General features: G+C 41.4%; 4 protein-coding genes and 1 long non-coding RNA gene across 16 annotated transcripts; 3 read left to right on the top strand and 2 right to left on the bottom strand.

Annotated features, from left to right (window-relative positions):
• Positions 1-17,130: 17,130 nt before the first annotated feature.
• MBNL2 (muscleblind like splicing regulator 2) lies at positions 17,131-160,791 on the bottom strand. 12 transcript variants are annotated; one of them, XM_067536893.1, is made up of 11 exons: positions 135,002-135,130; positions 134,732-134,776; positions 118,107-118,902; positions 68,826-68,990; positions 58,528-58,728; positions 56,943-57,206; positions 51,399-51,452; positions 50,607-50,760; positions 47,120-47,155; positions 45,602-45,696; positions 17,131-19,990 (listed from the first exon to the last, which is right to left on the bottom strand). In XM_067536893.1, the coding sequence occupies exons 3-11, from the start codon at positions 118,278-118,280 to the stop codon at positions 19,976-19,978; spliced, it is 1,158 nt and encodes a 385-aa protein (XP_067392994.1). In that variant the 5' UTR covers positions 118,281-118,902; positions 134,732-134,776; positions 135,002-135,130; the 3' UTR covers positions 17,131-19,975. The 12 variants fall into 12 exon arrangements, with proteins under 12 accessions (XP_067392994.1, XP_067392998.1, XP_067392997.1 ...); XM_067536897.1 differs by lacking the exon at positions 51,399-51,452; XM_067536896.1 differs by lacking the exon at positions 47,120-47,155.
• Positions 160,792-265,409: 104,618 nt separating this feature from the next.
• Positions 265,410-270,446, top strand: LOC137145896 (2-oxoglutarate receptor 1-like). The gene is made up of 2 exons (XM_067536866.1): positions 265,410-265,429; positions 269,420-270,446. The coding sequence occupies exon 2, from the start codon at positions 269,424-269,426 to the stop codon at positions 270,444-270,446; it is 1,023 nt and encodes a 340-aa protein (XP_067392967.1). The 5' UTR covers positions 265,410-265,429; positions 269,420-269,423.
• Positions 270,447-308,022: 37,576 nt separating this feature from the next.
• On the top strand, positions 308,023-309,006 carry LOC137145894 (2-oxoglutarate receptor 1-like). Its single transcript, XM_067536863.1, has one exon. The coding sequence runs from the start codon at positions 308,026-308,028 to the stop codon at positions 309,004-309,006; it is 981 nt and encodes a 326-aa protein (XP_067392964.1). The 5' UTR covers positions 308,023-308,025.
• A 55,599-nt stretch (positions 309,007-364,605) lies between these two features.
• HS6ST3 (heparan sulfate 6-O-sulfotransferase 3) lies at positions 364,606-907,793 on the bottom strand. The gene is made up of 4 exons (XM_067536862.1): positions 906,996-907,793; positions 687,711-687,735; positions 480,068-480,092; positions 364,606-365,314 (listed from the first exon to the last, which is right to left on the bottom strand). The coding sequence occupies exons 1-4, from the start codon at positions 907,503-907,505 to the stop codon at positions 364,606-364,608; spliced, it is 1,269 nt and encodes a 422-aa protein (XP_067392963.1). The 5' UTR covers positions 907,506-907,793.
• On the top strand, positions 880,075-901,269 carry LOC137145893 (uncharacterized). The gene is made up of 3 exons (XR_010917784.1): positions 880,075-880,173; positions 898,984-899,233; positions 901,005-901,269. It is a non-coding gene; the product is annotated as an uncharacterized lncRNA (long non-coding RNA).
• Positions 907,794-943,607: the final 35,814 nt, after the last annotated feature.

Below are 943,607 nucleotides of genomic sequence, written 5' to 3' on the forward strand. Positions count from 1 at the left end.
TCTCAGCAATAATCTAGTGTTCTCATCAGAATAAACTATTCAGGCTTAATCTCATCATTTATTTCATGTGGTGACCAGATCAGTACTGTTGCAAATCAGCACAGCTTTCTATTACCTAAGTAATGCTTGCTCTTGATTTTACTACGTATCTATTTTAATGGGTGGGGTCATAAAGACACATAACTACAATGGTTTGAAAACAATAGAAATACGTGATGCAGTCAAATACTCATCTGTGTCAGGTGACAAGATCTTTTTAATTGAAGACCCATTAAATTTAAAAAAGAAATTACCTTTTTTTAGCTGTGCATGAACATTTGATTGTGCCATTTGCCAAAGCTTCAGTAAAATATAGATTATTGTGTATTAGCCAGTGACTTGATTTTGTTTTAGTATTTTTGGGGGGTCTATTGCTGATATATTATGGTGCTTTCAACAAAGCTTTGTTTCCCTAATGAGCAAGAAGGAACCCTCAATGATGTTAATAGTTTTAATGAAAAGCTTCCACTGCATATCTAATTGATCTGAGAAATAAATATTGATCTGTCAGTGAAGTTAGGTTAAATGGCTGCTATTCTGATGCAGTTTCAGAACTGAAGAAATTAGTTTCAAAGTGTATAAAGATACATAACAAATTAAACTAAACATTTATAATTTCATGGCTTTTTTGCTTGGGATGTACAAAAGAAATCAATTCAAGCACCAGATTTATGAGGAAGTGAGAAAAGGAATAGTCTGGTTTTGTTAGGGTGCCAGAGTTTGAGTATCTACCACAAGTCACATTGCTAATTTTTCCAAATCAGACTTAAAAGGAAATGATTAATTCTTATTTTATATAACAAGATTATCTGCAGTGACTTCTTACATTTCATAAGAATTGGATTTTGTAAGCATTGCCAACAAAAGATCACAGTTACTGAACATCTTTCCCCTCCCTCAATCAGTTTTTTCATATCGAGTTTTAATGCTGTGAAATCTTTAAAGACTGGACTAAAATCATCATAGCTATGTTCTGGGGAATATACAGCAAGATGAGATAAGATAACCACAGATTGAATTAGCTTTTAAAACAGGTTTTTTCTAAATAAATAGATAGCTATCCTCATTTCTCAGGCATGGTCTACAGACAAACTTGCATAGATTTAACTAAATTGTTTCCTAAAACTGATTTAGTTATTTCAGTGCAAGTTTATGTGTGGAAATGCTTCTTTTGGAATAAAAATGGCTAGCATCAATTTGCCTATTGATCTTTAGGCACTTTATTCCAAAATAAGAGTCTCTGCACTCAGACTTGCACTGAAATAATTACATTAATTTTGATTCACTCAGTTACTACCATGAATGAGATCCCTTTTATGGATGCTTATCAAGCTGCTGTAATAGACCCAAACCTTGGGACCCACATGCTTTTAAGATGGGTCTAGATGGAATCCAGTCACTTTCTCAAGCTCTGGGATTCTATGCACACTTTTGGGGTGCAGATCCTCTATCTAGCAACTCTTCCTGGAATATGGGATGCTGTAGTCCAGCTGCCTGGGACCTGAAACTAGTACTGGCCCTCCCAAGTAATTGCATGTTTCCCAGATTTCCACCAAAGTTGTGGACACTCTAGGTCAATGGCCCCAAACTCATATCACCTCCCCACCTGGGGCTGGGAGCAGGGCCATGGTCAGGGCAGGTACGAGCAGGGAACGGTGCTGGAGGGCTGAGCACCAGGGGCCGAGTGGGGAACAGCAGCCAGGGGCCTAGCAGGGAACAGCAGGAGCTGGACCTTTAAGGCACACTCGTCATAACTTTACTTTGCAACAAGGAGGGTTAGAAATCTATTTTCCTTTTATTAAATTAAAACTGAGAATCTCATGCACTATTTTTTATTCCAGCAGCTGATGCGTTCAGAACACCAAATATCACGAGACTTGTGATAAGCCCTGACAAAAAAAAATCCCAGAAACGATTCTGGTCTCGAAAAGAAGATCTTTAATTTATGGCAGGGAAGGAACAGAGGCACTGGGGCTACACAGCTCTCTCAGAGCCTTTGTTCCCAGCCTCCAGTGCTGTGAGAGGATACTCATGCAGCCCTGAGAGGCGTGTCTTCCCAGTAGGTTCCCAAAGCTTTGTGTCCCTGAGACACACATCCTATAAGTGTGAATATGACAGGGTCACTTTAAAGAACAGTTATTTTCCCCCTTGAATTTCAGTAGGCGACTAACAGCATTGTTTAGTGTTTTTGTCTCAATTATTTTGTATCTGGATCAAATATTTTATAGTTCCTATCATGTCTGCCCAATGATGGGACAGTGCAATTATGTGGTCCCTCTAAGTATATCATTGAACTCCAGTGAGAGGAAGAAGTACATTGATAAGATGTCATAATTAGGATTCATGGACTTATGAAGGGAAAACGATACAAATAAAATTAATTTTACATGCTAGGAATAGCCCCCTTATTTTGAATTTTCTTTTGATATTTAAATAGTATCTGATCATGTTACCAGTAAATCCAGAAGAAAATATTATGGGAATTGAAACTGATCCCAACTAAAACAGGATTTTACTGGCTTTATCTAGGAACTCCTTAGAAATACAACTGGTCCCATTGCTTCCAGGAAATAACTGAGATTTATCATACCTCCTTTGAGTAGCTTCCAATGAGGTTTAATGGTGGGTTTGTCTTTGTCAGCAAAGACACATTATAATGGCTCCAAATTTTGGGGGGAAAATTCCTTCTCAGGCCCAAATCGGGTGATCAGTTTGACCTTGAGCAAGTGACTAAACACAGCAGCCAGGCATTTAAGAAAGAAGATTCCCTATACCCTCTCAGAGCACTGGTCCAACATGACCCTAACAGCATCCCAATGTAAGAGGCTCACTGATATTTGCTGATAGTAAGTTTCAACTGTCCTGTCTAGTTCAGTGTAGCCCAATTCACTATGATCATAAACTGCATCCAAAAGGTGTCATGTAAGATATCAATAAAAAACTAATAACATACTGATCATTAATATTATAGTGTGATGCATATATGGAGAACAAATTCAAAATGACAAACTTATTGGAAATTATGTTATTAAATTATGTGTGCAGGTAGGACTAAAGATACCCACCTAGACAAAGGAATGTGGTTCCGTCACCTTGAAGGTATTTCCAGGATACATTAAGAGACAATGGGAATGCAATTTACATAGAAGGCAAACAGGATCATCAAAGGGAGGAGATAACTGCTCCATGTCATCTTCACAGCTCAAATTAACTTTACTTTGGGAAGTAATCTTCAGAAAAATCCATTTCAAAGGTGCACTGGGATATAAAAGAAAGGGGGCAAAGAACCCCAAATTATCTTTCACTTAAGATGATAAAGGAACCAAGCACCTAGGACTTTGTAGGCAATCCTGACCAAGGGCATGGTCAGCCATGTTGCTGGAGATAGATTGGTAAGGAAACTACCTGGAACAAAGACTGTAGCTTGTTTTCATTCTTAGCCTCTAGAAAGTGTGTTTCATTTTTATTTGCTTGTAAGTATTTCTAAATCTGTTATACTTGAACTCACTTCAAATCCTATCTTTTTGTCAGAAACTAGTTTTACTTTTAATCTAAACCAGCCCAGTGCTGAGTTTGATTTAAAGTGAATGTTAACTCCAGTTAATGTGGCAAGCTGCTGGATACTGTATTTACAAAGGAACAAACAAACCTTAAGATCTCTCTGAATGGTCCAGGAGAGGGCTGGACTGTGCAGAGCACACGAATTTGGGATGGGGGTTGTTACCCAGGGTTTTCAGAACCCAAAGCAGTGGTTACTTAACTGTTTCTCTGAGGCTGTGTCAGGAATAAATCAGTGGGGGTACAGCCCATCTGTCTGATAAATGATTGATACAAACCTGAGTGCTTTCACCTAAATCTACTTTTTTATTAGATCTTAAGCACACACATGCTGTCACAGTAGATGCAGAGTATCTTAAACTGTTATATTTACCAAAGTTAAGATGGTTTTGAGAAATTAACTGCCAGGCTTTTGGGGGCCCCATCTTTCGGCTAGCTGTTGAAGAATTTAGATGTCAGATCCTTACCCCCCAAAATTTCTTCAGACTGCTCCAAAGCACACTTTCTAACTAAGCTTTTATAAATTTTCTCTGAACAAAGCACATAATGCATAATAACGTCTAATAGGGTAACAATTACCCTACCAACAGCCAATAACAATTCATTGTTCTCCTTATCAGCAAAGCATTTCTAGTCATAACAACCATAAAACTTACATATTAGAGGTACCTAAAACCAAGACTGTCCAAATATTCCTTCTATTTTCATGGAACTGTAACTCCCTGTTCCAAACTCTCTCGCTGATAGCAAAACTACAGATATGTAATTGCAAAGCCTTGCCTTCTCAGGGGCCTAAAAAAGATTATCCTGAGCTATGTGATGTTTGGGTTTCAGCTGGCAGTGGCTGAGCATACAAAATGGCTGACTGCATTACTATCAATTTTTGGGGTACATGCAGAAATGTCAAATTTGGGGGCTACATTCCCCTCCTTACAGATGTTACATCTTTAATATTGAGATCTGCACACACACAACGAGTTCAGTGGGTTACTAGTGAGGCCCAGCATGAGCTCAAGGCTCTCAACCGAGACCAAGCAATAATCTCACTGCTACTCTGTTTTCACCCCCTGATTATGCCTCGTTATAGACCAGACCCCATGTAAATTCACTTGGGGAGTACCCCGGGTTTGCAAAAGAATAGGCTTTGCAACCAATCAATCTTCCTTCAAATTCAACATGTCAGTACCAGGAACAAAACCACCACCAGTACCTGAAACACCAAAATTGGATGTAAAATCAGATTAAAAATCTCCATTGCCATGGGTGGCCATCTCAGCAATGTCTCCCACCATTTGTGTTCCAAATCTTTGCTAACCTGCTCAATTACTTGTTTAATCTCATTGGTGGAGTGATGGACAGTAACTATAATCGTATATGCCTCCTATTTAGCAGCATATAAATAATTCCTCAGAACAGGATGCTGAAGTAATATCTGTAAAATAGTTAAATTCATTCCAGTGGGTACAGGTATTACATTTGAATACAATGTGTATTTCACTTTTAATTGGCTATATCTTAACTCAGGCACTTGAAATTTAAAATCACATGCTTCAATAACTACAATATGGCAAAAAGCATCTATTTTCATGGGGATTATAAGGTACATGATGCACATAATTAATTTTGAGCAGCAGGCACCAGCTTCTAAGACATACACCATTATCATCCATATACATAATCACAGGTTCATTTACAAATGGATTAATAGCATAATGACATTTTCCCTCTGTTATTTCTAAATACACATCCTGTGGCTGCAAGGTATTTGTGGTGTATTCATATCCAATCAGGTTATTCTAAACAGGCTCCCAATTCTACTGTCTTCTATCCTGGGGCCTCTTGTTACCCTGTGATCAATGGGCTCCATCACCGTTTGATTAACATTAAGGCTCACGGCTACAATGGGGGAACCCACCTTATTTCTACTTTTGACATTAGTAAAACAAATACAGTGATTTCTTCATATCCTTTATCATAAGTAATATTTACCATTTTCCATCAGAATTATAAATCCCTCTCATCTGTGTGTAATGTTTCCATATAATGGTCCTAATTTCCAATGGGAATATCCTGCTCATACCATGTCCTTTACCATATCAAAAATTCACATCTGTATTTGCATGCATGCCAGGGCCAGTGAAACATTGCTCTGGAGGGCACCAACAGCCTGTATAATCTTCTGACATAATCCCTCAACCAAGCCTGGGCCCTGAGCCCCACTAACATAATATATCCATAAATTGACTCATAGACCACACCATGGGGAAATTTCAGGTCGCTCCCTTGCCATGCATCTTCCCCTCTTGCACAGCAGAGTAAACGGTTTGTACCAATCGTCCCCTTCTTCACCACTCCTGCCAACTGGCTCACCAAATCGGTTACCCAGGGGTCTTCAGAATCCAAAGCAGTGGTAATTTAACTTTTTCTCTCCAGGCTGTGTCAGGAATAAATCAACGGAGACACAGCTCACCCATCTGATAAATGATGGATACAAACCAGAGTGCTTTCACCTAAACCTACTTTTTTATTAGATCTTAAACACACACGCACACACACACACGTTGTCTCAGTAGGTTCAGAGCATCTTAAACCATTATATTTACTCACTTTAAGATGGTGTCAAGGAATCAACAGCCAGGCTTTCAGGGGGGCCCTGCCGTTCCATCTAGTTGCTGGGGAACTTAGCTGTCAGATCCTTGCCCAAAGCAAACTGCCTCAGACTGCTCCAAAGCTCACTTTCTAACTCATTTTTAAATATATTTTCTCTGAACAAAGCACATAACTCATAATAGCCTCTAACAGGCAAACAATTTCCTTAGTAACAGCCAATAACAATTATTTTTTCTCATGGGTGGCAGGTATAATAGGCCTGGGGAGGCTAAGCCTTCCCTGGTGCAGCTGCCACTGACTCACCACTGGATGTCTGGGCTGTGGTGGCCCTACCTCTTCCCATCCCCTTCCCCAAGACCCCCACCATCTGCTGCTTCCTGGTTGCTCATCTCCACTCCCCCCTTCCTCTCCAGAGGTCCCCACTGCTCCCATCATACATCCCTCCTCACCCAGTGAGATTTCCCCACCTGCTTCCCCTGGAAGATCTCACACTCCTCCCCTGGAAGATCCCCATCTGCCACTTGCTGCGTCCACCACTCCCCTCCCAGACGAGACCCCCCCCCCCCACCGCATCCCTCCAGCAGTGTGGGTAAGGGGGTGGAGTGGGGGAGGAAGGCCTGAGGCGGAGTGTGGGTGGTGTGGCCAGGGTCGTGAGCCGAAGAGTCAGGACAGGGAACTAGCCTGCTGCCCATGATTATTCTTATCAGCAAAGCATTTCGAGTCATAACAACAATAAAACTTACATGTTAAAACCCAGGCTGTCCAAACATTCCTTCTTTTTTCATGGAATCTTAACTCAGCCTCCCATTCTGATAGCAAAACTGCAAACATGCAATTGCACGGCCTTGCTTTCTCGGGCCTAAAAAAATTATCCCGAGCTATGTGATGTTTAGGTTTCAGCTGGCAGTAGCTGAACATACAAAATGGCTGACTGCAGCACTATCAAATTCTGGGATACACACAGAATTGTCAAATTCAGGAGCTACAAGTTGTTGGGGGTCATCTTGCCAGGAGGCCAAAGTGTGGCAGTAGTGTAACAAGCAGTCTACTTGAATCAGATGTGCTGAGTCAGAGCTGCTTGATACACAGACACGCAGTGCATGCTTGCATGCGGGCTGGGAGCATCCAGACAACAGTGCACCAGCAGTAGAGCGTTTTGATGCACTCAGGAACAGGCCAGTCTCTGATGCTTCAGAAGAAGGTGAAAAAACCCCAGAATACAGCTGGCCAATTGTGCATTGGAGGAAAATATTCCTTCCTTATCCCTGCAGGTGACTTGCTAAAGCCCTGAAGCAAGAGATTTGATTATAGTCACTTTGGAAGAGTGCCCTATGGAAGAAACAGCCAGAAACAATACAAACTGAAACAGCTGTCAAGATAAATATGGAGGAACAAGAAAACGGTTGGAGTGTGGCAATGAAGAAAAATAACAGAGAGTAAAAAATCTATGGAAACTTTCAGCCTAGTCACCAATAATAGATATTCTGCCTTTTAGCAGAGGGTAGATCAAGTGCATTAACAGACAAAGAATAGGCTAAGGCCAGACTATAACCCAGCCCACGACCAAGAAGACAGGAAAAGTATTTCCCAATAACTGCACTAGCAAAGGAAGATTTGATATGTCTTTAATCATGATTTGAGGACTTCAGTAACTCAGCCAGAGGTTACAGGTCTATTACAGGATGGGTGAGAGGACAGGTCTATTACAGGACAGGTTGTGTGGCCTGCAATGTGCAGGAAGTCAGACAAGATCAGTGATACTCCAGCTGAGGCTTGGAAGTTGCAAGTGGCTCTTTAATGTGTCTCCTGTGGTGCTTTACAGCACGATACTAAAACACTGTGTGATTTCATTATTAATCAATCAAAGTTAACCAGTCAGAATGCTTGTATTATGGTATTAGCCAATTGTAGCTGATAAAATAATAATACTTGGTCATTCATTTTGCTGTGAGAATAAATCATCTATCATCTATCTATCTATTAGTGCAAGGACTTAGAAAGAAGTGCAAGTGGGAGTGATTCATGTATGTGCTCTTGTCAGAGATCCTGGCTTCTGTCCAGCTGCCTGTCCCTTCTGGCTCCTACTTTTCTTTGAACAGCTTGACTCCTGCAGGTGCTGTGTTACTAAGGGCTCTCCCAACTGCCAGCTGTCCCCATATCCCATGCAAGTGGGTTTCCAAGTGTGGAATAAGCAGGTGTGTAAACTTCTGCAGACTCTCTCTGCTGTGTTTTTCCCACTGTTTTGTCGGGAGAATGTGGCAGAGCTTGGATGGCTCCTGCCCAGCCTCTCCAAATGGATGAACCTAAGACCCAGCAAAAAGAATTCTATGTAGTCAGAAGCTGGGATAGCATATTGTGGAGGCCACACTCTCTTCTTTTGCAACCCTGCCCCTGCTTCAGTTCATGGGCTCAGGCTATTTTCCCCATGCAAAACAAGAGGGAAATGAATTTTCACAAAAGTTATTTTACATGGAGAAAAGCATCCTGAAGGATGATTGTTGCAGGCACTATGACATCAGAGGTTAAAAAAAAAATACATCAAGCCATTGATGTTTGTTCATTTACTACTTAATGAAGAATACAGCACACACCTGTATTGACAGGGAGGTGAACTATGTGACCTAACATCACATAGTCTACCTCCCATTTCTTATTTCTAAATTCTGTACGTGGTGCACTCATAATGATTAAAATGTTGTGAAAGTGGTTATTAAAAGTCATGTTTGCATTACTGAAAATATTGCCTTCTAAGAGATTGACAGACATTTTCCACTTGGGAATGGGGAGGAGGATTTTTCTGTATCCATTAAGTTTGGAGAGGCAGGTGGGCAGTCAGTACATAGGCTGACCCATCTGATTTTTGTCAATGGCAGGTGCTGCAGAACAGCAAGGCGCTGAGAAATCTTCAGCTTAAGTGCATTTTGCAGGTTCAGAACTGCAGACCCAAACACATTATCACAGCTGCAAAATATGTTAAAATTGGCCACACAATGTTCTTGCATGAAAGTGCTGTTGAATTCAAGATACATGACTAACATATACTTTAAATAACTTCTGAATACATTGTTCTAGATCATTAGGAGGCCTTGAATTATATTTCTTTCTTTTTTAAAAAAAATCTCATAGAGAGCCTTTGCTGTTTGACAGCAGCTATGGTTGTGAACAATGAAAAACATCAAGAATTAAAACATTTCAGTTCATGGAAATCCGTCTTTAAAAAATAGGATCTTCTGTTCTAACTGGCTATATATAACTTAGAGCAGAAAATGCCTTCACCATTAGAGTTCTTTGAAGCTCTAAAAGCCAGCCTTTGTGTTTTGGACTGCTCAGTGCACCCTTATTATGTCTCCTCCACATCCGGAGCTCTGTCTCCTCCCTTGCTCCTGTTCCCAGCTTTTCTCTTCCTATGTCTCCCACTTCCTAAACTCCACCATAGCTTCTGCCAATCACCATAATTTATCCCCTTTCAGCAGGCCAGGAGTTGCATGTTCCCCATCTTCCTGTAGAGACTGTCTCTGGCCTCCGTGCTAGTTCTTACCTGCCCCCCAGCCTCAGATCTCTTGGTTTCTGTCATGGGGATTGGCCAGGCCAGCTGGGAAAAGAGTATCTCACCAGTTTTGCCTCCTAGAGAACAAAACCTCTTTTTTGGACCCCTCTTGTTAATCCCAATTCCCCTAGGAAACGTCTTGTGGAGCCATCCAATTTCTTTAATAAATTGGTTAGTTGTGAGATGGGGTCCACCTAGGAATAAGCTACTATCACTTCTTAAGGTTTAGACATCTGAGGCCACCCTCAACCCAAACCTGCTATCCCAAAAAGGAAAATAAGGATCTGGATGAGAAACAGCTGTCTCATTCAATAATGTTCAGATGCCATGAGCATTCCAAAAACACCTTACATGACATACTTTGCATTAAACAATACACAATTACACTATAAGGGTGAACATAAATGATACACAATCACACCATAGGGGTGTATATGGGATGCAGTGTCACACGAGGCCAGTCAAAAAGAACAACTGATTCAGCAGAGAGCAGCCTGATCACTAAGTGAAGAAAACTAATGAGTACACATAACACTATGATCCTACAATGTAAAGTAGCTGCCAGTCCAACCCTAGATAAAGTTCAAGGTCCTGATCTCTCTCAAAGATTATCAGCCTCTGTCTTCCTCTGCAGCAGTTCTGCTCCATGTGAATATTATGACTCATGGAGTTAAGGTTCAAACTTAAGAGAGCCAGTGTCAGGATATTCTTGGTTGAGGGCTCCCACATATGAAACATGCTCCATCACTGATGAAGCTGAGCCCAAAGTCTGCAAACATCAAATCATGGTATACCGCCTTCTATTTCCTTCAGACACGCTTCTGCAAATCATATTGCAAACTGGGCCCAACACTGTACTCCTGGGGCTACAATCCAGTGCCAACTACCTATAAGGAAGCATCTTAAAATAGCGAGGAAGGAAGGAGAGAGAACTGACTGCTCCTCTTCAATGATTTGTGATACATGCAATAGTAGCAATAATAAAAAAGTAAACTAAATTCCCTTCATCTCATATTTTCAAATTTCAAGGATTCAACTGAATGTAAAATGTTCTTTGATTTTAGACAATTTGGCTGCCTCATATTTGATACTAAAAGAGTAATGTTCTAAGAAGGGTAGAAAGAGTGCTCTGTTAAAAGGAAACAACTCTTGTTTTGTACAGAGGTGCTGCTGAATAGCTCTGACAGAGTCCTTTATTTAAACAAGCATAATTATATTCCACAGGAAACTTGGATTTGAAAGCCGTTGCACTGATAATTACTCTGAAAAAGGAACACATCTGCTCTCTTCACCACAGCTTGCAGGCAGATCTTAGATCTACAGAGGATAGTTCACATTTTAGCACAGAACACAATGTGGTGGTTATTGTTTTCTCTCTCACACATGGAAAACAGTTCCTCTCACGAGTAAGGAAAAAGACTAGTCACATGAGGTAAAGATGAGATGCAGAGGGTGGAGGAAACCTGGAAGAGAATAACTCTCTCATTCTTTGAAGTTTCACAGCTGATTTCTGTACAGGCTGATATCTGTTTGCTGGGCCCTGGCCCCTCTGCAACCTTCTTTCTTCAGAATTACCATGAGCCACAAGAGATCTAACTGAAAAATTCGCTGTGGATAATATTCACTGTGAAAGTCTGCAACTTTTTCACTAAATAATTATATGCAGATATTTGTTTCCATTATTTAAGCACCATTAATCTTTAGTTAGTCTGGGATAAAGACTTTCAGCTGGTATGTTCTCCTTGACCAAGATCGCAAATACTGCCCACAGCAGCCTGTCCATCAGCTATCTGAAATTGTTGCCTTCTCCAGGAACATGTTGAATCCCCAAACATGAGCTACATTGAAGCAACCTTTTATTTTAAATACCCAAACCACATGCCCACCCCATCCCGCCATTAGCGTACAATTACATGTGAGCAAAGCAAGGTAGTGTTTCTAACTAATCTATATGGAAATGCCAAAAGGTGCTATATTTTTTTGTTGTGAAAATGCACACAGTCTGGATAGTCTTACAGGAAGTGGCCACTCATATAAGACAGTATAAGACTACAAGAAGGTTCCTGCAAGAATGGCTTGACTCGTAGTATGGAACTGATGAATCACTTAAATACTTCCAGCAAAAGTGTGGCTGGAATATGAGGACCTGAAAGAGTATTTGAAGGGTGCTTAGAATGGGATCGGATGGTGCTTCTTGAGAGGGTGACTTTTCTTCTGTTTTTCCAATTCATAAAGGATTTATTTTAATCCTAAAGGGATGCAGGTTTGGTTACTTCAGAATAGTTTTCTTGCAAATCAGGTTCAGGCCCTTTATGTGGTGAGTGGAGTGTGTGTTTGCAGGAGTACAAGCGGTATAGGAGTAATGGGGAGGTATTACTTAAAACAACACCAGTGATGGTGAAAGGGTTGAAATTTGCTACTGGATCATAAAAGGAATAAAACTGCACCATCCAATGGAAACAATAAAAAAAGAAAAGCTGAGAATTAGGATGGGCTTCTCACAGCACACACATCCCCAGAAGAACACAGCAACTGGAAGTTAGCCAAAATAGGATGCGAATAGTACTCCTCTGATCCAACTTCCATTGAAGTCAATCGAAAGATTCCCACTGGCGTCAGTGGGAGTTGGACTGGGCCCTTATAGAAAGAGGGACGCACAGAATGGGAAGTTTATTACTATTCAGGCAAAATATGTGTGGATGTAGTTATACTGGTATAAGTATGTGTGTACCAGTATAGCGTACTCACATGCAGAATAGGGGATAAACTATATTTGTATAACTGTATCAATGCTAAGGATCCTGCCAATAAATTATATCGATCAAAAAATCACATTGCTGGCAGGCATAGTTATCACAGTACAAAAACTGTGTGAAGACCAGGCCTGAGAAACCCTGAAGGTGGTGCAATGTGCCAAAGACTTAGTGATATCTCCTCTTCACCATATATATTTCTCATCTTTGTCCAAATGAAAGGTAAGTGTTGCCAACTCTCATATTTTATCACGAGCGTCATGATATATGGTATCTTTCTTAAATCCCATCTTCAGGAGTCAGAAGAATGACTGAGAATCTCAGTTTTGTAAGTAAGTTTCTGGTCCCTCATGGCTGGGGAGAAAAGCTTGAAAATGTGACCTGAGTTTATTCTAAACATCCAAAAACCAGATGGTAAATAAACAACCCAATATTTGTGATTTTTTTTTTTAAAACATGAGATTTTTAAGCCAATCTAATGATTTTTGGGGAGTTGACTGGATTTTTGAATGTTTGGGGTTTGCAATACAAGATATCTGGCTTTATTGCTGGTTACTTGTAGCTGAAAAGGCTATAAATCAAAACAATTTCTTCACAAGAAAAAACATCTGTATTTGCCTCAAGCTGAAAAGTGGTACCTGTTAGTTCTGAATAGCACTGTTGGCTGCGAACTCCAGGCTCACTGAAACTCTACTGTCTATTGCAGACTCCTTTTGAAAAGTCCATTTGTTCTCAGCTAAGTGACTGTTTTCATACAAAGGAGAGGAAAGCATCTCTGCTTCTCTCCCACCTGCACCGTTCAGTGAAAAGCGAGCAAATTTATTGCTATTGAAAGTACAGGACTAGCTGGACTAGTTCAGCCCAGGCATGAAGCTGAGGAAACATCCCCCCACCTAGTTCCTCAAATGTATATGAGCCTCTGTATCACCCTTACATCACTAGAGTAGCTCATGACCTTGTGCTATTCTGATCCTCACTCTCTTATCACTCAGGCTAAATTGTTCTGGTTTGTAATGCGGACTAAGTCTAGAAAAAGGCCCACCAAATTTATTTTCACCTGAAACTAGGATTTGAACTCAGATCTTCAGAGGTGAAAAGCCATTGTAGCTCCGTTATGTTCATTTTTATAAAACACTGTATTCACTAGCATGTCCATAATTCTTCAAGTACCTTTGGTGGAAACATCACAACTACACAACATGGCAGATAGTTCTTTCTTGCTCTTAACCTTTCCTTTCTCAGTTTTATGCCACTCATCTTCCTTTCACATTTCAAAACATTTTTATTTCTCTTTTCTTTGCTGTAGGAAACATTTTCATATAAAATTTCAAATGTAATGTTAGCATCCACTCAAAGATGATACAATTAAGAATCTTTATCTGCCCCACCACGCTATTTACCAGAAATTTTAATCACGCTGATAGGGAGTGCATTCAGGAATGCGTTAACAAAAGCAATAAAAATAATCTTGAACCATTAAAAAAAAGTCATACCAAAAATGTAATGTTTATATGGTATTTGAAAAGGAAATCAAAGACCCAGAAAAGAGGCTCTTCAAAGGAAACAGGGAAGATAGTATGCAAATGACCTGATACCAAAAAGATGTCAGGAGTCAGCGAGACAAATCAAGGCATTTTCAAAAGTCCATTGAGTTCAAACGAGGAAATATCTTCAGCAGAAGACTCATTCAACCCTCTGCACACTAAAGTGGTCACAAACAAGATCGTTAATTTTTGCCTAGGGTGAGATTTAGTGGAAATACCCCAAAATTATTAATCCTCAGCGCCTTAAAGTGTTTTGCTTCATTTTTGAAACCCCCCAGTTATCTGAGGCAAGGTAGGTTTACAGAACTTAGTTGCAGAGTTAAGCTCAGTACAAGAGTCGAAATTCAGAGGGGGCAGGGGCAAGAAGGGCTTCTCAGCTGCTACTATAAATGCTAGCACTGACATGAAAATAAGGGTTTTTTAAAAAATTAAAATCAACACCAACATTTCCTGAGTCTTCTTGGCAGCAGTCAGCTTTGCAAATAGTTATAGCAGGTTGGGGCCTAGTATGAGAAAGTGTAAACAGAAACAGGTGAAGCTGAGACGTTTTAGTAATGTAATTACCTAAACATTCTGAAATCATCTTCACTCCTTCCTCTTTACTATGTCCCTAGCAGGCTTCTGCCCTTCCCTTCCTCCCCTAACCCAATCACACTCTTCCTTGACAAGCTCTGATCTTGAGACACCTCCCATTGGACAGGGTCTCCTGGTGTTTTTCCAAAATCACCTGAGACACTGTGTTCCTCTCTAACTAGCTCTCAGTTATGGTACAAACGTTCCTTGTCCCTGCAGGGTGTTTATTTCTTTTAAAAACCATTTTAAAAGTAAATGTAGTGCTTACGAAAGGTGTAAAATTGACAACCCTAGAGAACAACGTCCTATTTGCAATGGAACTGGCACGGCACTTGATGCGTGCGCTTCCTCATACTGCCTGGTCAATGTGCCTCATTCGTCCTGACCAAGAGGGACCATTCTAGGGAGTGAGAAGGATGTTCAGCCTCCATGACAATCCTTGGCCTCTGACAAAAGGAGTGACAGCCCTTTATATATTTCTGCTCTTTTTTGACGTGAAGCATGCTGTCGCCAAAACAGCGCTACATCACGTTTCTGTTTCTCTCTACACTGAATGCAATGGGTTCTGCCCTGCTACTGAAGATTCAAATGTCAGCATGGTCTTGTGAACACATCTTGTGAACATGGGACTGTGAACCAGGAATTTTAATCTCTGCTCTGTCATTGTCTTGCTGAGTAATCTCAGGTTTTGGGGCAAATAACTTAATCTCTGTGAGCCTCTGCTTCCCCATTGGGAAAATGTGGATATAATCATGTTTACTCACTTTTAAAATCCACATAGTGTATAACTATCATTTTTTCAATACATCTGTGAGCACATCTACTTTGCACAGATGACAATTGTGTCCTTGTATGCAATTCTGTGTATACTGGCAGAAGTGGTAAAAAGTAATTGTTCTGGTAGAGGTAAATCTCTGGAAGGCCCTCAAGTCTGGAATCACAAAGGGCCTTAGGTGGTGCAATGCTCACTGTTGCCATACGTACCTTTTAGGCACCTAGAAAATCACTGCAACAACAACGTGATCCTCAAAGCCTGAGTTAGGCACCTCTGTTCCTCTACAATGAATGGGGAGAGACAGGGGCCTTAGAATGCAATCCAAAAGCCAGCATGCTAGGCAGGGAGTTGCCTAAAGTAGCCAGTGGGATATGCCAAAAAAGAAGGGTTTGTCCTAAACTCCACCCCTTTAAGAAACAGGCACCTAAATCCAGATTGCAGGGAGGCATCTATCTGTAATGATGATCCACAAACAGGAACCCCTCTCCTGGAGTCAGATGAGTTAGATACCTAACTTTTTTCTTGTGAGAATGAGCTAGGCAAATGCCTAACTCCCCACAAAACAGCAGGGAGGTGCTGGGAAGGACTTCCTTTATCACACTTAGCTCAGTGGTTCAGGGGAGGAGATCCCTTATAGTCTTTAACCCAGTGGACAAGGTACTCACCTGGGATGTGAGAGACCCCCTCTGAGAAGGGATTTCCACAGGAATCTATCACTTCTAAATATTCTGATGTGGAGCTCCTGCTGTCCCTCCTGTTGAAGTTGTTCGACTTTAATTAAATAATAGAATAATTAAATATTAATTGGGCCAGTGAGAGAATCAACAGTAATCTATAGCCAAGTGGTTAGAGCAACCCCCTGACAGGCAGCAGACCCCTGTTCAAATCCTTTCTCCTCACCAGGTATAGGGAGGACTTGGTCCAGGGTCTCCTACAACCCAGGTGTGTACCCTAACCACTGTGTTAAAGGTTACAAAGGAGGTCACCCCCCCACCTCCCAGCTGTTTTGTGTGTTGAGTTAGATGGCCTCTGAGCACACCTGTCAGATTGGGCCCCGGAGGCAAGATAGGCAGGTGAACACCTATCTCCCTTGGTTAGTGAATCGCTCTCAGGCTCAGGGGGAGGCAGCGGTGCACATGCCCAGAGGCAGAAACATAGGCACCTCACCAACTTTGAGTGCAAAAACTTAGATGCAGAGACAGTTTGTGCACCTCCAGGGTTAGGTGGCAGTGGAGCCAGACGGGGTTTTGTGGAACATAATAATGCCTAAAAATGTGACTTAGGTGCCTAAACTTGGGGATTGGGTGCTCAAGCACCTTTGTGGATCCAAACCTCAGTGCAGGGGACAGTTTGCTAGAAAGCCATGCCTGGCAGAGAGGCATTTTCAGGATTGGGGCAAGGCTAGTAGATCTGCACCTACATACATACACCATACAAATTCCCCTCTAGAGATGATGTGCACAGCAGCTGTGGATGCTGCTGTAGTATGTCCTGCCGACTAGGGGTAATGAGGAAGAAAGGAGAATTCCATCGCCCTGCAAAGCATGTTTGTTCCTCCTGCGCCAGATCATTTCATTTTATGATATTTCATCTCGGTTACTTGCCACAATAAAAAAAGTGGTTTTAAAAATACCATGCTCATCTTCTTCTGATTTTTGGCTCTCTTTACTTGTTGCGCTGGTTGCTATTCTCAACATGATGTCACAATGAAAGACTGCTGTGATGCTGCAATCATTTTAAAATGCTTTTTTTTATTTGAGCGGTTGCACATTGGGTGAATGAACTTCATGTTACAAGAAAAATATAATGGATATTTAACAGACTGCTAATGGTTACAGCGAAAGGCATGAATAAAGGGATTTCTTTAACTGTTATTAAAATATTCAGTATAAGCGCGGTCACTTATATTTTGTATGCAAGAGGCAAATGATAAGGTGTTTTGGTGAATGTTTCATTTATAGAAAATAAATACTGAGACATCCCAAGTAACTTGAAGTCACAGCTCAGCTATAGCATTTACTATTTCAATGTTGGCCCATCCTATGGTTCTCTCTGGGGAATTTGTTTATATGTTTTAATTAAATAAAGCATTGAAGGTTTACTTACTCAGCATGATTATAGTTTCTTTTTAAAATATAAAAAAAGTTTTGGCAAATAATATTTATGCAGAAAAATAGTTTGATCTTCCCAAATTTTGAATCGTTCTAAAAAATGATTTTGTTAATAAATACAATGCAGAATCTGTTGTACACTTATTTGCACATCTGTGTAATTGCCTCCTTATTGTTAGCACAGATCTGTATTCGTACAGTTTTTAGGAATATCACAAAGTTATAATGTTGGAAAGAGGATCTCGTGTTAAAAATACATTTTCTCTTTTGTTTTGTAGGTTTGTCTGGATGCAAGATCTGATGTATCTGAAGCTTCGTCACAAATGGGCAAAAAATAGTAGTACTGGAGTAATTACAAAAAACATAGAATAATTATCATGAAACATAAAAAGTTTGCACAAAACAATGTTTTAAAGAATTCTCTACATAAAATACTTAAACAATGTGGATAATTTACCATTTAGTCTTTTACAATAAGCTACCAAAATGTCTAAGTGAACTATTATTTAAAAAAAAAAAAAAAAAAAACAACTTTGACAAATATAGGCAAGTTGCAATGTCAACTACCTAGTTATAATGACTGAGAAAGTCTACAAATATTAGTGTTTTAATAGTACTTAATGGTGATACCTTAACTGCTAAAGTACCAGAAGTTAAGATACATTTTTTTCCCACAAAATAAAACAAATGCAACATTACAATCACTATGTTAATTTTACAATGATTTTTTTCTTTCGGGTGATCAAATCTACATCTTTAATATAAATAGATAGTAATTAGACATTTGACAAACAAAATTTAGAATGGAAAATAATTTCCTAGACAAATAATCATACCGTTAGTGCCTCTAGTGCCTTTCAGAAAAGGCAGTGCTGCCAAAGGTTAAAATAGTTTACAATCAATCTGAAAAGGTTAAGTTAAAATACTGCAATCACTAACAATGTCCACACAGAAAACTGATGTTGCCAACAGTTATACGTAATATTCACTTATAACAGCTGTTTTGATTTTTAAACAATAATTTAAAAACTATGCATTTGTGACACATGTGCAACATACAAAATGTAAAATATGAAATATTTGGTACAATAGTGCTGGAAACAAATCTTAAACCAAACCTAAATGAAATTTTAATTGTACATATATAATTACCTTGTAAATCAACAATGTATTTAAAAAAGTAAACAACATTAAAATCTGTTTCATCCATATATATGTATGTATGTATATATATAATATGTATATAGTTGTATTAAAGATATCTTCTTATTTCTGTGACATAAAATATGTTTTTAAAGAAAAAGATTAAAAGAACTATATTTTTCCTCCATTCTGTAATCCGTTTACAACCCTTTAATCCAATTTTAAAAAATGCAAGAACAGTAATGATTTATTAAACTGAAACTCTCCCTACATTTTTAATGTTTAGTTAATAATCTGGTTTAAAGTCACTTATCAGGTTTTCAGTGACTGAACTCAATTATAGTTAAATTAGAATATTTTACAGATCTCCGCACCTACAGCTTTGTTGTTGTTGATAGATGTTATTTCAACAACAGCTTGGCTCTTTTAGGTAACCTGACTGAGTGTTTAAAAGATGAGTTACTCATTGTAGATTAGATTGTTGGCATCAGCCTCATTTCCTTCAAGTCTGATGTGGCAAAATTTAGGCACTTCTGCAAAGTCTCTTTTAAAAACATTATAAATATACTCGTAAAATAATATGTTCAAGACTTTGTTGTTTGGGGGTATGAAGTTCATACCGTGCAAAGTTTTAATTTTTTTCTGCTGTCCTACGATTCAATGCAGCTTTTCTATACAAGTCAAATATCAGCTTATGTGCAGCTAAAGAATTTGTGCTTTATGTTGAATTTACTATTTGAAATTTTAGACTTACAGGGTGATGAGCAGGGGTACAGGGTTTTGTTTCACTTCCTTTCTTTGTCTTGAAGTCAACTGACTAGGGAAGGAAACATAGGACTTCTTGTTTTTCTGCTCAGTTAAAATAACAATAATTAGGGTTAAAATCAAACCGGCAATTGGTATACATTTTAGCCAATGTAAATTAATTATTGCTAAACTTGAAAGATTCATAAAATTGTGAATCTTGGGACCACTTGCATTAGTTATAGTTATGGAGATAATACAATATTCCTATGAAGTAAACTGTGTTTATAAAATCTGTAAAAGTAAAATGTTACCCTTTATGTCTTGAAACATCACAGCTGGTATCAGGTAGTTAACTATTTTAGGTTGGAATATATTAAGCATACCATATTTAATATTCATATATAATACAGCAGCACTAGCTTTTTAGAATTTGTGATCTGTCCATAAGAACAAAATCTTTACTTAGCATGCAGTTTGTGGCAATTCTAGAGAGGAGGAGACAGGATAGTATGTACAATAACAATGTTTTGCCATTCTCAATGCGGCTTCTTGACATTCCATTCCATTTCTGCTGATTATTTCAGGATGATCTGTAAAGAAATGAAAATATTATTGAGGATTTATCCTTTTAAAAGAAGACCACTACACTACAATTTAGGCTTTGGTCTATTTAAAAGTAAGACAGATTAAACAAGGTTTTCACCATCTACCTATGTTGGTTTTAGATTTCTGTATTTCTCAAACTTGTCCTTTTCCTCTCAATTACAGATCCTCAAGAAGATGAAATCAGACGAGGGGATATTACACTTAAGAATGTAAAGTACATTTCCCCCATTGTTCCAATAAAAGAAAAGAGAGAAAGAAAATGTCAAAGTGACGGGTCCCTGCAATTATTGGGCCAATCCTTAGAAGTTCTGAGAGCCCTAAATACTCCTTGAAATCTATGGGAATTGAGGGGCCTGGCAGGAGGGACTCATAGCTTGTATTTGCTACAATGTTAAGGCTCAATCCTTCTCCCATTAAAGTCAATGATGGGAATGGCTGCTTACCATTTACTTCACCAGGAACAGAATGGAGCCATAAAAGCCTCAAACAAGATAAGACACAAGGCAACATATTTATAATTCTTACTAACTTTTTTTTTTTTTTTGCAAGTCAATGAATTGAAGTACCTTTCCCATGTAATGACTAATCCTGCTAGTGTGACAGTTCAGTATGCTACAGCTCAAGAGTGCTGATCAATCATTTTATTTCCAATACTGAAAAGGTTAACAGTATTATTTTATACCCTGTATAAGACACTTTTGGAAAACCCCACACTGTACAGTATTGGAAAACAAACCAGATTTCCATCACCCAAATAGCTTAGCTACAATGCCCTTCTGTACAGGGTATAACATCACCACCTGGGGGACATGATACAGTATTTCACCATCACCAAGCCTCCACTTCAGACCTACAAGTGAAAGGCTTGTAAGCACAGGATTTGTGCTGAAATGCTCCCTTTCCCTGCTCAGTTGGGCATTCAACACATTTTCAAGCCATATTTGTAGGAAGTATTAAACATAGCATTAAACAATACTCTGACCCATTTATGTATTGCAGGTTTGTGCCATTGTTTACTGTGGTATTTATCTAAAAATATAAGATGCTTTGAAAATAACCTCACCAACATACTACCTCTGACATACAGATCACCAAAAAGAAAACACACTAACCAATGCATGGAAGCCTCTTTATTCCAGCGCATATATGATTCAAATGTAATATTTTTTGTTGAAAAATAAAGCCATAAATGACTGAAGTCACTGAATGAAGGGTGTTCCAAGAGCTGGCTGGAGTGTGTCTATTTTTCTACTACCAGTTTGCTGCTGTAGGCACAGCATGCAATAAAAGACTATTTAACTATTACAACCAATTTCCTGTGGGTACCCCAGAAACCTCAGCTCACATGTGGGGACAATGAACACCAAGTTGTTCCATTTCCCCAAGAAAGATGACTGTTAATAATATGCTACATTTCCAGGAGTGACATCAGTGTTGTCATATATCTGCAAGTTGCACTGCTTTCCGGGTTGGAGCTCTGGAAGTGCTCTGGTCTGGAGGTGGATCAGATACTCAAAATACTGAATTCCTGTTTTTGAAGGCATCTGCAGTTTGGTCATTTTGTTCAAGCCATCTATTCTAGAAAGCTGGAATAAAAGCTCCCACTAATGCTACTGAATGATCTACTGCAAGCCTGGATTGGACAAAAAAATCAGTGCTACTTTGAGAGGAAAGGAACATTCTGTATTAATAACTGGTATCTGCATGCACTTATGCGCTTTCTTGAACCGTATTACTTATTGGCATGCCAACTTCTGTGTCTTTATTATCCTATACATTTTTATAGGCTCTTGAAGCTTCGCCCACGCCAGGGCCCCATAGAACAAACATATCTGCCCCAAAGGACTTAAAATCTAAAAAAGACAAGACACAATGAACGAATGAAACAAACAAATGAGTGGGAAGAGTGTTGGGGAGGATGAGGGAACAAAGATATGATGATTATCAAACATCTGTAGTGTGGTAGTGCCCAGGGACCAGCCAGGTTGGGGCCCTATTGTGCTAGGCACTATACAGAGTAACTGACAGTCTCTGCCCAAGATGGATTTTTTAACATGGATTAGCTGTTTGACTAATTTGTAGCCAACTGGTAGCATTAATCACGATTTCCCACCTGCCTAGCCATTCTCAGATGTATGCATCATAGCAGAAGTTAGTTTTAAGGAGGGACCTGAAGACGAATAAGGTGGTGGCTTTGCGGATTTTAACACGGAGTCTTTCCCCATACAAGTGGCGGCCTGGGGGAAAGGTTGAAGATGCTTGTAGGAGATGTGCACAAATGTTTCACATTGGACATTTCACATGCAGCTTTATTTGTGCTGAAAAATCCATACAACCACCACCACTTGTGTTTATTACACTTAATTATGAGTTTGTTAATTTACTCCTTATCCTCTCTTTCCATAGACTTTTGTTGAAAAAAGTATGAATTAAAAGAACACCATTGGAATGAAATCTAAGGCTCACCTATGACACTGTACTTAATAATTAATTATTTAATGTAATTAATAATAACCAGGTTGTAAACATGAAAGCCACTAAAAAAATCATCGTAAATGATATTTTGGCATGTTATAAGATACCACTGGAATACTTCCAAGTAGCTTTAACAGTATTGGGCTGACCTTAACTACATAAGAGTATTTAGGAGACCCTACATTCTAATGTAAAGAAACACAATCCACTTGACATTTACTCAGTTTAAGAAAATTAGTTAAAAATAGTTTCAGGTACTGTACCCACCTACGTCTTCTGCCAATTTTTGAGGAGTTACAATTACATTTTCCTATTTAACACGTCTCTCTCCCTGTTGCTGTGTGAAAATTCCATATAAACAGGAAGAACATACTGAATAACTGTGCAACAGATCATCATCTCCTATGGAGAAGCCTTCCGGAAAGAACTCAGGGGGAGGAATTCTCCACCAGGATCACTTTGCAGAGATCTCCTAAAATTTCCAGCTGCTCTGGGGCCCAATCACAAGCCACACTTCTATTAGCAAAGGCTAACCAGGATTTCCCCGCTTTGCATCTCTTCCTGGAATCTCATTGGGCGTGCTCTGTAGAAATGGTTAGAAAATCCACAAGTGTATTTTGTGATGGTATGCAGAAGAGGAGATCCTTCCTGCAGATTTCACAGGATGAATGGAAAAGGGCATTCTGGTGTGGTCTAGCCAACTAGTTCTAAAGTATATACTTTATTTTCCCCATTTTTCCTTTTAAAATGCTACATTAAGAGAATGTTGAAGTTGCACAAATGAGCTCTCAAAATTCAGGGAATGACAAAGATTTCACACACAACCATAACTCTTTCCTTTGTACATGTGCATTGTGTACACGGCCATATGCTCTGGTCCATTCTGATCCACCTAATGCAGAGGGAATGGAAAGCAACTAGATCTTTCCTCCTGGGAATTCTTTTGATCCCCAGCTGGGAAGAAGCCTACAATATCCTACAACATCTCCCCTGCAGTCACCTATGCAGGAGGTGTAACTGGGGCATGTTGTGCTGTGGCTATTCCCAGTTGATGAATGTAATCTATCGCCATCCTGTGTTATTCTGAAAACCCTCCAGGCTGCTCTAGCCCTGCCAGGAGCTTGGGTCAACAGAAAATCTGCCCTAAGATCAAGAGCCACAACTCTTTTGTCCCTCCAACTTAGTTGCACAGCAGGGAATCTATCCCACAGTCCTTAATTATACGGTCACATACTATGTACAAGGGTCACTCATCCCTTGATTTGTACAGAAGGAGAAATTGTAAAGTACATGCCTACTAAGGGTTCCGTCTTGCAAACACTTATGTGTTGACTGCTTATTACTGTGAATAGCCCCAATAACTTCACATTCATTATTGTTTGCAGGGATCAGGTCGGAAATTATTAAAATGTACACCTTACTAAGAATATACACTACATACATTGTTATAAAGGGTCAGTATACTTAATGACGTAGCTTATTGCATGATAAGTGTAAGTATAGAATAATGAGAGAAATAAGATGTTACACATGCAGGCTGTGGGGAAACAATTTTTGATAGCTTGGCTATGGACAGTTAAGTTGGCAAATTTGTCTGTTAAATAAAAAGTGGTTGTTCAAATTTTTAAACTGAAGTCTCACTCCCTCAAGTACATTAAAATGAAATATTATGGTGGCAAGCTGCTGTGATTGTCTAAAGGCATTTCTCATCATTCTTGCTGTCTTTTGGATTATTATATTAGAGTTTCTAATTCTTACTGTCTTGCTTTTAGTATTTCTCACTCTTACATGATCTTATATATTTAGTTTTGTCCTAGAGCATTAATGTAAAATTCAAATGCCACCTTGGACACCAGTCTGAGATTGTGAATTAGAACAAAAACTATATAATCATTTATTTCAAATTCAAGTGCAAATTCTAACTCCTAAATAATTTAATGAAATATGTTCATCTATTTTGGAACCTGGGTGTAATCACATAGAATAGCACTATCTACTCATCCCACTCTTGCCTAATATTGCAGTTATGTATTCACTGTGACCATACCCACTAATTTATTTTGTTCCTGGTCATTTTTCAAGGCAATAGATAATAGCCGGATATGAGAAAGTATCTACATATGGCCAATTCATTCATATCTATAGCAAGCCCTGGAATGTGCTTTCCTGTCTATGTATGAGTGGACTTGTTCTAAATTCTAATTTAGTAAGAAGGAGAGGATGGAAGAGAATAAAATATGGATAGGATCTGATGAGAAACAGTCAAATGAAAAAGAGTCCCATTCAATTACATCACATAATGGCAGACAGCTAAGAAGTGACAATTTTTAAGTGCTTATATAATACAAACGCTAAAAGTCTAAATACTAAAATGGATGAACTTGAGTGCCTTGTATTAAATGAGGATATTCACCGAACTTGGTGGAAGGAGGATAATCAATGGGACATGCTTGAAATAATAAGAATATAGCAGTAGGGATACATACTACTGGCCACTTGACCAGGTGATAGTAACTGTGAAATGCTCAGGAGATTAGAGAGGCTATAAAAATTAAAAACTCAATAATAATGGGGATTTTCCCTATATTGACTGGATACATGGCATTTCAGGACAGGATGCAGAGATGAAGTTTTTTGACATCTTAAATGACTGCTTCTTGGAGCAGCTAGCCCTGGAACCCACAAGAGGAGAGGCAATTGTTGATTTAGTCCTAAGTGGAGCACAAAGTCTGGTCCAACAGGTGAATATAGCTGAACCACTTGGTAATAGTGACCATAACACAATAAAACTTAACATCCCTCGGGGGGAAGGTGGGGGAAGGCGCACCAAAGCAGCCCACCATGGTATCATTTAATTTCAGAAAGGGAAACTACACAAAAACGAGGAAGTTAGTTAAACAGAAATGAAAAGATATGGTGCCAAAAGTGAAATCTCTGCAAGCTGCATGGAAACTTTTTAAAGACACCATAATAAAGGCTCAATTTAAATGTATACCCCAAAGTAAAAAACATAGTAAGAGACCAAATAAGTGCCACCATGGCTAAACAACAGGCTAAAAAAAGCAGTATGGAGTCAAAATGGCATCCTTTAAAAAGTGGAAGTTAAATCCTATTGAGGAAAATAGAAGCATAAATTCTGGCAAGTGAAGCGTAAAAATATAGTTAGGAAGGCCAAAAAAGAATCTGAAGAACAGCTAGCCAAAGATTCACAAAGTAACAGCAACATTTTTTAAAAGTACATCAGAAACAGGAAGCCTGCTGAACAACCAGTGGGGCCATTGGACGATGCTAAAAGAGCACTCAAGGAAGATAAGATTATTGTGGAGAAACTAAATGAATTATCTGCATCAGTCTTCACGGCTGAGGATGTAAGGGAGATTCCCAAACCTGAGCCATTCTTTTTAGGTGACAAATCTGAGGAACTGTCCCAGATTGAGGTGGCATTAGAGGAGGTTTTGGGATAAATTTAACATTAATAAGGCACCAGGACCAGATGGTATCCACCCAAGAGTTCTGAAGTAACTCAAATGTGAAATTGCAGAACTACTAACTGTGGTATGTAACCTATAATTTAAATGAGCTTCTGTACCAGATAACTGGAGGAAAGCTAATGTGACACCAATGTTTAAAAAAGGCTCCAGAGGTGATCCTGGCAATTACAGGCTGGTAAGCCTAACTTCAGTACCTGGCAAATTGGTCGAAATGATAGTAAAGAACAGAATTATCAGACACATAGATGAATACGATTTGTTGGGGAAGAGTCAACATGGTTTTTGTAAAGGGAAATCATGCCTCACCAATCTAATAGAATTCTTTGAGGGAGTCAACAAGCATATGGACAAGGGTGATCCAGTGGATATAGGGTACTTAGATTTTCAGAAAGCCTTTGACAAGGTCCTACAACAAAGGCTCTTAAGCAAAGTAAGCGATCATGGGATAAGAAGAAAAGTCCTCTCCTGGATTAGTAACTGGTTAAAAGATAGGAAACAAAGGGTAAGAATAAATGGAGAGAGGTAAATAGTGATGTCCCCCAGGGGTCTGTCAACCAGTACTGTTCAACATATTCATAAGTGATCTGGAGAAAGGGGTAAACAGTGAGATGGCAAAATTTGCAGATAATACAAAACAACTCAAGATAGTTAAGTCCAACTGCAAGGAGTTAAAAAGGATCTCACAAAACTGGGTGAGTGGGAGATGAAATTCAGTGTTGATAAATGTGAACTTATGCGCATTGGAAAACATAATCCAACTATACATATAAAAGGATGGGGTCTAAATTAGCTGTTACCACTCAGGAAAGAGATCTTGGAGTCATTGTGGATAGTTATCTGAAAACATCCACTCAATGTGCAGTGGCAGTCAAAAAAGTTAACAGAATGCTGGGAATCATTAGGAAAGGGATAGATAATAAGACAGAAAATATCGTGTTGCCTCTATAAATCCATGGTATGCCCATATCTTGAATACTGTGTGCAGATCTGATCAACCCATCTCAAAAAAGATATATTGGAATTGGAAAAGCTATATAAAAGAGCAACTAAAATGATTAGGAGTATGGAACAGCTTCCACATGAGGAGAGATTAATAGGACTGGGACTTTTCAGCTTGGAAAAGAGACGACTAAGGGGGGGACATACTAGAGGTCTGTAAAATCATGACTAGTGTGAAGAAAGTAAAGAAGGAAGTGTTATTTACCCCTTCTCATAACACAAAAACTCAGGGTCACCAAATGAACTTAATAGGCAGCAGGTTTAAAATGAACAAAAGGAAATATTTCTTCATATAACATACAGTCAACCTGTGCCAGAGGATGTTGCAAAGGCCAAGACTATAATGGGGTTCAAAAAAGAACTAGATAAATTCATGGAGGATAGGTCCATCAATGGCTATAAGCCAGGATAGGCAGGGATTACTATTTGCCAAAGGCTGGGAATGGCTGATGTGATGGATCACTTGATTACCTGTCCTATTTATTCCCTCTGAAGCACCTGGCATTGGCCACTGTCGGAAGACAGATGGACCATTAGTCTGACCCAGTATGACTGTTCTTTAGTTCTTAAACTCATTGTAGAAAATGCACATTCCGCCACTGCAGTGATACAAGTCAATTGGAATAGTATTTCCAGCAAGAGCAATATATCCTGACAGGCTGATGGCCTAGTGCCTAAAAAGCACAATTAAACACTCATGTACAACTGTGGTAGATTTAATAGTATTCACATATGATTTTAGAGGCAATAACTGACAGAGGATACTCTCCTTTTTCCTCCTCATTCAATACCTATGTAAAGTAAATTTGCCATAAAGAGCCGAATTGTTTATATCACTAGATCACTGTGTAGATTCAAAGCACTGAAATCACATGAATGATGGTTGCTGTTACCCAAATGATCAATGCTGAAGACTTCTCTGCAGGTTTGCCTGTAGCTACCCAGAAATGTTTACCCCTCCAAATCTTCTATCTCTAAGAATAATTTTTGGGACATGAAAGCTAAGATTATCTTTCATTGCTATGAATTCCAGCACAGCACTTTCTAGTTTTCACAAAGCCTCAGGAACAAGGGATCCTCCAAGGTATCATAATGGTGATTAAGTACATCATGCAATATGTGTTTATATTTTTAATAAGGAACATAACTTGGGCTATGACTGATCCTGACTCACTTTCTGCAGCATGTTTCAAAGGAGTGACAGCGAGGTGGGAATTTTTTTTAAATCATTGTCTTCAGTGCTCTTGAAGACAAGCAACCCAGCATATATGGTGGATAACTCCAAATTAGCTCAGAACTGCCTCAGAAGAATAAGAAAGAGTTTGAACTTGCTGGCAAATTTTGAGATGAAATAGTAAAATCAGAAAATGTCTTTCAAAATAAATTCCAATTTTTTAAACCTCAGGCAATCGTTCTTGAGATCCAGAATAGCAAGTTAATGGCTTTAGTTGAGACAGTTCAAAACAACCTAAAGAGCACCTTGTCTGAACTTGAAATGTTCAAACAGCCAATATTCTCTGCTGTACCTTACAAATTCTGGCCAACCAGTTTTGATTTAAGGTCTGCTGCCTGTATCCTTATAACTGTGTGATATCAGCTGTCTCAATGTCCAAAATTGGTATATAGAAAAGAGTACAACATTTCTCATGCTACACAAATCTGACATACACTGTCTGTCGCTCAGTTACAAGACCACTCAGTAGTTCCATCAGGAAGTGCAGTAAAAACATGCTTTTTGTATGTATTTGAGACACTCCCCTAAAGAGACTGAAATTGCATCTCTAAAGTCTTTCATTCTGCAGGTGCTAATATATTTTGAGCCAAGATTAAGACTATGTCTCTAAAACTGAATTCAAGTTTAGTGACTGTAAGTGATGTTAACCAGGTGGCAAACATTTGGCTCTCTTCATGTTGCGTATTGCAGAGCTATCTAGTAAAAGGAGATTCTTGTAGACAAAGTGACATTTTATGCTTCCATGCATTTCACACGAGCAGCAGAGCAGTCATGTACATGTAGGTAATACATTCATAAGGTCTTACAGCCACTTACAAGATGATTGCCCTTATCAGAAAGCTTATCGAGCTTTCTGAAAACTACATGAAAAATTTCATCTCTTTGACACAAAAACCCTGGGTACTTATAGCGTTCCATGAGTTTTGGAAAATGCGTCTATATCTAAATTTCTCAATCCTATCCCTTATGCTATGTCCTTTATACTTACCCCTCTACTGCTTCAGGCTAATATTTGATATTATTATTATTTTTACCCCCAAAGTCCGAAGGGCGAGTCGATGTGTTCCAGACATTATTTGTTTTTTAAATCAAATCAAAACCAAATCTGTCCCACATCTTGGCTTGTCTTTCTGACGTCTAGCCTGCAACTCCAGATCAATGTGGCCAAAACTCAGCTTTTGATCTGCCCCTTTAAACCTTCTTCCCAACCCCAATTTCTCTTTTACCATGTATAAACACCACCATCATCCTAGTCACTCAGATACATAATCCGGGCATAATCTTGAACTCTGCCTTCTCTCTACATTCAGACAGTCATGCCGTGTCGAAGTCTTGCCGTTCCTACCAACATGACGTTTTAAAGAGTCTGCCTCTTCTGTTTGTCCAGATTGCCAAGGCTCAGGCTCTCAGAATCTCATGCCTTGGCTGCTGTAATCTTCTTTCTGGCCTTGACATCAGTTATACAACCCACCTGAAGTCCAAGCAAAACTGCTCCAAGGATAACCTTCCTGGATCACTGTTCTGATCACATCAGACTCCTCTTTGCATCCCTCCTTTGGCTTCCTTTTCTCCATCATATCAAACACAACCTCCCTGTATTTGCATTTAGTTCCACACAGTCTGTAAGATCTGTCTTACTGACCTACCAATTCCCACTTTTGCTTTGCCAGCGATACCAGACTTGATCACTCATTTGTCCATTTCTCTCTCAATTATCTCTGCATTTTCTATAGCGTCACCCCCTATACTTGAGGAAACCATCTCATCAAAATTCATACACCTTTTAAATCTCTCCTTAAAACTTACTGCTGCCTTGATTGCTACACATCACTTCTGTCTTCTTGATTAGACAAGCAGTGAGCTATGACTTCTGTTTGCTGCTCACATCTGTTCATTTTATTGTTACTTCATCCTCCCAACCCACCCCCACCTAGTTTGCCTGTTTTGTCCGTCTGCTGCATCACCTCAGATATAAAAACTGGGAGCTCTCTAGGCCAGCGACTGTCTTCCTTGTTATTTGTCTGTACAGTGCATGGTACAGTTGGGCCCTGGTCTTTGTCTGAGGTTCCTATGTGCTACCATCGTATATATAAATATAAATAGTGTTTATACAGTGTGTAAGTCTTGGACTGATTAGCATATTAAACAGCCTACCTCGGCAGCAGTCGGAAAATTTGCAATTGCAAAAAAAACTGTAGCAAAGTATCAAAGAAAGGTAATCTCTCTCCTAAAATCCAATAAAACTGTTTAGCACGAGCAGTGAATAATTAAACTGTAGTTTATTTTACTACAAAGCCTACTCTGGCTTAGTTGGCAAACTAAAATATCACTTGCCTTTCAGGCAAAAATAACTGCCTTTGACCTACGTGACTGCAGCCTATAGTTTGCAAACTTTATTTTCCTCTCTTAAAATTAGATCAAACTGCCTTTCAACAACAGTTGCTACTAAGTTTGCAAATTTCTGACAATTGTTACACATCATACTCTGGACTGGCTGGAACATCACCTTGCCTTTGAATTCCATCCTCCCAACTGACCCCCAGAGATGAAAACTCATATCCAATCTCTTTCCTCCCCAGTCACCACACACATCTGATTAGAGCACACACACATTCAAAATGAAGCTCAGCCTGAGGCATGCTCAGCAGTGCATATCTTTCTGGCTCCACTCTCTTTCCCCAAGGCGTTACTGGTTTGGCTGACATCAATCAGGCCCATCCCCCTGCCCTCTTACTGGCATCTCATGTCTACTGCTCTGCGCAATCCCTTCCCCTCTCCCCATCTCTGAGTCAGCCCAGTTCTCTTTGCTTCAATTCCACTCTGCCCCTCTGGCCATCCACCTCTTTGTCTGGCAGTTCCATGCTGCTGTGCCGAATGTCTGTCCTGGTTAAGTGGACAGGAACCATGATACTCTCTTAATGAATCTGTAAACTAGGGGGTTGTATCCTATGACTGGAGAATTGCTAATACAGTACCTATTTTTAGGAAAGGGAAAAAAATGTGATCTGGGAAACACTAGGCCTGTTAGTCTCACCTCTGTTGTTTGCAAGGTCTCTGAACGAATTTTGAAAGAGAAAGTAGTTAAGGACATAGAGGTAAACAGTAATTGGGATACATTACAACATGGTTTTACAAAAGGTAGATCGTGCTAGATCAACTTGATCTCTTTCTTTGAGAAAATAATTGATTTTTTAGATCTAATCTACCTGGATTTCAATAAGGCATTTGACACAGTTCCACATGGGAAATTATTAGTTAAATTAAAGAAGATGGGATTAATATGAGAATTCTAAAGTAGATGAGGAACTGGTTAAAGGGGAGATTATAATGGGTCATACTGTAAGCTGAACTGTCAGGCTAGAGGGAGGTTACTAGTGGAGTTCCTCAGGGATCGGTCTTGGAATCAATCTTAACATTTTTATTCATGACCTTGACATGAAAAGTGGGAGTGTTCTAATAAAATTTGCAGATGATACAATGTTGGGAGATATTGCCAATATGGAGGAGGACTGGAATATCATACAAGATCTGGAGTACCTTGAAATCTGAAGTAATAGAAATGGGATGAAATTTAATAGTACAAAGTGCAAGGGCATGCACTTAGGGACTAACAACAAGAGTTTTTGCTATAAGATGGGGACTTGTCAGTTGGAAGCAACAGAGGAGGAGAAAGACCTCAGTGTATTGGTTGATTATAGGATGACTATGAGCCACTAATGTGATGTGGCCATGAAAAAGGCTAATGTAATCTTAGGACGCATTAGGCAAGGTATTTCCAGTAGACATAGGGAAGTGTTATTGCCATTATACAATGGACTGATGAGACCTCATCAAGAATGCTGTGGGCAATTCTGGGCTCCCATGTTTAAGAAAGATGAATTCAAACTGGAACAGGTGCAGAGAAGGGCCATTAGGATGATCAAAGGAATGGAAAACCTGCCTTATGACAAGAAACTCAAGAAGCTTGTCTTGTTTAGCCTAACCAAGCGAAGGCTGAGAGGAGATATGGTCGCTATCTATAAATACATCTGAGAAATAAATACCAGGGAGGGAGAGGAGTTATTTAAGTTAGTTGTGAATGTTGCCACCTGAACAAATGGACATAAACTGGCCATCAACAAGTTTAGGTTTGAAATTAGATGAAGGTTTCTAACCATCAGAGTGAAGTACTGCAATAGCCTTCCAAGGGGAGCAGCAGGGAAAAAAGCCCTACTTTGCTCAAGAATGAGTTTGATTAGTTTATGGAGGGGATGGTATGGTATTGTCTACAATGGCATGTGGCCCATCTGCGACTGTTAGTAGCAAAAATCCCCAATGGTTTGAGATGGGAGAGAGCTCTAAGTCACTACAAAGAATGCTTTCTCAAGTGTCTGTCCGGTGGGTCTTGCCCACATGCTCAGGGTTCAACTGATTGCCATATTTGGGGTTGGGAAGGAATTTTCCCCCAGGTCATATTGGCAGAGACCCTGGGTTTTTTTGCCTGACTCTGAAACATAAGGCATGGGTCACTTCCTGGTTTAAACTAGAGTAAATGATGGATTCTCTGTAACTTGAAGTCTTTAAATCATGATGTGAGGACTTCAGTAACACAGCCAGAATTTATGGGTCTATTACAGAAGGGGGTGGATGAGGTTCTATGGCCTGCAATATGCAGAAGGTCAGACTAGATGATCACAATGGTCCCTTCTGGCCCTCAAGTCTTAGAGCCACTTAATCCCAGGCAATAGGACTCTTCCCAGACTGCATACATGTATATAAGGTTGATGAAAAAAACGTCCGACGTCATAGACAGTATAATTCAAGAAGTATATAATCATAAAAGCCTGCAATCTCCATGTAGTTTCTTTGATGGAATATAATAAATGTCTTTAGTTTACTTGCCTTTTTAGGAAATATATTGATGTGATAAAGACCAGTTTTTAGCTAATCCTGGATTCCATTCTTTCCCCCTTTTATCATTTGGATAAAAGACTTGAGAATATGAAATCATTTCATATCAGAGGCAGATATTATACTTCTCGCAATGGAAAATGGTCAGGTCTCTATGCTTATGCTGTTAGCTGTATTAGCATCCTTTGATTCCATTAGCCACAGGTTGTTGATGACTCACATTAGAGATCTCATGGAATGCATAGAGATTTCTGTTCTCCAGATTCACTTTTTCACAGTGGTCTCAGAGGACAGATCTCAGCAATGTTGGGATCCCACAAAATTCAGTCTTGTCATTCTTCCTATATGTGAGAGACAGAATCTGAGATAGCTGATGCTGTCATCTCATCAATGAGCTCATGCTTATTATATTAATGAGTATTTATTCACTTCAAATAAACAAGAATACATACATTCTAGGATTAGCCAACCTATTTGTATTCACTCTTCTTAAGAGCACTGAATAAATCAGTCCCTTTACATTTTATCATATTACACATAAGAACATTCTACTTTCTGTTAATGGTGCAGACAATAAACAGACTACAGAGAAAGGAGAAAGCCATTATTGTTGCTATTCTAGGAACACCCATATGATGACTGTTTTTATGTCCAACTCAATATTACCTTTCAGCAGGTTTGATCTACTGTCATAGGCTACAATTTCCATCTGCTATTTTTAGGGCATTTCCTTTTCTCTACTTTCATTTTTTAATCTGCTGTGATAGGTTTACACTGATGTGCAGGGGGACCAAAGATGTGAAGGGCACATGTGTGATTATTCATTATGGCAGAGTCTATATTGCTCTACCTGAATGCTACTTCAACACACAATTCCTGAATTCACACATTCTTTTTATGTAAGTTCTGCTTTCTATTTTCTTTTCTTCTTGTATTTCATATGTGCTGAAAACATTCAGAATGAGAAGGGTACTACCAATTTCACACCACTACTAGGTAGAGCCTGCAAATCCTTGGATATCCACTTTATATCCGTGGACCATTTTTGCAGACGGCAGATTGGATGCAGACACAAATTTTGTATCCGCGTAGGGCTCTAAATATAGGATCTCAAAGGTGGGGAAGCAGCTGCCTGCAGCTCATAGTCTCTGAGTCTGCTTCCCCGCCTTTGAGATCCTATATTCACTCTCCTCCCATATACAGAGAAAGGGGAGGTGATAGATCAATACAGGCAGCAAAATCCCCTACACTCCTATTGCCGCGGTTTAAGCAGTCAAGCAATATAGGAAACCTCTCCTGACTTTATTGCCATCTCAGGAAGCCACACTGACTTACTTTGCAGAAGAAGCTGCCTCCCTCTCCAACTGACCTGATATGGCATATAGGATCTTTAGTTTACAAAGTTATTTAGCCAGATGCATCTTTCAGTATCCCTTTTAAAAACAGTTTTAGTATTGTAACAGCCATGTTAAACTATACAGTATAAAAGTAGAGATTTCTAAGGTATCTCTGGCATGTAGACACCCCACTGCTATTCATACCTTTGAAAATCTCCCACAGAATTCAGTAAAATGTTTGGAATAACTGCTGTTTATTTAACAAAGTGGCTTACCTTATTAAATTTAAATTAACTACATGACTAATCATTTTAAAGGCACTTAATTAAAGTACTAACTATTTATCCATGAATGTCATGGCTTTTATTGATTTAAATTTTCATGCCTTTTCTTTGTCTTAAACAAGAAAACAATGAAGCTATGAATTTTGAACAGCTTTATATTCAAATTAACACACACACACACACACACACACACACACACACACACACGGGTTTATTTGAAATAAAACCTTCAACTGGATCTGCATAGGGAGACCTTTTCAGGATGAGTGCCAAAAAATGGTAAGTGCATTCATTGTTTTGGGCGGAATGCTCCATGGACTAGATCATGTACATTTAAAAAAGTGATATGAGTTTATACCAAGGGCGAATTCTTGGAAGAGATAACTGAAATTATTTCAAGTTCCAAACAAATACATCTGGAGCTCTGGACTGTGGTACATGGTTAACATTTTAAAGAAAATCCCATACTTGAAATGAACTGTGGATGAATTTCAAGAACTTAACTGTTATATCTAAACTCTTTCCTTCTCCTCCCCCAAAAACTTATGAAAAAAAGACCTCAGAAAACCTTGCCCATGTTTTAATAATTAAAAAAACCCACCCAATGGAATTATACCATACTTGCCAAAAATATCACTTTTGGCATGACTACAAACTTGAGAAATATCATCTTAAAGATACATTTGTTTTGAAAATTATATAAAAGCAGGAACTTATATGAAAACTGCCTCCTCCAATATATGTATACTGTATCCACTACAATATTATATTTTATGAAAAGGCTAAGAGCAGAAAAACATTCCAAAGATAGAGTGTGTAAAGAGAGGGAAGAATGCATAGATTTCTGATATAAAAAGGAAATAAAATACATGCTTTGCACATTTCTCAACCTGTGTGAAGATACTGCCATCTAGCTAGTTTATGGGAGAAAAGAAGTCAGTTTTCAGTCTTTTGCAAAAGATGACTTCTCCCATATCCCTTCTGAATTTATAATATTTTCTACATAGTTAATACCCATTCTAAAGATTTGTACACAAATCTGCTAAAATTATCTATCATGACTTTCATGGAGTAATAGTTGAGCATAAAGGGTTCCATAAATGATGTTAGTAAGAATCATAGAATCATAGGGCTGGAAGGGACTTCGAGAGGTCATCTAGTCCAGTCCCCTGCACTCATGGCAGGACTAAGTAATATCTAGACTAGATAACCACCCTGACAGTTAGGAAGTTTTTCCTAATGTCCAATCTAAACCTCCTTTGCTGCAGTTTAAGCCCACTGCTTCTTGTCCTGTCCTCAGAGGTTAAGAAGAACAATTTTTCTCCCTCCTCCTTGTAACAACCTATTATGTACTTGAAAGCTGTTATGTCCCCTTTCCGTCTTCTCTTCTCCAGGCTAAACAAACCCAGTTCTTTCAGTATTGCCTCAAAGGTCATGTTTTCTAGAGCTTTAATCATTTTTGTTGCCCTTCTCTGGACTTTCTCCAATTTGTCCACATCTTTCCTGAAATGTGGTGCCCAGAACTGGACACAATACTCCAGTTGAAGCCTAATCAGCACGGAGCAGAGTGGAAGAATTACTACTCGTGTCTTACTTACAACACTCCTGCTAATACATCCCAGAATCATGTTAGCTTTTTTTGCAACAGCATTACACTGCTGACTCATATTTAGCTTGTGGTCCACTATGACCCCCTGATCCCTTTCCGCAGTACTCCTTCCTAGGCAGTCATTTCCCATTTTGTATGTATGCTACCGATTGTTCCTTCCTAAGTGGAGTACTTTGCATTTGTCCTTACTGAATTTCATCCTATTTGCTTCAGACCAATTCTCTAGTTTGTTCAGATCATTCTGAATTATAATCCAATCCTCCAAAGCATTTGCAACCCCTCCCAGCTTGGTATCATCCACAAACTTAATAAATTTGCTCTCTATGCCATTATCTAAATCATTGATGAAAATTGAACAGAACCGAACCCAGAACTGACCCCTGCGGAACCCCACTTGTTATGCCCTTCCAGCATGACTGTGAACCATTCATAACTACTCCCTGGGAATGGTTTCCCAACCAGTTTTGCACCCACCTTATAGTAGCTCCATCTAGGTTGTATTTCCCTAGTTTGTTTAAGAGAAGGTCATGCGGGACAGTATCAAAAGCCTTACTAAAGTCAAGATATACCACATCTACTGCCTCCCCTCTATCCACAAGGTTTGTTACCCTGTCAAAGAAAGCTATCAGGTTGGTTTGACATGATTTGTCCTTGACAAATCCATGCTGACTGTTACTTATCATTTTATTATCTTCTAGATGTTTGCGAATTGATTGCTTAATTATTTGCTTCATTATCTTTCTGGGGTACAGAACTTAAGATGACTGGTCCGTAATTCCCCGGATTGCCCTTATTTCCCTTTTTGTAGATGGGCACTATATTTGCCCTTTTCCAGTCTTCTGGAATCTCTCCTGTCTTCCAAGACTTTTCATTCAGATATCTCCTCAGTCAGCTCCTTGAGTTTTCTAGGATGCATTTCATCAGGCCCTGATGACTTGAAGACATTTAACTTGTCTAAGTAATTTTTAACTTGTTCTTTCCCTATTTTAGCTTTTGATCCTGCCTCATTTTCACGGGCACTCACTATGTTAGACGTCCAATTGCTACCAACCTTCTTGGTGAAAACCGAAACAAAGAAGTAATTTAGCAACCCTGCCATTTCTGCATTTTCTTTTATTGTTTCTCCCCCGCCCCCTCATTGAGTAACGGGCCTACCCTGTCCTGGGTCTTCCTCTTGCTTCTAATGTATTTGTAGAATGTTTTCTTGTTACCCTTTATGTTTCTAGCTAGTTTAATCTCGTTTTGTGCCTTGGCCTTTCTAATTTTGTCCCTGCATACTTGTGTTATTTGTTTATATTCATCCTTTGTAATTTGACCTAGTTTCCACTTTTTGTAGGACTCTTTTTTACTTTTAGATCACTTAATATCTCTTGGTTAAGCCAGGGTAGTCCCTTGCCATACTTCCTATCTTTCTTACGCAATGGGATAGTTTGCTCTTGTGCCCTTAATAATGTCTCTTTGAAAAACAGCCAAGTGTTTGCAATTGTTTTTCCCCTTAAACTTGCTTCCCTGGGTTCTTACCTACCAACTCCCTGAGTTTACTAAAGTCTGCCTTCTTGAAATCCATTGTCTTTATTTTGCTGTACTCCCTCCTACCATTCCTTAGAATCATGAATTCTATCATTTCATGACCGCTTTTGCCCAAGCTGCCTTCCACTTTCAAATTCTCAACCAGTTCCTCCCTGTTTGTCATAATCAAATCTAGAACAGTCTCTCCCTTAGTAGCTTTCTCCACTGTCTGAAATAAAAAATGGTCTCCAATACATTCCAAGAACTTGTTGGATAGTCTGTGCCCTGCTGTGTTATTTTCCCAACAGATATCTGAATAGCTCAAGTCCCCCCTCAACACCAAGTCCTGTGATTTGAATGATTTTGTTAGTTGTTTAAAAAAAGCCTCATCCACCTCTTCTTCCTGGTTTGGTGGTCTGTAGTAGACCCCTACCAGGACATCACCCTCGTTTTTTTACCCCTTTTATCCTTACCCAGAGACTTGCAACAAGTCTGTCTCCTATTTCCATCTTAACCTCAGTCCAAGTGTATATATTTTTAATATATAAGGCAACATTTCCTCCCTTTTTTCCCTGCCTGTCCTTCCTGAGCAAGCTGTACTCTTCTATACCAATATTCTAGTAATTAATATTATCCCACCAAGTCTCTGTGATGTCATAGTTGTGTTTAGTAAGTAGATAAACAGACATTTTTAAGTTTAGCCAATTTCAAATATCAAGTCTCTTAATTTGTATGACATGATCTTTTGTTTTTGTTTTACCGAACCTGCACTGATAAAAAATTATGTTTTCATATATATTGGATGGAGTCAACATTTTTAGAAGATGAGTGTGTTAGGGTATGAGGTCAATGTGAGTTTTGCTTTTGACTTTGGTCTCTGGGGTTTGCAAAGTTTTCCAATCCTTACTTTTGAAAGTGAAATTTCCTTCCATGTAAATCAACGTCTTTGAAGATTTCATTTGATTAAATTCATGCTTTTGGGTCTTGTGCGTCTATCATGAAATAGGCCGTGAGCTGCTATTTTTGAGCCTTCAAGACGATACATGTGTCTCAGGCATAGGCTACCTGCTTTTATCCGCATACCCTCTAGTATAAATTTCCCTTCAATATCTTGAGGAGCAAGAAGAAAAAGCCTCCTAAACCACTAAACATAACTTTTGCTCCATAACAAATATGTGGTAGGAGGACTAAAAAGAAAGTTATAAAGCAACATTGACTTCCCAGATCTGAGAGGAAGGTGAAAGAGCAGGAATCCAGCTCAGAGTCACTGAATTGCAGGCAAGTAATTTTTTCCTTCTCTATGAGTACCCAACTGTCTGAATTCCTACCCTTGAAGAATACAAAGCTTGAGGGGAGCTTTTCCCAAACAATGCAATAGTAGATGAACAAAGAGGCAGTTTCATGAAGTGAAAAGAGTTGTGAAGGCTCTTAAAACCCCATCCGGTTTCATAATGCAGCCCTGAGTAGATGCTGTTCATCTTGAGCTTAGTAGCATCAATGCTTCCTGCATCAAGGAACCACTCTGCATCAGCGCCTTGTCCTGCGCCCAAGAGCCTCATGCTTCAGTTTTGTAGGATGGCTCTGCATCCAGCTTCTGAAACGGTCTTTTCTTTAACAAGATCTACTGCACACATAGTGAAATGGTTTAATTCTGATCTTTTAAGAACGCCTGTTCCCATATCTCTGCAAGCTCAGAAGACCCAAAGCAGCAGAACCAATTCAGCTCCGCTGTGTGGTCTTTGGGAGCAGGATTTCAATAGATCCTCACAGAATACACACTTACTGTGTGCTGCACAGCCCAGCTCCCCAGGTGGAGGGTTTAGAGCAGGATGCAGAGGCACAAAGGCTGTGGAGCCTAACAGATATGATAAGATCCAGGACAAATGTTACTGAATTAAGAATTTTAGAAGCTCATTGTATTAAAAATGCAAATGTTTATGTATTATTGAGCAACTATATGTAGGACCGTGGAGGAGGGAGACCACAGCCCTCCAGGAACTAAAAACAGTTGGAAGTCCTTATTTTGTAATAAAAGAGGTGCTGGGACTCAAGCAATTTTTTTTTACTTTCGTAAATGATGCAGCAAGCCCAGGGGTGCCGGGGCTCAGCCCTACCAAGCCTTAGCACAAATCAAGCACTGTCAGGGGGGGCATAATTAGGCACATTTTCTCAGGCTGTAACATTTCTAGAGGGCTACTACCACCTGGAGAGAGGCTCGCACATACTGGTTCAAGTTCGATTCTCCAGGGACCAACAGACAAAGAAAGGATTTTTGGATAAATCACCTGAGTTAAAACTCAAGGCCCTCTTTCTGATCCAGCAAATGGACAGGATGTCTGGTCCAAGAGGGCCCCCGATCCTTAGGGAAGGATTAAAAGGTCTTTTGTCCACTGAAGCCCCCAAAGGCTTGGGAGCAAATTCTGACTGAAAGCCATAATGAACTGATGCCCACAGGACAAATGCCTGTGGGGGATTTGAAGGATTAATCCCAAGAGTTGGGGTGATGCATGATTATTTTATGAGTAGGGCCCTACCAAATTCACCTCCATTCTAGTCAATTTCACAGCCATAGGATTTGAAAATTGGTCAATTTCACAATTTCAGATGTTTTCATCTAAAATTACCCAGTGGGGGGTCCCAACCCAAAACGGGTTTGCAGGGGAGCTCGCAAAACTGTTGTAGGGGGGAGGCAGGATTGCCACCCTCACTTCTCTGCTGCCTTCAGAGCTGGGAAGTGAGTCTAATCTCCCCTGTGCTGCCGGGAGCACCTCAGCCCAGCTGGGACTAGCAGCTAGGGGCCTTTGGCTGGGGCGATCCCAGCAGCATGGGGGTTATCAGACCCAGAGCCAAAGGTTCCTGCAGCCAGAGGAGGCTTCCAATCTCCCCCATGCTACTGGGAGCACCCCAGCCAGAGCCACTAGCTGCTAGTCCAAGTTTTTCATGGCTGGAAGCATCAAGAGCTCTCTCATAATTCAGTACAGCAACAAGGATGAGAGCTACCTGCCCTGCCAATCCTTCCTCTCAGAAGTAGTGGACAGACTGAGTTTAAGCATTTTCTTGAGGAGCAGGGGAGGTTTACAGAGAGCAGCAGATGTCATATGCTGCTGCTGAGCTACACACAATATATTCACTCATGTGGGCCTTAGCAGCTGCATAGCTGAGGAAGGGAGCTGCCATGTGAATCTTCAATCTAACAGAACTTAGATTTCCTAAATGCCTTGTCTTGCAAGCCTCCACCTCTCCTTTTCCAAGACAGTTCTGTCATTGCTTGCTCCCATTCTCATGTGTTACAAGCCACAAAGGAATGATAGGCAGCTAGCTTCCGACACTTTTCAACTTTAAAATTTCCCAATTAAGCATGTGGCTTAATTAACTGTTTTAAAAAATCACCTCCACCTAAATTCTGGGGCAACTGCTTTAATTTGGTTTTTGAACTTGAATGTAATTTTTTTTGTCACTACTTTTATTGTCACTATTTTAATTTTACAATTATTTCAATGAAAATGAAGATTACTGAATGATTTCAGAATTAATACTACCGCATAATTTCAAATTTGCCTCATAACTTAGTGCAGAAAGTGTTGCGTAATTTTGGTCAGCTGTGTTGGATAGTTCACAAGCTTTGGTTTTGTGAGACAACATGTTGATCCCTGATCTCTTTTCCAATGTAATCTGAAAATGGATCTTTTCTCTGTTGTACATGCCTCTTAAGGCCATAAATAAAGGGAGAGAAATTATGACAAACATTATAACGTCTTTATGCAGCTTTTTCCATAGTGGATATTCTATATTGCCTGTTTGTTCTGTGAAGTGTTTTAGAATACAGTTTTGTATGAAAGATGCTACACAAAATAAAGACATATTGTATTGTACTGAATTGACATGAGCAAGGCTATTGTCTAAAATTGAAATAATAGGATTTCTGCACTGTCACTCAGTGTTTCGCTCTGAAGCCTAGAATGTCTGTTGAGTCAGCGTGAAGCAATGGAAACAGCTACAAGATGGCTGAACGCTCTTTTTGTTTAGAATATCACCAGATTAAGTCATCACTTGAGTTCACAGTCTGTTACAGTACATTCTTAGCCATTTTTGGCTTTTTTTACACTTTACAGATTACACCTGCGTGACAACACAGGCTTTCACCTACTCTTTTTTGCAATCATCAAGGACTGGACAAGAATTCAGTGGGTTTCTACTTCACTACAATGCAGCTGGAATACTAGTTGAGATAAACTACACCAATATAGAAACATACATAGTGTGATGTTCTCAAGTAAAAACAGGGAAAACGATGAAATCTTGGAACTGTACATGATTTCTTTACTCTTGCTATTTCTAATATCAAAGAGACAAAGGCCCACTGCGGTGGAAGCTGTAGGAGACTAAGCAAGCAGGGTACTCTAAGTGGAAACACACTTAGGGGTTATGTTCTACTTGAAGGATCATGACTAGAGCTGGTCAAAACTTGAAATTTCCATTCCACTGAAAATTCTGACATTTCAAAAAAGTTTCTCTTCCAAATCAGAGCACAAACTAGAAATTTCCCATGGAAATATCAAACACTTTTCATTTTGGAAAATTCTAAACATTTCCATTCACTTTTTCCAAAACGGAACAAAGCAACTAGCTACCCTTAACTGCAGGGGAAGGCCAGGGAGTCCCACACCACAGAGCAGGGAGCAGAGGAGCCCTTAAACCTTGCCTCAAGCTGTGGCACTCAAGCTCCCTCCCTGCAATTACGTGATCACATGCTATTTTTTCCACAGGCCTCATTCAGTGCACAGGTTGAATGTGCAAGGAGGCAACTCAGCCACCAAAGCTGTCTGACTCTGTACAGTGAACAGCACAGAAGGGTTTGTGCAGTCCAAAGCATAACATGCTTTTGGCCCCATTTACTCATGTCATTTGCAAAAAAGAAAGCACGCAATTGGCTAGCAGATAGGGCTCATGCAGGATTTTCATGCAGTATGTCACTGACACAAAATATGAACAATCAGCACATGCTAATTCAATTTCTGTGCCCAACCCAGGATTTTTAAAAAACTGTCAGCTGATACTTAGTGATTGTGACTGTCAGCTGCTCTTGGGATGTTGGCATCTACTCCTAGTGGCAATTCCAGGATTCCTGGATTGTAATACTCATTTCAGAGCAGGTCAGCAAATTTTTCCCAAGAGGAGGTAAAAATATTGACCCAAATGATTAAGCACTGCTATGACTTCCTCTTCAGAATCAATTCTGGCATTACACTACATTCTGGGTGAAAGCACCTAGAGCCAGCAATCTGTTACTGTAGCTTTTGGGTGTTTCCTATGACTAATGCAAAGGAGGACGTGAAAAACCTACTGGTGAAAACAATGGTCCCCATTGATATCAAGGGGAAGAAACGCTCTATCAGTTCCCTTTTTACATTTTTAAAAGAGACGCTCATTAAATTTAAGTGTTCCCTTCTTTCAATATAAATGGAAAAGGAAACCAGAATTGCCAAATCAATGGGGAGCCAGGGTATCCTCTTGCAGGGGGACAAATACCTGCTATTTTGCTGGTGGAAAAAGGGGCAAAGATGATGATGTTCTGTATGATGGCTCTGTCTCTCCAGCCAGCAGGTGTAAAGCTACTTAGATGGAAGAAGAAATCCATGTGGAAAACATTGCTTCTGACTGGAATTTTTGGATGTGTCTACAATTTGCAGTTGGGAGCATTCTTCCCAGTGCAGGTAGATAGACATGTGCTAGCTATGCTTGTGCTAGCATCTTAAAATTGAAGTGTAGTCGGGATAGCATGGGTGGCAGCTTGGGTTAGCCACCTGAATACAGCCAGACCCCCTGGGTATATACTCAGGCAATTTGCCTAAGCCACCACCTGTACTAACCCAGTTACACAGCTATTTTTAATAAGCTATGTCACGCAGAGCTAACACGTGTCTATCTACTTGCAGTGGGAAGCATGCTCCCAGCTGCAGTGTAGACATACCCTTTGTTTTATTTATTCCTTTGTCATCTGTATTTCCACTTCCTTGTGTCTCTTTTTTTTTTAATCACAATATTTCACAAGAGTTCACTAAGCACTTTTAAACCAATTTCTGTTGCAGAGACTCTGAGAGCCTGATATCCAGCACACGTATAGGGTCATCAACCTACTCTTCACGGTAGTACCACAGTGTTATTCATTACCTTACCATAACTTTAAAACAAAACCAAGAGAAGAATAGAAAACAGCTGAATTTTAAGCACACCAGTTGCCTGTGACATTTGTCTTCTATTTCCAAACACCATCCTTCAGCATTTTCCTTATTAAAACAAGTTAGCTTTCAGAAACGGATGTACAAAAGAACATTGTGCAGAACAAAAGGACAAAGCTATGAATACAGTATCACACTGGAAAATGTAAGCCCTCCTATAATCAAGGAAGATGTTTGTTTGTGTTTCTTTAAGAAAGCACTCTGTATTTCAGAGGTAGTACATTTCCCTTTTCTATGGTTTCAAAGGGTATTACCAAACTTGAATTGTTTTGAAACTGAGACTTTTTTCTTTTTTTTTTTTTTTTTAAATTCAGCTTTCTGGTAGAACACCTTTAAATAATACATTCTGAATATTTTTTAAAATTCCTTTAAAAAAACCAATGGCATGTGTTTCTGCTCATCTGCTAAGTCTGTAGGGGGGCCAACAGAAACAAGATAATTACGCTAATGGTCACCAGTTCTTCCCTTTTTCTTTGTGAGCAAATCCACCTACTACCTCTTCAGTTTCATCTTACTGCTGCTGTTAGTGGTAAACACCCTTTTGCAAAACCTGGGGAAGAATATATACGTAAGCTTTCCCTGAGCAGTGCATGATAGTGATGCACCTGGCTATCAATAAAACAGCAAAAGGGACCAATGCACAAAGTGGTGTGATTGCTGGGGATTGAACTGGGGACCTCCAAAACTAAAAGCATGAATCTCTACAGAGCCCAGCTTTTACAGGGAGAGATGCAACAGACTCATATCCTCAATAGATTGGGCACAAAGGGGAAAGGTAACACACAGTGACCAGTGGGTTACATCAGCAGACTGATTCCAAAAAAGAAAAGAAAATATATAGCTTCCTCTAATCTCTTTCTCTTGCATTTTAGAGGTTACTGTAACAACAGTAGATGCAATATTTTCAGAAGGAAATGTCATTTTCAAGTTGGTAGTGTCCCTTTAAATCTAGAGTGTACAGAGGAGTCCAACTTTCCATGTAAATATCCAGAATGCAAATGTGAGTTATTCCTTACATTATTGGCATGTTTAGAAAATATTTACTTTTTTCCTTTTAACAAGCTTCTCTTCAGCTGACTTTGCCCACTTGTGGCTTTAGTCAGCTTTCATGAACACAACGAGCTCGTCATTTACACACACTGTATGGAGAAAACTATATTAACAAATATGAACATTTGAAAACTGCTTTAATGTGTTTTCCTTTTTTGGCAACCGAAGTTAGTTGTAAGCCTTAGCAAGTAATCCACTGCTAAAATGATTCTCTCTCAGCTGGGTTAATTACACAATACTAGATACAAGAAACAAACACTGCAACACAAAACATAGCTACATCATTATTTGCAATAAATGTTAACTCTAAATAAGTGCAACCTGTCCATAAACACTTGCAATAAACTACTTAAAAATAAAATTTGATGAAAAAAATTAAACATGAAAAAAAAATTCTCCATGAGAATTTTTTTTAAAAAAATATCAGCACTCATTTAGAGTTTGGGATTTGTGAAAGAAAGCTTTAAAAGGAGCAAACCTGATTGGCTGCGGCTGTTGCGGCGAAGGGGACACTTGTTGCAGGAGTTGCTGCTGCAGAGACAGTGGCGGACGTAGCGCTGTGCATCATGGGTACTTTCAGGAGGGGAACCATGGAAGCAATGAACAGGAGGGTGTAGCATTATGGTAATAGAAGTGGTATTTTGGCATGGTGAATATCAGAGCAGCAAGCCATCATGGGTTAAACCAGCAGATGGCATGCAATCACAATGCAAAGCAAGAAAGCGTGGCAGAGAAATAAAAAAAGGGAAAATAGCTTATTACAAGTACAATTAAAGGAAGTTTGTCAACATAATCAGTGATTCCCAGAAAAAGCAAATTAACTTATTATTGCCGGTATTATATTTAAGAATTTGACAAATTATTTTAAATAGGGCCTCTACCAAAACAGCCTATCACTTTAAGTGAGAATTGTTCAGTCAGCTGAAAGACTATTTTTAAGAAACTAAAATATATTAATCATCATCCCTTAATAAGCCTTTAAGAAACAAAATCTTTCATTTTTAGTATTGGGAAGGAAAGAGACGGTTTATTATTTTTATATATATCTTAGCATAATTTATTTTCATTTACCAGTATTATTGGTTAAAAGTATATTTGCAGCCTTGCTTGAAACATACATACAATTTTTATATTTTTGTTTCTGGATTTATGTTTTATTAGCCCTGCACAACTGTTGGATTTTATTTGAGTTAAATTACCATCTGCTTTGAGGCAAAAATCAACAGTGTTATAATCATTTTCCTGATTTAAATACTAATTTGTTTGATCTAAATGAGCAAAGCAGATTGTGAAAATTTATTTTTTGTTCAGTTTTAATTCAAGGATGAATTTATCAATATGTGCAAAATTCACTTATGTGATTAGCTGAAACTCAAATCAGTAGTCCCATTGATTTTAATGGGACTACTCACTTGAATAAGAATTACTCACATGAATAAGGGTCTATAGGATCAGACCTTAATTTTGAAACCATAAAAGATGTGCATTTAAATGCGGCAAATTTTAAAGTGGATTTGATTTAATTAACAAGGAATGCAATTTAAACCTTCGGTTTCAAAATACTTTCAGTTACAAGTATTAAAATAAATGCTTCTGGGAAACTCTGATAAAACTTTCTAACACACAGCAAAAAGGAGGAATAGGCACACCACTATGAAACTTTAAAACACTGATGAAATTAGCCTGCTTTGCCAATATTTTATTATTGTAATAATACTAGAAAATATAAAATATATTGAGATAGATACAATTTTGAAAACTGAAAAGCAGATCGGAATCCATGATTTTATGCCTTTTCAGTCTGGTTGTTACAGCAGGTGATGTCATATCTAAACTGCAGTTGTAATCTACAAACAAATCTAAGATCCTACAAAGTCAATCAAAAAGCCAAATGAACCTTTAAATCTAGTAACCAAGTCATGTTTAACATCTTTCAAACAACTGAAGGTACAGTATACAATATAAATGAGATCAAATAAAGAAATTTGGAACCTACCAATACTGGTAGCGGGTGTCATGCACAAAACTGACCCTGCATGTCATGCAATGATAGTGGAAAAAGTGAATAAAGGGAAGAAACAGGTTAGCTGTTTAGAGTTAACATTCAAAATGAGATTCAAGCATAACCAAGGATAAGTAAAAGTTAGTTGAACACAATCTTAAGGTCATTCATAGCTTTTGTGTTACAAGAGTGACTTTAAATAATTTTATATGAAAATACTATTACATTATATCATGTACATATTTTGTACATCTGTGTGTATATTTAAGATAGATCAGATTTCCTAAACATCCTTCATTTATTATTGTTTGCAGGAATAAGAATTTTTTAAAAAAATTCTTGATTGAATATTGGATTATCTAATGGCTGCTTAAAGCCATTCAACAATTCAGAGGAACACATTTAATTAAATAGAAATTCTCTTGTTATTCAGTGGAGATTTTGTTAAATCTATGTTTAAATATTAATGTACACATTTTTAATAACAAATTACTAATGTTATTTTTATCAATAAAAATGCTAAAATGGCAGCACTGGAAACCGAACCAATGCAGCATGGCCAGTGACTGTGCAACATTCCCTGTGGTGTCCTGCAAATGTGCCTCAAAAGTACTTGGGGGCCCTCTGTACAGCTGAGTTCAGTCTTTGTGCTCATTCAACCTTTATCCTTTCTGCTAAAGCGAATGAAAAAGGATAGGGCTTTTTAGGATGGTGAGTACAATGTGTAGTGGAGAGAAGGTGAAGGGTAGAGAGGAAGAGGAAAAAAGTGCCAGGTACACAACACATTATGAAGCTACTGCATATTCAACACATAAAGTAGAGTAAGTTTGCAGAACTCCTGTTTGGTGATGTTAACAACGTTTTCTGTATTTATTTATTTGACAGCAAACAGGAAAAGTAACTATGAATGACCTTATCAAGAAGAATAATCCCCAGAAGAACACACACTTTTCCTCTTTCAGTGGTCACAAAAGTTCTAATAAACAGCATTTGAAGTAAAATAATGCCCTTTTGCTTTTCAGATCATGAATATCCAGCCATTTACCAAATGATAAAAAGTGAGGATGAAGTAGTCAGACTGACTGAGTGTGTGATTCGTATTAAAAGAGAACCACAGTGTAACCAGCCCTACCAAGCCCCAAACTTTTAATTAGAGAGTCATTGGTTAGAAAAGGCAGAGAAGTTATATAAAACAACTGATCAGGTTTCTATATATTTCATAAACAAAACCTGGCTGTAGCTGTAACATTTCTACCAACCACGTAGGACATATTTAAAATTGATACTAGTTCAGGAAATATTGGTTTACCATTTTAATTTCATGCACCATTCTTCATATGATGTGCTACATATATATCTATATATCTGCACTGTCTTCTATGACAGGTCCATTCTACTGGCTAATGCAAAAGGTGAGCGCCATAGCTCTTGTCCTCATGTCCCATCCTTCTTTACAGATACTTGTGGAGTTCTCATGCTCACTGTGAGCAAGGTCTCCCATTCTGCCCTGCCTCATGTGCCGGTTCTCCTGGGGGAGAGGCTCTTTGTACCTTTTCCCTTTTTTGTGCACCTGTGCTGGGACTGGATGACAATCTGGCCCCTGAAGTGTTTGGCAAAAAGGCCCACATCCTTTTACATCATGACTTTATAATAAACAAACTGTCACTTAACGCTGAGCTAATTTGTACTGGTGGCTACAATCAACTCAGTATTAACAAAAAACATGAATTGAAGAGAAACAGCACATGGAACAAAGTACTCGAGGAAAGATAAGCATTCTAAGTTTGGAAAATATCTGAGTGCTATCTTACTGAAGTATTTTCAAACTAGCTTATTTTTCAGGGTTATTTTATTTGAATTAAATACAATGGTGATAAGCTCAGAAAGGCAGTGCCTAAGAGGAGGAACAATGCACATCCCACCACAAGTTTTTATAGCTGTGATGTGATGTGAAGTACATTTGCAGGGGACTCGGACATTTGTAAGTCCTGGATGTACTTCAATTCATTTCTCAATAGATAAGCTGGCAAATTCCTTCAAACCTTCCCACAGAGGTTAGCACATTTTCCTGCACATTTCCATTATACTAGCAAGTTACAAAATGGTCATGGGAACTCACTGGAGATAACACAAGATATTGGGATATTTTCAAAATTAAAGTAAGTCAATATGTAAAGCAATTGCATAAAATAAACTTTAACATTTATTTTTTTTTTTTTTTTTAAAACAAATATAGGGCCAAGTTCTGAGATCTTTACTAAATTTTAACATAATTCTTATTCAGGCAAACTTCCATTGAGTCCATGTGATTTTTGTTTTTATTTTTAAAAGCTAGATAGTAAGAAATCAGAGCATCTTGAATTCTTTCACTTGTTTAATTCATACGGTTACTATATGGTTAAACGAATATGTTCAAAAATAGAAAATATATTTACTACAGAAAAGTGTTTTAAACCATCCTAAAAATTCATGGTGTATATACATACTAATACTGAAACTGCACTCTTTAATGCACTATACAGGGTATTTACTTTTAGATGCTTCTCTTTATTAATAATATAGAGATTTTATTGCAACTGTTCACTTCATTCATAAATCAGACATTTAAGCAGAATATTCTCCCGTCTTTCAGAGTGTTAAAAGAAAATCTCCACACCACATGTATAAGCTCAGGATGTTAGGCCTGACAGGGTTGTGGATTTTTCCAAATGACATAGTTTCTAGTTTTCTAGAGTTCTGAACAACAATGGAATATTAAGGTTACTAAAATTCCACAGTAGTTAAATCACTTTATATTAATAATTAAAACACTAGCCATTAACTGCAAAATCTAGGGAGAGTTTTGGATCATAAAATATTCTATTATGTAGACAATGAAACAAATTTCCTAATAAATATGTTCTGTGTGGATGTGGGCAGTGTTTTATCCTAATAGTGCATCTGTGCAGGAATTAACTATAATTTGGCTGCTAGCGCTGCAGTTCTAGAGGGCAACGGTTACAGTGTAGCAGGAGTGTGTCCATGACTGCAAAACAGTAGTGGTAGATGTATAAGATACACCCCAACAACAGGGATAGCTATTACCAATACTTTCGCACTTCCCCTAGCATCTCTGAACCATTATGCCGTCTCCATCAAATTAATGATATTCCTCCTCCCCACCACCCAAACACAGCTCTGGTTGATGGACCAAACATACAACCCATTTAATACATATATAATATACTCTGACATATACAGAATAAGGACAATAACAGAAAATGAGATAAATACTAAAAGCTATTTAATGACATGGTAAAATTACTTCCTGAATCCTAATATCCTGCAGAAGGAATTAAAATAGTGTATTAAAATATTTGTGCATACTTCTCATGAATGTGTAGGGAATGGATTACACATTTAAAAGTATACTCAATGTGATAGGCACTGTCTTATGGGAAAATGCTTAAATATGATTCTGTTTAGTGCAAATACAACATACCTGTTGGGATAAATGCCGCATGTTGTTGCAACTGTGCATTGGCAAGAGCCTGTTGATAGTGCAAGACACTGGGATTAAAAATGGCACTGGCACCATTGCTTTTTTCAAGTGCTTGTCTCTTTGGTAAAGGGTGAAGAACACCAGGAGGAAAGGCCTGTAAAAAAAGAGAATTTAATTAAATTTACAGATTTTTCAAAATATATACATATTTTCTGATATATATAAATAGAACATTGTAATATACTTTTTAAAAAAAGCAGTTAAAGATGCCTTGCCATGCACCTCAACTCAAACTATAGCAATGTAAAATGAGTGAAATTTTGTTGTTGATCGCAAAAGCATGGAACTATTAACATAAAACTGTAGCACCACAACTACTGAAAAGGAAGGCCTTTAAAGCAACAAAAGTGGCATTTTCCTTTAAATTTGGGCTTAAAATATTCTAGGAAGAAAAAAACCACTTGTGTTTCATTGCCAAGGATTCTTTCTTAGCTAAATATTTTTCTTATTATTAAATACAGTAAGGAATGATAGTATTTTCAATTACAAAAGCAGTTATATCTAATTTTAACTTCTATGAAAAGGTATTTTAAAATGAAATCATGTTAGAAAAAAACTAAATTGTCTGCATTTATTGCATATGAGAATGAGATGGATAAATATAATACTGATTTTTTTGTAAATTAATAATATATGATAGTTTTCAGTTGATGTTAAAAAAAGCAATAAAAATTTCATTAGTTGCTTCTCTGAAAAGCTACATGCAAAGCAAAAGGTGAAAGGTCAAAGTACCAGATCTACAGTTGCTTCGAGAGGTCGCTTCATTGCTTTGGCAGTCGACTGAGTCTTTTAATAACAGGCAGCGAGCACATGATGGCAGTGGGCCAATGGGATTCAAGCGAATTAACATACAGGTAAACAGCAAGCAGAGGTGCATCATGGGAACGGCATTGCATTGTGGATAGGTGAGAAGGAAAAAAATATTCTGAATGCAGTAAACAACATACAAAACACTAGGCATGCACAACAACAAAAATGTTTTCTAAAGAAATGAATATTACACCTTGAATTAGTACTGAAGCAAAAATGCATCTACTATACCTTAGTTAAAAGCATATAAGAGAGTAAAATATAGATGTTTGAAATTTAGGAAAGTTAATTAAAACAGCAGCTTGCAGACACCATTAAGAATATTATAACATTTCATAGAAACGTGTAGGTTTTCAGGATTTTCTTACAAAAATTTCTGATAAGTTAGTTATGTTAAGTTAAAAAGCATAAAATAAATTTTCAACACTAACATTTAAAATATAAAAAACACTAATGAGAGTTTTACTTCTTTAATACAACTGCTCACGTGTATGTTTACAGAATCAGGGCCTTAGTTACTAAAATGTACATTTCAATAGACTTTGGGGTCAAAATATAAAGTTTTCCTATTTCCAATATATAACAAATTAATGTTATGTCTAATCACTAACTTATCAATTTAATATTTTTTACTATAGCAGGGACAGTAACTTGGATTATCCCTTTTAACTTACCACATTACACTGAGGAAAAGCCCTACATTTTTAAACAAATATTTTCTCATATGTTACTCAGAAAAATCTGTACTGACTTTAGGAATAGGTGATAGAAAATAATACTATTTGTCAATAAGAGCATGTAATTTATGGTTAGAACAGAAATCATGGTACTAATATAGCATCATTTAAAATATTTAAATGTAAAACAATTTAAGTAATATTAGCATAGTGAGTAATATTTTTTTGCTAATTTTGCATAGATAAAACATGAGGGCTAATTTGACTACATTCCAGCAGAAAATTTAGTTGATCTTTTTCATCTATAACTCTTTTTTAATAGGAATTTAAACAGTGTTTAATGAAAACATATGGAAAGGAGGGTTTCCTCACTAAACAGAAATCCCCTTTTTTCGCACTTGGCATAATAGGTAGTCCTTAAAGTCCAGAGGAGAGATTAATGTTCAGTTTGTCTCTATCCTTAGCTTCAGATGTAGAAAAGTAGAACAATAATTAAAAACGGAGGTACTGAGGAACTGAGAGAACACCATGTCTAAGACAACTTCGGATCACAGAACAGACCAATAACAACATGAACATTTTGCAGGCCTTACTTCACTAATCTTTAAAATATCTTTCACAATCCCCCTTTCTGTCTCTCCAATTATCACCTTATATATTTCCTCCCCTTTGCATCCAAAGTCCTGAAGCACGTCCTCTATTCCTGATGCTTCGACGTCTTCTCCTCTAGTCTATAATAAATCCTCTATTTTCAAATTTCGGTACCCCAGTTAGGTACTCACATACTGATCAAATCCCCCCTTAACTGTCTCTTTGTTAAGTCAAATAGATTGACCTCTTTCATAGTAAGGCTGATTTTTTAATCCTTTAATTGTTCTCGTGGCTCTCTGAACCATCTCCAATTTATCAACCTTTTTTTTTAATTGTGGGCATCAAAACTGGACACAATATTCTAACAGCAGTCGCACGAGTGCCAAATATAAAGATAACAGAATCAAGGATTGCATTAGCTCTTTTTGGCCACTGTGTCACACTGGAAGCTCACACTGAGCTTATTCATGACTTTGCATCAGTCTTGCATACATCTCAACCTGTTTGCTCCATTGCAAACTCCTTTCTTTGAATCCCTTTCCTGGCTTTCTTCTCACCTTCCAGATCAAGTCAAGCTCCTAGTGCTAAATTTCAAGGCTCTATAGTAATAATGTCTCTACCAATAAGGGGGCTCTTGTTTCCTCCTTGTCTCTCCCTCCTCCCAAGCCGTCTGCTCAACTGTCCACTTCTTCCTCATATCTTCAAAACTTTCTTCCCTTTCAACTCCTATGCTTGAAATCTTGTTCTCCAAGGAACCTCCCTCTCTCCATTCAAACCCCTCTATAAAACAAATTTCTTCCATCAGGCCTTTCCATGATAACAATCGTTGGAAAGGAAAAGGAGAGAGGAGGGAGCAAGAAAACTAAACTAAAATTAACTGCATAAAGGCTCGATATTTTATCTATCACATATACTTTGTATATGTGTGCTATTATGAGGTGTGTTTCAGGTACGGTGAATATTTAATTTAATTTAGATTTTATGTTCCTCAATGTCTTCTTTCACGTTTCCTACCACATTGCGCATACTTTTAGTGCTCCATTAATAATGTAATGATTATATTAATGGATCAGACTGCCTTCAAATTCACTTCATATAGCTCAATAATACCAGAACACTGGTTTTCAGTTAGAAATGGTCCAGGTTCTGGCTATTTCACAGACTGCCCATCACTTGCTTTTACCTCAAAAGCTGAGATCAGCTAAGGCATTTGAGGAAAAGTTACTACAAGAAGGGTATTCCCGGCAGGATTTTGAACTCTGGAATTCACTGACTCTCTTGGCTGGGATTCTTTCCTGGAGGCACAGAGCAGAAGATGCAGCCTGAGGGAATTGGGGACAAAGGTGGCTTTAACTCACCTTAACTATTTTATGGTTGCCCTAGAACTACCTTTATGTTGCTCCACAGCCCACACAAGCCAAGAATCTTTGCAGCAGTGTGTGCTCCTGAGAGTCCTTTCCTGTCCCAGGGTTCATGAGGAGGCCTACACAGGGCTAGAGTTAACTATCCCTACACAGTGCCTGCGCCACGGGAACTCTCCTGGAGCTGGCTGTGGGACTTAAGCAGCTTTTGTATGCTACTTTTGCAGCAGCATAAAGTTACCATAGTGGGAGCCAGAATCCCCCCCCCCCCCTAATTTTCAGGCGTGCAGTTTGCCCAAGACTTCCTTGTTTACTAACACCTCTATCTGAAAGATGGGTTTTTTTGTTTTTTTGGGGGTTCAAGAAAGGTGTTCTCACATTTGCCATAATGTTGACCACATCTTACTAGTGTCATGGATGACCTCCCTTCCTTTCATAATGACACCTCGCATCACTTTCACTATCATATAACTTCCCTCGGCAATTGCATCAATTGCTTACATGGAAAAGCAAGTGCTCCACAAACAGAGTACAGTTAGGAAACTGCTGATTTTGGAATTTTTGGACTAACTGATGGGGGAATTATCTTCTGTGTTGATTACTATGTAGCACTGGCTGTTTTAAAACGGTTGTGAATTTTGCTTAAAGGCTGTTTAGTAAGTGCTTTTATGAATTTAAAAGAGTTCCAACATTGGTGAAGATGTATGTTAACATGTTCTACAGCAAAAAAAATATGTACTGTTTGAACATTTATGAAGTGTGTAAATGAAGCCTTTCTCTTGGTATTAGTCTATAAAACCCTGCATAATCTAGGCTTTAAGTACTCAAGCTTTTTGACCCACATCCCTGTCCAACAAGTAAAGCGTGTAAGGGTAAGTCTGCTCTAAGACTATAATTTCAACTCAGGACCAGTCTGGAAGCAGGAACTATTGGTTACAGATCCTTGATGGCTCCTTCTAGAGGAGATTCACCAGAGATTTTATTTTTGTTTAGGGCAGACAGTATTTTTACTGAATTATTCTTGACCATTTTGGGGGGTCTCTCTCATATATATTGTATCCGCTACCATTTTTCCTCATACTCTCCCATATTATTTGTCCCAATGGAGAATTGATCCCATTTATTTATTTTTCTCCATGGTTCCCTTTGTTCCAGATTTGTATTAAACAAGAATGAATGGGATGAAAAAAAGCCTCTTTTTTCTACATTGTAACTTTTAAGAGTTTAAATATTCAATTAAGGGCCATCTACGTAATATTCCATAGGAAAAATATACCATCATGTGGCTTTCAGCCTTCTTCTCCTGTGGTGGTAGAATGCAAATAATTCAATCTTGCATTTCAAAATATTGGTTTGACTTGAATGTGGCTTTCAATAAAAGGAAGCATATCTTAGAACTAGTTTGGCTCAGAAAAAAGTACTTTGCTTATGTCTTTATATTTTCTAGAAGAGTGATGAATGGGAGATAGAGATGTGGATGCAAATCTTCTCTTTGCCTGATTCAGAGGAGGGAACTGAAGTTTTGGAATCAAACCTAATATTTTTTCTGATTTTTCTGTTTGCTGACCATTTTGTGTTCCCCTACCCAACCCCCAAAATCAGTCATTTGCCCTGCTCTAACTATTACAGCAAAAACTTAGCTAAAATTCCCGTATTATAAACAGAGACTAGAAATACTATAGGAGAAAATACTGAATTAGAGGAAATTCTCCTCTGTTCTTTTTCTTCTGTTTGGAGATTTAAATTCTTATCACAGTTGCCACATTTGAAAGAAACTCACTCTTTGTCCCTTAAATATGTGGTCTCTATTTATTTGCTAAATAAAATAGCCTGTGATAGTTATATACTGTATTGTATTGTGTTTCTGGTAGGCTTCTTACTCTGAGAGTAACTGTATTGTCTACATCTCTTGTATGCACTACCCACAAGTCACATCTGTATAATTATTCTTTCAGTGCCAGGAGTTAGGACAATGCTGCTTTGATCTATGGGCTGACTGTACTGCTGTCCCAAGAATAAAACCCTGCATGCTTTATTTGTTCAACTTTATCAATACTGGTGTAGAACTGTTGCTAGTAACAGTACCAGCCATTCTGCAAGAGGACATTGAGGGAAAGACATCTCTAAGTACATTTCAGTTAAAGTACAAAACTTCTGGAAATGAACCAGATTCTTTAACCAATTTCCTTTGACCTTACTAGATACATTTTTATTGATTTTATTTATAGGCATTATTATGGCATTCACAGATATACAAACTGAATGTCTGAAAAAAATTAATGAATTAAGCTTCACAATTAAGCTCCTTAATTCCCGTTTGACTAATGGGGAAAGTGAGAAACACGGCAATTAAAAATGCCCTGCCCAGGATACTCCAGTAAGTCAGTGGGAGAGCTGGTCAGTGGGAGAGCCCAGATCTCCCAACATAACCACCTCTTCCTTTATTCCTTGTTTCCTAATTTTTCAGATAATATTTCTACCATCAAAGAGCTAATATCACATGTGTGTACATACTTCCCATTGACCACTAAGTTTGACCAGTTTTGTTTTTCATCAAGAAATATTAGGAGGCAAATTTAGCATATCATCATGGAGCAGACAGCAAAGACTGTACAAAGCGTGCAACTGCTTCAGTCTATTCAAATGAGGTGCCTAATATGCTGAAATAACTGAGGGAGAGAGAGAGAAATTTTTCCTTAAGAAAGTAATAATTTTTAGGATACCTATCTTTTTATGAAGAATGTGTGAAAATAAATTTTTTAAACAACACTACTAATTGGAGAAAAACAACAATTAAAAAGTTTAAGAAAAATGCAACCATATATTCTTGCACTTACCATTACTGTAGCAGCTGCAGCAGCTGCTTGAGCTGCCACGGCAGCCTGGTTGGCTTGATGTTGAGCAGCTTTGATTTTGGCCTGCAAATGTGCAGGAGGGTGAAAATATTTGCATTTCTCCCTCATGCAACGACCCTTTATGTAATCCATACAAACGGTTACAGTGTTGTCATTTGTGTCAATCATTGTGCTATCTGCAGGATGTGCAAAGCGGCAGTCAGTCTCTCCCCGCGCGCAGTTTCCCCGCTGGAACTCCCTGCATACCTATGTGCAAAATAATACTAATTACAGCTGATGGATTCACAACAATATTAAGTGGGAAAAACAAAAACAAAAAACCACACATGCAGCTAATTTTTTATTGTGTTTTAGACTTGTCACACAGTGCTTGCAACAGTACCGGAAAATCTTGAAAAAGACACCTTATCATTGTTCTCCTTACACATTTGTTAAATACATTTGCCTGCTTTTAATTAAGTTACTATTAATATAGTTATGCTGTTTGATAATAAGCTGAACTTACGTAGAACTGTGTCATTCCAAAAAATCTATTCTTGTTCACCACATAAAACCCCATACGAATAGTGCTCAATGTTTGTCAATTAACTGCTCCTGCAGACTTAGTTGGGAAGCACAAAATATTTGGCCTGATTCTGATCTCACTTACATCAGTGCAATTCCACTGATATCAGAGGAATGCCCTTAATCGATATCAGTGAGAGATCAGAATCAGATCCATTTTGTTTATGTAGGGTCTACAAACAAAGATAATAACTGCTATTCTTTTTTAAATTCCTTGGGAATGAAGCAATAGATTTTATTTTTTAAACCTCAACACTGAAGACCAATTTTTCAGAGAAGGACTTCTATTTTTGCAGGTGCCATTTGGCATCCACAATTATTTGAACCAGAAATTTTCATCATAGACTTTCAAGGCCCCAATGCACCAGTTGACTGAATAAGGACACACCTGTATGCGTATGCAGTGTCTGTCTGACTTCAGTGTGGTTCTGTGTGTACATAAGGGTGTGCCCATGTGCAGTCAACTAAAAAGATTTAGATTTTAGTGGTCAGCACTGCAGGTTTATAAAACTGTACTGGTATTGACTTGAATTCTCAAAAATCAGGGCCTAGTTTATGTTGAGGTAAAAATGTGGTCCTCAGAGTCTATAGATATTTTCTTATTAGATTAAAATTTTAAAGTACTCTAGGTTATAATTTTGGGCATAAATCTTACTTTTTCTATGAAGAAATTAATGACAAAGCTGCATTTTAAAAACTCAAAACGTTTTGTTACCGTCTATGTTGATTAGGCATATTAAATTTGAACAATAACTCTATAATACATTATTGAATTTTTATCCAAAATATATTCAATTAAAAAAACAACAACACTAAAACAATGGTACCATTTCCACTGACTGCAAGTGTAAATTCTACAAGAGTACTTATGAGATCTACATTTGTACTAACTAAAGCTTAGGCTATTTTAGACAGCGCTTCTAAAAACAACAAAGCTTTCCAAAGCCCTTACATATAAACTAGCAGAAAATTACATTTCTAGTCACAATAGTGTCTGTAGTACCTCCAGTTTATCAGTCCTCAAGAGTTTCTGGGTAGCAGTTGAACCAGGGACTGTAACAGGTGGACTTCCAGGAACAATGACAGGCGGCGTGGGTAGGATTTCAGTAGGAACTAACCCAACTCCAGGGGTTACAGGTGTTAAGTAAGGAGCAAAGCTAATAGCTGTGTTCGTTCCTATTGTTGGACCTACTGAAAATGTGGGCTGCAAAATGAAAATACAGTGAGATGAAAAATAAATAGGTGAGCTTACAATGAAGCAAATTTTTTTAGAAAAGTTTGCAATTCTTATTTGATGTTTTTTATACATTTTCACTGGTTTTGATTTGCTTTCTTAATCAGAATTTAAAAGATTAGACAAAATTTACACTGCATATTTTTTTTCTCTTCAACATGATATATATTCCAGTGAAGGACAGGAACAGCAAATTGCAGCCATATTGTGAGAAAAAGGATTCCCAGTGCATCTACACAGGGTCAGCTATCATTTGAACCTGGATAACTACTGAGATTACTGTTCATATTACATTTCAGGTTTATTTATACATCTCAAATTAACTTCATCTTAATTCTACTGTTTTCTCTTTCTATCTGCTTCCCTGGTAAAACTGAATTTTATAGGTACATTGTTATTCAGTATATTGAATCTATCTTTGTAATAATAGTATACATAATATGAGCTCTTTCACATGTTACGTCTATCACTTTGTATGCCATATTTTGTATTTGTATAAAATTTTAGGTTACTGTGCCTGATACATAAAAACTGGCCTGTGGAATGTTTATGTTATATTCAACTGCCACCTGTGGCAAACGGGGTATCTATTATAATTGTAAATTGGGCCCAATATTTAGGCAGTGATCTTTTCAGTCTGAGGTGTAGGAATGATATGTGTCTGAAATTATGTTTCACAACCATTTAAAGCAATGCAATACAATGAAACTGTATCAAGAGGGTAAAGCAGTTCTGTGATGAAGAAATCCAGTTGAAATGAGGCAGGATAGCAGATAGGGTTGGGAGTCAATGCAGTGCCAGGGTCTGGATTGATGTTATGGGAGCAGTTGCAGAGATACAGTGTACCTGCACTCACTACTGGAATCTATTGGGCTCCTGAACCACCCTATGCAACACTGGCCAGGTCAGAAATGCCAGGTCTGTTATGTAGGACTAAAAGTTAAGCGCCAAAATAAGATGGCAGCTAGAAAACACCAAGATGTAGCAGAGCTCTGAAGAGACATTTAGAGCATTTCAAGAAGCAAACATCTTTCTCATCAAGGTAGTCTCGATAGGCTCTATTAGAAGAGAAAGCCATCCATCAACTCTGTATGCAACAGCCTTATGGGAAAGAATAGGACTCAAAGGGGTTTTAACAGTCCTTGGAGAAAGTTGCTAGTCAAGAATGAGTCTAGTGTAACCCCCAAAAGATGCTGAGAGTAGCAGCAGAACCAGCCAGGTTACCCAGCTCCAGGAAAAGAGAATTTGGTTATCACTCATGCAAGGAGCTAAAAATTTAAAAAAAAAAAAAAAAAAATCCTCTGCACCCATCACTTTTGCACATCAAAAAATGTGCTCACATCTTAACTAAATACCATCCATAAACTATAAATCAAAATAATGAAAAATTTATAAGAAAAAAAAAGAATTCTTGCTATAGCAGTGCTATGCTCAATTATTTCACACAATAGCTATTATAAAGGAAACATGCTATTGCAATGCAATGTTTAATAGAAAAAATAAAATCTTTACTTTAGCTATAATTTAAAGAAGAATCCTACAAGCTTCACAAAATTTTAGGGTTTTCTTTTTATAACGCTACGTCAATGATAATCTACTGCAGCCCACAAGCAGTCTGAGACAGAGAAAGAGAAGAGGTTACTCATCCTGTGCAGTAGCTGAGGTTCTTCGAGATGGGTGTCCCTGTGGGTGCTCCACTTCAGGTGACTGTGCGCCCTTGCGCCTTCCATCAGAGTTTCAGCAGCAGTGCTCATCTGGGTCATGCGTGTGCTATCCCCTTCTTGCACCATTGCTGGAGCCTATCTAGCACGTGCGGCGTGACCCGACCCCGTTCAGTTCCTTCTCTAACATAGAGTCTGAAAATTGAATTCTAAAGTAGAGGGGAGGAAGGTGGATAGTGGAGCACCCACAGGAACACCCATTTCAAAGAACCTCAGTTACTGCACAGTTCTTCCTCGAGGAGTGTCCCTGTGGGTGCTCCACTTCAGGTGACTGTCAAGCAGTGCCCCTCATTCTACGGAAGGGGCTTCGAAGTTGTGCTTTAAGTGAAGATAACACTGTAAGACCTAGCAATATGTCTCATCTTGAGCCTTGGTTGATAGTGTAATGTTTTGTGAACATGTGTGTGGAACCCCAAGCTGCTGCTATGCCTATGTCCATGATCAGTATGCTGCTTAGGAAGGCTACTGAAGTTGAAAGGGATCTGGTAAAGTGAGTTCAAGTCCCCAATTGGGGTTGCAGGTTCTTTTGATGGTATCAGAAGTGGATATACCTGGGCGGAACTCTTAGAGCATTGTGTGCACTGTTGAGTACTGAGGAGATCAGAGTGGTCATAGTAAGAAATCTGTTCCATGGTAGTGACACTTTGGTCTCCACAGAATCTAGATGGGCTCTGATAAAGTCCAGTTTCTGTGTTAGGGTTGATTTTTGCATGTGTAATTGTAAGCCCAGCTATTAAAAAAGGGTGATTGTCCTGTAAGTAATGTCGAGGGCATCTGCCCAGGTGGGGGCTTTTAGTAAACAATCATCCAGGTAAGGAAATAGTATTTACCCCCTGCCTGCGTAGGTGTGCCACTACCAATGCAAGAATTTTGGAGAACACTTGCAGTGCTGTTGAGAGACCAAAAGGTACAACTTTGTATTGCTACTGTTCTGTTCCCAGAGTAAACTTGAGGAGGCTCCTGTGATTGGGATGTATGGTTACGTGGAAATATGAGTCTTCGATGTTGAGGGCTGAAAACTAGCCTCCCAGTTCCAGTACTGGTATTATTGTTGCTAGTGTGACCATCCTGAACCGTTGGACTCTAACAAATCTGTTGAGTTTTCTGAGATTTAGAATAGGCCTCCATCCTCCGTTCTTTTTCTGGATTAAGAAGTAGTGGGAATAAAAGCCCTTCCCCTTGTGTTGAGATGGTACTTGTTCTATGGTGCCTAGATGTAATAGGTGTTTTATTTCTTGCCATAGAAGCTATTCATGAGAGGGGTCCCTGAAGAGGGACAGGGAAGGAGAGTGGGTAGGAGGATGGAGATAAATGGTATCGCATAGCTGTATGGATGGATTTTCACACTGAATGGAAAAGGGTCAAATGGTATCTGAAAAGGGTGATGGTCGGTGATGGAGTCAGCACTGATGAATGGGGGAGGTGATTTGGGCTCTTGACAAAACCCTCAAAATTGTTGTTTCACCGAGGGTTGTTGGGATGCTGATGACTGAGGTGGAGGTGGTTGACAACTTGGGAATCTCTGCCTCTGACATTATGTATCATATTGCCTCAATTGTTGTGCGTATGGGGCGCATCTTGTGCACTGGGAAGAACAGTATTTGCCCTGTTTCTTTCTGGTTGCAGATGTGTGAAGAGTTGCCCAAGAATCCTTCAGCATGTGGAGAGCCTTGTCTGTCTTTGCAGCAAACAAAGCTTCTGGCCATTGAAGGGGAGGTCCTCAACTGTGGATTGGACTTCCCTGGGGAAACCAAACAGATGGAGCCATGATGCTATATAACAATAACAGTGCCACTGTGTCGCATCTAAGGATGCCTGTAAGACCGTATGGGCTAGAAGATGACCCTTAGATATGATAGTCTTGAATTGGTCCCTTTTGCCTTCTGGGATGTAATCAATAAAGTCTGTGAATTTAGAATAATTAGTGGTTGTATATATCCATCAATGGGGTGTAATTGGCAATCCAGAACTGTAGAGCGGCTGATGAGTAGGTCTTGCGGCCAAAAAGATCTAATTGTTTCCATTCTTTGTTGTATGGTATGGATCTGAAATGATGTTGTTTACCATGCTGATTGAATGCATCAGCAACTAAAGAGGTTGGTGTGAGTTCGGAAAATAAAAAATTTGAGGCAACATAGTACTTTTTATCCACTCTCTTACAGGTGGGCGGTGTTGTTGCTGGAGTTTGCCATACATCTTTGGCTGGTTCCATCAGTGCGTCATTTATAGGAAGCGCTATTTTTGATGCAGATGAGGTATGTGGAATATATCCAGTGGTTTATGTTGTGACTCTGGGACGTCCTCTAGAGGGATCTCTAGGAAATCTATGATTTTTTTGAACAGCTACTGGAAGTGTTTGTGGGTGGTGGAGGCATGATGGCCTTGTCTGGGGAAGAGGAGGAAATGTTGGCTGGAGGTGTCGTTTCCTGTTCCAAGGCCTCCTCCCATTCCTCAAAGCTCTTCTCAGGAGGCTTTAATGGTGCCGCCACTGAGGGTGGTTGGGCGCCCTAATGATCTCCCTATAGGAACTTGGGGGTCTAGGGTATCATCCCCTATATGCTGCCCAGGGGTCCCAGTAAGTAACCATGGGTGGCCATATCAGGACTAGGTGCCTAATCTGTGAAACGATGTAGTCTGTACGGGTGGGCCTGAATGGGAGAGGAGTAGTGTGAGGAAAAAGCACCCTCCTCCTCATTATTTTCCTCCTCACTAGAAAACGGAGGAGCCAGTGGTGAAGCGGGTTGGCACAACACAGTGCATACCAAAGAGTCATTGGTGCCGAGTAGTGGAGATTCTGGCGTTGATGAGGCTAGTAGATCTTTGTGTAGTAGGAAATGAGGCAGTGCCGAAGTGGTCAGTGCTGACAACACTGCTGCAGGTGCGGATGTCGGTGTTGACCTCTGAATGCTCTGTGCTACTGGAACAGGTGGTGACGCCATAGGCTCTGGGGAACGCCTCAGTGCCATGTCCGGATACATCAGTGCCATAATGGAGGAGGTGGACATTTGTTTGCCTCTCGACTCTGAGTCTGCCTGCTTGGGGTCAGTGGTTGTCACGGTTCGCATGGTACCAGAGGATCCCGGAGCCTCGTATGTATTCAACCGTGGTGTGGTCGGGCTTGAGGGTAGGGAATGACCTGAAGACCGCTTCTTTTTTGCAGTTCCTTCAGCTGATGTTCTTTTCCTCAGAGTCTTTTTAGAGGAATGAGCTTTCTTGTGTGAAGAAGATGAAGTCTTTGGGAATCTTTGTCCGGAGGGGGTCTGCTGGCTGGAATCTGGCGCAGAGACTGCTCCATGAATATAAGTTTGAGATGCAGGTCTCAGTCCTTCCTGGCTTGAGCCTTTAGGTTGCTGCAGTGAGAGCACTTCTGAGGTATATACGTCTCATCTAAGCACTGGACACATTGAGAGTGTCTGTCTGACACTGTTATCACTTCCCGGCAGGAAAGGCAATGCTTGAAGCCCAGTAAACTGGGCATGCTGGATCTATGGTGATTCAGCCCTAAGGATGAACAGTAACTATTCTAAAGGGTAGAAAATAAAGGTATTATAATTTTTTTTTAAAAAAACCCCAGAAAATAAACAGAGAGAGAAAGGGTAAGTAAATGTAAATAATCTACTAAAACTAAGAACAAACTATTCTAAGCATTAAGAAACTATCTGTTTTCATACTACTGGGAGCTCTGTCTCAAGCCGAAGACAGTTGAGAAGAAACTGAAGGGGGTCGGATCGTGCGCACTAGATAGCCGCTGACAATAGCAAGAGATGGGGATAGCACATGCATGATCCAGATGGGCACTGCTGTTGAAACTCTCCAATCGAAGGCTCAGGGGCGCACATTCACCTGAAGTGAAGCACTCACATGGACACTCCTCAAAGAAGAACTTGCTTTTTACTCTCCATTGGTAGGTGAAATAGTAAAGTTTGAATGGTAATTGTATTGATGGGGTGAAGAAAGGGGAAGAAACACTTATTGGAAATTTGGGGGGTTTCTTTGCTTACATTAGTGACTCCTATTACATACAAAAACCTCACAAGGTTAAAAGAATATTAAAGTTGCAAAGTCAAGCACTAAACAGCTAGGAAATGTCAATTAAAATTGCTTAATTCTGCCCCTGGTGCATATGTTCTATGATACATACTTTAAATATACGATCACATACTATTTCTACCATACTAACCCTGCCTCACTGAGTGCACAGGATGGACAGTACTCAGGGAATGAGGCAGCTATTCTATATTTCCTTATCATTCAGGGTGTAGCCCCTAAGCCTTATTTACTGCACACCCTGCACTGAATAAAGAATTGTTAATTGCTTCATGGACTTTTTAATGGTACTCATCTCTGTAATATGTGGGCACTCACAAATATTTATTAATATATCTTCACACCTCTTCTGTGAGAAAGACAAGTATTATCCCCATTTTATAGATAGAAGCATAAGAAATTAAAGCCATTATATGTAGAAGCATCCACTAATTTTGGGTGCCCAACCTGAGAGATTTAGGGCCTGATTTTTCAGAATTCTTAGCATTTTATATTATTACTGTGATATTGGCAGACCAGGTGCCAGCTCATGTCCAGACCCCTAGACCTCACTGAACACTGACATATGCATAGCTGGAAACAAGTTTGGCTCACCTATATGTTAGTATTGTTAACATAGGTATTAGATTGATAAGAATGTATTTAGAATTTATGAAATGCTTGTAGGATGCTGTATGTATTAATCTTACTTACAACATCTGTACCCCGTGTTATAAAGTTATATTAAGTGTTTGGCATGGTAATCTTCTGTAATCAAGTAAGTCACAAACAAGAAAGGAACATGAATTAATGTAGAAATGCCGGCTTCCTACAGAAAGCATTAGGTCCTGCCCACCAAGAAGGCCCATTGAAACCAAATGAGCCATTGTGAAATATCAAAGAACAAGAACTTTGTTGATTGCTCCCCCAACACCTATCTAGAGAAGATGTGCAGGTGGACTTGTCCCATGAACTTGAACTCTGGGGGGAAGGGAATAAAAATCCCTGACAAGAAAGAATTGTATCTCTATGCTGCTTGAAGTCTGAGGGGTTAAGAGTTCTAAGCTTAAGCAAGAGTTCCCCAGACGTTGGCCAAGTTAGCCCTAAAGGACATAAAGACCTTGCATATTACAGCTGCTTCTATTACCTTTTCAGAACATAAGACTGTAACTCATTTGTGCGTGTATGTTTACATGCTTTAACCTTATAAATAACTCTTCTTCCTTTTTCCTAGTTAATAAATCCTTAATTTATTATAGGATTGGCTACAAGTGTTGTCTTTGGTAAGAGATCTAGAGTGCAACTGAGCTGGGATAAGTGACGGGTCCTTTGGGACTTGGAGTAACCTAAATATTGTTGTAATTTTTGGTGTAAGGGACCATCTATCACAAAGGCAGGCTTGCCTGGGTGGCAAGATAGATCAGAGAATCCAAGGGGACTGTCTGTGACTCCATGTTAAGGCTGTTATAGTGTTTGAGGAGTTCACATTTGATACTTGTTTGGTGAAATCAAGTATAGAATTCATTCAGTTTGGGGTTTTCTGCCCTGCTTCTTAACAGTCTGCCCTGAGGTTGGTACTCACACACGTGAGCCACTCCAGATAGCTTAACAGTTACATCTTCAAAGGACTGTACAGACATTTATTAATTAATCCTCACTGCATCCCTGTGGAGTGAGTGAGTGAGTGAGTGACTATTATCCCGATTTTACAGACGAGAAAACTGAGACACAAAGGTGAATTGACTTATCTAAGGCCACAGACTCAGGAACTCCTAACTCATTTTTCCTGTCTTAATGCCAGGGGTGCTGAGCATCTACAGCTTTCATTGACTTCAGCTGCAGTTGAAAGTGCACAGCATTTTTGAAAAGCAGGCCCCAGGTGTCTCAAATTGGCAATCCAAAAAATGAGAACACTGAATTAGTGGCCACCAGTGGAAAGTTTGATTTAAATGATTTGTCCAGCATCATATCAGAAGTCTACAGCAGAGGCAGCAAAAGACACAACTTTTCCTGGGTGGTTTTCAACTACTTGAATCACAAATTATCCTGTCTCTTTCTATAGACCCCTTCCCCATTCTTTACACACCAATACAACTGCCACAGCTAATGAGGCCAGAGATCAGCCTCATTCAGTACACGACCCTGATTTATTCCTTGAGCACTGTCCATCCTGGGCACTGAATAAAAATAGCATGTGATCATGTAACTGACGTCTATATCATAATACATGTGTGCACAAGGGCAGAATTAAGGTCGTGTGGCATCTATTTCCTAACTTTAAAGTGCTTAACTTGGCAACAAGAAGATACTTTTAAGCTGAGTTTTTATTTTCCAAGGTTTTAACAAAAGCAAAGTGAAGAAATAAATTCCATCATGTAAGGTCATAGTGACCCCTCACAAGGGACATCAGTGGGATTGTAATCCAGGACCTTTAAATCAACAACACAAACCTCTATCACTTGAGCTAAAAGAGTAATTGGTAGATACAGTAGGCTGTTACTCTCTCTGAGAACCTATTACTAAAGGGGGACACGATACACACTTTGCCAGTGGCTTACACAACTATTCCTACGCAGTAGAACGCTGGGTATCAGGAATACTGGGTTTTTTTCCTGGTTGGCAATATGGTTTCTTACAGCCAGTACAGCCAATCACATAAAGGTGAAAGGCACGGTAGCTACATTAGGGGTATGAAGACTTGCTCAATAGTAAGGGCTGTGAATGGCTCAAATTAAAATCACTTAGTGAAAGAAGTTAGAGTAGAATGCATTGGTCACCTCCTGGCTCCCAACCCAATACTCTTTCCCCTAGGCAAAGCAAAGGGGAGCAAAATTACAAAACCTGCGAGTTCAGTGTTATGAATCACATTAAAAAAAAAAAAAAAAAAATCTTAAAAATCATGAGTTTAAAAAAAAAAAAATACATTGCAGGGTTTGGGGTTTTTTGCCCATATCCTGATTTTAAAAACCCCACTCCCATCAGGCTGATCTGAGGGGGCCTCTATTTACCCTTTCCTAACTTTTGGAGATGGAAACTACCATTCTACTGCTCTCCAAATCTTTCCCCTATCACCTTCTTTGAGGCTTCCCCATCCACCAAACTCCTCCATTTGTCTCCTGTCCACTCATGCCATCTATTTCCTTAGTGGCATGCTCCACCACATTGTTGTCTCTCTTCTCCATGCCTTTTCTACCCTATGAAAATGGTCTGTTGCTCACAATGGCCACACTTAAACAAGTGCTAAACATGAATGAACTGCAAATCCAGCCACAGGCAATCAGATCCAGCACTACAGGGAAAACCAAACCTGCTAATATAAAAAAGACTTCATTTTCTTGCACCACACAATCTCTCTGCCAGACATATTACATTTTCCTGTCCCCTCAGTGACCCTCACTGCTGTGCACTCTCCCTGCTCCCCTCATATTATATCTTCCCTCTCTTGTGTGTGGTGTCTGAGCCAACTCCCATGTGAAGGTCATCGAAAGCTGGCTTTGACCCTAAGTGTTCCCACAGGGTCACAATGCTTTTGAGATAAAGGAGGAGAGCCCACTCAACTCTAATCTTTATTGTTTGTTACAAAGATGGCCCTGACATGTTTGAACAGTACAATATGTTTGCTCATTTATACACATACCCACATCACTTACACATATATACAAAGCTGGTGTTCATGGCTGCAAGATGCTTGCTTTGTATCTGGATTTGAAGGAAGTGCCTCAGACTGTTTTATGCATGATTTGAAATGATAAAACTTCTGAAGCTTGAAAAGTGCCATATCATCATTTCTCTTTGTCCATGTCATTCTGGGGCACTTCAGACTTCAAACCAGGAAGCAAGCACAAGCCATGAACACATGATCACTAGTTCCCTTCAGGAAGGGAATAAGAAACAATTTGTGATGAAAAATTTGTTGAAAATTATTCAGCTCATAGAAGCTGGGAAAGAAGACACTGCAATCCTACTCAAATGGCTATGGCTGTTGCAATTCTTTCCACTCAAGCAGGGATCTTGCACAAAGTCCTTGCAAACCTAACCTGAGGTAGCTGGGTCTCAAAACCTGAGAAAAAGAAAGCGGGGTGGGTGGTGGGAGAGAATGAGGGAGGCTAAGACGTGGAATGAGGGATGATGACACTTCAGCACACAAATTTTAATTTGTGCATCTTTTCCAGCATTTTTGTAGTTCACACGGTCTCTAAATAGCAATTTATTTGTATTGACAATGAAAGTACTGAAGTGCTGAGAAGCCATTTTCAGGTCAATCCAATCTCACATCTGAACTTTAATTACCCACCACCTCATTTGAAAAAGCATACTTACCACTGGCTGAATTGGTGATCCTGGAAACATGAACTGCATCTGCTGGGCAAGCATTGCTGCTGCAGTTTTCTGTTGGATTAAGTTGTTCCTGCCATTGATTTCTAGTTGAGTTTTTAAATGTGTTGGTGGATGAAGATACTTGCAGTTCTCTCTCATACAACGACCCTGCAAAAAATTACATTAATGGTATTATAGCTTTTAATGGTAGTTTGGTGTCTCAAAGCAAAATATTACACCATCAATTAAGCAACAAAAATTGAGTTGCAGGGTATTTTCTCAGAATTACATAGAATCATAGAAGATTAGGGTTGGAAGGGACCTCAGGAGGTCATCTAGTCCAACCCCCTGCTCAAAACAGGACCAACCCCAACTAAACCATCCAAGCCAGGGCTTTGTCAAGCCACACCTTAAAAACCTTCTAAAGATGGAGATTCCACCACCTCTCTAGGTAACCCATTCCAGTGCTTCATCACCCTCCTAATGAAAAAGTGTTTCCTAATATCCAACCTAGACCTCCCCCACCATTGCTCCTAGTTCTGTCATCTACTACCACTGAGAAAAGCCAAGCTGGGAGAACATGACTAGCAGGGAGGAGATGATAGTTTACAGCTGTGTCTCAAGCCATTTACCCTAGTTGATCATTAATGTTATCAACTGAAAATGAAAAAAATATAGGCTATTTTTAGAAAATGATTGATGGTATGTTAACTGGTAAGTACAGAACATTGCTACAGAATTAATGCCCTGAATATTAGCCAGACTGCTTGAATTTCCTCTCAAGATATCCTGATCATGGCCTTTGATGTCACCTCAATATAAATGTTAATAATTAATATTATGAATAGATTTAACATTCTAATTTAAAACAAAATACAGCTTTTAAACATTGTATATTAGATGTATGTTTGTAGAAATATAAATATAATATCACTAATTTTCTCTGTGCTTTCTCCACTGTATTGTTGCCCCCTTTTGACCCAAGCAGCTAGTTAGAGATTGGGGGTCTGTGAGTGTGCCAGTTGGAAGTAGAAACTGATGATAGTCAGGTATTTCTTTGATGCAGTTTTATGTACAAAGAATATACAAAGTCCTGTGTCTCTGAATACAGGAGGAAACAACAGCAGGAAACAGATTTTTTTCCTCACACCTAGGATTGGAATCATTAGATTTTTATTGCTAAATGTCAATAAATGTCAATTTCACCATACACACACAAATAGTGAAAAAATATTTCCATAAATGATCATCAAAATTTACAGATAGGCAAAGAAATAAAAATGCTGCTTAAGAACTTATTGGAGTTTGGTTTAAGGATATTTATTTTGTATATTTTAACATATAATATTGACAATTTGTGTTTTAACGGTTATAAAGCTTTAAGTTTTGAATCTCAATATCTACTGTCATTAAATAATTACAATAAAAAGTAAAAAAAAATGCTTTAAACTAAACATCAATATCCGTCAAAATTATAAAAAATAAACACATAAAAAAATAATTCTGCACGCCTACTCACAAACCCAAGAACACTCTTTTCAGCCTGCACCCCGACCCTAAAACCTCTTCCCAGGTTTCTTCTAGTGTTCTGCAGTGCTTTCAGATTGTCTCTCTCAGGTCTGGTCTACACTACAGAGCTAGGTTGATGCAAAGCAGCTTATGTCGACCTAACTATGGAAGTATCTACCCTTAATTTGTCCTCCTGCTGATGTAGCTGCCCTGCTACACCGACTTAACTCCACCTCTCCGAGTAGCATAGAGTCCAAGTCGATGTAGTTAGGTTGACACAGTGTTAATGTCGATACTGAGTTGCTTATGTTGACTGTTACTGGCTTTCAGGAGATGTCCCACAATGCCCCATACTGACAGTATAATTGATTCAAGTGCTCTTGGTGGGGATGTGCACCGTTGGCACAAGAAGCAAAGTGCAGACATGCACAAGTGATGTAATTACTGCGGTGGCTGTATGCCGACATAAGTCAGGTTGACTTCATTTTGTAGTGTAGACATGGCCTCAGTTTTTTTGTCTGCTCTGCCTTCTCCCATACACATACACCTACCTAAAACAATAGTCAGTAAAAGCTCCTGGATAGCTTTGGATACTCCTGTTGTCTTAGGTGGCGGCTGATGCATAGTTATGTTAACTGAGATGAGTTCACACCAATCAATCTAAATAGGTTTTAACTCAACCCAAAACAAGATTTCAACCCAGCTCATAACAGAATGTTTATCTTTATTACAGTTTTATGCAGTGTTGTTATAGTTGTCTCGGTCCCATGATATTAGACAAGGGGGTGAGGTAGACAAGCTTTCGAGCTTCATCAGGTCTGAGAAAGGTACTACAAGCATTACAGCTAAATATAAGATCAACCAGCTAGTTTAGCATAAGTATTAGAATATGTGCTAAGGGACAATTCAAGGTGAAGTGCCCATTAACACCCCTGTAGTCATAGGACAAAAAGGTGGGGTTAGTGGATTACAGATTGTTGTAATAAGCCATAAATCCAGTGTCTTTATTAAGACCATGATTTTTAGTGTCTAGCAAAGTTATGAATTTAAGCTCTCAGGCTTGTCTTTTGAAAGTGTTGTGCAGGTTTCCTTTGAGGATGAGACTTGATAGGTCAGATGTAGAGTGATTATTTTGTGAAAAGTGTTCACCCACAGGTGATGTGGTGTTTTTGTCTTTTATCATTTTCCAGTGTGAGTTCATTAGAGAGCGTAGTGATTATATCTCCACTGCTACAATGATCAACACACCCTACAACACACCTTTCAAGATCCATGGTCCTACACATGCCTATCACAACTTGTGGTGTACCTCACTCAGTGCACTAACTGCCCCAATAACAACAATGTGGGTGAAACCAGACAATCAATATGCTTTCAAATGAACTCACATAGGAAAGCCACACTGGATTTATGGCTTATTACAACAACCTGTAACCCACTAAAACCCCGTTTTTGTCCTATAACTATGGGGCTGTTAATATACCTCAGTTTTACACTGGTGTAGCTGAGAGCACTATTTGGCCCAGAATATCTGGAGACCAAAATTAATAATTTTAAACTGGGATGGTTCAAGCAGCATACAGCTAAAAGTATTCAGAAAGGATAAATCAACATCAGTCTAAAACAGAAATTGTCTTACTTTCTTTTACCTCCATGCTTTCATATTATATAACACAGGAGAAATGTGTTATGTTACTAAAACAAAAATAATTTAACAATGAGATGTTCTTGTTAGAAAGCATGTAGTGGCAAAGTTGAAAAGTTGAAGACTTATTTAATAATTAAACAAGGCATAATAAACATTGATTTTAAATTTTTTTTAGTCACCTTATTTTCAAGCTTCTCCTTTTGCAAAACAAATCACTCTAAAGTGTCCAGTAAGAACCAAACAGAAATACAGATGGCCAGTACACACTTCAGAGTAGTTCCATCTTCCATATGTCAACAGAGAGGAGCTGTAAGAAGCCAGCACAAGCCTACAACTGTTTGGCACTGAACAAGAAGAGGTTGTAAGCTAGGGTAGCCAGGAAGTGCAAAGATGCATTCCTTTCTCCAGCAGAAATCCCATAGAACTCTAGCAGAAGCTAAATCTTCCACCGCTGCCCATTGGTAGAACTATACACTTATTAAGATGTGAGGTAGAGTTACCAGAACTACATGGGTCATAAGGGTTGTCAGGTTTTGGGGTTAAGGTCAGTGAGCAGAGTGTCTTACAGCAGTAGCCAGTTTATATTTATAATTAGACAAAACACTGCCTGCAGATGATGAGTTTTAATTTGTGAAATTGGAGAAGGGGGGGGGGGGTGAGGAAATGAACTTCCCTTTGCTCAGTTATAACATCTTTATGATTCTTCCCCAGAGACATACACAGCTGGAAAAATCAGTTAAAATACAGATGCAAAGAAGGAACATTATTAGAGTAATATAAGTGTTTATCAAAAAATCACCACTGCATATAAAGACTAGCCAGAGGAATATCCTTCAGTGCCAAGAGAAGCTCATTAAGATTCCAATGAAAGAACACATTTGTATCCATTTAACTCCTTATAAAACCCTTGATACTTGTGGAATCTTGGAAAGTCAGTATTAACACTATACTCTTGTACGCTACTCAAGCTCTGAGACATTGTTGACTTCCTTCTACCAGAGATTCTCTGCTTACTGTGTCCCTTATTCATAGACTTTACTATCTTCTCAGCTTCCATTCTCGGAGTCTCTGACTAAATTTTTATAAGGTCTCAAGTACTTTAAATAAAACATTATTGTTTGTAACATTTACTTACATATTTGAAAAAACCAAGCAACACTCCTTCTCAAACTTCCCTGACCAAATCTATCATATGGAAATAGAAATGGCTTTCAAATGAGGTGCCTATGAAGGAGAGTCAGAGTAACACACAGCTGTGGTGGGCTTCAAACGATGGTCTTAGAAATTACACTACCTATCTTACTTATTCCCTTCTCAGATCACAAACAGTACTTCAAAGGCCTACTTTTTAAAATGCGGTCCATGCAAATTTTGCATCCTATCACTTAAGTGCATGAAAATAATTTACATGCACAAACTCCATTTGCAATATGAGTGCAAATAGGATCTGTGCATATAGATCTGATCATTTACACAGACCAACCTTAGTGCACTAAAACTGCATGCATTCAAACGACAGCCAGGTCAATGTGTCCCTTTGAAAATCTGTCCCAAGAGTTTAAAATTCTTTACTCTTTCCAAATTAAATTTTATATAAGTAGCCAATTATTACTACTACTGCTGCTACTTCGGGTATTTGAGATATCATCAAAATAATATCTAGGCACACAGCAGGTTTTAAGGAATAAATGCATGCTGTCAGCAATACCCAGTAGTCCTGAACTAGTTAACTGTAAAGGATAGATGTGGAAACCTGTAGGATAAATTCCAAGAAAATTTCAGAACTGGTAATTAGTGGAATGCCTGGACAAAGAGAGGCTCTCTGAGAGCTTCCACACAATGCTTTTGATAATTGCCACCAAGGTGGTGTCTCCCCATACTTCACCTACCGCAAGCTGCATCTTAACAAGCACAATAGATCCCTTAATCAGCCATATCATGCCATTGATTTTAAACAGATTTCCACATTAAGAACAATCGCAGTTTGCCTAAAAATCAATGGCAAAAGAGAGCCAAATGTTCATACAGCGCTTTTAAAATGTGAGGTACTATGTAAGTGCTAAGAATTATTACTTTAAAATAGACTAAGTGAAACAAGGGCAAAAATTTTAAAAAAATTCTATAGCTGTGCACAGTAAGAGATTAAAAATCCACACATCCTGTGCACTCTTTTGCTGTTCCTGCCCTATATACAAATTTGGGCAGGCAGCAGTCTTGTTTAGCTGTCAGTCCCCAAAGTAACAGGGCATCAATATATTTATTTTCCAGTCAAACAGCTGGTACAGGGAGTGTCAAATCACTCCATGGTCGAAGATAATGTTGAGACCACAGCCAATAAAGGCAGTTTCTTCCAAATTATTGGTGGTTAGGTGATAGCCATTCTCTTCTCCCTCCCCATCACAGGATTACATGAAATACTCTAATGCAATTCTAGGTGACACAGCTCATTACATTTAACACAAATGACAAATATAGATGAAAATAACATAATTTCTCTCTGTCTGTGAGAGTTCTTTGGGTATGTCTAGACCGCATTTAAAAACCTTTGGCTGGCCTGCGCCAGCTGACTACAGCTCACAGGGCTCAGGCAAAGGGACTGTTTAAGTATGGCGCAGACATTCGGGCTTGGGCTGCAGCCTGAGCTCTCGGATCCTGCAAGGTGGGAGGGTCGTAGTGTTGGCATACCCTTAGACAGCAAGGCTATTTAACTTTGGGCTGTTTTAGGTATTTGAGGAATAGGTGCCATATGTTTTGTGGGGGTCTAGCCACACTCGCCCACAAAAGTCACAGGACCTTCTCATCAACCTCCTCCTCGTTTTGGCCAAGGTGGCCATCTATAATATCATGGAGAGGATGTTGGCTGAGGACATGCTCTGCGACTGTGGAGCCTATTTCCATTCCTCTGTCCGATCACATATTCGGGCAGAGTTCCTTTGAGCTGCATCCACTGACTCCTTAGTTACTGTTGAGGAGCAGTGGGTGCTGTCCAGCGTTCTCTGCTTGGTGTCCCCTTCAGGTTCCCTCCGTTTAGCCCTTTGATCTTCACACCTGTTCCTGTTTTTTCATTTGTTGCCCCCTATAATCAGTTGAGTCCTGGGCTCAGTAGCTCCTCCCTTAGGCTGGGGGAGGGACTTTTAGCCATAGGAGGGCTTCCCGGAACCCAAATAGTAACAGCTACCTGCTGGAGTTAAAAACAAGTTGAGAATGCTGGAGTAGAGTCATCAATCTAGTAATAAAAAATTACAAAAAGCCACAGTAGCAACAACGGTAGCAGCCTTTGCAGGCAAATGAGCCAAGCAAGCGAACAAGCTAGAAGAAAAGGCCCACAAGCCTTTCCTTCAATTTTTGAAGATGGTTCAACACCATCTTCAAAACCATCTAAAAGGCCTAGTTGGTTCCTCGCCCTTGGCGCTCCTCCTTCAGAATGAGATACATCAGAATGAGGCTCTCTCCTTCTGGCATTATCCAGTGGGGTCTGATTAGGTCACCTTTTGGCAAATGAAAAACTTCTCCATTCCAGTCATTCTGAGCTAGGAAAGTCCATGGATCAAAAAAATATTCCCAAATCAGTCAATCAGCAGGTCCGTAGGTACTTTGTGACATCTGAGGTTTAAGGGCCAGTCCACAGGTATTATCTCAACCATCCTAAAATATCCCAACTCAAAGATAATTCTAAAAATGCAATGCTACCACAACCTTGCCAATTTTTTTGCGAGTGATGGGATTTTTGAGGGTTCTGGAGCTTGTCTTGCGATAATGCGAGAAGTTCCAGCCCCCTCTCAAAGTTCAGCCCTGCTGGAAGCCAGTAGAGTCTCTCCCCTCTGCTCATTGTTCTTACAGAAAGGGAGGTGGGAAGAGGGGGCAAAAGGCCCAGCAGACCAGCACAGCTCCACTCCCTCCTCCTCCTCCTCCTGCGAGAAACAGGACAAGATGCCGAATCTACTCCTTTCCCTCCCCACTGCTGCATCCAGCCTAGGAAAGGGTAGAGAGTGGTCAAAAGCCCCTGGAGCTGCCCCCTAAGCCTGGGAAAGGGGCAAGGAGATCTCAGCTACAGCTCTCCAGGCTTAGGAGAGGGAGGTGAAGCGTGCTAAGAGTAGCAGAGGTGAGGCTGGGGGACTGAACTGTGGGTTGGGGTGGCAATAAAATGAGGGGGATGGGGCTAAACTGAAGGGTGAAATAGGGGACAGGATTAATTGCTGGGTAGGGGTGGATAGATGTGGGAATAAGACTTCCCAGAGCCCAACAGGATTTTTGATCCTGTGAGATTAGCAATACTGCTGCCAGAAAGCTGGAACTGAAATCATAAGAAAAGACCAATCATACATTAGTTCGGCTATGCAAATAGAGAGACTGTTCCCATTCTGCAGGCAGGTACTTATAACTTCCTCTCCTTTATATTTTGGTATTCAGCAACTGAACTTGGAACAGCATTTCTGGCAAACAAAATCTGGATGAAAGTTTAAATTGGTCAAAGTCAAAAGTCTTTTCCTCCTAAAATCCCAATTTTAGGGTTTAATTTTTTGTGCAGATCCACCTGCCTCACACGCTCTAGCAAGCTCTCCTATTCACAGCTCTTGTCTTACAACAAGCAAAGATAGTAAACAAAAGCACAGCCACTCCAGCCAGACGAAAGAAACTAAAATCCTACAGGCTCCCACTCCTTAGAAAGTTCCTTTTATAGTTGCTTCTGAATACCATCCTTGAAGTTAAGTACATGTGTAAGTGTTCCCAGGATTCAGTCTTCAAGGTGACTTGGAAAAGATTTTTTACAAATTTGACTTGTGCCATTTTTCACTTCTTTACATTATATAAGGAAGGCCTGAGTGTTATATGTTTGTGTGTCTGGAGTATCTTTGTTTATGTTTGTGAAAATGTAACTAGATTAATCTCAATAGAATTATGCCTGATTTATATTAATCTGAGAACAGAATTGGACTCAATGCCTTTAAAGAAAATGAAAGAGAGACCCCAGAATTATATGAGGTTAAATTAAATTAAAAAATTACCAATAAGATTATACTAGAACCACAGACATTAATACTTCGACGCAAAGAGTTGAATTGCCTCATCTTGCCTTCAGTTGCTGTCAGTGGATTACCAGTAGTACAAACAAGACATAAGGGAAAAACACATAAAACAACTAAACTATTTCAAATGTAATATACATAAATCACTATAAAACCTTGGAAAATTGGGGAAACAAATTAATTCCTTATCCACAGGACAATAACATTTCCTTCAAATTCACTCACTAAGGTTTCTATATGTGCCTACGCTCACATATTTTCATCTCAAGAAAACGTCAAGGACATATTCACCTTTTTACTCTAAGGTGAAAAAGGAAATGAAAGTAAAACACTCAAATTAATCTAGATTGTTTCAATTGCTAGAGAGGGAGGAAAACCATCAGCTACTCGTCTGTTGATTTAAGATAATGTGCTAAAAAACTAAAAATCAGTATAACAAAAATAGCTTAATTTATTCATAAAGTCAGGGAAAGAAAGCTTTCTGTGAACTCAGTGACAGACAAAACTATAAAATAATGAAGAAACATGAAAATCTCAGAAAAAGGGAACTATCATGTTTAAATGTTAGAAGATACTTAACATGAAAGACTTACTAGGAGTTATTTATTGAAATGGAAAGACAAAATGTTCTATTGAAGAACAAATTTGTTATGCACATAGAGCATGTGTGTCTCTCAAGATGCTTTTTCAAACAAAAATATTGGGATGGGTTTTACTGTGTGAGTACAGAGAATGGTTTGACAATTTGCCTTAATATCAAAGGAAGTATATATGATATTAAGGTTGCTCTGAAGGAAAAAACTGTACCAAATATTGCAGATGCCAAAAAAGATTCATATGAAATTTTAAATAAATTTGATGAACAACCTTGAGATTACTTGCACAGATATAAGTGCATACGTATACTTGGAAGGCAAAGAAAATCTAAACAAATGAAAAACAGTTTAAAATGGCACGTCAGTTTCTGATATAATCATTAACTCAGTTATAGTTTGAGAACCTTAAAAATAAACATGTCTTTCCCCAATGATCATGTCTTTTTCCATTTGGCCAACATTAATTTATTCCCTTCATTTCTAATGTATCCAGTAACTAGAATAGCTCTTTTTAGTTTACTTCCTTGTTTGCTTATCAGCATCAGCAAAGCGTCAGCAGGAATTTTTTCAGCTCTGAAAAAGTGGACTGAGTTTTACACTCTAAGGTACATGAGAAACTTCCTTGGACCACAAAGACAACCACTGGAGCACCTGAAATATACTAGCAGTCCAGCTTTTGTAAAACTGACAAAGTCATTAGATGGGAGGCATGAAAAAAAAATCACAACCTTATTTATGTATAAGTTAATAATATTTTGTATTTCTTCCACAGTAGCATCTAGTGGCCTTAATCAGAATCAAAGTCTCATTGTGCTAGGCACTGTACAAACATACCCAAAGATATTGGGTATGACAATGGACAATGTCCATTTCCCGAACAGCCTACAATCTAAGCTACATACAAAGGGTGGCAGAAATGGAGAGAGATGTTTTTAAAAAATTAGTTAGTCTCTAACTTGGTTTTACTGTTCTCTTTCGGAATAGGTAACCTGAAGATTCATGTGTACACTATAGGAAATAGATCTAAATACCTTTAAAGCATTTCACTAATACTAACAGCACAACAGAAATTTACATTAGGAGCTACTGATTAGTGAATATTTATTAATTGTTACCAAAAATATCTACTATTTTAAATACAGGGGAGAATTGCAGTCATCTCAGATAATACTGATTGGTGATTCATAGCACATGCTAACTTTTAGTGGCAACCAATGTACTCAGTCATTAAGTTCATTGTAGTCTGTACTGAAATACAGTCAGACATAGTAAAAGGTGAAAATTTTGGCAATGACAAGAGTTTTCTTGAACTTTTCTACCTATGAAAAAACAAATCAGAAGGAACAATTCTAGAAGGGAGGACAGTGAAGACAGCTGTATTTGTCAAATCAGTTGGCAAAGAAACACAAAGAGACAGCATAACAGAAGAGAAGCATTTTATAAAAATTCCAACCAGCTAAAAGAGGAAACAAGTTAGTTGATACTATAGCAAAAGAGAGTTTCTCAAGAACGCAGCAGGAACATGAATCCATTTCACAAACAGCGGCAAAGCTAATTAGATTATATCAAAGGATTAGGAGATATATTTTGGTAATGAGATGACTGACTTTGATTTGTTCAAAATGGAAAAGGAAGAAAATGTTGTAAATTTTAATATTACACATCAAGTCTTATAGAAAATGTTACCCCCTTTAATTGATTTTGAGACTACATTTAAATTGGAAGCAATATTGAATCAAAAAAGAAATATTTCCATTTAGAAAAGGCTTACCAGTATGATTTGGTAAATCTGCAATATATAATGGACTACGCTAGTGTATTACAGAGGATGTCAACAAACTCATGATATATCATGTGGATGATGGAGCTAGGCTGTTCTCAGTGGTAATAGGTGACAGAACTAGGAGCAATGGTCTCCAGTTGCAGTGAGGGAGGTATAGGTTGGATATTAGGAAAATCTTTTTCACTATGAGGGTAGTGAAGCACTGGAATGGGTTATCTAGGGAGGTGGTGGAATCTCCAGCCTTAGAGGTTTTTAAGGTACGGCTTGAGAAAGCCCTGGCTGGGATGATTTAGTTGGGATTGGTCTTGCTTTGATCAGGGGGTTGGACTAGATGACCTCCTGAGATCCCTACCAACCCTATGATAGGATTCTATGTTATGATTCTACAATAAAAAACAATATCCAATTCCAATAGATAGTCTAGGAGAAGTTACATAATTGTAGAGGTTAAAAGTACACTATCTTGTCTCTTTACAAAATGAAGAGTGTTTACCAGCTCTTAATGATAGCGCTGAAGCTACAGCTGTGTTATTAATAAATCATGGGTTTAGCTGAGGGAGCTTGCCAATGAGAGCGGAGTCTGATACAAATTCCTGGTTCAGGCTGGAAAGGTGATGAAAAATGCATAGAAATTTCTTAACGTATGAAAGGACTTACATGTGTTGAATCAGTAATAAAACACTATTCAAGTGGAGCTTGAAAACACAGCCAAAAGAAATGTAATTGTACCTCTAGAAAAGATTGATAATAGAGTCTCTTTTACAGTTCTTAATTACACAAACAATACTGAACAAGGCTATTGAAACAACACACAGTTATACCATAATGTCAACTATATATAAAATGTAAATATAGGAAATGTTATAACTTTCCAACTAATTTAGCTTATATTAAAAATAAACAAGAGCAGGGATCTTTCTCAACCTGATCTACAAACGCAGTTTACATGCTACGTAGAGTCCAAACTCACCCTCTTTCTGAGATTTGGCTTAATTAAGAAGAAATCAACACTTTGATAAAGTTCAGCTCAAACCTTCTCTTCAGGCATGGCTGCTCCTAGAGTTTTTTCCTTAGGTCTGCTCAGTCCACAACTCTAGATCCTTGTCTCCAGAGAAAGAATCTCAACACCTTTATGTCCATGTGGTTAACAAGTCACCAGCCTCTGAGGGCATGTCTACACTGCAATCCCAGGTGTGACATACCTGTGCTAGCTATACCCATTCTAGCATGGCTAAAAATCACAGTACAGACGCTTCAGCAACATAAGGATGTACTCCTGTCCCCAGCATGCTTGTACAGCTGTGCCATCACATCTACACAACTATTTTGAGCAATGCTAGCGTGGGTACGTCTACCTGAGCTGCAATCACACCTCGGATTGCAGCGTAGACATACCCAGAGCCAGCAGAACACACTGATAATAGGGTGGGCATTGCTTCAGGGTTAGCCAGAATAAATGAACCCTGTCAGAAGAGCAGGCTATGAGGCCTTTCCTTCTAGCGGTCTTGGCGAGTACACTACTAAGTAAAACTCTACAGCTTCTCTCATTTCAAAATATTCTATCAGGGTTTTCAAGATACATAACTATAACCTTTAATACAACACATGCTATACAAACATTCTATAAATGATAGTAGTAAGCTGTTAAATAAATTACATAAAAATAACTATGTTAAAAGAATTTTAAGGTTGCAAAGTCAAGCACTCAAAAGTTAAGAAATGCCAGAATTAAGTTTGCTTATGCAACCTTAATTTGGCCGCATTGTGTCAATGCATTATGATACATACTATTTTTTCCAAACCACCCCTGCCTCCATCAGAGAATGGGTAATAATATTTCTTTTTACTGTTCAATGTGTGGTCCCAAGCTTCTAACATACACCATCCAAATTTTGCAGTGAACACATTATTCATTTCCTCATGGGTATTTTCAATATGGCGCTCTCACCATGGCATCTGAGGACTTCAAGGCCTTAATGCATTTTTGTATTGTGAGAGTAGGTGATATTATCCCAATTTTGCAGCTGGGAAACTGAGGCACAAAGAGATTAAAGCCACAATTGTGAAAAGTATCCACTAATTTTGGCTGCCCAATTTGAGACACATAGAGCATGATTTTCCTGAGCTCTTAACATTTATAAACAGTTAAAGTTTAGCAAAGTTATAAGCAATTGAAAACTGGATTTTATAATGGAAAGTGTTGGGCAACTTCAAGTATAGGTGGTCCTATCAGCTCAGTCTGTAAGAATACATTGTATCTGTAATCCACTTGATCAACTTGTCATTGTCTGGGGTGAGTCCTTAGGAAGCGGGGTGCTACCTCTGTCATGCAAGCAAACTGTGCTCACTTTGCTACCAAAGAAGAGGGACCTCCACAACCTTTGGAACTGGTATCCCGTCTCGCTCCTTAGCATGGACTACAATGTCGTGGTGAAGGCCATGATGGTGGACGTGGTTCACCCTGACCAGATCTACACCATCCTAGGCTGACCATCTTCAAAAAACCTTTATCTGGTCTGGGATCTCCACAAGCTTGGGTGTAGGGATGGTCTGTCGTTTGCCATCCTCTCCCTGGACTAGCAGAAGGCATTCGACAGGATGGACCATGGGTACCTCTTGGGCACCCTGCAGGCATTCTACTTCAGGTTCCAGTTTGTGGACTTTCTCCAGGTACTGTACACCTCTGCAGAGTGTTTGGTCAAGTTCAACTGGACCCTGACCAAACATGCAGCCTTAGGCAAGAGGTGCATCAAGGCTGTCTGCTGTCAGGTCATCTGTACACTCTGGCCATTGAGCCCTTCCTCTGCCTCTTCTGTAGGAGGTTGTCGGGGTTGGTGCCAGAATTGAACCAGAGTTGAAGGTGGTTCTGTCAGCATACACCAACGACATGCTCCTCGTGGTCCAGGACCCGGGTCACCTGGCTTGGGTGGAAGCCTGCTCGTCCATCTACTTGGCAACCTCCTCTGTCTGAGTCAGCTGGGTCAAGAACTCTGGCCCAATGGTCGGGGACAGATGGCAGGTGATCTCCCTCCCACCCATGCTTCAGGTCATTCAGTGGAGCATGAGTCTGCTGCTCTATGTGAGCATTTATCTTTCCACCACCCATCCCTCCCCGCTGGAGAATTGGCAAGATTTGGAGGGCAAAGTGGCTGAGTGGTTGTGGAGGTGGGCAGAACTGCTGACTTTCCCTGCGGGGGAGGGTGCAGGTGTTCAAACAGCTGGTCCTGTCCATGCTCTGGCACCGGCTCAACACCCTGAGTCCAGCCCCAGGTATCCTGGCCCATCTCCAGAGGTTAGCTCTGGAGTTGTTTTGCCCAGGACTGCACTGGGTCTCTGCGGGGGTTCTGAGTCTTCCCCTAGAAGAGGGGGGACAGGGCCTGTTCTGCCTTCACAGTCAGGTCCATGTCTTCCTCCTCCAAGCCCTGCAGAAACTTCTTTATGGTGCAGGTAGTCTGGCATGGAGCATATTGGCGTATGCCTTCCACTGCTGCCTCCGAGGGCTCTGATATGACTGGCAGCTTTTTTATCGCCATCTGAGGGGTCTTCTGCAAGACCTCTGTGAGCTGCCAGTCATCTACCAAGACCCCCTCTGGACCTTGAAGCTGGTTTTGGCGAACAAGTCTGTGGCGGCCCCCAAGGGAGTAGATGATCTCCTCATAGACTTTTTAAGGTCAGAAGGGACCATTATGATTATCTAGTCTGACCTCCTGCACAACGCAGGCCACAGAACCTCACCCACCCACTCCTGTAATAGACCCCTAACCTATGACTGAGTTACTGAAGTGCTCAAATCATAGTTTAAAGACTTCCAGGTACAGAGAATCCACCAGCAAGTGATCTGTGCCCCATGCTGCAGAGAAAAGTGAAAAAGCCCCAGGGCTCTGTCAACCTGCCCTGGGAGAAAATTCCTTCCAGACTCCAAATATGATGATCAGTTAAACTCTGAGCATGTGGGCAAGACTCACCAGCCAGACACCTGGAAAGAATTATCTATAATAACTCAGAGCCTACCCCATGCAACATCCCATCATAGGCCACTGGGCATATTTACCGCTAGTAGTCAAAGATCAGTTAATTGCCAAATTAGGCTGTCCCATCTATACAACCTACAGCTTGGTGTGCAGGTGGCAGAGTTACCCTCTGTGCACCAGAGGTTGGTCCTGGCGGAAACCACCATAATCGGAGACCTCCTGGACTTTGACCAGGAGGACTGGGTGGATCCCCTGGTGCTTGGCCAGCGCATGGGGCTGTCCACCCCTTCTACCTCCCAGTGTGTACTTCAGGAGGTGAGGGCAGCTTTGTTGCCCTCCTCTCAGGTCTTCCTCAAGCAGGTCTTGTAGGAGGGTGCTCCCCACCCGCCCCTCACCCCTGGCTCTGCAGACCTTGTTATTGGGCCCCTGCCCGTGAGCCCCTATGGCCCCCTCCCCTCTGCAACCCAAGCTGGTTGTGCAGCCTGCAGATGGCTTGTTTTCAAACCACACCAAGGACACATCTGTACACACTCATGCTACACACATTCCATTTCCTCACCCTCGTGTCCCACTCCAATATCAAGTGGCTGGATCTCTTACCATCTGTGGAGGGTGAGGAACCATGGTGGGCCAGCCTGTATTCCACCTTGGTCCCACAGCCCTCCGGGGATATCAGCTGGCAGCTCCTCCATGGAGCCGTGAGCACAGGCATGTACCTGGCACAGTTCACCCCCCTTCTCTGACACATGTCCCTTCTGTGTCGTGAGGGAGATACTAGCTTATGTTTATCTGGAGTGCGCCAGTTTGCAGCACCTTTTCCAGCTCCTCCAGAACCTTCTTCTTAGGTCCTGGCTGCACTTTTCCCCGCATCTCCTGATCTATGCACACCCTATCTGTGACTTCACGAAGTCGTGAGACCTCCTCATTAACCTCTTCCTGGCGCTGGCCAAGGTAGCCCTTGATAACACCGAGGGGAGGAGGATGTTAGACAGGGAGGTGCTCTATGACTGTGGGGCCTATTTCTGTTCCTCCATTTGTTCACATGTCCAGGCAGAGTTTCTCTGGGCCACAGCCACTGGCTCCCTAGACATCTTTGAGGAGCAATGGGCGCTGTCCGGGATTTTCTGTTCGGTGTCCCCCTCCAGTTCCCTAATTATGATCCTGTAACCTTTACTCCTGCTCCCATTCTGTTCTTTTGTTGTCCCCCGTAATTATTCGAGCTTGCGCCTGCCCACATCCCAGAACTCAATAGGTGCTGTTGACCAACATTCTGTCACAACGACCCTGCTAGAAGCTTCAACCTTGAAAAGCCTTGCTGTACCAGGAGAACATTTTTTTGACAACAGCTTGCACCTGAGCTTGCACCTTTTGGAAAACAAAAGGGACCTCTTTATAGTGGAAGGTTTGGGCCTGTGACATCTCAGACTATAACTAGGTGTTTTCTGTGGGCTACCTCTTGAATCCATGGGTACCATATTCCTAAAAGTGTTATTTTGGAAGCATTTAACTGTGTATAGGGTAGGACAGTTGGGGAATGTTGTTGATAATATTCATTTACTTAACATTATTTTTGGACAGAATTATTTTTTGCCTTCACTTTTCATTTTTAAAAGCTTTTACTGAATATGTTTACCACCATTGCTACTTCTGCCAGCAGTCCCAGAATGTGTGGTAGAATTCCATGGTCAGCGCGTCCATGCCCGGAGATTTATTAGTGGGCATGAGACGAAGGGCTTCCAAGAACTCGGCCAGAGTGAGAGGCAGCTCCAGCTGGTCCCGTCGCCCATTCTGACCTTTGGGAGTCTGTAGAAGAGCACTCCGCAAGCATTGGCATCAGTCAGAGCTGGGGAGAAGAGGTTGGCACAGAAGGCCCTGTCCCTCCTGGTGAATCCAGGAGGAGGGAGCCATCCCCCACCAGAAGGCAGATGACATGCTTCTTGGCCTGCCTCTTTTTCTCCAGGGTATAAAGGAAGCAGGAGCCATGATCCAGCTCCTGAAGGAGACAGACGTGAGATTGAACAAAGGCACCCTAAGTTCGATGGTCTTTGAAGGCCCAGAGCTCCTCCCACTTCTCCCGGCACGCTCTGCAGAAGGATGGATCCTTGAGGCTGGCAGCCAGACTCCTCTCCAACTCCAAAACTCCCACACCAGCTGCTCTATCTGCCAGCTGGCCCCCAGGTGTAGTCACGGCAGAAGAGTCAGGCGCAGACCTTCCCCATGTCACATAACCACTGCACCAAGGGAAAGGCATGCCTCTGCCCTTATTGGGCCAGCCAGAACTCCTGGAAGGACGCCATGAGGCCCACATCCTCCAGCATATTGTTATTAAAATGCCAATAGGTCAGTCCCACCCTCTTTACGGTGAGAGAGGCCGTCACAATCACCAAATGGTGGTCCGAGAATGGGGCCGGCCGGATGCTGGAGGAGTGGGCCCACGAAAGATGAAGACAAGATAGATAAATGCAGTCCAACTTGGAGTGGTACAACCAATCTACCTCCACCTTGACATAAGTAAAGGATGGATTTGTCATCTGGGTGGTGGTCACACCAGATGTCCACCAGGCAGTGAGGGCCCCCTTTCCATATCTGGACACATGTGGTTCTAAGGGTAAGGTGCAGAGCTCATTCTCCAGCGATGGGGGGATTTCTATCTTGTTTTCCAGGCTGGGAGGGCCCCTCTAAAGGTCACATGGGTATAGTTAGATAAGAATCTGATGGCTGTGGGTTAGGGAACCACACTGTGGTTCCAGAGCAATGGTTTCCATAAAGTATGTTCCAGGAGGTTGTCTATGGACTCGGTGGAGTCAGATGATACAGAAAGACACATTTCTGGTGAATACAAATGTGGGTGGGGCACTGGCATCAGAGATGTAGACAATACCAACACAGCTCACCAAGAAGTAGATGGTACTGAGCTCTGAGGTGCAGAGGAAGCCTGAGGCCTTGACATTGAGATGAGGCTGAGCTACAGGAATAATCACGCCAGGCCACAAAGTCTCTCTAGAGAAGGAATGGTGTGGGCAATTCATCCTTCTCTTGGAAGAGACCTTAGAGACCTGTCTCTAAAGCCCTCCATCCTGCACCTTTCTTGTAGACAGCTGCCTAGCCATCCTGCTAGATTTTAAAGTAGAAGATGTTACTAACAAGGCTCAGAAACTCCAGACCCAGTGCTAGTGCTTTAGAGATTGTCAGATCATGTAGGGGGAAGTCAAGTGGCCCAGGGTCCGAAGCCAGTCTCATTGATTTATCTGTCAAGTAAATTTGGAGACTGGCTTTTCTAGCTTTGTAAGATCTAAAAGTGGAAGACTTGCAAATCACCTATTTCCTGGGAATATACTTTGTCCCAGACAAAAAACCCAAACAGTTTACATGCCCTTCATTGATGGGCATAGCACCTTTGCATGAGGGAATACTAAGTCCCCCAGATTTAAAAATAAACCGTCCCAGTACCAGGAAGGAAAAAGAAGGGTTCTTGGAAAAAATTAAACCAATATTTATCTAATAAGTGCCAATTCACAAACCATTAACCATACCATCTACCAAACCCCCCCCCCCCAAAAAAAAAAAACAGGCAGCAGTTCATTTGAGCAACAAACAATGAGAAGCTCCAACTTGAAGACAGAAGGTGGTGAGAAAAACTGAGTGGCTGTTGCTTTGTCTGTTGTGGTCTGTCAGTGCAGGGAACAAGGACACTCAGCGTGCATTCATGGGCACAAGTGACACTGCTGGCCATTCAAAGGAGCAGGTTTCTTTCCTTAGATTCAATGAGTCAGAAGAAGAAGCTCCCTGCTGGATTTAGGGGAAAAGGTGTGCCTCTAGGACAGCAATGACAACTGCACCTCATAAAGAGGGGGTGCTGACCCTTGAGGACCTCTCATTACTGAAATGTCAGGGATATGCACCGGTGCCAGTTGCAGAGGCCTTTGTGCTGGTGGCAGGGCTGGGGGCATGGCTGTCTCCTCCAGCAAAGAATCAGCAGGCATGGTCAGGGATTCTATTGATGGAATGGATAGTACAGGTATTGAAGTTCATCCTGTTACCAGAGCCAATGCCAGTGCTGGTTGCTTAGTTGTATTTGTGGGCTTGGGTACTATATGTGGATTCTGCTTCGTCAGGGCTAAGCTGGAGACTGTGCTAGCATCACTCACCCATTATGAGAATAGGGTTTGTTCCCTAGAGGGTAGATGTTTGTTTTCTTCTCATGGGAAGAAGCGTACTGATGCCAGAAGCCATACTTGTACCAATGTTCAGACCTTCCTTGCCTTGGTAAGGAGGTGATACCAGTCTTTGGTAGTCAGTACAAGAACAACTTATTTGCCAGATCTCTGCCTGATGCTGAGGATCTTTTGTTGGTATTGGCCCCAGGAGACGTGTGCCAGCTGGTAAGGGCACTGACTGACAAGGACATTACAGGGATTGAATTAATCTTGGATGTCGATACTATCTCGTCAGCATCTGAAGCTTCCATCGTGGTGTAGTTCAAGAGGCTATATTTTCAGATGAGCATCCCTGGATTTCTTTGTTCTATTGAGAAGGACTGACACACAGAGCATTTGTCTGGTATGCGACTTGCATTGAGGCAGAATAGACTGCGCTGTGGCCACGACTGAGAGAAAATAGCTGTGACAGAACAGAAGGACCATTTGACAGATCAGAGGGGGAGAAGACTGCGGAGAAGTAAGCATGATGACCATAGTATAAAGAAAAAAATAGGACATATGAGTGTGCATGTCTGAGATAATAAAGTTGGATGTTTGTGAATGTATGTTTGTTGTTACGTATACAGTTTTAATGTTTAAGTAAGAACTTGCTATCAGCATCCTACATGTGACTGATCTCCACATGTTGAATGTAACCATTAAAGCTGTTTCCAACTGTGTGGTTTTGCAGTATTGGGTACTTTGAGGTGTACAACTGTACTGATAGAATTTATGTTTTAATGTACGCCTTTTAAGATTTATTGTATCAGGAAGTATTGATGCATTAAATAAAGAATTTTTTTGTTTTTGAAGATTACTGCCTTTGAGTGGAAGGCTGTATATCCATGTCCTCCAAAGGGTCAACAGAGTTGGTCTGTTCTGGGGAGTTTTCCAAAGGTCAGAAGAGAACCCCTGGTAAAACCCTGGCAATTCCTCTAGGGCAGGCCACCCCCTTTCACCTACCAAAAACAGACAAACTGACAACTGATATAGGCAGGCCATTGTGGGGGTGCCTTGCGTCAGATTTTTGGGCATAACAGTCTACAGAAGTCATTGACTAGCTTGAATGGAAAGAGGGGTGGAGATGGCGTAAGGAGCAGAGACTGCTACCTTAACCTGAATTTGTGCAGTGGCATCAATAGCCATATTTTTCTTATTCTGAAGTTCTCTTCTTACCTCTTCCCACACCCCATTCCTTCCTCTCTTTCATTTTCTCATTATCTTTTCTTTTGGTTGGATGCTAAGAAGTGAGGGGAAGAAGACAGAAACAGAGGGTTAAGGCAAGGTCCATTGATTTCAGTTAGGCAGAGGAGGCCAAAGAAAAGCAAGAACAAAACCCAAACACAATCTGATGGAAAGGGCTAATAACGTCACCTGTGATTGAAAGAACTTTTTGTCTCCTTGCTTCTTAATAGGTTGAGCTAGAATGATATTGGCTCTGTAATTTTCCTTTTTTAGGATGAGGAAGAGAAGAAAAACAAAGTTCTTATGCAACTACTATAAGATCACACAGGACTTCAGTTTAAAACTTTCTTTATGTGCTAGTATAGGCTGAAAAAAACCACAAAATTCAAAGTTTGGAGAGTCAGAGAACGTTTTGTTGAAGAAAAAAATTAATGATTGCAGTCTGCAAAGGGGTAGTTCTCTTCGAACAACAAAGTGTGAAATATTTGTTTCCATCTTCTACTTGTCTGACATGTACATCATCAGTGATTAGAATTTCCACAATACTTCAGATGTGATTTCATCTGAAGGACATTCAGGTTAAAAATATAATACAATTTAAATTGTCAATCATTAAAACATTCAAGACTATAATTTTTCATAATGCTTTTTAAATTACAGCTATTCTAAAAAAAATGATTTACGTGGGCAAATCTGTTTTTTCCTCTTGCAGATTTTGCATCAGTGTGCCTTAGGAAGATTGTGATGGATGAGCACCATTCATCACAAGGAACACTCATAATATGCTATCGCCAACCAGCATTTGAGTGGGGTTTAACCAACTCCTTTACCTCATCAGTGGGGAATTCAAACAGTAGTGCGATTCCTTTTTAATTGAAAAGCATTCCATACATTTTAACACTAATGGAACACTTGATATTCTACGCAAAAAAAAAAAAAGATAGCTTTCATCAGTATGTACTGCCCAGTGATTACTATAGTTGATTTCCTGGCATAGAGAGAACTGTCTCAACAGAGTTTGATTATATGATGACCATAAAGCAGACACTTTTAGAACTCCAAAGCTCTTTGTACCAGGGTAACAAGCCAAAGAACTCTTCATGTCAAATGCTAAAGCACACATCGTAAAACTCAGTGCCTGAAAGATGTGACAACTGATATAGACAGTTACTAACTAACTATTACCATGTGATAAAAAAAAAAATTACTATGAAATAAATTTCTTCTCTCTATTAACTCACTAGACTACTGGAAAAAAGAAAATGAACTCAAAGAAAATGAAAAAAACATTTTCTTTGCATCAGCTAGAATTAATATCAAATTTTTGTCCCTGTGCACAGTCCAATAAGTGGGCTGTGCACAAGGAATATATGCAGAAGATTGGTGGCTGCACAGTATCTACACCATTCCTGGAGACAGACCACAGAGTATGGCATTGTCATAGCAATCTCTACAGATGGGTTTTGCCAATAGATCCACATAGTTGCAGACCTACTGGCCACCCCCACCCTACTCCTCATAACCAAATTCACTCTCTGGGGACTTAATCTTAATTAAGACACTGCTTTGGAGATAAACTAGATAAGAATCTGCCATTTGAACACCAAGTTATTCGCTTTAATTCCATTAATTTATGTAAGTTTTTAGGTATTTCAGAAGTGGATCTATGAAGAGTGCCTGGCTTTCTTATTCCAGCTCCTGTGTAAGATTGTAAGATAGTAAATGTTCTCAGCTTCCTTTGCAAGAAACTTTAATGGAAATGAACAAATGGCTAAAGAGTGTTAGCTCTTTAATTAAATATTAAAATAAAATATTAAGAATATAGCAACATTGTTAACAGATTTTTAAAGAACACTTGTCTCCTCCAACAGAGAAGATTTATTTTGCACTCCTAACCTAATGTTGATTTCACAGTTCTTCATTAATTGATCATATCCGTCTCTTATATAGCTATTTGCATCAGCATATCTCAAAGCACTTTATAAAAGAGGTCTGTATCATTGTTCCCATTTAACACATGGGGAAACTAAGCCACAGAGAGGTGTGGTCTCCCAGGACAATGGCACAGCAAGGAATGGAACCCAGGATTCCTGAGTCCCCGTCCAGTGCTCCGTCCACGAGGCTACATTACCTTCCATTAATCAGTATTCATCAAACTTCTTGATATCAACATCAGTCACAGGTATCAATATTTCAGTGGACAAATAATTTCTAATTAGTTTTAAATGCCAACTCAATTCTGAGTGGAGGAACTGAGGCAACTTTTAAGCTATTTTAGGCTGTTTAATAAAAGCTCCATTACAGTGTGCTGTCTACCATATTGTAGGCCACATTTATCAGTTTTCTTTATGCTGTATGTCAACACAAAGTGAAAGAGGGAGACAGCAATAAATAAATAAATAAATACACGTTGATCCATGCGTAGCCAGGTTTTCTTTTCTAGATGTGTTTAACAAATGGGTGTTCAGTTTTATCCTGGACACTGGATAAATGTGGGCAATTTTAAAATATCCTAACAAACAAATTAAGAGAAAGGCAGGAAATATTAAATGATTTCCTTTTCAAACCCATACCACTAAAGAAGCAATATTAAAAGACAGATAAGTGGAATTACCAGTTTGGAGAGTAATGAGAAAAATCCCAGACAGTTTGATATCAATAATTCCTTATTGATGCCTATATAGTTAAACTCCAATTCAAAGGCCAAGTGATCTAGCATTGCACGGGTTCAAAACATTGAATAAGCTTTTACTAACTAAAAAAGTAAAAAACTGATATATGGGAAAGGAAGGGGATTAGGACTATTAGGATTGCTGATGAATTGATGGATTTTCAGGGTAAAACTAAACAATTTTAGTTACTGAATACCTCAATATTCAATATACTATAAACAAATTAATTGAAAACGAACAGGAATGGATTACACACATTCTTTGCCTTTAAGATTAAAGTTTTACTAAAAGAGAATGCAGCATAAATCATACTGGAACCCAGATAGAATATGTAAAATGACTTAGTCTCTAACAAATTATATAGATGCAATCAACCATTTGCCAGCATACCTGATATTCTTTGCAAAGATCTGATCTGGGATGATGTTTGTACAGCATTATCAAATAGTGAAAATACATCTCCAATTCTTCAGATCTGCCTGATACGAGTGCCAGAAAAAAAGCTAGCCCCTTGATGTATTCTGAAATGGTTTTCAAATATCTCCCATAGTAGTTGAGAGGATAATCCTCAAACAAAAGAAATCCAATGTCTACAACTTTTCATCAATATTCTAAAAAACCTAACAATCAATACACATATCTGGGGGGAGGAGGAGAATTATCTGTTACGGGATACAGGCAGTTATAATGTCTCCACCTAATCATTACCTTTGGAAGAGTAAATAACTGGGGAACATATGCACAAAACTGGAACCATCTCAATTATTTGGTCTTGTGTTTATTAACAGGAGAGACAACAACACTATTATTTCTAACTCTCCTTGTCTTTCCCTACTATTAAGAAAGATCACTAGTCAGAGTACTAATAAATGTGAATCTTCTATGTTTAAAGATGAAATAAAAATACAATCTAGCTTTCACATATAATGAAGGCCTGCAGATCCCACTGAAGTCAGAAAAAAAAGACCATAGAGAGAAGGAGCAGTAACAAGAACCAAATTAACAGGGGTTTAGAAAGGATATTCAGCTGATCCAAATATCTCATAAATTCCAAATAGACAAGGTCTAATATATGTCCAGATGCTGAAAGTTGGACTTGTTTGCACCTAAACTGCACCAAGGTCTGATTGGATTTATGATGTCTCAGGTCTGACAAGATGTCAGATGTGAATTCCCAGCTGAGTAAGTGATTTCATAACCACAGAAATTAGGGGGGGAAGTTAGAAAAGATGTATTTCCATAACTAATACAGCCAAGCTTTACTTGCTTGCAAGTAAAGGATCACAAAATTTGGTCAAACATTTTGCTTATGTGGAACTATAAACACTCATAAGCTTTAGCTGCTGAGAAGTGGCCAGATGCTGTGGGGGTGGGTACTTAAGAAATATACCTGACAACAATGCTGCTGTGCAAATCGACAATTCTTAACAAAGAAATTTTGCTAAGGGCTTATATACATTGGGGATTTTTGCACCCATGTAGCTACACAGATGTTTAAATCACTTTTTGTAACAGTGCAGCTTCACTAGTGTGCTATACTGTAGAAAAAAATCCCCATTGTAGACAAACCTGGAAATTCCCAAGTGTTCCAGTGATGTCATTTTAAAATATTTGACATTTTGACCTAATTTTAAGGATGAGATTTTCGAAATGCCCTCTTCCTTGCCATGCCATGGTTTATAAAAAGATAGGGAGGGTTTAAGAACCAACAATAGAAAAATTAAATTGCAAAAAACAGTATGTGAAAAGGATTTGTACATAAAAAATGATATCTGAGTGTTATGTCCATAATTAGATTGGTAAATGTACAGATAATCTGATTCGGGTGAAAATTGTATGGATGTAAATTGTGCTCAGGCCTTTTCACTATATTCCCAAGCTTCATGAGCACTGATCTTAACTATAATAGTGTTTCTCTATTATCAATATGACAGCATCTATATAAGGAGATTACTATCATAATATTCCTATTTATAGCTGGCCAACTCCAAGTCCCGGTGAGGTAAATGGCAAAACTATTGACTTCAATGGGACCAGGATTTGGCCCTGGAAAAAATACTGATCCTGATGTATTGGATCATCTCTCTCCAAATATCTATCTGTACGAAGCAGAATCTTTCTAATATTCTAGTTTCTAAAATAACTATTAATATAAAAATAAAGCCAGTTGCAAAAAGAATCAATGAAAGTCTTGCATGTATGGGTCCTCTAACTCTAAACAGCTACAGGAAATGTGGTAAAGTTTTGCTTATCTGATTGTTCAGTAAGCCATTTGATAAATATAGACAAAAAGAAAAAAAATGTCAATTTTAACCTTGTTAAACCCCAAGTGATATTGCTTATATTCTGTAGTTCTCCTAAAATACCCAGATTCATTGCAAGTTGCATACTTACTTCATTGTAATACAAGATTACAGACTCTCTGCGCTCAGCAGAAGATTGCAATTTGAAACACATCTGTAATTACTAAAATGAGCTGTTATGCTCCACTGAATTTGTCTTTATATTCTCAAGAGTAAACCACAACCTCCAGTTCTCACTAGCCACTGCGCCACAGGGATGGGGAGAAATCACTCCTCCTGATAAATGATTCAGTAGTCCATTGAAAACTATATACTTCTTTCAGATAGGCTTGACGGAAAATTCAGAGAATGGAATTTTGATAAAAGAAAAAACCCCAGACCTCTGGGAAAGTAAGTTGTCATAAAATAAATGCCACCTGTATAATTTTTCAAAAATAGACTCACAGAATGCAGCTCAGGATCTGTTTTCCAGATTCTTCTCTCAAACACTTTTAAAAAATAAGAGAGACAAACAAGACAAATTCAACCTGCTATTCACAAAAACATAATTAAGCACAGACTGCTGCATATTATTCCTCAAGAATTTGGTAAGTACTCTTTTGAATTTGAGTGTCAATGACTTTTCCCCTGTGAAATTCTCCCCAAGGAAACCTGGTGTTGTATACATTTACTTTGTGATATCACAACTCTGAGCTTCCACTGCATTTAGTTAGTTAATTTAAGACATCTTTTATGAACAAAAATACGAGATGGTTAGAAAGCCTGCCCCACCTAATGGCCCAGGCACTGGAACAAACATGAGGTAGGTCAGCCTGAAATGCTAAGAATGTGGCCCTCTAGGAAGAAAGGCTGGATTTGGAAAGGTATTGAGAATCTGGGACCACTAAGCACCTGATCCATCCCACTGAAGTCAATGGGAGCTTCACTATACATTTTCATGGGCTCAGTATCAAATCTAAGAGACGTTTTGGAAGGATGAATGGCTGGGTAAGGGTAAACAGGCTGTAAATCACAGCCACAAAGGGATCAATTGCTTTGATTTTTATGCAGTTCAACATCATATTTTTTTTAGATCAATTTGCATGTAACAATATGGCCACTGATACAACAAGGTGCCTGTTGGCATGTTGGAGTAAGATCAGAAGTTAGGAAGTTCTTCTTGACTAGGGCATTAATATAGCAGAACACTTCAGTTTGTGCCTAAGTCCATCCTTACTCAGCAAAGCACCTATTATGAAATGCTGCATAAGGATTTGTAAAGGAAAGCCTTTGTGAGGTGAGGAGAGAATAAACTGTCAAGTCAAACGAGGAAAGGACATACTAGTCAATACATTGCAGCTCATTAATTTAACTGGTGTTTGACAAACACTTACTTCAATCACAGCACTGAACTGGTTTACAGTAAAAGTTTGTTAAACAAGAATTAATAGGTTTAAGTGATACCAAGTATAAGTATTAAAGACAGAAAGGGTTACAAACAAAAAGTAAAAATATATTTTCTAATGGCTAAGACCTAATTTAAAAGCTACAGTCTTTGTTTAAGGTAGTTTCCTCACAAAAATCTTCCTTTCCCAGCATAGAAAGGCCAACTAGCTCTTAGCCAGAATCCTCACGGAGTGTATGGCATCAACTTTCCTTGTCTCCTCATGTGCAGGATAATCTGTGTGCCCTTATACCGCAAAGGCTGCCTTTGTTTCAAGGGTCAAATTGACCCCTGTGTTTCAGACTCCTGTCTCCTGGTGGAGGTGGACTCCATTTTTATTACAGTGTCCACTGGTGTGTTCCAGTGTGATGCTTCCTCCTGCAATTTTACTATGTAAAATGTCCCTGTAGCAATAGTCTAGGAGCTCTCCTTCTTTTGTGGTCTAGACATGTTGACTTCCCAATCACCTGGTGAGCTTTGATGGGTTACTGCAAATGTAAATTGCAATCTCCTTGTCACTGGTCAACTCTGCTTCATTTGTATTCAAGATCTGGGTAGACCTGTTTTCTATTTTATTCAAATAGAGACTTTAAATCATAATATCAGAGGACATCCATAACTCCACATACAGCATTTCACATACATGTCACAATATTATTGACCAGCATGTTATCAGTTTTCAAATGATACCTCACAAGGCATATTTTATATAAATATGGTTGCAAAAGTGTGGAGGGTGTGAATACATGGGTGCCTAGCGTTAGTTACTTTATACATTTCAAATGATCCTTTTTACATTTGTGGGAAATCTATGCAAAAGGAGCATGTTTTTCCTCTCAAAAATTAGAGAGGATTATACAGAGAATTTCTGTAGGTGCTGTAACATAAACATAAAAACAATATTATATTGTGTACACCAGAGTTTTTATGAGAATCTCTGAAATGCCACATTTTTGTGTAGCTAGAAATGAAGTGCTATTTCCCAGGGGACCAGACACTAGTATTTTCCAGTGTAAATTAGTTTTTTAACCTATCCTCTAAATACATATCATCCTAGTGCTGTGTTTTCGGTGCCAGTATGCTGCTGCTAGGCAACAACGCACGGCAGTACTACACATTTAGCACCAAGTCTTCAAAAGAGGCTTCTAATGCTAGATGTCTCCATTTTGGGGTGCCCAAATTTAATCATCTAGAACAACAGTGGATAGTCTCAGAACATCAAGAGCCCTAAATATAGATGTAGGTGCCTACAGTAACTTAGGTATAGCTTTCTTCTTTCTCCACTGAGCTGCAGGAGCACCTAACGCTATGTTAAGTACCAAATAAATATTTACTAATTAATCCTCCCGGTGCTGAGAAAAGACAAATAATTATTACCTTCATTTCACACCTAGCAAAGCAGAGGCACAAAGAGGTTAAATGGCTTGCTTTAAAAATATACAACAAATCATTCCTAGAACCACCATTAGAATAAAGATTTTCTTCCAGTGTTTTGGACCCTGCAGTTTCAGCTGAATCTTGTTTATTGCTCATATAGTACGAAGCTGGTCTGTATTATATCAGGTAGACCACAGACTACCAAGTCACTTCTGAGCGACACAAACACACTTAAGTGCATAGTGAACACAGGCATGTTTAAATATATATATATATTGATATGCAAATAATACTGATTAAACCCTGGCTAATTTTCAGAAGTGGGTAAATGAAAATCATGCCCACAGGTAGATCTTCCACTAAAAAGGTGATACAATAGGAAGTATGTCACACAGCTCTTTGACAGAGGAAATGAATGAGAAACTTTTGCACACTTCTTTGAAAGGACAGAATTTTCCCTTAATATAGGAAAAATGAAGAACATAAAAGAACCTGCTCTCAGTAAATGGTGACTAATTACATTTTAATTTAACAAGACACAGTCACATACAGGGGTGTGGAAGAAGTTTGCTAAAGTTACTGAATTTGTACAGATAAGTTATGCTTGTTTGTTTGATTTTAGTCTTTTATTGTTGTACACTATTCACATAAGGAATGCAAAATCATGAAAATGTTAAATAAGACAAGTTCTAACAATGACCTCTTTGGTACTTCATTAGGCAGGTCTAAACCCTATTCTATGCATTGCCATTTATTATTTTTACAGTCATGCAGTCAGCTTTCATTCTACCTGACAGTGCTACTAACCAAGTTGATCAATTTGAATTACATTTTCAAGTAAGAGTCCTTATGATGCAGTCCAAATGTCCTACTAAAATCTAAGACAAATTCAGTCTATTGTGTTCTCCACATACACTAATTTTGTAATTATTTTACAAGAAAAAGATTATTTGGTTTCTCTGGCTTTTCTCCAGTGTTTCCAGAACTTTGATGTTCTGCATGCACACTCAGTTAAGTATACAATTCTGCCCGCAAGATGACCACATCCAGTTACAACAGGTACCTACATTGCTATGACAAAAAATATTCCTATTAATTTGAATGCATAACTGTGCTTAAATGCATCTTTTGAAAAAAAACTTAGCCAGAAGTCAGCATAACTCCCCCTAAAATGTTTTGTCCTTTTACTCACTCTCCTTATGGTATCAACAGCTATGCAGACACCCAATGTCAACAACTAAAGCACAGCCAAGAACTAGCTGTTCACTAAACTAAGCTATGCTAGCTCAGCAATGCTATGCCCTTCCTTTTGCCTTCTCCATTTACACACCATCTCAAGAGAAATTATTCTAAGATCTCAAGCTAACTGGAACCAACGTATTCTCTATGTTATATTGATTAAAACCTTTGATCAAACTGAACTTAAAACAAGCTACTATTGTTCTTCCTTGGTTTCTATGTATTTATCTTATTGAGCCACCATTCTTATGGATAATTTTTTGCCTGTGCTAAGAACAAAACAAAACATGCTGAACAGTACATGCCCACATATAGAGATATCAATTCACTGAACTTCATTTACAATTTAATTAGCTCTTGATAAAATTTCTCATTTCACAGAAAAAACCTATTGGCTATCTTTAAATCCCTGTTTTTAAAGTCCATTATCAATAAGATGTTCAACTGCTTTAAACCAAATTAAATAACTCAGTGGCACATATGACATAGATCACATTAAATCTTGGATACTTCACAGGATTGTAAGGTTTATAACTCAGAATAGTCTCATTCAAAAAATCTATTAATAAAATCCTTTGCTCATTAAACACATTGTACATGCTGCAACAGCTGGCATGCTTCAATATCTGATAAAGAAAAAATCTGCTTAAAGAATTGTTGGTGCTTTAGGGAAATTTAGCAAAATGCCACATTTTTATACCAATATTTGTTTTAAAAGACCATCTGCTCCACATTTAGGGTTCATAACAATAAGGGACTTATTCCATTGACCAAAGCCAGGTGTAGGGTGGAAAAGAATATGCAAACTTGTTTAGCTTGTTAAGGAGCTCCTCCTCTGTCCTGTCCTACAAAATCCTCAAAGTTGTATTCCAGTTCTGGAATCTGCTATTAATATTGCCATTTACATCAAACTGTCTGATTATTCTTTAATCATCGTTGTATGCACAATGTGCTGCGCCATTTAATGGCATCATCATTAGCCAGGTGGAGAACTAGTAGCCCGCCATCAAAATAAGTCAGAGGGCACTAGACAATGATAAATGACATAGTCTGAAGTTGACTGTAGCTGCATCATGGGTCATTAGAAAAATGCCATTTAAAGAGATTGGCCACACAGTTGCCCTGTCCTGTTCGAAACCGGTTCAGAGATTACCACAGGTGCCTTGGAAGAACAAAACCTGGTGGACAGATGGTTGTCAGTGACGAGAAAGTGATTAATGACTGTCATTGTTGACCAATTATTACGCCAAGCAGATTCCACTGTCATGTCCTATGGTGGTATAAATGACCATAAAGGGCATTTAGAAGACAGGCAAACTGGTGCGTGGTCAAAGAGGTCTGCATACAACAGCGGGTCGCTATTCTCACGGATCTTAGCCATCAGCGTGTCAGAGGCCTTTTTACGGCATATATGGGGTGGTGCTATGTGGCTAAGTATCGGTAGCCATGGCAATGGAGTTGTCTGTAAAATCCCACTAACAATATGCTTTGTTAAGCTGTACATCAACCAGCCTCGTGTGAGACAAGCTACACCAGACAGGAGCACAGTACTCTGCTGTTGAATAGCAGAGGGCAAGGACTGATGATCTAAGTGGTCAATTTTCTGAGCAAGTTGTTCCAAGTGCTAACTTTGGCTGCCGTCTTTCTCAACTAGTTGTGGTACAGTAATGACCTATCCCAGCAGTTCCCAAACTCTGCCACATTGCGCACCACCAACATAAAACACCACCACCTGTAGTACCACCACCAATTTTTTATAAACAGATCATGTATGAAAACTGTCTTAAAATCTGAGTATTGTTAAAACACATTGTATCAACAGCATGGCTATGTATATAAAAAGCTGTAACCTTGCAAAATATTAATAAATGCATTATAAACTTACCCCATCTGAGATTTCTGGTATGCCATTAATGAGAGGGATGTGCTTGCTTGACAGAGCAAAATTGATGGATATCCTTGTTGATGGATATCTGGTGAAATCTTGGGAGGTGGGGGTGGCCGCTGCACTGCTTGGGGCAGGAGTGGCTCCTGGTCAGGGCACTGGGCCCATGTGGGAGAGGGTTGGGGAGAATGGATGGAGCTGGGAGAGGGGAGCAGCCGCCATACTGCTTGGGGGTGGGGCCAGTGTGGCTCCTGGCCAGCCGCCGTGAGTGTGTCCGGAGGGAGATGAGGGCAGAACGGCCAGGCCACCCTGAGGGCCGCTGAGCTCTGTTCCTGTATGGCCAAGCACCACTGGAGGCTCCGATATCGGCCCCCAACAGCACAGATATATTGGTAGAGGTGGGCCCACGTTCTGTCAGTGAAGGCATACCTTTGGGAGGTGGCCTGTGTACCACTGGTGATACGCATACCACGGTTTGGGAACCGCTGACCTAGCCAATGTCACACCGAGATAAACTGGGTTTGGATCATACTATAGGCGTTGGCTGTTTAAATCATGGCTTGCAATTGCATTATGCAGATGAAATACATTAGAAACGGTCTTAGAAAAGCTCAGCTGCAGGCACGACGACTACAGTAGTTTGCCATGAGCTTCATATCTTCATTTAAGACCTTGTCTATTTCTGAAAAGGACTGAGCTTGGTAGCCACAATTTATGTCATCAGCATAAATAAACTTATGCGAGAGTGTAGCTGGTGTAGTGCTGATATACACATTGAACAATATCCGTGAGAGAACTGAACCTTGAGGGAGGCTGTTGATGTGTGTGAGATTAACTAAATAGGCATGTTGAAAAACAGCTGGGTTTTTTCATATTTGTCTTAGATAAGAGCTGAAATCTTCTGAAGTCCTCTGTAAAAGAAATCCCACTTATACTGATATAGCAAGAGGGCGAGGCCTCCCTCGGAGACGGATAGGAAGGGACGACCCGCCCCTGGGTGGGTGGAGCCAGAACAACCCTGCCTACCCCACCAAAAGCAGAGGGGCAGAGCAGAAAGTATAAAAGGAGAGGTCTCTCCATCAGTCAAGGCTGAGCTGCCAGAAAAGAAGGATATCTGTTCACCTGCTCTGGAGCTCCAGCCTGACCGCACCTCCACTGAAAAGCGGCCTATGGCCTTTGACCCCGCAGAGCTGCCAGCCACATGGGACCCCGTGGAGTTGCCAGTCGCCTATGACCTGGAGGAGCTGCCAGAGCTGCCATCGGTTGATATCGTTGAGGGGCTGTGGAGCCAGCTCCTAGCCGAATACTCCGAAAAGACTGAAGGTGACCCCGAGAGCCAGGTACTCCAGGGAAGGGGGGAAGGAAGGAGCTCAGAGAAGCCGGACAATAGTCCATTGTGTTGTGGCCTGCAGCTGTGTCAGTGTCAGTTCTGCCACTGTTAGGGCCCTGAGCTGGGACGCAGTGGAGTCAGGTGGGCCTGCATCCCCCACCCCTCTCACCATCCCAACTTTGGGGTGATCACCCTTTGGCCTGTGAAGCTGCCTGGGCTAAGGACTGCTTTGTTCACCCCGCCCTGCCTCAGGGCCTGGGCCATAGACTACCGCATTTGTCTTACCCTGCCTGAGGGTTGGGGCTAAAGACTGCTTTGTTTCTCTCGCCCTGCCTCAGGACCTGGGTTAAAGACCACTGGGTTTGCCCCACCATGCTTGAGGGCCTGGGCTAAGGACTGAAGTGTTTGCATGCCCCTGGCTAGGGGCCTGGGTAATAGACGTTCCCACCCAAGGGCCAGGGCCAGAAACTCATCACCTGACCACCCTGCCAGAGAGCACAGGCTAGGGATCACTTCAGTGCCAGTGAGTGGCAGAAGGGGCCAGGACCTCTGTCTCAACTGCTAATTCCCCCTGCCAGTTTCTGCCCTCACAGGAGCACCAGAGTGAGGGGGCGTGGCCTCCCTCCCAGATGGACAGAGAGGGACAGCCTGCCGCCTTACAACTGACTAAATAGATGGAAGTGCATTTAGAAAGAAAGAGATTGCCACTGGTAAAATCATTGTAAAGGGAAATGGTGGTCAAATTTAGCCCAAAATTTAGAGTTAAAATGAAGTAGTGTACCTAAAGCAAAATGTAGACTGAAAATATAGTTAACCACATAAAATATCAACAGAAAGGAATGTTTCCTTTTTTAATACAGTGGAAACAATTTTAAAGAACATATATACAAATGAACATTACTCATCTATGTCCGCAACCCAGACAAGGCAGCAGTGTATCAGTGAATGAAAATCTGAAGGTGATATTTACTAGAAACTAGTCTCTCTTTAGGCTGAAGTATGATAAAAAAGACAGTATTGTTAATACAGATTAAGCTGCTTGTTGTTAACTTGCCCAGGGTAGAAAAGACTTATTTAGCCATCCTTTAATATCAGAGACGTCCATCGGAACCAGCAATCATGATTTGGCACTAGCAGGTGCAGAGATGAAGGTCTTCTGCCTCAAGCACTAGCCAGCCAGCAACATTATTTTGCTCCTGGAGGAATGAAAAGGACAAGCATGCTATTTTTAGATCCTACTTAGGTGAGGATTCAGTAGACTATTACCCTGGAGCTGACTGGGCAGTTGAAGCTTGCTAAAAGTAAACAGCCTCCTGGAAGACTGTAGCTACAAGCTCTCCAAGCTATGTGATATACCATTGGTAGAAACCTTCATTAAATGAAGACAATATATGGAGTCTGTGTTCCAGATGCAGAGCCAAAAGTTTAATATCCCACAATAGAGAGCAAGAGGATGGGTAAAGTCACATGATGAAGAAAAGATTGTTGTTAGAAACTATATAGTAAAGAACAGAATTATCAGACATATAAACATGAATTGCTGGGGAAGAGTCAACACAGCTTTTGTAAAGGGAAGTCTTGTTTCACCAATCTATTACAATTCTTTGAGGGCATCAGCATGTGGCTAAGAGTGATCCAGTCAGTAAAGTGTAATTGGACTTTCAGAAAGCCTTTGACAAGGTCACTCATCAAAGGCTCTTAAGGAATCTAAGTAGTCATGGCATAATAGAAAAGGTCCTTTTCATGGATCAGTAACTGGTTGAAAGATAGGAAACAAAGGTTAGGAATAAGTGGCCAGTTTTCACAATGGAGAGAGATAAATAGCGGGGTCCCCCAAGGATCTGTACTGTGACCTGTGCTTCTCAACATGTTCATTTATGATCTGGAAAAGGGAGTGGAAGGGAAGTGGCAAAGTTTGCAAATGATAAAAAATATTCAAGATAGTTAATATCTGACTGTGAAGAGTTACAAAGGGATCTCACAAAGCTGTGTGACTGGGGGTAGTGAGGCAGAGTGGCATCCCTCAGAGCGAGGGACCACTACACTCCCCCTACTGGGCAGAGCTAAATCTGCCCCACCCTCCTCATCAGAAGTCCCAGGGCAGGACAGAAAGTATGCAAGGAGAGCCCTTAGCTCAGTTGCTGCTGAAACACCGGAGCAGGCAGATGTCTCTTCCAGGGAGCTTGGATCTCAACAACATCCTGAACTAGGCCCCGAGTGGAGCTGTGCCCTGCAGTTGGAGGAGGCAGATGGGTACCCCCGAGGAGAAGGAGGACCTTTGGACTACAGAGCCCTACACCCAGACAGTGATAGGAAGTAGTCCAGAGGAACCAGACTTTAGTCTGGTTTTGCTGCCAGAGCATAAGTAAGCATGTTTCAATAGGATTCCCACTGACCCAGTGGCAGAACTATCCGCTACTATCAAACTGTAGGCTAGGACCCGGTGGAGTAGGGTGGGCCTGGGTCACCCTACCCCCCTGCCACTGACATCATCCCTGGGGTGGCAGCCGAACCCCTACTTTGGCTGGAAGGCCTGTGCCGTGTTGTTGGCTTACCCCTGCCAAAAGGCTGTAGAGCCCTAGACTGTTAATTGCTGTCTGTCCCAGACAGGCAGCTGTGGACTAAAGACTATTTATGGCTTTGCCCTGCCCAGAAGGCCAGATTTTTCCTCCTATAGATTGTTAATTGCTGTCTACCCTAGCCAGGAGGCTGTGAGCAAAAGACTGTGTGCTCTGCCCCACCCATAGGGCCAGAGCTGCCTTATAGACTGCCATTATAGATAGAGCCCTGCAAATCCACAGAAATCCATGGACTGTTTTTTGCAGATGGTGGATTGGATGCGGATCTCAAAGGCAGTGAAGCAGCTGTCTGCAGCTCATAGCCTTCGAGGCTGCTCCCAGTCTTTGAGATCTGGAGTTTGGGATAGCCACACATCAACTGTTCAGTGTCTTTCCCCGCCCCCAATGGGCCACTGATCAGCTGTTTGGCACCCCTCCCTTTGCAGGCCACCAATCAGCTGTTTGGCACCCCTCCCTTTGCAGGCCACCAATCAACTGTTCTGCAGCTGTCTGGAGGGCTGCTCCCTGAAGAGCTGATCAGCAGCAGGGGGCTGGCCTCCAAGTAGCTGACTGGGGACCCCAAGGCAGCAGGTGCCATGCGGGTGTGGATGCCTTAGAAAAGATAGACTGCGCATGGTGGGTCAGATACAAATTGATTCTCGCAGATGTGGATCCACATTTTTGTATCTGTGCAGGGCTCTAATTATAGATTGCTAATTGCTGTCTGCTCCAGCCAAGAGACTGTGGGCTGAAGACTGTTTACGTTCTTCTCCTTTCCCCCAGAGGGCCAGAGCTTCCCCATCGACTACTGATTACTATCTGCCTGCAGTGAGGCAGAGTGGCCTTCCTCCCCACTCGAGAGTGAGGGACCACTACACTGGGCAACAATATGGCAGATTAATTTCAATGCTGATTAGTGCAAAATAATGCACGTTGGACAAAAGAATACATAATGTTGGGTTCTAAATTAGCTGTTATCACTCAAGAAAGATCTTGGAATCACCATGGACATTTCTCTGAAAACTTCAGCTCAATGCACAGTAGCAGTCAAGAAGATTAACAGAATGTTAAGAACTATTAGGAAAGGAATAGATAATAAGACAGAAAATATCACAATATCACTATATAAATCCATGGTGAGCCCACACCTTAAATACCGTGTCCAGTTCTGGTTCTCCCATCTCATAAAGGATGTAGCAGAACTGGAAAAAGTTAAAAAGTTCAGAAAAGGACAACAAGATAGTCAAGAGTGTGGAACGGCTTCCATATGAGGAGAGACTAAAAAGACTAGGGATCTTCATCTTAGAAAAGAGATACCTTAGGGGGGATATGATAGAGGTCTATAAAATCATGAACGGTATAGGAAAAGTGAATAGAGAATGGTTATTTACCCACAATTATTTCCCACAATAAAAAACAAACTGGGGTCACCTGATGAAGTTAGTAGGCAGCAGGTTTCATACAAACAAAAGGACGTACCATGCACAATGCACAATGATCCTGTGGAATTCTTTGCCATGGGATGTTGTGATGGCAGAGAGTATATAATTGGGCTCAAGAAAGAACTGGATCAGTCCATCGATGACTATTAGACAAGATGGTTATAGATGTACCCAGGGCCCAAGCATAATTTTTTCAGGCCAGTACAAACTTGTAACATGGGCCCCCTCCCACACACATACCACAATCCCTCATCTCATACATACGTCATGAGCCATGAAAAAAGTTTGAATTCTGAAATTACTGTTACATAGTCTACATTTCTGAAAAAGGTTCCCCCCCTTTGCTATTTTTGTTTTAACATAACACCTAGCCTGAGAGTCCTACAAGTTTGTTTACTATTTTGTAACTTTTTGGTCATTATAAAGGTATTATATCCTGTCAATGTCTTGATTCTTTTATTCTAACCAACATCTTTTGGCACTAACTTTGCTAGCTTCCTCATTTCTTCAAAAGTCAGGACATCAGATAGAACAATTTTTTGATGGATAGAATCTATTATGTTTTCAGGCCACAAGCCTGGATCTTTGAAAAGACAAGAATCAGATAGCATAGCACTACTCTCTCATGCTTCTTGTAAACCTTCTGAATGTGGTGGTGCTAATGGTGATACTACCTGACTATCTTCAAGCATTAAATTGGAGTCACATGATGCATGTTCTGGCAGCTTTTCTTTGTCATCAATTGCCAGTGCCACAGACACAGTCTCTATATTGAAATCATTTCATCTTGATTTTGTTCATCTGCTTCCCTAGTTAGTATATTGCCTGACTGCAAAAAGGCCTTGCCTGATTTGAAAAACTGGAGGACAGATTGGTGTCCTTTAGCTTCTTTTAGTTCCCTTTCTTTTACCTCCTTACATTTCTGGTTGCCTGATTTGTATTTATAGCCACCACCAGACATAGTAGTATGGGGTATATGTGTGATTGTGGCTGCATTAAACACTTATTCACATATATTTTGGGCCTGCAAATCCTACCAGAAGCAGCAGCAGTACTGGCTTCCAACTGTCTTATGGTGCTTTAAAGTGCAGTTAAAGTTGCAAATCCATATTAATGGCAAGTCTTTTTGGTTGGAAATTTCTCCCCATCCCCTTGACTTGTGCAGTGACACTGATGTAGATTATGGTTTTGAAAGGTGGTTTGTATTTCTATCTGGTTACTTATATCACCTGTATCACTATAGTATCTGAGCACTTTATACATGAATGAATTGATCACCACAACATCCCTGTAAGGAAGGGAAGTTGTTTCCTCATTTTACAGATGGGGAAACTGAGGAACAGAGAGGATTTTTTAAATGACTTGCCCAAGATCACACACCACAACTTGAGCTGAAGGAGAATCATCATTAGCTGTTGGTATTGTTAATGGTGAACTGTAAAAATAAAATAAAAAATTATGAGACAAACTGCTCCTGCCATCTTGCTCTATGTTCCTTGCATTTTCAAATGCCCAGACAACCCATAGGCTTTAGTATGGAAACATCTTGAGGGCTAATCCTGTAACCCACAACTTCTCTCAGACAATCATCTTGGCAGTTAACACAATTATTCTTAATCTTCTTCCAGAATTAAGGAGCAAGGTATCAAAGTTATACACCTCCAGCTATGACAAAGGATGGTATTATCCCACTGTGAAGTGAGACATTTACCACCAGTGCTGCTGAGTGATCAAGTGGGGGTGTGGCAGCTTGTCTTCCTCCGAGCTGTCCTCCTTTCTTACTAGCACTCCACCCTGGTTTGTCCTTCCAGTGACTCTGTCCTCCAAGGAGGTCCCGTATTCAAGTCTGCACCTTTCAGGGCATGTATGAAAAGTCCAACACAGGGGGAGCCTTCAAGTTTAAGTAGAAGAGCTCAGGGCTCCCCTCTCTGGGGTAAAGATCTCACAGTCCAGAACCTTCTATCTTCAAGATCTTCACCTCCCAACTTGATTCCCTGCATCAGTGATAGGTCTCTGTAGTTGTCCCTCTTTAGGAGTTGGTAAGGGAGCCCGGGCCCATCCTCTCCACTGGGCTCCACTACAGGGCCCAATGATGGGCAATTAAGTCTTACACTCTGGGTGCTTGTGCAGCTGCCTCCCTGGATCACTTCCTACCAATCCCCAAGGGTAAAGAACTAAACACAAAAATAAAATCTCTGACCTTCAGAGAGTCACAGGTCCCTTCTTTGTAGGCTTGGTCAGGCAGCATGAGCTCGATCCCAGGAGCTCAGAGTGCAAATCAGCTTATCTCCTTGGTCTGTTTGCCACGGAGCTAGCTGTTCCCCCTTTAAGCTCCTCTTCCAACCTGGGCTGACTTTGCAGGTGCAGTGGGGCAGGGCCACAGGGCCCAGAACAGTTCTTTAACCCTCCTCCTTTCCACCGTGGGGTTTGTTATCACATGCACACAGATGCATCAGATCCAACTCAGACTAAACAGAATGTACATCTATTTTAAAGCACCGTTCTGCTCTGAAAAATTATTCCAAAAATATCAAGGAGTTCCATGTTTTTTGTGCATCAATAATTTCCATATGAATTGTACTCCGTTTTCAAGATTATTTGTCTGCCAGTCCTTCAAACTCAATGCGGTCTCTGACAGAAACTGGATTCTCTTTTGTGATCATTACCAGTAATTAAATTAGTTCAACTGTACCTGTGCAATTCCTCTTACCAACAATGTGTTTTCCCAGCTGTCACTGACTGGAACTTAGTAAGCAGTTTTTTTGATGATGCACAAGAAGGAGTATGCACCACTTTACTCATAGGCTTGTCTTCACTGCAAAACTAATGCAAGTGTCATCCACACACATAAAACCCCTTAACTCGAACATGCTGGTGCTTTTAACCCAAGTTGGCTGGCCCGCTAGAAGGTATAGGCTACCACTTGAGTGAGCACAACTCCTCAGCTAACACAACCACTCAGTGCTATTAATACAACCATTCTGTGCCAGTTGAATCTTATTTCACAACATGACTGTTCTCACTCAAACTAGGCTAACTTGAGAGGAGTTAATTCAAGTGTAGCTATAACTAAAGTTAACCCTTCAGTTAAAACATAGTGGATACGTCTACACAGCAGCTAGACACCCACAGCTGGCCTCTGCCAGCTGACTTGGGCTTGTGCTGTGGGGTTGTTTCCTTGCTGTGTAGACTTCTGGGCTTGGGCTGTAGTAGAAGCTATGGGACCCTCCCACCTCACAGGGTCCTAGAGCCTGGGCTCCGCCCAAGCCTGGAAGTCCACACAGCAATGAAACAGCCCTGCAACCAGGAGTCAGCTGGCACAGGTCAGCCGCAGGTGTCTACTTGTTGTATAGACATACCCAGAAGCAACACAGCTAATAGGAGTAAAGAGAGTGAAAACTTATTTTTGTCATTAAAGAGAGAAGATATGACTCTGAATACACAAAGGGTAATATGAGACAATTTACGCAGTCAGTTTTCAGAATTATGCCACATCACAGAATTAAGCTGTCCATCAGAAAAGTAACAAATAGAATGGAAGTTTAAACTACAACTGCCTGACAGAATCTGTAGGAAGATTCTGCTACAAATTCTATAAACTTTAGTTACATGGAAAGACTCCCCCCTCTCCCTGCCCCCCAATGTTAACATGTAGTTTGTCTAATGGATAAGCTTGTTTCCTCTAATGATGTGTGAGTTGCCACAGAATGTATTAAATGTAACTCAATCCCAAAGACACAGGCTAACTTCTATCTGTCCTTTTGGTATTACTATATCAAAAAAGAATTTTCTTGAGTTATGATACCTAACTCTTTGTTGGATAATCTTCTGATTAAAGGACAGGATAGGAGATTTGAGGGGGTCTGTTAGACTCTATCATATATCTTCTGTGGGATCCTGAGAAAATTATATTGGGCTAAACTTTCAAAGGCGGCCTCTAATTTTGGGTGCCGAATTTTAGATACTTTGACCAGAATTTTCAAATCCACCTCAGTGGGAGCCTAAGTCTGATTTTATGAGCCCAGATGTGTGCACATTTATAGTTGTAGATTTAATAAATTAATAAACCAGGTACAACTCTCATTTGAAAAGCCAGTTTGATGAGCAGGCAAAGGCTGACTGCCTAGAGGTTTTCCTGTGTGCACAGAACAAGGATTTTCTAAAGTGCTTCTGTGTGGTATCCATTCCCTTGTCCTCTCAGAGCCTGTTAGGGTGGCATCCCTTTTTGCCCTTCTGCATCAGAAGGAGGAACCTACAGAGCCGCTGGGCAATGCTTATTATTAAGCTGTTTATGAATTTATATTGTAAATTCTATGGGGCAGTGAGTATCCTAATATAGGTGTGTATAGAGGGCAGCAAGGCCCAGAGTCTGACAGGGGATTAAGTGCTGCTGTAACAAATAATAATAATTTGCTACTAAAATACTGCAAAGTTAGGAGTGGGTTTGGAGATATCTTTGATTGGGTTGGAATTTAAAAAAAAAAAAAAGAATAAAATCCCCTCACCATGGACATACTTATTTGTCTCCTAGAGGAACTACACACTAGGCCTCTCTGCCCCTTCCTGCTTATGGTAGAGTACGGTTTTGCTGTTGTCCACTACCATGCATGTTTTCTGGGTTCCCTGGAAAGAGAGTCGGAAGCAGTATTGTAAGCCTCAAGCATTTAAAAATAAATGAGTCAGGCCCTCTAAAAATCATTCAATTGGATTAAAAATAATGAGATTTTAAGTAACAATACATTCTGGGACTCTTTATTTGTCTTCTGGTTCACATTTTCAAGCTTTTCTCCACAACCATGAGACCCAGGCACAAACTTTTTTTTTTTTTTTAAATGAAAGCTGAGATATTCATGTAATCACATGAATTTAGGGGTGGTGGCTTTGCCATAAACTCGTGCAAATTTGCAACACTGTGGAAGGGGTTCTTAGAAGATGATTGAGAAACACAGGGGAAGCTCTCACACAGTTTCACTCTTGCTCCCTCACAAAATTGCCAAGAACACCCATGCAAATCAACTGCCCGCCACAACTGTGAAGAACATTTCTCCGAACACTCATGATCAGCTCTGCACTACTGCAGTAGGTTCTCTGGGAAGTTTGTCCGGGATTTAAGCAAATGCAAAGTGCAGAATCTATTTGAAATTTAGAGAAGGACTGTTCCATCTAACTGGCAGGGGTCCCCTACAAACCTCTTCAGTGCTGTAGAAAAAGGGATATGAGAAATTAGTCTTACTCCCAATGACTGGAAGATCAGAGCCAGAAGTAACTCAATTTTAAAATAAATGCCTGCAGTTCACTCCTCTCCATAGCATTCTGTTCACCACTTTTCTCCTATTGTCCTCTCACCCCACACTGCTTTAGCAATGTGGCAGTGCCAGATGAAACCTTCCAAGACAATGTTACATGAGGGCTGCCTACTGTTTGAGGGTTTGCTAACATTTGTTAACTCTGCTCGCTTTGCCTTGCTGTACCAAGGTTAGCTGTGGAAATGTGCCCATTTTGGGATCTGGACAAGGAAAGAGGGTGAAGGCTGTTCCCTTTTGCTTCCAGAAGAAGTTACCTGTTGGAAAAATAAAGTGGGAGGAAGGCAATGAGAGGGAGCCTGTAGGAACAGTGAGTGACCTGAGGCAGCATGGAGTGTGGGAGAGGAGTGGGCAGCAGGCAAGTGCTCTGGTGTTCAAAACGCTAGTGGTGAAATGAGTCAGAGAATCTGATTGATTTTTGCCTACACTGTTTCCACATATTTGTTGTAGCAAAGCTAAGGAAGTACTGGGTGGTGCAGTAAAAAATTATAAGAAATGCTAAGCAGCTGGGCATGCAGGAGGTCCCCAATGCAGGTAGCCTGATGCAGAGCTGCCAAGTTATGTGCTTCTCCATATGATATTTTATGCAAATGTAATGAGGCATTTTACATATCTGCAAATAATTTTCATATAACCATAAACTTAAGAACATGGCAATAGTCCCTGGACTCAGCAGTAGCAAGTGTAAGACATGGAGGTGCGCAATCCTTGCTGATGGTGGCTGGGGCAGGTGGGTGCTTGAGGGTACCTGGGAATCTTGCTGAGTTGGGGAGTATGAGTGGAAGCTGGGAGTAGCTGGATGGGTGACTACTGAGGCTTCTGAAATCCAGGATTCCTATGGTGCTGGGGCTTGAGAGAATTCCTAGGGGCAGGAGGTGCTAAATTTCAGGGATCTACTGGGAGGCAGAGGATGCTGGGGCTCCTGGGGACAGGTTGGCACAGTTGGCTGAGGCAGGAAGGAGGCTTGGGGCTGGTTCTGGGCTCCTCATCTTGCACTGCTGTCACCATGTACATCGCCACCATCTTCCCCTCCAGCCACTGCCACTTCTTGATTGCTCCTTCCTGGCTCTGAGTGAGCTGAGGGAGCAGCAAAGGAGGACACGCCAGGGTGCTTGCTAGCAAGCTCCACAGCAAACTATGACAGCAAGAATGGGGAACTGCAGACAAATGCCTGCTGTCTCCCTGCAGCTCTGCCAGATGTGTGAGGATGTTCAACAGAGATGCAGGCAGGTTTGATAGGCCTGCCAATTGTGTCACTGTCATGCGAGATGTGTGACACTTGGCAGTCTGCTTACAGGTACTCTGCTGATAGGGTTATTGTGGAACATAGGTGCCTGATTAGCTAAATGTTTTCAAAAGTGACTGCTGATTTTGTGCACCTCAATTTTCAAGTGCCCGACTTGAGACACGTTCAAGGCAATTTTCAGAAAGTGCTAGCTACCTATCCTCTGAAAAATGAAGGCCCCTTCAAAGTGTATCTAGTTGGGCACCCAAAAATGGTAGCACTTAAATTCTTTAGTTATTCCTCTAAATCTTGACTATAGTTGGCACATTGCCAACTTGTCACATTATCACATGCAATGGATAATTAGCATCTAAGTCAAATTAAGGCATCCAAACCAGAAGTTTTAAAATCTGACAGCTCTCTGGCACTTGAAGTGGGTGCCAGCAGCAGTCAGGGTGGCCTCATATGCTCAGTGGTGATGTTGCAGCAGCCAGACAAATAGAGACTGTCCACAAAAGAGACCGAGGCCTTGTCTACATACTGAAATTGCATAAGTTTAACTTAAATCAGTTTTTAAACAATTACTTAAACCAGTGCAAAACCCTGTGGAGACACACTTATGTCAGTTTAAGGGTAGCTTATTTTGGTTTAGTTTAAACCTGTTCCTAATCAAAGTAAACCAGGTTTATATTGGTTGAAGAGTGTCCACATACCAGTTTAACTTAGTCCATTTTAAATCACATCTTTAGTCCATGTCTATACTATAGAGTTAAGTCGACTTAAATTACATCTATGATCATAAGCCACTTTAACAACATTTAAAAAAAGACCCCAAAAAACAAGAGTTCTGTAGCACTTTAAAGACTGACAAATTTAATTTCTGCAGGTTCTGCCCTTCCACACAATGTTCCTTGTGTCAGCAGAGCACATCCACAATCGTTGCTCTGACATCGACAGAAAGTGTGTTCCATCACGAGTAGCTATCTCACTGTGCAACTCACCACTACCCTCTGTCACCCTCCGCCACTGGGAGCTCTGGGAATGGATTGCAGTGAATCACGGGGATGTGCTTGCTGTCCCGTGATGCAGTTCTTTCCATCCCATCATGCTATGAGCTTCCGACTTCATTTCATGCTGTTTTTCAACAGCCCTTATAAACTGTGTGCCTGACAGCATGGATCCTGAGCTGCTGACCAGTCTGGTGATGAGCATTATGAACACAACCCAGCTGGTCCTGCAGTATTTCATGAATTGCAAAACAGAGAGTGAACAGGTGATGCCTGCCCTGCTATCTGCCATGGAAACAAATAATTCAAGATTGCTGCTAGCATTCATGGAACAGCTTGCCACAGTGGACCATCGGTATTGGGCTCAGGAAACAAGCACTGAGTGGTGGCATCGCATTGTGATGCCTATAGAATGGCCAGCAGCAGCTGCAGAACTTTTGGATGTGGAAATCCACTTTCCTGGAACTGTGTGTAGGGCTCGCCCCAGCACTGTGGCACAAGGACACCAGAAATGAGAGCTGCCCTCACTGTGGAAAAGTGAGTGGCGATCGCTGTGTGGAAACTGGCAACTCCAGACAGTTACCGGTCAGCCGTGAATCAGTTGGGCATTGGAAAGTCCACTGTGGGGGTTGCGGTGATGCAAATGTGCAGGGCCATTAAACGCCTCCTGTTACAAAGGACTGTGACTCTTGGTAATGTGCAGGAAATAATTAATGGTTTTGAGGCAATAGGTTTTCCTAACTTCGGCAGGGCCATAGATGGAACTCATATCCCAGTTTTGGCCCCTGACCATCTTGCAATGGACTACAGTACTGGGTTTACAGTGTGATGCAGGCCCACACTCGGAAGGGGCCCATTATGGACCCATCTAACCTATCCACATGGCCGGATCTGGCCCCTTGCTCCTGGCAGTCCAGCATCCTGGCCTTGCTGTGTGAGTGGCTCCCAGCCAGCAGGTCCTGCTCGGCTGTAGGGGACTCACCTCCCAGCAGCTGGGCTCCGCCATGCGGGCTGGGCAGGGCTGCTGGCCGCAGGACTGGTGGACATGGCTAGGCCAGACGGGCTTTCAGGGGGTTGCATCCCAGGGATCTGCCCTGCTCCTCAGCGCAGCTCTGAGCGATCTCTGCTGCCTGCCACCTGTGGGACCCAGCTCACCTTGGACCACTGCAGAGGCCAGGCCAGTCTCAGCCAGTGGGGGGGAGGGACAGCATAGGGACTCGGCCAGGCCCTGCCAGGCAAGTGGGTCCTGAGTGAGCCCAACCCAGGCAGGCCCCCTTCTTGCTCCGGCTGACTGCACCACTCCCAATGGGCCAGAGTTATCCCTACCTTAGCTGCGCTACCGGCTCACCTCCCAGCGAGTCGGTGAGTGCGGTTGGCAGACAGGGTGTGGGGCAGGGGGGGGTCTCTGGGGTGTCTGTGGGGGGGAGTGCTGGGCAGTGTGGGGTGGGGGAGGTTTGTGTGTTTTGGGGCACTGGACATAGTGAGATCTGTGGGGGGGGGAGAGGAGGAACTTTTTGTTCCTTTTTTTGGCTTAAATAGCACAGTCAGACCAGTTGGTGGGTCCAGGCACTCTTTCAATGGACTCCTTTGGGTAGTGTCTCTAGTGGGGCTAGGGTTCCATGAGCCACTCAGCCCAGCAGCCAACAGCCTGCTGGAGGATGTGGGCTTCGTGGCGTCCTTCCAGGAGTTCTGGCTGGCCTGGCGGGAGCAGAGGTGCACCTTTCCCTCGGTGCGGCGCTGGTGGGACGTGGGGAAGGTGCGCGCCCGACTCTTCTGCCACGACTATACTCGGGAGGCCAGCCGGCAGAAGGATGCGGGAATAGAGCAGCTGGAGCGGGAGGTTTTAGTGTTGGAGAGGCATCTGGCCGCCAGCCCCAAGGATCTGTCCCTCTGCAGAGTGTGCCGGGAGAAGCGGGAGGAGCTCCGGGCCCTTGAAGACCTTCGGGATCAGGGTGCCTTTGTTCGATCCCGCATCCGTCTCCTTCGGGAAATGGATTGCGGCTCCTGCTTCTTCTATGCCCTGGAGAAAAGGAAGGGGGCCCGGAAGCATGTCACCTGCCTCCTGGCGGAGGACAGCACCCCCCTCACGGATCCAGCGGAGATGCACAGAAGGGCCCGGGCCTTCTACGCTAGCCTCTTCTCCCCAGATCCTACCGCCGCCGCTGCCTGCAAAGTGCTCTGGACTGAACTTCCCATGGTCAGCGCAGGCAACCGGGACCGGCTGGAGCTACCTCTCACTCTGGCTGAGTTCTCGGAAGACCTCCGCCTCATCCCCACGAACAAATCCCCGGGCATGGACAGGCTGACCGTGGAGTTCTACCGCGTGTTCTGGGATGTCCTCAGCCTGGACCTCACCACCGTCTGGGCCGAGTCCGAGGACAGCGGAGAGCTCCCCCTCTCGTGCAGGCGGGCCGTGCTCACCCTGCTGCCCAAGAAGGAGGACCTCCGCGACCTCTGGAACTGGCGTCCCATCTCGCTCCTCTGCACAGACTACAAAATCGTGGCCAAAGCCATCTCGCTGAGGCTGGGGTCCGTGCTGCAGGACGTGGTCCATCCCGACCAGACCTACACCGTCCCGGGTCGCACCATCTTCAACAACCTCTATCTGGTCCGGGACCTCCTGGAGCTCAGGTGTAGGGATGGTCTGTCGTTCGCCCTCCTGTCCCTGGATCAGGAGAAGGCGTTCGACAGGATGGACCACGGGTATCTCCTGGGCACCCTGCAGGCATTCGGCTTCGGGCCCCGCTTTGTGGGTTTTCTCCAGGTGCTGTACACTTCCGCGGAGTGCCTGGTCAAGCTCAACTGGACCCTGACCAAACCAGTCAGCTTCGGGCGTGGCATGCATCAAGGCTGTCTGCTCTCGGGCCAGCTGTACGCCCTGGCCATCGAGCCCTTCCTCTGTCTCCTCCACCGGAGGCTGACAGAGTTGGTACTCCGTGAGCCAAGGCTGAGGCTGGTCCTGTCGGCATACGCTGACGACGTGCTCCTCGCGGTCCAGGACCTGGGTGACCTGGTGTGGCTGGAGGCCTGCCTGGCCGTCTACTCGGCAGCCTCCTCCGCCCGGCTCAACTGGGCAAGAGCTCTGGCCTGATGGTAGGGGCCAGGTGGCAGGCGAGCTCCCTCCCACCCGCACTTCAAGACAACCGGTGGAGCGCGGGTCCGCTGCTCTATGTAGGCGTTTACCTTTCTGCCACCCATCCCTCCCCAGCAGAGAACTGGCAGGATTTGGAGGACACGGTGTCTGGGCGGCTGCGGAGATGGACAGGACTGCTCCGGTGCCTCTCCCTTCGGCAGCAGGCGCTGGTGATCAACCAGTTGGTCCTGTCCATGCTCTGGCACCGGCTCAACACCCTGGTCCCGAACCCGAGCTTCCTGGCCCACCTCCAGAAGACAGTTCTGGAGTTCTTTTGGCCAGGACTGCACTGGGTCTCTGCAGGGATCCTGAGTCTCCCCCTGGAAGAGGGCAGGCAGGACCTGTGCTGCATCCGCAGCCAGGTTCACACCTTCCGTCTCCAGGCCCTGCAGAGACTCCTTTATGGTGCAGGTAGTCCGGCTTGGCCACTTGGCGCACGCCTTCCTCCACCGCCTCCGAGGGCTCCGATACGACCGGCAGTTCTTTTATCTCCATCTGAGGGGGTCTTCCGCGAGACCTCTCCGAGCTGCTGGTCTTCTACCAGGACTTCCTCCGGACCTGGAGGTTGGTCTTGGCCTCTAGGCCCCTTGCGGTCCCCGAGGGGGTGGATCTCCATGCAGAGTCCCTACTACACAACCCCCAACTTGGTGTGCAGGTGGCGGAGATTGGGTGGACCCCCAGGCACTGGCTCGGCGCATGGGGCTCTCCACCCTTCAAACCCCCTGGCGCGTACTCCAGGAGGTGAGGACAGCCTTGCCTCCCGCTGCTCAGACCTACCTCGAGCGGGTCCTGCAAGAGGGTGCTCTCCGCCCACCCCTCAGTCCCAGCCCTCCGACACTTTTCATCGGGATACACAGGTTGCTTAGAGACCGTCAGACTCGGGTTTAAGACCTGTAGAGTCTCACACAGCTCTGCAGAATTGCCAGAGCAAATCCCACCCCAGAAGACTTGACCCAGGCAAAGAAAGGCTGTCTTCTGCTGCTGAGAGGTTTGAAATGTCTTGCTCCTGCCTAAGAACAACTGACCTCACTAAATAACTAGTAACCCAAGCCAGTTGAATTAAGAGAATCAGAGCAGGGCAGCAAGGTCCTTGAGCACTGCAGTGATGTCAATGACCATGATAACTGACTTCAGCTGGGGGGAATCAAATGCTGCATAGCCTCTCTCAACAGAGCCAATTAGCTGTTCACAAAGAACCTAGACAAGCCTCCCTTTCATGGCGAGCTCAGTGAATCGACCTCTTGCTTTGATGGTAGCAGCAATAATTGTTTATCCTCTACAAAAATCAATCCCCCCTTTCCTCAATCATATTTGTTCCCACTACAACCAGGTATGGGTCAGACCACTGTTGCTGCCCTGTCTCTTAATGGTGTAAATGCACGCTGCAGCTAATGGATAGAGATGGCAAAATCTCAGCCAACTTAAAACAGAGAAAACAATAAGTAGCCCTCTGCCTTCTCACCACTACATTCTTTCCCACCACATTTTCCTTATTTTCCTGTATCCACACTCACATTTTTTATAAACTCCAAACTTAAATTATTCTTTAAATAACCTTTGTCTCCATCATTAGAAAGCCTCAGATGTTCCCACAGGCAGCCCTTTCAGCACTGACCTGTCATTAAAGAGAAATGTGGACCATTTCTGACAACTTAGGTACCCTGAACATGCCTATTGTTCAATTGCCTAAATACTTGTGTTTCTCCCTCTTGTAACACTGATTGTTTCTGATGCTAAACATATGCATATACATTTAAAAATAAAAAAGTTTGGTCTCAAAGTCCTATAAGGTTATGCCTCATCTGTTTAAAAATGCTAAAGTAAGTTTTAAGATATGAGACAAGTTAGGACATGTTATTGGTCTACCAATGTGAACTCTTAAGAGTGTACTTGTAAGCTTCCACTCTATGGTTAACTTACTTCATAGTCTGTATGTAGATACAGAAGTACGTATGACTAGTAATGCTATGGACTCAGTTTACACCCCACAATACCTAAAGTAGGTATGATATAGTGAGTCAAAGTTTAAGTAAAGGCCATAACTCTGTTTTCTTGTTTCTGCAGGTTTAAATTGAACACTTTAGTTAATTTACTGTAATTTGCTTTATTATCAATGGCACAATGTCCTAAGTTTTAAGTTTATTTTCATTGGCACGGAACAATGATAATTCTTAAAAGGTACTCTTGTGAACACAATGGTCATATCAGATGTCAATAATCATGCATTCCATAGTCTTACACAGTTTGGATGTGTAAACAACACACATTTACATCTGATAGGAAAACACTCAAGCAGAAATTCTTGTAAAGCTTAAATAAACAAAACTTAAGGCAAACAACATTTTCAAAACATACAGTACTCCTAAACAAATGTGTTTATAATGTACAAACGTTAAGGTGAAATTATTATTTATATTTTTTATGTAAAATATTAGTATTTTCATTAACACATGCAACTTTCTTCCTTACCTTTAGGGAATCAAAGCAGGCAATAACTCTTCCATTTTCAATCTGACAACTTTTGGGGGGATGTGCAAATTTGCATTCCTCATCAGAGCGCGAACAAGTTCCTCTCTGAAATTGTCGACAAACTTCTAATGTCAGCCATTTTGTATCTCTTACAGGAGCAACATTCAAAGCCATGATGAAAAACTGATTTAGGTTTTGTGAATGGCTATTAATTGAATTATGCCAAGCAAATCTGCAACAATTCCAAAAACTAGAACTAAAAGAAAAAAAACCACAGAGTTTCTAGAGACAATAAAGTAATAAATTGCTTAATGGAGCCCAATTCACACACAGCAGAATGAGCAAAGACAATTTATCAACAAGCAGTCACTCATCAATCAATATGTCCCACTTGTAGACTTTTGACAGCAAAAAAATCATACTCAGTAGCATCCCTGGCTATAAAATATCTGAGTCTCTTGATTGGATCGCTGACACAACCGTTTTAAATAAAGTTACTTCAGTGCAATGGCACTCCTTGATATAATATTAATTCTTTGCAGGCGGCTTGCTGATTACACAGGAAAAGCAATGTAGTCAGCTTATTCACGTCCTGGCAGTAATTCTTTCTTCAGCTTTTTTAATATGGAAGCCAGTTCCACATCAAGCAATTGGCAAACCGAGACAGTTGAGGTGTCTTCTGTGACAAGGTCAGGGCAATGTCTAGTTGGCAGAGATAATATTTTGAAAACACATTCAGGCGTCGCAGTCCTCTCTTGTAAAAGTGACTTCACAAAGGCACTTTTTAATAATTGACCTGACAAAACAAATAAAATATAAGTTTATATTCAACCTTTTTAAAATCAACATTTTGAAAACTGATCACCACTTTTTTTTAATTAGGGATACTGAAAATACGCAGTTAGTGCAGTAAACTAATGCTCTTAAATTAAACAAAATATTTTTAAAATCAGCCTTTTTCATTAAATTATTCATGACAAGTGAATAACCAATTGAAACAAGAATTGCAGCAATATTCTAGGCAACAGTCCAAAAGTTGATAATGACTCAAATAGATGAATGTGGACGATACAATAATTAGGCATGCTGCTTCTGAAATAATTCAATCTAATGTGCTTAGATTCCAAAACAATATATTAGAGCCAGAGTTTCCAATTAATTTATCAGTAGGTCCTTTAGATTGCATTATTGAGTGTTAAAAACAGCTACTTGTTTGTTCTGTTTTTAAAAAATGAAGATGGTACAATTTTGCATGAATTTTGTGTCTCTGAAAAAAAAAGGGGGGGGGGGAGTGGAGGTGGGGTTGTTTCTATATCAGGGGAAAAACCCTGGTTCTAATAGAATGAATGTTAATTGAATTTTTTAAAACTACAGACCATTTCTAAAAGGTTTCATGTAAAGCTGCAGCAATTAGCTTCTAAACTGTTTGAATGTTCTCTAACCATTTATTTTATTGTGAACCTGAATTGTTTCCTTCATTAAAACATGGTCCAATTAAAAAAAAAAAAGTATAATTAAAGGCCAAAAAAAATGGATACAAACATACATAACACATTACTACAAAAATAAACTTTGTTTATCTGCAGACAAGATGACTGTAGACATGATTTCTGCTCTAACTCTGCTTTAAAAACATACATACTTGGTTTAGTAATTACTCTGGTAGAATCTGCATAAAACACTTAAAGAGTCATTACTTTTATAGAATAATAAAGCTACTTCGTATGCTTTTAGAAAAACTGTATTATATGCAATATTTAATAGAGTATATTATTATGTAATTAAAGACAGCAATACAGTTCTTACATCCAGGGGGCCGGTTTAGGTTACACTTGCAAACTTAACTTTGGCGTTTCCTGACTTTGAGTGCCTAACCAATACTGACCAAAATTTTCAAAAATGGATGTCTAAAGTTTGGCTTCTATAACTGCTGAGCACCCAAGCAACTCCCACTGAAATGAGCTCAGGGAGGACTTTGAAAGGGGAACAACTTGGTGAGGGTATTTAGAGGAGAAACTGCCCTTTGTAAGAAGGACAGAGGAAGAGTTGTTTGGGAAGCAGGGGGTTTTGGAGGAGTGAGGAAATGTGGAGGAAGAACAGAGGAAGATTCATAGACTGATAGATTCCAAGGCCAGAAGGCACGATTAGTCTGACCTCCTGTATAACACAGGCCATAGAACTTCTCCCAAAAAATGCCCAGAGCAGATCTTTTAGAAAAACAGCCAATCTTGATTTAAAAATTGCCAGTGATGGAGAATCCACCACAACTCTTGGTAAATTGTTCCACTGGTTAATTACCATCACTGTTGAAAATTACAACTTTTTTCCACTCTAAATTTGTCTAGCTTCAACTTCCAGCCATTAGATCCTGTTATACCTTTCTCTGCTAGATTGAAGAGCTCATTATTAAATATTTGTTTCCCATGTAGCTATTTACAGATGTAATCAAGTCATCCCTTAACTTTCTCTTTGTGTTAATCTAAATAGATTAACACAATCTAATCACTGGTTAAGTCTATCACTATAAGGCAGGTTTTCTAATCCTTTAACCATCCTCATGGCTCTTCTCTGAACCCTCTCCAATTTATCAACTTTCATCTTGAATTGTGGCACCAGAACAGCACACAGCATTCCAGCAGGGGTCTCACCAGCGCCACATACAGAGGTAAAATAATCTCTCTACTCCTACTCAAGATTTGCTTGTTTACGCATCACAGGATTGCATTACCTCTTTTGGCCACAACATCACATTGGGAGCTCATGTTCAGTTGATTAATCACCACAACTCCCAAATCTCTTTCAGAGTCATCACTGCTTCTCAGAATACAGTTCCTCATTCTGTAAGTATGGTCTACATTCTTTGTTCCCAGATGTATACATACACTTAGCCGTATTAAAATGCATATTATTTGCTTGTGTTCAGTTTACCAAGTGATCCAGATCGCTCTGAATCAGTGATCTGTTTACCACTTCCCCAATTTTTGTATCATCTGCAAACTTTATCAGTGATGATTTTATGTTTTCTTCCAGGTCATTGATAAACATTTTAAAAAGCATAGGGCTAAGAACTGATCCCTGTGGAACACCACTGGAAATACACCCACTTGATGATGATTCCTCATTGATAATTACAGTTTTGAGACCTATTAGTTAACCATCTTTTAATCCATATAATGTGTGCCATGTTAATTTTATATCATTCTAGATTTTTAATCAAACTGTCATGTGGTACCAAGTCAAATGCCTTACAGAAGTCTAAGGGTATGTCTACATTGACGGCGACACCGTTGGTGCTGCCAGATCGATTCTGGGGGATCAATTGAGCAGCAGTAGAGACTCGCTCAATTGATCCGCAAGTGAATGGCATTAATCCACACCCGTAAAAAGTAATGCTGCGTCGACCGGAGGGCATTTCCAGTTGACACAGTGTAGTGGGGACGCTGCAGTAAGTAGAAGTTAGGAAGTCGACAGGAGATATGCAAGCTGCTCTAGATAGCTTGCGTATTTCCTGTCGACTGCCGCTGATATTTGCCAGCACAGTAGACCAAGCCTTTGTATATTACATCAACACTATAAGCTTCATCAACCAAACTTGTAATTTAAAAAAAAAGATATCAAGCTATCAAGTTAGTTTGACAAGATCTATTTTCATAAGCCCAGGTTGATTTGCATTACTTATATCACCCTCCTTTAACTCTTTATTAATTGAGTTTCATATCAGCCTCTCCATTATCTTGCCCTGGAATGATCAGGCCTATAATTACATCAGTAATTCCGTTTACCCTTTTAAAATTTTGGCAGAACATTAGCTTTTTTACGGTCTTCTGGAAATTTCCCAGTGCTCCAAGACTTATTGAAAATCACTATTAACAATCCACTGAGTTTCTCAGCCAGCTCTTTTTAAACTCTTAGATATAAGTTATCAGGACCTGCTGATTTAAAAATGTCTAACTTTAATTGCTGCTTTTTAACATTTTCCTGAGATGCTAGTGCAATGGACAGAATGTTATATGATGTGACTACATCATCTGCTTTTTTCCAAATATAGAACAGAAATATTTATTGAACACTTTTGCCTTCTCTGCATTATTGTTAATGCTACCATTTCCATGTAGTAATGGACAAATAGTATTTTTTTGGATTCTTTTTGTTCCTAATATACTTAAAAACTCCTTATTGTCTTTAATTCTGCTGGCCATAGAGTTCTCCTAGTATGTCTTTGCTTCCCTTATGTTTTTCTGATTAAATTCTTCCTCCCAGATGATTTGGTTCATATTTGTTTCCAGCTTTTTGAAAATGGCCCCTTTAAAGCATCAAGTACATATATCACGGGTCTGGATTTTATTCAGTTTGCACATTATAAATGTGATCAAGTCATAATCATTTGTACCTACATTACCATTAATTTTTACTTCTATGATCAGTTCCTTTTTATTGGTCATGATTAAGTCTAATATAGAATTCCCCTGTGTTGGATGCAACACTTTTTGAGGTAGAAAACAGCCATCTATAATATATAGAAATTCCAAGGATGCTTTAGTCTTGGCAACATGAGACCTCCAACATATGTCACTCAAAATGAAGTCCCCAAAATCACATAGCTTTTTTTCCCTATACATTATAAATAGGTGTGGAAGAAGCTGGTCATCATGTTCCCTAGAGTGCTTCAGTGATCAGTAGCAGACATCAATTAATACCCCATCTTGTGCTTTATCTGTTAGGACACTGATCCATAAACATTCAAGATCATTTTCTTCCAAGTTATCAGTGACTCGGAAACAGTTAATGTCATTTTTGACATACAGTGCCATTCCCTCTCCTCTTTTGCCCACTCAATCCTTCCTTTATAAATTATAAGCACTGATTTGAACATTCAAATCATGGGAATCATCCCACCAGGTTTCAGTAACACCAACTAGATATAATTTATGCTCATAAATGCACAATTCCAAATCCTCTTGTTTGTAACTCAGGCTCCTAACACTGGTGTATAGGCAATTAAAGATTGAGGAAGAGTTTAAGTAGTTTGAGAGAGGTAGTCCAGATTGGGTTATTTGAGGGTAGGGAAGAAAGTGAGACAGCTTTGGGAGGGAAAAATTGGATAAGGAATGAGAGGAGAGATTGTGGAGGATAAAAGGAAGGAAGGAGACTTGTGGGAAAAGAAGGAAGAAGAAGAGGGTTCGGAGGAAAGGTAGGAGAGAAGTGAGCATATTAAAAGAATTGAGAAAGAGAATTTTGAAAGGAAGGGTGAACTGAGTGAGATGACTTTGATTGGAGAGGTAGGAAAATCCTGGGGATTTAATGGAGAGGCAGAAGTAAGTGAGGGGAAAGAAACAAAGGATGTATGGAATGGGATAAAGCAGACAAACTGGGGAATTCAGAGCTGGGCAGTCACAAGTTTCTTCGTCAGGGTGTAGCCTGTGAAGGGGTTTTCTCAAGAGATGAACAGTGGCCTCTGAAACTCCCAAAATAGCTCCTAGTGCAGGAACCATTATTAGTGTGTTGAGGATAGGAGAGGGTATATGGCTGAGGCAGTTCTGTGCCCTGGGTATTCCCCACTACATGCTGCAGCACCCACAGGAGACCTTGAATAGCCAGGCACAAACCCAGTGTGCTGTTTTAACTAGTGCTGGGAACCAAACTGGCCTCCCACAACCCTAGTATCCTGGGGGGTGTAAACTGCTGTTCTCTCTCCCTTCCTCAGACCTGGCTTTGCTGGGCCCAGAAATGAATTTAGGTCTGAAAGTGCCAAGCAAAGACTCTTCCTGGCAAAGCCTGGAGGAGCACAGGAGGGAAGCTAACCGAAGTAGTACAACCATCACCAATAGAGAACCTCATGGAGCTGGGACACCATGGTTCTGTTGGGGAGGATCTTTGTTTCTTCCCAAATTTGTGGGCAAAATTACTTGACTGCCTGCAACTTCCATTGAAATCACCGTCTCCTCTTCTTGTAACACACCAAACACCCACACCTACCATAATATACATGTTAAATAAAAATACCATACATTGACATTCAAAATATGGAATCTTGGAAGTGAAGTTGTAGAAAACTTGAGACATGATAAAGATAAGAAATCTATGTTATTTCAAGGTTCATACCACTTCTATTGTTGTTTATTTCGTTTCGGGTCAATCTCATGCATTTGGGTTTAGTGGTATTGAAGATATAACCATGCAACCAAAATATGTCCATGAACATAGGTTTCCACAGCCTAATGATATAAATCCATGGAAGTCAATTTGTAAGGACTAAATAATTTAGCCTCATGCCACCACTTGGAGGTAGATATTTTCCCCATTGGACAGATGGGAAAATTCAGGCACTGAGGAGATGAGTGCCTTACCCAAGATCACATAGGAAATCTGTAACAGAGCTTGACTGCTCTGATATCCTGACTGCTCAGTGCTATGTTTTGAACCTCAAGACCTTCCCTCCCTTCTCAAGGTATATACTATATTGTTACTGTTACATAATTTATTTAATTTCGGGTTTTCCCCTTTAACTTTCAAATAAGGCAAAAAACAGAGATGTTTAATTAGTAACCCCCAAAGTTCTACTATGAGAAGTGCTGAGCAACTAAACCACGAGTTGCAGGAGTTCATCACATCACAGGATCAGGCCTTACCCTTGTGAATTATCAGGCTTTGGTAGACCTCTTAGCTGGAATGTGCAGGCTTTTTTGAGCACTTCTTTATTAACAGTGTCAAGCTTAATATATAATAGGAGCTTCTTTGGCCCAATAGCTTAGGTGTATCACAGTGACAGCTCTGTGTAATGAAGAAGCTGAGGCTTCATAATTATGTTATGCTTGTGCTTTAGTAGTGGTGAGGGTACGGTCACGACTATTTTCTGTTGGCCTGATTATGAACTAAGAACCTGATCCTCCAAACTGATCTGCACAAGTAATGACCCTCAGCATAGGAAGATCACATAGTCCTAGCACAGGTCACCAATGGAAACAGTGGTTTTACAATTAAAACAATTTTCCAGTTACACTTAGAGCACTAAGGGGAAAAAAAAAAAAAAAAAAAAAAAAAAGCATTAGTCAGTTGTATCCCGCCCAGCCCACAGTATTATAACCACACCTAAACTGTTCCATACTAAAGCCTGGTCTACACTAGACTGTTTTGTTGAAAAAAAGTCAGCTTTTTTCGACAAAACAGTCCTGCTGTACACACTACAATCACCCTGATGCTGTCAAAACTTTCCTGTTTTTTCAACAAAATAAAACCACCTCGATGAGAGATATAGAGCTTTTTTTGCCCAATTTCTATAGAAAAAGCATCAGTGTAGACACTGCTGGATGGTTATGTTGCGATAAACAGCCTCCGGAAGTGTACCACAATACCCATCCTGACCGCTCTGGCCATCAGTTTGAACTCTGCTGCTCTGCAGCCATCCGCCACTTTAAAGTCCCGGGAAGTTTTGAAATTCCACTTCCTGCTTGGTTGGTGTGGAGAGAGCTCGCATCTCATCTTTCCAGCTGACTATGGTGGCTCCACACATCAAACGCTCTCCCGCTTGGAGCACACCAGACCTGATTAGCATATGGGGAGAATCTGTCGTGCTGTCCCAGCTCCACTTCAGCCAAAGGAACATTGAAACCTTTGGCCAGATTTCTCAGGCCATGGTAGAGAAGGGCTATGCTGGGACATGCTGCAGTGCTGAGAAAAAATCAAGGAGCTGCGCAGAGCTACAAGAAGGTCAGGGAAGCAAACCGTTGCTCTGGTGCAGAGCCAATGAGCTGCTGCTTCTACAAAAGCTGGAAACCATCCTCAGTGGTTTCCCTAAATTCACCCCCAAGACGTCCGTGGACACCTCTGCAGCCCTGTGGCCACCAGACTCAACCCGGATGAAGAGGTTGTCGATGAGGAAGTGGACTTGGAGGACAACCCAGAGCTTTGGTGTTGTGAACTGTTTTGTGTTTAATAATAAACACAATCTCTGAGAACAAGAAGCACTCTTTATTTCTGTGTTGCACATGGTATTTTCACCTGCCATTGACACACAGCTCAAGCTGGATAGCAGTCGTAGAAAGGCACAGCACAGTTTTAAAAAAACACCTTATGGGCTCTCATTCTCAAAAGGGACCCTCAATGCCTCTCTGATCGGTACGGTCCACCGTTGTGTCCCTTAATACCTCTAGCATCTGGCTGCTCATATGCAGATGCAAGATGATCCACCTCTGCGGTCCACCGGGGTCAAACTTTTTGCCCTTAGCTTCACATAAATTATGGAGCAAACATCAGGCAGCTATAACCATGGGAATATTGTCCAAATTCAGGTCCAGCCTGCCATACAGACACCTTCAGCATGCTTTTAATCTGCAAATGCACATTCAACAGTTATTCAGCACCTGCTCAGCCTGTTACTGAAGTGCTTCTTCTTGCTATCCAGGTTGCCCATATAAGGCTTTATGAGCCATGGCATTAGTGGGTAGGTTTGGTCTTCCAGGATCTCTATGGGCATCTCAACATCCCCAATTAGAATCTTTTGGTCTGGAAAGAATGCCCCACTTGTAGCTTCCTGTACAGGCCAGTGTTCCTGAAGATACGAGCACCATGCACCTTTCCTGACCAACACACATAGTGAACCACAAGCACCTGCATTACCATAGAGAAGTACCCCTTTCTGTTGATGTACTCCATCACAGGATGGTCCAGGGCCAAAATTAGAATTTACATGCCATCTATCACCCTGCCACAGTTAGGGAATCCCATCGCCGCAAAGCCATCCACTTTTTCACGCACACTGCGCAGAGTCACAGTCCTTCGCAGCAGAATATGATTAACGGCCCTGCATACTTGCAACAACACAGCTCCAATGGTAGACTTCTCGATTCCAAACTGATTAGCGACTGACCGGTAGCAATCTGGAGTTGCCAACTTCCACATGGCAATTACCATGCACTTCTCCACCAAGATGGCAATTCTCATTCTGGTGTCTTTGCACCGCAGGGCAGGGGCGAGTTCTGCAGAGAGTTCCATTAAAGTGGCTTTGCGCAACCAAAAGTTCTGCACTCACTGCTCATCATCCCAGATCTGCATAACAATGCAATCCCACCACTCAGTGCTTGTCTCATGCACCCAAAAGTAGTGGTTCACTGTCCGCAGATGCTCCATGAATGAAAACAGTAATGCAGTGCTGTTTGTCTGCATATCACTCAGCAGGTCAGGCTCTTTGGATTCCTGTTCCAATTCGGAACGCATGATATACTGCGCAACCACAATGTGTTCAGAATCCTGAAAGCAACAGTGGAGAGCAGTGCAGATAGAGATGGTGGGTGCGCAGGAAACGGGGGGCTGTTGAAAAACGCAATGAATGACAGGATGGAAAGCAACGCATCATGGGACATTGAGTCAGCACCCATGCTGCTACGTGCTCCTCTCTCCCTTCCCATAATTCCTAGGGACAGAAGGTGGTGAGTTGCACAGTGGGATAGTTGCCCACAGTGCACTGCTCTCACTGTTGATACTACAGCACCAAGTGTGGACGGGCACGAGTGCTGTAATTACAGCACTTTTTGATCACCGATGTAACTACTATTGACAAATCTTTCTAGTGTAGACAAGGCCTCTATGTCAACAGTAGGACTTGATTCACAACTACCTTGAACTTTGGTAGTCATGAGCTATGATAGCATTTTACACCTACTTCACACAGATGTAAATGACAACACATGGTGCAAGCGGGGAAAGAGGGAAATTCAGGCCCTAAATCTAATTCCATCTATAACAATGAATGAATGAATGAATGGCTACAAAACATATGCCCAGCAAGTACCTTGGCATTCCTGTCTGCTCTAACAAATTCTTTTCCACTGGAAAGAAATATCCAGTCTGAAAAACTGCAGATTCACTTATTTAATATTTATATTACAATGCCAAATAAATGCCCAAATTAGTGTTGAGATCTTAGAGGCCTAGGTTCTTTACAAACATATTACATTAAAAAAATATGTTAAAAGAACATTAGGTTGCAAACATTCAAAAGATAGGAACATTCAAAAGATAGGAAACATTCAAACATTCAAAAGATAGAAAATGCCAGAATTAAGGTTGTCCATGCAACCTTTATTCAGCCCCCTTAGTCATATGTATTATGATACAGTTTTAATTACATGGTCACGTACTGTTTTTTCAAAGGGGATCCTGCAACATTTGCTAATTTTTTAGTACTTTTGACTTTGTAACTGTAAAGTTCTTTTACTGTAGTTTTTAAATGTAATTTTCTAAGTTTTTTAAAAAACAAACTGAAAAAATAAATTCTATCATATGGAACCACACTGATTTCATCAGCAGGGTTGGAACCTATAGACCGACAGCACAGAGCCCTACAACTTGAATTAACAGACTAACTGGCAGTAGTAGTTAATTTCTGAGTGTACTAGTCATTAGAGAGGAATGAGACGCACACTTTGCCACTGCGTTTCAGAGTTATTTACTAGACTGGATGAAATTTAATGGCCTGTGATACACAGGAGGTCAGAAAAAATGATCTAACTGTCCTTTTCGCCTTAAACTCAATTAATTTAGACAGCAGAGGAATGCTGAATCTCAGGAATTGTGTGTTCAATTTGAGGCTCTGGAGGTGAGTGTGCATTAATGGTTACAGACCCTTCTGCTCCAAGCATATCTCCCCACTGTGACAAAGCTCTTCCTCTACCTGGGTGAGTCCAGTGCTTCCTTCTAGCAGTAGGTCAGAGAACTGCTTCACCTGTTAGTGTTCTTCCACACTCTAGTGGTGGAGGAGGGTAATACAGCCTCTCTAAGATAGATGCTCCCTCTTGGCTCCCAGTTCTCTCTCTTGCCCTCACAGGTCCTTGCCTCTTTGCTGGGGCTCTTGCCCATCCAGTGAATGGCCAGTAGGAGGTAGGGGGGGGCCTGGTCCCACCTTCGACTCAGGCACCAACCCAGAGACCCTACAGTAGCAGCCTCGCACTGTGGCTTCAGGAAAGCTGCTAGCTTCCCTGGGCACGATGACTTAGTGTCCATATTCTGCTCAGACAGGGATCCTTCCTGGCCTCCAGGCCAGGGAAGGCTCTTGTCCCCTGACAGCCCCACTGGGCGTGGTAGTGCCCAAACCAAATGTTCAGTTCAATCTTTCCTTCTGGCAGGGTCTCTTCCCTTAGGCCTCCAGGCCTGGGAAAGGTCCTTTGCCCTCTTTGGGCAGGGTTTTTCCCAGCCCCAGTCTTTGTACCTGCAGGGTTCTCTTCTGCCAGCATTCTGCTCCTTCTCCTAAACCCTCCTGGCTCTTGACAGCATCTTGCCTGCTCACACTCTCTGGTAGCTCGCCTCACTCTCACAACTCCAGCCACACCCTTTCTCTGGAGAGGAGGCTTTTAACAAGTCCTAGCCATGGCCTTGCTTGGCTCCAGGTGTGTTAATTAATCTGGAGTAACCCCTGCTCAGCTACCAGGGGAAAAGAGACTTACTGAGCCTGGGGCTGATATATTGGCCTTCTAGCACTCTCCGGTAGCCATTTAGTCTGACCCTGTAACACCACATCCTGGCCAGCTGCCTTTTAGCCCAGTGCCTCCAGCTCCTATACCCCTCTGCATTCAGGGCAGATAACATCCTCCTCTTCAGAACTGCCTGGGTAACAGCAGGAAGAGCAGTGAGAGCAAAGGAGAATCTATCTCCACTCACAGTTCCAGTGTTGGTGCAACAACAGTCCCCAGCATGAGGGAGCAGCAATTGCAGGGAAAGTTCTACTCAGAACTCGCAACCCTGGGCTGCAGCATACTCAATGTAGACAGCATCTTTGGAGAACTTAGCTGTCAAACTAACACACCTCTGTGGAGCAAGTATTATACTCTGAGCAAATGGTGATTTTCAGAGGCTAATAACCTTTGCCAAACGTAGAGCGGATTTTCATGGGGACAACAAAAGGCCCCAATCTGACCCCAGGGTGTCGCTCTTGTCACATTTCAACCTTGAAGGTGGTAAAAACCATTTTTACTGGAACTTTCCATAAAACTTCAACCCAGGCAGACACCAGCATGGAAAGTTTTAAATCAAATAGTTTAAAGTTTATTAAAGCTATAAGCAACTTAAAACAGGGTCTTGTAATAATAAGTATTAGGTATTCCTAACGATAGGCATCACTAACAGCCTGCCTATAAAAGATGAGGACACAACAGCACCCCAGCCTTGAAGAAAAAAACAACAATAAAACTTAAGATCCCAGGTTGTTGTGAGCCTCGATGTTCAGTGAGCTCTAGGGACTTGCTTAGGGAAAGATACATTACTCTTAAATTTGACATTCCCTTCAATCTACGGTTAAGATAATTTGCTGATGCAATGCTCATGCTAGAGATAACAAGATAAAAATAGGCAGCACGTGAAGGAATACAATCTCTCTCAGATGTCCCAGGATAACCCTAGGGACTCAGACATGGTGTGTCTAGCTAATGTGTATATCCCTATAGATGCCTCCCTAGACTACTGAACAGTAGTATTGGGAAATCTGATGTTGCATGGTCCTTCCTGAATACTTTTTCAAAGCATTATTACTGGGATTTGGTCTTTAGGGAGGAATCTTGTTTCAGCTTCTATTCTATTTCAAAGTAAGAGATTCCCAAGCTTAACTGCCCTCAAGAGCAGGATGCCCCTTATTTAAGTTTCTGTTTTAGAAAAATACAGAGAAGACTCTTTCACCTTGAATCATTGGTGGCATGTTATCAATTATATATTAACACATACACAAAACTCAGTTGTGAAACAGCAAGGATTGCTACATATGATGTACCTGACCCAAAAAGCAGAAAATGGAAAGTTAATCCCCTTAATGGTACCTGCCCTCTACTCCTCCACTCATGGCACTTTACCATAACCATAACCTCTGCCCAGCACAAACCATGCACCACAACCTTAACGCTGAGCCCCTTTTGCACTTCTGCACACACTCTTTTACCAGACTGTTTAACCCGCACCACTAGTATCTGTGGCCATTTGTTGTAGAAGCAGGTTGTTTTGAGAGAGGTAGATTGGCAAGGATGTGTGCAGAAAAAGGATTAAAGGAGATGATGAAAAGCTAGTACAGAAATAAAAGGTGTGATATTGTGATTCATCCAAAGCCACTATTATGGCTAAAACCCGTACGGCAGCAACACAGCAATTTTTCATAGTACACGTAGGCTGAACACTTTTTGCAGCATGTTTCTATTACTACAGCTATCCTGTTTGTAATGATTACTCTGTAAAACAACACTCTGACATCTACAAGAAAAGTGCGACTGTAGTATTATAAAAGCACTGCTAAAATAAGGAGATAAAAGCTCTAGGTTGTGGGGGCTGTTTGCTGAGTAAAGTGGCATGCTTGGCTAGGTTTAAAGATTACCAATGAGGCTCTCGCCTGGTATCCTTTGATTCATAATCCCTTTAGTATCCCTTGAGGAGGAGGCAGGGCTAACTCAGAGAGAATAGGGGTTTAAAAAGCCAGCTCCTAAGCGACCAGAGGAGCTAGCAAACAGGGGAGTTTTGCGAGGGAGTTTAGAGAGGGAGTGCAAGAGGCTTAGAAACATAATCAACATCCTCTAAACTTAGCCTAATAGCCTCCTGTCCTCTATGCCTCCCCCTCAAAAAACCCCCCAAAATAAACAGTAAAAATAATATAGGCATAAGTCCAGCAGCAGAGTGGAGGCTGTCCAGTTTATTGCACTGAATGCAGCATGTACAATGACCTGCCTTCTGAGCAGGTGGCACATATGTGCATACAGTGCAAGAAGCCCATGGCCCCAGAGAGACAGTACAGGTTCTTGAGACCAGACTGGCTGAATTGGAAAAGCTAAAAGGGAGACAGAGAGGTACAGAGGTGAGACTTTCATGGACACAACAGAGGGATTACATCCCCAGTTTGATAGCATCTGTGCTACTGAGGAGGATGAAAATCTTGGGGAAGGAGAACATCAAGCTGGAGCAGAGGGAAACGATCCCATAGTTGGGACCCTCCTTCCAGATGTCATGGTATGCTCTCGCACTGAGGTTACCGTGGGGAAAGGGAACCCTGTTATTAGAAAGAGCCAGGTAATATTAATGGGGGATTAGATTATTAGAAACATAGCTGGGTTTGCAATGACTGGGAGAATTGCATGGTAAATTGCCTACTGGTTATGAAAGATAAGGATCTCACAAGACATCTAGATGGACTTTTATGCAGTGCTGTGGAGGAGTCAGTGGTTATGGCACACATAAGTATCAGTGGCATAGAGACAGGTAGAAGAGATGTCCCAGAGACCAAATTTAGGCTATTAGGTAAGAGATTAATCTAGTATTCTCCATTCTCTGACATGCTTCCAGTTCCACATGCTTCCAGTTCCACGTGCAGAGTCAGATGGGCAGAACTGCAGAGTTTCAATGTGTGGATGAGACGATGGCATAGGGAGGATGGTTTTAGGTTTATTAGGAACTGGGGAACCTTTTGAGACAGGAGGAGCCTATATAGGAAAGATAGGTTCCACCCAAACCAAACCAGAACCAGACTGCTGGCATAAAACATAAAAAAGGTTGTAGATAATTTTTTAAACTAAGGGCTGGGAAAAGCTGACAGGTGTGAAAGAGGACATGGTTTGGGCAGAGACATCCCTTAGGGATTATATTTATTAATGAGGGAATTCTATATGGTAGCAAACAGGATAAGAAAGAAGCTGGAAAAGTACCGGTAGGAGCTAGTGAGGAACAGTTAAATATAAACCAGCCCCATTTAAATAATATACATAAAGGCAAGCCACTGTTTATTGACAAAATGTACAAGTGTTTATATACAAATGCTAGAAGTCTAAATACTAAGATGAGAGAAATAAGTGCCTGGCTTTAAATAAGGATATTGATATAATAGATATCACAGACACTCTGTGGAATGAAGATAATCAACGGGATGTGGTAATACCGGGGCAAAAGTATACAGGAATGACAGAGTGGATTGCATTGGTGAAGGAATGACACTGTATGTGAAAGAAAGCATAATGTCAAATAAAGTAAAAATCTTAGATGAATCAAATTGTACCATAGAATCTCTATGGATAGAAATTCCATGCTTGAACAATTAGAGTATAGCCATAGAAATATAATACTGACCACCTGACCAGGATAGTGACAGTGACTCTGAAATTCTCAGGGAAACTAGAGAGGCTACAAAGCCAGAAAATACAATAATAATGGGGGGTTTCAATTATTCTCATATTGACTGGTATTTGTCATCTCATGGAAGGATACACAGATAAAATGTTTAGACACATTAAATGACTGCTTCTTGGAGCAGCTCTTCCTGTAACCCACAAAGGGAGAGGCAATTCCTGATTTAGTTGTAAGTGGAACACAGAATCTGATCCAAGAGGAGAATATTGTTGAACTGCTTAGCAATAGTGACCATAATGTAATTAAATTTAACATCCTTGTAGGGGAAACAATGCCAAAGGAACTCACTAGAGTAGTATTTAACTTCAAAAAGGGGAACTACACAAAAATGAGGAAGCTAGTTAAATTGAAATTAAAAGGAACAGTTACAAGGGTGAAATGCCTGCAAACTGCATGGAGACTATTTAAAAATGCCATAATACAGGTTCAAACTAAACGTATAGCCCAATTACAAAAAAAAAACCCAAACAAAAAAACAAACAAACAAACGAACAGTAAGAGGAACAAAGAAATGCCACTATATAAGCTCATGGTATGCCCACACCTTCAATACTCTGTGCAGTTCTGGCCGCTCCATCTCCAAAACGATATACTAGAATTGGAAAAGGTACAGAGAAGGGCAATGAAAATGATTAGGGGCATGGAAAGGCTTCCATACGAGGTGAGATTAAAAAGATTGGGACTGTTCAGTTTAGAAAAGAGATGACTAAGGGGCAATATGATAGACGTCTATAAAATCATGAATGGTATGGTGAAAGTGAATAGGGAAATGTTATTTATTCCTTCTGATAACACAAGAATCAGGGGTCATCCAATGAAATCAGTACACACCAGCTTTAAAAGAAACAAAGAAGTACTTCTTCATACAAAGCACAGTTAACCTATGGAACCTGTTGCCATGGGATTTTGTGAAGGCCACAAGTATAACTGGATTCAAAAAAGAATTAGATAAATTCATGGAGGATCAATCAATAGCTGTTAGTCAAAGTAGGCCAGGGACGCAATCCTCTGCTTTGGGTGTCCCTAAACCTCCAACTATCAGAAGCTGGGACTGGACGACAGGGGATGGATCATTTGAAATTCCCCTGTTCCGTTCATTCTCTCTGAAGCAACTGGCAATGACCACTGCTGAAAGACAAGATACTGGGCCAGATGAACCATTAGTCTGATCCAGTATGGCTGTTCTTATGTTATGTTCTTATGTGTGTTTGTGTACACAGTAGGCAGAATATGACTGCAGAGAAAACAGTCTCAGCTGCTTGCTGTATTTACAGCTGTAACTTGCCAGACAGATTCCCTAAATAAATCTGATATGCCTAGCTGGAATCCCCCAAGTAAATCTGAACAAGGAAACTAACAACTTATTTGGCATGACCTCTTATAAATAAGGAGAAACTATACAACAAGACTTGGTAAAGATTTAGTTTTTAAAGGAACTAACATCTAAATATCTTGCAGATAAATTATACTTGGGGATCACTTACTTTTTCTTGTTGGTCATTACATTTTTGTTTCAAACCAGGGTATCACTGTAGGGTAAAAGAATACTGTCAGGTTGCTTAGATTAAAAAAGTAGTGTGTTTTTGTTTTGTTGTTTGTTTTGTCTTTGAAGTTTAACAAAATCTAAAATGTTTCCCTGAATTTTATTTACAAAAATTTATTATTCTTCATCATTTACATTATGGTAGCATTCACAGGGTCAACCAGAATGGGGCTCTCTAAACCAGCGCATAAAACACAAACACCCGCCCTACCTGTGGCATCAAGATTTCATTCCTTTTCCTGCAGTGTTGAGTTTCATTTCTCCAAAATAAAACAATTCAACACAAGCGTCACATGCAAACCAGACCCTCCGTTACTCTCTACAGAGCTCACTTCCCAGGAATGCTGCCTAGGAGCTAAAGAGAAAGAATCTCCCTGATCTTTTCTCTGAACTCAGGCTGCTCTTTATACCCCAGCAGGTCTGATTCAGAAACTCACACTTCTATCATGTGATCCCAGGACTTAGTCCCTTCATCAGGGCAGGTGGACTGAGCCTGGGACTATGTGAAGCTGGCCCTCAACCCCCTTTAAAAGGTCTGCTCACCCTGTGAAAGGCCCCATTGTGCAAAGCTCTGTGCTAGCACATTAACAGAACGTCCCTGTCTCAGAAACGTACAGTCCAAAATACAAGAATAGATGAAGCATGGGTAATGGGTATGTTATATAAAAATAAATAATCATGGTAAATAATCATAGTTTTGCTGTACTATGCTTTTTACAAATATAAAACAACAAAGAACAGCCTTTTGTTTGAGTTAAGCAACTCAAACGCTTTAGCATTGTGTTAGAACATGGAGATCCGAAAACTAAATGATGAACTTGGGGTATTGTACTAACAAAGCCAAACAAATGAAACGTTGGTTTTGTGTCTTCCTAAACAACCAATCTCTAACATCTACTGGATATATCTCACACATTTTCCGGTGTTTGTAAAAGAGATAATGTACAGTAGGTTAATATAAATATTTCTGTACAACTGAACAATTAAAAACAGGATCAGGTAGCATCATAACTGATTGATGTTTAAATTATTATGCAGTTATAAAAATAATGACTTCAGGTGTGGAATAAGTACTAAGGGGCAGATGAACTGTGAAAGAAAATGAAAAGGTAAAAATACCTTATGTCACTGTTAAAAAACACAACAAAAAACCCACCAAAACCTTTCATGAAGTTTCACCTGCTCTTTGATGGAAAATAAGATCAGAGTGCTGCTCTACTGCCATTGCTATACTTTTAGAAAAAAAAAATCACATTTAAATAATAAGCAACAGTTGCATATTACTTTCTTCCACAAATTAAAGCTAAAATTTATAAAGATTTCTTCTTTTATCTAGTTTTGTTAGCATATAATCAGCTTTGAGATTGTGCCTGAATAAATCTGAGTGAGTTGTTCAAAGAAAAATGGTGACCCATCTGTAAGAGTAGCGGCACATTGGTCTGAATAAGTGGCTGGGAGCCATAAATTCCCAGTTCTCTTGCTAATTTGCCTTGTATCTTAGTCAAATCACTTAAACTCCCTATCAGTTTTCTCATCTGCAAAATGGTAATTATTATTATTTACCATACCTATCCTAGAAAGGCATTATAAATTAATGTCTGTTACGCAACCTGAAGATGTTCACTGTTATATAAATTACAACTAAAATAAGAGTTAAATCTTTATTTTAATTTCACTAGTATAAAGTCCCTGGAATGGATGGTTCAGACTTGTATTTATCTAGATGACCTACAACTATCAGTTTCATTAAATGAGTCACATCTTCCTTGCCAAGATTACTAATCTGATATGTTGACCCTTTGCTACTATAACTAAGGTTTAGGTTTTTTACTATGCCCCATGCTATTTACAGTATAGCAATGAGCTTATTAAGAAAATCTATTGGGTTTACTTTAAAGCTGGCTTTACAGAATAACAACGCTGATGCCCTATGTCCTTTAGGAAAAGAGAAAGAAAGTATAACACCAACTGTGAAATAACTAGGTTTATGATAATGCACTGGCAGAATTCAAATGAATGTATGCACAACTTTTCAAGCACTTCATTGTATTTTTTTGATAAAGGACTGTGTGTAGCAAAGCTTCAGAAAACATTTCAAGAGTCTGTACAGCTGACTCGGAGCCATGAGAATATTTTGATGTTTTTACAAGTAGTGTTGTTGAAATGGACTCATACTTGTTCCATTTTAGTTACAATTCAATGCAACACCAGAAAATTGGTTTTTTTTTCTTTTCTGTTTCCTTCAAACACTTTTTGGTATTCACAGTATTTTTACTTCTGCACCACTATACTTGTTATACCTTTTCTGGTTTTGTGTCAGTCCTCTTTATCACTTCACCACTTTTTTTTTTTTTTTTTTTTAAAGTTAAAGGAAACCTGTCTTTATGGTCAACATGTGGAGATTTCATCCATAAAATTCTGCTCCCAACTTGACAGAAGGGTTGAGGTAATCTTCCCTGTATGCCTCTGTGGACAAGGGTTAATCATCCATGCCAGAGATAACTTATCCCCAGGCCTCTCTTAGACACCAATGCTTTGGGCAGACTGTGCAGAACAACAGGCATTTATAAAACCAAATTCCCTAGGGAGGATATGTTAGGATAGCCCATGAATGTCAAATTACATAGCTGATCATTCTGCTATACTAACAATGTACTTTATATTTTTCAGTGTATAAACATTTCTAGAGAAGTGCTCCTAACGGGCCAGATTCTGGAATATGCTCTGACCTCCGGATGAGGTATAACTAGAATGCATTGCTACTCAGAATAATGACCTCTAGGGAGCTGTTACAAGATGGTACAATGTAAAATAGCCCCTAGACTGCTCTAAGTTGCACCATGGATCTGCCTCCATTCCAATTCTACGCTGAGTCCAAGAATGGAGCAATGGATAATCTGGTCCAATATATTTGTATGCCAATGGTGTCACCTTCCTGTGAGAGAGTGAGATATATCTGGGTCAAATTGTGAATTCCATTTTGTATGGTAACATCCAATTTTGTGTTATGTGTTGAACTCATATTTAATCTTGGGCAAGACAAGGTTATTATGATGTATTCCAGTAGGCTCCCCTATCCAAAAAAGGTGTTCGACACTTCACTGAAGGATGATTTCAGAGAATCCATTTAGCCAACAATTTAGGGCCTCTAACTGTCAATCAACTATTGACCCATCCCACCAGAACAACGGGCTCGCTCCACAAGAGCCTGAGACAAGGGGAAGAAACAAGCATGTCAATGGATCACAAAGCAAAAGGACAATATTTAAGAATGAGGTGCTTCTCTGTGAAGGGGGCCATTCATCACCACATGCTAGAAGACTGGGCTGAAGAGAGAGATAGCAGGATGGACTCTGCATATCCTGAAACACTGACCAGACCTCAGACTTACAGAAGGGATGCGATCAAGTTAGGGGAGGATCCACCTTAGGACTTTTGTTATTTTGCAAAGTTACTTAACTGTTTAGTAATGTTTATGACTGCGGTTAACAAATTCCTTTGCTAAACCTGTGTTACCTGCTTGCCTCTCATGTTGTCCCAAAAGATGCCAAACTAGAAGTTGGAGCACCCACAGCTAGATGGAACCCTGAAGACCTGTGTGTAAGCAATTAGGGGATTTTGGGAGTCTAAGGAGGCTGGACTGCAGAGTCCTAAATCCTAAGGAAGGGCCCAGGCCAAGGATCTGAACTTAGAAGTCTAGAGACTCAGAGCTAGCAATAGTGACAAGACTCAGCCCAGACCCTGCTGGTTTAGAAACATGTGGGATCCAGCAGTTGGGTCCATTAACAACACAGACTGGAGGCCTTCTGGAAAGAGGACTGAGCCAAGTTGTATCACCCCCGACTTGTTTTGGTTATGAGAAATCATTTTTGTTTTAGTTTTTGGAAAAAACTAATGAATAAGATTCCCCAGTCCCTCACCCTTCCTTTTTGCAAGACCATATAAAGCACATATGAGACTTGCCAATTAAGCATAGAGCAGCTGAAGGCCACAGAGTGCTCCTGAAGGAAAAGGAGAATTCTCTCTCCAACTTGTCCATTCACATTGATTCAAAATGGATGAGCTGGCATTGGATCAAACCTCAAAATTGGACCTATACCAGTCCATTTTCCAAGTCATCATCAATCATCATCAAGGCAAATCCCAAAGGGACATAGCCTCCTTTTAGATCAAGCACCACCAGATCAGTCTCCTTGCTGGATGTTCTTTCTCTGTCCTTCACGAGCAATCTTATCGCACCACTGAAGCTTTTGGGAACCAAATGATCACTGGCCAACTCCTTGGAAAATATGCTTCGTAATTCACTAGTCTTCCATCTTAACACTATGTCTGTACCAAGAAAGCTGCCAAAATGAAACCAGCACCGATGGAGGCGGTTGCTGGTTCAGCTACAAATACAGGATCTTAAAAATGTAGGGCTTCAAGGGGCCTCAAGAGGTCATTTAGCCCATCCCCATGTACTGAGGTGGGATTAAGTATATCTAAAAACTATCCCTGGAAGATTTTTGTCTAACCTGTTCTTAAAAACCTCCAAGAACAGAGATACCACAACCTCCCTTAGTAACATGTTCCAGTGCTTAACCATCCTTACATTTACAAAGCTTTTTACAATATCCAACCTAAATCTCCTTTGCTTTAAACTAAACTGATTACTTCTTGCCCCACCATTGATAGGTATGGAAAAGAATTGATAGCTGATCTTTATTACCACCTTTTACTTATTTGAAGACCTATATATCATCCCCTCAGGCATCTCTTTTCTGAATTAAACATGTCCAATTCTTTCCACCTTGCCTCATGTCATGTTTTCTAAACCTCTTATACTTTTTATTGCTATCCTCTGGACTCCCTCCAATTTGCTCACATCTTTCTTAAAGTGTGGTACCCAAAGCTGCTCATTTCTGATCTTCTCCTGCCACTTAATATGGAGCAGTTGATGACGACCACATGAGCTGAACATGTCAATCCACCACTCTTCAGCCTTCCTCAGTTCCCATGTTTCACTGCCATACAATAAAGTAGGCATAACCATGGTTCGCCACTTTTCTGGTGAGGTATCACAGATGTGTAACACAGCCCATGCCTTCCTCCCCCAAATCACTACAGATGACATCCCAGACAAAGACGGAAGTAAAGGTTTTATTTCAGTTTCCAGAACTTGTTAACAGGAACAGGTGCTGTCACTTCCATGATTTGGGGAATCTGTCTATACAATTTGTGAATTCTGTCTGTGGTTATGAACTCTGTATGTCTCTTTACCAGGTTGCAGCCTCTATTTTGGATATGTGGTTCATTACCTTCTTTGTTGTCCGGTTACCATATATGATCAGAATTGGAGAGGTGTGTGGCAAAGCAGTAACAAAACAGGATCATTACCTTTCAGTGGTCAGACGCTTAAGTCAGTTAGTGTAGACACAAGACTGGCTCCCCACTAGGAGAACTGGTCTATCAGGGGAGAGGTCACCTTGGAACAAAGTCATCTGGTAGGACACTGTGGTCACTTGTTGAGGTGAAACAAGGAGTTACCCAACAGAAGGACTGGAAGGTCACAAAGGACAGAAGCTGCTCTGTTTGCTCTCCTCCTTCAGCCATTTTTCACCAATTTAAGGTGAGGGAAGTCGTTGCCAGAGCCAGAGGAGGCAAGAGAGGAAGGGGACCCTTCCTACCTGAACACAGATGGTCCCCCAAGGAAAGGGCAAACTAGAGTGAGGGGAAATGTACATAGGGTTTATTATTTTTGTACTGATCTGTGCAAGTCTCACGTGATTAAGTAAAGAGCAATAATGTGTTAGACTTCTGAGTAAAGCATGTGTGTGTTACATGGTACACTTACCGCATGATCCCTTGAAGAGTTAGCCCAGATCGCCCACACTTTTGGGTGGTGTTCTGTAAGAAGATGTGTTTAGGCTACTAGGGTAGCTTGGGGGTCAGCATTGGGCCTGGAGGCCTAAGGCAGGTAGGCTATGGGCTTCATTACTGTGAAGGTGTAGCAGACTGAGAGTAAGTGCCCAGGAAACGTGCCAGAGATGCCAACAGAGGAAAAAGTACTGCAGCCTGCTGAGACCTTGGGATCCACAGATTTGGATTTCCCACAGCAATCTGACAGGCTGCCAGTGATCATCATGAAGCTGCACACATTGAAGCAGTCTACGTCTTCCCCATATTAGGGTCACAAGGCACAGAACTCCTAGGTCATCAAGCCCAGTACCCTGATATTATAGGTAATCACATCATATAATCCCACTAATACACGCATCAAACTACGTCTTGAAACTAGTTCGGTTGTTTGCCTCCATTACTCCCGTTGGGAGGCAGGTCCAGAACCTCGCTCCAATGATGGCTAGAAACCTTCAAATTTCCAGCATAAATTTATTCATGACCAGTTTATAGCCATTTGTTCCTGTGTCAGCATTGTCCATCTCTTCCCTCTCCCTGGTGTTTACCCCCAGTGTAATAATATCCCTTCTCAGCCTTAGAATCCTAGGCTAAACAAGCCAAGCTCCTTTAGTCTCATTTATAAAATAGACTGTCCACTCTCCTAGTAATGTCCCAGCAGTCCTCCTTTGCACTTGTTCATCTATGAATTCATCTTTCTTGAACAGGTGTGATCAGAATTGTATACTATTCCACAAGAGGTCTTTCTCCTTTTCTGTTATTTCAAACCAATGAGGCCCCAGTTTAAAACAGAAATTCTTGTTATTAGTCCCTAAAATGCATCACCTTCTACTTTGTACTATTAAATTTAATCTCATTTCTATAACTCCAGTCCTCAAGATCATCCAGTTCTTCCTATCTAATATGCCAATCCTCCTCTGTGTTCATGACATCTCCCAACTTTGTGTCCAGGAAATGTCATTAGCACACTCCTACTTTTTGTGCCAAAGGCATTAATGAAAATATTGGTTCTAAGATTGATCTTTGAAGCACTCCACTAGTAACCTCCCTTCAGCCAGACAGTTCTCCTTTGAGCACAACCTGTTTATTGTCTCTCCCTTAGCCGGTTCCTCAACCACCTTACAATTTTTGTACTAATCCCCATATTCTGCAGTCTAACCAATAAATTCCCATGTGGCACTGTATTTACTGAAGTTCAGATAGATTAGATTGACTGTATTTCATTTGTCTAAAAAATTAGTTCTTATTAAAGAAAGATAATAGGTTAATCTGCCATGATTTATCTTTAGTAAACTCATGTTGTATTTTATCTCATGTTCCATTTATCTCCATGTCTTTATTCTTTCCTTCAAAACTTTTTCTAAATCCTTGCATAGTACTGACATCAGAGTAACTGATCTATAGTTGAACCAGCTCTCCCCTCCCCCATTTTCTCAAATTTAGACACTACTTTTGCCATTCTCTAGTCAAAAGGAACCATTCTTGCCATGATAGCTTTATTAAAATCCTTAGTACCAGACTTGTAATTTTGTGCACCAGTTCTTTCTGGGATGGAGATTACCCACTCACTCTGACTTGACCACATTAAACTCTCTACATTTTGTTTCCACCTCACATGCAATAATTTACATTTCTATACTACACTCATTCCCCATTAGCCATCTTACATTTGTCCCTATGTTCTACATTATCATCTTTAATAAAAACTGAAAGAAAGTATTTAGTTTTTGGGTCATACCTAGATAATGCTTAAGCTGTACCCCATCTTCACTGCATAGCAGCCCTACTTCCCTCTTTTCATTTACATGGCTAAAGAACCTTTTACTATATTTTTAATTTCCATTTAAAAGTCTAAATTAGCTTGACTGTTGACAATTCTCACTTTACCCCTCCGCTTTCTGACCTTCAAGATGTAACTTTATTTGCTAATGAATCCCTTCTTCTATTGCATGTAGGTGCTCCATTTACTCCTAATATCTTTTTTGAAGTGATTATTCATCCAGTTAGGTCTGGAGCTCTACAGGTTTATTTTGTTTATTGAAAAGAAAAGACCAGGCCCTGATGCATATCAAAGGGTTAAATCCACTAGTGACTGTAATAATAACTTCACTTTTCTTCAGGATGGGGTAGACGAAAGTTTGAGCAACAGGCAATAGTAGGGCTCCTATGAGACAAGCAAGAGTATTACTTTGTAGAAGCCCATCCAAAGGTGGGAATGTATTTTAGAGATGTAAAAATAACTCCACCATCCTTTAGCCTGTGGGATTTCATCCTGTTGCTGAATTTCCTCACAGGTGATCCTTTTACATTTAAAGAAGCTTAATGCACTTATCCTACTATTTAGGCAACAGACATTTAAGGAAATGGCAGAGATTCCCCATTCTTAAGGCCATGTACAAGGCTATTTGCTTAGCCAAGGAGAAAGTGAGTTGCAAAATGTTTCATACAGGAGTCCTTCAGAACAAAAGCAATTAAACAGGTTTCTGGTCTCTTAATTTTTTGTGTGCATTATTGTAGCACCTAGAAGCCCAGTCATGGACCAGGACCTTATTGTGCTAGGCGCTGAACAAATACAGAACAAAAAAAAAAAACAGTCCCGGTCCCAGAGACCTTACAAATTAAGTACTAAACATGAGACAAAAGATGGATACAGACAGACGGGAGTACCAAAAAACGACACTGATATTGCTCAGCCTGTGAGGCAGTGGTCTCAGCACACCAGCAGCCTCACACTTTTTCGTAGGCAACAGAGTTTAAAGGAGAGATTTGAAGGAGGATGAATAAGTTTTGCATATGTTTACAGTGAGCTCCTCTCACTCGTGACGGGCAACATGAGAGAAAGTATGAAGGCACTTCTTTGAAAATTTTACAAGTGGGCAATGGAGGCTAACATCATCATGGGCCACTTGGAGGCAAGAGTCGGCCTTTCAATATTGAATGACAGGATAGAAAAGGTGGGGATAGGTAGTGAAGGTAGATTCTCCCATTCCCCCAATCTACTTGGGTCAGGAAGTCTCTCTTCCCTCATTTTATTTGGCTCTGCAAAATGAGTAAGAAAACTCCTATCCAGGCTGGATGGGAAGAGGGCTTTCAGAATTCATTTAAAGAAAACTGTCAAAGGCAGGTCATTTATTTTTCTCAAGAAAGGTTTTTAAAGATCAAAGGCTCAATGACCTGTATTTGTGAATACATCAAGGAAGCTTATGCTGCCTGGGCTAAAGCCAATCTGCATTTAGTCAAGTCCCATTCCACAAACAGCCATCTATCTAAAGCTCAAAGAGAAAATGCTTCCTGTCAATAACTGTGCAAGACAGAGATTTTGACAATGTTATAAATGTGCTATTGCAGTCACTGCAAATTATGCCTTCCAAAGCCATTTAGTGAACATTTAGTTTTCTCAGATTTTTAGGTAATAACCCTTTTATTGTGATGTGGAACACTGCTATTGAACTTCCCTCTTGTTTGAACGGATACTAGAGGGCAGTGGAGATGGATCAGTTCCTACTTGTTAATTGGATTTTTTCAAATACATCTATGCCAGTCCAGATACGCCACCCTTGCTTTGTTGTGTTGGTGGAGTTTGGGCTGTATGGAAATTCTGTTTGAACCCCCTTTTTCTTTTCAGAAAAGTAATTTTTTGTACTTCTTGCAAAGTATCATTAGTCACAATGGAAGCAGAGGACACTCAGTAGCTTGCATGACTGAACCCTAACAGTTTATTCAGTTTATAGTACTAATGTCAAAATAGCACAGATTTTCTGTCCCCATTTGCAAGAAGAGGAACTATGCCCTTCAGGGTAAGACTATACTTTGAGCTGGAGATGTAAATTCCTGGTTGAAAAGAAATACTCACGTTAACTCTGATCAAGCTAGTATGCTAAAAAGAGTGTAATGGTGGCAGCATGAGGGGTAGCTGACCCAAGTGGGTACCCATCCAAGATCCTAGGCATGTACTCAGGGCTGCTAACCCATTCCTCCACTCACACTGCCATGGCTACACTCTATTTTTAACATGCTATCTCAAACAGAGCTAGCATAGATCTGTCTCCTCAACTAGGGAATTACACTCCCAGCTCAAAGTACCAACATACCCTGTACCAACATGATATAGGAGGACTTCCAAAAACCATATTAAAAACAGGTAAGATATTTCCTTTTCAGATTTTGGAACAAAAATGATTCTGTAAAAGTAATTAATGTACCAAATCTTTAATTTTATTTCTGTTAGAGTAAAATATTAAAAGAGAATAGAATCAGAAAACAAAAACTGAGATGAAGTATATTTAGATTATTTTGATAATTGTTTGTTTTAATATTTTACAAGCTCTTAAACCAGGTATGACGCTCTCTCAAATCAATAGCCTTTCAAGCCATTTAACATTTTAAATAAATAAGAAATCCCTCCCCACCTGACATCCATTGTGTTGAACCATGTGGAATGGAGGCAATGAGTACAAATCTTTTCCCCTCTTGTTTTTTTTACCCTTTTAACATAATGACTAGAGCTGGTCAGAACTCAGGACCAGCTGTTTGTCAGGAACTGTCGACATTTTGAAATTTCCTTTCATCGTGAATAAGAATGAAAAGTCAATTTTGAAATGTCAGAAGAATTTTATTTTGGAAATATCAAAACATCCTTGTTGAAGCACTCTGTTTTGTCCTCATCATTTTGACTTTTATATTATAATAGAAATACATTTTTATACTATATTATAAATTATAAAATGTCAAAATGAACCACTACAATCTTATCAAAACAATGTGCTGTGAGAAGTTTTTGGCAAAATGTTTGACAAAACTGACAAACGTTTCACAGGAATATGATGTTGACCAGCTCTAATAATGACCATAGAGATTCAACTCTATTTTTGCAGATAAAGGTGCAATTGTGGAGTTAGGAGTTGATACATGATTCAGACACCAAAAAGGCCAAAACTAGCCAATCAAAAGATGGCTCTGGGTAAGCAATGGTGCTAGTCATATTTTAATATAAAGTCAGAATTAAAAAAAATGAGAATACTTTGTGTTGTGTTCTTTATTGAAAGAAAATATAAACTTGTTTCCTGCTTTAGTCCTAAACAGGTATGGTAATCTACATTACATTAAATATATATTGGACAATCCTTACTCACCTTGCATAATTTCTATACTAGACTCTAATCTAAAAGCTAAATTTGACCCTACACAAATCTCACCTTGATGCACCACACAATATTTTTTAAGACAAAGTATTAAGCTGTTCCTAGCACTTCTTTTCTCCAACCAGGTTTTGTGTTTCAAGGTCTTATTTCTTTGAGGCAGATGCACAGTATGATAAAATACATGGGTTAACAATTTGTCTAAAGAATTAATACTGAAAAGGTCAATCAGTGATAAAATGTTCTGTCAATTTTAAAATATCAGAAAGCAAAGAACATAAGAATGGCCATACTGGGTCAGACCAATAGTCCAACTAGCCCAGTATCCTTCCGACAGTGGCCAGTGCTAGGTGTGGCTGCTGTGACTATACTTAAATATGGTTCTACCCTGAAAAAGTGACTCAATCAAAATGGTGTTGTAGGATTTTGTATTCATCCTGTCTCATTCATCGTGTCTCACTGATTTACAAATAAAATTTGCTTAGTTTGCAAGTAAAAGATTGTCTTTTCTAGCTGTCAGCTCCACAAACACACACTGAACTCTCACAGTCAATCTGCGTTCTTTCCATTTCGCATATCATTCCCAAAATTAAAGGTTCTGCAGGCCAAATTATGCCCTCACCTACATCTATGCAACCCCTCTGCCTGAAAATTATGCCCACATTTACAATATTGGGTTCTAATAAAAAAACCTACTTTGTTACCCTCACCACCACGCACAGATTCTAGAAATCCTGAAGCCCCATTTAAAAACCTTTATGCTCCTCAAGTAATCCCTTCTGCCCAAAGCTTCACACAGTAGTAAAGATGGTACCAGATAAGGGCAATGGGACACAATTACTTACCCATGATACTCTGAAAAGTTGGAGGCCAACAGAGTCAGACACTTAGGCTTGCACAGTGCAGAGGGACCAAACAGGGGAGGTACCACTGGTACAGCTGCATCTGATGGTACCAGCCTGGAGGAATGTTCCCCCCCCCCGGTCGCATCCTGATAATGCCGAAGCTCAGTCAGAGCCATGTTTGCTCTTGGGAAAGTTCTGGGACTTTCTAGCTCTACCAGCACTGCAGGAGTTCTTTCACTCTGAGGTACTGAACCAAGAGGTCAAAGCTTCTGAGACAGTTGACTAAGTGGGGATAGGTTTTTAGGAAGGGTGTCAGAGCTCCTCTTATTAGGACCCTTTGAGGACATCTCTGGAGTCTTCCTCTTTCTAAGGGAGAGCTGAGCTGAGGTCAAAGGGGCAATGGATCTGCCTAGAGACTAGTGTATGGGAGGGGGAGGTTCTCCTGAACTAGGTAAGAAGCAAGGCGAAGGGAATGCTCCATCATTAACAGCTGCAACTTAGTCTCCCAGTTCTTCCTTCACGCTGGATTAAAGGGCTAGACAAAAGTTACACTTCTGGGGGACGTGGGACTCTCCAAGGCAGCAAACTCATCTGGAGCAGCCATCGCTAATTGGGATGGCCTCCAGACAAGTGAACCCCAGTGAGCTGGGCATGTCCTTTCAAGGAAGGCAAGCCTCCATGATGGGACAGAGAGACACAAAACTAATTCTCTCAACTAACCTAATTTAATCTAACTAGCAAACTATCTAAAACTAAATTAGCAACTAGGAGGGGAAAAAACCTTTACATGAGGCACACTCAAGGCAGACAGACTAAAACTCCATCTCAGGCCAAGCCAATTGAGAAGGAAATGAGGGCAATTCACCTACACAGTCCTTTATAGCCTGGGTGTGGGACACAAGGGTGTGTACGATGCATGTGTGGGCTAAACAGACACTGCTACCGAGTGGGACGCGCTCAAAGAATTATTGTTATGAAGGAAATACAACGCAATGGGGATGGAGTTTAGCTTCAGTTGAGTTCAGCCATACATTTCCCGGGCCCATCCCCTTCCTTCCCTCTTCCCACCACCAGGTGTGATCCAATATGGATTCCAAGTGGAGAAAAACAATTTAAACATGCAATGGGTGGTTCATTTTTTAACATCTTTGCACTTACTATTAAAAATGATTCAGGATTACAAGCTTAGCAAGCATGAATGCATATGTCTGCATATAGTGCTGTCTTTGTAACTCTGTCACACCGGTAAAATGACAGATTTATATTGTTGCTAGCATTAAACCATTGTCCCAGGCAGTATGGATTACAAATCTCAATGGTTGTATTAAGTGGAAGAGTCCTTTGGGGACCTCAGTGCTTGGTTCTCTGGTTTTATCTGTTCATGACATATTGTCCGGGCATGTGGGTGGGAATTTCCTCTGCTGCTGGCAAGCTTCTGCACCCTAGTTCAGCACCCTGTTAATGTTCACACAAATTTTCCTCCAGTCCTAGCAGGTGATGCTTGAGAATTTTTCATACAGAAGAAACTAAAGATGGTCTGCAAGAATCCTGAGTATGGCAAATTTCCAACAGCCACCTTGATAACTTACCAGTCCTCTCCATTCTTATATAAACAGTTCAGTCACCACGTGACAAAACAAAACAAAAAAAAAGAAAACAAAAAAGCAAACCTCCATTTCACAGATAGATGGGATTCCACCACTAACCTGGAAAATCTACTTCTCCTCCCACCCTGGGATTTCTAGAATAGGAATATCCACTGTGGCTTCCCCAGCCTGAAAACGTTGAACCCAAAACTGGTAATAGGACTCTGATCAGATTGCCGCCTCCCACCCCCTGTCATACACTTTTTTTTTTTTTTTTTTTTAAAACAAATTCCATCTGAAATTCTTACAGTGGTATAACTTTGTTCGAGGTATGTTTCTAGATGGAGCTTCTGAACAGGCCAGTGTATAAAGACAGAATGAAAGCACACCGGGTTGATAAAAGTATCAGTCTCTGTCCTTGTCTTGATGCAGAATTTAAGGTGGAAGACTCTTTTTCCTCCCCATGAAAAAAATACTTTCATTATCTTTGCAGGGATTTCTCCCTCAGCTGCACCAACACAGCCACCCCAGAATCTTGGGGGCAGAACAATGAACCACCATGGGAAAAAGAAGCCCAGAGATGACAGGTTATATAACATGGCACACAAGTCTAATAAACACCTGCACTACCAGAAAGTGGGGGACGAGTAGAACAGGGAGTGAGACAAGAGAATGATTGCCAATTTTCTCAAACATGACCAAAGGAACAGAGATCAGGATAGGGCATTGTTAAAGCAGCTGATCACCCTGACAGCCACAAGGCAGCAGCTCCCAGTACCAGCTCCAGTGACCATGGATCTCCATGCTACCATATCCGGCAGCCACTAAAAACTCAGGAGTTGGGTGGGCAACAAACAAGCCATGAACTGGAATGGTCAGATGTACCCTGTGCACTACATCCCTATACAACAGCATGCAAAAGTCAACAAAGTCAACCAGGAGGAGGAAGAATAGGTGGTACATTTCTAACATCCAATCCACTACCAATGAGACTATGGAGTTTGAACTTTAGTTAACTGGCCCTGTTTTGAACAGTCATACTTGATTTCACTTTGCACACTTGGAAATAGTTTTTTTTGTGTACAAGCAGCTGGTATACTTCTACTTGCAATGGTTTTCTGGATATTTTAACAAATTAGTCTAGTTGTACAATATATTGGGGTGTGAGTGCTTGGAAAAGAAGGGAGAATCATGAAATTGTATTCAAAAGTTTTTAATAAGGGTTAAAACTCCTATACCCACATATAACCAACAGCAAATCAGCTATTACCAAATATACTGAAATGTATACTCAATACACAGTATTACAGTCTCCCATCATAGCATCATATTTCCATATCCATGGCACCCAGTAATACGAGGATGTGGGTGCACAAGACCTCCCTTATTCCCCTGGACCCGGTCCCAGTGATGACAGATACACTTTCTGGTTGTGAGTATTGGAACTGCAAACCAGCAGTGTGTTGAGCCCTCTCCATACGAAAATTCTCATAGTTAGCCTTGCAGATATTGTGCAGAACACTGCACACCACACTAATATGGACAGCATTGGCCACACACTGGCATCCAAAAGAGTTTGTAGGCAACACCATCTTGCCTTCAGCCAACCAATCAAATGTGCATGCCACAACCACTCAATGTATAATTAAATCTTCTGCCAGGTGCTCTGAGATCTGGGTACAGTTTCATAAGCCACAGCAATAGAGAGCAGATGGGGACCCCTAAAATAACAGTGGGCACAGACATGCCTGATAACCATATTACTTAGAAGCAATACAATATCTGCTTGTCCACACATGTAAATAAGGGTTGCAGATCTTCCAGGATTGTCCTGGAGCCTCCAGGAACAAAAGATTATGTCATGTGATGAAACCTCCAGGAATATGTCCAACCAAAATTAGCAACCCTAATGTAAATACCACATCTTCTCAGCACTCTGTTATCAGGCACTTGCCAGTGCATCCCATGTTGGTTTTTGTGAACCTGTTTGTGGTTGACCAAGGCCTGCAAAACAATGGACGAGTGCTCTTTGCGGCTGACATATTCATCTGCTATTCTGGCAGGCCAAAATTATGGACACGTGGGTGCCATCAATGTTGTCAGTGTAGTTTCTCTCAAAGCCAGCTATTATTTCAGGCACATTGGCTACGTCCATCACCCATGGGTAGAGTACAATGTTAATCATCTCACACAGCTTCCACCGCTACAGCACTGGGAGCTGACTTGCTAACACCAGCTGGTTCGTGATAGACCTGTAGTAGCGTGGGGTAACAAGTTTTCAGATAGCAACAGAAACCTACTTTTGCACTGGTATAGAACCATGGAAATGTAGGGCTGGAAGGGACCTTGAGAAATCAAGACCAGCCCCCTTAAGCAGTAGCAGGTAGTAAACCTAGACCATCCCCTGATAGATGTTTGCCCAACCTGTTTTTAAAAACCTCCACTGATGGGGATTCCACAACCTCCCTTGGAATCCTATTCCAGTGCTTCACTATCCTTACAGTTAGAAAGCTTTTCCTAATATATAACCTAATTCTCCCTTGCTGAATATTTGTACAGGCGTAAATACCTATGCGGCCAGTCCGCCGTCCAATCTAGTATTCAGTAGCTAAGATAATCTAAAATCAAAATCTAACCTATAAGTAATATTTATTATTCAATTAATTTTAAAATTAAATTAAATTACATGAAAGGACAGTTAAAGTCAACAGGTCAATAGTATGAAAACTAAAGCCCATTGATAAATTTAAAATATGGAGAATAAATATATCTATATCTAAAATATATCTAAAATCCACAGGATACACGAAATGAATGTTCGGGTTCACTGTTTATCGCTAAAAAGAGCCAACATATCCGTCGTAGCATACATAGCAAGTCTGCACACACTTTCTTTAAAACTTTTAAATTTATCAATACCTAAAATTTTAAAAATTTCATCATTTCTTTCACTCCATTTACCTCTCGCCCCAACCACAAATCCAAAGAAGTGGATGATCTTCCCACCAGTGAGCTGCAGCACCTCCTCCTCCAACTCAGAGTAGTATGCCTCCTTCTCAATGTGGGCTGCCTCCTGTCACAGCTACCACTCCTTCCTTTTCAATAATGAGGTCGGGTTTTCTCAACTTCCCTTCTTTATTATGAAGGTAAGTTCAATCCAAATTTTACATCCTTTATTTCCTACTTTATCAATTATACTATTCTATTATGTCTTTTAATTCTTGCTTCTTTCATTTTTATGCACTGACCAGAGATATGAGGAATTGTCTCTTTGACCCTTCCTCCATCTTCCGTCCTCTTGCTAGATTGGTGGGAAAAACAGTTAAGCTCATTACTTCTAGTCCTATCTTCACTGGACATGCAGTACAATTAATCATAGTACTCTTTATAGCAGCCTTAACCTATTTGAAGACTGTTATCTGGTCCGCTACTCAGTCTTCTTTTCTCAAGACTAAACATGACCAGTTTTTTTTCAAACTTTCCTCATAAGGCAGAATTTCTAAACCTTTTGTCACTTCTGTTGCTTTCCTCTGGACTCTCTCCAATTTGTCCAAATCTTTCCTAAAGTGTGGTGCCTGGAACTTGTCACAAAACTCCAGCTGAGACCTCATCTGTGCCAAGTAGAGCGAGACAATTACCTCCTATCTCTTACATACTACAACACTCCTATTAATACAGAATTATATTAGCATTTTTCAGAGCTTCATCAGTGTTGACTCATTCAGTTGGTGATCCGCTATAACCCCCAGATCCTTCTCAGCAGTACTACCACCTACCCAATTATGCTCCATTTTGTAGCTGTGCATTTGATTTTTCATTTCTAAGTTAATTACTTTGTACTGGTCTTCATTGAATTTCATCTTGTTGAATTGAGACCAATTATCCAATTTGTCAAAGTCATTTTGAATTCTAGTCCTGTTCTCCAAAGTGCTTGCAACTCCTCCCAGCTTGGTGTTATCTGCAAATTTTATAAGCATACTCTCTACACTAATCCAAGTCATTAATGAAAATAGTGAATACTATCAGACTCAGGACTGACCTCTGGCAGGACTCCACTAGATAAGCCCTCCCAGTTTGACAGCAAAGCTGCTGATAGCTACTCTTTGAGTTCAGTTTTTCAACCAGTTGTGCACCCCCTGTGACCCTCTGTGTCTCAAAGACAGCACCCTGAAATCCCATATTCACCACCATCATGTAATAATGACGTTTGTACAAAGTATGCCTTGCGAGATATCATTTTAAAAGTCTTGATTTGCTAAACAATATACCGTTGGATGGTGTGTGCTGTCATTGTACATGAAGTTATGAAGTTTTGCTGTGTATGTGCTAGTGAAATATGTTGGAAGGTAGGGAACACCCAAACTAGCTTTTCAGGTACAACAATGGCGTAGCCAGACATGCCAATGGCCCATTAAGGAGAATCCACTCTCCAAGCCCCCATCCTTCACCAAGGAAGCATATACACAATAAGACACTGCTTGGCCAATAGAGGGGTGACCCCCACATCACATGCATAAATCTTATCCAAACTGGAGGAAGCTATAAAAGGGGGAAGGGAGAGTGACATCATCACTTGGCTTCCCCACAACTCAACACCTGAAGGAACATCTGGAAGACAAAAGGACTTTTGAATGAGTCCAAGGCAGGGAAGGCAGTCCCAACCCGTGTTTGAAGAACTGCTTGTTCCAACTAACAAAGGTGAAACATTACTAATTCAAATCCTGTTCAGTATTATAGAATTTAGACTACAAACTTATTTTTATTTCTTTGGTAACTACCTGGTCTCTTTACACGTACCATCACTTAAAATCTATTTTTCTGTAGTTAATAAATCTGGTTTATAATTTTACCTAAAACAGTGGATCTTGAAGCAAAACAAAGGCAGCTAGAGTTGTGTGTAGTCTGTCATGAATATAATCCCCCGAGACTCATTTCTGCCTTCTGAGAATCAGAAACAGCTGCTGAAATGTCAGCCACTGTCTTGTAGAAAATCTACCCTGCCTCAAACAGTTCAGTCACAAGCAGGAGCAGCTCACCCAACAGTGCTTGATCCATGCCTAAACCGTAGCTGAAACAGATGGAGTGTGAAGACCCTACATTTGTTGTTGGGCCTGTATGTGGAAAGTGGTTTTAGCCCATCAAGTTCTCCCACAACAGTACCACAAAACATTACCAGAGTGGCTCCTGCAAGCAAGGCACTAAGAACTCTGGAATATGCCCCAAGAATCCTACCCCCAAACCCATGTAATTGCAGTACCTGCATGGCCTTAGTACATGGGTAAGGAGAGTGTGAAGCTTGCAGTACAGACATTTAGAGGTGGGGTTGGCAAGCATATGCCTGCATGCACATGAGCCAGGACATAGGTATACATTGCAGTGTGGACATACCCTTTAAGATGTATGCTGTCCTCCTTGCCACTTTAGGATTGATTGTGCCCAGTATCAAGCTGCCTGTTCGTCTTGATGGTGGTGTTGCTACTTGCAGACACGCAGTTCTGTGCAGACAGCAGAAGCCTTTGATAGTGATGTGGCTTCACTGCACAGTCAGAGTAATAAGCATTAAATTAGGTTTTTTGGATTTTTTTTTTAAATGCTGGCTACCCAGTCTATGCAGCACAGACACAGCACTTTCAAAGGCTTCCCACTCCCTGCACAGAACTCAGCCACCATGGCAATGAAAGTGTTCTGTGAAGAAGTTAAGGCAATAGAACAGTCTGGGTTCAAAGAGCCTCAGAAAGTGCCAAGAAGCAGCAGAGGGAACTAAAAGGCACAAAAAGAACTGGAAAAATTAAATCTGAACTGAAAGACTTTTTAATTTGAAGTGACATACAGTCCTGGGACAGTGGCACACATTGCTGCTAGACCAAACCATCATGCATGCATGCTCAGTGCATCCATTAGTCGAGCAGTACTGCAGTCTGCAGCACAGCCAATTCACACAAAACCACCTCCTCTGTCCCTTGCATGTACATTTCCTGCCCCAGCACATAAAGACCTCTTCAGTCTACCAAACAGTGGTGTGGTTGTTACCACACTAGTTGACACTGCACTTCTATACCCTGCTAGTTTGAATCCGGCAAAGAACTTGTCTATTTTATTTGAGGAAATGAGGTGTGAGTGTCACCCCAACCTCACGCACAGATACACACATTTGAGGGCACAGTAGAGGTCTTGCCCTGATGACTGGAGACTGTGGAGGATGTCCCCAACCTCATCCATGGGAAGAGGGCCAGGAGCAAGTAGGCTGGCTAGCATAGAAGCAGTAGGACCACCATTTTCTCAGCACTTACTGAGCACTGTGCTAGCTAGCAATGAGTGCTGCTGTCAAAGAAATCCCATAATAACTGTTCAAATGTTTCAAATAAATAAAATACAAACTAGTGTTGAAGTCCTAAATCATTAAGAGAATACATGTGTACGCTTGTGTTATAAAAGAAGGCAGGGCCTGACTGTCAAAGAATCCAGATTTGCAGTTACAGCTGTTTGTTTACAACTGTGGCACTCGGTATTAAATATTTATACATTTGTTATAAACAGCTAATAATAACGCTGTAAACTGTTTATGATTGTCTAACAATCATAAAGAGCTAAAAATTGGGCTTGTGTCCCCTACTATGACTCTTCACAGAGCAACTACTGCATGATCTGCCATATCTTCCCCACTTCAGTATCAAGAGAGATCTCTAGTAGAGATCTACCAGAAACTTTAAACCAGAAAACAAATAAAATGAACTCCATCCTGGAAAGTGTGGCCCATAGGACTAGCCTGCTTGCTTGCGTATATATCTTTTCTTATGAATGTAATTGCTTGTTTTATTATAATAGGTTTATAAACTTGTATTAGAGTATTTTGACCGTAATGCAAGAAACCTACAGGTCGCATCCTGCATGATGAGCTGAGGCAAGTTAACATACATATGTTTGGGACCTTTAGGCTAGATAAGCAATGATGAGCTAAAGTTCATGTCTTCTATAATCTTATAACTCCTATAGTCTTAGTTTCAGTCTTAGTCTTAGTCCTTTAATCTTAAATTAGTTAGTTAAATCAAACTGTAAATTAAATTTTAAAGCCTTTCTATAGCTCTTAACTGTCTAGCATATCCTAAGATCTCTACTTCCCACTCGAAAATTGAGGAACCTGAACACCAGCATACAAGAGGCAAGGCTGGTCCTTTGTCTCTTACCACTAGGTTATCAAGAAAGGATGCAAGTATATTAATCTAAAAAGCTGTATAGTATTTAAAACAATATTATTGCCTTTGTAATTCTAATTAATCATTATCCATTTAATTATTATCCTATTTTATCTCAATAAAAGTCTTTAAAGCTATATTTTGTTCTCAGTGTAAGTATTCTTGTCATACATACCAAGGGTCCTGCAAAACTCTGTATAGCCTAATTCTGGAACAAAAGCTTTATTATTATCATCTTCTAATCAAATTAATTGGCAAGTGTATAACCCCTATTCTATAAACAATAATATTAAGCACCTATAATCAGGCAACAAAAGCAAGTTCTGAACTCCTGATAACAAAGTGGAAGCCATCAGGAAGCCATCACTTAAGCTCTCCACAGCTGACATTAAACTGCAAAGTCCAGAAAACTGTCTACAGCATGCACAAAAAAGAGACAAAGATTACAGAGACTCAGAAAATTAAAGACACTTGTCAAAAAAAAAAAAAAAAAAAAAAAAAAGACTGTGGGCCCCTTGGTGTATACAACAATTTGTGAAACAAGTACCTGAAGAATCTCAAAACCCTCAGAATCCCAGAGGGAAATATTCTGCACAGCTTGGTAGAGACATTGGAGAAAATAAAATCCATTCTTTGCTGGGTCTGGATATGGAGGTTGATCCTCTATTCTGTATGTTAAAACCAGTTACCAGAACCCACAAAATAAAAATAAATTTGCTACCCAAAGTTCTGTAATTGCCATTCTCACTGAATCCTGAGAGAATCCTAGCTGCATCCTGTAAAAGTTTTTAAATAAACACTTCAGTTCATGTAACAGAAATACTACAGTATAGAAGGTTTTATTAACATATAGACTTCTGCATCTACGTTATCTCCATTTATGAGCAATATAATATATAATAAGCCTTTTCTCTTTCAGGATGTGTCTTCCACACAAATACGTCTAAAGATTACTGATGAAAAAAGGAAACTAACACAGAATCTGATGAGGAACCATATGTTCCTATATCTTACTCTACTTTCTGTATAGGAATTATACTGTTATAACTTTTCTATCTTCTTTTTTATGTGACATAAACACATCTTGCTTCCCCTGACTTATTTACACATTATTCAATCAAAACAGTGGACAGACTATTCCCTTACTTCCTACTTCCTTACTGAATGTTGTTACCTATGTCCTAAAAGAATAAAGGAAGCATCCAAAAAAAGTAAGTAAAGCCTGAGATGTACTTCTGTAAGGATTACCTAATTTGAATTTTGCAGGGTCATTCATATTTACTTTCTTGTTACAGTAGAAATAGTAGACAGTACAGGGTATATTTGAAGTTAATTGCCAGCTTTATATTTCAAAATTATAAGAATAAAAATAGGTACATTTAAAAAAAAAATCTGATTCTTTTTCTTTTACCTGCTAGGACTGTAACAGGAGTGCAGGAGGTCAGACTAGATGATTACCATAGTCCCTTCTGGTCTTTGAGTCTATGAGACTGGAGCTCAGCTGTTTTTCTCCTATAACAGTTGATATTACAAACACACTGGTCTTGTGTCATCTGTGACAAGCTGGATCCAAATGTGCAGGAAGCACACCTGATTTCTGCAAAGCACTATGCTATTTCTGCAGCATACTGAAATTTCTACAAGAAGCTTTAATTTAAAAAAAAAATAAAACACAGAATTTTATTGACTTGAAAGTGAAAATAAATATGAGCACATTATTCCTTGTACTGGTTATTTTGATTTTAAATTTAATTTCATTTTGGGAATTTTTTTTTATTTCACACTGCCCCAAAATTTTCATTTTTCAGTGTATCATGAAATTTTACATTGATTAATGTTTCTACTAAAATGATCAGCAATTAAATAACTAACTGGCCAGACATTTAAATTAGGTTTCAGAGTCGGTACCCCCCTTTAAGGTGAATGGAGCAATTTATTCCTCTCAGGCTATTATTTCAGGCTGTTTGCAGACAAGTCAAGGCTGCATTGGTTCAGACTTGGAAGGTTATTTTCACAACCATAAGGACTGGAAATTATGTTTTTAAAATGAAAACTTGTTTTGTACAACCAAATCCTGTGGCAAGAAGTGAATTCTGCAACTAATTTTGCAATTAATTCTGTGACCTTGGAGGAGAAATCAAGAACCCTAAACACAGATTCTGGAAAATAAGAGCAAATGATTTCAAAATGTATTATTTGAGTTTACTTATGCATTTAGATAATGGATGTAGGAAATTAAAACCATTTTTATATTTATTCATAAGGAATTTACTTCACCTTTAAGAGCCCTATTCAAGTCCATGAATACTGTAAAGAAATGGTGGTTGGAAGTGAAGCGTTTCACATATGACCTGGTACTCAGCTCAGATTACTCCTGAAGTACTCAGGGGCTACATACCAGAACATTCATTTGGAGATGTGATGGGCTAACCAGGTCTGTATATCTAACAGTACATACAATATTATCAGCTACTTTTATTATGAGATACTTTTTAAAAAAAAACCATATTACTATATGTATCCTAAAATGAAGTTCCCTAAAAATTAATATTTGATTTTAAATCAAAATAAACACTGCATAAGCACATAACATGGTAGGTATCCATCAGTAAATAAAACTTTACATTACTGAAAAACTTGACTAAACTTGGTCCCACTACAGCCATAGTATATAAAAACTAATTACTGCTTCTAAAGGGCCAGATTTTGCCATCCATACCCACATCAAGTAATAAGTTACTCCACAAATAATCCCACTGAAATCCATAGGGCTACTCATAGAGAACTATACTACTCAACATTAATAAGGTTATTTGAATCTAATCCCAAATAAATTTAATATCAAGTATTTTTATGTTCATTACACATAATTTCAAGTTTTTTTCTCCCAGATATACCATAAGGCTAAGCCCACCTAAAAGTATAACAGGTCTGTTTTTTGCAGCAAGGATCCAAAAGGAAAGGTTTGTATGTGTGTGCTTGAGGAGACTTGTTTTTTTTTTAAATACACACAAACGCAAGCTCTGCATGTAAAGAAAAATCCTGTTCGTGAAGTTTAAACTATATTTTGTAGTTTACAAGACACAGAATTATTTATTTAGTTTTTCATAGATAATTTTCCTCCAGGTTGCTTGATACATTCTTCATATATGTACACAGAAATACTACATTTAAAATGTAGGCAGCAGTTGGAAACATTGGCATTATATCGACAACCTAGTGACATTAGTAGAAGTCTTAATGACTCTCTCGCTTTCAAATAAAATATTTGTTAAAATTATTTAAAGAAACACACATTGTTACATTAACTTAGATGAGTTAAACTTTTAAAAGTTACAAGTTTAGAATATCAGACATGCCAAAATTCATGTCAAGTGCTTTATCCAGCATTTAGTCAGGTATTTTCAGACATGAACCAACTCTCCACCCCCACCTCCCAAAAAAAGTATAAGTGGATCATGAGGATTTTAGATGACATCATAAGTTTTGAGCTAATGTCCTGTACTTCTCCTTGAAGATAAAAATGGTAGGTCTATAGGAATCTATATAATGTTCCCCTTTTAAGAACAAGTTACTTTGTTACTAGGACAATTATTCAAGAACTATTCTGAAAATTACACCATTGCCAATGTTTATAGGCCACAAGAATGCTTTTTGAATTCATTTTCTTCTTTAAACACATTGATATTTACTGTTCCTCAACTCAATCGTAATTATTCCACATCCATGAGTTACAGTGCTTTGAGTAGTAATGCTTAGATAATATAATAGGCACTAGGGAAAAAATAAGAGAAATATTTTCTCACTACTTTACCTAAAGTCATTACAATTAGTTTTTAGCTTGCTCTTTTAAAATTATACTACCTCTTGTATACCTAGTAAATGCTGTAGTGCTGTAACATTACTGAAGACAGAGTTTTAATTCCTATTGCTATGTATGGGTTTGATTATGGAAGGGGACTGAGTATCATCAAACACTCACTGAAATCAATAGAAGTTGAACAGATTTCACACCTCGCAGGATTAGACCATATATTTGCATACACCTTTCTTGCAGTGCTGAAAGTGAAATTTACTATCAACTCTTGCTTTCATGGTCTAACAATACAATACAAACTCCACATTCCTTGCAAAATTTAATATATTTCTGTCCCAAATACCTCCTTTCCTTCTCATTGACAAGAACATTTAACATAAATCTTCTCCATTGCTTCCTGCCACTAGTTCTCAGCAAGAAAGTTGATATTGTTCAGCATAGTGAAAACATTGCTTTAAAAGCCAGTCTGCTCATTAAATTATTCTGCTGGCTGTGTGTTCTCATTAAATATGTATAAAGATCAGATAATTGCGGTATTATTAACCTTGCTTTTACTGTTTTATATCAGAGTTCTACTTTTAAACCTAAAACAAAGAACTGGAAATGGCAGGGAAAAATGTTCAACTAAACTACAATATCTAAAACTCTTTAGAAGCTTGCCTTAAAGAACACAGAGAATCACTGTGTGTTCAAAAATACCAATAGTCCTTTATACAAGTCATAGCGAAATGAAATATCAATCTCATTGTAAAGCTCTTTCCAATCTCACAAATAGACAATCATGTTTTTAGTTCAGACCTTGTACTGGCAATTGCTTAGAACAGGTATGTTCCAATTCCATCTGAATCTTCAAACATATCTATTGTAAACTTTATTGATTTTTAGGTTAACCAATTGCCTTTATTAAACCTAGCAACCACTATCAGATGAAAACACAGCTAAGAATCCAATTAGGCTAACAGTATTTTTGAAACATACTGACCTATTTCCTTTTTAAAATTGTGTTATTTATAATGTAATATACCTATATTCATGTTCTATTTCTCAAGAGAACAATTTACATTTTAAAATTTAATACACTCATACAAATTCACATAAAATTCGTATTTCACCTCCAAGGACTATATATGCTTTGGAGAAACCTTGTTTCCTTGACTCCCCCAAGCAACACATATGGTATGCAGCATACTGCAGCAAACTCTTTAAACATTCAATAAAAGACAATGATCCTCTTACCTTGTTTAGCTCTGTCTATTCGACATATTCACAATGTGAACAGGAATATATGATATGATCAAATGCCCACATCTTTTCCATTGCTTCATTATGATGAGTAGTTTTCATGTAAAAAAATGATCACCCTATTTTTCGTACTCTGAAAGCCCTATGCCTTATCTGGTGATTTTCTCTTAGATGATGAAGCAAAGACACAGCCTGAACTCTGTTGCTGAAAGACTGCAGCCCTTCCTTCTAACAAATCCCTCCCAGCATATGGTACCCAATCACACACAAGTTCGTCAGTTCTACTGGTCTTAAACTGGTTGTAATAGGATGATTGACAAGGCAACACAGCACTTCTAAAGTGTAAAAACAATGCATCCATACTGAGGAATAAGAAATTGCCCTCTCACAGGAAAGCAGTGTTACGGGGAGGTAAAGTGACGCTTACATGAAACAAAAACAATACTACTATACATGCAGGCAACATTTGCTAGTGGTGTGGTTTTAGAAAGCTTGTCTTAACACAAACATGCAATCTACAGAATAAACAGAACTGTAGAAGTGAAGCAATGCTCCATCTGTTTCGTTATTGAGATTTATTCATATACTGTATTCCAAATAATTTGGCCTTCAAGTTTTTAAAAAATATATATATAACCAAAAAACATCTATGTTCAAACATAAATATGTTTACATCTCAATACTGCATAACCTTAGTGTCTGTGATTAATTGTGATATATATGTGGTATCTTTCACAAGACATCAGACTTTTGTGTACAGTTATAGAAAACTTAGAATAAAAATGCAATCAATAATATATTATCATTTTAATACACTTGGCAGGCATAGGGTCAAGGTTAGCAGTACCCAAACTATGTTCAGTTTGATTGGCATACAAGTACTGTCTATGTGTACTGGGCTCAAGTATGTCATTTATGAAGACTCTTACAAGATGGCAATCATCTTAAGTCAAAATTTTAACACTTTGATTGCTGTACCTTCTACATGAAGCAAGAGAAGTGCTAAATCATGTACCAGCTTCCTCACTTTGGAACACAAATGCTGCTAGAATGCCATTATGTTCCACTGCAACAGAAAACAGCAGCCAAGAGGATAGTGAATGAAGGGTTATGATTTAAAAAAAAAGGAACATGAACTTTCAATTCAATAAAAAGCTAAACATGTAAAAATATAAAATATATACCATAGTGCTGCACTGTAAACAAATGGGTACCCTTTTTAGAAAAATACGTCACATCAAATATATTTAAAACTGTATAAAAAGATTAAATATGACTAGACAAGGCAAAAACAAAGCTCTCATTCATCTGAAAATTGTAACCCAAGGCCCCTTTGTTTATTATTGAGTGTTTTGCATATCTGAAATGAAGCATTTCCAAAATCCATGTCCCTTCAGTTAAAACTTGCATTCAGGCCTCATCACTTCCCATCTTAATTACTGCAATCACCTCCTTTCTGGTCTCCATAAAATGCATATTGCCCACTCCCTATCCCCCAGAGTTGCTATGACTATCTTCTTTGCCCATTCATCTGAACAAAAGTTCTCCCTTCCTTCCCTTTGTATCCCTACACTGGCTTCCCCGCTGCCAGTGCGCCAAGTTCAAGCTTCTTATCACAGCTTTCTGGCATATCTTAGCCCCTTCCCTAACTGTTCACCCTGGTCTCTTTTCTGAAACAGTCCCTACATTCTGTCAATGACAAAAGCCTTGAAGTCTTATTTATCCACTTTCCCCATATGCATATCCCCATGTTCTTTCACAATAGTCCCTGCAACTAGCACATCCTTTCCAAACTGGTTCACAGGCCATATGCTTTCTCCACATGCAGGTACCTCTTTGAGACCCACCTCCGCAAAAAATTAACCAGGTGAATCCAGCAAGTTTGTGGAGTTACTGGCGACAGCCTATGCTATAGGCAGAGCTAGCAGCACTGCCTATTACATGACCATGTTTTCAGATTCTGGAAACAATGCCAAACTTTAACCAATTGGGCTGAAATTTCCCGTCCTGAGCATCTGCCTCTAGTTGTAGTTGGTTGTTTTGGGGGTATTTCTTTTGGTTTATTTTTTTCTTAATGTTTCAGCTAAAATGGGTCAGCCATTTCTGAGAACAAGCTTAGGGAAAACATGTTTTGCTATGTTAAAAAAATCCTTACAGCCATTTTTTTTAAGAAGGTCTAGTACTTCTATGCTTTGGATGAGGACTTTAAAGGTGGCAAGCAACTAGTCTTTGTACCAGCGACATACCTTTTGCTCTTCCCATGAACACCTGCCCAAATTTGGCCAAATTTATAAACCTTTAAACAAAATCAGTTTTCACATGCTCAGAGCTTACAAATATGCCATCCACACTGAGAATGCTACAGCTCCTGTATATGACCATACACATAGCTCAGTTCAGCATGTTCCAGCCTGGAGATACAGGTGCTTAGAACTTTCCTTGCAATTGCTACTCCCAGGTGCTAAGGACTAGAGTGAGGAGACTGTCTCTTCTGTACTCTCAGTGACCCTCCTGCTGGCACCCAGGCAAAATGAAGGAGGAAAGAGCCTGACTTGAATACTGAGTGAAGGAAGAAGAGCCTGCGCAGATGCGGTAGAGTAGGAGCCATGGGAAGTGGGAGAGGGAGACTGAGGACTGGAAAATGAAGGGGGAAGAACTAAGATCCTGAGGGGAGGGGAAATAGGGCGGTCTGGGCAGAGAGATTGCAACAAGGACCCGGTGAAGGGGTGGAGTGCTGGGATTTAGACAGAGCTAGAAGGGGGTGGGAACTGGGACTGACTGGACAATAAAACTGGAAGTAGGTGGGAAGAGACAGGGACAAGAAGCATGAGGAATGGAAACGGATGGGTCAAAAAGGAGACTAGACCTAGGATGACGAGCCTAGAGTGGGGAAGAGACAGGACAGAGAGGTTGGCGGGGATGGGGAACAAGGGGCCAAGTTTAAGGGGAGTGGGCTGAAGGGACTGTGAACCCAAGACCACATTCCCCTCCAGAGCCTGGAATGGAACCGAAGATTCCAGAGTCTCACCATACCTCTGCTGTCAGCAAACAGCTGGGAAACCCGCTGACAAAGCATGTGTCTTATCCCCCTCTGGTACTGCTTCACGCAGATGATGACTATACTGCTGCTATCAGTTACTGTTAAGCTCAAGTGGCTAACAAGCTGAAACCTGAGGAGTCGATGTAAAGGTTCCAAACCTGCTGATGACACCGTAGTTGTCAACATGAAGCCACATGATGGAATTTTTTTTTTCAGTTTCCTCTTTTAAAATCTTAGGAAATAACACACACACAAATATATGTTAAAAGAACATTAAGGTTGCAAAGTCAAACACGCAAAAGTTAGGACGTGTCAGAATTAAGATTGCCTTTTCAAAAAATAGTATGTGATTATATAATTAAATACTGTATCATAATGCATGTGCATAAATGGACCATGTTAAGGTTACTCAGGAAACCATAATTCTAGCATTTCTTAACTTTGAGTGCTTGACTTTGCAACCTTACTAACATTCTTTTAATTAGATGTATGCAACATATATTCTTTTTACCAGCAGCTGAATGCTTTATTAGATGTTGTACCCTCTTCCCCTTGTCCTCTCTCTCTGCCTGTTTTATTTTTTACACTTTGAAAGCAAGACTATACCATTTTTTACCAATTGTGGATGTTACCAGAAACATATTAAAATTATTAGTTACTTTTTTATTTTAAAATTACTTCATTTTATAAAACAAAAATGTTCCACAGGCATCTTAGTTAAAATTAGACATTTTTCATAGGCAGCTATGGTACATACACTTTAGTATTAAAAATATCTTATTTTAAATGATTTATCATTTTGTTTCAACCCCATTGATTTATTTTAGTTCTCTCAATTGTTTAAAAATAATCTGCTTAGATATTATTTGGTTTAAGATTAAACTGATTCAAAGCAGTAGACATGTTCATCTAGAAGTCTGATCAGTCATTTTTCACATCATTCAGATGGAAAAATGCAGGATTATAATTTTCAGGCCTATTTTATAAAGTCATATTGCATATTTAATTGCACAATGGGATGCTCTTCCAGAGGCATGGAGGAAATCCAAATGTCAAAAACAGGGCAAAGGGAAAGAACGGTTATTTACTTCATAACTATTCTTCAAGATGTGTTGCTCATGTCCATTCCCAATTTAGGTATGTGTGCTCACCACATGCACCAGTGCCAGAAAACATTTTCCCTTAGTGCTATCCGTATAAGCCAGCTGTAGCGCCCCTGTAGCGGCACGCACATGCCCGGCACGTAGGAGCTACCGGCTCCTCCTCCCTCTCAGTTTCTTCTTGCTGGAACTCCAACTGAGGGGAAGGAGGGCAGGTGTGGAATGGACATGAGCAACACATCTCAAAGAACAACAGTTACGAGATATGTAACCATTCTTTCTTCTTCGAGTGCTTGCTCATGTCCATTCCCAATTTAGGTGACTCACCAGCGTCTCCGGAGGCAGGCAGGAGTTTATAGACGTGATCTTTGAAGCACCGCTCTACCGAAGCCAGTGTCGTCCCGAGCTGTGGGAAACATAGTGGGACACGAAAGTATGTACCAATGACTAGGTAACTGCCTGCAGATGTCCAGTATGGGAACGTGCTTGGAAGGCCGCAGGTGATGCCTGCGCACTCGTTGAGTGGGCTGTCAAGGATACTGGAGGCGTGACTTCAGCCTGTTCATAAGAGGCCTGGATGCAAGCCATGATCCACTTTGAAAGACACTGCGAGGAAACAAGTAGACCCTTCATCTGGTCTGCAATTGCCACGAAGAGCTGTGTAGAGTGACAGAAGGATTTAGTCGTATCGATGTAAAAAGCCAGGGCCCTCCTCAGGTCAAGAGAGTGCAGATGCTTCTCCTCACTGGAGTTGTGCAGTTTGGGGCAAAAAACAGGCAGGAAGATCTCCTGATTCAGGAGAAAACAGGAGACTACCTTAGGCAAAAAAGCTGGGTGCGGGTGTAGCTAGTCCTTGTGCTTGTAAAACATCATGTATGGCGGTTCCAATGTTAATGCCCTGGTCTCTGACACTTGCCTGGCAGACATGATAGCGACCAGGAAGGCGACCTTCCAGGACATATACATAAGGGAGCATGAGGTCATAGGTTCGAAGGGCGATCCAGTGGGCCTGGAAAGGACCAAGTTCAAGTCCCACTGAGGAGAAGGCTCCCTTATTGGCGGGAAAAGCCTTTCCAGACCTTTGAGGAACCTAGTCATCATTTCATATAAGAAGACTGTTCTACCTCCTACCAAGGGGTGGAAAGCAGATATGGCCGCCACATGGACCTTAAATGATGAGAAGGCCAATCCTTCTTGCTTCAGGTGGAGCAGACACTCCAAGATTGTTGGGATCAATGCCTCTGTCGGGGACACACCATGCTTGGTCACCCAGTAGGTGAAACGCTTTCATTTAGTCCTATAGGCCAATCTAGTCGATGGTTTCCTGCTCTCTAGGAGCACGTGCTGAAGTTGGGTCGAGCAGGCCTGCTGGTTCAACCACGGAAAATCGAAGCCATCACGTGGAGGAAGGCCAGCTCCGCGTGGAGCAGGCGACCTTGATCTTGGGACAGAAGGTCCGGGTGCAGCGGCAGGGTTCAATGCCTGGGTCCCGCCAGCTCTAACAGCAACCTAAACCAATGCTGTCTCGGCCACGCTGGTGGCGCAAGGATGACCTAAGTCTTGTCTCTCTTTACCTTCAGGAGGACTTTGTGGATCAAAGATAGAGGCAGAAAGGTGTATAGAAGTCCCTCTAACCAAGAGAGGAGAAAAGCATTAGTGATGGAGCCTGCACTAAGGCCCTGATGGGAAAAAAAGCAATGGCACTTTCTGTTGGCCCTGGTGGCAAAGAGATCTACTCAGGGACTGCCCCACTTTTGGAAGATGCGAGCTGCTACCTCCGGATGGAGGGTCCGCTCGTGGCAAGAAAAGAAGGACCTGCTGAGACAGTCTGCCAAAGAGTTGTTGGCCCCTAGGATGTGAATGGCTATTGGGTGAATATTGTGACTGATGCAGAAGTCCCAGAAATGCATGCCTCTACGTATTGGGCAAGGGATCTGGCCCCCCCCCCCCTTGCCTATTGATATAACACTCACGGACAATACAGCCTCCATGTAACTGCACCACCCTGTTGGCAAGATATGATAGAAAGACTGCACAGGTTAGATTAATTGCCCTGAGCTCTTTGATATTGATATGTAGCCCCAGTTCCTTTGAGGCCCACGTGCCCTGGGTCTTGAGGGAACCAATGTGAGCTCCCTATCCCAGCTTCGAGGCATCAGAGACCAGAGTTACCGGAGGCTGAGGTACCTCGTAGGCATGCTCAAGAGGATGTGACCTGGACTCGACCATCATACCAGGGAGGTAAATATTTTTGGAAGGACCGTAAGTATCCTGTCCAGGTGGTGCCTGACCAGAGAATAAACGGACGCCAACCACCTCTGGAGGGGTCTGAGGTGCAGCCTGGCCTGGAGGACCACGTACGTACAGGCCGCCATGTGGCCAGGAGGCTAAGGCACCACCTCGCCGTTGTGAGGGGACAAGCCGAAATGCAGGTAGTAATCTCTGTCATTGCTTAGAATCTTTCATCTGGAAGGAATGCCCTGGCCATGGATGAGTCCAGCATTGCATTGATAAATTCTATTTCTTGCACAAGGACTAATATTGATTTCTGTTCATTTATTAGGAGGCCCAGTGCCTGACAAACACTTCGGGTGATCAAAATGCTCGCTTGGACCTGGGACCTTGACCTACCCAGTCATCCAGGTAGGGGAACGCCTGCACTCCTCTTCTCCTGAGGTAGACTGCTACCACCACCAACCACTTGGTGAAAACTCTTGGCGCAGTCGAGAGGCCAAAGGGGAGCACATCAAACTGGTAGTGGTGGTCTCCTACCATAAATCTCAGGAACCTTCTGTGACCAGGGAAGATTGCAATGTGGAAGTAAGCATCCTTTAAGTCAAGAGGGGCGTACCAGTCACCTGGATCCAGAGAGAGAATGATGGAAACCATGCGAAATTTTAGTTGCCTGAGGTACTTCTTCAGGTCCCTTAAGTCCAGAACAGGCCACAGCCCTCCCTTTGCCTTCAAGATCAAGAAGTAACAGGAATAAAACCCTCGACCCCGCTGGTCTCTGGGAACCTCTTCCATCGCACCCACTTGCAGAAGTGTTTGCACCTCCTGTTCAAGAAGTTGCTCGTGAGAGGGGTCCCTGAAGAGGGACAGGGGGGAGGATGTGAATGAGGGAGTGAGGCAAACTGGAGGGTATAGCCAATAGCCACGTGTTGAGCACCCATCTGTCCAATGTTATGGCAGCCCAGGCTGGGAGGAAATAGGCTAGGCGAGAAGAAAACAAAAGGGAGTTTGGATACATGGAAAGAACTGGTAGGTCGCTCCCAGGCACACCTTCAAAAAGCCTGCTTTCCGCCCCGGCTATGGCGGCTAGAGCCCGGATGAGGGCCGGCAGATGACAAACAGCCCTGGTGCCTCTTGCAAGCCTTGTTTTTCCTTTTATAGCAGTCTCTGGGGCTTAAAATGCCTCCAAAGGAAGAAGGCGTACAGAAGCTGAGTGACCGTAAAGTAGCCCTAAAGTCCTTCATGTCATGCAGTTGGGCATCTGTCTGCTCAGCAAAGAAGGATGTGCCATCAAAGGGAAGGTCCTGGATGGATTACTGGACCTCTGACGGAAGACTCGAGAACTGGAGCCATGATGCCAGTCTCATCGATACAGCTGAGGCCATGATCCTGGCTGCAGAGTCCACCACATTGGAAGCCACTTGCAGGGATACCCTGGCCACCAATGTCCCCTCTTCTAAGATGGCCTCGAACGCCTGTTTGGAGGAGGGAGACAACGAGTCTGCGAACTTCTCCAGCGACTGCCAGATACTAAAATGGTATCTACCTAGCAGAGCCTGTTGGTTCGCCACTCGTAGCTGCAGGCTGGCTGTAGGATACATTTTTCGACCGAACAAGTTGAGTCTCTTTGCGTCCTTATGTTTAGGTGTTGAGCTGACCTTCCCCTACCTGTCCCTTTCATTGGCGGCCATGACAACCAGAGATCCCAGTGCTGGGTGGGTATAAAGGTATTCAAATCCCTTCACCGGCACATAGTATTTTCTTTCGGCCCTCTTAAATGTGTGGGGCAGGGAGGCCATGGTTTGCCACAGGGCCTTGCCTAGTTTAACAACCCTTTCAACTGCTGAGGCCAAAATTCCAAACAGTTCATCAGCTGGCTCATCTAGTTCCTTAATCTTGAGGCCCAGGTTAGAGGTGACCCTTTTCAATAAAAGTCTTAGTGCACCTTAAAATCATCCAATGGCACTGCAGAAGAGGATCCCACAACTTCAGGATGAGGAAGAGGCCAGCACCTGCGCTGGGGGGAAGAGCCTCTATTCTGGGTGGGGTGGAACCTGCGGGGCCCAAGGTATGTGGATCTTCATGGTCTGAATCTGAGTTCAAAGTCCAGTGCCGCGCTCTGAGGGATGGAAGACTGCGGCACCAAGGTTCCTCTCATGGAGCCGGTTTGCGGGATCCCAGAGGGAAAACCTCCAGCAGTATGACCATGGTCCAAGCCATTGGCCCTGCGGCCACATTGCCATTGATGGTACTGTGGGGAAACGGCGGGGAGTTGGCTGGTGTAGGCAACCTCATCGCTGTCCAAGGATGAGGTGCTGATATCTGAAGGCCATGACGGTGCCGTCCCCGAATACCTTGCGGTGCCGTGTGAGACACATTATTGAGACGCCTGTACTGGTGAGCGGCATGAGGAGCCTGACGCTGGATATACCAAGACTGTTCTTTGGGCTTCTCATATGAGCTAGGGGAACGGGGTCACGGTGCTGGGGAAATGCAGCATGAGTCTGGCAATCTGCGTCGCTCTGCTCCATGGCGGTGCTCTGCTAGGTGCCGGTCCTCCAGAGAACAGCAGCTGGAGCCCGATCTGGCGGTGTCCTAACCCGGAGAGCGTGGCTTCGACTCCGGGGACCGCCTGTGCACCAGTGAACAGTGCCTTAGTAATGGACAGATCTGCTCAACAGTCCCTCTCAATAAGCTGCCCCAAGATGTGGGTGCCAGATCTTGGTGCAGCACTCTGCCGTCCCTCGACATCTCTGGTACCGGCAGCACCAGGAGGTCCTTCATAGCTTGGAAGGCCTCTGTAGTCGACAGCACCATTAATCAATGAGGTCATCTACCGCTACCCAGAGTCAGTGGAGGGCCCGGTGCCAGGGTCAACACTCACTGAGAACAGGAACCCTTCCAAGGCGGGGAGGGTTGGTGTCCCAGCATGGGTCTTGCCAGGTCCCCCTTAGCCTTCTCTGTAGAAGAGTGCCCCCATTCTAAGCAGCTCTTCTTGGACCTCTTCCTCGGAATCAGGGAAAGAGATCACTGCTGGGCAGCTGAAGCTGGTGCTGGAGGGGCACTGCTTGTCAAGGCCGTCATGCTCGATGCTGAGCCCAATCTGGCAGGCTCCAAGGCCAGTTTAAGGACTGACTCCATCAGGATGGCCCGGAGATGGATATCCCAGTCTTTCTTGGTCCGCGGGCAAAAACTTTTACAGATTTTACACCTGTCATGGACATGGGTTTCCCCCAGACACTTTAGACAACTTTGATGAGGGTCACTCCTCAGCACAGGCTTCCTTTAAACCCCAGGGAACGGGGCATTCCCCGACTCTGGGATTCTAACTACTAACAAACTAGGACTAACTGTATCCAAAACAAGTAACTATATACACTAAAATGATGAATAGACCACTAGGGAGTTGAGAAAAGACTTGCGAAAGCAAGAGCATTCCAGCATCATCACTGGCGGCAAGAAGGAACTGAGAGGGAGGGGAAGCCAGTGGCGCCTATATGCATGTGCGCGCTGCCAGTTTGTACAGTTAACTCTAAGGGAAAAAGTTTTCTGGCACTGGTGGATGTAGCGAGCACACACACCTAAATTGGGAACAGACATGAGCAAGCACTCAAAGAAGAACAAGGAATATGGAATCTCTCACACATATAAAAGTAGACAGAAAGCCCTATTGGCTGTGTTGGTGCACACGTTTTTAACTAATGATTTGGACAAAATAAAAAGACACCAAAGGCCATCTGCTATGTTTGAGCTTTTCAGCAGTACAGGTATAACTTTGGTAATAGGATGGACAATTCTTCAACAATTTATTCAGTGTAAAAAAAGTGGAACAGTATCAAACAATGTACATTCTTCTTATCCACCTTCACTATGGAACAATAATTACTGTGGTTAATCACAGGGTATATCTACACTATAAGCACTTAAACAACAGTGCCACTGTAGCACTTGCAATGTAGACACTTGTGACAGCGGTGAAAGGGATTTTTCCTTTACCGTAGTAAATCTACCCCTTCAAGAAGCAATGAGGAGGTCAAGGGAAGAATTCTTCCATCGATCTAGCAGTGTCTACACCAAGTCTCATGTTGACTTAATTTGTGTCTCTCAGGGGTGTGCACCCCCTTCCTCCCATCTCCCTGACCCACACTCAGCCACCCTCTGCCCCTCATCCCCATGTGGCCCTATAGCGATGTTGCTAGGTTGATCTAAGTTATAGGTGCAGACCACGCCACAATTTAAATCAAGAGTTACTTATGTTCCTCTGACAGCTCTCAGGGACATTAATAAAATACAGGATTGTGTTGCACACTTACTTCTCTAGTAACATTTCTATTAAAGGTATTAAAGCCACTGATATGGTATTCTCTAGGGCTAAAAGAGTCATTTGTTTTTAGATACTTGGGTTGCAGGCATATACAATGGCAATTGCATGCCTAACTGACCATGCACTTTAATATGTACAATAGTGGGCTTTTAAGTGCATCAAGACTAGTGTGTGTCAGTTTGGGACTTTTTTCTCTAAAATTTCCCCACTGCTGCTACTAAAGGAGCAGCTCACCCTTGGAAGCAATGGTGGGAGTGTTGGCATAGACAGGATTTGAGACAGCTGCTGGCATTTTAAACCCAGTGTTAACTAAGCTTACTTAGCACAAGTATGCACAACGCAGTGGCCACCAGATCCTTGTTTATGTAAGCTCTCTAACAGTTCTTAATATTGGAGGAGCTGAACTGCCAATAGCAATAGTTTAAAAATGTAGGAAGGAGTTCCCTACAGTAGCTAGTAATTTCCCCAGCCTGATGTGTAGTGCCCTATCTATTTGAAGAGACACAAACATCTTATTTGACCTAAAACTTATTTTTTAAAACCTAACTTCTGAACTTTTTTTTTTTTTTTTTTTTTTTTTAAATTCCAGCTGAAGTCTCCATGTTAATCAACATTTCCCCTACAGTGTTTATAATCTAAACATGTCAACATTTGTCACACAGGAATACCTGATGTGAAACTGACTATTCCAGTTCCGTTAGGAGAGATTCTCCATGATGAAAGATAATGCAAGATGTGAAGAGACAGCACAGTGAAATGCAAACTTGTGTTTTGAAGTTTCACTTTTAATAACTGAAAATGTTAGAATGTTAGTAAAACCACGTATATTTTTAAAATAAGGGTTTGGATCCTTATCTGATGTAAGTGGGTGTAGCACCATTGTCAATTTACACCAGCTGCAGATCTGGCCCCATATATTTGTGAAATATAGATTTGTGTCCATTTATTTCAGAGGAAGACCTGGCCCATAATTTTTAAACTGTGAATGTTCCTTTAATGTACATATTCAACATAACTGACTAAAATTTAGTCATTGTATTTATGCACACACTCGTATCTTTCAAGCTGTTCAACAACTCTCTGGTTTCCAACAAAATTAATTGTGAAAGGAGAATTTTTTTGCAGGCCTATTGATTTCTCACTGAATCACTTAATGTAAGATAGATAATATATAACAAACTCTTTAAACTAACAAAGGTATGAACTATTAATAGATTTATGAGAGCTGTGATTTTGGAAAACAATTCCCATTTTCTTTGCGGCAGCTGAAAATGCTGTTTATAATTTAATAAAATTGATTTTCAGACTATCCTTAAGAGTTATTAAAATTGAGAGCAAATGTGAATTATATTTCTTTACTCATTTCACAGCAGACCCTTCCATATTCAGTTCTGTTTCTTTACTGCCATGCCATACAGTTCAATGGAAAACAAAATCCTTAGCTAGCTTCAGCTGTTGCACATTATGACTCACAGTGAATCACACAGAAGTACAAATACAATTTAAGCCAGTCATGTAAACAGTAAATCAGTGAGCCAGGGCATAACAAATGCATTTACCAATGGTGAGTAGAAAAATTCCCTTGTTAGCTGACACCTTAACCCAATATTTGTTCCCCATCATGCAGGGTACTGCACAATTGGGTTGAGGCCTCTGAGTGCTACTAACACAAATAATGCAGAACTAAACTTATCTTAAAAATAACAACTCTCCCCTCCCCAATGTTTGTAGCCTGTATGGTTGTGAAAAAACTTTTCAGATGTGAACTGAATGTAAATCAATGTAGCGCTTCTCTGCACAGGGGGTTTAGTCCATACTAATTTGAGTTAGTGCTGATTGAAAATGGCTGCATACACACATTGCAAACCCTTAAAATGCACCAACTCCCTACTTGGTGAGAATTTTGGAGTCCACATCAAATTTAGTACAGTTTGAAAGAGAATTGAGTTAGTGCAGACTATAGTTCATGTGTACATAATACTTCTTCCTCACTACTTTGGCAGTCCACCAACTGCTATTCCACCCACAAAAGCAGTGTATCCATGACTGACTTGTTTACCTGTGTTGCCTCCACTGTTCTGGGGTCAAGCTGACTGGATGTCCCCTCCCCAGTTTAAAACCCGGTGTGGGACCAAGATTAGCCCATTTGCTCCTGGATTCAAATACATCAGCATTACAGTGATATTAGTCTAGCAGCCTTACAACATGCCTCAAACAGACAGTCTGTTGGAGCCGTGGTGAGAACATTCTTTGCCATCTGGGAACAAGCAACAATACAGGCAGCTCTTGTGATCATCCAATGAAATAAGAAACTTTTTATGGGGATCGCAAAGTTGATGGCTGAGAAGGGTCACAGCTGGAACGCCTACCAGTGCTGTATAAAAAAAATCAAACAGCTCAAAAAAATATAAGGGATAATACAAAAGCACAGTTGCATGCATGTAACCAGTCCATGTTATGAGCAATTGGACAGGAATTTTTGCCAGACCACCACTACAAAACCCAATGCCCTTGTGGACAGTGGTACCGCTGCTGCCAACGAGGACATTGCGGCCCTTGCAGATGACAAGCAGGACAGTGAAGAGATCTCCCCGAACTGCCAAGCTCCTTTTGGAACTCTCAGCCGCCCAGTTCCCAGCCCCAAATCCAGCCCAGCACATAGGAGGAAGATCCTATTGAGAGGACCTTGGCACACACTTATCTTTTCAATTTATTATTATGCTACACTGCTGTGTTAACTTCAGTTCCAGGTGCCTCAAAGCCACTGCCATTATTGGCAGATGTGAGCTAGGAACTTTCCCGAGTCTCCAGGCCCCTCCCTCCCTCACCCAACACTGTTCCCCTTCATTCTGCTGCCTTTCCCGCAACACAATTTCAAAATGGTGGCTGAATCAGCCAAGCAATCTGCTTCTATCTTGTGCTGAGGCCCTGACCGTTATCTATTTGCAAACCTATGCCACAGAGGGCTCCCACACACCTATTAATTTCCTTCTCCCTCCCCATCTCTCTCCTTCCAGGTGAATGCTGCATTCCCTCCTCCAACTCCCAACTCCATGCTCAAGATGGCAGCCTCAAGGTGCAGGGACAGGCACAGCCTCTACCTCCCCTCGCCTCCCCTCCCGCAGCACATTCAAATAATACTACTATTTAGTTGTGTGAAGTTCAAATGTTTATTGAGACAGTTGTTACAAGAAAAAAGTCTAGTTAGTGTTCACAGCTTACATGAGGTATATCTAGGCCCGGGCATTGCACACCCATAAAGGCAGTAAGGCTACTGCCCTCTGCTGAGATACATACACCCTGTTACAGGGATTCATACAGGAAAAGAAGGTTAGATGAGGGCAGTGGTCCCCAAACTTTTTTGGTTCACACCCCGTTTTACCCAGTCCACCACCCCGCTCTGCTCCAGATCCCAGGGGTGCATGGGCACAGGGTGGATTCTCCCCGGTCGCTCCATGCCCCCTCCGCCCCGCTGCCAGCCCAGAGGAGCGCCCTAAAGCCTCCTGCGGCCACCTGGGCCTGGTCCGGTGGCACAAGGTTGTGCAGCCTCCCGCATCTTCCTTTGAGGGGGTCCCAGAGCCCTGCCAACCGCAAGAGGGGTCCACTGCCCTGAGTTGGATTCTTCCGGGCCACTCCATTCAGCAGACACCACTTACCGACTCTGAGGTCTCCCAAAGACTGGCATGAACCCTCAGGGAATGGAACTCAGAAACAGAGGACTTAAAAAAAATGCTATCATTGCTTCTATGGAAATAGTTGAAATATGAATAATCACTTGATTTTCTCTCTACTCTCCTCCAGCAGCTACACCCTGCAGGATATGGTCTTTACCAGCAGCTGAGCAGCTGTCCAGCCTGATGGGGAAGAAACAGTTAAGGATGAGATGTTTGGAGCCCTCCTCAGAGACTCACAAAGAAACCAGAGAACTACAGAGAGCTGAATGGTGTTTTTGACGTCCGAGAGGGGAAAAAGACAGGCAACTATCCAGAGACAGCAGTTAAATGGCCTGGGACAGCACTCCCATTACCAGAAATATTATGGAGAAAGACAGGGGTATAAAAAAAGGAATTACTGGAGGCAATGTACAGGCACAATGCTCTGCTAGAATGTAGGCTGCTGTTAGGCTCTCAGACAATGCAGTGCCCTCAACCCAGACCCAGCCATGCTCTGAAGCCCCTGGATAATAAAGGGTACTGGGAACAGTGGCAGATGTTCCCCACTGTAGCCCCAGAGCTGTACTCCCAGAGAGGCAATTCCCCTCCCTAGTGCCAGCACAGAGAAACGAGAACATCAAAAGTTGGGAGGCACATTCGAGCCATCCAATTCACTTGGCAACTTTGAGCCCTGACTCTCAACCCCAGAAAGACATGAAGCAAAAGCAAGACGTTCACCCACCTGACAATAGGAGCGCATGCCCCACCCATTGTTGGGTGCTGCCCCCTTCACCATATTGTATTTGAATTTCAGACTTTTTCACATTATAGCTGTGTTTCATGTTATTACATAAACTATGAGCAAAATTTGTACCATTTTCCAAGGATTACTTTGGCTGTTATGTACTGGCATAACTTGTGCAATAAAAATGTTAAAAAGTCACAAAGACTCTGCAGGGTATGCACAAGAAACAAATGTTCACAGCTCGTAAGTGTTTACAAAAATATAAAAGCACAGACGCAAGAGACACAGTGCAACAACATGCCACTTCTGCCATCCAGGAAAGGAACTCCAATGCTGTTCATAATCCAAAAGTGCTCCCAGTACCACCCGCACAACTGGGATAACTGCTGGACACACAGCTCCATATTTGAACCTGGGGCCAAAAAAAGTAACAAGGCATGTTCTGCCATAAGTTTATGTCTAGCCATAAACTAGCACCACCTAGCTTTCAGATGGCCAAATGCCCACTCCACTGTCATTCTGCAACTACGCACACAATAAATAGTTCCTTTCTTCTGTCCATGTGGCTGATAAATTACTTCATTAGCCACAAAAGCAGAGGATAAACTGAGTCTCCCCAGATAACCAGCCAGAGCAATCGCCACACCATTAATGTCCACAGTGATCCTGGGAGCATGCTCTCCATTATGCATTAAGGGACACAGGCATGAGTTCTGAACTCCTGTGGACTTTTGCAGACGACCCTACATTTAGGTTTGTAAACCTCCCACAGTGGTCAGCCAGGCTTTGGAGCACCATGGAGAAACACCCCTTTCTGTTTATAAACTGCAAAGCCCGATGCAGGGAGAAAATGATAGGCACATATGCATCCCATCAATTGCCCCAATACAATTTGGGAACTCCGTGCATGAAGAGCCTTCCATAACCTCCTGAGCATTATCAAAATATATAATCCAGTGAAACAGTACCTTCTGCATGGCTTCACACACCTGCATGACAACAGCCTCAACAGTCTATTTCCCCATGACAGCAATTTGAAAACTAGCCCACCCAAAAAGGCAGGAAAGTATGGGACAGAGTGGAATTTTTGAAGTCTGGCCCTGAGTCCCAGAATTCTACTGGCTTCCACGACGTTATCCCACATCATGCAGTGAGAAAAAACTCAGAATGCACATAGCTCAGCAGCAAAGTAAAGAATTTTGGGGATACCCACCTGACATGCGGCATTCTTAATGCACACCAAGTCCCCACTGTGTGTACATAATGATGCAAACTGAAAGAGTACATCTTTCCCATGTGCACCCTATTAGTGTGGCCTACATATTGTGCACCACCTAGCGTGCGCCAACTCAGTGCAAATTAACCCCCTGCATAGACTAGCTCACACCACCAGTGCAGGGTTTGTAATTGAATCAGTACAGTAATCAATATTTGTTATTGCCCACCAGAGGCCATCCACACACCAACCATGTAAAAACTCAGCGAGTGCCACTCAGTGTCTGCTCAACACAAAGGGTGCTCCTTATCCATTAGGTGCTGTGTTCTTGAATAAGCCTGATGCTGCCTCAGCTAAATCTCAGCCTGTTGGGAGTGTTACCCTATTCCATGACAGGTCCAGACAGCTGGAAACAATGCAAGGTGTGAACTGTCCATATTCCAGATCCTCACCCTACTGAACTGTAGAGTTGTATAGTAGCAGGTTCCTCCACCAGCTGATGGTGAAAGACCACCTCCTCCTTAGGCCCTCTGCTTCTGTTCAAACCCAATACAAGAGGAGAAAAAATTGACATATCCAACTAGTAGCAGGATCTGCTGGCTCCCACCCCTAAAATCCCCTCAGCTGCACACTGTAAGATCCCTTGGGTTTCAGAGCATGTGTATCTTCAGCATGTGCTCCCCAATTCCAGCTCCACATCTTGAGAAGTAAAAATCACATGGGGGCCATCACATGGAATCAAAGGCCACGGAAAGGGAGTAAGATTTGCCTGCAATGGAAGTGATGAATTACCTTCATTTAACTAAACAGGGTCTTAATTCTAAGTGTCTCAGGGGTTGTATCTTCTGTGAGGCTTCAGCTGTCCACATCTTACCTATTGCAAATTCTGCATAAACTTCAAGCAATGTCAGAGCCAGCATGAACCTTCTGGCTAGTGACCTAATGGATGATTAGTGAATGACCCAGTAAGTCTAAAAGCCATGTTTTCCTAAGTATTTTCTCAGCTCCAAACCCAAAAGGAAAAAAGATGACACCTAACCAACCATATTTTGAATTTCCCCCTCCATTTAGTAAAAAAAAAATAAAATATTGACTCAGTTTAGCAAACTCAACTATCTAATTCAAATACATTTAAAAAAACCCAACTCTATTGTTTTCATGCACTCTTGGGATGTAGATTTAAGATATAAAATTCATACAGACACATATTAGTGTGTCTCATTTCTGTGTAACAGCTGCTGGTAGGTACCATTTGCCTATAAACTGCCACTGAATTTAATCAGTCTGAGCATGCTGTGTTGCAGCCAGGTTAGCTGGCCAGGGGTGTACACTGGACACAACCAAGAACCTCCCCTGGTTTGTTCTGTCAAGCAGAGGGCACAGACTATCAGACACTTAATAGAAAATTAGAGTCAACAGGCTAGTTCTGTTTTTTTGAAAATGAGAAGGGGAGGGGTGGACTCCTGCCCCTTTACAGCAATTGGTTGCCTGTATGCATGACAGGGAAGAACCTCAGGTGACTAACAGGTTATCCTGTCAGATAGGACATGCCTGGGCAATGGTCTCAAGTTGCAGTGGGTGAGGTCTAGGTTGGACATTAGGAAAACCTTTTTTTCACTAGGAGGGTGGTGAAGCATTGGAATGGGTTACCTAGGGAGATGGTGGAATCTCCATCTTTAGAGGTTTTTAAGGTGCAGCTTGACAAAGCCCTGGCTGGGATGGTTTAGTTGGGGTTGGTCCTGCTTTGAGCTGGGGGTTGGACTAGATGACCTCCTGAGGTCCCGTCCAACCTTAATCGTCTGTGGTTCTATGAATCTAAACAAAGATTTCTTTCTTTTTCTTTCTTTCTCAGAGGTAAGGGTAGGAGAAAGCTCTGACTTCTAAGCCAACAACAAGACATTTGATTAATAGGCTGTTCGGGGAACTTTATCAGTTTTTGGACACAGGAACATAAGAATGGCCATACTGGGTCAGACCAGTGGTCCATCTAGCCCAGTATGTCTTCCGACAGTGGCCAATCCCAGGTGTTTCAGAGAGAATGAACAGAACAGATAATCATCAAGTGATCCATCCCGTCACCCATTCACAGCTTCTGGCAAACAGAGGTTAGGGACACTTCAGAGTATGATTTTGCATCCCTGCCCATCCTGAACAATAGCCATTGATAGACCTATCCTCCATTAACTTATCTAGTTCCTTTTTTAACTGTGTTATAGTCTTGGTCTCCTCTGGCAAAGAGTTCCACAAGTTGACTGTACATTGTGTGAAGAAATACTTCCTTTTGTTTGTTTTAAACCTGCTGCTTATTAATTTCATTTGCTAACCCCTAGTTCCTGTGTTATGAGGAGTAAATAACACTTCCTTATTTACTTTCTCCACACCAGTCATGATTTTATAGAACTCTATCGTATCTCCCCTTAATCATCTCTCTTCCAAGCTGAAAAGTCCCAGTCTGATTAATTGCTCTCTACTCATATGAAAGCTATTCCATACCCCTAATCATCTTTGTTACACTTAGGCAAGTTTTTCTTTCTGTCTAACTAGTTTTATATACACTTAAATAAATCACTATAGCTAATTCTCATCTAAAAAAATGTCCTTTTGATTTAGCTTGCTTAACTAATTGCTGTGAAGTACTGGAATACTTTGTATACTGCTTTTCATATATTAAATTACACATGGTCTCGTATAATTATTCTACAGAACAGACGCATGCACAATCATCTACCTTCATTCGTTCCTGTTACCACCTGTGGTTGATGGAAATAGACACCTTGTCTATACTTGTGGTGGCACATTGGGTACTTGTATAACACACCTCAGTGAAAGGCAGGCTGCATCCACACTCATTGCAGTGTGTAGCTACAAGTGGCAATGAAAGGCTCGGGCAGCAGGGAGGCAGCGGGGAAAGACTCTGGCAGTTCCCCCATCAGAGCCTTTCACTGCAATGGGGAAAGGCTGAAGCAGCAAGATATCGCTAAAAATAGCAGTGTAGACCCAGGGCCCCCACGTGGAGGGGAAGGGTACACTTTACCGGAGGCCCTGGGGAGCCCGGCCCAGGCTGCAACCCCCATCATCATGAGGAAAAAATTTTTCATGGCTCATGAGATAGTATGTATGGGATGAGGGATAGTGGTATGTGTGGGGGAGGGGGCCCGTGTTACAAGTTTGTACTGGGCCTGAAAAAATTATGCTTGTGCCCTGTGTAGACCTGTGAAGCCCTGCCTGGGCATCTAGAGAGCAGAGTAGAGTGCATACCCCAAGGTTCAAACATCTAGGGTACTAGTAGACTAAGCTGTGCCCCACCATATTCAGTGCTATTTATACCGATGCTTGCTGGGTGTGCAGCATTGGTACTCTATACTCAGTTGTAAGTGTAGAACCAGAGGAATGTTTTGCACCAAAGAAGTAAAGTAAAAGTCAAGGAACTAGAGTCACTATAACAAGTCAGCAGTATAAGCAGCAAACCTGGGACAGCTATAGCCCAGAGTCTAATCTGTGATGACAGCATGACTCACATAGCATACATTAAGATTTAATTCCACCTCTACCGAAAAAATGTATATTATGAAATAATGTATCTTCGAGTCAAAGTTTATGCTATACTTCATTCACTACCTGTTAGGATTATAAAAGAGAGGTTACACCCTCCATCAACAAACATGGGCTCTACTTTTTATCCCTTTCCCTCCCTACATCATGTACTCTATCTGCTCCATATTTTCTGCCTCTTCCACTCTCCTTAAAAAAAATTTTTTTTTAATTCATCAAAAATAGAAGGTGAATATCCAGATTAGTGGTCCAGTCCAACAACATGGTAGCTACTACCTGTGAGGGAAAAAAAGCACTTTGATAGTGAGAAAATACAGGGACTTTCACAGGTCACATGCTGGACCTTATCTTCGATCTAGATTCAATTCTGAGGACACCAAAATCCAGACCTTCCCTTGGACATGGACAGACCATCACCTCACTAAGGCCCCTCCCTAGGATTACTCCAGGAACGAAGGACCATCACAAACTTCATCAGCTTCTGCTCCAAGTGCAAGGTGCATTTCCTTGACCTTGCCTTCTCTAACATAAATACACACAGCAACACGTACATGTTTAAAAAAATAAAAATAAAATAACACCTATCAAAACAAGACACTCCACTGCACACTGCTCCCCCGGAAGAGGATGAGAGAACAAACAATGTGATGGATGTTAGTCACGTTGTTTAATGCACTACTGGAAGGCATTCTGATACTGTGGTGATGAGTGCGGCATAAGAATATATATGGAATAGTAAAGTTGAGATGCCACAGATGCTATTGTTCAGAACATTCTGACAATACTGACCTTTATATCATCTCAGCAGACATGACCAGCATAGTCACAAAGTTATCACAGTGCCTACAAGAGAGAAACATCTCAAGGAAGAGACGTTAATTCAAGCTGAAAACAAGTATTAAGTGTTGCTAGTGAGAAGAGCAACACTAAGAAACTAATCAAGACATTAACTATTGTAACCCAACGTATTGGGCTGAAAGTGAAGGAAACACAGGAAGTCCAATTTGTTCCGAACACAGCCACCCACCTCCTTAGCTGAGAAGCTCTAAAGAACACATCACACTGATGTTGTGCACTTTTCACTGACTCTCAGTTCACTTCTAGCATCAACCTGTCTTAATGTTTAATCCATTCAACACGCTGGGAGTAGCTTACATGAAAAACCACCTATCTACTGAGCTGCACTCCTCTGGGACAATCCTGCTGCCAAAGGTGAAGCTCTTGAAGGACACAAATAAGGCATGCTTGGCCAGAAACACTCAACCATAGCTGAAGTGGATACAGCAAAGTCTAAGCATGGCAGATTCCAGAGTACACTACAAGACTCACCATTTTGCAAAAGCTTTTCTGCAATAAGACAGAGGATTACACGCGCACATACACAAAAGAACCATAGCAAACAAAAAGCTGCTAAACCTGGGAGAGACAAAGCTCAGCTTTCTCCTAATCATAATGTATGTGGTGCTTAGGTGTTTCTAGAGTGCCTTTCACAATATTTAACATCAACAGAATAGAATCAGACCTTAAGGCAGGGGTGTCAAATTCATTTGCTATGGCGGGCCAGATTTGAATTAAATGTACTTCAAGTGGGACATGCATACCATAAATCGAAATACGAGGTACTTTTGGAGCGCTGCATGCACACGCTGCATCTGTGCACACAGCACTCCATGCGCTGCCGCCAGAACACACAGATCTCGTGGTAGCGCGCAATGCCACAGCATCTCGGGGCAGTGTCGTACCCTCCGATGCCAGCACACAACTCCGCCAGAGAGTACAACGCCGTGAGATGTCGCAGCAGCACACGCTGCCGCCAGGGACCGGACCAAAAAGGTTGGTGTGCCATATCTGGCCCGCAGGCCGGATGTTTGACACTCCTGCCTTAAGGTTTACCATTGGAAGCATGTATAAATTATACACACAACTGAGTAGTTCCACTAAGATACTACATGATGCTCTCGTGAAAAGGGTAGAGTAAAAGTAGCTAAAAAGAAGAGTGCTGAAGCTTTTTTTTAAATTTTGGGACTCTAATAAAAATATACACATGCATAGTTTAAACAGATATCAGTGAGAGAAAAAGAAGTAGGCCCAGCTGGGGGTCTACCAGTGTTGAAAAAACAGCTTCTAAGCTATTTTCATCTCTGCTATTGACCACCAACTGCATTCACATCTTCTCTAAGCACTTCAGCATCAAAAAGCTATCAACAAACTGGAAACAATTCAAAGAAGAGCAGCAAAGTGATTATGGGGTTGTAAGAATCATTTGAAGAAAGATTTAAGTAGGGTCCTATCCTGATAAGTGACTGAGTAAAAATACCTTCTTACCTTACAGATTTAATACTATGTACAAGGCTTTGAGGTTTTTCTAGGCAAGTTAGTTTAGACCTAAATTCTACTGCAAGGTCTCTTGACTGTGCAACACTCTAGCAGTGTCCTTACAGGCACCGATAGACCTTCCTCAGTGAACAAAGAGGTATGGCTTAGAAGCAGTTAATATACACAATCAAGGTATTAATACATGAGGACATGGTGGCAGTTAATGCAGTTAACTGAAAATAAAATTAGATTGTACACGTGACCCTTACAAACCAGGTGTCAGCTCATGCCAAAGTCCCCATGTCTCCACTGAACACTGACAAATACGTTGGAACCAATCAGATTCACGTAGTATTGTTAGAATAGGTATTAGAATTATAAGAATGCATTTAATGTTTAGACTTTATGAAATGCTTGTAAATTGCTGCATGCCTTAGTCTCACTTATAACATCTGTATCCCATATTATAAGGTAATAGTTAACTATTTGCATTGTAAGCCCCTATAACTGTGGAAATCACTAGGCAGGAAAGAAACATTAATTAATGTAAAAGGATCTTCAACAGAAGGTGCTATGTCCCACCCCACAAGGAAGGCCCATCCACACCACAGGAATTAGAGTAGAACATTAAAGAGGACACAAGACTTTGATGTTTACTTTCACCCCTCCAATGAAGATGAGTCTTGGAAATGAATTTCTCCCATCAGCTGTGTTTGCAGCTCAAAGCAGAAAGGGGGAGGGGGGAAATGTTAAAAACCCCTTACAAGGACGAACTGTATTTGTATGCAGTTTGACCTCTGGGGGGCAAGGATTACTAGGCATAAGCAAAAGATCCCCAGTGCTTAGCCTGCGTTAGCCCTAATGTACATACAAGGTACATCTACACTGCAATTAAACACGCACAGCTGACCCATGCCAGCTGACCCAGGCTCACAGGGCCCAGGCTATGGGGCTGTTTAACTGCAGTTGTGGACGTTTGGGCTCAGGCTGGAGGCTGGGCTCTACGACCCTCTCCCCTTCTGACTGACCTGGGTAAGTGACAGGTCCTTTGGGACTGGGATAAGCCTGTATATTGCTGTGATCCCTGCTGTAAGGGACCATTTATCACAAAGACATTACCTGGCTTACCTGGGTGGCAAGACAGATCAGAGTACCCAAGGGGACTGTCTGTGACTCCATGTTAAGGGTGTTATGGGAATTGGGCATCCAAGTCCTCCAGGCAGCTTTGAAAATCCCAACATACTTTATTTACCTGACATTCCTTACTGCTGTAAATTGTTAGTGGGAATTTCTTTATACTCCTCCTGTTCAGCCTTTACCTGGAGAAAGAGGAAGGCTAGTAGTTTAGATTGTGTGTAATAGAAGGATGCTTAGCTATTTACTTCCCACACACCTCCATTCTAGAGACTATCCAATTAGCAGTTTAAAAGTTTAGAAGTTTAAAAAAAAAAAAAAAAAGTTATAGAAAGAGGGTGGATGTAATAATAGACAGGAATTTCATTTAAGAAGTGTTACCAATAAGTAGACTTTATTAACCTTCTTAGCATTACAGCCTTCATTCTATAAAAGCCAAAGTTAAGAAGGTAATGATCATATGCAGCTTCTAGCACCTTAATCCCAAAAATACTATTTCCAAAGATTTGAGATTGTGACACAATCTGTCACAGATTGTCCAAACAGTCTGCTTGACTTTAAAAATAGATCCTTTCTTCACAAGGAAAAGGCTGTGATGAAGAGGAGAAGAATTAAACTTCAGAAGGAAAACTATGCTGAGACTATACACACACAATAGCACAATTGGGCCTACAAATGTACAATCTGTGTGGCCGCACACGGCAACCATTCCACTCATGAGCAAACCAATGTCAATATAGCAAAACAAGCAGGCTGCCAGACCAGACACCATCCTTTGTCCCTGAACCTACAAGTTGCTCAACATAGGTGGACCCCGACACCTGTGCAGAGCTGCACCAAAGTCAGTGGGTCAGCTCACCTGTAGCTAAATACAACATCCAGGTCTATGTAAGCAGTAGAGAGTGCCAGTGGCTGAAGTGTAATAGCCTGATAGACCAGTAGCCTGGAACAGTAGAAGCAAATCAAGGCATTCATAGTAAGCTAGGAGAAAAGTAGCATGCAAAGGGAAACAAGATGATGACTGGTGTTCAAAGAGCTTTATCAAAGGAGACGAAGAGAAGGACTCTGGTTCTCTTAAATGCTCTCTTATCCTTTAAACACATTCCAGCCTGGCACTGAACAATAGTGCTTGTCTATGCTAAAAAAATGGAGTTTTTCAGCACCAGTGCCAGCACAGGTGAGCTAAACTGCAGACTATGTGCAGATATTTTTACCACCATGCTGGGCATCCAGTCTTCACTGTGGTTTTCAAAACTAGCAGTGCTGATGCTGATTTTTTCTCTCTGTAGAGTCTACACACTCTAAGAATAAGTGTAAAAGAAGTTTTCTACCAGCTCTGGCACAACAATACTAGAGACCTTTCTTCAAGGGCAGTATCCCATGGGTGATGCTTGAGTGTTCAACTACACACTTAGTGCCAGAAAACCTAATGCTAGAATTGTAGGTGATGAGGATCGAAAGGATTTTTTTAATCCATACACACAAACCACTATGGTATGAACAGTGTTTTAAAGTTAAAAGCTAAGTCATGTATACTTAAAAAAGAAAAAAAAAATTATATTCCGCTCCTAGTTATAATTCAATATGGCTTTCAAAATACAGCAATTTGACATGATTTCCATAAATATTGTCATTTGTTATATGATCCCTGTATGGATTCATACTAAGTTAAATGAACTATATCTCAAACTAGGCCATACTATGTTTATGCATTAGTACTGATGTCATGTCTAGTCAGGAGTAGAACTGGTATAAAAGTGACAGACAAAATATCTCAAAACAGAAACTGACAGAAAAAGAACTTTATTTTAAAAAGTGAAAAGACACCTTCTAATCAATATTATCCATCTATATGGATTCTGCATATAACTGCCGAAAGAGGGGGTACTTAAGTGTTTTCCCCACTGCTTCTCAAGGTGAGTCTACACTAGCATTTTTGTTCAAACTTCCCACTGTTGTACTCCCACCAGCACAGCTCTATTGGCAGTAGCAGTAGAGAGAGAGCTAGTATAGACAAGCCACTGACATCTTAACCACAGTTCTATCTAGCCCTAATTACAGGAAGTCTAGGTAATGAGTTAAAAAGCACCAGTGGCTTCTGGCAAGATATCTGCATTGGCCCCCCTAGCCATGACTGTCAGCAGCAGAACTGCAATGGTGAGAAATCTGAAGAAAAATGCTAGTGTAAACAGGGCTTTTACAAAGATCTTTCCTTCCAGAAGTAACAAAAACATTAGTTCTGCTCACTGCTGCTTTCCACCAAGCACAGTGTGCCAAATGCTGAGTTAACAAAACTATAAATTGCCACTGAACCACATGTAATAGGGAGTAAGTAGAGTTCTCCGCATGTTGAGGAAGCGCATTCAGCTAGTGTCTGGCTAAACAGAACTTGCTGTAGCAATGTTTACCAGAACCGAGCCAGCACAAGCTCTTAGAACAGAAGGATAATTAGTTATACAACAAATCAGCGCAATTTAGCGATTTTCAGCGTAATTCATTACTGAGATGGGGAAGAGCTTGAGGAGGGCCCTGGGTCAACTTCCCTCCCCACAAGAGTTTCTTACACATGTGCAAAACTGCCCCACTCTTGACCTGCCTGTCATTCAGAAGCCCAGCAATTCAGCTCCCGCGTCCTTGCCCGGCCAGCGTGGGAGCTGCAAGAGGCGCACGGGCACAGCTGAGCGGAGCTGAGCTGAGCCGGTGGGTGGGGTTACGCAGCGCTACCCAACCAGAGCCCCGCCGGCGGCTCGTCAGAGCCGGAGCGACAACAACAAAGAAGCGCAGCGGGCAGACACCGAACGAAGGGAACAAAAAGCGCCCGTCAGCGGAGGGGGACCGCAAGCAGCAGGCTCAGCCACGGCGCGGCGCGGGGCGCTACACGCCCGTCCCCCAGCCCGGGGCGCGCTGTCCCCGCGCCGAGACACGCGCACCGGGCACAACCCTGGACGTGCCCCGTTAATGCAGCCCGCCCCGAAACGCTGGGCACGACCCGCACCGCGCAAGCCCCCGCCTGCCCTGCCCTGCCCTGCCCTGCCCGCACGCAGCCTCCCTCGGCGGGGTCTCTCACCTGCTGGCGGCGGCTGCTCAGCCCGGCGCGGCTCTGGCTGTGGCCGCCCGGCGGCCGCGGAGCGAGCTGTCGCCTATCTCCCGCCGCGGCCAGCAGCGACGCGCCTCCCGGCTGGGCCGGGCCGGGCCTGGCCGCCCCGCCCTGTGCGCTGAGGGGAGGGTGCAGTAGCGGAGCTCCCCCGACGACTCCGCCCCCCCGAGCGACACTGCAGCTCCCAGCCTGCACCCCTCAAATACCCGCGTAGTTACAAGCTGCAAACCAGCCTCCTCCCCGCTACACTATAGGGACTCACCCCTCCCACGAGCCCCAGCCCCACAGGCGTATTCATGGCTGCATCCCCCACCGCCCCGCCTCAAGTGTGCTCTCCTTATCGGTTTGCCAGCGCCCCATCTCCCGGGCTCACTCCACAACACCCTGCTATTGCCCCACCAGCCCGCCTCCCGGAGGTCACCCATCACCCTGCCTCCAGCGTGCACTCCCCTCCACCCTGCTACAGATCACTTGCAGGGCGCACTCCCCTCCACCCAGCCGCTGCGAGAGTACCACTCCCCCCACGCCGCATGCACACCCTGGTGTAGAGCTCTGATCCAAACCGGGGGAGGAGACCCCGCCCGCTTCAACTCTTTTGCACCTGTGCCCTTCCTGAGGCTGTAGTCCGCACCTCACTGGGCACCCATCTATTTTGTGCCTACAGAACCCAAACACACCTTTCACCACTTGGTCTCTGATCCTGGAAACACACACATATCTTTACTACCCTGAGTAGTCCCACTGAAACCCAAGATCGGTGGCAGTATGGGGGCCAGGTTGAGCAAGAAGTGGGAAGTACTTCTAGTAGGTAGTAACTATAGGGATTGAGACTAAGCAAGATTGTACAATTCCCTCAACACCACCCTTCTTCAAAAACGGGGGAAACTGCAAAAAGCAACTAACTTAAAATAGCAATACGCCTACACAGAGTATACACCAGTAGAGTTTTGGTATGCAGGGTCTGCCACCTGCAAAATGCACCAATAGGCTAATGATGCGCACACACCCTCATAGGGCTTATTGTTATTAGAGTATGGCTCATTAATTTTGCATCTCACTTTCTTAAAATATCCCAGCTTTCTCTAAAGCAGTTTTGAGCAAAATATTCTTCCCTTTTGAAAAACTATGTAGTAAATCTGAGAAAACAGGGCAAATATGAAATACTTTTGCTTGTTATTTATGTAACCAGATTGCTACCACTAAGACTAGGTACGTCTTGTTCTTAGAATGTGGAATGCTGCTAGTGCCATTAATATTTTACTTAATGGTAAAAAGTAGTTTTGAAGGCACCAGATGTTGGGTTTGAAAGAGACACCATAGTGATGTCCTGCACAGTTTGTGCAACATTCAAATTAAAATCATTCTTAAAATCACTTTAAGAGTTCCATAAAGAGGGTTGTACTGAGTGAACTAACTTGGGCTCAAGCTGTGTGTAGACCAGTGTTTCTCAATTATATTTCGCTGTGGCACTCTTGCGCGGCCATGTGATACCCTCCGCCGACAAGTCCAGGAAATCTTCCCCTTTTCGGCGGTGCAGTGTAGGCTGGTTTTGGCGGCGCGATCAGCTGTTCGGTGGCACGTTCACATCAATTTGGCAGTGCCATCTGCTGTTCGGCGGCGCGCTCATGGCTTTTCGGCGGCGCCATCAGTTGTTCAGCGGCGCGCAATTTGTGTTGCTTTCGGCGGCGGGGTTCCGCTTTTTCACAGAACCCTTCAACTCAGCCCACGGAACCACACTATTTGAGAAACACTGGTGTAGACCAATCCTTAAATGTAACACACCTTCACGTAACAAAAAGATGTTGGAGGAAGCCAGGTACCACAGTCCTTGCAGTCTCACCAGGATCATATCCCAGGCCATAACAAGGCCTATGCTAGTACAGGCATGCAATCTCTTCCACCCCTCCCCAAATTTGTAAGTGAATCTTCCCCATTAAGGACTATTTATTTACATGCTAGCGGCAAGATGGTGTAAGTCAGCACGGTTCCACTGCAGTCAATGGAGCTATGTCAATTTACACAGTTGAGGTGTAGTTGCCATTTTAGACATAGTAGGGTTGACCAGACTATTGCATGACTTGATGATTGAAAGGATTTTTTTCTCAAATCAAGAATAGAAAGCATCAGCTCAGAATGAGATTCCATAAATTTATGAGCCTGTGCAAACGGAATATTATATTGGACTCCATTTAGCTTTGAAAATTAGTCATTTTACTAATTTCTTTCCTCAGAAAAAAATACATGAAACTTACCTATAAACTCATAAGTCAACAGGACCTCTCATGTACTATTAAATGTAAGGGTAGCAGAATAAGGGCTTAGCAAAGAGTCAACTGTTGATCATTCTGTGGAAGATCACAGAATAAGGAAACAAGACTGCACACACCTTTTGTCCAGACAAGAAAAAATATGCTTATTTAACAACATTAGCTACTTCATTTGAATTAAGTGCTGTTTTAAAACTGTTATAGACAGTTCTAGTACCTTTAGGAACTGGTCAGGTGTTTATAGTCAGTTCCAAAGGATTATCATTGATTTTGCTTTTCACTAGTACTATATCAATCTAAATAACTAGCTATACTGGAATCTGCATTTGTTTACAGGCAATTAACCTAGTCTTTCCTGTCCTCATAGGCCAGTGGTGCAAGGTTGGTCATTGCAATGCTAAAACAATCACCCTTCTTATGTGCTTGTTCTGTCTAAGGTAGGTCTCCAAGTAACTTTCACAGTAACTAAAACCTTTCTGAAACCTGTGTAATGCAAGTTTTTAGGGATTTGGAATTTTGAAACATTTCAATTTGGGGATTTTGTATATTTTTTTTAAAATTCTAGACTGCGCCATTTACTATAGCATGACACAAAGTAACTGAGCATTGTTTAGAATTTAGATGTGTTTTTATTTATGTTGGTTTTAAACCTGATTTGGAAAGACAGTTGCCATTTTTCTGTTTTCCCAGCTTTTAATTTGTGGTCACACCCACACAAAGTCCACGCTCCTGTTCAAACTAAATTTTTGGAATTCCAGTTAAGCATGCAATTTGGCATACAACATAGGGCCCTATAAAGAAAACTGAGCAATTAGTCTCAAATGGATTCTCACACTGTGTAAATGGCAAATAAATAGGTGCAATGCTGATGATGGCACCCTGGCACTAAAGACCAGATCCACATACGGGTTTAGGCCTCGTGATGCTGAGCATCATGATTCCAAGAAAGTCACAGGACTAACACTATGATCCACAAAGCCTGGGTTAGGCACCTAGGCACCTCCACAACAAATGGGGAAGATAGGAACCTTAGAAGGTGATCCATAACATCAGTACACTAGGTAAGGAGTTCCCTAAGGTAGCCAATAGGAGATACCAAGCAGAGGGTTGTATGCTAAGCTCTACTACCCCTCATGGAGATAAGTGCCTAAATCTGGACCACAGGGAGACACTGATCTCTGCTTATGAGCCACAAACCTCAGAGAAAATAGGCATTCAGCTGCCTCAGTCGTATGTGGGGGAGATCAGGTATATGGCCGTTGAGCATGCCTTATGCCACAAAACAGTTGGGATTGGGGGGGGAAAGGAACCTACTCTGTCACTGTTAGCCTAGTGACTAGACTACTCAACCAGGCTGTGGGTGACCCCTGGTTTAAGTCCCTTCTGTGCCTGATGAGAAGGGATTTGAAGAGAGACCACTTTCTCAGGTGAGTACCCTAAGTCAAGACATGGTCATTCTAACTCATTCTGTGATCCAATTAATATTTAATTATTCAATTAAAGTGGAACAACTTACACAGGAGAGATTGAAGCCCCACATCAGAACATCCCATTGTTCAGTGGTTAGAGCACTCACTTGAGTGTTAGCCAATCGCTGTTCAAATCCTTTCTTCCCCTCAGGAGAAGAGGGGACTGGAACCAGTGATCTCTCCTGTAGTGGGGGAGTACCCTGATCACAAGGCTGAAAGTGGTAAGGGAGGTCCTCCTCTCTCCTTGTCCCCAGCTACCTGGGGTGAACTTGCCTGAGGGCCTGGTCTGGGTGGCAGCCTCTAAGCATACCAACTGGCTCAGGTACCCACATTTCTTAATGACAAATTAAGCCAAATTCATCCCAGGTGTAACTTCAATGGGAGTTGCACCTAGCATGACTGTGGACCTTTACGTTGTCACATGAACATACAGTATTACATAGTTCTGTTATTTAACAAAACTTTATAGTCTTTACTTCACATTTCAGTGACTATCATGCATCACCACAATGCAACAAGTGACCTTGTAAGTGTCAGTATTTGGTACTCTCAAAGCTGCTTTGGCAGACTTCAGTGGATTGAGAACATAAACCCTTTTTCAGTACAGCTGCACAGCCTGCTAAACCATTTGGCAATCTCTAAAGAATGCATGTGTGTCCTGTTTATTTCTTTAGACCAAATCCTGCAGTTCTTACTCAGGCACGTTCCCAATGAAGCTCATTTATAAGTAAGGACAAAGGTCTGCAGAATTTGGCCCTCTCTTGATTTCTTATTATGCTCTTACCATTAAACAAGCAGTAGTATATTTAAAGGTAGCCAGAGGAGTTCTCATTATGTTAAATAACATATAATAGTATTACAAAATAGGGGTGGTAAGGTGTAAAGGATGACTCATGCAGAGAATTTACAGAAACACTGAGTAATGAAGAAAATGTATTCTGAATAAGGCAGGAGGAGGGGTTGCTGAACTAATTCTGTCAATGAACTTTTATAATAAATTGACAAACATGATTATACTGAGTAATGGAACCTATGGGTGTCTTAGTTTTGGGTTTCAGTTTCTCATTACCAAAAACAAAAGTGAAAAACTGACAAATGTCTGCCTCCAACAATAACCATGTAATACCACAAGTCTCCTTAAATATTCAATAGCAGCTCTTTGCTGTATGTTCAATACTTCACAGCACTCTGAAGACACAGAGTGCTACATAAGTGCTAAGAGTTCAATATACTTCAGTAATATTTAATAGATTAAGGATTTAATAGTTTATGGATAAAGGAATGCTATCAAGTTAAAATCACATTACTATGGATTTCCTTACTTTGCATTATTGACTTAAAATTGTCCAAGCTTTGTTCTCAGCCTTGTCTACTATGCTTACCCCTACAGGTCCTACCACCTCTATCCCTGAAGTCGCCTTCTCTCCATTAACCTCTTCCTGCCTAGCATCCAGCATGCGGTTCATGCACCCCATCACGAGATGATCAGTCTAGCTTACTGTACCTCTTATGAAGAAGTGTTCATATTTTCCTCATCATTTCTACTTAACCAAATAATGCCAATCAGTCACACTTTTATGTCCCTTAATAATGGTGGCTTTTAGGATTCCCTACCCTCGCTTTTACTGGTAAATTTTAGTATTTTTCCCATGGTAGCTGTGACAAATGTAGGGGAGCTCAGTGCTAACTATTGATCTGTACCTCAAAACATGTATAGGATTCCTGAAATGGTGGATTGGAATGTCAGGGGAGAAAAAACAGTTTCAGCCCACATCCTTACAAACATAAGCCTTCAATGCTGATCAGATGTAAATTCCAAACAACCGAGCAACCTTCCCAGGGCATTCTCTTAGACTGCCAGTGGGAGAAACCAGTCTGAGGCAAAAGGAAGACTTCAGATCTAGTCCTGTAACAAAGATAACAGAACACTATGGAAATTGTGGCCAGAGAACACAGAGAAAGTAGAGAGAAGGGTGGGGTTGAGAATTACTAGCTTCCCTGAAAAAGAAGAGGAGTCTGGGGGATACCCTCTTTGGAAGGAAGACAGATAAGACTGGCTCCTAATTGCTCCTTGGCTTCATAAAAGAATATATACTGGCCCTGTAACTCAAGATAGAAGCCCATCTAACTTAGCTTGTAGTGAAGCATATAACTAAATGAGACAAAACATGCATGTGGGCTGCTTGTTATGAAATAATTTTTTCTGATGTTTTGTTCCATTTGCTAATAAATATATTCATTTTAAGAAAGCTGTTCATCACTGTATAGCATTAGTCTCAGGCTTCTAAAGGGAAGAAAGCCAGGTGTCCAGTTAGACCTGCACACAAATAGGCAGTCAACACAGAAGGGGTGTTGTGCCCAGATCCTGGTCTAAGAGCGGGAGAATTGAAAAATTCCACCCCAAGACAGGTAAGGGAACAAGTCCTACCACCTAAAGGGACAGATGTGCAATCAATCAACCCTATAACTGTGACAATACCTTACTCGCTGGATTTCTGAATTATTCAACATTTGCTTTTCTGAAATCTAGTGTCATTGTACCATTGCATTTTTGTTAACTCATTCCTTACTGAGCTGAATTCAAGCAGTTCAAGGTCACTAGCTCCAAGTTTCCACATAGTCACAATCATTATTACCTATTAGTAAGAAGTAGATCTTGGATGTCTTTTTGTCTACTTTCTAGATCATAAAGCTGTTTTCTGTATAGTTCTTCAGGAACTTTTGAGATGTGTTTTGCTATATTTGTTATTCAGGTAGCAGGGGGACTAGAATCTTACATTTTCTTTGGGGTCCTTGGTGGCCTGTAGAAGATGAACAGAGTAATTTCTTCTTTGATTGAACGTTTTCTCCACCAAATTTGTGGTAAGTTATTGCTCACTGGCATTGGAAACAGTGGGCACATACCTCTCACTTCCTCATGCCTCCTTCCTCTGTAGCAGCTTTTGGGTCCCTTATGAGGACGCTGTTTTGGGAGAGGTTTTCATAGATTCAGAATCATAATCAATAGAATTAAGGCTGAAGGGACTATCAGATCATAGATTTCAAAGCCAAAAAGAACCCTTGGGATGCTCTAGTCTGACCATCTGTATAACATTGGCCATAAAGTTTTCCTCCCCAAAATCCTAGAGCGTATCTAGTAAATAGATATCCAGTCTTGATTTAAAATTTGCTAGTGATAGAGAATCCGCCATGGAAACAGACTAGGTAGCAACACACATTGGGTAACTGAAGAAGCTCTCTGGGACAATTAGTTTGGATATATGTCATTTTTTAAATATAGAAATTCCTCACAAGAGAAACTGGAAGCTGAAGGTCTTTTACCATGGCATTCTTTGAATTGTCTCCTGGTGTATTTGAGATGGCTAGAGCAGTTAATGATTATTTAATACTATATACACAATATTATTCTTATGCTTAAAATCCTTTAAAAGGTATATTTAGGGCATTCTTTTAGTTACTATAGTAATCTTAAAGACCTTTGTAGTCACTAACTAATTTGCATAAGGGACCAACCTTTGCTTCAAAGCACTTTGGATTATAATATTGCTAAAGAACATAATTTATACGGGTTCTAGTTTCTTCCCCTCCTTTTATGCTCATTTGGCTGATGATCCATTAGATTTATATCTCTACCCCAGATGAAAGCAATTGGTAATATTGGTACCAATGTTGAATACAGAGTTAAATTCGCTGGATCAAAGGCTGTTCATACTTACCCCCATGTAAATTTGCACTAGTCCCAGTGAAGTTAATAGTGATTTCATGTTTACCCCAGTGCAAAAAAGCAGAATTTATGGACTGCTATCTTTGTTTTGTTATGGTGCTATGGGGCACTCTTCAATTCCTTTTTTCCTTCAGTGGAGGGGGAAAAAGCCATTAAAAATGCCTCTCAGCCGCAAAGCTGGTCCTTCCAAGTAGGAGTGAGAGACTTTGATGAGGAGAGGTAGGAAAACTTGCATAGCTGCTACTCATAGTGTTCATTGAGTTCAGGTAAATATTTACACATCACTTTGAAAACTTAGCCCAATACATTTTAGTCAAAAGTGAAATCTGTGTTTTTTTGCTTATGAAAGGTGACAGTCTTGAAGTCTGAAACCCTCTGTTTATTCAAAGAAAAAAAGGCATAAAACTGCACTGTCAAAAACATTGCAAATATCCCCACATCAGCCAACCGATCTGTCTCAACATTACCTGGAGGAACCACTTTATAGCTGAGAAGTTATTAGACTGTGTTCCTTCAGTTATTTGCCTCTTGTTCCCTTCAATTATTTGTTGAGCCTGATACAATTGTGATGTGGGTTTTCCACAAGGAGCTGGACTGAAACCATCTATTAACGTCTTTCAAGAAATGGTCATCTGGGGACAATGGCTTTTAGTCATCACTGACCTGGGTTGGATTTGAACCAGATACCTAGATCTTTATCTTGGTTTAACGTTCTTAATTTTTTCTCCATTGGAGGCACTAGCTATTCTTTAATACCAAAATTCTATTTACCTTGGATACAAATCCAAACTTCTGCATAAAAAGCCTAATTTTAAGTAAATTCTTAAACTTTCATCTTCTGGATTTTTTCTCACGTTCATAGGGTTTGAGTGCATTTAAGCACTCAAAGACTTGAGGAGATTTGTGGCTAGAGCTTCAGCCACGCAGTCTCTCCTCCTTCTATATACTGTACTGAAAAAGAAGTTACAGAAATATAATAGTTATTTGCAAAGCAAAGCAATCATGTTTCAGTGGTAGAATGGACACCACTCATTATTCTACTATCATCACAGAAGCTTTGGTAGCTTAACTAGTTTTTCTTGTTTCAGTTGTATTTGTACTATAGTTACAACAGAAGTAAAATTTAAATCTGTACAATTCATGCTCATTTCCAAAGAAAACCACTGAAACAAAATGTTCAGTACTATCTACAGCATTGTGGGTCATTCCTTTTAAGCTTCCTTTCATTTTGTAAAAAGGAAACAAAATGCAAATGTAATGTCGTTGTGTTTAAGTAATGAGTTGTATTGTCTGGTTCCACTAAAGAAAGTGTTCAGCAAATCATAATTGCAAAATGAATGAATTTGCTCTGCAAGTATGTAACAGCTATAGCCCCCAATATTGTGTATAGCCCTTTCAAGGGCCGTGGGGCACCATGCCTGTATATATGTCTATCTACATAGACTGCTTACAGGCTCACAGTCTATATTTGTGTACCAGGAAGAGTGTTGTAACAGGATACTTGGAGGACGGGTGTCAGGACCAGGCCGACCAACAGGGGTTTTGTATGCTCCCCCACTGTTTAGAGTCACTTGAATGTGGGGATGCAATTTCGTGTCCCCATGCACACCCTGTAGCAAGCTGCTGCCCTGGATCAACACCAGGTTGGAATCACAGAGCTCCACATGAGGGTCTGGGCACACCCAGAGTCCAAGGCCCCAGCATTTCTAACCCTTTCACTTTTATGGGAGTGGTCAACTTTGCTGGGTTTCCTTGTCGAACTCATGCCCTGGGGCCCAGATCTTCTGAAAGGTGCATTCCATATAGTAGCAATCTCTGGGTTAGTGCCCAGGATGGCCACATGTGGAACACCTGTCTTGGTCAGTAGGACTGACCCCTCCCTTTGGGTATGCAGGTGGTCTCCCTGGGATCCTCCAAATTCAGGCTCCTGTGATGTTCCCTTCTTAAATACTGGGGCCCCACCAGTTTCTTGGATTAGGGTGTGAGTCATTGGCTCCAGACTTCCGTGCCGGAGGATCCTTGGGCCCCTTAATCCCCGGGATCTCCAGAGTTCAGGTGCGGGAGGAGTGGGTTTAAGCCCTCAGGATGCTGGCATCCACAGGCTGCTCCCTCCTGTAGTGGTGCGGGGCTGTTGATCCCTGGGTTCCTGTTGTGTCATTATGTGGGTCTTGGTGACCAGATTGAAAACTTGTTGAAAACTAACGGCATCTGCTATGGTTTCGAGACAGTGCAGTAACACTCACTTTTTCCCCCATGGGGCAATATCTGGTTGGACTGTTCCTAGAGGACCAGCTTGGCTATCTGAACTTTGTTTCTGGTCTGAGCCATCTCCAGCATGAGTCTTGCAACTTCTGGGCAACCAGGTAAGGTCTTGACCCCACAGGATACCACCTATGGAAGTGTTGCTGGAATGTCTCTTCTGAGATGTCCAGAGCATCGAGAACGTCCACCTTGACATCCGTAAGCTCTTGGGCCATGATGGGCTCTAACACAAGACATGCCTGTTACAAATGGGGCTAGCAACATGGGTCATTGGTCCTGGGGCCACCAGGCTCCCATGGCCACCCCCTCAAAGATTTCGAGGAAAACCCTGTGATCATCCGGCTGCGACTTGGTAAGCCTGATGGAGCAGCAGCCCTGGGCAGTTGTGGTTTGCTGGTGCTGCTGAAGTGGGTGGCCGTAGTACTGTGACCACCTGCTGGAGCAGCTGCTGCTATTGTGCCACTATCTTGTGGATCAACTGCTGCTGCTGCATGGCTGGCTATTTGCTGTGGTAGTTGTCACTGCTGCTGCTGGTCTTGTGTGTTTTGCTCAGTCATCCATTTCAACAGCTGTTCCATCTCCATTGAACAGGGAGGGGCATGGGGAGTGCTGCCACCGATCCCTTATTACAAGGGATGTTTCTTATTTTTTCATCTCTGTACATCAAGAATGAGAGTTGCTAAGTGCAGCGAAAAGCAGCAAGAAAAACCCCTGGCGAATGTAAGTGAGTGCTGCTTCTAATTATTATTCATAATGATGATAATAATAATTAATAATTGGGAGAAGAGGTGGGGCAGAAGTGCTAAGAAAACAGTCCCTTATTTTTGAAATACAACCCAAAGCAGGGCTGGCAGTGGTTGCAGTTGCTTGGGGGTCTTGGCTCCCCTCACACACACACACACTTCCCTTACGCAGGGACTAGGGAATCTGCCACATTCTCCAATAAAACTGTAGCAAGGAGCTTGGAGGTCTGGGTAGCCTAATGGTTGGCATGCCCACCTGGCTTCTTGTTTCTCTGGTTGAGGTGCCTTAGTCTTTTAGGTGGTGAGTGGGGGAACCCAGCCCCTCCTACTCCACCAGGTCCCAACCCAGAGCCCTGTGTGAGTCAAACCCTGAACAGGGGGCCCTCCTAGCAAGAAGTCTAACTCCACTGCCCTGGACTACTCTCTTACACTGTCCCTTCAGTTCAGTTCACTGGGGTGGCTTACCTCCCATAGTGCCCTCTCATGGATCTTGGATGGTGCCCTGCCATGGTCCCAGGCTCCTTTGGGCAGAGCAGCCGTAAGTTTGGTGAAGCCAAACCCCATAATGTCTCAGTCACTCAGTTACATTGGTTGCAGAGGCTCCTAGGTCTCCTCTGCAGTCTCCTTTGGCTGGGGAGACAGCACTTACTCACTGGTGGCTGCCTACTAACCCTTCCTCTTATGTAGGGTCCTGTCCTGTCATTGGCTGCAGGTATAACAGGCAGGGCTAGCTGGGCCCAAAGGCTTTCTGTCATGCTGACTGGCAGTTTCTTCGTTTCATCACAAATGTCAATTAACTAATTACTATAGGTCCAATTCTGCAACATTTTAATGATAGTTTTGGCTACATCAGGGCAATAGGATGGGATCCTTGGTTATGCATCTGTAAACTATACTTGGAAAATGAGGGACAGGGGCATAGCTCAGCTTTGATTATCTAAACATCATTGGGACATTGAGGCAATTCAGTGTAATTAATAAACATCAGGTAAAGCTACCCAGTTTCAGACAAGCAGTTTCAAGTAATGTAGACCATAGTACATATAATTTTGTAGAAAAGTCTCAACAATGGATTTGCAAATAGGCTTAAGAAAAATGCGTCAGTTATAGAACTGATGAATGTCCCAAACATCAAAAAGAGTCATTTAACATCTATATGCAGAGTTCTCCACTTATTATTGTTTGGAACATTCAGCATAAAATTCTAAAGCTTATGCATTTTTTTTATGCCTCTTTGTGAATTATTTTCAGTTCCTCGGTTTTAAAAACAATCCTAACAGAACAACAGAGTGTAACACTTTATGGTAATTTATTATCTACTAATCTTTTTTAAATTTTACAGTTCACTCAGCACACTGAAGAAAACATTTTTATGACTCATAACTGGCTTTCTGGTGAAATTGCATAATTCAGTATTTTTCCCATATGTAGGAATATGAACTCTTGTTTTTAAAATTTGACTGTTTTAGTTTCTCTCTGCTCCCCTTACCATCCAAATTAGGGATGAGCAGACTTCAAACATTTCTTCAGTGTTTCAGCTAAACTTCCACCAACATGACAGGAGAAGCCAAACTCCAAACAGGTCAAAAGGAAGAGTCCTCTTTCATGATATTACTTCAACAGTCAGAGGCTCACCATAAGAACCACATACCTGGCCACAGAACCTTTTATAAGCAATAAACAACAATTAGGGACAATACACATGTTACAGACCTACATTCTACTGCCACAAGTTAGAAATACTATGCTCCCTCTAACCATTGCACAGCAGTTCTTTCTGCCAGTCAATATAGTTGCTGAACTGAATACTCTTCCTTTTTGCATAATTATGATTGATCAAGAGCAGTAGTTTGAACTTTTGTTTCTTGCTCTTATTTGTATTTCTCCTTCTTACCTGACTTTGGGTCATTATGGGCCACCAAAATGTGGTGTTATTCCTTCCCTGCAAAGATCACCAGCATTAATGGGCATAAGTGTCTTTTAAGTGTTGGGGACTGGCATTTCCAAGCATGTACTGCCTGAAAGGCTCTCTGCTCAGAGTCTGGAAATGACAGGAGCACCAGACTCTTTTACAGGAGGCTCTGGTAATTAAAGGGACCATCCTCTGAAAAGGAGTTTCCTAGTCCAACCTGTTTGGCTCCGAAACCTGTCAAATAAGGGAGGATATAAACAATAAAGTTCAAGTTACTTTCTATAACTGATCCTACTCTCAACTTTAAGCTAATTTTAACTATTCACAACTGATTTTAATACTAAAATATGTCATGCAAAAAAGAGAAATAGGTAGGTTCAGTCACCCTTGGCTGGTCCCAGGCTGAGAGGAGTCATTCTCATGTCCCCAGAAGGATCTGAAGAAGTGAGATCCACCAACCAGAGATTCAAAGTCATAGAATCATAGAATATTAGAGTTGGAAGGGACCTCAGAGGTCATCTAGTCCAACCCCCTGCTCAAAGCAGGACTAACTTCAGCTATATCATCCCAGCCAAGGCTTTGTCAAGCCTCAGCTTAAAAAATCTCTAAAGATGGAGATTCCACCACCTCCCTAGGTAACCTATTCCAGTGCTTCCCCACCCTCCTAGTGAAAAACTTTTTCCTAATGTCCAACCTAGACCTCCCCCACTGCAACTTGAGACCGTTGCTCCTTGTTCTGTCATCTGCCACTACCGAGAACAGCCTAGCCCCATTCTCTCTGGAACCCCCTTTCAGGTAGTTAAAGGCTGCTATCAAATCCCCCCCCATTCTTCTCTTTTGCAGACTAAACAAGCCCAGTTTCCTTAGCCTCTCCTCATAAGTCCTGTGCTCCAGCCCCCTAATCATTTTTGTTGCCCTCCGCTGTACTCTCTCCAACTTGTCTACATCCTTTTTGTAGTGGGGGGCCCAAAACTGGACACAATACTCTAAATGCGGCCTCACCAATGCCGAATAGAGGGGAATAATCACTTCCCGTGACCTGCTGGCAATGCTCCTCCTAATGCAGCCCAATATGCTATTAGCCTTCTTGACAACCAGGACACATTGCTGACTCATATCCAGCTTTTTATCCACTGTTACACCCAGGTCCTTTTCTGCAGAACTGCTGCCTAGCTCGTTGGTCCCCAGTCTATAGCTGTGCATGGGATTCTCCCTTCCTAAGTGGAGGACTCTGCACTTTTCTTTGTTGAACCTCATTAGATTTCTTTTGGCCCAATCCTCCAGTTTGTTTAAGTCCTTCTGTATCCTATCCCTACCTTCCAGGGTATCTACCACTCCCCTTAGCTTAGTGTCATCTGCAAACTTGCTGAGGGTGCAATCTACCCCATCTTCCAGATCATTAATGAAGATGTTGAACAAAACCAGCCCCAGGACCGACCCCTGGGGCACTCCGCTTGTGACCGGTTGCCAGCTAGACATGGAGCCATTGATCACTACTCGTTGAGGCCTATGCTCTAGCCAGTTCTCTATCCATTTTATAGTCCATTCACCCAACCCATACTTCTTTAACTTGCTGATAAGAATACTGTGAGAGACAGTATCAAAAGCTTTGCTAAAGTCAAGGTATATCACATCTACCACCTTCCCTACATCCACAGAGCCAGTCACCTCATCATAGAAAGCAATCAGGTTGGTCAGGCATGACTTTCCCTTGGTGAATCCATGTTGACTGTTCCTGATCATCTTCCTCTCTTCCAAATGCCTTAAAATGGATTCCTTAAGGACCTGCTCCATGACTTTTCCAGGGATTGAAGTGAGGCTGACCGATCTGTAGTTCCCTGGATCCTCTTTCCTCCCTTTTTTGAAGATGGGCACTATATTTGCTTTTTTCCAGTCCTCAGGGACCTTCCCCTGTTGCTACGAGCTTTCAAAGATAATAGCCAATGGCTCTGAAATCACCTCAGCCAACTCCCTCAGCACCCTCAGGTGCATTGCATCCGGCCCCATGGACTTGTGTATGTCCAATCCTTCTAAATAGTCTTGGACCTGTTCCTTCAGCACTGTGGGATGTTTGCCTCCTTCCCATTCTGTGCCACCCAATACAGCAGTCTGGGAGCTGATCTTGTCTGTGAAGACAGAGGCAAAAAAGGCATTGAGTACCTCAGCTTTCTCAACATCCTCTGTCACTAGGTTGCCTCCCTCATTCTTTAAGGGGCCCACTCTTTCCCTAATCTTCCTCTTGTTGGCAACATGCCTGTAGAAACCCTTCTTGTTCCCCTTCACATCCCCTGCTAGCTGCAACTCCAATTGTGCTTTGGCCTTCCTGATTTCATTCCTGCACGTTCGAGCAGTGTTTTATAATCCTCCCTAATCATCTGACCAAGCTTCCACTTCTTGTAAGCTTTTTTTTGTGTTTAAGTTTGCCAAACACATCTTTGTTAAGCCAAGCTGGACGCCTACCATATTTGCTATTCTTTCTGCACATTGGGATGGTTTGCTCCTGTGCCCTCAATAAGGTCTCTTTAAAATACAGCCAGCTCTCTTGGATTCCTTTCCCCCTCATATTAGCCTCCCAGGGAATCCTGCCTCATCAGTTCCCTGAGGGAGTCAAAGTCTGCTTTTCTGAAGTCCATGGTCCGTATCCTGCTGTTCTCCTTTCTTCCTTTTGTCAGGATCCTGAACTCGACCATCTCATGGTCACTGCTGCCTAGGTTGCCACCCACTTCTACTTCCCCTACCAAATCTTCCCTGTTTGTGAGCAGCAGGTCAAGAAAGCACGGCCCCTAGTTGGTTGCTCCAGCACTTGCACCAGGAAATTGTCTGCAACACTCTCCAAAAACTTCCTGGATTGTTTGTGCTCTGCTGTATTGCTCTTCCAGCAGATGTCAGGGTGATTGAAGTCCCCCATGAGAATCAGGCCCTGTGAACTGGAAACTTTCCCCAGTTGAGTAAAGAAAGCCTCATCTACCTCATCCTCCTGGTCTGGTGGTCTGTAACAGACACCCACCACGACATCACACTTATTGTTCTTGCTTCTAAGCTTAACCCAGAGACACTCAACTGGCTTATCTCCAGTTTCATACTGGAGCTCAGAGCAGTCATAGTGCTCTCTTACATACAGTGCAACTCCTCCACCCTTTCACCCCTGCCTGTCCTTCCTGAACAGTTTATACCCATCCATGACAGTGCTCCAGTCGTGTGAGTTACTACATCAAGTCTCAGTTATTCCAATCATGTTGCAGTTTCTTGACTGTGCCAGGACTTCCAGTTTCTCCTGCTTGTTTCCCAGGCTTCTTGCATTTGTGTACAGACACTTGAGATAAGTAGCCGATTGGCCTACTTTCACAGTATGAATCGGGAGGCCTCCCCTGCTGCATCCTCCTCCTTCTGCTTCCTTGTGGTGTCCCTCTTCCCCACTTACCTTCAGGCTTAGGTCTCCATCCCCCGTCGAGCCATCATATGCTGCTGAGGCTCAAGTACAACTCACGTAGTTCCAAGGAGCCATGCAGGAAGAAGCAATGACTCTTCTATCTTGTTTTCTACAATGGGACTCTGGAGGCAATGTCATGAAGGAAAAATGGGGTTTCTTGCCTCAGTGATGTTCTCCAAGTGCATTGCTTCCATGGTGACCCTCCCTTCCAAGTTTAAGCCCTAATGTTTCTGGAGGCAGAGAGGGATAATTGTAGGGACATGATATTTACATCCTCAGTCAAGATGTTGTACCACTCAAGGGATGCATGCTGCCTAGCTTTAAGCTATGGCTTTAAACAGTTCCATGGCCATATAACATGCTTAGCTGTTTATACAATGTGATGCTGCAGAGGCAGTACATTCAGAGAAGATGAGTTACTGAGGCAAGTAATCCCTCTTTTGGTTTTAAATATCAGGAGTGTAAAGAAATCAACTGGGAATGTGACAATACAAGAGACTTGTGCCGTTATCAGATCCATGTCTGGGGAGAAATACTTGAGACAAATTGCAAGTAGAAGGGATCAGATGATAGCTGACAGAAGTGACAGATGACAGCTCAAACACACCAGAAGTCATTCCAGAGGGAAGTTTCTCTGCAAATAAAAAAAAGAAACTGAGTCTGAAAACTGCACTCTGACTCAGAACTGATTGCAGCACCACAGCTTTTGCCTTATTAAAAATACAAATTGGCTGTAAATATTTGAAAAAGAAAAATATAGGGAGAGAGATGTGAGGGAAGAGTGAGGTGTCATTTCAACTTATCACAGAGAGGACTATTGGGTGGGAAGGCTGATGTCAGGGTCAAATGGATGGACTCTCAGTTGCTGCTCTTCAAGAGTTTCTACAAGTGTATTTTGTCTTTTTCCTCCCTCAAAAGTCATAACTGAATGGCAACCTTGATAACAAGTCCTTGGAGATTAGTGGGGTCTTGTTCTTTTAATTTGCTTCTTGTAAAGAAGTGTGACCAAAAAAGAATCAAGCTTCAACTGAACAAGCCCTATTTTTCATTCTCAGCCGTTATGAAGGATTTAAGGGGATATAATGATGCTAGTTGTCACTGCTTCCTAAATAGTACTAGATACTGAGTGCAGCAGGTGGACATAACCACAGAACTGTGTGTGTTGCTGACACTTAGTTTTGAGCTATTTTGATAAAGCATATGCCAAATCATAAATCTTACAGTAAGCCATGCTTGCTGGACTTTCTCTTCTTGTAATGAAGGGTGACTGAAAAAGCAAGTGGCTATTCAGTAATCATAATTAAGATGTTTCTGATCCCCATCTTACATCAGATAAAGTGTCAAATGGTGGATGGAAATCAATACAAAATGACTGTGTACAAAGTTATAGTTGCGGAAGCACAGTGTTTCTCAATGACCGATCTGTGGATTGACGCCAGTCCCTGAGATCGCCCAGATACAGTTTAGGAAGGCAGCAAGCCAGTCCCTGGCATCAAAAGGTTGAGAAACACTGCTTGTAACATATATCCTTTTAAGGATATCTAGTATCCTTTTAAGTAGTTTATGACTCTTCTTATGCCATCACTATTTTTTGTGTTTCAGAAATTACCAGAATCATGCTTGAGTATCAGTGTATATATGTGGGTACGCCTTGGCTGTTATGTATGTTTAGTAAAGATGGTTATTTGGATCCCATATCCCCATATGATTCCTTCATATTACAGATGAAGTATAAAGAGCACAAGCCACAATACTTGCACTCTAACAAAATGTATGTAACAGCAAAGTCCCCCAACGAGCTGTTCTGGGACCTGTGCTGTTCAACATATTCATTAATGATCTGGAAAAGGGGGTGAACAGTGAAGTGACAGTTTGCAGGTGACACAAAGTTATTAAAGGTAGTCAAATCCAAAGTTGACTATGAAAAGTTACAAAGGGATCTCACTGGGTCACTGGGCAACAATATTGCAGATGAAATTCAATGTTAAGTGCAAAGTAATGCACAATGGAAAAAATAATCTGAATGATATGTATTCAATGATGAGTTGAAATAGCTAATTTAGAACTTCAGAGAGATCTTGGAGTTGGATTGTAGTACTACATCAAATGTCAGGTGTATACTACTGAGGCTAATAAGAGGCATAAGAAAAGTAATTAGCATTGGAAGCACAGATGATGTAATCATAACACACAATGCAATAAATCATACAATTTAGTTTTGTGGCTATAGTTGCAATTTGTTTATACTATAACAAGTCAAAATTGGATCACTATCCATCTTCTATGGGATAACAGAATTCATTTCTCACACATATCCTTTCCTAAACAATATCTTCTCTGCATTTTTAATATCAAACACCTTAGATCAACCTCAGGATTATATACAGAAGATCTAAGGAGAATACTATAACACAGAATTCCTTAACGGTTATTTAAAAGTGTGAAGGTGGGACTGAAAATTCTATAGAGAAGAATCAGATTATAACAAGATATATGCATAGCACATCTAGCCTGCACTCCAGCAAAAGCTAATCTAAACACTCCCTCCTTATGCCTACAGTTGTCAGCCTCCTGTAGCCAGTAATATACACCTGACATCTGATGTATTACTACAAGCCAACTCAATTTAATTTTGTAATTCAGGACAAAATAATTTAGTGTTTCATCTCTGCCTTTCAACAAAATGCAACTTCAAAATTTGGATGAAATCACTTGCAGTCCCTCATTTATTAAATTCTAGTAGGATTAATTATATTATATAATATTATAGACAGATGCTCTTTGGAAAAAATACCTGTGGATACCCAATACATCAATTGCTGTGTGAAGCTCGTTTGTCCCAACCATAGTTTACTCTTCGCAAGTTAGAATATGAACTTGGTTTAATAAACAGTGTTATAAGTTACAGCTGGTGAACTATTGTGATTGAATCTCAGCTGGATCACCAGTTTGTACTAGAAGAACAAACTTTTGCATAGAACATGTTTGAAAGTCTATCAAGGGTTTGTCTATAGCCATTACAAGTGATGTGCCTAACTCTAAAGTAAACAGACTGGATAGACAAAGAGTGAAAGAGGCAAAAAGAAGTGAAGTTGCTTGCCCAAGGTCACCCAACAGGTCAAAAGCAGAGTTATGAGAACCCAGGTTTTCTGGCATGCCATCCGTTGTATATCCACTGCAACAGGTTGCCTCAACACCAGAATGAAACATCTCCAGTTGATTCCCTTTGGTACTATTAAAACCTCAAATTATGTACAATCTGTCTTGTAGAGCTAAAGGTTGGTTCCTCTGAATTTTTCTCATAGGCTTAAAAAGTTAATACCATTTATTTCATATTTAGGCAAAAAAAATACAGTAACTGATATCTGTGAGTATTCAGCACCTTTGCATAAAGACAGGCCACTTATTTAGGTATCTAAAGTTAGCCACCTGAGCTTGAAGAATTTGACCTTAACAAAAAATCCGCCCCAAACCACTTTCTTTATGTCACTTCAGCGTTCTAGCTGAAGAAAGATAAATTAATGAAGTGTAACAGAGATAATTATTCAGTGTTACATCGAGTTACCTTTTTCCCCAATTGCTTTTAAGATGGATGCTGGACCATGGATTTACTTCATGACTGAAAAAATTATGTCCAGATATAAACTACCCTTTCATAGATTAACATATGTCAATTCCATGTCCATTGATTTCAGTGTAGCACTTAGCACAACGGTTACATTATTATGTTGTGAGACAGTAAAGAAAGGGAGTCTAATTCTATTGGCTTCCAAATATTGGCCAGTTTTGGGAAGTGAGAATTCTTAATTCTTGGAAAAGAGTTAATCCTGTTTTAAAACTCCTTCCCCAGGAATCCATTACATAGATTTTGAAAGGCAAGACCTAAAGTTATTGTTCAGTAAACAATGGAAAGTGTAAATAAAATACCATATGGGAAACAAAGTAGTGTTTTATAGTGAACTGTGGGCCAAAGTTATATATTGGGAATACATGCAGGTGGCTTGGAGAACAAAATTTTACTATATGCAGTTGATATTTGGGTGGTGACTTCTGATCCCCTCATCTCAGTGTCTCATGTTGTGAAAAGAAATTTTGATTTCAGGGAAACTGTGAGAGTTAGATTTGCAGAAATGGGCCTTCTGTGAAGAGCATTTAAGCCCAGATCCTGCAGATATTCATGCACATGAGCAAGTAGATTTGATAGGACTACTCATGTGCATAGAAGTTTGTAGGATTGGGGCTTTATTTTATACCAAAAGCTTCTGTAAAAAATAAGGCTTGTAGTTGTCTTATCAAAACTGTTAATTATACAATCTTTTATTAAATACAAGCTTTTTTGTCTACATTATAATGAAAAGGGAGACAGTCTAAGGCAATATTACTACTGGGTGTATTGTGGGTGTTATATATAAGATATGGGAGGTAATTATCCTGCTCTACTCAGCACAGGTGAGGCCTCAGCTGTAGTACTGTGTCCAGTTCTGGGTGCCACACTTTAGGAAAGATGTGGACAAATTGGAGAGAGTCCAGAGGAGATTAACAAAAATGATAAAAGATTTAGAAAACCTGAACATGAGGAAAGTTAAATAAAACTGGGCATGTTCAGCCTTGAGAAAAGAAAACTGAGGAGGGACCTGAGAATAGTCTTTGAAAATATTAAGGACTGTTATAAAGAGGACAGTGATCCTGTGAAGGAGCTTCCACGACCTCTCTAATCTCTTCATTCCTACTACTCCATGTATTGCACTAGATAACTCTTCGCCCTACAGTCATGTCAAGATAAGCTTTTATTAAAGAATATTGAAGACTGATTGGTCAATTCCCAGAATGTGTATGTTTGATGTTTTACAGATTTTGAGGAATAAAAATATAAATAGACTTGTGTAAATTTTTAAGGACTTACAGTCAACATGTTCTGCTAAAAGAAAAGGAGAGAAAGGGATGGCAATTGTTCATCAAGGGACAGACTGCACAGTATGTGAGAGAGGGTAAGGAGGAGGTGGGGCCCTGTCCCTCTATACCAGCTCACAGAGCAAGTCCAGCCCACTGGCGGTGGGGGAAAGAGAAAGTGCTGCATTCCTTGGATTGGTGGAGCAGTAAGCATGTTCCTCTGGTGTGCTAGTGAGTTATTTTACTTTCTTGGGCAGAATTCCTCCTTGAACTTCCCCCTGGCAGTGCTGTCCAGCACTAAGCTGTGTCTAGCTGGCATAAGTGATTTACACAGCAGAAGATTCTTTTTCATAAGCCAAAACCCTCCTGAACAATTATTCCTTTGGAGAGAAGCACCCTACGTCTGATGCGCCATTCTTGTTTCTTTTACCATGTTCCTGATACAGATTCCTCTGCTGTAGCAGGCAGCCATCAGAGCAGGAAGTGCTATGCCTAGTGCTATGTCTGCTGCTCAGTTACCTCAAGATACAACATAACCTGAGAAGAGAGATTGGGACTAGGATGGCAGTTGACATGCCTTTCCTCCCACCTTCCTCCGGTTCCTAGTTTTGGGCTCCTAGCAGTAGACAGCAGACTAGTAGCAATCAGCCAGAAAACATGCTTTTAACAGCTGTTCTCTTGCAGCACTCCAGCTATTGGATATGGTATGTAATTGTGCCCTTTCCCAATGTCGGGCCCAGATCCCAAATTAATCCCCTCTTACAGGGGAAGAAAAAAAAAGAAATGAGAGGGAATTTGCCTCCGTCACCAACCCTGTGAATTACACAACCGTAAATTAATAGCTGTTATCTTAATGGGAATATCTCATACATAGATATTAGGGTCAGAGATTGCAAAAGACTGATGTTGGGGTGTTATTCATACTGTTTATCCATACTATTCAGACCTTTTTATTTCTTATTCCATAAGAACAGTGAACAGCAACAAAAATAAAAGAACGACTGTCTGATTTTACATGAGAATGATTTAATGTCAAATAATGATTATGGAGAAGTTGGAAATGAGTCACGGCACTCCTGGGGAGTTTGCACTTATGTTCAGCATAATCACTTTTCCCTGACATCAAGATCTTTCAGCCTTGAGCACTATATTAAATAATCATAAAGATGATGTTAGGGAAAGATACGGTGACCAGATAACAGGTGTGCAAAATCAGGACAGGGAGTGGGAAGGTAATAGGTACCTCTTTTTTAAGAAAAAAGCCCTGAATATCGAGACAGTCCCTATAAAATCAGGACATCTGGTCACCCTGGAGAAATAATATAGTGTGTGGTTTTTAAGTGTAGATTGCATTGTGCCAAGCTGCTTTAAACAAAATTGTAGTCATGTTGCATTTCTATTACAAAATGAGTGGAGAAGTGATGCTGCTGGTGTATAGCACACAGCATGAAAACAAATGATGCCACTCAGGCTGATTTTAGTTCCTTTGAATAAATTCAGTTCCTTTGAAAAAGTAAAATTACTTTAACTGGATTCAGTTTTACTGTAAAAATGTAGAACATACTTTTAGACTATAAATGTATTCAACCCAGAGGCCCCTGGAGAAAATCTGGCAATTATATTGACTTCCTCCCCTTTAAGTTCATTCCCTTGTTTCTCAACTCTGACCTCTTTCTTTCTAAGGGACTTAATTCTCCTCCCTAATCAACTGATGCTGCTAGTCCCTGTCAACTCGGCTCTATCAGTTCCCTTCTTAAACCCCTGCTTCCTAGTTGCTGATGCCACCTCCTCCTTGTTGCCCTCTGCCCAGGAGCTTATTCAGAAACAAAAGTGATAGCAATAGTTTCTTTTTCTCCCGTTCCTCTCCCTCCTTCATTCTTTGACTCTGGAGGCCTCTGTGAGACTCTGTTTGATCTGTTCTCTTTTCACACTCATTCATCTCCTGCCTTTCCTAGCCCCCTTACAAGTTGTCCCTCTTTTTCTCATATTTAATGGCCTCTCTCATTCCCTTTGTCTTCAAGCATGTTCCTTTCCTCTGATCTTGGGCTGGGGAGTATCTCAGTCTAGTTACCATCATTCTTGTCATCCAGAGAGGTAAAGTTTGAGATTACTATTTTATAATCTTCTCTTCATCCTTCTCCCTCACTGTTTATAGGTTTAAAAACCTTTCTCATGTTATCATGTTATTTTTCCTACTTCTAAGGCTAACCACTGCTTTATTTTATGAAGATTTTGGGTCCCTCTATTCACCACCGGTCATAAGTTCCTGAAGGGAAGAACCATAGGTACTGTGCCCAGATGCACTTGCTGCCCAGATACAATTGATACAGCGGGTGCTGTAAGCAGGGCTAAGTCTAAGAGTTGGAGAACCACAGAATTCCACTCCAGGAGAGTCTGAAGAGGTTCACTCACCACAGGGCTCCCCTTCTTGCCAGGCACTACACAGCAGCTGTCTTTCAGTCTGGTACCTCCCATTGACAGTCACTCTCTTGCTGCAATGGTCTCTCTTCCCATAACTCAGTCTTCCAGCAGGTTACACTTTAGTTCACCCTTCCAGGGTTCTCGTTCCCCCTGGTAGTGCAAATCTTGCCCTTCTTTCAGGATGCATCACCAGAGCCTGCTCTACCCCAGTGGCTGTTTTCTGACTCCACAGATGCTTGTCAGGCTAGGATCCCAAAGCTTATACTACCCAGGGCTTCCTCCTCACCCCCTCTCTATTCTCAGAGAGTGACTGCAGAATACTCTCTCCCCTGACTGTCTTCTGCTCTCAATTTCCTGGCTTCATAATCACCACCCTGTCCCTCCTCAGCTGGGCTTTATCATCAGCTCAGGCTGGCTTTCTCTCTCACAGATTCTGTCAGGTATGTTAACTGGCCTCTTAGGCCTACATTAACCCACCCAGGGCCTGTGTGGGGTATACACCACACCATGCCAGTGTAAAGGCACGAGGTCTTGCTCATGTAGGGGGTACACTCAGGTGCAGCTAGCCCTATAACCAGGACATGTCTCTCAAGAATTTGTAAGCTAGAACCAATGGTGTCAGCAATTTGACTATATTGATCTCTACCTCTAGGAGTTCATGGGAATATTAGCTACTAAAATCATGCTATCTTTAAAGAGAGTTCATGAGGGGGGAAGGGACAGAGAAGGAGAGCAAGGCAGGGAATTATAATGACTTATGTTTATATATAGATGTGTTCTCATTTGTTTTTTACAGATGCTTGCTACTGAACTTCAGCTACATAAAACATCAGTAGTTTCACAAAATGTAATGTGTCCTTCAGCTGTGATTCTTCTCTCAGAAAAGTCAGAGGCCATTAGAGTCCTATACAGCTGCTTACATCATAGCATGTCTTGTTTCTATTTTCAAGGACAGCTACAACAAACCAGTTGTAGAAATAGAAAAAATAAGAAGAGAAACAGAAGTCCAATATTTTCTCCATTTAGCTACAACATCCCAATGAAGTCATGACTGGAAAGAAATTGCTTTTTATGTCAGCAGCAGCACAAGACTTAGACTTCTCTGGAAGAAAGAACCACAACAGGGGGATAAATATTGGGTTTGAATTTTATGAAACTGTCTTAATAAATTGACATATGTAATGGTTAATATACAAAAATAAATAATAATTTAATAAGCCAGGTGACGCCACACTTATAAGGTTCAGCAGTTCTTGACTTCAGAGAAACATTGACAGAACAGTACAAAAGCTTTTTTGAAAAAATAAAAAAGCACTGGCCTTCAGCTAGTGATTAGAAATAAAAATGTTCACTCCCTAAGATCAGCATCTCTGGCTGTCTAACAGTACCATCAACTAACAGCTATTACTCGCAACACTTCACCCAAGATCATTCACCAGCAGCCAGGACAAGCTTATCTGCCAGCACGGAATAGGGAATAGGAAATAGAGTATGACTGACTGCCTTCCTTCCTGCTTGGAGAGGTCAAGGAAAAGAGATGCCTACTGTGCCCTTTTCTTGTAGCATAGTTTCCTACCCTGTCTGCCCCATGGATTGGGAAAAGAAAACAGAGAGCTTGTGTTTGTTGAAGGGAGTGTCCTCTTTGCTTTCTAGTTCCCTACCAGGACAATGGGAACTAGAAACAAGCCCATTCCACAGCCAGTAGCTCACTATGCAAGTCCAGAACGAAGAATGAGTTGGGCCATGGGATGCAGTGAGAGTTAGGGTATGTTGGGGGAGGAGGGAGGGCTGGAGGGTAGTGCTTCAAGCACATGTTTGAAGCACCTTGCCCCTGAGTCCATTTATGTGAGAAAAGGATTGGTTGTGGAATGTGAAATCCCTTTCTGTACAGAACCCAGAGCATTCCCATCAGCCTAGAATTTGAAAAGCATGAATGAAAGGTGTTTGGGAGGGGGTTATTATTGGGTAACATTTTCTTCTGCTTAAGACAGACTGTGGTCAACATTTAAAGCAAAAGTAAGTATATGACATCTTTGTACCAACCTTTCGATAGTGCCAATGAACTATTTAATGATCAGTCTTTTTTAAGTGAGATTAAAAGTGGCTTGACACGGCTGACTTCATTGGCTTATTCCTCGGACTCAAAATGGAATTTAAACTAATCCATCAAAAGTTTTTGTGAGCCGGTAGCACAGCTATTAAAAACACACTTGCATGTACTCATCAGTTGGAACATGAATGCTGACAAGTTCTTCTAAAAAAGGCATTGCAATGGGAGTGTATATAGCATCTGAACCACACTGACCCCAATGAATGTAAAATATTGCTAGGTTTTTAGCAATACTCTGCAGGATGCAGAAAAGCAGTCTGAGGAAAACTGCTATGTTAAACTCTTCTGATGAAGACTCTAGGAAAACAGGAGACCAGATAAATTCCTATTAGCCAAGTTGGTCAGGGATGCATCCCCATTCTTTGAGTGTCTCTGAGCCTCTGACTACCAGATGCTGGGACTGGGCTACAGGGGATGGATCACTTGATGATTGTCCTGTTCTGGCACTGGCCACTGTCAGAAGACAGAACACTGGGCTAGATGGATCATTGGTCTGACCTACTATGGCCAGTCTTATGTTCATGTTCTTATGTTCTTAAATAAAACTGTCCCTGTAGTTCATGGATGAGTTCTTTTTTCATAGCTGTTTAATGTATCCATTTAATACTTTTATATTCCTTTATTTTGGTCTACATTTTCTTTGGTCATTGTTCCATTACTGGGTTTTGGTATGTGGCTGGCAGGGGCAAAGGAGCCTAGCTAAGTGGACACAATTTAAAAAAAACTGAACAAAACTCCTAATAATGGTCTATTGTGTCAGCAGCGAAAGGGGTTGTTATCTGCCTGCCTTCACTTTTGATTCTCAAAACATGGGTATTCTAACTATCCAAGGCCTAGTCAGTGCATTGAAAACCAAAGCCCTAAAGGCCAGTGAAATCCAAAGTCTGACCAAGACAGAAGCCTTACAACATACAATCACATTCACCACCCAAAATACATTTACCTCTCTCTAACTGCTACAGGATAGGGCTTTCTCATTGGCACTATTATCCTCCATCACTCCTCCTTTCCTCCACTGGTTGCACACCCTGACTCCTCCTCATCCTTTTGAATAAAGCTATCTTTCAGGGATATCTAACACAAGCAATGGTTTGTAACAGATAATGATGTGCAAAAGTAAAGCTCAGTGATTAATGTCATAAACCCTAGTGTCTAGAACCACTGCTTTCCCCACTCCCATTTTGCCTCAGGGGCACAGCCATGTTTGAATGGGAGAAGTAGCGTGGATCGTTGTTCAGTGTTTCAAGAAGTTATTGATTTCCCATCTACTATTAGACAATTTCTCACTGCAGAAATAAGCACACTGGTGGGACCACCAACCAGCACATCTTTGAGGACATCACATAGAGCCCCCTTCCTCTGCCTGTAAATGAAGCTAGCAACAGTTTAAATTCTGCCCTGATGCTGGCTGGTGACCCATGAGGTACGATTGCTTCTTGTGGGAAGAGAAGTGTTGAGCAGAATTCTCTACAGATAGAATCATTAGTTACTTGTTTCTGGGTGCTTGCAACAAAAAAAGAGAATTTTCAGCGCCTGCCTATCGCATAGAGACCATCTCTTATCCTCTCCTCCAGGATATGACATTTGATTATGAGCAGACGTAGCAGTGACCAGGAATTGTAAATGTACATGACAGCTGGCTGCTGAAAATCCTAGGGGCTGAATGCACAACTAGAGTTAAAGCACTCACCAGTGTGCATGCCCAGAGCAGAGACCATATTTTCAAGAATCCCACACCTGACCTTTACCTTTGAAAATGCCTGCTTTTTCAAGAGCACCCAGAAATCAGCACTCCCATTACTTGCAGGGCATTCATATCATTACTTTAAGATTGAAATCTTTTCTAAGCCCTGCTCTTCTGGCCTTCAAACAACTCCCAACTTCGCCACGCTCATCATCAGAAGCAAGTTCCCCACAGATCAGGACACACCAACTTAAAGCAGCATCAGACCTTGCCAGAATAATAGATGCAAAACCTGCAGACATATCTTCACTGCTACAATGATCAACACCCCCCACAACACATCTTTCAAGATCCAGACAATCACTATGCTCTCGAAGGAACTCAAAGAGGAAAATGATAAAAGACAAAAACACCACAACACTTGTGGGTGAACACTTTTCACAAAGTGATCACTCTGTATCTGATCTATCAGTCCTCTTCCTAAAGAGAAACCTATAAAACACTTTCAAAAGATGAGCCTGGGAGCTTAAATTCATACCTTTGCTAGACATTAAAAATCATGCTCTTAATAAAGACACTGGATTTATGGCTTATCACAACAATCTGTAACCCACTAAATCCCCTTCCCCCTTTTGTCCTATGACTTCTGGGGTGTCAACAAGCCACCGCAGATTGAATGATCCCTTAGAATTGAACTGGTGGCTGAAAGAGTTTGACATCCCGAACCAGCCCATCAGCTACCATGTCCTCCTCCTCTGGCTGCCACTCAGGGTGCTGCTGAGCCAGAGGATCCTGTTGCAGTGACACATGCCCCTCACCCTCTGACTGACCAGGAGGAGAAGGCTGAGCCTGTAGGAGGCCCAGAACACCGCCACATACCAGCCCTCAAAATCCTCTCACAGGAGATGTCCCCAGTTTTCACTAAGAGTCATTTCCTCCCCTCGTTCACCACACCTGATGAGAAGAGGAAAGAGATGAGTGGAAAGATATTAAATTGTGAGTGGTATTCTCAGTTATGAACAGTTAATTTGGTAAACATTTGTTGTTGTTCTGTTTTCACAATCTCCCAATTGAATTGTCTACCTCATACTTTTAATAAATGTGATGCTTTGTCTACTGTGTGATGGTCCTTCTTTCTAGCTATGATGAATTGAAGGTGTTTTTTTGGTTCTCAAATGAGCCACAAGATGCCTACCTCATGTAATTGAATGGTGTATAAAAATCTAGTGGCATGGAAGTGCAAATACTCGCCTCCAAAGTTCATAAATAAAGTATTTTGGATACATGGAATGGATAGAAAAAGTGCAAGTATGTGTTATGTGTTTTGTAAAGCACTACTATTTGTCAATATAAGAAAAGGGGTCAATCAATGTCTTAATGGTTTTATTAAACATGATGGAAATCAAAACCCAAGATTAATAACAAAGAAAGAGGAAATATACCAGCAAGAAGAACCTCTGCAAGGCCCTACAGAACGGCCTCCTGCCCCTGAAACCTTAAACTGTTTCAACCCAGAGATTAGGGCTCGGTAACAGATGTTAATTGCACTTAGCACTGATGATAATAAAAAGTAAAAGAACACAATGGCTGCAATACTCCCTCCTCCCCACTGCCTTCCCAAGAAGATCATCATAAACTCATTGGAAAAATGTAAGTGCTCCTGACAAGAGAGATTTCTAAAAGAAGTGTGAATAGTGAAGACAAAATCATTAAGCAATGACCACATAACAACATGGTCACAATCCACCACAGCATAAACCCAGACCCAACGTGATAACACAACAGAGTTGCCTGTTATAATTGGCTTGAATGTGTACAGTGTTACACACAGCAATGGCTAAGAGCCTTCTGCTACAGGGGATCACAACGATAAAAAAGCCATGTAGCCCCATAAGTATGTACCAGTGTTCCCTTGGGCATTTCCAGTGGTTTTACAGATTGTGACGGTGTCCTTTAGCTCAGGCCACCAAGGCATGTGCACATATGGCATCCCTGATTTCTCTTGCCCGCTGGGAACCAGGACCAGTGTCCATGTGAGTGGGATCCAGTAGCCTGTACAGAGTTCGTAAACCAGACCAGTCTTGAGCCCCTTGGGTTGGAAACACCCTGCTTACCCTCACAAATGTTATGAATTACACAGCAGTTGACAATTATACGAATGGTATTGGCCACATTGGCATTCAGACACATGCATAGGCAGCACCAAAGAGTTTTCAGCCTAAAATATTCACATTCTATAACCATTCTTCAGCTACGTAGTTTGTAATTGAATTCCCTTTTGCCAGGTCATGGATGTCAGGGTACCGTTTCATGATATAAGGTAAAAAACAAAAAGAAACAAACTGCACAGTATGTGGCTAGATACTTGGTTACTCCAGTTCCAGACTCTTCACTGGGTTATAACAAGTCCCCCCCAGCTCCAACTACAGTGGAGAACAGGTGAAGGTGGGCCCCCTCCGTCTACTTGAAGGGCTGACCCTGAGCCCTTGAAAGGAAGCAGATGCTTACCCCAGATATTCCATATGCTGCACTTCGCTGCCTAGAGTCACTTCCTTCACATATAAGACTCTCCAAACAAAGCTTTCAACATCTCCATAATAAAAAGAATCCCTGTCTGGAGATTCACCTTTCCCCCAACCACTTAGCACTTTTTCTGAGATACCTTTAGTAGCTGCTCAGGGTTCTTCCAGGGCTTGCTGTAGAGAAAGATCCAATAGCACCTGGTATTTGGGAGAAAACAGTTTATATATTAGCTCTCTTTCCCAGCATGCCTTTTGGTGGCCTACAACTCTCAGACATTCATTAGCACAAGTCCCATGATGCCTTTCTGCCAGGATCAGGCTAGTGTGGGACTAGAGATGTTTTTAAAGGGCCAGTAAGTCTCAATTTAGGGTATTTTTCATTTATGTTTGTTTATTAACATATTCTGTGCTGTTTTGTCTTATGCTTTCCATCTTCTCTGTAGTTAAAAGATATAGGGTACTGGAAAGTTTCTAATCTATGTATGAAAGGCCATTACAGCAGACATAAAGGGGCATGCTCTAGTGGCAGCCTCTCTCCTAGCTATTTGCCCTATACCAGCATCTAGAAGGCAGATGGTGTAGGAGCCATTGTGGTGGTCATATGTCATCCGAGGATCCCATACTATAGGGCAGGTCTTTGTGGGCCAGTTCCAGAGTTTGAGGTTGATTTGCACGGGTAGGAAAATGCAAAGTCACCAGGTTGTGACTCAGGCCTTCAACAGGACTATATAATGGGTAATGAAAAGCTGAGAATATTAGACTGATGGGTCATGATGCTTATGAACTGTGTCTCTGCAATTAAAATGTATCTACATATTTATGCAGGGTAATTTTTTCAAAAGCACCTAATTGACTTAGGATCCTAAGTTCCATTTTCCAATACCAATGTGCGCTAACTGTTGGTAAATGCTGACTTCTTAATGTTGACTACTGTATAGAAAGCTTCCCATTGACTTCAGTGAGAACTAGATTCAGCCCCTGATTTGGAGACGAGAGAATGGACTTTTTCACATACTATACAATTACAACCTGATAAATAGTTGACAATCTTCCTTTTTTTCTTTGTGGAGTTTTTCACTTTTTAGATGCCCTTGCAGGCTTTTATCTATTGTAGGAGTCCCTCAGGGCTAGAACATCCATGCTAATTCTGTAGAATGGATGGATAGTAGTTTCAGGGGACTATTTGAAAAGCACTTTCAGCCTCTGGCTAAAATGTGAAGTACAAATATACAAGAGTAAAGGGACTTAGATGAAGAATAAGAATAGTATGAGAGAGACAAAACAAAAAAGCATCACTTGAATCTCTGCAGCCTTGGCCTATTACATTTTATCGTATGTATGGAAATGAAACTCCAAATTTAGAGATCCTCATAAACTGAAACACTCAGGAACAGAAAAGTCCTGGATGCTGATGGCTACAAATAAACATTTTTTTGGTGAGAGAATAAAAAGCACAAGCAGGACCTCACAACAAAATTTTTATTTGAATAATAGTTCTTTCTAAGGATTACATAAAGCCAGGAGACAGATACCATCTCTATCTTGATTTTAGTATCGTTTTCAACCCAGTCCCACAGGACATTTTCAAAAAGCAAATTAGGGAAATATTTTGTAGTTGAAGATGGGGCACATCTAGTTGAAATACCATACTCATGGAGTAGTTATCAATGGTTCGTGGTCAAACTGGGAGGGCATATCTAGTAAGAGGAGGGGTCCTGCAGACAGCTATCCCGGGTCCAGTACTATTCAAAGTTTTCATTAATGACTTGAATAATAGAGTGGAGAGTATGCTTATACAATCCGCAAATGACACCAAACTGGGTGGGATTGCAAGTACTTTGGACAGCTTTAGAATTCAAAATGACCTTTATAACAGTCTCCAAATATGTTAAGGGCTGTTATAATTAATTGAATCATGCTGTCTGGAGTAGCTCACAGCTGAGAGTGCCAATCTCAGGTCAGACTGTCAGAAAACAGGGCAGACACCCCGAATAGGTGATATGCGCTATAACTACATTTCACCAAACCAGTAACAAATGTGAGCTCCTGAATCACTATACCAATCTAAGCATGGAGTCACTAACAATCCTCTTAGTGCATCTTGCCACCCAAATAAACTAGACTTTGTGATGAAAGGTTATTAAAACAAAAAGTCACCTCACTTAAATTACTCCAATCCCAAAGAACCAATGATTTATCCCAGGTCAATGGATGTTCTCGATCTTATACCATAAACAACACTGACAGCCAATTTCTCAAATAAACTAACTAAAGGTTTATTAGTTAAGAAAAAGGAAGGAGAGTTATTCAGAGGTTAAAACAGGTAAAATCCATTAACAGCTGAGTCCAAGTTTGTAAGTCCAAAGTGATATCAGAGATTCTAGCTACTAGTTTTACAAAAGTCTTTTTAGGGTTACACAGGGTAATTCTGGGGATCTCTTGTCTTGCATCAGGAATGCTCCCTGAAAGTGTCCAAACAGCTCAGAGATACAAGATTGTTCCCTGGATCTATTCCTATAGCTGGTTTCCCCAGAAGGCAATCTGGAAAATGTTTCCATCACAGCATGGGCTCTTCCTTTCTTGACTAAACACAGACCGTGTCTGTGGATTTCAAATTGTCGAACACAATGACCCATGCTTTGAAGTTAGCATGCTTCTTCATTTACAGTTCCAAGGTTCCAATCCCATTTGATGGGCAATCTAATTACAGAGATATACATAATGCATTTACCTACAGCAATCCAAACAATATTTTATTAGTTTTCATGAAGTTTATACATAAAGTAAATTCTCACTAACATACACATTTGATCTAGGGTCAGTGAAGTACTGATGTATACATAATGTAAGGCAACAGCAACCCACAGGTAAATTTAGTGTAAATGTAATTATTGGGGCATATGCCATGTAAATGTAATGTAATAACATCCCCTTTTGTTTTAGTCTAACAAGTGAGCTGGCCAATGCCTACTAGCCCACTTAACATTTCTGTGATATTCACACACAAATGAATTGGCCCTTGGCTTTGATTTGAGCTGGTCTGTCAGCATCACAAATTGTGCTTCATGCCCACTGAAGGTAGGACAGAAAATAATGGGCTTCATCTGCAGCAAGGTAGATTTAGGTTAGCTATTAGGAAAAACTTTCTAACTACAAGGATAATTAAGTATTGGAGTAGACTTCCAAGGAAAGTTGTGGAATCCATAGTCACTGGAGGTTTTTAAGAACAGGCTAGACAAACATTTGACAGAGATGTTTTGGTATATTTGGTCATGCCTCAGCACAGGGGGATGAAGTAGATGATGTCTGGAAGTCCCTTCCAGCCTTACATTTCTATGATTCTATCTATCCAGGTTTTTATGAAATATCTGAACATAGTAGCTATGATTGAATGGATCCTTTTAAGTTTTTTGACCCATGCTTCTCATCAAAGTTCTGGGCCCAGGGATTATTCTAGCTGGAAGTAAAAATTGATGGAGTCTTATATTTTCTCTGATGCAATCTTGTTGATTTACCAGGAGTGTACAAAATTCTTTTTCTGCAGGAAGAACCAAGAACAAAAAGAGCAGTTTCTTATCTTACAGTGCCCAAACCTCTTTAGTCAACAGACCCAAAAGCTGTCACTCTGACTTTTTCCAGGGTCTCACAGTGCTTACAGGGTCCTGCTTGGCTTTCTTACCTCTCCCTCTTTCTCTATTCTCAGTTGCTGTGTGAGTTCTTTTCCTCATGCACACACTCCTGCCCAAATTAAACTCAGACAAAAGCACCGGGGCAGGTTCACACACACACACCTTTTGTCTTTGGTAGGGGTTTATGCTTATAGTTGTGTTAACTGCAGGCTGAGTTCACATCTATCAGTCTCAATGGGGTTTTAACTTGACCCATAAAAATTAGCTCATAATAGTCCCTAAGAATATTAAAATATGGAGCTCATAACAGCACAAATATATGGAGAGTGCTGTAGAAGGAGAAATACTGTAGACATAATTGGTGACTCTTTTTTCCTTCAGTGGATTATTCATAGCAAAACCCATCACAAATCTTGAAAATATGGATAAACAAAACAAACAAACAAAAGCCTGCCATTACATTTCTTGGTAGGGATGAATTATTAAGCGATAGCAAAAAGCACACAAAGACCTGGGAAATTACCAATAGGCCTAAAGGACAATAAATTACATAGGATAGGGATCTGAACAATAGTGAACATTATCTCAAGATGTTCAGATATACATTAATGCAGTATTTTTTATAATTTTAATCAGCATGATGTATGGGTTTTATAAAATACCTTATACCAGCAGAAAGGATAGAATGAAATAGGATTCACAAGAATGGAACTGCTATTCTTAAAAATCAAATAAACTTTTCAATATTGCCAACACAGTCTGTTCTATCAATCCAGGAACCAAATGGGCTGTCCAAATCACCTGGTCTAAATGGGTATGGAGTGATATGCAAGTTAGTGCAGTGAGAAATCCCCATCTCAATACTGTGTGAATGCAACCCTCATCAACACAAGAAGGTGAGTTGATGCCAAATCCAAGGAAAGGGCATTTCTGTCATGGTGAAGTTGGGAACCTGGACTACAAATGGGAGACTAATCTAACCCCTACACAGCATCCAAAATTGTGTCTCTGAAATCAATAGCCTGCACCACAGAACAGAAACTGGATGCCCCTTAAGAATAATTTCCCTTGTGAATGAAATAATTTTTGAATATTGGGATTCAAATCTATAGGTTCTGATGAAAACGTACAGGTAACTGAGACTAAGATTGAGGGATTTGAACTTGTTGCAGAAAGTAAATTAAAGCAAAATAAGATTTTAAAAATAAATAGGATGACAAGGAAAATAAACTTCATCAAAGGAATATGGTGATGTGAAAATTGGATTGCTAGACTTTTGTTTTGCTGCTTCATGGATGAAAGAAGTACTTAATCCAGAGAACTTTCCAGACTCTTTAAGGCTAGAATCATCACAGCAACTACCTACAGAGAAACAAAATAGCAGTAACTCTGTCAGAATTGGTATAATTGTTTGTGAATCTCTGAAAGTGCAAAGTAAAAGTCTGAGGCACTAACTGTAAGGACAAGGCAGATTGCTATTCTGAAATCTTGTTCTTCAAAGACCAAAAAAGACAAAAACATTTGCTAATGCATGGCTTCAAATTGGACTTTGTATTGCTTTTTTCCTGCATAAATGAGGAGAACTTATAGTGGACAGACATTTTTAATTCTTTAGATGAAGTAGACTGAGTAATCATGGAACTGTACTGAATATATTAAGCTGTTCCTCCTCTAAATGAATAGAGCTATTTTGGGATGAATACATAAGCATCAGAGACCTGGGCCAGAAAGGGAGAAAGTACTTGCAACAAACAAATGGATTTAGAAGGAACACAAGGAGAGACTTAGGAGCATTAAAATTATTGAATTTCAAGTAATGGTGAGTGGGGAGGCAGAAAAGAAAACAAAAAGAGAGAGGACAGTATGGTACACAGACCACACTGAGAAATCAGACAAGAACAGAAAGATAGCTTTTGTGGGAATACCTAACTGAAAATAGGGTGACTTGATCCTGGTAACAGAAAAGGATGGGGAATTGGAAGAAAGTAAAAATGAATGGAGTTGCATAAGTGAGCCAGAACCACAGAAGTACAGAGACCCTAACAATGCAAAAAGTCAGCCTTGGAAATAGTGTGTGTATGTGAGAGGCTCCAGAGAAATGCTGTTGATGGGGATTGTGGCTAATATTGCCGTGCTGGTTATAAGAAGGGTGCAATCATTCACATTGATCTAGATCTATCCAGGAACTGTGAGCAGAGGTAGTGTCTTTTTTAAGTTTTCCGAGTTTCAATAAGTCATATGCAGATATGATGGGTGGGTGTATTCTGTGCTTCAACGTTTGAGAAAATAAAAAACAGACTGAACAGTCAGTGGCATAATTTTGGCATGGAGAAGTTATTGCCAAACCCAGACACAACATTGCAAATAGAGATATTCATCCCATTGGGTTTTGAGTTCAAGTTATTCCGTTCCCCTCTCAAACATAAAGCAACAAGCACAGAAGATATTTTCAATTTGGATAGTTACCTTCAATTCAAATAGCAGTCCTTCTGGCTGAAATGAAACCCTAACTATAGCAATATAAATAAGAACAAATATTTTCATCTGAATCTCTGACCTGTATTGTGGCAATACTTGTCTTTAGCTAAACCTCTAAAGAACTAAAGGATCAGTTCCTTAGACACCCTACCTTTCTGAGCATGATGATTTACTAATCATGAACTCCTTTAAAATAGTAGTGTTGTAGCCATGCTGGCTCCAGGTTTTGAGAGAGACAAGGTAGGTGAGTTAATATCTTTTATTGGACCAACTTCTGTTGATGAGACAAGCTTTCGAGTCCCACAAAACTCCTCTTCAGACCTGTCTCTTTCACCAAAAGAAGTTGATCCAATAAAAGGGTATTACCTCCCCCACTATATTTCTTTAAAATAGTAGATGTTAGAGCTGGTCGGAACTTTTTCAACTTAACTTTTTTTCCTTCGGAAATGCCATTTCATCAAAACCAAAACATTTTGTGGAGATTTATCAGTTTCAACACATTTTTTAATGGAAACATGTCTGACGCCTAGGCTGGATTCTCTGGTTTATATGAGAGAATCCAAAGCCTGATCATTTTCATTCAAAAATGGACATTTTAACAACATTTCATTTCACATAAAATTTTGAAACATTTGGTTTTCATTCTGATGGGGAATCAAAACAAATAATGACACCTCAAAAGTCTGCAAAACAGAATTGTCAGTCTCAGGCCAGCTGTAGAAGATATGCAAGCAATACCTTAAATACTTTGGACTTGTCTTCACTACCGCGATAAATCGGCGCTGCTGCCATCGATGAAGCAGCATTTATTTAGCAGGTCTAATGAAGATACATTACTTCGATGGGAAAGCACTCTCCCATCAATGTCTGTAATCTACCTAAACAAGAGGCAGAAGTTATGTCTCTCCTGTCAACATAGTGTAGTGTGGACACTGTGGCTAGTCAATCTAAGGTATGTCGATTTAAGTTATGTTCACTAAACAGTAGTATCTGAGATAACCTGTCTTCTATTATATAGCTGGCAAATGTGGCTTTTTAATAGCTTCTCTTGGACCAGCTCCAATTTTATTTAATGTTCATTAGACTGGCATAAGAAAAAGAAAGAATGCTGGGCACCAAATAAGATACCAGATAATTGGGTAGACATATATTGTCAAAGGCAGTAGAACACAGGCAGGGAATTTGAGACATTTAATAACTATATTGACACTCTTCTTACATCTGAAAAAAGAGTCCTGTTCAATGACAAAGAAAACCAAAAAATACAAACTAGCTTAGTGGTGTAAGGTGTATTGCTTAATAACTGGCATGTGGCTCAAATCCGCTGTACTTGTAGAAATAGGCACGCACTCAGGATTGGATTAATGAAGAGTCAGATGAGGACATAGCCAGAAGGGCCTAACCTCTCATTGTATTAAATATCACAATGTTACATCAAATACGGAACACGGAAAAAGTTCTAAGCTTTTGCCAACACTTAATGGTATAAAAACTAAAGACTTTGGCTCACTTCATTGAATTTTCTTCTCATAAAGATCATCTCACAAAACATATATGTTTATTCAAAACAATTAATTTAATGTTTTAACTGATAACTTGGTGTGGTGCATGCTCTTTTTTATATATATAAATAGTACTTTTTGATTGGATATTATATCATGATTGATTAGACATCTCTAGGTCTATATTCCTAGGCAAAAATTAATGTTTGTTCTCTATTTTTTAGTTCTTCAGTATCTTGAAAGGTTTTTGGGAAATTTAATAGCAAGGTGCAGAGTTTCCTGACATCAGTTTACTTAGCACATTTTAAGGATACAGGAGAGTAAAGTTCCTGCAGTGAGAGGGTGACTCTCCATCTCTTCCTCTCAAGCTCCTGGGAATGTTTCCCTTTCATTTTTAGCCTCTCTCTTTCTCAGAGAACCCTTTCTTGTGTCTTTATGTGTGTCTGTATGAGCAAAAAAGAGCTAATTTTTAACCAGTATATTCTTTAAGGAGCAAGGACCATGACTTTGCATTGTAGAACATTTTAGTACTATAGCCAAAATGTTCAAACTCAACTGCCTAAATTGACCCTCTAAATCCACTTAGGTTTCTGAATGAAGAAGATCTAATTTTCAAAGATAGTGAGCATCTGCTGTCCCATATAACTCAATGGGAGTTGCAGGTGCTCAGCATCTTTGAAAATATGGCTATTTTTATTTAGGTGAGGGTCTGACTTTAGCCATACAAGTATGAAAAAATTGACCATAGAAAATATATCCTCAAATCTCTGTAGCTGGTATAAACAACACTGCAGATGTCAAGTGAGTCAGCAATGTAATTTGTTTCAGTTTTAGTTTTTGTTTGTTGTTTAAAGGCCTAACCAATTTGGGAAAATAAAGTAACATATAATGGGGAAACTACAGCAATTGTAATGGTTGATCATATTATTCCACTACAGAGCAAAAAGAGTTCAAAAGAAAAGCAAATGCTTTAGAATTGTTCATTTTCCTGTACAGCCCTATTTTTTAGTGAGTAATGACTGCTCTTTGCTACTTGATAGCACAGGCAAGCAGTGCTATGGCAACCAAGCTGCAAAAAGGGCGGAGGGGAAATGTTGCTTAGCAACATGAAGCTTGAGACAGGCAAGTACTGGTTTAAAGCACAGCTTTAAAAAAACCCAAAGCACAGCTGAAAAAAAAATGTCAGTTTCTTAGATCAGAAAAAGAAAGATAAAATATAGATCCACTGAAGCAAGAGTTAGAACGAGACATAGAAGAGGAAACAGGTGAGAAATAAAGGAAAAACAAAATGGGATAACAGCTTAGAAAAGTTTTTAAAATATTAAGTATCAGAGGAGAAGGTTTACACTGATAATCATAGCTGGAAGCTTCTATTTTCATGAATGTGCAAACTCAACAGCAAGGACAGACATTATAAATAGAAAACAGCTAAGACTATTCCACATCAAACCCAATACTGAACTACTGTAATTATACTCTATAGTTTCTCTCTCTTCTTTGCTCATGTATTGGGATAGGATGAAGAGTGGATTTTATTTATCCAGTTTGATCTCCTAAGCCAATTATTTAGTGCCAGCTGTCCTTTCATAAGCTGGTCCTATAAAGAACTCAGAGGGAACTGACCATTCTTTACGAACATGGCAGGAGGAACTGCTGGATATTATTATCAGTACTAATAATTATTTATATAGCACCTGCAGTATGATAAGCACTGTGCAGGCAAGAAGAGATATGAAAAGAGTACAATTATTTATTTAGATTAAAATAATAATAATACAATAAAATCCCAGCAGCATTAAATTAATCATTTCAACAGTAAAGCAGTCAGCCAGACCTTACCAAAACTCCTTTCCACCTCTTTATCATGTGAAAAGCACACCTTTGGTCCTCTCCAAAAGCCCCCTCAAACAGATGTCTTGCAACATGCCTGGAAAATCACCTAATTCAGGCTATTTCAGACCAAGGAGGGCAGCAAGTTCCAGAGTCTCAGGACCCTCACAGAGAATGCCCTGCCAGCAGCCCCCTTTTATAATGAGGGGATCCAACTTGAGTGCCCCCACTGTCCGTAGCTATGGCAGTACAGCATGATGAGAGAGGTGATCCCTTAGGCAGTTGGACCCAAGCCATTTAGAGCTTTATAGATCATAACCACACATTAGTCTCCAACCAGAGACAAAGAGGCAGACAGTGTAGATCTCTGAGCACTGATGTCATAAATTCCCAATGAGATGCCCTGATGAGCAAATGAACCATTTTAGTCTACACCAGATTCAGTCTCCAAAGAGATTTCAAGAAGAGTCAGTCAACATTTTTCTGTCAGAACAATTTTCTGTTGGAAAATGCTTTGACGGAAACTAGACATTCCATGGGAACGTGTTGATTCCATCAAACCTTTGAGGAAACAAGGCAGACAAATCGGCCTGATTTCCTGACAGACAGACAGCCTGTCTGCCCAACAGTTGCTGGGGAGCAGTGGCTCTCCACATCCCAAACTTCAAAGCATAGGTTGTAGAACAAAATTCTCTCAACATCTCCAGAACCTAAGTTACTCCAGAATTAAGGGAAGTATTACCCCACAACTTGACCAAGCTAATATCAGCCATACTTATGCGCTTAGTCACCATTAATTAATAAAATAAAACACCACATAACGAAGAGTTAATTTAAGCAAACAGGGCTTTTAGAAGCAAAGGCAAGCACTAGCTGCAGGGTAACAGTTTCTGCTAATCAGAGTGGGAGAAGGGGAAAAAATCAACAAATTATAAAACAATAAATAAATAAAACCTTAAGTTTGGGCGCTTTTAATATAAAAGCTTATTATAGTTAAATTATTTAAAATATTTTATTAATAAATAAATTATTAAAATAAAAAATATGGGGTCACTATAAATTAAACGATATGTTTTTATCACAATTCATTATAAAAAAAACTAAATAATAAAAAATACTTTAAAGCAGCTCTCTAAAGCTATCCTGAAAGACTTTTTCCTGACATTCTATTCCCCGATGGAGAGGCGACCGGCCATCGTTGACCTGCCGCTAATTACTCAATACCATCTCAAATTTTAGGTAATTGTTTAAAATGTTCTAAACCTATTGCTTATGTCTGTGTGTGCTTGAATCTAATAAATAGTAGTTTTCAATCAGAGCACGCTTATTTGTATACATTTTTTATTAGCCAGAAATACTTGTTCCTTTGATTTATTCCTGATGCCGCCAAAAGTAAAACAGTTATGTTACCACTTCTTTGTGTTTTAGTACCCTGGGTAACAGATTTGGCCAGAAGTGGTGGAGAGGAGGGAATGATTAATACAAACAGTTTATTTGTTTGCTTGCAGTAGGGAAGGGAGACGGTGGAACAGGGTTGCAACCTGTAATTTTTCTCATAGCCCATGAGTTAATTTACAGATACATTCAGGACTAAGAGTCTGATTGGGTAAAAAAATATATATACATATTAAAAAAAAAAAAAGAAAGAAAACATCTAAACAAAAGGCTTAGCAAATTTCATACAGAAACATAAGAAAGGCCCTTGGAAGGCTGAGCTTTATTGGCCCTGGAGTGTTCCTGCAGTTCTGTAAACAATGAAAACCTAGGCTAGTACAAAAAAATAAAGGAATCATAATGTTAAGACCAAAAAAAAAAAAAGCTGCATTATAGGAATTGTAAATTGTGGCAACGGTATACTTAAAATTAAAATTAAAAATTAAAAAACAAAAAAAAATAGTTTAAAGACAAAATCCAGTACCCTCTAAGCCACAACCCTTACTCAGGCAGCACAGCTTGTAACCATGCAAAAACAAGTGTATAACAATACAAAAAAGCAATAAAATAAAGCAAAAAGTATCTGTGTTAAAACAGCAAAAAACCTGAAAGCGAATCTGCTGTTAGAGCCTTATTAAAAAAATCCCATGGTAAAACTCAGGTCTACCATGGGCAATGTAAAAGACAAATTTGTGCTCTCAGAGCAATGTTGAAAGAGAGGAGAAGGGAATAAAGGTTGCGATTCAAGGAAGTCATAGCCTAGAAAGAGGGGGCGGGTCAGAGGAGGATCTTGACTCATAACTTTCTCATTGTAAGTATAAGAAGGATGATCCCATGAGCTTCCTTTTCCCATGGGCAGTCCCCATATGGTCCCTTGATGGAACTCTAGTGGAGAAGAAGGGACTCTTGTTCCATTAAACTTTGATCTGTTGCCCAGAAGCAGACAGCCCATCCCAGTCGGAGCAATCTTATTTACAAGATAACAAGCAATTTCCTCACATTGGGAGGACTCAGACTACCTATCAAGCCAAGAGAGTCTGGATTTACCATACCAACTGCTAGGAACAAATCTGCTGCCCAAGATTCTGCAGATGCTTTGGTGGTGGTGAAGAACTTTTTATATTATGTCTGAACAAGAGGCAAATAAAAGAATGACAAAGATAATTCGTCCTGCAATTGATCAGCCTCAGCTCAAGACTTCTGCCACCGTCACTCCAGCCATCTTCCTTCTCACTTCATTTATTGCAGAACATCCCTTAACCAGGGTGATGTGTGAGAATGAAGCTGGTGAAGACGGCACCGAGGGGACCACCTCATCAATGGTAGAGGACAAGAATATAATAATGCCCTACCAAACCATCAAAGGAGCAAGCTGTTGGTGGAACAAGAGTCTCCCTCAGAGCTCTCTAGAAGATTTCTGGTTCCATTAATCTTCTCAGGTGGACCGTCGAAACAGGCCCCACACTCCAACAGGAGAGATGAGCTCTAACCTCAAAGTTAGAGGAAATAACCATCAGTCCATGACATAGGATTAAGCCCCAATTGCCTAACCTCCAATCCCAATAAAAAATCAAGGTCCAAAGAGTGGCCAGCTGTATGAGCGGGGCTAGTAACTACCTGGGATAGGCCCATGGTGGCCAGGAAGTCCTGAGCTGCCTTATAAGACTCATCATCTACATGCAAATTCAAGTTACCAAGAACCATATAAGCAAGCAGCATACTGACAGAGGCATGGGGATGGGACTGTTATTATTTTTTATTTGTATTGCAGTAGCACCTATCAGTCCCAATCATGGACCAGGACCTCCTGCCCTTTGTGCTAGGCACTCTACAAACACAGAAAAACACTAGAGAAAAAGACTAGAGATATAGGTTATGTATTTAATTAATTCCATGAGTTATTTAATTTTGTGCTTGGGTGGGGTGAGGGGTGAATAGGGCCCCTTGAATAATGTCTCCCTTGGACTAGTAAGTCTGGTAGCTTATTTTCTAGGGTGTATTTTTACTTCTGCATTTCAAATCTTAAATGTTCTACTGTTTCCCCAGTCAGATACATCAAACAAACTCAGAAAATAATGATCTTGTACACCGATATAAAGCTGACCTCCAAATCCACCCTGTGGTTGAAGAGGACCATAGACACAGCAGAAAGAGAATAGTTCCTCTGCACCGGGGAGAAGAGGCAGGACTTGGGGAGTCTGCTCAGAGGACCCCCCCTTCCACATCTTGCAGCAGAGCTCCTTATAGGGTCCTTGCACAAAGCCATGCAGGCTGTTTGAGGAGGAGTAGAAGGGACAGTGGATCCATCAGCCACTTCTGTGCACAGAATTGGATGTCACACAGGAGTTGCTGAAGCCTTAGGTTTTCCATGGCAGCTGCAAAGAGACATTGCTGAATATCCAGGGCCTGGGGAAAGAATTCCATTGTGCCCAATCTAAGCACACACGCAGTTACTTGAGTTGTGCACTAGAGCGTGCCAGAGATCAAGAATTCCATTTCACAAAGCCTTTCAGCTTTCGAAATTTGTGTTCATAACACACCAGAACAAAACCCAAACCTTCTAAAAGATTTTGCAAAATGAAATTTTGTTGGTCCGGTTTTCTATTCAACTATCTGTCTTCGTCTGTCCTCTCTGGAATTAACCAGAAAAAAGATGATTGATTTTGATGATGTTTTCGAATGAAAGGTTTCTGAGGTCCCAGGTTGACTCTCTGGAATTAACCAGAGAGTCAACCTTGGACCTCAGAAATCTTTCCATCGAAAACATTATCAAAATCAATACATCTCCATGTAACATGCTGGTGTCAAAACAACAGAATTTTCTGATTAAAACGTGTAGCTGAAACGTTTCAACCAACTCTACCATGCACTGTGCTGAGGAGTTAATCCTTAAAGAATAAGTCACATACATGTTCACCATACTTTTCACTGAGGATCTCCAATACATTTACTTTATTGTATAGTTCAACATTCCCTCAGTGAATTACCGTGTCATAATTACCAGGGTCTCCTAAATAGCAAGCATATTGTAAATTCATGTGATTTAGGTGCTCTGTTTACACAGACTCCCAGTAAAAGATACTTCCATGGTGATCTCTTTACTTTGGCCGATATAATATTACATAATTTTGCATTCAAGTTTAGCAAAGGCCATTGCTTCCACAGAAACTGTTGCTGAGTGAACTGATAATTCACAATGACACCAAGGAGCCCAGCTTGTGGTTGATTACTGGTTATCATGACACATACAGTGGTGGTATTAGCAGAAGGAGAAAGCTCAGCTTTTATCACATTCATAGGATTCTTTAGAAGCAAAACATTGTCATTATGCAGAAAAGGTCTTTAAATGAATAATAAGGTGAACAGCAGGCAATTTCCTGCTGTTTTGATCACAAAATTAGAATAGGAGCTACAAAAATAAATCAATCATGCTTTGATGCTGATGGAAGCTGACTCAGGTCACTTTCACCTCAATATGTCTTCCCTTTGTTTAATGGACCTCTTAAACCTTGTACATAAAGAGCATTAATTAGCTTGTTTATAATGTTAGACAAAATACACAAAAACATATGCTTCACAGTGAAAAGACCAGAAGCTGCATTCACAGGCAACCTCAATTCTGGCATTTCCTAGCTTTTGAATGCTTCACTTTGAAACTTAAACAATGTTTTTCTGGGGTATGTTTTTGTATTGACTACCTATTGACTTCACACACACTCTCAAAAAGAGCACAGTTAAGTAGTCAATAGGTGGTGAAACTTTATTATTTGTAATAGGGGAAGTTGCATTGTGTAGCTTTATTGCCATCTAGTGGAGAAGATGCAAAAGAAAGATTTTAAAAAATATGCCTGACGGCAAGCAACAGTCCCTGCTCACATCATGCATCCTGGTCAGGAGACTAAATGATATTTTCTTCTGCATGGTTCTTCTGCATCAATGAGAGAACCTCTCTACTTTCTCATCTATTTAAGAGTCCCTACTCCCTGATACTCCGCTGCTTTGCATCTTGAGTAGGCATTTGCATTGTACAAAGTGAGCACTCAGTTTGAGCAAGGATAACTGACCACACTATGTGCAAGGCAAAAGAGAATCAAATTTATGAAGCCAAAATCTTTGGGTGGATAAAGTCTGCATGCAAGTCTCTTCAGCCTATTCTTTTTTGTTCTTTAATTGGCTGGAAGGTTTTTATTAGTCAGCTAGAGGCTCTTCCCACAAGGGCTCAATGTGTTACTTTGAATTGATTATTTTTTAGATAAAGACTGGCAAAGTTAAGAAATAATACTTTGGATTTTAACTCTATATACTGAAGAAAACTAAAGGCAAACAATGAGTAGATCATGCCACCTGCTATGTCTCTAACTTGACAGCAACAATCTGCAGAGCAAATATCCTGTTTCCCTAAAGCCAAGAAAGTCATTAAGGTCTGTAAGGAAAGATAGGGAAATGAAATAAATAACCCCTCACTTCATCGGTCTGAGCTGTATGCAGGACAAGGGATGGGACAAGGGGCACAGAATGGAAAGTGTACCAAGAATAATAACGGCATTTTAGAGGAATTATTGGCCAGCATCCTCTACAGAAAGCATTGCTTTTGACTTACACACTTACCTCCCAGGTGATTTGACTTTATAATGAAAACAGCAGTTTGTCCATGAGATATGCCAGGCCCCAAAGTCCTCCTCAGAGGCTTTGGGAGGCAGAGCATGTCTTCCCACAGTGAAGCCAGTCTCTGGGGGCAGCAGGGACTACCCTCAACAGCAACAGGCCGTGTGGGGCAGAAAGAGGCCTGCTGAGGCCCCTTACCGACCTCACCTCGTCACAGCCCCTGGACTCCAGTGATGTCAGCCGTTTGCTTTTTACAGTCTGAACTCAATTGATTTGTGTCTGCTGACTGACTATTTGCAGCAGTCATTTGAAGCAGACTATTTCCCTTCCCTTTTCCTCTCTCTCAAAGTCCCATCAGCCTCACTCTCCTTGCCCTGTGTCCTCTCCCTCTGAATGTCCCCGTTGACAGGTGCCATCCCAGGATGATACCTTATGGCCTGGAGTGCCCCCCAAGCATACTGCCTCAGTTTCCCTGTAAGGTCCCTGGAAATAATTTACTGAGTGTCAAAGGTCTTTAAAGTAATATTCCCCCTCTCCTAAAGTCTAATTTCTTAAGCACCGTCCAACTCCTAAAAGAGCCCCTTTTGGCTCCCCTTTAAGTTCAGGATTTCACAGCCCTGCTAGGGACTGTGTCCTTTTAAATCCTGGCCTTCCCAGTCCACAAACTCATTCCTTTTGATCGGGGCTTCACAGCCCTTGTGATGCTGGTTGGATTGGGGGGTGGAGGGGCATTTATTATGTTATTTAACATCAGTATGTCAAAATCATAATAATTCATATGATATATGCCGTGCCAGGTACTGTTAGAAAGGCTATAATGTGCTAAGTAAGATGATGTTTATGTTCATGTGTTATGTATGTAATGGAAGTTATGGATATGTTTGTATCTATATTTCAATTTGTACTGTGTTTCTCAGCAACACCCCAGACAGGATGGCTGCAGCACTAGCTTGCTTAATGGCCACCTGGAATGGGGTAACTGGCCTCTTATCCTTCCTTAAATGACCAGTACCCTGCTATGGGCCACTTCTCCTTTCTTCCTGCCCCTGCTCCCCCATCTCTCTTCTATTTACTCATTCTCCTCCCTGCATTCATCCTGTTCCTTTAAATAAAAAGAGAAATGGATAAACAAAAATAAGAAGATAAAGTAGCACTAACAAAACGTGTGTGCATCTTCACCCACATCACTTTCCCATGTTCTGTCCCTTTCCCACATGCTTCATTTAGTTTAGGTTTTTTTGTTTTGCTTTGTCAGACTCTAAACGCTGGGGCCAGGCCTTCTTTCATGCTCCATATTTGTACAATGCCTAACATAGTTAAAATAACAACTTAATGGCGCTTTTTGGAAGGGGGCAGTAGGAAGAGTCTTTATGACTGTTCTCCAAAGAGCTGCCAGTGACATAAAAGCATGGGATCCAACTTTCCTCTTTAATTTATCAGTAGGGTATTCCTCTCTCATATGTGCTAATTACCAGTATTTTGATACCTGAAAGCTGCCCTAGCTCCTGGTCCGCCTCCCAATCATTATATGCAATAAATGACATGTTGGGCAGAAAATCCAGAGATGGGGAATGTCTGAAATTGAAGCATATCATTTGCTTTTGGAAACTGGATCACTGACCCAAAAGAACAAGAAGCAATAATTTGTAGTGCTGCTTGACTGGCTATCAATGCTCCCATCTTCAGAACAACTGCAAATCTTTAAACCCTGCAAAACATCCCCTTGGCCTAAGCAACTCATTTAGAAGTGAGACTTATGCAAAGGAGAGAAGGCCTTAAAGATGGATAATCAGTGCAAGAGGAGAAGGAGTCTCCAGGTAGCAGTGAAAAAAAATCCTTTAGTCACATTTTCTAAGCTCTTTTTAATTGTAATGGCCACATGGCAGCAATAAAGAGTAATAAAATACAGAATGGAGCAACCATTAGGCATAAAAGTAATTAACAGAGTTCTGAACATGTCAGCCCTTAACAAGTAATAAATATTAATTATGATTAAGATATAAAACATTCTGGAGTCAAACCCACACCTTAGTTTTTGGTATTTGCTGCATAGGATTTGCCTTACTGAATTAGACAAATGGTCCACTTAGTCCAGTACCCCATCTCCAACATTAGTCAATTCCAGGTACTAAAGAGGAAGTGCAAGAAATGTCATAATAGATAATTGTGGAAAAATATGCTCAAGGTAGAGGTTTCTTCTTAACCCCCAAAGCCATCATTCTTCAGAACTAAACTTATATACAAAAGAATTACAAAGAATACACTATAATCAAAGGATCAAAGCACTGAGTCATGATTTAAAGATTCCTCATGCTACCTAGCCTTTATCAGCTAGCAGTTTCCATTAGCCATTGTGGTAAAAATGGGATCTGAAGGAAGACAAAGCTAGTGATAGCATACCATGATGGGAATGGGAAGTTAAGAAGGAAGGTGAGGGTAAGACAAGGGGACAATGCTGATCATCAAGTGGTGAGGAAAGAGGGATCAGGTTGTTGGGGCAGAGGAGGTAAGCAGGTGAGAAACTACAGTGTTAGTGGGAAGGAAAGAGTAAGGATGAGGAGGAAAAAGGAAGCAGAATCTTGTTGATCTTCTCTTTGAAAATAGCCTTCACCATTCCAATCACTGGTAGAGCTGTACTGCTGGAGGTCTTATTTTCTTTGTAGACACAGTCCAGTTGCAGGAATGTCCAAAGAAAAATGGTCAGAATTTAGCCTTATTTAAATTAAGATGGTTAAAAGTAGCATTTTTCTTTTGCCTAGTAAAGTTTCAAAGCTGTATTAAGTCAATATTCAGATGTAAACTTTTGAAAAAATAACCGTAACGTTGTGTTCAGAGTTACGAACATTTCAGAGTTACAAACAACCTCCATTCCCAAGATGTTCATAACTCTGAGGTTCTACTGTACCTTGCAGAATCAGGGCCAAAATCCCTACATATATTTACTTCTTTTGAATCCTACTAAATTCTTGGACTTGATGTCTTGTTGCAATGGGCTCCACAGCTTAATTATGTGCTGTATAAAGGAATAGTATATCTTATCAGTTTTAAATATGTTGCTTCTTATATTCATTGAATGTTACCTTGTTCATAAATTTTAGGGTCAGAAGAGATCTCGTCTGACCTCCTGCACAGCACAGGCCGTAGAAATTCTCCCAAGAAATTCCTGTATCAAGGCCATATGTTCTTCTTTTACGAAAAAAGGTAAATAGGAGCCTTCTCTATACAATTTATCACTTGATATTCTTCTGTCATGTTTCTTCTCATTTATTCTACTCATGTTCCTAACAGGATTCAGGGCACCCAAGAGATGAGTAATGAGCCCTTTCATGCACTTCCTGATTCTGAATGAAGTTTTGTGTTCAATATTAGGAAAAGTTACTGTTCCTGGGATTCTTCAGCAGCATTACCCAACACAAATAATTTTCTAAGACCTAATTTAGATTGAATTATAATTAATAATACAATAATTGCGCCTCATTCTGTTAACTCTCAGGCTCCAGAGTCAAAAGAGACTTCATTATGACTATAGAATCAGTTGCAAACTTCTCAAAGGGATGTAGTTGGAAGTGGATGGTTTGGGAAATGAGGTACTGAATATTGACAAATCAGTAGCAACTTTGTGGCCACAAAAATTGTAGGATTTTGGATTGTATCAAGAAATCCCATTTGATTTTGGGTCCTGGGTGAAATATGGATGAGAACCATTGGACTAATGTATAATAATATTTCAGGGGATGAGGCGAAAGCTGTTTCAAAGAGTTTTGGTAGTACAGTATTTCCAATTAATGATCATAATGCAGAAATTTCTAAGGAGAAAATCACTTGACTGTAGGCTTCCAGACTCAAGTTACATCAAGCCTTTTTTCTATAAATCATTTATTCACATTAACACAAGTCTTTTAGGGCACTTTAAGACCTTTTCAGAATGAGAAATAGGTAAAAAATACACAGTGGTTCAATAGCCCAAACACAGAAGGGATAATTACTTGATGATGAAAGATGCCAATCTAAAGTTGCTGTAATTTAAGATGTTACATAGAAATGCACTAGTCTCTACTGCAGATGGAACATGTAGATGAGATATTCAGACACCTGTTGAAGGTGCAAGAGTAGCATTTGAACATAATATATATGTTCAGGAATCATGCAACCATGTGAACTTAGTGCTGAAGTTGTAAAAATGTCACTCAATTAATAAAATAATTAGCTACCCCCATCCTGTATACATTAAATGAAATTTTGGAGTTAATCATAATACTTTGCAACTGTAGGCAATGATTCTGCAAACTGCTCAGTTTGTGCATGTAGTAAGAAGTGAGAGCTTAAGGCCTGTAAAACAGGCTAAGGCCTAAATGGAAAAAGCCGAGTGAACAGAAGTAAAAGGGGCCACTCAAGTTAACTGAAATTGGCACAGGAAAGTGCTGATACTGCAAGATTGTAAGACTGCCAAAATATTACTAAAATATGTAGCAGGTATAGGAGGTACCAAGATACTGACTCTCTAAAATGACACTTTTATGGATAGAATGACAAAATGTGATTCATGGAGTTATTTTGCCCAAATCAGCCAATCAACGGAAAAAGGTGGTATTAGACTATGTCAAGAGGGTGGCAACTACCTACGTCAAAGGGGGCAGAACAAAAGTGTATGTAACAATGTATAAAAGAGGGTGTCAGAGGGAATACCGGCGTCCGGTCTAGGGGATAACGGAAAGTCCCGCCGTTGGGCCGTGGATATTGTAATGCCGCCTATGTGAAACTGACCCAAAGATACTCTGTAAGTCACTTCTCATTGTGCTGCACGCAATAAACCTGGCGTGGGTGCCTTCGTTGCTCAGCTAATCCGGGGTTGTGTCGATTCATTCGATCATGAGAGCCATCTCAGTTACCTGCGCAGAGCTGGGACAGCATCTACACAGGGACACATGCACACAGCCTACACTGATAAACATCGGTGACCAACACACCGTACCACAGTGCGGAGTCCTTCTGAATTCAACTAAGCTCTGCAATGGCACGGGGATATATTTTCCCTTCTCTCTGCTGAAAGGATTTTATTCGTACACTGAAAGGGTGAAACTCCTGCTGAGTGGTTGACACTGATGTTGAGCTTGACAATATATGAAAGTGTCACATACGTGTGATGGTTCTTTTTGTTGACATTTGGATTCCTTTCATCAAACAGAATTTTGGAAACCACCATCATCCACAGTATTAAGTATTTAAAATACTTGTAAAATCGATGAAATTAAACATTAAATGTGTGCCTCACACAATCACAGGGATTCTCCTCCTCTCCCCCCCCACCCCCAACCTCCTTTTTTCAGGGTGGCATCATGATACAATTAGCTTTTTATGGTGAGGTATTAATATAATTGAAGAAATATTTATTGATATTTTCTGTTCTTTTAAAAACTTTAAGCGAGCCACCACCTATACCAAGAATACAACATTATCTGCAGGCTCAGCAAGCCTGCCAGAGTTCCCTCTATTTACAATTGAAAATGGCTGCTCTGCCTCATCTCTTTCTGCCAAGAGGACTTAGCTCATTTAGAGGCATTTATATGGCCACTCTGCTATTTCTTTAACTGAACTTTTATGTCAGTAGCCTGCTGGGTAGTGAGTGCTATGAGCATTTCAGAAAGTAGGTGCATGCTGTGCAAGTTGCTCTCTTCGTAAATAATGTCTCAATTAATAAGATAATTATACAGTAGATTGGTATTTTATTGATGTTCTCTGTTACTGTACTGTTGATCATAACAGAAGAGTTAAGGTTGTATCAATCTTCTCCTCACGGACCCTTGTCTTCAGAGGTTTAGAATTAAAGATTCACTCAAGCTGAAATCTTGACAGTCTTACCAAACAAGCAGGAGGGTTTAGATGAAATACTTTATAGGTTATAAAAGTAAAAATAAAATGAGAAGAACAGTAGTTTCAGATGAATTTCAATGATCTTGTAACCCTCCAAAGGCATCTTAAACTGAAACGTACAGGCCATTAGTTTGTTATAGGGACAGGGCTGAGAATGATTTTGGGGTCAAAATTCCCAAATGACTATGCTATTTTGTTTACAATAAGCTGCTTTTTTGCAGATAAAATGTTATATGTATCCTTAAGACACAAGTTTTATTGGCCAGATTTTCAAAACTGGAACCTTAAACTACACCTATAAAAGTTTTACATGCACCTATTGTAAATAACCCAAGTAAGTGAAGTAATTATGCACATCTTTATTATTAGATTGTAAGTCCTTCAGGGCAGGGACTGTCTCTTTTCTGAGTTTATACAGCCTGAATCGAGATTGGGGCGTTTGGGCACTACCATAACCTGGAATAATAATAAGTATCACTGTTGTGTGCATTGTACACAAAAATAGGAATTTTGTGCATGCGCGCGCACACACACACACACATTTTGCAGGCATCTTTCAGGTCACCAGTTTTGAAAACCTGTTCCTGTGTGAGCATATTAACTCTTTGTATTAACTCTTATGAAGCTCTTACAGTTTGTCTTCAAACGAAGAAGGATTTAGCTAACATAAAATACCAACAATCTAGGAGTGATTGTTTTATTTGATGTAAAATCCACTTGAGAAACACCTATTCTAAGCACATATTTACCTAATAGGCAGTAATTGTTCTTTCAGCTAGAATTACCGGTACCACATACAGTAATACTGTGCGTGTCACAGAAGAGAAATAATACAGCTTTACAAATGATTGCATGAATTTTTCATCAATCCTCGTTATTACTTATAACTAGATGCTGTGTGTGTTCAGGGCTATTCTAAATTATGCCTGGCTCCCCAAAGGAGAAAATTCAACACCTGGAAATAGCCAGGAAATAGAAGCATCATAGTCCTCCCCTTTACCAGGGTAAAAGTAGCATAGAAGCCCCCAGACTGGCCCTATAACATCCAGAGATTTCTCATCCTGGGGGAATCTTCCGCAGCCAGAACTGCTGAACATACAGCCACTTTGCTGGGTTCACCATTGCGGCTGGGGCCAGGATTTGGTCTATAAATATCTATAGGGCTGTACACTGACATTAATGTTCTTTATAACAGGCTGTATTAGAAATTCATTTGTTGTACGTACATACTTATCCTCACTTTTTCCTTATGCTCAGAAGGCGGAAACCTACAGGAGTAAGAGACAGAATGTTCTGCATTAGTAGGATAACAGAGTAGTTAAAGCATCCAAAATTTCCATCTGCAGAAAAGAGCCATCTTATCAGACCTCTATAATCTTCTGACAGCAGCTTTAGAATAGAAAAAATGCAAAGCTATTCCCTTCCTGTCTTGCACAAAATACGGTGTGCACCATTTGTGATAGGTACTTCTCCAAGACAGTGGCAAGTTACTCATGCACTTAAGTTAGTTATATGTCCATTTCCAGATGCCTTCCTCAGTTTCAGGACACCCATGTCACAACACATATTGGCGTCTATTAGTTAACCTGTTACTCAACATCACAAGTATTGATTGAAATAGGGTGTTTATGGCATTGCTGGATTCTCTAGTCTTATGGAAGCAATGAATTCCATGTGTTTCCATCATGCTTCTAGCAAAGAATGACCATAAGCAAGAGCAGAAACATTTTCATAGCATGGGAAGACCAAAAGCGCTAGGCAAAACTGCTAGGCAAACATATAGCCAATCTGCTGGTAGAATATCCCATGTCTTCTCTGACATCCTTCGTATGTCTGTCATCAGTGCAATGAGGAAGATTTGGTAAGCAATAAGTATTCAGTGATTTGATTACTCAAGTGTAAAATAACATGTTTATGTTTAGCAAGGCAAATTATATTAATTAAAACTTTACCTTGTGATATTATATAATAGTCTGTCAGAAAATGGAAAGAACATCTGTAATGAGACACAAGGAAATTTAGAAAATTTTCCCCGTTTCAAATACTCTGTCCTTCCCTACAGAATAAAGAAAGGTTTGGGTTTTTTGGCTCTTTGAGATGTCTAGATTTTCCATGTGGTGCATCTGACACATTGTAGCAGTGCAAAGCAGAGGCACCTCATGAAGGAATAGTGGAAAAGCAGAAAGTGGAGAAATGAAATCGAGGAAGGATCACCACATGGAGAAGCTGTAGAGAAAATGTGATGTTGCATTCTTGGGTCTAAATGGATGTTATTCATGTGAGCATAATCAGATGGACACATTATTTTTCATTTCATCTCCTAACAATGTTTTGCGAGTGTTGCTGGGACAACCTGGCTGCCACATTTAAAGAAAGAAGACTATGGGAGAGAGCCACGGGTAGATTGTATGGGTATAGGTGGTTGTGGGAAGCCAGAAAAGAAGAGGGGTTTACAGGCAATCAGAGTTTAACAGGGAACTGGTATGGGAGGGGACCTGTTGCAATAAGCCATGGAGGCGAAGGAGTGTGTTGTAGACAGTTAGGAGGGAGCAAGTGTTTCAGGATGAGGGTTCAGATGAATGAGGTTTTTGAGTGATGGAAATGGGGGAGAGGGAAGAAGGAGCACTGCTTTTTCTCCCCATTCTAGCCTGCAACACCAATCACCCCTACCCTGGAAGCCCCTTGGGTGCATTGGGTGCTCTAGCATCTCACTTCACTTTTTCTCCAAGAATTATACAGAGGAAGGTTGCACACAAATTGCGATATCTGCTATGGAAATTCATGCAATGTTGAGCAGAACCCAATTTTTGTTCTGTTCCCTTTACACAAATGAACAGCTGGCTATGCATTATGACAAGTACCTAGGAATTAATAAAATAATTTAAGAGTGAGAAAGCATTACACAAGAGAAGTGCTGCATTAAATATGATGTCCCTGAGAAGGTTATCAGGATCCCTGAATTTCTATTAGTAGCAAAAAGAGAAGAAATTCTTAGAAGTTACTTTTCAACATTGTAAAATCACTTTTGTTTGAATTTCTTATCATTAGGATTCACTTGGTATCCTCCTTGGGTATGTTTGGGATAGATGATGTCAGGGGGCCACTAGGCAATTTGCCGTGGCAGGGCCGGAGCCAACCTGGGCAGGGGCAGGTGGATGCCAGTGCAAGGTCAGCTGGCGAGAGCAGGCCAGAAGCCAGTTGACAGGGAACTGGAGCAGCCTGGATGCTTGAGACGGCAACAAGAACAGGCTAGAAGCCTACAGCAGGGACAGGAGCAGGTTAGAAGCTGGGACACCACAATGCAGAGAGAGAGTTCCCAGCTGAGTAGTGACATCACACAGAGTGGCTTGCTGCTTTTCCTGAAGGATTAAATAACTGTTCCAGGGGGTTATCTGACCCAGTCCCTGCTCAGGGATGAGGGATGAGCCATCACAGGCTCTTCCTGAGGGCTGACCTCACATCACCCACCCATTACTACCCGTTCCTCAGAGTGCCTCCCAGGTATCTTTGGGCCAGGCTTGTTGGGATGGCATTCAGGGAACTCACAGAACAGGTTGAGAGTGTGGATATTACTAGCCAGTTCCCATGAGCAGTCCTCCGGGCTGTATCCTTCCCAGTTAACAAGGTATAAGCTTTCCCCGAAGAATCTTGGAACTGAGGATTTGCCTTATGAGGCACTCCTCCTGTCTTTACACCATGAACGCAGTGGGAGGAGGCTCTGTTCATCCAGGAAAGGAGTTTGGTGTGTGTTTTTTTCAGGAGGCAGATGTGAAACACGGTGCACTTGATTCATGGGGTGGGCGGCTGGAGACAGAAGGCAACTGGGTTAATTTGTTGAGTGACCAGAAAGAGGCCAAGATTCCCATAGTCAAGTTTCCAGGAGGGATGGAGTCCAAATGTCCAAGTGTCATCTGGAGAGCCATACCTTGTCCCCAATAGTGACTGGAGGGTCGACCTGACGATGGCAGTCAGTGAAGCACCTTCTTCCCAGTGTCCAGCTAGGATTTCTGTTCCTCCTGAACATGGTGGAGATATTTATCAGGTCAGCGGTCTCAGGAACATGAAAAATCAGTGTTAGGGATGGAGGGAACTGGGAGTATAAGCCATAACTGGAAAAAAAAAGGGCTCTGGTGGGTGGATTTGTGGTCAGAGTTGTTATAAGCAAATTCTGCAAAGGGTAAATGTTGGACCCAGTTATCCTGCTGATAATTAATAAAACAATGCAGATACTGCTCTGAATTTGATTCACAAGTTCTGACTGTTCATCTGTTTGAGGCTGATATCCTTTGGAGATGTGCAAGTCAGCATCCAAGAGGCAGAATAGTTTTAGCCAGAAATGGGAGATGAACTGTAATCCATGGTCAGACATGATATTGGAGGGTAATCCATGGAGCCTGAAGACATGCCAGAAGTACAAATGGGTTGTCATTTCTGTGATAAGTATCTTCCAATAGAGCACAAAGTGGGACATCTTAGACAGGAGATCCATGACTACTGGTATGGCTGTGTGGCCTTGGGATTTGGAGGCATCTACAATGAAGCCCATCCATAAGGACTCCCAAGGTCAGGCTTGAGTCTATAGCAGAACCAAGGTGCCCAACGGTTTAGTGTGGGGAACCTTCATCTGGCAATATACCTTGCAAGAGTCGGTGTAGCACTTAAAGGCATGTAGTTTTGGACATCAGAAATGCTGCAAAATCAGTTTTATTGTCTTCCACTGACCAAATGGCCAGCCAGAGGCAAGTCATAGCAAGTCAGAGAATTGCAAGGCAAGGTGGACCTTCTAGGACACAAACATGGTATCTGAATCCCCATTTTAACACAGAAATTTGAGCTGAAGTCAGTGCTGAACAACATCCATTGCAAATGTGTCATTAGGTTGCAAGGATCTCATGAGACCTAGGAGGTCGGTGTTCATCACCACATTAGCACAATAGTGGGGCTTCGAGACATTGGAGGGATCTGATGGTCCTTCCCCACTTCCTTTGTGGAAAAACACATTTGGCTTTCATTGCAGCCCCCAGGCCAAAAGTCTAGAGTAAACTCAAAACAGGAGAAAAACAGGGACCTTTGGATCTGATATCTCCTGATGCTGACATGGTACAGAGCAGGGAGGACTCCTTCCCAGTAACTGGCTCAGTCTCCACAATGCAGATCTGGTTAAACATTGCAGCTGGAAGAATCTGGAATTAAATTGTACATCTTGTGTTGCCCAGGAAATGCTCAGGTCATGGAGGGAGAACTAGGTGAGTCCCAGTCTGACTTGGAAATGGGTTGAGCAGTTCAAGTCAAATTGCAGGATCTATGGTGGTCCTGGATTTCAACTCAAAGAGGTGATGTCTTATAAGAGAGAGGCCCATAGGACTGCATAAAGCCATTAATTGTCTCTACCCAGACTGTGGCAGGTTTTCTCACAGGCAAGTGGTAAGCTCAGGAGAAGGTCATGTCCATGATGTTATTAGATGCCCCAGAATCAACCAATGGGAGTGAGGAGCAGCTTACCTCTGGTGTAGCAAGGGTAAAATATTCATTTCCACTAGGACAGTTTGCTGATGAAATTACCTTGATATAGCTATACTGGCAAACCTTTTACAATGTGGAATGGATCTTAGTAAACGAGGCAATTTGTTAATTATAGCTGATGGGTTTTTGTGGCTTTTTGGTTTAAGTTTAAAATTAAAAAATGACATTTAGGGAACCTAACCTGAAAGATTTATTTTTTTAAATGTTATATGATGAAGTTTACAACAGGTAACAAATGATCTAAACTAAAATCTTGTGAAATGTTAATTACCAAGAAAGAACAAGAAGACATTCAAAAGTTTTAAATCATAGTGATTTGAAAGCTTTGGTTAAAGACATAAAATTCTCATTATTAAAGTATCATATAATACCTTAAATCAATGCAGAAAAAATGAGGACATTATAGAAGACGGCTCCCACTTTAGTGAAGGTTATATAACAATCCCCATAGCAACTCCTTTTTTTCATAACTTTTCACAACTTTCCCTTTGAGGGCTGAAAATTTCCAGCCCAAAGATGACTTCTTTTTTTTTAAGTTTGAGAAAAAATGTTTCAGCCACTTTTGATTCAGAGAAGAATGAAAAAAATACACTTTTTCCATTAGAAAAAATATTCCTCTGACCTTCTTTTGAGCAGCTCTGCAGCTGGATTGACTGGGAGAAGAAAGTTGAAATTTGGCAGGGGAATTGCCTGCACTAAACAGAAATGCTTTTGGGCATTCTGGCAAAATGGTCTTTTCTTACACAGAGTTATGATCTGCTTGTGCATGCAATACTTATTTCACTAAGCTTGTAAAGTACATAGCTAAAGAAGTTTGCATTGCACATGTAAGCAATGCTAACAAATATACAGCACGTCCCACCCTCAACCACTTGCACATTCAGTAAAGTGCAGATGGGGCTGAGATAAGGATCCTCTGAACCTGAGCAGATTCAGTGGGACTAATCAGGTACATAAAATTTAGCATTTATGTTTGTACAATCAGTGTCACAAACAGTTACAATGAACAATAAACCTTTTGAGTAATGGCTTTCAATCCCTTTTCTTACTATTTTTGAGGGAATTTTTTCTTTCAGTTCCTGAACATGAATGGCAATATCAAGGTAGTTCTGATAACCAATACAGCAGAGTCTCCATGTGTAATTCACATGTATGATGTAACAGTAAGTGGTAATTATTATTTCAGCGATAGAGTAATAATATATAACCAATTTTTCTGGATCTAGTAATTAGTCATTGGTTGTAGATTGAATTTGCAAAGTTTCTTGAATCAGGTTGGAAATCCTATTGCTGAGTGAAGTACAAGATTTAAACTTGAAGTCAATGGATTTAGGCATTTGCTTAAGTGCTTTGCTGAATTTAATTTTAATGTTAAAAATTAATTTAAGATTGTAAATATTTTCTGTTGTTTATGACTGTTGAAATATATAGGCCATTACATATACTGCAGTTTATTGTTCTCAATAGAATTAAAATTTTGCCCATTAAATTTTTATTCTAACATAAAGAGGAAAAGCCATTTATTGGTAGTTCATAGTGAAAAGTATCCAAGAGATATTGCAACATAAATCTATATGAAGTATTATAAACATAGATTTTATAAAGGCAAGTAATCAGAGAGCCCAACCCCAAGCCCACTGAAATCAATGGGAATCTTTGGAATTTGGATTATGAGACTGAAAACACATAAGGCATAATTCCTCCTCTGAGAAAGAACACAAAGTCTATCATGAATATTTTCACAGTTTGCTTTACCGGCATTTTGAAAGCGAAGGTGTGATGTGATGGGTTGTCCACCCTACAAAAGGCCTCAAGGGGGTTAGTATGGCCAGGTGGATCAATTAACTGCCCAGGCTGCACGTGGAGGTGAAGCCATGGAGTAAGGACTAATTAGAGATGAGGCTTAGCTGGACAGGAACAGGAGGGGCCTGTATAAAGCCCAGTAACTGAGAGCAGAAGACAGCTGTAAAAAAACAAACTGCAGTTACTGTTAAGATGAGACAAAACAAGGTAGGAAGCGGCTCAGGAATACAGCAGTAAGGGATAAGACTATGCAGAGCTTGACTACTTGTTGAAGAGTCTCCAGGCTGGAACCAATGTAGAGGGTGGGTCTGGGTTCCCCTATCAGCCACTGGTGAAGTGGTAGCATTAAGGGGGCAGTGGAAGAGAAGACTGCCTTGGACAGTAGGTCTGGAGAGACTTAGATGCACATGATTTTCCCGGAAAGGGAAAACCACAGTGACCTGGCCAGAGGGCGAAGCTGCAAAGCTTCAGACTGAGAAGGGACTGAGACTGAGAGTGACAGAGTGCAACCTCAAGAAGGGATGTCAATCTGGCAAAGCTAATCCACAGATGCAACCAGAAGGGGACTCTCCAGAAGTAAGTAGAGCACCCTTTGACATGTGCATTCAATTACTCTATGGACCCAGAAATTTAAGCCCATCAAGAGAAGTTACTAACTGAAAATAAAGGAGCTGATTTTAAAAGAAAAAGAAAAAACTATCAGCAGTTACTCTTCCTGCTATTGCCAACCTTAAATGTTCAAAAATTAAGAATCAGGGCCCAAAATGTCATTAGATTGGCTTAAATATCATGATTTTTCCAAAAAACCCAAAACCTTTGAGGTTCTTTTTGTTTGCTTTCTGGTTTTTGAGCCATTGGAGTACACTCTGGTCATGTTTTCAAGCTTTCCTCCAGAACAAGGAAGGTTAAAATCTTCTTTTAAATGAAATTTGAGATTCTTCCCTAATCACTTGATTTCAGGAGCTGGAGCTTTAAGAGGAACCAGAAGCAATGTGAGACGTGCAGTACAATCACATATGTTGGGAACAATGTCTTCCATTCTTGCTCTTGTATCACACTCATTACTGTAGTATTTCAGCAGCTTCCAAAAATAGAAGCAGCAAGCTTTGAGGCCATTCTTAGATCTGGTGGGAGTTTATTCCACAGCCTTCAGCCCATCCCTCAAGAAAGCTCTGTCTCTTGAACAAGATGAGCTTTACCTTCATGGTGGAGAGCTCCATTGTGTCCAAGAAAAGGAGTTGTCAACTTGATCCCTATCTAGAAACTTCAGGATATCTTTTAAAAATCCATTCAGCATCTTGAAGATAAAATCCGTTGAGTGACTTGTAGATTAAGACATAGATCTTAAATTTGACTTGATATTCTATGGGAAATCATTGTAGAGAGCAGAGGACAGCTTTGATGTGCTTGCAGCAGTCTGTGTTGCTGAGGAGATTCATTGCTGCATTCTCTACTAGTTTCCCAAGGGCATGTCTACATTAAAGGGACTATACTGGCATAGCTACCTTGCTGTAGCTATGCTGGCATAGTCCTGTAGCATAGATGCAGCCTACACTGATTGGAAGGGGTTTTTCCTGTGGTGTAGGAACATCACCTCCACAAACAATGGTAACTGTGTCATCAGAACCATTCTTCTATAGCCATATCTGCATCTACATTGCGGGTTAGATCAGCATAGCTATGTGGGTCAGGGATGTGGATTTTTCACATGCTGACTGATATAACTATGTTGACCTGAATTTTAAGTGTAGACCAGGTCTCAGAGATGATGATGTCATGCCCAGGAATATTACACTGCTGCCCTGGGAAGTGATGAAGGTATGTACATACATACTGTATGATTTATTTATAGATCACTCTAGACATATCCTCCTCAATCACTCAGTTGTTACAGTGCTGAAAAGTACTTCTGTTTCATGAGGAAGTACAGAAAAGTAGTTAAAAGAACATCTCATGAATACCATAGGAGAGACTTCATAATTGCAAGTGACAAATTTTACTCAAAATGTATTTACAAGAACAACATTTGTCCCTCAAATAGCTCAAACTTCTGATCATAATAAAGCATACTTAGAAACAGACATAATTCTCTAACATCTCTTTGTTTGCTTGACAGGTATGTGGCTATGCAGGAACCTGATAATCAAGGGTTCCACTGGTCAGCAACACAATCAGGAGAGAACTTCCATAACTTTTCTGGTCTGCCCACAAAAATGCAATAACCTCTCAAAAACTATTCACACTTTAGTCTATGCCCAAGAGAGTTGCAAACATTAAAAAAAGAAACTGAAAACATCCCCACCTAGTGGCAAAGAATCTGAACACAGCACACATGACTTCAAATAGTCATAGGTCCAAAATCAGCCTTTCTGCCACATAGTTTCTATTCATAATAAAGTAAACATTCTGAGAAAAGTGGAACTAACTTAAATATAGTTTATAATTCAGAATAGTTAAGTCTGGTAAAATAATGTTCAAAGTAGTTACTTCCTATTTCCAAATTACATTTTTCGCTAAATAAGGTTCCTTGTGAAAATAAATGGTTGAATCCAATAAGTCTTCTCTGATGTTTCCAGAACTCTTCAATGTAATGAAAGACTCGTAGAGTTGTCAAACATTTCTTTTCTCATAATACAATATTCCTGTCAGTCAAGAGTTTGATACTAACTAGTCTTTACAAAAAGAATCATCCTTTGACAGATTAAATGGAAAGAGAAGACCTGCCAAATTAACATACTTCCCATGAATGTTCTTCAGCTGGTTTATTAATGTTGTCATTGTAATACATTTTAAATTTCAGATGGCTCCTCCTACAGTGAATATTTAATATTTAACTGGAGTCTTCCACAAAAATATCATTGTGTAATTGAGTGTAGGAGAAGGAAGGAGCCGGAAGCAAAGGGTTCTAAATTGAGCAATATCTCATTTTGTGCTTAATGTTCAAGTGATGATACTATTGACCATTTTCTTCATTCTAGCCAGCTTTTGAAACCTCCAGTCCTTAACAGAAACTGATATTACAGAAAGCTGGTGTCTTTTCTCATTAGTACTTCAGTCATGAACAGTGAAACTGAGCTTCCAGTCATCCAGATTTTTCCTGGAGCATTAGACTGTTCTGAGACAGATATATCATATAGCAAGAATTTCAGCAGGCACAACTGTTCCACTTACACAAGCTCTTTAATTGGTCACTATTTCAGCTATATTTGGCCTAAGTATCAAAAGAGTTCAGCACTCAGAACTCCAAATGATGTTAGTAGGAGCTGTGATTGCTCAGAAACTCAGGTCCATGGTGGACGGATTAAAAACTGACCACTGTCCTTTTGGGAACATCTAGCATCTCTGTCAGTGCTAGATACTCCATTTTTACCTGCCAAGAGCACAAGAACAAAGCGTGGCTTCACCTAGTAAAGGTGCTCAGATGGATTTATCATGACCTATCATCTATTTTTAAACCTGTGTAGCCCTACCTAGAATCTAGCCTTTTGTCAAATTACCCTGGAGGACTCTGGAAAGTCCATTTTAAAAGTGGAAGACACTTGGATTTAACTATATTCACAATCCAATGTGACTCTCTCCCAAAACTGTTCAAGGCTGTTTCCACTCAGCACCTTTGTTGTCAGCCAGCTACTGTAATGGACAGTATAAGTGGAATGTTTGGCTGTTCACATCCCTATATCTTCCCACAAATACAGAGGACTATCCCCCCAGTCCTACCCAATATATATAGATCCAATACAAAATATTTTTAATCTTTTCTGGATCCTGTGTCAAAATATAGAAATTTCTAAGAAGATGGGTATAGCTACGTAAGTGGATAGCATACTCTGTGCCCTCTTAACATAAAACTCAAAGATTGTACATTAGAAAAAAATCCTCAGGAATGGTGAAATTCACCCTTGTGCAGAGGACCAGCACAACACTTACGCACCACTTAAATCCTATGGGCTTCTGCACAGAGGTGAATTTTACCCAAAGAGAAACTTTTTTTTCAGTAGCATTGTGATGGGGTATTCACCTCACACCAGCCCTGAAGGGTTTTTGGCTCAGAAGGGGCCAATTAACTTTATAGGCCTCACCTGGGGGAGAGTGAGGCTTAATTGATAAATCCTAGTTGCAGATGATGCCCAGATGGGGGAGGAGCTGGGAGAGGATTATAAAGAGAGGAAGAGTGCTTGAGACAGATTCTGGTTACCCCAAAAAGGGGAAATCACATAGTGACCTAGCCAGCGGGGCAAGCCACAAAGAGGGAACAGCCTGACTCATGAAGAGGAAGCACTGCAGCTCTCATTTCCCCATAAGAAAGGACTTTTGGACTATGAATCAGAAACAGGTCTTTATGTGCTGATCAGCAGTGACATCTACTGTTCTGTTCATGGCTTACACTTAAAAGCACAAATGTCCAACTAACAATACCCTGACTCCCAGAGTTTATGAAGTCATGTATCCAGGTTTCAAGTTTAGTGACAAGTGAATTAATCTTCTTTTTAGTGATCAGTGTAAAACTGTTGGCTGGGTTCAGAGTTCTAGTTTTTACAACTTACCCTTTGTAGTATTAGATTAATATTTCATTGGTTTAATTGAACTTGAAATCCAACCAGCCAGAAAAATCCTTAAGAAATGAAATGGCACTTTCCTGCTGAAGTGCTTCAGGTTGTTTCAATTCCTGAATGTCTAAGGATCAAATCCTAATGCCAAGGCCCAGCCTGAGTAACTGAGCTATGTACTACTAGGCAGATATTGCCTGGTCTACACTGGCATCTTAGGTCGATTTAAAGTCCCTTAATTCAAATTAATAACTCCCACGTCTACACTGGCGCTACCGTTAATTCAAATTAAGGTGCCTGTAAAATCAAATTAATAAGACCACCTCTGCCAGTGGCGTAGTGCCTAATTTAAATTTGTTAATTTGAACTAGTGTCAGTGTAGCTGCAATAGGACTTAATTCGAATTAATTGACCTCTGGAAGGTATCCCTTAATGCCCCATTTTAAAATCCCCTCCCCTCAAGCAGCACCAGGAAGAATTGAATCTTCATTTCCTGTGCTTGCTGCCAGCGTGGAGAGAGCTTTCCCACTGTTCTCAGCATGGCTACTGCAAAGCCCAAACGTGCTCCAGCATGGAGTCGACCAGAAGTCTTAGACCTCATTGGGCTGTGGGGCAAGGAGTCAGTTCTGGCTCAGCTCAGAGCCAGCAAAAGGAATTGACATTTATGGGAAGATATCACAGGGCATGCTGGAGAAGGGACACCAGAGGGACGCTCAGCAGTGCCGAGTGAAGATCAAGGAGCTGCATCAGTCATATCAGAAAGCCAGGGAAGCTAACAGCTGATCTGGCTCCTCTCCCAAAACATGCAGGTTCTATGATGAGGTGCATGCAATTCTAGGTGGTGATCCCACCATGGTGCCTCCATGCACCATTGATACCTCTGCTAGTTCACAGTCCATGATCAATGAGGAAGACTCCATGGACAAGGAGGAGGAGCAGGAAGCTGTGGAAAGCAGGGTGCAGGAGAGTGGGGTGTCCATTCTCCCACAAAATCAGGAGTTATTCCTGACCTCTGAGCAGTCCACCAGCACACAGGACAGCACAAATGATCCCGTGGAAGGCAAATCTGGTGAGTTTACTTTCTTATTAGCATTTCTGTCCTTGTACATGGGGGGGGGGGGGGGAGGGAGGATGAGGGGGATCTCATGCATTTCATTGACTGCCATGATGCTTACCCAGGGCTCAGTTTTTTTCTGTGTTGACAAACGCTACGTTTATCATCTGTTGATATCACATGGAAAATTTAATGTATGTACTCTGTTATCCCTCCCTTGCCTGGAAAAAGTTTTCAGGGGAGGGCTGCGTTGTCCTTCACTCCATGGTAGGATTCTTCTCTGCAATCAAGGCAGCCAGCATCCCCTTCCCCACCCCCTCCCCCGGCCTCACTACGCTGTCCGCAGTTGGTCTCTGAATGTGTTTTAAATGCAAACAGCGATTCCCAACCCACAACAAGCCCTTTGGAGTTTGTCTCTATAATGGGTTCGAAATACAACCAGAGATTTCACGCCCCCGCCCCTCACCGTGCGGTCCGCAGTTGGTCTCAGAATGGGTTTTAAATGCAAGCAGAGGGAGGAAATCATTTGCTACATTGTTTCATGGGTTCATTATGGAAATTGTTACTTTTGTATGACTTTCTTCACTATGCTACATGTGGCTACATTTTCTCATGGGTTCATTATTGAAATAGAAACATTTGTATCAGCTTCTTTACTATGCTAACTGGGGCTCCCTTGTTATTTATCTTTCATTCTGTAGATACCTCGTCAGTGGACCGACCCTTAAGAAATGGTGCTGACAGACTGTCTCAGATTAGAAAAAGGAAAAAACAAAAACAAAACAGAGATGACATGTTTGCGGAACTCATGAACGCCTCAGCAGCCGCAGAGACAGAGCAAAGAACGAGGTGGCTGACCTTGTCCCATAACATGGGACAAATGCAGGACAGTGATCGCAGCACCATGCAGGAGATGCTGCGACTCATGTGGGACCAGGCGGACATTCTACGGCGTCTTGTGGACAGTCCCATGCAGCCCTTCAATAATGCTCCTCAACCGATGGCTATGCCGCCTTCCCCCTCCCCAGCCCCCAATAGGTCTCGGAGGAGATTGTCCAGGATGCATTACTTGCTTACCTCCACCCCGGTGGAGGCAAGCAGAAAGCTGCGGCGGACACACTAAGTGCTGGCCAGCAAGCTACCATCCTACCCCCGGAGACACAGAATGAACCTTCCCCTGCCCTTCCCCTATGACTTGAATGTTAAAAAATAAAGGTTCGCATCATTCCACAACTTTTCTTTATTAAATCATATCTAGTTCAGGAGGGATTTCTCGGTCATAGGTATCGAAGGGGGTTGGGGTAGGATGATCATTAAAGACAAACAGCATATGGGGGGGGGGGGGATCACCAAAGGCAAGCAATATACGGGGGGTGGGGTGGGAGGATCATGAAAGGCAAACAACATACAGGAACAGAAATCACTCCTGCATCTCATTGCAGAACCTGGTTTTCAAAGCTTCCCTAATGCGAAGCGCTATGTGTTTAGCTCTCAGCGTAGTGCTGGCATGTGGCTGCTCATAACTGGCAGCCAGTCTTTCTGCCTCCACAGCCCAACCCTGGGGGAACCTTTCCCCCTTGCTTTCACACACATTATGAAGAACACAGCAAGCAGATATCACAGAAGGGAGGTACTTCTCACTCATGTCCAGTCTAGTGAGGAGACTCCTCCATCTACCTCTTAAATGCCCAAAGGCACATTCTACAGCCATTCTGCAAGTGCTTAACCTCTTATTAAAACACTCCTTGTGACTGTCAAGGTGACTGGTGTACAGCTTCATTAGCCAAGGGAGCAATGGGTAAGCAGGATCCCCCAGTATCACTATGGGCATTTCCACACCCCCCAATGTGAATTTTTTGGTCAGGGGAGAAAGTGCCTGCCTACATCTTAGAGAACAGCCCCAAGTTACGAAATACAGGAGCATCATGCACCTTCCCAGACGACCCCACACTGATGTCTGTGAAATGACCCCTGTGATCTACAAGGCCCTACAGGACCATGGAAAAGTACCCCTTGGGGTTTATGTACTTGGTCACCAGGTGTGCAGGCACTAAGATGGGTATGTGCGTCCCATCAATGGCCCCCCTGCAGTTTGGGAAGCCCATTGTGGCAAATCCCTCCACTATGTCCTGCACACTTCCCAAAGTCACTAGCCTTTCTAGCAGAAGTCTATTGATGGCACTGCACACTTGAATCACAGCAGCTCCCACTGTAGATATACCAACTCCAAATTGATTCCCAACTGAGCAGTAACATTTGGGTGTTGCCAGCTTCCAGAGAGTGATGGTGACTCTCTTCTGACAGCTCTGAGCACAGTTCGAGGAAAGTTTCCTTTCGCATACGAAAGTTTTGCAGCCACTGATCATCATCCCACAGCTGCATAACAATGCGGTCCCACCAGTCTGTGCTTGTTTCCCTGCACCAGAACCTGCGGTCCACAGACTGCAGATGACATGTTACAGCCTGCAGCAATCAGGAATTGTTCTGCTCAATGTCTTGTAGCAGGGCAGCCATGGAGGCATAGATCAATCTGCTTCGCATTCTTGCTCTATTTCTAAAATACTCCAGGATAAGCTGTGATGTATTTGTCACGCTCACAATTATAGTGCAGAGTTCAGCTGGCTCCATGTTTCTGCAGCAATGGCGATCGGGGGGAGTAAAAAAACGGCGCAATAATCCTTTTCCTGTTTGTTTTTGGGGGGAAGGGTAGGGAAAGCAGTGTTGCATCATGGGATGAAGACACTCATCCCAACAGCCACCGTGGCTAGTTGCACTGTGGGAATAGCTATCCACATTGCACTGCTTTCTAATTCGAATTAAGGCTGGCCAGTGCGAATGCAAGAGACCAGCACAAGCAGCGTAGTGTGGACAGTCTGCTGCGATTTCTATAAATCGGTTTCTGAAAGTCAAATTAAGCTCTTTGAATTAGCGCTGCAGTGTAGACATGGCCTTAGTGTCCAGGAATTCTTCTCCTGGTCCCCTGGCAATGGTGTTGGTGTAGAGCTGCTCTATGAAAACTTATTGGGTAAAATAGCCCTCAGTGCCCCTTACAAGACCCATGGCGTGAAGGACTGGAGATTTACATGCCACTTGTTCCTATGGTTCTTATCTGCCCGTTCCACAGCTCACCACTGCCCCACCTTCACCTACCCCCTGTACACCACTAACCAGAGCCTCCATGGAGGAGGGCTCCATTCAGCACAGGTGGCATGCATCCTGACCCCTCTCTGGCCCACCCTGATCTGTTCCCCTTACCCTACCACAGGGGAACCACTCCTCTGGCTGTGGCTGAGGAGGAGGGGCAAGTTTTTTCTCCACAGAGAACTGAAAATCTAAATAAATTATATCAAAGGTTCAATAAAAGGAAGAGAGGTGGGGAAATGCCAAACTACTTTAAAAGCAGCGATGAGTCACAGAAAGAGCTATGTAAGTGATACACACCCTGGAAAGAATGTGCACCAAGAAAGATAAGAAAAATACTAGTAGGTGTGTAGTAGAAACAGGGAAAGGGAAGAGTTTTTCTAAACACCACTAAGGACAGGTTTAAGAAGGTCAAGCTCTTCAAGGTCAAAATTAAAACAGAAAATCAGATGAGAGGCATGAAATTTAATTTAAAGGATGCAGGGAATCAACCCCCAAACACAACACGTTGCCTCATCATGACAGATACCTAAGCGGGTTGTCTTTTTCCTACGCTTTGGCAACATTTGAATAGCTAGCCGTGCCAATAAGGTCTCATTGAATTTGAAAAGTCTAGTGTTTCAAATAAGATCTGCCAAAGGGTGAGCCAGAAATGCACCAATTACACACATTGTACAAGTCCCATAGCTATTTTTTTGGGCTTCTTCAGTATCTTTCACTCTAAGTAATAGTGACAAGATGTGTGGGATAACAACATCGGGGGAAATGTTCTCTTTACAATATTAATGACTGATGGGTACACATTGTTATATGGAGGAAGTATTAGCAACCGTCCATTATGCTAACTCCTGCAAGAATATTACCCTTCCACCAACAAATAATATTTTGTAACAACAGAAAAATGAAATGAGGTAGTTATCACTTTTATAATAGTTACACTTTTCTATGGAGTACAAGTTCCTTGAGGAAGGAAGCAGTCAGTGCAGGAAAAAGGAATGAAAGGCAAGGTGAATGATTGTAGGGGGACTTTTAGCATGATCATTGTAGGCAGTAGGAGCAATTCTTCCTGGGTCAGGTGCACCCTGAGGCATTCGTGCAGTCATGTCACAGAGAAATGATTATAGAATCATAGAAGTATAGTGTTAGAAGGGACCGCAAGTGTTAGCTAGTTTAACCTCCTGCTGAGATGCAAGATTTGTAGTGTCTAAACCACCCAAGACAGATATTACCTGGTTTACAATGGCCCCAATGGCACTGTGCCCAAGATCGGAAGAGGCTCACACTAGCATCCAGACCATGACTATACCCTCCCACTTCTTTCCTGCCTTAAGGGCAAGCAATGGGGATGGGAAGGGGCAGCCAGGGTGAGTGGTGGGCCTCAGGGGGTGAAACAGAGCAGGGATGGGGAGAGGCAGTGTGAGGGTGGGGCATCAGGGAAGAGGCAGAGGGGGCAGGAAAAAGCAGCGTAAGGGCGGAGCCTCAGGGGAAGAGGTGGAGTGGGAGCAGTGCTTCAGGGGGAAGAGGCAGGACGGGAGGAAGTTCCAGTGCTCCTGCTGTAGTGTGCCATGGGGGCCCACAAATATGTTTGGCACCGGGTCCACAAAAGGTTAATCCGGCCCTGAAGACAGAGTGTGCTATGCATGTATGTAAAGCACATTCTGAAAGCACACTGGTGACATAATCAGCTGGTCAGTGAAAACATTTCAATTCCAAGCCCTCTTCAGAAAGTCTGTTACCGGTGTACAAGTAAATAAGAATAGCACAAGTGTGTAGAGAAAAAATCAGAAAGGCTAAGGAAGGCACAAATGAGTTTGTGATGAGTTGGACTGTCCTAAAAGGCAATAGTGCCTAATGGTCAGCCCACCCTGGGGATCTTTAAGGATTTTGAAAGGCCCAGTAAAGATATATGAGCATCTAAGGAGGGACAGGAATACAGAGGAAGCAGTGTCAGGAGTAAGTCATAGCCGGAAAAAAGACAGGCACAATTTCTTTTAAATGTCTGGGGCCAAGAGCTTGGAACGAGTGTGAGGCACATCTTCCCTCTCACCCAACAAATTGGGAAGTAGTTCGGAGAAGAGGAACAACATAAAGACTGCTTCTTCCCTCCCAGCAGGAGATGGACAGGGAAGGCTGGTTAGCCTGCTGACCCCTCCAGACTGGAAGGGTGTTCAGCTGAAGAGAGCAAAAGCCTTGCAGCTGATTGGCCTAAGGCAAGAGACCTGAGACACAAACCCTAGCTCCAGTAAGAGGACTGAGGGGAGTCTCCTGCTTGAAGGAGAGATGCACAGGCTATCATAAGGCAAGAGACTTCAGATACAACCCCAGGGAAAGGGCTGAAGGGAAACTCCTTGTTTGGAGGAGGGAGTTTGCTCACAGTACAACTCAGCTGTAAGCAGACATGGTTTGGGAGCAGTCTTTGAGAAAGACCTTCATAGCAGGATAAAGAGAAGCTGTAAGGAAACACAAATCCAGGCAGGGATAGCAGAGTCCAGAGATCTGCTGAAGCCATCAACAAGTAGGTGAGAGGTAGGAGCAGCTCAAGAAATTGGTGGAGGATCAAAGGATTAGTCCTTATCCATCTAGAAGTGGATCTCTGTGCTGGAAACTCTGGCTCACGGAACACCAACCCCTATTTACCCTAGCAGGGGAATGGACTGAGTAATGACTCAGCTGTAGGGCTAGATCATGGAAAATGACAGATCACTGTGGAATCAGAATGACTAAAGGGGGCACTAAACTGAAAACCCCCTGTAACACCACACCTGGACACATGCAGATGCTCAGGCGGCAAGAGACTCATACACAGAGTTGCACCTAGCAAGGCACATAGGCAATTAGAAGAGGGTCTATAAATACATTAGGAGCAACAAAATCCAAAGGAAAATATAGGTCCACTACTTAGCAAGAAAGGAGAGCTAGTAATATAAAGAAGGCTGAGGATTTTAATATCTATTTTGCTTCAGTCTTCACTAAATAAGTAAATTGTGAACTGCTACTCCATTCAATTAATATTAACAACCAGGGGAAGGAACGCAAGCCAAAACAGGGAAAGAACAGGTTAAGAAAATTTAGATAAGTTACATGTATTCAAGTTGATGAAATTCACCATAGGCTACTCGCTGACACGATGTTGGAACTTTTGGCAATTAGCTTTAAGAACTCATGAAGGATGATCTTTTTTAATTTAATTATTTGTTATTTTATTTATCATGACTTTCTTGTTAATTTGTGTTATCCATTTTCCCACTCTCAGAGGGTCAGGTCCTGTCTCTCCCCAGGGACACTGTGTCCTTCCCTGTGGGGGGGAAGGGAGTTGTGCACTCACTCCTCAGCAGCTGCTCCTGACCTGCAGGGCAGACTCAAATTTGGCCTGGACTCCCATTTGTCAGCAAACCTGAGTGGTGATGCAACCCTGTACTCTGGGTCACAATGCCCAGAGCGGGCATCTGGGCCCAGCCTTGCCAGGCAGGAGACAAATGAGCTGCTGCTGTGGTGTGAGTTTTTTTATTTTGTCATTTACAAAAAATGCAGGACTATAAATATTTTCTTTAATGACTTGGATAATGGAGTGGAAAGGATGCTTATAAAATCTGCAGATGACTTCAAGCTGAGAGTAGTTGCTAGCACTTTGGAGGATAGGATTAGAATTCAAAATGACCTTGACAAATTGGAGAATTGGTCTGAAATCAACAAGATGAAATGTAATAAAGACAAGTGCAATGTACTGCACTTAGGAAGGAAAAAAATAAAATGTACTAACCCAAAATGGGGAATAACTGGCTAGGCAGTACTTCAAAAAAGGATGTGGGGATTATAGTGGATCACAAATTGAACATGAGTCAACTATATGATGTTATTGTGAAAGGCTAATGTCATTCTAGGGTGTATTACCAGTAGTATCATATGTAACACATGGGAGGTAATTGTCCCACACTACTTGGTGCTGCTGAGACCTCAGCTAGAATATTGTGGCCAGTTTTGGGCACCACACTTTAAGAAAGATGTGGAGAAATTGGAGAGAGTCCAGAGCAACAAAAATGACAAAAGGTATAAAAAACATGAGATATGAGGAAAGGTTAAAAAAACTGATCATATTTAGCACTGAGAACAGACAACTAAAGGGGGACCTGATAACAGTGAAAATAAGTGAATGGTCTTTTGGGACTGGCAGCCATCTAAATATTTTGTGCCTTTTTTTTTTTTTTTTTTTTTTAATGTAAGTGACCATTTATCACTAAGTCCAGCTTACCTGGGTGGCAAAATAAACTGGAGAGCCCAAGGGGACTGTCTGTGACTCCATAGTAAGACTAGTACAGTGATCCAGGAGTTAATTTGTTACTGGGTTGGTGAAGTCTAATTGTAGAACATAACACCAATTTGGGGTGCCCTGCTTTTGACAGTCTGTCCTGAGGTAGGCACTCATGGTTGTGAGCTACTCCAGACAGAGTGACAAGGTTATTAAAGAGAGAAGCGATTTTTCAAGCAGAAAGTCAATTAAATTTTGCAAAGGGACACATTATAGTGACAACATTTCGTTTCCAAGAGAAAATAAGATGACTGAATTATTTTGTTAATTCATGGCAACAAGGGTTTTAGCAGCAAGTTGAAGGCAATGTATAACAGTGGTAATCAGTCTTGAAAAGTAGGAGAGCTACTTTGTCAATGATTGGGTCACAGCAGCATAGCACTGCATGGCAATGATTGCATTTTAGCACTGCTTCAGCATGTCTTTAAAAATTCATGGTGATCAGGGAGTCCCAGATGATTGGGAAAAGGTAAATAAACTGCCCATCTTCAAAAAAGGGAAGAAGGAGGATCCAGGGAACTACAGATGAGTCAGCCTCATAGCAGTCCCCGGAAAAATCATGGATCAAGGAATCCATTTTGAGGCACTTGCAAGAGAGGAACAGTCCGCATGGATCAGGAACAGTCAGCATGGACTCACCAACGGCAAGTCATGTCTGACCAACCTTATTGCCTTCTGTGATGGGATGACTGGCTCTGTGGATGTGGGGAAAGAGGTGGATGTGATATACATTGACTTTAGCAAGCCTTTTGATACAGTCTTCTTATCATCAAGTTAAAGAAGTATGGGTTGGATGAATGGACTATAAAGTGGATAGAAAGCTGGCTAGAGCATAGGGCTCAATGGGTAGTGATCAACAGCTCAATGTCTAGTTGGCAGCCGGTAACAAGTGGAGTGCCTCAGAAATCAGTGCTGGGGCCAGTTTTGTTCAACATCTTCTGAAGGATGGGGTGTATTGCACCCTCAGCAAGTTTGCAGATGACACTAAGTTGGGGGGAGTAGTAGGATACAGTATGACCTAGACAAATTAGAGGATTGGGCCAAAAAAAATCTGATGAGGTTCAACAAGGACAAGTGCAGAGTCCTGCACTTAGGATGGAAGAATCCCATGAACTGCTACTGACTGGGGAATGATTGGCTAAGCAGCAGTTCTGCAGAAAAGGACCTGGGAGTTACAGCGGATAAGAAGCTGGATATGAGTCAACAGTGTGCCCTTATTGCCAAGAAGGCTAACAGCATATTGGGCTGCATTAGTAGGAACATTGCCAGCAGATCGAGGGAAGTGATTATTCCCCTTATTCGGCACTCGTGAGGGCACATTTGGAGTATTGTCTCCAGTTTTGGGCCCCCTCACTACAAAAACATGTGGACAAATTGGACAGAGTCCAGTGGAGGGCAACAAAAGTGATTAGGGAGCTGGAGCACATGACTTATGAGGAGAGACTGAGAGAACAAGGCTTGTTTAGTCTGCAGAAGAGAAGAATGAGGGGGGATTTGATAGCAGCCTTTAACTACCTGAAAGGAGGTTTCAGGGAGGTTGTAGCTAGTCTGTTCTCAGTGGTGGTAGATGACAGAACTAGGAGCAATGGACTCAAGTTGCGGAGGGGGAGGCCTAGGTTGGATATTAGGAAAAACCTTTTCACTAGGAGGGTGTGAAGCACTGGAATGGGTTACCTAGGGAGTTCGTGGAATTTCCATCCTTAGAGGTTTTTAAGGTCTGGCTTGACAAAGCCCAGGCTGGGATGATTTAGTTGGGGTTGGTCCTGTTTTGAGCAGGGGATTGGACTAGATGACCTCCTGAGGTCCCTTCCAACCCTAATCTATGATTGTTATGTGATAACAATGGGGCAGCATAACATTACTGGTTCTTGTTGATGTGGTATCACACTGATTTTTATGGCACCCTTTGACACCATTCAATCCAATATTTCTTCTCTCCTTCCATCCATCTTCTTAGCCTTGGACTCCAGTCTGCTAGAAGAGTAGAGACATGTCTTCCTCGTCATTCACATCCCCAACACTCCTGGTGCCTGGGAGAGAGAGAGAGAGTGTTTTCTCTCTCTTTCTCAGCTCTTGAAGGTAGGTTGGATCCAAATGCCTTTTCTCTTCCCACAACCCAGAGGAAATACACTTCTCAAACAGATCCACAGACTGTGAAAGCCACAGATAAAGCCCTGAAGAATTGTAGCTTGAGGGAGGAAGGATGGTCTTGTGGCTAATGCACTGGATTAAGGATCAAGAAATCTGGGTTTAATGCCTGCCTGCGCCAGCCTTCCTGTGGGATCGTGTGCAAGTCACTAATGCCACAATATTCAAAAGTGTCCACTAATGTTGAACGCCCCACTGGAGACACCTCAGAGCTGCACATTGTAAACCCCAAAACCAAGGCATGCTAAATGAAAATTTAGGCCTGCCAGATATTCTCATGACATTGTCATAGGGCTCCACCCCTCAGACTTCTCCCATACAAGGTCGTCATCACCTAAACTCTCTCTTCCACTTACACACACTGAAGACAGCGTTATACTCTCTGCAATAGAAATGATACCTCCTGGGAACAAAACACGAACATTTCTAACACATGCAATTAAATCAAGTTTGTTTGACAAGTGGTTTGGCTTCCCTTCTTTGTATGGTTACAGAAACACTTTTGTTTAGATGGTAAACAAATGAAGAGATTTCCCTAATGCCTCGCCCCTCCTCTCTGGGAGTGCAAGCACCTCTGTGTCACAGGCATTAGCATGGGCTAAGGGTGGAGTGAAAATGCCTTATGAAAACATTGGCAGCACACTTCTGCTCTCTTTTTCAAGGTCAAACACCACTGATCTAACACAATATAGGTAATGTCCTTGAGAGCTTTGCAGAGCTACAGATTCAGCTGCCCTCAGTGAGAGTTACACAAATAGGGTCCAGGTGCAGCTGTCAGACAGCATGCAAAACAGGTATGCTTCGAGGACTCCAGATTTCACAAAGTTTGTTTGAAAGGAAGTGATGCCAAAGAAGATAAGTCTAAAGAAGTTTCAGAAATGATGGTTGCAGTAGGTGGGGTTTTTTCCAGCATTTATCAATAACTGCAAAGGTTAAAAAAGTTTTTGATTTTTGTTAAGATTGCTGTGGGTATAAGGAAGGAGTTTACAGTCTGGTACACATTTTGATAGCACTTTAATGATATATCTGTCCAGCAGAGTCAGCAGGTGCACAGTTTTATATACAACAACACTTTAAAAGAGTAGACTGGGAAAGGGGGAAGGGAATCTATCAGAAGCCAGCAGAAATGAAACGAAGAAAAAAAAAGAAGATGAATCAAGGAAAATGAAGTAAAACTGTTTTATTCTTAAATCTTGCAGTGAATTAAAGGTGATGAAAATGAGGGACTAGTAACATTGTCTTGAATGAGACGTGGCACAGGTAGGCACCATGCAGGATTCCCCTCATGAACGACATTCCTGGGCTGTCACCCGCTTTATTCCAGCCATGGATCCCAATTGAGCAGAAAATGTCTATTCTGCCAGAATGTGCAGTGTTACTAGGATGAGCACAAATTCATTTTCACTTTTGACTTAAGCCCAGATCTAAATGTAAGTCTCCAGAGTTGGAACAACAGTAAACTAACCCACTTTGTCTACCGACCCCTGGAAGAAAATATTCTGATACAGGTAACACAAGGGGTCTATTTTGGCAAAGTTGGCATACAGAAGATGTACACCCTCTTGTGCCACCTAAGTTGCATGTGCTCCTGAGGGAAGTATGGCACATAACATGGACAGAGTTGGTTGGTTTGGGGCAAGACTAGTGTAACTGCAGAGTCCTCTGATAGGCCTTTTGGAGAATGCCCCTCAGGTGAAGTCCCTCTATAAATTATGGTTGCAGTTAAAGATGTCCTTATTACAGAAAACCCTTTACTAAGGCAGCTGCAGGGGAGTAGCTCCCTGTGAGTATTTCCCTCCTACTCCCCACTCCCTCGTTTTTGTGGCAGAGGAGACCCACAGAAATGATTCAAGGGCTGGAAAAAAATGCCCATAGTGAGAGATTTAATCTGTAAAGTTTATCAAAAAGAAGATTGAGCAGTGATTTAATTACAGTGTGTAAGTGCCTTCACAGAAAGAAAACAACAGCCAGTAAAGGGCTCTTTAATCTAGGGGGCAAAGACATAACAAGAACCATGGCTAGAAACCGAAGTCAGACAAATTCAAAATAAAAATTAGGCACAATTTTTTAACAGTGAGGGTAACTAACCATTGGGACAAGCAAACAAGGAAAGTGGTAGATTCTCCATCTTTTGATGTCTCCAAACCAAGACTGGATGCCTTTCTGGAAGACATGCATTAGCCAAGCACAAATTATTGGGGGGTCAATACAGCTATTACTAGGTGAAATTATGTGATATGTCAAGACTAGATCATCTAATGATCCCTTCTGGCCTTAAAATCTATGAATCGATATGAAATGAAATTGTGGCCACCCTGGAAACATAGAGGTAAATGGAGAAAATACATCAAACAAGTTTGTGAATTTGATACAAGTGAAATGGCCATGAGAGTTTATAAATAACAAGCAGAAAGTTTCTGAACTATTTAGGAAGTACGAGTAGTCCATGCCAATGTTTGCACAGAATGTATCTAATCTTGCTCTGTCCACTGACCACATTATGAAACATTGCAAAAGCTGAGGACATCCCATTTCTATTATATGGATTATTACACCATTACTGTAAAGTAGTGGGTTAAATAATACCAAGATTTGTGAATATTTTCACAAATAAACATGGCAAGTTTGCCCTGGTATTATTTGTCAGCACCTATCATCTGTTATTCCAAAGTACTTTTATGACCCACAGTTTATGAAAATATTCATGAACCCTGAAAGTTTCAAGTTCTATGTGACTTCTGTGAACAGTCACAAACCATGAAGAGAAAATAGTCAAAGAACTGTAACAGGGCAGCAGGGCCTGGAGCTTGCCAGACTGATTACCAAAGAGGCACACCTGGGTTGGAACGGGTAATTTCCTTTCAGGGCAGCAGGCACCTGGAATGAAAGGGGAAGCTCAGGAACCTGCAGGAATTAAGAACAGCTCCAGCAAGGAAAACCCTGATACCATGGGGTTTAGAAGCCTCAGCCAGATAGGGCCTGGGAGTGGCCTGCCAAAACAGTAAAGGCCTCAGGCAGGAAGGCCAGGGGAGATGGTGTGGCTAACATGAGAAGGAAGCCTAGGCCAGAGAACTGAGCTCCTGCAAGAAAAGGCTGGGACTGGTGGCTTTGGGGAAAGCAGACTGGGATAGAAGAGCAGCTCTGTATGCGGCAGAAGAATCATGGCTGATTATGTGGACTTTATTTTGGGACTCTGAGGATTGTTTGAGTGACTTCTGTTCTTATACCAGCCCTGAGTCGGGGTGCTGTTAGTCATGTGAAAGAGTTTGTGGAGTTCTTAAGGGGCCCGCAAGAGGGAGCTAACAAGAGTATGCTGCCTGCAAAGCAACCCCTGGCCATGTGCGGGTGCTCAGTAAACGGCAACTCTGATACAAGAACAGTTCATGAACAACACACTGGCTGAAATTTGTTTGCATGCTCTTAGTGAAAAGTTATAAATACTATATATAGTTGTATAGGTCAGCACTGCTTTTCAGACATTTAGAAAGGTTAAATGTGTTGAATAATTTGGGCCTGATTCACCACTGCATTATACTTTATGCCAGTGTAAATCTATCTGGAAGTAACTGATCACATCTCCAGTTTCAGGGGTTTTGATTGTTTGTCTGTTTTCATGAGAAAGAAAAATAATACCTTCAAATGATCAACAGTCCAAGATTTAACTTCCATATCTCCAAATGATCAGGCCATTTAATCATAATGAAAAATTGCACCTCATCTAAGCATTTTCCTTTCAAGGAACTTTCCAGCTATAGGCTTAAATTTGCAAATATATAATTTAAAGTCAAATCTAGAATGGTTGATCTCTTAAAGGTAGCAGTTTCTTCTTCATGAAAAAAAGAACTCTGAAACTGTAGAAGTGACCAAGTATTTTGAAATAGATTTAGCAGCTTGTGTGGTCCCTCATTCTGCATCATCCAGCAGGTCACCAGCACCCAACAATCAAAAGGGTCAGCTGCAAAAAATGTACAGACACTAATTCCATATGTTCTCAGTCAGCATCACACTGGATGGCAAATGAGTCACTCTGTCTAATATCTCTTGGATACCTCACCCCTCACAGTACTAATCTCAGCACTCTGTGGCATGCATGCCAAGATTTCCTTGCAATGTCAATGATGAGTGGCACAAGGAGGACAAAAAATAAATCAGGCTTATAGTGCACCTGACAATGTGCGCATGCTGTGGATACAGACTTTCCAAAACCAGTATGTTAGAGGCAAAATCAATATGCTAGAAAGAATTCTAGGAGCCCCTTGCTAAAATTCCAACCCCCCAACCTGAAGGGTGTGTTGAATTGATTTCCCATTACTGCATGGAGGTCACTTTTCTGTTACTCTTGCTCAGAAAGTACTTCTGCAGAGCACATTTTTGCCTTTGGCATGCCCCAAATTACACCATGTCAGTTTTTTTACTGAAAAACATCCTGGGTGGTTACACTCTTGACACCTTCACAAGGCTTTCATCCCTCCACCTTCCTGTCGCATCCCACAAGCAAATCACTGCGGTGTACTATTGATATACTCAGAATATTTTTTAAGGAATAATAGTGTGAACATTTCTAAACCTGTGTATTCAGGTTTGTTCTTCAGGTCATGCCACCCGTCTCCTTGCTCATGAAGAAACATTTTCCTTTAACTGGAAACAAACAAATGTATTGCCTGCTTGCACTCCCTTTCTCTCTTTGAGCGCACACTTACCCCTCTGTTGTACAGATAGGTTATCAAAGGGAAAGAAGGAACATATTTTGGGGAGCTCTACAGTAAAATATTGGCAGCACATCACTGAACTGAAGGAAGATAACCCACTAGCTAATTCCCTTTCTCAGAGCCAAAATGTCTCCGGGAATCATTGGAGATTTGAGCTGTATGCAGCTTCTCTGCACTGTGCACTAAAATCATCTCTCACCCTAAACAGCTACCACAAAAGAGTGCCTGGGAGTGCTAGAAGTAGACCAGGGACAACCAGTTCAGCCAAACTAGACAGGTTACAGGCAGTTTCCGCTGATTTGATGGGTTATGTGCTCTAACTCTCCTGTCCATGTGACAGACACACACAGCTCCTCTACACAGGAACTGATACAGGACATCCCGCTTGGGGCTGAGCTACTCACATTCAAGACTGTGGCGCATGCTCTGGTTTTACCCTAAACATAACAACCGGCAGCACTGGAAATGGATACAGATTATTCCCAGAAGCAGCTCATTAGGTAAGGTGTTTTGCCCTTGCCTTCATGGACAGTCTCAGTAAATCTGTTTTATGTTATGGAAAACAAATTTACCACATACTGGTCTGCAATACTCTAGGTTCCAGCTATGAAGAGTTGAGAAGAGATTGTGAAGTATTTACAGGTAAACGACATTTTCCAGTTTTTAAGATTTTAACACTAGTGTGGAGAGGAGAGAGCTGAGCAACCATTTGGGATGTATCAGGGACTCAAAGTAAGCTTTCCTACTTTTCCTTGAAATTTGCTGCTGAGAGCTACAATAGTGAATTATATGGGGTTAGAAAAGGAAGGTTCAGCTCTTCCATCTTAAACCTAAGGCAAATCTGATGAAATATAAAATGATACAGTCACCAGTCCTTAGCTAAATCCTATTCAGTTTACTCAACTACACATCTGTATGAAATATAGTCAAATTACAGGTATTAGTTTACTTTGCCATGCCTGCAGCCATTGGGCATTCATTTCCAGCGGGCACTAATTGAATTGTCACAATGCAAGAGAAATGAGTTTCTTTCATACAGGACTCCAATCAAAGACAGGCAATCACAACATTTTTAAGTGACTCCAATCAACGGGCTACAATATAGAATATCACCTAATGGATTCACAATTGTGACTCCACAATTAAGATTGAAAGAAGGTTTCTATTCCAATACTCAAGTTCCCTTTCAATATGGATTCTGCTGTTGGATAAATTATTTAAGGTTCATGATGTTTCTACACTGTATCTATTTGTCTTGAGCTTGGGACGCAGAATTCCCATTATGGCCAATTATTCAGTGGTAGAATCAGCTCCAGTAGGAACTATTGCTTAATTAGATTTAAGTTTTGACCAAATTATTTGTGTAAATTAGAAAACAAAATAATAAAGCCAAGCAGCAGGGCCTGGCTGGCTCCGCTTTTTTGTCGCTGCAGTAACAGGTTATATTACAGATAATAATGTGACAGACATCCAGAACTGGATTTAGGTCAATATATCCCACACATTTGCACTGGAAACCTCTAAGCATCTCTCATGCTGATCAGCCATAAATTGCTTGCTGATTGATTTCCCATGGTCTGGCACACCCTAAGGGATTCTCACATACACGCAGAACAGTGGCAAGGCCTGCTATGTGAGATACTGTGTAAATAATAAATGGAATAGCATTAGTGAAAAGCAACTGAGCCAATCTTTTAGCCATCAGGGGCTGTAGCTTTTGAGTGTTATGCTCCTCAATGATGTTAGGGGGTCTGTTGTGCCCTCAGTATAGCTTTTCGTCTATGGCATGCTGGCAGCAGAGACAGGTTGGCAGCTGAAAGAGTCTTCTAACAACATCAGTACCCTTCACATTTTTATGACTACTTTGTAAAGCCCAGGACTTGTATGGTTCTAAGTGTTTCTTGTACAAGGCAATCCATTGTGACCACCTGTTGCAGGACTGGACCCTTTGTCATAAATCTGGTTAACAACTAAATCATAATGATAGATTTAAACTTATTTGGAAAGGATATTATAATCTTGTTACCCACAGCTTGCTTCTTTTACCCATATTTTCCTCACTTTCTCATCGTTTAAATGCTGTGTTGTGAGCCATTTCCCTATTTAACTTAAAGCAGGGCTTCTCAGTCTAGGGGTAGCAACCTCTCAGGGAGGTTGCAAACAGGTCAGAGGAGCACAATTATCCTGCCCTTCCCAGACTGCTAGATGGAAGGGAGTTTCCAGTATAGAAAATGTTGAAAACTACTGACCTAAAGACATGCCATTGATTTAGCTAAACCCTCCTTTATATTGCTTCAAACTGCCAAGTCTTAAAAACACTTGCAAATATTTGACATGCCCCCCTACCTCCCAAGTAGTAATCCATTATCTTAACATTTTTTAAATATTCCAGTAAGATATTTTTCACAAGTTGTAATTAAAATCTTGAACACAGGCTGTGATTTTGTCATATCTCACAACTCGGTGAGGGTTGTCCTTGGTCAATACTTGGGATATGAGACTGCCAAAGAAAACCCTTGATTTTACAGGTGATTATATTAGTGATTCAATAAGCAGCATTCTTCCTCTTGAACTAGTACAGAACCAGTGCCCCAGTGATTGTTATAGGGCACTGTGCTCTTGGAAGTGGCATCTTTCTGGAAGGAACTGAGTCAGCCTTTGGGTCACTTATGGAGATTAAAAAGTCCATCATGCTTTTCAAAAGAAAGGAGGTGTTAGCGCAGGTGTGTTGACCAAATTCTAACGTGAGCAATTTTCTTCCTACCTAAATTTCCCCTGTACTTTCAACTGGACACAGAATTCTCATTTTCCTAAACTGTTGAGTAGTGGTGGGGTGGCTGCTTTTCAAAGGGGAGGGGGAGGTAAAATTATTCCCATGTTTCAAAATAGAATACATTATTTATGCAAAACACCATTATTAAAACCTTTACAGGGCCAAAGATATGAATAGCAAATAATACTAATAACTCTTTCATTAAAACAATACATTTCTCTGCTTCATAAACTATAAGGATCACATGTGTTTCTTCCACATCCAGCTTTTTTAAGGAGGAGGATGAAGAATGTTCTCTGAGCACCAATGCCAAAAGAGAATTACTTGAAGGAGATTAAGACATTCCCTTGCCCAGGGATGCCATATAAAGTGGCTGATGCTGGCTCCACTCTTTTCCCCCTCCAGGCCTACACTTCACTTCAAATTGTTCAAAGCCCGGACTATTAAAGTGTAGGAACAAATGGGGTATCATCCTGTAAGTTCCTATCCTCTTTCATTCCCCCATTCCATGCCTGCTGATCACCTGTGGCCAATACCTGCATCCCTGTGCACTGAAGGGAAGTGATGAGCTGACTCAAAGGACATTTGGTTTTGCAAAACACGAGGTGCCAATGCAATAGTGCATAATACACTGCTGCTGAATGAGAACATTGTGTGGCCTATTTTTTGCCTATTTGTTTTTTGACAACATTTGCATCATTTGCATTGGAAATTAAACACAAAAAGTTAAAAATAACAGCATGCCAAAAATTAGGGCTGACAGCATCAGCCTGATGACAGCTAGATGACTGGCAAGAGGCTATCCAGAACATTATGAGTGACGGGATAAATAGATTCCTCTCTAGCATAACAATTGCAACTTTTTCTGTGGAATCTCAGAGTTATTGATTCAAGCCCAAATACTGTTTCCAAGCCTTGAAAATTATGACAACAGATGACTTCATTTTTATTATTTCAAAATAAAATAAAAAAAAAGAATTAAGAAAAATCAATGACCTGCCTTTCAAAGATCGCCAGACAATTTCTTGACACACTGAAGCTATGGAAAATCCCAGAATAGTGCAAAAAGCAGCAAATTGTGCATAAGAGAATGATTTTGGGGGGGGGGGGGGGGATGGGGGATGGAATGGGAAGTCGAGAAATGATTAGTCTATTTTGTTGGCCTAGGGTGGAACTTAAGAGACATAATAAAAATAAATTATGAATGTCCCTGGACACAGCACTACCAGGCTGCTTTTCTACTCTGGCTGGCCCCTACTGACATCAACAATAAAAGAACTATGAGATTCCCTGACATTATTGGGGGGCATGTTTCATACCCTAAAACACTGAAACTGCCTTAAGTTGTAAGTGTGGCAGCTTTATCATTCTTGTGTAGTACCTCTATCCCTGAGACTTACCTTGTAATGCTGAGCTGATCAGTTTAAAAATACCATAAATTATAACTTAAGAAAACAAAGGCCCCCCCATCAGATCAGCTGCCACCAAAGCAACAAGGCCTTTTCTTTTTTTAAAAAAAAAGATACTCCTGTTAAATTAGGCAGCGAAACTGAAGGACTTGATGCTTTTTCAGACTGAAAACAGCTTTTATTACAATTATTTTAACTGACACTTGTTTCTATCTGTGAAAGTCCTTTATGTAGTGATATCAATAAAGCACTGCATTAACTTCTTAGTGAAAACTAAACATTTTTCTTTTCTTTAACATTTCCTAAAGCACTATGAAAATGGTCATGAATACAACCGAAGACTTAGCCAACTTTACTACTTTGCAAAGCCATGCAGATGCTTTCACAAATTGTACCAATGTAGATGTCCTCCTGAAGAATTCCTATCTCCCTTTTATGTACAGCATAATCTTTCTGGTGGGCTTTCCAGGGAATATTATTGCAATTTCTGTGTACACTTTCAAGATGAGGCCTTGGAAGACCAGCACCATCATTATGTTGAACTTGGCCTTGACAGATCTACTGTATTTAACAAGCCTTCCTTTCCTGATACATTACTATGCTAATGGTGAGCAATGGATCTTCGGAGACTTCATGTGTAAGTTTATCCGTTTTGGCTTCCACTTCAACTTGTACAGCAGCATCCTCTTCCTCACTTGCTTCAGCATCTTTCGCTACTTCGTGATTGTCCATCCGATGAAGTTCTTCTCTGTTCAGAAAAGGAGATGGGCAGTGGTGACTTGTGCCGTAGTTTGGGTGATTTCCCTGGTGGCTGTCAGTCCTGTTAACCTTTTGATCACTTCAAGAGAGGAACAAAACAAATCCGTTTGCCTGGATCTTACTAGTTCTGAAAACCTGGACACAATTAGGTGGTATAACTGGCTTCTGAGTGGGTTAGGCTTCTACCTGCCATTAGTGGTTGTGACTCTGTGTTACACTGTGATTATTTATACTTTGGCTACAGGGCCTCATACTAATGCTTGTTACAAGCGGAAGGCTCGCAAACTTGCCATTCTCCTCTTGGTGGTCTTTTGTGTGTGCTTCCTACCCTTTCATGTCTTAAGGGGGGTTCGGATAGAATTACGACTACATCCCATTAGCTGCCAGATTGAAAACCAAATCCATGCTGCTTACATTGCCTCTAGACCATTAGCTGCACTAAACACATGTGGTAACCTATTACTTTACGTTGTGATGGGAGGCAACTTCCAGCAGGCCATCCTCTCTCTTTCAAGATGCAAGTTAAACAATTATGTGCAGCAGACTGGGAGCAACAGTGATGTGAATAAATCTTGAATTATATTAACATTATGAAGTCATCATTTTGAAAAAGAAGAATTTGATTGCACTTGTCATGTAACCTCTTTTATGTTCAGTTTTATTTGATTCTTAATAAAATTGCAGGTGACCTTTTCTGCCTCTCAGAAATAGCACCCAAAACACCTGAGTTTTAGGATTAGGCTATATGTATGTCCTAGTTAATAGGTGACTTGTATTACCCTTAAGTTAAACTTTGTATTTATTAATTTTATTTTATTTTTGAGGAAACAACTAAGGAGTCGGTCAGAAATTATCTGAGTAGCCTGTCTACAAAGATATTTGAGAGTTCAGTTAGCACTCCATTCAATATGGATTTGCCAATAGCATATTTTAAACCATACAACATGAATACAACTTCCATAGACTTCAATGTTATCATTGATATGGTATCTTATTTAGCATGTTCTGTGCCAAATGCATCAGACAATGACTGTTGAAATGTTGAGTTGCAAACATAGTATATTATTTTGTTACTGTCATTTAATAAAAAATACAAAATCTGACATTTCCTGAGGAGTACCATTTCTTAATTAAGTAGGTCATATAATTATACGAAAACATTTTAATATGCATTGTAATGTTGAACTCTACAGTTTTGAAAGTATTTTAAACCTTAAAACATCAAACACTGATAACATTTTACAAGCAGCACTGCAAACTACTTAACATGTTCATGTTTTAGATTGCCCATTTTTGTTATTTGATTTTTTAAAATTAAAGTTTGGATTTTGCCTATTAGCCACTAGGTGGCAATCATGCATGGTGTATGCCAGTGAGCCAGATACCTGGTTTCAGGCATGCACCTTTGATTCAAACTCAGAGAGGGTTACATGACAATATAGTGTGATTCCTGTGGCGGAGATAACCACCACGTGTTTCTTATGGTCCTAAAATAAAATTAATTCTAATTAATAAGAGATGAGCTGTGCTGCATAGTAGCTTTACAGCGCTTTCCATATGTGACCTTGGCAAATGCATCTTTTTAAAAAAGCATTAGGAGACTGCAGAAATGTTACTGCCTATGGAAGTTGGTTTAATTTTCTGATCTGAAAAAGTGAGAAAGGCAACATAGCAGTACTTCTGCAAAACAGGGATTGTTCCCACTGGTATGTCTGTTATTAGACTATGTAAATATTGTATTTCATCAGCAAGAACTTTCTGCAGAATGGATCAAGCTGTGGATTCTCAAATGTAACTTTCCCATGTTCCACTATAGAGAGATGCTGCTGCTGTCCAGAATCCAAGTTGTGAAACGTACTCTGCTGACATCATTGGAGTTCTGAACTGTAAGGTTATGGGAGGCCCTGGGTGAGTCTCATCCCCTAGCCTTGCTACTGGACAAGTTCCTGGCAGAGCCAGCCCCTGTTCCCCTCTTCCTAGCCTACATGACTGGAAGATTGAGGCCTGCATAAATTCAGGTACACACCATAAAAAGTGTGTGTCTTAGCATTACGTTTGGTGACAGGATGTGAGGAATCTTAATTTGGATAACCTAATACATAAGATGTTGACTTTTTTTTTTTTTTTTTTAAAGTGCCAGGGCTTTTCCTTAACACAAATTACTTTCTGATCACATACAATATCTCCCTTCACCGAAACCACACCCTGTCACAGAAAAAGCATTGGTTAGGTTTCCCAGGAAAAAGCCAAAAACCAGTAGTTTATGTAAGGTGTGGTTCTGTCCCCCTGCTCACCCCCTCCCTTTCTGTACATAACCATGTATATAGTTAATAGGACCTTGTGTCAGTAGAGTCTCTAGTGGCTATACCTAAAAGAGACCTGTCAGTCAAACTGAAGGAGGTCAAAAGTTCAGGCTAACCAACTGCCACACCCAGAGTGATTAGCATAAAAATCAGGGATTGACCAATCAGGAAGTCTATCTAACCCTGTGGTGCCGTGTGCACATATTATAGCCTGCCCTGTGCATCAGTGGTGCCGTGTGCAAAGCCTGGCACTGGCGGGAAATCCCGATGATGTGATTGGCTCTGGGAAACCCCCAAGAGTCTATATAAGGTTTGGACGCCTGACAGTTGGGGCTGTTCCTTGATTGTTGCTGCTGTTCTTTTATTGCTTGAGGCTTTGTTTGATTGTGTGGAGGGAGGCTAGTAAAACATTGGTTGTGTTAGGAAGGGTAGGATTCGACGGACATGGATAAGAAGTAGATGAGATGACAACTGACCAGATCGGAGAACAACGCCAGGAGGCGAAGAGAGAGCGTGAGGACAGTGAAACTAAGAGACATTGGGATTCACCCACGGGTTGTGTTATTGGTTTAGAGGTCCTGGGGTTCACCCCCATTTCAGTTTCGACCCCTGTACATTTATTATTCTTTGACACCTTAATAAATTCACATCTTGTTTTGGAAAGGAACCTCATGAGGCTATTTTATCCTTCGCCTTGAGCAAGCCGATTGATGGCTTCAGGGAGATCCTCAATCACTCATGTTATATCATAAGGAAATTCTAGATCTCAATGGTTCAGACCCCTTTATTGGTTAACAATGGGGAAGAGCAATATGATTGATAGTATGAGGAGATGAGTATCCACAAGCCAAAGCAGAATTTAACATAAGCAAGTTACAGTGCTTATGAATACTGCATCAGTGATCTGGATAAAGGTTAGAATGTGTTCTACCAAATGAGAGACTTGATTTCAAATCCTGGTTTTTTTTAAATTTATTTATTTTTATTAAATTCTCAGGTGCTAGAAGGGAGTCTGGAAGTATCAGGGGCCGTCCTTTATTGACAGACCAACTTCATTGATATGTCTCTGCCACTATTTCAGGCGAGTTTTTGGGTCTTCTTTTATTCCCCCTTATCTTTTCCCTGCTTTAACTAAGCCCTGGTCTATACTACAAAATTACTTCAGAGTAAATGTCGCTCTGGGGTGTGAATAATCCACATCCCTGAGCAACATAGTTATACCCGACCTAAAAACTGGTATAGACACTGCTATGTCGGTGGGAGAGCTTCTCATGCTGACATAGCTACTGCCTTGTGTGGAGCTTGAATTATTAAGCTAGTAGGAGAGCTCTGTCCCATCATCTTAGAGCATCTTCACCAGAAGCTCTACAGCGGTGCAGCTGCACCGCTGTAAATTTGTAGTGTAGACTAATTTTCTCTCTTGTATTCCTAGCTAGTTTTAAGTCCTGCCTGTTTTGAAACAGCAGGTGCTACCCCGTCTGCTTAAGAAGAGACCACCTAAATGCAAACAGTTGTCTCGTGTCACAAAAGGCATTCCAATGTTTCATGGATACAAAACATTCCCCTCTACACCATCTGTGCACCCATCTGCTTATCTCCAGCATCAGTCTAATTTCTTCACTCACACATAGCATCAGGTAACATGATGGCCACTGTCTCTGTCCAAGCAGTTTCCGATACTTGTATTCTTTGTCATAGTGTCGGAGCACCTAAGACCTTATCTACACTAGAATTTTTTGTCGACGCAAATTACAGCGATGATCTAAAAGTTCTGTAATTACAATGCTTGTGCCTGTCCACACAACACTCATCGTGTCGCCAAAGCGCATCCACATTTGATGCTCTAGCATTGACAGTGAGAGCCATGCACTGTAGGGAGCTATCCCACTGTACAACTATCCACCTTCCGCCACTAGGGGTTGTGTGAAGGTGGAGAGGATCACAGTGCATCATGGGTGCAGGCTCAACTTCCCATGATGCAGTGATCTCCATTCCATCATTCCATGCATTTCTGACTGTGTTTCACGGCATTTTGAAATGGCCCTCATTTCCTGAGCGACCGCCATCTCTGTGTGAAAGGATGGAGCCTGCACTGCTCTCCACTATCAGTATTCTGAACACATCATGACTGGTCATGAAGTATCCCATGAGCTCCCAATCAGAAATGGAATCTGAAGTGCCTGACCTGGTGTGTGCCATGCAAACAAATAATGCTGGATTACTGTTTGCATTCATAAAGCATCTGTACATAGTACACCACTGCTTTTGGACACGTGAAACAAGCATTGAATGGTGGGATCACATCGTTCTGCAGGTCTGGGATGATGAGAAGTGGCTGCAGAACTTTCGAATGTGCAAAGCCACCTGCATGGAACCCTGTGCGGAGCTGGCCACTGCCCTGCCATGCAAGGACACCACAATCAGAGCTGCCCTCTCGGTGGAGAAGCACGTGGTGATGGCCGTGTGGAAGCTGGCAACTCCAGACTGCAACCAGTTGGTCGCTAATCAGTTTGGAATTGAGAAGTCCACCGTTGGAGCTGTGTTATTGCAAGTGCACAGGGCCATTAATCGCATTCTACTACAAAGGACTGTGAGTCTTGGAAATGTGAGTGAAATAGTGGATGGCTTCACAGCGATGGGATTCCTTAACTGTGGCCGGGTGATAGATGGCATCATATCCCAATTTTGGCCCCAGATCATCTTGCGACAGCATACATCAATAGAAAGAGGTACTTCTCTATGGTATTGCAGGCGACTGTGGATCACCATGGGCGTTTCACTGACATCAGTGAGGGTTGCTCAGGGAAGGTGCATGATGCACTCATCTTCAGGAACACTGGCCTTTTCAGCAAGCTGCAAGCAAGGACTTTTTTTCCAGACCAAAAGATTCCAATGGGGGATGTTGAAATGCCCATAGTGATCCTGAGAGACCCAGCCTACCCCTTACTGCCATGGCTCATGAAGTCGTATAGGGGCAACCTGGGTAGCAGCAAGGAGCATTCCAATAACAGTCTGAGCAGGTGCCGAATGACAGTTGAATGTGCATTTGGCAGATTAAAGGCTTGCTGGAGGTGTCGTTATGGTAGGCTAGATCTCAGTGAGGACAATATTCCTATGGTTATATAACCGCCTGCTGTGTGCTCCATAAGTTATGTGAAGCTAAGAGTGAAAAGTTGGAGTGCAGAGGCAGATCGTGTTGCAGATGACTATGAGCAGCCTGATGTCAGGGCTGTTAGAGGGGCACTACAAGGCGCCATTCAAATCAGGGAGGCCTTGAGGAACCATTTTGACAATGGGTGTCTTTGTAAACAGCACTGGGCCATGCTATGACTGCTATCCAGCTTGCACTGTGTAGCAATATGAGGTGCAACCACTGTGCAAGAGAAAATAAAGATTGCTTATTCTTCACAGAGGATGTCTTTATTAACTAACAATTATTCACAACACACATGAAAAACTGTGCTGCAGGGGAAAAAGCAGTGAGGAGCAGTGCGAGTTATGGCAGCTGGGTGTAAATCCATCTATCGTTCTGGAAGCTGTTAGAAGGGGGGGAGTGAACAGGGTACTGAGACGAGTCAGATGTTTGGTAGGAATGTGTAGGTGGAGTTTGGGGAGGGCATGGAAAGCAGTTCTGTACTGGCTGCAAAGGAGGGCGGGGGAGACAAGCACACATGAATTCAGTTTGCAGCATTATGAGTGACTTTAGCAGCTCAGTTTGCTCTTCCATGGCTTTTATCATGGGCTCGTGACCTATCACTCACTCCCAGTTTTCCCTCCTTTCCTTCCTATCAATTTTGTGATTTTCAGACACTGTGTCTCCATGCCCCTTTTTTTCTGCCTCAGAGGACTGGAAGAGTTTTTGGAATATCTCCTCTTTGCTCCTCCACGGTCATTTTCTTATCAGCCACAGGTGCTCAGTCGGTGTGGCAAGTTTTCCCATCAAGGGCACATTGATGATCAAACAGGGTATGAAGAATTGTGCCCAGTGGGAGGGGACACTCAAGCTGAGGAAAAGGTTCTGGGCGGTTGTTTGGAGTATTGATGCAGGTAGATAGCAACAACATTTCAAATTTTGCCCCCATTTTCCACAAGCGGGGAGGGGCTGCAGAAGCCAATATCTCATTCCTGAGAGTAAGCAGAGGTGCTAGAGTGCATCTTCTCCATGCGAGCAGCTTCAAACCATGTCCCTATGCCACTCACCTGGGTACCACTTTTGTCCCTGCACAAGTGATTGCCAATTGGCACAGAAAGTTTCCTACAATAGGGGAAGAAACAATGCAGCTCTGCCGAGGAATTTCCAGGAGAGGATTGGTGAGTACCTCCAGGAAAGTTTCCTAGAGATCTCTCTGGACGATTCCTGTAAAATCTCTGTGTGCTTTAACATATTTCCCAGCTGCACTGTCTAGCTGAACAGAGGAACGGGAAGCACATGCAAAAACAGCTACTCTTGTGCACTTTTATCCCTTCAACCAGCTGTATAATCCAACAAAGCAAAGGACAGCTGTACCACATGTAACTCAGCAGCATCAGCTCAAAAAAATCATTTGCCTGTGCTCCCCACCCCTACATCCTGCATGCCAGAGCTGGAGGGCGGGGACTGGCTCAAACCCTCTGGAGTCAAGAAGAGGTCCTGGCTCCCCATGTCAGCAAATGACCCGGTCCCCTGCTCCACATCGTCCTCCAACTCGACCTCCTTGGCCACAACTTCTTAGTCGGGGTTGAGTCTGGTGGCTGCTGCCTCTGGGCCTGCAGAGGTATCCACGGTGTCTCTTGGCAGTGGAGGAGGGGTCGCCACTGAGGATGGCTTCCAGCTCCTTATATAAGCGGCAGGTCTTTGGTTCTGCACCAGAGCAACAGTTTGACTCCCTAGTCTTTTGGTACTTCTGCTGAAGCTCCTTCATTTTCTCACAGCACTGCAGCGTGTCCTGTTTGTAGCCCTTCTCCACCATTAAATGAGAAATTTGACTGTATGTATCAAAAGTTCCTTTGGCTGGAGTGGAGCTGGTACTGCACAGCCTCCTCTTCCCAAATGCCGATCAGATCCAGAAGCTCCAGTGTGCTCCAAGAGGGAGAGCAGTTGGTGTGTACAGCCACCATGGTCAGCTGGGAAGATGAGATGTGCGCTCTCCACGCCAACCAACCAGAAAGTGGAATTTCAAATATTTCTGGGACTTTAAAGATGGAGAGACAAATGGCTGCAGGGCAGTGGAGTTCAAACTGATGGCCAGAGTGGTCACGATGGGCATTGTGGGACACTTCCTGGAGACCATTTACTGAGACATAACCTAGAGCCATGTCTACACGGATCTTCTGTTGCTAAATGTTTGGAGCAAAAAGCTGTACGCCTCTGGTCGAGGTGGTTTTATTTTGTCACAAAATCAAGGAAGTTGGATTGCAGTGAGTACACCACCATGTTTTGATGCAAAAAGCTGACTTTGGTCGACAAAGCTCTCTAGTGTAAACCAGGCCTAAATCAACCTATTGTTCAGACCTTTCCACACCTCTATGTCTAATCTTGACTGGTTTTTAAGTGCTGTAGGGACTGGTGGTGCAATTTAGAAGTGGCCACTATATCCTAGCTTCCCATATTAAACCAATGCCCCAGCAAGGTGTTCAGAGTACTGTGTTACTGGAAGTGCCATCTCTTAAAAGAAATGTAAAACACAGACCAAGACCACTTATGGTCATTAGAGATTAGAGTTGTTATAGGTGTGTGTCAGTGCACAGAGGTCTCAGTCAGGCTCAAGCTCCCATTGTGCAAGGCACTAAATGAACACTTAGTATGAGATGACCAGATTTAGATTGTTTCAGAATACATACCTACAGTAAATTCCCTATGCAGTTTCAATTGGAAAAATATTTGATAAAGGTTTGGTTTACTGTTACTATGTCATGTTGAATAGTGGACACAATGATGCAAAGAGATAGTTGCATTTTTGTGGTAGATAAAGTGTTCCCTGTGTAGTTCGTATATCAGTTTGTAAGGAATGTGAGGCTCCTCCAGGATAGAAGGTGCTCTGTGATTGTAAGATCATTATCTTACATGACTCATTCCTTTTGTTTATTGTGACTCTTCTGTAGTTTCTTTTTTTAACAGCTGTAAATTTACTGCTGAAACAAGCATAAGTGCTTCAATTCCAGCAACAAGAAGGAGTTTTTCTTATAATCTCTAGCCTGAGCCCTAGAATGACTATGTTGCTGTATAATTGCAGATTAATATTAACTATGCGCCAGAATCCACGCTTCCATTAAGAATTCTCCAGATTTTATGACTGCAATGACATTCATGTGAACTAAGTATATATCAATGCAGTGTTAGCTGCTTGAATCTGCAGACAGCCTGAAAAAATAGCTCTGAGTGGTGAATGGGGAATTCACACTTTTCAGGGGGATGTTAATACTGATGCACGATGAGAATTTTTGTGTCAGAACTATTTAATTGCTGATTGCTTTTGTGGACACATCTAGCTAATGTGCTAATTCATCACAGTGACATACAGCGTGGGTGGGTTGTAGTGAGAAAGCTATTTGCTATCAAAAGGTTCCTGGGGGAAGGCAATGAGGAAATCAAATCTCACTCCTTTCCCCAAAATCACTTCTTTCTTTGCCCAGAAGAAGGGACCTAACCCAACTGTCAAACTCCAGCTTTAATCGTCTGCAGTTGAGTTACACGTCATTATCTAGATCTGAAGCACACTGAAAATGTAAGATTTGGTGGCTGTGTAAAGTAAGCTGAATTTAATAACAATTAATAATGTGCTGATTGTTCCGACAGGTTAATGATCCCCCAGAGTCAATAATGAGTCCATTAGATAATACAACAAATTGTATTAAGGGATATGGGGTTACACAAATTAATATTTAGTTAAAAAGATTATTATATGAAAGAAGCTGAGAAAAAGACAAAAAGGGTTAATGTCTATATCTCACCACTGGGAGGGAAAGGAGACACAGCATATCGTTCGGTATGGAAACGTAGTCTCAGGCCGGCTTACACAGTTCGCGCTCAGAGTACGGGAGCGGGAGAGGCGGGGCAAACCAGGTGATCAGGCTGGCAGACGCTCTCTCAATTTGGGCATGGGGCGTACCCCTTTTTATACTAGAGAATGCATCACAAGTTTAGTAGCTCTTGATTGGAGGAGGGATATACATTAATACGTGCCAGACTATGACGATGCATGTGGCCTTGGGTGGAGCGATTATGGCACTGGATACATAGCCCATTATCGGTGGGCAACAAAGACATCAATGAACAACATAGGCACCAGGGTGCGTAGGTGATTTTCTCATGGGGGGGGGAGGGGGTAGCAGCATAACAACTAAATGCTGACAACAACAGATGCAGCCTAATAAGGTCAGGTCACGGTTTTACTGTTAGCACTGAGCGGGTGGGGAGGCGAGGGGTGGTCATGCTGGGAATTGTGCTGCAACACTGATTAGACTAGTAGGGAAGCAAGAGTGAAACAACTTGGAGCTGGTCTACTCTTGAAAGTTGTAGCTCTGTAACTATGTCAATTATAGGTGCAATTATTTTTGCTGACATAGTTTTATTGGTAAAAGCCCCATTGTGGACACGTTTATACCAGGTTAAAAGCTACCAAACCAGAATAAGCTATACAACTATGCAGAGCCATTCCTAGGCCAAGGGACTGAGTAGCTCCTGCCCACTGCCAGCGGGGACAAAGGTGGCTGCCACTGGGCTCCTGGCTGCGCGCCGGACCGGGCAGAAGGTGGGCGGCTGCAACCCTCCCAGTTGGGAGCGAGAACTGGATAGGAGGCGAGCAGCTGCAGACCCCCCCGGCTGTGCACTGGAACCAGGCAGGAGGTGAGTGGCTGCCACCAGGGTCCTGGCTGCATGCTGGGACTCAGCAGGAGGTGGGTGGCCGCCAACTGTAGCCTAGCAGCCACCCTTTACCTTGTGCTTCTCTAGGTAATTGCTTAGTTTGCCTATGGCTAAAGCTGGGCCTGGCGACAGAGACAAATGGAGAAAATATTGTGATTGGTGAGGTTTTTTAAAAATTATTTGAACTTCATTATAATTATACATAAGATTGGAAGTACAATATAATATAACTATATTGTAATTATACAGCTAGGTGCTATCAATATTTAACCTGCAGGCTGCAGCTGCCCTTGACTTTCACTGTAACCAGATTTCACCTGTATAAAAATGTTAAGAAGGGCCCACATAATGTCATTTGCCCTGGGTCCCGCACCCCGCTAGGGATGACCCTGCAACTATGAGCACTTTTATATTGGTATGACTGCATCCACACTAAGCAGTAACATAACACTCTACTAAGGTAAGGTAGACAAAACCTTGGAGGGAAATGTCATATAATTTCAGGCTCACTGCTGGATAATGTAGACCTAACGTAGGTCTCACCTACGGCTGACATGGTAATGAAGCTGAACTACAAGTGCAAACAAAACTTGGAGTTATCACTTGTATCAAGCATTGTTTTCTATTCTGAAAACTCAGGTTGAGTGAGTTTAAGTTAAACAAAAACCAATAAAAACTTCCCCAAAATATTAACAAAATGCTGTTCAACCTCTTCCTGAACTAGCGTAGACAAGCGTAGCGTAGCGTGTGTTTATTTGTCCCTACTTGCAGGAAAAAAAAATAATTCTGTTGTTCCTCCATGGTTCAGTTGTTGTCTGAAGGTAGAAGCAATCAATAGTGTCAGCTGAAGTTGGTTTAAAGTAGTTGTTGTGCAATGAAGCCTATGGAAAACATTTATTCGTCCCAATAAAGTAATATTTAAAGGCTTGTTTTCCTAAAAGCAGAGAAAAATAGTGACCCTTTTGATTGAAGTGTCTGCTCTGCTTGGTGCCTGAGTGGACACATAAGGCATTTTAGTCAAACCTGTGAGGGAGAAAAGCCGCATACCCCCTTTCTTATTTGAGTCATATTGTGGGACCTGCAATAGAAAGTAAAATCAGTTTTCAAGCCCCGTGCTGAAAGTCCTTCAAAAAATAAAAGTCAAACTCTAAAATAGATTATAAAAACAGAGAGAAAATATAACCTCTCTGGACTGTTGCATGCAAGTGCAATGCATAATATCGTCAATTCTTTATTTGTGGAATCTTTATTGGTGAACTGAAAGGCATTTTATCTTTGAAGATCTCATTTCAGGGCTCTTTGTTTACACAGCAGCAGATGTCATGAATATCTAAAACAGAGCTGGGAGTGGTAGTCACTCCATGGATATATGATGTCATCAACTCTTACATGACCAACAAAGCCCAGAACTCACACTTTGGAAAGGAAGTAAAGAAGAAATTATTTAATTGTGGGGTTTCTTTTTTGGTTTTTTTACATATTTGTAGCATTTTTTGTGATTAATGGTTTTATTGATTTCCATTTATACAGGAAAGTGGGGAAAAGAATACGGCAAAAGAAAGAATGCAGCAATCAATACCAGTGAAACAAGGTATTATTCTTTACAGAGAGCTTCCTTCATGTAGTATCGTTATATGAAGTTCATATTTCCACCATCTTCCCTGACATCCAAATTGGCAATCTTCATATCATTTTCCATTCTTTTTTCTCTCTCCAGCACATCCAGGCTGTTGCCCAAACCCTGTCAGGTTTTTCCTGTACAACATCAGGAAATCCATTCTTTCCTCTGCAAGCTCTTCTGCTAAAATCTTTGTCTAGACCTTCTGTTTACACCTTGTGCAGACAAGTCACCCTCTGTCTCTGTACCCTCTCTGGCAAGAATACTTAGAATTAGTTAGTATTCGTAGAATATAGAAAGAATAGTTAAAGGATTTTGTGCTTTAAGATAGAATAGTAAAGTATATAGCTTGGGAAAAGGGCTGGAAGGACCTGATAAAGGCTGTCCGGGCACTAGCACAGCACAAATAGAGGGCAGACATAAAAACAAAAGCTGACCAGAGCTGACCACACCCGGCTAAGTAACACTTGAAAGTGCCTACAAGTCAGGATGACTCAGCAAAAACGCTCACTGATTGGTTAAGCTGACCGCAAAAGTGACACTGTTCACTGGTTGGTTACATACTGATCAAGCTGATCAGTTTGGTGATCAGCCTGAGGGTATTTAAACCCCCAAAAGTCAGTGGCACTTTGGACTGCAGCCTGCTGGGATCCTCGGTAGCTGGACTGAGCCCTTCTATGAACCAGCAGCATCCAAGGGATGGCTAACACTTATCAGAGTCAACTCGGCCCAAGGGGCTTAGGGAAAGAAGCGCTTTTGGTAACGTATGAAAGTACACTTGCTTTAAGATAACAAGCGACCATCTGTCTGTTTATCTGTCTGTTTATCTGTCTATATAAGGTAACAAGGAGTTTACAAATGACCATCTGTCTGTAAACATAGTTTACAAGCGACCATCTTTCTGTAAGCACGAGGTAGTAAGTAATAGAATTGTGTACTATAAGAGAGCGTTTGCAAGTGACCATCTGTCTGTAAACGTGAAACGATGAATAGTAGAATTGTATACTATGAGAAATGATTGCATGCATAGAACAATATTAGGCCTTTGTATCCTTCTTTGGTTTCATGTTTGTATTGTTTATGTTTATGCTCTTTACTTGATATTAATGACTAAATAAATGAGCCATATTTCTTCAGTTAAAGCCCTATTCGTATTCTTATTCGGTCACCCCCGCCCCTTGGCTGAGGCAACTCTTCTGCTTCCAGAGACCCACACGCCTAAAGCTAAGGCCTTACAGGCTGCTCTGAGTCCACGGTATTCGTACAGTACCTAGAAAATATTAAACAATTTAGAAATATTACTATTATTAGAAGCACTTCTTGCTTACAGCAGAGTACACATCCCTCCCTGTACTGAAGTTATACTACTTGTCACAGAGCCCAAAAGATGGACAAAAAAGCCATGCTTTGACAAACAGTTGGGGTAGGCCTATAGGTGGAGTGCTTTTTGGTATGTTAATGACCCCAAAGTGGTAGCACTTCACTGAATACATGGCTTTGGCCCAATTGTTTAATGCCGCAAACAGAATGAGTAGGGGACAGAAGAAAGACATATACTACATATACTACTACTACTACAAATTCTACTGAGTGATTTGAGACTTTAAATTTCTTTTTCTTTTTTTTTAATCCCTATTCCAGTCATTTTATTACATTTTTGTCAGCAGGAATTTATCTTCTGACAGAACAGCCACAGTTCCTATGCAAAGGAGTTTTCTGAGGCATAACTCCATGCTTGTAAGGCCCTTTGTGATTGTTGTATACATTATCTGTATTTTACATGATGCACTTAGGCTGTTGGACAGTAGGGACACATAGATGGAAGGTATCCCTGATGCCTTGGACATTCCAGTATCAGGACAGGAGATGCAGATGCCTGTGCCAGTAGCTGAGGGACCCTCACAGGAACCCTCATCATCCCTAGCCCAAGAAGTCTCCCCTAACCCTGACAGGCCCACTCTCAATAGGCACGACAGGGTTATAAGGCCAATAAACAGGTTAATTTATGATGCACCTGGGGTGATTAGTGAAGAAGCAATACACTTAGCTCACAGGCTTGTGGAAGCAATATTCAGTTTCCTCAGACCCTTTGGGGAGAACTTATGCAGTTGGTATAATCCAGAGTGTGATTTGCTGGAACAACAAATTCTCAGCTGGGAGAAGGATGTAAACAGGGTCTTAATGGGCTCTCCCCTGCCGAGTTGGGTGGAGGGGACAGAATCAGGCATGAGGGCCAGACTGTATCTACATGAGCACACCCTCCCTGCTTAGGTGCTTAGCATGATGGGACTGCTTTGCCAAATGATCCCTTTGGCTGGTGCTGGATTACAAATCACAGCTGGAGCTCCACCGTGAGAAATTTATAAATTAATGGACTATCTTCACCACATAACTGACTCAGTAAGGGACAATCCACTATTATGGACATACCTACTTCCCATTAACTGCACCCTATGTATCCCCTGCAATAAGTGATGTTCCCAAATTACTGCTCGCTTGTATTATTAACTGTCAAACCTATTACGCCACACATCCAGGATACCACAGATTATCTTTTCACTGTACTCCCTGACTCCCAACCCAACTCTGCACTCACTGATAAACTGTACACTATGCCTGGATGTCCAGAAACTATACCATTTAAACTCTGTACCTGTCCATTTTTTTAAACATTATCTTCAATAGAATTTTTAAATGCAGAGCTAATTAAATGTTGTTCCCCTTATTGTATGAGCAAAGGGCAGCAGAACTGTGCTTAGATGGAAGGGTCACTCTCATCTGAATAGAACTAGCTAAGCAAGGGGCTTGGATGAAAGTTTATAAGGGGTGGGGACAGGTATTCCTGCCTGGAAGTGTGGGTGTGGCCTAAGAGCCCCAGGCATGGTTTACCCCCCTGTTCAAAGATAGAGCTAATTAAGATTCCATTACTAGTCTTTTGTTTTGTTAAGTGCTTACTAGAGCTGAAATCATCTACTGTGGGACAGCACTTCTGCCCAACTTCGGCACTGAGGTTTACCCACTAAAAACTGACAATCACTAAGAGCTGAAGTTGCTGAGAATTAGAGAGCTGGGTGGAACCTCAAGAGACTGACCTGCAGAGGTCATAGTGAAGAAGCTACTGGTAGCAGAATGTGATGGTGTGCAGCGGTGCAGCTCATGGAGCAACAAATGGTCAGCAGGGCAGGTGATGGCATGGCGAGCGGTGTGGTGGTGATGGCTAATGTGGCAAGCAAGGTGCCCCATATCCCCCCAGCCCTGGTGGGAGGTGAATTCAATCAGATGCACCCCTGAACTCTGTGTCATACTGACCAAGGACATTACTGTGAGTTGGGTGTGGGGAGAAAGAAAGGAGAAGCAAAGGACACTGCCCAGCATAATCTGGGGTGGGGGTGTTGCTCATGGTTTTATGTTTATGAATCCTGCTTGTGCTATTTTCCCAAATTAAAGCTGAGTTACTTCCCTCCTTTTAGTAAAATGGCTTTTGTTTCTACATTTGCGAGAGGGGAAGTATTGCCTTTTGGAGGTGCCCAGGGGGGTGGCGTATAATTTCCCAGGTGACTGGTAGGGGCTCAAGCCTGTTTTGTGTTGTATTGTTAAAAGGAACCCGTAGATGTTGAACCCAGCCCTTGTTGCTGTTGATTCCACATGGCAGAAGGGTTATATACATGAAAGGATACCGAGGCACAGATAATTTAAGTGATTTGCCTGAGGTCACACATCAAGTAGGATGGCAAAGCTGGGACAAGAACCCAGTTCTCGCAGTTTCCAGTTAAGGACTTCAACTAGTACACATGCTTCCAATGACAAGAGGATGGGTGAAGGATCTTCCAGCAGATGCAGGCTCCTATAGCTATCCTGACAACTTTTATGTCTAGCACTAGAGAGTTTAGGTAAAGTTTTTAAAAGTGCTAAGTCACTTAAGCACTTTGGAAAATTTTACCCTGAGGGTACATCCTCACTGGATACAGGGCCAGATTCTCAAAGGGTTTATCTTCACTTAGCTCCATGGAAGTCAGTATGGAGATACATAAGGACAAATTTGCCGCCATCAGATCGCTCTATCTGGATCGATTAAGTGGTCAGTGAAGACCTGCTCAATCGATCCGGAAGTCGACTTGTTAAAACCACCCCCTAAAGTGGCTCAGCGCAGTGAAGAAGTTAACAGGAGTTACGCAAGCTACTCTGTGTAGCTTGCATAACTCCCATCGACTGCCACCAAATTTTAAGGTAAGTGTAGACCAGGCCTCAGACTATTTGGTTAAGTTTTAATGGTAAAAGTTCAATGAGACCCATGCCTCTTCAGTGCATGCCACCACCCAGTTCCTGCATCATATTCTCTGTCTGTGAACAAGAGAAGTCCCTTGCTGCTTAACACACATGAAAACCTGTGAAAGGTAGAGATGGGTTCAAACCAACAAAATCTCACAACTGTACCAAGACGGGGCCAAATCATCAGCTGGTGTATATTGGTGTAGCTCTATTAACTTCAGGATAGCTATGTTGATTTACACCAGCTAAGAATTTGGCCCCCAAACTTCACTGCAGATCTGACTCTGGTCCATCTCAAGATAATGGACTTAACTAGAATCTCCCAAACCTAGGATATTTCTCAAACCTAGGATCACAATATAGATCTGAATTACCAGCTTGTTTCCATCTTTGGCCAAGAATGGCACGAAGGTAAGTGACTGCAGCTACTGTAAGCTGTGCATATGCATTTTCCCCTTTCACACTCCCCTCACTCATGACAGTTTGAGAAACAGCCCTACTGAAACAGTAGCACTATATTAAGTGCTAAAATGCCAATTTCCACTAGAGGGCAGACAAACCATTACTAGTAAAAAAGACCACTTGGAAAAACGATGGCTAGCCCAAGCTGTCCCCCATGCTACAACATCCACGCTGCTATTTTTAGCATGCCAGCTGGAGCGGAGCTAGCATAAGTCTATCTACCCAGGCTGGGAGGCTCGGTCCCAGCTGCACTGTAGACATGCCCTAGGAGGCCTGTTGTAGAGGTGGCAGCAGGGGAAAAGAACTGGACTGAAGGCCCCTAACACCATTCTTTGTCATAGGCAATGTCCAGGCTGTGTCCAGTGCCCTCCATCTGCAGCCTGAGGGGGAGGAGGCAGCTGACTTCTGCAGGATGGCTGTTAGCATCAACTATAGAGAGTCAGGCACAACCTTCCATGTGGCGTGCTGCCCTTCTGGCATCGCTCCCCTCATGGGGAGATGGGAGAGGGGTTGCAGATGGCCCCTGGAGCCAGCTAGTCCAATCCTGCTGGCCTCCTTCCCTGCCTGTGGGAGTGGGGCTGACGCGACCCCAGCTGGACTGGATTGTGAAGTGGAACTGCTCTCTGCTAGCAGAACTGGCCAAGTTCCCCAACAAGATACTAGATAAGGGGAGAGCAGAAGCCACAGGCCCTTCCTTTTGCCTCTGGCTTTTCTCAGCCTCACTCACTCCCTGAAGCCTGTGGGAGTGGCAGCCACTGCAAATGGGTCAGAAGGGAAGTGGACCTGAGGAGAAGTCTTCCCAAAAGGCAAATGGAGCCCTGGGATGAGGATCAGAATTAGATGGACAAATTATTAGTCAGAAATTTTATATAGAGCTTGGAATTTTCCTCAGAAAAGCTCTGCTACTGGACAGCCTGACTGAACCACTGGCCACAGGGAAGGCAGATAAATCTGGAGGGACCGTCATGGAGTGGGGCATTCCTGTGCTGCCAGTGAGTGCCAGACCTAGTTCCGTCCCTAAGCTGCAAGCAGGTTGAAGTACCCTGTGTAATGAAACTCAGCACAATGAAGAATCACATCTAGGTCCAGAGGGTGCAGTGAGTTCCCCATGGATGGAGCTCTGCAACTTCCCCGAGCTGTATTCAAGTCAATGACACCCTGGGCACAGCGGGGTTTTCCAAAACAGTGCAGCTTCCAGGATCAGAACCTTATTGTGCTCTCTAACAATCTGAGAGCCACTGAAGTCCGGGGAGTTGACAGTACTCAGCACACTACTGGTCTGGGCCCTAACAGCCAGTTAGGATACAGGGCCAGATTCTCAAAGGGTTTATCTTCACTTAGCTCCATGGAAGTCAGTATGGAGATACATAGGGACAGCCATTCTGGGTCAGACTAATGGTTCATTTAGCCCAGAATCTTGTCTTCCGACAGTGGCCAATGCCAGGTGTTTCAGAGGGAATGAATGGAACAGGGCAATTTATCAAGTGATCCACCCCTTTCACCCAGTCTCAGCTTCTGGAAGTCTGAGGCTTAAGGACACCCAGTGCATGGGGTTGTGTCACTGACCATCTTGGCTTATAGCTAAGGTTAAGATTTTGTCACGGTTATTTTTAAATAAAAGTCATAAATAAAATAAAGCCCATGGGCAATAAACAACAATTAACGGAGCCCATGACCTGTCTGTGACTTTACTAAAAATAATAAGCTGTAGGACTGGGGGGGAGGAATGACAGCTTCCACCCTAACCGTAGCTCCATAGGTCCACGGAATTCCCTCCTCCCCTGACTATGGCTCTGTACACTGATGGAGCCCCCTCTTCCCTCTCCTTTTTGATAACCTTAATTATACCTTTAGCCTTCCTCCCCCAATACCACCCCTTCCAATATATTGTCATGTTCCATTTTGAGGGCTCTGGGTCTGGGGGCTTTAGTACAACCCCATTTGTATCCCATGGGAGGGGCAGGGAGTGAGGTTACATCTTGGCCATGGTCACTTTATGGCCCTATAATATTTCTTTCTCACATCTCCCTTCACCACCTTTGCATTTTCCCAGCCGGTTGCTTGGCCTTGCTCTGACATCTGTCTTGAAGAGGAGTTAGAACTTTCCCTCATTTGTGGATTCATGTGTCACACCTCCACTATGCCTTGAAACATTTTAACTACATCTCTTATTTTTTTAACAGTAATAAAGAAAATCCACCTGGTTGTGGGTAGGCAAGAAGAACATACTATGGCTTTGTTCTTTGCTAATACGTGTATCTCAGAGACTTTAGCTTTCAGGAAGACACGTAGGCCCCAAAAGCAGGAACAGATTACCATCTAAGGCAGATGCACAGGTCTAAATACTTATACAAACCTAAATTATATACTTATAGCCTAACAAAGGTCCCAACCAAAGACTCTTAAGCAAAAAATAAGTAGTCATGGGATCAGAGGGAATATCCTGTCATGGCTCAGTAATTGGTTTAAAGACAGGAAAAAAGGATAGGAATCATTTTTGTTGCCCTTCTCTGTACTTTTTCCAATTCTAATATATCATTTTTGAGATAAGGCAACTTGAACTGCATGCAACATTCAAGGTGTGGATAAACCATGGATTTATATATATTTCTGTTTTATCTATCCCTTTCTAATGGTTCTATTAGCTTTTTTGACTGCCACTGTACATTAAGCAGATGTTTTCAAAGAACTATGCATGATGATTCCAAGATCTATTTCTTGAATGTTAACAACTAATTTAGAACCTATCATTTTGGATTATGTTTTCCAACATGCATTACTTTGCATTTATCAATATTGAATTTCATCTGTTATTTTGTTGCCCAGTCACCCAGTTTTGGGAGATCCCTTTGTAATTCTTGAGTCAGCTTTAACCATCTTGAGAAATTTAGTATCATTTGTAAACTTTGCCACCTCATTGCCTTTTCCAGATCATTTATGAATATGTTTAACAGCACCAGTTCCAGTACAGATCTTTGTGGTACCCTCTTTCCATTGTGAAAATTGACTATTTACTCCTAAACTTTGTTCCCTATCTTTTACCCAGTTACTGATCAATGAGACCTTCCCTCTGATCCCATAACTGCTCACTGTGCTTATGAGCCTTGGGTATGGGACCTCATCGAAGACTTTCTGAAAGCCCAAGTATACTGTATGAACTGGATCACCCTTGTCCACATACTTGTTGACACAGTGATGCTGGAAGACTCAGTGTCAGCTCATGCCAAGGTCCATAGGCATCAATGAACACTGACAAATACATAGCTGGAAACCAGTCCGGCTCACCTATGTGTTAGTATTGTTAAAATAGGTGTTAGATTTATAAAAATGTGTTTGGTGTTTAGATTCTATGAAATACTTGTAAATTGCTGCACACATTAATCTCACTTATAACATAGGCTAGAGATACTGTAAGGTAATATTTAAGTGTTGAATCTATGACCATAAAAGTCTTTTATCTGAAACTATAACCCCCATCACCAGAGGAGAAGCATTAACAAATGTGAAATAGTTTACCACAAGAGGTGTCATCCCCTGGCCAACAAAAGAAGAACCATGGACATCAGCTGAACCATTGTGGACCATCAGTGGACAAAAGACTTGGTTGATTGCTTTCCCCCACATCTGTGAAGCAGGTACATGTGCAAGCAGTCATCCCCACAGCTTAAACTCTGAGGAAAGGGAATAAAAATCCCTCTCAAGAAGAAATTGTCATCCCTATGCTGCTTGGACTTCAAGGAGAGACAAGACTTCTAAGTGTAAGCAAGGGATCCCCAGCTGTTTAGCCTAAAGGACATATACAGCTTGTATATTACAGCAGATTCTATCATCTTTTGAAACCTGACTGTAACTCGTGTGTGTAAAAACAACGAGAGATCTTTAAAGTGCCACAGAACTCTCATTGTTTTTGCTGTATACAGACTAACACAGCTATCCCTCTGGAACTATTCATTTGTGTGTGTATGTTTACCTACTTTAACCTTGTAAACTTATTTCTTTTCCTTAGTTAATAAATATTTAGTATATTATAGGATTATCTACAAGCATTGTCTTTGGTTTGAGATCTGAGATGCAGTTGACCTGGAGTAAGTGATCGGTCCTTTAGGACTGGGTATAACCTGAATTTTGTTGTGATATTTTGTGTGAGGGACCATCTATCACAAAGGCAGACATGCCCAAGTGGCAAGATAGACTGGACTGTCTGTGATTCCAAGGGGACTGTTGCAACACCATGTCATAGCTCTATCTAAATACAGAACTCACAACCAGTTTGGTGTTTGTGCCCTGGATTGTAACAATCTGCCCAGAGGTTGGTACTCACATTTGTGAGCCACTCTAGACAGCCTGACACATACACTCAAAGAATTCTAGTAGATTAGTGAAGCACTATTTCCCTTTACAAAATCAGTGTTGATGCTTCCTCAAGATACCATGTTTATCTATGTATCTGATAACTCTGTTCTTTACTATAGTTTCTACCAATTTACATCAGTTGAAGATCTGTCCAGAAAGTCTGAGTCAAGGTATAAGAGCCTGTCCAGCAACTCTCATACTAGATTTACATTGGCGCTGACCGGTGAGATGTGCAGTAGCAGAGTTGTATTTTGTGGGAGAACTCATCATATTAAGGCTTAGGTCAGAAAACTTAGCATTGCTCATCTAGAACTATCACCCCTGGCATTGTTATATTTTTAAGCTTTTTTTTTTTTTTTTTTTTTTTAATTTTTATAACTGCCTAATAAACTGTGCACTTTGAAAAACAAAATCCTAGTGTCAAAGGATATTTGGTTTGCAAACACCCAAGGCATCTGCTAATAGTCTGTTTTATTATCTTACACTTCCTCAGAAGTGTAATCTGCTGTCACATGATAGGGAGGGGAAAAAGAAAGTCACACTATTACTACAAACTTTAACAAACAGTATCACACTATTTATACCATACAATGTCAACTTTTGACAGTAATAGCAAAAGTACACAGCATCATTGTTCTAGCTGCTGTGTTTATGCTTTACCACAGTAATTTTGTTTGCCGTGTTACTCATGTTAACTGTTTCATTCATGCTGAATATTTGGTACACTTAACAAAATGAACATTGTGTTTTGCTCATTTATCCAGTATCTCACTACAAAGAAAGCTACAATGTTCTACTGCTGCAAAGGGAACAAGCTGCACTGGGAACTTGCAGCAAAAAATTTCTGAATTATGTTATTACTCTGACTATCTGTCATTACATCTCTTTCCTGTGGTATATGATTTTACATTAGCCCTATCAGCATGAAGGTGGCAAACTGGGTAAAAAATGCTAAAATTTTAAGAATGAAAGAAAAACTTCAGTCAATTAAAGTAGATTTTATTCTCAAATCTGTCATTAGTGTGGGTATCAAAGCTTCAATGAGGTATTTAAAATTAATATAATCCCTTTATTGTTATCTCCTTTCAGTGATGGAACACAGCAACTTTCTTGAAGTCTATACTATGTCTACACTACCAGCACAACAGTGCTGCAACTATGTTGCTATAGCACTCTAGTGTAGATGCTTCCTACATTGAAAAAGGGGTTTTTCCATCAATGTGGATAATCCACCTCCCTGAGCAGTGGTAGTGTAGTCAACAGAAAAATCTTCCATCAACCTAGCAGCCTTTTCATTAAGGATGTGTTTTTGCATGCCCCTGAGCAAGATAGATAGGTCAACCTAAATTTTAAGTGCAGATCACGCCTAAGAGATCAACATGGTACATCAGGCAATGCCAGAGATGCCCCAACCCTTTGGTACCAAGGATGAGCCTGATTCTGCACCAACTCAAGTCAACAGCAAGACTCCAACTGAGTTGTTAGGTGCAGGATTTGGCCCTAACTCAGGGAGCAGCAGTGAAACCCTCAGTGCAAGCAATACGGAAGGCAGAATGAGACAACAGCTGGACAAAAGCTGAAGAAATACATCTGTATCTGCTGTTATGGTTAAAGACATGAGAGACAGCCTTCCACTGTAAAAAGAGCTTCCCTTTCTCCTGCAACCTTCCTGAACCATGCAGAAATAGATAAAATTAAGATTACTTCTGCAAAAGCAAACAACCTTGTTTGTATTTTTCCTCCCATATAATAATATTAAGTGAAATACACTAAGATTTATAATAAATTGGCCACTTTCCATAGAGTAACCTAATATTTTCTGCAAGAGACAAATTGCAAATACTTTTATAGTGGAGCTCCCATTGTGACGGTCAGAATTTGGTCGCTGTCATGGGATGCTCTGCTCACCACCAGGATGGTGCTTTCTCCTGGCAGTTCTGGGGATTAGCTTTACAAGGTCAACATGCTTACCCACTGCTACACACCATATCTCCACCTCTCTCTCTTCATGAGCTGCTGCTGCCTCTTCATACATAACCCAGCCCTCCAGCCAGGTCACTACACACGGTTTCCCCTTCATAGAAGATAGGGTTGGAAGGGACCTCAGGAGATCATCTAGTCCAACCCCCTGTTCAAAGCAGGAACAACCCCAATTAAATCATCCCAGACAGGGTTTTGTCAAGCCACACCTTAAAAACCTCTAAGGGTGGAGATTCCACCACCTCCCTAAGTAACCCATTCTAGTGCTTCACCACCCACCTGATGAAATTTTTTTTTCCTAATATCCAACCTAGATATCCCCCATTGCAACTTCAGACCACTGCTCCTACTTCTATCATCTACCACCACTGAGCACAGCCTACCTCCATCCTCTCTGGAGCCCCCTTTCAAGTAGTTAAAGGCTGTTATCAAATCCCCCCTCATTCTTCTCTTTTGCAGACTAAACAAGCCTAGTTCCCTCAGCCTCTCCTCATAAGCTCCCTAATCATTTTTGTTGCCCTCCGCTGGGTTCTCTCCAATTTGTCCACATGTTTTTTGTAGTGGGAGGGAGAGGGGGGGGCAAAACTGGAGACAATACTCCAAATGTGGCCTCACCAGTGATGAATAGAGTGGAATAATCACTTCCCTCAATCTGCTGGCAATGCTTCTACTAATGCAGCCCAATATGCCATTAGCCTTCTTGGCAATAAGGACACACTGTTGACTCATATCCAGCTTCTTGTCCACTGTAACCCCCAGATCCTTTTCTGCAGAACTGCTGCCTAGTCTGTCAGTCCTCAGTCTGTAGCAGTGCATGGGATTCTTCTGTCCCAAGTGCAGGACTCTGTATTTGTCCTTGTTGAACCTCATCAGATTTTTTTTTGGCCCAATCCCCAGATTTGTCTAGCTCACCCTGTATCCTATCCGTACCTTCCAGCATATCTACCACTCCCCCCAGCTTAGTGTTATCTGCAAACCTGTTGAGAGTGCAATCCACCCCATCCTTCAGATCATTAATGAAGATGTTGAACAAAACCAACCCCAGCACCAGCCCCTGGGATACTCAGCTTGATACCAGCTGCCAACTAGACATTGAGCCGTAGATCACTACCCGTTGAGCCCGATGATCTAGCCAGCTTTCTATCCACCTTATAGTCCATTAATCAAACTTTTCTTCTTTAACTTGCTGATAAGAATACTGTGGGAGACTGTATCATAAGCTTTGCTAAAGTCAAGGTATATCACATCCAACGCTTTCCTCACATCCACATTGCAAATCATCTCATCATTGAAGGCAATCAGGTTGGTCAGACATGACTTGCCCTTGGTGAATCCATGCTGACCAGAGCACTGAAGTCTTTCTTCCGCAATCCTAGGCAGTCTTCCCATTCACAGCCTCATAGTGCCACTTCCTTAGCGGCTGGTAGGAGAATCCAGGCCCATTCTCTACTCTGGGTTCCGACTCAGGGACCCTCTAACCAACAGTCAAAGGCTGTTCCCTCCTGGATCTTACTGCCTTTCCCTCAGCCCTTTCCTTACCATCTGGTGCTCCCCTCGCGCAGGTGTGCCAGCTTCACCACTCCCTCCTCCCAGGGAGCAAATGCAGACTACATATCTCTGCAGCCTCCAAACACTTCTCCCAGGAAGTGACTACAGATTTTCCGAAAAACCCTCTCTACTTCCAGTTTTCTGGTATTATAAACCCAGCCCAGTGTGTTTCGCTTCCACTGGGCTCCCTCACTCGGTCAGGAGATTACTTAGCCACCTGATTCTCCTCAGATGTGGCCTATTGGATTAATTAGCCCCCTTCTCAATCTGCTTTAACCCTTTCAGGGAACGCATGGGGTGAACACCCCATCACAACCCCCAACAAAAAGTTATCATCTCAGACTTGAGGCAATAGAGACCAAAAGTGTATTTGGTTCAGCCTAAGGAATCTCTTATAAATCCCAAACGTGTGACAAATTCATTAATCAAATTCTACACTAAGTACTATAGTTTAACACAGAATTAAGGGAAACATCTCTGTGTGTGTGTGGTGGTAATTTCTGTTTTAATTTATGAAATATGGCTATCCTTTGGTGCAGAAGTATGCACATCTTAAAAACACAAAAATGGACTCCATGCCAACTAAAAACAACTCCTTATCCTCTGCAACTCCTACCACTTAAGCCACCCCATCAGAGGAAAGTCTGAGTACACAGATATTCTCATTTAATGAAAGGGCTAACAATACTGTACCTAGAACTTTAGTAGTGCAAGACGCTGACCTCTTTTGTAAAATGGCAGTGCAGTACAAGGGGGAGATGTAAGAAGTTTCTTATTGTATGATCTACATAAGAACTACACAAAATGCAGCTTCTGTGATTAGGGACTGCTACTGAGTTGCTCCACTGGGCAGTAGCTCACTGAAAAGCAAGCGAGGCAGAGCAATGACTCTGCCCCATCCATCACCATGTGAAGCTGGCCAGCTGCATGGGAGGAGGAAGAAAATTTCTCTCTGGTGCAAATAGGGGGCTACTGGATGTATTGTCTCTCTCTGGGTATGTCTACACTGCATTTTAAAATCTGTAGCAGTGAGTACCAAAGCCTGGTTTGACAGATTGAGTTTTGCGGGACTCGCGCTAAAACAGAGGTGTATATGTTGCATCTTGGGCTGGACCTCAGGCTCTGAAGCCCGCCCCAGGCTTCACAGCCCTAGCCTAAATGTGTACATTGCTGTTTTTAGCTCCATAACAAAAGCTCTGCGAGTCTGAGTCTGTCGAGCTGGGCTCTGAGACTCACTACTGTGGGTTTTAAAACACAGTGTAGACATACCCTTTGAGGCAGAATGCGTCCTGGTGCTTCCTCTTGCCTGCTCTACTTGTACTGCTCCTTGCAACAGGCTGTGCCTGAAAGGCACATTTTATCCCATAAAGATTAAGAGACTGATTCAAAGATCACTGCTATCAATGGAAATAGTCTCAATTTCTAGGAGCTTTGGATCACTGCATATCTGGTTCTGCTTCAAGAATTGACTCTAGTTAAAGAGATTAAGGGTTTGTCTACATAGAAACACTCAGGGAAATTTATCTGAATTAACTAAAGGTGTGAATTTAAAGTGGATTAGTTAAATTGCATTAAACCCCTATGTGTACACTCTCATTCAGAATTAAAGTGGCCTTAATTCACTTTGAGTGCCCCTGTGTAGACAAACCCTGAAGCAAAGGGCAAACTCCTTTGCCGCCTGCCACAGCTTCCCTCAAACAAACCACATCAATAACACAAACAACAGAGCATTTTTTCAAAGAATGAAAACTTGCTCACAAACTAAGAAAAGGAATTTATAAGATAATGTGTAAAAGCACCATCTAGTAACTCCTTCTATAGCACTTTTAATGGAAGCCATGCATTCTAAACTCCCACATATTTACAGATTTCACCTCAATTTTGAGATTAAAAATAAAACAATAAAGACTTTCTCTCTGACAGTTCAGACTGACATATCACAGCTGCTGCTGCTCAAGAGGTGTCCCAATAAACAAAAAGATCACCCCAGTGCTGCCCAGCCTCCAGTGAGGCTGGCTTGGTTTTTACCGGCATTTGGGAGGATTTCAGCAGCTAAAGGTGCTATAATTTGAGCAACTTTATAGCTGTGGTCTCTGCAGCAACTTTATTCACCAGTTCCTGTATTCAAACAAAATTTTAAAACATTGATCAAGAAAGCACATACCTGAGGAGTCGGGAGTGGGTCTAGGTCCCACTCTAGCAATGACATGCTTAACTCAAAGCATATGAGAAGCCAGGGGGGCAATGGGACTACATATCTGCTTAAAGGTAAATACATGCTTACGTGCTTCTCTGGATTGTGACTTTAATGGCTCCGCAGCCACCAGTTTGCTCCAAGGACTAGTAATAACTGCAAGAAACTGCCTCCAATCCGTGCTCTCTATTTTTGGAGTTTTATTGAACTACTTCTGCTCAGCTGACATGGCAGCATCGCATAGATTGCAGAGTATAATTCTGATTTTCCAAAAATATGATATTCCTCTGCAGAATTTTTCATTAGCAATTCCAATTACATATATAACTGAATGACAACACTTAACAGTGACTAATTTAGAATCACTGTGCACTTAGCAACAACAAAATGCTTCCCTGACCAACCTGTCTGTGTGCAGCACTAAAGAGGGAAAACCAGAGCTGATTTTCCTGTGTGCTGCGGACATATAGTATAATATCACTCTCAACAAAACTGAGCATCTCTTGAAGGTGGTCTGATAAGAACTATAATTAGGTATTCAATCACAGACACACTAAGATCAACCAAACAAATGTACATCTGTTGAGGGAAATAACCCGTGGAAAGATTATACTTTTGCTGAATCAAAGTAAAACATACAATGAAAAGCACTTAACACTGTGGAATCTAGCACTTTCCCATTCAAATTGTCTATTATCCTGGGTACTTATTAAACAAAAGCATCCATGCAATCTTTAGTGCATCAGGTGCAGCACCATATGAATCACTATCCTGTCTAACAGTTCCAGAGGGGTAGCCGTGTTAGTCTGTATACAGCAAAAACAATGAGAGTTCTATGGCACTTCAAAGACTAACAAATTTAATTTTTGTGGGGTTAAGCTTTTGTGAGAGCTTCTTTTTTTTTTTTTTAAATCCTGTCTAAGTCAATGTGAATCTTTTCATGTACTTAGTGGGTTTTGGATCTGGTTTTAAGTGATCAGAATTGATTCCTGCTTTGGAGAGGTAGGAAGTGTTTGAGGATGCCTCACACATGAAAGGAGCTATTAAAATGAAATTCAGCTGTCATGCAACAGTATAATATCAAAGCCCTGCTTAAGACACCCTTCTGCCACAATGTCGGGAAGGGACTAACATTACCCAAATATAACTAAGTAAAGAGGCAGTTTGGAATCAGCTATATATTTAACAATGCAAAAACCCAATGAAAACATGGTTATATTGTATCTCTTTTATACCAACAGCACCTAACACACTGTAGATGCTATTATAATATAAATATCTCAACATCTACCTCATGCTCCCTATCACAGCCAGCCCTGCACACAGAAGAGTTTACAACCGTAAGGGAATGTGGATTTTACTTTTAGAGGGAATATTTAATGAATAATCTTGCCACCAAATAATTCCTGTTCTATTGTATACAATGCTCAAGGCCAAGCATTGTGTCCACAATCTCTGTATGCTATAACAGGGAGTTCCAAGGGCTGTCTTGTTAACAGTGGTGTCCTGGGTTCCGTGACATTTTTAATAAGGCATGAAATTCTACACTTGCATGCAAGGTGTGAACTCACACATACAGTGCATGCAAGGTCACACAGTGAAGGGGAGACCATTTTGTTCTATAAATGGTGTCCTCCATGCACATTTGATGGTCAGACAGAATCCTCCTACAGGCACAGCCAGTCAGGAAGTCAGATTCAGGGCTTTTATATTCCTGTAGAAATTAATTCTGGGGCACACAATGCATGAGTTGCATATGTAGGCCACACGCCGCTTGCTACACATTAGTTAGCTTCCCTTTGTTGTGAATTACTGCTCCTTATAGTTATGAACGGCAGTCACATAGTGAGCGAAAATGACATCTAACAAAGCCCTACAAACACAGAAGATTATAAAAATAAGAGTTTAATTATATTCACTGAACCGGATGGCCATGTTCTGGGAATAAATCAAGATTGTGTCATGAAAGAGGCTGCTGTCTATAGGATGCCTACCTCATTTGTTGCAGAAGTTGGAATTTGTAAAGTGAATGAGGCAGCAGACTGCAGAAAAAGAAAAGAGGTCTCATGGCTAAGATAGTTGAATGCTGCCCTGTCCCTGCCACAGAGTTCCTGTGTGATGTTGGGTAAGTCACTTAAACCATACTTTTCACAGGTTGGCACTATTTGTGTGTTCCTCATTTTCAGAGATACATTAGATTCCAAGGTATGAAACTGAATCAGCGAAGGCTAAACAGTCAGTAAGCTAGATGACCTGGAAACAACCTTCAAGGAAATATCAGAAGGGTATTGCCATGGTAAACAGGGCCATTCTTTGTAGATAGTTAACAAAGCCATGTCAGGTAGACTTGAGTCTATAACGTTTGCCTTTATTAGAGAATTAAGAGTAGATGATAAGTGTATTTGTCTGTCTTTACATTTATATCTTGGTAGTTTAACAATGTGATCTAATTAGATTGTAGATGCTAAAATTCTGTTACTTTCATAATGCTTCATTACTGTATTCTACAGATTCAGAGATCAAAAGGGGGATAATATTATTTAAATGGGACTTATGGTGTAATAACATTATTGTCCTCATTTCTCTTTGAAATTTGTAAATCCACATAGTAAAATACCAGTGAACTCTCTGAATGGCAATTGCTGACTGTATTATCTGAGAAAGGACCCACTGAGTAGAAATCAAACTGCTGGCTCGCTTTCATCAAAGCCCATGTGGGCATAGGTGTTGACTTTTTGTTTTGCCAGTGGGTGTCCTACCCTGGCTCCATTCCTCCCCCCCCCCCCCCACCCGACACAGGGTTGTGCAAGGGCAGAAAGCGGCAGGTTGTGCTGGGACACAATCTTCCCCCGCCCCAGGAGACCTGATCTTGCCCCTGCTGCTGCCAGGACTGCGGAGGGGAAGGCTGTGGGCAGCTGGCCAGGATTGGGACTGCAGAGTGGTGGAGGGTCCTGGGCGGCAGGATCGGGACTGGCTGCCACTGGCAGCAGGCTTTGCCGGTCACCCTCCCCGTTCCCTGGTTCTGGTCCCAGTCCCTGGGGATTCACTGGCTCACAGCTGCTCGGCATAGCAGCAGGGAGCCCCAGCCCCCCTGGCTCAGCCCCAGCAGTGGCACAGCAGGCCACCAGTGACCAGCTGCCTGTGCCCGCCCCACTTCAGGGCTTCCCCTGCCCAGCTTCTGCCAGGGCTCTGATCTGGGGCTTCACCCACACATCACTTCAGGTGGCACTCATTGGAGGTCTGCTGCTGAGGCTCAGGGCACTCAATTTTCCAGCCGGGGCCCCCAAACCACCTACCCTGCCCAGCTCTAGCCTAGCTGGACTCCCTCCAGAACTTGCTGCCTGGCAGCCTGGGGTCGGAGGGAGCCTGGCTGGTAGCGGCAGTCACGCACGCACCATTGCTGAGGGAGGCACACATTATTGCAGGTAGGAGGAGAGGAGGCACTGCAGGCAGGGTGGCTCCAGCCCCCAAGTGAGCAGCAGGGGCTTGTGGCGCAACAACCAGTCTAGCCCTAACCCCTTAAGCTGCATATTTTTTATTTCAGTGGGGGGTGGGGAGTATAGCCTGAGAGCAGAGGCCCCAGCCACAGTCCATGGCTGAAATAGCTGATTGGTGGACTCTGCCAACAGCTAATTACCCCGACTGTCCCAGTGGGTGCTAAGCACCCACTTTTTTTCCTCTGGTGCTGAGGCCCCTGGGCACCCCCAAAGTTGCCCAAATCTATGCCACATGGTGGAGTTACCTGTGAGTGCTCATCTTGGTTCATCTATAAAGGAAGCTTTGGGCCTGATCCTTTCTAGCTGAGGTCTACTTAAACTTTGACAGGGAAGGTGTAAACCACAAGACTGAGGTCTCCAGGTTTACTCTGGAATTCTCATGGAAGAACGTTAACAAACTCTATACCTGGACTGCCTATTGACCTATAACCTTTTAAATTGAGTCTAGAAAGACTTTGATAAATCAGAAGGCTCACTATCTCTGCTATGAAACTGACTTAAGGACTTTACACACATTTATATGTATACTGATGTCTTAACCATATAAAACTCTCTTTTACTAATAAATCTTAGATTTAGTGAATAAGGATTGGCTGTAAGCATGTATTTCGGTTAGATCTGAAACATTCATTGACATGGTGGACAATGTGTCTGGTCCTTTATTATTGGTAGAACTTTAAGTATGGTGAATAAGGTTTTCAATAACCCCTCACTGTACTGGACTTGGCTGTCTAGATGAGAGCCAAGAGCTGGAATACATACAGGCGACTGTAATTTGACTTCTGGTTAACCAGTGTGGTACTACAGAAGTTGTTTTATTATTGGCTTGTTGAATCTAATTATAGAATAAACCACCAGTTCTGGGGTTCATCTGCCCTATTTCTTGCAGTCTGCCCTGAGTTGGCACTCTCAGCATGGTCCATCATAGGCACCACGGCCAGACACAAGGCCAGAAGGGCCACTTTTGATCTTCTAGTTTGACTTCCTGTATAACACAGGCCATAGAACTTCTCCAAAATAATTACTGGAGTAGCTCGTTTAGAAAAACACCCAATTTTGATTTATAAATTATCAGTGATGGAGAATCTACCATGACTTTTAGTACATTGTTCCAAAAGTTAATTATTCTCATCACTAAAAATTTATGCCTTATTTCCAGTCTGAATGTGTCTCACTTCAACTTTCAGCTACGGGACTATATTATACTTTTCTCTGATAGACTTAAGAGTCCATTATCAAATATTTGTTCCCCAGGTAGGTACTTATATACCTGTAATCAAGTCACCCCTTAAACTTTTTGTTAAACTAAACAGATTGAGCTCCTTGAGTCCATGGGTGGCCGGTGAACCCCCTGCTAGAGGTGGCTAGCCAATGGTCCCGCCCCTTCCACCTCAGGCCACACCCCTCCCACCTCCGAGACTAGCCCCCTACCACAGCTGGTCGGGAGGAGTATCCTCTTCCTGCTGACTCGAGCCACCAACCCCTCAGCTCCAGGCAACCCAGGCCCTGGGTGGGCATGGCCCCAGTCACCCCGAGTCCGAGCCAGGCTCCAGAACTGGGTGGCCCCAGCTGCCCCGAGTCCCAGCTGGGCAGCGCCAGTACCATGTGGCCCTGGCTGCCCTGAGTCCCGGACCGGTGGCAGGCAGCTAAGCTTTCCCCCGCCTATTATACCGACCGCTCATGCTTGAGTTGATCACTATGAGGCATGTTTTCTAATCATTATTGTGGCTCTTCTCTGAACTCTCTCTGATTTATCAACATCTTTCTTGAATTGTGGACACCAGAACTGGACTCAGTATTCCAGCAGCTGTCTCATCAGTGACAAATACAGAGGTAAAATAACCTTTCTACTACTACTCAAGATTGCTCCATTTATGCAGGAATACATAAGCTGTTTTGGTCACAGCACCACATGTGGAGCTCATGTTCAGCTGAGTAACCACCATAACTCCCTAGAGGTCTAATTTGAGATCCTGAACCAGATTTGCAGAAGTGCTGAGCACTCACATTGCAATTGAAGTCAGCATATATGTCAACATGCTTTGAACATTTACAATGCCATATAATACCAAATAGTCTGAAAAAAAATCAGACCCCAGGCATCCGAAATTGGGCTCACAAAATTAGGGGATTTTTAATCTTAATCTCTGTGCCTCAGTTACCTGTCTGTAAAATGGGGCTATACCTCTTAGGGCTGTTGTAAAAATAAATTGAATAATGTATGTGAGGTACTCAGATATTATAGTGATGATCACCATAGAAATGCCCATCAGGAAATTAATAACTCTGTTTTCAGACTATCATTTGAATGGTGTGTAATAAACAAGGCCTTGGCCACATATTAAATAATGAGGAAAAAAACAAAATATTAAACAGTTGCTCATTAAATCAGCACTACTCATTCTGTGAACTGAATGAGACAGAGATTATGTGGAAAAATAGTATGTGAGCATGTAATTAAAAACTGCATCATAATGTACACGCAAAAAGGATCTGAATTACAGTCACACAGGTTTAATTTTGCTACTTTATCTTTCTTTTTGTTTTTTAGATATAACTTCATAGAATTTTAAAAACCAAATGGAAAAAAACAATAGTTCTGTCATGTGGTATCATAATGACACCTACTTGGCTCATTGGTAGGGATGCATTCCCATAGATCTCTGCCACTTGAGCTAAGTTTGTAAGTGATAGAAGCAGTAGTAAGCCGTCATCCTCTGTGTGGCTATGCCCAGTCATTCCACTCCCAGGCTCCTCATCTGATCTCAATCAACCCCTCTACTCTCAGTCCCAGTCTCTCATCTTTCAGCTCCTTGTCCCTGTCTCCTTGCCCAGTCAAGCCCAGTGTCCAGGTCCCCTCAGCTCCTCATTGTATTTCAGTCTTTCCATCTCCACCCTCTGGTCCAGCTCTTGTTCCCTTTGAATTTGAGTCAAGCAGCTTGCTCCTCCATGCTGCCCAAGTGCCAGCAGGGGGAGCTTTGAAAGCACAAGACAGACTGTCTCTCTGCTTTCAGTTCTGGTGACTCTGTGGCCACCAGCTGCTAGGAGAAGCACTTGCAGGAAAAGTGTATCCCTGTATCCATGGAGCATGCCCAGTACAGACAGGACCTTAAAGAGAATTTTGTTGCCAAACTGTAACAGACCTTTAGTGAGCATATGCTATGATTTTTCAAAGACCTATATATTGGCAAAATTGGGGTGTTTTTCTATGGGAACATGAAAAGGCACATCTTTGAGACCAGAGCAGCCCGCCCCTCCCACCCACCAAATATTAAGCCCTTGGTTCCAAATCCTGGAGGCCCTACAGCTTCTTATCACAAAGATTGTAAGAATTTTTTTTAACATGGGCATACAAGTTATTTTTCCTTAAACTCATTCCTGGAAATAGCTGAACCATTTTTTGTTTAAATTCAGCCAGAGGCAGATAACTGGCATGGAAAATTTCAGCCCAAACTGCTGAAGTCTAGCAACGATTTAAGCACCTGAACACAAGGTCCTATAATGGAAATGTCAGACAACTGTAAGCACAGGCAGCACTACTAGCTCCACCTACAATACATTTGTAATAAAATGAAGCACTAGGAAAACGAGCAAGGGCTTCTGAGCCTTGTAATGGTGACTAAAGCTGCTTCCTGGGACCAGTAGTATTTACCACTGCCACCCCATCGCCTTCCCACAAGAGTTATGGATGGGGGTAAGGAATGCTGGCAAAGTTAGAGGAGAAGGAAGACCCTCTCTTCTCCCCCTACAACCTCAATCTGAAACCTAGACAAATGGTGCATCTCCTCAGCAACACAGGCTACCTAGAGCATATCACACCTGTCCTCTGCTCCCTACACTGGTTTCCCATGAAATATTGAATCAAGTTCAAGGTCTTGGTTCTTGTCTTCCCAGCACTCCATGGCCTGGGCCCAGGATACCAGAAAGACCAATTAAAGCTCCAAGATGAAGTCCATGGTCAACAACTTTGCTCCTTTGGGACAAGGGAACTCATCTTTGTGGGAGATGGAATCTTCTCAGGGGCTGGTACAAGACTGTGGTATGAACTCCCTCAGGTACTAAGGACCATCACAAACCTCACCTCTCTCTGCTCCAAGTGCCAGGTGCATTTCTTTGACCATGCCTTCTCTAATATAAACACATACCATAGGTATATTTATTCAAAAATAACAAAAACCTCACCCTAACAAAACTAGACACTCCACATGCTTCTTCATCTGGAGAGATGATGGAAGAATGACATGTAGCAGATGTGTAGTCATATAGCTTAATGCACTGCTGAAAGGTATTCAGATACGATGGTGATGAGCATGGTATAAAAACCGATACAGAATGGAACCGAAAGGCCTTCAGAAGCACCACAGCTGGAAGATCAGTTTGGAGAGGTGAGAGCAAGCAAGTCCTTTCCTGGTGAAAGCAAGCAGGCCTTGTGCAGGCAGAAGCAGGGAAGAGCTGTATGCATGGTGATGGGAGCAGGGGGCTGGATAAGCTAGGGGCAGAGCCTGGTGGGAGACAGTCTATGAAAAAAGCATTCTCCCTCACATCATCTTCTTAGTCCAGATCTGAAAAGGGGATCTTTGTTTTTCTTTATCCAGACTGGATCCAGATTCACAGGAGTGATACCGGTCAGTCTTCCAAATGTGAACACCTAAAATTTGTGGGTGTTCAGTGGCAGAGCATCGGTTCAGGCCCATCTCTATTATAATGCAGATGAGCAGCACTATAGAAAAGATAAGCAGTACTATCACCAGTACAATAGGATGAGTAATATACAATGCACATTTTTATTACCCAGGAGTATGATGGATTAAATAATGAACACAATAAATGAGCCCTAACTATAATTAGCTCTCTGTGCTTACAACACTACAGCTTCTATAAATGATTTCTAATGATAGATGTAATATGTAGGAAAAAGATGGTATCCCTTTAAATAGTTTGTGAGCCCTCTAGTGGCATAGCAAAATATATTTTACTATTACTCAGAAACCTGAGAGTTATCAAAAAGTCCTCTGGATGTTGACCAGAGTCACTTACCAGAAAAGGTAGGTCAGATGAAGAAAACAATGTCAATAATTTTCCACCTAATGGTAACAGATAATGTTCCAATTGTTGGATACTGGTCCTATATACAGATCAGCTGTAATGGGCACAATTAAGTCTTCTGCAAATCTCTCACACAGCAAGATCAAAGCTTCCCAATACTATAATTAGTAAACCAAAAACATTATCCTAACTCATTCCCATGATTTAAGCATTTTAAAAATCAAGAATTCTTCCTCAAAAACTTCTAGTGAAATGAGAGGAACTCATCCAACATGATTTTCTGTAGGTAGGTAGCAAGTTTTCTCAATTTTAGGAAATGAAAACTAGTTCTCTTAATACATCGTATTATGAAGCATCTTTGAACACTAATTACAGTATATGTGAAGGCTCTGATCTGGCAATCAGTGACGCCAGGCAGATCCCTGCATGTGATGGATCAGCTTGCTGGATTAAGGCCTCAGTCTGCAATTTCAAAATTCAGGAATTGCACACACCTTGCTTTTTAAAAAATTGTAACAGTCTTTTTTAAAAACAAACAAACAAACAAACAAAAAAACTTTGCTCACCAATTAAAAAAAAACAATAAAAAGATTTTATTCAAGAATTCTCAGCAGGTTGAGACTAAACAGGGAAAATTGCAGCCCAGAAGAAAATTATTTCAGAAAGTTACAGGACCAGAAAACAAGGATTCAAAATGGAAGCTATTTCACAGCTTCAGGTGAATGCTAATCATATACATTTTATTTACCAAAAGTAAGTTTTACATATGCCACGTTTCTGAAAGCCATTTCCATAAAATGCCCAAAGGAGCCTGAAATATTTTTGCCCCATGAATTTTCAGCCAATCCTTGATATGGCAACAAGACTCACATAGCTTGGCAGTCAGGCTCAACCTAGGTGAAATGAAGCAAAGCCTAATTTTCTTATATAGAGACATATTAACATATGAGCTGAGATTTGAACTATAATGATATAATTAGGGAATCTCCAACTACAATGTACAGATTGCTGCCTACAAAGAGGTGTCTGTGACTGTTTCAGCTCTCTGAAGGTGAGACAGATAAGTGGCAAGAGAACGCTTACAACAGGGCAGATCGAAAAGCTAACATATGGACCATTAACCGAGCTCTTCCACCAGTCTTCTAAATTTACCAGTATGTGAAACCTTAGTCTGGATAAGTAGAGTTACTGTAATTGATTACACCACCATACAGATATTGCATATTGTTGATTTTCAAGGACATTTTACTGACTTGCTTCACTGTATGGAAAGCTCTCCACATGAAATTCATAATAATCTGTGCTCAGAACAATGAATGGGAAAAGCAGGATTACAAATATAATCCAGGTAAACAATATTTTATCCATTTGCATATTTTGAGTTGTTCCAGGGTGGAGCAGGATGTAAGGAGCTGATCAAGGTTTCAAAGATGACTGGAAAAAGAAAAATAGGTGTTGCAGTATTGGGATGGATAAAAGATTTGGTCTTTTTCTAGTTTTACTTGAAATATACTACTGAGAGCCACAGCATTAGGTTGTAATGGTAAAAATCAGACAGGATGGAAGGGAGAAGATGCAGTATCTTACTAGCTTTGTCTCGAATATAAAACTTAATTTGGTTAAAACAAGCTGCACAGTATTTACCTAATGTACCTTTATCTTAACACTATTGTAATGAAATTAACATTCATGTTTAGTTTAAAAACTTCTGATCTCATACATTATGAGACACTTCCAGTTCCTAATGTAAAGTCTATTTAGTAACCAAGTTATACCTCTTAGTTTAGTTATTGTCATATTGTTGTTGTTATGTTCCAGATCTGATAATTAGCTGCTTGAAAGAAAAAGGTTATCTTGTTTCACTGGTCATTGAAATAATGTAGGAACATAGGAATTGCCATACAAGTAATGTGCTAAATGTCACTTCAAATAAAACATATATTATAAAACAATATTTCAAGAAATGTAATAACTCAATTTTAACTGACTGCTTTATTATTATGCAGTGACCCTATACCAGATGTTCCATACCATCCTCAGTTTATTCTAAACTAATGTATATTACAGTTAACACAAAAATCTTTGTACACAATTCTACACTGCTTTGCACCTTGTGTAGTTACTTAGGGCTAAATCCTTGGCTGGTATATATCTGAAAAATCAATGGAAAGATGATGATTTGCACTAATTGAGGATTGTGGTTACTATTCTGCCAAGTGAGTTGAATGTAGGGATAAATCACTACCAAGAATGGTATGTTTTGGATTCACTTTGGAGAGGTAGAAATGACTATAGAATGTATAAGGCGGTTTCAGAATCAGACCCATTTACTTCCAGTTCATATTACAGGTGAGCCAAAATTAGTACATTTGTTGGATACCTGCCACTTGCTGTGAACTTTGGAGGCCTGATTCTTCATTCACTTCCAGTAGTTTTGCACCAGTGTTATTCCACTGACTTCAGTGGAGTAAAATCTGATTTACACCATTGCAAGTGAGAGGAGAATTGGGTCCTAAAAGATGTATCTGAACCAACCAAAAACACATCCTGGATTTCCCATCTCTCTCTGAAATATCAATAAGCCCAAATACACACACACATTCATTCTCTCTCTCTCTCACTCACACACACACACAGTATTTAAATTTCCTCAAATATCGAGGGCTCAGACAAATGAGCCCAGAACTGTAACTTTCCCATTTTGGGGCTCTGCTAAGCCCAAAACCTAACTGACAAGGTAGTGTCAAATATAAACCAAAACAATCCCCTAAATCATACTCAAGTGGCTTCAAGATTAAGTGGCAACTAAAGGTGGGGTTTTCAAAAGCACTCAGTGTTAGCCTAACTCTGCTCCCATTGAAGTTAATGACTTTAGTGGGAACTGAATTAGGCCAGGAGTGAGCACTTTTGCCAACATCCAAGTAAGCTATATGATCCATATTACTAGCTCTGGTGGAGGAAAATTTATCAAGCACATTTGTACTGACTAATCAATTAAAAACTAAACGTTTGACTTTTTCCTAAAGCTTTAAGAAGATAACTATGAATACAGTATCCGAAGACCTAGCTAATTTTACCACTTTGGCAAGCCATGCAGATACCTTCTCAAACTGCACAGATGAAGAATTCTTACAGATAAAATCCTATCTGTCTGTACTTTACAGCATAATCTTTCTGGTGTGCTTCCCAGGGAACATTATTGTAATTTTTATGTATATTTTCAAGATGAGGCCCTGGAAAAGCAGCACCATCATCATGTTAAACTTGGCTGTCAGTGACCTGTTGTACTTAGCTACTCTTCCTTTTTTGACACACTACTCTGCTAATGGAGATAATTGGATCTTCGGAGTCTTCATGTGCAAGTTTATTCGCTTCAGTTTCTACCTCAACTTGTACAGCAGCATCTTCTTCCTCACCTGCTTCAGCATTTTCCGCTACATTGTAGTCATCTATCCACTGAACTGCTTTTTTGTTCAGAAAAGAAGATGGGCAGTGGTGGCTTGCACTGCAATTTGGGTGATTTCCCTGGTGGCTGCCACTCCTATCAACTTTCTGATCACTTCAAAAGAGAATCAAAACAGATCTATTTGCATGGACCTTACTACTTCTGAAGACCTGGACACTACCAGGTGGTATAACTGGCTTTTGACTGCATTTGCCTTCTTCTTACCCTTGTTAATTGTGACTTTGTGTTACACTGTGATTATTTGCACCTTGGCTACAGGGCCTCATACCCACACTTTGTACAAGCAGAAGGCTCGCAAACTTGCCATTCTTCTCTTGTTGGTATTTTATTTCTGCTTCCTACCCTTTCATATCTTTAGGGGGACTGAGGTAGAATTACGACTTCATCTGGTTAGCTGTTTCATTGAGAACCAGATCTATGCTTTTTTTATTGTATCTATGCCCTTAGCAGCACTAAATACACTTGGTAACTTATTACTCTATGTTGTGATAGGAGATAACTTCCAGCAAGCCATCCTTTCTGTTTTGAAATTGAAGACAAACAAGAATATGAAATAGAGAGGGGGCAACAGTCATGGTGTTAGTAAGACAAGGAGTAATAGGCTAAATTCACCTTTGATTTAAATGCGTGTAGCTCCACTGATGTCAGGGAAGTTACACCCACACCTATGCCAGCATTACATTTGGCCTAGTCTGTTGCAGTTATAAAATCATCATTCTGAAAATAAAGTTTTGGACACACTTGCCACATACCCTCTCAGAAGCTCATTTGTACTTGTTACTCTTTATTCTTGTTGTTCATATTGTAATATGTCGTTAGATGTTGGCTGATGTGTGTTTTTCTAATGTGTATGCTATCCCAGCTTTGCGCAGATAGCCAATACAGCAGGATACTAAGACAGATCTGAAAAGCAGTATCAAGATTTCCTAGTAGGTGAATTTGGGTCTAACGCTAGAAGACCTCGTCCAGAAGTGTAACAATAGTGACGAGGGTTCTTAGGCACTACCACAATAAAAATAAATTAATAACACCACCAATCGTATGCAGATGAGCCCACAAGCACAACAGTAGAGTGGGTTCCCCTAATGCAACTTTGTAGTACCCACATTGCCTGGCCTACCCTCTTTGTCACTAACAATAAAATGTCCATCATAACCAATGCTCGCCTCAAGAACCTAGTGGTTCATTCTTTACCAACATGCAATCCCTGTGCCTCCGGCCTTTCCTCACACAAACCCATTGTTTCTGCCCACTTACCACCTCTGTTAGGGATTAGCAAAATGGATTGCTGCTGCTAGGCAACAGCCTCTCCATCAGCGTATCTCACATACCCAGCGACTTCAAGAGCTAGCCGGGAGCAGAAAGCAAACAGATGACTGGAGGCTACTCGAGAGGGTGAAAGTGGCTGTGGGGGGAGAGATTCTGTCACAGGCCTAGGGATGAAGCTTAAAAGCTTAAAGCAGGGATTTGGGAATGGGAAGAACTGAGGTCTTTGGGGGGAAGGAGGGGACTGGACTGGAAAGTGTTTGGGGAGCATTAGGGGATATTGTCACCTTGGTGACTCAATGGCCTATTTCATTCTGATCCACCCTGGGTATCAATTATTGTCAAGTCAAGTTTTAACCATCTTTACAGTATCTCACCAAACTGCAGCACTCTTTCCCACTGGGCTACATCCTGCCCAAGTTTGTGTGCTCATCCCAGTTTAATGGGGCTGTCCAAGTGCTGCAGGGCCAGCAATACACTGTCCCATTGTAACACGACATCCCCCTATATTCCACATTGTTGCATAGTACTTGCCAAGCTTAAAAAATGGTACCAACTCTGTCATCACTGCGATCATGATTTCACTTATGAGGTAAATGTTTATTCCTGAGACACCAAAAAAAGCTGATCCATCATCACCAGCTAGTCCAAAATGTGGCAGCTCAGTTGGTTTCAGCCTAGGGTATTCTGCCCAGTTACTATTTCACTTTCTGAGCACAAACGGATTTAAACATTTTTCTTTTAACATTTAAAGGCCCTATTGCAAGTAGACAGGAGTATTTTATTTAGCTTCAGGCTGTCTACATGTACCTCATGATCTAGGTCAGAGAAGCTAGTTCTTTTGGAGAAAGGGGATGGAAGAGGAACTGATTATATCTCTGCATCGATGGTCCTTGGTTCAGATAATGCCTCAGCTCTGGACTTTAGCAGAAGTTCTGAGATAACACTTTCTAAAATTATACATAGATATTTCTTCCCTAGGCAGCATTCAGCCAAGCATGCTGATTTGTTTTTAAGCTTCTGTATTATTTTTAATATAAGATGCCTAGACAGACATTGATGCCAACAATATCATTCACGAAGGACTGATAACTAAGACAAATTAATTTATGAATTATGTTATTATAAAAGGTATGTTCATAATTTAATTAAAAAACTAGGATGGGAGATTTTAAAGAACTAAAACACAAATATTGGTCCCCCTCCAACGTTTATACACGCTATGGCTGCAACAAAAATACACCCAAACACACTACCTTCCCTCTGAAACTGGTCTGTACTGGGACCAGTACTGTTCAACATATTCATAAATGATCTGGAAAAAAAGGGGTAAACAGTGAGGTAGCAAAATTTGCAGATGATACAGAACTACTCAAGATAGTTAAGTCCAAAGCTGATTGTCAAGAGTTACAAAAGGATCTCCCAAAACTAGATGACTGTGCAACAAAATGGCAGATGAAATTCAATGTTGATAAATGTGAAGTTATGCACATTGGAAAACATAATCCCAACTATACATATAAAATGATGGGGTCTAAATTAGCTGTTACCACTCAAGAAAGGGATCTTGGAGTCATTGTGGATAGTTAACTGAAAACATCCACTCAATGTACAGCGGCAATCAAAAAAGCTAACAGATTGTTGGGAATCATTAGGAAAGGGATAGATAATAAGACATATCATATTGCCCCTTTATAAATCCATGGTATGCTCACATCTTGAATACTGCATGCAGATCTGGTCACTGCATTTAAAAAAAGATATATAATGGAATTGGAAAAGCTACAGAAAAGGGGCAACTAAAATGATTAGGGGTATGGAAAAGCTTCCATCTGAGGAGAAATTAATAAGACTAGGACTTTTCATCTTGGAAAAGAGACGACTAAGGGGGGGATATGGCTAGAGGTCTATAAAATCATAACTGGTATGGAGAAAGTAAATAAGGAAGTGTTATTTACGCCTTCTCATAACACAAAAACTAATGGTCACCAAATGAAATTAATAGGCAAACAAAAGGAAGTATTTCTTCACACAATGCAGTCAACCCGTGGAACTCCTTGCCAGAGGATGTTGTAAAGGCCAAGACTACAATGGGGTTCAAAAAAGAACTACCTAAGTTCATGGAGGATAGGTCTATCAATGGCTATTAGCCAGGATAGGCAGGGATTGCAGTTTGCCAGAGGCTGGGAATGGCCAACAGGATGTATCACTTGATGATTACCTATTCTGTTCATTCCCTCTGAAGCAGCTGGCATTGGCCACTCTCAGAAGAAAGGATACTGGGCTAGATGGACCATTGATCTGACCCAGCATGGCCGTTCTTATGAAACTCTCTTCCATGATGTCTGCTGCCCTGACTACACATCTACTATTCTGACTGCAGCCCAGCAGTAACTAACTGGAAGTCAATTCTTGACCTGGCATTATATGGCCTGGAAGTATCCAACTGAAGAAAGTAATTGTGCTGTTATGCAGCTGTCAGCATTCATTTAATTCGTCCTCCACCCCTGCTATAATTCTTCTTAAGTCAGAGGTGGGGAGAGAATTGGAGACTATAAAGGTTTGGATACCAAGCCATGGATATCAGCTGACACTGCATTTAATTCCAGTGACCAAACACAATTCTGGTATTTTAAGATTTAAATCACCAAAGATGGGGGAGAAAAGATTATTCACATCAATATCCCATAAATGTTGATTCTGCATCAGTAGGGGTAGAATTTCCTTTTTAATTATAATTTTTAAAAGTTTCCAGAAGTATGTTAGAATTGCTACTAAGATACCTGCTGCCAACCCCCACCTAGCTCTTCTTTAAAAACAAATTAGAGAGAGAAACTAACATGTTTAAGGAATAGAAAAAAACCTCACACCACTTTCATTTTCATCCTTTGTTATTAGCATTTAGACACTTAGCACAATGTACATTACTGGAATGGTCTTGTAAGCTTGGATCACTGTGATGTCCCACTTACAGTGTCTGGAAACAGCTTCTTTGGGAGAGTGCAGGGCATGGGCAGCAAAGCCTCTCTCTGGATTGAGAGTGCAGGTTACTCAGGATTTGTGTGGGGTGTGAGACTTTCACCCTCTGAGTGAAAATTAAAAAAAAAAAAACTGATTATGTAGTTTTCCCCTTCTTGTTGCTCATATTTTTTTGGAGGTTTGAGATATCATTGGGATTGCATAGGGCCCCACCCCTGCACAACCAGCAAAGACAAAGAAGAAAATATTTGTGTCCAGGGTTTGTGTCATGGCCTGCGGAAGTGGGAAGGGAGGGATCTGAATAGGGACACGTATCTTAGTTTGTATAGAGTCCCCCCAAAACCTACACAGCTTGTTATGTTGGTTCAAAATTTAACCACATAGGAGAGGCACAGCACAGCCTTTCATTATGCAGAGGGAAACCAACACAGATTTATAAATCATCTCTGTCCTGTAGGAGTGAACCTGAGCCTCAAATAAATACACTGTGATTATTTAAACACAATATTTACAAGAGGTTAGTGTCAATAAAAAATGTAAATGCACAAATAACATGCAAATAACTAGAACATCCCACACAAATCCATTTGCAGTACAGAATGTTAAGAACAGATTTTCACAGTGCAAAACCAGCTAATCAGGCATAAACCCCATTTACTGGTGACAGATTTACATAAACAAAACCCGAGGAACAGTGACAAACATGACTTCACTTACAAGAGTGTAAGGGCAATGGGAGTGGGAGCATCCAGGAAGTTCAGGTGTTAGTCATCAGGTTTGATACAGATCTGACCGTGTTATCTAAAGCTTTCCAGAGCTGCAGCCAAGGACCCCTTCTATGTCTGCAGCACAATATTGTAGCACTAGCTGCCAAATCAAACCATAAAAAAGTTCTTTTGATTTGGTTAAGTTGAATGGGGCTCATTTGCGGGATTTCTGATTTCTACTTAAAAACCATCAACCCAGCTACAATGGACAATCATGCTGTATTCTTACACTCTGTTCACATTATCACATGTACCAATTTTCACTGAAGAAGCCAACCCTAGTTCCCACGTTTATGCATAGTGACTTGCAAGTAGCTAATAGAACACCGGGGGAGAGCAATAGCTCCCCAATACATATATTAAGTACACTCCACTTGACAACATCTCCATTGTGAAGTTTCCACAGAAGCAACTTCACCAGTGCCAGGAACAGTGGAAGTGGTTGCATAGATCAGTGGTTTTCAACCAGGGGTACACGTACCCCTGGGGGTACACAGAGGTCTTTCAGGGGGTACCTCAACTCATCTAGTTATTTGCCTAGTTTTTCAACAGGCTACATAAAACGCACTAGCGAAGTCAGTACAAACTAAAATTTCATAACGACAATGACTTGTTTTTACTTCTCTACATACTAACAACTGAAATGTAAGTACAATATCTATATTCTAGTTGATTTATTTTACAATTATATGGTAAAAAGGAGAAAGGAAGCAATTTTTCAGTAATAGTGGTGTTGTGATACTTCTGTATTTTCATGTCTGATTTTGTACACAAGTAGTTTTTAAGTGAGGTGAAACTTCGGGCTACGCAAAACAAAGCAGACTCCTGAAAGGGATACAGTCGTCTGGAAAGATTGAGAGCCACTGGCATAGATCAAATGGCAGCTAGCTTCTGGTTGACACAGAGCTCCTACTATTCCTATGGAGCTGAACAAGTGCAGAGGTCGGGGATCTACCAAGAATTGTCAGAATAAACAAGACCATAGATACCATATAACAGGCAAACAACACGACAACTTCTGTGGGATGGGATTTTCTAGTATTCCCACTAATTCTAGTAAGTATGCACAGACTACACAGCTATCGCTCCTCAGATACCCAGTTGCTGTTATAAACTGCACTGTGCCAATCTCTGTTTCAAGAGATGTTGGCACCCACACTATGCTCTGGTGACTCTAGCCATATTTTTCAGTTACCTTAGAGCAGCACAAATCACAGAGCTGATGTTGCCAGCAGGGCCCAACAAGAGACATTTTTCTTTGTTAGACTTTTCCTTGCCACATTTCACTCCTTCGTGTGGTGAAAAGCCAAGACTCTGCAGAGCAGAGATTCCCCAACTGAAAAAACAAACAAACAAACAAACACAAAAACTTGCTTTACCAGTATGTCTCACGCACAGAACAAGGCTGCTACAATCATTTTGCACATGTTACCCTGATGCTAGATTATGCCGTTTAGGCGCTGCTCCAAGTAGCAGATCCTGTGGTTAAATCCCATCCCAAGGCCCCCCTTGCACAGGAACGGCATGCAGGCTATGAATGGCCCTGCTCTTTGCCTGTGGCACACAGTAGGGTGGGAAGACTCCTTATGTCTACCTGCACAGACCCCATCTGCACAAAAGCCAAGGATAATCTGGTTGTTAGAAGAACATCCATTCACACTACTGCATTAACTAACCATTCCTCTGCAGAACTACTGAACTGAGCTGTGGATTCTGAACTGGGTAAGGCAACTCCACGGGAAATGGCAGGCGAGAGTAACCAAGATGGCTCCTGGTGAAGAGGATGAACAGAGATCAACACTGACAGTAGGAGTTATTCTAAAGTTCCGGGCAACGTTACCCCATTTGAAGTTGGGCTTAGTTCTGTGGGGGCTTCCTCTGGCTGCACTAGATTGGCAAGACTGTGGCAGCTGGTTGAGCTGCAATGCCGCTGCCCAATGCACATTTCTGAATGCAGCAAGATGGAGGCGAACTCCCAAGAAGGGCACATGAACAACCCTTAATCTCGTTATGCTTTGCGGGACCATATTTCCCTATGCGGAAAACAGGACAGGCGGGACTGGCCGGAGCCACTTGGCATTGCTGCTTATCCCCCGTGAATGTTCATCTATGCCCCCAGTTGAGCCAAGTAGCAGAGATGAGGGCAGGGGGGAAGAGGAATGGGGAGAGGCTGGGATATGGGCAGCAAAGCACGGTGTGAGTGTGCGAGGGTGAGCACTTTTGAACTTGGACCCAGGAGGTGAAGCTATTGGACTACGATCCAATTAACAGCGTGATGCCCCTTTGGGGGCTGGGATAGCAGAAGGGCAGGAAGGAGGCTCCAGGGAGTGGGAGGGACCAAGGAGACTTTAGAGAGCAGCCCTGGGGGTATGGGGGAAGGCCAGGATGCAGGACTGCCATTTCAGATTTTGGTATGGGGGGGGGGGGGAGGGCAGCTCCTGACCTGTGAGGGGGAAGAGGAGTGAGCGACGGGATGGGTTGCTCCTGGCTGGTGAAGGGAGGGGAGAGAGGAGCAAGTGATAGGGGCTGCGGGGGGGAGTCAATCCCAGCCAGTGGTACAAACTCAGGGGGGCGGGGCTGGTGCCCCCCACCACCTTCCCTAAATGGTGCCCTTCCCAGGATGTGGCAGAAGCAGGTGTCTGGAGGCAGACTGGGGAGGGAAAAGAAGCCAGTTAGGGCAGGGGGAGGAGGGGTTGGAGAGGGCTCCAGGGACATGCCCCGAAGGACAATAGATGGGGAGGACACAAGGCTGGAGTGGGAGATCCTGGGACTACTCATTGGGCTGCGGGGTGTGTGTGTGTGGGGTGGAGGGTTGGCCACACTTGATGTTCCAACACAAGCGGATGCTGAAAGACCCGATCAGGCACTTACCAGCTGGGTTGCCAGGTCGGGCCCAGAGCTCACAAGTCACGGGTCCGTGGCCTGGCTGGAAAAGAGTTTGAATTAAGGCCCTGACAATGCTGCCCTCTGATTGGGCTGCAGAGTGAACATGTGACATCCTGTCACTTCCTGATTGGAGGGGCAAGGCATAGTGGAGATAGTGTCCTATCCTTCCCCCTCACACATCACCACTTGCCCCCGAACATTCCTCTTCACCCCCCCCCCCCGAGGGGGTGCGCCCCAGTTTTTTGGCAAAACTGGGAATTTGTCCCATTTGCTCATGCCAACTAATCAGTCCCAGTCCCTCATGTCTCAGTCCCTCTGCCACAACATCAGATATTTGGGCTAGGTCCCTGTACTTTCCTCCATGATACTAGAAGCTTCTGCGACCACTACAAGGAGCAAGAGGAAACAAAGGTTTTCAGTATGGGGAGCCACAAAGTTTGCAGAGAATTAAATATGCGTTGACTGGTAGCCTGTTAAGAAGCATAATTGGCAACAAGATCACACTGTCCTAGCCCGCAACCCCTAGTTATAAAAAGAAAGAGAAACCAGCTAATTCTCTTCTTGCCTGCTGGCTAAGGATGCTAAGCAGCAAGGAAGAAGACATTGGGAAGAAACTTGGCTAGGGTTGAGAGGTTGGAGGGTATAGTCAATAGGTCACTGAACTGGGAGCAAGGAAACATACACTCTGTTCCTGCTGTGCAAGCTTGGGCAAGTCACATCACCACTCTGTGCCTCAGTTTCCCTCCTAGCTTTGGTCTGCCTTGTCTGTTTAGAATGGTAAACTCTTCAGGACAGAGATTGAGGCTGTGTGTTTGCACTGTGTGGCCCCAATCTCAAATGATCCTCTAGGCCAGTGGTCCTCCAATTGTGGGGTGCACACCCTAGGAGACATGGAAAAACACTCGGGGGGGGGGGGGCATGCAGTGTGGCCCAAGCCAGCCCCCACAGCTGGGAGGAGAGGGAGCTCCACCCAGCATCCTCTGCCCCCAGATCAGCTCTGCCCCCAGGTGCAATCCCTTCACCCCCTACTCTGCCCCCAGCCTCAGCCCCACTCTGCTGCCTAACCAGCTCTGCTCCCAGGCCATCTCCGCCTCTAGCACTAGCTCTTCCTCCATCCCCAGTTCTGCCCCCAGCTCCACCTTCAGCCCAAGCTTCTCTGCTGAGCCAACTATGCAATAATGCGGGGGTGGGGTGCAGACAGATTCCATTACTGGTAAGTGGGGGGCGACAGGAAAAGTTTAGGTAGCACTGCTTTAGGTACTACTGTAATACAAATATCAGGTTATATACTCACACGTTACATATACAGAAAATTAGTATCTGACTTATAATAGAATTGTTTTAAATAGTAACAATATTAGAGATGTTCTGCTTAAAGTCCTTATGTTGGATAGTATTTTTAATATATACTTCTTTTCCCTTTTCTTTAACAGTATGACATAAAAGACAGAAACTGACATACACACACACATATCAATACATCTAGCATCAGACAAATTAAGCTTATTCATAATATAATTTATAACTTTAAAAATGGTAGTATTTTTCTGGCAAGTCTGATAAAAATGAGACAAGGAGTTTCGAAGTTGTGGTGATTTAAAAATTTACCTCAAACTTACTTGTGAAAATTTTCATATCTTTTGGTTCATAATATCTTCAAAATGGCCTAGCTTAAAACATCCTTTTTTGATTTGTTTGCCTGGTTGAAGAAAAATTACTCTTAATTTGCTCTTTGTGTATTTTTGCTCTGTGGGATTGGGGAAAGAGAGGTACGTGGGACAGGTGGGGAGCAATTAGTGAGGACAAAACATAATAAAAATATAAAACCTGCTTGTGATATTCCACATACTAAGGTAAGCAGAGAAGGGATTGACTAAGAAGTCATTTATAGATTCCAAGGCCAGAAGAAAAATTGTAATAATCTTGTATGACCTCCTGTGTAACACAAGCCATAGCACTTCCCCAAAATAATTCCTAGAGTATATCTTTTAGGAAAAGCTTCCAGTCTTCATTTTAAAATTGCCAGTGATGGAGAGACTTGCCATGACCCTTGATAAATTGCTCCAATGGTTAATTGCTCTGTTAAAATCTTTTTTATAATGTTTATATTATTTCCAGTCTGACTTTGTCTAGCTTCAGCTTCCAGCCATTGATTATGTTATACCTTTCTCTGCTAGAGTGAAGAGCCCATCATTAAACATTTATGCCGCAAGTAGATTGTGACACTCTGGGCCTCAAAAGCAGCAGCCTGGAACCCCTTATTTGCTACTGTCATATAATTATGATATGTTTTGTACAAACTATGCCTTTTGAGGTATCATTTTAAATGTCTTGGTCTGCTAAACATTAAGATCCCATTGAATTGTATGTGCTATCATTGTATGTGAAGTTATGGAGTATTGCTGTATATGTTCCTAAAATATTATGTCAGGTGGGAAACACACACAAACCAGCCTTTCAGGTGGAATAATGGAGTAACCAGACAGTGTTAATGACTCAACATCACCCAACAAAGAAAGAGTCCACTATCAGGAACTGTTTACAATGAAGGCTTCATCAATAGGCAGCACGTAGACAATGGAGTTTGCTTGACCAGTGGGGGCAGACCCCCATATCATAGCAAAATCATTCCAGCATGCTGGAAGAAACTATAAAAAAGGGGATGTGACATCATCACTTGGCTTCACTTTGCCCAGAACGCAACACCTGGAAACACATTTTAAGGCCAAAAGACTTTGAATGGCGGAAAGGATCCCAGGCCAAAGGAGCATCCCAGCTTGTGTGTTAAGAATCTGTAATCTGCTTGTATCATCTATCAGGGTGAGACATTGCTTGATTTAAATCTTGTTTAGTTTGTAGAACTTAGACTGCAAAATTATTTTTATTTCTTAAGTAACTAACTCTGATCCTTTACGCCTATCACTTATAACTTAAAATCTATCTTTCCATAATTAATAAATCTGTTTTATATTTTACCTTAAAATAGTGTGTTTTAGTTGAAGTGTTTGTGAAATCTCAACTTAGTTAACAAGTGCTTGTGCATATCCTCTCCACACTGAGGGAGGGGAGGACTGGTTAATGAACTTACTTTGGCCAGGCTTCTGACCAAAGCAAGATGGTATAATTCTGCGGTACAGTGCTGGAAAGCTGAGGGGAATTAGCTGGTGCCTTGTTGGTTCATGAATGGCTAGGGAAAGCCTTCATGTAACTCAGTTGGGTAACTCATGTAACTCAGAGCAGTGCCTGCCAGAGGTTTGCAGCTTGATACAACATCAAAGAGTGAGAGGGAGCCCAGAGGGCTCAGCCATCCCCCAGTTTCCAGGTTTCCCTGTGGGACCCAATCACACAGATACTGATAGACTATAATCAAGTCACTTCATATCCTTCTCTTTATTAAACTGAGTAGATTAAGCTCCCTGGGACTATATCACTAAAAGGCATGTTTTCTAATCCTTTAATCACTCTCATGGATCTTCTCTGAACTTTATCTAATTTATCAACATCCTTTAATTTGTTTTCTTTCTTTATGTAATGTAAAACTCTGAAGATAATGTAAGGGAATTATAAAATAGCCATCTTATGTTGTAAAAATTAAGTTATTTATTGTTTCTTTGTCATAATATATATAAAGTTGTTACTTAATTAAGTAATTCCTTTTGTTCTTTCGGGGACTTGAATGTGGGGCTGCTGACCCTGTCCAGAGTGGGGCTGATTTAGCTCAGGCCTCACCACCACCAGAGTAGGAAGTGCTAAGTGAGGCAAAACTGAGGAGGTGTCTTCCCACAATATATATCTAAGGGCCTAATTTCATTGAAGATGCCTGTAGCAGGGCCCACTCGCCTCTAGTGAGCGCCTTTTATCAGACATGTCTTTTTTTCAGTTTTTTTCAGTTTTGCACTGCTCACGGTGCCTCCTACCAGCTTCCGCCCTTTTCAGGTGGATCTTTAGTGATTCAGCCCTCCAGCCAAGTCACAGTTCCTCTGTGAACAAAACAAACCCCTTCAGGGGTACAAGTCCACAGGGCTTATCACAGTATCCTCAGGTGGTCTCTTCCTGCAGCCCTCCCTGGGCTCAATCCTTAATCAGTCCAATAGGTCCTATGACAGTACCCTCCTTGGTTCTAACCCCTCCTGGGCTTTCTTTGCAAACTCTCTCTCAAACCCTTCTGGGATCTCCCTCAAATTGACCCTGCTCTGGTATGGAGCAGTGCCCCCAGGGCTTCCCCCCTGGAGACTCTTCACCAGTTGCCCCAGCTAAGTCATTCTTCTGGGCGTTGAGCCCCTTCCCTGGGCTACTCCCTTGCTCAGGGAGTAAGCCACTTCCCCAGTTACTTGTGTAGAGGTGTGTGTGTGGGGAGGGGGAATCTGTGCCTGCCCATTACTCTGGGTCCTGACCCAGAGATCCTACAAATAGCAGACATCTGCTGCATCCCTTTTTACTCTGTTGCTGCTGCTATTCCCTGGGCCACTTTCCTGCAGCCCCAGCACCTTCACCCTTACCCCAGGGCTAAAGCTTTTCCAATTCCTGCAGCCAGCCACTAGCACCTTTCTTGCTCCCCTGGTCCCTATTAGCAACTGTTCTGTCCAGCTCTGTAGCTCCTGCAGCCATCCAGGAGCACCTTCCTGGCTCTAGGCACAACTGAACCTGCTCTGGCCAGCAGTTCCTTTTCATATGAGCTTGCTGGACTCTGATTGGTTGCTTCCCCACAACTGCTCTAGGCAGCCCCCAGGATTCACCTCTACTGCTCTTTCCTGGGGCAGGGTGTGGTAGGACCATGAGGCCTCAAGCAGAGGGCCTCTGAACCTAGTACACCCAGTCACTCTGCCCACTCCTGGCTCCCACTGACATACATTGCAGGTATAATTCCTTTGAAAAAGCACTTAAGCCCTGACTTCCAATGTGGAAAAAGTCTTCATCACCATTCCGTACTAGCCTCATATTCCCCCTCCCCCCACGTATATATTTTCCTCACAGACAACCCCTCTTGTAGCCCTGCAGATTTGCTGAAGTCTGAGGCAGGGGAGCCTTCCTCTGATGGCCCTTATAAGAGCTGTCAGATGAGGGCTCTCCATATCTTTCAAACTAAGTGGCCCCAACCAATGAGGGACACAAAAATTATGCAGGAAATTTAAGTGTTTGGAGATTCCTATCTTATTTCTGAGGTAAATAATGTTCATCAAAAGTGAGAGATCACCAAATGCTGGTGGAACAAAGTAACTGTGGGACTAAAATGTTTGAACTCCCTTGAAATAAGGGAGATTTGAGAGATATGCTCCCCACCAGCTCCTACACTAACCTGACTAAAGCCTTTAGTGCTCATTCAAAATACTAAAAAATTTGCAGGCAATGTGTTGTTGTTGTTATTATTTATTTGTATCATAGTAATGCCTAGAAGCCCAAGTCATGGACCACAACCCCATTGTGTTAGGCATTGTATGAACACACAACAAAGACAGTCCCTGCTGCCAAGATTTCTCAACTGATCTAACACACGTCAGTACTACACTTCTTTTACAAAAGGAATCCTATACTTTAAAAAACAAAAAAACCCTAACATCTGGAATGGACTTTTAGTTGTCCACTGGGCCCTTATACTTACACCTATTCCTGGAAATTGTTTTGTTGCCAGTCTTTGATTCCTATTATTTCTTAGTTTGATTTATTTAAAAAAATAAACTTGATCTTAAATCTATAAATCCCAAGTTAGGGCACATTTGTCACAAAGCATACATCTGTATTATCATTACCACACAAAACTATATGCAGTACTTTGTTCTCTCACACCTATGCTAATTGCATCACTGAGAACTAGTGTAGCACCATTAAGGTACTATCTGACCATAATTGATGACTCAGTATCAAGGGCAGTTGAAAATATTCACAAGAAATAATGTGATTGGATAGGAATGCCAAACTAAGGAAGATCCCCACTAATGCAGGCACACTCTTTCATCTCTCAAAAACTTGAACATTCATTCCTGTTACATATTTTTCATTCATAATCACATCCATCATCAGGTATTTATTTCTCCACCCTATAAACACCGTATGCAAATAGCACCCTTTGGAATCTGAACACTTTATTTACATTCTCCTGATGGAGAAATGTTTTGTTAAGCCTGTCACACAACAATTAATATACATATGTCTTCTAACCACCAACCATTTGAGTAAACATCTGTGTATGTCAGATCTGTCAGCTGACGATAAATGAACCCTACTTATCTTCAGAAACCCAATTCATATTTTACCTTATAATTAAAGTTAGCATTTGAGTTTAATTCCTGGGGCATATATTTGATTTTTAACTTTAAAATATTTTTCTAAAGCATTAATATCCCAGAATTTGGAAAAAAAAAAAAAAAAAAAAAAGCCTATTGTTGTGCTGAAAGATGCTAATCTATACCATAAAAATCTTTTCTAACACAGAACAGGCCTAAGGCTGGTCTAAAACAGCTGGACACAAACAAGCAAGATGATGCCCAGACCTAGGAGGCAAGCTTATGCAGCCTACAGAGAAGTGTGGAGATAATAGGGTGTGACAGATATTGCAACCACATTCAATATCTTTGGGGAAATATACTGTATTAAGTGTATGTATCACTGTGGGCCAGGAACTGTAGGTATGATTATGTTCTACTCCATGGGGGACTGAACACAGTGCCTTCCAGAACTAAAACAGCATGTGTGGGGGTGGGGGCAGGGAGAGGGGGATGTGATTAAGGTGAATCACTCACATTTCAGAGAGGAACCACCCCTGGGAGAGGTTCACAGATACTGGTACAAACTTAGGGTGACCAGATAGCAAGTGTAAAAAAACCAGGACAGGAGATGAGGAGTAATAGGTGCCTATATAAGACAAAGCCCTGGATATCAGGACAGTACCTATAAAATCAGGACATCTGGTCACCCTATTCAAACTGGGTTTCCAGAGACTAGAAAGGGCTTTTAGCTTAAAAAGGCTGCCTTTTAACTGACTTGGGGCTGTCTCTCTGATCCAGCAAATGGACAGAAACTTCTGCCTAAAGGGAGACCCAACCCTTTTGAAAAGGTTGGAAATACTCTGACCTACTAGACTGATGAGTGACCTCTGGTAAACTTTTAGTATGTGATAGAAATTTAGTGTTTTTAATGTTTTTTCTATAATGCTTTTACCGTAAGAATATAAGTGCTTGCTTGGGGCTTGTCTACACCTACAGCTCCGCACCAGTGCAGCTGCACCACCATAGCACTTAGTGAAGACGCTACCTACACTGACGGGAGAAGATCTCCCATTGGCGTAGGTAATCCACCTTCCCAAGAGGCAGTAGCTATGTTGATGAGAGAAGCCTTCCCATCAACATTGTGCTGTCTACGCTGGGTGTTAGATATAGGATTTTCCACACCCCTGAGCGATGTAGTTATACCTACATACATCTGTAGTGTAGACCAAGCCTTAGAAAGAGTTGTGTGGTAACCTGTAATTGCTGGCAACACACTGTTCATAGACCTCAGAAAGAAAGCAGAGCACAGGTGCTGGCTTTTAGGCAGAGTGGTTTGCTGTGGATATCACAATAGAAGGTAGGGAGCTATACAGCCTGAAAATGCCCTGGTCGTATGGGAATATGACAAGGGTAGAGATAGGTAAAGGCAAGAGACCTGAAACCTGACTAGAAACTCCTGGAATGGACCACAGAGGAGAGGATATAGGCACAGTTACCCTGAAACTGTGATACAGGGTTCTCCAAGTCCCAGACACAGGGATTGGGGACGGGCCTAAGGCTGTGGTGGTGAGTAGGCTGGCTTCTTTGCCTCTGCTTCTCTCCAGGGCTCCACAGACAGACAGCTGCTTCTTGGGACAGGGCTGATGTCCCTGACTTGGGCTTTCTTTGTTCCTACTGTTTGCTATTCAGGGGAATGGGATCTTGCTTATCTTCTGTTAATAAACAGATTATTCTAACAAAAACACCCTGACTCCCAGACACCAATTTCTCATCCAGATTAAACCACCCTGCTGCACCTAGATTTCTGCTGCTGCTTGACAAAAGGGGCAACACTACACAAAACCAATATACATTAGAACAGGACTCTCTGCCAAGAAACAAATTGCTCTTAACAAATATAACTAGCCAAAAATATATAATATAAAAAATCCGAAAATGTTTGCAAAATAGAGGTCAAAATATACTGAAACAAATTAACACTGACTCTTATAGGCCCCTAATACAGGAAAGCACTACACTCTGAAGCATATGCTTTAAACCCCATTGACTTTGAGTGTTACAAATATGGAAATACATTTCTAGCCAAGAATGCTTTTCTGATTGTTTAAGCCAATATTGAATGTTATTTAGCAGAGTTATGTGGTTATTAAAATGTGTAACATACCATACATTTCAGATAAATCCTTTTCCACTATAGCAATTTCCTTGCATTACGATAGTCCTGATTTTGACCCGCTCTTAGGACATTTTCATATATAGTGAATGAGTTTGAACAGGCCAGGAAAATACTTATGTTAGGCTAACTGGTTTTGGTTTAGTCTTTCTTTGAAATGAGTGTTGCTTGCTAAATTCAGCCTTATAAGGACTAACTTAATAATGCTTACAGCTGCCATGTAGGACAAATGTGATGTTTTCTTAGTGGAATGTACTCTGTTGAAGGACATAGATGAGAGGAAATTAATCAGTACATTAAATGCACAGACGGTACCGATAAAAAGTCCCTATATTGGGAAAAACAGGAAAGTCCTTTCATTGAGTAAGATGTTATGGTCAGACTGCAATGGAAGTAAACCAACTGGAAAGACGTGATGACATGAAAATAGTGTGGATAGCAAAAAGTTATGGAAACTGCAGTCTGCACATGTGTATTGTATGGGTTATGTTAAAGACACAATGCTTAATGTTGATTGGATGGTCAGATAATGTGGAAAGATATAAATATGCAAGAGTGTAAGGAGATAATCAGAGCCTCATAAGAGAACCCTATCATGACCTGCCTACATATTAGGATAAGGTTTTTGACCAATATCTTTTTCTGTATATCTGTCATTGTTGTGACATAATTTTATGATATTTGAAAAATGCAAGGCCATGTTTTTGGTTAAAATAAAGATTTGAATTAATAAACCCGAGAGTCTCGGCCCCAAGTGTGTGGTCCTTACCCAACACTGATACTCAGAAGTTCTACACAAGTCCCTCAAAAAACTGTTGAAAGAGTAAGAAGACTGAATCTTTAAGCACCCAAAAGTAAGGAAAGGCCAAAGTTAACATTGCATGCTCAGTTCTACATCAAGTATGCATTATGATGTAATATTTATCTACATGCTTTTCACTAATTTATATAGCACCTGAAATGTGTTTAGGTGCGGTACAGACTTTTTGAAAGACACAGCCAAAACCACCAAAAACAGGGTTGCCGAGTGTCAGGCATCTCATGTGACATTCACATTTGTCAGCTCTGACATTCCTGCCTGCATCTGAGCTGGAATCTGACATATCGAGCTGCAACATGAGGATCTGCATTCTCCTGCAGCCATGAGAGACCACGATTGCACATGGTGCTTGAGCCCTAGGGTGGAGGCAGCAGCAACATGTAGGGGTCGATGGGGGCTTCTCAGAAGGAGCTCCAACCCCAAGCATTCCAAAATTGAGAGAAAAAAATATGGGATCATTTTTATTTGTCTTCTGCTATTTGAGCTTTTATGTGGTCACGTTTTTCAAGCTTTTCTCCACTAACATAATGGCTAAAAATGTTTTTTTTTTTTTGTTTGTTTGTTTTTTTAAATCCTGAAAGCTGAGATGCTCACACAATCACTTAACTCCAGGAGTTGGGGCTTTAAGAAAAACCATGAGCTGTCAACAATGAAGCTGAGCAGATTCTGAAGGTGACAGGGTCTGAAAAGGAAAGATTGGAGGATTGAGGCTGAAAAGAGATGGGGGGAGGTGATGAGGAGAAAGGGGGGGCTTTCCCAAAACCCAAACCTTCAGTAACACCTAGCCTTTCACTGCCCTGCCCTCCCCAGACCTCAGGCTCTCACCTTATAAACCTAGAGAAAACTCCTCATCCTCATCCCTCAATGAAGGGTGATGTCGTGCACGTGCAACAGACACTTACTTATAGAAAAATGCACTCACTCCCCAGTGTGAAATAGGCTGATGCTTTCACTAGCACTAAACCCACCTAATTATTTTTAAAGGTGAAGTTTATGAGTATGTGCAAATTATTTTGAAATAGGCAAATTAGTTCATTATGTGATTTGCACAAAATATCACATGGAACTGCACAAAACCTGGCAGCAATGCAAAGAGCTTAATAGTTCTTAAATACTATAATATACAAGTTTAACCTGTAACCTTAGATACACAGAGGATCTGTATACTACAGACAAGTAGAATCCATGTAATTCATTTATAGTTAGCAGAACCCTGTCTCATTCACTGCTCACCTTCGAAAGTGTACTTTTTATTAAATAATACATGGCTATACCATTAAAAATTGCCGCTCCACTCCTGGAAGTGACTGCACATGGTTGTCTACACATATGGAGTTTTTTCAGGATTGGGGCCTATATCACGTTACTTGTCAATCAGTTTAGCTTGTGTGAGCAAACTTAACTTTGACAGTGACTCACTGCTGGTTGCTTAACCATGCAACCTGAACATTTACAGTGGGGTCAATTGTATTCATTAGAATATTTGTTATTTTTCCCCGTATAAAAAGAACAGAAAAAAAGTTGAAACGCATTAGAACAATCTATCCCACACAGACAGAGAAGTGCTAAGCACCTGTAACTTCCAATTCTTGGGCCTTTGAAATTTATTATGCCTCTCCAGGGTTTTTTATGTCATCTACCACCAGGATATCTTAGCCCCAGGCACAGTCATTGCCTTGTAAACAAGAAGCACCCTCAAGTTGATTATTTAAATAATCAAGAACCGAACATTTACCACCCAGCTCTAGCCCTGAGTATCAGTCTGCTCTGCATTGTCCACTCAGCCTTACTCTGTGCTCTTCTTTGTCATTTCTTTTACTAATGCTCTGAAGATTTACTTAGCACAAATATTGAAGAGTTAGAGCATAACAGCACAAACAGGAGCACCACATTTTTTTGGCCAGTAATTCAGTTCAATGGATTATCAGGATAAATTACTTGACCTTGTAGTCATCCACTCAGGAATTGGATTATAGCCTCATAAAATAGCAGGGCACTCCTATCATCACCTGAAGAAGGCTGCAATCATCCTGGAACATAGAGGATGAAGTAGTTAGTCACTAAGTATCTAGAGCTGAGACAAAGAATAATACACTAGAATATATTTCCTACAATATTCTTTGCTAGATTAGGAGGATAGATTTAAAGTCCAAAAAGCTGAGGATATATACACACACCTACACCATCATTTTCATTTTAGCAAGAACATAAAGAGTACTCTCTAGGGATGGGATCCAAGTACAATGCCTTTTCTGAATAGCTGATATTTTGTAGTGTACATGCAATATTAGCCTGTACCATAGGAGGGTGCATGAAAAGTTTTTCAGCACTTATAAGCATGGGGAAGGAACTCTTCTATTGTAGCTTTCTGTTATTGTACCTAGGTCTGTAGCCACTATTGGCTGATTAAAAATATATGATCTTGTCCTGCGACAGCTTTCTGCAACTTTTGATGTAAAAACAAATAAATTGATGAAAATTAATTATTGCCAAGGCATCATCTGGATCCTATTCTGACTCCACCACTGGCTCGTTGTGTGACATTGAACAAGTCTGTTTAACCTCATTTTCCTCCTGCATGAAATGGGAATAAACATATTAATCTTTGTAAGGAAATTTGAGGTCACTGGATGAAAGGCATGATATATAAACACAAAGTATTATTTATCATTATTACTTTTTGGGTAAAGAGCACTGTCAGGTTCACATGAAAATCATAAGGGACTCGGAGTTACTATAAGGGAAGTACTTCGAGGGAAGGGGATATATCTGAAAAGACTTTTGATCAGATGCCACCTCCTTTTCTTATGGGACACTACTAATGCATTCATTTCATAAGAGTCACTAGGGAAGGCCTACTTCAAAGCCTTGGTCACTGTGAGGAAATAGAGTTACTTAAATCTCAGCATCACAGTTCTCAGCTTTAGTTTTATAAGAAAAGTTATACATCAAGGAACAAAGAATGTACATCACAGTCTCAAGTTGGAAGACTGAATCCTGGGAAACTGTAATCTGAAAAGAGGTCATGGTGGATAACTAGCTGAACATGACCTTCTGGTGCAGTGTTTGACTAAGAGAGCTAATACAATCTATGAATGCATCAACATGGAAATTTTGAGCGAAAGTCGGGTGGTGTTACTAGCATTGTATACAGCATTGCTGAAACTGTTAGCAGAATGTGGTGTCGTCTTCTGGTGTTTACATTTCAAGAAACGACAAGAGTGATTCAAATTCTGGAAAAAACTCGCCTTACAGTGAGACTACAGAAGCTCAATCTATTATGCTTAACAAAGATGGTTAGGTGACTTAATCAGGTCTACAAGTACTTACATGGAGGTATTTCTAATAGTAGTGATCTCTTTAATCTAGCAGACAAATGCATAACAAGGTCCAATGCATACCAAAGTCCAAAGTGAAGCTAGACTAATTAAATTAGAAAAAAGGTGCAGATGTTTAACAATGAAGATTAAATATTGGAACAATTTATTGGAAATATGGTGGATGCTCCACCATTTGAAGTCTTTAAATCAAGATGATCTCTTTCTAAAATGTGTTACAGCTCAACAAGGTGTGGGCTTCACACAGAAAATCACTTAGTGAAATTTTATGGCCAGTGTTATTCAGGAGGTCAGATTAGATGATCACAATGGTCCCTTCTGGCCTTAAATCTAAGAAGAAAGAAAACAGACAATAGAAGAAACCCACATATACTTCCTATCTTCTATATACCACAGTCATTCTTGTTTAGCTAACAACATAAAAACAGAGAGGATCACTAGATTTTTATGCTTCTGTTCTGACTCCCCATACAAATACATTCAGCTGCCACGCAGTTCCCACTAGTTCCCTAATGCTTTGCTTGTGCCATCAGATCTACACGGATGGATCCCTGGACCCACGTGGAGCTGCACAGTGGTGAATGGGGCTCTGGATGGGCCAGCACAGATCCAGTTGCAGGATTGGAGCCTGCAACATTTTGTGATTTGATTTCCCATGCCCAATTCCAAGCTTCACCCAGTATACAGGGATCATTCCACTTTTCCTAGTTCATCCAAACCTATCCAGCAGCATCCCTGAAATGCAAGTATTTCAGAAACACTTTTACTCTTTGAAAATGTGGCTATGTATGGGACCTCTTGAAAAAACAAGGACAGGATAAGTTATGATTCAATATGAATATCATTTTTAAAAAAAACCCATATTTTATACCACACCCATCACCACAGTATATCAGCACCTCCCAAAGTTAAAAAAAACAACCAAGATGACTACTGTCTGTCAAGTTCATTGCAAACTCCCCACCCCCCGTAGCTTCCCACAGGTGAAGTTATATGTGTGGATTCTGTGTTTGTTTTTTAATGTAAAAATAATATGCTGTGAGAAATAATATTTCTGTGAGAAACAAAGCTTGTCAAAATTAAACTTCATCATTATTAAATGTAAATTTCTAACAAACTCTTGCAGGAGATGAGCCAGGGAATGATAAGGTGCCAGCTGAAGCCACCTGATCCAAGGAGCTGTTTGCCTCCTATGGATTGCCAGAGCACAGCATGCTCCAGCCACTTTCTCTCTAGCACACTCCATAAACTAGAGGCTACACAGGAGCTGGCTGTGCCTTCTGAGACTCACCCACGTTGGTGGAAGCCCTGGCTTGGGAAAGCTGACTGTTCTTTTCTCCATCGATACTACTAGAGTTGAACAAAAAGGCCAGATCACAGATTATACTAGGCTTTGCTCTTCTCAGAGGGGCTTATGTCTGTATTTTTTTTGTTCCCTTAATGGGTCCTGTGTGTTCTAGAAAGAGTCCCGAGAATCACAGCTTATACCCTGGACTGCAGTCACTATCAGGCCTATAAAAGGGTAATTCTCTCCAGTCACTCTCTCCAGATATTCAGTAACACTTCCCTATACTTACTACTCTTTACTTCAGAGGCTCAAAATTCTGGACTTTGCTATATCCCTCTTGCAAACTACTAGGCTATCTATTTAAAAATGTCCTTTTCAAACTACTTTATTATCTGATTGATGATGTTACAGCTGCATTTGTGGGCAATCATGACATCCAGTGGCCGGTCACTGAACCACCATTAATTTCCAGGATAAATTTTTGTGTACAATGTTCTAACCATGTCAGTCCCAAGATATTAGAGAAACAAGGTGGGTGATAGAGTATCTTTTATTGGACCAACTTCTGTTGCTCAGAGAGAGACAAGCTTTCGAGCTTGCCCAGAGCTCCTCCTCAGATCTGGAAGACTTGAAGATTCAGAGTGTCACATTAAATACAAGGTGGAACAGATTGTTTAGCATAAGTTGAAATATATGTTAACTCTCAGTTCATCAGAAAGGATATGGAAGACAAATGCAATTTCACAGAATAGGTGAGAAAATACCTGCCCAAAGAGATTTCATTCAAACAGAGCGCTCTAATTGGCATAGAGCAGCTTTTTCCTTCATATATGTAACAATACAAGGAAATCACTGCAATATTACTGTATAATTACTAATCATATAATTACCAATGCCATGCTGTCTTAACTGCAATACTAGCACCCCTAAGAGAAAAAAACACTTACTTGGTTTCCAGCAAGGTGTTCTTTAGTGAAATATGGGAAGAGAAAGATCACCTAATAAGGTCTGGAGGAATGTGTGATATACTCTTATTATAGGAAAGAGTATGGATGAGTTGAAAGTAAAATCTAGTGCCTTTTTTATGGGTTGTGTACCCTACTATGAAAAAATAGATGTCACAAAACCACTAAGAGACCTCAGAAAAAAAAATCACAACATGAACAACTGTTTTGTTTCAGTGATTGGCTGCAGGCTCCTACCTTAAAAGAAGGAGGATAGCTTACTTATGAAGATGCTACATTCATGTATGGAAGACCCATGTTTAGTCCCCCTGCTTTGCACAGATCGTCCCATTTGACTTTTGGGAAGTCACAATCCTTTGAACCTGTGACGTTCCCCTGGTGCAACCTGGACTGGTGAATTGCTGTATCACCTCAGTTCCCCTGTCTTGGAGCCCATCTTATTCTGCTCTGCTGTGAGAACCCCCATTCCTTGGCTGTTCACACACAACCTCCAGCCTATAAGCAGCTACCAACTAAATGAGTGTGTTTTTAGTCCGCCACTCAGTGTGTACTGAGGGAAGGGGGCTGAGAGGAAGGGAGGCAGGGCCCCAGGCACCAGCCTGCAGGAGGCGCCAGGCTGGCCCTTCATGATACACAAGAGGTGGGGGGCACAGGAGGCTCTGAGAGGCACATAGCCTCCTGCATTCCCTGCCCGTTATGAAGAGCTGGCACTTACCTGCCGCTCCAACCCTGTGACCCAGCACCGGCTCAGATGGGGTGGACTCACCCCCCGTCCAGGTAAGGGGGGCCAGGCCTGCCCTTTATGACACATGGGGGGGGCACAGGAGTGGAAGAAGGAGCAGCCACTCAGCCTCCTGCGCCCCCCCACCCATTGTGAAAGACTGACCCAGTACCCCTCCTCCAGGCTAGGGGTGTGTGGCCACCCCCAGCCAAGCCGGCACCGGGCTGTGGGGCTGGAGCAGCTGGCCCTTCATGAGAGGCAGAGGGCACAGAAGGCTGAGGGGCAACTGCTCCCACTTCCACTCCTGCACACCCATGCACCATGAAGGGCTGGCCCAGCCCACCCCCTAAGGCCAGGAGGTGAGGCCACCCCCCATCCAAGCTGGTGCTGGTGTTGTGTTGGAGCAGTGGGTGGGAGGCAGGGAGCACAGTAGACTGTGAGGAGCGTCCCTCTTCACCTCCCACCCCCCGCGTCATGAAGGGCTGGCCCAGTCCTCCTCCCCTGGACAGCAGGATGAGGCCACCCCATCCAAGCTGGCAGTGGGCTGCAGAGCGAGAGGAGGGCACCATGCACTGGGTAAGTGCAGAGAGGAGGGGGGCGGCAGAGCTAAGCCTGCATTCGCACACATTTCCCTCTCCCATACCTCTGCCCGCCTGCCCGCCCCCCCCGCCCCGCCCCCCTCGGGATAGATCCCCTCCCCGGGGTAGCTGGGGGTTGGCGCTGGGACCCCTCCTGCCCTGTGTGTGTGGGGGGGGAGGCATGAGGTCTGGGGGTGAGGCGCAAATGTAGGCTTGGCCCCCGGGCGCTGGAGACCCTCTGCATGCCACTGCCACCACTCTTTGGATTATATCACAGAATGACCTCAGCCAGTGCCCCCAGTCCCAGATGCAACCCTAGGAGCCTCCATCTTACAATGTTCCGTGCTGGCCACCGAACAGCATAAGCTCATATAAGTTCGTCAATTTAACAAAGAAATTGATATGCACCAGCCTTGCTACTCCAAACGGAATCTCCAGCACACTTCAAACCTAATGCACTGCTTAGATAAAAAAAAAAGCAAACAAATTTATTAACTATAGAAGCATTTTAAGTGAGTATAAGTCAATGGATAACAAGTCAGATTTGGTGAAGAGAAAAAAGCAAAACACATTTTAGACTAAGCATAACGCTTTCAGCAACCTTACAAACTTAGATGTTTCTCACCACAGGCTGGCTGGTTTCCCTTAAGCCAGGCTTTCCCCTTTGGTCAGCACTGCAGTTGGTTGGTGCAGTGTTTGTAGATGGAGGTGAAAGACAGCATGGCAAATGTCTGCCCTTTTTAAAAATGTTTCTTCTTTCCTCTGGGGCTTTGCCCCCAATCCCAGGGTCGTGTGACAAACAATTTCCTTGTATGGTTTCATCCATGTCCTGAGTCAGTGAGCATTACCTCATTGTGGTTCCAAGCTGGCCAAGGGAAGGCAGGTAACTCACTGGAGAGTCCAATAGATCTTCTGTTGATGTCCAGGCCAGTCCTTTGTTCCTGGAATGCTGAGCTGGGTTTGTTCTACACACGCCTTGATGAGGTGTGAATTGCCCTTCTGCTCCTGGAGTGTTTTGCCTGGATATGTTTCAAGCCATGAGGATACATCTTTGGGAATATTACATAGTGAAGCCTCATAACTATACACATGACATTACAATGAACATGTTACTATAACAATAGTAATCAGTACATACATCATGAGCCTTCCAAAGACATCCAACATGACATACTTTGCAATAGACAATACACCATTACATACTATACGGGTGGCCATGGGGTGCAGGGCTTCACAGTACTTCAGTTCCCATCTATCAAATGGTGATTACTTCTTTACCTCACAGAGGTGTTGCCAATATAGATAGAAAAATGAGTCACCTCACCCAGAGCTGAAACAGGTATTTCTGGTGTGAAACCCAGAAGTGTTTAACATTGCATTACAACAGTAAAGTGTTCAGATATTATAGTGAGGGGGGTTTGTAAGCGTCTCACACTGATACTGCCTAAATTAATCTACTCTTAGTGTATTCTTTTCCTCGATAATGTTGTCTTGATGAAGCTTCTTTGTCAAAGTTTCTTTGACCTGTCTATTTAATAAAAAATGTAAATGGTTTTCTAAATCCTTTATAGCTCACTTAAAATCACTTCACCTAATCTTGCTCTGCTTTTCTCCCATCAGCTCATGGGATTTGTCTGTTTCCAGATTCCAGCCTATCTTCCCACAGGGCAGAAGGATTTGGGTTTTTTAAATTAGCTTTTGCTAAGAACAGGTATCTGAGACTAATATACACAGTCCTAAAATCCTTTATTGCCCACACATTTCTCTATTTTTATAGCAAACTGTTAATAAGAAAGCAGATTATTGTAGCTAGGATTTACAGTATCTGAATGTAAATGTAAAAAACCGGAATTGGCTTGGTCAAACCACAACACGCCTCAAGAACTTTTCTACATTATAGAAGTCTCCCACATCCTTGCCCTACTACACGTTATAACAATAGTTATAATAGTTATAACTTCAATTGACTGGCCTTGGATCCAAGGTATCTCATGTTCTAACAAGCAGCAGCAGCAGCATTTTAAATTTTTATGTATTTATATTTATAATATGGTGTCTTTTATCCTGAAAGGCCTCAAATTGCTTTACAAACTTAAACTGGTCAATATACTAATGAATCACTTAGCCTACAATTGAAACATTATAGGCATTTCTTTAAAAAAAAAAAAAAACCTACAAGTTTTTTAACACTACATAGCAACGTTTAAGATAGGAATTGAGGAACACTGTATCCAACTGAAACTGCAAGCACAAGATAGATGGGCATAATACAGTGTTGCCAGCTCCTGCCATTTCTCTGCACATGACATAGTCACTCCTTCGTGAAGAGAAGCTCCAATCTTCTCACTAGTGTCAGTCCTGTAAGGGGGAGTGGCCCCTCTGATTGGCTGTCCTCCCCACTAGCCTCACCTCTTGGGGAAGAGCAACCAATCAGAGGTGCTGAAAATAACAGGAGCACTTTCTCCCTCTCCCCTCTAAGAGATGACACCATTCTGACAGAGGAGAGAAGGGAACAGAAAGAGCCCAGCTGCTTAGGGTGACAGATTTCCTCTCTGCTCCCTCCCCTCCGCATCTCTGCAGCAGCCAGCCTAGGATTGGGAAGAGGGGACCCCACTGCAGCCCTTCTCAGGCCTGGGGATGGGAGTGAAGAGCCATAAAAGGAGCAGAGGTGAGACTGGGTAGACTGAACAGGTGAGGCTGCTGAAATGATGGGGGCAGGCGGACAGAATAGGTGGGAGGCAGAATTGATAGGGGCCCAGGGACAGAACAGATAGGTTGTAGAATTGATGTGGAGGCAGAATTGATGACTGGGGAGGGAAAAGGCAGGTGTGGGGGTGAGAGTTTCTGTAGTAGGGGGTCAAAATCACCTTATTCAATACATTTACAAAAGTTGGCAACGCTGCCACACACACGTGCTGTGGGGCAAGTGATTCAGAAACCAAAAGACAGACCAATGACATAATACGTATGTTAAATCTCATGACCTTTTGGGGGTCTGACTCATGACTTTTGAACCTCTGAGGTTGGCAGTACTGAGAATTGCTTTTCCTCCTCCATGTGTGCTCTTCCTCACCCTCTCTTTCCTCTTCCTCTTCAGCCTTGCTGCTGCTGCTGCCACTACCACCCACACCAGAGGGGCCTTGTGATGTTTTCAGTCTCCTTTCTCCTAGTGGTGTGTCAAAACTTCTCTGGGGCACTACCCTCACTTATCTTGGTAGCAGGCATTGATGCTGTAGAGCAGCGGTTCTCAACCAGTGGTACGCTGAAGAAGGCTGGGTGGTACACGAGCCGTACCGCGCCACCAAATCCGCTGGTGGAAGGGCCCTCCCACCGAACCTCGTGAAAGTCTGCTGCCGAAAAGGGGAAACGGCGGAAGGGTTTCGGTGGAGGGCATTGTTCCCGCCATGGAGCCCGCTGTGAAACCCCACCGCAAGCCCTGGCCCGCCGCCGCTGTGAAACCCCTGCACAAGTCCCCCCCCCCCTTTTTTTTTCCCCAAATGGTACTCGGGAAAAAAAGGTTGAGAACCGCTGTTGTAGAGCACAGATAATGAAACTGTGGCCTTCAAGGGCCACTGCATTAAGAAGAAAACATACATTTGGTTCTGAACTGAAAACGTGCTCCCTCTCCCTGTGATTTTTAAACCGAAGGGTTTGTATCAATCTTGTTAGTGTAGTGAGGCTGAAGTGGACACCACCACTCCAACTGTCTCCTCCTGCTTCCCCTACAGCCCCAGGAGTAGGTTAGATGTTAGCTAGGCACAGTCTGAACAACTTCTGTCCTTTCTCTGCTCAACAGCTCCCCTATAAGCAGCTTGCTGCATTGCAAGGAAAGGAGGAGAGAGTAACTCAGACTTCTCCATCATCTGCTTCCCCACTGAAATGTGAGAGAAAGACCCAGTGAGAGGGGATAGGAACTCGACTGGTTCTGTCTGAGTATAGGGCAGGGTCTGGCAAAGGATGGCTCCAACCATCAAGGACAATTCTGGACAATATAACTGAAGGGGAAGAAGCAGAAGCAAAGATGGTAGCCAAGCAAGTATATATCAGCTGGGGATAGCTGGAGCACAGCAAGCCCCAGCAACTCCCCCAGCATAACCCTTTCCACTCCCAATGTGCAGCCTCAGCCAGGGGCTGTGTGGAAGGAGACGTAGGAGTAGCTATGACAGCTCCTATGCTGCTGAGAACCTCATTTCCCCCCAGTCCACACCATGCTGCCTGAGCAGTACAAAAGGAGCAGAACAGGACAGTGAATCTTCTCCAAAGTACTGATTCTCACCTCTTGACCTTTTTGAAATATTGTGTTTGGCCCTGAGGTTGAAACGGTTGGTCACTCTTGATCTAGAGTGAGTTCTGTGAAGCACTAGCCAGTGATGGAGAGAAATTGGAGGCAGAATGCCTCTGGCAGCTTTTAGGGAATCTGGGAGCACTATAAACTTAGAAAATCCCTTTTAATGAGGATTTTCCAGGCACACAGAAGCAAGAACATGTCTGCCTAAAATGTGTACACAAATAGACACACACATATATGGCACCACAGAGATAAGCACCTAGCAATAAAAACAGTATCAAATTAACACAACATCTAAAATATATTTAAAGGGGGAAAGGGTAAAGACAAGGGAGGTTTAGAACCACTAACTGAAAATACCCTGTATTCACACCACAGACACCATAGTAATAATCTTTGTACAAAATCTAACCAGAGGTATCATCTGAAAACTAATAATTCTCTGGTCAATAATTTATCATGGTGAAATGTGTGTAGCAATATTATATGTGAAGTTATTAATTTTCCCTGTATGAAGTTATTAGTATATATTCAAAACCACACAGTCCTGCCTAGGCAAAAGTTATTAGACAGACTTATCCTAAACAGAGGAATGTTTATTTAAATCAATTTATACGTAAGTAGTAAACAGGATGCTTGAGACAGCAGGGAGAGGAAAGGCAGGAGACAAAGCAAATTTGCATTTTAGCAAACACAGACCGGAAGAAAGAGCATAGCTCTTCCTTCACCACCAGACTTCATGTTACCTCCTTTACTGTTTGAATAAACTTTGTTTTGAGGGGTAGTCTTCAGAAAAACCCTCTTTAAGGGTTCATTGGACTATAAAAAGAAAGGGGCCCAAAGTTCTCTCACCTAAGATGATAAAGATGATAAAGCCTCTGGGATAAAGATGATAAAGCCTCTGGGAGAGATCCTGACCAAGGAAAGTGTCAGTCATGATCTTGCTGGAAGATTATGCATGCATGTTTTCACTTTTATTTGCTTGTAACCGTTTCTAACTTTATCTCTTATACTGGAATTCACTTTAATCTAAACCTATCTAGTGCTGTGTTTAAACTGAACTGTTTGGTAACTTCACTAAACTCAGAATCCTGTCTTCTGACAGTGGCTGGTACCAGATGCTTCAGGAGGGAAATGAACAGAACATGGCAATTTATCAAGTGATCCATTAGCTGTTATCAAGTCCCAGCTTCTAACAGTCAGAGGTTTTGGGACAGCCAGAGCATGGAGTTGCATCTCTGACCATCATGGCTAATAGCCATTGATAGACTTATCCTTCATGAACTTATCTAATTATTTTTTGAGACCAGTTATATTTTTGGCCTTCACAACATCTCCAGGCAACGTGTTCACAGATTGACTGTGCGTTATGTGAAGAAGTATTTCCTTATGTTTGTTTTATACATGCTACCTATTAGTTTTGTGAAGGGGTAAATAACACTCCCTTATTCACTTTCTTCACACCATTCATGGATTTTATAGACCTCCATCATATTCCCTCCCCCACCCCCATAGTAGTCACATTTCTAAACTGACCAGTCCCAGTCTACTTAATCTCTCCTCACACGAAAGTTGTTCCATACCCTTAATCATTTTTGTTGCCCTTCTCTGTACAATTCTAATATATTTTAAGCTCTAACCCAGACTCGTAGCTCAGCTCATGATTCACTGTAGCTCAGTCTCTCCTCCTCGCCTCAGTAAAGAGTGACAATCATGGATCATTTTTATGGTACAAGCTACAGCCCAGCTTGGCAGATATGAGACAACACACTTTTTTCACATAGTAGAGTAGCATCACAGGTACTTTTCAAAGATCATTACAAAGATCAAGACAGTCTGCAGAACCCCTGGGGTACTGCCTGAGAGCTATGGAACAGCTGGGTACCCTTATCAACTATCTATTTACCTTGGGGTGAGCTCTCCCTCAGACTCTGGATGGTGACGCACAGGCAGCCTCTCCAGATCCTATTATCACCAAACCTGACAACCAGTGGCACCAGACAGCCAACTTAGTTCAGTGAATGCTTTCCCCAGCCATTCACAAATCAACAATAGGGAAGCCGCAGCTGGCTCTACAGCCCAGGACCTCAGGACTATACCGTCTAACCCTGGTCAAAAAGCCTGACCAGTGAAGATTATCTAGTCCACCCTTCCCTCAAAGGAGAAGTAACATGCACCAACTTTTGTTACTGAGCAGAGTTTGTCTAAACACTTCATTCAGAATAAACACACTGGTTAAGGTAAAACATTAAACAATCTTATTAACTACAAGAAATAGATTTTAAGTGGCAAGTGTGAAGAGATTAAAAGTAGTTACCAAAAGAAATAAACATAAGATTGCAGTGTAAGTAAGTTCTACGCACTAACAAGATTTGAATTAGCAATGTCTCACCCTTGTTAGCTGGTATAAGCAGTTTCTTAAATGCAGGCTGGGCAACCTTCACTGCCTGGGACTCCCCTTTCCCATTTCAAAGTTCTTTTGTCTTCCAGATGACCCTTCAGGTGTTCAGTTGTATGGGAGTGGAGCCAAGTTATGGTGTCACTCCCTGTCTTTTATAGTCCATTCCAGATTGCTAAAACGATCGGGCTTGTGACATTGTGAGCATGCTTCCCACAAAGAAGCCTTCACTGAAAATAATTCCTGTTAGTGGCTATTCTTGAATGGGAGAGAGATAGCATTAATGCTGTCTGTCCACTCCATTGTCGTGCCTGAAAGGCTGTTTGTGGGAGTTTCCCACCTTGCAACATTTTCTAATAGCATGTTCAACAATGTTTCATAACTTCACATACAATGGTCACACATACAATCTGACAATATATTAAAATTCAGCAGATCAAGACTTAAAATAATACCAAACAAGGTGTACCTTTTGTACAGAACATATCATAATTACATATCACTGATGAATATGGAGTTTCTGGGGGGTTGTTCTCAGACACTGAGTATCACAGTTAATAAAGGGGAGATTTCCAAAGGCATAAATAGTAGTTAGGCATTTTTAAAATAACCCACCTCAAAGTGAATTAGGGGCACAACTCACACTAACTTTTAATGGGAGTTGGGCATCTCTCTTTTGTGCCTTTGAGAAATCACCTCCCACACCTTTGCTAGTGGATTTTAACAATTACTGTTTATCTTCTTTATTGTCCTACCCTACAGAAGCATAGTTACATTAACTTAATTGGTATTTAGTTAGTACTGCGTTTAGAGTGCTCTTTGGGTTTATTCATAGATTCAGCCCAGCATAAAGGTTGACAATTAACTATATTTTAATGTAGTAACTTAACCATACTAGAGCACAATTCTGTAATGCAGCACATAAAAGGTTTATTCCATTAGTAATACTAACATTACTTATGAATATTTAATAAAAATTGCCACTGAATACAATTATTAAATATTTAAATTAGTTTCACATATGCATATTATGCATATCACTCATCTCCCCCCCCCCCCCCAATCCCCAAAACTCTGTAGCTTAATTTATCACTCAGTACAAATCTCTATAAATTAAAAGCTGGGGGCAATTTGTCTTGCAGTAAGTAGTGAGGATATAAATCCCAAACCATCCCTACTCCAAATGCCAACACTGTGTTTATACGGCATTTGGCACATTTGGTCTTGTTCAAATTAGGAAAGCCAAGTTCTAGGGCCCTGTATAAGATAAGAAAAATGTTATATTAGCAAAATGAATGTGTTTCATAAAAGAAAATATTAGTCACCTTTCTGAGAAATAATTAGGTTTACATTATTCTATTCTTATATTTCACGGGTAAGAAAAGCACAAAAGCATGAGACATGATGAATGCACTGTAATTTAAGGATCCATTTCAATCAGAGGATAACAATGCTTCTAAAAGCATGGAAGATAAAACACATGATCTTTTCTAGTTCAATGCTAGAAGCACTGATCATAATGTTTAGAAAGTCTGTAATAATAAAAATCAACAGATTATCAATGACTGTACTCCAAGCACGCAAGTGTTTTATGGGATGGGAAATACAAATGCTGGTTCTCCCAAAGAGGCAGGAGTCATATGACAGGGAAGATCACACATAGTGCGAGGTCAGTGTCTTGAGGGAAGGTGTCTCTGCTGGGAAGAGTGGGCCATTGCAAGAGGCCTATCCATTATGAATTTGCTTTCTCAGAAGGATAGGAGGGATGGAAGGGAACTGGCCAATAGAAGCCTCTCCACAAAACATCTTTGAGGGCCATTTGGCCCCACTGACAATGAGAATTTTCCAAATGACTCAGAAGGGAAGTTAAACTTAATCAAGGCCATTTCCTGAAGCATCTAGATATTTCTTTTTGCCTCATATCTAGTTAGTGAGTCAGCCTGCTTCAGAGATCTGATAAGACTGCAGAATAACGTGGCATGGCTGCCAGCCATGTACCACAACTACGACAGTGTTTGCAAAGAGTCAAAATCCAGCAGCAATTTCTCTTTTCTTTTCTGGTGCTTCATAGACTTGATCCTTCACTATAGAAGTTAATTGGAGTTTTGCCATTGACTTCAGTGACGCAGAGTGAAGCCCTGTGGGAGCAAGTCTGTAGTCAGGAGATTTCAACAGAGCTTGGTTGGTAAGAAACCAAAACCAAAAGAAATTGAGAAGAAATAGTGATTTCATTTTAGTGATCAAATGGTTTCACTTTTGATAACAGAAACTACAATTTGAGTTGCTCACCTGCTAGTGAGGTTGCCTGCAAACCACAGGTGTCTGCGTTTTAGCTGCTGTGATGTACATGAGACACCAATAGCTTTTTAGCTCTATTATTTTAAATATTTTAGTTTTACCCTCTTTACACCCTGCCAAATCAATTGTTTAGATTTGCCGGATAACATTTATCTAACTCATGAAAGTCTTCTGATTTGCCATCCACTGGCTGTCTGTCTAGTCAGGATGAGTTTATACCCCATGTGTTTGAGTGGGTACAAAGGAACCTTGCTGCAGCTGGAGCCTCAAGCAGAAAACCTCCTCAAAATTCCCAGAGCGCATTTGCCACCAAAGTAGCTCAGGTCCCTTTTAGAGAAGCTGCAGCATGCTCCCTGCTTGTGCCCAGCCTTCTCGGCTGGGGTGAAGGAGAGTTGGTGACATGCCCTGCCTCTCTTCAAACACCTTTCTCCCATAGAAACATTAACAAGCAGCAAGGCCCGCTAGTTCGTTCTGGCCAATCCCTGTGCAGGAACTCAAGAGGAGGCAGAAGCTTCTTGTACCATCCCCTCCTAATGCATCTGCCCAGGGGCCTGCTGGTATCTGGCTCAGAGATGAGAAGAGATGGCTTCTTTTTAAAAAATCTTCTTTCCTTGAAAGATCAAATCAAGACAAGGGCCTATTCTTGTGAAAAATACACAACCGAACTTTACAAAACTAAGTTCGTCATATTTTATAGCTGGAGAGAGAAATAATTGTAGCCTATCTTGCTCACGTTAACCTCACAGCAGACAGAAGTTTTGAAGGACCATTACAACATGCTTTCATGAAAGGCCCATTCCTGACCCAGAAAATGAATCACTCCAAAATGAAACATTAGCATGGCATGCCAAAGGAACTCATAATACCATTCTGTTTTTATGTAGGCCCATTCAAGATCTGGTTTCAGAGGTAGATCTATGACCAACAACAAGCAGATACCACTGTGCAAATGAAAGCAATAATAGCTGTTTCTATGCCCTTAGCATCTAAAAATACCTGTTGAGAAAATGTTTTCATCATACAAGCTGTACATCAAACCACAAGCACTGAATTTGCCGCTCAGGTAACTGGTGGTATTCTTGGAGAGAGAGAGCAGTTTGTTTTTCACCTCCTAGAAACTAGTGTGCTATAGTGCACACACACTATCAATTATTCCAGCAGTTTTCTTAATGAACACTGAGTCTGTGACAATCATGATCATGCACAAGACTTTAGAATATGGCCTAGTATCTTTTGAATCTCAGGCAGCAAACAGTCACCTATATTATAAGGAACATAAATTCGTGCTATTCATAAATCTGATACCAGTGCCATTCTGTTACTCAAATAACATTACGCAGCTTGTTCTGATAACTGATTATGCCCGTATTTCAGTCTCAGGGAGGCTGAGTTTTCAGCAACTTAATTCCCATGTTTAGTGAAATTTGTTAAGCCTGGCAGGAATGGAGATCCATAATCAGAAGCAAATCTCCTGAAATGTCATGAAATCATCCTACTGCCCAACAATTCAGTGTCTGCACTCCAACCTCCCCCTGCTCTGTTCCGCACCTGCCAAAAGACTGAAAACTGCATTGTGGATCTAGTTTCATCTGTGAAGTCACTGGTTTGGGATTCAATACAATTGATACCCAAGCTTCCTATCACTCAAGAAGACTGTGGAATTCTGGAGTGGATTTGTTCCTCTCTGGGAGAGAAATGAGTGAACAGAGGTGAAGGAAAATTTTTCCTAGCTTATTTCTTTTAAATTTATTTGCAGTATGCACATAGTTCCTTTTATTAGTCCCAGTCTGTGCTCTGACCACTAGGCAAGCACTCTCGCCTGCTTATTCTCTGCTCCACCCCAGCCAGCCCCCCATTGTCACACTCATCTCTTCCCTGCAGCACCACACACTGCTCACATAAGGAAGGAAGTCAACTGACTTTATCCCATAGCAGTAGCGCACTATACTATGGGGGAGGTGGAGGATAGAGAAACTCTAGCAGGTACCCCACATTATGCCAGGTCACTCCATCCTTCACAAACACACCAACTACCAGCCAGGACCCTCACCAGCTTCCTCTGTTAATCAGCTCCCCTGCCAGTCTTCCCAACACCTCTTGCCCAAACAATCCCACACGTCTCCTTTCTGGCTCCTAACCAGTATCCCCCTTCAACACTCAAAGCCTGCCTTGGTTTCAAAGAACTGCAGAAAGATCACAGAGGGAAACCACGGCCACTGGGTGGACAAGGTTGACAACCATGCACTAAACCACACTGCCACTCTTTCATGACCACAACGTGAAATGTGACTGTCTAAATGCCAAGACATAGACCATTTTAATGTATTTCTTATTGCTGCTCCTTTTGATGTTTTTGTCCATGAGGTTTTTCAGACTTTAGTTCCCTAAACATCAAGTTTATTAAGTCCGAGATGTTGCACATCAATTACAGTTTCTGAAGAATTCAGTCTGCCATTATTCCTCCAAGCCTCCCTTGATATTCATTGCTGGTTTGGCAGGTCGCACAAGTTCAGTTACTGATTTACAGATTGTAGCTTTAAACTAATCTGGGTTCTCCAGCTGGGTCAGAGAACCAGAATCTGGTTTCCAGCTTTGTTGAAAGAGGAAGTTAAAGGCTCTGCTATATAGCAGTAGTCCTCATGAATAGCCATCTTATCCAATCATTCTTAATGGAAAAACTCCCAACTTTCCACCCCACACTCACATCATTGTTGTAGTTACACTTCTTTGGAGTTAGATTTTTGCATTCATTGGGGCTCCAGACAAAAGTCTTGGGGAGGAAGTGAAGGTCTCTGGAGACAATGCTGAATTCAAGGGATAGCATGCGGGAATACCAGCCCAGACACAGCAACTCAGTTGGAGCAAAGTGTGTTTTTTCAATGAAGATTATTTCAGCCTCAAGAAAGCAACAAATATAAGATCTCCTTGGAGGAAAGAATGTGACCCTTTAACATTCTGCAGCTGACCTGAAACACACCTCTCACTCTGACAAAAGCAAGGTATTCTTCCCTAACTTACCTGGCTAATAATATGCAGTAGTATCTAAATTTTCCTAGCCCCTGAGATAGGCAGAACTGAAAAACTGAAATAAAGAAGGTATGTACAGCAAAATTATCCCGTACTCTGCATTCTCACAATAGAGGACTGTGCATGTGAAATACCTTGGGTTTTAGTGGGTGACATAAGGACACAGCATAAAGATATATAATAATGAAATCCAAATCCAAGAAAAGAACAATTTGACATCAACATTCTGTAATAATGACTGCTTTCATTAGCAGATAAACCACATAGGAAAGTGTCTGCAGATCAATATACTCTTTGTAAAGCTACTGCCTTTAGCCAGTAAATTGCAAGTGGAACACTACTCACCTTTTGCAGGACAAATCCATTTCAAGCCATCAGTTTAACTGCACACAAACATCTTACAGTACTCAGTCAAGAATAAAATCCTCATCAGCCTGAAAAAATTAGCAAACAAACAAACGAAAGAATGTTAACAATTCAATCCATGAAACATAATAAAGAATAGAATCCATATTATGCTCCCGTGGCTGTGCTGGCTTTGCAGGACAAACAGGAGTAAATAGCAGTACCTTAGGGTTTGTCTACACAGGAAAAGTTTTCTGATATATATCTTTTTGTTGTAATTATACCAGTATAACTATAATGAAAAAAGCACATTTACACCATTTTGTTTATGCCAACTTAACTTACTTCCCTTGTGAGTCATTGGGGCTACACAGCTTTGATTTTTTCCAAAATAACTGCTCAGCATTCTGGGCATATAACCCATGGTGCAATGTTCTACCACCAGGCTCAATGCATTTGGGGATTTTTTTTCTTGGCATATTGTGAGATACCTACTGCAATTCCAGGATTTGGGATCAAACTCAAACTCCCATGATTCCTTTCCTGGTATCCCATCATTCATCTGGTTATACTGGCATTCACTAAACTGATTCAGACTACTCATGGGTAGCAGACTGACCATGGCCATTGGTGAGGGAGCAAGGACCTTTTTCTGTCCTTCATGTACTCTACGTGAGGATCAGAGACAATTGCAGTCCCTGTGCTTGCAGATGGGGACAGGGAGAGACTATTCACTAGTTGTAGGGAGGATGTAGGGCCATGGCTCCAGACAGGAGAGTTAACTGGCTGCAGAGATCAAAGAAGACTGCACCACCCTATGGCATGATACACCACACACAGTTGCATTGTGTTGCATAGAGCTCTCGGAGGGTTTGACTCTTCTCAGATATAAATCACATAAATCCCCCATTGCCCCTGGGGATGTTAGCTTCCCATTGCCACCTCCTCAGGGCTGTGGCTAAATGCCACAATCTAGCAGAGGAGCAGATCTGTTGATAAAGTGTGTTTATGGTAAAAAATGGCATCTTCTTACTCAATATGTAGCCTTCTTTAGCTCAGACCCAATTATACCAACCCTAGAGGGAAAGGTCCAGGGATCTAAGAAATTTAGCCTCAAGTCCCAGCTCTACCATAGACTTCCTATGTGATATGAGGCAATTCACTTAATTTCTCACTATGTCTGCTTCACCATTATACACTTACATATTTTTCCAGGACATTGTGCTGTGAAGCTAAAGATTCATAACGTTCTGAAATTCCCAGAGAAAACCCTCTATAGAAGTGCAACATTCTGTCATTAACCAAACATAAAAGAGTAACTGGCAAGGGTTAACAGAAAACAAACAATTAATAACTCAAATTTCCCTTGGTTCTCAACAAGAGCCTGATATTGTTACCAAGGCATTCAGAATTTCTCTTTGTTTATTGGAATTAAAGTACTCCTTTCCCCAATGACAATATTACATTGGTGAAAGCAGCCCATTCCACTCTAATTTATTTGTTCAGTCAATGCCATTCAGCTCCCCACAGAAGTTACAAAATTAAAAGTTGTCAGTTTCCATAACGGCCTGACCTTTTCAAACGGAAAAGTTCAAAGTCTGGCCCACTGTGTCCAAAAGTAAATTTGACAAGAGCAACTACTGTCCTCAGAGAGTTAATGTAAATGTTTCAACAGGTAAATAATCACTCAGAGAGCTTTGGGAAAAATGTTCTACAACCTGAACAAGGAGACAGGATGTCATATGTGGAGTAAATTAAAAAGAAATGTCATTTTAGTGATCTATCCTGAGAAAAAATGTCAGATATCTATCAAATCAATTCTAGAAGCTAGAAGTAACCATGTTTCAATACACTCGATTAAAGAAATGGGAACAGATGAAATACACAAGTTTGTTTGAACCGAAACTAAGCTATTCTTTTCTAGTATTTTATTACATATCCCTTTTCATTGGTGTTATTTGGATTTCAGTAGTAAGTAGAGCCTCAGTCAGAATCAGGGTCTCATTGTGCCATGCAGTGTACAAACATACAGTAAGAGACACTCCCTCCCCTGAAGAATTTACAGTAAAAGGACCTGATTGTGCATACAAACACATGCTTCGCTTACATGCATGAGTAGACCCACTTACTTCACAGGGACTTTTCACCTGCTTAAAAGGTATGCACATGTGTAAGTGCTTGCAGGTTTGGGGCCTAATTTAAGACAAGATGGGATATGTGGATGTAACAAACAAAAGAAAGTTAAATGGGAGGGATGATGAGTGTAACATAATAGGATGAATCTCACAAACTGATTATTTCCAAGGTACAAAACTGATTATTTCCAATGTGTAACAGGTTTGTAAAGGGCCCCCCTCTGCTCAGGTACTCTGCTCCCAAAAACCACTTGCAGCCTTCAGCTTCATGCTCCCACTAGTGCGCTTTATTTACAGGTTGTTACCCAGTACACAGTCCCGCCTAACAGCTGCAGGGACCTCACTGTCTCAGCCACTGTTCAAGGGAAGCTCACCTTCCTCCTGTACTGCCCTCCCAAAAGACACTCATTCTCCCCCTGTACCTCTTCCTCCATTGCCTTCTTGTGAGCCTTAATAGTGCTTTGCTAACGAGCCAGGCATCTGCTCCTCATTGGCACACACCATGCATACTTACGTAGCAGGCCCCAATTCCCCTCAATTAGGGCTCCAGTGCCAGGGGGCTGGCTCAGCCGGCTTTCACTTAGCACCTTGTCACAGTGTTTAAAACCTATCAGTGATACCCATCATGAGGTGACATATTAGTGGCCCAGATTAGAAACAGAGAGTGGCAAATCCCTGTCTATAAACAATTTTAGTGAGATGTGGCAACAGCCAAATATTGTAGGACAACCAGGACATATGAGAGCAACTCTGAGGAAGAGAGAGAGGGAGAAGGGTCAGTTCTTTTGAAATGGTCATTCTACAGCCTCTGACAGAAGTAAAATAAACTTTAGGCTAAACATATTTGGCTGGTCAGAATTTTGCCTTACATTCTAGAAAAGTGTGATGGAGGCAATGCTCTTGTGCCTTCTCTCTGTTATGATCCACAATGGATAAAGATTAATTTCTGACCTGGCACCACTGTTACCACTGAGTTTAAATATTAATTGCTCCATGGGAGGCTCTCTGCAGCAACAGAATGCACCTTTGGTCTTCCCAAATTTTATTTTTTTTATCAGAGATTCAGAAATTTCCCTAATACCTAAGAACCAAAGTTGAAAGCTATATGGCAAGGTGCACTGATTACACTATTTCTGATAACAGCAGGGAGCTTTTGAGAGGTTTGCGTATTTGAAGAAATGAAGACTTTATTTTTTCTTTCTGCCATAAAACAAAGAAGTGGAGAACTCAGTGAATAATTACAGTCCAGAAAATACAGTTTCTACTTATGGCAGTTACTTTTTTCCCCAATTACTGCGTTGTAAGACTGGATAGGTGGGTATGTCTTCCCTAGAAAAAAAGTGAGGTAATATCTTTTATTGGACCAACTTCTCTTGGTGAGAGACATAAGCTTTCATGGCACACAAAGCTCTTCTTCAGGTTACCTCAGGTTAAATAGTAGTGAAGATGTGGCAATTAGTTTTAACATAGATTATCAGCTGAAGCTGAAGATACCGGGGTAGAACTCGATCAGTTAACCCAAATTAAAAGCAGAGTTGCCATGTCTTTAATCCTAAATAGCTAACTCAGGTTAGCTAGTCTGAGTTAAGAACACACCTTTTTTTAGCATTGAAGACATGCCCTGTAACTATCAGACGTACTGGCTACTGTATCTGTCTGTCAATATCTTTCCAGTAGAACTAAGAGGTCAACATTTAGGCCATGTCTATATTGGAACTGAAAGGTATAATTTCCAACTCGGGAGGACATCCCCACACTAGCTGTTTAAGCTAGCACTCTAAAAGTAGCAGCATAGCCATAGTTGTTGCTGGGGCCTCTTGGCTTTTTAACCAAGTGAGGTAGAACAAATTCAGTGTATTTAACATATTCTACCTGGAAATGCAATTTTCACAGTCCGCACAAATGTCTCTCCTTTCTACTCATGTGGGCTCTTCGCCTGATAGCACCTTTATGCTTTCTTCCATTCTGCCTTTTATCAGTGGAAGATCCACCCTGAACTAATTTGTGAAGCCATGGCCCTAAACCCACTTCAAATCCTTCAGTGCCCATTTCTGCTGTGATGCCTCTGGTAAAATGGCAACTCATTACAGTTAGGCAGGTGGCCAGCAAGAATTTCCAACTATTAACTTATATAAGTATTTGTATGATTAGTGAAGTGTGAATTAGAAAGGTATTCAATTTACTCAGATTTCTCGTCTATTTATCTGCCAGGCAACCCTCTTTTGTTCAGTGAAGCTACATTAGGGATGAATTTGATCAAATGTGTTTTTGAGGTAATTTTTTAAATTGAGTTTTTGAATGGTTTTTAGAACACATGAGAAATGCCAAAGTGACGTTTCTGGTGAGTGGCATACGGTATGTCTCTACAGAATAGGTTCAGCACAAGTAATTCCAAGTTCAGCTACTCTACATCCCTTGTGTATCTCATCCTTAATCTAGAAGGAAGTATTCTCTTAAGGAATAAAAGGGTGGGATAGTCTGCATGTCTCATCATTCTTTGCCCTCTGCCAAGTCTGTTAACAAGCAGAGGTACCAGTTTTGATTAGACCTTTTGTAACACTACCACCTGTCTGCTGACAACAGAACTGAGACCACCAATTCATTTCACACAGGCCAACAAACAGCCTCCAGATTTTGGTCACCACAGACCTTTGGGCCCAGTTCAAACCAGTGAACTAGAAATGTAAGACACCAAGATCCCCATTGACTTCAGTGGAGCTACCTCATATCTCATTAACAAACCCCAGAACTATCTTGGCCCTGCTCTTGGCCATTTTTCCCTGCACATTTTTAAATGGAATATATCAATGTAAACTGTATTTACAACCGTGCCATGAAAATGCACTTTCAAACACTACTATATTATTTATAGACTAAGCAAAACACCAGAATCTGAAAGCGGGGCTCCGAGACGTTTTCAGTTTCAAAAGTGGATCATAAATAAGAAGTTTGATCTTATATTTAAAAAAAGAAGTGTTATGATTCTTGTCCTTGAGATTTACAAGAAAGGTGTGTCCTCACTTTTGTCTCCCCACCACAGTCACCCAAAGTGACCGCAGTCTTGAGCGTGATACTGGGTACTACCAAAATATAAATATTAAATTGGAATACTAATTTGCTTCTAGTAGCTGCTGGGATGGTGAATTTGACTTTGAGCTTGCAAAACCAAAGCATGGTTAGTAAGGTTTTGTAAAACAAAATCACCCAGGTTCTTTGTTTGTTTTTTACACAATTGTTGCATATAGTTCAGCTTTGCTTCCTACTGTTTGTAAATAATAATGTGTCAATGGGTGCAATTTTAATCAAATGAAGAAGCTCCTAACATTTCATATATGGATTCATGCTGTGTTATCACTTTCTTTATACTGTAGCTGCTGTGAGAGATCAGGATTCCTTTGTGCCATCTGAGCCATGATTTAAGATTCTGACCTTTTTCAGCATTCTGTAATCTGAGAACAGCGCATTCTATGCCTCCCTTGTTTATGGCCTTACACAAGAGAGAAAGGGCGGGGGGATGCCGCAAACCTGTAAGCCACATTTTTCAGTTAAGCAAGATTTGGCTGTGAGAGAGCAAAAAAATATAACTTGAAAAGTTTACAAAGAATCTGTGAGCATATACAGGGAAGGGAATTAAATGTTCTTCTACTGAGAGTTAGTGATAGAAAACTTGCCATTCAGTTTATGGAAACATTTGGAAAATGCAGTTTGCGCCGTTAATGAGAACTCATTTTTTCACCTATCTGGCAAAAGCAGTACAGAAACAGTGTATTTCTCAGCACTTCTTTTTTTTAAACAAAAGGGTACAAAGGCAATTGAAACTATGCCAGGCTATCATAATAGCAATGCAAAAAATGCCATAACACTGCACAGACTTCAGCTTGCCTGCAATGTCCCAGTAGGGTTTTAGGTTATTTAGGGCCCCTTCACTCTGCCAGAGCAATGGAAAGGAACCTTAGAGTAAAAGGGGAATCAGGTCCATAGGGTTTTTGTAAGTGTTAAAGGAATCTATTTCAGAAAGTATTTGTGGCCCAATTCTGTGACTCCTTCTCCTATTGAGGCGTACTTATGTGAGTAATCCCACTGATGTCAGTGGAACTACACAGGCAAATTCTATTTCATATGAAGGTCACAAAATCAGGTCTTGGGATTCTAATTTGGCATCTTTAATACTCAGGAATACTTTTCTTAACATTCTCTTTGCAGCTTTTTAAATATATTGTTTGCAGGTGAGAGCGAGCAAGTATTACATTACACTATCCTGGCTCTGACTTAAAGCAAGTGTAAGCTTAATTTACTAATTCAAAATCTATGTCTAGTGCCAAAAGCAATCTGTAGTGCTATAAGCCTTTCAGTCCACCAAAAATGCAGTGCTGCAGACATATCAATTCTGCATTTGTAGTCATAATGGATACTGTGGCTCTGCCACAAAACAGGTGAATGGAAAATAGGTGCCTTAAGGTTAAAATGTTTAAAACATGCAAAACAGACAATAAAGGAGTAAATGTAAACTGCTAAACCCTCTCAACAATGCAGCTAATCTTGGACAATGATGACCACTTTCTGTGGAGATCTAGGCATTTCCCTCCCCTGAAACTCAAAAAGAATTGAAGATGCATGAGGCACTCAGTGACTAACAACAACTCGGCCCAATAGAGATAAGTAAGAATGAACCGTAGATGGTCGTGAACTGCAAAATCTCATACTGGGGCCAGGAGTTCCAGATCTTATCTCATATACATTGTCCTCTCATATTTATTCCATTCTGATCCTTTAAAGGTAATTTAGGTATGGCCCAAAAACGAAATGAATACTTTGCCTCGTTTCTTAATAAGGATGATAATATGGAACATGTGCATGGAAACGAGTGTCTACAAATGGAAATTACCACATCTGAGGGGAAAAGGAGAAAAACTTAAAGAGCTTAAAGCAGGGCAATCAGATCATTTCCATCCCAGAATGTTGAAAGAACTGGCACATGAGCTTGCTAGCCTGATAGCAAGGATTTTTTAATACTTCTATTTATTAGGGGTAGTGACATATGCCTGAAGAACAGCTAACATCATACCTGTATTTAAGAAAGGAGGGGAAAGTGACCAGGGCAATTACAGTCTGACCTCTGGAAGGCTTTAGAACAAATTGTGAATGAATGAATAATTAAATTCATAGAGATCAATGGTAAAGGGGATATAATGCAATATGGGTTTACCAAAGGTAGATCATGCCAGACTAAGCCGATTTGCATTTTTGAGAAAATAACTGATTTTTTTTTAGATAAAGGAAGTGCAGTGAATCTAATATATTTGAACTTCATTAAAGCATTTGACACAGTCCCACATGGGAACTCATTAGTTAAATTAGGAAGGGTGGGAATCAGTACAAGAATTGTAAGGTGAATAAGGAACTGACTAAAAAGGGAAAAGGCAATGGATTGTGCTGAAAGATGAATTATTGGATTGAAGGGAGGTTACTGGTGGAGTTTCTCAAAGATTGGTCTTGGGACCAATTTTATTCACTATTTTTATTAATGACATTGGCACAAAAAGTAGGCGGGTGTTAATGAAATTTACTGACGATACAAAACTGGGAGGCATGTTCAATACAGAGGAGGGTTGGAATATTATAGAGGAAGATCTGAATGATCTGGAAGACTGGAGTGAGAGAAACAGGATTAAATTCAATAGTACAAAGTGCACCTTGCACTTTGAGTCTAATAATAAGAATTTTGGATAGATTCTGCGGGCATAGCAGGTGGAAATGACAGAGGAAGAGCAAGCCCTGGGTGTGCTGGTTGATCACAGGATGACTGTGAGCCACCAATGTGATACAGCTGCAGGAAAGGCAAATGTGAGCCTAGGATGTATCAGGCAAGACACTTCCAGTAGAGATAGCGAAGTATTAATGCCGTGGTCCAAGGCCCTGGTAAGAGCTTGTTGGAATACTGGGTACAAATCTCTATTTAAGCTAAAGAACAAGGCTGGCACAACAACAAATGGGTATAAATTGGCCATGAACAAATTTGGGCTGAAAATTAGAAGAACGCTTCTAACCATCAGAGGACTGAGGCTCTGGAACAGTCTCCCAGCAGGAGTTATGAGGGCAAACAATTAGTTTTAAGAAAGACCTGGACAAATGTAAGAGAGGGCTGAGATTGTATGACAAGGTTGCTTGTGATGGTAGAAGCCCTGGGGCTCACTTCCAGTTTACAGCTTATGTTCCCAAAAACTCATGCTTCAGGATTTCAGCTGGCTACCTGCAGGGATCAGGAAGGGATTCCTCTGTCCTGGCCCCCCTCCCCCTGTGCCCCCATGTATTCTGAGGTTTGTTTATCTCTTTCCCCTAAATCATCAGCGATAGCCATGACTGGAGAGGAGACAGCAGATGAGGTGGGCCAGTACTCTGAAATAGCACCAAGCATTTTCTCTTTCAGGTGCTTGGCTGGTGGGTTTTTGCTCACATGCTCAGGTTGCAACTGATCACCAGACGTGGGGTCAGGAAGGAATTTTCCTCAGATTGGAGTGGCAGTTCTCTTCGGGTTTTTTTTCAGCCTCCTCTGCAGCACGTGGAGGTGGGTCAGTTGCCAGGATTATCTGAGTATATCTCATGTAATCATTTCCCTGTGTCAGCTAACCAGGATGAGGACAATCTCACCTAATGGTCAGAGCAGACATCAGTATTCAAGAGCCCAAGCCTAGGGTCAAACCAGAGGTCAGGAAATGGAGCAAGCAGGGTAGCAGACAAGGAGGGGGTTCAACGCCAGGGAAGGGCACCAGCAAGGCTGGGGGCAAGGCAGGAACAAGATCACATAGGAGCAAGCACAGCAGTGGGCATGAGCGTTGCGAATCCAGAAAACTGCTGCTGCTGGGTGGTGGCTTAAGAGGCGGCCTGAGTGAGTCAGGTGGTGTGGCCAGTCAGGCAACCTGCTGCTGGGCAGATGAACTGAAGAGGCTGCCTGAAGACTAGCTCTGCAGCAGACCCTGATTCCTGACACCCTGCCATTTTGGGAGCCTCAGGCACAGATGTGCCTCCGTGCCTCCTAGTCTCTGCCTGTGTCACAGAATAGTCTAGTCTCCTGTGGGTCTAATTTGAGTTGTTGAACTTAGTGTGTGAGGGCCAGTGCCTGTGCTATTGAAGAGGTCAGACTAGCTGATCCAGGGGTCCCTCTGGCCTTAAACGCTGTGATTATTTTGATAGGATTTTGTTAAAATTGAATTAACGTTATATATTCAGAGAATAGTTCCAGTGTGTGATGTAAACAGCATTGGCAGACGAACTCCTCTGTGAGTCTATAAATAGAGATGTTTCTTTAAAACAAAATCTAGCAAAGTAAGAATTGGCTAGGAGTCAGGAGTAGCAAGTTGAATTCAATCCATGGCCTACAGAGCTAACAGCCCAGCTGATCCAAAGGAAGAGACAAGCTGTAAACTACAGTTGTCTTTAACCTGAGCTGGGGATATACCACAACAATTCGTTAACATAAAACTAAGCTACTAGCTGTGTTTAGGTTGCATGGATAAAATCTCTCTCAGGAAAGGCACAGTGTAGTTATACTCTGGAACGTGACTATCCTGGCCATGATTTGGGAGGCGGTATAGGGAGTCAAGCATCTTCCCACACAGTGAGGCAGAATGAATGGAAAGACAGAAACCTATTCCCAGGAGCAGAAGGTCCCTTAGAGATGCGCAGCATCAGGTGTACCAGACTAGCCTATGTATGGTTTTTTCCTTTGGGGTTGTGTATGTGTGTGTGTGTGCGCGCACAATATTCTTAAACACATAAAACAGGTTTTGCTTTTAATCATCGCAAAAAAATTCAGGAAGAAGACACCACATTTGAGGTATTTACAATATTGTCACTGTCCCTTTTTTCCATCACCTATACACATTTTTTATTTATTTAGCACTGTTCTAACCACCATCACCTTCTTTCTCCAGTAATAACAGAAGTTGTAGTGAGATCTCCCATTAGTAAGAAGTCATTTCTTTTCACACAATACAAGAGAGAAATTACTAGCAGCATATAAGGTATTAAAGCATTCACATTACACTCCACTTTACACAAAGGAAAATACAGTTTGTAAGCTGCTATCTTTTGTGTATGTGTGTGTGTGCGTGTATGTACAAGATTCAGTAAATCACAATGGCTCTTCCACTCAGAAAAAATTAGTGAGCTTACCAAAGTTTCTACAATTCGTCACCTTCTTTTACCAGCCACCCATTGGCACTCAGTTCATTGCTGTGGTTCTATGCTAACTGGAGTGTCACCTGTCTGCAGGCCAATCATTTTGTATTACTTATGACAATGATCATAGTATTTCATTACAGTGTGTTTCTGATTGATTTAAGCCAGGATTATTTTTTCCCTTAAGAGCAGATTGTCACAGCTAGAAATGTTCAAATATATGATTAACCTGATGGAGGAATGTGAATGTTAAACATTTTCATGAATGTGTATGGTAAGTTCCATCCGTTCCAGTTTCACAGTCCCTTGAGCAATCCTGAATTTTCACTTGCTGCCTAAAAACCTCACACAACTGTTTTGTCTCAGTGTATGCTTGGTAATACACAGTTGCCTGTCACCAGGACATAGATTCATAGATTTTTAAGGCCAGATGGGACCAATATATCATCTAGTTTAACCTCTTGCATAATACAGGCCAAAGAATTTCATCAAGTAATTCCTGCATCTTATGGTTGAGCTAGAACACTTTTTAGAAAGTCTTGCTTTAAAGATTTTGAATGATGGAGTTGTTCCATTTGTTAATTACTCTCATCATTAAAAATTTGCACTTTATGTTCCCATCCTGGCCCCCTCCTGATGTAAATTGTATAATCTTTTTTCTGACTACAATTGACCTATATATCTAGATCACTTTAACATTTAACATTACATTTGTCCAAGTTACTACATCTATTCTGAACTTAATTTGGAAGTATTTAGACACATTCTGGGCCAGAATTTAGGAAAATTCATCTGCATCATGAATCAGACAGATGCTTATTTTTATTCTTCACTAAATGCTTCTGCCTCTGGTACTTGCTGTTTCATGTTTTTGTAAAGCAGGTCCTACAATGTCCTGACCCAGTTAGTTATTGACTTTGCTAGCTAATTTGGAAGACTCCTGCTCAATTCTCATTTTTTTTTTGGACCTCACTTCTGCCTCCAGTATACTGGATCACCCGCCCCTCCTTATAGTTCTCTCACACAATATCTTGATTTCCTTTGTTCTGTGAACTTCTGGTTCACTTCCTACACTACCCTGATGGTTGCTGTTTCAGCCGGGGTATCCTTCAGTGGCACCTCACCTCCCTCCCTCTCCTTTTTATCTACTGCTATCTCTTGGGGTTCTGTCCTTATTCCCTCCCACACACATTCTGTTCTACACTTTCTTGGAAGCCGCATACACCCCAATGTTTGCAGTCATCATCCCTATGTGGATGATTCCCAGATCTGTTCTCTCTATCCTTGACCTCTCCCATTGTGTTCTCACTTATGTCATCCAATGTTTCCAGACATTTCCTCTTAGATGTCCCATTGCCACCTCCAACTCTGTATTTCCAAACTGAATGTCTTTCTTACTGATCCTTCTCTTCTGCCTCTTTTCTCTATCACTAGTGAAAGCTCCACTTCATCTAACATATATTTGTTTTTTTCTGAAACAGTAAACTGTTCAGAATAGGAACATGAGTGCTGAATGTACACAGTCATGCTCAGCTCACTCATTGGCTTTACTAGGACTTCTCATGTGAGTAAGATAGGTAGGATTTGGCCTTGTCTTTATAAAACACTGTATAAATTTACAGCACTCTATACACTTATTTTAAATAATAGTAAGATTTATAATCACCTATAAGTGAATAATCCCACCCATTCACACTCACAATTTTTGGGAATTATTCACAAATGAATTATTCCTACCAACTGCTTGAAGGTCTCACCTATTTTTTTTGTAACCTATGGGATTACAACAAGAAAAATCTCCCTCCTGCTCCAAGATTTTAAGCAGAACTTCAATACTGTCCATTTTTCTAACTTTCAACTGTGAATGCTATTTCAACAGTCAAGTCCTTTTCTCTAGCAAAATGTGGTAAAGTTCAGTGTTGTGGTTTACTGATTTAGTGTCTCACTTTTGCTTCCAACTGTACTGTGTACGGTTGTCTTGACATCTCCAGATTTTTGCTATTTCCTTCAAAACTTACCCACTTAGGTGATAGATATCCATCTTTTGGCAAAATCCTTCAGTCCTTAGGATAAGTAGTAATATTTATTAGTGGCATAGCCACTCAATTTATTCAACCATCTCTATGCCACTGCTTCAGAGCCATTTCACCACTGAGTGACGTATATGACAACACAATGACTTTCATTCCACATTTCCAATAATCACACAGCACCATCAATTTTACATTTATTTTAATAAATTAAGTGTTCATGAAAGTGTTGGCTCTCTCTACTGCTACCTACACAATGGGTACACAATAGGCTGTAGCAGCGCTAAACTGCCCTGCCTCTGTGTACCTCATCCCTGAACACAGGTACTACCTCAGCTATAAGGATGTCCAAATCCACTCTGCATGCCCATTCCAATAATCAGCTTCTCTGCTCAGACTAAAACCAACAGTGTGAATTAGTACAATATGGCAGTACTTTTAGTGAAATGGATACTAATACTAATTCACTAGGAACAGGACTCATTTAATATCAGCAAGCAAATAGCCATGAGATGGTAACATTTGGTCACCACAAACCTAGACTTGAACCTGTGATCTACAGACGAAATCATTATTACCAGTTCTGAGCCTTTCTGACCCCAGTGGTATTGTATTCTGATATCAGTACAGGAAGTACCACCTGAAAGACCAATAAGGACTTCTCTGGGTCAGCAGACCCAACACTCCTTGAGCTGATCAATGTATAACTCAGTGGAAACACGGATAGAAGCCCCAATACTTATTTCATGTACACCAGTGTAAACCAGAAGTAATCCCAATGAAGTTGGTATTGAAGTTAATGGAGTTACACTGGTGTAAAATCAGTGTAAATGAGACCAGCGTAAATCCCATAAAGTACTAATTACTACTGAGTCAATCAGCACAAGACTAAACAGAACTTTTGTCAGTAGTAGCTGTCCATAAGTAAGGATTATGAGAGATACCATGTGGAAAAGAAATCTAGCGCTGAAAGGTTTCCTATTATCTCCCTTCCTTTCCCGACCCATAATTTAGATGAATTAGACTTTTCCAAGGGTTTCTGGCCTGTACTAAGATATTTGGGAGTGATTTCTCATTTCCAATATTTTATTACTATTGCATTTCTCCAAACAGGTTGCTTGGCTTTGAATAGAAATGGACTGAATCAGGGTCATTCCATAACACACCAACCAACCTGCCACAGTGAGGCCATGTGACCTATTCATTTCACTAGACTCCCTCCAAGTAACGGTAGCATGTACGTGAGTCTCACTGTTAGACATCAAGATAATGTGAACAATTTTAGGAGTGATGAAGTAATCATGAACTAAAAGTGTGGTGCCCTCCAATGTATTTGAGCTAACAGAAATTCAGGGTTACTTTAGAACTGGCTGTTTAGCCCTCACCTAAGTAGAGGGCTGTGAGCCTCTGTTTAGAGCACAGAGGAGTCCCCAGACTCTTACCTCCTTTGTCTTTATTCCTTAGTCATTGCTCCAAAGACTTGGTGCACTGCAGCAATCCTCCCAGTGATGGAATTAGCTCCCCTCAGAGCCCACTAAGACTCCACACATCCACCAGTGGATGTTGCTAGAGAACAATAAAGCCCTCCCTGCTCCAGAAGGCTGCACGTGCTGCATCAATATTACTAAGCCAGGTTAGAGGCAAGGCACTGAGCTGGAATTGAAATTCTGAACCCCTACATGACAGCTCGGTGCACTATCACTGGAGTATTATTGCTGGACATTGCTGGATTCTGCTCTCATTTAGACTGATGAAAATCTGGAGTCGTCCATGGAGTTCCATTGACTTCCATGGAATTACTCCAGATTCACATTTGTGTAACTGAGACCAGAATTTGGCCCATTGTACTTCTAAGCCACTTAAACAGTGTTCAGGCCCTGATTCAAATTTCACTGAAATCAATGGGAGTCATTCCACTGACATCTCTGGGATTTGGATCAGGTCATAACAGAATGTTTAAAAGTATTTTTTTTTTTGCCATACTTTGTTGTTGAACTATGCCTTTGGCCATGCTGGATCCTTAATAATGCTAAGAACAACTGAATTAAAAGTACCCACCATCTATTGCCCTTTAGTTACTTAAAGAGGATTAATCTTTTACCGTTTTAAAAATGGAATCAATGTTTATTTGTTGTTCATAACTAATTCATGGAACAATATTCAACAAAACCTCTCCATATTTATTTATTTTTTACAGATTCCTTAAATGTTTAGTAATCATAGTCTCATTTTACAGAAAAATCACTGACAAATAAATATGGGAAAACAATGTTTTTGACATCACAATGATTTAACACAGTAAATAATTCATTGGCTTGTGCTTTACATCAATGAAAATCCTCAGTTCTACAAACTATCTTTAAATTGCAATAAAAGTAGATATGGACATTCACAATACAATCTCCTAGTAGCAAAGTTCATACACATTATTGCACATAAACAAAAGGAAGAATCCCTAAGGAAAAGGAATTTACAATCTATTAACTACCCTTTCACCTTAAACATGGCAAATGATGGGCAGTTCCAATTTTCCTTCCAACATTTATTTGAGATATGCATTAGAGAATGTCAGGTTAAAACTGGGAAAAGGGACACCTGAATCATAAAAATACTGATATGGCCAAGAAGAAAATTGAGAATGTTGTAATCTCACAAGAACCAAACCATAAGAAATGTTTCAGTACAAACCTGGATAGCTTTTCTGAGTATGTTGCTGTTGTCACTAAAGAGGTCACAGCACCGAATACTATTAGAATAGGCCACATTTGTGATTGAACAGCACAGCATCTTGTGCAGTGTAACTTGCACCAATTTGGAGTTCAGTGTGGCCTGATTCTGACCTTACTTATCCTGGTGTTAATCAGAACTCCAGGGAAGTCAATGACATAACAGTGGTGGCAAAAACAATATAAGTGAGCTAATAAATGAACACAGCAACATTACTTATAATTGATATAGTACTTTGTGTTCAAACTGTAGTACAGATTAGTGATGTAAAATTAGTTTAATTAAAAATCCGTTTAAACATTTTAAAAATAGAACATTTAAATGGTTAAACGCTGGGGGGGGGGGGGGGGGAGGGGGCGTGCTGAGTTCGGCTTCTCACTGGCAAGCAAGAGCTGCCTAGCTGCGACTTTCCCCCACCACGGTAACTGGACAGCTCTCACTCGTGGGGAGCTGAGCCAAGCCCAGCTGCGGCTCCCCCTCCCCTCCTGCATTGGGCTCTGCATCTCCCTGCCAGCAAGAGCTGCCCAGCTGGCAGGGAGCCAGCCCAACTGCCACTCCCTTCCCCCTATTTAAAATGTTTAAACAGCTGATTACCATTTAAACGGTTAATCTTGTACATCCCTAATATGGCCCTTAATCAGAATCAGGCACTGATCGGGTGAAATGAGTTATGAATGGGCCGGATGTAGTGTGTGTCTCAAGAAAATCAGCTAACAGGAGACTCCCCCCACCCCCACACACAATCTCCCTCCCTTCTCTCTCTCCTCCTCTGACAAATCCATTCGTGGGGTATAGTGGGTGTAGCTCCCATCACCTTTCTTTGGACCATGCTACACTCAATGTATAACTTTACACCACTTATGTCACTGGATTTCACCAAATTACTGAAGACAGGAGCTGAAAACTAGAAATGGGCCTAAGCTGATTAGTTTGAAACCAGTCGTAAACTTCCCCAAGGTTCAAAGATGATGGAACCTAGCATTCTGGTTTAGGTCTTTACAGTTACAGGGTAGCCGTGAAGTCTGGCTCTAGACCCAAACTTCCACCAAGGTCATTGGCGTTTGGATCTAGATTTTTGGTTTGGGCCCATTTCTAACACCAAGTAATATGTGTGGCTGAATAGAATTTCTTGCAGCCTTATTAAATTCTCATCACTACCATAAGTTGCTGTGAGGAACAGAGCAGAGAACTGATCAATTGTTGCTGCAAAGGCATTGTTTGTGTTTGTGTGGGGGGCGGCAGGGGCAAGGTCAAATCTGCATCTGTCAATAAAACACAGCCCACAGGCAATACATTCAATTATGTGGCCAAACAAATTACGAAGAATGGGAACCTCAAATCTGAACAGTTTGGTGAACTGTTTGCCTACTGCAAACCAATAACCAATTATAACTGGAAATAAGCAGCTAGTGTTGAGCACATCACGTGAAAGATTAATAAGCACATCTGCATCACCGGAGAGTGAGGTTTCCTAGCAGCACCTCAGCAGCAGAAACAAATGCTTCATTTCAGTAACAAAATCATTTGCCCGGAAGATGGATTTAAAATCGAATGCTTGCAAAGTTTTGGAAATGGACAGAGTGGGCTAAATTCCAATCTCATTTAAACCAGAATAAGTCTACAGTTAAGTCAGTGGAGTTATAGCAATGTAAATTCGGAGTACCTGAGATATGAATCTGGCCCTCTATTTTGATAATTGGCATCAGTTATTTTGGACACAGCATTATGAGCAGCATTTTAGAGTGAAAACAACAAGAGTCCTGTAGCACCTTAAAGACTAACAAATTTCTGCGGGCATAAGCTTTCGTGGGCTGCAACCCACTTCGTCAGATACCCCTCTGGAATTTTAGAGTGAACATCAGCAAACTTCTGTCTAAGATGTTTGGATGCCCTTTCTGGTTTATTTTGGTATGCTAGGAACTTCTGCTAATAACAACCCTAACTGAAATGACTGTGGGGTTTTCCTGAAGCTACTAATAAAACTGGGAAGGCTTTGGCTGTGGTCCTTACCCTCTGTGAGCTTTACAAAACTGCAATCTTTCAGCCCTTTGCCCACTAGGCTCACTTGCTCCTCTGCAAACACCGGTACATGTAAAGTAGGCTCACAGTCAAAAATTAGCTTTAACTCAACTTTAAAAATATGACTTCAAGATGGCAGAAACCCCATTAATATAAATGCCATAGCACACGAGCAACTCTTCAGAGCCCTGACTTCCCTTCTGGAAGATGACTAATTTCAGGATTAGGCATAGTATTAATGTATTACCATCTGTTAAAATAAATTTTAACTCCCTCCTCCCCCAAATATTTCACTTTCATTTTCTTCATTAGAAGTTATTTTGTGTCAAAACAGAAGGAGGGCCACTGATGTAAACCAGCAGTGGCAGCTGATAGCTCACCAGTAGCTTTGGGTTTCTCCCATCTTCTCTCTCCCCTTCCATACAAAGATCAAAATGAAAAACTAAGTCACTGTGGCCATGGCGGAGAGGGATGTGAGAATCAAACCCAGGCTGCAAACTCAAGCTCTGAATTTGAGTAAAAAGCCAAGTTGCCGTGTCATCACTGCTATTTTCACTTGAGTTAGCAAATGCGGGTTAACTAACCCAGGTTCAGAACACACCTTTGTTTGCAGTGCAGTATATCCTTTGTGCTGCAAGGCCAGAAGCATCCACATCTCTGCCAGGAGTCCCATTGGCAGCAGGTGGGATTGCTCCCTGCTATATATCAGCCCCACTACCCAATTATGATAGCATTGGTGGGGCTTAGCTCCTAATGACCAGCTACCCTGTGTAGAGGTGCATTCCGACCACTAAATGTATAGATGTAAGGAATATGTGTATTAATCTTTACCCACCACTGGAACAAATAACCTGGGTTAAAAATGCTGTTTATCCAACAAAATCTTACTCTATATTTGTAACAAGGCTTTTGGTAGAGTTTGCTCTTCTCTTAATATTAATGCCACTCCCTCTGTAGAATTTTTTATGTTTAATACATTCTTATACTCATTAAACAACCAATGATGCCATGAGATTTCCTTTTTCCTATCATATATATGATAACTACAAATAACACTGGTAATCAAAATAGTAGCATGCCCTAAGAATATGAGAGAAAATTATGAAATTTAGGGAATAATTTTTCAAAAACGGCCTCTATCTGTTCACTCACATTTTGGGGTAAACTTTTCTTTGCTGGCCCCAAAACTCAAATCTGTGTGCACAAATATTTGTGCACCCAAATCAGGCACTTTAACATCTAATTAGCAAATCTGGGTAGGCAAAAACCATTCATACAGGTAAAACTAAATGCTGGGGCACATAAGTTTAGGAGCTATGTTGAAGCCACTTTAAAAATGTGGCTCTTAATAACTTAGATTTGCGCTAGAAGAAGAAAAATAGGTTTCTTAATGGATCCATAAAGTACAATACCCTCTTTTTACAAAGCAGAAAAAGAAACCTGAAGTGGATGCAGTTTAATCACAATAACATAAAACATGGAGAAAGAATCCATCCTTATAACTCCTTTTCAAGTCAAAGTAGAAAAACAGATAAAAGAGCTGCTGGTCTGGAATGTACAGAGTTGTAGAATGTCCTCACTTTCAGCATTAGCATAAATACCCTTGCAACATGATGTACAGAAGATCAGTACATTAATATAAGTAACAAATATGACCGTTTGTCCACATGCCCATTGTGTATCCTTTAAGTGTATAATTCCACAGATCACGGCCACTGTTGTGTCTGGAAATAAAACCATGATAGTTCTGTTCTCAGAATTTAAATGTACCTTTATGAACAGAGCCCTTATAACAGATTTGGAAAATGTCAGACCAATACTTAAGCTTTTTCCAATCTTTTTCTTGTCTTTCTTTGTGGATTTCACCTTTCATGAAAGTCAAAGCTGATATTATCTCCACCCAGATAGTCTGAGCAGGCCTGTGAGAACTTCCCTATATAGTTCTACAGAATGGATCTTATTTCTCAGCGGTAGAACTTATGCCATTCATTTGCCAGGTTCTCTCAGAATGGAGTCTGCTTACTAGCAGGTTTTGGTGAGGCACATCAAAATCTGCTAGGGATTAGGTTAAGACCATATAACTCATTTCACTTATAAACCATCCGTGACTGCAGGCTTTCAGAAATGAAAAAAAAAATTGTTTCAGTCCCATGTTTCACCTAGCCCTAAATGTAATTTAATCACATTTAGTATTTTCTTTTTCTTACTTAAAACACTCCATGTAAACATTTAAAGGGCAACATGGTTTTCTCTATTGCCTTCACTACAATGCTACTTAACACAGCTACGAAGGACAGTATGAAATAGACCAGCTTCAGCAACTCACTGGTTCTCTGATTTTTGATTTATGTCATCACAAGTTTCAGTTGCTCAAACTGTATAGAGTACAGCTGTTAATGGAAAAAGGGGAGGGGGGAAGCTATCTTTTCAAGCCACTCTCATAGCTTAGGCCTTTGAAAGAAGGCCATTTTGGATAAGAATCTATTCTACTGCCATTTGATAACACTTATATAAGATGTATTGAGAAACACAAAAATATATATATTCTCCTAGCTTTCTCCTTAGCAGAAACTAAGAAAAAATAAGACAAAAGAAGAGCAGCTGTCAGACTGACTCTCATTTACCAAGGCAACACTCATTTCTTGTCTAATCTCTAAGTTACCAAGTTCAAGAAATGATCAGTGTTTTCAACTCTCTTTTCTTTTTTTCAGCTAAGAATGAAAAGTGTCACCATCGCTCCACCTGACTATTATAATCTTCAGTAACAGCTATTTCTCCTGCTGCTTCTTTCTTCTGCCATTGGTGAGCTCTTTGCTCCCGGAGTAGCCTCCGCTCCTCCCGCCGTTTTTGCCGGTTCTTCTGGTGCTCCTCTTGCTTGGAGTACTGAAAGCGTTGCAGAAAGAGGTCTTTAGCATATTCATACAGCTGCATGTCCAGGAAGTTCAATGCCTCTATGCGTTTCCGGGCCCCTTCATCAATATCCACATTAGCAGCCCGGGTAATATTGAACTGGGTGAATGGGGAAATGAATTTGAGGCTGAATGTCCTCTCAAAGAGATATTGTGTTTTCCTCTGAAACTCTGTGAGTCCAAAAAAGGCCATGTTTTTCAGGTTGTTCTTGGCGCTTTGGAGAAGAATCATGTTCCTTTCACTTTCATTCATAAAAGTCAAGTTGTAACATCCAACCAAGCTCAGGTCAGCCAGCATACGAACCTGGCGATTGTTAGCCAGGTTATAACCACAATCTGTGAACTCCTGCAAGCTGACTCCAGACCAGTCATCCCCTAGGTAACAGGTAGGCAGCTCATCTGGCGTTGGACTTCTTCCATCACACATGTGGAGGGAAGTTTTCCATGTTGCACCTCTCTGGACATGTTTCCATTCACTCAAATACCGTGACACTGGATCCCTCAGCATTGTGATGTAATAGAAGTTCCTGCAACAAATTTTTAAAACACAGGATTTAGGATTCAGCAGCTTCTACTCTTATTAATAAGCAATTTTATTTTTCTCTGACAAAATGCTTACTAGCTAATGCTTCCCTTTCAGGGCAGGTGTGCACTTAAAACGCTGGATCGGTGCAGCTGCACCACTTAAGAGAAAATGTGCCTATGCCGATGGGAGAGCTTTTCCCATTGGCATAATTAATCCACCTCCGCGAGAGGAAGTAGCTATGTCAACAGGAGAAGCTCTCCCATTGACACAGCACTATCTGCGCTGGGGGTTGGGTTGGTATAAATGCATCTCTAAGGTGTGAGGATTTTTCACACCTGTATACAACATAGTTAAGCAACATAAATCTGTAGTGTGGACCTGGCCTTAACTTTTTCAAATGGATCAATGCTCTTGTAAAACTTAGGCCTATAGAACATTCCTATCAATTATGACATGGGGATAATAAAATTAACCACACCACAGGATACACAGTCACTTTCAAGAAGATGCACTGAGAACACAATTTTATCCCTAATCTGTTTAGCCATCCATTCTTCCTCACTGTGGTTTCTGAGTCTCTTACAAGTTCTGAAAGAAGAAATAAGTAACATTAACTATCATCCCCCCGCCCCAGTGACAAATACAGCAACAAAAGTGCAAACTTAAAGCATGATGAATATTGTGAAAAAACTAGAAGGCAGTTGTTTTTTGTAAACAATTATTTTTATTATTTTTCATAAATAGAAGGCCGTTTGTGATCAAGAAGAGAGGATACAGAACAAGCTGCAAACAGAAGAGGGATAGTTCCTTTGATTTTAAGGAGAAGATTCTACCCACAACCAATTGTGCAGTGTTCCTCAATTTACAGAGACTGTGACAAATCCAGTTATACTCAACACACTCTTTTTATACTCTGGTGTTTAGCAATATTGGAATCAATGGAAGGAGATACTCACAACAGTTAAATGATAAAACGAAGACCTAGTGAAACAGTTGTTCTGTCCTTTGAGGATTTACTGTGATGAGGATTATAGACCACAAAGATGTGAATTCTCTCACTACTCTTGTACATAATGACACCATATTACTCCTGCCACCTGTCTTCTGGACTGAGACAATAAGAATCTCTATAGCACTTGGTTAGAATATATGAACAACCTGGACAATACCAACCGGATGCTTGGACTGCTGTAAATAATTCAATGTGGAAGATTTTGGCATGAGCTGCCAACTTGAAAATGGGTCATTAAATGGGTTAGATTGAGGCCAATGACAGGACTAAATCCATTCACATGATTTAATTTGAGTTGAGAGATGGATTAAAACTAGTTATGATCATGGATACTAAAATCACTCATTGCTGATGAGCGTAAAGGTTAACATGTTCAACTGGTATCTGTCAGGAATTCAAAAGAGATACTAAAATCTACCTGACATCAAATAGAACAAGAAACTGCAGACCCCAGTGTGTCAATTTATCTTTTAGTTGTAGCATTGAGAGTTTGCACATCAATGTGAAAAGGACTGAAAATGAATATGCATAAACAATCTATCATGTACCAAATTTACTGTTGAAGATTTTATTCAATAACAATTTAACCTAAATTTTAGGTGTGACACTGTGCCCGAAAGCAGCACACTGTAAACCCCTTATTCATAATTTCTGTGTGGCTGTAATAATTCATATTAAGCATGCCACGTGAGATTTCTAATGAAAGGTCATAATCTGCTAAAATCCATTATACTGTCAAAATATGCCTATTGCTAGTATGTATTAAGTTATAAGATTTTGCTGTTATTACAATATATTATAAGCTTGCTGGTAACAGCAGATGAGACACCCCATCCAGGAAGGGCTTGGCAGCCATCAGCCAACAAAAGCATTGTAAACAAAGGATTTACAACATAGTGACAGTGGCCCAAGACTATATAGTAGAGATTGCTCAACTCTATGACTGACTCTCATGGGAGGGATTGAGCAACCTTGTGGCTCAGCAGAGCCCACCTGGACATGTCAGGATTAATGTATAGTGACCACATGTCAGAAGATATAAAAGAAGGAACAGAGTCTGCATGCCTGGTCCTTTCTCCTCCCCCATCCATGCCGAAAGCAACAGGAGCACTGGAAGACTAAGAGACTGGATTTAGGCTTGAGAGAAGCCTGTATACTGAGAACTGGAACATCCAAGGGCAGTGAGAAAACTGCTTAATCTAGATATTGCCTAGTGTTAAAGGTTTAAGATTTAGATGTGTGTTATCTTTATTTTCTTTGGTACCTATCTCTGATTTCTTATGCCTGCCACTTATACTCAAAGTCCAGTTTTATATTTTTATTTTTTATATTATTTTAAATCAGTTTTATATTTTCAATTAAAACAGTGCGTTTTAATGAAATGTTTGGAAAAAATCCCTAGAAAAGTTGGTGTGTCTTCTCCACACTGAAAGAGGGGCGAACCAGATGACAAACTTCCTGGTCAGACTTCTGACCAGGGCAGGACAGGGCAACTTTGGGGTGCAGGACAGGGAACTGAGGTAAACAGGCTGGGGTCTTTCTCTGTAAGATTTGGGAGTGGCTTTAAGAACATTCATGCAATTTAGCTGGGTATAGTGCTCCATCTGCTGTTGGGCTGAATGATAACAGCATCTGGAGGGATTTGCTGCTTGTCACTAGCAAAGTAGTATGGGAGACAACCCAGTCTAGGGAGTTAAGGGGGCACACGGGTGATACATGAATAAACAAAACCAAAATACTTTTGTCAGCTGGAATAGCAACTGAAAAGTCCATGAGTAAAATTAATACAGATAGCATGGTACAAAATTAGGTGCTTGCATGACTCATCTTGCTCTGAACAATACATTAATAAATTACGAGTCTCCAACAATTGATCCACTAAAATTACCCTAAGACAGACAGCCATGATCTCAAGATGCTTTTTACTGAATCTACCCAGCACTGAGAAAATTGAGCAGTGTTGCAGATGCTATGCTGAAATAATGGACACTTTGAGAGACTGTCTTTCAGAAGATCTCACTTTAGATGAATGAAAAATCCAGAACTATTCAGAATTCCTGGGTGTAATGTTCTTCCTATTTAGATCACAGCATATCGCCCTTTTCTAAATACTGAATTACTCCCACTGCTTCCCCAGACATCTTATTTATAAAGCATGACAAATAAAAATTAGACATCCCTCAGATTCTCTCTAAAAAATTTCTCCACCAATTTGGCACAATTAGAAGAAGGGAGGGTTTAAAAAAAAAGGTTTTTTCTGTCTCATTCACTCAATCAGTGAACTTCCTCCACAAGAACTATAATGTATTTCCAGAATGAGGTTACAGTATCAGAAGAATTGATTGTGCCCGGCTGCAGTATCTCTTCCTGAACTACTATCTTCTGGAAGCAGCTGCTCCAGAAATCATTTCACAGCAGAGGGGATACACATTTTTGAAAGAACAAGGAGGATTAGGAATTGTACGGTTTATCCTAATGGTTGGCAAATCTGGGGAGTGACTGTACGGCGTAAATAATTTGTTCATTGTGCTGGTAGCCAGTTCCATACTATCCAACTGCAGTTTGATCATGCTCTATCATGGTACTTATACAGCTCCTGTCATAGTTCCTGAGTAACCCATGACCACCCATGAATGGATACTCACAGAAACATCTGCTTTCACTACAATACCTATACACTAGGAAGTAGTAGAAATTATTTCCTTTGATATGCAGTTATACTTGGCTGTAGATGACTTTGGTATCCCATGGCTGTTAGAACATATTGAGCAATGCTTTTTCTTCCCACGAAAGATGTTCTTCACCATCACTCTGCTTTGTATTTCTGAGAACAGATTAAGATGTGCCTTCAGACAAGCAGATGAAGTGGTGAACACGTTACAAGTGAGACCTGGACAAGCAGCCAAACTATTGCACATCCTTCTCTAACACTCAATAGCTTTGAACATAAAATGTTTGTACTATAGCTTCTGAGCCTGGGATCAGCATTTTTGCAACTGCTACCAACATCATTAAGCAAACATACTGGCTGCAACACTAAAGAAAACAGCTGTGCTCAAAGAGGCCAAAACACACGATGCTGAGAACCCTCAAAGGCAGTTGGAATGTCTGGCTAACATTTGGATCACCTCACAGGGACTTATAGATGGCTTCTTCCTCATACTGTTGCCCTCCCTCTCTTCAGATCATACTGGATATAAATGTATGGTTAAAACATTACTATTGGTGGTTATTTATGCCTTAAATATTGTTTCTGCCTTTCCACACCAACCTATGGCATTTTCATTCTGGTGTGCCTTGGGGCAATGACAACTGGTGAAAACAAACCTTCCAATGCATAAATCATTTACAACTCATTACTGGATATGCAGATGCATTTGCTGTTCTATAATGGAATATGAGCTGGAAAGCAGAATCTGAAACAAATACAGTGAAATGAATGAGGAAATGTGTCTTTGTATGATTATGCAAATTTTCTTGTGACTAGCCAAGAAATGTTCTTCTCTTACTATCTTTGCTGTATGATTATCGAGCTTTTCAGGGGGCTGTCAAAACTAATATACCGTTTCTCTCAGTCTTTCTTTCATGAATTTAGTCTGTGGGGTATGTTGACACTGCAATCAGCAGGTGTGATTGCAGCATGTGTAGATAAAAGCTAGTTTGCATAGCAACAGCAGAGAAGCTGTGGCAGCCCAAAGCTGCATGGGCTAACTCCGCCCACCCAGACGTTGGGTACCTACTCTAATGGCCACCAGCCATGCTAACAAGGCTTCATTGCTATTGTTACTTGAGTTAGCTTTGATTTAGCAACATCAAAGCTAGTTCAGGTATGGCTACAAGGGCTGCAATCACACCTCCTAATTGCAGTGTAAACGTACCCTCTCAAGAAGAGAGACTGACAGTCCTGCACAGCTAAATCCTCTGTTCATTCACAAAAACATACAAAAATGCTCAATAGGAGGGCAAGTTGTCCTATTCTGCCATACTCTTGTGCCTTGGACCTATAATGAAGTGACCATTGCTACAGGTGAGATGGTAGTTCAGTCTCCACCTCTATGAGTCCTTGGCATCTACAGAAATGACAAGGATGCCACATTGTGTCACAAGCATAGGCCATGTCTTCACTACACAGTTTTGTCGACATAAGGCAGCGTATGCTGACCTAACTATAGAGGTGTACACGCTGCAACACTCCTCCCGCCACTTTAACTCTCCCGCTATGCTGACGTAATAAAACCACTTTGACAAGAGGCATAGAGCTTAGGGCAATGTAGTTAGAGCGATGCAGTGTCACTGTAAACACTGGACTGCTTACATTGCCCAGGTTCAGAGTTCAAATAAGCATCCAAGAACCTGGGTGCTTAACTAAGGCTATGTCTATACTACAAAGTTAAGTCAACTTAAGTTACGTCGACGTACAGCCACCGCTGTAATTAAACCACTGTTGCATATCCACACTATACTTCTTGTGTCAGCTTATTCATAAAAAAGGCACAAGAAGTGCAGGAAAAAAGTTAAACTGGGACCGATTTTAGTCCCTTTCTTCACCCTCTTAATGAAATACAAGAATTTAGGCTATCTTGTCTCCAGACATACATTTGTCTCTGCTTAGTGACAACATTTGTCAGACAAACATTTCTCTCTGCTTAGTCTCTGCTTAGTGACAACATACTTCAAGCTTGTCCACGCTAATCTGGCTACAGTCCACAGTGCTACCAACTGCTGTAGATACAGAACACAGAATTATTTTCTGTCACCTAGTTTGATAAACTGCTGTCATTATAGTCTGCTCATTCTTCATTTCAATGGACTACCACCTGCAGTGAAACAAACCTCTCAAGCAGAGAGTGTCAGCATTTAGTGCTGAACAATTGGCATGTGCTTTGACACATTAATGAAAAGGTATTTTATTCAAACCTTCAAAATGCATTTGAAGAAATTAAGAAGGATGTATTAACTATGTGGGAATTTGGGAACTCTTATTCTTAAGTGTCTGATTCCTACACAAGAATATTAGAGAGACAAGGTGGGTGAGATAATATCTTTTGTTGGACCAACTTCTGTTGGTGAGAGAGACAAACTTCCGAGCCACACAGAGCTCTACATGAGATCTGGGAAAGATACTCCCAGCATCACAGCAAAATGCGGGGTGGAGCAGATTGTTTAGCATAAGTAGTTAGCACATATATCTAAGGGACCATTCAAAGTAGAGTACGTATAGACATACTCTAACTCACAGGGATAGCTTTGGGTCACTTAATTCATTTGGCCCTATGATATACACTTGAATGGGCAGAGTATGTAATCTATATGCAGAATTGAGTAAGTAATAGTGTGGAATCATACTGCCCTGAGGGAGTCCTAGGAAGGATTGTGCCTTAGGAGCCATTGCAGACATGCAGTGGAAATGTGTATGCTGAATCAGCCTTTAAGACAACCACAATCCAGTCCCAGGTATATCAAAGCTGAATGCTACAAATTCTCATGTTTCCAACAGTATGAGAAACCATATATGAGATACACTAGCATTTACATAAAAGTTAACACACTCCTGGAAAATCATAAGGTATTATTTACATAAAAGAATAAGAATGGCCATACTGGGTCACACCAGTGGTCCATCTAGCCCAGTATCTTGTCTTCTGGCAATGGCCATCACCAAGTGTGTCAGAGGGAATTAATAGAACAGATAATCATCGAGTGATCCATTCTGTCAGCCATTCCCAGCCTCTGCCAAAGAGCAATCCCTGCCTATTCTGGCTAACAGTCATTGATGCACCTATCCTCCATGAACTTATCTAGTTATTTTTTGAACCCCATTATTGTCTTGGCCTTCACAACATCCTCTTGCAAGGAGTTCCACAGGTTGACTGTGTGTTGTGTGAAGAAATACTTTCTTCTGTTCGTTTTAAACATGCTGCCTATTAATTTCCCACTGGTGTGAAGTCCTGTATTTTTTTTAGCATTAGACAATGAAAATCTCTAACAAAACTTCACAGAAGAATAATTTTTAGTATGAATCTAACAATGTCTTAATTTCACACCATAATAATATGAAACAGTGTAAATATTTCATTAATGCTGCAGTAATATCATTCTGATAAAAAAATATAAACTCATTGGAAGTGCAGAGCCTGACCTTAGTGGAGCTGGTCACATGCTAGGGCATTCTCCTCGTGTATCAGTACGGAACAGACATCCCAGCTGAGTGAGATGTGCTAAAGAAGTGAGGAAAAAAATGAGAACAAAAATGTTTTGTGTGGCTTCCTGGAGTAGATAGATACAGAAGAGGACTGAGTGACATCTTTATATCATTCCTTCTCCACTGCATGGTGCAGGCTGCACACATGACAGCTCAATCACAAGCTCTGAACACTAAAACTGGAAAAATGTAAAATACTCTCTTCTCAGTCACAAAGTCAGTTAGAACCTTATCGACTAAGACGGATGGGCTTGTTAAATGAAAGAGCAGAAAGAGTTCACAGCAGCTGAAGCAAAGAAGGAGGCATACGAGGTAGCGGACAAGGAAAACAAAGTAATTGGAGAATGCATTATAAGTAAAGCTAATATTCTGGCACAGGTATTCTTATTAAAAGTCACAGGATGGGGGCAATAAACAATAAAATCATGGAAATGTATACAAGGCCAGCGTTAGGGGATAGCAAGCAGGGCAACAGCCTGGAGCCCCATGCCACAAGAGCCACATGAAACTAAGTTATGGGTGGCGGGGCTCCGAGCCCCAGCACCGGGGACTGAATTAGTGGAATTTTGAGGAAGTCACAGCGGTCTCATAAAATTATGTTACGGTCAATTGAAATGTGTTGTTTAGGCAGTAGGGAACAGTTAAGAGGTGTCACAAAACTTATTTCCTTACTTTTTATGAGGATGTCACATCTTACCAACATTAATCTCTTTTAAATGAAGTTTTTGCTTATGCAGAAGAGCTCTGAGTACTTCAAAAGCTGGTCTCTTTTACAAACAGAAGTTGGTCCAATAAAAGATATTACCTCACCCACCTACCTTGTCTTCCAAATAACCTGGGACCAACTTGGCAACAACACTGCATATATATATATATATCCTAGTAATGTCCAGGATTTGCAATATTGTCATTTTTTGATTAGCCCTTGAAGTATCAAGCTGAAGTTTTATATTTATCAAATCAGAGAAACCTCAGGAAAGCTTTACAAAACTTGCTACTTTATAACATGACTTCAGATCAGAGGATTAGTGTCCTACACTTATTACACTGAATGTCAGATTAAAGAGAACCACCATTAAAGATAACCCAATGCTAGACATCAAATAACTAAGAGGAGGTGATTTTGTGTATTCCTAAAAACAAACAAACAAAACAAAAAGAAGAGAGAACCCATGATAATAAAATGCCACATGTGCACTACTTCAGTTCACTTTTCCATTTAGAGTGGCTGATTTTCCTTTCACTTACACCTAGGGAAATTAATTGATTTCAATAGAGTTACACTAGTGTAAGTGAAAGGAGAATCAGGTAATTAAGTATTTTATTCATATAGAGTATTGTTATAGCCTCATATTATTGAGAAACATACCACCAAATTCTGTGTTAGCACCATGCCCAATTGTACCTCTGATGTGGTTGCATAGACTAAAGGCTTGTCTACACTTATCTCAGAGATTTGGCGGCAGTCGACCGGAGTTATGCAAGCTACGCAAAAAACTTGCATAAGTCCCGTCGACTTCTCTGCTTCTGTTCTGAGCGCCATCTTCACTGCACTGCGCCAACGGGACCGCATTCCTGCCGACGCAGCGCTACACCACATGAGAAGGTGGTCTTAATACGTCGATTTCTGGATTGACTGAACAGGTCTTCACTGACCGCTCAGTCGTCCAGAGAAGCCGATCTGACGGCGGCAACTTTGCCGCCATCAGTGTAAATATAGTCTAAGATTCCCCCACCCTCTTTGTTTTGGATCCAATGCATGCAAAAGGGTTAGGATATTGAAAGTTTGTTTGAAAGTGAAGAGGGCTGAACTGGAAATATACAAATTGGGCCTTTTATTCTCCCTAGAGTGTAAGCTTATTGGGCAGGCTGTGTGTCCTCCTCTATGCCTGTAGAGTGCGTAACACATTTTGGATGCTGCTATAATACAAATAATCATATTAATAATAATCAATTATTATACAGACTGAGTAGCCACAAAGTCTTGTGAGTCATCAGTGGGACTGGAGCTCACAGTCTACTGCTCCAAAACACAGCTTTAGTAAGGATGAGACTAATTTTTCTTGACATGGTGGAATACATTTGTCACTATGCAGAATTACACTGTCACCAAATATGCAGTACCTATCACAAAACTCATCAAAACAGAATCACCTTTGCTATATAATCATATTTGCCTTCACTTGTTCCCTAGTGACTACACAAGAATAAATGTAAAGTAACACATCGTAGTGCACAGGTCTGATGCTTTGCCTTTTCCTGTACAGGGCTGTGGGTTTGGCTATGAGAGCAAGTCCCTCTCTCTGAATTATTTAGCATGTTCATGAATATTTATTTCGGCTGCACTTCATAAGACATAGAGTCTCTAGGCGTTGGAGTGGATGTCAGACCCATTACACATCTCCAAAGATGTGATTTACGTATGTTCATGGTTATGAAGTCTGGGTCCTGAGCAACCTCCTTGCTAATGACACGATTCAGTCCCACATAGGTAAACTCACAGCATACTAGGAAGTATACGCAGGTAGTGGTTGAATACGAATGTAATAAAACATCTGTCACACTGGTTAGATGGGGGTGCGGGGCATTTAACATAAGGGTTAACATCTATATGTCAAAATCATAATAATTCATGTGAATTATGCCATACCAGGTACTGTTAGGAAGGTTATAATATGCTAAGTAAGATGATAATACTTATGTTCATGTGTGATGTGTGAAATGGAAGTTATATTTGATATATCTGTATTTCAAATGGTGCTGTCTAAGTAACGACTCAGACAGGATGGCTGCAGAACAATAGCCTGCTTAATGGCCCATTAAGACATTCCCAAGTGTAAGGGGCCCAGGGGGAGAAGCCGGAGATACACCTGATGAGGCAACAGGACTTGCCCATGTGACCCTGAACTCCATTTTGGTTCCTGTAAAATTCCACAAGCACCATGCCTGATGAGGCACCAAGACTGGTCCATGTGGCTCTGGACTCCATTTTAGTTCCTGTAAAACTCTACAAACCGCATGGCCAGGGCCAGAGAGTATATAAGGCAGAGGCCTTGGGAATCCATTTTGTTTTCAGTCACCAGTCTTTCAGTTGGGACTCAGCTTCAAACACCTATCTACCTCTGAATCAAGTCATCTGCAGCTGAAGCTGTGAACAAAGGACTGAGGACCATCCAATTACTGGATGTATATCAGAGGAACTGTACAAGCCTGCAACTCCACATTTCTTCTAGAAACCTGATGTATATGGGTTTTCAATCATTTGTATGTATCTGATTGCTCTAATCCTTTAATCCTTTCTCTTATGGTTTATTTCTTCCTTTTTACAATAAATCTTTAGTTTTAGTTACTAAAGGATTGGCTGGCAGTGTGATATTTTAGGTAAGATCCAAACTTATATTGACTTGGTACTGTGGCTGACCCTTTGGGGTCAGAGGGAACCTTTTTAATAAAGAGCATAGAGTTTAAATAACTGGTCTCTTTACTGAACCTAGTGGCTGATTGGGAGCCAGAGGCTGAAATGCAGTAAAGGGGGCTGTGTGCATTTGTATACTGGCTTCTGTGGGGATTCAGAAGTGCAGTTTGTGGCTGGTTGGGAAGTCTGGCTTCAGTGCCACGCACCAGTGCTGGGAGAATCTGCTCTCCATTTGCAGCCTGCCCTGACCTTGGCATTATCAGTTGGCTACCCTGGGCACGGGATGGGTCACAACATCCTAAGGTGTTGTGTAGTTTACCTGCCTTCCTTGGTGCTCTTGTGAAGCTGGAAGAGAAGATTCTCAAACTGGATGCCCAAAATGCATGTTTAAGCATGTAAATAAAAGTGGCCTGATTTTCGAAAACAAAAAGCCCTTCAGAAATCAATGCCACTGCAGGTGCTCAAATACCTCTAAAAATCAAGCCACTCTTATTTATGTACCTAATTAAGACTTTAGACATTAAGGATAGAATATGGTGGACATAGTTTTGATTATATAAAACATATAAAAGGGTAAAACAGGAGATTGACAATTTACTTGAGAGTGAAGAAGACCGAACTGGATATATACAAATCAGTCAAGTTGATGGAAAACCAAATATGCCATTTTCCATCAAACTACTGTGATATAAATTGTTCTGAATCACATCTTGATGAGACAGAAAACTAGCAAAGTCCCCTCTACAGATTTGTTTATTGCCTAGATTACATACAGCTCAATTGTTCTAAGCATGCTTTAAATTGCTAAAATGAGCTAGCAACAACTAATGCAGCCAGTCTCTAGTTAAGATAAATGTAAATACAAATTACAGCAATGAAATACATACAGCACAACAAAGATCTTGTACTCTGAACAACTGTAACTAAGCACAATCAGGAGAGAGTTTTAAAAATCATGTAGCAGCTTTCATAATTTCCCCCTCTTACCTGGCTCTTTGTTATGTCACTGAATGGAAGGAGAGAGGAGATGGGGCTGTATTCTCCTCTCTCCCTTTTCTCCTCTCTCCAGAGCCTTCTTTACCCTTGCTTGGTGGGGAGGGAGCACCAAATCAGCCACTCTTAAGTGGGCAAAAGAGATGAGCTGGGATGATAACCCATAATAGCAACTTGCAGAAAAAAAGGTCTGGTGAGAGAAAGGAATGGAGGTAGCAGGCATGCAGGAAGGGGAAGAGCCGGACGGGTGGAGACTGGCGTATAGAGAACCATTCAAGGGGTGAAAGGGGTGAAAGAGAGCCAGCTGCGTGTTGAGGGAACAGATAAAGTAAAAGTGCCCATTCCTGCCTCAGCAAAGCAATAACCCACTCTTTAACACTATCATCCTGTTGATATGACTGTGTATGAGGGCAGGTCAGCTCAAGGACTCAGACAGTGGGCATCTCACTGTGACATCTCATGGGTTGGAGGGCAGCCATGTGATCAACCTGCTAGGAGGTGATCCTTTATGTGCATATATATTCAGCCAATCTCCTATCAGTTTCACCAGCTGAGCCAGCTGCAGACACAAGGAATCACAAAACCCAGGAGAGCACACATGGTTTTGTAAAATTCGACAAGGATGGACCCTGAAAGCAGGGCCATTCCCAGTTTAAAGAGATGTTCTCTGTTTTCCAGGACACATGTATAGGTGACAAGAGAATATATGAGGAACAAAAATAAAACAATTACCACCCACCCCAAAAACCCAAACAGACAAATCTTTTGTGATTTGTATTTGGCTCAGTCTGATTCTATTGACATTTGAGATGGAACAAAGAGCTGCCCCAAATTTCACCTGTAAGAGTATTTGGAAGACAGACGTGGGGAGCTGGAAAGGTGTATTTGAGCCAAAAGTATCATGAGAATGAAGAATAATGAATATAAAGAAACGGAATTTGCTGTTAAATTGACCCCACTGGTCTGGAGTCTGTTATTGATCATAACTAGGGATTTATGTAGTGTTGTTTTTTTATATATAAAACAAAGTGATCATTTTCATTGACATTTCGCTCAAATTTCCCAACATAGTTCACTAAGAGGAATGACATATCTTATTTACTGAAAAATATTTTCCTGTTATCATGTAGCTTTAATGAATCAGGCCAAAAGATCTCAACATAAAAAGTATTTAACAACAAAAGTCCAATGATTTCTTTTCAGTACAATGCTCAGAAATATCCAAGCATATGGATAACACTAATGGGAGTTACACTGCATGAATACTGAAATTTACACAGAATTGATTGGTGTCTAATTTAGTTATCAGTAACTGCTATGTATAAACCAAGGTTTTTAAACCACACACAACTTTTTTTATTTTTCCAATGTATTTATTAATGTAAATCTGTACAAACGTGATATTAACAAAGTTTAAAATACTTTAGCTGGCAAGAAAGCAATGACTTACAGGGCTGCATAAATCATATGCCTTAAACTATGGCTTGAAGATATACAATATGTATGTGCAAGATGAAAAGTGATTTTTAATTTCTACTAGTGAAAGCACATATATAGCTTTCTTTTCATTCAGTGTTTCATATGTATACTGATTGGACAATAGGCCACACTGGGTTTCTTTTTGTTTTCAATGTTCTTATTATATTCACCCAGAACATTTTTTTTCCTCTTTCCTTTTTTCTTCCTTATCCTGGCAGCTATCACAATCCTGCTTTCCTTCCTGACCAGTTAGGACAAGTAGCATAAACATATGCAAATGCTACTCCATAAATGGATCTTGTGGGAGCCAAGGTTGTGCTGTAAGTAGCATGTATCCAGCTTCTCTCCCTAATCAAGTTCTTTTTAATCTCCACTAATTTAATTACCGAAACTCTCTCCTAAAGCTTGGTTTCTCAAATGAAGGTTCAATGGGATTTTTCACTGCTGTGGATTTTGAAGCATTAGAGTAATTCTGCCTAATTAATAAAGCAATTAACAATAAAATGCACACTAATTGATATCTATTTGAAAAACATCAATTTATTCTCTCTAAACTTTGCCTCAGGTCTTCAGTAATTCTGACTTCAAGCATTGTGATCTTAAAGTATAAATGTTCTTTATAAATTTCAGGTATTAGGACAGTAATATTATTTTCTTACCCTGTCTTTGTTGCTAGATTCAAAAACACCAAAAGATGTGGTAACTTGTTTGTGTGTTCTGCTTACTGCAAGATGGAGACCACAACAATATGGATATTAAGCAGTTCTAGCAGACTTCATTAAGGTAAACACTGCTAGTGGGTTTGTCTATCAATTCAATCAATTGATAAGTTAAGCATAAAGAAAATACATAGGAAACAGAAGCAGTTTTAATTCTGTTTCTCATAAAATTCCTCTTCCTGTGCTGTAACTGCCACATTCTTTCCCGTATTTCAATAAGTAAGCATCTTATAGAGTATTAAACTGTAATAATTACAAAAGAGACTATTGGTCCCTCAACTGTAGTACTCGAAAGTAGCTGATTAAAGCTGAAAACGTCCAGTTTTAAAAACGGAATTCAAAGCAATAAAGTAAAATTAGAGCCACTCTCTCTCTCATCTCTTGCTCTCCTAACAGATTTCTCTCCTTTTTTGTTCACCCAATAGACGGCCACAAGAGGGCCCTCTTATCTTCCTAAAGTTCTGAAGGGAATTAAGAGCAGAAAGCTGTTTGTGGAACTTCATTTCCAGACATTTGTATTATATTGTTCTGCCTACAGTATATTAGAATAAGTTGCTACATAGTTGTTCCAACTAAAACCTTTGTTAATGATAAAATTTTATATGAAATGTTTACACTATATGGTTGTAATTAAAAAGAGAAACAATTTACACCAAAAATTTCAAGCAAATGTTCCTCTATAAAGTAAACACTTCACATGGTGAAGTCTTATGAAGCTTTATTAGAAGCATTTTGATATTGTACTATATCTGCAATACAATTAAAAACAAGATAAAAAATAGCCCACATACTCAATGAACAGGCCTATGAAAAATGAAAGTGCAGTGAAAACAGTAACAGAGTTAGTGGCACTGTGAGTGTATGATCCATAGGCAGGGCACTCACTGTACTATGGAGGCTAATGTTATTTATATAGCCCTCTATAAGACATTTGGAAACCAGCTCTCTGTTCCACGTGTATGGGTGGAAAAGAAAAAAGACACAAAGCCAGGAGTGAGAGAGAGGCTAAGAATGTAAAATATTCAGAGCAGTAGGGTACCTAGCCAGAAACAGGAGCAATCTAATTAATGACAATCCGCTTGCATTGCCTTCAAATCTCAACAAGCCAAGCCTACCAGCAATGATATCTGCATGCCACTTTGTAAACTTTACTGTACTAGTTCATGCCTGGAGATGCTAAACAATTTGAGAAGGGCCTCTAAAGAGAGGGTAAGGGGAAATAAAGAGACTGAGGCCTATTCTAAACCTAAAACTTAAGTTGACCTAGATACATTGCTCAGGGCTGTGAAAAATTCCATGCCATGTGCACTGTAGTTAGGCTGACCTAACCCACACTGTAGACACCATGAGGTTGATGGAAAAATTCTTCTGTCAAACTAGCTAATCCCTCTGAGAGAGAGGTAGATTACCTACATCGACGGGAAAACCCCATAAGAGACTACACTACAAGTGGCACAACTGCAGCGCTGTAGCTGTGCCCCTGTAGCATAGCCATGGATAAACTGGAAGTTGTATGCTTCAGGCTAAGTGCTGCTTAGCCTTAGTGGAAGGTTGCAGGAAGGCATTAGGTGAGTCTGGCTTTGATGATATAGTACAAATTCACCAATCTGTTAATGCCTTCAAAAGTGTTGCCATACCCTGAGCTGAAATGCAATTCCAATATTTTCCCTAAAGTTTTTGGCCAACAAACAATATTTTAAAGTGATATGGCAACGTTTAACCAGTTTTGATGAAGAGATTCCGTCTACAGCAATGTACAGATAAAGAAAAAAATATTCAAGGTAAGAATACTGCATTGATGACAGGATTCCACAGAAATTACTATTCCTAACAGGCCATTGGTTCTTCTAGTTCAGTGTTTCTCAACCTTTTAAGTTGCAAGTACCCCCTAACTTCTGAAAATTTTAATAAGTACCCCAACACTCAATTTTCCACTCTGAGAAATACAATCTTTTTCCCCTTTACCTCTGGATGACTGTATTTCTTGTATAGCAGGAGAGTTCTGAATTTTGCAGTGCTATGTGGCTGTGGCAGATCACAAACCCCTGCTATTTCTCCTCTCCTTCCTCCTCCCCTTCCTCCATCTAGGAGGCTCACATGGTGTTCGCCTCACACAGGCGGGAACTTGTGAGGTATGAGCAGGCACTAGCAGCCCACCAGAGTGGATAGCAGTGCTCCCCATGGCCGTCCCTAGGAGGGTGGGGGCCTGGGGGGAATCACACTGTGTGGTCCCCTCTTAACATTTTTATACTGGTAAAATCTGGGGCTATCCTAGTTGTCAATTTCACTGCTCAACTAGAACAGTGAAATTGACAAGTAAGCCTGTGGGTAGCGCCCGGCTCCAGGACTGGGCAAGCCATTGGACTCTCTGCCTGGCTTTCTGGGCACTGGGCTTTGAGCCAAGGAGGGGAGCTGCCACCTGGGCAAGTTGCAGTCGACTGCCGTCCGGCTGCCAACCCAGGAGGTGGGTGACTGCCACCTGCTCCGAGCTGGGGCGGAGGACGCTTCCACACAGGCTGGGACCCGGGGATGTGGGCAGGGGGCTGCTGCTCGTCTTCAAACTGGGGCACGGGAGGCTGTCTCTTGGCTCAGAGCCGGGGCATGGGTGGCAGCCACCCAGGTGCAAACCCAGCTCGCAAGGTGCAGGAGGCTGCCGCTGGGCTCCCACCTGGGAGCTGGGACCAGGCGGGATGCGGGTGGCTGCTGCCTGGCTTCCCAAAAAGCCAGCAGCTGCTGCCCAAGCCAGCGGCTGCCGCCTTGGATCCCAAAAAGTCGGTGGCTGCTGCTCAGCTTCCCAGGATGATGGCAGCTACCATCTATCTCCCAGCTAGGAGGTGGGACCGGGCAGGAAGCCAGTGGCTGCTGCCTGCCTCCCCTAGAAACCAGCAGCTACCACCTGCCTCCCAGCTGGGAGCTGGGACTGGGCGGGAAGCAGATGGCTGCAACCTGGCTTCCCCAGATGTTGGCAGCTGCCGCTCACCTCCCTTCACTGGATTTTTTGCCGCATACCCCCTGCCTGTGTCTCGCGTACCCGTACCACAGGTTGTGAAACTATGTTCTAGTTCAACAACCTTCCTCTGGAATGGCCAAATCCTAATCAATGAAGCACATCTGTATAGTGTGTGTGGGGAACTTCTTGACCCCTGCAGGCAATCAACTGACAACTTGAAGAAAAACATTTGATTAGCCTTATTGGTTGCATAGGTATACATTCTGTAAGGGGCCATGAAATAATTCAGCCTTTATTAAAATCCAGCCACAATATTTGAATCACTTTTCTACTCTCCTTTTAACCTGCTAGAGAAAACAAGATTAGCTTCCCTCATTATTGGAGTGCTGACTGTAATCTTCTTTGAATTGTATCTTTACAATGTAAAATGATACATGCTTATATTAGTACAAGAAGCTTTGATTTACCAACAAAAATATGCAAATCGCTCAGTCTCGCTAGTCTTTTCCCATAGAGACAACTGAAGATGCTCTATACTTGATACAGTAAATATATTAACTCTACCAAATCTTTACAAATAAAATCTCTAGGGCTGTCAATTAATCACAGTGAATGCATGCCATTAATGCAAAACAAATTAACTAGATTAAAAAAATAGTCACGATTAAGCACAGTTTTAATCGCATTGTTAACAATAATAGAATACCAATTTAAATTTATTATAAATATTTGTGGATGTTTTTCTACATTTTCAAATATATTGATTTCAATTACAATACAAAATACAAAGAACACACTGCTGACTTTATATTATTATTTTTATTACAAATATTTGCACTGTAAAAACGATGAGCAAAAGAAATAGAGACAGTTAGAAACACAAACATGTTCCTGATGTTACTTTTCCACGTCAGCCATTTCTGCAGGACAAGGACATTGTATGTATAGGAGTGGATGTGTCCATGAAGCAATCTTGGTTAAGATGCAGTCCACTCAATGGAAAAGTTTGGCAACCCTTGCAATAGCTTGGCTTATAAAAGATGCTTTTATGTTTCTCATATTACCACATTTTTTAACCTTAAGTTAATGTTTAGCCTTGATTTAAAAAAGCATCCAAATTTGGTATTCATGAAAGATGACAGATTGATAGCATTGCAGACTTAAGTCTTCTCTATATACTCAGAATAATTACAGCATGGACAGTTGCTAATGTACCCTAACCCTGACCAGAAATAATCACCACTAGTAAGACAGACAAGGGTACCAGCTGGGTTGCGGACACCAGCCCCCCGTACTATGATCTGCCATTCACTTATGTAGGCCACTGAAGTGCTGTGAGACAATCAGGATTTTTGGTCACTATTGATCTGAGCTAGAGTTAAACCAGTGACCAAAAAGGTTAGAAGGCTCTTTAGCTGATTACTAATTCCCTTGACATCTTGTTTCCCTAACCTGTGTTCATTCTAAATAAAAAAACCAGGACAGCACGAACCTGTGAAACAGAGACCTGTGGTGAACAGGAAATGCACGTTTTTCACAACTTTGTTCCTCATGAAGCCATGAGTGCCTCAGAGAGACTTTGAGGAGCAGCCTACTAACAATCCTGCAAATATAATGTATTTTCTCAGTTTTCTCCTCCTCGCTCACTTTTCTTGTTTTTTTATTACGAGAGGCATTCTCCTTTCTGCACTGGCCCCTCTCCATTGGCTCGTGTGAAGGGAGGTAGGTCACAGCACTTGTCTTTACCCCACTAGCATCACTCAAGCACAAGTCCTGTGGTCCACCACACCAGTTTGTGAATGGCCCTTTGGCAGGGCCACAAGTTGAGTGCAGCGGAAGGCTTCTTACACTGTCTCCCTTTCTGTACCTGCTCAGGGCCAGCCACACTCTGCCCTAAGCTCAAACCTGTTTTTACATCATGGGGTTCCTCATAAGATTTTAGGAAAGATTTAGGGTAAATGTTGTGCAAGCAATAATGGAGCAAGGAAGTACACAGGAGTGTACAGGCTGAGTAGTCCTGGGAGTTGTTTGATTTTTAAAATGTAACTCCTTGCTTTATCCGAAGCATGGTTAGATTCATTAGCAAAGGAAAACAAACTGAATTTTTAAAGTCAGCTAGTGGTCTACCGACTATGTTTTGGGGGCTAAGCTCTAACTTTTTCTGTCTCAACAGATTCTCAGAAGAATATCCACACTTCTTTGACATTGAACACAAGATTCTTTGGAATAAATATTTAAAATGGTAGGCACTGAAAACCATATAAATATCTAGCCTAGCCAGACAGTGTGTCACTATATTCAGACACCTACTGTTATTTCTGCTTTACCTTTTTCTCTGTGTCTCTTTTTTCACCCTTTTCTTCTCTTGCTTTTTTGCTCCTCCTTTTTGCTATCTTTTTCATTCTTCTCCTATTGCTCTTTTTCCTTATTAATTGCTCTCTGAAAGAGCAGCAACCTTTTATGCATGGAAGAGCTGCAGAAGGAAACAGATCCCCCTGTGCGTAATGTGTTTTTAAGCTGACACAGAAGGAAACTGACTTTTCCCTAGCTAGTTTTAATCAGTTTCCTTCTGCATGAAGTATTCTATACAGTGAGCTAGCTACAGAGAGAAATTGACTGGGAAGGTGTCACACAAGTCAGTTTCTCTTGCAGCAACCTTTGTGCCTTGCATTTGTTAGCTGAAATGCTACCGCTGTTCGCAGGTTGTCTGGGTAGGTGTTTTATAACTGATTCTGGAGGTTTGGCAGAAGGTATGTATGTGTGTGTAGCAGGACCAGCCCTGTATGAACTGTGTACAAAAATCACTGTACCAGTCATTTCCAGAAGAATGCGTTGGGATATCACAAGCAGAGGGTCAAGAACGCATGAACTTTAACATAGAAAGTTTCTGTTCCCAGGCAAATATCCTTAGTAAGAGAGCAAGAGAGAGAGAAAAGGAAATACACAGATGCATACACAGATGCTTTATAAAACATACAACTATATTAAAAGAACAAAATTGAGTACTCAAAAATTAGGAAATAGCACAATTAAGATGGCCTGGGCATGGATCATCAGCAGTTTAAATCTGGGACTTTGAGGCAAGGACACCGGAACCTTTGTAGAAGTGGAGGGGCCACTGGCCTCTGAATTAGAGGGTCAGGGGGCCATGCCACCCACTTTTTAACATGGAGATAGTTGGGGGAAAAGGGGCAGCCCCCAAACTGCAAGCCTTGGGCAGGCACAGAGTGGTGCCCGCAGGGGCTGCGCTTCACAGTGGGAGAGCTGATAATGGTAGCACACTTTTAAAAGTTGGCGGGGGAGGGCCATGACCCTCTGGCTTCCTCAGTTCCAGCACCGTTGCATTGAGGGTACATTTACACTGCAATTAAAAAACTCGGGGCACAGAGCCTCAGAGCTGGGGGTCAACTGACTTAGGGCTCAGGCTGCAGAGCTAAAAATTGCAGTGGAGACATTTGGCATCAGGCTGGAGTGGGGGCTCTGAGATCCTCCCTCCTCACAGAATTCAGCGCTGAGGCTCCAGCGTAAGCCTGAATATCAACAGTGCAATTTTTAGCCCCACAGCCTGAGCCCCTGTGAGCCCAAATCAGCAGACCCCAACTAATTGTGGTCATGCCACAGGTCTTTCATTGCAGTGTAGACGTATTCTCAGATACACAGCACTTGAGCTAAAGAAGTAACTATTAGCTGACAGCAGCAGTACACCGTTACCCAAGTCAGTCCAATTTTGTATATCCATCTAACTCAATGGAGTTACATAGCACCACATTAAGGCAATGTAACAGGCAGCCTGGAATTAAAGCATGTGTCTCTATGCCCCCTTCTTGGTTGCAGGGCCTCAGTCTTTAAGGCCGGGGGGAGGTACAGGGACCTGGGCCCTCCCTCTCCACTGAATGGGGGCAGCCTGCCCAGTTAGAAGTCTAAATCTGCTGCCCTGGGCTACTTCCTACTAGTGCTGTTCAGCTTGGGGTGCGACCCCCTCTCGTCCAATTAGCTTCCCAGAGGGTCCTCTCATGGATTTTGAGCGGTGCCTCATCACGGTCTCAGGCTCCTTTGGGCGAGGCAGTAGCAAGATGGCAAGGCTGAGCCCTCACAATATCCCTGGGCTTCTCCCACTCAGTCACCTCAAGTGCTGGAGGCTCCTAGGTCAACTCCAGTGTCTCCCGGGGCTGGGAAAACAGTGCTTCCTCCCAGATGGCTGCCTTGGTGGGCAGGTTAGTGATCCCCTCAGGCTAGCTCCTGCCCCTTTGCCAGGCAGCTCTGAACTGAGCCAGGCTCTCTCCTTTTCTCCTTCCTCCAGGCCTGGCATTGGCTGCAGTTACAACGGGGCAGGAATAGCTGGGCCCAAAGGCTCTCTCTAACCTCTGTTGTGCTGGTTGGCAGTTTTTCTGCTTCATCACAGGCAATATGAGTTCTTTGGTACACCAGGCTGTACACACATGAGTTCTTAGGTACACCAGTTCTTAGGTACACCATGAGTCCCATGGCTGCTTCTCCAAAGTCCTGTTCCATCCATAGCCCCACCCTCACTTGCAGTGGAAGTGGAAGGGCACCCCTTCCCCTCAGAGAGTCTGGGGCAGTGGAATGGGGCATACTTCTCCCATAAGAAGCGGTATCAGGGTCATCTGAGCTCCACAGCCACATTGAAGAGAGACAGAACTGGCATACAGACAGCTCAGTTCCTGGAAAGGTGGGGGGGGGGCTAATTTGTTTGGTCGGGTGGGCCAGTCGTGCCGCACATTTCTTCTCCTGCATTTAGAGAGTCCTTTGACAGAATGGTGTTGATGGGGCATCAGCACTCTATTGAATTTCTAGTCCTCATGATTACAGAAGAATGCTTGCAAACATCAACCTTAAAGACTGACTGAAAAACTGAAAAAAGCAAATAAAATGAAACTGAACTTTTATTAATTTTTTAAAATCTTATTATTTTTAAGGTAATTTCATGATCTTTTTTCTAACTTGTGATTTCTGAACTCTTGGCTTGGCAATACTGTGCATGGCGCAGTTCTCACTTCCCAGATGTATTGTTTTAGGTTGTCTGCATACTCCAGCTGACTCCACTGCATCTGTCACAGTATATTTGGTTCATGTTTTCAAGCTTTTCTTCACAATTCTAAGGGCTAGAAACCTACTTGTTTTTGTTTTTGTCTTTTTAAAACCTGAGATTTTGATGTACTCCCATGCCTGCAAGAGTCGAGGCTCCTATATTGTCTTTGTCACAACTAACACTGTCCTGTTGAACCAGGTCTAAACTTGGCATTAGGTTTATAAAAATCAAATACCATTTAGGAAAGTGAAACTTCATATGGATATAAAAAAGATTTTACAATCATATAAAATTATTCTACATTGACCATACATTTTTGTAATAAGGTTAGTGAGAGAATTATCTCACATGAAGACAACTTCACTGGTACCAAAAATAAAGACAAGAGTATTTGTATAGTTTTAACCAGCACTATAAAGAAGAAATTAAAAGTAACATTTGTGATTTTAAAAAAATCTTCTCACATACAAAGAAATCAGCCTGTTTCTTTAAAAACTGATCTTGCAATGTGGAGTGTCACAAAATCTTGTTCTTTCTCTACTGCTGTAAAAATGAACACCCTTCATACATTTACAAAAGGACTGTGCGAAAGAAGTATTATTTCCACTGGCTACTCAGAGGTATCATTGAACTGTATGTCAGTTCCGAAAGAAAAATGAGAGAAGTGATGAATCACACTGAATGCAGATGCTAAGGTCTGAGGGTTCACACAGAATAGGAGGATCACAGTTCCATGATAAAGTGCAGTAAAACAGGGCATTTCTAGGCAGGTCTGAGGGCATCTTCAAATGAGGCTCAAAGTCTCATCTCAATTACAACTGCAATTGAGTTATCCTTGCATTTATACCTGTGTAGCAGAAATCAGGATCTGGCTTTATCAATTTTACCATGTCATATTCATTTTGTACTTTTCTCCTAGAACTGTCAAGCAATTTAATTTCACCCATCTGGTACATTTTTTGTTGTTCCAATGCAGTAAAAACATTTTTTTCTAAGATAAAGAAGAAAAAAATTCAACTATTCAAAAAATGTGGGCAATCAGTTCCTAGAAATTCTTACTCACTTTAAATACCACTCATGAAAAGGATTTTAAAACTATATAATAATATTCACATAGTTAACAATATTACATGTCAATACCACAAGAAAAAAAGCTATGTTAAAAGAATGTTATTAAGGTTGCAAAGTCAAGCACTTAAAAATCTGAAAATGCCAGAATTAAGGTTGCCTGTGAAAACCTTAACCTGGTATTATGATACCTGTTCACTTACTATATTTTACACAGGATCCCTGCCTCATTCAGTGCACAGGATGGACAGTGCTTAGTGAGCGAGGCAGCTGCCCAATATTTCTTTTTCTCTTCATCATTAAATGTGGCCCCAATCCTTATTTATTGCACATGATCCAAACCCCTGCACTACATATGGAATTATCAATTTCCCCATTGATTTTTCTATAGTTTTTGCCCCTTTAGTATTTTAGCATACTTTTTTGGATGTCATTTCCTAGGACTTTTTTTTTTTTTTTAAGAGAAAAAAGGGGGGAAATGTGAGCAATTGTAATCGTGGAAGTGCTGCAATTTCTCGCCTCCTTTTCCCACTGCAGGCTCTACTGGCTGCAGTTTAGCAAGCAAGTACTCAAAGTAGCTTTAGCACTTGCAAAGGGGGACTGACACCAAAAATGATTAATTTCATAGGGCACTAAATGGGGATGAGCAGGAGCTGGAAGGAATGATTTAAGGTAATTTTTAAAGGTATAAACATAAGGCAACAAGGTGGGTTAGGTAATATCTTTGGTCCAATAAAAGATATTGCTTCGCCCACTGTGTCTCTCTATTATCCTGGGACCAACATGGTTATAACTATACTGCACATAGAGCAAGCGGAACTGGGATAGAAGTCACCACACAGGATAAAAGTTGAGGGAAACATATTCTTCCTATTCTTCAGTTGTTGCTCTGTTTGTCTATTTCAACAAGATACAGGAAGATGCTGGGAGGGCTCCATGAAGCTAAGGAGCATGCTCAGTGTAGATGGCATGTTTGGAATTTTTAGCAGAAAGCCTCTAGCAAAACTTCAGATTGCTATTGGTGTTTTTTGACATCTTATAATTCTGCCAAATCTGAACATATTTTCACTAGGACAGCAAAATGAACCTCTCTCGAGGAACCTAAAGCAGGCTGAGTGTGGGTTGTCTCTCAGGATAGGTTTCAGGCAGGACCCACACGGCTTGAAGCTGGGCATATCCCATCCCCAGAGATTAACAACCCAGTAAGCAGGAATACCTAACTACACTACAAAAACAAAAAAGAACTACTATAAGAAACTAATTACAGGTACTTGAGTCAACGACTCAGAGGGAAGCACTTGCTAAGCAAAAGATAAGGGTTTCAGCGACCGTCACGGGTGGTAAGAAGGAACTAAGGAGGTGGAGGGTTGAGATCATTTCTCAGTTGTTTTCATTCTTGTCTCTTTGGTGAGAAATATGTTCAGAATTGTAAAATTGTTTCCAATATGATGAATCTGAATGCTAAATGTTCTCATTTGGACCTGGACACGGGATATGCCCAATAATATCACAAACGTCATGTATTCAGTTTGGCGCACAGCAGCTGTGGTACATTTGGTCTGTCAGTGGGTTGTTTGTTTGACTGTTCGTTTGTTCTCTGTGTACAAGCTGTGTGCGAGCTGGAATGACTCCCTCCAAAACTCTCCTGTTATCTGTCTCTCTTCATGGCAGTCTTGTCCCGCTCAGATCCATTCAGAATATTGTTACACCTCTCTCATTCAGTGTTGAGATGCCAATGTCATAGAATCATAGAATCTATTGCTCCAACCCCCTGCTGACCAATCTCAGCTACACCATCCCAGCCAGGGCTTTGTCTCATTCTAAGGATGGAGATTCCACCACCTTAGGTAACCCATTCCAGTGCTTCACCACCCTCCTAGTGAAAAACTTTTTCCTAATGTCACCTCTGTTTGAGACCTTGTTCTGTCATCTGCCACCACCGAGAACAGCCTAGCCCCATCCTCCCTGAACCCCCTTTCAGGTAGTTAAAGGCCGCTATCAAATCCCCCCTCATTCTTCTCTTTTTAAACAAGCCCAGTTCCCTCAGCCTCTCATCATAAGTCCTGTGCTCCAGCCCCCTAATCATTTTTGTTGCCCTCCTGACTCTCTCCAACTTGTCCACATCCTTTTTGTAGTTTACTCTAAATGCGGCCTCACCAATGCCGAATAGAGGGGAATAATCACTAATCACTAATAATCACTAATAATATGTCACCTCTGTTTAACCATGATGCCACTCTCCACTGCCCATATGTTAAATTTTCTAACACGCACCTTCCTGTTTTCACCCATTCTCAAGCTTGGAAGGCACTCCTATTATTCTCCTTCGAAACCCTTCTCAAAATTCTCCTGTGCTGTGATGCCTACAAAATATTAACAATGGCTGAGATCACTACTTATCCTGCCCAATATTGTCTTATTGTTTCCTTGTACCATTCCTTCCCCGTCTGTCTGTATTCAGCTGTGATTTCTTGTCTTCTACTTAAATTATAAGATATTTCAAGCTGGAACTTTTTAATTCTGTTTTTACAGGGCCTAGCACAAAGGAGTCCTGCATTATACTAATACAAACAAACTAATAAATCATGTGTTACATACTGAGAGAGATGCGAGTATAAATTGGTTGAATGTGTGCTGGACTGTACATGCTCTGAATTAAAATAATTACATTTGTGATATTATCTCAGGCCAAAGTTTATATACAGGAGATACAAATAAATGATGAAAATATGGCTAAACAAATCACTACAGCATTATCTCAGTTATCTTGATTTTTTACACTTATTTGTGTATGAAAATTGATTCCTTAGGATCACAAAAGGCTATGAAAAGGGACAACATGGTTGAGAGGGGCAGTGGAGTATAAGACACCACAGCAACACCTACCTCTTCCATTAAAACTGCAAAATAGCAGTTTGAAAAATCATAGTTGAAATAGTTGCATAGTACAATAAAGATTGCAAACACAACTGATGGAAAAGCACCATCATTCATGGAGAATACAGCAGGTCAGAGCACAATGCAATATGACCTAAAGATTCAGAATTTTTCTTTAATTTAATTTAATATAAAACAGGTATGTTATATGTATTTTGGGTAAATTAGTATATGTTAAAGAAAATCTATGATCATGTGCCTGTCAGTTATTCATATTTATTTGGGGTTATCAAATATGTATTATGAATGGTGATGATACTGGCAGTCTTTGACTTCCTCTTTTCTTCCTGTTATTTTTTTTCAAGATACACAAAGTATTTTATGTTTAAGGAGTTTTAAAACCATTATTCCATGAACTCAAGGAGTTCTGTATTTTCCTTGTTTTCTCAAATCCTTAGGACATCACACATTTCTGACTCATCCCTATTTTTCCACAATCTCACACCTTCAGTCAGCTAAAACATTATTTTTCATAAGAACTTTAAGTTTATACATATCACTCCGTTTATCCCTGCTCTTTTGCCTTTGTTTCTGCTGTGTCCTGCTGTTCTTCTGACAACCAGACTAAGTTGTCCAAATTATTTATTCTTTCCAGTTTTGCCCTTAATGTCATGTGCATGTTTTGTCACAAAGCACTGAAATAATCTCTGTAAAGGGTCTTTTGGCTTAAAATTCCTTTTTGTGGCAGCTTTGGAATCAAATGATGCCAACAAACATGCTGTGTTACAGCCCAGATCTTGGTGGTTTGAAAATATCTGTGTTTGTTTTTCCCTATTCTTTTGGCATGTTATTTTAATTAAATGATGTGGCACAGAAGTTTGCTGCTCAGAACTGAATAACATTCAGCCAAGAAGAAAAAAAAATGTAATTAAAATATATGTCCTATATGGCCTTTCTTCTGAGCCTTTTCTCTCTTTGGTGTCAACCTTCACCGTTTCATAATTTCAACATAAAAATAGTTACTGTAAATGTAAACTTTTAATTTAACAAACTGCATTTTTACTTTCTGATCTAACCTGATTCATCCACAGATAGGCTGTTACCTCCAGTTCTGGTCACATGTTAGCCAGTCAAATTCTAGCAGCTATATTGTCCTACACTTCAAGAAATCTCCTTGATTCTTTGGGGTTAGTTTAGATGTAAATCAGAGAAAAATTTGGCCCCCAGGCCTACAGTGAATACTTAACCGTATTCCTTCAAGTAATTCTGGTTTGATGCTACAGTATTTTCAATAAATAGTGAGCAACGTGGATGGCTGTAGTGATCAGTAATGAATGACTGGAAAAGGGCTCGCTACAAAATTGCCAAGCATTACATGACTGGAAAAAAATGACATGGAGGCCATTGTTTCTAGTATAAAACTATGACTTTGAAAACGTGGTTATCTTTTTAACATTTAAAAAGTTGAGTGCTGCTTGTTTTATTTCACTGTTCTGCTAAGTTCCCCTGCTTTATAATTCTAGCTGTTCAGTGATCCATTGAATTATTGGTTTATTGCCATATCATTCAAAATAAGTGATGGTACAGATCATTTTTAAACTTCTTCTGTGTCAAATCTTTTGCCAAGATCTGTTTATTACTCTCACTTGGCAAAGGAAAATGCGATGCAGTTTGGAGTGTGTATGATAACTGAAGATTATTTAGTCCTTTCCAATTTCAGTAAGAATCAATAATATTTCAAGATTTCATTAAAGAATGTAATGAATAGTCAAATGAATTAAGAACTTGATAAGTATATCAGCATTGTCATGTGGACTGGTAATTAACTGATTGCCACTTTTTTACAGCCAATGAACATCGAGTTAGAGAATATCATAAGAAGGAGTTTCTAATGGATGTCACAATTTTATTTTGGATAACGTCTTAAATTAATAATAATCATAAGAAAAACAGTATTTCCTGCATTAATCAAATCTCTAGAGGATACTAAATTAAAAGGTTCACCAAAAATGCATGGTCAGAAAAATACAAAGATATCTGGAGGACTTAGAAATAAGGACAAGAAATAAAATATAATTCAACTTCAAAAAATTCATGTGACTGAAAAAGAGAAACAATAATCTGAAACAGATATTTAATGAGAGGGTAACACTTTAAAATGCTGAATAAGACTAAGAAATAATGGATAGCTTGTTACATATGAGCTTTAAAAAGTGCAGTTTGAGGCTCCACCTTCATATGTATCACATCTGAGATGCGGAAGTAATAGTCCTTTTTATGAGATATTGTTAAAATCCACTCAAAATTACAGTATTCAGTTCTGTATGTTTCACTGTGGCAAGGATGTTGGTAAATGGAAGGAAATTCAGAGAGTAGCAGCTAAAACAACCGAGAAGCTGGAGGTACCAAATTTATAAGCAAGGAAACAAATACATACAGCTTGGTTAAATAAAGGCCTGATTCTGCACCAATGAACATGGTGGAAGTTATGCCATTGACCGCCATAGCTTCAAGATGGGGCAGTAACAAATTATTTGATTAGGGTATATGATTATTGAAGCATGCAAATAGCCAGGGAAAGAAATTTATTATGGTACTTCAAAAGCTAAACTGGAAAGAATTAATCAATAGAAAATTTAAACTTGATCAGGAAAAAAAAATACATCTAGGAGGTGACTTCTACTGTCCTGACAGTTTCTTATGAAAAGTGGTGGCAGCCCCACTAACTTGAATCACTGAAAATTGGACTCGTCATTGGCAATCCCGCTGAGTTTGAGGATGATTGTCTTCCAATAAAATAATAGCCGGTTATCACTGGTGGATCTGCAGGTGGCTAATGAGACCTATCTGGGATCCACAGACCTTGTCACAATTGGGGCAGACATTTTACAGTGGAAGGGGAGGATCTGGATTGTTAAATCGGGCTGTGGCATGTTCTTCCCTCCTTTCTCGTTTCTCCATTTCTTGTTGTTTCTGTTGGATCTCAAAATACTGGCATTCTTGCCACAAAGTCCGTTTTCATTTTGGTCGATTGAGGGCTTGAATCTTCTATGAGTTTATGTAAATATTGCACTTCTTCATGTTGGCTTTGAGGATGTCTTTGAAGCGCTTTTTTTACCCGCCCCTGACTCTTGGCCATGGCTCAGTTGTGAGAACATGACCTGCTTCAGGAGTCAGCTTTCTGGCATTCAAAGAATATGACCAGCCCAGTGGAGTTGGTGGTGGATAACCATAGTTTTAATGCTGGAGGCATTTGGCTTGGGACAGAACACTGATGTTGATATGTCAGTAATCCAACTTGATTTGGAAGATCTTTTGGAGGCACCGTTGATGGTATTTTTCAAGAACCTTGAGGTGTCTACTGTACATGGCCCACATTTTGGCACCGTACAAGAAAGCAGGAAAAACACTGGCTTGGTACATGAGAAGCTTGGTTTGATTCTTAATCTCACGATCTTTAAAGACACACTTTCTCCAGTATCTGAAAGCTGCACTAGCACATTGAAGGCAGTGTTGAATTTCCTCATCAATGTCAGCTTTCTGCAACAGAAAGTAAAGGAAGTGTTTGACATTCTCCAGGGTCTCTTTATTGGTCTGAATTATGGGAACAGGATACTGGTGATTTCAAGCGTGTTTGCTGAATTCTTTAGTTTTTGGGGTGTTAAATGTGAGGCTGAGTTGGTTGTAGGCCTCAGAGAAAGTGTTGACTATTTTTGAAGATCTTTTTCTGAGTGGCACACAGGGCACAATCATCCACATATTGGAGTTCAGTGACTGATTTAGTGATAGTTTTTGTCCTGGATCAAAGGTGATTGAGATTGAAAAGCTTGCCATCCATTCTGTATTAGATGTGAAGTCCGGAGGGGAGCTTATCAGCAACGAGGAAAATGGCAGTAAGGAAGATGGAGAAAAGGGTTGGAGAGATGACATTTTGGCGAGATGACATGTTGGAGGACTCCTGTCTTGACTTGGAAGGGGTTCATTTCAGATCTATTACTGATGACCGTTACAGACATGTTGTCATGAATAAGTCAGAGAAGAGTAACAAATTTTGACAGGCATCCACATTTAAGGATATTTCTCAACACAGCCTCATGATTGATGGAGTTGAATACTTTTGTGAGGTCAATGATGGCCATAGACAGAGGTTGATGTTGCTAACGGACAGTGAAGATCATGTTGATGGTACCTCGAGATGGTTTGAATCTGCATTGCAATTCTGGGAGGGTTTCTTCGGCCAAGGGGAGAAGCTGGTTGAGAATTCTGGGAAGAATCTTTCTGAAGGTGGACAACAGGATGATTCCTCAATAGTTTCCACAATCCGATTTGTCTCCTTTCTTGAAGATGGTCATGATCATGGAATCCCTAAGATCAGGTGAGATTCATTCTGAATTCCAAATATTGAGGATTAAGGTGTAAAGTTGGATGACCCAGTTCTTTTCCCTTTTCTTTGAAGAATTCAGTGGGGATTCCATCAGGTCCAGATGCTTTATTGTTCTGCATCTGTTTGATGGCTTTCTGTACCTCAACAAATGTTGGTGCAGTTCTGAGGTCATCCTTGATAGAATGTTGAGGAATTAAGTCAAAGATGCTTTCCTCAACTGAAATCATGATTCAGAAGGCTTTTGAAGTATTCCTTCCATCGTGCATTGATCAATTTGTTGTTGAAGAGGTTGGCTCCATCCATGGATATAAGGGTGGTTAGCCATTGGGTACTAGGTCCATAGAGGGCTTTGGTGGCATTGAAGAATCTGTGCATGTCATGAGTGTTGGCAAGTTGTAGGATCTCCTTTGCTTTGTTCTCCCACCATTTGTTCTTCATTCTATATCTAGGAAGTAACCTCTACTGTGCTGACAGTCTCCTATGAAAAGTGGTGGCAGCCCCACTAACTTGAGTCACTTAAAATTGCACTACAAAAAGCCAGAATGGAGCATAGCGAACAAACCTGCAATGGTAGTGTCACCTATCTGGCTGGGTGCCCCCTTGCTGGTCACCCACCAGACTGCTGTGAGAAGGAATCCAAACCTCTGGGTCCCTGGGTCCTCTGTGTTAAAGTCTCTGTAGCCTGAATGAAGTCCAGACACTGCCCCAATCTTGGGGTCTCTAGGCACATTCTCAGAGTGAAGACCTGCAGTCTAATACCCCTTTCTGAGAACTGGAACCCTAAGTACAACTGCCAACCCCCTTTGCACAGTGGTGACTCTTCAGATTCCCTTAGATTTCAACACATCCTCTCTCTGAGAACTCTACCCCAAGGTCTGAAGCTTCTGGTTTACAGTTTACAGGAGGCATGCAATAGTTGTGAAGTGTTCAACCGAGAGGGAGAAGGTGCTCAGAAGTCTAACACAATTGCTCTTTTATTTAGTCACATACAGCACAAAGGAGTATAGATCATACAAAACAATAAGCCCTATACTATTTTCCGTGTCTCAATTTTCTCATCAACTCTAGGACATTCTTTGGGCTGAGGTCACATTTCCTTGTGTTGTGCAGAGTCCTTCTGCTTCAGAGCATGACTTGTGGGCTGGAACATGGATCCTTCTACCCCCAAGTCAGTTTCCTTCCTTTGTACTTGATTACTCTGACTCCTTCCCTTGGGAGGCTTGAGGCCATCTGGGCTCAAGAAAGTGGGTAGGGACCCTAGACTCATACAGGTCTTGCAGGCTGGCCTCCTGGTGGAGAAGAAGTCAGTGTCACAGAGTCTGGGTATATTCTACATGTAACTTGTTTTATTTACACACCTTTAATACAGGTGGTCACATACAGCTTCCAAGGTAATCCTTTCTTTCAAGAATCTCAGCCCAACACTAGTGCCCAGTTCTCAGGGAGCAACTCTACCTCAAGAATTTACTCCAGCTAGAGAGAGAGGTAGAAAGCAAACGCTGTCATTGTTCACAAAGCTCCCAGTACCCAGGACTTTCCAAACAAAACTAATCCGAACACACAGCATGTCTTCCCACATCTACCTGCATCCAAAGAGAAATAATTTGTAATATGATCTTTTATATAATTGATATTGCCACTGTTATACAATTGCAACAAATCTTGTACAAAGTATGTCATATAAGGTGTCAATGGCAAAGTTATGATTTGCTAAGTATGATTATCCTGTTCATATGCAAGTATCATCTTTGTATCTAAAGTTATAAATATTGGCCCATGGACTTGTATCTTACACATGTGTTGTATTCCTGGATAACATCCACCAGTTAAGATTTACATCAAGGCTGGACAGCTATGTATTAATAGCCCATTAAGGACACTTCACCCAAACAATGAACCATAGAAGAAACTCATTCCTCCCAGATAGCTCTTCTTGTGGAAGACTCAGCAAGAATACAGACAATGGCTGCCTCTGTGAGTCATCAAAGCATATAAGGACATGTGATATGCTCATGTGACCCTGAACTCCATCTTGGGCCAGTAACTTCACATAAACAGAGGCTGTGAGCTTTGTTTGAGACAATAAAATTCCATGCACATGGCAAAGGATATAAAATACCCCTGAGATATCTCTATTTTGCCTCTTTCCTGCCCTGACTCTCTGGACTGTGGATTTACAACTAAGAAGAGCATTTTGAACTAGGGCCTGAGGACTTTCCAATCTTTTGGAAGTTATCAGAGAGACTTTACAAGCCAGCAGTTTATTCCATCACTGCTACAAATCTGATATAAGGACTTTTTCAATTATTTGTATGTATATACTCTATTAACCATTATTAATTCTCTTCTTTTCTTTTATTATTAAACCTTTAGTTTTTAGTTACTAAAGGATTGGCATCAGGATGATTATTGGATAAAATCTGAATTATATATTGACCTGGTTAAGTGACTGATCCCAAGGGATTAGAAGGACCCTACATATGATGAAATTGGTTTCCAGTAAAGCAACCATTCTACTTCAAGTCCAATGTCTGGGTGGTAAGCCAAGGGCTGGAATGCCTAAGGAGACTGCAATTTTGGCTTCTGATTAACCAGTCTGTTGAGAGAGAAGTTTACTTTTGTTACTAGCTTAGTATAATCAAATGATAGAATAAACAAGCCATTTTGGGGTGAGTCTGCTCTATTTCTCAGTAGTTTGTTCTGAATTTGGCATCCTGAGCTACTATGATTCAGTGAGGTACAGTGACACTTGTGTAGATGAACAGTTGGAGTGCAGCAACCTGGATGCAATCTACCTTGCACTAACCTACTGTGCACTAACTGTTCATGTGGACCCAGCTGCCATGCACAAAGTTCCCTAGTTCTCTGCTTTGAAGTGGAAGTAGATTAAAAAACACGCACAGCAGAGTGCATATGGACAGGTAGTGTGCAGTATGCTAGTGCAAGATAGATTTATGCTCTGTCTTGCCATGCACTAACTGTTCATCTAGACAAGCCTAAAGACTACATATAACAACACCATCTTCTATAACAATACTGCGCATCTCCATTTGTTTCATTGTCCTCGATGGACTTTGGATGACTTCACAAACATGTGAAAGAAAGATACAAGTCTCAAATGGAAAATAAATTGGTAAGCTTCAAGGTTTAACTATTTACATATTTCCTGTTAGTACTTTCCAGGTCACCATTGTGTTTTATTTGTATCTAGATAGTAGTGAAAATGGTCCATAGATTTAATCACTGCTCAGAGTTCCTTTCTGGTGGTTCACTAAGTTATCTCAGCAGAATTTAGACTTTTGCTGTAATAAACCACCACCCTTTCATGTACTTGGTATTCTTGTGTCAATACTGCCCCCAAGCCATCAGCACTAGCTTCTGCGTCTAATATGAAAGGGTGTTCAAAGCACAGGTAGGCCAACATGGAGTGGTCATATATGCCTTCTAAAAAGAAAAAAAACCTCTGCAAATGCAGTGGAAAGCCCTTTCTACTAACTGTGTGCCTGTTAAATAGCTTGCATTTCTTCAGATTCAGTTTCAGATTAAACTACAACTGAAAGAGTGCGTTTGCCAATAACAGATAGGCTGAAAGAGACATGCCATGCAATACATTCTCCAGAAGCATCTGAAATATGGCTAGGGTTTTGCACAAGCCCAAAGCCATTTCTTTAAATTGCCATAGTGTGTACCCTGCTGTAATAACAGTCTTTTTCTAGTCTTTCAAGCCACTTGCTATTGCCAATACCCAAGTATTAAAACATTCAGTGAGTAAATAGGAATTTGTTTCCGCTTCACATCTACAACAATTTGAGCAGCTGAAATTCCCTCTAGATCCTTCCTTATAGCCACTGATTTACTGACAATGATTACCTCTTCAGCTATAAGGATATTAGCTGTGATAGAGGACCTAAAAGATAATGGAATGTAAGCAAGAATAAATTGGGGAATCCCCAGGGACTTCATGAGGATGCAGAGAACTTTTCTGGAGGATGAGGGAATGTTTCAAAGTCCATAGGAATTTATTTTGGCGCACTGTATCATAATTGATGATGGATCTATCTACCTAAATATCTGATATGTCTCCAGTCATCACAGTATCCAAGTGTCTCACAAACATTACATCCCAAACCCCTGTAAAGTAGGGAAGGCTTATTATCTCTGTTTTACAGAGAGATTTAGTATCTTATCGAAAGTCACAAAGGAAATCTGTAGGAGAGCTGGGAATTGAATCCAGATCTCCTGAGTCCCTCTCCAGTCCTTAACCACAAGTCCATCATCAACTCATCCAAAAAGGAAATAATCAACTATTTCTAGCTAAAAAAGCTACTGCTACTTTGTACATTCCTGGATAAAAAGCAACAGTTGATGAGTGCATACTGTATATTGATAGCAAGCAGATTTTTTCCTTGCAGTTTTTGAATTGCCACTGAGACAGTTGATCCACAGTGCATCTCTTTGTGTTCATGTTATTTGCTGTTTCACATCATAGCTGATGAACTTATATGTCAAGTCAGAAATGTAGTAGGAAAAAAACCTCATCTAACCTAATTTTTATTTAAACAAACAAAAAAAGCCCCAGATCCCAAAACAACAACAACAACAAAGGAAAAGCAATCTGATAGATCTTTGGCTTGGTTGCTACATAATTTCTCAAATTTCCACTTTATGCGTCAAGCACACAGCTCATAAAAAATTAGGGGCAGTCTCTGAAAATTAAAACAAACATCCAGAATACACACACACACACACACACACACACACACTCATTTATTTTGGATAAATAAACCATTTTACAATAAAGTCACATATCAAATTTCACACACATTTGTGCTTTTTTTTTTTTTTTTTTTTTTTTGGGGGGGGAGCAACAAAGGGAGCTGAAGAGGGACTGAGAGATGGTTTTTTTTTAAAATGTAAAATCATCATATTCCTGAAAATCAAGGAAAGCTGAGAGGAGCCAGCGAACAGGAGCACCAATGGGAGTTTTGTGAGGGAATTCTCCAGTAGGAGGAGGAGCAACTACATGACACTTGGGGTAAATTTGTTGTGTGTTAGTTTGTTGTGTGCTTGTTTGCTTGCCAGCCATGTGCTTGCTTGCTTGAAGATGATAGTGCAGTCTGTCTTGGAAGCTGTGTGCTGAGCTAGGCTAGGCTGAGAGCTTACTAATGAGGCTCTAGCCTGCTATTGTTTGATCCATAACTCCTTTAGGATCTCTCAACAAGAGAGCTGGGCTAACTTAGAAAGAACGGGGTTAAAAAGCCAGCTCTTAAGCAACCAAAGGAACCAGCAAACAAGGGAATATTGAGAGGGAATTTAGAGAGGGAATGCAAGAGGCAGATACACCTAAAACATACTTAAATTTAGGCCAATAACCACTCTCCCACCACCAAATACAAAGAACCAGCTAACAAAAAAAGCCCCTGCAAGAGTAAAAATAATGCAGGTCCAGCAGCAGAGTGGAGGCTATCCAGTTTATTGCACTGAATGCAGCATGTACAATTACCTGCCTTGTACATGGCAATTCATGGCCCTTAGAGGTTGAGTAGAAGCTCTTGAGACCAGAATAGAAGAATTGGAGGACCTAAGAGAGACTGAGAGGTACATAGATTAGACTTTCAGGAACACAACAGAGCGGTTCCCTCCCCTGTCTGACAACCTCTGTGCTGTTAAGGAGGATGAAAGTGTCAGGAAAGGAGAACATCAAGCTGCAGTGGAGGGAAACAATCCCATAGCTGGAACCTTTCTTCCAGATCATGTCATGATATTCTCTCACACTGAGAATATCCCTCCTAGAGGAGGGAACCCAGTTATTAGGAAGAGTCAGAGATTAGTAATGGGGGATTTGATTATCATAAATATAGATAGTTGGGTTGTGATGACCAGGAGAAATGCATGGTGAATTCCCTGCAGAGTGCAAAGGTTTCAGACCTCTTGAGACATCTAGATAGGCTTAATGCAGTGTTGGAAAGGAACTGGTCATCATGGTATATGTAGGTACCAATGACATAAGGAAAGGAAAGAAAGAGGTGCTGGAGGCCAAATTTAGGCTACTAGGTAAGAGACTAAAGTCCAAGACCTCCATGGTAACATTTTCTGAAATGCTTCCAGTTCAATGCACAGTGCCAAAAAGAGCAGAACTGCAGGTCCTCAATGTGTGGATGACACAATGGTGTAGGGAGGAAGGATTTGGGTTTATTAGAAACTGAGGAATCTTTTGGGAAAGGAGGAGTCTCTACTGAAAGGATGGGCTCCACCTAAATGAAAACAGAACCAGATTGCTGGTATGTTATATTAAAAAGGCCATAGAGGATTTTTTAAACTAAGAACTGGGGAAAACCTGACAAGTTCAGAGGAGTATGTGGTTTGGACAGAGACATCCCTTAGGGGAGGATTTATTAAAGGGGATACTCTAATCTATATCCTAGGAAAGAGAAGAGGATAGAAGTTGATGAAGTACAGAAAGGAACAGAAAAGAAACAGACTCCCATTCAATTAAATTGCACTGTTCTGGAATTGACAAAGGGAGTTGCAATTATTAATTTAGGCCTAAGTGCAGCTCAGGATCTAGTTCACGAGGTATTTTGGAAACACTCGGTTATAGCGACCATAATGTAATTGAATTTAACATCCTTGTAGGGTGGAGGTGGTAGGGGAGAATACCAAAGAAACCAATCATAGTAGCATTTAACTTCAAAAAGGGGAACTACACAAAAAATTAGGAAGCTAGTTAAATGGAAACTAAAAAGAACTGTCCCAAGAATATAATGCCTGCAAGCTGCATGGAAACTTCATAAAAATTCAATAAAAGAGGCTCAGACCTAATGTTTACCCCAAAGTAAAACAGCAGGAGGACAAAAAAAATGCCATCATGGTTAATCAGCAGACTAAAAGATGGGATTAAAGCCAAAATTACATTATTTAAAAACTAGTAGTCAAGTCCTACTGAGGAAAGTAGAAAGGAGCATAAACTCTAGCGAGTCATGTGAAAAAGTATAATTAGGCAGGCCAAGAAAGAATCTGAACAGCAACTAGCTAAGACACAAAAACTAAACGCAATTTTTTAAAGTACATCAGAAGCAGGAAGCCTGCCAAACAATCAGTTGGGCCACTGGACGATCACGATGCCAAAGGATAACCAAGGAATACAAGGCCATTGCAGAGAAGGTAAATGAATTTTTTACATCAATACTCATTGCAGAGGATATGAGAGAGATTCCACACCTGAGTCTTTTTTTTTAGATCTGAGGAACTGTCCCAGATTGAGTTGTCAAAAGAGGTTTTGGAATAAATTGATAAATTAATTAGACAGTAATAAGTCACCTGGACCAGATGGTATTCATCCAAGAGTTCTGAAGGAACTCAAATATGAAATTGCAGAACTACTAACTGTAGTATATAACCTATTGCTTCAATAAGTCACTGTACCAGATGACTGGAAGGTAGCTAATGTAATGCCTATTTTTAAAAAAGGCTCCAATGGTGATCCTGGCAATTACGGGCCAGTGCCTAACTTCACTAGCAGGCAAATTGTTTGAAGCTATAGTAAAGAACAGAATTATCTGACACACAGATGAACATGAGACGATAGGGAAGAGTCAACATGGCTTTCATAAAGGGAAATCATGCCTCACAAATATTTCTGAATTCTCTGAGGATGTCAACAGGCATCTGGACAAGGGTGATCCAGTTAATATAGTGTACTTGCCTTTCAAAAAGCCTTTGACGAGGTCTCACACCAAAGGCTCTTCAGCAAAAAGTAAGCAGACATGGAATCAGAGGGAATGTCCTCTCATGGATCAGTAACTGGTTATAAGATAGGAAAAAAGTGTAGGAATAAATAGTGAGTTTTCACAGTGGAGAGAGGTAAACAGTGGAGTACCCCAAAGATCTGTACTGGGACCTGTGCTGTTCAATGTATTTATGAATGATCTGGAAAAAGGTAAACCAGGAGGTGGCAAAGTTTGCAAATAATACCAAATTAATCAAGATAGTTAAGTGAAAAGCTAACTGTGAAGAGTTACAAAGGGATCTCCCGTGACAGGGTGACAGATGAAATTCAATGTTGATAAGTGCAAAGTAATGCACATTGGAAAACATAATCCGAACAATACATACAAAATGATGGAGTCTAAATTAGCTATTACCACTCAAGAAAGAGCTATTGGAATTATCGTTGACAGATCTCTGAAAACCTTCCCAAGAGCTCTTTCTGGAGAGATATCATAGACAGTTCTCTGAAGATCATCCCGTCATCCAGTCCCAGCTTCTAGCAATCAGAGGTAGGGACACACAGAGCATGAGGATGCATTCCTGATCATCTTGGCTAATAGCCACTGATGGACCTATCCTCCATGAACCTATTTAATTCTTTTTTGGACCCAGTTATAATTCTGGACTTTACAACATCCCTGGCAACGAGTTCAACAGGTTGACTAGGCATTGTGTGAAGAAGTACTTCCTTATGTTTGTTTTAAACCTGCTCTCTATTAAATTTCATTAGGTGACCCCTGATGCATGTGTTGTGTGAGTGGGTAAATACTACTTCCTTATTCACTTTCTTCACACCATTCATGATTCTATAGACCTCTATCATATCTTCCCTCAGTCGTCTATTTTCTAAATTGAACAGTCACAGTCTTTTTAATCTCTCCTAGTATATAATCTGTTCCATATCCCTACTTATTTTTGTTGCCCTTCTCTGTACTTTTCCCAATTCCAATATATCTTTTTTTGACATGGAGAAACCTGAACTCCACACAATATTCAAGGTGTGGGAGCACCATGCATTTATACAGTGGCATTATCTGTCTTATTATCTATCACTTTCCTAATAGTTCCTAATATTCTCTTAGCTTTTTTGACTGCTGCTGCACATCGAGCAGATGTTTTCAGAGAACTATCCACAATGACTCCAAGATCTCTTTCTTAAGGGTAACAGCTAATTTAGATCCCATCATTTTGTACGTATAGTTGGGATTACTTTGCATTTATCAACATTGAATTTTATCTGCCAGTTTGTTGCTCAGTCTCCCAGTTTTGTGAGATCCTTTTGTAGCTCTTTGCAGTCTGCTTTGTACTCAATTATCTTGAGTAATTTAGTATTGTCTATAACCTTTGCCACGTCATTGTTTAACCCTTTTACCATATAATTTATTAATAGGTTGAACAGCATAGGTCCCAGTATAGATCCTGGGGGGATGCTACTATCTACCTCTCTCCACTGTAAAAACCCACCATTTATTGCTACCCTTTGGTTCCTATCTTTTAACCAGTTACTGATCCATGATATGTGGGGAGTTTCCAGTTGTAAGATCCCACTATAACCCGTCTGGTATCGATGGATTTCGTCTTTTGGGACAGGCTTCATCATTTCTGTAGAAGAGCAGCTCTTCACACTAATTAATGTCCCTCTCCTTGTATAGCGATTCATACAGTAACAGAGGCTCACAATACAACCACTCAAATATTACATAAGAATATGGAACACATACAACATTACATTTGTTCAAAACTCTTATCCATTTTACATCTCTTTTTCAGACAGGAATTTCTTTCTTCCTAAGGTGGGCATTAAAAAAAGAAACGGCTTCAGTATCTATAAATGTTCTGGACTGCATTTTCTCAGTGTATATATTTTAAAATGCAAATTATAGCACTGCAAGTAACAAGATGTTTATATTCCACCATGAGTCATTATTCCCCAATACTTCAGTGACTGGCCAATCATGTGGTGTATTAGTATGTATCCTATAAACTAAATATGGTTAGAAGTCATAACAAGTGTAAAGTAAAAATAATTTAACAAAACAATCCAGAAGCTGGTGATTAAATATTTCCTTGGAAAACATTTTGAAATAACCTTCTTACAAACGGTCATCTGCCCAGTGAATGTAAAATTGTTTGGATTATTTTAAGAGAAAAATTAAATGCATTATTTTTTAATCACATTTTATGAGAGGAATAACTCTTTGAGATGTAATGACCTCTAATTCCATCATAATTAGTTACTTGGATCCATCATGCAAGTCCCTTGGCATTTGAAATGGTAGAAATTCTGAGTAATCTCTGAAAGGATTAGAGAGATTCAAATTTAGTACGGTCCTTTGTTCTTGTAATGTTGTCCCTGCTGGGTATTTTTACTGAATGATGGAGCAAATTGTGAAGAAACAAAGGATGACATAATTTGCTGGAGATGCCTTTGTGATAAGAATCTTGCACACAGGACTTAATTATTATTTTGACCAATCACTTTTCTAATGAATTGTTTAAAATGACAGCATATTTCCTACTCACAAGGCCAGAACCAAGAAGTAGGAAGACAGTAAATCCCCCTTGAATTTGATGGAATGCAGGAAAATATGATATTAACGTTAGCAGCCCACAGCTCACCAATTTCACCATCTCAAACGGTGGGAGGTATTCCCTATTTCACAGATGACTGCTGTTTCTCCTCTGCATTGCATCCATCAGCACTACTCACAATCATGTTTATTAATTTAATACCTTGGCTAATTTGAATCTGGAATAATATTTGTTTTCATAAATCTATTCTCCATGGTAAAAAGAACTAATGCCTGAGAGTTTCAAATGTAGCACTATTAATGGAAGACAGGGTGGTGAGAAGCAGACGTCCTCTAGAAAATTACCACGATCTCCAATTGCCTGTGTTAGTCCTGAGTGTCGGTAAGTGGTGATTAACACCCCGCTGGCTGCAGCTGTACTTCTCAATATAGCTTTTCTGAGTAGGAGGGTGCATAGAGAGCATCTCATTACTATTTCTTTAAAGCTGTAAAGCAATGAATAATGTGAAATAAATCCTTTAAAAAAAAGGTCAAAGACCAAAATATGTTGGCATAAACACCCACTCACACTTTTCTTCTGATAACACCACAAAGATAAGTGATTTGTTTCGTTTTCCTCTATCCCCTATATGTGGAGATCACACTGATGAATATTACTAATTCTCAGTCATCCCAACAAATTTTTATGTAATTTTGGAAATAAAACAAAGGAGCTTTGTGAAGGCTTGCAGCACAGAATCCTGGCTGACACAGCAGAGCACACCTCTAGCGCCAAGATGCTCTGTTCACTCAGACCAGGATCCAGGGAGGTGGAACAACCATTCTATTTCCTTCTGGGTTCAAATGCAGAACAGTTTGTTCAAATGAAAATCCTTCTAGTGTATCGTTAAATCTGTGAGTTACATACAAAAATTCAGGCATCTTTGTAATCTATACATTTCCAGAAACCAAAGGCTTCTCAAGGGAGCTGTCAGACATGGTGCATAAATTCACAAGGGTCATCGTCTTAGTGGACTTCAATGTCCATATGGACAACTCTTCTGATTGGATAGGAGATTTGAAGCCTTTTTAACTCTCCACTTATGGTTTCTCTCAGATAATTTCTGAGCCTCCTGTAGTTCATATATACACGTCCACACAGAGGAAGGTTTCTAACCATCAGAGGGCTGAAGTTATGGAACAGCTTCCCAACAGGAATTGTAGGGGCAAACAACTTAATTAGTTTTATGAGAGAGTTGGACAAGCTTATGAGTGCAGTTGTATGACTGGGTTGCTTGTGATGGTAGGAGGCAGGCCTCAGCAGTCTGGGACTCACTTCTGATTTAGGTCTTAATGTCCTAAAAGCTCATTCTTCAAGGTTTCAGCTGGCCACCTACAGGGAGAAGAAAGGGATATCTCCCTGTTATCCCAGGTATTCTGGGTTTTTTTAATCTTCCCTCCTCTGAAGCATCAGGGCTGGCCATAGGTGGAGATGGGACATTGGATGGGGTAGGTCAGAGTTCTGAAGTGGCACCAAGCATTCTTTCTCTTGGATGGCTGGTTCTTGCTCATATGCTCAAGGTTTAACTGATCACCATATGGGGGAGTTGGGAAGAAATTTTCCCTCAGGTCAGACTGGTAGTGACCTTGGAGTGTTTTGTCTTCCTCTACAGCGTAGGGATGCGGGTCACTTGTCAGGATTATCTTGGTATGTCTCATTAATCATTTCCCTGCCACTGTGGGGGCCTCAGCACAGGTGCACCTAAGTCCCTCCTATTCTCTGTCTGTGGCACATAATAGTCTAGTCTCCTATGGGCTATAATATGTCACTGCTATGAAGGAGGCAAAGAGAGCCTAAGAGAGCCAAAGAGAGCCTGCCATAGAAGCAGTAAAGTCACACCCCACAGAACTCTTCCAAGCCATAAATCATTCTGTGCATGCAGATTGCCTGCACTCATCCCCAGAACACAGTAAGTCTCACTGGAAGGAATTAGCCTCTCATTTCATGGACAAGATCATGCACTTCCAGTATGGCCGTACAGGCTACCAAAAACAACAAACCAAGAAGAGGATGAAGAAAACAATGGCCTCTCCTGCCAAGAATTTGTCTCATTCAAGTAAAAGTCATGGAAGGACTGATGGCAATGAGGGTCAGCACATATTGCTCTGACCCTTTCCCTGATGGATAGTAAGAGGGCTGAGAACACCTGGAAACCTATCATCAATGCTAACGTGCAGTACGCCAACCATTACTTAACAAACCACTGCTGAGTTCTACTATAGTTCAGCCTACAACATGCCATTTCTGTGGAGGCTAATTGAGAAGCTAGTGGTAAACAGCCACCAGTAACACCTATCAATATCCTGGATCGTTCTCATTCAGGTTTCAGGCTAGTGACTTTTGAGTCTTATGGAAGAGCTCCTCCTTCCATAGTCAATGGAAATGCATCCACATTCATTCTGCTGGACCCTCTTCAGCTTTAGCTTTTATTGGACATCAACTACTCATTCATTGCCTCCAAGAAGCCACCAGGCTGCCTAGAAATACTTGAAACTGCTCAGACTATTCCTCCCAGACCAAATCCACAGAATTTTTATGGGCAATCTCCATCCCCAAAGACTTCACCTATACAGTCCATCAACAGTCCATGCTCTCCCTCCATATCATTGAACATCTATATGGAGCTGTTGGGAGGGCAGGTGAGATGACGCAGGCTGAAGTGCCAGCAGTATATTGATGAGAGCATCTCTAAATCCCTTTTAGGTTAATATTCCATCTCGGTGAACAGCAGCTCACTAAAACTGAAACTCAGCAAGACTGGGGTGCTGCTGAAAGGAAGAGGGCAACACTGTAAAGAGCTGAACCCCTCTATTATATTACCTGCTACTGAGGAGAGCTGCCCTTTGATCATTAGATTGCTCTGCAGACTTGGATCTTTGGGGGATACTCAATCATGGAAGCAAAAATCATGGCAGTTTCTGACTGGCCAGAAGACTACCCCTCATTATATCAGACTCAGACCTGACCCTGTTGACGCACATATTTGTGACTGCTAGCCACATCTGGGAAAGAAGCCACACACATTCCAGTTAGCACAAAACAGAGTAGACCATCTGCTAAAATTCTCAGGCTACTGTGGACCCAACACTCGGGCAAGTGCTCACTCTGCACTGGCTACACATTGAATGCATACTGTAATTCAAGGTCTAAGCACCTAACACTCACAACTCTCTCCATGGGATTGTCCCTGGCTGCTTGAGAGAGTACCTCTTCATTCATACCATTGACCTCCCATGACAGCTGCATTCTACTAGAATGATGAAAATATCATCTCAGAGTGGGAAGCTTGTAGGTGCAGGATACAAAGCTTTCACAGGACCTGCAACTAATCTATGGAACATCTTCTTGCAAGAGATAATAACCACAGAACTAATCACTTTCCAAACTATATGCACAACTTATTTATTCAATTTAGCTTTCCCTCAGTAAGTTCTTAACATACAGAGTGACAAACAAAACAATTCCAATGAACTAATAAAGCTGCTACATGGTGGGAAGGAAAAGAAATTATTTTTATTTTTAAATATTTGAGGGATGCTAAAATACTATGGGGAAGAGGGCCATATATAGTAATTTCTTAGATAGATTAGATTGATAGCACAAACATTAATCAGATTTACCCACCTGGGTAAGTGCATTTTAACTAAAATTAATAAACATACATCAACAGGCGGCTACTCATAAAGGGTGAAGGAGCTCTGAGATTTACTGCTCGCGTTCTTGGGCATCCTTGAAACAAATCTTGTAAGATTAATAATGCAATGCAATATCAGAAAAGTACCATGACTACAGTGGTCCTTATTTATACTTTAAAATGGCATTTGTGAGAAAAAAAATTTCCCCACTTCCATTTAAATCTGTAGCTATCAGATGGATAGATGTCCAACAGAGTACAGGCAATAAAATCCATCTTAACTAGGAATCTGTGTATTCATGAAATTGCAATAATACTTCGGCTCCATGTGGCACTAGTACTTTCAAATGTGAATGTCTGAAGGGAAAGTGTGAAATTCCTTGCAATTTTTTTATGAACTTTGGCCACCAAGTGGTATAGAAAGCCAAAACTTGAAGCAACAGCAAAAAGCTAAGTGAGTATCAAGATAAGCAGTCACCTGAGAAACAATAGACCTTGTTCAAAATGACTGAGATCATCAGACAATGCCATTGCAGAATCTTGAAGAGGATTAGTGAGAAGAAACATCTGCAGAAACATCAGAACAAATTGAGTACCCATCACTGATCAAAGCTGGACCAGAGGCACATTTTCTCATCAACCTCCATGTACGCACCCCTGTACAAAATAAGTCTCAACCTATGACGTTGTTCTGCTGTCCCTGTTTTAGTTACAGGCTGCACCTCAAGAGTGGGTCTTGTGGTCTTCCTCTCCAGACGAGGGGTCCTTGTCGTCAGGTGGTTTGAGACCCGTCTCAGAGGAAGAATGACTCAGTCTTTCCCAAGCACACACTTCATGGGGTGACAGCGCTGAAGCGTCTCCCCATCCCCTCAACCTCAGTCTTCTAATGGGGCACTGTCAGCAAGGGTACTACAGAGTTGCAAGTTTCAGAGTTAACAGCCTACATAGGTAATGGGGAAATTCATACCGCTCAGAGCTGTTGTTTCAAGCTCTCTGCAGACATAAAAACATGAGATTTGCCATACTGCATCATACCAAAGGTTCATCTAGCCCAGAGGTGGGCAAAATACGGGCTGGATGCGACACACAGGCCATCTAACATTTCTGTCCAGCCCTCCATGCAGGGGCGAAAGCAGGCCCACCCAATCCGTTGCTTCTGCTGTTGATATTCTGCTTAAGCTACCTTGGAGCGTCAGGCAGCTTTCAGCCAGTCGCTACCTGAACTTCTGGTTTCCGGTCATATGGCCGGAAGCAGAAAGTTCGGGAAGCGACCGGCCGAGACTCACTAAGCTGCCTGACACTCCAGTTGCCAAGGTAACTTAGGTAGCTAGTAGCCATTGATGGACTTATCCTCCATGAACTCACATAATTATTTTTTAAACTTAGTTATCATTTTGTCCTTTAGAACATCCCCCGGCAACAAGTTCCATAGGTTGACTGTGCATTGTGTGAAGAAGTACGTCTTATGTCTATTTTAAACCTACTGCCAATTAATGTCATTGGGTGACCCCTGATTCTTGTGTTATGTGAAGGGGTAAATAACACTTCCCTGTTCACTTTTTCCATTCTATTCATGATTTTATCAATCTCTAGCATATCCCCCCTTAGCTTCCAGTCTTTTTAATCTCTCCTCATATGGAAGCTGTTCCATACCCCTAATCATTTTCGTTGCCCTTCTCTGTACTTTTTCCAATTGTAATATATCTTTTTGAGATGGAGTGACCAGAACTGCATGCAGTATTCAAGGTGTGGGTGCACAACGGATTTATATATTGGCATTATGGTATTTTCTGTCTTATTATCTATCCCTTTCCTACTGGTTCCTAACATGCTGTTAGCTTTTTAAACTGTTGCTTCACACTGCGCAGATGTTTTCAGAGAACTATCCAGGATGACTCCATGAACTCCTTCATAAGTGATAACAGCTAATTTAGACCTCCATCATTTTGTATTTATAGTTGGGATTATGTTTTCCAATATTCATTACTTTGCATTTATCAACATTGATTTCATCTGCCATTTTATTGCCTAGTCACCCAATTTTTGTGAGATCCCTTTGTAACTCATCAGTCTACTTTGGACCTATCCTAAGTAATTTAGTATCATCTGCAACCTTTGACACTTCACTGTGTACCCCTTTTTCCAGATCACTCATGAATACATTGAACAGCACTGGTCCTAGTACAGATCCTTGGAGGAATCCAGCTATTTACATCTCTCCACTATAAAAACTGGCCATTTATTCTTACCCTTTGTTTCCTATCTTTTAACCAGTTATGAATCCATTAGAGGACCTCCTCTGTTCCATGACTACTAGTTTCCTTAAGAACCTTTGGTGAGGGACCCTGTTGAAGGCTTTCTGAAAATCTAAGTGCGCTATATTGACTAGATTACTCTGGACCACGTTTGTTGACACCCTCAAAGTATACAAGTAGATTCATGAGGCATGACTTCCCTTTACAAAAGACGTGTTTCCCATTATATTGTGTTCATTCTATGTGTCTAATAATTCTATTCTTTACTATCGTTTTTATCAATTTGCCTGGGACTGAATTAAGGTCAGTGGTTGTAATTGCGAGGATTGCTTCTGGAGCGCTTTTTAAAATTCAGTGTTACATTAGCTCTTTTACAGTCATCCAATACAGAGTTTTGTCTCAATGATCAATTACGTATTATAGTTAGTAGTTCTGCAATTTCATATTTGAATTCCTACAGAACTCTTGGGTGAATACCATCTGGTCCTGGTGCTGTATTAGTTTAGTTTATTCATTTGTTCCAAAACCTCTTCTATTAACATATCAGTGTAAGGCAGTACTTCAGATATGTAGCTCCTACATCCCCTGCAGCAAAGACCAATGCAAATAATTCATTTAGCTTCTCTGCAATGGCCTTGCCTTCCTTGAGTGTTCCTTTAATATTTTTGTCATGTATTGGCCTCACTGCCTGTTTGACAAGCTTCCTGCTTCTGTAAAACTTAAGAAAATTATTACTGTTAGTTTTAGAATTGTTAGCAAGTTAGTTTTCAAATTCTTTCTTGGCCTGCCTTATTATATTTTTACACGTAAGTTGCAAGAGTTTGTACTCATTATCCTCTAGGTTTTGACTTCACATTTTAAAGGATGCCTTTTTAAGGGTTTCAGGACTAGCTGCTCCAAAAAAGAGTTATTTATGGCATCTAGAAATGTTCTCTCTGCATCACACTCTGAGGTGACATTTACCCAGTCAATATGAGGATAGTTGAAATTCCCTATTAATATTGCACTTTCTGTTTGATAGCCTCTTTAACACCTCTTGGCATTTCACAGTCACTTGTCACCCATCCTGGTCAAGTGGTCAGTAGTATATTCCTATTGCTATACTCTATTAGTCATGCATGGAATTTCTATCCATAAAGCTTCTATGATAGGGTTTGATCCATTTAAGATTTTTACATTATTTGACTCTATGCTTTCTTTCACATACAGTGCCACTCCTCCAGCAGCATGACCTGCTCTGTTATTCCTATATATTTTGTATTCTATATTACCATGTCCCACGGATAAGCCTCATTCCATCAACTTTCTGTGATGCCTAGTATATCAATATCCTCTTTTAATCCTAGGCACTTAACTTCACCCATTTTAGTATTTAGACTTCTAGCACTTCTATATAAGCAGTTGTACATTTTGTCAGTGTTCAGTCACTTGCCTTTGTGTGTTATTTTTAAATGGCACTTTTGTACATTTGACTGTTTCTCACTAGCTCCTACTTGCATTTTACCAACCTCTTTCCTGTCCTCTTTACTAGGATATAGAGTTCCCCCTTCAATACATTCATCCCTAAGGGATGTCTCTGCCCAAACTATCTGTTTCTCTGCACCTGTCAGGTTTCCCCCCTGCTCTTAGTTTAAAAAAATCCTCTGCAACCTTTGATATGGACACAGCAAAAACAATGAGGACAGACACATGCAAGGAATTAAGCGGCAGGCCTCAAATTCTATTAAATTTTAACACAGAGGAGGGGTGCTACCCATCCATCACCCATACTCTCTTATACCAAATATTTAATTGGTTCCAGTGCAGGGGTTACAGAGCTCCTAAACCATACCTAATATCAGGGTTACAGGGTTCCTTACCATATACCCCATAATAAGAGGTAGGATCTCCTCAGCCTACCCTCCATGACTCAGCTTTCTCTGAACCCTAGCACTCCACCACCATCATGAGGGTGACAGAGGGTGCAGCAGGGTGGGAACTTTAGCCTATGAGGGCCACAATATCTGACCTCGGCCTGCGAAGGCTACAAGATCTCATACTATCACAGAAGCCCAAAGCACAACACCAACATTTCAGTCTTTTACCTCTGGGAACCAGTCATTTTATTCTCTTAACTGCACTGGAAACCGACTGCAAGTTGTTACAAATAACTCCATGACCTCAGTTATGTATTACACGTGTTCCTGCTCAACCTACTGTGGCTTGAAGGTGGTGCAAGGAAGGCAAAAAACTCCCTGGTTCTTTGCCAATTGGCCCATGAGAGAAAAAAACAACTCCTTGATCCCCAAACCAGGTGATTGGCTAGACACACAGCATCTGCCAAACCAGATTCCCATTCCTAGTTTGGGTGGGTAGGGTGAGCTGCTGGAATGAAACTGCAATAGACTCCAAATAGCCTCCATGCCAAGTTAATTTGTATGAATGGGGGAGTGCTGGCTAATCCATCTCTGCAAGCTGGCCAATGAGTGCCAGACACTCGTAGGAGGAGGAGCTACTTATTGTCTCTTGGCGAATGTCTCCCTCCCTTGATACTGGGACTGTCCCCCTTTCCCTGCTGGTTCCATCAAATTCCCCCACCTATTGATGCAAGTGGGTGGCATTTTGAATTGTATGTGCCAGCAGTCTGGTTTCATTTAGGTTTAAGTAGAGACTCGCCCTCCTGTATAGGTCACTACTTCCCGAAAAGGCTCCCCAGTTCTTAATAAACCTAAATCCCTCATCCTTATACTATCATCTCATCCACACATTGAGGCCCCTGAAGTTCTGCAGTGCTTTCTAGTTCTGCACATAGAACTGGAAGCATTTCAGAGAATGCTATCAAAGAATGCTAGAAAGGTAGATATTCCTGCATCGTTCATACTCTGTTCACATTTTCAAGATCTTTTTGGCTAGGTTTTCAATGTTTCATGAGGGCTAGAAACATTCATTTTGTTTAATGAAAGCTGAGATTTTGATGTCATCATGTGTCTCCAGAAGTTCAAACCTAGGCTTGGAAACTTGAATGAACATTTGCTTAGTTCAATATCTGCATATGGAGTTTGACACTGTAAGATTGAAAAACTTAGTAACAGCTGTATTTTAAAAAAATATTTAAAATACTTTTATTGTCTTCATCTTACATTAGGGGATTTAGGTAACTAAAATTAGTTAATCATTTATACCATCTACTTTTGCTCCATGTTCAGTTTGGACAGCAAAATTATGATAATATTGCCTGGTATTTAACTAATTTCCCTTTCGGCTTGCTATGTACTAGTACAATGCTATAACATAAAACTGCAAGGGAATGTCTAAACTTCTAAAACATATACTGGCACTCTTTGAACTGCTATTTCTGTGACTAGCTGTTGTACAATAATTTATAGTCAATGTTCCAAACCTGACCAAGTCCCTTTAAATTTCAAAGAAACCCTCATTTTTGGAAATGATCTAATCTAAACTTTGTACAATGTCAGCACTAGTTTATAGGCACTCTTCTCCCTTTGGGGATGTTTACTCTGTAGCTGGGAACAAGCCTCCCAGCCCGAGTGGAAAGACTTGCACTAGCTCCATCAAGTTAACATGCTAAAAATAACAATGCTGACGTTACAGCTCAGATGGCAGCTCAGGCTCTCAAGATCACCATTGGTCTGAGCTTGGGCGTCTAGCCTACAACATCTACACTGCTATTTTTAGTGCATTAGCTTGAGCAGAGCTAGCCCAAGTCTGTCTACCCAGACAGTAGTGTAGACATAATCATGGTGCCTACACCTTAACTCAGCTTTGTCACTGATAAATCCAAATTAAGAAATAAAGCAGCTCTCTACACCAGTTCTGAACAAAACCTATATCCCAGGGTGAGGAGTCTGTGAAAGGCATATTTCAGTTTCACCTCTATTATGTAACTTCGGAATGACACTGCTTCAGTTAAGACCGATGACTCTAATATAACAGAGAGACTGCCTATTTCCCGTAAACCACAATGGGTGATTCTGTGGATTACTATCCACTTGAACACGAGTTAAAACTATCACTCATTTTGTCTTTTTTTTTTTTTTAGATAAAGAGGAAAGAAAGATTTTAATTAACCAGGTTTATGATTAATATTTTTTCAAATAAAACATGAATTTCTGAAAGGAAAATTACATAGAAAAATATTGACATTGACTGTCCAAAGCTATTTATTGATTATCATTTGGGCCTTCTTGGTAATTTCCAAGACACTAATTCTCAGTGAATCATTCTTGGGACTTGATCTCCAAAAGGAAATAAAATATCCCAATAACCCAATTACGTTTTACTTGTAGGGAAAACATTAATAAAGGGGTATTTGGTATTGATATTTAAAAATGTAGTCCAGGCTGTGGCTCCAAAGGGCAGCACTCATCTGAGACATGCACCAGTAAGTCAACCAAAGCACACTTTGTTGTGGCTCATTGCTGTACTAAAAAAATGTTTAAAAAAGGAACACACCCAAGAAATATTAGAAAATCTGGAATTATTCCTATGAAAAGCTCCAGGCAGAACATATGCACAATGGATAATACTCAAAATATGCACAAAAGTCAAATAAAAGATTTTCAAAAAGAGCTATATTCTACTGTCATGAGGCTGTGCCTCTCCACCACTTCCTCTTGTGCTCTGTTGTGGCCCTGCAGATGCATTGCACTCAAGTGCCCCTTGGATTGTTTCAGACTATTACTTAGACCAGGTTACTTCAACCTCTCTTTGCAGGGTTTGATTTCTTCACAGTTCCAACATACACCTCTTTACAGAGTTGGGTTTATTCACTCACCCTACAGAGGTAACTTGCATGTTTAGGCTCCCCCGTTCATGCCTTCTCTGGGTCCATGTAAGGGTACGTCTACACTACAATTAAACACCCAGGGCTGGCCTGTGTCAGCTGACACGGGCTCCCGGGGCTCAGGCAGCAGGTCTGTAAAACTGCCGTGTGGACATTTGGCCTCAGGCTCAAGCCTGAATATCTACACCATAATTTTACAGCCCCGCAGCCTGAACCCCACGAGTGAGCAGCCACGGGCCAGCCATGGCTGTTTAATTGCAGTGTATTCAGACCTTAAAAGTCCTGGTCACTTCCTTCACTGATCAGGAGCCTCAGGCCTCCTTCTGGAGTGGGATGCACTTCAGACAATCCCCTTATCCCTCTCCTTAACACAGGAACCTCCTAGCTCTCCTCCTTAGAGCTGGAGTTAGACTTTAGGCCAGCTGTAGAGTCCCTGGCAGCTTCTCTTCCCAGGTGGCCTTTTTCCAAATCAGTCCTTCTATCATCAGACTAGGAGGGTCCAGCAGCCAGACCTTCTCTTGCTGGTGTCTTCTCCCTGTTAACTCAGGGCCCTGCAGGAGCCTCCTTATACTCCCTGAAGCATCTGAGGGCATTTGCCCCTATGTTGAGGGGAGGCAGCATTTATACTGGCTCCTTCTCCCAGCACAATTCTTTATTTGCTGAGTGAGAAGAAAACCTGGCCCCATCCAACCTGGTATTGGACACTGTTGAAAGACTGGATACTGGACTAGATGGATCATTGGTTTGACCCAGTATGTCAGTTCTTTGTTCTTATCCTCTTCGCAAGGCTCCTGGCCCTGGGTCTTTAAAGGAACGATAACAAGATCCCTTCTTCACTCACTATGCATTCCTAAGGTCAATTCCTCTCTAGCTCTATCCTCCTTAGGTCTCTATATATCTCTGTATTGGACCCTTAAAGGGCCAGGCCCTGAGACAAGGTGGACTCTCCCCTAGGCATTACTGCCTTTAAGGGGCAGACCTCCCCCTGTCCCCCATCTTATCTACACTCTGTCAAGAAACAATACAAAAAATATTTGTTACCAAACTGGTAGCATGTTCACTGGACTCTTTAGACTACTGTTGTCTGAAGCGAAAATAGATAAAACATAAATTGCAGTATATTACATCACTGTAGATCAGAGCTACACAGCTGCTTTAAACAAAAACGACACAGATTATCATGTTATTTTAAAACTGCAGTATGGATTCATCATCAGGTTACTCTGCATAATGTTTATTCATGCCCTCGTACAGAAAAAATAAAATATTTGTTTATAAAAAAGAGAGTACTGTTCAGAAAGATTTTCATGTTGACTACCTTACAAATATCCTCTTATTAACCTTTCATTTTGTAACACCAAAGACAACATTTAATATTTAAAATATATGCATATACTTTAATTTGTTTGATGAATGATGATATCTAGTATCCATTTTTGGATACTATTTTCACTTGGCAATTTTCTTGATAACATATCTACCACTTTGTCACAATGAGATAAGCAATACATTTGTTATAGTAACTCAGGCTTGATTACTCCAGTTGATTGATGTAGTTCTCATTCTTAGACTGAATTTATAGCCTATACCCTGTTCACTGGGGAACAAATATTATGCTTACAATAATGGAGATAGCACAATAACTTCCAAGTGACTGACTAATTTCATGAACTGGAAGAACTTTTTTCCTTTTTTTTTTTTTAAACTAAAGGTCAGTAGCTTTACCCAGCTGCCATAACAGATTAATCAGTTCTACTGCAGATTTTTAAAAATAAAAAGTACATTTACATACATGAATTTCAGCAAGAGCCCACTTAGTGATTGGTGCTAATAAAAGGATTGTAGTTTGGAGGCCCCCGAGTCTAAAGAAGAGGGAAACTCAGTGACAGAATGGTGCTGTGTAATTTATCATTGAGTAGCTATCGGTTATGATGTATTGGGCTCTCCATGACACACTTGAGGGCACACTGGCAGGACTCTATGAAGATCAATGAATGCACTAAAGAATACCATTTTAAGGCACATTCATCTTCCACTACTCAATAGCTTTAAAATGATCTCCATGACATACTATTCTTATAAGCATAGCTGCTAGGCTTTCTTCAATCACTTGTCACCCTCTAACACAGTTCTTGTTACCAGCAACTACTGCACACATTCCCACCTTCTGAAGAAATTTGGCTTTTACAGAAACAGCTGTGAAACAGGCAAATATAAGAGCTGCATTAACTTTAGTCAAGATAACTTGTGGTACAAACAATGTAAGACCTGAGTGATTTTTGTTCTCTTTCACGAGACTGAAAAATTCCATTCTGTTGTATCGGTCATACAGTTTTGGGTGCCACTGTCAATCCGCTATGGGATTCAGACTTAAAGAAAAGTATCCTCTGCTCTGAATAACAGTAACAGGGACTAGTATGAGAAGGAAACGCAAACTAAATGTACCGAGTTTGTTTTATTCCCCATGTACAGAGGAAAAGTGCAGTTAGGAATTTGCATCCCCTCCCCTTGCAGAGGCAGCTTGACCAGCAGGGACATACACCACTACAGGACAGGAGCTTTACACTGAGTGCAGGGCTCTGTAGGAGTCCCAGGGATGGAAGCTGGCATGGAGACCCCTTGAAAAAATGTCTCAGGGGTTCCCTAGCCCTACTCACTGTGTGTGTCATGCTGGCCAGCTCTAGATCTCCTGGTAAGAATGGGGATGGTAGGTGGCTTGCCTCATTGGATCTGGGCTGCAGACAGGGTTCTTGCCAACAGCGTGATTCAGGCTTACTGAGTAAACCTAAGGCTTCCTGAACCACACTGTGAATGGCTGCACTGAGTGACTCACAGTAGAGGGAGGCATTATATTTCCAGGCCCTGGGAAGAAGGGCCCTCACTGGTGGTCTCTGCTACACTCTTTGTAAAGGTATACTGTAACGTGCTCCCCGCCAAGGCAGCCTGATGCACAGAGGATGGCCACACAGCCCACTCCCAGCCCATCATAAAATGACCCTTCTGAGCTATGCAGCACTAGTTGCCCAGAAGAGATACGGTGTGTTTGTCTTGACTAAGATCAATATGTTGTTTTCAACTTGTTAGGCTCCGTTCCACACCCCCTGGACCACTCACCACATTTGTACAGGATCAGCTATAATTTGGTTCCTAGTTTGCTTTACTGCCAGACTTGCTGCTTTATATTGACACTTCATTCATTTCAAACGCATGACAATTTAAAAACTATGAGCAGATGATTGAGCAGAGGGTGCACATTCCACTGCTCTAAACCAAAAAATATCATGAGTACTAATGTCAGAGGGATTGATCTTTACCTATTTTCCCCAAAATGTCTGTGCGTCTGTGCATAATGCATCAGAAAGAATTCAGTCAGCATAGTTCTGTGGACTTAAGTTCTACTTTATTAGAATAGGTAGTCCTAGTTAAAGTCTTGATGGACCTTAATTTGGCAGGAACCATAATACTGACAATTAGAGATCAGAACTCCTGTACCTGAAATACAGATAAGACCAAGCTACAAAATTCAGAACCAGATCCATTTTTAGGGACCCACCAAAACTTGGGCACATTTGGATTCAAAGCTTTTGTTTGGGAAATTATAGAAATGGGTCAAGCTGCATGGTTCAGATTCTTAAACCATTAATCCCCCAAATTTGGGGGATCCTTTTCTCCAAGCTTTTGATTGAGACCCATCTCTCATTTTATGCTGGAATTTGCTACTGAGAAATGGTGTATACATATCGTGGCAGACGGCCGGCTTCACCCTAGTAGGTCTCACACTTTTGCCTCTCGTAGTGGGCCAGGGCGTCACCAGTTACCCCGTCTCCCCAGGGAGGGGGGTAAGGACCCAGGCCCGCCCGCTCCTCCGGGTCCCAGCCCTGAGGCCCTATCAGTAGCAGCTATGTGCTGCTGGCACCGTACTCACAGCTGCAGTCTTTTCTCCTGGGCTAATTTCCCCCCTCTGTCCTTCTGGCTTCTTGGGCCCTGCTTCCTTGCTGCTTGGACTGGGCTTCCTTACCCAGGCCCTTGTGCCTGGGGAAGTATCTCAGTCCTTCCAGGGGCAGGTTTCCCCCTCCTGGGCCCAGTACCTTTCTCAGCACTCCTTTCTGCTCTTCCACACATCTCTGCACTCCTCTCTGATCCTTCACACAATTCTGAACTCCTTCACCTTGCACAGCACAGCACAGCACAGCACAGCACAGCACAGCACAGCACAGCACAGCACTCCAACTCCTCCAGCTCACGCAGTGTCTGTCTGGGGGGGCAGAGGGTTTTTATCAGGCACCTGGCTGGGCCTTAATTGGCCTCAGATGCTCCTAATTACCCACTAATGACTTCTGGCTAGTCGGCAGGGAACAGAGCCCTGAGTATTCTGGGGCTTACATACCTCCCTTTGGGCCCCTTGCAGCCACCAAGGAGGAGGACCTCCTCGCGGAGCCCCTGCTACACAACCCCCAGCTCCGTGTGCAGCTGGTGGAGACCCTCTCGGTGCGATGGAGGTTGGTCCTGGCAGGAGTCACCAAGATCGGAGATCTCCTGGACTACGACCAGGGGGGACTGGGTGGATCCCCAGGCGCAGGCTCAGGCTCGGCGCATGGGGCTCTCCACCCCTCAAACCCCCTGGCACGTACTCCAGGAGGTGAAGGCAGCCTTGCCCCCCACTGCTCGGGCTTACCTCGAGCGGGTCCTGCGAGAGGGCGCTCCCCACCCCCCTTCAGTGCTAACCCTCTGGAGCTTTCCATCGGGCCCCAGCCCAGTGAGCCCCCCCAGTTACCCTCTCCCCACGCACCGGGCCAGCTGTACGATTTGCAGCCGGTCCTTTTCTGTGCCTCAGCACCATCTGTACATGCTCATGCTCCATATCCTTCATTTCCTCGCCTTTGTGTCTCGCCCGGACACCAAACGGTGGGACCTAATACCACGTGTGGAAGGCGAGGACTCCCAGTGGGCTAGCCTCTACTCTATCCTGACCCCGTGGCCCGCTGGGGACATCAGTTGGCGGCTCCTTCTCGGAGCCGTGAGCATGGGCGTATACCTGGAGCGGTTCACCCCTCGCCCTGACACCTGCCCCTTTTGCGGCACGAGGGAGACCCTGGCGCATGTTTACCTGTAGTGCGCCAGGTTGCAGCCCCTGATCCAGCTCCTCCAGAACCTCCTGTTGAGGTTCTGGCTGCACTTTTCCCCTCACCTGTTTATCTATGTGCACCCCATCCGAGGCCCCACAAAGTTGCGGGCCTCCTAGTCAACCTCCTCCTAGCCCTGGCCAAAGTGGCCATCTACAACACTAGGGAGAGGAGGTTGGCTGAGGGGGTGCTCTGAGACTGTGGGGCCCATTTCCATTCCTGTATCCGTTCACGCATCTGGGCAGAGTTCCTCTGGGAAGCATCCGCTGGCTCCCTAGACACCTTCCGGGAACAGTGGGCGCTGTCTGGGGTTCTCTGCTCGGTGTCCCCTTCTGGTTCCCTCTGTTTGACCCTTTGACCTTCACGCCCCTTCCTGTTTTTTCATTTGTTGTCCCACATAATTGGTTGAGTCCAGGGTCCAATGGCTCCTACTGCCCTCTGCCCTTGCTATATCACAATATATAGGGTTCATATATATGTGTATCAAAAAAGAGACAATTATAGCTCCTGATGCACAAATAATTCCCATACCAACAATATTAAATTCAGAGAAAATATCGCAATTCACTCTTGGATAATTGCATTTCCTGTGGTTTGTTAAATGTTTTCCCACCTACCCTCTCCCCAGTATAATCAATCACCTGTTCTTTATGACCTACACAGTAGTGTATATTTAAAGATACAAGAGAAAGTCACAAGGCCAGCTTCAGCAAATGTGATGGCCTGGATAGGAAGTAAGCATGGGCCCTCTACATTAAAAATAAATAATTTAAAAGCTTAGCCTCGCTTCACTGTTTTCAACTAATGAAGTTATTATATTAAGCAACAGGATTTTTAATATCTAATTACAGTATATATTCTCCCAAACAGATTTCAAAGTCATTATAATAATCTGGTTAGGTTAATTGTTTCACATGAGCAATTTAATGTTTAGGCTAAATAAATAGTGCTTATGCGATAATTATTTTGAATCTTATTTAGGAAAACAAAATTAAATCACATTTTAAATTTTCTAGCCTCTTGGGTAGAACCAAAACCCAAATCCAAACACACTAAACTTTGTGGAAATTCCACTCTGGGTCCTAATCCTGCAACTGGATCTGTGCAGATGGATCTCTGTGGCTGTGCAAACTGCCTGAAGTCCCACTGAAGTGGGCAAAGTTGCGCAAAGGTGCTAGGCTTCACAAGCACAACTCTGTTTACAAGACTGGAGCCTGGATTGAGATCCAAACTTTGCCATTGAACTGTGCTGCAAAGAAAGAGCAACATATGAGTTGAAGATTGTTGGGAGGGTGGGGCTGATGTATAATGCATAATGTAAACATCATAGCATCTGGCTAGTAGTGAGCTCTCGTTATGGTTGCAAAACAGTTTTCATTATTGCCCTGCTCTTCCTTTTTTTTGTTGGAAGATTATAACTTTTCATGCTGAAATTTCCCAGACTTGAGAATTCAAACTGGTTTTGAATGAGTATAGAGCAAAAATATGTCTTTCCCCTTTAAAAATATTTACGGTTTACAGAACTGAAGTGTGAAAGTTGCAATCTGTCACAAAAACAGCCCTTGCTTGGTATAAATGAATGGCCTTCTCCCAGAGGAAATTGGTTTTCATTTAACCAAGCAATAAACCTTTGAAAATCATGCCAAGGTATGCAAAGTGTATTTTTGTGCTGACTCTCATTAAGTCCTCGATTCAAAGACCACTGAAATCAATGGAAAGACATGATGTCAGTGGGCTTTGGACCAGACCTGAAGTTCCTGTCTAAGGAATGTTCTGTGGGTTTGCATAAACCTAGTTAACTATGCCTTGAACTACCCTCAGAAAGACTCTCTCACACCAGTTAAAGCACTTCACAATTTTGAGGAACAGCCAGGTTCTCGTAAAAGGGATGATCCTTCTCCTGGTTTTCCCACCAGCCTAGTGAACTGGTCTAGACTTACGAACCAGGAGATCCTGATTTCTACTCCCACTTCACAAATCTTTCATTTAATAACCCTTATTTACAGTACAATTCTGAAAGGTGCTGATCACTCTGGGTCTGATCCAGCAAAGCTCTTAAGCATGTGAATAGCCCTAGTGACTTCAATAGGTCAATGTGCTTACAATTACAATTACAATTAAGCATGCACTAAAGTGCCTTGATAGATCAAGACTCAGAATGCTCAAGACCTTTCAGGCTAGAGCCCTTGATGAGACCTCACTGCTCCATTTAACAAAAGGTACAAGTGACAATACACTATTATACAATCTCCAGAGATAGAAATGTACTAATGTGAAGCTTTAAGGAAGTTTGTGAGGAATTTTATATTTCTATGAATTTTCCACATTTATTAGAAAAATGTTAGATTTTAAATTCTCTACACGTTGAAAATGCCGTGGAGGATAGGATTAAAATTCAAAATGATCTGGACAAACTGGAAAAATGGTCTGAAGTAAATAGGATGAAATTCAATAAGGACAAATGCAAAGTACTCCACTTAGGAAGGAACAATCAGCTGCACACATACAAAATAGGAAATGACTCCCTAGGAAACAGTACTGCAGAAAGGGATCTGGGAGTCATAGGTGATCATAAGCAAAATGAGTCAACAGTGTAACACTGCTGCAAAAAAATCAAGCATCATTCTGGGATGCATTAGGAGGAGTGTTGTAAGCAAGACACAAGAAGTAATTCTTCCACTCTACTCCATGCTGATTAGACCTCCACTAGAGTATTGTGTCCAGTTCTGGGTGTCACATTTCAGGAAAGATGAGGACAAATTGGAGAAAGTCCAGAGAAGAGCAAAAAAATGATTAAAGGTCTAGAAAACATGACCTATAAGGGAAGATTTAAAACATTGGGTTTGTTTAGTCTGTGGCAGAGATGACTGAGAAGGGTCCACGAGAACAGTTTTCAAGTACATAATAGGTTGTTACAAGGAGGAGGGAGAAAAATTGTTCTCCTTAACCTCTGAGGATAGGACAAAATGCAGTGGGCTTAAATTACAGCTAGGGGGTTTAAATTGGACATTAGGAAAAACTTCCTAACTGTCAGGGTAGTTAAGCACTGGAATAAATTGCCTAAGGAGTTTGTGGAATCTCCATCATTGGAGATTTTTAAGAGGAAGTTGGACAAACACCTGTCAGAGATGGTCTACATAGTACTTAGTCCTACCATGGGTGCAGAGGACTGGACTAGATAACCTCTCAAGGTCCCTGCCAGTCCTACAATTATATGATTCAACATATATAATTTCTTATCGAATTATGTGCAATCAAAATGTTAAAAGTATCAACTAAAAGTTGTTAGACCTTCATCCTGCGAACATGTAAATGCTTAACTTTAAGCACGTAAGAAGTATTTTAAAGGTAAGCATGTGCCTACATGTCTGCCAGATTCTTTTTTAATTAAGAAGATACAAATTTGTGGTTTTCATTGTAACATAAATTAAGAAGCAATTTATTATTTGTCAAGGGAAATGTAGTTGTGTTTTTAAATTATTGAAGAATAACACAATTAATAAGATGTAAATTTGTAGTTTTCAAAACAGACTTTATATGATTAGGGTCATAAGTATTGCAATTTTTCGCTTTCAAATAGAGAGCTATAATTACGGGAAATGAACACGTCTTCTTAGATTGTGATGACACTGAACTCTTTTTGAATTCCTCTCTCCTCAAAGGACCAGGATGAAAAGACTTTGAAACATAGTATTGATCTTACCAGAAATGCAGAGGTTGCTTGGTAAATCATTAATCTTTGGTCAAACTGTTTTTTGAGTTATATCATGTAATCTACAGCAGCACATATATAAAATGAGTCAAACACACAAACTTGTCTGTAGGAAAAAAGCAGCTAGCTGAGTGGAAAAAGCCTTGGGAGCTAGTTACTCATAATTTTGCCTACCACATGTGAACATCAGTGGGAAACCAGTTGGTCTAGATCATTAAAAAGGCAAGAACACAAAGGCTTTATTCCTGTTTCATTACACATGTCAAAGACACAAAACTATACCATAGAAAGAAACAAGGTTAGTTTTTGTTTCTGTGCTTGAAAACAAAGCCAGCTGAATTATGTGATGTCAAGGTTTCTTGGGCAATGATTCATACAGCTTGGCTCTCGACACCACTGTATTCACTCACTCTCACTCACACACACACACACACACACACACCCACGGTTCATTCAATTTTTGCTCCAATCTGAGATAATTATCTGAAACAATAAGAGAGGAAGAAAAATGAAAAAAACCTTATGTACCACAAGAAAAGTTAAGGAAAAGGTAAATTATAATTAGGACTAACTTTGAAAAGTGAAAAGCATAATAAAAAGTATGAGAAATTCCTTCCACATCCATTCTCCATCTTTTTATCTACATTAGAGAAAGGAGAGGTTTGTGAATTGATGGCTACAGAGTATGTCAGAGTAGAGATGGATACAGCGTATGTCAGAGTAGACATATAGAATGTAGGTCTTGACTTGATACCTAGCACTACCATAGTGCTGAAGGATTAGCATACTGTCAAGCATCAAGGTATGGCTCTGATGTGCTGGATTTGGGGCAAGGCACAATTTCAACTGAAGCAATGTGGTTGAATGAATACATTGTTCTAGGTGTCTAGGTTACACTGTGTTCAGCAGCATGATATCTAAGTGCACAACATGTTTGTTTTCAATTTACTGATGGAGAAACTGAGGTACAGAGAAGTCAAGTGATTTGCCTACTATCACCCAGTGAGTCAACAGGGGAATAGGAATTAGATCTCATATCTCCTGACTCAGAGTCCCCAGCTTTATTCCTTATATTATATTACCTTCCTAGACATCAGCCTGATCAATGTTTCATGTTATTGCCTAGATTGAAGAGCGAATCTTATACAATCAGGGCTGTGGTTGCTGGAGGCCTCGACTGGCTACTTCAAAAGCTTTAAGGAATCAAGACATGAACCGATTGTGATTATGAGTCAAGTGAGCGCCTCTTCATGTGAACCTAGCTCAGTGCTTCATTGCAGTGCTTTGCTCAACAAGATGGTGCATCAAGCATGACCAGACAAATGAATTAAGACTCTGAGGCTGTAAAGCTTCAATGCATTCTAGTGACACCATACATCCAGCCAAGCTGATTGTCTCAAGATTGTCAGTCAAGGAACAACTCTGAGCCTATATCAATGGGCCTACAACAATGAAGGCAACAATAATAGAATCAAGATGCCCAGTTGTGACAACTATGGCAAAGCATTCAAGGATTCCAGCTTAGCTTCCGCCAACGCAGCCAGAACTGAAGCACTCAGATAGCTGGGACTGAGAAGTTCAGAGCTTGGAAGCTCTGACTGACCAAAGCAGTGATGTTGCAAAGCAACCTGGCTCATAATTTAAAAAAACCCTGAAAATACTAGGGTTAAAGTACCAGAGGTTAGAAAAGGATGCTAGATGGGTGAGTAAGAGGAAAGAGCTGAGGAGGTATTAAAGGGGACGAGGCAGTCATATTATTTGAGGTACTTGGCTGCAGCCTCTTTCACAGATGGCAGGCAAAAAAGAACTAGTGGTTGGCACAACAGAAGTTGCCAATATTCTATGGTAGGTACTGAAGCAAGACAGTCCCTGCCACAACAAATGGCTGAAGAGTTTTGAGCATGGAGACCTTCCTCCTGCTTGGTTTCAGAGTTATGAACCCAAAAGCAATGATCTGCTGTGATGGGGTACCTTTCTAGGAAAGTAAAAGAAAAACAAGGAGATCACATAACTGCATACAAGACAATGGAGTGCTGCTGTGCGACACATCTAGACTTCCAAAATCTTTGAAAATTTAGATACTTGAAAAAAGAGAAAAAGGAGCTGAAGCTAAAATGTACTTGCTGGTAGATAATCTTCATTACTATTGCTAAGCTATGTTTTTCTGACCTTTACAGAATGAAAAATTTTATATTAGGAAGTTCATTTTACTTTCCCGTATCTACTATGAGGAAAAAGGTGGAGAAAGCACCCAGACACATTTATTATTTCTATAAAATATTCAAGTACAATTTGCAAAGAAGTTGCTATTGCCTTCCTTGGTACTTTTAAAGAGAGTTTTGATTGCTTACAAAGATTTGCCCAAATTAAAGAAAAGAAAAACAAAAAGGCAAAAGTTCGTGAGGAGGAATATAACCCATGCCTCCTTGGTGCAGTGCTGTCCTCCTGTAGTGGCACCTAGCCCAGCTACAGATTGATGAGTCTGCTACAGCCTCAGTAAGTAGACTGATGCTTTTAGCACATGCAGTAGAGTCTCATACACTTAGCTTTAGAGGTCCCAGGTTCTGTTCCACCCACGAACAACTGGGGTCTGTCTCTGCATTACATAAAAGGTAACCTTTCCTTGACTGGCAGCATGGTACAACTTCATGCTGAATTAATAACTTATCTTTGGGCTGAGCCCTGAATGTGGTAACACTTCACACTCTGGGAACAGATTTCAGGTTGTAAATATTCTATTTGCCTTTTTTCTTTTCCTGCCCAGTTTATTAAGACAGTGTCAGTAGCTGTGCTCTAAAGTCAAGTCAAGTGAATATAAAATCCAATTAAGAATCCTTGATACATGCAGACAGGCATGTAAGTAAAATACAACTGCGTTAAGCCTAATGCATATTTATCTTCGGAATTTTTGCACTAGTTTTAAAATTAGAGCAACTGTAAAATTGAGACAAAAGACAAGCAATAAGCTTTTTGGTTGTGGGTGATAAACATAAAAAACATGTATAATACATTCACAATTAAGAAACTCATCTACTAGCACTCCATACTTAATAACTAACAGCATTGTAAAAAAGGAGCCAAATTTCAGAGTCAAAAGCCTGGGAGCACAAATACTCCTAGACAATTTATAATTCTGTACAGTAAATAGCGAGGTCCATAATTCATAGGCTGAGAGTTAATGAGAATATTTGTTACCTATACCCATAAGAAAGATAAGAAGTGGTATAATGTGGTTTACCCTGTACTTTTATGCCTTTCAAGGGCAGCAGAGAAAGCATCCTGACAGCAAAAAGCAACAAGAAATATTGCACTGACCTACAGATTTCCTACTTTCCCATCAAACTAATACACGTGTAGAGACATTAAAGAACAATTCATCCCAACTGCCAGTTTCCAAATAACTAGACGCTTTTTAAATTACTAGTATAATTAACCTTAATGGTGTAATTCTATAGCTCCCAAAAATAATAATAATAATTTCCCATCACTTCCAACATACTCAGCAAAACTAGAAAAAATGATGTACAGCAAAATCATTGAGAAGGGAAAACAAATTAAAAAGGGGGAAAAAAACCCAACAGATAACTGTAACTTTATCAGATTTATCTGCTATTATTGTCAGCACTGAAGGAGTAAATATATGCAAGAAAACTTATATAGACAAGTCATATATATTAATAATTACCAGCTGCCTATAGGTTTTAAGTGACCTTTTTCAACAACATGCCAATTTTGATTAAGCACTGCAGTACATCTTTTAAAATCAGTGATGTTTTGAACAATGTATTCATATGTACCCAAACTGAAATAACCTCCAGTGAAGACACAATGACACACTCCTTTGTTGCTAAACTAAGCTTAGTCTACTACTCATACATAACAAAAAATGGATGTTTTTGCTTCTTTAGCAAATGTTTGGTCAAATGTCATCTCTTCCTAACAGCAACAAAATATCGGTGGCATTTTAGAACAGAAAACTAGATGCTCAACATTAGTCACGAAGGTGGGAGTGGGGGTCAAAGTAAGGGTGACAAAATGAAATTTCACATCTACTATTATTTTGTATTTGATACAAATTGCCAAAATAATCCTCAGAATTCTCAATAGCATTCTCTTGTCTCCTAACAAGTGTTGCTGGTGTAACCCCCTATAATTTTTTTTCTTATTTTCTGGTGTCCAGCTTAAAACCTTATGGCTGTACTTACAGCTGCTGTTTCTACTTTCTCTGAGTTGATCTGGAAACATTCCCAGACAAGGTGGCAATATAGCTGGTTGAGTGACTGCAAACAAGTAGTTGCTATTTCAACACATTGGAGAGAGTGCAGGAATTCTGCTAATCATGCTGTTCTGAAGTTTCATTAAGGGCAGACATTCCTGCATGTACACGCGTACATGCATAGTTAGAACATGGAAGCTCCTGACTGATCAGTTGTGAATTCTATCTGGGATGCAGAACTGGCAGCCACGTTGAGTACCAGTCAGATCCATCCCAGCCCTACAGGGAGAAGATAGAGCTGCCGGGGTAACCCAGACAATCTGTGTGTTGGATCTCAATACAGTTTCCTGTACTTTTACAGAAATCAGTGAGATTGTGACTGGGGACACACCATAAATGAGGAATAACAGACTAGAGGCCAAATGTCTTCATGAGTTGCTTTATGTCACTGAACCAAAGACACTGTATGAGCCTAACAACTTCAGCAATGGGCATTTCTTATCTGAAGTTGTGTATGTGCTCAGTATAGTGGACAGTGAAACAACCGATTATGTGGTACAACAAAATGTTTTATCTAATTCTGAATATAATACCCAGAGTGAACCTACGTGAAAAGCAGAAGATCTCCACTTGTGAGAAGTGCCAGCCTCTATTTATTTTGGGAGGCTTAAATATATACATTTCAGGGTTTAGTCCTGTGGTATACTCTTCATTTTAAAGGAAAATAACAAAACATCTATAATTAATGATGTTACCCTAGCTGGACTATGTTGTAACTGTTGTGCTATAACTGTTTATCTTTGGAGCATTATAAAGTAAATGGTGCCCAAACAGCCAGTTACTTGGGTGCTATACTAGACCTTATCTGTGTATCAGTTAAAGAGACAGTATCCAATTTTGAAAACCAGTCTTTCCACAGGAAATCAAGTTACAACAAGGATTGCTAATATAAATAACTGATTTTTTTTTAAAACATAAAAGGTACACTAGCCCTTTTATATTGTAAGAGCACACACAATAGTAGCATTAAGTGTGTGTATATATGTGTATCCTAAAGGACAGAGACAACTGCCAATTGTAGACTTACCTGCCTTTTATGTAGGTTACACTCGGAAAGAAAGTGCCTTGGAGATAATTCCACTTTTGTGCATTAAGGAAGCTGATTTAGCAAAACACTTAAATAAATGGGTAGTCTCCATTAGACTTCAGTGGGATAGTGTTACTCAGGTGCTTAAAGATAAGTACAGGATTCAGCAGTTAGTGAATAGGGGTCTAAGTTACACAGCCCAACCTTTAAGTGAAAGACATAGAGCTGAACGAAAGATACAATATGTGAGATTTGCTGATGGATAGTCTTTCTGTGGCTTTCTTAGAAGGGAAGTGCTCTTTATGTTATTCAAGGTTAATTATGCTTAATTTATACACGTTGGTGTACAGAGAGGACATTTTAATTTTTTGAAGAATACTTCCTGAGATGACTCTGCGATGCAATTTGTAAATTCGGCATTTTGCAGAGCATTTACTTAGATGTAAGTTATTCCCTAAATGTTAAAAATGTGACTAAACAGCAAATACATGGCATATCTGTTTTTTGTACATAATACTAAAGTGTAACTACATATGATTTTGCACTGAAGCGTTCTTTCTAACAGCATATGAAACACGCTTGTGAAACTGTATTCTCTGATGGGTAAAATAATAATCTGGTTCATATGCAGACATTTCCTAGGAGGCAACCAAAGTTATTTTGCTTTACATTACAGGCAATTCCTATGAAATACCCTTTAAGTTTTTTTCAATTTTGGCATGATCTAGTTTAGTTTATAAACTCCCAATCATCCTACTGCATTATGGTATATTGTAGCTGTCCACCCCTTTCTACAAATTTTCTTTTTTCTGAAATGGCATATAAAAGAATCAGCAAAAGTTGGATATAACTTTCTTCAGCAGCACATATACCACAAAAAGACCACCTAGAGTTGGATAATTTAGCAGTATAACCTCAGATATTTTATTGTAACTATCAGTAAAAAGGTTCACTGTTCAAATTTTCATGAGCCACAAAGATACTTGAATTTACTGACCAACTAGAGTAACTAGCAAAAGACACAAAAACTAACAGCAAATATTTTTTAAATACCTCAGAAGCAGGAAGCCTATTCTACAATCAGTGCGGCCATTTGACAATCAAGGTGCTAAAGGAGTACTCAAAGAAAACAAGGCCATTGTCCAGAAGCTAAATGAATGTTTTGCATCAATCCTTACTATGGGAGATTCCCACACTTGAGCCAGTCTTAAATTGACACATCTGAGGAATTGCCCCAGATTGAGATGTTGATAGAGGAGGTTTTGGAACAAACTGATACATTAAACAGTAATAAGTCACCAGGACCAGATGGTATCCATTCAAGATTTCTAAAGGAACTCAAATATGAAACTGCAGAACTAGTAACTGTGGTATGTAACATATTACTTAAATCAGCTTCTGTACCAGATGACTGGTGGATAGCTAATGTGATGCCGATTTTTAAAAAAGGTTCTAGAGGCGATCCTGACAAATACAGGCCGGAGATGTTGTAAAGTCCAAAAGTATAACTGGATTAAAAAAAGAATTAGATAAATTCATGGAGGATAAGTCCACCAATGGTATTAGCCAAGATGATCAGGGATGCAATCCCATGCTCTGGGTGTCCCTAAACATCTGACTACTAGAAGCTGGGTCTGGATGGCAGGGAATTGATCACTTGGTAAATTGTCCTGTTCTGTTCACTACCTCTGAAGTATATGGCACCAGACACTGTCAGAAGATAGAATATTGGTCTAGATGAACCATTGATGGCCATTCTTTTGTAGCTAAAAATATTGGTGTGGAGTTTCTGGAAATGAGAGTACATGCTGGCCCATAGACAAAGCAAATATATAATACCTAGTACTTTTATCTAATCAGAGTAGGAGGCAGGTTTTTTAAAGTTAGATTTTAAAGTAATATCTCTCTGAAACACTAATTGGATGATGGTGGGGTATTAAGGGATAGAGCTACCAAAAAAGTTAAAGGTTCAGTATTCTCACACATATCCAGGAATTTTTCATAATGACAATCACTTTGTTATTCCTAAGAAAAATATACAACTTAGGTAACAGATGTTTCCATAAAAGCCTAGCGCTAGCAAAATGATCTGCAGCACATTATGAATATTCTCGTTATAAGACACAAGACACATCTAAAACATTTTGGCTCTCTAGAGCTGTCTGATTGAGATACACACAACAGGAGCATTACCGAGAGAACTCCCACCAGAAATATTCGAGGACCTGAGAAGTCTCATAGACAATTAGTAGCAATCAGGTAATCAATCATCTCCAAACTTTATCCAATCCAGCCTCATAAAACTGTTATTCAATATGACTTTGTCAGCCTAGTGCTCCTAAGAGAATTCCTGCTTGCAGACAGAAAAAAGACATGTGTTGCTAATCTTTCACATTAAGGAAACAAGACAGAACTAATAAAATACAATTAGAAAATCTGCTCAATGTAATGGAAACTAGCCAATTCTGCTGCCTTAAAAGTTTTTACATGTTAGTTAGTGCCAATTTTCCTTTCTCACATTTTCAGAAGTTCCAAATTACCCTCTTTTCAGTTGCATGGTTTAGCATCTATATTAAGATGATCAAACATGCTTTCATTGGGGAGTAAATGTTCTTTTGTGAGAGTGTTGGAATAGGAGGGGCAGATTGCATTTGTTATGCTATTAAAACCCCCATTTGTCTTAATCTTCTCCATACACACCCTTAGGGTTATGAGAAGAAAATAATCAAAAACAAATGCATAGGTTGTCTCTTGTGAAATGCTGACATTGGCATGACACAGACTTCTTGTGCATGGAAATAGTATTTTCACACATTAATACCTCAACCAAACAATTATTGCATTTTATCACATACAAAACTTATGTCATTTTTAGACTTCAAGATAGCAGCATAAATGCTGTCTGTTTGCATTGCAAAATATCTGACACTGCTCAGGAACAAATTACCACACTCTTGAAGTTCTGTGTTACATTTGACATTCAGAGATGTTGTTAATTAAGTTTTGACAGCTGTTGTCAAGTCTTTGCTTTAGCATTCATCATAAGTCAAAACATGCCAGAATCAAGTTTTATGAAAAATTATTGCAACTAAGGATTACAACAGAAGGAATAGAGGAAAAACAGGTGTTCTACTAAAAACAGATGAACCTCCTGGACCAGATAACTGAATCCCAGCCATAAATAAATAAATGGTCAATCAAGTTACAGAATCAGTATGGAGATTTTTAACGCCGGACCAAGATATCATTATTTTTAAAAAGAGATAAAGGAACACTAGGAAATAGACCTATAAGTGTGACCTCTGAACTGGAAAAGATTCTAAATCCATTTAATGACAACAAAATAGAAAATTTCCACAGGAAAATTCTGATCAAAGATAGTTGGATGCCAATGTATAGGGGTTATTTCATTCTTAGAATTGTTTAAAAATTTCTCTATGAAGACAACAAGAGCTGTAATTGATGACATTGCTATAGACACATTTCAAGAAGCTATTAAAATATACAGTGAGGTGCATGCTGAAAGAATTAGATAAAGACAAATATTGAATAAAAAGTGTATATTCTTATCAACTGCCTCTTATTTTTGACAAATACTCAGAAGCTGATGCTAAGAGAGAGAGAGAAAAAGTATCTTGGGGTGAAAGTGAGCTTGGGAGCCATTGTATCTTGGTTTTGACACCTCCATTTGCTCAATCAGTTTGGTACTGCTGGTGTTGTGTAACTTATTATATAGACCTAAAATAATTTGTGCCTTTTTGTTAAAGCCATTCCAGTAAACACCTATAAATTAATGAGATTAACTGAGTGACACCCAACTTTCTACATAGAAAATGCAGGTTATTGACTCAATAACACTCTGCATTATCTTTTGCATAATAATTGTATTCTTTCAGATTTGGTTTTCATTTTGTATATTTTTGCACACAAATGCTATAAGAAACTGACTGTGAAAAGTTACATGTTACGGTGTGGTGTTTTTTTGATTAAGACATTGTAACAGTCTATACCATCATGTTCACCATTTTCACAGAATTATGACAAATTTTGTACAAAGTATGCCTTTTGAGGAATCATTTGAAAACGCATAATCTGTTAAACATTATTGGCCTATGTACCAATGTTGTAAATGAAATTATAGGTTTTTACTATATAATATTGCTGTAACATATTTCCAGTTAGAAAAGGAAGTCCAAATTAGTTTTTAGAGACAAAGACACACTGGCATCCCACCCAGTTGTTAATGTACCTTCACCTGCTTAAGCAACCATTCTCTGGCAGTGTGAAGGCGTGAACAAGAAGTTTGCATTTCATCACAAGGACAGTTCAAACCTCATGTCCACAAGAGATTGTCATCATGACTCAGCAAGGATGTTTCTAGCAAAATAAATGGACTTATAAAGAGGGGAGGAAAACACTTAATTTCACTCTCCTTCATCTCTGCTCATGACATCAACGACTCTTAAAGGGGGGATGGGGGAAGTCCTGGCTGGGAGACTGCTGTGAGCATGCGGTGAAAAAAAGCTTTTGCTTTTAAATTCACTTAGCTTGCTAAGTTAGGCATTTAGCTTGCATTTTATCATTTTACTTCTTTTGTAAATCTTGACTTTTATGTCTTATTACCGGTAGTCACTTAAAATCTTTCTTTTATTTCTGTAGTTAATAAACTTGTTTCTTTTTTTTATCTAAACTAGTGTGTGTTTGAATTTGGAACATCCACTTGAAGCTAACAGGATCTGTGCTTATCATTTTCATTAGATGAAATGACAGACTTTCTATGGACTTGCATTGTCTAGAAGGGTGTTAGGCAGTATAAACCGTAAATTTCTGTGGGACAAGGCTGGGATTGGGAATTTGCTGGTGTCACTATGTGACATAATTCATGAATGATTGGCAAAGCATTCATATAATATAGCAGTGTAAAAGACACCCCAATTTGGAGAACTGAGGGGATACAGCTGTTCAACAGTTCAGATTGTACGCTGGGGAATGTCTCAGACATCAAAGAGCACAAGGTAAATGAGTCTGCAGGCTTATATAGTATCTTGACACCAAGACTGTGAAAAGGCTATCCTACAAAATTGAATGGTGGCTAGATGAGATAGAAAGAGATGACAATAAAAGTGTAAAATACAAAAAGGCAATGGAACAGGAGTTATTGGAGAGAAGAGAGAAGAGGAAAAGAAAAGAGATGACACCCAAGTGAACCATGCATAGGTCTGGAAACTTAAATCAGCTTACCTGAAATCATTTACACTGTGGCTCATAGAATTGTCTATTGAGCTGCACAGTATATATTTTATCCTTTTAGTGTTACCTTCATTTTGCAGCTCTGTCTTGACTAGGACTTCGTCAGTGAGTGGGAGAGAGATGCAAAGAAAGGCCAACTCCATTTGCATCAATTTAGTGGATTAATATTTAGCAAACAGGCCATTGAGAGGAGCCTAGGAAAGAGGCTATCAGGCTCTGCCAATCTTCTAGGAAAGAAGAAGCCTACTTTATTAAGGAATTGTTGGGATAGTACACTGTTTCCGAGAAGACGTCAGCTAGTCTTTTCAACTGAGCCTAAGAGAGTCAGGTGTCCTACTCCTATTGATTGTCTATGGAATTTAGGTCATAGAATCATAGAATATTAGAGTTGGAAGGGACCTCAGGAGGTCATCTAGTCCAACCCCCTGCTCAAAGCAGGACTAACCTCAGCTATATCATCCCAGCCAGGGCTTTGTCAAGCCTCAGCTTAAAAACCTCTAGAGATGGAGATTCCACCACCTCCCTAGGTAACCCATTCCAGTGCTTCACCATCCTTCTAGTGAAAAACTTTTTCCTAATGTCCAACCTAGACCTCCCCAACTGCAACTTGAGACCGTTGCTCCTTGTTCTGTCATCTGCCACCACCGAGAACAGCCTAGCCCCATTCTCTCTGGAACCCCCTTTCAGGTAGTTAAAGGCTGCTATCAAATCCCCCCTCATTCTTCTCTTTTGCAGACTAAACAAGCCCAGTTTCCTTAGCCTCACCTCATAAGTCCTGTGCTCCAGCCCCTTAATCATTTTTGTTGCCCTCCGCTGTACTCTCTGCAACTTGTCTACATCCTTTTTGTAATGGGGGGCCCAAAACTGGACACAATACTCTAAATGCGGCCTCACCAATGCCGAATAGAGGGGAATAATCACTTCCCGTGACCTGCTGGCAATGCTTCTCCTAATGCAGCCCAATATGCTATTAGCCTTCTTGACAACCAGGGCACACTGCTGACTCATATCCAGCTTTTTATCCACTGTTACCCCCAGGTCCTTTTCTGCAGAGCTGCTGCCTAGCTCGTCGGTCCCCAGTCTATAGCTGTGCATGGGATTCTTCCTTCCTAAGTGGAGGACTCTGCACTTTTCTTTGTTGAACCTCATTAGATTTCTTTTGGCCCAATCCTCCAGTTTGTTTAGGTCACTCTGTATCCTATTCCTACCTTCCAGGGTATCTACCACTCCCCCCAGCTTAGTGTCATCTGCAAACTTGCTGAGGATGCAATCTACTCCATCTTCCAGATCATTAATGAAGATGTTGAACAAAACCGGCCCCAGGACCGACCCCTGGGGCACTCCGCTTGTGACTGGTTGCCAGCTAGACATGGAGCCATTGATCAATACTCGTTGAGCCCTATGCTCTAGCCAGTTCTCTATCCATTTTATAGTCCATTCATCCAACCCATACTTCTTTAACTTGCTGATAAGAATACTGTGAGAGACAGTATCAAAAGCTTTGCTAAAGTCAAGGTATATCACATCTATCGCCTTCCCTACATCCACAGAGCCAGTCACCTCATCATAGAAAGCAATCAGGTTGGTCAGGCATGACTTTCCCTTGGTGAATCCGTGTTGACTGTTCCTGATCACCTTCCTCTCTTCCAAGTGCCTTAAAATGGATTCCTTAAGGACCTGCTCCATGATTTTTCCAGGGATTGAAGTGAGGCTGACCGATCTGTAGTTCCCTGGATCCTCTTTCCTCCCTTTTTTGAAGATGGGCACTATATTTGCTTTTTTCCAGTCCTCAGGGACCTCCCCCTGTTGCCACGAGCTTTCAAAGATAATAGCCAATGGCTCTGAAATCACCTCAGCCAACTCCCTCAGCACCCTCGGGTGCATTGCATCCGGCCCCATGGACTCATGTATGTCCAATCCTTCTAAATAGTCTTGGACCTGTTCCTTCAGCACTGCGGGATGTTCGCCTCCTTCCCATTCTGTGTCCTTAACTCCCTTTGTCTCATTTGAAAATATCAGCTCTAATTGTTGGGGACAGAAAGCAGCTCCAAGGAAGGAAGTCCTTTGAAAAGAACCCAGTCAATCCTACATAACTGATGGTGAGAATGAAAGGGATTAGTACTGTCAAAAGGCTTAGATTAAGTTAAAGAACTCTGTTACTAAAGACAGACTAATAGTTTCAAAGGAGGAACAGTTGACTAACTTGATAAAAATCTAAGTTTGAACAATAACTAGTTCAACTGGAAATTACTGCTCCAGTACTAGCTGGTTTCCTTGAGAAACTCAGCTGGTCCAGGAGTGTGCATCAGATACTAGCCACAGACTAAGTGAATAACTTTTGTAGGGCCATTCATCAACCCCGACTTCTTAGATCATCCCATAGAGGAATGACACAAGGAAGAAAGGGCTGGATCTTTTAGGATAATGTATATGCATGTATGAACATTATTTATTCTGTATTCCCCCCCCCCTCCCCACGCAGAGGAAAAACAACAGTGCAAAAAGAGAGAGCTTCATTTATATGAGCATGTAGCCCTTCGGCCACTTGGACTGGGCAGCAACAAGGGCCGAGTTCAATATCTAGGGGTTCCTTTTTGACACTACAACACAAAACCAACTCAATCCCCCATCCAGTAACCTGGGACAATTACATATCACCCCTTGGGCACCTCTAGAGGCAATACTTCCCTTCTCTCAAGCACAGAGACTGAGTGTAGAAAAGAAACTTATAATGTAAGGGGAAAAGTAACCCGGCATTCACTTGGGAAAATGGCGCAAGCAGGATTCACAAGCATAAAACCATAAGCAAAATATTCACCCCAGAATACGTTGGGCAGTTTCCATTTGTCTCAGTTTCTTAAGTCCAACAACCAGAAGTCCTTTTAATGTGCCCCTCCCCTCACAACATCACACGCCTTAGTCAGTGCCGACCCAGAGTTCAGAAGTGCACCTGCAAAGTTGACCTCGTACCCTGGTTAGAGGGTAGCAGGGGTAAAGAAGGCCCTTTGCTCACTCCATTGTCCGACCGCTCTGCCAACTATCCTGCCAGCCACTCCATTGGCTGCTCTGCTTGCTGGCCACCCTGCCAGGCTTTCCTTGCATCCACTGGCTGCCCTATCAGTCACTCCCTGTTCCACTGGCCACTCTGCCAGCCATCACCAATGCACACCATCACCTTCTACTGTCAGCTGCTCCTCTACTGTGACCTCTGCTGCTCAGTCCTTTGAGGTTTCACTCAGCTTGTAGTGATTGTCAGCTCACAGTGATTTTCAACTCTAGTGGGGAACTTCATTGCTGAAGCAGGCGGGGCAGAAAACACTGTCCTGCAACAAGTGATTTCAGCTCTAGTGATCATTAACAAAACAAAAAACTCCTAATGAAGCTTAATTAGCTCTATTTTTGAATAGTGGGGAGGGGCAGGTTAAACCATACCGTAGGACTCTTAGGCAGAGCCACACCTCCCAGCAGGTACACTTGTCCCCACCCCTTCTACCTTTCACAGGGGTCTGCATCTGGGCCCCCTGCTTACCAAGTTCCGTTCAGATGAGGGTGAGCTCTCAGTCGGGACAGGCTAAGCACAGTTCAGCTGCCCTTTACTTATACAATAAGGAGAACAATGTTTCATTACCTCTGCACTGAACACTAAAGTGATTTGTAACCCAACACCAGCCAAAGGACATAGTAGTCCCATCATGCTGAGCACCTAGGCAGGACAGGTGTGCTCATGCAAATATAGTCTGGTTCTGAAGCCTAGCTAGCTCAGCAGGGGAGAGCTCATTCAGACCCTGCTTACAGGCAGACAAGACCTTGCTCCTTCTAATAGGTCCTGAACCCAAACAAGGGAAACATACAATGCGATAACAAAAATGTATTTGATTGTTTACTTACAGCATGTTATGTTCTACAGAACTGATGCTGTGTTATTTACCACAGAAAGTCTCTCTAACTTTTACAGCTTCGGTGAATTTTTCATTGGTCTTAAATAATTCTAAAAGAATTAAATTGTTTATTTCAATTTTGCTTTCTTTCCAGTGGTTTTAATCATCCACGTTTTTCACTGAATAAGTATCAAACCCTAAATATTATTAAATAGTCTCACTAGTTCTAGGTATATCATTACTAAAATTAGTTTGGTGTACAACATATTTAGAAACTTTTGAAACTATCTTTAAGATTTTTTTAGAGGAAAAAAATCTGGTATTTCTATGTATATAATCACTCCTTTTCCTCTCCAAGAAATCCTAAGCCATAATTTTAGAAATATTGTCCATACTCACAACGAAATCCCTTAATACTATGCATTTTGGAGACTATACTATTGAGCTTGAGAATGACTCAATTACTTCCAGTACTAATTTGGTAAGCACCACTGTCCTGGCACCATTGCCTTTTTTGGTTTTGGGGTGCAAGAGGATATAAAGAGATCAAATTAATCAAAATGCATTTTTTAATCTCTCTGAAGATCAGTTTTTGAAAGAAATGTATAATTGTATTGTTCAATTTATGATTGCTTATTTTTGCAGCATCATGCATCTTTTTTGAGAACTACATATGCACTCCAATTTACTTTTCATGGAAAATTTTAAAAATAATGAGTTTTCACAGCATGATACATAATTGTTGATTTATTGCCTACTGACTGGTAGGAAAATCACTTTTAATCCTTCTTTAGCATATTAAAATGGACTTAGACCTCCCTAAAAAAAGTAAAAGCTATTAGCTATTAAATATCATATCATCTGAACTTCCAGCACCAGATACATCAAAACATTTCCCATATTGCTACATTTTTTTTTTTGGTAAAGGTTAAACGAGTGGAAATACTTGAAAATGTCAGATGCACTTTGTGATCTTTGAAAACTTATTATTATTTGTTATCTATATTACTGTAGCACCTAGGAGTCCTAGACATGGACCAGGACCCCAGTTAGCTAGATGCTGTACAAACACAGAACAAAAAGACAGTTCCTGCTCCAGTGAATTTACAATCTGAGTATAAGACACAAGACAACAGGTGGATATAGACCAATGGGGAACACAAGTAAATAATGAGACTAAATTAAATGAAAATTAATATAATGAATGAATGAATGAAAATCCATGCTAGGGCAAAGGGCCAGCATTAAAGTCTTCAAAATATGAATTACATGAGGCTTAAATTACAGATAGGCCTTATATTAGTTAGTTTCAGCCAATATGAGCTCCAGTTTCAGCATATGGTTTAACTTGAAGGACCACATTTTACAGACACTCTTTTAAGAGATTCTTCTTGATAGAGCATAAAATTATGCACCTATATTATTATGGGTGGAGCTGATTGCACCACCTGTGGTTAAGGTTGCATAACACTTTCAATTACAAGATCATGTTTTCAGCTGCCTATCAATTTGCCAAATTTTAAGGGGCTGAAATATTCAATCCTGGTGTCTGCAGGCTGAATTTTTCTGGAAAGTTTCAGGAGGAATGGTTCAGCCATTTCAAAGAATGAGATTAAGGGGAAATAAACTGTTTTGCCAATGTTTAAAAATTCTTCTAATCATTCAATTGCAAAGCTTTACCATCATCATGCTTTGGCGCACGGTCTCAAAATTTGGCAGGGTGACTGCCCTACGCCCTACATTAAGGAATTTCTGTTTTTCAGTTTGTTTATTAAAAATCTTAGGAAATTACATTACAATTATTTAAAAGGATATTAAGGTTGCAAAGTCAATCACTCCAAAATTGGTAAATTAGGTGTCATACAGACACCTGCCTCATTCACTTCACAATCCTGATTCATTCCCAGAGCAGGTGCATACTGTGTACTGAATGAAGCTGGAGTCCTGTTGAAAAACTAGTATGATCATGCAAGACTATATTATAAAGCATATGCACAAGGGGACCAAATTAAGATGGCTTAGCAACCTTAATTCTGGCATTTCCTAACCGTTGAGTGTTTTACTTCACATCTTTAACATTCTCTTAACTAAGTTTTTGTATGTTATATATTATAAAATTTTTAAAGTGCACCCTCTCTCTCTCTAACATCCCACCAAGATATTTCTGGTGGTGTACAACTATTTATAAGCAACATAATAAAACATTATCAAATGCAATGTGATATAAAACAATCACATGGAAACTGAACTAGAAACATTTTGAAACAGAAGCAGAGCAAAGTGAAGGACAATGTCATAAAAAATCTTAGAAAGCCATAATAGCTATTTCTTAGAAATGGGAAACGATGTACTGAAATTGAAACGGTAATGAAGAATACACTAGAGGCTACCAGAGCAAATATGCAATAACCTGCAGTCTACAAAGTGATAAGGAATCCTTAAAAGTCAGGTAGCATTGAGTGTTCATATGCTGATATTGTCCAAGGCCAGAAGGAACCATTGCAATTATCTAGTCTGAATTCCTTTATAGCACAAGCCACAGAACTTCCCCAAAATAATTAAATTTACACCTTATTTCCAGTCAGAATTCATCTAGTTTCAACTTTCAGCCACTGAATTGTGATATATCTTTCTCTACTAGACTGAAGAGCCCATTATTCCCTACCAAATTGAGCAGCTGCTCTAGGTGCCAGACCTAGGGAATATTGTTTTGTAAAGGTATTAATGGAACTCTATGTGGCAGCCTTGCATATCTGAACTATTGCAATGTCTGAACTATGCTAAAGAGGTAGCCATTGTCCTATTCAAGTGTGTTCTAACCTCAGTAAGAGGAAAATAGATGCAGTCCTATATCCATGCTCTATACAGAAGAAACAGTGATCTTTGCAGTTGTCAATATAGGAAATAAAAATTTTTTAGGGGACTTTCAAAACTCTTTGGTCCTTTTAAGCTAGTAAGCTAAAGGTCTTAGAGCATCTAAGGTATGTAATTTCAATTCCCCTTTATGAGCATGGAGGTCTAGGAAAGAAAACTAACAAACTAATCTTTTGATTAATATGACACTCTTATGAGAGAAATTATGACACACTTATGAGAGAAATTGACCTGACAATACCACAGCCATTTTATGCAGTCAGCCACCATTAATTGGAATGGAGAACACCACATAGCTAGAAATAATTTGAGCTTTGTATAAGCATACAAAATAGCGGCAGCTGCAGTTTTGCTGATAAAGATGGAAAGTAAAATTGGAAGAATCATGAGAATGGGTGGAAGTTGAAATTTTATAACCATTAAAACACAAATTCACAACATTACATGTCAAAATATACAAAGTAAATATACTTAAATCAAGCTTTAATAATCAAACAGCATTTTCTTACTTTTCCTATTTGTAAATTTCAATTATTATCAATAGAAATATTATTTCATTGGTTTGTGTGTATAGAGAAATCAACATTTACCAACAAAAAAAGAATCCTTCCAAGCCTAATCATAACACTTTCCTGTTGACTGTTTCCTAGAATTAATCAGAACCGTTGTACCTCTAAAGTGCAAGATTTTTCAAGTCCACTAAGGTCCTATAGCCAATGCAGCTAGTTGTAGCAAAAGAAAGAAAGACAAAGACAAAGAAGGCCTTTTCTCCATTTTTGTCTCAGCCATGCTGGTGCAATTACAATTATTCTGTCTACACTGTGTCTTATCTTTCTTATTACCCTCTGTCTAAAAGGAAAAGAAGGTAATGCATATAATAAACCCATCCTCCAATTCAGGAGAAAGTTATCCAATATGGTCTGACTGTTTCTGCCTGCTCTTGAGTAAAAATGGGGACACTTAGTGTCCTGTCTGGTGACAAAAATATCTATGTACAGAAATCCCCACAGGTGGAAAATGTATTTATTACTGAATACTTCAGAAATAATTCATGTAATTGTATGAGAACTCTTCTGAACTCATCTGTATGGTCACTGTCCTTGCCTGCTCAATGCAGGTAATTAGATAAATGTAGTGGATACACCAACCCCATAAACTGATTTCTTCCTTGTAGGATCAAATGAGCTCCTACCTGTTTGTTCAGGTAATACATTGCCATTTTGTTGTCTGTGATGACCTGCATATTTTGTCCTTGATGTGACGTGGAAAATATTTGAGAGCTAGATGGATATCTCTCAACTCCAGTACATTTATATGTAGTGTCTTTTCTTGAGAGTTCCAATAATCTTGAACTGATAGATTGTTGTGATATGCTCCCGACTCACTCTCGGAAGCATGGGAGATGATTGTTAATTATTGAGCTGGTGGTTGAATGGCAGCCCTTTCGGAACACTTATTCAGCGTCCACCATGCCTGAGATAGCAGAATTTCCATTGGGATGGACAGTGTCCTGAACTGTGCTTGGCTGTTATTCTGTGCCAATTAATGCTGCAGAAGCCTCTTGCTAAAACTGGCATAAGATGTTATAAATGTTGCCAAAGCTATGAGACCCAAAGACCTAGAAAAAATATTAGTTTTTTAGTAGGATTTTGATATAGTAGCTGTATGTTCAATTGAAGCTTTTGAAGTCTTTCTGCTGGCAGAATTCTGTACCTTCTTGAAAATCAAGAACTATTTCCATAAATGGAATTCTCTGAGAAAGAAAAAGAAGGGACTTTTTCATATTTAACATGAGTTCTAATCTTTTTCAAAGAGAACATGTGTAATGTGTGTCCTTCATAAGGACCTTTTTTGAAGAGGCTTTGAGAAGCCAATCATCCAAATTAGGGTAAACGAAAATAACCTATCATCTTAAAAAGACTGCTGCTGTTTTTAGGAAATTTGTAAAAACCCAGGGGCAATAGATTTTTTATTTTACACCTAGTTTCAGAAGGAAGAGTGAAAGACCTCAAGCAGGAGTCTCTGTTGAATGTTATAGCAGACACAATCACCTTTGCTGACAAATCTTGACTGGAAAATTAAACTGTTGCTTGTCTTTTTGGCAAAGATAACTTCCTTCAAACTACTTGAATATAGTTGAAGAGTCAAGGACAATTACTCCCCGCCCAAGTCACAACAACACTCTGATCAGAGCACTGATGGGCAACTCATCAAAAGAGACTCAGCCTCAGCCCAAGGCATGCTAAACAGTGCACCATCTTCTCCCAAGGCAGTACTTGTGTGTAGAGCTGGTCACAGATTTCCCAAATGATTGGAAAATGCCAATTTGTCAGAATCAAAATGGTCCACGGGGCCATGTCGATTTTGACAAAACTTCTGACAGAACTCAGGCAGATTTCTAATTGAAACCTACCTCATTTTTTGTGAGTTCAACTGCCCACCTCTCTGACACACTGCTGAAGAGCCAGGGCTTTCAGAGAGCCTGGGGAGTATATTTCGCTGTGGGAACATTTTTGTCTCCAAGACAAAATATTGTGGAATTGTACTTCCACAAAAAATTTAGCTGTTTTGGCATTTAACTCCAATTGGAGATTTTCCCAAAACCTTGAAATTTTTCATGGACATGAAATCAGTTAATAATAATACCTTGTTCTTACAGAGCACTTTTCACAGCAGGGCTCAAAGTGCTTTACAAAGAAAGACAGTATCAATAACCCAATTTTACACATGGGGAAACTGAGGCACTGAGCAGTGAAATGACTTGTCCGCAGTCACTCAGCAGGCCAGTGGCAGAGCCAGAAATAGAATTAAGGTTTCCTGACTACCGGTCCAATGTTTTATATGCTACACTACACTGCCTATTGGCTTGCTCTATTTGCAAGGCTGAAATCAGTTCAGCCCATTCCCTTCCCCTCTGACTGGCCCACTGTTGCAGTCCATTACTGTTTTTTAGCAAGCAAGAAATGTGACACTAGTACTTACCCAGAGGACATTTCTGCTTGTTCCAGGCTTCTGAACAATCAGATTTTCCCCAAGCACTAAGAAGCCTGTTGATGATTAACAAATACTATTTTTATTGTTTCTGTTCTCTCCAATCTTTCATTAAAAATTAGTCAAGCCTCACAACACCCACCTAATTTAGAGATGAGGAAACAAAACACAGAGATGCTCAGAGATTTGCCTATGGTTACACAGGAGATTTGTGGTAAAGCTAGTAACAGAAGATGGATGTCCTGACTTCTTGTCCTGCCAGACAATGCTACCTCTATATATTATTAGAAAATAATATAATACAAAGTAAGACACACAGTTGCTTTCTGTAATACTGAGCCCAAAGAGAGCAGGAACAAAAAACTTATCCACTCAACTTTACCATTTTTCTTGTATTGAAATGAAGAAGACTAAAGATGAAAGAAAAATCAGATTTCTTCTCAAAACACAAAATCAGGTCTTCAGAATTTACACACCTCAGAATGATTTGTTCATTTTTAACTGAAAGAATGGGAACCAAAAAACCAGCATGATTTTCAGGATAAATCATATCCTAATTTAACAGATTTTAGGGTGCACCGCTCCTTTATTGAAATCACCTGTCAAGCACCTAACACGATAAATCAGAGGAAATTAGATCCTGCATTTCTATTGCATTGCCAACAGTGGGATGTACAAAGTTCTTGCTGATTTACAACACTGACACAGCAAGTCCTACAATGGGATGACTACCTAGCTGCATTTTTGTTTGCTTTAAATAGCATTGAACTTTAGCCTGTGCAGAAACTTGATTCAGGAGGCAATCTCTGCTTGCCCAATTCATTATGTTGATAAAAAGCAACTAACACTTTATATTAAGTGGAATTTCAACTTTAATTATAGAATTTTACTAACAGCTTGTCATTCAGCAATGTTTCAGGAAATGTGGACTCTGCATGTGTAAAGTAATAACAATTAATTGATTCTGAAGTATGTGTAACCTGCGCTACCACTTAAAATAGATATTGGCTCATGGAATTTAAAGTATTACAGTGATATTCAGTTGATGTATAAGCGAATATTGCATGTGAAGAGAGGTATTTTTCTTGCAAGCTGTTGCTATGAGCATGTCTTTTTATTGAATTAGATAAAAGTGTCTTCCAAACATAAACCAATGTTGATTTGAAGAACGTTTAGAAAATGTTAATCCGCATATGACTCAGTTTAAAGACAATGAGCCTGAAAATAATGAATTTAGTCAACCTGTGAATGTAATAGTAAAACAAATTAATGGATAATTTTTTGGAAAAAAAAGAACTTGCTAGGAATAAAAACTGATTCACCACTGCAAACAAATAGAGCCTCCTATGAATACTATTCTTCCTAATTTTATCATCGTTCTCTTCAACACTGACACCATCAGAAAGGAATTTAACTAATGCCAAAAGACAGCAATAAGAACTCTTGAGTAAAATCGTAATCCATTTTAATGACATACATTGGCAGCAAAACAATTGCAGCATGTCACAAGACATTACAAATTCTTATAAAATTAGATGATTTTATATTTTAAAAGGAAAATATTTTTCAGGCATCTCCTTTCAGGCCTTTCTCCGTATGCCTCCTATCCAATATCTTGAGGAGTCCTGACATTTACTATTGCCACAAAGACTCAGGTATGTCTCCTCTGCAGTAAAACAATGGTGGCTGGCCCAAGTCAGCTTTCTTAGGTTCGTTGGGGCTTGGGCTACAGGTCTATATAATTGTGGTGTAGAAGTTCAGTCTTGGGCTGGAGCCCGGGCCCTAGAACGCTCCCCTTTGTGAGGTCCCAGAACCTAGGCTCCAGCCCAAGCCTGAACATCTACACTGCAATTTTATAGCCCTGCAGTCCAAGCCCCGTGAGCCCGAGTCAGCTGACATGTAGCTGTGGGTGTTTTATTACAGTGGAGACATAGCCTCAGACTACAGGATTCTGGGTATGTGAGTGCACACATGCAAGTAGTAGAACGAAGCTGGAGGTTTTATCAAGCCCTCATAATTGGCCTTTTTTTTCTCATTACTTTCAGTATAATATATGTAGAAGGATTAGACAAAACATCCTCCTCTTCTCAGAAGGTGACTTGACTTAATAGCCAAGATGGAATACTTGGTAATAAAAACATTGCCCATTGTCTGTGTGCTGCATTTAGACCATCATATTAGAGAACAAGAATTGGACATTCTCAATTCCCTTGCTGTAAAGTACAATTTAAATCATTGCTGTACAGCAGCTACTTGTCAGGTTTATGATAGCATTGTGTTTGTGCTGATGTACTTATAACTTTCGGAGGTTTTAATTCTCCTGTAAAACTTCATTCCAGAATGGATCTTGATGTACATGGTCTCAGCCAACTATTCTGCACCAACATTTTCCAGTACAGAAATACTTCAAAAATTTAAAAAAATCCTAAATTAATAAATTAGTAGTGATGTAGTAGTGATTACTTGACCCCCCAACACTTGTTTCATGCTTCAAAGAGCTCAGTGATGACTGTTACATCACCAGCATGGTGCATGCTGGGGCATAATTTGGAGTGGGATTCAGTCAGGTAGGGCAAGGATAGACTCATGGGAACTAAAAACAAAAAAAGTCAATTTGATGGAAATTATGTGTTGAATGCCCTTCTTAGCTTGCAGCTGTTGGGGGCATTCAGCACACATGGTTAAAGCTGCTGAATTTGATGAAAATGAAATCATTTCACTAGACTATAGCTGCTGAATATCCTCTGTAGTCAGGCTAATTGAAACATTCAGCACAGAACTGACTTATTTTCCTTTTCAGAAAAATATCTGAACAATGGCTACCCACCGGCCATCTTCAGTAATATCACAACTATCAATGAACCCATATGCAGATGGCATATCGTGAAGGGTGGGGGGAGTCAGGTAAGTGCCCTTTTTAAAAATAAGTATGGCAAGGTTTTGCAAAATCTCTTTCATAAAGAGAAATAAATAAAATAACTACAATATATATTTTCAGATGTCACTTACTTGACCCCCCACCCCCCACGTTTTCATGCTTCAAAGGGCTCAGTGATGACTGTTACATCACCAGCATGGCGCATGCTGGGGCATAATTTGGAGTGGGAGTAAGCCAGGTAGGGCAAGGATAGACTCATGGGAACTAAAAACAAAAAAAGTCAATTTGAAGGAAATTATGTGTTGAATGCCCTTCTTAGCTTGCAGTTGTTGGGGGCATTCAGCACACATGGTTAAAGCTGCTGAATTTTTTAAGTTTCCATTGGCAGGTTACCTAAACCTTTTTGTCTTCCCTAGAACACAAAAATAGCTCATGGTTAAATTGTAACACTACGATTTACTCTGAGTCAGAGGCAATATGCAACTGCGTTGGCCCAGGAGCCAATGAGGAAATGAATTGTGACAAGTCTGTCCTCACTTCCCTATTTGCCCTGGAGGAGATGGGGGAAGAAATCGAGGTGATGTGTAGCAGAGCTGAGGCTCCATCTATTCCTTACCCTTCCACCTGAATGGGAGGGCAATAGCAGCCCCATAGAGAATGCTTTCCCTACCTGCTTCACTGTGTCTTTTGATCAGGCACTTCCTGCAAGAGAGTAAGGAAACTCATTAAGCCCCTTTGTTCTCTGTGTTGTTGCCATTATTTTTTAAAATAGAACTTGTTGGCTAATGAAACTTGTGTGCTCTAGCCCAGTGTTTCCCAAACTCTACCATGTTGAGCACCACTAACATAAAATGCCACCACCTGTAGTACCACCACCAATTTTTTATAAACAGACTATGTATGAAAACTGTCTTAAAACCGAAGGCTTGATCTACACTTACCTCAGCGATTCGGCGGCAGTCAACAGGAGTTACGCAAAGTATGCAAAGAACTTGCATAACTCCTGTCGACTTCTGTGCTTTTCTTCTGCGCACCGTCTTCACTGCACTGCACCAACGGGAACTGACGCAGCGCTACACCACTTCAGAAGGTGGTTTTAATATGTCAACTTCTGGATTGACTGAGTGGGTCTTCACTGACCACTCAGTTGATCCAGATAAGTAGATCTGATGGCAGTGACTTTGCCGCCGTCAGTGAAGACATAGCCTAAGTGTTGTTAAAACACATTGTTTCAATAGCATGGCTATGTATAAAAAAAATTGTAGTCTTGCAAAATATTAATAAATACATTATAAACTTACCCCAGCTGAGATTTTTGATATGCCTTTAATGAGAAGGATGGGCTTGCTTGAGAGAGCAAAGTTGGTGGATATCTGGTGAAATTTTGGTCAGTTTCAGGCGATGGTCTGATTCTACATTTATTTTTGTTCTGTACTTGTTTTTGATGACCATTATTGCTGAAAATCCTGTCTCACACAGGTAAGTTGTGCAGAATGGTATCAAAAATTTTAATGCCTTGTCTGAAATGTAGGGGTACTCCTCTCTTCCCTTGAGCCAAAAATCACTGAGATGCATTTGAATGAATTCCAGTTGCATGGCACTATCACATGAAAGCTCTATTAGCTGGTCCCTCTCCTCTCCTCACTTAGCATGCTGTTGTCTTCAAGTGAAAATGGGTTCCTGATCCACTTTTCTTTTGTCACATCTTTGGGGAAATACTCACTGAAATCTGAGATCAGACCAAGACAGTGTTCTTTAATGTCAGTGATCAAGTGTGGGTGGAGTTTCACTTCGCTCTCAGAGAGAAAAAACCATCCAGCATTGGGAATGATTGACAGTTACCTTGCTCTATGCCCATAACTGCATGTTCCGACAGGTTAATGATCCCCCAGAGTCAATAATGAGTCAGTTAGGGAATAAATGAATTTTATTATAAACACAGGAGTAATATGGATTTTTAACTAGTTATACTCATCTAAAGAAACAATTATCTATAAAATATAGACTAATATAAAAGGATATAAAAACAATTAAGCACAAAACATAAACTGATATAAGAAAGTATTAAACAGGCAACTAACTATAAAGACCTAAACTAATATTAAACAAACAGTGGTTCCTTGCCGGGGAAATCAAACTCTGGTCTCCCACGTAGCAGACAAGGACACTTAACACTATGCTACACAGACAATTAGTTGCTTGCAGGAAACAGAAAGGGGTTACACAGACGGTTAACTACAAAGCGCAGAGGCAGTTAACTACAAGACAGAATGCTTTTACACAGACACACAGAGATTTCACACAGACAGTTAACTGCAAGACAGAAGGATTTCACACAGACCCACAGAGATTTCACACAGACAGTTAACTGCAAGACAGAAACAGGCAGTTAAACAGACAACGTAGCTGTAAAATACAGACTGATAGTTAACTCCTCACCACACAGACATAGAAGAGCACACAGACTGATATCCACAGCATTATTCGATTCGGCCGGCAAAACAAGTTTCACACTCGGGGGGGGGGGAACCCCTGAGCGGGAGAGTCGGGGACCAGATGATCAGGCTGGTTTCGATGAGGCTCTCAACGGGGGCTTGGGAAAGACCCCTCTTTATGGACTAAATGGGACATGAAGGGTTAACTGATTGGTCAAGGAATATGATATGGGCTTCGTGCCAGCACTGGATTGGCCGGGGGACACTTGCAGTTTTCCTGGTTGCTGGGGAGTTTCGTCTCCCATGGTCAGTTACATTCCTCATATATGACTGGGAGCCAAAGGTGCAGCCGATTCCATGGTAACACCCTACTACGGTCAGGTCATGTGTTGACTGGATGAAGGGGGTACGAGGGGTACGAGGGGGGGTCATATGCATGAATTCGTCCAGCAACACTGCAAACTGAAGTTTCTTCATGAATTCCCTTGTTTTGTTGTGAACATTAAAAGGAGTTGTTTTCAAACCTTGTAAACTAGCATTCAGGTAATTAAGATGTGTAAAAATATTTGCCAAGTAGGTAAATCTTAACAGCCACTGCTCATCAGTGAAGCGTTCACATAACTCAAAATGAGAGTCACTAAGAAAAATCTGCAATTCAGAACGAAGTTCAAACAGAGGAGTGAACACCTTTCCATGAGACAGCCATCTGACTTCTGTATGTAAAAATAACGTTTCATGTTCACTTCCCATTTCATTAGCAGAGAAAACAAACATGAATTGAGTAGCCATGCTTTCACAGAATTGACCACTTTGACTGCCAGATCTAAAACATTCTTAAAATTGGCAGGCATTTTCTTGGCTGCGAGCATCTCGCAGTGAATGCTGCAGTGGGTGAATTGGGCAGGGAGAGCAATGTTTTTTACTTTTGCCAGAATGCCTCCTGACTTGCCGGTCATGGCTCGAGCCCCATCAGTATAGATGCCAATGCAGTTTTGTCACAGTAATCCATTATTTGTTACAAAGTTGTCCATTTTTAAAAAATCTCCTCTGCTGTTGTACGACTCAACAGAGCTTCACAAAACAAAAATTCTTCCTTACCTGACATATCTGCTTCAAACCTTACATATGCAAGTAGTTGGGCAAAATTAGTTACATCTGTACTCTCCTCTAATTGCAAAGAAAAGTATTTACTTCTCTGGATGCTTTTAATTAGCTTGTCTTTCACCTGGCTAAACATGTCTTTAATTCTTCTTGATACTGTATTGTTAGACAAGGGAACAATGTCCAGTTGTTTGGCAGTTTTTTCTCTGAGAACTGATGAAACTATGTCTTTTGCAGCAGGTAGCATGAGAGTGTCCTCTATCATATGTGCACTTCTAGTCTGAGCAATCCTCAAGCTTACTTTATAGGACGCTTCCAAAGCCATTGTGTTAATGCCACTTAAAGAGTATGTTGCTTTCTTAGACTCTTGTAACTGACTCAGTTTTGCTGGAAAAAAATCTAAAGACTTTTCTTTAAAAGAGTTGTGTTTTGTGTAAAGATAGCGCTGAAGAAGGGACAGTTTCATGCAATGATTTGACAGGAGTTCATAACAAATAATGCACTCAAGTACTAGTTCACTTTCCTCACCACTCCAGGTAAATTCAAATGCTAAATAGCTGGGATCATATCGTCGGTTAACCTTGTGTTTGTTGGCTGCTATAGCTGCAGGGCTTTTAGAACTAACAGTGGCCTCCTCACTTGCTTGAGTTATGCTTGATAATGGTGTCACGCCAGCTTCATCAACCTGCAACTCCTCAGATTTGTCAGAAGTCCTTTTTGTTTTAGTTTGTTTTCGCTTCCCATAATTTAGCCACATTTCCATTTAAATTTTAATTATAAAATGATGTTCGAATGTCTGATTATTATGAACAGAAATGATAAACTTCCTATTAAACACAAAGATGTCAAGATGGCAGAGTGAAACGATTTTTTAAAAGAATTCTGCAGTCTTAATTAGTCAGTAGATGCATACCATTGGGAGGTGGCCTGCATAGCACTGTTGGTACATGTACCACAGTTTGGGAACCACTTTTTTGGGTTTTTTTGTAACCTGTTTTTTGTTTTGCTTTTAAGAAACAAAACAAGAGCTGATTGGTTCCGATGATTTTCACTGTTCTACACAGCTTTCCATTATAGGCCTCTTTCAAATATAGCCCAAGGTAAAAGTAACTGAAAGTCACTGTCATCCAACAGCAGTTTGGTAGTCTATGTGACATTAATATGAAAGATTTTTTTTAGTGTTATAAGCCTGTGTAAGAAATCAGCACCACAAACAGCTCCCTGTCACACAGTTGGAACAGAGAAAAAATCATAATTGTGGCATGTCTAATTAGCATAATTAAGGTAGTGACGGTGAATCATAGTGATTAGGTGAACATAAAAATGTAGTTATCTTAGTTTAAAAAGGTTTTTAATGAATAATAAACAATGATTGTTTTAAGCAGTCACATCTAAAATCCAAGATGGAGGTATTTTACCTGAGGAAATCAAAACAGCGGCCTTAGAATGATCTGGAAACAGAGGTCACTCCAAAATACCTGAAGGGAGGAGCCTGTGAAGTAGAAGTAGAAGTTCTTAATCAGGTCCAGCATGATTAATCATTAGCATATTAAAAGCTGATTGGCAGAATAGGTACCAGGATTGAAAGAGCAGCCAGTCATAAAGGATCAGGATTTGTATATAAGGAGGAGAGCTGGCAGGCTTCAGTCAGTGTGAGCGGAAGGTGCTGGAGTGAGTAGACATCAGGAGAATCATCAGAAGAGCCAAAATCACTGAAGAGGGGAAGAAGAGGGCTAAGTTGTTGTGACAGATCAAGCAATCACCTAAAGCAGCAATATTAACAGGGAAGCAGCAGCAGTCAGTGGCATTCTGAGGGGAGGGGCCAGACCTCTGGGTGCCAACCTGCGGGGGGCCTCTGGGGCCAGCCTTTTACGACCCGCAGGAGCAGAGACTCTGAGTGGAACCCCTCAGCACCTCCCCCCCGCATGTTGTGAAGGGCCGGCCTGGGCCCCTCTTCCCAGGGCAGGAGGGTGAGGCTGCCTCATCCAAACCGGCATCGGGCTGCAGAGCTGGAGTGGGAGAAGCGGGCTCTGTGCAGAAGGTAAGTGCAGGGGGTGGAGGTAGCAGAGCCAAGCCTGCATTTGCGCCCCCCCAAAACTTCACGCCTCCCCCCCACAGGTACAGACCCATCCTGCCCTGCACAGGGGGAGTGAGTGAGGCCTGGGGGGATATGCAAATGTAGGCTTGCCCCCTGGATGCCTGACACCCACTTTACTGAACTGGCAGCAGCTAAGCAGTAGCCATGACAGAACGGAAGAACCAACAGACAATACAGAGGGAAGGAAGCTGTACAGAAGAAAGATGACTGTGCTACAGTAACAACTAGGATGCATGAATGTGTATGCCTGAGATAATAAAGTTGGATGTTTGTGTGTGTGTGTGTTATTTTGTGAATAGGATTTAATGTTTATGAACTTGCTATCTGCTCCCTATATGTGACTTGCCATCGCATATAAAATGTAACCACTTAGTGTAACTATGTAATGTTGCAATATCAGTTATTCTGTTATTGTGTATTAGAGGGATTTGTGTTACATTGTGTGACATTAAGCACTAAGCATTACATAGTATCTTTATAAGTTATGTTATATTACATTGTGACTATATGATTTATGCTGCGCTGCAGTGGGTTATATGACTTGTGTTGCTTTGTATTGTGATATATGACCTATGCTGTGTGTTACCTTGTATTGCATGTTGATTTTAGAATCCATGTGTATTAAAGATTGGTAATAAATAAAGAATACTTTGTTTTCAAGGAAATTGTTGCCTGCGTGTCAATCCTTCGATTGGAAGGCTGTATCCGTGTCCTCCCAAGGGTAAAGTGAGGCACTCAATTCTGGGGAGTTTTCCAATTATATAATGGGAAACCCCTTGTAAACCCTTGAAAATTCCCTAGGGTGAGCCACCTCTAGTTACCCACTGATAAAGATAAGGCTTGTGATTAGTCCATTAATTTAACTAGGCCATTATAGGGATGTCTTGTGTGAAAATTTTGGGAGTAATCACATCAGTTGGTGCTCTCAATCCTAATCAACAGGTATCCCATAAAACACAGCAGCAGAACAGGCAACTCTGTTGGTGGATTTTAAGAGAGAAACCAAGAACTGAATGGTCATCAAGACTGAATGAACCTACACAGTTCCCCTTCTTCCATCAGTTTCCCTTCCCTCTACTATCCTCACCCACTATAATCTTTTGGGTTGGTTTTTTTTTTTGTTTGTTTTTTGCTATCTTTTGAGTTAATTTAAAATGTAAGCTTTTTGAGGACAGAGACATTTTCTTCTTATCTATTTCTAAAAACTCTTGCATTTCTATGGAGCTATACAAATAACTGCATACTAAAATACCCTACATAAAATTAAAGTTATCTAGGTTGCAAAGCCAAACATTAAAAACTTAGAACGTGTCAAAATTAAGATTGCCTGCGGAAACCGTACTTTGGCCTCCTTGTGCATATGCATTATGATACAGGCTTTAATTACACAGTCACATACTATTTTTCCACAGAACCAATCCTTCCTCATTCAGTGCACAGGAAACCAGGCAGCTGTTCAATATTTTTTTTTATCCTCATCATTTGATCTGTGGCCCCTGCTATATCTACTGCACACTATTCAAACCCTGCATTGAATATGGAATCACTCATTTCCTCATGCTACTTTCTAGGGCACTCGTCAATGTAGTTTCTGAGTGTGCCTCACAAATACTAATGAATTTGTTTCTACATCTCCTTTAGCACTGTGAGATAACAATATTATTCTCCCCATTTTACAAAGGGGGAAAATGGGGAGGAGAGGAAACTTGCCTGATGCCACACAGTGAGTCAATAGCACAGCCAGGTTAGAATTCAGGACCCCTGACACCCGCCTCTGTGCTCATTCTTCCAGACCACATTTGGTGGCCGAGCTCCTGAGCTCCCGAGCTCCCATTGACTGGTAGTTGTAAGTGCTCAGCACGTCTGTAAATCAGGACCCAGATATCTTAATTTAGGCACCTAGAAAATGATGAACACACAGTTAGTGGCCACATGTGAAGAGCTCAGTTAGTGACCTGCTCAGCATCACATAGGAACTCCATGGCAGAGGGAGGGACAGGACTGAGCTTTCTTGAGTCACATTCACCTGCTTTAACCACAAGAGAATCTTTCCCTTCCTGTAGTCTCTTGTTTTATTCTCTAAACACCTTCCAATGGCAAAGAGGAAATGGGGCAGAGGTCCTACAGTTGTTTGTATGTAATTGCCTAGTGTTTTTTTAATAAAGAAAATGGTAACAAACCCAATTCTGTTATGTGCAACCATAATAACCTACTACCATGCATCACCAGCTAGGTTTGAACCCTGAAGTTTCAGCACTGCAGCACAGCTTGAGATACAAGACTAACTACCAACATTAAACTGGCGCAGAAGAAGGCTATTATCCTAGAAAGTTAATGGGCTGCTAGGGCTATGTGTTGGGTTCAGGATGTAATTGGTGGCAGTATGGTCTGACTCTCTCTTTCTGTTGCAAAAAGTGGAGGATTCCTGCTCCAAATGCCCCCAGAGATAGGGATGTGTCACTGGGGCTAATGTGCTTATGTGCTGGATTTGGGGCATGTCCTGTCTAGTCCTCACTCCTGCAGTAGATGGAGAGATCAAGTCCTAAGTGATGCCCCCAGGAAGGGATATGGGCCATTGGAGTCATGTGCTGGACTCCAGGAGGGCATTCTTGGGGGAACCTCAGCTATCCCTACTACAACTGTGTCACGTATCCCAGGTGTATCAGGGCACATTACTGTGGGCCTGACGCTTTAGAATGTTCATATTCCATTATTATTTTGGAATGCTGCAAATTATGGATGTGTTACAGCTTCTAAAAAAAGGGTCACATGAATCTTTTATATTGGAAAGTGTTAGGCAACCTAAATATAGGGGCTGATACCAGCTCTCCTGATAAAATATAAAAGGATAATAACCCTCTCATGGAGCATGAGTTATTCTCTGTTTCCTAGAATAGGGCTTTCCATTCAGAATTGAAGCACATTGGAGGTGCAGTGTTGGGAAGCTTACAAATGACAGTGTTGTACCTGGTTTGTAGATATAAAAAAGGAAACATACCACATCCCCATATTCATCAAGCTAGAAATCTTTTATAAAATAAGTTACTGCATGGTAAGGACAAATTTTGTTATTGTTTCACCTGTGTGATGTATAGGGGTACAACATCAGTATAGCATCTTAATCTGTGCACTGTGTTATTCTACACAATACAGGTATGATGCGTATCTCAATTACACTAATGTAACAACACTGACTCCTAATTTTCTCATTAATGTAAGTGCAGCAAGAATCAGGCACTGTGTTTTAAGATATTTTTGGAAAAATCACTGTATCAGAATCCACATATTGGACAACAATTAGATTAATATATGGCACTTCAGAAATAAGAATACTATAAGGAAGTGGGATTGAAACTCATGAAATATGGGAGATTCAGAGTTAAGAGTGAAACATGCTATGTGTTCTCTAGCAAGCACAACCATGTATGTCTTCAACTACTTTCTAAGGGCTTTTATTGTTTTTTAAACTGTTGTGTGGAGGGCTCACTGTCATAAGCAGCTGCTCCGAGAGGCACCGTGTATGGGCAAGCACAATGTCTTTGGGAGCACTAAGGGTATCTCTACACTGCAATGTAAGCCCAGGGTTAGTAGAACTCGAGTTAGCAGACCCTGGGTTTGTTAACTTCGGGCTTGATCATCTATACTCATTTATATTCCCAGTTAGGAATTGTTGAACCTGGGCACCAACCTAGGGCTCCAGCGCCTACACTGCATTATGCAGGCCTGAGTCCAACCACCCATACCCTGGGTACTGGAACCAAGCCCTGGATTAGTGTGATTTGTGGTAGACAGAAGGGGACTTAGGCTTGAGCCTGAATTTGAACCCTGGGCTTACACTGGGCAGTGTAATCTGCAATGTAGACATACCCTAACTGAGCACATACAGCAGAAGCCACCTCTCCAGTCTTTATACATTATAACCCCCTTACTGCTAGTGGTGTGCAAGCGGAGCCATGGCTATAACCATCTCCACTTTAGGGTTTTAGCATTGTTGGTGCTGCTAAACTCTCTCTGACTAGATATGCAAGAACCAGGATCTTGACTGGTCCTAGTTTAGGGGCATGAGAGGGAGAAAAGCAGAGTAGTATTGTCTCGTGCTCTTGGGCCACACGTTATAAAGAAGGCAACTGAGTCAGAGAATTTGAAAAAACAACGAGAGTCCTGTAGCACTTTAAAGTCTAACAAATTTCTGCAGGCATAAGCTTTCATGGGCTGCAACCCACTTCATCAGATGCACGAAATAGAAATCAGATGGAGGTATATATATACATTCAAGGGTAAGGAACAACAATGGGGAGGGTAGGTGTTAGCAAAGTCCATTCAGCTAGAGTAGATGAGGCCTATTCACAACCATTGATTAGAAGGTGAGAATGTGTGAACAGTGACAATTACTTCTGTAATGAGATAAGAATTCTAAGTCCCGATTCAGACCCAGTTTGACTGTGTCAAGTTTGCAGATGAGTTCCAGCTCTGCAGTTTCTCGCTGAAGTCTGTTTTTGAAGTTTTTTTTGTAGAAGTATGGCAACTTTCAAGTCAGTTATGGAGTGTCCTGGGAGATTGAAGTGCTCTCCGACTGGTTTATGGATGTTACCATTTTTTATGTCTGATTTTTGTCCATTTATTCTTTTGCGTAGTGACAGTCCGGTTTGGCCAATGTACATGGCAGAGGGGCATTACTGGCACATGATGGCATATATTACATTAGTAAATGTGCAGATGAATGAGATCCTTATGGTGTGGCTGATGTAGTTAGGACCTGTGATGGTGTCACTAGACTCAATGTGCGGGCAGAGTTGGCAACGGTGTTTGTTGCAGGGATAGGTTCCTGGGTTAGTGTTCTTGTTGTATAGTGTACGGTTGCTGGTGAGTATTTGCTTCAGGTTGGGGGGCTGTCTGTAAGCAAGGATAGGTCTGCCTCCCATGGCTTGAGCGAGTGAGGGATCATCTGCTAGGATAGGTTGTATATCCTTAATGATGTGTTGGAGAGATTTCAGCTGGGGGCTGTAGATGATGGCCAGTGGTGTTCTGTTGTTTTCTTTGTTGGGTCTGTCCTGTAGTAGATGACTTCTGTGTACCCATCTGGCTCTGTCAATTTGTTTCTTCACCTCTCCAGGTTGGTATTGTAGTTTTAAGAATGTTTTATGGTGATCCTGTAGGTGTCTGTCTCTGTCTGAGGGATCGGAGCAAATCTGGCTGTATCTTAGGGCTTGTCTGTAGACAATGGATTGTGTAATGTGTCCAGGATGGAAACAGAAATCAGATAGGGGGTGTATATATATACATCCAAGGGCATGAATAACTGTTTTAATTGTTTGCCATTTTTATAGAGAAAGACACAATAAATAATAACTTTTTTACTTTTTTATGATCAAAACTGTAGAGCTGGGCTATTCATAGAAAATGTAGACTTCTGATGCTTGAATTTTATATTAAAGAAATCATTACACTAAGACAACCTTGCTATGTCCTTGCCATGTAACTGGAGCTAATACTTACAGCTTGATATAATAATAAACTCAACTGTTTTTAAGTAATATCCTCTTTTTTGACAGAAATTAGTCGCAAATCCTGCAGTGTTTAAAGCATTGAACTGCTTTGGTATAAACAACAAATGAATTTAAGTCTAAGCTTGGAAGCTTTGGTTAAAATATAAAAACTCTCTCCTATAGCGGCTACTATTGAAAGAGCCCAAGGCAAAAAAAGAAACTGCATATGTATATCACAGAAATTGAAGAATACTTGAAGAATGCTCAAACACATTAATCTCCAAATGCAATTGGTCTAGTTTAATAATTTCACAGCATTGCTGACAGTTGAATAGCCATATATCAGTAAGAGAAATGATTGGGCAAAATAATCTTTAAACCTCATATAATAATCTCAATAATCTACAGATTTTGATATAATACAGAACTCTAAAGAAATAAATATAGCTTTACACAAGGCACAAATATTGAAATATTGCAGCAAAAATTACCTAAAGGATTTTCATTCTTGGAAAATGCCCCTTAGAAACATCAAAAAGGTGATCAGGGACTAGGAAAAGTGATGGAAAGAGATCTAAAGCCCCTAATCCAAAGGGTAAGAGCAATAAGAAAAAGTAAAGAATTTTGGGCTCTATAAATAAAGAAAAATTAATACAGACCTTCTAAATTTCCAGCAGTATATAAGAAAATAGTTCACTCACATCTGAGATATCATCATCTATAGTACTGGTCACCTTATTATACAAAGAACGATATAGCAATGGAGATAGAACAACAAAGGGCAGCCACAATGACAAAGGGAGTTTCTATCTCAGCTATTTCAAAAGGTTAGAAGAAACGAAGTCTTTAGCTTTTGGAGGCAAGATTAACATAAAAATTCATTGACTTAGAAAGTGCTAAAAGTAATATAAATATGCCATCTAGGATCAATATTCAAGAACAAAGCAGAAGCATTACTTAGAAAATAAACTGGTGTCAAAATGTTAACCATTCCCTATGTAAATATTATTAGAAAACCTCCCCCAGCCATGGCTATAAAAAACACAAACTAGTTTAAGCAGTTTCAAAAAGAAGACATATCAAGCTGTATGTGTTCTCAAGTTGGCACTGTTCTGCCCATCTCAGTATTCTGATTGGCCACCCTGCTGTTGGGATCTTATAAAGGTTCTGAGGTCTTCTGAAAGAAGGCCGTAGCTGGACAAAGTTGAAAGCACCACCAAAAAAAGGTCACAAAGGTCCTGTCCATTTAAGATCTATACACCAAAAACAGTTTCCTTCAACTATAGCCCAAAGTGCTGCAGTACTAAGCAAATCCTGAGAGCAATGATGGACATTCTCTAGCTAAAAGGGCCAGATTCTGAAACACCTTACTTATATATAGTACCTTACTTTGCAAGCACCCCTACAGAAGCCAATGGGGTTAATTTATGGAGAAAGGAGCTTGGGATCAATGGGATATCTAAATCTGAACAAGGTAAATTTATAGTCAAGCTTTCTTCAGACAAGTGTCAAGTCTGTGTGAATGGGATTTTCTCAGCAAACCATATAACAGACTCTAGTTTTCTTCAAAACACACCAGGATGCTATGTTTATAAATATCAAAATATAGTTAGAGACCATAAAATAAAGTATTCTCTTCTTTCACAATATAGGGCTATTTACTAATGAGATTGGAAGAGTATTAGCATTCTCCATTTTTAGGGAATACTGAGTGAATTGAGCATAAGGATAACAGGCAAGACAGGACTGTAATCCAGTTCAGTAAAAGCCATATACTGGTTTTATTCCTTTACCCTCTGTAGGGCGCGGAAGATCATTGTAACGCGAGAATAGCATGAGTGGCAAGACTGGGCCCTATGAGCAAGAGTAGGCCTCCTGAGCAAGACCAGACCTCATGACCTGGGCATGAATTTGGTATGAAAGCGGAAGTATGCTAACCGCAGAACTGATTCAAACCAGCTAAAGGCTGGCTGAATCACTAAACAAGTAACCGCAGCTTATAGTGGATTGGTCCCTAGCTAATTGCCAATAGTAAAGAAAATAACAAGTGTTAAGAACCAATCCCCAAGTGGATTGAGATGTAGCCAATGAGCTTATTGCTAGGATTGAGGAAAAGGGTATATTGGGACCCCGAGGTGCCGCCTTGCCATGGAGCTCTCCATAGTCCTGTGATGTGCACGGACGGTACTATGTGAAGCAAGGCCACTCTGGTGCAACTCACTTATTGGAAGGAAATGGGCTCCCTCTTCCTGATTGTGATAAGCACCTGACTTGTACCTCTAACCGCTTGAGTGCTATAGCAGCCGTTTAGACTGATCTGTGCCTCTAGCAGCTTGAGTGTTGTAATATTACCATAAATAAACTAACTGTGTGGGTACTTCCTCCTCCGACTGCTCTTTTCTCGACACCAAGATCTCAAACCATGAACCCTCTGTGTTGGCGGAGCACACCCACCCATTAGTGTTCAAACTTCATTTGCAAGTGGAAAGCATACGTGTCAGAGATTATAGGGTGTTTGTGATTCCAGTAATATGACAAATAAATGACATCCCATTTAAACAGCTTAGACAATCGAGACAAAAATGCAAATCAAAATTTTTAAAAGAGACTAAGTAAAAAGAAGGAATTATGCATAGATTGAAATTACAGAGGAATAAAGGATCGATTCACAGCAACAGAATTCAAACACATTCAGACAAGATTACAATAATGTGCTGCTAAATCCATTAATCTCAGTGAACATTTTACAAGGTGAACTTTATGATCCCATTGGAGAAAACAAAATATGAATGTGATGGAGAACTTTACCTGTTCATGTTAATAGGAGCAACGATATGAAATAGATAGCGAAAGAGCAACATTATAAATAAATAGTTACAAAAGTAATGTGGGGGAGGGAGCAATGGCCTTTGGTACAACTTTGGCAAAATGCCTCTTAAAAATACCAAAGAAAATTTGTTGGAACTTATTTCTATTATAGGCTCAAGTATAAAAAATTGCTAAAAAGAAGTTAAAATGAGTTCATGATCCTGTTCCAGGGTGGTCTCCCAGCCATCTTTCAATGTAAAAGGAAAAAGGGATCCTCTAGCCCGCCCTGTACTTTGCAGTTCCAGCATTGGGCCCTGAATTCAAGGTAGCAGACTGGTTATCCTCTCCAGACTCACCTGATTTCCCATGCATATTTCATTTCACACTGGCTAGGAGATTGTGCCCCATCCTACTGGCTTCAGACCTGGCCACAGTGATCCATTCATGTATGATCTACGGGCTTGATTAATGAGACTGATATCTAGAAATGAATCCCCACACAATGAAAACCTGCAGTTTGTACAAAACACCAATTCCCTTTCACTTGAGCAGGATTCAAGCTTGCCATGAGTCTTCAGGGGTTGATTTAGGTATTTGTGTTTACTTGTATTTTTAGAAGCATTCCCATTACCAAACATGTACACAATAAAAAGAGGGAGAAGTTAACCACAACTTACATTTAAGGCACTGTAAATGACAATCCTCATTGTCAAAGATTCCAAAGCACTTTAACTATCTGTATAGATGATTCACTAGCCATCACTGTGACGAAATACACCATCTATTTAACAGAGCACAGTGACACTATACAACATTTTTATGAAACTGCAGGAGGAAAGCAAAGTGACTATGCTAAAACTGCACCATATTACTCAACAGTTCTGCTCTCTCTGTGTAGCTCTAGTCGCATCTGCTTCCTTTCATGCTTAAAATACGTTTTTACTCCTGTTAGCACTACAGAATCAATACAGCCATTTGAGAGAGAGAGCTAGTTCCTCTTCTGGCTTATGTATCAATGTAGTGAAGAGGTGTAGTGAAGAGGGTCGACGTATGCTCTCTCATGGACAGACCTGGGTATGGCACCACCTGCTTGCTGGGCAGGACAGGAAGAGGAAGTATAAAAGCAAGGCCTTGTAGCTCAGGCAGGGGACAGCTGCTGGAGGGAAAGGACTCTCTCCCCCCCAGAGCTGGGATTTGAGCCCAACCCTGGCCCCACTGAAGAGCCACCAGAGTGGCCTGTTACCAATGACTTGGAGGAGCTGCCGGAACTGCCTGCCGCCAATGATGTCAAGGAGCTGCCGGATGCTGGCAACAGTGAGGGCCTGCTGGGACTGCCCCTTGCAGTCTACCCCCAGGAGGTGGACAACTGGGGATACAGGTATGTGGGCACAGGGGGCGGAGGAAGTAGCCCAGGGTAGTCGACCTCAGTCCAGCTGTGTTAGAATCCTAGCACTTGGCAGTGAGTTTTGGCTGGAGCCCCGCTGATACAGTGGTGCAATGCCCCGCCACTGTTAGGGCCCTGAGCTGGGACGCAGTGGAGTTGGGAGGGCCCATGTCCCCCTCCCTCCCTTGTGTCCTATGAACCTTAGGGTGACTGCCCACTCGGCCTGTGAAGCCTCACAGGCTATAGACTGCTTGTTTGCCCTGCTCTGCCTGAGGGCCAAGGGCCACTGACTCTTTGCCTGGTCTGCCCTGCCCTCCCCTGCCCGAGGACCAATAACTCTTTCCCTGGTCTGCCTTGCCCTGTACAAGGGCCACTGACTCTTTGCATTGTCTGCCTTGTCCAGCCCAAGGGCTGAGGGCTACTGAATCTTTGCCTTGCCCGCCCTTCCTGAGGGACAGGGCTATAAACTATTGACTTGTCCTGCCCTGCCTGAGGGTTTGGGCTCTAGACTGGTTGCTGCCTTGCCCTACTGGAGGGCCAGGGCCCATAGAGCCCCTGAGAGGCTGGATAGTGAAGCAATGCAGCCTCCCTCCAAGGCCAACACCCTGGGTCGACCCCGATCTGTTACAATCAACAACAGAATTGGTAAAGAAATTATAACTGTGGGTCCAGATTCTGCCCTTAGTTATTCCAGTGCAACCCAATTCCATTTAAGTAATGGAAAATGAAAACAATGTGGTTGCACAAGTGTAACTGAAGGTAAAATTTGGCCTGCAGAATTTTGCATGAGCCAATATTAGAACCCCAAATGACTTTCAGGTCAGAGGTTCAATTTGCTGGGGGCTAGGGAAAAACAAAGAATGTCTCCTGAACTTTAGACGGGAGACAACTGAGCTGGAAGTCACAGAAGTGCAAACGTTTCACTTCACAATTCTATTTTTACAGTCATTTTTCAAAATATAATTGTACTTTTGGAAGATCCTGCTCCAATGAAAGCCAATGAGAGTTTTACCACTGATTTCCAAAGACACAGGTCCTTTAGTAATGAAAATGCAAGTATCAAAACAAAAATTTTTTGGCAAGGGCACCCAGGTTAACATAAATGGAATCTTTAATAACCATTTGTATAATCAGAACCTCAAGCTCTACTCAAAGATGTAAAACTTGCACTGATTCACGGTTTGTCCACACACAAGTTATACTGCTTTAACTATACCGCTACAGTTTAACTATACCAGAATAGTTAAAGCAGTATAACCTCCCTTGTGTGGATGCGGTTATATCAGTATACAGGTGCTTACCCTGGAAGAGCTATTCCCAAAAAGGAAGGTGAATAAGCTATATAAGTATAAGGCACCATCATATTAATGTAACTCTGCGGTTTTCAAACTTTTTAGGCTGCGTACCCCTTTCCAAATAATGTAGTCTACCACTTATCTCCATCTGAGATAGGGTCATAAAATACCTATGATTACATTGCCAACTCTTACTCAATAAAATGCATTGTCTGCCATTACATGATTTTTCTTACATACCCCCAGACGAGAGCTCACGTACCCTAGGGGTACACATACCCCAGTTTGAATACCACTGTTATAACTGCATCTACACTAGGTGTTATACTGATATAACTATTTCAGTTAAAAAAAATCACACTCCGAAACAAAATAGTTAGACCACTACAAAATCTGTGTGTAGGCCACGTCTTAGATGGAAGAGTGCCACATACTGAATAACCAACATCACTTCCTGCAGCACATAAGTTTTTCTTTAGATAAAGGTATTATAGCTGAAACGGGTCAAAGTGCTATGAAGTGGGGAGTTGTGCTGATTACAGTGAAAGTAGTGCATATTTTAGTGTGTATAAATGGAGTTGGCACCATTCTCAGAGATATAATTATTCTTCCCTTCTGATGCTGAAAAAAACCCTTTCGAACCTAACCAATTAGCTTCATAAAGCAATCTGCTCTGTCTAACCTAATCTATCTAAAGTATGAGATACCAATCACAGTAGTATCTAACCACCATTTGTCTCTCAAAATCTTTCCTGTACAAAGATATGGAGTAGAAAATATCGTAATGTTTGCAAAATATTATTTGATTCTGAAGATTTTTAAATCAGTTTTTCAAATGCACTTGGGCTTATGTACCTTTATGTACTAGAGCAGAAGGCAGATTGCAGGGGGATTTTCTAGAGAAGAAATTAGGGTTTTGTTAAACTTTCCAGTTTCTTGAGGTGAACTGAAAGTGGGGTTTAAGTTTCCATAAAGACAAATGATACAATTATTGAATTTATATACAAACATATATATAAAATCTTTATACTGGCTGTGAAATGTGTCTGCAGTGGAAAAATTACTTTTAAAATAGAAAGAATCACTTACCTTTTCTTGGGGATTTATATTTCATTTTACAAAACATCCATACAATTTTAATAGTGTCCTTGCTTAGCAACATCCTTATAGTTTAGATTTACCCTCCCAAGATAGCCTTCTGGCTGGTGTCTGCAGTTGGTTAGTCAAGTATCATTTACATCCTGGCCTTGCTGCCAGCTAAACCAAGCTAATCCATTTAGTGCACAGCTATCCATCTGCTGGCCTCAATCTGCCCCTTCATCTCTTCCTCAAAGGCGCAGATGAAACCTTGTTATACCTACTCAGGAACTAATCCTACATTAATCATATGAGCCCTCTCAGGCTCGATGCTACTTCTCTTCAGACACCCATAAAAATGTGAAATGTACAAATATAAAATAATGAGCACTTAAAGTTAAACAAGTTAAACACCTAAAGTTAAATATAATTTTTCTCTGCATAACCCAAAATACAGGGTCTCTCAAAGTTTCACAATATGGACACATCTTATTAGAGACATTCTCTTACATTAGCAATTCTCCCACTGTGCGAAGGGAGATGGTGCAAAAGGTACAAAATAAAGGCTGGTCCACATGTAAAACTTGTACCAATTTAACTACAATTGTTTGTTTTTAAATCAATTTTGTTAAACTAGTGCAAGTTGTCTATGTGAGCCAACTCTAACACTGATTCAGTGAATAGTTTTGAAGTGTGAAGATCCAGACAAGCAACTCTTTGCACTGAAGATAACAATGGACTATACCAATCCCTACGGTTTTCCTTGTAGTTACTCTTGACTAACTCAAAATTTTCTTATTTACCCATCTTGTCATGTTAGACTTTAATTAGCCTAAGTAATTTTGGAGTCTTAGCAGCTTTGCTCACACTTTTCCAGTTTAGGCAGGCAACAGAACTGTTTATATCAAGGGTAAAGCTTGTTTGTGAAGAGCTCAGAACTTTCTTGAGGGGCTGGTGAAATAAACTCCAGCAAGATCTAAGGACCAACACAAGCTTCACCACCTTCTGTTCCAAGAGTAAATTACACCTCTTTGAAGTTGACTTCTTTAATAAAAGCATATTAGCAGAATGTACCGAATTATTTTAAAAACATAATATGTATATTTTAAATCCACTCATAATCTTTCCCTGGGGAGAAATAGAGTGAAAGAAAGAAAGAACTACCTGTGACAGATGTAAGTCATAGCTTAATGCATTTTTGGGAGGTGCTCAGATATGTATGTTATTAGAACCTGAATAGAACAGAACAGAGTTGATGTTGTTGTCTGGTCTATTTTAATATATCTCCTTTGCTGTCATGCTACTGAATGTTTTGCAACATAATTTTACAGGGCTGGATTGTTTTCAGTCTTCATTGTCACTAGCTCTACTCCTGTCTTCTTGGTTTTTCCCATACATTTCCTTTCCTCATTCTGTATATCGAAGATTTTCAGTAAATTCTTTCTCCTGAAATCTATTTGTTTCAAAATTTCCTATAAACACAGCATCATGTCTTTGCCTTCTTCAGTGCTTTCTTCTTCAATGATCCTTCCATCGAGTTGTTTTATGTCAATCTCTTGATAACTTCTATTGCTAAGAGTGATAGTGAGCTAGTTACTTTTCTTCTGAAATCAGTTCTTTAAACTCAGTCTTGGATCCTGGGTCATGTCATTTTTCAGTCCTATTGGCTTGATACTGAGGACTCGCGCTCTCCAGTAGTTTGGCCAAAGTGTTTTCCTTTCTCATCTTAATCGGGTTTCAGCATCCATTGGCTTTCTCCTCATCTGAAACATGCCTGTACCCCATCTACCATACAGGAGGATGGTTTGAGGGAATGTGCGTCACTACTGCAGAGCTTTGCATGTACAGCTCTATAATTTAACAGCTATCATGCCTTGTAGTATCATTGGACCACTTCATCCCAAAGACTGTAGGTCTGGTTTATACTATAGACTAGAGTAGCTTTCGTAACTTATGTAGACTTTCTAAATTCCCTTCTGTGCACCGTCTCCACTATGCTGCGCTGACGGGAAATGCATACCCGTCGACGCAGTGCTACGCTTTTTGGAAAGGTGGTTTTATTAAATCGACTTCTGGATCGATTGAGTAGCTCTTCACTTCCACTCAATCAATCCGGATAAATTGATCTGATGGCGACAAATTTGCTGCCATCAGTGAAGACATACCCGTACTTATTTTAACTGAAAGCAGCTTCACTTCCTATTAGTCTTAATCCACTTCATAATAAATCAGAATTAATGAAGGTTATAAAAGCCAGAGAAAATCAGAAATCAGCTTCCAGAATCCTGACATATAGCCTCTAGAAAGATTGTTGGGTGTGGCCTCCAATACTGCTACAAACTGTAAGACTTCAGTGGACCAAAGGTTATGGCCATGTCTAAAAAGAAACGACCAAAAAAACAGCAATAACCTGCTAAGTTTCAGAATAAAACACTGAGATATTCTTGTTCAGAGTGAATGAAAGGGTTTGATTTGTGGCAAACATGTATCAGATCAGAGGAAGGAAATTAAAGAGTGTGTTGGTATTTCATGATTTACTGTGGAAATGTAGCTGTAGGCACTGTGATTTTTATTACTTACTAGTAAATGCTCATGTTAAGAATCATATGGCAAGATAATCCTGATTGATGAGGGAAAAAAGTAGCATGACATCAAAATCATTGTCTCCCAGTCTAAATGTATATTTACATTGCATGCTTCTTTTGGTGGCTTGTAGTGTACACACATGAATAGCTTTCCTAGCACTGGTATAAATAGCAGGGTAGCGAGTGAGGCATGGCTTAGGTGAAATAGAGTAATTATATGCTTGAATGACATGGATATGTACTACTCACCCAAGCCTCCCCAGCTATGCTGCTGTTTTTAGCAGTGTAGTATCTGCCGCCTCCCCACTGCTGGAATCTTTCCCCACCACAGGAAAAGACTCCAGCAGCAGGGAAAGACTCTGGAAGCAGAGGGAGTGGGAGAAAAGCACAGGCAGCTTCCAGTGCTGGAGCCTTTCTCCACTACAGGAGGCGGCAGCAGTGAAAGGATTAGCCAGCTCCCTTTTACTGAAGCCCTTCCCCGCTGCAGGGAAATACTCCGGAAGCAGAAAGCTGCTGAAGCCTTTCTCCACTGCTGGAGTCTTTCACTGACACACGTAGCTATGTACCACAGTGTGGACGCAGCTTGCCTTTCACTGTGGCTCGTAGCTACACATACCCTACACGCTGCCGACACTGCACTTGAATGTTAATGCACTGATGTAGTAGCAATTACATTCACGATTGTGGAAAGAGTGTAAGGCAAAGACAGCTGCAATATCATTAGCATTTTCATTCTGACTTTCACAAGAGAGGTTACCAAATTGTGGATTCTGGCTTGTTACCTCCAGAATTTCTTTAATCCCCAAACAGTGCAACTTAATACTGAGAACTCTTTCCACAGAGCTTCTCTCTCTAAGGCACTCTCTGACAGTGGAGCCGCTGGGCTCCAGTCTCCAAATGTACTGAAGTCCTTTTTAGCGTCCTCTTTTGATAGCACACGTAGGTCCTTGCTTCACTTCAACAGGAGGAGAGTTTGCTCAGAAGAGCATGAGAAACATAAAATAGTCTCTCTTCTTGTCTGCCAAGCTTCCTCCCTCCTACTCTCTTTCAAGCCCTCATTGAAACCAATTTCTTCCCAAAATAATTCCCTCTCCTCCTTATCTCACCTACACATCTCACACCCTCCCTTCCCTGAAATAGTTTCCTCTGGCCTGCCCGGACTTTGCTTGTTAAACTCCAGTCCTGTAAACTTACATTTAAGTGGGTCCCTGCACCTGCACATATGTTTATGGGATTGAGGTGACAGATTGGGGAAAAAATAACGTTCTTTAATCCATGTTTGTGAACCAGTGTACATTTACAGTGCTCTAAGTGATTTTTATTAAAGTGGAAGACAGCCTTTTACAACACAGATTTAACTAAAAGAATGGAAAAACTGGAGAGAGCCCTAAAAGTGGAAGACATATTTCCAGAAGCCTTACATCTAATCTAATAATTCAAGAGACAAGAGAGCACTTTAAGGATTACACTGTTATGTAGAGATCAGCATGCGATGACTCCTGCCCTGGAGGAAATCCTGAGACTCATGAAAAGATCAGAGCTGGTACCACTGCTGTAGCTCCTAGGCAATGCTGGCCCCCTCATCCGGTTGCTGCTTCCACTTCAGATACACCCAGAGAATTGGTGGGGAGCAGAAGAGAGAGAAAAGAATGCCATAGGCCCATCAAGGGCCCCAGAGCCACCACTGCCTGCCTGAAGGAGGAGGAACTCTAGGAGAGCAGCTAATGTCACTCATTGCTGTTGCCCCCATGAGCTGCAGGATGTAGAAGGGCACGTGTCACTGCCAGCAGCATGGAACAGGAAAAAGAGTTTGCTCACCTAAGCCAGCTGGTAATGTTGCCCAGGAGAAGACCATCCTCTAATAACTCTTTGAGGTTTTTTTGAAGGTATAAGCAGCAACTGCCTCAGGCCACTTTTCTGGGAGTTCTGGCTCTTCCCTCCTTGGAGCTGGTAGCATCTGGCCTTTTTGCAGGGCCTACTTAAACTTCTCACTCCTGTTTTTATGGGGACTGCTTGAGATTGGAAGCACTTTCTATAGGATTAGAGAGAACATGCCTACATCACTACAGTGCACACACCATGCCACACCTCAGTAACATGAAAATATGGACAAACTGGAGGAAATTCCAAATAGTACAGAAAATTATGAAAAGATTTAGGAGAAAAAGATTAAAAGAAATGATTATTAAAGTAGAACATGATCACAACCTTCTTGTCTTTGAGGGGAAAGAGCACTAAGGAAGAAAAGGAACTGTGTAGAATGCAACAAATGTGTATAACGATAAGGGGATGAAATTGATCAAAAGAACATTTTTCTCAAATACCAATAAATATTTCTTAACAGTAAAGTCTATTAGAATGGAATAGTTTCCCAAGAGAAATTATAGTAACACTATCACTTGCATAATTTAAAACTAGACTGGACAGAGCACTTGAGAATATACTTTAGAGAGTAATTTGGCTTAGGAGAAGTGAATTGAAAAGATGATCCAAAAAGATTTTTCTTTTCAAGCCTTGGACCAGAGAACAGGCAATCCATTCCTCAAATTGCCATGGGACTTGCTGCAGCCAAGCAGAACACCAGGAAAAAAATTACAGAAAGTGCCATTATCTGATATTAGGGCACATAGGATCAGACTGGATGATCTCAAATGTGAAATACTGGAATTCTAATGTAGTTGTGTGTTCTAAACTCTAAAAACATTTGCAACATAACCAAACGGGACAAGTTACCTCCTCCTACTGTGCTCCTTGTTGATACAAGATAGAATCAGTGGAAGCTGATACTATTGCCAATCAAGGGAGAAAATACAAAAGTCCTTAGCGCAATTATACTCAGACTGAGGCTCGGGAGCCACAAGTGTCTCCTCCAGCTCTTTGCAGCACATGACATTAAAACACTGTGTGATTTAATTATTAATCAATCAGGAAGCTTTTATTATGTTATTAACCAACTATAGTTAATAAAACAATAATATATGGTTATACACACACATATAGTAAATGAAATAATGAATTCACACTATTGTGGCACTTTTGGGTAATGCTGATCACTAATTTGGCTCCAGAACCACTGAGGTCTGAGTATCACTTACTACAGGGCTCGATCCTGCTCCTACTGAAGTCAACGGGAGTTCTGCTGTTGACTTCATGGGCAGCAACACAGACCCATACAACTTAATCTTCCTAGTGTGTGTGCAGAAATTCGATTCTCACATGCACTAGAGAAAAATGACCTTGCAGTCCCCAAAATACAACACAGATGGACTTCTAGGAACCAGACCCTAGTATTAATAATTCCATGTCCCTTTCTTTTGAAGTTTAACTACTACCATGTCTTACATCACAATTGTTGTTTTTTGATAGTTATGTTGTCCTTTTAACAATGAAAACAAATACTATTTACTGTTTTTGATATATCAACAATTCTCATTTTACAAATGTGTATTTATTACAAGACACAAAAGAGGGCACATTTTATTTTTCTGTTTGAGTTTGAGTATAGGGTTTGTGTAAAGAGGTAAAAAAAGCTTACATACGTTTCTAAAGTAAAAGGTTTCCCATGGATCTTCAGTGCAAGTCTGGAATGTTGCTTCATTCAGAGTCTAGAATCATTTTTAAACAGCATTAACCTTCAATATGAGCTACGAGTTTCTGATGGTAACAGGGACTCAGACAGCTCATTTGATGACATGATGGTCTTTTCTCATTGGCTATTTAAAGGCCTTTTATTGGCAAGGTGACAGGCAGTCAGCATGAAAACTTGAGCTAGTGACCTGTTGATTCTGCATGGGCACATATTGTCATCAGCAAACAACCCAGGTGAAGTTGCAACCAGCTGCCAAGTGCAGACATTTTCAAAAATCAGGCTATCTTGGATTTAATCCTAATTTTGAGATTTAAATTCAGAGGAAACTGTAGAAAATGGTGGTTTTTAAAGATTTTACTCCAAAAGAAAAACTGTTAAACCTTAAATTACACTTCTACATAAAAAATTACCTACTATTACTGCAGATAGTACCTAAGTTTTCTATAGTGGAAAAATAATTGAGGAAAAATATGATTTTTTCCCCTCCATTTTTCAATTGACTTTCTATATGTCAGTTTAACTGTTCCCCTGTGGTCAGTCAGACCCTGAACACATTTACATGAATGCTAAACTCTAAGCATGAGAGTAGTCACACTGACTTCGATTTCATTATGTAAATTACTATATACAGTAAAACCTGTCTCCCTAGCTGCCTCTAGAATAAGATGGCATGAAAGGATTCAAAAATCAACTGTGCAAGTACATAAATTAGTCACCATTCTCTTCAAAAGCCCTAAAATTGCTAAAGCAAAACAACTGCAGTTTTGGGAATCCTATTATCAGCATCCTTTCCTTCTGAGCTTTCCATTTCCCTTCAGTGAATACAATCCAATAGTTACCATGAATCCTGCTATTAGTAGTGGCTGTACATATGCTTTGTATTAATAGAATCAATTTCCCCAGGGAATAAGCCATCTATATTCATGAACTAAATGAAATAGTATCCAAAGAGCAGAAGATGACAACACAGCTGCATTGGTAAGAGATCTTTACTTTAGCACTGCAGTTGAAGGGTATGCCCATGGGATAGATAATGCTTTCCTCCCCACCCACTCACATTTTCCCAATATTTCAGTCTGCTTTTCATTGCAATTGATATTTTAACTAACACCACTAGATCAGAAATGTGCTTCATTTCAGCTCAGGAGATCCAAAGGGAATTCAATTTAGAATGCTTTGTGATGGTCCACTGGTGAGGCAAAATGCAGGTAACAGACTCTAACAAGCAGCCTTTGGGGATGCGTTGGGTACACCTTAATGTTCAATACCATCTCCAGGCCACCCTGTTGATATGTGATTGTATTATCAGTTTTGATTGCCACTTGCTCACTTCTGGAGTGAACGGTGGGATATGCACTGCAGAGACCCATTGAAATACGAGATATACAATGCACACAGAGGGAGCAAAATAGTGATTAACTATACAAAATTGGTCTGAGAAGACAAAAGAGGAAGTAATGTACAGTATGATCGGGCTCTTCAATTAAATATTATCGCCCTTTTTGTGCTTCTCCTTTTTCATGATTTATTTCTTTTTACTTTCTGTTTTAATCTTTGCATTATTTTCGTCTCCCAGTGAAACAATAAGAATGTGTATGGTATAGTCCCAGCTCCTACTGGAAAAGAAGTGCAGGAAATCAACTTCTGCTTATTATGAGCACTGAATTCATTGGAAAGAATTGCACAGTGATGGGGGGCGGGGGGAGCAGGCTGTGAAGCAAGAAAATGTAGTTGAATTTTTTGGAAACACAGTCACCAACACTGACCACCTTTCAGCTGAAGCCTGCTACCTGCTGAGTAGCCTCAGTTCCCACTGACTTCAGCATGAGTTCAGAGCACTTAGCGCCTCCCAGGGTCAAGTCTTTTACTTCCAACATACTGACAAATGTACAACCCTGTTCCATTGATTATTTGTTACTATCACCTTTTACCCCCCTTTGAATCTGTAGCACTGATCTGAATAAATACCGCAGCCTTCTCTGTGCCCTTGATCTAGGGAGTTACCTCATCCATGTTCTGCCTCCTGCGGTGAGAGACACTTTTTCTTTGAGTTTACCAGCCAACAACTACCCCAGCTAAGTCAGATACCCAGGTCAGTTCAATCAAAATAAGCTTTTAATTTTACAGAAAATGAAAAAACAAAATGACTTGCTCCTAAAAGAATACTATTAAAAGCATTACTGATTATTGTTTAGCACTAAACTTCCAGGAAAAACAAAGAAATGCCCATAACTGTTCTGAGATGCCAATAAGCATGCCTGCCAATTAATGCCAATTGTGGTATATATATATCTGCTTGGTGAACCCCAATTAATTTCTCTGAAGACAAACAAACAGTCATCAAATAGGAATAACTTTCAGTCACTATCCATTACCTGGGCTGGATTCAAGCCAGTAACATAAAAAGCAGTATCTTTCATTTGTAATCTGGTTCTCCAGATACATGCTTTCATCTCAACATATTTTATTATTTTGAATATGAAAGTCATAAATCAATTATGAGAAATACTGGGGGCATTAAGATAGGTACTGGCAATGCGCCTATGAATTTGGCTGACTACACACAAAGAGACTGATGCTCATTTATACTAAATAGTCCACCATTGCTTTTCTCTTGTGAAGAAGCCTTAAACTGGCTACAAATATAATCTCATTCTATGGCACTTTTCCATTTCAGAGTGCTGTAAAGTGGCTTTAATGTTAATGAGAACCAGGCTCAAATTCACAAGAACAGACCCATGAACAAGGAAAATATCCTCATTTGGGTTGCTATTCCTTTTTAAAAACACACTAGGAACATTAAAAACAAAACAAAGGAAAACATTTAAATTACTTAAGCAAGAACTGTCATTCTAAAATACGTTAATTAACTGGAAGTGTAGGAAGTGTAGGCCATCAATGCTGCAACTGGAGAATAATGATATTGGCTCTGTATTATTCACGGCACAAGATTTTGCAGATTTCTATATATTGCAGATGAGAACACTGTCTTGCACTAAACATCTTATTACATTATGATCATCCTCAGAAATCAACCATTATCTGCATCTTTACTGCCTCCTTACACATGATGACATGGCCCAGATTCTATTGGATGGTGCTAGCCATAGTGTATGTGGAGCCTATGTTCATTAGTCCATGGTATTGACTTTGCTCTCAGTATCACCTGTTCAATGGCAACAGTATCTGACATCATCAACTAGTTGTGCTTTTGTTCTATGCCTCCCACTCCTGGAGTGGGGGTGAGGAGCACAATGGGTGTCACATTGCAAAATATATCTATAAATTAGCTATAAAATTGCTGGTCAAGTTCACCCTGTAATTCTAATCAGTTCTTCCTGTAGCAGAATCTTATACAGGGAGACTGTTTTAGTGCTGGTGAATCCCTGCAGGTATGAAACCATCATGCAAATAGCAAGCCTACAAGAATTAAAGCATTTGGTAGGCGATTAAATAGATTAAGTTGTAACTACCACTACCATGTATCTTAATGCTTATAAATAAAGACTGTAAAATTGACTCATTATCCTCAGTTTCTAGGCTATAAGTGGAAATAAATGTTGGAGAGTTTATAAATCTGTCTGGCTAGGGATTTAGATTGCACTTATCACCATGTTATCTGGGTGCCTCATGCTGATAAAAAATCAAGCGAGTGCTTAAGTCAACAACACTGCGTGCATGGGGCCTGTAACAGTGGTTGGATGTTTTCTGACAGGCACAAAAATGTTTAAAAAACAATGCTCTGAGAGCTGTAATTTCAAGAATGTGAGGCTTCCCTTGTGTGACATGGCATATAGACCGTACAAAGGAATGGACACTAAGAGGTTAAAAAAAAGGAGCAACCACCACCCCAGCTGCTGCCTTTGGGCAATCTGACAACAGCAGAGACTAAAAAGCTGCAGCCTGGCCACAACAGGGTGGCTGCGGGAGAGACAGAGAGTCACAGTGAAGGGGGCTCCACTGGGTCAGACAGGAGGAAGTTGCCCAGAGAAAGCAGTTCTCTGCCAGAAGGAATCAGAAAAGATTACCAAGCAGAAAGTACCTGCAAGGGCCCAAGGTGGGAAGCAGCTCAAGGAAGCAATAGGAGATTTAAACATACAAATCCCTGACTGCACTACACCCAGGGCTCTCTGGGTTGGGACCCAGAGGAGAGGGCAGGCCTGGGTCCCCCATAAACCCTACATGGGCAGGGGTGAATATTGCTGAGAACCCTGACAGGGATGGCAACAACAACAGGAATATTGCAATTTGCTTTTGTGCTTCTGCTTTAAACTTATTTTATTTCTGCCCTGTTGAAGAAAGAAGGGAAGAAACCTGTAAAAAGGGCATCACCGGAAAAAAGCTTAGATAAAGCCCTGAGACAAACTCCTAAGCACAGGTTCACTCAACGGGCTAGTGGAACTTGAGTGGATCAGACTCCTTTCACGCCCCAAAAAGGGAGAGAGACAAGCGACTCAGACAGAGGACTGGAGTTACAGGTGACAATTCAGGGATATAGATTACATCACTAAGGGAAACTGAGGCAGGGACAAACGCAGTTCTGAGATCCCTCAGTTACACCTGGGTATACAGGTATCTATTGCCAGAGTCTGATCTCAGTTAAACAAGTGTATGTCCACAGCAACTGCACTGAAGTCACCATCAAAGACAACAGAGTTACCTGGGGTTTTCAACACCGTAAAGCGAAATTAAAATCTGGCCTTCAGACTTCAAAGGACAAATTCCCCTCATTCAATCAATAAAACTAACCTTTTTAACTCTCAGGTTGACTTCTGAGGTTTTGTCTTTTTCTGTGTCAGTAGAAAATCTGAAATCGAAGCAATATTAATAGGAAAGGTTGATAGGGACACACAGTTCACCTTCGCCATAACAAACCTGTCGGGATCCAAGCCTTTTATTCGTTAAAGCCAGGGGTTTGTTATAGCGAAAGGACAATCAAATCAAAGCATAAACTGCTGATGTAAATTAATGAAGCCACCTTGGATAAAGGCCTTAGCTAAATTAATTAACTATTATTATTAATAATAATAACTAAGGCTACACGTTTGTCTGGGAGGGAGATTTTAGGTGATCTCCATGACTTCAGCCCAAGCAGAGGGGCTTTGTATTGTCAGCCCTGCAGCAGCATTGCCACTGGGGCTCCAGCTTCAGCTTCAGCCTGAGGTGGCGGGAGGCGGGGCGGGAGCCCACACTTAGTTTCTGCTCTTGGGCTCAACCCTGGATAAAAATTGTGCACGCATATGCAACATCCTTTTTTATTTTATTTTTATAGTACTGTATTGTAGTTGGGATCCAGGGACCTGGTTTGTTATAGCCGGAGGTTCATAATAATGAAGGACGTCATAGCGAGGGTGCACTGTACATACAGCTTGTTGCAAGTAGACTAATATGAGACCAAATGCTTGAAGACCACTACATGGTTACTGATTTATAAACATTACAATTCACTTAAAGAAACCTTGGTTAAGATAAAAGCCAAAGTCAGCAACTCAGGTATGAAAAAACAAAATAAAAAGAACCCCAAAATCAAAGGGAGCTGCATTACACAAGCACTTTCATCAGCATCTAATACAATAAAACTGCAACAAGGCTTAAGCACAAAAAGCCTGGTTCTGAATGTATATGGTAAAAGAGTAATTATGAAGGCATTAACCCATTTTAAAATCTAAGCAAATAGGATTCAGTAAACCTTCTAGCCTCCTTTTTGTTTCAATAAAATAGCACTTTCAAGCCTGAAATTACTGTATAGGCTTCCAAATAGAAATTTGATTATATTATTTCTTAAAGATATCTGTGAAAATCATAATGCTGTTTAAAGTCACAACACAAACATTACAAACTCATAAAATAAAGAAGTAGTACGGTACAATACAAATGCATTGGTGTCACACCAAAAAATAAACTCAATTTCAGGGTGGGCAAAAATCAATTAAAAAAAATAAAAGAAATCAATTATTTTCATTTAGATAAGATTTGTCACAACTTATATCAGATTTTTAAAAAATTAAATACATTTTTCTGTTACATATATAAAAATCTGTTTAAAATAAAATTTGAAAAGAAACCTAAGATGTAAACTTCTTATAATTATTGAAATCATTTAAATACATAAAAATAATATGCTTTATCAGTGAACCCTCTGCAAATTTTAATCAGTTAAATGGTGCTGCTGTTTTAGCTATAATCAGAATCAGGATGAAAACATCTAACTTTTGAGGTCAAATTAAGCTTTATAATTATGTCAGAATGTCATGTACTGCATTAAGTATCTATATTAGTTTCTGTCTTTACAATGGAGTGAATGCTGGTATTCACATTTCCAAATGTGAAAGTAACTTTCAGTTTTGATTGTGTGGAAAAGCTTTCACCTTAGTTACTCTTGGTTTCAGTTTGACTAGCAGGTGCAGATAGAACTGTTTGGGAAATTTTCACTGGAATGATTTGCTGATGGAAAATGCCCTTTTTGCAAAATGAAAAATTTCTGTTAGAATTTCAGTTTTGCCAGAAGATTTAAATTTTCTTAATGGAAAATCAAAATGATGGCTCTCTGGATGCTCACCTGCAAGGCTCTTGTCAATGCAGGAGGAAAGTAAAACTGACAAAAGTCTTCCATGAGAAGTGATGAGGCTGAGAATTCTGATTCTTTGCTTCTCCATTCCGCCAAGCTCCGGGACTGGAGAGGAAGACAGCTGGGGTTCTCAGCCTTCGTGTCCTCTCCCCCCATCTATGGGGCCAGAAAGACTAGCACTTCAGCTCTCTGGCAGCTGGCCTGGAAGGTTCTTGTCAATTTCACAAACATGAAATTAGGAACAAAAGTGAAATTGACAAGAGCCTTCCAGCTGGACAGCCAGGATGCCAAAAATTACATTTGAGGTCTTCCAAACATCTTTTGTCTTGAAATCCCTTCCCACAAACAATTTCAGGGTTTGACTTTTAGTCCAGGTTTGGAACAATTTTTCCCCCCCAAAAATTTAATTTTTTTCCATGGAAAGGGATTTCCATTTTCTGTCCAGCTTTAGTGCAGAAAAACTATTTTCTTCATTTGATCTAGTTCATTCAAAATTGAGAACCCATTTGGAAGTTGAAAAAAAGAGGGTTACTCACCTTGTGCAGTAATTGAGGTTCTTCGAGATGTATGTCCCTGTGGGTGCTCCACTTTAGGGTGTCGGTGCATCCTTGTGTCGTCAATTGGAAATTTTTGCTAGCAGTGCTTGTCCAGGTCGCACATGTGCCATGACTGTCTCAAGGTGCCATTGGCGCTCTTTTCAGCGCGCACCACCCGACCTCCTCTGTACCTTCTCTACCATGAAGTCCAAGGATTTGACACCAAAGTAGAGGGAGGAGGTGGGTAGAGCACCCATAGGGACACACATCTTGAAGAGCCTCAGTTACTGCACGAGGTGAGCAACCCTCTCTTTTTCTTCAAGTAGCGTTCCTGTGGGTGCTCCACTTTAGGTGACTTTCAAGCAGTACCCTTAGGTGGTTGGAGGGACTTCGGAGTTGATAGGCTGTTTGGAGGAGAGTACTGCGAGACCAACCACCGCAACTGTCCATGATGCTTGATCAATGGCATAATGTTGATAAAAGTGTGGGTCAAAGTCCAGGTACCTTCCTTGCAAATTTCCATAGTCGGTATGTTCTTTAGAAAGGCTGTGTATGTAGATACTGCTCTTGTGGAACGTGTTCTGATCTTCTGCAGTGGTAGAATGCCTGATTGTTTGTAACATGCCTGGATGCAGCCTGAGATCCTCTTCGAGAGCTCTGTGTGGATATGGCCATCCTTTTGCATATATCTGCAGTGGATACAAACAGTTTAGGAGATGATCTAATTGATTTAGTTCTATTGAGGTAAAAGGCTAACGCATGTCTCAGATCCAGAGTATGGAGGAGTGCGTCCAGTGCATTAGTGTGTGTCTTTGGACAAAAGGTAGGTAAATGGGTAGGTTGATTCAAGTGGAAGGGTGATGTGACCTTGGGGATAAATTTGGAATGGGGCCTGGAAGTCACTTTATCCATATGAAATATTGTGTAGGGTGGATGTGCCATAACAGCTCCCAGGTCACCTACATGTCTTGCTGATGTTATAGCAACCAGGAACGATACTTTCATAGACGTGCACTAAGAAGCAAGTCATTAGTGTTTCAAATGGTGGTTTGGTGATGGTTTTTAGAATAAGGTTCAGGTCCCATGGTGGTGTAGGGGAACAAATCTCTGGATATAAATTTTATATACCTGTCATAAAATGTTTCACAATTAGGTGTGTAAAAATGGTATTGTCCATCTATGTGGTTGTGGAAGGTTGCGATAGAAGCTAAGTGCACTTTTACAGAACTAACTGACAGCCCTGTTTCCTTTAGGTTAAGAAGGTATTCGAGTATGGCTGGGATCAGTGCGGATGTTGGAGAGATGTGCTTCTGTTGGCACCAGGAAGTAAATCTACGCCACTTTTGAAGGGAAGTCTTCCTTATGGAAGGTTTTCTGCTGTTTAGTAGTACCTGTTTTACTGGTTCTGAACATTGTAGTTCTGCCTGTCAGAACCAATTAGACTGTTAGGTGTAATTTACTCAGGTCTGGGTGAACGATTTGTCCTCTACATTGAGATAGGAGATCCTCTATGAGTGGGAGGGGATTTGGTGTTTGGGCTGACATCTGCATCAGGTAAGTGAACCATGGTTGTCTGAGTCATGCAGGGGCTATCGTTATCACAGTCGCTTTGTCCTGTCATATTTTGAGTAAGGTTTTGTTTATTACGGGGATTGGTGGGAATGCATAGAGGAAGTTCAAGCTCCAAATGTGGAGAAATGTGTCCCCTTTTGACCCCTTGCCTATACCCATCCTTGAGCAAAAAAAGGGACATTTGCGATTGTAGGTTGTGTAGCTCCCATTCGTGGTCATTGGTGAACGTCCTGCCGAGGAAGTCTGCCGTTTTGGTTTGGATCCCAGATAAGTATGCCACTGAGATGTTGACATTGTGGCTTATGCACCAGTTCCATAATTTTATGGCTTCTGTGCAAAGGGAGTTGGATTTTGCTCTCCCCTGGTGGTTGATGTAAAACATGCACACAATGTTGTCTGTCATGATCTATACATGTTTGTTCACTATGAGAGGTTGAAAGTAAAAACAGGCATTGCGGACTCCCCATAGCTCTAATAAGTTTATGTGCAGGGTCATTTCGTATATTGACCATTTCCCTTGGGTCGTATATTCCTGTAGGTGAGCTTCTACCTATCCCAACCTATAAAGGATGCATTATTGGCAGTCATCATGATCCAGGGTGTTTCTTGCGCGAATGGGATACCGTCATTAGATTTTGGGACTGTGTCCACCTATTCAATGATTGTTTGATCCTGTTTGGCATTAACACTATTTTGTGTAGTGAGAGTCTGTGAGGCCTGTATACTGTTGAGAGCCATAGTTGTAGGGCCCACATGTATAGTTGTGCATGTTGCACTACAAAGGTGGTTGCTGCCATATCTCCTAGTATCTGGAGGCATATACGGACAGTTGTGGTTGGGTTGTTCTGTGCTGTGGATAGCAGTTCTACTATGGTCTTGAACCTGTGTCTCAGTAGGAATGCTCTGGCTGAGCGGGAGTCTAGGTGTGCCCTTATAAATTCTATTTCCTGAACTGGTTCTAGGGTAGATTTTTTAATATTTATCATGAGCCCTAGGTTTCCGAATAACATGGATGTGAATCTCACTGCTTTACTGGCCTCCAATTAGTTGCATGCCTTTATTAAGCATTGTCCAGGTACGAGAATATAGTGATTCCCTTTCTGAATAGGTGTGCCACAATGACAGCAAGAACCTTGAAGAAATCCCCTTGGGGCGGTAGAAAAGCTGAAGGGTAACACTGTGTACTGATAATGACTGGTTCCCAGGGTAAATCTGAGCAACCTCTTGTGGGCGGGGTGAATGGAAACATGGAAATATGCATCCTGGAGGTTAAGGGCTGCAAGGCAGTCGTCTTGTTCCAGAGCCAGAATTATAGTAGATGAAGTGTCCATTTTGAATTTTTGAGCTCTTGAGAATTTGTTCAGCTTTCTGAGGGCTAGGATTGGTCTCCAACCACTTGTTTTCTTCTGGGTCAAGAAATACAGGGAATAAAATCCTCTGCCCTTGTATTGAGGGGGAACATGTTCTATATCCCCTATTTGTAGCAGATGTTCGACTTCTTGTTGCGAAAGGTGTTTGTAAGATGGGTCCCTGAAGAGGGATGGGGAAGGGGTTTGGGAGGTGGGTGTCGATATGAAGGGGATGGTGTACCCCGATTTGATAATTTCTAAGACCCACTTGTCCGTTGTAATGTTCACCCAAAAGTGGCAGAAAGGGCGTAGCTGATGGTTGTAGATGTGGTGTTTGTCTGTGGCTCTGGAAGTTGGAGGAGGTTGGGCAGGCCCTCGACCAAACCCTCAAAAGTGAGACTTAGAGGAAGCAGCCTGAGATGTTGAAGACTGATGACTGGATTGTCTGTGGCATTGTGATCATTGTCTGTTACGTGGTGAGTCCTATCTTCTGTGTTGTGGATGGTATTGAGACCTGGAGTTGTAAGGCTGGTGGTATCCGAATGGTTTTCTTCTCGTGGCAGGTGTGTAAATGCCAAGTGTGCGGAGGGTGGCATGAGAGTCCTTCATCGTGTGCATAACTTCATCAGTTTTCTCAGCAAAAAGCTTCTTTTTGTCAAAGGCAAGGTCCTCGATTGTGGTCTGTAGCTGTTGAGGAAGATCAGCTGGGTTTAGTCACGAAGATCCATTGAAATTGTTCCTTTTTATTTTCTGGTATGTGTTCAATAAACTCAGATAATTTGGTGTAATTATTGTGGTCATAGTTTGCTAATAGCACAGCATAGTTCACCACTTCTTAATTGTAGGGTCACCGAAGTATATATCTTTCTGCCCAACAAATCCAGTCTTTTATCGTCCTTATCATGAGGTGTGGACCTATGATATTGTTGTTTGCTTCTCTGGTTGGCTGCTTCCACAACCAGGGAGTTGTGTGGTGGGTGGCTAAAAAGGTATTCTAAATCCTTGGAAGGAACATAATATTTTTTGTTGGCCCTCTTACAGGTGGGAGGGATGGTGGCGGGTGTTTACCAGATGTTATTGGCAGGTTCTAATAAGGCATCATCAATAGGGAGGGCAATTCTTGAGGAAGATGACATTTGCAGAATCTTCAAGAGTTTATGATGTGATTCTGTTACTTCCTGCAGTGGTATCTCCAGGTTATCTGCTACTCTTTTTAAAAGTTCCTGGAATTGTTTAAAATAATCTGCCATGGAAGGGAATATCGCCTCATCTGGAGGATAAAGAAGAGTTATGAGGGGGTGATGTTGTATCCCACTGCATACTCTCTTCCATGCCATCAGTCTCATCAGCCATCAGCCACTGTGTCAGTCCCCGCAGCTGTTGGGACTGATTTATGAGGTGAACTGGACCTCTGAGCCTGGGAAGTGGATGGTCTGCTGAATTGGGTATAGTAGGAGGACCACGTATCCTATCTGGGCCAATGCTGTGATAAGACGCAGGTGGGCCAAACCATGGAGGTGCAAACAATGGGTGAAGTGGCATCTTAGAGTGGTGATGTCTTTTATGCTCCTGCACCCTGGGGGAAGGCTGCTGGAGAGAAAATGTGGCCTCTTTGCCCTCGTAGTTGTCCTCACTTGAAAAGAATATAGGTGAGACAGGACTCTCTTGAGAGAACTGAATCAGACGTGTCGGTGCCATATAATGGGGAAACGGGGAAGGATGTTAGAAATTCCTCCTCTCTTTCTTGGTGCCTGTGCTTTTCAGTACACTTTCTCAGCACCGGTGCCAGCGGTTGGTGCCGAGGTAGTCATCAGTGCCGATGGCATGGATGGTGCTGCTGGTGCAAACGGTGCCGGAGTTTCAGGCTTGGCTGTTTTCAGTGCTGTGATCATGGTTGGCGCTGAGACTTGTACCGGTGCCAATGTGATGAAGGTTTTTGCCATTGTCCCAGTTCTTCCTTTTGTTCTGTGCTGGAGCTAGAAGGCTGTTTAGGGACCTGTAGCCTCCTTGGTACAAATATGTTTAGTTGTTGGGGTAAGTAATCTCTTTTTTTGAGCAATATCAGGCGGAGTGAAGTGCCTTTTTCTTGCAGATCAGAGACAGGTCTAAGAGACCTTTCCATTAACAGGATGGAATTACAGGTCTCTGTAATGTCTGGCTCTGGAGCTTAAATTTTTGCAGTGAGAGCATTTTTGGGCTATACATCCCTCTCTGAGGCACTTAATGTGCACAGAGTGGCCATCGGATGCAGGCCTTGAATCTCTGCAGGAGGCGCATCTTTTGAAACCAGGTGAGCCCAGCATGTCTGAGGGAAAGACACTAACTATTTTAAGTTAATAGGAAAGAACTAGTTAAACTATGACAGAAACTGAGAAAAAAACTGACTAACTATCTACACAGAACAAATTGTAAGGAAATTTTGAAGAGCTCTGAGGAACCACTAGAGTCTCCATCTCGGACCGCAGATGGTTGAGAAGGAACTGAGGAGGTTGGGTCATATGCATGCCGAAAAGAGTGCCAATGGTGCTGCGAGACAGCCATGGCACATGCATGACCTGGACAAGCACTGCTAGCAAAAATCTCTGATCGATGACACAAGGATGTCCCGACACCCTAAAGGGCAGCACCCACAGGGACGCTACTCAAAGAAGAAGCAGGAAAGATTGTTTTTCTGTTCCATACGATGAATTAAAAACCAGGTGGGGGAGGATAACATCTACTAATTCTAAAAACTCAAAGGAGAAGGGGCAGGATTTGCACAGGTGTTCAGACACCTAAAGATACAGCTAGATGCCTGTTGGAATTTTCAGATGTGCCTAAGCAAGTTACGTGTCCTATCCCATTTCAGTGGGAGTTAGGCACTTCTGAAAATCCCATTAGGCACTTACCTTTGAAAATCTGGTCCATGGTAACCAGAAACAATCCATCAATTCACCAGCTACAACAGCTAACACTTCCTTTGTTTAATAAATCAATTAGTTTTAAATATGAAACATGTTTTGATACTTATTTTTTGTTATATATCCAGCACATTTAACTAATTAAAAAAATGTTTTTGTGCACTTTAACTGAATTCCAATTTCACTCCAAATGCAGCTTTCCACAAATCATAAATAAAACAATCCTCATCTAACCATGAGAAATGCCTCATTCACCATTTTCTAATGTAATAAAAAATTTAAATCTGAACAAAATTAAGAATCTGCATGGTAAGATATATAATTACTTAAATAAATGGGTTTAGAAAACATATTCTCCTGGTTAGGAAAAAAGTACCACCAAATTTAATGTGAAGGCTATATTAAGTTGCAAATCATCATGTCTAAATAGTTATACCAAACAATGAGAATGAACCTTTCTTAAGGGGAAAAACTAAAATGTATAAATGTAAAAAAAGATGAAAATCAAAGGTTTAAATCAAACAGTCCTGCTTGTTGATTTTCAGTCATGATAGAATTTGCAATTTAAATCAATTCACCTTTCTCAATTTTACACTAAGAATACTTTGAATCATTTGTATTTTTGTAATCATTTTGGTTAAGACTGAATACCCTGTACCAATCTGGATAGCTGTTTATCTGTGGTGGTTGCCTGCACCATACCTGAAGTTTTGAAAACAATCTTGATATGATTTTGTTGATGCCCAACAATGGTTTACAAACAAAGGGCTAGAGCATGAACATGCCTACAGATGCCCAATGACTTCCAGGGCAGGATGCTCCACATGGGTGTACCTAGGCAGAGCCGTTTACAGAATTTAGTCCTAAGGTAGTCAGATTTCTTTTTCCTTTAAAAAACAAAACAATTAAGAGCCCACTTGAGATTTGATCCTCATCATTCTTGTTTAGTGCACTAAAATAATAAGAAAAGTAGTAGAGTCCTTGCACACATACACATGCATCCTAAGGCACTAACACATGGCTAGTATGTTGTTACCTGCCATAATTCTAAATGGTTGCTTGTTCCTCCATGTTGTTGACATCACTGTCAATAATTCTGGTTCCCAAAAGTCCTCCAGGAAATTGCTTTGCAGTTTTTTAAAAGAAACTGTACAATCCTGCAACATGATTCTCAGAAGTCTCAGGAATAACATTACAGCACAGCTGTGTGACATAACCCACACATTTTGATGTGTTGCAAGAGCAAATACTTATTTGAGCTTTTATAAACTGAAACAGACCCCAGAGCTTCTACTACAAATATCATGCTCTGAATCTGTTTTCTGTCACTTACAGGTTTGGGAGTTTACTCTGGCCAGAGAGCAGTCATGTGAACTGATTTCTGTGTGAATAATCAAATGTGGTATCCAGTCAGGACTTTTCTCCAAACGGAATGTGTAATTTGATATTTGCAAGCATGTTTAACCAGCTGGCATCATTCAGGTGGGTCCAATGCACTAACTCAAGTCCCAATTAAGTCTTCAAAACAGTACGACATGTGGTGCCTACGTCTTGTGCTGTCCCTCCATGCAGGGAACTCCAAAGAGATTTCTGTAACAATTTACAATACTTTGCATTGCCATGTACAGCACACTTCCTTGTAGAGACACTTCATGCACAAATATAGCATATTATAAACTAAATCCTATCAGGTTATCTACCATAACTCACATACATTTCAATTCTAGGCATGTGCTACTCAGATATCTCAAAATTTTCACCCTAAGGAATCATTTGCCCTGTCTGAGCAGATGTGCTACCCTCAGAATTTTCTAGCTGCTAGGTTTCCTAGTTCAGCAGGAGAGTGGATAAACTGGTGTGGCAATTCCATGCTCAGACAAATTTTTGAGGGATTATGCATGACTGAAATCAACTTAATTAAAAAATTGGGTTTCTTCATTCCCTTCTTATTTAGATGAGCAGCCAAGTTTAATACTGTTAGGTAGCTGCTTAAACAATTTCAACATTAAAGGCACATGTTGTCAACTTGAAATCACAATCCTGTCTGAAAATGTTGTACCTGCTGTAGTTATAATTAAAAGTTAGTGAGACTAACAAACAAGTTAGTGAAAAATTCTGTCATTTGAAAGTGCTTTATGTACAGTCACTTTTGTTGTTTTCCTCATACAGTACGTTTCTCCCTTGCTGTTATAAAGCAATAACAGATGAACTGAAAGTATGATCAAAAAAGAAAAAAATCCACAAAGAAATCCATCTCTAAGGAATTAAAAAAAATCAGGACATCCAAATTTAATTTGTTTTCATAGTGTTTGCCCCCGCCTTCTTCCTGCTAATATCTGCAGCCTTGATTGCCCACTTGTCTAGTTTTCCCCCACAAGTTGTATGCAGCATTGTTGCAGCCATGTTGGTCCCAGGATATTAGAGACGAGGTGGGTGAGGTAATATCTTTTATTGGACCACAGGAGTTGGTCTAATAAAAGATACCACCTCACCCATCTTTTTCTACAAGCACATTCATGCTTTCATCCATGCTGCCCCACATATACTTGGGAAGAACTCCCCAAAGAAATTTGCAAATCCATCACAGCTTTTAAATCCCTCTCTAAAAACATCCCTTTGATGTGCTGCACATAGTCACCCACATTTGGCACCGACTACAATGGTGGAAACCTATAACTACTTTAACTACTAGTTTCTGTAAATGCACGCTTTTTAGTGTCACTGTGATCTCATGTGCACCAGCACTTCTGTGTTTATTCACCTCTTGCATACTCAAAATTCTAGATTGTGAGCTCTCTGGGACTGGGACTGGGACTCTTTGCGTTGTTTGTACTGTGCCTAAAAAATGGGGCCTGACTTGTAGCTGGAGACCTTAGTTACTACTACAACATAAATGAATAAAAACAGTTAGAATAATAGGTGCTTATCAGAAGCTGGATTTTTTTAAATGAGCCCATTAAAAAAATAAGTCAATAATGTCCATTTAATTTTCCTATATATACTGTACATGAATGCGTGGTGTTTGTCACTAACAGAAGGCTGCTACTTGTAGTGATAGTCAATACTTGCTTGAAGATCTGCTCTTTCTGCAACTCTTAGAAATACACTTATTTAGTATTTATACATCAAGAACAAGAGAGACTGTACTCTGCATTCCAGTCTTAGAAGTGGAAATACCAATTTTTTTCAAGGATTGTTTGTGTTAATTTTGTAGTGATCCATGATCACATACAGACCAAAGAAGCTACACTCCTGAATAAAAGCATACACAAGTAAAATCCAGGTCTGAATTTCCCCAAAGTTGACAGTTGTTGAGATCCAGGATTTTGGTACTGTCCATTTCCAGTAATGAATTATCCACATAATTTTATTCCCTGTACTTCATTTAATTTTTGTTCCAGAATAACAAGTCTCTGCCTCATTAACTATAAGAGCTGCTTCATGAACTCAGATAGTGAAATTAGAGTAATCTGAGCAAGTCTGAAATATATTCCATGCAGCTGAGATCAGTATGACCCATCTACAAACCTCTCCATTACAACTATTGGTTATTCCACATAACTAAAAGGAGTCTTTATATAATCCAGCCAGTAGTGAGTAAAAGGTATTACCATCTGATCACTGTTTGGTGGCCTATGTGAAATATTTGTGGGTCTCTATCCAGTTCCCGGCGAGATTGTGCTGGTGTGGGACTTGTACAAACTGCATTTTTTTTTATTTTTGGTTAAGACTGAAAACATAGGTAGCTCCTGATAAATTAGATGCAGAGCTCTCAGCTTTGTCTCTGCTCTCTTGTGATTTTCCTGCACAACTTCGTGGGCTTGTCCACACTTAAAATACTGGCGGTGCAGCTACACTGCTGCAGTTGCACTGCTCTAGTACTTCAAAGGCACTACCTATGCTGATGAGAGAGGTTCTCCTAGCCGTGTAGGTAATCCATCTCCCTGAGAGGAAGTAGCTAGGTCAGTGGAAGAATTTTTTCATCAACTTAGCGCTGTCTACACTTGGGATTAGTTCTGTTTAACTGCATCACTCAGGAGTGTGGTCTTTACACACCCCTGAGCGACATAGTTATACTGACCTAATTTCGTAATCTAGACAAGGCCTGTGACTGGTAGTGTTCTTTATTCCCACATCTGAAACAGTGGTCACAAGTACTGTGTCTGCCAAATTGCCTGCAGCTAACACATTCTCTTCTCTGGGTTGCCTGTCTGCATGTCTGCTCAGACCATTTACAGTGTTTTTGTTATGTGCCTGAATATCTTGGTTTAATGCTTATTTCAGCTTTCACATCTCTGGTTTCATCACTTCTGGCCTTTAGTTCCCTTACTGAGCAGACCATTACTCCTTTTCCCTTCAGAGGAGATTCTCGTTTCTTTCTGATCTGTGTTCTGTGTAGATCCATCATTGCCAGGGGCAGAGTTTGAAAATAATCAGTTCAGAAGGTTATAGCATTCCCGTAACATTGAAACAACTCACACAACCCACAGGGTAAAGGGCAAGTAGAAAGGCTGAACCCCAAATTATACTGTATATGTTGAGAATCTTGCCAGAAGAATAAAAGTCAATCTGGAAAGATCCCTTTATAAGGTCATCTATGCCTATAACTACAAGAAATGAAGCTACAGGATTCTCACCCTGCCATATTTGTCCATGACATCACATTTGATTTACTGATAAACTCTGAATCTGCACCTGAAGATCATGAAGATTATGTTAAGCAACGGAAAAAGCACATGAAAGAAGTATAAGAACTGGCAGCAAAATACTCTAAAAAATTTGCTACTCTTGATAACTATCATCAGAAAATGCATGGGGCTGCCCTCTGGCCAAGTGACCAGGTGCTTGTCAGGAATCCTTCAGAGAGAGGGAGTTTCTATTTAGAAGTTAAAATAAAATGAATGTAGTAGTTGAAAGGAAAGGGGATAATCTAGTCTATGGAGTAAAGGGAGAAGATGGAAAAAGAGATGTTAGGAGTTCTTCACTGCAATCTTTTACTTCCCTGTGACTTCTGATCCTTGGACATAAAGCTAACCTCTAAACCACCACAGTGTCAGGCCATGGAGTTCTCCAGGGACTGCAAAGAGTAGCAAGTCCACAGTGGTTGGAGCTGTAGGTCAACTAGAGTCTGCAGCATTTGTATTACCTGCCTAAGAAGCCCCATTACGTCCTGGTGCATCAACCTGACCCTCTCCTTTTCCTGATGGGATTCTTCAGTCTTTCTCCATTTTATCCTGTCCTCTCCATGCCATCTGCCATATCAATCTGCCAGGCCCTTTGTTTGCAGTCCAGTGCAGTACTAGCTTGCAGGATCTCACTGAACATATCTTCTATAGTTCTCTTCTTTTTCCTCTTCATCAGGCTCATGCCTTTGGCAGATGTGGAGGGGACACCCCTCAAGAGTGCAGTGGTGGCAGCAGCTAAAGATAAAACAGACAGATGTATCTTTGTATTTGCAGACAAAATGGAAGGTGAAAACAAGGTTACTTACCAGTAACTGCTGTTCTTCGAGATGTGTTGCTCGTGTCCATTCCACTATAGGTGAGTGCACGCCACCGTGCACGGTTCCCGGAACTTTTTCCCCTTATCAGACTCCGCAAGGTCGTCCTAGGCCCCCCCTTGGAGTAACACGCTCATGCCGTGGTATATGAGGCACCACCAACCCTGTGGGCCCTCAGTCCCTTCTTTCTGCTGACTCCGATAGCGGGGACAGAGGGTGGGTGTGGAATGGACATGAGCAACACATCTCAAAGAACAACAGTTACTGGTAAGTAACCTTGTTTTCTACTTCGAGTGATTGCATTTCCATTCCAATATAGGTGATTAAATAGCCATACCTTGGAGGTGGGTAGGAGTCATCGGTGAGCTGCTCTTATCAGCATGGCCCTGCCGAACCCCGCGTCCTCTCTCGCCTGCTGCACGATGGCATAGTGGGACGTAAAGGTGTAGACTGACGACCAGGTGGCTGCTTTTCAGATGTCCGGCAGGGGCACTCTTTCCAGGAAGGCCGCCGACAAGGCCTGGGCTCTGGTTGAGTGTGCTGTAACAGCTCCTGGAAGCGGCACCTTTGCCTGCTCGTAGCAGCATCTGATGCAGGCGGTGATCCAGGGTGGAGACAGGTGAGCCTTTATCTGGTCCGCCACCGCCATGAACAGCTGCGTAGACTTCCGGAATGGCCGCATCCTCTCAGTGTAGTAGGCCAGTGCTTGTCTCACGTCCAGCGAGTGCCATCTCCGCTCCTCCTCCGACCCGTGTGGTTTTGGGAAAAACACGGGGAGGAAGATATCTTGATTATAATGGAACTGGGAGACCACCTTAGGCAGGAAAGCCGGATGGGGTCTCAACCACACCTTGTCTTTATAAAAGATGGTATGAGGGGCTCCGAGGTTAAAGCTCTTATCTCGGAGACCCTCCGAGCCGATGTAATGGCCACCAGGAAGGCTACATTTCACAAGAGGACAAGCAGCAGGCATGTAGCCATGGGCTCGAAAGGGGGTCCCATTAGTCTGGCAAGGACCAGGTTCAAGTCCCAGGGAGGCACCGGGTCATGGACCTGCAGGTATAGCCTCTCCACCGCTTTGAGGAACCTCACTGACATAGGAAAACAATGACCACCCCTCCATCGGCTGGTGGAAGGACGAGATGGCCACCAGGTGCACCATCAGGGATGCCAGCACTAAACCCTGGAGCTTCAGGTGGAGCAGATACTCCAGGATCATCTGTATAGGCGAGCAGCTAGGTGGGATGCCCCGGGACTCTGCCCAACAGGTAAACCGTTTCCACTTGGCCCGGTACACAACCTGAGTGGAAGATTTTCTGCTGCCCAGAAGAATCTGTTGGACCTGCGCCAAGCAGGCTCTCTCTCCCTCCGTCAGCCACTGAGTCTCCAGGCCGTCAGGTGGAGGGAGTCCAAGTCCAGGTACAGCAGGCGACCCTGGTCCTAGGAGAGCAGGTTGTAACGCCTCAGGAGCGGCACTGGTGGGGCGATGGACAGGTCCAGCAACATGCTGAACCAATGCTGTCTTGGCCAGGCTGGGGTGATCTGTATCAGGTCCGCTTTGTACCTCTTGAAAATCAAGAGGACTTTGGGGAGCAGTGGAATGGGGGAAACGCATACATGAGGGCCCCCGTCCAGTCTATGAGTAACGCGTCGGAGATGGAGCCCAGCTCACGACCCCGGAGTGAGCAGAACCTCAGGCACTTCCTGTTCCAGGACGATGCGAACAGGTCCAGTTGGGGAACACCCCACTTGCGGAAAATAAAAGTTATCACCTCCGGGTGTAGCAACCAATCGTGTCGGGGTAGAAACGACCTGCTGAAGCGATCCGCCTCATCGTTCCTGACCCCAGCGATTGGGTGGGGCCGCCGGGCCCTAGTGGCTGGAACAAGCCACCAGAGACTCCTGGGTGGGAAATACCCCCTGAGGCCGGCCCTGACCTGGAGAAGCTGCCTGACGAGGGGAACCCCCAGGAGTTGATTGAACCCTGTGGACCGGAGGAACCCCTGGAACTCTGTGACCTGGAGGAGCTGCCCTCCGCTGACAATGCAGAGAAGTTCCCGGACCTGCCGCCGGGATTTGTGGGACTGCCACTTGCCTTCTATCCCAGAGACCCAGAAGGAGACTGCTTCCTGCAGGTACCTGGGGACAGGGTGGGAGGAAGTGGCCCAGGGACAGCCAACTAGCAAGTGACTGAATCAGGAGCTAAGCCCCGTCAGTGTGTTGCGGCTGGAGCCCCACTGATTCAGTAGCAAATGGCTTTGCCACTGATAGGGTCCTGGGCTGGGACGCAGTGGAGTTGGGTGAACCTGCATCCCGCTCCCCCCTTCCGTAACCACCCCGGGAGGGAGTGCTACCCTCTGCGTTTGGGAGACAGAGGATCCTGCGCTCTACTGGCCCCGCTTGTCTGCAAGGCCGGGGGCCCCAGACTATTTTACTAGCCCCGCCTGTGGGAAGACTGGGGGCTGCTGACTGCCCAACCAGCCCTGCCTGGCTTGTGGGTCATGGACTGTAGACTGCTTGCCTGCCCCACCCTGCCTGAGGGCCAAGGCACCAGACTGCTGCACTAGCCTGCCTGTGGGAAGGCTGGGGGCTGTAGACTGCTTGCCTGCCCCGCCCTGCCTGAGGGCAGCAGACCGCTTGCTAGCCCACCCCACTGGGGGTTGGGGCTTAAGACTTGTAAATGGACACTGGTTATTCCCCTAAGGGAAGGCGCTGTGGCCTTCCTCGGAGCCTGGGCCCGAGGAAGGATCACAACGCCCCAGCCGGACTGTTCCACCAGCTTACAACACTTCAGCTGAGAAGTGCCTCAGCACAGCACTACTCTCCAGCCCAAGCCATAGTGAGTATTGCCCACCAGCAGGGAGAGAAGGAAGAGAGCATTAACATTTTCAATTGCATGAAACAATTTGGTCTCTATTTCCATAGGTACAAGTTGCACTGAAAGTTGGCATCATTTCCCACAGACGGTGGTGATTTAAGCAAATATCTCACTCCTGAGGGTAACAAAGGTACAGAGAACACAACTGCTGCTGGTGTTCTGAGGCCACTGAGGCCTGAATGCCACTAGCCTGTTTACTGCAAAGGTGCCAGCTGAAGTCATTGTGAAATGGTGTGGGAAAGTGTCTACTGTGGATGAAGAAATAAGGCAGTCATCCCTAGAAACCTTTGGGAGAGGATTGCAGAGCATCTCCATGCAGGTTACATCGTGATCTCTCATATGAATAAAACAGCGAAAAGGCAATACCTGTGTCTTATTTGAGGATGGGCCAGGTCAGGTGGCTTCTTTACATTTTAACACCATAATGGAAAATACACACACAGAGTTACCAAAGGTTCCTTCCCCTGCATCGAGCTCATCAGTCCTTGGCTGATGGGACTCACTAGATTGCAGTAGAGTCCCAAACAGGTCCTGGCTCATGGCACAGTTGGATCCCGCTGCCATGTCTCCCCACTCCCCTCCCTTGCTCTTCACAGAAGGGGTCTCTGTCTCGAGCTTTACAGAGGTATCCATAATTGTCTGTGGGGTGCAGGTGGGGTCTCTGCCAAGTATAGCATGCAACTTGTTGTAAAAGCAGCAGGTCTGCAGCTCAACATGAGATCAACTGTTAGCTTGCCTGGTATGTCTGCCACAGTTTCTTCACTTTCATGAAGCACTTCTGCTGATCCCTGTTGTACCCCTTCACCTGCATCTCTTGAGCAATCTTTTCATAGATGTCCACGTTTCTACAACTGGTCTGTAGGTGTGCCCCCACAGCCTCTACTCCCCACAGAACCAGGAGATCCAATACTTCCTGTCTACTCTAGGCAGGAGTGTGTTTAGAACATGTAGTTGACCTGGTTGGTTGGGCAGCTGCACACAACAAGGGAGAGCTGCTAGGTGTGCCCGCCAAGCTGGATAATCAGGGAAAGGCATTTAAAAAATACACAGGGTATTTTAAGGGGGAGAGGGTGGCTTCCAGTTTCAAAGACTCTGGGTAGTGGAGTTCACAATTATGACAAGAGCAGTCACTGTTGGGTATTGTGGGACAGCTGCTGGAAGACTGGTAGGTTCGACAAAGGTCATGCAGTGTCTACACTCGCACTGCATCAATCTGTGTAAGTCGACCATGGCTCAACACTGTTCAGGGATGTGATTTTACTGTGTTACTGTGATGGGGCACGTACTTCAGCAGGAAACAACTTTGACTGTAAAAACATGCAGCTTATGTCAACCTAATTTTGTAGTGTAGACCAGGTTTCAGGTTTGGTCTGAATGGCCAGGGGTGGGAAAAATCTATGCCAAACTAAATCCAGTGTAGATGCAACTACATCAATAGAAGAATGCTTCCATCTAGCTATTGCTGTTCGGGGAGGTGGTGTTTCTACACCAATGGAAAAACCCTTTCCACTGGTGTAGTCCGCATCTACACTATGGGGTTATGCTGGCATAGGTAGACCAGTGTAATCTCCGTAGTGCAGATATACCCAGAGAACAAGGTAAATAGGACAACACAATAGGACATCAAAATCAGGACTGGAATTTAGACTCCAGTGATTCTGATAGTGAGAGAGAAGATACTATGTGATGATACCAGATACTGCTCACAGCACAGAAACTCTGAACCCAGAGGCAGAAACCTTTTAATCTATTTCTAGGAAAGTAGAATGCTGTTGATCCTGTAAATGTGGAAACTGACCAGGCTGATACAACATTCACACCAGCTATTGAAAAACATGAATGCCAAAACAACGCCATGGAACCTGAAATTAGTAGTGCGCAAGAGGACAGATCATCAGAACAATCCACTCTATACTTGAGGTCATTCAAATACAGAGAGAGTAAAGCCCCAAAAACATTGACATATGAACATTTAGAGACACCTACTTATCAGTGTCTAAATGCAAATATTGGACAGGTGAATGCACCATGGGGTTATCCTCATATCTGTCTCTTGCCAGCCCCAGTACATGTTTACCCTGCATGCTATCTAAGACTCAGTAAATGAAGTGACATTGAATTATCGTATGAATATACTCTAAATCAAGGTCTTGATAGTTCTGGGTTATTTATGTTTATTTAGTAAACATTTTTTCTTAATGCCCTTTGACTTTGAGTTACATGGTTATAACATTGGTCACATAGGAACTGGTATTTAATAAAATATGAGTATCTTTGGGAATTTACACTGTTCAGAACTGGCTAATCTATTGGACACTGGAAATACACTTGCCACAGAAAAGTCCTGCTTAATGTGGAGAGATGCGGAAGTTTCCATCATTGGAACCAGAACCAGTGAAAGAAGAGAGAGACAAAGACTTATCTGAAAAAGTAGAATTACTTACTTTGTACAGTAATTGGAGTTCTTCAAAATGCGTGGTCCTTATATGTATTATACTCGAAGTGTGCATGCTCTCTATGCACCTGAAGAATTTTTTTAGCAGTGACCAGTAGTCTATGCCTGTGCCTCCTTGTGCTCTGAACCTTTGGCGGTCATCATTAATTCAAAGCAAAGCAGGATGCAGCCCGAAATCCATTTGGAAAGTCTTTTTTAGGAGATTGCTACCCTTCTCATATATTTAGGGGATTTCCTGAAGGGTTCCTGTAGGTAGAGGTCCAAGGCTTGTTGGATGTCCAGAGAGTGAAGCTTCCTCTCTCCAATTGTATGTGGTTTGTCATAGAAGACAGGTACGTGGATGACCTAGTTCAGATGGAATTCTGAGATTAATTTAGGGATGAATTTAGGGTGTAATCTTAAGGAAATCATGACCTTATGAAAGCCCGTGTAGGGCGGGTCTGCCACCAAGGCCCCCACTCAACTATTCCTCTGGCTGAGGTAACTGCAGCCAAAAAAGTAACCTTCATAGATAGATGAGTGAAGGAACATAAAGCTAACGGTTTGACTGGAGTATTGATTAATGCCGATAGGACTAGACTGAGATCCAATATTGGGATATAGGTTCCAGTACCAGAGAAAAGGTTCTGGCAACTCCCTTCAGAAACCATACTATAATAGGATGGGTGAAGACTGAATGGCAGTCCACCAGAGGGTGGAAAGTGCTAAGATCTGCCAAATGTGTTAACAAGGAGCTGATAGTTTTGACATTTTTAGAGAGAAGAGGTAGTCCAGAATAGTAGGGAACTCAGTACCCTCCAATGGTATCCAACGAAGCTGGCATCAGGTAGAAAATCTTTTCCATTTAGCTGTATAGAATTTTCTGGTGGAGTCTTTTCTGCTTTTGCTAAGAATGAATTGTACTGCCTCCAGCAAAGTGGTTCTAGGTTCGTCACCCATCCAAATTCCAAGCTATTAGATGGAGAGGAGCTGGGTTGGGGTGACAGATTTTGTCCTTGTCCTGGGTCTAAAGGTCTGGAAAGAGCTGAATGTGGACATGTAGGTGCAAGGCCATCTGGAGAATGCTTCTGAACCAGAAGTGCTTCAGTCAGTGAGGAGCAACTGGGATCAATGATGCTTCATCTTGATTTATCTTCCACGGGACTCCATGTATGAGAAGGATGGGAAGGAATGTGTACATCAGTCACTCTGACCATTGTAAAAATGCATCAGTTCCAGGAAGCTTATGATTCTTGTTAGGTCCAAGAACCCCAATGCTAGGTGTTCCCCAGCCTAGTAGAGAGGCATTTGTAATCAATTTTTGTGGGTGAGCGAGGGCTGGAGTGAACACCCTACACATTCTGTTACTCTGTTTTGCCACCAAACAAGCAAAGTCTGAACTATGGGGTATCAAGACTGGTTTTTCCAGACTCTGCTTGCTTGGTCGGTCTCTCCAGGATTCGCCACTGGTGCAGCTAGTGATGCAATGGTGAGTGACAGGCGCTGGTCAACAAACCTGTCTCCCCTGGGGTAACCCAATGGCACCCAAGGGTGGGATAGTGGAACCCTCTGGGTGAAGAAAATGTCCCCAGAAAAGCGGATAAGCCACCCATTTAAAAAAGCTGTTGCAGACGCGATAAAGCGGGTGCTTCCTTCAACTTGGAGTGGTGTTCAGTCTCAAAGCTACAACAGGTCTATATCAATCACCTTGACATTTGTCTTGCCATTGGAGTTCTATAGTCCCTGCCAAGAGAGAAGGTGGAGGGCCCATGGCAACCCCTTCCTTCTTTGTTTTGCCTAGACATACACATCGAAGGTCTGTGCTCGATGGTTGCTCGTCCTGGTGGGGAAGGACCCAGGCATCAGCAGTGGGCTCAGATGACAAGCAGCCCTATTTAGGGGTGGCCTACTTGCCTCAATTCAGGGAAACCCCTAGAAAAGGTGAGCTAAAAAAAGCTCCCTTTTAACGTCTTCTTTCCTGGCTCTAATTTAATCATTGTTTGTTGGAATGGTCACACTATGTTTACTAGACTTGAACTAAAAGACCATGAACTTCAGAAAACTGCCATTATTGATAGAGAGCATCGATTGGGCATCTGCTGCTCTGGGAAACTGGGCATCTTCTGGGAAATTTCTGGGAAATTGGGCATCTTCTGCTGCTCTGGGAAACTTGAAAATGAACCAAGGATATACGGTGTTAGATTTGCTGTAAAGAAGTCTGTCTTCAATGTATGTACCCCTCTGGTATTTGTCAATGAGAGGATCATGCGGCTGGATGTGAATATGAACTCAGCAACCCTGAGTCTTCTGTCCTTCTAAGGACCAACTCTTGACTACTCCAAACAGCAAAAAAAATAATTTTATTCTCAACTGGAACAAATAATCAAGAATGTCCCCGTAAGACTTGCTGTTCCTGGTGATTTCAATACCTGTGAGAGTAAGGACTGGGAGCATTGGGGACACATCACTGGCCTTCACCTCACAGGCAGCCTTAATGAAAATGGCAGTACATCCTTGAGCTTTGTGCCTCTTGGGAGCTGATAGTCTCAAATACCTATTTTGCTGGCAGCAGAGGCAGCAAGGTCACATGGAGGCACCCCCGCTCATGACCCTGACATCAGCTTGATCTCATCCTGATCTGTCGCAGAAACATTTGCGATGTACTGCATGTTTGATCAGTGCATAGCTCTGATTGTGACACTGACCATGTCCTTGTCAGGGCCAATTTCCAATTACATCTTAAAAAGATCCATCATGCAAAGTCAAAAGGCAAATGTCACCTCAACATTACTAACATGAAGGACTCTGACACTTGTGCAAAGTTTCAATGTGCTCTTGAGCATGTTTCTGAAAATGATCAACTTGATTCTCCTGTTTGACACCTTGTGAGAAAATTTCAAAAATAAGACACTGGCTATTGCCAATGATGTCTTGGGAACAACAAAGAAAAAACAACCTGATTGGTTTGCAGTGTCTGAACATCTGCTGCTCTAACTCATTGAAAAGAAAAAGCAAGCTCGCCTAAATTTACTTCAACAACTAACTAAGTCCAGAACTCTTAAGTTCAGAAAGGCTAAAACTGCAGTTCAGAAAGCCAGCAAAGAATGTGCCCAGAAGTATAGGTAAGACATATGCAAAAAGATTCAGACCTGCTTTGAAAGAGGGGACCTGTCCTTTGATGGAATCAAAGAGGCACTTGGTCCAATTTGTAAAAAGATTGCAAATCTAAAAGTGAAAGATGGTACCATCGTGACTGACAGGCAAGAACAACTTGACCTATAGACTGAGCATTACAAAGTCTACTCAAAGGATGTCATTATCTGTGATACTGCGTTAGCTGCCATTACCCAGCTTCCAATGATGCAGGAGCTGGACCATACACCAACTCTATAAGATGTAGAGTAAGCTAACAAAGAGATTGTGCCTGGGAAAGCAGCAGGCAAAAATTGGATACCTCTGGAGCTAATAAAGGCAGGGGGGGAAAGGTTGTGAGTGACATCCACACACTTCTCTGTGCCTGCTGGGAAGAAAGACGCATATCCCAGGATCTGAAATATGCAATCATAATTACTTTATACAAAAATATAGGGAACGGAGCAGACAGCAACAACTACTGAGGGATATCTTTGCTCAGCGTGGTCAGCAAAGTGCTTGCAAGACTGTTGTTGAAAAGATTCTAAGTCATTGCTGAGAGAGTTTATCCTGAGAACCAGTGTGGGTTCAGAGCTGGATGCTCCATGACTGACATGTCCTTCACAATGCATTTGTTGCAAGAAAAAAGCTGTAAACAATAGGCAACCTCTCTATGTAGCATTCGCTGACCTACAAAAGGTCTTTGACACAGTTAGCAGGAATGGCATATACAAGATCCTGTCGAAAACTGGCTGTCCACAAAAAGTGCTCTCCCTATTTAAAAAGTTCCATGAGAGAATGAAGGCAACTATTCAGTATGAAAATGAAAGATCATCTGAGTTTAGCATTGATACTGGCATGAAGCAAAGCTGCATCTTAGTTTCTCTATTCTTCTTAAGTATGCTTTTGGAAACAATCAATCTGACATACTAATTGAATGGAGGATGGATGGCAGCTTGTTCAACATCAGATGATTTCAGAGTAAAAGGTATGTCACTCAGCTCGCTATTCAGGATCAGTTCTTTGCAGATGATGCTGTATTCATTCATTCATCTCTAACTCACCTGATGAATTGCAGATCATGAAGAATAAGTTTTCTGATGCATGTGTAAAGTTCGGCATGGTAATCAGGATCAAGACAACTGTTGTCATGTCACTGGGTACCAACATCTCGTCTAAAATCTACATCAGTAATGAAGCTCTGGACAATGTGGATCACTTCTACTATTTTGGCTCAACTTCAACCAGCTCACTTAGCCTTGACAAAGAACTTGATACGAGAATCAGCAAAGCTTCTGTCACCTTTGGCAAACTTACCTCATGTTTCTGAAACAACAAACTGCTAACCCTGAAGACAAAGATGTATGCTTATGAAGCTTGTGTCCTCAGTACCCTCCTTTACAGCTATGAAAGCTGGGTCACAAACTCCAAGCAGGAGTGGAGATTGAACAGCTTCCACCTTTGCTGTCTCATAAAAATCCTTGGAGTCACTTGGGACTAACAGATCACTAACAACGGGAACCTTGAAAGAGCCAGCTAACAGTCTACACAGACTACACTGGATGCTCACAGGCTTCACTGGCTGGGACATGTGGAGCATATGTGTCAAGATGGTCTGCTGAAGGCTGTGCTATATGGCCAGCTCAAGAACTACCCGCAATGCAGAGGAAGGCCAAAGCTCCGATACAGTAACAAGGTCAAGAAAGGTCTCAAGAACTTCAGCATTCTCACTGACAACTGCAAGAACCCCATCCAAAATCACTCAGTCTGGAGAAGCGGGGTCAAGCTGGGTGCAGTCATTGTGGAGAACCATCGGAGAGCCCAGGCTGAGGCCTGCAGATGAGCTAGGAAGCTCCAACCTCAATCTGGCGAGTAGCCACTGTGAGAAAGCCTGCCACTTGTGCATTGTGTTCTTTTCCCACACTACTGTCAAGCACCATTGACTGACTGACTTTGTCATGTTTCCTTTAATCTGTCAAGATGCTGGACGGCCACAGTGCTTGCTTGGTGTATTGACTGTCCGCAGCCAGGCCTGTAGACCTTGCAGATAAAGTCTTGTGAAGGGCATCACATATGTGCATGAGGCCATGTGACCAAGGAGCACAAGACAGGATCATACTGTCATCTGAGAGCTTAACTGAAACTGAATGATGAGCTCCTTCATAGCTTGGAACCTATCCAGAGGTAGGTATGCTTTGGCTCTGATCAAAACCAAGGTTGCACCAATAAAGTCTATAATCTGCATGGGAGCTAAAATGGACTTTTCTACCTTTACTTCGAGTCCTAACAAATGCAGAAGTGGGAGTAAAGGTAGGGTTGCCCTCTGCTCTTTTTGGTATGACTTCCCCAGAAGTGCCTAGTCACTGAGGTAGGGGAAATACTGGCACGCCTTGATGATAGCAGTGTGCTGCCACTACCAGTTTCCTATATTCTCACCGGAGGGATTGGGAGCATGTCTGCAGTTCTCCTCAGAAGAGCCTGTTATTGCCTGTAGTCATCAGGTGACAGTAAAACCACCATGACTGCCTCATCTGGTGAATATTCCTGTAGGGGCAAGTGGTTCTGCCTGGTCAGACTTCTCTTTTTTCTCAGTGTTCCTGAGCGGGTTGAGGTTCTTCCCTAGGTTGGGAAGCCTGTCTCTATTCCCCTTAAGACCTTGCATATTTGTGATATCACATATATGGATCCCAGGGACCAGTGCAAGGGATCATAGGGGAATGGGCTGGTTCCCATGGAGAAGGATACGACTGGTCCCGAATTGAGCAGTCCATCCTGTGAAAGTCAGAAGATGCCCAGAGATCTTGGAGCCTCTGCTGGGGCAGACTTTCTGCCTTGATAAGGCTGGTGAAGCTCTCCCACTGATTCTGGACTCATCTCAAGAGAATGAGGCCTCTATGTCGATGGACAGTGCTGGTGGTAACAGTGGTCTCATTACATATTAGCTGGTCAAAAGTAATGTAGAGTGCTGAACTGACAGTGTAAGGAATTCCCTGTTAGGACCTGATCCAACAGTATCAGCAATTCTGACTCTGCATAAATAGTAAGGCCCTCTGGGACAGTGTATCTAGCCCATGTTGCTAGAGAGTGGACTAGGCCGTTTGCAAAGCTGGTTTTGGTTGGGCAGTGGTTTTCAGTACCAACAATTGCTTTTCTCTGAGCACTGGTACTGTTGGTGTAGGAGGCATCCACTCTCTTCTTTCCCTCACTGAAGATACTGAAGATGTTCTCACTTTTTCTATTGTCAATGATTTTGGGGCATTTTGGGTTCACAGTGTTGAGGAACTGGTACTGTGCTCTTTGAGAACTCCTGACACACCCATACCAAAGTGTGGATCCTCACCTGACAGAAAGGGTGTCAGAAAGGAGATCCTCTATTTTGGATGAGGACCTAGAGGGAAATTCTCACATTTTCCATGAGAGTGTTTGCTCTGACCCTTCTCTTGTTTCTGTTTGCCCTGAACAGGCCCAGAGCTAGAGACCACTGTGTTTGAAGGGGCACTTCTCAGTGCCTCTGCTCAATGAAAGGGTGTGACAGACCCAGGTCAGGCTGAGGGCTAATGGAACAATTCATCAGGAATCTTCTAAGTCTAATTTCACAGGACTGATGAGGAGGCTTAGGCAGATATTGCACTTAGAGGGGATATGAGCTTCTCTGAGGTAGTGGAGGCATATATCATAAAAGTTGCTGACCAAAAAGCTCCCTAGACAGGCCATGCATACATGGACTCCTGGGATCTTGAGCATACTAAGAACCCTGTGTCAGGGTGGGATAGAGGTGCCCCCAGACTCCTGAACTAGTAAAACTACACTAACTACCTAACTGGCAAAATGATTAATATCTAACTTTTTGAACACAAACACTAGCTAAAGCTATGGACACTACAGAAGCTATGTCTGAGAACACAGACAGTAGAAAGGAACTGAAGAAACAGTTGGTCTGCACTGTCCCTTATGCTCTCAGTTCAGATCACATGGAGGAGAAAGGCACAGGCATGAATCAGTAGAAACTGGTAGCAAAAAACTTTAGGTGCATGAACTGCATGCACCCCTCAAGTGAAATACACATAGGACCATCAATCAAAGAAGAACAACTGTTCATGAACACGTGAAACTCGTGGACGACTGCTAAAAAATCAAACGGATGGACTGAATGTTTTATAGTTTGATAATAGAAATGTCAGGATGATGTTACGTTCTGAAAGGGGAGGGTCAAGGTTATATTTACTGTTAGGGTTCCATGTACCTGCACCCTGTCCCTTTCAGGGTTTGGAGCTCTGCTGAAGAGATCAAAGGGAACTGAGTGGAGAAGCAAGAAGTGATTGCAGGAGGGTTATTGTACTCCCATGAGACTGAGCTGGTGAGGGGCTTCTGCAAGCTATATTTTTTTTATATATTAACTTTAATAAAACCCCAGTTTTAAAACCATTCCTGGTTTGGGATTATAACAACCACTTTACAAAAAACAGCACTTTTCTTGCAAAGAGGCCAAAAGCCCATAGGAGAGCAAAGTCTGAACCATCTTCTCACTCGAAGAGACTTCCAGTTCACTGCTGCTTGTGCTATACCTATTTTGAGGATAAACATCAGAGATGTCAATCTGGCATCTTTCATGAGCACTAATTAACATTAAGTAGCTATACATAAAATGGATGTTTTCAGGGGATAGACATTCATAAACTGAAAACTTGGGAGAAATAACAATAAATTCAGCAAGGGAAAGAAAGGTGATGGAAAAAGGTTTCCCCCTTTACTGTGAGAGTGGATCCCTATCTATCAAATTTTAGAATATTTTTATTTATTCACATTTATAAATATATCTATAGATCCACATCCTATTTTCTGGACACCTGTTCCATGAATTAAAAACATGCAGTAGAAAAGAACTGTCCATAAATATAACCATCTCTAAATCTCAGCCCTCCACCCCACCCTCTTCAACAGCTTGAGAAAAGAAAATTAAGCCATAAAATTTGTTCTAGGCAGGAATTTGTCATACATTATAAAGTCAGAGTCCAGAGCAAATTACTGTCATAATTTCAAATAAATTATTTAAACTCCCATAAGTCAACAAACAGGTTTGATTTAAAACATAGAGGGCTAAATTTTGTCTGGCAATTTATACCTATGCATGTGGCAGGAAAGCTACAGGTATAGAGGATGCATGAGTCAAAAAAGTTCAACCCCAGTTCTGGCTTCATTCCCAAAACAATCTTGTCATGGTAAAAGGATGAGGCTCTATTTGATATGTCTTTTCCATCTCTGTAAATCGACATAAATCGCATCATACAGTTTTTAACTGAGCATCTTACAGGGTGCTGTTTAGTTTAAAGCCTGTGAATGAGGCATTCCTTGATTCTTTTCTCTTTGACTATGAAAGCATAACTGATCTGATTTCATGATGGTGGAAAGCTCAGTGCCTTCAACTGGACTCTATATGGTTATTATTTTCACTTTTCATTTTTAATTGGGATTCAGTAGCAAATAACAGGCTCATTATTTCTCACACAACTCCAAATAATAAAGCTGGTATTACAGTTAACATAAGCAGATTCAATTGCTACAATTGTTATCAGAAAGCCAGATAAAAGCTTGGACAATACAAGAAATCACAATTAGAACAGTATAGGGAATATTATTGAGCCACTTCGACATAGCACAAGGAATGTCAAAAATTCTGATAGCCTCTTACTTGGAAACTTGTATTAGGATCAGAACAGAATTTTATGCTTGCTTTGTGTTTAATATATACAGTGAGATGGCAGAACTGGGACAAATAGGTCCGTTGAGTTATTCATCATCCAAGATCTCCGAAAACTCCTTGTAATTCTTTAATTTAAAAATAAAATTGTGTAATATCACAATGGTCTTATAGGATTATGACAATGCTACTTTCAGGGGATTTGCTGTATTTAAGGAAAGGTAGAATTAAATACATATTTTCATGTTTTAGTAGCGCTCTTAATTGTTTGATATAAATTTTCTAAAGCATACATTTTTATTTATTTGCATATCCTTTTAAAGAGAGACTGAAATTAACATGGCATTCTCCTTTACCTCACTCTTCACACATGAGAACTTTAACAGATGTCAGCATAGCTCTGATATTTTGTATGTTGAAAGATAAAGCCCTTAAACTCTAATCCAAGTTGTCATCCTCTCCAAAAAGCACAGATAATTTTAATTATATTTATAAGAATAATTCCACCTTGAAATTACCGAGAACTTCATTTTTCCCTTAATCTACTATTCCAAGATACCGAGAATCATGTGAGTGGTTTTGCACTGTTGCCACAATACCCATGGAGTCCTTTTATCATCTGCCTTACCCTGGAAAGATCATCCTTTTGGGTGGGAGTGCAAGTTTTGGAACGTAATTCCACAGGCTCATCCCAAAAACATGCCACTAGTTTTTTCAAAAAAGGAACAATAATGAACACCATCCTACATTATGTTCTAATCACCACCTCTCACATCAACAAAAAGAAGGGAAAAATACTCTTCTCATTATTTAACATTGGGTAAAGAAATTCTGGATTTTCAAACACTGTGGCAGCTTTCTGCACTTGCATTTTCTTCAAATGCTGAGAATTAAAACAAATATTTCCAACACTATGGTACAAACTGCAGAGCAAGTAATAGGACATTGATCACCTTCTATAATCATTTAAAAGGTACCAGTCTATCCTAATGCAGATCTATAATTAACATTTTCACTTCTTTTCAAAAATGCTAATGGCTCAAGTGAAATCAAAACCAGAATGAAATGCTTTAATAATCTGCTATGCTGAGTACCGTACACAAAATGTTTTAACTTTGGTAATTGAAGGCTTTTCTGGGTAAAGGAAATATTTATTGATGTCCAGCCAACCTATTTAAAATGATGAATTACTTAAGCATTTTACTGGTGAATACTTTTATTCACAGAAAGCAAACAGATCAGGACTGAGGCAGTTTCTGTCTGTTTCAGAATTTGAAGTGACTGTACATTAAAATACTGTATCTGGCCAAACGGAATCGATAGCGTCTGTATTTTCATATTCTGCCAACAGTTTTGTGGGTATTTTTTATGAAGTTAAATATATTTGTTTTAATTGTTTAAATTCAGCTACTTTTAGGACCATTGTTAAAATTATTATTAATGCCAACCATTGTCTGAATTTGAACTGAGGTCAAGGTAAGGTCACAGTTACTTGAATTTAGGATCTGATTTTCACTGTACGCATTTGTCAGGATTACTGCCAACTATTCGGTATCTATTCGGCATTTCTAAGACATCTATCACTGCAGTATCCACTGGAGGCACTAAATATAAAATTAAGAGTTACAGCATGTTTGTCCATAAAGCACACTAACTCTTCTTCATTCCTTACTTCCACAGCTCTCACTTAGGGATTTATTTTGTCCCTTTCATCTTTGTCCACCAATTAAAATGCTACTGGGTTATTCTTCAACCTTCTTTATTTGCGGAAGAGGTATGCAGTACTCTGATTGGTGAACCAATGTTCTTGGTAAGGGTGAGAATAATGTATTAGCTAGCTCTTTAACATGTTTCCATCTTCATACAAACACAACATCCTTTTTACCAGGATCAAGCATGAGTCAGCTGTTTTCCATCCACAGGGCTACAGTCTCACAATCAGCGTGACATCTAGGTGACAACATTTTTATGGTACTGGAGCCTACATTGTCTTACGACCTCTCTAGAGTCTTCATACAGAGTATGTATTGAAAAGAGGAGAAAACAAGACTGCCCTGGGAGCTTCCGATATCAAGGACTTGGGGAAAGCACCACAGTTGCCCAGCATGATTCACTGGGGTCTTTCTGAAAAGAATGATTGATGCCAATTTAGTATTTTCCAATTTGCCTTATCCTCTCATGCTATGGCCTGGATAAAAGTCAGCAACACCTTACAACTCACTGAATAAAGAGGCGGATGATACAGCCAACTGCATAAGAACTGCAATTTGTCTTCTTTCCAGGGCCATAAATAAGTGATTTATCAATGTCATCTCCATGCCATGACCTTTTCTTAAGTTTCTTAAGGTGAAAGTTCTAGGATCCTGGCAGAGTTCAGATATTGCTGGAATCTGGTTTTCTAAATCTTTCTGATGGGTTTGCTGTAGGAAGGGAAGGTTGGAGGTTAACCATTTGATAACCAACAGCTGTCCTTGTAAGCTATTGAAGGCATTATCTTATGCAAGAATTTTGTATTTTTCAGGCTGGTCATCTTTACTGCTGCTTTCGCAGGCTGTGTTCCCCTCTCTTCTACGGGGTTTTTGATTACAATATAATATAAGACAAAAGAACGCTGAACTATCAATTGTTCTAGATCAAAGACTGAATACAAAGTAGTTTTGGCTTTACCCATTCTAAGAGAAGAGTTGATGTTGCCTCTGTCTAATATTCCTGTGGGGAGTACTTCCAGACACTAATTATTTCAAGACTAAACAGATGAAGCAATTCTGTTTACATTTTAACCCAACTGACAATATGAAAAAAACCTAAAATATGTAATACCAAAATCTTCATAACCACATGTGTGGGAGTGTATTGACCACACACAGACAAGGAATGTGCAAGAGTGGCATTGGAAGTAGGCCTAGCACCACCCCTCTGGCCTCTCAATCTTTTATGATAGGGAAGAGGCCCTTAAAAGGGAAGAAGCTGAAGTGCGAACAGAGGGGTCTGCCCTAAGCAGGACTGCCCTAAGCAGCAGACTGCAGGAGTGACTCCTGAAGCTGCAGAGGGAACTTCTAATAAGGAGACCTTCACCCTGATCCTGAGTAGAGTACAGCAGACTCCCAGGGTCAGATGGAAAGGCTGAGCCTGACTCAGAGGACCACCCAGAGCAATTGCTCCAAAGCCCTCTATGTTGGTGCTGGATCATCGGCAGCACTGTCGACTTACTGTCTCCCTCTTTGCTAGACTACAGAGAGGGAATATCCCTGAATACAGTGAAGTTTGTGACTTTCATTTTGAACCCCATCCGTAGAGACTTAAGAAGACCCACAAAAGGCAGAGCCCTGCACCGCAAAGAGTAAGGAATTGGGGCCTGTGCTAGGGCCACTGGGCATAGTCAAGTCCTCCCACTGTCTGAAGGAGGAACCACCAAAGTCTCCATTGCACCACGTCACTCTCTTTTTTAAGGATGCTCACTTTAATGCTCATGGGCAATCCAGGAAGTTTTGGAGAGTGTTGGGGACAACTTCCTGATGCATGTGCTAGGACAATGACAATGATTAGAGGGCTGGGGCACGTGATTTATGAGGAGAGGCTTAGGGAACTGGGCTTATTTAGTCTGCAGAAGAGAAGAGCGAGGGGATATTTGATTGCAGCCTTCAACTACCTGAAGGGGGGGGGGGGGTTCCAAAGAGGATGGAGCTAGGTTGTTCTCAGTGGTGGCAGATGACAGAACAAGAAGCAACGGTCTCAAGTTGCAATGGGGGAGTTCGAGCTTGGATATTAGGAAAATCTTTTTCGTTAGGAGGATGGTGAAGCATGGGAATGGGTTACCTAGGGAGGTGGTGGAATCTCCATCCTTAGATGTTTTTAAGGCCCGGCTTGACAAAACCCTGGCTGGGGTGATTTAGTTGGGGTTGGTCCTGCTTTGAGCAGGGGTTGCACTAGATGACCTGCTGAGGTTCCTTCCAAGCCTAATCTTCTATGATTCTATGATTCTCTGTTAGAATAATGAAAAGAAAACTGCCCCAAATATACCTATATTTCTCTATGCCTAAATTTACACATCTGTAAAACAGAGATGTTGATATTTACCTATATCATATGTCTTGTGAGGATTCATTAATATTTGTAACGTGATTTAAACTATTCAGATGAAAGGAGCTACTAAAATACAGAGTATCATTTCCTGTGATTTGCTCAAAACATGTAAGGACAAAACAACAGTCTCCATTCAAAAGCACTGAACTTTCTGAGTCTCTTGCATTCCACCAATGAGAAATGATAGAAAATAGATTTTCATGTTTGTAAACAGAAAGTGGAAAGTAGTAAAATAAACTTCCTTAAACAACATTCTAGCCTTTTTTGAACCATTGTGTGTCATCTTGGATAAATGTGCAACCAAACTTCTCAAAAGGGCATTCTCAATATCCTTTAGGCCTTGACTGGCCTTTTCAAACAAATACAATGTAGGTTTTGTAAAGAACAAGCTGTACCATTTGCTTTAAAACAGAACATTACTTGATGCATCTTCCTAACAACTTGTCTTCTGCACTCAGTGAAGCCACATGATGATTCATCTAAATATAAAAGTGTTCATATTAATTGTATAATTTTGAATCCCATTGGGAATTAAACAGAACACAGGCAACTACATTAGTAATGTATACTAGTAAATAGCTGGAACCAAAAATAAATAAATAAATAAATAAAATTAACTCTATCCTGCAGCCATTTGCAAGCTTCACTTCGGTACCATAAAGTATATGCTGGAAAAAATTAATTCAAATAATGTGGAAAATATTGATATTCACATAGGAATAGATTATTTTAAATTATTCCATATAGAATCTTAATATAGTTTAATTGTAATTGTTCAGGTTTTGCAGTAGCACCTTGAAGGCATCCTGTGATTAATGTCACTTACAAAAAATTAGAAATTAGAAACCAGTTGTAATAGTAGCTAGTCTAATACAGAAGATATTCTAAAAATGGAAGCTTCTCACAGATTTAACAAGTTTTACAAGCAAATAAAATTCTTATTTCCAAAGACAATTATTTGTCAATTGTAGTTGGAAATACAAACTCTTATCTCTGTACTTAATCTTTTATTACCCACCCAATGATTGGTAATTCTTCCTGGAGTTCTTAGTGAAAATGTTCTCACAAAAGGAAATAATCTCTCATCAATTAATAGCTGATAGACTATTGGCTAATTTCTTCTTGGAAAAAGAAGTATTGCCTAAAATTGGAGAAATACTTCCAAAAAATGTTGAATGTTATTGTTATGAAAAAAACCCAAACCAATACACAGCAAAATTGTTATGGAAGAGCATATAAAGCAAAATAGAGGGAAAATAGATACATATTTGGTTACCACTTCATTTTACAGGTAGTTTCTTATCACTACAACTATATTTTGCAGGCAGTTTGGTTATCACTTCATTTTGCAGGTAGTTTGTTAATATGGAATTATAATACAATTTAGAGGTTGTGTGAGTGTCAGTGACAATAGAATGGAACACATACATCATGCATTAAATGAGCACACTAACACAGCTACATTTTGTGCTCACTTACGTTCTGGCAACCCTAATTAGGGAAAAATGTATGACATCATGTTTAAATGCTTTTATGCTCACAGCATGAGAGTCAGTATTCTGACTGAAAATGCTGATTGAGACCCAACAAAATATTTTAAATTGCTTCTTTATATCAAAAACACCACACAAAGGATAAAAGAGAAGAATATAAATGGAGTAACAACAGGTTCTCAAAAGGATCCCATCAACGCAAATAACTGACTTTTTCCTTTTTGGACTTATTTATTATTTGTAAACCTCAGAATAATACTTTTACATGTTTACTTTTTCTTTCCATTGACTCATTTACTTTCTTCCTAGTATATACGCTCACATCTCTACTATCAAGACAGTTTTCCTCACATTCATCCAGCTCTAGAAAAAAAGTTTATTACAAGAATGTCCTACTTATTTTGATATGCTGCCCCTGTAAACCTTTCAGTGTTTTCAAAGATAAGGTTTTAAGAGCAATTCCTTCCATTTATATTACAGGTACTAGCTGGAGTTACTTGATTATTCCCATCTATCAGTCAAATAAACTATACTTCTTGGAGAAATGTCAGAAACAGCCTTCTTGAGTGATAAGGGAAAGGACTAAACTATATTATTTCAACTGTAGCCCACTTGTAAATGTTTTACTATTGTACTCATTGTTATACTGAAATGAGTATATTTCTTGAACTCATCTTAACTTTGGGGAAGTTTGGAAATGTCAAGGGGACTGAATATTCTTCAGTAATTGCCCTCTGTTATGATCTTTCATTATATGATCACTACAATAATACATATACACAAAGAAGTAGAGTTAAGGTTGCTTTCAAAGCCTTAATTCCAAAGGTTTTTTTCTTCTTTAATTTGTGTTGGTTTAAATCTCAGTCCTAATGTTCCATGAACAGGTTTTTTCCCCCTTCTAATTATCACATACGCTCAAGGGCACCAATAGGCATGAGTGCTTTATGGAATGTGAACCATTTTAACACCCTCTATTATATTTTCATTGATTGATGCGGTGTGTAGTATAGCTGTGCCTGCAGGCAGTTTATTTGGGCTCCACACCTGCAGTCTTTACTCAGGCAATACTACCAATTACAATCACTGGGGGATTAGGTGAGTAAGGAGAGTTGTTTCAGCTCCCTGAATGCTGTGCAAGAGAATCTTAGGTTTAAAGCTAAATTTGTAATGTGTATCTGTACTCATTGCAATACTCTACTCTTAAAGCATACATGATCCTTATTTAGGATTTTTCAGAAACTCCACACTGCAGATGCCATGTAAATTGCTATCAATTTATTTCATCTGTGTACCTACCCTACACAGAAAATACATTTAATAAAGATCCAAGAGGGTTAAGACTGATATAAATTTGCTGGTGCAAACAAAAGCCCCAATCCTGCAACTGATAACATGCAGAAGGACTGCTATGCCCACAAAGATCATCACTGAAGTCTTGTATGAAAAATAGAACCTATGGTATGCAATTTTTTTAGCAATACATGTGCATACACATAAAACTTTATGCAATTTGCAAATAATACAAAATTGTGGGGGAGGAACCGACAGAGTGCATAGCAAATTTTAATAATTAGCTGACATATGGAGGCAAATAACTCCTCCCACACACATCCTGAGTAAAAGGGCTTTTTACATGGATGCTTTGAGTATGGTAAAACCACTCCTTTCAGACAGCAGAGAAATCGACAAATTACTCTGTGTCTAGTGCTGCAGCTTATAGCCCTGCAGCCACTACAAAGCTTTACATGGGTGTCTTTGAAGCTTGTGGATCTGTGTAGTTAAAGATTTATTGGTCCACCACCAGCACTTCTCTCTGCAGATTGGGTGGAAAAGTTTTGCAGCTTACAGGAGAAGGAGTTCCCTTCTGCACTGGCTTTCTGGATTCTGCCCAATGTGCAGCAGTTGCACACCTGTTACTCTGTCATTGGTAATATAACCACATTTCCTTAAACTGAAAACCGGAGACCGGGTAACCGGTGATACGAGGCTGGCCTGAGCCACCTGACGTTGCTGCTTGCCTGAGCTGACATCACAACTTTTTTGCCAAAATTGGACATTTGTACCATTTTCTCTTGCCTGAACATTCCTCCGTGCCCCCCCCCAGGGCAAGTGCAAATGGGACAAATGCCTAATGCCAAAATAGTCGGGACATCCAGGACAGAGCTTAAAAAGGGTAGTGCCCTAGTCAAATCAGATGTATGGTCACCCTAGTCTTTGGGCTCTACATCTGCTGAATGGCAGACAGCAGAGTTCAGTCTATGAAAATGAAAAGGAAAGCTTGTAGATTGAAGATCCATGAAAAACATATATCCATAAAGGAGAAAAACAGCCAAAGACCAAGTTACCTGCCTCAACTGACCATATGTTTACTTTCCCCCGTAATCTTCTTCATGCTTTCTTCCAGGCCACTTCATATGTATGGAATGTCATTTTCTGAACAAGTCTGTAAAGTCTCCCAGTACAGATATGGTGGATGAGGTAATATCTTTTACTGAACCAACTTTTGTTGGTGAGAGAGAGAAGCTTTCAAGCTTACATAGAGCTCTTAGGTCTTCCAAGACTCACTTCTACCCAGCAATTAAATCCCCCAAGATTCACTTCTCCCTTGACAGATACAAAGCCAAGTGTATCAGGTAGGTAAATGTAGAGCTGAGGTGTGGTTGGCCAATAATATATAAACAATTTTTTAAACCAATGACTGTATGCCTTACACTGTTGCCCCACCCTTCCTCAGTTGCCTGTCATTTCAGACTATAAACTGTTCTGGTTCCTGTTACTTGTACAGGCAGCACCTTTCACACTGTGGATGCTACCATAATACAAATAAATACATAATAAATGTTATAAATACACATTCAGAAGCCAAAATATTTGTAAACACATTTCTGATGTTCCATATGTTACATTCAGCAAGTGGCATGCCCTTTCCCTAAGATGTAAATGTTTTTTCTCGCTTCTTCTCTCTCAGATAGTTATAGCATTGGCTTTAATGACTTCTAACCCCAAGGAAGCTCTGGAAATGTGGTGAAATTAATCAAACCTGCATTTCACAAACTCTAAGTGAAATAAAAATGTTGTTAAACTGCATAAATGACAACTTATTCCCACATCAAATGGAGGTAAACACAGCAAGACACCAAACTAAGCATCATATCTTTTTCTATACTTTCCCTCTGAAGTGCCACATAACAAACATTTCATATAATCCAAGATAGAAAGCAAAGAGATCCATATGAGTAGTTCTTTTTGTATTTACAGCAAGACAAATTGTCTTGTTTTGAAATACCATGCCTGATTAGAGTTGTACAATGGGGTATAAAATTACCATTGCAGTAGACTAGGTTGAGTATAACTAATACTATCTTGACAGTATAACATGATTTGAGTACAGTCGAAAATAATTGTATCTACATATTATCAGAAATAAATCCCCTCATGTGTACTTATGCACACTGTGCTTTACACTTTTATTCCTTTGCTTCACTTCTTATATTTCGAGAATGGCTTAAAATACAAAATTCAGGTCTGGAACAGTATCAGGAAGTTATTTTTACCTTTGGGTGTCAGCTCTAACGTATTTACACATGTTCATGTTTTCTGCTTGTAATTATCTTACTGTTTGTCCTACTAAAACTTGAATTTACAGTAGCTAAGATTGTAAAAGATGGGTGCTTAAAATTAGACTCTGAAACCCTAATGTTTGGATACCGAATACAGTGGCCTTATTTTCAAAGGTGCTGAGCACCCAGCATCTTCTTACATTCAATAGGAGTGATAGGTGTCTAGAGCCTTTGAAAATCAGGTCACTTATTAATTTCCTAAATAAGGGTTTAGGAGCCTAGTTTTAAGCACTTATCTTTGAAAGTCTTGGCCAGTGTCTCTTAATAGAATTATATTTTTATTCTACCTGTGACATGAGGTGGAAGATACTTATCTGGACAATAATACATAACAAATAATTCAGCAAAAGTCAGTCCAAAATAGATCATGACTCCAACACAAGGAGGCAAGGGACAAGGGATGATTAGGTCCTCATTAGCTGCAGCCAAGTCTACATTTCCCTACAAACTCTAGTCTATTGATAAACCGAACTTGTTTAAGATTGGTACAGCACAGCCCTGTAAGGTTAAATGTAGTGAGGCCTTGTATTATTTGCTGTGAATGCATTAATGACATAAATTAAAACAACGTAGACCAGGAGAACTTAAACTTGTACACTCAAGACTTCAAGTTTATCAAATGTTGGAATTCAGAATCAAAAAGGCCATTCTACCAACCCAAATTGATAAAAAGCAGTTTTGTCAAAGGGAAATAGGAGACTTCACCAGTTTTTCCACTGGAATTATAAACTGGACCAAGTAGTCAATCTTAGCACTCTAGGATAACAGAAATGTACTGTACAATACTTTGGAGGTTAGGTAAGTGAATCCAAGTCTGTTCATCTTTAACTGAAAGCTACACTCTACAAAGAGGACAATGCAGTTTCTACCAATATAAAATGATTCAATGTTCTTCTAGTATTATTGCCCATGCAAGCTATTTTTGAATATACCCAGTGACTTCTTGCTTGGAATAGTCTCCTGCTACTTTGCTGCTGTCAGGTGTCACTGTGTAATGTGCTGTAATTAGATGTACATTTCATGTCATAATGAGCACTACACTCTGATAACAGGTTAGGGCTGCCAGTTCAAGTGTCAACAGCATGAAAAGATACTAAGTGCCTGGGTGACAACACGATGGGAACAGCTCATGCTAACAAGTCTTTTAAAGTACACTCTCTATTAAGAGAAATAATTCATGTGTATGAAAGTACTATTCTGCTATCTACTGGACCAAATCAGTAGCTTCAAAAGCTGTGTAAATTAAATAAATACTTGCTTACCCCAGTTTTGAATTCAAAATTCTTTTTCACCTTTTAAATCTGGAGGTGATATTCAATGGACAGCAGGATATAAAATAAAAAACATCACCTCAGATAGCAAAGATAAAGTTCATTGTTTACTCAGAATCACTTAATTGGTGGATAACTTTTTAGAGACTCGCCAATTCAGGTTCTTTGTCCCTTCTTCTTCTTTTTTTTTTTTAAAGCACTAAGTTTGAACTCCATGGCATAGGTTTTTGAGGCTTGGTTAAAGTTACTGAGTATTTATCATATTGTCTGTTGGGAAAATTCTTAAATTTATATTACTGAAATAGGAGTCATCTGACTAGCTGCTGATGATGTGTTACTCATCCAATAATCCTAAATTATACCAATGTAACATTTTCCTTCTTATAATCTAGTTTTTATTATCATACAATAACCTCATTTAATGACAGTAAAGGTTGCAGCAAGACACACCTCATCAACCCAAAAACTGAAAAATTGGAAAAACAAGGTTACTTACCAGTAACTGATGTTCTTTGAGATGTGTTGCTCATGTCCATTCCACTATAGGTGTGTGCACGCCTCCGTGCACAGTTACCCGGAACTTTTTTCCCCTTAGCAGATCCCATAGGGCCAGCTCCGGCGGCCCCAGGAGCCCTGCGCACATGCCGTGGTATATGAGGGGCTGCCGGCCCTACGCCCCCTCAGTCCCTTCTTTCTGCCAACTCCGGCTGCAGGGACAGGGGGTGGGTTGTGGAATGGACATGAGCAACACATTTTGAAGAACATCAGTTAATTGTAAGTTAACTTGTTTTATTATTAGAGTGCTTGCTCATGTCCATTCCACTGTAGATGACTAACAAGCAATACCTTTCGAGGTGGGTTGGAGTTACTGGTGAGCTGCCCTCAGCGCCATTCTGCCAAATCCCGCGTCCTCTGTCTCCTGCTGGACGATGGCATAGTGGAACATGAAGGTATGCACCGATGACCAGGTGACGACTTTGCAGATGTTCTGCAGGGGCATTCTCTCCAGGAAGGCTGTAGATGAGGCTTGAGCTCTGGTTGAGTGTGCTGCAATGGTTCCCAGAAGCGGCACCCTCGCCTGCTCATAGCAGAACTTGATCCATGATATAATCCACGAGATGTGCTGGGTGGAGAGAGGTGAGCCTTTCATCCAGTAAGCCACTGCAACGAAGAGCTGCGTCAATTTCTGGAACAGCTTTGAACACTCGATGTAGTAGGCCAGGGCTCGTCTCATGTCCAGCGAATGCCATCTCCTCTCCTCGTCTGAACCGTGTGGTTTGGGAAAAGACACGGGGAGAAAAATATCTTGATTACAATGAAATTGGGAAACCACCTTGGGCAGGAAGGCTGGATGCGGCCTCAACTGCACCTTATCCTTATAGAATACTGTATATGGGGGCTCCGAGGTCCAGGATCGCCTGTATAGGCGAGAGGCTGGGCGGAATACCCCAGGACTCTGCCCAACAGGTAAACCGCCTCCACTTAGCCCGATACATGACCTGTGTGGAAGATTTCCTGCTACCAAGCAGGACTTGCTCGACCTGCACCGAGCAGGCTCTCTCTCTCTCTCTCTCTCTCCCCATCAGCCACAGAGCCTCCAGGCTGTTAGGTGCTGGGAGTCCAGGTCCAGGTGCAACAGGCGACTGTGATCCTGAGAGAGGTGGTCTCGAGAGGACCAAATTGAGATCCCAGGGAGGCACCAGGTCACGGACCTGTGGATAGAGCCTCTCCACCCGCTTGAGGAAACTGACTGACATGGGATGGGAGAACAGCAATCTCCCCTCTAGTGGCTAATGGAAGTCCGAAATGGCCGCCAAGTGAACCTTCAGTGAGGCCAGCGCAAGGCCCTGGAGCTTTAGCTGGAGCAGGTACTCCAGGATCGCCTGTCTAGGAGAGAGGCTGGGCGGAATAACCCGGGACTCCACCCAACAGGTAAACCGTCTCTACTTAGCCTGATATACGACCTGTGTAGAAGGCTTCCTGCTGCCAAGCAGGACTTGTTGGACCTGCACCAAGCAGGCTCTCTCTTCCTCAGTCACAGAGCCTCCAGGCTGTGAGGTGCAGGGAGTCCAGGTCCGGGTGCAACAGGCGACCATGGTCCTGGGATAGAAGGTCGTGCCGCCTCAGGAGCTCCATGGGTGGGGCGATTGAAAGGTCAAGCAGCATGCTGAACCAGTGCTGTCTCGGCCAGGCTGGAGCGATGAGTACAACATCTGCTCCTCTTTATTTTCAGCAGGACCTTGAACAGGAGCAGAATGGCGGGAACACGTACATGAGGGTCCTTGTCCAGTCGATGAGGAACGCTTTGGAGATCGACCCAGTCTCGCGACTCCGGAGTGAACAGAACCTCGGACACTTCATGTTCCGGGCTGACGCAAACAGGTCCAGTTGGGGAATTTCCCAATTCTGGAAGATCATAGCCGCCACCTCTCGGTGTAGCGACCAGTCGTGGCAGATTAGAAATGACTTGCTGAGATGATTCGTCTCGTTGTTCCTCACTCCTGGGAGGTGAGAGGCCATCAGGTGAAAATCGTGCCTCACGGCAAGGTCCTACAGTTTCCTGGCAGAGGGCTGAGGTGCATGTCCCCCCACCCCCGCCTGTTTATGTAAGACATGGCTGCGGTGTTGTCCGTCAGCACCTGCATCACTCTGCTTGTCAGGAATCGGAAGAACACCTTGCACACTAGGCGAATGGCCCTCAGCTCCTTCATATTGATGTGCAGGCGCCTCTCCTCCCCTGACCAGAGACCCTGAGTGCCTAGGATGGCGCTGATGTGGGCTCCCCATCCTATGTCCAAAGCGTCGGAAATTAGGGTGATCGACAGGACCAGTTCCCTGAACGGAACACCGTTCATCACTGCCATGGGAGTCCGCCACCAGTTTAGGGAGGCTAAAATGGGAGGGGGAACTGTGACCACCCCGTCCAATGGGTGTCTGCTCAGCACATATACCGAGGCCAACCATACCTGAAGTGGTCTGAGCCTCAGGCGAGCTAGTCTCACTACATACATGCAGGCCACCATGTGGCCTAACAGCTGTAGGCAGTGCCTGGCTGTTGTCGTGGGGCATCGGTGCAGCTGGGCAATGATAGAGACCATCACCTCGTAACGTGACTGAAGCAGGAAGGCTCTGGCCTAGGAAGTGTCCAGGGTCGCCCCAATGAATTCTATGCATTGCACTGGGGTCAATGTGGACTTCTGTTTATTTAAGAGTAGCCCCAAACTGCGGCACAGAGAGCAAGTGAGGGTCACTCTGTCCTACACTTGTGACCTGGACCTGCCTCTGATCAGCCAATCGTCCAGGTAAGGAAAAATTTGCACACCTTTTCGTCGCAGGTGGGCAACCACTAGTGCCATGCACTTCATAAACATCCTAAGAGCCAAAGATAGGCCTAAGAGCAGGGCTGTAAACTGGTAGTGGGAGCCAGCCAATATGAAGCGAAGGAAACACCTGTGGCTGGGGAGGATAGACACATGAAAATATGCAACCTTGAGATCAAGGGCGGCATACCAGTCTCCTGGATCCAGGGAAGAGATTATGGAAGCTAAGGAGACCATGAGAAATCTGAGCCATTTGACATATTTGTTTAGACGATGCAGGTCTAATATGGGTCTCAGACCCCCCTTTGCCTTGGGGATGAGGAAGTACCTTGAACAGAACCTTTCCCCCTTTTGCCTTGAGGGACCATTTCCACCGCTCCCAGACTGAGGAGGGTGTCCACCTCCTGTAAGAGGAGTTGTTTGTGAGAGGGGCCCCTGAAGAGGGATGGAGAGGGAGGGTTGTGGGGGGGGGGGTAGATGTAACCTGCAGGGCATAGCCCCCCGAGACTATCCCAAGGACCCAATGGTGCGAAGTGATCTTTGCCCATTCGGGGTAGAAGGGCCTTAACCTATTTAGGAAGGGGTGGGACGGATCCAGGGGAGCAGTCGGGGTGCCACCCTCGGGTGCACCGTCAAAATTGTCTCCTTTGATTGCCCAACCTCCTGGGGGGCCCTTGCTGGGGAGCTGAGGATGAGCTAGGGGGCTGATTTCTTCTTCTAAACCCCCTATTTCTATCCCTATGCCTATAGGGTTGGAAAGATCTGGGCTGAGGCTTGGTTGCTGCTGCACCTGGGGCTGTGACTGACGTCTGGAAAACTGGGGCGTGTACAGGCCCAGGGAGCGAAGTGTGGTCCTGGAGCCCTTCAGATGGTGCAACTTCACATCAGTCTGGTCTGATAATAGGGCCGATCCATCAAAGGGGAGGTCCTAGATAGACTGTTGCACCTCCTGGGACAGGCCAGAGGATTGCAGCCACGAGCACCTTCGCATACAGATGGCGGAGGTTATGACTCTGCCTGCCGAGTCAGCAGCATCACAAGACGTCTGGAGCACTGCTCTAGCTACCGTGGTTCCCTCCTCCATGATAGTATTAAAGTCTGCAGCCTGGTCCTGGGGCAGGGCCTTGGCGAAACGCCTGAGGGAGTTCCACAGGTTGAAATTATATCTGCCCAGGAGGGCCTGATGGTTGGCAATCCTAAACTGAAGGCTTGCTGTGGAATAAATCTTTCTCCGAAATAAGCCCAGCTTCTTATTGTCCTTTTTCTTGGGAGTTGACCCTGGCTGACCTTGACTGTCTCGCTGGTTAGCCACATCTACTACCAGGGGCAGGGTGTGTGAACAAATACTCAAACCCCTCTGGCATGTAATATTTCTTCTCGGCCACATTTGATGTAGGGGCGACTGAGGAAGGGGTTTGCCACAGGGCCTTCACAATCTTAAGGACCCCTTCATGGACTGGGAGGGCCACTCACACTGGGGCAGCCACCGCCATCACATTAAAGAGGCTATCTGCGGCCTCTTTTAGCTCCTCCCTCTTCATCAGCTCCTGGTGCGCCCTGAATCCTCCAGTGGCGCAGAGTGATCCCGGGAGATTGCCTCATCAGGCAAGGAGGAAGAGGATTGCAGAGGTACAGCCTGCAGGTGTGCCCCCTCCTGGCAAAGGGTTGCACCTGCTGAGGTTCCCTCCAGGGGGTCTGACACCTCATCCGAGGAGTGGTGCCGATGGGCCTTGTCCTGTGCCAGGGGCATGGACTGCACCCCTAACAATTTAATGGATTGGTGCCCCGGCCCCACCTGCATACCCCATGGGGTCCAATAAGGCCATTGTTGTGGCCATTGTCCCTGGGCCCAACCTGGGGCCAACTGTGCCACAGGCTCTGACACTTTGTGAAGGCGTCGACTAGCCCGAAGACTGTCCCCCCTGGGAGACCCCGAAGCATGTTGGAGTCAGACCTGGACCAACGGTGCCATCTTCATCCTTGGCTCTGGGCGCCCTTCCATGCTGGGGACGGCCCTCTCGATGCCTCCAACCTAGAGGACGATGAGGACTGCCCTCCATCGCCATGAGCGGTGGCAACGAGTGGGGGCATGCTCCGAAGAACTAGAGGTACCGGAGTGTCATCTCGGTACCGATGATTTCCCCTGTCTCTTGCCTTGCGGCTCTGCAGATATCTTTGGTGACCGAGGTTGGCACCGTCCCAAACTCCTCGGTACCGAGCCAGACTCCGGTGACCGAGTTCCGCTCCACGAACTCTGTGGTGCCAGATTTTATGACGATGACCGGGTTCCGCACTGTCTGGGTACTGGCGAACTCCTCGGTGCTGAGGATCTGGAATGGGAGCTGTCCGAGCACCACCTGGCAGACCTCGACCGGTGCCGCCTCCTGGCGTGTGCTGCCTCCGGTGCCAGGGAGTGACGTCGGCGCCAAAAGGGAGACTCCATGTCCTGTGCCGGGGCAGGTCGGCTCGATGATGCTGACCTGGAGCAACTACTAAGGGAGAGGCTCTGCTCTACCCTCAGAGACCGTCTGGCGGGAGATCTTCCTCCCCATACCGGGGATCTCCACCACCACTCTGGGGGACCCAATGCGGTTTTCCCCTGTGACACCGGCCCATTCTCCCTCGGTGGAGGGCATGCGGAGGTGACGTAGGCAAGGCCAACAAGGCTCTTGCTGCCTGAAAAGCCTCTGGTGTCGACGGTATCGGCAGGAGCACCCTCCCACTCTTAGGAGTCGGGGGAGGCTCCCTGACCAGAGATACAGGCACCGGAGAAGTCTTGATGGGCTGGGCCCGGTGCATCTCCATACTCGACCCTACCCATACCGACTGTGCAGGGAAGTGTCTGCGCTCTGCCTGCTGCTTCTTTCTCTTCAGTGCTGGTGATGTTGCGCAGTGCCAAGGCAGAGCGGGTCAGCTCGGACGCCGGGTGGAGCGCTGCCTCCATCAACAGGGCTTTCAATCGGATTTCTCGGTCCTTTTGAGTTCTCGGTTTGAAAGCCCTGCAGATCTTGCATTTTTCCTTTTTGTGGGCTTCCCCCAGGCACTTAAGGCAGCAGTCGTGGGGGTCGCTGAGAGGGAAGCCCTTCCAGCAGGAGGCATACGGCTTGAAGCCTGGCGACTAAGGCATGGCCTGGCCATGCGAAGTCCCTGCAGGGACTGCCTTATCCCTAACTACACTTAACAATTACTTAACTAAATAAAACTAAACTTAGAATACCAAACAAGTCTCTTAAACAAGGGGAATAGTACTTGTTGTGAACAAGGCTAGTTCCAGCAACCGTCATGGGCGGAAAGGGGCCATCAGTGCTTCAAATACCACGGCATGTGCGCGGGGCTCCAGGGGGCACCAGAGCCGGCCCTACGGGATCTGCTAAAGGGAAAAAAGTTCCGGATAACTGTGCACAGAAGTGTGCACACATCTAAGGTGGAATGGACATGAGCAAGCACTCGAAGAAGAAGTAGTTAAAGGGAAAGAGTTGTGTTTTCCTTTCTCCCTTCATATTGTCTCCAACACAAAGCCCATATTCCATAATGCTTTCATTTCCATCTCCAACAGATACCAGAAAGCAATATGTCCTTCAACTTCATCGGACTTGCGCTCTACTAGAAAACCTCATATATGTTTATATCAGTTAGCTGAGAGATCAGCACATTTTACTATCCCACATTCCATGCTTTAGGGAAGTTATTTTGCATTAACATTGGTCACAATTAAAGTTCGTGGGGGGGGAATCTGACAAACATTTCCCCAGTAGATGACACAAATATTTACTAGTCAGGAGTACCATACTTCTGATCCGGAATCCTGGACTCTCTCCATGGCTCTGGGAGAGCAGTGTAGTTCATAGCATTTAGAGGTGGGACAATCAAAATTGACTTTGTCACTGTGAAAGGTAGGGTGGTGCAGGGGATACAGTTAGGCATTGTAATATTAGAAACCTGGGTTTTATGACTACAGTGACAATGCATAAGCTCTCTGTTAACTTATTTTACAAAGGGAGAATGTTCAGTAGCTCTTCCCAAACCGTCTTCTAGACTGAGGTAGTTAAAGTATGGGCAGTGAATTGCATGGGTATTACACTTAGAAGAGGTGAGATTTCAACTTCTGGTCTCCTCTTTCCCAGCTCAAGAGCTATCCCCTAGGCTACAGGGTATTTGGGAGTAGGAGAGTCAGTCAATCTCTCTCTCTCTCAGCATTTGCGCTGCAGCAGATATGTCATCAAATTCAACCGGTTAACCATAGTGCACCTATTTTTCATTATGGCTACAAATTTACAAAATACTCTCCAAAAAATCCATGTGTACTGATATTCTAGGAAACAGCACATGAGGAACAACACTGTGGCCAAAGCACAGGTCACAGAGTGTTCTAGATTTCTTGCAAAAGAGGTACACAGTAAAGTGAGGTCAGGTCTACACTACCGCTTAAGTCAATCTAACTTTCATCACTTAGGGGGTGTGAAAAAGACACCCCCCAGAATGACAAAAGTTACAGTGACCTAAGTGCTGTCCACACCAGCGCTATGTCGGGGGGAGGAAATCATCCGCCGAGATAGCTTCTGCCTCTCACGGAGGTGGAGTAAGTATGCAGACAGGAGAGCTCTCTCCCGTTGGCATACAAAGTCTTCACCAGACACATTACAGCAGCGCAACAGAAATACAGAGGGCTGATTCTCATTGGAGAGATGCTAATGATTCTGAAGGGAAGGAAGGACAGTTGTTCATAGCTAAAATGCTTTGCTGAACTCCCCTCCATGTTCCAGATCTAATGTACAACAAAATGGGAGGCAGCTAACATTCAGGAAAGGTATCCTAGGGAGTGGTAACCCCTAGTGCTAAAGGAATCTCCAAAGCATTCCTATTCCAAATATAAAATTCCTTTTCTGAGCACGGAAGCAAAGTGGCATAAAAATCCTTTTATGTTACTTTCAAGCCTGCTTAATCACTAATAAGGCCTGGGGATATACTAGGAGGCTCCTCTCCTTTCCAGATGGGCACCAAAATTGATGGAAAAGGAGAACATTGTCAGGGAGAAATTTTTAAAAATAGGAGACAGAATCCTGTGTGAAGGCTTTCTCATGGAAAGCAAGAAGAAGCTACATCTGCACACTTCTGCAGAGGCAGAGAGACTGGTGTGGGTGTGGTCTCTTCAGTAAATTAGTCAGCAGAAGAACTTTTCAGTTAACTTTTTTTTTTTTTAAAAGGAGAGGGAGAGGAAAGAGAGGGAATTTGTAAATCTGGCTCCGGTCTGCTGTATTGGACAGAAAAACTCATAAGTAGTTATAAGTTAGGTTTAGAGCAGCAAACCCATGGCAGAAATTTATTTTAATGTTCCTTTAAATACAAAAAATCCATATTATAATGGCAAATAGGCACTCCAGGCAGTGCATTTTGTTGTAACACACAAATATTAAAAATTCAGCAATTACTTTATATTCCGTTCCAGATACAGTCTTCTGTTCTTTATAAGTTTTTATGTAAATCTTTATGCATGTTTACAATTGTCCTGGAAATTAACATAATATTCCAGTATATTCTAGGCACAGTCATTGCTGGAAAGTAAATCATCTTCTCCATAGCCATATATCAATGTCCAACCACCAGAGTTAGAATGATCTCCATTGCCTATGGCAAGAAGTCTGCTGAAAGGAAAACTACACCCATTTTGTTCAGCTTAGCAGTATGAAAGCCTATAGGGTAAGAAGTACTAGTCATCCTGAATAAACTATTAAATTGATTTATTTTAAAAGTTTTTAATGACATTTCCCATTTTTAGTCTAGTCCTAGGGGTGGCTATTTTTCTGAAAAGTGTAATTATTCATGACATGTAGCCATGTAGGAGTCCAGTGTAAGAGACTGTAATCTGGTTTCCAAGCTGTTTCAATAGTGGTTAACAGTGACTAAAATGATCAGTTTTAAACCTAAAATATTTCAGACCCAAATGAATTAAAGCCTATCTCCCATTTTTTTTAATGTGAAAATATTCGCTGGTCACTAGTACTTCCAACCCTACAATCTTTTGGACCCAAACATTACACCCACAAAAACAGAAGCTGAGCTGAGGCCCAGCAGAAAATCAGGCTCTTAAATTAGTGGGCCATGCACAATGGAATTAGCATTTCTTTAAAATAGTTGTATGTAATATGCAATTTCCTGTCAATGTGCACACAAATTTTGAAGAAATGTCTTCTAACTAGAGTGAACTGTAGCTCCTTACTTTCCGAATTTAATCCATTTCAAATGAAAGATACTTTCCCCTTCCAATATGCAAGTTTCATTCCTATTAATGTCGATGGGAGTTACACCTGCATCATGAAAGGATACACCCCTTTAGGCTAGAAACACATCATCACAGCAAGGTGCGAACTGAGTTCTGTGTCTAATTTATCCAGATTTGAAAATCAGATTTGACAATGGTAACTCCATACACCACTTTGAAACACTCTCTCCGATCCAAATGGGTGTCAGTTGCTTCAAAAGATTCATGATTTGCAAGGTCAGAAGGGACCCCTGTGATCATCTATTCTGCCCTCTAAAACACAGTCCACAGAATTTCCTCAACTCCTAGAAAAACATATAATCTAGATTTAAAAATTGTCAGTAATGAAGAATTCACCAAAACCCTTGGTAAATTGTTCCAATGGTTAATAACTCTCACTGTTAAAAATTTACACCTGATTTCCAGTCTGAATTTGTCTAGCTTCAACTTCCAGTCATAGTATCATGTTATACCTTTCTCCATTAAACTGAAGAGCCCATTATTAAATATTTGTTTCCAATATAGGTACTAAAGAATAAATTCAGTAATGGCCAATTTAAGTCACTGATCTGCACAGAGAATGGAATGATCCAAGGTACAGGTGGGACTGTGCAGGGTCAGATAGGAGAGAGACAACGTGGGTGAGGTAATATCTTTTATTGAACCAACTTCTGTTGGAGGAAGGGACAAGCTTTTGAGCTTCACATATCTCCCTTCAGGCTTGGAAAAGATAACCAGAGTGTCCAAACTAAATACAAGGTAGGACAGATTTTTAAGCAATTGTTAAGTGTTTTACACATTTGTTGGATACAACTTAAAATGAAGTAGGCAACTAACACCTTTCCAGGTGTAGGACAAAAGAAAGTAGTAGGCAGTAGGACCATGGAGTGTTACTAATTGTTGTAATGAGCCATGAAACCGGTATCTCTGTTTAGTCCATGGTTTTTAATGTTCAGCAGTTCCCATGATTGTCTTCTGAAGGTGTTGTGCAAGTTTCCTTTGTGGACAAGGACTGAAAGGTTAGACCTGGAGTGATTGCTTTGTGACAAATGTTTGCATATTGATTATAGAGTATGTTTGTCTTGTATCATTTTTCTGTGGGAGTTTATTCAAGAGCACAGTGATTGTTTCGTTTTACCCACATAATTGTTGTTGGAGCATTTGATGTCCTGGTTGAGGTACACATATTTTATGATAGATATGTATAGGACTCACGATTCTTGAAAGGTGTGTAGAATACTGATCATCATAGTGTACGGGGAGATTTTGACAGATCAGTAAAAGACCAGGGATCACTACCGATAGTGTTATATTGATTATCACACTTGTTGCTAACAGCAACCAAAATCAGTAGGTCTTAGCAGGCCTCTGCAATGGCCTTAGCATATCTAAGCAAGACACCAGGAGAAGGAGTAAGGGCGGGGGGAAGCATGACCATCCTGATAAGATATCTGTTGAAGTTGCTGAGGAATGTGTTTTGGAAAAACAGGAAGCTTATCTATATCTGCCCTTTTGGATGTGTATGTCAGGGCTCTCAAGACAAGTGGACTCTGCAAAAACATCTTTGTCTAATAAATGCTTTGGAGAAACCTCTTGCTTAAATTCTGAAGTTGAAGTTTTTTTTATTGATATGTATTATCATGCTAACCTAATAAATAAGGGGGTAAAATATAGGGTAGGTGGACTTTTCAGGGACACTTCATAGACACAGTTTGTAGGGTCCCCAATGGCAGCTGAAAAATGGGTCAATCGGACAGCTGCCACTGTACGACGTGAGAGCCACACCAAACTTCGGAAATTATTAAGGGTTGGAGGTGTTTTATTAACCAGTTGAGGACATGTGCAGGTGCTTGAGACAAAGTAAAGTATAGCTGTAAGTGAGAGCCTTCCTGTGTTGTACTGTTTGTGCCAACCATCTATTGGTTGGAAAGCCGTGTTTCCATTGATTTATTTCCAGACACCTCCTCACACAGAGTAAAGATACCAAGAGTTTTGGGTTGAGTAACAACGGCAGTGGAGATATGTCTGCACGTGTGTTGTTCTGGCAGGGTCCGGTGTCACTTTGAGTTGGTGGGCCCTGATCTCTGGGGAGCTTGCTTCTGATGATGAGCTTGGCAAGATTTGGCACATGTTTGAAGGCAGGAAGAGGGGGTTCGAGAAAAATTTCTTTCAGGATGTGGTCCCTATGAAGTATGGGTTGTAACTGTTTGATTATATGCTCTATGGGTTCTAGTGTGGGGTGGTAGGTGACAACTAGGGGTGTGCAGTTGGTGTTTTTTGGGGTTTTTTCCTGTACTGAAGCAGATTCACTCAGAGAATTTGGCTAGCTCATTCCATGATGCAATCTACTTCTCTGGTGGAGCACCCTTGTTTGGTGAAAGTGGTTTTAAAAGTGTTAAGGTGTGTAACCTGGGCTTCCTCTTCAGAGCATATTCTGTGATAACAGCAGCTCTGCAAACAGGATCAGTTAGCACATCTTCCTCCAACTGGTCTTCTCTGCAAATTGGTAGAAACAGGAAAGGAAGGCAAGAGGAACATGGTCATGTCCTCACTTTCTCTCTGCTCCCTTTGAGGCAGAGTTTCTCTAAAGGCACATTGAGGCACCAATCCCTGCATGCTGAGGCACAGGGAATCAGTTATGATTGGCTGTTGCCTGATGTGTGCAAGAATGGTGGGGCTCTACCTGTGCTCACCTTCTCCTGCACACTCATGTACGGGCCAGACAAAAACTGGTCTAAAATTATGGATTTAGAAAACAATGTGAACAACTAATTACACAAGTGTTAATATTGTTGCAACCATAATGACCAGAGAGCATGAAGGAATTAACCTTTCGAGAATCTGATGTGTCAGTAAGAATTTTAGCATGGTAAAGTTTGACTAAGGTACCAAAAACAGAGAACTATTTGACAAATGGATGCTGTAATGCTGTGTATCACTCTGGTTACCATTGTTATACAATTTCCGTTAATCTTATACAAAGTGTATCATGTATGGTGTCAATGGAAAAGTTACAATCTATCAAATATGATTATCCTGGTTAAATCCATGTATCATCTTTGTATCTGAAATTATGAATATGGCTATGTATTTGCATCTTATACATGTGTTGTATTCCTGGGTAGCACCCCCAGATAGAATTTACATTAGGGCCAAACAGCTATGTTGATGGCCCATTTAGGACACTCAATGGGCCATTGAAGAAATTCATCCTACCCAGTAAGCCTTTCCTGTGGACACCTCAGAAAAAATTTGAGTAATGGCTGACTCTGAGATTTCTAACAAGGAATTTCTAAACAAGGACTGATGACCCCCAATATGTTTGGGTGATTCCAAAGAGACTTTTGCAAGCTAGCAATTTATTCTATCACTGCTTCAAACTGGATATAAGGATTTTGAAATCACTTGTATGTATATGATCAATTAACCATTTATAAAACTCTCTTCATATCCCTAGATGACCCTTCCTGAATACGAGTAAGGCATCATCCATTGAGTCCTTGCCCAGGTCTGCTTTGGAATATACTGAGGAAGTTTCCTGATTTCCCGTGTGGTGAAAAGGTCCCAGACTAGCATTCGCCACTGGGCAAATATGTCATCAAGAACTGAATTATGAATCTCCCATTTGTGATCTATGGAAAAATTATGGTTCAGTCAGTCCGCTAGAGAGCTTCACACCCATCATAAAAATGCTGCTGATAAACTTTGGGCAGAATTGTCACCTTGTCATTTATGTTGCCCTTCTCTTATAAATAAATGGAAAGAAGCCAGGCTTGTACACAAGAAAGATAAAGCCTGGTGAACAGCATCACATGAATGCATGAAGCCATGTGTCTGAGGAGAGAAAGGCAAGTTCTGAATGATGTCCTGGGTCTGATAGTGCCCTGATGTATGAGAGTGCTCATGGCTTGAAACATCTTGAGAGGTAAATATGCTATTGCTGTAGTCGAGTCCACAGCTGCTACTATAAAATTTATGAACCTCATGGGGGTCAATGTGGATTTTTCATGATTGATGCAGACACACAGGGAAGGCAGAGCAGAAGACTGGTTACCCGCTCAACATCTTCATAAGAATTTCCTATCAGAAGCAAGTTGGTGAGGTAGGGGAAAATTGTAAATTCCTTACTTCTGATCCAAGTTGCCACTCCTAAAAAAGGCATGGGTGTTATAGGTACACCAAAGGGCAGGACTCTGAATTGGTAATGCTCTTGATTGAAGAGGAACCTGAGAAATCTCCTGTGGGCTGGGTGGATGTCTTTGTGAAAATATGTGTCTTTCATGTCAAGAACCACGAACCATGTGTCCTCTAATGAGGGAATTATTGAAGCCAAGAATACCCTGCAGAATTTTAGTTCTCAAATGAACCTGTTCAGCTGTCTCAGATCATGAATTGGCCTCCATCCCCCATTCTTCTTGGGGATCAAGAAGTAAGGGAATAGAATTCCTTCCCTTGATGTTGAGGTAGAACTCTTTCTATGGCTCCCCTGAGGAAAAGGGAGTTCACCTCTTGTTGTAGAATCTTCTCATGACAGAGGTTCCTGAAAAGAAACTGGAAAGGGGTTAGGTAGGTAGAAGATCAGACAGGCACCATGAATTATCTCTAATACCCATTTATCTGTAGTTAGGGCCCTCCAGGTTTCGGCAAATTGGGTAAGGCAGCCTCTAAATATCAGAGGAGGGGAATGAAGCAGCATCAATAAAGGGATGAAAGTCTCAACTGTCCCATCAAAAGAAAGTTTGCTTTGGAATTAAGAGTATGATGTGGTGGTGGATGTTGCAGAGATTGGGTTCCTGGGTCCATAAAGCCTCTGTCTCTTGTATGGTGGCTGCTGAGGATGCTGGTGGTAAAATGTCTGAGGAGGTGGTCTTTCCCTTTACCCCCGTGTTAAAAGGCCCCTCTACTCACTGCTGTAGGCTCTTCCTCCTGGCTGTTCTGAGATTAGCTCAGGCAGCCTGATGCCCTCTTTTCACGGTTCCTCAGCCAGTCATCTCATTTTCTTAATCTGTGGCCCCCTTCTTGCTCCTCAGAAAGTGCCGCTCCTCATCTTTGTGGCTTAGCTCTCAGACCAAGTCATAACAGTCCTCCCCTTCTGGGGTACTATCACAGTCTTCCACACCACCCCAGGCAGTCCTTAAGTCCATTGCCCTGGCCAAGCTGCTTCCACAGTGGCTGGAACATACAGATCTGGATGGTCTTCAAATTCACTGCCCAGATTGTGCCACTCAGTCAGAGGCTGGTAGGGGAACCCAGACCCATCCTCTATTCTGGGTTCTAGTCCAGGGGCCCTATCTCCAGCAACTAGTGCCTGTACTGGCACAAATCTTCCTGCCACTCCCCTGGACTATTTTCTACCTTGCCTATCCCAGACTCCATTCTACACCCTTCTAACTAAACCCCTATCTCCTGGCTGTGCTAGACAAACTCTTCCTCTTGAGTCCAAATCCCTTTCTCTCCCTTGTCCCTTGTTACAGAGACAGTAATTGCAGAATTCCTCCCTGAAGCCCCCTTTCTACAACCAGCTCCTTGGCTTTAGAGAACCATCACTTGTTCCTTCACAAGTAAGCTTCCCTTGATTAGGGCTTTCCTCTCAGCCTAAATGGCATTCGGTTTGTAGCCTAATACGTTAATTAGCCCATCTGGCCTTCCATAAGCCTTTCACAGGTGAGTGTGGGGAGCACACCTCATCACACCATGTCTATGGTGTTTTCTCTTAGGACCAGGGGTATAAATGCCCAGAAACCAAAGCACTGTCCTCCAGTCTTTGAAAGAGTGGAGAGCCTGATACACCTTCTTATGGAATAGGTTGATAGTATCAGAGGGCAGATATTGCATGGTACTCTCTAGGGAAATATGTGTATTGTAATCACAAGTCTCTCTTCATAACAATGACTGTAGCCATCCCCCTAGATGTAGTATCTGCCGCATCCACCATAACTTGGAGGGAAGTTTTGGCCACCAATCCACCCTGGAAGAAGACCATATCCTCAGGCACCCTGTCCTTAAATTCCAAAATCTTATAATTAGTAAAATTGTATTTGGCCAAAAAGACCTGATAATTTGAGATCCTGAATTGGCGAGAGGTGGAAGAGATGATCTTCCTTCCTAGAAAGTTGAGTTCCTTATGTTCTTATGAGATTGAGTAACCTTTGGATGCTGTTGCTTGGACGTTAGGTGGTGGGTGAAAGAACAAAAGCTCTCTCCCCTTAGACAAAACAAAGTAGCCCTTCTTAGCCCTCTCAGGGTTGGGAGCACAAGAAGAAGCGTGTCAAACCATCTTTGCCGGGTCCATAGGGGCCTTGTTGATGAGAAAGGCCACTCAACTGGGAGCAGAAGGCTGCACAATATCTACTACCTAATATCTATGCTGAGGCTCCTGGACTCCTTCCAGCTGAATCTGTAGCTCTGCAGCCAAGCTGCGCATGAGCTCTTGATATTGTTTAAATTAATCTGACAGAGACGATGGCATAACAGCCTCATATGGTGAATATGAAGACTGCTCTTGAAACCAGAGGATCTGGTTCATCTTCCCCATCTGAATACTTCATCAGGGCTTTGTATGGGTGTTCAGGTGAAGGCAAATAGGACTCCTGCACAAATCCTGGGTGTCTATATTAGGGCTCCCACAGACCCCAAAAGTGCCAGTAGGATGAATCAACTGGTGGAGGAGGACCCTATGGCATAGGGTACTACCGGTATCTTAGCCAATCGTATCTGGTCACAGGCCAGAACTCTGAATTTCTGGCCCTCCTGTCTCATACCACCTTCACACAATGCTGCAGAGACTCCTTCCAGGGCCCCAGAATCACCCGAAGAAAAAGCCTTTATCTCTGGCAGAACCAATGGTACCGATGTTTGTGACTCAAGGTAAGATGGGAGAATGACTCTGCCTCATCAGGATAGTGTTTTCCTCTAGTGTACCAGAGGAAAGGAAATTAAGTTATTTTTTTTAACTGTGGCAACAAGACATTTTCATTTTACTTGTTAACTGGAAAAGTTTCCAAAGTTAAGCACGTTTTCATGGTTACAAGGCACCAGGACAAACAGATTTCCATGAGTTAGTGCTTAGTTTCAGGATGATCGAGATATAGTAACAAGCAAAGTATTATTTATTCAAAAATAATGATTCAGAAGTCTTTATATCTCTGTCTCTAAAGAGGATTCTTTCAACAAGTCTATTTTGAGTGCACTGACCGTACAAATAAAATCTGCTGCTTGTTACTTTAGTCACTTTTGTATCATCCCCAGAATCCTTGTATGAACAACTTCACGCTACGCATTGACATAAAGAAAGGAGCTCTTACAAGGTATCATGAATTGCTGCTCAGCGCACTGATACGCTAGAGTCCCAGTGCTTAGTATTATCAAATGATCAGCTACTCCATTTCAGGAATCTGAGAATACATCAAGGTATGCCAATACTTGATTATGCTTTGACACACCTTGAAGCATAGTAGCTTGCTTATACAAGAGGTTTCAATGAAAGCACAACAGAAAAAACCATAAAATCTACAGTATAATGAAACATTTGCTAGGTTGGGAGAGGTTTTTTGCTTGGGTTCTTTTTCCTCTATTCTTGGTTTTGGTTAATTTGTTTTATTTGTACAGCACAAGGTCTAGGGTTTACATTAGTATAACAGTAGTGGTGGGGGTTTTTTTTGCTTTCAGGACAATGATGATGTGCAAATGACCACCCTCAACTTATTTCACATTACATACAAATTTTCTGCATATACTGCAGCTTGCAACAATGAAACCAGTAATGGGGCTCAGCTGCAACCATACATTTGATGAACATGCTCCCGGAGACAGCATTAAATAATACATATTCAGAGATGAGTTCTGCAGTATTCTTATCCCATGCCCATTCAGAGGCATACTTGCTTTTAACGACTCCTGTAGACTGATGTATCCAATGATCAGCCTGGGGCAGAGAGTTAGCCATGCCCAATTCAGTTTGTAGCCCTTTCCACAGTGTTCTGTTTATTCCTCAACACACAAACAAAAGGAAAGTAGAGCAACAACAAAAACCAGTCCTGAGTCTGTGGGCCCTCTGGCTTTTGGTAGCTAAAGGGCTTGGACCTGCCCAAGCCAAGGGATTGTGGAGGGTATGCATGCCCAGGGCTTGATTGCCTTCTCACGGCCTTCTGCTGCAGCCACAGGAGAGTGTGTTCTCAGCCCTCGCCTCGTTCCAATCTCTCTCATGGAGCTGGGGCCCTCATTTTTATCCCCCAGCTGGGAATCAGACCTAGGACCTGCCTGCTGGGCTACTCTCCAGTTCAGGGCTGGCAGTTCCCTAGCCCCCTTGCTCCTTACCGCGACAGACCGCTTTGTTACACCCCCATGTCACAGAGCGAAAGGGCTGTGGACTAGCCACTTGTGCTGCAGAACACCGTTGGGTTGCTCTTTCATTTCACCATCTCTTTCTCATTCATAGGAGTCCTAGTAAACATTGAAAGAATTGGGTAGGACTGGGGAAATGATTCTGGTACATCTATACTGCAAAAAGGTGCGTTCTTAACTCATGACTGCTAACCCGCATTAGCTACTTTGGGTTAAAATAGCAGCGAAGACACAGCAACTCTGCTTTTAACTTAGGTCAGCTGTTTGCGTTCAGCCCCAGGCTCCCCTATAAGCTTTACCTTGAGTTGCTATCCTCAGTTCATAGCCAAATTGCTGTATCTTCACTGCTTTTTTTTAATCTGAGTTAGCTACCACAGGTTAGCTAACCGGATTTAAGAACACACCTTTTTTGCAGTGTAGATGACTGCTGCTTTGTCTGCTGGAAAACTGGTTGTTAGATTGGTAGGTTTTTAACACTAAAACTAGTGTTTCTCATTTAAATGTTGAACACTGATGTCCTAACAGGTCCTCACTACTTCGTTTTACTGATACTCATGCAGCAGATGGTACCAATGGCTAGACATGTTTCCTGCATCAGTAAAAAGACCACATTGCTGACATGTCTCTCTGGTGCCATGAACGGTTAGCCAGAAAGAGCAATAATCCTTGAATTTAATTAAGTTCTAAGTGGGTTTTTTTAGATGGCTTTGTGCTACCATTTACCCTCTTCTTTCTGGGGCTTTGTTTTAATTGTTATCTTTTGCTTCTTCTTTATTTACGAACACTACACTCAATGTGGTATCTGAGCACTCTACAAGATTAAAGATCTTATATAACCTCTGAAAGGCAGAAGATTCCTTCCCCCTCCCTTATGCTAAGCTGTTTACAGAGATATGGGTACACATAGTCAATACTTTTTGTTTCAGCTGTAGTACAACACAATTACTTGGGGGAAATGATTGCTTTAAAAAGGCATTTTTTGTAGCACACTCGGAAGGAAGTGAGTCTGACTGAGCCATGATCTATGCCACAAACTTAAACGGGATAACTGTCACTCAGGGGTGTGAATTTTCAACATAGCTGAGCAGCAGTTATACTGACCTAATCCCCAGGGTAGACAGTACTATGTTGATAGGAGGGCTTCTCCCATTGACATAGCTTCCGCCTCTCAGGGAGGTGGATTACCTATGCCACTGGGAGATGCTCGCCTGTCAGTGTAGGTAGCATCTTCACTAAGTGCACTAGTGCAGCTGCAGTTCTGCGAGTGTAAACAAGCCCTTAATCTGATCTATAATGGATGCAGCTTTCATAACACCTCACCCAACACCAGGTGAAACATGGAATTTGTCAACTAAAGTGTCCCTGCTGAGTATAGTGGATGTGGTGGTGAACAAAGAAAGACACTGGGATAAATGGGCTCTAGCTAGTTAGGAGCTTTGCAGATGAGAAAAAGGAATGAATGAATCCTAAATTCAACTGGCAACCAATATAGAGTGCGGAGCACTGGTATGCTGTATTCATATTGGCTGGCTCTGTTTAGTACAGTAGGTAGGCCATTGATCTGAGTTGCAGCTTCTGAGTGGGTCCTGGGTCAACCCCAAATAGAATTAGTTGTAATAATCTAGTCTAAAACTTTAAAATGCATGGATCAATGACATTAGGTCTTTCTTGAATATTTGGCATAGGTTAGCCAGTCAAAATTGACAGATAGCACTTCTGGCCACATCTGATACCTGGGCATCTAAGGGCAGAGCTAATATGCCAAAGGACTGTCTCTTCTCAGTAGGTTTGCAGGATAGATGGATGGATAGATAAACAAAACACCACACTGAAAATTAATGGAATAGAATCAGACAATTAACCATTCAAAGAATAAAGAAATGTGAATTATAATACCAAGAACAGAAGTAAGCAAACATATTGGGCTACTTTATGGCCTTGGATAGGCATACTTAATCCCATTGACTTGAATACAAGCAGCTTTGTATACCGCAAAATCATGTACTTAGTGATCCTAATTTCTCTGGAACCTAAACTTTTCTAAATTGGTTCACCAAAATGGACAAAAACAAAAAATTTGTCATATCTCATACTGTAGGTTCCATCTTAAATCTCCTTTTTGTAACTGAGCAATGAAGTGCATGCCATGCAAAGCGAGACTTCTATAATGTCTAAACAAGTTTGGGATAATCTGAAATGAGGAAGAGATAAAGGAGAACAGAGGTATTCTCTCCCAAGATAAAATATTTAACTTCAATAGCAGAGAATGGAAAACTCTTCCCTGTTCTGTGTAATTACTAATGTATTGTTAATACTGATACAATTTCACAAATCACCAATGGCCTAGGTAAACGAGAAGCTGTCCCACTCAGGCTCTGGGAAAAAGTACACTTGATAATAATGAATACACACCCTAGATGAATATATATACTATGGGGACTCCTACTCCAAATGCCCCAACACTATTTTTAGAAAAGCAAAAATATCCTTTTTTTAAAATGGGGAATGGGGAACCATCCGCACATCTCTTTTAAGAGCCATCTGCTACCAGTTGAACTGTGGGTTAGTTTAGATTCCCAAATCTGAGTCAATTCCTTAACGCCTTTATATGAACATGGGCCATTGGATGAGAAAGGGCTTCCAGTATCATGAAGTCTAGTCTCCTGCTATTGTAGGCAACCTCATCATATAAATCCCATTCAGAAATTTATCAAGCTCCATCTTAAAATTAGGTAAATTGTTTGCCCCCATTACTCCTACTGGGGAGCTGTTTCAGAACCTCACTCTTCTGATGGTTAGAAACCTTCTTCTAATTTCCAGACTAAATGTGTTCATGGCCAGTTTATACCATTTGTTCTTGAACCAACATTGTCCTTTAGCTTAAAAAGCACTTATGCCTCCCCAATGTTTATCTCCATGATGTAATTGTAGACAGCAATCATATCCCCTCCCAGCCTTTGTTTTGCTAGGATAAACAAGCTAGGCTAGGCTAAATAACTCCACTCTTAAAACAGGCTCTCCATTTGCACTCTTCTGCATCTATTTGAATTAAATTTATAATAAGCCAGGCCATGCAAAGCAAATATGCTGTTAAAAATTAAATATTTACATGAATGAGTATTGAGAAGGAGCTGTCCCACCCTTTGCAACCCACACCTATATTAAGCTCTGGATCCTGTATGTACTACAAAATCAAATCCCCACCATTCATATGCCCTGTCAGATATAGGTCAATTTAGCATGCCAACACAAATTCCACCCTCCATCTCACGTAGATGCTCCAGTGGGGGAGAATCCCCTATTAAAAACTGGGGGAAAGAAAATAAAGTGGAAAAACTGGATGGAATGCAGCATACTAAAATATATATCCCAATTAATAATCCAGGACCAGATCACATCATTTACTCCTCTCCAGCAGCAATGCAACCTATGAAGTTCTACAGTATGGCAACATAGTCAAATCCATCATCTCCTTACCTCAGAATTTGGCATGGAAGCTCTTGCACTGTTTGAAGTGCCATAACTCCTCACATTTTGTAGAGTTACATTATTTCCCCAGACTCGCAGCTAGGCTGTATGAGTTGCTAATGACCTGCCGGAGTTAATATAGCTGAGGCAAAATGGAACAAAGAATTGGAAATAAATATCTCACTTCCACAGGGGAACAGAATAAGAGAGATTAAAGAAGAAGCCTTAGACCTCTGATTACATCTCATTCAACAACAAACAAAAGAAAACATAAAAAACATTTTAGGGGGTGCTGGTCAGGCCAAAGACTTTACAAATTTAAAGCTACCCTCAGTAATCCATGTTTGAGGTGCTGGAACAAAGAAGCCACACTTGAATATATGTTTTGGTCATGCCCTATTGTTTCAATCTGTTCCGACAGGTTAGTGATCCCCCAGAGTCAATAATGAGTCAGTTAGGGAATAAATGAATTTTATTATAAACACAGGAGTAATATAGATTTTTAACTAGTTATACTCATCTAAACAAACAATTAACTATAAAATATAGACTAATATAAAAGGATATAAAAACAATTAAGCACAAAACATAAATTGATACAAAAAAGTATTAAACAGGCAACTAACTATAAAGACCTAAACTAATATTAAACAGACAGTAGTTCCCTGCCTGGGAATCAAACCCTGGTCTCCCAGGTAGCAGACAGGGACACTTACCACTATGCTACACAGACAATTAGTTGCTTGCAGGAAACAGAAAGGGGTTACAGGGATGGTTAACTACAAAGCACAGAGGTAGAGACAGTTAACTACAAGAGAGAATGCTTTCACACAGACACACAGAGATTTCATACAGCCAGTTACCTGCAAGACAGAAGGATTTTACACAGACACACAGAGATTTCACACAGGCAGTTAACTGTAAGATGGAAGGATTTTACACAGACACACAGAGATTTCACACAGACAGTTAACTGCAAGACAGAAGGATTTTACACAGACACACAGAGATTTCACACAGACAGTTAACTGCAAGACGCAAACGGGCAATTAAACAGACAACGTAGCTGTAAAATACAGACTGATAGTTAACCCCTCACCACATAGACGCAGAGGAACACACAGGCTGATGTCCACAGCATTATTCGATTCAATTCGATTTGGCCGGCAAAACACGTTTCACGCCCGTGGGGGGGGGGGGGGGAAGGGGGAGGAAGGGGGCACAAGACGTGAGCGGGAGAATGGGGACCAGATGATCAGGCTGGTTTCAATGAGGCTCTCAGCGGGGGCTTGGGAAAGACCCCTTTTTATGGACTAAATGAGACATGAAGGGTTAACTGATTGGTCAAGGCTTCGTGCCAGCACTGGATTGGCCAGGGGACACTTGCAGTTTTCCTGGTTGCTGGGGAGTTTCATCTCCCATGGTCAGTTACATTCCTCATATATGACGTGGGAGCCAAAGGTGCAGCCGATTCCATGGTAACGCCCTAATAAGGTCAGGTCGTGGGTTGACTGTTAGCCCGAATAGATGGGGAGGAGTGCGAGGGGGGGCCATGTGCAGGCACTATGCTGCAACACAATCTTCTAGAATTAACATGATCCTAGAGACTTCACTTGCCCTTAAAGCAAATACTTATATGGGATCTTATAGCCTCCAATTTTTAGATATCATCATACTAAGGGAGACTGCAACATAGAATTTTACTGGTTGTGAGACATCACATTTTGGTAAATTGGAAAAGTAAATACCCCCAAGGCACAAAGGCAGATATAATGGACTGGCAGACATGGTGGTGAAGGAAAGTATCACATACAATAAACAGAAAACCCCAGAAAAAAATTCAGTCCATTTGGGATAGCTTCCTAGAACTGGTTGACAAAAGATGCTTGCAGAAGGCCTAAATGAAAGGGAGGAAATAAATCCACATACTCCCCAGACTCCCTTCCTGTCCCCTTTGTCTCTCCTTCCACTTCTCTCTCTTGACTTTGATTTCCCTTTTTACATTTTTTTTTATAATATGTGCCATAAAATTTCATGAGCTGGGACTAAATAGTACAGTTAACACATGGGAATCTAAGCATTGTGTATATGTCCTGGTCTTTTGTATTTGTTTTATATGTTGGCAGCTATAGTTTATTTGGTTTGTTATAAGAAAAAAAAAGACTGAAAAAGAGCTTAATAAATTTAAAAACCCAACATATTAGCACAATCTTTTTATTTGTGCTGTCCTTCCAGTTTTCTTCAGTCTACAAACTAAAAGAGGCTTTTGTAAGTCAGGAGTTATTTTGCTTCACAAGCGTTTATTTCCATTTTGCAAATGTACACTTTTCTATCATCAAATTCACAAGAAACTACTTTAAGGCAATTCATGTTCATTAATGGTCCCATCTGTACGTTTATTAGGGTACTCTTAGATAATTGATAGTACCAATACTTTACAAAGCATTTCTTATCAGCATCACTACATGTCCTCTAGGGCTAACATAAGACTTGTGTAACTAGTACCAAATCCATTTATGTTGGGGGAAAGCTCCTTGTTTTCTAAGATCAGCTCAATACTGATATGCTGAAGGGAGTTCCAGGTGTTCACCTTGGTTTAAAAATTTACAAGAAATGGAAGGGTAGGTTATATGATTTTTTTTGCCTTTGAGGGAAGTCTCCACTGCTAAACCATCTCAGCCAGAAACAAGTTATCACTGGCTGGGACTCAAAAAATTGCTTCTGACGAGCAAGATTTTTCCCTCTTGGCTGCACAGCATTGCTTCCAATGGGAGGACAATGTAAAGGTTGCCCTGGGGATGCCCCTCAAGCAACATAGTCCTTCCCCGTTTCAAATTACATATACTGAACACTGTTCCACGTTACACTATCAATATATCCAGTATATTTTTCCAAGAGCAAAATTATTAGGTCAAGCAACACAATGTATTATACTTTTGGTTTCCAAGTAGTCTTTCCCTCCTTGTTTATGGTTATCTAAGGTTTTTATACAGAAACAATAGCTGTAGACGGCAAGAGTAGCAAACAAAGATCACAAAAGTCCAGAACGAGTAGTAGTTTCTCTCTCTCAGGCTATGTCTACACTGCCGGCGGCATTGCTGGCAGTGCTGGGTTGATTTTGCGGGCTCAACTGAGCGGCAATAAAGACTTGCTCAATTGAACCTGGAAGTTGACTCTGTAAATCCACTCTGGCAAGCAGCATAGGGCTGTGCTGACAGGAGTGCATTTCCCATAGGCGCAGCACAGTGGAGACGCCCCGGTAAATAGACGTTAAGAAGGTGACAGGAGATACGCAAGTTACTGTATGTAGCTTGAGTATCTTCCATCGACTGCCGCCGAAATCCGCGGCCAGGCCTCAATTCCTTCAGCAGAGATGACTGAGTTTTTGTGTGTAGGAAACACTGGGTTATAGGAAAGCCTCCCATCTCCTCATTTTTGTTTATTTTTAAATGGGGAAACAAATAGATTTCCCAATTCCTTCTCTGTGTTAGCATGGGCAGCCCTGGAACACAAGACAAAAGGCACAATTCTGTGGGAATCTCTAGTTAACTCTTGGTTAAAATATCAGCAGCATAGCACTGACAGTGTAACAATTTTACTGCTATCACAACAGCAGAACAAAATTATGATGTAAAAACCAGATCATTTTCTTTGAATAGTGAGTGCCAAATTTTGAAATGGGTGTCAACCTAGCCTATGTTTATGCATGAATATATTTGCACGACTGATTGCTTTTGCATTCATTTTTTGTGCAATTAGTGCAAGTGACATCACTGCATCACTGAGATGCAAACCTCAACTGTGCACAAATCAAGCATGGCAAATTATATCACCTGCACAAACAACTTGGAATACAAGTGACTGCAAATGCTAAATTACTTGTGTACAAGATAGAAGCCATATTTTGAACTCTTGGCCCTGAAATTCAAATATGCTTATAACAAAATAACCAGCATGTATTACTTGCATCCCGACAAGATGAACAAAGGAATCTAAATCAGATGTGTTTAATATTATCAAAATAAAAATCAGTTCAGTTGAATTGTAACAGTTAAATCATTATTGGAGGGGGGAGGAGGGGAAGTTATTTTAATGCAATCAGTGCCACACTGTATTTCTGTTTCAATGAGATTTTCATTTGTCAGTCATTATCATTTTGGTGGAAGATTAAATTATTTCCTGCTTGTCACTGGAGGGGCAGATTGTAGACAAAATTTAAGAAGTTGACAAGTTACATAACAGAAATGAATAGGATTTATGTTTTTATGAACCTAATGGCAAGTAATTATCTTTGCACCAGCAGTACAAATATGCTTTTTCATCATGAATACCTGACGTGTTATAGAAATTTCTAGAAGATAGAGAACATGTACAGTGATGTAACCAAGTAGAAAACTGTTATATATATATATATGGCTTCTGTGTTCAGCATTTAATACAAGAGTTTAATTGGGCACTGACCCTTTCTGAAGATTTGCTGAAAAGTTAAAATCAGACACTAAAAAGCATGAAATATACCTACGTTAATGTCTTACCAGTTTCTTCTTTTAAATATTTACTTGTTTCTCATCAAAATTTTTGTCACAGATTCTAGGATCAGCAAAAGTTAAGTAACTATGGGAGCGTATGTGTATTAGCATAAAAGAAGTAGGTTGTGTGTGTGTATTACACATAAAAGTAGTATGTTAAAAGATAAAATCAAGCACACAAAAGTTAGGAAATGCATGGGCAACCTTAATTCAGTCCCTTTGTGCATATACATATTGATACAGTCTTTAATTACATAGTCACATACTATTTTTTCCGCAAGACCCCTGTCTCATTCAGTGCACAAGATGAGCTGTGCTTAATTAACGAGCAACTGTTCAATATTTTGTTTTATCCTCAGAGTGCACTCTGAGTCCTTATTTACTGCAAACTATTCAACTTCTTCTCTGAAGACAGAATTATTAATATCCTCATGGGATTTTCTATGGTGCTCATTATAATAGAATCAGAGTGTTTCCCAAATATTAATTAATTTATCTTCACAAACCCCCTGTGAGGAGAGGGACTATTATTATCCCCATTTTACAGATGGGGAGCTGAGACACAGAAATAAAGGTCAAAAGAATCCACTGATTTTGGGTATCCAATTTGAGACACGCGGGACCTGGTTTATCAGAGTACTTAGCATTATATAGCACTTTAGACATTCAAGCACAGCTCCCATGGACTTCATGAAGTAGTCCCTCTTTTGGCTCTTCCAGAACCTCTGGCTTCATTTTCCCTCGCACCTCCTTGTGTTTCCACAGCCCTTCCAGAGCATTACAAAGTCAGTATCCTTCTAGCACTGGCCCAGATGGCCACCTGCCAGATCCAGAAAGACGAAGCTCAATGTGGTGGTGCTCAGCAACTGGGGGGGGTCTGTTTCCTGTGCCTCGTTGTACCACATCTCTGCGCAGAGTTCCTCTGAGCTGCACCCACTGGCTCTTTGGACTCCGTTGAGGAGAAGTAGGTCTGAGGTCCTCTGCTTTGCATTCTTCTCTGGATCCCTCATTTTGGCTCTATGACCTTCACTCCCATCCTTGTTTTCTCATTTGTTGTCCCTCAATCACATGCTGGCTGGGTTCAGTGGTTCCCCCCTCACCTCAGTTTTAGGCCAACCCACCTCAGTCCCCACAATAGCTACACACCTTCCAACAGATGCAATACATGAAGCTGGGGGTTCTACAAACAGCCTCATTTATGAAACAATCCTGATTGCTGAGGGTACATTTCATCCTGTGCACTGAACGAAGCTGGGGTCTTATGGGAAAAATATAGTCTGTGATCGTATAAGTAAAGACTGCATCATTAAGCAAAAGCACAAAGAAAGCAAATTAAGCTCGTCCAGGCAACCTTCATTCTGACGTTTCCTACCTTTGCAACTAGATCTCTGTCACTTGAGCTAATGGAATGACTAGTAGCCAGAGCAGTAGATTTTCATCCTACCAACACTAGATGAGGGATAAAATACATACTTTGCCAGTGGGATTCACAGATATTTGCAGAAGAATGGTAAGACTCAGGATCTTGGGTTCTGTTCCAGGAACTGCAGGGGAATGTGTTCTAGTGGGCACACAATCTTCTGTCCATTCCCCTTAACCATGACCCCTACTGTCCTATCCCCTACAGTCTGTCCATATCCTAGTCCTGTCTTTTCCTCACCCCTGGTTACTTTCCCAATTCCATTCTTCGTGCCTGTTCAGTCCCAGTCTCCACTCCTCAGGCATTTCATCCTAGCCCCAGTCTCATTGCCTAGCTGGTCCTAGCTTCCCCTCTTCACGCTTGCTGTCTGAATCCCAATCTCCCTTCCCCATCCACAAATGCCCAGTCTCCTTGCCCAGCATGTCCTGACCCCCTCATCTGATTTGCTGCTCCCCATCCCACCCGTGGCTCCAGGCCCAAGCTCCCTCTTCAGGCTTTTTATCCAATTTTCAGTGTCCTTCCTCCACCCCAGACACCTTGTCCCTGTCTCTTTGCCCAGCCAGTGCCAAATCTCACCTCTACTCTCCAGCTTTTTCTCAGATCTGTCTCTCTTCCCTATTAGCCCCATTTCCCCCACACTGGCTCCCAGTTTCCACATCTCTCCATAACTTCTATTCCAATCTCAGTGTCTTCCCTCCTCTGCCAACTAACTCCCAGACTTCCCATTTTCTTCACCAGCTACCAGGCCCAGTCTCCATACCCAACCATTTCCCAGCTTGCCTTCCTCCCCTGGTGCCCTGTTAATTTTCCCAGCTTTTCCCAGTTTCCCCCTCCAACTCCCACGCAGTTTCTCTCCGCCCATTTCAGTTCCAGTTCCACCAGGCTTCTTGTCCCAATGTACTCTTTTCCCTCCTCTGCTGTCTTGCTTTTACTCCCTCTGAATTGTTATTAGACAACTTCCTCCTCCATGCTACCCAGGTACGAGAGGGGAGAGAGGTGAGTGCCACTGAGAGCACAGGCTCCCCACTCTCAGTTTCAGTGCCTAGCCCCATCCTAGCCTGGCCTGGAGCAGCTGGAAGCAGCAGTTACAGGAAAAGTCCTTCCAAGTTCCCATAACCCTGGGCTAGAGGCATCCTCAGTCCCTCTGGGTGGATAGTGCATGCATAGTGTAGTAACAATTGGAGCTGCAAAGGAGTGGAGAATGCTCAGCCACTCTGTGGGGATGGTGCATGCACAGTCTGGTCACATATAGGCACTATGAGATGCTGGGAGCATGCTAAGACAGCAATTTTAGGTACGGCAATTTTAGCTGGTAAAATCAAAAAAGGCTCTACTGAGTAACTGTGGTTTTTGCAAGACTCACACCTTGGACAAATGTTCATGGAGATGGCCAAAGGCACATTCCTGATATAAAGGTCTTCCCCTGTCATATTTCAAATCCCTGCTCCAAAGCACAGGAGAGCTAGAGCATTTCAAAGAAAATGTCTCAAGAATTTTTTTTAACATGGGCAAAACAACATATTTTCCCCCAACCTTGTTCTCAGAAATGGGTGAACCATTCTGGCTGAAATTATTATTTTTTTTTTTTAAATAAATCAGGTTGAGGCAGCCACCTGCAATTGAAAATTTCAGCTCAAGTGGTTCAAGTTTGGCAAGAGCCATAAGCAACTGAAAACAGGATCTTATAAATGGGAAGTGCTACACAACCTTCCCTGCCTATCATAGAAACATAGATTAGGGTTGGAAGGGACCTTAGGAGATCATCTAGTCCAACCCCCTGCTCAAAGCAGGACCAACCCCAAGTAAACCATCTCAGCCAGGGTTTTGTCAAGCTGTACCTTAAAAACCTCTGAGGATGGAGATTCCATCACCTCCCTAGGTAACCCATTTCAGTGCTTCACCACCCTCCTAATGAAAACGTGTTTCCTAATATCAAACCTAGACCTCCCCCACTGCAACTTGAGACCGTTGCTCCTTGTTCTGTCATCTACTAACACTGAGAACTGCTTGGTTCCATCCTCCCTGGAACCCCCTTTCAGGTAGTTGAAAGCCATTATCAAATCCCCCATCATTCTTCTCTTCTGCAGAATAAACAAACCTAGTTCCTTCAGCCTCTCCTCATAAGTCATGTGCTCCAGCCCTCTAATCATTTTCATTGCCCTCTGCTGGACTCTTTCCAATTTGTCCACGTCCTTTCTGTAGTGGAAGGCCCAAAACTGGACACAGTACTCCAAATGAGGCCTCACCAGTGCCGAATAGAAGGGAATAATCACTTCCCTTGATCTGCTGGCAATACTCCTACTAATTCAGCCCAAGATGCCATTAGCCTTCTTGACAATAAGCGCACATTATTGACTCACATCCACCTTCTTGTCCACTGTAACGCCCAGGTCCTTTTCTGCTGAACTGCTGTCTAGCCACTCAGTCCCCAGTCTGTAGCAGTGCATGGGATTCTTCCATCCTAAATGAAGGACTCTGCACTTGTCCTTGTTGAATCTCATCATATTTCTTTTGGCCCAATCCTCTAGTTTGTCTAAGTCACTCTGTATCCTATTCCTTCCTTCCAGCATATCTACCACTCCCCCTAGCTTACTGTCATCTGCAAATTTTCTGAGGATGCAATACACCCCATCTTCCAAATCATTAATGAAGATGTTGAACAAAACCGGCACAGGCACTGACCCCTGGGGCACACCGTTTGTTACCGGCTGCCAACTAGACATCGAACCATTGATCACTACCCATTGAGTCCGATGATCTAGCCAACTTTCTATCCAACCTATAGTACATTCATCCAACCCATACTTCTTTAACTTGCTGATAAGAATATTGTGGGAGACCATATCAAAAGATTGGCTAAAGTTAAGGTATATCACATCCACAGTCAGTCATCTCATCATAGAAGGCAATCGGGTTAGTCAGACATGACTTGCACTTGGTAAATCCATGCTGACTGTTCCTGATCAGCTTTCTTTCTTCCAAGTGCCTCAGAATGGACTCCTTGAAGGCGTGCTCCATGATTTTTCCAGGGACTGAGTTGAGGCTGACCGGTCTGTAGTTCTCCGGATCCTACTTCTTCCCTTTTTTGAAGATGGGCATTATATTTGCCTTTTTCCAATCATCTGGGACCTCCCCCAATCGTCACAAGTTTTCCAAGATAATGGCCAATGGCTCTGCAATCACATCAGCCAACTCCCTCACCACCCTCGAATCCAGCCCCATGGACTTGTGCATGTCCAGCCTTCCTAAATAGTCCTGAACCTGTCCTTTCAGCACTGAGGGCTGCTCACTGCCTCCCCATTCTGTGCTACCCTGTGCAGTAGTCTGGGAGCTGACCTTGTCTGTGAAGACAGAGGCAAAAAACCCCCCCCAAAAAACATTGAGTACTTCAGCTTTTTCCACATCATCTGTCACTAAGTTGTCTCCCCCATTCTGTTAGGGGCCCACACTTTCCCTGACCACCTTCTTGTTGCTAACATACCTGTAGAAACTCTTCTTGTTACCCTTCTTCTCTCCCTCCCTCCCTCTCTCTCTCTCTCACACACACACAATTTTATTTTATTTTATGCAGGAAAATCAGGTACATGTACTGTATTATTTGCGTTAAAGCTATTTTATTTGCACTAAATGGTTTTAAAGTGGCCTCCAGAAGTAATCTAATTCCCACTTGTATGTAGAAATGCAAATTCAAAGACAACTATATGAAGATTGTCAAACATTTTAAACTGATTTCTGCAACTAAAATATAGAATGTTTACTTACATACAAGTGTGGCTCTTTGAGTTTACTTACAAATAAGTGTTGCCTTTGCATATTCACACTTGAGGGACACACTCCCTTGGGACTGTTGGGCTTTCTCCTCATGATATTGACCATTCACAGCTTGGGTTATAAGAGACTGTATGGTGTCAAACTGCCACCATTCCCTCAATTAATTTGCACAGCCCTTATGAGAGCAGAACTCAGAGAAATAGCGGAAGGTAGCATGAATAAGCAGAGGTAACACTCTTAAAGAACCACAGCTATTACAGTATTATAGTATTGCTTTCTTCCTCCTTCCAGATGGGCTCTGCACATTCCCATTTGTGGGACTATAGCTAGAAACACATTGTCCCAGGAAGGTGAGCCAATGAGTTCTAATTAAATGAGGATGATAGAACTAACCTCTCAAAGTAGGTATCAGACCCAGGTGCTAAGGTGAGAGAGCAGGGCTATGTCAAAGTGTGAAGAGAAGGAACAGTTACTTACCCCACAATAACCATGGTGTAGTCAGCATGGATCCCACTGTAAGTGCATTTGTGTGCAAGCTCAGAATCTTTTGAATAGCAGCATCTGTCGGGGCTGTGCACTCATCCTGTGATTCCTTATGCCCCTGTGTGAGAGCATAAAGGGCAATGCGGCTCAGATCCTTCCACAGTTCCCTTGCAATCTGAAGCATGTGTTAGCTGAGGATTCTGAAAGCAGGGATGGAGGACAGGTCATGGGATACAACATCTCAAAGAATCACCATTACTGGAAGAAAATCCTTGGCTTGTATTGGGTCCAAAATAGCCCAGAGGAAGGATTTCCCCCCAGTTTATCTGGAGACTTAGGAACAGAGACAGTCTGTTTCTCCCAGGGATGCCTCTATGGAATCGGGAGTGTGAGCTCAACTCAGTCAGCCAGCCATTCAGGTACAGACTAGCATGTATTCTCTGATAGTTACGTGTGCTGCTATCATGGCCAGGCACATGGTGAAAATATATCATAAATATTGTAATGAATTGCTATAAATTAAGACAGAGATGTTATCTGATCACAAAAGGGCTGACAGGTGGGTCCATGAGACAGTCCCTGTTAAGATATGATCCACGGTATGGAAAGTCCGAAAATTCTTACTGTGGGAGAAACCTTCACTTTTGAATTCTGAAGTTTAATCATTTATTTTTTCAACTTAATATGACATTCACACAAGTTTCTGAATTTAATTTATTTAGAATAATGTAAACGTATAATGATGGTGTTCTAGATAGACTCTTTGATACAAAGGACTAAGAAATAGCTAAAACCCACCTAGATTTTCTAATATTTTTTCAATGTAGTTCATTACAGGTAATGTTAGTTTGAGAAGGCAAGAGCATTCCACAGTTAAAGTGACATCTGCAAAAATACTGCTCTACACCAACCAGTAGGGTCAGATAACTGAAAATAAACTTTTAAAATGTAGTTAAAGTTCTCCAGCATTTAGAGGAAGGATGCACAAGTGATCTTTGTTGTATTGTTTCTGTGTTCTAGCTTGCCACATTATCAAACTTCATTGCATGCTGCTTCAAAATATCAAATTATATTACCATAAAGTCATGAACAATATATTAGTATCAGAAGCAAAAAATTTGCAATGTAGAAACCTTTTATAGGTTGATACCAAAGATTTGTACTCTAGAAGAAAATAGTTTTCCATTTCACTGCATGACAAATGTATTCATTTCAACAAGTTTATTATTTTGAGGGAATATTTAGTTTCTATTGCATTACTTTGCAATATACAGAAAAGTATATTTTATGGACAACAGAACTTCCAAAGTTTATTTCTTTAACTTTTGGAGCACTGTATTTTGTTCACTGTTACATCCATGCAATCCCACCGAAGCTCTCAGGATTTACAAAGGTATCAGTAAGCTGAGGTTCTGGTCCACATTGTTAACCAGTATATCGCCAAAGAGGTTTGGCTGGAGGGCTTTTCATATCATGCCACATAAAGTTAAAGTTTTTGTCCAAGCCCTTCCCTCACACCTTACTTTACGTATTTTCCTCCTCTCTGGCCTTGACACCTCCAACCTTGTACCTGTTCATGTCCATTCAAAAAGCTGCTTCTAGGATAATCTTCCTTGCTTATTGCTCTCCACCTCACTGAGCACATATTATTTTTACCTTTTATTCCCTTACCTATCAAATCTATTATCTTATCATAACATTGATCCCATCTTCACTCTACTAGAAATGCCATCCTTGATAACCCACTTCTCCATTTCTCACACAAGCACTTTCTTCCAGGCTGCCCTGTATGTATGGAAAGAAAGTGCTGTCAAAATCCATAAAGCAATCTCTACCATGATGCCTACAAAACACTATCATCTTGCATTAATTAGGCTGGTAGAGAACTAGGACTATTGATGCAAAACTTTCCTGTTTTACTATTACCTTGTCCTCTATCATAATAACTGGGTCTACAAATTGATTGTGAGCTCAACTGTAAAAAGTGAGTGTAAGCTCGTAAGATGTCACAATAACATACAACAACATATGTTGATGGGGAGAGATGCAAAAGCGAGACAGAAAGATTGAATTAATCTCAACAAAATGGCCTACTGATATAACAAGGACTGTGTTAAGATTGTGCTTGGTAAACAAGAAAAGTATAGAACCGAAAATCAGTGAACCAAAATTGGTGTGTCAGAAATTAGGCCTAACTGGTGGACAAAATAATGAGAGGATAGGCTATTCCATCCATCATTTCCCTTTTGGGGCCTCAAAAAGAGACTTTGGGGAGTAAAACTGGCTACTGGAGCGAGTTTTGTCATCGTGGCTTCCACCCCCTCTTCCTCCTGGAATGCCGAACCTTCTTTGTCCTAATACTGAGAGATGTCCTGACCCAACTGGCCAGAGGGTGGGACCCACATCACACCACCACCTCTGGCTAAATCCCACACACCACCTGGGATATGAAACTTCCTGTCTCTTTCCCCTCCCAACCCCGCATGTATCCTTTTCTTTTCTCTCTCTCTCCTTTTCCTTTCTGTGTAACAAGAGTCTGCCTTAGCCAGCCAAGACTGCGTATTTTGCTATACTGCTGTGAGCCAGACACCAGAGAGGCACTTAAATGCAATGCCCTACATAGCCTGATGCTGGTACAAGTTTGTCAGGTCTCAGAGTGACTGATAAGACCGTCTATGTGGGTCTGTGTTTTTCCAGCAGCGACGCCAGATGCTGCATTTTCTCACTTTGCTGTTCTTTTCTCTTCCCTCTTGTGTGTGTTTGTCTTGTCTTGTCTTCTAGGAAATGGGATCAGACTTTAACAACAAACAGCAATAACAACAGCTACAGCCCATTTCAACTAACTTCTTCTCTTTACCCCAAACAGGACAGTTATTATAACCTTTTATACCATCTAACAGACTGCAAATAAGGCGGAAGGATTCTTTCTAAAAACTCTCCAGCTAAAGATAAAGTGAACAAGGAATGTTGTTAAAACAAAAGCCTCAGTTAACTTTACATTTCAAATGCTTTAATTGCTTTTCGTTCTTCTCTGTATCTTTACTAAAAGGTTAAAAGGATTTGGAAGGGTGGGTTTGCCATAATGTTAAGCAGGCTAAATCCCGAACTTTGTTTAAAATGGTTTAATGTTGGACAGTGATTGGGTTATGTTAATACGTGTGACACCTTGGGCCCATATATTCCTTCTAAATTAATACAACAGCTCTCATCCCCCACAGCTCCCAGTAAATCTGTTGCATCCACTTATTGTATCTTGACATAATCCTAGGTTGCAAGCTCTCTGAGGCAAGGATGGCCTTTGTTTTACATACACAGTACAGCCCAAACAAAGAGATACTGTAATATAAAAAACACCATACGTAAGTGTTTTTGCCAAATCACTTTCCCATCCTCATTGGTAATGGGAAAGTGATTTTGTTCAAATATAAATGAAAAAGATTTTACAGTCCCTCAAATAATCTTCTCTGCAACCACAAGAACACCTGTGACATGGGGTTTATCACACGCTAAGGAGGACCTTTTCTGTTGAAATGTTAGCAGCAGTGCTGCCAATTCTTGTTGCTAACCTCACAATAATTGGCATTTTCCTTATGACTCCAGCTCCTCAACTCCTTGAGTTCTATGATTATGTGGGAATCTCAATTTTCATTTAAAACAAAAAGTAAGTTTCTAGCTCACATGGCTTTTGAGCAAAGCTTGAAAAATGAACTCTAAAAGCTCAAAAAGTAGGCAGCAAATACAAAATCTCAAAATATATATTTTTAAAATCTCATGATTTTTAAATCCAATCTCATGGTTTGGGGGCCCTGACTCATGATTTTTTAATGCTAAGGTTAGGTGATATTGCATCCATTCCACTTTGGGCAAGAAAGACAAGACAAACTGCTCTTACACAAGAGTGCTATGGATGTTTAATGTCCATAGAGAGCAAGCAAGATCTCAACTTTTAAAGATTTCTCCAAAATATCTACCGCAGGTAAACTGGATGTACTCAGTTTGGACAGATGAAAGACTGACGAGCCTGCTAGGATTTTAACATGTGGTTTCAGGGAGTTTTGTTCTTTCAGATATGAAATTTAGCTCACTAAGCCATCCTTCTAACATATAGTTTCCATATTTAATTTTAATTTTTTGTTTTTGTTTTTGTGTATCAGCCAGCTTTCATGTCACTGTCAGTTGAGCCCCTCGGCCTATTCATTTTTTTCTCAATTTTGTTTCATTAAATCATGAACACTCATTTCCTAAATAGTCAGTGACCTTATTTGGACTGTGCTTTCCCCTCAGCTGACCTTGAGGCAAAAATTACAGCAACATCAATCGGCAACTTTACCAGCATTCAGCAAAGTATGAAAAGGGTAAAAGCTCTTCATTTCCCAGCCCTGACATTCATCAAAGACAGACACATAAAAAGGAAAGGGCAGATTCCAATGACATGCATCCAATAAATTGGAGAGTCTTGTCACAGCAAACTTCAATTCAGCAGTTCTTAATCACAGTGCATAGCATTTATATAAGTCACTCATTTTTAACCCTTGGATATCTGTCCATATATTGTAGCATCTTTTGATTACTGTACAGTTTCAGACACAACCAAATTTAGTCCAATGAGTGAACAGTTTTGTTTCATCCATTTGTTTCATCTTACATTGGCAAGTATTTATTTTTATAATGGCTGCTGAATGTCAACCTTCAGATGCGAAGGGACAGTCTAGAGGGCTGCCATGCTAGCCCTTTCTTCCCTTCCTACCTTGCTAGAAAAGAAGGAAATGGGGTAAATGAGATGAGATGGTCACATTGGGTTTCTTCTTTTTGAGATTATACTTATCTGATTGTGGACTCTTCAGCACAGAGAAGCCCCTCTTCATCCCTCCAGGTGCACTGCCAGTTGTGAGAAAGGGAGCCGTAGGAAAAATAAGTCTTTGTGCAGGAGAGTAAGCAAACACTGGATGGAGCAGGAGTGGGAAGAGTGGCAATCTCTCCCCAGCACTTCCAACTGGGTGCAAGTATTGAGACTGTGGGTCCTGAACAGAAACAGGCCCTCTGATCTGTGCCATCCTGCAGAACACAGTTACAAAGACATACTCAGAAACAGCCCAGCAGGGCTGGATCAAAATCAACAATCTCAAATCAGGGGAAGATAGAACAGGGAGAAAGAACAGGGAGAATGGTAAAGACAACAAAGAACAAGAGACAAAGGGAACCAATGCTCTGGCCTACAAAAGAAGAGAAAAGAAGGAGAATGTTAAATTTATATTTAACAACCCCCCTTGGTCTCATCTATTGGCAGCAGTCTCCTTTGGCAGTGGGGCCTGAGGTAACTCTGCCCCCACCTGGTCAAGTTTTTTGTCTCTTCCCCTCGGCACCTTGCACGGGGAGCGTTTGGCGCAGGCCTTATTTCAGGCCTGTGGAGCATCCTTCGACCCCACAGGGGAGGGCCAGGTAGTCCCAGTCCATGTATATGGCCCAGGGAGGTACCTTGCCATGGCTCCTTCTCAGGGCTGTAGAAGTGGTGGTAAACCCCTGGAGGATTGGAGAAACACCAGTCTTTCCTGCAGGCTGGGCCAGGGTCTTTCCTTCTCTGCTTCTCGGGCTACAGAGAAGCAATGTCTCCTAGTCCAGGAGAGTCTCTCCTGCAGCTGCCAAAACCTGCTAGCAGCTCCTTTCTCTCCTTCTCCTTTGTGTTCCCCCTGCCCTTTAGGGAAGGCAGGGTTTAAGTACACCTGGAGTAGCCCTTAATTGGGTCTAGGTGTCTCTAATTGACCTGCAGTAACCTCTCCTCTGTTTGCAGGGAAAAGGGCCTTTAGCATTCTAGGCTCACATAACGGCCCAGGTATATATATCCTTTTGTAGCCATCTGGCCTGACTTTACCACAATTGACAGAGAAAAAGAGATGGACAAGGAGAGAAAGAAAAGAGAACATGATTATGAAAGAAAGCAGAACAGACAAATGGGAAGAGAATAGCAGTGGAAGAGAAGCAAACAAGAAACACAGAAAGGGAAAAGATAAAAGTAAAGACAGGACATACGCACAGTAGATTTAGGATTAGCGAAACATTTAATTGTGGCATGTTACTTCAAACATTGGATTATATTTCTGTAGTAGGCTCTGTTAGTTTAGCGGCAGGTGGTGGGGAAGATGTGGGAAGTGATAGCAGGATGTTGTTACTGTGAAAATTTCAGTCAAGCTTCTTCTTACTGTTATTGCTGGGCATTTCATTTGTTTGCAAATATATTCCAGAGTTATATGCCACAGAAACTAATATTTTTCCCTGTCAAATTTTTAGATGAATATGTTTTCAGTGAACATTTTGCAACTTCCCTTATGATGAAGGCTCCAAACTCTTATTGGTCCTTCTGTGTATCATTCTGTGGAATTTTGGAAAAAATAATTAATTCTATCCCTTTTCATAGAATCGTAGGACTGAAAGGGACCTTGAGAAGTCATCTTGTCCAGTCCCCTGCACTCATGGCAGGACTAAGTATTATCTAGACCATCCCTGAAAGGTGTTTGTTTAACCTGCTCTTTAAAAATCTCCAATGAAATTCATGATGCTGATAGACACTTGTTTGCAGCAACACCTTGTAAGAGCAACTTCCACTTACAAGCAACATTTCCCCTGGGAACACATTCCCTGCCATGAAATGTCCACATGATAACAGCAACATAGCTGCCTCTTATGAGGAACATTTGTGACATTGTGACATTACATCGTCCTCTTACTTGCATTGTTTTTTTGTGGCAAAAACAGATAAAATGCAAAGAAGTCTTTCAATGAAAAAAAAAGTACAGATTATCCGAGACAGTTAAACCCCAGGTGCTACTCAAAATCCAGTTGTAGTCAAATAGGAGTTGAATGGGTTGGCTGTATGTAGAATGTGGAAGTAGAAGGATAACTTTTGGCTAAATACAAATACAGACAGTCAAATAGCTGCCATAGGAGCAGGAGTGAAGGAAAAGCCCGTGATGTCGACCAGGCTCTCTTTATACGGTTCAAGGAAAAGAGGGCAAAGGTAGCATTGCTTATTGGACCCACAATCAAGGAAAAAGCCCTTCAGCTTGCTGCTTCACTTGAATTGAACAATTTTAAGGCAAGTGACAGTTGGTTTACAAGATGGAAGAAACGCTTCAATGTCGCTTACAAAAAAGACCATGGTGAAAAACAATTGGTGGACAAATAGCAGTTGAGCAGTGGCAGTGCAAAAAAATTTCTTCACATTCTTGAAAAGTTTTCCCTGGCTGACATCTACAATGCTGACCAAACAGGACTTTATCTGTGACAGAGGAGATGTAGAAAACAACAAAAAGCTCGAAGGAGGGAAAGCTTCAAAGAAGAGGGTAAAATTGCTCATCTGTGCCAATATGGATGGGAGTGACAAATGCCCGCTGTTCATGATTGGGAAATCAAAATGACCCAGATGCTTTCCAAAGGGTTTCAGTAAACTTCCCTTCAATTATGTCAGTTCAGCAAATGCCTGGATGACAGGTGAGATTGTCATCAACTCGCTAAAAAAGTGGCATCATCAGTTTCATTTGCAGAGCTGTAAAATATGCTTCATACTGGATAACTGCTCCGCACACCCCCAAGGAGTGATTCTCCCTAACATTCAGCTAGAATTCTTATCTCCTAACGCTAGATCTTTGATGCAACTTATGGATCAAGATGTGATTAAGAACATGAAGGAACATTGCCGATCAAATATTGCAAACCAGATTCTTGTTGCTCTTGATGTGGACCCCAACAAAGATGTTCAGACAGCCCTGAAAACTATAAATTTGCTAGACTGTGTTCATCTTGTTGCTGAGGCATGGCAAGATGCAAAGCTGACAACAATTTTCAGCTGTTTCAGGAAAGGTAATTTGTTGTGCCCGTGGAAGGTGTACAAGATGAGGATGTTGAAGAGCTTGACAATCCCCTGAATGATGTTCCATGTTCCATATGGAAAAAGAGGACTTAGTAGCTGCAGTGGCTGCGGATTAGGATTTGCTCACATTTGGAGAGCTAACTGATGAAGAATTACTGAGTGCTGCAGGTGCTGCTATGCCTGAGAAATAAGGTTGTGTTGATGAAACATATCATAATCAGGAGAGCGAGGATGATTTACTCCTCCAACATACTCAAGCTGTTGAAGACTTTGAACAAACTTTAGCACTTTTCACTGCTAGAGAGATTTGGTGACAGGGTCTACAGGTCTCTTTGGGACATTGAATCCCATCTTCAAAAAAAATTGTGACTGAGAATAAGCAGAGCAAATTAACAGAGTCCTTTCACCTGAAATGAGTGAGATTATCCATTCTTAATTTACAAATTGATACTCACTGTATAAATAGAACTTTGATGTGGACTAATACTTAAATTTAGGTTATTACAGTATTATTATTTATTTGCTTAGCAGACACCCTTGTCCAGGGCAATTTACAGTGCGTACAAAATATTACACTTAAGTGCGAGTACAAAAAAATGTTTACAAGTAAGAGCAAGAGATTGTGTTTGTTATCATGGTTGATGTTTGTTCTAAAAACATAAAAATAAAACTTGATATTTTTATAACGTTAACTCAATTAATACCGCTTTCTTGATACAACTGGTAGTAGACTACCAATGCAGAACAGAGCACGTTTAAAATGTACATTACACATACTAATGTAATACTGTAGCAATAATACATCACATTGTTACAATTATAGATTGTTAATGTGTACAGTAGCTGTTTTACCTATCAGAAAAGGCAGGCTGCCTTTGGTCAGATGACACTCCCCATAACAGCAACAGCCACTTAGAAGCAATATAGCAAAAGGGCACCAATATGTTGCTACTAACGATCATCTACTGTATTCCAACTCTGGTTAGCAAGCAGGAATAGGAATACTGGTAGTGATTAGCCTACTTCCTCTGCTTCCACCCATCCACATTCTGAAACCTCTCCTCGTTCTCCCATTCCACACTGAAATGTAGTCAGTTTAAAATATCATGCAGAGTTGTCATCATTATAATATCAACATTTACAGTTACCAATTTTCAATGGACCACCCTCAAAGCACAGTCCCAAACTAGGAAAAAAGTCAAGTACCATATAACTTTTTCTCCAAACACACCCACTGAATGGTTCCCTTAATGCAAGGACTAATGTCCAACACACATTACATGTTAACTAGGATTACTAAGTATTCATTTACACAAAAAAACCCTAAGTCCACAAATGTTGGGCAACTAGTAAACAGTGGCATAACAAAGTAGGAGAGAAGACAAACAAAGCAGCAAGCATGAAAATCTCTTAGGAACCACTGAGTCTCTGTATGAGAGTGAATTTATGCAGACTACTTTTGAACAAACTGTTGTCAGAAGTTACTTCTGTCACTTATGGTTCCTAGTTCCTGGACCGAGTGATCATGCAATCCTGCATTAGTTAAGGTCACTTCTTTATTGGTTTCAAAGCCCTCAGAGGCAATATTCGGCATTTTAGTTTCCAAGACTGTACACACTGATATTTCTTTGACAAACCCATTGCTTAATAATGTTTAGAAATTCTGTTCTCTGAATACAATCTGGGGGTCTGGTCTGTTAGCTGAAATATACAAAATTCATCAATAGGCAATCTCATTTACTACAATCAAGATAACTGGATGTCAACATTTGCCTCAAAGTCTTCTTACATTTAAAAGCTTTGGAGCATGTTGTGAATTGTGCAGGCACTGAAATCTGAAAGTCATTGACACTCTCTGAAGTGCTGCTATTGTTGTTGAAACACCAATGGCTGCTGAGAGTAGCAGCTTCAGAATCAAACTTGATTTCACTGGGTGCTCAATAAAAACATGACATTGTACCTTTTGAAATGAGAGTCCATAGTTTATTTCTCTAAAGTACTACTCCTTTTTCCTTATAAATCAAATGTGTTACTGTTTGACTTAATCCTTCAGTGAAACAAATGTCATTGTTGACTTTTTCTTTTTCACTTATCTTCACCTTGGCACTTTTTCTTCTAATTAAGCTTTTCTGCATTTTGTTTGTTTGCACAACTGTTCAGGATCAATTCATGTATTCTTATCAACTAGCCAATGAACAAGTTCAGATCTAAATCAGTAACGTACAATGTGACAAATTTTGCTTTGTGTAGCTCCACCTGATGCCACTGGAGTTACACCACCGATGAATTCAACCCAATGGCATAATGAAAGTAGCAAAGAAGAAAGCAAGATAAGTAAAAATACTGAAGTGAAAAGCAAAAGGACTATATTCAAGCAATTACAGATGAAATTAAACACTTTTAGTTATTTTGTATTTTTCATTAAATCATTAAATCTCCTCTAATCACTGACTGTAATATTACTGCAGTATCAGAGAACTTCATAACCATCTATGTTGTAATCATGCACTTTATTTTGCCCCCTCAATGTTCTCATTCATGTTTACATTCCAATTAAGCAACAAGGTCTGACATCTGTGACATTATAAGTGGCAAAAACCACCTCCAAAAACAGACACGATTCCACAATCTGAATGGTTAACTTCCACTTTCTATCAAGCTCGATACCACTTTATATAGATGAAAATCATGGTTTACTCAATAACAAATAATTAACAGTATCTGTGATTTAATTCACTCAACCCTTATAACAAAAGCATCATGCCAAATAAGAAAGTAATAGGAATTGTGGGTATAAGAGGTGTATCGGAGTCAGAAACAAAGGAAGTTTAGCTTTTACACCTATGAAATGGAAGACATGTAAATCATCAATCCATATAGCCCGTTTTTTGTACTTGCCACCTATTATGGTGGCCTACTTTAAATTACATACTTACTGGTAGCCTAAAATTGATTGCTTTTCTTGGTGCCTCTTTCACTTTCAGCTCTTTGACACGAACATTACATCATCTTGATCTCCAATGTACAAATTCAGGAATACTGTGTAAAACAGCATGAGGGCTTGTCTATACTAAAAACATTCACAGGAATAGCTACATCTCTCAGGGTGAGAAAAATACATAGCTATGCCAACTTAACCCCTGGTTAGGTTAGGTCGATGGAAGAATTCTTTAGTCGACTTAGCTGCTGCCTCTCAGGGAGGTGGATTAATTACAGTAATGGGAGAACCTTTCCTGTCACGATAGTGTCTACTCTGCAGTGCAGCTGAAGTGCTGTTATGTTTGGGTAACATAGCCTAAGATACCCAAACTGCACTTGTACAATAGCCCTTTTTCTTCCATCCTATTTACTAACAGGTATATGTAGCATCAGGAAGCAGTGACTATTCAAAGGGACATACACCACTATTCCTAGATCCATGTGTAGTATATTTGTATAAGTATAGTATAGTATAAGTTTCAGCTTTCTAACTTATGGCAGTGAAGAAAACTATTTCTATGTCAACTCTAAACAACTAAAGTTAGGACCTAAACTGTTTTCCAGACTGCATCCTACTGAGATTGATTAATATAGGCAAGATACCAAAGGAGAGGTAGACATGAAACATATGTAATCTACATTTTAAACAGCTCAAAATGTTCTGTTAGGAAACAGTTAATCTTTATATTACATCCTCCTGAGCTATATTGTTCTGTTTCTGTTTTTAAATTCTATTCAAAGAATCATGATGCTTGATTTTTCTTGCTTAGATGAGAATAATATTTTTGAAGACTATGTGCTCTGTGTTACCCTTACAGCAACTGCAAAAAGCAATCTCACTCTCTCCCATGATCCAGCACCTCCTACAGTGAACACTTAAAGACTTCAGGAGCCAATTTCCCTACTCTCAAAAATGCCAGATTCTGCAGTCAGTGCTAGTGATTTCCAATCCATATGTCTCCACAGCATCAACTCTAAAAACTTAAAAAGTAGGGGGGAAACTACCATAATCAAACCACATACTGAAATCTGCTAAAACAACAAAAGATAAGGACATTCACAAAGACAGTTAAGTATCTCTTTACAGGCAGGAAGTGCAGTATTGAAGTATTTAAAGTCTTAGCAGCTGCTATTACACAGACCTTTCTGTGAACATGTTCTTGTAGACTGTAATCTTGCCCCACCTAGCAAAAAGTAGCTGTAAGGGCTCATATGCCATTTCCATGGAAGATGGGACATTAAAATAAAAAATATTCCAGCTCTTTGATTCCCACTGATTTTGTGGGTAATACAATAACCAGAATGAGATAGCTGAAACCAATAAAATCTGATTTATAGCATTAAAGGCAATCTTTATAGCACTTATTTATGGTACATTACATCTAAAATCCAATTTCACAGGCTGCTGTTTGAAACTTTCTGTTTAATGATAAATACACTACATACAGCATACCTCAGTGCCATAGAGTTAGATTATATAAATGCCTATATCCCCAGAAGGTATTGCAATTCTGTTACTATAGTGGTAAATGAGTTTGACAGTAGTTTCCCTAACCAACTTTCCAACCCAAAAGTTCCAGTCAGCACTCAATAAATACAGACAATACTGTTACTACTTTAATCATAATAAAAAATCTATTTATTCATATACTTCAGTTATTGGAATGAAATTACAAGAAGAGAAGACATGGAAGGAAATATATTATAGTATGAACAATTAAAAGTATTAAAGCATGCTAGCCCTAGTAGTACTTTCAAAACCATATACAAGTATTTAGCTGTGCAACTCCCAGTTACAGGAACAGGGAACACTAACCTTCTGCAAGTTGCATAAAAAAACTATACCCCTCTGAATCTTTATTTATATAATTCAACGGAGTAGGCTGTTTATAGTCAATTCATTTACTATAACCATTGTCAAGAAAAGGGCAAAGAATATGATTTAACTTTTACAGAGGAACTGTCATTTGAATCATGAGCAAGTTCATATTTATTTGAAAAGGCTTCTCCCAGAAAATAAAAACTAAAAAAAGGCACTGCAAACTCTGTCAACCTTTAGATAAATTTAAGCTGAAAGATGTCTTCCCTCTTACTGTGATATGAAGGTAGCCTCTCTCTCTTTGTGTGATATTTCACTGCTCATTAATAAAAGATTATTTTTAAAGATGCAACTATATTGATGTGATATAAAACAGTCCTGCAGGATTAATACTTAAAGAAATGAGACAAATCCTGTATTAATCAATCACATTTACTTCATTGATAAAAGGCATTTCCCCAAGATATGAAGGAAGTTTGCCACTAAACACGGAAGAATACACTGGGGCCTTTGGATCTATAGATGTAGGTCCACACTGACTCTCAAATGAAGTGGAAAATGTATTAGCCATGTAAAAATTCACCTACACAGACAATGGCTAGAGGCTCAGTGAGAGCAATCAAAAAGATATAGATTTTATTATAATAGACTTTTTAGAGCACCTATCTCCCAGCAGCACTGAATTAACTTAGGGGCTTCATGCAAAAAAGCCTCGGAGAAAACTTATAGTAGGGAATTTGAGATCACAAGGGGTTGATAATGCGATATTCAGTCTTTCACTACCAGCTCACAATTCAGATCAGTTTTGACCCATAAGTTTTTGTTACTTGAGGGCTGTTTGAGATCATAGCTACAGTCCAGTTCTTAGTGAACACATGACAAAGCCACAATTGATATTAACAGGCAAACTCTGTAAAGAACTAAAGACTGAATGTCAGCAGAGTTAGACTGTACTCTCTCCTACAGTATCTCTCCAGTGTGTCCTGAGATGCCAACACCTACATCTTTCTCAGACATTAAATCAGCTAAAAGTTTACATGAAAATACCACACACAACAAAGGGCTATGAGAAGAAAACTCAGCTCTATATTGGGCTACACGATGAACAAAATCTCTTTTTCCTCCTCTTTGGAGTTCATTTTTGAGGACATGCTAGGAAACTTGTGAATTAGAACCAAGAACGGTGGTTTGATTGTTGAAAAGAATTTATGAAGGAGCACTGGTACCAGGTGTGGGACAGAGTCAGTCAATCAGATGACTGTCCCTCTCTAAATTATGATCTAATTTGTGAAGCTGCAGAACAATTAACACCAGAACCAAAGAAATTACCCTACCAAGGATCACACGTAGACAAGGCAGGACTCAAGTAGAGAGTCATCCACCATTCCATAGCACACAAGGTCCTTGAAAGAAGGTTTTAATAATGTTCTCAAATTCAGGCCTCTGGAATAGGTTTTCAATTGAAAAGAAAAGGTAACATTTCCAGATAATCCTTTTTTCACTGCAAAATATTGGTGAAATTTGCAATAGTTTAGTGTTTTGCTCGCCAGGATTGCAGTGGCAGAACTGCACAGGAAACATTGCAAAGAACCTACCCAAAATATTAAATTCTAGCTTGTGTTCTCACTTTCATAAAAATTAAAGTTCACCATCTCCTTTCCTCACCAAAAACTAGAGAAAAAAGTAAAAAGAAAACAATGAGATATTTGCGGTTCTTGCAGAAGGAGCAGGCTGACAATCTCATACTAGTTATGGATGCTGTTTTTTAATGGAACTGTTGCATTTAAAAATGCAAGGTCATGTCACATGATACAAATACCATTTGGGAATTAGTGTGCATGTTCTTTAAAAAAAATCCAGCCAAACAAATATAAATTTTTGTCCAAACTGATTGCACAAAGTCATGCTTAACTGGCTGGTAGCTCAGACACTTTGGGTATATCTATACTGTTATAAAAGACCAACAGGATGCCCACAGCTGGCCTGGGTCAGCTGACTCAGGTTCGAGAAGCAGGGCTAAAAACTGCAGTGTAGACATTTTGGCACAGGTTGGAAACCAGGCTTTGAGATCCTATCCCCTCATGGAGTCTCAGAGCCTGGGCTCCATCCTGAGCCCAAGTGTAACTGAGTCAGCTGACCTGAGTTCTAGGTGTTGCTGCTATGGGTTCTTTATTGCAGTGTAGATGTACCTTCTCATTTCCTTCCCCAAACCTGAAGAGCTCTGTGTAGCTGAAAAGCTTGGTCCAATCAAAGATATTACCTCACCTACCTTGTCTCTCATATTCTGGAACCAACATGGCTACAACAACACTGCAAACAATTTAAGTTAATCAAGACTTAGACAACTGGGGCACTTCAGAAGACTTAAAACTAGGTGAATGTACAGCACAAATGCAGATGCAATTCAGGGTTGACAAATGCAAAGAAATACACACTGGAAGAAATTATTTGAACCACTCATACACAGGGAGCTCTTAATTAAACTTTAAACCACTCAGAAAGAAGATCTGGGAGTCACTGTGAACAGCTCAATGCAGTGGTGGTTAAAAATGGATCTGAAAATATTAAAATGCCATTTCATACATGATATCTTCATTTAGAATACTGTACAGTTCTGATCACCCTTTTTCAAAAGAGATATAAAAATTATTAAAGGGATCCAAAGACAGGCAATAAAAATGGTAAGAGGAAAGACTTCTGTTGGCTAGATAAATGGGATTCAGACTGGAGTTTACTGAGGAAACAAATACAATGGTAGGTGCAGAAGCACACAAAATAAATGGCATAGTGACGATACTCGTCTTCTTGCATAATATAAGAACAAGGGGACAAGCAATGAAATTGAAAAGCAAAAAATTTAAATTTGATTAAAAGAACTTTGTTTTCTAAATACCACACATACCCTTAGAAGTCATTGCAAAAAAGAGCATAATATGATCCTTTGAAAATAGGATTAAAAGATTTTATGGGTAATGATAACATCCACAATTACATTAGAAAGGTTAATCATTTCTTTGAATAAAAAAATAATCCCTTATGTAGTAAGAAGTGAGAGCTTAAGGCCTGTAAAACAGGCTAAGGCCTAAATGGAAAAAGTCAAGTGAACAGAAGTATAAGGGGTCACTCAAGTTAACTGAGACTGGTATAGGAAAGTGCTGATTCTGCAAGGTTGTAAGACTGCCAAAATATTACTAAAATATGTAGTGGGTATAAGAGGTACCAAGATACTAACTCTCTGAAATGACACTTTGATGGGTAGACATGATACATGGGGTGGCGGTGCCCAAATCAGCCAATCAACGGAAAAAGGTGGTATTAGACTATGTCAGGAGGGTGGCAACTACCTACGTGAAAGGGGGCAGACCGAAAGTGTATGTAACAGTGTATAAAAGAGGATGTCAGAGGGAATACCAGTGTCCGGTCTAGGGGATAACGGAAAGTCCCGCCGTTGGGCCGAGACCATTGTAACGCCGCCAATATGAAACTGACCCAGAGATACTCTGGAAGTCATTTCTCATTGTGCCGCACGCAATAAACCTCGCTTAGGCGCCTTCGTTACTCAGCTAATCTGTGGTCGTGTCGACTCATTCGATCGTGAGAGCCGTCTCAGTTTCCTGGCCAGAGCTGGGACAGCATCTACACAGGGACACACGCACGCAGCCTACACTGATAAACATCGGTAACCAACACACCGAGTACAACACCTTATACCATACAGAACAACAGAACTACTAGCTGATGGGATCAGGAAGAAACTTCAATCTATGAACAGATTAATCCAGAAGTGTCCACTATGAAGTGTTTTTGACTTTTCCCTAAAGCATCTGCTATTGGCCACTGTCAGAGAAAGATAATGAGCTAGAAAAGATCACTGGTCTCATCTAGTATGGCAATTTCTAGGTTATAAAACATTCTTAACAAGAAAAAACAGAACACACAATAGTGAATAGTTCCAAAATGATGACAAACAAAATGCCTGTGGAGCGCCAAGCCTGGCCCAACACCAATGCACAAAATCACTTCAATTATTTATGTAGGAAATCAGTGATATGAAAGTACTAAGGGCACAGTCAGGTAAAACTTGATGAAGCCTAAGATAAATCAAGTGAACAAGATGTCAAAGAAAGGTGAGAGACAGCTGTGAAACCCAGGCAGCAACAGCAAATTGAGCTTGTATGATTGGTGAGGCAGGCAGTTACTGTTAAATGCAGTAGTATCCGCTAAGCCTCTTCAGCCAGGGCAAATGCATGTCACTGGCTGATAAGGAAGTTTAAAAATGTGTGCGTTCCCATTGGTTACGTGATGAGAGTACAAATCCATTTGTGGGTCTTTTTATCATTCAAAACTTGAACTAACGAAGCAAAGAATCAGAAACACCCTAGAAATTTCATAATAGAGTCAATTGTTAAACTGTGAGAGTAAACTGTAAGTAAAAAATCAATGATTATAGAATAAATTACCAGAGAAGGAGCAACATATATCAACATATCAAGGAACTGGTATTTTAGTTATTACATCTTTCCACTGTAGCAGGCTGAGGAATTGAACATTCGCTATCAACACAATCTATACCTGGATAATTGTTGAACAATTCAGTTATTTCTACATTTCAAATACAAAACTATTTATCATAGGTAAAGAAAGAGAACTAAACACCAGTTAAATAGTTATTAAACAATATAATTTACAAGACCATTATTTGCTACTGGAAACTGCTCAGCTACTATGGTGAGGAGCACAAGAACCTGCATAGAATAGAATAGAATAGAATAGAATAGAATAGAATAGAATAGAATAGAATAGAATGGTAAGTATACGGCTGGGACAGATGTGAACATCAATGCTTACATTATGTTTTGGTAATAACTAAATGATCCCTACAGAATAGGATTAACATAGAAAGAGATGGATTTTACTGCTCCCAACAGAAATCTCCAGTCTCCTTGAATTTTTTCCCTCACACAATGAATGAAAAGTTCTCATGCCACATCTTCCTGAATGGCTACATTCAGAATTGTAGTAACACCTTACAATGCAGAGTCCCTGCCAAAAAGCCACCTTGGAGAACCAGTGCATCAGGATCTTCCCACCTTGTGTAGATGAATACTTAGTCCCTTCACTAATACTGTATTATTTATTTCTACAATGTCACATAGTGCAGAGAGTGCTTTATGGACAAACAGAAAAGAAGATCCCTACTCTGATAAGCTTAGCATCAAAGTTAGACATAGCATAGAAAGAAATGATAAACAAAGGATGGTTTGATGACAATAAAAAGAGGATCAGATGTATGACAGAAAATAATATAGTATGTTTTTATTACATACACAATTTGAGTTACACCTTCTCCAGCCTCTCTGGGAGAAGGAGGAGGAAGAGAGTGCTGTTCTCACAGAACTGTGGGACAAAACTTCTCACTAAAGTTATTCTCCTGGGCTGGTTCACCTCCTGCTTTAATGCTATGAAATTATGCAGGGGTTTGCCAAAATCAAATACAGTAGCATTTAACATGAAATACATTTTTAAAAACTCTCTGATTTTCAGAGTAATTAAAATTAATTACCTGCTATTTTTCAGTGGCTCTAATACTAATAGATAACAGTGTAAATGATAATGCTTAGCTACACACAATGAATGTACAAGGTTGAAGTCTTAATGCACACTGCTTCCATCCCTTACAAAGCATTATTTTAGCATTAGCACAAACTGCCTAAAAGGAAGTGCTGTAATGCATTGATAAAGTATACATTTTAAGTAGTATATGAAGTATGCAGTAGAGCTAAGAAGTGTTTTCCTTAAATATTTTATAATATATTATAAATGGTTTTTATTTTATTTTTCAGTACAATCTCACTAATTTGCACTTCACTAATCTGCACTCCACCATAACTCACATTAAAATGGCAGTGTGTCTGCAATTCACAGCTAAGATTTAAGAGCAGAGTGCTGTTGTAAAATATGAAGTATTATCATAATTAAACTAAACTACATTTGTCAAATCAGTTAACAGAAAGTACACTATATGATATAATATTATTGCCATTTTTATTATGTTTATTTACTAATTCATAAAATTGAATAATTTGCAAGAATCTATTAGTGTAAATTGTCATTTAAAATAATCTGAATATATTGCTGGCATCATAATGCTACAGAAATCCAAAACCTAGGGGCTCTTAATTTGAACACTGATGTTAACTGGAATTATGTGCATGTTCAGACTCAAAAGAAGACCCCCCTAAAGCAGCTGTCTCAGTAGAGAATCAGGAATAGCTGTCTAACTTCTATTTTACAGCCTGATAATACACACTCTGAAGTTGACATAGCTTGGGGGGCTCACTGAAAAAAATGGCTTTATTTTTGAAGATGTGTTTTCAATTTAATGCAAGTTTGTAGTTTTTCAGAACAGGTATCTAGTCATTAAAACTTATTTCCCATCTCTGATGTTGGATTTCCACCTTCCAACTTTGGCATGTCTACCAGCAGTACACTTAGTAGACATTAAAGACACCATTACACTGACATCTTATATGAATTGCATAATCTCACAAAGTCATAAAGCCTGAAGTGTCTTAAATGCTTTCCAAAATGTAATAACAATAAAAGAAACTCTAAAAATTTTCTGAAATGTATTTTATTATATTCACTACAAATAAGGTTGAAGCACATAACTAGGAATCAGGGACCTGGGTTCTAATCCCATTTCTGATGTCCTTCAGCAATTCAGTTTAAGCTTTCTGTACCTCAGTTCCCTGATTAGCAAAATGGGTACTATGCTGCTTTAAAAATGTGCAGGAATGTTTAATTTTTGTTAATCCTTTGTAAAGTGCTAAGTGATTCTCTGATGGAAAGCACTACAAAAATGCAAAATAGTGGTATTATTTTAGGTAGAATGGGTGCCATCCATGAAAAATTAAATATGCATTGCTCTAGGTACATACAGTCCGGTACTGAGGGACTTATTTTCCCCACAAAGTTAATTCAAGTGTTGTCCCAGTTCAACTTCCACCCACATGCAGAAACCTTTAACTTGAGTGTATTGATGCTTTTATAACTTTAGTTGGCTGTCCTGGTACCATTTACAAGCTAAAGATACATTGAGCACAACTTATCAGCTGCTAACATGACTGCTCTATAGTGTAGATGAATTGAAGGACTAGCAACACTCAAGTGGAGATAGTCCACACAGTTCACTGGGAAAGAGTTCACTGAACAGCTCATCTTGCTACAGAGCAAAGAACCATGGGATATGCCCCAGAAGTCTTTGCATGACATATGAGTGAATGCAGCGCCCTTATGGACACAGCGGATCAAGTGCTATCTTGTGGGGCTTCTCTTGCCTGAGTTAGGCTAAATCAAAAGGAATAACTTGAATGTAGACATCTCAAGTTAATTCTATTGTAAAAACATACCTTTAGAATAGGAGATGTCATAGCATTCCAGGTCTTATCTATATAGGAAAATTGCATGGGAATAACTATTCTTTTTGTGACAGAAACTGCCTAATGTCCACACACAAATCACATTGCCATCTTATATAAAACACTGATTCAATTAGTTTCCCCACTGCTATTCCACAGTTTATTGGTTCACATCTGAAGTGCCCTCCCTGATTACATCTTTGCATTCCATTGTTCCAGGATTATCTGGATGTCTCCCTTCCCTTTAAACAGTATTTCCAGATACCCAATTGTCTCTATTTGTGACTCAGTTTTGTTGCAAGGATACAGCTCCTGAAGACATGAACACCATGCCCTGCGCTTCTGCATGGTCCCATGCCAAGATACCAGATTATCTGCCAATCATGTTAGAGTGCTAAAATGCTGTTTTTAACGGCACCCTCTAATAGGTTTATTATTTTAGTCTAATATTACGACAAACAGTTTCTGACCTAACATCATGCCTAAAAGTCAATAAGAATTTTAATATCTCTTCCCCATTTTACAAACGGCACTTACTGCATCTCTGTAGGCCATGACTTATGCTCTATTTAATATCTGTAAGTACTACTATGTAAAGGGTGTTTGTCTGATTTCCTCAAAATAACTTTCCCCAGAATACATCAGTATATAAAATTATACAACCTATTCTGAGAGAAGTGAGAACAAAAGAAATGCCTGTAAAAGCTCAGAGGCTCAAATATTTTCTGTTACTGTATCTAAGCACAAAAAGAACGGTTACTTACCTTGTAACCACTGTTCTTCTAGATGTGTTGCTCATGTCCTTTCCCAATTTAGGTGTGTGTGCTCACCACATGCACTGGTGCTGGAAGCCTTTTTCCCTTAGTGGTACCCGTACCAGGCAGCTGTAGCACCCCCTGTAGAGGTGCGCATACGCACCTGCATACAGGAACCGCTGGCTCCCCCTCCCTCTCAGTTCCTTCTTGCTGGAATTCCGACTAAGAGGAAGGAGGGGCAGTGTGGAATGGACATGAGCAATACATCTCGAAGAACAACAGTTACGAGATAAGTAACTGTTCTTTCTTCTTCCAGTGCTTGCTCATGTCCATTCCCAATTTAGGTGACTCACCAGCAGTGTCTCTGGAGGCGGGCAGGAGTTCAGGGTCATGACCTTTGAAGCATCACTCAGCTGAAGCTAGCGTTGTCCTAGGTTTGCTGTGTCAGTGCATAGAGGGACACAAAGGTTTGTACCGATGACCAGGTAGCTGCCCTTCAGATGTCCAATATAGGGACATGCTCCTGGAAAGCTGCAGATGATGCCTGAGTCCTCGTCAAGTGGGCTGTCAAGGACACTGGAGGTGTGATTTCTGCCTGCTCATAACAGGCCTGGATGCAGGCCGTGATCCATTTAGAAAGATGCTGCAAGGAAATTGGTAAGCCCTTTATCCGATCTGCAACCGCCACAAAGAGCTGAGTAGAGTGATGGAAGGATTTAGTCCTGTTGATACAAAACGCCAGGGTCCTCCTCGCATTGAGTGTGCAAGTGTCTCTCCTTACTGGAGTTGTGCGGTTTGGGGCAGAAAATAGGCAGGAAGATCTGGTTCAGGTGAAAATGGGAGACCACCTTAGGCAAAAACCCGGATGCAGTCGTAGCTGGACCTTGTCCTTGAAGAACACCGTGTATGATGGCTCCGACGTTCAAGCCCTGATCTCCCATACTCGCCTGGCGGACGTGATAGCGACCAGGAAGGCGACCTTCCAGGACAGGTACATAAGGGATCACAAGGCCATAGGCTCGAAGGGCGGTGCGGTGAGTCTGGAAAGGACCAAGTTTAAGTCCCAGTGTGGAGAAGGCTCCCTTATTGGTGGGAAAAGCCTTTCCAGCCCTTTGAGGAACCTAGTCATCATTCCATGAGAAAAGACTGTTCTACCTTCCACCAAGGGGTGGAAAGCAGATATGGCTGACACATGGATCTTGACTGACAAGAAGGGCAATCCCTCTTGTTTCAAATGGAACAGATACTCCAGGATTGTAGGGATCGATGTATCTGTCGGGGACATGCCACGTTTGGTTGCCCAGCAGGTGAAGCGTTTCCACTTGGCCCTATAGGCAGATCTGATCGATGGTTTCCTGCTCTCCAGGAGCACCCTCTGAACTTGGATCAAGCAAGCCTGCTCTCCCTGGTTCAGCCACGGAGCATCCAAGCTGTCAGGTGGAGGGAGGCCAGCTCCAGATGCAGCAGGCGACCTTGATCCTGGGACAGAAGGTCCAGGCACAGTGGCAGGTCCAATGCCTGGCACCCGCCAGCTCCATCAGCATCCCAAACCAATACTGTCTGGGCCACTCTGGTACCATGAGGATAACCTGTGCCTTGTCCCTCTTCACCTTCAGGAGGACCTTGTGGATCAACGGTATCAGCAGGAAGGCGTACAGAGCCCCTCCGATCAGGGGAGGAGAAAAGCGTCAGTGATGGAATCTGCACTGAGGTCCTGATGGGAGCAGACACAACAGCACTTCCTGTTGGCCCTAGTGGCAAAGAGATCCACTCAGGGATTGCCTCACCTTTGGAAGATATGAGCCCCACCTCACTCGTGGTGAGAACAGAAAGTCCTCCTGAGATGGTCTGCTAAAGAGTTCTTGACCCCTGGGAGATGAACCACTATTGGGGGATATTGTGGTTGATGCAGAACTCCCAGAAGTGCATGGCCTCTACCCACAGGGGATCTGCCCCTCCTTGTCTGTTGATATATTACACAAAGGCCATATTGTTGGTGAGAATCTGCACCACCCTGTTGGTAAGATGAGGTAGAAAAACTGCACAGGCTAGTCGAACTGCCCTGAGCTCTTTTCCCATGTACCCTGAGGCTTCAGGGAGCCAATGTGAGCTCCCCAGCCGAGGTCCGAGGCATCGGAGACCATGGTTACCAACGGCTGAGGTATTTGAAGGGCATTCCCGAGAGGATATGACCCAGAGTCAACCACCAGACCAGGGAGGTAAGTATTTCTGGAGGGACCGTAAGTATCCTATCCAGGCAGTGCCTGATCAGAGAATAAACTGATACCAACCACATCTGGAGGGGTCTGAGGTGCAACCTGGCCTGGGGAACCATGTAGGTGCAGGCCGCCATGTGGCTCAGGAGGCTGAGGCATACCCTCGCTGTTGTAAGGGTACAGGACGAAATACATGTAATGATTTCTGTCATTGCCTGGAATCTTTCCTTCGGAAGGAATGCTCTGTCCCTGGATGAGTCCAGCATTGATCTGATGAATTCAATCATTTGCATGGGGACTAATACCAATTTCTGTTAGTTTATTAGGAACCCCAGTGCCTGACAAATGCCTCGGGTGATCAATATGCTGGCTTGGACCTGGGACCTTGACCTGCCCCTGATGAGCCAGTCATCCAGGTAGGGGAACACTTGCACTCCTCTCCTTCTGAGATAGGATGCTACCACCGACATGCACTTGGTGAAGATTCCTAGCGCAGTTGAGAGGCCAAAGGGGAGCACCACAAACTGGTAGTGTCGGACTCCTACCATAAATCTCAGGAATTTCCTGTGACCAGGGAAAATTGCAATGTGAAAGTAGGCGTCCTTTAAATTGAGAGCAGCGTACCAGTCACCTGGATCTAGGGAGGGGATGACGGTGGCTAGGGAGACTATGTGAAACTTTAGTTTCTTGAGATACTTGTTCAGATGCCTTACAACCAGAACAGGCCTCAGCCCTCCTTTTGCCTTTGGAATCAAGAAGTAATGAGAATAAAAACCTCAACCCCGTAAGTCTCTGGAAACTTCTTCCACTGCACCCACCTGCAGGAGTGCTCGCACCTCCTGTTCAGGGGTTGCTCATGAGAGGGTCCCTCACGAGGGACGGGGAGGAAGGGTGGGAAGGCAGGAATGAAGTAAACTGGAGGGTATAACTAACAGCCACTGTGCTTAGCACCCATCTGTCCGATGTTACTGCAGCTCAGACTGGGAGAAAACGGGCTAGATGAGATGAAAACGACAGAGGTGGTTGGATCCAAGGGAGGAACTGGTAGGTGGCTCTCGGGTGCACCTTCAAAAGGTGTGCTTCCCGCCCTGGTTATGGTGGCTAGGGCCCGGTCAAGGGACGGCTGAGGACAAACGACCCTGGTACCTCTTGTAAGACTTGTTCTTCCTCTTATAGGATTCTCTGCGGGGGGGTGGTCCCCAGACTTCTGTTCATGCTGGGGCTTAAAAGGCCCAGAGGAGGAAGGAATATAGAGGACAAGGGACCGCAATGTCGCCCTGGAATCATTCATGCCATGCAGTCGGGCGGCTCTCTGCTCGGCGAAGAAGGCTGCGTCATCAAAGGGGAGATCTTGAATGGACTGCTGGACTTCAGAAGGGAGACCCGAGGATTGGAGCCATGATGCTTGCCTCATTGATATCGCTGATGCCATGATTCTAGCTGCAGAATCCACAGCGTCAGCGCTGCTTGCAGGGATGCCCTGGCCACCAATCTCCCTTCTTCCAATATGGCCTTGAACTCCTGGTTGGAGGAAGGGGACAGTGAGTCTGTAAACTTGTCCAGCGACTACCAGATGTTGAAGTGGTATCTAGCTAGCAGTGCCTGTTGCCTCGCCACTCGCGGCTGCAGGCTGGCCGTAGAATACATTTTTCGACCAAACAAGTCAAGTCTCTTAGCATCCTTATGTTTAGGGGTCGAGCTGACTTTCCCCTGCCTTGTTGACGACTATGACAACCAGGAAACCTGGCGCGGGGTGGGTATAAAGGTATTCAAACCCCTTCGCCAGCACACAATATTTGCTTTCTGCCCTCTTGGATGTGGTGCACAGGGAGGCCAGGGTTTACCACAGGGCTTTGGCAAGTTTAACAACCTCCTCATGGACTGGAAGGGCCACTCTACTAGGAGCTGCTGAGGCCATTATCCCAAACAGCTCGTGCATCGGCTCAACCAGTTCCTCTATCTTGAGGCCCAAGTTAGAGGCAACCCTTTTCAATATGTCCTGGTGCACCTTAAAATCGTCCATTGGCACCGCAGATGAGGAATTCCGTGACTGCTTCATCCAGTGATGACGAGGAAGAGGCCAGCACATGAGCTGAGGGAGGGGCCTCTGCCCTTGGAGGAGTAGCACCCCTGGGTCCCAAGGTGCACGAACTAACATGGTCTGAGTGCAAGTCCCAGGTACAGTGTTGCGCTCTGAGGGATGGAAGATGGAACTGGCCTACGGGACTCCAGAGGGAAATCTCTACCAGTAAGGCCACGGACTGGGCCATTGACCTTACGGCCATGCCACCATTGGCGGTATCGTGGGGAAGCCAGGCACCGTAGCTGGGAGTTGCCTAGCTTGGACAACATCGCCGCTGTCTGAAGATGAGGTGCTGATGTCTGACGGCCATGGCGGTGCTGTCCCCAAATAATTCGCGGTGCCATGTGAGCTGCGTTGTCAATGCGGCGGTACTGGCGAGCGGCAAGCTGAGCCTGAGCATTGGGCATGACGAGACCGGGTCTTGTCCTTCGGCTTCCTGTATTGACTAGGCGAGCGGGGTCATGGTGCTGGGGAAACGTGCCATAAGTCTGGTGATCTGTGTCACTCTGATTGATGGCGATGCTCCATTCAGTGCCAGTCCTCTAGTGGATGTCAGCAGGAGCCCGATCTGGCGGTGTTCTGACCCGGAGAGTGTAACCCGTTCTACGGGGACTGCCTGCACACCGACGAAGGGGACTGGTGAGCAGACCTGTCCCTTGCTGAACTGTTCTGAGTGGCTGGTGCCAGGCCCCAGTGTGGCGCTCTGACATCCTTCGGTGTTTACGGTACCAGCAGCGCCAAGAGGTTCTTCATAGCTTGGAAGGCATCTGGAGTCAACAGCACCACTAATCGATGAGGGCCTCTACCACTACCTGGAGTTGACGGAGGGCCTGGTGCTGGAGTCAAGGGACCCTTCTAAGGCGGAGAAGGTTGGCGGCCCGACACGGGTCTTGTCAGGTCCCCCTTGGCCTTCTCTGCCAGAGAGCATACTCGTTCCGTGCGGATCTTCTTGGACCTCTTCTTCAGAACCAGGGAAGGAGATCGGTGCAGGGAGGAGGAAACAGGCGTTGGAAGGCACTGTGTGCTGAGTCCATCATGCTCAGTGCCGAGTCCAACCTGCCGGGCTCCGACACTGGTTTAAAAGCTGACTCCATCAAAATAGCCCAAAAAGGGATGTCACAGTCTTTCTTGGTTCTTGGGCAGAAGCTTTTACAAATCTTACACTTCTCACTGATATGGGCTTCTCCCAGACACTTTAAACAACTTTGATGAGGGTCGCACCTGGGCATAGGCTTCTTACAGGAAGCGCAGGGTTTAAACCCCGGGGAACGGGGCATGCCTTGACCCTGGGAATTTAACCACTAACAAACCAGAACTAACGGTAACAAATGAGTAACTATATACACTAAAAAACAATGAATAGACCACTAGGGAGATGAGAAAAACTTGCAAAGGCAAGAGCATTCCAGCATCATTACTGGCGGCAAGAAAGAACTGAGAGAGCCAGTGGCACCTATACGCAGGCAGATGTGCACACCGCTGCAGAGGGCGCTAGAGCCAGCTTGTATGAGTACCACTAAGAGAAAAAAGTTTCCAGCACTGGTGCATGTGGCGAGCACACACACCTAAATTGGTAATGGACATGAGCAAGCACTCAAAGAAGAATTAAAGTATCAGAGTCACTTACACTACACAAGAACTTATTTTCTATTTCTCCTTTCTGGTTGTGACGCTGTCTGGATTAGGGGTGACCATTTATAATATTATTGATATCAATATTGCAAATTACAATAATTCGTACGAGATATGCCATGTCAGGTACCAATGGAAAGGTTATAATTCGCTATGATTGATAAGCACATTCATATGTTTGTATCAATGTTGTATTGAGTTCTAAGTATGTAATATGTATGATCTATCTGTAACCAAGCCCTTGCTCTGTGTTTCTGAGTGACACCCCAGACAGGATGGCAGCAGCACTAAGCCTGCTTTAATGGCCGTCAAGGGAATTCAAAGCTAGTGACAGAACCCAAGGGCTACACCTTATCAGTCACAAGAGCATGTGAGAACATGCCTAGGGACAAGGGACTCTAATGCTTTTCCATGCCATGTGCTGTGTGTGGCTGTGTTTGGGGCAAGCCACATGGTCAAGGGACATAAAAGGCAGCTGCACCCTTCCCATCCGGTCTTCATTCCTGCTTCTTATCTCTGGACCAACTCATCTTCAACTGAAGCTGTGAAAGAAAGGACTGAGACCCATCCAGGTACTGGATGTACACCAAATGAACTGTACAAGCCTGCAAACTTCACAGTTCTGCTGAGAATCTGATATATATGGACTTTAAAGTCTTTTGTGTATGTCTGCTTGCTTTGACCATTTAACATTTTTCATTTGTTTTTTTCCTTTTATAATAAAACCTTTAGTTTTAGTTACTAAAGGATTGGCTTACAGTATGGCATTTTGGGTAAGATTTAAACCTATATTGGTCTGGTAATGTGGCTGACCCTTTGGGGTCAGGAGAACATTTTGGTAAAGGGAATAGAGTTTTAAATAACTTCTCTCTTTACAGGACCTACTTGCTAACTGGGAGCCAGAGACTGAAATGCAGTATAGGGGGCTGTCGAACTTCTTGTTTTTAGCTTCTTGATAACCAGTGTGGGGGATTAGAAGTACTGTTTGTGTCTGCTTGGTGAGTCTAACTGCAGCGATAGCCATCAGTTTGGGGGAGAATCTGCTCTCCTTTTGCAGACTGCCCTGACCTTGGCATTTTCAGGTGGGTTATCTAGGCATGCACAGGTCACACGTGCACTCTTACAGAAAGGGAGAGGAAGAGGGAGAGGGTGAAGAGGAAGTTTTAAACAAATATTTTTGCCTCTCAAAGTCTCAACTCTGTTAGGGCCATAAATGACCTTGAGCAAAAGTTAGAGCAGCCTAAGGGCTATTCTGATTTACATTCTGGTTACAACAGCAGGGCCATCAATCAGCTGAGAATAGCCTGAGTGCAGCACTTCAGCCACATCCTCTCCCACCCTAAGCATGGAAAATTCCTCAACAGGGAATACTGGGAAGGAAGCCAGCATAGGGATATGGGTATGTCAGACAGGAGCCCATTCATCCTGGGGTTATTCCCCAGGAGCCAATTACTCCCCATTTATACCTCTAGAGTACCATAATGAGGCTAGTGTTGAAAAAATGAGCACAGAGAGGCTTAGTAAACAGAAAAAATTAATGGGAAAGTGTATTAAGTCCCATTCTTTTATATATATATATATATATATATATATATGTATATATATATATATAAAAATTTTTCCCCACCCAAAACAGCAACTTTTTCAGTTAGTACAGAAAAATTAATGAGCAGATGGAATACCAATCCATTATTCATTAAAATATTGCTCAGGGTTAATTCAGCAAATAAAAATGGAGAATGAAACAGATGGACATTTACAGTTCTCTTCATTTTTTAACTACTTCTTTCCAGTACACAGGGTTTTCTATATTCAACTTGAAATGCACAGCTGTCACCATATGCATATTATGCAAGTACTCATATAACCTCATAAACATTACATATTGTATAGCAATGGTTTTTATATCTTTCCTTAAAGAAAAGCCATACACATTCATAGCAAGTTATTCCGACATCCCAGCTACACTGGCATAATTTGAAATACATGCAGTCATTAAATGATGGTTCTACCAAATTCAGATGTTTGTTCTAGATACTTTTTAAAACTATATTTTAATTTTCCAGGTGCAAGGAGTAATATAGGTAATACACTTTGAAAAGTGTTTTGGATTATAATCTTTTAAATCTTTACATACCATAATGTCATAAACATATGTCAACATATACTATTAAGAGGCTGTTCTAGCTTGTATCATCAGAATCATGAATTTAAAATACGTTACTTATCTAAAATTCATAGAGGAAGTGCAACTGCATCACACGTACATTTTTCAAACTGATGAGTAAGGATGCAAATATGCATGACTTTGCATGTTCTAATACTGCCTCGGCTAGTAAAGACTAAGGTAATAATATTACAGACAGCTTTTGGATTCTCAAATCTTCCAACCAAACTGTTACATATTAAATTTAATATAGCTAGATTACTGGATCAATGACCCTTCTTATAAAATATTTATTTAAAAAAAAATTCAGTTATTAAAACCTTCCTTACTATTAAAATTAGGAGATATATCACCCAGTACAAACAACTATATTTTATGTACAGGTTACTTCCTGACTAGCTGAAACATGGAATAAGTTTATTCCCTCAGCTAATCACAATGCATATATTGCATAATGATAGTGCTAGGAACAGTGACAACAATGCATAAACATCCATCAAACAAAATGAGAGCTTTGCATGCATATTTATCTAGTTATGGAAGACCACTGGACAAATATTACACTAGCAATCTTTTGGCTTTACCATAGCAACCTATGTAAATGTCCTGTTGTAAAATAAAGCATAGGCTGCTGTAGTAATTGCCTTATAATGTTATAACATATGAAAAGATGCCATTGTTTTTATCAACATGCTGTGTAACCCTTTTATACCTTTTGCATAAAGGAGGAGGAAATGGGACTCCACCATTTGTCTTCCCTTGCTTCTTTTTCTCTGAAGACAATCCATAAAATTAGTGTCATACACACTCATAGCTTGCTGGATTCTGGTTATATAAAAACACAAATGATGGAATGTGGAAAACTGTCAATAATAATGTAGAAAAGGCAGAAGTGTTTAATAAATATTTCTGCTGTATATTTGGGAAAAAACAGATGATGGAGTCATATGATGATGAAACACTTTCATCCCAATTGTAACTCAGGAAGATGTAAAACAGCAGCTACTAAAATTAGACATTTTAAAATCAGCAGGCTCAGATAACTTGCAGCCAAGAATTTTAAAAGAGCTGGCTGAGGACCTTGATGGATTATTAATACTCATTTTCAATAATTCCTGGATTTTCCCAGTGTTCCAAAAGACTGGAAGAAAGCTAATGTTGTGCTAATATTTAAAAAGAGTAATTCGGGGTGACTCAGGTAATTATAGGCCTGTCAGCCTGACATTGATAAAATGGAATGGCCAACACGGGCCTTAATTAATAAATTTAATAATAAATTAATAAAGAACTAAAGAAGGGTAATATAATTTATGACAGTCAACATGGGTTTATGAAAAATAAATCCTTTCAAACTACCTTGAAGAACTACCTTGAACTACTTTTCTACTAAACTACCTTGAACTACTTTTGAAGAGTTTACAAGTTTGGTTGTTAAAGGTAGTAGTATTTTATAATAAACTTAGACGTCTGTAAGGCATTTGACTTAGTGCACATAACATTTTGATTAAAAAACACATAGATATAAAATTAACATGGCACACATTAAATGGATTAAAAATTGGCTGACGGGTCTCAAAATGTAATTCTAAATGGGAAATCATCATGGAGCATGTGTCCCATTGGAATTGGTACTTGGGCCTACATTATTTGAAATATTTATTAATGACCTGGAGGAAAACATAAAATCATTACTGATAAAGTCTGCAGATGACACAAAGATTGAGTGAGTGATAAATACTGAAGAGGACAGGTCACTAATACAGAGCAATCTAGTTTCCTTGGTAAGCAATAAACAGGGGAATCTCAAGTAGGTTTAAGGAGGTTATATTACCTCTTTATTTGGCATTGCTGTGACCGCTATTGGAATACCATCTCCAGGTTCGGGGTACACAATTCAAGAAAAATGTTGATAAATTCAGAGAAAAGCCAGAAAAATGATTAAAGGATTGGAAAACATGCCTTACAATGAAAGACTCAAGAAGCTCAAGCTATTCAGTTTAACGAAGAGAAAGCTAAGCGGATGACTTGATTGCAGTTTATAAGTACCTACATGGGAAACATAAATTTGATAGAGGACACTTCAATCTAGCAGACAAAGGTATAATAATATCCAACAGCTAGATGTTGAAGATAGACAAATTCAGACAGAAAATCAGGCATACATTTTTAACAGTGAGAGTAATTAATCATTGGAACAATTTACCAATGACTGTGGTAGATTCGCTATCGCTGACAATTTTTAAATCAAGATTTGGATGTTTTTCTAAAATACATGCTTTATTTCAAAGAATTGTTTTGGGCAAGTCCTATGATCTGTGTTATACAGGAGGTCGGACTCGTTGATCACAGTGGTCCCTTCTGGATTTATAATCTATGACCAGCAATCTATTATTTTCTTGTGCATGGACCCACTCCTGTAATCACCCACCATTGCTCTTGCACAAGTGCAGCTCCACTGGGGTTAAATGAGGTTAAGACCATCAGTGATTACTGAATGTTGGAGCTCCTACTACCATGTTGTCTAGCCCTTTTAAGACCTTGTTTTCTTACAAGGGATGCTGAAAATGGTAGCTCTGTCTACATCTGGAAAACAGTTGAGCTGAGGGATTCTAGAGACATCTGAAACTCTCAGCAAAACGAAGGTGTTGGACATTTGGAGGAGCAGTGTGTGGTGCGTGGTGCTGTTGGGGTAATGACAGTTTACACAGACTATAGGTAAAATGGAGTTACACCATGCATCGCAGTAATGCCTATAGATCCAAACAAAGTTGTGCAAGGCTCTTTATAAACAGTGATTTGGAAACAAACATTTTGTTAATTGTTTTTATTTATTTAGCCAACTTTCCAGCTCACATATACGACTGTTGAAGAGAATACTCTGTGAGTTTTGAATAATGGTAAGGTAAGGTAAGCTTTAATTATTAGAAATTATTTACTGTAATTGATTTTTGCTGTATTTTGTTTTGTCAGTGATTTTTTGCTAAACTACTATAGTGTACCAAACACACCTGCACTATAGGTGGTGCTGATGGCATTGCCTATTACTAAGGTTGCCCGACACTTTTAAGATTCTGTTTTCATTTGCTTACAACTTTGCCAAATTTTAACCAATCAGGCTAAAATATTCCACGCTAGGGTTGCCTCAAACTGAATATTTTAAATAAATTTCAGGCCAAACACTTCAGCTGGTTCTGAAAAGAGAAAGGGAAAACACATTGTTTTGCCCATGTTAAAAATTCTGTCCACCTTTCTTTTTATTTAAAAAAAAAAGCTGTAATGTCCGCAGGCTTTGGTGCAGGGACATCAAATTTGGCAGGGCTCTGGCATATGCGTCAGAGATGTGCTTTTTTGCAATCCTAATGAAAATTTACCCACATTTGGCCAAGTTATACACCTTTGAAAAATTGTAGTTTGCACACAGTCTGAATGGAATTCTTTGATTTTAGCAGCTAATACCACCAAAGAGTCCATCTTCTCTGAGCATGCTCAAACCTTTCACAGCTACAATTGGTGACCAGACTGCACTTGCGCCATCCACATAAAGTGACTGAGCATGCTCCCTCCTGCCCAGGGCTGCAGGGGCAAAACCAGAGTTTCCCTATAATGGCCGTTCCAGGTCCGGGTGGGGCTGGGCTCTAGCACTAAGCAAAAGGAGCATGTCTCTCCTGTGCTCTCAATGACACCTTTGCTGGCACCCAGACAGCCACCAGACTGAATGCAGAGGGGACAAGACCCCCTCTGGACCAGAGAGAATGGAAAGGAGTAAATTGAGACAAGGAGTCTGGGGAGATTAGGACTAGATGGAAGAAGAGAAACTGAGATTGCATGGCCAAGGAGACTGGGACAGGAAGCAGGAGGATGGGGGCTACAACTGGGAGCTGGTCAGAGAAATGGATGGAGGGCAACTGTCAGATGATTGTCAGGAGGGATAACACTGAGATCAGATGAAATGCCAAGGGGAGGATGGGAGACTGCGACTGGCTGGACAAATAAATAAAATAAATAAATAGCATGGGACGAATGGGGGCTGAAGGGAGAGGAGACAGATCTAACAAGGAGCTAGGAATGGCAGGGAAAAAAAAACTGAGACAAGGAGCCAGGGATGGGGGAGACTGGAAAAAGGAGTGAGGGAAGGGGCCAGTGGGAAGACTGAGATCAGAAGAGGAGCCCAGAGATTGAGACTGAGCAAGGCAGGGGGAGAGATTCAGAGTTGAGGGAGAGACTGGGGCTCAGATAGTGAGCCTAGAGGGGGAGACTAGGCTGGCAAAGGGACTGGGACTGAGACAAGGAGCCAATGGTGGGGAAGAGATAGAACTGGGAAAGGAGCAGGTTGGAAAGGGTGGGGAGAAGTGACAAGCTTGAGGGGAATAGATATAGTAGTCTGCCTAACACAGTACACTCCCCTGATAGAACCCATTATCCCTGAGTTTCACCATTCCTCTGCTGTCAGCAAACAGCTGTGAAACCCACTGGCAAAGAATAAATCTCATCCCCCTTCTAGTACTGGTCCACATAGAACAGGGGTGGGGAACCTCCGGCCCGCGGGCCGGATCCGGCCCGCGAAAGAATTTGATCCAGCCCGCGGGCAGGCGGGCAGTGCGCGCCGCCGAAACCCTGCGGCTGAAACCCTGCCGCCGTCTGCCCATTTTCGGCGGCGGGGGGAGCTCGGAGGTGGTTACTGGCCCACGCCGCCGAAAAGGCGGAAACGGCGGCGGCATTTCGGCGGCGAGGGGGTGGAGTCGGCGGCGGCGAGGTTCCGGGGGGGGGCGGGCAGTTCCCGCCGCTGAAACCCTGGCGCTGTTTGCCCCTTTTCGGCGGCGGCGGGGGGAATTCGGCGGCGGAATCGGCGACATGGCCCGCGAATAAAGTAGGAATATCAAAATGGCCCTTGGCAGGGAAAAGGTTCCCCACCCCTGACATAGAAGATGACACCTCATTACTAAAGTGATCTCTTCCATTGCTGTATTCAGTGAGAGGCTCAAAATCTTGTCTCTCTCATGAATAGAAGTTGGTCCAAAAAAGATATTACCTCACCCACCTGGTCTCTCTAATATTCTGGCACCAACACGGCTACAACCACACTGCATACAGAGTTCTTGTGTGATGCTAGGCAACTGAGTTAAACCAAACTTTTCACAGGTTATCAAGAATTGTGTGTACCTCATTTTCTGGGTGCAATTGGATATCGTGTAGTTCGATTTACAGAAGAACTGAACATTCACAACTGCAATTCAGTTGAATATGAATGCTATAGCTTTAGCTTAGCTTAGCAATAGAATGCTAAGTACTGTGAAAAACAGGCCCTAGGCACTTCAAATTGGGCACCCAAAATTAGAGGAAACATTTTACTTTAATTTCTCAGTGCTCAGCTCCCTGTCACTAAAAAGGAGATAATACCACCCCCTCACTTCACAGAGGTTTTGTGAAGATTAATTAATTAATGTTTGTGAATCATTCAGATACTATAGTGATCAGTGCCACAGAAAAACCTATGAAGAAATTAAAAATTCTGTCTTCAGAGTGAATTTTGAATTGTGTGTAGTAAAGTACATTACTGAACAATGAAGAAAAAACAAAATACGGAATGACTTCTTATTAAGTGAGCACCATCCATTCTGTGTAGTGAATGAGGCAGAGCTGCTTGACTTTATAATTTTAATAGTGTTCTTTTAACATAGTTTTTGTATTAATTATAAATATAATAAGATTCTATCAACATTTTTCAGCACCCACATTAAATATATGGCAGAAATATTTAAATAGCTTGATTAAAAATAATCAGCATTCTGTTTTAAATTTGTAATAGTCAGCAGTATGGGGTGTTAACGGGCCACTTCACTTTGAATGGTGCCTTGAAATATGTATTAACTACTTATGCTAAACAATCTGCTCCACATCATATTTAGCCTTGACATTTTGAGTACGCTCCCCAGACCTGAAGAAGAATTCTGTGTAATCTCTGTGTCTCACCAACATCAACACAACACAACACAAAGTTAGTCCAATAAAAGATCCTCACCCACCTTGTCTCTCTAATATACAGGGACCAAAACAACTACGCCACTGTACACAGCAGTATTTTTGTTCTTCATACTTTGCATCTTTATGATTACTTCAGTAACAGAAAGAGTGCAACAAGTTAAACAAGTATTATAAGGTCATAGAAATGGTCACAGTAGGAAACACGTTTTGAGAGGAAAGAGCTTGTGGTTTTAAAACCGCAACAAGAATAACTGAACAGTCAAAGAAACTTTAACCATCCGTAAGAAATATAATTAGAGCCCAAGTCAAAGCTGACAAATTTCACAAGGTTCTCATGATGAAAATGGTAAATGTAAGCTGTCATGCTTTAATGAAAAAGGTTAGAAAACCACACAAAAGCATTCATTGTTAAAATATTCTTAGCTCTATAATTATTTTCTAGTGACTAAAGTAATTATTAATTTATAAATAGGCTCTAAATGTTGATACAGTAATTCATGAAATGAAGAAAGCAACATGCAATCTCATTTATTCATATAACTCTTGGAATGCCACAAACAGATCTATAAATAAATGATGGTTTTAAAAAGAGTGTCCATCAATCTATGAGTCAAGTCCCTGAAAACACAAAAATTCACACTGTAAACTACTTCACAGAGAGTAATTTGCCCACTAGTGCACACCAAGTTTGAACTTTTGTTCTTATTTTCAAGGCCTTGCATCATTTTTATCTCCTATCACTGTTCTCTTCCCTTTCCAATATTCCATCAGTTTCACCAGTGATGTAAGCTTTGACATCCTTTTCATTTCTCCTCTAGCTCCTGCCTCCATGATTTTTTTTATATTATCCATATACATAGAACAAAGTCCATATCCACGTTCATCAATAAAAAGTGAAAGTTGATTCACCAACAACCCCATACCCCACCTCTAATTTCTTGTTATGGATAATAGATATGTTTGGGATAGCTGCAATTCTCCCAATGAACAAAGCTAGTAATGCATGTCATCCCAAACAAGTACCAACGAAAACTTTTATTACACTATCATATAGCCAGTGTCTGCCACAGAAATGTTGTGGACTACTTTTGCATTCTTTCAGCTGTAAATCTGACTCTCTTAGTTAATTTGAGTCCAACCATAACATTGCTCAGAGGGAGTCATTTAAATATGAATAAAAGTAGCTTTAGTATGCTCCAAAATGTCATATTTTAAGTTCCACTGTCTCAAGTCTTTATGAGTGCTGTTTCCACCAATGGAAAGCTAGGATTGTTCCATTTCTGGTGATCTAAGATTCCTATGTTTAGCCTAGTAAAACCAGTTACTGATGTGGGAATAAATATTACCTGTCTTGGGCCTTGAGTCAGTGTAATTTTGAGGGAATAGGAAGAAAGATTTATTTAGCTTGTGGCTTTACTGTGTGAAGGTGCTCAGAAGTATGGAGTGTTACAGTGTGTCCCAAGGGAAATTGATTAGTTGGAAAAAGGTAGGAGAGGTGGTGCATGATAACTCGAGGATCTTCATGATACATTTTATATATGAGGAAGTTACTTTCTGTAACTGTAGTTCTTCAGGTGATGGTCCCTTTCAGATTCCAGCATTGGGGTGTGCATGTGTGCCAGGCACCAGAGCCCGAACTTGTTTGTAGTAGTGTCCGTTTACCCATACATGTGTCGTGCATCATCCACATGTTGCATCCCAGGCTAGAAGAGGCTATGCAGGGAGGCATCCAAGACTTTGGATGGATCAGTCCACTATTTGACGGAAGCTAGGATGAAGCAGGTGACAAGGACCGGTTTTGCCCAGGCTTTCCATCTGTGGTTTGTCAATCGACCGGAGCCACAGTCCATCTTGTCGCAAAAGAGTTTTTGATTGTCAAAGAGAAGGTCCTTGAGAGTGGTCTGGACCTCTTTAGAAAATCCAGAAGACTGGAACCAGGAGTCTCGACAGAGTACCACACTGGTCCACAGGAGGCGGGATGCAGTATCAATGGCATTGACCACTTGTTCACCTTGGAGTCACCTTGAAGGTCAGTTCGCCCTCATCCAGCAGTGACTGGAAATTCTACTGTTTCTCCAGTGGGAGAAGGGCTGAAACTCCATGAATTTCAAGTACGTCAGGATATTGTACTTTGCCAAGAAAGCTTGATAACTGGCAACTGAAGTCCCGCAGATGAGTAAACCTTTTGCCCCAAAAGGTCCACTTTCTTTGCAACCTGGTCCAGGTGGGTGGCCTTGAGGTGCTGTTGTCATGCGTATTTGGTCACTGTGTGGACCACAAGTTCGGGGGTTGGTTATTAGGAAGTCTATACTCCTAGATGGGATGAAGTATTGTTCCTCAGCACGCTTTGGAGTAGGGGTACAGGAAGTTGGGCATGTGCCAGTCCAACTGAGTCAGTTGAAGGACAGCCTTAATGATTGGGAGGGCAGTTCAGGAACTCCGAGGTGGTTGCAGAATATCCAGGATCTGGTTTTTCTGTTTCTGAACTTTTTCCACCATGAGGTTGACAGCTGCAGCCACACACCAAAGCAGGTTGTGATACTGGCTGTGGTCATCCTGAGGAGAGGGAAAATGGAATGAGTGCTTTATCCGGGGACAATGAGGCTCCAGTGAGGACCAGCAGTGCTGGTTGTATGGTGACTTCCTCTGCTTAGTCATAAATAGAGGGGAACAGTGCAGGCAAGGAATGGCCAGTAAGACAGCAGCAGCGGTACCCCACAGTCCTGGTAGGGGTCCCAGGGAGGCCAATAGGGACAAACATATGGTTCACTAGGAATCGACAGGCCCTGGGGGTAGCAGAACCATGGCTTGGTGGAAGGGTCATATGTGGCAGACATGGAGTTGTCGCTGAGGATCTTGGCTGCAAGAGTGTACAAGTGAAAAGGAGAGCTCCGGCTCAGAAAACCACTCAGACTCTGGGTCCAGCAGAGGTGGAGCTGTAGGTGCTGTCAGTCCGAGGCAGGTGAAAGCAGTGTGCTGCTCTGGGAGGAGCAGGAGAAGTTCATCCACCGGAGAGGGAAGCAGTGAGGCATCCGGGGCTCTGCAGCGTTGAGGGGACCTAGCACACAGAAACATCAGTTCGGCAGTGGGCATCAACAGTGTCAGGTGACCCAGCGTGTTAGGAACTACGTATAGCAGTCCGGAGGGGCCCAGCAGTGTTGACGGTGCCGGTAGTGAAGATGGCAGACCGATGACTGTGGTGGAAGATGGCAGCTGTGGCTCATGGCAGTGTTTAATTTTATTCTCTGTCTGTGGCTTCTTGGGAGCTAGAGTAGCCAGGTCAACACACGAGTTACTGAATTGGCTCAGGAGGCATTGCTGCATTTAGGGGCTCCCAGTCAAGAAGATACTCTTTTGGTCTTCTCCATGCTTCTTATGCTCATGGAGGGATTTCAGCAGTTGTAGCAGTACCAGGGGTGCCAGTACATGGGAGGAAGATGGGGGGTGCTGATCAACGATGACGGGTGCTATTCAAATAGATCCGCCAATCCTGGGTCCAGTTGCGCATGTAGGTGCATAGACTCCTCCATCAGATACTTGTGGAGGTAACATTTTTAGCTTCCCAGGTCTGAGGCAGGAAAGACAGGCAGATGGAGCAGCAGGTGACAACATGGGCTTCTCTGAGGCAGTGAAGGCAACATTGGTGCTCATTGCTCACAGAAAAGGAGCACGGAAATGAAGCACAGCTTTTGAGACCAATTTGCCAGAGCATAATCCCCAGAAGGGTTGGGGGTGATCTTCCCATCAGGGGAAGAAATCCAGTGGGGGAGCCTAACTAGCTAAGAACATAACAAAGTCAACTACATACAACTATAACACGAGAAAAACTATATACAAGAACTAGGAATGGACAAAGAGTTCTTTTAGCAGAGGTAACAGCACCGAGGCACAGGGATTTCGACTCTGGTCATGCAGCAGTAAGAGAGAACTGGAGCGGCATCAACCTGCACAGCCTCTTATAGCCTTGGATGCAATACATGGATGATTTACATGCAGGTCTATGGACACTACTACAAACACTTCCAGTTCCCACACATGCACACCCGAGGTCTGGACTCCAAGTAGGGACCATCACTCGAAGAAGAACATAGACTTCTTGAATTTATCACATGGATCTCTCTACCACTTTTTAAAGAAAACATATTTGGGATTTTTTTTAAAACATCAGAATCAACAGAGATCTTAACTTTTGCTCTTTTGCCTTTTTAACGGAAACTTGAGCAAGTGCTGGTTGTATTAAATGAACAAATTCCCTTCCAAGTAAGAAATCTGTGAAATCTACCAATCATTACAGTTGGTTAATGGCTGCCTGATTTGACAAAATAAAGTCACTCCTGACATTTAGAATCACAAGCTTACAATTGGTGTGTAGTACAACTAGAGTGGTTTAGTATAAAAATTCCTTCAATTGACAGTCATATGGATAAGAATTTTGTTATAACCATCAGTATTTGACTCTGTAAGCAGCACACGAAACAGTTTAATTATGCAAGAACTTAAATGGAAGTAACAGCTGATCATTGAAGAAAACAGAACCTCAACTTTGGAATGTCAGAAGTACTTTCAATGACAGATTATAGAGTTGTTTTGTCTAGGAGTAAAAGGCTAGATCAGGGTCATAAGTCAGAAACAAGGGTGCAGTCCCCACCATTTTCATTTGAAAACCATATATAATTTCACTTGTGGTCTTAACTTTTTATGAAGCCAGAATCCCCAAGGACAAAGTTGGAGAGAAATTTTGCAAAATATACATGCTAGCATACCGTGAAATTATCCAGTCAGTTGCAGCATGAAGACATGTAGAATGCAAGCACCATACACACACAACAGTCTGAAACTTGGTGACCTGAGTTTATTTTTCACTATACTTCTAAGAACTGTTCTCCCAGTGCATTGCACTGTCATGTAAATAGTATAGTTCCAGTCATGAAAAGTAATTTATATACAAGAGACACACAAACCATCCCTCATTGACTGTGCACCATACAATAACCTTACAAGATAGCTATAAAAGGTGGTAGAGGGAAAAATACTATTTGTATTATCTAAGAAAAAGTATTTCTAATGGTTTGGGGAATTTCTTTATGTACAACTTATGAATTCTGACTGATTTTAAGAACTCTATGTATAATTCTAACCCTCAAAGTATATTGAATCATTCATTTGCTGACAGGGACCATGTCATGTATCACACACCCTGTCTGGAAGCAGCTACTGGGGAACAAAAAGGGTATCTAGCATTGAATTACTCTACCTTGGTAAAACAATGAGCCTGATGAAGAGACTGGCCAACCACAAGAAAACTGTTTTTCCCCCAGCTTGTCGAGGGGGGGCAGGAGGGGTCTGGAGCCATGGAAATTCCGCAATAGAACAAAGAAAGAGGTGTTAAAAGCTGCTGTTAAAAGGCTCATGTTCTCTGAGCTAGGGAGAATCTGTTGACCAAAATGTTTCATTCACAAAGAGTGACACTGAATTCAGGTTAAGTTGATCAAGTCGAACTTTATCAAACCCTGTGCACTGCTCTGTCCATGTGGCTGAGTTGTTTCCAGCCTAAGTCCCCATGTTCCCTGTTCCACTGGTGTCCCATCAATAATAGCCTCTCCCCCCACCCCCGAGAACACTGGCCTTTTGACTCCAGTTCCTCTGATCATGATACATCTTCCCTATCTTACAAACATTTTAATGTAAACATTAAAAACAAATAATTGATACTCAGTCCTCCATCCATGCCCTTCGGACAGATGTTGTTAGCATATATGCAAGTTGGAGTCTCATCTTTAACACAGATGACTGGTTACAGAGTTTTGAGATAGTTTGATCTCCTCAACAGGCAACCAAACCAGGAGAGACTTCTCTCTGTTTCCCTGTCATCTGTCTCCAAATATAGCAAACTATTTCTCTGTGGAGTCTCCTCCCTGACTATGGAGTTGGCCTCCAGATGGTTCTCTGTCTCTCCATTCTGTGATGATATCTGTATCTCTGTAGGCTCTCTCTGGGAGTTGTGTCTGCTGCTCGTGTCTCTTTTTCCTTTAGATGACTTGTCCCTCTTGTGTAGTCACCTTGTATGACCTGGGTGCCACTGACCCCTCAAGACTCTTTTAGTCAACGCCTTCTGGTGTGTCTCTAATGACTGGATCCTCACAGAAGTGCCTGCCTTCCATGGCCCACAGGTCATACTTTAGTGCCTACTTTATCTGATGGTTGGCCATCTCCTCCATCCTTCTGGCCACAATAGGTCTCCCCTCACTGGTAGCACAGTTTGGTCCTTCATCCCATCAGTTCCTGCGGTAAACTGTTTTGGCACCCTGAGATGGGGTAATTCCTGTATGCCAAAAATTCTAACAAGGGGTCTGAATGAGAAGAAACAGCCTTGTGTAACAGTCTCCTAGATGTTTTCACAGCTTATTCTCCTTACCATTACTCTCTGAGTATGCTGGGGAGAAGTGGTGGTCAAACTCCCATTTGCATACAAATCCATAGAATTCTTTTGAGGCAAAATAGGGTGCGTTGTTAGTGAATTCAGTGTCCAGAATGCCGAATCTTGTAAAGTGGGCCTTCAGTTTGCCAGTCACTAAGTACCTTCTTGTGTCAGACAGGGCATCAACCTCCCACAAATTTGAATAGTCCACTGTTATCAAGTTCTGCTTTTCACTGAAGGTAAATAAGTCCACTCCTATCTTTTCCCATGTTTGGATGGGCATCTCATGTGGCAATACAGTCTCTTTCTGCTGGTGGTTATCACATAGCTGGCAGGTGTCACACACTTCTATCAAAGAGTGAAGCTGGCTATACATTTCCAGCCAGTAAACACACTCTTGAGCCCATCTAAAGACAGCTGTCAATGCCCAGATGTAAGGCTTTTTTTTTTGCATGACATCCTTTCAAGCAAAAGGAGAACTTGTTGCAGGAGCACAGAGAGAGAACCTGAAAGCAGACCAGGAAAGAGGAGGGCCTATGGACCCCGAAAAGACTGACCAAAACCCAAAGGGCTCTCAGAATGCTGAAGACACTAGAGGGAGTGTTTTTGATGCAGGTTTTGTTATTTTTGCATGGATCTAAAAGTCTCTATGCTTTCTCCAGGAATAAAGCATATGTGTGTGTCTGTGTGTGTTTACAGAGTTACTTTGCAAAAGCTCTGAGTTTATAGTTGTAACTGTTGTATGTCCCCATAGGGTTAAACTTTAAATTGCATTACCAGTGAAGGAGAAGTGCTGGAAAAGGGTGTGTTTAAGACACTGGGAAACCTGGGGGAATTTCAGTGTTGGTCTTGTGGCTCAGATAGCTGGATCATGGAGTACCATGAGAAGGGGTACCAAATAGGGATTCTGCACCTCAGGAATGAGAATGGGAGGCTGGAGACAGCGTCTGGACACTGCTGAGACTGAGAGGGCCTAGATCTAAACACAGCAGCCTGGTGAGCGGCCAGCAGCGGGAACTCAAGCAGGGCTTTGACTGTATGCTAATACAATTACTATACTGTAATTTGCAGACACAAAAGGCAGAGTTGCAGATGTATTGAAACCATAATTTTGTAATTTTCTAACTCAGGAGGGCTTACCCATGTGACATTAAAGTTCTCTCAACATTTTGAAAGTATTTGCCTTGAAAAATAGAAAGAATTGCTTCCATAATCCATAAATAGATATCCCCAGGACAACCAGTGCCATGCAAAGTACACATCAAGGACTCCTGTGGAGGTCAGCCTTGTGGAGGGCCGATTCTGTCACCCATGAAACCCTCTGGTGGTTTTGAAGCCAACCAGCCTTCAAACTGATCAAGACGATATTGTCCCCTGGATCTTTAGCTACCAGCATCAGGTAGCGAGACTCCATTTTGAATTTTGGTGTATGACAAGCTGAATTAATCATTTTATGTCCAGAATCTGCCTCAGACCTCCCAAATTCTTGTGAACACCAAAGAATGTAGAGTAGACGTAAGCCTTCCCCCCCGGTCTTCAGGATCTAGGTATATCGCCTTTTCAAAGAGGAATTATGCAGAACGTTCTCACTTCTAATAGTCTAGGGAGAGAAGGATAAACGAGCAGGAGAGAAATACCATGATATATCCCTTCCACACCATGAAAATTGCCAAGAGTCTAGGACCAGAGGCATCAGCTGCAAAATGCTCCCAGCAAGGGAGAACAATTGCATGCCGGGAGGAGGAGGAGGAACTGGTCAGGAAATCCTACTTTGTACACCTGCTTGATTTTCAGATGGGGAAATTTTTTTTCTCTTTTTTTTTTTACTGTTGTCACGCTGAAAAATATTTCAACCATCTTTACTTAAACTTTTCAGAACATATCAACTTCAGGCAGAGACTAGGTAAAAGCTTTGAGAAATTAGGAGCAAACTAAAAAAAAGTTTCAGGAGGAAATATTTACACATTCCTAAAATTCCTATACACAAATTTAAATGTTGACAACAGTTACAGTCCTTATTTTGAGTTAGAATATAAATATTTGATTATCTACAATTTCTGGAAAGAGAAGATGGCAAATATTAAGGAAGCATCATTTTGTATTGAGCATTAAATCACTTCCCAAATGGAAGACATTTCCTTACTTTTCCCACTAGACACTAAGACTACAAAAATGACACGTTAGACCTAGAACAAATACAACAATCTAGACTGATGTTTGATAAGACTTTTAACCCGAAGTCTGCAACAGAATCTGAATCTCTCTAACGGGAATAGCTGGCAAATGAAATCAGAGAGCATTTAAAATTACATCCCCAGATTATTCATCATCATCTTGTTTATCATTAGCTAATGGTTTTCTCCTGACAAGAGTGATTGGCTACTAGTTTTGAATTACCTCAAATCAGCTCTGAGACATTTCCTCATTCAGGTATTCACATTTTTTACCATATGTTCCTGAGGTCCCGTAGGACTCAATTTCCTATTCTAATTCCCTTTAGTCAAGGAAGGTTAAATGAGGCCTATCAATGCCACTCCAACTGCTGGGCAAAAAATTTTTTTTGAGAGGCACTCTTTCCTCTCAGGAATAAAGCATTCTTAGTCAGTGGAAAGCAAAGGACTATCGCTAAGGCCTTAATCCTGAAAAAATTTACATACGTGTTTAACTCAAACATATGCAGTCCCTTTAATGAAAGGATTATTCCGATGCTTAAAATTAAGCACCTGCATAAATCTTCTGCAAAATCAAAACCTAGAATGTTATTTAGGTCCTACAACAAGATGCTGCCACTAAAATTCTGGGTCACCTACCGTTTGTGTGTCTGATTTCACGACCAATTACTGAGTAACACTTGTCTATTCAAAACTCTCTCTCAAAACACTACAGTTAGAACTTCTGAATGAAATGGCATCATGGTTTTTCAAGGACTGAACCATTGTATATATGGAATTTAATGTAAGGAGTCTTTTAAAAAATTGCTGAGGTTAAAGTGGGCAGAGGCTGGGGTGATACACCCCTTAATAGTTAACTCTATTTGGTACGGCCCATTGCTGAAGCAGTCTTTGTATATGATTACTACAACAAATTTCAAAACTGAAAGATTTCTGAAATGGAGCAGAACTGACAGGACATTCATTTTTATGACTCCTGTTTGTTCTTTTCTCTACAACCACTAGAGAGAGAGAAAGAAATGTGTTCTTGCATGTTTCAACAAGTGCTTTCCAGGCAGTTTAGGAAACTACATTCTTTTGACGAAGAATGAAGAATTTTTTCCATTTAACTGTTAAACATTTTGGGACACAGATTGCATGAAAGATACTATATAAAATAAAACTTCTCTGTTTTATTCTGATGGTGACCCAGAAACCCATTTCTCAGTAAAATGTGTGTCATTTCTGCAATTAACAAAAAGCTCTTTAGTTTTTAACAAAAGTGTGTTATGCCTCAAATTGATTGGGACCCAAAAGCCCATCAGAGTAAGATATAGATGAATTAACAAAAAGATGAGCAGTTTAATACTACAGAAGTAAATCAAACAGGATATAACTTGATTTACTTCCTGTTGTTCCACCAGTAAATAATCCAAAACAAATTATTTTAAAGCATAATAATCCAAATTATTTTTTCCTTCTTTGTGGAGTTCTACAGTGCTACAAACTTTAAGATCAAGTATTTAGGTCGTTTTGGGAAGCTCATGTTTTGAGAACTTAGCATGTGGCTGGCAGCTGCAAATACCAAGGGAGAGTGTTCTTGCTGTCAACTGCTGGCTGCCTTTCTGTGGAAACAGAGGTCAGATCAACGAAAAAGAGTAAGTGAATGTTTTTGAAAAGTGAGTATTCTAAAATGCTTTGCTTTTCATCAAATTCAACATCCATTTCATTGGGGAAAGGCAGAATCAAAAACCAGCAAGAAGCAACTGAGATACATTATCTGTTTTGTTACTTCATGCTAATAGGTTATTATTTGATTCACATTTATATAGCTTTGATGTTGAGTATATATGAATTTACTGCTATACAGAATAATATTCTAAAGAAGGATATACTAAAGAGTTCCTATTGCCTTTTCATTTAATTTCTGTTATTAGCCCTGAAATATTAAACAGAAAGAGGAGTGCAGTGTGGGTAGCATAGCTTGTTAATCAGTAAGAAGTTTGTAAATTACGTAACTGTTTTGAAATCATTTAAACAATGAGAATTAAAATATTAACACATTTTGGATGAATTATTACAACTAAAAGATAGTGGGTCTGATGAAGTGGTTTTCTATCCATGAAAGCTTAAGCCCAAATACATGTGTTAGTCTTTAAGGTGTCAAAGGACTTTCGCTGTTTAACTAAAAGACATTTCCTCTTTTAAGTCCAAAGGCCATGTGACTAAGGCTGTTTACATTATAGTTTGCCATAGAGTTAGAAGCTAGCCCTCTTATGGTGAACTTATACATCACAGAGAGGCTTTGAATAGGAAACACGCTATATACTGTACGTTCTAAATAGTACTAGAGTTGTATACATTTAAATTGTACCTGTAGTGGAAATTATGAGAACCGTGTTACAATTTTCCCCATTATTCCAAATATAAAATTTTATGCAACCCCCCCCGGCCGCAAAAAGTATTCTGTTAATCTTGAAATATGTTACATGCAAAAGATAGAAAAAATAAGGTTGCCTGCTTAACTCTCTTTAAGCGTATTTAAAGAAATGATCGCATATTTTTCCACACAAACCCTGCCCCTCTTAAGCACATGCTTAAACCCCTTCCTATTTAGCAAAACATGTAAGCATATAATTAAGTTTATCATGTGCTTCAATGCTTCGCTGATTAGACCTCAGTGCACAAGAGAATGGTGCTCAAAGAATAAGGTCGCATTTCAATATTTCTTTTTATCCTCATTGTTCAATATGTCGCCTCATGCCTCATTTACTACACAACATCCAAACCCTGCACTAAATAAGGAATTTTTTCCCTCTTCATAGGCTTTCATATCGCAGTTATCACCACAGTATGCAAATTCCTCTCAAACATTAATGATTTTATCCTTCTAGCTCAAAAGGTATTGTCATCTCTATTTTACTGATACAAAACTGAAGCAGAGGGAAACTAAGGCTATGTCTTCACTGACGGCGGCAAATTCGCCGCCATCAGATTGACTTCTCTGGATCAACTGAGCAGTCAGTGAAGACCCGCTCAGTCGATCCAGAAATCGACATATCAAACCACCTCCTAAAGTAGCGTAGCGCTGCATCGACGGGAACGCTGTTCCTGTTGGCGCAGTGCAGTGAAGATGGCGCACAGAAGAGAAGCAGAGAAGTCGATGGGAGTTATGCAAGTTTTTTGCATAGCTTGCATAACTCCGGTCGACTGCCGCCGTATCTCAGAGGTAAGTGAAGACAAATCCTAAGGCAAGGTCTAAACTTAAAAGTTAGATTGACATAGCTCAGCACTCAGAAGTCTGAAAAATTCACATCCCTGAGAGCTGTAGCTGTGCTGACCTAACCACTAGCGTAAGTGTGATGAGGTTGATGGAAGAATTCTTCCATTGTCCTAGCTACCACCACTCAGAGAGGTAGGGAAACCCCATTCCATCACCATAGGAAGTGTCTATAATACGTCATTATAGTGACATAACTTCAGCACCATCACTATGCTACTGCAGTGCCTGTAATACAGACATGGCCTAAGTGACTTATCCAAAGTCACTCAGGAACTCTACAGCAAAGAAGAAAGATCTGTAATCTCTTAGGGCTTAGTTTGGTACCTTAACCTCGAGAACATTCTTCCTCTTCAAATGGACCCCCATCTCATTCATGTCACAATATAGAACTTCTACAAAAATGAAGCAAGGATGAGCTGGACACCAAATCAATTCACTATACAATCCTGCCATCATTCGCTTTCCAGCTCACAATAAATTATTTCGGCGGTGGGGGTGTCTTACTGAAAAAAGAAGTCTAAGAACACGTAATTAAAGATTGTATCAGAATGCATATAAACAAGGGGACAGAGTTAAGGTTAAGCATGAAACCCTAACTTTGTCATTTACTGGCTTTTGAGTGATTTCAGCATTAACATTATTTTAATGATTTTTTTTTCCAAGAAATGTCCTGTGTATTTTAAAGAAAAATGAAGCAATAAATTTCAAGATGTTCAACTATTTGCCAGACAACAGTAAAACACCTCATGATGCAAATGAGTGCCACCAATGAGGAAAGATGCTTTGTTTAATGTACATTTTTCTATATCATATGGACAAGGTAGGACTCCTTCAGAGCCTTGCCTCCTTCAGTTTCTCCTGCCCTGGCCTTAAACACTATGACTCTGCCAGAAGGGGGGGAATTTAATCTGGGTCTCTCAATCCCATGTGGGTATTCTAATCACTGGCCTAAAAGTTATCAGTTGGCAGCACCACTAATTACCACATGCTCCTTCTCCTTGCTTTTAAATGGGGCCCAATCAGTAAGCATACTCAAAGGGTGCCCACAGAATTGGCTCCCTGGGCAAGTTAAGTGGATGAACACCTGTCTTCCCCAGTTCATGAATCACTCTGGGGTTTAGGCATCCAGACACCTAGAATGAGGTACAGCATGTATGCCCAGAGACAAAAATGTAGGTACCTACTGGGTGCGGTAGGAGTTTTGTGTATCACAGTGGGGAACTTGGTCACCAAAATCTGGGTTTAGCACCTAAGTAGTATTATGGATTCCATCCTAATTAGTTAGTTGGCTATGTGTGCAGCGAGGCAGCCAACTCACTCATTCCTGCAAGAAACCTACTTAGGAGTCTAAGCCAAGAGAAGGGTTCCCATTCATGGGTAACTAGTAGAGATAGATACTTCCTTACAGCCAGGATTTAGCCACCTATCTCTGAGAAAGGGGCGGAGCTTAGCACATCAGCACCTCCAATTGACTAGGTTAGACAGCTCCCTGCCTAGCATGCCATTTTTTATGAATCCCATTCTAAGGCACAAACAACGAGAGTCCTGTAGCACTTTAAAGACTAACAAATTTAATTTCTGCAGGCGTAAGCTCTCGCCTGCAGAAATTAAATTTGTTAGTCTTTAAAGTACTACAGGATTCTTCTTGTTTTTGCTGTATACAGACTAACACGGCTACCCCTCTGAAATTCTAAGGCACCTATCTCTCCCCATTCATTGTACAGGGGGCCTAGGTGTCTAACTCAGCTTTGTGGATCACAGTGTTGTTACTGTGATTTTGATTTTAAGTGCCTAAAATTTAGGCTCCATCATGCGGCTCAGCATTACAATGTCTAAATCCCTTTGTGGATTCCACCCTCAGTCACTAATGATGTTTTTGAGGCAATTCTACTCTAAATGAAGTTCAAAGTTAAATGAGCTAATTTTTAGTCCCTAAGGAATCATCTTACATAAAGATTCTTGAACCTCTCATGATGCAATTTAGAAAGGTTCAACTAGTAATTTCTTGATCAAATATTAGTATTTTTGATTGCTCCCAGAAGAAATGCAATTTATATGTAAAATCGAGTCGGAGCCACAGCTGTTGCCTCATATAATCAGTGTATAATATTCTAATCCCCTGAACTCTGACTCAGCATGCATCTGCGCTCCACAAACTTTTTAAAAATGTTGTAGCAAATGTATTCCACCCTCAGTTTCCCCATACAAAAAAACCTGACTGTGACTCCACAGCATATAAGTGTGAAAAAAGCAGTCTATCCCTCTGACTAGGGTTATAAAAGTCAGAGAAAGAAGAAATCCTTTTTTGGTAGAGTTAATCAGAATGATAGAGAAATAAATGATTGATTTTATACAATGCAGAAACCTTTATCTTCATTTTATGGATGGTTTTGGCAACTTCCAAGACTCCAGTTTCTTCTACTCATATTATTTTTTTCTGTTCAGACCCCGATGGCCATCTATGAGGTAAAGGAGAGATCAATATTGCTCACTTAGAGCCCACTGGGACTATTTAATTGCCTCAACAACTGGTATATGTGTCATCAGTGACCTAAAATGCTATCTTTCATCCAAGTGCTTAAGGTAAAATTTTCAAACACATCTATGTAGAGGACTCCAAGGGGCACAACACGTTACGGTGAACCAAATCCTTTGAGCTTCAGAGCCATCCACTAATACCTACATCCATCCAGTGCCGGGGGCCCCTGAGCAAATCCCCACCCCCTCCAAAAAAAAAAAAAAAGGAATAGGAACAGGTATCCCCAAATTTCTGGAATATCAGCAGGCAACTGCTGTGGGCTCTGAAAGTGGCTGAAAGATAAGGAGAATGGAAATCCCACTCAGAACAAGATGGCTGATGACCGTGCTAGAGAAAGTTGCTGCAGACTCACTACATATCAATGCCACAATACAACAGTCTGTTACCTCAATTAACTCCTCTCTGCAAGCACTGACAGGACAGGTGAATGAAGCAGAAGGAAGAAAGAACATCATCAGTGGAAGATGAAATACAAGGGCTGTCTTCCCAGGTACAGAGAAGACTAACTGATTTATCGTCTCTTAAATCTGAAGTGGAAGACCTCAATGGGAGGTGTCACCACCATAATTTGAGAATTATAAGAGTACCTGCCGGAACAGAGAAATGCAAACCACTAGAATCTGAACCCCAGCTCCTATCAGAAGTGTTCAGTCAGCTGGATGACTTTAAATTTGATTTAGAAAGAGAACATAGGTCCCTGGCTCCTAAACAGATCCCACATGGCAAACATTTTGCATTGATTGTTAAAGTTCTCAGATTTATAGTAAAAGAAATAATAATGCAGGTAGCTCATGAAACAAAGAATTGTTTTGGGAAAAGGCCACAAAATAAGATAATGATTTTTTCAAGATTGCTAAAGAAGTGATTAGACCCAGAGATATTGGATTTATAATTTTTAATACCAATATTTTGCCACACCTCCAGACTTGTTTACAGTGCGATAAAATGTCCTGCTGCCTGAATATGGGAGTCAGTGTAAATTCACAACATCTGTAACTAAGTCTCTACACTGATTTTCTGTTTGCTTCTGGGTGCAGATTGAAGCACTGGTGATGATCTCTCGCCAGTTCTGGGACATGGTAATGTGAGTCCACCTGTCACTGTCCCCTATATTGCTGTAATTAAGATCACCTGAATGTTCCTGCTGTCAATTCCTAAATTTGAACACTTCATTGCTGAAGGAAGGGCTCTCAGTTGTGGACTTGGCTCATGAAATTCACTGCACTTAACAGCTCCTCAGTATCCAAATCCAGAGACCTTCTAAGCAGGACATAACACCAATTTTTCTTGAATTTTCTGAAGGCTGCTTTATTTTATGCCAGCTGGAAATAGCTTACAGAGAGGCCTTTCCCAAGCTGGGAATAAGATGGGAATAAGCCATGCTACTGGAGACCTCCTCTATACAGGGACAATCTCCCAAAGGCCAGTGAAGATGGTTTTAAGGCTGTTTTGAGAATCCAGCCTTTAGCTTTTGCCTCCTCTGTATTTCACTGGATAACTTCTAACAACAACAGAAGAAAAATGCAAAATAGAAGAAAATGACACAAAATGAAAAGCAATGGCAATGGCTGTGTAGACAAAAATTAGAAATGCAGAAAGCAATAGAATTCATTCAGGGGATGATTATCCTCATAGACAGCCCAGCTTTGGAAGTATAATGACAGCAGGGAGCCCCAGGAACTGCAGACGTGCAGAGGCCAGGCAGCCAAGCCTACAGCAGGAGCAGCCCAGGAGCCTCTGCCCGTCACTCCCACTCTCAGCCGCACCCACCATCCCCACAGCGGGGGAGAGTGGGGGAGAGTAGGAAACAGGCCTGCAGACACCAACTCCCCCGTGTGGAGTGCTGCCACTGCCGCCGAGGAGGGGAGCACAAATGCAAGCATTTGCCCCTGGGTGCTGGAGACCCACTGTATGCCACTGCTACTGTATCTTGGGCTTTTCAGATATATAAATACAGCAGCTTCAGGTGGAGGTTGTCTAAAAGGAAACTTGCTCAGTGAGCACTTACACACAAGAATGTTCCACTTGCTGAGCCGAATACCACATCAATGGTGGGCAGAAATAATGTTTTCCTCTTTATATGTTCTCAGAATTTTAGATACAGTAGCCTGCAGGTTTTATACACGCCTGAAATTCATCCAGAGAATTTACCACTGCACAGAGGCCACTTTGGGTCTGAATTATGGAGAAAGCTAAATTAAATTTGAAGCTACCTTCTCATTACAAGCCTAATTTTGATTCAACCTTTCACCTTTTCTCAGACTAAACCAATCCCCAAAAGTAGATTTTTTTTGAGGGAAGTTTGAGAAAAATCAGGAAAACTGTGAGACAGGAAAGTCCCACAAATGAGGTTTCGCTTTTCAAAGATATTTCCTAACTTTTTTTGTAAAAAAGATGTAACTTTTTTATAGGTTGTTACATCTTAAAAAATGCTTTTGCTAGAAACACCACCCAGAGCCTCCAGGCTTTGCATGCCTTTTTCTGGAGTACTACCCAGCTGTATGGGGTGATTAAAGGGTGAGGACCAAAGTCACTGCCCTGTCTCTTTGGCACACTGTACGCTTGCAGGTGCCCTGCACTCCTCACTTCTGCCTGGCTCTCACACATCTTTTCTCCTCTCCCTGGCCCACCTGCTTAAGATCTATAAGGACAGAACATACACTGCAGTTATTAAAAGCAGTTAATGAACAGACTAGGAACCCTTCTTATGTATATGTGCGAGCTTTTACAGCCCTTTGGAAATATAAATTAAACTGGATATAAGCTTCCTAAAACATGCACCCTTCTCATGCACTTCTTATGATGACTGCACTGCACTGCAAAGTGTGGTTTTCTTAGATACAAGCAGGAGTTATTAACTTGTTATTAATTGTCCCATGCAAACTGCAATACTTACTTACATGGATGCTGATGAAGCTTCAGAGCTCTGGAGCAACCATTGAGGAATCTCTGATCTACACCCATGGAACTTTCAAGTTCTGAATCAGTCAGTATTTTTCTGAGCTCTGGACAGGCTAGTGCAGGGATTCCAAGTCAATAATGTACATGAAGGTGTCAATTAAATAGTCTTTGAAAAATATCCTTCAAAATAAAGGAAATTCCCAGATAAACATTTTCATGAACCTAGAGTCAAGACTGTAAATACTGTTATGTTGTATTATGTATGTTCTGACACTACACACTTCTCAAATCTAAGGAATTCAAAGTTAACATTGCAATGTGCAATGGTTAACACCACCACTACACTTGACAACATTTTGATTTTTTTAAAGTGTGGAAATGTACTAGAAGATATCCCAAATTACAAATTCTGCTTCCAGATCCATACCCACGAGGAAACCTTATACCAGTATACCATACATCTTCACTGACAATATGAGCCACATAGCCTCACCACATTGTACCATATACAACACATTCACTATTCCCCTAATAAATATTCACCACTCATCCATTACATGCCACTGGCATGACAACAGATCATCCTCCAATTCACAAGATACAACATTATACTTCATATACTTAACAGATATCTAACTACCATCCAAACTTCCCAATATTGTTCGTTTACTTCAAACATGGGAATTCTGCAACCATTTTAACCCTTTAACATGTGCACTGGTCTGGCTCTCAGTGGCCATGGGTGGCTTACATCTCACAAATCCTCTTTTGTTTGACTACATATACTCCGCAACACGACCTCGTCTATGGCCGCAGACTTCTGAAAATCTATAGGTGAACGTATACAGTGATTAAGATGATTCTAGCCACCAGAGGTTCTTGACAAAATGACAGTGTAGCAAGAATTTAACATATCAACAGTGGCACTAATCAAATATGTATCTATTCTAATTCAAAAATAGCATGCAATATCATCTGATGAACAATTAGTATAAGTGTTAGATCATCTGAAATGCTACTAATATGTCTGGTTATATTTTATTGAGTAGGAGGATGGATATTTGGATTCAGACTCTTCTACAATAGCTTAGTTCTGGAAAATGTCATCTTTGCCTTTGAGTTTTGGCATTATAATACCTCACCTAGTTATCAGATGCCAGAAACAATAGTAATACTGAAATTCCTGTACTCTTCATTTATTTTCCCTTCCATATGCCATAATGAATAATACATTATTCACCTTAAACTTCTAACTATGTTAAGTTGGAGGCAGTCCACTGAGTTTCACTAACATTTCTATTTATTTGGTAATATTGCTTTTGCAAAAAGATTCCACTACGCATTGAATCCTTCTTACCACATTGCCTCTTTGTGCATGGATGATATTTTATTGCTATTAATGGCTCAGAGAGTTGAAGTTGTCATAGTAGGAAAAACTGAGAAATCTAATAATCAAATTATTAAATACACAATATATTAAATATTATTGCACTATATATATTATCATCCTTCTAATCTGAACAAAATCCAGAACCAATAAAAACGTGCACAAATTTACCATAAAATATAACCAAAACCACTTATGTTATATTTTATTTTTTTTAAATACAGATGATTTCTGCCTGTTTTATCATCCAGGCAAGAGGTCCCATAATCATTATAAATCAAACCACCATCTCTTTCCCAAACTGTTATGCATTTAAAATAAGAAGACTGATCTTTATAATTAACAGTAAAAGAAATAGTATAAGTAGTATTATTCCCTGTTATTTCCTACAAATGCCTTTAGAATTAGAGTATAAATTATTCAGAGACTAAGACTACTGAAATAATAAAATATGACTTTTCACCAGAACATCTAACGATGCATTTTGGGTGAGAAGTCCTGTAGATATTCTGTTTTAGTATGATGGGATGGGTAACCTGAAGCTCTGTGATCAAATCTTAGCTGGTCTTACTTAAAATATACATTATATTTGCATTTCTATTCAACAGCTGTTTGCACAGGCAAAATTAGTTTCTTATTTTCATTACACTCTTCTATTCAGTTCATGGTTTTATGCAATGTCATCTGGATACACTTTTATTGATTCCAGTATATTTCTGCAGTTTTGATCTACTGTATACTCCTAAGCTGTTTTTATCCCTATGTCATTAATGAAATAGTTGCAGCTTCAGACTTAGGTGAACTATGTACCCAAGTAGTATGCCATGCTCTAAAGTGTGCCATCACCCCCTCTGAGTTTTTGGTACTCTTGTGGTACAAATGGGAAGCAACCAAACAGATGTGTCAAAGCCAGCATGGATGGAGAGACTCATCTGGCTCAGTGTACCCTGAGCAGCAAATAGGGAGGGCCTCCACTATTGCAATATTCCTAAAATGATGTTTTAATTCCCAGCAGTGGGGACAGCTGGAGGAATGCTGTTGGACCACAAGCCCTGGAAATCCCAATGCTTCATTTTGCTCTAAGAGAGCAGCGACCAGGGTATGGAACTAGAGATGCTTGCTCCAGCATGTAGCCAGTGCAGGAAGTAAGTGATGCAGTCCCGCTGCAGGGGAAGTACTGAGATTCTCTGAGTCCTCCCCAGACACACTGACAGGGTAGGAGGGCTTACAGAAGGGAAGGCTACCTGAGGGCCGAGGTACCTTTGGCTACAAGAAGACGATTAAGCAACAGAATGAGAAGTTAGAGACAGAAAGTTTAGAAAGGGAGTGACAGTACCAGTGTATGGAAGCCCTCACAGAAAGAAGATTGCAGGTAGAAAACAAGAGACAGAATAATATTCCACAGACAGAGAAGAGAAAAAGGAAATGTGTGCAGACAAAAAGAAAAAATAATGCAGGTGGGAGATTGAAGAGAAACCATGGAACAAAGGAACGAATAAGACTGGGAACACCAAAAAAGAGACAGCAACCTTAAGATCACATTTTATTTATTTCACATTCCTCCATTTCTGTTTTCACATACTGAAGCCAACAGTCATTTTAACTATCTATCACATCTTAAACTGTGATGTGCATTTTCTTATCCTAAGCCTTCTCTTTCCACGTCTTTTTTTGTGTCTCTCTTCCAAGACAGACAGATCATGTGACTGAGCTATCTAGTACTATCAGCATAAGGTGAAGAGGCATTTCTGGGCATACACAAAGACCAAAAGTTCTCCATGAGCTGATGTAGTTGTTCTCTTGATTTCGTCAAGATTCCAGATCCATGTCAATATTTTTCTGCCACAGCTATAATCTAGCTTTTCCTCTATGTGTTCAGGAAAAGAAGACAAACACATGAAGAAAGCTTAAAATGATACAAAAAACAGCAATAGTTTGCTCAGCAGCACAGGCAACTATGAACCGATCAAGCAGCTGATTGTAGAGACAAGTCCAAGGACTCCTTCCAGATATTCACACTTTCTCATGAGGCTGGCTCTAACCACTGCTGTCTCCACGCTCTAGAACTGTGGGTTCTGTTGACAGATTGAGTTCTCTGAAAGGATGAAATTATCCACCAAGGAAATTAAGATGCTCTGGCCCTTACAGTGCCACACTCCACAGAAGTGCTCCCGCTGGGACAATTCCCACAGATGCTGGGACTGACCATCAGTGGTAATAAGGCTCTGCAAGGAGGAGGTAAATCCTTTTCCTACTTCTCCCTGCATCACAGCAGATGCCCTCAGAAAGGAAGCTATTAAAATTATATCCTTCAATGCTTTGAACATAATAATAAAATAACATTAAGGAGGGCCTGCTGCGAGTTGCAGGGAAAGCTATAATAAGAGGTCAGTTAATTAGCAGAGCCTTCCAGATACAAAATAGACTAGACACAATAGCTCGAAAAAGAAAAAAATAGACTAGGGCAGTTAGATGAACAAATTGATTAAAAATATGTCAACAATTTGAAAATGGAAGAATGAAATTAGATACCTTATTAACAGATCAAATTGAAAAGGCACATATATAGAAAGCAGAAATATTACTTGAAAGGGAATACAGTTGACAGACATTTGATTTGAATGTGAATGGGGCAAAAATCCCCAATTCAAGAATACCCAGCCTAAACACATGCTAAAGAAATTAGCACTATTTTGCAGAGTACTATCATAATTTTTACAAGTCTGACAACCCAGAAACAGGCAAAAGGTACCACTGTCTACAGGGTGCTAACATCTCAGTATTTATGGACTTGGATAGAAAAAGCTTTTTGGCAGCAGCCATTATAGATGAAGAGGTAAGGACAAATATCTCATATTTAAAACCAAGTAAAGTCCCAGCCCAAATAGGCACCCAGTGAAATTTAATAAGACATTTCAAGAAAATGTTTGTATAGGCCCACTGACAGATGTTTTCAACTTTGACTTGATGGGAATAAGCTTTAGACATCAATAAGAAGTATATATAAGAGTTCTTCCCTAGCTAGCTAAAGATCTTGCTGTGTGCCCCTCCTATTCCACCTATTAAACCATGATGTAAAAATAAATATTGGCTATGGTTAAAACACCCTGCGTATATATATACACAGAGATGAGAAATAACATAACAGAGAGCTAACAGACAATGTTAGACTACTGTTGGTAGTGATCCATACTGCTTGGTCAGATAAAAATCCATGTAAAGTATTAGCATTAGATGCTGAAAACCTTTTTGAGTAAAGTGGAATTTTTTGCTGTCTACCTTTGAACAACACAGAAGTGGACAGACCTTTCTTAGATGAATAAAAGCACTATATCACTAGTTTACTGCAAAGGGAAAGATAAATATTTCCATTTTATCTAGCGGCACGGCACCAGGCAAGGATGTCCTCCTGATTTCTGCATTGATCATGGAACCATTCAGCCAAGGAATCTGAGGCAATAACTGAGCTGATGGAGTAAAAATAGCAGGTATCCAAAATAAAATTGCACTTTGCACTTTTCTTAACCAATCCCCAAAATTCCCTTGAGTAAAAATATACGGAAATTAATAGTTTTGGCAAGGTACAAAGTTAAACTAAGTCTGGAAAATGTTGGCATTAAAGATACAACTGAGTCACATAAATTTTGGATTCAACAGGGGAAAAGTTTCAATTAAATACTTTGGAGTATAGTTATTAAAGTAATATACATCAATTTATAGGATCTTAACTCCCATTAGTTGGAGATCTGGAACAGAACTATTTTTCCTGGCTAGACTAGACAGCTATATCAAAATGAATTTTCTGTCTCAACTCGCCTTTTTATTTCAGACACTTCTTATTATGATTTCAAGCAAACTGCTTCATGAATGCGAATGAAAATGCACAAAGATATTTCACCTCACATGGAAGACACAAAACCCAACATCAATGCTAATATACTTTATATATCGGTCAAACTAGGAGTGATGGCAGTCCCAAACACTGAAGTTTAACACCAATCCAGACAGTTAAAAGCTACTGTTAACTGGGTTCCACTTAACCTGGACATAAATTTTATTTCACTTAGAACAGCGGAACTCTTTAGAACTAAACATAAACAAAGTGCCTTGGATTGCAGGAATAATCCATCTTTCAAAACCCAACAACTACTTTGCTGGCATGAAATAAGATGTTATACAAACAGAGTAGTTTCTCCTTGATGTTAATTCATGTAGAAGGCAACTAAAGTTTAAATCACACATACACAAAATTGGGGAATTTTGAAATCTGGGAAAATTATGGAATATACAGGATAGGTCACATAAAAGAGAGACTATAATGAGGTTTCTAAAAATTAAAGACTGTTTTGGAACACACAAGACTACCTTTCTCCCAGTATTTATAACTCTGATGCTATATTTCTCATGAAATTAAAACACAGCATTATAAAAAATTCACACTTTAAAATCACTAGTTATATGCTACCACCCCACAGAAATATTGGCTCAATGTGAATGTAAAAGAGAATGCTAATTTAATGAAGACATGAAATTTGTTAATGAAGGACTGTTACCAATGTAGTTTGGTGGATCAGTTTCTTTTGTATATCATTATAAAGGGAAACTATTTTATATCAATAGTACTTTACTCTTGTAAAACTTAAAAATATTTATAAACAACCAATAATCAGTCCTGGAGGGGATGTGGGAATATAGGAAACTTCACTGCTATCTGGTAGGACCGTCCAGACACACATTATTATCAGAGCATGATTACAGATCAAATCAACATGTAATCTTTTAAAGACTCCTGTAGAGGTTTCCCCGTAGAGGGCAGTGCTGGGGACTCTCTCTCTGAGTCAATATTGGAGGGAGGCCACCCCTCGCGGCGCCTATGGCTTTGGGGAGCCCGAATCAAGGGGCCGCCTTCGGCCCTCAGTAGGGCGAGCCTGGGTTCAGGTCGCCCCTTTTGATATGGGGAATAGTCTCTCGGCCTGCTGTCGGGGATAGGCCAGCAGCGGGAACTGGCCTCAAGCTCTCAAACCGGGCAAGGAAGCAGTCTCTTGCCCAGCCCTCCGGAGGGCTGGTCGGCAAACCCAGGTAGGCTTGAGTCCTTGGTAGGGCGAGCCACAGTCTAAGGCCTGGCCCTTTGGCAGGGCAGGGCTGAGGGACAGCAGACTCAAGTCCTTAGCCAGGGAAGTCAGTAGTCTATGGGCTGTCGGTCTGGGAAGGCTGGCAGAAGCACACGCAGATGCTCAAGCCCTTAGCAGGGTGAGCAGCAGTCTGTGGCCCAGCCCTCAGGCAGGGCAGTACAGGCAGTAAGGGACAGGTTCCGGCGCTAGCCAGTATCCACCCCAGGTCAGGGTGAGGGAACAGGGGAGGGGGACACAGGCCCACCCATCTCCGCTGCGTCCCAGTCCAGGGCCCTGTCAGTGACGGGGTGTCCCGTCACTGAGTCGGTGAGGCTCCAGCCAAAACACACCAACCCACTGTGAGCTGCAGCTCAGCCGCACCGCAGTCAGCTTCCCTGGGCTCCTTCCTCCCACCCTCTGTTTAGAGTACCTGGGCTTTGTCGCCTTCCTCTGGGTTGCTGGGTTCGAGGGCATGTGGGAGTCCCATGAATCCTTCCCCATCAACCAGCAGCAGCTCCGGAAAATGCACAGGGTCCTCTGCGGAGGGCAGTTCCTCCATGTCCTCCGGCCCCCAGGCAGTGGGCAGCGCCGGCAGGTTCTCGGGATCCCTGGGAGTGGGCAGCTTGGGCACGGCTTCCTCCGGGTCCCAGGCAGCAGGCAGCTCGGGCAGGCCTTCCGCTGGGTCTCAGGCAGCAGGCAGCTCAGGTAGGCCTTCCTCTGGGTCGGCAGGTCCCCATGCCGTGGGTAGGTCTGGCAGCGTCCCTGCTGCGTGGGCCTCTGGTACTGTCCTGGTCTTAAGCCCCAAGGGAGAGGCATCCTTCTCCCTTCGCCACCGGGGCCTGACCGAGCTCGCAGGCCTGGGTTTTAAAGACCTGGCCCCTCCCACCTGCTTCCAGTCAGGTGGGATCCTTCTGGGCTCAAACCCCCAGGGTGGGTTTGGCTCTCCCTCTCTGTCAATCTCAGAGGGAGGCCACCCCTCCCGGCTACAACCCCATTATTGTCCCTTGTAAGTCTTACCATGTCAGATCAAGAGAGTTCCTAAATAGTAATATTATTACATACTTAGCCATACTCCATAGAAAGAAGGATGGAGAAAGAGCCCCCTGAAAGAGGCCCTAGACATAATTTTCATCTACTGAAGTCTACTTTTATCTACTGATGTTTTTAATGCTGATCTAAGAAGTTTCAATCCTAAAAAGATAAGATAGGGAAAAATAAAACAAAACTCCAAGAAAGTTAAAGTATATCTGAAATCAACAATTATAACCTTCATTACGTTACACAGTTTGAGATTTCTGACAGGGAATTGCCTACTTGCCTGCCTTAGGAACAGAAGGAAAATAGGGGCACAAAGTCTTTAATGTTTTAGAAAAAACAAAACCTACAAACAATTAATATGAGAGAAAGAGAGAGAGTGTGTGTATTTGGAGTGGTCACTGGAATGCAGGTAAAAATAACTAGAACAACAGATTTGGGATATCTAGAAAACAATACATTCTTGAACCATAGGGCAAAATCCAAAAGCCCATACTGTGCCAACCCTGTTCAGGTGGCAGGTCTCAAGGCTAGACAGAATGAAACCTTGCTTCCACTTATGAAGCTACTGGAGATTTCTTTAATGCAGAACATTTAGTCATCATGTTAGACTGCATCATTTATCAAAGATCTATAGTTAAATTTAATTTTCAGGAGAGTGAAAGACAGCAGTGCTGTTTGTTGCTGATCTGTGCCTGTTGATGTCTTCTGAAGTGGAAATGATGGATGCCACACGTTCTGGCTGTGATTAAATTTGCTTTGACAAAGCAGCATGGAAATCCGATTTTCAATAGACTACTGCATTTCATCTAGTGCTGAGTAAACAGATACAGAGCATAATGTTATATAGATGTCAAGCTGATGGCTAATTCATTGTGCCAGTCTAATCAATCTATCCATTAAAATATTACCTGTCCATAACAAGTAAACTGAGGAAACAGGAAGCTGTTTAAAAGTAAACAAACTGAGTTAACTAAAGTAGAATGTGTCAAAGCTTATTTCTGCTGGTGTTCCCACAGCTCCAATCTGCCCTGAACAAGCGCAGTAAATGATTTCAGCTTCAGTTTGCCCAACAATTTTCTCAGATTTAAGTGCCATCATCCAATTAACCAAAGATCAAAGATACAATTACCGACACTTTCCCTTCCGGGTTTGTCTTTCAAGGAGAATGAAGCAGAAAATCACATTAAGAACACAGCTGATTTAAGGTCGGTTATCCTGATTCCGGGAGATACCGTATCTATTCTGACTCTGGAAAAAAAGACATCTTTATGCCTTGATTGATAGGACACTATAGTTACAGCAGAAGAGCTACAGATAGAGGAGATCAGTGTTGGCAGGGATCCCAGTGGTTGATTTATTCCCTTTTGTTTCACCCTTCATATAGATGAAACTGGGATATTGCCCACTGATCTTCATCAGCTTGAGTTCTGTGGACATCTCTACTTTCTCTGCAGTGCCTAAGTTCTCCTGTCAGCTGTCATAACCACACACTGACATGATGTTCCTAATATTTCTGCTTTCAGCACTCAGACTCTTCACCACATAGCAAATCAACATGGTATGGCAAGTGGTATTTACTGACTGCACCCTGTAAAAATGTCTAAGGAATCAGCCTAATGACTCTCTCTTTGTAAGAAAGATATCTAGAACTAAAGTAGCTTTGATTCTAAATAGTAAAAGCACCCTCTGGCCTTTGATAGGCTCATATGGAGCCGTAATGAGAAAGGTTATGTTTAAGCTTAATTTAATTTTGATTAATAGTAAAATATGCTAACATGCATTAGCAAAGGCTGTGATTTTCCTTCCCGAATCAAACCTTTGGGTGTAATGGGGTGGGGGTTGAGGGGATGACAATAACATATCACAATTTTAAGAACAGTCAGATTTCTTTCTTCTAAAGGGGAGAGAAAAAACCCAAACCACCAACCAAGGGTCTAACGCAATATAAACTGAGAAAAAGCTGAATGCCTTCACTGCCATGCCCTGTGATCAAAAGGGGAAATGCAACAGTTACCTGGTTTTGTCAGGAAAGGAATGTGGAATGAATAATCACATTTTATATACAGAAAATGAAGGCACACACTCTAGTTACTACAGGCTTGGGAAACAAAACTTGCCTATGAACTTGTACTGCCAGCAAATGATAGACAGATTTAAGGCAGTCCTTATTCTCACTGACACTACCCTATTTCTAACCTCTAAACACACAGACATTCACACAAATTGTCCATCCCTTAACAATTGTCACACTTGGAACTGATTGATTTATTGTCAACAGAAAGCTCAAAACACTGAAAATGATTAATTCATCAGCAAAGTAATTAGCAACTCTAATTTCATCAAGTTCAAATATCCACATGGCAGTTTACACACTAAAATTAATACAGAAACAGTGAAAATATCACTAACAGCACATGTCTTACACTTGCATTACCTTCCTAGGAGAAAAAGACATTCAAAATTTACTTTTGGAGAAGATACTTCAAGCCTGAAAAATGGTAGCGTAAGCCATTTTGCAGATGGCCCATCAATATCTGCACTACTTGAAAGTCTTGCTCTCCATTTTTTGCTTTATGGAGCACAGCCAAATGTGTGCATTATATTACTAATATTTAGGAACATATCATATGAATGGCAGTTCTGGATCAGATCAGTTGTCCACGTAGTCCAGTATCTTGCCTCCAACATAGGCCATGTGAGAGAAATAGTAAATATGGCATAAAGACCTTATATAAGCTTTTAAAAAGTAATTGTTTTATGGGTTTCATCTCAATAGAGAATTAATTTTAAAAAGTGATCATTATGAACATTCCAGAAGATAAGATGTTTTACTTACAGCCCAAATCCAAAATAGAAAGATTATTGTAAACAGTCTTGTTTGCAAGCAGAATGAGGACATTGATCATAACTAGGGCCCTACCACATTCACGGTCCATTCTGGTAAATTTCACGGTAATAAGACTTAAAAAAATCTTAAATTTCACAGTTTCAGATAAGCTCAAGGATAGAATATTTTGCTTTAGTTCTAGCTGATAGTCTCGTTATTCATCTACTGTTTACCCAGACATGATCCAAAGCAGAGGAGAAAGAGGGAGAGGAGTGGAAAATTGATAGGGGCCACACATCTCAAAGAACCTCCATTTACAAGTAAGTAATCTCCATTTCTTCTTCAAATGCTGATCCGAATGTGTAGTCTCCATGTGGGTGACTGGTAAGCAGTATTCAAAGAGGAAGTGGGTACGAGGATTCAGGCAGTTTAGTTGTCAGTAATACTGCTGCCCCAAGAGTTGCATCTACAAAAAGGGCTTGGACTAAAGTGTAATGCTTCATGAAGGTGTGGATGGAACTCCAAGTTGCTGCCCTACAAATGTCCAGTACTGATATTTCTCCAAGGTATGCTACTGAGGTTGACAGTGGTCTAATAAAATGGATCTGATCCCATCCTGGGAAGGGTGAGGTGCTAACTGAGAACAAAAAGTAATACAACCAGAAATCCACTTAGAAAGTCTCTGAACAGATAACACTTGTCCCCAGGATCACTCTGCTAGAGCAAGAAATAAGCTAGGTGCCTAATTGTTTCTGCTCTTTGCAAATAGTCAGCCTTTAGTGTTTGGATATGTAGAGAGTGAAGTCTCCTCACCTCATTGGAAACATGAAATTTTGGAAAGAATACCAGTAAATGAATAGACTAATTTATGCAAAACTTGGAAACTATCTTATGGATGAATTTTGGGTGGAATCTAAGAGAAATCTCCTTATGACGTGGTGTATGGCAGGTCACTTATCAGAGCTCTCGGTTCACTCAGCCTTCTGGCTGATGTGACAGCTACTAGAAAGGCAACGCTCATGGAGAGGTGGGACATTGGACACGTGGCTAATAGTTCAAAGGGTAGGCTGGTAAGTATTGAGAATACTAGATTGAGGTCCCATTGCAGGGTTGGCTTCACTTCCGGTGGGAAGGTCCTAGCACTACCCTTCAGGAAACTGATTGTTATTAGGTAAGTAAAAATAGAATAGCCCTCTACCCTATAGTGGAAGGCTAGGTGGACCAGCAGCCAGGTAAAAAAAAGGCCCAACTTATTGAGAGTAACAAGGAAGTCTAGAATAGCAGGAATACTTGCTGTCTCCGGAGTTAGCTGAATCTATTAGAGAAATTACTCTATTTAGCTAGACAGAATTTTCTGGTGGAATCTTTTCTGCTGTGGTTGAGAATAGTTTGAACCACCTCTGAACATGAACACTCCAGGTCTGACACTCAACCAAATGGTTAGAGGGCCACTGCTCACAGACTGATATCAATGTGCAGAGGTGTTCTCCTGGCATGGAACTGACTGGGATTTCAGGCTTTTTTCCATGTGGTACTTCCACAGTTGAAGCTCTCATGCCTCTCAGGTGTAGGGAGGGAAGGAACGCCAGATGCTACACAAGATGGAGTTGTGTGCCTTCCCAAGGCAATAAAAAAACAATATTGGTGGGAGTTGCTGACTGAAAAGGAGCAGGGGCAGGAGATACATATCTAAAACTCCGGAACTTTGGGTACAGTCCTTCTCCCAAGGTGGGGAACATGACTATAAGAGTGCTCCAATGCTAGAGTGCAAGAGTTTCTGGTACGTAGCAGTGAGATTCTGCTGGCCTGACTAGCTCAATGCGCCCCCCACACTGTTACCATGATATGTATTTAAAAGGTGTCTTGATCACATTGATCATTAATAAATTTGTGTGATGTATGTACAATTAAAATGCAAAAAACTATACAGATGTGCTAGAAATATGTTCCTCAGATGTGTTTGGCAGACAGTGCCAAAGCCGATACAGTCCTAGAGAAAGGAACGTTGTTTCATAGGCTTGACTGTGTTTCCAAAGTAAATTAAGAAAGGTGTTACCTAAGAAAATGAAACACACACTTACATGAAAGGTAAAAAAAAGTCATCAGGCAAATAAGTGGGGGAAAATGACACTTAACACTCTTGACAGGGGATAGAGACTGCACCCCCAGGAATCCTTCCTGCTTCTTGAAACAGAGTCAATGAACTTTGGGAAGATACAAGTGAAGGAAAAAAACATTTTATCATCCTTTACCTAAGGAGGCAAAGAAAGCGAGCACTTTGACTATGGGCTGGATCCTGGCTAAAGACTGATCAGTCATGCTGGAAGAATGACTGTGGTGAGAAAAATACTTTAAGCAACAGACTCAAGTTTGTTAAATTAGACTTTAGTCTAAATAAGACGTTAGTCTTAAAAGCGTATTTTCCTTTCATTTGGAACAATTTCCATTCCTATTCCTTTTACTAGGTATCACTTAAATCCATGTTCTACTGTTAATAAACTTGTTTTACTTTTATTATAAACCAATTGAGTGCTGTGTATTGAAATAGTGGCTTTTTAAACTCCAGTTAAGCTATAGGCTGCTGTGTACTTTCTCTTTAAAGGGTCAGTGAACTTGATAAGGTTTTGTGTTACAGTGAGAGGGACTGATCACTGTAGAAAAATGTTTTTGGAGAAAACTTGGCACCGGAAGGGTTGTTGAGGACCTGTGCAAAGAGTAACTGGGCAGTGGAAGCCAGGGTGAAACCTTCTTGCTTGTATGCTGGCTATTGGTGTCAAAGCTGTGAGCCACAGCAGCATAGCATCTAAAGCACCCAGAATTGCAAGGCAGGTGTTGAATGAACTCCTTACTGGGGTCTCAAAGCATCATTGGGAATGAGAAGGGTCCCCAAGGTGGGGGAAAACTACTCTATATTAACTAAAAAGAAGCTACTAGGAAAGCACTAAAAACAGCAAAATACTAAGAACTATTTACATCTTTACAGATAAGTTGATGAAGAAGAAACTTGTATACAGAGGATTCCAACTCAACCATGTGGTGGTAAGAAGGAATTGGAGAGGCAGTCAGTCCAGTCCCCTTATACCTTCAACACTGAGCATGAGCAATGCCAAGGTGCAGGTGTGGACCAATGGACACTATTTGCAAATTCTCCAGTTTCAGGCACATGGAGTGCATGACTACCCACATAGAAATATACATAGGAACCAGCACTAAAAGAAGAAGCTGGGCTTCTATGGTAACCATTTGGAGCTGTGAAGTCGCAGGAGGGGAGCCGTGCTGAGGGGAGGACTTCTCTTTGTGGGATATCGAGGGAGATCTAACCTCATGAGCTCAATGGTCTCCTGGACTTCTCCTTACTCGATGTGGGTGAGACTCCCTTGGGATTCAGTGCCAGTGGGTCCCGTACAAGGAGGGTGTCTAACGGGGCCGGATCAGACTCCATCCTTATGGAGCAATTAATTAGGAAGATCTAAAGTCATCCTTCTCTGTCCTTCCTTGTTCAAGAGTTGAATGATTTACAGGCTGAACTGATTTTCAAGGACAATATAGGCACTTCACATGCCCATCCTTTACTGGAATAGTGCCATCGCATCTTGGGCAGCATTTGAAGCCTGGAAGACTTAGAAGGCACCATCCTAGGTTTCAAAGTAACTACAGCAAAAATCACAAAATTTGCTAAGAGTATAAAGTTCTAATAACTAACAAATTGCCAGTGGGCAAACTAATTACTACTAACAATTAAACCAGCTAACTGGTAAGAAAGGTCACTGACAGTTGCAGAGACAGCAAGCACTCCATCTCTAAGCTCTGAGGAGACTGAGAAGAATGGTGACTGGTGCACCTTACCCTCACAGTGGAGTACAAGGAGACTATGGGTGTATTCACATGCTATGCAGAAACTTCTGGCCAAAAGACTCCATGTTCTGGCCTATGAAGCACAAGTACATTCACAGTGGAATATGCATATGGACAATCACTTGAAGGAGAACTCATAACATTAGAGAAGAACATTTCTGATTGTTTGCAATCTCAGAGAAAAAATTAAAATAGTGATAACCAATGCACAGCAAGTGAATTTATATTAGTAAGGCCAGAACTACAGGAATCATCAATAAACCCTGATGTTTTAAAAAAATTAGACTCTCACATATTGCATATTTTCAAAATGGCTCTAGGGATCAAGTTGATGCCATGCTGAGAGTGTAAAAGCTTCTGAAAAAAATCACAGCAGCAATTAATTGGAAATAAAGATAATCTGGAGAATATTGAACATACAAGCAGTTGGCCAAATTCTGTAACCCTTTACTGATGCAAATCACCTGTAAAATTTTCTGTGGAAATTTTGCATAAGTAAGCACTTAGGAATTTGGCTCAACAATACACATTAGAATGCTGAATGGCCCTAACGAGTGGCATTACTGGTTCACATGTATTACTAGCATTGTACATCAGTGGTTGACAACAGGGGTATGCAGAGAGCTTCCAGGGGGTACATCAGCTCATCTAGATATTTGCCTAGTTTTACAACAGGCTACATAAAAAGCACTAACGAAATCCGTAAAATCTAAAATTTCATACAATGACTTGTTTATACTGCTCTATATATTATGCACTGAAATACAAATACAATATTTATATTGCAATTGATTTATTTTATAATTATATGGTAAAAATGGGAAAATAAGCAGTTTTTCAATAATAGTGTGCTGTGATACTTTTGTATTTTATGTCTGATTTTGTAAGCAAGTAGTTTTTAAGTGAGGTGAAACTTGGCAGTACGCAAGACAAACCAGATTCCTGAAAGGGGTACAGTAGTCTGGAAAGGTTGAGAGCCATTGCTGTACATGATGTAATATGCAGATTACAAACATTGAACAGAAAACTTGATAACCAAAGTGCTTTCACTGATACCTGACAGTGTTCCTGTGAGAACTACTGAGCTGAAGAACTAAAAGTGTTGGTAGAGTAGGTCAAACAAAATCCAAACTTGCACTGGATAAACATACAGTAAATAAGAATGCATGAATTGAAACTATCAGATGCCCCTTGGACACAAAAAGAAAAGAAATCTGAGAAACACTACTGATCATCTCTTAACAGGATTTGTATTGAAACTGTGAGATAAATTAAACTATGAGAGATGAAGTAATAACATTCCCCACAACACCAATAAAAATAGAACTAAATTATTTATCTTTAGCAAAGTAAAAAACACCACTCATAATTAGAGAGGAAAAGTATAATATTTAATAAAAAACAAAATAAAATTACAATGGGGAAAAAAAGATACAGATCTAACAGAACCACAAGAAAAGTACGAAGCCAAAACTTACCATTGAGCCACTTGACTAAAAAACAAAACAAAACTCTCAAAACCACAGTCCCAAAATATATTTTCCTCCAATGATGCCCACAGTGACATACATATCAGGAACTATTATTGTGATAACTACAAGAATTTATAATTCATCATGGTACCTGGATGCATTATGTATGGTGTGAATTAAGTGCAACATCCAAAAGACTTATTTTGACTCTCTTGCACATTATCTGTACTGAAAAATTAGAGAAAATATATGGCTAAACTGAACCCAAGAATGACAGGATCACACTTGGAATAATGTGGCTCAATCCTCCATCTGTGCAAAACCTGAAGAAAAGCAAGATTTATATAGTGTCTTTGTGGAACAGTAGGTAGCACGCTCAAAACCACGTGCGACAGCAGATCCTGGTGCAGAGATACCTTCCATGGCAGACAAGGTGCAGGGGCCTTCCCCGTGGCTGGTTTGCTAGCATGCTGCACACAGTTTCTCTACTAGCCCTTTGCTCCTGAATGAGCAAACTTCGGGTTAGTTTTTTGCAGACAAAAAGCAAGCATAGAGGAGAAACAATGAGGCAGATAATTACTATAACAGATTGCACATTATTTTTAGATTAAAGAGAACTGAAACCATAAAGATTTAAAATATTCAAATATTTGGTCCTGTACAAACTAGAATAAACAGAATTACAAACTAAATAATAAAAGCACCTACTGAATCTAGGCTGAAACAGTAAGAGACATGAGTAAGAAGCAAGCTTTCATACATTGATAAGTAGTTGTTATTTATTAACTCTTTATGTTAGTCATAATTGATACATTTCAGAAGAGAAAGCTAACAGTTAATCTATCAAGGTAACTACAAACAGTATTAACAAATGTTAAACTACCCTTTGGAAACCAGTATCTTTTTAATACAGTTAAATGTAAGTGTACATATCTAAGAACAAAAAAATGTAGGTCATATTTACAAGATGAGGGATTATATCCTGGAAAGCAGTGACTCTGAAAAAAATTTGGAGTCATGGTGGATAATCAGGTGTGGTCAAAAGTGCTAACGCAGCCCTGGGATGCATCAACAGAGGAATCTTTAGCAGAAGTGAAGAGATCATTTTACTTCTGTATTGGCACTTCTGCGACCACTGCTGCAATACTGTGTCCAGTGCTGGCATCCACAATTCAACAAGGATGTTGTTAAATTGGAAAGGGTTCAGAGCCATGAGAATTATGAAAAGCATGAGAAAACATGCATTGTAGTGATAGACTCAAGAATATTCAATCTATTTATCCTACAAAGAGAACATTAAGGGGTGAATTGATTACAGTTCTATAAGTACCTTCAGGGGAACAAATATTTAATAATGGGCTCTTCAATCTATCAGACAAAGGTATAACATGATCTAATGGCTGGAAGTTGAAGCTAGACAAATTCAGACTGGAAATAAAGTGTGAATATTTGACAATGGAAGTAATAACCACTGGATCAATTTACCCAATGTCATGATGGATTCTCCATCACTGGGAATTTATAAATCAATATTGAATGTTTTTCTAAAAGATATGATACAGAAATAATTTGGGGGGGGGAGGGGGAAGGGGAGAGAGAGAGTTCTATGCCCTGTGCTATACAGGAGCTCAGACTAGATGATCACAATGGTCCCTTCGGGACTGGGAATCCATGAAAATATAGGCAGATCAGTTTTTGTATTATTCGACCAGCTCTGTCCACACTGTTTGCCCTGCTTTTGACACCATATCCAGATGCATTGCCTCTGAAAGCTGTTGTAATTTTGCAGTACTGTGCTATAATATCTGATTGATACTATGATATTCTTCTTGTATCTGGCTTCCAGGAGTAACAAGACAATGTGTTTTTTAATATAGCAATGAGTATGGTATAAGTTAGCATTGCCAGACGGAAGTGGGTATTTTTAGGCGTAGTTCACTTCTATTTTTGAAACTATATTAGCAATGTATATGCTCAGCTGGGAAGGTTGTATGTAATTAGCAGTGTTATTGGCTTTGTGAGCCACAATTCGTGTGTAACTTTCAATTGCTGTTGTCATTATAATAAATAAAAGTTAAAATAATACTCTCCAACTTTTGGCTCAGAAAATGACTATCAATTTAGAAAGTAGTTTCCTAACCATACAAATCCAGACATTTGGAAAAACAGGAATACTTTAATCCAATAAAATACAGAATTTTTCTCATTTGCCAAATATTAAATTGATTTTAGGCTATATGTGCTTTTAAAAATAAAAAATAAAATAATTTACAGATTAACAGCAGATTACAAATACATTCCCATAGATAAGGAAACCGAGCACATATTTTTAAGCCTTTCTACAAGATAAAATAAAGTCTATTCCAATTTTTGCTTTAACTCACACACACTAACTTTTTGATGTGACACTGATGAATAAATCAGCAGTAGCTTGAGATTTTAAAACCACCACAGAAAAACAACAAAGCTTTTGTTATTATTCAGCTACCATCAAGAAAAAAGTGTGTGTAAATATAAATCATATTGTTATCAAAAGACTACAGCAGTGAGAGATTGAATATGAAACAGCTGTGTATAAGAACAGTTTATCAGTGATGAAGAAGCAGCATGCCATTGAGTTGCACTGTATAAATCAGGGAAGAACTACAAGATACAATGTTAGTCTGACTATTACCCCAGTTAACAACCCACATTAAATGCCTGTTCTCTCCTTTCTCATTGACCATACCTAAACATTTAAACCATTTGTGAAGTAAGTCCTCATCAAGGTCAGACCTTGTTCCTAGCCATTAACAAACGGTCTGAGCTCATTGTCACATATTATATTGTTGCCAACTACTGCATAATCTGCTCATGATGCACATCATCTCATATATTGAAATTTAAGAAGGTTAAAGAATATATTCCACAGAGTTTATACATCACATTGATACACACAATAATATACACAGATATAAGATATATCCTGATAATTCCTGGTGTCAGTGGTTATTTGTGTTAAGGGAAGTCTGACATCCCCACAAAAAAGTGCCATATACAAACACAGAATTTTCAATCTATTACATTAATTATTAATATGTGTTTTCACTTAGCAGATACAGCAGCAATAAAATTCTTCCATTGTCCAAGAGTTGCAAACTCTCACATCTTGAAATCCATGCACAATACATTTATTACAAATATAGACCAATACACAGGCAGTAGACATGCCCGCCCCCCCGACACATGCTAATTCCCAGAAATCTTATCCAGGTTTAACAATTAGACAAATGGAAAATTCTTACAAACTAAGCTTTCGCTACACAATGAGGGAAGTTGTATCTTAGTATTTTTAGTTCTCAGTCTCCTAATATAATTGAAGTTGTCACTGGAATGGATTGACACACATTGGTATCCTTTAGTTAGACAGTTCTACATGTGGAATTTATCTGAAAACAACCTATAGATAGACCAGGAAGCAGCCTAATGATGCTCCCCTACATTCTACCATTGATCATAATGGACTATGGCCATTTAATCAATTAATCTTGTAGGGGGACAGGAACTTCCATTGACTTCTCACTTTCGCTGTCCTGGAATGATTTCATTTCAAACTGAGGTAATGATTGCCATCAGCTAAATGGAACAGCAAATCTCAGTGACAGGATATGTTACACCAGCAAATTGTGTGCTCTTGTGTGGGAAATATTTACCCACATGGGTTTGTGCAACTTCTGTAGGCAGCTCCCAAGCATAGTTTCAGTGCAATCATACAGTTCTTAACTAAATATTTAATCACATAATCAGTATAGGACATATAAGATCCTCTAGTTCAGGAACCAGACTAAACACCCATGCAGGGCTTACTTCCTTTACACACAGAAAAGCTATTTTCCAAGGCTCTCTGAATACAGAACATCACCCTAGAAAGAATGGTAGCTTGCAGTTTAGATCTATCAAAGGACTGACTGGAAAGACTTGGTCAATCACATACCAAATTAATATATCAGAATAAAAAGCTACTAGTAATCATTAAGAACAGCACATATATAAAATCCCCACAATAGAAATGAGATATACTGGTATTGCACATACTGTCTGTGGAACATATCAGCACAAATACATATGAAGCATATCACACTCTAGGTGTGTGGTCTTTTTGCTAGAGATTTGGAATAATGTCAAAGGAGAAAAGCGAAGACAAAGATGTCGGGACTGCAGCTTAAGTTGTGGAGACAGGAAAATGGATCTTCTCACATCTTCATGCCTCTTAAGGGGCCAGCATGTGACTAAAAGTTTGCACACTACTGCCTTTCTCTCCTACTGGACACAGTCAATACCTAACAGTTTCAGGCCTGCCAGAGAGTGTCACAGATTCCAGGCCAGAAGGGACCATTGTGATCATCTAGTCTGACCTCCTGTATAAGACAGGCCATAGAATTTCCCCAAAATAATTCCTAGAGTTTATCTTTTAGAAAAACTTGATTTACAAATTGCCAGTGATGGAGAATCCACCACAACCCTTGGTACATTGTTCCAATCGTTAATTATCTTCACTATTATTTCCAGCCTGAATTTGTCTAGCTTCAACTTTCAGCCACTGGATGATGTTATAACTTTCTTGGCTAGACTGAAGAACTTATTTATTCTCTATTAGTATTTATTCCCCATGTAGGTGCTTACCAACTATAACCAATTCACTCCTTAACATTCTCTTTGCTAAACTAAGTAGACTGAGCTCCTTGAGTCTATCACTACAAGACATGTTGTCTAATCCCTTCATTGTTCTCATGGCTTTGAACTCTCTCCAATTTAACAACATCCTTCTTGTATTGTGGGCACTAGAACCAGACACAGTATTCCAGCAATGGTTGCACAAGAGCCAAATTCAGAAGTAAAATAATCTCTCTACTCTTGCTAAAGATTCCTCTGTTTATGCATCCCAGGATTCCACTAGTCCTTTTAGCCACAGCGTTGCACTGGGAGGTCATGTTCAGCTGATTATCCACCATGACCCCCAAATCTTTTTCAGTCTCTGTTCTCCAGGATAGAATCCCTCATCTTGTAAGTATGGCCTACATTCTTTGTTCCTATATTTATACATTTAGACATATTAAAATGCATGTTGTTTGCTTGTGCCCAATTTACCAAGCGATTCAGATTGCTCTATATTACTGACTAGTCCACTTCATTATTTACCGTTTCCCTTCCCCCCATTTTTGTGTCATCTACAAACTTTATCCGTAACTTTATAACTTTTACTTTATGTTTTCTTCCAGGTCACTGATAAAAATATTAAACAGTGTAGGGGCCAAAAACAGATCCTTGAGGGACCTCAGTAGAAGTATACCTGCTTGATGGTGACTCCCTGCTTAAAATTACATTTTGAGACCTATCTGTTAGCCATCTTATAATCCATTCAATGTGTGCCATGTTAATTTTATATTGTTCTAGTTGTTTAATCAAAATGTCATGTGATACCAAGTTGAACACCTTAAAGAAATATTTTACGTCAACATATTATTTATTATCTTTATCAACCAAACTTGTAATCCCAAAAAAATAATATCAAGTTAGCTTGACAGAATCTATTTCCCATAAATCCATATTGACTGGCACTAATTATTTTACCCTCCTTTAATTCTTTATTAACTGAGTCTGGTATTGGCTGCTCCATTGCCTTGCCCAGGATCGATGGCATACTGACAGATATATAATTACCTGGATCATCCCATTTACCATTTTTAGATATTGGCACAACATTAGCTTTCTTCCAGTCTTCTGGAACTTCCCTGGTTCCAAGACTCATTGAAAATCAGCATTTACAGTCCAATGAGCTCCTCAGTCAGCTCTTTTAAAACTTTTGGATGTAAATTATCTGGAGCTACTGGTTATTTATATGAAGTTTAATATTTTCTTGTGAGAGGAAAGCTTTGGTAACTCCCCTAACAATCGTGAATTCAGTACATCCAGCATTTTAGGACTACAAAAATTGCTGTCTATAGTTTTTGTAACTCAAACTGAGAGACTACCACATATTTACTAGGACAGCAGCACTCTGAAACGTTGATCTTACAAGTCACTGCAAAGCACACAGCAAGTTGTGCAAGGCTGTTGTACCCCAGCACAAATATGGATATAGGCTATATGTAGCCACAAGTAAATGTAAACTCTAGGTTTTGTTCTCTACACTAAGGATGAACTTCTAAGTCTCTAACCTCTGGCACAACCACTGCCTGGTAGTCAAGTGTGTGAAGTAGAAATGGGTAGACTGTGACAGGAGAATGAGCATGTTGGAGAGGACATGGACTTATGTGATCCTCAATATGCAAATATCAGCTACTTGCCTGTACTACACAGGAGTAATTTGGTGACCATCCAACAGTTCTCTCATTAATGCTGGATCGAGACGCCTCATTTTCCCTATCCTGCTTCTCTTTTTTTGCTTTATAACATGATTATATTAAACAAACCAATCCAAAACATCCCTCACAAGCCTCCCTTCCCATCTCCTCTTTAAACTTTATGTTACACTTGAAATGAAGAATTCTTCATAGTGCTAATACCAAAAGAGAAGTGTATTTGAGATCTAGTGAAATACAGTTCTGTAGTGACGTCATGGCTGTAAAAACAGCTATTTTTCTAACTAGTAGGTAGTGGGTTTGAGGCCATGTCTGTAAAATAAATACACACAGACATACACTTGATATTAGTAATCGCTATCAGCAGCATGATGCATGAATATTTTATGTGCATTAATCTCTGTATAGACAGTCAATATCAAATACATGCTTCATAACACTTTCAAATTCCTATACTGACTTAGTTTCAATTATTTTCATTTCTCTAAATATTTTAAGCACATTGATTTTGATTTCATTATTCGATTAAAGTATATTTTTCATAAACAAGTTTATATTGTTTTAGTAAAGTAGATCATATCTTTATTTCTAAAGTTTATATTCATAGACTTATTGACTTTTCTAGGATTAATTTGATTTAAAAGATGGCTCCAAACCAAAACATATATCAATATCCTCCAAAACTATATGGCAATTCAAAATTCAGATCAGGCAGTAAACTCTGCATGTAGGTCCAACTCTAATCTAGAAAATAATAATTCACATTTTGCACTTCTTGTTTCCAAAAAAAGCAAAGGTGAACTTGAAAGATATCAGCTTGAAGTGTCACTTCAAGAGCAAAACATATATGAGTTGAATTTTTTTCTTGACTGCAAAGTTACAGTTAAGGAGCTAACATCACCTCATGTTTGTCCAATGGTCTTGCACTACATCAATCAGTTTCAAAGGGGTCAAGGTACATTTCTAAACACACTGTATTCAAGGTGGGAGGTTGAGAGAACCTGTTAAGAAAAATATCTGGGCAACATTCTTAGAATGGAATCAGTTTCTATTATCATAAATCAGAGGAACTCCCAGCCTTTTGCTTATGATCACTTAATATATCACAAACTCATCATCCCATGTGTCAATTACTAACCATGCCTTCCCTGGATCAAATACATATCTTTCCTTACAGTAACAACCTGATTGTGCATACACACATACACCCATATGATAGATATAGAAAACAATAATGTGATCTAGATGTAAACATAAAAATAAATCAAGAGGATTTTTTTTATCACTACCACTGAAACAGAAATATAAACAGGGTTGATAAGCACATCCAAACACTATTTAGTTCATCAGCATTTTTCAGACTGCTTTAGAGTACCATAATGATAGCCATCAATTCTTACTTTCAAGGACAGCGAATGATTCATAGCATATACATTTTATATAATGAAAAGTGTTTCTTATAGTGCAGCATAAAAGTTCTTGGGACTGCTATTAGTAGAACACAAGTGAAAGTTATTTGGGGAAACATTCCAATAAACATCTTACCTGTTAATTTGAACAGAAAGCCCAAGTTCCCAGCATTCACACATAAGATGATGGATTAGCACATCAGAGGAAGTAGATCGAAAAGGAAACAAGAAGAAAAGAAATAAAATCAATTGTGAATGTAATTAATAAATAAATAAATAAATAAATAACTAGCTCTTATACAGTACTTTGCCATCAGGTAGATTTCAAAGCACTTGGTTCCACTTCATAAAGTAAACTACTTTCTCACATTATATAATTTATCACGGTATTTGCATTATTTTCTATATTCAAGGGAAGTGTTGATTTTTAGGGGTGACCAGTTAAAGCAGATCTGGAAATTTACTACCGCTTTTCAGAAAAGTGAGGACCAGGGTGTAGAAGAGGCTAATGCTGGCATAATTTTTCTTTTATCAATTTAAATTGTCGTTTATGGTTTGGGTTTTCTTGAGGGTCCCAGTTGGCCCCCCCCCCCCTTCTTAAGCAGATGCTCCACTCTCTGCTGCGAGTTGTTTCATGTAATCAATAAAGGTCATGACCAACCACAGCAGCCGGGATAGCAAAAGCTATTTCCTGACAATTTCTAGATGTTGCTGCTTCTAAGATCAGCAGTAGACTTACAATTATCTGGAGGGGGCGCATCCCTATATCTAGTAGCCAGGAAGGGGTGTCTAATAGTCTAAAAACAGATAGAGAGCTGGTAGTGGCAAACATTTGGAGGTAAGACTAATACTATTTGGATATGGGTCTGCAACAATCCAAGCCCACAGAACAATGATTGTTGAGGGAGATGGGTAGTACATGTTAACAGTGGAAAGGGGTAAAGCAGTCAACCTGGAGGCAGAGAGAGTATTTCTTGGAGGAAGACAGAGGGAAGTCAAGGTCAGCCACAAAGAATGAATCAGTCTCTGAAGCCTTTCCTGCTGCTCTTGCATAACAATCTATCTGCATGCAGTTCATTGGTCTCTATTCTTCTCATAGACTCAGATTTTAAGGTCAGAAGAGAGCATTCTGACCATTCAGTCTGATCTCTAGGGCCTGGTCTACACTTACTTGGCAATTCGGCGACAGTCAATGGGAGTTATGCAAGCTATGTACAGTAGCTTGCGTAACTCCCGTCGACTGCTGTGCTTCCATTCTGCGCGGCGTCTTCACTGCACTGGGCCAACAGGAACTGCATTCCCGTCGACGCAGCGCTATGCCACTTGTAGGGGTGGTTTTACTGCGTCGACTTCTGGATTAATTGAGTGGGTCTTCACTAACCGCTCAGTTGATCCAAATAGGTCAATCTGATGGCAGCGACTTTGCCATCGTCAGTGCAGATGTACCCTTAATAACACAGATCACAGAATTTCCTCAGGCAAGTCCTGCATCAAGCCCATAGCTAACCTGGTGGCACTTTGCTTCCCCATCACAAGGGAACCTGCTCTGACAGGGAAACAAATCTCACCATAATCTGGAACTTTTCCTACAGAAGGGGAGCCTCAAGGGGAGTGTTGGTTAAAATAGCCAAATTACAATGTTAATCTTGTTTTTGAAACAGGTGAAAGTTCATGTAGCACCCTGACATGGACTTTTCTGAACAATGAGGTCGGTGTTTCCAGCTCATCTTTAAAACTTACAGCTTTCCAGAGAAATACTAGGTATTTTTTTCTAATGATATACAAAATCCCTAACTTCAGAATTGTTCCTGTAGTTGACATTCCTTTCAAACATATTTCTAATAAATTCTGGAGTTGTGCTTCATAAGGCCATGTTAGTTTATTGCTCACTAGAACAAGATATACCTATGGTGAATTCCATAATATTGTTCAACATTTTGGGAAGAGAGATTTTTAAGATTTTTTACAATGCTATCTTTCTCTAGTTTCTCAAGGGACCTGTTGTAAGGTAATTAGGAGGAAACAATAGGCAATTTTGGTCATCTCTTAAAAATGGGATGCAAACTCCAAAGACAGACAAAGAAATTAAATAAAAGCATGTAAGACTTCCTAATAAAGAGAAGAGATTGGAAATATTATGACCTAATCCAACCTAATATGCCAACCTAACCTAACCTAACCCCAAATGTAGATGCAGCTAGGTTGATGGAAGAATGCTTCCGTCGACCTAGATGGAAGTTCGTACAGTGATGGAAAAACCCTTTCCACTGAAGTGTTTGGGAGCTTCCGTTTGAGATAACAGGGATTGTGCATATCATTTTCTATTAATGAAATGATGGACTTTTTATGGGATTGTACTGTCCAGGAGGGTGCTGGGCCGTACAAGAGGCACATTTCTGGGGATAAGTCTAGGACTGGGAAATTGCTGGTGTCACTCTGTAATACAGTGACAGGAGTGGCTGGCTAGAGCACTTATACAGTATATCTGGGGGCGATTTACAAGTTGGAGTTTGTGTGTGGGCAGAACAGGAGTGGTTGCTCTCACAGCAAAGCAATGTAGAAAGTGCTCCACGTTGAAGAATTGAGGGGACACAGCTGTCCATCAATCCAGATTGTAGCCTGGGTAATGTCACAGTATCACAGTAATCAATCTTAAAATCTGACACAGTGAGGCAATGCTCAGAAAAGTGGTATGACTAACTGGGGAAGGATAACAAAACGTCTTTACACTGTGCAAAATGCCTTTGAGTCATAAATCTTTAAAGAGATCTGTGACCAATCAGGCAACAGAGACGCCCCTGATTTACTACAAAGCATTCCAACTACAAAGATATCCTACTCTCAATCCGCACTTGGGTTATGCTGCATTACAGAGGGCAATGTCCCCAGATGTATTATTTATCAAAGTATATTTAAGCTATCTTGTTTGCTAGAATTCAACTAAACAACAACACTACAACCAATTTAGCAACTATTCTATCTACATATTATATTATTATTATTATTAATAATAATAATAAAACTACATTTAGCATATTGACAAATAAGATCAAAATACACTAAATGAATCAAATGATTTATTTGTGTAATGCCATTTCTAACTATATGAGAACATTTTTGATAGGTAAAATATAATTACCCAAGTAGACCTTTATACCAAAATTAAACCTTTCTCCCAGAGTGAATACACCTACTTTTATAAAATGTTCTACTTTCATAGAGCCAGTTCCACATTCACATTTCACATTCACTATTCATCTATCACAAGATCCATAATCAATGTCAGAGCTAATGCTCAGATATTCCCAAAGCATGTGTCTGCCTTGAAAAGGAAAAGAAATTGCACTTGTGAGATGGTAGAAGGTGCAGCAACCTTAATCAGAATTTGTTACAGTGAGAATTCTGCTTTTGTTTATAGCTGCCTCTTCTTTAAGTAAGTAGATAGAATATTGTCCTGGACAACACAGGAAGAAAAAGATGGAATATGGTTTAAACTAGACTGAAACTTTATCAAACAACACATCTGGAAATAATCCAGCAATAACTCATCCTTTGGAAGCTATCCATTGGAAACCATTCTACCTCATGGTAGGTGCCAGCAGCCTCCCATCCTATTAATGGGGTTCCAGGTCATAGTTGGGACCTCATAGCCCTCTCTTCATATGAGAGTTAAGGAGCTAGTGAAGAGAGGATTGTCTCCTCACTGTATTGAACATGCAATTTCATGATGGATGACCATCAGTCTTTCCTGTACATGTAACATAGCCAACAGTCAGTTTATCCCCCTCCTGGCCTTGTCTGCCTGTGAAAACCAAGTGGCTCCCCCACCAGACCCTCCACTGTGTCACCTCAGACCAGGTTACGCTTACCAACAGAAAAATGACCTGACTCCACTCCTAATCTCTCTTTGTCCTAATCCTTAAATTCTACCCCTTTACTAAATCCCCAAATTGTTCCCCCCAGGTACCCACTGATCCATTCACATGGACCCTCCATGGCCAGTGAATGCAAAAGGGGCATTCACTGACCCCATAACATGCTCCTCAATACACCCCCACTCTGTGAAACCTATGTAACACTATTAGTACAAAGGACAACACCAGACAAGCCAAAGGCATCTTAATCATATTTCAGTATCAGCCTGGTCACACTTCATTCATCTGTGCATTTCAGCCATCAATCTAAGTTCCTCCAAATGGGCCCATGCCTTAGCTCTAACTGTATTGTGGGCTGAACAGAATAATTTGCTATATTTTGACAAGGCGGAGTCTCCCTCAGAATATCTGTCTGACAGTCTACTGACAACGATCAGATGGGCAGCACACGTGCTTTCCCAGATCCAAGTTACTCTGATAGTTTCCATGCCCTTTTTATTTCTCAGACCCACCTTCCATCATGCTTCCCTCTGCCAGGACATTTCTATATATTGCCCTTGAAATATTATCTTTACTATTGTTGAGAAGGTGCGCTAGGGCTGGAGCAGCCATTGCTGTTTAAACCTGCCTTACTGAAAGACTGGGAATGTTACCTGCAGGGCCACTCACCCCACCAAACGCACCCCAACCTCATACAGAGGAAGCAGCCTCAATGGCTGTGGCCCCTGTCCCTACATTCCCTCTCTGAGTTGGATTCAAAGGTGCTTGCTCTGTAGCATTCTGCCGGCTGGAAGGACCCCATGCTCTATTGGCTCCTGCCACTTCCCCATGAGTGGCCTGCAGTGGGGCAACTCCCAGATTATTCTGCTGGGAGGTTACTCTGCTTACATCCTAATGCCTGGGCACCAGGATACCCACAATGCAATCCTCATCTGACAGCCATCTACTGGCAGCACATGGAGCCTTGCACTCCAGGCTGCTGTTTGCTTTCAGGGAATCCGAAAAAAAGGAGAACCCTTCCAGCACCCAATCCTTATATAGGGGCAAAGAATTAAGGCCTCCTAAGAGAAACCTTAAGGGCCACCCCTGAAAGTCCCTGAAAAGAAGCTTTTTGCTCCTACCACAGTCAGTACTTTCAGCCCCTGGGAAAGTCCCCAACTCCCTGCCACTTCTCCTTCCTAATCTGATCTCAGTTGTGGGGAGAAGGGCTGGAGGGAGGCACAGTCAGGGCATCGAACTACCCTGCCTCTCCAGGGCACACTCCTACACCCCTGCCTAAGAAAAATCCCCCTCCCCGCCCAGGAGGCCACTGTACACGTACCCAGTGGTCTCCAACATCTCACTGATTCCAGCATCTGGGAAAGTCCCTGCCTCTCCCCCAGTTCTCTTTCATGCCCCTCACAGCTCTGGGGTTACAAGGTGTGGGGGTGCTTCAACTACCTGCCACTACACAGGGCTCATTCAGCCACTCCCAGCTATGGGGAAACTCTGCCAGGGGGAAACACTTGCACTCACTTCCATCCTCCTCCACTTTTGCCTGGAACCAATTGGATTCATGGCACCCCATGCAAAGGAAAAACTCCAGACTCAGCCCCTGGGCTGCCTGCCAGCTGTGTGTGCTCGCCACTGCTGTTCTGCATGCTTCCGCAGCAACCCTAGAGTGATTAACAGCCTGTCCTTGCTGAGACCCTGCTGGTCACCCTAGGGACACACAACCCAGTGGAGAGGGTGAGGGGAAGGAGGCATGGCTGCATATAAACACAGCAATCGCTTCTGCTGTTTGCCTCTGTACTACAGCTTTTCTTCCCAGAGCAGAATAGTGCCCTCAGCAAGGAAAGTGTTTATAAGCCCTAATGATGGGAGGCAGGAGCCAACAAGCTTATGCTGTACTCTTCTGTCCAACCAATCAGCCACAGAGCCATCTCCTTCTCAAGCCTATAAGGAAAATAGGAGGGCACTAAATAAAGAGGCCAACGTCTTTCTTTGCTGGTCCAAACAAAGCCTTTGCCTGCCCCTGCCCCCATCTCTAAGGCTACAGGGGTTTGTGTGGCATTTAGTTGAACTGCACTGGTTAATATTACATTGAATGCACCAGTGGGGAATTAAACACAGTTCTTCTATCTCCCTTCCTGACTAAAGCTTCAACAGACTAAAGATACAGACATTTCCCTTCATAATTCATAGTTTGCACCATGAACTCTCCTCATCCTACCACCTCTGCAATACTATTTGTGCATGCCACTGCCTCAACGTCACCTCTGCTGAAATCCTCCACCTGTGACTTTCTCCACTCTCCTTTCCCTATTCCATACCTAAGTCCCAACTCTCTCTTCCACCATGTAAAGAATGCCGCTGTCTGTTGTTTCGTGTGTACAGACAAGAGTGACCAAATTGCCCCAATTCCCACCCAACTCCCGTACTTCCCCATTTATTTTAAAATCCAATTCAAAACTTTGCCCTTTCATTTTAAAATCCTCCCCTGACTTGTTACGGTAAAGCTCATAAACCTTGTCTTCCTTGAATCCCCTCTCCTCATTTTGGCACTGCTGGTGATAGCTTTGCCTCCCAGAGTTCTGTATCTGGGACAGCCTTCCTGTTTCTCTCTGTCTAACTGACTCTTCCTCTCATTTCAAATGTCAGCAGAAAACATCTTTGTTCTCCTGTGTCGCTATAGTTCTTAATTTTTCCCTCCCCTGCTATTATTTTTCTCTCTCGTTGTGTTAGAGAAAGCATGAAGGTTAGGCTTGTTTCAAGCAATGGACAAAAACAGACAGCACACTGAAATGCCCTAATCAAGAAAACTTGGAAGGCCTAATGAATTACAACGGTGTATTCAGTTATCCCACAGAGCTGGATCAAACCTCAAGTCCCCTTGGTGCACAGATCTTCAACTTTCTACACACAAAAAGGAAGAGTCATCTCCCTTACCCCTGCAAACAGAACTCTGTGAGTTCAGGGACTGTTCAAGAGTAAATAAGAAATCTAAACTAACTTCCTCCACTGGAGGGTCCCAGAGGACTTTGTCTTCTCTATGTGTCTTTTAGGCCTTTCAGGTTTGAAGTTAATTAGTCTTAAGCACATGCTTAAGTTCTTTGCTGCACTGAGGCCTTACACTGTAAGCTCTTCAAAGCAGGATCTGTCTTAGTTGATGTATGTCTTGTACTGGGCCAAGGACATTGCAGGCACTTAATAAATCATAACAAAGTAAATACAATAGTTTTACCACCCTATCTAATAATATTTCAGTTTTACACAAAGCTGGGAATATTATCTTTTTACATTTTTTATTAGTAGCTTGCACAGTTTCAATGGGAGTATGATGCAAAAATCAAGAGGAAAATAAGCCTTTTATAGGTGATTAGAAGTTAAAACCTAAGAACTACTGACAAACTAAAAATATAGCGTGTTCATTAGCTAATGGAATAATTTCTTTAAATGATTCTTTATATAAAGCTATAATATATTGCTGTGTTATATTACAAATATGCATGATCCCATATAAGTTTGCTGTTATAACGCTACTCCCTCTAGCATGCACTACTCCAATTCACTTTACATTATTTGATTTTAAGCAGTCATTTATTTTCCATTAATACCATAGATAGATTTCAGTGTACTATTATAATATGTCTGCCAAGCTATTAAAATACCATACCCAAATTAGTGCTGCTCTGTAGTATTCATTGGGTATCTATTATTCTGCAGATAGTATGCTTTTGAACCTGAGTGGCTAAATTGAACAGTTTGCTCTCCTCTTCAGCACATCCAGTTAATGGCTATCAGGGCTGACAGTAACTATCCAGGGAAATTATTCAGACTATTTACACTTTTTGTGAATTGTGAACCTCACAGGAAAGTAGAGATTGTTTTTTTTTTTTTTTTTTCTTGTTTCCAAGTCAAACTTGCTTCCTGCTTGAGGCACACATCAGTAGCAAGAGACAGACACAGGCAAAGAATGAACTAATAAATGTACAAAAGGGAACAACCTGCATGAATGGGAAGACAGATTAGATGACCTAATAGATCTTTTCCTTTTTATTTCTATTATATCCTCTCTAAAAAAAAGTTATTTGGTTTTGGTTTTTGTCATCTGTGAAAAGATATCTAAAAATCTGCGGCTGGTTGAAGTTTCTGACAGAGTTTGATCTATAGAATGTGTATCTCAACAGTGTCTTATTTTTTGTTCTGTCTCACTTAATGTGGAGATGGAAGCTTTAGTTAGTTATTCAGTCAGTCAGTTAGTTGCTATAGCTATTGCTGCTTTTATTGCCTGTCAGTATGGGGAGACTTTCTGAGATACTTTGGGTTTGAAAGTAATCATTAGGGATTATGGCCATTTCTTCATGGTATAATATGGGGAATTTGACCTTGTTTGGTTTTGTTTTAGATGGTCTCAGAGCTCAGTTATTCTGTCCACCCATATCAGCCCCTGCAACTTTCTGCAGGTTTATTCACCGACTTTTTCTCAGCAACACACACAACGTCCCTCACTCCCCCAGCTGAACTTTTAAACTGCCAGATAGGTATGTGACGCCACATACAACAGAACCTCAGAGATACAAACACCAGAGTTACAAACTGACCAGTCAATCACACACCTCATTTGGAACCGGAGGTACACAATCAAGCAGCAGCAGACAAAAAATAAAAAAGCAAATACAGCACAGTACTGTGTTAAATGTCAACTATTAAAAAATAAAGGGAAAGCAGCATTTTTCTTCTGCATAGTAATATTTCAATGCTGTATTAAGTCAATGTAAACTTTTGAAAGAGCAAGTATAACTTTTTTTCAGAGTTATGAACATTTCAGAGTTACGAACAGCCTCCACTCCCAAGGTATTCATAACTCTGAGGTTCTACTGTAGTTACCAATGGGCTCACTTTGACAGGCTCAACTCTGAGTTTTTGACAACTGCCTTGAAGACCTGAAGGCCTAGTGAATATCCTGAGATTACAGCAGCTGACAGGTTCCACAATCTCTACTCCTGACTTCCAAAGGTGTTCCTCATTCACCACCTGGGGTTGCAGGGGACCTTCAAATCAGAAGCTGGCCTTCACCTTCATCCAACACAAAAGTTCCTTTAACTGGAGATGTTTGAGGTGCCATACTAATTTTTCAGGGAGGAGCAGAGAAGCTTGAGATGTTACATTTTTCACAGGATGGGTGGGATAAACAGCAGTGAGAAGCAGAGAGCCCAGCTGCAGGATAAGGAGCTTGGAGGCTGAGGTTCTTTTAAGGGACAATGAAGGCAATGAATGCAGAGAAATACTGCAAAATATAGGAGGGAAAATTATGGGGTTTGAGGGCAGAAGAGTTGATTTATTTTGATTGTGGGAAGAATCAACTGATTTGGGAAATAGAAATTATTTAGGGGCCGAATTGATTTAGCTGGGCCAATGATCTAAACAAGAGGTTCAAATCCCAGCAAAATGGATTCATAGCTACATCATTCCAAGATTCATAAATTGAGTCCCATGCAATTACACTCAGATCCCAAAGCCAGAAAGGACCATTGTGATCATCTAGTCTGACCTCTTGTATAACACAGGCCATAGAACTTCCCCCAAATAATTCCTAGAGCATATATTTTAGAAAAACATCCAATCTTGAATTAAAAATCATCAGTGATGAAAAATCCACCACGACCCTTAGTAAATTGTTCTGATGATTAATTATTCACTCCATTAAAAATTTACATTTTATTTCCAGTCTGAATTTGTCTAGCTTCAACTTCCAGCCATTGGATCATGTTATACCTTTCTCTGCAAGACCGAAGAGCCCATTATTAGATATTTGTTCTGCATATAAATACTTATAAACTTTAAAGAATTCAAATCTATTTAGCTTAACAAAATACATTGAGTTCTTTGGGTCAATCATTATAAGATATGTCTTCTAACCCTTTCATCATTCTTGTGGTTCTTCTCAGACCCATCTCTAATGTGTCAACACCCTTCTTGAATTGTGGACACTAGAACTGGACACAGTATTCCAGCAGTGATCACACCAGTTCCAAATATAGGAGGTAAAATAACCTTTCAACTCTTACTCAAGATTCCCTCATTTATGCATCCCAGGATCGCATAACTTCTTTGGGCCATAGAGTCATACTGGAAGCTCATATTCAGCTGATTATTCACCATAACCTCCAAATTTTTTTCAGAGTCACTGCTTCCCAGGATAGAGTCCCCCGCTCCTCTTCCTGGAAGTATGGCCTATATCTTTGTTCCTAGACATATACATTTAAATTTAGCCATATTAAAATGCATATTGTTTGCCTGCACCCAGTTTTCTAAGCAATCCAGATCACTCAGAATCAGTGACCTGTTTTCTTCATTATTTACCACTCCCCCAATTCTTCTGTCATCTGCAAGCTTTATCAGTAATAATTTTATGTTTTCTTCTTGGTCACTGATAAATATGTTAAATAGCATTGGGCCAAGAATCAATCCCTGCAGGACACTATTGGAAAAACACTGCTCAATGATGATTCTCTGGCTATAGTTATATTTTGAGACCTACCAGGTAGTCAGTTTTAAATCCATTTAATGTGTGCCATTGGCTGGATGGCCATACCTCAACTGAGATGGGCACTCTTTTTTTAATCAAAATCAAATGGACCATGTCAAACTCCTTACAGAAGTCTAAGTATATTACATTCTATACTATTATCTTTATCAACCAAACTTGTCATCTCATTTAAAAAAAGATATCAAGGTAGTTTGACAGGCTCTATTTTGCATAAACATATGCTGATAGGTATTAATTATATTAACTTGCTTTAATACTTTATTAATCGATCCTGTATCAGCTGCTCCATTACTTTGTCTGGGATAGATGTCAGATTGACAGGCCTGTAATCATGCCCTGGTCATCCTGCTTATCCTTTTTAAAAACTGGCACAACATTAGCTTTCTTCCAGTCTTCTGGAACTTCCCCCGTAATCCAAAACTTATTGAAAATCAGTATTCGTGGTCTAGCAAGCTCCTCAGCTGTTTTAAAACTCTTGGATGCAAATTTTCCGGACTTGCTGATTTAAAAATTTCTAACTTTATAGCTTCTGTTTAATCTCATCAAGAGAGACTAGCAGACTGGAAAGAATGTTATCATCATATGATGAAACTATATCATCTGTTTTTTCCCCTAAATACATAACAAAATATTTATTGAACTCTTCTGCTTTTTCTGCATTATTATTGATAATTCTACCCTTTCCATCTAGTAGTGGACCAACAGCACTGTCAGGACTTTTTTTAAAAAAAACTCCTTTTGTCCTCAGTTCTGTCGGCCATAGATTTCTCCTTCTGTCCCTTGGTTTACCTTATTAACTTTTCTATTTATTATTTTCTATTTATTATTTATTTATTTATCTATTTATTAACTTTTATTTATTTCTATTTATTAACTTTTCTATTAAAGCCTTCCTGTTTGTACTGCATGACATCACAGCCCACCTTTCAATAAAGTAGAGGCCCATCTATGCATAACAATGTGCACTTACATGGCGTAACCAATTACCATCAATCAGGCATTTGCATACCACTTAGATGCCTCCAAATCTTCCACTTATTTAAAGAATTGTCCCTGGCAAAATCTGATATGTTGGCTACCATGACAGGATGGAAGTGAAGAGAAAACATTCCCTGAACCACATGGGCTCCAACAGAGCAGAGCTAGCAAGTGTTCTTCCCTCACCCAATCTAGAGGTCAAGGAGGAGAGGGAATGCCTAGGTACCAGCATCTCAAACACTACTAGCTGGGTGAAATAAACAACACAAGCATCACTGATCAGGAATTCTAGTTGCTCTCAACAGCAGAAAAGGAATACGTGTTAAAATAATCTAAAGCCACAAATACCGGCCACAGTTAATGCTTTGCTGTCTGGTTTCACATAGGTCTACAAATGAACTGAAGCCCCTATTCCTGATTTTTTCTTTCGTATTCTAGTGCATGGAGGAAGAAGGAATTAATGCCAGCTAGAAGGCAAGTTTATTTGGCAGAAGAATTTGGTTAGCAGTGGCAGCCTGGAGTAGATGGGAAGAGCAGGTAAACAGTATTAGCAGCAAGAAACACACAAACAAAGCCTACATTGAGGTTCCAATCCTGAAAGCTGAGTCATATGTGCAGATGCCTTGTGCCTGTTAAAAGACCCTCCAATGAAGTCAAAGGTCCACCTGAGCAGATCAACATATAGGATCACGGTCTAAGTTTGTCCAGGCAGCAGATGCAGAGACTGAAGACATCCATCTTGTTTCATGTTATACACCTGCACATCATTAATGGATGCTGCAGCATAACACTATTTCTAAAAAGGAAGGAGAACGGGAAACATTGGTCCTAGATAGAAACAGCAACTCGCTGACACCCAGCAGGTGTACTCCCTGCTGCTTTTTAAGGACATGCCTTCTAAAAATATATGAACGTTTTTTAAATTGCACATTTCATATCAGGGCACAGTGCTAGATGCTGGACTACACTGGTGTTGGTGGGCTCCAGTATAATGGAAGTCTATTTTATAGGTGATTAAACTATCAAATCATGCAGCATATGTACTGCTTACAGTTTTAAAGAGATACTGACAGGTTGTACATCATATTTTTTAAAATGTTTCCTTGCATATGTTACTAATTACATTTTTTTAATTTGTAAAAACCTGAAAGAATTTTAAAAATCTAATTTACTCATCACTATTTATATTGTATTTCTTTAGATGTTTAATTCTCCAAGGCTGGATAATGAAAACAGTCTGGTCAATATCAGCTTCTAGCTGGCTTCCCCTTTCAGCTTTTCATGCACTGGCCCAATGCTGTGACATCTAGATGGCAAATCCTATAAGCAAGGTTGTTTTTTAAAAGACTTTTTAAAATCAGGAATTGTGTTTAAATTCGCAGAAAGATTCTGATTAATTTTTTTAAAATGGTAAAAACTGTTTGGTTTTATTTGTTTTTTTGTAAAATGTAAATTTGGGGGTAGATATGAACTAAGCACATCCCTTTAACAGCTACTTGCATCCCTCTTTACGCGATTCGTAACAACTCACCATTTTATTATGGGAGCTCAGTCAAGGGTACATATTAATGTGTATTTAAATAATTCACATGAAACAACTGCAGATAACAGCACCTTCTCCACAGACTCCTTTGAAATGAGAAGAATTAAGTTTGTGCTGATTTTTGGCATGTGAGCGGGGCAGCTTCTGCTTCTAAAATTTAGAAGTGGTGAGTAAGTCACTGAGAAATGATTCTGTGCATCAAGCAACCTCTAAATAATTGTTTAGCAAAGGTAGGTCATGGCTGTGCTGCCATATGGAGATCCCTAGGCTTCAATCCTGCATTACACAGTGCACAAACAGAATGCTGTGCTCTTGTGGACTCTCACTGATTTCAATGTACTCCACACAGGCACAGAAATCTATCCAAGCACTACAAAATGCAGGACATGTGCCCTGTCTATTAATGGGCTGAATTGCTTAGGAAAGTGTAGACTAGCTGTACTGAAATGCAATGTGGAGACAGCAAGCTCAGCCTTGAGATGCTGGTTAGGCTTCTCTCTTAAGGCTTCCCTTCTCCTCCTGCTGACTAATATGATGCATTTTTAACAATCTCTAGAGGTAACAGTGTTCCATGCTCCTTAGCCAGGAGTGTCGCCTAGATGGTGCAAGACATGAAAAGATGTTTAAAAAAAAAAAAAAGATTTTTTAAATAGTTTTGCTTTTTATTTTTTTTATTTAATGGGAGGGGGGGGTCTTGAGATTTCTTTTTTTCATTTGTAATGTTTTTTATTTAAAATTTTCTCCAGAAAAGTGACACCTAGAACAAAAAGTAACCGTGATAGTGTAACACATTCAGGCCACAATCCTGCAAACACTTCCACACAGGAACTCATTTGGACTAGTCACAAGTGTAACACTAAGCACATACAGAAGGGTTTGAAGAATCAGGAGTGCAGAGATATGGGCCAGATTCTGCTCATGACAACACTGAAAATTTGATCCATAATCTCCTGGCTTCCACCAAACCTAGTCATGAGTGGCATTATGCTCATTTATGGAAATGTTCTGCTTAATAGAATAAACTTACTTTTAGTAAAACCAAGTTATTTTAAATGTATTACATTTTCAGTAACATTTTATTTTAGGAAAAATAAATTATGGAAATTATTCAGAATGCACAAATGCCTAAAATCTAATTACTGTATCTCTGCAGTTTTACACAGTGATGTTCAAAAACTTATCACAGAGGGCACACGTCTACACTACAAATGTAAGTTGACCTACATTAGGTCGACTTACAGCCATTGCAGTAATTCCTGTAGTGGTTCATGTCCACACTACTCTCTTTGGGTCCAGGGGTGTGCATCTTCACCAGAAGCGCTTCCACCAACTTAAAGGGGGGCAGTGTAAGGAGCTGAGAGCCTGGTTGAGAGATGATCCCTTGGTAGTTCCCTGTCAGAAGCCCAGCTACACCACAGGCTCCCAGCGGGCTGCCTCTCCCTCGACTCCCTGTTCCCCGCTGGGAGATGGGGAAGCCACCTGGGTAGAGTGACCATACTTCTCATTTTGCCTAGGACAGTCCTCTTATTAACCCCTGTCCCAGACACAAGAGCAAACAGGACAAGTGCCAGTTTTACCAAAAAAGTGGGCACGGCCCCTAGTGCAGCACAGAGGAACAGTCAGGGGTAGAGGCGAGAAGCAACACCAGGCAGCTTGGGCCAGCCCCATGCGGGGAGGCGGGGTCTCGGGTGAGCGGATCAGACCAGCTCTGCATTGGGAGGGGGAGCGCTCAGGTCAACTCTGCAGGGGGTAGCGGGAGGCTCAGGTGAGCGAGACTTGGGCAAGCCCCATGCAGTATCTCATTTTCTTTTGGGGAAATATGGTCAACCTTCGCCTGGGTCTTCTTCCCTCCCCGTTCGCCCCTGGGAACCAGGGGAAGCCGGCTGGGCTTCTTGCCTCAACTTCTCACCCCCAGGGAGCAGGGTCCAGCTGCCCTGGCTTCTCACCCGCCCACCCACTCATGAAGAGTCGGGCAGCCTTGTCAATTTCATGGCTCACCAAGCCATGAAACTGACAAGGCTTCCCTGCTCCCAGGAGGAGCTGCCTTGGCTTCTGGCCCCAGCTCCCAGGTGGGAGTAGGGAAGAGAAGCCTCCAGGGCTTTCTTGTCAATTTCACAGATCCTGCCATGAAATTAACAAGATAGCCAACAGCCAATGTAAGGGACATAGTGTCTACACAGACACTGTGTTATCCTAAACTACACTGACATAAGCCTTATGCCTCTCGTGGAGGTCCAGTTATTATATCAGTGTAGTAGAGCACTTACATCGGCAGGAGGAAGGCTAGCTTAGACACTGACATAATTAGGTGAACATAGATCTGCCTTATGTTGCTTAACTGTGTAGTGTAGACCAGCCCAGAGAGAAACTATGTTTATTATTTAAAACAGATGGAAGTAAAAAAAACCCATGCCATCTAGAAACAATATAGGATATGCTGATGTAAAGCAACAAGGAAAAGCCATGAAGGTTTAGGAACAATAATGTATCCTAAAAAAAATTCATGAACCTAAAGTAAAGTTCATCTTCTCCAATGTAACCTTAACTTCCTAATAAAAGTAGTAAAGTGCCCTTTGATTTTACTGTGAAAGTTCTTGTACTGGCAGTGTAAATCAAAAACACTAGACAACTTTCCACACTACTATTAATAGTAGAATTCTTTTTACAAGCAAAATAAAATAAGGAAAAAAAAGTAATAGAGAAAAAATAAACCCTGTAGATTAGATGGAAAAAACCATTAATGGGCCAAGGACACTGACGTACTAACAGGCCAAATTCTCTATCCAGGACAACTTATTTTTTTAAGTGCCTCATTTAACTCACACATAAAAAGCCGGTCTCTCTACTTCTAATTTATAAGACAAAAGAAAGGAAATATTTTGTAAGGAGTTGTTTACTAGGGCAAGAAATTCAGTGGGTAAAGTTTAAATTTGACTCAGTAATTATGAGGAGAGAAAGTTCATTGCTTGACGAACCCTATGGTGCTTTGCACTTCTTAAGATTGAAATTCCTCCTCCTGCGCTTCCTCTGCTTAATAAATATGTTTTGATGGCAGAAGTATAAAGTGGGGAATTAAGACCCTTGGTTTGAAGTGGAGAAGCATGCTACACATAGCCATGCTACACTAATAACCTCCAATCTCAATGGGTATTGTCTGCTGCAGAATGTATTTTGATAGAAACCTACAAAAACAGTATGTGCAGCCATGGCTTCACTTTTAATGTCCCAGCATAGATCAAAAAGAAGGATTCACCTAAACCAATGATGGAGAAAACTAATTTCATGGTAAAATAATTCTAAAATATATGTAAGGTGCACTAGCAAGAGAAGTACTTTAAAAGGAATCTGCATTACAAAACGTATAAGGTCATTGAAGAATATATTCTGATGTTCTCAGCTGCTAAAAAAATTGTTATTCTTTATCACTTTCTTACTATTTTATGTATACAATTTCCTGAAGGAAAAAGCTTTTCCTCTCCTACTTTATATTGTTTGTTAATAAAGACATATTGGAAACAATTTATTGCTTCTATAAGCCAGTATTTCTTTTTTCCTCTTATAAGACATGGATATATAAGATGAAAAGGGATGCAATTGAAATTACTGAATAGCTTAACTACAAAGGATTTTAAAATATGTGCATCAGAACATATCACCATAAGATAAGTTATTATTTAGATTAAATATAAAAAAGTATAATTATGGTTAAGATTTTATACACGTAAAAGTCAGGAATGTCAAAGAGAAGGTTTCCAGAGCAACTGTACCCCCTCTTTCTTGCAGTTACAGTGCCAGAGGCACCCACAATGGGGGCAAAATTTGAAAAGAGCTCAGCTCCCATTAAAGCACATAATGAAGTGGCCAGGTCTTCAAAATTGCTCCAACACTTCAGGAACCTGACCACTTTGTTCAGGTACCTGAATGGGAGCTTAAGTCTTTTCAAAATCTGACCATGTGGGTGCATAATTGGAATTGAGCACTTGAAAATATGACCCATAAAGTACAGACTATTACTATATTCCCAGATAAAAAAACTATATCAAACTGGAAATAAGGTTGTGTACATGTTAGTAATAAGGGTAAAAACATTAAAAGGAAATTGCAATTATCTCAGAAGAAAGCATTACAAACCCAGGAAATTCAGAGTGAAGTTTAACTGAAAGAAATCCAAACATGGATTGGTCATGCACAGTTAAGGCACCCAAACAACCTTACCTCCTCCCTGTAGTGATGCCATGTAATAACCATATTGATATAATTCATCCATAATAGCGTTTGTAGTCCCAGATTAGACTAACCTGATATTTAAAAAAAAAAAAAAAAAAAAAAATTCTTTAGAGACTAGACTTTTTTTTTCATTTCCCCCCCTCATAATTTCACTATGATTCGAGTGGTAAGGTCATTAAGACAAACCTTTGGACAGTTGGGGACAACTTAAATATTGCAGAAAGAAGACTCCTGTCAACTCATGAACTCTACTAGAGTACCTGGAGTATTGACCTTCTGGCATCAACGCTGGTACAATTGATAAGAAGTGTTTTAAACTAGAAGATGAGGGGAGAAAGTTGGGAAGTCTTGTGAAATCTCCATGCCTGGCTTCCATACACAAGAGAAGAAAAATCAGCTAAATGAAGATAGAGCACAGGATAATGGAACATCACAAGGTAAGAGTATGGAGAAAGAAAATACAAATACTTATTGGAGTAGTAGTCAGGAAGGTATTACAGGTGCTACAGTTAGTGAAAGGACTATATCTAATCTGGCTAGAAGATTGGGTGAGGTTCAAAGGCAACAACTGAGATGCTTGTATACAAATGCAAGGAGTCTGGGCAATAAAATGGAGGAACTGGAACTACTGGCGCAGGAGGTCAAACCAGCTATTATAGGGATCACAGAAACATGGTGGAATAGCACTCATAACTGGAACACAGGAATTGAAGGATATATGCTGCTTAGGAGAGATAGGAATAAAGGTAAAGGTGGCGGGGCAGCGCTGTACATCAATGAAGCAGTACACCGTAAAAAAATAAGAAGTGATGGTATGGACAAAACAGAATCTGTTTGGGCCAAAATCACTTTGGGGAAGGATTGTATAAGATGTTCTATTGGGATAGTATTAGTGGTTCACTATAGACCCCCAAAGTCAGACTTGGATATGGACCAAGATCTCATTAACATGATGAGAGAGAGAAAAACTTTTGGGAACTGTGGCTTAATGGGGGACCTTAACTTCCTGGATATAGATTGTATGCAGTGTAGTTGTAGCTTCATCTCTCTAATATCCTCGGACTGACAAGGTGGGTTAGGTAATATCTTTTATTGGACCAACTTCTGTTGGTGAGACACAAGCTTTCGAGGCAACAGAAATTATTCCAATTAAAGATATTATCTCACCCACTTTGCCTCTTGGATATAGATTGGTGAATAAATGCTACTAATACTGGTAGGACTCAGTTATTCCTAGATGTGATAACGACAGGCTTTTTTCATCAAATTGTCACTGAACCAACAAGAGGGGATGCAATTTTAAACTTGATTTTTGATAAACACTAAGGACATCACAGAAGATCTGGTAACAGGAAATAATCTTGGATTGAATCATCATGAGTTGTTTCAGATTAAATTAAATGGAAGAATAATCAAAATCAGGTCATCAACTAAAGATTTTTTTTTATTTCAAAAGGGCAGACTTTGAGAAAATAAGGGAATTAGTTAAATAAATCAACTGGACTGAAGTGCTTAAGACCTAAATGTAGAGGAGGCTTGGAAATATTTTAAATCAACTATCTAAAAACCGATCTGAAATTTGTATCCCAAGCAACAAGAAAAAAATTAGGGAAAGGGTCCAGACCCTGCTGGATGAATAAGAACATCAAAAATATTATTAGGACTATGTAGCCTATAGGGAATGGAAAAGAGGCTTTATCAACAACAACAAAAAAAAGCTATGTAGTGGAGGTTAGAAAATGGAAGAACAAAGTGAGAATAGCTAAAAGTGAAGCTGAATTAGCTTTTGCCAAGGATATTAAAATAAGAGGGTTCCTAGTTTATAAATAAAAAGAGAATAAGGAAGGATAAAGTTGACCCACTATGCAGTGTGGCTGGGAAGGAGATTAAAGATAATCTATGTGTGGCACAAAAACTAAATGAATACTTTGCTTCATTTTTCAAGAAGGATGATAATAATGGAATGTATGTATGAAGGTCATACAGCTGAGGGAAATAAATGTTTACAAACAGAAATCATCACAACTGAGAAGGAAGAGAAACATAAAGAGCTCAATGCACTCAAATGAGGGGGATCAGATAACTTCCAACCCAGAATACTGAAAGAACTGGAATGGGTTACATAGAGAGATGGTGGAATCTCCACCTTTAGAAGGTGTGGCTTGACAAAACCCTAGCTGGGATGATTTATTTGGGGCTGATTCTGCTTTGAGCAGGGGGTTGGACTAGATGACCTCCTGAGGTTCCTTCCAACCCTAATATTCTATGCAAGTGACCTGGGTGTATCTCAATTAATAATTTCCCTGCCACTGGGGTGGCCTTGGGCATCAGTGCACCTTGGTCGCTCCTATTCTCTGTGGGGCATAATAGTTTAGTCCCCTGTGTGATGTAATACTTTGGTCTAATTTCAGTTGTTTGGTTCAGTGTATGGGTGCTGGGTGGTACTGGTGTCCTGTGATATATAGGAGTTCAGACCAGATGATCTGGTGTTCCCTTCTGTCCTTAAAGTCCATTCTTAAATGATCATTCTTTAGCATCAAGCAAGAAACTAGACCATGTTATTCGACGTCCCTTTGCTCATACTTTTAGAGTAAGTCACTGTTTTTCAAAGAATCCCTTATTTTCAAAACCATTTTTGACTGAGAAGAAAAACCTACCAAAGTATATTGTGCACATGCAACATGATTTTCTAAGCTACAGATCAAGCAAATCATTTCAAAAGCACTGAACCAATTCTGCACACTGAGCTCGTTTTGTAGATTTCATTTTGATTGAAGGAACAAAAAGGAACAAACCCAGATCCGTACAAGTTTGGTTCAGCTGTTGTAGCACTAAACTTATGTTAAATACTGTTCTGATCAGAAATGTATTGACTTCTTACCAGAAATGGCTAAATGTAGAAATTAAAAAGCCCACACATCTCTGGGTTCAAATCAAGCATAGAAAATTTTGAACCAAATTTCTGAAAGTAATGAACAGTTGACAACTTTGGGGTTTTTTAAATAATGTAAGTTGCATTTCAACTTTAACTATAACATTGCTACCTCTACAGCTATAATGATGTGCATGGGTGCAAAAAAAACCTTTACTTGAAAGTAAAAACAAAAAACAAAACCTTCCAAAACACTTGAAGCAAATTTGACATAGGATTTTCAAAATTTTCCAAAGGAAACTGGATCCCCAACACCTGCAAATACTAAAGTAATCACATTTGATTAAATGATAATACCATATATCACAGAGCCCATGGCAGTGAGCCGCCCAACCCAGGTAGACAGACTTGGACTCGCACTAACAAAAGCTGTGAAACAGTGCTTAGAACTTGTGACTCAGGCTGGAGCTAAGGCTCTGAAGCCTAGGGAGGGAGGGAGGTGATCTTCAGAGCTTGAGCTGTAATGTCTACACAGCTATTATTAGATTGGTAGCACAAGCATGCGTCTGTTGACTCAGGAAAGGAGGCTCACTGCCGTGGGCTGTGCAGACATACCCCAGATTGAAAGACTGCTCAATTTTTACAAAACTCAATTTGCCATCTCCTATGGAGCAGGCTATAAAGCCAACCTTTCTGTGTAGCACATTCTGTGCATAAAGTTGCACAATTTCAGATATCAGAAATAGATTCCATGTGTGACCAAAAGCACCCTGTATTCACACCCTACATGCCAATGTAATAATCTTTGTTCAAAATATGCCTTGTGAGGTATAATTTGAATACTAATAACTCGCTGACCATAATATCATGGTGAAATGAGTGTAGCAACATTATATGTAAAGTTATGAATTCCCCTTGTATGATGTTGTTAGCACATGTTCAAAACCAGACAGCCCCAACTACGCAAAAGTTGTTACCTCAATTTACATATAAGCAGTAAACTGGTTCCTCAAGACAGGAGGGGAAGAAGATGGCAGGAAACAGAGCAATTTGGATTTCAGCAAACACACATGGGGGAAAAAGATCATAGAGCCTCCATGTCATGTGTTTTCCTACTTGAATAAACTTTATTTTGAGGGGGTGACTCTCAGAAGAATCCATTCCAAAGGTGCACTGGACTATAAAAGAAAGGGGAAGAGAATCCCAAGTTCTCTGTTTGTTTCACCTAAGACCTGGACCTCTGGGAGTGATCCTGACCAAGGAAAGGGTCAGAGTCACCATCTTGCTAGAAGACTGAAGATGAGAAAGGCCATGTTGAACAAAAAACTTGAACCTAAACTTGTTATATTACATTTTATACATTTAGAAGACTCTTTTCAGTTCTATTTGCTTGTAACCATTTCTAACTTTATATCTTGTACTTGAATTTACTTAAAATCCTACCTTCTTTTGTTAATAAACTTGTTTTATTTATTAATCTAAACCCATCCAGTGCTGCGTTTAAACTGAACTGTTTGGTAACTCCAGGTAAAATGATGAATTGTTGACTATTGACTCTGTACAAGAGCAATGATCCTTTAATATCTGAACTGCCTAGGAGATGGCTGGATAGTGCATGACACATTTTGGGAAAATTCGGGATTGGTGGTGTGTTGGGGTCACCTCGCAAATAGTAACCAAGACTGGTGGAAGTCAGAGTGTCACTGAAGTGTTGCTGACAGGTTGTTGGGGTCAGAGTTGCTAGACTAGGGCTGTAGCAATACCCAGACACTCAGGGTGTGACCTGCATTCTGTTAGGCTGTTTGTGAGCAGCCCAGTTGGGAGCTACAACAGCAAAGCATTATGAAGCAACCAAGGTTGCTAGGCAGGTGGTGACACAATCCCTCACTGGTCTCCACTGCACCCCAGAATGTGACACCACGGAAATCTTATGACATGCATTGGTAACAGAAAGTGATTCACCCTTTGTTGTACCTTACTTGAGACTGCACTATGATATATGCTGCAACCAAACAAACTTTCATTGAATTTTTGACACACTGATCAATGCTAGCTATATAAACTATTCCAGTGGTCACTATGGAGTCATAGAGCTGAGGTCAACTTTACTTGCATTTCACTGCAAAGAAATACAATAATCTCTGTTCTCAATATTCCCCAACCAGCCACAGGCAATTTTTTCATGTTTTTGTTTGTTTGTAGTAGAAAGGGGAAAAAACAAAACAATCAAACATTACTAGCTCACTAGGTTTTGCCTATCTCTAGGATTTCTCACACGCTAATATACCTCTGTCTCAGGAACTGTCTTAAGTTGTGAATGTTCTCTCACTTCATATTATCTGCTTCTTACAAACACAGTCCTTGTTCGTTTAATCAGTGTACACGGCAGCCCCTGTTTTTGTTAATAACATACTTGTTCCTACAGAATAGATAAGATAACAGTAATATGATCAGGGAATTTTAAATCCCAAAATGCAATTCAAAAAGCACAGGTTTCTACAGTACATCATTATTGTAGCAAGTCAAAAAAAGAGCTAGCAGCTGAATAAATGCTTCAAGTAAATACAAAAAATAGAAAAGCAACAGCAAAAGCAGGGCCAATGCAGCTTCAACTGAAGATGTACTTATGTGCAAAACCTTTGTCCACTTCCAGTGATGTATGCTTTAGAGCACTGGGCACTTATTTTATCTTTGCATATTATGTTAGGATAAATGTTTCAACAAGAAAGTATGGCACATGGACCAGAGCCATTCATTTTTCAGATCAGAATTCTGTCTACTGAAGGCACTGCAGTCCAATGCAGTACATGTACAGGGTACCTGAGCACTAGTCTCAGCTATGTCACTGACTTAACAGGAGGTCCTGGGCAATCACTTAATCTCATTTCACTGTTGTGAAGTTATTACTTAGGTACTTCACAGGAATAACAAGTTAATATTTGTAAAAATCTTTGAACATGAGGTGGTATCTACAGTGGTTATTAAAAAAATCAACATTTGCCAACAATCACCCTTCTAGACAGCACCACCTGACCTGGAATGTGCTGTGCCCCTGGATATCCCCCCAAAAAGGGTACTTTAGCGGCATTACTCTTCTGTGTCATATGTTTATATGCAATATATTATTCAGTCACTAGATCTCTGTGGGCTATATAGTGTTCCAGTTTCAGGTGGCCCCTCATTTTGTGCTGTATAGAGTTTCAATTCCAGGAGAACCCTGGAAAATGAGGTGATGAGGCTAGAACTCAAGCTGTGTAGAAACTACAGTAGAGTTCTTTAATAAATAAATGCCTCCTGTTTAAGGTCTATGATTCCGTAGCTCATGACAGCTACAACATGCCCCCAAAGGATTTTATTTTGCTATGAGCCTCTATGTTAGGGTCTATGCACGCAAAAGACAGTAGTGTTTGTGAGCAGAATTTAGGTCAACATTTCCTAATGGCGTGCCTAAAATTTTGTACCTAAAGCCTTAGGTTCCCCAACTGAAAACAGTGGTCAAACCCTTAATGAGCTTTTTTATGTTCTGTTTTTATAGAGCACCTGTGGATGTTTACCCATTAGGAGCTTCCCAAAGCAAAATTTGCCTCTTAATGAAAACAATGTTTCAAGTGAAGTTTTCTTGGGGGGAAAAAAATCAGTGTACACAGAGTCTTTAATGTAAATAGAGCATTAAAAACTGACAAACAGGCAATGAAAGGTTTTGACAAAAAATGTCAAAATTAGTATTATGGAGGATTTTTGAAAGGTCAATCAAGACTAGTTCAAAATACTTGGCTACACTTTAGTATATTTAACCAAAATGTATTTTATATTCTACATCAGTGGCATCTAATGATATTTCCAGGGCTAAATTAACACAGACAACACTCTGCTATGTGAATAGACTACTATTGATCAAATCAAGCAGAGGGTGAACTTAAGCTATTTTAGCTGCCTATAAGAGAATGTTTTGCTGGCTAGAAATGTCCCTAAAGAGAAACAGAAATGCTTTGAATCAATACTATCCAATCCAATTTTTTCTCTTGGATATCAAGGACAGTTCTATAATTAAGAAGCAATTCCATTAAACTGTCCAGAGCACTACATAGTGATCCTCAGGGACTAAGATGGTTGTGCTGCTCAAATACTGTTTGTACTTTGTCCATTAAGTTTATTTAATTCACACTTGAGTAATAGAATTCTACACAGACAGACAGAAGGTTTATTGTTGTTAGCAAATAAAGCAAATTTTATTAATCATTTTAGTATGCATGTTTTTAAATGTTTAAATTGGTTTAAACTTGAAGCAGTGCAGAAGAATCCAAATCGTTTTGACCATTTATCTAGCACGGACTGTTTTCAGTTCTATAATTGCCTGGCTTTCTGGGAAATGCTAGCTACCTAGCAAAAATCCAAGGAAATTGATTCTATTCCATAGAGATAACACTATTTATTCATCTGCCTAGGAACTACTGTGAATGTTCAACTCAAGGGACTCTGTCTCAAGCACAGACTCTAAAAGCACATTCAGCAATTTCATTGCAGTAATTATCAGGGCACTATGTAGTCTAATATAGTAAAGGTTCTGTCACGGTACCTATTAGAAAACTTCTTACTGGGGGGTTTAGTGCATTCCAGCTTTGAAACACTGCAAATATTTCATGCTGGTTTGCAATAAAGACAGTACGTAGTTAATGAGCAATTAAACTGGAGTTCCTTTTAATATCTTGTCTACCTCAAGTTTCCAGAGCTGTGTGATAAATGGTTTTCCTGACCCATAAGAATTTTAAGACTTCAGAAAAATTTTCCATCCCAAACTGGGACAGATAGTTGAAATCTCAAAAATTTTCAAGTTTCAGATTGGGTCAATCAAAATGTTTTTAGATTTTTTCTATTTTAAACCTTAATTTATAGTAAATAAGGGAAATAAACACAATAGTTTAGTCTCCTGAGGGCTAGAAGTTTTGGGTTAATTCTGGTTTTTGGGCTTGGTGTGGAGCTGGCAGGGGGGTGTTGGTGGCTTGGGATATACAGGAGGTCAGACTAAGTGATCTGGTGGTTCCTTCTGGCCTTAAACTCTAACAAATTTCTAAACAAAAAGTTTTGAACAAAAAGAATGGAACCTTTCATTTAGAAAATATCAAAATGAGACATTTCAACATTTTTAAAACTTATTTTTCAAAATTAGTGCAACAGGGGAAATTTGCAGAAACTGACCATTTCCAACAAACAATTTCAGTTTTGGCAAACAGGGATTTTCTCATGATAAAATTTCGTCAAAAAAGTCACAACTAGCTCAGTCCTTTCCTCTTCTCAATCTGCTCTCTAGCTCAACCTCCACCAGATGTTCTTTCTAGATACTTCACTCCTGAAGCTGGTGTTCCTGTCTATGAAGACTATGCCAACTGCTACACTAAACCAGTAATAATCATAAAATTTATATTTTTCCTATATACTCCAAAGGCAAAAAAATATTCAAACACATTTAAAAAAAAACAAAAAACCAGAATGTACTTGGAAAGTGTGAATTAACTTGGAAGTGAACTGATATCCAGACATATATTGATCCATACTACCCAGATCTCTATATCTTCTTTACATCAAAAATAAACAGCATCGCCTTCCAACTTTCTCAATGCCTGTCTGAAAACAGCACCCGACTAAAGCTTATTCATGGAAGAATAAGGTGATGCTCGTTTGAAGAGGGAAGTACTTTGAAGAAGTTTTCTTCTTTACAACTAGGTTTGGTGGAATTTAATTTTTATTTTTTATAATTTTGTCTGATAATATTGATGTTTATTTTTAAGCATTTTAAAAGATTTTTTCAATTTAAAATTTCACAACTGGGTGAAAAGAGGTGTTTTAAAGCTCTTTTTAATGTTTATTGATTTACATTTTCACAGTTGCAGAAAACTGGGAGGGGGTCAAACCATTATTTAATGAGTCGACATTGAGATTCAAAAAGTTTAAGCTTTATAACCATTAAAACACACATTTTTAACATATCCTTAAATCAAACTCTGATAAGTTCTCAAGCAGCATTTTTCTTACTTTGCTGATCTCTAAATTTCAGTCATCATTAATGGAAATATATTTTCATCGGTTTGTATGTGTATGGTGAAATCAATATTTATCAATAAATACTGAATCCTTCCAAACCTATTTATAACACTTCCAACTACTGATGGCATAGTGGAACGTGAAGGTGTGTACAGACGACCAGGTGGCAGCCCTGCAGAGGTCTTGCACAGGCATTCTGGCTAGGGAGGCTGTGGACAAAGCTTGAGCTCTGGTTGAGTGGGCTGTAATTATCCCTGTAAGCGGCACCTTCGACTGCTTATAGCAGAACTTGATGCAAGAGGTTATCCACAATGAAATGCGCTTGGCAGAAAAAGGTAAGCCTTTTATCCAATCAGTCACCATGACGAAGAGTTGTGTAGATCTTCGGAATGGCCTCGTGTGCTCGAGGTAGAATGCTAACGCCCTTCCAACATTAGCGTGTGCCACCTCCTCTCCTCCAAACCATGCGGTTTGGGGAAAAACACGGAGAGAAAAATATCTTGGTTATAATGAAATTGGGAAACCACCTTAGGCAGGAAGGCCGGGTGTGGCCTCAACTGAACTTTCTCTTTGTAGAATACAGTATAAGGAGGCTCCGAGGTCAGCGCCCCTAATCTCAGAGACTCTCCTTGCTGAGGTAATAGCCACCAGGAAGGCCACCTTCCATGACAGCAGCAATAAAGGGCATGTAGCCATTGGCTTGAAGGGGGGCCCCAGGAGCCGCGAGAGGACCAGGTTGAGATCCGAGGGAGGCACCGGGTCATGATAGAGCCTCTCCACCCCTTTCTGGAACCTAATTGTCATAGAGTGGGAGAAAACTGATCTCCCCTCCAAAGGTTGGTGGAATGCTGATATAGCCATTAGGCAGACCTTCAGGGAAGCCACGGCTCGTCCCTGGAGTTTTAATAGCAACAAGCATTCCAGGATTGCCTGAATCGGCGACAACCCAGCCGAAATTCCCTGGAACTCTGCCCAACTGGTAAATCGCTTCCATTTTGCCCAATATGCAACCTGTGTGGAAGATTTCCTGCTACCCAGCAGGATTTGCTGGACTTGCACCAAACATGGTCGTTCGTCTGTGCTCAGCTATGAAGCCTCCATGCTGTGAGGTGTAGGGAATTCAGGTCCAGGTGTAGCAAGCGACCGTAGTCCTGGAACAGGAGATCGTGCCATCTCGGTAGCTCCAGCAAGGGTGGAGGGGGAAGGGAGAAAATCGATACGTCCAGCAGCATGCTGAACCAGTGCTGGTGCAGCCAGGCCAGTGCAATTAAGATAACGTCCACCTTGTCCCACTTGATTTTCAGCACCACTTTGTGAAGAAGAGAAATGGGCGGAAACATACAAGAAGCTCCCCAACCACTGCTGAAGGAAGGCGTCGGAGAGTGACGCGGCCTCCAGACTGTGGAGGGAGCAGAACTGCAGGCATTTCCTGTTCCATGCTGATGCAAATAGGTCCACCTGGGGAGAGCCCCACGGTCCGAAAATCATAGAGCTCACATCTGGATCCAGTTACCAGTTGTGGCGGTGTAAAAATGACCTGCTGAGGCAGTCCGCAAAGTGAGAGGCTATTATGTGAAAATTTAGCCTAACCATAAAGTCCCACGAACAAATTCCTTCCTTCCTGTTTGCTGATGTAATACATGATTGTTGTATTGTCTGTCAGTACCTGCACCACCTTGCACGCAATAAAGTGGAGGAACACTCCACAGGCTAGGCGAATAGCCCATAACTCTCTCACGTTGATGTGCATGCACCTCTGCTCCCTCGACCAGACCCCTTGTGTGCCGACATTGGCATTGATATGGGCCCCCCACCCTATGTCCGAGGCATCCAATACCAGAGTGACTGAGGGGACTAGCTTCTCAAATGGCACACACCTCAACAGTGCCCAGGGGCTCCACCACCAGTCTAGTGCAGTCAGGATCTGGGGGGGGGACTGTGACCTCCTGGTCCAGGGAGTGTCGGTTCAGGGCATAAACCGAGCAGAGCCACGACTAAAGTGGTCTGAGTCTTAGCCAAGCGAGCCTCACCATGTAAGTGCAGGCTACCATGTAGCCTAACAGCTGCAGACAGTGCCTGTCTGTTGTAGTCAGGCAGAAGTGCAGGCAAGCGATGATAGAGGACATTGCCTAGAAACGTGGCTGGGGCAGCAAAGCTCTGGCTTAGAAAGCATCCAGGACCGCCCTGATGAACTCTATCCTCTGCACCAGAGTTAATGTGGACTTCTGCTCATTTATTAGCAGGCCCAGCCGGCAGCAGGTGGCGCATGTCAGATTTACACTGTTCTGGACCTGGGCCCTGGACCTGCCCCCTGATTAGCCAATCGTCCAGGTAGGAGAAAATTTGAATCCCTTTGCACCGCAGGCGTGCCGCCACTACCACCATACATTTCATAAACACCTTTGGGACCGAGGAAAGGTCAAAGGACAACGCTGCAAACTGGTGGTGGGAGCCAGTCACCACGAAATGGAGGAAACGTCGGTGGCTGCGGAAAATAGAAATGTGGAAGTATGTGTCCTTTAGGTCGAGGATGGCATACCAGTCTCCTGGATCCAGGGAGGGAATGATGGAGGCAAGGGAGACCATGCAAAATTTCAGTCTCTTGAGATATTTGTTGAGATGATGTAGGTCTAGTATAGGCATTTGACCCCCTTTCGCTTTGGGGATGAGGAAGTACCTCGACTAAAACCCTTTCCCCCTCCTGTCTAGTGGAACCCCTTCTATGGCCCCCAGGCTGAGAAGGGTCTCTACCTCTTGCAAGAGGAGTTACTCATGAGAGGGGTCCCTGAAGAGGGATGGGGAGGGAGGATTGTTGGGAGGAACAGAAGCAAACTGGAGGGCATAACCTGCTGAAAGTGTGCCAAGGACCCAGCGGTCCGAAGTGACCTTGGCCCATTTGGACAAGAAGGAAGCTAGACGGTTCAAGAAGGAATGGGGGTGGGATCCAGGGAAGAGGCTGGAACACCATCCTCGGGTGCATCTTCAAAATGACCGCCTTTGATTACCGGATTGCCTAGATTACCCTTGCTGGGGGGCTGAGGAGGACCCTGGTGTTGTTCGACGTCTAATAGACGTCTCCCCTATTTCTGTCCCTTTGTCTGTATGGCGTGAAGCACTGTGGCGGGTATTTCTGTTGTTGCTGGCCCTGAGGATGGAACTGGCGCCTAGACGCCTGGGATGTATAAAGACCCAAGGAGCAGAGTGTGGTCCTCGAGTCTTTCAACTTCGCATCCGTCTGGTCCGAAAACAAAGCTGACCCATCGAAGGGGAGGTCCTGGATAGACTGTTGGACCTCCTGGAACAGCCCCAAGGATTGTAGCCACGAGAACCTATGCATACAGATGGCCGAGGCCATGGCTCTGCCTACCGAGTCTGCTGCATCCGAAGACACCTGCAGCGCTGCTCTGACCACTGTAATACCCTCCTCCAGGATGGTGCTAAAGTCCAGCGCCTGGTTCTGAGGCAAAAAGTCTGCAAAGTGCTTCAAAGATTCCCAGAGACTGAAATTGTATCTGCCCAGGAGAGCCTGCTGATTGGCAATTCGAATCTGCAGGCTTGCCATCAAATAAACCTTTCTCCTGAACAGGCCCAATTTTTTGTTGTCTTTATTATTGGGTGCAGAACCGGGCTGTCCCTGCCTAGCCTGCTTGTTGACAGCATCTACCACGAGGGTACCAGGAGAGGGGTGGGTAAAAAGATACTCAAATCCTTTGGCCGGGACATAATGTTTCTTCTCAGCCCCCTTAGAGGTTGGAACCACTGATTAAGGAGTCTGCCATAGAGCCTTCACTATCTTTAATACCCCCTCAGGCATGGGGAGGGCAACCCAGGCTGCAACAGCTGCTGCCAGGACATTAAAGAGACTGTCTGACGCCTCCTTCAGCTCCTCCGCCTCCAACCCCAAGTTGGAAGCCACCCTCTTGAGAAGCTCTTGATGCATCCTGAAATCATCCAGGGGCGCCGATGGTCCCTGGGTGACCACCTCATCTGGGGAAGAGGTGGAGGACTGGAAGGTAGCGGTGGGTGGTGGCATCCCTTCTTGCTGATGAGGGGCCCCAACAGAGGTTCCTTCCTGGGGGTCTGAATCGTCATCTGAGGCTGAATGATGGCCCTTCTCTGGTGCCGATTGTGCGGATGGCACCCCAGATGACCTGAATGATTGTGAACCTGGCCCCACTGGAAACCCCCAAGGTCCCCAATATGGCCATTGGGGTAGCCACTGCCCCTGTGGCCATCCTGGGGCTGCCTGAGCGAGGGGTGCTCCAGCATCTTTTGCTGGCAGTGACAACTCTCCCGGTGGCTGTACTCTCGAAAGGACACCGACTCATTGTCAGATGACCGTGGTGGGACTGCATCAGAGGCTCCCACTGAACAGTGCTGAGTGGCAGGGGAGCAATGACCCAATCTGTGGGTGCTCTGGAGAATGACCTCTCGGCGTCATCGATCATGATGATGATGAGCCTCGAAGCCAGTGCCGCGACTGGTGCCGATGCGGGAATCATGCTCTGATTGCGAACTGGAATGCCTGGAGCGGCACCTGAGCACTGATGACATACAGCGCTGCTTCCCCCTTGGTGCCGAGTCTGCCTCCGGCGACTGGGTTCTGCGCCGTACCAGTGCGGGAGAACTCCTCCGTGCTGGGGAGCGGCCTCTTGCAGGTGACCAGACAGGCACCACCTCCTGGAACAAGCTTTGCCCAGTGCCAGGGACCGCAACCAGAGCCAAGCGGACGACCACGTTCCGTGCCCCACCGATGTGGGATGCTCCAGCCACCGTGACCTGGAGCGACTTCTTGGGGAGCGATGCCAACTCAACCCTTCCACTCAGGGCAACCAGGCTGTTGGCGATCATTCCCCAGGCTCCGGGGATCGCCTAAGCCAAACAGGGGGTCCCAACGTGGACTTCCCTGCAACATCAGCACCTTCTCTCTGGGCAGAGGCCGGGGTGGGGGTGTCGTGGGCAAGGCCAACAAGGTCCGTGCTGCATTAAACTTTTCCGGTGTTGACAGTGCCGGCAGGTGCAGAGATGCCCTCCCGCTCCTAGGAGTCAGGGATGGCTCTCTGGTTGGAGACATAGGCTCCAGCAGTGGTGAGCGAGTCTCCACTGTCTGACCTTGGTGAGGCCCCATGCTCGACCGTGCTTTCTTGGACGGTGCAGGGGAGTGGCCTCGTTCTGCGCACTGCTTTCGATGCTTCTTCCTCGATGGAGAGGAAGAAGTCCAGTGCTGAAGCAGGGCCGGTGCCAACAGCATGCTCTGCACCAATGCCACGCTTGGTACCGAGGTAGAATGGGTTGGTTCAGAGGCAAGCGGATGTCTCTGTCCTTTTGGGTTCGAGGTCTGAAAACCTTACAAATCTTGCATTTGTTCTTACGATGAACTTCCCCCCAGGCACTTTAGGTAATTATCATGGGGGTGGCTCAGTAGAAAGCCTTCCTACAGGAGACACAAGGTTTGAAGCCCAGTGACCGGGGTATGCCCCACTCACAGCAACATTCCAGCGGGACTATCCTAAGTGACTCACTACACTATTAACAACACTTAAGGCCTAATCTACCTAAGACAAACAACAAACAATTTAGGAGAACAAAAGGGATTGAGAACACTTGTGATGCAAGTCATAGCAGTTCCAGCAACCGTCACAGGCAGAAAGTAGGAACTGAAGGGGCATAGGGCTGGCAGCGTCTCATATACTGTGGCATGTGCGCGGGGTTCCAGGGGGCACCGGAGTTGGTCCTACAGGTACTGCTAAAGGGAAAAAAGTTCTGGTAACCATGCACAAAGGCACGCACATTCCTACAATGGAATGGACATGAGCAAGCACTCAAAGAAGAAGAAAATATACTCTCCCAACAATTCTACACTTTAAAAAAAAATCATCAACATTTAAAAAATGTGCGGAAATTAATTAACAATTAAAGGATCTACTCAGCTCCGCAGTCCCACCTAACCTTCATTACTCACTGTTACCTCTTCCTCCCATTTTTCCCCTCTGCTCTCCTACCTCAATTCTATACCCTCAACCCAATTTCTGGTTCAGCCCAGCAGCACAACCTAGGGTGAGGAGCAGGTATGTTTATATTAATAAATTATTTTCTAAAATAGTTTTCAATACTCCTCTGTATACACATGAAAGCAGCTCTGTGTGAGCACGACCTAGACCTTAGCATCAAGTAATATGAGAAGGTCCCTTATGCTTCTGCAGCAGTATACAGGAGCCATAAACACCACACAAGGGGCTGTGAAGAATTCTCCTAGGACATACTCTGCATTGGGCTACTTTAGGGAGCCCTATATTTGCCCCAGCTTCCTGTTGCAAGCCCTGATGCATAGGGTATGCTGAAAGCAGGAGCGGGTTGGAGCCCTGGCACAGGATGCTGCAAGGGAATTTAGGCTGCTCCAGACTGTGGAGCAGTCTATAATTATAAGCAGACCTTGAGACACTGCCATCAATTAGAGCAGGCCTTGCCTGCTCTATTTTATGCTGGAGGCTACCGCAGCCTCCAGAGAAGCCCAGAATCTCAAGAGTGCAAAGATGGCTAAATGCCACATTCATCCAATTTTCCCCCTGTGCTGGGTCTCCTGGAGATGTGGCACAGAATCGCACCCCATAACTTTAAAATGCTTTTTTAAAAACAGCCGAGAAAAATTCTATCCTGGAGTGAGATATCTGATTGACACTTCTAGGAGATTGGTTTCTTTGGGAGAAAGCTGAAGGGTGAGAGGGGCTGAAATATGAAGCTAATTTAAACCTTGCTATATAGCAGATAACATCACCTCAGAATATATATTGCATATAGTATTATTTTAGTGTATATTCTTGTATTTAAGAAAGTAAATTACAGAAGATTGCACTACAGTTCAAACAGAAAATATTTTTGACACATTCTTTAGTCTATAAACACTTAAATAAAACTAATACTAACAAGTAAATGTAGATAGCAGTAATTAGAGTTTTTTCTCTTTTGTACTTTATGAACTGTAAGGCTACAAGAATTTTTTTTAACTTGCTTGATTTACAGTTAGAGCAACTGTTTTGAGGCCATATTTGCTTTTTCTGTCATACATCTCTTCCTTCCAGTCCATTGGTGGGTTAATTACACCAGGATAGTCAACCTTTAACTAAGGTTTTTTTAAAAAACAGTTTATCCTGTGACCTACAGCAGCTTACATATCACCTTTGCATTTGGAACTTTTTTCCCCTTAGCAGACCCCGTAGGGCCGGCTCTGGTGCCCCCTGGAGTGCCGCGCCCATGCCGTAGGACATGAGGCACTGCTGGCCCTATGCCCCCTCAGTCCCTTTTTTCTGCCAACTCCGACAGCGGGGACGGGGGATGGGTGTGGAATGGATATGAGCAACACATCTCGAAGAACAACAGTTACTGGTAAGTAACATTGTTTTCTATCTTCGAGTGATTGCTCATATCCATTCCAATATAGGTGATTAAATAGCCATACCTCGGAGGTGGGTAGGAGTTACCGGTGAGCTGCCCTCAGCACGGTTCTGCTGAATCCTACGTCCTCTCTCGCCTGCTGAACGATGGTGTAGTGGGACGTGAAGGTGTGGACCGACAACCAGGCGGCTGCTTTGCAGATGTCCTGCAAGGGCACCCTCTCCAGAAAGCCGCAGATGAGGCCTTAGCTCTGGGTGAATGCGCTGTGATGACACCTGGCAGCGGCACATTCGCCTGCTCCTAGCAGCACTTGATGCAGGATGTGATCCATGCAGAGATGTGCTGGGTGGAGACCGGTGATCTTTTCATCCGGTCCCCCGCCCGTGGCGAGGAGCTGCGCCAATTTCTGGAACAGCCGTGTCCTCGATGTAACAGGCCAGGGCTCGTCTCGCATCTAGCGAATGCCATCTCCAAACCCAGACCGCGCGGTTTGGGAATCACAGGGAGAGATCGATCATGGTTACAACGAGGTTCGGAAACCAACCCAGGCTAGGAGGCCGGGCATGGCCTCCACTGCAGTCTATCCATATAGAATAGTGTATAAGGGGGCTCTGAGGTCAAGACCTTAATTTTGGAAACTCCCCAGGCTGAGGTAATAGTCGCCCGGAAGGCTACCGTCCACAAAGCGCGGGAGAGGGCGTGAAGCCATGAGTTCCAAGGGGGAGGGCCCTATGAGTCTCGAGAGGACCAGGCTGATATCCCAGGGAGGCACCGGGTTGCGGACCTGGGAATACCGCCTCTCCAACCCCCTGGAGCACCCTGACCAACGTGGGATGGGAGAACGGGGATCTCCCCGCTAGCGGGTAATGGGAGGCCAAAATAGCTGCCAAGTGGACTGTCAACTAGGCCAGCACCAGACCCCAGAGTACTCCAGGGTCACCTGCAGAGGCAAGAGGCTGGTGGAATGCCCTGGGACTCTGCCCAAGAAGTAAACCATGACTACTTAGCTTGATACACGACCTGTGTAGAAGGTCCCTGCTGCCAAGTAGGAGTTGTGGGACCTGCACCGAGCAGGCCCCTCTACCTCTGTCAGCCACAGAGCCTCCAGGCCATGAGCTGCAGGGAATCCAGGACTGGGGGCAACAGGCCACTGTGGTCCTGGGAGAGACGGTCATGCCGCCTCGGGAGCCCCATGGGCGGGGCGAACGAAAGGTCCTGCAGCACGCTGAGCCAGCGCTGGCTCGGTCAGGCCTGAGCAGTGAATATGGCATCTGCCCTGCCCCGGTTTATGCTCAGTAAGACCTTTGGCAGGAGTGGAGTGGGCAGGAATGCATACCTGAGGGTCCCCGTCCCATTACTGAGGAATGTATCTGAAAGCAACCCAGTCTCATGACCCCGGCGCCTTGGCACTGCGCATTCCAAACCGACACGAACAGATCCAGTTGGGGAACACCCCACTTCTGGAGGATCGCAGTCACTACCCCTGAGTGCAGCAACCAGTCGTAGTGGGGTAGAAACGACCAGTTGAGGCGATCTGCCACGTCGCTCCTCACCCCCATGAGGTGAGATGCAGTCCAGCGGAGTAGTGCCTCATGGCAAAGCCCCTTGGATGGGTAGTTTCCTCGCAGAGAGGCAGGGAGGACGCCCTTCCCTGCCTCTTCATGTAAAATGGCTGCAGTGTTGTCCGGCAGTGCCTGCACCACTCTTCCTGTCAGGGATTGGAGGAACAGCCTGCACGCTAGGCGAATGGCTCTCAGCTCCCCCACGGTGACCTGCAAGCACTTTTCCTCCACCTACCAGAGCCCCCGTGTGCTCAGGTTGGCACCCATGTGGGCTCCCATCCCACATACGAGCCGTCAGAGCTTAAGGTGACCAATGGGATCAGTTCCATGAAGGGAACGCCCTTCCCTACTGCACTGGGGAATCTCCACCAGTCCCGGGAGGCTAGGGTGGGCGGGGAACTGGACCATCCAGTTCAGTGGGCGTTTTCTCGGCACATATACCGAGGCCAACCATGCCTGAAGTGGCCTATGCCTCAGGCAAGCTAGCCTCACTATGTATGTGCAGGCCACCATGTGGCCTAACAGCAGTAGGCAGTGCCTGGCTGATGTCGTGGAGTATCGGTGCAGCTGGGAGATGATAGAAACCAGCCCTTGAAAACATGGCTGACGCAGGAAGGTTCTGGCCTGAGGAGCATCCAGGGTGGCGTCAAGGAACTCTATGCATTTCACTGGCGTCAGTGGACGTCTGTTCGTTTATGAGCAGACCCAGCCTGCTGCACATGGAGCAGCGTAAGTCACGCTGACCTGCACTGGGAACCTGGACCTACCCCTATTAACCAATCGTCCAGGTAGGAAAAGATTTGCACACCCTTTCGCCTGAGGTGGGCCGCCATTAGCACCACACAAGTTGTGAACACCCTTGGAGCCAAAGATAGGCCAAGGGGCAGGCTGTAAATTGGTAGTAGGAGCCAGCCCCTGTTGGCTCCGGAGGATGGACCCATGAAAGTATGCGTCCTTGTAGGGAGAGGACGGCATACTAGTCTCCTGGATCCCGGCATTCTGGATAGATTGCTGCACCTCCTGGACAGGCCTGAGGGTAGCAGCCATGAGCACGTCCTCATGGAACTTGCAGGGGCTATGGCCCTACCCGGTGCAGCAGCAGCGTCGTTTGACGTTTGGAGCGCTGCCTTAACCAGCGTGAGTCCTCCATGCAGGATGGCGGAAGCCAACCTCAAGGTAGGGGCTCCGCTTTTGAGCAACTCCTGGTGCGCCCTGAAATCTTTCAATGGCGCCATGTGGCCCCTGGAGACTGCCTCGTCCAAAAAGGGGTAATAGAACTACCGAGGCAAGTCTTGCGGGTGCTCCCCTTGCCAAAGGGGTGCACCCGTAGAGGAGTGTCTCCACGGGGTCCGATTCCTCAACCGAGAAGCGGTGTTTATGGGCCTCAGACTGTGCCAGGGCACGGACTGTACCCCTACTAGCACTTGCCGCCTGCTTGGACACCTTGAGGGGGCGTCGCTGTTCCGACGACTGTCCCCCGTGGGACCTGAGCCGCCACACAGGCGGTTGTCCTAGGTCCCGGGTGCCTTGTCCACGCTGGGGACCGTGCTTCCGCTGCCTACCGTGGGAGCTCCAAAGAGCCCTCAGCCTTGTGGAAAGCTACCGCACGTCGTGGAGCTGCGGGGCGGCTGCGAGCTCCGGCCCCGCTTGGGGCTGCGGCGCCGGTAGAGCCCCACTGCCGGCGGGAGCCCCGCTGCTTTTGGGAGCTCCAGCCCCGGCTTTTTTTTTTTTTGTGGCTGCAGTACAGCAAGAGCCCCACTGCCACCTGGAGCACCAGCCCCGCTTGGGGTTGTGGAGGTGGCTGGAGTCCCACTGCCGCCAGGGGCTCCGGCCCTGCTTGGGGCTGCAGTGCTCGGAGAGACCCCCTGCCGCCTGGAGCTCCGACACCCGCCTGGAGCTCCGGCACCCGAAGAGACCCGCTGCCACCGGGAGCTCTGGTGCCGACCCGCTGGGGGAGTGTCTTCGCTCTACCCCTGGTGGCCATCTGGTGGGAGATTGTCCTCCCCGTACCGGGAATCTCTACCGCCCTTCGGGGAGACCCACGCGGGCTTGCCCCGGGACCCCAGCCCCTTCTCCCTCGGCGGGGGTGGAGGGGGCGGAGGTGGCATAGGCTGGCCAACAAGGCTCATGCCGCCAGCCTCCGTGTTGGCAGGGGCACTCTCCCACTCCGAAGAGTCGGGGGTGGACCCCAGCTCAGAGATGCAGACCCGGAGGGGACTCGACGGGTCGTGGCTGATGCATCTCTGTCCTCGACCCTGCCCGTACCCATGGTGCAGGGGAATGTCCGCGCTCCATGCGCTCTTCTTGACGTCAGCACCGGGGATGCTGCTCCGTGCTGAGTGGAATCCGGTGCCGACAGTGCCGACGATGCGCTCCATACTGAGGGGGAGCAGGACGACCCGGACACAGAGTGGTGCTTTAAACCTGATCTCTCTGCTCTGCTCAATGTTTACAGCCTTGCATATCTTACTCTTGTCTGCTGTCCCCCCAGGCACTTAAGGTACCAAGTGGGGGGGGTGGGGGAGGACAGGAAGGGGGTTAAACCCAGGCGGCCGGGACATAGCCCAGCCACCTTAAGTCTGTCAGGGACTTCTTCCTAAGCTACAACACTTAACAACTATTTAAACTAACTAGGTACTTTGATTAACAAAGAGATAAAAGAAGGGGAATGGCACTTGCAGAGAGCAAGTGCTATTTCCATCCGACCGTCACGTCACGGACGGAAAGAAGAGACTGAGGGGGCGAAGGGCCGGCAGTGCCTCATGTGCTGCGGCATGGGTGCGGCACTCCAGGGGGCACCAGAGCCGGCCCTACGGGGTCTGCTAAGGGGAAAAAAGTTCCGGGAACCACGCACTGTGGCGTGCACACACCTATATTAGAATGGATATGAGCAATCACTCGAAGATAGAACACAAGGTTTCAGATATTACAAACCATCTTGCTTATTTCTCACCATCTTTCCCACCAAGAAATTTCACTCCAGAGTTAGTGGGAGCCTCTTTTGGTAACATGGATAAACTGCAGCAACAATGGTCTGGTTTAAAATGATTCATTGGCTAGCATTGATGGCTGAAAGGGGAAGATAGAAAGGCATGTTAGAAGGTCACCCAGTCAAAAATCACTGATCTTGAGGAAAAGAATGGATAAAATATAAGGACTTTGCTAGCCATGGAATTAAAAATTGTTAGTCTTTCAAGAGAATGGAATCAGTGAAAAAAATCAGGTGATTAGAGAAAATCTGAGACTTAACAGTGTGAATGGAATGAGAGAGACCTAAAAGTCTATTATTACAAACCTAGCAGGGCTCTTAGAAGTCAGTACAAAAGATGAACATGTATACCCTATATAGAAAGAGTTACTGAATCCTGTGGAGGAGAGATCACAATCTTCTTGCATTGGACAAAGACAAGAATGTGGGCACTTCAGCTGTAAACCTAGCTGACCTGAAAGACAGAGATAAATGGATAAAAGATGATATTGGAAATTCCTTACAAAGAAGTAAAATTCTGTGCTCCCAAATCAGAGCCATACCACTTGAAGTACAAGAAAAAGAACTTGAACCAATAGTAAGTCTTTTGTAATAAATATTATATATTGACAGCCATACTATCTTGAAAAATTGAGAGTCTGGCACAAATTTTTTTCATGATCTTGAGCAGACAACAAAAATGTTAGTGCAAGTTAAAATAAAGAAATACTGGGGCTATGGCTACACTACAGCTTAAATCGACTTAAATTATGTTGCTCAGGGCTATAAATTAGCCACCCCACCAACGATATAATGTATGTCAATTTAAGCACTGATGTATACATGGTATGTTGGTGGAAGAGCTTCTCCCACTGACATAGCTACTGCCACTCACGGGGGATGGAGTAATTAAGCCAACAAGAGAGCTCTCTCTCCTGTTGGCCTAGAGAAGCTACACTAGACAGCTGATAGCAGAACAGCTGCACCATTGTCATCTCTCTAGTGTAGCCATAGCCTGAGAGACTAGAGAAGTTACTACTGCATATGCCCCAAGGGGCTTAGAGAGATATCCAGAAGCTATGTCCCGGGTGAAGAAAGCCCTCAGAGAAATGTTAAGACTTTTTATATGAAGGGATATGGTAAAAGACAAATGGTTCTGTTTAAGAAAATGTAGATGTAAAGTACTTTCCAATATACTATATTGTTCTTTCGGTCCCATTATAGTTCATCTTCTGTTTTATAGTCCCCTATATTTTTATGTCCATTTAGCCCAGAACTTTTATGTTAGATTTAAAAAAATACTTATTGTCCATCAACATTATATCAGTGATTTATAATTCTGAAAAGCAGTAATTAAGGAGGATGAGAAAGCGTATAACATGACGACCCTTGAAACATCCATCGGAGAGATCAGGGAGTAATCTTCTTAGCATTGAGAACATGCAAACAACAAAATAGGAGTTACTGAGAACGGCCATACTGGATCAGACCAATGGTCCATCTAACCTAGTATCCTGTCTTCCGACAGTGGCCAACGTCAGGTGCTGCAGAGGAAACAAATAGAACATGCAATCACTGAATGATCCATCCCGTCATCCAATCCCAGCTTCTGGCAATCATAGACTAGGACACCCAGACTCTGGGGTTGCATCCCTGACCATCTTGGCTAATAGACATTGATGGACATATCCTCTTATCTAAGGCTTGGTCTACATGGCAGCAGCGGTCGACAGGAGATATGCAAGCTACATTATGTAACTTCTGTATCTCCCATCGACATACTTACATTTATGTAGTGCGGCAGCTTCACTGAGCTGCGCTCACGGGAGATACCCTTTCATCAACGCAGTCTTACTCCTTTCGGAGAAGTCAATTACTGGAGTCAACTGCAGAGTGCTCTCCTATTGACTGAGGAGGTCTACACAGACCCACTCAATCGACGCTGCTGCTGCAGCACCGAAGACATACCTTAATTAATTTTTGAACCCTGTTATAGTTTTGGCTATCACAACATCACCTATCAAGGAATTCCACGCGTTGACTGTGCATTGTATGAAGAAGTACTTCCTTTTGTTTGTTTTAAACCTACTGCCTATTAATTTCGTTAGGTGACCCTTGGTTCTTGTGTTATGTCAAAGGGTAAATAACATTACTTTGTTCACTTTCTTCATACCAGTCTTGATGTTATAGACCCGTATCATATCCCCCTTTAGTTGTCTCTTTTCCAAGCTGAAAAGTTCCAGTCTCTTTAATTTCTCCTCAGATGAAAGCTGTCCCATACCTTTTATCATTTTTGTTGCCCTTTCTCTGTACCTTTTCCAGTTCTAATATATCTTTTTTGAGATGGGGCGACCAGAACTGCACGCAGTATTCAAAGTGTGGGCGTACCATGGATTTATACAGTGACATTACAATATTTTCTGTCTTATTACCTAGCTCTTTCCCGATGGTTCCTAACATTCTATTAGCTTTTTTGACTGTCATTGCACATTAAGCAGATGTTTTCAGAGAACTATCCACAGCTCCAAGATCTCTTAATTGTGTTGGAACACCTAATTTACATCCTGTCATTTTGTATGTATACAGTATAACCTCAGAGTTACGAACACCAGAGGTACGAACTGACCTGTCAACCACATTTGGAATTGGAAGTATGCAATCAGCCAGCAACACAGACAAAAAAAAAAAGCTAACATAGTACAGTACTGTGTTCAATGTAAACTGCTAAAAAATAAAGGGAAAGCAGCTTTTTTCTTCTGTATAGTAAAGTTTCAAAGCTATATTAAGTCAATGTTCAGTTGTAAACTTTTGAAAGAACAACCATAACATTTTGTTCAGTTACAAACATTTCAGAGTTATGAACAACCTCCATTCCCAAGGTACTTGTAACTCTGAGGTTCTACTGTAGTTGGGATTATGTTTTCCAGTATGCATTACTTTGCATTTATCAACATTGAATGTTATCTGCCATTTTGTTGCCCAGTCCTGCAGTTTTGTGAAATCCTTTTATAACTCTTTGTAGTCTGCTTTGGACTTAACTATTTTGAGTAATTTTGTATGGTCTTCAATTTTGCCACCTTATCGTTTACCCCTTTTTTCCAGATCATTTATGAATGTGTTGAACATAACTGGTCACAGTACAGATCCTTGGGGTGCACTACAATTTACCTCTCTCCATTCTGAAAAGAGATCATTTATTCCTACTCTGTTTCCTGTCTTTTAAGCAGTTACTGAGAGGACCTTCCATTGTATCCCATGACAGCTTACTTTGCTTAAGAGCATTTGGTGAGGGACCTTGTCAAAGGCTTCCTAAAGTCCAAGTAGACTTAACTATATCACCCTTGTTTGTTGATCTCCCCAAAGAATTCTAATAAATTGGTGAGTGTAGGAAGCCGCGGTGGCCTCCCACGGAACCAGAGCCTGGGGAAGGGCCCGAGAGCTCTGATTGGCCCAACTCACACCCTGCCCCAGAGTCTGCCCGGCAACCGGGGACCCGGCTGTGATAGGGCCACCCGGCCAGGCCAATTGGCAGCCCCGGGGCGGAGCCCCGACAGGAAGGGGAAATACAAAAGCCTGGCCCCTGAGCTCAGTAGGGTCCAGACTGCCGGCAGAGGCAGACGTGCTGCCCCGCCAGCAGAGGCTTAGGCCGGAGCCTAGCCACCGCCGATGAACCCCGGCCCCACCTGGGCCCGGGGATTGGATAGGGCCCTCGAGGAGCTAGACAAGGCAACCCGGCCAGGATGACTGGGCCGAGTTACCCCGCAGGCCCTTAGTCAGGGCGAGCAAGCAAGGAGTCTATCGCTCCAACCCCTAGGTAGGGTGAGCAGAGGCGGATCGACCCTCTCAGGCCCTCAGTCCGGGTGAGCGAGCAAGCGAGCAAGGTCTAGGTTCTAACCCTTAGGCAGGGTCAGCAAAGGAGGCAACGGCTTCAGGCGGGGTCAGGAGAGCAATTCTCCTGGGGTGGCAAGGGAAAAGGGGAAGGGGAGGGGGACGCAGGCCCACCCGTCTCCACTGCGTCCCAGCCCAGGGCCCTAGCAGTGGCAGAAGCGGCTGCCACTGTGCCGGCGGGGCTCCCGCCGCAACACACCGGCAATACGGCAGCTTCAGCCACAGGCCCTGGCTGTCCCTGGGCTACTTCCTCCCCACTGACCCTAGTACCTGTTGCCTCCGTGTCCCAAGAATAGTCCACCGGGGTTAGCGTTGTTAGTCCTTCCTCGTCGACCGGGGTTAAGGCAGGAAACTACTCTTCAGGGGGCAGCTCCTCCAGGTCGTTGTAGGAGGGGAGCGGGTCGGCCTCGGGCAGCTCCTCCAAGTCCTGCGCCGCTGCAGGGAGGGGCTCGGCGGCCAGCAGCTCCTCCAAATCCGGCCCGGCCTCCGGGGGTGCCCACCACTCAGGCTGCTCTGGGGTCTCAGCCCAGTCTGCTGGTCCCAGAGCACGGCCCCGGGGTCGGGGTAACTCGGCCCAGTCATCCTGGCCGGGTTGCCTTGTCCAGCTCCTTGAGGGCCCTATCCAATTCCCGGGCCCAGGTGGGGCCGGGGTTCATCGGCGGTGGCTAGGCTGGCTAGGCTCCGGCCTAAGCCTCTGCTGGCGGGGCAGCACGTCTGCCTCTGCCAGCAGTCTGGGCCCTACTGAGCTCAGGGGCCAGGCTTTTGTATTTCCCCTTCCTGTCGGGGCTCCGCCCCGGGCTGCCAATTGGCCTGGCCGGGTGGCCCTATCACGGCCTGGGTCCCCGGTTGCCGGGCAGACTCTGGGGCAGGGTGTGAGTTGGGCCAATCAGAGCTCTCGGGCCCTTCCCCAGGCTCTGGTTCCGTGGGAGGCCACCGCGGCTTCCTACAGTGAGGTATGATTTCCCTTTACAAAAGGCATATGACTTTTCCTGAACAAACTGTGTTCATTTAAGTGTCTGATAATTCTATTTACCATAGTTTCAACCATAGTCTCAACTCAAGTGTCAATGTAATTCATTTTAAATTTTTTCCATATAAGTTAAAACCACCATATTTTGTTATTACAGACAGTTTTGGGGTCTGCAGGAGTCTATTGAGATACAAATTGCTATGGGAAGCCCAGGCTTTATAGGATGCAGAGCATTAAATCCAAGTTACATTAGTTTTCTGGTGTCTCTCAATCCCATTCCCCAGAATGCTTGAAGGACTAAGGAACTAACATTTCTGAGGAAAACCCACCCGAAATATTATTTGCAAGATCACAAGTACATGTACTGTTCAAGTGATTTTATGTTTTTAGGTACACCATTTCACCCTATACTTTAGCTTTTTATGTTCTCAATGTATTACAGAGAGGTGATTAAGAAAAAGCAGAAAGCCTACAAGGAGTGGAAGATGGGAGGGATCCTCAAGGAAAGCTATCTCTTGGAGGTCAGAACATGTAGAGATAAAGTGAGAATGGCCAAAAGCCAAGTAGAGTTGGACCTTGCAAAGGGAATTAAAACCAATAGTAAAAGGTTCTATAGCCATATAAACAGGCAGAAAACAAAGAAAGAAGTGGGAATGCTAAACACTGAGGATGGAGTGGAGGCTAAGGATAATCTAGGCATGGCTCAATATCTAAACAAATATTTTGCCTCTATTTTTAATGAGGCTAATGAAGAGTTTAGGGATGGGGCAGGTGAGCTAATGGAAATGAGGATATGGAGGTAGAAATTACCACATCTGAGGTAGAAGCCAAACTCGAACACCTTAATGGGACTAAACTGAAGGAGCCAGATAATCTCCGTCCAAGAATATTAAAGGAACTGGCACATGAAATCGCAAGCCCATGAGCAAGGATTTTTAATGACTCTGTAAACTCAGGGGTTGTACCGTATGACTGGAGAATTGATAACATAGTTCCTATTTTTAAGACAAGGGAAAAAAGTGATCCAGGTAATTACAGACCTATTAGTTTAACCTCAGTAGTATGCAAGGTGTTGAAAAAATTTTTGAAAGAGAAAGTAGTTAAGGACATCAAGGTTAACAGTAATTGGGATAAAATACAACATGGTTTTACAAAAGGTAGATCATACCAGACCAACCTGATCTTCTTTTTTGAGAAGAAAACAGATTTTTTTAGACAAAGGGAATGTATTGGATCTAATCTACCTTGATTTCAGTAAGGCATTTGATACAGTTCCACATGGGGAATTATTAGTTAAATTGGAAAAGATGGGGATTAGTATGAAAATTGGAAGGTGGATAGGGAACTGGTTAAAGGGGAGACTACAACAGGTCATACTGAAAGGTGAACTGTCAGGCTGGAGGGAGGCTACTAGTAGAGTTCCTCAGGGATCAGTTTTGGGACCAATCTTATTTAACCTTTTTATTACTGACTTTGGCACAAAAAGTGGAAGTGTGCTAATAAAGTTTGTGGATGACAGAAAGTTGGGAGGTACTGCTAAAACAGAGAAAGACCAGAATATCATACAACAAAATCTGGATGATCTTGTAAACTGGAGTAATAGAAATAGGATGAAATTTAATAGTGGAAAGTGCAAAGTCGTGCACTTAGGAACTAATAACAAGAATTTCTGCTATAAACTGGGGATGCATCAATTGGATGTGACAGAGAAAGAGAAGGAATTGGGTGTATTGGTTGATCACAGGATGACTATGAGCCGCTAATGTGATGTGGCCATGAAAAAAGCTAATATGGTCCTAGGATGCATCAGGCGAGGTATTTTCAATAGAGATAGGGAGGTGTTAGTATCATTATACAAGGCATTGGTCAGATCTCATCTGGAATACTGTGTGCAGGTCTCCCATGTTTAATAAAGATGATTTCAGACTGGAACAGGTGCAGAGAAGGGCTACTAGGATGATCCGAGGAATGGAAAACCTGCCTTATAAGAGCAGACTCAAAGAGCTTGGCTTGTTTAGCCTAACCAAAAGAAGGCTGAGGGAAGATATAAATAAATACATCTCTATAAATACATCAGAGGCATAAATACAAGGGAAGGAAAGGAGCTAATTAAGTTCAGCACCAGTGTGAACACAAGAACAAATGGATATAAACTGGCCATTAGAAAGTTTAGACTTGAAATTAGATGAAGGTTTCTAACCATGAGAGGAGTGAAGTTCTGGAACAGCCTTCCAAGGAGAGCAGTGAGGGGAGAGGGGCAGCAAGAAACCTAGCTGGCTTCAAGACTGAGCTTGGTAAATTTATGGAGGGGATGGTATGATGGAACAGCCTAATTTGGCAATTGACTGATCTTTGACTACTCACAGTAAATATGCCCAATGGCTTGCCATGGGATGTAAAGAGAATTTTTCTTGGTGTCTGGCTGGTGAGTTTTGCCCACATGCTCATGGTTTAGCTGATCGCCATATTTGGGGCTGGGAAGGAACTGGCATAGGCCCTGGAGGTTTTTCGCCTTCCTCTGCAGCATGGGGCATCGGTCAATTGCTGGTGAATTCTCTGTATCTTGAAGTCTTTAAATCATTATTTGAGGACTTCAAAAACTCAGTCTTAGGTTAGGAGTCTATTACAGGAGTGGGTGGGTGAAGTTCTGTGGCCTGCGTTGTGCAGGAGGTCAGACCAGATTATCATAATAGTCTTTTCTGACCTTATAATCTATGAGTCTAAATGGTAGTGAAAGGGAAGCTGTAAAACAAAATTTAATACAGAGTTAATGTTCACTGCTGCATTCTTATTAGATCAGAGTACAATTTTGAATGGGTCCAGAGTTCTCAAATGTTACCCAGTCTTTCAGAAGTGTGAATATTTTTCATCACTTCTCGATAGTAAAAAAGTATTTTAAAAAATAAATACACTCACAAAAGTCTATGAGGATTCTTCAATAACAGAAAGTATTATGCAAATGACAAACTGTTGGAACATTTCAGAATATCAAAATTCCTTTAAATACTTGAAGTACTAAGGGAAAATGACAAATATACAATTTGCTTATCAAATAATTTTAGTCTAAACTCACATCTCAACAATTTCTGTCTGCTCTATTTGAAGTCAATGCAGCATTAATTAATCCAGCACAATGAATCTGCCAGTGAGACATCATAAGGGTAACTCAATGTGATCATATTGTACGTAGGAAAGGGCTTATTTTTCCACTTCAGGAGAAAACCAGAAATAGCAGGATTTTTCAAATTCATATTGTGGAAAGAAAAACAAATACAAGGCTTATTTGTACTGCTTCTTTCGGTTTAGCCTTGAATGTGAAGCTTAGCTTTTATTTTCAGATATCATATTCTTTTGGTACCTGTCTCTGATATCTAATTGTGCACACTTGATTTGATGTGCAAAATAAGGTAAGAAACACTTCGCAGATGCAGCAGATTTTCAAACAAGTGCTTTAGAAAATTTTACTCTAAGGGACTTAGGAACCTAAATCCCATCAACTTTTAAGAGAACTTAGGCACGTTTGAAATTTTTATCTATACTATATTGGCTCAGACAACAGAATTGCTCAAATAGATCTTCTGCAGTATGTGTACTAAAGGATTATGAATAGCAATATTAGGAGAGGCAATCATATAGGCAAAACAAATATTTCTTACTATTAAAAATTTTGGAGCTATATATGATGCTGTGACAGCTGGTTGTGTAGCACTGAAAAGAAATGTCACAACCAAAAGTGAATTTTTCATGGAAAAGAACAACATTCTGTATTCATTCTTCTGCCCTGACCATTTGTTTTAACTATTAATATGGGTTTTGGGGTTTTTTTTCCCTACTTTGACGAACTTGGTACACAAGGAAATTGGGAACTAATAAGATTCACAAGAGCCAGTACAGACAGACATTGTGCCAATGCTCTAGCTACAGCTCTCCCAATGAACTTCAATAGCTGTGTCAGTATGTGGTTTCCCAAAGGGAAGGAATGATGAGGACTGTAGTGGAGAAGATGCTTGATTGTTAGAGGCAGAGATTTCAGGAATGGCCCCCGGAAAAGCCTGCAACTGGTAGGCAGGTTGATTGGGGAGCTGAATTTGGATGTCAGAATTAAATTCTTGAGAAGAAAGGGTATAAGCGAGCAGCTAGTGTGAACCAAAGCTGCCAGGGCAGGATTTAAGACACAAGATCCAACAGAGTTTGTAAGACTAAATTGTCAAACAGCGAATAGTAAATATGCATCAACACAATGACTGGATGAATGGTACCAAATCAGTAATGTAAGTGGAAGCATCAACTAGTTTATGCAAATATTTGAAAATGACTCTCCTTTCTTTGCCAATATTCACTAGAATTTACTTTAAAAATGTAGTGGTATTGAGCTGTACAATTGCACAGATCTGCTAATAAGCGCCTATATATGGTGCATGTAAATATGAGTGATTTCTACATTCAATTCTTCAGTGACACTTTTACAAGTAAGTATGTTTAAACAATATATGAAACACACAAAAGAAGTGACAAATTTCTGCATGTAAATATAACAAAATGAATAGGATATACGTAAACATCAACTTAGTTTCTAACTTCAAGCTAACAACATTACTTCCTGTAGGTTATGCCATTATTTCCAGGCTCATGAAACTGGAAAAGCTTCTTTCACTGTATACGTAACATTGGCTCTCTCCTCACATGGCAGAGCGCTTCCTTTATTCCTCTCTGCACAGACATACCACCTTCTGTCTCCCTGATATTATAATTCTTGTGTGAACCTTCCAAATACCTCACCTGTTCCACTGTATCTAGTGATTCATCTACACTGGTCAGGAAGACAGGAGCTGAAGTATAAATTTCTAACTGACAACAGGGAATGACAGTTGAGAAATCAGGGCCTCAGCAAAAGCCAATAGTAAAATGATGCCAACAATAAAAATCTCATCAACTTCAATGGTTTCTGGATCAGGCCCACAGCTCTGCAAAAGGAGGGATCTGAAAGAATGAGGCCCTATGTAATCGCATAGGTCACATACATTAATGGACATCCCTACATGGACCCTCTAATCCTATGTCTGTTTAGAAGTGGTCTCTCAATCAACTTTTTTTTTTGCTAATGCTCAGTCTTTTGGAAAGTAAAATGAAAGGCCTATCAAAATTATGAGTTTACTCAACTGTCTGCCACTTCTGACTCTATCAAATAAAAGAAATTATTTTCTTTATTTTCTTCTTTGGATACTGAGGGCAAGACCACTGACAGGTTTGGTTCTTGTATTTCAGATTGCTCATTTGGAGTTCTTATGGTGGGAAATTCTTCACATTCCTAATCTCTTCACATTGTGCAATCCTACCTAGATTCTATGGTTTGGGTCCTGTACTGTTTTTTCTTTATTTCTTTTTGGGTCACTTATCAGTTAACATGAACTAAGCTATCATTTTTATGTGGATGCCATTCAGATTTACAGTTTGCCTCTTTCTTTATTAGCGGTATTAATCAAATCTTGTCATTATCACTTTTTAGATATAAATGTTACAACTTTTTCAGATATTTCTCTCTTCCGCTTGCCAAGATTTTGGTTAATGCTTTAATCATTTGTCATCTCAGTCATGGAACAGCCTCCCAGCTGGCCTTCCCTGTTCACCATTATTTGTTTAAATGTTATTAAAAATTCTGCTATATATAATTTTTTTCTGACTTGCCATAATTTTTCATGTTACAGTCATTAGGACAATTACACTAGCTTCCATCTGTGCAGCTGAGAGTTATAGAAGGTTTATATTTCTAGCACTAGCTTTTGAAGTACTTTGATCCCCCGTCACAATTGCACAATACATTATTTTTAGTTTTAAAGTTTATTTTAAAATGTTTCTCTTTCCATCTTTCCATGTTATTTAAAATATTATTGTTTTGGAGCAGCAATAGTGGCTTCGTAGCTGAATCTTAAGGTAGCTTCTTATTATATACCTGATTTTCAAATTCTTCCTCCCCAAAAGAAACCAAACCTTTGTAATTTTTAGAGGCCAGGCTTTAAACTTTACATATACCACTATATAATTAATATATTTCATAACACCAAACTGATCAATTATTCCAATTCCATTCATTAAAATATTTTTCTACTCTATCAAATATCACACTAAGAAATTATTTAGAACTCTAACGTAACTTGATATATCATAAGACTATATTTGTTTCCAGATCTTGTACATGTTTAACAACATTAACATAAAATCAGCATTATACATCCAAAAGCATACTTTCTATTACAGAATAAAGAAGGGGGCAAAGTTAACATTGAGCTGCTGTTCTAGAGCAAGTGCTATGATACTGAATATGATACTGGGTGAAGAATATAATATTGCAATAAGGAAATGGCTGAAACCCTTAACTGTTTTTGGAGTGGAAGGGTTGTGGGGTTTTTGTTTCTTTGTCTTGTTTTTTTTGTTAAAGATGAAGAATTTTTATAAAGAAAGTAATTTTGGAGCTGTTAGCTGAATTCTGCAGAAATGCACTTTCAATCTGTATCTTTTATTAATGAAGTTATTAATTAATTTCCAACTTTTTGTACAGCTGTAAAAGTGATTTGTGAATATATACAGGTAATCATAGAGTTTAAGCCCAGAAGAGACAAACATATCATCTAGTATGACCTCCTGTGTATCACAGGCCACCACCACCACCCAGCACCCACACACTAAAGCCAACAATGGAAATGAAACCAATGTTAAGGAGACCCACAAGAAACTAGACTATTATGTACCATAGGCAGAGAATGGGGAGACCGAGGTGCACCAGTGCTTGAGGCCCCTGCAATGTCTGGGAAATAATTAAATGAGATATTCCCAGATAATCCTGGCAAGAAATACACACGTGTCTTCCCAACCTGATTCCTCATCCCAGTCTCATTCTCCTTGCCCAGACAGTACTAGTCTCCCCTTCGTACTCCCTATCTCAATCTCAGTTTTTCCCTGCCCCTCTCCCAGTCCCATTCTTCTCCTTGCCCAGCCACCCCTAGTTCCAGCCCTTACAGCACTTCACCCAATCTCTCTCACTGCCTCAGGCAGCCATTTTACCTGTCCCCACAGGCTCCCAGTCCAGTCCTTCTTCACAAGCTCCTCATCCAATCTCAGTCTTCCCATCCCCTCTTCCCCACTCTCTTTGTCTCAGTAATTCTCTCCCTCGCTTCTTGTCTGTGTCTCTCTGCCTAGCCAGTGCCAGTTCTCCCCCTGCACCTTCAGTCTTTGTTGGATCTGTTTCCCCTCCTCCCCCACCTCATTAGTTCCCAGTTCCAGCCTTCTCATCTGACCTCAGCCTCCCCGGACCCTCACTGCCCCTCCATGCGCCTCCCTCTCTTTCAGTCCCTGTCTCCTTGCTTGACCATTCCCAGTCTTCTCTGCCCCATCCCCAATCTCCTTACCCAGTCAGTCCCACTCAACTTCCAGTCCCAGTTTCCTTCTTATCCCCATCAGCTTCTAATCCTCACCATCATCGTTGCTCCTTGTGCTAATCTACCTGCCCTGGCTCTTGTCTCCTCCACATTTGAATCAAACAGCTTCTTTCTTCACGAAGCTAGGGCACCAGCAAGGGGAGGTCTGAATTGAGAACACAGAAGAGGCAGGCTTCCTGCTCTCATTTAAGGTGCCTGAACCTGGACCTGGACCTGGACCACAGCAGCCTAGAGCTCAAACTGCAGGCAAAGTCCTGCTCAGCCACAAGCTGCAGCATGTGCAGAGCAGATAGAACCTTCAGGAAATGTAGTTCCAAAGTTTAGCATGCATGGACTGTGATATTTCAAAAGCTTACGAGTTGGCCAAATCTTGGTAGATTTTCACAGAGATGGCAAAAGGCACATATCTGAAACAACAGCCATTCCTCCATGAAATTCCAGGACCCTGCTCCAAAGCATGAGGGCACCAGATTTTTTTTTAATTTGTGCAAAACAATGCATGGTTCCTTGCTTCTTTCTTGGAAACAGCTGAACTGTTCTGGCTGAAATAAAAAAATATAAAAAAAATTCAGCTTGAGGCAGATACCCAACATGAAAAATTCCAGCCTAATGTGACGTTGGAAACATGGTCTTATAGTGGGAAGTGTAATAATGGGCCATGCTACCAGATCCATCTATAACACAGCAATTTTTGAATAATTTGGGTATTAGGATATTTGACACAGGGAAAGAACAAAAGCATCCGCAGTTGTAATCAGGATTTCATACAAAACGTAGACATTTTGGAAGAGTAAATATATAATATGTGTTAAAAAGATTAATTGGATGGCACACATATATAACATTTCTATTTTTATTTATCAGAAATAAATATTTTGTCTGTTACTGTTTTTACAACACATTGAATCCAGAAGGCTAGGTATAATGGGGATTTGTTGCTGTATTTTAAAATTAACTTGATGAATATATCCCACATCAAGTCAAATTTTCCCCCCTTCCCCTCTAGTCATATATAGCGATCACCATTAAAATGCCTATAAATAACACAATACAGTATCTAAAATATTATTTTCTTTCCAGAGTATATTTATGTAGCAACGTGTACAATGAAATATGCCTCTAATTTTCCATTATAAGGCCATAACTTTGCCAACAAACCATTCGGACTGAAATTTCCCATGCAAGATGTCTGCCTCAAATTGAACTTTTTTGGGGGGAAGATTCAGTTAAAACAATTCTGCCATTTCTGAGAATGAATTTAGGGGAGAATAATGTTTTGCCCACGTTAAAAAAAAGATCTTACTACCTTATCACTGAGATGCTATAATGCATCCATGCTTTGGAATAGGAATTTGAAATATATCTGAGGAGTCGCTCTAGTGACAGGGATGAGCCCTTTTGCCACTCATAAAAATTCACTCACATTTAGCTAAATTAAAAGTTTTTGGAAAGCCCCAGTTGTCACATGCAGACACTTATAAGAATTTGGCAGCTAAATGATCTCATTTGCCCTGAGCATGCTCCAGCCCCTCACTGCTTATATACATAGATGATAAAAGCCTTCTTCTACTTACTGATTTTTCCATAGATTCATAGACTCTAATGCCAAAAGGGACCACACTGTGATCATCTCGGCTGACATTCTGCATAACACAGGCCATAGAACTTCCTCCAAATAAATTCCTATTTAAACTAGAGCATATCTTTTAGAAAAAATATCAAATCTTGATTTAAAAATTGCCAGTGATGAAGACTGTACCATAACCCTGGATAAACTGTTCCAATGATTAGTTACCCTCACTGTCAAAAATTCACATCTTATTTCCATTATGACTGTCAAACTTTCCGCCACTGGATGTTATTATGCCTTTGTTTGCTAGACTGGAGAGTACATTATCAAATATTTGTTTCCCATGTAGGTACTTACAAGTCATCCTTTAACCTTATCTTTAAGTTCAAGTGGTAGAGGACTATGCTGTGCATCTAAAGATCCCAAGCCTTCTGATAACGTACATGCATGTTTATGTGTGTATGGTTGGTAATTAGGTAAATACACATGATGAAATGTTTCTTGTCTTAAATTTTTTAATATTTTCAAAATCTAAGAAATCACATTTTAAAAAATTAATGTGCAGTCAGGCACGCAAAAATATGGAAATGCCAGTAGTAAGTTTGCCTGTGCAACCTTAATTTGCAACCCTTGTACGTATGTGTTCTAATACAGCCTATAATTATTTGATCACATACTTTTTTCCACAGGACTTTTGCCTCATTCAGTGCACAGGATAGACTGTGCTCTGGAAATGAGTCAGGGCCATGTAATAAATGAAGCTGTTTGTAGAACCCTGCCTCATTCGTTTCAGAGCTTGGAATGTTTGTTGAATAAGATGGGGACTGTAGGAATAACTGGATTCTGTCCCTGCTTCTGCCAGAGAGTTCCAACAATGTTGGTAAATCATACAGACACAAATTTTCACAAGTAGCCACTTTAGATATGTGTTCCTCATTTTTTGCACACCTTGCTTGAGACTCTGGAATCTGAACTGCAGAAGTGCTGACCACTCATCTACAATTGAGAGGTCAATGGAAACTCTGCGCTGAACATACAAAATGTTATGATATGTTAAGTACTTTGAAAAAAATCATACTCTGGGCATCTCAAATTATGTACCCAAAATAAGATGACACTTTTGACATTAATCTCTGTGCCTTATTTCCTGTATAAAATGGATACGATAATACCACCTCACCTTACCATGGTGTTGTGAAGATACGTTTGGAAGACCTATGATGACAGCACCAAGGAAAAATCCAAGAGGAAATTCATAATTCTATATTCAATGCATAGTATGGATGGCATGCAGTAAATAATGCATGGGGACACAGATTGAATGATGAGGATAAATGCCACCCACCTGCATCAACAGGGGGGGAATTTGATGGGGCCAGCGAGGAAAGGAGGACAATCCCAGCAGCAAGGGAGGGAGACACTCACCAAGGAACAATAGGTAGCTCCTCCCCTGAGAGTCTCTGGATGTTGATTACCCAGCATTCTCCAGCCCCCCAAAATTTATCCCAATTTGAGGGCATGTGGAGCCTATTTTGGCTCCATTCTAGCAGCCCACCCTACCTACCCAAACTAGGAATGGGAACGGGAACCTGGTCTGATAGGTACTGCAGGTGTAGCTGATCGCATGTTTAGGGGTTCAGAAAGGATTTTTTATCCCATGGGCCAATTGGTGGAGAATCAGGAAGTTTTTTGCTCTCCTTGCAGCACCTTCAAACCTCAGAGGATTCAGTAGGCACGCACTTTTAATACCTAGCTGAGGTACTGGGGGGGGGGAGTTGTTTATTCATTGCAACTTGCAGCTGGTTTCCAATGCAGTTAAGAGAATAAAATGAATGGTTCCCAGAGGTAAAAGACCTGGGATTTCAGGCTCATGTGATAGGATGAGACCTTGTTCTTCACAGGCTGATGTCAGATCTTGTCGGCTGAGGTCCTCACCCTGCTGCAACCTCTGTCTCCATCATGAGAAGGAGGGTGCTAGGACTCAGAGAGAGCGGAGTTCTGGGGGATAGGCTAAGGAGAGTCTACCCCACATTATGAGTTAGATGGTAGGAGCCCTATAACCCCTGAACTCAGAACCAATTAAATTCCTGGTATAGGAAAGTGTGGGTGGTGAGCAGGTAGTACCCCTTCCCTGTGTTAACATGTAATGAAAGTTGCAACTTTTCATTAAAGTTGCAGTTGCCACATCAAAAAGAAATATGAAATAGCTAGCAATTCACTAACAACTGTCCATCCTGCACACTGAATGAAACAGGGGGTTCTATGGGAAACATAATATGTGATCATGTAATTAAATCTTTTGACTTGTTATTAGTCACAACTATAGATGATATATCCTAAAGAGAGAGACAAATCCTTATAAATCTTTCAGACTATGGCAAAGTGTTGGGAAATTGTTCAAATTTCCAACATTAAATCTCTTTCCAAAAAAAAGAGTGAGATATGGATATATTTGTGCTATTTAAATACCTTTGAAAATACATACATTAAAAAGTCTCAACTCCACTGGGATTTCATTTCTGAGCAACTGCAAATATAATCTGTGATCTACTTCCACAGTAAGCAAAACAGAGACAGAACCAGAGCATAGAAAGCTATGTGCCATCATGGATTTCACATCTCTGGCGACCAAGGAAGGCTGTCTTCCAGTGGAATTAATACAGTGTACTGAGTACACTAAAATATGCTATGTGAAGAACATTTTAATAAATGATTCACTGTATGATACTAATAGTCACATTTCTAACGGGCAGAAATACTTCTTTGTGGGAGAATATATCCTTGCTTTTATATATCCTGATATATGTATATGTAAAGGCCAACAATCACTTCAGTAATCACTAGTATTAAACATATAACACAGACTTAATTATCTGGAAAAACAGCAGCTTCACTTAATTCTTTAGCTTTTTATTTATCAATTAAGCCAGATCTGAAGACACTGGAAGAAAGTAGTGCAAGGGAAATTAAACGCACATTGGGCATGCTTATAAACTTCCTCGTCCTGAATCATTCAGTTAATATCTAGGATATTTAGTTCAGTTTTCTATCTTTCAGACACTGTTCCCTATACCTCCTCTATCAGTTCCAGATGCAACCATATAAGTGAGGATGGAAATTTTACTTTACTGGACTTTCATGAACTCAAGAATTTGTTCTACTTACATGAACAACCAAATGAACCTTCTCAATATTAGTTGGGGTTGGGTGCTGCTTTGAGCAGAGGGTTGGATTAGATGACCTCCTGAGGTCCCTTCCAACCCTAATATTCTGTGATTCTATAATATTGTTTATTTAAGCTATAAATATGTGTAACCAATTACTGGTCCTAGACCAAGGAGACCTACAACATAGTCTTAATACATAGGAAGACATCTACACTTTCTGAAAATATTGGTAGCATTCAAACGAATACAAGACATTGAGAAACTAAGAAAAGCATACTTATTTAAATATGGTCCTGTTACATAGGTCAATAAACACACTGAGATGGTGCTGATTAAATTCAGTCTCAACTCAGTGATCTGAATAAATCCTAAAAGTATAGAGAATAAAATAATAAAAAATCTTCACCTTGGAACCTTTACCTTTTTGCTAACAGCTTGGTTATTTAGAATGGTTCATTACTAATTTGCATGTCCCATGAGAAAACTGAGCAGTATTTACACTAAAGGAGAGTCTTTTATAATAAAATGTTTGTGTGTATCCAGCCGTACTTTCTGACAGAGGATATCATATGATACCAACAGATTTGCAAATGATATATTGCAACGTTTTGGTTATGAAATTCCCCAAGAAAAAAAGGCCAAGTGAAAAGTTTCCAAATGCTACCAAATATCTTACAGCCTCTTTAGACGGCCTCTCAGTCTTCATCTCTCTCTGGGACAAACAAGTCTAGAACTCTTCACACCTTGGTACAAAACACTTTTGGGTCCAGGGCTTCCAAACATTCTTAAAAAGAAAACATACTCCTCCTCGTGGCTCTTCTGCAGCCAGCCTCTAGGCCTCCTCTGTGGTCCTTTCTAGGCTTCCTCCACATGAGCCTTTCCTGGGCCCTTTATCTGGATGGGCCCAACAGCAACTGCTCTCCCCTTTAGCTCTCTCCCCCACACTGAAGGGAAGCTGCATCTTATATTTTAGCAACCTTACCAGAATTACTTACAATCCCAGCCTCCAATTTCTACATTCCCTTTGGAATATAATTCCCAGAATCATTCTCTTCCAGGCTAGAAGTTGAAATAGGAAATTGTAGAACTGAGGCCTTCCCTTAAAGGGCCAGCAAACCCTATGACACCATCATTTTGTAGAAAGGGAATTGGTGGCACAGAAAAGTGTATGAAAAGACTTGCCAAAAGTCACACAGCAAGGCAGTGGCCGACCAAGAAACAGAGCTTAGGTCTTGACTACTGGTCCCATTCACTAATTCTATGTCAGTTCCCTAAGATAATATATTTAATAAAAAACCACCACCATGGTAAATCATTTGTTTCTACTACCTGGGCTGCAACCTACTGAAGTCTAAGATTTACATTGGACATCTGTGTCCCCACCATCTTATAATGGCCATAACATGGTCATGGTCAGACCTCTGTGATCACAGAGTCATAGAAACATAGGACTGGAAGGATCCTCAAAAGTTCATCTAGTCCAGTCACCTGCACTGAGACAGGGCCAACTAAACCATCCCTGGCAGATGTCTGTCTAACCTGTTCTTAAAAATCTTCAATGATGGGGATTCCACAATCTCCCATGGAAGCCTATTCCAGTGTTTAACTATTCTTATAGTTACAAAGTTTTTCCTAACATCTAACCTAAATCTCCCTTGCTTCGGATTAAGCTGATTGTTTCTTGTCCAACTCTCAGTGAACATGGAGAACAATTGATCACTATCCTCTTTATAACAGCCCTAAATATATTTGAAGAGTGCTATCAGGTTCCCCACCCCCTTCCCCAGCCTTCTTTTCTCAAGACTAAACATGCCCAGTTTTTGAACCTTTCATCACCGGAGAGATTTTCTAAACCTTTTTGTATTTTTTGTTGCTGTTTTCTGGACTCTCTCCAGTTGTCCACATCTTTCTTAAAGTATGGCACCCAGAACTGGACACAGTACTCTAGCTGAGATGTCACCAGGGGCAAGCAAAGAAAGACTATTACCTCCCATAGCTTACATACGACATTCCTGTTAATTCACACCAGATATTAGCCTTTTTCGCTTCACACTATTGACTCATATTCAATTTGCGATTCACTATAAAAAATGGTTAGCTACCTGTAGCTGTTGTCCCTCAAGATGTGATGCAGATAAATACTCCAGGTTGGATGTGTGTGCCCCATGCACCAGAGTCAGAGAACTTTGCTTGTCAGTAACCATAGGGGTGGCACTCACCCCCAGTGGCCACAGCCACTTCCCTGGACATACAAGGGCACCGCCAATTCGACCCACTCAGTTCCTTGCACCGGACATCAGAAGTACAGACTCCAGTGCAGAGAGGATGGAGGGTGGGTCGTGCAATACACATCGGCATCACATCTCAAAGAACAAATTACAGGTAGGTTTTTCCTCTTCAAGCAGTTGCAGTTGTGTATTTCCCACTGGGTGACTCTCAGGCTGTACTTATAGGAGGTGTGGTTTGGAGTCTTTTTAAAGGAGAACTGCAGGACTGCTTTCCCTAAGTTTGCATCTGTTTGGAACGTAGCCATAATGGCACAGTGGTTTGCAAAAGTATACACAGAGGACCAAGTGGCTACCTTGCAAATGTCCAATATAGAAATGTAATTTAGAAATGCCACTGACATCTCCTGAGCTCTTGTAGAATGAGTTCATACTCCTTAAGGTGATGTAGCCTAGGCTACTTCGTATATAGTCATGACACAGGAAGTAATCCACTGGGAGATTGTCTGTAAAGAGACTGCTTGACCCTTCATTCGGACCACATATGAGACAAACAGACAAGGTGAGGAATGGAAAGGTTTAGCTCTATCCAGATAAAAAAGTAGACATCACCTGACCTCCAATGTGTAAAGACACTGCTCCTTGGTGGTTGAATGCAGCTTGAGGAAGAACACTGGTAGATACATAACCTGGTTCAAGTGAAACTGGGAAACCACCTTAGATAAAAACTTAGGGTGTAACCACAGGGTTGCTTTGTATTTGGAAAACTGTGTGTAAGAAAACTCCATCATTGGAGGCTCCAACTCACAAACTCTCCTTGCAGATGTTATCACCACAAGGAAGGCAGTTTTCTGACACAGAAAGGAGGAAAAAGAAGTTGCCAAAGGCTCAAGTGGAGGTCCCATAAGAGCTGCCAAAACAGTATCAAGGTCCCACAAAGGAACCGTTTCACTGGTGAGTGAAGACAAGTGACTTCTTTCAAGAACGTCACTGCCATGGAGTTTGAAAACACGACTTCCCAAGGATAAGTGGATAAAATGCCAAAATCGCCTTCAGGTGGGCTCTCAATGAACTAAGTGCAAGACCAGAAGAGTGAAAGTTAAGCAGGTACTCAGAAATGTCCTGGATACAAGGTAGTGTCAGTTGAACTCCCTGGGGTCAACGACCATACTGTAAACCGTTTCCACTTGGCGTAACAGGCCACCCTGGTGGAGGGCTTCCTGCCGGACCGCCTCCGAACATCATGCCTCCTCATCTAACCATGCAGCACTCCCACCATGAGATGCAGGGAGCTGAGTGCTGGATGCAAAACCTGACCGTGACACTGTATCAGAAGTTAGGATGAAAAGGAAGGGATATGGGAAGCTGAACCGATGTGAGAAGGTCAGGAACAACAAAACTGAGGAACTCCCTGCAGCTCAGGAGGATTGTTACATGGAAATAAGCACCCTGCAAGATTCCAGGGTAGTAAGTCAATCATTGTTTTTCAAGGTGGGAAGGATAGTTGCTAAGCTGACCATATAGAATCTCAGGTATTTGATGTATTTGTTGAGATTGCAGAGTTAAGGTTGTTCTTATCCCTCCTTTGGGATTGGGGGCCAGGAAATACCAGGAGTATAACCCCTGTCCCTGATGCTGCAGCGGCACCTCTCTATGGCCCCCAAAACCAGTAGAGACTGAACCTGTCTTGAGGAGCAATGTCTTGTGTGAGGGGTCCCTGGAAAGTGATGGCGAGGGAGCGGGAAGGAGAGGAACTATATTTTATAACCCAATCTGACAGTGCTTAGGACCCAGGTGTCTGTTGTAATCAAGTCCCAAACACTGTAAATGCAGGTCAGCCTGTCCCCAAATGGGGAGATCGGGTAGGAGAGTACTGGATCACTGTCCTGGATGCACAAGTCAAAATGGGTGCTTGCTAGATGCAGGGGACTGAGGGCTAGCTGGTTAAATCCAAAACCACAGGACCTCTCCTTTGGGTTCTTCTGTGACTCTTTCTGGAGTACTCTTGTTGGCACACAGGAAGGAAGGATGGCTCAAAAAAGTGCAGTGACTGGTATTGCTGCTGCCCATTAAAGCAATCTCTTCATAGCTGGAGCATATACTCTCAAAACACACAAAGTAACTCTGAAATCTTTAAGAGTGCAGATTTTGTTGGTCTTTCCTGAAAACAAAACTTGGCCATCAAACAGTAAGTCCTCGATTGTCTGCTGCATGTTGGACACTATGGCCGAGTTCTGTAGCTATGAGGTCCTCCTCATGGTTACAGCTGATGTCATAATCTTGGTCAAGGCATCTGTCACATCCAGAGCTGCCTGCAACATCGTTTTGGCCATCAAATGACCTTTAGAAAGGAATGCCTTAAGTTCTTTCCTGGAGGCTTCTGACAACTTGTCTGCAAACTCAGACGTGGCCACCCAATTAACCAAGTCATATTTCAGGGAGTAATGCCTGCTGCTTCATATTGGGCATCTGCAGGGAAAAGCAGTATAAATCTTTCTCCCCATCAAGTCCATCTTCTTGTACTCTCTGTCATTAGGTGTGGATATACCTTTGCTTCTGAGTCCTGTATTTGCTGCAGTCACCAGCAGGGAGTTAGGGGTCAAGTAGCAGTAGACATCCTCAAAACCTTGTGCTGGGATGAAGTACTGTTTCTCCAAATGCTTTGCTGTAGGGGGCAACGAAGCCGGGGTATTTCAGAGGGCCTTTGCAGGCTCCAGGAGTGCCTCACTTATTGGGAGGGCTACTCTCCCTGGAGTTGATAGTTGGAGAATATCCAGCACCTTATACATAGTCTCCTCAAGGAATCCAGCCTGGATGTTCGTGTAGCAGCCATACACCTCAGGTGGTTCTGATATGCCTGAAAGTCCTTGGGCACAGAGGGAGAGGAAGATTCCAGCACACTACAGTCATCCAGTGAGAACAAGGAGACACTTTGCTGTGCCAACAATGGATCCCGTTTTGGGGGAGTTGGGGATCCTGTTGGAAGAGCTCCATAGGTCCAGGGGGAACAGACTTAGTGGTTACTTGCAGCGGAGATGGTATGGGAGCAGGAGCCCCTGGTGGAACTGGTGTCTCACTCTGGACCAGGTCAAGAAATGGGACCTCTGGGACCAAGCAACATTCCAAGGATTCCAAAGAGCCATTGGGCATACAGATAAGGCAGGTAACAGTAAGCACCAGACCAGGAGCCCCTGTCCTGACCAGGGGACAGATACTGATTTCAGTACCTATCCAATAAGGAGGGGGAGGATAACTCTAAAATCTTGATTTTGAAAAGTCCTGGAGTTTCTATGATGACAACGGGTGAACCAGCCCCAATAGGGCAAATAACTACTCAGACTCACCTGAAGTACAGTAAAGAGGCTGCTTTTGTTCCAAAGTGAAGTGAGGAATCAGCACCGGTGGTACCAAATGACACACTCCCACCCACCATCAGGAGAGGAGTTTGCACTGAGGCTGGTTCCAAACTTGCTGATCACATTTGTCCCCAAGACAAGGATAATGACAAAAGATGCACCAGCATTGAGGGGGCTTTTGGTGTGTGGTGTGGCCTCTGCTCCATAGTCTATGACCCAGTTAGTGCAAGCTGCAGTGCCAACAAACCCAGCAGCTCAGTGACATGGCCAGAAGGTATAAAGGATGAAACGGTAGAAGCAATAGCACAAGAAAACTCCTGAACCAGTGGAGAGTCCAGGATTGAGAGACAAAGCAGGTCTGACACCATCCGGCATACCATTGGTGTGGAAATGGGCAATGCTGGTGCTGACATCATGGGAACTGGACTCCACAGATGTGCCATGGCCAGAATTGGAGTCTACAATACAGGACCTTGCTGCTCTTGGAGCAGCACTAGGGAATGGTTGGACGGACCTGCATCATCCCATGTGCCGGAGGGAGTATGGTACTGGTCAGCACTCCTCTTAGAAGAGGAGGAGGCATCTCCCCAAGTCCTGGAATGGTTGCAATTTGTTTCATGGGACCTCTTCCTTGCCACTCTAGAGGAGGGTGAATGAGCGTTTTCCTCTTGGGGGAAATACCAGAGCAAAAGCCCGAACAGCATTTCTTGCAAGACCTGAAGGTGACTGCCAATCAGATGAGGGCCTCAGTACTGAAGCGGACCTCATGGCCTGCTACAGAAGGTGCTGCTTCAACCACAAGTTTCTTGTCATCTGAGCCCTCTTTATGAACAACTTGTAGACGCAGCACCTTTCTTTAATGTGTCCCACACTGAAACTAACAAGCACCTAGTGTGGGAGTCACTGCTGGGGATGGCCACATTACACAATGGACAGTGCTCAAACCATGGTGAGAGCATTACACAGGGCAGCCAACTACTCTGTTAACACCAAGCTAATACTTAAACTAAATGTAAAGTACTACCAACACTCTATACAAGAAGAGCTCTCCAAAAACTGAGACAAAAAAGTGTGAGGTGAAGACACCACACAGAGCTCCAATTCTAGACAATGGCAGTGAGAAGGAACTAAGGGGGTAGGGATGCTGTCACCCTTATATGGCCGGGGAGGGGGGCTATGGTCGCAGGGCATAAGCACAGCCCCCTGGGTACTGCTAGCCAAAGTTCTCTGGCTCTAGTGTGCAGGGCATGCACACCTAACATAGAATATATGGCTATAAGTACTTGGAGAAGAACCCCAGGATCCTTTTCTCTAGTACTACTGCCTAGCCAATTATTCCCCATTTTATAGTTGTGCTTTTCATTTGTTCTTCCTAATTGCAGAACTTTACCATTCTCTTTATTGAATTTCATCTTGTTGATTTCAGACCAATTCTCCAATTTGTCAGTTATTTTGAATTTTAATCCTGTCCTCCAAAGTGCTTGTAATGCCTCTCAGTTTGGTGTCATCCGCAGATTTTTATAAGCATATTCTCCACTGTATTATTCAAGACATTAGTGAAAATATTGAATAGTACCGGACTCAGGACAGAGTAGATACTTTGGCAGCAAACACTGATGATTATTTTCTGAGTACGGTTTTTCAACCAGTTGTCCACCCACTCTATAGTAATTTAATGTAGACCAATTTCCCTAATTTTATTGTAAAAACATCACATGGCACTGTGTAAAAAATCTTATTAAAATCAAGATATATCACCTCTACTACTTACCTCATCCATGAGACCAGTAACCTTATCAAAAAAATAAAAAAATACATTGCTTTTAACAATTATATGTTGGCTATTACTTAATCACCTTATTAACGAGTAGGTGCTTGAAAAATTATTCTTTAATCATTTATTCCAGTATCTATTGAAGTTAGGCTGACCGAACTCTAATTCTTTGTTCCCCTTTTTAAAGATAGGTACTGAGTTTGCCCTTCTCCAGTCCTCTGGGGCCACACCTGTCCTCCATGAGATCTCAAAGATAATCATTAATGGCTCCAAAATCGCTTCTGCTAGTGTCTTAAATAGCCTATGATGAATTTCATCCAACCCTGCTGACTTAAATCAATCTAACTTATTTAAATATTCTTTAACCTGTTTTTTCCCTGTTCTGGCTTGTGTTCCTCACCCCTTGTTGTTACTATTAATTATGTTAAGTATCTAGTCACAATTAACATTTTTAGTGAAGACTGAGGCAAAATAGTCATTAAACACCTCAGCTTTTTTGATATCATCCATTATTATAGCACTTCCCCACTTAGTGGCGGACTTACACTTTCCTTTTTCTTTCTCTTGCTTCCAATGTACTTTTAGAACCTCTTCATATTGCCTTTTATGTCACATGTCAGGCGTAAATCATTTTGTGCTTTAGCCCTTCTGATTTTGTCACTAGATGCTTGTGCTATTCTTTTGTATTCATTCTTATAATTTGTCCATTTCTCCTTATTTGTAGGATTCTTTTCTTTTGATATTCAGGTCATTAGGGAGCTCCTGATGAAATCATATTGGCCTATTACGAATGTTCTATCTTTCTTTCACACTAGGATAATTTTCTGTTGTGAAATTAATGTTATCTCTGAGAAACTGCCAGCTTTCATGAATGTTTTTTCACTCTAGATTTTCTTCCTATGGGACTGTACCTACCAGCTCTCTGAGATTGTTTAAATCTGCTTTTTGAAGTCCATTGTCCATAATCTGCTGCTCTCATTCCTTCCTTTTGTTAGAATTTGTTTTATTAGAAATTTGTTAGAAATTTGAATCATAATCACCTTCACTCAAATTGCCTTCAATCTTCAGATATGCAACCAATTCCTCCATGTTAGTCAAAATTCAGATATAAAATGGTTGTCCCCCTGGTTACTTCTTCCACTTGTGCAACAATATATTCCAAAAATTTACTGGAGTTTTTGTGTTCTTCTGTATTACTTTTCCAACAGTTACCTGAGTAGTTAAAGTTCCCCATTTCTACCAGGTCTTGTGTTTTGGATATTTCTGTTATTTGTTCTAGAAATGCCTCATCCACCTCCCTCCTCCTGATTTGATGGTTTATAGTACACTCTACCATGACTTTGTCCCTGTTCGTTTTCTCCCTTCTATCTTCACCAAGAGACTTTCAACCTCCTTCTCAACCTTGGAACAACGATATATATTCTTTATGTATAAATGCAACACCTCCTCCCTTTTTTCCCTGTCTGTCCTTTCTGAACAAGCTATACCCCTCTATACCAATCTTCCAGTCTTGAGATTCATCCCACGAAGTTTCAGTGATGCTAGTTAAGACACAATTTAGCTTGTGTACCAAGACATTCTTTGATTTCTATTTTGCAGTACTTGAGACAGCTTCCTTGGAATTTTAAGGCAAGCATTTGAGCTTTATGCAGATTTTGTTCAGCTTCACTCCATTTGTGTTAGCTATGGTATTGCGCTATCTGTTCTCTAACAGCCTCAGACTAAATGTGTAAACCACAGTGCAGCTCCCTAGTCTCATGCCAGTAGTGCCTCAGCTTTACAGCTGGGCCCATTTTGAATGATATAATGCAATTTCTGATTCAGAGTAATTCAGTTTGCACTAAAAAGCATCATCTACTCATCAAGTATTTCATCTACTTAGACATAGGTTTACTGTGTGGGTAATTCCTCTCCACGGCCATAGCCTGGAGCCAAGAAGCTAAGACCTGTTTCAACTATGCTGAGATTACTAAGCACCTCAGTCCACTTCAGTGCATCTTGTTATGGTAAGGCACAGCTAACTTTGCTCAGAGCTGCATCAACCAATGCTTCTCAGTTGACCTCAGGCATCCGGTTACCTTGAACTGCTCCTAAGGCATTAAAACAGTTGCATCAGAGGGCTGAGATTGTTTCAAGTTACACTATGCAAGTATTGACCCATTCACATTGCTTTTAGAAGAGACCAGGCTCTGAGCACCTACGTCTGATGGTTAGACCTCCACCAGGAGCAAGACAGCTATTACTGGCCTCTTCCTCACCTTGCTGGCCTAAATACCAAGCTGATCAGATACTAAATAAGTGATGTCTAGGTACTGAATGATTATTTTCATTCCAAAGCATACTAACCAAAAGCCAACCAGTAAAGTACATCCTAAAGCACCATAACCTTTATTCAGCAGTTAACCATTTCAAATCATATGGTCCAAACTATTCTCGGGCATGTTAAACAAGCCCCAAGTAATTCAGCTCCTCATGATATTATAGTACTTGGAATTTACTTTTCATTAATTCAAAGCTTTGGCACACAATCATTCCACCTCTAATGGGTTCGTAAATATGCTGCTTTAACACTCAAGACGTCACGTGTCAAGCACAATCAGCAAGAGACTATTAAATAATAAAAATGACTGAACTGCCAAAGTATGTTTTCTTGTCTCTCACTTCTGCATACCTGGATTTACTGGCTAAAGAAAGGTTTCACTTATCGTTCTTCATGCTAACTCTTGGAATTAAGAACACTTGGCACCTTGATACATCTTGCACTGACATATGGACATTTTCAAGACATATTTTCTTAGGTGGTGCAAGGTGTTGTCTCCAACAACATGCTTAGGTCCTTGTAACAGCTCTTACATGACATCGACTTTGTCAAAGAATAGCATTTCTCTGCCTTTTCCATGCCCAATTTCCACTGAATTTCAAAGACTGTCGGGCACCTAAATCCCAGCTGTAATTTTTTTATGCCTCAGCTGCCCTATCTGTACAATGACAATAGCAATACTAACCACCTGTGTAAAGGTATATGATCTACAGATGAATAAGTACTACGTAGATGTATGTTGAGCAGGGAATACTTTTTTCACATAACCCCACTTTAGCAGACAATCTAAAATGTAACTTTCTCAAAATGAATGAAAGTCCCATATCCCACCTTTAGAGATGCACAGCCAATCTCATTCTCAGACAGAGGAAAAAGAACTTATAGAACATATGGGCCATATTCAGCCCTCAGATCACCAGCCAACTTCCAGTGACTTTGCTGAGTTGCACCTATTTATATAAGGGATTAATCTGGGTTGGTGTCATTCTAGCCGCTACTTTGGGTCAAATGGTCTGCAACTCTTCCACTGTTTCTGAATTAATTTTTCTTGCTAGTAAGCTACTGAATCTAATGAAAATGAATACCATTTATTTACCTATGGAGAACTTTTTCACTTTGGCCTCTTTAAATAAGATTTAAAGACTAATTATATTTCATAAGATATTTGGCATGTGACAATAATATGGCTTTAGATTTTGAACCTATATGGTTTTATCATTCTACAGATTTTAATTGGAGTTTTATCATGAGCGTATGTGCAGTGTTAAGCATGTGTAGTCATAGATATAAAATGTACTGCTGTAAAAACAGCTCTAGATGTAAGTAATACTCTTTATTCCCCCTCCCTCAGAACATCCTCAGGACTCCTCTTTATCCTTCTTCATTTTTTAAAATTTCATATTGACAAGCCAAACTTGTGAAACCCAGAACCTGGAAATGTTATTTCCCTGCTCACTGATGTCCCCAAAACACTTTAAAAATTAGGACCGTAATGCATTAGGCAGATACACTGATTTGATGATATTTACACTGCTGGAGGCAAGGAATTGAGTGCACAGATGGAAGAGGCTGTTCAAACCACAGAACTGCATGGACGAGACTGAACATCTTTAGAATTTGCAGGAAGAGAAGCTCTGTCCAGATGTCTCAGACTGAGGGACAGGTCAAGATCCAGAATGTTTCATTCTTTATTCTGCATTTATTTATCACCTTGTATCAAAGAAATAGTGATAAGAATGTATTCATGTAAATATACCCTACTCCTCAAGCTACATTAACACTCTGTATTCAATACATCTACCAGTTCATTTACCAGAAATTTCAAAATGAAAAAGGATCATCTGAGAAAACGCCACAATGCTTTAGAAATGCCATTGTCATGATCTGACCTTAAAAATATATTAACAACAGTAAATTTAAAGATGATTTTCTAGAACCTCCTAAAGCACACATAGGAAATGAGTAATGCTTTGAACACTAAACATTTAGGGTACCTTGTAATCTTCCCTGAGTAAGAGGCAGTACATAGTTGTATGCCCCAAGAGTAGAGCAGAGGCTAATCTGTGACTCATAGAATCATATAATCATAGAAGATTAGGGTTGGAAGGGACCTCAGGAGGTCATCTAGTCCAACCCCAAAGCAGGACCAACCCCGACTAAATCATCCCAGCCATGGCTTTGTCAAGCTGAACTTTGTGACTCAGTCACAATTCAGTTCTTTGCTTCCCTCTTACTTCATCGGGGAAGCAAAATGTGCCATCTCTTCCCTGGGTGCAGTTTAGTTCCCTCAGTGCCTGGGCTCAGATGTGCTGCCCAATGTTCTGGAAAGGAGAGCCAAGGCTCTGCTCACTTTCCTTTGGAGAGGTAGTAGCAGCTTGCCAGCTGTTTCTCTACTCCTTACATTGTGATTGGTAGCACATGTATCACCTTATGATTGACTCCTACAGCCCCACACATGCACATAGGCTAACTCACAACCAAACCCTTCATAATTTGCTCTCTTTGACATGCATATCTCACGTCTCTGATAAAAATAGCAAGGTGATGAGGTAAAGTGGTTAACAAATAAAAATATAAACCAATATTCCCTTTGAAGGAGACCAAAACTAATTAATCCGCAAGTCAGCTGAAGATGATGAAGATATACAGGTTTTAAAAAGTTACAGCTACAAAGACTAAGGCAGTGAATTACATGGGAAAATAATTTTGTATACCCCATTGTCTGCTTCACAGACATTTTCAAATGGCGGTTCTTGTTAATAAATGAGTAAAAATGTATTCAAGTAGCTACAGGTACTTCAATATTTTTCCCTTAACAAACAGCACACCAAGTGTGAATCAAATCCAAAAAGATAGGTTGAAATGATGATGATATCCAAATGAGATGGTGTGCTGGGATTGGACGAGTTTAGGAGACCAGATGTTCTGATTTTATAGGGACAGTCCCGATATTTGGGGCTTTGTCTTTTATAGGTGCCTATGACCCCCTACTCCCATCCCGATTTTTCTCACTTGCTGTCTGGTCACCTTAGATGAGCTATTCATTAGTGTTCACACAATCAGACAACATCCACATGGTCAGAAATTATGCTGTAAAGTGAATGAAACTATTTAAAAGTGAACACAAGTAAGATTTCAGAATGAATCCACAATATGAGGGAAGTAGAAAGAAATGAAACGTAGAAACAAAGACACTGGAAGTATTAAAGTCAGAAGCTCCCTTTGTCTCTATGACCAATAAATAATAGTATCCACCTAAAACCCAATTACTCTAATGTGACAAATTGAGATGTTTTAATTCAAACTTTAAACATGCACTATTACAACCCAAACTGTTCAAAGTCACAACTAAGAAGATTTTTTAAATCTCATTATTTTTAAGCCAAATTGTATGGTTTGTTTTTTCAGTTTGCGGTTTGGTGTTTGAGCTTTTAGGGAGAAGGTACCTGCCCCAAACAGGGTGACCAGATTTCCTGATTTTATAGGGACAGTCCCAATATTTGGGCTTTATCTTATATAGGTGTCTATTACCCCCATTCGCTGTCCCAATTTTTCAGACTTGCTGTCTGGTCACCTCACCACCAAAGTATGTACAATCATTTCAGGTCAGGTACAAAATTCAACCTTAAATCCACATGCAAAAATACAGATCTCCGTACGGGTTGCTTTCGGGGGATTTCTTCTATTCCCTAGAGTGGAAGAGCTGCCATTATATCCCCCTTTTATCCTCTGAAGCCCTTCAATCTCCTCCTGCATCTTTTCAATATCCTGCTTCCAGTCCTTTACATCATTCCCCCGTTTCCTATCCTGCACATTCCCCTGAACACTCAACTTTCCTCTGGTACCTCTCAGGATCCCCCCTCCACTACACATTCCTGCATTTTTTCTCTCAGTCTCTCCACGCACCCCCAAACTCCCCTTCAGTCTCCTCCTGCTATGCCATATCTTCCTGAAAATCACCTCAACCTTAGTCTCTCTTCTGCTTCTTACTTTCTGTCTAGCCCCACAGAATGGCAGCCTTTTTCCCTGATGGCAGCCTGGTTTCAGTCACACTGAAAACGATAAGAGTTGGAAGCCACTTTATAAGGGACAGCCTCATTCCAAGTGCCACTTTAATCTTTCAAAGTATAACCATACCATAAGAAGAAAATTTATTTGTTTCTGTATTTGATACAGCTGTTTCCTTCTGTGAGGAATCATTTTTATTTTAAAAAGATACTATATTAAATACAGATAGAAAGACTCTCTTTTAATATGATTTATTTTTTATTTTTTTCAGGTTTCTTCTTAATTCCAGCTACCACCTTAATGGATACAGATTAATGTAGATTGTAGGAAAAGGGCAGCCAACTATTAACTCCATTTATAACTATGTGAGATGCTGGTCATTTTGAATAAGGGGAAACGTGAGATGGAAGGCTGGAATAGGAGACATGTGAAAGTTAAAACTCCAAATATCACGAGACTCCCAAAAAAGTCACAATTAGTTGGCAACAGGTTAATTATAAATCTAGTGTATCCAGAGAACTCCAGAATTAAGTCAGCAAGAAGTATAATTTATTTTAAATCCCATTCCTACAGCATAGGGAGAGAGACCCATGCGAATTCAGCAATAGAGAAGTCTGAGACTCTAGAACCCAGCTGTGGGTTTTTAGTCACATCACAGTTTTAGGAATTTTTTAACAAACAAAAAAACTAAGAATGTAGTATAAAGTAATGGCATGAAAACTCTAAATTTGATCTAATAACCATTACTTATATTAGTTAGGGCTATATTAATTATCTAGAATATTTGTATTTCTAACTATTTTTGGTATAAATTAGTTTATTACTATCTGAATGCACTGCATAATTCCTATTAATGCTGATTATAATTACGCACAGACTTTACAAAATGAATGCACCCAGCCATATTTAAATAACGTCTGGTGTTTTCATATGGCATTGAAGGTTTATCAAAACCACACCCCATTTAAATAAAAACATATTTCCATTGTTAAATGGAAGCTGTCAAATCACAATGCCAGTTAAATTGAAGGGAAAAATCCAATATAGCAGCTTGACATAATACTTTTGGATAGAAACAATAAATGCAACATAAGCTTTGGAATTTAAAAAACACCTTTTGCTATTAAATCCAATTAGATATTTGATGTGTTGTTGTTGCTATGTTGGTCTCAAGATATTAGAGAAACAAGGTGGGTGAGATAATATCTTTTGCTGGACCAACTTCTCCGAGCTTACACAGAGCTCTTTTTCAAGTCTGATAAACGTACTCAAGACTAGTGTCACAGCTAAATACAAGGTGGAACAGACTATTTAACGTAAGTAGTTAATACTTTCAATCCTCATTCTCAAAGGAAACCTGCCCAATACATTCGAAAGATAAGCCTGGGACCTGAGAGTTTAAATTCATAACTTTGCCACTAAAAATCACGGACTAAATAGACACATGATTTATTACAACAATACATAATCCACTAACTCATTCCCCCCCCCCCCCCCCCCCCACACACACACACACACACACACACACACACACACACACACACATCCTATGTCAGATTTCTTTTCTCACTCTCCTTTCTTTCCTAAGACTGAAGAGGTGTTAACTGGCCAGTTAACCTCAAATGTCCTCTTGAAATATGAGTTACCTTACCTTACCTAATCTGTTCCACCCAGTATTTAGCTGTGACACTCTTGAGTACATTTTCCAGACCTGAAAAAGAGCTCTGTGTAAAGTCGAAAGCTTGTGTCTCCCACCAACAGAAGTTGGTCCAATCAAAGATATTACCTCACCTTGTCTTTATTAAATATATATAAATTTACATAGAATTAATCTCTGGTTGTTTATAAAGGAGATATGTTGGCTACCTCTGTTCACCTGCTGAGGTCTGTTTAAGAACCAGTTCTAACAATGGGATGATGCTCTACTGGACAATAGGCAAAATTAAACTTAATATGAGATGAGATGACCATGAACCATGCTTTTTATTAGAGAGTTTAAGAATGAGTATTATGATGTAGATCTTTCTTAAACACCTTTTCTGCTAAAACATTAAGATATATTTGTATATCCCCCTCTTCTAATCTGAATAATTCTAAAACCCCAAAATCATATAAATGACTTTTGCGCAAATCTTTGTACCTCATCTACGGATGTTCAGAATAAACTGCACTAGACGACAAACAGGAGTTTCTTGGCTGGCTCCTGCAAGTAATTAAGAAATTGAATCCAAAATCTACAGATACTATTTGTGTTTATGTTCACAGAAGCTTGGCAACACAATCAGATAAAAAGAGTGTTTTGTCTTTCATGGTTGCCAGTTGCCATTTTGCCACTAACTAAAATAGCTAAGAACTGCAAATCTCCTAAATAAAAAAAGCTATCTAGTTTCTGGCAAAAAGATCAGCATTGGCCATTACATATAAACGGATCTGACATGATTTCATTTGAATAAAATTTAGATCATTCAAAACATCAGGCATTGAAGTAGATATGGCTCTATATAATGCTCCCTACAACCCTTTGTGATTAGAGATTAAATTGTTTTGCAAAATTACAGCAAAGTTATCCCCAATTTTTTCTTGAGACATTTGTAAGTTAATATCTAACTTTTAACATAATGAAAATTTTCCATTCCATTTTGTTAACACTATATGGCCTTCAATATCAATTTCACTAAGTCAATATAATAAGCATTAAAGTGACACACTCAACATGGTAATTTCTTCAAGGTCAGCACCTTGCAGGAGTAGGTCCTAACAATTCTATGGACTATTTTACTGTCTTATCAAAACAAAATAAAAAATCCTAGACATGGCAAGACACACATTTAAATATGACTACTTATATAGAATATGTTTATCATTTTGGCCTATTAATTCACTTTTATTTATTTCAGAGCATCCTCAAGGCTTCCAAGAACAGAAGGAGCTGACATAAGCAACACATATTTTTCCATTAAGACTCTAATGCAAGAACTACAATACTAGTGTTTTCCATGGCCAAACAGCACTGCTCCTCTGTGCCAACACATTTTGCACTACACTCTGTAAGATAGTCTTATTTTCTCCCATATCCAGGAATACAAGTGATAGATGTGCAAATCTTTGTTTTTGCATGAATGGTATAGAAGAATACTTTATTTTATTATACATTCTTCACTCCACATGTTCATAGTGAGATTCTTTTAAATAAATAATGACCAAAAGCTGAACCAGAGAAAAGGGGAACTCTAACTTAATGATCCACCAATAGGATGGATATTTTGACTACCTCTTCTGATCTTCAGAACTTGGTTGTTTCTGCTACACATTATTCCCATAAGCATCACCTAAGGGAACACTAATTTGCAGAACAATTATAAAAAACTATTCCCTTCAGAGTTATATTCTGAAGACCTAAGATAAAAAACATACTAGTCTGAAATTGTTAGTCAGGGGAAAGAATGCTTACTTACCTTGTAACTGTTGTTATTCAAGACGTGTTGCTCATGTCCATTCCCAATTTAGGTGTGTGCGCATGCCACATGTACTGGTGCTGGAAAACTTTTCCCCCTAGTGATACACGTAGAAGCTGACTCTAGCGTTCCCTGCAGCAGCACACACATGCGCCCGCATATAGGTGCCATCAGATCCCCCTCCCTCTCAGTTCCTTTTTGATGGAACTCTGACTTAAGTGAAAGGAAAGAAAGTGGGTGTGGGAATGGACATGAGCAACACACCTTGAAGAACAACAGTTACAAGATAAGTAACTGTTCTTTCTTCTTTGAGTGCTTGCTCATGACCACTCCCAAATTAGGTGACTCACCAGCAGTGTCTCTGGTGGCAGGCAGAAAGAAGTTCATGGACATGACACTTGAAGCACCGCTGTAACGAAGTCAGCATCATCCCGAGCTTGCTGTGTCAAGGCGTAGTGGGACACAAAGGTATGTGCAAATGACTAGGCAGCTGCCCGGCAGATGTCCAGTATGGAGACATGTGCTTGGAAGGCCACAGATAAGGCCTGCACTCTCGTTGAGTGGGCTGTGAAGGACACCAGAGGTGCAACTCCAACCTGCTCATAACAGGTTTGGATGCAGGCGGTGATCCACTTCAAAATATGTTGTAAGGAAACCAGGAGACTCGTCATCCAGTCTGCAACCACCACGAAGAGCTGCGTAAAACGATGAAAGTGTTTGGTTCTGTCGATGTAAAATGCCAGGGCCCTTCTCACATCGAGAGAATGCAGGTGCCTCTCTTCACTGGAGCTGTGCAGTTTGGGGCAAAAGACAGGTAGAAAAATCTCTTGATTAAGGTGAAAATGGGAGACAATCTTAGGCAAAAAGGCCAGTTGTGGGCATAGTTTGACTTTGTCCTTATAAAACACCATGTAGGGTGGATCTGATGTTAATGCCCTGACCTCTGAAACTCGCCTGGCAGACCAAATAGCCACCAGGAAGGCGACCATACAGGACAGGTATGTAAGGGAGCGCAAGACCATGGGTTCGAAGGGTGGCCCAGTGAGTATGGAGGGGACCAACTTCAACTCCCACGGAGGAGAAGGCTCCCTTATTGTTGGGAAAAGCCTCTCTAATCCCTTAAGGAACGTGGCCGTCATTTTATGTGAAAAGACTATTTTACCTTCTACCAAAGGGTGGAAAGCAAAAAGGGCCACTACATGAACCTTGATGGATGAGAAGGCCAATCCCCCTTGTTTCAAATGGAGCAGATACTCCAGAAGTGTTGGGAATAATGCTTCTGTCGCGTACACGCCATGTTCAGTCTCCCAGTAGGTAAAGCGCTTCCACGTAGTCCTATAGACTGAGCTAGTTGATGGCTTCCTGTTTTCCAAGAGCACACTGAACTTGGGTTGAGCAGGCTTGCTCCTCCTGATTCAGCCATGGACCGTCCATGCCGTCAGATGTAGGGAGGTTAGTTCCGGGGGGAGCAGGCAAACTTGATCTTGAGACAGGAGGACTGGTCACGGTGGCGAGTCCAATGCCTGGGTCCCTGCCAGCTGTAGAAGCATCCCAAACCAATGTTGTCGGGGCCATGCTGGTGCTACAAAGATGACCTACGTCTTGTCTCTCTTCACTTTCAGGAGAACCTTGCAGATCAGAGGTATTGGCGAGAAGGCATACAAGAGGCTCCCCAACCAGAAGAGGAGAAAAGCATCAGTGATGAAACCTGCACTGAGTCCCTGATGGGAACAGAAACGATGGCACTTCCTGTTGGCCCTGGTGGCAAAGAGGTCCACTTGGGGATTGCCCCACCCTTGGAAGATGCGAGTGGCCAACTCTGGATGGAGGGACCACTCATGGTGAGAGGAAAAGGACCTGCTGAGAAGGTCCACCAAAGAGTTGTTGACCTCTGAGAGATGAATTGCTATTGGGTGAATGCTGTGACAGATGCAAAAGTCCCAAGAGCGCATGGCCTCTTTGCACAGGGCTGGGGACCAGGCCCCACCCTGTCGGGTTGATATAGTACACAGAGGCCATATTGTCTGTGAGCATCTGCACTACCTTGTTGGCAAGATATGGTAGAAAGACTGCATAGGATAGATGAATTGCCCTGAGCTCCTTGATATTGATGTGCAACAACAGTTCTCCCAAGGCCCATGTGCCTTGGGTCTTCAGGGAACCCATGTGAGCTCCCCATCCCAGGTCCAAGGCATAGGAAATCAGTGTTACCAACAGCTGGGGTGCTTCGTAGGGCATCCCTGAGAGGAAGTGACTTGAACTCGACCACCACCCCAGTGAGGTAAGTATTTTGGGAGGGACCATAAGTATCCTGTCTAAGTGGTGCCTGACCAGAGAATACACTGATGCCAACCACATCCATAGGCGTCTGAGGTGCAGTCTGGCCTGGGGGACCATGAAGGTGCAGGCCGCGATGTGGCCAAGGAAGCTGAGGCATACTCTCACTGTTGTGAGGGGGAGAGTTGAAATGCGGGTTATAATATCTGTCATTGTCAGGACCCTTCCTTTGGAAGGAATGCTCCGATCCTGGATGAGTCCAGCATCTCTCCAATAAACTCTATCCTCTGCACAGGGACTAATGTCGATTTCTGTTTGTTTATTAGGAGGTCTAGTGCTTGACAAACGCTTCAGGTAATTGTGATGCTAGCCTGAACCTGATAAGCCAGTCATCCAAGTAAGGGAACACCTGCACTCCTCTCCTTTGGAGGTAAGTTGCCACCACTGACATGCACTTGGTGAAGACCCTTGGCACAATCGAGAGGCCAAAAGGGAGTACCATGAACTAGTAATGGCGGTCTCCTACCATAAACCTCAGGAACCTACTGTGACGAGGGAAGATTGCAAGGTGAAAGTAGGCGTCCTTTAAATTGAGAGTGGCATACAAGTCGTCAGGATCCAGAACAGGAATGATGGTGGCTAGTGAGACCATATGAAATTTCAACTTTCTGAGGTACTTGCTGAGGCGCCTTAAGTCCAGAATAGGCCTCAGCCCTCCCTTTGCCTTTGGAATCAATAAGTAACGAAAGTAAAAACCTCGATCCCGTAAGTCTCTGGGAACCTCTTCCACTGCACCCACCTGCAGGAGTGCTTGCACCTCCTGCTCGAGGAGTTGCTCATGAGAGGGGTCTCTGAAGTGGGACGAGGAGAGTGGGGAAGGAGGGAGTGAGACAAACTGGAGAGTATAACCAATAGCCACCATGCTGAACACTCATCAGTCTGATGTTACAGTAGCCCAGGCTGGGTGAAAATGGGCTAAAGAAGAAGAAAACAAAAGGGGGGTTGGAATCATAGGTAGAACTAGTAGGTTGCTCTTGGGCGCACCTTCAAAAGGCCTGCTTTATGCCCCAATTATGGCAGCTAGAGCCCGGTTGAGGGCTGGCAGATGACAAGTGGTCCTGGTGCCTTCTGTAACCTTTATTCTTCTTCTTATAGGAGTGATCCCCAAACCGCTGTTCATGTTGGGCTTTGAAGTACCTCCTAGAAGATGGTGTATAGAGGCCAAGGGGCCTCAGTGTAGCCCTCAAGTCCTTCATGCCTTGCAGCCTAGAGTCTGTCTGCCCAGCAAAGAGGGCCATGTCATTGAAGGGGAGGTCCTGATAGACTGCTGGACCTCTGATGGGAGACCCAAGGATTGCAGCCATGATGCCCGTCTCATAGATATCGCCGAGGCCATCGTCCTGGCTGCAGAGTCCATTGTGTCGGATGCTGCTTGCAGAGATGCTCTGGCGACCAATCTCCCCTTTTCCAAGATGGCCTCGAACTCCTGTTTGGAGGAGGGGGAGAATGAGTCTGAAAATTTTTCCAGTGACTGCCAGATATTGAAGTGATGTCTTCTGAGCAGCGCCTGTTGGTTCGCCACTCGTAGCTGCAAGCTAGCCGTGGAATAAATTGTTTGACAAAACAAGTCAAGTCTTTTTGCATCCTTATGCCTGGAGGTTGAGCTGACTTTCCCCTGTCTGTCGCTTTCACTGTCAGCTGTGACCACCAGGGATCCCGGCGTGGGGTGGGTGTAGAGGTCTTTGACGATATTTCCTTTCTGCCCTCTTAGACGTGGAGGCAAGGAGGGCAAGGAGGCTGGGGTTTGCCATAGTGCCTGGGCCAATTTAACAACCCCCTCATGGACCAGAAGGGCCACTCTACTAGGAGCTACCGAGGCCAATATCCCAAAGAGTTCATCGATTGGCTCGTCTAGCTCCTCTATTTTGAGGTCCAAGTTGGAGGCGACCCTTTTCAACGGATCCTGGTGCGCCATAAGTCAGCCAGCAACACTGTAAATGAGGGTCCTGTGACCGCCTTGTCTGGCAATGATGAGGAAGAGGCCAGTAGCTGCAATGAGGGAGGGGCTGCTGCTCTGGGCAGGGTGGAACCCCCAGGGGCCAAGGTGCGTGAACCGCTCGGTGCCGTTTCTTCGGAGACGGACAGCAGGAGCCCAATCTAGCAGTGTCCTGACCTGGAGAGCATGATCTTGACTCCAGGGACCACCTGCACACCGGTGAATGATGCCTCGGTGACAGGGACTGTCGAGCAGATCTATCCCTTGATAGACTGCCCATTTGCACCGGTGCTGAATCTCAGTGCGACACCCTGCCATCCCTCGGCATCTGTGGCACCGGCAGTGCCAGGAGGTCCTTCATCCGCCTGGAATGCCTCCAGAGTCGACGGCACCACTAGGCGATAAGGGCCTCTACTACTACTCGGAGTCAGTGTAGGGTCTGGTGCCAGGGTCGACGCTTGCAGAGATGAGGAACCCTTTTGAGGTGGGAAGGGATAGCAGCAGGTCTCGCCTGGTCCCCCTTAGCCTTCTCCACAGGAAAGCATCCCTGTTCCACGCAAGTCTTCTTCAACCTCTTCTTTGGAACCAGGGAAGGAAATCAGTGCCAAGAGGAGGAAGTGGGCCACGGAGGGGCACTGCACACCAAGGCCATTGTGCTTCGTGCCAAGTCCGATCTGCCGGATTCTGACACTGGTCTAAGTGCTGACTCCATCAGAAAGGCCCTGAGACAGATATCCCGGTCTTTCTTAGTCTGCGGGTGAAAAGTTTTACAGATTTTACACCTCTCAGTGATGTGAGCTTCCCCCAAACACTTTAGACAACTTTGATGAGGGTCACTCCTCAGCATAGGCTTCTTATATGAAGCGCAGGGTTAAACCCCAGAGAATAGGACATAACCACCCTGGGATTCAAACAATAAACAAGCCTGGACTAACAATAACCAAACGATTAACGATATACACTAGAACGATGAATAAACCACTAGGTTTAGCGAAGAAAACTTGAAAGGCAAAAGATGTTGCAGCACCATCACTGGAGGCAAGAAGAAACTGAGAGGGAGGGGGAACTGATGGCACCTATATATGGGCGCATGTATGCGCCGCTGCAGAGTGCGCTTGAGTTGGCTCCTATGGGGAAAAAGTAGTTTTCTGGCACTGGTGCATGTGGTGCGTACATACACCTAAATTGGGAATGGACATAAGCAAGCACTCGAAGAAGAAGGGAACTAGGTGAAAGATTTAAAATAACCTTGCATGTGACTAATTATGTTTTAAGATGAAGTCAGGTGGGTCCCATAAAAAGTTATTTTGGAAATAATTCTGCATTTGTATTCTCTCCCTCTGAGAATCAGCGGGATTTGAGGAACAGTCTATATCCTAAATGATCACATTTTTGGGGCCAGACGGGTCATCAACAGTGTAATAAAGATTTCAGTGATTACCTGTAGAGCTTGGTTTATTTACTGATCCAGCCATGCTGCAGATGTAAGAACAACTCTTACAAATAACCACATAAAGTCTATTATAAAACCACAGTTATTGTACCATGGAAAATCTCTGTTGTTATAGCAAGTGCTGTTTATAATCACTTCTGTAGGTGCAGTGGGCCACAGCTCCAAATTATTTTAGGCCAAGTCTTTTCTTCTTATTTGTTTTACAAAAGGATTGAGTTCCTGTAAGACACTACATAAATAATTTCTATTGAAAATTATTATGCAGTTTTCTTTGACTGAAATTTAAATTCCTCTTCCTAAATCAATCCCTTGGGCACTCTCCACAAGCATTGCAAGTGCCTGTGGAATGTCCTTGACTTTACTATTAAATATATCAGTGGGGATTTGACATACAATCAGTAACTAACATTCAATCTGATGGTATTAATAATACATTTAATAAAAAAAGTTAAAAATCAAGTGATCAGTACAATAATTCTTTATAAAAGCATTGGACTTCTGCTAAATCACAGTCTATCCCTTATTTATTACATTTAGACAGTAGTTCATGATGAAGTCAAATAACAAATCCTGTCAATTTCTTTGCAGGATGAATTCTAATACATACGTTTATTTAAAAAGTTATGTTTTATGTGCATTACAGTAAAGTGAAATGAATCGCCTTTTATCATAGTGTTAGTGGGACACAATGGATCAGTATTCACAATGCATCCCCCATAAGTATCTGGCTGCAGCTTGTCTGCCATCTGGAGAAACAGATAATCCAACCAGCAGACCGAAGTTGAGGATTACCACGAATCTTGGTCGACCAGTTTGCATATGCCAAATAAATACAGTGTTGAAAGAAAGAAAGAAAGAAAGAAAGATTTTTTTGGGATAATTTGACAGACAAATTTACCCTAATTGTGAGCTCAACTGTAAAAAGTGAGTGAAAGTCCGTAAGATGTCACAGTAGCCTATAAACACAAATGTTGATTGGAAAAGCTTCAAAAGCGAGACAGAAAGACTGAATTCGTTCAAACAAAAAGGCCTACTGAAATGACTCAAAGGCTGTCTAAGATAATGCCTGGTAAACAAGAAGTGTGGGATCAGAAATCAGTGAACCAGAATTGAAGTGTCAGGAATTAGGTCCAATTATTGGACAAAATAATGAGCGGATGGGCTATTCTACCCACCACACTTTTGGGGGTTCTTTAAAAAAGAGACTGTGAAAGGAAAATTGGCAGAGGGGAAAAGATGGTGACCATGACACTGGCTTACTGAAATAAGGGGAAGGAGTGAGCTTTACCATCATGGCTGCCAACCCCTCTCTGCTAGACCCTGGAATTTCTTCCTCCTAATCCTGCAAGATGTCCTGATCTGACCAAACTCAGTCAGAGCGAGGGACCAAGATGACATCACCACCTCCACCAGCTCTGGCTAAATCCCAGATACTACACTGGATGTGAGACTTTGTCATCCCCACACAGTGTGTCCTTTTCCTTCCCTATTTTCTTTCTTTTCATTCTTCTCTCTCTCTCCTTTTGTTTTTTGTTTAATAAGAGTCTGGCTTAGCCACCCAGGATTGTACATGTTGCAACACTGCTGTAAGCCTGTAACCAGAGAAGCAGCTAAATGCAATGCCCTACACACCCTAATGCTGGTACAAGCTTGCCAGGTCTTGGAATGACAAATAAGACCAAGTGAGAATTAACATCAGAAACAGGTGCATTTTCTATCTTTGTTGTTCTTTTCAAACCCGTTTGTGTGTGCGTGTTTTGTTTTGTCTTATGGGAGGCATGATCAGACTTCAACAGCAATAACAACAGCAACAGCCCATTTCAACTAATTTCTTCTCTTTTCCCCAACAAGGACAGTAATTACCATCATTAATTCCATCTTATATATTGTCACACATGGACTTTTTCCTTCTAAAGACTCTTTCCAGTTAAATAGAAAAGGAACAAGGAATGCTGTTGAAATGAAAGCGTTATTAATCTTCTTCTTTCATATGGCTAGTGGAGAACGGCAACTACAATTTCACCTGAAGTTGATTGAGCCAGATGGCTACAGCAGAAGTGGCAGAATGTATTGCAATGATTCCTCCTTCATATTTATAAATTGAGCAGGAGGTGGTGATATGTTTGATTGTCTGTCGTGGGAATCCACACTTGCATACCAGGGAGTCCTTGATTTTCCATTTGTGCATTAAATGTCCTCCTCTAACATGGTTGTGGCCAGAGTTGACCATTATGTCTGTGGGAGGTCAAACCAAGGAACCTTCTGCATGGGATTTGGCACAAGTGGCTTTATTTTTAAAGTCTTGTTTAGCCTAATCTGCTTTCCAAGCCTCATTTTGATCATAGCCTGATTGCATGAGGCTAACAGAATATTCCCAGAAAGGCTTGCGGGACTTAAGGCATTGCAGCAGGGGGGCGCGTTGTCGAGGTCTTGGTGTTGGGTTGAGAATACCCTAATGTTATGTTCCCTATTCCTTATGGGTGAAATCATCAGTGTGAGAATTATTATGTTAATTAAGTAAAATGTTTAAACTGATTGCCTTCTTCCCCAGTGGTTCCCGCCCTTTCTGGGAAAAAGGCAGGAAAGGTAAGGTGGAAAGGTGTGTGATCTGCCTGGCAACAGGACTCTATAAATTGTAGCAAGCCAGTCCGCCCTAGAGGAAGCAAGGTGTCGTACATGCAGGAGTCGCCGAGAAAAGAAGAGAAGCCTCTAGGAAGAACATCATGGATAGTCCCCACACAAGAAGATCAAGAAGATCACAAAAAGATCAGCATACCTACCTGCAGTGACATAATCAGATCCTGAGTTCTTGGCTCATCATCCTGGGAGTTGTGAACAACGCCACAGAAGGGTGAAGAAAGACCTTGAGAAGTTCATATGAACTTTGGGCCTGGGTAGTTTAGGTTTAAGTTGGGAAAGAATCTGGAGTTAAGCTCCACCTTGTTAAATCCCCAAGTGACCCCTCATTTGTTATTTGCACTCCCTGAATAAATTGTTCCTTGTTTTGCTTTTTTCTGAGTTTTGGTATTTACCCTCCTTACTGCTCCGATGATAGATGCGGAAGGAGGACCTAGACACTTATCTTTTTTTAATGGTTGGTGGGAGGGTTAGGTGTCTCCCATAGAATCCTATTTATTTTCTCCAACATTGGTGGATAGGAAGACATCTGTTTTCATGGATTCACTGAGCTTGGTGGAATGTCACAGAAATTCAACATATCAGTAGGAGAGCAACTTTAGACAGAACAGGTAGCCATGATTTTGGAGTCGACTTAAGTGTTCCAGTGATGCACCTCATCACTGTATTCAGCTGGATGTCAACTATTCGCATGCAGTTGCATTTGCTCAATACTGGTGCACAATATTCAGCTAAAGCATATATGAATGCCATTGCAAATGTTCACAACACTGATGCCGATGCACCCTAGGCTTACCTGCTAGTTTCTGAATTATGTTGACTCTTGTTTTTTGTCTTTACAATTACCTTATCAAGGTGGTCATGGAAGGTAACAGTGAGGTCGACTTTTATTCCAAGTTCTGATGGGTGTGATCATGTCACATTTTTACCACAGAAAGCTACTATTGTTTTTCCAGGATTTGATTTGAGCCTCAATTTCTGGAAGTATTGTTCCATGATTCGGAAGTCCTCAGTTAATGCTTTCTCAATGTCATGGAAGTTTGGTGTTTGGATAGTCATGGCAAGAACATCTGCATATCTAATTTTTTGTGACTTAGTTGGAAGCATGCCACTTCTGTAAATATTAAAAAGGGCTGGCGCAAGTACAGAGCCTTGTGGTAGTCAGTTGTTTATAGTATGGGGTGAGCTGGTCTTATTACCCAGGTACACCCCTAGGCATAGTCCACAGCAGGCAACGTGTTTGATAGCAAGGTATAATTTTTGCAAGTTTCAGCATCAGGCCTTTAATCCACACAGTGTCATATGCAGATGACAGGTGAACAAACACTGTGCCAGTCTTTAGTTTTTTCTGATAGCCTAAATGTGATGTGATATAGCAAGGGCAAAGGGCAGTAGGAGAGTGCACGATGGGAGGTATGTAAGCTCTAGAATGCTCAGGGCTTTATTCCCTGCAGACTAGCCAAAGTCAGTAGAGGGCAATTAGGAGCAGCTGAGGCCAATTAAGGCCCAGCCAGGTGCCTGATAAAAGCCCGCTGCTCCAGAGAAACAGAGCTCAAGCTGGAGGAGTAGGTGTGCTGTGCTACGAGGAGCTGAGGAGCAGACAGATATACAATGGAGGTGTGGAAGAGCGGAGGAGTCCCAAGAGAGGTACTGAGCCCAGTTTGGGCAACAAGGAAACAGGGCTGAGAGGCCAGAAGGACTAAGGGGGGAAAAGTAGCCCAGGGGAAAAAGACTGCAGCTGCGAATACAGTGCCAGCAGCTCATGGCTGCTACTCATAGGGCCCCTGGGCTGGGATCCGGAGGAGTGGGTGGGCCTGGGTCCCTACCCCCCTCCCTGGGGAGACGGGCAACTCCCTGGCCCACTACGAGAGGTGAAGTGCGAGACCCACTAGAGGGAAGCCGGCCGTCTGCCACAGTGAGTTTTAAGTGACAGAACTTGGTCGTAACAGCTATGTTTTGGCAGGAAGCCTGCCAGTTCAATAGGGATAGTTGGCTCAGTAAAAGGGCACATTCTTTTGAGGATTATACGTTCAAGAAGTTTATAGGTCGTGCATAGCAGAGAAATCAGCCTATAGCTTCCCACTTCATTAGTGGAATGGCATTTATCATTGCCTCACACCATATTTCAGGGATCTGTACCATCCTTAAGGTAGCAGAGTACAATGTTACCGGCATTGGAGTTCTTTGGGGCCGAGGTGGTGGAGAAATTCTGGCAGAATATTGTCAGGGCCTGCAGACTTCCCTTTTTTCATCATGGCAAGTCCTTCTTTTACTTCCTCAATACTGACAGTGGAAGGTTCTCCTCAGGGGATTGATGCAAGTGTCCAGTAGAGTAGTTGATACACTTCTCTTCTCATATTTATTGAGTTGTCATTTTGTGTTCTCCACCAGTTTGGAAGCTATTGCGTTTGGCCAGATTTTTGGTGGCTGATATTCTGTGGGATTAGCGCTGCCAAGGCGTTGCAGTAGTGTCCAGGCTCGATGGCTTGAATGTGTAAAAATCAAGGTTTTGCACACAGTCAAATCAGCACTGGCATCTTGCTACATCAAGGGAGTATAGCAGGCCTTTTGTGGTGAGACAGCACCTGGGCTGGTTGTATTGCCGGAGCAACTATTGTGTCTCTCTCATCCAGCAGGGAGTATGCTTTTTCCCGAAAGCCTCAGGGAATGTTCTTCTTTCCTACTGCTATCAGGAATCCTTGCAACAGTTCTCTCAACAGTTTATTTGTATGCATCCTAATCAGCTTTAGTAAAATTCCATCGTGGTACTTGATTCGGAAGAAACACAGGAATTTCAATGCCTATGTCGATCATTATGGGCCTACGTTGGATGTTTGGAAATGCCTGTAGTACTTCATATAATGTGATGAGAGTGTTTCCACTTTTGTCCTTAGACACAATTGTTAGGTCTGGATTGTACCCACGTTGCCAACGGATTGAACGTTAGCTCGTAAATTATTTGTAAGTCTTGTGCAGATATCCAGTACATGAGATCTTCACCACTGGTTTCATTTATAGCCCCACATAGAGTGATAACTATTAAAATCGCCTGCATAGATGCATGGAATAGAGGTGGTAGGTAGCACTGGTTTTGGCCATCTTATACCAACGGCTTTACAGATGTTGGTAATGTGGAGCTCCCTTACATTGATGTTTGTGGTAAATGTGGTCTTCTTTTCGATTAATGGAATAACATTAAAATATGTGATGGTGTCCTTGATGTATATTGCCAAGCTATATTTCAGATAGTGGCTAGTCATTAGGTTGTATCCGTAGATATGGTAACACTAGACTGATGGTCGTTGCCAAAATGGGTTTCTAGCAACATAAGGATGTAGATGTTATGAGTCTTCAACAGGTTTCCAAGGTACTTGCATTTTGCCCAGGAGAATTCTTTGACATTAAGTTGTAGGATTCTTGTTCCAGGGCCTATTTGGCACATTGTGTAGCCCTGAGAAAGAACTTTAGGACCTGTTGAGTAGCTGCTCTGGTGACTGGGAGATCACTGAGCAATCTTCAGTCGCTGAGTTGATGGCATTCATCATGAATTCTCATTTAACAGAGTGGGCCATGTGAAAGATGCCATCTTCCATTCCAGTCTTATTAATTAAGTTTATATTTCAATGCTTTAACTGTTTTTCCTTCTTTTCAGTATCTTTAATAAAATGTTTAAAGGATTTTAAATGAAGTGTTTGCCTTTGTACTAAACAGGCTGAGGTCTCTGTACATCACACCCAGAACCTTGTTTAAACAATGCTTAATACTGGACAGTGACAGGGTCATGTTAACACTTTTGACTCTTTGGGCCCATATAATCGATCTAAATTAATACAATAATACCCAGTTTTGAAAAGAAAGTATCTATCTTAGTTTTTAGCTCTTATCAGCTTGACTGTTCTGTTTCTGAAATGAAGTTGGTTACTGTCCAGTTTAATTTATGTAATATTTTCTTGCTTATGTTTAACACAATTACAAACATGACATGCATTCATAATTGAAACCATGGGGTAAGCCTGAGGGCCTTATTTGCTTCATTACAAAATAATCTTAAAAAAAGGGGAGAACCAATCTCTTCAAAAACAAAATAGAGCTACAAATGAAAATGTAATAAAAATCTACTGCAGTTCAAAGATATTCTACAGTGTTGTCCACAAGATTTAAATCTACTCAGCAGCATTGCTATTTAAATTGCATTGCTAGTTATGTTCTAGTCAGCTCAAGTCTTCACATCATATTTGATGAATTAGTAGATCTAATAAGGGGAATATGTAATATTCTTTAAATACCTACTCACTAATGTATCGTGTTCTCTGCAACCCTGCATTCCATCCCCCAAGCCTACTCAAGGTGCAAAATCTTTCATTCTCCCATGAAGGCCTCCCAAAGTGAAAAATAAATCAACATAAAAGGAGAATAATCTGAAACATAAAACTCTGTAGAAATTCACTTAAACGCTTCTTGCATCTACCTCACTATAGCCAAAAAAGACGCAACAATGTTGATTGGAAAAACTTCAAAAGCAAGACAGAAAGACAGGATGCCTCAAAGACGGTGTTAAGATCATGCCTGGTAAACAATGTGTGGGATCAGAAATCAATGAACCTGAACTAGAATCGATGTGTCAGAAATTAGGTCCAATTAGTGGACAAAATAATGAGGGGATGGGCTACTCTACCCATCACTGTTTTTGGGGGTTCTTAAAAAAAAGACTGAGAAAGGAAAATTAGCAGAGGGGAAAAGCTGGTTACCAAGACACTGTCTGACCTATTTAACTGTCTATCTCATAACATAAGTCCCATATTCTCAAGAGGCAGCGTAATGCTTATATAGGTCCCTAGTTTCCAGCCTTTGGAGAACATACCATATGTGCCTTTTGTCCCCAGCCAATGTAAATGACTAATGGGACTGCACTAATATACACCCACAGTTATGGACAATGAAAAAGGTAAACAAAAAACTCTATAATATGCCTTCCTCACATCTGGCAGTACAAAGAGCAAGATGTTAGCACACTAAATAAAATATTTTGGTTTCTCATAGAGCAAAGGGTGAATACCTTGTATTTTCTCTTTAAAAACCATGAGGTAGAAATTTACATTTGGCTGACACAATCTAACTTAATAGGCAGACAATGGCCAGACTTATTCCTCAGGTTTGCAGAGTGCAGGAGACCTAAGGAACAGGTAGCTTCACGGTCAAGGTGATCTTCAATATTAAACTCCTCCTTCAATAACAATTTGGAGGATGGCAATTTCAGAAGGAATTACGTTCATTCCTACCCAGACAGAATTTTTGTGACCCTACACAACGATTTGAGGGAGGGGGAAATCTTGATCAGAACCCTCAAGACCGCATGGGGATGGAAGAAAGTAGAAACGCATATGTTATTGTGAACTTAATAAACATAGTGTTCAAAAGAAAGGGTAAAAAAAAAACTGCAGTTACAAGATATGAACATGAGGCTACAGTTCTCTGTTTCAATCTGATCAGTGCCATTATATAAACATAGTATTTATATGTCTGGGGAACAGAACTTTATCAAAATAGCTTAAGTATAGAAATGAGGAAAAACTAGGAACCTTAATTTAAATTCTTACTAAACAGTTTGAGGGTTTTTTTTATAATTAGAGGTGCATTATGTCTGCTAGGCTTTGGCAAAACTATTCAATTAAGCACCATTCTGGTTTTGCAAACATTTTCCACTTACAGTAGACACTGGCCTCAAGTCAAATGAAACTTGTGGCACACATAAGAAAATGGCAGATGCTTCACAGCAGTTAGTATGATCAATTTGGCACGACAAAGGTAGGCGAGGAAAGATGGCATAGATTATGTGAGTCCCATTCACCTAGCGCTTGCTTTATTGATTCCAGTTTTACAAACCAAGGGCTATAAGAGCTACAATTCTATAGGGAATGGCAGAGGACTTAGAAGAGTTTAACGAAGGCTAAGACAGTTACTAATAAAATGTACAAAAGGTGGAATTAAAAAAACAAAACAACCAACTCAACTTTATATATTTCAAATAGTACAAAAATGAACTTTTTAGAAGAACTGCTGGGTAAGTCAGCAAACACTCATTTTCTGATGCTTTTAAGGATTTTTAACATTTAAATATATATTGCAATAGTATTGAACTGCAATGAATATTAATGATAAATCTCTCACTACTTATAACTGAATGAATAAAATATAAAATCAACTTAACACAGAAGAAACCATTAATGAGACAGTAGAAGAAATAGTGGCAAGTAATTGGAAATAATACAGAATACACAAATAAACAGGAAGATACATCATTGTGAATGCTATAGTTATGCAATAGTCTTGATTTAACCTGCAGAGTCCTAATTTTCTGCCTGCTTCCTAGGTCACTAAAAGCAACCTGTATGGACCAAGCAGCTAGGGTAAAAGAAGATGTATGTTTCAGAAATAAGATAGTGCTTTAGCAGCCACTATGGAGCCCAGAAGATGACTCTCCTCTTCCTCCTGTCCCTCTACTCTTCACTGTTCTCCACAGCTGGCTGTTTGTCTCTGTGCAGCAAAATGGGGATGGAGATGGGGGATGGCAAGCAGAAAGACAGGCACAGAAATGGGGGGTTATAGCCAACAACAGGTTCAGCCACCAACAGAATGAGGAAAAGGAGATGTGAGGACACCAGTAAAAAGAAATTGTGAGACACAAGGAACACATTATAGGTTGCAGAAGAAAAGAAGAATGATTTGGGGAACAACCGGGGGGAATTGGAAGAAGTAGCCTTAAAAAGGGGAGTGGAAGGGACAATGCCCGCTAAAGTAACTGATGGAAGAGGAAGAGGCCAATTCTCTGTTCCTCATGATAGGAGACGAGATTAGCCAGCCAGTCACTACACTTCCAGCCACAGAGGAGCAAGCAATAAGCAGCTGGGAGCCCAGTCATGTTGGAAGAGGGGCTGGTTGCGTGTCAGACATTACAGGGCCTAGTTAGGGGCCTCAGGAGGTATAGATAAATACCTGAACTTCCGAATATTTTCCCTAACCAGTTTCCAAATCTTATCCTTTGGGGTCCATCACTGGTTTCAGGTGTCACTACAATGTTAGCACTGGTGATTTGCAGGTTTTTACATGAATTTTTCTAGGGTTTTTGTTCTCTTTCTCCTGACATCAAGTATTGATTCAAGATAAAGAAGCACATAGGATGCAGAGAATGCAGGTTTTGTTAGGATTTTTGCCTTCTTTGCAATCTGAACAGCATAGTTTTGATTGTGATCCCATTTAAAAGGTAAATTTTCAGAAGGGTCATGCTAAAATATTTAATTTATAGTTGCAAAGTCTGCACTTACATTTTTGCTCTGCAAAGTGAACTACAGATACATATCGAAGTACTTGTACTTCTAAAGATTAAACTTGCAACTTTAAATACTTAAAGGTGAAGTACTCAGAATTTTGTACTTGTAAAAAGAAAGCAGCCCTTTCAAAAATCTCATCTTCAAACTGTTTTTTCACTTCTGTAACTGCATTAATTTTAATAGATTTTCTCCTGATTTGTATCAATATAAGATTAGAATCAGCCCCATTATCAGTATGAAGCATGATAATTAAGATCTGATAATTAAGATATTAATACTCAAAGGGAATTCAACATTTTTCTGAGTGTACTCAGCCCTCAACTGGCTGCAGGACTGGCAAAGCTCAAAACCTGAATTTTGGGGCAATGTTACACACATGCACACACACACATGCACACACACACCCCTCCTCCCCCCCAACTATGAAATAACATTTGAATTAATAAAACAAATTTCTAGGCACAACAGAGCAGGGGAAGTATTAGGGAGACAATTATGGTGGGGACTGCTCTAATTTGTGCCATATGGCAATGGTGCCTAAAGGAGCAGAGAGTATAGCACAATGCAGCCCACAGCTAATTTTTGTATGGGCCTGTCGTAACACCAAAAAAATTAAAATTTCAAAATCTGAGAAAATGTATTAAAAACCAAAAAAATCAATCTTCTCTGACACCACCTTTAATATGAAGCAGATAGGGGTGGAAAACATATTTTGAAGAACATATTTCCCCTCTCTGCTACGTTCCATGTTGCAAATGTAATAGTAAAATATTTTTTCCAATTCACAGATATTTCACAACATTCCTAATATCTGAGTTTTGGGAATACAGTGAGGAGTTTGGATCTACCCAGGTGCCCACTGTGTACTTCATAAGCAGGGAATATGGTATGTATTTCCTCTTTTAGCCTGCATAGTTTTTAGAATGTAAAAACAAATATCTCAGTCATTCAAGAGAACAACAGTTTTGCAAAGTACAAGAATGCCGGGAGTGTTTTTTTAATCAAACATTTGTCTGTAAATCAGTACAACTAATGTTATGCATTATAAATACCTTAAGAATTTTACTGAGATGCCTGATTAGTGTCTGAATGTAAATAAAGAACTGATTAGCAAGATTGCAATTAAATACAACCAACATAAAATAAATATAACTGACTATTTAAGCAGCTAGAACCCCAATGGGGGTACACAGTGAGAGGGAAGAAAGTCAAATCTGTCTGTCATTAGATTCATGGACAGGACCTAACTGATCACTGAACACAGGAGGAGGAGCTTTTTCTAATTTGTATTATGCATCACTTACTAGTGAACAAAATTATCATCTTGTTAAACAACAGCATTACTGAGGAAATGTTACCCTTTTCTTTTGAGATTTATACTACAGAGACAAGATTTTTGGCTGTGCCTCTAAGACAAGTAGCACGGAACACACAGACCAAAAGGGTGAGGGCGTTACAGTGGCTTTAAGCCACGTTTGTATCCTCCCAAACCTGTGCTGCTCCTAGCATACTTCAGAGATCCTTCTCTGCAAGGCCCTCTAAAGCCATTTCTAAACTAGAGAGCTTACAGTGGCACTGCTGTACCAATGCAGCTGCACTGCTGTGAGATCACTCTTGTAAACACTCTGTGCCAACAGGAGAGAGCTCTCCTGTTGACAATTAATCCACCCCAAGAAGAGGCAGTAGCTATGTTGGTGGGAGACGCTCTCCTGCCAACATAGTGCTGTCCATATTGGCACTTCTGTCGGTGTAAATTATGGCGCTCAGGGGGGTGTTTATTTCACCCCCAAGCAACATAAGTTATACCAGCAAAAGTGGTACTGTAGACATAGCCTTCATTATTTACAGCACTCTCCCTGGGCTGCCCGATAAGTCTCATCACAGCCTGGAATCTCTGCAGCATGCCAAGGCTCTGCCCCCATCCACCCTCCTCCAGCACCTCCCTATACTGTGGCTTGTGAAGGGGTCCTCAACAGCAGCTTTACGGCTGTCTTCTGCAGTGTTTATGCTGGGAAAATGTTCTCCTGCTTTTATAGCCCCTTTACACCACCCTAGTCGTTTTACATGGCATAAAGGAGCAGAGCAGAGGTAATGATCACTCCCCTAGCTCCCACTCCTGAACTGTGTAATACACACCTCTACAAACCTCTCTCTCTCTCTCTCTCTCTCTGACTGAGCATGCCTGTCACACCATGAGTAGCATAATGCCTTTCAGATTCCTTTAATACTGCCACAGTTCCAGGTGAACTGCACTCTGCCCATGCCATAGTCTGCGCAAAGGCACCCCTTTAGGTCTCAGGCCTGGAGCCACCATCTCTCTTTACATATAGGGACACCCAGACCTCTCCCTGTAGACTAGGGATTTAGGCTTGCAGTCTCCCTGCAATTCACTGTGATTATCCTAGCAGGTCTGACCAAATTCCATAATTTGGAGGTTCTCAATTAATGCTTTCTCAGCGTCAGGGAAGTTTGGTGCTTGGATTGTCATGGCAAAATCAGCTACATATTGTCTCGCGCCATGTTTCAGGGATCCATACTGTCCTTAAAGTAGCAGAGTACAGTGTAGCTAGCCATTGGGGTCCTTTGGGGCCAAGATGGTGGAGAAATTCTGGCGGAATACTGTTACTCCCCTTTTTTCATTGCAGTAAGTCCTTCTTTTACTTCCTCAATACCGACGGTGGAAAGTGCTTCTTTAGGAATTGATTCAAGTGTCCAGTAGAGTTGGTGATACGCTTCTCTTCTCCTGTGTTTATTGAGTGGTCCTTTTGCGCTAAACATACCAGCTGTCACGAATCTTCCACACAGAGACCCAGGCAGGTTCCAGTGTTTTGCCCTCTTGTTTAGAATTTCATTTCTTTTTCTAGAGCAAGATGAGGGTCCCAAGTAGTTTATGGGTATGTCTATCCATACAATGCTGCAGTGGTGCAGCTGTAGAGATACAGCTGTGCCACTGCAGCGTGTCTGGTGAAGATGTTCTAGGTCAACGGGAGAGTGCTCTCCCATCAGCTTAAAAAAAACCACCTCTGCGAGCAGCAGATGCTTAGTCAGCAGAAGAAGCTCTCCCACTAAATAACCCTGTGTATACAAACGCTTATGTCAGTGTAACGTACATTACTCGGGGCTGGAATAATCACACCCCTTAATGACAAATTTTGCCAGCATAGGCTGCAGTGTAGTCATAGTTTCTGTTGACCCTTTTATACCACAAGTTCTTTCTTTGTCTTCCAGGCCTCTTGACCCTATCTGAACCAGTATACACAATTCACCACAGATGCCGGTGTTTCTCTGTAGTTGTCTATCTGTCCTAGGATCTGCAGTAATTACCTTCTTGGGATCCCACCCCCATGGAGCTAGAATATAAACCATAGTTCCCAAAGATGTATCTATAACATTTATAGATACAAAAATGTATGACTACTCCCAAGGCAGAACTCCATATAGTCTCTTTGAACTTTCCATACTTCCAAAGTCTCGCATCTGTCACAAATACTGTCCCAGAATGCCTTAGAAATCTTTCTAAAGTATTTTTAATTTTCCGGTATGAATTCATTTGAGAGTGTCTGGTTTCATCCTCATAGTTGTTTTGGGGACATTTAGTGCACTGAATGAGGTACTCCACATGTTATGATAAGCATTTGTAGGATCCAAGGATCTTGAAATGTGTATTGTGGGAGATGTTGGTCATTGTAGCAGTGGAGATATGCCTAAAGATTTTGTGGATGAAACCAGACAATCACTATGCTCTCAAATGAACTCACATAGGAAAATGATAAAAGACAAAAACACCTTATCACCTATGGATGAATACTTTTCACAAAGCGATTACTCTATATCTGACCTATCAGTTCTCATCCTCAAAGGAAACCTGTACAACACTTTCAAAAGATGAGCCTGGCAACTTAAATTCATAACTGTGCTAGACACTAAACTATGGACTGAGACACTGGATTTATGGATTATTGCAACAATCTGTAACCCAATAATCCCCTCTTTTTGTTCCATGACTGCAGAGGTGTTAACAGGCCATTTTACCTTGAATGGTCCCTTACAATATGTGCTAACTACTTATGCTAAACAATCTGGTCCACCCTGTATATAGCTGTGAGGCTCAAAGTACCTTTCCCAAACCACAAGAAGAGCTGTGTGTGGCTCAAAAGCTTGTCTCTCTAAGATATTAACTCACCCACCTTGTCTCTCTACTGTTTAATTTATCAATTTATTCCAAAATCACCTCTATGGACACCTCAATCTAGGACAGCTCCTCAGATCTGTCATCTAAAAAGAATGGCTCAGGTGTGGAATTCTCTTTCACATCCTCTGAAATGAAGGCCAATGCAAAGAATTCCTTAAGCTTCTCTGCAATAGCCTTGTCTTCCTTGAGTGCTCTTTTAACACCTAGGTAGCCCAGTAGCCCCAGTGATTATTTGGCAGGCTTCCTGTCCCTGATACACTTTTAAAATTGCTGTTAATTTTTGTGTCTTTTATTAGTTGCTTTTCAAATTCTTTTTTGGCTCGCCTCATTATACTTTTACACTTGACTTGTCAGAGTTTATGCTCCTTTCTATTTTCCTCGGTAGAATTTGGCTTCCAATTTTTAAAGTATGGCCTCTTGGCTTTAACCACCTCTTTTCTTTGCTGTTTAGCTTTGGGAGAATTTTTCTTTTTTGGGGTGGGATTTGGGGTACTTTTAGTTTGAGCCTCTATTATGGTGTTTTTAAAAAGTTTCCATGCAGCTTGAAGGCATTTCCTTCTTGTGAACCAGATTCCCCATTTTTGAGTAGTTCCCCTTTTTGAAGTTAAATGCTACTGTGGTGGATTTCTTTTGGTATTTCCCCCTTACACGGATGCTATGAGCCAGCTCCAATAGCCTAGCTAAGAGATTTAACACAAATCTAGTACTAATCCTGATACCCTTAAGCCTTATGGGAGAAAATAGAGAGCTAGAGGGCTGGTGGCGTGGGTGAGGGGGCAGCAGTCAGTTAAGTAACAGCCAGTTAACTTGGACTACTGCAGGCAATAGCATGGTTTGGGAAACTTGGTCCCATTAACACCAAGACCAGTTGTTTTAAGGGACTATCATGTTTTAATCAGGTCCCACAACACAGTAACAATTTCTGCTACACATGCTATCAGTAGTTTTTGTTAAAATACAAGAAAACCACATTATGTGTGTCTTTTGTGTCTATGTATAGTGTAGTAAACCAATCCATTTTCCATGGGACTCATTTTAAATCCTGAAAACAGCTTATTTCTTTGTACTGAATTAGCAATGTCCTTTTGTTATTCTGTTATAATAGCAATACACAGAATACCATATCACAATAGGATCACACTCACAACAGGATCGCACTGCAGGCTTTGCATTTTCAAATATTGACTAAAGCTGTATTCGTGCTTTATTCATTTTCTATACAAGGAGGATTACGACTCAGTTTTCCATAAGCATTATAAATATATTTGGTCACATATGCACCTAACCAACACATTTAAATGAACAGGTCTCTCAATTTTGTATATTGAGAACAGAGATAAAGGAAACTGATGTGTCAAAAAGACAATGCTATTCAGAAAAAATATGGACTAAAGTACAAGTCTTTAAACACTTAGCCAACTAAGCCAGGGAAGCAAAAGCCTTGTATCTGTCATAGCCCATCTAGCCAGCAAAATCAAGGCTTTATTTTGTAGGTGCTAGCCATGGGAGTTTGGGACTATGGAAATAGGAACCATTTTAATCTTGCCTGGCTGCACAGGTTAGAATTTAAACAATCAGCTTCCTTCTTATAAGTGTTCAATGGGACTGCAGGAACCATTTATTTGTACTTTCCAGCCTCCATCAGATCTCTGGCAAATAAAGGAAGACAACTCTATAAGGAAGAGCAAGAGACGGGTCACATTCTTTAGAATAATTCCTATTAAAAATCCTGGCTGAGGTGCACGTGAAGAACCCAAGATACTGAAATGTGCAATGGTTGATAAATTTATTTGAGAGAGATGAGCAAGGGTACAGTGTACTGCTTTGTTACAAGATGACTGTGACATACCAGGGCACTAATGAGCAGTTGTGTAACCACTGCCCTGCAAACTAGGGTGCACTACAATGCCTTACTGAAGTAGCTCCCACCTGGATTTCACAAACAGCCTTCCAATATGCAAGCCACACCCTGAGTGTTCGTGTGTAACTGAAGCCTGTCAGCCACACTTGGATTACACTCTGGCTCTCACCAACCTTGGTTATACTTCAGGGTGACTCCAACAAATACCCAGTCTTAGATTTCCCCCCGAAATAAATCTTGTACTATCCAGTCCTCTCTTGGACAGTAGTCTTTTGAAGACAATTTTTGACAAAAACTAAACTAAACCTTTTTGCGGGAGCAAAAAACATTTCCCAACTATCACTTACTGAAACCAATCAACAACAGAGGGTGGTTATTATAAAGGGTTGCAATACCTGATAGGACAAGATGTTGCACAAATGTGACTGTAGCCAGGCGGTTTGGCCTCCCTTGGAGATTGACACTGAGGGAGGGCCAACCATCCCCTGGTGGGCAAAACCCAGAAGTCCACACCCTGCAGACTGGAAGCAGAACCGGGACAGGACAGGAACAGGAAGTATAAGCGGTGGTCCCAATACTGCAATTGGGGAGCAGACACTGAGGGAGACAATGTTTCCTGCCTGCTGCCAGCCCCAGAGTCCACCAGAGGCGCCTGCCAGTCCAGTGACGATCCCGAGCTACCAGAGACACCAGAGATGCCCTACACTGAGGAACTGCCAAACTTACCACAAGCTGAGTACCTTGATGAGATGGAGGACAACCCTGGGTTGCAGGTACACCTCAGGATGGGGTAGGATGGTAGCCAACCACCATCCAGCTGTGTTCGTGCTGAAGCACTGGTTGGCGTGTTGTGGCTGGAGCCCCGCTGACCCAGTGGTGAAGCACCCCACTATTGTTAGGGCCCTGAGCTAGGACACAGTGGAGTCGGGTGGGCCTGCGTCCTCCTCCCCCTCTGCCATGACACGCCTGGAGTGGCAGATATTCCCACTGGGTCAAGAGACCTGGTTTCCTGCTCAACCCAGGGCTACAGACTGCTTGCTTTGCCTGCTCTGCCCTGTCTGAGGGCCTGGGCTATAGACTGTTTGCTCACCCTGCCTAGGACTAGAGACTGTTTACTTGCCAGTCCCGCCCTGCTTGACAGGTCAGGGATATAGACTGTGTGATTTGCCTGCCCTTCCCTGCCTGAGCGATAGATAGACTGCTTGCTTTGCCTGCCTCGCCCTTTTTGAGGACCAGGGCCATAGACTGCTTGCTCACCCCATCTGATGGTTGGGGCCCAGGGCTTTGGGATTGCCCATCTAGGCTGAGGAGGCCCACAAACTGTTAATTTCCCCTCTAGCCAAAGCCTCCCCACAGGACTTAGCAGCTGGTTTGACACGTAGCAGCAGAAATTGACAGTGAAGAAGGGCCATCACCACCCGACCAGGTCTGAGATCATCTACAGGGACCAAAAGGGAGGATGTAATTATGATGTTATGAGGCTTACTTACTCATTAAATATGATTTCCTAAGCTGTACTTCCTGGTTTCAATCAGACTGAAACAAACATAATGGTCTTTCCTGCAGTATCCCAATATTCTCTCTTCTGGGCCTCAAAAAATCTTTGGGCTTAATTTTATATTAACAGTTTATCTATTCCTATAGTTCTAATCCCACACACTACTCTTCCCTGTGCTATTTCTCTGTGTACTGCCACCTGACAATCATATTACAGCAGAAGTGCCATAAATGTTTTCTAGCCCCTGGCACATCCTCCTGAAAGATCAACACTTTCAGGAACTATGCCAACCTGAGGCTAGCTGGCAGATCACTTATTGTGGCTGTGAGGTATCCAGAGGGTACACTTGAAATATCATGTATTAATATTATCAGTACTGTATGCCTGTTAATGTCATTGTGCAACATGCCAGAAGATGTTCTTTGGCTCCTCATATAACACGTAATATCCTGATTAGCAACTTAACACAAATACATAGAAGAAAAATTTGTTCTCCTACCTGCCAACTGGTGGTGGTGGTGCACAACAGTGAAACACTAATCATTCTGTGTTTGTAACGACATATGAAATGGTACAAAATATACACGGAGGAAATTCTAGAAGAAAAAATCAGCTAAAACAACAAGGTTTTTGCTGGAAGAAATGATTTACAGCATCCTCCCTGTGCACTTTCTTGTCCAGTAGCTCAGAGTCTAAACCTTGCACTTTGAACAACTTTTGCAGAGACAGTACTGTGGCCAGATTTGGGCTGCTGTTGAGAAGTATGCTTCAGTAACTAACAAACAAACAAAAAGCTGGCATTAAAAAAAGTTATCTAAAAGCCTGAGTGAGTTATTTCAAGTTATTTGACAAGGTCCCTCATCAAATGCTCTTAAGCAAAATAAGCTGTCATGTGATAAGAGGGGGTCCCTCTCCTAGTTAAGGGTTCAGCAACCTTTTGGAAGGGGGGTGCCAACTCTTCCCCTTGCCCCTCTCCCACATGCTATGGGCCCAGCACCTTGGCTAGGGTGTTATGCAGCAGCGGGGGAGGGGAGTTATGTGGGCCAGTTTACTGCTCTTCCCCTCCACACACTGTGGCAGTGGCGTACCTGGGGGGCACCGACTGGGCCCTCCTCTGAGGAGCCAGCCTCCACTGACATCCCCGGCGGCTACTCCTCTCCCACGTGGGCCCAGAGGTGCCCTGGCCAGGGGCGGAGGTGAGGGGGAGCAGCCACACACGGCTCCTCCGCAGGGCTACTGGCACGCCGACCTGGCCCCTCAGCCTCCCATCCTCCCAGCCCGTTCAAAATAGTCATGCATACCACCTTTGGCATGCGTGCCATAGGTTGCCGACCCCTGTCCTAGATCAATAACTGGTTAAAAGATAGGAAACAAAGGGTAGGCATAGATGGTCAATTTTCAAAATGGAGACAGGTAAATAGTGGTGTCACCCAGAGGTCCGAACTGGGACCAGTGCTGTTCAGCGTATTCTTAAATGATCTGGAAAAAGGAGTAAACAGTGAGGTGGCAAAATTTACAGATGATACAAAACTAATCAAGATAGTTAAGTCCAAAGCAGACTGTGAAGAGTTACAAAAGGATATCACTAACTTGGTGCCTGGGCAACCAAATGGCAAATGAAATTCAATGTTGATAAATGCAAAGTAATGCACGCTAGAAAACAATCCCAACGATACATATAAAATGATGGGATCTAAATTAGCTGTTACTACTCAAGAAAGAGATATTGAAGTCATTGTGGATAGTTCTCTGAAAACATCCACGCAATGTGCAGTGGCCATCAAAAAAACTAAAAAAAGTTGGGAATCATAAGGAAAGGAATAACTAATAAGACAGAAAATATTATATTGCATCTTTCTAAATCCATGGTATGCCCACATCTTGAATACTGTGGGCAGATCTGGTCGTCCCAGCTCATAAAAGATATACTGGAATTGGAAAAGCTACAGAAAAGGGCAACGAAAATGATTAGGGGAACGGAACAGCTTCCATACGAAGAGAGGTTAATAAGCCTGGGACTTTTCAGCTTGGAAAAGAGAAAACCAAGAGGGGGATATGATAGGTCTATAAAATCATGACTGGCATGGAGAAAGTAAATAAGGAAGTGTTATTTACTCCTTTGCATAACACAAGAACTAGGGGTCAGCAAATGAAATTAATAAGCAGCAGGTTTAAAACAAACAAAAGGAAGTGTTTCTTCACACAATGCACAATCAACCTGTGGAACTCTTTGCCAGAGGATGTTGTGAAGGCCAAGACTATAACAGGGTACATAAAAAAACTAGATACATTCATGGAGAATAGTTCCATCAATGGCTATTAGCCAGGACTGGAAGAGATGAAAAACCATGTTCTGAAGTGTCGCTTGCTTCTGTTTGCCAGAAGCTGGGAATGAGAGACAGGGGATGGATCACTTGATGATTACCTATTCTGTTCATTCTCTCTGAAGCTCCTGGCTTTGGCCACTATCTGAAAACAGGATATTGGGCTAGGTGGACCATTGGTCCGACCCAGTATGGCTGTTCTTCTGTTCTTATTCCAGGGCACAATGAATTGTCTATATTTATAGATTACACCAGAGGATCTCAAATGGGTAACCAGGGGTGGTTCGTGGTGGGAATGCCAAACCCAGTAGCTTCTAGGACCAAGGTGAAATCATTTCTTCTTCCTCCATCCTTCTGTACACTCTGCTCCGGGAAAGCTCTTTTAAAAAGTAGTTGAACAGTAGACTCCTTCAACACCAGCTGATCAAAGTACTTAGACAACTACTCACTGTGGTTAAGTGGAACATTCCTGAAGCAAAGCATGGTGTGCATGGGGTAGGAAGGGGGAAGAGGAGAAGCTGAAGCACTCATCCCCTTATCCCCACCCAATAGCACCGAACTCCAGACCCAACTCCCAGTCTACATCTTCCACCGTTCCACATCAAGCACCTTATATCAAAAACTAGCCACTGTTTCCTCCTGTGACCATAAAGGAATGAGGGATTAAGATCTTCGGAAACTGCATGCATAAACTTTGAAAATCACTGGATTTGGCAATTAACTGATCTTTGACTACAAGCCTTAAATATGCCCAATGGCCTGTGATGAGATGGTTAGATGGGGTGGGTTCTGAGTTACTACAGAGAATTCTTTCTAGGTGTCTGGCTGGTGAGTCTTGCCCACATGCTCTGGGTTTAGCTCAGGGGTAGGCAAACTATGGCCCACATACAGCCCATTTGAGCTTTTCTTCAGGCCCTCCAGCTCAACCAGTAGTCTGCGGAAAAGTTGCCGAACAAGCTGTGCGATGTGGACACTCCCTCTCCTAGCCCCACCCCTTCCCTCTGTCCCTCTCCTACCACGTGGGCCCAGTGGCATCCTGACTGGAGATGCTCCATGTCCCAAGCAGCGCCGCATGGCGGCTGCTCTCCCTGCGCAGCCCCACCCATTCCCTCCCGCCCCTCTGTATGGCCTGCCATACAATTTCTATACACAGATGTGGCCCTCAAGCCAAAAAGTTTGCCCACCCTTGGTTTAGTTGAATGCCATATTTGGGGTTGGGAAGGAATTTTCCCGCAGGGCAGATTGGCATTGGCCCTGGGGGGTTTTTGGCTTCCTCTGCAGCATGGGGCACAGGTCACTTGCTGGTGGATTCTCTGTACCTTGATGTCTTTAAACATGATTTGAGGACTTCAATAACTCAGTCATAGATTAAGGGTCTATTACAGGAGAGGGTGGGTGAGGTTTTGTGGCCTGCGTTATGCAGGAGGTCAGACTAGATGATCATAATGGTCCCTTCTGACCTTAAAGTCTATGAGTCTATAAGAAAGGGGACCCACTATGCTAGGTACTGTGCAAACATAGAATAAGAAATGGTTCGTGCCTCAAAGACCTTACAATTTAAATGAGTGATAGCATTTAGTGACAGATATAAATTAATAATATAGTTGTAATTATTTGGAGCCATTTTTAATAAAATATCTTCCCCCATGTTTAATCACTGTAGTCACACCTCCTACTCTGTGGGAATCCACTCTTATTCAAGGTACAACAATCAGTCTGTTTACTATGTGCTTTCATAGCCACTGTTTCCACAGTGCAAGACTTTCAGTGAAAAAGGGTTGAATGAGGGGGGAAAATTCAAAAATGGAAAAGAAAGGAGGAAATAAAACCAAACAGCAAACTTTAACTATCAGTGAAATACTGTAATGAAAGCTGGTTCCTCTTAGCAGATAATCAAAACTGTTGTTTCAAGAACTTTGTTGTTACAATTAGAGCAGTGCAAAGTGCATTACCAAAAAAAAAAAAGTGTTGTCTTTTATGTACTTAGGAGACTTTTAATATCACAAAGGTAAATACAATATTCCATCCTCTCATAAGTGCTCCTCAACGTAATGTGTAAGCATAATAAATTAAGTGCAGTGGCTATATTTTCCGTGGAGTTAGACCATAAATGCTTAGTAGCACATCTGTGCCTTATATAAGTTCAACATGGTGGATAAGGTAATGTATTTTATTGGCTCAGCTTACTCTAGAACTCTTTGTAAGTTTGTCTCTCTCACCTATAGAAGTTAGTCCAATAAAAGATTTTCGCTCACCCACCTTGTCTCTCTAAGGCCTTCTCTACACTAGAAAAGTAAGTCAACCAGCTAACCTAACATAGGTTGACTTACAGCCACCACAGTAATTACTGCAGTGGCTGATGTCCTCACTATCCTTCGTGGAGTCGATGAAGTGTGTCCTCACCAGGAACACTTCCACCAACCTAAAAGGAGCCGTGTGTGGAACTGAAAGCCAAGTCTCTCAGTTCCCTGCCAGGAGCCCCACAGGCTCTGAGTCGGGTTGCCCCCCCATCTTCCCATTCCCCACCAGGAGCCAGCCCCTGGCTTCTCCCCTCCCTGTTCCCCACCAGGGATTCTTGCCTCACTCCTGGCTGGGAGCAGAGACCAGCTGCTCAGTTCTCAGGGGGGCTTTCTTGTCAATTTCACTGCTAGCGGTGAAATTGGCAAGAATGACAGCCCCACAGCCAATGTAAGGGATGCAATGTCTACATTGACACTGCGTCTCCCTAACTAAGCCAACATAAGCCCTACACCTCTTGCTGAGGTGGTTTTTATTACGTTGGCATCGCAGGGGAGTTACACAGGTGCGAGAAGCATTTTAGTCTGTACACCTCCACTGTTTTGTCAACAAAAGCTGACTTTTGTCAACAAAACTCCCTATTGTAGACCAGCCCTTATATTCTGGGACCAACACAGCTACAACAACACTGCATATATCATAGAAGTTTGACTACCTTTTTTTTTCTTATGCTACATTTTTGCATTTCAGCCAGTAGGCAGACAAACTGTCTTTTCAAAGCAGAATACTGGAGAATAAATATCAACTCAAACAAAAAAATTTTTAAACTGCAAGCGTGTCAGACCTACAGGATAATTTGCAGATTTTCGAAGTAAACTGCATGACCTTCCACAAAAATCTGCCTTCACAGATATTCTTGTGAGAAAGTGTCTTCATGTGCACGTTTCACATTTTACAAACTTTGGGCCACATTCAGTTCTGAACCCAGCTGTACTCCAGCTATCCCCTTCCCTCCGATGCTGCAGTAGCTGGTGGGACTGTCTTTATATTTGCTCTGCCAGCATCAATTCAAGCCACTTTCACTGAGGACCAGATAGTGGCCCTGTAGTTATCTGTAGATGATGGGGGTTATTTAAGTATACATACTGGCCATTCAATTCACTTTCAAAGGTCTGTATTAATGATATAATTTATAAAAAACCCAATGAAAAAGACATGAATATAAACATTTAGAAACATGATTTTAGACCTACACTACATTATTCCTTCATTAAATGTTTTGGGAGGGATTCTCTACTCAGTCTGACCCTCGTACAAGAAAAGGCCATAAACTGTCGGGGAGAGAATTCCCCCAGTGCAGGAAATGCACAAAGTTGCTATAATAGCTGGACCTCTTGCAAGACCCAGTATAGGAGATGCACTGGGGCCATATATTTTTCATGTATACAGGTAAAAAATATCAGTAATGCATGCAGTGAGTTGCAAAAGTAGAAAGATACTATAATTCAATCCAGAGATGGCATATCATCCCAAAAGGCTAGAAAAGGCCTTAAAATACTGCATTTGTTTCCAAGTTTGGATGTCTTTTTAAGGTAAATTCTTTGTTTACTTCAAGGGCACTAATTGAAAAACAAGCAGCTAACAAATTTTTGCTTTTTTGAATTACTGTACCTAGCAACTGAAACAATTGTGGTCTGCAAAATATTGTATCTTTTAAATTCCTGAGCAGCATAAACCATTCTTGTCCTATTAAATTATTGTTTTTTAGATAATTATTTGGCTAATACGTCATCTGACCAGCAGCCATCTTAAAGAAATCTCAAATGGTACATGTAGCAAAAAACTGAGTTATAGAGAGATGTGGATTTTGTTGGATATTAAGAAAGAATATGTTTAATTATGCAACTTATGGACACGTGTAGGAGTTAGGCTTCCTTGGTGTTTCTGAAGGAAGAATTTGGGTCTTCCTGAGTAACTCAATGTTTATAGGAGGATAAACTGAATGTTCAGGCACCCTAAAAAGTGAAGCTATTTTGCAAATGATAGTGAGGCAAATTCAATTAAAAAAAATTTTTTTTAAATAAAAACAACAACAAAAAGCCTTCATTCAAGATACCTGTTCCTGCTACCATTGGCCACTTGCTTCTCAGCAAAGATCCTTCATTATATGAAGGTTTTGCTCCTAAAACTAACACTAAATTAACCACCTAAACTATAATAGGAACCTTTTGAAAAACTACAGAGGATAAAGCTCAAATGAACCTATAAAGATGAATATTCCTCCAGTACAAAAAAATAACTACTGTGGAGCAAATATATTTTACACCAACATTTCATTGGTACAACATTATACACTTAATTGCCTCAATAATATGGTAAATGCACATTTGTCAATTACTATAGAACTTAAAATTGTCACAGGATATGGATTTTTTGTGCATTTGCTTTTCAGTGATTTTTTTAAACAAAGAAAATAACCAGTACTACAGAATTTTAATTTTAAAAATGAAACTAATTAGAAACCACAGAAATATTATGGTATATTCCCTATCATTCCCGCATTACCATAATATCGGAGTATCTACTGTAGGAAATATTTCCTTCACGTCATATTAACAGAAACTGTAAAAGAAGCCACATGCGAGTAGAATGTAGATGTGTGTGATTAGGAATGGAACTGCAAGGAGAAAACACGTGGTGTACAATGGAAAATTTGTACGCAATAGTAATTATTTGGGTAATTTTTGTACAGCCAGAATGCTGAGAGGAAAGGAAAAATGAACAAAAATCAATTCCAAGTCTCAAGTTAAATAACCCTCATGCATCACTATAGAAGGCTAACATTGATATGATCGAGCTGCAGTAAGTATAGACAATGTAACAACACCAAGCACATCACATTTTTAAGTCAGGTAGTAGAATGGTTTATCTTCATTAAAAAAGGGAACCATTAAAGTGATTGAAAAGGAAGTTATTGGCTAGATTTAGTATTTATTTTAGCTATTGAAGGTTTATTTCAGGCTGTACTAGCTAAAAAAGAGGAAATTTATAAGGCAAAACACATCACATTCTTTCCAACCTGTTTACCACAAGAGAGGGTTTTGTCTGAATTACATATGTACGGTGTGAATTTTACATTCATGTGGATAAAAGGTTCGTGGTAAAGACAGACACCTTTAAGAATTGTTTTAACTTGCAGATGGTATTTCATTAAGGTGACTGAATCTGATCTATACAGCCTGACTGATCTAATAAGACTAACAGACAACAGCACAAATTGGAATTTTTGTCACCTTTTCCCCTGTCTCTTGAATTCCCTAGTGGAAGCCTGCATAGCAAATAGTGACAGTTATTATGTAATGACTGAAGTGTGTGCTGGCTTTCCTGCTCCTTTTGGTTTCCTATTTCCTGCTCCTTTAACTCAGTGTTCCAGTTCCTTTTCCTCTGTGTGTAAGCATGCATATGATGGGGGATATTCAGCTAATCAGGGCCTGCCGCTACATCTAGGCTGTTTGGAGTGTTACATTTTGTTCAGACTGCTGTCCTAACAGATTTATAGATAGTATGTGTTTTGATTGACAACCTACCTGTGTGTCTTACTTCATTTTTGTGTGTTTTGGGGATTGCTGTTTTGGGGTGCATCAGAACATAACAGATTATTTTTATAAGGAGAAATAGCATGTGATTATACAACACTGGGCCGTTTAAATGATATATAAAGATCTTCCATTCCAAAAGTGGATAAATTTATAGCCATAGGAATACTCCCTGATAAAAAAGACTTCAGTAAGAGTCAAGGTTGTAAATATATCCCAATTATCTATGGAGAAAAAACTGTAGGAGAAAGCTGTAGTTAGGGAGTTGCAAGCTTCATAGCTTGTATAGACCATGCTTATTGCACACACCAAGGTTTCCAGGCATCCATCCATTCTCCCCACATACTCCCTTTGTGCCACCCTCCCATCCCCCTTTATTCCAGGGGCTCCCTGCAACTCTCCTCCTCAATTTCTGTCCTGCCAAGGGTTTGGTGTGTTTCCCATTCCCTCTTCTACCAGGGTTCTCCATTCTTCCCACCATACCAGCAGCCCTGTGTGCACCTGCACAATTTTAGAAAGGCTGTCTGTACAACTTGTGAATTCTGGGTGATATTATGAAGTTATCTTGAAACTGAAGTATCATGAAGGATCTCCTGTATGTATACCCACCATGTGCTGACATGACCTGTGTCATGTTTTGGCCAGACCAGGGACTATAGCTATTCATTAAGGACTATCAACACTTGAAAATGTCTACCCTGGGAAGAAAGAAAGAGTGATTGCATTCTATGGGGAAACCAGCTGTATCCAACCTCCATTCAATAGGATGGGGTTTGGAGGAGTGAAAGTCATCAAAAGGCAGAACAACAAAAGCCACATGTTGGAAGGGAGGCATATGAAGGGCGGAAGGTCCACAGAGACACACAGGAAGGCTGGAGAGTAGGAAGGAAAGCCAAGATCAGAGATTAGCAACAGGGAGAGGACTCCATGCTTCTGCCCACAAACTGCAGTGGATCAGAGGGTCCCTGGACAGCCACAGACAGCCAAGATCAGAGATTAGCAACAGGGAGAGGACTCCATGCTTCTGCCCACAAACTGCAGTGGATCAGAGGGTCCCTGGACTGCCCCAGATGACCTTAACCCCAGACCAAAGGAATGCTCTGGAGTGATGAGGAAACTGAGACAGGGAAAAGCATGCAGGTTTTATTATTTTTCTATGGATATGTGCATTTCTTGTGTGATTAAGTAAAGAGCAACAGCATGGTAGAACTCTGTACAAAGTGTCTGTGTATTATATGCTTCATGTACCATGTGGCTCCTTGAAGAGGCAACCCAGAATACTCATACCTTTGGGGTGGAGTTCTGTGTGAAGGTTTGTTTAAGCTCTGGGGCAGTCTGAGGAGTCAGAACTGGTTCCAGGGGCTGGGCAGGGGCCCACAAGGTCACAGCTCTGAGGGTCACAATTATTACAGTAGTGCATAAGAGCCAAATAAGACTAGGGCCTCACTGTGCTAGGTATTGTGCAAACACAGCACTAGATAGTCCCTGCCCCAAAGAGGTTGCAATCTAAACAGATGAGACAGAGGCAGGGTGGAGAAAGGGCTATAACACACTAGCAGAGTGAGCAATGTGATGGCACCAAATGTCACGTTAGTTCCACATTGTTTTTCGGGGGCTTGGGTTAGTTAGGAGGGGATCAGCTAACTTGAAAGAAACGGGAGTGAAGAGGACAGGTGTGGCGTGAAGCTGAGGTGGAGAGACTGAGGGCAGTAGCGGCTTGGAGCAAACAGGCAATCAGCACAGGTCAGACAAAATCAGAACTTTCTACAGTTTTGCTTGGAACATCCAGAGTTCCCTGCTTTGGCTGCTTCTACTTCTAATGCTGGAGTCTCTGGCTGGCTCCTTGCTGCGATTTCCCCCACAGGTCACATGGCAAGGGAGAGGGGAGGCATATGCTTCCTAGTTTCCCCCAAGTGTGTATGTGTTTTGGGTCCAGGGGAACACTGGGAGGAGGCGTGGCCCTAGCTGGGCCCAATTTTACCCCCTATCCTGTAATGCAGTAAAGTCCCTGCTTGGCTGCGCCTGTTGCTATCAGCTTGAGTCTATAAAAAGAGGGTCTGCATTCAAAGTGTTCTCAGAAATGGCAAGACAGTTTCTGGGTTCTGTTCACATTCCAGAGGCTTAAGAAACCCAGGAATCTAGAGGCTGTATTCCCCCACAGCAATCTGGTGGGCTGGCAGCAGGTGAAGCCCAACTGGATTGTGCCACACTCCCATGACCTCCACTCTTCTTCATGGCAGGGATTTGTATACACCTCATAACCTCCTTTCTCCATAATACAGGCTCTCTGTGTCCCTCCTTCTCCCCATACTAGGGTCCCCCAATCTTCCCCCCAGCAGGAGTTCTGTGTACTCCATCCCCTCTTCCCTCACTCTCACCTTTCCTCTATGCCAATGGCTTTGTGTGCCCTTCCTTCCCCCTCCCCATGTTGCCAGGGTCTGTGTTTGAGTCCCTATTCCCCTCTTTTCCCCATATCAGGGCCCCCCACCAGGGATTCTGTGTACCTCTCTATTTCCACCTCCCTCTATACCAGGTTCCTCATTGTACGCAGCCACAGACGTGAGGGGATATGTCCCCAGTATTCTTTTATCTGGGAAAGAAGTAATTAAACTCTTCCGGGAGGGTAGGCAGAGATAAAATGGGGTACTGCTGGAAGGTATTAATGTGTGCCGTCAATCAGTTCTTTCATCTACAGACACTTGCAGAGGTGCTTGTGGCTATGCTAAAGAGCTGGCAGGGGCTTCAGGTGTCCATTTTCCCCACTTTCAGCTTTCCAATCCTCCCCATCCCCAAATCAATAGGGTTCTGGCCCTTGATGTCTAGAACATCCTCCGACATTTTGGAATTGATTGGATAAGGCGCTCAAAAGTTACCACTTTACACACAGGTGCCATTGACTTGAGGGCAAGGCTTTTCCAAGCTCAGCCAAAGAATACACATGCCTCTGAAAGTCAAAAAATTCAAAGTTAAGACTACACTTTAAACAAGCCCCAAACTTTGGGCATCAAGAGATAAAGTAGGTAATCAAAAGTCTTCGCCAAAATTATTGTGTGAAACATTATCCACTCTGGCCATAGAAACAGGATCAAATATAAGGGTCCATCACCTTAGAAAATTTAAGAGAAAAACGTTTTTCTATGTCCTTAAAGCCTTTTGTGCCAAAGAGATTCATCTCTCCTTAGAAGCTTGAGGAAAAAAGGCTAATTCCAACCAAGGTCTCTAATCCCACAAAAACACCATGCATCACTGGAGTTCATAGCTCTTAGAACAAGATGGACAAATAAAAAGATTGTATGCAGTGTAGTTGTACTTGTAGCTGTGTTGGTGTCAGGATCTGTGTGAGTCAAAAGCTTGTCTTTCTCACCAACACAATTTGGTCCAATAAAAGATGCACCTTGTCTCTGAAATAAAATGATTGTCTGGGATTCAACATCTCAGCAAAAAAAGCTTTTATAAACTTTTCTTAACCGTCAATTCTCTGAGCCTTCTTTAAAGAAATACTTTTTTGGACAATATATTCTATCCATAAAGACGCAGCAGTAGTAACTGTTGTTTAATCTGTGTAAAGCAGAGCGAGGCTAGGGAATTCTGAGGCGGAAAAAAAGAATATCCAGGGAAGATGTCAAGAAAACTGCATTTTGATTGATACTCTTGCCTGCTCATTTTGGGGGTGAAATATTCATCAACAATGTGAATCAGGATTCAGTTAATCAAAAAAAGTCATAGATCATTTAAAATCATATTAACTATCCAGAAACTTCAGTAATTCACATCAATGAATGGGAAGCCCAAAACGTCAATTTTGCAAATTAGTGAGTGAATAAATACACAAAGAAAACATACCACAGACTGTACTGTGTTCATTTATGAGAAATGTAGTTTATCTTTATGATAGGTAATAATTGAATACAAAATGTATGAAAAACATATTGTGGAACTGCTATGAAGCCTATATATTATAAGACCTCCATGTGGCCTCTGTTAAATCTTTATTGATAAGTGGAAAGAGACCATTTATCTTTGCAAATTATAAGAGTATGTGCTAGACTAGCAAGGGCCTACTGAAAGAAAAATTGATAGATATACTGATCTTTACATCAGAGTTACCAGCAAGTATCAAAACCTGAATGTATTTATAGGATTACTCCCACTTATGTGGTTTTGCTTTGCTTTGTATTTCCTGATCAACTAGACCTTGAAAAACTTACTCCGTGGGGTACAAAGAGGCAGAGTTGGTGGGAAGGAAAAGGTACACGAGGGGAGAAGGGAATATAGATAATTTCTAGGACTCATTTACCAGAGGGGTCCAAGCCTATCATTAAAAAACTTATAATGACTGATTGTTCTCAGCAGTGTGCGCCTAATGCTAATGGCAGTGCAGCTAGCATGGTAATTATGCTCCCTAATCCTATCAGTCTGATCACAGGACCCAAGAGTATCACACAACCACCACCCAAGCTATATTATGAAAGCAAACAAGACCTAAATTCATTCAAATACCACCAGAACCAGCCTTTAATAACTAGGCTCATTATCTTCAGATTAGATGAATGTGATGCTGGACAGGTCTGTCATTTGTTAATGTGTAGTCTTGTCACAGTGTAACCTGGAGGTAATTTCACTAGAAAATATGAACCAATCTCCTGCTGTTTGCATTCAAATCTAATCTTCACACAAGAAGAAGCAGCCTCTAACTGTGACCTTACTATTCACACCCTGAGGCACAATATCTCCAACTGAGAACCACCAAATGAGCTGATAGCTTTCCTAGATACAAACAAGCATAAGATGTTCTAAGATTCACCGTGGAGATGGTATTTCATTGTACCAGGTGCACCACATCAATGTATTAGGTCAGCCTTTCTCAGCCTTTCCAGCCTATGTACCCCTCTCAAGTCTGATTTATCTTGCGTACCCAACTTTCACCTCGCTTAAAAACTACTTGCTTACAAAATCAGACGTAAAAATACAAAAGTGTCACAACACACTATTACTGAAAAATTGCTTACTTTCTCATTTTTACCATATAATTATAAATTGGAATATAGATATTATACTTACATTTCTGTGTATAGTATGTAGAGCAGTATAAACAGATCATTGTCTGTATGAAATTTTAGTTTGTGCTGACTTTGCTAGTACTTTTTATGTAGCCTGTTGTAAAACTAGGCAAATAACTAGATGAATTGAGGTACCCCCTGAAAGACCTCTACATACCCCCTGGGTATGTACCCCTGGTTGAGAACCACCCTATCAGGTGACATTGGATAAGGAAAGAAGTTAGGCAGAAAGAAAAAATATGCTTTTTAGCATGAGGGGGTATTACACACAGGAACTGAAACCATCAATGAATTATGCAGTTGTGACTAATATTGCAATCTCATGCAGTATGTTTGGGGACCACATATATTATTAAGTTTATATATCTCTCTGGGTCAGGGACTGTATGAACTTCAAGGGGTAGAGTTACCGCAACTCCTCCAGGAACAAAAGTCAGTGAGGGTAATTAAGGCGAGTCACTGAGAACAAACAATGCTAGAGAGGTACCACTTCCCCACTGAGTGATTTGCAAATATTAGTTCAAGATGGATTTTGGAAAGACTAGAAGACAAAGGCCTTGTCTACAGTAGCTCTTACGCCAACAAAACTTTTGTCTCTTGGACAAACCCCCCCATCCCCCCACGTGACATAAGTTTTGCCAGCATAACCACTTGTGTGGACAGTGCTGTGTTGGAAGAAGATGCTTTCCCACCAATATAGCTACTGCTGCTCATTTAGGTGGTTTTATTAGGTCAGCGGGAGAGCTCTCCCCTGCCGACATAACTCAGCTACACAAGTGCTCTTACAGTGACATAGCTGTACTGATACAGCTGTACCGCTGTAAGTTTTAAGTGTAGACTAGCCCAAAGAAAGAGCTTTTTGTATAAGAGGATGAGCTTGAACTGACACAGGGTCGTCTTTCTGATCTAGTAAACAGACAGGATCTTCCAATCCTTAAAGAAGGATTGGAAACACTAGTATGGCCCCATAACACTGAGGGGTGACTCCTGGTAGGTTTAGTGTGTGATTATGTCAGTTTATTGTTTTCATGAAGTTCTCTCTGTAATGCTTTTGCCTTAAGAATAAATGTGCTTGTTTAGAAAGACCTATGTGGTAACTTTTAACTGCTGGCAATGCACTGTTCACAGCATAGCAAAGCACAGCAATGGTGTTGGCCTTTAAGCAGACTGGCTTGCTGGGAACATCACAGTGCAAGACAGGGAGTCATGCAGCGTTAAAACCTCCAGTCAGAAGTGTGGGCGCAGAGACAAAGGATGTCAGTGCTGGGCCACATTCCTGGGGGGCTGGGAGTTGTGCCCAGGCTTTGGACATGAATTGTCCTCCGCAAGACCCTTGACTTGGGCTAAAAAGGCCATGTACTACACAAGCAATAATTATGTGCTGATCACAGCACTTTTCTAGCCTTGAAGTTGGGGGGTTGGAGGGAAGCAAACCACAGCAACTTTCTAGATTTAAAGTTAGGGACGGAGGGAGCATATCAGGGCAACTTTCTAGCAGTGTCTGGAGCTGGGCAAACCTACCCAATAGGTATCATAGTAACGAGGGCATAATATGAGTAGACTATGTTCTCCATTTCATTCTTCCCCCTACCACCTGAACAAAGAATGTAGTAAGAAGAGTGTTATCTCTTCTTTCCCAGACCTCTGGTTCTTCCCTTGTTGCTAGTTTATTAAATTTATAGTAAAAATGCATATGCCACGCAAGTTAAGTGGCAAATAACAAACAGGAGCGGGTATAATTATATGCTTCCCATAGCCATTAATATTCATTTTATAACCGTTTATATCACCAAATAGGGATTTTATGGGGCGTTGTAAAAGTATGTGTATTTACATATTATTTTAAATAAAAAGTTGTAAAGTAGTGAACTTGGGGCTCACTTTGTTGGTCACAAAGCAAAGGAAACAAGTGAACTAAAAGCTGTAACCGAATAAATGCTCATCACTCCACCCGGCTCAATCTCTCTCTCTCTCTTCAACCGACCCTGCAACAAGGAGAGAGAAAGATAAGTCTCCATCCAAACGAGGTGAGAGCTGGGAGCCAGAAATCTTCAATGTGTGCCTTCAAGGCATCATGGGAGGGGAATACAGGTGTAATTACCCTGAAACTGTGACACTGCTCATCCCAGTGAATGCTGATGAAACCTTTGTAACATCTCACACCAATGTATTCTGTATGTGCTACATATTAAACTGTCACAGAAATATTTTAGAGAGTTTTAAAATATTTTTATTTTTGTATGTGCAAATTCCATAATCTGGAGGAGTGGAGGACAACATTTATCTAATTTTTTTCCTTTATAAATTACAACTGTTTTAAGCCACTCAGAAATTTGTGATGTCAGAAGATGCATTAGTGGCAGATGAGGCTGTCAAAGGTGCATGGTGAATGCATTTTCAAAGTGGCTCTATAATTTCCCATTGATATTAACCTCCACAGGATTTAGGCATGTTAATGTTGTAATGTAGGAAATCTACCACTGTGAATTCCTGTGCTGTATATATGGTATGGACAGAGAAGGACTCCATTCCCAAGACTGTCAAACCAGCAACTTTCACAAGCATTAAATTCTCTTAAATTAGAAATAATTTCAGTGCAGAATAAAGACAAATATCCCTTTTTCCCATAGAATAATGCAAAAGTGAACAGGCTGAATGCAAGTGCTTAAAAAGTAAAAACTGCAAGTGTTTGAGTTACTTACGTCTGAACCCATTACTTGCTATAAGTCTCCTTCTCAGACATCTTTTTCAGTAGCTCTTACAATTATCTAAAATACAACTGATCTCAGTAGAAAAGCACTAGCACCTCCAGAAAGCATTCCTTTATGGTAACAATGATTGTCTCCCTATGCTATATTACAGAACACATCTCTCAAAATATTTTACAACATAAAAAGCTTTTTCAGAAGAAACCTTCCTCACTCTCTGAGCAATAGTAACAACCAGAAGATCATAAGTGCTGGAATTAGGAGTGCTGGGGGTGCTCCCACCCTCCCTGGCTTGAAGTGGTTTCCATCATACACAGGGTTTACAGTTTGGTTCAACGGCTCTCAGCATCCCCACTATACAAATTGCTCCAGCACCTCTGCAAAAGATGGCTTTTGTTTTCTTCTGTTCTGCCCAGACCCAATATCAGCGAAAAGAGAAGAAATATACCAAGATGAATGGTTTACACTTGACTCAGCATGGCTATTCTCTAGGTAGAATAAATCTCTTAACTGATAATTAAGCACCAAATGAACCATTAAAAAAATCAGTGCTACCATCAGAAGAAAATTAAATTAAAGACAGAATTCACATATTAAATTTGCACTGAGTAAAGGCAGATTATTTTTGGTCTGGTATTTGTTTTATGTGTAAATGTAACAGAGCAGAGGATGGTAAACCCCTCACCTGCCTCTGTGGAGGAAAACAGGGGATCCGGCCACTTGGCCTGCTACAAGTGGGAGCTTGTCCGGGACACGAACCAAGCCATTGCAATAAGTGGCAACCCAGATAGAAGAGACTATCCAATGGTTCGTGAAGGCGGTGCAGGAATATGTGGAGGCGGAAGCACCTCAAAAGCCGGAGAAACCCACTAAGGACATGGAGCCTGTAGGAAGGGCCCTGGGGCCTATGCCCAAGAAAGAGCCTGAGCCAGGAAGCAGCAGGGGCCTGGACATGACTTGTTGGCAGTGTGGCCGACTGGATCACAACAAACAGGACTGCCCCGACATGGAGTGCGGGCTAACAGATTTTTGTGGGTGAGCCAGCGGCCAAGGGAGGCCAAAGGGGTGGCCATTGGGCACCATCCCCGTCCTGGTGGGGAAGAAACCCAAGCGTGGTTTGATCGATCCCACCTCTGCCCAGTCATTAATTCGGCGCGGGCTAGTAAAACAGCAATGGGTGGTTCTGGGGGCCAGGGTGGCAGTGTGGTGTATACACAGGGAGACCCAGCAATACCCGCTGGCCAAGGTTCCCCTTGAGGCCAATGGGTGGTTCAAGAGGCAGCAGGCCAGCGTACTGGGGGGATTGCCCTACCCGGTCCTGCTGGGGGCAGATTGGCAACCCCCTCCCAGGGAGTTGGGAGGGCAGGAGAGGCCCCCGGGAGAAGGAAGGAGAGAGCAAAGGGACGCAGGACCCCACAGAAAGGAAAACCCCTAGACAAAAGCAAGGACAGGAAGAGGTAACTAACCTTCAAAGACTCGAGGGGGAGGAAGGCGACAGGACGCCCCCATTGGTGTGAGGTCAGGTGGCCCCAACCCCTCAGTGCCAACAGGCACATTGGAGTGCTGGGCTTGTGGGGGGAAGGGACACCTCTGGAAGCAGTGTCCGGACCCAGCAGGGGAGGGGTCCCACTAGAGTTAAGCCCGTGGAGGTGGGGCTGATGGCGACCCCAGGGACACCTAAGGGGCCCGAGAGCCTAGCTGGTCAAGTGGCCCGAGGGGAGAATAAGGCCAAGGAGGAGCCCCAGAGGCAGGAGAAAGAACCGTGCCCCGGTGACAGGGGACGTGCTGCCTCAGAGCGGCCCGTATAACTGGCCGAAAAGAGGTAGGGGCTGGGTGAACCAGTTGGTTCAATAAAGGGGGAAGGTGTGTAACAGAGCAGAGGATGGTAAACCCCTCACCAGCCTCTGCAGGCCAGGGCCTAAGGTGCTCTGGCAGAGCAGGTAACAGCTGCGGCCTTGATTAGGTTGAGTCAGAACCCTGGCCTAGCAAGGGAAAAGGGAACAGCTGGTGACCTGGCCTAGGGAGATAAATAGGTCAGCGTCAGAAGCCAGAGGGAGGCATGACCAATCAGGGCAGGGGACGTCTGCAAGACAGGGTGCCTGTAGGCCAGGAAGGAAGCAGAATCCTGAGCCCCTAGGATGTCTAGGGCAGAAAGTAGGACTAAGTTGTATGCACTGTAAATAAAGGAGCATGGATGATTGCAACCAAAGAAGGTGTGGTGAGTCCTTTGGGCCGGGGGAGTGCACCCTGTGGAGGAAAACAGGGGACCTGACCACCTGGCTTGCTATAGTAAAACTATTCTTCTAAACATCTGACCATAATAACCAACTGACAGACTGACCTCAAAGAATGAGTAAATAAGAGAACTGGATCATTTACATTCAAGAGTATAATGTGAAACAGTCTTCCTCATTTTTATCACATTAGAAGCACACATCTTGAAGTTTTTATTTTCTAGGGAGGTTTTGTTTGGGGGCGGGAGGGTTGTTGTGTTTATGATTACAATTAGTAACTATACTTTCTAATTGTTTCATTGCCTGTGTTAACAAAGTTGCCCTTTTTGGTTACAGACCCCTGTACTTTATCTGAAGAAATATTTTAGGAATTTCTTCCATTTAAGAAATCTTGTGGAAGTCTGCTTCTACTGAAATCTATTTCCTCTACATTTAAGTTCCCATCCATGACTTAACTTTAATCTTCATTATGATGAACATAACGGGATCAGCTAGTTGAAAAAAACAATTATCTGGTTTTAAGGTTGCCACCTTTCTAATTGCTGTTAACCAGGCCTCCGAGGCCCTGTCCCCTTTTTCCCCGAAGGCCCCATCCCCATTGCTCCCTTCTCTCCCCACCATTCGCTGGATCATCTCTACTTCCCTCTCTCCTCCTCCCACATCCTCAGCTGGGCTTCCTCTGCCCTGGAGCTGGGACAGGGGCTAGCATGGGTAAATGACCAGGTGCCTCCCCCACCACCCTGCGGTAACCACACTTTTGATGTCTGGTCAGTACGTCTAACCAGACACTGCCAGGTCCCCCTTTTGACCAGACTTTCTGGTTGAAAACCAGGCACCTGGAAACCCTAAATGTCATCTAGACACAGAAGCCAAAACCTGGACAGGTGGCAACCCTATCTGGCTTGTATTTTTATGAAAATGTTCAGAAGCCAAAAGTAAGCGTAAGCTAGTGGGAACTGATGTTACAGTATGCCTAGAATTGAGTAATACTGGATTTTAAGGTTTTCTAGTCAGCATCCCTGTTGCAATGTTACCAGGAAACTGTATGCTATGACTCTGAATCTTGTCTGCAGGCCTAATCCTGAGATACAGAGCATTTACAATCTCCATTGTAGTCAGTAGGAATTGCAAGTGCTCAGCACCTCTAAAAATGAAGTTCCATAAGCAGTGAACAAATAGACTAAAGGCTCTTCAATACACTCTAGAGGAAACAGAAGATGCTTTGAAGAAGCTCATAACTATGATTTTTTTTTTTTTTTGTATTTTACCATTAATATTACATGCTGTTTTACAAATAGATGCAAGATATACTCAAGTAGGATTTAGTACAATTGGAGGCCAGGTACAAATAGTTTATGATGGTCTCATTTTCTTCCTAGACTGTTTCCATTTTTGGTTGGCCATTTACCTTTCATTAATCTTTATTTTCTTAACATTGCTGGATATGCAATTTTCAAAAGCACTCAGCAGCCTTTAACCAAATTCTGCACCCACTTGAAGTGAATGGGAGTTTTACTACCAACTTCAATGGCAGCAGAGCTAGGCTGATGCCAAGTTGTCCCTGTCGTGCCCCATGTTGGCAACAAACGGGATACACGCAGTTACAAGTCTATGCTCAGGATTTAGACTTAAACATACTTAGAAAGGTATATTTCCCCTGTGATTGTCATCTTCATTGAAGGGGGCCATATGTGGTCTCTGCTGAAAGCTAAGAACTTACTGGTTGCCATAGTTAGAGGGATGAATGTACAAAAAATATTTAAGGGTTACATAACATGTAGAATATTATGCTCCAAAGCTGTTGGAAGTGAAACTGGTCACCTGGAGCAGGGTAGTTCTCAGAGCTAACTCAATCAAGAGTGTGAACAACTGACATCTTTCTCTCCAGCACAGACAGATAGTATACTGTCTACAGTATAGATAAGGTTCAGGCTTGATCCTTTACAAAGCAGAAAAGAGGTTAAGAGGAGGACCTTGAATAGGCGAACCACTGGGGATAATTGAAGTTAACAAAATGCCCTGTTTATGAAAAGAGACCAAAAAACTGGAACTGTACAAAAAGAGAAGGAAGGACACAAGACAGTATCCATTACAGAGGAGATAGTTTGCCAATATGAGTCTCTCTCAACGGACAAGTGCTCTATGGACTGACCTCCATGTGAGAAATACTGTATAGAGGAGCTTGTTAATAAGCATACTCTCTAGATTTTGTTTTATATTTGTATTTTATCTATACCATATGTTCCCAATTCTTATACTTGCTTCTATTTGAATCTTTATCTTAAACTTCTATTTGGTTTTACTATAGACATGTCTAAGTGCTGTCTGCTAAGGAGAGTACTGAACTGAAATTAAGCTAATGAATGCAATGGTACGGCTTCCACAGAGACAGCAAATGTATGTGCATAGCAGGTATCCAGAAGTTGAGGGATTAGACACTCGAGTGCAATGAAATTGGTTATACAGATAGGCTGTACAGATTTGTGCCCAGGAGCCAGAGCAGAACTCTGGAGTGAACTATCTCCATTTAGCCACTTATTGGTTTTGCCCCAAGCCCTCAGTTAGGGAACCTAAGGGTTGGAATGGGCAAATCGCTAGACTGCTTGCAGAGCCCAAAGGGGGCACTTGTGATGCCAGCAGCTGGTAGTTTTGGATGAGTCTCCCCTGGTAGGCCAGTCAAGGCTCCCTTGCATGGTAAGCAAGTGGTAGTGATTTACCTATAATCCCTGGGTAATTCCAAAAGCATCACACTTTTGAATATCCCATTTGTAATGTGAAATTAAAGTTTCTCTAGCACACACCACAGTTCTGGAAGCATAAGAGAAAGTTACTCACCTTGTGCATTAACCAAGGTTCTTTGAGGTGTGTCCCCCTGTGGGTGCTCTACTTCAGGTGTCGGTGCGTCCCGGCACTGTTGATTGAAGATTTCTGCAGCAGTGCCTGTCCGGACCATGTGTGCATGGAGCGTGTCTTGCGTTGCTATTGATGCTTCAACTACTGCTCGCACAGCCCGACCCCCTCAGTTCTTTCTCTATCATGGAGATGTATTTCACACTTTGAAGTACAGGGAAAGAGGGCGGGTAGTGGAGCACCCCCAGGGGGCCACATCTCGAAGAATCTTGGTTATTGCACAAGGTGAGTAACTTCAGGTGACTATAAAGCAGTGTCCCGCTGTGGACAGGAGGAATTTTGGAGTGGTTCTGGTGCCTGATGTTAGCACTGTGGAATCTAAGTCCATGTCTGCATTGGTTGTGATCGCATCGTGGTTTATGAATGTATGTTTGGAGGTCTATGCTGCTGCTCTACATTATAGGAACATTGTTGAGAAATGCAACAGAGATTGCCACCACCCTTGTGGAATGAGCCCTAATATGGGCAGGTAGTTTTACTTTGGAATTTTTGTAACATAGATGCATGCAGCTCGACATCCATTTCAATAGTGTGTGTGTGGATATTGTGGTTCCCTTTGATCATTCTGTAGTGGAGACAAATAGTCTCAGTGATTTACGGAACCTTTTGGTTCTGTCTAGACAGAATGAAAGTGCTCTTCTTATGCCTAGTGTGTGCCAGTTAGCCTCTTGTTGATCATTGTGAAGTTTAGGATTGAATGTGGGAAGGTGTATGACTTGGTTCATATGGAAAGATGATATTTTGGGTAAGAATTTTGGGTGGGGTCTCATGGTGACCTTGTTTTTGAAGAAAATGGTGTATTGGGGGAAGGAGGGTGCCATAAGGGCCCCTTTATCACCTAATCTTCCAGCTGAGGTGATTGCAATTAGGAATGCTACTTTCATTGACAGATAAAGTGAGCACAGGGCTAGAGGCTTGAATGGGGGACGAATAAGGGCTTTTACTACAATCGTTAGGTCCCATGCTGGTGTGGGATCATGGATTTCTGTATACATATTTTGCTGGCCTGTCAGAAAGCGTATGGTGACAGGATGTGAGAACAGTGGTAGTTCTATGTTTTGATGTGATAATGGCTGCAAGGTGCACTTTGATGGAGTTCATTGATAGGCCAGATGTTTTTAGCTCTAATAGATATTTGAGTATTAGTGGAAGGGAGGCTGAGACTGCTTGAGTGAGTTTCACTTGACACCATGTACAGAATCTTTTCCATTTCTGCAAGTACGTTTTGCATATGGAAGGCTTTCTGATGTTAAGTAGTACAAGTTGGACTTGTTTGGAACAATCCTCTCTATTTGTTGGAACCAAGGAGCCTTCAAGCCCGTCAAGTGGAACATTTCCAGATTGGGGTGATGTGTTGTGCCCACATTCTGGGATAAAAGGTTCCTCCAGATCGGGAGTGTTCATGGGGCCTGAATGGACATTTTTGTTAGTTTATCACCCGTGGTAAAAATGGGAATGCTGGGAATGCGTATAGTAGTGTTGATTCCCCTTTGAGCAAGGAGGCATCTTCTAGAGATTGGTATCCTCATCCTGCTCTGAAACAGAATTCGTTGCATTTGTGATTCGTTGTTGTGGCAAACAGGTCTATGGCTGGTACTCCCCAGGGTTGAAATATGTTGCATCAGACTCTGTCATTGAGCTCCCATTCATGCTCGAGGCCAAATTTTCTGCTCAGTGCATCCTCCGTTTTATTTATACGCCTGTGGAGGTATGAGGCGGCTATATCTATATTGTGGTTTATGCATCAGTTCCAGAGTCTTATGGCTTCTGTGCATAGACTGGGATTGGGTGCCCCCCATCTGTTTATGTAAAATATACAGGCTATATTGTCTGTCATTATTTGCATTGATTTGTGCAATATTTGTGGGAGGAAATGTGTGCACGCCTTGCGTACTGCCCTTAGTTTGAGCAAGTTAATATGGAGTTGGGTTTTTGATGGGGTCCATTGACCCTGAACAGTAAGATTCTGCATATGGGTGCCCCAACCTATCCATGAGGCATCAATTTTACTTATGACAGATGGTATGCGTCTTTGAAATGATATCCCCTTGTAGATGTTGTTTGCGTTTGTCCACCAATTCAGGAAGTCTTTGATTTTTGGAGGTACTGCTAATTGTCTGTTTAGGCTGTGCCTGTTTGGTGTGTAAACTGAGCATAACCATTCTTGAAGGCCTCGCAAATATAATCTGGCATGTTGTACCACAAACGTGTTAGCCGCCATATGTCCCAGCAGTTGGAAGCAGGTGCAGGCTCTGATGTATGGGCTGTTTTTGACTTCTGAAATGAGGTTCAATGTTATGTGGAATCTCTGCATTGGTAGTGTTGCCCTTGCTATTACAAAGTCAAGGTGTGTCCCTATAAATTCTAGTCTTTGGATCAGTAACATGGTCAATTTTGGGTAGTTTAACTGTAAACCTAGACTTTGGAAGAGGTCTATGGTCTTTTGTGTCTTGTGCACTGCCTCTGCATGAGTGGAACTTTGTAGGAAACAGTAATCTAGGTACAGAAAAATGATCACCTCTTGTCAACATAGGTGTGCTGCAACCACTATGAGTGTCTTGGAGATGACTCGAGGTGCAGTGGATAGATCGAACAATAGTACCTTATATTGGTAGTATTCCATACTAACTGTGAATTGAAGGAATCATCGATGAGATGGATGTATCATAATATGAAAGTATGCATCTTTTAGGTCAAGGGCTGAGAACCAATCTCCCTATTCCAAAACTGGGATTATTGTGGTTAAAGTGACCATTTTGAATTTTTGAACACGGACAAATTTGTTGAGCTTCCTGAGATCTAAGATTGATCTCCACCCTCTGCTCTTTTTCTGTTTTAAAAAGTATTGGAGTAGAACCCCTTCTCCTTGTATTCTGGTGGTACCTGTTCTATTGCCTTAAATTGTATTAGGTGAAGTACCTCTTTGTTGTAATAGGTGCTCATGAGAGGGGTCCCTGAAGAGGAATGGGAGGAAGGAAGGGTGGGTGGGTGGTGTGGTTGTGAAAGGGGTGGAATAGCCCTAGATGATCTCTAGGGCTAATCTGTCCGTGGTAATTGGTATAAAAGGGTGTAAATGATGTCCTAAAAAGATCGCTGTTTTGGTGCATCTCAGACCCTTCACCAATACCTCAAAACCCCTGTTTTGTCTGTGATCATTGTGAAGAAGTTGATTGATTGATTGGATGTTTGTCACCTCCTCTGGAGTCTCTGTTTCTGCCTGTAAGTGTCATATGGCCTCTGTTCACGCACAGAGGAGAAGTCTCTTCTCTGATATCTCCTATGTTAAGGGACGGGGTGTAGATTCCGAGGGTTCTCAGGGTCATCCTTGAATCCTTCACTGAGTTTCATCTGTCTTTTTGGAGAATAGTTTCTCCTTGTCAAATGGCAGATCTTCCACTTTTGTGATTGCAGCCAGGAGGCATGTCACATGACTACAACTGTTGTTGTTGTTGAAGTTGCTGTATTCGTGATGTTGAGGAATGCCTCCAGGGATATTCAGGTGATTAATCGGCCCTCATTTACTAAGGATTTAACTTGTGCTTGTTTGTCCTCTGGTAAGTACTGTGTTAGTTCATTGATCTTGCCGTAATTGTCATGGTCATATTTAGCCAATAGAGTGTTATAGTTAGCCACTATAGTTAGTTGCAAGGTTGCTGACGAGTATACCTTATGGCCAAATAGATCTAATCTTTTGTTGTCCTTGTCCTGTGGAGTGGACTTTAGTTGTGATTGTTTGCTTCTGTGTTGTATGGCGTCAACTAGTAGGGAGTTAGGAGGAGGGTGAGTGAACAGGAATTCCATGCCCTTTGAGGGGACACAATATTTCCTGTCTGCCCTCTTACAGGCTGGTGGAGTAGATGTGGAGTTTGCCAGATGGTATTGGCGGATTGCATTATTGTGGGTTATCATTAATGGGCAGTGCAATTTTTGTATTAGACAAGGTATGCAATATCTGTAGTGGTTTACGTTAATTCTCTTCCACCTCCTCCAAAGGTATTTCTTGGCTTACTGCCACATGTTTAAACGACTCTTGAAATTGTTTAAAGTTATCTGCTATGGTGGGCAGAGGTGACATTATTGCATCATCAGGAGATGAGGATGAGTTATGAGGTATCCTGTTGCGCCCCCTCATGTGTCTCATCCATTTTGTCTTCCTGAGTCTCCTGTGGTTCTGGGAATGGTGGAATAGGTTTATCTATCTCTGTGGCTGATGTTGGAAGCTTAGCTTTGTATGATGCCCATGGGTTCCAAGGAGGCCACTGTGTGGGAAAACATCTCTGAGAAAGCAGTTTCATTTGCTTCAATCCACTCTTCCACGGTTTTCTCTATTTGGGCCAGTGATTTGGAGGCAGATACTGATTACCTCGTGACAGGATGAGTGGTATGGGAGAAAACTCCTCCCTGCATGACATCCTCATTGTTGGAGAGTGGATTGGTGATGGGCGAGATTGATAATTGTGATGCCTGTTGCTCAAATGATATATCGGTGCCCTAGAGAGGGGAATATGATAGAGGCGTATCCTCCTATGTGCGGTGCAGTGGTTGTTGCGGTTGGTACTAAGGTGGTCTTTTCAATCGGCACAGTGGTCGGTACCCTGGGTTGGTTTTTTCCGCCTTTGGTGCCTTGGTTGATGCCGATGACTGGGCTGATGGTGGTGACATCTGTGTCGTGGTGGATTTTGGCACCGTCTTGCCTGGTGTCGAAGATGCCATGGCAGATTCTAGTTTGCGACTCAGCACCAATGTCTTCTTGGTGCTCCCCGTGCCAGAAGTAGTTGGGGCATCAACTGTGCTCTCCCATGAGGTGGTCAGCTGTGGTCTCCTGGCTGGAGATTGCTTTCTTTTTGGCACGTCTCTGGCGAGCATGGTCGGAGCTCTTTTCCTCCTCTCAGTAGAGGTTCGAGCCATATCCCTGCCTTTTTCTCCCTTTTCTCCAGAATAGGGTTCGGAGGCAGGTTGGAGGGACTGCTCCATAAGAATGAGTTTCAGGTGGAGGTCTCTGTCTCACCTTGCTCTCACCTTAAGGTTCGTGCAATGGGTGCACTTGGCTGGGATATGTCCCTCTCCGAGGCATCTGACACAGACAGCATGTCCATCAGAGACCGGGATTGCATCTCTGCAGGATTCGCATCTTTTGAATCCTGGTGATCCAGGCATTTTGTGTAGTTTAAGAAGGAACAACCCCCCACCCCATTTTTTTATTTTTCAAAACTATACCTTATCCTAACTAACTTATGCTACGACTAAAGCTATGAGTAAAAATCTCTAAAACTAACTATCTTCAGTTTTATTCTCAGGCAAAGAGTGCTTCGGAGCTCTGTCTCAGCCCGAGGATGGTTGAGAAGGATTTGAGGGGGTCAGGCCATGCGAATGGCAGTTGAGGCGCCAATGGTACCGCGAGACACACTCCATGCTTGCGCAGCTCGGACAAGCACTGCTGCAGAAATCTCTGATAAATGGTGCCGGGGTGCACCAATACCTGAAGTGGAGCACTTACAGGGACAACACTCAAAAAAGAACTGCCTGTTATTATATACTTAAGCTAATGAAATGTCAAGGGCTTCCTTCCACCACGTAGGCAAATGGACTCTGATTATCCCTGGAGATGTGCATGCACATATCTTCTGGTATGATCAGACTTCAGGAAGCTAAACAGCACCAAATATTCAGAAATTAAGTACATTATCCACATATACCAGACATTTTCTTCTCTGAGAAGGATCATGTGTCGTCACTGCTTTCTCTTGCACAAAAACTGAATTTCTCTTTCTGTTGCACTAGAACAACTCAAGTCATAGCCACAAATATTGGTTGCCAAGATCTGAAAGAGAGAGAGCACATCTGAACTACCTAACAATGAATCATGTAAATCCTTTGTGCAGGCAGGAGTAACAAGGCATGAGTACATGATTTTTCTCTTTCAAGTTGGTAGGAATGTGTTTGCTGGATAGAAAGACTTCTTCCTTAGCAGCATTTATACTTCCTCATGCCTCTGCAAGGTCAAGCATAGTTTTAGCAAAATTTATTGAACTATAGATAGTCACAATGTCACACTGATAAAATTGAAACAAATGTCCTGTGGATCATTTCTCTTTGTCCTTATATATCAAACTGCTTTTATTGCCAGCGATTTTTCTGTTGATCTCATCCCAACTCTCAAATTCACTACATCTTAGTGATTGCAATACACAAAACAGGTAAAGTATATAATACTGTATGATATCTTCAATTCCAGTTCAGAGTTTTAAGGTTATTGAAAATGTAACTATTTGAAACCATTTTCAGCTATTAACAATTCAATTAACTAGGTTACTGTGTGTTTGAATATTAGTAATGCAAAATTTCACTTATTTGTTTTGAACCCAGAATCCTGACATGAGGACAACAGAGTGCATATGTTTGTGTAATCCTTCTTCCACAAGACAACACCGCGTGGAAAAGAAGAGTAAAGAGGATTCAGCAAGAACCTTCTTATAGTTGGAAACAAGGCTTGACAGGGCAAACACAAGCTGACCATACAAGTTGCTTCTGTGTTGCTTTCAAGGCTAGGTCAGTGCCTACACTGGCAGTTGTGAAAGTTTCTACTGCCCCACTGCTATGATATAGACACTGCCTAAACATGAAAGATTAATATTGAAATGAAGAGTGCTGAAATGAGGAAAGATAAAAGATTTGTTCACAGCAAACAGAAGAGGAGACCTACAAAAATGTAATACAGCTGAGAATATTAGTATTAAAGTTCAAACTAAAAGCTAAGATTCAGTAAGTAAAGCTAGTTATTTTGATACACAAAACAGCATGGCAGCATCAGAACAGAATTAGCAAATCTGAGCTGTAATATGAAAAAATAATTTAAGTGATTCAGTTCTGCTGAAACTAACATTACAGAGAGTTCCATGAGCCCATCAAGCCAACAGACCAGCCAGATGACAATCTGTATTGATACCTCACAGTCTATATTCCTCGGGATGACTTTCAGCACATATGCAAGACTTCACCCTTCATCACTGGTGATACAAATCAAATGATTACACAGAATTAGATTTTTTTTCAATAAAATAGTTTGATATATAATCCTCAAGAGCTACTACTCAGAGCATCCACTCCTTCCTTTCTCAGTGCTGACCAAAAATCTAGGAAAACCCCACACGTCAAAATATAAACTAAACCTGCAGCAACTCTAAATGCAAATATTGTACTCAGATATAAAATCAATTATAAATTACTATGTTGTAGTTCTTTTCAAAGCAAACAGCACTAGTTGTCATTAAGATGATGCCATGATAATAGCAGCTTCAGAGGTGTATTAGCGTATTACTGAAAATTAAAGAAAAGTAAGACATTTGAATATCAACTGCATTACATATAATGCTTCTCTCTTTTAAATTATTCACTATCATTTTGCCCAACTATATATCAGTTTAAAGGCATGTACTACCCCTTTAAGGGATAGGCTGGAGACTATAGCTGAAACAACCTGGGTTGTCTTCAAGGGGACCCTACCCTGTCTGGAAAACCTGAACACACTAATTCTGTAGTGCAGAGAATATGCATTCTTGTAGTTTTAAAGATTAGTCTCTTGAACTGACCAAAACAAGCACAACGGGGGAGAGGGGGAAGCAGGAGCAAAGAACTGAGGAAGTACTACTATAAGAAATTAAAAGTCATCGAAACAATAATGATCTTAGCAGTTACTATCCAATAAATCCAACTTCAGTCCTTAGTAAAGTGATGGGGAAAGAACTAAAAAAAAGTACACAAATTTTACATCAATGAGATAACAGAGCATGAGAATAGTCAGCAATTACAGTTTAGACGTGTTGCATGGCATAAACCAATGGCCAAGGAATGTGCACTTGGGACTAAAATAGTGGCTTTGGCATGATAAGGTAATGGTTGCTTGGAGGGAGGGAATAAGTCCTTCATACAAAATTTAAAGTGATTAAATCCACAAGAGCACAGGTGCCTGAGGAGATTATAAGACTAACATCAGTCTACAAAGATTATTTTCCACACAGAAAAAAATTTGCTCGGGGGAACTTTGGGCTGAAATCATTTATGATACTAATCGAAGTTTTAGTACTTCTGTATTAAAAGAAAATGAAACTCCCTGACAAACTTTGTTAATGTTGCTAGGTAAACTATATGCCAAGAAATTTACAGTTAAAAAGCCCTAAATATTACCAACATAGGGAAATATCAATTAAACTAATAGAATTTAAGATCCTGGCACCATTACATTACACACATTTTCTTTAAAAAACTTTAAATACCTTTCAAAAACATCCTTAACTTTGACCCACAATCTTCTTCTTTCTTTGATTCCCAGTCAGCCAGCACAACAGTGATGATTGGGCCAAATGAAGTTTGCCCACCACTTTCTGTCTTGTACCAACTTCTCAGTTTTGTTCATCTTCAGACCATTTTGTTCAATGACATTCTTCGCTATGTCTATCCAATGTCAGTCTTCCTCTATTTTGAGTTCTTTTAATTCTGGTATGTATCTTCATGTAAAGTATCCTTTCCTGGTCCATCCTTGACATGCGTCCAAACCATTGCAATCATCTTTCTTGAATCATCTATAGCAGCATTATTTCTGCCCCTAGATGTTTTCTTACCTCATTTTTTATTTTCTGTAGTCTTGAAACTCTTAGTATTCCCCAGTCAGTTATTTCTGCATATAATATCTTTCATTCATCACCTTTTGTCATATTCCAGCACTCTAACCCATACCATAGTATTTACGTGACAGTTGTTGCATATATGCTGATTTTTGTTTTCATTCATGTTTTTTCCAGATCTTGCAGCGTTTTCCAAATGCAGTAGCAGCTAGTCTACATATTTCCCATTCTTTGATACTAGTCTGCCAAAGTAAACAAATGTTTCCCCTTGTTCTAATTCTTTGCCTCAGAGTTTGATCTTTACCCCTTTCTCGTCTTCCCCAACTGCCATAATTTTTGTCTTTTCCATGCTGACGTCTGCTTCTGGCAATTTTTCTGCTTTCCTGGTCTACCTTATCAGTTATTCTCTAGAAATCCTCCTTAGTCAATGCTGTGAGGTCAGTATCTGTGAATCTAATGTTATGTGCTGTCCTACCATGCAACATGACTCCTCCCATTTAATCTCTCAGTGCTACAGCTAGTACGGCTTCCAGTGCCAAGTTGAACAAATCCGCTGGTAGTGTGCATCATCTCACCCCTAGAGTCACCTGGAATCATTCTGTCAGAGTGTTATCTATTCTCTCCACACATCAACTTACTGTAGATGCTATCAGCTTGATCAATATTTTGGGGTGTCACAGGGTCCACTCACTGTTAGGAGGGTGCCTCTTCCTGGCTGTTCTGAGGATTAGCTCCTTTCAGGTACTGCACCCTCCTTTGAAGGTCTCTCCATTCATGGTCCTCTCTTGCTCTCTGCTGCCCCTCTCACTCTTGTTTGTAAATCTTGGTGAATAGCTTGTTCATTTCCCTTTACCATGTGTTCCCAGCCTGCCTGCAGTGTATAGTTATGTTGTCACTTTCCCACTGCAGCTTCCTCTTCACGACTTGGCCCTGCAGCCAAATCCTAATGGTCCTCCCCTTCCAGGGTATCAATGTCTTCCAAGGCATACTGTCCCAGGTAATCTGCTCTCTGTTGTCTGGTCCATGCCACTTCTCCATAGCTGGTAAGGGAACCCGGGCCCACCCTCCGGGTTCCAGCTCAGGGGCCCTCACTTCATCAGCCAAAATTGCCCTATTCCATACCCTGCTGCTTTCCCCCTGAGCCTTTCCTACCTTTCTGGATCTCCCCCACTGTCTGGGTTTGCCAGCCCAAACTCTCTCCTTCCAGGATGTAACTGTAGACTATCCTCTATATAGTCCCAAACAAACCTCCCTTCTCCCAGAGATTGACTGCAGATTACTTCTGTGCAGCCTCTTTCTGCTTCCAGCTCCTAGACTTTATACAAGCCCCTCCTGTCCCTGTCCAGCTGAGCCTCATTTAATTAAGCCCTGCTCCCTCCAGGGCTCCTCCTCCAGGTGTAGCCTTGGGAATTACTTGGCCACCTTAACCCCTTCTAAGTCTTGTGTGAGGTGGATACCCCATAACATGGGGATGTTGTACATTCTCATAACTTGCTACAACCCTTTCTGCCAAATGCTAGCTTAAATCTATTTAAAGTCTATAAAGTTGTTAGAATACAGTCAAACCAATTACATGTATTTCTTTGATATCTGCCTGACCACAAAGAACTGATCCTTTGGACTTTGTCCTGGTCTAAATATCCTACTTGTTCCCCTGCAAGCACTGCTTCCACATACCTTTTCATTCTCATCTCCAACGACTTGGTGAATTGTTTTCCCAGCCCATTCAAGAAGTTGATTACTCTGTAGTTTTTGCACACATGCTCAACTTTTTTTTTTTTTTATATAAATGAGTTCTATTATTTCTTTCCCCATTCAATCAGTACTTGCTCTTGTTTGTAAATCTTGTTGAATAGCTTGTGAATCTCCCTTAGCCATATGTTCTCAGACTGTTTGCAGTGCCTATACAATTATGTTGTCGGTTCCCTGGTGCCTTTTTCTCCTTCAAACTATCAACTCTTCACTACTATGAATTCTGGCATCTCATTTGCATTAGAAAGCTTCTCCAGGAAAGTTTCTCTTCTACTGTGTTCTAAACATTGTACAGCTCTTCAAAATATTATTTCCATCACTTATTCTTGATTGTTCATCCTCAGTTATTTGGTGCTTGTCTTTCACTGGTAACATCTTTAATTCGTATGTCCCACATATTTCTCTGATCTTGCAATACAATCCCTGTCACATCTTTCTGCGTACTCTTCTGCTTTTTTACATTACTCACTCTCTCTTCGTTTTCTGTTTTAGTTCTTTGGTCAGCCTATTGTGCTCACCTCTTACACGTTCATCCATTTTGTTTTCCTTCAGCTTCCTATGCATCTCACTCAACTGCAGCACTTCAACTGTTATCCATCTTGCTTTCTTCATTTTGGTCTTGTAGCCCAACACTTGTTCAGCTGCTCTCATAATCCCATTTTTTATACTATTCCACGTCTCTTTAATGTTACTTTCTTTTTTTTTTTATGAGAGATGATGGCCCACAATACATATAATCAGTTCTCATTCATATATATAACACTTTCAGCACACATCAGCAACAATGCATTTTATGAGAATAACTAGTTTTCAAGTGGACAGTACCCCTTTAAGTAATACACTGAAAAGTAAATTAAATAAAGGCAATACTAAATATAAGTAGTGGTAATTCAGATAACCATAGTCTCTGTGTCTTATATATGACATATGTCTCTTCCCTCTGTAAGACTCAAAAACAAAAGGGGAAAGTGACTATTAAGGGGACAGAAATAGGCTACACAGAAAGTGCTATCAAATACAAAGAAAAACAAAACAAATAAACCTTCTTGTTTAAATATAGTAAGATCTAACATTTGAAGCAATAGTAATAAAAGAGACAAAAATATGATTGAAGATGACTGTCTTTAATGCTTTGATGTTCATGTTAGAATATGTACATCTGGATACACATTTTCTCTAATAAAATAAGCATATTTTAAAGTCTGACTTTTTAAACTTAGAATATTTTATTTTTAGTATTTTATACAAGCTGAATTCCACATACAAGCAGAATTACAATATTAACTAGATTTAAATGCAGTATTTTCCTACTTAATTAGCTTATTTTAAGAACTAAAAACATGTTGGATGAAATATGGTTTATTACTAATCTTCTGAAATAATATTTATAGATTACCACAACAAATGGCTTTACCTATGAGGCATGAAAAGGCTTTTCTTGCTTTCCAGTACCTTCTTTTGACAGAGTAAAACAAAAGCCAGAACTGTGTAATGGTGCATTCCCAGATTATAAGAATAATTGAGGGGGTTTAAAGGATTGATAGTAGTAATGTCATTTTAATAGGTGTACCCCCATCTTTTCACTAATTTCCACATAAAGCTGTGTTTAAATGCTATTAACTTGCTCTTCAGTATTGATACCATCAGCTATTCATCTTCAATCTTGCTTTATGTGAAATTAGCCCTCCTTTTCTCAACAACTGATTGAAGTAATGCTAATCCAAATGAAGCAATTATGTCAGAAATCAAGTCAAACCATTTTCCTTTTTCTTCACTAACAGCTTGTAAGTATGATTAATCAAATCAACCCTCCCTCTTCATGTAGAACTGTAATTGCTAACAGCAAATTAAAGCATCTCATTATATATCCAACATGATATTTAAAATGGAAGATAAATATTTTATTAGGGATTATGGCAAACTCTTAAAACAAGTTAAAGATTCCTGAAGAATATATCTTAACATGTATGATTTGCTTTACTGGAAACTATTTCTGAAACAGACAATCCAATCAGCTCAGAAAAAAAAAATCAGCAATATAAACATATTTATAGGAATAAATAAAATATAATTAGAATATTCCAACAGATTTCATTGTGTAATTTGAAAATGGCAGCAGACAGGTTGGGTACTATACTAAGCAATACCAGAATTTCAAATGTAATGCACCTTCAACTTTGCTAGAGATATAGCAGGGGTGGCCAAACTGTGGGTCATGAGCTGCACATGGCTCTTTTATAGGTAAAGTACGGCTCGCAGAGTCCCCTATGCCTCCCCTACCAGACTGGGGTAGGGAGCTCAGAGCTTGTTCCCTGCAGCAGAGTAGTGGAGCTACAGGATTTAAGAAATACAGTTATGCCAAAGCATAGTGGTAGCATCATGACTCAACATAAGTTGTCCAGTGAAGGGCAACACATTCAAGTCTGAACAATGATGACAAATTTACAGACAGTGGTTGCTCATTATTTTTCAACTATTTTTCCACCAAGTCTTTTATCCTGCTAATAATTTATCAAGTACATTTTCTGAATACCACATTATTCTTTTGGTTACAGGATAGTTATCACATATGCATCTATGTAAATGTACAGTATACATTTACAATAATAAAGACACCTATGCAATGCTTTAGGTGACCTAATAAATCATTAACAATAAAATAAATACAATGAAATCACAACAATATCAAAGTAATCATTTCAGCAGGAACCAGCCAGGCACATACAGAAATTCCTTTCCACGCCTTCATTGTGGGAGGATTCACACCCTTATCCCTCTTCAAAACCCCTACCAAACATATGAGTACATTGCCATGAGTTGAAAGAAAAATTAGATTATATTATAGTAATATGATGCTAATAATAGTTTCTAATCTAGCAATTAGCAACATTCACTGTCAGTTTTGAATTTAGGTGTCAATATGAAATAATTCATCCTGGATTGCTCCCAGTCCGTTATTTAAACTAGTTTAAATGAAGGCTGGGGACTTACATACCCGCAGAGTGTAGGGCAAATCAAAGCAGAATGGGCAAGGCTGGCAATGCTTACATATTTTGTGGAAACCCTGCTCCATAAAGCATATATAAATGTAATCCATATAATAAAGGTGCTGTTCTTCCTCAGCTGCTTCTACTCACTGAACCCTGCCCTAAAGCAGAGAGTTAACGGAGGGATGTGCTTTAGACACGAAGTCACCGTCTTTGTGCTGTTTTCTCCTCACCCTTAATGATCAAGCGGCATTTTCAGCAGCAATTACCCGACTTTAGAACATCATTTTGTGATAAACAACATGATAGTCTAATTCATGTATGGTACACCATATGCATACACTATACTACTGTCATTCTTTGGGAACATACATTTTAAATCAAAGGTCCCCAAACTGTGGGGCCTGCCCTCCTAGGGGGGTGCAGAGAAACGTTTGGTAGGTGCGGCAGAGCCTGGGCCAGCCCTCATGGGGGGGCGGGGAAGAAGCACCACTCCAAGCTCTGCTCCAGCCCCGCTCCCCCCAGCCGTGGCCCCACCCCTCGTTTGGTCCCCGGCCACTGTTTCCCGCTTGGCCTCTGGCTGCCATCACCCCGCTCCCAGTCTCGGCCCCCAGCCACTATTCCCTGCTCAGCCCCCAGCTACTATAGCCCCACTCCCAGCCTCGGCCCCCGCCTGCCGCCCTGCTCCCGTCACAGCCCCCGCTGCTGCGGCCCCACTCCCAACCCCAGCTGTGGGGGCAGGAGGGCATGGACAGAGGTAAGGGGGGATGTGACCTAAAAAATTTTGGAACCACTGTTTTAAATTATCAGTACAATATCTACTATTTTATTTGCATACACTTGATATTTCACTTTCTATGTAAAATAGGTGTTGTAATGCAGATTGCCCTGTGGCACCCTCTGCTGGCCAACTGTGTCATTGCAGGCACTCTTTGGCTCAGTTTCCCTGAAAGAGAGGGGCCACCCAGACCACACCCCTTTGTGGTCTTGTGTGGCCCTATCAAGTACGCAGCCCTCAGCTCCCTCATGATTCAAGAATAAATCACTCAAACTCAGTGTCTTGAAACATTATTACCCTTTTTCCTGGGTCCAATTTATTTATTTCAATCAGCTTTCCCCCTTTAAATTCAGCGGTCTTCCCAGCCTTCCTTTTTGGGGTTGAAGAGATTTCAGTCTTGACCTGTAGTCTTGGAGAGTCTTAACAGAGCTCCTCTCTCCAGGAGCACCTCCTGGCAACTGAGCCCTGATGTCTTTTTATCAGAGGTTCATAATTCAATTAACAACCTATATGGGCTTAGTCCCTTAAATTAGCCTGGGCCCAAATTCCCCTTAAAGGGCCAGCAGCCCCATGATCAGGTAACTTTGAAAAACAGCTTGTTCTTTTACATTCTCTCAATTTCAAATCAACCTCAGGTCTTTTCTTATAAGTTAGTATTTATGCTGGGGTAGGGTGCATCCTATCTTGAACCTTTTCCATGATTGTCGGACAGTTCTGACAGCTATATTCAGTCTCTGAATTATCCCCACAAAAATCTCTCTGAGAAAACTTCTCAACAAAGCCACTATTGTTGGTATCAGTCTCAATAAGTAATTAGTGAGTACAGAGGTTTTAAATATAATTCTCCCTACACTGTACCTCCCAGCAGATGCACATCTTGCATTTCCTTTACTTTCAGTTATGGCTCCTTCAGTAATTCTGAATCTAAATTTACCATAGTGTCTGAGAGACTAGAATATTAGAAAAGCGCTACAAATTCATTTGATATTCTGTCACATAAGGAACTGAATCAGCAGCCTGATAGCTTATAGGGTTTTTGGTTTAGGATTTTGTTTTGTTTTGTTTTTCTCTTTCTGAGTTTGCAGTGACTGCTACTGGTTGGGGCACTGAAAGCAGGTGAGCCTGACTGGGGGCAGAGCTTCCCTAACTAGGGGGCCTATAAAGACAGCCACTCAATTAGTCAGTGGCAAAGGAGCCAGCAAACAGAGGAGTTTGAGTGGGAGTTCTGTTGGGAGGAGTTTGGGGAGGGAGTGTGTGGTGCTCTGGTATTGTTGTGGTGCTCGTTGAGGGTTTGTTTTGGTAGTTTTTTGGTTTTTTGCCTTTCACTAAGAGAACATAAGGGGAAAGGCTATGACAGATTCAGAGGTAGCAGTGGTAGTCATCCAAGCAGCGGAAGAGACAGCGAAGATGACTGGATGTGGAAGCTGCGGGATGTACATGATCCTGGAGGGGGTGCCTCAAAAAAGCTTTGTTTGTATGAAGTGCCGCCTCATAGAGCTGATGGAAGAGAAGATCCAATGCTTGGAGATGCAGGAGGAAATTCTGGTGGAGTATAGAAGAGGATTCGAGCAGATGATGGAGCAAAGGCATGAGGAGGCTGAAGGGAAAAGCCCAGATGTGCAGATGGAAGCAGGACCAAAGAACTCTAAGGGGAGAATGCTGGGTGAGGAATGTGGCCAGTGGAAGCATGTGACTACAAGAACCAGGCAGAGGAAAATCAGGCTAGTGAAGGAGAGAGAGAGCTCAAGAACATTTGTGGAGTTGGAAAATGAAGATGGGGCACAGCAGGTGGTAACTAAAGGTGAGAGGGCAAAGAACAAAAGAGCAGCTAGTCCTATACAAGGAGTTGATAAGCCAATGAAAATACCAAATAAGAGCCCCAGGAGGATCCAGAATGGGTTGCAGAAGATTGCAAACGAGAATAGAAGACGAGAGGACTTGCAGCCAGAAAGAACAGGGGAGAGGCCGGAGAATCGCCCTGTCACCAGGAAAAGGTAGGTCTATGTGATTGGGGATTCCCTACTGAGAAGAACAGACAGGCCTGTAACCAGAACTGATCCAGAGAACAGAAGGGTGTGCTGTCTGCCTGGTGCTAGGATACGAGATGGGGACCTGTGGCTGAAGAGGATTCTAGCAGGAGCAGGAAAGAATCCACTGATCGTCCTTGATGTGGGAACAAATGATATGGCTAGATTCTCACTGGAACGAATCAAGGGAGACTATGTTACCTGTCAGCTCTGTGCTCTTGGGGAACCAGGACACAGTACACAGCCAGTCTGACTCATGAAGGACTCCCTCCCCCCCACAGCCTCTGCTTGAACTAGAACTGATCAGAAGACTTATAAAAAGCAATCAATAGGCAGACCCCTCCTGACAAGGGTCACAGGATTAAGGCAACTCCCCTAGCTTCAGCTGCATAGGATATGTGACAGAGAGGCATCTCAATTAGCATACAGAATGGAGAACAGAGATTCCAAGGCACGGACCACACTGAACTCTGGGACCAGAGAAGCACTGCATGAGAGGGGATCTCTGCTCCCGATGTTAATGAACCCACACCTGCACACCCCCAGCTCAGCACTTATCAGACCAGTTCTAGTAATGAACCCTCTATTGGCATCCAAATATTGAATCTGCCTAATTGTATTCCAAGCTCCCTCAAAGGAACACAGCCTATAGCCAGGAATGATCAGTTCCTATTGTCCAGTCTAAACAAAACAACTTTGGTATACTCCCTTGCATCATCATTCACCCATTAAAGCAGGGGTTTTCAACCTTTTTTAGAAACTGTACTCCTATGGTCTCAAGGTTTCACCTGAAGTACCCCTTCATGGTTTTCACTCTACCCCATGTTACCACAGTAGCAATAAAAGGCATAATGGCCTTATATAATGTATATAATATACTCAAGACCATTTTTTTTTTTTAAAACTTTTGCACTTCTGAGTCTTCTTGCGCAGGGCTGGCCCTAGGTGGGTGTGGGGCCCGGGGCAAAGCACACTGGGTGGGCCCCTCTCCCAGCTCCAGTGGCATACCCTGGGTCTCCGGCAACCAGGAGCCAAGCCTGCATTTGGGCACACACCCCAAGGCTTTGCGCATGCCCTCCTTATCCTCAAGCAGGGCAGGAGGGGTCCCCAGCTCCCACAAGACAGTGCCGTCCCCCAGCTATGCCTGCTGGGAGGGGGAAAACATGCCGTTTACTGGCTCTGGCCAGGCTCTGGAGCCCCCTCCCCCCGCACTTACCCACTGCCCACCACCACCCTGCACACACCCTCCAAGCCCCCTGCACTTACCCGCCACACAGCAACCGGCTCTAGCCAGGCTCTGCCGCCACCTGCCTCTCGCCAAGCTCTGCTGCCCCTGCACTTACCCGCCACGCAGCGACTGACTCTGGCCGGGTTCTCCTACTCCCGCACTTACCCGCTGCCCCCCCACCACATTACCCACCGGCCCTGCACTTGCCTGCTGCCCCCACCGCATAGCGCCCTGCCTCTGGCTGGGCTCCGTCACTCCCCACCCCTACACTTACCTGCCGAGCCCCCTGCACTTACCTGTCGTGTAGTGCCAGACCCCCACCCCCGCACTTACCCACCACCCCTGCCCTCTGCACTTACCTGGGAGCGCCCGGCTGGCATGTCATGATGCACAGCGGGCGCAGGGGGCTCCCAGTTGTGCATCGTGACTTGGCACCTCCCTGCAGGCCAGCGCCTAGGGGCCCCCTCAGTAGGTGACTGCCCGCGTCCTGCCCAGTCCAGCATGCAGCCAGGAGGCAGGCTGCAGCCGCCCGCGTAGTTCCTGCTTCCAGTCGAGAGGTGGGCTGCAGCCACCAGATTCTGTTGCGTACCCACTGCAGTACTCTGAAGTACCCCGAGGGATATGTGTACCCCCGGTTGAAAACCTCTGCATTAAAGAATCTAGTGTTCTCCCTTGAACCATTGTTTCTTCTATACAAAAACCCCTACCCAAGTTCAAAATTCTGCTCTGATGTCTGGATTCAAAAAGCTGCATCAGTTCCACTGGGACTTCACCTTTTCCTGAATGATCGTGTTGGGGTTTGTGCCTGTCTCCAGCATTCCAGACCCTCAGCTACAACAACCACCTGGGAACCTCGATTGGTTCAAAATTCACAGAGTAATGAGACCCTCAACTCTCTCTCCCCCTCTTTCTTTTTTTTTTTTTTTTTTACTCCAGGTATAACTTTCTAAACCTGACTTTTGTAATCAAATTTGAGCTAGATTTCCCCAATGCCTCAGTTGAAATCGTGTGATATTGTAACTGTTTGGTTTGTTTGTCTCTCCTTGTATGGCTATTACCACTGGTATCATAAGTTTTATATGCCTGGCAATAAAATAACTTTTATAATCAAGCTGGTTGCCAGACTCTCTCTGAACTTCATTTGCTCTTGTGTGCTCTCGGCTTCCCTATTTTGCTCTGCAGCAATGCTCCTCTTACCTAAGCCAAAGATCCCTGTAATGCCCAAAAATCCTGTGGGGTTGCTCATCAAGGAGGTTACTTCCAGAACAATTGTAACGTGAAAGTGGGGATACAGACATGCTGAACCTGTGGCATATGAAGGTGGCAGCTTGGAAATGCTGCTCGACCCAGCCTGCTATGTCCAGGGGCATATAAGCGGTCAGCTTGGTAGTGCTGATCGACCCAATCCACCCAGACTCGCTTTGTTAATCTGTGTGGGTGTATGTGTGTATTCATCTGATTCTGAGGCTGGAGGAACCTAGCCCTGGGAAACCTAGGTCCTGCAGGGTAGCTTCATCGGGAGGAAACTTGCAGAAGGGAGGAGCAGAGCTCTGTATGGACACACAAGTGATACAAGCACTACATTGATAGAATTACAGCCTGAGTAACAAAATGGAGGAAGTAGAGCTACTGGTACAAGAAGTGAAACCAGATTATTATAGGGATAACAGAAACACGGTGGAATAGTAGTCATGACTGGAGTCCAGATATTGATGGGTATGTGTTGTTTAGGAAAGACAGATATAAAGGCAAAATTGGTGGAGTAGCACTGTATATCAACGATGAAGTAGACTGTAAAGAAATTAGAAGTGATGCAATGGATAAGACAAGAGTCTGTCTGGGCAAAAATCACACTGGGGAAGAAAGCTACTAGAGCTTCCCCTGGGATAGTGCTTGGGATGTGTTATAGATCACCAGGAGCCGATCTGGAGAGAGACCTCCTTAATGTTTTTAATGAAGTAAATACTATTGGGAATTGTGTGATTATGGGAGACTTTAATTTCCCAGATATAGACTGGATGACTAATGCTAGTAATAATAACAGGGCCCAGATTTTCCTGGATGAGACAGCTGACAGATTCCTTCACCAAATAGCTACTGAACCAACAAGAGGGGATGCCATTTTAGATTTGGTGTTGGTGAGTAGTGAGGACCTCGTACAAGAACTGGTTGTAGGGGACAACCTTGGTTCGAGCGACCATGAGCTAATTCAGTTCAAACTAAATGGAAGGTTAAACAAATATGACTAGGGTCTTTGATTTAAAAATGGCTAACTTTAAAAAATTAAGGGAATTAGTTTGGGAAGCGGACTGGACTGAAGAACTCATGGATCTAGGCAGATGAGGCTTGGAATTACTTCAAGTCAAAGATGCAGGCACTATCTGAAGCCTGCATCCTTAGGAAGGGGAAAAAATTCACAGGCAAGAGTTGTAGACCAAGCTGGATGAGCAAGCCTCTCAGACAGGTGATTAAGAGAAAGCCTACAAGGAGTGGAAGATGGGAGGGATCAGCAAGGACAGCTACCTCCGGGAGGTCAGAACATGTAGGGATAAAGTGAGAAATGCCAAAAGCCAAGCAGAGTTGGACTTTGGGAAGGGAATTAAAATCAACAGTAAAAGGTTCCATAGCCATATAAACAGGAAGAAAACAAAGAAAGAAGAAGTGGGACCGCTAAGCACTGAGGATAGGGTGGAGGTTAAGATTAATCTAGGCATGGCCCAATATCTAGATAAATACTTTGCCTCAGTTTTTAACGAGGCTAATTAGGAATTTAGGGATAGTGGCAGGGAGGCTAATGGGATTGAGGCTATGGAGGTAGAAATTACCACATCCAAGGTAGAAGCCAAACTTGAACTGCTTAATGGGACTTAATCAAGAGGCCCGGATAATCTCCATCCAAGAATATTAAAAGACCTTGCACATGAAATTGCAAGTCCATTAGCAAGGATTTTTAATTAATTTGTGAACTCAGGGGTTGTACTGTATCACTGAAGAATTGCTAACATAGTTCCTATTTTTAAGAAAGGGAGAAAAAAGTGATCCGGGTAATTACAGGGCTGTTTGTTTGACATCAGTAGTATGCAAGGTGTTGGAAAAAAAATTGAAAGAGAAAGTAGTTAAGGACATCGAGATTAACAGTAATTGGGACAAAATACAACATGGTTTTACAAAAGGTAGATCTTGCCAGACCAACCTGATCTCCTTTTTTGAGACGATAACAGATTTTTTAGACAAAGTGCACGCAGTGGATTTAAATGTACCTAGATTTCAGTAAGGCATTTGATACAGTTCTACATGGGGAATTATCAGTTAAATTGGAAAAGATGGAGATATTGGAAGGTGGATAGGGAACTGGTTAAAGGGGAGACTACAACAGGTCATACTGAAAGGTGAACTGTCAGGTTGAAAGGTTATTACTGGAGTTCCTCAGCGACTGGTCTTGGGACCAATCTTATTTAACCTTTTATTACTGGCCATGGCACAAAAAGAGGGAATATGTTAATAAACTTTGTGGATGACTCAAAGTTGGGAGGTACTGCTAATACACAGAAGGACCGATATCATACAAGAAGATCTGGATGATGTCATAAACTGGAGTAATAGAAATAGGATGAAATTTAATAATGGAAAGTGCAAGGTCACGCATTTAGGAACGAATAAAAATTTTTTTTGCTATAAACTGAGGACGCATCAGTTGGAAGTGACAGAGGAGGAGAAGGACCTGGGCGTATTGGTTGATCACAGGATGACTATGAGCTGCCAATGTGATATGGCCGTGAAAAAAGCTAATGCAGCCCTACAATAAATACCAGGAAGGGAGAGGAATTATTTAAGTTCAGCACCAATGTGGACACAAGAACAAATGGATATAAACTGGCCATCAGGAAGTTTAGACTTGAAACTAGACAAAGGTTTCTAACCATCAGAGGAGTGAAGATCTGAAACAGCCTTCCATGTGGAGCAATGGGGGCAAGAAACCTAGATGGCTTCAAGACTGATCTTGATAAGTTTATGGAGGGAATGATATGATAGGACAGCCTAATTTGGCAATTGACTGATCTTTGACCACTAGTGGTAAATATGCCCAAAGGACTGTGAAGGGATGTTAGAAGGGGTGGATTCTGAGTTACTACAAAGAATTATTTCTGGGTGTCTGGCTGATGAGTCTTGCCCACATGTTCAGGGTTTAGCTGATTGCCATATTTGGTGTTGGGAAAGAATTTTCCCCCTGGGCATATTGGCAGAGGCCCTGGGGGGTTTTCACCTTCCTCTGCAGCATGGGCCTGGGTATGGGTTACATGCTGATGAATTCTCCGTACCTTGAGATCTTAAATCATTACTTGAGAACTTCAATAACTCAGTCTTAGGTTAGGAGTCTATTACAGGAGTGGGTGGGTGAAGTTCTGTGTCCTGCATGATGCAGGAGGTCAGACTAGATGATCATAATGGTCCCTTCTGACCTTATAGTCTATGAGTCTATAAAAGCAAACCTGTAAGCAATGTAGTGGTAATTTGTTAGCATGGTGTTTAACCTTAACAGGTCTCTAGTAACACTGTCATGTAACTTCATTGCTCCAGAACCTTCATTAGTTCAGTCCCATCATTCCCTAGGGCAAAAACTTTGGGAAATTTTTTTTTAGAGGCTAGGAACTCCTGCAAACTGAAGCCCAGGCTACTCAGTCCGAAGGGTAATTTGAACATTAGCCATATAAGTACTTATAACAACCATCTGTGATTTAACCAAGGGAATGTAAAATGAAAGTTCTCTTCCTATTCCTATGTCTATGTATGAAGGAGTGTACTACCCTTTTAAGTGACAACTTGGAGTTTATAGCTAAGGAGGTCCTGCCCCCTAAGGCTGGGCGATTTAAATAGAAACAGAAAGCTGAGCAAAAGAGGAGAGTAGAAGCCATGCAGGTTGCAACAGGTGGTGACTGTTTTGCTCTGAGGCTATAGGAGTGGGATTCACGAATAGACCTTGGTGCCTAGCTTTTAGGCACTTAGAAAATTACAGGAACAACAATGTGGTCTACGAACCCTGAGTTAGACCCTTAGGCCCCTATACAATGAATTGGGAGAGACAGGAGCCTAAGAAGTAGATTATCAAAAGCCAACACTCTAAACACAGAGGTGCCTAAACTATCCAATGAGAAATGCCAACAACAGGGGTGTATGCTAAGCCCCGCCCCTCTGTCAAAAATAGGCACCCGAGTCTGGGCTGCATGGAGGTGCCAATCTCTTCTTAGCGATCCACAAACCAGAACCAGCCACCTAGAGTCAGGTGGCTTACGCCTCAGGCACTTCTTGCAGGAGTGAGTTAGCGCCTGCCTCACTCCCCACAAAATCAGCTAGAGACTGAGGTTAGTGCCACTACAACCCACCTTACAACTTTCAGCACAGCGGTTAGCGTGTTCGCATGAGACATTGGAGAACCAGGTTCAAATCCCCCTTCTCCACCAGAGGGGGAGAAAGGATTTGAACAGGGGTCTCCCACCACTAAGAAAAGTACTCTAATCAGTAAACTATGGGATATTTGATGTGGGGTTCCCTCAGAGTCTCTCCTATTGAAACTGTATCACTGTGGATAAATAATGAAAGAGTGGATGGAACAAGGGGACTGGACCTTGGGTCTCCCACTTCCCAGGTAGGTGCCCTAATCACTGGACTACAGAGTCATTCTCACACTCTCTCTCTCTGGCCTAAAGACTATTTAAATATTTATGCACAGTGGAACAATCATTGGATCAGAAAGAGAGAGAGGGTGCACCCTAGATGCCAGAACAGACCTTTGGCTGCTCTAATTTACACCGAGGACCAGACTGGTACCAGGATGGCACCGATACCAGAGCTGATTTAAAGCCATATTTGTATTTTACCTTGAGAACACATTGGCTGCAGATCAGGATCTGAGCCACTTACTTTACTTCAGTGAGCTCCACCATTTCATTAAGAGCGGTCTCCACACAGTTTTGTGCACTTTATTAGTTTCTAAACCAATTAGGTTAACGGGGTATAAACCCCAGGGTGTATGCAGTTATACCAAAGTGTTTATACTGGTATAGCTGTGGCCCAGGGAATCTTTGATATTAACTGACAGAAGGCACAGAGGGTGCATAGAGTTGAACAGGGATCCCCTGGATTGGATATCTGCATAATAGTTCACGAAAGGGTGGCATGTGAGGTCTCTACCAAGTGCCCATCACCCACTAGTCATTTAAATCATTGTAAAATGTGTGTGCAGATACTATTTAAGGAATTGTGTATCTATACTGAAAGTCACATTCTTAAGATCTTGGAGTTAAGATGGGTCACCAGGAGGTGACATACCTCAGAGATGTTCTTTTCAAGCAGAAGGTAAGTGACACTTATCTCCATGTCTGCCTATTTGTGTATTGTGTACTGTTTGCCTCACACTGGATGTGTTTTTGCATACTTAGACGTGATTTTAGAGACTGCAAAATCTACAAGATAGGAACAGACAGACGGGGATATCCTGTTTATGAATAAAAATGTATATTCTGGTGACAGGAGCTATGTTATTCCAGTTTCCATGAAAACCCGCATATTAGATCATATGATACTGTAACAGAATATTAGTTTAACTTTAAATATATTCTTCTAAATAGCCCTCAGGAACAATGACATCAGAGCAACCCCTTACCTTTAGAAATAAGGGATCACTATAATTATGATTCTTGGCCTACACTGAAAGTGTAGGCAGGAAATAATAAATTTAGGAAGTGGTGTTGGAACACCTGTTACTACATATGCAGCAGGAAAGAAATAATTCCAGAAATAAAAAAATAACTTTAAAGCTTAAATATACCCTACATAAAGAAAGGAAGCTAGATAAATGAAAGCCTGATATTGTAACAACACCTGGAGGCATGGAAAACAGGAGGAAGTTCTAATATGTCTCCTGATTACGTGAACAAACCATTCTATTAACACAGTATTTTATTGGATCCCTCCCCAGGTTTTGAATTTCACTTGGCTTCCTAGACTGTAACCTGTCTGGGGAAGAGAATGTTTTTGTGTAAGGCACAGACAACAATAGAGCCCTAACCTAATTAGGGTTTCTGTGCAGTATCGCATAAAAAAAAAAAAAAAACAATTTCACTGGTTTCTATATTTCATTGCATACACACTGCAGCTACCCCTAGAACCAAAAGAATAGACAAAAGTTTCATATAAGTAAATCAAACAAAACAGGAAAGCTGTTAATAAGACACGATGAAATAAACTAGTCCTAGTTTTGTGGACAGATAATTCATAAAAGGATAATCAAAGTCTTGGGCATTGCAAAAACATCTTTATCAGGCTCAACAGTATCTTAAAAGATGACAGAACATCTATAAGGAGGCCAGAAATGTTCTTTGGGGACAATTCAGCTTTAAAACTGAAAGATCTGCAAGCATCTATTATTATAGAAGGTAGTTTTTCCTCAGTAATTGCTTCTAAATCAAAATTATACTTACAAGGGCAAAGAATTCCAGATCTGTTATATATCTGCACAATGTCCATAATACAAATAGCAACATCTTGTCTCCAGTATTTAACAACATGAACACAACAGTTTCTCTCCACCACAGGACAGTAAGACTTCTAGAATCTATTAAGCAGTAACAAGATCTCATTATATGATGCCTTATCTGAAGAGAAGGAGAAAAACAAAATCTTTAAAGAATTACATCTGTCACATTAGTAGAGTTTAAATGGAAGTGTTTTTTAAGTCTACAAAAGTTACCTGTTCAAAATGCAGAAAATAATTAAGGACATATGGTAAAGCTGTTGGATACGAAAGACAGCTCATTGATCACAATCTTAAGATCTGCAGGACACAGTGTTTAAACTGCATACTGCTCTTTAGAAACAGTTGATTATAAAGTTCAATTTTTTCTTTGGCAGTACATATTCTAAAATAAATTGCATTCTGGACACAAAAATGGAATGAGAAAAGTCTAACTTATACATTATTATAGCAGTGCCATTAAGCACTGACCAAGGTGTTGCCATTAATAGCTATTTTGTGGGGAGTTTACAACTCAGACATAAAAGTTCAGTTCATACTGAAAATTAACATAAAAGAGATGGGACCAAAATTAATTTTTTAAAGTTAAAACAATGTTTTTATGGCTCACATTTATCCATTACAAATAGGACCAGATTCTCATATCTGCATATATATTTCTGCATGCCTACTTTGTACTTTTACATGCCCAATATACTTATGCAAAAGAAGTCTTTGTATGAGTTCGTAGGTAGTTAGGCATGTATATGGCTGGAGCCAGTAATGGCCACATCCTTGTTATGGATCTCTAGCTGCACAGTGCCCTTCTTCAGCCTCTGTTTGGCTATCCTGTAAGTGCCACGCAACACAGACATCCTGGACAGCTGGCTCACCAAGTCAGTGACTCAGTGCTTCTCCATCTGGGAGCACTGGAATTGTTCTTCTGCCAGAGCAGTGTTCCTCGTCTCCTGAAGCAACTGGGCTTGAAAGTGGCTCTTGAGGATGGCCATCTTTCCGCGTAGCTCTGGCAGCTGCAGGTCCAGCCTTCTGTTCTCCTTCTGAGTAGTTTGCAGCTTTGTTTTACGTTTTTCCACCTCACAGATCAGCTGCTTTGCCCTCAGTTCATATCCATCTAATTGCAGTGCCATTAACAGCTCATTGTAGCAGTGGTGAAGCAGGTTCATGCCTATCATGACTGGGGGTACATCACTATTGTTTGTATTGCTTCAGATGATCCCCAGGAGGCAGAGTGTCTTGAAGCCCAACTAAACATTTGCAAGTGTATCTGTGGAAGGGACTCTGAGCCCTTTCCCAGCCACTAACGGCATCCAGTCATTAGGGGGATCTGACAGGTCCTGTTGATGCCAGTGCTCAAAGAATCTCTCTCACTGGATGGTAGTTACCTGGTAGACAGTGTCCAGTAGCACCTCTATCCACTCATCAATAATGAGGATGATGAGGACATTTCCCCATGAATTTAGACAGCTCCCAGTCAAGTACAGGAGCAAATGGTTGTCTATCTGAGGCTTGGCTCTGTACCCTGAGGACTCCATTTAAGGCCATTACAATCCATGAGCACCTCCTCTCAATGTGGCCACTGCCAGCAAGTGGCCTGGATACTCCTAGCCCTTCTCCTGATCACTCACTGCATTTCCTTCTTGCTGTGAGGCATGCATCCTTTTGTTGGCTAGCATGTCCACTTTTTTATATATTTCATACAGGCACCTGCACAATTCAAGCAAGAGATCACGTAGGCTGGACTCAGGAGATGCAGCAGCAGAGAAACTCTGAAGTTGGGCTGCTTGTTGCCAAACTGTTCCTGTATCAGGTGGAGCAATACTGTAGGTTCCCACAAAAACTGTGAAGTTCCAACCTAACCTCAGCCAGGTCCCGCAAGTGTAACTCTGTCTCTTGAGGATGGAAGGAGTAGCTGAAACTCAGCATGTGTGGGTAATTTAGTTCTGGTTCTCCTGTGCTCTTTCAAACACTGGTGACCCGGTCACCTGGACAGCCTTTTCACTGAAGTCCTTGAAATTCAATTCGGAGTATTGGGTCCTCATATTCATAGATTCCAAGGCCGGAATGGACCATTGTGATTATCTAGTCCGATCTCCTGTATAACACAGGCTATGGAACGTCCCCAGAGTTATTCCTAGAGCATATCTTTTAGAAAACATCCTATCTCAATTTAAAAATTGCCAGTGATGAAGAATCTGTTACAACGATTGGTGAATTGTTCCAATGGTTAATAACCAGCACTGTTAAAAATTTACACCTTATTTCCAGTTTGAGTTTGTCTAGCTTCACCTCCAGACATTGAATCATGTTATACTTTTCTCTGTTAGACTGAAGAGCCCATTATGAAATATTTCTTCACCATGTAGACACTTGTAGGCTGTGATCAAGTCATCTCTTAACTTTCTCTTTGTTAAGCTAAACAGATTGAGATCCATGGGTCTATCAATATAAGACATGTTTTCTAATCCTTTAATCATTCTTATTGCTCTTCTCTGAACTATCTCCAAGTTAACAACACCCTTCTTGGATTGTGGGTAACACTGGACACAGTATTCCAGCAGCAGTTGCACCACTGCCCCATACACAAGTAAAATAATCTGTCTACTTCTGCTTAAGTTTCTCTTGTTTATCCATCCAAGGTTTGCATTAGCCCTTTTGGCCACAGCGTCTCACATGTTTAGCTGATTACTCACTATGACCACCAAACCTTTTTCAGAGTCCCGGCTTCCCCGAATAGCATCCCTCATCCTGTAAACGTGGCCTACATTCTTTGTACCTAGATGTATACATTTACCTATATTAAACACACATTACAATAGACACTTGTTTGCAGCAACATCTTTAAGAGCAATTGCCGCTTACGAAAAGCATTTCCCCTGAAAACACTTTCCTACTGTGAGTTGTCCACCCAGTAACAGCAACATAGCCATTGCATAAAGAGCAACATTTGTGACTTCACATGCAGGAGCATAAATTGGGGGACATGTAGGGGAGTTGCCCCCCAAACTGCATCTTTCCACTCCCCTCTCAACCCTGGTCTTTCATCGCAGCTCCAGGGCACACAGCCCCATCCACTTGTCCTGCCTGACAGAGTTTGCATGGAAGGCATGTCTAGGACAGAGTTTGGGGGGAGTGTCTGGAAAAGAAGGATTTTGGGGGGCGGGTGGAAAGCTGGGGATGAGGGAGCTGCAGAAGTGCAGCTGGAAGGTTCCCTCCTCCCTTCATAAGCGTCTGGCTTGCAGGCAGCGGTGCATTTGCTATTTTGCAGTTTGGAGTATCGGGGAGACCCTCGTGCACTGAGCTGTTCCCTCCATCTTGGTTGCCAGCAGCGGGGGTGTGGGAGTGCCATATTGCAGTGGAGAGTTAGAGGACCCCTCTCCCCAGAGTACTGACCTGTCCCCTTCACCTCTCCTGTCTCCACTGTCTGTGCTAGGAGCCACCCCCACCTCTCCATTGCAGGCTGCACATGGTGCCCTCCCCAGCAATCCATCTTTTGCTAGGGTGGAGCATCCTCAGCCTGTCCCCAGCAGCCAAGCTTGCTCAGCTATTTTGCTGAGTGGGGGCTCTCCTGCCAAACCCGGGGTTCTCCTGCCCCATTACCCCAAACTTGGAGTTCCCCCACCATGTGGCTGCCTCACCCCTTCCAAACATGCTTAACTCTTCATACGCCTTTGGTCAGACGACACTCCCTGTAACAGCAACAGCTGCTTAGGAGCAATATAGCAAAAGGACATTGATATGTTGCTACTAACAAGCATCTACTGTATTTGCTCGCACCCAGCTTACCAAGCGATCCAGATTGCTCTGTATCAGTGACCTATCCTCATTATTTACCACTTCCCCAATTAGTGTGTCATCTGCAAACTTTAGCAGTGATGATTTTATGTTATGCAACAACTGCCAGGTAAAAGGGTTATAAGCCCCCTCTACCAGCTGCCCTTGCCAATTGCCTCTCCAGGACGAGGGCAAAGGTGGGGTTCATCCATTCAATCGACTGCAGGGTCATTTGGAGGCTTGCAACGAACTACTTTAGCATCTTGGCTGGCAACAGAAATGCATCACCTGATTAGTTTGTCAGTTGGAGGCCTAAACATTTCTCTCAACTGCAGAAACATCTTTGCAGTTATACCCTTTGTTCTGTCCTGGCCACATCCTTTATTCTTTCAGAGCAGTTTCCCCTCCCTCCTGGCTGGCCAAGCAGGACACCTCTGGTACATGGTTAGGGGTAGAGTTGGAATGTAGCTTCCAGCCCCTCTCTGAAAGCTGCTAAGCTTGTCTGGCCATTCCTCCATAAATCAGGCAGACAGTGCGCTGCCATGCGGTAAGCCAATGCCGTTGCAGTGGGGCTGGCTGCCTGTCTGCTCAGACATTATTGTGTGTGTTCCTCCTAAAGCTTCCCAAATCCTGATTGTGACACCACTTGTGGTAGGAGGCTCTCCTTGCTGGCAGTTTCAAACCTCCCCTGGCTTAGGATGAAGGAAGGAATTCCCCCAGAAATCACTCCAGTACCACAACCAGTAACCATCAACCTACTTTATCTACAGTAGTCATCTTGATCAGCAAACACACAGTCCCAGTGCCCCTCTAGCATCAGTTTCTCAGTCACCAATTAGGGGGTTCCTTTGTTTTCAGCTCTATCTGATTCTTGCATGCACCATGGTGCCACATATTTAGGCTCCTCCCTTGGCTTCTTCCCCAACCAGGAGCTCAGATTCCCAACCTGCTGTCTCTCTTTAGTAGCAGCAACAGCAACCACCGCCGCACTTACTCTGTGGCCACCCACAGTTCTCCAATCCCAAGACAGCAGGCAGCAGAAAGTAGGGTTGAGATTTCCTGCCAGCTTGTGAGCCAATCAGGTGAGTGTGGAAAAGCCAACTTCTCCTGTTTGCTTTTCCCACCATCAGTCACAGCTCTGGGTCAGTGCCAATCTTCACAGAACTGCTACAGATCTGTGAAGGGGGATCTGCAGTTAAAGGACAATTCCTGTCAACAATTTTTTTTTACAAGATTTCTTGCACCTTCCTCTCTAAAGCATCTGGTATCAGAGAAACAATACTAGACTAGATAGGCCACTAGTCCAATACTGTAGGTCAATTTCTATGGTAAATGAGAAAATAACATCTCAATATAGCCAGTTCTGTGCCAGTAATTCACATTTTAAGGAGCTTTCAATTAGCCACTGACAAGTAGAGCCTCATTCAAATAAAAAAAGGCAGCAAAAGCATTATGTATGCTAAAGTAACACTGATTCTTCTTTTAAAAAGTTTCCTTGCTTTGTGTCATTAAGTATAAAACTTCTCTTTAATACCAAGCCTGTTATGCCTGGGCATTGTAACCTGGGTAGTATGTTTACCCATTTTTTGGAGATCATTACTGCAATTATTAATACATAGAAAGAGGTGGATTAAAAACAAGTTTGCTCCAATGTTTTCTGCCTTTTTTTATATTTAAGTCAGACCCTTTCACTTTCTGGTTGTTTAATAATAAAATGCTTTGAAATTAATCTCGCTGAAACATTCCTCATGGGTAAAGGGTTTTGTGCAACGTTTCTTGTTTTGTAGCCACTGCATACATTTTTTAATGATGTGGTACAGGGCTTCCAATGCAGCAAAGACCAAATTTGTATGTGTTTAAAATAGGAATCAAAGAATTTTCATATTTTTCACAGTATGGAATTAGTTTCATATTTCAGTTCTGAACAAATCTGACACAAAAGCAATTCAATATTGTGCCTCTCCTAAAGATCTGTAAATTAGTGCAGTTTTCAGAGCATGAATGTGGTAGAAAGTTGGGGGAATTTACTGCAGTTTTGGGCTGAGTCTATGAAATTAATGTATCATTATGCTTAACTTGTAAAAATATATCACACTATCCATTATCAAGTATTCCATAAACATCCCTATGACAGATTTGGAACTGCCTTGAATAATTTATGAGTACTGTATGTTCAATATGTTTGCCTGATTGTTGTAAGAGAATTTACTGTATAAAAACAGGGGGGATGATTCAAGAAGAGACTGACTGCATATAGGCAGGAAAGAGTACCAATGGCTTCGAAGAGACATGCATCCACCAACATTTCCAGGATAATGCAAGAGCCATTTGTTCTGAAGTTCCACTTCCGACACCATGCTGATTCCACCAGCCTAGTTTTGGGCAGCAGGGCAAAAAAATTGCAGGAAACAGAGAACAAAAAATCTTTGTTTGGATTTAAAGACAAGCCCTCAACGGACTGGGGAAGACCGAGGTAAGGGGAACAGGAGCAGCTAACGGGAGTTTTGTGAGGGAGTTCTCCAAGTGAAGGAGGAGTGACTATGTGACCCATGGGGTGAGTTTGTTGTCTGTAATGTGTGTGTTTGTGGTATGCTTGCTACTTGACTGAAGCATATCCTGTGGTCTGTTTGTTTGGGGAACTGTGTGCTGGTCCTAGCAGGCTGCTAGGCAAGACAAAGCTTCTTAACGAGACATTGATCCCCAAGCCTTTTAGCACTCATCAACTGATAACTGGGGAGCGGAGCTACTCATGGAGAACCAGGGGTTTAAAAAGCCCACTCCTAAATGAGCAGAGAAGCTAGCAAACAGTGGAGTTTAAAGAGGGAGTTTAAAGAGGGAGTGAGGGGAGGAGACTAGATACATTTCATTAACATTCTTTAAACTAAAGACAATAAATACCTCCTGATAAAAACCAAACAATAATAAAGGAAAGAGCTGCAGGGGTAAAAAGAGAATGCAGGCAGAAATCCAGCAAAATAAGGGGGGGGGGGGGGAGATCTAGTTTATTGCACTGAATGCAGCATGTATGATTTACCTGCCCTATGGGCTGGTGGCACATTTGTGTCTTCGGTGCTAGGAGCTCCTGGCCCTCAGAGACCATGTACAAGTTTTAGAGACCAAAATGGCTGAACTGGAGGAGCTAAGGGACACAAACAGATACATAGATGAGACTTACTAGGACACAGCAGAATGGTCCCACTCCCGGTCCAACGGCCTCTGTACTGCTGAGGAGGATGAAAGTCTCAGAGAAAGAGATCATCAAACTGGAGCAGAGGGAAATGATCCCTTAGTTGGGACCCTCCTTCCAGATGATGACATGGCATCCTCTCGCATAAGGATACCTCTCCGGTGGAGGGAACTCCAGTTATTAGGAAGAGACAGGTAATAGTAATGGTAGATTCGATCATCAGAAACACAGCTGGGGTGGTGATGACCAAGAGAACTGCTTGGTGACTTGCCTGCCAGGTATGAAGGTTAGATGTCTCAAGAGAGTCGCAAACATACTTATGTGTAGTGCTGGAGAGGAGTCGGTGGTAGTGGTAAATATAGGTACCAATGTCATAGGGAAGGATAGGAGAGAAATCTGGAGGCCAAATTTAGGTTGTTCGGTAAGAGACTGAAGTCCAGGACCTCCATGGTAGTATTCTCTGAAATGCTTCCAGTTCCACACACAGTACCAGCTGGACAGGCAGAATTGCAGGGTCTCAATGCGTGGATAAGATGATGGTGTAGGGAAGAGGGGTTTAGATTTATTAGGAACTGGGAAACCTTTTGGGAAAGGGGTAGCCTATACAGGAAGGATGGGCTCCACCTAAACCAAAATGGAACCAGATTGTTGGCACGTAAAATTAAAAAGGATGTAGAGCAGTGTTTAAACTAATGACTGGGGGGAAACTGACAGGCATGGAGGAGCACACAGTGCGGACAGAGACATCCCCCTTGGGGGAGGATCTATTAATGGGAGATTCTCTATATCTTAGTAAGGAGGAGAGGATGGAAGATGATAAAATATGGGTAGGATCTGATGAGAAACAGTCAAATCAAAAAGAGTCCCATTCAATTACATCACATAACAGCAGACAGCTAAAAAGTGAATTTTTAAGTGTTTATATACAAATGCTAGAAGTCTAAATACTAAGATGGGTGAACTTGAGTGCCTCATATTAAATGAGGATATTGATATAATAGGCATCACAGAAACTTAGTGGAATGAGGATAATCAATGGGACACAGTAATACCAGGGTACAAAATATATCGGAAGGACATAAAAGGTTGTTTTGGTGTGGGAGTGACACTATATATGAAAGAAAGCATAGAGTCAACTGAAGTAAAAATCTTAAATGAACCAAACTGTACCATAGAATCTCTATGGATAGTAATTCCATGCTTGAATAATAAGAATATAGCAGTAGGGATATACTACCAACCACCTGACCAGGATGCTGATGGTGACTGTGAAATGCTCAGGGAGATCAGAGAGGCTATAAAAATAAAAAAAACCTCAATAATAATGGGGGATTTCAACTATCCCCATATTGACTGAGTACATCACCTCAGGATAGGATGCAGAGATAGTTTCTGTACATCTTAAATGACTGCTTCTTGGGAGCAGCTAGTCCTGGAACCCACAAGAGGAGAGGCAATTCTTGATTTAATCCTAAATGGAGCACAGGATCTGGTCCAAGAGATAACTATAGCTGAACCACTTGGTAGTAGGGACCATAACATAATAAAATTTAACATCCTGGGGGAGGGAGGGAGACAGACACCAAAGCAGCCCACCATGGTAGCATTTAATTTCAGAAATAGAAACTACACAAAAATGAGGAAGTTAGTTAAACAGAAATTAAAAGGTACAGTACCAAAAGTGAAATCCCTGCAAGCTGCCTGGAAACTTTTTAAAGACCCCATGATAGAGGCTCAATTTAAAAGTATACCCCAAATTAAAAAAACATAGTAAGAGGACCAAAAAGTACCAACATAGCTAATCAACAAAGTAAAAGAAGCAGTTAGAGGTAAAAAGGCATCCTTTAAAAAGTGGAAGTTAAATCTTACTGAGGAAAATAGAAAGGAGAATAAACTCTGGCAAGTGAAGTATAAAAATATACTTAGGAAGGCCAAAAAAGAATTTGAAGAACAGCTGGTAAAAGACTTAAGTAACAGCAAAAAAATATTTAAGTACATCATCAGAAGTTAGTGATCAGGGGTAACACCAGGATTCTACATAGACCTTTTTGTTGTTCTAAAAATCATTTTCTCTGATGTTATACTTTGTTCCTACAGTTAGGTTAAACAATATTTTAAGACAGTTTTGCAACACTGTAATTTACTATGGGTAAACTTTCCAATGGGAAGAATCGCAGATACCGAACTCAGTGGGTATGCCTACACTCCAATGTAAAGCCAGGGATTGAACTCAGGCTCAAGCCTAACCCCCCTTCTGTTTACACATAAATCACACTAACCCAGGGCTTGGACCCCACAAAGTGGAGGGTCTGAGCTAAAAAGTCAAGACTGGACACAGAGTTCAAGCTCAATTGTTCTGCAGTGTAGACAACCCCACTGGACTTGTGCTCTGGAAGTCATCCAAAAGCATTACACAATCCCACTTGCTGACTTTCTTTGTCATCTGGACAGTCAGGTTTAGTGTACAGTTAAGTTTTCCACGCTGCACTATGAACAAAGAGCTAGAGCAGCCATGTTTTGGGAGGGCGAGACTGGGATATGGGTGGTTGGACTCGGGTCTGCATAATGCAGTGTAGATACTGGAGCCCCACTTTGTGAGGTAGGAGTCTACAATTCCTAACCTGGGATTATATTGCACTACCTGGGAGTGTAGATGCTCAAGCCTACATTAACAAACCCAGGGTCTTCTAACTCGAGTTCTATTAACCCTGGGCTTACATTGCAGTGTAGACATACCTAGTCAGACTTAGGCCCATTCTTAGAGTAAGAGAATCTCAGTCTTCTACTACACAAAAGATAAATGCCTGAGACCTCAGCAGGGTTCACTCAGAGAACAGCAAGGAGTCAAAGGAATAGCTAGCACTGTAACATGGCAATTCTGATACATGAAGAACATGTACATTAACTCCAACATAAACTCTGCCTACTTGTAAGGAATTTCCTTTACCTTGGTATTTAGGATGATAACGGTATCTTTTCCTTTATATATGAATCCTTTTTTCTTGCTCTGAGAGAAAAAAAATTTAATGGATTTTAAAAATGCACCTGGCTAGCACAATATGCCTCTGTATCATGCTCTCAATACTCATGCACATGAGAGCTTGACTATGGATACCAAACCACAGCTCAAAATAACGATCTTTCCTCCAGTTCTTTCTTACTCGTGTTTGGAGAAGCTAATGACAGTCTTCTGAGTGCTGTCTGCATATGCTCTGAGTGACAACTGTCAATTAAACATGGACAAGAGGCAAAGTTGAGTTGAGGGGTCTGCATGTTTGTCAAAACAGAGATCTCTAGCCAAAAAAAATTAACAGCTAAGCAACTTTTCAATATACTCTGAAAGAGGTAACATACAGAGCATGAGTGAACCTCATTATCAATTTAAATAGCTATGGGTCATTAAAAAAGCCATTTTCTGACATCAGTTTTACACCATATACCTTAAAGAGGATCATGTAGTCTAAGTCAGAAGGTTGTCTTAACTTATTCCATTTCAATTCTGTTGAATGTCCTCACACTGATTTCTTATTATTTTTGTTCTGAAGTTGCCAAGATGAAGGTGACAAGTTTCATTGCATCTGTCAAGTCTCCATATTGCATGAAGACCTCTACATATTTTGTTTCAGAAGTTTTCTTTTCATATTAAAGGAATTCACTGTTTCTTGTGAAGATTTTGAAATATGTATAATGATTTTATTCATGCTTGCTTCATGTATCAAAAAATCTGCAAGCACACACAAGTGCATGACACTCATACATTTTTTTCATTCAAGAGATTAAAAAGGGTACCAAGAGTTATAGTGGGAAATCAGGAAAAAATGACAGTTAAAAAAGTTTGTAAATCAGCATTGTGACCTTTGTAGTTATACCAAAGGGATGCTGCACTTGCTTATCATGTTCCGGGTCCTGATAATAAAAGGTTCACAGCCACTGAATTACTGAAAAACCTTGAAAAATCATATGCCCACTTGGGCTATTGTCAACCAAGCTGTAAAATTGGGTAAATACACGCAAGACTCAAACAAGGGCCAATGCTGAAAACAAAGCCTTCCAACATACAATAATGGTAAGATACATAAAAAGTATAATACCAGCAACTAATTTTAGAGAGATTTTAAATATATAACTTTTTTGTAGAGTGATTTTGATGCTAATGAAGGAGTGATTGACAATGCTATAGACCTGAGTCAGCAAAATACTTAACCATGTGCTTAAATCCTCTTCAGCAATGCGCTTCAGTATGTGCTCAATTTTCAGCAACTCTAAGTCCTATTGAAAGCAATAGATTTAAGCACATGGTGAATTGGGGCCTACATCTATCCAGCATATTTTAACACTGACCATCTCTAAAGGTAAGCAAAGTATGGTTTCGATACTTTAGATCCTTTCCTTTTATGGCAAGACTACCACCAACAATGCCTAGTGTGACAATGATCTTTACAATGTAGATGCATGTCCAACAGTACGTAGAAAGAATGAACCAATTTCACAGACAACCATAGGAGATATCATTACAAGTAGTTTCACTAGAGATGTCATCTGAATGTAGCTTTAATCCCCAATTTCAAAACAGAAGAGATTCCTGCTGCAAGAGATTAAGTATATCAGAGTAGCAACTGGATCACTATTGAGAGGAGTTGTATCCATGTTGCAAAGGTCAATGAAAAATTCAGGCTCTCATAAAGCTCCATATTAATTCTCAGTGCAAATATAAGTTCAAAACTTGATATCCATTATACCAAAGGAAATGACAAAAAATATTCACAGAAGCAATCACAAAGCTTGCATGAAGAAAAAATTGGTTATGTTCTCGGCTCCCTTTTTCTCTCCCGTATCCCAGTTCTGGTCATCCCCCAATTTATCAATAAGGGAATTTTGTTTCTTTAAGTTTACATAGAGCCCATCATCTGGGATATATCTAGGCCTTGAACTCAAACATAATGAGAAACACCTATCAGTTATTAAATGGCTACACAAATATGATACCCCTTGAATTAATGCTTTTATGTGATGTAGATTTTGGTTAACTAAATGCACACAATATAGGCACAGCCTGATACTTGAGTATCAATTTGGAGATCTGCCATATAATCAGTGAAAGATGCAGAACTCAGTAATTCATTTTAAATCTTGTACACAGAACAAATTGTTCTCATGAACAGTTCTACATCTAGATTCAGGCTGTGTACAGAACCAGAAAGTTCATCATACATATTTGGTGTATTTTGTGACCATGTATTTACAGCTCATTTTGAAGCCCACATATAACGTAATCTAATATGATAAAGATATTCCATTTACATATTAAATTGATATCTTGTATCTCAAACGTGGGATCCTGGCTAACTAAAATCGATAAACTATTGGATTTGGTAGACTCCACCACCAACTATATGGCCCTAATCCACCAGAAAAGGAATGCTCAGGGTTTTCATTAGCCTTGCAACATGGATTAATGTCTTCAATTTTGAGCTTTTCCTACCTTCCCTAAACTCTTGTTGAAGTATCAGAAACCAATTGAAGGTTCTTGTCTTATCTCTATTTTTGTTTTGTTTTTTTAACTTTACTCACACATAATCTGCTCTTCAATATGTGAACAGGTCTCCTACTGGCTTCAGTTTGGGCCTATGATATATGCATATTTGACATAATGCATGTCATCATACATATAAAACACGTGAGATGAACCATTCAGCTAGTTAATTGTGTAATGTCTAAAATGATAAAGTATCTAAAATGATACAAGACAAACATTGTACCACCTGTAGGTGAACACTTTTTGCAAAACCATCACTCTATCTGACCTCTCAGTATTCATTCTCAAAAGAAACCTGCACAACACCTTCAAAAGACAGGCCAGGGAGCTTAAATTCATAACTTTTCTAGAATTAAAAACCATGGACTGCACAGAGACTCTGCATTTATGGCTTATTACAACAATCTATAATCTAACAATCCTCCCCCCCCCAACCACACCACACACACACAAACACACTTGCCTCTCTTTCTTTCCTCCCTTCCCCACCATGACTGGAGGGGTTTTAACAGGCCACTTCACTTTGAATGGTTCTTGAACTATGATAAACAATCTGTTCCATCTTGTATTTAACTGGCGCACTTGGGGCAGGTCTACACTACAGATCTATATCGGTATAACTATGTTGCTCAGGGGTGTGAAAAATCCACAGCTCTGAATGACGTAGTTATACTGCCCTAACTCCTGTGTAGACAGTTTCATGGGATGGGAGAGTTTCTTCTATTGACATAGCTAGCGCCTCTTGGTGAGATTAATTAACTATGCCAAATCAGGAGAGCCTTCACTTAAGGGCTACAGTGACACAGCTGCCTCGTTGCAGCTGCACCAATGCAGTGTGTTAAGTGTAGACCTGGTCTGAGAACGTTTCCCAGAACTGAAGAAGAGCTTGGTGTAAGCTCAAAAACTTGTCTCTCTCACCAACAGAATTTTATCCAGTAAAAGATATTAACTTGCCCACTTTGACTCTCTGTCTAATACCTACACAGACATTCTTTTTAGAAATAGGTTAGCTGTTTAAATGATGATTTTAAAAGATCCAGTTGGGTTTCATTTTTTCTTATTTTACAAAGTCTGAGCTTCCAAGTTAGAATTAATTAACTGAATTCTTCGATTACCACTGTTGACATTTACAGATGTCATGTTAGCCATCTGAGGCAATTCCCTTTTCCTCCCCGAAAATAAAAACAATGACAAGTAAAAGGAAAAATAACTTACAAAAATTGAAAATAAGAGTTATAAAACCCAAACAAAGAGCACTCCCCTAGTTTTACCAACCTTCACTTGCATGAAAAAAATACCATGACAATAAGATATAACACTGTATGTTAAGTTTTGCTTCTTCAACAAAAGGAGTGTGCACATTTCAGTAAATACACAGTACCCATGTAACAGAAAATAAAATATATAAAGAATTTCTACACAGAAATGTGTTACAAAATAGAGCAGGGTGGAAACCTTGATTTAAATAAATCAATTTAAAAATCATATTGCATTTGTATTTATTAGCTATTTTCCTAAGCAAAAGATTATTCTCTGTTTGGTAACCACTATGACCCAGATTTATAAAGATATTTAGGCACCGAAGCACTCAGCATTGCAACACCTAACTGATTTTGGAGCCTAAATCTCATTTTCAAAAGGGATATAGGAATTTAAGAGTCTAAACCCCTTCTGAAAATGAAATTTAGGCTCCAGAATCAGTTAGGTGTTGCAACACTGAGTGCCACAATGCCTAAATATCTTTAAAAATCTGGGCCTTTATCTATACACATTTATTTAAACATATATATAGCTTAATTTACATTTATTTGGATTCTTACTTTTTTTAATTTATGATGTTAGAAAATGGTAAAGATGCATTTCTTGATTATACATGTTTCATTCTTGATTTGTGCCAAGTTCTATTTGGATGGAAATTCAAATACCATTAAAAATGCACAAAACCCAGCATTTTATTTTTTTTTGTTAAATAATATTTTTTGTTATGTTCTGAATTTAAATCTGATTTATTAAGCAAAGGAAGTATTATCAGTAGTTAGTGAACTGAATTGATTGCTTCTGGTCTCTATGTCTTTCAAGATTTTACAACTAGTAGGTATCATCCTCTCATACTTTATTTTTATTCATAGATTGGAAGAGGAAAACCAGTTTTCCTGTTTTTTCAGCCCTAGTCTGTTTTTAACTTTGAACTAACTAGCTGAATATAAACTTAATTTGACAAACTTGAATAAACTACTGCTCTCAAAAGCTGGTTTAGCACTTCAACAAACTCTGGTTCCAAGTGTTTTTTGCCAGTGACTTCCACAAGTTTAGTCGTTTCATTTTTAAAGACAGTCTGGCGACAACCATGTACTGTTTAATTTTTTTAATTTAATTTAAATTATTTTAATAGATTATAAATTTAGGTCTCAATATAAGTTGTCATAATTTCACATTTAATTTTAATGGGCTTATTTTTTTAAAAAAATACTTAATTTGAATTTTAAAATTTTTATTAAAAAAAAAATCATTGATTTACCATCTCCCCTGGGACAGAGAGATGTGAAGTCTGGAACACAAACTACTAGAAGGATAACCTCATAGGAAAACAGTAACCTAGAAAACTGATTGAAAAGAAATTTTCCTCCACTCGTTATGATCCTAAATGGCATATTCCAAAGGGAAACAGGAATATGAAAGATAAGATGCAAAGTCATGATGGGCTAATAGCAAATCTTTACCTACCAAGATATTGTAATAACACACCTGTACTTACTAGCAAAACCAGCATTCTGTAGAGATTACAAGAAATGTTGCTGGCCCCAGCTGAAGGCAGGCAACTGGACTAAATACAAAAGTAGTCTGAACTAGTGTAAGTCTTATGTTTAATTCCTGACATATCTAAATATCAGTCACCACTTTCTTTTGTATTAAGAACAAGAAAAAGGTAGGAAAAAACTCTCAGTCATATAAAAGGCTTTTCAGAACACAGATCAATATCATAAAGGGAAGGAATGAGGACTTGCAGCCACAGCAGCCCAATCTCCAGGCAATCTATAAGCATAGCTGAGCCACAGCAGGGTTGTCTGATTCACCACTCTGCCTGAGGAAATCCTGCTCTGGCCTTGTTCCCAACCTTGCTCCAGTTCTGCTCTTGCCCTTCTCCTGGCCCTGCCCCTATCCAACTCCAGCCCTGCTTCCTGACTCCATCTCTGACTCCCTGGTTTCAGTTCCTGACTCCAGCTCCCGTTCCAGCTCTGACTCGTTGGCTTCGGTTACTGGCTTCCCGGCTCCAGCCCTGACCATTAGGCTTAACCACCCATGTCCTAGTTTGTGACAAGAGGGGACCAAAATCTTCCTCAGTGCTACTACTAATGCAGCTAAGGGAAGGGGATTAAATGTAATTAATAAGAGAAGAATATATTAAGTAATAATCATAGATGACTGCTCCAGACAACGTGTCTTCAACTTTCAATGTGATAAATTCCCACGGTTTCATTTGGGTCATTTTTTGTCATCACCTCAACAATATAAGTGAGCTATATTATTATGCAGTGAGACACTGTTAGGAGTCATTTTTATTATCTAAGTTTTGAATTGTAACTGCTTTTGTAATTGAGATTAATGCACTACATTTTTCCCCTAAGGTCACCCTGAGAGTGAAGTGAAGTGCATTATATTTGCTTCACTCCAGCCTTGTTCTGGCAGTGCCCATACAAGCCTCCTCATGTAAAATTCCCAATTAACCTGGAAGTCTTTGTCCAGTATCAGTCAGGACAAGACTGGACCTAAACTGGTACAGAAAATACTAATTGTGAGGAACTGTGTGGTGACTCGGTAATGTAGAAAAACAGCCGGAAGGTATTAGAATATCTCAAGGCATTACATTGCATTCATCACCAAGTGCCGTGGTACCTGAGCACTGATGATGACTCAGTCAAACTGATCACCGGGAGCCTGTGGTGCAGCCGGGAGCTGATTGCCGGGAGCCTGTGGGGAAGCTGGGCTCTCAACAGGGAGCTGCTGAGAGTCCAGGTGCTCAGCTCTCCACACTGCCCCTCTTAGGTCAGTGGAAGTGCTCCTGGTGACTTAGGTCCACTTATCTTTGTAGTGCAGACAAGGTGTTAGAGGGAGCTTCTCTGTACTGCATCATCTGTGTTTTTCAGCAGTGATTCTTCAATAGAATTGAGTTTTCAGGGACTCCTACACCAATGATTGTCCCCAGTATTCCTCTTTATAGAAAGCTCATAAGCAAGGAGAGGATTATGCTAAAATGTTATTACAGTTCCAGGTTATACTAACTTTCTAATCAAGTTTGCCATTGGATGCAGAGGTAAGTAGTGGGGTGGTAAAACAAGCTTCAAGCCCTTTCCTATTTGAGTATAAGTCTGAGAGCAATGCCATAGATACAGTGACCAATTATCATTACATGGAAAGTTAAGATACATACCTGGATTTAGGAAGGACCATGCTATACCTGGATTTAGGAAGGAAGTCTAACCTGAAACATCATATAACTCAAGTCTAATTCTTTAAAAATCAGTAGGATTGAACATCTCTTTGCTGTGCATCACTCTCAAAATATTGGTCACTGAATAATACAGAAACTTAGTTACTCCTCACTATTTAAAATATTCTAACAAACCATTGAAAAAAGGAAATTCTGAATTTATGATTGTGCTTCATTAAAAACATTAATCTAACTCAGAGAAAATGGGAAAATGATACAGAACAGCAGCATGCAAAAGAAAATACAACATTTTGTGCTCAAGTAAAATGTTCTTTAAAGAAAAATTGCTGACTCTGAAAGGAACCGTCCCTTTACAATATCATATTCAATATGGTTTACACTCAGCATTCCATGCATAAATATGAAAAGTCTTCAAAACCTGTTTTTCCTGTGCCTGATTTGAGATCTACTTTTGAAAATCACTACATAAAAGCCAGGTATTATCATTGTATTGTGTGTTAAATTATAGGACATAACCCTCAGGATGCCAGAGGCACTTGAAATCATCATCCTCTTATTTATATTTAGATTGCCAAAATGAAAAATTCCAACAGCCTCGGGATTACAATTATTGCCAATTTATTTTTATTGACGACAGACTAATTATAAAACTCTTGATCAAAATTAGGCAGCTGATGTGAAACTTTTCAAGAAACTATTGATTCTTCTCATTTGCAGCAACCAATTAAAACAATATAGTGCATAGCAGATTCATTCTTCATTCTTCCAACTCTGGAATTTTTAATGGTTTTCTAATCATAGAAGATAAGGGTTGAAAGGGACCTCAGGAGGTCATCTAGTCCAACCCCCTGCTCAAAGCAGAACCAACCCCAAGTAAATCATTCTAGCCAGGGCCTTGTCATGCCAGAACTTAAAAACCTCTAAGGATGGACATTCTACCACCTCCCTAGGTAACCCATTCCAGTGCTTCACCGCCCTCCTAGTGTTCATTATAAGGCTCAAAATTAGCACCTGCCTTTTGTAACCTAATTTCAAAGGCTTGCAAGGTACTAACAATTTAGCTCAATTCCTTTAGTGGAGCTTTGATAACTGAAAGGCATAAGAACAGCAGCTATGAAACAATAGTAACAAAAGCCTTGTTTGGGTGCTCTTATTTCCCCTTGAGAGGACTGCAGGGCATGGCAAATTAGAAAAGGTTGATAAAATTCAGACAAAAGGCTGTATGTTGTGAGGGAAACCATGCACAGAAAACATGAAGAATGCCACTGAAGGTTTGCATGTGCATTATTAGTTTTTAAGTGTAAACCAGAGCTCTCACAAGGACCAAATGTGGTACCCCCTGCATTGCTTCCAATACTACCTTCCCTTTTCTGCTGTACAGCATGCTTAGGTGCCATTCCCCAGGACAGGGAACAGCAGATGTCTGTCAGAGGTGAGTCCTGTGAATGAGACCTTTATCCAGCAGCTCTCTAGGCACCCTGCTCCTCACTACCCCTACAAAGAGAGGAGCACAAGAACACATAGTTTTAGGAGTAGGAAAAGCAAAGGGAGCAAGCTGAGTTGTTATATCTGCCACAGGTGGAGGTGGAGAAAGGAACAGGGCTATGAACTCAGAGGAAGAACAGAACGGGCTGAAAGGGTCCAGTCCTTCCACCCCATGAAAAAATGTAACAGTCTACCGTTCTTTCTTACTGAAAAACAAAATCCTGGTCTCCTGGACAGCTGGACCACCTTCTCAGAAGGGGAGGAACGGACCCAGAACTACTAAAGTACCAGCAACAAGTGTAGACCATATACAAAAGGGAGTGCCATGATCTTACATTGGACAATCCCCCAGCTTGTTACCCAGAGGTTGTAATTTCTAGATTCCCTACCATTGCTGGCTGGGGTTGTTGTGGTATAGGGGCAGATGTAGTTTTGAGCCCTGTTCCCTACGGACTTCTAAGTCTCTCTGCTCTGCCTTACAAGTGTGTGCAATATGTTTATACTTTGAACCATTTTATATTTAAGCAATAAATTATTTAGAAATCTTTAAAGTACTAGGAATATGTTGTTAGAAAATAAGTTGCAGTTTGTTGTTTTAATGTGTATTAGGCCAGGCCTTGGTCAGTGTGTACTGCAGAGGAGCAGAAAGGCTTAAACCAGTGGTTCCCAACTTTTTGACTCAAGGGCCACAAATATAATTTTACAACCGTGAAGAGCCACCAGTCTATCCACTCATAAAAATGAATTTACGTATACATCATTAAGGACTACAAATCACTACATATTTAAAGTAAACATTTTGATGCTACTGTGCTCATTTTTATATTCGTTATTTTACACCTACAAATTACTCACAGTATGTCACACACACAGACAACACACTAGTGTAAATGAGTGACTGTCCCTATACACTGGAGCACATGGCCTGGCAGCTAATGGGTGGCCTGCTAAGCACGGGCCAAACCAGAAGGCACTGATTTTTAGAGTCCTGCCCCTCCTCAGCATGGTGGGTCCTGGCTGCTCCGCCAACAGCACCCCCACCCATTGCAGCCAGATGGAAGGAGTCCTCGCTGATCTCCCATCCCCCTGGCTTCAGCAGAGAAACTGCACACATCCTGTAGCCCTGTGGGCTCCACTTGGGTCCCTAAGAAGAGGCTCCCTTCTGCAGCCAGGGGGACAAGAGATTAGTGCTCCCCTCCTTCTGGCTCCAGCAGGGACCCCAGCGCCTTTGGACACAGGTGGAGTACTTTGACATGCTCCCTGCTATAGCCAGGGGGAAGGGAATGTTGATCTCCCGTCCCCTTGGCTGCAGCAAGGAGCCTGCACTGGTCTTGTAGCCCCATGGGAATCAAACATGATTGAAACACATCCCCTTATTGCCTGTCAATACAAGGCTATGGACAAGACCATTGCCTCTGCAATGTCTGGATGCTTTTGCACATCAAATTCCTTTAGTTAAAAATTATAGAAAGCAAACACATTTTAAATATGACCCCTTAAATTATCTAGAATTTTCAGATTAATATGCCAACAATCAAAAGAGTGAAAAACAGACTGCTAAAGAACACCGTTCTTTCATTCTGACAGCTAACTGTTCACATTCTGTAATCACTAACACTAATTGCTTTTATAGTTTCAAATAAGAGGAAAAAATAAAGCAATCAAACTAATATGGCCTGTGAACTCTAGACAAAAACACAGATACAGATTTTTCACACAAGCTGGAATCTTAAAGTAGCTGGTAAGCATACTATCAGCTTTGTAGTTTCTGAAATCTCATTATGCAAAAACCCTTTACTTATCAAAACATATCACTTTCTTATCAAATCTGCACACAACAAATATTTGTTATACATTTTTCAGTTATTTAGTCAAATGTCTATCCCCAGAATATAGCATTCTTTCATTTTATAATCATATTGGATGTTTTCTGAATTTGAAATATGTATGTGTTTAACATCAAACATAACCTACTACTTACGTGGTATTTTTTATTTTTTTAGAATAAAGTAGTTTTTGCTCGGTGCAAAAACAGTGAGGATTGCATACAGCAATATTTAAAGTCTGATTCTGAACATTCATTGTTTGCTGCTGTAGGGCCCAAATTCCCCAAATAATTACTGGGAAGGCCTACTGCCATCTAGTTGTGTAAACACAAATGAGTCCAAGATAACACCCCAAGCTCCAAGAATAATGACAAAGGTGGAAGAGAAAGTCTACTCAGGCATGAAATTGATTTTATAATAACAAATATCTGTTGCCTTCCACGTGCTAAGTAAATAATTTTGAAGAGGGTGAAGATGATAAAACAAAATCATTAACTGCTCCCACTAAATCAAACACAGAAAGAAAGAAACCTGTTGTCAAGTTGACCCTGAAACCATTTTAATAGCTAATTAAATAAATTGTTCCAAGCACAACACAGCCCTTAATCACAGGTACTTTTGGATCTAAAGGAGATTTCTATTTGTTTTCTTACATGATATTAGTTTTCTATTTCCTAAATGCCAAGTTTATACCAACAGGTATTTTGTAGAGTCACTCAGCATACTGTTAGCTAATGTTTTAGATAACATTCTATTCTAACAACTAGTAATAAAGTTAATAAGACATTTGTTCTACCCATTTGGACTGTTTAGTGAAAAAAATTATATATTTATGGATTTTAACTGTTTTATAAAAATAGAGATTTTAAAACACTTGAGAAAAAATATTTTAAATATTTAGTTTTTTCTGCTGTTTAGAACCAAATTGTATCGCCAAAAGTATCTTGATTGAGATGCAAGTCTACTCTGAAGTGACTGTAACAATCACATTGCAGGGCTCCACATTTATAATCTCTCGAGAAATTCATATCCATTTGCACTGTTTCTAATTGCCAGCCCTGCAGAGTCAAAGTAGGCACAGAGTCAAGTTGGGTTCTCTCCTTCTTGCATGTCATCATTAGTAATATACATTCTGTAAGGCTATGTCTCCACTGCCAGCAGTGCAGGATTGATTTTGTGGGTTCGATTGAGGAGCAGTAAAGACTTTGCTCAATCAAACCCAGATGTCGACTCTATAAACCAACCCGGCAAGTAGCGTAGCACCGCATCAACGGGAGGGCATTTCCTGTCTGCACAGCACACTGGAGACGCCTCAGTAAGTAGACATTAGGAAGTCAACAGGAGATATGCAAGTTACTGAACATAGCTTGCGTATCTCCCGTTGACTGCCGGCGAAATCTGCGACCAGTGTAGACCAGGCCTGAGTTACATTATGTCCTGTGGTGGCACTGTACTACCGCATTGCCTTCAAATCATGCCAGCAGTTACAGCTTCATATCACTGACTGTGTTAATACGATACGGAATCAGGGAGACAAACATGAATGCAAAATAAAAAAAGGCAATCATTTTTCAGAGTACAAATGCACTTTAAGGACCTGATTTTGTTAACAATTGCTCTTCTATATGGAGAGCTCAGTCCTGCAAAGCGCTGAGCACTCAAGCACATGCTTAATTTCAAGCACATGGCATGCTTAGGTGGCATTCCACAGGACAGGGAAGAGAAGATGTCTGTCAGAGGTCAGTCCTGGGAATGAGACCTTTATCCAGAAGCTTGCTAGGCACCAATGAACTCAATGCATGTTCATCATCTTACAGAATCAGTCTTTTTGAGGAGCACTGATGTCATCTGGGCTTCTCATGGGTCAGATAACTTAGCAGGATTGGGCCCCAATTAACTAAAAATTTGAGAGAAAGTATATTATGGAGAATCCTTTCTTTCTGCCCTCAGATACCACACTGAAGGCTTTAGTATAACACCTAAAAATCCCTAAGTAGATGTCATTCATAGGGTATTAAATCTGCATTTCAAAGAAAAATTATTAAAATGTAAAAGCTTGGTAGACTGCTTTTCTCCCTTAAGCAAGCGTCAGAACACAAGGAATTGAAAGTTTCGAAACAAGAATGGCACAAGCGTATTTTATATACACACAGTACATATAATGCACAAAAAGCAAGTGGACATCTGAAGTTAAACTGAAGAAACAAATAAATCCCAAGACATTGTGGCATATATAGTAAATCTTCAACTTACTTCCCAACACCTAGAAATTGCAAATAATAATGGAAGTGCTGTGGGTTATCCACTGCTCTAAGACTTCCTAATAAAGAGACAGGCCCCTAAATCATAGATTTACCTTACAAACTTGAATGTTTCATGTTTGTTTCCAAATTTTGAGCCCTCTATTGTTTTATCTACTATCCTGTACCACTTTTCAACTTCCCCCTGGTATTCTCTAGTCATCATTCGCCATAGATTCCCTGTATAGTCATCCATATTCCCTCCAGACATTTCCCAGAATTCTGTTTACCAAGCTGGTGGTCTGTGGTGGTGGTAGAACTGTCTGTGATGAGATGACTGGGTCTGTGGATGTGGGGAAAGTGGTGGACCTTGACTTTAGCAACATTTTTGATACTGTCTCCCACAGAATTCTTGCCAGCAAGTTAAAGAAGTATGGGTTGGATGAATGGACAACAAGGTGGATGGAAAGCTGGTTAGATCATTGGGCTCAATGGGTAGTGATCAACAGATCACTATCTAATGGGCAGCCAGTAACAAGTAGTGTGCCCCAAGGGTCAGTCCTGGGACTGATTTTGTTTAACATCTTCATTAATGATCTGGAGGATAGGGATTGCACCTTCAGCAAATTTGCAGATGACAAAAAGCTGCGGGGGAATGGAAGATACACTGGAGGGTAGGGATAGGATACAAATGGACCTAAACAAATTGGAGGATTGGGCCAAAAGATGTGGTTCAAAAGGATAAGTGCAGATTCCTGCACTAAGTATGGAAGAATCTCATGCTCTGCTACAGACTAGAGACTGACTGGTTAGGAAGCAGTTCTGCAAAAAAGAACCTGGGGGTTACAGTGGACAAGAAACTGGATAAGAGTCAACAGTGTGCCCTTATTGCCAAGAAGGCTAATGGCATATTGGGCTACATTAGTAGGAGCATTGTCAGGAGATTGAGGAAAGTGATTATTCCCCTCTATTTGGCACTGGTGAGGCCACATTTAGAGTATTGTGTCCAATTGGGGGCCCCCCACTAAAAGAAGGATGTGGAAAATTGGAAAGAGTCCAGCAGAGGGCAACAAAAATGATTAGGGCGCTTATGATTTGAGGCTGAGACAACTAGGCTTGTTTAGTCTGCAAAAGAGTGAGGGGGGATTTGATAGCAGCCTTTAATTACCTAAAGGAGAGTTCCAGGGAGGATGGAGCTAGGATGTTCTAAGTGGTGGCAGATGACAGAACAAGGAGCAATGGTCTCAAGTTGCAGTGAGGGAAGTCTAGGTTGGATATTAGGAAAAAGCTTTTTCGCTAGGAGGGTGGTGAAGCACTGGAATGGGTTACCTAGAGAGATGGTGGACTCTCCATTCTTAGAGGTTTTTATGGCCTGACTTCACAAAGCCCTGGCTGGGATGATTCAGTTGGGTTGATCCTTCTTTGAGCAGGAGGTTGGACTAGATGACCTCCTGAGGTCCCTTCCAACCCTAATCTTCTATGATTCTATGAATACTAAAGCATCTTCCGTTTCACTGCCAATTCAGATGGAAGGAGAATCAATCTCTTTTTTGAACTACTTATTTTTCAGTCTCTATAGTCTCCTAATGAAATAGCAACATTGCTGGCGTGGGCTGAGCTTCAGAATGTAGGCAATAACAGTATGCCTCGCCTCCTCCATTTTAACCCATTGTGCACTGAAGCAACAGGAAGCCTACTGCAGCATCCTACTCCTTCCATGAGGTCGCTAACTGAGTGAGAGGGGCTGTTTCTCCCTCCCTCTCCCCCAGCAAAAAAACAAAACAACACAGTTTGCCCTGTCTCCCACCAAGAGTATGACCAGCTATACAATGGCCTGGAGGCAGAGAACAAGTTAGGTGCAAAATGGCATCTGGGGACTCCCTAAGAGCTCTGTGCCTCCTCTATATTGTATCAGCGCCATACTGGGTTCCTATCTTGCCACATCTCTATCACAGCAAGGATATTTGCTGAAACGGAACATTTCAAAGCTAAGTTTTAAAATCCATGCCAGTTATGATCCAAATGGGAGAGATGTCCCTAAGCCATTCTTTTTCTTCCCCTTCCTGCCAGTGGCTGACAGCCACAGCAATATATTTTTATAGAATCTTCAACTTTCCCTCCTAAAAGCATAATTTGATGAGAAAGGTTGTGGTGCTTTGGATTTGCATCCCTTTACAATTCAGAAAACAGAACAAAGTGAATTAAGGGATGAGAATCTTCCTTAACTCAAATTCCTTCCTTTACAAGTTCCAATCATCAGTAACATTAATTGAAGTCCTGCTATTGTCACTAAGCACTTACGTAGTGTAATAGCACACATAACTGCCCAAATACATAAATAGCTTAGTCCAAAATTAAATATTTAGTTTAAGAATTTAGCTATTTTTTACAGTTGTGTAAAAAATTATCCAAAAGTAAGTCACTGAAAGCAACTTTAATATATAAATAAAAACTTGAGTTGACAATTTTCGTACCAAATTTAAGCACAATACAATTCCATAATAATTAAGTTACAAACCCTGGGAGAAAATGAAGGTTTATAACTGAAACACTACCAGACATACAACATAATAATAACAGAGCTGCCAGGCAACTGATATAAAGTTTTCTTGTGTGACTATCACAAAGAAAATAGGGATGGAAACACAGAATTTGGTGTTTGTGCTCCTTTTTTAGAAGAAATTAATCCTTTACTGTTTAGAAATTCAGAGCAGCTATATATTAGAGGAAAATCCCCAACTAAATCAAAGTTTGATAAGGATAAATATTAGAATGGTATTACCAAAATATGATTGTTTAGGGAAACAGCATGGGAATGACTATGCTAATACCTATGTTAAATATCTGAGGATGCTCAGTGTGAATTAGATAGTTCCAGAAATCTGAAAAGTGTGCATGCAATTAATGAAGTCCTGTGCCTTGTCTTTAGCCAAACTGACTCCTGAATGCTTACCATACCTTACAGGTTCCATCTGGAATTTCCCTCTAGCAGCTGATTTTAACTGATCTGAGTTTTGTTTTTATACCAGTAAATCCCTATTCAGACATGAAATAATTAGTCACGTAAAGCTGGTACATGGATTTTTTTTTCTAGTTTATCCCTCTCCTGCCACCCTGATATTTTCTCACTGATGTGTTGTGAATATTTTAATAAGAAGCTACCACAAAATCCATCCTCCCTCGCTTATGGTAAACCCCATGTACTAGGGCTGAGAGTAGTGAGGAGATGTGAAGATCTTCCACATATATTTATTTTCCCATTAAAACAAAAGTGTTTCCTCAATCAAGGAAGAAAGCAGTACCATTTGGAAAATAAACTTATGGTAAGAGCAATTTGCTAGAAACACTTATACTTTGTTCCTGAAAAATAGCACACTGATTCTCTAACAGTGATCATCTTTTGTAGTCTGAGGTGGCAAGGAAGGGATCGGAGATCATGGTTTTCTCCTCTAGGAACATATTTTTATTTTTTTCAACAAAATGCATTTGGTACATGTGACATTTCTTAGGGTACAATCTGGACTGTTGAACAACTGTGTCACCTCAATTCTCCAACCTTGGGTGTCTTTTACACTGCTTTGCTGTGAGATCAACTACTCCTTGTCTGCTCAAACACAGCCTGTAGCAGGTAAATTACTCGCAGCTGTGTTATATGAGTGCGCTAGCCAGCCACTCCTGAATTACAATACAGAGCAACACCAGAAAATTCCCAGTCCCAGATTTGTTCCCAGAAATATGCGTCTTGCACAGCCCAGTACCCTATGGACAATACAATCTCATAGAAAGTCAGTCATTTTGGTAACAGAAAATTATATGCACAAACCTTGTTATCTCAAATTGAGTTTCCCAAACACTTCAATCCAAACACACACTGGTTTAGATAAAACAGAAAAACAAGTTTATTAACTACAGAAAGATAGTTTTTAAGTGATTACAAGTAATGAGGCATAAAAGTCAGAATTGATTACAAAGCAATAAAAGCTAAGATGCAAACTAATACCTAATTTAATAAACTACATGAATTCAAAATGAAAGTCTCTTTCACCACATGTTCTAGCAGTCATACTGGCTGAATCTTCCAGCCAGGATCTCTTCCCCAACCCCAAGCTGTTTCCTCTGTCCTTCAAGTGTTGTGGTTCCTGCGAGTAGAAATAAAGAGAGATGATTTGTGTCCTCTGTTCTCACTTCTTATAGTTTATTTTCCTCTTTGAAAATCATCTCCAGCTGAGGTTCAGGAGACAGTCTGTTTATACAGGAACCTTCAGCAGGGACAATTTAGCAGTATGTGGATAGAGGGGGTGAAAGTATTAGCAGGAAGGGACGCATCTGCTGTTGGGTAGTTACATGCTGGTGTTTCGCTTGGAACACCAGCATGTAACAGACATTTAAGCAAGAAGTCAAAATCCCCTAAGAGATCATATTACTGAGCAGACCCTCAACTACAGCAGTGTTTAAACATAGCTCTCTGGTTCATTAGCAGTGTCTGAAGTTGTGCTGCTGCAGAGAGGATAGCAGAAGATTAGTCTGTCAGTGCAACATAAATGGCAACTAGCAAATTGTGCTTTTGAAGCCATAACTTTCCCCTTTTCTTACATAAAAATAAAATCTTTTTGAAGTCAGAGACAGAAAGTGATTTATCATGTAGTGCCACCAACCAACATTGGTGTAGCTGTTTTAGTTACTTTCCAGATAAGACAAAGAAATTAATAGTTGCTATACAAATACGTGACTTTTACTGTGGTCTACCATGGCTCACTGAGCTGGAACATGAGGCCAGCCAGCAATGCTCTGGCTATAAGATAGATAAGTACAATCTTAAATCTTCTGTGGCTGAAAGATAAATCCTGCCCCTGAAACAAAAGTCAGTGAGGGGACTACTGCCGCTGACCATCTGTTTTTTTATTCTTTTTTAGTTTGTTTTAAGATTTCCTTCAGTGAAACATAACTGTGTCAAATGTACTTGAAGGGGCAGATTCTGATCTTAACTTGGTTAAATTTGGAGTAATTTCTGTGAAGGTAATGGAACTGCTCTGGATTTATAGCACTGTAACTGAGAGCAGAATTGGATCCCACTTTTTTTACTGACCTTTAAAAGTGTTCAAAAATAAAATGTTTTCATCTCATTTACATAGGCTAGATCAAACCTGCTGTTCCATAGTTCCCATCAAAATAGTCAATTTGTGAAGATAGTTTCTAAGATTCTCAAATCTTTGGAGCAGGGACTGGGTCATCTCACATTTGGACAGTTTCTTGCACATTGTGAATCCTACTACAAAACAAAGAATAATGTAGGAATTTAGAGGAAATAAAAGGGCAGGAGGGAGAGGAGGATTCTACAGGAACAGCACCTGCGTAATGACAAATAAAAGGAGACAGGGAAAGTGCATTATTTAAGATGACATAGCAAGAAGAAAGAAGAAAGAAAGAGATGGAGTTCACTTAGATTTTATTCTTAAAATCCTTGCTCTGGGGTACAATGACGTACAGGCACGTCTCTTGGGAGGCAGATGAAGATAGCCTAACTTGGGGAAACCCAGAATCGTGGCACTAAATATCACAGAATAAGGTGCTCTGAAGAACCAAGAGTATCTAGGAGAAGGATAGCTGATTTCAAAACAGGACCAACAGGGTTCCCTTAGCCTGTTCAGGCAAGTATGTCTAGGCGAATGAAAATGCTGATTTAAAATGCGAACAGTCCAAGTTTATTTACCTTGAAAGGCAAGCAGACTAGGATGAACCACTGATATCTGTTCCTAGCAGGCTACCAAGCTATCACATAGCATTCCAATGAGCTGTATAGGGTAGACTGGCCTAACAAGTCATTAAATAGGAAACACCCTTGTTATAGAAACAGAAACCAAACTGATTTATGCAGATTTCAATCCAGCTCTATCAGGCCAAACAAATGGAAATCATCATGGATTTCAGATAACTGTTGAACACATTACATGCATCAGAAGCTAGAATGTTAGAATATTCTATGTTAGAATAGAAGCTAGAATGTTAGAACATTTCCTGTAAACCAGAGTGGATTAATGGCAGAAGAATTAAGAATATTATAAATTTCTCTTTCTGCCGTACAGGAGATACACTGGCTAGGTACAGGACAATTAACAGTTGGAAATTACACTTTACTCCAGACATTCAAGTGGAGAAGGAAAACATACAGATGGGGTTGCTATAGCAGTGGACAAGAGAATAGTTATTTCAGTGAACTGCTGGAAACCAGTGTCTGAATGGATTATCATAGGAAGGTTTACTACTGCCTACAATAAGCTATGCATAACTGTGATCTGCTATTATGTATCAACAGAAGCAGCAAAAGAAGAGGGGAAGGATGGATTTTTTCAACATCTGGATAGCATTATAGATGAGATTCCTGAACATGATATGATCCTGATAATGGGAGATATGAATGCAAAAGTTGGTAGCAGACATGGTACAGCATGACAGTAGCAGACAGTGTTGGATCACAAGGTATTGGAATAGCAAACAATGGGGAAAGGTTAAGAAATTGCTGTGAGAGGAACAATCTGATTATTGGTGGTACTGGTTTCTTCACAAAGACATGCACAATGTTACATGGAACTCACCAGATGATCAAAACCAAAAAGCAGACTTTTTACATTATCATTGGTAAAAATCATAGGTAGTCACTGTTGGAAGTTAGTTTATAAGAGTGCCAGTTTGGCAATGATCATGAACTATTAATGGGAAAGACAGATTAAATTAAAGTCAAAGAAAGAGATGGGTGCACCTAGAGCCAAATTTGATCTTGATAAGTTAAAAGACAGTTCAGTGAGAGAGGCATATAAGGTGATGCATGGAGGGCATTCCAGGTCATTAATTTGTGATGATAAATAAATCACACTACTGCCTGGATGGTAAATATTCAAGGAAGCAATACAAAACACAGTGGAAGACGTTATTAGAAGGCATAAGCAAGCAAGGAAAAGACGGACAAGCAACAAAACAAGAACGTTATAGGAAAAGTATAAACAAGCCAAGACTTCTGGGAAAGTAAAAGTACTATGCAAAGCAGTGAAGAAATCATAAAGATTGGACAAGCAAAAGTTCTGGAAATAAGAGGCTCAACAAAACAATATATGAAAACAATATACTAAAAGGTTAACTTGTATGGAAACACAAACAGGCCAATGATGCAAACAGTAAAAAAGGTTATTCGTGAACTATCAAATGCCAAAGAGGTGCTAGAAATATGGACAAAGTTTTGACAAAGTGCTGAACCCTTCAGTTCATCTAGATGCAAGCATTCTAGACATGCTAGAAGAATAGAGAAGCTTTCAAGGCAGAATGCATATCAGCACTGAACCACCATAAGTGAAGAAACAGAAAGAGCAGTGAAGCAATTAAAAATGCTTTTAAGAATTAAGGAAGCTGCAGGGACAGACAATATAACAGCTGAGTTGCTAAAAACCAACAGGACAAGTGCAATCAAAGTATTAGAAAAAATACACAAGAATATATGGGAGCAAGAGGAGGTATCAGATAACTAACTGAAGTCAATAATTATACCGATCTTCAAGAAAGGAGATCCTGCTAATCCAAAAAATTAGAGAGGTACAAGCTTATTGTCAGTACCAGAAAAAAATTACGATTAAAGTAACTGTCAACAGATTAAGGTCAGTTTCAGAGGAAGTAATAGTCGAGGAAAGACATTGTACAGTAACTGGAATCCTTTGAGATGTGTGGTCCCTATTTGTATTCTATGGTGCGGGGCTAGGGGAACACACACATACTCCATGAGCCTGAGAATGGAAGATTCTTGCTAGTAGTGTACATTGGACTCTGCTTGCACCCTTCTCCCTAAGGTCCCAATTGAGGGCATAAGTGGCAGTGTGGAATGACTGTCTCTCCAGTTCCCTTTCTACTGTGAATTGACCAGGATACGGTTCCACAGAAGACGGGAAGGAGGGCGGTGATGGAATGCTGATAGACACCCCACATCTTGAAGAACACCTGTTACTCTATGAAAGGTAAGTTACTTCCTTTTCTTTGAGTGGTTGTCTCTGTGCATTCCACAGGGGTGACTGACAAGCATATCCACTGAGAAGATGTGAGGATCTCTGTGGTACCAATGACTGGAGAATGCTATGCCAAAATATACATCAGCTGTAGAAACTTGCACCAACGCACAATGCCTTGTAAAAGTAAGGACAGAAATCCATATTGCCACTTTACAGATATCAGTGAGAGGAAAATCTCAAAGTGAGGCTTTCGAAGCAGCCTCGGCTCTACCTGATTGGGTCCTCAGACCCAGTGGAGGAAGGGTGTCTTAACACAAAACATAGCAGACTGCAGCCTGAAATCCATTTGGGAAATCTCTGGAAAGAGATCACTTCCCCTCTCATCATTCCACAAAAAAAAATCACAGTCTAAATGATTTCCTAAAGCATTTTGTTCTTTATAGGTAGAATGCCAAAGCTATGTGACATCCAGAGAATGAAGATTTATTTCCTCTCTGATGACATGTGGAAGAAGACAGGAAAGTGAACTGTCTGATTCAGACAGAAACTCCAGATTACTCTGGGGGTAAATTTAGGGTGACGTCTTAGAGGAATTTTGTCCTTATGTAAGACTGTATATAGTGGATCAGCCATAAGGGTCCCCAGTTCAGGCATTCTTCTAGCCGAGGTGATGGCCATTAGAAAGGCAATCTTCATTGACAGGGGATCTCAAGAACATGAGGCTAAGTGTTCAAATGGAAGTTTAGATAATGGTGGGAGGACTAGATTAAGGCCCCAGGACGGGATGGGTTTTTTCATGAGAGGAAAGGTTCTAATGAAACCCTTCAGAAAATATACCATTATGGGATGTATAAAGATGGAGTGCTTGTCAATCAGAGGGTGACAAGAGCTGATGGCCACTACGTGCACTTGTATGGAGCAAAGGGATAGACAAGTGGTCTTTAAGAAAAGATATTCCAAAATGACAAGAATCCTCTGGGGTTATCTGGGGACACTGGCACCAGATAGAAAACCTTTTCCATTTTGCCATTTAGCACTTTCTTGTGGACTCTTTCCTATTATTAATAATAGTGGATTAGACTCCCACAAACATGATTTTCCTAAGTTCGACAACTTGTGATGCTGACAGACCAGGTGCCAGCTCCTGCCAAAGTCCCATTTCTGAACTGAGCATTGACAGACGCATAGCTGGAATCTGTCTGATTCACTTGTGGGTTAATATTTGATAAAACAGGTATTAGAATGATAATAACAGTTGGCTGGTGAAATTTAAGTTGAAACCAATTTGGGGTTTGTGCCCTGGTTTTTAACAGTCTATCCTGAGATTGGTACTCATGATCTTGCCATGGGCGCATCACACACTCATCCAAATACTAGAAATGTCAGGTGCCGGGAAGCTGGGCTGGGATACCTGATCTTGCTTTGGTCTTGTTTCAGTAGGTTCAGGAAAGGCAGCATCCAAATGCATAGGCATGTTGATATCAGAAAAATGTCAGAGAACCAAAATTCTGAGGGCCATCTGGGGGCAATCAGGATCACCAATGCTCTGTCCTGTTTAATCTTTCTCAGGACTTAAGGTAAGAGTGGAATAGATAGAAAACTGTAAATTAACTCTCCTGACCATGAAACTAAAAATGCATCCCCCTTGGAATCCAGACCTTAGGCTTCCCTGGAGCAGTAGTTTGGGCATTTTGTTTTCTTGGGACACAAAAAGTTGTTGAAAAATGATCTTGTACCACCAAATCATGAAGCTCCCTTTCATGGTTCTTGGAGAAATCTCTGCTTAGACTATCTGCCAATATGTGGTGTATCCCTGGGAACTTAGAAATGGAAGATGTGGTGGGAAACACACCAGTTCCAAAGGTTGACAGCTTCTATACAAAGATGGATGGACCTTGCTCCTCCTCATTTGTTGACGTAGAATACTGCTGGTATATTATTGGACATCATTTGAATATGTCAGGCTTCTATTTGAATACATCAGGCTTCTGTGAACAGCAAGAAGCAATTGCAGGTCTTGCAGACTTTTTGCAGTTCCAGAGAGCTTATGTGCAGCCAACACTCTTGGAGAATCCATGCCCCCTGTGCTATAGGCTCATCTAGATGGGCACCTCACTCTAGTAAGGAGGCATCTAGTCAACCTCTTCTCAGATGAGGAAGGGAAAAAAGCCCCCACCCACATACACACACACCCTCTCTTCCACCAGCAGAGGGAAGCTCACCAATAGATGGGCAAGACTAGTTGGTCCATACTGTCTTCGCTGGATGCCAAATCTGCAGGCAACAATGACAGTCTCACAAAGGGCATCAAACAAGTACAAGAAGCCATGTGGCCCAAAAGGATAAAACATGAGTAGATTAACTTCTCACGGCTCAGTTGAAGCTGAGCAACAGGCTCCTTTACAGATTGAAATCTGTCCTGGGGAAGATATGCTCTGGCACTAACAGAGTCCAGGGTTGTCCTGATAAACTCTATAGTTGGTGTGGGAAATAAAATGGGCTTTTTTGTGTTTCTGCAGATGTCAAACGAGCGCAGAACACTGAGCAGGGATAGGGCTGTAGTCCGTATCTCCTGACAAGATCTCTCCATCAGTAACTACTTATTGAGATGGAGGAAAACTGTTGATTTGCAGCAGCGGAACTGGGCCACCACAACTAACAGCACCTTTGTGAATACCCTTGTTGCTGCTACAAGCCCAAAGAGCAGCACTCTGTATTGATAGTGTTGTGACCAACTATGAACCTCCAGAATTTTCTGGTACCAGACAGATGTTTAAGTGGAAATAGACATCCTTCATATTGAGAGCTGTGAACCAGTCACCAACTTTCAGTGAGAGAATTATTGATGTGAACATTCTGAACCTGTCTGCAGATGAAGACATTTAGATGCCTGAGAGCTAAGATGGGTGTCCATCCTCCTCTCTTTTGGGGAATATTTTGAGTAAAATCCTTTTCCCCAGTATTGAGGAAGTCATCTGTCTTTTCACTGAACAGATTCTCTCTCTCATAGGGCAGATATTTGACTGTGGTCTGGACTTCCTTGGGGAACCCAGAGTGTTAGAGACATGAAGGCCTCCACATGACTATAGCCATCACCACTGAGCAGGACGCTGTAACAGCTACATCAACTGAGGCTTAAAAGGTAGATCCAGCAATCATTTTCCTTCTTTGATGAGCACCTGGAATTGCACCCTATTTTCTTGTGGAAGTTTCTCAGCAAATTCTGCAAATTTAGCATAACTGATAAAATCATATTTAGACATTAATGTCTGATAGTTTGCTCTGGGAAACTGCAAACTAGCAGAAGTAAAAGCCTTTCTTCCAAAGAGATCCAGGCACTTAGCCTCTATGTCAGATGGGGTGTATCTCAGCTGATTTTGCCTGCTCCTTTCAGTGACTGCTGGGACTCCTAAATAGTTTGGGTCAGAATGTGAAAGGATTCATAATCGGGCCCTGTGCTCTGCAGAACATACAACAGCTTACAGGATGTGTCTTGCATCTCCTCTAGAGGGAGCTTTGGCATGTCAGCTACTCTCCTTAGCAGGTCTTGAAATTTCCTGTAGTCATTGAACAAGGAAGAAGGCGGCAATGAGACTATCATCTGGAGAAGAGAACACTTTCACTGTCAGAGCTGGCAGTTCCACCAGATCTGGTACTTCCTTCTTCAATTAGCTCCTGAGGAGATTTGGAGTCCTCTCTGTGAAAGGAGGGTTGCCTAGACTACTGACGGGACTGTGTGTTCTCTGTACCACAAGTATGGGTCCCATAGTCCTGAACAGGGCCAGTGAGATAGGTCGAACAGGGGTTGGGTTAATTCCTACAGAGTGGGGTATCATTGGTCCCAATGTGCATAATTTCTTCAGTGCAATCAGGATAGCGTGCAGGAGACCCTGGATCTTCTGTCTGAACTGAATCCTTGCCTGGATAGGAGTGGTGACACTCTCCCACTAATGTCCAAGTCATCTAAAGATAAGGCACGCTCTGACTCCACAGGTGCTGCTGATGGTACGATGAAGCTCGTTATGCCCCAGCTGGTAGAGGGTCTTCGTGAGTGACTCTATTGCTTGTACTTCCTGTACTGACAGTCCGAGGATGTCTCTCATCAGGGCTGGATCCTATAGTATCAGAGATTCTGGATCTGGGAGGATAACAATATCCACGGTTGTAAAACATCTATGCCCAAATGTGAGGAAATGGGAACTCCCTTCCTTCCTTGCCAGTGGAGTCAGCTTCATTACAGGTTTCATGCTGACAAGCCCTTCTGAAGGCAGGCCTGTACAGTCAGTTTAGGCAGTGCTCGGTGCTTCTCTCCTATTGATACTGAGGATGGACCTCACTCCTAAAGGTCCTGCTGGTTTAGGAGAAGACTTGCTCTTCAAGGCTATATGGCCAGTATCACAATCCTTGTAAGCTTTTGAAACCCCTGTATTAAAGTGCAGCATCTCACCCAACTTGGAGGGAGCTGGAGCAGGGGTCCTTTTTCTGGATGAGGACTTGGAGGTGTAAGGGGTACAGAAAATAGATATTTCTTGAATGATTAATAATTTAATCTTCCTTGCCTTCTAAAATTAGAAAAGCTCTCCCTGTAAAGGGATTCTCATAGGATGTAAAGACAATAAAAATGGTTTAGGTTATGTGAGACACTTTGTCTAAGGACCCAAAGATCACCCAAGGTTGGGAGTTCCACTCCCCAAGAATAGAAACTAAAATGGCTAAATGAGGCTACCATTAATTGCCTAAGCAAGAATCTTTTAATTTGCATATATCTTTCTCCCTCTCAACCTAGCTAAAAAAAGAACTCCAAACAGTTACCATACTAAGTAACACCCTACTTTTCTATGCAAAGTGGCCCATTGCAAGAGATGGATGGGGAAACTGTGAGTTAACCAAATAGAAGTAAGTTGCTATGAGACTGAAGGTCAAATAGGACAAACTGCCTGTTATCCCACAAAATCCAAATCACATGTTTTCACAACAAATTATAAACTATACATTTGTTTGCATTGTAAATCAGATATATCATGCATAATCTGTATTGCTCCATCAACATGTCTTCTACCCCAAATTAGAAGCTGTGCATTTGCTTGCCTTGCAAGTCAGATCTATAGCTATATGTGGATAGTGTCTCTTATTCAGTTGCAAACCCCAAACATAAAATGCTTATGTACAAACAAAGAATGCATGAAGTATATCCATCAAATTTGGATGTAAGAGATTTTGTTGATTTTCATTGTAAATACTTGTGGCATTCTAAAATTAATAGGAATTGCATGGCACAAAGAAGAAGAAATGGGGAAAGATATAAACCACAGGTATACCTTTATATCGTTAAAAGAAACAGCTTTAAAAAGGGGGAAATTCCAATTAATTAATAGGCTAATATTGAAATACAATCCTTGAAAGTAATCAAACATAAAAAACCTCCGATAAGAAAAAGATTGAAGAAACTTGTTATATGCCAATGCCATCTACTGAATAACAATGGAAGCATCAAAAAGAGAGCTAAAATCTGAGCATTTAGTTAGTACATATCCAATAGAAATCACAGGGTGGCCTCTTGTTACAAACTGTGAAATCAGGGTATATATAAAACTGAGGGACTCAGTGGGACTCTAGAGTTGACTGAATCTACAAGGAAGCTGCAGAATTCCCAGTGCAACAAATGCCTAGACCAGCCACGTGGAAAGAACTCTTCCAGCATCCCAGGGTTACGAGGGTAAGAATAAGTGGTGAGATTTCATTTCAGAGATTGTATTTCCCCTTCTGTTCTTCAACATAACTGATGGTTCTCTAAAGTCTACACTCCCTAGTGAGACATCAAGTAACCATATGTTAGATTTTAATTAGTGCATGCTCTCCTTTATAAGTCTAAGCAAATTAGTCTAAGAGATTTAAAACAATAACTTTAAGTAATTACTTTTGACATTCTAAATTTGTCCTTTTTGTACCTATCCATTCCAGTAGCAGGGACTTCACTTTTAAAAGTGCTTTAAAGACAAATACATCCTTACTCCTTCAAGAAATACTGAAAGAGAGATAAATGTGTTTGGTACTAAAGAAATGATGACCACAAATAAATGTAATACAAAATTCCAGTGATTTGAATTTAGTGTAACTGCTCAGCCTCAACCCTAATCTTTGACAATTGCTTGCAAGACTCTATTTGTGTGTGTGCAATACATACCTAGAATATTGGGTGTGTCTACACTTGATTAGTGAACTGTTGATTGTATGCTGAAGTGGTCCGGGGTGAATTAATAAACAGTTGATTAAGTTATCCTATTAGATTCCATTCTAATATTGGCTATACATTCAAATTGGCAAATGTAGTTTGTTAGATTTCAACTTTAAAAATCTAACCGGCATCTCAGCATGTTCATAAAATATTTCCCTTTCATGCTTACAAAGGGATCACTCCTGCATTTTGAGAAAGTGTTTCCTACCTTCTCTTCATGCCCCGCCTGGAAGAATCTTTTGCTCTGCTCCTATCAGCCCTGGATCTGGGAGTCACTGTGCTTAGAGGGATGCTTCTTGGTGTCTCTGTCCCATGGACAGGGAGGTCTGATGGGCCTGGATTGGACTGGGCCTCATAGGACGATCCATCAAGAATCTCAGAAGCCTATACTCACAGGTTTGACCAGTTCAGCTTGGGAAGGACTGTCAAATAGTGCACTCTGAGGTGACATGAGTTCCTCTGCGGCAACAGTGGCACTTGAAGTGGTTGTTGCTGACTGAGAAGGCTTGGGAGCAAAAAAATGCAATTCTTAAATCCCAGGATCTTGGGCATCCAAAACGGAGGGGGTGGGGGGAGAAGGGAAGGGGAGGATAGAGGGAAACTCCCCAGGCCCTAACTATTAAGGCTACTAAACGATGCAATCTAGCTATAAAAACTAACTGGAATAATCTAAAACTATGTCTAAAAACTTACAATGTATTTACAGTTCAAGGCTGAAAGACCTAGTAAGTGCTGTAGACACTGAAGAGATTCCATCTCAGACACAGGCACTAGAAAGGCCTTTGGTTCATATTTCTCTTTATGTCCTCTGTTTGGATCACAAAGAAGAAAAAGACACAGGCACAAACCAACAAACATTGCTAGCAAGAATTTTCCAGTTTGAGGCATATGGAATGCATGAGTACACCCAATGAAATGCACATAGGAACCACCACTCAAAGAACAGTGCAGCTTCACACCAAGCCAAAGTTGCATTGATCAGATACACATGCTCTGACAGCTGATGGGAAAAATGCAAGAATGGGAATTAAAGGTATATGCTGATTTCATCAGCTTCATAAAGGCATTTGATTGGATTTGGATGGAAACATCATGGAAAATAGGAAAGTCATATGGAGTTCCAGATAAGATACTTGCAATTATAAAAGCTATATACAAAAACTCATTCAGTGCTGTAAGAACTGGCAGAAAATCAAACAACTGGTTCAAGTCAGAGTTTGGTGTAAGAAAAGGGTATGGAATCACTGTCACTTTTAAGAATGTTAGATGAGTTGAGGGGCAAGACTTTGGATGATCTAGAGTTAAGATCCTTAGCTTATGCAGATGACATTGTACCACTGACAGACACATTTGAATTAATAATGATATTCTTCACTACCTTGGAAAATTGGCTGTAGTTGACTTGGACTTAATAAATGCCAGGAAGACAAACCAGATGCATCTTGGAAAAGGGACAATAGTTGAAGTGTTGTAATGCAGCAGCAGTGATATCCTAGAACAAGTAGAATCTGAAATGTACCAAAGATCAGCACTGACAGTTCCACCAAGGTTAAAAGTATATTTGCCTTAGCTACAAGTGCTGCAAAGAAATTGCCAAAATTATGGACTGATAAAACATTAAGTTTGGTACCAAAATGAAAATGTATCAAACTAGCAAACTACCAGTATTACTCTTTGGCCTGGAAGGAGCTGCATTAAATGAAACAGACATCAGAAGGCTGGAAGCAGTACAGATGAGAGTTCTTCAAAACATGGCAGCTGTAAAGTGGAATGATTTTAAGATAAATGAAGAAGTTAGAAGAGTAGGATGTCAAATCAGGGTACAGGATTGGTCACAGTCAAAAAGATTATGACTGTGGAGACACTGAAGAAGACAAACAGATGATAGAATGCCAAAGAAAATAATGCAAACACAACCAAGATCAGTCCAACTACTGTCTAGATGATGGGACCTCACATGCAGGGACATGTGCAGGCTGGGCTTAATGGCGGAACAAGCCTTGGGCAGAACTGAATGGTGACACAGTACTGCTCCTTGTGTCTGTAAAGATACCCCAGGAAGCAAAGAAGGAGGGAAAGAAGAGAAATAACTAAATAAACACAGGTACAGAAAAGGAAATGGACAGGGGTTAATCTTCATGAAGGTAAATAGACAATAGTTAACACAAACAAAAATATCTTTCTTTTGTGTAACTAATTATCTTGGCTGCATCTGTCCCCAGTCCCTTCCTTGTCTGCATGTTTGTATATTTCGCCCCCAGTCCTGCAAACATGCACATGAGCAGTCTCTCAGAACTCAATGGGACTACTCATACACATAAAGTCACTTGTGTGTAAAAAGACTGTAAGGACCTAGTACACATATCTATACAGCACCACACACACAGCTACCCTGCATTAGAACTAGAAAGGCCTCATCACCACCAGATCATTCAGTCAAATCAATTTTTATTGAAACGTTCATTTCATGTAAATAGAAATACGAAAACTGTTCATGTTCATTTGAAATCACCTGCTGAGGTTGATCACCGCAGCCACATCCATGTTTGCTTTGATGCTAAGCTTAGGATGCTAGAGGTCACATGAGCAGAGAAAGAGGGAGGAAACTGGTAAAGAAGGGGGAAGGACTCTAAAAAAGTGATATTTAAACTAATTTGACACGTGCACTGTTTATATTAAATGTTAAAAGAGAACTATTTTCTTGAGTGGATTTAATAAATCTGTAGTATTATTCATAAAACGAACCAATTCAAGCCTCAGCATACACACCCAGGTGTGTGTTTTAATCATGAATGTACACCACCATTTTCCTTATGTCCTGCACAGAGAAGAAGAGAACAGCCTCTCATTTCAGTCATTCCAGTAAAATTCCAAATGCATTTTCACTCCCATAAGAACTGAGAATGGCCACAAGCCTCACCACTTCCGTTACCAAATACAGAAGTTACTTGTTTGCTTTGGCCTTCCCTCGCAGCAACAAAATATCACTTTTTTTATATTTTTTTTAAAAACTTTGCATAACCTTATTCCTCTTGGTATGGAACAGGAAAAGATTTCACTTGACTGCTGTCAATCATCTTGGCTCTGGAAGAAGCTCAGAGACAATGGTGAAGGGCATAGTATAAGAACATGAAAAGAAACTTAATGAGAAATTCTAGACTCCCTCTAATGAATATGGATAGTCTATAACAAAGACCTTATCTTCTACCCTGGAAAAAGCTTTCCTATCTGTACAGATTTGTCCTTCTCAAAGGCAGACTTTCCTCTAATAGCTGTAAAATTCACCTGAATTGGGCTGAAAAAAGTAACATTTTCTTTGTGGATGTCTGTAAATGTCAAGCAAATATTTGGAAGAGTGAAATGGAATGTTTTGGATTTAGAGCAACAGAAATATGCTCCAAGCCCAAATTTTAATTTACTAGATCCAGCCGCTCTCTAAAAGCTTCAGACACGGCTATGAGCTCAGATTTCTCTAAATAATGACAGGACACAAAACAAAGTTGCTATGATATTTTTCTCCTAAAATATGTATCAGAGGGCATAACACACCCTCTTAAAAACAAAATATATATACAATGCTGCCAAAGCTATCTTTACTTCACAACTATTGCCTAAACTGTCAGCAGTGGTCCAGAGAACAGGTATAGAGGGGCTATAGCTAGTGAGTTTCTCACAGAAAGGAAAGCAGCTCATTTCACTAACCTGGAGAAGTTGGGCCCTAACTTCAAACATCCAAATATATTTTGAACCCTGCAGTAAGGTACAGTGTTTAGGTTTAGAACTAATGAAATTAGAGACCAGTTTTCCTTTCCTGACCCCACAATGTTCCTCCAACCTGAATTAGACAGAGACTACATTTCAGAACAGAGGGAACAGATTACTTTCCATTCTCACTCAATCTTCTCTTTTAATTCTCCTCCCACTCTATTTGCATAACTTGTGGGCTTCCCTATATCTGGCTGTTCTGTTAAGTGATTGTCATTATCAACCTAGGGTCTAGGCTGATCAACAAGCAAAAGGCTCTAACCAGAACCCTGAAAAATCCAATCTGCCAAGTGCCTTTACAGATGGTACAGAGGGTTCAATTTGGTGATCTAAGAGGACCTATACATGCATAATTATAGAATTACATGAAGATTCAATCCATAAGTATCAAAAGAACATCACTATTTTCAAAAGATGGCTGAGAAAAAATTTGCAGGAACATGCTTATCAGACAGAAGCCTCACTCCCTTTCTAGCCAGTACAGATTACAAATATGGCACTTCCTCTGATGGCTCACATACTGGAGCCCCTTTCAATGGAGATAGAGTGAATGCCTTACCTGTACCTAAAACAATTGTGTCTCTTAAATTTAGCAACTAGTGCCATTGGAACTGCTGCATGATTCTGCACTACCACTCTGATTAGAATGAATCATTATTGGTTTGGTAGTTGTGAAGACATTTAAATATAATATTCTTCCTCCTTCTGAGCGCCACAATTTCTCTGTTTTCCCACTATATAGAGAAAAACTGATCCTTGCTGAAGGAGCCAGTCCAGGAATCTAAAATTTTGGTATTTATCATCATAGAAGCTTATTTATCTTTTCTAAAATAAACTGAGTTTTGCAACTTGAGAACATAGCAAATCAGCATAACTTGCAACAATGCATGTGCTGAAGTTCTATAACATGTCAGTGTTAATGCTCAATGTCAGCTGCCCAGTATTAGATCAAGAGAGCCTGTTTTCACAATAGAAATCTGGTCTCCTAGTTTCTAAAGCTGCTCTTTATTTTGCCAGAATTCTGTTTGCCCCAAGGAGAGGCAAAACAGCTCAGAGATTCCACACCACAAGGTCTGCTGCTCTGCATAGAACTCATTGGCCACCTGTCCCAACTAATGGCAGACTGTGCATATCAAAAAGCACTGCTTGCTTTGTCTGATGAGTGTGAAAATCTTCTTCCTTCCAGAAACTCCACAAAGCACTAGAAAGATTATGAGAAAAGGTGATCCAGGCATCCCTCTCAGCTGCCACAAGAGAGGAGCACCCTCCATTCCCTACCCCAGTGGTCAGAACATTACCTCTTTTATGATTCCATAGGGTGAGAAGGGATTCACATATGCTTTGAAGCTAAGGGATATGCTATGACTTCAGTGAGTATTTTCTCAGACAAAGAGATGACAACCTATGCTGTGGGTTATTCATTGTTAATTAAAACTCAACAAAAACATATAAAGCACCATTCCCTTTCTTTCACTAACCTCCACAAATATTTTAATTGGTTCCAGATAAGGCTAACAAAAAGATTAATCTGACAAAAGTATGAAAGATTAAGAAGTCATTTAGTAGAGGAAAGCAAAAAGCAATTTGAATTGTTTGAGCTCAGCAATAAAAAACATGCATGTTCCTTTTTGTCATATTGTTTGCCATCTTCAAATTAAAGTTGAACACATTCAAAATAATAAGTCCTTAAGGCCAAGCACTGACACATCAACCACCATGTGAAAAGATTTAATTTTTATTGCAGTTGCTCTTGAACAGATAAGTATCTGGTAAAATATGAGTCCTAAACATAATGAAATATTATTGCCGACAATTATAACATGTTAACAAAGGAAAGGGATATATAAAGCACACAAACAACCTAGCCCAAAGATAAACAATGCAAAACATAAATCCCCTTTCGTCTTTACCATGTACCCCATTCCTCTGAGAATTCCTGCACTACAGATCACTCCTGCCTACACTTTCAAGAGAAATTAAAATATGTGGCTTTTCAAAGCACTGATTTAATACATAACAAACTAACGTCAGGTGCAGAACACAGGAAAATATCCATGCTCTCAGGAACTGTGATAACATCTTCATATTCACTCAATCTAATACTGCATTCACAAGTGTTACAAAGTCAGTTATTTCTGTAAATTCAAATTAAATCATGTAAGCCTAGAAATTGTCAGATAAACATTATAAACAATGTCTTTTTAAAGAATATGCAGTGTATAACAGCCACATAAATTGTCTTTTCAAGTATCCTTCACTAGATATAAAACATGTATGCCAAAGAGAGTCTTGTCTGCATTGCCACTTCTATTTTAGTCCTCTTTACAAAACAATGGAATCTTGGTAAACCAGTTCTAATCCTATCTTAACCAGCCATTGCCAAAATTTTGCCAATAAAGCACTATAAAACAAAAAAGTTTTCTCTATTATAAAAAGAACGCTCTCTATGGAAAGATTGGAATATAGAGAACAGCAACAGTACAAATGGTTCTTTCAATTTGAAAAACAAGGTTACTTACCAGTAACCGTTGTTCTTCGAGATTTGTTGCTCATGTCCATTCCAATATAAGTGAGTGCACGCCACCGTGCACAGGTTCCCAGAACTTTTTTCCCCCTTAGCAGACCCCCTTAGGGTTGGCTCTGGTGCCCCCTGGAATCTCATGCGCATGCCACAATATATGAGGCACCGCCGGCCCCTCAGTCCATTCTTTCTGCCAACTCTGACAGCGGGGAAGGAGGGTAAGTATGGAATGGACTTGAGCAACACATCTGGAAGAACAACAGTTACTGGTAAGTAACCTTGTTTTCTCCTTCGAGTGATTGCTCATGTCCATTCCAATATAGGTGATTAAAAAGCAATACTTTGGAGGTGGGTAGGAGTTACCGGTAAGCTGCCCTCAGCACAGCTCTGCCGAATCCCACATTGTCTCTCACCTGCTGAACGATGGCATGATGGGACGTGAAGGTGTGCACCAATGACCAGGTGGCGGCTCTGCAGATGTCCTGCAGGGGCACTCTCTCCAGGAAGGCCGCAGAGGAGGCCTGAGCCCTAGTTGAGTGCGCTGTGATAACGCCTGGAAGTGGCACATTCGCCTGCTATAGCAGCACTTGATGCAGAGGTGATCCACATGAAGATGCGCTGGGTGCAGACAGGTGATCCTTTCATCCGGTCCGCCACTGTGACAAAGAGCTGCGTCGATTTCTGAAACAGCTTTGTCCTCTCGATGTAGTAGGCCACAGCTCGTCTCACGTCTAGCGAGTGCCATCTCTGCTCCTCCTCCGAACCATGTGGTTTGGGAAAGAACACAGGGAGAAAGATATCTTGGTTATAATGAAACTGGGAGACCACCTTGGGCAGGAAGGCTGGATGTGGCCTCAACTGCACCTTATCCTTATAGAATACAATATAAGGGGGCTCCGAGGTCAAAGCTCTAATCTCGGAGACCCTCCGAGCTGAGGTAATAGCCACTAGGAAGGCTACCTTCCATGAAAGGATGAGCACAGGGCATGGGCTGAAAGGGGATCCCTGTGAGTCTAGAGAGGACCAGGTTGAGATCCCAGGGTGGTACTGGGCCACGGACCTGCGGATAGAGCCTCTCCAGCCCCTTGAGGAACTTGATCGACATGGGGTGGGAGAACAGGGATCTCCCCTCTAGCGGCTGATGGAAGGCCGAGATGGCTCCCAGGTGGACCCTCAGGGAGGCCAACGCTAGACCCTGGAGTTTTAGCTGGAGTAGGTACTCCAGGATCGCCTGAATAGGAGAGAGGTTTGGCGGAATACCCCGGGACTCTGCCCAGCAGGTAAACCGCTTCCACTTAGCCCGATATACGACCTGTGTTGAAGGTTTTCTGCTGCCCAGCAGAATTTGTTGGACCTGCGCCAAGCAGGCTTTTTCTCCCTCTGTCAGCCACAGAGCCTCCAGGCCGTGAGGTGCAGGGAGTCCAGATCTGGGTGTAGAACGCAACCACGGTCCTGGGAGAGCAGGTCGTGACGTCTCGGGAGCTCCAAGGGCAGAGTGATCGACAGGTCCATCAGCATACTGAACCAATGCTGTCTCGGCAAGGCCAGAGAGATGAGTATCACATCCGCCCTGTCTCTCTTGATTTTCAAGAGAACCTTGGGCAGGAGCGGAATGGGTGGGAACACGTACATGAGGGTTCCCATCCTTTCGATATCAAGCCTGGCTCGCGGCCCCGGAGCAAGCAAAACCTCGGGCACTTCTTGTTCCAGGACGATGCGAACAAATCCAGTTGGGGAACACCCCACTTGCAGAAGATGGAAGTCATGATCTCCAAGTGCAACAACCAGTCGGGATCCGCCTTGTCGTTCCTCACCCCTGCGAGGTGAGAGGCAGACAAGTGAAAGTCATGCCTCATTGCAAAGTCCCACAGGCAGATGGCTTCCTGGCAGAGGGCCAAGGAGCACGCTCCCCCTGCCTGTTTATATAAAACATTGCTGCGGTGTTGTCAGTCAGCACCTGCACCCTGCCCACCAGGAATCTGAGGAACACCTTGCACGCTAGTCTGATGGCCTTGAGTTCTTTTACATTGATGTGCAGGCACCTCTCCTCTCCTGTCCAGAGCCTCTGAGTGCCCAGGTTGGCGCTGATGTGGGCTCCCCATCCCACGTCCGAGGCACGTCCGACGGGGCCAGATCTCTGAAAGGGATACCCCTCATCACTACCCTGGGGGTCCGCCACCAGTTCAGGGAGGCTAGGACAGACGTGGGGACGATGACCACCCTGTTCAAGGGGTGTCTGCTCGGCACGTACGCCGAGGCCAACCATGCCTGGAGCGGCCTGAACCTCAGGCAAGTTAGCCGCACTACATACATGCAGGCTGCCATGTGGCCGAACAGCTGTAGGTAGTGCCTGGCTGTTGTTGTGGGGCACCGGTGCAGCTGGGTGATAATCGCAGCCATAGCCTCGAACCGAGGTTGCGGGAGGAAGGCTCTGGCCTGGGAAGCGTCCCGTGGCCCCGATGAACTCTATGCACTGCACCGGGGTTAATGTCGATTTCTGCTCGTTTATGAACAGTCCCAGCCTGCTGCATGTGGAGCAAGTGAGGATCACGCTGTCCTGCACGTGGGACCTGGACCTGCCCGATTAACCAGTCGTCCAGGTAAGGGAAGATCTGCATACCCCTGCACCTTAGGTGGGCAGCCACTATCGCCATGCATTTGGTGAATACCCTGGGGTCTGACGAGAGGCCAAATGGTAGGGCCGTAAATTGGTAATGGGAACCAGCCACCATGAAACGAAGGAAACGCCTGTGGCTGGGAAGGATAGACACATAGAAGTATGCGTCCTTCAAGTCGAGGGCTGCATACCAGTCTCCTGGATCCAAAGCAGGGATAATGAAGGCTAGGGAGACCATGTGAAACCTGAGTTGTCTGATGTATTTGTTTAAATGACGCAGGTCTAATATGGGTCTCAGATCCCCCTTTGCCTTAGGAATGAAGAAATACCTGGAATAGAATCCTCTCCCTTTCTCGTTTTGGGGGACCATTTCCACCATCCCCATATCGAGGAGGGTGACTACCTCCTGCAAGAGGAGTTGCTCATGAGAGGGATCCCTGAAGAGGGACGGAGGGGGAGGACTGTTGGCGGGGAGAGACGTGAATTGCAGAACATAGCCCCAGAGAACTATCCCAAGGACCCAACAGTCCGATGTAATGCTTGTCCATTCGGTGTAGAAGGACCTTAATCTGTCCAGGAAGGGGTGGGGCGGATCCAGGGAGATGGTAGGTATGCCACCCTCGGGTGCACTATCAAAATTGCCTCCTCTTATTGCCCGATCCCTTGGGGGGCCCCTGCTGGGAGGCTGGGGACGAGCTGGGGGCCGATTTCACCTTCCGAACCCCCTGTTCCTGTCCCTGCCCCTATGGGGCTGGAAGGGCCTAGGTGGGGGCCTTGGTTGTTGCTGCACCTAGGGCCGTGACTGCCGCCTAGAAGCCTGGGGTGTGTACAGGCCCAGGGAGCGAAGCATGGCGCTTGAGTCTTTAAGGCCATACAGCTTCTCATCAGTTTTGTCAGAAAACAGGCCCGACCCATCAAAGGGGAGGTCCTGAATGGACTGCTGCACCTCCTGGGACAGTTCCGAGGACTGCAGCCACGAGAACCGCCTCACGGCGATGGCGGAGGCCATAGCTCTGCTCGCCGAGTCTGCAGTGTCACTGGAGGGCGCTGCCCTAGCCACTGTGATCCCCTCATCGAGGACTGTGGCAAAGTCTGTGGCCTGGTCTTGGGGCAAAGCCTCAGCGAACCGCCTAAGGGAGTCCCATAAGTTAAAGTTGTAACTGCCCAGCAGGTCCTGGTAATTGGTGATTCGAAACTGCAGTGCTGCAGTCGAATAAACTTTTCTCCCAAACGAGTCCAGTTTCTTGTTATCCTTGTTTTTGGGAGTGGATCCCTGATACCCCTACCTGTCCCGCTGGTCGTATCCACCACCAGGGTTCCCGGGACCAGGTGGGTGAAGAGGAACTCAAACCCCTCAGACGAGGCATAGTACTTTTTCTCAGCCTCCTTAGATGTAGGAGCGACCGAGGCAGGGGTTTTCCACAGGGCCTTGGCAAATGTAAGGATCCTGTTGTGCATGGGCAGAGCTACTCTTGATGGGCCTTCTGCCCCCAGCACATTGAAGAGGGTATCCTCTTCTTCCACTAATTCTTTAACCTCTAAGTTTAAGTTAGAGGCCACTCTCTTAAGCAGCTCCTGGTGTGTCCTGAAGTTCCTCAGTGGCGCCATGTGGTCCCTGGAGGCTGCTTTATCTGGCGAGGAGGACGACGACTGCAGCCGCTCAACCCCCTGGCGACGGGGTGCACCCATGGAGGGTCCCTCCCCTGGGTCCGATTCCTCGTCCGAGGAATGGCCTTTCCAGGCTTTGTCCAGTGCAGGGGGGGCTGACTGGACACCTGATGATGGGACCAACACTGCCCCTGCCCCATCTGAATTCCCCATGGGCCCCAATAAGGCCATTTCCATTGACCCTGGGGCCAACCAGGGGCTGGCATCGGCACTGGCTGAGGAGGCTCATGGGGGCGTCGGCTGGTCCCCCGAGCACCTCTGCTTCTTCGGGATCCCAAGTCACTGGAGCGGTGGCGCCAAGCTCGCCTCCGGCCCTTGGTGCCGCTCCATGCCGGGGACTGTCCTCTCGACACAAATGATGTGCCGGATGACGAGGACCACCTCCTCAATCAGTGCCAACAAGCGGAGGCGCGCTCCGAGGAGCTCGATGTAGACACCTGCCATCTTGGCACTGACAATTTTCAGTGCCGTTTACCACAAGGGGAACGTGAGCAGTGCTGCCGGGAGCTTTGCGGTGCTGAAGCCAACTCCGATGACCGGAACTGCATCGCGCCAGTGCGGGCAAGCCTTCCGGTGCCAGGTTTCCCACCGGTGACCACCTCTTGCGCTACCTAGTCGCAGGCCAACGGCTCGGGACCGGGACCGTGAACTGCCCCTGCGCCACGAGGTGGCCCTCGGGCGGCACCACCTTGTCAGCACTGCCTCCAGTGTCGGAGACCGACTTCGGTGCCAAGGGGAGGATTGGCTCGACGAGCTGTACTCAGAGCTGCTGGCAAGGGAGCCTCTGCACTCTACCCTCAATGGCCATCCGGCAGGAGACTTTTCCATCCCAGCTGGGGATCTCGATCGCTCTTCGGGGGGGACCCAACATGGGCTTGCCCCGGGACACCAGCCCCCTGTCCCTCAGCGGAGGGTGGACGGAGGAGCGGGCAAGGCCTTCAGGGCTCTTGCCGCCTGGAAAGCCTCCGGTGTTGACAGCATCAGCAGGGGCGCTCCCCAACTCCCAGGAGTCGGGGGAGGCTCCCTGCTCGGAGATGCAGGCACCGGAGCAAGCTTGATGGGCCATGGCTGCTGCACAACCATACTCGACCCCGCCCGTTCTGGTGGCGCAGGGGAGTGTCCGCGCTCCGTGCGCTGCCGCTTCTTTTTTTTCGGCACCAGAGATGCCTCTCTGCACCACATCGACGCCGGTCCCAGTGATGCACTCTGCACTGAGCAGACGCTCAGCGCTGAGGTGGATCGGGGTGGCTCGGAGGCCGGGCAGAGCGCTGCTTCCATCAGGATGGCTTTCAGCTTAATGTTCCGGTCTTTCTTAAGTCTTAGAAATCTTGCACTTTTCCCTCCGGTGCTGTTCCCCAAAGCACTTGAGACAACAATCGTGGGGGTCCTTAAGCGGGAAAGCCTTCCCGCAGGGGGCACACGGCTTAAAGCCAGGTGACCCGGGCATGGCCCAGCCACCTTAAGCCCTCGAGGGCTTTTAATCTATATCTAAACTACTCTACTTAACTGTACTTAAGACTATTTAACTAAATAAGGCAATAACAACAAAGTTCAACAAAGGGGAATGGTACTTGCAAAGAGCAAGAGTCGTTCCAGCAACCGTCATGGGTGGAAAGAAGGAACTGGGGGGCCATAGGGCTGGCGGTGCCTCATATACCACAGGATGCGCGTGGGACTCCAGGGGGCATGAGAACTGACCCTACAGGATCTGTTAAGGGGAAAAAAGTTCCAGGAACCCGTGCACGGTGGCATGCACTCACCTGTATTGGAATGGATATGAGCAGGCACTCGAAAGAGAATAATACTATACATCACTTTTTGGATTGTGTGAAATATAAAGCAAGTATTCTTACAATAGACAATCCATAATATACCCCTCAAAGTCAAAACCAGTCACCATCTCTCCAAAGATCTTCTCTTTAATGTATCAAACATTACCTCAGAAGCCCATTTTAAACTGTAACATTTACAAAAAAATAGTAAAATTTGAATTTAGTAATTCAAAGCCAAATTACATGAAAGAAAAACTTAGTCCACCACAATGCAGAGGCAAGGTCTGCTACAAAGGGTTGAAGTCAAAGATTGTGTTAGACTGACATGCTGGAATCTAGGTCTCTTGATCCTGCAATGATGGGATTCAAAGAGACAATTTATCTAATACTTTTTTTGTGTTCATCCCATAAAATTATGAGCAATTTTACTTTTCCATTTAGTCTACTTTAAAATTAATGAATTCTTACCTTTTATAATCAAATACGGTGAAACTAAATTGATACATATTACATAGTGTATCTGTGATAAATATTACTGCTAAATATTTTATATTTGATTTGAAATATTTGATTACTGGAAAAATATTTGATACACTTCTATACCATTAGCTCTTATGGGTAGTAACTCTCTCACAACAGAAAGTCAATTTATCTTCAACAGGACACTTTAGTACAGCCTCCTCCTCCTTAGGACAAGACAGTTTTACTATTTTAAGCATCTTGTAAAATCTTGGTACTAATCTGAAACTTTATTTCTCATTTCAATGGAAAACTTCATTCCAAAAGAAAAAACAAACTTTTTCCTAAGACAGTTTTCAAAGGGTCCTTTAGAAAACAAACAAACTGCTTTTAAAATAGCATTTGATGTCTTTGAGACTCTATATGGAATGAGGCATCGTGTGAGAAGATCCCAATGAAGAATCAGCCCTAGCAGGCACTGCTTCAGTAACAGAGGAAGATATCTAATTCTTATCTTACTTGCTACCTCTTTATTATGTAACTTTTAATAACCAGAGGCTTTCTTCAGCTTCTAATTCCATTTCTTCTGGTGAAATACTAATAATATTTAGTTCTTAAAGAACAGGCCAAAGTTTTCCTGTGTCATTTTTAAATTAATCAGAATTCATTCAACACCATACTATTATGTTACGTTAATGATGATATATAGCCATAACATAACCTGCATAAAATCCCGGTGCACATTCTTTCATAACAAATGACTGTCACTCTAATCCACTTCAATTGCACAAATTCATTTAAAGTTTTTATTAAACCAATTAGATCTCTAAAAAAAACCCAGGTTATTCCATATTAAACATAATAGTTGTGGTTATGATAAAGTGTTCCCTTTTCATGTAAGAGATATAAAGTAAACATTTGTCACAAGGCTGTCTATTACAAGGATGTTTCAGATGTGGTAAGACCATTTTGATTTTCAACTACTTAATATAAAGTGATTGCCATGTCAACCTTCCTCTTTCCACAAACTGTACACTAATCTTACAAAGCTAAATATGAAGAATGTACAACATTAGATTCATGATATCCCTATCTAGTCTGTACTGTAGGGAAACAATCCTAGAAATGCTAGGAAGCTGATGAATAACCATTATAGTACACAATCTAAGGCTATGTCTACACATACAGTGCTGCAGCTATGCAGCTGAGCCACTGCAGCACGTCTGGTGAAGACACTCTGCTGATGGGAGCGAGTTCTCCCGTCGGCATAATAAAACCACCTCCATGAATGGCAGAAGCTATGTCAGCGGGAGAAGCAATCCCGTCAACACAGCACTGTGCATATGAGCACTTATGTCAGTGTAACTTATGCCACTCAAGGAGGTGGTTTATTCACATCTGAGTAACATAAGCTATGCCAACATTAGCTGTAGTGTAGACATAGCCTAAGGGAGATATCTCCGGATATAAAAAAGAAAGGAAGGGAGGTACATTACTTTAGTTCCTATTCCTATTACTTTAGTTTTTGTTGAGCCAGTATTTAATTTTGGCTAATTAGGAGTCATAAAGATGCCTTTTTACTCTTTTAGTTTCTTTACTCTTTAGCATGTTGTTTTCATTGAAGGCTATTGTTCTAAGAACAAAGGAAACTTAATTGCATGAGAAAATGACATTTAACTGGCACCCTCAGATGACAAAAGAAAAGATTCGGTCAGCTAGGCTGATAGAGGTTGAGACCAACAAATGAATTTTCTTCTTTGCCTGTTTGTAAAACTCTGTAAAAGCTCAGGCAATTTCAAGAAATAAAATCTTCAAGGTGAAGAAAAGCAATGTATTGTTGCTACAATGTTAAATAGAAATCACTGGAGGGAAAGAGGGTAAAATTGTCTCAGCTGGAGCCACCTCTCCCCCCGCACTAGGACCAGGTGGTGCCTCCTCTCCACCCACCATGTGGCCTTCAAGAAAAACTGCAGAGAAGCCAGCCAGAGACTCCAGACAGTAGGAGCAGTCAAAGCAGAGACCTTTGGGCATTCCAGGTAAAACCATAAAACATTATGATTTTCCCTACCCTGTGCTGATTGACCATTTGCTCTAGTCTTCCCTCTAATTCCCTCACAGTCTTCTCACCTCAGCTTCGCTCCAGACCTTCCTTTTATCCTCTTCTCCCCTGCCCTGTCCCCCTCAACTCCCTTCCCTGTTCTTTCCATCTAGCTTATCCCCTCCTAAATAAACCACGCAGCCTCCATACAAAAATCCCCAAAACAAATTTAAAAATTGTAGAACTAACATGACGTTTGCCATCACATTATGTGTTCTGCCTCTGTGTTCTCCCCTTTGCCCCACCCTGTGTCTATCTAGCCTATTTAGGCAGTATTGTCTCTTTGTACTTCCCCATCTGTATCAATCTGTTGTCTCGTGTTCTATACGTAAGAGTATAAGATCCTTGGGGAGGAGTTTGTCCTGTGCCTAGTATGGTGGGGTCCTGGATGATAACTGGGCTTCTAGGATAATACAAATAAACAAACAATTTATTAGCATAGACCTTTTCAAGACAATAAAGCCATGTTATTAACTAGAAGGAGCTTCTACATTAGGAATATTTGGGGCGATACTAAATATAAACACTTCGGATGAAACATTTAATTACTATGTGTTTAGACACCACTTAATACAATCAGGCTTGGTTCTTTGTTGAGGTCACTAGCTGCTGCTCTAACACACATAAACAACACTTCACAGATAGTATCACACAGATGTACAAATGAAACATTCACCAGAAGGCTTCTAATCTTATAAATTACTCAAATCCAACATTTACTATATTTCTAAAGTTTTCCTTTTATTTAAAAAAGGACTAATTTTTAATGTGTTTCAAATATAGAAAGTATGACTGATTTTCTTGCAAATTATGTATCTTTGTGATGGCCACTAAGCATATTCAGAATTAGTCGAAAAAAACCCCTAATATTTATATAGTCATTTTCTCTCTTCCTCTGCATACTCAGTATAGTATCTGAAGAACATTTAATTTCAACACAAAGATTAGTGGGGACTTCTCTAAATGTATGTGATAAACAGAATGCTTATCTTTAGACATGATAAATGCAGTTATCAAGACTGCATCAGCACAGTGTGTTGTACATTGAGGGGCTTCAACAAAATTGCTTTTAGCCTTTTAAAAACAAGCTTACAAAGAACACTTCACATGATTTAATTATCCTCGCTTATGTCCATCTGTTGCACATAATAATGGGTAGAAAAAGGACATTTTAGACTAGCATATGGCCAAACCAGACCAAATCATCTGATGTTGTATGTGAAATATCAGCCTCCAACATGCAACTACAGTAACTTCAAAATTTTCAGAAAGTCATTTTTAATGGACACATAAGAAGCTTTGGTTGAAGTCTAAATAAAACCTATGTCAAAGTGATACAGCAAATCTTGGAAAAGTGAATATTTATTACACAGTAACTACGTAACAGGCATTGCTATGCTAACCCTTTCCTGCTACTCTACACAGGAGTCACTACACATCAGTCATCTGCCGCAGGCTAGCCCCGAATAAGGGAAGTCATTCATGATGCAATCAAGTGTTCTCAACGCTATTTTTCAAAACTAGATCTTTCAGTCATGCATGACCAGTGTCAGTTGCAATATAACACAAGAGACAGAGAGTAGGCACTTTAAAGTAGTATCTGAGAAGTTATTTTTTGATAAATGAAAAGTAAATGAATCACTTGGTTTTGCAGAATAGGATTAAGGAAAGTTTTCTTTTTCCTAAAAATGATACTATGGTGCAAGCTATGATGAAATACAGTCACAGTACAAGTAGATAACACTTGAATAATAGAGGTATTCCCTCTTTCAAATTTGCATTTAGTCCTTTATTCTTCGCTATTTATTTTCAGGTGGAATGGAAGGCCAGATGGGTGTCTCTGGAATGCAAATTAGTTGTCATAAATGAAAGACCATGAATTATATGGAATCTAATATTTCAGACAACAAATAAAATTACAGATCCTGTCTATCTTCCAAAACTTTCTAGCAGTCTGCTCTCAATTTGGGTCAACTCTAGACAAACACCAAAGTTAGTCAAAACACTTCTCAGTCAGTGCAGTGCATCAACAGTGTTTGAGATAAGCAAAAATGGGAAAATGCTGTTCTAATAGCCACAGTCACAGACAAAGTAACAAATACCAGGGGCAATATCTGGATACTGCAAAAGAATACTGGGTCACACTGAACCAAGATTTCAGTAACAGTAGCTGATAATGGCTCTTTCCTTGAAAGTCATCATCCATTGGTGGCCTAGCTACGCTGGTGTATTGAGGAACATGTGCTTTTCCGGATAAAGACCTTGCCTGATTTACTCCCCTCCCAGAGCAACAAGGGGACTAGAGGGAAATGGTAACTTCCCAAGTCACAATGCACTGCCTCTCACACTGGATAGCTTTTAATGTCACAATCTAGCATTCTGACAGTAACTTTCATAATGGGCATACAGTGCAATGAAGTGTTAACTGCAAATGAATGACCAAGCTCCAGTAAAACATTCAATCAAAGCACTATCTCCATTTAACTCTACCACAAGTCCACTGAGATATACAGCTATGGTTTGCAACTCAGTCAATATTTCCTCTACTAAATCTCTTTCAGTTATGCAACCATTTCTGTAAACTGGAGTATGTCTAGTGCAAAAACTAGCATATTTTCAATGGCAGTTTGTTCTATTCTCATCCCCAACATCAGTTGTTTCACCAACAGTCACAAATTCACTAGTCAATAAGTTACAAGGGTGCCTTATTTCCCCATGTCATATAAAATTTGTAACATGCTCCTCTCAATCTCATTAAGGCTGATGTATCTAAGATGATTGCAAATATAATATCCTGCAGTATCTAGCCTGTCCAGCTTTGTGTTCTTTTTGTGATATCCTGTTCTCCTCTTATTCAAGAGCACACTCAACAGCACTTTACAGACAAGTTAAGGGCCTTTTCACCAAAACCCCAGTTTTTTTGTTTTTGTTTGTTTGTTTGTTTGTTTGTTTTTTTTTGGGGGGGGGGAGGAAATCTCTTCCTGCACATCAAACTAAGCAGTCTGATTATATCTTTGAAGGTGCTTAGGACAAACATACCAATTTTCTGCTGTTTCTTACACTTTTCATGTAGTTAGATTTAACATAACTGCAATCAAGTATTCATGTGTGCAGCAGCACATCTTGGCATACCTGGTCGTTAATTCTGATGCTCAAAAATGTTTAATGTTCCCTTTAAGACAGGTACTGATGGCATTTCAGCATTAATTCAGGGGAAGGCGTGGATGGGATGTGAGAACCAGTGCTTGGCTGTTGAAAAGAACAGAAATCGAGTAAGTGAACAAGTTGTCCTCAGTGTTGAAGGTGTATCGAAAGGATAATTCATGTGCTGAAGTAAGGGCATACATCAATAGAGAAGGATAGTTTTGATCAAGATTCTATGACGTGTTAATAGAGCAGGCTTGTCAGGCCACCTGCATGTTGTCTGTCTCAACAGTTTGTTAGGGGGAGGTGATAATTTGCTGCAGGCAAAATGAACTGAAGAAAAAGAATTAAAAATAAATAGGCTGGAACCAACCACATTTTCAATTTCAATTGAAAAGCCACATTAGCAGCAAACAATTTCCTTTTTAAATTGAAAAACAATGCTGACAAGCTACAAAACTGCAAATTTAAAACAGAGACTATGCAGATAACAAAGGTACATTTTTTATTTCAAAGGAAATCTGTTATTTATAAAGAAAAGTGCATTTGCTTAAGGAGCAGAAAAATAAAAATAAGAATACAAACATATTAACCCCCCACCAAAAATTGAAATTTTCTTCACAATTTGTGAAAACTTCTATTAAAACAGTAAAGAAAGTCATTTTAAAGGAAATTGAACATTTTTAATTTAACAAAAGAACATCCTTAAAAATAAATGAGCTTTACTCTTACTTCATTATTTTCAGTCACTAGCTTTTGTCAATCAGAAATTACTTGCTTAAAGATCACAGGTTTTCAGGTTTGCTGTCTTCAGGGCATACTTGTCCCTTGGGAGTGCTGCTTCTCAAGGATAGTTCAAGTGATGGATGTTACACAAGCTATGCTTTCACTGAAGGGCACTTAAAGGGACATCAACTTGAAATCTAGTCAGTTTCAAAATAAGGAGTTAAAAGTAGTTTTGGGTACCAGGCCTATCCCTTAGGCCTGCTTCCAATTTTTATGGCTTTACAATCACATTTTCCTATTTTTTTCTTTTCCCTGTTAATATGCATGAGGCCCATAAACAAGAGAAACTGACTGGCTAAACAGGGGAAAGACCTGACTTTTGTTGAACACCCTGTCCTTGACTGGTGGCAGATAGGAAACTAAACTGGTAGGACAGTGTTACAATTACTGTTTAATTAGCGGCAGTCAGGACTCCTCACTCCCAACTTCCAAATGGGCACTGCTTATCCATCACCTAGAGTAGAATCCACACTGACACATATTCTAAGAAGAAAGAATGATCATTTACCTTACAACAGCTGTGATTCTCTGAGTTTACATTGTCTGTATGGATCCTATGGCTTGCCCTCCATCCCCACTTTTTCAGAGTACTCTTTCTAGGATTATGAATTGGCAAGAAAACTGAAGGATGGTAGCAGCCACTCTGCCCTTTATGCCCTTGGGTGCTGCAGGGGTCATGAGGACATGCATGGCACAGGTGTAGCCTGACAGACATTGCTATTCAAAAGATTCTGCCCACATGTGCACCTACAGGGGATCCACACAGAGAACACGTCAAAGAAAAAAAAAACCCGACAGTCATTAAAGTAAGTCATTGTTTTTTTATTGCCTGGAAAAGAATCCTACATCATTTTAGAGATGTATAGCTCAGCTGTGTTTAAGTTTAGATGGTTTGTTGCTCTTGATTAATGCTCTTCCAAAACACAACAAAATCTGTCGTTCTATACAAGCGTCAAATGGGTAAAATGTCCACAGAGGAAGGACTGTCCAATGGTTAAGGGCACTATCCTTCGACTTCGGAGACCTGGGTTCACTTTACAGCTCCAACACAGATCTCCTGTGTGACTTTGGGCAAATCACTTAGGGAACCAAGGCACAGACAGACTGACTATCTGTAAAATAGGAATAATAGTATTTCCCTACCTCACATAGATGTTGCAAGGATAAATACATTGAAGACTGTGAGATGCTCAGATAGTGATGAGGACCATCTAAGACAGATAAATATGAAAGCTAAACCATGTCCCTCCTTGTAGATATGGAGTTAAGTGTGTGTATTTCTTTTAACAGGAACAGTACGTCATATGTGAGATAAATATTTATCCACCTTTGTTTCCAAAAATACTGTTCCTAACACTTGCAGAATTCCAGCAGAACAACAGTAATCAATTTGCTTTGGCTGTATAAAACAGGTGTCATTTTGATAAATGGTCCTAATTAAATTGAGATTTCAGGTAGAAAGTATATTGAGTTAATGTGTTGGCATCTATATAAGTTGTCAGACAAGTACAGATGTTATAATAAAATAAAGGCAGCGCATTATTAACTTAAGTCACTCAGTTTGCATTCACTGTGGTTTGATCAAAGTCAGGCTACTTGGTAACTGAAAGAAATTGCTGATTTTAAACTTTAATTATTGATCAGGATACAAAAGAAGCAGGTACTGTAGGTTTCAACTCTTTAGGTCATTCCCTGCTGCCCCCCCATCCTTCAATGAGAGACAAGTGCATAAAAGTGATTAATTAAATAAGCAGCAGCATAGTTGGGGCTGTGAATCATATTTATTCAGAAAAGCTTGCTGTACACAGTTGACAAATATCTCTTTGGTCTTTACATTAATTTCATTACAGGATTTCTAGTTAATGCTGCAAAGCAGCAAACTTTTGTTTTTAATATAAATAGTATTTTCTTTTTTATTTGTGAATTAGTCTTTCAGTGTAGATGGTATATGCTAGAAAAGTATAATCTCTCTACAGCAATTTGCTCTATAGTGTAGAGGTGTTGGCATGTAAAATACATTTTAGCCCCAATCAACTCTACTGCAATCCAAATATTGGTGCTTTTTCCACCCTCTTGACTAGGTTCTTATGCAGCTCAATAGAACTAAGTCATCTTAAATAGATTTCAGTCTATCATTTTTTTTTTTTTAGGAACTGCTAGTACAGGAACATAAGACCTGAGTGGAAGTATCAGATACCATTTCCAGTATCTGACTAGAAAGATGTCCTCTATTTCAAGACAATGATTTCTTAGCCTTTCATTAACAGACAAAAATGCAATTAGGATGATAGAATGCAAGCTCTGAGGGAAGTCAGAGATTCCACATTGGCCACTTCATAAAAAGCTTCTCTCACAAATATTCATCTAGGGAATCTGAGATGAGATGAGTTTCCCTTTCACCTTCTCTGTGACAGAGACAAACATTCTAGATGAAGATCTAAAAAGATTTAGTTCTCTGCAAACAAAGTGCTAAAGCACCTCTGACATCTAATATATAGCACGCTCTCAGTGTCAGAAATAAGTGGCTTAGGGAAATATATAGGCAGATGAATCTGCTGCTTCAGACAAAAGCATTTGACAACATTCAATACAAAATCAGGATGTGTCCTAAGTGACACCTTGTTGGGAAAGAAGATCATAAAGGGCAGGTTTGCCATTAGACCATGGTCTTCTCCAACCTTTCTCACAGATGTTATTGCAACTAAAAACAGTGTTTTCCTAGACAAGCGAAACAATGAGCGTGTTGCCATCCACTCAAAGGGGGGGCCCATTAGATCCAAAAGAACTACATTGAGGTCCCACAGAGATCAGTTTTTTTTACTACTGGAAACATCTTGATGAAATCTTTCAAAAACTTTACCACAGTCCAATGAAAAGAAAACTGTATCCATCCATTCGAGAGTGGTGCACAGAGATGGCTGAATGAAACTACCGACTGAGCTAATGAACAGATTCAGATGTTTCAAGCCAAGAAAGAATCCAGAATATCAGATATGGAAGCACCTTGCAAAGTCACCAAGAACAGAACTTTGTCCATTTGCTAGGACAAATTTTTCTTGCAGAATCTTTTCTATTATTTATGAAGATATTTTGTACAAGAGTACTTGTCTAAGTTCAACATCCATCCAACATCAGAAAATGAAGGGACTGCAAGACTAGATGAAGGATTTTCCCCTCAGTTTGTGAAAGCAGGTCTGGAAACAGAGTCAGTGTCTTTGGTTGACATTGAGAGATTCAGAATGTCATAGAACCAGAACTGCCTCAGCCAAGCTGGTGCTATTAATATTGCTTGGCAGATCCCTGCCTGACCTTGTGCAGAACAGTGAATCAATAAAACTTATGGGTATACAGACATAAGAGCCATGGAACATAAGATTAGAAAAATGTTGAAAAGGGAGTCTGGGCTGATACCTCTTGAAAAGGCTTGACACTCTTTGCTGAATGTGAAAAACAGGCTAATGCAAGGATGGTCCCAATCTGTAAAGATGTCATGAAGAACCAAGTCTTTGATCTCCCAGTCACGAGTCTAAGATAAGTACCTGATTATTTTGTCTGCTAAATTGTTCTTCAGGCCAGATACCGCTGAGATGGAGATTCAGTGCTGGATGCACTCATTCCACATTGTGACGGCTTCTTAACATAATGAGGAAAGCCTTGTCCCAAACTGTTTGTTGATATAAAACATAGTGGTTGTATTGTCATCACTACCTGGACATGTTGAGCTTCCATGAGATGGAGGAAGGTCTCACAAACTCTGAAGTGCATCTGTATTTCTTGAATGTTCAAAAGGCCCTGAGCAGGGGGAACTGATTTAAATCCAAGCCATTTAAATCACATTTCAATCATGTTTTAAATCAGCAAGCAGAAAACCTTGATTTAAGTTATCAATTTTAGTTGCATTTTGCATTTGTATTTTATTTAGTTAGCTTCCTAAAGAAAGGTGAATTCTCATTGGTTGGTAATAATTAAAACATGTTGATTTGGAAATAAATATAGCTTTTACACTGAATTTGGGCTTCTTTTTGTTAACCAAGAGTATACACTATATCTATATACATTTATTTAAGCATTACATAGTTTAATTTTTTACTAGATAATTTTTTACTTGCAATTGTACGCAAAGCTGTATTTGGATGGAAAAATACATCATTTTTATTAAATAAAATTACTCAAAGGTGCTAGATACATAAGAAAAAAGTTCATCAAAACATGTTTTGCATTTTAAACTAAGTGATTTATATAACAAAGGAAGCATGTGTAATTAGTGACCATGTCCTTCAAAATTTTAGAATTAGGAAATCTCTTCTTCTCACACCTAATTTTTATTCAGAGAATAGAAGAGGAAAACAATCCTTCCTGCTTTTTCAACTCCCAGTTGGTTACTTAACTTTGAACGAACTAGTCATTGAACTGAACTAGCTGAATAAACGGAAATGAAGAAAATATTCTCTAATACCTGCAGAAGACACTGTGACTTTCACCAGAGTTCAGTGGTCTGACTTTCTTTAAAACTTGGCAGCAAATAAGTACTGCTTAATATTTTTTACTTAATTTAAGGTTAATAGATTATAAGTTTAGGCTTACCATACGTTTTTGATTTCAAATTTAATTTAAATAGGTTTGTTTTTGTTTGTTTTTTAAAAACCCTGTATTTAATTTAAATTTAAAAAGTGGATTTAACTAAAACATTTGTAAAAAAAAAAAAAAAAAGATCAATTCTTATCCACCCCAGCACTGAGGCTGCAGACCATCAACATATACTCCCACCGCAAGAGGGAAATGTCCATAACTACAGTTTTGGGAGGGAGAGGAAGTGCAAGAGGATTCCTTTACAGAGATTCCTGGGCTCCCTTGACCATTTCAGGGAGTAGAGGACTACCAGAGGCATATGCAGAGGGCATACACTGTTGATGTGTAATGGGGACATACACAGACTTTAACCAGTCCTGCATCAACTAAAAGTGTAGTCTTGCATGCAACATTACAAAGATGCACAAAGCCCTATGTCATAGCCAAGTGAGACAAGTCCTCATTGTGGTGCTTGGGTTTGACTCCAAGTGGGTTATTAAGGCAGACATGTTCTTGAACCCATCTTGAGGTAGATAAGCCATAGACTTGGAGTAGATCAGGACCGCTCCTATAAACGCTAGCCCATGAATAGCAGTTACACTCAGTTATTAGAACAGATCTAGAATGCAGTGGATGGCTTCTGAGGCCTAACAAAGAGTCTTTTCTGTATCTAATCAACTGTCAAGGTAAGGGCATACAGATATTTTCTTTCTTCTCAGATGTGTAGTGATGACTGCTAGCATTTTGATAACAATTCTTGGTGCAGTCAGAGGCACAGGAGCCAGAAAACAGAGCTGTAAAAAGGGGAGTTTGAGTTGGAGTTTGCAAGGGGAGTTTTGGGAGGGAGTGTATGGTGTCCTGGTATTGTTGTGGTGCTCATTGAGGATGTGTTTTGGTGGGGTTTTTCCCTCTCTCACTGACAGGAAGAAGATGGGAAGGGTATGACAGATCCAGAGGCAGCAGCAGTAGTGACCCAAAGCTGTGGAAGAGACAATGAAGATGATTCGATGTGGAAGCTGTGGGATGTACATGATCCTGGAGGGAATACCTCAAAAGAGCTACATTTGTATGAAGTGCCACCTGATAGAGTTGATAGAAGAGAAGATCCAAAGCTTGGAGATGCAGGCGGAAACTCTGAATTTAGAAGGGGGTTTGAGCAGATGATGGAGCAAAAGCATAAGGACACTGAGGGAGATAGTTGGTAGATGCCTGGATAATCTCCACAGCTGATTTTAACATTGAGAGGGAGGAAAATGAAATTAAGAAAGGATACAGTAGCGGGTAGGAGAATGGACATTAAGAAGAAGAGTAGTGTAGCCACCAGTCTAATAGGTGATACTGGCAATAGAATGACTGTGCCAAATTGGGTAAGGAATGTGAGCGAAGTCAAATGGCAAAAAATTAAGATGTTTGTACACCAACGCAAAGAGCATGGCTAACAAAATGGAGGAATTAGAGCAACTCGTGCAGGAAATGAAACCAGATATTTTAGGGATAACAGAAACATGGTGGAATAGTAGTCATGACTGGAGTACAGGTATTGAAGGGCATGTGCTGTTTAGGAAAGACAGAAATAAAGGCAAAAGGTGATGGAGTAGCATTGTCTATCAATGATAAGGTAGACTGTAAAGAAATTATAAGTGATGGAATGGATAAGATGGATAATGTGCGAAAATCACATTGGGGAAGAAAGCTACTAGAGCTTCCCATGGTATAGTGCTTGGGGTATGCTACAAACAGCTGGGATCCAATTCGGATATGGACAGAGACCTCTTTAATGTTTTTAATAAAGTAAATAATACTGGGAATTGTGTGATTATGGGAGACATTAATTTTCCAGATACAAACTGGAGGACAAGTGCTAGTAATAATTATAAGACCCAGATTTTCCTGGATGAGACAGCTGACAGGTTCCTTCACTAAATAGTTGCTGAACCAACAAGAGGGGATGCCATTTTAGATTTGGTATTGGTGAGTAGTGAGGATCTCATAGAAGAACTGGCTGTAGGGGACAACCTTGGTTCGAGTGACCATGAGCTAAGTCAGTTCAAACTAAATGGAAGGATAAACAAAAACAGATCTGTGATTAGGGGAAAAAATCCATTGGCAAGAATTATAGACCAAGCTGGATGAGCAAGAATCTCAGACAAGTTTTTCAGAGAAAGCAGAAAGCTTACAAGGAGTGGAAGATGGAAGGGATCAGCAAGGAAAGCTACCTCTTGGAGGTCAGAACATGTAGGGATAAAGTAAGAAATGCCAAATGTCAAGTAGAGGTGGAACTTGTAAAGGGAATTAAAACCAGTAATAAAAGGTTCTATAGCCATATAAACAAGAAGAAAACAGAGAGAGAAGAAGTGGGACTGCTAAGCACTGAGGATGGGGTGGAGGTTAAGGATCATCTAAGCATGGCCCAATATCTAATCAAATTCTTTGCCTCAGTTTTTAAATGAGGCTAACGATGATCCTAGGGATAGTTTTACGGTGAATAATAGGAATGAGGATATGGAGGTAGAAATTACCACATCGGAGGTAGAAGCCAAACTCGAACAGCTTAATGGGACTAAATCGGAGGGCTCGGATAATCTCCATCCAAGGCTATTAAAGGAACTGCATATGAAATTGCAAGCCCAGTAGCAAGGATTTTTAGTGAATTTGTAAATTCAGGGATTGTACCTTATGACTGGAGAATTGCTAACATAGTTCCTATTTTTAAGACAAGGGAAAAAGGTGATCCGGGTAATTACAGACCTGTTAGTTTGACCTCAGTAGTATGTAAGGTGTTGGAAAAAAATATTGAAAGAGAAAGTAGTTAAGGATATTGAAGTTAACAGTAATTGTGACAAAATACAAAATGGTTTTACAAAAGGTAGATTATGCCAGACCAATCTGAGTGCCTTCTTTGAGAAGATAACTGATTTCTTAGACAGAGAGAATGCAGTGGATCTAATTTACCTAGATTTCAGTAAGGCATTTGATACAGTTCCACATGGGGAATTATTAGTTAAATTGGAAAAGATGGGGATTAATATGAAAATTGAAAGGTGGATAAGAAACAGGTTAAAAGGGAGACTATAATGGGTCATATTGAAAGGTGAACTGGCAGGTCGGAAGGAGGTTACTAGTGGAGTTCCTCACTAGTCTCGGGACCAATCTTATTTAACCTTTTATTACTGACCTTGGCACAAAAAGTAGGAATGTGTAAATAAAGTTAGCAGATACTGCTAATACACAGAAGGACCAGGATATCATACAAGATCTGGATGATGTCGTAAACTGGAGTAATAGAAATAGGATGAAATTTAATAGTGGAAAGTGCAAGGTCATGAATTTAGGGACCAATAACAAAAATGTTTGCTGGGGACGCATCAGTTGGAAATGATTGAGGAGGAGAAGGACATGGGTGTATTAGTTTATCACAGGATGACTATGAGCCGCCAATGGCCATGAAGGAAGCTAATGCGGTCCTAGGATGCATCAGGTGAGGTATTCCCAGTAAAGATAGGGAGCTGTGAGTACCATTTTACAAGATGCTAGTGAGATCTCATCTGGAATACTGTGTGCAGTTCTGGTCTCCCATGTGTAAGAAAGATGAATTCAAACTGGAACAGGTGCAGAGAAAGGCTACTAGGATGATCTGAAGAATGAAAAACCTGCCTTCTGAGAGGAGACACAGAGTTTGGCTTGTTTAGCCTAACCAAAAGAAGGCTGAGGGGAGATATGATTGCTCTCTCTAAATACATCAGAGAGATAAATACCAGGGAGGGAAAGGAATTATTTAAGTTCAGCACGAATTTGGATGCAAGAACAAATGGATATAAACTGGCCATCAGGAAGTTTAAACTTGAAATTTGATGAAGATTTCGAACCATTAGAGGAGTGAAGTTCTGGAACAGCCTTCCATGGGGAGGAGTGGGGACAAAAAACCTAGCTGGCTTCAAGACTGAGCTTGATATATTTATGGAGGTGATGGTATGATGGGACAGCCTAATTTGGCAATTAACTAATCCTTGACTACTAGTGGTAAATATGCCTAATGACCTATGATGGGATGTTAGATGGGGTGGGTTCTGAGTTACTACAGAGAATTCTTTCTGGGTGTCCGGCTGGTGAGTCTTGCCCACATGCTTGGGATTTAGCTGATCACCATATTTGGGGTCAGGAAGGAATTTTCTCCCAGGGCAGATTGGCATAGGCCCTGTGGGGTTTACAGCATGGGGCACGGATCACTTGCTGGTGGATTCTCTGTGCCTTGAAGTCTTTAAACCATGATTTGAGGACTTCAATAACTCACTCATAGTTTAGGGATCTATTACAGGAATGGATGAGTGAGGTTCTGTGACCTGCATTGTGCAGGTCAGACTAGATGATCATAATGGTCCCTTCTGACCTTAAAGTCTATGAGACAGAAGTGGAGAATGAGCTACTGACATGCTCATCGCTTAGTATGAACCGTAGATAGTTCCTGTGAGATAGTGTTATCAAGATATGAATTAATGCATCTTAGAAATCAAGAGATGTGAATCAATCCCTGGAATTCAGAGCGGGAATTACTGAAGGAAGTGTGACCATCCTGAATTTCAACGTGTATGAAGGTGTTGAGCCTTTGTAAGTCCAAATCGGTTGCCATTTTTTGGAATGAAGAAGTGTTTGCTGTAGAATCCTTGGGTACTGAGGAGACATTCTTCTATTACTTTCAGTAAAAGAAGCAGAAAGACTTTTTTTGTGCAGTTGAACCTCATTAGAGGGGTCCCAGAAGAGGGACAGGGATGTGGGTGTGGAAGCTGGCAGGGTATGGAGCTGCATAGAATATCCCAATATAACAGTGCCCCATACTCACTGGCCAAGGTGATGAAGTAACATGTGTTCTTTAAGAAACTTCAACAGTCTCCAGCAAAGAGGGCTGGTGGTACTGGATCTCTAAAAGTGGCTTTATATTTCTCAACTACATAATCAAAATGAATATTTCAGCCCAGATGCAGACTAGGATGAGTGGGCCAGTAGAGGCTGTTAGTCTCTTCCTCTTTTTGCGGGGTTCTGCGGGCCTGTGGTGGAAAAAGGCAGGTGGTAAGCCTGATCTCTGGAAGGCATAAATCTGATGTGCTTCCTCTTAAGTGCTGGCATGTAAACCCTAAGGAATCTACGAGTAGCTCTAGAATCCTTCAGTGTGTGAAGGGCACCGTCCATCTTAAAGCTAAATAACTCTGACTATTTCAATTGGGAAGTCCTCCATCATGGACTGAACCTCTCAAGGAAAGCCAGAGCCCTGAAGCCATGAGGCCCTTCTCATTACCACCATTTTGTCCACGGATCTTAAAACAGCTTTTGCCACACAGAGCAGCTTGTAGATTGGTGTTCATGATCAACTAACCTTCAGCCACTAGTGAAGAGAACTCGTCCTTCACATCTGTAGGCAGCATGTCTGCAAAGGCTGAGAATTTGTCAAAAGTTCGAAAAGTCATACCTGACTAATAGGACCTGATGATTCACAATCCTAAACTGTAAATTAGGTGAAAGAGATTTATGTCCAAATAAATCCGATCATTTAAACGTATTGCTTTAGTGTGGCCGTATTTCATTGACATGACGTCTCACTACCATTTGTCACTACTAAATAGAATAGAAGAGTGATGTATCTAAAAGAATTCAGCTCTGTTAGAGAACTGTGTAATGAATTGTGTTAGAGAAATTATTATATATAATATTATAAGAAAACAAAGAAATTTTTGCATGTGTATTTGCTAATACAGCACTTCTGATTTTGCTGAGACAATTTGTAAATGAGAAAATAAGTTTGTGTATCTTATCTGTAAAATTCTTGGCCTGTGCATGTAGCACAGTAAAGCTGAGAGTCAAGAGGGAGCTGTTAACTTTGCAGTAAATCAGGTACACATCCCCCTGTCCCAACAAGACAAGCTAACAAGTAAAAACCCCAGGCAACAAAAACAGACCAGTAAAAAGAATAACAAGTGCTGTAAGATAAGAACAACTGGCTAGAGCCACTGGGGGTGACAGCAAGGAATAGATGTGTTGGAAACCACATGAATAAAAGTAAGTTTCACCAAGATAAGCAAAAAATGTATTAATTTAGGTTAGTTATTGTGATTTATGAATGACAATTTTTAATTAGGCATTTAGAAAGAAATGAGTATAAAAAAAGGACACATGGTAAATTGAGTCTACACAAAGTTACAGAACAGGTAATAAATGCCCAGATAATTAACAATAAGGAAGTGAAGAAGATACAGGGGAAAAACAACAACACAGAAACCAGAGATTTGAAAAGAGCCACCCTGACCCCAAGAAACTTAACTTGATCATTTAGTTTTATTGTATTGTCTGTTTTTGCATATATATGTAATTCATAGGTAATAGTATTGTCTTAAATTGTACATAACATAGGCTAAAATAAACTTTTAAAGCCTAAATTGGAAAGGATTTCATGTCTCACCCAACAATTGGCATCCCTGGGTGGGCTTGTGTTATCCAGACGTTCTGTTATGATCTCCAGTACATGTGGGTTAGCGACCTAGATTACTGGGTAATAAATGGATTCATGTTTATAGACAGCTCCTGTCCATGGTGGTAAGACACCATTCACATAAGGAACAAACCTTAAACAAAGAAGACTATATTAAGCAATATAAAGTCTCCCATGGGGTAGAAGTTTGGATAAAAGGGTTCTGACTAGTGGTAAACCTTGAAGAGTAGTGAAAAGCTTATTTGAAAGTGATATTTCTAACAACAAAAAGTGCAAAGAATCCGACAAAAAGGGATGGTGCATGGAAGCTTTATATTTCACTGTGCTATTTCCATGACAAATTCAATAGAATACAAGAGAAACTTGCAAAGAGCTAAAAGCACAGAAGAGGGAGGAAACAGACTGTAGTGTTGAGTCAGAGGGAAAGATACAACAGCTTAGGCTCAGATAGAGGCAATGACAGCTGAGACAGTCTGTCAGAAAGAAAGACGTTTGAGTATTGAAGCAGGGTTACTGAGATATCAACTGGCAAAGATTCAGCAGGAGAATGAAGAAATCAAAGTTGCTTTAAGCCAGAATGGCACCATGAGGCAGCAATTAAAGAATTCCAAGACAGAGAAACACTAAGAATGTGAAAGGCATATTAATTATTTTAAACACGAAATAAAAGCTCAGAAGGGAATGATATCTTTTTCCGGAATGAGGGAGAGAAGATTATGATGATGACCCCGATTTATCTCCCCCATTGTACCCAACTTCCTCAGAGTGGGAAGAGGCATCCCTTGTATACTGAACAGCTCCAATTCAACAAAAAACAGAGTTCAGACTGAACCAGCACAGGAACAAAACCCAGTGCAGCAAACTACTGAAAACAGTCACAATTCTTTCAGCCACCTTGATGTAACTCATAAGCTAATAAACTCTGAGGAATGCTGTAGAATAGGGAATGGCTTTCTCTCTGATCATATTATTAAGTTAGAACAGTGGGGCCAGATATCTGCGTTAACTGAGGAGAATAGAAAGAAGACATTATTGGCAGCCCTACCCCCAAGATATGGGGAACTCTCCCTGAGGCAATTAGGATGAGGGGGTTCACCCCCAAGACACCTCCATGGGGGCAGGCAGTGCATACCTGGGTTATAAATAATGACACCAGTTACTAACATGGCTGGGGAAAGCAAGGAGGGGGTATTTGAAATCTTAACAACAAAATAACATCCAAATGAACACTCATGGGCATTTGAGTCATGGTTATGGAACATATGCCAACACATGGTGCAGCTGCCAAACAGTGACCACACATAATATCATGGACTATTAACAGCAAATTCCCTGGATCATGTTAAAACACCAAAGTAAACTCCACTATTCTCCTGAGACTAATATCCTAGCAGAGATCCTAATATTTATGATCAGGATCTCAAGCTTATCCTAAAGATCAGGAATAAGTGCAGGATAAAAACATTGCAGCATTTCAGAAGCAGGGGATCCTACAGAAGGAACACAACTTTAAAACAGAGGGTAGCTGGCAATCAAAAGGAAAGGGTGGACACCTCCATGGAGATGAGGATGGAGAATAACCTTACAAATGGGGATATGCATGCCCAGGCTAATCATATGATTAACTGCTGGAATGGGTACAGAATTATGAGTGAAAGGAACAAGCAGGACAATTCCTTGCACAGGATAACAGTGCTGTGGCTGCCACCACAGGTGCTCCACCCGGCACGATGGAAAAAGAATAGGAAAACTGAGCCGTCTATTCAGAGCACATTGTTTCTCTTCATCTTGGCATCTACAGATACCCCATAACAGAGTCCTGGATAGGAGGTACTCAACAAGAAATTTAGTTGATAGTGGAGCATCTGTTAGGATGTGTTATAAGAAACACGCAGAGCAATCTTCCCTGCAGAGCTCTGAACAAATGATACTGCAGGCATTTGATGGCAGCGATTCAACAGCCTCTATTTCAATGCCAATCCCCATTAAGATAATCTTGCAGGCAACATATGCCACATTTCCTCTAGTGAATTTACCCACAAGGCAATCAATTCTGGGGACTGATATCTTGGTCAAACATGACATCATGATTGATTTGGCCAACATGCACCTCTGGGTTATCCTTGCTACAAAATATGGGCAATGAGTCCACACAGACGCTTGAAGCTAAGGCCACTTGCTTATGCATCTCAGGTTTTAACCTCTGTGGAACAAAAATATTCATAGTGTGAAAAACACATGCCAGCTACTTTTACACACTGGCTAGTAAACAGGACAAAGGAATGCTGCTGGATGTGTTAAATGTTAAATAATCCCTGGGCAAAGAGTGGAATAAGAAAAGATGACCTAGCTGCTAAAGATGTAGCCACAGAGGCCCAGTATGGGAATTACCATACAGTAAAGCCCATTAATGCTAAAAGGATTTTTATTTGGCATCCCTGCAAAAACAGCATAACACCATACAAAAGCTTGTTAGCTTCAGGTAGGCAATGAGTCCTTACAATGTAGGAGATCCTACTGAGGGTAATACAATCCCCCTGAGGAGCAAATGTATGGCTGGCTCAAGTCTCTTTCAGTGAGTGTGGACTGTGTAATACTAAACTAAACTAAACAGTACTATACTGTTCAGCCACTAGGTGGCATTGTATGTAAAACACCTTATTTAAACAAACCTCAGCCAGTCCTGTTAGAGTATTAAAGGATCTTAGGATCAACACATCTGGAATGTAGAAACAAGCTCTGTGTCCAGTACATATCTGGTACAGAGGAACATAAGAGACTGTCCCTAAACAGTTACAATCAAATTTATATACATATCATGACTTGCCACTGGAAGACACCAGGAAACTGAAAACACAGTGGCTCATATTCAGCAGATGAATTGGTGGCCACAGATGAAACGAGATGTTAAACTTAGTATTAGGAGACTCAATGTGGTCAAAAGGCTGCATAGTGGCATTTCACTACAATTACACTAAAAAACACTGGTAAAATAGACTCGAAAGACCATAGACAATACTCTTACTGTAATGGAGGAATGGCCGATTTCTTTTTCAAGGAAAGCAAAAAGGGAGCACAATTGTTAAGTGCTGTAAAAATCATGGTAGATAATCTTATAGCCAGCATGCTAACCAGACAAAAACACACAACTAACACAACAAAAACAAACCTCGAAAAAGACCCCAAAAGGCAACCCAAACAGGGATCACCCAAATGGAAACATTAAAGCAAAATTGAAAATTAACTCATTAGAAGCTAATTTTAAAGCGTTCAACCTGTCAGGAAAAGGTCTTGGAAAGCCAATCATGTTTCAAGTTCTTACCCACAGGTTATACCAAAGGAGAATTATAAATCATTGATAGCTCCTTCTAATTTTTACTTATGGGACCTAGTTAATTCAGAGATAATGTGCTATGTAAGTTGGCAACAAGATTACGGCAACTGAGTACCATCTGGGTTTAATGGAACTTAGTTTACTGTGCGTATACAGGTACCATATTGGGGTATTCATGGAATGGGACAGGTGCTCTGGTAAAACCAGAAAAATTAAACCCAAAAAGTTCTAGAGCTAATAGCAACCAATGCAACAGGTTACCAGTATACATACCAATTCAATACTGCTGTAAAATGATGTCAGGAACATCCTGAGGTTTGTCCTAAAATAACTCCAGAAAGTGGATTTAAGTTTTCCTCTATTAAGAATAAAAACAGTGCATTCTATAATAATGTTTATTGTTCCATGTCCTGATTATTTTTAAAATCACTCAATGGGATTTTTTAAAAAAATAAGGTGTTTAAGGAAAGCCAAGTAAAATAGCTATACAAAAAAATCATAAAGCAACTTTGAAATGGTCCCAAATAGAACAGAACAAAAAGAAGGAAAAGAAAAAAAATGCTAGTGGAATACTAGCTGTCAGTGGGTTGTTTGGAAAAAAATGTCCTTAGTAAATCCAGGTGGTATGCAACAGCTACAGGGGCAATTAAACAAATTAAAACAGGAATTAAAAAATAAGGTGCTTCATCCTCTCATTAAAGTTGAGGATTGGTTATTTAAGGTGGAGTTGCTAAAAAAGAAATGTGCACAATATCACCAATGCACTATATAAAATGCAGAAAAAGGTTAATTGGTTAACTGGACATAATAATAAAGGCTGAAAATCACAATACTGCTTAGGAGATAAAGTGTGCGGCAATGGATACATATATATTTATAAAAATTACAGAAGGCAGGGAAAGTACTGGACCTCAACACTAACAAATATTAAAGTGGAATAATGATGAAATACAAGTGTTAAAGGAAGCTTATGTCCTCTGTAAATTGGCTATAGTAGTTATACTACCTCCTGACTGCAGTCCTTTTAGAGGGGACATGCAGGATTATTTCTCTACCACTAATTGGAGACAATAATGTGTGTCCACTCAGTGGGAGCTCTAAAGGACTCTGTCTTTAAGAAAAGGTCCCCCTGACATCTCAGATTCTGGTAAGGCACTTTCATGGACAGCGGCAGGTGCCTACCTTAGATTGCTGCATGGAGATGCACATGAGAGGGGTTTGCCCATGTGATACTCTTTGCCCCTTGCAACCAATCTCTGGCATAGATCATAGTAGTGACCAGATGGGATTCTCAGAGAGGACTCATCTACCAATACAGCTGAATGCCTGGAATGGACATAAAAACTGTGCCACATATGTGGGAGATGGAGAGTACTGTGTGGTTATACAGCAGAGTATAACTATGGAAGGAAAGTGTGTCCAATGGACCAATCTAATTGGTTTTTTACCCCTGAATTTTAAAAACATGATTGGAAAACTCAGAATAATACCCACACTTAAATTTGTGAACCCAACACCAAAGCACAAGCCAGACAAAATTTGATGATAAGGTTATGTTGTTGCTCCCTACCACTGCTAAAATAGATTTACATCTGAAGTACCTTTCACAGCACACCATAGTTCATTTGTGCATATGCATAAGAATTAAATCAAACAAACAAGCAAATAAAACAAGTGCTAACAACCAGTTAATTGGTGAAAAATAAATAATCTTGAAGAACATCCAGTTATTGGTTTAAGCTTTAAGATGTTGCTACTGGTACAAGTAATAATAAACATTGTAATAATGCTTGTTATGTGTTGTAAAATGGCATGCATGCTTAAAAACCAGCAAAAAAAAAAAAAAAAAAAAAAAAAGTTGGATTATATAACTTTACTAAATAGTTCTAAGTAAAAATAGGCTCTTGCCCAAGGGCCAAATGCTTCAAGACAGGGAAATGTTAGAAAACTGTAATGATTTGTGTTAGTCAAATATACAGTCAGTAATGTTAGAGAAATGATTATTTTATAATGTTACAAGCAAATATAAAGCAATTTTTGCTTGTGTGTGTGTGTGGTTTTTTTTAATGTTTTAATTAGGGGTCCAGCACGTCAGACTTTGCTGACACAGTTTGTAAATCAGAAAACTGTTTTGTTTCTCATCTGTAAAATTCCTGGACTGAGCAGACAGCATGGCAAGGCAGAGAGTTGAGAGAGCTGTAGTTTTGCAGTAAATCAGGTGCGCGCGCACACACACACACACACACACACACACACACACACACGCAACAAGAGACGCTAACAAGTAAAGACTCAAGGCCCCCAAAACAGACCAATAAATAAAACAACAGCTATAAGCTAAAAACAACTGGATAGAGCCAGTGGGGGTGACAAGGAACACATGTATTAGAAACCAGACAATGAAAGTAAGTTTCAGCAAGATAACCAAAAAGTATTAATTTAAGTTAATTATTGTAATCTATGCAGGAGAATGTTTTAATAAGGGGTCTAGAATGAAATATAAGGACAAATTAAGTAACTTGGTAAACTGAGTGTGCAAAGTTAATATTTATTAACCAATTTTTAAATTATTTTTGTATGTTAAACTCTCATAAGTCTTTTTATACAATAACCAAAATCCTTTCTATTTTGTCTATATATTTATTACCCTATAAGTATTGAAACTAAAAAGTTACTTGTCCTTCAATTGAACCTACTGGATGAAGGAAAAGTGAATTTTATAATGGAATGTGCATAATCTTTCCACCTGACCTTACCAATATAGGCCGGATATTCAGGGCATGACCCCTCACCACTAATGAAAGGTATCTAAAGAAGTATGTTATAATAAACAAGACTGGGTAGCTGATAAGGGATACTTATGATGCAATTATGTTCTGTGATTGATAAGAGGTACTTGTTATTACCAATGAATTCTGTAATGGATGAAATAATGAGCCACTGAAATATGTTTTTAACGCATTAACAACTATTGGTTGTGCAGACTGTTAGTAATAATGACTGGATTAGAGATTTCTTTTTACTCATCAATCAGGCATACAGAGGACCATAAAAGAAACTCCATCAGTATTTAGGAAAACAAAACACACGGCAAAATAAATCACGGGAAAGCATTTTTCCATCCAAAAAAGTTCTTTGTCTCACACTCTGTAAAATGAAAGCCGGTTGGAATGTTAGTTTGGGAATGAACGTTATCAGCATTCCACCACGTACAGAGGAAGGGACCAAATCACCTGCTCTTCACCAGTATGGCACAGTATGTCTTTTTACTGTATAATGCTGCATTAATCTTTGATTGAATAAGTCCATGTGAGCCATTTGACAATCTTGAATCATTATAAAATATAACAGATGATTAACCATAAGAAAGAGAAGATATAAGGGAAAAATAGTGGAACATAGAAACCAGAGATTTGAAAAGACTTAACACCCTCTCCCCAAGTGAGATAACCTGATTGATTACTTTTCTTGCCTCGTCTATTTTTGATATATATGTAATGCATAGAAAACAGAAAAATCTTAAAACATATATCAAAGGCTAAAAAACTGTTTAAGAACATAAGAAAGGCCATACTAGGTCAGATCAACAGTCCATTTAGCCCAGGACCCCGTTTTCCAACAGTGGCCAGTGTCAGATGCTTTGGAGGTGAATCTACTAGAATTCTTTGAGGGGGTCAACAAGAATGTAGACAAGGATGATCTAAGTGGATATAGTGTACTTAGATTTTCAGAAAGACTATGACAAGGTCTCTCACCAATGGCTCTCAAGCAAAGTAAGCTGTCACAGAATAAGAGAGAAGGTCCTCTCCTGGATCAGTAACTGGTTAAAAGATAGGAAACAAAGGGTAGGAATAAATGGTGAGTTTTCAGAATGGAGAGAGGTAAATAGTAGTGTCCCTCAGGGGTCTGTACTGGGACCAGTGCTGTTCGACATATTTATAAATTATCTGGAAAAAGAGGTAAACATAAGGTAGCAAAATTTGAAGATGATACAAAATTACTCAAGATAGATAAGTCCAAAGCAGACTGCGAAGAGTTACAAAGGGATCTCACAAAACTGGGTGACTGGGCAACAAAATGGCAGTTGAAATTCATTGTTGATAAATGCAACATAATGCACATTGGAAAACATCATCCCAAGTATACATATAAAATGATGGGGTCTATATTACTCAAGAAAGAGATCTTGGAGTCATTGTGGATAATTCTCTGAAAACATTCACTCAATGTGCAGCGGCAGTCAAAAAAGCTAACAAAATGTTGGGAATTATTAGGAAATGGATAGATAATAAGACAGAAAATATTGTATTGCCTCTTTATAAATCCATGGTACGCCCACATCTTGAATATTGCGTGCAGATCTGGTCATCCCATCTCAAAAAAGAGATACATTGAAATTGGAAATGGTACAGAAAAGAGCAACTAAAAAGATTAGGGGTATGGAAAAGCTTCCATATGAAGAGAGATTAATAAGACTGGGACTTTTTAGCTTGGAAAAGCGATGACTATGGGCGGATACGACATAGGTCTATAAAATCATGACTGGTATGAGAAAATAAATAAAGTGTTATTTACTCCTTCTCGTACCACAAGAACTAGGGATCAGCAAATGAAATTAATGGGCAGCAAGTTTAAAACAAACAAAAGGAAGTATTTCTTCACACAATGCAGAGTCAACTTGTGGAATTCCTTGCCAGAGGATGTGGTGAAAGTCAAGACTACAAAGGGACCAAGAAGAACTAGATAAGTTCATGGAGGATAGTTCCATCAATGGCTATTAGCCAGGATAGGCAGGATTGCTGTTTGCCAGAGGCTGGGAATGACCAACGGGATGGATCACTTGATGATTACCTGTTCTATTCATTCCCTCTGAAGCACCTGGCATTGGTCACTGTCCGAAGACAGGATACTGGGTTTGATGGACCATTGGTCTGACCCAATATGGCCATTCTTATGTTCTAACAGCACAAGGCAATTTATCAAGTGATCCAACCTGTCATCCTGTCCCCGTTTCTGACTGTCAGAGGTTTAGGGACATGCAGAGTCCATATTTAAGCCTAAATTGGAGTAGATATCATTTCTCTCCCAACAGCTCCCTTTGACAGAAACTTGATGTTATTTCTTGTCGATCTTCCAGAAGGTGCAGGCTACTATGGCCAGGATTTGCTAAATAAACCTTCATTGGGTCCATATCAGCTTCGTTAACAGAAAGAGCTGTTTTACCAGATGTAGGAGTTTGCAAGGTGTCAATCAAACCATGAGTAGGGTTCTGGACTTTTCCAAGGAAATCTGCAGAAACAGGGAACTTCTTAAGCAGGTCTTGAAACCCCTTAAAGTGTCCAGTTGGGGTTTACTGGATGGGATCATGGCATCCTCAAGGAGGGTCGAGGAAACAACTGAGGGACTCAGTAAATCCACACAATGGACTGGGAGTTCCTCAGGCTGAAGAGAAGGCTGTGTGGGTTGCTCAGGCACATTCTGGGTTGTTGATGCCATAGAGGAGAAACCTTATGGATCTGCGGCCTATCAGTATAACACTTACATCCACAAGAGGCCCATGACCCCCATAAAAGCCACATGGGCGTAAATAGGTAAGAACATGGCAGCCATGGGATGGGGAACCACACTCTGGTTCCAGAGCAATGGTCTCCATAAAGTACATCCTGGAGGTTGTCTCTGGACTCTCAGTGAGAGGCTGGTGACACAGGAAGATATATTTTGGAGGAATACATATGTAAGTATTCCACAATGTCATCACTGTTCCTCTCCATCTTCATTCACTTCTATGTCATTTGGGGCGATAGTAGATATAAGAGATGTACTGTGTACCACAGGGAGAGGTGGTACTTTTAGAGTCCCCATTATAGAGGATAAGGGTGATTCCAGCTCCTGGGAGATTCTCAGATCTGTGGGTACTGTGCATGCAATTGGTGCGATACAATGCGAGGGGTAGCTGTTGGCACCTGAGATGTAGACAATACCAACACAGCTCACCAAGCAGTAGATGGTCCTGAGCTCTGAGATGCAGAGGAAGCCTGAGATGGTCCTTAGCATGCCTTTCAGTCCTATGGCCTTGGTACTGAAATGAGGCTAAGCTTCAGCAGTAATCCTGCCAGGCTGCAAAATCTCTCTAGAGACAGAAGAGTGTGGGAAAGCCACCTTTCTCTTTGAGGGGACCTTAAAGACCTGTCTCTAGTGTCCTCTGTCCCAGCAACTTTCTTGTAGATAGCTGCCTACCCATCCTGCTAGATTTTCAAGCAAAAGATGTTATTGATAAGGCTCAGGGAACTCCAGACCCAGTGCTAGCACTTTTAGGGACTATCAGATCATCTATGGGGGTGGAGAGTGTCAAGTAACCCAGAGTCTGAAGCCAATCTCATTGATTTGTCTGTCAAGTAAATTTGGAGACTGGCTTTTCTATATCTGTAAGTCCTATAAGTGAAGGGAATATTTTCTGGGAACATGCAGTTTTCTCAGACAAACAAATCCAAACATTTTAAGTGCCCTCATTGATGGGCATAGCACCTTTGCATGAGGAGAAATACCAAGGACCCAAGATTTAAGAAGAAACCATCCCAGTACCAGAAACGGAAAAAAAAGGGGTTCCTGGCAAAAATGAAACCTATATTTAAATAATGAGTGCCAACTGGCAAACTATTAACCATACTAGTTATAGGAGGGTGAGGAGGGGCAGAGGGAAGAAAGCCAGCAGTTCATTTGAGCAATGAACAGAGAGAAGCTCCATCTCGAAGCCAGGAGGCAGTTAAAAAAAAAACTAAATGGCTGCTGCTGTCTGTTATGGCTTTGTTCCCTGGAAGACAGAGGTTTTGTTTTCTCTTCATGGGAAGAAGTGGACCAGTGCCAGAAGCCATACTTGTACCAATGTTCAGACCTCCCTTGCCTTGGTAAGGAGATGGTACCAATCTTTGGTGCTATAGTAGTCAGTATCAAGAACAGCATCTTTGACGGATCTTTGCCTGAAGCAAAGGATCTTTTGTTGATACCAGCCCTGGGAGATGTGCGCCAGCTGCCAGGGACATTGGCTAAAAAGGACTTGACAGGGATTGAACTCACCTTGGATGTTGATAATATCTCTTCAGGGTCTGAAGCTCCAGTCATGGGCTGTTCAAGGAGGTATATTTTCAGATGGGCATCTCTGGACTTCTTTATTCTCGTTGAGAAGGTCTGACACACAGAGCATAAATCTGGAAGTTGGCTCACACCAAGGCAGAATAGACAGTGGCTGTGGCCACCAGTGAGAGGAATTAAACTATTGCAGGACAACAGGGTTTGAAGCCCTAGGGCTTTCAATCTGACACTTTTGTGCAGTTGGGGGTTCCAAGAAAGAAAATAAAATTGATTTTGATTTTTTAGGCACAAGCTAATAAACAAGAATAATAATGGAAAGGGAAGAACAGAGGGAATTAGCCCTTACTAACACTATAGTAGAATTAGACTATGGCTACAATGACAGTGGCAAAGTCGCCACCGTCAGATCAATTTCTCTGGATACAGAAATCGACGTACTAAGACCACCTTTGCAAGTGGCGTAGTGCTGCATCGACGGGAACACGGTTCCCGTCGGTGCAGTGCAGTGAAGATGGCGCGCAGAAGAGGAGCAGAGAAGTCGATGGGAGTTATGCAAGTTTTTTGCGTAGCTTGCATAACTCCTGTCGACTGCCGCCGAATCCTGGAGGTAAGTGTAGACAGGGTCTTAAATTCCATTAGGCTGTAGCAGGCAAAACACCACTCGTTCCACCTGGCTGCCAGGGGCAGCAGGAGAGACCTTAGGAACAGTATATATATGCCTGCGGACTGGGTGGGCACAAGGACATGAACAGTACAGAGGTGGCCTAACAGACAATGCTATTTAAATATTTTGATCGTGTATGCATGCACAACTATAGTGGGCTTAACACAGATACTGAGCACTACAGAAGTACTCAGTTATGGAAATAAAATCATTATTAAAGATTAGGGTCTGTGCAAGAGAACTGGTTTTTTGGAATATAAAAGGGGAATTGTTTGAAATATGAAGATCATTTTTCATCTATAATGGGGACAGGTCTATTTTAAATATTGCTGTGGCATAAATATGCTATTGTATGTAGGGGATAGAATTTGGTTCCCATAATATTTTTTGTTTAAATGCTAGTACATTAACAACACTAGTCACTTAGACTGTTTATTTACAGTACCTCTTTGCAGAGACAGTGACCCCATTACATTATACCATGTCTGTTGCTTCAGGCAGATAAATTATTTGGAAAAGGTCTTCCTTTCCCTACTCCCCCAGTATTATGCTGCTGTCATTACAGTATAGCTGATTAGATTTAAGGGAAAGTATTCTATACTGTCTACACTTTCATCACCCTCTTCTTTTTATCTCTAATTAGAACAGGACTTGTCCAGTGAAGAAAACAAGAGTGCCTTGTTGCTCAAATAAGAGTGGTACCTGCTATATAAATCTTAGAGAGTTATGGAAACACACATCATCATATCTCCATAGTTATAGTTCAGGTCTGCCTCCATTCTAAAAGGCTGATTTTCACCCCCATTTTAATTTTATAAAAAGCAAACCACTTGAAATTTGCCATACACAGACTTGTCTGCCACCACAGCCTCAACCAGTATTACTACTAGCAGAGTTGCACCTGTTGGGAATTACAGGTCCAAAAAAAATCCTAGTGCAGACACAAACTCTTTGCCTAACAAAGGAAAAACCCGAAACAACACCGACATTCAGAAGATGTACTAGAAGCTGACCTGATAAACTTGGAGAAGCCCCAACAGCCTGCTGAGCTTAGAGCAACGATGATACCATGCTTTAGTTAACATTTCCATAGTTTGGAAGGCTACCTCTGTTCCCATCTAGTTGAGGTTCAAATAATTTCTTGATGCATGTATATCTGCTTTCTATATGTCAATAAGTTTTGGTTTTTATAGAGAGGTAAATGGATTAGAATTTGGATATCTGAACTGAGATTCGTCACTAGAGGGGCACCTTCAAATAGAAAAAAACTTAACTGTAAACTCAGAAGGCTGATTCAAAGCTAATGGCTTAGGCACCTGCGCTAAAGCAAAGCAGGTTGAAAACTCCCTTCCCTGAGCAATGTCACAGACTAGCAAGGGCCAGTGTAGGCATAGGAACAATAAAATGGTTAAGAGATGCTAGACTTGCTTACAGTAATTCACAAAAAAACTGGATAACAGAACCCTCTACTATACTCCACAAAATGGCTTTATCTTCTGTGTACTTTCATCACATACAGGGGGTACCTCTCCATGGCACTGTGAAGGACCTAGAGACAGATATGAAGTTTATGAGAACATTTCCTTTTCAAACTACTCATGTTTATATTTTCCCAATCTACTTTTAAACCTGGTCTGCACTACAACTTACATTGGTATAACTGTCGCTCAGGGGTGTGAAAAATCCACACTCATAAGTGACGCAGTTACTCCCGCTGCAGATAGTGTTATACCAACAGGAAGGCTTCTCCCATTGACATAGTTACTGCCTCTCAGGTACATGGAATACTTACAGCATAGGTAGTATCTTCACTAAGATATACAGTGGCACAGTTGCACTGGTGAAGCACTGTAAGTGTAGACAAGCCCTTAATAGTTTGAGAGGGTCTTTTCCCTGGAATACCCCATAGACTATAAGTTCAGAACGAACCATTATGATCATCTAGTCTGACCTCCTGCACAACACAGGCCACAGAACCTCACCCACCCCCACCTGCAATAGACCCCTAACCTAAGACTGAGTTGTTGAAGTCTTCAAATAATGATTTAAAGACTTCAAGGTACAGAGAATCCACCAGCAAGTGACCTGTGCCCCATGCTGCAGAGGAAGCCCAAAACCCCCCAGGGCCTATGCCAATCTGCCCTGGGAGAAAATTCCTTCCTGACCCCAAATACGGTGATCAATTAAACCATGAGCATATGGGCAAGACTCATCAGCCAGCCACCCAGAAAGAATTCTCCGTAGTAAAACTCAGAACCACCCAATCTAACATCCCATCACAAGCCATTGGGCATATCTACCACCATCAGTCAATTGCCAAATTAGGCTGTCCCATCATAACATCTCCTCCATAAACTTATCAAGCTCAGTCTTGAAGACAGCTAGGTTTTTTGCCCTCACTGCTCCCCTTGGAAGGCTGTTCCAGAACTTCACTCCCCTGATGGTTAGAAACCTTCATCTAATTTCAAGTCTCAGCTGCCTGATGGCCAGTTTATATCCATTTGTTCTTGTGCCTACATGGGTGCTGAACTTAAATAATTCCTCTCCCTCCCTGGTATTTATCTCTCTGATGTATTTAGAGAGAGCAATCATATCTCCCCTCAGCCTTCTTTTGGTTAGGCTAAACAAGCCAAGCTCTTTGTGTCTCCTCTCGTAAGGCAGGTTTTCCATTCCACGGATCATCCTAGTAGCCCTTCTCTGCACCTGCTCCAGTTTGAATTCATCTTTCTTACACATGGGAGACCAGAACTGCACACAGTATTCCAGATGAGGTCTCACCAGTGCCTTGTGTAACGGTACTAACACCACCTTATCTCTACTGAAAATACCTCGCCTGATGCATCCTAGGACCGCATTAGCTTCCTTCACGGCCACATCACATTGGTGGCTCATAGTCATCCTGTGATCAACCAATACGTCCAGGTCCTTCTCTTCCTCTGTCATTTCCAACTGATGCGTCCCCAGCTTATAGCAAAAGTTATTGTTATTAGTCCTTAAGTTCATGACCTTGCACTTTCCACTATTAACACCTGGATTCCCACATACCTGAAGATGCTGAGGGTAATTAGATACAGCCCAACATTCAATCATATGAAATTCCTGCATACAGGTCACTCATGGGTTAAATAACAATGGTCTGGGCCGTAGAATTTAAACACACTCTTTGCTAATTGCATAAAGATTTTGGGAGAATAGTTAAAATGTGAATGAACTGAATATACAAAAAGGAAAGGAGAACTAAAAGGGTTAACAGGTACTAACAGTACACCAGATTTTAATCTCAAATGTGAAAATCTGCTGCAGCACTTACATGTATATGCAGTAGAAGGGGTGAGAAGACAGAGAAGTTATAAAGGCATACCATACATATGAGAAATAGAATCTAGTTCCAATGGCAGATGCTATCATTACGGGTTAGCTCATCCCACAAATAAACTAAATTCTGAAGTGTTCCCAACTTCAAACAGGTCTCATATATATTCATTGTTACGGTATTTAATATGGAACAAAAAGTCATTCCATGTTCACTATATGCAGTAACTGTAGGATTTTATGAAACATGTAAATATTCCATGTCATCTGAAGAAAGTTATTGGTTATTGTGGTTACCTGGTTGTAGTAGTTTATTATCAGAAATTATTATATGTTTAAAGAAAAAGACAACATTGTAAGTAGGATAGTTAGCTGAGCAAGAGCACATTTTAAAATAAATCCAGGATTTTCCATTACTATTTAATCAGCCTATAAATAAGCATTCTTAGTGCCCTGTATAAGCCATGTTAATTCAAACTATTTGTTAGAACATACTGCTTAGTTAACTATGGCTGCAGCTCTTTAACAAAAATATTCTGCCATGGGGATGGAGTAATGGTATGGGTTGACCATTTACATGTTTATAATTATTAGTTTTTCTGAGGATTAACAAGTAAAGAATAAGCAAACATTCATGCATATCTATATTATGAATTGAAACTGACACAAATGTCACCATAGTGGACATTAATAAATATAAAGCATTTTACAATGCATTCACTTAAAACATTACACAAAATATTATTAACTTTACAGTTTCTGAGAGTAGAGATTTAATATATCTTTCTGATTAGCAAACTTAAAATATGCCCACTACTAGAAAATCATTAACCACCAAAATATTTATGCACAAGCTGTTTTAAAAGGCACTTTGCTAAAACTAGATAGTTTTATCATTAAAAATTGCCAAATGAAGCATGTTCCAATAAAAATGAAGAAAGAATAGCTTAAAACATGACTTAGGGGGATGTGGAGGAGAATCCTAGTTACTGATGACATAAAGACCTTTTAATAGCCTACAATTTAAACTGCATAATTATTCATGTAAAATTCACTAACACATTAAATCTGTGTAAATAAATTCATTTTGAGTGCTCTGCTGCTGATTCAGTAACACATACAGCGATCAATGTAATTACTAGCTGTTAAGTCTGAATAATGAGCTCCCATTTAAGCATGAAGCACAATGAGAGAAAAATGCTCAAACTTAAGCAAGGCAATTCTTTTTAAACACAAAGTTCAATTAATATAGTATTTCAGTGGGCAAATTTTCTTCAGAAAATCTTGGTACTCACGTTTGCCTTTACAGAGCTCATTATCAACTTGTCATCTTAGAGACCTATCTGTAGCTATTTTACCTCTGATATGCACTAATACCTTTAATTTCCTGTTGTATTCATCTTCAGTGCAGAGAGAATAAAGAGCATAGCACATCATAGAAACGTTGCTATTCACGTTTCAACTGCAAACATCAATGTTGCACCTTCATATAACAAATATATTCTTGTTATCTTACACAGATTCACCAAACAGAAAATTGTCACTGCTTCACCACTAGGTTATTTTCTTCGTGATATATAGGTAACCAAATCTGTATTTTGGATGCTTCTTCTGTCCACAGAAAAAGCAACTTTTATATTGCATTAATATAGTTTCATCATTCAATATTCTGCACTTAGAGCTGGATCTATCAGCATTTTCATTATAGACCTGTCATGTTGGAGGCCCAGTACAATTTCTGTTGCTTGACCACTGTCCTACAGGCCTAGCATAGCTTCAGTTGCTTGCTTGGCTATTCTGACCCCTGTAGCATGACATCTTCCAGTTGGCAGAGATTAACATGACTACTCTGTAACCTTATAGATGTCTGAGTTTCTGCATACCACGGCACATAATACAACAAAATATAGATACTGCATGCTTGCAGCTGCACATAGATAATGGTGTTGGGAACAACAAGTTATCCTTGAATGGCTGTGGGTACACTGTTTCATTGCCAAGGGGCATACTTTTACTCCGCCCCTCCTATCACCAGATGTTGTTTTGACAACCCCAATTATGGTGAGAATGGAATGTAGTTAAGGGTGGAAACCCAATGTAGGTAATTAGCATATATGATAAGAGAGGTAATTAGGTGAAAGTTGCTTATGGGAGGGTATAAGTAGTCACCACTTAGACAAAAGGGGGCGCTCCATCAACACCTGACTCCGTGGGAGGTGCTGCCAGTCGGACCAGAGGCCACTGACTCCCTGGCGGGGCTCCTGAAGAAAACCATTCCTGTATACAGCCTTCTGAGTGACTGCTTAGCTGTCTAGGCTTAGTGAGTATGATATACTGTAGTTAATTCTAGGCTTTGTATTTAACTAGGATGTTTATAGAAAATCTTGCACATTAAACCTTATTGATCTGCAAATCGGGCATACCATGTCTCACGGATATCCGCACTGATCACGAAGTGTCCAGTATCAACATGTCATATTTGTGAGTCAGTGACGAAATTATTTGTTAGATGCTTATCAATTAAAAATGATTTTTTGTGGCTGAATGTAATGCTCCCAAAAGTGAAGGAAGGAAGGGCTATATAGCACAAGTTAGAGCCAGAGAGGGGTAAAGCATGGTGGGGTTTGCTAAACATTTTTTTTTGGTTCCAAACCATGTTTAGTGTTCCCTGTGCCCACAATGTGACCCTTCAATGGACACTTTATACTCAAGCAGTTAAACAGTGCTTACACTGCATTCCTAACAACCAGAGTTTAGTTACTCTCCAAAGCACATGACAGAAACTGAGCCAATTAATAGTAGAAGAAATGCTAGTTAGATTGCATCAACATAAAAGCAGATCTTATTAGCTAACTACACACACACACACACACACACACGAAGAAAAATAGCAGTTATCCAGAGTAACTTTTTTTAAAAGAGCTCCTCAAATATCACTCCATCAAAACCCAGTTTAGGTTCCATCATGGACACACTTTTTTGCTTGTATTTTGTGAACATTTGCGTTTTACTAGTATGACATTCTGGAGTGCAATCCAGATCAGTGACGTGTTGTGTCACCCCTACCTGGCAACCTTGGGTGTCTCACAATGCTTTGCTGTTGTAGCTTCCAACTTGGGTTACTCACAATCAGCCTGCCGGCATGCAAGTCACACCCTGAGTGTCTTCCCATAGTCACAGCCCTTGTCCAGCAACTCTGACCCCAGCACGGGTCAGCAAATGCCAGTCACACACTGGCTTCCAGTAGTCTTGGTTACAACTTGAAGGGTGACCTCAACACACTCCTAGTCCTGAATTTTCCCCGAAAAAAAGTGGTTTTTGCACTGTCCAGCCACTTTAGGTCAATTGCTCCTGTAAGGGAACAATATCCAACAATTTGCTATTTTAAACAGAGTTACTCGTACCACTTCAGTTTGAAGACAACACTTGATTAGTGTTGATTAAAGAATAAAACACATTTATTTAAATACAAAGTGATAGATTTTAAGTGAGTACAAGTATAAGGCATTAAAATTAGAAATGATTACAAGAATAATAAAGATAAAATGCTTGCTACTACTAAAACTTACACTAGACTTGGTTCAAGGTAAAATTCTTACTAAATTTTGTCAGCAATGTTGCTGGAACCATTTCAGTTTAAGGTCTCTTTCCAAAGTCAAATGGCTGGTTCTTTCTGTATTCTTAAGTGGAAGAGAGATGGATAGGGAGAGAAAGAAGAATACCTGGGGTATTTTTGCCCCTAACTTTTATAGTTCAGTCCTCCTTTGAAATTTATTTTCAAGAGGTTTTCAAAAGGTTTCAAGGAGGTTCAAGAGGTAGATAAAGTTTATTCCCACCATAAGGACAGAGACAAGGAGCCTCAGGGTGAAAGAGATTTCATGTTGTTTGCTAAAATGCAGATCAGTTTGTTCCTGCCATCCCTTCTTTGAAAAAGAATAGCCACTTGATAGCTGACTGCTCAGCAACTTTGATTACACCTGGCTAGAGGCATCTGCTTATCCTTTTTCTCTGAGAAACTGGTTTACCCAAACTTGTCTGGTAAACACACTTCAGACCTAATTCCAGCTTTTATTTATAACTTTATATACAATGCTGCTTCATACATTTCACCATGATATTATTGGCCAGCAAATTATTAGTTTTCACAAGGCATATTTTGTACAAAGATCATTACAATTGTTTGTATGGTGTGATACAACGGTGCATTCTGTCACGACTAGCAAACAATGAATTTTAAGTTTGAGCAGCTGTTGAAAGTGAATTTTGAATTCAGTTCAAGTTTTCACTGTGTTGCTCAGTTACATGAAATTATTGAATAAAGGTACAGAACAATATAACACTAACCACCCAACACAGCATAAATTGGTAATATTCAGCAAATTGTTCACTAACATTTTGCAAACCAAGAACTTTTTGTGGAAGAAATTTTTGGATAATTTATTCAGTGAAAGATATTTGCTAAGCTGCAAAAGGAAGTTAAACACAGACACAGTTTAAGTTTTATTACCTACCTAGCGATATTCTTAGCAAAATCTGTTAAACTCACAGCATAGTGAAATATCACCTATGAAATAACAAGAAGCTCATTTTGTCTGATCCATAATCCCAAACCAGTCTATTCAGTGTTCAAAAAAAAGGGACATCACATAGCCTAGTGTGTGTAACTAAAAGGTTCCCTCCCTGATATTCTGCTCTGCCAGTGGAAATTCAAGTATCAGACCAAGTTATCATTTGCACTACTTCATATCCTGAAATCACATCAGAAGGGTAAATCCTGTGTTGCTACCCCTTACTTTCAGATGACTCATATTTCCCTTTATCACCAACTAGCATAAAATGTTAGGTCATTTTCTAATACTTTTCTCCCTTATTCATCTTCTTAGGCAGTTTCTCCCAAACTAACATTATATCATGAATAAATGTATATTCTCCTACCTTTAACAGACAGCTAAAAAATCAGACATTTTATTATTTTTGCCTCCTGTATTTAATACAAAATAAGTCCTACACCTAGACACAGCTCTCCATGACAGAGTATTCTTCTTCCCGTTTTACAGATGGGGAAACTGGGGCACATATAAGGTTAAGGGTCAGTTTTTCAGAACTGAAAGTTCCCAATTACTTCAACTGCATTTACTGATGCTCCAGCATCTCTGAAAATCAGGTCCCAAGTGATTTGGCCACAGTCCCAAGGAAGAGAACCTATATTTCCTTACTCTTAATACTTTGTGTGATAGGATGGTCTGTTTCTTTAAGAAATTGTCCTGAGGGTATTTTCCCCCCACCACACTATTCTGGACTTTTCTGTTTTGTGCGGTACAAGTGCAGGAGTAAAGACTGTATGAAAGGCTGAAAGTTAGTGAAGTCTTTTGTTTCCTCTCTCCTTTATTCCATCCATCCCAGCAAACTAGAAAGAGGACAAGCAAATTAGACAGACCTCCCGGAGCAGGGCCATTATGTTATAATTTGAAATACATCTGTGGATAACCCCATCACCAACCAAGATTTAGTAACGGTCCATCATGATAGTGGTATAGTTTACTCGGCAGGGGAGACCTGGAAGAGTGCAAGATAATACAACTGGTTGTCAAAAGAACCCACAACTGGAATTTTATTTAAATTGGAACAAATGGAACTGGATTCCACGTACCTACAACAACATTAATTAGATGAAGAAAATATATAAATTTTAAAAATGTATTATGATTCAACAATACCTACACACACTAACTTACTACTAAGTGTACTTAATTAAATATAGTCCTCTAAATAAAGAAATATAGATATGTCTATCTCAGTATATACATGACATTATCTTATAGGTGGTTATTACTGTTATAGTTCAAGTATCTCCTTTTCCCAAGTACTTCACTGGTACTGTCTTATGCCCAAGTCAGTCTTTGAGCCTCATGACTTCCTGAAGAAATGGACCTGACTCCAGTGGTGCTGGCTTACATGCATGGACATTAGACCCAACCTACAGGATCTGAAGGTCCTTTGGTTCTCCTGTTCTGGATCATCAGGACCATATGGATCAATTATAGGAGACGACCAGGATTATCAAGAACAAACAGAAATTGATGCTCCGAAACATGCCATCAAAGGTGAACTGACTTGACCAGCCGGACTTAAATTAAAGGGACCCTTGTCTGCGCATCTTTCTGTCCTGCTCAGTCTCTCCACTTACTCTTGGTTTCTCTCAGTCCTGGTTTCCCTCCGTCCCTCTCTCTGCCCTGTTTCCCTCCCCATTTCTTCAGTTTACCCCACAAATTCTGTTTCTCTCCATCCCTCTCCCTTATGCGCCGCACTGCCGGCCTCTGCCCCCCAACCCTCCCCCTCGCTTTCTCAGGGGGAGGGGCTACCTCCTCTCTATAGAAAGATGACAGTGCATTCATTCTGAACACACCCTAATTCATATATTTCCATACAGGGTCAAGTCCTTTACCATATTTACACAAGCAAATGTATATTCTTGTGTAAAAAGTAATTGTAATGGCCAGATTAGCCAAATCCTGCTGGAAATACAGGTGCAGCAGACTGGCAAATGGGGTCCTGAGGCACAAGAAAATAGAAAACAAACTTTAGGAGAAGGAGGCTAATCAGGAAAGTGAGCTGTCTAGTAAGCCTCATACTTCCAGGGTCCATAACAGCCTGACAGCCTTGTTAGCCTTCAGGGCACACTGAAATACTCACCATTGCTTCCTAGCTCTTGAAGAAATGGATGTTGAGGAGGCTATGTATGAGACTGAATGTGGGGTCAATTAGTTTCAATCATATGTATTTGTCATTATGTAATTAACTTGATCTGGGGAAAATGACTGGAATTTCTTATGTTTTTTTTTTTTAAAAAAAAGTCAGGTGTGCCAGACATTTGGATGGGTGCTCTCATTACAGTTTGTATAAATCTAAATAAATGCACAGACTGGATTGCAATCCTTATGCAGATATCTTAAAGGAGTGGTGAAGACAACTGTAGAAAGAGGATCTATTTTAGGGTTTTTAAAAAGAATTTGTGTCTTATGACTCCTCCCTTGTACAAAAGAAGTTACTCACCTTGTACAGTAACAATGTTCTTCAAGATGTGTGTCTGTATAGGTATTCCACTGTAGGTGTGCTTGCATCCCTGCACTGCTGATCAGAGAACTTTGATAGCACTGTCCAATAGGCTTGCCTGCGCATGCGCTATATCTTGCCAGCATGCCTGGGCAACCCCCCCTCAGTTCCTTCTCTACTGCAGAGATGAGAACTCCGAAGTAGAAGGGAGGAGGGTGGGTTGTGAATCATCCATAGGGATACACATCTCAAAGAATTATCATTACTGCAAATTATCGTTACTGCACAAGTTGAGTAGCTTCTTCTTAAAGTAGTGTCCCTATGGGTGCTTCACTATAGGTGACTCCTGAGCAGTATCCCCAGTGGAGGTCTGGGGCTTCAGAGCTGGGTCCATTACAGATGACAGTACTGCAAAGCTGAAGATGGCATTGGAGGCGGAGTCCCCAGTGATCACATAATGTTTTGCAAAGGTGTGGACTGATGCCTATGTCGCTGCTCTACAGATTTCTGATATGGGGACATTCTTGAAGAAAGTGATGGATGAGGAGATTGACCTTGTGAAGTGTGCATGAATGGTATCTGGAGGGGTCATATTGTGTGTCACGTAGGCTGGCTTGAGGTGGGGGGGCGTTTACTGTATTGTGTAACATTAAGATGTCAATATCATAACGATTCATGTAAGATATGTCATATCAGGTACTGTTAGAAAGGATGTAATGCGCTGAGAAAGATGGTAATACTTATGTTCATGTTTTATATCTGTAATGGAAGTTATACAGCATAGTTTGAAACACAGGTACATCAAATATGTCCATAAGACACATCCCAGACAGAGAGGAGGCAGGACAATAGCCCCCTTAATGGCCCATCAAAACCTTTACAGAAGCAAAGGGCCCAGGAAGAAACTAAAGGCATACCTGAAGCGTTACCAGGATTGGTCCATATGGCTCTGGACTCCATTTTAGTTCTTGTAACATTCCACAAGACAGCATAGACAAGGCCAGAGGGTATATAAGGCCAAGCAACAGAAACCATTTTGTCTTTGTTTCTGTTCAGCTACAGACACATACCTACCCCTGGATCAATTCATTTTGCAACTGAACCAAAGGACTAAGATCCATCCAGATACTGGATGTAAACCAGAGGAACTGTACAAGCCTGCAACTCCACAATTCTCCCAGAAACTGGTTGTATATGGACTTTCAATCATTTGTATGTATCTGATTTGCTTTGACCCTTTAACATTTCTCTCATGGTTTGTTTCTTTCTTTTTACAATAAACCTTTAGTTTTAGTTAATAAAGGATTGGCTGGCAGTGTGATATTTTGGGTAAGATCCAGACTTGTATTGATCTGGTCAGAGGGAACCTTTTTAGTAAAGAGTTTTAAGAACTGATCTCTTTACTGGACCTAGTGGCTGATTTGGAGCCAGGAACTGGAATGCAGTAAAGGGGGCTGTGTGGTTTTGTGGACTGGCTTCTTGATAACCAGTGTGGGAAATCAGAAGCAGTTTGTGGCTGTTTGGGAAGCTTGACTTCAGTGTCACCCATCAACGCTGGGAGAATCTGCTCTCCTTTTACAGCCTGCCTTGACCTTGGCATTTTCAGATGGCTACCCTAGGCATGGACGGGTCACATTGTGAACCTGGTAACAGTGTCTAATGCAGTTTGAGATCCACTTAGAGTCTCTCTGGACTGATATTGCTGAGCTGTTGGATCTTTCTGCAATGGGGACAGCACGCTAAACAGAAGTTACAAAGTTGATGGGAGTTACGTAAGCTACTCTGCATAGCTTGCGTAACTCCCGTCGACTGCTGCCAAATTTCACTGGCAGTGTAGACCAGGCCGTAGGAAGTTACTGAGACCAAGAATTTAGCAAGATTCAAAAAGGGATTGGATATTTATATGGATATCAAGAATATGACGAGTTACCATAATTTATTATAACAAAAACATTAGCAGAGACGTTAATCCCATTTTTCGAGGTTTAACCAATCTTTACTAGAGATCTAATCTGTGGAGCAGATTATCCCACATCTGCCTACTGTGGGATTCTTACACCTTTCTCTGAAGAATCTGATTTTGGCCACTGCCAGAGACAGGGTATTGAAGTATAAAGACCTCGGAATTTTTTTCTAGCATGGTAACATAACCCTCTAAATCATATAACATGCAAACAACTGGTTGAAATAAAACAAACATATCTAGCAAATTTTGCATATATTTGATAATACTGACAACAACACTGATGTCTTTCCAAAGCATATGCATCATACCTACAACCTCTGTTTACATTTAATACGCTGCTTTGAAAAAGAATTTATATTCCACACTTTATCTTGTGAGTAATGTGTAATCTGTGCAGAAAATTAAATTGTTCTCATGTTTTTTAATACAAATTTTAAACTGTTTTATGATCAACCTACAACCTCCCCTTGAATAATGTACATTTAATTTTGTATTCCTCCTATGGTGTTGGCCTTTGAAAATATTGTAAACTAACACAAATCTTTTTTATATTAATTGTTTTAGCTCTATTAATCATCTTCTTTTGCAATAAATTCACTTATTTTCTTATATTTCATTTCCCAAAACTACATTCAAATAATCTGAGAATATTACAAATTGGCGCAATTTAAATGTATTTTTTGTTTTAGCATAAAGACAATTAACTCCTTAATCGAAGATAGCCACTAATTATGCTTCTTTGAACCCAAATTTTTAAAAAGAGATAACAACATATATGAGGCAACCTAGAATTATTTAATGACCATAAAGAGATTTTTTGGATTTTTTTTAAAAACTTACACTTCACACTAAATATAATTTTATTTAAAATTGAACAGCAATAGAACATTACATAGATGGCATAGCATTACAATAGCCTGAGCCATCCTATCTGATATTCATTACAAATTTTCCTCTACCAAAGATAAAAGGAACTGAAAGTTGAGGTAAAGCAGAATGAAAACTGACCAGTCTTTCAGTTTCACCACTGCTGTTCTAGAACCTCAAGGGTAGCAACTAACAAACTAACAAAATCAAGCCATTTTTAGGAGAACTTCAGAGCAGAGGAAGGCACTAAGGCTATTCACTGGGAGGACCACGCAAAAGCACAGACTGGAGGGAGATATGTGAGCTAATGAAGGAAACTCACGGGAAATCTCTGCTTTCTGCAGAAACAGAGGGAATGTCTACACTGTAATAAAACACTCGAAGCTAGCCCATATCTGCTGACTTGAGCTGCAGACTGCAGAGTTATAAAATTGCAGTGTAGACATTTGGACTGGGGCTGGAGCCCAAGCTCAGGGACCCTCCTCCTCATGGGGTTCCAGAGCCTGGGCTCCAGTCCCAGCTCAAAAGTCTACATTGAAATTTTATAGCTCTGCAGTCTGCAAGCCTGACTCAACAGATACAGCCCAGCTTAGAGTGTGTTTTACTGCAGTGTAGACATACCCTGAGTGTCACAGAGAATTACACCACCTCCACCTGCGTTCAAATGGACTCTGGAATGCAGCCTTGTAACTTCTATTTTGCCTTAACATCTTACACTTTTTTATTTTATACTATTGCTTTGAAAGATGGAAATAAAAGTTATCGTGATTTTGCTCATATAGAATATTTGATAGGAGTTTTAATTGAAAAGTGTAAATATACTACAAATAGTAGGTTGTAAATCTAAAAACCATTTGGTCAAAAGGCAGCCAACCAGCAAGATTGCCTTCTCAAAGAAAGACCCCCCTTCCCCATGTACAAGATATCAACTTGGTATAGACATGATCTTTATCTCATGCAAACAACTTCTCAAGAAATTCATATATTCATATGTTTGATTTTTAAGAGCCGGGAATACAGAAAAATCTATAGTAAGAGGAAGGTTATTAAGGTTGCAAAGTCAAGCACTCAAAAGTTAGGAAATGACAGAATTAAGATTGTCTGTGCAACCTTATTCTGCTCCCTTGTGCAAATGAATTACAATACAGTCTTTACAATTCATGATCACATACATTTTTTCCACAGAACCCATCTTATTCAGTGCACAGAATGACCAGTGCTCAATTAATGAACAGCTATTCACTCTTTTGTTCTAACCTCACTGTTCAAAGTGAGGCCCTAGGCCTTAGTTATTTCATGCTATTCAAACCCTGTTATGAAGACAAAATTATTAGTTTCCTCAAAGGTTTTTCTACAGCTCATCCGTACTGCATTCAAGTGCTTCCAATAACTAATATCTTCACAAAATCCCTGAGAGGTGAGCGGGTGGTATTATTACCATTTTAACAATGAGGAGCTAAGGCAGAGAGAGGTTAAGGTCAAAAGTATCCATTAATTTTCAGTGCCCAATTTGAGATACCTAGGACCTGATTTTTCAGAGTATCAGCATTAGATAGTAGTTTATATATTCAAGCATAGCTCCCATGAACTTCAGTTGCAATGAGAGGACTCAGCATCTCTGCAAATCAGACCCCAGGGTCTCAAGTTGGGTACCTAGCAAATGAGGAAGACACAATTAGTGATCACTTCTGAAAAGTTTGGGTTAAGTGACTTGCCTGGAATTACACAGGAATTCTGGCAGAGGTAGGGATAGAATCCAATTCACCAGAGTAGTATTCAGCTACCTTAACCATAAGACTCTTATTTCTCTTCCTGCAATCCACTGCCTTGATCACTATAAGCTACTAACTTCTGCAACAAATAAGGAAGGAATCTACAGACAACAGCCTCCTTTACTACATAAGCCTGATTCGTTACTACAGCAGGTCTTAACCTATGCACAGCTTCCAGCTGGCTGCTATTGACGCTGTCCAGCCAGAGCTGGCAGGGATGGTGATGTGTGGCTTCTCTACTCCTGCTGCTGGGGATGGAGGAGTTGTTCTGCAGTGGCTGTTGCTGAAGCTGGGCTCCCTTCAGATGCCTTGGTTCCACTCCAGTAGCAGCAGCCTTGTTGTGTTTTCAAAATTTCCAGCTTTTAGTGAGCCTTGTCCTCCATTTTGTTGCTCCTTTCCTTTGTTTGCTTCAGTTGATGTTCTCCTTTTCCCTCTTGTGTTTGTTTGGTCTGGATGTGCTCACTCTTACTCCCCTTTTTTGTTCCTGCCCTTTCCTTAAGCCCTTTCACTTGGGAAGACAGACTCCCTTGTGATTCCCTTGTCTTCCCCTCCCTTTTTCAGCCTTGACAATCCCTGCACAAGGAGTCCCCTTTAGGAGAAACATGTTTCCTCCTGCTGCTACCTCCTCCCCTTCACTGTTTATGGTTAATTCCTTCCCTCCCCTGTCCCACGACTGAATTCCCCTTCCCTTCCCTCTCCCCTTATATTGTATCTTTAGACTGATCCTTGCCTCCCCTTTCACTAAAGTGCAGCCCTTTTCTTTTTGTTCAGTTTTCTTTTCTCCTTTTTCACTTTGACTCCCCTGTCTAGCAGGGGTATGGTCTTCCCCTATCAACACCTTCCCATTTTTTTTCCAGTCACCACGAGGGCAGGTCCTCAGTTTCCCCATGGCAAAGTTTCTCACCCAGAGGCCTCAATTGGTGGAAGGGGGCCTAGGAAGAGAAAGAAGGGAGCAGGGGTTCCCAGGCCACCATTGTTGCCCCACTCTGGGTACGGCACCATTGAGAGGAATATTATCAGTTACAAACATTCACAGCAAAGGCTCCCTTTCCTCCTCTCTGGGCAAAGACAAGGGCCCTGCCAAGAAGGCCTCTGGGGATGTTTCTGTTCCTCCTTCCTCCACTAGGCTTTTGACCAGCACCGGGAGCCCTACTCTCTGAGCACATAGGAGTATGTTCAAGTGGTTGTGGCTAACTTACCACCTACACCATCACGATCTGCCGCAGCCATGGTGATGATCCCCTCGGCTAATTCTACCCCTGGCTGTCAGGACGCAGAGGGCTAGTTGCCTTCTTGAGTTTGCATTTATGTGCAGGTGTTGGTGAGGTTGGTCGGGGCCTCTGCCATTGTGGTGTCCTCCAAAATATATGGCAAGGTGGCTTTCTTCCGTGCCATGGAGACTGCTGCACAGGAGGCAGAATTCGGTGGATATCTTCTTTTTCTCCCTTGAGCCACTGGAGGGCCTGGGAATTAGGTTGGTGCTTACCTCTATGCTGCTTTCTTCCCAAGATGGCCCTCGGGCCACTCCCCTGTCCTAATGAGATAATCTCTCCCACAATTGCTCTCCCCTAAGGGTATAAGGACCTAGACCTTCACCTCATGCAATCTTTGTGCCACAAGGTTAACATTCAGATGGCAGAGGGCACACATTGTGCAGATAGAGTACGTTGTGCAGAGGAGTTCTTTGTGGTGCTCTTTCAGAGGACCCTATGTAGGATCCATGAGTCATCAGGGGAGGCATGGTGCTTCCAGAGCCAATATCCAGTACATGCATTATGTAGATATACATATATAAACAAACAGCCTATGGTCCAGCCTAAAGAGGCACTGGACCCACCCAAGTCACAGAAGGGCACCAACAGAGTACCTGTAAATACAACCTCTTGGCTGACCCCTCCCTTGAATACTCCCTCTGATCCCAGTAGGTGCCGAAGATGGCCACTCTGTTGCACCCTGCCAAGCAGGTAGACCTCACTCACCAGCAACTTGTGGGGTCATTAGAATGGGAGGTGATGGCAGCAAGACAGAGAGAATGACCACGAGCGGGGAGACAAAGTACCAAGGTACCACAGTTGGCCCTTGCTTTACAGTCCCTGCCAGAGGATTCCCTCTCACCTGCTGACCTTGATAGTGTTGCTTGGGAAACAGTATCGGCGGTTAGAGGCAGAAACAAGACTGGGGCACAGATACTTTCCTTAAATCTGGAGACCTCACCTTTACCTTCTTCGGGGAGGGGGCCAGTACTGCTGCTGCAGCTGCACCTTATTTACTGCCACACAGGAAAGTTCAGCGGGTAGAGCCAGCTGAGGAGGTGGTTTCAGGGAACGAGAGGTTATTGCTGTCCCTAATCCCCCACTACAGAAGCCTGAGATGGAGGAGCTAGTGGCAGGGCGTCCCCATGTCTTTTGATTTTGTCCCCACTGCTGGCATCAAGGTTTAGATTTCTTCCCCTTGGTCAGAAGTGGAGTGGATTGAGTGGGAGCCTCCCAGAAAGTTTGGGGGAAAAAATCAGGATCTCGGGTCCGACATCACCTGACTCAGATGGAGACAACCATCTCCCTGTAGGCCCCGATCTGGGTGCCGTTGTTAGTTCAGTGTCCTCCCCCCCACTCCATTCTTCTTCTGCCCTGTCCCCACATTAGAAGCACACTTTGACCCTGGTCCCAGCTTAGTATTTGATGGCACTGGCCTTTTTGGCCATCAAGGCCATTCTGGCAGTGGTCAAGGCTGGCTCCACCTAGCCAGACATTTTTAGGTGTCCTCCACCACGGCAGAGCAGTTCAGCCTCACTCCTGTTCAAGATCTAGGGCTCACAGGTCATAAGCCCACTAGGGGACTTGCCAATGCTGGGCTGGTGGTCACTGGGCCTGCTGCAGTAGTGCCAGCCCCCAGTGTTGAGCCCCATGGCCCCAGAGGTGCCGTAGAAGCCCATTAGTGTTGTTGAGTCTGCCATGGTGGCATTACCCCCCAAGGAGAGATTTTTCCTGGGGAGCTGGGACCCTCTTATTTCTCTGACTCTCATGGGGAAATCCCCCCATTGTTATCTGGGGGTGAGCTTCAGGAGATGTTATTTGTGGTGCCTTCCTTTTTCCCTCACTTTGGCACTGCTGTACTCCTTTCATCTGTGTCAGGGAATGTGGTGGACCATGCATTTTGGGAGGTGCTGTGGTGGGCCTCCGTGTTGATGTGAGGAGAGAGGAAATGAAGTTGCCCTTCCCTGGGAATCAGAGTGAGTACGATGCTGGGTGTCCGACTGATGACGACAGGGAATCCATGGGATCAGCTGAGGCTGTCGTCTGTTCAGTCCCCTCCCACACATGGCTTCAAGAGAAAGGTGCAGCTTGCTCTTGCATGGTAGGGAGATTACCATCTGATCCTCAACTCTGTGAGGACCTTTTCAGGGGAGGGAAAGAAGCTAACAGGCAGTTTTCCAGACAGTACCAGGGGCCCTCAGTCTCCACAGCACTCCCCTCAATTATGGAGCGGAGCATGTGTGAAGGATGCCACTTTCCATGAGCATCCTCAATCCTCTCCCAAGTGAAAGGTACCATCTTTGCCTCACTGAACATCCATAGCTATAGGATGAATCGCAGCAGGTGCCAGATCCTCTCTTACCTTCAGGTGGGGAGATATTCTGTGATTTTCCTGAAGGAGACTCATACCAAAGTTGGTCCCCAAAGTCAGATGGTGGCTGGAGTGAGGGGCAGGATGTATTTCAGTCACTGCACGGTGACCTTGGATGGGGTGCTGATCCTGTTCTCTCCGTACCTACAGCCCAAGGTACTGGGGGGTGCCAAGGTTTTACTTGGTCACCTTTTGCACTTTCGAGTCCATGTGGAGGGGCTACTTTTAAACCCTGTCAATGTTTATGCTGCAATGCCAGGGCTGGAGCAGGTGCATTTCTATCAGCAGCTATCTGTATTCCTCGGTACACTAAAACCTCATGAATTCATGGTCTTGGGCAGGGATTTTACCACCACCCTCAAAGTTCAAGAGCATGTCTGCAAACAGAGATGCTAGGCTGCCGCTAACATCTTCAGTGAGATTATCGAATATCACTCCCTGTTGGGCATTTGGGCACCACAAGCACCAAGACAAAACTACCTCCTTCATCTTTGTTCAGATGGAGGTGGCTCGGTCTCACAATGCCTGATTGGAGAGAATTTACTTCTCTTGTTTTCACATCTCATGGGCCCATTTCTCTGACATGCAGACAGCCCCCTTTTTGTGCTATCACTTAGTCATTGCTTGGGTCACTCTTATACCCGAATAGCTGTGGCCAGCCTCTTGACAGTTTAAAAACTGTCTGTGGATGTGGGCTTTGTGAAGTCCTTCTGAGAGTTTTGGCAGGCCTGGCAAGGGCAGAGACATGTCTTTCCCTTGATGCAGAGATGGTAGGATGTGGGGATGGTGCATGTCAGTTCTTTTGCTGCAATTACACCTGGGAACCAGCTGGAGAAGGGATGAGGAGATGGGGCAGCTGGAGAGACATGTGGCTGCTGACTCTGAGCATCCATCCCTCTTCGGAGGGAATCAGAAAGAGGATGAGTTCTGGATCTTTGATGACCATCAGGCCCAGGGTACTTTAGTCCATTTACATAGCCAACTCCTTTGAGAGACATATCATGGGTCCCACTTCGTCTATCCCTGGAGAAGAGGAGCGGTGCCAAAAAAACCCAACACATTTCCTGTCTCCTGGAAGAGGAGAGCACCCCTCTCATGGATCCAGAGCAGATGCAAAAAAGGGCATGGACTTTTTACACCAATCTTTTCTCTCCATTATCAACACTGATGCCTGTGAGGGCCTATGGGATGAACTCCCAACAGTCAGCATGGGTGAGCACGACTGACTGGAGCATCCTTTCACTCTGGCTGAGTTCTCAAAAGCCTTCCAACAAGTCTCCAGGCATCAACAGACTGACAGAAGAGTTCCACTGTGTGTTCCAGGATGAATTCTTGAGGAGCAGGGTTCTCCCCCTTGTCATGCAAGTGGGATATGCTCATCCTGCTGCTGAGGAAGGGGGATATCTGCAACCTGAGGAACTGGTGCCCAATATCGTTACTCAGCATGGACTATAAGGTCAGAGCAAAAGCCATCTCACTGTGACTGTACTTCATGCTGGAGGACCTGATTCACCCCAAAGAGAGCTACACTATCCCAGGCCAGACTATCTTTAATAATATGTATCTGGTTTGGGACTTCCTCCATCTGACAAGCAGGGATGGTCTGTCTCTCACCTTCCTGTCCCTCACCAATGAAAAGGCATTTAACAGAGTGGATCGTGGGTATCTCATGAGAACTTTGCAGGCATTTAGCTTCATTCCCCATTTCAGAGGCTGCAGAGTATATGATCATGCTCAACTGGGCCTTGACCAAAGCGGTCATCTTTGGCTGAGGAGCACATTGGGGCTGCCTTCTGTCTGGCCAGTTGTATGTCACTGTCACTTAGTCCTTCCTTTGTCTTCTGCGCAAGTGACCGATGGGGTAGATGCTCAATGACCCAGTGTTGCTGGTAATCCTGTCAATGCATGCTAATAATGTGTTTTTCATGGTCCAGCACCCATAGGACCTGGTTCAGTTGGAGGACTACCAAACCACCTACTTGGCAGCCTCCTCTGCCTGGCTCAACTGGGTCAAGAGCACTGGCCTGATGGTCAGGGATGCTAATGCCTATTTCTTGTGTTATTTATTTTTTCCACACAGTCATGATTTTATAGACCTCCATTATATCTCCCCTTAGTTGTCTTTTTTCCCAAGCTGAAAAGTCCCAGTCTTATTCATCTCTCCTCAGATTGACGCTTTTTCATAGCCCTAATCATTTTTGTTGCCCTTTTCTGTACCTTTTCCAATCCTGATGTATCTTTTTGAGATGGGGCGACCAGATCTGCACGCAGTATTCAAGATATGGGCGTACCAGGGATTTATAAAGAGGAAGTATGGTATTCCTAATGATTCACAACATTCTGTTAGCTTTTTTTACTGCTGCTGCACGTTGAACGGATGTTTTCAGAGAACTATCCACAATGACTCCAAGATCTCTTTCTTGAGTGGTAACAGCTAATTTAGACAGAGGGATTGATGGCAGAAAGGTAAACACTCAAATAAAGCAGTGGATCCACTCCCCTTTGTATAATGCAGAGTGCAGATGGCAGAGAATTCACTTGTCTCCCATCCCTGAGCATCAGGCCAGTGCTCTTGACCCAGTTGAGCCGGGCAGAGGAGGCTGCCTAGTAGGTGGTTTGGTAGTCCTCCAACTGAACCAGGTCCTATGGGTTCTGGACCATGAGAAACACATTATTAGCATGCATTGACAGGATTACCAGCAACACTGGGTCATTGAGCATCTATCCCATCAGTCACTTGCGCAGAAGACAAAGGAAGGACTAAGTGACAGAACCTCACCCACCCACTCCTGTAATAAACTTTGAAACTATAACTGAGTTATTAAAGTCCTCAAATCATGGTTCAAAGACTTTAAAGTACAGAGAATCCACCAGCAAGTGAGCAGTGCCCCATGCTACAGAGGAAGGCAAAAAACTCCCAGAGCCTTTGCCAATCTGTCCTGGGGGAAAATTCCTTCCCGACACCAAATATAGCAATCAATTAAACTCTGAACTTGTGGGCAAGACTCAGCCATACAGACACCCAAGAAATAATTCTCTGTAATAACCCAGAACCCACTCCATCAAACATCCCATCACAGGCCATTGGCATTACCTACCATCAGTAGTCAAAGATCAGTCAATTGCCAAACTAGTCCGTCCCATCATACCATCCCTTCCATAAATTTATCAAGCTCAGTTTTGAAGCCAGCTAGATTTTTTGTCCCCACTGCTCCCCTTGGAAGGTTATTCCAGAACTTCACTAAACCTGCATCTAATTTCAAGTCTAAACTTCCTAATGGCCAGTTTACAGCCATTAGCTCTTGTGCCCACATTGGCGCTGAACTTAAATAATTCCTCTCCCTCCCTGGTATTTATCCCTTTGATGTATTTATAGAGAGCAATTATATCTCCCCTCAACCTTCTTTTGGTTAGGCTAAACAAGCCAAGCTCTTTGAGTCTCCTCTCAGAAGGCAGGTTTTCCATTCCACAGATCATCCTAGTAGCACTTCTCTACACCTGTTTGAATTCATATTTCTTAAATAAGGGGGACCAGAACTGCACACTGTATTCCAGAGGAGGTCTCACCAGTGCCTTGTATAACAGTACTAACAACTCCTTTTATTGGCTAGACAGATCCCGAACATAGGGACCAAGTAGCCCTGTGCACTGAATAAGGCAGGAGTCTGGATGACATGGGGAGGGGAATTATTATTATGGAATAATATTTAGAGACAATAATAATTAGACTTGGAATGATTAGATTTTTACTGGTAAATGTCAGTAAACTTTGATTTCACTATACACACACAGACCAGACCAACAAAAAATATTTCCATCAATAATAGAAATTTACAGATGGATAATGAAAGAAATATACTGCTTGAGAAATTATTTGAGTTTGATTCAAGGATATTTACTCTATTTTGTTATATGATGTTAACAATTTGTGTTTCAACAGTTAAAATGTCAGTTTTTTGAAGCTCAACATCAGTCAATTATTATATGACCCCCAACTGTTTGACCCTCCCACTCATAATTTCCCAAAACTGAGAACATTTAAATTAATAGAAATCTTTAAAAAATGCTAAAAACAAGCATTGATATTATCCATCAAAGTGATCAAAAAAACAAAAAAATCAAATTCTGCTAATCACAATGCATACACAGAAAGGGGTTGAATTAAGGCTGCACAGGCAACCTTAATTCTGACATTTCCAAAATACTGAATGCTTGACTTTGCAGCCTTCATAATGTTCCTTTAACTTGGGTTTTGGTCTCATTAATATACTCTGAATAGCTCATATCACCAGTATATTCATTCTAAAAGTGAAGAAACTGATCTGTATAATCTAGCAGAATAATAGTACAATTAAATACTTCAGGTATAGGTATGCTAAATCAATCAGCCCAGCTTATCACAGCCTAGTTATGTATTAGTTTTGTCCTTCAGCTTAATATACTTTGCTGGAGATTTCATTTCATTTTTATTTTTACAACTATGCTTGAGTTTATTATGCTTCATATTAAAGATATACACAAACACCAAGACTATCATAATGATCAACTTCTGAAGAAAAATATAAGAAGTTTCTCCTTTATTGTTAAAAAAAAGTAAGCCTTCCTATATGCACCTCAAACTGTGTCTCCAACGGTGAGGAAAAAGCCATATGCTTCCTCAGTAAAATAAATCTATTTCAGTACTAACTCTGGCAATGGTGGTGTAACTACACAATGCTACTTCATGCACAATTATCTTTTAGAAGGCCAATTAATGAAGATTAAGTATAGTCTTCTACAAAATAATTATACTATACCTAGGAGTATGTATTATGCATAAATCTGCATTTTCCCAAAACAGGTTGAAATAAAAATAAAGCAATCAGCATAAAGAACTCCAGAAGGAAAATAGTTACAAAAAGTTTACAATTTAAATCTAACTTATTAACTACCAACTCACTTGACTCATCTGATGGTATCTTCAACATAAGTGTGACAATAGCTAGATGTAATGTTTACAGAAATGATTTTCACTGTAAAATAAGTGGATACTTCTTTGCCCACCAATAATAGAAAGGTAACCCACTCTTAGTTTTTGTCTGCCTTAGATTGTCTCAGATACATCTGTTGAAAGCTCTGATTTGTTAGCACACTATAGTACAGGAGTAGTCAATAGGTGGCCTGCAGTCCAAATCTGCAGGGCTGAAGCCTTAAGTCCCGCCATGCCTCCCACAAGGCTGAAGCCCTGAGCCTCGGTGTACATCCCACGGGGCTCCATTTAGGGAAGGCAGAAGGATCACCTAGCTCCCCAAGTTACAAGTCAGTCCCAAGCACCTGTCAGGGCTCCCACTGTCAGCTCCATGGGAGCGGGACTCCTTTTAGGGAGAGCGGAGGGGGGCACCTGCAATCCTGAGTTACCTGTCAGTGCCGGGCACCAGCTCCCCCAAGCCTGCCAGCATGGGGCCAGTCACTCCTCTACTTGTATCAGTCCCAGCCACCCAACTGCACACGGCCCCCTAGAGTTTCGAGGTCTGGTCAAAAGCCTTTGGAGATCTGGAGTAGGCCCACGGTCCACCAATCGACTATCCCTTCAATAGGCTCTGGGTATACTACACAGTATAGTATGTGTTCGTTGAACAGGGAGACTTGTGATTTGAAAAATATTTCTCCAGAATCCGGAGCAAGAAATCTGGACCTTGACAAAAAATAATTGACTACCCCTGCTGTACCATAAAACAAAAAGGAAATAACAGTATTTATTCAATGGACTCAAGAAACTTATCTCCATACAGTTTCATATAGTGAACATGTCTAACCAAACACAAAGTTCTGCCTGAAGACAACTTATGCACCTGTGAATTTATATATAAATTGACTCAATATACAAATTTTTTGCTCAAAGGCAGATGTAAGCTGCATAAGATATCTTCAATACACAGTAAAAAAAAATATTTTTTAAATGGTGAACATCTAATGAATCCTTAAGCAAATCTTTCCTAACACCTGACCATTGTGCAACTTTCCCAATAAACATTAAAAAATGATGTTGCATTTATTACTGCTCTAACTTGAACTAAAGGATCTGCAAAAGCAATGCCATTCTGAACCATACAGGCTGGGTTGTTAAATCACTACAGCTGAAGTTAAGTTGCAATAAATCTTGGATTTTACCTGTGGCCTTGATGCCATGAAGTATTAATTAGGTACATGGCGTGTAGAATGAGAGGTAGTCCTCTGAAAGTCAGGACAGTTGCACTCTAAATGGCTCTTGCTCATTGGTCCTCACTGCAACCAGCTCTGACCAATGGCTCCAAGTAGCTGCTAGAATGTGGCAGATGTCACATCTCAGGACACCACTTTGCTGGCAGGTTAAACCATGTAGATGGTAGCCATGATGAGAAATGCCTACCCCTAGCAATATTAAGTCTGCTTGGCAGACCTGGCAGAGGAGACAGCTTAGTCCAAGGGGTGGAAAGGCACTGCAGCCATGTACTGTGCAACACATAAAGCTTGACAAGGCACAAGATGTCAATGACTATCCACTACAGCTAATGAAGTTCACAGTCATTGTGACCTTTCATCTCACTGGTCTATGACTTCAACAGCTGACAAAGTGAGAATGCCTCCATGCAATGATATTCTCATATAAACCTCACACACAGGCGTTCATGCATCATTAAGGATGTCCTGCAGCCATGGGTGTAGGGTGACCATATAGAAAGGGTGAAAAATCAGGACAGGATGTGGGAGTCAGTCACAAATCTTCATGAAGGCAACCTAGAAGTCTGGTCATACCGCCTTAAGTCCTGGGCAGCAAGGAGGTTCAGCAACACTCCAGGTGAGAAAACAGCCCTTTTTAGGACAGCACTGCTCAATGAAGCCTGGGAAAAGGTGGTCTAAATTCTAAACCTTGCCTGCCCTACTTTAATCTGGCCAGTTCACCACAAATGATGGATCAGCCACACAGCAGTCATTCTGTAACCAAAAAAACTCTCACTATGGCAACTGAAACAAACAGAACATAATGGACAGAGAACACACCAAGCATCTGAGAGCACTAATTGCAAGGGAAGTTGATAGATACAGCATCAACATAGCAACTTTCAGTGAAACCAGACTTCCAAATGAAGGCTCCGTAAAGGAACTAGGAGACGACTATGCCTTCTTTTAGACCCGGAAACCAGCATTTATAGCATTGATCTTGACACTGAAAACAGCCTCTGAAATGACTGAAAGACTTAATGACATTGTATTGGAGATTCATTCTTTTCAACTCTTATCAGGGTTTATGCTCCAACCATGAACAATACAGAAGAAATAAAACAGTTCTATTCTGATTTGAATGATGTAATCAAATCTATACCCAGTGAAAACAAACATGCTCCTGGGAGACATTAATGTCAGAATTAGAAGAGACAGTGAGGTTTGAAGTGGTGTAATAAGAACAACGGAGTCAGAAAAATGAACAGCAATGGCCTCCCTTAAAATCAGCAAGTCTGAAGAGTCTGAGCTCATTATCAACTACAATCTTAAGGCAAGATGAAAAATATAAAACTTTGTGGATGCATCTGAGAATAAAGCACCGGCTCCTAATTTACTATGTCATCATACAGCAAAGAAATTAGGGACATCAAGATCATTAACGCAACACGAGACGTAAACTGTTCAACTTGACAAGATGATCAGAGCCATTTTAAATTTACACACTAAAGCCCGTCAACAAAACAATGCTGAACAGATTAAATCTAAAAACAATTGCAAAATTTAGACAAAGAATCATAGAAATGTAGGATTGGAAAGGACCCCAAGAGTTCATCTAGTCCAGCCCCCTGCACTGAGGCAGGACCAAGTATACCTAGATCATCCCTGACAGGTGTTTGTCAAACCCACTTTTAATAACCTCCAGTGACAGGGATTCCATAACCTCCCTGGGAACCTTATTTCAGTGCTTATCTATAGTTATATAACTATATATAGTTAGAAAGTTTTCCCCAATACCTAACCTAAATCTCTCTTGCTGCAGATTAAGCCCACTATTTCTTGTCCTACCTTCAGCGGAACTGGAGAACAATTGACCACAGCCCTCTTCATAATGTCATTAACATGTTTGAAGACTTATGAGGTCCCCCTCAGTATTCTTTTCTAAAGACTAAACATACCTAGTTTTTTGTTTGTTTGTTTGTTTGTTTTTTAACATTTCCTCATAGGCCAGGTTCACTAACCCTTTTATTATTTTTGTTGTTCTCTAGACTCTCCAATTTGTATATATCTTTCTTAAAGCATGGCACCCAAAACTGGACACAGGACTCCAAATGAGGCCTCACCAGTGCTAAGCAGAGAGAGTTACCTCCCGTGTCTTACATACAACCCTTCTTTTACTACACCCCAGAATATTAGCCTTTTCTGCAGTTGCATCCCATTGTTGGCTCATATTAAATTTGTAACCCCTAGATCGTTTTCACCAGTACTGTTGTCTAGCCAATTATTCCCTATTTTGTAGTTGTGCATTTGATTTTTCCTTCCTAAATGTAATACTTTGCCCTTGTCTGTATTCAATTTCATCTTGTTGAATTCAGACCAGTTCTCCAATTTTTCAAGTTAATTTTGGATTCTATTCCTGTCCTCTAAAGTACTTACAACCCATCTCAGCTTAGTGTCATCCACAAATTTTAAAAGCATATTCAGTCCATTATCTAAGACATTACTGAAAATATTGAATAGTACCGGATCCAGAACTGACCCCTGCAGGGCCCCACTACATACCTCTCCCAGTTTGACAGTGAACCACTGATAACTACTCTTTGAGTAGTCTTGCAACCAGTTATGCACTCACCTTACAGTAACTTCATTTAAAAAAAATGATGGAAAACTTAGGGAGTAACTGATAGAATTACATCTGTGACAGATCCATTAGCAAAAGGTCCCCTGTTTTTTGCGAACAACACATCTCGGACCTGACAAACTCACTACACTCCAATGACATGTCTTACAGGATATTTATCAATCAACAGTAACACTGAGGTATTTACATAAAGTTCGTAACTTGTCAAGAGTCAATCATTGTGAGATGTATGGACAGGTAATATTTAAGGAAAAAAGTATTTATATCAAAAGTATGCTTTACAGACTTGGAGTAAAAATTAATTACCAGGGGATAATGTGCCTCGATGATGGCTCATTTGGGCAGGGGGGAAATTGTCACATCACCACGTTTAGCTGGTAATGCAATTGTTTAGCCTTGTACAATATTAAGACTGTCAACGGAAAACCAACAGAAGCATCTGCAAACAATCAAAACCACTAGAAGGTTAAAAAAGAAACTTTACAACACGAGGAGAGAGCTTAAGTGGCTGAAAGACTGGTGGTGTTAGGGAGCCAACACCTACCCAGGCACAGGAAAGACTCGCTCACACCAGAGGCACAGGGTAACAAGGTTACTCAGTCCTGGGTACCCTGAGAATGGTCAAAACATCACCCAATAATGAACTGAAAAGTAGAATATATCCACATCAACCATCCTTCAAGCCTCAGAAGAAATTCTAGGCAAAAAACCAAAGATGGTATCCAGATTGGTTTGATGAAAGTGATGATGAAATCATGAACATCCTCAAGGAAAAGAGGGATAGGTTTCTGTCCTGGCAAAACAACAAAATCAACACCAAAGAAATATGAATTCAAATATCTCCAAGCTAAGGCTCAAAGACAGCTTTGTGTTCTACAGAATAACTGGTAGGAAAAGAAAACATAAGAAATACAGCATTAATTCAATACTAACACTAAATTGTTTTAAGACTCCCTGAATGGTATTTATGGCCGATCAAAAATGGGACCAGCTCCTCTAAAGAATTCAGATGGATTTACCTCATCAAGAACAAGAGTGGCATTTAAGATAGGTGTAGCACTTCATTGACCTACTTAACTATCCCTCTATTGTCTACCCACAAGTGTTAGAAGAACTAACTCAGCACCCAAAATGATAATGCTCTACTCAGTCATCCTTATCCTTGACAGGTTCTCAGAGGCAACTGAACAGTATGGACTCACCAACAGCCTGGAAAAACGGAAGTCCTCTTCCAACCTGATCAACCACTACCAAAGAGCCAAACAACATTATAAATGATAGAAAACTAAAGAATGTCAATTACTTTGCATATGTTGGCATTACAATCTCAAGTGATGGTTTCCAGGATACAGGAATGTCAAAACAGAATACAAAAGGCAAGCCAGGCTTTCAGAAGATTTTGCCATGGGATACTCAACAGGCATACTATCAGAGTGTCAATAAAACTAATGATACACAACGCAGATGTGACAGTCTCTCTTTTATATGGAGCAAATTATAGTCACATGGGTTCCACCAATGCCCCAATACAGTTTGGGAACCTCATGTGTTGAAAACCATCAATAATCTCCTGACTGTTACGCAGCTTCATGACCTGGTTAGACAGCACCTTATCAATGGCATAGCAGACCTGCATGAGAATGGCCCCAATAGTTTGATTTCCCCCCATCAAATTGGTTGGCTACAGATCAGTAACATTCTGGTGTAGACAGACAGCAATGGTGACCCATTTCTCCACAGGTATGGGGCATTCCAAGTTGGTACACTGGTGCTGAAGCTCTGAGTCATTTCAGCACAGATCTCAAAAAAAGGTAGCCCTCCCCCTCCTGAATTTCTCTCACTACTGCTGGTCATCACAGGTTTGCAGAACAATCCTCTTCCACAAATTCACACTGATTTCCTTCTCCCAGAAATAGCACTGAATGCTGTGTAAGTAATCCAGGAACTAGTCCTCTTGTTCCAATAGTTCAGTAGCTTCCTGTTCTTCCACCTCATTGTCCTGCCACCATTGCAGAGTATCCTCCTGCTCTGGCACCATCTGGTGGTGTGATGGGCAAAGTTTAGGGCAGAATTCATCCAGCTCAGTGCTGTAATACAGCCCAAACAGGTTGTGCATATTTGAGCTTGTCACCATAGCGACACAGAGCATTAGTGAATCCATGCTAGCCAACAGCAATTTGAAAATGGCACAAGCCAACAAAGACAGCTGAAATATGGGATTTTTTAAAAAAAAATATGAACCTAGCTTGCCACAATTCACAGCAAAAAACAATATCAGGATGCAACCTGTACAGCAGTGAAGAGAAGGACCATGAGATACCTCCACAGAATGCTATGCTCACAGCTCTCAGCAAACTACCACCACATGTTCACACAATGTGAAATGAAAACTGAGCTGGTGTTCCATGTGCATGTTATTGGCACAATTCTAGTCCTGTGAGTTACCTGATGCACACTAAAAAGCTTTGAATTAAATCCCACAAGTAGACACACCTAATCTTTGAAATTGGAAAGTTCTTCTCTACCATCAAAAATACTACTGTGGACATCAAGTTGTACTGCATAAAAAAAATTGTTCGATAGTCTGCTTTCTGTAATCTTTAAAAATTAGAAAAACTAAACAACTAAAAGTGATTTCAACCATGTCTCTTTCCTATTGGTGGGTATTCACTGTGTACACTAGAATAGCCCAGGAAGGAGAAGAATGTAAAACCTGATTATTGGGGCTTTACAGAAAAAAAATCTAAAAGCCAAAGGGGGGAAATTATGGCTGTTGGAACTCAATTAGAGCTTTCATTTTTAGAGAAAGCTTTGTATATTCAGAAACTCCTATAATTCAATGTGGCTTACAAAAAACCTGTTTTTTAAATGTAAGAGAAACTGATCTCTTGTCTGTGTGTGACCGCAGATACAATTGGACCATATTTTAACAATGTCAAACAAAATCAGCTTTAATGTTGTTAGGGTGTTACAATAAATACGGATACAAATTGAATGAAGTCATGAGAAGAGCTCTATAAGCTTGAAAGCTTGTCTCTCATCAACAGAAGTTGGTCCAGCAAAAGACATTACCTCCCCACTTTGTCTTTCTAATATCCTGGGACAAACATGGCTACAACAACACTGCATACGTGAATTGAATTAATTGTCATTAAGATTACTGTTACTATCTGTGACAAAAATCAGGATAATGCCCTGATTTTGTTTTCTCTGGTTTGCCACTAAATGAAACTCGATTATTCCAAAAGGAGTCCATTGACATTAGCTGTCCATTGAAGAGGAAAATACTTAGTCTCTAAATATTTGCTAAGGAAGTGAATCATAGGAGACACTAAAAAGAAGCCAATAATTTTGACTTGACTGCTTCAATATGTGATTTATTCTCCTCTATTTAATTCATAATTCCATGGTGATGTTTGACTCTGAAATAGCATACTGGGTACGAAATTTTCCAAGAGAAAAGAAATTAGTCTCCCACAGTTCTGTGACACTTGGGAAATAGTGAACAATGAATAGACCACGTTCCTGTCCCGCATATTTTCTCAATTGAGTTCAGTTTCTTTGCCAATGATATTGCTGGAGGTCTCAAAATGGGCTGTGATTCCTTCAGGAACAGTTTTGCCTGATGCTTTGTATGCTTCCAAAATGCATAACTTATTCATCTAGACAGGGACAACTTGGATACCTGAAGATCTTGGCATTTCAGGTGAAAACACAAATAAGGAGCCTTATTGATTCAGTGTGCTCAAGGTAGATCTTTAGTGCTCTATGTGTGTATTACACACACACATAGACTGTCCCACATCTTTCCTGTAGGATGCTAGTTGGAGACAGAATAATGGAAGAATCACCTCCTGTAATGTATGGAAAAAGGAATTTGCCTTTAGTAAGAAATATTCTGGAGTCCCTGTCATCATGGAGTAAGCACTGTGGTTCCTGCATGGGTAGAGTTGTTAACTCCAAGACACATAAACAGATGTAAAAGAGACCAAAAAGCACCTGAGTGATGAATAGAAAACTGTAATTTGCTAACAGTTCAAAGAGATGGATGGTAGGACTTTAGCACTGATGGTAAATCCCACTTAGGAAAGACAGGACTGACCACAAGTTTACCAGTTTGACTGCTGAGAAATCTTGAGAATAGAGATTTTTCAGCTAGAAAGACAGAGGACCCTTGCAATGTAAGATACTGCGTATGGCTGACACCAGTACACACTATGATGCTGGACTGCAATCTTTTGTTCATACTGTCCTTAAAGAAGTCCAAAATAGTGGGAATCTAAGCACCATTGGGATTTCTGCCTGCTTCACACTAGGAGCTAAACCATACCCAGATGGAGTAGGACTTTAGTATTTAAGCCTGTCTGGAGGCCAGTAGAGTCCTAATCACCTTGAAATATAAACCAAATGCACTTTATGCTTCCCTCAGTAGTCATGCTGTCAGTTGTATGTATTTGGATCAGGATGGAGAATGCAACCCTGGTAAAGGATGTCCAGTCTCAATGGTATATGTAGTGGGGTTCCAATATCAAACTATTGTAAACTTTGGTTTCCTCAGCTAATATGGAGCTAGAATCATCACCCTTGCTTCTTCTTTTCTCATCTTCTGAATCACTTTCTCCACAACTCAAGTGGTGGACTGTGTAAAGCTAGCCTTCAGCTACCTGTGTGCACATGCATCCCCTTCCTAGTGACCTGAAATCTGCTTCCCTGGTGAAGTACTGTGCCAACTTTCTGTTCTTGTGACTGGTGAACAGATCAACAAGAGACCAAATGTCTAAGAGATCAGGTGAAAGACTTCTTGATCCAAACACCATTCTGAGTTGTTCATTGAGCAACTGCTGAGCAGTCTTGCTTTCGGCTTTATTGTTGCCTTTATGTGTATTGCTCTTATGGATGCCAAGTTCTCTTATGCCCATTCTAAAATTTATTACTTCAGAATGTAGGATCAAGCTTTCTGTTCTCCTTGATAGAAGATGTATGATACCACAGTGGTGTTGTCTGACTGGACCAGGCTATGTTCACCCCCAGGTTGTCTCTGGCACTTTCAGAATGCCAGCTTCACTATAACTTCCAAGCAACTGATGCTCCTATTCCACTCCATCGAGCTCCATGTGCCCCATGTGTCCCAGATATGCTCCCCACCTAGTAGGCTGGCATCCATTGTGAGCACTGAGGCTCTGGATAGCAGATAGGAAGACCCCTGAGGATGTCCCATCTAAGGGATTCCAGTACCTGGTTTGGAACTAGCACCTGATCTTACATATGTTCCAGTAAGCAGTTCCACACATTCAGCAGCAAACTTCTGGAGACACCTAATGTGGAATTTAACACATGCTGTAATTCCTATACTTGGGATAAGAAGGCCTAGTAGATGGAAACAGTAGGTTATGGACGGTCTTCAATTCCTTGTGAGCATGGATCTTTGATTCTAGATTTTCTCAAACCTGTCAAAAGTAGACTGGGGCCATACATGTCTATCAACTCCAAGGTGAGCTCCCTTTGAGGAAAGGGTCAGGAAGCTTTTCTTGCTGTTTATCACAAAAACATATGCCCAAAGCAACCCCAGTGTCCAAGCTGTAGCATTGTGATCTGCTTCTTTGGTCGGGTTTCTGATCAAAACAGAACAGATACAAGTGAGTGCCCTGAGACCTCCATCTGGCTATGATGGCAGCTGCATCTTAGTAAAGATGCTGGGGGATGATAAAAGGTCAAATAGCAGTGTTTTATACTGATAGTGGGCTGTGCTGTATACAAATCTTAGATTTTTTTCCCACAAGTCACAGATTCTAAAACAGTCCCTTTTGTGATTGTGATTATCTAGTCTATCCTCCTGCGTAACATAGGTCACAGGACTTCCCTAAATTAATTCCAATATGAGCTAGAATATATATCTTTTAGAAAAACATCCAATTTTGATTTTAAAATTTCCAGTAATGGAAAATTCACCACAAACCTTGCTAAGTAACCATTGGAACAAATTACCCTCATTGTTAAAAATGTGTGCTTTATTTCCAGTCTGAAGTTGGCTGGAAGCTGAAGCCAGACATCTTGGATTTCGTTATACCTTTTTCTGACAGATTGAAGAGCTTTTTATTATCCAATTTCTGGTTCCCATTTAGGTACTTCTAGAATGATCAAGTCACCCCTTAACCTTCTTTTTGGTATTCCAAATAGATCAACTCAAAGAGCTCAATCATTCTAAGGCATGTTTTCCAACCCATACTCCCATGACAGTTCTCCAAACCCTCAACCTCAGTAGTTTATCAGCTTCCTTCTTCAACTACAGACACCAGAACCAGACAATTTTCTAGTAGCAGTTACCCCAGTGCCAAATATATGAGGTAATATAACCTCTCTATTCCTAACTCCCCATTAATCCATCTAAGGACCACATTAGCTCTTTCAGTCACATCACCACACTGGGAGCTCCTGTTCAGCAGATTATCCACTAGGACCTATACTTTTTAGATCTGAACATGATCCTGCCATTCATTTTCCGAGCAACACAATTTCCCTCTTTACATTTAGGCTTATAGCAATGATCAGAAATAAAATAATCTTGTGCAAGACAGATCCATAATATTTTCTTTTTTCTCACATTAAGTTTTAGAAAATATTCTAACACAAAGTGAAACTATGCCTACTAGTTTCTTAAACCAAGCATCTGAGGAGTTAATGAGGCACATCACATGAGGTCAGAGTAAGCGCTGAAAGATTTTACACTGTTGAATATAAAAGCAAAATCAATTAACCAATTCCCAGAAAATACCTCTCCATTTAATTAGTGCATAAACAGTAGGACATGAAAAAGCAGTAAGCACACTAGGCTTTCCAACCATTAATTTAGTTGTGGTTTTAGCCAATTCTCCAAACATGCAAAAGACAAGTATTGTAAGTATAAATGCATTTTATCAGAAACATTTAGAGAACAGTGTGACTCCCTGCACTGCCATGTTCACCCTTATAGTATAGTATAGCTGTATATTGTTTAATGCAAAGTATGTCATATAAGATGCTTTTGGAATGCTCATGAGGTACTGAACATTATTGTTATAGTAATATGTTTGTTGCAATATCATGTGTATGGTTATGAGGCTTCACTATGTAACATTCCCAAAGATGTGTTCTCATGGTTTGAAACACATCCAGGCAAAATTCTCCAGCAGAGCAGCAGTTCACACTTCGTCAAGGCGTGTATAGGACAAACCTAGCTCAGCTTTCCAGGAACAAAGGACTAGCCTGGGCATCAACAGAGAAGCAATTGGGCTCTTGAGTGAGTCACCTCCTTTTCCTTGGCCAGCTTGGAACCATGATGAGGTAATGCTCACTGACTCAGGATATGGATGAAACCATATAAGGAAACATATAAGGGGGGTGGGGGAGCAGGCAAAGCTCCGGAGGGGAGAAGGAACATTATAAAAAAGGGAGACATTTGCAATGCTCTCTCTCTTCCACCTCCATCTACAAACACCACCAACCAACTGAAGTGATGACCAAAGGAGAGAGCCTGGCTAAAGGGAAGCCAGCTAGCCCGTGGTGAGAAACACCTACATTTGTAAATTGCTGAAAATGTTACACTTAGTTTAAAACGTATTTTGCTTCTGTTTTCTCTTGACCAAATCTGACTTGTTATCCTTGATTTATAATCACTTAAAATCTCTCTTTAGTTAATAAATGTGTTTGTTTGTTTTACCTAAAGCTGTGCATCTGGTTTGAAGTGTGTTGGAGACTCCACTTGGAATAACAAGGCTTGTGCACATCAATTTCTTTGTTAAACTGACTAATTTACATGACCTTACATGATTCAGTGGGCTTTATTGAACATTGTAAAACGGAAGTTCCTAGGATGGCATATCGGACTGGGAGTCTGACTGGGGTCATTCTGTTGCATAATCCAAAGAGTGGCTGGCTAGAATCACTCATTTATTCAGTTAGGAGCAATTTGTAGGCTGGAATTTGTGCGTGAACAGCCCAGGAGTGGGGGTTCTCACTGGAGAGCAGAGCAAGATGGGCTCCAGGAGTGGGGGATTGTGGTGACACAGCAGTTCACCAATCTAGATTGCACCAGGGGAACGTCACAAGCAGTATCATTTGATTTTTAGTATAAGGTCTGCTTGCCTTATCCCATAAGGAAAAACCCACAGGAGAAGGATTATGTTCACCCCAGCCATCTTGTGGAGATTTCCCCTAAACCATTCCATTGGAAAGGAGAGAGGCTTATCTCAGACTCCTGAGAGCCTCAAGGAGGCCCCCCACTATCTCTAGAGATCCCTGCCCACCCTCCTCTCTTAGGGTTCTGATTCCATTGGAGCCACATTACCAGGAAGATGTCTGCTAGAAGCTGCCTAAGGAAAGCCTTTCCAACTCAAGAAATTTCAGTTGGACCTTACAGAGGTGGGAAAGGGCCTAGGTACCCTCTTTCTCCATGCCACTGTACATCTGTACAGAACCAGTCACAGCTGGCCTAATATTAACAATCCATATTTAGAACAAAGAAAAGATAAATTAGAGGGAGATGCTATCTAGGTATTTATAACTTGCCCTTAATCACAGAATCTAATCTACTTACCAACAATAAAACCATAGCCAAAATGTACCTTTGACTCAGTTTTCCTTCCTATTAGCAATTAGGACTGTTTTACTCTCCCTCATTCTTCTCTTCCACTTAGGTTGCTGTTTTTACTGTAGCTTTAAATGCCATTTGCATGACAAATAAAAGGGAAGCAGAGCAAGGTATCATCATGATGTCTCAGTATTTCTCTCAATGGTAAGTGTGTATTTATAAATATATATATATTTTGTGGCAAACAGCCAGCTTCTCCCTAGTGGGTCTCACGCTTCAACCCCTTGTAGTGGGCCAAGGAGTCCCCACAGTAACCCTGTCTTCCCTTGGAGGTACCTTGCTCCAGCTTCGTTCAGCTGGCTGGGGCCAGGGGTTTTCTCCTCCTGTAGCTGCAGAGAAGCACTGTCTCCTGGCCGGGGGTGGGTGGGGGGGGGGGGGGGAGTTTCTCCTCCAGCTGCTACCAGCCTTCTGGCAGCTTCCTCCTCCTGTGCTTCTCCCCCTCCCTTTAGGGAAGGCAGGGTTTAAGTACATCTGGACTTGCCCTTCATTGAGTCCAAGTGTCTCTAACTGCCCTGTAATCATCTCTCCCCTGCTTGCAGGAACCAGGGATTTAGGCATTCTTAGGCTCACAGTCAGGCCCTTGTATGCCTTTTTGCAGCCCCCTGGCCTGACTTTATCACTATATATATATATTATATATATATTTGGCCTAATTTTCCTTCTTACATATTACCTCCCTCTCTCCCCCCCACCCTCCGGCAATTAAAGACCTTGGGGGGAGGCACAGCAGGAAGAGAGGAAGGAATGTTACCTAGTTGCAAGTAAAGGGCATGTAGAGCCGATTATTATATTAATTAAAACACATCTCCTTCACTTGCAATGCAAACATTTAAAGTCACAATAAAAATGATAACATGAAAGGTGGAAGTGAAGAAGATGGAAGTTGAGAGACTGAGAAAACTAACTCCTAATTGGAGTTTAGGAAGGAAAACTAGGACAGTTATATAAAAACTGGAAGCCACTGGAGAAGTAAGACATCAAGGAGTCAAACTGTATATACACATGAGGAAATAATTTAGGAAATGAATGATGGACTTAACTAAAATAAATAAATAAAGTGCATACATATAGCAATCATAATGGTTATGAAAAATTAAGGGAGAAGAGTTAATACAGTAAAAATGTAGTTTAGAATAGAGAGGTGAGACAGAAGGGTAAGCCCCACTCCACTCTCTATCATATGTACATTGGAATAAAAGACCCATGGCATGGCCGCAGCTGACACAGGTCAGCTGACTCGGGCAAGTGGGCTCAGGTGCAGAGCTATAAAATTGCAGCATACACATTCAGGCCCAGGCTGGAGCCCAGGTTCTGGGACCCTCCCCTCTCCTTCCCCCTCATGGGGTCCAGCCCAAGCCCAAATGTCTATATAGGTGTTCTATTGGAGTGCAGACAAACCCAAATATTCTGGGGGAGGAGAGGACTCTGTCAATATGTAATCTTGCAAAAAAACAAAAACACATTGCACTGTGGCACAGAAGAGGAGCCAATGCAAAAAACAAATTATTAAAGCATTGTAGATTTAGAACTATGGTCTCAGAGCTAGTGTACTTTATCTCAGCATTTCCCAACTGGTGTGCCATCAGGCCCAAACAGGTGTGCCTCTGATTTTTTTTTTTTTTAAAAGTACATGTGAGAACAGGGGGGGAAGGAAGCCACCTTCTGATTGACTATCTGCCTCACTGCTGCATCTCCTCCAGGGGCAGAGCAAGCATTCAGAGTTCAATCTCCCTCTCTTCCCTCCTGTGTGAACATTGAGTTGGCTCCTCTGTCCCTCTGCTCCCCTTGTGCAGCCACTATCTGGGGATGGGGAGAAGAGGCTCTGGAGCTTAAGGTCATTGGAGGCCCAGTACAATTTGAGTTGCTTGACTACTGTCCTACAAGCCTAGCATAGCTTCAGTTGCTTGTTTGGCTATTCTGATCCCTGTAGCATGACATCTTCCAGTTGGCAGAGATGAACAGGATACTGAGTAACCTTGCAGATGTCTCAGTTTCTGCATACCATGGCACATAAGACAAAATACACAACATGTATGCTTGCAGCTGCACATAGATAATGGTGCTGGGAACAACAAGTTATCCTTGAACAGCTGGGGGTACACTTTTCATTGCCAAGGGGCATACCTTTACACCACCTCTCATATCACCAGATGTTGTTTTGACGACCCCAATTATCATGGTGAGAATGGAATGTAGTTCAGGGTGAAAACCCAATGTAGGTAATTAGTATATATGATAATGAGTAGAGAGGTAATTAGGTGAAAGTTGTTTATGGAAGGGTATAAAGTCAATACTTCGACAAAGGGGTGCGCTCCATTAACACCTGACTCCACAGGAGGTGCTGCCGTTTGGACCAGAGTCCACTGACTCCCTGGCGGGGCCCCTGAAGAGAGCCATTCCTGTATACAGCCTTCTGAGTAACTGCTTAGCTCTCCAGGCTTAGTGAGTATGATACATTCTAGTTAATTTTAGGTTTTGTATTCAACTAGTATATCTATAAAAAACCTTGCACATTAAACCTTATTGATCTGCAAATCGGGCGTACCATGCGTCACTGGTATTCACACTGATCACTAAGTGTCCAGTATCAGCAGACATGTGCCATGGCAGAGAAAAGGTTGCTTTATCTTAAAATGCTAACTTGAAGGTAAATATTTTTTCTGTTTTATACACATTTAAGAACACACACATAATATTTCTAAGCACTGCTATCATGCACTGTTGAATAAAAAACTGTCAGCATTTGCAGATTCAGAACTTCAGCTGAGTGGGATTTACCACAGCCTGTGAATCTAAGGACACCTTTTTATGTGAAAGTACTTTTCATAGTGACACCTCATCAAGCCAAAAATGCCTTTTTTTGCTACTGAAAGGATTAGACGGTGCATGTAGCATGCAGTTTACAGAAATTCTGCCCAAAGTTTGTGTTCCATAATCATTATTTTGATTCAATGGCTTTATAATCCATTTATTGCAATGCAATTGTTTGCATAGCTCTCTGCAATTCAGAACATCACATGGGTAGTTTTCATTGAGAAGCCTTACATTGATATGACAAACCAAATAACCTCAAGGGGGGGGTCATTCATTCACCAGAGATCTCATTGCATAACTCATCTGCTTAGTGAATAAAATGTGAAGCAACCTGTACTATCTTTTCCTCTATGGAAGCAGAACAGTACCACATGGTCCAGACACATCTCTGAGGAAAGTAATGGAGTGAGATAATCTTCCCCTATTATTTCTGATGGTTGAAATCGCTAGGCTTTTCCTGCAATTTCAGAGAATAAAAATACAGATCATCCAATATATGAAAGAAACTAACATCCAGGCTCTTAATGAAATGTAAAGAACAAAATGATACATAATAAATGGTTCAGGAATGAGTTAAAAAACCCATAGTCTCCCATAGCCTGGCCATGATGCAAGATACTAGTATAACAGAACAACAAATAGCTTACAATTTATCTTAAAGAACAAATGAAATAATCTTTAAATAGCACCTAGAATTATCTTAATTACTCATTTAAGTTAAAAATATACAGAAATGAAATCCAGCAACGAAGTTTTCCATATACTGGAAGCTTATATATCAGGACTGTAAGCACACTCCTGATGTACAGTAGTGTTAAAAGCAAGTAGAGGCACTGGGGGAGAAAAATCACAGCAATGAAAATATTTCTTTCCCAGTCTTAACTGGACTCAGCTTCAAATAAATTGGCGGGCGGGAGCTAAGTGGATTCTATTGCTGCCAAAAGGTTACTCAAGCTGTCCTAAAAATTATTCTCAGATCACAGAGCACATGTTGTATATTTTGAAACAATCTAAACATGTTTAGGACAAATTATGACTGGGGATTTGCGGAATAACAAGGGTTCAGGGATTTGACCTTTTTTTAGGTGAGAAAAAAAAAAAGCTCTCGCCTTTTGCGCCACTGATTTTAGAAGATGAAGGAGAAGGGTAGGCCTATATTCCACTATCTAATCCCTATTTATGCTTTTGTAAAACTGATACTTGAGTGATGGCCCAGAATATTTTAGCAATATGGTGAAGTGGAGCAGAGACTGCTCTCCTGGTTAACGTTCTGCTCCTCACTCTGGCAATGTATATTACTCAGAGCATAGAATATTAACACCTGGTCACAGTGAATGAATGAACATTGAACCAGCATTTCAGAAGGCTAGCAATGCCATGCTAAATTGTGTACTTCACAGCTGCATTTAAAAGGTGCTGCAGTGAGTTAGTGAATTAACTTTCAGCTCTGTAGACCCAGTTAAAAATCCGGTCTCAGGTCACAAGTGAAAATAAGATGGAAAACTTGAGATTAATCTATTTCTATCCATCAAAGCCACCCACACATAGTGGATCATGAGTTGCAGGCCCAGCACTGGCATAGTAAAAAAGGTATTGCAGCCCAGGGGTGAGTTGCTTCACTTGTGGAGCTGCACAGGAAATTACGCACAATGCCCACCTAAGCTGCCTCTGGGCTCAGGCTAGAGCTCTCAGACACTTATTTTTATAAAGATTGAATTTGCGGCATCTTTATTATTTGTTTCATTCATTTATTGAAGTACAGGGACTGCAATGTCACCTGGTCCTTCCTCATTTCTTTCCTCCCACCCCACAGGACAAGCAGGCAGAATCTAACCCTTACCTACTTTGTTATAGACATACTTATGTGATTTTTTTTTGAACTGGTATAAATAGGACCTGTCCTCCTAATGTTTCCCGTAACCTTCTTCCTATTCTCCTTTTTTGTCACCAATGACACCAGCATTACTTCTCTCTTGCCTCTGTGATAGCCAGCCCAATAGTGACAATAGCAGGATTTGGCTCTCTGAAATATTCAGATTGCATCTCTTCATTTTCATCTCCTAGCTGCCAGGAAAACAGTCTCTGTTTCTCTAATCTTATCTCACTTACCACAATATTGTCCTGTTTGCACTGCCTGGCTTATTTTTTTATCCATTCCCCTATAGTTCATCCAAGTGTATTCCCTGAGTTAAACTTCAGTTGCTCTGACCACATTACATGTCTCTCTGCTGTTTGAATCCTTGTTTTGACTCCTATATCTAATTCAAGCATCTCCTTACCTTCAAAATCTCTCCATAACTTCATACTTTCCAATATCTCCTGCCTCATTTCCTTTTACCCCCTTTCTCATCTGTCTTTTGCTCAAGCTTCTAGGTTGTCTTCTTTGCTTGTTCTCTACTCGGTACCTGCTTTCCTATCATAGACCTGAAAGTCTCCCTATTAAGTCTCCCCCCACCACATACACTTTTCAGTTTTGGAACTGGAAGAAAAAAGTGATTTTTCCCTCTCCAGTTTTTAGGCCCTTGTTAGAAGGGAGGGAGCAATGTGCAGAGCAAAGCAGAGTCTGATACAGATTGATGTAGCAAGCTCAGCAGACTCTCTCCCTGCCCATGGCCAAACAGCTGATCAGCTCAGCTGAAAGAAAACTACACTGCAGTCTTCTGCTTGCCAGTCTGCTCTAAACCTGAGCTGGTCAAGCAAGGCTGCAATAAGACTTATCCATACAGCTGGTCAAAAAAAAAATTTGTCTGAATTTTTCCAGGGAAAAATGCCCTTTCCTCAAGGCCAAAACTTTCTTCAGGAACATTTCAGTTTTGCTGAAAGTTTTCTGTTGTTAATAGTGAAATTGGAAATGAGGGCTCCCCTAGCTGCTGTCCATTTCACTTTTACCTAAGTGAAATATATGCCTACTTCCCCTTATTTCAACTGAACTACTTTTGGAAATGCATCTACTCCATGAAGTGTTCAATCAGTAATTTGTCCACCCCACTTTGTCTATGTTTGGTCTTGTGCTGTTTGCTTTCACTTTTGCCTTGAGATTTTATGTACTTCAGACCACACACATATAATAAATATATACACTTTCAGCACTATGTAAGTGATTACTTTATAAGAAGTACTGTACATGCAGTCCAACCCAAATCATATTTTTCCAGTGAATATGAGCTAATATCTATACTCATTGTCTTGAGACTTCACTTTATACAGTTCCTCTGTTGGTAGCTCTCACACAGGTTCTGAAAAATAATTGAGATTAGCAGAAATGCTCCTTTTCTCTGCTGTCAGGTAATTTGTCTCAGTTTTTGGATTTTTAAACAACATTTTTAGGAACAGTCAAATGATCATTGAATTATAAAAGGCTTTTGCAGGGCTTTTCTGGAAGACATAGATGAAAGGTGACATAACCTGTACATAATGGATCTAGAATTGCCAGTAAGAACAAGGAAATAGTACGTGTGGCATTAAAGTAATGCTCACTCTGCTAAGGTCCTTCCCATTGATAGTGTCTCATAGTACAAACAAAGCAATGGGAAATCTAGTTATCTGAATGATCTGAGAGCTTTTATAGATAAAAAAGCTAAACAAACTTTTACAGTTGTCAGAGTTTTAGGGAGTCCTTGATTACAAGATAAATCCTCTTACAGCTGACTTTGTTTTCAATGTTGTTTCATTACACGGAAATGGAAGTCATTCAATGAGGATGAAAACCTGTAATAGCTCTCTGAGACAAGAATTACCAAGCAAAATAGGGCCATTTTCTTACTATCCAGTGAACAACAATGGACAGCATTTGTCAACTGATATAAATGCTAAAACAATATATTTTCTTCAAGTGTTAAAATGAGAAGCAGTTCAAAATCAAAGCATCATCAACTGAAGCACCACAACCAGAGAGTAACAATTACCATTTCAAGTTTCAAGAAGCATACTATAAATCTGTATTAGGAAATCCTGTTGTCTTAGATGGTCAAGAATCATGGAAATATCCTTTCACTCCACCAAAAACCAGTTTTGTTTTTGCTTACTGACACACGTATTAGTAGGACCATACCAAATTCACAGCTGTGAAAACTGCATCACAGACCATGAAATCTGTCTCTGTGTACTTTCACCCTATTCTATAGGGTAAAAACATACAAAAGTGCACAGCATTTCTCAAACTGGGGGTCCTGACCCAAAAGGGGATTATAAGGCTATTGTAGGGGGTTGCAGTATTGCTACTCTTACTTTTGCACTGTCTTCAGAGCTGAGCACCCAGCCAGCAGCCGCCGCTCTCTGTCCACCTAGCTCTGAAGGTAGCACTGCCATCAGCAGCAGTAAGAGTGATATAGTATGGTATTGCCACCCTTACTTCTGTGCTGCTGCTGACAGCAGCACTGTCTTCAGAGCTAGGTACCCAGCCAGCAGCCGCTGCTCTCCGGCCACCCAGCTCTGAAGGCAGCACAGAAGTAAGGGTGGCAATACTGCAACCTCTCTACAATAGCCTTGCAACCCCCTTTTAGGGTCAGGACCCCCAGTTTCAGAATGCTGAGTCTTAAGGGCTTTACATGTTTATATTTTGCCATTTTAAAATACTTATTCATGCTTTGTTATAACACCATGAAATTTATGATTTAAATATCTGAAATCATGAAATTCAAGATTTTTAAAATACTATGATTGTGAAATTTATGAAAATGGACCGTGAATTTGGCAGGGACCTGTATATCAGTAATAAACGGAATCTCCACAAGTCAGAAATACAGGTCCATCCCACAGAAGGAATTCTTAATGACAGTTTATAAACTACACTGCCAGCTATCAAAATTTGGAAATTATTGGAAAAATAATAAACACATTAGGGATTCATGGGGAGATGGTTTATCCAGACAGTACATTAGGCACCATCTCTCCCCCTCCCCCATTTTAAATATTAATTTTAGGCTCTTACCAGGATATCAAGGGTGAAAGAAAACCCATTCTCCAGCATCTCTGATTTTATTAACTTCTAGAGATCCTTAACATAAGCAGCAGTACAGTCCAAAAATGCTGGCTGTATATTCACCTTGCATAGTTTAACAAAAAGCCACAAGGTAAAGTTATTTAAAGCATCTATGCCACTTAAGTCACTTAGGAACCTAAATCCAACTGAATAACTGTGGCCTGATCTATTACTGCTGTTTGATTTATATGGGATAAAATGTTGAAAAACAACTGAGTCACTTTGGTACCTTAAGTGACTCAGTTGCTGTTCAACATTTTATCCAGTCTAAATCAAACAGCGGTAATAGATCAGAGTCCATTGTTTTGGCAGCTAGCTACCAGGAAGCTCAGTTAGCATAGACAGACTATAAAAGCTAATAAAGACATATGATAACTATGTGAGTAACTCAATATACTCAGCTGCCTTTCCTGAGCACCAGCTGAAATTGAGCAGGAACATGCTCACCTCCCCCCAACGTTTCAAAGTAACATTCCCAATATAAGCAAAGGGATAGACCAGGTGAGGTATCTGGCTATCTCAAATAATAACACAAGCAGCTGTCCCAGCCCAGTTATTCTGAAGGCTAGGTGAAGTTTGAAGGTCCAGTGGACAGCCCACCAGGGAACTGTGATTTCTCAGGAATACATTCACTCCAGGATGGAGACAGCTAGGAAGAGAAGTGCCTTAACTGCTGCCTACCTTTTCATCTTGCCTTTGTACATCTTTCCTCCCCCTAAGCAATATATTTTAAGTTTATTTTTATTATTTAAAATGAGTTCAGCAATTAGGTCCATAGGCACAATTTCAGGTTTTACAACTAGAATGTAGAACTTTTCACACAGTATAAAAGCTAAAGTTTAACTCATTGTTTGGGAATGTATCACAAATTTAAGTGACCTCATAACAGAGGAGTAAGAGCAGGTGATACATAAGGCAACAAATATATAAGAACAGAATGTGGATATAAGGTTTGTCCATCATTCACAAGACAGGGAGTTAAGAAGAGGGAGTCAAAAGGAGCAATTTGTACTTACAAAGAAAAAAATGTATACTTTTCAGAGCAATTACTAAACAGATCATATCTCAAAAGATAATCAGTTTCCCTTTCCACAGTTTTCAGAAACTACCTCTAGATCAATGTGAAAAACAGACCTAATGATACATATCCAGTCCCTGTGTTCATCCAGCAGGTGCCTGTTTCGCAATTTTGCTATGGAAATTCCACAGGTCTTGCTATTGTTATTTAGGACAGGACCACCCTCTCTCCTCCAACAGAGCCATTTTTCCCCTCCTTCCACAAGACTTATTGGGGTGGACTCCAAGGAACAGTTTACATTAGCCGTGCAATGATGTTAATGTGTTAAACCATGTTAACATAAATGTATTTAACAGTTTCCTTTGGTGGGATGAATGGGGTGAACCATATTATGAATAAGGATTCTAGTTTGCATTTCAATTATTATTTTTATCATCATATCAATTATTATCATTAAAATGATAAATGTAATTTTTCAGAAATCCATTCAAAAACAGCCACTAGAAGAAACAGAAAATGGCAAGGTTTCTTTTTACTCCTGTGTTGCCGACTTACAATATTTAGTATTTTTCTCGAAGTCCCAGCTCCTCAAGTTAGATGATTAAGAAGTCTCACCTTTCATTTAAAAAGGTTTACAGCCTCATGATTCCAGATAAAAGCTTGAAAGTGACACTAACAGTTCAAAACCAAAAGGCAAATAAATAAATCTCACAATTTAAAAAAAAACCTTCTGGATCAAGCCTTATGATTTTTTGGGGGCTGACATGATTTTTGAATGTGTGGGGTTGGCAATACAGCTGCCAGTTCAAACTGCCTGATAAAAGCATATCTGCTAAGGCTATATGTATAACTAGATTTTACACAAATGAACTAGATTTTACACAAATGTATACACATTTGATAAATATGCTTTGCTCATTTGCATAACACTGCTGCTATTAAATCTATTAGTTGCCTGTTTCCCTTCCCTCTCAGACTCCCCAACACTTCCTCTACAAGTTTTCCCAGCCCTCCCTGCTCTCTACTTCCTCATCCCAACTCAAGCATCCCTGTCTCCAGTGCAGCAGCACTACCTTCTCTAGTGAAACATGGAGGGCCGATGGGTTATATGCTAGGAAGGTTAAGCCAGGATTTTACTCCTTTCCTAGACTGTTGTGGAAGGGTTTCCTGCCTCATTCCTGCTGTGGGCTGCAGCCTGCAAAACTGACTTTCAGTACTTTTGATCAGTCACAGCCAATGAATCATTCTGTCGGGGGAAGGGAAGCTGGGAAGAAAACTTTCTGCCAGAGTGCAAAAACTCTGATGCAATCTCAACTGCCCTCTCAGAGGCTCCAGAAAAACATGAGCTTCAGGCAAGTGCTCAGGAGATAACCTGAAACTGATTCTTTTATGCAGCCTTCCTGACCTGCTACCCAGCCTGACACCAAAGATAAAAGGTTGGCTAGGGATTTCGATGGGAAAATATAATTGTGAAAGCAAGCTGAGCAGCAGAGCTAGGGAACAGTTGGAAGCATAGGCATGATTAGGAGGGGAGTAGGACATCTGCCCCTCCTCCGTCACATACACTTTTCAGTTTTGGAACTGGAAGAAGAGAGTGATTTTTTCCTCTCCAGTTTTTAGGCCCTTGTTAGAAGGGAGGGAGCAATGTGCAGAGCAAAGCAGAGTCTGATACAGATTGATGTAGCAAGCTCAGCAGACTCTCCCTGCCCATGCCAAACAGCTGATCAGCTCAGCTGAAAGAAAACTACACTGCAGTCTCCTGCCAGCCAGTCTGCTGTAAACTTGAGCTGGTCAGACAAGGCTGCCATAAGACTCATCCATACAGCAGGTCGAAAAATGTTCGTCTGAATAATTTTTCCAGGGAAAGATATCCTTTCTTCAAGGACAAAACTTTCTGCAGGAAAATTTCAGTTTTGCTAGGATTTTTTTTCTATTTTTTAAATAGCGAAAATGGAAGTGAGGGCTCCCTAGCTGCCCATCTGGAAGGCTCTTGTCAATTTCACTTTGACCTAAGTGAAATTGACAATAGCTTTCTTGCAGGGCTGCTGAGGGAGAGTGCTCCAAGTGCCTGCCTCCCACTGCAGCTCAGCCTGCCAGAGAACAGAGCCTTCCAAGGCCCACACTTCTAGGACAGCCCCTCTAAATCAGGGCTTCCAGGCTCCTTACCATGTAGCTGGGAGCCCCAGCTCTAATTGGGGCTCACCTCCTAGCCCCAGAGCAAGGAACTTGGAAGTCCTGAGAGCCCTTACTCAATCTCTTAACATCAGTGAAATTGAAAAAACTATCAGAGTCTGGGGAGCAGATTTAGTTTCAGAAGGGTCATGTCTCAGTATTTCTAAAACTGAATTAATCTGGAACTTCTAGTTCATGGGAAATTTTAAAAAAATCTAAATTTGTTCCAATTCAGAATGAAACAGATTTCAAAACCTTGACACTTCCCACAAACTGGAAATCCCATGTTTCAGCCATCTCTGCTAGATTAATTGCTCAACTAAGCCCCTACTCTCCTCCACAGACAGCTGGGAGTGCAGTCTGCAAGCAGTGCAGCCAGCAGGCAAGGAACTGAGTCCATGGGGGAGCAGACAGCACCAACTGTTGCTACTTCTACATTTGAGGGCACAGATACAAGGAGACAGGGGATGCAGACAGGAACAAGGAGAGGAAACAGGACTATGAGGTGATCTTTGGAAAGAGATGACAGGCACAGTGAACTAGAGGCAGAAAGGTGAAAAGAGGGGAACTAGTTAGATAGGAGGAACAGCTGAGTAATGCAGAGCAAAGAAGGAGAATGCAGTACATTTGATGTGTAGGACAATGTCAGCATAGTTGAGATAAGAGTGAGAACTGTGGTGGGCAGAAGGTGCAAATTTCAGAGGGATCTTTGGTGCAGAGAACTACTGAATGAGGCAATGAATGAGGAGCACCTTGCAGGAACAAACACGAGGGAGATGTTTGAGAAGGGAGTAGAGACAAGAAGGATTAAGGGTGGATGAATTCAACTTGGTTTTCACAGAGGGAAGGAGAAGCAAACAAAAGGGGACCAGCAAGAGAGAAACCTGGACATTTGGAAGAAGAGATGTAGGAGTTTTGAATCTTATGATGGTTGGGGATGTAGGCTGCGCTAACAGTATAGGGCCAGTAGGGTGAGTGCAGCATAGGGACAGTCAATCACAGTGTCCGCTGTGTGATCTTTGTGGATTTGCACATGTGCAGAAGGTACTCCTGATCTGAGGAGTGTGGATCTCAAAGTCCTATTAAGGTTATGATTCATATGAAGGGTACTAGTCTGACTCTGCCGGGCAACAGTTTCTAGTTTATCCTGTAACAGTTCCTGATTTGTTAATTTGTTTACCTATCAACAACTCCCTCGTATTCTGCATTGATTAGTCGATTGTTAATCGATTGTTTAGAAGTCGTTTATCCTTAACCTTACTGAACAGCCAGTACTCCAGAACTAAAAGCAGGCGATCTCTCCTGTGGCCAGCAGAGGGCACTGCAGCATTGTATTATCCAGTTTATCCGGAGTTTTGATTATCTGATCTGGCCCTGGTCCTAATTAGACTGGGTAAACGGGGTTCTACTGTGTACCTATACGTGCGTGCGCACGCACACACACACATTGCATACTGTTACCCCTTCTTTGGCATTATCTGGCAAGGAATTAAGGAGTTATCGCCCCACTACCCCATTGCCCCACTGTGACTCTGCCTGATCAACAGAGCTCCAGTGTGTATGATTTCATTTCTATAATAAAAGCTATTGTTTAAATACTTACCAAAGACTCAGGAACTGGATATATCCAATCATGCAGGTAGCAGGAGGAACCAGCAAAAAAGCACTATTGCCTGAGAAGGGAAAGGCTCCGTAGTGCCCAACAGGGGGATATGAGAAAACTTGTATTACAGGGGAACTCGGGTGGTCTTTTGGGAAAAAGTCTTAGTAACTGGCACACACACTTTTGTGGCAAAATTACTTATGTCAGAATCTTAATAGCAGTACAGATATATCTTTAGTTGTCCATCAGTGACTCCTCTTAAAATTTCTTATCACACGGGCTAATACTTGACAATTCAATGAAAATGAAAGAGACATACATTATTTCTCCTCCACCAGCACAACAGAGGCACTTCAGCAATACCTATATCAATATGTAAGTGAACATGTTAATATACAAGCCAGCTGTGGACAAATACCCACCTGAAGAATGAGAGCTAAGAGGAGATCTTGCTATTTTTCAAGGCAGATAAAAGCATGTTGAAAAGGTGCCAAATTATCATAAAAATACAGCATTCGGTCCTTAAGGAAAAGGGACAATTTCAGTTGAAATTTATTTCAGCTATTACAAAGTTTGCATCTGTCAGAAAATTTCAAGTAGCATTCCAATATTTAAAATTTGTTAATTATGGTGGTGCTACTATTCCACCATAGTTAAGGCTACATTACTAATTTCAGTTTAACAGGAACTTTATTTTGTAAAAAAAAATAATTGAAATAGCAAAAAACAAAAACAGACTATAAACTGAGTACTATTTTTCTTTTCTTTTCTTTTTTTTTAAATGGTGGTTTTATGAGAAGTGGATTGATAGAGTAAATTCAAAAACTGCCCCTTTAGAAAATGTTTATACTGGATTGTCTCATTTGTACTCCATCTGTAGGAAATGCAAAATCCTCTGTGATGTCCTTTATCCACATACATGTGCCAAATCAGAGAACACCAGCTATGCACAACATTTGCCTACAGAACATTTTAAAATGTTATGACTAAAATCTTAAGCCACAACAAAAAAATTTGTAAACCAAGCCAAACCTGCCAATTTGGCAATATATCTGCCACAAGAACACCACCGTTCAGTTCTGTGGTGGGAAAAAGAAATTAAAAATTTACACTCCAACACAAAACCTTCACAACCATCTCACAGCACTAAGGCAAAATAACTTAGCATGAATTATGGGACAATCAGAAGTGCTGATCTGCTGGTGGTAAACCTAGGAGGTTACTGTTATAAAGTTTTGCATTGGAATGCAAGTGTAATGCAGCTGAGACACATATTTACTTTTTCCCCTGGAGATGAAGTGAAAGGCTTTTGGAGAGATGCAGCATGTTATTGAAAGAGTTGTAGACTAAATAAAGGTGGAAAGGAATTCAGAATTCTTTTCCTTTAACTTATTTGCTTGCTTTTAAGTTTTCAGAGTGAGGGGTGTTTTCCTGATGCAATTGTCACTACATATAGTAGTCTTTCATCTATATTTAAGATCTATAAATAAAGTCACTAACAAAAACAGGGGGAGAGAGAAGGAGGTGAAGCAAACCTGAGGGGCTTGTCTACACTGTGGATTAGTCCACACTAGAGGGGTGTAATTTCCAGTACATATTAGTGAGCAGTGAAGGGCCCATCTGGACCCTGCTAGCGTGCACCAGAAGCTCCCTAGTGTATGTTAATGTAGTCCCAACAGCAGTACATTAACATACATTAAGGAATTTTTAGTGTCCACAAGCAGTGTCCACAGGGGCCAGTTCATGCACAACATACTAGCATACACTGGAATTTACACTCCTCTAGTGCAGATTAATGCACTGTGTATACAAACCCTGACAGAATGTTTTCTTTTTGCTACCTACTGGCTCAGCATTACAGCATACAAATACTTCTATCCCACGGCTTCACTGCACTAATCTGTGTTACACTGGGTCTTTTTAAATGGATTATCCAGTGTTTCTCAATGACTGGTCTGTGGACCAGCACCGGTCCCTGAGATCTCCCTGACTCAATTTAAGAAGACAGCAAGCTGGTCCCTGGTATCAAAAAGGTTGAAAGAAACCATGGCAATTCAACAAGTAGAACACTATATATGGACTCATATTGATAAAACATGTTCTTGAACCCAAGCCTAATACATGTGCTACATGTGTGATACAGCCTGGCCTTTTATGGATGCCAAAATATTGATTTGGTGGTAAAGTGGATGTGTTTGGTTTTAGGCATTATAAATTGTATAGAATTCCATTCATTTTGACAAACTTAATGGACTAAATGTAATAAATACTCTAAATTACTTCTACTAAAATGATAGGATACTATAATTTTTAAAGCAATTTTTAAAAAAGAAACTCTAACAGTTTTTCAGGACATGGAATAAAACATTTGTCTATTTTAATGCCTCTCCCATCTTCGATCAGTGAAAATGCCTCATTAGCAAACAACCATTGAAAGTAGTTCAAAAAGGTTACTATCGTCATCTCCCTACCAAGGGTTTTCCAAGTAAATATTTGAGAAGATGTGGTATCAGTAAGGCAAAGAGTTTTTTTTGTCTTGAATACTCCTACAGGTGCTGAATGCTGTGTATTTCAATTGATCATTTTTAGTCTCTCCAATACGGTTGATTGTTCCCATTATAAAAACCTAGAAAAATTTCAACACAGTGTTTTTGGGAGAAAAAAATATGTTTCATGCAGCCCTACCAACCACAAAAACTCAACCAAAAGATAGGTAGAGGACATGGCTAGAGTAGAAGGTTGCTGTAAAGTTAGGGAGTACAATACAGCAGCTGCAAAAGCTTACATTTTTTCATTTTAAACCTATAGTTTTTTAAACGCACATTAAATTGATCTGTTTATAATTACTGAGAGCTAGGGAAACAAAAAGTGTGCAAAACTGAAGGGTGAGAAGCCAATAGTGGAAACTTTAAAAATCAAATGTTGGAACTAGTGAGGCATCTTTGCAGTGATTTTGTTCCTAACATTTTAACATGTTTGAAATCTCTTTACTATTGTTTTTGTAAATGTTTTAATGTTTTGAAATTATACCAATGTGAATTCTGGGTAGTTAGTTTTCAACTCCAGTTTTAAAGCTCTCTTCTTCATAATACTAAAAAGAAGGAGTGCCTACTAGAAGAGTCACCTGTCTATAACGGTTTTAATCTTTACTGGTCTTAAGTACGAAAACTTTGGGATAAACACTGAGAAATAAGTTACTTCCTGCTAAAAACTCAAAGATATATTCAAAAACCAGTTAGAATATGGTTGTGAAAGAATTCATAATGGGGGAAATCATTTATGTGCAAAGCTTCTTCCTAAAGTAATTTTTTAGCCACTACGTATTTGTTAAACTTGGCTATACCTTGACTATAGCAAAGCTTTTAATACGGTCTCTCACAGTATTCTTATCAGCAAGTTAAAGAAGTATAGGTTGGATGAATGGACTATAAAATGGATAGAGAACTGGCTAGAGCATAGGGCTCAATGGGTAGTGATAAATGGCTCCATGTCTAGCTGGCAGCGGTCACAAGTGGAGTGCCCCAGGGGTCAGTGCTGGGGCCGGTTTTGTTCAACATCTTCATTAATGATCTAGAGGATGGGATGCAATCAGCAAGTTTGCAGATGACACTAAGCTAGAGGGAGTGGTAGATACCCTGGAAGGATGCAGAAGGACCTAAACACACTGGAGGATTGGGCTAAAAGAAATCTGATGAGGTTCAACAAGGACAAGTGCAGAGTCCTGCACTTAGGAAGGGAGAATCCCATACACAGCTACAGACTGGGGACCGATGAGCTAGGCAGCAGTTCTGCAGAAAAGGACTGGGAGTTACAGTGGATAAGAAGCTGGATATGAGTTAGCAGTATGCCCTGGTTGCCAAGAAGGCTAATAGCATATTGGGCTGCATTAGTAGGAGCATTGCCAGCAGATCATGGGAAGTGATTATTCCCTTCTATTCAGCATTGGTGAGGCCGCATTTGGAGTATTGTGTCAATTTTGGGCCCCCCACTACAAAAAGGATGTGGACAAGTTGGAGAGAGTCCAGCGGAGGGCAACAAAAATGATTAGGGGGCTGGAGCACAAGACTTATGAGGAGAGGCTGAGGGAACGAGGCTTGTTTAGTCTGCAAAAGAGAAGAATGAGGGGGGATTTGATAGCAGCCTTTAACTACCTGAAAGGGGGTTCCAGGGAGGATGGAGCTAGGCTGTTTTCAGTGGTGGCAGATGACAGAACAAGGAGCAAGGGTCTCAAATTGCAGTGTGGGAGATCTAGGTTGGACATTGGGAAAAATATTTTCACTAGGAGGGTGGTGAAGCACTGGAATGGGTTACCTAGGGAGGTGGTGGAATCTCCATCTTTGGAGGTTTTTAAGCTGTGGCTTGACAAAACCCTCGCTGGGATTATTTAGCTGAGGTTAGCCCTGCTTTGAGCAGGGGGTTGGACTAGATGACCTCCTGAGGTCCCTTCCAACTCTATGATTCTATATGACCCAAGAACTATAAATGTCATACATCTATCAGTCAGACCATCAATTATGCAGTTGTTATGTGTTTGTAATATGTGGTTTAGCAACCTTAGCGCACAGAGCTCTATCCAGCAGAGGAAAGGGCAGACATGTTCTCAACATGTTAAAGTTTGAAGATAAAGGAAAATGGAAGAAAGTATTATCAAGGAAGAAGAGAAAATGTGGGAAGAGGAAAGATGTACAGAATCATTTAGCTTTGCTTTTATTCTAGTCTTCCTTGTGGAAGGAAGTGTAACACTAAGAAATATCTAAGAAATGTTAGCAGCCCAATTATTGACTATGAGAAGAACTAAAAGAGAGTGATTAGAAAGAGTAAAGCAACCTATAGAGAAGAACTTTGCCAGATCTGTAAACTAAAGAATATAGGAGTGTGTACTGCCTTTCAGTGTATCACAATAAAAATGAAACAATTCCACAGAAGCGTGAAATACATGTAGAGGAGACAAGTATGATGCCGATGATCTGCCTATATATTTTAAGTTTTCTATTGCCCAATCACCATTCTGGAACAGCACCTTAGCTGCACTTGTAGTTTAAAGTTGAACAGCTGTTTCTTTACAATGGTAATTGTGATCAATTTGCAAGCAGTCAATTTCTTTGGATTGGAAAAAGCAACAAAAAAAGAAGAAACCAAAGTGAGCGTCAGCTAAAGACCACTAGATTTGGAAAGGAAATCTGAAATTCATGGAACAACTCACAAGGAACTAAAGGACACACTATTGCACCAACAAAGGATTTTCACTACGCGGATATTTGCAGTGTAACAGATATGTGCAAACATCCAAAGTTTCCAAAGTTATTTAACAGCTCTAATTTCAAAAAAACAGAAATTCATTTTGGGCAAGACAGTGCCAGATCTACTTCTTACAAATAAAAGTGATAATTATAGGGAAGCTAGGAACACAGTGATCATAAGAGACTTGAATTCACCATAGAAAGGAATACATTCAGATAATATAGCAGTACAATGGTGGTATATTTCAGAAAAAAAAGTTTTGAAGGAAGAAAAAAAGGACGACTAAGGTCTAATGAGAGGCAAGTGTTAGAACCAGCAATTATTGAAGAGGGCTAGGGAATCGGGGGGGCATAAAAACAATTCCTCAGAGAATAAAAAGAATAAGCAGCATCCAGCCTGGTTTCATAAGGGGCTGCTGCAAGATCTAGGGTACAATAATCTATCCTGTAAAAGGACGCAGACAGAGAACACAGTCAAAGCTTTTTGTGAAAGAAGCCTTCTAAATACAAACTGGGGAAAACACCAAAAATAACATAGCAGCCCTATTAATAAAACAAGTTAGAGAAGGCAGCTCCATCAATCCATGAGAATGATTAAAAAAATCAGTGAGGCATTGAGCTCTTAAAAGCAATGTTCATCAATTAAAAAGTAACATTTTGGACAATTAGAAAGCAAGAAAAACCTTACAAAAAGCTGTTAAATAGCAGATAAGGGACTATTTGACAAATGTGATCATGTGCAGCTCAGCTGTTCTCAATCATATGTAGCCAAAGATATTAGGGGAATTAGGAAACTAACTATACCATTGATGGCAATTATGAAAAAGTCATTACCACCTGGAGAAATGCAGCAAGGTAAGTACTGTATTTGATTTTCTCCAATCTTTAGAAAGGAAAAGGATGATGCTTGCAATTATTCCTTTATAAATCCAACTTCTATCCCTATTACAATAATGGAACAAGTATTAACCTCTATTTTAGTGATTTTCCCCCCTTAACAGAATTAACATAAGCTTCAGAGGGTTTTGAAGAATGTGTCTTGATAGGTAGTGTCAATGAATGCTTTCTTTTGCCTCCTGTTGGCTAAGAAATTTCCTTTCTTCTGGACAATAATGAAAACCATCTCCTGATCTTGGTGAGTGAGGAGATGAAGATCCCAAACTGAATTTGGGGAGTGTGGAGAAGTGTTGTCAGGAGAAGGAGAAAAAGCAAATTTCCTCTAACACTGGTACTGATGTTTCAGGTGATATCAATACTGAAAATTTAGATCCTGTAGGCTGTACCAGATGAAGCACCCTTAGTGTATAGATGAAAAGAGAAAGGAGGAATCAATACTGGAAGCAGGGACCAAAGTAGCCATGACATTCTTTGGTGCCAAATCAGAGGCTGAACAAGTGTCACTTGCCCCTGTAACATGAAAAGGCTTTGTGCTCAGTTCTCAGGAAAAGAGTGAAGACAAGCAGCATTTCTTAGGCTTCTCAAACTTTCCCTTTCTTTGAGGAGCAAGACTGGTGCCAGGAACTACGTGTGGTCCAGTGAAATGTGTTTCCCAGCAGTCCTAATGAGTCCCTTTCTGTCTTCAGTTAGGACTACATTTAGATGATGAAAACTTTGGGCAAGATCTGGTGCCTCATCTCATCTTTGCAAGGCAGGTTTAACTGTATATATTTCTAAGCAGTAATAAAGGAAATCATAACAGTCTATTAGTTTAGGTGGGTTAGCACCAATGAGAAAGGACAGTCATTTAGAACAGTAGCTAGAAGTTCTCTGTTGACATTTAGGACAAGTACAAGGAAAACCTCCTGAGAAAGAGCCATTAGCCTGTGAAACAGTCTCCAGAGAGAAGTGGCAAGAGGCCCATTGCTAAGACATTCAAAAACAGTCTCAACAAGAACATTCCTATATAATAGGAAATAATCCTGCAAATCCTCCAAGTAGGTCTAACTTCAATGATACAAATCCTCAAGTTCTTACTCAGTCTAAGAAAATCCAAATGATTTGGTTATGAAGGGAGAAAGAGGGCTACAAGACCATAGGGTCCTTGCAGTGAACACAGCAAAAGAGTGTTGCTTTGATTGGTGTCCCACTCCTCCACCTGTTAGCAAGCAAGAGCACTTATTTGACAGAGTACCAGACAGGCACCAGTGGGGAATAAAAAGGTTTTAAAGATGAATTACAGCAGGAAAAATGTTTTGCTTGTGCCCTTTGCAACTTCTTTATGTTGTAGGAAGATTGTGTACAGGAAGTCTTTTAATTTTTCATCTTACACATATCCAACAGAAAAGAAAATAATATTTTCTTTAAAGACAAACTATTTTATACAGCATAGAATGCACAAGCTTTTTGACAGCTCACCTTTAAGAGTAGGAGGCCAAAAGCTAGGCTACTGCTGCTGAAATAAAGGCAGGGAGCCTTAGAAGTAATCCTCTCTCTTCTTTCAACAATACCCTAATTCCTCTCGGGGAGGGGGATGGAGATCCATTAACTTCTATCATTTAACCTTTCCAACTGCATAACTTTCAGATTAATTTACTGTACATTCCATTAGCAGTTCATGGCTTGTTTATGAAAGTGCAATGCCAACAGTAACACAGATCTGGGAAAATTGATAGTTTAATGGAATTGAACTAATGAATTATTGCAGATCAATAGGTCTAGAACACAAAACTGCACTGATAGTAAAGCTCAAGTAGTGTATACAAGTATGTTGACTTAATTGTTTTTAATAGCTTATATAAAAAGCTTGGAAAACACCACATTCTAAGTATGGATACTTCAGTGTAATGCTCATAGACCTGAAAAAGATTCTTATTAATTTGATTAAATAGTGAGTAATTATTGATAACATTACAAACTTGTGCACAAGGGAGAACATTTGTATTGATTTAGACTTAACAAGTGCCCTTGCTCTCATCCTCTTCCATCCACAAATGTACACAGGGTGGCACTGGGGATGGAACTGGGGCTGGCCCTGCCCCCAAAGCATCTTATTGGTCAGTTCAGGAGAGGCAGAAAACCAGGACTAATTGGATACTCCCCACATTCTGCAACATTTAGGGTCTCTCACTAGCCCCTCAAGGTAAAGTTGACACATGCACTGTTTTTTCCAGTTTCCTCATCACCTGAGAGGCCTACTTTGCTAGGTAGATTTGCAGATTAGAATGACATCTATAAAATGATAATCCTAAATGGCCAGTTCCTGGGGTATACCAGAACTTGGGACCCAGACTGCTTCTGGCAATGTTGGCTACTGATGGGACAACACCTAACTAGGCTCAAGGCCTAGTTTGTTCACATTTGTGTACTGTTATAACCATTTCTGTTAGGGGTGTGATGTTTTTATTGAAATAATTATAATGGTACAACCCCAAATGTGAATGCAGTTGTGCTTATGTAACCCTCCCTTTCCTTCTGGGTTACTCAGGAGCAGGCAACACTCATCCGTGTGCCCAGGCGCCCCATGTTGTCGACAGTAACAGAAATCCTAAGTACCCCAGTGGTGTTGCTGGATAGATGGAAATCCTCTATCAACCCTTCTGCTGCAGTCCTTATACTTATAAAGGAAACTATTCTTGGTGGTGCTGTCACCTGGCTGGGCCCTGTGCACACTCATAGGCATGCCTTGGGAGCCTCCAGGAATAAACCTAAGCTGATCTACGCAATGGGTCTAACTCGTAAGTACTAATTATAAACAATATGCACCCAATATAAATGTAGATTAAGGTTAACACACTTTTACTTAATGTAGAAAAACTTGATAACAGAGATTAATAAAATGTCACAACCATTTTAAATCAGTAGGGGACATTTCAACAAATCAATTAATAAATGCAGCTGACAGTAGTAAGTAAAACTTAACCAACTTAATTTACTGTACCCCCAAGGGTGCACTCCTAATTTCAGAGTTCTAGAAACCCGGTTGCATGGGCATCCTTGAAGACTGAAAGCTAGGAATAGCACTCTGTTGGTCTAGTAAGGCAGTCCAGCTCAGGCAACTAGGGGCAGAGCAATTCTAACTTGGGGTCATTCAAAGCTGCACAACCCCACTGAAGATGGCAGTTGCTTTAACCATAAGTCAGTAACTCTGGATCCTGGTTAGACGATAAGACCACTTCATCTCTTCTCAGACACAGGGAAACCCATTAAAAATGTTTTGCTATCTTCCTTCCCCTCCAAGAACAAAACAAAGGTAGTGGTTACTCATGCTGCTGTCACTGAATGCCAACTCAGTCATTTCTAGGCACAGCAGCAGTCTCTGCCTTGACTCCAGTGAAGCCTATCGCTAGGCTCTGTGGCTCCCTGCATTATCAAAGCCTCAGCAGTTTCTTAGCAGCAGCTTCTGGTTTTCTAGCAGCAGCTCCTAGCTTGGTCAGAGCTCCACAAAGCTCCCCTGACCAGGATGGAACTCACCACATGCTATCCCTGCATTCACTCGAAATGTCTCTTCCCCAAGGTATCATGGAAGTTATGATCTCCAAGGCTAGATTGGAGCACTCAGGATCTTCTCAACTGGAACACTCCTAGTTTAAGTTCAAAGGCCCCTCTAACAGAGGATGCCTATACTTGTTTCTCTTGTTTCCCTAAATTTATGGGAGTAAGATACAGTATAATCACTTTTATACCAGTATAACTGCATACACACAAGGGGAGTTGTATCGCTTTAACTGAGTTGGTACAGTGAAAGAAACACAATTTGTGTAGACAAAGCCTTAGTTCTAGTGCAGATCAAGGTGACTCCCACAACAGACCATTAATTTTGCTGAACAGGGTTTGGGATATTGGTCATCCTAGTATTTACTTGGTTTGAGAAAGCTGACTCCTTCTGGTTTAACATCATCCTCTGTACAAAGGAGCTTTATTCCCTACATATCTACAGAGATTTCCAAATGTTTAGGAATTTTATTAATCTAATTAGTGTTATGCGTTTTGTATACACTCAGATTCAGGTATATGCATATATGCACATTCATACACAATACTGCAAATGTATTTCTGTATAAAGGTAGTGCTGCTGGCATCATAGTTCTTCTGCATTAGAATTATTTGTGAATCCCTGGCTCTATAAGGCATGGCACATTCATAAAGATAACTTTAAATTATTATAAAATAAATTCTAGAGGGATTTCAAGACACAGGGTTTGTTGGGTTGATACCCTCATGTTATGTTCCCTATTCTTGATGGGTAAAATCCCCTGTGTGGAAATTATTATGTTAATTAAGAAAAAATGTTTAAACTGATCGCCATTTTGAAATGGCGAAAGAACAACTTTGACTCCATCTTGGAGGTCTTCTTCCCCAGTGGTTCCCGCCCTTTCTGGGAAAAAGGCGGGAAAGGAAAGGTGGGAAGGAGTGTGATCTGCCTGACAACAGGACTCTATAAATTGTAGCGAGCCAGACAGCTTGCAGCTGTCTACCCTAGAGTCAGCAAGGTGTTGTCACACGCAGGACTCACCGAGAGAAAAAGAGAAGCCTCTGGGACCACACAAGAAGATCAGCATACCTACATGCAGTGATTCCTGAGTCCATCACCAGATCCTGAGTTCCTGGCTCATCATTCTGGGAGTCATGAACAACGCCCCAGGAGGGTGAAAAAAATCCATGAGTACTTCATATGAACTTTGGGCCTGGGTAGTTTAGGTTTAAGTTGGGAAAGAATCTGGAGTTAACTCCACCTTGTTAAATCCCCAATTGACCCTTCATTTGTTATTTGCCCCTGAATAAATTGTTCCTTATTTTGCTTTTTTCTGAGTTTTGGTATTTATCCACCCAACTACTCCGACGATAGATGTGGAAGGGGGATCTAGACACTTAAAACTTTTTGATTGTTGGCAGGAGGGTTACGTGTCTCCCATAGAATCCCATTTATTTTCTCCAACAGGTTAGGGTAGAGAGATTTAAATCACTGATGTAAATCGTTTTATACAAAGCCAATTATTTAAATCAGTTTTTTAAACACTAATTTGAAGAACTGTGTTATTGCAAATTTAGATTAAAATTTAAGATTAACTATAAAGGCTGTTTTTAAAATGCTATTACTTATCTGGAATCTTATTTGAACTTTATAAAACTGCTTTAGGCAAATAAAATATTAAAAATCCTGATCCTGTAGCCAATGAAGCAGGTATTTCAATAGATCTATTAATGCAATAAGTGTAAAACATTTGCGTAAGTGTTTTAGCCACTGATGCTGAAAATTGTGTTTTTGTTAAAAACCTTCTTAATAGCATGAAATCTGTCATTTCAAAACAAGCAGATTCAGTTTTACAATGAAATATTAGAATGCCAATGAATTAAAGTTATTGTAAATTTGCATATATTGACAACAAAATTTTCAACAATAGGAGCCTACACTTATGCTTTTGAAAATCTGACTAGTAAGTGACTTACATTAATCCTCATTGGATCAGCAGTATGAAGTCAAAGTGGAGTTATAACTGGCTGCACAACAGAAACTTCTACTCCCCATACTTTCTGGGATGTAGGAAATGCTTGGTTAAGAACACCCCATATCTCCCTATAGAGCATGTTAATGTTACAGAAAAAAAACCAAAAAAAAAACCCCACAAACACACACACACACACACACTTAAGAAAACTGCATTTTTTTTTAGTTAAGGTTTTTTGTCCCTTCAGAGCTCTTGTCAAGGGTTTAGTTACTAAACCAACGCTGTACAACCAGGTTAAAAAAAAAATCAAATCAAATCACTGGTACTAGATTCAAATCATTTTCTTCATAAACACTTCTAAAATATAAACATATTCAAATGTATATGACGCAGTGTTCAAATTAAACACCTTTTGAAATGTTTGTAAATCTTAACTTAAGACTTTATAATGCAAATAATGGCTAATATGACATAAGTAAAGATTAACGATGAAAGAGTTTAGAATAAAATATTTAGAATTTCTCAGTATATAACCATCTAAAGAGCTGAGAAGGAAGATAATGTTAACTCCATGATGTTAATAAAAAAGCAAAATACATCTAATCTTTCTCATTAAACCAAGAATATATTCAAATATAGCCAAAAGGATCAAACACCTTGGTAACATTTAAAATCAGGGCTTCCTCATCATCTTCCTGATCTCAACTCAAGGAAATTCCTTGGCTAGTATCTAGCCAAAGATTTTCTTTGAGTTGAAATTGAAAATTCAACTAGAAGTTATTGTAAAAAAAATCAAATTTAACCTATATAACAGAAAGTAGGAGAAGTCTAATTACTCATATAAACCCAGAGGCTTTAAGGTGTCATGTATAATACCTAATATGTTTCACTCTGTTTCAAGATATGACTTCCATACCCTTCTCCTTTTTAGTTTAGTTAAACATTCTAGTCACATAAATTGAATATTGGAAATAGTGATTAAATTGTAATTTAAGTCTCTTAATGTGTGCCCCTAGACAGGTGGTTAGGTCTTGATCCTGCCTCCAGTGGGAGTGAAAGATGCTCCATCAGGGAGCAGTCTGCTCTTTACAGGATCAGGCTTTTATTGAGGTACTTTAGAAACTGAGTTTCAAGTAAATAGAGTAACATCAAGATCAGACTAGACTATCATAATGGTGCCTTCTGGCCTTAATCTATTAAATTTGCTTTCCTTCTCTCTATACTTGAGGTAGGATACACTACAATACAAGGGACAAATATTACAGGATACAGTAAATAGTTACATCATTGATTAGATCAGATAAAAGTGAGTGAGAGATATACATTACTGAATGACCAAATGATTTCTCAAAAAGAAAACAGATTTTATTATAATTCTGTGAACTATTCCTGTATTTACTTACTATTTGTTTTGTTAAATTAAGTGACTAGTAGTAATCCGCTGAACAACCCCTATGCTTTTTCCTCCATCTGTTTTCTAACACTTATCTATCTTTTTAAGTTGCTTTATCAATAGTCTAATTTAATACACTTTAATCTCTTATTTATAAACCTTAATTCTATCACTCCATTTTACCTTGCATTCTCAATCTTCTGAAACAATTAACTTAATCCTCAACATCTAGCTATTAAGAAATATTTGTAAATATGACCAGTGAAAGGAGGATGCGAACACAAGATAATATTTACCAAACAACTTCTATAGATATAATACCTCCTTCTTAATTATCTACATCACAAGGATTATAAAACTGACTGAATATTTAATGAAGCTGCAAATTTAATGACAAGCAACTCAGGTAAATCTCTAAAGATATTCAAAGTTTAGCTCCTTCCCTTAAGAAGATATAAATTTTACAGTTTATCATTTATATAAATGTATGAACTGTATAAACACACTTATACAAAATGGCCCTATAAATCACACCCAAGCCCTGGAAATATGAATGTCCATATCTTTACTCACATTTCACACAATCAGTCTCACTGAGGTAACAGTCAAATGTTGAGGATTAAATTAGTTCTTTGATTTCCATGGGACTACTCACATGAATAAAGACAAGCACATGTGTAAGTGTATATATAGTGGGGGTACATTAGACACCTCTCCTTACTCCCTCCGCCCACACCTTTTTTTTTCCTTCTCATGCACAAATATAAATTAATATTTTGGAACAATGTGAAGCTTACTGTATTTAAACATTACAAGTTTTAGAGTCTATGTGTTTATCAATGAGGAATTAATACTTTTCCCACTCTCCAACAGAAATGGAAGAGCTATCATTGTAACAGTCACATTTCTACCCAAATAGTAACCAAAGAGTTTTTTTTTGCATTTAGCTCACAGGGAGGAACTTAGGGCCTAATTATTAATATATTTCCCTAAAAATTGAAGCTTTCATCTATTTAAGACATATTATCAAGGCAACACAAGTGTTTAACGATGAAATGTAAGAGTTATTTTTTTTTAAACTTTTCTTGAAAGCAATTGTAGCAAACACTTTAAATAGCCACATATGTTCAAGATTTCTGTTTTGCAATCATATACCGTGCCTCTAACATACTGGAGGACTGACTCAATACTTACTCAGAAGGAAATCTGTCACCTGTTAGATGACCAAAAGTTACTTCCCGGGGCAAGTGCTCCTTACAGGTACATTTTACTACTGACAAGCTAACACCTTGTTTCTCTTGCGAGAGCTGAACAGGAACATAACACAAGATACGATGGCTACAGAGTTAATAAATCCAAGTGTATGTTAACTATGGCTTTCGGGAAACTTGTCTGGCAAAGTGCTATGATTGTTTTGCTCCTGACTTTGTTGACTGCATGTGGACTGTCAAGATAGACTATATTATTCCAGCTGAGCACTCTACTGCTCACATTCATTCACACAGTGCAACTGGAAGAGGAAGGAAAAACCAAAAGCGAGAAAAAGTTTAAGGGCTTGTTTATACTTCAAAATTTACTGAAGTAGCTATTGTGGAATTATTCCAGAATACTTATTTCAGTATTAGCCTGAGTGGACACTCTTATTCTGGAATAGGAGTGAGTTTCTCTGATTTATCTATTTTGGTAAATTTTCAAGAGTAGACAAGCCCTAGGAGAAAAACAAATAGCTGCAAAAAGAAGTAAAATGTAGTAATCTCTCCACAGAAGTGAGTTAAGTTTATACAATTTAAACACATAAAAGGAACTAAAGAGTGAATATGTGCACAGTAAATATAGAAGTGAAGCAATCCATTGAGGTCAGAAGTTTGTCTGTAAATCAATGTAGCCAGGTTGTGAACACAGAAAAATAAGCACAGAAGGGAGCGTCCAGAGTTGTGACCTTCTTGTCAAATGTGAACCAATTTGTAGTTTTTAATTAAAGCACTGGGGAAGAGCTCTTGAAAAGCTGCCAGACAGTGGAGTTTATTTATAATTAAACTGTGTTCACTGTCTCAGAAAAGGAGCTGAAATTAGACTGGTGGGTGGAAGTGAAATACAGGATTTAATCTCAGAAACCTCCGGCCGTTGTGGCTTTCACAGGCACTCTGGCTCCTGAGACCAGCAACAGCATCTGCTACCAACCACTTGAACTGAGTAGAACCTTTAATTCCAAAGAATTACTTTCAGATAAATTCAAAATTTACAACCTGCTTGTAAATACAATTAACAAAGCTCAGAAAAAACATGACAGGAGGAGTAAGGGATCACAAATATAAACACTGAATTTGCACACACAGCTAACCATATCTGGGGTTATGTTTTTGGTGATACACAACTCTAATATACTAAAGTCTAATGACTTTACCAAAGTCTACACTCCAACACTGATTAAAAGTGTGAAGCATCTGCTGTAGATTACTATTTTTTTGTAAATGTTTAGGGTTTGTTATCTTATTTTCTTCCCTGTAGACAAGAATGTGAATAATTGAATAAATGTATCCAAATGTTACCAAAATCCCTTACATGCTGAGAGTCACTGAAAAGCCTACCGCCTCAGAAGCTCAGACACCCTGTGCCAACAGCTAGATGTTTTTGAGACAGGGATAAATAGAAGCTCACCCTCCCATCAAAATCCCCTAAGAAAGAGGAGGGAAATCAAACAGGAAAGTGGTTGCCAGGACTCTAGGAAACAATTAATTTGGGCCAAAATATAGGTTCTTACAATAATGAAGTTTTACAAACCATTTGTTCATACCCCATATGTACTTGTTCATACCCCATACTAGGTATTTCACCAACGAAGAGAAAGTTCCTGCTCTGAAGGACTTGAAAGTTTAAGAGATCCTATTTGCAATCTTACATCACTACAGTAGCAAGATGTCCATGAAGAGAGTCTTTGGATTTAAATATTCTGTTGTTCAATCCAAAGATTGCTAGTTCAGGAGAGCAAGGAAGTGAAATTGACTACCAAGTGAAATAAAAAAATAAGTGAACATATATGAAATAATGCACGTTAGCTTTTACAACTCAATTTTTGTTTATCAAAGGTGCTTTTAACCACATGGATCAGACCCTGTATTTGTAAGAGTGATTTCTAATCGAACAGCGTCCCTTTAAGGAGTCAGGTACATTGCAAGGCGTCCTTCTGCTCAGATGGAACAGAATTAGCCACTGGCTGAAGACAGAGAGGACTGGATCTGGGCTAGAGAAAGAGCCTGGGTTGGACAGGGACAGTGTCTGGACAGCAGCAGGACTCTGTAGGATCAGAGTCCACGGCAGCAACGGGCTGAGTGCCACAGCCCCGTGCAAATGGGCAGCTCAACTCTTCTGCCTGTCTGTAGTGCTGCGACTGCAGAAAAAGGCGGACTGTCACCCTCACAAGCTATTTCCATGCCCCCAGCTGCTGCCCTCCCTAGGATCACCCTCCAGCAGCCCGTGTGTGACCCGGCGCTTTACAAGGCGCAGCAGCCGGTGCCGCCTCCTTTCCCCGAAGGCTGCCGGCATCCCATCCGGAGCGTGGGGCAAAGCAGCCCTACCCCCTACCCCCTCCGGCGGGACAGGCACTGACCTGAGCGTGCGGTTGCCCGGGCAGTCCCTGCGCTCCATGGCAGCGGGCACGCAGCTGGTGAGCTCGGTCCAGTCGGCGTGCAGCCCGCAGCTCCAGCCGGTGGAGAAGCGGGAGAAGAGCCAGGTGTCCTTGTCGCCGCCGGGCCGGTGGCAGGTGCATTTCTTCTGGCCGGCGCGGCAGTAGCAGGGCTGCTCCAGGCGGATGTTGCGCACCAGGTGCCGCCCGAAGGTGGTGCCGCCGGTTTTCTGGATGTGCAGGAAGACGATCACGTCGCGGCCCCGCATGTCGAACTGCACCCGGCGGCACAGCTCGGCCCGCGCGAAAGGGAACTTGGGCACCAGCCGCGGCAGCGCCGCCGTCGCCGCCCCCTCCTCCTCCTCCTCCTGCTGCTGCTGCTGCTGCTGCGGGGCGTCCCCGGCCGGGGCCCCGCGGTGCGCGGCGGGCCGGCGGCGCGGGCAGGCGGCGCCGGGGCAGGACGGGGACAGGTACTGATACATGATGAGCACGAAGAGCAGCGTCAGCAGCGGCGGCAGCAGCCACTTCTGGAGCCGCTCGTCCATGGTGCGGGCTCCGCGCGCGGGCTCAGGCGGGCGGCAGGCGCCTGTCCCGGCGGGCGCGGCTGGGCTCTGGCAGGGCGGACGCCCCCGTGGGTTCCCGGACCCGGCTCAGCAAGTGACGGGCGCCCGGCTGCCTCCCCCGCCCGAGCGCCGGCATGGTCGCTGCGGCGCCTCCCCTCGGGTGCCCCGGCTCAGCCCCAGCACGAGCAGGCGGCGGGCGGCAGCCGCGGAGCTTCGGGAGGCCGAAGTCGCCGCGCGCGCTGCCAGGGCACGAGGCTGCCGCAGCCCGGCTCAGCAACTGTCAGGCGGCAGCGCTACCTCACGCCTCCGCTCCTCGCGCGTCGCTAACCCAAACACCCGTCGGCGCGGCGGGGCGGGGCGGGGCGCGGCGCCCGCCAGCCAATCTGTGCAAGGCGGCTCTAGGAACAGCCAATGGTCCAGGCCAGAGCGCCGGCACACCAACCAATGGGAAGCGGCAGCGAAAAAGAGGGCGTTCCACATCCTTTCAGGTATCGGACGGGGACCAATGGCTTTAGCCAGCGACTGCTGCAAGAGCCAATGAAATACGGGGGAGGGGGTGCGAGCCACCGGCCGCTAATAAAGGAGGAGAAGGCGCGCTCCTCACTCTCGCTGCTGCCTGGGTAGGTGTGAGCTGGTGTGGGGGGAGGGGTACTAGTCCGGTATGTGCCGCTACCCAGAACAGCGCCATAGTGGGGCGTCTGCACCACCTGTAGTACCAAGTTCCTTGGCTCAGGTCAGTGGGAGTTAGCGCACCATGGATAACCCCAGCGCCCCAGAATTATGCAATTGGCATAAAAACACGTTACAAAACAAAACAACAACAAAAGCAGGGGGCAAAGTTGTGTGGGTTATTTTTTCCCCCTTCACATTTTCAAAATTTTCCCTAAAGCCATGAGAGGTAGAAAAACAAGGTTACTTGCCAGTAACTGATGTTCTTCCAGATGTGTTGCTCAAGTCCATTCCACTATAGGTGTGTGCACACCATGCATGGCTACCTGAACACTTTTCCCCCTATCAGATCTTATAGGGGTGACTCTGGCGCCCCCTGGAATCCCACGCACATGCCGTGCCGCAGTACACTATAGGTGACTAACAAGCAGAACCTTGGAGGTGGACCTGCGTTAGCAGTGAGCTGCCTGTAGCCCAGCTCTGCTGAAGACCACATCTTCCCATGCCCGTTGGACAGAGGCTTGGTGGGACGTGAAGGTATGTACCGCCAGCTTGGCAGCTACTCTGCAGATGCCGTGCCATGGCACTTCTACTAGGGAGGCTGTAGATGAAACTTGAGCTCTGTTGAGTGAGCTGTGGTGGCGCCCGAAAGCGGCACCTTCACCTGCTCATAGCCAAACACAATGCAGGAAGTTATTCACAAGGAAAATGCACTGGATAGAGACCGGTGAACCTTTCATCTGGTTGATTGCTGCGATGAAGAGCTGCATCGCTCTCCAGAATGGCCTCGTACATCTGATGTAGAAGCCAGGGCCCTTCTCATGTTTTTAACTAGTGTTGCCTTCTCTTCTCCTCTGAACCATGTGGTTTGGGGAAAACATAGGGTAAATATAAGTTGGTCACAATAAAACTGGGCAACCACCTTGGGCCAGAAGGCCCAGTGCGGTCTCAGCTGAACCTTATCTTATAGACTACAGTATGAGGGAGGAGCTCCAAGGTCAAAGCCCTGATCCTGGAGACCTTCCTTGCCAAGGTAAACCCCTTCCAGGAAGGCCTCCTTCCCAGAAGGCTGGAGTAGAGGGCATGATGCTATGGGTTCGGGGGTGGTGGGCCCCATGGGCTGGGAAAGGACCAGGTCGAAATCCCAGGGAGGCACTGGATCGCGGGCTTACAGATAGAGCCTCCCACCCCTTTCAGGAACCAAACCGACATCAGACGGAAGGACTGCAATCCCCTCCTCCAGCGACTGATGGAAGGCTGATATGGCTGCTAGGTGGGCCTTCAGGGAGGCCACAGTCAGTCCCTGGAGCTTTGACTGTGGCAAGTATTTCCCGAATCACCTGCACTGGCGAGAGGCTGGGCCGAATACCCCGGGATTCCTTATGGCAGGCAACAGCCACTTCCACTTAACCCGGTACACGACCTGCGTGGAGGGCTTCCTGCTACCCAGCAGGACTCACTGGACTTGTTCTGAGCGGCTTGTTCTTTGCCTCTCGGCCACTGATCCATCACTCCCTGAGGTGTCAAGGGTCCAGGTCTGGGCGCTGCAGCTGACCGTGATCCTGGGAGCTGGGATCGCGCTTACTCGGAGGCTCCTGAGGCGGGCAATCGAGAAATCCAGCAGTATGCTGAACCCATGCTGGTGTGGCCAGGCCAGAGGAAAGGACACTAGAGGAGTCAGCTTGGCCCAACCCACCTCTGATGGCTGCGTCTGCACATGGCAGACCTAACTCGGGACTGGCCCAGCACTGCAGCTACTGCCCTCCAGCTCCACAGGGAACACAGCATGGGGCCTGGCGCAGGTGGGATTCAGACTGTGCCACCAGAGAGCAGAGTGCCCATCTTCCCTCTCTCGTGGTGCAGGCCCCCTCCCCTGAGTCTCCGCCACTCACACCTCTTTGCCCTCTCTCATGAGATACATGAGTGGTGGGCAGAAGAGTGGGCTGAGCAGGAGTGGAGGGAGAGCTTGGACCCCCATGCCAGCTGAGTTCCACGCCACCATGGAGGGGGAGGGTACCCTTAGCTTTCTGGGGGCGCAGCCCGTGCCTCTCCTGTGCCAGGCCCCATGCTGCTTTCTCTGCAGCACTGAAGGACAGTAGCTGTGGTGCTGGGCCCATCGCAGGTTTAGTCTGCCAAGTGCAGAAGCAGCCGCCTAGCTGAGCGAAGCCAATTCCTCCCATGGTGGTATGAGGTGGCTGGGGGGGGCGGAGCTGTAGACCTCTGAATTTTATGTTAGTTAGGCTTGCTGTTATGTCCCCATTCTTCATGTTATAGTTTGAACTTTAGTCACCCCTGTCATGAAAAATCTGCCTAGAAACAGGCCGCAAGCATAATTTTAATGTCGGGTGCATACCTTGAGAGGACGTGTGCAGCCTGATAGAGGTCCTAGTGCAAACCTAGTGTGCCGTGTCCACAAAAATAGTGCAGGAAAGACCATGTGATCTGTAATAATCTGCCCCACAATGATAGATGATAGTTGCTCCACTCTTCAGCCGTTGCTGCCTGTCATCACAGAGTCACAGACATCCATTCACTTTACCTCCGAGTAGTGTGCAATAAAGACTGTCCATCATCTATCTGCATTAGCCCCTGGCTTGCTGAAGTGATTGAAGATAACTTACCTATATCGTGTACCTGAAGAAGGAAGCCATCCTTACCTTTTATAATTCCTGTCCTGTCCTGGAGGGTCCAGTCCTGTTCCTATCCCTGCCCAGCTGTACCTGGACTATCGCCCTTTTGAAGGAAGATGGGTGATGTGTATAAATTGTCTGTTCTTTGTTCCTGGTTTTGGTTTGAGGTTCCTATTGACTGCCAGACTGTTTCGCTTTGGTTTTAGAGATTCCTTATGTTTGCTTATCATAAATAAAGGTTTTATTGTTTATACCTTATGATTTGTACTTCTTGTTTATTTTTATTTATATGACACACACGTGTGCCCATGATACATAGGGTGCAGAATAAAAAAATCTGTAAAGCTGTGGCAAGCATAGCTCTCCTGTGTCAATAGAGCTGCCTATGGTTTTCTGTGGGCAGTTGTTAATGTTGCAGATTTTCTGGAGGAAGTCGGTTGTGTCATGGAGGAATCTTTGTGGGGTGAGTGGTTTGAGAATGATTTCCATGAGTCTTGATATTCCTTCTGTAAGAGTACCGTGGCCAGATATGATGGGTCTGCCTGGGTTCCTTTGTGTATCTTGGAAAGCATGTTGAAGGTCCTTGGTGTGGGTTCTTGGGGTGAGGTTGTAGTTTCTCTTCAAGTTGTTTGGGGAAGGACTTGGTGATATCCTTAAATTCCTGGGTGAATTATGGTGTGGAGTCTTTACTGAGTTCTTTATAGTAGGTGGTGTCGAAGAGTTGTCAGTTGGCCTTGTTAATGTAGTTGTCACTGTTGACACCTACGATGAGATCACTGACTGTCATATTGTAGACCTTTGAAATATATCTACATTATGTAAGGCTGAATAGTAAACAGATGGAGTATATAGAGACTACATTATTTGTGGTAATTAATTCCTATCTGTGGCTATTTGTAATAACCAAAACAAAGCAAAGTTATTACTAGAAATGGACTTGACTTTGCAACAAACAGTAGTTATTTGTGGGGCAATGAAAACTTTCTGAAATGAAAGAATTAACAAGAAGTGATAGAACCAAAATTAATCTAATTACAAATGCATACCAACATATAAAAACAGGATACAAAGGTGAACAAAAATCAATCATAATTTGATGGAAAGTTGTCAAATACAAAGACTGCTGTATCATCCACTGTAAACCATTTTAAAAAAATTTTCATTGTCAGCTTATAAAGAAATACAAAAGTTAAAAAAAAAGAGTCTAGAAGAGGAGGAGAAAATTCTAATGGTGCTGCAGAAAGAGAGGGTGATGTCTTGCCCCACTGAAGACAATGGAAATGTTGCCATTGATTTAGTGGGGTCAGGAGGTCACTCAGAGTTTTGTTGGGTGTTTTAATAAACTTACAAAGTAAGGTCCTACAACAGATTTATTTGTGACATTTGAAATAAATGGACCAAAAATTAATGTAGTAAATTGGCAGTGTTTTATGAAAACATTGCCCAATACTAACTTTGGTCATCTCTGTAGGATTAATTTGTTCCACACTTCTAGTATTAAATGTTCTTATTTTTGGATCATATTAATTTGCAATATTCGTCCCTACTGAACCTCCCATTTCAATGTCGTACTGTATTGTCCCTTTATAAAGCAACACATTTGTTAGTATGTGTTAATCAAAATGTGCAAAGGTGAAATAGGTGCTACTGATGCACTGGGGAAGGTGGCTCTTAGTCCAACTGGATATAAGGAAGGTCTGAGTGCCTCTCTGAGAAGAAAAGTTATAGTGGGAGACTGAATTGTGCATATGGAAAACTTGAAGTATAGAGAATACTGGACTAATCTTTTTGTTGTTTTCTTTTATATTAAACTACAAAACTCCAAAAAGGCACATTAGGACTTTTTTTTAATGTGGCCTGTGTATTCAAATCTCAATTAGTGTCAAGAACACTAGTAACTAGTAAGTGGAAAAAGAAAAATTGCCCAGTGTTTAATGACTTGCAAAATAAATAGATCACAAGGTGAATGAGGTAATATCTTTTACTGAACTAACTTCTGTTGGTGAGAGAGACAAGCTTTTGAGCCACAGAGAGCTTTTCTTCATGTCTGGGAAAAGACCTTTTGGTGAGAGAGACAGGATTCTTCAGAAGTTGATCCAATAAAAGAGATTACCTCACCCACTTGTGTCACTACTTGTGTCACTACTATCCTGGGACAGAAACCCCATGTCTACAACTATACTCAAAAGAATTAAGATATGAAGAATATAGTTATGGAAAAGCTAGCATAAATTCCAGATTCAGCAAAACAGACCAAAATAGATAAGTATTAAGATGTTTGTTTACCTTTTATTCATTATTGTGATAGAATATATGTTGGCAAGAAATCCAATATCTTTAAACATTTTCTTTCAATACCAATATAAAATAGGAAGTTTTAGACAGTTGAGACTATTGGTGTCAGTGTTTGTAGAGTCTTGATAGAGACTACACCCACATATACAGTAAATAGTTGAAAAAGTGGAAATGAATAATGCTTGTATCAGTGTAAAATGTCCATGTAGTTAGAAATATTAGTTTAATGTATATAATTAATGGTATTGTGAAAATGGCACGTTAATGATAATGGTGTGAGGAAATATTGAGGCCTGCAAAATAAACATGAGGATTTTTCATTTTGCAGGGGATTTACAAGGGAGATGAAAATAAGTCTCATGATGGGGCCTGGGTTGCAATCTTAACTATTGACAGGCCACAGTCTCTCTGGAATTAGCAACATGCACCTGTAAACTCACTTCTAGAAATCCTGCTTCTGCAACTCCAAAGGTTGTTTGGACACAGGCCTCTACCACTTGATCTCTAATAAGATTCCTGTTAATGGCCACTGTATATAGCCCCTTATATTTTTTTTAAGATGCAACCACTGCGTAGACCCTGGTTTATACATATGCACAGAGCCAAATTCACCACTGCTTTTCACTTTGTGTAGTAAGTTATACTTGTACTGAAGGAATATAAAATGCTATTATTAATCTGGTAGCAATTTACATCCCTTTTGTACAGGTATAAATCACTACACAAGGTGCAGGGCCTTGTGGAATCAGGTCAATAGTACAAAATCCTGCTGTCACTGAAGGCAATCTCTATAAATTTTCTTTGACATCAGTGGGAACGAAGTAGGATCCATAACTCTCATTGAAATCAGCAGGAATACGATAGGGTCCAAAATGATCTTTAAAAACATGATTAACTTTGCCTAATTATCATCCTTATCTCCTTCAAATATAGCCTGTTCATGAGTTTTCCAGGAGATGTAACTATATGGAAAGTTTGAAGCAATAGTAACAAGCTAGGTTTCAGCTACTGCATGATAGGTGACAAAATATTAAACAAAAGCCAAATGTTTTAGGCACTGTAATTCTTAATGAGTTATAGGTACAATGCAAAAACTTTCTTCAAAATATTCAAAAACATTTTACTTTGCCTTCAGAGTAAGTTTTGCAAGATCTGGCAGGAACATATCACAAGATGCCTGCATAAATCCAAATCTATCTACCGTTTGGTATGAAAGGGCCAGTTTCTGATAAAATTAAATTATTCTATCTTTCTACTGATATTGTTGACTGCAAATCATGTGTCCAAGAGAGCATGTGTGAGCTGAAATATATATGTGCACATTATCAAAGTCTAGTTCCCTTGTCCTCCCACAAATAACAGGAAGGCCCAGATCCTTAAAGATATCCCATTGAAATCCTTATATGAACACTTATTTTGAGGTAGAATAGGAGATAGGCATGCATTGTATCTTTATGAAATAAAGGAATTCCATATTGCATGGTAATGCTGTGGGGAATACAATGTACCAGAATATCTTATTGAACTGCTTGAAGACCTCTGAACTGGATCCCAACAATGTTACAGGTGCTCTCTGCAAAAGATCAGTGAACCTAGTTGTAATCCTTCTCTTCTGAGTTCTGACATGGGAGGCATTTAACACATTTCAATGGTGCCTAAATACCTTTGAGGATCTGGGACAAAATGTTTTTCTGGCACAGAACAAAAACTTCAGACCTCAGAAGAGAAGAATTACATATAAGACTTAATCCACTGATCCCTTGCAGAAAAAGCCTGTAACATTGTTGGGATGTAGTGCAGAGGTCTTCAAGAAGTTTAAAAATATATTCTTAGTATATTTTATTTCTCACAGCATTGTCATGCAATATGGAGTACCTTCATTTTATGAAAATACCATGTATGACTTCTCCTGTTTCTACTTCAAAATAGGTAGGTAAGTGGGGATCTATGCCTATAGAACTGTTAAAAATTTGGTCCTTAATGATTCCTTTCTTCTTGTCACTCTGTAGATAATACATGAGGCACGTTTATTAAGTTCTTTAAAAAAATATTTCCCCACATTTAGTTCATGTTTAAAATGAAAGGTATCTCAAATATGTAATATCCCAAATAAGTAGTATTTGTTAGTCAGAGACATTTGAAGTGTGGCATTTGAAATATAATATCAATGCCAACATTAAAAATTGTACAAAACGTGTTATTAAACAAAGGATATTGTGAAAAATACAATTATTGATTTGGCAATTATACTTGTTTGACTAGATTTACTTCTATTAGCTCTGATCATGTAAACTTAAATGATGTATATCTCACATAGGTTTCTTTAAATTGTTTTTTGTGAACAACTTCACCACTTTTAGCTAGCTCTAATTTTCAATAAACCAATTTTTAATTATATAAGTTCCACATCTTTTCCTTGTCACAAGAATACAAACTGTAAAATCACAATAGCTAAATTAATACACCTATGCTAACTTTGGTCATCTCTGTGGGATTAATTTGTTCCACACTTCTAGTATAAGCCTTTTTTATTTTTGGATCATATTCATTTGCAATGTTTGTCCTCATTGAACATCCCATTTCAATGTCATACTTTATTTAATACTTTATTGTTCCTGTATAAAGTAACTCTGCATTATAAAATCTTCTTTTGTTGCCCAACTTCGTTGTAAAGAACTTACAAGTCATATTACATGTATTAATTTTCACTCATGAATGCTTTCCATACTTTTGTTTTATGTAACTAATTTCATTACAAATGTAAACTTCTTTCTTGTCTCCTTTTTGTCAGATGAGGGAAATAGATGGAAGCATAGTCTTAGTCACAATAATGTCCAATAGTGACCCAACTGCAATAGATTTGAGTTAACCTAGTACTCTAATTATCAGGATGTAATGGCCTGAGTTTGACATATGTATCTCTTGGCCATTTATTTTTAAATCTCTGCTAATCTTCTGACATATTTCATAGTCCCAAATGAATGTCATTTTTATATATGCCACTCCATATACAGTGGCCTCTACAATCCATTATTTCCTACCTTACACATTGCTTCTTGTTTATTTCTCCCTCCGAAAGAATAATCAGCATGTTCTGCTTTAAATATTCATAGCCTGTGCAAGATGATAGTTTTCACTTGTGTTATGCCATCATCAACTTCAGCAAATTGTATGTTTTGGTTTAAAACCATATAGTGCGCCCATAGATAGACATTGTTACATGTTTTTAGTTACATTTATTAAGGAACATAAATATATTCTGGAAAACTTTGAGCCAGACTGTAATCTTAGGTCCATGTATAAAAGGGACCTTTTGTAGGCAGATCTCCCTTCTATCATGTAGAACGGGGTTGTTTTGTCCTATAACACTATCCCATAGACACTATCAGTCCCTATGTCCACAGAGGGCTACCTGAGAATCCGTGTATGGGGAGGCTCAGAATTGTTCTCCTGCTCTCAGCACTGTGGGATATCTGATCGGGAGAGGATACAGTTCCAGGCTCTATTAGGTACTGAGCAAGACCTCTATCCTGTGGAGGTTCCCAGTGTTACTGGTGATTGGAGAGCAATAGTGGCTGATTACTAGGGGATCAGGGGGCTAAACCCCACCAATAATGTCACAACTGTAATAGTACCATCTGACAGTTGTTGGGGTTGCTTTAGCTCCTAAAGGCTGTAGTATACCTGATTGCCAATGGGAAGTTCTGTCCTTGAAGCGCACAGACTGTAGGCAGCAGAAGGAGACACAAAGCATGGAATGCAAACCACCATGGGGCTCGCAGAGCATGCTCCCTACAGCCCCTGAGATTCCTGCAACACATAGACTGCAGGGAGGAGGCACTGAGCAGAGATTACAAGTTATTCCTGGGGGAATTCTGTGCCACTTAGCATGCACAGTATTTATGTCCCCTGCAGATTTTTTTTTCCCCTGCAGAAAATATTTTGTTGTGGAGATGCTGCAATTACACCTTTTGCCCACCAGGGGCTGCTGTGTCAGTAGAAGGTAGAGCAGCAGGATCAGGGACGAATCAGCCAGCCATGGAGAAGGAGATGGGAGTGGCTGCCTTCCTCACAGTGCCCTGCCTGTAGGGCCAGGTGAGAAAACACAGGATATGGGGGGATGGACAGAGCTGTGGGCACACAGGGCTGCTGGGTGGTCACGTAGACTGGAGTTCACAAGGGCTACTGTGGGGGACAGACTGGGCTGGGGGCACAGGAGATAGTGGCCTGTAGTGGGGTGACAGCATTAAACTAGGGGCCGAATGGTAGTTGGGGGCCAGGAACATGGGGTTGTGGGGAGGAGGGGTGGCTGAGTTGGGGTGCAGAGACACATGGGGACAGGGGTAGATGTGCCTGACTGAATGGGAGAGGCTAGGGATCAGCCTGCATGGATGAGACTCCTTAACAGTCTCCCCCCTCAAAAAAACCAAAAACCCTGTTTCATACTTCTCCTATCCACACCCAACAGTCCTCCAGGTTTACTCCCAGGCTCCTTCCCAGGAATTACTTCATAGAATCATAGAAGATTAGGGTTGGAAGGGATTTCATGAAGTCATCTAGTTTAACCCCTGCTCAAAGCAGGATCCACTCCAACTAAATCATCTCAACCAGGGCTTTGTCAAGCCAGGCCTTAAACTCTCTGAGGATGGAGATTCCTCCACCTCCCTAGGTAACTCATTCCAATGATTCACCATCCTTCTAGTGAAAAAGTTTTTCCTAATATCCAACCCAGACCACCCCCACTGCAACTTGAGACCATTGCTCCTTGTTCTGTCATCTACCACCACTGATAACAGACTAGCTCCATCCTCCCTGCTGCTATCAAATCCCCCTTCACTCTTCTCTTTTGCAGACTAAACAAGCCCAGTTCCCTCAGCCTCTCCTCATAAGTCATGTGCTCCAGCCCCCTAATAATTTTCGTTGCCCTCCTCTGGACTCCCTCCAATTTGTCCACATCCTTTCTGTAATAGGGGGGGGGGGGTGTCCAAAACTGGACACAATATTCCAAATGTGGCCTCACCAGTGCTAAATAGAGGGGAATAATCACTTCCCTCGATCTGCTGGCAATGCTCCTACTAATGCATCCCAATATGCAGTTGTCTTTCTTGCCAACATGGACACACCGTTGATTCATATCCAGCTTCTTGTCCCATGTAACCCTAGGTTATTTTCTGTAGAACTGCTGTTTAGCCACTTCCCTCTCACTCAGTTCCTGTTACCCCTGACTCCCCCAAACCTTTGCACTGCTTCTTCGGAGTGCGGGAAATACATTTCTTTATTGTAATTTAAATGAATTATTACTCAGAGTTCTGTATTAAAATGCCTAGTAAGGAATCTATTTGTCAAAAGACATTTCCTGAATCTTTTTTTGTTGTCTGTATTGTTAGACATACTTGCTGACAGGTATTTTGAAATAAACTACCAAAATAGTTGAAACTGGTGTGATTATACTGTGTTATTTTGACAAATAAAATATGCAGATTTTTGCAGTTTTAAGATACTGTGTGCACAATTTTTAGGTTTTTTTGGTGCAGAGTTCCCTCAGGAGTAACAGGTTAATGTGCATCCATTAAAATCCTGCACCACACAGGAAAACTATAGGATTGTCTGCATGTGCTCTTTGCAGCTTCCAGCCCCTGGAATTCTGCTAGGCTGCAAGTATAGAAAGAAGGCACAGAGTAGGGAACACAAGCTTCTGTGGAGTTATTTCAGATCAGAGGCACGTGCTCTGTGCTTCCTCTGCTTCTGCTTTTTGAGACCCAGCAACAAGTATGAATTCCACAAATTATGAACTTCATTAATATAACTTATTTGAGGGAGTGCTCTGCTGTAGTTGCATGTTTCCTTTTAGTTGTTTATTTTATTTATATATATATATATATATATATATATAAAAAGAGGGTTTCTGAGCCAGATGGTTGTATCATATAGAAGAGTGTTGGGCAGGTTTATGAGTCTGATGAGTTTTGTGTCTGTGTGTGTTTAATCTGAGCCTAGGAGTGCCAGGTGGGAGAAGGATCAGAGCTGAGTGGGGTGGATCCTAGTTGTGGAAAGATTTGGTAGGAAGAGCGGGATTCTCAGTTCAGTTGGATAGGTGTACAAAGAGAAGGGGTTTGATGAGGTGGGGCATGGAAAGGAACTAAGAAGATTTGGGGAGGTTCTAAACTGGGATGGAGATTGGTTGGGTTGTCAAGATGGGGTGCAAAGCTGAATGAAGTCAATTGGTGAATAAGGGTAAAGTTGAATTGGTGATGTGGAATAAATAGGCAGACAGTAGTGTGGAAGGTCGGGTATAGGTAGATTGATTGGGCAGATGCTAATACTAGGAGAGAACAGTAACAGACTCCATAGTGAGATAACTAATGTTGCCCCTTCTTCTGATATTGGTGTCCCATTTCTGACAACAGCATCATCCCTCTTTTGACTGGTAGCAGATATCTGAGCCCTGCAGATCAGCTTCCCAGTGGAGGAGAAATCAATGAGCTGCCATTCATTCACACATGGTCTGCTTTCAGGTTTATACACAGCACCTCCTACCCCTCCATATTAGCTGGCTCACTGTTCAATTTAATTCATCCCACAAACAACAAGAAGTCCTGCTTTGTTGCAGCCAGTGGGGCTTTGTTCCCAATAGTGCATGCAACACATAGCTTCTGGTGGCCAGGAGAGATGGATTAGGTCTACCTGCGTCTCAGTGGCTGCTCACTAGAAGAAAGGCCATCAGATGGCAGGAAAGAGAAAGGGACGGTGAGCAGCAAGGCTTGAACTAAAATCTCCCACATTTTGCCACAAGAAAATAATTTGTAGTGCAAAATTGTCCCTATTGTCGATGCAAGAATTTTGGTACCAAGGACTTTCAAAAGTTGCCCAATTGGTGAAAAATCACCGAGGCTGACAACACTCCCTGCTGCTCCTTCTCTATCCAGAAGCTTGTATAACCAAAAAACAACAGTCAAGAACACAAACATTTCTTCCAGAACTATAAACATTCTTGTATGTTAAGACAAAGAACTTTGAAGATTGGGTAATAGTGCCACATGGTGATGCCTGCCATAAAAATACCCCCCTTCTCAAATTGTTCTATCGTTTTCGATGGAAACTAGGTGACATGATAAACATCTGAAAATAAAGTACAAGTCTTAAACAGAAAAGAAATAAATTAATAATTATAAAGGTTTAACTATTTACATATGTACAGTGTTCTTTCTGTTAGGACTTCCCAAGTCTCTTTCAAATCTTTTGTACTCTTTCTTGAGCTAGTACTATTTCCCAATCAATAAGCAGTAGCATTTATGTCTAATATGAAAGAGTTCCTGAAAAATGGATAGGATAAAACAGGAGTGGCCACAAGTGATTTTTTTTTTAACTTTGCAAATGCTGAACCACACAAATTGTCTCAACCCAATCAACAGTTTTGCAATATTTGCAAATCTACAAATGAAATGTCTATTGTATGAACAGATTACTACAAAGCACTGCACATCTTTCAATGTCTGGGGAGTAGGTCAGTTCAGTAATATACATGATAAATGCCAGGAAAATACTGTCCATAATGAAATCCACAACATCTATGAGCTCATTCACTCTCTCAGCTATTCAGACCTCTTGCTCCAGTTCAAGAGGTCCAATTTTAAAACCCATGTTTCCCCATTTTATATGGATGTGTGTTCCTTAGTCACTGTCTCCATTTGAGACAATTAAGCTGTTCAGTTCTGGATCCTCCGTCCCCTAGCATTTTAATGTTAAATTTTAACTGTTAGCATTTTAACTGTTAAATTTGAACCAGTGTCAACAATTCCTGTTCACTTCAGTCACTATCACACATTCAGTAGCCATGTTTTCATTATACCTATTCAACTGCCCAGTTCTAAACAAAAGCTGTGGGGCTATTCCTTGTACCTCCAAGCATTGCCCTTTTAGCCTAATATCACTAGTTTTCCAAAACTGGGTGAGGAACTTCCACTATGCAGTTGTGATGCTTTGTTCTGGCTGGCCACTCTTTTCACAATACCAGCATTTAACTGAATCACACCCCTTATTTGCATTATTGTCAATCTATTTTATTACAAACTGAATTTAATTTTTTTAGTCATTCAACAATGTTGTGGACTGAGTTAGAAACTCCTTTTTCATCATGTCTAATGGTCACACATTTGTACTTGAAGGGCTCATGGAAGATAGCTGTTTTTCCTACTGCTGTGCTGCTCCACAGAAGGACTCTAGTTCTTTATCAAATTCTACCACGTTACAAAGAATCCTTTGTTTCCTTTCAGTTTTCTTAATTTACAGGTCCCTGTTCTGCTGAGTGTCAATAAATTGGTTCATTTCCAATTTATTCTGGGCTTTCTTGCTGATATCTGGATATGGCAGTCTTCTCAAGTTCTAATTTAGTTCTTGTGAGCACTCTTCTTTCCCTCTTATCTCATCTTTAGGTGTGCCCATCCCAGACTAGGCATTTTGTAACTGGACTTTCATCTGTCCAGACACTTTGTAGCTGCTGCTACAACCAAGTTTTTATTTCTACCTTCACATCATCTCTCAGTCCTTTCTGAGAAGCTTCCAGCTCTTGTTTTAACACCTTGTGGCATGTTTCAAATTCTGCATATGTCTCAGCTATTGATTCCACTTTACTTCAACAGGAATAGTAGCTCACAATTTCTCTCCTTTTAAACGATTTGTATAGTTATGGACAGATTCTGCAAACCTTACTCAGTTAAGGGAACTACTTATATGAATAAATTCTACACATCATGAGGAAGGATTTCAGATTCCTCAGAGGCATTTCTATACAACTCAGAGAAATAAACCAAAACCACATAAATCACTGTATAATGTCCTTTGCCCTGCGTGTCTGCTTTTTAGTGGTATTATGTCAATGGAGCAGACTCACAAAATGTGTGCACATCCTTCAAAGCAAAATCACCAAATGTACACAAATTATTTGCCAATATCCTAATTTTTAGCATGAGGAGTTAATCAAAAAAATTCCAGGACTTATGATCAGTCATTCTTCAGCAGCATCTTGGCGTACCAAGATAATTTTGTCTCTGTCATAAAGTTTGTGAATGGAAATACTTAATTTCCTAAATTTCCCTACTCAGCTTAATGAATACGTCAAAATCTCTATAACAGTCAAAAATTCAACCAGATTTACCTAAAAGTTGGAATTTGTAGTAGAAATAGAGAGCCTGGAGCCAGACCCAGAGGCCACAAACAAAGTCAAGCCATGTATTAAAGCAGATGCTTACCAGTTCACTGTTTGGTACATGAACTTGGTCACAATACTGCTAACTTTGTTAAAACACAGCCACTCTTAAGAAGTACTAGGCACTGGGTATTCATGTAAACACATTTCAGAAGGAATCTCTTGCTTAAGCCAACAAAAATTGTTCTGAAGACGTACATGGGAGAAGCTATACCGATGTTGAGCACTACTGATGTTAAGGTGGAGCTCAATGGACAGACTGCTAAATTGCCACTGTTTGTGGTGGAATGCAATTATCCAGCCTTAATGGGAAGGTCATGGCTTAGGGAGATCCAGATGAATTGGGCAGAAGTGTACAAGATGGCTAAAGAAGAAATAGGTCTGACAGTTGTATTAAAGAAACATGCTGCTGTTTTGGGAGAGGACCTGTGAAGTATGAAAGGAATCACTGTGAAATTGAACACTGAGCCTGACAGACAACCAAAATGTTTGAAAGCCAGAACTGTGCCATATGCCATCAGGCCAAGGGTTGAAGTGGACCTGGAGCGCCTGGTCAAAAATGGAGTCCTAGTACCAGTTACCCATAGCCAATGGGTAACCCCAATTGTTCCAGTATTGAAGGAAGATGGCTTCATTCGGATTTGACGGGATTTTAAGGTCACTGTTAACCTGGTATTGTGTGCAGAGCAATACCCTCTTCCCCACATCGATGACCTCTTCACTGGCTTGGCTGGTTGGCAAAAGTTCAACAAGATTGATCTGTGTTGGGCATATTTACAGATGCATGTCGATGAGAAGTCTCAAGAGCTGTTGACTATCGTGACACATAAAAGGCTGTACCGATACTGTTGCTTGCTGTAGCAAGACACTGTGGCCTTCCCTGGAACCTGGGCCCGAGGAAGGGTCGCTCTGCCCCCACTGGACAGAATCAGGCCCTGCAGGCCAAGCCACCCAGAAGCAGAGGGGTAGAGCCAGGGCCAGGGTAGGAAGTATAAAAGACAGGCCCAGCAGCTCAGTCAGGGGGAAGCTGCTGCTGGAGGCAGACGTGTCTTCCCAGAGGCTGCGGCCTAGACCTGACCCAGGCCCTACGGCGGTTTGGCGCAACTGCCCCGCCAACCAGTCTCCAAAGTTTGCCCGAATTGCCGGGCCTGAGTGACTGGGTAGGGCCGCTGGGCCTGAGTGACCGGTTAGGGCCACTGGGCCCTAGTAGCTGGGAGCAGCCACCCAAGCCCGCTGGGTGAGAGAAACCCCCTGAGGCTGGCCCTGACCTGGAGGAGCTGCCTGGTGTGGAGGACCCACCGGTGTGGACTGAACTTTGTGGACCGGAGGAACCCCTGGGGATGTGTGACCCGGAGACAATCCTGAGGAGTTTCCAGACCTGCTGTCGGTTCATGGTGAGGGACTCGCCGGAAGCCCACTCATCACCTCCCCCAGCGACTCGGAGGGAGCTAAGTGGCTGCAGGTACCCGGGGTTGGGTTGGGAGGAAGTGGCCCAGGGACAGCCAACTAGCAAGTGGTTGAGTCAGGGGTGAAACCCCCGTCAGCGCGTTGTGCCTGGAGCCCCGCTCACTCAGTGGCAAACGGCTTTGCCACTGATAGGACCTTGGGCTGGGACGCAATGGAGTCAGGTGGGCCTGCATCCCCTTCCCCCTTTCCCTAACCACCCCGGGAGCGCTTGGCGTCCTCTTCACTGCTGGCCCGAGGACCCCAATCTTTGCCAGCCACGCCTGACTATGAGGTCAGGGGCTGTAGACCACTAAACCTGCCCTGCCCACTTGAGGGCCAGGGGCAATTGATTGCCGCATCAGCCCTGCCCAGATTGAGGATCGGGAACTGCGACTTGCTTACGTGCCCTGCCCGCTCAAGGGCCGGGGCCATGGACTCCTTTGCAAGCCCTGCCCGGTTTGAGGGCCGGGGGCTATAGACTGTATCTGCCCCGCCTACTTGAGGACCGGGGGCAACAGAAAGCTCGTCTTCCCCGCCCCGCTTGGGGGCCGGGGGGACTAGACTAATCCCACCCCCCCACCGTTTGAGGGCCGGGGATCATAGGATCTTGGTACTGTCTCCATTGCCTGCCCCGCCCTGTCTGAGGGCCGGGGGCAATAGACTACTCACCCATCCCACCTGTTAGAAGGCTGTGGAGCTGCGGACCCCTTACCAGCCCTGCCCTACGTGAGGGCCAGATGGCTATAGACTGCCGGAGGAGCCCACCCTGCCTAGGGGCGGGGCTATGGACTCATAAACAAGGAACTTATTCCCCTCAGCAAAGGCGCTGTGGCCTTCCTTGGAGCCTGGGCCTGAGGAAGGGTCGAGACGCCGCGGACTGGACCGTGCCACCAGCCTACACTTGCGCTTCAGAATAACGTCCAGAGAGCTATGGACCAGATCTTGAGTGGCTTGCCAGGAGTCTAGTGCTATGTTGATGACATCCTGGTCATTGAAAAGAATGAGGAGGATCACCTTAAGAACTTGGAGGCTGCCCTACAAAGACTGGAAGAGTATGGCTTATGAGTCCACAAAGACAAATGTGAATTCTTCTAGCCCTCTGTTGAATATTTGGAACATATCATAGATGGTACTGGCCTTCGTAAGGCTCCTGCAAAAGTCAAGGCTATTGTGGAAGCTCCACCTCCTCAAAACATAAACCAACTTCACTCTTTTTTTAGGGCTATTGAACTATTATGGAAATTTTATTACACAGTTAAGCAACACTACTAAAACCACTATATGAACTCCTTGGCCAGAACAAGGTCTAGAAATGGATTGAAGCCTGTGATATTGCATTTAACAAGGCTAAACCCACATTGCTAAATTCAGAGGTTCTGATGCGTTTTGATCCGTCCTTACCTCTACAGTTGGCCTGGAATGCCTCCCCTTATGGAGTGGGAGTGGTTGTGTCACACATTATGCCTTTGGGAGAGGAGAGACCCATTGCTTTTGCCTCACGCACCTTAAGCAAAGCAGAAACTAACTATGCCCAAATCGAACATGAAGCACTGGGAATTGTTTTTGGAAATTTCACCAGTACCTATTTGGACAGAAGTTCACATTTCTCACCAACCACTAACCTGCAACATGAATTTTTGGACCACGCACAGGCATTCCACCATTGGCTGCTAGTCGTATGCAATGATGGGCTTTGTTGCTTTCCACACACATGCATATGAGATCAAATATTGGAAATCCACTCTTCACTGCAATCTAGATGGTCTCTCAAGGCTGCCTTTACCAGTTAAACATCAAGATATTGGCCAGAAATAAACCTTCTACTTTGAACAGGTAGAGAACACACACATCACTGCTACTCATGTAAAGAAGGCAACTCACATTGACCCAGCACTGTCCCAAGTTATGGACTTAGTGATGCATGGAACATGTCTACAGGATTCTCAGGTCTCACCCGGCCTTCTTCCCTACATGTCCAGGAGGACAGCGTTATCAATCCATTCTGGTTGCTTGTTGTGGGGGATGCATGTCATTATTCCACCACTACTGAGAGCACAGATGTTAGAACAGCTACATTCAGGTCACTGTGGAATAGTGCGCATAAAAGAAATTGCATGAAGCTACTTTTGGTGGCCTGCCCTGGACAGTGCTATTGAAGAGAAGGCAAGAGCTTGTACTTCATGTCAGAGTTGTGAGGAACACACCTCAGTTGGTGCCCCTACCCATGGGACTGGCCTGAAAACCCGTGGCAACGTATTCACATTGATTTTGCTGGCCCATTCGAAAGAAGTATGTTCCTGCTTGTTGTAGATGCCCACTCTGAATGGCCAGAAGTCTCTATAATGCTGTCCACTACTGCTGAAACTACTATCCAGAAACTGTGTGAAATCTTCAGTCGTTTCAGTCTGCCAGAACAATTTGTGAGCGACAATGGACTGCAGTTCGTCTCTCGGGAGTTTGAAAAATTTATGAAAGCAAATGGGATACATCACATCACTTCAGCACCGTATCATCCATCCACCAATGGATTCGCTGAAAGGTTTGTGCAGACCATGAAACAAGCTTTAATATCTGTAAAGGGACATTCATCCATTCAAAAGCATCTGGACACCCTCTTACTATCCCAGAGAAACACACCTCATGCTACGACCAAAGTGTCCCTGGCCTTTCTAATGATGGGACGCCAGCTGTGCACTTGCTTTGATCTGCTGAAACCTGCCAAAGCATGACAAGTTGTGCAACGTCAACAGCAAAACCAAGTAATCAGACGTGCACACAGAGCAAAAGACCGAACCTTTAGTCCTGGACAGCCTGTCCTAGCTCCAAACTATGGTTCAGGAGCTAAATGGGTCCCTGCTACAATCATCGCCCAAACAGGACCTGTTTCCCACATTGTCCAGACTGCAGATGATCTCACCTGGCGGCAGCATGTAGATCAGTTATTGCCAGGTCATATATGTCCCAAGGACATATCTCCAGTTGAACTGCCTGACCTCACCATTACAGGTGAGATATCAAGTCAAGAGTCACCCATTCTTGACTCCCCTTCTCCATCTACCTCTGCAGCAGAAAGAGCTCCCTCACCTGTTTGAGCTACGAGTCCTGAACCCATTGTTATACCCACACCAATAACACCTTTTGGTGCAAGAACACCAGAAGTCTGCCGTAATCCACCTAGAGAGAGAAGGCCTCCTCAACAGCTGGATCTTTAGCTAAGGCAAATCCATGTTATGGGGCAAAATAATCCCTGGGCTTTAGCCAGGAACTGAGGCAGTCTACCCTCATTCCCTAGTTTAGTGATTGTTCTATTAAATGGGCATTTTCATTAAGGGGGGAGGAATATGTTCTGTATTTTGTGACTTGCATAATTGCCTAGGTTGCCATAGCTACAAAGCTTAGCGTGTTGCCATAGCAATAAACTATTAGGGGATAGCTCAGCCAGTCCTGGCTGGATTTAGTGTTAGTTCAATAAAGACGCTCCCTGTATTGCATTCTCTGTGATCCTGTGATGATTTCTCTCTCTAAATACAAGCAAGCAAAAGGCATTCAACATAACACAAAGGGTTGGTGAATCATGACTCCCTGTAACAGGGTATACTAGCCCTTTAAGACAGGGCTGTCTCCTGCACTACCTAGTTCCTGGTTTCAACTCCACAGTGGAACATGCCAAAAATTGTAATCCATGGAAGAGCTCAGAACTGTAGGGGATCATAGCTAAGTGTGGCAGGAAACTAGCCATGGTATATAAATAACTTTACTCTTTCATAAAGGGAACGAAGTATCAAGTAGGATCTGTTGGTCTTGAATCTGAAGGGAAGCCCAATTGCTGAAACCCCAGACAGACGGGAGGGAAATTTTGAGAACAACGATGCAGATGGATTTACTATGGATAGTCTGTGAATCAAGGAGACTTGGGAAGAAGATTATTTTATTTGGATGTTTATTTGGATTTTGCCATCAGGTGTTAGCAAAAATTGAGGGAAGTGGAAGGATCCCTTAGTCTGACGGATTGGGGCTTGATTATACTGGTCTTGTCAATGTGCAGTTTATATCATGGACACCTTGGCTGGAGAGATAACACAGATAACTTCAAAGACTATGCAAATCCTTTATCCCCAAATGGGAACTGAGAAAAATATTCTGGACAGAAGTGAAGGAAATGGCCTGGGACATGGAAATAGAGAGGGTTATGTCTTAGACTGTTTGCCCAGTTCCTCTTTGGAGTCCCCGACTCCAGCTCCCAGAAAAGGGTAAATGGGAGCTCCCTTTCAACAACATGTCCAGGTGAGAATTTCTTACAGACCCTAAAAATAGAACAGTTAAACTTCCAGGAATCTTCTAATGTTGTTTTTTCTACTTTGTAGAAAACAGAACAGAAATGAGACGAGGTAAAACTTAGTTTACTGGGCTCCCCTAGTTGAGATCTACAGTTCAGCCACGTGTGCACCATTTCTAGACCATGTTGCAATTGGCTGGATGTACTCTCTAGAGCTGATTCTGAATCCTAACTGCATATACTTGTTTTATAGTCAATTTCACTTTCAGATTCAACACTGAAATGTTTGGGTTGTACATAATGCAAGAATTTCTTTGACAGACAGCAGTAGCCAAGCTCTGATGACAGAGATTCCACTAGCAGATAGATATGAGATACCCTTCAGCGAGTTACATAAGCCTCATTTTGTAATAATATTGCATTTTCCCCCAAAAATGTATCTGCATTATTAGTTGTTGTAAATCTAATTATATGCAATATGTGAAAACATATTTGATAATCACATAGTCAATTCTATGCAATCACATAAATACTCAGATGCAAAGCTCCAAATAGATGCATTTTTGAATGCTACATCACATGTTGATACAGGACACTACATTGTTCTTTTATTTAAATGTGAACTTACTCAGTTTTTGTTTGTTTGTGACTGTATTTTTTAAAAAAAGCAATATTATGCACAACTCAGGAATTTCAAAATTATGATTACCATACTGACAATGATTCTGCCAAATTTCATGTTTATATTAAGGCAGACATTTTATAACCTGTAGCTAATACATCATATTGCTGTCTATACATGTGAGAAGGATGAGCTGTGTGAATCATAACTCAATTTCCTTTTCTTTGTGAGTTTAATTTTCATAATATTCCTTTAACATATTTTTGTACTGGATGGTGTGTGTTAGTCTTTCCCTATTTGGGCTGAACTTAAGGGACCTTCTTAATGGTTTAATAATAGAAGGAAAGATGAGATGAGCAATAAATCCATTTTTATTATATGTGTAATAGCTTGTGGCTGCACTTTCTTGCTCTTTCATTCATGCGTAGCTGGTTTTTTTTTTTACATTGATTTTTAAAGCTGTCTCAGTGATGGATTATAATTAGTAGTATTAAAATACAAAAATTGAAAATTGTATATATCTAGATTAATTGAAAAGTTATAAAATATTAATATATTATTTGCATTAATGAAAAATACTTTTATGTTGACCTGATTATACTCAGTATAAATAAAGGCCCATTCATCCAGTGATAGTTCCTGCAATAGATATTTTATTTCAAATTCAGGAAATGACATGAAATGTTTTAGGAGGAAATATTTAACTCATAAAGGCCTTTGTTACTTACTCAGTTGCTAATGATATTACCAAAATGAGAATTTGATGAAACAAGGACGGCGTAAAAGCTGAGTAAAGCCATTAGGATATGATCCATTGAAACCTGATCTATCATATTTCACACAATTGAAAATGGTGTGGTTTGTTTTGTTACATGAGTTACACAATGCCTTGGTTACAATAGAGGATGTTTCTCAGTCACATTGTTAAAACTGGAATACAAATGCAAAAGGAGTCTCTGACTGAAACCTTTGGCATACTAGCGTCTGGAAATCAGAATGATATATTGAACATCAGTAAAGTCTGATTTTGCCACCAGATATCCCAAGGCAGTGGCTCTATCTAATATTGAGGCAGAAACTGCGACAAGAGGCCCTCCTCACTATTTTTAGTAGAGTGGGTTTTCCCAAGGAGATTTCGTCTGACTGTGGGTTGAACTTCATGTCTCAGCTGTTCACCGAGCTGTGGAAATTGTGGGGTAAAGCAATTGAAGATCACCCCTATTGATACTCCTTTCTGCCTCAGCATTTTCCCTTTGTTCTATCTGCTCTGCCGGTGGCAGTTATACCTTTGATTCCTAGAGAATGGAGCTGCAGTGATCGAAGTCCAGCGCTTCAAGGTAATGTTGACATTCCTTTCTTTATGGGGATATGTCAGGGCCCACAATAAGAGCGATTTTCCCTAGCAGTCAGAGCCATTGTTATAAATGAGTGAGAGTAACACAACCCAATTATTTTGGTAATGGTTCAGGAAGCAGTGCAGGCATTGTTTGAGCAGCTGGTTGATCTGTTTTGATTGGCCATTCATCTGGGGGTGATAGGCAGTGGATGCACGGGGCCAAATATTCAGGAGGTAGAACATCTCATTCCAGAACCTGATATGAACTGTGAACCATAGTTTCAGAGAGGCTCTGGAGGCAGAAGATATGTGCAATGAGAAGGTGGGCAGTGGTTTCCACAATCAGGAGTGCATAGTACAAAATGGGCCATTTTGGTGAGTTGGTCCATGACAGTCAGTATTTAGTGATGTAAGGTAATACTTGGGAAATCCTCCTTGGATGAGGTTACAAGTTTAAAAAAAAATCATAAGGGCTGTTGGATGCATGGCAAGAAAGTTCAGGGCTACAGATCCGCAAATGAAATGATGTGGTTTTAATATGCCAGGTGGTGGTTCTTCAAGGATATCAGGTTCTGTATAATATTCCCCTTCCTATGAAAGGGCATCAACCTTGCTGTTCTTGTTTCATTGGTGGTATGTGATTGTGAAATTGAATCTTGAAAAGAATAGAGCCCAGTGTAATTGCTTCTGGTTTACTGTCTTGACAAATTGTAGGTATTCCAGATTCTTATGGTCTATTAATATTAGGATGGGTGTTTGATCCCTCAAGGTAGTGTCGCCTTGTCTCAAATTCAGTCTTGATAGCAAGTAACTCCTTGTCTGTTATTTCATAATTATGTTCAACTGGAGTAAGTTTTTGTGAAAAATACATACATGGATGCATCTCTTGCTGGGGCTCCATTTTTTGGGATAGTACTAGCCTGATGGTGACATCAGAGGCATCAGCCTCAAGGATAGAGGGTTAATCAGGATCAAGGTGGACCATCACTGGGGCAGACATGAAAGCTATATTCAGACATTCGAAGTCTTGACTGATCTCTGCAGGCCAGTGAAACCTTGCAGGTTTACATAAGATGGCAGTTATTGGGGTTGGGATCTCTGAAATGTTTGGAATAAATTTCCTGTAAAAGTTGGCAAATCCCATGAATCTTTGGATGTCTTGAATGCTCTGGAGTTCTGCCCAGTCCCAAATTTCTGATATTTTGTGAGAATTCATCTGTAGTCCATTAAATTTGACAGATGATTGATAAGATAAGCACTTCTCCAGTTTTGCAAACAACCCATGCTAGTGCAATTGTATAAGAGCTTCAAGGACATGATGGTTGTGGCTTGCTTGATCACTAGAGTAGATTAAGATAATATCAATATATGCCATCACTATCTGATCTAAAATGTCTCCAAATATGTTTTTGACAAGGTGCTGGAAAGTGGTGGTGGCACTGGTGAGTCCAAAGAGCACTATGAAATATTCAAAATGTCCATACCTAGTTCTAGAGGCTGTCTTCCACTTGTCCCTTGCCCTGATTTGAACTAAGTTTTATATGCTCCTCTAAGGTCCAGTTTGGTTAACATCCTAGCCATATTCAGTCCAAGAGCGCTGGGATTAACACTAAAGGGTACTCATTGCATATTCTTATTTACATGAGCTTCAGGGCACTCAAACAACATCTCAGAGAGACATCATTTGTGTAAAAAAAAACAACCAAACAAAAAAACCGAAACAAACAAACACACAAAAAAGACCCCAAAAAAGCAAAAAAAATAAATAAATAAAAATAACCAACCAACAACAAAGTGCACTGGGGAGCCAACAGGTAAGATAGAGTGGTGGATAAAATCTTTATCTAGGTTTTTCTGAAGGTATTCTCTTAATGCTGCTAGCTCTGGCTTGGACATAGAATATATATACCCAAATGGAACTTTGGCTCTGAGCTGAAAGTCAATGGGTCAATTGTGAACACAATGCAGGAGTAGTGAGTCTGCATTCCACTTTTCAAAGACTTCCTGAAAATCTTAGTAGTTTGCAGAAACACATGGTTCATCATGCAGAATTGGCATTTCTGGGCCAGTAGGGTGGTCACTGTCATGCTGGGTAGATGGGGGAGGCGGGGAGCGCATTTGTCATATTGGTTAACATCAGTGGTTAATTCATGTGATATGTCAGGTACTGTTAGAAAGGTTATAATATGCTAAGCTATATGATAATACTTATGTTCATGTGTAATATGTGAAATGGAAGTTATATATTTGAGATATTTGTATTTCAAACTGTGCTGCCTGGGTAACACCCCAGATAGGATGGCGGCAGAACAATAGCCTGCTTAATGGCCCATTAAGACACTCACAGATGGAAGGGGCCCAGGAAGAAACTAAAGGCATACCTGAAGAGTTACCAGGATTGGCCCATGTGACTCTGGACTCCATTTTAGTTCTTGTAACATTCCACAAGACAGCATGGCCAAAGCCAGAGGGTATATGAGGCCAAGCCACAGAAACCATTTTGTCTTTGTTCCTGTTCAGCTACAGACATATATCTGCCTCTGGATCAATTCACCTGCAACTGAACCGAAGGACTAAGACCCATCCAGATACTTGATGTATGTCAAAGGAACTGTACAAGCTTGCAACTCCACAGTTCTCCCAGAAAGTTGATGTATATGGACTTTCAATCATTATATGTATCAGATTTGTTTTGACCCTTTAACATTTCTCTTATGGTTTATTTCTTTCTTTTTACAATAAACTTTTCGTTTTAGTTACTTAAGGATTGGCTGGCAGCGTGGTATTTTGGATAAGATCCAAACTTATATTGATCTGGTACTGTGGCTTACCCTTTGGGGTCAGAGGAACCTTTTTAGTAAAGAGCATAGAGTTTAACTAACTGGTCTTTTTACTGAATCTAGTGCTGATTGGGAGCCAGAGGCTGAAATGCAGTAAAGGGGGCTGTGTGTATTTGTGTACTGGCTTCTTGATAACCGGTTTGGGGAAATCAGAAGCCCAGTTTGTGGTTGGTTGGGAAGTCTGACTTCAGTGTCACCCACCAGTGTTGGGAGAATCTGCTCTCCTTTTACAGCCTGCCCTGACCTTGGCATTATCAGGTGGCTACCCTGGGCAGGGGGCGGGTCACAGTGGCGTAGTCGTAACAGGATCCACAGAACCAGAACAAAAGTGTGTCTGGAGATAGCCACATGGGCTGGGACAAAAAAGGAGAAATTTAAAACGGTTGGAATTTTAAGAATAACAGTTTCTCTACTGAGAAAGGGTTTATATCCAATCTTCTGTCTAAAGTACAGACAGGGTGTGCCTGCTTATGCTATTTGAGGGGGTGCCAGTGATCTCGGATTTGGTCCTGGACTTAACTGAAACCCAGAAAGGATTGGCGAGGGCTCAGGGAAATGTTTCTTTAAAGCAACCTCTAGCTGAAGAGAGAAAGGAAATTTCTGTGGAAAGTGATTTGTTCCCTGAAACTGCTCCTGAAGGAATAAAATCTCCTGATAGCCCTTGCGAGCAGTTTTCTGCAACTGAAGGGTGTGAAAGCAAATTGATTAAGTTAGCTCAGGATGAGTCATTGCCTGTAGCAAGCAACAGTTTACATGTTAAGAGACTTGGTTCAGTTTCTAACTACCAGAACTTTTCACAGATGGATGGATTCACTGACTTTGTTTTTAAAAGGTCCAGTTTGAATACTTTGGAAAAGGTTCCAGATGGGATGAAAACTATTAAAAAGCTTAAACAGCCCTGTAATCAAGTGGCTGTGATTGGTCATTATAGTGGGAAAACAATGATATTGGAATCTAAATGTCTCCAGGCTATTAGCTCTGTAAATGAACAGATAGTGTCTCAGTTGCAAAGGAAGGATTGGGCAGCTATAGTTACACAGCAGGACAGATGTGAAATTGATCTCTTGGAAGAAGGTGGGGGGGCAGGCAAACTCTCACCTCTGAATGCTTTGGGTATATTGTGTAGTCTCTTAGTGGACTCAGGTACATCTGGTACTATGTGGAGTCAGAAATTGGCGGTGAAAAAACATCAGAACCCTGTTTGTGAAAGGCTAGTGAAAATGGTTGATGTCTCTTTAAAATCAAGCCCAGACTTGAATCAGATAACAGTTAAGACTTTGGAAATTTGTGAACTAGCTAGTGTGTGTGTGTGTGTGTGGGGGGGTGGTAGTGCAAATTACCTGCCCGGCAGGGGGGAGAAAGATCTACCAGTAGCTGTTAGCAAGAACTCATCTCGGGCATGGCCAGCTGAAGGTGGGTTGAATGTGCCTGGAGCCACATTCAGAATGAGTTTGTTAGGGCTCAATGGAAAAATGTTTTTTTGGAGGGGGCCAGAATGGGGGTCCAAAGCCTAGCCCCAGCAGAGGAAGCAGGCTGATTTTTCATGCATGAGGGCTTGCTATACAAAGAATTCCCTCCAGGGGAAAAGCAGCCTCATGGAAAAAACTGCCATCAACTTGTAGTGCCTGAGGGATATGAAATTGAGCAGTTAAAGCTGGCTCACAATGATCCCTTTGCAAGACATCTGGGCATAGGAAAAATGTGTGACAAGCTGAAGCAAAACTTTTATTGGCCTTACCTGTCTGACACAGTGAGGAGTTATTGCAGAAGCTGTGATTTGTGTCAGGAGCACAGAAGTTTGAAAGGTCCTAAGAAGTTACCCCTACAGCCTTTGCCCATTATTGGGAAGGCATTTACCAGAGTGTGTGTGGATATTGTGGGTCCACTCCCTAAACCTTCCAGAAAGGGGAAGAAATATATTCTGGTGATGGTGGATTTCGCCACCAGGTACACTGAGCCTGTGGCTTTATCTGATGTTAAGGCTGAGATAGAGGCCTCAGCTCTGTTTACTATTTTTAGCAGGGTGAAGTTTCCCAAGGGAATCTTGTCAGACCGGGATGCCAATTGTATGTCAACATCATATAGAGTTACAAGGTACCTTGTTTTAAAACAGAGAACCCAGGTTTGGTATCCTAAATTACTTTTCAGGGTTTTATGGCATTAAAATTGTTTTTGTCTGAACTGCAATCTTACAGCAGCAATGAACTTCATCATGTGTCTGATGCTGTGTTAAGCACTTCAGTGCACATTGCAGGGCTCATCAAAGCAAGCTATATACACAGTATAACAAGTGGCAGGATTGGAGCTGGTGGGCTTACTCCCAAGTATGCAGTAGTGGGCTCTGGAGAGACTGATATTTTGAATATTTTTTAAAAATTAACAATTTTACTGGACAACGTCAGAGTAACAATCAATAGTTTTCTGTCCCAGAGTTCTTATTTTGATATACTCAAGCATTTGTGCCAATTTGAACAACTGTAATCATCTCAAAAACAGCTGTTAGTCCTTGTTAAAAAATTTTAAATGCTCTAATTTGAGTCAGAAGTTTAGTGGATCTTGGTTTTTGATAGCTTTCTGGTGAGATGAGGTAAGGCAGCATTTTTCAAACTGTGGTTTGTGAACCGCTGGTGGTCTGATGGTGGTCCTTGAAACCAGATATTAAGTCATCTTAAGTTCAGCTAAAAATACAATACTTTCTTAATATCACTCTTCTTTGTAAGTAATGGTAGTAGCTGCCACAATTACGTTATGTAGTTGTGAACTGGAAAAGAAGTGTGCTACTAAGACATTCCTAGTAAGATGTGGTCCACATGACAAAAATCTGGGAAACCCTGAAATGAAGGAAATTGGAGAAAATCTATTTTAAAAATTATTACTGAAAAGGATCAAATTACAGTAGTAAACACATGCTAAATATGCTTAACAGCCTATGAATAGTAACAGTTCCTCCTCTAAACCTCACAGCTAAGTGGTTATAAAATGAAATGTTATAGAAAAGAATCTCTGCACATGTCATAGTAAGGTGCAATATGATAAAACTTTCAGAAGGAGGCAGAGGGCTGGGGAAACACACTTTGAAGAACAGAGGAATCAGATTATGTGGCTTTCTAACCCCAGTGATCTCAGAGATCAATAAAGAAAGGAAGCTCCACTTATGTGAGGGTCAGCATGCCTGTACTGTTCTCTAGGCTTACCCTTCAGCAGCATGCTTCCCTTAAGAGTTATGTGGCCATTAGTTAGGACTGTTTCACCTGCACCTACTGCATCACCATGATGTGCAGCAGAAATTAAAAGGTGGTTTAATTCTGAAAAAATGACTTTGAAAGTGGTATTGGGGTAGTTTCCATAGTTACTGCCTTTTTATGATTTCTAAATCAAATTTACTCAGGTTATAAGTAAAAAACCTGAGTTTTCTACCAGGCCTGCAAAGTCAGTCCAGAATCTGCAAGTCGTGGTGACGTTTCCTTTTAATATGATGTCACTAATAAAGATTCTGTAATCAGAACTTATTTAACAATTTTGATGTGTGAGCTAGAATAGCCATTTCTCTTTCCCAAAACTATACTGGCTTGCTATAAACAGGAGTAAATAGTAGTAAAACAATAGGTGAGGTTTTTTTGTTTTGTTTTGTTTTTTTTTAAAGAAAGGATTTGTAAATAAACGCAGGGCCAGGTTTACTGAGACTGTAATTTTTACAGTCATCTTTCAAAGTAGAACATCACTTTAATTGCTATTATATTATTATTTTTCCTCTTCTGAGTATGCTACAGAGCGGCTGTTCCCTGTCCCATCCTGCTCTGGCTTGCCTAACTCCTGAGCTACAGAATCCTGACCAAACAGAGTTGCCATAGACTAGAGGGCTTTCTGTGGCTTTTGTGAAGCCACCCCATGCTACTTTCTGGGCATTTTGGTCCCATTTTACTCCCATTTGCTCCTCTCTGCAACTCAAAATGAAGGTGAGCAAGGGGATAATGTAGTGTAAAATTTAATTTTTGCACTGAGCCAGTGCAATGTGCTACCATAAGGGGAAATGTTAGTTAAGCAGATCGGCTTGGTCTTTTTTCTCAAACTAACATGGACTGGAAGTACTCTGGAGGCAATATGTACAGTGCCTCCAGGGAAGTGCCTCAAGTGGCTATACAGTTATTTATATGACTGATGTAAGAATGACATTGATGAGATCTAGAGAAATCAGCATCCAACCTTGCTCAGCATGAAAAAGGATGTCAGCAGCAACAGCTACCTAAGGCTTTGTGACTAAATAGCTAAACAGTGGGTGAACATTTGATTGGGTTTAATTGGAATTTGGAGAAAGTCAAAAAAAAAAAAAAAAAAAAAAAGCCATTTTAACCAGCTCTTCAGTCTAAAAAAAATAGTTCTATTTTCAGCTAACATGCTGATGAAACTTTACTTTTTTTTCATTTATTGCTACTATTTCTATTAAATATATACAGTTCATACCTCAGAAAGTGCACTATGATTTATACTGTTAAACACTTGAGTCTTATTAAGAATCCTTCATTAATCACTTCTTCCATACACACTGAAACAGCTATAGTAATAAATTTTTATTCACGTCTGGGAATAATTTTAAAATTTTACTCTAATCGTTTCTCCTATTCTGTTGAAAAATAATTTTAGAAAACATACGTGTTTCTCATGTACTTACGGAATGTGTAAGTTACAAGAATGGTCTAAAACTCAAAAATTTAAGATCATCCCATTATATCAAATTCTTCCCCTTTATTGAAAGAGATCAAGTTAAAGTGTGGTTTTAACCTCCTTTATGTGGGCTTGTATATTGCCTAACTTCTAAAATCTGCTCTTCACAGATATAAGGAAACAGATGAATGTACTGGGTATCTGAGGTTGGAAGTCAGCCAGAGTGTCAAGACAAATGAAGAGTATGTGAATGTACAAAATCTTCCATAAGTAAGATGTGACAGACACTTTTTATTCTTATGCTGCATTACTTTAGAGGAGCAATGGACTGAAGTCAATGAGATTGCATCAGACTAACTGACAGGACAATTGGACCAAATATTTCCTATAGCACAGCACACACCCTAATACTGTCATGCATCTGACAAAGTGGGTTGCAGCCCATGAAAGCTTATGCCCGCAGAAATGTGTTAGTTTTTAAGGTGCTACAGGACTCTAGTCATTTTTGTTGTATATAGACTAACAGGGCTACCTCTCTGGAACTTTTCACACTAATACTGGATCACTGGTTCAGAACTACTCATCATTAGTCCACAAACACCACTTTCTGCAGCCATTGAGTTCATAGATATCTTTATACTTCCATAACTAGAAAGAGAGAATTTGTTAACCTGACTCATTCATTTCTTCTGTACCTTATAAAATCTAACAAGACTGCACTCTTTCCACCTCAGGTTATCTGTTAATAACTTACATTCAAACAGACTTTTCATCAACCCAATAAATACAAACTATCAAAACGTGACAATCATGTTTCATATATAAAAAGTAGTCGAGAGATGCACTTATTTTATCCTACTCTGTCGTCGTGAACTGATACATATTACAATTCTTCCCTATATACACAGGATGCTGCATTTCACTTCTTTGACCTTGCAATAGAAACAGTGGTGATATTTAGAATAATACAAAATTAGAAGATCAAAGATAGTGTATTAAGGGTGAAAATACCAAATGTAAGGAAATTATATGTGCTGATGACACAGTTAATATATTTGTAACAAAGCCTAAGTAATCACTCCAGAAATATTAAAAAGGACAAAATATTCACTTCAATATCAAGTTACAAAATCAACTTCTATAAATTAAATCTCACATGGAGAAAAATAGGTACCACTGAGAAGACTCTACTGCTGATACTTATAGCAGCAATCCTTCCTTTAATCAAATAAATAAGAGGGTACAGTACAATAAATTTTGTGGGGGAAGACTAAAAAACAAACAAATCAAAAAACGTGGTTCCCAAAACCATTTCCACCTAGCAAGGAAGGAAGTTCTGGATTTCCTGATATAAACTTATAATATGAAAAACAAATAAAGATTTTATCAGTAAATCAATACTCTTCCTTCTTTCAAATCTCTCTTCTAACCTACCTCTACCGTGAAACCTCTAAAGAAACAGACTGCTAATGGTAGATGCAGGTGCAATTGTGAATAGCTGGCAGTTAATTTAATTAATTTATGATAATTTAAAATACAAATGTACATACAATTTTTATACATTTGTAACCCTTCTGCCAGACAGTCGGCAGCAACAAGGACCTGGTTCAATATCTAGAGGTTCCTGTCACTGATACAACACCAAACCAGCTCAAGCCCTCATCTAGTCACCTGGGAAATTACACACTATCCCTTGGGCACCTCCAAAAGGCCATACTTCCCCTCTTGAAAGCACAAAGTCTGAGTGTAGAAAACAAATCTTTTAGTAAAAGCAAGGAAGTAACTCAGCACTGGTTTGGGAAAACAGTGCAAAAAGAATTCATAGACATCAAAACCATGAGCAGAACCCACCCCACCTCAAGTACTTGGGGCATGTCCTTTGCCTCTCCCTTCTTGCTTTCCCTTGCCCTATTGACTGTTGAATGCCTCTGCGTTGCTGAACTCGGTGAGCCCCCCGCCTGGCTACTATCAAGTGCTGGTCGCTGGAATCGACTAGCCCCCTCTGCTGGCCAGGCTAGATGAGCCCCACTGCCTGTCAGTCTCTCAAGGTTTCCCCGGTTCCTAGTGATTTCAACTTCAGTGACTTCAGCTCTCAGTTCATGGGGAAACCCTGCTGCTGACAGTAATGTTGTCCCTGATTTTAACAAAACAAAAGACTGCAAGAGCAATCCCATTAACTCTATCTTTTGAAAAGTGATAAGTAGTCAAACCATGCCTAGGGGCAGCTCTTAGTCAGAGGGTGTGCAATCACACAGGAAGACCCTATCCCTTCCCTGCTGCTTTCAGTGCTCTGGCGTTGGAAAGTCTTTTTTATTGAGTTTTGTTTGGATGACAGCGAATCTTTCATCAGAATAGCCTAAGCACAGTTCTGCTGCCATTCAACCATACAATAAGGGGGCAACATTTCAATCCCCCTGCAATTAACACTAAAGTGATTTGTAACCCAATACCAGCCAAACTGACCATTTCCCATCAAGCTGAGCACCTAGGTGTGCTTATGCAGAGATATAGTGCAATCATGCTGATCAGCTAGTTGTACTCATGCAAATAGTGCCCATGCAAATAGAGTGCCCCCCTTTTCAGCTGGCTGCACAGAGGCGGGCCACTCAGACCTTGCTTACACATATTATATCCTTCTCTTCTCCTTCCATGTCATCTGCCTTCTTAGCTCCTGATTATACAAACACACATGTGCCTAGCTTTAAGCATATAATTCCTATTGACCTGAATGAGATTACCAGACCTTCTACCTCCACAGGTTTCTGCCCATAGGCTATAGTTTTTCAGAATCTTCTGTAGATCTGTCTGCAGAGCAGGAAAAACCCTAGCCTATAAGAAATCACTGTCTGATATGGCTGCCCATTCAGTGGTCCCATACATGGTCCTGGTCTGTAAGCACATGGAACAGAGCACCTGTCCCCTGCATATCAGGATTAAATACAACTGGTGTATGTTTGGGGCAGGTTTGCAGTGTGAATAATAAAACTGGTAGTGTTTCACAGTGATTGTATGCGTTTTTTAAAATGAGATTTGATTGGGGAGTATATATTTTTAAATTATGAGGCTGGTTTTGAGATGGACTTGTATTTCTGTGACACTGTGAAAACAACACTCCAGAAACCCAGTATTCACCAATGTCATATATTTATGATATGTTCTGGACAAAGTATGCCTTGTTTGGTATTACTTTAAAAGTCTTGATCTGCTAAACATTAATATCCTGTCGAATTGTATGTGCTAGCATTGTATGTGAAAATATAAAGTGTTTCTGTAAATGCTACTGAAAGATGTTGTGAGGTAGGAAACATCCACAATCAGCTTTTCAGGTACAACAAACGTGCCAATAGCCCATTAAAGGGAATCCACTCTCCCAGTGGCCATCCCAAAAAACTTCACAGAGTAAGAACATACACAATAGAACAGTGACCAATGGGCGTGGCCCCCACATCACATGCAAAGGATCCTTCCAGAAAACTAGGAGAAGCTATAAAGGGGTGTGTGTGTGTGTGACATCATCACTTGGCTTCATTCCCCTACAAATGAACACCCAAAGGATCATCTGGAAGACGAAAGGACTTTGAAAGAGGGGAGGGGAGTTCCAGGAAGGGAAGGCTGACTAGCCTGCATTTAGAAACTGCTTGTACCAGTTAACAAGGATGAGACATTGCTAATTCAAATCCTGTTAGTGTGTAGAACTTAGACTGAGATCTTATGTTTATTTCTTTTGGTAAATACTTCTTTTCTCCATACACTTGCCACTTATAATCACTATAAATCTATTTTTTGTAGTTAATAAACTTGTTTAATGTTTTATCTTAACCAGTGTTTTTGCGTGAAGTGTTTAAGCAAACTCACAGCTCAGTAACAAAAGCAGTTGCATGTCTCTTCTCCATTGAGGGAATGGTGGACTGGACAATCAACATACTTCACTGGTCAGACTTTTGAGCAGGGGAAGAAATTACCATCCTGACTTCCTGGCTTGGGGAGCTAGCAGGAGCTTCTCTATTGTTAGTTCATGAGTGGCTGGGAAAAGCAATCATTGAACTAAACTGAGTGTGGTCCCTGCCTGTGGATAGCTATATAAGTGGAGCATCTGCCAGCGGTTTGTGGCTTGTCACAGCATCACAGTATGAGAGGGAGTGCAGGCTCCTCAGACAGAGTGCTCAGAGGTACCCCAGTTCCAGGTGGCACCCTGGGGAGAGGATTCTGCATACTGTCACAATTTCAAACAACTTTTTTGTGAGGGGGCAGAAATTGAAAGTGTCTTTTTAAAATTGTTTTTTTAGGAAAGAATGTGGGGGTGTTTTAAAAAATGGAAAAAAAAAAATTTAATGGAAGTGATGGTTTCTGGTGGAGAACAGAAGTATTTTAAAATATAAATTGTTCTGTAGGTATTTTTGGAGAGAAATTAGTGCTGGGGGAATGCTGCATAAATGTTCACAGATTGGTGCCCTAGCTTGTTGGTCGTTTGGGGGTGGAGAACATATAAGAACAGTCATCTAGGTCAGACCAATAGTCCATCTAGCCCAGTATCCTGTCTTCCAACAATGGCCAATGCCAGGTGCTTTAGAGGGAATGAGCAGAACAGGTAATCATCAAGTGATCCATCCCGTCAACTGCATCTTTGAATCTGTTTGTACAGTCTCCTTTATAATGTTGTCTGATCTTGATTGTGGCCTCTGGGTGCTACTGCAAGATAAACATTAAATAATAGACACACCGCAGGACAGCTGAGCCAGAAATACAAAACCTTTTCCCTTTTGGCACCACTTAGATTTTAGGGCTCCCATTAAAACAGATCAAACTGATTTTAGGACTCCCATTATCAAACAGATCACAAAAAATAGAGATGACTTAGACCAGAGAGACAATTTCAACTAATTCTTGCACACAGATGCAGTATTGCCAACACAGAAAATCATGAAATTTTAAAAAATAATACATTTTGGTTTCTTTCTATTTGCTTTCTGGTTTTTGAGCCTGAAGGATTTATGTTTTCTCCACAATCATGATGGCCAGAAACTTGAAAAAAAAAATAAAAGTGAGATTCTCACATAATCACATAACTCCAAAAGTTGGAATTTAAAAAACAAACCACAAAACAATTTGTGAGTTGGCAAAACTGGCAGTTAGACTATAGGACAAATAAGCTCTGAAAACCAACACTGTGGCTGAAACAGATTTAAAAGGTGGTATGTCTCTGTGACATAATACATCGATGATTGCCATATACATAATGGCAATGTGGGCTGTGCACATACCCTACCGAAGCCCAAATCTGGGACCCAACGTGTGACCAAGACCCAAAATGAGAGGCACAAAAATGTATGCGATAAAGGTAAAAGCTTGTGGAATTCCTTCATTTAGAGTAAATCAGTAGTTCTCAACCTTTTCCAGACCCCGGCCCTCCTTTCCACACTGTGAACAGCACATTGCTGGCATCAGGACTTCAAAAGCCCAGAGTCAGACACCTCCCCTCCCCCCATCATCAGACGGGCTTTAAAAATAATGCGTTTTAATTTCTTTCCTTGTGCCTTTCTGAGTCCCTTCGGCAGACTTAGGCGTTTTCCTTCCCTCCCCCAACCATGAGGAGTAGAAACTTTTTTTTTTAAAACGACAGCTGAGATTCTTACGCTGCCTCTTAACAGCTGAACTTCCTCCCCTCCCGACTTTTGCAAGAAAAGCACGAGGGTGGGCAACGCTCCCAAACCCCTGCCCAGGAAGCTGGCACCCCTCTCCCCTTTGGCCACGTTTGGGAAGGGGAGAGCAGCCGCGACGACCCCCGCCACCTATTCAGAGCCCCCAGCCTGCAAACCCCTGGTGTAAATAACGTCCCGCCAACTCAGCTGGAATGGTGCTTTGCGGGTCAGCGCGCGGGTAGGACGTGGGGGAGGGGATTGCTGCCCCCTCCCCCCCCGTGTGTATCAGCCCAGGGCGCCGGTCGGGAACATCTCCCGCCCCCCGGGGGCAGCGAGTTCACTGGCTCTCACACCCGGCCTTCCAGGGGGCGGTTAGGGCTGGCAGGGGCGAAGCTGAGCACTAACGGTCCCTGATTCCCCGCCTAACGGTTCCCGCTAAGCGCAGCAGCTGAGCCTCGCCCCTT

Source organism: Emydura macquarii, unplaced genomic scaffold, assembly GCF_026122565.2.
Source record: "Emydura macquarii macquarii isolate MOO-44397 ecotype Brisbane River unplaced genomic scaffold, CSIRO-AGI_Emac_v2 contig_3671, whole genome shotgun sequence".
In the NCBI taxonomy this organism is placed as follows: domain Eukaryota; kingdom Metazoa; phylum Chordata; order Testudines; family Chelidae; genus Emydura; species Emydura macquarii.

What these genes read in the sequence shown, in the direction of transcription:
- MBNL2 (XM_067536888.1), bottom strand. Translation starts at nt 118,280, where the DNA reads ATGGCTTTGAATGTTGCTCCTGTAAGAGATACAAAATGGCTGACATTA. An exon ending in TGAGGACTGATAAACTGGAG is followed by an intron (nt 57,207 to 58,527) that starts GTACTACAGACA and finishes TTTTGCACATAG; the next exon opens with GTATGCAGGGAGTTCCAGCG. An exon ending in CTGCAGCTGCTACAGTAATG is followed by an intron (nt 51,453 to 56,942) that starts GTAAGTGCAAGA and finishes TGTTATTAAAAG; the next exon opens with ACTCAGTCGACTGCCAAAGC.
- LOC137145896 (XM_067536866.1), top strand. Translation starts at nt 269,424, where the DNA reads ATGAAAATGGTCATGAATACAACCGAAGACTTAGCCAACTTTACTACT.
- LOC137145894 (XM_067536863.1), top strand. Translation starts at nt 308,026, where the DNA reads ATGAATACAGTATCCGAAGACCTAGCTAATTTTACCACTTTGGCAAGC.
- HS6ST3 (XM_067536862.1), bottom strand. Translation starts at nt 907,505, where the DNA reads ATGGACGAGCGGCTCCAGAAGTGGCTGCTGCCGCCGCTGCTGACGCTG. An exon ending in GGACCGAGCTCACCAGCTGC is followed by an intron (nt 687,736 to 906,995) that starts GTGCCCGCTGCC and finishes AGATGTATCAAG; the next exon opens with GTGCCAAGTGTTCTTAATTC. An exon ending in CTCAGGCTGCATCCAGGCAT is followed by an intron (nt 365,315 to 480,067) that starts GTTACAAACAAT and finishes AATTTGTTGCAG; the next exon opens with GAACTTCTATTACATCACAA.